The 1,110,930-nt window shown below is 39.4% G+C and overlaps 128 protein-coding genes and 2 long non-coding RNA genes across 380 annotated transcripts; 71 read left to right on the forward strand and 59 right to left on the reverse strand.

Moving 5' to 3' along the window:
* The first annotated feature begins 1,104 nt into the window (after positions 1-1,104).
* Positions 1,105-46,729, forward strand: salm (spalt major). Of its 9 annotated transcripts, XM_034332823.2 has the most exons (9): positions 1,105-1,960; positions 36,339-37,463; positions 38,433-39,809; positions 40,575-40,708; positions 41,061-41,324; positions 41,607-41,871; positions 42,267-42,415; positions 42,693-42,866; positions 43,127-46,729. In XM_034332823.2, exons 1-9 carry the CDS (start codon positions 1,855-1,857, stop codon positions 43,529-43,531), a joined length of 3,999 nt encoding a protein of 1,332 aa, XP_034188714.1. In that variant the 5' UTR covers positions 1,105-1,854; the 3' UTR covers positions 43,532-46,729. The 9 variants fall into 9 exon arrangements, with proteins under 9 accessions (XP_034188714.1, XP_034188708.1, XP_034188711.1 ...); XM_034332817.2 differs by having other exon boundaries at positions 36,339-39,809; XM_034332820.2 differs by having other exon boundaries at positions 36,339-39,809; positions 43,078-43,203.
* Positions 46,730-47,136: 407 nt separating this feature from the next.
* LOC117608240 (replication protein A 32 kDa subunit-like) lies at positions 47,137-48,338 on the reverse strand. Its single transcript, XM_034333035.2, has 3 exons — positions 48,198-48,338; positions 47,848-48,109; positions 47,137-47,778 (listed from the first exon to the last, which is right to left on the reverse strand). Exons 2-3 carry the CDS (start codon positions 48,101-48,103, stop codon positions 47,297-47,299), a joined length of 738 nt encoding a protein of 245 aa, XP_034188926.1. The 5' UTR covers positions 48,104-48,109; positions 48,198-48,338; the 3' UTR covers positions 47,137-47,296.
* A 2,819-nt stretch (positions 48,339-51,157) lies between these two features.
* On the forward strand, positions 51,158-53,697 carry LOC117608270 (uncharacterized). 3 transcript variants are annotated; one of them, XM_034333135.2, is made up of 6 exons: positions 51,158-51,320; positions 51,436-51,543; positions 51,640-51,839; positions 51,898-52,172; positions 52,246-53,237; positions 53,317-53,697. In XM_034333135.2, exons 2-6 carry the CDS (start codon positions 51,496-51,498, stop codon positions 53,689-53,691), a joined length of 1,890 nt encoding a protein of 629 aa, XP_034189026.2. In that variant the 5' UTR covers positions 51,158-51,320; positions 51,436-51,495; the 3' UTR covers positions 53,692-53,697. The 3 variants fall into 3 exon arrangements, with proteins under 3 accessions (XP_034189026.2, XP_034189024.2, XP_034189027.2); XM_034333133.2 differs by lacking the exon at positions 51,158-51,320 and having other exon boundaries at positions 51,332-51,543; XM_034333136.2 differs by lacking the exon at positions 51,158-51,320 and having other exon boundaries at positions 51,332-51,543; positions 52,249-53,237.
* A 119-nt stretch (positions 53,698-53,816) lies between these two features.
* Positions 53,817-55,085, reverse strand: LOC117608278 (GPN-loop GTPase 3). Its single transcript, XM_034333153.2, has 3 exons — positions 54,945-55,085; positions 54,677-54,873; positions 53,817-54,610 (listed from the first exon to the last, which is right to left on the reverse strand). Exons 1-3 carry the CDS (start codon positions 54,987-54,989, stop codon positions 54,007-54,009), a joined length of 846 nt encoding a protein of 281 aa, XP_034189044.1. The 5' UTR covers positions 54,990-55,085; the 3' UTR covers positions 53,817-54,006.
* A 690-nt stretch (positions 55,086-55,775) lies between these two features.
* Positions 55,776-56,966, reverse strand: LOC117608281 (replication protein A 32 kDa subunit-like). Its single transcript, XM_034333159.2, has 2 exons — positions 56,548-56,966; positions 55,776-56,467 (listed from the first exon to the last, which is right to left on the reverse strand). The coding sequence occupies exons 1-2, from the start codon at positions 56,807-56,809 to the stop codon at positions 55,971-55,973; spliced, it is 759 nt and encodes a 252-aa protein (XP_034189050.2). The 5' UTR covers positions 56,810-56,966; the 3' UTR covers positions 55,776-55,970.
* A 275-nt stretch (positions 56,967-57,241) lies between these two features.
* psidin (phagocyte signaling impaired) lies at positions 57,242-61,348 on the forward strand. Its single transcript, XM_034333126.2, has 10 exons — positions 57,242-57,487; positions 57,604-57,828; positions 57,892-58,145; positions 58,216-58,439; positions 58,508-58,817; positions 58,887-59,191; positions 59,265-59,523; positions 59,603-59,848; positions 59,907-60,518; positions 60,589-61,348. The coding sequence occupies exons 1-10, from the start codon at positions 57,427-57,429 to the stop codon at positions 60,808-60,810; spliced, it is 2,718 nt and encodes a 905-aa protein (XP_034189017.2). The 5' UTR covers positions 57,242-57,426; the 3' UTR covers positions 60,811-61,348.
* Positions 61,349-61,842: 494 nt separating this feature from the next.
* LOC117608265 (uncharacterized) lies at positions 61,843-73,464 on the forward strand. Of its 6 annotated transcripts, none has more exons than XM_034333117.2 (38): positions 61,844-62,201; positions 62,330-62,512; positions 62,576-62,772; positions 62,842-62,857; positions 63,209-63,288; positions 63,360-63,531; positions 64,715-64,765; positions 64,877-64,912; positions 64,980-65,102; positions 65,460-65,570; positions 65,761-65,898; positions 65,963-66,058; positions 66,124-66,255; positions 66,326-66,526; positions 66,591-66,767; positions 66,844-66,927; positions 67,366-67,458; positions 67,522-67,680; positions 67,760-67,855; positions 67,932-68,000; positions 68,079-68,168; positions 68,254-68,400; positions 68,462-68,557; positions 68,967-69,029; positions 69,096-69,191; positions 69,634-69,717; positions 69,804-69,935; positions 70,107-70,154; positions 70,209-70,306; positions 70,385-70,865; positions 70,931-71,176; positions 71,251-71,331; positions 71,421-71,558; positions 71,620-71,808; positions 71,876-72,022; positions 72,089-72,336; positions 72,399-72,579; positions 72,689-73,463. In XM_034333117.2, the coding sequence occupies exons 1-38, from the start codon at positions 61,989-61,991 to the stop codon at positions 72,884-72,886; spliced, it is 5,190 nt and encodes a 1,729-aa protein (XP_034189008.2). In that variant the 5' UTR covers positions 61,844-61,988; the 3' UTR covers positions 72,887-73,463. The 6 variants fall into 6 exon arrangements, with proteins under 6 accessions (XP_034189011.2, XP_034189008.2, XP_034189010.2 ...); XM_034333119.2 differs by having other exon boundaries at positions 62,657-62,772; XM_034333118.2 differs by having other exon boundaries at positions 66,124-66,249; positions 72,689-73,462.
* A 98-nt stretch (positions 73,465-73,562) lies between these two features.
* Positions 73,563-74,822, reverse strand: LOC117608285 (uncharacterized). Its single transcript, XM_034333169.2, has 2 exons — positions 74,052-74,822; positions 73,563-73,995 (listed from the first exon to the last, which is right to left on the reverse strand). Exons 1-2 carry the CDS (start codon positions 74,392-74,394, stop codon positions 73,892-73,894), a joined length of 447 nt encoding a protein of 148 aa, XP_034189060.1. The 5' UTR covers positions 74,395-74,822; the 3' UTR covers positions 73,563-73,891.
* Positions 74,823-74,962: 140 nt separating this feature from the next.
* Positions 74,963-81,191, reverse strand: Rab5 (RAS oncogene family member Rab5). Of its 8 annotated transcripts, none has more exons than XM_034333167.2 (6): positions 81,169-81,191; positions 78,497-78,665; positions 78,271-78,422; positions 77,955-78,171; positions 77,592-77,716; positions 74,963-75,585 (listed from the first exon to the last, which is right to left on the reverse strand). In XM_034333167.2, exons 2-5 carry the CDS (start codon positions 78,657-78,659, stop codon positions 77,604-77,606), a joined length of 645 nt encoding a protein of 214 aa, XP_034189058.1. In that variant the 5' UTR covers positions 78,660-78,665; positions 81,169-81,191; the 3' UTR covers positions 74,963-75,585; positions 77,592-77,603. The 8 variants fall into 8 exon arrangements, with proteins under 8 accessions (XP_034189058.1, XP_034189052.1, XP_034189055.1 ...); XM_034333161.2 differs by lacking the exon at positions 81,169-81,191 and adding an exon at positions 80,574-81,138; XM_034333164.2 differs by lacking the exon at positions 81,169-81,191 and adding an exon at positions 80,134-80,266.
* Positions 81,192-81,240: 49 nt separating this feature from the next.
* Positions 81,241-85,355, forward strand: LOC117608268 (uncharacterized). 2 transcript variants are annotated; one of them, XM_034333128.2, is made up of 11 exons: positions 81,241-81,421; positions 81,821-81,974; positions 82,084-82,305; positions 82,382-82,878; positions 82,942-83,116; positions 83,196-83,531; positions 83,595-83,800; positions 83,993-84,239; positions 84,320-84,550; positions 84,624-84,875; positions 84,946-85,355. In XM_034333128.2, exons 2-11 carry the CDS (start codon positions 81,873-81,875, stop codon positions 85,171-85,173), a joined length of 2,496 nt encoding a protein of 831 aa, XP_034189019.1. In that variant the 5' UTR covers positions 81,241-81,421; positions 81,821-81,872; the 3' UTR covers positions 85,174-85,355. The 2 variants fall into 2 exon arrangements, with proteins under 2 accessions (XP_034189019.1, XP_034189018.1); XM_034333127.2 differs by lacking the exon at positions 81,241-81,421 and adding an exon at positions 81,557-81,711.
* Positions 85,356-85,479: 124 nt separating this feature from the next.
* On the reverse strand, positions 85,480-89,275 carry MFS10 (major facilitator superfamily transporter 10). Of its 2 annotated transcripts, none has more exons than XM_034333142.2 (7): positions 88,941-89,275; positions 88,292-88,515; positions 87,684-87,920; positions 87,530-87,617; positions 87,246-87,466; positions 86,637-87,167; positions 85,480-86,551 (listed from the first exon to the last, which is right to left on the reverse strand). In XM_034333142.2, exons 1-7 carry the CDS (start codon positions 89,008-89,010, stop codon positions 86,429-86,431), a joined length of 1,494 nt encoding a protein of 497 aa, XP_034189033.1. In that variant the 5' UTR covers positions 89,011-89,275; the 3' UTR covers positions 85,480-86,428. The 2 variants fall into 2 exon arrangements, with proteins under 2 accessions (XP_034189033.1, XP_076548645.1); XM_076692530.1 differs by lacking the exon at positions 88,941-89,275 and adding an exon at positions 88,734-88,849.
* A 941-nt stretch (positions 89,276-90,216) lies between these two features.
* Positions 90,217-93,037, reverse strand: rogdi (rogdi atypical leucine zipper). 3 transcript variants are annotated; one of them, XM_034333155.2, is made up of 6 exons: positions 92,616-92,636; positions 92,475-92,546; positions 92,270-92,404; positions 91,915-92,193; positions 91,636-91,845; positions 90,217-91,576 (listed from the first exon to the last, which is right to left on the reverse strand). In XM_034333155.2, exons 1-6 carry the CDS (start codon positions 92,619-92,621, stop codon positions 91,508-91,510), a joined length of 771 nt encoding a protein of 256 aa, XP_034189046.1. In that variant the 5' UTR covers positions 92,622-92,636; the 3' UTR covers positions 90,217-91,507. The 3 variants fall into 3 exon arrangements, with proteins under 3 accessions (XP_034189046.1, XP_034189047.1, XP_034189045.1); XM_034333156.2 differs by having other exon boundaries at positions 90,218-91,576; positions 92,620-92,850; XM_034333154.2 differs by lacking the exon at positions 92,616-92,636 and adding an exon at positions 92,971-93,037 and having other exon boundaries at positions 90,219-91,576.
* A 31-nt stretch (positions 93,038-93,068) lies between these two features.
* LOC117608266 (uncharacterized) lies at positions 93,069-100,858 on the reverse strand. Of its 6 annotated transcripts, none has more exons than XM_034333123.2 (13): positions 100,721-100,858; positions 100,203-100,356; positions 99,434-99,899; positions 99,186-99,342; positions 98,696-98,789; positions 98,072-98,612; positions 97,056-97,691; positions 95,882-96,987; positions 95,751-95,821; positions 95,503-95,683; positions 95,190-95,432; positions 93,884-94,815; positions 93,069-93,207 (listed from the first exon to the last, which is right to left on the reverse strand). In XM_034333123.2, coding segments are annotated over exons 6-13 (3,699 nt in total). In that variant the 5' UTR covers positions 98,601-98,612; positions 98,696-98,789; positions 99,186-99,342; positions 99,434-99,899; positions 100,203-100,356; positions 100,721-100,858; the 3' UTR covers positions 93,069-93,206. The 6 variants fall into 6 exon arrangements, with proteins under 6 accessions (XP_034189014.2, XP_076548643.1, XP_034189015.2 ...); XM_076692528.1 differs by lacking the exon at positions 93,069-93,207 and having other exon boundaries at positions 93,826-94,815; positions 99,434-99,542; positions 99,625-99,899; XM_034333124.2 differs by lacking the exon at positions 93,069-93,207 and having other exon boundaries at positions 93,826-94,815; positions 95,882-96,054; positions 96,136-96,987.
* On the forward strand, positions 93,178-93,987 carry LOC117608286 (uncharacterized). Of its 2 annotated transcripts, none has more exons than XR_013063520.1 (4): positions 93,178-93,319; positions 93,431-93,522; positions 93,629-93,754; positions 93,849-93,987. It is a non-coding gene; the product is annotated as an uncharacterized LOC117608286 (long non-coding RNA). The 2 variants fall into 2 exon arrangements; XR_004582316.1 differs by having other exon boundaries at positions 93,663-93,754.
* Positions 100,797-103,093, forward strand: LOC117608271 (cilia- and flagella-associated protein 45). Its single transcript, XM_034333137.2, has 6 exons — positions 100,797-101,131; positions 101,363-101,764; positions 101,874-102,259; positions 102,325-102,457; positions 102,532-102,825; positions 102,896-103,093. Exons 1-6 carry the CDS (start codon positions 100,949-100,951, stop codon positions 103,091-103,093), a joined length of 1,596 nt encoding a protein of 531 aa, XP_034189028.1. The 5' UTR covers positions 100,797-100,948.
* On the reverse strand, positions 103,080-105,420 carry Nprl2 (Nitrogen permease regulator-like 2). 3 transcript variants are annotated; one of them, XM_076692531.1, is made up of 10 exons: positions 105,239-105,420; positions 105,021-105,093; positions 104,805-104,931; positions 104,620-104,711; positions 104,402-104,558; positions 104,216-104,333; positions 103,912-104,146; positions 103,710-103,840; positions 103,464-103,633; positions 103,080-103,388 (listed from the first exon to the last, which is right to left on the reverse strand). In XM_076692531.1, exons 3-10 carry the CDS (start codon positions 104,910-104,912, stop codon positions 103,212-103,214), a joined length of 1,188 nt encoding a protein of 395 aa, XP_076548646.1. In that variant the 5' UTR covers positions 104,913-104,931; positions 105,021-105,093; positions 105,239-105,420; the 3' UTR covers positions 103,080-103,211. The 3 variants fall into 3 exon arrangements, with proteins under 3 accessions (XP_076548646.1, XP_034189042.1, XP_034189043.1); XM_034333151.2 differs by having other exon boundaries at positions 105,152-105,420; XM_034333152.2 differs by having other exon boundaries at positions 105,021-105,109; positions 105,152-105,420.
* Positions 105,421-105,643: 223 nt separating this feature from the next.
* Positions 105,644-113,575, forward strand: LOC117608269 (Acyl-CoA oxidase 3). Of its 3 annotated transcripts, none has more exons than XM_034333130.2 (12): positions 105,644-105,850; positions 110,008-110,155; positions 110,224-110,346; positions 110,424-110,582; positions 110,731-110,878; positions 110,950-111,240; positions 111,330-111,493; positions 111,567-111,810; positions 111,883-112,116; positions 112,179-112,333; positions 112,399-112,692; positions 112,758-113,575. In XM_034333130.2, exons 2-12 carry the CDS (start codon positions 110,036-110,038, stop codon positions 112,848-112,850), a joined length of 2,025 nt encoding a protein of 674 aa, XP_034189021.2. In that variant the 5' UTR covers positions 105,644-105,850; positions 110,008-110,035; the 3' UTR covers positions 112,851-113,575. The 3 variants fall into 3 exon arrangements, with proteins under 3 accessions (XP_034189021.2, XP_034189023.2, XP_034189022.2); XM_034333132.2 differs by lacking the exon at positions 105,644-105,850 and adding an exon at positions 108,334-108,443; XM_034333131.2 differs by lacking the exon at positions 105,644-105,850 and adding an exon at positions 108,670-109,911.
* Positions 105,987-108,688, reverse strand: Ir68a (Ionotropic receptor 68a). The gene is made up of 8 exons (XM_034333174.2): positions 108,491-108,688; positions 108,279-108,427; positions 107,859-108,167; positions 107,680-107,782; positions 107,302-107,588; positions 106,903-107,241; positions 106,452-106,833; positions 105,987-106,378 (listed from the first exon to the last, which is right to left on the reverse strand). Exons 1-8 carry the CDS (start codon positions 108,686-108,688, stop codon positions 106,073-106,075), a joined length of 2,073 nt encoding a protein of 690 aa, XP_034189065.1. The 3' UTR covers positions 105,987-106,072.
* On the reverse strand, positions 113,103-115,330 carry LOC117608274 (beta-1,3-glucosyltransferase). Its single transcript, XM_034333146.2, has 10 exons — positions 115,190-115,330; positions 115,001-115,124; positions 114,829-114,938; positions 114,582-114,764; positions 114,380-114,510; positions 114,127-114,307; positions 113,927-114,062; positions 113,707-113,854; positions 113,359-113,635; positions 113,103-113,258 (listed from the first exon to the last, which is right to left on the reverse strand). The coding sequence occupies exons 2-10, from the start codon at positions 115,071-115,073 to the stop codon at positions 113,103-113,105; spliced, it is 1,395 nt and encodes a 464-aa protein (XP_034189037.1). The 5' UTR covers positions 115,074-115,124; positions 115,190-115,330.
* A 277-nt stretch (positions 115,331-115,607) lies between these two features.
* Trs20 (trafficking protein particle complex subunit 2) lies at positions 115,608-116,458 on the reverse strand. The gene is made up of 3 exons (XM_034333168.1): positions 116,248-116,458; positions 115,914-116,147; positions 115,608-115,850 (listed from the first exon to the last, which is right to left on the reverse strand). The coding sequence occupies exons 1-3, from the start codon at positions 116,335-116,337 to the stop codon at positions 115,752-115,754; spliced, it is 423 nt and encodes a 140-aa protein (XP_034189059.1). The 5' UTR covers positions 116,338-116,458; the 3' UTR covers positions 115,608-115,751.
* A 426-nt stretch (positions 116,459-116,884) lies between these two features.
* Gint3 (GDI interacting protein 3) lies at positions 116,885-119,688 on the forward strand. Its single transcript, XM_034333150.2, has 8 exons — positions 116,885-117,003; positions 117,401-117,526; positions 117,747-117,794; positions 117,861-117,969; positions 118,054-118,200; positions 118,266-118,671; positions 118,738-119,033; positions 119,106-119,688. The coding sequence occupies exons 4-8, from the start codon at positions 117,893-117,895 to the stop codon at positions 119,488-119,490; spliced, it is 1,311 nt and encodes a 436-aa protein (XP_034189041.1). The 5' UTR covers positions 116,885-117,003; positions 117,401-117,526; positions 117,747-117,794; positions 117,861-117,892; the 3' UTR covers positions 119,491-119,688.
* Positions 119,689-120,555: 867 nt separating this feature from the next.
* Positions 120,556-123,317, reverse strand: LOC117608272 (synaptic vesicle 2-related protein). Of its 4 annotated transcripts, none has more exons than XM_034333139.2 (8): positions 122,802-122,943; positions 122,685-122,724; positions 122,207-122,391; positions 121,935-122,131; positions 121,805-121,868; positions 121,611-121,736; positions 121,338-121,546; positions 120,556-121,258 (listed from the first exon to the last, which is right to left on the reverse strand). In XM_034333139.2, exons 1-8 carry the CDS (start codon positions 122,802-122,804, stop codon positions 120,652-120,654), a joined length of 1,431 nt encoding a protein of 476 aa, XP_034189030.1. In that variant the 5' UTR covers positions 122,805-122,943; the 3' UTR covers positions 120,556-120,651. The 4 variants fall into 4 exon arrangements, with proteins under 4 accessions (XP_034189030.1, XP_034189031.1, XP_034189029.1 ...); XM_034333140.2 differs by having other exon boundaries at positions 122,580-122,724; positions 122,802-122,911; XM_034333138.2 differs by lacking the exon at positions 122,685-122,724 and having other exon boundaries at positions 122,802-123,317.
* Positions 123,318-123,857: 540 nt separating this feature from the next.
* Positions 123,858-125,633, forward strand: unc-119 (unc-119 lipid binding chaperone). 3 transcript variants are annotated; one of them, XM_034332914.2, is made up of 6 exons: positions 123,858-124,065; positions 124,540-124,670; positions 124,740-124,853; positions 124,920-124,993; positions 125,144-125,219; positions 125,294-125,633. In XM_034332914.2, exons 1-6 carry the CDS (start codon positions 124,037-124,039, stop codon positions 125,419-125,421), a joined length of 552 nt encoding a protein of 183 aa, XP_034188805.2. In that variant the 5' UTR covers positions 123,858-124,036; the 3' UTR covers positions 125,422-125,633. The 3 variants fall into 3 exon arrangements, with proteins under 3 accessions (XP_034188805.2, XP_076548647.1, XP_034188804.1); XM_076692532.1 differs by having other exon boundaries at positions 123,861-124,065; positions 124,920-125,219; XM_034332913.2 differs by having other exon boundaries at positions 123,863-124,065; positions 124,216-124,670; positions 124,920-125,219.
* On the reverse strand, positions 124,779-127,532 carry LOC117608200 (sn-1-specific diacylglycerol lipase ABHD11). 2 transcript variants are annotated; one of them, XM_034332911.2, is made up of 5 exons: positions 127,195-127,532; positions 126,937-127,128; positions 126,710-126,861; positions 126,287-126,639; positions 124,779-126,224 (listed from the first exon to the last, which is right to left on the reverse strand). In XM_034332911.2, the coding sequence occupies exons 2-5, from the start codon at positions 127,104-127,106 to the stop codon at positions 125,913-125,915; spliced, it is 987 nt and encodes a 328-aa protein (XP_034188802.1). In that variant the 5' UTR covers positions 127,107-127,128; positions 127,195-127,532; the 3' UTR covers positions 124,779-125,912. The 2 variants fall into 2 exon arrangements, with proteins under 2 accessions (XP_034188802.1, XP_034188801.1); XM_034332910.2 differs by having other exon boundaries at positions 126,287-126,652; positions 126,705-126,861; positions 127,195-127,523.
* Positions 127,533-127,761: 229 nt separating this feature from the next.
* Positions 127,762-129,496, forward strand: LOC117608202 (transmembrane emp24 domain-containing protein 2). Its single transcript, XM_034332915.2, has 3 exons — positions 127,762-127,996; positions 128,504-128,847; positions 128,920-129,496. Exons 1-3 carry the CDS (start codon positions 127,870-127,872, stop codon positions 129,067-129,069), a joined length of 621 nt encoding a protein of 206 aa, XP_034188806.1. The 5' UTR covers positions 127,762-127,869; the 3' UTR covers positions 129,070-129,496.
* A 234-nt stretch (positions 129,497-129,730) lies between these two features.
* LOC117608372 (protein Wnt-5b) lies at positions 129,731-144,119 on the forward strand. 8 transcript variants are annotated; one of them, XM_034333404.2, is made up of 14 exons: positions 129,739-130,558; positions 130,631-130,717; positions 132,754-132,814; positions 132,962-133,513; positions 133,762-134,509; positions 134,601-135,115; positions 136,457-136,716; positions 139,593-139,677; positions 142,182-142,447; positions 142,566-142,746; positions 142,848-142,959; positions 143,030-143,132; positions 143,192-143,359; positions 143,495-144,110. In XM_034333404.2, the coding sequence occupies exons 7-14, from the start codon at positions 136,710-136,712 to the stop codon at positions 143,680-143,682; spliced, it is 1,110 nt and encodes a 369-aa protein (XP_034189295.1). In that variant the 5' UTR covers positions 129,739-130,558; positions 130,631-130,717; positions 132,754-132,814; positions 132,962-133,513; positions 133,762-134,509; positions 134,601-135,115; positions 136,457-136,709; the 3' UTR covers positions 143,683-144,110. The 8 variants fall into 8 exon arrangements, with proteins under 8 accessions (XP_034189299.1, XP_034189295.1, XP_034189294.1 ...); XM_034333403.2 differs by lacking the exons at positions 129,739-130,558; positions 130,631-130,717 and adding an exon at positions 131,817-132,675; XM_034333408.2 differs by having other exon boundaries at positions 129,731-130,558; positions 130,631-133,513; positions 143,192-143,408; positions 143,495-144,119.
* Positions 144,120-144,518: 399 nt separating this feature from the next.
* On the reverse strand, positions 144,519-145,413 carry mRpL18 (mitochondrial ribosomal protein L18). The gene is made up of 3 exons (XM_034333409.2): positions 145,117-145,413; positions 144,925-145,038; positions 144,519-144,852 (listed from the first exon to the last, which is right to left on the reverse strand). The coding sequence occupies exons 1-3, from the start codon at positions 145,296-145,298 to the stop codon at positions 144,618-144,620; spliced, it is 531 nt and encodes a 176-aa protein (XP_034189300.1). The 5' UTR covers positions 145,299-145,413; the 3' UTR covers positions 144,519-144,617.
* Positions 145,414-145,466: 53 nt separating this feature from the next.
* Nle (notchless protein homolog 1) lies at positions 145,467-147,809 on the forward strand. The gene is made up of 7 exons (XM_034333395.2): positions 145,467-145,963; positions 146,071-146,310; positions 146,393-146,646; positions 146,718-146,946; positions 147,114-147,335; positions 147,441-147,585; positions 147,669-147,809. The coding sequence occupies exons 1-6, from the start codon at positions 145,603-145,605 to the stop codon at positions 147,578-147,580; spliced, it is 1,446 nt and encodes a 481-aa protein (XP_034189286.1). The 5' UTR covers positions 145,467-145,602; the 3' UTR covers positions 147,581-147,585; positions 147,669-147,809.
* Positions 147,810-147,842: 33 nt separating this feature from the next.
* Positions 147,843-153,073, forward strand: ebo (exportin ellipsoid body open). Of its 2 annotated transcripts, XR_004582326.2 has the most exons (16): positions 147,843-147,981; positions 148,158-148,361; positions 148,448-148,639; positions 148,709-148,868; positions 148,938-149,194; positions 149,275-149,441; positions 149,519-149,825; positions 149,888-149,980; positions 150,047-150,354; positions 150,435-150,793; positions 150,879-151,206; positions 151,267-151,464; positions 151,534-151,812; positions 151,879-152,044; positions 152,111-152,305; positions 152,990-153,073. XR_004582326.2 is itself a non-coding variant. In XM_034333393.2 (15 exons), the coding sequence occupies exons 1-15, from the start codon at positions 147,979-147,981 to the stop codon at positions 152,186-152,188; spliced, it is 3,099 nt and encodes a 1,032-aa protein (XP_034189284.1). In that variant the 5' UTR covers positions 147,843-147,978; the 3' UTR covers positions 152,189-152,439. The 2 variants fall into 2 exon arrangements, 1 of the variants encoding a protein (XP_034189284.1); XM_034333393.2 differs by lacking the exon at positions 152,990-153,073 and having other exon boundaries at positions 152,111-152,439.
* Positions 153,074-153,076: 3 nt separating this feature from the next.
* Aldh7A1 (aldehyde dehydrogenase 7 family member A1) lies at positions 153,077-155,674 on the forward strand. Its single transcript, XM_034333394.2, has 9 exons — positions 153,077-153,248; positions 153,720-153,936; positions 154,012-154,199; positions 154,274-154,473; positions 154,536-154,651; positions 154,725-154,853; positions 154,928-155,037; positions 155,124-155,384; positions 155,462-155,674. The coding sequence occupies exons 1-9, from the start codon at positions 153,093-153,095 to the stop codon at positions 155,672-155,674; spliced, it is 1,590 nt and encodes a 529-aa protein (XP_034189285.1). The 5' UTR covers positions 153,077-153,092.
* Positions 155,675-155,706: 32 nt separating this feature from the next.
* On the reverse strand, positions 155,707-156,408 carry LOC143306123 (rRNA N(6)-adenosine-methyltransferase Mettl5-like). The gene is made up of 2 exons (XM_076692686.1): positions 156,069-156,408; positions 155,707-156,002 (listed from the first exon to the last, which is right to left on the reverse strand). The coding sequence occupies exons 1-2, from the start codon at positions 156,406-156,408 to the stop codon at positions 155,707-155,709; spliced, it is 636 nt and encodes a 211-aa protein (XP_076548801.1).
* A 136-nt stretch (positions 156,409-156,544) lies between these two features.
* On the reverse strand, positions 156,545-157,529 carry LOC117608375 (SOSS complex subunit C homolog). 2 transcript variants are annotated; one of them, XM_076692688.1, is made up of 4 exons: positions 157,389-157,529; positions 156,959-157,115; positions 156,774-156,895; positions 156,545-156,700 (listed from the first exon to the last, which is right to left on the reverse strand). In XM_076692688.1, the coding sequence occupies exons 2-4, from the start codon at positions 156,984-156,986 to the stop codon at positions 156,545-156,547; spliced, it is 306 nt and encodes a 101-aa protein (XP_076548803.1). In that variant the 5' UTR covers positions 156,987-157,115; positions 157,389-157,529. The 2 variants fall into 2 exon arrangements, with proteins under 2 accessions (XP_076548803.1, XP_076548802.1); XM_076692687.1 differs by having other exon boundaries at positions 157,315-157,464.
* A 10-nt stretch (positions 157,530-157,539) lies between these two features.
* Lis-1 (LisH and WD40 domain-containing Lis-1) lies at positions 157,540-169,007 on the forward strand. 2 transcript variants are annotated; one of them, XM_034333396.2, is made up of 7 exons: positions 157,540-157,679; positions 160,793-160,939; positions 166,397-166,550; positions 166,992-167,198; positions 167,566-167,976; positions 168,046-168,394; positions 168,560-169,007. In XM_034333396.2, exons 2-7 carry the CDS (start codon positions 160,902-160,904, stop codon positions 168,631-168,633), a joined length of 1,233 nt encoding a protein of 410 aa, XP_034189287.1. In that variant the 5' UTR covers positions 157,540-157,679; positions 160,793-160,901; the 3' UTR covers positions 168,634-169,007. The 2 variants fall into 2 exon arrangements, with proteins under 2 accessions (XP_034189287.1, XP_034189288.1); XM_034333397.2 differs by lacking the exon at positions 157,540-157,679 and adding an exon at positions 159,164-159,312.
* A 3,764-nt stretch (positions 169,008-172,771) lies between these two features.
* On the forward strand, positions 172,772-179,218 carry Oseg6 (intraflagellar transport protein Oseg6). Of its 3 annotated transcripts, XM_076692467.1 has the most exons (20): positions 172,772-172,863; positions 172,969-173,270; positions 173,375-173,754; positions 173,835-174,045; positions 174,129-174,241; positions 174,307-174,724; positions 174,791-175,024; positions 175,108-175,233; positions 175,309-175,606; positions 175,668-175,866; positions 175,921-176,018; positions 176,104-176,386; positions 176,461-176,689; positions 176,748-177,000; positions 177,084-177,544; positions 177,605-177,701; positions 177,762-177,968; positions 178,044-178,330; positions 178,413-178,489; positions 178,552-179,218. In XM_076692467.1, the coding sequence occupies exons 2-20, from the start codon at positions 173,256-173,258 to the stop codon at positions 178,676-178,678; spliced, it is 4,113 nt and encodes a 1,370-aa protein (XP_076548582.1). In that variant the 5' UTR covers positions 172,772-172,863; positions 172,969-173,255; the 3' UTR covers positions 178,679-179,218. The 3 variants fall into 3 exon arrangements, with proteins under 3 accessions (XP_076548582.1, XP_034188822.1, XP_034188820.1); XM_034332931.2 differs by lacking the exon at positions 172,772-172,863 and having other exon boundaries at positions 172,871-173,270; XM_034332929.2 differs by lacking the exons at positions 172,772-172,863; positions 172,969-173,270 and having other exon boundaries at positions 173,342-173,754.
* Positions 179,219-179,784: 566 nt separating this feature from the next.
* Positions 179,785-182,677, forward strand: MSBP (membrane steroid binding protein). Its single transcript, XM_034332909.2, has 3 exons — positions 179,785-180,354; positions 180,791-180,937; positions 181,013-182,677. Exons 1-3 carry the CDS (start codon positions 180,021-180,023, stop codon positions 181,177-181,179), a joined length of 648 nt encoding a protein of 215 aa, XP_034188800.1. The 5' UTR covers positions 179,785-180,020; the 3' UTR covers positions 181,180-182,677.
* Positions 182,678-187,333: 4,656 nt separating this feature from the next.
* Positions 187,334-202,806, forward strand: LOC117608258 (histone lysine acetyltransferase CREBBP). Of its 10 annotated transcripts, none has more exons than XM_034333095.2 (21): positions 187,334-187,476; positions 188,934-189,089; positions 190,715-190,923; positions 191,015-191,389; positions 191,474-191,762; positions 191,824-192,129; positions 192,205-195,179; positions 195,259-195,416; positions 196,650-196,760; positions 196,835-196,969; positions 197,047-197,523; positions 197,598-197,763; positions 198,000-198,170; positions 198,254-198,487; positions 198,564-198,785; positions 198,859-198,978; positions 199,063-199,364; positions 199,452-199,865; positions 199,982-200,300; positions 200,391-200,808; positions 200,902-202,806. In XM_034333095.2, exons 1-21 carry the CDS (start codon positions 187,395-187,397, stop codon positions 201,375-201,377), a joined length of 8,115 nt encoding a protein of 2,704 aa, XP_034188986.2. In that variant the 5' UTR covers positions 187,334-187,394; the 3' UTR covers positions 201,378-202,806. The 10 variants fall into 10 exon arrangements, with proteins under 10 accessions (XP_034188986.2, XP_034188989.2, XP_076548630.1 ...); XM_034333098.2 differs by having other exon boundaries at positions 196,653-196,760; XM_076692515.1 differs by having other exon boundaries at positions 196,653-196,760; positions 199,985-200,300; positions 200,406-200,808.
* Positions 202,807-209,072: 6,266 nt separating this feature from the next.
* dos (daughter of sevenless) lies at positions 209,073-214,621 on the forward strand. 2 transcript variants are annotated; one of them, XR_013063516.1, is made up of 9 exons: positions 209,073-209,285; positions 209,397-210,061; positions 210,338-210,466; positions 210,538-210,724; positions 210,802-211,083; positions 211,152-211,874; positions 211,958-212,097; positions 212,167-212,484; positions 214,485-214,621. XR_013063516.1 is itself a non-coding variant. In XM_034333104.2 (8 exons), the coding sequence occupies exons 2-8, from the start codon at positions 209,981-209,983 to the stop codon at positions 212,410-212,412; spliced, it is 1,788 nt and encodes a 595-aa protein (XP_034188995.1). In that variant the 5' UTR covers positions 209,074-209,285; positions 209,397-209,980; the 3' UTR covers positions 212,413-213,815. The 2 variants fall into 2 exon arrangements, 1 of the variants encoding a protein (XP_034188995.1); XM_034333104.2 differs by lacking the exon at positions 214,485-214,621 and having other exon boundaries at positions 209,074-209,285; positions 212,167-213,815.
* LOC117608260 (uncharacterized) lies at positions 214,492-256,456 on the forward strand. 3 transcript variants are annotated; one of them, XM_034333101.2, is made up of 12 exons: positions 214,492-214,621; positions 231,205-231,258; positions 233,485-233,692; positions 238,107-238,335; positions 239,389-239,533; positions 240,517-240,600; positions 240,939-241,022; positions 241,392-241,427; positions 242,085-242,141; positions 253,631-253,691; positions 253,826-255,147; positions 255,219-256,456. In XM_034333101.2, the coding sequence occupies exons 3-12, from the start codon at positions 233,494-233,496 to the stop codon at positions 255,639-255,641; spliced, it is 2,640 nt and encodes an 879-aa protein (XP_034188992.2). In that variant the 5' UTR covers positions 214,492-214,621; positions 231,205-231,258; positions 233,485-233,493; the 3' UTR covers positions 255,642-256,456. The 3 variants fall into 3 exon arrangements, with proteins under 3 accessions (XP_034188992.2, XP_034188993.2, XP_034188994.2); XM_034333102.2 differs by lacking the exons at positions 214,492-214,621; positions 231,205-231,258; positions 233,485-233,692 and adding an exon at positions 236,713-236,912; XM_034333103.2 differs by lacking the exons at positions 214,492-214,621; positions 231,205-231,258; positions 233,485-233,692; ... (4 more) ...; positions 241,392-241,427; positions 242,085-242,141 and adding exons at positions 244,459-245,981; positions 251,873-252,343; positions 252,537-252,677; positions 253,028-253,168.
* A 151-nt stretch (positions 256,457-256,607) lies between these two features.
* Positions 256,608-260,364, reverse strand: GCS2beta (glucosidase 2 subunit beta). Its single transcript, XM_034333116.2, has 2 exons — positions 259,467-260,364; positions 256,608-259,392 (listed from the first exon to the last, which is right to left on the reverse strand). Exons 1-2 carry the CDS (start codon positions 260,362-260,364, stop codon positions 258,743-258,745), a joined length of 1,548 nt encoding a protein of 515 aa, XP_034189007.1. The 3' UTR covers positions 256,608-258,742.
* Positions 260,365-260,463: 99 nt separating this feature from the next.
* Positions 260,464-264,833, forward strand: LOC117608262 (OTU domain-containing protein 7B). 6 transcript variants are annotated; one of them, XM_034333110.2, is made up of 9 exons: positions 261,026-261,286; positions 261,378-261,414; positions 261,768-262,008; positions 262,079-262,494; positions 262,567-262,938; positions 263,006-263,316; positions 263,392-263,550; positions 263,624-263,696; positions 263,759-264,833. In XM_034333110.2, exons 3-9 carry the CDS (start codon positions 261,786-261,788, stop codon positions 263,858-263,860), a joined length of 1,656 nt encoding a protein of 551 aa, XP_034189001.1. In that variant the 5' UTR covers positions 261,026-261,286; positions 261,378-261,414; positions 261,768-261,785; the 3' UTR covers positions 263,861-264,833. The 6 variants fall into 6 exon arrangements, with proteins under 6 accessions (XP_034189000.1, XP_034189002.1, XP_034188998.1 ...); XM_034333109.2 differs by lacking the exons at positions 261,026-261,286; positions 261,378-261,414 and adding an exon at positions 260,464-260,603; XM_034333111.2 differs by lacking the exons at positions 261,026-261,286; positions 261,378-261,414 and adding an exon at positions 260,467-260,603 and having other exon boundaries at positions 261,754-262,008.
* A 43-nt stretch (positions 264,834-264,876) lies between these two features.
* LOC117608263 (general transcription factor II-I repeat domain-containing protein 2-like) lies at positions 264,877-267,024 on the reverse strand. 3 transcript variants are annotated; one of them, XM_076692518.1, is made up of 3 exons: positions 266,890-267,024; positions 266,695-266,807; positions 264,877-266,535 (listed from the first exon to the last, which is right to left on the reverse strand). In XM_076692518.1, exons 2-3 carry the CDS (start codon positions 266,697-266,699, stop codon positions 265,077-265,079), a joined length of 1,464 nt encoding a protein of 487 aa, XP_076548633.1. In that variant the 5' UTR covers positions 266,700-266,807; positions 266,890-267,024; the 3' UTR covers positions 264,877-265,076. The 3 variants fall into 3 exon arrangements, with proteins under 3 accessions (XP_076548633.1, XP_034189004.1, XP_034189003.1); XM_034333113.2 differs by having other exon boundaries at positions 264,877-266,609; positions 266,890-267,023; XM_034333112.2 differs by having other exon boundaries at positions 264,877-266,609; positions 266,695-266,908.
* A 959-nt stretch (positions 267,025-267,983) lies between these two features.
* Uvrag (UV-resistance associated gene) lies at positions 267,984-272,056 on the forward strand. 2 transcript variants are annotated; one of them, XM_034332841.2, is made up of 9 exons: positions 267,986-268,490; positions 268,551-268,755; positions 268,881-269,468; positions 269,524-269,696; positions 269,764-269,990; positions 270,071-270,241; positions 270,308-271,117; positions 271,181-271,235; positions 271,314-272,056. In XM_034332841.2, the coding sequence occupies exons 1-9, from the start codon at positions 268,386-268,388 to the stop codon at positions 271,461-271,463; spliced, it is 2,484 nt and encodes an 827-aa protein (XP_034188732.1). In that variant the 5' UTR covers positions 267,986-268,385; the 3' UTR covers positions 271,464-272,056. The 2 variants fall into 2 exon arrangements, with proteins under 2 accessions (XP_034188734.1, XP_034188732.1); XM_034332843.2 differs by lacking the exon at positions 271,181-271,235 and having other exon boundaries at positions 267,984-268,490.
* A 101-nt stretch (positions 272,057-272,157) lies between these two features.
* Positions 272,158-273,624, reverse strand: LOC117608164 (retinol dehydrogenase 11). The gene is made up of 4 exons (XM_034332845.2): positions 273,352-273,624; positions 273,058-273,293; positions 272,695-272,992; positions 272,158-272,627 (listed from the first exon to the last, which is right to left on the reverse strand). Exons 1-4 carry the CDS (start codon positions 273,622-273,624, stop codon positions 272,454-272,456), a joined length of 981 nt encoding a protein of 326 aa, XP_034188736.1. The 3' UTR covers positions 272,158-272,453.
* A 370-nt stretch (positions 273,625-273,994) lies between these two features.
* On the forward strand, positions 273,995-275,470 carry Svip (small VCP interacting protein). Of its 3 annotated transcripts, none has more exons than XM_034332846.2 (3): positions 273,995-274,129; positions 274,498-274,665; positions 274,732-275,465. In XM_034332846.2, exons 1-3 carry the CDS (start codon positions 274,064-274,066, stop codon positions 274,744-274,746), a joined length of 249 nt encoding a protein of 82 aa, XP_034188737.1. In that variant the 5' UTR covers positions 273,995-274,063; the 3' UTR covers positions 274,747-275,465. The 3 variants fall into 3 exon arrangements, with proteins under 3 accessions (XP_034188737.1, XP_034188738.1, XP_076548617.1); XM_034332847.2 differs by having other exon boundaries at positions 274,012-274,148; positions 274,732-275,469; XM_076692502.1 differs by having other exon boundaries at positions 274,032-274,166; positions 274,732-275,470.
* A 511-nt stretch (positions 275,471-275,981) lies between these two features.
* On the reverse strand, positions 275,982-289,800 carry LOC117608162 (uncharacterized). 6 transcript variants are annotated; one of them, XM_034332839.2, is made up of 23 exons: positions 289,583-289,800; positions 289,452-289,495; positions 289,146-289,367; positions 288,785-288,980; positions 284,430-284,611; positions 282,281-282,531; positions 280,984-281,069; positions 280,705-280,900; positions 280,127-280,494; positions 279,838-280,063; positions 279,630-279,778; positions 279,355-279,387; positions 279,125-279,216; positions 278,893-279,066; positions 278,608-278,805; positions 278,098-278,541; positions 277,786-277,984; positions 277,506-277,720; positions 277,187-277,406; positions 277,002-277,122; positions 276,737-276,948; positions 276,583-276,678; positions 275,982-276,502 (listed from the first exon to the last, which is right to left on the reverse strand). In XM_034332839.2, exons 5-23 carry the CDS (start codon positions 284,490-284,492, stop codon positions 276,336-276,338), a joined length of 3,510 nt encoding a protein of 1,169 aa, XP_034188730.2. In that variant the 5' UTR covers positions 284,493-284,611; positions 288,785-288,980; positions 289,146-289,367; positions 289,452-289,495; positions 289,583-289,800; the 3' UTR covers positions 275,982-276,335. The 6 variants fall into 6 exon arrangements, with proteins under 6 accessions (XP_034188730.2, XP_034188731.2, XP_034188724.2 ...); XM_034332840.2 differs by having other exon boundaries at positions 288,785-289,074; XM_034332833.2 differs by lacking the exons at positions 288,785-288,980; positions 289,146-289,367; positions 289,452-289,495; positions 289,583-289,800 and adding exons at positions 286,202-286,472; positions 286,763-286,954.
* Positions 289,801-290,315: 515 nt separating this feature from the next.
* On the forward strand, positions 290,316-293,093 carry Klp64D (kinesin-like protein 64D). Its single transcript, XM_034332923.2, has 9 exons — positions 290,316-290,479; positions 290,583-291,001; positions 291,071-291,261; positions 291,323-291,462; positions 291,530-291,727; positions 291,825-292,216; positions 292,277-292,694; positions 292,767-292,892; positions 292,956-293,093. The coding sequence occupies exons 1-9, from the start codon at positions 290,465-290,467 to the stop codon at positions 293,091-293,093; spliced, it is 2,037 nt and encodes a 678-aa protein (XP_034188814.1). The 5' UTR covers positions 290,316-290,464.
* Positions 293,094-293,130: 37 nt separating this feature from the next.
* LOC117608207 (lysosomal Pro-X carboxypeptidase) lies at positions 293,131-296,168 on the reverse strand. Its single transcript, XM_034332924.2, has 7 exons — positions 295,928-296,168; positions 295,672-295,812; positions 295,333-295,613; positions 295,116-295,267; positions 294,882-295,054; positions 294,471-294,820; positions 293,131-294,408 (listed from the first exon to the last, which is right to left on the reverse strand). The coding sequence occupies exons 1-7, from the start codon at positions 296,090-296,092 to the stop codon at positions 294,192-294,194; spliced, it is 1,479 nt and encodes a 492-aa protein (XP_034188815.2). The 5' UTR covers positions 296,093-296,168; the 3' UTR covers positions 293,131-294,191.
* A 592-nt stretch (positions 296,169-296,760) lies between these two features.
* Positions 296,761-303,754, reverse strand: LOC117608360 (uncharacterized). 2 transcript variants are annotated; one of them, XM_034333377.2, is made up of 12 exons: positions 303,089-303,754; positions 302,277-303,030; positions 302,113-302,201; positions 301,846-302,046; positions 301,296-301,535; positions 301,064-301,236; positions 300,443-300,904; positions 300,028-300,350; positions 299,833-299,936; positions 298,796-299,773; positions 298,412-298,675; positions 296,761-298,349 (listed from the first exon to the last, which is right to left on the reverse strand). In XM_034333377.2, exons 1-12 carry the CDS (start codon positions 303,203-303,205, stop codon positions 298,134-298,136), a joined length of 3,921 nt encoding a protein of 1,306 aa, XP_034189268.1. In that variant the 5' UTR covers positions 303,206-303,754; the 3' UTR covers positions 296,761-298,133. The 2 variants fall into 2 exon arrangements, with proteins under 2 accessions (XP_034189268.1, XP_034189267.1); XM_034333376.2 differs by having other exon boundaries at positions 298,412-299,773.
* A 112-nt stretch (positions 303,755-303,866) lies between these two features.
* On the forward strand, positions 303,867-310,350 carry su(w[a]) (suppressor of white-apricot). Of its 5 annotated transcripts, none has more exons than XM_034333380.2 (8): positions 303,867-304,354; positions 305,313-305,482; positions 305,556-305,767; positions 305,918-306,143; positions 306,407-306,489; positions 306,577-306,750; positions 306,858-308,242; positions 308,372-310,350. In XM_034333380.2, the coding sequence occupies exons 1-8, from the start codon at positions 304,158-304,160 to the stop codon at positions 308,529-308,531; spliced, it is 2,607 nt and encodes an 868-aa protein (XP_034189271.2). In that variant the 5' UTR covers positions 303,867-304,157; the 3' UTR covers positions 308,532-310,350. The 5 variants fall into 5 exon arrangements, with proteins under 5 accessions (XP_034189271.2, XP_076548613.1, XP_034189270.2 ...); XM_076692498.1 differs by having other exon boundaries at positions 303,868-304,354; positions 306,858-308,287; positions 308,372-308,497; XM_034333379.2 differs by having other exon boundaries at positions 303,871-304,354; positions 308,369-310,350.
* Positions 310,351-310,481: 131 nt separating this feature from the next.
* Positions 310,482-312,524, forward strand: Miox (Myo-inositol oxygenase). 2 transcript variants are annotated; one of them, XM_034333391.2, is made up of 6 exons: positions 310,482-310,641; positions 310,828-311,014; positions 311,082-311,290; positions 311,384-311,520; positions 311,614-311,844; positions 311,925-312,524. In XM_034333391.2, the coding sequence occupies exons 1-6, from the start codon at positions 310,624-310,626 to the stop codon at positions 312,031-312,033; spliced, it is 891 nt and encodes a 296-aa protein (XP_034189282.2). In that variant the 5' UTR covers positions 310,482-310,623; the 3' UTR covers positions 312,034-312,524. The 2 variants fall into 2 exon arrangements, with proteins under 2 accessions (XP_034189282.2, XP_034189281.2); XM_034333390.2 differs by having other exon boundaries at positions 310,567-310,641; positions 310,810-311,014.
* Positions 312,525-312,673: 149 nt separating this feature from the next.
* Positions 312,674-321,936, forward strand: mav (TGF-beta domain-containing family member maverick). The gene is made up of 3 exons (XM_034333384.2): positions 312,674-315,860; positions 318,690-318,810; positions 320,684-321,936. The coding sequence occupies exons 1-3, from the start codon at positions 315,084-315,086 to the stop codon at positions 321,523-321,525; spliced, it is 1,740 nt and encodes a 579-aa protein (XP_034189275.1). The 5' UTR covers positions 312,674-315,083; the 3' UTR covers positions 321,526-321,936.
* A 1,023-nt stretch (positions 321,937-322,959) lies between these two features.
* Positions 322,960-325,500, reverse strand: Non1 (nucleolar GTP-binding protein 1). Its single transcript, XM_034333382.2, has 8 exons — positions 325,360-325,500; positions 324,998-325,272; positions 324,692-324,929; positions 324,377-324,619; positions 324,051-324,302; positions 323,688-323,975; positions 323,328-323,606; positions 322,960-323,259 (listed from the first exon to the last, which is right to left on the reverse strand). Exons 1-8 carry the CDS (start codon positions 325,405-325,407, stop codon positions 322,960-322,962), a joined length of 1,923 nt encoding a protein of 640 aa, XP_034189273.2. The 5' UTR covers positions 325,408-325,500.
* A 345-nt stretch (positions 325,501-325,845) lies between these two features.
* Positions 325,846-330,013, forward strand: ova (ovaries absent). Of its 4 annotated transcripts, none has more exons than XM_034333388.2 (8): positions 325,846-326,358; positions 326,428-326,460; positions 327,207-327,491; positions 327,640-327,780; positions 327,868-328,065; positions 328,151-328,300; positions 328,361-328,883; positions 329,030-330,013. In XM_034333388.2, the coding sequence occupies exons 3-8, from the start codon at positions 327,261-327,263 to the stop codon at positions 329,200-329,202; spliced, it is 1,416 nt and encodes a 471-aa protein (XP_034189279.1). In that variant the 5' UTR covers positions 325,846-326,358; positions 326,428-326,460; positions 327,207-327,260; the 3' UTR covers positions 329,203-330,013. The 4 variants fall into 4 exon arrangements, with proteins under 4 accessions (XP_034189279.1, XP_034189278.1, XP_076548616.1 ...); XM_076692501.1 differs by lacking the exons at positions 325,846-326,358; positions 326,428-326,460 and adding exons at positions 326,603-326,621; positions 326,785-326,886; XM_034333387.2 differs by lacking the exons at positions 325,846-326,358; positions 326,428-326,460 and adding an exon at positions 326,484-326,621.
* On the reverse strand, positions 329,010-332,540 carry PIG-T (phosphatidylinositol glycan anchor biosynthesis class T). Its single transcript, XM_034333385.2, has 8 exons — positions 332,153-332,540; positions 331,885-332,062; positions 331,578-331,809; positions 331,338-331,505; positions 330,974-331,271; positions 330,734-330,886; positions 330,423-330,669; positions 329,010-330,341 (listed from the first exon to the last, which is right to left on the reverse strand). The coding sequence occupies exons 1-8, from the start codon at positions 332,325-332,327 to the stop codon at positions 330,086-330,088; spliced, it is 1,707 nt and encodes a 568-aa protein (XP_034189276.1). The 5' UTR covers positions 332,328-332,540; the 3' UTR covers positions 329,010-330,085.
* A 216-nt stretch (positions 332,541-332,756) lies between these two features.
* On the forward strand, positions 332,757-334,390 carry BORCS6 (BLOC-1 related complex subunit 6). Of its 2 annotated transcripts, none has more exons than XM_034333489.2 (4): positions 332,757-333,117; positions 333,236-333,763; positions 333,871-334,031; positions 334,100-334,390. In XM_034333489.2, exons 1-4 carry the CDS (start codon positions 333,025-333,027, stop codon positions 334,149-334,151), a joined length of 834 nt encoding a protein of 277 aa, XP_034189380.1. In that variant the 5' UTR covers positions 332,757-333,024; the 3' UTR covers positions 334,152-334,390. The 2 variants fall into 2 exon arrangements, with proteins under 2 accessions (XP_034189380.1, XP_034189381.1); XM_034333490.2 differs by having other exon boundaries at positions 332,758-333,122; positions 334,100-334,389.
* A 2,173-nt stretch (positions 334,391-336,563) lies between these two features.
* Slip1 (SLo interacting protein 1) lies at positions 336,564-361,832 on the forward strand. Of its 2 annotated transcripts, XM_034333488.2 has the most exons (7): positions 336,566-337,113; positions 357,305-357,661; positions 357,737-357,907; positions 358,315-358,413; positions 358,512-358,547; positions 358,621-360,162; positions 360,221-361,832. In XM_034333488.2, exons 1-7 carry the CDS (start codon positions 337,093-337,095, stop codon positions 360,563-360,565), a joined length of 2,571 nt encoding a protein of 856 aa, XP_034189379.2. In that variant the 5' UTR covers positions 336,566-337,092; the 3' UTR covers positions 360,566-361,832. The 2 variants fall into 2 exon arrangements, with proteins under 2 accessions (XP_076548615.1, XP_034189379.2); XM_076692500.1 differs by lacking the exon at positions 357,737-357,907 and having other exon boundaries at positions 336,564-337,113.
* On the reverse strand, positions 360,574-365,652 carry Ipo9 (Importin 9). 3 transcript variants are annotated; one of them, XM_034333485.2, is made up of 13 exons: positions 365,243-365,645; positions 364,800-365,170; positions 364,505-364,738; positions 364,075-364,444; positions 363,749-363,993; positions 363,433-363,679; positions 363,030-363,349; positions 362,745-362,964; positions 362,400-362,671; positions 361,901-362,309; positions 361,622-361,770; positions 361,465-361,534; positions 360,574-361,373 (listed from the first exon to the last, which is right to left on the reverse strand). In XM_034333485.2, the coding sequence occupies exons 2-13, from the start codon at positions 365,130-365,132 to the stop codon at positions 361,159-361,161; spliced, it is 3,084 nt and encodes a 1,027-aa protein (XP_034189376.1). In that variant the 5' UTR covers positions 365,133-365,170; positions 365,243-365,645; the 3' UTR covers positions 360,574-361,158. The 3 variants fall into 3 exon arrangements, with proteins under 3 accessions (XP_034189376.1, XP_034189377.1, XP_034189378.1); XM_034333486.2 differs by having other exon boundaries at positions 360,575-361,373; positions 365,507-365,652; XM_034333487.2 differs by lacking the exons at positions 360,574-361,373; positions 361,465-361,534 and having other exon boundaries at positions 361,628-361,802; positions 365,243-365,646.
* A 2,992-nt stretch (positions 365,653-368,644) lies between these two features.
* LOC117608352 (tetratricopeptide repeat protein 39B) lies at positions 368,645-373,759 on the reverse strand. 2 transcript variants are annotated; one of them, XM_034333365.2, is made up of 11 exons: positions 373,526-373,759; positions 372,374-372,420; positions 372,276-372,304; positions 372,033-372,213; positions 371,825-371,957; positions 371,470-371,602; positions 371,281-371,380; positions 371,141-371,206; positions 370,358-371,079; positions 370,020-370,253; positions 368,645-369,946 (listed from the first exon to the last, which is right to left on the reverse strand). In XM_034333365.2, exons 2-11 carry the CDS (start codon positions 372,395-372,397, stop codon positions 369,844-369,846), a joined length of 1,725 nt encoding a protein of 574 aa, XP_034189256.2. In that variant the 5' UTR covers positions 372,398-372,420; positions 373,526-373,759; the 3' UTR covers positions 368,645-369,843. The 2 variants fall into 2 exon arrangements, with proteins under 2 accessions (XP_034189256.2, XP_034189255.2); XM_034333364.2 differs by having other exon boundaries at positions 372,374-372,458.
* Positions 373,760-378,825: 5,066 nt separating this feature from the next.
* Positions 378,826-383,047, forward strand: Tbc1d22 (TBC1 domain family member 22). Of its 2 annotated transcripts, none has more exons than XM_034333366.2 (8): positions 378,826-378,984; positions 379,782-379,955; positions 380,095-380,651; positions 380,729-380,859; positions 380,955-381,209; positions 381,302-381,551; positions 381,629-381,852; positions 381,928-383,047. In XM_034333366.2, exons 2-8 carry the CDS (start codon positions 379,873-379,875, stop codon positions 382,066-382,068), a joined length of 1,641 nt encoding a protein of 546 aa, XP_034189257.2. In that variant the 5' UTR covers positions 378,826-378,984; positions 379,782-379,872; the 3' UTR covers positions 382,069-383,047. The 2 variants fall into 2 exon arrangements, with proteins under 2 accessions (XP_034189257.2, XP_034189258.2); XM_034333367.2 differs by having other exon boundaries at positions 378,893-379,477.
* On the reverse strand, positions 382,815-399,566 carry Apoltp (Apolipoprotein lipid transfer particle). 4 transcript variants are annotated; one of them, XM_034333343.2, is made up of 24 exons: positions 399,414-399,566; positions 399,089-399,246; positions 398,200-398,510; positions 397,858-397,902; positions 396,709-397,783; positions 396,266-396,629; positions 395,894-396,203; positions 395,331-395,833; positions 394,964-395,259; positions 394,327-394,843; positions 394,126-394,267; positions 393,854-394,027; positions 393,220-393,765; positions 392,226-393,141; positions 389,198-392,132; positions 388,766-389,130; positions 387,305-388,692; positions 387,036-387,220; positions 386,815-386,969; positions 385,563-386,734; positions 385,260-385,483; positions 384,172-385,194; positions 383,667-384,110; positions 382,815-383,590 (listed from the first exon to the last, which is right to left on the reverse strand). In XM_034333343.2, the coding sequence occupies exons 3-24, from the start codon at positions 398,279-398,281 to the stop codon at positions 383,507-383,509; spliced, it is 12,945 nt and encodes a 4,314-aa protein (XP_034189234.2). In that variant the 5' UTR covers positions 398,282-398,510; positions 399,089-399,246; positions 399,414-399,566; the 3' UTR covers positions 382,815-383,506. The 4 variants fall into 4 exon arrangements, with proteins under 4 accessions (XP_034189234.2, XP_034189233.2, XP_034189235.2 ...); XM_034333342.2 differs by lacking the exons at positions 399,089-399,246; positions 399,414-399,566 and adding an exon at positions 398,576-398,859; XM_034333344.2 differs by lacking the exons at positions 399,089-399,246; positions 399,414-399,566 and adding an exon at positions 398,576-398,859 and having other exon boundaries at positions 398,200-398,524.
* Positions 399,567-399,985: 419 nt separating this feature from the next.
* Rnf11 (Ring finger protein 11) lies at positions 399,986-401,398 on the forward strand. Its single transcript, XM_034333374.2, has 2 exons — positions 399,986-400,475; positions 400,678-401,398. The coding sequence occupies exons 1-2, from the start codon at positions 400,347-400,349 to the stop codon at positions 401,071-401,073; spliced, it is 525 nt and encodes a 174-aa protein (XP_034189265.1). The 5' UTR covers positions 399,986-400,346; the 3' UTR covers positions 401,074-401,398.
* Positions 401,399-402,105: 707 nt separating this feature from the next.
* On the forward strand, positions 402,106-409,726 carry LOC117608351 (leucine-rich repeats and immunoglobulin-like domains protein 3). Its single transcript, XM_034333363.2, has 14 exons — positions 402,106-403,642; positions 404,336-404,407; positions 404,480-404,623; positions 404,687-404,824; positions 404,915-405,055; positions 405,131-405,418; positions 405,510-405,653; positions 405,720-405,958; positions 406,043-406,189; positions 406,256-406,570; positions 406,651-406,932; positions 407,003-407,278; positions 407,361-407,666; positions 407,754-409,726. The coding sequence occupies exons 1-14, from the start codon at positions 403,401-403,403 to the stop codon at positions 407,879-407,881; spliced, it is 2,862 nt and encodes a 953-aa protein (XP_034189254.2). The 5' UTR covers positions 402,106-403,400; the 3' UTR covers positions 407,882-409,726.
* A 1,748-nt stretch (positions 409,727-411,474) lies between these two features.
* Positions 411,475-429,647, reverse strand: LOC143306126 (trehalase). Of its 10 annotated transcripts, none has more exons than XM_076692703.1 (8): positions 429,505-429,647; positions 427,977-428,112; positions 418,552-418,638; positions 415,344-416,126; positions 415,124-415,257; positions 414,319-414,872; positions 413,988-414,235; positions 411,475-411,839 (listed from the first exon to the last, which is right to left on the reverse strand). In XM_076692703.1, exons 2-8 carry the CDS (start codon positions 428,108-428,110, stop codon positions 411,698-411,700), a joined length of 2,082 nt encoding a protein of 693 aa, XP_076548818.1. In that variant the 5' UTR covers positions 428,111-428,112; positions 429,505-429,647; the 3' UTR covers positions 411,475-411,697. The 10 variants fall into 10 exon arrangements, with proteins under 10 accessions (XP_076548818.1, XP_076548824.1, XP_076548819.1 ...); XM_076692708.1 differs by lacking the exon at positions 411,475-411,839 and adding an exon at positions 411,863-413,893 and having other exon boundaries at positions 413,983-414,235; XM_076692709.1 differs by lacking the exons at positions 427,977-428,112; positions 429,505-429,647 and adding an exon at positions 426,116-426,648.
* Positions 429,648-430,513: 866 nt separating this feature from the next.
* Positions 430,514-435,792, reverse strand: LOC117608348 (histone lysine demethylase PHF8). 7 transcript variants are annotated; one of them, XM_034333356.2, is made up of 14 exons: positions 435,533-435,668; positions 435,226-435,347; positions 435,056-435,141; positions 434,642-434,920; positions 434,417-434,558; positions 433,880-434,329; positions 433,593-433,794; positions 432,747-433,531; positions 432,628-432,675; positions 432,193-432,380; positions 431,910-432,112; positions 431,725-431,772; positions 431,289-431,472; positions 430,514-431,189 (listed from the first exon to the last, which is right to left on the reverse strand). In XM_034333356.2, exons 3-14 carry the CDS (start codon positions 435,117-435,119, stop codon positions 431,110-431,112), a joined length of 2,673 nt encoding a protein of 890 aa, XP_034189247.2. In that variant the 5' UTR covers positions 435,120-435,141; positions 435,226-435,347; positions 435,533-435,668; the 3' UTR covers positions 430,514-431,109. The 7 variants fall into 7 exon arrangements, with proteins under 7 accessions (XP_034189247.2, XP_034189243.2, XP_034189244.2 ...); XM_034333352.2 differs by lacking the exon at positions 435,226-435,347 and having other exon boundaries at positions 435,533-435,792; XM_034333353.2 differs by lacking the exon at positions 435,226-435,347 and having other exon boundaries at positions 430,515-431,189; positions 432,193-432,371; positions 435,533-435,792.
* Positions 435,793-435,796: 4 nt separating this feature from the next.
* LOC117608350 (polynucleotide 5'-hydroxyl-kinase NOL9) lies at positions 435,797-439,190 on the forward strand. Of its 3 annotated transcripts, XM_034333359.2 has the most exons (7): positions 435,797-436,016; positions 436,114-436,340; positions 436,504-438,101; positions 438,173-438,360; positions 438,428-438,478; positions 438,567-438,760; positions 438,838-439,190. In XM_034333359.2, exons 1-7 carry the CDS (start codon positions 435,949-435,951, stop codon positions 439,077-439,079), a joined length of 2,568 nt encoding a protein of 855 aa, XP_034189250.2. In that variant the 5' UTR covers positions 435,797-435,948; the 3' UTR covers positions 439,080-439,190. The 3 variants fall into 3 exon arrangements, with proteins under 3 accessions (XP_034189250.2, XP_034189251.2, XP_034189252.2); XM_034333360.2 differs by lacking the exon at positions 435,797-436,016 and having other exon boundaries at positions 436,202-436,340; positions 436,427-438,101; XM_034333361.2 differs by lacking the exon at positions 435,797-436,016 and having other exon boundaries at positions 436,288-436,426.
* A 147-nt stretch (positions 439,191-439,337) lies between these two features.
* Positions 439,338-484,859, reverse strand: Dnmt3 (DNA methyltransferase 3). Of its 8 annotated transcripts, none has more exons than XM_076692697.1 (19): positions 484,164-484,859; positions 464,455-464,498; positions 443,547-444,774; positions 443,261-443,349; positions 442,974-443,078; positions 442,777-442,858; positions 442,601-442,711; positions 442,399-442,539; positions 442,083-442,174; positions 441,822-441,932; positions 441,532-441,760; positions 441,305-441,435; positions 441,167-441,214; positions 441,038-441,102; positions 440,701-440,963; positions 440,393-440,629; positions 440,135-440,276; positions 439,845-440,059; positions 439,338-439,770 (listed from the first exon to the last, which is right to left on the reverse strand). In XM_076692697.1, the coding sequence occupies exons 2-19, from the start codon at positions 464,479-464,481 to the stop codon at positions 439,544-439,546; spliced, it is 3,543 nt and encodes a 1,180-aa protein (XP_076548812.1). In that variant the 5' UTR covers positions 464,482-464,498; positions 484,164-484,859; the 3' UTR covers positions 439,338-439,543. The 8 variants fall into 8 exon arrangements, with proteins under 8 accessions (XP_076548812.1, XP_034189236.2, XP_076548814.1 ...); XM_034333345.2 differs by lacking the exon at positions 484,164-484,859 and adding an exon at positions 478,275-478,798; XM_076692699.1 differs by lacking the exons at positions 464,455-464,498; positions 484,164-484,859 and adding an exon at positions 447,715-447,894.
* On the forward strand, positions 448,684-483,334 carry Tdg (Thymine DNA glycosylase). The gene is made up of 9 exons (XM_034333351.2): positions 448,684-450,304; positions 464,664-464,731; positions 466,421-466,638; positions 467,491-467,795; positions 468,500-468,641; positions 470,399-470,468; positions 477,011-477,160; positions 478,794-478,936; positions 479,046-483,334. The coding sequence occupies exons 1-9, from the start codon at positions 450,102-450,104 to the stop codon at positions 481,029-481,031; spliced, it is 3,285 nt and encodes a 1,094-aa protein (XP_034189242.1). The 5' UTR covers positions 448,684-450,101; the 3' UTR covers positions 481,032-483,334.
* A 1,322-nt stretch (positions 484,860-486,181) lies between the features above and the next one.
* On the forward strand, positions 486,182-488,011 carry Rpn7 (regulatory particle non-ATPase 7). Of its 2 annotated transcripts, none has more exons than XM_034333371.2 (5): positions 486,182-486,416; positions 486,696-487,047; positions 487,132-487,460; positions 487,547-487,715; positions 487,788-488,011. In XM_034333371.2, exons 1-5 carry the CDS (start codon positions 486,272-486,274, stop codon positions 487,960-487,962), a joined length of 1,170 nt encoding a protein of 389 aa, XP_034189262.1. In that variant the 5' UTR covers positions 486,182-486,271; the 3' UTR covers positions 487,963-488,011. The 2 variants fall into 2 exon arrangements, with proteins under 2 accessions (XP_034189262.1, XP_034189263.1); XM_034333372.2 differs by lacking the exon at positions 486,182-486,416 and adding an exon at positions 486,429-486,559.
* Positions 488,012-488,154: 143 nt separating this feature from the next.
* Positions 488,155-489,009, forward strand: LOC117608358 (transcription elongation factor 1 homolog). Its single transcript, XM_034333375.2, has 3 exons — positions 488,155-488,388; positions 488,480-488,617; positions 488,680-489,009. Exons 2-3 carry the CDS (start codon positions 488,502-488,504, stop codon positions 488,810-488,812), a joined length of 249 nt encoding a protein of 82 aa, XP_034189266.1. The 5' UTR covers positions 488,155-488,388; positions 488,480-488,501; the 3' UTR covers positions 488,813-489,009.
* Positions 489,010-489,246: 237 nt separating this feature from the next.
* Positions 489,247-491,226, forward strand: Jwa (PRA1 family protein Jwa). Its single transcript, XM_034333373.2, has 4 exons — positions 489,247-489,775; positions 489,853-490,070; positions 490,145-490,258; positions 491,019-491,226. Exons 1-4 carry the CDS (start codon positions 489,576-489,578, stop codon positions 491,075-491,077), a joined length of 591 nt encoding a protein of 196 aa, XP_034189264.1. The 5' UTR covers positions 489,247-489,575; the 3' UTR covers positions 491,078-491,226.
* LOC117608354 (UBX domain-containing protein 7) lies at positions 491,018-493,926 on the reverse strand. 2 transcript variants are annotated; one of them, XM_034333369.2, is made up of 10 exons: positions 493,773-493,926; positions 493,424-493,672; positions 493,074-493,348; positions 492,729-492,992; positions 492,579-492,639; positions 492,193-492,326; positions 492,077-492,125; positions 491,916-492,001; positions 491,674-491,844; positions 491,018-491,604 (listed from the first exon to the last, which is right to left on the reverse strand). In XM_034333369.2, exons 1-9 carry the CDS (start codon positions 493,810-493,812, stop codon positions 491,683-491,685), a joined length of 1,320 nt encoding a protein of 439 aa, XP_034189260.1. In that variant the 5' UTR covers positions 493,813-493,926; the 3' UTR covers positions 491,018-491,604; positions 491,674-491,682. The 2 variants fall into 2 exon arrangements, with proteins under 2 accessions (XP_034189260.1, XP_034189259.1); XM_034333368.2 differs by having other exon boundaries at positions 491,018-491,844.
* A 1,728-nt stretch (positions 493,927-495,654) lies between these two features.
* On the reverse strand, positions 495,655-500,564 carry LOC117608230 (E3 ubiquitin-protein ligase SIAH1). Of its 2 annotated transcripts, none has more exons than XM_034333027.2 (5): positions 499,925-500,564; positions 498,818-499,169; positions 498,479-498,718; positions 498,212-498,383; positions 495,655-498,146 (listed from the first exon to the last, which is right to left on the reverse strand). In XM_034333027.2, the coding sequence occupies exons 2-5, from the start codon at positions 499,044-499,046 to the stop codon at positions 497,969-497,971; spliced, it is 819 nt and encodes a 272-aa protein (XP_034188918.1). In that variant the 5' UTR covers positions 499,047-499,169; positions 499,925-500,564; the 3' UTR covers positions 495,655-497,968. The 2 variants fall into 2 exon arrangements, with proteins under 2 accessions (XP_034188918.1, XP_034188916.1); XM_034333025.2 differs by having other exon boundaries at positions 498,212-498,404; positions 499,925-500,542.
* Positions 500,565-501,613: 1,049 nt separating this feature from the next.
* On the reverse strand, positions 501,614-504,372 carry LOC117608229 (RNA-binding protein squid). Its single transcript, XM_034333024.2, has 2 exons — positions 503,641-504,372; positions 501,614-503,529 (listed from the first exon to the last, which is right to left on the reverse strand). Exons 1-2 carry the CDS (start codon positions 503,992-503,994, stop codon positions 503,023-503,025), a joined length of 861 nt encoding a protein of 286 aa, XP_034188915.1. The 5' UTR covers positions 503,995-504,372; the 3' UTR covers positions 501,614-503,022.
* A 9,022-nt stretch (positions 504,373-513,394) lies between these two features.
* Ca-alpha1D (Ca[2+]-channel protein alpha[[1]] subunit D) lies at positions 513,395-539,654 on the forward strand. 8 transcript variants are annotated; one of them, XM_034333001.2, is made up of 41 exons: positions 513,395-513,827; positions 514,322-514,427; positions 515,629-515,768; positions 515,938-516,044; positions 516,160-516,312; positions 517,072-517,268; positions 517,367-517,470; positions 517,690-517,853; positions 518,278-518,380; positions 518,539-518,684; positions 518,826-518,899; positions 518,968-519,119; positions 519,210-519,327; positions 519,402-519,494; positions 519,669-519,789; positions 519,950-520,041; positions 521,381-521,550; positions 521,624-521,733; positions 521,800-521,920; positions 521,987-522,116; positions 522,211-522,377; positions 522,470-522,557; positions 523,064-523,171; positions 529,081-529,133; positions 529,202-529,348; positions 529,497-529,698; positions 529,763-530,032; positions 530,093-530,176; positions 530,244-530,432; positions 530,495-530,597; positions 530,657-530,811; positions 530,884-531,108; positions 531,180-531,518; positions 531,591-531,692; positions 531,767-531,865; positions 531,938-532,056; positions 532,134-532,283; positions 533,095-533,360; positions 533,556-534,077; positions 534,583-534,710; positions 534,792-539,654. In XM_034333001.2, the coding sequence occupies exons 1-41, from the start codon at positions 513,517-513,519 to the stop codon at positions 535,173-535,175; spliced, it is 6,612 nt and encodes a 2,203-aa protein (XP_034188892.2). In that variant the 5' UTR covers positions 513,395-513,516; the 3' UTR covers positions 535,176-539,654. The 8 variants fall into 8 exon arrangements, with proteins under 8 accessions (XP_034188892.2, XP_034188895.2, XP_034188894.2 ...); XM_034333004.2 differs by having other exon boundaries at positions 534,622-534,710; XM_034333003.2 differs by having other exon boundaries at positions 533,559-534,077.
* A 501-nt stretch (positions 539,655-540,155) lies between these two features.
* Positions 540,156-543,230, reverse strand: LOC117608223 (dnaJ homolog subfamily C member 2). 2 transcript variants are annotated; one of them, XM_034333014.2, is made up of 5 exons: positions 543,040-543,230; positions 542,385-542,654; positions 541,883-542,267; positions 540,695-541,799; positions 540,156-540,600 (listed from the first exon to the last, which is right to left on the reverse strand). In XM_034333014.2, exons 1-5 carry the CDS (start codon positions 543,089-543,091, stop codon positions 540,550-540,552), a joined length of 1,863 nt encoding a protein of 620 aa, XP_034188905.1. In that variant the 5' UTR covers positions 543,092-543,230; the 3' UTR covers positions 540,156-540,549. The 2 variants fall into 2 exon arrangements, with proteins under 2 accessions (XP_034188905.1, XP_034188906.1); XM_034333015.2 differs by lacking the exon at positions 543,040-543,230 and adding an exon at positions 542,803-542,940.
* Positions 543,231-543,329: 99 nt separating this feature from the next.
* Positions 543,330-548,523, reverse strand: Rip11 (Rab11 interacting protein). Its single transcript, XM_034333016.2, has 7 exons — positions 548,218-548,523; positions 546,186-546,224; positions 545,436-545,682; positions 544,975-545,350; positions 544,651-544,901; positions 544,142-544,583; positions 543,330-544,055 (listed from the first exon to the last, which is right to left on the reverse strand). Exons 1-7 carry the CDS (start codon positions 548,246-548,248, stop codon positions 543,879-543,881), a joined length of 1,563 nt encoding a protein of 520 aa, XP_034188907.1. The 5' UTR covers positions 548,249-548,523; the 3' UTR covers positions 543,330-543,878.
* Positions 548,524-549,628: 1,105 nt separating this feature from the next.
* Positions 549,629-555,704, forward strand: LOC117608231 (uncharacterized). 2 transcript variants are annotated; one of them, XM_034333028.2, is made up of 3 exons: positions 549,629-550,196; positions 550,280-550,743; positions 554,690-555,704. In XM_034333028.2, the coding sequence occupies exons 2-3, from the start codon at positions 550,309-550,311 to the stop codon at positions 555,044-555,046; spliced, it is 792 nt and encodes a 263-aa protein (XP_034188919.2). In that variant the 5' UTR covers positions 549,629-550,196; positions 550,280-550,308; the 3' UTR covers positions 555,047-555,704. The 2 variants fall into 2 exon arrangements, with proteins under 2 accessions (XP_034188919.2, XP_076548626.1); XM_076692511.1 differs by having other exon boundaries at positions 549,631-550,743.
* On the reverse strand, positions 555,407-561,699 carry LOC117608233 (uncharacterized). Its single transcript, XR_013063515.1, has 2 exons — positions 560,827-561,699; positions 555,407-560,157 (listed from the first exon to the last, which is right to left on the reverse strand). It is a non-coding gene; the product is annotated as an uncharacterized LOC117608233 (long non-coding RNA).
* A 1,421-nt stretch (positions 561,700-563,120) lies between these two features.
* On the forward strand, positions 563,121-622,328 carry bent (projectin protein bent). 43 transcript variants are annotated; one of them, XM_076692508.1, is made up of 122 exons: positions 563,121-563,479; positions 567,648-568,186; positions 568,439-568,460; positions 570,463-570,625; positions 570,694-570,835; positions 572,229-572,364; positions 572,639-572,842; positions 573,088-573,389; positions 573,933-574,150; positions 574,224-574,629; positions 574,715-574,887; positions 574,957-575,127; positions 575,210-575,289; positions 575,368-575,533; positions 575,725-575,874; positions 576,146-576,196; positions 576,485-576,502; positions 577,041-577,088; positions 577,169-577,213; positions 577,297-577,332; positions 577,429-577,476; positions 577,559-577,615; positions 577,747-577,791; positions 577,898-577,966; positions 578,464-578,520; positions 578,600-578,656; positions 578,729-578,788; positions 578,868-578,924; positions 578,992-579,093; positions 579,166-579,258; positions 579,408-579,458; positions 579,539-579,595; positions 579,681-579,734; positions 579,807-579,860; positions 579,937-580,026; positions 580,101-580,154; positions 580,237-580,290; positions 580,390-580,446; positions 580,567-580,623; positions 580,807-580,857; positions 580,955-581,011; positions 581,080-581,133; positions 581,249-581,305; positions 581,413-581,469; positions 581,576-581,629; positions 581,967-582,008; positions 582,114-582,155; positions 582,292-582,450; positions 583,184-583,369; positions 583,464-583,478; positions 584,377-584,556; positions 585,789-585,833; positions 587,593-587,631; positions 588,199-588,237; positions 590,340-590,487; positions 590,545-590,781; positions 590,853-590,989; positions 594,463-594,588; positions 594,673-594,817; positions 594,894-595,033; positions 595,105-595,249; positions 595,326-595,592; positions 595,674-596,027; positions 596,117-596,323; positions 596,408-596,716; positions 596,783-597,373; positions 597,464-597,769; positions 597,846-598,148; positions 598,236-598,520; positions 598,589-598,900; positions 598,993-599,295; positions 599,361-599,642; positions 599,728-600,027; positions 600,092-600,394; positions 600,487-601,074; positions 601,132-601,434; positions 601,504-601,805; positions 601,870-602,149; positions 602,220-602,525; positions 602,619-602,893; positions 602,976-603,282; positions 603,376-604,257; positions 604,324-604,623; positions 604,707-604,988; positions 605,066-605,365; positions 605,433-605,735; positions 605,972-606,430; positions 606,512-606,634; positions 606,704-607,591; positions 607,668-607,970; positions 608,059-608,940; positions 609,007-609,262; positions 609,351-609,676; positions 609,758-610,060; positions 610,139-610,523; positions 610,613-610,818; positions 610,889-611,349; positions 611,411-611,945; positions 612,015-612,209; positions 612,286-612,769; positions 612,839-613,426; positions 613,490-613,605; positions 613,685-613,969; positions 614,052-614,191; positions 614,273-614,536; positions 614,599-615,215; positions 615,287-617,611; positions 617,676-617,809; positions 617,895-618,102; positions 618,190-618,342; positions 618,430-618,656; positions 618,735-619,025; positions 619,104-619,475; positions 619,589-619,645; positions 619,882-620,048; positions 620,135-620,234; positions 620,309-620,451; positions 620,534-620,690; positions 620,760-621,077; positions 621,150-621,263; positions 621,365-621,613; positions 621,722-622,328. In XM_076692508.1, exons 2-121 carry the CDS (start codon positions 567,874-567,876, stop codon positions 621,565-621,567), a joined length of 27,507 nt encoding a protein of 9,168 aa, XP_076548623.1. In that variant the 5' UTR covers positions 563,121-563,479; positions 567,648-567,873; the 3' UTR covers positions 621,568-621,613; positions 621,722-622,328. The 43 variants fall into 43 exon arrangements, with proteins under 43 accessions (XP_076548623.1, XP_034188834.2, XP_034188831.2 ...); XM_034332943.2 differs by lacking the exon at positions 588,199-588,237; XM_034332940.2 differs by lacking the exons at positions 568,439-568,460; positions 588,199-588,237 and adding an exon at positions 568,656-568,680.
* LOC117608226 (uncharacterized) lies at positions 587,656-624,517 on the reverse strand. 3 transcript variants are annotated; one of them, XM_034333018.2, is made up of 7 exons: positions 624,206-624,517; positions 623,710-624,126; positions 623,460-623,655; positions 623,167-623,397; positions 622,878-623,084; positions 622,638-622,788; positions 587,656-588,002 (listed from the first exon to the last, which is right to left on the reverse strand). In XM_034333018.2, exons 1-7 carry the CDS (start codon positions 624,371-624,373, stop codon positions 587,999-588,001), a joined length of 1,374 nt encoding a protein of 457 aa, XP_034188909.2. In that variant the 5' UTR covers positions 624,374-624,517; the 3' UTR covers positions 587,656-587,998. The 3 variants fall into 3 exon arrangements, with proteins under 3 accessions (XP_034188909.2, XP_034188908.2, XP_034188910.2); XM_034333017.2 differs by lacking the exon at positions 587,656-588,002 and having other exon boundaries at positions 622,351-622,788; XM_034333019.2 differs by lacking the exons at positions 587,656-588,002; positions 623,167-623,397 and having other exon boundaries at positions 622,351-622,788.
* A 369-nt stretch (positions 624,518-624,886) lies between these two features.
* Positions 624,887-630,352, forward strand: LOC117608222 (transketolase-like protein 2). 2 transcript variants are annotated; one of them, XM_034333011.2, is made up of 8 exons: positions 624,887-625,140; positions 627,594-627,739; positions 627,821-628,010; positions 628,095-628,329; positions 628,402-628,545; positions 628,622-628,795; positions 628,888-629,103; positions 629,180-630,352. In XM_034333011.2, the coding sequence occupies exons 1-8, from the start codon at positions 625,034-625,036 to the stop codon at positions 629,849-629,851; spliced, it is 1,884 nt and encodes a 627-aa protein (XP_034188902.2). In that variant the 5' UTR covers positions 624,887-625,033; the 3' UTR covers positions 629,852-630,352. The 2 variants fall into 2 exon arrangements, with proteins under 2 accessions (XP_034188902.2, XP_034188904.2); XM_034333013.2 differs by lacking the exon at positions 624,887-625,140 and adding an exon at positions 626,499-626,848.
* A 210-nt stretch (positions 630,353-630,562) lies between these two features.
* Positions 630,563-660,075, forward strand: LOC117608219 (uncharacterized). Of its 8 annotated transcripts, XM_034332997.2 has the most exons (10): positions 630,563-631,934; positions 643,823-644,420; positions 644,674-644,969; positions 645,911-645,955; positions 647,143-647,285; positions 647,590-647,807; positions 648,253-648,479; positions 648,623-648,949; positions 649,176-654,909; positions 655,252-660,075. In XM_034332997.2, exons 4-10 carry the CDS (start codon positions 645,917-645,919, stop codon positions 657,090-657,092), a joined length of 8,529 nt encoding a protein of 2,842 aa, XP_034188888.2. In that variant the 5' UTR covers positions 630,563-631,934; positions 643,823-644,420; positions 644,674-644,969; positions 645,911-645,916; the 3' UTR covers positions 657,093-660,075. The 8 variants fall into 8 exon arrangements, 7 of the variants coding, with proteins under 7 accessions (XP_034188888.2, XP_034188885.2, XP_034188886.2 ...); XR_004582307.2 differs by lacking the exons at positions 644,674-644,969; positions 645,911-645,955 and having other exon boundaries at positions 643,823-644,432; positions 655,252-659,212; positions 659,651-660,075; XM_034332994.2 differs by lacking the exons at positions 644,674-644,969; positions 645,911-645,955 and adding an exon at positions 641,930-642,050 and having other exon boundaries at positions 643,823-644,432.
* A 2,774-nt stretch (positions 660,076-662,849) lies between these two features.
* LOC117608228 (translation initiation factor eIF2 assembly protein) lies at positions 662,850-664,300 on the reverse strand. The gene is made up of 6 exons (XM_034333023.2): positions 664,094-664,300; positions 663,907-664,014; positions 663,614-663,836; positions 663,396-663,518; positions 663,069-663,328; positions 662,850-662,991 (listed from the first exon to the last, which is right to left on the reverse strand). Exons 1-6 carry the CDS (start codon positions 664,298-664,300, stop codon positions 662,950-662,952), a joined length of 963 nt encoding a protein of 320 aa, XP_034188914.1. The 3' UTR covers positions 662,850-662,949.
* Positions 664,301-664,788: 488 nt separating this feature from the next.
* Positions 664,789-671,087, forward strand: sstn (stepping stone). Its single transcript, XM_034333010.2, has 4 exons — positions 664,789-664,930; positions 665,010-665,290; positions 665,383-665,683; positions 665,757-671,087. Exons 1-4 carry the CDS (start codon positions 664,927-664,929, stop codon positions 667,400-667,402), a joined length of 2,232 nt encoding a protein of 743 aa, XP_034188901.1. The 5' UTR covers positions 664,789-664,926; the 3' UTR covers positions 667,403-671,087.
* A 165-nt stretch (positions 671,088-671,252) lies between these two features.
* Positions 671,253-674,272, reverse strand: LOC117608227 (putative E3 ubiquitin-protein ligase makorin-1). 2 transcript variants are annotated; one of them, XM_034333020.2, is made up of 6 exons: positions 673,789-674,267; positions 673,302-673,589; positions 672,795-673,119; positions 672,394-672,716; positions 672,170-672,326; positions 671,253-672,045 (listed from the first exon to the last, which is right to left on the reverse strand). In XM_034333020.2, the coding sequence occupies exons 1-6, from the start codon at positions 673,821-673,823 to the stop codon at positions 671,920-671,922; spliced, it is 1,254 nt and encodes a 417-aa protein (XP_034188911.1). In that variant the 5' UTR covers positions 673,824-674,267; the 3' UTR covers positions 671,253-671,919. The 2 variants fall into 2 exon arrangements, with proteins under 2 accessions (XP_034188911.1, XP_034188913.1); XM_034333022.2 differs by having other exon boundaries at positions 671,935-672,076; positions 673,789-674,272.
* A 479-nt stretch (positions 674,273-674,751) lies between these two features.
* Positions 674,752-681,160, forward strand: woc (zinc finger protein without children). 3 transcript variants are annotated; one of them, XM_034332862.2, is made up of 12 exons: positions 674,752-674,912; positions 675,591-677,712; positions 677,807-678,160; positions 678,234-679,069; positions 679,152-679,375; positions 679,451-679,686; positions 679,762-679,948; positions 680,006-680,131; positions 680,199-680,320; positions 680,414-680,561; positions 680,625-680,724; positions 680,809-681,160. In XM_034332862.2, the coding sequence occupies exons 2-12, from the start codon at positions 675,613-675,615 to the stop codon at positions 680,981-680,983; spliced, it is 4,608 nt and encodes a 1,535-aa protein (XP_034188753.2). In that variant the 5' UTR covers positions 674,752-674,912; positions 675,591-675,612; the 3' UTR covers positions 680,984-681,160. The 3 variants fall into 3 exon arrangements, with proteins under 3 accessions (XP_034188753.2, XP_034188755.2, XP_034188754.2); XM_034332864.2 differs by lacking the exon at positions 674,752-674,912 and adding an exon at positions 675,090-675,435; XM_034332863.2 differs by lacking the exon at positions 674,752-674,912 and adding an exon at positions 675,373-675,520.
* On the reverse strand, positions 680,004-682,674 carry mRpL19 (mitochondrial ribosomal protein L19). Its single transcript, XM_034332869.2, has 4 exons — positions 682,536-682,674; positions 681,968-682,409; positions 681,598-681,873; positions 680,004-681,520 (listed from the first exon to the last, which is right to left on the reverse strand). The coding sequence occupies exons 1-4, from the start codon at positions 682,600-682,602 to the stop codon at positions 681,391-681,393; spliced, it is 915 nt and encodes a 304-aa protein (XP_034188760.1). The 5' UTR covers positions 682,603-682,674; the 3' UTR covers positions 680,004-681,390.
* Positions 681,703-687,953, forward strand: LOC117608174 (E3 ubiquitin-protein ligase E3D). 4 transcript variants are annotated; one of them, XM_034332867.2, is made up of 5 exons: positions 681,706-681,839; positions 682,690-682,777; positions 686,141-686,271; positions 686,348-686,500; positions 686,579-687,953. In XM_034332867.2, the coding sequence occupies exon 5, from the start codon at positions 686,711-686,713 to the stop codon at positions 687,812-687,814; it is 1,104 nt and encodes a 367-aa protein (XP_034188758.2). In that variant the 5' UTR covers positions 681,706-681,839; positions 682,690-682,777; positions 686,141-686,271; positions 686,348-686,500; positions 686,579-686,710; the 3' UTR covers positions 687,815-687,953. The 4 variants fall into 4 exon arrangements, with proteins under 4 accessions (XP_076548482.1, XP_034188758.2, XP_034188759.2 ...); XM_034332868.2 differs by lacking the exons at positions 681,706-681,839; positions 682,690-682,777 and adding an exon at positions 685,477-686,056; XM_076692367.1 differs by lacking the exons at positions 682,690-682,777; positions 686,141-686,271 and having other exon boundaries at positions 681,703-681,839.
* Positions 687,954-688,455: 502 nt separating this feature from the next.
* Positions 688,456-694,362, reverse strand: LOC117608305 (oxysterol-binding protein-related protein 9). Of its 6 annotated transcripts, none has more exons than XM_034333203.2 (14): positions 693,931-694,362; positions 693,692-693,773; positions 692,625-692,840; positions 692,318-692,548; positions 692,178-692,253; positions 692,009-692,104; positions 691,744-691,867; positions 691,567-691,679; positions 690,608-690,637; positions 690,361-690,523; positions 690,015-690,280; positions 689,551-689,945; positions 689,241-689,468; positions 688,456-689,165 (listed from the first exon to the last, which is right to left on the reverse strand). In XM_034333203.2, the coding sequence occupies exons 1-14, from the start codon at positions 693,948-693,950 to the stop codon at positions 689,073-689,075; spliced, it is 2,133 nt and encodes a 710-aa protein (XP_034189094.2). In that variant the 5' UTR covers positions 693,951-694,362; the 3' UTR covers positions 688,456-689,072. The 6 variants fall into 6 exon arrangements, with proteins under 6 accessions (XP_034189094.2, XP_034189091.1, XP_034189093.1 ...); XM_034333200.2 differs by lacking the exon at positions 693,931-694,362 and adding an exon at positions 693,282-693,629 and having other exon boundaries at positions 688,457-689,165; positions 691,567-691,676; positions 693,692-693,758; XM_034333202.2 differs by lacking the exon at positions 693,931-694,362 and adding an exon at positions 693,282-693,629 and having other exon boundaries at positions 688,458-689,165; positions 691,567-691,676; positions 692,009-692,098; positions 693,692-693,757.
* Positions 694,363-699,369: 5,007 nt separating this feature from the next.
* sra (RRM_RCAN_like domain containing protein Sra) lies at positions 699,370-702,934 on the forward strand. 6 transcript variants are annotated; one of them, XR_013063496.1, is made up of 6 exons: positions 699,395-699,740; positions 700,367-700,629; positions 700,705-700,894; positions 700,967-701,119; positions 701,194-701,524; positions 701,604-702,934. XR_013063496.1 is itself a non-coding variant. In XM_034333217.2 (5 exons), the coding sequence occupies exons 2-5, from the start codon at positions 700,372-700,374 to the stop codon at positions 701,319-701,321; spliced, it is 729 nt and encodes a 242-aa protein (XP_034189108.1). In that variant the 5' UTR covers positions 699,370-699,524; positions 700,367-700,371; the 3' UTR covers positions 701,322-702,934. The 6 variants fall into 6 exon arrangements, 5 of the variants coding, with proteins under 5 accessions (XP_034189108.1, XP_076548594.1, XP_034189107.1 ...); XM_034333217.2 differs by having other exon boundaries at positions 699,370-699,524; positions 701,194-702,934; XM_076692479.1 differs by having other exon boundaries at positions 699,394-699,740; positions 700,371-700,629; positions 701,194-702,934.
* On the reverse strand, positions 702,906-708,532 carry Cul5 (cullin 5). Of its 3 annotated transcripts, none has more exons than XM_034333195.2 (11): positions 708,451-708,532; positions 706,844-707,053; positions 706,586-706,765; positions 706,384-706,525; positions 705,994-706,308; positions 705,443-705,915; positions 705,104-705,367; positions 704,877-705,032; positions 704,348-704,628; positions 704,147-704,270; positions 702,906-704,069 (listed from the first exon to the last, which is right to left on the reverse strand). In XM_034333195.2, exons 1-11 carry the CDS (start codon positions 708,466-708,468, stop codon positions 703,875-703,877), a joined length of 2,358 nt encoding a protein of 785 aa, XP_034189086.2. In that variant the 5' UTR covers positions 708,469-708,532; the 3' UTR covers positions 702,906-703,874. The 3 variants fall into 3 exon arrangements, with proteins under 3 accessions (XP_034189086.2, XP_076548584.1, XP_034189087.2); XM_076692469.1 differs by lacking the exon at positions 708,451-708,532 and adding an exon at positions 707,607-707,740; XM_034333196.2 differs by lacking the exons at positions 702,906-704,069; positions 704,147-704,270; positions 708,451-708,532 and adding an exon at positions 707,607-707,740 and having other exon boundaries at positions 704,348-704,662.
* Positions 707,724-711,979, forward strand: Ero1L (endoplasmic reticulum oxidoreductin-1-like protein). 5 transcript variants are annotated; one of them, XM_076692475.1, is made up of 9 exons: positions 707,724-707,864; positions 708,995-709,254; positions 709,410-709,613; positions 709,694-709,851; positions 709,919-710,104; positions 710,184-710,230; positions 710,293-710,641; positions 710,715-711,008; positions 711,082-711,979. In XM_076692475.1, the coding sequence occupies exons 2-9, from the start codon at positions 709,129-709,131 to the stop codon at positions 711,131-711,133; spliced, it is 1,416 nt and encodes a 471-aa protein (XP_076548590.1). In that variant the 5' UTR covers positions 707,724-707,864; positions 708,995-709,128; the 3' UTR covers positions 711,134-711,979. The 5 variants fall into 5 exon arrangements, with proteins under 5 accessions (XP_076548590.1, XP_076548591.1, XP_076548589.1 ...); XM_076692476.1 differs by lacking the exon at positions 707,724-707,864 and adding an exon at positions 708,282-708,438; XM_076692474.1 differs by lacking the exon at positions 707,724-707,864 and adding an exon at positions 708,543-708,629.
* A 1,501-nt stretch (positions 711,980-713,480) lies between these two features.
* On the forward strand, positions 713,481-715,393 carry LOC143306097 (D-aspartate oxidase-like). The gene is made up of 7 exons (XM_076692477.1): positions 713,481-714,014; positions 714,168-714,380; positions 714,440-714,665; positions 714,734-714,801; positions 714,878-714,995; positions 715,061-715,162; positions 715,236-715,393. Exons 1-7 carry the CDS (start codon positions 713,830-713,832, stop codon positions 715,344-715,346), a joined length of 1,023 nt encoding a protein of 340 aa, XP_076548592.1. The 5' UTR covers positions 713,481-713,829; the 3' UTR covers positions 715,347-715,393.
* A 58-nt stretch (positions 715,394-715,451) lies between these two features.
* On the forward strand, positions 715,452-719,021 carry LOC117608289 (Tubulin tyrosine ligase-like 6B). 2 transcript variants are annotated; one of them, XM_034333173.2, is made up of 12 exons: positions 715,452-716,022; positions 716,099-716,186; positions 716,253-716,543; positions 716,623-716,779; positions 716,851-716,951; positions 717,014-717,142; positions 717,226-717,451; positions 717,520-717,701; positions 717,769-718,003; positions 718,085-718,246; positions 718,304-718,649; positions 718,771-719,021. In XM_034333173.2, the coding sequence occupies exons 1-12, from the start codon at positions 715,743-715,745 to the stop codon at positions 718,962-718,964; spliced, it is 2,391 nt and encodes a 796-aa protein (XP_034189064.2). In that variant the 5' UTR covers positions 715,452-715,742; the 3' UTR covers positions 718,965-719,021. The 2 variants fall into 2 exon arrangements, with proteins under 2 accessions (XP_034189064.2, XP_076548585.1); XM_076692470.1 differs by having other exon boundaries at positions 718,304-718,645.
* A 1,117-nt stretch (positions 719,022-720,138) lies between these two features.
* On the reverse strand, positions 720,139-780,547 carry pygo (pygopus family PHD finger). 6 transcript variants are annotated; one of them, XM_034333207.2, is made up of 9 exons: positions 779,636-779,852; positions 779,049-779,445; positions 778,821-778,960; positions 725,689-726,055; positions 724,836-725,133; positions 723,739-724,758; positions 723,514-723,659; positions 723,360-723,423; positions 720,139-720,878 (listed from the first exon to the last, which is right to left on the reverse strand). In XM_034333207.2, exons 5-9 carry the CDS (start codon positions 725,049-725,051, stop codon positions 720,831-720,833), a joined length of 1,494 nt encoding a protein of 497 aa, XP_034189098.1. In that variant the 5' UTR covers positions 725,052-725,133; positions 725,689-726,055; positions 778,821-778,960; positions 779,049-779,445; positions 779,636-779,852; the 3' UTR covers positions 720,139-720,830. The 6 variants fall into 6 exon arrangements, 5 of the variants coding, with proteins under 5 accessions (XP_034189098.1, XP_034189099.1, XP_034189095.1 ...); XM_034333208.2 differs by lacking the exon at positions 723,360-723,423; XM_034333204.2 differs by lacking the exon at positions 720,139-720,878 and having other exon boundaries at positions 722,502-723,423.
* On the forward strand, positions 730,063-735,292 carry CSP2 (chemosensory protein 2). Its single transcript, XM_034333220.2, has 3 exons — positions 730,063-730,359; positions 734,081-734,270; positions 734,760-735,292. Exons 1-3 carry the CDS (start codon positions 730,342-730,344, stop codon positions 734,903-734,905), a joined length of 354 nt encoding a protein of 117 aa, XP_034189111.1. The 5' UTR covers positions 730,063-730,341; the 3' UTR covers positions 734,906-735,292.
* On the forward strand, positions 749,873-778,827 carry LOC117608308 (lachesin). 2 transcript variants are annotated; one of them, XM_034333211.2, is made up of 9 exons: positions 749,873-750,289; positions 753,815-753,942; positions 765,267-765,364; positions 772,949-773,195; positions 774,596-774,769; positions 775,963-776,091; positions 776,476-776,611; positions 776,752-776,909; positions 777,240-778,827. In XM_034333211.2, exons 2-9 carry the CDS (start codon positions 753,816-753,818, stop codon positions 777,566-777,568), a joined length of 1,398 nt encoding a protein of 465 aa, XP_034189102.1. In that variant the 5' UTR covers positions 749,873-750,289; position 753,815; the 3' UTR covers positions 777,569-778,827. The 2 variants fall into 2 exon arrangements, with proteins under 2 accessions (XP_034189102.1, XP_034189103.1); XM_034333212.2 differs by lacking the exon at positions 749,873-750,289 and having other exon boundaries at positions 753,711-753,942.
* Positions 780,548-780,812: 265 nt separating the features above from the next.
* On the forward strand, positions 780,813-785,594 carry vap (RAS p21 protein activator vap). Of its 3 annotated transcripts, XM_034333192.2 has the most exons (15): positions 780,816-781,009; positions 781,110-781,249; positions 781,727-781,908; positions 781,985-782,166; positions 782,228-782,625; positions 782,714-782,859; positions 782,928-783,261; positions 783,444-783,787; positions 783,855-784,046; positions 784,125-784,323; positions 784,404-784,622; positions 784,690-784,922; positions 785,004-785,145; positions 785,231-785,371; positions 785,454-785,594. In XM_034333192.2, the coding sequence occupies exons 2-15, from the start codon at positions 781,202-781,204 to the stop codon at positions 785,529-785,531; spliced, it is 2,838 nt and encodes a 945-aa protein (XP_034189083.1). In that variant the 5' UTR covers positions 780,816-781,009; positions 781,110-781,201; the 3' UTR covers positions 785,532-785,594. The 3 variants fall into 3 exon arrangements, with proteins under 3 accessions (XP_034189084.1, XP_034189083.1, XP_076548583.1); XM_076692468.1 differs by having other exon boundaries at positions 780,817-781,249; XM_034333193.2 differs by lacking the exons at positions 785,231-785,371; positions 785,454-785,594 and having other exon boundaries at positions 780,813-781,249; positions 784,690-784,927; positions 785,004-785,143.
* Ras85D (ras-like protein 1) lies at positions 785,153-790,790 on the reverse strand. Of its 2 annotated transcripts, none has more exons than XM_034333518.2 (5): positions 790,654-790,790; positions 789,771-789,961; positions 789,537-789,680; positions 789,256-789,468; positions 785,153-789,181 (listed from the first exon to the last, which is right to left on the reverse strand). In XM_034333518.2, the coding sequence occupies exons 2-5, from the start codon at positions 789,897-789,899 to the stop codon at positions 789,077-789,079; spliced, it is 591 nt and encodes a 196-aa protein (XP_034189409.1). In that variant the 5' UTR covers positions 789,900-789,961; positions 790,654-790,790; the 3' UTR covers positions 785,153-789,076. The 2 variants fall into 2 exon arrangements, with proteins under 2 accessions (XP_034189409.1, XP_034189410.1); XM_034333519.2 differs by lacking the exon at positions 790,654-790,790 and adding an exon at positions 790,225-790,381.
* Positions 790,791-790,899: 109 nt separating this feature from the next.
* Positions 790,900-917,510, forward strand: LOC117608422 (band 7 protein AGAP004871). 2 transcript variants are annotated; one of them, XM_076692478.1, is made up of 9 exons: positions 790,900-791,231; positions 838,095-838,212; positions 890,339-890,408; positions 911,208-911,420; positions 912,074-912,254; positions 913,618-913,779; positions 915,338-915,503; positions 915,646-915,859; positions 916,269-917,510. In XM_076692478.1, exons 4-8 carry the CDS (start codon positions 911,234-911,236, stop codon positions 915,841-915,843), a joined length of 894 nt encoding a protein of 297 aa, XP_076548593.1. In that variant the 5' UTR covers positions 790,900-791,231; positions 838,095-838,212; positions 890,339-890,408; positions 911,208-911,233; the 3' UTR covers positions 915,844-915,859; positions 916,269-917,510. The 2 variants fall into 2 exon arrangements, with proteins under 2 accessions (XP_076548593.1, XP_034189403.2); XM_034333512.2 differs by lacking the exons at positions 790,900-791,231; positions 838,095-838,212; positions 890,339-890,408 and adding an exon at positions 910,292-910,545.
* Positions 793,044-796,112, reverse strand: LOC117608426 (uncharacterized). Of its 3 annotated transcripts, none has more exons than XR_013063498.1 (3): positions 795,637-796,112; positions 794,606-795,028; positions 793,044-794,508 (listed from the first exon to the last, which is right to left on the reverse strand). XR_013063498.1 is itself a non-coding variant. In XM_034333522.2 (2 exons), exons 1-2 carry the CDS (start codon positions 795,848-795,850, stop codon positions 794,763-794,765), a joined length of 480 nt encoding a protein of 159 aa, XP_034189413.1. In that variant the 5' UTR covers positions 795,851-796,112; the 3' UTR covers positions 794,518-794,762. The 3 variants fall into 3 exon arrangements, 1 of the variants encoding a protein (XP_034189413.1); XR_013063497.1 differs by having other exon boundaries at positions 793,044-794,525; XM_034333522.2 differs by lacking the exon at positions 793,044-794,508 and having other exon boundaries at positions 794,518-795,028.
* LOC117608423 (LHFPL tetraspan subfamily member 6 protein) lies at positions 868,416-885,663 on the reverse strand. 2 transcript variants are annotated; one of them, XM_034333517.2, is made up of 5 exons: positions 884,659-885,663; positions 880,192-880,310; positions 877,976-878,151; positions 875,659-875,754; positions 868,416-875,411 (listed from the first exon to the last, which is right to left on the reverse strand). In XM_034333517.2, exons 1-5 carry the CDS (start codon positions 884,746-884,748, stop codon positions 875,278-875,280), a joined length of 615 nt encoding a protein of 204 aa, XP_034189408.1. In that variant the 5' UTR covers positions 884,749-885,663; the 3' UTR covers positions 868,416-875,277. The 2 variants fall into 2 exon arrangements, with proteins under 2 accessions (XP_034189408.1, XP_034189407.1); XM_034333516.2 differs by having other exon boundaries at positions 875,659-875,757; positions 884,659-885,661.
* An 11,598-nt stretch (positions 917,511-929,108) lies between the features above and the next one.
* Positions 929,109-942,264, forward strand: Theg (Testicular haploid expressed gene). 5 transcript variants are annotated; one of them, XM_034333507.2, is made up of 9 exons: positions 929,109-929,396; positions 929,486-929,589; positions 929,651-929,743; positions 929,817-929,951; positions 930,839-930,953; positions 931,016-931,244; positions 932,061-932,293; positions 941,958-942,110; positions 942,178-942,264. In XM_034333507.2, exons 1-7 carry the CDS (start codon positions 929,274-929,276, stop codon positions 932,213-932,215), a joined length of 954 nt encoding a protein of 317 aa, XP_034189398.1. In that variant the 5' UTR covers positions 929,109-929,273; the 3' UTR covers positions 932,216-932,293; positions 941,958-942,110; positions 942,178-942,264. The 5 variants fall into 5 exon arrangements, with proteins under 5 accessions (XP_034189398.1, XP_076548640.1, XP_034189399.1 ...); XM_076692525.1 differs by having other exon boundaries at positions 929,654-929,743; XM_034333508.2 differs by lacking the exons at positions 941,958-942,110; positions 942,178-942,264 and adding an exon at positions 935,133-935,571.
* Positions 942,045-942,574, forward strand: LOC117608425 (uncharacterized). The gene is made up of 3 exons (XM_034333521.2): positions 942,045-942,110; positions 942,178-942,264; positions 942,374-942,574. The coding sequence occupies exons 1-3, from the start codon at positions 942,045-942,047 to the stop codon at positions 942,572-942,574; spliced, it is 354 nt and encodes a 117-aa protein (XP_034189412.2).
* A 2,407-nt stretch (positions 942,575-944,981) lies between these two features.
* LOC117608147 (immunoglobulin kappa light chain) lies at positions 944,982-949,619 on the reverse strand. Of its 2 annotated transcripts, none has more exons than XM_034332796.2 (6): positions 948,885-949,619; positions 948,409-948,569; positions 947,282-947,492; positions 947,064-947,214; positions 946,853-947,001; positions 944,982-945,983 (listed from the first exon to the last, which is right to left on the reverse strand). In XM_034332796.2, the coding sequence occupies exons 1-6, from the start codon at positions 948,970-948,972 to the stop codon at positions 945,883-945,885; spliced, it is 861 nt and encodes a 286-aa protein (XP_034188687.2). In that variant the 5' UTR covers positions 948,973-949,619; the 3' UTR covers positions 944,982-945,882. The 2 variants fall into 2 exon arrangements, with proteins under 2 accessions (XP_034188687.2, XP_034188686.2); XM_034332795.2 differs by having other exon boundaries at positions 947,282-947,504.
* A 205-nt stretch (positions 949,620-949,824) lies between these two features.
* On the reverse strand, positions 949,825-957,226 carry Mocs1 (Molybdenum cofactor synthesis 1). 4 transcript variants are annotated; one of them, XM_034332791.2, is made up of 8 exons: positions 952,625-952,760; positions 952,393-952,451; positions 952,100-952,217; positions 951,857-952,024; positions 951,563-951,789; positions 951,259-951,483; positions 950,943-951,177; positions 949,825-950,643 (listed from the first exon to the last, which is right to left on the reverse strand). In XM_034332791.2, the coding sequence occupies exons 4-8, from the start codon at positions 952,011-952,013 to the stop codon at positions 950,051-950,053; spliced, it is 1,437 nt and encodes a 478-aa protein (XP_034188682.1). In that variant the 5' UTR covers positions 952,014-952,024; positions 952,100-952,217; positions 952,393-952,451; positions 952,625-952,760; the 3' UTR covers positions 949,825-950,050. The 4 variants fall into 4 exon arrangements, with proteins under 4 accessions (XP_034188682.1, XP_076548586.1, XP_034188681.1 ...); XM_076692471.1 differs by lacking the exons at positions 952,393-952,451; positions 952,625-952,760 and adding an exon at positions 957,118-957,226; XM_034332790.2 differs by lacking the exon at positions 952,625-952,760 and having other exon boundaries at positions 952,393-952,531.
* On the forward strand, positions 952,900-956,571 carry LOC117608143 (nuclear exosome regulator NRDE2). The gene is made up of 10 exons (XM_034332786.2): positions 952,900-953,040; positions 953,117-953,748; positions 953,804-954,167; positions 954,241-954,387; positions 954,460-954,728; positions 954,810-955,138; positions 955,208-955,748; positions 955,830-955,976; positions 956,066-956,241; positions 956,317-956,571. Exons 1-10 carry the CDS (start codon positions 952,965-952,967, stop codon positions 956,567-956,569), a joined length of 2,934 nt encoding a protein of 977 aa, XP_034188677.2. The 5' UTR covers positions 952,900-952,964; the 3' UTR covers positions 956,570-956,571.
* Positions 956,621-958,597, forward strand: LOC117608149 (uncharacterized). Of its 4 annotated transcripts, none has more exons than XM_076692481.1 (5): positions 956,621-956,762; positions 957,130-957,215; positions 957,283-957,361; positions 957,460-957,582; positions 957,887-958,597. In XM_076692481.1, the coding sequence occupies exons 1-5, from the start codon at positions 956,729-956,731 to the stop codon at positions 958,111-958,113; spliced, it is 549 nt and encodes a 182-aa protein (XP_076548596.1). In that variant the 5' UTR covers positions 956,621-956,728; the 3' UTR covers positions 958,114-958,597. The 4 variants fall into 4 exon arrangements, with proteins under 4 accessions (XP_076548596.1, XP_034188691.2, XP_034188692.2 ...); XM_034332800.2 differs by having other exon boundaries at positions 956,734-956,806; positions 957,143-957,215; positions 957,887-958,596; XM_034332801.2 differs by having other exon boundaries at positions 956,748-956,762; positions 957,143-957,215; positions 957,887-958,596.
* Positions 958,598-959,136: 539 nt separating this feature from the next.
* Positions 959,137-960,477, reverse strand: LOC117608148 (DNA fragmentation factor subunit alpha). The gene is made up of 3 exons (XM_034332797.2): positions 960,300-960,477; positions 959,868-960,177; positions 959,137-959,792 (listed from the first exon to the last, which is right to left on the reverse strand). Exons 1-3 carry the CDS (start codon positions 960,475-960,477, stop codon positions 959,672-959,674), a joined length of 609 nt encoding a protein of 202 aa, XP_034188688.1. The 3' UTR covers positions 959,137-959,671.
* Positions 960,478-961,765: 1,288 nt separating this feature from the next.
* On the forward strand, positions 961,766-963,391 carry LOC117608146 (D-beta-hydroxybutyrate dehydrogenase, mitochondrial). The gene is made up of 6 exons (XM_034332794.2): positions 961,766-961,981; positions 962,093-962,176; positions 962,267-962,438; positions 962,516-962,637; positions 962,730-962,834; positions 962,905-963,391. Exons 1-6 carry the CDS (start codon positions 961,766-961,768, stop codon positions 963,301-963,303), a joined length of 1,098 nt encoding a protein of 365 aa, XP_034188685.1. The 3' UTR covers positions 963,304-963,391.
* Positions 963,392-968,623: 5,232 nt separating this feature from the next.
* On the forward strand, positions 968,624-978,846 carry LOC117608144 (uncharacterized). Of its 3 annotated transcripts, XM_034332788.2 has the most exons (7): positions 968,624-968,767; positions 970,527-970,760; positions 975,074-975,311; positions 975,387-975,526; positions 975,608-976,149; positions 976,205-977,872; positions 978,054-978,846. In XM_034332788.2, the coding sequence occupies exons 3-7, from the start codon at positions 975,083-975,085 to the stop codon at positions 978,115-978,117; spliced, it is 2,643 nt and encodes an 880-aa protein (XP_034188679.2). In that variant the 5' UTR covers positions 968,624-968,767; positions 970,527-970,760; positions 975,074-975,082; the 3' UTR covers positions 978,118-978,846. The 3 variants fall into 3 exon arrangements, with proteins under 3 accessions (XP_034188679.2, XP_034188680.2, XP_034188678.2); XM_034332789.2 differs by lacking the exon at positions 970,527-970,760 and having other exon boundaries at positions 976,205-977,911; XM_034332787.2 differs by lacking the exon at positions 970,527-970,760.
* Positions 978,847-979,020: 174 nt separating this feature from the next.
* Positions 979,021-979,646, reverse strand: LOC117608288 (uncharacterized). Its single transcript, XM_076692351.1, has 2 exons — positions 979,582-979,646; positions 979,021-979,516 (listed from the first exon to the last, which is right to left on the reverse strand). Exons 1-2 carry the CDS (start codon positions 979,644-979,646, stop codon positions 979,021-979,023), a joined length of 561 nt encoding a protein of 186 aa, XP_076548466.1.
* A 5,670-nt stretch (positions 979,647-985,316) lies between these two features.
* On the forward strand, positions 985,317-1,012,943 carry LOC117608139 (uncharacterized). 3 transcript variants are annotated; one of them, XM_034332779.2, is made up of 7 exons: positions 985,317-985,822; positions 1,000,137-1,000,213; positions 1,006,070-1,006,390; positions 1,009,077-1,010,892; positions 1,010,952-1,011,508; positions 1,012,288-1,012,408; positions 1,012,534-1,012,943. In XM_034332779.2, the coding sequence occupies exons 3-7, from the start codon at positions 1,006,078-1,006,080 to the stop codon at positions 1,012,568-1,012,570; spliced, it is 2,844 nt and encodes a 947-aa protein (XP_034188670.2). In that variant the 5' UTR covers positions 985,317-985,822; positions 1,000,137-1,000,213; positions 1,006,070-1,006,077; the 3' UTR covers positions 1,012,571-1,012,943. The 3 variants fall into 3 exon arrangements, with proteins under 3 accessions (XP_034188670.2, XP_034188672.2, XP_034188673.2); XM_034332781.2 differs by having other exon boundaries at positions 1,000,141-1,000,213; XM_034332782.2 differs by lacking the exons at positions 985,317-985,822; positions 1,000,137-1,000,213 and adding an exon at positions 1,004,765-1,005,966.
* LOC117608140 (uncharacterized) lies at positions 1,012,928-1,028,107 on the reverse strand. Its single transcript, XM_034332783.2, has 5 exons — positions 1,027,916-1,028,107; positions 1,016,624-1,016,743; positions 1,013,715-1,015,619; positions 1,013,459-1,013,657; positions 1,012,928-1,013,092 (listed from the first exon to the last, which is right to left on the reverse strand). Exons 2-5 carry the CDS (start codon positions 1,016,739-1,016,741, stop codon positions 1,013,044-1,013,046), a joined length of 2,271 nt encoding a protein of 756 aa, XP_034188674.2. The 5' UTR covers positions 1,016,742-1,016,743; positions 1,027,916-1,028,107; the 3' UTR covers positions 1,012,928-1,013,043.
* Positions 1,028,108-1,029,691: 1,584 nt separating this feature from the next.
* sau (Golgi phosphoprotein 3 homolog sauron) lies at positions 1,029,692-1,033,594 on the forward strand. The gene is made up of 4 exons (XM_034332784.2): positions 1,029,692-1,030,345; positions 1,030,420-1,030,666; positions 1,030,738-1,030,913; positions 1,031,086-1,033,594. Exons 1-4 carry the CDS (start codon positions 1,030,100-1,030,102, stop codon positions 1,031,332-1,031,334), a joined length of 918 nt encoding a protein of 305 aa, XP_034188675.1. The 5' UTR covers positions 1,029,692-1,030,099; the 3' UTR covers positions 1,031,335-1,033,594.
* A 458-nt stretch (positions 1,033,595-1,034,052) lies between these two features.
* Positions 1,034,053-1,035,431, forward strand: LOC117608411 (sentrin-specific protease 8). Its single transcript, XM_034333481.2, has 2 exons — positions 1,034,053-1,034,596; positions 1,034,723-1,035,431. The coding sequence occupies exon 2, from the start codon at positions 1,034,757-1,034,759 to the stop codon at positions 1,035,429-1,035,431; it is 675 nt and encodes a 224-aa protein (XP_034189372.1). The 5' UTR covers positions 1,034,053-1,034,596; positions 1,034,723-1,034,756.
* Positions 1,035,432-1,035,585: 154 nt separating this feature from the next.
* LOC117608408 (uncharacterized) lies at positions 1,035,586-1,043,852 on the forward strand. 3 transcript variants are annotated; one of them, XM_034333473.2, is made up of 12 exons: positions 1,035,586-1,035,691; positions 1,036,065-1,036,264; positions 1,036,504-1,036,630; positions 1,037,148-1,037,291; positions 1,037,391-1,037,518; positions 1,037,714-1,037,905; positions 1,038,093-1,038,310; positions 1,038,380-1,038,523; positions 1,038,691-1,038,886; positions 1,039,001-1,039,328; positions 1,039,460-1,040,748; positions 1,041,037-1,041,170. In XM_034333473.2, the coding sequence occupies exons 2-11, from the start codon at positions 1,036,115-1,036,117 to the stop codon at positions 1,039,801-1,039,803; spliced, it is 1,971 nt and encodes a 656-aa protein (XP_034189364.2). In that variant the 5' UTR covers positions 1,035,586-1,035,691; positions 1,036,065-1,036,114; the 3' UTR covers positions 1,039,804-1,040,748; positions 1,041,037-1,041,170. The 3 variants fall into 3 exon arrangements, with proteins under 3 accessions (XP_034189364.2, XP_034189369.1, XP_034189371.1); XM_034333478.2 differs by lacking the exons at positions 1,035,586-1,035,691; positions 1,036,065-1,036,264; positions 1,036,504-1,036,630; ... (5 more) ...; positions 1,038,691-1,038,886; positions 1,039,001-1,039,328 and adding exons at positions 1,041,388-1,041,551; positions 1,041,727-1,041,880; positions 1,041,945-1,042,115; ... (3 more) ...; positions 1,043,162-1,043,353; positions 1,043,492-1,043,852 and having other exon boundaries at positions 1,039,804-1,040,748; positions 1,041,037-1,041,307; XM_034333480.2 differs by lacking the exons at positions 1,035,586-1,035,691; positions 1,036,065-1,036,264; positions 1,036,504-1,036,630; ... (5 more) ...; positions 1,038,691-1,038,886; positions 1,039,001-1,039,328 and adding exons at positions 1,041,388-1,041,551; positions 1,041,727-1,041,880; positions 1,041,945-1,042,115; ... (3 more) ...; positions 1,043,162-1,043,353; positions 1,043,492-1,043,852 and having other exon boundaries at positions 1,039,804-1,040,748; positions 1,041,037-1,041,307.
* A 1,151-nt stretch (positions 1,043,853-1,045,003) lies between these two features.
* Positions 1,045,004-1,052,330, reverse strand: LOC117608407 (uncharacterized). The gene is made up of 6 exons (XM_034333472.2): positions 1,052,023-1,052,330; positions 1,047,070-1,048,785; positions 1,046,631-1,046,990; positions 1,046,252-1,046,473; positions 1,045,498-1,045,953; positions 1,045,004-1,045,354 (listed from the first exon to the last, which is right to left on the reverse strand). The coding sequence occupies exons 1-6, from the start codon at positions 1,052,035-1,052,037 to the stop codon at positions 1,045,334-1,045,336; spliced, it is 2,790 nt and encodes a 929-aa protein (XP_034189363.2). The 5' UTR covers positions 1,052,038-1,052,330; the 3' UTR covers positions 1,045,004-1,045,333.
* A 1,898-nt stretch (positions 1,052,331-1,054,228) lies between these two features.
* qtc (GRIP domain-containing protein quick-to-court) lies at positions 1,054,229-1,067,878 on the forward strand. Of its 4 annotated transcripts, none has more exons than XM_034333476.2 (8): positions 1,054,229-1,054,846; positions 1,056,140-1,056,598; positions 1,057,998-1,058,276; positions 1,058,348-1,058,884; positions 1,059,247-1,059,483; positions 1,059,676-1,059,771; positions 1,060,410-1,060,511; positions 1,066,624-1,067,878. In XM_034333476.2, the coding sequence occupies exons 2-8, from the start codon at positions 1,056,155-1,056,157 to the stop codon at positions 1,066,627-1,066,629; spliced, it is 1,701 nt and encodes a 566-aa protein (XP_034189367.1). In that variant the 5' UTR covers positions 1,054,229-1,054,846; positions 1,056,140-1,056,154; the 3' UTR covers positions 1,066,630-1,067,878. The 4 variants fall into 4 exon arrangements, with proteins under 4 accessions (XP_034189367.1, XP_034189365.1, XP_034189368.1 ...); XM_034333474.2 differs by lacking the exon at positions 1,066,624-1,067,878 and adding an exon at positions 1,062,242-1,065,119; XM_034333477.2 differs by lacking the exon at positions 1,060,410-1,060,511 and having other exon boundaries at positions 1,054,232-1,054,846.
* Positions 1,064,958-1,066,714, reverse strand: RpL11 (ribosomal protein L11). Of its 4 annotated transcripts, none has more exons than XM_034333483.2 (5): positions 1,066,660-1,066,714; positions 1,066,109-1,066,276; positions 1,065,885-1,066,034; positions 1,065,425-1,065,572; positions 1,064,958-1,065,139 (listed from the first exon to the last, which is right to left on the reverse strand). In XM_034333483.2, the coding sequence occupies exons 1-5, from the start codon at positions 1,066,669-1,066,671 to the stop codon at positions 1,065,012-1,065,014; spliced, it is 606 nt and encodes a 201-aa protein (XP_034189374.1). In that variant the 5' UTR covers positions 1,066,672-1,066,714; the 3' UTR covers positions 1,064,958-1,065,011. The 4 variants fall into 4 exon arrangements, with proteins under 4 accessions (XP_034189374.1, XP_034189375.1, XP_034189373.1 ...); XM_034333484.2 differs by having other exon boundaries at positions 1,066,666-1,066,688; XM_034333482.2 differs by lacking the exon at positions 1,066,660-1,066,714 and adding an exon at positions 1,066,452-1,066,493.
* Positions 1,067,879-1,067,898: 20 nt separating the features above from the next.
* Positions 1,067,899-1,071,730, reverse strand: LOC117608405 (tetraspanin-7). The gene is made up of 5 exons (XM_034333467.2): positions 1,071,490-1,071,730; positions 1,070,157-1,070,345; positions 1,069,804-1,069,974; positions 1,069,516-1,069,647; positions 1,067,899-1,069,262 (listed from the first exon to the last, which is right to left on the reverse strand). Exons 1-5 carry the CDS (start codon positions 1,071,565-1,071,567, stop codon positions 1,069,107-1,069,109), a joined length of 726 nt encoding a protein of 241 aa, XP_034189358.1. The 5' UTR covers positions 1,071,568-1,071,730; the 3' UTR covers positions 1,067,899-1,069,106.
* Positions 1,071,731-1,072,403: 673 nt separating this feature from the next.
* On the reverse strand, positions 1,072,404-1,073,696 carry LOC117608404 (uncharacterized). Its single transcript, XM_034333466.2, has one exon. The coding sequence runs from the start codon at positions 1,073,612-1,073,614 to the stop codon at positions 1,072,748-1,072,750; it is 867 nt and encodes a 288-aa protein (XP_034189357.1). The 5' UTR covers positions 1,073,615-1,073,696; the 3' UTR covers positions 1,072,404-1,072,747.
* Positions 1,073,697-1,073,814: 118 nt separating this feature from the next.
* Positions 1,073,815-1,075,236, forward strand: Dsk (Drosulfakinin). Of its 4 annotated transcripts, none has more exons than XM_034333468.2 (4): positions 1,073,815-1,073,917; positions 1,074,201-1,074,439; positions 1,074,671-1,074,807; positions 1,074,926-1,075,236. In XM_034333468.2, exons 3-4 carry the CDS (start codon positions 1,074,680-1,074,682, stop codon positions 1,075,074-1,075,076), a joined length of 279 nt encoding a protein of 92 aa, XP_034189359.1. In that variant the 5' UTR covers positions 1,073,815-1,073,917; positions 1,074,201-1,074,439; positions 1,074,671-1,074,679; the 3' UTR covers positions 1,075,077-1,075,236. The 4 variants fall into 4 exon arrangements, with proteins under 4 accessions (XP_034189359.1, XP_034189360.1, XP_034189362.1 ...); XM_034333469.2 differs by having other exon boundaries at positions 1,074,237-1,074,439; XM_034333471.2 differs by having other exon boundaries at positions 1,073,843-1,073,917; positions 1,074,356-1,074,439.
* A 206-nt stretch (positions 1,075,237-1,075,442) lies between these two features.
* On the reverse strand, positions 1,075,443-1,076,985 carry LOC117608181 (uncharacterized). The gene is made up of 4 exons (XM_034332882.2): positions 1,076,889-1,076,985; positions 1,076,706-1,076,803; positions 1,075,996-1,076,214; positions 1,075,443-1,075,879 (listed from the first exon to the last, which is right to left on the reverse strand). The coding sequence occupies exons 1-4, from the start codon at positions 1,076,910-1,076,912 to the stop codon at positions 1,075,567-1,075,569; spliced, it is 654 nt and encodes a 217-aa protein (XP_034188773.1). The 5' UTR covers positions 1,076,913-1,076,985; the 3' UTR covers positions 1,075,443-1,075,566.
* Positions 1,076,986-1,077,065: 80 nt separating this feature from the next.
* Positions 1,077,066-1,081,273, forward strand: LOC117608151 (uncharacterized). Of its 2 annotated transcripts, none has more exons than XM_034332804.2 (14): positions 1,077,066-1,077,372; positions 1,077,550-1,077,820; positions 1,077,893-1,078,068; positions 1,078,132-1,078,329; positions 1,078,529-1,078,632; positions 1,078,687-1,078,773; positions 1,078,844-1,078,991; positions 1,079,066-1,079,268; positions 1,079,402-1,079,722; positions 1,079,793-1,080,002; positions 1,080,091-1,080,210; positions 1,080,469-1,080,642; positions 1,080,752-1,080,870; positions 1,081,067-1,081,273. In XM_034332804.2, the coding sequence occupies exons 1-14, from the start codon at positions 1,077,128-1,077,130 to the stop codon at positions 1,081,265-1,081,267; spliced, it is 2,577 nt and encodes an 858-aa protein (XP_034188695.1). In that variant the 5' UTR covers positions 1,077,066-1,077,127; the 3' UTR covers positions 1,081,268-1,081,273. The 2 variants fall into 2 exon arrangements, with proteins under 2 accessions (XP_034188695.1, XP_034188696.1); XM_034332805.2 differs by having other exon boundaries at positions 1,079,414-1,079,722.
* Positions 1,081,274-1,081,390: 117 nt separating this feature from the next.
* l(3)80Fj (lethal (3) 80Fj) lies at positions 1,081,391-1,092,377 on the reverse strand. The gene is made up of 13 exons (XM_034332803.2): positions 1,092,260-1,092,377; positions 1,092,078-1,092,180; positions 1,091,275-1,091,470; positions 1,090,731-1,091,070; positions 1,086,604-1,090,411; positions 1,084,949-1,086,434; positions 1,084,146-1,084,782; positions 1,083,709-1,084,053; positions 1,083,450-1,083,643; positions 1,083,146-1,083,357; positions 1,082,829-1,083,082; positions 1,082,519-1,082,740; positions 1,081,391-1,082,440 (listed from the first exon to the last, which is right to left on the reverse strand). Exons 1-13 carry the CDS (start codon positions 1,092,272-1,092,274, stop codon positions 1,082,312-1,082,314), a joined length of 7,941 nt encoding a protein of 2,646 aa, XP_034188694.1. The 5' UTR covers positions 1,092,275-1,092,377; the 3' UTR covers positions 1,081,391-1,082,311.
* Positions 1,092,378-1,092,755: 378 nt separating this feature from the next.
* On the forward strand, positions 1,092,756-1,096,993 carry IKKbeta (inhibitor of nuclear factor kappa B kinase subunit beta). Its single transcript, XM_034332936.2, has 13 exons — positions 1,092,756-1,092,935; positions 1,093,140-1,093,259; positions 1,093,454-1,093,653; positions 1,093,729-1,093,887; positions 1,094,055-1,094,272; positions 1,094,509-1,094,613; positions 1,094,714-1,094,852; positions 1,095,035-1,095,223; positions 1,095,385-1,095,596; positions 1,095,723-1,096,007; positions 1,096,089-1,096,247; positions 1,096,460-1,096,768; positions 1,096,852-1,096,993. The coding sequence occupies exons 2-13, from the start codon at positions 1,093,154-1,093,156 to the stop codon at positions 1,096,913-1,096,915; spliced, it is 2,145 nt and encodes a 714-aa protein (XP_034188827.1). The 5' UTR covers positions 1,092,756-1,092,935; positions 1,093,140-1,093,153; the 3' UTR covers positions 1,096,916-1,096,993.
* A 123-nt stretch (positions 1,096,994-1,097,116) lies between these two features.
* On the reverse strand, positions 1,097,117-1,103,966 carry Sec63 (translocation protein Sec63). The gene is made up of 14 exons (XM_034332854.2): positions 1,103,825-1,103,966; positions 1,103,248-1,103,350; positions 1,103,072-1,103,186; positions 1,102,897-1,103,002; positions 1,102,624-1,102,847; positions 1,102,391-1,102,552; positions 1,102,102-1,102,330; positions 1,101,661-1,101,806; positions 1,101,395-1,101,542; positions 1,100,813-1,101,284; positions 1,100,317-1,100,608; positions 1,099,089-1,100,258; positions 1,098,959-1,099,022; positions 1,097,117-1,097,322 (listed from the first exon to the last, which is right to left on the reverse strand). The coding sequence occupies exons 1-12, from the start codon at positions 1,103,946-1,103,948 to the stop codon at positions 1,100,118-1,100,120; spliced, it is 2,262 nt and encodes a 753-aa protein (XP_034188745.1). The 5' UTR covers positions 1,103,949-1,103,966; the 3' UTR covers positions 1,097,117-1,097,322; positions 1,098,959-1,099,022; positions 1,099,089-1,100,117.
* A 476-nt stretch (positions 1,103,967-1,104,442) lies between these two features.
* Positions 1,104,443-1,107,256, forward strand: SMSr (Sphingomyelin synthase related). The gene is made up of 6 exons (XM_034332857.2): positions 1,104,443-1,104,584; positions 1,104,818-1,105,142; positions 1,105,289-1,105,617; positions 1,105,689-1,105,829; positions 1,105,937-1,106,091; positions 1,106,284-1,107,256. Exons 2-6 carry the CDS (start codon positions 1,104,840-1,104,842, stop codon positions 1,106,685-1,106,687), a joined length of 1,332 nt encoding a protein of 443 aa, XP_034188748.1. The 5' UTR covers positions 1,104,443-1,104,584; positions 1,104,818-1,104,839; the 3' UTR covers positions 1,106,688-1,107,256.
* Positions 1,107,257-1,108,051: 795 nt separating this feature from the next.
* SmydA-5 (SET and MYND domain containing, arthropod-specific, member 5) lies at positions 1,108,052-1,110,702 on the forward strand. Its single transcript, XM_034332856.2, has 4 exons — positions 1,108,052-1,108,666; positions 1,108,864-1,109,241; positions 1,109,527-1,109,862; positions 1,110,221-1,110,702. The coding sequence occupies exons 1-4, from the start codon at positions 1,108,254-1,108,256 to the stop codon at positions 1,110,534-1,110,536; spliced, it is 1,443 nt and encodes a 480-aa protein (XP_034188747.2). The 5' UTR covers positions 1,108,052-1,108,253; the 3' UTR covers positions 1,110,537-1,110,702.
* Positions 1,110,703-1,110,930: the final 228 nt, after the last annotated feature.

Raw genomic sequence — 1,110,930 nt, forward strand, 5'->3', positions numbered from 1 at the left:
CACCAGGAATACAATGGTATGCGCACTCGCGTACACAGGCGCGCGCGAGCGCCCTCGGGAAGCGGATAGAATATTCAGACGGCATATAAAATCATAGAGAGACACGAGTGGCTCGCTATAATAATGCATAAGGAGGCGGAGCGCAGTCTAACTGAAGCCACGCCCCGCGCAACCGGATGTCTGGTGGGAGATCGCGCGAGCCGGAAGGGGAAGCAACCGAGACCGAAAGTGGGGAGACTGAGAAACACTAGCGAAACTGAAGCAGAAAATCATCCGAGGCTGTCACACGGAAAAGCGAGATTTTCCGAAGGATCAGCCGCGTCTCGCACGCGCACACTGAATCACCCAGATGGATAATGAACGCGTTCATCATCTCCATCAACTACGCCTAGAGCGATGTTAATCATTTGATATTTTCCATTAAAATTAATCGACAATTAAGCAGAATACGATCATTCGATGAGTACTGAAAATTCTCAGAACTTTGAATCCAAGAAGAATTGAAACATTAGAATGAGCGTTGAACTTTGTTTAAAAAGATATCGTTTTTTAAGTAAATACTCTACGTATGAAGGTTTCTTAATCGTTGTTTAATAGTTGAGATTAAATAAAAAGTATTCTATAGACATTAGACACGCAATGTTGGCGATTAAAATCGCGAAGAATAGGGACAAATAAAGACAGCTGTGAAGGTGTTAATTATCTACTTTCTTACCGTTGGATAACTTTCGTAATGAACAGGTCATAACAGGCTGAGGAGGCGCATCGAATTCCCACGTGAGGCAGGCGTAGAGCGATTAATTTAGCATCGGAGAGAGGCGAGCTCGAATAGCAGCGGAAGTCGAACGCTTCACGGGTATAGGAATACTTTTTTTCGGCCAACTGTACTTATCGAATTGATTCAGATTCATGAGTACACATTGAACTTGATCCCACCCCTGACGAGGACGGTTCTGGTACTGGTAGTCGATCGGGTGGGGAAGGAGTGCGATCGTAGCGGGGATGCCGCGTTGTGGGGGATAGATCGTGTGCGCGCGCAGCTATCTCCCCTCCGCTCTCCCCACTCGTGTGACGACGGTGAGCGCAGGAGAGGGGCGCCTCGACGTCAGGCCCAGAGCTGGTCCGTCCGTCGTCCGGCCGACTCGAGGCACCAGAGCCGCGGATTTCGCGCGAGATATAGAAGCATAAACACACATACACGGTTCTCGCACACGTACGTAAGCACGCAGCCAGCCAGTCATCGAGGACCTCGCACGCACGCACGCGGTGTCCCGCGTGGACAGCAGACGAACAGATAGAGCGAGCGAGAGAGATAGAGAGAGAGAGAAAGAGTCTGAGAGTCGTTCAACAGCACACGTGCTCACACTATCGGTGGGTGCGTGGGTGTGTGTGCATTTGTGCATCGCTCGGTGGTCCGAAGTAAGAAAAAAAAAGGAAAAAGAAAAAAAAACGGAAAAAAAAGTTCAGTGTGTGAGACGAAGAATACAGTGTGGAACAGAAAACGAGCCGTGTAGGGGCCACGTGCCGTTTGGAGAAACTCGAAAGAAGTGCGCGGGATGGATCGAGTGTGTTACTACTGGCCGAGTTGAGCCGCGTTTCTTTTCCGCATGCGATCGTTCAGGAAGTGGATTAACGGGCGCGGGGAGGTGCGGCTCCCTGACAAGTGTCGATGGTGAAGTACATCAGTGAATCGGTTAACCAGCGAGCGGAGTTACCGAGCGCGGAACCGATCCGGTCCACGCCGATGCGCGGCCCGATGACGTGTCCGCCCGTTTGAGCCAGTATTTCGCCCGCGGGAACCGCAGCCGATCCGGAAGATCGCCGTAAGCACAGGGAATCAACAGGCAATAAGGCATGTCACGGAGAAAGCAAGCCCGACCAAGCCGTGCCCACCTCGAGGAGGATCTTGTCCAGCAGCCACCTCTGCTGCTCAATGCCGTGGGAAACTTGAACGAGACCCGTAAGTGATTATTATCAAGTGCAAAAGCTTTAACTTACGGATAGGCTAGAGAAACAGATCGTTCTTTGTACCGTTCGTTTCCCGGAATGCTGCCGCTCCACTCCGCCTGAATCGAGAGTGAAATCGATTTCTAGGGACGCGCGTTCGATCTCGATACGTGCGGAAAATGATCGATCAGAGAGCTAACTGTGAATCGTTCGTTGGCAAGTGAACCGATGCTACTCGGAAGGACGTTAGGGCTTGTGAAGTTTCAAGTGTGCTCTTTATGTCAGAGTTCCGTAAACAAACGATCGTCACTCGATTCCATTAAAGTGGCTCCTGTGTTCCGTTATCTTATCCGATTCGTGGGTTACATAAAAACGAATATAATTCCGATCGAGTTAGAGTAAATAAGCTGGTACGAGAAAACCTGTGTCGAACGTAAGGGTATTGCTGGCAGGAGCCGACGGCGCGTCACTCGCGAGTGTCAACTGAACTCCGATTCGGGATCGCTCTCCGTCGGACATGTCGCTCTTCGTCGCGACGCGCGACAAACCCTTCGCGATCACCTTCTTCCTTCTAAAACGTCAACGAAATTCTTTTAGGCTCGAAAACAAACCGTGTTATCGTATTCGCGATCATAGTGACGCAATTCATTTCCATATATAGAGATTATACTTTGTTGCTGCGGAACAGGAAGCAAAGGGAAGATTGCCAGATCGCGATTTAACTTTGAACAGAGAGAATTTGAATTTTTCGAAAGTTTTCTTACCTATTTCAGCAATTCTCTGTAGGATTTTTGTTTATTCATTTATTTAAATTTAGTTGTCGATCTAAAACGTGACTCGGCATTATAAGGCAGAGAGTTAAAGTTACCAATTTTCCTTCATTTTATGCGAAATTTCACGCATACGCGTTAAAACGTGTAAATCCATGAGAAATAGTTGAAATTTGAGAAAAAATAAGATGACTATCGGCTTAGCGTCGATTTTAAGCGTATCCTGGGGTTAAATAGACCCTAAAACAATTACGAATATCTTTCTTTGATTGAAAATCTCGTAAACGTAAAATTCGATGAAAGTTTTTAACCCTTTTAGATGAGAAATAATTAAAAAGAATAAATATTACTTAGAATTCAACGTTGGACTTACAATATTTACAACAAATACTTTATCAAATATTACACAATGTTTTAGTAAAAAGGAATGCAGTTAATGATTATCATTGAAAATATGAAAATAATGACCGGCACTTATCATGTATCATTCAGAAACACTCCTTTTTGGTGTAAAATTCAAATGATGGGAATATTTATCTTTTTATTTTTACTTATGGAAATGTAGTCCTCATTCGGAGTCATATAATATTCAAAAACCATAATATACTGATTAGGTGTTAATCCCTAAACAAGGGATGCTCGGTCATTTGGGACATAATGTGGAAATATCTTTTACGTCGAGTTGAATGACACTGTAATTATTCAAAAGGAAACTTTATATACTTATTGTAAGGAGCGGAATAATGATTATATGATAAATATATGACAGGTACTTTTTTTAAGGAATAATGCAGAGATCATTCAATATCGAAGAAAAATAGTTAAGCAGTGTCTGCAATTTTAACATCATTGAATGATTGAAAGGAAAAGTAATAGCATTGCTGTTATATCGTTAATAGAAAATAGATAATTCAACACTTTTAATGTTGTTAAAATGATGAGAATTCATGGTGGTTATCGTAGCGTCGGTCATCGATCATGGGATGGTTTTCTATCTAGTTTTATATCTCCATGTAAAAGAGATAATTTGGAAAATGTTTGTGGAGTAATTAATTTGGTGTAATTAGTACTCGTGAACAGTTTAGTTGAAAAATTAATTCTTACGTTATTTCTATTGCATTAATGTGACTGATTAAAGTAGCGACCAGTTAAAATAAAAAAATTGCTAATGTAGTTATATTTTATAGTGTAAATCAGCTGTCATCGTTTTTACTGTGATTTGTTAAATTTTCCAAGATCATAATTTACTATAAATAAAATTCGCAAATGTGGCAAATAGGATGAATAAATTAAATTCGATTAAGAAACAAGTTGCAAAATCAGTCATCTAAATTGCGTCTAATTAAAACTGTTTCAAAATGAGGTTGATATAAAGCCATCACTTTTATAAATTTTAAACTTTATCTTCTTTGAAAATATCCATCCTCGTTTAATTGATATTCTACTTAAAAATATTCGCGATCCTCATAATATATTCACGACTTTTTATATTGATGTTGGTATTTTTATATCTGTATGATTAATTATTATTAGCTGCCGAATACTTTGATGGACATTAAAAATCCAAAATAGTTTTATTTGATTTATGCAATAAAGTGGGTACGGGTCAATTTATTTTATTGAAAGATTTGTTCCTTTAATCGTATTTTTAGAATGTTACACAAGATGTTGATTTGAAAGTCCAAAAAAATTATTAAAATTAATATTCATGATAATTACAGTAGTTATACGTGCTTCAATTTTCACAATTTTCTGAATTCCAAAGCCCATTCCAGTCGGTTCGACTCGTTTTACACCTGCTCAAGTTTTCCCGAAGTTTCTCTTCTTTATGAAGCGTAATTGCAGCAATTCTTTTCTCGATAGCTGTTTCTTTTTTGCCTGGCATCCGAGTGCGCTCTAATAAATGCCGGCTCGATAAACAAATGGAGTCTGTAAACAAACGGTGGTAGAGTTTCGAAAGTTCGAAGAATTTTTAACGCTTTTACTGGCCACGAAAAAAGAACAACTGTCTGACAGTAATTTTATTGTTTAATAAATCTATCCTGTTGCTTCGATCATGCCTCGCACTTTTGAAACGGATCCGATCTAACACTTTTCCACAATTTTGTTAATTAACCCATTAATCTTCCTCGATTTTGGTATTTCAAATTCAACAACACGGTTTCAGGTGTCCAAAGTTCAACCTTCCATCGTTAATTCTTGAAATTTTCATTGTCTACCCATGGTTCAGCATTAGAAACACAATTTTTTCATAATTAAAATGCTTTACACCAGCATACTCCGATACTCCTTCGCGACGTTCCTAACTAACTCATCATCCTTCCCCATTTGATGCTTCAACTGGAATGACAAGGTTTGAGGTGTGAAAAAATTCGACCTTGAAGGATCGATTCACAAAATCCACCCACGTTTCAAGATCGCAAACACATATGGAGGGTGCAGGAGAAGCAAAAAATGTGAGGATCTTGCGAAGCCTATCACTTGCGTTCACCGGTACCCTTCTTATCTTCGTTTCTTTTGGAACCGCGTGCCGCTGAAGATTCACGAGGGTTCCGTAAAATTTCACGCGGTCGATTCATTTTTTTTTTCTCTTTTCTCTTTCATTTCGATACTGTTCGATCTCAAAGGAGTTCCGATTCAGCCAGGCTAATCGATTAGCCGGCAAACTTTATCGAAAAATTCCTGAAAAGGGAAGCCGGTTTCTCGTTCACCAGCCACCTCAATCTTGCAATTAGCTCTCGTACGATGCTTTCATGGATTTTATGGAATCTTAGACAATTTCGCTGTTAATTGAGCGTTGAAATAACCGGTGGAATATTTCTCTCAGGGGACGAAAAATAGGCGTTTTCATAAGTGCTAGCGGGGAACAATGATTCATGGAAAAAGTAAGCGTCTCTTTCGAGCAAAGTTTCCGTAAACATTTGTCAGTTATTAGTTATCCATTCGATAAGTGGTATCAGCGAACATAGTGCATCGATTTTCTCGGAAAACTCTTATCTTTTCTTAACTTTTATCTTGTAAAACGAAAAAAAAGAGAGAAACATATTACAATGATCATTTATTTTACCAATCAAACGCTGATAATTATGTTTCCATTTCATATTACTAGTATTCAAGTTTAAAGGGCCGAATAATCAGCCTTGTACCAGTAAAATTTTCAGTGTCACCAATAAAATACGCTAAATCTAGGGAAAAACGTACGTAGAATCGTGGAGTTAAGTAAAGTTGTTTAGGACGACTGTTTATTTATTTTGCTGAAATTTTAATCAGGATAAACAGAGATATCAGGAGAGTTGGCAATACGAATTGCCAGACATCAAGGTGTCCGTGTTTCTCGATTAATCCTTGGACGCAGCTTGCATCCTTCCCGCTTTTTTTCCCGGCTGCCGCCATATGTAATGGCAAATTACCGTGAATCCACTGCACACGACAGTTCAATCATATTTCACGTTTATCTGAATTCCTCGATTCGTTCATTTATTAACGTTAATTAGAATTTCAGTACCGCTATCCTTTAACGCTAGGATAGAAATGAACTATTTACAAACTCTCATCTTCTGTTCCGACGCATTGAAATCACTGCTTTCTATGAAATACATACTAATCGAAAATAATCCTCATTTGTTCCGACAACGCGTATTAACATTCTATGAAATTTTCCTTATTACCTTGTTAATTATGAAACGCGGCTTAAATTTCAACAATAAAAGCTGATATATAAATTTACATTCTTCCTCGTGCAGAAACGTATGAATAAACATAAGTTAACGTGTTATCTTTCATAACACTTTATCGTGCCTTCTATTACCTGACACGCTTTAAATGGCTATTTTTGGCCGTTTCCTGAGATTACACATGTATTTACTAGTTATCATTACTCCTTCAGATAAAATTGTTTCCTTCGACTAAGGTCAACCATTAACATTCTGCGCTACCATTACCATTTTTTATCTTCTCCCTACGGACGTTTGATACGTTTCACGGAAACGTATGACAAAGTGGACAATGATTTCTTTCGAACACCATGCGAAGCATCATTGATGATTCATAATTGGCGCGCAAACTGCGGAGGTTTCGTACGAACCGAAGCAAATGGAGTCCGCTCTAATGGCCTGTACCGGTCGCGGAACAAACGACGGACGTAACGATGCCGGGCGTCGCGTATATCGGTGAGGTCTATTAATAATATGCAGTCAAGCACCGATGCTAGACGGTGCTTAGCCGCTTGTCACGCATATTACGAGCCAACACACCCCCTTAATGCGTTGTCAACACACCGCCACTTGACACCGGCATCTCTTCCTTCGTTTCTCCTGTTGCCCAGCCGACTAAACTGTCGCCAGCTAATGATTCTCAGGAATCCCCAGCGCCATCCCACCGCAGAGATGATCTATCCGTTTTAACTTGTTTTACTAAAAGCTTGTACACATAGGTATTACACCGTGTACTCTCGGAAAAAGTAACAAGAACCATTTGATGAGACAAAAATTACGTATCCCCACGCTATATCGCGTGAACGGATATTCCGCGTTCAAGCGGCAACGCGTGGGCGTTAGTGAACGCGTCGAAGCAAACAATGGATCAATGCGAAATTTGTGTATTGTTCCATCGCTGATTTCGATCAGAACCTTTTACATAACCATTTGATGACATAAAAGTATCGCAAAACAGCACTTGTATTACATCAATTCGAAGGTTAAAGTTTGATGAAAACAACAGCATAAACGTTCTTAATACAAAATGAAACCCGTATCTCCCGTTCTATAATCTAATTGCTCACTAATTATCCGTTGCTTCTCGAGAATATCGTGCTTTCATAACCGATTGATTAATATTATATAATCTTTTGAACGACCATCGGTTATATCTCCCTATATTCACTTGTTAAATGTTAAATTAGGTTCGATTCGAAGGTGACAGGCTAGGTCGCGCATGGTAGCAGTCCATCCTGCGAATCGGCTTACGGTAATAGTCTACTTTGTAGATAATCTAATTTGCAAATTGCTCGTTAGCAGTGCTCTCCAAATTGACTTATAGTAATAATCTAATTTGCATTCTTTACTGATCATGCCTGCTTTCCGCCTACCGATTCTCCGTCCTTGGACTTCTATAGACGAGAAATTATCGAGGGTTAATGAGAAAAAAGAAAGGGTTCGTCCCAAAGTGGAGAAAATCATTAATTAATCGGCTGAATTCCAGACATTCGTGAATCGAAACCGTCGATGCGATATTTTTGTATTGTGTGTTGGTTGACCGCGAACGCTGCTATTTCGGAGCCGCAATAGGTATTCGCGAGAAATATGCAAATGCAGAGGACCCGGCTGCTCACGAATTCTCGCGAATCAACAACCGGCCTGGGATCATCGCCGCACTGTCGGTCGATGATCCCAGGTGGCTATTGATAGACCGATTTATCGTGTCGCAACCACGTATACCGGGCACCTGCATTCGTCTCTGTATAGAAAAGAAATTTCAACACATCCACCGCCATCGTTGATATATCAGAATTCATTTTTCGATCTTATTCTTTCGTTTTCCACGGAATATAATAACTCAATTTTGAAAATTTGAAATCACAATCTACTCGGATGATTCGTAGTCGGCGTGAGAAAGTTCCTCAGCATCGAAAGCGTTCGCAGAATAGTCGAACAAGCGCGATACTGTCCATGTCGAACCGCGATCAATTTGTTCGTGAAAATCTCCTCGTCAATCTGAACCGATCGTGACACGCGCGAGAAGGAAGCGTCACGGTAACGGACAGAGAAACAAGGATTAGCCGCTTTCTAATGTCCTCTCTAGTGTTCCTCTATCCACTTATTAGGTATTTTGAAAAGATACATTTTGCATTCCGAATCTACTACTCTTTAAAACTAATTTACCTGAAAGTTGTACGATTTCCAAGGTGTCCATTCGATAGATCACCGAAAGTAACGATTAAATTCGTATTGATTATTTATGAGGTGTCAGGGATTCAAGTAGCGTTGCCCTTGAACTGACTTGACGAATAATTTCAACGCTATTTGACGTAATAATCCATAAAACGATGCCGCAATCGCGTTCAAAATACTGTACACGATGTACGATTTATGATAACGAATGATTAATTATCGATTCATGAAAGTGATTTACTTTTTTCGAGCAACATTCATCGTGACATCGAATTTTGATGAAAAGCATCATTAATTTAACACTGGAACAATCAACAATTTCGAAAGAACAGATGTCGAATTATTCGACTATTTAGCAAAACATTGAGAGAGCTGGAAATGAAATTTTCGTTTTGCTTTTTACTGTAATATCTAATACCAGTGTGTATAAACAATTCCCTCAGTTTTCTTAATTTACATAACAAATCTTTCTTTACTAGAACAACAGTTTCCTGTACGAGCAAGAAAATTTATCTCTTGAGTCACATTTAGCTCCACCTCTGACTCAAAACAAGCGTCAAATAGAAAATTGATAAGAATTATTCTTGCAGCACGTACGCAGCTTAAAAATATTGATTTTTTTTTTCATTGATCGTTGATAAAGAATAATGATAATTCAAGTAGAAAACAGGTAGTGAAAAAAATAGGTAGTAAAAGGAAAAAGATGTGCTAAACGGCGTTTTTTCCCTAAACTTTTTTTGTTTTTTGCTGATGCATTCAGTAACGCCATCCTGCTGTAGAGAGCAAATTGCTATCCGTTCTCGATGAACAAAAATACAATGATTACCGAACGATATGGTAGCAAGGTAGATATAAAAAGCTCGTGGCACGAGTGAAGCTTTTCACGATTTGAAAGCGTCCTGAAAAAAACCTTTTCAATGGCTCTTAAATCCTCGATTTTTCACCGATACGTGTTTACCACTGGCCCATTGAACGTATTTTTTCCACGGAAAATTGTTATTAAACTAGCAGAACCGTGTAACGAAAAAAAAAATAAAAAGAGAGAGATACTAGGAGAAAAGATAAATCGGGCTTTTTAATCAGAATTTAAATTGAAGAGTATTTTTGCAAAGGGTCGTTAAAAAATTTTAAGGCTCCTGAAAGTTTGATGTTAATCTCAAATTGGTTCGTCGCCAGGAGCTTGATTCTTTTTCAGAATAGATTATTGATAAATAATTGGAGAAAAAGTACGCTGAAACTGTTTTAAAATATTTGCTATTAGAATACCATCAGCAATCTTAAAAATACTCTTATTAATTGATATGATACTAATCGTAAGTTCCGTGGCGTGTAAGTCCTATGGACTAAGGGCCAAGCGCCGCAAGGCGGCAGCACCGTCGCGTCGTAAGGCTGCGCTTATATCTGAAGCGTTTTTGACGAATTAACGTTCTGACAAATGTGTCAAAACAATTAAATGTAATTACAGTCTTAATTCATTAAAGTCTGATGATCAGTTAGCAGTAATACGACCAATCATTTTTCACGAGTAATTTCGTTGTTCGCTTACTATCTGGCCTAAATCTATCAGAGTGTACTGGTTGTACGGCCATAGTGTCGCCTGTAAGTGGATACGCCTGAGACGATGGGAGCGTGGACTCTCGGACTCTTGATCCTCCATTCTTTTTCGTTGAACGCATGCCCTCCCCCGCGGCCAACCGGTCAGATTCATCCTCATAACTTTCATTCAGAGGCCAGCCGTAGGAATTGCGGCCTGGCAACTCCTTCTCCGTAGCCAGACAACCCCTTCTTTTTCCTTCTGCTCTCGCTCAGCTGCCAGTGACTTCGTTCGCAGCTAAAGCCTTACCATCCTCCAGACCATTTAACCCGATTGCTAAATCCTCTTCGTCGGACAATATCGCGCTCGTTTCTTGTGATCTTTGCTCGTCGTTGACCTGACATTGGCTAGAAACTCAAAGTGTTGATGCTGTCTTTGTTTCCAACGTGTTTGTGGCTTGATGCTAAGGTCCTCGCTGGGGTGGCTATGAGGATTTGTGGATAGCAAGATTATAAAGCGAGGTTAGTCCTAATTAACTATATTGCTTGCAAAATTAATGGTTAATTTGTAACCTTTTCGTACCAGTACTAATCTTAAACAGTTTTAAGCAAATATTATTTCTATGTCAGTAAAGTTCTAAGACCCTTAAGTTTTCGTTTGAACTTGTGTTAGACGGGCGGTCGGTTAATCCTCCGGTTGAATTTCGCGTGAAACTTTTCACAGACAGACAGGGAAACCAATTTCATACATCGTTCACTGGCATAGGTGAAGGGCAGCAGCCCAATTGGCCAGGCGCCAAAGCGAGCGTTTTCAACGCGCGAACAACGCCGGGACAACTTGTTTCAGGCCTCTGTCCAATGATCAGAGGGGACGTCATAATATCGGTGCAGTTGCAGTTGCAGTTGCCGTAAATAACCATCCGCTAATCGCTGGCGACGAAAGGATGACTCAGATCTGGTCTGGTTAACTTATCGAGTTGATGCTTCTTGAACGTGTCCCATGGAAATTGTACTTTAAGCTTTCTGGAAAGACGGGATGTTTGAACGGCTCCATTAGCCATTGGGAAACTAGTTGGAATACATCTTAATGAAAGAGGATTTTTACTTGTTGCTTCAATAGTCAAAAGAAAAGAAGCACAGACGGCCGGAAGTCGAGCGCCAAAACGAAGCAGATAGTATATGTAGGGGTGTCACGTGACGAAACGAGCAAATTGAAGTAACAGAGCTCGAATTCCGCTTCGCCGCCGGTTATTAGGCAAATACGGTCTCGTCGATGATAACCCTTTTGCTCGGGGCTGAATAATATAGCACCCTTAAACGGGTAGCGTTTGATGTGACGCCGGTTCGTCGAGCGTCGGGGCCAATTTTGTCTCGCACCCCCGTTCGTCAGCCTCGCGTGTCATAATCTTAACTCCACTCGTCCTCTAATCTTCGTGTCGCTTTTTCCTCGACGATATTGCGAAATTATTTCTTCTAATCGGTTAATATCTTCATTGTAACTAAAATTACAAATTGTTGTTGGTATTTCGAAAAATCAAAACCCATGCCTATCTCACCCTAGTGCGAGTTCTTTCATTGTCACGATGATCATACATTCTGAATTATCTACGGTGACATAAAAATCGTTGGAATATTGCAACCCAGTGTTCAGTGACCCAAAAAAAAAATCATGGGGAGCAGAAAGCCTCTTAGCACTCTGAATCTCCGAAAAAAAAGAACTCATCCCCCTCTGTCCCGTTGTATGGACTTCATAATCATGCAGTCTGTGGGAATGATGGTCGGTTGACAGACAGAGAAAATGGAAGGAAATAGATTCGCGATCGGCACAATATGTCCAAATGTTTCCAACCGAGCGAATATCGCGAAATAATGAGGATCCTCGAGCCGCAACAGCGACAACGCCCGGAGGCCTACTAATGGGGAGAGCATCCCCAGACCCGTGTTTCACCGTGCATTCAGCCTATGGGGTGCTCTCCTTGCACCGTTTTCCAGCTGACTTGGCTAAACGGGATCGCATTAGCACACAGTTTCCACCCTTCGACGCGATGGGAGATTAGCATCTACTCTCCGGTATGCTTTTTCTCTGTTGCGCCCTCGGTGATCAGCGACTAATGTGTAACACTGCTACCAGCTGGTCGCGAAACATCCACGATCGCAACTTCACCCGATGAATATTATTTTTAAATATATACTGGCTAAACGTATTTCTGAAAAATATCGCGAGAATTTATTCATCCAGCTAATATTATTTTCAATCGATCACCGGTACGTTGAATAGAACGAACGGTAGCATCATTTCCCTCGATGATGTCGACATCTGTCACGCATTGTCCGTACATTTTCATTCGACCCAAATCACCACGTATTTATACACTCGTTTCGAAGATGCAGAGAATGGAACAACGGACATCGAGCTACCAGCCGAGTATCAATGCAGATCCGTTCAATGAAGGCTATGGGAATTGTTAGGGCTACTCGACCCACTGGCCGTTGCTTGATCAGCTACGTTGTTCAAACCGGAATTTCAACCCTTTCTCGTTTAACTTGTACGATTGGCAATTTCTACCGTCAATTCGAATTTTAATTCCTGCTTAATTAGAAGAAGCGTCAGGCTGTCCGGTATTTTCTGATACGATCAACATACAGCCAGTACACTAACGTCTAAAAGTATCCAAACATTTAGCTGCATATTTGTTCTCGATATGAACATTTGCCGATAACAATTATGTTTGATATCCGGAAAGATGAAAGAACCTCCCTGGCAATACCTTGCACCTGAAAATAAAGGAGGCAGTGTGGCTCGATGGTGGTGGAGGAACCGTTGCGTCGGTCCCACGGATCACGAGATTTCCGTAATCGGAGAAGTAACGGGTCAGCTTGGGACAAGGAGGACATACGGTAGGGGAAAAAATGGCGTCTGAGCGTCGGAACGCTTTGAGCTGTCCGACCATTGGACGGACAAATGAACAGGCGAAGCGGCGGAAGCCCGAATGCGAATTGTAATACAGGGTCCGATGGAGGGGTACAGTGGGGTGAGGACCTTTGGACGACAGGCCAAAATGGATTGTTATTGGCCGAAGGATTCAACCCTCGGACCCCCGCCACTCCTATGATATGCTAACGAGCGCGTGAACCGTTCCCGGCAGGGATGAAACCCTTTTACGCGAAAGGGGTTAGGCTGGTAGGGCGGCCGAAAATCCAATCCCTTGGAGCATCTACGAGTAGGAAGCCGTACAGGCTGCGATCCTCTTCCAGGTCTGCAGCCACGGCTCTCATCATTCGTCGCAGTCGAGTTGGGTTTCGGAGGCAGGCTTAGTACGGCTGCTTCCGTTTCTTCTTCCCTTCCTATCAGATATTTCTTTCCAACGTCATTTAATTGGTATTGTCGATCACGTAAATACGAAAGAACACGATTGCTACGATAATCAGCGGTAAGCAACATGCAAATAGGGTAGAACCTCTGTATCTAAATTGGATTTGTTCCAGACGACACAAAGGAACGCAATGTATTCCCCAATATTAATATAGACTCCAATGCATTCCCCCGTATTAGGGATATTTCTCAATATATTTCCCAATATGTTTTCCCGTATCAGTATCGATATGAATGTAGTTTACTACAGACCAACGAGAACACATCTGTTGATCGCGTATACATCGAGGTACCATTGACGCAATTTCCTCCGCATCTCTAGCGTTTCTAGGTCGTTCACACGTCGAAGCTTGAGGAGAGTGTTGAGTTCGGTTGTCGTCTACTTTGAAGGCAAGTTCTATCGAATGAAGGTGGAACGCAATCAAACGGAGGCTGAAACAAGCCGCGAAATCAAGTCGAAAACAGTGCTTGTGCCTCCGCGAGAGATCGTCGAACGCGATTTGGCTCGGATCCAAGGTCAAACGGATTCAGATATTTCCAGGCGGCCGATCCCTCCCTGTCCCCCCTTCTCATCGCCCTCGGTTTCCCGCTTATCAGGGCAACGTGCGCGATATACGATAAGCTTATGCGCCCCAAATCACCTGTAAAATATCATAATTGTCTGGTGGTCGCGTAAAATCTTGATTGGCGACCGCGAGAGCAGCCGTCGTCGGCTTTAATGCCGTGACTTTACAACGGGCACCGGGTCGCTTAACACGAACCGGCTGAATTGCCGACGCATTTCTGGAGATAGCAGCCTTGCTTTCCGAGTGAAAGTTCCTTGGGTGTCGACCGAGACATCGTGCGGTGGCAATTCCTTATCTCTAAGCGGTCGAGACAACCATTTCTTCTCTTCTTTCTTCTTCCTTTTCTTTTCTTTTCTTTATGCAACGTTACATTTCTCTGGCTCGCTTATGGCAACAGCTGTTCAGGGCAATACCTCGACCAGGATCATCGGCCGTATTACGTAGGTATCTTTACGAGTTGTTACGACAATCGATTTTCACTCGATCACCTCAATTTCAGCTAGATTTAACATAATCCCCTTAGCTCATTCGCTTGTGTTAGTATTATTTTGTACTAACAAATAACCAAAAATATCCTGTATTCAAAGTTAGGTTCGATCGAGCTGTAATTCAGCCAGGCAGTAAGGATTATAAGAATGAAATTAACCCGCAATTTCCCAGCAAACCTGAACATTTCCATGCAATTTGCAAACGCGTCCTGCTCTTCCCACGTAAAATATTCCCGTATCCGTTGCTCCATCAAGCAGAACGAGCCGCCATCGATCGTTCTCCGTTCAAGACGGACAGAATAATAACAGTCTCCTTCCTCTCTCCTTTAATCCACTCATATGAAACATAACCGAACCCGACGAAAGTGTAACGAGCCACGAATGTCGGTACTGTAACGAGTGGCGAATTAAAAAGCAAGAGAGACGAGCCCCGAAGATCTTTGTCGACGGTCCCGAGGGGCGCGATCAGATAACGCGGTCGATCGGGTGCCCCTTCTGAAAAATATAAAAAAGAAAAAGAAAGTAAGAGGGGGAGGGGGTTCTCTCTGACTCAGGATTGACAGGATGTCGCGGTAACTCTGTGTTTACACACCGGTTTTCGCCAGGATGCACCGATATTGGCCGCCGTTCACGTTCGAGGGCAGCCCTGTGTATTATCCCCCCATTATTAGCCGGCCCCACGTTTTTTGTCATTTTAAAATGTAATACGTTGCTGCCTCGGGCCCCCGTGTCACGATCGCTTTTTCCCTATTCGAGCTTCCTGTGCCGGAAAATTCGTCGTCCCCTGACGGTCGTGTCCTCGTTCGAACGGGACAGGTTCCGTGTGTCCTCTCGCGTACAGGATTACCTCGGCAAACAACGACACGGACAATGAGACCCGTAAGAGCTGAATGGGGACCAGGAGGCAGCTTGAATCCAGCTAAAATTGTCATCCACGGGGCCCTGTCGTTTTTGCCTGTCATACCGCGGGGTATCGAATTTTCGGTGTCCTCTCCTGTCCTCTCGCATTGCTCCTCCTCCTCCTACCTCGTGAGGAACTTTTGCTTCAACGATGAAAGGACTCTCGGCTCTTCAGCCTGCGGATGATTTTAGGGAGGACGGACTTTGCCCTTTGTCTTTCCTTTCGTTTCGTTTCGTTTCGTTTCGTTTCGTTTCGTTTTTGAACGGGACACCCGTGTGCGTACTGCGCCCGGCTATTGAGGGAGGAGATATTTATTTATGGGGGACGGGATATGTATATATGCGTTTTCGAAAGGCTGATTGCCATTGTCGGGATATGTTATTGTATACGTGTCCTCGAAAAGGTATTGCGAACAGGGTTTAACCGCGTTCTACAATGATTGTTGTTGAATCAGGTAGACATCGTTCAGTGTTACACAGTTTTAGGGAAGGACATGTCCAAAGGACAAAGGACCACATTTTTAGGGGAATTTTTCAGTTAATAACGAGTGCAATGAAAACTTAATTCGGTCATGAATAGTTTAGGGCGTATTGCAAATACTCACCGTTTCAACTGGTTACCATTGAAATCGAGCCACCATAAAATGTCCAATCTGAAGGAAGGATCAGTAGCTCGTTTAACAAGAAAGTCAGTCAGTCTACATCCTGTGTCATTACCAGACCACGAAAACGTGTGCCGGACAGAACGCACTATTTCATGTCGCGGCGGACCGAACAGTTTCCATTTTGTAATGAGAAAAATCGTTCGGCAGCGTTCGTTAAGCCGTTCCTTTTTCAAATTTATAATCTTCGCGATTATTTACCGGCCAGACGCGTCATCTCGTTTAATTGAGTCACCGAGCTTGGAGCCGATCGCTGCTTGCCGTGATTTACATGTTTCGCGATCGATCCGCTCCATAACCTATAATTGACCAGCGTACGCTGATCGATCGCTGATATCGATCGCTTTCGCAACTCGAACGGATCTTCGACAGACAACCTGTATGAAATGTTAGATACACGAATGGATTTAACTCAACGAAGAGAAAGTAACTGATCGATCGTTCATTTTTGTAACACGTGATCATAATATGGCGTAAAATTTGCTAGCCCATGGATTAGGTTAGGTTAATTGACGTTAAAATTAGGTCAGATTGAAGTTAGACTGGATGCAGCAATTGTAACGAATGACCGTAATGTCATCACTTGGATAATTAAAAGTCATAACATTCTTTTGTTCGTGCTCTGATCCGATTTGCATACAGAATTCCAAACAAATTCTGCCCCGTTTCAAGCGAAAGAATTAAGATTCTTGATCACCATGGGAGCGCTTATCTGTTCGCGTGACCAAGGATCTGGTAGTAAGGCAAATTTTCGAAAATCACTGTCAGCTAGGCTGGCATAAGCAAGCTGGTGACGCGCATGCGCGGACCAGGGAACCGCACGTGTACTTCCGGCACGCGAGCAGCGTACGCGCACGCAGGTGTCACGTTCAACGCGTGCAAATCTGATTCCCATGTTACTGATACTGTTCGAATAATCTTTCTGCAGATTCAAAGCTCGGCCAACCAAAAGAAATGAGAATTTTTCATTAACCTCCTGTTTACCACAGATACAATTTAATTAAAGAATTAAAAATTTATCATTCAACTTACATTAGTAAGTAGTAGCAATAAACTTAAGAGTTAATCCTTTGCGTCTATAATAATCCTTGTTGTGACCATAGCTACTTTTAAAATTAAATAATCTTTGATCTATGGGGATTATCTCACATATTGTAGCATTCTCACTAATTAAAGAACCATAGTTCTAACATTCATAGGATTAAGCTCTTATAGAACCAAAGTCCTACAGCATCCAGCTTTGTTATCTCAACAATGTTACATATGTCTTATTAACTGATCTTCAGTGAAAAACCATTGAGTCCAAAAATGCTCTAACCATTACATCTTGCTACCAGCCATCTTAATGGTGCTTAGAACATCCGTTCACTTCTTGTTACATAATTATTCCGTTAAATTGAATTGGTAGCGCCTGCCAGCAATGACCAGCGCGTCAGTAGAAGGATGTAGGAAAATCTTGTTAGAAGCAACAGTGTGTTCAAATGAACAGGGACAGGTTAGCGTGGAATTGGCGTGGCCAATAACTTGCCAGGGTATCAGCTTTAACATCGACCTTTAAACTCGAGCAAGTCGTTGTTTTTCGTCGATGGTGGTGGTGGTGTTACTGGTGGCGTCGATCACGGCGACGGCGACGGCGACGCGACAGTCGCAACGAAAGCCAAAGCACGACGAGCCGTGGCTAATTGCCGCGTGCAACAAAAAGCTCGAGCTCTTCGGCTTGCCGGCACACGCGTGCGCCACCGTCACGCTCGCGTATTTTCATCGGCACGCACGCGACAGCGCCATCTGTTCCTCGCGTTTACTGCATCTCCGTCCTCCTTTCTCTTTCCTATTTTACGCTTCTTTCATCCTTCACCACCTTCGCTTCCTCTTTCTAAGTTAACCTTTTGCCCTTTTTCTTCTCCTCCATCGAGGATTCCTTTTTCTTCTCTTTAATGACACCAGGTTAAAATGACAAATTTCAGAATCCGTGTGTTCACTTTTGCCACCATTTTAGTTGGAACGATATTATAACCAAACCTTGTAATGGCGTTTGTCGTAGCTGGTCACGAGAGTACGTAAAATAATAGCGATTAATTAGTCGAGGTCAATTCTGTTCGTTCCAAGGCACACATAGAGGGTAAGAAACTCTTAAGTCCATCAAGTTTTTCACTTCGTTCCTTCTAAATAAAAGAACCGTTCTCTTATTTCCCAGCTTCGTTTATTTTTTTTATACTACTGCTCGTGCGTGCTCTCGTACTACTACTACGTGGGACTCTTTCCTCTGCCATCCTATGCTTCCCATGGGGAATGACTGAAGCATCGAGCCACCATAACGCGTTGCCGACACTCGGCATGTCCTATCGAAAGAACCCTGGATAGAGAAACGTAAGGAATGTCTATTTTTACGACTTCGTACATACTATTCTCATCTCTTTCATGCTACCTAGCAAATAACTTGTCCTCAACGATATCGATCTCATTCTGCGTACGGTTAACTTCACTTTTATCGAATGCAAATATTTATTAACTTACAAGTTTTCCAATATTTATCGCAATCACTTCTATGCTCGAGCAAACAACAATAAGCAAATAAAGCTTACAGCCAAGGTGCTCGTTAACCTCGTTAAGGTAACACGATTTCCGGCAACCGCCCACGAATCTCCTCCGTGGAAGGTCAGTATCGTCCATCTAGCTATGATAAATCGATCCCGGACCCTTTCCCTCCCCTGAACCTGGTACAGAAAGGATATAATGGAAAAAAATGACAGTAGGGGATGAGATAGAAGGGAAATAAAAACGAAGTGAAAGGAAGGGAATAAAGGGGACAATAAAATAACTAAAATTCTTGATTTTTAGTTTGTTTGAAAAATCTTTCTAAAGGAATATGAAATTTATTTATACGATTGATATTTAAGGAAATCAATGAACCATGACACGAGTTCCGTGTTAATGAATAATTCTCTGTCACGAGACAAGCAATTTTCTACGTGGATTTTAAATCATTCAGCTGAAACTAAATTGGTAACAGGAATCAACAGGTGAGAACGTGTCCTTCGGTCTGAAACAGTAAAAACTGTCCTCGCTGTAATATCTACACGTGTCTCCCGTTCAATCGTATTTTAAAGTAAAAACTGTTCCAATATTTCGGCATAAAGCCGCAAGGACCACCAGTGAGTGGTATTGTGAATTTTATATTGTCAAGGAATCTTGCAGCCTCTCTACTATAAGTGGACCTACTCAACAGCTGATCAATATTACTGAAATTTTTCAAGGCATCTTATGATACCATCAGGTTGTCGAGTTTAACCAGGTTGAACGCGTTAATTCCTTCCATCATTATCCAGCTGGATTATGATCACCCTTCGAAGATTCACCCTGTGTCATGATATTCGTGTGGCGTCACTGTCTATTTATAAAATCGCATTTCGCCGGTGGTGCACAATAGTGATGCGTTCGATGCGAGCGATGGCGCGAGGCGGCCGATAAATCAGAGCGTCGCGGCGCGCGTAGATCACGAACAGTCGTTCTTTTATTTTCATTTGCCGTGTTGAAAACGAAAATAGCGCGAGATACGAAGACGTTTCCCTCGGATTCTTGCCCCGGACGCCCTTCGAGTCGCGTTCCCGGCGTCGTGACCGATTTATTAAAAGTGCGCCCATTAAATTTCGCTCGCGGGCAACCGCTGCCGAACATGGTCCATTTTACCGAGTCGGCTAAATTAAAATAGTCGGCAGTTTTAGCCGAGTACCCGAAGTCGCGATTAAACCGTTCAGGAGAGGAGACGACAGCAGCGAGTTTTCTCAAAGCAAACGGCACAATTAAGCTCGGATATCGTTGCAACGACGAGCTACGTGTTCCCGTGGCCGACGCCGATATTAGTTTCGAACCGCGAACCGCCTAATATCCTTTCGCCCGAAGGTGGAAAAACACGCCGATGGGGAAAGATTGAAAAGGAAAGGGAAAGGGCGGAAAGTGTTTGCCGAGTAACGCGAAACCTCAAACGACGGCTATCCGTTTGTCGCGGCACCCCTGATTTTTCAAGCCCTTATTGATATAATGTAATATTAATGCTGGAAACGCTAGTCTCGGCACGCTTGCGCTCTGTAAATATTGGATAGTATTCGCGGCGAGGAAAATAGCCGAAGCTGTTGGGAAAAACTTTTTCCGACCCTTGTGAAAATTCTCTACGTACAATTTCCCGATTCTTTCGTTTTCCTTTCTATCGTTTCTGAAACTTTAACGATCGTTTATAATGTTCGTTTATTGGCCGCTCGAACAGCGATACTTGGCATTTCATTTTACTCGATGAAAGTGACTAGGGTGCGTGCCACCCCAATCGAGAAAGATTGTTAAATTTCTTATGCAAAGGCGGATATCGTGTTCACCCCCTATGACTTAATGAGCTGGAAAATTATTACGATGAAATCTCAGCTGGCCCAACCCTCTCGTGTAACCGAGCCGAGCCGAACTTAACCCCCGCTATTTACCAGCCTTCCAAAGGGGTTGCCGGAGATCCTCCTGCTTCTACTCTTACGCAACTTCTTACGACGCGTAAGCTACCCCGAGTAAAGGGTGCAACAAAATTATGGTATTTTTCCTGTCGCGATAATGGTACGCTAGAAATTGCTGAAGTTTTTACCGTTTTACGTAAAAGAAACTTTTCCTACTTTCTTGTTTTGATAGCTTTCTAGATTCTAGATGCTCCAGCGATCGGATCCCTAAGCTTCGAATTATATCTAAGCATTCAAATATCTACACCTCCGATTGTCTAAACACCCCTATAACCGGGCATCCAATTCCTTAAGTCGGATATCTAAATATCCATATATCTCAATATCAAAGATACAGCGCTGTCAAATAGGCCACGATCTGCGGTAGAAGAGCCATATTCCGTTGTATTCACGTCCGTACAGAGAGCGGTGCGGCGAGTAACACTGTGAGCCGGGTTGAGCGATGAATTACGACCGTTGGGCCGAGCGAGCTGGCTGCACCACTAAAATCCCGACTGATATATTATTACGTATTATTGCTCCTGTTCGGTTATTTATACCCATATAACATAATGCCACGCGAGATTCCGGGAAGTCGGCGATACGTTACCGAGCCGCGGTTCCCCGGGGATCGGGACCTCATTTTCCACATCGGTCATAACTTAGAACGGAAGCTCTCGCGGCTGTCGGGTATCATCGACGAGCTTCCCTAACATTTCTTTGTTTATTTATCGGTGTCTGATAACAGGCTACGATTCTATCGATTGAAAGATCAACTATCGAATACCTTCTGTGACGATAATTTTATTTTTTATCTTTTCAGGGGGGGGATAAGAATAGCAAGGTATTTACGAGAAGAGAATATTTCAAAAGTATGAAACAATGAGGTATACGAAGGTGATGATTTAAAGACTTGACTTTTCGAAAACAAGTTCTCCCTCGGTTAACTTCATTATTTGAAACAGTGTATACACGGGTCGGGAATGGAATGTCCGTTTACACGGAACGCGTGTATACACCGTAAAAAAATAAACACGTCCACGAATAACTCGTAGCACTTCATAGCAAACTTGAAGTCTCGGTATCATTGCTACTTCAGGTATGCCAACCCAAACAAAGCCCGGCTTCAGTCGGCGGCTATGTATATTCGGATGTAGAAAATTGACGGATTGCCATTTTAGATGATCCATCGTTTTTCAGTCTAATACTTTATAAATAACTCGTTCGATATTTATATTTAATGTCCGCGCTGAATTGCGGTAAGTCGCTATAAAAAACGTATGAAAAGTTGAAAATGAAAAAGAAAAAAGAAGAGAAAATATCTTGCATCGGAGAAAAAATGTTAAAGAAATGGTTGGCTTTTCTTGCGAAATAATCAGGGAGCAGCAAAGAATCGGTATAAAGGAGGTAACAGATGGATCGAGGGTATTTCATAGGAGGGCATGGAACGCACACGTCGATCCCGCGGTTTTTATGAGGAGAGGATCTCCGGCGTTACGACTGGAGATCTTCAAATATTTACTGGAAACGCGGACGTCCTTCCGTCGTCGAGTAGCGGCCCGATAAACGTCGGGGTCTGGCCGCCTCCAGACGACTTCTGGGTTTGTTTTGTGACTTCGTTTTAACCGCACGTGCTATGGAATTCCGTCATCTGGCAACGGGCTGGCCTGCCGGCCCTTTTTCCATCGACAATGGACGGTTTCTTGCTGCGACCAGGGTGCGACTCTATCCACGACATTTCTCTCTTTTCTTTTACAATGCCCTTTATTTCTTTTCCCAAAGATTCACTATTTCCGAAGGATGCTACGCTCTTTACGTAACATGTGTCCGGAAACGAGACGTTTCTTTTTTTTCTTCTTCTTCTTCTAAGTCACGGATGAAATTTTCAGATGATTCTCTTTTTCATTATTCCAAGGATTATTAATTTTGAAACGCAAGAGATTCTAGTTATGAGATTTATAAATTTAATCTCGTTTAATTTAACGCTACCGCGCTAAATTGTCGCGGAGGAAATTCTTTTCTTCTTTTCAACGCTATACTTACAAGTTTTTGAGTGATTCACAATGGAACGATGCATCAACGCAGGCAATCACATTTATTCAACACTTAAGTATACCCCAGAAATAAACTGAAAATTGTCGGTGCCAAAGAACGAATCTTTTACCTTCAAAATTGGATTTAACGTGGTACTCTTGAAGTTTAGCATAAATTCGTAAGAATGATTCTTTTTTTTACCGATTTTGACGCGATAGGAAGGCTGCCGGAGATCAGATGGTTCGAAGGAGTTTCGGTGGCCTTAGACAGGATAAAATTTTCTTCGTTTGATCGTGTTCTGCAATTCAAAGGCGTCCCACGATGAATAATGATAATCCCCGGTCGGTGGTTCGCGAACTATTTAAGCGTCCCGAAGTAGCATCTAATTCTACCCAGGCCACAATTTGCATTAACTACACCCGGCCGTAACATTGTTCTCATTTCCCCGGGAACGCATAATTTATACATTGGCTATTTTTGAGCGGCCCTGTCGCGGACCGTGTCGATGAACTTGTTCCAAGTCCAACCGGCCCGAATCGGTCGCGTGAAATACATCGCGTGAATGAATCTTTCATTTTTTCTTTTCTTTTCGAAGAATCGTAAAGGGACCTTGCCTTTCTCTCCTGCCTTCAACAATATCGACAAGAAAAACGTCCCGATCCATTGTTCGTTTCAATGAAGTATCAACCATTTTGCGACACTTTTATTTGTCATCGAATCGTACAAAGTCTAATAATATTTCTTATGCACCGAGTTAATATTTCTGTTTGAAAAGGTAGACACAACACGAGGATGGTTAAAAATAAATAATTTTCTTGAAAAAAAAAAAAATAGAAGAAACAAGGAGTACAATGCACGTAACTCGAAATTTTTCCACGCCTAAGAGGAGATTTTCGTTGCTGGAAGAAATATTGTCGCAATTTCGAGAGTATTGCGCGATCTCTGATCTCGATTTTCGTCAAAACTTTCGCCCGGTAATCCGTCCGATCGTAAAATCCTGCGACGAACGTCACAACAGGATCGTGATCGCAGGTAGCTTCGTTTTCAGTTTCCTCTTCTCGAACTTGAAGAGAATTGCCTCGACTCTCGAGAAGATTCTTGAGAATTCCTCGCACATTCGAGGGTAGTTTGACATTTCCACTGGAAACTTTCGCAATTGAAATTAAAAAAATATATAGAAACGAAAGATACTCGAATGACAATCGAACAAAAAGGAAGCGAAAAGTTGAAAGCGTTGAAGAAAGATTCCGCTAAAATGCGAACTTCCTTTAAACGCTTGACTCTTGTTTCAAACAAATAGGATCGTCAATTCCATTCGTAATTAACAGGCAGGCAGTTTACGACTTGCCAAAAAAACAGAAAAAGGTTCTCGTAGCATTTTTTTTTTTTTATTCTTCTCGGTCAACCCCCTTCGAGCCTAACAGCAGCCCAGGATATTTACATCGGTATATTTAGTAGTCCGACGCCCACGTTCATAACAGTTTATGTCCGCTATCGCGACGCTTTTGTCACGGGAGAGAGAAAAAAAAATGGCACCGTGGAAAGGACGACGCTGACAAAAGGATCGGCTATTCACAACCAGTCGTGTTAATTTACACAAAGTTGAATTTTTTTTTTTTTTTTCCATCGAGAACGAATGGTTGAGATGCCTTGAAATATCATTGTTCATAAAATTTTTGAAATTTAGGAACCAAAGTAGGTTTTGATATTATTAATTATTTGAAAGTTGTACGAGAGTAAAAGTTTCAATAAAAGTATCGTAAATATTGAAAATTTGAACGATCGTCGGAGAAATAAGCATAATTCCTGTGCCGTTCACGGCGTACACAACACCTGTCCGTGACCGGCATACGTACGCCCGCAATTATCAGCCACGGCTCGCCATTTTATTTCATGGGAAAGCCCGTCACGTATATCCGCATCGTGTTACGTATCGTCGTCGGCCCGGACAGAAAGCATCATTAGAGACGATCATAAAGCCATAACAACAAACGGTATGCATTCTCGACGAGTCAATTGAAGAAAGAATACTTAACGTTCGTACTAAGAACGTAAGGTTCACTTTTATTCTCTATGGCAATATAAAATGTGGAAAATATAAAATGTCTTTGATAGATCTGTGCCCTTAGTGCCCTTTAATGGCCTATGGACAGTCTAAGTATCGTTGCTGTAGAAGGAGTTGTCAATGAGGTTAGAAAGCTCCACGTGACTTCCGGCGGACATTGATAACGCGATTCAGCCACGTTTGTACGGCAATTTTTCTGCGAGTCAAATCTTTACACGATCTCCCCATTGAATGGAAATCTCGGATAGATTTATCAGTGAAAAAGCGCGTCAGCCTCCTCTCCGTTTCCCTTCTCTACGTGCCTTACACTAATTTTAGCAGCTCTCTTCGATAAGTGGACAACGATCGCAAGTGATTCGTTAGAAATGTGTGAACGGCGATACTGTCTCTGAAAGTTACCTTTACAATTAGGAATATCGAGCTGCTCCTTTTTCCCAACTTTCTATCAAACATTTTCTTCAAGAGACAATGGCCTTTTAAGAAACGTATCGCTGATACGAACAATGGAGTTGCATTACTTTGTCCGGGAACATATGCGTACAAATTGCAAATCGAATATAAATCACTGTTTTCAAAACACGTTGGTACAGTTTCCGATCTTGAACCAGTTCAATAATTGCGACAACGAAGCCGGTCCTTGTACAAAGTGCGTGTCCTTATACGAATCGATGCTTGATCCTTGATGTCGGTCCTAAAGACAAATTAAGCATTCGTCGTGCCGTTTTTTCTGCATACCTTATGCAGAGGTCTGTTGTTTTATTTCCCTCAACGAAATCTCCTTTTTTTTTCTTTTTTTTTTAAATTATAGGCATTTACTGCTTGTTGAAATTGTATGGTTGCTCGTGAGTCATCGTGTAAATTCTTGAATCGAGGTCGATTTATCATCAGCTACGTAACAAAAGTTTGTTCTTTGCGATATCGTTGAGAAAATCGGTTTGAAATGATTTTTGAAAGATATGGAAAAATTTGTTCAACACTGAAGAAGGGAAATTACTGAGGAGCCCATCAATTAGACCTCCGTAAAGTGTCGCAGCCCTTAAAGTCATCGTGGAAACGGTGAAAAAATAAGTCACCGGTAGTTTCCATGAAAGCAATTCCAGAACCGACGAAATCTCTCTTCGCTATTCATAGAATCCCATAGACAACGGGCGCGGTCGGTTTTTCCTGAAACATGTAAAAGTTGCACGCACCATCGACCAGTCCAAAAATAGTACGAACGAAAAACGAGAGGCAGGGGTTTTTATTTATGGTCGTGTTACACCCCTGAAACCGAAGCAGCCACGCGCCACCCCCCATATCCAACGTCCCTCTTCTTCTTCTTCTTCGGCTTCTTCTTCTTCTTCTTCTTCTTCTTCTTCCTTATGACCTACGCTTGACGCCGTTTTATGGGACACCCTGAAAGATTTCTGGCTGTAAAGGGCATCCACAAATTTGATCTACCGATAGGATTCTTCTGCTGAGTTAATTTAAAAGAGCATTTAAATGATTAATGAATTTTGCTTAATTACATTGTTGCAAATGGCTGAAAAATCGTGTATATCTTTGTTTTCGTTAACACCCTTTGTTTTTTCTATCCGAAGATCACATCTATTTCCTTCTGGTTAGAAGCTCGACACGTGACTCGTAGAAGCGTGCCTGATTTCTCGTCATTTCCGTGGGTTTATCCCCGAAAAGTGAAGAGGGTGAAAAGATCGACAGCTGTGTCTCGTACTATTTTTCCCTGTTCCTGAAATTCAGCCACGCGACTTCCTTCTCGTCCCAAAGGCTTTCGCTTTCGATTATATTTGATTATTTTTAAATGTTTTCACGGGGAAAGGTTATTTATAAGTTCACGCGACGAGTGACCCCCGACGGATCTGCGTTCCTTAAATTTTCCTCTGTTTTCTTTTCCAAGCGGGGGATAAGGGATGTTTTTAAAGAGTTGATTCGAATTTTGCCATTTAGAACTGGACTTGGTCGTTCTATGGTGATACCTAAGATTCTTTTCCAGGTAATTTGCACTGGGAAACGAGGTCAGAAATTGCACTTAACACGTGTACCTCCGTGCTGCCATCTGTCACCTGGAAGGTCCGTCGAGTCTGGTAGGTGAACACATCAGATTCGCGGGTCAAAATGTAATCCAACAGCAACGTGACACGCGTTTCTGTTCACGTGCGGTCTAGCTGGGTCAATCGAGCGTAAATAGGAGTTGGCAATTACCGGGGAGCAGGATCGGCTGCACGGTGACACAATGCCGCAGCTTGTGGCGCAGCTTGCGTGGGCGTTGATTAGGCCCCCGCCAAAAGGGGCAGTCGTTCTCGTTTCCAGGCCGATTATAAAATATTCCGCAGGTAGTAGCAGCGGCAGCAGCAGCAGCAGCAGCAGCTAGACAGGAATAATGGGGATAATGGTAAAAGGCCGGAGAGGACTTTATCAATGGGAATTGGCGTGCTTCTAATGGGGACGAGACTGGACAATGGTTAGGCAGAGCCGATGGTCCACGCCGTCGTCGTCCCCACTTTTTGTTTCTCCCTGGTCGAAGCTACGGTCAGCTGTGAACACCCCCGCAGCTGCTGCCGCGCCGTTGTTCCAATATACCACGATTTTCGTCCACTGCTCTTCTCCTTTTATTTCCATCACGGCCTTGGACAATCACCTCTCGATACGTGCTGCCCACCCATTAGAGAACGGTCACGCCACCCTCATGATTTTCCTTCGGCTAACTTTGACACCGTGTTTGTCCGTCCACGGAGAGGTAGCGAGTCGACCGTACTCAAAAATTTTCACCCTTTACTTCAAGTGCTTTCATAGTATCGACATCGTTGCTCACCAATCACCCCAAAAGCATTAGTCCAGAAAATTTCGATGTTATCAGGGATACACCCTGGTAAACCCATAAGGACTTGTTAGAACGAAAGTGTTCTTAGCCGGTCAGATAAATTTACAGGAAGTTCGGAATCCTTGTGGTTTCATATCTCGCATGCAAAAGCAAAGGAACCGACTAAAAATGAACTGGAATCAGATATTATGCAAAGGGTCGAAGAGAAACCGTCTGGCTATCTGTCTCCGCGCAACACCCTCCACCTCTCCATCCCTCTGATGGCCAACCCTTGCTCCTCGTATGTGTGATTAATTCCCCGAACGCACGGACTACGCTCGAAAAGCTGTTAGACACGAGAATCGTGGTGCTTGAAATATTCGATTAACTCGTCCACGTGAAATTTTCTATCGGCTGCGATGGAAAAAGCCTACGTCGAGGGAATTGTTCGTAGTTGCATTTTCACAGGATTTTTGGCCCTTTCTTTTGTCTTCAATTCGTTTTCCACTATTTTATTGCATACTAAAATCTCATAAATCGTTAGTACTTCTTATCGCTTCGATAAATTATTTCCCGATCGGAGAATAATGAAGTAATAAAGGCAGGTGCGAATAAAGTATGCATGATTTTCTATTTGCTCAAGATCAATGAGCAGACAGTCCACTTTTCTCGGCAAACTTATAAAACGAGGCTATTAACGCCTCGATTTAATTTTATACGACTGCATTATCCGAGATTTACGATACTGCAACTGCGCTATCTTGTTCTGTTCCTTTTTCTTAATAATCGACCAACGTATCTCTCACGTTTGAATAATTAACATTTTATTATATTTCCACCGATGCGATGCGAGTTTCGCGAATGAAAGGTCTCGAATGAGAGAAAATAAAGAAGTATCGAACAGGTGAACAACCCTGACGAAAATAATGACTGAATCATCGGACCCGTCAACTTAGCCCGCGGAAACAATTTAATTACCGTTCTTCGAGCACCATAAACGGTTCCTGCGACCTCGGATGTGATCTACAGGGTGACTCTGAAATAATTATTAAATCCTCAAATTAAGTAAAGACCGATCGTGGCGTGTGAAGCTTCTGAAAGATTCAATTATAGAAGAATTTGCCTGCTAATTAATTATGCAGAAGTAATTTTCGTGTATGCCAAAATCGGGAGGGACATTATGCCACTTTGCAAAGCAATTATAGACGAATATAGTTAATTTTGCAAACTGCTGCCAGAAGTTAATGTCTGCAATCTTCGACTAATCATAGAACCGATCCAAATTTAAAATTATACCACGCGCATCTCTGTAATTAGCCAATATTTCATATTAATGAAAGAAAGGAAGCTTCAATGAAATAAATTTACTTTTCCTTGGAAGTAACTTTGATATTGCTCTAATGTACCCAGTGAAAATTATTTCATTGCTCTGTTAGAAAGTTGTTACGCGTCCTTTCATGATCCTGCTATAAACAAGAGCAATTTAATGACTGGAGAATCGTTCGTTCGAGGCTGTTCTCTTCATTCTCAAGGCGTGTAGGATACTTTGAAATCACCTTGTACATCGCACCAAGTCAAATAAATGGCCTCTCTGTTCCAATAGTAAATCTCACTGGTACATTCGTTTCGCGTTCAATCGTGAAATTAATATCGCCTCCATTTTCTATCATTTCTTTCGGTGTACGATATTGAAAAATTGATTTCCTTCAATCTGTAAATCATCGAGCGGTGGAACCGATCCCAATGACGTTCTAGAATTTCGTTCATGCGCATAATTCAGTTTTCAAACGGCGAGTTAAAGCCAACGGCAATTATCGCGAACCGACTAAACGAGTGGCATTAATCGTCGCTCATTGGACATCGCCAATCGACCGGACGAAACTTGGCTGGGTCAAAGCGTAAATCTTACTAATGGCGTGAACACGTACGCTTGTATGAAAGAGATTTTCTGTAACCATCCCGTTCATTCGTCCTTTATATAATCGTGAAGCTTCAATTAAACATGTAAATCGAATAGATATTATTCGGTTATTAAGGAGTCGTCTAGGTTAGGTCTGCCGTGAGCGACAGTCGTCTAGGTTAGGTTTGAATCAGCTACAATGATTGAGGTTAGGTCTAGGTTAAGTTTCCCATGCTGAACAATAACGAATAAAGTTAACAAGTGTTGTAACGTTACAAATCACAGCGAAAGAAAGTTACAAATTCGTTGACGATCACTGAGCATCCAATTAACAGCTGTGAAAATCTGTCAGACGGCATAACGATCGCATAACCCGATTAAACGGATCGATTTTTCGAAGGAAAGGTCCACGACCGGTTTCCCGATCGTCCGCTTCGGTTTTCTCGCCCGCGGTGCGTAACAAGCCGACGATCGTGCAAACGGGGACACTTAATTACCGTGTATCGGTGTAAAATCGCAGACCCGTCCAGTCAGATCGTCTGGAGGAGCGAGGCATTCGCATGCATATGCGGCCCACAATCTTATCTGTACACCTCGTAAATAGCGGCGAATAGAAGGGTAGGGGAAGCACAGGTTCCTCAGGCGCAGGTACGTTTTACTTTGACCGAGTCTATTATGAAGGCATGAGTGCATTAGTGACGGCAGATTGACCCGTTGGTCAACGGAGCCGTTTAAATTGCCTCTACAACAACCGCTCACGTGCGCTGCCACGCATCATCCATTCGCGGCTACGCACGCGCACTACTCTTCCCGCCTTTTTTTTACTTTCGGGCCATGCAACGACCGGACCGACCGGACGAACATTAGCTTAACTAAATGGTTCGGTTATAGGTTCGTCAGACCCGTGACCGATTGCCACGAGAATTATTCCATTACCGAAACAAAGGTTGTAATATTTTGCAATTTCGTTATTCTATTTTCGATCAGCATGAAAGTGGATGTCTCCAAAGTGGTTATCCTCTCGTCATAATCCTATTCGAGAGATCCTTAAAATATTTCCAACGGAACAGCTTGGGACAAGCTGCTCGTAAGAGCATGTTCCTGTTCCTCGTCTGGATTAGATTAGAATTGATTGTTGCTGGATGCAAACATCCACGAACCTATTGCCTTGATATCGAATGATTTTTCGTTCGGTATTGACCGCGGTACGGCGATTCGTTGGACGGAGAACAGTTGTGATCGGTGGGAATACAAGGGGAGTACACCCCATCGCATCGGCGCCGCGGCGTGGAACGCCGAGCGAAAGAGCGAACCGCCAAGAAACTCGACCAGGTCCCGATTACAAATAACAATAAATTGCCGGACGGAGCAGCGGTAACATTAAAACCCTCTCACACTCGGTGTTGCGGCCGTGAATTGGTGTAGCTGGCTGTCCCACGGGCAACATGGCGCGAGGAACGATCATGATTTCAGCCCGGACGAGATAAGGGTTTCGCGTATGACATGACCAGGCCTGCCCTCTCTCCCACTGGCCGGGCAACTTCTACTTCTAGACTTGTAAGCAGCTCGGCCATCGATCGGCCTTCTTTATTCATTTGCAAACGAATAAATAAGCACGTTCGGTCGATAAGATAGAGACCTGTAAATCTGTTGGTTACTTAACAGGTCGCCGAACGAATCTTCAACCACTCCTCCCCTTCTCTCTATCTCTCTCTCTCTCCCTCTGCTCTCGGTGTGCTGTAAGGTTCTTTATTACTTCATGCCCAAGCGGATGGTGTTTTTGTTCCCCGGTTCGAAGATAACAAAGCCCGGACACGGTTAACGCGTTACTGATCGCTTAACAAACACGGGGATCGCTATAACTCCTTGCTACGAGTCAGCGGGATGAAAACGTTGGAGATTTGGCGGGAACGAGAGGTTAGGTGTCGCTCGCGATACTCTTCGCTCGTTTACAACCGCGATTTGTTACGAGCCCCGCGGGAAAACTCTTCGTCGCTTTGTCCCACGAACGAGTCTGCTGGCTTGTTGGAACATTTTTAATCCGGAGCATTCCTCCGAAGATTTGTAACTCGTAGAAATTTGCATAAAAAATTGAAATTGTAACGTTAGGGACGTGACGCTGAATCCCTTAGGAATGCTCCTGGACCCACGCGTTACATGATTTACGATGACCCAACAATCCCGTGAATGACCTTCATCTTTTAAAGCTGTAAGAGACCTGCACCCAAGGTTTCTCTCGCTCAAGCTGCCAGAATTTCTTCTCTCTATTATACGTAGGGGCTAGGGTAGACCGTACCCCTTCAATTGCGGACTTACACGTATCGCTTAGATAACATTCTTCTGGTCTGCAGCGTAAAATTTGCAACATTGTGCACTGTCGTTGACCTAGCCGGCCTTGCAAGCCACAGTTAAAATCCATAAAGAGGACGAAGAAGCAAATGGTATTTAAAGTGGTGGAAGAAAAGAAGTAAGCAGCAGCCGATCGCAGACAGGGCCCCCAACGAAGAGAAAAACGAGCCGTTTGTAAGTCATCGAGCCGACAGCAGTCAGTCGGGAACAAAGGGGAAGCCGGTGGCGAGGATCGCGAGCGGGGTGTTGAACGGGGTCTGCAAGTTGCAAATATGGCAATCGTAATGGAAGGAGACTTCCATCTTGCGCTTTAGTGTCTACCAGGAGATAGATTAACCGTGTGCAACCGCGGCTATGCCTGCCTGCCACCCCCACCGGTCGCTCGCGGCCCGTACAAAAGTATAATATGCACCACTGTCTGTCCTTTTCTTCCGTACCCCTCCACCTTGTTCCGGTACCCCACTACGTTGACGATCCGTTGCAGTTCGCGGTACTAGCGAAGGAAGAAAGAGGAGGAGGTGACGGAGGAGGTGGAAGAGAAGGAGGAGGAAAGTCCCGCACGGTGGTGGTTCATTACACGGCACGAACACCTTGGCCCGGTGAGAAAGTGTGCATCCACATGCACGCGGGTGCAAGCAGCCGCGTATGCAACGAGTAAGAAAGCGTATTAGGTACGCAGGCATGCGATCCCGGCTGAAGGAGGGCGGTCCGAGGAGACAGGTGCGAGCCAATCGCGGCCCGCCACGTGCAATTTCCCTCGGCGTCTCTCTTTCCACGTTCATTTCTCATTCCTCCTCTGTCTCCCTACCCCTCTTGTGTTCTTCTTGCCTCCGCGCGCTCAGCCGCCCGCCGCGCCGCGCCGCTGCTAACTTATTTAAACGAGACTCGACCCCGTCACTGCGAGTACGAATCCCTTTCGTATTCGGCACCGATGCGCCCTGACTCGAGAGCAACGACCCCCGCAACGATTCTTCGGCCGCTGCTTTTATCGATCGGCCTCCTTTGTACCGCGACCTTGTACTTACTACACAGGATACGCTAGCATCTTTCTACGAGATAAGCAGCTGTAGGAATATAGGCCCCAAAGTAAGTACACAGACTGCGTGGCCAGATACCTATATTCGACCCCTGAAAATTTTCTCTTCCGATCTCGATGACCCAGAGGCGAAGAAACGTATCCTGAATCAAGCAAACGATGTCTGTGCAGCAGGGCGTAATGGTGCTCGTAAATCTCGAAGATCCTCGTCAGCGGAGATCGAAGATCTCCGACAGGAAGTGTCTTCCTCTTTGCGAGGCGTTAGCGCTGGGACTCGTGAAAGTTAGAGAACCGGACTGTCAGCGTGTTACTGGCAAATTCGTAGCTTCTTCGAAGCAAAGAGGAGCAGGAAGCAGGCTGGCTGCTGTGAATTATGACTTCCGACCCATTTTCGCATTGTCGCGGGGCCTGGGGTACTCGTTAGGCATCGCTGGCCCCTAAGTCTCCTCCGGTTTATGATTTACTGCCTAATAAATCATCCGCTGCACCGACCCGAGGCTGTATCCTCGACAAAAGTCACTCGGCTTGTGCCACGCGGCCCCCTAACAGTTGGTCAAGGCATTGCGCAACCAAAGACCGAGCGCCTAGCTGCTTGTGACCTGCCCGACCAAAGAAAGGTACTGGTCGAATTATCGCCCCATTCCTGATCCCTCGCTGCAACCACCTGCACCTCTCACTGCGTTATTCGACGCGTGCCTACCTCTATTCTTATGATTTACAATCCTACACGGATGGTCCTAGAGGCGTTTGACCATGATAACAAATCTCCTTAAAATTGACACTGCATAAGATACGGTATGAACTTTAGGCTAGGAATTATTTTCTCCCAGTCGAACTACCCCGGTCTCGAAGAACAGGTCAGAAACTGATCGCGAAGCCATACGAGGGACTGGTGTTCGCGCCCAATAACACGTAATCGAATTAAACCTATTTTATGGCTAGTATAGATAATCTAGTAAGGTTCTGCTTAGCTACTGCGTTCGACACGCCCAGTTGTTTCTTTGTTACCTTCGAAACTTGTCCCTGGGATGTTTAACTGACAGCAAATTCGGAAGCTTACATTAGTTAAGTCTTCTCGCAAGCAAGCCTAATAGCAGTCATTTTTCTCTAATGTTGTCTCCGGCTAAGAACGCAGGATTAACGAAAATTTCTGTTCAAAATTTCAGCTGGAATTCATAAATAGAGGATGGAGAAATAATTGGTATATCTGTCCTCGCAAACACCTCGTAAATTTAGTTTTTAAAACAGCATTCTCACGATGCAGTGCAAAAAAAAGAATCGTCTAGCGTCTAGACGCATTCCTGAGGCGGAACGTATCTCTGTTGATCGGTTGTCGTGTCGGTCGGGCTGCGGTCGACGCGACGGTCGAGCGCAGCGCCGTGGATCCGGAAGTTGAGCGGCGTAGGTGGGAACGAAAGAGAGAGAGGGATATCCCCGGTATAATAATTAATAAGTGGTCGCTGAGTGGTTCGTGCAAGCCCCGCCTCTTACCCCCTGATTTATGAACCGCGCCGCCTTCCTTGTCATAACCGAGTGTACAAGGTTGGCGTCCTGGTGGGGCGTGTTAGGAGTGGGGGGGCGCAAACTACACTGGTGGGGAAAGGGTGACGCGTGACGTTGCGCGACGCGAGGCGACGCGACGCGACGGTACCTACGCCCAGGCCGGTTCTTTACCAAGCGATCAGTCGGTTCTCGTCCTTGCCGGATGACACTGGGTGACTCGCGGACGCCCGGCCGAAACGCAGCGTAGTTTCCACGCGCCACCGCAAGTCGGCGCCACGACTGAGCCTCCTCCGCGTACCCGAGGAGACATGCAGCTTATGAGATGGAGCATCACGCGTCGCCTCGAGTGCCGGGGGAGCAAGCAATCCACTTGCAGACCCTCCAGATTCTCCTGTCCCCGATCTTCTGGTACGCATTCACCTTCAGCCCGCCTCCATTCCGTGCCTATGGTGTATCTTAACACGGCTACTTGTGTTTCCATTTGATCGCGAGTGATTTTTCTTCGATGATCGCGAGAAGTTCGATCATGCCAGCTGTGTGACCAGTGAAACGGAATAGTAATCGCGCTGTTTCCACTTTTCATTGGCTTCGGTGTGCGATTATTAACGCGCTCAATCTGGATGATGTCTCGAGTCATGAAACCAGCTCGTAAAATCAACAGTTTAAGAGCTATACAAGGAGATCTTAGATCAACTTCCTGACCAACTGTTGGATCGCACCGTGCACGTTTTAAGGTTATGTCGATGCGCGTTGCGCTTGACGTCTTAAGACATCACCCGGGTTTCCCAGGCGACGTTGTGGGATATTAGTCCCAGAGCTATTTGTTTCATATCATTGACACGAATTTGCGTCATTTGTCGTCTCCATGGACCTTTCGTCCCATGATCGTTAAGTAAAATTGAAGCGACGGTGATTAACAATTCCGCTTCGGCCCCGCGGCGGCCAACGTACATTTGAACCGAACCGTTGCAGCCTTGGCGACCGGTTCAAGCGTGAAACGAAACCTTATGAGCTTTCGTCTTTTATCTTCGCTTTCGGCCTGAACCTTAGATCTTCGATCCTCTCTTAATTTCATTCGTATTTCTTCGACGCTTCATTTCTCATTGTTAGTTCTAAAGTGAAACTTCTTTGGAACTTGTTGCAGTGAAATTCTATGGGCGTGCTTTGTTCACTTCTTCGATGTTCGCATCAAAGTGCTTGGTGACACTAACACAGCTTTCAATTTCGTTGGCATTGATCGCAGCATAGCTCGTCGAGTTTTACAGTGTTTCGAATCACAGCAATTCGTCATATTTGTCACGTTCGAACAATAGAACGTTTCGTATGCTATTACATTGTGGTTGGATGAGTGGAAAATCCAGGTCTCGGACGTTCAACAAGGTCCTATTTTCTAGAAATGACGATTTTGCAACGAATCGATTGCACGCTTCGATTTGTTTATAAAATTATACAAATGGTCAACAATGGGATGCCGATCAGTTGCAAGAATAACGCACACGTCTTTGGCATTTCAAAGGCCATCGTCGCAAGTGTGTGTGCGTGTAACCCTCCTTAATATGTGAAGTTCGTCGATCAAATGCCTGTTGTTGCATCGTTAACACCTATTAACTGATTCGCATTCATAACGCATGCACGGTATCTGAAACGAGTAACGCTTCTTGTTCATTTTTTTCGTTATTAATGCGATACATATAAATGGTTGAAACGTCGAATACAAACGAAACAGGCATGGCTTCTTCTCGGACGAGTTGCCTTCGCGCTGTACACACGGAACGGGCTTCTATTTCCCTCTTCTGATCGAAGATAGAAGAAAAAAAATTGAATAATTTAATGAGATTCAAGTTTGTCAGTCTTCATTCGCAGAATACTGGCTCCAGGGTATTATTTAAATAACGTTATTGTATTTCCAATCCAATTTGCTTTGGGCGAACGTGCACGAACACGCTTAACTTTTTCCATCCATCGCACTCTGCTTGAAAATAATAATTTTGACGCTTATTAAAATAAGTTTGGACGAGGTGAAATTAATTGTAGGATTACGATGGCATGTTACAGGAGAGGAAAATGACTTTACGTCGGATGGTGAAGAAAGTGCTGGCGGAGGGGGTGGAGGAGACGAAGCCGTGGATCTCACGGCATCCAGGTCACATCAGGGTGACGAGGACGACAAGGATCAAGATGATGCTCTGGAGGAGGATGAAGAGGAAGGTGTTGACGAGCAGGACGAGCAGGAAGACGACGAGGAAGGGTCACGGAAGCAGATGCGTCACAGACAGGATGCGGAGAACAACAACAACTTCGTGGAGGGTGGTACACCCGCTAGTCTGTTCCCACCTGCTGGAACTAGTCACGTCACCCTGGAAGCACTGCAGAACACGAAGGTGGCGGTCGCTCAGTTCGCAGCGACGGCTTTGGCCGGTGGCGCGGACAGCGAGGCGGCTCTGCAAGATCTGGCACTGTTGCAGAGCACCCTGTACACTCTTCAGCATCAGCAGGTGTTCCAATTGCAGTTGATCAGTCAGCTACAGCAACAACTGTCCATCACCCATAGTCAGTCGGCGCAGCCGCAAGGTACGCCCGAACCATCGGACAGTAAGGAAATATCTCCGTCTCCCTTGATCCAGCCTAAACCTCTGTCGAGTCTGACGTCACCTCCTTCGTCGCGTCCGCCGAGTCACCAAGAAACCTCGCCAGCTCCGATGACGCCGAATCTCGGTCAGGAACGGCCAACGCCGACCAACAGTGCTTCTCCGTTAAGTATACCGTTGGCTTCGTCGAACGCGACGGGCACAACCGTCGCCGTCGCCGCCGCCGCCGCCACCAGCAGTAGTAGTCAAGTGCCAATTGCCCATCAAATGCCGCCGCTCTGCTCCATCAGCTCTTCCCTAGCCTCGTCAATAATAACTAACACCGATCCACCTCCGCTACACGAACCAAACACGCTGGAGATGCTGCAGAAGAGAGCGCAAGAAGTACTGGACAACGCCAGCCAGGGTCTGCTGGCTAACAACCTGGCCGACGAACTTGCGTTCAGAGGGGGCAAAGGCTCCCGTCTCTCCCCGTACGATTCAAAGTCCGGTAGCGGTCGCGGGGAGCCGTTCTTCAAGCACCGATGCCGTTATTGCGGCAAGGTGTTCGGCAGCGACTCGGCGCTTCAGATCCACATACGATCGCACACAGGTGAGCGACCCTTTAAATGCAACGTCTGCGGCAGCCGCTTCACCACGAAAGGGAACCTGAAGGTCCACTTCCAGAGGCATACGGCCAAGTTTCCACATGTTAAGATGAACCCGAATCCCGTTCCGGAACACCTGGACAAGTACCACCCACCCTTGCTACAGCAAATCGCGTCTGGTCAAAGACCGATGCCGTCCCCGCCGCCACCACCACCTTCTCACCATCCCTCTTTTCACCCGGCGGCGGCGCACGGTTTTTTACCTCCTCAGCCGCCCCTGCCACTCAGTTTAGCCCTGCCCGGTATGCAACCTCTGTACAGATCACCAGTTGTCGCTCATCGGGACGATCAGGACGTGCCGGAGAACCTGAGTAAGCCTGTTACCACTGCCCCGACCACGTCCCCACATTCCCCCGCGGTTGTGTCGAACTCTCGTCATTCCTTTCACGACAATCACCACCACCACCACCACCACCAACAACAACAACAACATCAAAAGCAGCAGCTCGAACAGAGGGACGAGATCAAGCTTGAGCAACGATCACCTATGCAGGAGCAGTACCAACAGCATCCACAGCATCAACAACGTCCCACCAGTCAAGAAGCCACCACCGGGAGGATAACACCGAAGAAGGAACCGGAAGAGGCGGAGGAGCCGACGGAAGAAGAAAGCGAAGATTTCGAGGAAACGACCAGACGGTATTTAAATTCACCCCAATCGTCGGTTAATCCACCCTCTCAGCCGCAGACCTACGAAGACTGTAGTATGGACAGCAAAATCAGCGGCCGATTGGAAGGGGACGGCGACATGGAAGTTGACGAGGAGATCGAGGAACAACCTGAAAATTTGTCCGGTCGTGGGACGATTAATCGGTTGCCTCAGCATATCGTTGCGTACCCTGGTGCTTCTCCTGCCAGCAGTAGCGCGAGCAGTGGAAGTCTTCAAACCTCCTTCGCGGGAATTCTGTTTCCAGGACCACCTGCCCATCATCAAATACCACATCATCCTGCCTCGACAACTGTAAACGCGTCCGCAGTCTCGGCCAGCGACATGATCGACCCGGCCAAGGATCCAGCCATCTACTCCAGCCTCTTACCACGGCCGGGCAGCAACGACAACTCTTGGGAGAGTTTGATCGAGATCACCAAGACCTCGGAGACGTCGAAGCTGCAGCAGTTGGTCGACAATATCGAGCACAAACTGACCGACCCGAACCAGTGCGTGATCTGCCATAGGGTGCTCTCCTGCAAAAGTGCATTACAGATGCACTATAGGACCCACACCGGTGAACGTCCGTTCAAGTGCAAGATTTGCGGTCGAGCATTTACCACTAAGGGCAACTTGAAAACTCATATGGGCGTGCACAGGGCGAAACCGCCGCTCAGGGTACTGCATCAATGTCCCGTGTGCCACAAGAAATTCACGAACGCGCTTGTTCTGCAGCAACACATACGTCTGCACACCGGCGAGCCAACGGAATTGAGCCCGGAACAAATTCAAGCCGGCGAGGTGAACGAATTCCCACCGGGTTATCCGCACCATCCTCTCGCCTCGTTCCTCCCGCAGGCCTTTCCACCGATTCATCCGGCAGGACCGGGCTTTCCGTTAGGCTTTCCACCGAGCCGGCAACAAACGATGGAACGGCAGCCTCAGGATAATGATGTAGACATCAAAGAGGAGTCGCAACAACACCGAGAGCAGCAACAACAGCAACAGCAACAGAGGTACATTGAAGAGCAGAGTGAAGAGGTGGAGGAGCAAGAAGACGAGGAAGAGGACCGCAGGGACGACGACGAGAGGTGCGGCATGAACCGCGATAATCGAGGTGATGCGGAACAGGAGGACGAGCAAGATCGCGAGAGCGAAGATAACGAGCACAAGGATCCTCCTTTGCCCAATTTTTCCACCTCCCTAGCTGCTCTCGAGAACCAAGTGCGAACGATAACGACCACGGCCACGTCGGGCTTAGGAAACGCGGCTAGGTCGCCGCCTTTTCACCGGTACAACGGCAGCGAAAAGAGTAACAGTCCGCCAAATGCTGGTGCCCCTTTAGACTTGACACCCCGAGCATCGTCGACGCCAGCCTCGGTAGCATCGGTACCAACGCCGCCACCGCAGCTCACGCACCATCCACACCCGTTCGGCATGTTCGCAGGCCTTCTACAAGCGGTCTCTTCCTCACCGTCTACCAGCAGCATAGGAACCAGCAGCATAAATAGCGTCAGTTCGATGAACGCTGTGACTGCCGGTTCAGGCGCGGCTGGGCCCCTGGCGTCCCTCACCACGTCAGCCGTGTTGGCTGCCACCTCGACCTACAACCCGCTCGGCCTGGCTGTCGGAGGGCCAGCAGGTAGGCGCTGCTAGCATCAGGGCGAGCTGCAGTTCCTGCTACACCTCCCGATCGATCTGACACGATTCACTGATCCTGACCGCCAGTCTCACTGATTCGTCCACCTTGTCCAAGCTGTATATCGACGTCCTGTTTTGTGGTGTAGCCGGACCTAGCACTCCCACCCTCCCGCTTGATAAGTTTTTCTTTATCTATTATCCGTTTGGACACCTTTGTTTCGGTCATTTCTTTGTCCATACCTCTGTCATTCGTTCATTCTTTCTTTCTTTCTTTCTTTTTTACGTTCTCCGTTCGAGTCGCTTTTCCGAGCTTCTTCTTTCAAAAGACTCGAAATTCGACGCGGCCCACGAGCTAGTTTTGTATTTTCTCTTTAGCGCCTTCTCGAGAAAAGAAAACGCTCCCTCCGGATACTGTGGACATTTTTGAATGAATAAATCTGTTTGCAAAACGTATTGCTGCCTTCACGATTCATTTCACTCCTTCCGTCGCGTCGTGGTCGGGCTGTAGAGAAACGGTGGAGAGATTCTAACGCAATCTTGGAATTTTACATAATTCACAAACTTAACAATCGTTCCACGTCTTGAAGTATCACAAATCCACTTTTGAAGCGTTTCACGATTAAATTAACTCTCTTATTGTCGCGATCCAGTAATAAATCCGACACTCTTTTACAAACGAGCCGCGGCTACAAATTGCTTTCACGGACGTAGAAAAGCGCGCGAAAAGTGTCGGAAAGCAATTGTAAAGAGCCACGATCTGTTACAGTGCGTGGAAACACCACGTGTAACATCTGCTACAAGACATTTGCGTGCAACTCTGCGCTGGAGATCCATTACCGGAGCCACACGAAGGAGCGACCTTTCAAATGCACTATATGCGACAGAGGCTTTTCCACAAAGGTAATGGAATTTTCTTACGAATTCGGGACGTTGATTCTCAGAAGTGTTTGCTGCTCGCCAAACATGTCTCTTAAGACTTAAGGGTAGCCTGCAGTGTCGTGCAACTCGATGAAACGTTACGATTTACCATTAATCTAGATATTTATTATACTTTTCTGATTGCTCGATCGAGATATTGAAAATAAACGTCCATAAATTCTTCGTAGTTTTAAGTTTGACAAGAAAAATTCTGGTTCCACTTTCTGTTCGTTCTCCGTTGCTGGAAATCGACTTATCACGTACATCAAGCCTGACCCCTGATCGGCTTTATCCGCCCATTCTGTACCTTTGTTTTTTTCTACGATACTTTCAGAACGATGGTTCCGGGCAGCAAGCATGCATCTGCGCGTCCCAACCGTTGCCCGCTAACAGTTCGATCACTTCACCCGATCCTCAGTGCGCCAGTAGTCGAGAAAAAGCGAAACGCAGGCGGCGGCGGCGACCTGAGGAGCGGAAGAGCCGGGGGCGGAAAGGAGCCGGAGGGGGGCGGGGGTTGACGCCTGTCTATCCTGCCATCCGCCTACCCCCGCTGATGTCACCCGCCCTCGGACTTCTACCCTCGGCGCACAGCCTCCTGGTAAGAGCCTGCTGAAATTTTCTGATTTTCAGACCGACAGCGATCATAACACCACTATGTATCTCAACAAACGTTGCTTGTTTTTTTCTTCCTTTCTTTTTTCTATTATTCTTTTTCTTTTTTTTTTTTTTTTTTTTTTCATTACTTGCTATTCTCACTCGTGTCTGTTCGATACGACGAGACATCAGAGATTATGCAAAGTGGTGCGATCGATGAAGTGATTGAACCCTCCGGTGGGTGTTCGCTTACCGATACTTAACTAAATGTTTTTCTTAATCACAGGGCAATATGAAGCAGCACATGCTGACCCACAAGATCCGTGACATGCCGCCCCATCTGTTCGGCGATTCAAAGCAACAGCATCAGCAGCAACCCCAAGACCACGAAAGCTCGAGAAGTCCTATGTGCACCGACGATTCCAGTCTACCTCCACCTCCGCCGCCTCCGCCACCACCTCCACCGATGCCTCCAACTTCAATGGAGCAGGCCATTTCGGTGAAGAGATCCCCGTCCGAAGGGGACCTTCCAGCACCAAAGAGACCAGCCAGTAAGTAGCAACACCGATCGAACAAGAGGCCTGCTTTTGCTTCTTCATCGAGCATACATACTTCGCGACCGTCCAAGGCTTGGCTTAGCATTGTCTAACTGTCCCGCTAACGAATCGCATCCGAGCTTTTTTCTTCAGTTAGCGAGAATAGCGTTAGCCGGCTTCGCTTACTTGCACGCTTACTTCTGCTTTCTTCGCATCGCTATTTTGTTCACGCGAATTTCTGGTGGCAGGTCTTGCTCCTTCTTTCACCCCTTCGTTTCCATCTTCTGTGAACGCAGACCGATGCTTCGATTAAAGACCCTTCGTCGGGAAAAAGAAAAGACAAGCTTGAGCCCCGTTAAACGTACAAACGTCAGGGTCTGTTTAGCGAAACTGTGTGTGTGTATTTGCAGGCGTGCCGAGCAAGCACTTGTGCCAGATATGCAATAAGAATTTCTCCTCATCTTCGGCGCTCCAGATCCATATGAGAACTCACACGGGCGACAAACCGTTCCGATGCACCGTCTGCCAGAAGGCCTTCACCACCAAGGGCAATCTCAAGGTATACACATCATATTTCCCCCTCTTTTTCCTTCTCTTCGTTTCTCTTCTTCTCTTTATATATCACTTTGTTTTTGTTTTCTTTCACTACCCATCCCTTCATTCCACTCGTGACACCCTGGTATTCTTCAAGTTTACTCACTAACACCAGCTAGCTGCTATCGCTTGTACTAACGCTGACGCGTAACGTACAGAAAAACGCAAGCTCGATGAAAGATCAGCGCAACTGTCCAATCCTGAATAGAGCCCTTCTCACCTGACTGCTTTTCTGATCGCAGGTGCACATGGGCACTCATATGTGGACCAACGGAGCCTCTCGTCGAGGTCGTCGAATGTCGTTGGACCTACCTCCCCTTCCTATCACGCCCAAGGATTCGGAGTTCCTCCAACGACGGCCGGATCTCTTCTACCCTTATCTACCCGCACCGTTCCTTAACGGCGTGCAGCAAAAAGTAAGTAGCCATTTTGTAAAATATCACGTGTTCTTCCCTTGTTTCTTGTTTTTCTTTATCCACACTTGGTTTGTAAGCACTTGATGCACCTCTACGAAGACTTCATAAAAAGATCATTTCTCTGACTCTTTGAGTTCCCAGTCAGACTGCGTGAAAATTTGATATATGTATGTCCGACACGGTTAACGATTATTCTCTTTCATTTTTGTAGGTAATTGTCCACGAATAAACCTAACCAGATCGGCGTGCATTACTTACAGCTGAACGAGATCTCGGTGATACAAAGTAACAACGGATTACCTGGCCACTCGGTGGCCGCCGGCAAGTACGCAGGATTGTTCGGCTCGGTGTACGCAGCCGGGGCTGGATTTCCGTTGGACAAACAACAAATGGCGGGGACCAACAACGGGCCCCTGATCGACGGAAAATCCTCGATCCCATCCGGGTCGATGCTTTTCCAAACGCCATCACCGTCCCACTCGCCCGGCACACCGTCGTCGAACGGTAGCAATCAAAACACCGGCGGCGTTCCTCCATGGACAGGTGATGCTCTTCAACATCATTTCGAGAGAGAGGCTGCTACAAGACCGGAGAACAACTCCACACCACCCACGGCTCGACTTCCGCCTCCGCCAGCGGCAAGGGGTGAAGGATTGGCCACGTGAAGCCCGACCGGTACATATCTTCCTTCTTCGAGGCTTCATGCTTTCGGCAACTGAACTCCGTCCTGGCTGCTACAAAAATATAGATAGACAGACAGATAGACAGACAGACAGACGTTCATGCAGGGCCGGGCAGTGTTTCAGTGCATTTCGAGACAAAATGGACCCGAACGTCCAACGACATATCCACCTGATCCCCGGAAGAGCCAGCAGACACCATGTTCCTATTGTTACACTAGTCTTAAACACGTTAAAGAGGACCGATGGGCCCGGCAGCTGAAGTCCCAACGTAAATGGGTCTGACTTCCGGTCTACAGTACCCCGGCGACGTGATTTCGCACGAGGGTCCGACGGATGCGACGCCTAGACTGAGCCGTTTGGCCACAAGACACGTGGCGTCGCGACGTCCCGGCCCTTCATACTCTGACCGTCCATGCGCGACAGTGATGGTCACCTCACTTAGGGTTTATCGTATAATATAAATGTGTGTACAGGATGTATCGTGTAATCGAATGACCTTGAACATCCCTCTAACCGCTGACAAAAATCGCATTTTATCTTCAAAGGATTTACGCTACGGTCATTCTCGTATCGGCTGCGTTTACGGAGATGCTCGAGGTATTGGCCTCACACGATATATTCTGTACAGGGAGATATAAATATATACATAAAAAAAGAAGATGATATATATATATTATAAATATATAAATATATAAATATAAAAATATTATATCGGTGCGAAGGGGTATGAGTGCGCGAGTTGTATACACGTGCGAGTACATGCGTCGCTTTCTTTTTTCAAGAAGGTCGTTTTTAGGAATTTAAAAAAAAAAAATGGCGGGCCCGGCAGCGCCCTCGCTGTGATATGAGAGGAGCAGCCTGCAATCATTTAAACCAATGTACTTATACTTTGTACCATAGTATTATTATTATTTACACTCGATGTACAGCACGCAGCCAGAAAACCGTGTCCCGTCGTTCTTTTCTATGGAAAGACAGTCGACCTAGATTTGTGTTCCCCCGAACCCCATCGATTAAAACTTCTCTAAACAAATGAAACTATAATTCCGTTCAGATTAATCGTACGTATGCATACATATATATTTATATAAGGAAAGAAAGTTGTTAATTCCTATTTGGATTGATTTTTCGCGTCCGTCGATTTCGCAGTGGTTCGGATCAATCATGTTTTCAACGAACATCACAGCACGTGAATTCCACCATTTTCACACACACACCCCCATCCCCCCCCCCCCAATCCTCTCCTCCCACGTCGATCACGTGACGCACGATGTTCGGTATTTATTGTATAAAACAATTTGACAATGTGATATTTCACTATATTATTACGTTAGGATGTATAAAATGATTGGAAAATTGACAAATGCGTAACGCGAATGTAGCGAATGAATAATAATAAACTCTCTGATTGATAGAAGTAAAGATTCTTTGGGCGAGTCCATCTTGAAATTTTCGGAAAACTGTACAGACATTCAACTTCTCGATGATTTAATATGTAACAAAATATTTACACGCGTGATAATTCATATTTTTAGAAAAATGGCTGATCAAGTGGCATTTATATGTATAATTAACATTATTTCATTTATCACGCGATTAAATATTCGTTAGAATTGTCGAAAGGTTTCGACGACGCATCGCACATCACGTGATCATGAAACTTCTAACAACAAACTTAACCACTTAGCTCGTCGTTACAAAAATTAACAGGTTGACTGCATTTGTTATTTACTATTTTATGTGATTTAATTAGAAATTCAACCTTTTTTTCGTTTAATTTTTATAGCAGTCGATGTGTTAATCCAAATGTTTATCTTGAGCCGCCCTAGTGTTTGAGAAAATGTTACTTTATCATTTTTCCAGAATAGCTTCCCGTCAAACTTAAATGGTGTACGAATTAAAAAAGTAATGTTATTTTTATTTTTGCAAACGCTAGGAGCAGTTCTGTTTATCACAAACGCATAAAAACATTTTTTTTTACTTACAGACGAACCACATTCGCATAAAATTGACTAAACGTAAACGATTTCAAATTGTATCATGTTTTCCAAAAGAAACAAACAAATTCATAACCGAATTCGAACACTTGATTAACGTGCATGCATCGTGAATTGTGCAATTGATCGCATACATTAAATACTCGTGTATAATGGCTTACCTGTATGTCCTTACGTTTAACCATGAACTGCGAAGGGAGAAGAAGAAAGACATGAAACGATACGCGTGTAAAAAAAAAAATGTAAAAAATAACGATAGCAACGTACGTGTGTCACAGTAGACACTTGCATAATTCATTTGACTTTTCACTAGATTAGAATTAACGAGAACTCTCATACAAAACACTGAAAAGAAATGTCACCTGATCCTAGTCTCGATGGCGATTTTTTACGAATCAAAAATTGTAAAGAATGATGGAAAATGTCAGAACGCCAATTTTTAAAAATATACATATAAAAGTATAGATCATAGAAAACACTTGAATTCGAATTTTTTACTTAAACGTTAATTAAAAATATCATTTTTGTTTCTGCAACGATAAAGTGCTACTAAAACAATTTTATATGAAATGTATTAACGTGTTTGAAATTAAATTCTCAGCCAAATGTCATTTCAATAACGAAATAAATTGATATATATAATTTTTTATTCTGTCCAAAGTTCGAGGTTAGGTCCCGTGAATAGGTCAACAAAGGGAAGAATGTTACCAACGCTAAAAGAGAAAAATCAAAAGTTCGTTTCCGGTTCAAACCCAATGGTTTGTCATCGAACAACAACTGTCGTATACATAATATATACATAATACAATTGTAAATAAAGAACAGGTGATAAGTGTAGGACGAGTTCGGTTAGAAAAAGTCGATGTAAATCGTTAGTGTGCTACTCAAAAAAAAAAATGTTTCTCGTAATGTTAAGTGGGACATTTACACGTTTCAAGTACACCTATGTCGTTTTTAAAAATGATGGGAAAACGGGGGGACGAAATGCCCGGCAGCCTATTCCCTGATTGCAAGTCCTGTGAAATTGTCCAAAAAAAAAGAAATAACAAAGTATTGCTTGTACGATCTTGTGTTTTCTTGTACATATTGTATAATCCATGTATAAACTCGACTCTGCTAGTTGCGAAACCTGTCATTGTAGTTAAATTACGTTACGGATCATTATATCTATATCACTTCAACAATAAACAATTATTATGAAGAGCTATGCTTTCCCATTTAATTTATAATTAGAAAGGTGAAAGTACTTAATTAGTACTTTGAGTAAAGTGATTGATTTTATAAGTTGAAAATATTATACAAACTGTTCCACGCATTTTTTAAATTCAAATTTAAATTACCGCGCACTGTGATAACATCATCAATAGTCGCTCTATCGGTACGTAGATTTCATAAATACCACCCGTCGATAATGTTATTTCCTTCATGAACATCGGGTGATCAGTAATCTTGAATTCTTGTTCATTTTGAACAAAGTGCATACAAATCTTAGAGAATGGGTTATACAAGGTCAGCTTGTTCTCGTAAAACTTTATTTTAACAGAAATATTTATACATTTAAATCATAACATATAATTTTATACACATTTATTTACAATGTTCACTTGTAAAACAATAAATTTTTATGTTTATCTCTTGAACATAATACTTATTTAGCGGTAAATTTGTAAGAATCGTTTAGAGTATATTAATTAATAGAGTATGTTTAAATAAGGAATGTCATAATTCCAGTTAATTGCATGAAAACATATTAAGTTGTCTTAAAATGATCGTCCGTGAGGGTTGTATAAATGTGTCCCTCACTTATTAGAAAGTCAAGTATGTCATCTAGATATGGCAATAAATTTTTTGATACGCGAGTTTTTAGCACATCTCTTTCTATCCCATTTTCATTGTCATTCTCTGCTTGAATCACCTTAAATACTAGTACTTGTTCTTTGGTTAAACCATTAACATTATCATCTGTCATAGTCACATCATGCATTCCAGCTGATTCATGTCTTTCCTTTTCAATATTAAATATTTTTTCAGCTTTTAACGTTACATAGGTAACTTCTAATAAATGATTGGTCAGTTCATTCAAGTCAATCAAAGGCCTCATTTTTAAGATTAATACACATTTCTTTTGATTTTGTTCTCTTTTGTGTCCATATATTTTTACATAACTATTTAATTTAATCGGTGGTTCGGGTTTGTTTGTTGTTGCCAGCCAATGAAAAGCTGTAACACTGCCTGTAAAATATTCATTGATTAATGATAAACCTTTAATAATTGCTACAAGAAAATACATTGTCACAGTACCTGTATCATCTTCAATTTCATACGTCACTTTTGTTGTAGTTCGCTCGATCTTTCGTACAATTCCTACGAAAGTTACAATGTGAACTGGTATTCCCCAAAGTTGTAAATCATCGTTAGATTGTGTTAAATGCCGAATCATAATAGGAATTACATTTTCCACTCTTTTAGAAGTACCCCTTTTAGAATCTTGACTGTCATTCAAAAATCCACCTGATGTGTTCGCCACGGTGGCATTCAATGTGGGATTACCCCACATTATCTTCTATAATTTTATAAAGTAACAATCAAAGTACCACTTCTATATTTTATAAACATATTTCTTTTTAATGATTCTGATAAAACAATAGTACCTGTTATTGTTTGTAGTCAGTCAGAACTAAAAAACGCAATGAACTTACATCTTTAACACTAGGCTAGATAAAAAAAACACCTGACAGTGACTACAGATGCAAAAGACTGGACATGCCTTTGTTTTCGAGGGGTCATGTTTTATGGGGTCCCAGACACTCCTGGATGAGGTCTGCATGCAGAGAGCACAGTCGGTATGATAATCGTGCCTGTTTTACCAGACCCTCCTTTACCGCAACCTACATGAAGCTAGCCGGAAGGAATAATAAAATATTATTATCTTTAATTTTTCTTATTGTTAGTATATTTCGTTTGTAAATCGTTTGTGATTGATTGTGAGTCTATTTTTAATGTTTGTGACAAATTACTTCTTCTGTAATTAGCAATTTTATTTCGGTCATGATGTACATTCTTTTCATCACTACATTCTCTTCATCCCTGCATTCTCCTCATCCCTACATTCTTTTCATCCATACATTCTTTTCATCCCTACATTCTCTTCAGCCTTACATTCTTTTCATCCATACATTCTTTCCATCCCTACATTCCTTATATCGCTTCATCCCTTATATCCCTACATTCCTTACATTTCTTTATCCGTTATATCGCGTCATTCCTTACATCTCTGCTTCCCCTAGATCCCAGCATTCTTCACATGTCTACATCCCTTACATCTCTGCATTCCTCACATTCCTGCCTTCTTTATATCCCAACATCCCTTACATCCCTGCATCCCTTAGATGCCTGTATCCTTTACATCCTTGTATCACTTATATTCCTGTATTCCATACATCCCAGTACCTCCCTGAAATTTTATACAAATTTAATTCCTTTTTTCGCCACCAGAGGGCGCTGGTTCGACATCGAAATTTTAGTTCACATTTTTGCCGTCAGAGGGCCAAAAATTGAGGATGCTTTAGTTCCTTTTTCCAAAACCAGATGGCACTGATACGACATCGAAATTTTAGTTCACATTTTTGCCGCCAGAGGGCCAAAATTGAGCATGCTTTAGTTCCTTTTTCCAAAACCAGATGGCGCTGATTCGACATCGAAATTTTAGTTCACATTTTTGCCGCCAGAGGGCCAAAAATTGAGCATGCTTTAGTTACTTATTCCAAAACCAGATGGCGCTGATTCAACATCGAAATTTTAGTTCACATTTTTGCCGCTAGGGGGCGCTTTTTCGAGATTTTCGTGAAACCTTTGAAAAAAAACTTTACTCGAAGACGTCTTTGTAATATATTTATTATAACGAATGTAGGGATGAAAAGAATGTAGGGATGTAAGGGATGTAAGGAATGTAGGGATGTAAGGGATGAAGCGATGAAAGGAATGTAAGGAATGTAGGAATGTAGGGATGAAGTGATGAAAGGAATGTAGGGAGAAGAGAATGTAGGGATGAAAGGAATGCAGGGATGTAAGGGATGCAGAGATGTATCGAAACGGGGGATGTAAAGGAATTCCGCAGGGGTCCGGAGCTGGGGCCCCGGTCACTATTGCACGCGGCCCAAGGAGTGCCAGCATCGGGTATGGCCCCCGATGTCGGCGGAGTTTGGCACTTGTCGGAGGGTCAAAGGACCCTCCCTACAGCCCTAGTGCGGGCCACCGTGGTGGTTTTAGTGGGTAAAAATCCCACACTACCTTCGGCCCCTCCCCAGGGGAGCTGAAGGTGTCTTTCTGAAGATTTCCACCACGTTAAAAAAAAAAAAAAAAAGCAATTTAAGGTTTGCAGGAATGTAAGGAATGGGATGGAAGGAATGCAGGGATGTAAGGGATACAGAGATCGCCTTGGCCTATAATGAGGGATGAAATTATATAAATAACTGGGAAAAGTAAAATAAATGGTGTCCTCGGCTGAGGCCCAGAAGAGGGATATAATCATAAATGTTATTCCACTTCGATGAGCTTATTTAGTAAGCAAAAAAAAATAAATGAAGTAAATTAAATAAATTCTGGAAATAATTATATTTGTTGTGCCCTCTTCATACGCACCTGATTTCATCCTGCGGTGTTAGGGACCCCACTGCGCCAATAGCGCCCTCTATGTACCGACCTGATATCATATTGGGGTCTTAAGGACCCCGAAACACCGGTGAGTATTTCTGCATAACAATATTAAATCATCCGGGGTGCCAAGGACCCCGAAACACCAGTCAATGTCTCTACATATGGACCTGATATCATATTGGGGTCTTAAGGACCCCGAAACGCAAGTGAGTGTCTCTGCATATCAACATTATAGCATCTGGGGTGCCAAGGAACCCGAAGCACCAGTCAATATCTCTACGTACGGACCTGATATCATATTGGGGTCTTAAGGATCCCGAAACACCGGTGAGTATTTCTGCATACCAATATTATATCATCCGGGGTGCCAAGGACCCCGAAGCACCAATCAATATCCCTACGTACCGATCTGATGTCATATTGGGGTCTTAAGGATCCCGAAACAGCGGTTAGTATTTCTGCATACCAATATTATATCATCCGGGGTGCTAAGGACCCCGAAGCACCGTAGATACTCTTTGCTTACCGATACTACTGCATTCGGGGTGTCTGAGACCCCGAGGAACCGGTGACACCGATATTATGCTGTTTGGGGTTTCAAGGACCCCGAAGCAACTAGCGAAATATAAGAACGAAAAACGAACAAATCGTGAAACTTACTTGTTCGGAATAGTGATGGGTTTGACCGGATCTAGCGAAATATAAGAACGGGAAACGAACAAATCCTGAAACTCACTTGTTCGGAATAGTGATGGGTACAACCGGATCTAGCGAACTATAAGACCGAAAAACGAACAAATCGTGAAACTCACTTGTTCGAGGTAGTGATGGGTACGACCGGATCTGTAGCGCATGCGCACTATAATTATTTATTATAAAACAAACTTGTAAATAATTAAGAAATTATTCATACACAAGTGATCTCGAAGGAATCTGCTATTACCATCAACGTGCGTTAAATTGTTGCAGTGCGAAGTATTTCACATTTTTGTACAAGTATAGAGCAGATGGCGTTCGTTCTCAAGGCAGAAATTCAAAACCCCTGGAAAACAATGGCATGTCTTGAAATGCATGATTTACAGAGGACAGCACAATACACAACACTCTTCGAAGATAAGGTATATAAATCTAATATGTTGTTTTTCTAAGTTTTAAACATAACCTACTTAGATATGAAAACTAGAAAGTGGGAGTAGGTCTATTATTCGTAATCAAATAATCTTTCTGTAACAGTGAAAACGAATTAATTGAAAAAGTAATTACCATCCTCGTATAATTCAGAAGATTTTCATAATGGGCACTGTAGAATATGGTTTTCCAATGATTGGAGGTTTAATGCCAGTAAGCAGAATAAAAAATATATTTAAATAATTGATTAAGATATAACTGTTTTGTACATATAAATTTCTTTTCTCATTGCTTCTCGTTTATTATCAGCAAATCCAAGCTCTTATAGCACCACCTGTATCAGAAGATTCTAAAGCAGCAAAAAATAAAAAGGACAAGGAAGAGAAGAAACATCCATATTTCAAGAGACGAGGACGTGGTCATAATCATGATATCTGTGATGCTTGTAGAGATGGAGGAGAGCTTATATGCTGTGATAAATGTCCTGCATCGTATCATTTGCAGTGCCAGTAAGTTTAGATTGTTAGAAAAAGAAACATTGAATGCTATATAAAATATTATTTGTAGTTATCCAGCTGTGGATCCAGCAGATATTCCTAATGGAGAATGGTTGTGTTATGCGTGTCGTTGTGCATCTAAAAGAAATCTCTTAGACAACAAAGGAAATGAAAAGAACAAGAAGAAATCTGCTTTAGAAGTATTGGCTTTAGCAGCATCTTTAGTTAATCCAAGAGAATTTGAGCTACCTAAAGAATTACAATTACCTATAATGTTTCCTGGTAGTAATAAAGTAGATTATGTATCAGGTAGAAGAGGAAAACAACACAGTGGAACAAATAATGGTATATGTAATATATTTATGGACATTTATGGCATAAACTAATTTCAGTGTCAGTAATACTTTTGTTATCTTAGTAGGGAAAAGTCATTGTTTAGATAACAATTTAATGGTGCCTTTGCCGGCACGTTTATGTTTTGAATGTGGTCGTAGTTGCAGAAAAGCGCCCTTAATAGCATGCGATTATTGTCCATTATATTTTCATCAAGACTGTTTAGACCCTCCACTGACTGCTTTTCCAATTGGAAGGTGGATGTGTCCCAATCATCCAAACCATTTCATAGATCAAAATTTATTGACATCGTGTCGAGTAACAGAACGTATCAAACTTTGGGACAAATATGCTAATCAACGTATAGATCAGCATGCAGTGAAACTAGATTTCTTACGTAAAGCACGCGCGACGAATCCATTATTCCGTACAAAAGTTAAATTAGAAGGTCGAACAAGAATAAAGGTTCCGTGTTCTGTAAAATTTCATTACGAACATCCACCAGAATTAGATCCTGTAAGATTTTATCATGACGCGGTTATACGACCGGTAACCAAAAGTACAGAGAATGGAGAGAATAAAGATTCTACGGAAGAAAGTATAGAAGTAAAACAAACAGAAGAATTAATGGATGTAGAGAAAGAAGTCGAAGAGAGTGGTGAAATAAAACAGGAAAATAATCAAGAAGAAACTAAAAATGATAAAAATGTTGAACAAGAAAATGTAAATGAAAATGAATGTAATGATGATGATAATAGCGTTGAATATTATGCGGAACATTACGGTTATAATGCAAAAGAAGGTATACAATTGCTTGAAAGACCAGTATTAGAAGCATTAGCGTTACAACGATTAGAGCAGATACTAGATCCAGATGGAGAAAATTATGATACAATTAATTGTCAAACGACGGCTAGAGCCGCATTGTTCTCTTTAAATAAGAAACCTAAACCACCAACTTTCATGATTCACAAAACGTTAACTATTGGAAGTGGGCCTAATTGTGACTTGGTTTTATCAAATTATGGTAACTGCAGTTTTACGTCATCGAAACATGCCATTATTTTCTTCGACGAGGTAATTATTATTTAACCTTTTTTATTTTTTACGAAATTCTTACCAATAATTAATTCTGATACTTTATTTTGGCTTGCAGAGTACCAGACGTTATGAATTATTAAATTATAGCGAATATGGAACGGTGGTTGATAACGTACTTTATTCTTGCAATTACACAAAAGTAGTAGATCAAGTGAAAGAAGAAACTGACGATAAAATGCAATTATTAAGTAAAGAACAGGAAACAACGGAAGCAGTAAAGGCTATTATAAAGGAGAAAGTTTTATCCGAAGAACAAACAGAGAGGAAAAAAGTATTATGTAAATGTAACTTAACAAAATATGAAACAAATAATAAAGATCGGTTAGAAGAGGGTTGGGAAGGAAGTGCTATTGTTGCTCATGGATCAACATTAGCATTTGGATGTTTAATGTTTGTATTTAACACTATAAATCCACATTTAGAACGATAAAATTTTATAATGTAAATACTCAATCATTTTCCTGTACAGATATTTTCGTAAGCTATCAATAATTAAATTAGTGAAACAAGTTCGTGTTATTATGAATTTATTAACTGTAGAAATTAATCCAGTGCTTCTTTTTTTTTTTAATTGGTCATGGGAATTCCTCTTATTGAAATCATATTCTCGTGCCACTTTTCAAGTCCAACGAAGCGCGGGAAAACTTACAATAGTAATTAAAAAAGCGTAATACCAAAGGCACCGAATTAATTTGTACATCAAAATGAATTGTTAGAAAAAATACTTTATTATCTAAAATTATTTTCATGTATTTATATCATAATTCATATCTTTATCGTCATCTTCAGTAGGTTCATCAAAATCTCTGATTTTAACATCATCGTCCTCTCCGTATTGAATTATATTATCGATTGTTAATTTAATATCTGCCATACTTTCTTCATTTTTTATATTTAACGGATAAAAACGTACTAAGCTGTAATCTTCTATAAGTCTACCTATAGCTTCAGTAAGATTCCGATACTTTTCATTCCAAGAATCTTTTTCCATATCTGCTAATAAGCTGTGTGGATCAGGTTCTAAGTACTTATCTAATTGTTTTCTCGCATTTTTGGATAATAAATCCATTTTACTAAGGATATTAATATGTGGTAATTCTAAATTAATCATCACGCTAAGCGCGGCCATTGTGCCTGATAAAAACTTCGATCCATCGATCATAAATTGACTATCTACCAAAAAGATTCCACAAATACGAAAATTCAGATTTTGTAACATTGTTATTAATTGACGAATGACTGTCATATGTGAATATAATTCTATCTGGCCTGGACAATCGAAAATTATATAGTCGTCATCTACATCGCCTAGTTTTTCTTCCAACCAAGATGAGTTTTCTATCAAGTATCTATAAACAAAGGTTTGAAGTAATCCTATGATTTACAATAATTTTTAAACAATTTTCTAAACTTACTCCATACAAAATACGAGACCACCGTTAGGTCCAAATCGTAATTCATCATCTTCCATGACATCATCTAATTGAATCAATTCTCTTATGTCAACTAGAGGTTCGTAATCAAAATATTCTGCCGCTGGATCTAAATTTACTACATCTATTACTTTTCTTTCGTCAGCTGCATGTTGTTGCATAGCAGAACAATACGTAGACTATGCAGAAAAGTGTATTTATGTTTAAACATTTTACTCTTAACGTACGAACAAAATTAAATAAACAATACCTTTCCGCTACCGGCGGGTCCCATTACAAGTTGAGCGTATCTCATTTTGTTTGTTTACTACAAATTAAAAGAACAAAACCTCGTAATATTTTAACAGGGAAGGTTAAGTTGGATAGGTTAGTTTTTAGGTTAGCATTTCTGCCCTTTTGTAAATGTATAATAAAACAGAGAACATTTAGTATAACAGTCGTGCCTGTCTTATCAGTTCTTGTTCTACCACACCTCGCATTCACAACTAAAGTGACATAATTTGGACTCCCTTTGATTTTATTTTTTAGAAATTAATCAAAATCAGTACAAGACCGAAAAATTATTAAAATAATTGTTAGACAAACTTGTATATAATTTAAAAACACCGCCATAAATTATTTTTGAAATTCGATCTTAGCGCCATCTATACAAAAACGGCTGAAACTACTTAACAACTTGCCGACAGGGATTCCGAGGGTACATAAACGCCACCTATCAGGAACTCGCTCAAACTAGTCGACAAGTAGTTTCCACTGTTATCGGATAGGTGGCGCCAGTGTTCCTTTGGAACCCCAGTCGGTAAATTGTTGAGTAGTTTCAGCCGTTTCTGTATAGATGGCGCTAGGATCGAAATTAAACAATTTAGGGCGGTCTTTTTAAAATACATACAAGTTCGTCTAACAATTATTTTAATAATTTTTTGGTTTTGTAAAGGCTTGAACACAATATTGTATCTACGTATAAATTAAAGTTAAGAAACCGACACAATATTTATTTTAATATTTTATTATCTATAATAACAATTACGTAGGAAATATATTCTTTTGAAATATAATCAAATATAATTAAATGACATCATTGAAAAAGAGAATTATAAATATATTTGATTTAAATTTACAAAGAATAAAATAATCACTCAATGAATTTACTTGAATAAAAATAGAAAAATAGAAAAACAATTTAATACTTTTAACCATGCAAAATAATGTATGTTCAACATAGTACAAAATAATAAATTTAATCTTACAATTAGTACTCTATCATATACAATACTACTTAAGTGGTTTTAAAATGATCATCTGTGCTTGTGGTATATATATGACCTTCTGAAACTAGGAAATCCAATATACCATCTATTCGTGGAAGAATTGTTTTTGGTACTTTTGCTTTAATTTCAGATCTTTCAATGCCAGATTCTGTATCATTTTGAGCATGTATAATTTTATAAACTAAACTCTGTTCCCCTGTCATTCCATAATCAGGGCAATTTTCTAATTGTTCTCCATTTGTTGCTGCCATAGTACTATTTCCATCTCCTACTTCATTACTTTGTTTGGCCATTGCTTTAGATTTTAATACAATATAAGTGAATTCAAGTAAATGATTTGTCAATTCATTCAAGCTTTGCAATGGCCACATTCGTAAAATGAGAACATGTCTTTTATCATTTTGTTCTCTGAGTAAACCAATTATACGAATATATGTATTAACCTGTATAGTACGATCTGATGCTTTCCTATCTGCTTCTAACCACTTAAGTGCAACAATAGTACCTAAATATGTAAATTAAAAATAAAAGGGAAACTCAAAAAATAAAATAAAGTAAGGAGAATGAATTGAAACTGAATTAAACCTGTTTGGTCTTCGATATCGTAGGATATTTTCGTTGCGGTTTCTTCAACATTGCGTATAATTCCGATTAACGAAAATATACGTGCAGGAATACCCCAAATTGTTATTTCATCGGTAGAAGTAGCAGTAAGCAAATGTCCAATCATAATAGGAACGATAGTTTGAGTTTTTCGTGATTTTACAGTGTTTTGATCGTCTTTGCGACTAGTATTCGCAAATCCACCATCAAAAGTTGCGCTAGTATCCAAATGCGATTGCCACATAATGCTATTAAATTTAATTACAATCTTTTAAGTTCTGAGTATTTCTATTACGTTGATCACTAAAAATGTGCTAACCGGTCAGAATTTACGCGCGAACGTGTGATCATATATCATGTATAAAGACTAGATCAGCAACAAAATAAAGTATACCATGATGTAAGGTTTCTTCAGCAGATTTGTTTTTGCCCTATAAATAAATGATCACATTTAAAAAAAAACAATATTATAGTTGTTTTTATTTTAATTTTAATATATTAAAGTTATATAAAGAAATATATAACATCGATCTACAAATTATTTGAATATTCATTGAAAATATTTATGAACAAAAAGAGTTGAATAAAATACAAATCCAATTGCGTGATTCATGAAATGTGTAAGTTCGTTTTTTAAATAATCTGATAGGTTTGATTTTACATTTTAAATCATTCACAAAACTGATGTAAAACACCATCCAATCTCATTGGATATTTATATTGATCGAAGAACCGGCAATAATTTAAAATAAAAAAACATTGAAGTAAAAAAAATCAATGTAAATATGCCTTACGATGTGAGCATGCAGCGGATGAAGGAAAAGTTTGGTTTGTTGATTTAAAACTATCATAAAAAGTATCATGGCGTCACACACCCATGTGGACAATACCGTTAACGAACGTCGTTTACGTCCGATATACGGTAAGTACGCTGTAACTATATTTATAAATCGATACAATTTTAATTTTTTAATTTTTCTAAACGATATTTTTTAATATTTTGCTGGTAACAAGGTTATGTAACATTATGTATTTCAGATTGGTTGGATAATGGAAATAATAAGAAAGCACTTCAAGAAGCGGATAAAGTGCTCAAAAAGCAACCAAGCAATCAGTGTGCCAGAGTACTTAAAGCCTTGGCTTTGTTACGACTTGGTAAAGAAAATGAATGTCAAATTATTATGGATAAAGTACGTTCAGAGGTACCTTGCGAAGACTCTACTCTACAAGTTATGAGTATTTGTTACAGAGAAAGACATCAACGTAAGTTGAAATAATGTTCCAACTTTCCGTCTTAAGATCATTTATTATATATGATAATTGTAGCTGACAAAATTAGTGAAGTATACGAAGCTGCAGCAAAAGCGGATCCCAACAATGAAGAATTATTAACGCATCTTTTTATGTCTTACGTTCGTCTCGGGGATTATAAAAAGCAGCAACAAACAGCGCTTGCCTTATATAAATTAAAACCAAAAAATCCATATTATTTTTGGGCTGTGATGAGCATAGTTATGCAAGCCGTGCACGCGGATGAGAAACTAGCGAAAGGAGTTACCTTACCTCTAGCAGAAAGAATGGTTTGCAAATTTTCGTAGAATTAATATATTATGATAAGAAATAGAAATTATAATTTAAAACTATAATTAGGTACTAAAGTTGATTAAAGAAGGAAAAATGGAAGCAGAACAAGAAGTACAACTGTATTTAATGATATTAGAGCTTCAAGGCAAAAGCGAAGAAATGTTAAACGTATTATCCGGACCCTTAGCTTCGCATCTTTCGTCCGTTCCGCAACACAAAGCAGCGCTTTTACTAAAATTGGAACGTTATTCTGAAGCAGCCGATGCGTATAAAGAACTCATCAATGAAAAGTGAGCGCAATGGAGTTGTACAATATTTTACTTGTAACGGTATTTTAATATTTGTACGTTTTAAATAGTATCGACAACTGGGCGTATTACAAGGACTATCTTCTTGCTGCGCTCAAATTTCAAAAGCCAGAAGAGTGTTTAAATTTTCTCGATAAAGTTATAAGTACATCAGAGAAAAAGGTACGAGCTCCTTATCTTGCAAAATTTGAATTACTAAAACGTACTCATAGTGGAGAAGTCATTGAAAATTGTGTTGAGCCAGTAGATTTAATGCAACAGTATTTCTCACAATTTGGAGAAAAGGGATGCATTGTTGGAGATTTGCGACTTTATTTAGATCTGTTAACTCCTACAGGCAAATCGCAATTACTTCAAAAAGTAAGTAATAGGATAGTAAAATAGTATACAAGATAATATAAATATTTGTATATGTATTAACGTTTGTAGATAGAAGAAGATGTAGGCGTTAAATCGGAAGAATTTCCAAGTACCATACAACAAATGCAAAAACACATTCACTTGGAACAACTACGACGTATTTGTGGTTTCCATCATCTTCCAAATGCCGATATACAAAAACAGAAACAATTGGTAGAACGATTATGTAAATTATACGAAAAGGGTAACGAATTATGTCCAATCGAGGAAAGACTACCAACAGATTTTTGCCCTGCAGATTCTTACATACTTTTAGCTACACATTTGTTACACGAATTATGGTACAATACAAACGAAGCAGTTTATCTTTACAGGTAATGTTATCTTAAGAAATGATATTTAAGGAAAAAATCAGACATATTATATAAAAATAATACATTTTTACAGGGCAATGGCGTTATTAGAGCGCGGTTTGTTATCAAGCCCTGCAAATTTTCATATAAAAATTTTACTAGTACGAATATATTTAGAAGCTGGATTGGTAGGCGCAGCCGATCATATTTTCACGTTGTTGGACGTTAAACATATTCAATTAGACTCGTTGGGTTATTTACATGTGCCATTACTCGCTTCGCTTGGCCACCTTTCATTAGCTTCCATAACCTTAGATCACGCTACTAAATTTTTCATTGCAAATTACAAAGATGTATGTATTGGTATATATCATCAAACTGTGTACACCTAGATGGTAAGATATTTATTTTTCAAATTTTCATTGCGAACAGAGTGCGGATCATTTAACGTTCGCTTATAAATATGGAAGTTTCGTAAAGATTCAAGAATTCGTGGAATTGAGAGACCGTTTGGAGAATTCTTTTCACTTTGTCATGACCACTTTAGATAAAATGCTGTTGGAATTAAGTTGGTGCAATAGTTCAGCGACTCTGATCTCTACGTTAAGTAACATGGATATTCAGCCTAAAGAGGATTCGGTTCGTTTGAAGTCTCTACGGGATAACCGTGACTTAGAGGTAATTTATTCCAAGTTCGCCAAATCGATAAGTCAATTAATATGCTACATTTGAACAGGTCGTTCGTGGATGGGAACCGTTGCCGGTAAACGATGAAGATCCTCGAATGCAAGAAGAAACGCGTGCTTGCATGTTAAAATTACTTATAGCAAGAAATTTAATATTGAAGATTATAGCGGCGTGTGTGACACCTGATAGTTCTTCCCTTCTTACTCGACTATCCGGCGAGCTGGAACAGTTGGATAACGAACAGATTCCTCCGGTTCTTCAAAAGTTTGAACCAGAGGGGAAGAATAAAAATAGACCGTGTAAAATATTAGTTCCTATGGATGCGGTGGAAAGGTTACGCGAAGCTCATTATTCCGAACAATTAAAAACAATTGCTCGACTTGTCGAATCTCTCGCTAATTCTCGTTACCCTGATTTTGAATGCATTCAAATGCTTCGCGCCTCTCCATGCCTTCAGACAATAGACTTCCCTGAAAAAGGAGTTCCAGTGTCTTTCAAGCATTTTTTACTGAGAGCGTCCACGTGTAGTGAATCTCTTGCAATTATCAGTGCCATATGTACTTTGTGGGCGACACAGTTACAACCTCAGGCTTCGCAGAAGAAAAATAAAAAGAAGTGTAACAAGCAGATAACGTCAATTTCGTTAAACGATAATGACCATGTAAGACAATTTAGCAAATTCTCCATTTTTCTTATCTTTTCATTTGAATAATATATCGTTATTGTTTTAGAGTTGGAAAGAAGTTGCAACGTTACTTTCAGAGAGGGTAGAAAATTTAGATTCAGTGCTAACAGAATTTGAAAAATATCAGCTTCACACGGGACTAGATAACGAGGACGATGTATGTGCAGCGATAATCAAACACGGACAAGCCAGTCTTGGACAAAGTTGCAGATCATTGAAATCTCGTGCTCAAATCACGTTAAAACTTTTGGGCGGTTTAAAAAGCTGAAAACTGTACAAACATTCTTGTACAAAGAATATCCATCCAACCATTTACTGATTTTCAAAGCTAACTCATTTTATTGTGTACATAATTCTTAGTCCTAACCAATTATAAATATCGACTGAATTGTTTATTGCAAATTGAAATGATTTGAATTGTTTTCATTTCATAATTAAATTCATCAACATTTAGTAATTTAATAGTTCTTGAATGATTTTTCTTTTAATATTTTCACCTAGAAACGGAACACACTGCCACCTTATCTGGAGTTGTATTTAAAAATAACAAAATACAGCATTTATAAGATTTAGCCTAATGTAATTTCAATTACTTTAACAAATAGTGCGTATCTGTTTATTGTTACTTTTATTTATACATGCTTGAAAATTTCTGTATAATTTTTCAAACATTTATTTCGAGGTAACAGTGTGTATCTTCTTGGAATGTGTATAAGTGATCCTGATTAACTGTGTTATAATGTTACAAGTTAATTTTAAAAAAGAAAACGTTTTATTTGTTCCTTTTTGTTTTATGTTGAAGATTTTTAATTGTATTTTGCTTTATACACTGTACATGAATAAATCTATTATTTATTAATCATATAATTTTAACAATTGGTTAATTTTGTGACAATTTATTAAAATTTATTGTAAATAGAGAGATAATAAAGTTTTCTAAATTGCAACTGACGAGTACTACTGATTTCTTCTTTTTATGTATTAAACTAAGCATAGAAAATGGATGCAGGTTACTTCGAAAGAAGGAAAATTTGAATTTTTACATTTGTCAAGTAGCAAAAAAGGAAATTTCTGCAAAAAGCTTTTAAAAAATGTTTCATAGGTTAGAAAAATGTTAATTACAAAGTTTTCGACATTACCGACATTTACCACATTTCTTACATATTTTCTACACTGCATATAAATAGATATTATTTATTATTTCTATGTTCTGTCCACAAACACATAATTAAATTATTAAATTATTATTTATTACTTCAATGTCCGTAACACTTCTTAAATAACTATTGTTCATAGGTTGAAAATATAGTAAATATAAAATGGCGAGCTAGTATTTCATATGATTATTTTAATATCATTTTTAAACTGAGTGTAGGAAGATCTGTTTTAATTTAATCAAACAAAATAATTTATTTACCCACTATAAAGTTTTCCAATTAATGTGCCATGAATTCATTCAATCCAACGATTGAATCTATTCAAAACACTTCTACCCTGCCCATTAACGAGGAACATAATTGCACTGCTATTAATGAGACCACCGGAGCAGTTTGCGGTGAAACCGAAAGTCTGAAAATTATTAATGAATTTCAGAAATTATACGAGACTCGGATTCAAAATGTCGATCATGAGCTTGAAAATGAATTTGATCAAGTTTGCGTAAGTTTCTTTCATATAACAAATTAATTTTAATATACAATGTTATTGAAGTAAAGAAATATTTTGCAAAGATAAGAGCAAAATATAAACCATATTTCTGTATGATAACAAATACTCAAACTTTTTAGATGAAATTAGAAATATCCAAAGAATGGATTAAAAATTTAAGAGAACAAAATGTTATGTTGGTGCGAGTAGTGGAAGATTTAGAAGAGATTGCTTGCAACAGAGTTCAATTACTAGAACAAAAATTAAAACAATCATCAATGATAGTTTCTGAAAATATGTCAAAATCAAATCATACAGAAAAGGCAAGTATCTTGTAACCAAGTAATTCATTTTAACTTTCTTAACTAATTCAAATATTATCGTAGAATATACATACACTTTCGAATCGTATCAATAATTTAGAAAAAGATGAAGAATATATGAAACAAAAAATTGAATTTCTTCAGAGTGATATTAGAGGGTTATTGGAATTAATACGACGTGCTGTACAAGAAAATAATTGGAACTTGGATGACATCAAATTTTTGGAAATACAACCCAGTGACATTCCTGCTCCTGTTAAGTAAATATCTCACTGCTTTTGTTTTAATTTTCTAACGAATCTAAAATAATTTTTTTATGATTCTTTCAGTTGCACCTGTGACCAGGTAAATATAAATGTAGATGCTGATAAGAAATTAAAATTGGCAATACGAATTAGTCGGGATTTCATGAATAAATCAAATTATCCTTTAGGTGGAAGTATTTGCATGTTACATTCTTCTCGTTCGACAGTTCTTTAATTAAACTTTTACTTTTTATTGTTAATTATATCATTTTAATTTCCTACACTCTTTTTAATAAATTCTTTGTCAAAAATAGTATATATATATAAACGAATAAATGGTGGGTATTTAAAATACAATATACATGCATTGTCGTTTCTTTTTATATTTAAATTTTCTAGAATATTTATTAATACTTTCGAGATAAAATTAATTTTATCGTTTAAAAAACAGGAAGAGATAAGTTACAAAAAGATGCAATCTTTGAAATTACAAATTGAACGTCTGCAAGAAAAGGAAAATAAAATGGCTGGGTAAGTGAAAAGTAGAAAATTGATTGAAACAAGAAATATTCCTATTATTAATGAGTCTCATATTTTTCTAGATACCAAAAAGAATTAGAGAACAAGTTAATCGATCTAAACACAAAATTACAAGCTAAGGAAGATGTTATAAAAAAATACGTTTCCCAGTTTCAAAACTTCAGTGATAATCTTAAAAGGCAAGCTAAGTTTGAAGATGAAATTGCGTGCAGTAGCGATCGACAAACGTTTGATGTAAGTTAATATTTTTTAAGATTCATAACAAAATGAAATAGCCGACAAAGTTAAATGGTTGAAGTTGACGAATAAATAGCAAAATAATAAGGCAATCATGCTGAAATTCAAACGAATTTCTGTAATTGGACTTAAAACTCCTGTTGCTGTTCAGATTATGTTAACGGCTGATATTGTGGAAAATCTGTTGAAAGAAAAAGATCTAGAAATAAGGGAATTGCAGCGGTGTTTGCACGACGCGAAATCTAATTTAACAGTAATAGTTCGTGATACCGATATAAATGTAAATAATTTGAAAGTGCAATTAAGTGAGAAATGCAAGAAAATTGAAGAAATAGAACAGCGGATTGCTAAACTCCAAAAAGTTTGTGTCGTTTGTTTATACGCATAGCAGTATATTTTGTTCCAACTCTTACTCTAATGATATAAACGTTAGGATTCTCGAGAGAAACAAGAAATGTTAACAGTTGAAATGATGAAAAAGGATGAAATAGTATCATCACTACGAAAGCAAGTAACTGTGTTGCAAAAACAGGTTCATTGCGCGAACTTACAAACTCAATGTAAAGAGGGTATCGTTAAAGAAGTACGAAAAGAACTAAAACAAACTGTGGCCAAGGTATAAATAATAGCACTCCTTTGCTTTTATATAAATAATCTTAATATTCTTTATTTCCAGTTACTATATTCTGGATTTCTTCTTTGTTATGATAAAATTACAATTGATAGTCAAGAAATGGAATCGTTTTGTAAATTATACGCCTGTTCAGATCATAAAAATTGTATTTCCTTTTTGCAAAGTTGCATAAAGAATGCGACAGAAGCAGAAAATATAGCTACGATTGAAGAAAAAATCAACAATTTAAAAGCGAAAGCGATAAACTATCATAAGAGTAGAAAACATTTAAAGGACATTGATAAGAAGATTTTAAAATACAGCAAAAAATTACCACCTTTTACTAAACATGTAGAATTTCGAGATTGTAAAAAACCGGTTGTTTTAGAAACAAACTAATATCTACTAAATTAACTCGTATGTTAATTAAATACCAATGTCATTGGATCAAAAACGTATTTCAGCATGATTGCTTTTTATATTGTTACTTATTTAAATGAACTGTTGGAACAATACAATGTCGAAACTTAATTTATTTATTATTCATATTTTTAAATTCCATTTCAGGAAACATGTGCAGCACCAAGTGTCTCTGTGGATATGAAGACATTTCAACAGGTTAGTAAAAATACAAAGTATTCCAAGAAACTGAACCATCATTAATGCTTAAAAGCATTAACTTATATCAAGTTCTACAGAATAAGAATTCTAAGCAATACTATGTTTTAGGATACCAAAATGTTAAACAACCCTATAAATCAGCAGGTAATAAATAGTTATTGTTGTTATTAGAAAATGTATATTTTATTATAATATATCTTTAAACTTCTAGAATCAAATAATATCATATTTGACAAGAGTAAAACTGTTGATGGAGCAGGAAAAGGATGATTTGCTTAACTTAAAAATGGAATTAGAGAAAACTATAGAAAAATTATGCTGTGGCAAAGATGAAGTTGGTAACTTTAATATAGTCTATTATATTTTAATTAAAAATTGATTGATTTTTGTTAAATGAATTAATGTTGAGGAAAGAAAAAGCCAATGCTTAAATATTCAAATAGAAAATGAAATAATAGTTAAAGATCTTATTATGTACTACTAAACAGTTTTCAGTTAATATCATAAAGAAATCGCAAGAAGAATAGTTGAATTTAATATGGAATTCCTGCATGATTTACAAAATCTAAATAAACACAATCATAACAAATGCAATAAATTTTTTCGATTGTAACAAAATATAGAGAAATAAAAATTTTATGGTTAATATACATAATCAAAAAAATTATATTAGTGATTTTTTGTTACGCAGGATTATGAATGCGATGCGAGTAACATAATGCATAAACTGACAAAAGGTATTGAATATATAAATAAAATCTATTCAAGAAAGGATGAGTCAGTTGCAGTTATTAAATCACTTGTACGTATAGCTTTTAAAAATATTATAAGATCTTATAGTATTTTATATCACTGTCCATTGAAAACGAAAAATAATAGCCCGTATTCTATAGAAAATATAAATTTGATAGTTAGTTAATAAGATTCTAATAAGATGTATAATTATTAAAGTATAAATTACACAGTATTAATGAACAGAAAATGTATTTTAGTCGTGCGTAGATATTAATGGACAGTTTAAGTTAATGGATGTACTTAGGGCGTGTGCTATCGAGGCCCAAGTTACTATGGAAAACATTAAAGATGAAATGAACGTGATTGTTTCTACGTTTAAATTTAGACATCAAAAGGCAAGTATTATATTTTCCACTAACTAATATAAAACTTATGAATAACAACATAAAATTGTTGCAGTACGTTGATTTAAACAAAGAGGTTCTAGATGTACAAAATCAACTAATAAGGAGTGAAGAAAAAATATCAGAAACAATTAACAAGTTGCAATTACAAGTAAGGCTCATTCATTAAAGTATATTTGATACCGTTACTTTGTCTAAAATTCTGATTTACAATAGGAAAAAGAGAGAGCAAGACGTAACGAAAGAATTACTTCAGGAAGAATGAAATTGAAGGACATGAAAAATGAAATAAATCATGCTCAATCTCGGTTCTTGGTTCACATTAATGAAATACAAGATAATGTATCGGTGAAATTTGAATTTTCAAGATATTGTATAATAGTTAATCGTTAAATATTAAATGATTCTAATTTTACAGGAAAACATATCCGGGTATACAGAAATGTGTATTTGTAATGAGTTACTTCATTCGGTAATCGAAGAAATAGAAGGAACATCAAATAATTTACAAGTATATCAAGATCAATGCTGTGTCTCGTCAGATCTAGAAGAACTGAGGAATCAGTTTTATAAAGTTAATTCTTCCATAGAGAAATTACAAGAAAAAACAGATGAAGCAGTTAGTATAATGAAAGTATTTATTTCATTCAGTTTTTTGGTGTTAATAATTTGATTTTTTCTAGTTATCAGAACATAACATAGTGGAAACAACTCTTTTGCAAAAAGAACAAAAATTGGAACAATTAGAAAAAGAAGTAGATAGAATTCATTCAAAAATACAAAACTTATTGGAAAGGTTTCTTTCCCCAAACGAACAGGTATCTGATGGTAATGTTATCGAGCCTCAGTTATATACACAGGTAATATTTTATTTTATTTTTCATTGGCTTTTATGAACACTATGACATAAATTAACTTTCTATATTATTATCTTAGACTTTAAATGAAATACTGCAAACCAAACAAAATTTATATAAATTAAGAAAAGAGCATGACGAGTTGAAGTCTAAAATTTCTCAAGTAAGAGAATTATTCTAATCATACCTTATTTTAATAAAGGCTACTAGTGGGTATCTATTGAGGGGATGGTAGTTGGGGTGAACAATTTCTTTTTTACCACAATGTTTGTTAAGGTTTAGTTTTTGAGTGATTAATGAAAAACACTGGGAATACTTAAAACCGAACTCGACCTTGGTCGGGAACACACTACTTGGCGCGTCGGTTCGCAGCCAACATTCCCGCGATGCGCCTGCGCACTATGCACGCCCAGATTGCGCCTGCGCATTATGTGTGCGCTTAGATTGCGCGGTAATTTTCATTAATAATTCAAAAGTTAAGCTTTAATGAGTATTTTGGTAAAGGAAAAAGTTGTTTAGAATCACCTCAGCTATTATCCCTTGCAAATATGCCCACCCATAATCGAATACCCTGTATTATATAAATATAATGGATTTATAGAAAACAGCTTATCAAGAGTGTAATGAGAAAACATGTTTATGGAAATCTAGAGTAACCGATTTACAAGATCAAGTTAAAATATTACAGCATGAGGTATCTAATTCTACCTTATTTTCCATAATCTATTATTTAGCAGTAACAACGTTGATCTTTTAGGCAAAGTGCAATGTAGAAACAAACAATTTCTTAAGAAATAGTATTGAATCAATGGAAGAAGAACGTCGTATAGCACGAGTAAAGTCAGAAAATTTTCGACGATCTCACTCCATTGACAACATGGAACTAAAGAAACAAATTATAGAATTAGAAAATACTGTAAATGTTATCTAAATTTGCAATTACATTTTATTAAATATCAAACGTATAATTGTTTAACTACATGTTTGAATTTCAGCTCAAATTGCAAAAAGAAATTGAAGTTACTCTTCGACAACAGCTTAGTGATAACGAAATTGAATTTAAAAAATCTAAAGAACTACTAAATTGTTCTGTAAGTCAAATTTTTTATTTTTTATTCATTTATTCCGTTCTATATTATATTAATTCCTTTTATATTTACTATAAAGCATTTTGAACATAATAGCGAGGAAACATTGATCCCCTGTGGATGTTACCAATTTAAGCACGATACAATGGTAAATTTGATTAAATGTTTTTCATAGATCTAAAGAAGATTAACAAATTCAGAGCAATAAATAGATTTATTTTCATAGATTGTACCTCAATTATTCAAAACACTCCAAAACACCATGAACTCTACAAAATGTGGTCTTCAAGAACTTAAAGCAGAATTGAAAAAATTGGTTTGTCATTAAATTGATAATATTTTAAAAAAGCGAAGTTAAAAACCACAAAGTGAAGTTAAAAACTCTTGGTTTTATGTTTCAGATTTGTGAAGATTTATCGAACATCGGTTCCTCTGCAAGATCAATAATGAATATAATAGACAAATTACAGAAGTATGAAGATGAGTTAGATAATTGTTCTCAAGAAATTGACAAACTAAAAAATACTTTATATTCTAAAGATAAACTTGTAAGTATTATTTATGACTTTTTTATCGTATGAATTTTAAATACTCAATATTGTATTTAAGCTGGAGAATATGGATGAAATAATTAGAATTCAGAAGGATTCGATTGTGATGACGCAAGCGGAATTGAAAGAACTTCAACAGAAGCTGCAGAAAAAGGTATGTTGAAATTCGTTTTTATTTTGTTTTGCAAAATTTTGTGATATTAATCGGGCTTATAAAAATTTAATAATTTAATAATTTTACATTATTGATATGGACCGAGATCCCTTAGCTTTATTAACAGTTATGCCAATGTTTAAAACTACTATCAATGTTAAACGTAAGTTAGATATAAATCTACTTAGAAATTTTGAAACAAAACACAATTTGTTTAAAGCTTTCGTAGTTGTAATTATTTACAACATTATAATTTATTATATTTTCTATACACTTGAATTGTAATAGAATTTGATATTGTGAAAATTAAAGCAAGAGCATTAAAATATTATCAAGATTTTATTATCAAAGGTATGTGTATTACAAATATTGAAGTTGTAATATTAGAATATAATGTATACTTTTCTAGATCGATAATCAGGATCAAATAATATCTCAATACGAAAAGGAAAAAACAGAATTAACTAAACAGGTCAGTACCATCGAACATGCGAACATTTCTTTTTATCAAGTAATGAAAAAATCGTTTATTTTTTAGAATGAACTTCAGGTTCAAACAATTGGTCATTTACAAAATGCTGTAGTAGAAGCTAAGAAATGTATAGATCAAATGGGACATAAAACTATGAGTGACGTGAGTGAACAGTGGTCTACAGTTTCATCTTCGATATACAATCAAGGGAATGTGCATGATGTTTGACTTGAATATAAACGTGTGCAGATAACGTTAAAAACTATTTTTATAAGACACAAAAATCTAATGCATTTTCTCTGTTTTTCTTTTTTTTAAGATTTCTGTAATTACCTGTAGTATAGTCTGACAATTTTTATTTTTAAAGTATCCTGTATATTTATATGATTTGTTTGTAAATAATACTTATACAACATGCATGTATTGTGTTTCATATGTTTGATTATACCAGCAATTAATATTTCCATAAATTTTAATATGGTGTGTAATATTAACGATAAAAGTGTATTTCACCAGTGAGTTGTGATTTGTGGAAACAGTAGTGATACGAAGTGATTTTATTAAAGAATTAAAGAAAAGCGATCGAATAGTTAATGAATTACAGCTTCAAGAAAAGAGTGAAATCATCCATTCGCTGACAGTGTACATCGAAGAAGCACAAAGTCAGTATAATGAATGCTTTTCGGAGGTGCGTTACGATTACTAGATGAAAAAAAAATCATTTACAAATATCTGTTTATGATATAATTAATAACAATTTTTCTGTTTGTAAAGGCTGCTAAGCAAGATACGTTGTTGGATTTACAAAGAGACGAGATTCGTAATCTACAAGAAAAAATTGGTTCCAGAAAAATTGATAATTGTTTAACAATTATTGAATATTACTCAATTTTGAAAACAATACAGGTAGAAGAATCTGGAAGATTATTTTAAATATTTGTATGGAATTGCAATAATAAAAAAAAAACATATTCTTGTCTTGATCAGGGTTTTCTTATATTTTAATATTTAGTTGTAACTATTTTAATAAAATTAGTATTAATTTTTATATTATTGATTCTTATAAATCATTTTTAGGAGCAATTGGAGGGTCGTGTTAACGATATGCAACTTTTAAAGGACAAGGTAAAAAATTTCTATTTGCTTATCATTGCAAAACATTATATTCTTTTGTTGCAGATTGATACTTTGCACAAGTCAAAATGTTATTTGCAAACTACATGTATAAATATGAAAAAGTTGTGGCAAGAAGCAGAAGGAAAATTGCAAGAATTAAAGTAGGTTATTGATGCAACATTTTATTAATGTAATATTAGAAAAATTCTTGTAATAATAACTTTCATTAATTTATGTAGAAGAGAAGTATTGAAACCAGAACAAACAGTCAAGTGCACTGAAGATAAAGAATGTCAGTGTAAAGTTGAAGTTGCAGATAAAGAGTGCGCGATCGAAGATACTAACAATTTTTATAGCCCGTTATGCGGTGCTAAAGATTCTTCCTACGAACATGAATTACAATCAGAAATCAATATCTTAATGAGAGAGAATGAAGATATGAAAAAGCAATTGCAAAAATATAAATTAGATTTTGACATAATTGAAAAGGAACTGAAAATAGAAAGGGAGAATGACACTTATACCCAGCAAATTTTATTCGAATTACAGAAATTAAGAGATACAGGATGTTGCTTACAGTATGAAAATGAACAACTTAAAGCCGAATTAAAGAAACAAACGAACAAAACGGAGGATTTGGTGGAGAAGTTGCAGTATATTAAAGAAAATGACGTGAAATTTGGAAAATTGTTGAAAAAATTAGACGATAAACAGATGCAGGTATAACTGAAAACAGAAACATCTATAAAACAAAATATTAATGTATTACTTTCAATTCCATTTAGATTAACAATTTATATAGTCAAATAACGAACAATGAAATTACCATAAAGAAGCAAACAGAAACTATTGAAGAGCTAAAAAAGAAATTGAATACAAAGAATCAACAAATCGAAGGATATTTATCCGAATTAAATGAAACAGAAGAGGAGATGACAATTTTACATAATCAGATACAATCATTGAAAAACATGTTAAATGAAAAATCAAACGATATGGCTAAATTGCAAGCAGATAATAAAATGTTAAAGGTAAATAATAGTACTGCCAATGTTTTTCTTACAATCATTAACTGGTGTATTATTAAAAAAACGATTCATTGCAGAATGATAATTCTATATTAAGAATGGAAAACAGCACTTTTGAGAATAAATCAAAAGAAGATATTTATCAGTTGCAAGTGATGGTATTCGTTTAAATATATATCTTAATATTGATGTAACAAGGAGTTTTTTGATATTTTAAAATAATACTAATATTTTAATTTTATTTTAGTTGAACAAGGTACAAACGCAGTTACGTTTTACCGAAAACAATTACCACTGCGTCACAGAAGATTTTAATAAAACGCAAGAGCAATTAATTAAAATAACAAAACGTGAAGCAGATTTACAAGAATGTTTAACAAATATGGTATTTATTAAATTATTTGGTTAAAAATTTTATCACTTTCCTATATATATAATTATTTTAGGAAAAGGAGTATTGTTTAAAGCTATCAAATATCGAGGAAGAAAAAGCTAAACTTGGAGACTGTTTGGATAAACTTAGAGATGAATTAGAAGAGATTCAAAGAAACTATTCATCAAAAAGTGGGGAACATTGCAAACTCCAAGATATTTGCAAATCTTATGCAGAACAATTAGACATTTTACAGCAACAGGTGAAATAAGTTAATTTAATATGAATAATATTTAAAATATTTAATGTAAATAAATTTATGTTGTTAGATTGACAAAGAACGTGAAAAGGTTAAAAAAATAGAAGAGTCAAATCGGTGCATGGCGCAACAATTGCAAGAATACAGAGAACAGAATTGTATTCTTCTTCAAGATAAAGCACTGGCAGAACAAAATAATTGCAAAGTTATTTCGGAGGTAAGAGAATACCTAACTGTATATAAAAAAAAAGAAGATAAAAATCAAAATTACATTCTCTTTTAGCTACAAGAGACTCATAAATGTTTATTGGAACTGAAAAGAGAATGTCAATTAAAAAATAAATCTCTAGCTTGTATATCTGCAGAACTGACAGAAACAGCCATAAGTAGATCAGAACTTTGCAATCAGTCGCAATACGTTGTTTCTTGCATTCGTGTTTGGATGGAGGAGCAACGGGAATATATGAACAAACTTAACTTGTCATTGAAGTCTCAAAAACAGGAGTTATTACAGCTTGAATTTGAGAAAAAGTAAATAACAGCATAGATTCATAAGTTCAGAATGTTTGAAACGAAAGAAAATTATTTTTCAGGGGTTTGTTGGAAGAAGGAAAAAAATTAAGACGTATAAATCACTTACTGACTCAAAAATTGAAAAAAATACATAGATACGGGAGTAAAAATGTTAAAAATGTCTGCGTAGAGTGCCAAATACTGCCGCCAACTGTTGATATACACCTTCCTATGTACTCTAAACACTCATCTCCGCAAAAGGTAATAATTACCTTTTCAGAAATTTATATTTCATAATTTTGCAATTTACTAAATAATAAGTAAAATAGTATTTGGTCATTATCGAATAATGATAAAATATTATTTTCAGAAACTAAGTCTTACAAAAACAGCCCGTCGTATTTCGGCAGGTGGAAACGCTTGGTGGTATCCTAAAATGCAATATTTAATAAACGAGCTAAGAAAAAGCAAATTGAAATATAATGAAAACTGTTATAATGGAACGAATACTGATGTAGGATTAGAAGAAAGTCGAGACTGCGGTTATCAATCATCTACTAGTAAATGAAAACGTTATAAAACGTAATTGCTGAAAAAAACAATGACCTTTTATAATGAAAGTTCTGACAACTTGATCACTAACTCGTCAGATTTTTTTTTATACTTACATAAATGAAAAACGCGGTTTTTAAGTATAAATATATATTTACTTTAAATTTGGTTAATCTTCTTGGATCGAACTTGTCAGATTATTTAAGTTCATAGAAAAACAATAATATGTGTGACATAGAATATGAATTAATACAAGATTTTCCATATACATTTCATGAAATGCTTTAAATAGAAGTTTGCATTCAGCCACAGTAAATATCTCCATACTTTTTGGAGGATCCTAAAAATTAGACATTATCAGATATTAAAGATTTGCTTTAAATCATTGGCGTAACTAGATAGGGGCCAGGGTGGTCCTGGCACCCTCCAATTTAGAAATGTAGGAAGTTTAGGCCCACCCCATCCAAAAATTCTAGTTACGTGAATGCTTTAAATATAAATGCATTTATCAGTATCAATATAAATACTTTGTAAATTTCAATGCATTGATACAAATTATATGTAACAACTAAAAAAGAAAATTTTGAGTAAGTAACCGCAGTTAGAGATTTGATATCTAATTCTAAATGCGAAATCTTTTTAGCACTTTTTATACAAGATTTCTTAAATTATTCTACTTTTTTTTTGCAATACTTTTCATAAATATTTATTATTGTCCTTATCAAATTTTAATGAATGTAAGAAGCAATAATTAAATTACTATAATCAATAAAAATATTGAAACGGTAAATTGTACTTAATTTTATTACAAAATACAAACCAGGACAACATGCAATAATACAGTTTTATAAAAAAACTGATAAACTTCTTTAGCTGTCTGCCATGGATGCGAAAGAAAAAACAAGTGTGTTGAATAGACAATTCCTAATAATCCAGAAATACCTTTCTCAGTAAACGAATGCAATCTGGTAAATAAATGAAAAATTTTATTCATTATATTAAATGCTAACGATAAAGCATCTTATAAGCTCAAACTGTGGTACCTTGCAAATCGAAAAAATTCCCACAGTATTTTTGTAAGAACACTCTTACTTTTTTCTATATTTTTATTCAAGAATTTATTCTCTAGAAAGAAGGCAATATTATTTTACTTTATAAAAACAATATTCCTATTTATTTACCAAAGAAAGAACATATCACATCCTTGTTCTGTTGGTGCTGTTTTAAATACACTAAATCTTCTTCAGTAAAGTATTTCCAAACACATAAACTTGGATCCGACCGTTTAACGTATCGAGAATAAATAGGATTTTCCGGATAAATCCATGCTCCGCATAAATCATCATAATTCACATCTGATTTAATCTGATTTTCTGATTGGGCTCTTCGATAAATTATTCTTTCAATATCAGATATTATACGTTCAGATAACTTTGAACACTTAATATCCACAACTGATGTTGAACGATCTTGATTATTAGTTTTATTATAATCATTATCTTTCACCGTCAGTTCATTGGACATTATTAGAAATTGTTTTTTCGTCAATTGGAAACAATGATAATTTGTTAAACCTTTGTAAATATTCAAAGATGCAAAAAGAATTATTTAGCCCAATATCCAATTTACTGTTTTTCAAATGGTAATATTGTATAATCTATCAATTTTATATATACTATATATATATAAAAATACGCATGTGAATATGGTGAGCCTGAGAATTAGACTTTCTTTTTAATAACATTAAAGTGTGCCATAAAATAGCTGCTAAAAAATAAATATAGATAAAAAGAAATTTTGCGTTAAAAAATATTTAAAGATAAATAAAAATCTATAATGAAAGGATTAAAATATTTTGTAATGAAATTTTTGTATTCAATAAATGAATTCGCCGATGTAATTAAACAAAGTAATTGCTCTATAAAGTTATTGTTTTACAGAAAATTTGCTGCTTTTTTTAATTTTTTTATTTTTTTTTTTTTTTTTTTTTTGGATGAGAGTGAACGGTGAATGCGACGAAATCGTTAAATAATATTCACAAGTTTATTTTTTTTCCTGTGTAATCATTTATAATTTATCATGAATTATCGAATAAAATTAATATACAATATATTTTAGAGCAAAAATTTGTTATACATTGTTTACAAACTAAGAAAGTAAATACATAGGTAATTCATAGCAGCAGGTATGGCCTACTATCTTACAAGAGGTTTTTGCGTGCCAAAAATTCATCATACATTGTATGTTTTAAATGTATATTATTATAACTAATATTAATATTATTATTATTTATCAATGTTACCATTAATATTATCATTGTTTCTTATTATCATTAACATTATTTACTTATTACATAAATCATATTTATTATATATGATTTATATATATATATTTATATATTTATTTATTTATTTATTTATTTATAACGAACACCACCCATTACTATTAGAATTACAAATGGGAGCTTTACCATCTGTCCCTGTGTTTCTCATTTTCCACTTTTTCGTTAGATCTGATACTCAAAATAGATGATATATCGTCGAATGTAATGTGATACACGCATTTTTCGTCATTAATCACTCAGGAAAAATGTTCGTCCTGCACAGTTCACCTCCCATTCCATTATAGTGGCATTTTTCCATCGTTTTATATTCCACTCAAATTCATTGTAGACACACTCATGGTGTATTTATATTTCTTGATTATGGTACAAATCTGTAAGCAAAAAATTAGAGTGTGTCTCCTACAGTGATTCATTGGATAAATTATATCGGCGAAAACAGTACTGACTTTTTTTAAGGTTTCTACATAATATAGATATGATCTTATCTATAAAGACACATGTTTCATTGAGATTAGAGAACAACAAAAAATTTATTACACATGTGTTTTTTCTTCGTAAATATACATACAACTGCATATAACTGTAAGACTATCAATTAAAATAGCGAAACCTCTTTCATTTCGTTTTATGCTGGAATTAATATACAAAGATTTTATTTCAAACTTTGAAGATATTCATTCAAGCGACAGCATTGAATTAACAGCGTTATAATTTTTTTTTTTTCAACGGAAACAGTTTATGTATGTACAATATTGCATTGAAAATGCATTATACTAAACTTAATTACTTTTTTGAAATTCCTTTCTGAATGACATTGCGAAAAATTATTGTGTAGAGCAATACGTGAATTATCACAAGCTAACATAATCAAAGATCTAATTTTAATGTAATTCATATAAGTACAACATTATTTAACAAAGCATTTGTAAAAATATTTTAGGAACAATAATTTATCTCCCCTTAAGACGCTAAAGTTTGCACGATAAAAATGGATATAATATAAAACTAATCTATGCAATTTATTTTGCTCTACAAAATAAATGATCAATCGATAAATAGAAGAAAAAAAATGTATTTACTGTGAAAGAATATAAACATAAATATTTTTGATATTAAATCATGTAAGCGAAGGTTTCTTAAAGCACTTATAATTAAGTTAATTAAATTAACAGACTCAACTTTTAAATAAGAAATTAACATTTCCTTTAATGGTCACTTCAAGATTTACAGCAGCAAGTCCATAACAAGATTGTGAATATATTACACGATTTCTCTTTTACTCTTTTCTATCTAACATTTAACGATATAATTCATATTATAAAAATAAATGTTATGCAAGTATTAATCAAATAAAGATGATAGAAAAAAAGAAAAGAAAAGTACATGCTACGTACAAGCAGTACTACTTCGTGAAACTGTAGAATATAACGTATAAAAGAGAAAAATTATTTTAACGTACAATGTTAGTTACGCATTATTTTCGTCTGGAGTATAAAAGCTTTCGTAACAATGTCGCAACTGATCGAATAAAATATAGGCTTGTTGAAGGTACACGAATGAGAAAGGAAATGTGAAGTGTGTAGACTGTGCACAATAGTTGGTTTGAGAAACTATATGGAGTAATTATGCAAAAATGTTCTTACACAAATAATTATATTTTTATAAAAAAGAAAATTTAAATGCCAAGATATTTGGAATTTGTACATGTTTATCTTGAGATTATATTTAAAACAAAAAAAAAAGTTGTAAGTAACTTTATTTATGTGACGTCAAATTGAAAAGATATTAGAAATTTGCGATGTATTTGTTACACTAATGTTAAGAATTTTATAAATTGTTTTTCTGTAAAATTTTCTTCTCTTCATAATATTAATTACTGTATATAATCAATAAAGGTTAAAAAGTAGGAAACATTGATTGAATTTGTTGCAACTCGCATATCTTTTTTTACTTACGTAATAAATACGAGGACTGAAATAAGTCTAGAGTACATGCAATAAAAATATTAAACATAACAAGAAATATACTACAGCAACATCTACTCAAATATCCCATAATATTAATACAAAATTTTTCATGAAGTATCCACAAATTCGTAAATCTTTAACTTGATCAATATCAAATCCTTTTACCCTTGCAAAAAGATAAAAAAAAAAAAGAATCATAAACTTTTGTTCCTTACACATTTTGATATTATAAAAATATGTAGACACAATGTACTATTATACTGAAGATTGGACTGATAATTTATCTGATGCACATATCAATTGCTTTGTGAATCTTCAATGGATGGTACACTGTCCACCATTGTTGACCAGCAAGGTGACAAGTTTTAACTAATATAAAAATATATACCAACATAGTATTTGACACGTACAGATTTGGATAATCACTTGCAACAATTACCAGTTGCTGCCTTTTGTCCTTCTGTCTCAACTAACCGACGACCCTGACCACTTGTACTTGCACTCCCTGATTGTTCATTCTTTGGAAGCTTTTTAGCTGTAATAATATGAATAATAATACATAAATATTTTCACTAAAATCTATTACAAGTTAACGTTCATTTTACTTCATACTTTTTATAACCCATGTAACTCGATAAAAGATACTATTTCAAATCCAGATGCTCTCTTTATCATTGCCGAGATAAAATAATTCGAAATACAGTTTTAAAAAAAACTTTTTTAATGAACAATATGAAATTCTGTTAGGTAGAAAAATAAAAGAACTGTCTTACCAATTGCCAAAAATATATCATTAACGTTCATCGCCGTTTTAGCTGAAGTTTCCATGAAAAGAAGGCCATTTTCATCCGCGTATGTTTGAGCTTCTTCGAATTCTACCACTCTCTTCTGTGAAAGATCCGCTTTATTTCCAGCTAATGCTATAACTATACTTGGACTGGCTTGCCGTTGTAATTCTTTAACCCACGTTTGGGCGCGTATAAATGTGTCCTGCATTTTTAATGAAAAATTGCATCATTAAAAAATCTATTTCTTACAACTATTTATTCTTCCTATTTTTCTAAATAATTGATTACTTTGATCACTTGCCTGATTTGTTATATCGTATACAACAATAGCTGCTTGTGCACCACGATAATACATGGGTGCAAGACTATGGTAACGTTCCTGTCCAGCTGTATCCCAGATTTCAAATTTTACAGTCGTGTCATCCAGACATACAGTTTGTGTTAAAAATGCAGCTAAAAATAATAAAATGTACTTGTAAACACATGTATTAATAAACTGCAATTATTTTTATGAAAACTAAACTTACCTCCGATAGTACTTTCTTGATACTCATGGAACTGTCCTTTAACAAACCTCAAAACAAGACTGGATTTCCCCACTGCAGATTCTCCTAGTAGCACCAACTTAAACTGACAAATCTTCCCTTGCGTTGAACCGTTTGGCCTCTGGGCTGTACCCCGATTAGCCATGATCACCTAGGTTTAAGAGAAAATTGTTAATTTTGATAAAAAATGCTTTTGTTATTAACTAATTCTATTTTATACATTAAAATATTTTAAAGTTCAAAAAACACACAAAATTATTGTTTATATAAATTCATAGTCTTTTAAAACATTGAAAACATTTTTATGTTTTTTTACTCTATTACTTGGTAAAATGGTATTTAAATCATTACACGTTACAATATAAAAATATCAAGTAATTTTCAACTTTCATTCTTGTCTAAACCTCTAAATCAGGAGATAAATGTCTATTTATACTTAAACTCCGTGCATAATAGATAAGAATGTCATTTACATTCAAGCGATCAACCATTTAACCAAATGTTTTAACTTTAACATAACGAATTGATAATCATGCACAGTAAATTCTTCTTATGAACTTTCAGATATTTCAGTGTAATAAACAAATGAGTTAAGAATGTTTTCTCTTTTTCTTTTTATATATTGTAACTACTACAATTATAAATAGTGTATTTTAGTGATTATTGAAAAATGTACTTTTATAATATTTAGTAATTATTACACAGAAATAATTATTTGAAAGTTCTAATTATATTTAGCTGGATAAGAAAACGAATAATCATAAGTTAGTAGTGGATGGATAAGGATTACAAGAGGTTGATACCCTGTTAAAAATGCATTACCCGAAACCTACGATGAAAAGAGAAAAAGCAAACAAATAAACAAATAATCAAGATTAAATCAAGATGATATCATCAAGCTATGAAACATACGAAAGCTTAATGCGTTCGAAATACAAAAACAATATCTTGTAATTACAATAACGATTACTTTCTAATGAGTCACTTACGAGCGAAAATCGGTATATGGGGTAAAATCTTAGAAGAAATAAAAATGATTTAACCCATTAAAGCGAGTACTGTGTTAATTACATTATCCAATTAGTTCGCGATGCGAGTCTGGGTAGAATTGAACGGTAGAGTGTTGCTTCGCGATAATATTATGGCTGATAAAAGTCAAACAACAGACACACACTCTAAATGATAATGTATTTAACGAGAAACAAGTAACACGATGACTAAACACAGCAACTTCACGGCAATCACGAGATTCGCGTAACTCGCGGCGACGACGGCGACGACAACGACGACGACGACGACGGAAAGGAAACAGGTCCGCGCTGTTCGAACCCGTCCGGGTACGAGCTGACAGGAAAAAAACGTCCATAAAAGAGAGAGAGAGAGAGAAAAAACATGACACGCACGACTTACACACACGTTAATGAAGCTGCGTCAAAGTTTCATACCAACGTAACAAACGCTTCATAACCTTCGACAAAATGGTGTTATTGAAAAATCACAAGAAACCGTTAAAGCGGTGTATATAAAAAATAGACGAAAGAAACCGATAAGGAGAGATAGAGTTCTGTATACGCGCGCGCACGAATCTCTCTCTTGCACACATACATCTACTTACTTACGTTCCTTTAACACTCTATCTTCTTTCCTCTCGATCGTTTATTCGCTTAATCTATGTTTCTCTCATTCTCTCTCTCTCTCGCACTCCGAACACTTATTCATTTACAATATCCCACTCGCCCGCTTTCTATCTTTTTCTCTCGTGCTCGTTCATTCACGTTCCTTCTTTGTCGGAAGATAGCAAGGGGGAGGACGCAAGAGGCGACTAAAGGGTGTAAGCGATGCGCCACGATAGTTATGACTCTGGGTACTTGTCACCGCCCGTGAAACGTCAGCAACATCGGAAATCTAGCCCACGCCGAAAGAATGCGCCGCGAAATTAAAAAATAATGTAGGGACCAATGGTTTCGCAGTTACACTAATTACGGTCTGTAAAAGATAGCATGAAATGTTAGAGAGACCACCTGGCAAGATGGGAAACTGAAAATGTTCAGTGATTAACCTGCTGCGTGAGGATTCTCGCCGTCGAACAAGAATGCGGCACTAAGACGGTCGATGGGTGCACAACACCGCGCGACGATGATTAATGTCAATTCACTGCCGCGCGTCAGATACGATCACTTGTCTTCGGTAAATCGGCCCACTAACCGAGCATAGATCGTGCAATCTATATAGAATGTGTACATTTATGACAGCTCCGGTTGGTACACACAGGCGGAGACACGACTTTGCAAAGCTTGTTGAATTTTTTTTCTCACATTCCCCTTTTACCCCTTTCGACACTTTTCCTGTTTACGATAAACTCCTCCGAATGACACTTTTTTTCGATCGGTCGATGTCTCTCTAACCTAACGCAACCAGATTTCAAACTATAAAATTGATTTCACTAAAAAAGAACGAAGACTGAGGCCCGTATCACGCACACGGTACACACAATGCTGCGACACTTTCATTTACGACGTGAAAACTAGGAGTCACGGAACACGTCAGAATTGACCGCTGATCGAAAAATTGATCAGTCAATTTCCGAACTAGAGTTTGCAAAAGGGGGAAGAAACGACGGAAACTTCGAACTCGGAAGGATCCTTCGAGAGTACCTTTCTTCAATGTCGTTTTCTTTTTCCTCAAATTAGAAATGGTGCGTTTCGATGAACGCGACCACAGCATGGCGCCATTCACGACCAATAGAATTATTTCAACTTATACAATGTTTTTAAGCAATTATTTTTCTTGTATTTCACCTTCTATTACAATAAATTATCTTATATTTAAAATACTATCACCTGTAAAATGAGCAGCACATTATAATAAATTAATATTGAATCTATGTAATAATTACAAATGGTTGAAGTATAATATTTTCTACGTTCTTCAAATTAATCTCAACTCCAAATACCTTTTTTTTTGTATTAAATGTAAAAATTTGAAAAATTAAAAGTTTTACGCACAACTATTAACCACACTGCTCATTCTTGTTTCGATTGGTTAATTTTGAAAATGTATTTAGAAATGGCCGCCAAATATCACTTTTCCGCGAAACGAATTTCTTATTTTCTATTTTCTAACTGTGTTTATTCGCGACAAAAGAACGCACGTGCTTAATGTTTGGAATGCGTCAATAAAGACAATATTCCGTTTATGTACATATTTTTATTTTTTATGAAACTCTTTTTATTAGAACAGTTTCAGTCAGAGTGTTTACATATTATAAAAGGGAAACTGTGTCTTTAAGTTTTAATGTCATTCCAGCTTACCAAACATCATATTTTTCTAATTGTTCGGAAAATACTAAACAGAGACAATGGAGAAATACCAGCATATGAGAACGTTTATATCGGCGGTTTTAGAATACACGAAACATCCTAGCGAAACAACTGCCTCAGTTTTACAACGAAATCTTGGTGTATGTATTATTTTAGAAGTATGATTTTAATAACATAATCGTTGGCGTAACTATACTTTAGAATTTTTTAATTATCTTAAATAAATAATAAAAATTTATATTTTAAAAGATAATAAGCGCCTCGTTGGATTTGAGTATATTTGACCCTGGAACCAGCATAGCAGCTGAATTTTATGTTAGTCTGCATGAACTTATGAATTCTCTGGCATCCAGAACTACTCTAATTTGGAGCTCTGTTGATGTCTTACAAAATGCATGCAGAAATGCTGCTGCAAGACAAGCTTTAATTCATATGTACAAATTTGCTCCTATATTGGCAAGATTGTTGGAGGTATATATATGTTTATATTCAACAGTAATGGAATGTTCCTTGTAAATTTTAATATTTCTTGTATTACATTTCATAGGCTAATTTAACGAGTGAGAAAAGAGTAAGGGTATTAAAATTGCTTCAAGAATTGACATATGGCATAAAAATATCATGGCAAGAAGCTCATTTGCCATATTTAATATCAATACTGACACAATGGGTGACACAATCCAAAGAGGAAGACATCATTGCACTTTCCTTAGGTGTATTAGTAAATCTTTGTTACAAAAACCTTCCAGCTGTATATACCTTGATGAGGACGATAGATACAAAAGCATTTATAAGAACACTGTTAAAACTGCAACACTGCAGTGTAAATACAAGCGTGCAATGTTGTAAACTCTTGATTATATTAGAACACACTAATACGAACATTTCGGAGAAGTACATCTTGGATTTTGCGGCTGTTACGTTTAGCAGTCTTATAACTGCCATGAAACAAAAGGATGTTTTGTTACTTAGACACATTATAGATTTCTTTCAAGATGTTGGACAGAACGAGCATTCTCATTCCGTTTTACTCACGTACCCGCAGTAAGTTGTTTTATAATCAATTTGTTTACATTTACATTGTGCACATTTTATCTTGTTTGTTAGTTACGGTAAAGATGTAGAAACTGTATTGGCTACGTTAGAAGACAACGCGGATCCAGAATGCGTTGCCCTTATGATGGAATTTTTATCATCGTTGGTAAAATTAAAATTGTCCGCTTTGGTACCCTTGTATCCTTTATGTGTGAAAACAGCGATGACTTGGCTTCCTGTAGAACAGGTTTGTTTTTATCTAAATCTACAGGTGAACAATATTTAACAACTAATTAATACCATTTTTTTTTTTTCATCACTGCCAGGTTTGTTCTAAAGCGTTAGCTTTGATAAGGGTCACAGTAATTGACGCGCGACGTACTAAAACATCCGCCGAGGTACTTGCAGAACTGGACGCTTCCGTTTTGATGCTTATTATCAATTCAGAAAACGCGGAGATTCAAGAGAAGCATGAATTAAGTTTGGAAACGGAATCGAGATTAGCTGAGTTAATGCAATTGTTTCAAGAGATGGTTAAAATTCCAATGCTCAGAACAAAAGTAATGCAACTGTTGAACGAACAAATGATCCGTAAATTGTTAAGTCCGATGTTGGATAGCGAAACATGCGCCGCCGGTGACTGGCCAGGAAATTTTATTCAAGTACTATACTTTTCTTACATCATAATAATTTAGTGGAGATAATTTTAGTTTGAAATTTTTCAGAATCCTACTACCAACTTGTGTATTCATGCGTTAGCTTTGACTGCTGATCTGGCGACTAATCATTCACAATGGTTAACGTTATATTCCGAATTACTGCGAAACCAACAGATTCAAATGACAATGGCACACGCATTGTTTACAGGCGATGGAGATATTAAGCAAAAAGTGTTACAGTTAACGTCAACCGTAGGATTTCCGCAGGAATGGTAAGTTTTAAAGGAATACAATTTAAAAGAATACAAAAGGGTCTAAGAAAAGTTATCATTTGAAGAAAATGTTATAATTGATTACTAAGAGTATGATAATTCCGAAGTAAATTGTTTTAATTGCTATTAATGATAACTCTAGACAAATTCACGATCACACGCAAATTGTATCCCATGTTTTTGTGTGAAAAGTGTTTCCGCGGTGGCGCTATGTATGAAGCAATTGGAACCTCTAATATTGATACAAAGTTCACCCGGCGTCGCTCCAAATGTTGCAAATAAAATATCCATAAGTTCAAACACCGAAATGGCTCCACTTTTCTCTTTCTCCCAAGAGGAACGGCTTGATGCATTTTTAGCAAAATTGCAAAGAGCTTATGAATCAAACGAAATTGGTGATATTACCACATCAGCGGTAATGGAACTGTACGAATACAAGGTAGTAAATTTTTATGTAACATATTTCATTTCAAATGGAATATTACTTTTTATACTTACCATATTTTTTTCCTGTAATAGCTGGCAGCAATGAGACACGCAGAAAGAGCAATGCAATCCAGTTTAGAGGCAGCAAGCAATCATGGAATCAGTTTGCAACATAGGCTGGCACAAGTGGTGGCCGAATCGAGTCGTTTACATCAGATGCTATTCGATTCGCAGCAATGTTTAGAAGGAGTGAAGTCTACATTGACGGTAAAACTTGCTGAAGTAGAGGAGCAAAGTAAGAAAGCGATCGCTATCAAGAAACAAGTTAGTATCTTTCTATGGTAAATCCGTAATAATAAAAGTTCTGTAAAAATTTTAATAATACTTACATTTGTAGGAAATTGAAGGATTGAAAAAAATAGTAACGGAAAAATCTTCTACTATTGATCACCTGAATGTAATGCTCGTGCAACACAAACATGACTTAGAAAGCAGTATCAATAGAATTGAAGTGTTGACTAAAAAAATCAAAGAACTAGAAATTGAATGTATAAATGCGAACGCGAAAATTACAGAGTTGTCCAGTAAAAATCATGAGATAAGCAAGCTTCTCCATAAAATGCAAGATCAACTTAATAAAAAAGATCAGGTATACTCAGATGAACTGAAAAATTATTCTGTGCTGAATCTTTTAATAATCGTTTGATATTTTTGAACAGGTCATAGAACAAAAAACTGCAGAAATTCAATCGAATCAAAAAGACATTTCTGCGCTTAAACAAGAATCTCAACAATTATTGCAATTAGTACATACGTATGAACAAAATATTGCAGAAAAGGAAGAAACTATTAATAAAATGAAAGCAGAATTGACGGATTTAAGTCGCATGAGAGATATGATCTTTGAACTTACTGCCAAAAAAAAGGAAGACTTAAGCACAAGTTAATGTTGCATCCTTTTTCTATAACATATTTTCAAATTATCTAATTATCAATTTGATAGGTATTTTCGTAAAAGATTTCTTACTTATATATTTTCACCTATATTTGCAATAAAACCTATTGAAAATTAAATTGTACGTACATATATGTACATTAAAGAACCAGCAACATTGATTGCATGGTTTATTTTGTAAATATAATTTTGTCACTTATAAAATTCAGTGTAATTTTATATTCCTGCAAATATTAAGTATATTCATGTTATAAGCAACTAAATGCAATTATTTTTATAATTGTTTAAAAACGCAATATAATGAATAATTAGTAAACTTTTATTGAGAAAAAAAGTACGGTCATTTATAAGCAACAATATTTAGTTGTTAAGGTATAAAGAACAGCATGTCATAAAGAGTCTCTTTTGTTCCAAATTATTTTCTACTATGCAAGTTGTACGCAATAATCACAATATTAAATTGTGTTTCTAAATTATCAGATAATTCCCAGTACGTAAAAGGTAACAATCTTATCCGATATCTAAGAATCTCATGATACGCGCCATTCTTTTCAGTTTCTCTAAGAAATTTGTGTCATTACCCTTGGCATTTTAAAAGTGTACAGTACCAAGCACAGTACATGTCGTCTTGCTCGATACTGTACATCTAATATTAGCTATTGTAATGAACATAAAATTTATATCCTGCATGACGATTTGATCGCACAAGAACTGTGCGTGTTTATCACTTTTTGTTATTGTCAAACAAAAATATGTATCTTATGTCAATCATTTTTAAATGATTGCTTCTATGTACAGATAAAACTCTTACATATAAACGAGAATAGAGAACTTTTAGTATTCCTCGTACATAAATACAAAAAATATTTGTAATAGTTTGCACTTTTTCATAGAGAGATTAAAATATATTAAGTATTAAAATTTCTTTCGACTTGGTCGTCAAAAAAGAAAAACATGATGAAGCAATTAAAACCCATATTGTCATGCCAACAATTTCTTTGGAATGTTACAAAGTTCAATAATTGAACTAAATAAACTAATATAGTAGCAAATACTGATGCAAAGAAAACTTAACTAGGTTGAGACTTCTTAATCGATAAGTAGTCTAACCCATTCAAAAAAGAAAATTTGTGCCAAAGTGACAAAAAATGTCTGAATAAATAAAATTAAAACGAACTGAGAGCAACTCGGTCTACGGGTAAATTACTCTCCATGTTAAATACTTCGCGTCTAACTAAATTTTGTCATCAACTGCTACCTTTGCTCCACGGTTGTTCAGTAGCAGACGCGAATATCAGATAAAAACAGTTGGTACCCATATTTATAGCCGCTGCCAACCAGAACACTGCGTGCCAACGAGCCAGCGTTTCCTACAACATAAACATTTAACAGTAAATTTACTGTATTGATAAATACGTAATAAGAAAGTTGTGCGAATTTAATTATATTACTAACATGTCCTTGAACTAATCTTCCAATAACATATGGTGCTAAGAAGCCGCAAGCATTTGACGCTGCATTCGTAAGCCCATAAAGAGTTCCCGCGTATCGGGGCGCTAAAGCGATATGGTTCATTTGGTTGCCTGCATAAACCGCTCCTTGGAGAGATCCTAGTCCAGCGAGCATCATCATGACGGTCATGCGATCACATTCAGCCCAGATAGCACCGATAAAACTGAGACTCGGTCCTAACGAAGCCACTGTGTTCCATAACTTAAACGACGCTAAGGGAGATATAAGCTGGCGGGCAAGAAGGGCATCTGCGAAACTTGAAATACCAAGGCCGACTAACCAAGAACTCAAATAAGGCAGTGCTGAAAGAAATGCATCTTGTTGTACGTCGAAATGCAAAATTTTATCCATGTAGGTTGGTAATTCGGTCAGAAGGGTGTAAAATGCCCATGACTGTCCGCATTGTGTTATCGCTATAGCCCACATAGGTAACGACGTGAATACTGATAACCACGGAACTCCTGAATCGTTATCCTGCGTTTTATAATAAAACTAGGTCAGATTTGAATTAATCAAAAAGAAAGAGTAGTAGAGTAACATTTGATAATAAACCTCGTCTTTCTTTTCCACGCTAGCCTCGATAAATGCTCTTTCAAGGGGGTCGATTTTTGTGTGTTGCGCAGGTGAGTCGAATACAAAAATGAACCAAAATGCGTACCAGACGATGCCGAGTCCTCCAAACAAATAAAATGCTAGTGGCCATCCTCCCCAAAGTTCTAACGAACAGAACCATCCACTCACCGGTAATGATATAACGGTGCCAAAATTTGCACCTGAATAAAAGCAAATATGATTAATCTTGATTATTTTGTGCAATGAGAAAAAAAGACAGTTACCTGCGTATACTATCGCAGCAAATTTGCTTCTCTCTAAAGGAGGTACCCAAAGCGCTAACATACTATGCATCGCAGGGAACGTAACACCCTATTTGTAAAATTAATTCTTATTTAGTTATTTATTCATATGCACGTTTATTGTAGAATAATTTACCTCTGTGAATCCTTCCGCTACTCGTACGGCCAAAAATGGTACCAATCCTGCGTACGCTGCGAAAGGACTGATGACAGTCAGTACAGCAGTCAGAAATACTCCTAATCCAAATATTAGCTTTCCACCAAATTTCTCTGCCATTCTACCACCTGGGACGTTTGTAATAACATAGCCAAGGAAAAATGCACCCAATATAACACCTTGCGTCCGTTCGTCCCAATTAAATTCCCCTGCGCTCTATGGAAATTTAAATGATAATAAATTACATTTATCAGAAAAATAAAGGAAAATCATTACTAATTTATTTTTCATTAAACAGAGAATATAATAAGCGTAGCAGGAAAATAGATATTTTCAAACATACAAGATAAAAGACAAGGATGTAGGCGTTGATCAATGTTGTCTGTATGTGCTTAGGTCATACTATCAGTGATAGATTTGCATGAGTAATATGATAAAACAAACACAGCTACAGCTGACATTTGATCTGTATCAGCATTCTATAATGTATTATTATGATAACTTGACAGAAGTATTTATCATAAAAAGGAATAACCAATACATTTGATACATTACAATATTAACACATAATATTTCAATGAACTTACTGGTATAAATGTTCCATTAATTGGTTTTTCATTACGGCATACATCAGTGGTGTCATTATCATCATCATGCGGTATAGCTGTTTGATTTACCATTGATACAATAGCTACAGATAAGTTTACCCTCATTGCATACACAAGAGCAAATCCTAAGAATCCTAAAAATCCGAACGTATACCTTGCCTTTATGCATGATTTTGTATCTGATGGTATATCTGGTAAAGTAACTGAAACAAAAAATGTTATAATCAATAGGCAATTTAACTAATTTAAGTATTAATTCTAAATAATCAACCTGGTGTATCTTCAGATAATATCTTATATAACTTTTGGTCTTTTTTCATTCTTACTATCTCTTGCTACTTTTTTCTATTACATTCATATATTTTACTGAAACATTGTAACATATAAAAAAGTCTAAATTAAAGCTATAATCATAACATACATTTTTATAAATAAAAAAGCGAGTCAAAATTGCTTTCAATTAATATAATTCAGTTGAAAGTTTGACAGCTGACAGCGTGTGTATACAGTCCTATTGTTCCTTTGTTTCCAAACAATACTCTTTCTACATTTAAAGAAGAAGCGACAGTAAACATATATATACGTGAAAGAAAAAATATTTGCAATCGGGTGTGAAGAAAGCACTCACCTTTGTCTAAATGGTCGTTGATGCACAAAGGTTGATCGTCTCTTGAAACACTAGGATCCAGCACTTCCATGTTTTGCTTGTGCGCTATTTCAGAGACTCAACACTTTCACGACTGACCTGCTGCTTATTGTTACCATTGAAATTATTCTTTTATTCGATTTGTTTATATGTCGCACCAATATTACAGCTCGTATAATATGAAATTTTGAAAAAATAATTGAGACGATTTGAATTTTAACAATTATTATAATGCGAGCAAAGCGAATCGTCGTCTACTGTCATCACCACTTATCATCACTGATGCGAATACATACGAATAGTTGCGCACTCACGTCATTCGCGACTAACACATGTTTAGTTTGAGCAAGATTGCGCATGCGCATTACTTTTCTTTAAACTTTCTACAATTAAGTAATTGAAGGGATAGACATTATTATTTAATACATACATATTCTACTTAATCTTATTAATTATTAATAATTATTCAACAATTTGAATTATTTATATCATGGACATTTTTAAATAAACGAAAATTGCAACTATTAATTTTCATCAACTTAATTATAAATAATTGCTTCTATTACTTGTTATGATGATATTACAATAATTATACTAAGATACTATCAGAAAAATAAAAAAAATAACAAATTGAATGTTTCATAGCAATCAAATATTTATTTTTGTATATTGTATTGATAGAGTGTAACAATAATATAAAGAAAAGCATTTACGTTTTTTTTTCATTATTGTCAATTTTCATAACTTTTCCTTTTCTATCAGAAAAACCAGTGCTTTTTTCTTAAAGCATTATATATTTAAAAGCACTATATACCTGATTTTGATAACATTCTTAACAGTTTTTGTAATTATGAAACATTATTTATTATTGTGAAAGTAATTTGTTCCTTTTTAAGAAAAATAGCACTAGTTATAATAACATGTTGCTGTGCCCGTTGTAAGCGCTCTCTCTCCAACATTAGAAATGTATAAATGTTGTTAATTACGCAGCTAACCGGTAGTATAACTATTATTAATACCCTGCGATTAGAACGATATATACTATAACTACTAACATTATAAATTGTCAACTGCTATTAAATATAATATTTACATGAAAAAAAGAAAGCATTAAAAATATTACTTTTGTATTTTATTTGTTTTTATAAACTGAATTATAACATAAGTTATTCTTTACAGAAAATTTGTATTTAAAATTATTTTCATATTAGAAAATACAAACTGAATAAAATAAATATTACATTGCATTTAGTTATTTCAATGATCACTATTTAAGTACTATTGTGGATTTCATGCTAAACATAACAAATTAATATAAAGAAAATGTAATTTATGTAATGTCAATAGAATGTAATATATATGTATAAGTACATAACACAAAAGTAAAAGCTCCAAAAATATAGTGCATAAAGTAAGACTGTAAATTCCTAATACCACAGCACTTGTAAAACTATAACATTCCAAATAAAAATAAACATAGTTAATTCTATGCACATTTTTCCTTTTTTCTTTCATATAACTGAATAAACTTAATCACGAATTTAAAAACAAATTAATCTTTGCAACTTTTTGCAAGAAACTTTATAATTTAATTCCTTATATTCAATTCACAGAATAATTAATGTTTTAACTTGTTAATATAACAAAAGAAGAAGTTTGATTTCAGTTGCGAAAATTATATTTCTATCATCGTTATCCCAGGACAATTCTAAAGTTCTCATTATAAGTGTATTTAAATTTTTCTTAATCCTTAATTTCTAAGCTATATATATAAATAACAATAATATCGATCAACAACAACTCTATCAATATCAAGTTTTACGATCGATGCGACAATTCAGATATCTACGTTTTGATACGTAGATACGGTATGATGAAAGGAACGTCATACAATGGCAATATACGTTAACATTTACTAAATATTATTTTCTTTGGTGAATAAAATAAATAATTAATTCAAAATGAATAAAACAATAGTTAATTACTATCGATGGTTAACAAGTTTAAAACTCGCATATATTATTCTACGAATAAGACATTAAAATCTAGTAAGAGAAGAAGTTTCTATAACATTCCAAACAATCACAGGAAGTTTAGTGAATATACTGCTTAATTATTCCATTAATCAAATTCAGCAATAACATACATGACTACTCTTAATTACTAAATTGAAAATCTTTATACAAGATTAAACAGAACGAAATATAATATAAACATAGGCACACAACTAATTGACAAAATACTTTGAAGTAATTAAAATCTTAAATCTTGTACTAATATACAAGATTTCATGTTATGTTATGTTATCGTATCAATCAAAATGTACATATATATAATTTTGAAAGTTCTATGTATATTAAAAGCTCTAAGAGTTATTTTTTAAAACATCTAAATTATTTTCGAACTTTCGAAATCAAGTTTCATTTCTAAATATAAAACTCATCAAAGAAATGCTGCTGGAGCATTAAGCGTGGCAATACCGTGATATACATAAACAAAATGACTTTGTTTTTAGCCAAGGGTTGTTTGACTATTGAAAGATATTTTAATTACCAACTTACTGTAGAAGGAACATGATTGCTAACTGTGAAATCTTTGTATTGAGAGAAAACGCAAATCTGAAAAATATTTCAAATAAGAAAAAGAAATTGTATAAAACAGCAGTGTTTAAACTAACCTTGTCTTTTAATCGTTGACAAAGTTGTAGCGCTATAGTAAGCAATACTAAAGCGTCATTTAGCCAGGGAACACTACATTCCGCTTGTTGCGTCTCGTACTTGACACTACCGTGTGCATTTTCTAACTGGTATACTGCTAGAACCAACTTGTAGCTCTGAATGTAAAAGCTAATGGCTAAATTTTCAGGGAGATTTGGATTTAAAGATTTCTATGAAAAAAGAATTAACATTAACATTAACGTTAATAATATATTTATATTTCCGATATATTTACTGACCATATTACGGCTTTTAATGAGATCATCGATAGTTTTCTTCCTAGGAACGATTAAACTTGTTCGGCTACGTTGTAGGCAACCAAGTATGTTTCCTAATACATGCATTACTTCATCAGATGTTTTAAAAAGATAATGACGATCAACGTTATCTATATGAGCAATGGCTTGCTGTAGATGATTGGCAGCATCCTGTATTTGTTGCAATTTCCATGGGTGCTCATTCTGTATGCTTGTTCTCATATTAATATTTTGTTGTCGTTGTACTTTAAAATTTACTTCCTATAAATATTTTTTTATTACTTTCTATTATGTGATTGTAGATAAAAAAAGAAACAGGATAATAATTACTACTTACCGCGTTAGTGATACTATCACCAGTTAAAACTGCTACACATTTTACTTGATCATGAGGTGCAGCAAATACGAACCTATCTGTTTTATTGTGTTGATCATTGCCAAATAATGCTAATGGAAACCTTTGCGCGCATTCCTATAACATAAGAACAAATACTCTTCCAAACTGATTTATTAAGAAGCATATATGTATAATTTTACTATACCATTAAGATGTTTCTTAATTGCGACAGCGAAGAATGAACTTCTTCATGAAGCACCCACTCAAACTCCATTTGCTGAAAATATTAAACAGTTAATTACTTTTATTTCTTTACTACAATGTAATTTTACATTAAAATAATTACAAACATAGGCTTTTAACTTGCAAAATTTATCAATCACTGTAAATTATGTATAAGATAATGTTACATTTACTGAATAATAAATACTGCTAGATAAAATAGTTCATATTATTTAGGAAGAAATGCTGTAAGGCGGAAATTTGTCAAAATCAACTGTCAAACGTATAAATAAGAAGTAAACATGACAGTAAAATGATCTATCAAAGGCAACATAACCACAAAAATGCAGTTTCAAGAAGAACAGCAAGAGCAGGTTGATTAGTTGGAGGATAGATAAAGTATACTATCATCGCGAACTGCGAGACGACGAGGTCGCCTAAGTGATTAGATAAACGGTAAGCAAAGGCAAATAGCTTACGAGATTGTGAGCCTCCTCTTTCTCGCAGTCAGCCATTTTTCCGTACCGGGTGGTGCCTCCACTTACTTCCTGGTCACAAGCTTTCAGGTGTATATGTTCGCCTTATCTTTAATTCAGTTCTTTAACAATTTCTAAATTATACTTGAATTTCTTACTCATTGAGTACGATCGTTGATGTTGTTCTTTAGACGCGAAAAGATAAACTCTATCATCTTTTCCACCAGAAAATTCAGCGATCTTGAACAGATAAATCGTTATCGTTGAAAGATATTCTAATTATAATCTAGGATCAATGCGGATTAACGAAGCAATTTACACGTTATTAATAAGCAAAAAGCATAAGTATATGGTATTCATTTTTTTTCTTCATCTTTAAGCTTCCAAACAGATCAATTATTTGTATTGATTTAGCTCATAAAATTCAATTTTTAATATACTATTCTTGCTCTACCCCTAACAGTATACCCACCTCCTTGATGTACCTGAGATGGAATCAATTATTAAACATTTGAAATTGATAGCACAACTATGATATTATTTATTACATATCAGGTACATGTACAATATTTCTTACCGTTACATAGGTAGTTATTACAAAATATCAAAATGTTTTTGTTGTGCTAAATACTTTTAATAAATATATATATATCTTTGTTAGCAAACCTAAAAATTAAAACTACAATACATTTTAGAAAATTGAGGCACAGATTATCACATCATTCATCGCATACATTTACTCGTGTGCATCCATATCGACAAAGATATGTTTTACTTGTGCTCGGAGGTGCGTTTAAAGTTATATGTATTAATCTATTAATCATAAGTCGTGGCGAATTACTGTATATTCACGAGATTTTATGTAACCTTTTTCAATTTAGGCATTTTCTTTGGGCACTTTTGCACATGAACATACCAGTGTTTCTCTTGACATCTTTCATTGCAATAAAAAGCCATCTCGCATCCAAGACACTTGAATTTCGGCCCGATGCTACTGCAGTTCGAACATACAAGATTGTGTAAACTGTTCGGGCTGCGACTTACTTTGCCGAGATGCGGTGTATCACAATTCCTGAGATCATTTGCTGGCAAGCTCTTTGACAGTGGTGGCTGTGTTGAACTTAAAGGCACCTGATACGGTGTTGAAACGATGCTCGCCATTGCTGCTTGAGTATTATTATCGATCAATGAATTTGTTTGCGCAAAATTATCGGCGGTTTTAACGAGCGTTAATCGATCGTATAAGAAATTTTGCATCTGTTGATACTTGGCGGTATTGTCACGAGTTTCCTCAGCAAAATTCTCGTCTCGCGTTCGATTAGTTTTACTGGGATTAGCTGCATCTCCATCGATACCGATATCATTTCTATTGTACGTTAACGTGTCGCGTTGCCTGTCGATGGAAGCAGCTGCTACAACAGCAGCAGCCGCGGCTGCAGCAACAACATCCGGGATCATTCTGTTTCGAGTAAACTGGCTATTCGTTGGATATCCACCTAAAGGAGTCCGTGTCTGGTGAGAAGAGGATAAAGATGACGGTGATGTGAATAACGATGGTAAACAGGTTGCAGTAGCAACATTGTTGCCGACGTTCCCACTTCCTCTTATACGATCAAAATCTATATTAATGGGGTGCTGCAAAGTGGTCGATGGGGAAGGATATCTCGCCATTGAGTCTTGGACAGAAGGCAAGCGTTTGTCCAAGTGCAGCAGTGGTCGCAACGATTCTTGCATTGGGAAGTGATATCCTGGCAGAGGAGCTGAGTGTAAGCGAGAATGGTACGGATAAGTGCCGTAGGGACAGATGGCTGAATGGTAACTCAAAGTAGCACTGTTGTAGGGATCAATCTGTAATTGAAACAGGTATTTAATTATATTAAGATTTTGTTTGGAAATGAATTATTTTTGAACAATAGCGGCTCGCGTATAGGCACTGTGGAACTGTAACATTTAATATAATGAGTTTTTAAGCTTAATGTCAGTACCCATCCCCCAGTTTATGAAAAAGATAGAAAAATTTTTGTATAGAACTGTGCGCTGCACAGTTTTAGCGGCGTGGTTTGACTGTTGTACGCATGCGCACATAGGAAGCTGCGCAATGCCGGTTTTTTAAAACAAACGCTAAAAATTTTCTAGAGCAGCATCCCCACTAATTTTGGCTACGAGCTACCACTGTTTTTGAATTTATAAAACAAATCAATGGAAACAGATTATTCACTTACAGCATAATTGTTAGGATAGAACTGAGACATAGGAATAGGTGGACAGAGAGCAGAACGTAGCGGTGGTATTGCTGGAGTTGGTTGCGAAAGAGACACCGATGCTGCGACATGTTGCAGCAATTGTTGCTGTCGTTGCTGTTGCTGATGATAGTGTTGCCATCTTTCTGTACCGTACTGAGATGTATTTACCGATTCGTTAGCTGTATTGGGGGCAACCATCTTTTGTATTTCAGCTCCAGAAATCTGTGCAGTGCATCATAAACATTAAATACAGAACAATTAAGAATTAACAATTTCATTGAAGAACTCTTACACTAGTAGAATTTTCTGTAGGCGTAAATGAAATATTTCCCGTAGGTTGTAGTTTTGATTTACTTTTCGATGCTTGTTTCTTGGACATCCGGGTTAACCAGTTACCAAGACTGGGAAATTGTTCGGTCATCAAATGATTCTCACTGCTTGCTATTTCTTCTCCTTTATAATTTTGTTGCGGTCTATTCGTGTGTATATCAGACATGAAATTTCAACGATAAAATCTATTAATATTTTTATTTAACTTACGTAAGATGTTCTTGATTCGACGCAGCTCTTGTCGCGTTAAACTGATTCCACTGATTCAAATTGAAGGCAACCTAGAAGAACGTACGTCTGAATTTTGCTCTTCTTCACCAGTAAAACAAACTTCTACCAACCTTTGACACGCTTTGAGTACTTTTGGGAAACGAAACATCTTCCTCTGGAGCAGACTCGAAGGAGTTAGGTTGCAAAGAAAGCTGTCTTGCAGGCTTCAAATCAAGCATTTCGTTTTCCTGAATGTCCGTGGTCGTTTCCATATCACTGATCACGGTACTGATCATTGGTTCAGCTTTAGAGAAACCAAGGCACTTGAGTTTCTCAGTTTCTTGAACCGCAGGACTATTCCGAGGAAAGTTTTCCGCTAACTTACCTTTTTCATCTTTCTTCTCCTGACAAACACCACCGTCCTCGAGAAACTTTTTAGGATTACTTGAAGGCTGTTTGTTAACATCATCGATACTACACTGTTGATTCAGAGGACTCGTTCTTACGCATTCCTCAAAATCTGAAGAGATTTTATTTACATTCCGAAGCGACTCTTCTGTTGACCATAATTTTCTGTCCGAGATCTGAAGCTCTTCTTCGACTGGCTCTTGACTCGACGAAACGATGAAGCTCACCCTGGGTAAAATTGGAGGACTGTTCCTGGCTTCTTCGGGTAACGTGTTTTCGTAATTGGTGGGCGATCGAGGTGACAATTTCGGCGGTTCCGGTGACGAAGCTGGAGAGTTGTTCTTCGTTGACTCCTCGTTAGTTTCAGTGAAATTCATCAGGAGATACTCGTCGTCGTCGTCGTCGTCGTTATCGTCGTCAGGATTTGCAGCGTTCTCGTTCACGTCGATCACCTCGCTAAGAACTGGAAGGGACGCGGACAGTTTGCTATGCAACTTGGAGAGATTTTCAATTTGCTTCTCGTACCGATTCATCACCTGCCTTAGCCTGGTACTTTGCTGTGAACTGGAGTCACTCGCCATTTGTTTGGCCAATTCTACGGCTTTGCCACGTAGCTCTCGGAGCTTTTGTTTCAGTTTCTTTCGTCTGTACTCTAGCTTGTAGCTGTCGGTGTTTAAAGGAGAAAAATTCGTGTCTTTTTCACAAAGCATGTCGTTCCAGCTGGATGGAATGGGACTGGAGGAGGGTTTGGGCGTTGTTCCCGTCACGATTCTGTAGTTCGACTCGTGCCCTGATCCGGTATCGTTTCTACAGGTGTATCCTTCCATTTCTGGGGAGAAGAGTAACATTTTAACACTTTATACATCGTTTATATTAATAATTAATTTGTATTTGTACCTGTACGAATCACCTTCTTCAGCCTCAAGGGAGGCACCACCTTAGCCCCCTCCTCTTTCGAGGAAGACACAACCCTGAAGCATCTGTCGGTACAAGAATTCCCTGCTTCTTCGTTCACGTTCGAGCCACAGAAGTTTGTTAAAAATTCTTTTATCGAACCCTCCACGCGTTCCTCTCTTTGAGTAGAATCCGCTTCCTGCGATTTCTTCTTTCTCCTATTTTCCCCTCGCGAAATCTCCTCGCCGATTTTCTTCTTCTTGCCGCTCAAACTTCCGACGTTCGAAACTCGAGGAACAACGCAGTCCACCAAATTGGCTAATTCCTTCAACATCGAGCGTTCTTGTTTCACATCGAATTCTCTTCTGCCAGCCTCTTCGTTCGACGACACGTTTATCGATCTCACTGGTTCCACTTCGACCACGTCCGTAGACGAGGATTTCGATAGAACCAGCAACGGCGGCGAACAGTCCTTGCGTAGGGACCTCGCGGGTACACAAGGTGCCGGGCGAATCGGTAAGGAACGATTAGGTTGCACCGGTATCAAACACGGGCCACGATCACGCAGAGCCGTTGCTAAACTTCCACCTCCGTTGATGTTTGATTTGCTCGAACTGTCCGCTATCATAATTCGAGGCTCTGAAACGAGATGATTGTTACATATACAAAGATTGTCGACCATGTGCAACCGTTGCATTGACGAAACGCAAATTGATAGTGTTTTGTCATTATTTTCGATTGTTCGAAATAATCTGCAAATAAATGAATATGGTATTTATTGTCTGCGTGTTGCGTTGTTTATTTTCACGCGATTAGAATTCTCGATATTCTGGTATTTATTTATTCATCTATGCATATTACCTCTCGGAAATTTGAGCTTCGATTTCGTGCGCCTTCGTTCGACTTCGGGTCAACTCGGCAAAAATCGAACCCGCTCGGTTCCGGAGTTTGCCGGGTTGCCTCCAAGGCAGGCGCGTTTTTCGAAAAATTTACAATAATTTAATTATTGATGCTATTACCTAATACAACATTCGCAGAATGATTTTGTTTTCCATTAATTTTTTCATTTTCTGTGCTTTCCAGCTCTTCGTCGAATCGCTTAAAAATCGTTTGTTTCCATGTACTCCTTTCGTCGGTCGTTAGATCGACGAAAATTGGTCGTTCCCGACACCCGGATGTCTCCTCCGTCGCGCAAACTAACCGACATTCCTCGTTTGATTCGTTCAGTTTCTGTAAACTTTCGCAGGGAATCTCGCTGGAGCTGCTGATCAAACAAACACCCTGCTCTTCCTCGAAGTTTTCGCCATTTTCCTCGCAGCACAAGTCTTCTTCCTTAGCCGATAATTTTTCGGAGGATTCCTCGTGATACGACAAGGACGTGCCCTCTGCTGCATCTTTCGATTTCTTACAAATGAACTTGTTTCTGGAGATCATCACCTTTGGCCAACAAGTTTTAGTAAACATTTTCATAGATATTTTATGTTTCTTCGTTCTTCCTTTTTGCTTCTTCAAAGAATCGTCCAACTCGCAGCCATTTAGTTGTTTCATGATTCGAAATCCCTTGCGTTCAAAGTTTATGAAAATTTTAAACTCTTTAATATCATTTCTTTATAAAATTTGAAAGTTACGTAATTTATACTCACGATATCTATCAAAACTGTGTTACAAAGCTCTTTTCTTCATTTCACTAATAAATTTCTTAATAATTCAAAGAGAAAACCTCATTGCATCTTCCTCCTACCAAATTAATTAAAAACAAAATATCGAAAAGCTTAAACAAAAACAAAAAAAATAAAATAAATTGTATTTTAAATAGTTGCAATTATAAATGCATGTTTAATTAATTCTGTTTAAGTGTTATCAGAGAGAAATTTAATCCGACACATGCCATAAAGTGGATCGAGACGCAACCGCGCGAAAAGTGAAGCCCAAGAGCAAGGAATCTTGCATGTACGCCGATGTTTCCCACTTCTAGAAAAGTTCTTATTAGGGAAACCCTTCGCATTGGACGACTAGAACGCAGTCGTTTGGCGCAGCTCGGAGATACAATGTTTAGCGGCAAGGAAAAAGGACAATAAATTTATTTCCTTTAACGTTGCGTGGTAAGGAGGTCTTTTTCATTCTTAGAATTACCTATCTGCTGTCCTTTTTTTCATCATGGATTGCTCGGACACGACGACTTGATGGACATGGGAAATATGGATTATTTCACATCTTCTTTATTTTCCGTCTACGAAGAATATATGGTATCGCTGGTATTGTAATTTAAAATGGTGCAGTTTTCTTTTCTCTGAAAAGAAAAAAAAGAAAAACATTTTGCATGTATTATGTTTGTATAATATTTATAATGAATTACTTGTAATATTTGTATTGTGTAATACCTTGTGTAATATAATGTTGCATAATAAATATCACAATACAATTTTTTTAATATTATACTATTTGTGTAACTTAAAACTTTCTCTAGCATTTAGTATTGCAATTACCCTACTGATCATTGTAACTATTATAGTCGCTTCTTTACTGGTTACATAGTTACTATATATAGTCGAGCTATTATTATTGTTCTTACATTTGCTACATTCAACCCAGTAACACTGAGATTCATATATGAAAATACATCATCGTGAGCCTATCTGTAAACGATACATGTATCTTGACACGCAGTTTATATTTAACATGCGTGTAAAATGTTTCTTGTACGTGCACGATATCGATCGACTTTTTTATTATTCCGAGCGCTGTTTAATGCTTAAATGAAAAAGTTCCCCTTGCAAAATCGATTCGTCAAATAATCGGTGTCTTGTATATTTCTCACGGAAATTCATTGAAACTCTTCATACTTTTCTGTAAAAATAAATATCTTGCATAAGTAATATTCTAATCTCAAGGAAATTAATTGAAGTTTCTTGAAATTTTAAAAATCATAACTTATAGCAGACTTGAATCTTAAATTTTTTTTTTATAAATATCTTACATAATTAATAATTAAAAAATATGTTTATTTTAGTATTAAAGAAACTTCAAAGAATCCTCTACAATGAATTTTTTATTTCAATATTCTGCAATAGGATATGGAGTATATATTTTGCCTGCAACATGAACACTTAGTACACAAGCAGGGTACCAGTCACATGTGCATTTTCCCACCTAAGGAAAGTCGACGGCATATAGAAACTCGACGACGATACGCATGCACCAGCAAAAGGGGTGAATCACCCTACCTTCCCTCTGACCGGTTCTTCTTCGGTCGTTGAATAAAACAAAATGTCTTTGATGCGTTTGAATATTTTTTTCGATAAACCTAAAGTAACAAAATAAACAAAAATATAATTCATTGCAAATGTAATTAAAATCATCTGAATAATATTCAATAATTAAAATTTCGTATTTAATTCTTAACTAGTAAAGAAATTTTAATTTTACGTTTTTTTTGCGCTATGACTTTTTTTAACGTTATGACAACGCTAACCATTATTTCAATAATTTGAAGATACTATGAGTTTTTGAAAATAAAAATTTGACTTTTCTTCGATTAAGAAAAGAAATAGAGAATTGATTTCTATACCTAATAATTTTGTCGAACAATAAGTAAAGTTCATTTTTTATGAAATGATTGCAACGTACTACTAGATAATTATTGAACAAACAAAGCAATCGCTAGTTACCGTTTATAAATAACGGACAAACTCCAGTTCCGCTCGGTTGTCTTCATTTTTGTTTTATCGATATTCGTAAACACTTTCAGCGAAATTCCATCGGAATAACGTGCAGAGATTTTATAGGTTGACATTTTGCTATGATTGTTACTCGAAAATCGTAAACCAGTAGACTAGGGGCACGCGACATAAGATTCTTATTAAAAGAAAACCGAACAAAATTTTTAAAAGTGCAAAATGGTCGTGCTTAAAGTAGAAAATGAGGCGTCGAAAACAACGACCGTTTGTGGAACATCGTCTGGAGGAAAACCAAAATTTAGAAATAAAGTTTGCACCACTACGCCGCAGAAAGCGTGTACTCGAACTACTGAATATAAATCAACTCATTCAAAATACTGTTGCTCTTGTAATGAAAAAGAGGTATTTCTTAATACTTACTTCCCTATATATCCATATTATCTTATAATAACTTTAATTATTAATTTAAACATTATTATTGATGGATCTTACTTCATTTCTTGAAACCGCGGGAAAATATTTAAATTTGAAATTTATGAAAGGCACCGAATTAATTTGTATTACTGTATTAACAATAAGTCTTTGTATTTAAATATTCAGATGCTTTATAATTCCCATTATTTAATTATCTAGTGGAATAAAAGAATAATTAAGAGCACGGGCAAATTGCAAGCAACTTCCATGAAGAAAAAAATACCACCTCCAAAAGTACTAACAAAGGAAGAATATAATCAGTATAAAGAATTATGTCCTATGACAAAAGAAGAGAAGGAGAAAGTTCTTAAAATGCAAGAAGAAGAAAAACAAAGGCTTCTAAAGGAAAGCATGGAAAGAAAAGAAGAATTTCGCAGGCTAGACAGGGAGAGACCTAGAGTAAAAGATCCAAAACTGATTGAAATTGAAGAGGAAGCTAGGAAAAGAACAAATTATTTGCTTGAACGAGCTGAGAATCTAAAACTCGAACAGGAAGAAGAAATTCAAAAGTGCAATAGAATTATTCTGGAAACTAAATGCCGGGCTATCCGGGACGCACAGGTAAAAGAAGAAAGATCCTTTTAATTACTATAAAGAAAACAATAAACTGATTAAGTGTAATAAGTTTATATAAAATGTTTTATTTCTTGAGACATTAATTCTTCTACAGGTAGCAGAAAAAAAGTTGATTGAACAAGAATTGGGAGAAGAAGAGAAACGTCTGAATGATATGATGGAGAATGAAAGAAGATGGGCTATTAAAGAAGAATTCAGAAAAGAGCAAGAAGAAATAGCAAAGAAGGAAAAATTTGCCAACAGTTTGATGGATCAAATAAAAGACAACGAGGATTATAGAATATTAGAATTCGAGAGAAAGCAAGAAGAAAGTCGATTAATTAATTTGAGCAACATTGCCTGGCAACAGGAAGAGATTGCAAAATTAAGAAATAAAGAAACAGAAAATACACGAATTCGACGAGAATTAGCTGAAGTAAACGAACAATTGAAACATTTGAAGGAGATGGAAGAACAGGAGAATAAAATCATTGATCTTAGGTAAAAAATCATTGTTTCAGTTTTTCATGAAACGAATAATAAATTAATAAATATTGAACGCATAGGATACAAGAGTATCAACAATATAAGGAGGAAAGAGATGCACAATTAGCGGAGGAACGGAGATTAGAAAAATTGAAAAAAGAACAAGCCAAAGCAAAAGTCGCCAGTCAGACAATGCAAGCGAAAGATTTTCAAGTATTTAATTACTTCTTTTTAATTGATTGAACGTTACTTGAATTTCAGTGATAACATTGTCACAATTTGGACAGGAACGAATCGATGAATTGAATGCTGCTCGAATTCAAGAAGAGGTAGAACGTGAATGGAGGCAAAAAGAAAAGGAAGAAGCTCTGAGAAGGGCAGAAGTTCAAAGGGCTCTTAAGGAGGAGAGAGAAAAACAAATAAATAATAAACGTATAATGCAGGCGATCGAATTGGAACGAGAGCGGCGTGAATTTGAGAAGATTGTACATGTTCAGAAGGAAGCTTTCTGCAGAGAACAGAAGGAAATTGAGAAAAAACAACGACAAGCTTTAATTCATAGGAGTGAGATACTAAAACAGGTTTGTTTTAGTCATTTAAATCTGTTCAGTATTTATTCAGTAACTTAATCTTCAATTGCAATATCTTCAGGTAAATGAGAAAGAAAAAGGACGAATTGAAGCTAGACAAAAGATGTTTGAGGAAGGCTTAGCTATTCGTACAAAAACTGAGATGCGTAAGAAAAAATTGCGCGAGGCAATGGAAAGGAAATGCAACGAAATGAGAATAAACAAAATGCCTGAAATGTATATCAACGAAGTAAAACGAATGATCGATAATATCGAATAAATATAATAAATATACGTTTGTAACTTGTCCATACATCGTTATACACAATATATCCTGCGTGCCGTAAAAAATTTTTTTTCGCTTATCAAAATGACGAAAAAAATTGTACTTTCAAATATTATTTCCATAACATGACAACGTTTGGATCACGTTCAACAATATCTTCAATTTGTGCAGCTGATTGACCGGTGCTGCAACAAATCTCGTCAAGACTGTATGTACCTGTAAAGTACTTATAAATTGGATTGTTCTTTGCTTCCTCGTTGCAAGGAGATCCTGGCAAATATATTGGATACTGCAATTCAACATAGAAACAATGATCTTTGAATCTTTGAAAATATAACAGATTGCATGAAAGAAATTGGCAAACCTTATATACTCTACGGATAAGACCTTCGATTAGACCAAATTGTACCAATCGTCTTTCGTTAATCCTTAAATTCTGAGGGTTCAGACGTTGACAGAGATCCCTCATACTGCTACCATGCGTCATACTTGCATACATTCTATATATATCCCTAAGGTACGCAGGTTGTCTAGCTGAAAATAATATTTAATAAAATAAAGCTTTCTTGGATTTTTGTAGAAACCTTTCTGCTGGGAACATTAAACATACGAAATTTTGAAGCATACGCTATACATCTTTCCTGTAACTTTGAGTTTTCTGCCAATTCTTTTAACTTGGATGTTGCACCATAAACGTTACTGTATTGAAATATTGGAATCAGGGTTACAACACCGTAATAGCTAAAAATCGATGAAGAAAATTATTACAGAAATTATACATTTAAAAAGACATTTCATATTAATGCACTTACACAAGGTTCTGCACGCAACTTTTAACCAAGTTATTTTCTACATCTGCTTCGGCCGCTATTCGTGCAACATGATTAAATCCATCTATGTAAGGTAATACTTGTTGAGTAGTTAAATCCCATTGATCGCTTTGAAATGCTTCACGACCTTCTAAGAATATCGGTACCTGATGATCAAGAACTGGCTTCGGCTCGGGTGCTAACTTGATGACTTTCAAATTGGATGTCATTGTTCCTTCTATTAAAATATTAACATTTGTGTCTTTGATATTCTTACACAAAACTGTTTCCTAAGAATGACTCTTACCCGTTAATGTACACATTTTGTGCAAATTTAAATCCTGCATTACTTGTTGGAGCATTTCTGCTAATCTTGTTTTAACCTCAGACGCGGATAAAAAACAATTTTCTACTTCAAGAGCCATCTAAGAAATCAAATAAAGTTTACTAATCGATGCTTAATAAAATAAATAATAAAATACAAAAAGCTTACTAGAAAATCAGACATCTTCTTCACAACAGGTTCATAATGAACGGTACGTGCTTGAGCATCACAGACAAAACATAAATTAAAATAAAATGCATTTCTTGCATATTTATTGTCATCGATTCTCACAGGAAATCCTAAGATTTTATAATCCTTCAATGTTCTGTAATAAAATAAGAAATTGAATGTACAAATTCGAACATTGTTGCTATTTGTAAACTTACACTGTTATGGTACTTCGCTGCAGTTGTGCTTTGGGTATGATATAAACACTAACATTATCAAAAATATCCTTTGAAATAAAGTTATCTGGAACCTAAAAACAAAAGGAAAGATATGTTATTAATATTATTTACATCAGGTAACTGGTGCAAATATTTAAAAGAAATTAAATGCAATACTTATTAACCTGACAAGTAATCATTGGGCCAACAACAGGGTGAAATTCTGAAAAAAATATACATCTGATTGGATCTTCTTGACCTTTATCTTTTGTGTTTTCTGATAACGATGTCATTTTGATGGATCTTATTAACCTGTCATTGAAAGAAAAAAGTAGTTTTAATATATATATATATATTTAAACAATATACAAATACTTATATATATTATAATATTTACAAACCTATTCTACTTGTATCCTTTAGTTCTGAACAAATTTCCAATGAATCTTCATGCTGAATAATACTGAATCTAGTCTGAATACATATTACTCTAATTACTCGTTGAAACCATTTAAAATACAATTATAATTACCTTCCTTGAATTCCGTTTGAATCGAAATATATCTATTTCCATAACTAACGAATAAACTGTTATTCAGTATTTGAAAAGGTTTCTTACATTAATTAATTTATATATATTAGGTGCATCCTTCATATTTATTTGCATTTCATTTCGTATGGCATTGATAAAAAACATTTATTTATGCAACAAACTGTGTGTTTAGATGCATAAAAACATTTTTATTGTTCTTGAAAAAATATCACCACTGCATTGATATCGTATGTTGCATGCGATGTGTTACACATCCACACATATGTAATATACATATACATTGAAAGAGAAAATGAGAAAGAAAGAATGTTTGTATAATAGAAAATATATGTAACTAAAAAAGAAAACCGAGTGAGAAAGAATATATAGAAATAAACAAATAAAATAAGAGTCAAGATAACGAACGGTGTTGTATCAATGAGTAAGATGAAAATAATAGGTATGGGAAGGAAAAGTAAGAAAGAGAAACGACACAATGAGCTGATACAACATACGTATAAGAAAAAGAGAAAAATAAAATAAAATAGTAAAATAAAGGGAGAAAGAAAATGTGCGCATGAGAAAGAGATGTGTAAAGGAGACAGGAAAGAAAAGAGAGCAAGGATTTAATGAACAAGTACCAACAAGTGACTGTGATAAAGAGAGGAAGAATATTTAACCTTCCTCGGTGAATCATTGGTATGTACAATTTATTTTTTTATCGTTTTTGTATTTAAAATTTTTTGTACTTATTACACACTAATTATTGCATATGTATATAAATATGTCTGTATACATTTATAATCAGTAACCAAACATTATTTATTCAAAGCAAGCACGAATGCGTTATTTATGAAGTGTTTATTTTAATAAATACATAATACATTGTTATTACTAAAGTGTTATTCTTTTTAAATTCATCTATTCATTTAAATTATTAATTTGTATTTTTCGATTACCAGAACTACTGTAGAATATATCTAAATGGTATTTGTCAAACTTTGGATCCTTTACCACTATGCGTTTCCAATAAAAAATTTCTCCCATTAAAATGATAAAAGCTAGGAAATAACCAATTACAATAGCAATAAATGCACCTTGTAGTTTATGAAGATTCACCAATGCTTTTTCAGACTCTGTTTCCTGTCGAATTTCCATAATTTTTGACCATTCCATAACATCGCTTAACCATTTCTGAACTAATCCAATTTCTATTATACGTCTTATCTAGAAACATACGCGACATTGTTAAATTTTATAATTAATTTTTTGGAATAATTATACATTAATTAATTAGTACCAAAATGTCAACGTGTGGTTTTAATGGTGAATTCTTCTCCATGCCAAGAGCAATAGGCACATTTATAACACATTCTTCCATGATATGCAAATTATGTTTAAAAGATGTATCCTTAACAGTCTTATTTTCTTTTTCTTGTCTTTCAAGTATCTGTCTTTTCACGCGGGCATGTCTGAGTAGATAAGAATTTTCATAGTAACCAAAAGATCCATTTGTCACTTTCTCTATAGCTTCTTCCTCGTGTTCAATCAATTGAAACTTATTGCCAACTTCTTGACTACTAAGATCTGATGACATTAAAAAGAAATCTTTACCCTCTTCGTTCCATCCTCCAACTTCTATAGAACTTTCAGCCAATTGTGTCAATGTATCGATAGTAACTCTGCAATAGTAATTCAGAATTAAGTATAAGTAAATCAGTCGATTAAAAAAAAAAAAAACGAATTTTTACCTGGCAACTGGATTTGCAAGGGTCGCGGTCATGCTAGCTTTGTAAGCAACCGCGACTAAAATACTGTAAATCCACCACCATCCGATTAATAACCGTATAGCCCAAGGGCTCGGCAAATTCGGTAACGAAACTTGAAACAACATGCTATAAGTATACAATATACTGTTTCCTATTTCAGTAAATAAATATAAACCCTTTATTTCTTCTTTCATAGACACGCTCTCAACATTCGTTTGACTTTTGTACAAGCTTATATATCTTTGATAGGACAATGATAAAAAATAAAATGCTGCACCGCCTAAAATTAAAGTAAGAAGAAGCGCGATCCAGGTATATAATCTGGAAAAGCAAAATATGTCGATTTTTCTTATGTTCAATGTATCTTTTATTTCCACTTACTTGAATGGAAGTATTAAAAGCTTCCATGAATTTTCGGTCAAAGATTCTGGTGTCAGAAAGGTGAGACATTCTGTATTGTAAGGAATAGTCAGATCAAAATAATTTAAATGACGCAACGTGTAGTGCAAGTCACCCAAATAAAATGCAGCTTTCCCTCGCACAGCTTCGTTTACAAGACCTGTGTAAGTTTGGTTCTCTCCTTCAATACCCCATTTCTCAGAAACAATATTGTATGGCATATAATATTTTGGTTTGAAGTTCATTGCTTTTGATATGATCTGTATTAACTATAAAGCATCATTGTTAGTATAAATATGAAGCAGAGGATCGCATATGTGTATCAAAATTTAAGATATTTATAATAATATATATATATACTTCAAATTCTATCCCTAAAGCTTCTAAACTATTGTTTGGTCGTTTATTATAATAAGATCTTGATTTCTCAGTTACAGCTGGAATATGTTCAAAAACAGCAATTCTGAAATTGAAGTAAAAGATTCTATTAATATAAAATATTTTGTAACATAATTATCCTTCTGAATGATATTACATACCTTAGATGTCTTTTTTGTAAATTGGTAGTTTTTTCTGTAAAATGATTGCTGCCATAACGCAATTTGCCTTTGTACCAAGTATCTATGCATTTGGTTTTAGTAAACTTTTCTTTACGAGGAGGAAAGTATATGGTGTCCAAATCGATTCTTTCTTTGAAACTTTTCTCACCGGAACGATGTTTGTATGCATTGTATCGACGTATAAAAACAACATTTATTATTCTATTCCAAAGATAATGTAAATTTGGCTGAAATAGACGGTGATCGTGTAAGAGCAGGAACAATCCACGAGTGTTGATTAATCGTTTTCTGAAAATATAAAATGAAAAATGTATCACGCCTGTGTTTGAAGATTTATTGAGAAATCAGTTCGCTTTATCTTGACCAAACATTGCAATAAATCTCTTCTCTCTGATTTACCTTTCTGTATATTGCAAAAATTCCGATGTTAAATATCCATTTGCGATTAGTATAACGTAAGCATTGCAACCAACAGCTTTGCTATCAGCCAGAATCTTTTCAATTCGTTTTCTTGGTCGAGAAAATTGTTCGTTGTCCCGCAATAAAATCTAAAACAATTCACAAGTACGTATAAATAATATTCGCGCGATATTTATACATTTTTATCTTACCTCGTATTTCGATACGGTTGACAATCCTTTGATATACTTAATATTCACCAGTGTCTGGTAAACAGAATCGGTAACAAAAACGATACAATTCGAGCGTTCAATGATTTCTTCGACGATCTCTTCGACGACAGATTTTAAATTTTCTGCATTATTATCGCACTGATGTTCTCTGTAAAATACGCTATATAATTTTGTCATTAATTTTTTTTTAAATTAGTAGAAGGGGGATGCTCTGTTAAATTAGTAAAGGGGGCAACTGATTTTCATCTGGAAATTCGGAAATTTATAGGTTTTTAAATTTCTAAAATTTCCAAATTACTAAATTTCCAAATTTGCTAATGAAAGTAATCGCTGCAAGCATTTCAGCTAATGTCGGTGAGCTATTCAGCGATCACTTGATTTGCTTATGCTGATTATTACGTAAAAGGTTGAATAACCCCAGATAACAATTGAAATAAAGTCCACGATCTTGGTGATTATTTTTCAACGTTCTGATTCATAGAAAACCAATCAGTAATTAAAATCATCGTTTTCCAATCGATCATTAAATCTTATCGTTATTAATACCTGGTACCAGCTGCAAGGGTAATCTGAACAAACAAGAGAACAAACATCGCGATTTTCGCTCGACTAAAAGTAACATTGAAACATCAATATTGTTCATTTACTTTCTACCCCATTGTAGGAAGAAGTTAAATATTTAGTAATTTCATTAGCTGGCAAGTGAAATTAGATAGGTAATGGAGATCGATAATGGAAATGCAAGTTAACGGTCTCATTATGGGTTTCAATTTTTCAAGAGAACGTCACGCTTAAAGTTCACGTTATTTTTACTTTTAATTATATAGAGTAACGTTTAAGCGCTTTAAAAATTTATCGCATATTTATATTTCATTTAAAACAGGAATGGGTGTAAAGAACTCTTTTGGAGTACTCTTTCCATATTTATTCCATATTACTAACAATAGTACACTTGATACTGTAACGAGAAAAACAAATTTCTGATTAATATCTTAATTGATAACAGTGTAAAATATTAAATTACAATTTTATAAATCCGAATGTAACACGATATTGTTTTGGACTATTAGTCGACCCAAATGATAATGAAAGATAAGTAAAATGTTAAGTAAAACTTTCAACAAGTCGAACTCTATAATTTTCGTAAAAAAAAAGAAAAGAAAACAGAAAGAACGATGATAAATCCAACTGATTATGAAAATTGTTCTATTATTAATACATAATGCATAAGCAGAGGAGGTGATGTTACAAGTTCAGGAAGGTCGAGGTGCACAATATATATTGTGCTCTTCACTGAACAGCTGCTAACCATAAGTTTTAATCAGTTTCTATCGATCATTCAAAGGCGAGGGACGGTATCGAAAAGCTCATATTGATACGAAACATAAAACAATTACAAAGTAATGATAAGTAATGGACCAACGGTTCAGTAAACGTTTACCATTTTCTTTAATATTATTTTATCAAATGATTTATTTAATTATTTGAACGTATAGGTATTCAAAGTCGAAAAACTTAACAATAATGACGAATAAAATAGCTGATTGGCCAAGTGGTCCTCTGGACTCTTACAGAAAATGTGCAACATTTGACTGGAAATTACTGAAGCTCAACTTGGAAGGAGAGGAATGCGTAACGTTTCAGGTACTTTAGAAAATTTACTTAAAAATTTGAGCGGAAAAATGTATACTACTTTCTTGTTATTATTTCAGAATGAGTTATGGGACTTCATAAAAAATTCGGCAGTATTTCGAAGACCCGCTTGCCCTACGTTAGATGAAGAACGTAAACTTTGTAATGCTCGAATCAGAGTGCTAAAAGACAATAATATTGTGGTAAATATATGGAAATATTCGTGGTAAATAGTAAAATTTAATTTTATTACTATAGTTTAAATGGACATTGTTTACAGAATCCATTAATCCATAGAGAATGGTTTAATACATTATTTTACTACGATGCTAATATACCGATCAAAATGGGTGTAATGGATGGTATGGTACCAAGCGCGTTACTTGTTTTGGGTACAAAAGATCATTATGATATTGCTGAAAAAATTCAAGATGGAAGGGTGAGCATTTAGCAAAATTAAACATTCGTGGTAATTTCAGTTATTGAAATCATATCCTCGCGACACTTTTCAAATCCATAGAGGTACGAGAAAATATTAAAATTTAAAATAATTAATATTTCATGTTCTTTTTTATGTTTTTTTTTAGTATACATGTAGTTTTGCACTAACAGAAATATCTCATGGAACAAATGCGAAAGGAATGAGAACTACAGCAACGTACGATGTGAAAACAAAGAGCTTCGTCTTCCATTCTCCAGATTTTGAAGCTGCAAAATGCTGGACCGGTGGTTTAGGTAAGTTACGAGTACGAATGATTCTACCTAGTCACATCAATGATAACAAATAAAAAATTGCATACTCTCAGGAAAAACTGCAACACATTCCATTGTATTCGCACAACTAATTACACCGGATGGATACAATCACGGTCTTCATACTTTTATTGTACCCATTCGAGACCCGGGTACCCATATACCTTTCCCAGGTATTAGAGTCGGTGACATGGGTGCAAAGATAGCATTAAATGGAGTAGATAATGGGTTTATGATGTTCAATAATTACCATGTACCCCGAAACTGTTTGTTGAATCGAACAGCAGACGTTACAGAAGATGGAAAGTATATAACATCAGTAAAAAATAAAAACAAAAGATTTGGTGAGAATTTAAAAAAGAAAAAAGAAAATAATTATGTATCACTTGTTGAAGCAGCTTTAATGGCAGACTCTCTATTTAAATCGCTGTAGGTGCATCGTTAGGTGCATTGTCGTCGGGACGTGTTACAATTACATCCGTTTGTGCAAGTTTAGCGTCGATCGCGATGATTATTGCCATACGATATAGCGCAGTAAGAAAACAATTTGGACCGTCCGAAACAGAGGAATGGCCGGTTATAGAATATCAAGCACAGGTATTTAAACGAGTCGAATAGCAAGCTATCAAATAAAATAGTTGTACAATTAAAATTTAACATAAACGTGTAGCAATGGCGATTATTTCCTAACTTGGCAGCAACATACGCAATAAAAATATTTTCTGCTGCATTTATAAGTAAAATGTCTGAATTTCATTTTAAACTTATGTCTGGACAAAATCAAGATACTATTGGTATTGAAGGTATGGAAATACATGTATTGTCTTCTGCAACCAAGCCATTATGTTCATGGACTAGTCGAGATATTATTCAAGATTGCAGAGAATCCTGTGGAGGACACGGTTATCTAAAAAGTATGCTAATCGCCAAACAGATACATGTAAAGTTTTCTTCTATTTCTATATTTTAACATTTTTACTTGTTAGTCTCACGGTTGGGTGAATTGAGAGCTGAAAATGATGCAACGTGTACGTTTGAGGGTGAAAATAATGTGTTGATTCAGCAAACCAGTAATTGGTTACTGAATCAATGGTCAAACTTGCTTAACGGAAAACCCATCAATTCCCCTTTTGGAACGGCAAGCTTTGTGCAAGATGCGAAGCATATTTTAATGCAAAAACTTTCTTATTCGAACATCGATGAAGTACTAAAACCAGAAAGTATGAAAATAATTTTGTAATACAAGTATTATTATTCGCTTTCTAAAATTTCTTTCTTTCAGATTTACTTTTCTCTTTGAAATGGTTAACGTGCTATTACTTAAAGAACACGTATGAATACTCGCAAGTATTGAAAAGCAAAGGTTGCGATGACTTTGAAGTTAGGAATAACACACAAGTATTTTTTGCGCAAACTTTGTCACTGTTATACGGACAGGTAATGTTTTATCGTCGACGTTAAAAGCTATTTATTATATTAATTATATTTTCATTTTTTTACAGCATGCAGTAATGATGTATTTTGTAAAATGTATAGAAAATCCTGTGTGGGGATTAAAAGAGCGCAATGTATTAACAAAATTATGTTCCCTTTATGGAGCAACTGTTTTAGAAAAACGATTAGCTGATTTTTATGCTGGTGGTTACGCGTTACCGACAAGCGATATAGATAAAGTATTAAGAAAAGGTATTATAGTTTTATGTAAAGAATTAGTTCAAGATGCCGTAGCTTTAGTTGACGTCTTGGCGGCACCAGATTTTATCATAAATTCACCATTGGGTATGGCTGACGGCCAGGTAAATTGATGCTTCTTTAAATACTCATTCAAATTTACAATGTAAACAATTTCTTTTCTGTATAGGTGTACAAACACATTGAAAAGGAAATTTTCAAGGATAAAGGAAACTTCGAACGGCCACCATGGTGGAAAGAGATAATAAAATCAAAATTATGATATGTACATACATGTAATTATCATATTTTGTTACTATATTTTGAATATTTTTCTACTATTAAGCTCAGTACACATTGAAGCAATGGAAATTTATACAAAATCATAATAAATATTTTTACTTGCATTATTTATACAAAATTGCTAAAAAAAAAGTTCTAATAATGTTAATACATTATTGTTCTTTTATATTCTTTCTTTATTTATAAGTATTTTAATCGTTACCTGTAAGATAGTCGATGGATCGTACTAATGTTAAAGTTCTGTATGTTTTTTAACTGTGATCAATGACTTGTCTGCTTCGGCAAACCATTCATCGTAAACCGTGTATGGGTCAATCATCCAGAATTTATGGAACGACACAGGCTCTTGCGAAGCAAGATACGCAGTTGCATAATCGGTAGGACGTGCCTGTAATAATTATAGTGGAATTTATTTCTGCATCTAATAACTTGATAATGTCATTCGAAAGAAAGACCAATTTATCATATTTGTAAATTAATGAACGTACTTGATGGAATAATGACGAATGAATAGGGTTAGCTCCAATTTGTGCTAAACATATACCAAATAAATACATATCATCCGGTGTAGTGGCTGATGGACATCTGCATTTACCAGACTGAATCATTTCATGAACTAAAGGCGCAGACAAAACAACTCCAGCTCCACCCGTTAAGTAGTCATACCCATAAAAACTATCCCAGATTCGAAAACCGTATCGTTCTCCAATAGCGATAGGAGTGTTTGAATTATAGCACGTTAACAATCGTAACAAGCGTGCCACGCTAATATAGAGTAAATAATGTTATTAGTATTGAACATACATACTATTAGGTGTAATTAATTAATAGCTTACCTAAAAATTGTATCATCATCACTGATCACTAACCAATTTAAATTGCGCTTCTTCAATATTTTATCAGCTTCTATCAAAATATTATAAGTCTTTTCACAGTGTCCCTGTGTAGTATTTGGTACAACAAACGCTTCAGGAAGATATTTATCTATACTGGAAACAAGTATATTGTTTAAAACTGATTTCTGTGCATGTAAGATACATTTAAAATTGATCATACCAGCAACATCGCTATAGTAACCAATATTTGTAGTATATTCTGCCCATGTTTTTCTAATCACAGGAATCCTCTCAACATGATACTTTGCACAGGTTTTTACAGCAAAATACACGTTCTCGGATAGTACAGACGAACCCTATGTAGAGAGTAACGTTAGTATAAAATGATATAAACGTTTGACAAATGAATAATTAACTTACGCATGCATGAAAAAATCTCGGATACGTTGCGCAATCAGAGCTAGATACAATACATATTTCAGATACGTGTGTCAGGCGTACCCCTCTATCAACTTTCAGAACAAAAGATGCAAATTCGTAAGATGCGTCTATTGAAAAATCATCTTTTGGTCTTTCACCTTCGATCATCTTTTGTACTAAACTGAAGAAATAGAAACAATGTATAAAATGTTTTAAAGAGAAGCGACAGAGTGAATATTTTTCTACACGATACCTCGTTAATAATGTTATCGTTATAGCAAAACCCGAAGCTACATGCGGATATTTAAACTTTTTATTATGTTCCGCGAAATGGTGTATAATGGTTGGTTCATGATCATACAATGCATGACCGATCCATAAATTCTGAAAGAAAGAATCCATAAAATATGTATTCGAATACTAAGTACATAATTTAACATTAATTGATTACTTACTTTACTCTCATTGAATTTAGAAAGAATAGCCAGCAATTTGCTTAATCTAATTACAGTATTCTCCAGACAAAAGAGGAACCATTTTGAAGTTGCGTATGTGCTTGACAAATATTCCAGTAATGGTATTATTGTCCAAGATCCATTGACATTCAACTCATGAGATAATACAATTTCAGGGGGATCCTAACATATATATTAACTTGTGAGTTACATTTAAATAATATAGACAATAATAAAGTGTATATACTTTATCAAGAATGTCAGCCTGTTCAAGGATACTTCTCCTCAACATATCAGCATGCGCTATGTGATAACCTTCTTGTTGACTTAATATCACAATAACCATTTCATTGGGATCTATATAAAAATGAAGTGTTATTTACATTTGAAATAATAACTGTTATATCTACAACACTTACCTAAGACTTTAGTACAAGCTTTACCCATGTACAACATTAAAAATATAATGTATGCAAAATGTATGACAGACATTGCTATCTTTGTTTTTAGTTGTTGCCTGAATCTCAATTCGAATCAATTATTCTAAAATAAAAGGATTTCAGAAAATGTATCAAAACATGGCAATTATGGTAAAAAAGATAACATACCCTTGAGATTTGTTTACATCAGAAATGACAGCGTTCTTACCGCGTGGGCCATCAATCAAAGTGGGCTTCTCTAAGGAAAATAGCGTTACAAGGGATGTAAGAATTCTTATAATCTTAATTTTGACAATATTAATGTTAAAAGTTATTTAAAAATAAAATAATATAATTTTTAATTATTAAATATTATAAGATTTAGTATGGAACTGAAAAGTACGAATAACACAGTGAATGTTAATTCTCATTTCGCGCGTAAACATTTATACGCGAGAAGTGGGGGCCATTCTGGGCTCTACCCCTACATCGTCACGACTCACGGAAACGTCAAGAGAGCAAGGCGGGACCCTTGTAAAAGGGGCATCTGTAAGGAGTATGGCGAGATCTCTTTACAAGGGGCGCCTGTAGGAAAATTATCCTCTCATACATTTTACTAATAAAATTTTATTAATGGTAATAATCTTATATATTTACGTATATTTTAATACAATATTTTACACTGAAAACAAAATCAGTATACCTTACACAATGTCTTTTACAATATAATACAAATTAACACTAAAAGAATTCAAGATGATAAATATTTCCTACCATACAGTTGAGCTTTCTTCTCAAAACCAATAGATTTGATAGGTGTGTTAAGTTTATAGAATGGATTCATTGAATACTAAAGAATAAACACAAATTAGCATATAATTTAATTTTAATATTAATCATTCAAATACTTTACCTTTATGTACATTTCATACATTTCATTAAAAAAATTTTTTATGCCATCCTCATTTTTACTATCATGTACCATGACAAATCTGATATGAGTTGCAGTAACAAATGCACTCACAAACCACTGATTAAATTTATCAACTACTTTTAAATGCATATTTGTTGTTTTCCATGTATGTTCGTCAACAAGATCTAATGCAGCGTGTGCGATAAACTGATTTAAATGCGTATAGTCTTCTTTCTATTTAAAAACAAAGTTAATTTACTACACATGGGTTATCTAATAGTCAATCGAATAAAAGTCATTCTTTACTAAGCATAACCTATAAAAAACAACGAACCTTCGCATCTTTCCCGGAATTATTAAATTCAATTTCAAATAAAGGATTATCGGTGTGACCGACGATTGCAAAATAATAATTTGCAGTCATCGTGTTAATTAAACTGACCAATGTAATTTTATTATAAATTATTAATGCGTATACACTAAACTTAGCTACGGACTTAAGGGGGCCATCTCCTCTCCATCGCCATTTTCCCTGAGAAAATTTTCTGTACCATACTATATGTAGTTGTGCGCACTGTATATGTACATACATATACCGCAATTCACCAGAGTCCATAACTGTGAAAAGACCAGTTTTCGTTCTTCGCGCTTCTCCAGTACGCATCTTCGCCCTGATTGGCGATACACCCAAACGAAGTGGAAAGCGATTAGCAGAGAGCTCGCTGCGTTCCCCCACCATCTTCCAACCTGCGCGTCGCAGTTATAGACTCTGGTGAACTGCGGTATATATTTATTACTTTTACCGTAGTAATAGATTAGCCCAAACTTGATCCACTATTGGTCCCCCATCGATCTGCTATTGATCCGCGATTGATCCATAATTAATTAGTTTTAGTTCGTCAAAAAAATATTCATTGCACTAACGCCACTAGTGAATCCACTATGAACTATCTTAGTATTTTGGTAAACGGACATTTTTTACATGCATTTATTTCATTATGTAATTTCTGATATATTATTTAATTTGAAAAGTGATAAATTTAAATGAATTTAGCATGATAAGTGTTATAAAAACGGCAGACTACAGAGTGTAAGAAAGCAAATCTAGTAATATTCTTTAAGCTCGGAAGTTTTTTCCAAGAGGCAAGTTTCATCAGATTTTGAAACCTGTTCTCTAATCATTGTAATGATTGAACAGTTGAAAATATCGAATGATGGAATGGTAATGTGACATAACAAAGTGATGTATAAAGTGTACTTTAACTTATATCCAATTAAGAGCTTTTCACATGTAATGAGCAGCGTACATGAGAATTCGTGGGCTTGGGTAGAATATTTGGTGGAAACAATCAATAAACTTACACATGATTTAGTCAGCTTACTATCCACGACTTTTCAGTTAACGTTACATTCGACCGATACTGTCATCAATAATGAATTTCAACAAAAATTGTCTAATTTCTTTCACGAATTTGTTGCTTTGCTAGCATTCGACGACTTTCAGTTACAATTACTGAAGATCTTCTTATTTACTTTTATCAGTACTGTGGCACTGATTTTCATTACTTGGCATATTTACGGCCCTCGAATTTCGGAGCGGTTTATGGAACCAAGTAAGAAATTTTCGTTTTCATTACATTTAAACTCTAAAATAAATTATATAGGCTCTTCACAAGCTTATCATCGTAAATACAAAACATTTATTTTTAGCATTATTAAGATGATAGTGCAATATATATAGTATTTATTTTTATCTATATATTTCTTTCTTTCTATATATGTCATGTTCTAACAGATTTTTATTAATTACTGTATATATTATAATTTTGTCAGAATCTGTATCAGAGGATTTTGATTCTTCATCTGGAGAATAAAATAATTGTAAGTGTAAACTGTACTTATTTAAATCATAATAAGAATTCATATAATTCTATTTATTTATTTTAGATTTTAAAGAAATAGAGAAATAATTAACAAATATGACAGAAAAAATCAAATCATTCTTTCAAAAGAAAAAGGCAGATGTAAAATTTATGAATGCTGGAAAAGGATACAAGTAATTTTTCAATAACAAATTCTATGTTAAAAATTTACATTAATATGTAACAAATAATATTCAATTTAATATTTTATTACATAGGTTAACAGAATCAACTAATATTGGTACATCCACTCCAATAGTAGCGCCGAGAAAAAGAGTCGAACCATCAAGTGAAGCTAAAACAGCTGGTCAAGCTACTTTGGCAAGACTACAAGCAAAAGAAACTAATACAGCTAAATTTAACACGTAAGTTATTTCCAAAAGAAATATTCATTTGCTAAATAATTTTAAATAACAAAAATTATTTGTAGATCATATGCAGCTATTAAGGCACAGGTGAAGAAGGAATTAGAAAAAGAAAAGGAAGCACAGCAAAAAATGCAAAAGAGTAAAGCACAACCAAAAGAAGAAACTGAGGATACGGTCAAGGACAGTTCACAGTTAGCTGTTTCTAATGTGTATTTCCAATGCCCTTATTTATCCAATGAAGTATTATCACAGGAAGATTGGAAGAAAAAGATAAGAGAATTTTTGTACGAACAATTACAAGAGGAAGAAGCAGGTTTAACAGCTTGCTTAATTATTCAAAATTGCAATACCGGCAGGGAAAAGATCGAGAGTTGCGTCGAAACTCTTGGAAAATATTTAGATAACATCATAAAGAATCCAGAGGAAGAGAAATATAGAAAGATTAGAATACATAATCGAATATTTCAGGTAATATCTTATTTTATTAGCTGATTTCCTTATGCTGTAACCGCCTACAAAACTAATATTTTATAGGATAAAGTGCTCCCAATCGAAGGAGCTGTAGAATTTTTAAACGCTGTTGGTTTTTGGCCGAAAAAATTACTGCATAATGATGTAGAGGAAGATTTCTTAGTCTGGAATCCAGAAAACTGTAACCTTGAAAATGTTGAAAAATTAGCTGATGCGTTAAAAACTGCAGAAATTATACCACTTGAATTAGATAGAAATCTTCAAGTCTTATTACCTACGCAAGCAAGTAAGAGAACCGAATTGCCTCCAAATTTCTACAGTCTAACTCCCGAGGAAATAAAAAGAGAACAGCAACTTCGGTAAATATATTTACACAAACCAATTTATTATAAATGGAATATAAAATATCTGCCAATTTTTTTGTTTAACAGAACTGAAGCTGTTGAAAAGAATCAAATGTTGAGGACAAAAGCTATGAGGGAAAGGGATGAAAAGCAGAGACTTAGAAAGTATAAGTATTCCCTGATTCGTATTAAATTTCCAGACGATCTTATCCTACAAGGAACGTTCTTGGTTCACGAAAAATTTCAAAATGTTGTTAATTTTGTTAGCGAGAACTTAATCAAAGCAGAAAGACCTTTCTCTTTAAAGAAATTAGCTGGGCCAACGTTTAATCAAGATTCCTTTGATAAAACGTTATTAGAGTTGGAATTATTTCCCGCTGCTCTTCTGGTATTTTTCTGGCAGCATACAGCAGATACCGAATCTGCGGGATATTTGAAAGAAGAATTACTTGGTCTTATTCAGTCTGTTTGAAACTGCAGCTTTAATCTATTATAAATACTGAAAAGGTGGAAAAAAGAAATTTTCTAGTGGGACCTATTTATGTTGAAGTACTGTTATAACAGTAACATTCATTTCAGTCATTAAAATCAATCATGTAAAAATATCAGAAAGGAATATACAAGATTTCAGAATTTATCAAAATACTTCCAGTATTTATAAGTGTTACATTCTTTTATTTTGTTTAAAATATATTCCTGATAAAATTCTAATGAATTCTCTGATAGGTTACAATATTTATATCTTACAATAGTTTTATTTAGATTTTACAATATAAAAATCATTGTGGGTTAGTAATATTTAAATATTTTTCACGCATTATTAAATGGTTTAAGATAATATTCTTTAACTGTATCTCTGCTTAAATAATAAAGTTAATGTTGTGGCTTTTTACGCCTTGTTATTCGTATAATATCAAAATATGTAAAAAATTCATCATTGTGTGTGTATATTAATTTTGCACATTTGTGCATTTTGGCACTTTAATTAACATTTTATATCAGTCTTTGTATATTACATATACATATATTTCAACCCTTTAAGTATGAGATATTCTTGAATTTAATAGATAAAATATTAAATGATGTTTGTTTAAACACGCAATCATGAATTTATATATCTTGTTTTACTTGTATCGAATATATATATATATAAAATTGTACAACGATTTCCTCGGTTTACAATACTGAAAAGGTCAAAATCTACTATTATTATCTATATTTAACATAACGGCAGTAAATCTCTATTGAATACCTTCTAATGTGATATGTATAGTTTACACAATCTATTCAATTATTAAGTGTAGAAATGAAGTCGGCACCTTTTCTTATGTTAATTGAAGATTTATTTGTAAAAAGACATAGTACCTCCAGTTATTGAAATTTTGTTCTCGCATCACTTTTCAAATTCTACAGAAACAGCTAAAGGTACCGAATTAATTTGTACATTTAATAATTTATGCGGCAAAATAAACAAAAAGAAATGTTAATGATGTATACATGTAATTATACAATTGTAAAAAGCTGAAATAAATGGATATCAACGAATACAAGTTTTGTTTTATTATATAAAAATATTAATCCAATAACAGTGCACTGATAAACTTCAAAGATATCAGTGAAAAACAACATGAATTTATCTGGTTTCATTAGATGAATCATTTGATGACTGACTTTTCATTTCAACAGGTAAAGCGAGAGTGGCTGCAGCAGCACATAACGCTGCTACAGCGTAAATCGCCATTGCTCCAGTGATAGACCACTGAAGAAATACTTGGGCTATATACGGTGTAACCATCGCACCAATTCTAGCCATAGCACTGCAAGTACTAACGCCGGTACTACGCAAATGTGTCGGATATACCTCCGGAGTATATACGTAAGCTGCTTGAAAGACACCAGCGATTAGACCTCTAGCTAGAAAAATTGTAAGTGTCAATACTACCCTGCTTAATAGACAAGCTCTGCCCAAGAAGCAAATTAGTACAGCGAACATTACTAGCTGAAACGCCATTGTCTTTTTTCTGCCAATCTTTTCAATTGCAAAAATAGTGGAAAAGATTCCTGGAAATTCAGCCAAAGTTGTCCAAAGAAGATCTATATAGTCACTGCGTTCCAAACTACAATCTAATTGACAAGTATCTTCTTTATTATTTTCCCATAAACTGCACTGCTCGGACGATGTATGGAATAGTTCTGTGGTCATTAGTACCACACCGTAATAACAAAACGCCGTACTCATCCTAAAGGTATTTATAAAATTATTTACATGTGTTGCTCGAATACGGCTTACAGAAATGTAATTAAAATTCAAACATTTACCACACAAGCCACAGTAAGGTAGACGTTCTACACATTTCTTTACTTAGCACGTCTTTTAATTTACCATGATTGACTTGATAAAAACGATCCATGACTAATCTTCCGGGAGGTAAAGGTTTTTTATTTTCTCTAGCTACTCGTTCTAAAGTAGAAACAGCTTTGTCCATTCTTCCACTTGTCATATCAAATATTGTGGATTCTGGTAACCACTGTTGAAGCATATTATAAGAAAGGTGCATAATTTTTATGATGCTGCTCATTTGTATTACTCACTGGAGTGATAATGGCAAATACAAGAAGTGGTATAGTGGATAAAATGAGAAGCCATCTCCAGCCAAAAGTTGGCATTATTACCAATGCTATTGCCACCTCAAAACAGGCGCCCAGTGCCCAAAAACACTGTCAAAAAGTTATTATTTTATACATATACTATATAGAAAATAAATATATTATTTAGATTTACTTACATCTAATAAAATCACACATTTAGCTCTTTGTTTTGCTGGTAAAAATTCTGCATACAATGTTACTCTAAAACATTAAAGATCTAATGGTTTAATGTAATTTCACTAATTATATGAGTTATCAAATACTTACGACTGTGGTACACAACCAATAGCAAAACCAACTAATCCTCTGAGTAATAGAATCCAAAGGAAGTTTGGTGCAAAAGCACTTAAAAATGCATAATAAAGCAATAATACTGCACATAAGGTCAAGGATTGTTTGCTACCATATCTATCACTTAAATTAGTCCAAAATGTAGAACTTAACATCATGCCTAAAAAAACCACCTAAAATAATTTAACAATGTGTTACATTCTTGCAAACATTCTGTGGGACATAAGTATATTATTAAATATAGGTACCGTGGTTGTTAAAGCTTGCTGATATCTAGTTATACCCCAATCACAATGTAGTGATGGACTTAAAATACTTAATATTGTTATTTCCATACTGTCCACCATCCAGCACAGGCCAGTAAATAAAGATAATTTTACTTGGAATTTACCAAATCCTAACGCATTGATTGCTTGAATTACAGTAAATGTATCTGTCAATTAATATTCATAAATTAAAAAATATATTACATTTTTCATAAATTAATTTCATTTAAAAAAAATCCTGCACATAATAATAGTCTATTAAAGTTATATTGTACAACAGAGTACAGAAATATTCCACATATCCCTTTCTTACATGCCCTTATAAAATAGACTGTTAGTAACTTTTTATTCATACCCAAGTAAAATTAAAGACCATTGTATTAAAAAGTCTTGCGTGAAAAGTTTCCCACTGTTATGGATGTTATATTTCCATGCATAATAACATATTTACACAACTTACAGTTACCCACTCCTTTATAGAGAAGTTTAAGCAGATTACCCTGGACATAAAAATTGTGAGAAATATTGTTAAGAACAGTTTCCATATATAAATATGTGTTTCATAAAAGTAATTTACCATCTGGGATTACTACAGAGGACAGTTCCATCGAATGTTCAACAGAATTTCCAAAGTTTCTACTACATCTTGATATACTTTCTGAATTGATATTCAATTCAGAACCATGCAATTCTCCTAATTCACGGTATGGTTCGTTGGACGTTCGGGATGGATTAGACATGATCGTTTGTGTATCATATATTCACAAAAAGAAATGTAACTACTCTAAATAGTGGTACAATTAATCTATCGTAGGATTCAATGGAAATAATTGATCGTATATGACAATCTTCATTAGTATGTATATAGAACGTAACAGATTCCATAAATAGGTTAGGTTCATACCAGTGACAACTGAACGTGGACTGTTTTACCGACGCGGAATTCGGAATTCGGCCTCGAGTCTCTGCTTGAAATATCTTCGCCAGGGTTGATTTCTTTCTACCATTGCATATCAAACAATTTCGTTCTTTCTAAATTCTATATTGTGTGATTTTCACCATTTCACCATTTAAAACAAACAACATAAAATAAAAATTTAAACAATATAATCTTGAAATAGAAAATAAAATTAACATCCTAATATCAGAAACAATTGAGAAAATAACAATTCAACAATAAAATGCTGAAATAGAAAATATAATTAACATCATAATTTTAGTCACAATTAACAAAATAACAATTCAACAATAAAATGCTGAAATAGAAAATATAATTAACATCATAATTTCTGTAATAAATAACAAAATAACAATTCAAAAATAAAATGCTGAAGTAGAAAATATAATTAACATCATAATTTCGATTACAATTGATTACAAAAGTTCCGCTTCACCGGTTCCGCGGCCGGTTACATTTAACTACTTCTATCTGATATTTGTTAATATTTGTTTAATTATTATTTTATATTTATCAATTGTTTATTAATCAAATTATTGTTATATCTATTTAAATTGTTTATTTCTTTACATTTCCGCGTGGGTATATTGCAAAATTTTGTTTAATTATTCTATTAAAAATTATTTATGTTTATTAATCAAACGAACGAACTGCGCCCTACAGAATGAACGAGAAATTAAATTTCTAGTCTGTTTTACCTTGTTGACGTCTTTCGCGAGTGAACAACCAACGAAATCGTAGTTTTCAAATTACTTCTACCTGGAGACTTGTACATCATCCCTTGGTGCTCGTTTTATTCTATCCGACCCAAAGAATATCAGTCTGGTCCCTATTTGGACATACGATTCACAGAAATGTTTATATTACGAATAAATCAATGCAGGTGAGTCCGATCCGCCATTTTCTTGACCGTTGACAGACAGCAAATTCAATATTTTATAAGTTTTTGACGATTTGGATAATATAAGGACCAGACAAATATTCTTTAGAACCTTCTGAACACGTCCCTCAAATTTTTTTACATTCTGTTTAGAAATGAGGACATAATTTGAAAACTCGCGTCTAGGGTTTTCTCTAGGGATTGTCGGTAAAGTTTTCGACGCTCGCAATAAGCTATAGAGTAGTTCATCTAAATAGCGTGTAATTTGAGGTTATTTATGATTGATATCCTTTACGTGGTGTTGTCAAGAAATGTCACAAAACGTATACAATGGAAATACCATTAGTTACATAGATGTTTTTACTATTAAAAATATCGGATAGAAATTTATTCAATGAACAGCATACTTTGAAATTGTCAATGTGATATTTATATTTGACTGATAAATTAATTTAATTTAATGATGAGTGTTGATAGTGAAAATAAGTCAAATGAAACTATTGTTTCATTTACATCATCGTCGGATCAAGAGAATACGGATAATGGAAATATTGAAGAAACTCTTATAACCCCAGAAATGGTGCTACATCTGCCTACAATTACTGATAGTAAGATAATTTCTTCCTACTGTCATAATAAGTATCAAAAAAATAATTAAATGTTTCTATACATTTTAGAATACCTATGCTCTCCTGAGGCAAATATTTATGATATTGATTTCACAAGATTTCAAATTAGGGATTTAGAAACAGGAGCAATATTGTTTGAAATAACAAAACCACCAGCTACTGGTTAGTTATAGTTACAACAATCCATTGGTTACAGTAAAAGTTACAATTGTGTGATCCATATTTTAGAATCTGATATGAATCAAGATGTTGAACCAGATTGTGAAGAATCTGGTTGTGAAGATGCTAACACTGGCCGCTTTGTACGTTACCAATTTACACCTCAGTTTCTTAAATTAAAAACTGTTGGTGCTACCATTGAGTTTCTTGTTGGTTCTAAGCCAGTGAATAACTTTCGCATGATAGAACGTCATTTCTTTCGGGACAGATTGTTAAAAACTTTCGACTTTCAGTTTGGATTCTGTATACCAAATAGTAAGAATACTTGTGAACATATTTATGAATTCCCAACCTTGCCTGCTGATCTGGGTAAGCAATTAATGATTACTTAACAGTTATAATATCAGTTTCTTATTACATAAGTATTAACAATGATTTTACAGTCTCCGAAATGATTGCAAATCCGTTTGAAACTCGTTCAGATTCCTTTTATTTTGTGGACAATCAATTGGTAATGCATAATAAAGCAGATTATGCATACAATGGTGGACACACACATGATGTACTTTAGTAGGTGTAATTAATAGAAAATTTGCACATTGGAAAAATGAATGTGATAATAGTAGCAAATATTTAGCTTTCTTTTTAACTTATATTTTCAATTTCTTTAAATATTTACATTAATGTTTGATTTCAACAATTGCATCACGTACAATTTTTTCAATGCTTTTAATGCATTTACTTATTTCATTAAACGTTTCTGTGTTAAACAATGAAATATCTTACAAAAGTTTTACACTTTGAGTAGTAAAATATGGCCTTATAAATGGGAGGCATGAAACATGTATTTTTCATGGAGACAACAGATAAAAAAGACTAAAAAAGTGTTAAAGTTTTTAAGCACAGAAAACACAATTTGTTCACACTGTGTATAGTTATATTTTCTTTTGCTATTTCTTTCTTATTTTGTATATGTACTGTTAAACATTTCACAAATATATATGTATATATATTTACAAAAATCACTGTGTACTTTTTTTACATTTACGATATAACAATAAATTATGATCGTTTAATGAAGTTAGTAGTGATCTTTAAAAATTCTGTCGGTTTGTCTACGTGAACCCAATGATCCGCGCCATTTATATACAAAATTTCAGCTAAAGGGAATAATTGCCTTATTTTGCCATGATCTTCTACTTTGATATAATCGCTATTAGAGCCCCCTATAAACAACGTTGGCCCATTATAAACTTTCGATCCTACAGGAGGAAATACGGCTATTTGTGTCGCAAAATTTTGTTCTAATACAGGTAAATTAACCCGCCATTTGAATTTTCCTATATCTGCTTCTACTAAATTCATTATTAAAAACTGCAATGAAAATTATTATTAATTTACGTGAAAGACAGTAATGTATTTTAATAAATCGTTACCTGACGTAAACTTAAAGATTTAATGGCAGCTGCAAGTTGATCCTTTGCTGTAATCCGAGCTTTCGTAAGCGTCGTAATTCCATCTAGATTTACATTACTCATCGCTCTAAATATTTTCTCCATTTCCATAAGCTGAGGACTAGTTCTCACTGGCGACATATCCACTACTATTAATTTTTCAACTAACTGTGGATAATTTAAAGCTACGTACATCGCCGCGGAACCTCCCATACTGTGTCCTACTAATACAGTTTTTTCAAATCCTAAATCATTCATTAGTTGAACTATATCTTTTGCCATATGCTTGTAAGACATTTCTGTAGAATGTGGAGAATCTCCATGGTTCCTTGCATCTATAGTGATCACCTATAAATTCATTTCAAGTATTCTTCATAAAATATAAAATCCAGGTATCTACCTTACGAGATGTTTGCTGATGGATTGCTTTTGATAATGAATTCCAGTTATTTTTTGAACCAAAGAGACCATGCATTACTATAACAGGTTGTTTTGGAGCATTACTTTTTCCACTCATTGATTCATAGGAAACATATGCTAGTTTGACTGGTTCCACGCTTGAAAAATGGTATTTAATTAAAATATTGAAATATAGAAAGATATATATATATATATACTTATATGGCACATACGAACTAGAATGGTTGCGTTTTTGTTTGGAAGATGGGTAATATGCAAAAGTTGATGCAACAAAGTCTTGTTTCCCATGATGTAGAAAACCATTCTTTGTTACTAAATACCGGCTGCAGATACCACTCATATTGTTTCCTTTGTATAAACGATTTATTGTAACAATTTTCATTCACATATTTAACATTTTATCTCTGAAAATATGTATTTTTAATGAGCCATAAACCACAAGGTACTTGGTAATAATTAATATGTATTACAATTTTGAACATGAATGTGGGATGTTTATTATATAAATTATAGATTAAAGTACAATGATATTGCAATATAAATACGATGACATTGTGTCAGAATATATCTATTTATACATTATATATATTTAATATTATATAACATAATAAAAACATTGTTTTCAACAATGACTACAGATCCAACTGGATCCAACCAACAAGACAACATTCTTTTATTCTCGATTTTAGGGGTCCCAGACACCCCACCCCCTTCCAGGTGAGGTTACCAGTCCCTCTTCTTTGAAAAGACACAATTTTTACTCCCTTTAATTGTGTTTTTTAGAAATTTAAAGTGGGGATTAGACAGTATCCAAATTTAGATTTAAATTTAAGTTTAATTATAGATTGGTGAATAATCTGTAATAAGAAAATAAAGAAGCGAGGGGCAACATAACCTAAACGCAATGTTCCCTGGAAGGTAAATCATGGAATAAAATAAAAAACTAAAGAATAATACAGTTCGGCTGTGAAAATAGATTTTCCTAGGGAAAATAATGTTACAGGATAAGTTGCGCATCTATTACCATCACTAATTCTACGACGAGTGCATACGTGGCGCTGTGGTAGTAACATGCCACTCTGAAGTGGCAAAAGTAAGAAAAAGTGTATGTTGTTTTTAATTGGTTTGTATTGTAATTTGATAAAATGAGGTGGCTTATTTCGTGTTTGCTCCTAATTTTTCTGAGCTCAAATGCAAATTGCTATTTCATTACCGTGGATGCACATGCCGAAGAATGCTTCTTTGAGACGGTGGAAGCGGGCACAAAAATGGGTTAGTTTTTCCTTCCTGCTCGAATTTTTAAGTATCTTTTGATATAATAAACTTCAATTTTCAAAAAATGACTGAATACAATTGTTCCTGTGTTTTAACTTAAATCTTGATTCTAGCAATTATTTTAATTTAAAAATCATGCTCACATAAAATAGTTTTGTTTGTCATTGTTAGAACTTTTATTAGATTCTGACAGGCTGTAGGATATAAAAATGTTATTAGAAGAAAATTTGGAACACTGTACAGTATAAACATTTGTATAACTTAATGAAGAAGTTTTTCTATCATCAATCCTACATTTATCGTAGACTTTAAAATACTAACAATATTTTGATTTTTAATCAGTTAATTGCACACAAAAAATTGCAGTTAAATTGTGATTAAAGTTTCAATAAAAAGTAAAATATTTTAAATTGGTTAATGGGTGCCATATGTTAATTCAAATTGTTTGATATCATTACATGTACATATTGTACATGTGTATGAGTACATTTTTTTTTGTTATAGGACTCACATTTGAAATAGCAGAAGGTGGATTTTTAGATATAGATGTAAGAATCATTGGGCCTGATGGAAAGATAATTTACCAAGGGGATCAAGAAAGCAGTGGTAAATATACGTTTGCTGCACATCTTTCTGGTGCTTATACGTACTGTTTTGGTAATCAAAAAAGCAGTATGACACCAAAAGTTGTTATGTTCAATATGGATGTCGGTGAATCTCAGAAGCCTATAGAACAAACTTCAGATGGTAAAAATCCTGAGGATGCAAACCATAATAAAATAGATGATATGATTAAAGAATTAAGTACTAGTTTATGGGGAGTAAAGAATGAACAAGAATATATGCAGGTAATTTATGGTTTTATTTTTACAATTATTGAACATTTATACATATGATAAAACTGATTTTTTTGTTATCAGGTTCGTGATAGAAATCATAGAGCTATTAGCGAAAGCACAAATTTTCGTGTAGTTATGTGGGCGTGCTTCGAAGCTATGGTTCTGGTTTGTATGACAGTAGGACAAATTTTCTACTTAAAACGATTCTTTGAAGTCAGAAGAGTTGTCTAATTTAAGGTATAGAATAAAGTCATACATTCATTGTACATTTTTCTATGTGATTAAGTTATAATAGAATTAATAAATTCAAACACTTCACATTTATTGTTTTCTCTCGAATATAAAATGCAAACACGCTTTAACATTGTTGATAGCAAAACGAAGATTTCATAAATTAATAGATTTTTTATGAATGAAATAATGTATGTTTATCTGTAAGATTTACTTAAACGGTAAATTTGTTGAAATAAACAGAATTTCTTTTTTATCAGTGGTAGCTGAAAGTTCCATCTCGTAACCTAAGTATGTGTTCTTATATATCATTCATCAACATATAGAGTTATTTTTATTAAAAGAAAAAATTTTAACAAATTAACACGAATTGAAATGATTTATGTGTTAATTGTATAAATTGAACAAAAATCACCTTATACTGATACCATTTATATAACTGTACAGTGTAACATGATGTAATAAAAAAAGAAAGGTATAAATGAACAGTTTTATATTTGTCTCGAACAAATTTAAATTAATAAGATTTTAATAAAACTGAGATAAGAGTAAACATTATTTATTTATTATTCAATTTAATATTAATTTATTTACTTTATTTCAATATTTAATACATTTTTAATGAAACAATACAAATGTTATTCATAAAAATAATGTTTGTATTTTCACGTTTATTTACAATTCCTTTCTATTCTTGAAATTCTTTAAATCCTTTTTCCTCCGGAACACTCTAAATTACTTTAATTCATGAAAATAACATTTATGATGACAGGTTTCCAAATATTCTAAAAATCAACGAGTCATTGAGAGGAGAGCACACTTCGTCAGATAACTTGTCTGATTCGCGAAGCAGGCGTGAGAATAAATGAATGAAATAAGGAGGGTGGTAGCAGGCACCCTTCCGGTATTCACCCCAGGGCACTTAAGTTAGAAAGGCTCATTGTCCGCTCCTTCTCATTAGATGCCACCTAGCAGTTCCATCGACCCTACCTAGTAACAATACTGTGGATGCTTTTTTTCTTCCTCCTCCTTGTGATCTGTAGCTGCAGGAAACACTAGCAGCGGATTGCACGCCTCGGTGTCTGCTCTAATCCCGGCCATGATTATACCCGAAAGACAATACTTTCGTCCGTGTGAAACGCTGGACAACATTACTGTTGAGCTGCTTCAGTTAACACCTTCGAGAGTCACTGAGTCGCTAATTTATTTCTTTAAGCAATTTAGGTTTTTGAACGGCAAAACATCACGTATAATGTTGGTAGAAGGCAAAGGCGTTGGTGAACAATTAAATTTTTATTTTTTTTAATTAAAGGTACACTGTTAACTTCTTATCAAATTAAACTTTAAATTGATACCGATTTATTATTTCAGTTTGCTAATGGATATACATATTAAAATTTTATCACGTGAACTCTTAAAACACTCCTGAAGTCGTATGTCAACAGATTGCCCAAACTTATAATCAAATTTAATTGGGACCCTCAATCAGGTACACATAAATCTATCGTTTATGTTTCCATCATGCTCTTCAGTTATATCTTTTGAGTACCTTCATTCGCAGATCGATGTCACTGGTATTTGTTATCGTTCAGGATTAATTCAAATATACAACGTGAAGTGTGATGTTTAAATGTTCTATCATGCAAAGGTATTACTCTTTTTATTAGACTTTTGATACATAGATTATATATGATTTTTTTATTCAAGTTAAAAATGAATAACTGATTTATACCACCATCTAAAGCTGTAAATTACGTGTAATTGAGGTAGTGTCAATTTCATTAATGATTTTTATTCACACACCGTTCTGACAGTATGTAATAGGAGGCACAGTACACAATGCAAGACGTAATTATTGAGTTTACTCGATCGTGGTCTCGTATAACAGGCTGGTATTGTAAGGACTGTTGAAAAACGTAACGCACGCTCGTAAATTCATCGCTTTCATGGTACACGATATGCGAGCGAAGAAAACGTTGATTGTAAATGTTCCAAGGGCGGCCGTGAGTTACGTATGGTTGATCCTTTTTATTTCAACATAACTTACGGGGAGAGTCGTTAACACTTTGAAAACCGATTGTTAACAGCGATTTTACATGCTCTCCTTCCACTTTAAATTTTAATATGCTCGGTTTTAGATAGTATTCAAATTTATAAAATTCTTTAGAAGTATTACCAGATGCCTTTTAACAATTACGATTTCAAATTCAAATATTTTCCCGTGCTTCATTATACATTCGAAATGCTGTCGGTAACTCAGGGGGATTGTTACTTGAAAATTAATTTATAAAATTGTTTAAAGACAACGTAAACTCTCTATAAAATACTATTATATAATTAAACGTGCAGTACTTAGAAATAAATTATTACAGATTATAGTTGATGATGGTAAAGGAGAGCAAATTATTGATTATTAAAATTATCTATTAATTATATTTTTTTCCAAAACCATTAATTATTATTGCGACTGTATTGTGTGCGTGTAGGGAGAAACATTTAAATAATTTCACTAGTTTCCAATTGCCTTTCATTGGATCGGAGAAACTGCTCTATAATTTAACGCTCTGGTTGGCGCGTGTGTTCCTGACAAGAAATATGCAAATTTATTAGACCAATTGCACGATTCTAACGAGGGGTTTTAAGGTATAATTACCAGTGTCCTGTCGATGTTTGAATAAATCGACTGACTGGAAGAATCTATAATATCAGTCGTTTTATTCGCTTGCAAAAATTATCATTTTACGTTTTAGAATGAAAATTTGTTTTTATCCAATTAAAGAAATTAATTTGATCAAATAATACTTTTCACTTTTAAAAGAGAACAAATATTTTTACTCCATTAGAATTCCAACAGGAATTTTTTTAAAGCTTCCAAACGTTTATCCTATTGATAATCTTTTAATTAATCGGCTCTAATATTTATTCCCGATCGTGAAACAAAAAAAAAGATGAAGATCTAAGGGATAAGTCTCTGGATTTATCGAGGATAGAAGAGAGTTTGGGCCTAAAAAAAAGGGTGCTGTTAATTAAGGAGAGCGATTACACGTAACGGTATAATTAAGAGGAAGAAAGAGGAATTAGAGTCGGTAGTACGGCAAATGAACGATTCTACCGGTAAGGCATTAATCGAACATGCCAGGAACACGGCTCGTTTAACGAGATATAATATATTCACCTCGCAACGCGTTCATAAAGTTTCAGCTTTGTTTTAAATTTTAAATTAGTTACTTCAATATGAGAAAAAAGCTAATTAATAGTTTAGTAATGGATACAACGTTATCCTTGTAAATATAACGAAAGAAAAAGTGTTAACAATAACGACGTTGTTTGAATAATTGATGGTGTTTAGTAACTAATTATATATTAAACAATGTATCGCGTAACAATGGACGGAACAGCCTGAGAATGAACTCGTTCAGTTAGTCGACTAGAACGTGTTTACATGTAAAACAAGTGGTTTATCGTGTTCACCGATGTGAGCAAGAGTTCTGCCTTTCTTACTAATGACCCAGCTTCATTCCGAAGGGAGACTACTTTTAAAGCCGATAATTGTATCCATATTTTTTTTCTTAGGAAGACTTACCCATTCTATTCTATTAGTTACTGGTAAATACTTGCTAAATTAATATATTTCATCCTTTTTAAATTTTTTGATACTAACATTCTATAATTTGAAAATTTCAGAATTCCAAGATTTCAAAGGGATCTGGTCCACCCCTCCAAAAAAATCCTCGTCGCACCAATGGTAATTTTTAATTTAAATTAAAATTTAAATTATTTGCTTCACATTCATAAAAAAAGCCTACCAACCCTACCAAAAGCTTACTTCCTCCTATTCTACGTTACATCCGCTTCGCCCCCCCGTATCATTGTCCAAATTCTCCCCAAAAAGAGAACCTTGAAGCAATGTACGCCAAAAAACCAGCCCTTCCCCGAAATCGCCCGAAGGAGTAAGGAAGAGTGAACGATAGGGGGAGAGAAAAGTCGAATCGAAATGGCGCTGGGTCCTTGGGGAAAGAAGGGGTTGCATTCGGGCAGGAAAAAAAGAGCTGCTAATTGACACGAGCGATTGCACGTAACGGTATAATTAGAGAGAAGAATACGGAGCCTGGACCGGTGCACCGATGAACCAATGAACCTCACTGAGGCTAGAGGGGAGGGAGAGGAACAGAAGAAAGGAGGCAAAGGGAAGCAAGGGAGAGAAACCAGCCGGCGGGTTCTACGTCGAGGGTAGTGATGGGTGTTCAAGTTTACAAGTTGAAGCAATTCAAGTTGACACTTATTGATTCGATTAAAAAATTCATAATTCTACAATGTACGTAAACTGATACTCTTATTTTAGAGAACGAGGATATCGAAACGTTTCCGCTTTCTCCGATCCGACTGAAGGGGTTAGGCCACTCTGGAGGAAGAAAAAATATGCATATTTTAGGAATTTTTTTTTGTAAGCATCCCTTTATTTTGCAACTGATAAACTTCAAAAATTAATTTTTGTATAGTGATTCAAGTGAAAATATGGACTCTGCAAGCACGCGTTTAAAATGCGTTTAAAGACCGGGAGGGGCTGCGGCAGAATTGAAAATTCGAGTACTTGGAAATTTTTCTCACCTATAATCTTTTGCCATATCATTTTTAAGACATTAAGCCACCTTTGAAGCAAAAAAAAAATGTCGATTTTTTTCAAAATTCTAGAATGGCCTGACCCCTGAAGCAAACGCATGACCCAAGCACGTAATAGTTTGGTCCATAATTATCAAAGAGCCACGGGCCAATTATATCCCCTGGATGACCAGTTTTCGCCACGTTTCAAAGCTACTCGAGCCGCGTTGAGGCCATCACTAGTCAGGGGGGGTTCCCCCCTTCGGGAGGCCGAGCAGGACAGACTTAACCATCGTGGCTGAGGAGAGACGAGGCTGGTGGTAGAGAACGAAACGTAGCACGGTCTCGTGGATTCTGCCTGCACTCTGCGACCATTCCGCGGTAACGCGTCGTCCAGGTCGCAACGTTCCTGCTCCCCTGACCATTCGGGCCACGAGGCGAACGAACACGTTCCTACGACGGATCCGTGGAGGACACCGGAGCCTGCAAGGCTGGAAAAACCGCGAAAAATCATCCCGATCCTGCCAATTCACGCGCCAAATATGGTTCGGCTTCCTTCGAGCGACCGGTGAACGGCGAACAGGACGAGTTTCAAAGGATGCTCCGATCGGCGCAACTCTGCTCTAAAGTAAACCTCGGACGATGAGAAGATTCGATGAAGGTCTACGTAGAAGAGAACGGTTCGTACTGGTCACCGATGTCCGTGGATCCTACGAAGAACGGAAGTGACAGGAATCTTGACGGTGTACCAACGGATAACCGGATCTTTCTGAATCGTTATCGAATGTGTTTGCTCGTCGCTGCTTCGAGTGACTGTTTTGGATGACACTTCCGTGAACAGGTGATTAGTATTTCGTTTACTCGACGCACACCGTTTAAGTACGCGTTTAATGGGTAGTTTCGAAACTTGACGTAAAGTGTTTTATTTTCAGTCGAATCCAACGGTGATTTATTCCGAAGCCCTAAACTCGATCGTTTGCTATCGCTTTTACGTAATTTATTTATGTCGTGCCGTGTCAATAAATTATCTAACCGATGTACCGCACTTTCTAACATGAAAGTTTTCATCGCGATACCTTCAGAATGATAAAGTTCTCCTATCGATTGATTCATCGAAGGTTCTTTTAAATAATCGTTCGAGCCTGCGAAAAGAAAACAGGCGTCAGTCTTGATTCTTGTACAATAAACGTTTGCAAAATATCCGAGTTCTTTGTCCGGTGGAAAGGAGCAAAATGAGCCGCGAATCGTGCCGCGTGATAAACGATCGATGGGCAAACGAGGAAACTGGAAATTCGAAGAACGATCCGATGAAAGTAAACCGCCACGGGTCGTTATCGTCGTCGACTTGAAGAGCAAGTGCTTCTCCTGGATAAAAAGTGAACCGGTGACTGATCTCGCCGGGGCAATAATTAACTCGTCCTTAACGACTTTGGATACACCCGGTCCGGTGAGTAATCAATCGATTTAATCAGGTATAATAATTAAGCGTCGATAATGCAACCTTGCCTTTGTTATTGACACCTTAATACTGGTAATTAAAACGCTTGCGCTAATAGGATCGTGAAAAGTCTCGTTTATTTTTATAAGGGACTCAGCTATTGCCCGCAACAAAAAGACATTCATTTTTATTTATATAGATAGAAGATGTACGTCGGGTACCCGAACAATTGTTTTGAAAAATTGTTTAAATAGCTTTTGATTGCAGTGAGAAAAAAAAAAAAATGATTAAGATCGTTACATTGTTCGTTTGACAAGCAGATACTTGTATCGAAACATCGAATCGCGTTTGAACGAGGCAATTTATTCCAGGAACAATGTCCCGTTGAATTTTAAATGGCCGGTGTTATCGAAACTAGTCTACCTAGCTTGAAAAATCCAACTGCTCTATCTGGTCTCGTTCTGGTCCTGTTCGTAAACAGAGAAACGCCGTGCTTTCGAGCGATAAAACGCTTGACGTGTTAATTATAATAGATCCCAGATTACGCGGTACGGTTGCACCCACTTTCGAGAAGAAATACCTGCAACCAATAGATGCTGCGGTTAATTTCAAATTTAAATTTAAATTAAAAATTGCCATGAGGATTTTTTGGGGGGTGGACCAGATCCCTTTGAAATTTTGGAATTCTGGAATTTTCAAATTGTATCAAAAAATTTAAGAAGGATGAAATATATTAATTCAATTTGAAGCATCGAGAAATTTAGAATCGACGACAGGCTCCTTAAAAACTCTCTCTGCGACTGTTGTTCACAAGTTAACGATCTGCGGTAACCTGATCTCGGGTGGAAATGATTCGCTACCGATTTTAAAAGAGTCTTCGTTCGTTAAGTAACCGCGGCGGCGGCAGGTAAATCCAAAAGCTCGGCCTCGATTATGGCGTTACACCTTGCTCGACCACGATGGGTGGCTGTTGCTTTCAGGTTTGCCTGCTGCGGCTAGTTAATATATGCCGTGGACTGTGCTAACGACTCATAAATTTTACAACTTTTCATCCTGCCTTCCTATAATTCCAACGAAACGACCGTGGATAAAATTAAACGTGCTTGCGAACGGGAGCTTTTCAAAGGAAGTACAAGCTTGTACCGGAGGAATTACGAAACGATACTAGAAAATTTGCTAATTGTAAGATTCGATCGTTAGTTGATCGAATTCAGCTGAAACCGTTGAATCGATGAATGTCCTTAGAATTTAGTTTAACTTTTGTACCACCGCGTATATTCCCGTGTATCTAGCCCACGCGATCGGGCAGAATATTAGCCGGTGTATAAAATGCATTTGTGATCACGACAGGAATGTAAATGGCGTACTTCAGCACGTCTCTCGGTGGACCGGCCTCGAATTATCAGCAATAAAGTATCTCGCTGGCGTGTTGAACAAGACATGACCGGCGGTAGTGCAAGCACCGCTACATTTGTTGCTGAATGAGCTGGTCTTCGTCGGTGATCGTTGATCCTGCTCCAGCTGGATGGTACCACGCTGCTTATAACGATCGTAAAGGATCGTTGATCTAATATTTAAAGAAGATACACGTCCGTCTCGTGTAATGCTTCGTAAGGATATTTCTCAATTTCTTTATACGATAATTAGATAAGATCAGCCGGGAATTTCGTCGGATAGGTCACTATCTCCGTTTGATATCTTCAAAATTACCGAGTGTCTACACCTAACCGTTTCACGCGTATCGGTAGAAACCAGTATCCTATCATTTTACGAAAGCTCGTTAAAATCAAACTTAAGGGTTTTAGGATGCCGCTCAAAGTGTTAATCTACTCGAGGAAAAGGGTCGCGAAATGAATTGAAACTAAAAAAAGAAAGAAATAAGAAACGTTAAGCACCCTTTGGTTATTTTACTACCAGCGTTGGTCATTTAAAGCGGTATGCTTCTACCTGACCAGGAAACGCATTATCGTAACTTCAATGCCGATAAACTCAGTGAAATTCTGCGGTACACGGTTTGCGCCGACCAGGCGGAGTAGCCGCGCAAGGAGTTGATACAAGCGGACAGGGCAACGTTAATATCGCAGTTTAATTCCTGTTAGAATCGTAATTATGGGGTAATTTCAAATTGTATAAAGTCGGGCTTAAGAAGAATACAAGCTGACCCTTAGGGAGTCGCAATTAGAAGCGTGGCTTTGGAGAAAAAATAAATATATATTCATGACGGAGAAGTTTATAAAATGATGATGAAATATTTCTGCGATCCTACAATTCGAATGGAAGACGACGTAAGCATTTGTTTTTATTATATTCGGACCTGAAACGCCCAGGCCACTTTACACCCAGGTAAACGTGACTCCTTCTTTTTCCCCTGACGTGGAAAAAGGTGTGTATCGTTGAATCAACCTGTTCGCGACCAGTCATCCAGGGATTTTCACGAGGAGCAGCAGGACTACTCGAGTATAGTCCTCTTAACGAAGTTGCTGCCCGGTTATAGTGTGCGAACGTTTCTACGTACAGACACGAAGAAACGAGAGCGTGCTTACCTGGCTTATGCATAGCCTAGGGAGAGAGAGGAGAGAAAGGAGTACACGCGGAGATGACTCTCGATGAGATGCTGAAGAGAAGAAGAGGACGAGAAAAAAAAGGGGGAAGAGGGAGAGAAAGCGAAAAGAAATTGCAAATACGATAGAAGGGTTAAGAGAAGGAAAGTGAAAGAATGGGAACGAGGTGGAGACAATGAATAAAAATAAAGGGATAAAGGGGGGATCGATGCGAGATAAAAGTATAGTAATTGTAAGAAGGAATTAAGGGGGCTACGGTGAAAGCGAGAAATAAATTAACCGAGCGTCAAGAGTGACGAAAATCAATTTGAAAATACCTCCCCTGAATTCATTCAAAATTAAAGGGATTCTCGAAAAGGCGCGTGAACCGAGGAAAAAGTGAATAGGAATGCAAGAAGAAAGTATGAAAAAAGTGAAATACCCTTAGGAAGAAAAATGACGGATCAGAACCTGAATGGAAAGATGGGAAACAGGTACAGAGGGAATTAAACGATGATTGTCAGATGGATGATGGCAGAATAATGAAAGCTTTGTAAATGCACGCGACCACTTAATGTAACTTGGACGAGATTGCGGAGGAAATGAAGAATAAATATCGGGACAAGTTAGACGTGAATAAATTAACTCGCTTAATTAACAAACTCGCAACTTCATTTAACTCGCTCCGTGCTCTTTTTCTCTCAACAAGCTAAAGTGAACTAGAGCGAGATTCGCTTTAGAGCCAACCCTTTTTCGGCCATTTCCGGTCAGACCGAAAAAGAATAATAATTTTGCAAGAATTTTTTGATCTGCACAAAAGTGACAGAGAGTCTAAATGCTATAGCCCCCTTATCATGATTTTCAATCTTACAATTAGAGTGAGAAAAACTGTACCGAAGATCTTTCGTGTACCCCGAAGGGTACGTAGCTTTGAGAAACACTGCCAGTGGAGGAAGTTATGGATCAACGATGCAAACTGTTTACGATTGATCGATGCTACAAAATTTTATCCGAACAGAGACGTTTATCAAACGACGACAAATACAACTCTGCCTATCGATTCTTTCCTAAGGATATCTTATTACTGACACTGATAGTGTCCAGTCCTTGACAGTGAAGTAATGATCGCGGTATTCGCGATAATATTAGCTTGTTGTAGATTGGATAGCCGATTAATTTACAGAATTTTTACCAACGATTTTATATCCTCCATTCGATTGTAAACCCTTCGACGATAAAAAGAGAAAAAATGAAATTTTCAATTCACAGATACATTATTGCCGGAGGGGGGTTTCATTCAGCAACGATAGTCTTTATGCTTTCTCATGGTAACAGCGCAAAATGAAAAGTTGTAGAGTTCGTAAGTCGTAACTCAAGGCGTGTAGTTTCTATTAACCAGTCATGCAGCTCGATTCCGAAGGCAACAGCCGAGGTCTCTCCTGAGAGTCGCTTCAGGAGCGAGCAAGGTGTAATGTCGAATCGATGTACCATAATCGTCCGGACTTAGGTGTCTTTCGTTCCGAGTCGAGTCTTTGCAGCCCACGGAACTGGTATATACACTAACTGGTGTACCAGTACCAGTCTGCTCGTGTGCTGATTTCTTATACCCGGTGATACATTTTAACATCTTACCGAACACGTCCGAGTTAAGTCCGGGTTTAAGAAAACGATTTTCTTCCACGAATTAACTCGTTAGACAGTGTTGCGCTTATTTCTTCTCAGCCGAAAAATGTTGACACCGAAACTGCCAGCTGTTTTTATTTTCTCAATAGTAGAAGATTAAATTTGGTAATTTTTCATAAAATTTCTGATATTTTTAACAGTTCGTAAACCCGAAAGAAAGATTTTTATATCCGGCGAACATTAAATATCAATTTCCATTTTATTTGAACAAAATAAATGAAAAGAATGTAATGAACAGTACTTACACTGAAATTGCTTTTCAGGCAAAATGGCAATTTGCAGCAGCTTGCTCATCATTCTGCGATTATTATTCGTCGTCGCATCATCAACGGTACCTGGAACATGGATGTAAGTACTTCAATTTACCTAAAATTACCAATTTCTCAAATTAAGTATTCCCCACGTGTTCGAGGAATTTTATAAATCCTTCGAATTACCGTGCATCTGATCCACGATGAATCTATTTAAATATTAGAAAAAAAAATTAACCCTTGGAAGATGGATGTTGGGTCATCTCAACTCGTTACCTGTATAATTTTAAGTGAATCTCACAGAAATGACCCAATTGCTTTCGCGCGATCCCCTCGCGCTGCTCTACCCCCATCGAATTTCGGTGAAAAATTACCCACGCAAACGCCATAATTTATAGCTCTTTGTATAAGGCGAGACGAAATCGCGTCGTGGGAACTCGATCGAAAAGATTTTTCTGACGATCTCTTGTTCCCGACGTACCCCTGCCCGGCAACGGTGTGTCTAATTTCTCAACCCCTGGCTACCACCCCTGCACGCCCATGACAAATCATTGAATAGTTCCTAGCTCGGTACACTTTTTCTTCCCGTGGAATTTCCATCCTGCCAGGAAGACCTTCATGCTTCCCCGTGTAATTGGATTTTTCAGAACGAAAAACGAAGAGCATGGGATTTTTCTCGCCGGTTCGGACACACTTTAATAAACGTTATTTTATTTGAAAGTTTCTCGACGGGGCGCCGGCGGGTCATTCCGAACCCATGAATCTCCTTTCTTGGAAAATATCAATTTATATTTTTCACCCGAGTTCGCTTGGTTTTCTGTCGTTTGCCGAGCAAACGATCACTGATAAATTTAATTAAGTATCACACACCGTAAGATCCGTAATTTCGAAGCTGAAGAGATAATACGATTGATAAGCGATTATTGGCCCTCCTGATCATTAGGGCCTTTTTTTTTTTTCAAATCCCTCCACTAAGCAGCTCCGATCAGAAAAATGCCTAATCACATGGGCGGGTCTCGTAGGATCTCCATGAAAGTTAATCCTTCTTATGTGGGCTTAAGTTAGGCGTTCTCATTTAGCCTTGTCGTTTTAATCTCGTCTCCATCGCGGTCTAATTAGATTTGAATCAGTGTAATCATGCGTGCGGTTGATTGGAGGCTAATAACCGTTTAAGAGGAACTTTTGGGGGGTTTTAATTAAATTTCCATTACCTATTTTTTACCGTGTCACGTGACAATGGTACAGCCTTCCAGAAAGGTGTACGCAGTATAATCTATATCCTCTGGTATCGAGGTAACAACCCCTTAAGTCACGACTAACAGCCAGTATCCCAGATTAGATTCCAGGTGCATAGAAAACGTGCATGTGTTTCGAACGAATTGATTCACGCCGCTTTATTCTCAAAGCCATTTATTTCGCCGTGAATCGCCATGATATCGAAACGGTCAGATTAAGGGGTGGCCTCGGGACAATTTCTTTTTTTTTTTCCCCCCTCAACCTACGCGAACAGAAACCTGTCGACCATTTCATTGTCGTTTTCTTGCTACTTTCCATATACTTTTATTTTGAACAAATTCTTCATAAATACTTGATAAAAGTGTTTCTAATTATGTAAGTTAAGTAAATTGTCACGGATTATTAATTTTCAAATTTTTAATTGGTAAATATATTTACATAAAGGGTTAAAATAAGAGCAGCTATTAATTAGAACACCCGGTACATGAAACCATAAGACTGTTGCTACAATCTTTTAGGAGACACGAGGCATTACTTTTTGGGCCGGCTCAGCCTACAGTGCCCCATGAATTTGCGTGGGCAGTATCCTTCGAAATATTATCGTTCTCTTCCCATGGTTCCCCGCGTCATTGTTTTAGGGGAGTGCAAAGCTGATAATATATCACGGCCAAAACGTGTTTCGGAATATTAATGCACTCTATTATGCACTCCCTATTAGACGGTGTACCATGACCGAGAAAGCCGGTTAACCCTTTCCTCACGAAACCATTCTTTCATTATATTTATTAGCTCTCCGTGTGTAACTGATGATAATTTACCGATGAACGACTATAGCGATGACTACTGGATTTTGGAGTTTCAGAACAATAAGAGAACCCGTGTCCCTTACCTAGTTACGCTTATGGATCTAGGGCCTAAAGGCGTTACGGTGATCAATCCTTAGCGCTGGAACACGTTCAATGAATAGGATCGGTGATATTAGAGCAAGCCGAGCGTGTTCGTATCACCGGTGAAACCTTTACGAGCAACCGTTTCGAATTTCAGATTGGTAGCCCCGTTAAAGACCCCTGACTTCTGTCTGTGACGGCATCGTTCCATCATCTCGCTCGGTTGACTCACAAATGTGCCATCAAAAATCGGTGCAGAGAACTGTTCTTCGCCCACGGCCCACCGCTTACCCTGCCCCTCGATCTCGCATAATCCGCGTGGCAAAATCTCTGAAAGTTGGCCGACGATTTTCGTGAAGGAAGGGAGAACCATCCATGGGGTGGTTTGGCAAAGGGCGATAGAGACGTTCAATTTCTGTCTCGTCGATTCGGTCGTCGCTTTCAAAAATAACAACAGCCCTTCGCTTGGCCTTTTCAGAAACGTGGGCTTGCAACACTTCCCTCAGCTCGAGGTCAGTCAAATGATAGAAACGTACGACATGACAGCGTCCAACATTTGCCACGGGCTGAAGGGTCTTTCGCCGGGTCAAGGGAAGCTGTGCCAGTTATCCGTGGACCACATGCCCAGCGTGGCGAAGGGTGCGAAATTTGGGATCCTCGAGTGCCAGCATCAATTCCGTGACCGAAGGTGGAACTGTTCCACCGTCCCCGACGAATCTGTCTTTGGACCTATACTCAGAATAGGTGAGACATCCGAACGCACAGAGAACCCACTCAGTGGCATCCCCTATTTCCACTTGATATTATCGATAACGTTTAATTTAATTTGCTGGTTAATCGGTAATTTTCTTACTTTAAACAGCCAGCAGAGAAACCGCGTTCGTTCATGCAATTACCGCCGCGGGAGTGGTCTACTCGATTAGCAGATCCTGCAGAGATGGCCAATTATCCTCGTGTGGCTGTTCAAGAAGCAGCAGACCCAGAGATCTAAAAAGAGATTGGATTTGGGGTGGCTGCGGGGACAATCTCGAGTACGGTTACAAGTAAGTTTCTTTTTCTTTTTTTTTTTTTTTTTTCATCCAACAGTTATACCAATGAATTTATTTATTAAAAGCAAAATAAAACATATTGTTCTTTTTTCAAGATTTACACAGGCATTCGTGGATGTAAAAGAACGTGAAAGAAGTTTCAAAAGGGGTAGCAGAGAACAAGGCCGCAGTCTGATGAATCTTCACAATAACGAAGCTGGTCGCAGGGTAACATTAATTCCTTCATTCTTCTCTTTCTACAGTTCCTTATAATTAGAAAGTGATTAATCTTCCACAGGCTGTTATTAAAAGATCTAAAGTAACTTGCAAGTGTCATGGAGTTTCTGGAAGTTGCAGCTTAATTACTTGTTGGCAGCAACTTGCATCGTTTCGAGAAATCGGTATGTTTCTCTACTATCTATAAATTAGAAATTATACAATTATACTGTCATGCTCTTAGGTGATTTTCTTCTGGATAAATATGATGGAGCGACAGAGGTCAGAGTAAATAGACGCGGCCGCTTGTCTATGAGAGATCCAAGATTTTCTTTACCTACAGCGAATGATTTGGTTTATTTGGATGACTCTCCAAATTACTGTCTTCCTAACGAGACACTTGGATCTTTAGGTAAAATAATTTCATCATTCGTGCCACTTTTCAAATCCACACAAGCATGGTAAAATTAAAAATTAAGCAGGCGTTAATGTTAAAAGCACCGAATTAATTTGTATATTTAATACTCTATTTAATAATGTTTGTTAGGCACACATGGAAGAATTTGCAACCGAACATCATCCGGCATGGATGGATGCAATCTTCTTTGCTGCGGTAGAGGGTATAATACACAGAAATCAACTGTAAGAGAAAGATGTGAATGCAAGTTTCATTGGTGTTGCCTCGTCGAATGCAAGACTTGTGTTAAAAATATAGACATTCATTCGTGTAAATAAAATCCAAGTCAGTCTTACTAACACTTTTTGTAATTTCAGATAAACTTAAATTAATAAGAAATATTATAGTAACACTGTATATATGCACACGTACGTGTTTAGTGAAGTACCTTAGCATACTTATGATACAAGTAATTTCTAGAAGATTTCTAGCTATTTTTTATTTTTTATTTCTATTTACAATCAATATTTTTTCTGACAGTTAAATAAATTCAGTGAAACTAATAATTTGTTATATTTTGAATTCTAGCTTACTTAAAAATATTATTCATAACTTTATAATGAAATAATTTATTAATTTATAAACATATTAATCAATATATTAAGTGGCCTATTAAATGTGTACACAAAACAATTTGTATTGTGCTCAAATAGTTATGTAATCTTTAAAACAGCATTTATCTGAAACCAAATCAACACTTTAAAATGACTGAATCTGTGATTTTATAAATTAGAAAAATTCAAACATTTGATGATTTTTGTTTCAACATTTTAAATATTATCATTTATTTAGAATTATATTGCTACAGTATTATCTTTGTAAGGAAATATTTTTTATTATCACAAAATATGTCTGCCTAATATATAGTATTAATATTATTTTATATTCTGCCCAGTTACATTTGAAATTTTAGTACTCTGTAAGTTTATTGTATTTGTATTTGTCATATGATTATTTATTGCTACTTTTATGTAATGTATGGTATACAAAAATATAACACATACAAAGAAGTTATTTCATCTTAAATGTTCCTATTGAACATTTTTGTAATTAATAAAAATTTCAAATAATTTTTATACTATAGTGGATCTGGAAGATTCATATAAAACACAAATCGTATCATTTACGAAATAATTATAATTAAAATTTTATAACTTACATTTTCTGTTGTGTACTATACATATTTCTAAATTATATTTACATAAATTAATAATTATTCATAAAACTGCCAAGGTCTTTCTGGACGATCAGGGTCTGTAGCCTTTGGATGGTAATATCTGGGTGGTTCTTGTAAAGAAATTCCATTTTCTGTTAGCTCATTTATTAATGTCTGTATTTTAGATGCAATAATTTCTGAGTCCTCAAAATACATCTCACAGATTCCAGATTCTAAGCAACGTTGTGCAAGCACACGTCCTACATATTTATATGCTATGATATCTTTTGTACTGAAAAATCATTGGCATTAATTTATTACATACTATCAAATAATAAAAATTTAGTTTATAATATATACAAACTTATATAATTGTTTCCTTATTCCCCATTCTTGACTGGATACCATGATAACTGGACCATTCTCAAAATGATGTATTTCTGCGTCGATATAACGATTACTCGGTTTTATAATTAATCTATGCAGATTTTAATGTTCTTTTAAGAATTTATATTAAAATTATAGTTAGAAAATTATATTTTAATAATCATTTTACTTATGCCAGTATGTAAATCCGGGTTTATCCAGAGTATAACCTACAGGCTTTCTCGCAATTCTTAAACGTTCCATATTTCTTGGATTACGGTTTCGAATTTCTTTACAATTTTCTACTATCTCTGCATTTCCATGTATTTGTCTTTTAAGAAATAAGTTAGTAACGCGATTTCTTAGAGACATTTTAATGTTTTAAATATGTTTATGTGATTAAAAAGTAAACATAAAATATACTCTACTCCAGAAGAACTATGGGACACTATGGGAGGGATCTATACTTTGCTTTACATGGATTGTATATTTGTTTATGTGTATAGTATATGTCTCTTTAATAAAGGTTATGTTTGTACCACGTGAATTATGATTTCAATATAAATACAGTTACTTTTACATAGTTTTAAACTATAACTTGATTAATATGCAATGATATTGTATTTTATAGTATAAGAAGTATTATCAACGCAAGTGATTGAACAAATAATTAACAATGAATAAAAGAAAACTTGAAGAGACTGAAAGCAATCAAAACAATGAAGATTCTTCAACAGAAATTAAACGGATTTTGTCACGTTTTAAATCAGACAAAGGTGAAATATTACCAGGAGGTTTGCTAGATCTGCCCATTAATATTACTGTTGATAAATTGCAAGAAATTTGTAATGCACTTTTGCAACACGAAGAACCTATACCTTTTACATTTTATGTAAATGATGTTGAGATTGTAGACAGTTTAGAAAATAATATCAATGAAAATTTCAGTATCAGCGAAGATGTAGTTGAAATTGTATATCAACCTCAAGCAATTTTTAAAGTTAAAGCAGTTACAAGATGTACTGGTTCTTTAGAAGGTATGTTATCTGTTTGCCAAATCAATTAGCTCCAAAACAAACTAAAAGTAGAGAAGTTGAGATATTGTTAAGTACTCCTTATTTTAATAAAATACCCCATGTTTTAGGTCACAAAGAAGCTGTAATATCAGTTGCATTTTCACCAGATGGAACAGGTCTAGCCAGTGGTTCCGGAGACACAACAGTTAGATTTTGGGATATTTATACGCAAACGCCGTATTATACGTGCGAGGGTCATAAACATTGGGTTTTGTGTATTTCGTGGTCTCCGTGCGGGACGAAGCTTGCGTCTGCATGCAAAAATGGGACAATTTTATTATGGAATCCGAAAACAGGCAAACAAATAGGTAAAAATTAATAAAATCTTATTATCAACATTTTATCTCGTTAATTTTATTTAGCTTATATTTAATTTTTATGAATATTTAGGAAGAGCTATGTTAGGCCACAAAATGTGGGTAACTTCTTTATGCTGGGAACCATATCACAGAAACCCAGAATGTCAGCACTTAGTCAGTGCTTCAAAAGATGGGGATTTAAGAATATGGGATACAGTTAGAGGACAAACTGTTCGCACCCTTACTGGTCACACAAAAAGTGTGACATGTGTTAAATGGGGAGGTAATGGACTTATTTATTCTGCATCTCAAGATAGAACTATTAAAGTATGGAGAGCTGAAGATGTACGTTTTATAGACATTATATGTTCCATAAATATATTGTTGTAGGCTTTGTTAAAATTGATTTATTACAGGGAATTTTATGCAGAACTTTATTAGGTCATGCACATTGGGTGAATACATTAGCATTGAACGTAGACTATGTACTTAGGACTGGTCCTTTCCATCTTGGAAAAAGTGAAGAAAATGCTATGGAATATGCAAAGAAACAATATCAGTCTGTAGGCGAAGAAATACTTGTTTCTGGTTCTGATGACTTTACGTTATTTCTTTGGAAACCAGAAAAGGAGAAGAAACCTATTGGTATTGTATATAACAATTCTTTAACAATTTTCTTTAAACGGAAAGAACTCGTTCTATATTGCCAGTTCCAGAAATTTTTCATTTCTACAGCCCCGTATCCAGCAATATAGCTAAAGTTTGCCGTAAAATAAAAACATGTATTGTATCAAGTTTATTCTATATTTTAGCAAGAATGACAGGTCACCAGCAGCTGATTAATGATGTAAAATTTTCTCCAAATGGTCGTGTAATCGCGTCAGCTTCATTTGATAAATCTATAAAACTGTGGGAGGCGAATACCGGAAAATATATAACTTCTTTAAGAGGACATGTGCAAGCTGTATATTCCGTTGCATGGAGCGCAGATTCTCGGTTACTTGTTAGTGGAAGCGCAGATTCTACTTTAAAAGGTAAATAAATTGAATGATAGTAATTAAGATTGTGAAACTCTGAAATCTCTTATTTTTATTATTGCAAGTCTAATACAAAGGTTTTGTATTACAATTCTATTGTAGTGTGGTGTATGAAAACAAAGAAACTTTGTCAAGATTTACCAGGTCATGCAGATGAAGTTTACGCTGTAGATTGGTCTCCGGATGGATTACGAGTTGCATCTGGTGGAAAAGATAAAGTTTTAAGGTTCTGGCAGAATTAAATAATGTAAATAATAATAAATAATTTAATAATAATAATTTTCCTTTAGTATTTTGTTTTTGAAAATAATGTCTAATCCTTTTTGCAAGAGCTGGCCGCATGGTGCAGCACCAGTACAACGCGGCAAGTGAAATCCTGGGCGTAAGCACTTTCTGTTCCTCTCAGTCAAAATAAAAGTTTTGAGAATTTCTGCTTCCCTTGTAATGCCATTTTCTCTAGGGAAGCCTACTGTGCTCGATACTGTATACAGTGCTGTATGTATACACGAATCAAAAGCTGAAGCATCTGATTGCTTTATTGCTTCAAACATGACGTTTGACAACTGAAAACTTAACCTCGTTTCATTTGTATATTTTATATACTGCATTTATTAACACACGGTCTTTGGTTATAGCTATCATGGTATGTAAATATACTTATCAATTGAAAACATTATATGATATATTTTCTGTATTTTCCATTTAATATTAATAGTGTTTTTAAGGAAACATTTTAATGGAACAGAGTTGCAGAGATCTAATCATGTGTGGTCCATGTATTTACAATAAAGTTATTAATACAAAAAATTAAATTTATAGGACAATGATGCAGCTGCTCTACAGAATTTGGAGCATCTTATGACTGAGTTTTTCTCACCACAAACAAGTAATGAACGAAAGCGTACAATTGAACAAAGCTTTCAGGAGTTTGCTGGACAGATTGATTCCTGGAGACCTTGTTTACATTTTTTATCTTCTACTAACAATCACCATGTTAGCATGTTTGCTCTGTCAACCTTAGAGGTATATATTAGCATATTTCTAATGATACTAAATTACTCATGGAAAAAAGTAATAATGTATTATTGGCAGCATAAATATTATTACAGATAACAATTGGAAGGCGATGGCCAATCCTTCCATGGGAGGACAGAGCTCTCACAAGATCTACTTTATACACATTGTCACTAGAAAGAGGTGTAGCTCCTTTTGTAAGAAACAAAGTAGTCAAACTAGTTGTAGATATTGCAAGGCACGACTGGCCACATTTTTACCCAGATTTTTATTTAAATATTTTGCAGGTTTGTAAATTGCTAGTATATAATCTTTCATTAATTATCTTGCATTTAAAATTTAATCTCTTTCTAAAGTTATTGGGTCATAAACATACAAGACTGTTGGGTCTCATCTATCTGAGAACAGCTTCGGAAGAATTAGCGACTCCGAGAGAAGATTTACCGATACAAAGAAAGAACGAATTGCTTAGATTTCTTAGCGCTCAAGTGCCTTTGACTTTGGAAACTCTTACAAGTATGCTTTCTTTTCGCAAATATTTAAAATAAAATGTGTTCTGATATTCACATTACCTTGTCATTTTAGTACTTCTAAAAGAAGCAACAAAATTGCAAAGTCGTTCTGGAACAGTCACTCCACCTCCTTCGCCTACCAGTGGTCAAAATGTAGCACCTGCCAGAGCTATTTTAGATGTGGAAGGATTAGCAACAGGAACTAGCGAAGTGTGTATAGCAACATTGGATGTACTAGCGCATTTATTTAGCTGGATCGAATTATCAGAGCACATTTCTACAAACTTACTGGATGCCATATTTACGTGTGCCAGGTATCACGATGCAATGGTAGGATTTTACCTCGAATACTACAAAATACTCTAATGCAGTCAACAAGTGCTATGGCTAATTTTAAGTTTTGTTGGCAGAATGGCAAACAAGTAGAAATGGCTGTACAAGCTGTAACTACTGTGAATGAACTCTTATATAGACCATTGTGTTCTCCCGATGTAACCGATAGATTATTGGTAGAAATATTTCAGAATGGAGTGACATTATTTCAACTGTTGGAACGTTTAGATTCTGTAAATGAGAGGTACTTTCTTATTTATTCAATTAAACAATTTTCATGTTAAAATTAATATCTATAAATGAAAAATATTGCATTTCTAGTTATATGGAGAAGCTAACAGAATTCTTGCAATTATTTGTAACAAATCACCTAAAGAGAATTGAATCATGTCCTAAATTTCCAGTGAATACATTACTAGAAGTCTTGTGCCATCATACTTTTCAACAATGCTCAACAGTAAACGGATATTTAAGATGCTTAGACGTGTGGACCACTTTGTTAGAAAGCACACAGTCTCGGTATTCTCCGGTAGCACTAGCTGTTGCTGAGAGAGTACTGCAAAAGATGAGTTTTAAACTCAATACGCGTATATTGAAAGATCTTGACACGGAAAGTTTAGATGAAAATGTAAGAAAATTTACAAAAGTTGATTACTTTTTTTTTTCTTTTATACAAATATTTTGTTACAGGAAGAAACAGAATGGCAGCATTTTTTAAGATGTAACATAGAATGTTTGGCAAAAGTGGCAGATATTTCCCCAATTCCAGTTTTTACATTATTGGTAAATTATTACATATTATTGGTGCTTAATTTAATGTATACTTACTAATTGCTTTGAACCTTTCAGTATCGTTCTTGGAGAGAGGGGTTGATAATGTTTGGAGAACTAGGCACAGTTATCGCGAACAATCAAGTCATTTTATTAAACGATTCAGAAGCTTCGAATGTACACGCACACTTACGAGATTTAGCTTCCAGTACCCAAGCATTAGCTAGATTATATTCTCTCTTTCTGGGAGATAATCAGAATATTGACCAGTCACTAGCCGAAGAAGTAGTGTCTCAGACATTGGACGCGTGCAAATTTGCAAAAACTAATCAGTTATATAAAGCATCGTTACAGCCAGCTGCAATCGTATTAGATCTCATAGAAGTGTAAGTAAACCCAGTCATTAGTATTAGAATACTATTGATATGTATTATGTAATCAAATGAATTTTATTTTTTCTGATCAGTCATTCACAGTTGTTAGCGTCGCTCCAAGCTTGGTGCCACTGGATAGCTAACAGACCAGAAAAAACAAAAGAAACACTTTGTCAACGATGCATTGATTCATGCATTTCAGCGTTAGATTATACAACTTTCTGTGATAATCCTCCACCGGCAAGTTTAACTCATTCTGCTACTCATCTTTTTCAAAGTATCACTGCTATTCTGAAACCTATATTATGGGATGAACCTACCTTCAGAAATTTAATTTCCATGGTAACGTATCCATTTTTGAAGCCCGACACGATAAAAGTACTGCGAAGAGCGTTAGTGAATGCTATCGTCTTACCGCATGGAGATGGAATTATTAGAGAAAGATTATTAGGTATGTATATATATATATATCAAATCAAGTGCAATTAATCATTTATTGAACAGTAATTATTATTTCATGATTTATATTCAATTAGTTACCATGGTGTCAACACTGTCTGCACCTCTTGGCTCAGAAGGACAACCTGCACCCACGAAATCTACGATTTCAATGACAGTAGTGCCATTAACTCAATTATTAAATGACTGTTCAGCGTCATCGACAACAATAAAAAAAATGTTACATTCATGTTTGGGGCCAACGATAAATAGAATATTAGAATTGCTGCCATATATGATAAAGTGTCAAATTATATGTGAAATTTTGCTTAGTTTTTTACATTCAGTATTCTTAGTATTACAACAGCAGTTGGGTCCTGATTTTACTCAAAATGCAGTTCGAGGACTATTACACATTTACACTAGGTAGGTCTATTATTTAATTATTATTACAGGAAGTAATAAAATCATTTAATATATTTGTAGGGAAAATATACCTGCAGGACCTGCTTTAGATCAGTTACTGGAAATTTTAATATTAGTTGTGTCAGCAACTAGCAGTGCATTTAAGGCATTTGTTCCTTCAGTGACTAATTTATGTTTGGGTCAAGTGTGGCCTGTTATTGGAAACGACCTCAGCTCGTATCCAGATACTACACTTGTCTTACTAAAACTTTTCCACAGGTAATAAAAAAATTATGTAATATTCTATTATGTACTTTAAAATTATAATTAATGTAAGATTCTTTTTAGTATACTCATGCACAGATGGCAATACTTTTATAATACATCTGTATTATTGACTCTTGGCCATTCAGAAGAAGAAGAATCAGTTGAACACAAGGAAGAATTAGTTGCAATTTTGGAAGCATTTGGCCAAGCTCTTCTCCAACCAGATGTTAATATATTCCGTCAAAGTTTGCAAAGCCTTGAGCAATTGAATGTACAATGGCGACTTTATCAACGAGCCATATTCAAAGCTCACTTGCTAGAGAGATTTTTAATGGCATTATTTACAGTTCTGTTCCAACAGTAAGTTAAAAATATTTTTATTTATTTATTTAACTGATGAAAGATACTAATCAGGTTCATTTGTAGGTCTCATAATTTACTAGCGGATGAAATTGCTACTGCTATACACAGTTTAGCTTCAGTTAATATAGCATGGTTCTTTGGACACTTTTTGCCAACATTTTTGGCAAGCTGCGAAGGTGTAGATGACATGCAGAAAGCTACTTTATTAGGGAACTTTGATAAATCTACGGTAAGTCGAAGCTATCGACTAGTTTAACATTTTCAATTTCTCATCAATTTTGTGAAATACCAACAGGATCAACCAACCCTGACGAGATCAGTGCTTCGACTTATTTCTGACCTACGATGTTATCAATTTTGTCGACCCGGGTGAAATAATCTCGTTTCAGTGTAAACATGAATTAAAATAATGCTGTGTGATACAGTTACAACCAGTGAAAAATTATGGAAAATAGCATTTTCAACGAATCCTTTGGGATGGATTTTAAATGTAAAAACAAGATGACATTTTTCTAAGTTTGTGCTGTAAATCACTGCCGTATCGCATTGTGATGTGGCGTTAGTGTTACATAATAAAACGCGACATTTTTTTAATTTTAGTCGTTACGTATATATTTCCTAATTTAATCTATTTTGCAGATTTTTAAACAAATTAGATTATTGTAAAAGTAGCATTGTACACAATGCTCTTTGAAATTTATTCTAGTTTCTAAATGTATTAGCTCATTCCAAAAATCTTGAAACAAATATTGTGATGTAATGTATTCTCTGATTAAGTAATTTTTTCTTTCAATTTATTTTCAACGTTCTGATAACAATTATATAATTTTGTCGTAAGAATGATCTAATTTTTATTTTATTTTGAAAGCGTTAAAAAATTAAGCTACCCATATATGTCTTTTTGTATTAGAAACATTAGATCCCAAAAACTAGTATAACATAATACCTTGAGAAAATGTCTTTTACATGAAATAGTATCTTTTATTCAATAATTATATGGAAAATAATTTTTATGATAAAAGATACCTTAAGAAACAATTGGAGCCAATTTAACAACGGTGTTCTATGTTACAAGACTAAAAATCATTGGTTAGAAATGTATCAAGATTTTTGCAATCATCTGTTATTTGTTTGTTATACTTATCGCATCCCTTCTCTCTCTCATGATAAGTAGAGAGTTATTTTGATAACCCTATCGAGGATGATGGTTTTTAAACAGTGCATCGGAGTTCAATGAATTAGTAGAAGACTGACTAGCAGTTCAGAAACGATTAACAATGTTTTCCATGCTGTCAAAAAACTGTGTTTATATTTCAAAGCCAAAGATGGCAAGAAACTTAGTGACTGATCCGAAGTACGGATTTTTGAAACAGTTAGGCATCACAGCTGAGAATCCAGGCCTTTATGATGGTCGATGGGGAGGTTCTGGCAAGGTATTCTTTTTCTTTTCATTTAATTATATTATATACTGCGTTTCATCTAACTTTATAATTCTTAATAATTTTGTTAAATATCATGACATTGACATTGTACTTTAATACTTTTTTATATGGAATGTTTCCAAGACTTGGTCAATGTAGCAAAAGGGCATCTTAGGGTCAGATTTTCCAAGAATCGATAGTGACATAAGCTATCACAATGACTTTTTGAAATGGAACTGAGCTATTTTAAATTTGTGTATTTGTTTAGAGTACTTTATGAATTGCTAATCTTTCAATATCTTGTCCTAATACTAATTTTGTATGTAGAATGTTTCAAAGAATTAATTTGTATACAAAATCGGAAATATCAGAGAATATGATCTTGTACAAATGTTCCTGGTTCAATCCACAATTAAAAAATTAATCTACCAATTTGTTAGTCATTATAAATAACTTTCGTTTTAATACTATTGCAACATCTAGGTCGTGGAATCAGTTTCCCCAGCAACTGGTAAAGTAATAGCAAAAGTGCGAACATCGTCTGTTCAAGAAGCGAACAATGCTATTACAGAAGCACGCAAAGCCTGGTCTCAGTGGGCATCTTTGCCAGTGCCAACTAGAGGAGAAATAATAAGGCAAATAGGAGACGAGCTTCGACAAAATTTAAAACCATTAGGACAGTTACTGTCCTTAGAAGTGGGTAAGATATGCATACTTTTATGAAATTTGATTTCTTACTTCTGTCGGCTTCAATTTTAACTCTATGATTCTGCAGGAAAAATATTGCCAGAAGGTATTGGAGAAATTCAGGAGATCGTCGACATATGTGACTTTGCTGTTGGTTTGTCTAGAATGTTACCTGGCCAAATAATTCCATCTGAAAGAAAGGACCATGTTATTTTAGAAAAGTGGAATCCTCTTGGAGTTGTAGGAGTTATTTCTGCATTTAACTTCCCAGCTGCAGTACGTGTAACTAATAAGAAAATTTAGTAATTTAAATACATAGTTTAATAACATAATTGATAATATTACCTCAGGTTTTTGGTTGGAATGCTGCAATAGCATTGGTTTGTGGAAATACTACAATTTGGAAAGCAGCACTTACTACTCCTTTAATTTCTATTGCAACCACAAGAATCATAGCAAATGTATTCGAACGAAATGGTATACCAGGTTCAGTCGCTTCCTTGGTAACAGGAGGAGCAGATGTTGGTGATACTATTGTCACTGATACACGGTAAGCTAAAAATATTTCTATCAATTTAATTATTTATATTCGACAAATACGTTTGCTTACAGTGTACCTCTGGTTTCATTCACCGGAAGTACTAAAGTTGGAAAGCAAGTGGCTCTTAAGGTTCAAGATAGGTTTGGCAAGTTTCTGTTAGAGTTGGGAGGAAACAATGCAACGTTAGGTAAATTAAGATTATAACAGTTAAGTTTTTTAAAAATATTTTATCTATTTAAATTGTATTTTATTTAACACAGTTGATCAAGATGCAGATTTAGACCTGGCAGTTAGAGCAGCAATGTTTTCTTGTTTGGGAACAACAGGGCAAAGGTGCACATCTACTAGGAGATTAATTCTTCACAGTAAAATAAAGGAAGAATTTTTAGGTAAAATATTTCCGGAATAAGTGTTAACTGCGAATTTAATCTGTAAAATAACGTAAAATATACAAATTTTATAGGAAAATTAAAGATAGCATTCCAGAGTATCTTACAAAGGATAGGAGATCCTTTGGATGAAAATACTTTGTATGGACCAATGCACAGTCAACAATCAGTAGACAATTATAAGGTACTAATATTAATATAACATTTACGTAAAAGCTCAAAAACAACATTTCACGAGTTAATTTTTTTTTTTTTTTTTTTTTTTTACAGAATGCAATACAAACTGCTGTAAGCAATGGCGGGAAGATTGAATTTGGTGGAAAACAAATAAACAGGCCTGGTTTCTACGTTGAACCAACGCTTATTTCTGGTCTCCCACCCACCGCTGAAATAGTTCAGCAAGAAACTTTCGCACCAATTGCGTACGTTTTTGAAGTGAAGTCTTTGGAAGAAGCTATTGCTATCAATAATGGTGTACCACAAGGATTAAGTAGCGCCCTGTTTACTAAGAGTCTTGGAAATGTATTCCAAGTAAGAACATAACTGTGTAGTTATATTACCGTGATATAACTGTGTTTTATCAATATTATTAAAATAATGTTTTACAGTGGATTGGACCTCACGGTTCTGACTGTGGATTGATAAACGTCAACATTGGAACAAGCGGTGCTGAAATTGGTGGAGCATTTGGAGGAGAAAAGGCAACGGGATATGGTCGCGAGAGTGGAAGTGATTCGTGGAAGTACTACATGCGACGTGGAACTGTTACGATAAATTACGGAAAGGAACTGCCATTGGCTCAAGGCTTGAAGTTCGAATAATCAGAACGTACATCTGATTTTATGAAAATCCTTCATTGGTTTAATTCAAATCGTATAAAATCCACCTCGACATCCACCGAGGCTTTTTTATGAAATTTATAAGCTTTCGGTAAATCATATCTCAGTTCGGCAATAACTTTACTTTTCGCTCCAAATTGAGCGGCTTTTTGAAGAACATAATTACGCGTACTTGTTTTGTGCAAAGAATATACAGTATTTGACGCTAATTTGATTGCAACGTCCAGAAACTTCATGTCTATACCCGCGTTATGTTTTGTTCCGAAAGGTGGATTCATAATCACTGTATCAAAATATTTTTCAAACCTTCCTGCAATTTAAAAACAGATCGATTTTAATAAATAAATTTCATATGTTTCTATATATGTGTGTATACCTGGCAAATATTGAAGCACATCACATTGTATAGCTTCCACAAACAGTTCAATTTCATTGCAATTTCTAGATTGAATTTCAAGTGCATCAGAATCAATTTCAAAGCCAACTACGTGACCTGCTTCAAGCATCTGTGCTCCAAGAGACAAAACACCACATCCAGAACCTAGATCAGCTACCACCCGTCCTTCTATATCATTAAATTGTGATTGAGCACAATATAGCATGCATGATGCTATGTGAGCACTGGTAGAATATTGTTCAAGCAATATTTTTGGTTTATCAAATCCATCCAACTGTTGTAAATATTCTTCTAACTTACGAAGTGGAATACTAGCCATTTTCTCTAATTAGTTAATGCTCAGTATTGTCCTTTAGGTATACAAATAAAAAGAATATTTAATCCTTATTCAAAGTTGCTTCCACCACACTTATTTACATGTTTATAACACAGAATCACTTATCATTAATAATTTCTCATTTAGTATCAAATCTAGGAAGAACTGGTAAAATAAGATTGCCAAAGGATGAGTCCTGTGTCACAAAGTATCCTGATGAAGCTGCATGTGCATTATGTAAAGCAGCTCTCTGTGAGGCACTCATTGCAACACCATCAGAAGGTTGTGTAGGAGGCTAACATGATAAGTATATAATAATTCAGTTTGCAATTTAGTCAAGAATATTAAGATATCAAATGTACGTTTACCAAATTAGAAGAACCTGTTGATGTAACTGCCAATGATGTATTTAATGTTGGGGCCACACCTTGCTTCAAAAGCATCTGTTTCTTTAGTTGCAATTCTTCCAAAATTTTTCTGTTTTGTAATTCTATAATCAATTTAAGTAAGAACTCTGTTGTACATGAAACAAAATAATATAATTGTATACTACCTCTTGAGTTCGATTGTGAAAAAGCCATCAAAATTTAAATTCTTTTTGTCCTCAAGCAGCAGGATATATTACAAATTTTTATTCTTTGTGGAAATTGTAAATAGGTTACATCGCCGGTTCGACGGTATAACAAATTCAATTAGCTTTCAGATTTTAACTAAAAGAATACAGAAAGATATTTAATATAAATGTATGAAACGTATATAAATTTTATCTTATAACAATATTTCTTTAATAATGTGAGAATGTTTAAATAGATCTCGTGTTATCTTAACCCCTTTAAAGGAGTTTGCAAAAATGTGTTGAACAAATCTACGCAATAATATATCATAAAATTACATCGGTATCTCAAATACCTATTTATCTTTATTTTATCGCAGTTGTTTATAATATCAATAATTTGGGAAATATTATATTTTTAGAGATTCACCAAGTTTATTTCAAAAAATTCCCTAGTGAGATTTTGAAACCACGATCGTCAACATAGATCTGGGAACTTCGGTGGTGGGAGGTGATTCTAAAACGTAGTAGCTAGGGAGATTAGTGACATCGATATTTAGCGCATGCGCAAAGAAGGAAGACTTTCGCAGGCGCCACCTTGTGAGCCAGTTCTATCGCAGAAGTTATCTCGAGTAGTCCTTCAGTGGTTGTGTTCGTCCGGTTTTCTCGCGATTTTTTCCGATCTCGAAGAATCTCGGTTGCTACTACTCTGACAAAAAGAGTGAGTATTAAATATTCAATTTGTAACATTGATTTCAACGGCGTATTTAGAAGGTAGCAGCTCGGTCCGATTGTAAAATCTATAGCAACCAGACGTGACAGGTTCTAGCAAAATGGCCGTGCACGATTTACAACAAACGGTTGTTCCGCGTTCACTCGATAATCTTCTAGCAATACTTTCTGACCAACATGACACCGCCTTATATCGCGCACTTAATTAAAAACAAATTGAGATACCAGTCGATGATTTTCGACCAGTCGTCCGACGGTGTTTCATACATATTCAACGTACATGTTGCACGTCACTTTGAATTGATTTTTTCGCGAATGACCGTTTGCGTGGTGCGGTAGTGCGATCACTTTGCCGCAACTACCAAGCCACCGAACTTAAACCTTTGTACCGAATTTCGTTGTTCCTTGATTTTAAACATTATCTTATCTGTCAGAGTGTGAACGCCGAGAGTTGATTTCTTTGCACCTTTTGACAGACGTTAGCGCGAGTCGGTATTGAGTCAGCGATCAGCTGTCGAGTCTGTCAGCGAATTGAATTTCTAATGATGTTCAACGGGAACATGATCATTTATCTTCTTTTTTTTTTTTTAAAGGGTTATTGATTTTTTTAATGAAAACTGACATTGTTTTATTTGAATGCGCGAAAGCAAGTGAATCTTGGCGTGTCCAGTGCTATTGAAGCTGCCGATGATCTCGAGTAACTTCTCGTGCTTATATGTAAGAAGATTAGTTGAGAAAAGCGAAGCCACAGGTAGATCGCGGTGTGCGGGGTCGAGAAGGCCAAGAGTCGCTCACCTGTGCTGACGATCCCGGAAATAGTCGTTGCAAAAAAATCATTGATGATAAATAACGCGTAGATATGTGGCTTTAATTCACAAATTAGAAAGCAAGCTTGTGTCAGCGTTGGAAATATTACCTGTATTTACTTTTCTTCTAAAAGTAACTTACTTTTAGAAAATTAATTTCTTTATAAATCATCAAAGTGTTAATATAAAGGGGTGTGTGTGTAAACTGAGCATTGTCAACAAGAAGTGTATCATTTAAATTATTTTTATTGTGTTTTCTAATGCAATTAGATGTAGAGGATTAAAAAAGGGAACTGTCATGAATATTTGAATGCATTGCAAGGTGAAATATACACAGCAACGAGGGTGGGCGGACAGCCGGTTTTATCGATTACGGCGCATCGCGCCGCTAAGCATCGTCATAAAGCGTCGCGACGACGCAGCACGCTTTTCCGATTGTCAAGGTCTGTCCTCTTTCAATATTTTCCCTAAAATCATCTTTCCTTTTCTGCGAGGATGACTGTGAAGTCATTCTCGAAGATTTTGGTTATCGATTAGACTCGAATATTAGCGGGAAAGATGGCCGCCCGCGATTCAGCGATTCTAATTGGTTGATTTCGAGTGGCATTCGCCAATCACCGTAGACCTCTCGAACCCCTGTTCAAATATTATTGTCCAATCACGATCTCGCTTATTTCACGGAAATCCGCGGGTTTTGCCAAATGTTATGTCATTACGCGGATGTACAGAAGGAAGTGAGCTTCGCACGAGGAATGTAATCAATATTTTGGTTTTCCTACGTTTCTTATATACTTGAATAAAATACAAATAACATATGTAAGTTTTTAACGAAACTTGTGAAATTAATAGAAACTATAAATGTATAAAATCAGTAGAACGGTTGACATTTTACAGGAACGTATTTTTTTTTAACCTATTTGCACATTCTACAGTCTGTTTAAAGTTTGTTGGTATTGCTCTTAAGATGGCATCATCGCTTTAAAAAAGTAGTCTCATTTACTTTTTGCATAACACTCAATTTGAAACGATGACGAGATAGAAAACGTTTACAATTTCTTTTTATTATACAAGTTTTCCTTCGTTTTACTGTTAATCGAGATGGTTTGCATTAATCAGTGTTTTTCTAGCAATTAGTATGATAACATTTCTTTTAAATATAAAAACCAAAATATCTTATTTTGGCGTTATCGATATTCGATAATATAACGGTCCAGTATAAATAAAATGTTATGACCAGCCAGGCTTACTATACGTACGTGTTCATAAATAAATGTATGCTTTTCGAAATTAAAGTACCAACACGTACGTACATAAGTGTTTAATATTAAAATTTGCAAGTTATTAACTTTTAACATTTTTCTCTTTGTTTTAATTTTCAGTAGATCGATGCTTTTAATAAAATGAAACGAGCGATGTCTTCATTGGCGCGTTTTTTCATCCGATGGAAAGTAAAACAAATCACGGCATTGCTTTCAGTTCAGGGAACATGTTATTGTTCCGATTAAGGATTTCAGGACAAACCGCTCTCACACATTCGTTTGAATTTCCTTTCATGCTCGTCTGTTTCCCTCTTTTTATATCGGATAAGAAATTATTTCGCTGGAAGCATTTTAAACGGTAAAACTACGACCCGTAGAAACGCGGGAAACTGTTGTTTTTTACCGTTTCTTTGTTAAACAAAATTTATACATACTGGATTTTTCATATGTTAAAAAAAATAATAATTCTTGGGTGTGCGATTATAAATTAATTCGCGTTCTCGAGATATATTTTTTAGCGCAAGATTAAAAAAGAGGTGTTATGAGCTACGTAATTGCTTTTTTTTTTGTAAACTGACCGATAACATTATCATGGTTATTAACATCAAATTTAATTTCATGTACAAACTGTTACAGAAATGAACAATTATTCGTTACAACGTGTCTATAAATTAACTTAAAATAATTGAAATAATAATTTGCATATAAGTTGCGCTTAATGTGAAATGAACATAGCGAAGAAACTTTATTACTTTCTCTTCTAATTGAATTCTGTGTTTATCTGCAGCGTGCATTTCGAAAATTTCTACTTGTATTTATTATTTAATTTTGAATTTATTTGTAACAAGTTACGGTAACTTCGATCATTCAAATAAACCGCGTTTTTATTAATAGCCGCGCGTAATTTTCGGCAACAGTTCAAATCCACCAAAGCGCGGGAAGATATTCAAATTTGAAATAGTATTCAAGAAGGCGCAGTGTTAAAGTTGTACGCTTAATATTATCATTCCGCTTATTATTACTATTTTGTTTTACAGGAGATGTCGATGGCTGGGTACTAAAGGAATCAGGAGCTGACTGGAGAAGAATCTAGTCGCGCTCGTTCGAATCACTGTTGAGTAAAGCCAGCAAACACACTCGAGGATCATGAAAATGGTGCTGTCTCAACGTCAGAGGGAGGAGTTGTAAGTTTCAAATTTGTTACATTTCAAAAATTCTAGATACTTTCACCGACCATGCCCTCACTGACCGTACACAATTAGAAAGAAATAAACATCTAATTCTTATCAAAGTTTTTATTTTAGAACCATACTGCTCTTTTCATAATTTTTCTTTTTAAAATACACGAGGATTGAAAGTGGAGGTGTAGTGCAACATCTTGGAAAAGATTCCTTGTAGTGGGAGAACATCTTGAAAAACGTGTATCTCATCCCTACTACGCTTAGGTCAGCGTAATTGCGCAACTATTATTTAGTTTCTTATCGAAATTGTCTGCTTCGACGTATTAATTATATACCCAGAAAGTTGAATGTAAAATGAATTTATCGTTACATGCAAATAGTATTATCACATGGAATCTTGATACGATCATTGATAAATATAAAGCCTGATCAGTTCTGAAATTCGAAAGCACATTATTCAACTGTTTAGTTGTTTGAAAGATCACAGGTTAAAAGAGCGATTCTAGAAGAGTCGAGGAAGTGAAGTTGACGAACAATTAGCTATATTGGTAACACCTGCGGAAGAGTAGCAGCACACTGCGTGAAATTTTGATGGGACGATTATAGCCAGAGCATGTATCGTAACGTGCGATGAATATTAATAAGAAAACAGTAACCTGCGGATTACAATAATCGCACGAGGAGAGTGGGGCGTTAGAGAGAGAAGTATCCAATATTTTCTTTGATTCATCCAAGTCGGTGAATCAGTTGGAAACAATGATAACTAATTCGTGGAAACTTGGGCAAATATTTTGAGTGAAAATCAGCAGTTTCTCCTTGATTTACTTGTTCGTGGAAACGCTTAATGGTGATGGAAATAAACAATAGAAAGGAATTTCTTAAATGGACGAACTATTTTAAGAATTTAGGCAACAGACACGAGCCGGAAAGTAAAAGAAAATATTTGGAATCACCATGAAATTATCTGGTAGAACAGGAAAGGACCAAGGGATTGCAACGCAACGAAATTTTTATTCAGTAAGGTCGCATTAATCTCAGTCGAATACTCGAGAACAAAAGACGGTATTGCGTACTAGCCAACTTTCCTTTTCCTTGATTCCTAAGCGATAGAGTTTAGGGATAGAATTAAGAATGTGATAAAATAATCGATATCAGAGGAAATCCTGTGCAACTTGAAGTTCATTATATATTCATTGGCGTTCAAGAAATAACTCTGATAACGAGGTTAATAGAACAGCAGTGTTTATAACATTAGAAAGCCAATAAACTAAGGTAACAATTTAAGGAAACCATGCAATGAAATTTAAAGGTCACTATTGTAAAGGACATGTGATATTGTGTCACTGAAAGACCGGTTAATGCCTCGACTATTATGAGGGTCAGTGGCGTGCCAGATTTTGTATATCCAAATGCATTCTGAGGTCATTTGAATGCAGACGTACGATTTTACACATGTCACGCTATTAATACAATGGTAAAAGCGTTCTTTATAATATTACTGAATATTGCAATCATCGACGACCCTCGTGGCAATTGAACCGTTTATCCGAGCTCCGAAGGGGATCAATAAGTCAGCATAACGAAAAATGCGTGCTGCGTATCTGTGATTCTCCGGCTGAGGGTTGGTCGGGAGAAGGCACGTAACAACCCCCGTAGCGGGTATTAATACCAAAACGGGACATTATCGATTCCTGTGTCGATCGATGCTGACTAATTCTGGGTGACGTCAAATCACTCGTGGATCGACGCGTGTCGCGCGGGGACCAGCCGCAGGATAGGGCGTCTGTTGAGCACGCGCGAATAGCGGGATCGATAACGCGTCGAACGGGCGGACGAACGAGGAAGAAACGGGGAAACAGGGAAATGCAGACACCAGACACTGTAGGGAGGAGAGGAGCCGGTCAAACTTGCTATGCTCCTCGTTTCATACTTCAGCCTCGGGTCGAAGAATTTTCACCTGAAACTTCTTTAACAAACTTAAAGATGTCGAGGTTTTTTAATTAAACAGTCGATAGGATTTTGAGCTTCTAGTCTCTTCTTGTGTTTCTGAAATAAGTAGGACAGCCTCCAGGCTCAGAAGGCAATAGGAAGTTGGAATTTTATAGCTGATTGTTCTGGCTTCTCTCAGGAAATAGAGGTCATAAGTACAAACTGTTTTGGTACTTTCAAGTAATTATTCAAATGAGAATCATCTCTCTTTTTGTTTTATCCTTTGTAGCATATTTCGATTAAATCCTCTAAGCATCTTTACTGAACTTTCAGGTACTAAACGTGTTTAGAAGACAAAGAGATGAACGAAGGAAAGTAAAGGGTTTCATTGATCATTACAGGTGGCCTCTTGTGGCATCTGTTCCTCTTACCAGGCTTCTTTTTTCAAGCTATCTAAAGTGAAACTCGATCCACGTTAAAACGTTCATTGATCTACCTTGATCCCTTATTTGTGTTTGCATTTTGTAATTGAAAACCGATCGGGCATCGCAGTAAAGAAATTTAGAACACAAAACAGAAATGCAGTGGATTCAAACTAAAAATTATGCAAGTGGTGGAGCGTGTCAGGAAAAGAGATTTTAGGTTTCATAACGAGAGAATAAAAAGCAAGAAAGCTGACAGAAGAAGGCTGTTAACTGTTAAAGAGTGTGCACGAAAGTTGAGGAGAATTGCTGGCTGCAATGAGACCTTGGAATCGATAGAGCTCCTCCCTTGCATTTGCCAACGTTTCACCCATTCTGTTTCGTTAATGATGTAAGAAAGTGGAAAAATAATAGGGAGAAGGGTGAAAGTGGTATGCAACGCGATCGATACGGAACTACCATGTATAAAGGGTTTCGAATGTTTGAAGGGATGGATCAGGGAATTGCGTTTAGTGTTTCAAAAAAATGAGTCGTTTCGTTTCATAGAGAAAGGGAAGGTACTGCAATATAATACCTTAAATAGTGGAGTCCTGGTGTACCTTATATGGTCAAATAACATATACATATATAACTCCACCCCTTTAACTTATAATCGTAAATGCATTAAATATAAAAATAGTTTACAAACATATTTTTCATTTCATGCTATATCATCTGAAAAACACAGTTATTTTTTTCTATCTTATCCAAAGAAAGAGTACCAGGTTCGTTGAAGTGGAAAACTTTCGTTGATCGAAACCAAGAATCACTTTCTAAAAGCTGTGCATCTGGTTATATATTATTGCAATTAGAATTGCAATTAACACTTGCCAGCAGTTTCATTCCAGTGAAATTAATTCGCATTATCTTGCGTGGTAATACGTTCCCCGTTAAACGTTAATGACCAATTAATGATACAAACAGTGTCGATTATCTGTTGAAACTTATTCCTTGAATGTGATAATTGTACACGTGATCATTACAGACTTCAAACGTGAGTAGAGAACAATGCTTTGCTCCTCTACGTCATTTTCCTTCGGAAAGTCCACCATGGGTACTGTATTTATCAATGAATTTACCAGCAACTTTGCTAGTTAAAAATTCATCAAATGTTCAATAAGAAGGAATAATGAAAAGAATCTATTCGTAATCTCTACAGATTCTAATCATCGAGAGACACGAGCAGATTTTATCCAAGAATTCAATAAAAGAAAGCACGATAATGCTTTTCTATGCAAATCTGATTCGTTCGAAAGGAACTGTACATTTTTCCAAGATTAATTAACTCGCAACAGTCCTGAAGGAAATTCTATCGATAACTGGGAGCGTAAGAGCGTGTTTCTGATGGCGATGGGAAACCTTATATCTAGTGTACGTGATACCTGCTGACAGGTGTGCTAAGGTAAATGGAAAAAGAAGATGCGAGCGAAGATGGAAAGGGGATCATCTTCGCGTAAGAGACGATCAACCGTAGCGATTCTCGAGCGTTGAAATTCGCGCAAGGAATGAAATAACGAGGACGTTGCGCTGCATAGCAATTTTGGACCCCCGAAAAATATCCGGGCCAGGAATTGGATCAGGATATCGCCCGAGGATTCGTGCTGGTCTTTCGAAACTTTCTCCACGGAAGATTAATATCGATGGGGCCAAACTGAAAACCGCTTGAATAATTAGCGAAACGTGCAGGCTGGTATCGGGAACGTCGAGCTAAGTGCTTTTTCGACGTGGATCCGATTTATTCTGTTTTGCGTGTCCCGTTCGGTTCGAGTGAAAGGTTCTCGAATCGGCGAAGGAGGAATCGATCGGGCTTTCCGGCTTCGTTCCCTTTGTTTGCCGGCATTTGAACGAAACACGCGCTGATAATTCGCCTACGTACCTTACTATCATGTGGAAGCAGGTGAACAGGGACGAACGACCGACTTCAGGCCTTTCACCCCGGCATAATTCTGCCCGACTTTCAATCTCTTTTCCCACGTATTCAACCTGCAGCCTCAGGTATACCTGCGCCTCTACCCGTGGATACTTTTGCCAAATGTCATTCTTCGATCGTTTAACTTCGTATTTGTTCAGATGTTTGGAAATACCATTTGCATTATTCTTACATTAGATGTAACGTATTAATGAGTTTCACAAATTTATAAAAACAAGGATCACCTAAGCTTTAACAAAACTTTTCACGTGCCTTTTATTTTGGTGACGCAGACGTTGATGCCATCAAGCTCCAAGGTGGTGGACAGAACATTTTTCAAGTTTTGTTAAAAGGATCGGGTTAGCTGATCCTTGTTTTTATATTTATAAGTTTGTAAACCTCAACATGTATACACATGTTCTCATAATGACACTGGGCGTGCCCCGGCACCTTTCTGATCCACTGTCTATGCATAGGAAACGTGTTAAGTGTTTTGTAGAACATTGTCTCGAAGAAAGAGAAGGGAGAAGGAAGCGCAAAGATATTCACGAGTTGTTTCACACATTGCTGCGATGAAGAAAGTTTGAAAAACGAGGCTGGCAAAGAATGACCCATGGCTCTTCGACGTTTTGTAATTGATTTAACGATAGAGTGAGATACATTTAGAAACTCGTATATCACTGGAGAAGAATCTGACTAGACCAGTGATCATTTGAAATTTGGAATAATTAGGTGTGAGATATACACGGTGTTAAAAAATTACCTGAAGAGCTCTACATCTTGAAAAATTGTAAAAAGTGGAAAAAGAAGAGCTCTTCAGGTAATTTTTTAACGCCCTGTATATTTTGCTTTGTTGTGGCAATTAAATTTTATGAAACGTAAAAGAATATTTGTAACAACACTTGAAATAATAGTTCTAGTTTACTACTGTCTTATCTATACGAAGCAAACGTATTTGTTAACGCAATGGTAACAAGGTGACGCAAAAAGGATGACTTTGAGTCGATTGCCTCAAGACAATTAAAAGAAAAAGCTCGTTACGCATTATATCTGCTTATGAATTATTCTTGGCGTTCAAGAGAACCTTTCTATTGCGAGGTCATAGACAAACCGTGCAACCAGTTGTTAGCCATTGACCGTTTAGTTATGGTATTCTTTCAGAAATAAGGCGATCGCGGACTATCTCAGCACCAACGGCTATCAAGATGCACTCGAGGCGTTCAAGAAGGAAGCCGACATGCCCGGGGAAGTGGAAAGAAAATACGGAGGCCTTCTGGAGAAGAAATGGACTTCGGTAATACGCTTGCAAAAGAAGGTAAGAGGATTAGCGAATTTTCAGCTCTATATTAACGCGGACAAAAATATTACCTTGACACGCTGCCACGAAAGCTATACATAAATGCCTCGTGTGTTCAAAACGGATAAGAAAATCTTTGAATTTTTATCAAAACTCCACAAGGTGTTTTAACTGAATGTTTAGAAGTATTCTAGTGGCATACTGACTAATATAATACCTCTGTTTACCATATCAAAATATACAGGGTGTTCCAGAACTGAGGTAGGACCCGTGGAGGGATGATTGCTAAGGTCATTCTAAACAACATTTTGGCAAAGGAAAAGGAAATCCCTCCACGGGTCCTACCCCAGTTCTGGGACACCTTATATGTACATCAGGCAAACGTTCATCATTACTGTAAGTGGAGAAGAAAATATGGTATAGTATAATTGCAGTGTTAACTTTTGTTGATATTTGTAGGTAATGGAATTGGAATCCAAACTCTCTGAGGCAGAGAAAGAATTCATAGAAGGAGCGCCAACCCGTAGCAAAAGATCACCATCCGAATGGATACCAAGGCCGCCTGAAAAATACAGCCTCACTGGACACAGAGCTCCCATAAACAGAGTTATTTTTCATCCTGTGTTTAGTCTTATAGTATCTGCCAGCGAAGATGCCACCATTAAGGTAAAGGGATCATCAACATCAAAGTTGAACATGGTCGTCGAAGAAGTAATTGGAGCTACATTATTATTCTTTCAACACCAGCTTATGGGATCATAAATATTTATCGTTAGAAGTATGATTTCATTATGAATACGTAAGAAGTATAAAAAGTGAAGAATATTAATCACTCTTTTCTGGGAAGAGTGAGACCTTTATCGTAGCTGCTGAATATTGTATTTATTTTTTTTTACTCTCTGTCTAAAACTTTGATAGTCTACTTGACACACTGGTTTTGAAAAAAGTATCCAGTTACTTTCAACTTTCCCCGTTTGCGACTCTACCAGTTTTTATTAGTACTAGTTTTCTTATTGGCGATCGTGTCATCCAGGTATGGGACTTCGAAAGCGGCGAATTTGAAAGAACATTGAAAGGACACACTGACAGTGTACAGGACGTTTCATTCGACGTATCCGGTAAACTGTTAGTCTCATGCAGTGCAGACATGTCTATTAAGCTTTGGGACTTTCACCAGTCGTTCGCCTGCGTGAAAACCATGCACGGACATGATCACAGTGTCAGCTCTGTCGCATTTGTGCCACAAGGGGATTTCGTAGTGAGCGCATCTAGGGATAAAACCATCAAAATATGGGAAGTGGCGACAGGTTATTGTGTTAAGACATTAACAGGGCACAGAGAGTGGGTACGAATGGCCAGGGTAAGTCCCTGTGGTGAACTAATCGCTAGTTGCTCGAACGATCAAACGGTGCGAGTATGGCATGTAGCAACGAAAGAGACAAAGGTATAAATTCGCATGGTCCATTGTATTTGTAATTTCTAGAAAATTCATTAAAATACTTTTTCATTTTAGGTGGAACTCAGAGACCATGATCACGTCGTAGAGTGTATCACATGGGCACCGGACAGCGCCAGAGCATCGATTAATGCTGCAGCAGGAGCAGATAACAAGGGTGCTCACGAAGGACCTTTCCTCGCATCTGGTTCGCGGGACAAGGTAATCCGTGTTTGGGATGTCGGTGCCGGCGTTTGTCTCTTTACCCTCCTAGGACACGATAATTGGGTACGCGGCATCGTCTTCCACCCCGGTGGCAAGTTTATCGTCAGTGCTTCTGACGATAAGACCCTGCGAGTCTGGGACACGCGCAATAAACGAGCAATGAAAACCCTCGAGGCGCATGTTCATTTTTGCACCTCTGTCGGTAAGTAGAATCTTTATATCTACGCTATTTAATTATAATTAACAAACTCGAAGATATTTTTTCATTTGAAATTCTAGATGAATCATCCTGTACACAGAATGGTTTCTATATTGTTAATTACTTCCCGTTACCGATTCGCATGTTAAAGCGGCTTTACTTTTATAGATTTTCACAAAAGCCATCCTTACGTGGTCACCGGTAGTGTCGATCAAACGGTGAAGATCTGGGAGTGCCGCTAGTCACCAAAACAACCGGGTTTCTTAGAACCTTCGTCGAGAAAGAGAGATTGTGAAAAGAAGGCGAACGATGCGCGTCGAATTCAATGGAAACGGCCGAGAGAGTAAGATGCTACAAAAATGTTATCGTACATACTACTATTATTAATATTAATATTATTATACACACATAAACACGTACGATTAAGAGCTCTTTAATTAATTTATAATAAAGTATAATTAGTAATTATTAATAATACATATACGTTTTACGGTAACGAACTGCACGATTCGAGGAGAGTCGGTTGAGGTTTAGCTCTTTCTCGCGAGGAGGACACTTTGCCATAATATTTCGTCGGCGGTTTAAAAAAAAAAACAAAAAAAAAAATAAGAAACAAGTATTCCGAGTATCTCAAAATTGTATCGCAAGAACACTTGCTTTTTTAGAAACATCCAAAACTAATGATCTCGCAGCGAAACGCACGTAACGTGAAAACGTATCGAAATAAACACTGTTGTGCGTCGTCCTCCTCCTCGAACCGCCGATGATGGTGACCAGAGAATTTCGGCTGTGCCGTATCTCCGGAATGTCACGGTCAATCGTTCTCGTTTGCTACGCTGACCTCTCTTTGAGCGTTCTTGACAATGTAAAATCGGCAAGTGACACCGATACGTATGACACAGACGCGCGCGTATCTGCTCTCGCATACACACATACGAGATATTCGGAGTCGTTAGCGTTTACCATGTATTCAGATATGTCAATAATTTATCCAACGTTGATCGAGTGCGTAGCATGTTCCTGGTACAAAGAAGCGTGAACACGGATGTAAAGCGAACGAACGTGGCAAACGGGCGGACAGATTTGGGAGCTCTGCGATAGAACGAGAAACACAGGGCAGTAGGGCGTCCGTTTGGAACGTTCAAGTTACATGCTGCGTATGTCAGTGTATGTGTGTACTATTAACGTTCCCCTGAAACGTCGAAACAACCTGACGTGAACGACCAGAGGCGAACGCAACCCCCGAAGAAACTGCTGAATCAGAATAAAAATAAAGGGAAAGAGTAGGCTTTCGGCAGTGTATGGCGTCCAAACAACGTGCATTATTAACGGTAATATTTAAAAAAAAAAAGAAAAGTACGAGGGACGGCCGAGTGAAGCGCGCGGATTTTGTGAAAACCTACAGAAAAATACTAAATATACTAAACGTGTATTCGTACGGAAGTATTTGACAGGCGCATAATTTAGTTTTGCGTGGGGTCCCGAGACATGCGAGGTACTAGTTGTATATTTAGCTCTAAACTACTATTAGCGGGTAGCGCAGACCGTAGAGAAGAAAAGCAGAAAAAAAAAAAAAGGGAATAATAGTGAACGATCGGTCGGTACACACATTTACGCAGGCATATATTTCGTCAAGATCTCGTATAACGATTGCTTAATTAAGGCAAATTTCTCCTAACCATTATCCTCCTTCGTCTATCGATATGCGCCAATCTTTATTCTATACGAAACTTCTCCCCAACAGAGCCAGAGACCATTCGACTCGATGTGGTACTAAATTATTTTGATGAACAAATAAAATGAAATTTCTGATTGGAGCCGTGTAACGTCGTTCTGCTTGTATTACCTGTGTGTTTCGTCGTCGTTCGTGCATCGTTGTTTGCCATTTAATTTTTCATTTCAATCCATTGGATAAATAAAACCTTGTAGCAATCACGATACTTGGGTGTTCTGTTCTTTTGGGGAACTCCCTGTGTTCGTGCTGTTTCAAATTCAATGGAAATTCTTCGTTTTCTTCTCCCGACAGAATTGTACAGAAGCAAAAAAGAAAAAAAAAAAAAAACAGAAAAGAAGTACTTTGAAAATCGAAGTCGGCCTTTCTTTCTTTCTCGAATGACCGACGTACTCCCAGCGAGGATCGACACGGCACTCGCTGTATTCTTTTTCCTCTGGACGAGCAATGCGTACGATTTAACTCTCGAGAGACGCGGTAGTCGGATACGGGGTCGCTTTGACCCACGATGATGTCATTATAATAATTGTATACAAAGCTTAAAATATATTTAAGTATAACAACTGGGTCGAAATGACTCCGCATTCGGCATGCAAATACGTTAGGTCAGTAAAGGTTTAATTAAACCCTGGGTACGCCGAATGCTAGGTCATTTTACCCCAGTGTGGATCGTATACCGTGGTCAAAATGAACCTGCATTCGGCGTTCCAATTTCGCAGTACATGCATGTCAGTATTTTACATTTATAATAGAGAGAGAGAGCGAGAGAGAGAGAGTGTGTGTGAGAGAGAAGCTTAACACAGGACACGTATACACACACGAAACATAATATGTATATATATGTACACAATTCTGTGTATATATACATAATTGTGTATATATATGTATATATAGACACACGAATATATTAATTGTAATTGAAACGAGAAAAAAGAAAAAAAAACCCACGCGTACCGAACAGATAATTGAATTGTTCGGTGTTTATACGTAGAATGACGTAATAAAAGTAATGTCGTAGCTGCTTTTCGTAAATTTCGTCGCACTTGCTTTAGTCGACTTTTTTCGCTTTTTCTACCCGCCCATCGCGAAATGATACTGACACGTTTCAAGTAGAGTAACGATTCAAGTGTTGTCATCATTTGTGATATACATATATATATATATACACACACGTAATAAGTGAATTGAGCTTTCATTGAAACCCTTGCGTTGTGAGTTTTAGCAGAGATTTAAATGAACCCTATGTAACAGCGACTGAAAGAAAGATGGGAGTTGATAAGTGTTTCATAAACAGGGCTCATTGCAATATACATAAGTGTCAATTTTAATTGATTTTGTTTTATGAATTTAACATGAAAACAGCCTGAGCTGTTGTATCTTACGTATACAGGTTTTAGAAAATTTTTAAAGGATCTCCAATTATATGAAATATTGTGATATCTTATTACAACAAATAAGTTCGAATATTTTATTGTGATTACAGTTATTATAGTCTTAATTCTGCGTTCCACCTGGAATATAGGATACCATTGTACTTTTAATTCTTTATATTTATGTAAATATATACTTAAGACAACTGCTCAGACATGTGACTATACATGTGCATGTTATATTCGTAAAAGGAAGTTTATTAAAATTAATTTCAATCCTGTGTGAGGTTTTTGTCAATTGTAAATTCAAATTACTTTAGAATTCTTTTGTGGTACTTTTCTCTTTAGAATTTCACTAAAAAAAAAATACAACATCTAAAACCTGATGCAAATTATAGAAAATATTGAACATTATTCTTTTTAGTTTCTCTAACTTTTTGCTGTTAGGAATAGTAGTAATGATTTTCTGTTCATTTATTTATCAATTTTAAAGATCGTCAAATAAACCTACTAATTTATCAATTAATGATGGTGTATACATAGGAAACGTAAATTTATTTGTTCATCATCTATATAAATAAATAATTTTACACAGCATAGTAGAAAGTAATTTTAAGCTGTTACATATTAGCGAATGGTGTAATTAAGTTAGGATACTTTTGTTGTTTAAAAACATTTTTATATAATTGTATATTAAAACTTTTGTTTAAAATTCTGTTGCATAAAAGTATAAAAAATAGTTTTATTCATTTTACGCGCAAAGGAAATTGTATGCAGAAACATAGTAAGTACATGCATATTTGTTTCAATAAATCAGTTATCTTTTCACTTTTTTAATCGCTTTTACTTACGAATAATTGTTGACGGGAATTCCACCCTGTGAATTAGCCGCTGAAACGCCTTGGAATGTCTTTGCCCGTCAAAGAGGCAGGAGGGTGTATTCCTACTTTTCGGCCGTAGCGCCATCTATACAAAAATGGCGCAAACTATTCAACGAGTTACCGATAATATAAGGGAACACTTGCGCCATCTATCAGGAAACCGTGGAAACTACTTACCGACTAGTTTCCGAGACTTCCCGATAGATGGCGCAAGTGTTCCCCGTTCAAGAAAATCGGTCGGTAACTCATCGAGTAGTTTGCGCTGTTTTCGTATAGATAGCGCTACGGTCGAAATTTAAAAATTTTAATTTATGGCGGTTTTTTTAAAATACAAGTTTGTCAAACATTATTTTAATAATTTCTTGATCTTGTGCTAATTCTAAACGATGATTTCTAAAATATGGAATCAAAACTAGGTGAACATTAAAGCTATCTACTAAAAAGCAATGAAAGTTACTTGCTGACTTATTGATCGATCCTCCAGTAGCGGTAAGCCTCTAACCCCATAGTAGATACTTAACACACATGTACCCCTATTTTTATTTAAATTTTTTAACAACTATTTGTTTTTTAAGCTCGAAAATAACATTTCAGATGAAAGTAACATAGATGCAGTTAATAAAACACTATGAGCTGACTACAGTCCTATATCTATCATACCAATTATCGCTAATCCATAGCAACAATGTCGAAAACAATGTAAAATTGATCGAGCGCTTGTAAGATATAAACAACATGGCGAGTCAAAGTGATATAATGTTATGGGTAAAAAATGTAAGCTAGTAAATCAATGCTATAACTATGCTACCTTATAATATTTCTATATGTGATTAGGCTGTCAGCCTTTTCTATTCTGTTGTTAAAAAAATTCTTTTCAAAAAATGTCGTCAGAAAAGGTATGTTAATAAGTATATTATAAGCAATTCAACCTCTTTATCTTGTCTATTCCAACTCCTACTTTGCTTACATGAACATTTATCTGTTGAATCTCTTGGCACAGGTTCTTTATCAGCTGTATCAACCTCATGGTCCTGGTACTGTTTTTATTTCATGGCGTCCTGGGAACAGTACTCATTTAGCAACTACTGGATATGATTCCTCAGTTGCTATTTTTGACAGACAAGGTGACTTAAAAGAACGTATTCAAATTGGTGGTTTATGTGCTGGTTTTGGATGGGATTCTGATGGAGATTTATTAGCTATCACATCACAAAATTCTTCTACTATCACATTATGGGATGCAACAACTGGAAAGAAATCACAAATAGATGCTGGTGTAAGAGATGGGTTAACATGTATGATGTGGGCAAAAAGAACTTGCTTGTTAGCAGTAGGAACACAGAAAGGAAATTTAGTACTTTATGACCACATTAATGCTAAGTATGATATACCTTTTGACATGTAGCACTTTTATATATTATTCTGAATAAACCTGTATTAATTCATTGATTCACATATAGACGAATACCAATTTTGGGAAAGCATAAAAAGAAGATAATTTGTGGTACTTGGTCTTATGAAGGTCTTCTTGCCTTAGTCAGCGAAGACAAAGTTTTAACTATTAGCACTAGTGATGGAGATACTCGCCGTGAAATACCACTTCAAGGTGATGCTTCTGACATTCAGTTTAATGAAATGAAAATGGACCACAGAATTGGGGGTGAAAATACTGTATGCTTCTTTTACTTGATGCTGATATACAAAATGAAGTTGCATTTCTTTACATGAAATATTAATTTCTTCCTATTTACTAGGTATCTCTTATTATCAGTAAGACTACTTTGTTCTTGTATAATGTTTTGGATCCAGAAAATCCTATTGAACTAGCTTTTCAAAAACGTTATGGTCCAATTGTTACTTACAAATGGTAAGATTATCCACTATTATGTAACTTTGATGCAATATTCTACAAAAAAAAAAATGTTATTTTAGGTATGGAGATGGGTATATTTTAGTTGGTTTTGAAACTGGATATTTTACTGCAATTTCAACACATATTAAAGAAGTTGGCCAAGAGTTGTTTCAAATTAAAAATCACAAAGATTCATTAACTGATTTAGCAATAAGCGAAGTAATGGGAAAAGTTGCTACATGCGGGGATAATACTATAAAGATACATAATCTACAAAGTTTAGAAGAGACTGAAAAATTAATTACAATAAGTGGTGAAACTGGAATCAGTAAAGTAGAATGGTCAACAGATGGAACAATGGTAGCAGCTGTTACATACAGTGGCAGTGTTTTAGTATATTTGATACAAATTCCAAAACTAGTTAGTGTTTGTGGAAATAGAATTGCATTACTCACTAGTTTAACAGAAGTAGCAGTTTATCTTTATACTTTAGATAAAGTATGTATAACAGAAAACTATAGCTTTACAACTCTATATATAAATATTAAAAGGATTACTTTTCAGGAGAAACCAGAACCAATAATAATTAACACTATAATAGAACCGTCGGTATTAGCAATAGGTCCCATGCATGCAGCAGTAGGTCTAAATAACAGAGCACTGTTTTGGGACGTATCTGGAACTCATTATAATAATGCGGTACACTTTGAAAGAGATTACTTGGCAACAATCGATAGCATACGATTAAATGAAACTTATGTGTCTGTTTTGTTTGATGGAAAATTACAGTTGCACTCGGTAACAAGTATATTTCAATGAGTACAAATTTCGCCCAATCAATATTACTAGATCGAATATGTATTAACGTGTTATTGTTGTAGATTAAAATAGATCAGCAACTAACAAAGGAAGGGAAAGATACAAAGATATTTCCAGATTTAAGTTCTTCAGATTTTAGAATAACGTGCCATGCTCTTAGTACCGATTTCTTAGTTTACGGTAGTGATGTAAGTTATTTTTTACGTACGTCTAAACATCTAAGCATTTATGGGAAAAACTAATTTGTGTTACTGTATGTCCAGATGGGTCACATAATTTTCTTTTGCCTAGAAGTTTTTAATCAGTGTTTGGAATACGTACATAATAATAGTATATCGGAAATCTACTTAGATGCGAATGGAACGCAATTATGTTTTATAGATAGTAAACTTGACGCTTATCTATATAATCCTATGCAAGAAACTATTTTACAAATTCCCGATTGTCCAGACTGTATTCAAGGCATAATTTGGGATCAAAATATTTTGGAGCGTAATATATTCGCTGCGTACAATAAGAGTTCCATTACTATGTACATATTTGTAAAATATTTTATTGAAGGTAAGTTAAATATAATATATTGTAATTAAGGCAAATATATAAAAAATATATTTTGAAATAGGTACAAAAATGATAAAAATAGACACTATGAAACTACCGTCTGATACATTACCATTGTTAATGTACTCTGGAGAACTAACGCTAAGTTCATCAAGCAATAAGTTAGTTCAAATTACACTGTCTTCTCACGAAGATATAGGAAACATCGTGGAACCCAAAAAAATGGAAAAAATTTTAGAAACACAAATTCTGTGTAGAAGGTATTTTATTCATTTAATTTGATGAATATAAATTACACATTTGTTATATTTCAGATTTCAGCAAGCATGGAATACTTGTGAAAAAATTAATCAAAAAGAATCGTGGGTGATGCTAGGAGAAAGTGCAATTGCAAACTTGAACATCAAATTCGGTATATCTATATATGTAGTATAATACCATTATTAACACAACAAAAAATATATGGATTTTATATAAATAATTATTTTCAACTGCAGCAATTCGTGTATATCGATATCTTGAAGATGCTTCAATGGTATGGGCATTACAAAACATGCAAAATATAGATGAATTATCATTATTATGTGGCCACGCATGTGTCTTACTTGGTGAATACAACCAAGCAGAAAAATTTTTTTTACAATCATCAGAACCAGTAGAAGCATTATATTTAAGAAGGGATTTAATGCAGTGGGAGCAAGCATTAAATTTGGCACAAAAGTTGAAAGCTGATGAAATTCCTTATATTGCTAGAGAATATGCTCAACAGCTTGAATTCACGTAAGAAGTGAACGTGAAACTTATATAAATTATTTAAATGGTATATAATAAAAAAGTAAATTTTGTTTCTTTAGGGGCAATTATCCGAAAGCTTTGTCAAATTATGAACGAGGATTAGTAATTTCAAATAATTCACCTAACACAACTACACATAATCCGCATCATCGAAATTTATGTCTTGCTGGAGTTGCAAGAATGTCAATTAGATGCGGTGACAGCAGAAGAGGTGTGAGCATAGCTATGGATAATGAAAGTTCAAGGCAACTACGAAAAGAATGTGCAGAAATATTGGAGTTAATGAAAGTACGTGTAATTATGTACTTCAAATCTTGTAACTTTACTAACTCTTTCATTTTTATAGCAATTTAATGAAGCTGCATTACTGTACGAGAAAGCTGAATATTTTGATAAAGCAGCGTCCGCGTATATAAAACTAAAGAACTGGCAAAAAGTCGGGCAACTTTTGCCACAAATATCATCCGCTAAGATTAATGTACAGTATGCGAAAGCCAAAGAAGCGGAAGGCAAATATGATGAGGCAGCAAAAGCATATGAGACTGCAAAGGATTATGAAAACATAATTAGGATTAATTTGGAACATCTAAACAATCCTGGTTGTTTAATTGTTATTAAAATATACATAGTATAATTAATTATATTTAACGCTCAAATAATTAATTTATGGTTTTATTTATAGCACGAAGCGTTGAAGTGGTACAGCAAACTAAAAGTATAGAAGGAGCTAAAATGGTTGCAAAATATTTCCAAAAAATGAATGACTATAATTCAGCGATTAAATTTTTGATTTTATCGAATTGTCATGATGAAGCGTTCCAATTAGCTAATCAACACGGGAAGATGGAATTGTATGGAGAAATTCTGATAAATACAATCGACGATAGCAATGAACGAAAAGAAGATTTCAAAAGTCTCGCGATGTATTTCGAGACCCAAAAGAATAATCTTTTAGCGGGAAAATATTATTTTCATGCTAAGGAATATCAGAGGGCATTAAGGCATTTATTGAAAGCTGCACAGTTAATAACAGATGAGAATGAAGTTCTCAGTTTAGCCATTGATACAGTTGCTTCTTCAAAAGATGATAAATTAGCAAATCAGCTAATAGACTTTTTACTAGGTGGAGATGGATTACCGAAGGTAATACTCAATCGTATAGCGGTGATATATAATAATTTATATATATTGATATATTTATAGGATCCAAAATACTTGTTTCGATTGTACATGGCTAGAAAACAGTACAAAGAAGCTGCGAAAACAGCAATTATAATTGCAAATGAAGAACAAGTTAATGGTATGTTTTATGTGATATTTATCTAGTACATTATTATACATATAATAAATTGTTTTACAGGAAATTATAGAAATGCGCACGACGTTTTGTTTAGCATGTATCAAGAATTAAAAAGGAACAAAATTAATATACCTTCAGAAATGCAAAATAATTTAAGGCTCTTGCATTCGTATATTCTCGTTAGACTTCACGTAAAAAAGAGTGATCATCTACGAGGTGCTCGGATGCTAATAAGAGTGGCTAATAATATATCAAAATTTCCATCGCGTTAGTAAAACAGAATTGAATATTTTACAGTAATATGATAGAAATTATTAAAAAATTTTAATTAACATATTTCAGACATCGTTCCAATCTTAACGTCTACTGTAATTGAATGTCAACGAGCTGGATTAAAATATGCTGCGTTCAATTTTGCTGCTATGTTAATGCGTCCAGAATATCGAAATCAAATTGACGCTAAGTACAGTAAAAAAATTGAAGCAATTGTACGGAAACCACCGAAATCAAAAGATAATGAAGCCGAAGATGAACCATTGACTCCGTGTCCTTACTGTAAAAGTAAACTTCCAGAAACAGAAGTTACCTGTGATAAGTGCAAAAATACGATACCTTTTTGTATAGCTACAGTTAGTTTTTAATAGTATTTTTATATATATATATATTTTAAAATTGGACACGTGTTCTTCAATCGCGTATGATGATTTTTAGGGACGACATATCGTAGAAGACGATTTTACCGCCTGTCCACAATGTGATTTTCCTGCTATAAGAAGTGAACTTTTAAGGTATACAAATTGCATTATTTTAAGTGTAATATATATACAATTTTAATTTCTCATTTCCTTAGGATCGTCGAATCTGAACAAACTTGTCCAATGTGTTCAGAGAAGGTAGATGTTAACATGATTCCATCCAATCTTAATATCCGTCCATATCTTGATCTTCAGGAAGAAAAATCTTCAACGAAAGTTTAACTGAATTAATTACCTTTTTCTTTTTATTTTTCTATTTTAGTTCAAATTTTACTCAATATAAGTAAATGTTAAACTTTTTTTATGAAGTGGCGCCGTCTGATATCAGTACAACATAATCAAGTACAAGTAGTTTATCACATTATTTCGTAAACTATTTATGAATGTTATACTTAAATTAGGTAATGCTAGTGAATAGAAACATCAACAATGTGTAGATATTGCCTTCAGTAAACTAGTCTCAATTTTAATTAACTTAACTGTCCTACTATTATTCCATTTTATACATTATACTTTTTAATCATAATATGAAGCAAAAGCGACACCTAACCAGATACACCTCAGTTAAAGCCCATCTTATCAACATTCATGCACACGAACGTATGAAAAACACGTACAAGAAACATGACAGCATGGCATGACTTTGAAAAATTGGAATTACAATAATGACACGGTGAAAATTTCATGTAACATTCGATTCTTAACAAATGAAACGAATCGTTATATTTTACAGTAGTCAACTTTAATAAAATCTTGCCACAATTTTATATACAATCAATTCAATTATATTAATTTAATTAAATGTCTTATAATTGGAGAACTTTAATGATTTTACTTGTATATTAAAGTATTATAACAAATTAGAGTTGCGTTATTTAAACTAAGAAAGTTCAAAATACATTACTTTATTCTCAACGTTGTTTATATATAAAATAATTAAAACAATTCCAAATACATGTAAAACTAATTTTAAATTCAAATCTTAACGCGACGCCCTTTACACGCATGTGCTAAATTTACAATTTTGATTTGCAAGCAGTATATTAAAAATTCCATAGGAATTTTAATAACTGATATCACTATCGATGTTGAGACGTTGATAATCAATTTTTATTTCAATAATAATGACGAACGATGATAATAAAGTTTATCAAATGCGATTTCAATGCGGGATTTTTTTAATGTTTAGTTATTGTTACAGGTTCTAAGCAAAGAGCATCAAAATTAGTGCTTTTTCACTATTTCTATCGTATTTATAGCAATGAATAAAAATTTATTCGGTTATCTCCATACGGTTTAGTAGTGGGGTAGTGTATGTCAATGCAAATATATGTAATCAGCAGTGTAGGTGCAAGAGTAGCCAGCGCCGGTATGTCAGTAGTACGCGGTTGAGGTTGCACGCGACTCGTTTCTAAGGGGTATATTTAGAAGATACTAATTCGCAATTTTGAGGGTTTGCTTTGAAATTCTTCTGAAACATTCAGTGAATGTTTAAAACAAATTAATCGATAGTAAGTAAGCAAAGTCATCGTATTTTTTCGTCAATTGAGAGCTGGTGGTCAAAATGGCGGAGAAGAATGACTCGCCGGGTTCCACCTCGACTTCTGTCGGGCAAGAAAGCCAACAATTGCTTTCAAGTTTCATAGGTGAAATTGTAAGGAGTCCAGTTAATCTTATTTTAGTAGCTGTAATTGCGTTGCTGGTCTACAAAATCGTTAAAAGCAAAACGAAGGTGGAAGAACCTGTAGAAGAAGTAAAGAAGCTCCCCAAATTGCGACGTGATTTTACTGTTGAAGAATTGAAAAAGTATGATGGTACAGGACCAGATGGACGAATATTAATTGCAGTTAATGGCAGCGTTTACGATTGTACACGGGGTGCCAAATTTTATGGCCCTGGTAAGGATTAAACGTCTTCTGAATGATCTATTTTGTGCGATCATTTAACTGCTTCGTCGTCGTATTACTATTGCTTCGTCGTAAAACTCTTAATATTTGTATTTAATTTACGAGTAATTTACATTTTTATTGGTTATCGTAAACTTTGATCTATATGAAAAAAAAAAACATTTGGAAACATCACCAGATGATGATAATAATTTGTTAAAGTTATGATATCATACCATATTGATGAATTTAACATTTTGTTAACTACTGAGGTCAATCTGCAGTATTCAATTCAAACATACGGATTTACTAGATAGCCTATGTTAAACTGTGGTAGATTATTATGAAAAACAAAAAAAAATATTTAAATATCTCATTATAATTGTTAATATCATAGTTTCATAATATAAAATTATATCATATACATTTTTAATTAATTTTGTTACAGGTGGTACCTATGCAGCATTTAGTGGTCGTGATGCTAGTAGAGGCTTAGCAACATTTATACTGGAAACAAAAGATGAGTATGATGATTTAAGTGATTTGGACACAGCCCAAATGAATTCTGTTAAAGAATGGGAAGAACAGTTTAAAGGTGGTTATTTGTTGAAAAATATTAAACAAAACATTTTTAGAATTTTATCAGTATTAATATCTTTCCTTCGTTTAGAAAAATATGATTATGTGGGAAAATTACTTAAACCTGGTGAAGCACCTACAAATTATTCTGACGAAGAAGACGAGGGTAGTCAACAAGAGACTGAATCAAAAGCTGAACAGCAAGAAAGTGGAACCAAATCTGATCAGGGAATTGATACAAAGTCAAAGAACGATTGACCACTTGATTGTACACCAAATACCAAACAGTTTCAAAAAGTTATTGCGCACATACCATCATTAAAAAAAACTCTTAAAATTTGTGGCTCATGAATGTATTCGTGGACATTCATCTAAATATTTTACTACATCATAATGAAATAAAGAGTAAAGTGGTATCTTTTGATCAAGTTAAAAGCATATAAAGATTCAAAACTAATGTTACATGCAAAGACTTTTTTTGAGTATCCAATTTTCCAGTCAATAAGGATGCTCATATAGTATAATGTTTTTATATATGTACAAAAGATTTCTTACAGATCATTAAAACTGGCGCTAGGCATAAGACAGATAACATTTGAACTATATTCCATTATTGAGAAACTTTGTTTGTACTATTGTCTTTGTTCTGTCGCGTAGCATTTGTTACATATATGTATTTGATATCTGTAAAAAATTAACAAAACAGTGTTATATTTGACATGCATTTGAAGTTTAATATTAAATTAATGCGGTATCGTGCATATTTGTACTACAAAAAGTATATAGCATTTCTAAAGCTAAAAACAGTGTGCTTTGTTATAACGCGATAACTTTCAGCATATAACTTCACTTTATATTAAACTAGGTTCGGTTTAGAAAAACGTGAACGAAAAATCAGACTTATCTAAAATGATACGTGAGTGTGTAAGTTTCTTAACAGCAGGTTACATTAAAATTCCGAGTTAAAAATTTATCAAAAGTGATAAATATTTACTAGTCTTTTTTATACGAATAGAAGTGAAGGTATGTTCTGTAAAACTTGCTATAAATTTTAATACACCATGCAAATTGTTATTGTTTAGAGATGGCAACTTTTTAAAAGTAATTAATATTTACTTACGGAACATTGTTTGTAAAGCTACTCGTTCTTTACTTTTTAAACTAAGAGAAAGTAACAAACTTACATCCACTTAGGTACATACACATATACTGTATAACATTAGAATGCAAGGATTCTCTAAATATCTTAATTATTCGTGTAATTAATCTTATTTTATCTAATAATTTAATTAGTACGATTTTTATAATAAACCAATATTTATAGTTAACGTTGAGCTAAAAGACAAGTTTGAATTTTTCAAAAATGCGTTTTTTTAAACTGTGCTGTTAAAGATAATAACATTTATTTATAATAAAAACGTTGTTAATGCAAAAAATACTACATACGATTTAATGGAGTTAGACTGCTTTAACTGCAAACAAATTTTACTACGGTTTTCATTGATCTATAAATTATTGTAGAAAGCAAAAAATATTGTAATTTGTACAAAAATTTACATGTCAATTTACAAAAATTCACTTATGAATGATGTTATACTGAAATATTTTCAGTTTATTTAAGCCGAGTTGATTCTACATCATTCCTACTAAACAAAATTTTATAAACTGTTTCAAAACTTTGCATTTATGTATGATAATAGTTTATCAAAATCTGAACTGTAGAAAGCGGTATTATTGAGAAAACTGCATTTTTTTTGCAACAAAGATCATATCCACTCAATCTTTTTCACTGATACAATCAGCATATAATAAGAGACTGAGTTTTCTGCAAATATTTGCATTGTAATTTTATTATAATATTCCACCTTCTAAATAATAAAATCGGTGCATATTTTTTTATATATTTATTATCTATAATTCGTATGAAAAGATTTTACTCAGAGTAAAATTTGAATAAAACATCTGACCAAGTTTATTTTATACAAACACAGTTATGTAGTATGTTCTACTTTTCTATATATATTACATATATTTGATTTATTGATTAACAGCAAAGAATTTTAATCCCATTGTTTCAGAATAGTTTGTCAGAAACATTGTTATATCTTTTATGTTAGATAGAGTGTTAACAAATTTCTATGATGGTGTGTTGATAGCTACAAACATCAATTAATAGCAACTTTGTGTAAGATTATTTATAAGAAATGTTGTGTATTGTTATCAAAATGTACTTTCTGTTATTATAAAAGAGCGAGGTTTGGGTACTCTTATTAGATATACCAGAAATGATACTGATTTTTCTTTGAATTAAAATACCGTTCCTTTCAAATAAATCTTTTTGTTTGTGTTTAATTTATTGAAAAAATTATCTGCAGCATTGTTAAATTATGCGCTTAATATTAATAATCGCATGATTATAAGTACATTTTAAATTATAAGCGTAAAATGGAATAATAATTAATCAAAATAAGTTCTAAGCTGATATAAAATAACATGTCGAATCTTATAATTTTTTCTGAATTTTAATAGTTACGCTTATTCCTAAAATATTCTTTATATTTTATTTTTAACAAATTCGCGTATTATATCCGAAATACAAAATTTACAATTTACCATTTTCATAAAACCTTCAGTGGTGGTTTTAAAACTATTTCCTTGTTTATTAAATCGGCCCGCTTCCGTTCAGTACGTACGATCAAATGAAAGTTTAAGTAACATGTATACTTTTTAAAAGACGTTTTCGTATATATATCAAAGAAAAAAGGTACTTTTATTACATCCGCGAAACGGATATTCGAGCAGGGCTGGTGTCATCTTTGATTTACGATCGTTAGCCCGCTAGACACTTATCTAAAGTGGTTAGTACTCTTTTTGGAACGAATGACGTTAAAATGTTTTGAACATAATTGACCTTGCTTCTTTAACTCATGGTTATTATAAAGTTACTTTGAACCGCCAGTAAAATTTCTACTTCTCTTTTTTCGAACACATATACTTTTCAATAATGTTATGAGATTATACTGTATTAAAAAAAGTATGGTAATTTAAGACATGTCCTTGCTTCTTTAATCCATTACAATTGCTTTATTATCCGAATACACAATCAATAAATTGACATTGGATAATTAAAATATTTTCACGAGTTATTTTATGGTAAAACATGCACTTTCTTTTCCTTTAGAACAAATGGATAACGAAACAAGTTTTTAATTATTGTAAATAATATAAAATGGGACCATATCGAATCATATCGTAAAGATTAGGAAAACTGTGTCCGTTATCATGGTAGACAACGGCAGTGATATCAGTAACAGAAAGCTTGCGTGAAAATAATCCATTCCGTTTGTAATAATCGAAATGCAGTACTATAATGTCAATTAATCTCGGACTTCCTTTTTAAATATATTTTTAATTCATTATTGCAGGGGCTAGTATTAGAATCGGTCAATGCACCGTTCGTTGATATTTTTATTACCATTCGGTCGTAGAAATATATAATTAAAACGTAGTTTCAAGGGATAAAGTATCTTATAGTTGCCGATTGATCTCTCGGAATACGAAGTATAATGAAAAGATATAACGAAAAATTAATTAATTGAATATATTCAAACGATAAATCAAAAGTGAAAAATCTTGGTGGCGTAACACTGTTAAACGTTTTAAAGCATATTGTTTATTTAGTGAATAGTTACGTAATACTTGGATAAAGACTATCAACAGATTTTCATGATTTCTGTCTGTCTTTATGATAATTTCATTATATTTTATTTGCATCCAACAATCTTACGAAGAAATCATTCACGATCGTGTTTAATTCGAAAACAAGCAATATATTTACAAAGAAAGATTGGCAAATCAAGAAGATATTCGCAACATTGAAACGTTAATGATAAATCTCTGAATACACGTTGCAGATTTAAACGTTAAAACTATTAACGAATACTGAATATTGTGAAAATTCCTATTAAAAAACATTCATTTTACGTGTTCCAATATAACTGATAGATCGGTGAAAGAATAAAATCTGTAGTGAAAGAAAATTACGCGAAGCAAACGACTAGCAACGCTCTACAAAGAGCCGCTGTCAGTGAGATGGGTGGCTAGGTGGCTGCTGCCACGCCGTCATCCAGTTCCCGTCCCATTTCCAATACTCCCTCTCTTCTCACGTTTCACCTCTTTCTTTACACAATTTTCTGTATCTGACACTATCGTGTAAGCGCGCGCGCGCGCGCGCACGACAAACGTATGACCGAAAGAGAAAAGTAAAGAGCAAAGAAGAAAGAAAGAAAGAAAAGGGAGATGGAAGCAAGTTCACGCACAATATATGCGTGCGGCGGGTCGCGTGCCGTTCGCACCTATCCCTCGAGTGAGATTCTCTTTCTCGGAGAGGATGTTCTGCGCAACGCATTCTCCCCACCTTATACTTATGCATTCTTCCTTTTAACCTGTCGATCGAGAAATCTCTGGCCATCTTGTAATAACATCCCCTTGACTCTCTTGACTTTGTAAACGTATTAGCAAACATATTTTTTCATTTTTCTCAACGCTCAAGTACTACCGCCTACTTGATCTTCATTCAGAAAAGATGAACTTGAATGAAACTAACATTAATTTTGAATCTACCACAAGCAACGTATTTTAATATTTCAATTAAATGGAGAAATAGAATTTATATACATAATTTCTGAACATAAATCAATAACCAATTAAAATATGTATACAAAAATAATTTGTTGGTGGTTCTAAGTAGTATTAAAACTATTTTATTAGTTTCAATAAATTTTAAATAATTGAATAACTTTTGTTTGGTATAAAAAAGATTACTAATATAATTTTTTGTAATAAAAATAATTTTATACGTCTGATTTATCAACAAGACTAATATTATTAAACAAGTAACAAATTTTTATATATTATTTGAATGAAACACGTTACTATAATTGAACACAATTGAAATTATAAGAGAATTTTAATACGAGATATTAATATGATTTATGTTTAAAAAATGTTTTATTTATAACACACTATGAAGTTTTTATATCTAAGATGAAGATAAAATCAAGCAAAATTTAAACTTATACCTATATAAGATAATAGGGTGCACAAAAATTTCGATATATTTATGTTCAAAATGCAAAATAACAAATTGTGTGAACCACTGATGCAATGTTTTCCGGCAACAGGAAACAATTAGGCTAGGACCTTTTCAAGTATGATAAGTTACAAACACCACTGAAACAAAGAATAATACAGTTCATTATTGAAAACGTAGAAATGATACTGTTGAACTTTGATGTAAATATATTATCGTAATAATTAGAAATCCAGTTGGAAGTACCTTACAACCACCATGCAAAACCGGCCATTATCAAATGGTGGCAAAGGCATAAACGAAGTTTCCGTGGCTGTTGGACCGGCGGCGTGAACGTAACCATAGCGTTCGTGGCCTCGCAGCAGTTGGACCAATCGCAGGTAGTAGTTTGGTCACGTGATGAATCGGACCAATCAGATATTAGGTCTAACGTCACGGTAACCATACGGAGCCAGTCGGACATTTTCTGACAAGCGTAGAAAAACTCTCGTCAACAGCAGCCGCCATTTTACGTTAGCCGATACTCGTGCGGTGCGGAACTCTCGCGATCGCTTTTCCCGAGCGAATTTCTGTGGCGCGCGGTGGCCGCCCCGGAGCCGACTCATCTGATCGTCTTCGCCTCCTGGCGTCCGTGATTGCCTCGAATGTGTGGGGAAAGCGACCCGCGTTCGCGGTGATCGTTCGCGCGCCCTGTGTCGCAGTGTGCTAAGGCGAGAGAAGAGGAGAGGAAGATGGTGCCAGCGGGCCTCGAGAGCGATATCGTTGCTGCGAGCTAGCGCCGTGCGCGCAGCCAGTCCGCCACACTCGAGTGTTTGACGAGTAGTGTGCGACCGACTAAAGCAAGTTAAACGTGAGGACTCGTTCGATAGTGTGTGCATTTAATCGCGGTGGTGATCCTTCGGATTGCAATACCGATAGTCCTGTTAACTTCTCGGCCTGTCTCGTCCTCGCGCGAGTGGCCCGTGCGCCCGTTGAAAAATTTACTGTGTGTGTGGGCTTTAGCGCGGGGTTCGACGTACCCCCGACGATGCCCAATGGTTGATCGTGTACCGAAGCGTGCTCGGGGACGCTCCACGCGCCGCGGTTTTCATTATTATTGTCATGCCTGCGAATACCCTATAAGCTTGGTGAATTTTCGCGGCTTCACCGAAATAGAGGAAGCAGCAATAGCAATAGTAACAGCATCAGCAGCAGCGGTCTTCTAGTGGCGTAGTGCACCATTTCGCCCGTCTCTGTGTACCCGTGTATACGTGCCTGCGTGCGTGCCTGCCTGCGTGCGTGCGTGCGTGCGGTCGTCCCGACTTGCTGCCGCCGCCGCCGCTTATTTGCTACCAACAGTAAATAGCCTGAAAGAAGAAAGAATTAACCCTAAAAAGAAACCATGGCCGACCACCTGGTGGACGGCCCGCCGAATAAGCGGCCGAAGCTCGGAGATCCTTTTCAAGGAACTTCGGACTCCGCGGGTAAGTTCTTACTTTGATTTCATCTTAAAACTGGTGGATTAAGTCAACAGTCGTACCGCGACTAACCTTTCATGGATAAACGTTGCAAGTAGCGCATAAAAGTTTTTTTTTTCCTCTCTTCAATTACGCGATCTGCACGTATCTTGTGTCATTGAGAAAAATATGCCCGCCGTTTATCAAAGGCATACTGTCAATCCGTTGACGGGTGCAACCTTTGAGCAAAATTATCACATGTCCATGCTTAGGTTTTTCTTTAAGAGATGCACCCCCTGTATTTTCTCTTTGTTAATGCAATTCTTCTTGTCGAAGATTGTATCGAAACAACAATGATCTATTTACCACATGTTATATCATTTTTGAACTTCTAGGAAAGTGTTGTGGTTGTAGCTGATCGTTTTATTCTAAGTTACAAAGTGTCATCCTTTGACAGGGGCCCTGTATTCAGCGTATCTTAAAATCCTCGAAATACAGCTTTCTTTGCTTCATTGATGCGTTTAACGGATGAAATTCGTATCTGGCTGTTAGTTAGCTGTTTATAAACTAACCTAAATTATTGAAGAAATACCGTCGTGGAAATAACACTACATTGCAAATTGTACAAACTTCATTGTCTAAAATTATCTGTCAAAATGACCAGACATTTAAGTGAATTTATTATGTATTTTATTTATGAAAAACAATATTTGAGAAACAGTAATGCTTTGTTGTGACACAGTGCTACCATGTACTACATGTTTTGATATATAATACTTTACTATCAATTAATCACCATTCAGATATGAGATTCAGTGATAAAACAATCACTCAATTATCGTTTATTTCATTGTGAAGCTATTAATGTTAAACAATAAACAATTTGCATGTAATGTATAAATTTTGCTCAGAGGTTATAGACATAGTCAGTGTTACCTAAAGTAACTGTTTGCATCTCAATAATCTATAACTTCTGTCTTATTGCATGTTCTTTCTCTTAGACAAATTTAACATTATAAAATAATAATATTTTGTAAATTTTTTTTAGTCAACTTTGAACTTAGTTCTTATTTGATTTTTGTAGTGCACGACGAATGCATGGAAGTTTTGGATAATAATTACAAAGAATATTATGCTGGCATGATTGATGCGCTAACTATCTTCTTACCCTTATTTTCTTTAAGCGCTATTTTATATTACTTTAACAGTTTCTGAACTCAGTAATATTTCATGTAATCTCATGTAAAATCAAATCATGATCATGACACTTAAATACTTGATGTATAAATCGCAAAATCTAGTCAGGTTACACAAAGTAAGTGGCAGACATAGTCTTTGAAGAAAAAAAAATTTGTATCAATTCATTTATGTACATTAGTTTTGTGTAAAAGAAGGATTAGGCTGTTTCTGCTACTTAAAAGTTGTGATCCAGAAAGCATAGACAGTTTTTCCACAGTCTGAAATAAAAACTGTGATATATGTAGTGGGTATGGCGCCTCTAATGATGCACCATGCTTATACAAACTACGGGGGAGGTGGCAGTGGTAACATGCAACAAATGCAGGGCCCGCCACAACAGCTACATCTGCAACAGCATCAGCTGCAGCCACATTGGAACAACCATACCGTCCAGAAAAGAAGTAAATATTAATACAAAACCCAGCAAAAAGTTGAAAAATACTAAGTCCAGCACTACAGAGTTTGTTTGTCTGTCCATTCATCTCATTTATTGGTACCATAAAGTTACAAAGTTGTTTGATTAATTCCAGTTTATGTCATAATCTTCCGGATAGATAGTTAATATGTTTTTTTAGAAAGTATGTAATAGTTTTAGCATATTGTCACTATGGTTCGTATAATTATTGTTGCTATTTATACAAGTTGAAATTAATAAAAGGGTTGTATTTTTACTTGTTTTGATATAAATAAATGTAAGAAATATATTATCTTAAATAAAATACTGGAGAAAAATTGGATCACTTTAAAAACATTGTAAAACAAATAATGTATACACGCATAGTGGTTTAATGTATTGTATGGAAATTTTAATATATCATAAGTTTTAAATGTACGAAGTGTATCTAAGTAATAAACATGATATGGACATGCGACACACATGCACAGAGCTATAGAAACTTTACACCAGGATGAAATTATATTAATTCACATAATGTTTTGATAGTTTTTAAATGAAAAGTATAATTAACTAGGTAGGTAGAGATAATGTTTTGTATATACTTCTGTACTTTGCAGGTGATTGATATAATAAATTAAATAAATTCACAAAGTGATTTACAATATTTTATACGAGTTTCAGAAACTTTATTTTTATTTTTTTTTTGTTAATATTAAAGCATTGAAAACTATTCCATTTACAAACAGTTGTAAATACTCTTTAGAGTGACTCTGATTTCTTCGCATGATTGTCTACTCTAAAGTTTGCCATCAGTAGCTTTGCTGCTTTTGTAGTTTAGCACGTCTTTATTGTGAAGAAATTGTTATTCTGCTATAGGACAAATAACTTTAAGTTACGCTCACGCAGTGTATGTCTCATGTCTTATTTATTTATGTATTTGTTTATATTTATATGTAGTTTGTTGTAGAATTTTTTTTGTTTTATTTTCTTTTATCTCTTTTTTGAATATTTGCATTTGACCCCTTTTTTCTCCGTTGTTGTATGGTTAGTTTTGAATAGTCAAGTAAGTCAGAGAAATACTTGTACCTGAAAAATATATATTTCAAATACTGTAAGTTAATTTAATTAGCATAAATGCAATTTTTTTATTATTTGAAACACGATATGTATGCAAGTGTTAAAAAGTGTGTGCATGTGTGCATATATGTGCGTGTAGATTTACATGCAGGTATATTATACAACATGCATCAAATGTTATACAGTAGTACAAAGATCTTACTATTAAATCTTTGGATAAAAGCTATGGTGACGGTGCTGAACCTTATCTTTATAATATTACTAATGGTTTTTTGGTCTCTATGGTATCTGTTACATCTAATTCAATCATAATCTGAACCTAAATGTTAAAGACTGGTTATCTAGAAAAGTGATTTTAAATTCCTACAATATTAAAGTTTTATAAGCATTGTAGTTGAAAATGTATTTAGATTGAAGGTATAACAGACATGTTATTATTGTATACTTTCTCTAGCCATGGTATATTAATGCTTTACTTTTGTAGTAACCAGTATTTTTTTACAGCATTACATACAATAAGTAGTAATCATTAATGTAAATATTTATTCTCAGATTACATAACAAACACAGATATGTTTGATCTTGAAAATGATCTTCCTGATGATCTGTTATCAACGGGCTCTTGGGGTTCTGCAACTGAGAGTGCTAAACCACCCGCGACAGGCCCAGGACCAGGGCAGCAAAATGGTGCCCTTGACTCTGAACTCAGACAGCATGTACAGCAACAGCAACAACTTTCACATCACTTAATACAACAACAAGTTCGTATATGTAAAATATATACGTATTATATGTATGTACAGCATGTAATAAAATATTTTCATTATTTATTTTCATCTTTTGTTGAAACAGGGCAACAAGAACTTGGTTGCTAATTCTTTAGTAATGACCACTGGTACTTTGGGTAATAAAAGTCCAAACATGCAATCTCCACCAAATGTTTCTGTCTCTAAAGTAGTAGATCCTCAAATGGTCGTGAGCCTGGGAAATTTACCGAGTAGCATAGCCAGTTCTTTGGCAAATAATCAAATGTCTATCGCAAATTCGATGGGAAGCCTTCAATCATCGATGAGCATGGCGGGAAGTAATCCTACCATGTCAATGCCAGGTGGAATGAATTCTGGCCTAGTTATGACCAGCAGTGCTAGTGGAAATAATAATATGGGGGGAATGGCAGGAGGAAGTTTAATTGTAACAAACAGTTTGAACAAACAACCTTTAAATACTGTAAGTTTTAACAGAATTTTTACTTGTATCAAAATAGATTGATCTTTATAGTATACATGATCAATTGTTTCTTTATATTTTAAGGTAACTATGATGGGTCCCAATACTCAAGGAATTCATCACCCAGGTGGAGCGCATGGTGTTGCTCAGTTGCAAAATGGACCTGGAATAATGAATACTAGAGCTGTTGCAATGCAACAACAGCAACAAGCTCATATGGTAGGTCCAACACGGGGGCAAAGTCCGCATCAACAAGTACATCAAGTCGGTATTGTTGGTCCTGGACAAGGAGGACCACGAATGCAAGCTCCTCCAAATATGGCAAATATGCCGAATATGGGACAGATTGGTGCGTCCAGTCCTTATGGTTATGGTAGGTATACATACGATTTATAAATGGTAGGATAGCGTTTAAATGTTTAATCTTTTAAAAGGATCTCCAGCTAGCGGGCAAGGCCCTGGCGTTCCCGTGTGTACTAACAGTCCTGTCGGGGTTGTTGCACCCCAACAAAAAGGAGTGGGAACAAATATGACTGCGATGCAAGCTGGTAGATTCGGTGGGACTGCAGGTCCCATTGGTTCTACGAATGTTGTGGGAGGTCAGGAAGGTGGTATGGCACAACAAGCTCAACCACCTGCTCCGAGTCCGGCTCAACCTCAGTCTGGTGCACCAAGCGGAGGACAACCTGGCCCGCAACAGGCTACTCAGGGTCAATTACCTGGCGCTGGAGCTCCGACTAGTTAGTATTAGTTTCTAATTTTAAATAAAGTGACCGTTGATTAAAGAAATTTAAATGAATTTTATAATTCGTTAGGTGCAACAAAATCAACTACCGATCCAGAAAAGCGTAAACTTATTCAACAACAATTAGTTCTTCTTCTTCATGCGCATAAATGTCAACGACGGCAAAGTCAAGCGAACGGCGACGTTGGCTGGCAATGTTCGTTGCCAGATTGTAAAACTATGAAAAATGTTTTGACGCATATGACATCTTGTCAATTAGGAAAGAATTGTACAGTACCACACTGTAGTTCCTCGAGACAAATTATTAGCCATTGGAAACATTGCAATCGTAACGACTGTCCGGTCTGTTTACCTTTGAAGCAAGCAAATAAGAATAAAACAACAAACGCTGCCGCAGTATCTACAACACAACCAAATAGTCAACCAAATCCAAGTCCAACCGAGATGAGAAGAGCATACGATGCTTTAGGTATTCAGTGTCCTACGACGACGTCTGGTATGGTGCCTGGTCAGTGTGTTAGTAGAAGAATGCCAGCGCCGACCATGCAGGGAGCTCCCGGTTCGATTGGAAACGTTAGGCTAGCTCAACCTCAAACTCAGCCTGCACCCGGTCAGTCAGTCGTTGGCGCTGGACAACAAGTAGTCGCTCCAAATGTGTCTCTTCCTTTAAATTCTGATCCTAACACAGTTGGAGTAGCTGGTAACCAGGCAGCACCTACCAGCGGGCCCACGCCTGCTGTAGCGGCAGTTGCCGCGAACATACAACAGTCTGTTAACATGCAACAATTATTTGGTTTGAACGATTCGGGACAGCTTAACGTTCCTGAGAACAGACTGGCTAGCCTGCAGCTTCCAGCTGGACTTCAACCAGGTCAAGTAACAGCGACACCGGTGCAGGGAACAAAGGATTGGCATCAGTCTATCACTCCAGATCTTAGAAATCACCTTGTTCATAAATTGGTTCAAGCAATATTTCCAACTCCAGATCCGCAAGCCATGCTGGATAAAAGAATGCACAATCTGGTTGCGTACGCGAGGAAGGTTGAAGGTGATATGTATGAAATGGCTAATTCGAGATCGGAATATTATCATTTACTCGCTGAAAAAATATACAAAATTCAGAAAGAATTGGAGGAGAAACGACAGAAACGGAAAGAACAGCAACAACAACAGTTACAAGCTCAACAACAACAGCAACAACCTCAGCCTTCCGGAACGTCCGGTTCGGGTTTAAGGCCGTGCGCCCCGCCGGTTGTCGGCACCGTTCCACCATCGAGACCAGTCGGAACAGTTACTCCTAGTTTACGAAGTCATTCGCCAATGGGACAACTTGGAACTTTACCTGCAATGAGCATTCCGCACAATAGAATGCAGTTTCCTCAACAACAACAAACGCAACAACAGCAACAAGTTCAGGTTCAAGCCCAAACCAAAGTCCAAGCTCAGGCTCAGGCCCAGGCCCAAGCTCAGGCCCAGGCTCAAGTTCAACAACAAATGCAACAACAGCAGCAGCAGCAGCAGCAACAACAACAGCAGCAGCAAGGAATTTTAGTTGGCCCACCAGGTCCTAGTCCAAACGGGCAGGCATCCTCTAACCCTAACGTCGTTCCAAATCCTGGCCTCAGTCCCTTCGGACAACCACAGATGTCACAAGCAAGTTTAACAACAACAACTACGTCTGCAACAACTAGTCAATTTCCAAATTCGAACGGCACTTCCGGCTTACCTAACAGTTCTCCTGTACAAAATCAACACCAGTTTCCTGATCTGATGAAAGTTAGGTTGGCTCAGTTAAGTTGTTCTCAGGCACAAGCAGCGCAGGCAGCAATTGCGCATCAACACCAACAGCAGCAGCAGCAGCAGCAGCAGCAACAACAACAGCAGCAGCAGCAGCAGCAGCAGCCATCGCAAGCTCAACAACAACAATCGAATCAATCGCAACAACAACCAACGAGCACTTCGAATCAAAGTGCTACGACGACGTCCATGCCACAAGCACCATCACCTTTCAGTGGCATACAACAACAAAATAGTCAGCAACAAAATCAATTTAACAGTAGTCGGCCTCTGTCCGTTTCAACACCTAACGACAACGGTATCAGCACCTCGACTCCTCAAACGATACCACCTCCCGCTTCCAGCGGGCCTAGTCCCAGTCCAGCGACAGCGACGAACGGTCCTCAATCTACCACTTCCACGCCTAACACACCATTAGTTCCTTCCTTAATGACTCCAAATCAGACGGTATCATCCGCGAATCAAACGCCTCCTCACCCAGCCACCACGCCATCCCCGGCAGGGCTCGCGAATCTTGGGAAAGGTATGACGTCCCAGGAAAGAGCCGCGCTTAACGCGCCAAGAACTTCGTCCATGTCTTCGCAAATGGCTGCCATCACAGCTGCTTTAGATCGTGATAATTCTCCTAGTCCACCAATGAATAATAATAAGGGAAAGCTGGATTCTATCAAAGAAGAGAATATGAAGATGGAAATCAAATCGGAGGATGGTTCTGAGAATCATAGGATGGACGGTGGTAAGAATGTTAATAACGAGGTGTCTATTAAAACTGAAATCAAAACTGAACCGATGGAAGAAGGTTCCGGCGAGGGTATCGTGAAGGAGGAATCGTCTGGTATCAAAGAGGAACCAGTCACGCCGATGTCCGGTCAAGATTCCACGACGCCGGACATCAAACCGTTGGTTCCTGAACCGATACAGCCGAGTGGAACGTCGGCGGACAAGAAACGATTGTGTTTGTTTAAACCGGATGAATTGCGGCAGGCGTTGATGCCTACTTTGGAGAAGCTTTATCGTCAAGATCCAGAATCCATACCGTTCAGACAGCCTGTTGATCCACAGGCGTTAGGAATTCCAGATTATTTTGATATCGTTAAAAAACCTATGGACCTTTCGACGATAAAAAGGAAATTGGATACAGGGCAGTACAGTGATCCATGGGAGTACGTTGACGATGTGTGGATGATGTTCGACAATGCCTGGCTTTACAATCGTAAAACCTCGCGCGTATACAGATATTGCACAAAGGTAGCGTCCTTTTTTTGAAGTCTTTTCGTGCATTACATATCCGTTTCTTCGTTATGTAATACGTTTCGTTTGATTTTAGCTATCGGAGGTTTTCGAACAAGAAATAGACCCTGTAATGCAAGCTCTAGGATATTGTTGCGGAAGAAAGTACACGTTCAATCCACAGGTTCTTTGTTGTTATGGAAAACAGCTTTGTACGATACCGAGAGACGCAAAGTACTACTCCTATCAGAATAGGTCAGTATATGAAAGAATTTTAGTTGAATAACTGTGCAGCAAGAGGATTTATATTTAATAATTGAGAAAAATAGTCTGCATGATGGGAATATGTTAGTAGGTTTTATCTCCATCTTGCCCTTTAGAAACTTCTTTACTTAGATAATAATTAGACATCTTGTTAATGACTTCTGTTGCTCCCGGCTGTCTTTGAAGGATACTGACATTAGTTTTACCTATTCAGTTTTAGACATCCAGATTTCCCTTTAGGCGCATTCGACTTGAAGAGTACATTTTTTTTTACTGTTGAAAGTGTTCTATAACCGAATACGCCAGATTAAAGTGGCAGGCTAATTAGCCTGTGTCGGTGATAATTGTCGATACAGGCCAGTCTCCTGACCTACACGTTTTTTTATTAGATTCTTTTTTAATCATAATTATAACATTAACGAATGTATTTTTCCCGTAAAGTTCGCACATTTAAAGTTAAAATTTTATTAACGCATATACTTAAGGGGATGAAAGCTTCATAAAAAAAAAATTAGATGCTTTTATAAGTATAATTTTGCTTGATGAATAATTTAGATCTAGAAAATTACGGTGAAATTTCTTAATAAGACACGTATCTAACTCTTGAGTATATGCAATCAAGTAATTTATGTATATATTATATGGTGTCTAACTATGGCACTCTTCTCTTCTTTGTATGTTACCTTCGCTCTACCCATGGGTTGCGCACGCACACACAAATCCTTGTTTGCTGCTTGCTTCTTGTGTTGCCCGCGCCCCTTGCTTCTTTCTGACTCTACTACTTCATGCCACGAAAAATTACTACTTGGAAATTGGACGATTGAAATTGGATTCCTGACACTTAAAATGAAAACAAAAATAAATATCAAACAATTATACCTGTGATAAATGAAAAACTGTAATGAAACCAAAAAATATATGTATATATATATATATACACCAATGTTAATTACATCAAATGATGATTCTCTACAACTTTTGGAACAAAAAAAAAAAAAAAAAAAATAATAATAATAATGAAACGGAACCAAACGTATATAATTGGCAAAACATTACTTGCATGTGTATAATTGCAAATACAAATAAATATTTCTCAAAATTGGATATTCTACATTTGGATACATCGATTGGGGCGTGAAATACAAATTGATTTCTTCGTATGATGCACGCATGACATTGACCAATTGAAATTTGGAACTAAACACGTACTATTGATTGGAACAGTAGTCTAAAGGCATATGGTCTTTCCGACAGATACACCTTCTGTCAGAAATGTTTCAACGACATTCCTGGTGACACTGTGACATTGGGAGACGATCCAACGCAACCTCAAACGTAAGTAATTCAAATGATAAATCATCAACTTTCATTGGTTCTCGTATATTGAAGAAAATTATTTTTCATTTCAGTGCCATTAAAAAGGAACAGTTCCAGGAGATGAAGAACGATCATTTGGAATTGGAGCCGTTTGTTGTGTGTACAGATTGCGGTAGAAAAGTTCATCAGATTTGTGTTCTTCACATGGAATCAATTTGGCCCTTAGGGTAAATAACAATAACTTCAACAACCATTAAACAATTATAGATGATCAAAGAATTTAATTGTCAATTCTTTATTAAAGGTTTACTTGTGATAACTGTTTGAAAAAGAAAGGACAAAAGAGGAAAGAGAATAAGTTTAACGCTAAACGTTTACCGGTCACTAAATTGGGTACCTATATAGAAACTCGGGTGAATAATTTCTTAAAGAAAAAAGAAGCCGGTGCCGGTGAAGTTGCGATTAGAGTAGTAGCGTCCAGTGATAAAGTTGTTGAAGTGAAGCCAGGAATGAGAAGTAGATTCGTAGAGAACGGTGATATGCCAGGGGAATTTCCGTACAGAGCCAAAGCGTTGTTCGCGTTCGAAGAGGTTGACGGCACGGACGTGTGCTTTTTCGGCATGCACGTGCAAGAATATGGCAGCGAATGCACGCCACCCAATACTCGAAGGGTTTATATCGCATACTTGGATTCTGTACACTTTTTCCGGCCTAGACAATTTCGTACAGCGGTGTATCATGAAATTCTTCTCGGTTACTTGGATTACGCGAAACAACTTGGGTAAGTTTCACGTTGATTAATTTAGTTGGTGGTCAGATATTATCAGAATTAACTAAACGTTTCTAACGATACAGCTACACTATGGCTCATATTTGGGCTTGTCCACCTTCTGAAGGAGATGATTATATCTTTCACTGCCATCCCCAAGAGCAAAAAATTCCAAAGCCTAAGAGATTACAAGAATGGTATAAGAAAATGCTGGATAAAGGCATGGTTGAAAGGATCGTACTTGATTATAAGGTTGATATTATATATTCTCTCATAATTAATTACTATGATACAGTCTCCGTGTTACTTGGGAACGAATCGTTATTCTCGAGTGTCAAGTGAGACTAAAAGTAACGTCTGTAAAAGCTAATGTTCTTATTGAACCAGTAAATTTGAACATAGGATTAGCAGACAACAATTGAAATTCATAATTGTTCATAATTTCCAAATACGAATCGAAAGTACGAATTTCTGTTTGTAAATTTCAGGATATCTTGAAACAAGCGATGGAGGATAAACTTTCGTCGGCCGCAGATTTACCATATTTTGAAGGTGACTTTTGGCCCAATGTTTTAGAAGAAAGTATCAAAGAATTAGACCAAGAGGAAGAGGAGAAACGTAAACAGGCGGAAGCCGCGGAAGCTGCCGCTGCCAATGCAGTAAATATAATTTGTAGTTCCTGTTTCAAATTAGATGGATATTTCTTTTTTTAATAATTATATTCCTTATAATGTTGTTCCAGATTTTCTCGTTATCAGAAGATTCTGAAACGGGCCCGGATGGGAAAAAGAAAGGGCAAAAGAAAGCTAAAAAGTCGAATAAGTCAAAAGCGAATCAAAGGAAAAACAGTAAAAAATCTAATACTCCTCAAACAGGAAATGACCTTTCCGCAAAAATTTTTGCAACTATGGAAAAGCATAAAGAAGTATTCTTTGTTATTAGGTTGCATAGCGCTCAAAGTGCAGCCAGTTTAGCAGTAAGTATTTAAAATCATATTTACATATGTTATTTCTTTTAACATATGTTAAAAAAATGCGTTCATTAAATTTCAGCCAATTCAGGATCCCGACCCTCTTATTAACTGTGACCTCATGGATGGTCGCGATGCTTTCCTTACAATGGCTAAGGAAAGACATTATGAATTTTCTTCCTTAAGACGCGCGAAATTTAGTTCTATGTCCATGCTATACGAATTGCACAACCAAGGTTTTGTTTATACTTGTAATAACTGTAAGAACCATGTAGAAACAAGATATCACTGTACGGTTTGTGATGTGAGTATTAAAATATTCAGTTTTACACATATTTCAAATTTTACAACGGGTTTAATGTTCTATGCTTTTACAGGACTTTGACCTGTGTATAAGTTGTAAAGAAAAAGATGGTCATCCTCATCATATGGAGAAACTTGGTTTAGGTATAGACGATGATTCATCGCCGGCTGATGCCAAACAAGCAAACCCACAGGTAAAGTATCTTCCTGACAGATATAAATATAATGGAAGCAGTACAATGAATGTATCTTATCTATTTATTTTTTTTATTAAACAGGAGGCGCGTAAACTTTCGATACAAAGATGTATCCAGTCATTGGTGCATGCGTGTCAGTGTAGAGATGCTAACTGTCGACTAACCAGTTGTCAGAAGATGAAGAGAGTAGTGCAACATACGAAAGTGTGTAAACGAAAGACAAACGGTGGCTGTCCAATATGTAAACAGTTGATAGCACTTTGTTGTTATCACGCTAAACACTGCCAGGAAACGAAATGTCTTGTTCCATTCTGTTCGAACATCAAACATAAATTGAAGCAACAACAGCTTCAGCAACGATTACAACAAGCGCAATTGTTAAGGTACCAGTGATGTTAATAACAATAGAGTAAGAAGATTAAGAATTATACATATTTTAAATCAACGTGTAATTTTCTTTTTCATCGTAGGAGAAGAATGGCTGTGATGAATACTAGACCTACAGGTTCCGTAGGAGCAATACAATCCGGGCAACAGAGTTCGAACGTTACTATGACAACCGGTGTTGCCATGAAACCAGGAGTTAGTCCTACCAATTTACCTTCGCCGCATCAGCCTGGAATAGGTTTGAAACCAGGCACGCAAACACCACCTGCACACGTTCTTCAGGTCGTTAAGCAAGTACAAGAAGAAGCTGCGAGGCAGCAGGCACCTCACGTTGGTTATGGTAAAGTAACGCCAGGTAGCGGTGTCGGTGTCGGGGTTGGTGTAGGAGGACAGACTGGTGGTGTGATGCCTCCGCCGCAAATACAGCGGCCGATATCGGTCCAAATGCCAAATCCCGGTGGTACGCATCTCATTCCAATGGATCAGTGGACGCCAAGGTAATCTGTCGAACGAGAAGAATGTTATTATTTGCTTATAGAGATGCGATTTTTCTAATTGAAAGTTGTTTCATACAGGTGTTATATGAATATCAATATAATATTTTTATTTACAGTAGGTATCAGCCGAATGCGGTGATGCAACAAACTCCTGGCTTGAGACAACAAACGCCGCAGCAGTTAATGCAGCAGCAACAACAACAGCACCAAGCACAGCCGATGGTAATGAGTGGACCGATGTCTAGACAACCGGGAGTTATCGGTGGTGGTCCGGTTAGTCAGGTCGGTCCGCAGGTTCAAAGCACGATGCACAAGCACGTACTGCAGCAACTTATGCAAACACTTAAGAATCCTCATACTCCCGAACAACAAAATCAAATACTTCAAATACTCAAAAGCAATCCACCGATAATGGCTGCCTTCATTAAACAACGGGTATGACTAATTAACGTTTACCATATTATTTGCTATCCTTACTCTTGGTTTTGACGATTTCTATTACCTTATGATTTTCTTAACAAAAAGGCGCTTGCCCTTCAGCAACAAAGTGGTCAATACGGCGGAGGAGTTGGTGGACCTATGGGTCCTAATCAACCCCAACAACAACCTGGTTTGCAGCATATGATGTCTCAGCAGCAACAGCAACAACACCAGCAGCAGCAGCAGCAACATCAACAGCAGCAGCAACAGGGCAGGATGCAAATACAGGCGATGCTGAATCAGCAGCAGCAGCAGCAGCAACAACAACAGCAGCAGCAACCTGTTCAGCAACAACCACAGTGGTATAAACAACAAATGCTGGTGATGCAGAGACAGCAACAGGCTCAACAACAACAGCAACAACAGCAGCAGCAGCAGCAACAACAACAGCAGCAGCAACAATTTACCCAACCACCAGCACCTCCCTACGGTCAACAACGACCGATAAGGCCGTCTCTTCTCGGTAAGGGTCACTTAGTTCTCGAGAAAACGAGGTTGGTCGAGCCGCTTGGTTCGTGGTCTAACGCTTGCCACGATTCCGCGTATTCTTCCTCAGGTTACGGTGGGTTTAGCGAACAAGGATACGGTCAACCGGGTTTAAAACCAACACCTCCACCGGTACCTTCTCCGCAAAGCGTGATGGGACCACCCGGGATCTCTGTACAGCAACAGTTAATGCAGTCCGTACGATCTCCGCCCCCGATACGATCTCCTCAACCAAATCCTTCACCGCGACCGGTCCCGTCTCCTCGAAATCAGCCAGTTCCTTCGCCTCGATCAGGACCGGTGCCATCGCCTCATCATCATCCACCACACGGTACGCCGACGCATTCACCGGCACACGAACTCGGTGGTCCAAGCGAAATGATGCTTTCACAGTTGAGCGGCGGAACAGGTGCGCCGACCGGTCATCCGGGTACCATGCCTCATCATCCGTCTCCGGCACCACCGCCTACTAGTGGCACAGACTCCAGTGAAGTGACGCCCATGACGCCGCAAGACCAACTTTCCAAATTTGTCGAAGGATTGTAGTGACTGTTAGTGAAGTCGGTCAATACTAGTGCCTACTTACGTCAATGAGCGAACCGATGCTTTCGTTTTCGTATCGCGAACCGTTTTCCACAAGAAAAGAATGAACGGTGTCGCCGAAATTCCATCTCTCTGTCATGAGGCAGAGAGAGAGGAGAGAGAGAGAGAGAGTGTGTAACCTCCATCCGTTCTGCGTTCCTAGCTTCGTGGAGATCAGGTACAACTTATTTACGTCCGGTACGCTGACCCGACTTGTGCGTTCCCGATGCTCAACCGCGACGAGTCAGAGTACCAAACACAACTGGTGCGACCAAATTAATCCGGATGAAGCGTGTTCCCTGTTTCTAACTTTCGAGTTTAAGGTGCCGGAGCAATACAGCGTGATATAATGGTGCTGCTCTAGATGCTCCATGAAGATTCTACAGCAGGCTCAACGAACACTTTGAACTTACATTACTGTATTCTCGTACCTCAACCCTCGGTGTCCTCGATCGAGAAAAAGAAAGAAAAAAAAAAAAAAGAAACAAATCCGATGGAACCGACGAGAAATAATTATTTCAAGCTCTACAGTAAAAAAAAAAAAAGAAAAGAAATCAAGAAAGACTATTGATACGTTCGCCCCGTAAACACACGCGTACACACAGAAAGAAAAGAAAACACTCATACACGCAAAGACATAAACACAATGGCCCTGCTGCCTCTATCTTTTACTCCCCTTAAAATACGACCTTTTCATCTTAATACTACCTTCCCTCGCTGCTGCTCGTGCAGGCTGAGTGAAATCGTACAAATGTGTTGTGTATACTTAACGTTAATTAATAATTAATAGTTCAAATATTATTAGCGTAGCGATTATATGCAGTTATTATATACCACTATTATTATTATTATCGTGACGAGATGCAAAGTATATAACAAAAATGAAAAAAAAAAAAATACGAACTGTATGAAACGAGAAATGAGAATTACGATATTCGAGAAGACGAGGAAGAAGATAAACGATACCAACAACCATTGTATATGTAAGGAAGGGAAGAGAAACAGAATTTAGTGGAAAAGTTAAGTAATGTTAACTTAGGCTAATTTGTTATTAAGAGTTCGCTACGGCTGCCGAAGGTTGTACCTTTTAAGCGGTATGAAATTTTATGGATCATTCTCAGAAATTAATCCTCGGATAATCTGCTGGATCGTTCGTACGAGGAAGGACGATTACAAAACCCCCCCCCCCTCATATTTTTTTTTTTTTCCTGACAGGACAGGCGAGACAATGCGGATTAACGGTGTCGCAACCAAAAAATGAAAAAAAGTAGAAATTCACGACAAGCTGCTATTTGCTAATTAGTACGGGAGGATTTATATAAAAAAAAATCGTGTTAATTTTTAATGAAAGAACGAAAGAAAGAAAAAAAAAAAAAACAAAAACCACAACAAAGTTTTTCTAATCGAGGGTCCAAAACATGTACAGTTCAATCAAAATGTGTAGCTAAACGAGAAAAAGAATAATGCGTAAACCCGAAAAAACGGACCCTCGCGTGAAAAGCGTTCTGTACATACTATACTATTATTACGATAATAATAACGATTATTATTAATTTCCCTGTCTCTTATGAATTTATTATTAATAATATTATTACTATTATTATTATTATTATTATTATTATTATATAATTATTATTGATTCTTATTAATAATTATTATCATTATTATTATTATTACGATTATTATATTATTACCATCATTGCTATTATTACCAGAAGTTTCACGCGTATTAAGTTAAAAAAAAAACAGATGTATAAATATTTGGAGGGAAAAAAAGGCGAGAAAGGGGAATCCTTCTCACACTCATACGCGCGCGCGTTTATATTAAATCATTGCAATGGGATATAAAATACCCTTGCACGAGAATCGCATACAAATACACGTACATAACGACACTACGTGACTATGCCAGTGCTGTATCATAGTAAAACTAAGGTGTAACGTTTCCTCCCTCTTTTTTTTTTTTTTTTTTTTTTATATATTTCTTCGATTACCTATTTAAATGACTAGTTGATAACGGTTGACGACGACGAAAAATGATGATGCTTCGAGAGTCCGTATCGTCGGGTATTTCGGTTGAATACACGGTGTACAATGTGTAACTAATTAATGTAATTAAGTTATAGCCGTTTTTTTATTTTTGTTTTTCTTTAGTCGTAATCTGAAGTTATCAATAACCGGTGTATAAAGTTCGAAACGCGCGGCGTTTCCGTCGACGCCGCGACTTCCGTTTTCGAAGACGAAGACTCGCGATAGAAACACGGTGTCACCGTGATTTCGTACTTTTTATTACAACTTTATAATCAAACACATGCAATATATATATATATATATATATACATACATCGATGCCCTTCGAATTCGTAAAGAGATGAAGAAAAATTGTCGAACGCGTTTTATCTCGCAAGAAAAAAATAAAAAATAAAATCGAGATATTTGCGAGAAAGGTTTCATTGAAATCATTAATCGATCTTGTTTTGTTTCGTTTCGATTATGAAAGAGATTTGAAGAATCTTTTTTGTTTTACGTAAAATTAGAGAAATACGTACTAATTGTAAGTACACAGTTTCTGGGTGTGTTCTTTTTTTTTTTTTCAAAGTTTATTTATTCAGTCTATGTGTGAAATTACGAAAATTTGTCGACGTTGACAAGACATTCCTCTCATTGTACATTCTTTCTCTATCTCCCTCTTTTGTTTGTATTTTTTGGTATTTATTTTTATTTAAAAAAAAAAACGCTTTCACGATCGCAAAAAGAAGACAATTAAAATAAACTATTTAACGATCGAATCTCGTTGGTGCATCTCACGTGTTTTACATAAATTTTTTAAATAAACATGAACTAAACGACGAGCATACGGATGATGAACGACCATAGATTTAAACGAATTAATTTTCCTAGCGAAAAGAAAAAGAGTAAACGTGAAATATTTGTAACGACAGAAAACCCAAAAGTATTTGGCTTAGTATGGCTGTGTTTTAGGGCAGTGTTGTAAATCTGAAAGTTGTATACCCTTCGTGGTATGAAACCGTTTAAATTGCGGACCTTCGAACGCTGCCACGTGCCAATCCTCCGTCCCTATTTTATCCATTAATTTTATTCGTTTAATTATCAAACGGAGGAGATAAACCACGTGAAACCGTGTTCCTTCAAACGCATCATATAATTGAGGAAGTGTCTTTCTCGAGGAAGCCATCACGAGTTTAGAAAATCTTAACACCTTATTGACGTCTCACTTCCGGTTAGAAGATCGTTAAATCTTTTTCTCTTTTTTGTAAAAATTAAGAAACGATCATGGTTTCTTATGGGAAATTAAAAGTATAACATGAAGATGATGCTACTAGCGAAAATAGTACTAATAATAAATGAGACATTGCTAAAATTTTTAATGAGAATTTTAATAATACGTAAGTACGTTTTATAACACTGTCGATAAGGTGTTAAAAAGACGGCGCTCGAAGATCGAGAAAGAGGAAGTCGTTTTCGAACAAACGGAAGCGGTTTGCACGTGCCGGTTTTGGTACGTCGGCGTTCGTGGTAATTTATTATTGTAACGAAATGCGAATGATACAACACTCTATATATAGATATATACATATATAAATATATAATTATACGATTTGTTTTTTTTTTTCTTATTTTTTATAATTATTAAACAGTATAGACCGCGATTCTATCGCGATATTCGTGAACTTGCAGACAGATATCGTAAAACTTAATTGTATTAGGGGTATGCAGAAGTTTCTATTGTTCTTAAAACAATTTTGTTTGTTAATATTTTATAATGATGCTTGGCTTATGCTGTAAATAGCATAGTGAATTAGTAAGATAGCTTGTATCGTTATAAAATTGGTATAGCAAGAAATAATCGATAAAACTTAAAATTTCAGTTTTGCATACCCCTGATATCATTCTGCTATTGTACTAATTTTTATTACAAAATATAACGTTGATCTCCGGGTGAAGAGAAAGAAAAAAAAAAAATCTCGTTCCACATTTTCTTTTTTCTTTTTTTCTCTTTTCACAGGAGAGACTTTTCTCTCGACGTCCACGTTCGAATCTTGATCCAACACTGCATCGGTCACGGATAAATAAATCTTGTAAAATATTTAACGATGCGCGTGTTCCTTTCTAATTTATTTCTCGTCGTTCTCGCCGAAACGAATGGAAAAAAGGAGATACTTATCAATGTTGAAAACAATTATTTTATTTTTTTTTTTATTATGCTCGGTATCTCTTAATGCGTAAAGATCATTCGCAGAGTGACTTAGGAAAAACTTTAGTTACTACTTCTCTCGTTTGACCCCCTTCGCCCCTTCGATCCGCGTTGCGTATCCGCTGTTTTATTTTGTAATAGCGCATTTTGTATAAAAAGAATACTTACATACACATACACGCAAAGTGAAAAAGAAACTATATAAGTTCGGTTTGTATAAGCGCGAATTAAAGGGATATAAAGAGTTTAGGTTTTTTACTACAGTTTTATATTCTTTGGACAATGGAAGAAAAAAGGTAGTACCTCGTTTTCTTCTCTTGACGATTTGTAACGTAGATAAGAGACACCTGTATGTTGATGTTCATGGATATTTAACCGAATACATTGTTACATTATTATTAAAAAAGAAATGAAAAGAAGAAAAAAAAAGGAAACAAAAAAAAAAAATAATATGAAGTTTTAAAAATACATTCCATTTTTATTTGTTCTCTCAGCTCAGGTTTAACGTAACATAACATACATACAATATATGTATATATACGTACGTGTGTACTCGAGGAAAGAAGAAGAAAAAAAAAAAAAGAAAAAGACCAATATCCTTCTTAAGAGATATTTCTTAATCGATAGTTGTTTTGTATAAACACGAAGAGTCGCTAAAAGAAAGAACGAATTTATTTTTATCTTATCTGCCGGACAGGAACAGAGAGCAATCTTGTTATCCGTGCGTGTTACATCGAGAACAGTCACTCTGATTCTTTGTCATTACGCGTATAATCCCTTAATAAAGTGTTTCAATTAACAAAATTACGAAAAAACTAAAGTTTTTCTGTTAACTCTGTTTAACGTTGTTCTTTGCTTCTATTTTGTCCACGATGATGGCCTCTTTCCGACTCATGCTTCTTTTTCTTTTATCAATCTGTTGCACAGATTTCGTATTGTACATACTTGTAGATGAAATTCAAGGATATAATAGGAGAATTATAGCGTTTCGACGCACTGTGTATCCTTGTCTCGACCTGTCGAAAAAAGATAATGTACAGATTCAATTCCATTTTTCTTCGTTGAATATGTTCGTTCTTTCTGTTGACAGGAGTAATGACGAAGAATTAGCATGGAAATTAACACGTTCACTGTCAACGGAGGGGGAGGTGATCGGTGACCACCGCTACGAATAGTAATTTAAATAACTCGATAATACGGATTGTTACTTTCAATTCTTATTTACCGTTCAATTGTAAAGCGATAAAGTGTTAATCATCCATATTATCGAGTTTCTGTTATGGCAGCTAACGTGTCGTATCTTCGTAGATCCTTGAAGACAACTCCTTGATCCTTGCTGCTTCGATGACAATACGTTTCTCGTCGAAACAGCGATCAAAAGCAAAACAAGGACCAAGATATTCAACGAACATAATTTCCATTCAATCTCTTCTTCTCTCTGTTTAAATCCAACTAATTCTTATCATTACGTTTCCTTTTCTTAGGCGTAAGAAACTAATCCTCTTAACCGAAACAGCGTTAAACATACACTTCCGCTCAAAAGTATTAGGACACTTGCTAAATTTCATATAAACATGACAAAGAAAAAAAAAAAAAAGGATTAATCCTCACTAAAGTGTACAGATTTAAAAAGAAAAGATAATGATGCATAACACGATGGAAAAGGACTTTCCCCGTGATTTCTTGGAGAACCCCGCGACAACTGTGAAGTTCGAAGAAAAAAAAAAAAAATGGCCGCCAGTTCTTCCGGTTTATCTTTCATTACCGACGAATCCTTGTTGGGAACGATATCGTTGAACGGATAACGAAAGGAGGAAGTTCAAAGTCCCTCGTTGATCTATACGTGTGTTTATACGATATATTATATATATTTATACATGCGTACATATATATATATTCTATATACATTACAATTGTACATACAAGAAACACACACGCAAGTACCAGTGTAAACGATATTAAAAACCAAGGTCGAGGATCGGAAAAGCCTTCGACGAGGAAAGCTCAATGTATAGACCGTGTGTACAGAGTATTCATAGTTAAACGGCGACGCTGTGAGAATGTTTTCTAAGTACATATAACATATAACATATATACACAAGAGAGAAGATAAGTTTCTTAAAAGAAAAAGAAAAAAAATAATGTTGGAAGCTGCGCTTGTAGTATTCTCGAGTGTACGTTAAGCAGAGCAATATTCGTCCAATGGAATATACATAGGTTTATCGACACTGAAACTTGTAATTAAGATCCATGAGATCCTTCATTTTCTACTCCCCTCTATGTATATAAATACGAAAAATTGGGATACAGGTACTTGTCGTCTGTAAAGCGTATCGTGGCTCCTTTTTGTACTGTATCGACTTTCGACAGTGTGTGGACATTCCGCTCGAACGTCTTATATTGCCTGTGTGAAAATGGATCTTGGATTTACGTTCTTCGTTTTTCTACTTTATATCTCCCCCTCGTTCACGCGTTTTCGTTTCGACGGCTGGTTTGCGACACCGGTATTGCCCCTTCGTGACGGAATTGTATAGAAAAATAAACGAAATATTTAATAAACAATTTATGGATCATTCAACAGATTAATCGTTTTCATGTGAATGTCCGGGATGTATTGTTCCATTGCAATTCGTATCTTCTTGGTATCTTTAGAAAAGGAAGAATTTCAATAGCCCCGTGTTCTATACCTCCATCTTGTGCATACTTGTATTAACATCAATCGATGTAGGACAAAGATATTTTGCAAGGAGGCGTATAAAAACATTACTTTCATTGATTTTAACATTGCAATTGCATTTGGGAATATACTTTTTTAAATTCCAAGTTCAAAATACTTTTTCTCTAAATTTTCTTTTTCAAATTTGTGTCGCACCTAACCTATGTAGATCTAACCTATATCCGAGAACAATTGCAATGATAAAAAAAGTGTTTAAAAATTCGGATAACCCTTGCAGTTAGAACTTGTATAAAAAAGGCGATGTTTCAAAAGCTAACAAATTGTTAGTTTGAACAAAAGGTCAATTATCGCGTTCGTACTTGAAAATTCTCGAACCCAAAAATTATCCAATAATTATATTATAAAATACACTATTATTAAAATCAAAATACAAGTGTCATCGTTCTGTCATGTTCCGTCGAAATTCAACCCTTGATGGAGCAAATATCGTTAGTCAGGAACGAAAGCTAGGTTTAAATATCGATCGGCGTCTACCGCGTTAAGCATTGAATTGCAAATTGCTTGTCTGTCCTTCACTTATCTGCACCTATTAACAGTCGTAATTCCTTGGAGTTGTTGAGTTTCAAGTTTGAACATTAATCGATAATTGCAACACAGGTACCGTCGATTCTTGGGAAAGTAGCAATCGAAATTGATAAGGCGAGAATTTATCGCAACAGCTATTTCGATATCACAATTGTAATTATCGATTCAAATAAGTTTCACTAATATGGAAATATGTGCTTTGTTCGTTTTTATTTAGCATACAAGCAATTATGATTCAGTTGCTAGCCGATCGAAATTTCTGGATTGTCGGCGAGTCATAACCTGGATAACGTGGACGGTGATTTGCCAGAAAGCAATCACTCGTAATTTGCTTTCAAACAAGATCGTACGAGGTTTAATAAATTCATATAAATTACGTTTGCGTACTGGTCAGGTAATTGTTTATATCCAGCTATTTTATCACCGATTTGAACAGAAAACAGAATGCATGTATCGATAATTTAAGATATTAGGAAATATCATTGTTCATTTATTTAAATTGCAGTGAAAATTCGAATGCATACTGCCTACCACTGTTCGTTCAGGTCATGATACGACCCGATGCGTCATTTGATTTTTATAATTGAAAGAAATCCAAACATATTTTCGCATTACAAACAGTAAGTTGGATCGCAGAGTGATTCAGAATTCGATGTAAAGAATGGTGCAACGGTGATCTGGACTTGTTGTTAACAGATACAGCGAAAGAGAGAAGCGTATGTCAGCTAACGACACGGCTTGGCACGCGTGGCCAAGATGGTGGTGGTAATGGAGGCACAACGACGATAGTCGGGACTTCTCTGCGTGTCATCGTCTCGCTTCAGTGTTCCTCTTTAATTCGTCGCTAGCTCCTCAGAGGGTGTACGCCGTTGATGATGCACGTTTGTAGTGGGAAGTTGTTAATGTATTAGTCGTGCATCATCAAGAGGAGAGAGATCGGTAGACGGTCGGTATATCTGTGGGATCGCTGCTGCGCCGTCCAAAAATAGATAAATGAACGACGAGCGTGCTATCCTTGTTGTCGGTGGTTCCACGCACTCTGTAACAATGCATGATTATTAAAAGGTTCGTGGCTAACGCCAGTGAGGAATGGAGGTGCTCAAAACCAGTCAGGAGATAGTGCACGAAGGGTGGCTCATTAAATCGCCACCTACGAAACTCTGGCGAGCGGTTAGTATTTTAGAGAACGATGGAAAAATTCAAAACCTTTACTCCTTCGCAAACTTTTCATTGTTTACGTTTTTAAATACTTGTCAAAGCTACTGTATTTGTGCCTCTTTATTAAACTCTAGCACATTCTAACCTAATACGATTATACTTGTCTCACAAATATCAAATATTTTGCTATTTCTATTTAGGGGCATTAGCATTTTCATCAATTGTTTATTGCATTTTTTTTAAATGACAGTAAGATTTATTTATACAATAATATTTATTTATTTTTAGCGATGGAGGAAAAGGTGGTTTGCTCTTCGACATAGTGGAGAGCTACCTGGACAATACTTTTTAGAATATTATACAGATAGACGCTGTAGGAAGCTAAAGGGTCGTATTGATCTTGACCAGTGTGAACAGGTAATTTATTTCAGTCAGGGATTTATTTGATTTTTTAAGTTACATTAGAATTTATCTATAATTGTTTATAGGTAGATGCAGGCTTAAGATTTGAAAATAGAAAGCAGAAGTATCAATACATGTTCAATGTGAAAACACCAAAAAGGACGTATTATTTAGTAGCAGAAAGCGAAGCTGACATGAACAAGTGGGTAGATGCTGTTTGTCAAGTTTGCGGATTGAAGGCATATACCCAAGATGAGGAACAGCAATGTCAAAGTATAAATTGTTATTTAAATTTATCAAGGTTTACTATTATATTAGATTTGATCTGAAATTATAACACTTCCTTACAGTGTTCCAATTTGAATCACAAGAATCCCCACCAATATCACCTAGTAGCACCATATCTGGTCCTTACATTCCTATTAGCGAATGCATTTCTGGACGACGGTTAAACGATACTAGTTCTCTGAATTCGGCTCTGGGACAAGGACCTGAGCACTATGACGCCCCACGACGACTAGCACCTTCTCCTCCGAGATCTCCGACGACAACTGACGCAGAAAGTGTTTTTACCGACGACGAGTGGACTGCCCCTGTGCCTAGCGTTAATTGGGAAACATTTCCTTCTTCAGGTAAGTAGTCCCTAACATGTGTTTTCATTTTTCTTTAACGTATAGTTTAATTTAATCTTTCATGATAGGTGAACCTAAACAACCGGCCAGTTCGAGCGATGCGGAAATTGGTTCTTGGAGCGTCAGGAAGCGATTTGGAAAATTGAGAATCGTCGATTCAGCCGTACCGCCCGCCGTAGAAAAGTTACCAGCACCCCCTAGACCACCAAAACCTCCTCACATGTTACCTGAAAATCCTGGTCATAATTACCTAAATTTAGACGGTGCTACTGAAAGCTCAAAACCAACCACTCCGGCTACTCCTGCGCCATCAACACCGGCGACCGCAATTGTAACGGATGAATCATACGATTTTCCAAGATCTCATCAGCCGGGACAAGCATCCGATACTAATCCAATCGACCAATCGTCTAAACATTTTTATTCGAACGCCGCTCCCAGTACCGTCGAGGAAACGCGTGTGTTCCGTTACGATTTTCATCAAGAAGAGGAACCATCGAGTCCTCGTTCCGAAAGCTCAGCAACTGCTACGTATTCAAATTTACCAAGCCCCCTTATTCGAGATAATTCAACTACAGTACCAACGACGGTAGCACCACCGCCGCCAATTGTCTATCGAGAATTAAAACCAGGAAGAAAAACTAGCGATTCTATGTCGATAATTAGTAACGAAGCATCCCCAGGACCGGTGGCTTCAGCTTTGGAAATGAGTTCTGCCGAGCACTCCCCTGCTGAACCACCAAGTATTAACAGAAAGCTCAAACCACCGCTAAATAAATCTCCTGTAGAAGGTATAGATATTTGTAGTATGTTTTTGATATAAACTAGTGAATTTTAAGAAAAAAATTTGAGCTAGGTTTCGACGGTGTTACAGGGCCATTGCAATTAGCATCTCCACCTGGAAGAGGAAGAATTAGGGCAGCCCCAAGTCCTACGCCTCCGTCTCATGTACATTTGAATCGACATCAGTCGACGTCGGATGAAGATAATAATATTTTTGATGACAAAGAAGAGGTACTTAAAAGTAGATTACACTTTATATTTCAATATGATTTTAACATTGTCATTAAATCCCTTTTCCAGATCTACTATTATCAGGATGAAAACACATTTATTCCTGCTTCAAATCGGCGTCTCGTTGTTTTGCAATATTTAGATCTTGATTTGGAAGCGACGGAAAATTTCTCTTCCTCCAGTTTACCACCGACTCAGTCCCCGCCTAGTACAACAGTATACAAAACAGTGGATTTCTTGAAAACCGAAGCGTTTAATCGTACTCGTCAACGAGTCGAAGAGGAGAGGAAACAGTGCACGGACGAACTGGCCTAGCTTTAAATCGTATTTTTGAAAATTGCTACATCTAACAAAAGGAGGACAAGAAAAGAGAATTACAATTCTTAGGTAGAGTATAGTAATTGTATTACTTACTAGCACATCACGATATTATAAAAATACTGCGATACCTACGCAGTACTTAGCAATCTTTCAAGTGATTTAAAAATTTTTATGTTTATTATATTAAATCGAAGATGTTTGACAAATCTTCGCGATCAATGGCATACGATAGGTTGAAACTCGAAAAAGAGCAATATTCAATGGACCAAAAATGTAATGTTAAAGTTAGAGAAAATGATAAAGAGACGATAAAAGAGCACAATTTTGTGAAACTCGTTATATCAGAATTTGTTATAGAATTTTTAATTAGAGGAGTAAGTATTATTATATTTAGGTACCATTACCGTTTTTACGTAGATTTTACACGCGTCTGATGTGAAAAAGGCATTTTTTTTTTTTTTATTATTATTGACCGTACAACGAATTAAAAATATGTATGGTATTGCTGAACTTTTTAGATATTCTAATTTTAAGTATTGAACAAATAATATGTAATATATTTTCAAAGTGCCTGAATTTATTGTTTTTTTACTAAGATGATAAGTTGTTTGTTATTGCATATCAATTGCATGGACAGTGGAATATTGTATTTATGGTTACAGATATGACGAACGTATGAATATTGCAACTATTTTTGAGAAAGTAGTGTTTTTGAAAATTTATTTTCTTTATTCGTTTGATTCCGATAGGTTTCGGCTTTTTGAATGGAAGCCGTTAAAATAATTGTTTATATCTGACAATTTCTGAATTAAATTATATTTATATTGTTTCCTATACAATCTTTTCATTTTTGTAAACATATTTATATTTAACTATTAACAGTGTACTCGCTGTACCTGCTGACATGGGTTACTAACGTATAGTAATAGAAATTCTGGCCATAAAATCATAATGAAACGAAAGATGTACACATATTTTTAACAGCTATTACAGCACAGAACTGCATGCCATAATTAGATGTGTATACATATATACGCACTAAAAGTATGTGAAAAAAAAATATATATTTTATGTATAGGAGATGCATATATGGTATACCATTTTATTTTTATAATAGCTGTATTATAATTTTTATACCAATGAAATTTTTTATGTTATCAAAAGTTGCCTTGTCATTTTAAACAAATTTTTAATTGCCGAAGTTTCAAATTATATTTCGGACACATTAAAAACGAACAGAGTATACATAAATACATGTGATGGTATCCCTGAAAATTGAAAATTAATATTTCAATTACACCCGAGCGTTAATACATGTCATTTATATTAATGTATAACAGGCGTGACACATATCACTGAAAAAAAAAGAAATGCAAACGAATACATTATCGACATATCTATATTGTTTTAAACAATTTATGTATCGTTAGCACAATTTTAATTATAAATCAATGATTGGAAATTAAATCGTGTGTTTAGTGATGCGATTAAATAAAAATCTTGTTTTTCATGTAATTGTGAAAACGTAACAAACATTATTGACGCGACGTTAAAATAAACATTCGCTCAAATTTTTATTTCTTGAACAAAACCTTACAAATATAAAATAAGAAATTATTTTAAAAAAAAGAAAATGGCGGTTGTTATTTGTCATTACCACTTAGTGGTTACCGACGATTTAAATATAAGTTGGAAATTGTTAATGATAACTATTATTATAAAAACAATGATTATTTATTTAACAATTGATATCGTTCGTCGATAAAATAAGCTACCGTATCGACTTGACAGGAAAGGTCGTTAAAACCTTCACGCGTATGCTGCCAGGTTATTGGCCTGCGTGGTGGTTGGTGGGACCCGGCTGAAAACAGAGCCTCATTCGCTCGCCAACCGTCGAGCGTGCGTCACGTGTTGTCTTTCGGGTTAGTCGCGGTTCGTTGTTGTCCTTCGTCGTGGAACAGGATTGTATCGTGTATAAATCATTTACGGGTCGCGACAAAGAATATTTAGTGTTCTTTATTTTTATTTGTGTTGAATCTGTGAAACGTTCCGTTTTTGTGTTTTAGTCCGTTTGACTGTTTTACCGAAAAGTGTGTTCGACTCTGTGCAAGCGGCCTATTTTACATCTAAACCGAGACCGACATTCAACGAACTGGAAGGCATCGAAAACAATTGTCGCGGCTATCCGAGTTTTGTTTCCAAGGTAAGTTTATGTCTTTTATATACATAGGATATTATAATAAATAGCATGTGTCGAAATTTTGCGTTCCACGTGATGATCGATCCGAAGCCACTTGTTGGCTATACAGAGATGTGCATCAACTGACGTTGCTGGGATTTTAATATTGACGTAATTGCTTGGCGTTTCTTTGTTCGTGTAACATAACTGTAATTGATCACAGTAAACAACCATTTATTTCGTTGCTTTACGTACAAGCATTAGCCAAGCATAATTTTGTTTCACGAGTCTAGTCAAAACATGTAAACGTATGGTTATATTTTATGACGCAAACGCAAAATTCCTGACATATTTTTGTGACGTCATTAGGAAAGGGTTCCTAGTTCTTTTTGAATAATTCAGTTGAAAACTGAACATGGACTCGTCCTACCACTTGTGGCTTTTCTACCTGACCTATCTATATAGTAATTAGTATTAGCGTTTTTGACCCTTTCTTATTGTAACGTGACAGTACGAGTATTTATTACGTAGTTAATTCGACGCTTCTGAAAAGCTCATCATTCGACTACTGCTTTGAACAATTCCGGAAAGGACGTTTAGCCTCGTTGAATAAGCGTTGCCTGGGGAGCTTATTTTAAACCGATGTCGTTTTATTGGGCGTTACGAGCGTTTCCTTCTTTATCATGAATTGTCAAGAAAAATTTGTCTACGGACACGGGTGGGAGGGTGTTTCTTTCTCAAGCGTGTTTCATCAGTCTAACAATGTTTATGGTTTCCCCTGTACATGCAACGCCAGCTCGTTATGTATCCACATTGTTGTTGCGTTATTGGCGGTTATTGCGAAGCTCGCCGGAGTAAGTGAGAAATTCTCATGCACAATAACGATCATTATCGGTAACGCTGTTTGGGCGAGCGTAATACGACGCGTGCATTCCTTTCGTCGAGTTTCGTAACGCCGCCATGTTGGAAAAAAAAGAGATCGAACTTCGAGACATCGTCATGCGATATATCGATTCGATTATTATATTCAATCGGTACTTGAATTTTTCAAACATGCAAATAGATAATTAACACGAATAATTAAAAGAAAAGAATAGAAAAAAAATTATTTTAAGTAATACTGCTATGGTAGAAATAATATGAAATGGCAAATAGAAAGTTTGAAAATTAATTACTACTGTTCTTAGTAATTAGAGCTTTAATACGTTCCACAAAAAATGTCCAATTTCACTGTGGCGTTCATATATAAATGTTAATACATTTATTAAGTAATTAACGGATGACCCCTTCCCTCGAAATTTCATTAACACTTTGATAATTGGAAAAAGGTAGTTTCATTCGATATTGATTTCATTTTGGCGGACCGTGGATCTTCGTGATCCGGGTATCTCGAGCGAAGCTGTTACTTTGGTAGATTCTTTTGTCAGTGGAATACAAAGTTCATCGTTTTCTTTCAATCTCGAGGGGAAAAGGAAGAAACTGTTGGCACATTATTGCAAGCTTTCCTATCGGGATATTATCCGACTTGGCGCAATAAAGAAATTGAAAGACGATCCTTTGTGAGCGACGAATTTATCGAGAGCTTGCGGAATGCGAAGCCTTTCGGATCAACTGTTTACTATTCTTTACCCTTCCAAGCTCCGAGTGAAGAGCAAATAAAGTGCCTTTCAGGTATTTCTTACGAAAATAGTCCTGTCTCGTACACTGCCGCTCAAAAGTTTCGGAGCACTTATCATTTTCAATAAACCCCTGACATCTTGTATACGTAACAAACTATGAATTGCTGTTGTCGTTGTAGTTTAATAAATAACACAATTTTTTTTCGAACTATTGTTTATCTTAAGCTCCATTTCCACCACAATGGATTAGATCCCTTTTTCTCTCAAATTTACGCGAGATTTAGTAAATATTGTAGCGGCAGTGTACAGCTGAAAGAGATCCAGAAGTCCATTCAGTTCCCCGTTCCTCTTTTTCGTAAAATCTTCGCCAGCTAACTCGATTCTAGGAATTGAAAGCTTTTCCGGCGCATTCCAACGGTTGTATCGCATTTTCTGAGGACCGGTTTACGCGCGTCTTGCAGGTACATCGTTCGGTAAAAACCGCCACCCACGCTAAAAGCAGGATTTATCTGTGGCATTTATTCGTAGCATCCTAAAGCAAGGGTGGGCAATTGTTTTGGCTCGGGGGCCACTTTGTGGAAGCGGAGCACCTTTTAAAATGATTGCATTCATTAGTTAACTTCAATAAAAATCAATAAATATAAATGAAGTAAAATAGTGGCAGTTTTATTCCCAGTGGAAAATTCAAGGTGGATTTTTCTAACTGTCTTGGTGAGCCACTATTTGCCTACCCCTGTCATTTCGAACCGATCATCCTATGAATATTCCTCGTTCGATCAACGCTGTCAGCGAGTTTAACGTGGCCATGAACAAACTGTTGGAACAGAAATTAGATTTTCATCTTGCTCGGCGTTGCGTTCGGACAATGAGTTGCGCAATTCCTCGCGTCGGAACGCATTAACGCCTTACCTCCCTCTGTTCCCTCTTCTTTCACCTTAGCCAGGTTCGAAGCAACGCGTTACACGCGGCGTTTAGATTGGTGTAACAACAGGCAGGAAGCACGCCAACAAATCCTGGGATCGCCCGTTCCTACTTACACGTAGTACAACACGTAAAACGAAACTTCCTTTCCACTCGCGATCTTCCAAACTGGACGATTATTTCGTCCAACTCGGTTGACGATCCACGTGAGAAAGTGAAAGTGAAATTCATTCCGATATCAGGGAATATCGGTAAAATTATCGGGGGAAACAGGAATCACGCACCAATTGGCGGCATTTTCGTTCGTTTCCGACGCTTTCCGCCGACAGGCGTGTCCCGTGGCTGATATTACGCGCGCATAGAGTAACACGCGTGTGCGGTTTACATATTGCGTTAGAGAGGAAAGCAAGAGAGAAGAGTTATATCGAGTCGACCTGGTTTAGGCGCGCCCTACAGGCGCCGAGAGAAAGAGCAGCAAAGAACCGACTGGCTTTGAAATGTCAGGGACTGAAAGCTCTGGAGAACGGATACGCGGTCGACGCCATAATGAAACTATCGATTATTCCGTTCGTCAAATGTTTCGGAAAAAATGATGATACACAGAAGAGTTATCAAAGATTCCTCCTCGTTATCCTCTCGATATCGTCGCGTGCAGTAACCGGTGGACGCGGACGCGTTCGTCTCCGCGGCGAGTTTTCTCCGATCGAAACTGGTTCGCGGATAAGGTCTTTAACCTTCCCAGCCTTCGTAGTTGGATCGGTCTAGGAATGGGGCAAAAAGAAGGTGCCGGGTAACGAAGCCAGTCCTTTCTCGGAGAAAAGGAGCGCGAGCTTTTGTCAGGATCGTCCTGAAACGCGGAGCTTCCGCTTTCTGTTGCTTCTGCGTGGAAACGACCTTGCCAAGTATTTATCATTTCGCGAGATATTCTTCTAAACAGCACCGTCGTTGCTCATTATTTTTATACCATCTCGCTGCTTATGAAGCGACTAATGTGACAGAAAGCGATGCGTCATTCGTATATATGGATGACGCGGCAATCAGAATGTTAATAGCAAACTCGCTGAAACTTTCGTCGCTTATGCATCGTATTCCAGCGAAGTCAGTTTCGATCGGTACTCTTCGCGATCGGGGACAAAGGAATACTTTATTCTCCAAGACATTCGTTCGACTTCTATTAATACATCTACCGGTCTGTCGAGAAATGACGGGTTATCTGGGCGTCGTTGCCCGGTTTCTAACACGCGCCACTAGAAGTTGCCTGAAAGGTGTGTTCGCCGGCAGGTCACTAGCCTAGAACGATTCCTCCGTTCTGCGCTCGCTTCTCGAGTGACTCCGCAGGTCTAGCTGCCGCAATCGGAGAAAGTTTCGAAACGAAGGATAAGTCGGCGATGCCGGAAACGGTAGGCCTCCCGCATGCTTTCCACGGATCACCCTCCGACTTTTCACTGACGCTCCTTCCTCTGGGTTAAACGATAAAACTAGTCCCGTTATTGGTGAAAACACGCGTTTACAAACGGGTTAAGACTTGGAAGGAGCACCCGAATAGGTTCGATCCTCCGTGGTTTGCTACCATTTCAGGTAGCTTTGTTAGACATCCGAGTTCTCAGGAAAATATTCCCAACGGTTCGTTAGCATCGCATCCAGTTTCATACTCTGTTTTCCATAACGACTCGACGATGTGTACTTCCGCGGTATCGGCGCTTTACTGTTATTCGTCGCTAAAAACGTTTAGCCTAGTTTCGCGCCGTGCTCGCTTCTGACTGTTGTCAGACTTTTCATACCGGGATTCCATCGATTTCACGTTCGTTTCAATCGGTTCTCTTGTTAATATCTGGACACTTAAATTTTCAAACATTCACAAACGAAATCGTGTGAAAATATTCAGTATAAACGTTATAGATTACAATAAAAGTATTACTCAAAGTGTCCAGAATTAATTCCACCGGTGTAGTATGATTATCTGATCCTTTGGCTTACGTTTTCAACTTGTTCGATGAATGAGAAGTTTCTCTTAATAAACTGTTTGCTAAGACGTTACGTGGTAAGGATGAAATTCAATGGAACGGCACGGTTGCTCGAAATCGTTGCGTTTAACGAGAATATTTCAGTAGACTGGTGGCCGACGATCATGATTCCGTGACGAGCCACCGATCGGCCTAAATGATAATACAACGGGTGTATCGTTTTTTATTTTTCGTCCACGCTCGCGGTGATCTATCAATGTAACGCAAGAGGGAAACAGGTAAATACACGCTGGATAAGATCGTTGATTTATTATCCAATTCGTGCTCCAATTTATCAGTTGCCTTTGGCGAATCGTTGAGTCTATTTTTGTTATTACAATCCTCACGAAACTGAAATCCGAGGAACTAGGGCTAATTAATTCTTCTCGCTCCAACGACACTCGAATATACTCGAAAGAATTTTCTTTAGAATTCTACTCTAATAATTTTCGCGAAATTTTCATCGAGATCCGTGGTGTCGCGATCGCTTTTGTAAGTTCGATCGTAGTTCGGTTGTCAGCGAGCCACGGCTCGAGTGTATTTCATTAGCGGATTTCATTAGGCTAATTAGGGCCTCTCGTTACCGGCTCGTCCGTAATTACGGTCGCGGAAACGCTTCGCGGAATCCGTGCAAGCTAGAAAAATCTATGTACATCGTGACGCGCCGTTCGATGTTCCGATTCTTTTTCATTTCTTTCATTAACCATTCGATTTCTTCTGGAACCGCGTGTTTCCTCGTTAAGAGAAGGCAATTTGGAAAATCGGGTACCCGCACGTCCTTAGTGTACAGCTGTGTTAAACGATGGTTAGCCCCGATTCCAGTAGCCCATGGTATTTTCAGCATGACTCGAGGTTTCCCTCTCGCGGGCAAATAGACTGAAAAGATAAGCGGAGATAGAGGAAGAAGCGACGTTCCTAACGTTCCTACGTTCCAGAGTATCTCTTAATTCCCGTGATTAACGGTGCAAGCTGGTCGAACTGTTTAATTAACAGGTTGGCTACGCTGTATGAGGGTCACTGGTGGCTAGCGTTACGAATTTAATTCAGTGAATGATAATTGCGAAGAAAGAAATGTACAAGTGGGTTATCCACGCGATCAAGGGTTTACTCGATTCCCATGCTTCTCTCGAAGTATCGTAGTAAAACATCGAGATTATGCGATCCGATCGTAGGACGAATTCGAGCTGTTTGATTTCAATTGCAGCGATACGAGCTGGTTGGTCAGTGTTTAGAAAGCGATTCGCCTATTCCCCGTTCATTTTCTCCGTGATTGTAATTCGCTCCGGAGAGCCCTCCTCGCTCTCTATTCGGCCAACATCCGAGCGCATTTCTCGGCCCGCGCAGTTTCTATTTAAATATCACTCGAATCCTTTAGATTTCGCTTATCGAGTCGTCCATTAACCGCGCGTTTGCCTTTTGCATAGGAAAATACCGGTGAAAATGTAATTGTATCACTTGAGAGTTGTAGTCGGCTGGTTTCGGAAGATAGCAGTTTGTGATTTGGAAAATTAAGTGAAGATTGTATTTGTATAAACATTAATTACTGAAATACGATCGACACATCAAGGCTAACCCGTTCGTAAGGTCCTCGCTTCGCCAGGCTTGCAGGCTACGACGGGTCACCGTGACCCTGTCGTAAATGATCTATGACTAAGCTTAATACTGGAGAATGTCCACTATCCTACAGTATGTATTTTATAAGATTCGTTCGTGGGTAGAGGTGAAGGATCGGGGATATGGCGGACACGAATGCAATGTGCAATGTGCACTGGCCCGCTCGGCCACGCTCTGCTTGTCCTTGCAAACGCGACTCATTACGATGCATCTGCCTTCTCTTCTCTCTTTCCCCTCTCACCGTGCCATCCTCTTTCCCCCCGTTCTTTCATTCTTTTTCTCCCTCGGTGGTTCGTCCTTTTCCAGATCGCGAACACGATGAAAATAACCGCTCATGTCGGATGCTAATCTCATTGTTACCGGTTCTCGTTTTCCTTCCCGGGAATTAATAACAAAATGACGAATCGATTTTCGTAAACAGCTTCTACCTAGAGGAGAGCGAACCCGTACCGTTGAAAGGGTTGAAGGGTGATAGGAAATATAAATATAAGAGGTGTCGAGGATTCTCGCAACCCGAAACCGCCCACATCCTTTCTACCTAGCGCACTACCGGTTCCTACGTCTACGTACTCGGTGAAAGGGTTCGAATGGGATCGAAAGGGTTACATCTTCGCAATAATTCCGCGATTTTCCATCGGCGACACGATTGAATTTATGGAAACAGAGACGGCTGCGAGCGTTCGCGATACTCGTGTCCAGTTTGTCAACGATCGTTGCATCCGTGAACTGGAACACCGCTCTCGTCGATCGCGATTCGCGGTTTCGAGGTTCACCGCAAATTCGATCCAGCACAGATATCGTTTTTCATTAATAAAAAAAAAGAAAAAGAAAGAAAAAGATACACGAGCAGATAGGTGGTTGCGAAAGAGTCTGGATGCATTCGACGAGGCGAGTTGATATTCTATAAAATTCTCTTTTGTAATTGATTTTATCGATTACTCGATAAAACGGTACAAGAACAAGAGTTACCTATTTGATCCATCCAAAAGAGATACCATCGTTTCTTTTTTTTTTTTTTTCTCATTCGAACGGGGTCTCCTCTTCTGTGTCCCTTATAAATTCTGACGCGTACACGATCGTTAAACTGTAAGAAGAAACGGGTTTTGTCGGTCCGTAGGAGGAAGCCTGGTAGAGGCTTCCATTACCGTTGTAAGACTACGGCTCAGGGCCGTATTACGCAACAGAGGGTCCGACAAACTCCACGAAAAACCGTGTCTGTTATCCCCCCATCGAATCCGGACACGACCCTTTCTCTGCTTCGATGCGTTCCTCCGTTGGTCTCCCAGAGACCGATACTTCAGGTAGAATTTCAAGTATCCAAACCCTGCTCCCTTCGATTAATAAAAATGAAACAATTCAAGTAACGAAGGTTTTGTTTCACGCGTGATTGCGAATTATCGGAGCGTATTTGGGTCATTCGCTGGAAGAAGAAACGGAAGGGTAGCGATATAAAATAGAGAAAAAGCAAGATAGCGGATGAAAGAAGTAGTCGTTCGTTTCCTGGACAGTGGAGTTTGCATTTCCCTTTTGCATATCCGCACGCCTACGGTCCATCCTGTCTGCGCGCATAGCCCTCCGCTACATTTCGCCCTCGTCTTTCTCTCTTCTCTACAACCTCCATGTTTGCCGAGTACTCGACGCGTGCTTTTCGTTGCCACCTGTGCAAAGGTTCACCCCTTTCGAACCGTAAAGAACCGCAGGAACAATGCTAAAAAAGATGTTAAGCGCATCGCGCGTTGTTCGAACCCCGGCCCGTCGTCGCTCTTTAACCTTCTGCCAAGTTGTTCTTCGGGGGTAGAACGTGATACACCGGTAACTCTTTACGCTCGAAGATCAGCTGTAAGATTTCGTATATAATTGGACAGAAATGGTGGTGTAGCTCGTAGAAGAGTTACCGCGTTATCGACTCGCGTGTACCTGGAAAGGACGACGACCTCGAAACACCGGCAGCACGTTGCTGTTCGCAAACGATCGATAGTTGTCTCGACGTCTACCACTTTCCCAAGCACCTGTGTCCACCTGCGTATTTCCGGTGCGAGCGCAGAAATCATCCACTCTACTTGGGATCCAGGGGATCGAATCGCTATTCTCCTTACTCGAAATCTTCTGGACTCCGCAGAGATGGAAAGAATAATAGCGAAAGGAATGCGGGTACGATTGGTCGAAGTTATTCTTTCCATCTCTGCACAGTAGATCGTAGAGGCTTAGAAGATAGCGTTAGAGGAGCAAGATGAACGGCCGCTAGCTTGGAGGGAATCGTTATCGTTCAGCCAGCCGAAGGTGTATCGGTCTCTATCCACTGACAAGATAAAGAGCCTACGTAAAGGTGGATTTGCGCTCAGGTTACGGAAGATCGAGAGGATCGTAGGTTACCGTTTTACACGTAGAACCGTAATGACGATGGTTGCGCGCGGGGTGGGATAGAGGACGGATAGCGAAACTCCGTATTATCCAATCGTCAGGAGTGCTGGCGGATAGCGTTTACGGCGACCCCTAAGTCGTGACCGATCCTTCGGTGGGAATCCGCCCTGAGATCGACTCTCATACGCCTCGCCGAACAGTTTCCACGTCTTTCTCGCTCGAGACCTCGTCTTCTTCCTCCTCGAGCTTTCTACCACTTGGTCCGACCATTCCTGTCCCTTTCTCTTCCTCCACTCGATATTCTATCGCTCGATTCTTTGCCAGTTGCTTCTCCTTTCTCGCGATCTTTCTATCCAACCGATAGTTGATCACCGCAGACGACGCTGCGTTACTCTCGCCTGCACCATAGACACTTCCGTCTTCGGATTCTAAATCGCTTTATACAGACATTTTCGTCAGAGTTTAAGCTTTGATTCGACGTGGCACAAGTGCCATTTCGCGGTACTTTTATGTCATGAAATCGTTTCGAAATCGCTCGTAGCCCGACAATTCTCGTTGGGAATTTAATCAAACTTTAAGCTTTTATGTCACGCTGATCATTTGCCAATGCGTTTTATCACCAGAAGAAGGTGGTGTTCCTTTTATCCGAGCGACGTATCGGTAAGTTACCCTTTCCACGGGAATGGAATTTTCTATTCGCGTCGCTGCTGGCCCTAATGGCACGTTTTCGCGACGAGACGCTGGCACGTTGCACCAATTCCCCGTGGAATTTCGAGAAACAGAATCGTACAACGTTCCATTCCTTGTCCCTGGCTTCCTCGAAGTCCAGACGGATAGAGCCGCCTTTTCGACGGGCGGAACCTTCTTAAAATAGCCGTCGGGTCACGAGAAACGGAAAAAGGAGGTGGAAACCGCGGGACTTGGATTATATCCTTTGCTCTGATCTTCTCGTGGCGCCAACAACTTGGCCTTAAATATTTAACAGCTCGACGATCCGCACCGTCGACGCTTTAAAAGCCTTTCCCGTAGCTGGCGTCGCCGGAAAGCGACGAGACGCGATGCTAAACTCCGCCGCATCGTTATCAACAAAGGCCGCCTCTTGATAACCCTTTTCACGTTTCCTTCCTCCTTCCTTTTTCGACTCTTTTTTCGGTCGTAACTGGTCAACGGAGCTCGTCTGGAGAAACTTTAGGGTAATCAGGTAGCATTCGTCCCCTCGAAGAATAAATAAATAGAAATGAAAGATCGGGAATATCGATTAGAAGCTCGCAGCTGTTTCGATGATCGAGTTAGAAGGCTTTAGAACCGATAATCCTAATCGCGTTACCTGCAGCATTACTCGCTGACAGTCGGGAGAAGAAGCGGGGGATGGTCCAGAGGGCGAGAGGAGCCGGGACGGTTTGCCTCGACGAGAGCAATTAACGTGCCAATTAGTCAAGCGAAGGGCCGAGGTGTTTGTGGCAATTAATTCGAAATTGAACGCGTCGACAGCATCGGAAGTCGCGTCGATAGCCAGGGAATGTTGATTCAACTGGATGAGTCGTATCGAGAAAAATATCGCAGATTCTCTGAATGTCTGTTCATTAAACTGGTCGGTGTCAGCTAGTAAAATCGATATCGAGAATGAATAAAAGAACCTTGACGCGACCATCCGTGGCAAGAAGAATAAAGTCAATAGCAATTATCTCGTGGCACAGGTATTCGAGACCTTTCTTGTTACGAACGACCTCCGGATGCTTACTCATCCACGGATCTTCTAAGTAGATCGGTTCGATTTTATATTCACCGCTTTTAAATGTTTGCGGATAGCAAAAGCAAGATCGATGCAGATATACCATAAAGCTTCAGCATGATTCCAATGAATCGCAATCGATTGATTCGAGCGTGGCTCGTGGGTGGTGTAAAAGGCGTTGCGGCCGATAATACCGGTCGTTGATTATCGTTCTACCGGTTTTCTGGATGGCCATAGCTACGTAACGGTTCGGTCAGACACGGAGAAGGCTCAGCAGGACCGGTTCGCCGTTTCTCGGTAACCCGTTCTCTAGTCGCTTTATGAAACAGACAGCAGGTGCGAGCGAGGATTTTCACACCGAATTTTCCTCACCTTGCCGATACAAAGTTTCAACGATCCTGAGGAAAATGATATCGACTGTTAGGTGAGTCGAGATGCTCTCGACTCGATCGCGAACGGTGTATCCTTGATGTATCCTTGAAATAACAGTGGACGATTTTCTGTTACCTTCTTGCGATTCTACAGGCTGCTCCAAAAAGATTGTCAGCTGTTGGATACCAGTTGTCAGTTTTCAAAGGATTTTTCAAGCTGTATGTTTCTTTTGAGGAATCCTGTACTTGGAAGTTTGCGAAGAAGGATGTGTTGAACTTGGAGGCAGCAGCCCGTGGAAAAAGTTTCGAGGTCGGCGAGCATTTCGTTCGAAAGATACTGCTCGCTCAACCCATATTTTATACGATTTACTTTGCTCGTTATGCTCACATTTCGATTGGAATGTATCTTGCAAAATCGACGTTTTCGAACTTTCGTTTCGACGACGATCGACCGTGTTCGATTTCGGGTTAAGTAAATATGATATCCGAATTGGCGAGCCAAGGATTTTTCTTGCGCAAACGATGATTTCATACGACGTAACGTTTAGGAAACGATGGAATGCTGAGGGAAGGTGAAGTCGTGTTCGCTAGGGAAGAAACGCGTAGATGATCGCGGAAGTTGAAAAACGCGGGAAATTGTCAAACTCACGAGGCTGGTAGTTAGTTAGAAGGTTTTGCCGGCTTGAACTGCCGGCATTCCTCGTTAAAGACGGCAGACGGTCGATCGTTTGTGGCAAACGAGCATAGAAAAGCCATTCGCGGGGCACGTATCGCGGACTTACCGTCGACAGAATAATTTCATGTATTATTTATCGCACATTCCGCGTGTTTCTCTGTTCCCCTTTTATACGGGGTGTCCTGTAATTTATTCCTCTATAAATGCAGGAAATCTGTCGGCGATCAATTTCATCTCCGAACAAGTAGCTATGATCCTAACGAGGCGCTGAAAATATTAGAAAATTTCAAAATCTTTTTCTTGGAAGTCTTGAAACGAGTTTCAAAGATAATCTTATCGGATAAACGCAACTCCCTCGAAAGCATTGTAATTAACTTAAGATGATTGCTACTTTATCAATCCGTGATTGACTTTCAACAATGCATTTTGCTCGATTGATCGATCGATGAAAGCGTAGATCACCCGGTAGATTGTACGCACCAGCGAACAACTCGTTTTCATCGCGTGGGAATACAAACTTCCCAGTAGTCGTCGTCTGCTCGAGGCCTCTCGTTCCTATGCACTTTGTTGACGGGCGAGAGCCGCAGCGGCAGTCAGAGAGACAGAAAAATCCGCTGACAGACGAGATCCCTCGCAATAAAATATTTTAACGGTACTTTCTGGGCCGTCGACCACGTTGTTTGAAGGCCTGCCTCTACCCACGATCGATCTTGCCTCCCCGTAAAAACGCTTTTCACAGTCATTTCCCTCTGTCGATGAACATTCTACTTGATTCGCGTGGCGTTCCATTTTGCCACAGTACTGACGGTAAATGCGGCATCAAATACTGCGGCATTATTCAAAATGCATCACTGTTCGTACATCATAATTATATATAAAATTGTTTTAAAAACTCAGACATCTGTAATTTCAAATTCTTTGTGAAAAAAGATATCGAAAAGTCCTTTACCGTTTTGCGATCTGAGATTTAGTTTCCGAGATATAAGCGATTAAAGTTAGCTCTCTAACATCTAGGCGCCATTTTTAGGCTGATCGCGCGTGGTCGCGCGGCGGCTGTTTAAAAATGGCGCGCAGAAGTAGGGCACCTAACTTCGAGTCGCTATATCTCGGAAACGAAGCTTTATATTAAAAAATGGTAAAGGACTTTTCTCTTTATTTTTGCGAGAAGAATTTATCGCAAGTAGAAGCGGTAAATTCTGAATCGTTTTTTTGTAATATCCTGTATATGAGATTTTAAACGAAAAGAACGTCAAGATTCCTTGGCGTAGGCAGTCATTTTTCATAATATATTAAAGGGAAAGAAAATCGCTGGTAATATTTCAGCCTTTGACGTATCAAATATCGTAAGCCAAGGCTTTGAAGCGATTTTTCAGTGAAAATTTCTAGACGTACATCGAGCAAAGTAAACGCGTCTCGATGTCGCTTTAACGAGTGTCATCGACCCGATGGAAAGGTCAGGAAGCAGAGGAGGCAGCTTTTTTCGCGCAACACGTTACGCGAGTCGTCGTTCGAGAAAAAGCTGCAACTTCAGCAGTCTGTTTCTCGTCGTTAATTTTCCGGGTTACACGTGACTTATCGGTGTATTCGCATTTCGGTGAAATACGACAAGTGTCCTAACACTTTTCAGCGCCAGTATATTTACCTCGTTTCCTTTTTAACGTCGCCGAGTTGGTTTCGTTCCGCTCGTTCAACCGTTATAACACTTTCGCCCAACATTTCTCGCGCGTTTTTTTTTTCTTTTTCACCAACTTGCATATAAATCCAGCTCGTACTTTCCTCTGACGCGGTAAAATTTCGCGTTTAGACCTCGTTTTCCATTTTCATCTCGTCCGAGGCAAAGCGGTGACTGGCGATTTGTCGATCTCCTCTTTGGAATGCCAGACACATTCCGAGAAACCGAACGGACAGAAATGTCTCTCGCGTCTTATGGATTTCTAAACGGAACAGATAATTAGCAGTTCCCTTTAAACGCCCTTTGATAAATGAAGACACGGTTTTCTTTTCAGTTCTTTCCTTCTCGTTAGACGAGGAAATGTTCCGTTTGTACAGCTCTTTTTTCTACAAATATCAATTGAAAATTGGTTTGACCAGGGATAAAAATTACTTTCAAGGAAGACTAATTCGTTAATGAATCTCGAGAGCGTATCGTGAATTTCACGTTAGCCTACTCTCAGGGACGATGATCCAATTTCCCTGACCATTTTCTCATTAAGCCGAGAAAGGCTCTTTTATATATCGGTGACGCGTAGCGCGAAGGAGAATCTAATTTTCGTTGATTGATACAAAGGACGTAAGTAGAGTAGTCAACTAACGATAACTCGAGACACTCTCGATAGTGGTCGAGTTGGCCACACGGGGGTTAAAGCGACACTGAGTCATCGAAACCGACCGGACTCGGAGTCGACGAAATTCCCCGGAATCTTCTGGGGAACCGAGTTAACGAGCTAATCGGCCATGCAGGCTGATAAAAGTAAATTGTTGCGAAGATGATGCAGTCGGATCGAAATGTTAACGCATCATTGGCCGTGTACGTTAGAGACTGTTCGTTTTCCTTTACGACTGACGAGAAAAGCTGGTGTTATTAATTCAGACGGAGAAAGGCGTCGCGTAGTAGGTTGCTTAAACGATGAACAATAAACGTGACTCACGAACTCGACCAGCCGTTTCCTTTATTCGCAGCTGAACCGTTTCTGAAGCGATCTCCCGAGTTACCCGCTAGACTCAGCCGGTGACTGTTAATTAGTATGACCTCTCTGATTCAACGCGTACCGAGCGGAATTTTTTTTTCCTTGCCACGCTTCGAGTTTGCTGCCGCGTTTAAGAAGAGAATGTTTATACGATTTATAAAGAGCGCACTGCGACGAACGTTTAGGCTTTTCGAAATGGAAATGGAATCTCCGCGTGGAATCTCCGTTGAATCGAAAGGATTCATTGAATCGTGGGTGGCAACGGTGATTTACATAAAATCAGGATCCTCGAGGTGTGCTTTGATACGTGGGCGGTTTATACAATGTCTTCGCTTTCAATTCCACGATTTTGACTAGATTGTCAACGAGATGGTTTCCGAAAACAATCGACCGATAAATTTGTCGGTAATAGCTAGGTATTCGCCTAGGTGGTTGATTTCTCAGGCGTGGCAATTGCTGTACAACTTCTAACGGGTTAACTTTATTTCGATCCGACGGGATCTCCGTTCGATCCCGTTTCATTTGCCGGGAATAAATCTGAAGATAATGTGCATCGCGGTGCGTCGTTCGATCACAAGGGTCATCGCACTCCGGTACGAAGGCAAAAGCGGCTCCGAATGCTTTCCTTCGTTCGAAGACGATAACGACTCTAATTTAATTTCTTCTTATCGTGGTGTACGCCCTTCGTTCGCTCGGCAACTCCCATGGGGTCGTGTTACTCGATGGGCCGACGGTCAATTTCCGAAATGGCTCTTTTAGAACGGCCTGCATAGACGCCAGATACGCCGTGACTCATTTTCATTTTCGGACAGAAGAGAGAAAGAAAGAAATAAAGTAATTCTAGACGATACAGCCCTTATCTATTTACTCCGCTGTGCTTTTTATAAGCGAAGAAATTATTATGAATCTTTTAACGGTACATCGAGTTGATTCTCTTCTCTCGTTCGCCGCCCACGCCCGGCTCGTTATCAGTAAACCCGTGATAACGACTGATACAAGGGAATCCAAGTCGAAAGAAATCCTCTGGTTTTCAATAAGCCAAGTTTCAGACTCGTCGTTAAACATTCTCGGGCAAAACGAATGAAACAATACGTCGGCAAGTAATTACAAAAAAGAAAGAAAGAGGAGCGAATTCAAATCTGGAGAGTTAATCCCGTTCCAGCGGGAAAGAACGCATCGGGAAATGAGAAAAGTCGAAAGAAGGAAGCAATTGCGACCGGTTGTTCCACGGTATTCGTGATTATTCGCTGGAAGAAAACAAAAGAACAGGCAATACCCACTGGCGGACGATGTACAATACAGGGTGTCCCATCCCAAGTGTGACAGAGCTGTCCGTAACTATTAATGATACAAAAAATTGTTGATATGAAAATTGCACGGTAAAATGGGAACTGTTTTGGCCGAAGTGAAAAATCTTTTGCATTATTTTGTATCATTATTATTTACGGAATAACAGTTTTGTCACACTTGGGATGGGACACCTTGTATAATACCCCAGTGTCCTCGCGCGTATTCGCTCTTCTGCATCCTCTTCTCGTTTCCCTAAAATCGACACGTTACTTCTAAACGTAATTGAAAGCTAAGAAAAATGAATTTTGATGTAACACCATTCCTACTATTGTCAACGCATTAAAACGGAGAAGTTGCCGTTTTCCCGTCGTTTCGAAGCGGAAACTCTTAAGAAATAAGAGGAGCACGGAAGAAGAAACAAACGATTCCTCCTTCTTTGAATCACAACAGAAAATAGAGATGCAATTGTATCTCTCGCTTCAATCGAGAGGCTCTTTCGAGCGAAGAGAAGCCGCAACTATTTTCTACGCTGCTTTCATACCGTTCGTACGAAAATACACCCGATGGTACTCGTTTCAGTGCAGACGTTTCTTAAATAAGCAGCTAGAAGCAGCCGGGAAAGTCCCTTCGAAAAAGAGAAATGCACGACTCCTCTCTTCTGCTACTTCCGGGCCACTCATCGCCCATTGTCCTCGTGGCTTTTCAAAGCTTCCTTTCTTTACGCGTTATATCTCTCGAATTATTAACACTTTATACTTTTTATACTTTCTTACAAGTTCCTTAATTATCGATCTGTACGAATATTGCAAAAAATGAAAAGGTTGACACTTTCTCTGTTTGCAGAAGAGCGACGCGCAACGCGGATATTTATATCCAGCCGCGAATATCAGAGTCACGAAACACGAATTATGTCGATGATTCTTATTTTTTTTTTCTTCTCCGTGCTAATCATCCCAGAATTAATCGGATCAGCATGATATACGCTCACGCACAAACGTTTTGACCCGATGCGTTTCGTGTCGGCCGCTTCCATGCGGTTCGTTCACTCTTTATAAATAGACGTTTGAAATTCTGTCGCGTCTGGGCGTGGCAGGCGAAAGATCTACGAGGATCCTAGACACGGAATAGATCACTCGTCGCGATCCATTCATTAACTTGCAAGTTATGCTACTTTCCCATTTACCGACTGCCCTTTTTCCAGCAAACGTTTCCTCAAACCCTGTTAACCCTCGATGCGACTCGTCTAACTCTTAGATAACGTATCAAACTTCTTTTTCAGTTTTTTTTTTTTAATGACATTAAAATAACATAGATTTTTGTATTCTGATTACAGATATTCGGGGCACGGCAACACGAACCGTATCTATCATGTCGGTTCCTATTTAAAGTGAGTACCATTTTATATTTTACCATTTCTCTGCTTTTGTTAAAATATTTTATACAATTTTATCTGCATCGAGAGATTAAAGAACCAGTGTTCCATTGTCTTGAAAAGCAATAAAAGGCATGGAAAATGAGATATTTGAAGGAAGAATGCACGGCTGTAATTGTTCGGTAGAACCGGAAGCTTGCAATTACGCGTCGATTTTCCACCTCTCAGCCTCCATCGTTATCGAACCATTTGCGAGTCGTGAAAAATCGTCTCTCGCGACTCGACCACGCTGATTACGACACTGTTTTTTTTTAAAAGAAAGGTTGAATTTCTAGTAAAAGCGAGAAGCGATTGGAGGATTTCGAACTTGAACAGCCGGGTTTCACTTTTTCATGTTTGACACGATAATTAAAGCCGCGTCGAATCATAAGCGCGCACTTTCTCTTTTATTTTGTGCAGGACGTTTTCAAAGTGTTCACCTGTTAACCGAGGAAGACGAGTTAACTCGGGTCGTTAATTGCAGGAGACGCTTAACCCCTTGACCTACAAATAGGAATTTGATGCGTCCGAAAAATACTATTTAATTTGGCTCAATTGAACAGTTATGTGCAAGCTTAATTAAGTAACATTATAAAATAATAAATTAGTAGTATATACTGCACGGTGTCCGCCGGAGACAATTCTTGACGTCTCGGAGACGTGAAAGTCTACAATGGCACATGAAACGAATGTCATTGTATGTCAAGGGGTTAAAACGCGTTGTACAGTAAAAATTAGGCGCCAGCCGTTGTCAGACATGATCAATAGTTCCGACGTTATAGCCATTTTAGGTGAAACGTAATTTCGTGCAGGAATTTGAAAAAATTACCCTAGCGAAGTGTAAATATTGAGGAAAGGGTTAAACATTCCCTAGTTTGCCTACTTTTCTGCCTGAAATTAGGGTAGATTCTCAAGGTGTTAATCGAGAGGAACCCAATCAAGTTGCACCCAAGCGTGCAGAGCGAGACTTTTGCACAGTTATCGTTGCATTTGCAGCGAGATAGAAGATCAACAGGGGGATATTTAAAAGGACCTCGAGATTGTCAAAGGTGTAACGCGAGCCGTGACGATACGTTAACGAGAACCGGCAGCGTTAATTTCGCCCGACAACCTTGCGCGTCCCGCGGTGCTGCACACCGACTACGGACCAGACGCGCTCGTCAGCTGTGCGAAGGTCAGGGTCATCCGGCAGCAGCAGCAGCAGCAGCAGCAGCAGCAGAGGGTGCAATCGATGCACGGATACCGTCTCGTTTCAGCACCCCTCGCTCTCTTGCTGCAGTTACCATGGAGACCATCTCCTGACCCATTGCTACAGAGAGAAAACCCGTCGACACGGAGAGGTCGCAACGGCTGGTACGTCTCTCGGTGAGCGTGTCGCAGACAAGGAAGAATCGTTCTACATGGACACGCACCCTCGAGAGGGACACGCTCGCGTCCGCGAATCTTCCACTTCCGCGTCTGATACTTTCCCTCTTTTCTACCCTGAACACGATTCGACGATTCTTCAACGAAGTAAACGAGCTCCTTTTGGATCATCCAGTGGGTCAACTCGGATAACTGGGTGATTAGATCGTGCGAGTGAGACTAGTGACCTTGTACCTTGGAATTGCGTGAAGGAAACAGAGAGGAGGGACTCAGTGACGTCGAATGTGATACTCTTGGCGTTTGCTGTTTTCTCCGATTCGCGAAAGTAGGACTTCTTTTCGTAAAAGAACATTTCGAGTGATCCAGTGCACCGTAGAAATAATCAAAGTGTTTCAACGACCTAGTGTTGAGAAATTTGTATAAACGACATCGAATTTCGAACGTTCCTTTCAACCCCATCATTGTAATCTATTGTACCGGCTTAAAGAGATAGGTTTGACAAAGCGTGCGCTTAATTCCAGTTACGAATTCAGTTTCCATCGTTCCCAGTGGAACCGGTCGCTGGGTACAAGGTCGGTGTGAACGGAGACTAAGGTCAGCTGGTACAGATCGATATCCTCGAATTGTCCGAGTATAGTTAACGTGTCTCGTTCAACTACCTATATAGAAAGGGGAAAGAATCGGTGGTCGAGAAAAGACGAGAGAGAGAGAGAGAGAGAGAAAAAAAAGATGGACGGCTGGAAGAGTTGGAAAAGAGCTGAGAATTCCTTTCTCACGGCATGGTATCAACGCGTCAGAGAATCTTACGTCGCGGTCTGGTTCTTCGGGGTGTTTCAGAACAGCAGGATGTCGACCAACACCGCCACCGGGGGCGGGGGTGGCGGAGGAGGAGGAGGAGGTGGAGTCGGTGGTGCTTTAACATTGATGGGCTGTGTCAGAGAGGCATCGCCTCCTCCTCAGAATCATCATCATCAACAGCAACATCATCGAAGTCTCGGTGTCGCCGAGTTCTCCGCGCAGAACAGCGTCGATCCGCTTCCGAAAGGTTTGTATTCAGATACCAATTTTATCTTCGGCACCCTTTCCCTAATTTTCATAATAACCTTCGATAACAACCACGTTAAATTACTTAATATTCATTTTATTTCGTCCACGTTCGTGGCCGCTGAGCGTTAATAGTAATTTATAAGTGATATGATTTCGCATATGTGGCTAAGGGCGTCAAGAGTTTAATACGAATCGTTGAATGAAATTTCCTGGGTACAAATGAAGTTCCTACCGTATTCATCGAGACATCAGGACGGATGATGGAAGTAGCGAGGAGAGATTAAAGTAATATCGCATGCCCACGGCTACGACGGTCTAGACGTAGGCATTGGAAAACGACGTTTCGCTGGAGGATCGCATTTTCAAGGTCTCAGACGTGGATTACGTCGGTAGCAAACCAGCCGTGCTATGAAAAACGGATTTATGTAAACTGCACATTCTCCCCGCTTCGTATCCTATCGATTCTGCAATTTTCATACTATTCCGATCTACCTACCTCCTATGCGAGTCGGGGATATATTTCCTATAAATTCGTTCGCTTATCGCGAAAGTATATGAAACTTAGGGAAACGGAAGAAAGATATCTTCGTTAATTATCATTGATTATAATCGCGGTAACGATCGATCGCGTGCGTGGCATCTCCCGTTTTTCTCGTTTAGAAAACGCGTCAAAAGTTTCCAAGTTTCCTACGAGGGGAATTAAGGTGAAAGTTTCCCGGTGTGATTGTTGATTTCGTTCTCCTTGTTACCGCGTGGAATTTTCTTCAAAATATTCGTTCGGCGTTGTTGAGAATCGTTAGCGCTCGACGACGCGTCTCAAGGATTTTCTTCCACCAATTGTCTTATCGTTTTGTCACGGAGTGTAGACTTGCGGTTTCCAACGAGTTATTAAAGGGTAATTCAACGGAGTGCCCTTTATTTATTGTCGTCAGAGGAACGTGACTGTTGGTTGCCCGTTACACGGGACGTTGCATTTCCGAGAGGAGGGGTCAACCACCTCTTTATTTTCATTAGCTTCTAGTAGACGACTGACTCCTACAGCTAGATTAACTTGTTAGCTAATATCTCAATCAGTTCTGACGATTAACTTGGAGGGAAATTTGCAAGATATCTCGCTCCTTAGATTTCCTGCGAAATTACTCGTGTAGGGAGAGAAAAGGGCGAGTCTTCCAGACTCGTCACAGATGATCCCTGCCCTAGACGCCTATAATCGCGTGCCGGAGGACCGCTAGCGAGAACAGACTCAATCCCGCTGCCACCTGGCGGTCGCCGACCCGAGCTAAGGGTGTCCCGTCTTCCCTTTCCACTAAACGCGTACATTCATTTTCTCAAAACTTTCAGTGATCGAACCGTATCGAAACGGGGAACTTAGCCTTTCCTTCAACGAGCACGCGGTATTCAAACGTTTGAATTGCAAAACGGTCGGCGGTAAGGCTGGTTAAAATAGAGCACGACGAATCTTTATTACTCGAAGAATTCGCCTTTCGATCCTCGAGCTAAGCGTAAGTACGTATGGTTGCCCGGTGAAACAGGACGCAACGTAAACCGTGTAGTTTTCGATTATCCGCTGGATATCTCGATGAAAATTAGGCAACCGATGATTACGTAAATGTCAGCAGGTGGAAGAGGAGGAGGTGGTGGTGGTTCGAAGTTGTTGAGAACATAGAGACAGATGTTTTTGTTACCTTCGGACGGATCTGCGTCGAACGATTCGCGCGTGACGTTATTTTTCACGCTTCAGCGAGGTCGCCATTGCTGATGCGTGAAAAGCACACTCGTTCGTAGTGTCAAGTACACGCGAGAAACAGTCTTATATTTTATTTTTTTTATTTTTTTCTAAAATCGAAATATAATCGAGAAAATTGATGAAGTTCCTCTTAGCACCCCCGCTCCAATTGACTCAAAAATTACCATGCAAACTTCTCAAGCATAATAGAGCCAAGTGGCGTGGAAATTTTTAGTTATTTTTCTGAAAAAAAAATTTCCACACCTCCGCATTAATGTTTTTTTGACCTACAACTCATAAAATGTTTGCCTGGTAATTTTTGAGTCAATTGGAGGGGGGATACGAAAAGGATCTCTTACCGAGGAAATTCTAAAAGAGACCGATAGTTTCTCCTTTAACGCTGCAAAGCTTCGAGCTGAAATAATAATAAAATCAGAGTTTCTCTCCGATTACGCGACACTTGAATTTCGAGTTGTCCTTTTGTCACGCTTTCACGGATCGTTTTAATTTATTCCATCGAAGAGCGAAGCACGAGCACTCGTACCGAGATAGAATCTAAGCGGTAATTGGAAATCCAGTAATTCCTCGTAAGCTTCAGCCTCGAGTAAATACGAGCGCGTTCGACTGGCCATTCATTTCACGATTGGCCATGGCCTAGTTTCGCGATTTCTGTAAATAACCGTGTGTTCTTGCTCGCCGACGCGTGGGTAGCGCACCTTTCCTCCTCGAAATTCGGCTCGATCGCCTCTTTCCTGACGAACCCTCATCGAAAGAGATCCAGCATCGTTTTTCGTAGCTTTTCACTCCTTCAGCGTAAAGCGACTTCTGCTTTAGATTTTTATTATACCTAATCTCAGTCTTCTCCAATCGTGTTTACCCTTGCAAAATACAAAGTTCAGCATTCGGTTAATCCAGCCCGATGAAGGGATTCTACCAATCGGGTTAGAGGAAGGGGATGAAATCGGAAAACCGCCAAGTTCAACCTTCGTCGATCATAGAATCGCATTACACTGTCCACTTGTAAATAGTAACAATGAAACATGTATCTTATCGATGATAAATAATCTCCAAGTTTTTTAAGAAAAAAGCAATGATAAATAATCGCAGGATTTTTCTTAATTTATCGAGGTAAAAGAAAGTAACATCAATGTCGCATGATCAGCATAAAGTTTCATTTAAAAGAAAGGAACTGCATTTTCATTTTTACAAGTGCATCGTTGCACTTGTAAAAAAGAAATAAAATCTTAGGAAAGTAAACCTACCGATATTAATTTTTCAATATTGTATCATATGGTAGATTTCTAGATTTTTACCCTATATGGAGTGTCATAAGGTAGAGTTATCTCGTGTTAAACGCGTAATCTTATCGGAATCATTCCCAACGCGATACCAAATGGTAGTCAGTTCATTGCAAGGTGGTATTTGCGATTTACTAACCCTAGAAGAAGATCCATCGGGATGCAACTCTACGAGGAGTTCGAGAACTTTTTTGGTAACTTGAATCCAGTTTGCATTTTTCTTCTCGCTTGCAACGCGATAACATAATTTGCTTCAAAGATTCATCCGAGTTTGATTAGTCGCGCGGTGTTAACCTTTTATTTCTGCATATTTTCGGGCAAAGGATCGGTTTTCGCGATATTGGCAGGGTAGAAAGTGTTAATCGTGACTAAGGACGTAGAAGGGTGCCGTTCTACCCTTCGAATCCGGCACCCTTCGCTTTTCATTCTTCGTGCCTTTTCGACGATTGAAAAGGTCGACGCTTTGCACCGACGCGACCCTCGCTGCTTTGGGCTTTCTTCTTTTTTTTTTCTCCGACCTCTTTGCTGCCACCCTTTTTTCCATCGATACCCTGCAATTAAAAGGCAGTCGTGCGTTAACGAGTGCCACGTCGCTCTCTCGACCACTCGTATTATTTTTTGCTTACCCCGCACACCCTTGCACCCTTGTGTCGCGCTTGTTTCTTCGATAAGGTGCTATTGTTCTCCTGCGTGCTCGAAGCCGAGACACGCTCATGGTGTTTCAAGTAACAGAGACGATATTTTCCTATGTTCCTCGGAGTAGATCCGTCTAGAAAACTGAACTGGTTCATTGCTAGGTGAATCATTATAGACACAGAATCATGTTCTTAGTTTTCGTATCAGGTTTGTTAAGTGTAAATAACAGTGTGAATCATACGTCGAGTTAGCTCTATTAATCTTTTGTAAAAGAGACAATGATATCGCGAATAGATTGTGCCTAAGTGACTCCAAAAATTTTGAGAATTCATCGTGGGGCTGGCGACAGACGATCCCTATAACCCAGCTTTTCGGAACTTATAATCGCATGCCGAGGGACCGCCAGCGAGAACAGACTCAATCCCGCCGCCACCTGGCGGTCGTCGACCCGAACTAATAGCGCCCGATGAGACTCGCCGCCTTCCCCTTCCACTAAACGCCTACAAAACCCCTTTCGAATTCCTAAATTCAAAGAAAACTCTTTTTCCTATCGAGTTTCCACGGTGACTCGAATATTCGGTCGAGTCTGAGCGGAAATATCGCGGTCGCAACGTTGCGCGCGTTGCGTAATCTCGAGAGAAAGCGGAGCCGAGATAAAGCCGATCGACTAATTGGCTGTTTCTTTACGATCGCGCGATCACCGCACAGCGATCGCACGTTTGACGGACCGGCCTGATTTCTGGCATTCGCAGAGACGAAGAAGAGACGCTTCCATCCTCTTCGCGGCTTGAGGAAGATCTTCCGGCGTAAGAGCCGGGGTGCAGCCGATGTCAGATTGGTCGCCAGCCATACGGACAGGGACGCGGAGCTCGCGCGACTCCCGAGGGAGGACATCACCGACAGACATCCCGCGGGACGTGCCGAGGAGGCTCGCAGCAGGAGCGCCAGCGAACTCCTCACCGACTCCTGCGATCGTGAAAGGTCAGCCACCTTTTCTTTCTTTCTCTTATTTCCTGTCAAACGCTTGGCGCGATACGATTTTCAAACCTTCGCGCTTCATACTTTAATCCTTTGCGGTCGGTGCCGCCATTGAGGCGGCATTTCGAAACTGTCGTAGAAGTCCGAGAAAAATTGAAATTAACAAAAAGCTAGGTTATTTTATATAACCAATTATATATAAATCAATTAGGGAAAAATCACTCCGAAAAGCAAATAAATGGTGCTCCCAGCAGAGAAATCTGCCGACCGCAAAGGGTTAACACGTTGAACGTCACAGCTCTAATGAAATATTAAAGCTATATCAAATTTCAAGCTTTCACGTTATTTGCACCATAGCAAAATGTTTTTCTATTGTTTTCTTTTAATTATTCAGGCGTGTGTAAATTTCGAACCCCCATGGCGTTCAACGTTTTAATCAACGTTGTAGATCGACGAAGACTCGAAATTATTCTAGGGAGACTAGTTGCGTGTCTTATTATCGTTTCAGCGGACAAAATACGCGCACGTCGAAAAGATACAAGCTGACGACGACTTCCAAGTCACGTCGTTCCTTCAAACAGTAAATATCTACCTCTTAATCGCTTGGCTCAATCTTTTGCAATTTAGTCTTCGATTCTTTTTCTACCGTATTCATTCATACTTCGACTGTAAACAGAGGAGAAAAGAAATGCGATCAAAGCAACGATGCAATGTCAATATCCTTGACCCAGTTGGATCGCTTGTTCAGCTTAGCTTTGTCGCGCGAAAAATCGCGAGTAGGAGCGTGTAAAAACGCACACGCACGCGGCTCGATACTTACCTGACCTACTGTCCTTTATCGTGCTAACTCGATTGCCACTGTTCCCTGATAAGTCGGTCGTTTCACGCTGGATTAAACGCTCGATCGAGCCTTCGATTTTCGGTAAACAGTTGGTTATTTGCTGCTTTTATAGTAGCTAGAATAGCCGAACGAACCATAAAAAGGATAGAGAGAAACCGTGTGCCTAGGATCGTTCCTCTACGATTGACGTGACACTGTTTACATTTATTTTTCAGCGTATACCTTAGAAGGACAGAGGATTCATTCGCGAAGTTACGAGGAGGAGCTGGAAAATTGTCCGTGTCGCACGACAGCGTTTTCCCCGGAGAGGTTCCTCATACTCGACCTCTTTCGTCGTTGGCTAGCCTGGCTACCCTCGAGGTTGGTAACATCTTTTATTTACGACACGTTGAATCCTTGAAACACCGGAGATCCTTTGAGACCCTACGCGAAACTGGATGACTTGATTAAAAATCCACCTTTTCTTCCTTCAATTTCCTAATCAGCTCGCATACATAAACGTTCGACTCACTCGTTCGCTACGTACGATTAATCTTTCGGGATGACATGTTTGATCAGCCTAAAAATAATCACGCCAGATTTCATTCGAGATGATTGATATAATTCGCGAGAGCCGAGCGAGGAATGATAAACACAGGCGTTGGGGAGACGTTATTCTCGTTATCCAATGAGCGTAATGCCGATCGAGGTATGCTAAGCACGCGCGAATCCAGTTAAGGCGGTTACACATGTCCAGAATCGGCCGTGACTCGTCTTCCAATTTCCTCGGCTTCGTCTCACCTTCTGACTAATACCTTGTTAACTATCCAACCGTTTTGAATTCTCGATAAAAATTAAGCAGCTTTTACACTGGAAGAGTGCAACCATTGTCACAGCTCACCGTTGATCGGCCAAGATTCCACGCGTTCTTTGTTCTATATAATTGTCGTCGCGTGCCAGCGTTTACAGGAATCTCAGAAATCATCCGCTCGTGGAGAAGATTCCGTTTCTATTTCGTTGTCACGAACAGGGACGTTCGTGAGAGAGCGAAACGAATTTCGTCCGACAGAAGGGAAACTTATTTCGTTCAGCTGCGGGACCAGCTGCGAATCTACATATAACCGAGGAGATTCGTATCTCTCCTCGAAAGCGAGGCGAGGATGTTTTACCGGGAAAAATCGAAGCTCCGTAAAAACTATAGAAACTATTGCCCGCTCGATCCTTTCTACTCGCGAACGGAGAAAAAAAGCGCGTTCCGTTCTGATAGACGAGGAAAGTCACGGATTGTTTTCACGTTCGCGGAAAACCACGGGATGTTGTTTCGCGAACAGGCTGTTCTATTCCCTTTTCTCTTTATCTTTCAGCGAAGGCAGTCGAGAAAGAGCAACGAGATCGAGCACAAGGAGTACAATCAGCACGTTGTTCAGAGGCACAGGATATCACTTCGGGTAATTTTTTCCGATATACGGGGTTCGCTTGAAAAATCGGCAATACTCGAGAAGAAACGCGTTGATACGCCTCGCTGTTGTATAATTTTACCGGTAGAACGAACAACGAGACCGAAACCACGCTGGGAAAGAGAAAAGTCCGTAAATAGTTGGTTTGAAACGGAAGCGGTCCGCTTAGAAAACGCTTTTTTTTTTTTCTCTCTTTATTTCATTATTTTTAAATTACCGTTTTAATAAAGCCGTCACAGTTGGAATCTGGGACAGACGGGCTTTACTGAAACGATAATTACCGGTAGCATTGTGGATAATTGCTGGAAGTACGTGCGGTTCGTTTGCAGGTGCTCGAGCAAATAAAGACGGTCATAGAGAACCGGAACCAGCTAGCCTCCGCGACTTCCTCGGATACCAACAGTGCCGTACACGTAAGTATCCAGACGTTCGATTAAATGTTTGTCAGAAAAAGATTCGAGACTTTTAGGCGGTCGTTCACCTCTCCTCTGGGAGACATCAATTTTTCTCCGAGCTTTTATCTTGATACGAAAGTAAGACCGAAAAGAAAGTCGTCCCGGTAAAAGACTAGACTTAAAAAAACAAAAAAAGAGTAGATGTTGTACCATAGAAATTAAAATAGAAGCACAAATTGCAATAATGGATAAGATTGCGACTTTGACTTTGAAACAAGTATAATAATCGTAATACAAAACAGCTATTGTTATCGAAGAATTTTTAAATGACGGATTAGATTCAACATGTATTAACTTCTGATGTCATGTTTCGTTTTTGCGTTTCAGGCTGTCAGTGAACGTTATCAGCAGGAAACCGCCGAGGTAAGATAGCAACAATGAATTCTTTACCATTCCTAGTAATCGTCGTAGTCGCGTTCGCGATGTCAGTTTTGCCACAACTCGCGTCAGATATTTCGCTTTTCTTAACACGTTGACAGCTGGTAGTGGCGAATCAGAGGCCGAATAATTTTGACGAATGCAACCGGAATTGAAATTGACAAAATTATTATCACAGTGTATACCAGCTTATCGGTGTGTTAATTATCAGCAAGTTCACGTAGTTAAAATTTGCTTCGAGGAAAATAATTAGTGTCGCGTTGGACGGTGAAGAATAAGATGGCCGAGAAGAAGGAAAACGGCTTGCGAAAATTCTGGGACAAAGTTTTACTCTTCGCATCGATTGCGACGAAATTTCGGGATAAGAGAGCAGGGGTAAGAAGGAAGCGTTCTGTCAGTCGGTTCAACTTTCTCTCTATACTGAGTTTCAGAGATACGTTCTCTCGGTCTCTGACGACTCGTTACTAACTACTTTCATTCGTTGCGTCATTTATATTTACGATCTTGCCGGTGGTACATGTAACGAACGTTTACGCCATCCTCGATATCCGTTATCGCTTTATCGTCGATCAAATTGGACCGCTCTTATCGCGTGTAAAAATATCGATAGATTTGAAAAAACGTGAAATTATTGATTTTCAGAATCGTTTCATCGGCTACGAGAAGCAGGAAATAAACGGAGAAGAGAATCAGGCGAAGGTGAGTACTCTTTTAATTCTCCAAGAATTCTCTATCGGTCCAGCCATTCGTTTCCAACGTTGATATATCGCGGTAATGGGCGGCTCGTAAATCAGGATCGAACGACGAATTTCTGCGGGCAACAGGTGGCGAATGGTGACCGATAGAGACCGGTTAATTTTCATCGTTTCGCGTCAGCCCGCGTCAACGACTCGGAAAAATCTTTCCGTCGATTGCATCCAGTACTTGTGAAAGAATTTTCCACGCGTGACTGGTTTTTAACGACGAGAAAAAAAAGCTGATAACTGGTTATCATCGCTTTAATCTCTAATCATCTAAAGTATCGTCTCGTTCTCTAATTGATCGGCTGACCAATTAAAATCTAATTGATCAGTGATCAATTAATCAAAGCGATCGCTAGATTTCCTATTATTTTCAATCGAATTTATACTTTTCATTCGCTCGTTTCGAGCTGAATAAAATCGTTCCGGTGAAAGAAGCTTCACCGCTGACAGAGTGTGTTTCGCGTCCCTTTTACGGCGCTCTCGTTGTTCCGCTTCTCTCCGCGTAGCGAACCGCTATTATTTCCGCAATGTTCCATTACGAATCTGCCCGTGTATGTGTTTCTTTTTCTTTTTTTATTGTTCGTCCCGCGACACAACAACCGTTCGAACAATGCTCGACGTACCGTGTAAATCGAGGACCGTCGTGCCCATTGGAAAACGCTTGCACGGAGGCGTGTTTCGCGTTGAACGAGTAAAAGAGAAAAAAAAAAAAAAGGAACTGGGTTAAGCTTTATCTGATTCAGCCGTTTACTTTTACGCGTATTCGTGTCTGCTCGTAAAAGGTTGCCTATATCTTTGCAGAAGCATTTAAACATCGAGCACACACGTCGAACGTTTGATGTACGCTGGAAAGAGATTTTCATTTCGAAAATAATCGCTCGTTAATATCCGAGGGGGTTGATTTAAACGGCGCCCACGTGCACCGGGGTTCATTGGAGAAAAAGTTAAAGGGATCAAAGGAAGATTTAAAGCACTCGGAATGGTGGTGCTGCGGAATGATAAACAGCCAGTCGTTTAAAGCGGTAAAAAACGTTCGAGAGTGAGCTCGCAGTGAATAGGACAGTGTATAAGAGCGACGAGATATGGCGTTTACCGTTACTTGGCCCGAACACTCGTTACACCGAGGTTCGTCTGGTTGAATACTTGCAGGCGGGCGCGAGTTGGCTCGCTTTCGATTCGATAGAAAAACAGAAAACACTGAAAAGTAATAGACTACTCGAAAAGACGCGTTTTTCCTCTTTAAATCGTCTGTACAAATTTATAACGATATATAGCACCTATCATTATGAATGCAAATTTGTACATATTTATATTCAGCTCATTTGCAACCACTTGTTGCAGGCTTGATCATTATTCAAGGATAATAGGGTCGTATTTAACCTTGTTTTATAATTCAATGCTGTTTGATCTATATTTTAGTCATTTATAAGAATTATTAAGGTTCCTCTAATTATATTGTAATTTTTCTTAATCACCTTTTTGGGGTAATGAAATTTTAAATGGTTCGTTTCAAGGTAGACACGATAGGGGTGGTTCACCCTGTGTATCGCATGGTTTATTAAGTATGGCTGTATGTACTTACTGCGGCAGTGAACGAAACCTGCTTTACCGACGCCGAGTAAGTAGATACGGTCAGCATTAGTCAGACCGCCGTGGCGTCGCTAGAGGGCTCTACTTTTATCTTACGAGGGAATATAGTCAATAAATACAAGAAAATTTATTAATACTTAGTGATGCTACACTAATTAATTTACATTACACTTTACACAATTGAATTAGCTATTCAAGAGAAATTAAACTAGTAGCATAGTCGATAAAGTAGAAAACTTATATAGGATTTTTCTTCGCGTCGGTAAAACAGATCCGCATTTTTCACCTAGAGCGTTTGAATATCTGTAACTTGATACTATCATAAGCACCTGACAAGTGTTTGTTAATACATTCATTACAGCTGACGTAGCGTTTTGCTTTAAACATATTATGTTTTCCTAATGTAATCGTTCGATCCAAACTTTTACATGCATTAAACAAACTGTTAGGATACTTTTGTAAATCACGTTAGATGAGCGTAATTAGTCGACGGAAATTCGAGATAAAAAATTGGTAAAGGATTTCTAGAGCTTAACTTTGCTGGTATCGGCGTAAGGCTTTTGACATTTGCACGCGATCGCCTAACGAACCGTTCGTAAGCCAGTTTGGTATTTGCATGGCATTTATCGCGTTGCGTTGCCTTCGTCAGGGAATGCCAGCAAGGCCAGAAGAATCCTTACAAATCCTTCCCGAGGACCGTGTACCGGTACCGTTAACGTTAAGCTTTACCGCGAATCAAATCAACGTCTCTGTTTATCCAATAAATCGGTACGCCTGGTCGCGTACGCGACGTGGAAAGGTCGACGTGCACGTTCTACCCGGTCCTCTCGAATTTCTACCTTTCTGCTTTTCCCTCGGAAATTCTATCGTCTACCTTTTACGGAAGCTCGTCACGATCGTTGCCGTTGCGACAGGATATTCCGAAATTCCCTACAATTTCACCCGACTCCGCTCCTCGGAGATTACCACATTCGAAATCGCTCTTTCTATAAAAGTGTCTCCAGAAATTAGAATTTCGTTTCCTTGTTACATAAGATGCAGGTGTATTAATACAAAATAAATATCCTGGGGTACGCGGTAGCCGTCGTTCTGCAGTCGGCGTCGCGACGTACCTCGATTACGAAAGGACGAAGGCGACGAGAAAGGAGCGGTTACGATAGGTCAGTGGCGAACCGAAGCACCGATCGCGAAACTTAAACGACGTATCCTGATGGAGCGTGAACGCGTTGCCGGAGACGAAAGGAGCGGTATTTAGAAAGCAACCGGTAAGGCGCGTTCTAAGCGAAAAAGGCTGTTGTTCTGCTACGTTTTCGCGGTGTCGAAACGTTTTGTCGGTAGCGAAGTGAATGTCTAGGTAAGAGGACAACGCGAACCGAAGGGTGAAGAAGGGGCCGTGGAATAAGGAGGTTTGCTGTTTGCCGCTCGAGGCGAACAGCTGGCAAGCAGCAATATTGGTAGCACCGTTAGCGCGGCTTGTCCGATTCCCTCGTAGATCACTCTTCTCCATCAGTACGCTGTCTCCCTTTTTCTCTTTGCCAGGGGTCATTAGTCGACAGTGGTGTATCCTAACAGGATTCCTCTCTTCCTGGACTCTTCTATCATTTCAATCTACCTTCTCGCCTACGCGTTGTTCAACTGAACACAGAATTTCTAATTCAAAATATATCGAGACTATCAGGAAACTTGTATAAGATTTTCAAGGTTTTCGATATCTTTGAAATTTCAATTACTCGCTCGCTATTTGTGGCACTCGATAGTGCGATTACGTCCCTGTCACCTGTGCTACCACCACGACCGACAGTGCCACTTCTACCCGCCGAAAGTCACCGCTCCGGCACGGAAGACTCGCTCGCTCGCGGCCAGTAGTACTGGGACGCGTTTTCCGCGCGCGACACGCGTTACAAGCTTCCCGTCTCCCTCTGCTATCAATCGTTCCCTATCTCCGTTTCATTCTCTCCTATAGCTTCGAAGGGCTTCGTTCGGTCGACCCGTACCTTACGATCGATCGCGGGCAACGAAGGTCGAAACGGTTCAGTCGAAGCCCGTGTTTCCATCGAGCGACACGCGATTCCGTCTTCCCACCGCGTGGACGATAAACGTCCTGGAAAAATCTCCTGAATACTCCGTACATACGATTGCAGTGTATGGGAGAACAGTGAAGCTAAAGTTTTGTGAAATGTGAACGAGTGATTAAATTTGAAGAAATGTACGTTGATTCTTGGCGTAATTTGCAGATATTTTGGTTCACTTTCAAAGCTGAAATTTTAAGAATTATTTTTCTTTGGTAATCTAGCAACTTGCCATGGACTTGTATTTTTAAAATATTTTCTTAGGTAGCTGAGTATTTTTATCTAAAAGTTATCGAAAGTTACTGAAAATTCATTTAGAGGATACAATCTAATACAGATATAACGAGGGAAGGGGTTACGGAAACGGTTAAGGCAAACTTTCTTTCGATTACGTCGACGCGATTCTTTCCTCTGCTTTTTAATCACCTTGATTCGATAATAGACGGATTTTGCGATTTTAATCAGGATCAGTTGGGAATGCCGAGTGCTTAGTACTGATTAGTAAAATCATGATAATTTTATCTTTGAATTCAACACGTCGACCGACCACTTGAATATAATATAGTAGAATAGTTAAAAAAGAAAATTTTTTGAGTGTCCGACTATTCGTGTTCAATTTCCCTGCGGTGGCTAGGCCGCAGTAGAAAAACTCGTGTTTGGTGCGACGTGTAATAATTAAAACGTCGACTGCCCCTGTTGCGTCCGACGAATTTAACTTTCTACTACTGAAATTAAAGAAATTTGAAATATCGTTATACTAAAAATGAAATAAGATTCCGTGGGATACAGAAGTTACCTTTTTCGAGGAACGCCGTGTACCATGGTGGTTAAAAGAGAAGATTGAACGCATTGAATAATCAGACCGTATCGATCGGTCAATTCCAAGACAGATAAACGACTCTCGATGTCGGTACGAGCCGACGATGGAAATTAGCATGCTTCCTCCATTCGTCGTACTTCTTCTTCCTTCGCTTCAGTAAACGTATGCACTCGATGGAACGGTTCTCGTTTTGTTCTTCCTCCTTTTTTCCTTCCAACACCCAGACGTGTAATAACTAGTAACTAATAATTTTTCAATTCAAACAACGCCACTCAACATTTCCTTTTCTACATATAATTACATTTCAAGCATCAGGCACCAATTCTCATAGCAATTCTATTATTTTTCTATGTTTATTTTTTTTTATTTTAATACAAAAGAAGGTAGTTTAGTTTTCTCCTGTTTTTTTACCTTGCTCGAATAACCCTTCCGGGTCGAAGAAGAGGCCAAGAAATCAGGCACGCCTCTCTCGGAATTAGCAATTGTTATTTGTTTAGCGGGTCCGGCAGAATGTGTTGCATGGTTTTCGAAGGGGATCAACGACGTGGAAATCAACGAAACGATCGTGTCGTTGACTTCCCGACGAGTTTTATCGACTCTACGTGCCTCGAGCAGCCGCGATTTAAATATTTATAAGACCGGAGGGAATACCGTGTTTGCTCGAGCTTGCACGAAACCTTTCGAATGATAAAAAAACATCGCAAGAACCGTTGAAGCGAACCGTTCGTGCGATTTCTTGATATCTTGGCAAGGTTCGCTCACGGGAATAAGTTTACCTGGTCGACGATGAGAGTCCTGACGATTCTATCGAGCGCGTTTTCCGGCTGGGATTCTCAAAACTTTCAGCGCAACGTAGGGCAAGGCCGTTTGACTAATCTTTTGTACTCGTTTCGCTTGATTTCTCGCTACGAAATCGTCGACGCGAGTCTGAAAATCGAGACGACCGGTTGCCGAGGCCAGAAGTTGAAACATAAAACTGGCTGGACGATATATTTTTCTCATTCGGAAGAACTGTGACAAATCTCACGTTACCCTATCACGTTCGATCGTTTCACTTTCTCCAAACGAAATTCAACTATCGCATCTGTCGCATATTCCATCTCCGATTGGGAAACGAAACTTCTGATAAATCGGTACTCGAAACCTCTGCTACAATTTTCAGTTGCGTTAAGATTATCTTATCGATAGAAAACTCTGTTGTGGAAATAGGAAATCCCGCGTGAGTCTCAGAATTAATCAATAATTTCTCGGTAAAATTCGATTCGCTGTTTCGGAACGAGGCTCGCGATGTTTTAACAGGATGTTAGAAATCTAGCACGCCATGCCAAACACCGTGCTCGCGTTTCCGTGGTATTGTCGTTAAACAGGGAGAGAGGAAAATAGAGAGAAAAAAAAAAATAGACGGAAAGAGAGGCGAGAAAGGGGAAGGGACGAAAATGATACGCGGTTCGCGTGAAAATGCATCTACCGCGACGAATCGGGCACAGGAAACGTTACAGATTTTAACCCTTTCACGCGACGAATTTCTTTTCTATTTGCAAATAATTTCATTTATCAATTGGGTGTTAATTACTCGTTGGACTTGCGCGTATCTTAACGATTCGATAGAAAAAAGATAATCGATGATTAATCATCGGCACGTGTTTAGCAACTGTTCAAGTGTTTCTTTTTTTACTCTTGCAGATCTTTGTGCAGGTAGTACGATGTTTTTCACTTTCGTTGGTAGACCGGTTAAGAAACGAAATAAAATCGTTGTTCATGCGCTCGTTGAAGCGTGATGAAATTTGTTTCGCTTCTCTTTCCAACAGATTTTAAGAGATTGAATTCAATCGCATTCGTTTCAATGTATCTCTGATCACTTTCAGGGTGAACTTTAAGGGAAGTGAAATTTAAATCGCTTGTATCTCGAAAAGGAAAATTCAAATTGCGAAATGGTAAAATAGTTTTCAATTCGCTTCGCTATGAAGAATCCGAACGCTCTTCGAACGGAGGTCACCGCTGACCCCCATGGCAGTGAACGTGTTTTTCAGTCGACACCGATTCGCGAACAGGTTACTTATTATCGCGCGTAGCACGATCACCAGGTGTGCTTTTGTTTCATCTCACGACCTCGGTCACGCTGCGAGTGCGTCCTCAAGAACTCGTTCCAAGCGAAAGAGAACTCGCCCTGGTAAAGTGACACAAACGGGTACACTTGCACGCGACAAGCCTGGAATACGGTTTAAGGTTCGCCTAGTTCTCACGGCGAGCGTTTCGTCACTTCGAGCCGGTTAATTGCGCCCGACTCGCGACCGGATTTCATCGACCTGCCATCGATCGAAATTTTCCACCTTTCCCCTTTTCGTTTTCCCTTTTCATCGCCCGCCCCGTCGCGGATCCTGACAAAAACCATCGATTAACGCTTTCGCGGGAAATTCTGAAATTGGAAAACTGAGGATAGAAATATGCCTCTAGCAATCGACGGTGAAGATTGAACTTTTATTCCTCCTCTTCATCGAGATAATTGACTGCCGTTCGATCCACAAGGGAAGCAGTAAATAGTACCGGCGGAAATGGAAAGTGAGGCAAATGAACGAAAATGAAGTTGAAACTGATATCTCCGCGATGATTCTGCAACGGTGTTTCATTAAACGCGAACACGTCGGTGATAAATTTCGCTTTCTATCAGATGATTCAACTTTCTTTTTTTCATTTCATAAAGTCCCATTAACAGTCACCGAAAGTTGCAAGGTAATTAAGGTTGTCGCATCGACCGACACGATAATTTTATTTATTCACAAGAACGTAACATATCCCTGCGATAATCGCAGGAGGAACTCCTGGAAAAAGCGAAACGCGCGTTTTATCGCGCGAACCTCGTGGCGTGAGCAAAAGTAACGGTGCGCAGCGAGAACTCGGCCGAGCATTAAAGCAAATTGCCGAATGATGGCACAATAAGATACACAGAGCGAACCGACTGGCCAACTGGCACGAAGAACGACGGCAAGGCGAAACAACGTTAACGTCGATCTCGATCAGATCTGGAGCACCGATGCGTCCACAGATCTAATCTCTGCAACTCGTTCGCCATTACCGCTCCGCGTCAAAAGTCCTGGCTAAAACCAGCCTCCCGACGCAATCTACCATCGCGAGAAATTTCCCCGAGAAATATATTAGCAACCATTTTCATCGCTCCACTGCTTCGAGGGTCATTCGGAAAGTTTCGAGAAATTCAAATCGTTAACAATCGAGTAACATGGATATAGATGTTTGACCCAATTTCGCCATTCGAGAGTTAAACACCTTCGCTCCCATGTCACTCATACGCGACTGACACGCGAGTTTCTATAGAAATCAGTTAATCTATCAAACGGTGTACCACCATAAACGAAGAAAAATAATCGCAGGCCAAAGTTTGATCAATATCCTGAAAAATGATGGCCGTCTGCTATCCATCGACCCATTTAGGGGTACCATACGAAACCAGCCGGCTGATTCATCGAGTTTAAAAAAAAAAATAAAGAACAAGGTAATACAGTGGAGTCGAATTTTAAATTTTCATTGCAAACTCAGATAAACAATTTTTTCCCCGATTTCGACAAATTGTAATTTTTAAGTAAATTAGTATATATGTTAGTAGATTAATTTTTATAGCTTCTCAAGAAACCTCAAGTCATTCGGTCCAATTTTAAACGAGGTAGAAATACTTTTTCGACCCACTGTACTTAGACCCATATTGCACGCTTGAATATCAGCTGATTCACGATTGTTACGTAAACCGATGGAAATGAACGCAACGACTCTTTGTCGATCGTTTTTCCATTCGAGGAAAGCTTGTTATTTTTCAAACGATTTTTCACCCTCGAGGGGTAAAACGCGTTACAGGCGGCTACCTTTAATCACCTGTTACGCAAGTGGTTCGAGTTTTCCTCGACACGGTGTCCACGTCACTTTCTCTTCTCTCGTGGAAAATTATTAGGTTCCGCAATTTCCGGCGGCAGTGTACCTACGTGCATCCGGTTGGAATGCAAACACGGACAGATCGTGCAGGTGGTAGCATAGGTGTGACCGAGTGCAGAAAGACTCGTTGATTTTGCAATAAACCGATCGAAGGTGTGTTACAAAGTCGTTAGCAACTAGCTGTATCGAACCGTTGAAAAATTACGATTTTCGTTCATTTTCCTCGCCATCTTGTCGCGATATTTATAGAGAAAAATGTTGAACAGGTTGAATCGGTACAGCGGGTGACCGGTAGCCGGTTGTTACACGAATTTAACGGGAAGAAAAATTGTAAATGTTACTTACCTAAATTACACGAGTAACGCAAAGTATCGAATTGCTTTTAGAAATTAGAAATTCTACGTCTGACTATATATGGCTGTTTCTACTGCGGCGATTGGCTCGATCGGTTTCGAATTTAACCGGTGTGTTTTCGTACGGTTTTACGAGCTCGCTAGCACGTTTGCGGTAACAGAAACGTTTAAGAATTCTTAATCGCGTACGATTCGACGAGCAACGGATTGTTGAGTAAATATCGTGGGCGCTCGACGTGGGCACACGTCTTTGGCCTGCTTTTTACCAAGCAAACATTTGCCGCTCGAGCTGACTTGAAAATCATAGCAATCCAATAATAACTGTTCGCATCGTTCATTTTTTCCACCTAACAAACAGAGTATCATTCTCTGATTACTTACCCGTTCAAAGTGCGAACATATTTCTCGTCGTTTCGAAATCTCAATTCGAAAAACCTTTCAGCGTTCAGATGTTATCCGATTATTTCGAGGAAACAACGCGAAGGAACGCGTTTCTCCGACCAGATCGAGATATCGTACGCAGGCACAATTCTGTCCGTGACTTTTCCTTTGGCCGCTTATCTGTTTCGAGTTGGCGCGATCGAAAATAGTCACGGCAATTTCGTGGAGGATCTTCTTCTGGTGTAGGAAGGTCGCGTGGGAAGCGATCAGGATCTCGAGGATAGTCGGAGGTGGTGGAGAAAAGGAGGACGAGCTAGAAGACACGCGTGAAACCCTGAGAAAAACGATACGTTAACCGCGAAAACTAGGTAGCGTAATTAGAAGCGAACGCGTTTGTTCTTTTTATCGGCTTTGTAAACGGTTACGATCAAATTTGTGATCGATCGACGAGGAAACATCGCGTCGATAGATTTGGAAAGTTTGCCAGTTGAATTTTAAATAAAAAAAAAAAGATTTATCCTTTCGTTTCTATCAGGTCGTTGCATATCAAATGGCCGATTTCGAAACATAGAAAGTGCGACGCGATTTGATGACAGAAAATAGTTGAAACACTTCGAAGCCTTTTACGACGTTATGACATTTCGTTCGCCAATTCCTTGAAACAATCAGCACCATGGTGGTGTCTCATCGCGAGGGCAGCATTTCCTCGAACATACGAGCGATAATCGAGCAGCTGAATTTAAATCCAGTGGAAAGAAGGCGATTAATCGATCGAACGAAACAGGATAATACCCGATGCAAGAGTTTTCCGGGTGTTCAACCGACGGCGAAGATCAGCATCGGCGTGTACGGATGCAAGGAGAAGGTTGATTACGAAATACCGGAACCGATGAAACGCGTCTGCAAATTCGAGGATAGATTTAGGGGCAAGGCAGAGATCGGAGGAAGGAAAATCGTCGGGATTAAGAAAGAGGCTACCGCGACGATCGAGGATCATGCGGTCGAGGTAATCGATCAGGGTGAAACTGAATCGACTTTCGTCGACCCAGTGTCCGTTTTCGTTGCGAACGTCACGTTTGATCGGGTTCGCGTATCCGTGGCTATCATTTTCAAATAATTTCGATCACTCTATAATAACACGGATTAGCGAATCTTTTCGAGACTGATTTAATAAAATTTTACGTAAATCTGAATGAAAGGAGAAGAAGGAGAACAAGGGGGTTGGATCGATAAGATCTACGTACAAGATCGAGGATCGGCCAAGATCGAAGCCGGAGAACAGACGAACGATCCTTCAGGCTAAACGAGAGCAGTTTGTTCGAGCCGAAGACAGGATCGAGGTAATCGATCGGATCTTATGATTTTTTATAGAATCATCCCTCCGCGTTGCTCTTATTTTTCTTTTTATCTTGTACATACTCCCGGTGTCTCATTTGCTATTAGACAAAATTAATATTGTCGGCGTTTAATGGAAGGGGAAGGCGGTGAATCTCTCCGGACGCCCTTAGTTCGGGTCGGCGACCGCCAGGTGGCGGCGAGATTGAGTCTGTTCTCGCTAGCGGTCCCCCGGCATGCGATTATAGGCGTCTGGGACAGGGATTATCTGTCGAGACGATCCCCAGAAACCCCTTTTTCTGTCTCTATAATATTCCCGCGTATTATACGATCCGATTTTCGTCAAACGATTCAGGACAAAACGGAAGATGAATCGATGGGATCTGTGAGACCTTCGTGCAGGATCGAGGATCGACCACGCTCGAAGCCGGAAGTTAGACAGCGGATCCCTCCAGTTATCAAAGAATCGAACCCACGGATAGAAGAGAGCTGCGAGGTAAATCGGTAGAACCGAGAATTTCAATGATCGGTTATAGCCATGAGTCGCGTGTATCGAACGGTCAGCTGTTGAATGACAATGAGTTCCGGTTGCGTGGGAGGGGAAAACGGTAACGAAACGGCGAACGAAACCTTTCCTCAACGAACCAAGCGTGTTTCGAGAAGGCACTTGTAACCGGTTTCGAACGATCACGGTTAACTGGCCGTATTTGTTCGCCCCGATGCTGGTTAATACCGTTATAGTCGGCGCAAGCTGGTGCACCGAGCTGGATCACGAACAATGTAACGTGATCATTCGTCTAGTGAAGTTTTTATAAATTTTAACAATCGAAAACATTGTAAATTTAAATGAAACTGAACCGAGAGTCGTTGACGCGGTATTATTGATTTACAAGCTGAAACTCGACGACACCTGTAATCCCCTCGATAATTCATTAACTTTATTCTATTTTTATGACAGAGTTCAAGATCGCCAAAGGACGCGGCTGATCGAATTATACCTGTGGCCAAAGAAGACTTACGTAAGTACAGAGAATTTAGGAATCGCAATCCGATTGTTATCGAATTCGACAGACCTCGAAAGATTGTCTTTTAAGCAGAACACTGTACGTTTTCCTTTACGTAATGTTTCAAGGCTCTTCGTTTGTTTGAACAGCGCAATTAGAAACCGTCAGCTTGAATCATACAGCGGCGCACCACCGAATTTCCGTACGACCCAAGAACCGAAGACCACCGAGGCGCACCGGTTTGCAAGCGAGCAGCACTTCTACGTCAACCATCACGACCATCGCGGAGGACTCGTTGGACAGCCTGGACCAACAGAACACGAACAGCAACGCGTCCTCGCCGACCGAAGCGAAAACTGTATCGGTAACAAGAAAATCCTCGAGTAGATTATCCCGAACGTCGGACATCTTTGAAGAGTTAGAGGCCAAGCTGCCTAGGAAACCGTCGAGCGCAGCCTCCTTGTCCCCGGACAGCTTGGACGCCATTAGTCCTTCGAGGACGAGCTCGGAGGTGAACGAGGAGCAAGGAGAAGCGCGATCGATAGTCAGAAAGTCGTCGAGTCGAATAGCAAAGAACTCCGAGATCTTCGAGGAGCTGGAAGCTAAGCTACCGCGAAGAAGGTCCTCCAACAGGCTGTCCAAGTCTCCGGACAGCCTGGAGGTTGGCTCCTGTTGGTTCTCCAAATCCAGCGAGGGCTTCGACAAGCTGACAGAGTGCGAGGAAGCGAAACCCGTGGTCAGAAGATCGTTGAATCCGATCTCGAAGTCGATCGACCGTGTTTCCAAATCCTCGGACAGTCTGGAGGCTATAGAGGCGCTCGCCAGCGACGAGTCGATCGAACGCAGGAGGAGCAGCTTCGAGTTCCGTGCTCGCCGATCCTCCAAGAACATATCCAAGTCTTCCGAAAGCTTCGAGGTGCTGGAACAAACCCAGACCGGCGAGGACACGATGCAGGAGTTGCAGAAGAGGAGCAGCATCTCGGATATCAATCTGGCTAGAGGGAGACGGTTGTCGAAGAGCATCTCCAAGTCGTCGGAGAGCTTCGAGAGGATCGAGATAAATGAAAACAAGGACGAAGAGGAGAACGCCGATGAAGATTTTGGCAAATGTTGCAGAAGATCCTCGAAGAGAATGTCGTCGGAGAGTTCGGACAATTTGGAGATGGACGATAGACTGGAGAACAGGAGGATCAGGAGGACACCGAAGAGAATAGCCAGCTCTAGTTACGTGGATATCGTTGCGACGGACGAGCAGGAAGACGAGAAGAGACCGGTATCGGTTAGGAAACCATCCAGGCTTCAGAAGTCCTCGGAGAGCTCGGAACTTGGTAGCACGGATACCTTGGACTCGGAGAGGAGGAATAAGTCCTCTGAGAGCACCGAGACTCTGGATAGTTTAGAGAGGGATTTGGATCAGGACAGGAAGCAGGAGGATCTTGCAGATGCCGTGGTAGACAAACGCGAGAAAAACGTAAGTTCATAAGTGAGTCTTCAACGCACCAGTTTAGCCTTACTAATAAATTCATCCATCTTCTTTTTCAGGACTCTTGGACCAACAAGAACCTAGTGACGACTGATGAGATCCCACCGGTAGCCGACGGTACAGAAGACTCCAAGTCACTGATTTCCCCAGATAAGTTCTACTGGCGTCAGTCGTCCGAGTCGAAGGAGAACATCGATATACATCAGCTGTTAGCCATCACTATAGTTACCAGAATGACCGATAACGGCAATAATCAACGAAGCTCTGTGATTTATCCTAAGAAGAAGCAACAGATCACCGCATCTCAGCCCACCTCTCCGGTCGCTAAACAAGAAGACAACAAGATGCTGTTCGACAATCTCCTTGTTAGTAAAAACGACGAGGACTTGCAGAACATGCTGAACGGGAATATATCAGAAGTGTCCACTGACACGAAGACCTTCAAGGAGAAGCTGATCATGTTTGAGAAACTTGGAAAATGAACTGCATATCGTGTTTATGATGAATTAACGTTGATTCAATTGATTTTCGTTCGTCGATATGCTTTTTCATTCGTTTAAATGGAACGTAAGAGGCTGAAACAAAGCTGTTCGAAAGATTCAAATTTCCATTATAGGACACGATGCCTATTTTCTTGCAAACGTTTTTATATCAATTTCATTTATAGACTGAATAGGCTGGAGGAGATAAGGATATATATATATTATATATACAAAAGAAGGAGAATCAAGAAGGACAATAACGTAACATTATTTCATTAAATTTTATATAATGTTTTCATAAGGAAATTTTTTTGTTTCGAAGAGAAAGTGAAAAGAGAATTGATTCGTAAGCAGAAATGAACGCGTTGACCGCCATGGCCATCGCTGCAACATTCACTCTGAGGTATCGCTAACATTTTAAATAGAAAAAATGAATCCCATATGACAGTATACCAGAACCAAACATTGTTATTTCTACCGTGAGAGTCAACGTGTTAACCGTGAATCGCCGTTGTTATTTAACTTCTTCCGTTGCTATGTTTGTTTTTAATTTGTCCTAAGAATCGCGTATTTCATTAGGATTACCAGAGTCCTATTTGAACCCAGTATTAGCTGGCGCACGATATATCGTGAAACGACCTTCTATTATCGTGCTTGCAGATTCTTCTCGTGTTAGGCATCCAGCGTTTCGTGGAACTTGTTGTACAGTAGCTTAGAGGAGGCGCAAAATAGATGTCGCGTTTCGTTTCGTTGTGTAAGTACAAAAGAGAGAGAGAAAGAGAAAAAAATAACAGAAAACCCCATTGCAGAATTAGGCACGATGGTGAACGAATAGGGTACGAATAAGAAGAGCGACAGATGTAATGTTCAGTATCGGTTAGAAAGTGTTTAAACCACAGGGTACCGTTGTTAAACGAAATCATGTGAAATCATTCATATCTAGAAACGTTATGGTAATCTTTTGGAAAATGCTGCCTTTCCATTACCAATTCAACATTTTCTATATGTATATCGACGTCGTTGAAATGTGCGAGAGCAACAAATGATATTCTATATACCCGTTCGATGTTCAAGAAGTGTTAAATATTTTCTTCGTTTCTTTGTTTCCTCCGCGTATCATTGTACGATACCAGGAGGATACGTGTTTTTGATTTTCGATACAAATGTACGTTCGGAATGATACATTCCTCTACGTTGAAATCAAAAAAAGAACCGTGACTTTTCGTTGTGTACTTTTAAAGGGAGAAAGTGGGATCATCGTGGGGTGAAAAAAGACGTTAGAACAGATCTTTCCAAGAGGAATTTTTGGTGGGAAGGTAATCTAATTGAAATAATAAAGGATGAGAGGAAAGGCAGAGCGATAGATGCCACTCGGTTCTGAGAGCCACTCTTGGAAAGGTCTGTGTTAGAGCGTATCGTTTCTGTCACGTGGACCACGTGAAAGACAGGATACTTCTTTTCAGTCTTTTTTTAAGTGCCTTAACGAAATAACGAGGAATCGACTGGATGAGTAAAATTACACGTTGGATATCAATTGCGGGGTAAACCTTTCGTCACCCCCTCACCCCTACGCTCTCCTTTTAGTTTTCTAGTTGACCGTAAACGTCTCAGAGCCCAAAAGATACGTGTAGATTATTAGATTAACGAGATAAATAGAGGATTAACCATCACTGTAAACGTATAAGAACTTGCATAATTGAGAAAAATATAAATATATATATATATGTATACATGTATGTACGTATATGTATGTTGTACATATACATACATATAAAGGGTGTTTCCAATCTGATGGCACACCTGAAAAGGTGGTAAATCTATATGAGAAAGTAAATCGAAAATGTCGCTTCATTTCTGAATAAATCGATGTTGAAGATTCATCGAAATTTCTGTATTTCAAATGGACCGTCATTTTATTTTTGAAACGATGGCGCGAAAATTCAAAGAAGCGCCGCGTGGTGTCGGAGAGGTGAACTAAAGAGCGGAGTAATTTTTGTGGTCCCTGTCGGTAAAACAGGAAAGCTCATTTTTAGCACCAAATGGTAGATGGCGCTGCGTGTTTTCCCGCGCTACAGCGGTCTCTTTTAAAAGTATCCTAATATATTTTCGATTTATTTTCTCACGTAAATTCATTCTTTCCGATTGTGCCACCAGGTCAAAACCACTACAGAAAGTCGCCCGATGTAATGTAAATAAAGCTGCCATCGTAATTACAGTTTGACAACAGAATCCTTTTTTCTCTCTTTATTGAACCCGCATTTTTTGATGCATCGACACGTGTACGCACCTTTAAAAAATTACAAAATACTTCACTTAGTAATAATCGACACGCTAAATACGGTATCTACGTTACGCGTGGCAGTTAAAAATTTTAAATATGGTTCTTTTTCTCAATTGTGATATCTTTTTGTTCAGTTCGTCTACTTCGGTGAAAGTAGTAACAGTATTAATTACATAGACCTTAACTGGCGAGGTAACGAAGCGTGAATTGAAATTAGTTTCTTTTGTGTGTCGTTTGTGTAAATCGCTTCGTAGAAATTCGTCTTGTAGAAAAAACAGGAATGTACAATAGCGACATAATATTGATAATGACCGCGCAACAACGAGTTCCATTCGCGTATCACGGATATTAAGTGTCTCTCGATAAACTTTTCTACTGTTCAAAGCAAACCGAGTTTGGCTGATAATTTGTAATCGTTGTTATCGGCCGAGAAATCCGCTTGTGTATGTACCGACGCGAAACAGCCAGGAAATTCTAATGCAAGGATCAATAACCGATCGCGGGTAAAACAGTTTCATGGAATTATCGTTGGGTAACGCGCAGGGCTGTGACTAGGCTCTATACGACGGCTTATCATTTACAATTTATCTTTGATAATAAAATGAAAAATAGAAAACACGTTGCGCAAATCATGACCGTTGTAAATTTTGTTTCTTTTACGCTAATACGTGGGAACGTTTGACAGACAGAGGCTTAATATACCGGAGGTCGACTGTAGTCGTTATTTATCCTTGCAATTTTTATACTTTAGATTTCAAAATTACACAAGTCGTGTGTTGTATCGTGGAGTTGACTCGCGCCTGTTTATGCGCAACGAAATTTACAATTCGTCGTGTGTGTCAGCGGATTCGATGTTGGGGTTGCATAGCGCAGGTGTGGTAAATTCCATAGCGTACTCGCATCGGTTGGGTTCCGTTACAGAGATCAATTTGTTCTCTTTACCACAGCTTAGATTAACAATAGTTGAACGCGCAGGTCCGTTCCAACAGGTAAGGCCACGGTCGTACTTCATCTTTGAGTACTTGTGGCTCTCTGGTCCAACCCAGTCGTACCAATTACCTAAGTTGATATCGCCGCCTCCGGATTTCAATCTTTGCGTCGCTTTTCCAAATATGCACAACGTGTACACGTACTCTAAGTCTGTATATTCGAAGCATTCTCCGTGCAACGGAGCGAATACGTGTTCAGGACCGTAATCGCGATCCAATTTCTCTTCGAGTTCCCTAATTTCCGATAGCAGCTCGTTCACGGATTTTTCTGCCGCTTGGAAATTCTCGCGAGCAACTGTTGCTTCGTCAATGATAGCTTGCGTTTCTTCATCATACTGTACAGATTTTTCTTCAATTTTCTCTTGTTCTTCGCCTACTTCTTCTCCCTCGTTACCATCATCCTCTTCCTTATCCTGCTCCGTCCCTTCCTCCACAGAATCACGAACTTCTTCTCCCTTTTGGTTAGCTGCTTTAAATACACCTGAAATAACATACCGATTATAATGTACAATCCAAAATGAAATAGGAGAGTTGAATTTATTTGCGATAACCAACCCTGTTCTAGCATTACAAAAGGCTTGATATTTGCCCATGCTGAATCCATGAACTCCTGAAGATTGACTTCTTTTTGATTACTCAAGAAATACAATGCTTCTTCTTCGGTTATAACTCCATCCCTGTCTTTGTCAAATGTTACTCTAGTCTGTAGCTCTGCAATTGTTACAGTCCCGCTATTATCAGAGTCTAATAGCTTAAAATAATCCTCTGCATCTGATTCGTGCAATTCTTCTTCCTCCTCTCCTTCCTCTACTGTAGGCTGTTCCGGTTCAACTGGTTTGTACTTCTCCAAGGCAGCATTTTCGCGTTCTTCTGCCTGAGTTTTTAATAATTCTTTCTCCTTCTTCGTCAGCTCAGCTTCCCCATAATGACTCCGTAATTTAATTAAACGCGCCTCATAATCTGTCTTCAATTGTTTACCCTTAGCAATCATCTCGACTCTTATTTTATTACCCTCTTTGACTAATTCCTCCGCTTTTTGCTGTTCCAACCTGGCTTCTCTGCCGAGTTCGTTACAATTGTTCGGGCATACCTTACCTGAATTATATTCGTCACTGGCATCGCAACAATCGCAAATACCATCGTTTATCCAGGTAGAAGGTATGTAGCGAGGCTTGTGACCAGAATTCTCGCAGTAGAACAAACCGTTAGCGCAGGCAGGCGTACCGGGCTCATCGCTACCATCGGCACAATCGCAATAATTATCGTTAACGTGGGAAAACGGTATCAACAAACTTCCGTCGAGACACTGGAAATCGCGATCAGGCGGGTAAAGGGAATTTTTCGCGATAGGTATCCCGCGAATTTGTAGCACCTTAGAACCGGCTACGTGGCCCAATAAAATCGACAGATCGACTGATAGAAATATTAACAGGTAGATTTCGCGATTGATCATTGTTATTCCTTTCGGTTCTTGTTCTATTGCGCAAGGATGTTTTCACTTGTGATTAACGAGCTAAAGTTTTCGACAAAAACGGCTAATTTTTTTGAGGTTCAAAACGGACACAAGCACAGCACGACACGCACACTCGTGCACGTCTACTACATCGGCATGGTACGCGTCTCGTCTTCGAGCAAGGTAGACGAACTACGATGTCGGGAAATGATAACCTGTGGCGCTACATTTGTACGCAAGTTAGTAAATCAACTCGAGGCGGTTTATTCAGTTGTCTAGTATTTTTCATTCTTTCAGTAAACGATCAACAAAGAACATTGTTGATCCATTGTTAGAAAGTTGCATACACGCATTGTAATAAGGCTCTGTAATCTGAATTGAATTCTATACACGATGCGTTATAAGTTATTAAGAAAGTAAAGTGATAATGAAATGCTATAAAAGCCAAGGGGATAAAACGTAATTTGATAAAAAGGTTAATTCGGGGATTCTTTCTACTCGTATATTCTGAAAACGTAATGCATCTTAGCGTGGGTGATATATACGACGCGCAATGAACACCTTCAAGGTTAAATGCATTTCTAAGTAGCGATGTGGTATTACGAGATAAGCTGTAGCACGGTAGTTTTTCTTGAATTTCAAAAGTGATCGCACTAATGCAATCGCATCAACCTATCCACTAGTATATAGGTAGTAATACTACTGCGTAAATAAACAATAGTATACCTCCCGTCGATTTGACATGTGACCGGTATAAAGTTTCACAGTGACTGTTGCGCGCAACAAATAATTTGCTTTCTGCCCTTCTACCAGACAGTTACGAGGCTACGCGCTCTAGGTTATGTTGTGTTTATATTACCGTTCGCGCAAACAGATTCTTCATTTTTATACATTGTGGACAGCCTTTCCAAAGAAAATTTCGGTACGAACTTAGTAGTATAAAATATGAAAAAGTATACAAATAATTTGTGCGTGGTAAATCAATTACAATATCATTTAACGATAACTTGCAGCTGCGCTCAATTGCACTAATTCGATAGACGGGCCAAGGTTTGCACATTTCAATAATTGCACCCAACACAGTTGCATACATATATACATGCAGAAGCATTATATGCAATCATGCACCTGTTTCGCATTTACTCATCGTCGATATGTCGTAATCTTGAAAATCGAAGTACTTTCTCGATTATCCCTTTTTATTTACGTTTACAGTAGATTAGTCTTTCTCTCGAAAACTTTACTGCTATAAAACCTTATTCTATTTCTGTACACTACAATATATATGCGTGTCCTTATATAAAGTCATATGATACCATATTTGTATGCCTTATATTATCATACATCATTGTCACTGCTGTGACTTCAATATTGTAAATTTTAGATAAGATATCGTTTTGTAGGTGCAGTAAGGCAAGGTAATGAACGTGGGACTATCCACATATGATGGTTCAGAGAAAGAATCAACTCCCAATAATGGATTGGAAAGTGGAGGAGGCGCTACAAAGAAATTGGCCAGGGGTATATCTAGAGCGACTGAAAATGCAGCTATTGTCTCCCATGCACGTTCTCAATTAACTACTCTAGGTCCTTTGGATACTCCAGAATTCACATTTTCACTTCCTGATCTGAGTGTATATCCAGGTATTTTAACTACATCATAGGATAATTAATTCTTTATTCCTTTATTAATTGAATAATACATTGTACTTAGATTCGTTTCGTCAGTTTTTGGAGAAAGATCTGATCGAAGGAGGATGTTTAACATCTCTGGAAGCTGCTGGTCGTTTGAACTGGTGGTGCGGAGGTAAAAATGGAAGCAACAGAGTCCTGTGGCCTCTGGCAACATCGGGAGATGGCAATTGTCTTCTACACGCAGCTTCCCTTGGCATGTGGGGCTTTCACGATAGACTTCTTACATTAAGGGAAGCGCTACACGATACTCTGGCCAAAGGAGAGTACCGGCATGCTTTGTTTAGAAGGTGGAAATGGCGGCAGATGGGTTTAAATGCTGCTGCAGGATTGTCTTATACAGAAGCAGAATGGTTAACAGAATGGCAGACAATTGTGGATATGGCTTCTCCTATTTTCAGAAATCAAACTGCTACCTCCTATCAGAGTCTTGAAGAAGTATATATTTTTCCGTACATTTCTTTTTGAAATTAACTTTGCTAGAATGTATATCATGTTGAAATTTTACAGGTACACGTATTAGCTTTGGCTCACGCTTTGAAGAGACCTATAATAGTTATAGCAGAAACTATGTTAAAAGATGCAGAAGGTGTAGCTTTAGCACCAATCCCATTTGGCGGTGTATACTTACCATTAGAAGTACCTCCATCTCGTTGTCATAGAACCCCGTTACTTTTAGCGTATCATTCAGCTCACTTTTCTCCACTGGTTACCGTGGACGGAGCAAGTGATTTCGGGGATGGTTGTAACGAGGGTGTTAGTATACCTCTTGTAGATCCAGACACAGGCCAGTTGTTGCCTGTTTTATTTGCAGTCGATCCTGGACCGGAGTGGGATTGGGAGGAAGGTTCTCGAGACTTGTTAGCTTGCCAGCAAGACACGGTAATCTATCATGTAAAATGTTGATAAATATTTGAATAGATTGTAATTGCATGTTATTTCTGTCCAGCTGGAAATTTTATTGAGGGTATATTTGGACTGTGAATATCAAAACTTCATATCAGAGGACATCGACAGATTATCCGATACCGACGGTTCGCTTTCTAAAACAGCAAAGCAGCTACTAGGTGTGGCGAAACAATTCGGATCCATTGGGAAATCCGTTAGTAAAAGACTGTGGTCAATGGCGAAGAGACCAAAGAGCCCACCGGCGACGGCAGGCGAACTTTCTACAGGTTTATTGTGCGTAAGAATTAGAAGTAGACGGCATCAGTATGTAGATCAGATGCTTCAAAATTATCTCGAATGCGCTCATGCAAGGTACTATAGTCTCTTTCTTCTATTAATATGTCAGTGCAGCATGCATTATTACCTTGTCGTTATTACAATGTATAGATACCTGCAAGATCATAAAGTTGATGACACTGGTACTGAAATGAATTATGGTGCTGGCAAGTCGAAATTTTATGCTGCCAGCGATCGAGATAGCCATGCGAGTGTCAGCAAGTTATTACCCACCAATCCAAATAAAGATCGTACACTTTATCTTTCTAGGTACGTTTTCATCCATATATTTTTATTAATTGTTATTACCGAAAAATTGTTGTTAATTGTTTTTTTTTTATAGATCTACTTTTTACAATGACCAAGCATCGTCTGATAAATCGGGACCAGCGTTGTGGAATAGCAACGTTTTAGGAGTACGTATTAAAATAGGTATTATAATATTAAACTTTAAATAATATGTAATCTTTTTGTTTAGGCTGTAGTCAAAGAATGTCGTAGTGAACAATGTCAATTTTTCGGATCAGCAGAGAATGATTATTATTGTTCACAGTGTTGGGCAAATCGACGTTATCGTTGATTAATTAATCTCCAGTGGAATATGACAATAATAACTCTTAAATATTGGTTCAAATGAAATCAAGTATATTCGGATTTAGAAGAATCACTAGACCCTTTAAAGTATGGCTTAAAAGAAATAATGAACTCGCTAATTTCATTCTTCCTGCTATATTAATTTATTACAATTCATTCTAGTTCGACATCATTTTCTTTTCTCTATTTATTAGTATTCATCTTTTTCAAAAGCATATCAAATGTACAGGGTTTCAATTTCTATCTTTAGCGTATTATACATTAAAATGCCTTTCGCGTGTAGCTTGTAAATTAGAATCGTCTGTTACGACAAAATTTCTATTTTCACGAAATACAATCAATTCATAAATTTTTTGCACGTGCCTTCTGTCGCGCACGATGAAAATATTAAATATAGATACGATGATAATACTCGGTTTTCAATGCTGCGGTGGAAAACCCATTTATTCTTGCAACTACCTCTACCGCTTTTAATATAACGCTTTGTACGAATTAATCGCTCTATGCTCGCTCACTTCTTCTTAAGTGAGATTATTTACAAAAGCGTGTACTTGATATGATAAATTGATATCAAATCGTTCATTATATTTAATCTTGCCTGCTGGCAACTGTTCATGTAAAGTTGTGTGAGGAATAAAACATATTTTTATACTTCTGCGTTTACAATTATCTCTTATATTTAATGAACACTATAGATCAGTAAATCTTAGCACCTTGATCATTGATAAACTACAAAAGATGTATAAAAAAACTATTAAGTATAAGTTACCGTATATCCGGCTTGTACAATTGCCGCTCTTATGGGCGTTTTGTTAATATTAGTATTTATTTACAGGTATAATAAACGAGACGTATACGTTTGTATAGTTCATAACAAATGATTGCGTATAATACATTATTTACAATATGTTAATGGGTTCCTTTTTGTAGATGAGTATAGTTGTGATGATCTGAACGTGATATTACTTGCAATATATGTATGTACAAGTTTAGGAACTAACAAATATATATATATATATATATATATATATATATATGTAACTGAATGCAACAAACATGATTGTACATATATACATCAGACAATACTAACAATAAGTTAATAGAAAAAATAAATAATACATGTTATAAAACTGATAAATACATCAAAGAAAAAGTTCGTTCTCGAAATAAGGCAAATATAATTTTAAATGACTGATAGTCTCCTATAATTTTCTTTCTCTCAATAATTGGTTAATATTTGGACGAATCTTTCGACACGAATTTAATATTAATGAACACTTGAAAATATAATCATAACCAATTATCCCTGTTCTGTAAGCTGATTTAATCTTTTTCATGTTTAAAATCAGTTGCTCACAAAAACGTGTCGATCCAAACATGCATAATGTTCTAGCCGCAAGATTATGTAATTGTGGAAATCGTATATAAGAAAAATTTTCATAAAATTCTATTAAAGAACCTCCTTTTACTTTTACTTTTCGATCGCATCGCATATCAAGTAATTCTAACAGTAGTTCTGATGGAACTGTATTCACATTGACTGTAAAAGGCATTGTATATATATTAAAACTTGTATCTAAATCTTGTATGTCCTTGAACCTGGTTTCAATTTCTTCCAGGAGTATTTGTAAAATTGTGCACAGTCTTTTAACACAGTCCTCAGTAAGCGGTGCTAATTTTAATTTTGGAAAATGATAAGGATTTCCCATTTGCAACTGTTTTATCCATAATTGTATTTTCATTTGAAATGCACGAATACTATCATACAATTGCACTATAATTTGTCCTTCTTCTTGCAGCAATAGATTTAGATTATTTAAATGAGTTGCTAAATCAGCCAGGAATGCTAAATCAATTAGCCATTGGGTATCCTTCAATTGTGGTACAGATTGTCCAGTTAATTCCATGAAGTCTCTTATTATTTCATGTATATTAAAAAATTTTTCCAATACAGTTCCACGGTTTAACCATTCCACTTCAGTGTAATTAGACAATTCTATTACCCTACTAGACTCATAGTCTGAATCTAGTTCTTCCACAAGTGCATGGAATTCTTGTAACTTTATTTCATGATTTCTAATATAACATACAACATTTACAATGGTGGACATAACATTCAATATTACATCACTTTTTACACATAGATTATGCATGAGCATTAGACTATGTACAGCAATTACATTATTAGAACTGCCTATTTCTCTCATCTTTCCATTCACAAGACTCATAAAACCAATTTTATCCTCAGTCATCATAGAGGATCCATTGGTTGTTATTGAAACAAGTCTTTCCCATTTTAAATCATTATTTTGTAATGTCTTATTTACACAAGATAAAATGTTCTCTGCAATCATATCATCTACTGGCACTAAATCTAATAGCTCTTCTGTAACATGTAAGTTACTATTTACTCCACGAATGAAAATTGCTATATAGGGTATACCAGATAAACATATATACTGATTAACTGCTAATGAGTATGTTATAAAAGATGTACATATTATCTGTATTTGCTTCTTAACGTTGCACACCATTAAATCAATGCAACGTTTTATTATTTTATTAGACAGATTTATCGTTTCGAAAGTTCGGACTTGCTGTGGACATAATTGTCCGGCTGCAATTAACAAGCATTTTTTTATAAATTCTCCCTCTGCATAACTGCACGACGTTTTCGCAATTTCCAGGGCAATTTCAAAAGTCAACCGTGCAGCAGCATCGCTGCACAAGTTGTCCTGTAAAAGGAAATATGTAAACATTTAGCATGCGACTCCAGGAGACATATGATATTGTTACAAGGATAAAATCAAAATGGCTTACCTCATCTACTTCTTCTTTCACTAATTTTTCGTTTACTTCTGTCATTTAGATGACCTTTATAGAGAAAATTAAACGGAACAACGTAATCTTCGAAGTTGATTCTTTGCCAGCATCTAAACAGATTGGAACACATTCGTATTTCGTAAAAAAACAACCTGCCCTTAGTGACTATAAATCCAACAAGATCAGACATGCCTTTGTTTTTAAGGTGATGCTAGCGTGGAGGCCCAACTCCGAATTCCGCGTCGGTAAAACAGTCAACGTTTCATCGAAAATTAGGCCGAATAGAAACTGACTTCAGCGCCACCTCAGTTATTGCATCCAACTAACGGCATGCTATAACCACATCAGTCCTACGCCGTCCGTCGAGGGACGCAGATCTACCTGTTATAGACATACACATACCATTATTTTATTTTCTGTGTTTATTTAATTTATTGTATTTCGCTTCCTAGCTTATTAAATAAACTCATTACGAGAATGAATGTGTTGATTTTATTACTCCTGTGTGCCTTGTCTATTATTTTAACCTTTCCCGTATCCCTTACATCCCTGTATTCCTTACATCACTACATCCCTTATACATTCTTTTTATCCCTACATTCTTTTCATCCCTACATTCTTTTCAGCCCTACATTCCTTACATCTCTTAATCCCTTACATCTCTTCATCCCTTACATCTCTGCATCCTGTGCATACAACAATGCAGAAATTCAAAGTCTTTGACGTAGTCGACAACGTTGCAAAACCAGAAACATTTTTGTACAAATTTAGTTCCTTTTTTCTGCCGCCAGGGGGCGCTGCTCAGACATGAAAAATTTAGTTCGCATTTTTCCCGCTAGAGGGCCAAAATTCCGAGGTGATTTAGTTCCCTTTTTTGCCGCCAGATGGCGCCGATCCGACATCGAAAATTTAGTCCGCATTTTTCCCGCTAGAGGGCCAAAATTCCGAGGTGATTTAGTTCCCTTTTTTGCCACCAGAGGGCGCTGATTCGACATCGAAAATTTAGTTCGCATTTTTCCCGCTAGGGGGCCAAAAATTCAAAATTCAAAATTCAAAATTCAAAAATGTGATGCCGGGGTTGCACGTTTGTAACAATGATGTGGTTTCACGAGGCTTTACTTACCTTTACTTACCTTTACTTACCCTTACTCGAATCAGTTTTTATAATATATTTATTATAAGGGATGCAGGGATGTTAGGGGTGCAGTGATTTAGGGTTAAAATAATAAATAAAATGATAGTGAAATCTTTTTAATAAGTTTATTCAATAAGCTTTGAAGATAAATACAGCAAATTAAATGAACGCAATAAAATAGAACGAGGTGCAGCAAGAGAGGGATTGGTAAAACAGGCACGGTCGTCATACCGACTGTGTTCTGTACATGCAGAACCCCAAAATCATGATCCCTCGCGAAAAAGGACATATCCAGTCTTCTTATATAGTCAATGTTGATACCGAATGCGAATGGATACAGAAGTTAGAAGTGTCAATGTGAAGAGCTGTCAAGCATAGAAAATAACATATTTAATAATGAATCTGCATTTTGATTAAAAGAATCTGAATTGTATGCGAAAGAAATATATTTCCTCTTAATCTTCATTGTTCACATAAATTACATACTTACATGCATACGCGTGTATGTAGGTGGCTAACCTAAAAATTTTGTTATGTATTATGAAGGTATACAATGGAGGTTTCAGAGACAAGAAGCATTGTTAGAGATTTGGATTTAACCCTGCAACCTCGCATTGTTCCAAGATATAAGACTTGGCTACCCCTTGCTACTCAGCAGGTAATTATATTTCAATAACTAAACAACTCTTTTTTATTTAATGGAACATGTAATTTTCAGTTACGATTCAGAAATCTTATACAAATAATAGGATGTAACTTAAAGACGAATACAAATAACGAAGTCTGTTGGTTCTACTATACTCTACATAGAACAAGCATGTCTTCACCTTTATATACAAGCGAGATAATTGATAACACAAACCCCAAATGGTCCTGTCTCGAGGTACCAACCATACATGCCACCGGCTACTCTACTGCCAGTGGTGAGCTTTATAGTCTGTTAGTACCTTAAATGTGATCATGCGTTTATAGGTATTCATATCAAAACAAAATTTCTTATAATGTATTGTATGAAACATAAAGGGAATTTTATCAATCTTTTTTATAGAAATTATTGTAAGACTATGGAAAAGGGCGATTGTGGATAATCTACAGAGCGACGTGACTGTATTCACATGGGGAATATCATTTACTGGTTTGGCATATATTGGTCCAAAACTGCCAAACAACTTAGATAATGTTTTGAAACAAAATTCTTTAATTTTTCAATTCCATGGAGGTTTTTTTACTCCAGTATTCTGTTTTGTTGAAACTCCTGAATTGAAAAGATATTTACATATAAAAGTAAACACCTCTGAAATAAGGGATACATATACTGTGAGTAAATTGAGCAGTTTGAGGAACAAAATGCAAGCATTAAAGCAGCAGACAGAGTCAGTTCAAGCCCTTCGGATGAAAATTGCTTCGGGAGAAAATTTTCACACTCCGAAGTACCCTCAGTCTTCGTTGAATAGATTGTTTCAGCCTCGTAAGGTAAATAGAGAGAAAAAAGCCGAAATACTGAAGATACGTAAGGAATTGGAAATGGCTAGGTTTAGGACAAAGTTATTGGAACAAGAAAGAGCAAGGAAGATGGGGGAATTGAGAGCATTGAATCAAGTGCATTCTAATATCTTGGAAGAAAATCAAGATTATGGTATGAATTCTTAAATAATATGCATTTTATGTTTATTATATTTATTATTTTATAGGATCAGATTTGATGGCGAGGTATAGGGAGCTAAACAAAGACATTGAGAAGTTACACGAATGGCGACAAATTCAAATTGATACAAGAGAGACATATGTTCAATTGAGTAGTCAACTTGCTTACAGAAGAAGACAATTAATTTCAGAACTAAGTTTAATATATCCAATTTCCCAGGTAAGCGCTTACTCAATAGAAAGGTAAATTCAAAATATATAGTTTCTATTTTATAAATGTTATGTAGGATGGAAATGGAAAATTTAAAATACACGAAGTACATTTGCCTGACAGCGAGAATTTAGAATTATCAAATGATACTGAAGTCGCGGTAGCCTTGGGATTTGTGGCACATACTACTCAAATGATCGCTAGCTTTCTTAATATACCTACTAGGTACCCTATTATACATTATGGATCACGTAGCAAAGTAATAGATCATATTACAGACAATTTACCAGACAACGAGAGACAGTAAGTATCTATTTTTCATCTTCGATGAATTTGAAAATTGGCGCGAGAATAACGATATAACTAGTAAAATATATTTTCAGATTTCCACTTTTTGCAAGAAGTAAAGATAAACTGCAATTTCGTTATGCTGTTTATTTGTTGAATAAAAATATAGCCCAGTTAAGATGGTATTGTGGCCTTCCAACAACAGACCTGAGGGCAACTTTGCCAAACCTTGCTACATTAATAAACATTAAACCAAATCAATCATAGTGCGTGGTATCATTATTATAATTTGTAGAATATAATTCAATTATAAAACTATTGTTTTTCTACAGCTTGGATAATTCAAAGCGAACATATTCCACTTCATCTCTGGACATAGAGGTTGGAAATGGGAAACAGAGCGTAACTCCACCGATCCAGAAAATAATCTTTGAAAAATGCCACCGTTCGTCAAGATCCATGAGTCAATTGAAAAACATTAAATCCTCGCTTGGTTCTTCATTGGATCAGGGTTTAGATAAACCTATACAGTCCCTCGTCTTAGGCAGTCAATCAAAAAGAATTTGTAAGTCAGAAGAAAGTGCCATCGACAATAAAACTCTGGTACTAGTTAAAGATAGGTCAAGCAATAGCAGTAACGAAACATTAAACAATGCTATTATAAGTAACATAAGTAACGTTGAAGATACTCCAGTTGCGATAGAAAGTAATATTGAAATTATGATACCCACATCGGTTTCTAAATTAACCAATGTTACGGACAGTTTCGAATGTTCAGTGAGCGTCAGAGATAGAAGTTCAAACTCAATAAGCAGCTGTGAAATGGCACTCAACAGCAGTCAAAACGAAGATGACAATTCGAACGATAAGAAAGACGAAATCTCAGATATTAATGAAATTTTAAAAGTCAACGATGTTATAGATAACGCATTGAAAAATGGGAGACACGATGAGGATTATAATTCTGGCAATGAAGCTTCGCAAAATTCTGATAGCTCTAGAATTGCTGTAGAAAGCAAAACGTATAATAAGTCCTGTTTATCTCTAGATGATATAATGTCTTGCACTTACGAAGAAACTGAAAGGAAACAGAGAACAAGTTCTATCTGCAGTTATCCGGAAGATACGTTAGAAAAATCAAAGTAAGTATATTGTGTCAAAAAAATAAATCTGTATATATTGAATGATGAAATTTTTTGCCGTAGAAAGGGCAATGTAGATTCTTTACGTTCTAAAAACTGGTGCTATAATGAATCAGTAGTAAGTGAATGTATATATATATAAATTTCTGCTACCGTGTTATTTTTCAATCATTAATATAATATGTTATTATTTTAGTTGGCACATGATGAAACGGACAAATGTGATTTTCAAGCATCCAGCGAATACATAGACATTATTAAACGTAGCTCAGAGAATGTATATGCACGCACCGAGGCTTTAGCCAACAAGAAAACCAGTTTTAAAGTAATGAAACCACGACTGTAATTATTGCATTGTATGGAATACAAAACAGCGCTGTTAGTTGATATCTAAATGCTGTAAATTCAAAATGCCATGCATTGACGTAACTAGGTAGGGGCCAGGGTGGGTCTAGCCCCCTTACCAATCTAAGATTTCAACACTCAAAAATTTCAAAATTTCTAAGGGACGTAGCCTCACCCATCCAAAAATTGTAGTTTCGTCAATGATGCCATATATTGTGTAGAAAAAATTTTGTTATTGTGTAAAAATCGGAAAGATAATGTTCCTGTATATTTGTTTCGATTATTTTGAAATTTTACAAAAATTTCAGGTACAGTATAATGGGTGGTATTATGCATGCGTGCGCGCGGGCGTGTGTGCAATGGTAGTCGTGCAATTAATAGCTGTGCTTTGTATTCATAATAATGATTCCTACATATGATATCAAGATTAGCGTACGTTTATATTTTTTTAATTGTGATATTACAATGTAAAGTTGGTATTGTTAGTGGGCTGGCAATATCATTAAGTTTCCGTAATATCCATGTAATGCAAAACAATGTTTGTATATATATTTAAATAGATTTGAAATGATTCAATATAATCATTTTTCTTTCTATATTACAGGAATACTATTTAAAAATTATGGAAATCTTTTTATTGTGTTTTGAGTATTTTATAGAATTTACAACATTTTTTACATTCTATTAACTTGAAAAATTAAGTAGTGTATTTTATTCACAAAGAAAAATATTTTACTATTTCTTATATGATCTATGGCAATATATGTATGTTATCACACTGCAGTATTTACGTATATAATAGCGGACAAAAGTGTAAGACCATCATTTAAACCAGAATACCTTTTTTAAATGATGATATTTTTGTCCACCACTGTATATTAAGTGTACAAATTATTCATATTTTCACGCCACTTTTTAAATCCATCAAAGCGCGGAAAAGTGCTAAAGGCACCGAATTCATTTGTACACCTATTAAATGGCCACTGAATGTTCATTTCAAAGTTTCATTAATACCAGTCAATTTTGCACTGGTTTCCCATAAACGTAACGCTACATCAGGGTCTAGTTTTTTCTTTGAATTGTACAATTTACAATCACGGTAAATGTTACCACTTTCGTTGGATAAAGATGGTTCTATTGCGCAATGTAACACTGTTTGTGCACCCTAAAAAAAAAAAGTATGGAATATAATATTCTCCACAAATTTATATGTAATGTGCAGAAATATTTACCTGATTCGCAGTACGCAAAAATAACAGAGCGACCGGTGAAAAAATAATGTAATGGAACCAACTCCTCTTAACATTTCTGAATAATCCAGTATAAGTAAATCCAGGGCAAACCATGTAAACATTAACACCACTGTTTTCACTTCTTTTTGCAAGTTCAATACCAAAATAAGTGTTTGCTAATTTAGAGTTACAGTAAGCTGGATTCATACGTCCTTTCACTATCAATCCCTTTTCTCCATTTAAGTTTGAAAAATCAATAGCTCCAGATTCAAAGAGTTTTGAGGTAACAATGATGATCCTGTTATAAAAAGATCTCAATAAATAAATAAATAAAATATTTATACTTGTGATTTGACAACAGACCTGCTTGGTGCATTTCTCTTTAAATGCTCAAATAGCAAATTGGTGAGCAAAAAATGACCTAAATGATTCACTCCAAAATGAATCTCAAATCCATCTTCTGTTGATGCATGTTCTTTGAAAGGAACATATACTCCAGCATTGTTAATTAATACATGAACCTCGGGAAAGTTTTTTATTATTTCTGTTGCAAATTCTCTGATCGATGCAAGAGATGCTAAGTTCAGTTTCATCGGCACCTGAAAAAATATTGTAGATTAATATATATAGTTTTTATGATATAGTCCTAGGATTTACCAGTTCTCCATTTGTCATCTGACTGCGAATCTCAGACACAGTATCTTTAGCAGTTTGTAAATTTCTGCAAGCCAAGATGACTGTCGCTTTTCTCTTAGCCAATTCTTTCACTGTCTCCTTACCAATACCTGAATTAGCACCTGTCACTATGAACACTCGACCTTGCAAATTGTCTGTGTTTTTGCACGTTCCCCAGGTACGTTCACGACATTTTCTAAGCAGTCCAATGAACAATACTACTGGTAGAATTAAATAGCACCATGAGGATACCATCTTGGTTGGATATTCAAATGAAGTATTTTGCGTAGAAACACTTTTAACACCTCATCACGACATCTGTTTTTAATAAAGAACCACACAAGTTTCGATATCTTTTCGTTTTATGAATTAACCTTATCTGTTATGTACTTCACTTTTCTGCTCATGTTGTATATAATTGATTGTAATTCAATGCAAATGATTAGGTATTTATAAAGTTATAATAATAGTTATTAGAAAAAGGATTTTAATTAAAGAGTCTTTTGAATTAAATCATTTTTGGAGAATTTATGATAGTGGAGGGGAATCTCAGAGGAACCTTGGCCATCTCTAATTGAACGGACACGTATCTTGTACGACAGGTTTATTGATTGAAAATATTCTCCGTTGGAAGTTGTGGATTGAAAAAATTATCTTGTTAGAGAAATTGAAAGAGAATTGTGTTATATACATTATGGGGAATCTGTGTATGTCTTGTTGTAAACCATCAACTTCGTGCGAGGATTTAACTCCCGATGTGGTATGATCGGAATTTTCAGGTTATAAATATTTGTCACGTAAATATTGCTATTGTTTAATTAACTGTATTTAGAGAAATAATTAGTGTTTCATTTTTTATAGTGAGGACAAATATTGGTGTAACTAAGTATAATTACAGAATTTCAGGGTGATTTGATTCTTTCTTCCTAAACTGTCAACTGTCCCCCTCCCTCCCTCCACCCGCTAAAAATTTAAAAATTTTTAAGTGTTAAAATTTGAGTTGGTTGACATCTTGGAAGAAACCAGATTCATCTTGGACCTTACCTAGTTATACTAATGAGGGCATAAGTCAAAGATCGCGATACAAATCTATATGTGTTACAAATTACAATAAAAATTTCTTCTTAGGAAACTAGAAGAAGAAAGCAGGTGGAAGCTGCTGAAAGAAGGATTGCTGAGCAGCAGAGCAGAGGTATTAAAAATATTGATGCTGTTAAAAGACAAGAAAAGTTAGATCAACAACGAGACAAGCGAGTAGAAGAGGCTGGTAACATGAACGTGCAAAGTAATTTAAAGGTATGAAACAAACTTAATGTATACTTACAAATGTTGTACCATTGTATGAATTTTATATTGTTTCAGTGGCAAATGAGTTAATGTGAACTGTTCATGGTACCTGTAAATTTCTTTGGAAAAACATATATTAAACATACACACATTACACATTAAATGATATGGTAACAATGCTGCAGGTTTGCATTTTGAGATACATATAGATACGTTTTTACACTATGTTTTTAACTATTTATATTAATATTTGATATAATGTATAAATGTGAGAATGCTTGTTGTGTGGCTAAAAGTTAAATGTTACAACTATCTTTTATTAATAAGAAATGCAAGATATTAGGTGTATAAATTCATTTGAAATAGCGACGCTAGAAGCATTGAATTAGCTTATACACCTAATATTTTAACATTGCAGATATATTATGTTTTTTATGCTTTAAACGCAATGTTATAATCTCCTCAGAATTTATATTTTGATTTGTTGCTCGTTAAATGTATTGAAAGATATATTTGTATAGTATTGTTAAGTAACAAAGAAGTATTTATTTATACACGTTCAAGAATAACAAAATTGTTTAACACAAGGCTCATGATATACGTGATGTATATTTTATTTCCTTTTATATACCATTACGAAAGTATTTAAATACAATGATTACAATAATAAATAATTGTGATATTGTATAAAATGTATTTGTAAATTAGTGCATAAATAAATTGCAAAGCTGACAAAATATGTTATGGACACAATTACACAATTAAGTGGTAAGTTGTATAGTAGGTGGTGGTAAATAAACATTTTTTATATTGCAGATTAACTATCGAAATTGATTTAAAAAAGTAATCGAAGATTATTACTTACACTGCATTTCGAAGTTTCAGATATTGTCTTATACACATCTTATGGTACAAAATGTTACAATCTTTTATTGTTAATATAAATATATATGTACATAATTAACATTTAAAATGTGAAATGGGTACATCCAGATTTGTACCGTTTTTATTAGGTATATAGTATTAAGTGTGGTAGGCTTCCGTAGAGGAAAGCTTCTTTTTATTATTAGCTTCCCAGTTCGAGAGTTTAAAAAAATTTCAAATGCCACCCTAGCGCCATCTATACAGAAATGGCTTAAACTACTCATCGAGTTATCGATCGACTTTCTGAGGGAAACACTTGCGCCACCTATCGGGGAATCCCGGAAACTAGTCGGTAAGTAGTTTCCACTAATTCCTGATAGGTAGCGCTAGTGTTCTGTTTCAGGAAATCGATCGGTAACTCGTTGAGTAGTTTGAGCCGTTGTTGTATAGATGGCGTGATAATCGAATGTAAAAATAATTTATGGCGGTCTTTTTAAAATACAACTTTGTCAATCAGTTATTATAATAATTTTCAGTCTTATGCTGATTATGACTGATTTCTAAGAAGTTGAATTAAAGGGAATCAAAATTGTGTCTTTTCATTTGCAAGTATGAGGTGTGGTAAAGGGGGACTGGAAAGACAGGAATAGCTGTCATGACAACTATGCTCTGCATCTGCGGACACACACAACTGTGTATCTGCAGATCTCACCTCACCTGAGGGATCCACAAAATCATGATCCCTGGAGAACAAAGGCATGTCCAGTTTTGTTGGATCTGTAGTCACTGCCCATAAATATATGGGGCCCCCTTTTTTACGTTGTCAAAGGGCGGGAACTTCGGGGGTGAGGAAGCCTGCCATGCGCGGTGCTGTACAAATTAATTCGACGCCTTTTAAATTTGAATTTCCTGCGCTTTGGTGGATTTGAAAAGTAGCGTAAGAATGTGAAAAACAGAAAAGGCACCGAATTCATTTCCACACCTAACAGATATATAAACAATGTTATATCTTTCCTATTCTGTGTACAGACCAAGAGCGGAACAATTTCTTTGTGGATTTACTTTTCAATTCCCTTCCATGAGCAATTTGTACTTCTAACGATGCTCCATTATTTAATGCTAGCCACGTATGAATCTCATCAGTTGGTGCAGAAACACCTAAATGTACGAAATATTAAATCGTTTTTCAAAGTATAAAATAATTGTTCAAACGTACCTAATAATTCATGAAGAGTTATGCGTCTGCTGGCCAACAATTCCTTACTAGCGCTTCTGATTTCAAATATTAATAAAGACTGTCTTGGAACATTGTCACCGTCAATATGAAAATCTATACTGAATTGAGGATTGGGCATCGCTGGTAATAATCTAGACTTTGCCAATGTTTTACCAGCATTCGTTGACGCAATTTTATCAGGACTGGTGCACCTAATAAGGAGTCTCATAAATTATTCATAAATTAATATTTCATGTATACTCACGTTTGGAGTTTAATTCTGCAATACAACTGGGCAATGTGCGCAACGTGAAGGCCTTGGGCCTGCAACACTTTACCCTCTATTCCAGAATACCTTTCCTTGGTGCCATTAACAACTTTCAACTCTGTTTAATCATTCATAATTAATTTACGATAATTGTTAAGTATTAGTGAATGCAATTCATGTACCATTTGGTCTGATCCGTAAACGTGGACTTGGTTGTCTTATTCTACCAAGCATATCAGGTTGTGACACAGCATGGGCCAAACCAGACCCTTGTAAAAGTTCCGTAGCATCGGCTTCTCCTCCTCCTCTTGGCTCTAGGCTCAATGTTATACCTTTAGACTCGTTCTTGTCTTCTATATTTACTTCGGAACGAAATCTGCGTAGTTTTAATCCCCTCTTCATCTGAAATTAATCATACAGTGTATATTTCCAATACTTTTTATTTGAATTTACTGCGTTTCGGTGGATTTGAAAAGTGGCGTGGGAAAATGATGTATATACCTTCTGTTTCATAACACGAAAGCTGTTATATTGGGGCAATTTTTTACCAAAACTTTGTTCAGGACTTGGAGTTAAACTGTTATGAGAGGATCTTCGTTCTCTTAATTTTGAACCATTTGTGTCATCGGCTACTGATTCTGTGACGACCCTAGGTATCCACGAATTCTGGTTTCCATTCATTTCGTTCGAATCTTTGCTTCCAATACTAGTTTTGTCTGTTTCAAATGATTGAATATTGTAAAGGTCTTATGCAAACGATAGAAGTTGTAAAATAATTTACCAGTTTGACTAGAAACGGTTGGTTTCAACAGAGTGACTGTGCGCGGGGGTGGAGGAGGAGGTATAACATCCAAATGTAGTCTCATCTTTGTTTTCTCCATTGAGGGTCTCCTGATGATGTTCGACACAGTATCAGAAGTTTCAATGTTCAATTGCGTTGAACTTTCACTGATGTTGCTGGCAGCATACGTACTCTGTGTCTATATAAAAATTTTTGTAGATTTGAAAAGTGACGCGAAAATACAATTTCAGCAATTGCAAATACCATGAATTTAATGTGAATTTATATTTATTATTAATAGAAATTCTCTACCTCACATTCCTCGGACAAGACCTTGATTTTCAACTCCACAGATCCCGTTTTGGTTCCCCTTAAAGTGAACCAATGGGACTGATCGCTGTTGGACATTTTCCTAATGTCGTCGAGAGTCAGAGATACTTTTCCAAGGTAATCCTTCATTCCAAAAGTATCATGATCCCATAATACGACGTCCAAGGTCTCTCCAGTTCGAGGTAAACCCATGATGGAACTTTCGTCCCAGCATGGATTCAACGTCTTCTTCTTTATACTACTTTTATATTTTGTTTCGTTGTTTAATTTCAATTCACAGAACGGATCACTGAATCCGTTCAAATCTTTCGCTACGAGGTCTTTCGCTCTTAATAGAGTGACTTCCATCAGGCCGCTTCCTGTGGAAAGAAGGCTCGACACGTCTGACGAGGCAGGATCTATGTCCTTGTGGGTCAATAACAGCTTCTGTAAATAATTAAAAATATATAAAACATATCATTGCTGGTGGTATTAAGAAATAATGTTACTAACTGCCTGTTGCATCCACGGTAGACTGTTTCTCTTCGATTTAGGTTCGTCGTCGGACATTGGGAAAGACAAGCTGCTTCTCCGACTAGTGATCACCTGCTGCACACTTTTCACTGGGTAGAATAACACGGAAACCGTCATCGTAGACACACTATTCGAGCCGCTGAGAGTCAGTTCTTTTCTAACTACCCATGTGTTTTCCTAGAAAGAAAGCATCATTCCGTTAAATAAAATTCAATCGGACAGTGTTTTACCTAAAAATCGCGAGACCCAAAGAGTCCATCGTACTTGATTTAAAGACAATATAGCTAGTCCAAGCATATCGGTATCAGTAGACTTTGATATATTCCAAGAATATACAACAAAGCTGAGCGACACTTGAGTGTAATCTTGAACGAGAAACTGTGCCCTGGTTTCCCAACACGGAGACGTAGTATTTCGCACATAATGTGTAGTTTTCACCTATAAATAAAAATAGATATAAAATTTCTTTTTACAAGTACAAACATTGTAAACGTACCTTCTTACGGTTGTTAAATAACATGCAATAGGGATTACATTGGTTGTCGCCGTTTAGATTTTCTGCTGAATGAATATAAACCACAAGCACTCCTGAAAGTTTATAAATAAAAAAAATCATTCATTACTGTTATTATTGTTTCGCGTGCAACAGCCTAGTACAAGACATAAATGAATCCATGCAGAAATATCACTCTTTTCATCGTGCTTACAATATTTCTTTTATTTTACCTGCTTTTTGGGTCCGATTACTTTTTCGAGGCACTGAAAACACCATACAGGATAACACTATGTTTTTCTAGAAATTAATTCGATGCCCTATCTCTTAGTCATTGAACATTTATTTTTCAAAAACCACAGTAACTCTAAGTATTGAAATTATTTTCGCGCAATTTTTTAAACCACCGAAACGCTAAAGGCATCGAATTAATTTGTACATTTAATAGTAGGATTTAAAACAAATTTTATTTACGATAAGTTATTTTCGAGAAAGCTTTTATAATTACCGGCCAAGTGTGAATTATCCTCCGACACCTCTGGCTGCGGTGAATCTGGGTCCAATTTTGGAAGCGCTGTGTATTCTAATCTTGCACTGATATTTGGAATGTTAGCACTGTTGCGAGACGGTTTCTTCTGTTGCAGTACAGTCTCAATCCTGTCGAATGAACAACATCAATTCCCCTGGAATCTTTAGTTTAACTATCAACTACTTACACCTGCGAACCGTCCCAATTGTAGGATCCCAGAGGGAGTTCGAACTGAGCTAGAGTTATGGTACTGACAAGTCTCTTCGCTTTCAGTTTAATTAAAATCTTCTCATTATCCAGCGCACCCACTAGGAACGAAGCGTCTTCATTCCAGGTGGGATTTAAAGGAGCCATAACTATTCTTTGATCCCCAATTGTCACAACGAGCCACCTCACCTCGTCCCCGACAGAAGCTACAATTAATATTTAACGATAATTTTTTAACTATCTCTGTGATTGGTCATTTCACTAATTACCAGAACAGCCGTTTTGAGAGAGAACAACAGTGAGCACCCCTTGTGGTATGGAATTAGCCGTGGAATCTAATTTAGGTCCTGGTCTCTCTCGCGCTCTCAGATTCATCTCCAGGTGACCCGGATCGACGATCCAGCTTGCCAAAGCGTCCGTGACCACGGCATGAATCCAGGTCTTAATTAAAGGCATCTCCATCATTTGTACGGTTCGCAGAATTCTCACGCTGAACCAAACGTCTGGTTTCTCCAGGAAGCTCACGCTTAAGGAGGTTGCATGGGGAAACGGGGCCATGGAGTTGAGGGTCAGGGTGGCCAGGATTGTTCCCGAAAGCGAGAGCTTCTCCACAGCCAGGTCGATGTCCATACCAACCCTTTAATTTAAAACGGTAGTGAAGAAGTTTAAGATGATCTTGAAATACAATTTTCTGACTCGAAAATATTGCTAAAGCACAAAATATAAAACTTTTATATCACCAGATGATATTGATTCTCTGCCTTCTTAATTACTTGTTTTAAATTTCAATTTCTCGCGCTTTGATGGACTTGAAAATTGGCGCGCGAATTTAAAAAGGTATACCAACCCTTTTCCAAACAATCTTGTCGTGATAAGCATACGAAATTGTTCGCAATCAAGTCGTACATCGGCTTCAATGGATAATTTAGTTTCTCCCGTTTGACCATCCAGAACATCATCGTCATTTGTGTAATCTAACGTTCTCACACGTGTTACACAAGGGGTTTGCTCACCAAGAGTGAGTTCTCTGAGTTCCAATGGTCCTAGAACAATGAGTCCATTTAATAATAGGAATTCAATGAATTTATCGTTTAATTAAAAAAAGAAAGAAATAATGGAGGCACACCAAGTATTCCTGGTTTCGCTTCGTTCAACAAGGGTTCCAGCCTTTCTTTTGCTAAAGAAAATATACTGGCAGCGCTGAACCTCCACCTGTATCATAAACAAGAAAAGTTAATCGATTAAACGCTACTAATTTCTTATAGTAATACGTATACTTAAAACGATTAACTCGTGAACCCATTAAAATTTAATTGGAAATACAGATACAATTTCATGACAAGATTCTATTTAGATAAAATCTGAAAGACAGTAAAGTAGGTCATAAATCAATGTAATATTCAACGTACTAGTGATAGACGTTCATTTTTAGAATTCAAAAGCCATTTCATTCTTTTTAATACACTTAATGGATTGAGAATTTATTATGAAAGAATCGCTGTAACTTCACTTATTCAAATTATATTTTTGCGCCACTTTTCAAATCCACGCAAGCGCGGAAAATTCAAATAATCAAGAAAACTCGATGAATGGAAAAATAGGAGTATAAAACTATATTTAATTCTCATAAAAGAAATAAAGGAATGTTCCTTTAAGCAAAGGAGAGCGAGTGGTAGGTCCAGAAATGTTCGAACAGGTCTATCAACTATCCAAATAAGTAGTACACTATACGGACAAGCTCTCACATGTTGTTTTAACGTCTTCAAGATCCTGACAAACGAGAAAATGTTGGCGAAGTTGGAATTTCACTTGTGCCCAATGTATAAGCAGCAGGTGCAATCTGTTGTATGAATTTTAACAGCATCAAATACAAATTGAAATATGTTACAAATTTACTTTAATGATAGATTAATTATTTGCAACAATTACTTTGAATTTATTATTAATAATATAAATTCAATGATTCTAGTTTATAATAGTGACTCGATAGCCACAGTTTTGTCAACTACAGGTCACTGTACGTATGCAGTGAAATGTGAAAGGCACCAGTTATACACTCAGGAATGTGGAATGTTTACAAATACCTATACAGTATTGATTCGTGAACGTTCGTTCACCTACGGTGGATATTGGGATCATTAACAATCACGCGATATATCCATAAACACTGTTTCAATTTCACTGGGATCATCTTAAATTATTAACATCTTGATATGATTGTAAAATCAATACAGAAACTTTGTGTAATATTTAAAAACGAATCAATAATTCGGTGAATTTATTATTACCATTTGAAATTTAAATATATTCCCGCCCTTCCGTGGATTTGAAAATTGGCGCGAAAATAAGAACTGAATAAATTATGAATCATTTAGAAGCGTAGCGTTGTTAAATCGGTCCGATAGAAAATTAATGTAATGTACCATCTGTTGAGAAGCAAACTCAGCCATTCAGCAGTTTCATCTTTATACAAAGCTCTTCTTCTACGCAATCTCGCTAATTCTTGTTGAAGAATTGATTCAAGGAGACGAGAGATCCTTGCTTTCAGTATTGTCCCTGCCAATGCTAAGACCAGTACCAGCCATGCCAGGGAAAGTCCTGTTGCACCTATTATCCATGCAATTGCAAGGGCTACGCCTAGGTACAGTGCCCCGCGGATAGCTTCTGCGTCCCTCTGCAGAAAATAAATAGAAATAAAACTATTCTTACAGCTTGAAATTTTATGCATTATTATCGATCTCGTTTTGTCGAGTTTGAAAAAAGAAAATGAAACAAAGGAAAAGTTGTATGCGATAAAAATCATTATTCCTTCATCCTGCTGGGATGTAGGACATGATTCGCGTGTACTCACGCAACATCGCGTGCAAGTATCTTTGGCGTCATGGAAAACGTCATTAACCCCGAGACGATCAGATTAAGTGGCGGGAATAAATGGAACTGATTCAAATGAAAATATTTCGTATTTCTTCTTTTAACCGACTTCGAAAAAGGAGGAGATTAGGTTCAGTTCGATCAGTATATTTTTTTTTTCACTATAAGAAATCTTATGTAAATATAGCTTCATTTGGAAAATAAAAAAGATTGAACTGTGAATTTTTAAAATTTCTATTTCCTGTCTGTAATATATACAGAATATAGAATGGCATTACTATTATTCTTCATATTCATACATAAATTATGATAATGGTACAGTACTATCATTTCTCTACAATAGTTTGTACACATAAAAGAATGTTAAATAACTCCTGACTGTTTTACGTTTAATACGAAATGCATCGCACGCAGCTACATAGTTTCAGTGTTCTTGTAAAGGTAGAAATTTTTCAACGGAATTTACGTGATTCGAATAGCCAGCATCGTCAGAGGAATGGAGAGAAACAGTTTCTTCCGTCTGAGAATGTTACATTTAGCCATTTTGTGCTGAAGATTCAAATTTCAAATAGTAGTGCTACAGAAGCGAATTAATTTCTATCTCAGCACGACAAGAAAAGTTTTACGAATTTTTAAGAATTAGCCAATTTGCGATTTTTCTCATACCTTAATAAGTCATACTTTTAAGCCATGAAATCGTCTCATACTTTGAAAAGGTACGTGGGAAATTACTCGAATGATTTCCGGTGAGAAGTTCATGGAACTCTAGTGATTTTAATCGTTACATTCCTAATCTCACAGACGCTTAGGGCAAAAGGTTAGCTGTTCCTATTCAGGAATGAATTCTCCAGGGAAAAGTACCGAAGAAAGTTTCTTCATAGAATAATTAACATAAAACAAACAAAAAAAGTAAAACGTGTGTGTGCTCTGGAATATCCTTGATTCAAGGTTTCATCTCCAGCTTTTTATCCCTTAGCAATAGGCAACTTTCTAATTTAATGAAGTGTTACGTTCTTGAAAGGATAGGTGATATTACTATTGCGTAAATATTTGCTGCTTTTCTTTATGAAAAAAAAATAAAGAAATAAAATTCATTCTTCGTTATAAATTTTAATTTCCCGCGCTTCGGTGAATTTGAAAAGTGGCGCGATAATGACAACGATAATGATTATTTTATTAATAACACAGGATACAAAAATAAACTCGACGTCTTCTTTTCTTAAATGAAGATTTATTTTTCAAAAGTCCTAGTAACTCTAATTATCGTTATTATATTTTCGCGCTACTTTTCGAATGCACCGAAGCGCGAAAAATTGAATGAATTTTTAATAGAAATCAATTTTTCAATGCAATTTTCAATAATTAATTTTATAGTAAACAGTAATTATTATTACTTAATAGCTACCAATAATGATGTATAAAAAATATATTTGTAATGCTACATGCAATTGATGTTAAGCATTACAAATCGCTCATTAACATACTACGTGATCGTTACGGTAACGCATTCTTAAAGTAATATATTCTTGCATTCTTTTTAGTGCGTGAAATCTAGGTGGCCTTCGTTTTAATCATTCCTGATCAAGTAATGACCAGTGCAAGATAATGTGCCAGAAAATTAATTACTTTTATCCTTTTGTTTTAAATTACTAATACCGCATTTTTTCTATGCATTTTCCTAGTATAACCGAACCAGTTTACCTGAGTTTTCTGAGTAATGGCTATAGCGAACTCTTCATCGGGAGCAGTATCCTCGGGGGTCATATTGGCACCCCCCGGTGCACTACCGTAACCGGTGGTATTGTTAGTTCCTCTATTTGAACAGCCTGTAAAAGATGGACAATTGTTTGTCGGATTTCCTCCTCCAGTACTTTCACGTTTTCCTGTAAATAAAATAAAAAATGATACATTATTAGAAATTCTTTAATTTAATCACTATTGATGAAGAACTCTTTGAAAATAACAAAATGTATCATTTTTCTCTCCCAGAGATAGTAAATGTTTTTTCTAAGGTCGAGGTAATAACCGTGTTATCAAAAGATCTTCGCATAATGTTCTCTGCATATCAATTACAATGGGAGGAGGTATATGTACGCAAGGACGAACGTCTGAAGGCAATTAACGATACCGCAACGTGCATACACAACGAATACAGTATAGTCTTATGCGGAATGTTCGTTTGATCCATCCGTTAAGCTGTCCACTTCGATTTATGTTCGTCGGTTGTGAACGTCGCGTGAATCCAAGATTAAAAGCGTTTTCCTTCCTGACCCACCTTCTCCTTGAAACATAATCTTTCTAACTGATAATAACATAATCGATACTCTCGTTTCCTTTCCTTTACAATTTTTTTAACACCATCTGATTATACTTTAACATTCTTAAAATAAAGAAAATGAGAAGCTAAAGTGAACTAGAGCGAGATACGCTCTAGAGTCAACCCTTTCTCGGCCATTTCCGGTCAGAACGGAAGTGGCAAAAAAGAGAAAAAAAATTTTCGGTTATTCGTTGAGATTTTTATCCACTAAACACAATGGCGCAAGAACTTTTTCCCATGTACAAAAGTCCCCTTCTCTAGATTTTCAATCTTAGATACGGGTTGGCTAAAAAACATAAAATTGTTAATCTGTGTGGTAAATTAATGATCCGTTATGTCTACGGGTGATCATAGCCTTAAATAAACATTTCTAGAAGATCTAGTATCATGATTGAAATGTCAGTAGACGCGCATGCAGCACCCAATATACTTAAGAGAACAAGCAGGACAAGACCTTGGCATTACAAACACCCTCTCGCACAGAAATTGATACGACAACCTTTCCAGGTGTTCCTGGCTCTAATACTTCGGTTACTGAATTTCTGTTAACAATAGATGAAATTCATTTTCTTGTTATTACATTAAAGCGAATAAAATAAAAAAGAAAGGTACAATATAAAAACAAGACAACGAATAAAATTATTTTCCTGATCAAACGATAACATCGCGTGATCATAACTACTTCTTTCATATAATACTTCAGATAGATATTTTGGTGGTTATTGATTAAATAACGTAGATCATGCGCCTTCTGCTATTGTCCTGGGGTTCATTGTTCGCATTAATCATCAATTAGTCATTTTCTATTGAGAATATTGATGGGGAGTTTTGTAATACTTTTCTGTCATGAATTGCGTCATTTGTGAAGGAACAATAATGAAATTTCAATTTGAATTATTAATCATATTTTCGCGCCACATTTCAAACCCACCGAATCGCGGGAGATTCAAATTTCAAATGATAATTAAGGAAGAGAAAGGAGTACTGTTAACTCTTTCGATCGTGAGAAAAGCATGATTAATTGTTCTCTATTAACCGGAAGAACAAAGAGTCGACAGTTCTAAGAGAAAAGGAAAAAAAAAAAACAGAGGAGCTCGTATTTCTACGGAGGGGTAATTACTCTGGCATTGTTCCTGGTTGGTTCTCAATGCTGTACCTTTCTTTAAGGATGCTCCTCGCTTTAGATGCCTCGCCATGAAGCTGGAAAGTAACTGCATACTTTTCTTTCCACTGATTTCTTTCCACTAACCGGGACACTCTCACTGCGGTCACTTTTTGTCCCGATAGAATCAATGACCTCACGAAAAAAATGACACTGACTGCAAATCTTTCAGATGATGCAGCTAGAATTTTGCTCTCACTCAACAATGTGTCTCACTTGCTTCATTTTCTCTTGTTTTTTTTATCAATGACAATTTCATACTTTCCTATCGTTCATAATTATTTTAGGCGTGCAAATTAATTCGGTGCATTTGGCATGACTATTTTAAATTTCAATATCTTCCCGCGCTTTCGTAGATTTTAAGTGGCGCGAGAATACGATTTGAATTTGAAAAGAGCAAGAAAAGACACCGAATTCATTTCTACACCTAACAGTTACAAATTAATCACGATTCTAACGTAATATTAATTTCTCTCACGTTGAAAAATGTGAAAATTAATAACTTCTAATGTAAAATTTTCTTCGCAAGAATTTTATGAAAGTATGACAGAGAACCTCTTTTCAACGCTCGATAAATATTCAAATGAAAGCTTGACACAACACGTTTCCAATCAAAGAAAATCGTTCTCCATCGAACACTTCAAACGCAAACCCACTGTTTACACAAAGTAAACGTATCAAAATAGAAAGTTTACACTCAAAGCCGGCGAGAAATGCAAGGATCTTTCTCTGCCGGCACACGGGCAGATACTAAATGCGAACAAATTGTTGCTGCTACCAATGCCGGGGACCATCTGTTTTTCTGGAGAACTATTGGTTACATTCGCGCTTGCGCTACCTTACTATCGCACACAAGTTTTCCAGTACGCCATCGTTCTTCCCCGTAACCGCGACTTCCTATTGGGAATTAATTTAAATTAATCTATTGGAAGAATAATTTTGAAAGGAACAATGTAAAATTTGGAAAATGAAGATGATATAAAATAGAGAATATTAAAATTGAGGCTCTCTCCATGGTCCGCCGTCGGGGCGTTAAGTGTTATTGAATAATGGTGGTGTTAGATCGATATCAGGAATAAAAGCGTGTTTGTAACTCTACCTACGGCCCTTCAGACCCTGCTGGTGTTCAAACAGTGACCGATGCACCGTTGTTTAACGGCACTGTGCGTGTAACACGTTATCAGGCTACATTTGTTATGATCTGACGACGTTTACACGCTGTGCCTCTCATTGTTATCATTTATATTATTAATTAAAGTTACCGTAATTTCTTATCGAAACGAATTTTAAATTTCTTTTTCTAATTTCTACACCTGACAACCTGACGGTGTTATAATTTTTGTTAAATTAAAGGAAAATACTTTCTACAAAATGATATGGTAAAATGACTAATGACGGTAATGCGAAACTCGTCAGTTTGTGGCATTGCATTCAAGCTACCAGTTAGTCGTCGACCTCTCTTTCCCTCCCTTTCTTTTATTTGTTTCTTGGCCAACATCTGTCTTACGCGGCGTACCTTACTATGCCGCATTACATTGCCACAACCCGTACATAACATGCCGATCCGACGAGTCCGACTTTATGGTGCAAGGTGCACCGTCTGCCTGGAGAATTTCAGAGAATTTCTTCGAGAAAAACTGCCTCAGGGATGTAGCGCTTGTCTGCCGTCGCCCTGGGTTCATTAAACGCGATAATCGAAACGATAAATTAATAATTTCACGAACTGTACCGTTTCACGTTGAATACAATAGATTAATAAACATTTCTCCCGCGCTTTTGTGCATTTGAAATACTATCAATAATCTAATCTTATCATGCGGCACATGAAAATTAAACAGAAACAATTGTAGTTGATAATTAAAATAATTAAAGTATTATAACATACGTTCTGTGGTATATTAATTAATTTGATGACTTCTGTTAATTACCATCTGAAATTAAAAAATTCTCCCGCGCTTTTGTGCATTTGAAATACTATCGATAACAATAACGTAATATTAAAAATATTGCATTGTTGGATTTATAAACGTATCTATGTATCGAACCATATGAGAAAACGTATTTTTCTCGTCAGGCACGTTTCCCGATATTCAGGTATGTTAGGAGACAACACCTTTCACAGGGTTAGTAAAGTTTCTGAAACCTGTTCTTGTTTTGTCGAAGGAATCGACGGCTAGCTTCCTATTTACATATTTATACAAACGCAGCGTGCGTTGCGCGAGGTATGCACCAGTTTACGCGTCTAAAATTATCCTGTCGCTATTTATTTGTTCTCTTACAAATATAACATACCAGAGAAATGAATAACAAAACATAGCCTGTACAAAAATACAGAAACAACAATATACTCCTTAGAAAGTGTCTAAAGAAAATGTTACCCTTATCTCATGAATCGCATGGCTATTAATTATAGGTCAAAGCACGTGCATAATTCCAGCGATGCAACGCGCGTGACATACGCGACGCTGACCCCTTAACGAATGCCTTACATTTTCACGCCTTGCCCTTGGGTCTCTCTCTATGAGGCGCGCGACACCGTTCGATTGAAACCATGCATGCAACTACGTATTTACGTACCAGGATGATGCTGATGATCTCAGGACGTACGTCACATTTTCACAAACAAGGAACAACGTTCACGCACAATCGGATGATACATCCGTTCCCGTCCACGGGTACAGCAACACTGACCTGCCGTCACAGAGGGAGAGGAGAGGGGACCAGGTAACAGAACCTCTCTTCGCTGTTCCCTTTCTTTCTTCCTTCACTTCCACTACAATAACAGATCCCTTTGGTTCATTTTTTTTTTCAGCAGGGAAAGAAAATTTGTTACTTGACTTCCGGGAAAAAGGAAGAATAGCGAACGTCTAAAGGCAAATCAGTACTTTAGGTATTAATGACGAGCCTCGTTCATGCATCAATATCTTTAGGTCCTTACCTTCTGCCTACGCGTCCTGCTGTAATCTAACAGCCAGTAGCGTTCTCTTGCATTGTACAGTCGTCAGCTGCTGTCTCGCTTCGAACGAGTAATCTTTGTAGATGGGGACGGGGCTCCAGGGTACTAGATACGAAAGGGGAGCAACTAGGGAAGGGGCACCCCATTGTCCTCCGTGCATGCAATTTTCACCCGGCGTGTGTCTCCGTAAATTGGCCACCGTCCCTAAAAATATAGACGCGTTAGAAAAATTCAGTGAAAAAACTTAACTATAATTGTACAATAAGGGGATGAAAAAAGAATTTTTACCGTGTTCATCTTTATTAGCACTTTCAGTTTTTCTTAGGTATTTGCTGTAACGTTGATTTGATAATAAATTATTGATATGTTCAATGATCATTGTTTGTTTACTTATAGCGTTACTGATATAGAAGACTTACGAGTATGTATGTAGTACGTGAGTCACGGATGTAACGTACCCTTGCGGAAGTGTAATTTATCTCCGTCAAAGGCGAATGATGCGTTAACAGGTCTAATTAAAATATATCTATAAATAAATATCCTTTTTAGAAGCCATTTGTCTGGAATTATTCTCTTGTATTTGAAGGAAATAAAAAAATGAAAAATGAAGCTGAGAACTTCCCCCTCTGAAGTTCAATTGTGTACTGATTTGGCGCACGCGTCTCACTTGCTTATATATGCAACATTCAAGCTTATAGAAGCGCGGGAAAATATTTAAATTCAAAATAGGAATTATGAGACCGCAATTCGTTAAAGACCTCGAATTAACTTCTAAACTTAATATTTAACTACTGATAGTTATCATACTTATCTATTTGAATAGTTATCTAAATTTTAGGGGAACTTGGAGTGTCGGTAACTTATTTCGGCTGTATTGGGTGTCCTTCCCTACTTTACCGACGCAATTATAACGGCAGGAATATTTGAGGCAGATTTGAAAGCGGTTCTGATGCTGTAAAATTTGCTATTTTCAATTGTTTTTTAAAAGTGAGTGATGGGGTATAATTGTTGGTATTGAAGCAATCTGCTTATGGTCAATGTGCATTAGACTGTTGCAGTACTAAGTGTTTCACATTTTTACACTAAAATAGAGCAGATGGCACTCGTTCTCGAGGCACACATTCAAAATCCCTCGATAATAAAGGTATATCCAGTCTTGTTGGATCTGTAGTCATTGATGCAATACAACTATACACATCGATCCATTTGTTTACGGAGGTCGTCTGCTAGCGTTTGAGAATTAAATATTATGCTCTAAATCGTGATTTTATGTGACTTTAAAAAAGGAGATTAGAGCCGCAATGCCGGGGACCGAAGTTAGTATTCTTTCTATGTAATTAAAGCCCGTACATCAATTTGTCAAATATCCGTTTGACAGTTCTAGCTGTCAAATTCTATACTTCAATATATATTTTTTAGGACAGTACGACGGAACTCGGAGAAATAGAAAATGTCAGAGTGGTGGTTCGCGTTCGACCTCTAAATGGGAAGGAGTTGGACGGACACTGTAAAAACATAATACGCGTCGACACCATTAATAGTGAAATAACCGTCGAGAATCCAAATGCAGCTCAAGGAGAACCACCAAAAGTTTTCTGTTTGGATGCTGTCTTTGATACCGATTCAACGCAAGTTGATATTTACAATGAAACTGCAAGACCTATCGTGGACAAAGTTCTGCAAGGATACAATGGAACTATATTTGCATACGGGCAAACTGGCACTGGCAAGACTTACACTATGTCGGGTGCTAAAACATCCCCCCAGCTCAGAGGGATCATTCCAAATACCTTTGCGCATATTTTTGGACATATAGCTAAAGCTCACGATAATCAAAAGTATGTATAGATTAATTAAATTGCTATTCTTAATTTAAGTAAATACTTAAAGAGATATTCTTTCAATAGATTCCTTGTACGAGCGACGTACTTAGAAATTTACAATGAAGAGGTGAGAGATCTGTTAGGTAAGGATCAGAATACCAGGCTGGAAGTAAAAGAGAGACCCGACATTGGGGTATTCGTGAAAGATCTTAGCGGATATGTGGTAAACAATGCCGATGATTTAGACAGAATAATGTCTCTCGGTAACAAGAACCGTAAGTATCACAATAAATATCCCTGCATTGATGCCGAACTAACTTATGCTCATTTTTATAGGCGTCGTTGGAGCTACAGCAATGAATGTGTCTAGTTCCAGATCCCATGCAATATTTACAATTACAGTTGAATCTAGTCAACTAGGAGAGGATGGCGAACAGCATGTTAAAATGGGGAAACTGCATTTAGTTGATTTAGCTGTATGCAGTTATTACATTAATTCTACTTTTTATTTTTAAGACGGATGTTCAATTGATTTTGTTTCAGGGTTCGGAAAGACAGAGCAAAACGAAAGCTTCTGGGGTTCGTTTGAGAGAAGCTACAAAGATTAATTTATCACTTTCAACGTTAGGTAATGTTATATCTGCATTGGTTGACGGTCAGAGTTCACACGTGCCTTACAGAAATTCCAAACTGACGAGATTACTTCAAGATTCCTTGGGTGGTAACTCAAAAACATTAATGGTAATATTTGAACAAATAAGCGGGAGAAATTCAAATTCAAAAGGCACCAAATTAATGTGTACACCTAATTATTGTAACTTTACTTTTTTTGACGCAGTGCGCAAACATAAGTCCAGCTGACATAAATTACGACGAAACTATAAGCACCCTTCGCTATGCGAACCGTGCTAAGAATATAAAGAATAGAGCGAGGATTAATGAAGATCCAAAGGACGCTTTGCTTCGCCAATTTCAAGTGGAAATTGAACAGCTACGCAAGCAGCTAGAGGAGAACGGTGCTGAAGTCACAGAATCTGAAGATGATTCCGAGGACTCTGAAGAGACAGGAGAAAGCAGACACGAGAAGAAAGTGAGACGCAGAAGAAGTCAAATATTAACAATGGAGGAACTCGAAGATGGAGATGTGGATTCTACTGAGAAAGTAGACAAAGCTGAGAGAGAAGATAAAAGTCCAGACGATAAAGACGTTATAGAATTAAAAAGAACCCAGTAAGTTTCAAAGGAAATCACTTAAAAACCATAATATACATGTAATATTAATTTTTCTAGGAGCGAGAAAGAAGCACTGCGAGAAAAAATGCAGAATTTACAAAATAAGATTCTAGTCGGAGGTGAGAACTTATTAGAAAAAGCGGAAGCTCAAGAGCAGTTATTGGCTGCCGCAGCGATTGAACTGGAACAACGTAAAAGCAGAGAAGAACAATTGAAGAAAGCTATCGAAGCCAAAGAGGCTGAACGTATTGACATAGAAGAGAAATATTCCTCTTTGCAAGAGGAAGCAGCAGGAAAGACTAAAAAGTTAGCCAGAGTATATACAATGTTGATGTCTGTTAAAGCAGAGTTGTCCGATCTGCAACAAGAACATCAAAGAGAAATGGAAGGGCTTTTGGAAGGAGTCAGAGGCATTGGAAGAGAACTGCAACTGCAGGAACTGATAGTAAACAGTTATATTCCTGTTCAATATCAAGTATGTATGTTTGTAATATGGATATCACAAGCATATATAAACAACAAATTCATGAATGATACTTTGTTTTAGACAATGATTGAGAGATATGTTCATTGGAACGAAGATATTGGGGAATGGCAACTGAAATGTGTCGCATATACCGGTAACAATATGCGCAAAGCACAAGTTACGCCACCGGTAGGAAGTAACAAAGATGTAGGTATTTATTGATATACAATTTAAAATATGGATAGAAAATTCATACTTTCTTATTTACAGCAAACCCAACCAGATATGTCAAATATATATCTTTCCTACAATAATGGAATCGACAATACTTTCGTGCAACCAAAGAAAATAAGAGGACGATCTGGAGTTCCAAGACCAACTACAGCACATAGGCGTACACCACACTAAAAGTATGTTTAAAATGATAGAAATACCTTTCCTAGCATTTTTTTTTTTTCTTACAAGTATTATTTTAATTTATTTTTATTTATATAAAAAGATCAGTATTTTGTGTAACTTTATTTTAAATTTAATTCTATTAGGTGTACAAATGAATTCGGTGCCTTTAGTATTTTCAATTTTCCTGCGCTTCTGTAAATTTGAAAAAGTGACGCTAAAATATGATTACCATCAATTTTTCAAAATAAATCTTCGATTAAAGAGCACTGAATTATTTTGTACATCTAATTAGGCGGAATTAAAGGATATCATGTAGTAAACTGCACTTATTGTGCTATATAACTATACAACTATGAAGAAAAGTATTTCTAATCAATCTTAACTAATTTTTGCTAATTTATATAGCAAAATTTTTTTCGATTCGAGTTATATTTATAAACGTAATAACTTGAATATTATGTTATATGCATTTATATTTCTCTGTGATGTTTGTGAAATACGAGACGACAAAAATCATGGTAACTACTTACATTTTCATATTTAATAGCATGCAATATGAATCACTATTAAATAGAAAATTGGTATGAAGAATTCTAGAGAAGGAAATACATGCTGTACCTGTGTGACGAGAAATAATGTTTTGTTCGGTATAGAGATATTAGATAAATGTATGGGAATGCAATCTTTAACAAAAAAAAAACCGTTAGCAATTTCGTGTCCTTTTACATTGCTATTTATGTATATTTTGATAAACACTAGATTTTGTAGCCGATAATGATACCGCAATTCTTTTTGTTAATATTTTTTTTATAGAATTAAGCTTGCAAAATAATAAGAAATCAGATTATTACTATAAAACAGAGATTATGTTGAAACACGTACATTCTTTAAGTACTGTGATAATAAAATACTTTCAATTCCTTTTTCTTATTGCTTTAAACAAGGAAGCTGTTATATTCGATGTATGTATTTTATGCTTTTTTATATATTATTTACCGAATAAAGATAAATCATTATAAAGATATGTATTTATTCTTTCACAAATTAATTCGGTGCCTTTCAAATTTGTTATTTGAATTAATGTAACGAATTAATTTGTACATATATTTAATAATAAGTTTCACCTCGTTTACGATATTCTTTAATCCACTTCTTAATAAAAAACCGATGATATTTCCTTGCTAAAACAACACTATAAGGATCATTGGCATCGCTGCCCCTTAAATCAAGGTGATGAGCACTTTCAGGAATTATTATTGCTACCGCCGACGCAGAAATGTTTCTCAACACTCCTCCACTGGACCATGGGTCCAGCAAACCATTGCTAAAACACAATAAATAATTAAAGCAACAATCACATTACAGTAAGTATGTACTTTAACATACCTGAAAACAATATTTGTCACGGTAGATAAATCTGAACAACCGTATTCCTCGCAAGCTAAATTAGGTTGCGGTTTAACTGAATACTGTTTTATACAGCCCTTGGAATATTCATCAAAATTCCATGGATTGGGTTCAAACATATCGTTAACACCATCCGTACACAATGGCATTACCATCTCGGTACAGGATTGAAAAGGCCATCCAACGGCGTCTAATTGTGGTGTAGAATCATTCAAGGATAAACACCTTGTTTCTTTCGTGTAATTCGTGAATACGTTAATTGCGTTATTTATTGCTACTAGTAGATCTTTGTCTGCTAAAGATTCGTTTGTTAAATGTTTACATACAGCCTACGATGAGAACGAAAAATAAGTAAAATAATTTCCAACCGAATTTAATGAATATGCTTACATTAACAGGATAGGCAGGTAAAGGTGCCAGAAAATTAGCTTTATACGGATAATTCACCATAGCGAGATTTGTATAAATATCTTCCAAATAAGATTTCAATTGCTTAACATCACTTTCATTTTTCAATGGCTGGCATAATTTCCAGTTGTCTGATAACCATTTCTTTCCTTCATCTATTAAGAAAATAATATATTTAGAAAGATGACAAAATTAATAATCGATCTGCTTTTTTACCGTTTGATGTTATATTGCTAATCGTATTCCATGATTTACGGATAAGTTTCGGGCAATTACGATGAGCTACATTAAAATCTGATGTCACTATTCTTGCAAATGCTTCACATTCTGCAGTAAATTGTAATATTGGAGCGGATGCAGCTATTGCTCTGTAAAACGAAAAATCTTTGATTTGTACTGTATGTTATGATATTTATTAATTTTCTTTACTAACCCTTGTACAATATGAGGATACTTCATACGGATCCATGCACTGAGCATTCCACCATATGAGCCTCCAAAAACTATAACAGGGCTATGTTGGTACTCTGATTTGGATCTCAAATATTGAATTAAATCCACAAAATCAGCAAGAGCTTGCTGGGATGTTAGATACCCTAAATGATTAATATCTGAGTAAGATTTATTGCCATAAGGCAAGGATTGTCCATAATAACGATGCTCAGCAAAAATTAACATAGCTCCAAATTCTGGTGCTATTTCATACATGAATCCCTGTAAATATTTATGATTAACAGTCTCCTTTGAAATAATGTATTATGTTAATCCTTACAGTGTTCTGAGCAAACCCTTCAATGTCACCCTCATTTCCAGTGTAAAAGAAAATTGGAGCATTATTTCCTTTCTGCCAAGTATTGTTCATAAGATACCGTAATTTGAATGTGTCTTTTATGGCAAAGCTAAAATGGTCCACCTATAAAAGATGTAATAAATTGCATTGATACGAGGTTTTATTTATTGTAAATTTAATAACATTATTTCAAGATAATAAATAAATTTTTAAAAAGTATATATTTAGGTGTACACACTGGCATGTCGATCGTTTTAATTTCATATTTGTACTTCTCATCTAATTCTTTCCAAGAGCGCGATTGTCTTTGATGATTTCCGTGAAATTTACTTAAAAAAATGTGCTGCAAAGAAGGTTGGCATAATCCAACGAAGATTAAAAGAAATGCAGTGCGGAGCTCCATAACGACGTTTGCCCTTCGGCGTCGGGATCACAACTGAAGAGATTCGCGATTCGCGATGACGCAGTATTTATATACATATACAGTCTGCGTTCAAATATCATATTCTTATTCCGTATATCTTAAAATAATTTATATTACAACTTTCGTATAAACAATTGTAAGATAATTAAAAATGGCATGACTTTTTTTATCTTGCTGATAGAAACACATACAATTCCAATAACTCATATAACTTCCGATAAATTTTCAGTGTAGCAAATGAACAAAAAAATATAAACAGAATAAATTAATGCAAAAAAGTTCCATATTTTTGATCATTATTCTGTATCACTGATTTGAAAAATAACTAGAAATTTTGAATACTTTGTTATAATTACAATAACATTAGATAATTGTCATTTTAAAAATCTGTAATATCTGTAATAAAAGTGATTACAATAACAAAAGTCATGTTAACAAATATAAAAAAGAATTATAGCAAACAGTACTATAAAATACTATTTACAACGTTATAACATTACAAATAAATTCTGAGTTATAATTAACTGTAATAGATGAATTAATAGACACTGACATAAAATCTTTATTACAAAAAATAAATTAATTCATTCTACATACAAAAATACATAACTAATATTAATAATACTCTCTATTCAGTGATGATTTTATAAGTATACTATTTATCAAGGATCATTATTATCAAAGCATGAAATCGATGACACCGGTAAAAATTAATAATAATAATAATAATAATAATAATAATAATGTACAATACATAATGCGCGAATGTCATGGATCTTAATATTTTAAATTATAACAATTGCATTCAGAATAAAAGTTTCGTTAAACAAAAGTCATCGCAGCAGTCTGTGGTGTTTTTTGTTCTTAATAATTGAGAGTATATTACACGCATCGGCTAATCTTAAATAATAAATTATAAGATTAGACAAAATTATGGCTTCTTAATTCATTTACAAAATGTTTACATGTACTAGTTTGTACAAAACATTTCATATGTGTATATGTGCTCAGAAGAAATTATTAGGTGTAGAAATTAATTCGATGCTTTTTCATATTCTCACGCCACTTTACAAATGCACAGAAGCACGAAAAAATTAAAAATAGTAACGCCAAGGGCACCGAATTAATTGGTACACCTAACAAATTTTACCACCCAAATTGATATAAATATATTTCCAATCTCAATTTTTAATATTTTATGTTATATAACTTGATATCGCACATCAAGTATAAATCTTAAACTTTTATACATAACGCCAGGTTTCTTTTTTATGATAAGGTCACATTTTGTACAATCTTAATGTCTACATTCTTGAGATATATAAAATTGTGAACAGTTTCTTAATACTTTGACATTTGAAGTCAAATAAAAATGATCTACAACCTTCTAATAGGTTCTAACGTCTCTATCTACTTTATAAGAAAATAAAAAAAAAGATATAGTGAAGATCCAGTCTTGCATTGCAATATTATGTCATAACGTTCAATGAGAACTTTATAAAATTAATGAAAAAATGGTTCTTTTCTCTTTTTACAATTTCATTTCCTTCTTAAGATTTATCATATAATTAGTACTCTATTAATTAACCGGGAAATTGTACTTTAATATTCGCAGTTTATAAAATTACATTTATCGTTCGCTGGCATGTTAATAAATGTACAGCGAACAAATAATAACTCTATCAATGTATTAGGTGCAGACATTAATTCGGTGCTAAATTATTTTTTAATTGTAAATTTATCTTCAATAAGTCATGGTAACTCCAATCACTGAAATCATATCCCCGCGTCACTTTTCAAAATTACCGATGCACGGAAAAATTGAAAAACGCTAAAGGCACCGAATTCATTTATACACCTAATGCATTAAATTATTGGTCCCTAAAATAAAAAATCTTCTAATAAAGTGTTGTACAATAAAGTGCTTTAAATTATAAAATATCTAGCCTCTTCTAACTACGTTCTCGCCTTTCTTTAAACTACCAAAGCTATATTGCGTATTAAAATATTAATACATACTTCAACATTTATTTTTGTACTTCAGTGTAAGTCGCATTTGTTCTATTCTCTCTGTATACTGACACTCAAGTTCCTTCAGTTTAGTGGCTACTTGTTCCTCTTGAGTACTAACGATTGCTTCAAGCTTTTGTTGTACTTGATTCATGGCTCTTTTGTATCCTTCCTCTATACGCTTGCATTCGCTTAACAAAAATTTCTCTTTGTTCTCCGCGTGCTCCTAAAATAATTTGTACATTAAATTTGAAAAAATAAAAAATCAATAAATATTCCTTAAATTACCTTATAATTATTTGCTGTTTTCTTTGCTGACTGATATTTATGTTTTAACGTATCGATGTTGCTTTTCATTTCTTTCTCCTTCTCTTTCAACGCTTTTATCTCTGCTTTTAGATTCTCTTCGCTTTCCTGCACCAGCTGCAATCTATCGTTCATCTCAGCTTCTTTATCTTTTATCTCCCTAATCTCTGCAGCCCATTTAGTCATTACCTGAGCCATCAAATTTCTCTCCTCATCGACATCGCTCTCTTTTTGCTTTAACTCTTCCTGTAACTTTTCGATTTTCAACTTTCGTGCAACTAATTCTTTGTAGTAAGTTTCTAGTTTGCTTTCAATCAATTGACTAACAAACTGTTCCTTCGCTTTGAAGGATGAATGAATCTTTACCTTTTCCGCAAGCATCGCCTCTTTCAAGTTTTCCAATTCCTGAGTCTTTTCGTTACATCTGGTTTGTAATTCTAATAAGATCGATTTGTATCTCTCTTCTAATTCATTTCGCTTTTCACGATGCTGCTCCTCTATCCCCCTCAGTTCTTCGATTACCTTTTGCTCCATCTCCTCGCGAACCTCTTTAATCATTATCTCTTTGATCTTCTGAAAATCTGTGCCGTCGCTCGAACTGCGCGGGGATAAATTTAATTCAGCTGACACTTGTTTCTGATTTTTAACGTACTGTTCAAACTGTTTCGCTTGATTTTTTAATTTCAACACAAGTTGATCCCTTTCTTCTTTTATCTTTTCAAAGTCTTTTAACCTTTCCAATTCTTCATCCTTTCCTTGGATATCTTTTTCCAATTGTTTAATCCTTTGCTCCATCACTAAATCGCTCTTTCTTCCGGCTTTCAAATGATTTATTTTACTACTCAGTTGTGTCACTAGATCTTTATAGTGTGACAGTTCTTTTTCTAATTCACATTTTGAACTCAATGATATTTCGCTGCTCTTTTTGAACCTATTCTCAAAACTCCCAATTATCTTCTTCGTTTCCGTCAATTCTGCTTCTAACTGAGAAATCTTATCCTTGTATACGTTCCTTTCGCTGATCAAATTTTCACATTTGTTTTTCAGACTTTCATTCTCTACTTGATAGCGAGCCACTTTTAATTTGACGTCATCAGAGTCTTCGATTTTTGAGTTCCTTTTGATATTTGATAATTCAGAATCAAGTTTCGAAATTTTCGCAATTAAATCATTCCTTTCGTTGATCGCATTCTCGTATTTCTTCTTCCAAGACTCCTGGGAAATTTCTACCTGTGCTATTTTTAATCTTGCGTCATCCAATTCAGATTGGTATTCGGATAACCTTTTGTGCTCATCAACTGCTGCATGGAGTTTTTCTTCCAAACGCTTGCAATCCTCTTCTAACTATAAATATATTGTATATTATAATTTGCACAGAAATTGTGCGGATCCAGTACACGTACCTGATTAATTTTCTCTAAGTGTTCCGAACAATGATCTGGCAAGAGAACGCTTATTTCTTGATTCGGATGAGCATTGCGTAGTTCATTCAATGCTTCCTCTTTAGCTGTAAAAATTAATATCTCAGTAAAGTTTCATTCTAAATCTAAAATAATGTTTTCCCGCGTTAAAGAAAGCGGGAAAGATACCATCATTACCTCTTTCAATTTCTTGATGAATTTTCCTTGTATACTCTTCCTTTTTCTTCCTTTCAAAATTCAAATCTTTTTCTAATTCAATAACTTTACTCCTGTATGTGTCGCATTCCTCCGTTAATTTCTCTACTATTTTTACTTGTGCCTGCAAGTCACGTTCATACTTTTCAATATCTTTTTCACGCTCCTCTAAATTAGCATACTTTTCCTTCAGCATTTTCATTTCAGACTTGTGATCATTTATAAACTGTTCCTTTGTACTACAGACGTCTATATACAATTCCTTAACGCGATCCAATTCCTTTTGCGTTTGTTCTAATTGCACTCTGCAAATTGAAATGTTATATTTATATTTAAAGTGACAATTTATTGAATAATTTATTACGTTTTTAACCATATTTTATCAATATATACTTACGATAATTGCACTACTTCAATTTGTGCCTCTTGCCTAACTCTTTCTACAGCCTTAGCATGTATCTCTAAATATTCTTTATTATACTCGTCAATGGCATCTTTTTCTTGCTTATCCATACTCTCTTGATGCAATTTTCTCATTGTTTCTTGATTAATCGCTAAAGTTTCTTCCAACTTTTTCTTCAATTCATTCTTCTCCTCGCTCACCGACTCGTATTGTTTCTTTACATCACTCAGATGGTTAGATAACTTTTGTATTTGAGCATTCGCTTTCAAAGCTTGATCTGTAAGCACAGATTTTAATTCCTGTTCTAATTCGTTCACGCGTTTCGCGTAGCGAGCCACTTCTTGCCGACACGTGTCCGCTACCATTAAAGCTTTATCAAGTTCCTTCTCTTTCTGTGATAAAGTGTTCTCTAACCGAGTTATCTCTTTCCTTTTAACAGCCTGTCCAGCTAGGCATCTAAAAATTAACAACAATTTAATACAATATACAGTATCGAGCATGGTAGACTTTTCTAGAGAGAAATAGCAATGTAGCGCTATAGCGCCATTTTCCATAGGGAAGCCTACTTTGCTCGATACTGTACACTTCTTTTTTTTTTAAATTAACACAAATTACCTCTGTAATTCTCCTCTTAATTTATTTGCAATGTCATCACATGATTTTGATTTTGATTTATTATGAAGTTCACCTAATTTTAGTTGTCTAATTGAATCTGATTCTTCTTCCAGAGTCGTTGCTAACAACGAATCATATTGTACTATTTCACTTTTTGTTATCTCTAATTTATTCTGAAAAGTAATTCAAAATAAAAAAATTGTTTGATGAATTAACATTATATATTAGGTACCTGTAATTCCTGAATGATTTTTTGTGTTTCTTCTTTTTCCTGTATTAATACTTTGATCTGCGCTTGCAGCTGCATCACTTGTTGAGCATTATTCGTAGCCATAAGATTGCGGCATTGTGCTTGACTTTCTTCTAACGCTTGTGCTAAGCGATTCATAGTGTCCCCCTTTTCTACCATAAGAGCCTCGTGTGCTCGCCTTACATCCGCTAATTTATTTTCCAGAGCAACGTATGATGTCTCCTGTTAATTACAAAATGTTTATTTCAATTTAAATTCTTAATATGTCGTGTAAATGAGGCAGGTGCATTTTAAATTTTCTCGCGCTTCAGTGGTTTTGAAATGTGGTGCGAGAATATCGATTTAATTTCTACACCTAATACGTATATTTAAAAGACCCTATAAATAGTTTTTGAAAAATATTGTGTCAAAAACTTGCCCAAATACAATGAGTGTTGGAATCCACATTGAGCAGCTATGACATATACGTTTAAAATCATAAATACAAAATCTTCTTCTCAATCAAGAATTTTAAAACGATCATCAAATATACCTTTGCATTAAGCTTGTCTGTAAGAACATCAATCTGCGTCTGCATATTCTTCATTTCAACCGCATGCTTTTCCTGTGCCTGCTTCAAAAACTTTTCATGAACTTTGTCACTTGACTGCAATGCTTGTACTCTTTCTAACACAGCTATTTTTTGCTGCAACTCTATTACTGAATCTCTTGCAACATTAAGCTCCTCATTCATCTAAAATTCATTAATATATTAACATACATTAAATAATCGTCAGAGAATAAAGCGTAAAAGTCTTACATTTTGATTAGTTCTTTCTAAAACCGCATTCTTTTCTTTCAACGATGTTATCTGATTGTGGAGGTCAGCAATTTCTGCTTTTGCATCAACTAAAAAAAACAAAAAAAATAATTTGTATAATTTTGTTTTTACAATTATTCGCCGATTATATTATTCAATCTTACCTAAAGCGTGCTGTGTCTGATTCCTAGATAAATTCGATCTCTCAATTTCCGCTTGCAGAAGCATAATTTTTCGACCAAGCTGATTTTTCTCTTCCTCCTTCTTCATCTGTAGCTGCTGTAATTCCTCTGTTAATTGTTTGATTTCCCTCATTCGAACTGAGTATAAAACCTCTAATTGCTCCCTGCTGTCATACTCAGCATTCTTATAAGCTATGTTATCATCCCTTGGCCTACCATTTGGACTTGCTTTGTAACAATGATTCAAGTGATCAGATGTAACATTGTCACCACTACCAAACTCATGAATCTGTTTGCTTTGTAGATTGTTCTCATAACCATCGATGTAACCATTATTTGAATAAGGTTTATTCTGAGCATCATAGTGATTGGCAGGTGTTTGGTAATTGTATGTATAATTTTCATTAAATGTATAATCCTCATTAACTTGAACCCTTAAATTTGGGGGTCTTGCCAATTCATAAGGTGTTTCTGCATTACTCTTAGAATCATACATATCACACATTGAAGGAGCAATTTCCATCTCTGGCCTGTGATTCATCATTGTGCTGTCATAGTTATTGGAATTTTCATGTTCATAAACACCAAATTCTTTCTGTAACTGAGATACAGTTTGACCCTGAGTAGAATTTATCTCTACTTCCTTGGCACTGTCTTGATAATGACTACTGTTCACAGAACTGGTCTCATTGTCGTCCTCCAAATCATCAAACGCATTGGTCAAGAGATCCGTAATCTGGAATATGAAAATTTAAGTATGTTATGAAATTTAGTAGAAGGAAACAGGAACACACCTCTTTATTGCGTCTCTTAAGGTCCTCTTGTTCCTCATCTTCCTCCAAGCCTTGCGCGCTTGAGTTCAGCCGAATGCTTTCTGAACCCTGAAACAAGCTCAGACCTGGGCCCTCCATCCCTACCGTCTGGCGCGCACCAATTGATCATGAAAAGCACACATTTATAGAAAACATATTTTTGTTTATAACAGCATAACCTAAACGCAACAAGTGGGTCAGAGAGAATCTCTTTGAATTATGGTCTCAGGTTTAGTGAGAGATTACAGTGTCTTAGTAAGCTCATTTTTTGGTTATCTCAATATGTCCACAAAGAACGACCCTGTGATTATGAAACCTTTTTTAACGATTAGACACTATGCAATTTGCTTGTAAACAATCTTTGAAAAGTCAAACTGCATTACAGGAAGTCTACATGCGGAAGTTAGCCCTCCAAGGATTCCAGATTTCCTATTGGCTGACGAGTCAAATATCACTAGCGTCTTGGTCGACAAGTTCTTGTTTATACCAGTGACTAGAGATGGCGTGAAAAGTCACTAGCAGTGATCGTAGAATCACGATCACGAACGTGATTTTATCTTATATGATTGCTCATCGTAATTCTTGGTCTTGATTCAACTATTGTTTTGTAAAATGCTTCAATATATGACGTTAGACGCAAATTACATAGCACGAAATAAAGGAAAACTTATTCAATATTACTAAATGTATAAGTATATATATATATATATATATGTTATGTAATGTGCAAAGAATGTTCAGTTAGTCATAAGCTTTGACTACTACTTTCCAACAATCAAAAGAGAGCATGAAAAATCACGAATCACTTTGAAAAATGATCGTGATTAGGAACGAACGTGATCGAATCACTCGTGATTCACAAGTAGCAGTTCTAGCCATCACTAGACGCCGTGCGTGGTCGAGGGTGGCGATGCTGGTACGCATGAAGGGTTAACTTCAGATTGATCCGATGTTTCATACAATATATGCAATAGTGAACTAGACTGTAGACACAAGGCGCAACCAGGAGCAACTTGTGCAAAGGTGAAACGTTAATTTTAGTAGTTGGAAAATGGCGGCATCGAAAAGTCAGCGTTGGATGGTAGATTCAGGAATTCTGCGTAAAAAGAATGGAGAAGAGGAACCGCAGGAGCTGTTGGTGTTTGGATATAGCTGCAAATTATTTCGAGATGATGACAAGGCGAAAATGATTGATCAAGGAAAGCATTTGATACCATGGATGGGCGATAACACGTTGAAAATAGACAGGTCCGTTTCCCTAACCTAGACAAATTTATCATCTAGGATATTTATTCTTGCATAAATGCACCGTACATGTAACCTTTAGAAGAATGATATCAGATTAAAGTAAAGAAAATGCAGCAGTTGAAATAACACTACTACGAATTGGTTAACGTGCGGCTAAGCAATCTGGAGGCTGTTTAAGGTTTCTGCAGGTGTGTTGGCTGCGAACAGGCGGTGTGGAAGCGCGGTATACGCGTTCTACACGCTCGTAGAGCAACGTGCTCTCTCGTGAAGTTGGTGTTTGTGGCTGATCCGTCGGCGCAGCAGCAAGGTGAGACACAGCGTAGAGAGACAAACGGCAGCTGACGATTGTAGTGGTACTACAATCGGTCAGCATGGTATGTATTAGCGATCCTAGAATCGAGCATCGCGGCGTAGATTCGGACCCGCGGTTGCTGTTATACTGTTGTACTGTGTTGAATGTACCACGGCGATCGCGTGAACAAAAACGAACAATTTTGTAAGCACGATTTAGTATGCGAACAGCTTGTTCATGTAGATGACGAAAGGTTTTTTACATACACTGTAATTTTCCGTGTGTTCTTGTTTTATAAGCACCCGATCCGGTGTTCGAGCAGTCTCATCGTAAAGCAGAGTAACGTTTCGCGAGTATGCTTGAAGACGTTTCGAATTAGAGTAGCATCGGTCTTACTGATACCTTTTATGCGATTATATGCTTCTGTATGACTTACAATCGTTTATGATAAGAAATGATAGAAGTGAGCCATCGAGTTTCTGTATAATTCTATTCTATTTCAGAGGAATCAGGCTTTGACACAGGTTTTACTTGGTAACACAGTTTTCAGATGCGGAGATTGAGGAAATTGTTGGAAAAAAAAAAGAGAGAAAAAGAAAGAAAGAAAGAAAAAAAATACTCGTATCATCGTTTTCCTTGTCTAACACGCGCATTGTATGTGTATAGATACGATGGACGCGGAGCACTGGGGGATTTACGGATATACGAACCACCGACAGGTGGGTTCGATCAAAGAACGATTCTGACGGAGGAGGAGCTGAAAGTGGAACAGTTGTGCGACGAAGAAAGGTATCGGTCCCTCTACAACAACGAGATGGAGGACTCGATCTATCACGGTACGCTGATTTCTTACCTATTCATTTCTTATTTATTACGTATTTATTTACTTGGTATAAAAAATGATTTCAGAGGAAGAAATAAAACGACTTCATCAAGCGTTGGATTCGGAGAATACGTACGGTCAGGTGGGGTACGAGTACAACGAGGAAGGCAAGACCGCGACCGGTTCGAAAAGCACGTGCGACGATTCGCAAAGTCCGAAAAGATCCGAAGGATCCCAGGAGGAGGATCAGGCTTTCGTACCACCTCCTGATTTGGAAATACCAGATGGTATTCCATTGGTTGGTAGAGAAAGTAATAATTGTTCGTGGGATTAGGCGAGCGAGCCGTAAACGTTATTCTATACACCGCGAAAAAAACGAAAAACACGACGCTTTAATACTTGACTTGTATTTAAAATTGCGCTTGTTATTGTTATTGTTCTTGAACAGCCGGAAACTCAAAAACTGAACGCCATCATAACGAAAACGGCGTTGTTTATAAGTCGTCAAGGAGGGCAAATGGAGATCTTGATTAAAGCGAAGCAGGCGAACAATCCACAATTTTCCTTCTTATCGATAGACGGGCCGCTGCATCAATATTACAGATACATATTGGATGCAATCAAGAGCGGAAAATACAATCCTGAAAAGCAGCCGGAGAAGGAGGAAGAATCTGGTAAGCATACTGTTTTATTTATATTAATCTTATAGCGATATATTGCTGCAACGTGAAATTGTCGTGTAATTGTAATAATCGAGGAGATTTAAAGCAGGATTTGATTACCCACTGATCTCTACTTTGATTCCGCTTAGTTTTTCTCTGTCCGTAAGTACTTCTACGTGTTTTTGTTCATGTACAGATCCTCTGCGATACATAGGAACCACTAGTAGCCGTACAAGTTGACGTTCTACTCATTTACATATTCTTTTCAATGATAGAACCCGAAGATGGATCGTCGGACCAAGACGACGAACCGTATCTTCATCCGAGTCTGGCGCCGTCGTTCACCAAGATAGAGGCGGTACGTAGTCTGGGTAGGTGGCTGAACGTAAACGTAAAAAAACCGATCGAAAACAACTGTGTTTTTTTATTTCGTCGTTTCACCTAGGCCCCTAGTATTCCAAGCATACAGTACAAACCATCCGCGGACTGCGCATACTCGATGCTTGTGAATAAAATCACCGGGAAACCGCCGCCTTCGAAAGCTCCTCCGCAACAGTTGGAAAGTACCGGTCAAGCGACGGCTACCGCAGCGGGGTATTACCATCCGGTAGCGGGACAGGTAAGTTTGTGACCAGAGAAGGAAGAGCGAGAGCGAGGCAAGGCGAGTAATAGAGAAGGAAAGCGGCGAGTAACCAGCGCGCGAACATTGTTCCTTATTGTTTTCAGGGGTACAGTCCATATCCTGCGGCGGCACCTGTACAATACTCCCACGGCCCGGTGATATACGGACCGAACGGCCAGATACAATCGCCGTTGCAATTGGCACCTATAAACACGGTGTCCTCCCCGAACGATTCGCTCGCGGCTCACGTTGCGATCAGTGAGTGTCAACTGCCGTTGGTACCTTACGGAACTACGTCCCAGAAACAACTGAGTAGACCTTCTTTCATCGTACCGCCAGCGGACGTGCAAATAATTATCGACAAAATGGCTAGCTACGTGGCGAAAAATGGTCGAGATTTCGAAGCGATCGTGAAAAATAAGGGTGACCCGAGGTTTAATTTTCTGGAACTGTCGCATCAGTATCACGGTTACTACGCGCACAAGTTAACGATATACGAAGGCGCGGTAAATCCAAAAGTGTTGACGGAGGAGGAGTTACTACAGAAACAAGAACCACAGGAGGAGAAACAGAAAAAATTGGAAGAATTACAAAAGAAGCAGCAAAGAATGGAAGAAGTACAAAAACGGGTGAAAATGATACAAGCGAAAAAGAAATGCGACACAAGAATGAAACAGACGACGACGGCGACGGCGGCAACGACAACGATAACGACATCGTCGACGGGAGGAGGGCTGAAACAAGTAACGACCGTGTCATTTTCCATAAAAAAACCAAAGGAAGGTGAAACGGGAGTAATCGAGAAGCGAAACGCTCTTCCGTTGGAGGAGAGCGACGAGGAAATGGGAAACGAGAACAAAGAGGGCAACTCGAAGCCGAGCTCGCCACAGGATTCTACAGAACAGAATTTCTTAACTGCTGTCGGCACAATGGACAAAGACGGATGGAAGTTGGAGAAGAAACCGAAGAACGAAGAAAAGGAATTGGTAGATTTGACCGATGAAATTCTGGAAGATTGTCAGAAAGAGATTAGACACAATAAACAGAACGAAGAGAGAATAAAAGACAAACTAGTGGCTGCGGCGCGAGATAAACTCGCAGCTACTTCCAGAGAAAGGCAGCTTCAGCTGGAAAGAAAGAAGAAGGCCGCAGCGTTTTTGAGTCAAATCCAGACAAACGTGTTGTCGAAAAGTAGCGGTCACAGCAGTCACAGCGGTAATAGCGGTGGGAGTGTTGGTCAGGGGGCGCGAAAAGACGATTCGGACGAGGTGCATTCTGTTCCGTCTCCGTCGCCTTCGCCCTCGTTGGACGACGCGAAATCCTGCGACTCCAGGAGCGGTGGAAATTCTTTAATGGACAGATTGAAAAGCGCGGATCTGACCGGTAAAAGATCTAGACCGCGATCGAGAAGCTGCAGTAGGAGTCGGAGTTGCACGGACAGGCAAAGATTTCACAAGAAGCACAAGAAAAAGAAAAGCTCTCACCGAAGGTATGCCGAAAGATAAATCTTCTCTTTTGCTCGTTCGTTAATAAGGTAATGAAACGTGTCATGAAACATTGACTTGTTTCTTTTCTCATTTTCATTTTCGCCACCTGTTTGTTCGATTTGTTGTAGCAGCCACGATAGTCCGAGTAGTTCTCGATCGCACAGGTCCAAGAAGAGCAAAAAGTCTTCGTCCAAGCATAGATCTCCATCGCGAACACCATCTCGGAGGCATCAGCACAACGCGCGACGAAAAGGAAGCAATTCGTCCTATTCAGATTCGAGTTCACCTTGAAATATTGCTCGTTATCCATTATTCGTATTTCGAACATTTTGATACGTATAAAAGTGTATGTACATACAAGGATATAAGCGTCGTGCGTACATATATGCTTACGCGTATGTACGGTTATTACATTCAACGCGTCAATGATAATTTTAATACAAATGTTGTCCAAGAAATGAAAATACATAATAAATGGGGTAACAGGATCGAAGAATAAAGAGAAATTTTTAACTGAAAGGTGATACGTAACGATAATTTGTCATTTTTCTAATGCTTTTCCTTAATTCAATTGTAATCGTAGCAAAGATAAGGAGGAACGTTTTTTTTTTTTTGTTAGGGATCGCGACGGAAAAGAGGAAAAGTGCAGCGATAGAGCAAAAAGTATTTTGATCCATCGCGCGTAATTGTAATTGTAATTAAAATTGTAAACAGGAGAAGAAGGAATTCGGAAAGTGTTTGCGTTGTATTTTTTCCTCTTCTTTTTCTTTGCTTCGATCGATCGCTTATCCCCGAACGATTTTCACAAGAGTCGATTCGTTTGTCCGGTTGGGAGACGGTGCGTCGATTGCGTAATTAGCAGAGGTTATCGATTTGAATTTTTTCCACGACAGTATTTGACGCGGCTCAACGCGATGCGAAAACATCGTTCGCGGATATCGACGTCGACGTTGAGCGTAATCTGTCGAGATTTTTATTTTCGTTCTTCTACTTTTTCTCCTTCGTTCTCTTCTCTTCTCCTCGGTGTCCTTTTTCGCGCGGATCCTGAAATCCTCTCGTTTACGCGAATAAGCTTGGTAATTTGAGAGTATGAAAATAACATCGATGCGTTATGCAGTTAACACCGATCAAATATAAACTGCCCCGAGGGTTTATTCCCTTTTGCGCCAAATCAATTGCCGCGTAATTGAGTTTAATAAATCGAGAACGAGTCGTTTCAACTACGCAAAAGGCGCGTGCGCTTCGAGACGCGTGCACGCGCAAGCAAACACCTGTTTTAATTCCGTCAAATGGTCGCGTAGAAACGTGTACGATTTCATAGGAAGAAAAGAAACCGATCGTACAATTTGTCCTAAGCAATCGGACAGAACCGATAGGAATTTTTGAAAATTTTCAATTAAACACGGCAGGAATCTTTTGAACGATACAAAGAGAAGAAATCGCCGACGATATCCGTCGTCCGCGATGCTTGCCAATAGATTCGGAGGAGAAATGAAGGGAACTCTGACAGCTAAAAGAATCATTATCTGTTTCGCGTTATAAGTTAATTCGTCCTCACCCCCTTCTCTCTGCGTCGAGATTGGAGAACGTATAATTGCTTACCGTTTAAGACTTATGGCTCGTGGAATAGGGTGGCCTTTCACGAGGCTGCTAGAAAAATAGCGGGAACCGTAATTCCGTCGTCCCGTCTCCTTCCCGGAAGAATCTAAATTATTTTTTCATCGCATAATGAATGTCATTCACAGCTGTATCGCGTGCGATATTCTTTACGCGTTCACTTTTCATACGATTACGTCCAATTAAAAGTCGTTTGTTACATAACGATATATGCAACTTACGTATACCGGGAATTTCTCCATTCTTTTTTCTTTTTTTTAATAATAACGTCGCTTTCAAAGATTGCGAACAAGAAATGATCATCCGAGAAGGAAGAAGAAAATTGTTTAGTGGAAGAGAGAGGAGAATAGATTAAAAACCAAAATTGCATTTGGCGAGTCAGCAACGGAAAATAACGAGGAGAATCGAACTTGATGAGAAGAAGAAGAAGAAGGGGCGCGGTTGGTTTCGCGGGAAAAGAACCGAAAGCGCGATGGTAGGGCGGAAACAAGGAAAGATTGACCGATGCTTCTAAAGTCTCCGCTCCTCGTAGATCGTTAAATTCCACGATATTTTTTTTATCGCTTTCGTTCGTCTGTTTAGGAACGTACGCGAATGTGGTGAAACGAGATAGCGTGTATGGAACATTACACACGTGACCATACTTTGATCAAGCTGAGGTCAAGGGTGAATTGCCTCAGATTTATAAGTTAAGTCGGCCGCATGGGACTAGTCAGTCAGTGTTGCGTATTCCATAGCCGTCGGATTATATAGACGTAGAGGAGATATGTCGGGGAAAACGATCGTAAGTATCTGCGAGAAGCGAAAAAGGAAAATGAGTCGCGAGAAGAGTAGGTAAGCCGTCTTCTCGCGCCGGTCGTCTCGTCGATCGAACCGATCTCTTTTTCTTTTCCCTTCTATTCTTCCGTTCTCTCGTTACTTTTCTTTTCTATACGATGAAATTGAGCGACAGATTCGTTTTGATGATCAGGCACAGTCGCAGAGGCAAGCGACTATTCTGGATCCCTCGGACAAGTATCGGCCGGAACCGATTTACTCGGGAAAATTGGAGAGCGAATTCAGGGATTATTCCGAGGATCCGAATGATCCAGTCAAAGAGCGCGTTCGAAGAACCTATCACAAGATGCATATCAATCAAACGGTCGAATTTGTGCGATGTAAGTAACAGTTGTTTTTCATTTGTGTCGGTAGAGGAGGTGTAATCAAACGATTCTCACGTTTCAGCCCGTATGAAGGAATGGCTACGATTCGACAAATTTCAAATGTCGGTGAAGGATGCTTTGATCAAACTGAACAACTTGGTGGACGAAAGCGACCCGGATACCAGTCTGCCGAATATCGTGCACGCTTTTCAAACAGCAGAGTCTATCAGAAAGGAGCATCCTGACTTGGATTGGTTCCATTTGACTGGTTTGATCCACGATTTAGGCAAGGTAACGTAAACGGATTAACAGTAAACAGGTGGTTCCTAGTGAATTTCGAATTAATAACAGAGAATTTTCTGTGTTTTTTCGTGGGATTTTCAGGTAATGGCGTTCTTTGGAGAACCGCAATGGGCGGTGGTGGGCGATACGTTTCCTGTCGGATGCGCCTGGGCCGATTCGATCGTGTATAGAGAAACCAGTTTCGAGGACAATCCGGACGGCAAGGATCCTCGATACAAGTAAGCGTTCGTACCTACGATCCAACGAATACGGTGAAAAAATGTTTAATTTAACGGAAACAGATTTAATCATTTTGACTTTTTTTTCGTCAGCACGAAATATGGCATGTACAAGCCAAAATGTGGCATCGACAACCTTCTTATGTCCTGGGGACACGACGAGTATTTGTACCGTGTTTTGGTACACAACAAATGCAAATTACCAAAAGAAGCTTTGGCTATGATTCGTTACCATTCGTTCTATCCATGGCACGCAGGCGGTGATTACATGCATTTTTGTACCAACCAAGACATGCAGATGTTGAAATGGATCCACGAATTTAAGTGAGTACATTCTCATGGGACTTTTTATTTTGGAATGAAATTTCCCTTGATTAACGAATTCAACTGGTTGCGTTTCACAGCAAATACGATCTCTATACGAAGAGCAGCGAGGTACCGGACATCGAAGAACTCTGGCCTTATTACGAGAAACTGATCGAGAAGTACATCCCCGGTGTATTGGAGTGGTGAAATGTGAATTTCACACCTAAATCAAACGAAACGATACGAAACCAATCATCGAGCATCGGCATTGATCAATCGTCGGCAAATTTAAACAAAGATTTGGAGAAACGGCATTGAGCGATGTCGAAGGAAAAGGATACGAAACGACATCGAATGGAATCGAACGAGTGACGAACGGGTGAAACGATAGAAGGGGCGATAGAGCGTGACTCGATGAAAACGTTAATAACGCAATGGAGGGCGAGTGAGTAACGGGAAAGAAGGAGGATGTCACATTCGGACGAGAACTTGACTCACCCTGTGACACGCTCCAACAGCTACACGCGAGCCTGTTCGATTGAATCGATCCGAAATATTCTTAAAACTTTTACTTTCTGTCTGTCGATACGGTTTCCATTTGTTCGATCGAATTTTACTGAAAAATCGATATTTTTCAACGCTTATAAAATCTTTGTTACTAGTCTTTGCTTAAGAATAAAGGATAACTATTTGTTTTAGGTAACTAGTTTTGATTTCACGGGCGTTGTTTGTGTTTCAGTAGGCGAGAAGCGCGCACGAAACGAGGTAAAAATATTGTATATCCTTGTAAGAAGAAGGAATTCCTTGTCGTTAGGACGCATCTCGTGGTAGGTAGCTGCGCGGAAGGGAAGCTCTAAAAAGCACCGGTATGCGTGGTTTCGCGGGTAATCGAAAACGCGTCAACTTTCGAGAAGACCCATCGAGCAGGGTCGAGCAGGCTGCAGCTCGACAACGTTCTTCGACTCGTCCCTTCGTTCCCACGTACGATTAGACTTTCTACATACCAACGGTTAACCTCGTATTTCTTTCGCTCGACCGTTTAAAGATCGCAAGAAACGGAACTTTGATTTGATTAAAAGAAAAATCTGTCCCTTAGCAAAACGAGGAAACGCGAGTAATCGCGAGACGTCGACTATTTCGCTCGGCTAGTCGCAGCCGTTCGAGTTCGTTGGACGAAGCGAATGGGAAACACCGGTACGGGGCTTCCGTATTTTTAACGATTCATCGACGCGAAGGTCTGCATTCCTCGTCGGGCCGAGAAGCAGATCCGAATCGATATCGATCCGTCGCTTTCGGGTTTCGTTGCAGCAAGAAAATAAATCGATGTTTGGCAAGAAGCATCGATCAATCAGAAGAATATAGGAGTTTTAAACGATCAAGGCAGGTGGTGACGTGGTGGTGACGCGATCGAAGGAATTCGTCGTCGCGAAATTGACTTAGTCATCGGAATATTACGGGATATTAGCGGGAACGACGGCCGCTTTCGACGGGATCGAGCGTAAAGCCGCGAATACGAGGGGCATGCAGGAAGCGTTGCCTATCCCCGGTCTGAGTGATCCATGAATCACTCTTCTACCTTGCGGCCTAGATCGCACGCCGATCGCCGTTTCCAGGAAGAAACAACGCGCGGCGAGGTAAAGAGGGCGATATCGACTAACACCTTTCCCGCGGAGTTCGGAGTTCCGAGTTTCGGGGGATTCCTTTCGGCTGATGTCCTTTCGACGCTTTTTACTACCCTCCTCTCGTCCTCCTTTCCCTCTTCCCCCACTACCATTACCACCAACGCCTCCACCATCGTTCCTTTAACCGAATGACGCGTCCCGCGTAGCTCGAAAATACGATTTCGTCATTGGGTCACGTAAAATTTTTTCTTCCGCGAAACGACACGCTGCGCGGCAAACTCCGGGGATACCGTCAACTTTTCCCAACGGGTTAACGATTCCTCGAAGTCGAGCAAGGTTTCGTTTCTAAAAAAATTCGCGTTTTCGTTCGAACGGAATTTGAAGCGAAAATTTTGCTTCTTGCTAAGAAACCGACTTGTCCTAATATCGTGTCGTAAAATAGAAGGGAAGGAAAGGGAAAGGATGGAATCGCGTCGGTGGTCGTTTCGAAGCGACTTTTGACCTGACGCGCGATTACTCCAATCGCTCGACCGACCGTCTCGATTTCCTCGTCAACGTTGCTCCATTTACCCGTCCGCCCTTCCGGCGATAAGCAACGATTCGATCCAAGCGCCACTATTTCTTCTAATGCTTTGCATTCGTACCAATTCAACGGCAGCTTGCTCTGCGGTTTCCTGTTTCCGTTGCATCCCGTCGATATAAGAATAAAAGGCACCGGCAAGTTGAAATGGAACGATGGCAAAGTGATCGGCGGTGACGGCGACGGCGACGGCGACGGCGACGGCGACGGCACGACATCGTGCCTACGGCGGGGAATAGTAAACGGTTTATATACGCGAACACGCGTCGCTGCGATATTCGACAGTCGACGCGCGGCGCTCGAACGGAGCGGGTCGTGTTTCTTCGTCCCGTTCCGTCCTCTATTCCCAGGGCCTTCTTTCATTATCTCGATTTTCAACCTGCTGATTCCGCGATCGAGCTAAATAAAAGAAGCGAATATAACCGTATAATAAATAATATAGAGTTATCTTAACACGGTCCGCGTTTTAAGATGACCGCCTCGGCATCTTTTCTCTCGCCTTTCTCCTTTTCCTTCCCATCTTTTTTCCCACCGTTCGTATCGTCTTCGTTGTCGTTGTTGTCGTCGTCGTCGTTGCGTAGGAAGAAGAGATTGAACCGATGGACGATCAATCGGGATCGATATTGGGTAAAACAATGCGATAAAACGACAAAGGTTCGAGAGTGAAGGATCAATGGATAGGGAATATCGATGAGATACCAATAGGGCAAACGAACTATATCGTGGTACATCGAAGATAAGGAAAAGTGCGAATACGCCGGAAAGTGATTAGTTTGTACATCCGAATCTCGTGCCGATCGACGCGTTTACCGATCGACGAGTTAAGAAGCGAAGAGAAGGGAATTGGGAATTCTGCTTGTCGCGAAGAGGAGTGGAAGAGGAGCGAAGAGGTGGGGAAAAGGGGGAGGGAGCGTGAGGGAGAGCGAGAGGAGAGGCAAAGGGAAATAGAATCGGCGCGAAGGAGCACGGTAGCGACGAGGTGGTGTGTGTCTTCCTTGGCCGAAGATAATCCCGCGTAATCGGGATCGGGCGCAAACTCGCATCAGAAGCCGGCTATGGGAAAGCTGGCAACGACTGGTGGACGCGTGACCCGTGACAACGAGGAACGAGAGGCATCGGTGTGGTCGGTCGAACGAAGCGGCGCCAGTTCCTGCCGCGCTTTCGTCGCGGTTTCTACGGACGGGATCGTTGTCGGTGGTGGGATCGTTCGGGCTGTCGCCGCGGCGAAACGTAAAGATTTCATTCGTACGACGACGACGAGTTACTCGAGGAACGTTGAGAAAGATAACGGGAACGCGAAGCCAAGTAGTAGTCGGTGGTTTCTCGAAAAACGTGGAATTGAACGTTTAATCGAGACGATAGAAGGCGACGCGACGGCATTTGCTTTCTCGTTCGAAAAGCACAAACGTCGTTCGAGAGGATCTCTCGATCTTGGAGGGTATCGAACATTGGTGAACACGAGGAGCATCGAACGGCGAGGGATAATCGATCGTGCGGGTGGTTGTTGCCGTTACCAGTTCGCTCGGGCAACGAGCGCGAGCGGTGGGCTGCTCATCCTCCTCGGATTAGCGGCGATTGGCGCGGCGCTTTGCGTGCCCGCTTCGGGCGTGCCGATGCAGTCGCGAACGGATCCGTACGCACGAACCGGTCTTCGATACAACCTCGACCGCTCGACCGGTCTCGAGGACGTCTACGAGGACGCTTTCGAGAATGCTTTCCAAGAAGAGGATCGACCGACGACGAGAACCGTTCTCGACGACACCGAGCTGGATATTATCAGACGAAGCATCGTGCGAGGTCTCGGCTTGAAGAGGATACCCGACCCTTCCAAGGTGAGTACTTCTCGTACCCCTCGTCTACTTTTTCCCTTCTTTTTTTTATTCTTCTGCTTGCTTTCCAACATTGCGTCGCGTCGCGTCGCGTCGACGCAAACGCAGTCGAGTGTTTATAGGTAATAATGCTCGAGAGATTCTTCGCGATCGGTTGTGAAATCGCTTCCGAGACGAAGGAGAGGCGAAAAAAGTCGGACAGAAAGGTACGTACTCGCGAATAAAGTGACAAGCGGCGAAGAAGAAAGGAAAAGATGATGGGTAATTGGGCGGAGAGAAGATGGGAAAGATGGCGAGGGTAGCGGCAGCAATCTCGAATCTTACGATTAGAGCGGAGTGACGAAGCGATATAACGATGAAAATAACGAAAAGAAAGGAAAGAAAGAAAAGAAAGGTTCGATCATGTCGGCCGTTCACCATTCACCGCTCGCCGCTCGAACGCGCTGTCTCTCGTTCAGAGAAGGCGTTTCGCTTAAAAAACTGAACACGATCGAGCTTCGAAATCACGGACGCAAAGTGAAAATAAGAGAAAATCCGGAGAAAATTTGAAGGGAAAAAGAATTGATAAACTCGGAGGAGTCGAGTCGGTTCGAAGCGGAAAGTAAAGAAGAAACGTGGGTGGTCCGCGTTGTCCCACTTTCGCTAACGCATGCACGAGCACGTGCGCCTTCTTTCTAGTATGCAGAACCGGCTGTCCACGTGCGTACGTGTACAAATGCCGCTACTACGAACGCCTCTTTTATCCTTTCCTTTCCTTTCCTTTCCTTTCCTTTCGTTACGCGTCTCTTCTCGTTCCTTTTCGCGTTAAACCGCAATACACGAAATTCGATTTCCTCTGGCGATCGATCGTTCAAAATTACAGCTCGATCTAAATTCGGAGCGTTACGGCATCGGTCTGTCATCCGGAAATTCCCAGGAGATCGGAGAAATCGGAACTCGAGAACGGCACGATTCGGTCGATGACGCGCGAGGCCGACAGTTGTTACGGGTTTTAGACAGAAAAGGATATAAGCAAGACGAACAACACCTGTTGTCGCGATACTGGTCACCGCCAACGCGGAGCTTCGTTGCCGTTACGACTGCACGCGATAATCAGCCTCGATTCCCAGCCGTCCTCGAAACTCGAGGACAGTCGCGAGGAACGTGAGAACGGGCGCGGAAGCCCAGAACTCGCGCCTCTTTCGCACCTATCCACCGTACGATCTCTGCTCGTTCTCGTTTCACTTCGTTCACCAGGCGAACCTTGATCGAGTGGATGAAACGAAAAGAAGTCGATCGGTGATCGATATGGTAGGTCTGGAAGCGAATAAACGAGGACGAGGACGAGTATCTCTGTGAAACCAAGTCAAACGGTTGTGCAGTCGTAAAGGTAAACAAACGAGAAATAGAGAAATTGAAATAAAAATGAATCGTCGAGTCACGATATTCGAAGGAGGAGGTGCACGCGAACCTCGAATATCGCGCATTCCCGCGTTTCACCGAGCTCTTCGGGCAAAGCCGAGGGTTACGCGAAGAATGCGGCTCAACTCGTCGGCACTCAGACTGCTTACGAAACATTTCTCTCTTTCTCTTTCTCGCTCTCTTTCTCCATCTATCGACGGGGTACAGCGTGGGAGGCAAGAGAGCGTCGTACATGGTTATATGGTTACATGGTTACATGGTTCTTCAAGGTCGTCAGCATTCGCGAGAACGTTATCCGTCGAATACCATCGATACCCGTAAACTTTGTTCAAATTTCCTCGATGAAGTTTAATCGCAGGTGCGCGCGTGTTAATGTCGACGAACCTGATTTCCCCATCGAAATCGAACGAAAGCTTAATGAATTTATTTTAGCGTCAAGAGTTTGGAACGAGCGGTGTCGTTGAGCCGGAAACGGCATCCGACGACGAAAACAGCGTCGGTGTCGATGCTCGATAAATCGCACGGTTACCTTCTTTTTTCTTTTCTACCAAACGCCACCCAACCGCGCTTTTCTTCCATCCATCTCTCTCTTTTCTCTACAACTTTCCCCTGGCAATGAGTGAAAATACATAGACCATCGTGGACTTTCATGGGGGTCGCCGAGACGAACTCGAACTCGAACTCGACACTCGACACCGACGACCAACGAACGACGCTGACCGACCTTTCGTACTAGTCAAGCGGTTATTGAGGAGTTAACTCGCCCGGGGTCGACAGACGAGCTCTCTTAATCAATTTACGATTTATGATTTACGAGATACCATCAATTTGATTTCGATGGATAAACAAAAACGTTTCGAGTTAAAGAAACGAGACCAGACGAGATACGACGCGACGCAACTCGGAGGCGAGTGTCTCGACGAACCGGAACACGGTCGGATCGGTTAACCGATTTTAAACAGGACAATGGTTAAGCGAGTGCGTTCTCGACCAGACGTGGAGGCGTACGCTTGCATCTTTTCCTCGCTTCGAATTTGCTTGATCGCTGACTCACCGATGCGCTGGTATACACGAAAGCGACGCGGAAGAGGTCGCAAACGCGATCTCCACTCCGATAGACGTTCGAGAAAGCGTACAGAGTAAAAACGATGTTTAACCGTCGGAAATAGTATCTAATTCGACGAGAATCTAACCGTTTCGCGTAACAGGAACGATAACCACGCGTACCCCGCGGTTAATTTTACTGAAACCGCGTTAAGCGTCTGGACTTTCTCATCGCGATACTTACGAGAGGAAAAGTAGCGAGAGGCGTCGAATCCGATATCTACGAAAATCCTGAGTACGCTCGAACAATTTTATCGGGACAAAAATGGGAAAGAATAGAAATAGTGATCTATTGCTTCATTTCGTTTTTTTCTTTCTCTTTTTTAGGCAAACGTGAGCCAAGCCGAGTACGAAAGGGCGCACAAAGAGTACCTGAAAAAAGTCCAGTCGTCCTTCGACGAACAGAATTTCAACGGCAGCAAGAAACTACACGTGTTTCATGCTACAGGTAAACGAACCAACAATCATTTTTTTTTTTTCATCCTCGATACGATTATCATCCTATACGCTGGCAGAAAAGCAACGATCATCGGAAACGCGAAATTACGTGCCGTTTCTGTGAAAAAATATACACCCGCATGCTATAATTACTACCTACGTAAACATCTAGTCCTGGAGCTTCCGCCGCCAGTTGAACAACGCAACGCGCCGCGTCATTCCTCTGCTAACATTCAACCGCTTCCACTTCTTTGCGACTCAATGTTATCTCGGTTGCATGTAGAAAAAAACGGAAACGCAGAGGAAGAGAAAAATATTTGGAAAGTTTCGTCGACTTCTTTCGGCAAATCATTAACCCGTAACGCGCTTGAAAGTCAGCCACCCGCGCTGACGTGTAATTTTGCACTGAATAAAATTATCAATTTCTAGAATTATGAAAAGAAGGTGAAAATAAAAATGGGAAAGCGAACGTGATTCCTCATCGCATTTTTGGCATCGTTACAGAGACGTAGAGGCGCGATTATGAAATAGAAATTCCGACCTCGACGGAATGTCGAGTAACGAGTTGGTGAATGCAAATAAGAAAGAATCGCGCAAGGGGCATCGCGAACTAGTTAGCGCATGCGCGCAATTTCATATTTCCTGGTGAGCAGCGCGCATGTTCGCGCGCCGCGCACCTCGAGAGTGGCGGGAAACTGTACAGCCTCTGAATCTCCCGAATATCGGCCAAAAATATCTTGATACACTATCGTGGTAAACGTTAAAAGCTTTCGATAAACGAACAAGTATATTCTCGACGAAAATACGGTGCAAGGTAACCTATAATTGGCACCAATGAACCGTTCGATTCCAATTCGATGACGAGCGTTACACTCGTGTACATTTCTCCGCCAAATTCCTCGAAATATCTCGAATTCATGAGTTATTTCGCGATCGCTTCTTAGATTCCGTTCTAGTCGTAACCATTTCTGGCTTTCGCGATATTTATTTTCATACGAGCAAAGTTTTGGAAAACTTATTTTTCTATTTACTCGCGTGAACGTTTCGAGGGACAGTCGGACGAGATAACGTTCTAAACGTACCGTCTCAGACGTATCTGGTGACGAACGGGCAATCGAGATAACTTTCACAGCGAGTTCCCTCGTATTTTTACATTCCCGACAGATTTACTTGGTACGTCGCGTAAGAGCTTCGTGTTACGCGATATTTTACGACTGGTAGCAAATGAATCGTGGCGGCTAGACGCGACCAGACGTTAATCCGTCTTACGAAACATACACGATTTTCGTTTCAGTTTCCTACCGTCACGCGTATATTTATCAAACCGGCCACCGATCTCCCAAGCGGACAAAAAAAGAAAGAGGTTAAAATAAGAAGGGAGAAAGTGTATTTTCCTTCCTAACTTCCAACGATCTTCCTTGCTACCGGTATATTCTTACAATCTTACTTACCGTACCGCTCACGTTCCCAGCATCTCGCTTACGAAACTTGCTTTTTATTTCTCCTAGCCGGGCATCGGTTACATTAACGAATTATCCCGGAATTTCATAATTCCTCTAATTGGCCAGTGAAATTGGAACGGACGGGAATGGTAGTTCTCTCGCGTGCTCTCTCTCTCAACCGGATACGAGTTGTCGGGGCGTCGTTGCATCCGTTCAAGCAAACGCGATGGAAAACGAACGTTTCCGTTTGCAGTTTCAACGAAACGTCCTCGACGTCGACATCGACGTCGAACCGTCCTCCGTAATAACGCTAATAAAAATAGTTTTCGATTCGTTAAACAGTGATAGGATGGATTAAGAAAAAAGGATAGAAATAAGGAGGAAAATCAAAGAGTTTTTCCGTTTATGTAACGATATTACCTTGCTTGTTGATTGTTGCAGCATATCCTGGAAACGACTCGAGAATCGAGAGAGACGAACGTTATCGTCAACGTTACCGTTACCGTCACCGTCATCGTCACCGCTTGTTCTTCCCCGTGGAAATTCCTGAAGAAAATCACGTCGCATCTGTGGATCACGCGACGTTGCGGCTACTGCTTCACGGACCGATCGATCACGATTACAGCAACGTTTTACATCGATTCGACGTGGATGCGTTGCTTTATCTCCGAGCTGAACGTTCGAGGAAGCTGTTGGTTCGTAAAAGAATCGAGCTAGAGGATTGGCGAAACTCGATTTGGCTTGAATTCGATTCGACCCTCGCCGTCTCATCCTGGCTCGGCGGTGATCTTCAAAATTTTGGCCTCGAACTCGAGTTCTTTCGCGACGGCCAGCCAGTCAGGCTTACATTTTCCTCGCCGGTTTTGAACGTCTTCACCACCGGTAACTTACATCCTAGAACGAAACGTTCGACACCTGAAGAATTAATGTCACTGCACAAAGGGCGTAGGTCAAAGTGCAAAGGTGAGAGTAAAAAGTGTTGCAGACACGAACTTACCGTGATGTTCAAGGACCTGAGAGGCTTCGACTTTATCGTTTACCCGAAAACCTTCGACGCTGGATACTGTAAAGGTCGATGCCCGCCCAGATACAATCCGGCTCATCATCACGCTCTTTTACAGAGTTTGCTGTGGAAAGAGGATAGAAAGAAAGTGCCTAAACCTTGCTGCGCTCCAAGTAAACTCGACCAATTGATGATCCTTTACTACGACGAGGACGATTCGACTCAATTAAAGGTGTCTTATTGGCAAAACATTCAAGTACTCGAATGCGCTTGCTCCTAATAAACCTGTGTACGATTCGCGTAATACGTACTGAAAGAAACAATAAGTGGATCGAGTGGTTACAAAGTTAAAAAAAAAGAAATTAATTTATCGTCGTAGACTGTAAACGACTCACCAAAGAATCGTTCGAGTAACCGTTTAGCGATAGCACTTTTTCGTCGTATACATTTGTGCTAGGCTTACATTATCCATGCGTCATTCTCCGTACATGTGTAAAACTGGCTTTCTTTTCCAGCTTTTTCTAACGCGTTTCGATCGACGAAACCGTCTATTAACTCGATTCGAAGCATTACCATACCGAAAGTCGTGTTCTTAAATCGTGGCTTTCGTATTGACTGTGATATAGCTGCTAAGATATCTAACGTAATAATTTTATTAACGGTAGTAATTGTATTTCGTATTTGTTGAATATGTACTTGTTTCTTCTCACTTTTCCTTCTCTTCCTACCTTCGGCGTTCATTCTTCCATTATCTTATATGTATATGCAACTTATTTTTTTATCCTTAATTTAAGCGAATTGCGGTATCAAATGCGATTCGAACGAACGAACTATCGAGACAAATTGAGAAGCGCAGCGTACCTACTTACTTTGTTTAACAAGAATCGATATCGGAAAATTTCAATGAACGGCCCGTTCCGATTCGTACCACTCGATAGCCTACCGTTTAATTATGTATAGAGTATTTCATGCGGAAAGTATCGAACGTAAAGAATACCAACAGATTATCGATCAATTTATTTCGTAAATTCTTCGTCCGTTTTATTGTTCGAGCTTCTGTTAGTTCCTAGTAGAGTTGTAGCCGCGTACCATGATTTTAATCGAATAGATTCCTATTTCCATTAGAAATTACACACGATCGGTTTTTCTATTTTAATTACATGTATCCTCTCTAATCGAACATCGATATTGTGTAAAATACAAATTTATTCGTTATTTATAAGAATGGTTATTGTAATTTTCTAAAGCTATGTACTTTTGCTTCTGATGTTCGTACAAATATCGTATATGTACGAGGCATTGCACAACGGAACGAGTTCAATATCGGTTACGCGACAAGGAATTCGAGTCTTTGAACAACAGAAACTTTTGAATACCACGGTAAAGGGTTATCTCCGTACGACAGCAATAAACTTTCGCTGAACGAGATGTTGCTTACCCCTGTGTACGAGGTCGAAGGTCGTACCGACGACCGAATTGTGCAATCTCACAAGATTCATTCATATCGAGAGAACGTTCCGTTATCTTCAATAAATTTAACTAGAGACGCGACGCGAGGCGACCCGATCGATCGACCCTGCATCAATAATTTCTGAACAACGAAAATTCCATTTCCCCTTCTTTATTCGAGTAACCAACCACAGACACGAATATTTGGAGAAATTCGATAGAAAACTCGCAAGAAATAACAAAGTTTCTCGCATAAATAATTACATTATCTTCGATCCGTTTTGCCGACCCCTCTTTTTCCTGAAAACAAATGTTTCGGCATTTTCGTACCAATGAATCGATCAGCTTCTCCTTTCAAACCCTTCCTAGCGATCTTCTTTTTCAAAGCCTTGTGCGCGATATTCTTTAATTTCGTTTTCATCGCACCGTCTTTCACTCCCATTTCGTCGCGTGCCGGTCTCGAACTGCTTCGAGCTCGCGATACAGACACGGATTCCAATCTCATGCGTTTCCTGGCTGGCTGAGACAACGACCTCGAACGTCCTCTGGTTCTGGTAAAGTGTGCCTATCGTGTCAAACGGGATAACATTAGAAATTATTATCGTTTACCTTCTTTTCTCTTCTGATACTCACGTTTTCGCTCTCTTGCATATCGATTCCCAAGTCTTCCATTTGTTCCTTCAATTTCGATACAGATCTGTCTCGACCCTTAGCCGTTGCTGTGCGGGGCATTACAGGCTTCGTGGAAGCTTTTTGAATCCGGGCCTCGTCCTTCATAATGGCTTTCTTTTCTCGAATTTGTTTAGCCATCTGCACAATTTCACACATAGTGTCTGACAGCTGAGGTACCTTGTAATCGTACATGCCCGCTTCTTCTCGTTGCTCTTCTTCTCTCTCGAGTTGATTTAATTTCTACGAAAATAAACCAAATACACGATCAACGATCGTGTTTCACTTACACGGTATGGCACGTAGATAAAATAAAATAAAAACCTCGAATATTTCTGGATCGATATAGTCATAGATGTTGTGTCCCTCCCATATTTCTGGAATGATATCGAATTTCTGTTCACCCTCGATATCATAATTCTTCTTCAAATCGAGCACGTAATCATCACCCATCTCCTCTTCTATTTCCCGCTCCAATTTTCGTTTCACCTTTGATCGTTCTTCCATTGCTTGCCTCTTTTTTAAAACGCTCTCTGGTATGCAAGGACCGCGAATTTTCTCGTCCCTCGGTGTTGGTTGCGCCACGTGTAAACGATTAAGCAATCCTTCTACCTACAATTGTTAATGTCGTATCATTCTTCAATAACGAACAACGCCTATATTCTATATGCATTTCAATTACGTTACTTTTTTCGTTCTTATCTTCTGATCGACGCGGAAAGCTAAAAGCCGCTCGCAAGTTTGTATTTTAACGTCCATTACTCCGACCTCTGTTATTGTACTCATCTCTAACACAGGCACATCTTTATCCTCTAACGCGTTCAAAATCGTTCGTTTCTCGACTGGAAGTTCATCCAGCCGTAGAACGTCTGCTTTGTTCATCACCACTGTTAAAGGTTTATTAGCGAATAGAGGTTTAATAGATTCAAATAATTTCACCTAAAACAATTGTGCGATTCAAAGTTACAAGTTTCAAGTTGTACACCAACAAATTACGATAAAATTAGATTTACTTGTTCTTCCAAACTATGACCGCATTGTTCCGATATGTCGCAAAAGTAAAGTACAGCTGCTCGTAAATGAGCGAGCGCGGTTATCGCTTGCATTTCGATCACATTCCGTTCCTCGAGTGGGTGATCTAAAATTCCGGGAGTATCGATTACTTGCCACCTCAAGTATTTGTAATCGGTATGACCGACGTATAACGATTTCGTCGTAAATGCATACGGTTGAACTTCAACGTCAGCACGAGTGATCTATTAAGAAAATGACTGGATTATTATTGAAGGTTCGTTAGAAAATCAGAGCCATCTATTCCGAACAATTACCTTGTTTATAAAACTACTTTTACCAACATTTGGAAAACCACATATTATTATGGTACGCGTATAGGGATCTATGCTAGGTAACCGAGCCAAATGTTGACGAACTTGTTCCAGGTATGCTAAATTAGCAGCTTGCCTTTTCATAATAGTGGCCATTCGGCCTAGAGCTGCTTTCTTCAATTGCTTGCATCGATACAACGAATCTCCGTACTTCATCAATCGAACGTAATCCTTTGCGACACTGTTGGAATAACATGTATCAACATTTTCATGAAAGACTTGTAAACGATCAAGCGTCGCTATACTTACTTATCGATCAAGTGTCGTGCTATATTTATTTGACCTAGAGCTAATTTATAATGATCTTTATCATACAACACGTTCATTAAATCTGCATAAAATGGATGAACGTCGTCCAGTTTGGGAAAATCTTGTATTATTTGAGATAGTCTGTCGTGAAAATTTTGTTGCGTGAATTTTACTTTGCGCACGTAAAATGCACGTATACGTGTGATCTTATAGCTTTTATGGACAACGGTCGGAGTTTTCCTTTGCGTTTTCGATAATATTATATCGATAAAGTCCTAAATTAACAAACAGATGTTTCAATTTAAACAAGTTTATTATTTATAGTAATGAAAATAGAAAACTGAAAAAAGTTAGAAACTAACCTTTGCGGTGGGAACGACCGCAATTTTTTTGAAATTGTACAAACCCATGTTTGCTACTTTCAACTATTACTCTGTTCAAATTTTATACCAACAACGTAGACAAAAACAATGCGTTCGATCGTTAACTTTGAGCGTGCCTGCTCAAACTTTTACAATATATGAAAGCACATGTCTACGTCTAACAGACTCAATTTGACACAACACCATCAAAACTGTATACTCTACGGAACAACTCCTTGGATTTGGAATTTCGATCATTGGATTGAGAAGTAACGATGTGAGCGCTCTAACGGAAAATACAGCAAATTCAAAGTATCATTATGCTTTATTCATAACCATAGTATTACTTATGCAATATTGTAAAAAAAATTAATTATAATGAATAATATATAAAACATAAATGATAAATGATAAAAGATTAGTTTACAAGCAAGGCGCAAACGCAACGATGAATACTTGGAATTGATTCAAACCACGGTCGTTACACAGGCTGGAAACTCATATGGTGGGAGTGATTCCCTTGTTTATAGTAGGTGTATTCCGAGTACAAATATTAATATCGTTCAAAATTAAGGTTTTGAGAATTTTTGCTTTCTCTGTAATACCTATGCCTACTGTGTTCGGATACTGTGCTGTTACGATAGAAGCGCTGAGTGGTTAACAAATGATTTACGAAACTTTTGTTAGTGACTACAGATCTGTAGTCACTGCTTTTGTGCTTCATTAATGGATCACTCACATCACAGGAGTTTCTAGTCCTGTACGACCGTGGTTCAAACTAGTAATAGGAAAGAACGGTCAAAGAGAACGGGGAATTTTAATAAATTTTGTATTTTCTTAGTTATTTCTAATTTCGTATAAAAATTAGAAATAGAAAATTAAACACCGAAACAATGAAATAAATGTAGAAAAAAGCGACGTAATAAATAAGTGATTGTAATAAATGTAACGAAAAATGTATCATACAAAATAGTATCCTGATGCTTTGCTGGCAACTTCGTAAGTTACCGAAAAATCGAGTTGATTCGTCCCGCCATTTTGAACTAAACTGTGCTTAACTGTTGCTAGATACTCTAATCAAGGAGGGAACTGTCAGTACATGTATGTACACATACACGAATGAATTTGTATTACGCGTTCCTTTCTACTTTCGAACTTCAGTCCAACAAAACATGGTTTAGATTTTCAATTAAGATGTTTTTCTTATTACTGTTTACAGCGTATATATCCGCTCACTTAGTGAATGAATTTTTGCGGAATACGTACGTAGTTTACATGTTTAAATCTGCATTCTTCTAGAATTTCTTTCGTTTGTTAACCAACATTACAATAGTAATACAAGTTATCGGTTGTGTAGCATTTGTGTTCTAAAATAACTTAATGAACCAACTATTGTAAAAATTACATTTTATATTTCATATTGAGAATTGTTAAGTGCTGGACAAGAGCGCTTTTAATCAAGTGGATTACCAGACTGAAACAGGGGACAAGAAAGGTCGTTTCATTGTTTTGAAAAGTATTTCGGAGGTATACACAATCGTTAATTACAGACACAATTTTCTTTTTATGCGATTAGTGATATCTTTTTTTTATTTCTCTTTGTATTCTGATTATACATATATTTTATGTTTGTCTGAAGCTTCCTTCAAATTTATTGAAATCTGATTCCTGCTCAAGTTATTTTCTGTCTCTATTTTCCTCCAGCTCAAACAGCTGGGAAAAAAAATTAAAACAAGATTTTCCTTTTTTCTTTAGTCTCGTGTTTTTTAATTAGTTTAAACATAGGTTGTTCAATATCAAAGAAATTGAATAAGTATTATGATTTAACAAAATGTTTTTATACACAGATTAATTATAGAAGTAGCAGACACTTTTACAAGGAACCGTATATCCTGAATATAATGCGCATAGAGAGTTTTGAAAATATGAGATACTCTACTTTACAAGAACAAGAATACGGAGTACATTCACCCCAAAGTGGAATATCAAGTGAAATGGATGAAATCATAATAATTGATGCAGATAATGTAGAATCCAAAAATGATAGTCCTTTAGAAGAAGGCTCTGTAGTGTCTAATCTTCCACTTTTGTTTGCAAACGGATATCCAACATCACTGGAAAGATTCACATTGGTATAGAATTTTTATAGTTATATTTGCATTAGATTCATTAACTTAAAATTAACACCAAAGTTTAGGACAATCTTAATCTAATCAAAATTACATGGATAATGTAAATTATAAGCAATACACAGATATCGTGAAGTTTGTTTAATTTTAGGTACAATTGGAACGGTTTGTAACGTTCATGGTTCAGTGTTCATTAGGTCATGATGCAACAGAAGCGATCACTGAACCACAATGGTGGCCAAAGGAAGTGAAATTTTCAAATCCTTTAACAAGACCTAACAGAGTCAATGAAGTGAGTTAATGCTAATAATGTAACTGTATAAATAACTGGCCGTTTATATCGAAACATTGAAATTGTAAAATATTTACTTTATTTTAGACTTGGATGGCTAATTTGAAGAAATTAGTGTTCAGGTGTTACACATACCACAGAAGCGAGTATATTTTAAGGTTTTGTTCGTATCTTGCACGATATCCACGCGAAGACTTAGAATATGTTAGCAACTGGGATTCTACGACGAGTCTTTATCACAAAAATACTGGGAAATTATTAGTAACGTTTCGTAATGAAAATATGGTTAGTCTTTAAACTTAAATATTTTATTCTACAAAGCTTGATACAGTTTATACAATAAAATTTGAAGTAATTATTTTTTCTATAGAATTATGATAAAAAATATGAAAGTCCACGAAAAAAGTTGCTGTCTTGTAGTGGAGTTGCTTCTTGCTATTCCAATAAATCGAAACAACAAGAGGATATTTATTTATGTGACAATTGCGATGCTGAATTTATAGGTCTTGAAAAAATGAAGGTAATCAATTTTAAAAGAAATGTGAAACGAACGAAGATGATTATAAGTAATTTTATATAGGAACACGAACGTGTGTGTTGCGAACGAGAACATAGAAGACATAATTCACCACGGCCCGTAACGCCAGATGTATCGACTGTCAAGCCTGAATTAAAACAAGATCAGTTCTTAGAATACTTTCAGTTATGTGCGATTGGAAAAAAATCAGAGACAGAAAAAAACAAAAACAACGATGCTGCAGTAGAAATGACTGTTGACGATAGTATCGTTAGACGAACTTCCCGTCGTGTTCGTGGATCAATCAATTTTACAAGGTGTCCAACTATCCCTTTTTCCTCTCCTGCCGGTATGTTATTAGCGAAGAGATCAAAAGCAATGACAGAAGAAACACAAAAAGAAAGACTTGAGAGAATAGAGAGACACCTTGTTGCTCCTGTTTTAAATGATTCGTCTAGACCAAAGTGGTTGGAAGCGGAAAATGATCATGACAGATGGATTGTTACGCATAAACCGAATCGTGAAAGATCAGAACATGATTATGTACATGAATACAAATTTGTAAATTCTGTTAAAACGAAACCAAGTGAGTACTCGATTTTTCAACGTTCTTCGTTCTTTTCTTTTTTCTTTTTTTCCTTAAAAACGTATTCAAGGCAGAAATTGCGTGTATAGTACTTAAGGTATAAAATGTATTTTATACAAAAAGTGTTTCTCTTTTTTTTTTTGTAGTGTTGAGTATAAAATCGCAATTATTGTACGTTGTTTGTCGACCTGTTTATGTTGTTCTGACACGCTTGACTCAAAAACAAATAAATGATTTCGAACAAGATCCATCAAAATATCGATGTTCCGTGCGAGACGTTTCAGTCGATACACAAAGAAACAAAATCAAGAATGAGTAAGACCAAATAAGTATCTCTTAAATACGTATCAATTTCTTCAATTGATGAAAATGATTCGAATGTAGTAGAGGAAAACGAAGAGAGAGGTAGTTAACAGCGTCGGAGACGAGTGTTGGATACATAATTCATTTGAAAACGACAAATCCTTATGATAAAAATGTTACGATTAGAAAATGGTTTTCCGCGAAAAATATCAACAGAAACCAGTTTTGCGGTAATTCACTTTTGCTCCTCGAATGACGATGAGAATTCAGGTATCCTGTTCGTGTATCTTTTGATAAAAATACAAAGATACACCTAATTTCACCTAAAATCTTGTATTCGTTCGATGAAATAGAGGGGCTATCGAATAACATTTTACATGACAGTAATGAACAGTATGTGTGTATACAGGTATTGTAGTGCAATCCTGAATACGACTACGAATCCCTCTTCGATTCTTATGTTAACACCATGAAACGATAGTATTCCGGTACATAACATTAATTACATGTACGTTACATTTCTTACAATATTTATTATTTTTATTTCGTACGATTATTGAATATTAAAAACTTACATGATTTAATTATTTACAGTGAATTATAGTTTGTTTAAAAAATTCCTTAGCAATATTTATAATAGAAATGAAATCAAATCTCGATATTGTTTATTAGCACATTTATCGTATAATAAAGAGTCGCGTGCACTTTTTACACATTATACGTTAAAGCAAAAAAGAAAAGAAATGAAATCAAAATGACTCCTTTTCTTTATAATTTACTGGCTTCTTTCTTTTTCTTTCTCTAATTATATTATTCGTAAATTATAATATATTTCTGTTTTTCTACCGACATTTTCTTCATATTTAAAAACAAAAAATAGTTACAATAAACTGCATGCATTATTCTTGTTTTTTCTTGGGTTTGACAATTTTTTCGATTAAAAATGAAAATAATTTTTCTTTCCAATCCATTTCGATTCGTTTCAAAACTAATCTCTTTGTTGAAATGTTATGAAGCGGGCCGAATGCTAGAGCAACCGCGGTACATGCTAAACAAATTACATTATACGGCATACTGAAATCAGGTGTGGGAAGACTAATTAGCAAAGATTCCGTTCTCAGCTGTACTACATATCCTTCTCTTGAAGCATTAAAACTGAAATTTGAATTAATTGTATATTATTATTACTGTTATTATTATTATTATTATTATTTAATTAATTCATCAAGTTCAAACCTTGATGTTATAGTACTTCCATCGAGTGGTAGTGCAGTATAATTCCTTGCAATTGGAAGCAGTGCCGTGATTATAGCAGGTCCCATGTAAAATCCGTGATTAGCATCTGGTGGATACTCTTGCCATTTAAGAAACGAATAATCCATTTCTATGGAAAATTTGGTCACAGACTGAGGTGGTAAGCGTAAAATTAATTCCAAATAGTAAGGGCTTCGTCTTTCCTTGCCTGGTAGATATCGCTGTACCACTAAAATGTAAGATAACAATGAAAAACAGCATATTGATCAGAGCTATGAACGGCAATTACTTACACGGTATAATCTGTTTTGCTCCACAAGTTATTGTAACAGAATGTAGATACACTGGTAAATACCATGGAATATTTTCTAATAAAATAACGTCGATTGTTTGCCAATAATTATTGTAAATTTTTGTTACTAAACTACCTCTTTCTTGGCCATACCCTGCGCAAGAAAACCTTTGTTAATACCGTTTTCTCTTCCGTTTCATTACCACAATTTATAACAGAAGTTATAACACTGTATACATACCAATAACGTATCTATTGGCAAACAAAATTGAAGGATAATTTAAGCTAGCCTTGTGTGCGGTATTATGTATAATTCCGATATTAAACATTCCTTTAACAGAATGAGATCTAATATCATAAACTGCTATTTCGTTTAATTGTCCTCCTCGAAAACTAACAATCTTAGCACTGGGATAAGGTGCTAATTCGTAAACTTGATTTGTATTGTTATTGGATATATCGACGTATACGTTGCTTAGCGTGGCAAGTGGGCACGCACCTTTGATGCCCATTCCGAAAAATTTTCGAATAGACCAATCCTATGAAAGAAGTATACGAACGCTGAAAGTGTTTGAAAAGTTTCGAAATTCATATTTAAAAATTACCTGTGAAATATCTGTTACAGTATCGTATATCAGTGAAACAGATTGCCGTAATTCTAACGATGTTTTTGTACACGGTGTGTTTGAACATATCATTCGAAAATGTACTCCAATAGAATGATAATTTGTATTATGAATGTATGCAGAGTTTAATAATGTTACTAAGCCTTTCTGTTGAAAATATATACTTTAATATTTTGTATGCAGAGACGAAACGATACTCTTGAAACCTTGTATACGTACCTTAGAGTCACATGGTAGTAGTTTTTTGAATGGTGTTAAATTTTCGGTACAGACTATTTCTCTTGGTAACGACGAATAACGTAAGCGACTAGAATTAACATCGTGTTCTGCTATGCCTGTAGGTCGGAATGTAAATTCGGGAGACATACTGTTAGAGGGATTAACAAAATTCAAAGAGGCACAAAATAAGCCAGCTAAAGCATTGGTAAGCCCTTTCCATTCGTCGTCGATACTGTAATGGTATAAAAGAATTTAAGAACCTTTGTGAGATGCCTTAATCTGCTTAAAGTTTAAAGATGAATCTTACTTAACAACATTTTTGTTGAACCATGCAAGAATCTCTGCACCTGGACCAGCATCGTGATAGGGATATCCCCATTTCTGATAGTTCCATAATCCTTTGGTTAACGTAAGGTGTAATTCATCTACCCCATGACGACTTATAATTTCACCAAGCCCTCTTGGAAACAAATGGGAATGTTGTACTGAAATATGGACTCATACTTACATAAAAACTATGAATAAAAATATGATTTATTAATAAAACAAAAACATTTCTGCAATTTGTAGCTTACATGTATTTGTATGTTTTGTTGTCTCCCATACAGTAGTAAATTGAAAATATGCATACACATGATTACTTGGTAATGGCTTTAACATTAACTCTTCATCAAAAAAATCATTATGCGAAGGAGTTGATTTTACGGAAGCGATGAAAATTGAAAATAATACTATTTTAGAATATGTCATAATGAAAATAAAGATTATACGCTTTTATCCGTATAATAAATTTTTAACATTTTATGCTTGACATAAATTTCTATTCTATTACAGTCCATACATCATTTCCAATTCAGTAAATTATGTGATTATGTCGTATAATTTGAGAAAACATGACTTTTCCCGGTTAACCACATTCATCAACCTGTATGTATATACTTATATAATATATACCGCAGGTCACCAGAGTCCATAACCGCGAAAAGACCAGTTTTCGTTCTTCGCGCATCTCCAGTACGCATCTTCGCCCTGATTGGCGATATTCCCAAACGAAGTGGAAAGCGATTAGCAGAGAGCTCGCTGCGTTCCCCCACCATCTTCCAACCTGCGCGTCGCAGTTATGGACCCTGGTGAACTGCGGTATACATATATCTATGTTTCTCTGTTAACTAATAGTGTATGTAATTACTTACAAATGTACAGTGCATGACATTTCTTAGGAAACGGAGCGTTTTCATTACAACAAAGAGTTATAAAGCATACACTATACACGGTAAAATCTATCGATTTATTAAAATCAACCATTTCGGGGATTTCCAGTATCTTGTAGAAGAAATGTTGTATTAGTGAAAACTCTCTGTAACGATCAATAATAAGTTTGTGAAAGAGAAGAAAGCAAGTGTTGACCGATCGAGATACGGAAAAGTATCGAATCGAGCTTGTTAAAATGGAATCGGAAGAAAACGAAATGCATATAAAACAAGCAACGATATTACGCAGCAGCGATAAAAATGCAGCAATTGACTACGATGAAGATAGAGTAAGGTTAGAGTTAACGAACCTTGCGTAGAGATCTTTTTTTTTAGATTGATAAAATTTACTCTATATTAAATAATAAATATTTGTATTAGGGGCATTAACTATTCGTTCAATTTCAGCTGCACGAGATGACAGCATCGTATTCAGAAATATCGTTCGATTCGCAATCATCTCCACCAGTTTCGGAATTAAGATCGCTCATCGATTCCCCGGATATCGATGGAACAAAATTCTTGGAAGATAGTTTGGAAAAGATGAACGTAGTTGGTAGCAGACCGGATCAGTTAAATTTAAGAAATCGAGAAAGTAGCCCGATCGAAGACGAGGATGTAGATCCTCCAAGTTATCATAAAGCTATGGGATATTTACAGTTGGAAGGGACAGTAATGCAAGATGGGGACATGGTGCTATTTGTTGCAGAAGATTTAGAGAATAAGATTAAACTTTCCAGTCCAGTGACAAAAAAAGGAGAGACCCCATCCTTTCCAGGTTCTCGTAGTTCCACTCCTTGCTTATATAGGCAGGCTTTGACGCCTCAGGTGCCTCTTCTAGACCATAATGTATTGAATGAATTGGAAATGGAAGCAAGAAAAGTGGCCACTTCTGTGGATGCATTGACAGAAAATTTGGCTGCCATTTTACATAGTGTAAATTATTTTTGAAAATTATTTTTCTTGCTTGTTAGCTCTTAGCTTGTTAGTTCTTTTGTTTTCTTTCTTTTTTTTTTCCAGAATTACAGTGAAAATATTTTTAGGCATCTGCATTGACAGTCGGGTGCTTAGAAACGTATAGGGATGCTGTTTGCAAAACGTGCGACGCGGTGGATCACAATATCAAATCGATGTATCAGTTAATGGCCAAATGCGAGGAATTATCGAAATCAATGGGACCTGTGTATAAGCTAGCTGATCAAATGTAAGCAAACGAAATTTCCATCGACGAATTTTTCTCCAAAGTTTAAAGATCTTTCTTTTATATTTTAGCAAAGAAATGAAAAGAATGTTGGAGTTATTTGAAAGTGCAATGAATCTATAAGGTACAGTTAATTTTTTTCAATTACCCACACGCTATCGTCGTCGTCGTTTAAGTGTATGTAATACATTTAAAAGTAAACAATATCAAAGGGTCGTGAAAAGTTATATTTTTTGCTTTTGAGAGCAAGTTAACGTATTTAAAATTGATTTGTTAAAGTTAAAGTGTGTAGAACCGAATAGCTTAAAATCTATCGCATCGAAAAATATGTATGACACGTTAAAAGAATTAATAAAGAATTCGATGGTTTCAAAAAGAAAGAAAGAAAAGGAGAGAAGAAAACAGTTGATCACGCTAACACGGCTGAAATACAAAAACGCAGTGGTTTTTCTTCGTAAAAACAAAGTTTATCGAGGTGTTTGATTTATCTGCCTTTATTTATACGTAGACACCTGTAAACTTTTCATAAGCTGATCTCACAATGTGCGTTTGTTCGCATTCAACGGTATACAAAGTTAATTGAAAAAAAAAAGTCCGTGCTGAGCTGACACAATGTCACGGAGTAATTTGTGTGTATTATGCAGCTTGGCGATGATTCATTGTAAATAACATTATCAAAAAGCGACGGTGGGAAAGACGTTGCGCCTCATTTAACGGATTCGCTAAGCGTAATTATTAAAGACTGGGTGATTTTAATCCGGCTAGAGGAAGAAGGGGGCGATGATAGCGGACAAACACCTCGTTAATTTATTCTCCAACCCCGCCACTCATTCAGTCCACCAAAAGCAGTTGTATACGTATAAACGTACGCTCGCGTTTCCCCCCTTCCTACCATTCGCTTTCGCTCTTTTGCACATTTTGAATTCTCTTCAATGAAAAACCATTTGTTCCCCTGCTATCTCCTCCCTCACACCATCACGGCCGCATTTCAACAGTATACGCGTTCTCTTTCGAATGTCTCGATCAACTTTCGCTTTTTCATAGTTTGATAGAAAAAAAAAAAAAATTGATCTGTTTTGGTTGAAAAGTTATTAAACTACGGGAAACGTGAGTCGTGTAACGATCAGTCGAGCATAAGAGGACGGTAGAAATCGAGACAAGGGGTAGGTAGCATAGCGATGAAAAGTGAAGTAAAAGAAAAGGATGAGAAGTGAAACGAAAAATGCTCAGCAGATCACAGACTGCCTAATTAAAAGGTTCGCTGTCACATGGAATCTTCTTTCCTTCTTTTGTCTCAACGAGAGTTTGTTTGCGGTAAAGTCTCAGGAAGTCGACGTCTCTCTTTTCTTTTGTCCTGTCTTTAACCCTGTGTCGCATACGTATCCATGAACATTCGTTCGTTCTCGCGTGGTAACGAGCTACGGTGTCCTTTTCGCGAGACCCCCTTGTTGTCTCTTCTTACGAACGAAGACAAAAGAGGTATACAGTACTATAGGTATGTAGAGGGAAAACGTATCGACATTTCTATTTATAAGAAAAGATCGTATCGATACGGTAGAATAATTTTTTCGAAGAAAAAAAATTTGAATCGCACGCGTATAACGCGTTTTCCACAGGAATGAATCGAATCCCTGTAAAATTATACTTTACGAAGGAGAGAGTTTAAAGAACCTTCAAGAACTGGCCAATTAAATTGCGATTCGCAAATTAACTTTGGTAATTACGAGTGGGCTTCGAGAGCGGTGCGATGAGGAAGGGTTGGAGAGTTGAGATTACAAACGAGACGGCGAAAACTTGCTAACTTTTCAGTCGCTTTTTATACAACTTTTCTTGTTAAGATCGTGATTATGAATTTTCTGTTTGATCGTCCCCTCGTAAGCTCCCAGCGTCTACTTATTTTGCAAAAATGGACGATTTACTACCCTGGTTTGTTAATAATCCAGAGTAATTATTTTACGTCTTCTAATTTTTGTTCAGACAATGGAGAAAATACTGATTGCATATTATCCGACAAGTTCTTCTTTAAGACCTACATCTGCTGGTAAGAAGGAGGTATGTAATTAATTTATACGTAGAAGGGAAGGATCGGCATAGGTTGTCCGAAATCGAAGATCGTTCGTTCTGGGCTCGAAAGTACGACACGAGACGAGTTATCGCTGCTCGTGCATACCTGCGCTATCGCAACGGTACTTTTGGATAATCAGCATTTGTGTAACTCTCAGCTCTTCGTGCCATTCGGCTGTTTCTACGAGTCGAACAGAGTCGAGCAAGGTATCTCGTTTCGTTCCGTTTCGTTTCATTCCATTCCATTCCATTCCATTCCGTTCCATTCCGTTCCGTTCAATCCCATTGCGTTTCGTTTCTCTTGAATCCATTTGTTCCCCCTCCTTTCCCCGCCTCTTAGCAGCCGTATAGTTGCAAGCAGTGCGACTACGGTCTCCAACTGCCGGTCGCTCATCCTTTCGTCTCGTTCCATCGTAGGGTCGAGCAACTTCGGACACGCCTCCCACTCGTGGCGCGCGACTGCTGTCGGATTCGGTATTCAGTCGACACCGAGCCGGCATGCGTGTTGGCTGAAACGTTCGTAGAGTGTTGTGTCGTTAGGTTTCGCATCGGTTGGATCGGTATCCCCATCGCCACGTAAAATCTAGCTTCGCGTTCGTTTCTATTCCTGATTTCCGTCGCGACGGTTCACGCGTCTACACGCGAAAAGTCGAGTTCGTGGATCCACGAAAAGGCGCGCAGCGATGCTAGATCATCGGAACGACGACGATCCAGCTGTATCGTGTCGCGTGTGAATGCACTCCTTGTCCTTCCGTGAACGAACAAACAAGTGGAAAGAAGTGTCGAGTGTTAAGTTTTCTCGGTGTGACGTTTTCGCTGGATCGCCGTTCGATTCTCAGCTCAATTCGGTTCCCTCCTTCTACACGGCTCGGCATTCACGGAACGGCAACGAAGTTTTATTCTCGCTTCTGCTTTCGGAGTTTGCATCCTCCGTTGTTTTCCATCGAGAAACGTCATCGACATCAGACACGCTTTGTCCTAAACATCTGATCGAAGAGATATGGATTTCGTGATTTTGAAGGTGAGCGCCATTTCTTTCTTATTTCTTTTCTTAACGCATTTACGTGTTTCTATTTGTTTTTAAACTCGCACGTTTACACGAAAATTTAGCGCGAAAATGAAATTTGAATAAGAATTTTTCACCTCTAACCGTCATATTAAAACGATTCGAATTCGTATGTGTCAAACGAATAGCTCTGTAGCTCGGATAAGAAACGTAGTCATTATTTTATATTTTTCGCAATTTATGTTACAATTTATATAACAACAATGATAGTAATAGAAACAATGAATATTTAATTGTTGACAATCGATGGTCCTCTTTCCGTATAATCGAGACCACCGAAATATCGTTTGTGCTTCGATAATAACTCGATAATCGATTTCGTTTAACCACGTCGATCACTGAACGAATTTGACGCTACTTTTAACCAGATTATATCAAGATTTAAGAACGAGTTTGCACGTTTTATTTTCGATTCGCTTATTCGTGGATCATCGAACGGAACATGCAGCAAAATCGAAGGAATAGAATCGATAAAAGAACATCGGAACGAATCGATTTAGAGAGCCCGGTATGTACCTGTATTCACTGGTTGTTCTTATCGTTCAACTTGATGGAGCAAGTTAGATAAGACGGTGATAATGAAATTTCCACGAAATGCGCTGGTTTAGGGCACGTTTATCGAAGAGTTTAGAGAAGCTGCGCGCGTTGCGTTTCGTTTAATTTTAGCGCTCGCGATGCGATCTAGGGGGTGGCGTATTTTTTCTTTTTTCTATTCGATGGTAGTGCGCGATTTCGAACGGTCAGAGTTGGAAAAAGTATTTAGTTAGCGGTGACGTTTTCGCGAGGAGAGAAGAGAAGAGAAGAGAAGAGGTTTAGTAAGTAGGTAGTAGCGGGAAAAAAGGAGCATTTAAGTCGGTAAGCGTGAAATAACGGTTGCGTCGTTGAAGAACGAACGCCTCGCTTCGCCTCGCCTCGCCTCACCTCGGGGTGTCGGTAAAATGTCGCCGCGGGTTTCTCGAGCGTACTCGAGTAGTCGTGGTTGGTGCGGGAAACAGAGACCCTCCAGTGACAAAAGTAAAAAGCATCCTACGTTGAAATCTACGTTATCCAACTGAACCGAACTGTATCCAACGCGTAACGCGATGAAAATTACCGTAGTAATCTTCCGGAGGATACGCGAAAGTTTTAGATACTTTACGCTCCTATTGTTTCGCGCTTACTCCCTTTTCCTCTTCGCTCGAAATCACGAGACAGGATACGCCCTCGGTACGTGCCTGTAGCTACCGGGATGAATCTAGATCGAAACATCGATCAGATCGGGGTTGCGATAATCGTATAATACGCGGCGGCCGATTAGTAGACGCTTCTTCTCTTCGTCTACCGATTACGTTTTTCATCAGCAAAATTGAGACACGCGAAAAAACCGACAGATTATATCGTAAAGAAAACAAAGCGTTTCTTTCGCGTTGAGAAAAATGGCTACCATAAGTTTTTCCGAAGAAAAACTCGATGATCCCGATGATTCCGATTTCCGATTTCCAGTTAGCTGTCTTGCGGTAACGAAGCAAAGCGATTGCGTTGGCGTAACGCGTAAAGTGTTCGTTACGAGCTGCAAAGGGAGAGGAGAGACGACGAAATCGCAAAAATTACTTGACAGCTGGAAATATTTTAATTCTTTTCTCCCAACACTCCCCGCGCACTCGAGATAATTGCCATTTGCGCCAATAAAGCCGGAATCTCGACCCATCCCCCTTCTTCGTCACCGTTGTTTTCCCCCTTTTTCCTTTCTTCTCCCTATCGCGATCCTCGCCCCCGTCTCGTCGCGACGCGTCGCGTTTCCATACTTTTCCTCGTTTTCGCTTTACATACTTTCTTCGGTTTTATCTGTATCGAACAACATCGCGGTGCAAAGGAATCTACCTGACGATTCGAGAAAGCTACGAAGGGGTTAAAATTCAGATTAGATTCCCGAGCTTTTCGTAGCGCTGTTTACAACGAACCGATTAAACGAGGTTGTTACACGATATATTGATACAGGATGCAATTTCACCGTGCGTGTACTTTCATCGATCCATCGAATGCACACGGTACACGAGTGTGCCGTAATAACACCGTTACCATCGTAAGTTCGTTGGGACGTTTTAATTGAACGGCGAACAGTTTCCGCTCGCGAATATTAATCGCGTAATTTTGAAATCGCCATTGGGCATCGGATTCAGATTTACGGAAAAAAATTCTGCCAGTTATTTTTCCACAGTCTGTTTCCAGTATTTCTTTATCGTATCTCGTTACCGCTTTCGCGACACGTTTTCTTCGCTTTCCCTGTAATCGTATGCGTTCCGATGCGTCTTATCGATCCGTTCGAATTCAGTGTTGTCATAGAACAACCAAGAGATTAAATTCGACCCGTTGATTAGATCTCGAAACGCGTCAAAGGTGGACGATGATGCGGCTAGAAAGCGACGAGCAGATAGAATATGTACAGATAGAGGCACGAAGCACAGGAATTGGAACGAATCGTCGGTTTATCGATCGAATTGCAAAATCGACGCTTTCGAAGCCAAGGATTTTTCGATTTATCTGAAAAATCAGAAGCAGGTCGAATAAACGAAGGATAAACTTTGACCGGATCTCCTTGATAAGCGGTTTAATTTAAGTTTCAGTCGCATCGTGGGGTGTTGCGTTCGTAGCGTCGAATGATTTCCGTTTCGCTTCTCGGATTACGCGGAGCCGTACCCCTAAAAGTGGTTCCCCGGCACAGCTGGCAAAACGTAGAAACGTGGAGAGCTAGACCGGTGAAAATGGGCGCGACGGGAAACATTAGGAAAAGTTTCGGGACGAAAGAGCGTATCGTGTGACTAGTGGCGAAGCGACGATCCTTTCTCGCGTTTTCAAACAAATCGAACACCAGCGAATATCCAATGCGCTTTCCTCCCTTCTTCCTGCCGTGCCGCACCAACCGATCTTCCCCTTTGTCTTTCGTCGATCGTTGGTACACACGAGTTATTTGTACACATGTAGTTTACGGCGGACTGCAATTGGATATTTTTGGAGCGGATTCCAGCGCAGCGGCGCCAGGCGACGACAGTTTGTGGGGCTGGTTCGGGCCGGCTCTACGGGCAAACAGTCGATCTTGATAATTTCGAGTTTGCTCGCAATCTTCTACCCTGCCGAACCTTGCTACGGAAAGGGAATTTGTAATTTTTCAAATTGCAAAATAATTATTTTCACTCGTCGAATCAGATCGAACCAGAAGCAAATATTACGAAGATATTTTTCGTTGGGTAAAACGTGAGAGATTTCGAAAAAACGTTGCGTTCGAGCCGAATGTCGAGAGATTTCAATGAGGTAATCCAGAACCGAAGAGGATTAGGTAGACGCGTTTGCTGCTCGTTTATCCGTTTTTTTCGAAAGACGAATAACAGAAGTGGAACGAGGGAGGAGGAAAATGGGGGATAGAGTTTTAGAAATGGTTTTCCATCGAGATGTATTTCCGCTCGGCTCGAGTAGAATGTTAGGAGTAGAATCGGGAAACGATGACTGAAAGTCGAGCAAGGATTAATTATTTTTTCCTAGTCTTCTTAACCGGTCGGCGAGAGGCATCGTTAACGGATATCGATCCAACGAAGAACCGCGTTCGACATTTATCGAACGTGGCTGGGTTTATCGTGGTCGGGGCTCGTTAGCGTGCCAAAGCTCGTTCAGTAGCGATAATAATGCGTGTCGAGCAAGAAGAAAATCATTGGCGGGCCGGAAGAACGGTGAAGAAAAGAGAGGGGAAGGATTGGACTGGGAATTCCGGATATTTTTCTGACAATGAGAATCGAGTATACTCGATTCGACCTTAACGATCGTCCGTCCGTTTCGCCCATTCCGTGCATTCCATTCGTTCGATTGTCAGCGTCCATGCGTGAACAATGCGTTTAAAAGAGAAAAGAAAAGAATGATGGTAATGAGCGATCGATCGAAAAGCTGGCATGAGAACAAAAGAAAGAGAAAAAAAAAACTCTCGGAAATCGGGGCAATGAAAGCGTTCTAACCACCGTCGCGATTTTAAAGATTAGCTCGCGTTGCGGGAGGTGATATTTTGTAGAGAAAGGGGTAATTTTCAGGGAGAAATGGGTCGATCCGATTACAAGACCGTTCGAGGAGGCGAATAGACGGGCGAATGGAATGGAATGGAAAAAGAAGAAGAGATGGACGTATGTTGGTATGCGTAAGCGCATTCGCGGATGCATTTATCGTTTTTATTTAGAAGCGTCGGAAATTCCGAGTACGCAGTTATTCGGTAAGTATGTTCGAATGTGGAATCATTAAATAAAGTAGGCTCAACGAATGCACGAGTGTGCAATCGTTGCGTCTGTTGCGCTACATTTACACACGTTTCCTCGTTTCCTTCCCCGTTGAATCGCGTCAAATTAATTTCCTCGACCGTCTCTATCTTCCATTATCGCGTGTATAGCGTGTATTCCAAAGGGAAGCGGAACAACCGAGTGGCAGAAACGGGACGAAAAGCTATTCTCCGAGGCATTTACCAGTCCTCGATTATATCGCTGGATCGACCAGTTGTTTCCCGCTGATTTATCTCGCTACTCGGTATCGATTAACGGAAAATCCTTTTCTCTTTCGTTCGTCTACTACCTACGTCCTACGTTTTGGAATCGAAAGCGTCATTCGCAAGCATAGTTTACAGATTACGTTGTAATCGCGTTAACGTTCCACGGAGTGTTTGCACGGTTTCCATCTACTCTGCATTCCCGGTCGTTTCGAATTATCTCTGCTATTTCGAATTTCGAATTTCAAAATGTAAGAAATTCTTTCTTTCGATTCTTGCCTAAGCAGTACATACGTAGTAGATTCGGAGTAGAAGGTACGCTGCCTGCTCGGACCACGAATTTCTCAAATTTCTTGAGAGAATTTTGTGGGGATGCTGGAAGTAGAGGAAGAGGGAAAAGGGTCGCACAGAGGGGTATTACGGGGAATGTAGAAAAGCGAGCGGACTGTCCGTTGGTGGGTTGAATGTGACGCATTCATCGAGAAGAGAGGTTCGCGTCACGACGAACACCGTCTGAGACCGTCCGAGAAAAACGAAAGATACCATCGGCGTTTGAAACGATTTAAAAGGTTGCGAGAAACGACGCGCCGCTTTCGTCCTTCCTTTTATGCCCACAAGATCGCGTTCGATATCTTTGAAACAGGCGTAAAATTAATCCGAATTTTCAATACCCTTTGAGACGTTGCTTCTTTCAGCCGATCTCTACGAACCGTTCCGAACCATTTCGTCTCACTGTCCACTGCCCTCCCACCCACCTTGATTTTCAGTTCGGCGATAATAACCGGCACGCTTCGTCGAGCGTGTAAAATATTCATCGAAACCGAGGATAGGATCGATTGGTTGCGCGGCTGCGAACGTATTCGGATATGTAATTAAAATAAGTCGAAAGAGTTAGCGTATGTTTAACAAATCATACTCATACGGGAGCGCGTGGCTTCTAGAAACAAACGCGTTCACGATTTTTAGAATCGATCGCAATCGTTTATAACGCGATGCGATCTTTGATAGCGCGTTCATGGTCGATCCGCGAATAAAGCACGCGAGAGCAAGCAGAGTTTTGCGGTCCGTACGATTCGTCGCGTACTCGCAAACCGTTGAGGCGAGAAACGAACGGTTTTCACCAATGCAACAGAGAAAGAGTGACAAGGCGATAACGGAAAGAGGAGAAGAATTAAACGAATAGATAGCTAACGAGCATTCGATTGCTCGAAAGGCAATTGGCGTGTAATTGATTAAAAGGGCATCACGGTATCGCTGGACAATGTAAAATCGTCTGGTTTTCGGGTGAACCCTGTTCTCTGTTGTCTCTGATTTTCCAGTGACGCGGGTAACTCGATTCGATTTGTTTCTTACGCTTTTACGGAAGCGTTCTCATCTCGTGCCGTCTTTTCTCTGTTTGAGGACAACGAGAGCGCGAAACGAAGAAGAAGGGAAAGAGAAAAGCGAAAGGAAACGAAGCGAAGCGAAGAGGGTGAAGAAAACGTGTGCTGCAGCAGAGTGCAGGGGATAACGCGCGACTCCAACACACCTGCACACCCTCTTCTCTTTCCCTTCTCCGCTCTTTGTTTACTCGCTTCTTTTTCTTCCTCGGTCGCTTTGTTTAATAACCGAGCGTGTGGCCTTTTACAAGTCGCTGGAATAGCTGGCCGCGTCATTTAACTTTGACGTTAAGAAGGAAACGCGAAACGAGCAGTTTCCATGACGAACACGAAGACAAGTTGCCTCGAAACGAATCGCGCGACTTCTTTTCAACTTTACCTTTATAGTCTATAGTCTTTTTAATGGAAAATCGAAAATCGCCGAATAGTTTTGCCGAGACGAAACTGGTTTATAGAAAAATTAATGGAAAAGGCGTTTCCCTGTTCATCTCTTTCACCCTACTCCACATCCTTCTCTATTTTTCTGAAACCTAGTCCCTCGGTTTTTCGGGATCCGCTTTCCGCACTGTCCAACGGCTTTCCCACAGAACAGCTTTTCTCCTCGTGAGAATGCGACCGCAAACGGTCTCCGGTCTCCGTACCGATTTTACGCGGAATCTCTTTGATCCAGCCTGGCATACGGTATACCAGTAGACCGGCCACGACACTGCACCGCTACAACACCGTTGCCAACGAGTGGAAGCTGCTATTGTTTCGCGATGCAAAACGATGCAAGAGAGGATGCGAGTCGCCGCGTCGCGACGTCGTTCCAACAGCAGAATAAAGCGAACGCGTCTAAATTGTAGCGGGTATTCGGTGTATAGGAAGGAAAACGCACGGTCGAACATCGAGGTCACTTTATTCCCTATGGAACGACGCGACCTATTCCCTTTCTTTCCCTACCGTCGTACAATCGCGATTTATTTCTTAAGCCGCATAAATGTATCCTTTATATTAACGAAGTTCTGAGCGAAACGACTGATTTCGCGTCTTTCTTCGAAATTTCTTCAAAAGCGGCAGTTTGCGAACTGATTTTCCGAATAGAATCGGTAAACCGTGGAAATGAAAACGATCTGTAGAGATGCGCGTCAATACCATGGACGAAAGCAGAAAGAGGAGGAGGAGGAGGAGGTCGAGAGCGAAGCAACTTATGGAAGAAGGAAAGGAAAAAGTAGAGCGCATCCCAGCGAGCGATGGATGCGTCCATTGTCCGTCGTAGTCGGGTAAATCAGAGCCCCCGTCTCTCTCGAAACATTCCTCGCGGCTTCGTTGCTCGCTTTAACTTTTTCTCGGCACCGTCTTTACAGTCGTATCTCGATGTTTCTCTCACGCTTCCGCTTGCTTTTCCGTCTTCGTACTCGGTCACCGCACTTTTATCTCGCTTTTCCTATATTCCTTCCATCTCTTCCGCGTTGTTATCGCGCTAGAGACCCGATCTTTCATTCTCGTTCTCGTTCCCGTTCCTGCCTGCGCCGTCTCTATTTGTTCGCTGGTTTTCTTTCGAGTTTAGAGCCAAGTCGGCACTCGCAGTTTTCGATTATATGTTGCCTCGATCCGACCCGGATGCAACTGTGCGCTGGCGTCGTATTTCTAGGTATCATCGAAAGACATTACGAGGAAATTTTTAACGCGTTCTAATTTTAATTTTCCCTATGTTTCTCTTTCGAATCGCGTCTGGTCGCGCGAAAAGATTCACGAGAGGCCGTGACCAGGAAATGCAATTATAGGCAAGTTATAATTTTTCTTTTTCACGGAGGAAAGGGGAACGGTTAGGCATTCTCTCGTTTCCTACACCCCTTGCCGCGTTCAACCCTTGTCCAGTAGCAATGCACATTGTTCGGGCGATACGAATTCTCGTCTATTGACGTTGCCGTTCGTCGAATGCTCTCCCAGTCTCTTTTTTCTCTTTTTCTCTTTTATAACGTTACCTCCCTTTCTATCTCTTCAATCCCAACCCCCTTTCTCCATTCCTCCGTCCCTTTCTTTTTCCGCTGTTGGTCGCTTCTCCGTTGGTTGCGCGCTCTGCCGCCACCCTTTCCTAGCCCGTCTCTATTTTTTTTTCTGTCTTCGTTTCCCGTTGTAACGCAGCACCGAGCGCGACTTTATTAGAATTTTATTGGATCGTTGCGACCGCTTTCATTAAGCTGGATGTAGCTAATTGAGTCGAGGCTTTGCTTCCGTTACTCTTTTTCTCGGTTCTGTTCCACCAGCCAGTACGGTTCGTCTCGTCGTGGTAGGTCGATATAAAACTCGTTGCAACGACGCGACGCGACGCATCCCATCCAACGAAACGCGACGCTCACGGTTTCCTTTCGATTTCTCCTTGACCATTCATTGTCTTTACGATTAGTACGTCAAAAACTAAATCATTCCGTTGTAAAACGAATAGCGTCGGAGGTTTCCTTCTTTTTCGCTGAATTTTGATAAATTTACGATAGATTAAAGTCGAATAAGGTAGGACGAATATTGAGAACGAATGGAAGATGAATTAAGGACGATTTCGAACGGCGGAGACTAGACGGTGAAGTCGGCGCTGAAGTAGAAATGCACGGTTCTGACTGGTGGTTTTCTCGAAAAGACCGGAAGGGATGCGGTTGCAGCGAGAGCGAAGAAAAAGTTGAAAGAAACCGTGGAAGAAGATCGTGGTGGTGAAGGTGGATGAAACCGATCGTAAATTATTCCGCGCGTTTAGGGGGTTTAAGCGACTCGCGCCCCTTTCAGCCACTGCCAGTGTCGTTCCTTTCGCTCCCATGCCCATCCACCCACCGGCCATCCTTTACCGACCTTTCTACCGACCAGATGTGAACGGAAGGGGTAAACGGAGGGTGGAAATCTATGGTGCCATTACCATGACCCTTCCTTCCTTCCTTCCTTCCTTTGCTTCCTTCTTTCCTTTCTCACTTACTTACTTACTTGTTTTGTTTCTATCTACCTTTCCTTATTCACTAATTTTAGTGTTTTTCATATTTTCTGCGTTCGCCGTGATTACAAGCCACGTAGGATCGAAAAATCGAACGGTAATGGGAACGGTTGAGAATCGTAGAATGGTACGTCTTTCTGTCAACTTGTTTTAATTTTCGTCATCGATAGTTGTTTTCGTTGAAAAGTTCGCAGTTTCTATAATACTTGTATTTTTTTCTTCGAGCAATTAAATAGGGTGGAACTACATAGCCGAGGAAAAGCTGTGAGGCGAGATAAACGCATTTTGATGAAAGCGTAGTTAGTAGCCTAGGTTGCTTTCATTCAAAACTACCGGTTCAAAATTAATTCGACGAAGGAGTAGCAAGTTGCAGCGTCTCGTTATTCTACCTACTAATTTGCTTACGCTTCTGCTCTTCACTCAAGATTTCATTAGAGCTTCGGATTCACATCAGAGGTTCGTGTCCGATCCCGTTCCCTTTCGTTCGGTGTAAATCGTTTCGGCTTTGCTTCGGATTAGTTGCTCTATCTCGATCGTGTAAACGCGAAACGATCATACAACTGTCGTTTGTCGCTGACAACTATTTTTCGAGTATCGAACCGAATCGAGCAGGAGAGGGATTCGATTTGTAAACGAGCGACTACCGAAACGCGAAGCCTTTTTCAATGGTAGCCAATCCTGTTAAAATCCGATGTTTTTCGTATTCCCGTTCACGTTCACGTTTTTTGATCGAGCCTCGGACGAATGACGATGCGCGTAGTTTTTATTTAAATTCTCGTTTCACCCCGTAACGGAGGAGGATAGGGTGACGTTGTGAAAAAAAGGATAAAAGTCGATGGTTGTAGACTGAAGATGGACACAATTTTATCGCGTTTCCTGGGTATTTAGCAGTACCAAAGGAAAGATGCGGAAAAGATGAATCTGGATCGGCGGGGGGTTTCCACGAAACGAGAGAGGAGATAGATGGAACGGTACGGGACAGAAGGTAAGCGAAGCGAAACAGGACGGGTTACTTCTGTCGAGGTTTGCCAGAACGATGGAAGCTTACCACTCGACGGTTGCTGGTAAAAGCTTTCGCAGACAGTAGGTATGTTGGTGGGAAAGGCGGAGGTGGAAGTGGAGGAGGTCAACCGATCCCCGCGGACGTACGCTTAAGTGCTGTGCCTTGATGCGCGTTCCTCATAGCGTGACGTGTCGCGGTGACTTCCAGCTTGCGTTATATCAATCTTTCGTTTCAAACTCCTGCCATTCGAAACATCGACACTCGATCACGAATTTTCGTTCGCCGCGGACGATCGATCGAATAAGCTTCCCCAAGGAGGTTTTCCGAAGCGACCGCAGCAACCTCGGTGTCATACACGGTATCGCGTGCGTCTTATCCAATTCTATTTCGTCGCGATTCAATCTCGATTCCAATCTCGATTCGGAAGCTAGTCCCATCATCCGTAGGGCATTTCCGCCCCTCGCGCTTTTCTCCTTTCGAAAGCCGCGTCACGGGCTGACCCCTTTTCTTCCTCGAGCAAAAGTTGCACGAAAACCGATTCGACGTCTCGCAAGGACGAGAGAAAATGCCCTCGTCTGGCTGTTGCTTTTGATTGCCGTTAAGCTGAAAGAAATAGCTCGTTAATTCGCACCCTCGATGAAAAGGGAGCGAGTGAGAAATCAAAGCGGAGGAAAGGTGATTAGGGAGACGGATAACGTCTCTCAGAGCGTGTTCGTTAATTGCGCCAATGTCGCGGCATTAATTGCTCGAGAGAATTATTCGTCGAGGCTTGCCCTCGAAGAAGGCGCGATCGATTTCAACGTCGTCGCGTACCGACGGCTAACCAAAGCCGACACTAGGGCTACCGATCGATTCGATCGAATGGTCCAATAGTAAAATAGTTGAATGGTCAAGGCGTAATGGGAATTCGTTTCTCTTTTTCCTAGCGTCTACAGTTTAGGTGAAAAGGAAGAAGGAATAGAGAAGCGCGAGGTGGCGAATGGTTGCGAACGGTGACGAGGTCGCGCCTGCTGAAAGAGTTCGTCTCGCTGGAAAGAGAAGGAAGTTTGACGCGGACGGGCTGAAATGGTTGCGGCTCTCGCGATAGTTTAGATCCCCGGCGCGCGATAATATTGTGTGTCGAAGCCAGTATTTGCCGAGGGGGAGTCGGTGCTCGGTCAACCGTGGTCAGAGTTGTCCGTTAGTTTCAGTCAAGAGAGGCTTTAGAAATACGAGGAAACTCGTTTCGTTCGCGTTCCTCTTTTTCCCGACGCGCGATCATCGTCACCCCCGTCCTCCTCTTGCTCAGCCTCAGCACCTTGTATTTTACCTTTGAAATCGATCGCGAGGCGAAGAAGTTTCGCGGGCTAATTAATTTCAACGAACGCTGGGTACCCGGTTAATCGAGAAGATCGCGCGTATCGGTCGGTATCGTTTATTCGTTTGCCCCCGATTCGTCGCGCGTGAATAGCTCTTTCAGCGATGCGCGAATCCATCAACGGATACTGAAAATACGGCAAACAGAGAAAATACAGAAAATGATTTCCGATCGATGCCCGATGGAGTGCCGTGAAAGGGATATTCCGCGACTGGTGAAATGCGTTGGTGGAAGGGTAAATGAAATAATCAATGGCGAATGGGAACTTTTCGATCGTTTCATTCGACATCCGACATCCGATATCCGATTTCGAAGCGATAACGCAGCTGGAACGCGGTTGAAAGGGATAATTGGTAAACGAGAGGATGGATCCATAACGTGGTCGGCTCGCAGCGTTTTCTCGACCAGTTTCAGCTTCGATTCGAGAGAAGGGTGAAAACCGCGACGATCCTGTCGATCGATGCCACATCACCGGAAACGGATTAAGATCCCCTGTCGGAGAATCGAGACGTTCGGTTGAAGGAGGTTGAAGGCGGGTGGTAACGCGTTGTTGCGATATCGAACGAGCCTCGACAGCCTACCGTCTACCTTCTACCGTCCACCGCAACACCGCAACCGTAACGAGCCGGCAGGCATTTGGAATTGCGAGAAGCAGTAATTACGCTGATAGTCGAAGGGTTTGCTTCGGCTCCTGGTATGTACGTATGGATCGAGTACGGGATCGAGCGAGATCGCCGAAGGCGATGCAACGCGCGTGTTTCCGATTTCCGAAATCCTAACGTTCGCTGGTATCGCTGGTATCGTTGACCCAAGGGTCGCCGAGTAATAGAATTTCGACGTGGTTTCGAACCGCGGCCGAGAATACTTAATAATCGATGGATGAATAGAAATTTTAGATAAAAGTCAACTTCACCAAGAATCAGAGAACGAGATGGAAAAGGGAGAAAGAGGAAAGCGGAGGAGAGGTCGGAGAAGGTAAAGGATCGATGGCTGAACGGAATCGCTCCATTATGTAAGGATTTGCTGTGGGCGACGTTGATGGGATTTAGGGATGAAGGTCTCGTTCGTCTCGCTGGTAACGCTTCGACTCCCCGACGATGACCGCAAAACCGATTGCACCGTGTTCTCTGGAATCGATACCTCGATTTCTCTGTTCCGTTCGTCGAAGCGAGACGATGCGAGGGGCGACACGAGGCGATTTCGCGTCAAATAAATAGTCTAATAGTTTCAAGTTTTTAGTACCCTCGGTTCTTTCACCAAAAAATCAAAATGAAAAGTAAGACAACGGGGCTCGATTTTCGATCGGTTTAATTAGCAAAAGGTACGATTTCAATTTCTAAAATGCGACCTCGCACGATCTCGAAAACGTCCCCGATTTTCTTCCTCTCTCCCGAGAAAAGTCGACGTCGACGTCGAGGAAAATTCGACGACAGCGATCATTCGAGCCGACTAATCTTTTGATAGGCGTTCAAATTCTCGCATGGGTGAGCGTTCGAGCCCGGAAGCGGGGGCTCTTCTCGAGTGTCTGTTCGGGATCGTTTACGTGTCGACGATTACCTTGCACGTTCGCTCGATCGAAATCCTTGGTGAAGCGTGAAAATCGAGGGATTAGCAGTTTGCGTCGCGGAACGAGCCAACCAGGTGTCGTTTGCCTGTTCGTATCGAGAATACCTCGAATTTCCTTGAACTTGAACGTCGAAGCGGTTTCCCAAATGCACCTACGGCACGCCTTTCTCCGGTGCTTTTCGTAGGAAAACTTTTCCCCAAGATTCGTCGATGAAACGATTCGAAGGAAATAAAGAAAGAGGATAGGGTAGAGTTTGGCAGACCTTCGAGGAGTTGTCGTTCGACCAAACTAATTCGCGATCTCTTCGCAACGACTCGACGACGCGACGACGCGAGTATCCTCACCCTCTTCTCTTCTCTTCTCTTTTCTTCCTACAGTCTCGTTCGTCCTACCCAATCGAGAGCGGAACTTGGAAGTTTTCTTCTATGAAAGAATAATTGAGAAGTTCCTCGTGCAACAAAGTCGAACAAGAGCGAATCTTGCCAAGCCTGCCATGTAAAGTAGGCATGTATACATACGTACGCAATCCCCTCGCGGCAAACCCTTTCCACATCCCTTTTTCAATCCCTTTTTCGAGATCTCGATCAGGGATTAGTTCCTGGAAAGTTTGAAAGATACAACGAACCAGGTCGAAAACGATTCGAATCGATTCGATCTTGCCATCTACGTTATATTTCCCTGTCCGTGAAAAGCTGCGGACCAGAGGAGGGGGTTATCGAGAAAAATTAACGGCTCCTCGATAAAGATCCTTTCGTCGGGCGAGAGTATGCTTTAAATTCGTTCCAATTTGCTGCTAGTCGTTTAACGGAGCTTCTGCAATAACGCGGACTCCTCGAAATCCATTTACCGCTCCTTTGCCAGTCGCCCGTACGAAATGCGAGCCCGCCTAATCGATTTTCGCGTTTTATTCAATTTCCCCTGTACTACGCCGTTGCCTGTTCGATCGTTCGATCGTCGCATCCATTGTAAGGCGATGAAAAGCGGCGATCGTTCGACTAATGAGACAGCACGGTTTTCGCGTCGACGCACGTTTTCCTTTCGTTGCCAAAACTTGGAAAATCGATCCACGCAAATTTAGATAAACCTATCGCTATCGCTTTCTTTTCCTTTCTCCCTCCCTCTGTTCTAGTTTCACGCCGTTTCCATCGAAATTCTGATCGATTACGTGAGAACGAGTCTCACGAGATTCACCAATTTGTTGGCGTCCTCAATTTACACCAATTATACAAATTAATTCCAGACGTACCAATTGAACCAGTTTTCGCGCACTTGAACGTTCTTGCTCTCTACCTTGTTAGTTGTAAAAGCGGAAACAACGTTTCTCTACCCTATTCGATAACGATCGGCCAGAAGAAAAAGAATTAATTATTGGAAGTAGAAAAACAAGGGAGAATCGGTTAGTCGAAGAGTCGAAATGCAGGAGAGTAAAATAGAAGAGAAAGGGGAAAATGGTTTGCCAGTAGGATGAATTTTCGAAGCGCGAGAACAGTGGCCCAAAGCGCGAAGCTATCGATTCGTATTTCGATGAAATTGAATTGCGATTGTACGAACGAGCAACGAAAAGCGAATCGTTCTTTTATCGTTGAGTCGAAAAGGAAAACAGCGAGTTCGTTGGTAGACTATTATATGTAGTAAAAAGGACGACTGCGCCCAAACGGATGTGACTTCGTCAAACGGCCATCCTTTTTCTTTTTACTTTTATTACCATTATCGAAAAAACGCCAGTCTGACAGCGATATCGTCGAATCATTTAGAAAATTTCCTAAATTAATCGCCTCGAGTCAAGAGAATAATTAGCCACGAGAACGATCCTCGTGATTTCCACGGACCAAACTACCTGAAAAGCGGTAAACCTAATTATCTCGATACTTTTCTCCTCTTCCGACAAACCGAACGGTATCCTTCCCCTTCACCCTTCCGTTCCGTTCCGTTCCGTTTCGTTTCTTTTCGTTTCGCCTCTCGATCGCATTCTTCTCTCCACACCCCATTTACCTCGACCGTTCGATAAACGCCAGGAAGAGTTAATTTCCTTCGGGTATGGGTGGTTGTTCGTCGTTGTCGATCGGTCGTCAAATTTTTTTTTTCTCGTAGTCGCGTTGCGTCGCGTCGCATAATTCGAAAAACGAATTCCCTGTAAACCGAGAAAAAAGTTCGAGCACGTATAAAAAAGGATAATAATAATAATAATAAAAAGGAAAAAGCCTTAATTGGCAGAAGAGAAGAAAAAGCGTAAAGCTTGCTAAACGAGAATATTTACTCAAAGTGACGCCAACAGCCCTATTAGTAAGAAAACCTTCCTCCTTTTCGTACCTTTTCGCACCTCGTCTCTGTACTTGTTCATTTTACCTTTGACTGGGGCGCGCTAGGGTGGAGCACGGTGTAACAAGAACTGGATAGCAGAAAGGACATTAACGGCTCGAGGAGGCTAAAATTTGATTTGATCGCGTTGACGAGAATCGAAGGTACTTCTTGGAGCTTCCAGTTGGCGTTGTTCCGGTCGGCTCGCTTCGGTCTACCCTTCTCGTTCGTTCGTTAACAGGGTTTTCGATGGAACCACGTTATTCAACGGATAACAGGTTTATTCGCGTTCGAAGCGCATCCAGGTGAGGGTTTGTTGGTTGCTCGGTAAAGCGTGCCGAACACTTGAATTCGTTCGGTGTCCGCCTTCCGGAAGAGAGCTGCTTCTCGACCGGAAGAAAGTGACCGAGCGTAAAGAGGGTGACCAAGTCGTTGCGTGAACAGCGTTTGCTCGAAAATAACCAATATGTAACCGCGACTAGTTGCGAAAAACAAGGTTCGAAATAACGGGGCGCGTTGTCGCGCGGGAATTGATGGAGAGATTTTCGGTGGAAATGGGTGGGAGCTGGAGGGTGGCGAGGTTAGGCACGAGCCGCCACCCTGCCGCCTAGCCCTGCGAGCAACGAGAGGTTAACGGACCGTAATAGAGGCTCTAATCGCATTTAACTTGGCGCACGAAATTAGCCACGCGTCCTCGAAACTGCAATCATGGAAACGCGATATCGAACTCTCGTCGGTTGGATTAGCGCGACAAGCGGTGAGCCAGGGTAACCCCGATGGCAGTAACATCGTCGGACCTAAATTTCGAAGCCCGACGTGATTTAGCAGCTGCCGCTATCGCGACGAGTAGAGTTATCGCTTCTCCAGTGTTTCCTCGTCGTCGAGGAAATTGTCGCGTCAGAGGCTCTGCGAGAGCCAAAGGGGAAACGTTTGCGGACGAAGCGGACGGAGAGGTAAAATCATCGACCGCGTTGGTCCGTCTGGGCAAATCGCGGCATCGCGACCACCGGATCCCGTCATGGTGTCTGAGCAGGCTTCCTGCGTTTCATGCGTTCTCTGCGTTTCCTGGGAAAATGCGACCGGCTCCAGACGGAATAAATTAATCGAGAAGCTGGGCCTGGCAGACCTCCAGTTACCGGCTAGCTGCCCGCTTCTCCTTCAGTTCGGTCGCTAGCTTTGGAATATCGGGTAGGATGGTCGCGTAGAACGGTCGACGATGCGTGGCTGGACGAGCAAAGGGACGGTTCGCGCTCGAAAGGGCGAGGATCTCGCGCGGAACGGTGTTCGTTCACGCGCGGAGGACGTCGCAACGACGACGCGGTTGTACGCTTCAGCGAAGAAGCGACGCGTTGCGTTGTTCGGTGAATTGAGCGGTTTAACTAACAATAAGATACCCACCGCGACTCTCCTTACTTGATTCGGCATAATACTTCCAACCTTCTCTACGATAACTCTACTGGAAACTGCAACGCGAACGACTATTTTGGAGAATAACGGATGAGAAAGTAGTTTCGTTCGAAGGGGATGTATAGAAGACGCGACAACGTCGGCTGGCGTTTTGCCACTGGACCGGTTGCTCGTTCGTTCCTCGTTTCTTTGCCCTGTTATCCATTTCGCTCACGTTCGCGCGTCCATCTCCGCTGTCCGTTCCTCGCGAATTAAACCTCCTCGTCTGTGACCTCGTCGCCGGCTAACAAGAAAAGAAAGGAGAACATCGAGTAGAGGGAGGAACGATCGCAATCGCAATCGAATGAGAATCTTATGACGATCCTTTTTTCACAGCTACCCTCCGAATTTTGATCGACGCGCAACCTATCCGATCGAATTACGGTCGCAGCTCACCGAGGGATCGAGAAAATCCGATAACGAATCGAGATGTAAATTTCCATATGATGCGGTCAAGGGTGAACGATACAGTTTGCGGGGTAATGCGATGAAAAGTTAAGGCCGTGGATAAACGGGACGAGACGGGACGAGTCGTTTCGGAGAAGAGCCACTTGGATCGTGCTGACAAAACGGGGAAAGACCTATGCTCTGCCGCTTATTACTTGCCGCGCAGAAAGGAAGAAGAACAAACGGAAATTAAATTCTTTTTCCTTTTCTTTCCCGAACGCGAACGGGAGGTAGTTTCCCCGTTAATCCGAAGCTAGAGCCGAGCTCGCGTAAGTATAGACGAGCGTGATCCGTCGATGTTTCCATGCTTCTCAACCTGTACGAGCACATTTTCTCTGTTCGTTCAATTTTCTCACTCGTCTTTCGCTGCGCGCACAGCTATTTTCATCAGAACCTTCCTCGCCTACCCTTCACGCGCCCCTACCGTCTCTTCTCTCGTCGGTATCAGCGGATTTATCGTCATCTTTCCGTTCGAAGAATCGATCCATCGATCCATGCACCGCGTCGCGCTAATAAGCGCCTACCGTTGCAAAAAAACAACGGATGGAAAGAAAAGCCGTACGCGGAAATAGCGGAACGTTGTGCGGTGGGACGGGACGGGACGGTAACGCGGATGATCTTTAATCCGTTCGTTGACTCCGGCTCGCGATACCTTCCTTTTCTCTGGGTATAGATAAACTATATGTAGTTGCAAAATTTCCGAATCGAAGCATTTCTCGAAGGGTCAAAAAAGGTTCGATGCTACGTTTTTTAATTGGCAGACGGGAAACGAAGGAGTATTCGACGGACAGATGGATGTACGAGAAAAGAAAGATGAACGGCTGTTATCTAACTCGGAGATGCTTCTATCGGAGTCTAGCTCGCGATCGAGTCGAGTCGAACACGTACTCGAGAACGAACGAGGTACGATTCCTGACGTGGCGCGGCGTGGCATGGGCGTGGGCGAAAGGCGAACGAGACGAGGCGAAGCTCGAGTTTACATAGGATGACGCGACGGTCGTTATGCTGGGTAAACTAGAAATCCCGCGCGAATCCGGTTCCTTTTTCCTCGACCGACATTTCCGCGCGTCACGACGCGACGTCGCGTCGCGTCGCCGTAAACGCGGACTCGACGATTTCCGCTTCGTTCCCTGGAGAAAGCAACGAGCGTGTTTGAACGCGTAAATTTCCGAATACCTTCGTCCTAGACTCGCGCGTCTACCGGGATGTTTGACAGAAATGAAAAAATTTTCAAGTTTGTTCATTTTCATTCTCTTGTCGAGGATGGACAAGGTGGAAAGAAGGTGGAAAAGCGAGAAAGAGGCACAAAGAGATCGGTGGCAGCGAGAGGGTGGTGACCGTGGCACGAGATAAGACCGAAGCGCGATTTTAAATTGCCTCCCATCCGTCTCTGTCCGTGTCCGATCTGACGGCTGTCGGAGCTGTCCCATCGCGATTATCGCGTCACGCCACTGCTTCCGTTCCACGACCACTCCATCCCCTTTCATCCCCTACCATTCCCTTTCATTTCGTTCCATTTCGTTCTCAAAAGCGCGTCCGGGTTTCGCTCGTCTCGAAAACCGCGACAGCAACTTTTTCGCTGCGTTGACCGCGATCGAAGGTTTCTCTGGCCGAGTAAAAGTTTCAACGTTTTTCGTCCGATTTCATTTATTTAGCTGTATTCCAACATTCGTGCTGAAAATCGAAAAGATGAAACGTTGGAAGACGATTTTCGTCTATATCACGATCGTAGCCACGGGAACGTTCTCCGTCACCGTCGTCGTCGTCGTCGTTCGGGAGTCGTCGGTGTTCAAAGCCGGAGCACTTCAGACTTCCGTGTTTACGGAACGCGAGCGACAGCTTGACGGCTCGCTTTTTTCTTCCTTCAACGCGATTCCTTCTCCCTCGGCAGCAGCTTTCCTCGCCATTCGCCTCGCAATCTACGCTTTGCCGACAGAAATGCCTGCTCGTTCGCCCCTTCTCCTCCATCGCTACGACCCCAACCCTCTGCCCTACCACCCTACACCCCTTCCTTCTCCTTCTCCTTTTCCTTCTTCCTTTATTCCTTTACCTTTGCCCTCTTTACTTTCTCTCACCCTTTACCATCTCGCCCACCGCCTCGTCCCTTTTCCCTTTTCTCTTTTACTTTTGCTCCTCGTCTTTGCCGCAAACCACGCGCAGAGTCAAACGATCCTTTTTCATTCCGTGTACGCGTAGAGCCACGCGCCAACTAAATCCGCGCGTGTCTGAACCGAGCCTTTGCAAATTTATAGCGTTAATCAGTTTTTATTGGACGACCGGATAAATCCAAGTTCTTCGAGTTTTTGTCTGGAAGTAGGAAGTAGCGTTGTCTAGTGACCCTCAAAAGTTCCCTTTGGGAAAAGGAAAACAGCAGGATCAGGGATGAGGAGGTCGCTGACGGGATAACGCGTGCGTCCGTTCATTTATACCGAATAAAAAGGAAAGAGAAGCTTCGTCTCGTTAATTTCTCCGGTCTTTCGCAAAGAAAGACACTGGTATCGCGGTGCGTTCGTTAGTTGAGCGACGCGAATAACGCGACTTTCTATAAACTGGTGACTGATGGTGACTGATGGTGACTGACGCGCTATCGATAGAACGTTCTTTAATTACTGCTTGCGTCCGCGACGAGTTTGCTAGCGTCATTCGAAAGCACTTTCTCCTATTCCTATTCCTCTTCCATTTTGTGTTCGTAATTGGTGCTGAAGGAGATGAAGATTGGAAGGGGAGGAAAAATTGAGACAAAGTTTGGCGAGAAACCGTGACGAGTAGCTCCTTAGGGGAGCTCTCTGGGTCTCGTAAAAAACGGTCGCCGTTTAAAACCGTAAATAACGCAACGACTCTCGTTACCGAACCAAAGAAAGAAAGAACGACACGAATATCCGTAACTCCATTAATGGATCGTACAGAAAATTCGTCCTAGAACGGTAATGGAACCATCAAAAAACCGTTCACTGCGCCGAGTAGCTGCATATAAATGTCGCTTCTTCTTTTTTTTTCACAGAGAAGAACACTTGTTCCACGGTTCTGCTTGCACTCGGCCAATTGACCTCGGCTCTATTGACAGTTGCGCCGCATAAATAAAACTCGATCCCTGACCAGATTGCCGTTTTTCATGATTTCCCTTTAATTACTCGTCGGCTGTCCCCGTTTCCTTTGAAGCGAATAACATTGATGCAACGCTCTTTGGTTTCGCAGGTAAACGGACAGGACGTGTCAAACTCTAGTCACGAGGATGCGGTGCGTTGCTTTCAATCGGCCCAGGAACCGATCATCGTCGAGGTGCTTCGTCGTCAACCGATTCAGGGACAACGAACCGTTTGGAAGGAGCACGAGAAGAGCGAGGGAAACGAGGAAAAAGGGATCGATTCGAGCAAAAAGGAGCACGCGATCAACGTTTGCCCGACTCTGGTATCGACCGCGGTGCAGACCGATTGGGCCGGTCTCCTCGAGGAGGCCGAAGAGGAGGAGGAGCTGTTGCCGGTTTCTCTCGGCGTAGACGAACAACAGAACGATCCGTTCGAACAGTTTCTCGCGCACGACATTGACTTCGAGGTACGCGGGGCTATTTTCCACTTTTTAACGACGAGAGGTGAAAAATGAAAGAGAAGAAACATATCTGTTTCGCAGGAAGTAACGTTGCGAAAAATCGGAAGCGCCGAGAAATTAGGACTGACCGTGTGCTATAGTTCGGGTTCAGGCAGCGAGGATGCCGATACAGAAGTTTACATCTCCGAGATCGTTCCTGAAAGCGTGGCAGCGCGAGACGGTCGATTGCGAGAGGGCGACCAAATCTTGAGGGTAAGTTGAGTTCGAGTCGGCTTTGAACGCTTTCCTTCGCGGATTATCGTATAAAGTTTGAAGAGTAGCCGCGGTTTCCTTCTTCTTCTTCTCGTCGACGACTGCCACGACGAGGAGGCGAAGCGGTTGATTCGATTAGCGAGCAACGAGAATGAGAACGAGAACGAGAACCATCCGCGTTCCGTTAACGCAGGCTGCAACGAACGAATTCCTCGCGATATCCTTTCAACCTGCTACCCTTCTAATCTCGTTAGGCGGATCGTAATTGCGGACAAAGTGGTCGTCGACTCGAGGGAAATCGGATGAAAAAACGAGCGTGGTGACTACGCGCCGGATTTCGCCTGCGGACCGAGACTTTCTGCTTGGAGCGTGTCGGTAGTCGGTAAGCTTCGTCGTTCTCGTTTCAGGTGAACGGAAAGGACGTGGCGAACAAAGAGCAGACGGAGAACCTATTTGCCGAGACGAAGAATGCGGTAACCATTCTCGTCAGTCGATGCCTCTATCAGGTAAACCTTTTTTCCCGAGCTTTCGAGCGGTTCGGGGGAAGAGCGCCGCGATAGTTTCTCACTGCCTAAATAACGCTTTTCTTCAAATCTCTTTTTAGGACGACGAGTACGATGACAGGCGCGCTTATCGTCGGGTGAGTCTCTTCTTCGACCTACGATTGCTACCACTGCTCCCCCGATTCCCTCTAAACTCTTCATCCTGTTCAGGGCTCGCCGTCTCTCTCGCCGGATCATCTACCCTCCTACCAGAACAGTTTGATCGAACAGTTGATCCGGCAACAACAACAACAACAACAACAACAACAGCAACAACAACAAACCGAGGAACGAACCAAAGAAACCGAAGAGGATGTTTCCACGTTGAAGGCGCCGCCACCCGTTCCCTCTCACACCCTGCAACAACCTCATCAACACCAGTTCTCTGCGATCGTCAGCTGCGCCACCGCCAATCCCACCCCCACTGCCACCACGATCACAACCGCTACCTCCTCCTCGTCGACTTGTTCCTCGCAAAACTCGCAAAACTCGCAAAAATCAGGAAGAAACGCTTCGTCCCCGGCGCGACAGACCGATCACGATCGCAAACAATGGATACCGGAAGCGCTCAAGGATTGTTCGAAAAAGATGGAGGGATTGTGTCTGCGTGCGGGTCAACAACCGTTAAACTGTGCCGGAACAGGTTCGGTGAAATTAGCCGAGGCTTACTCGAATCACGTCTGGAGCGAAACGGAACACATCTACGAAACGATTCCAGAATCGGACAGCGAACCGATCTACTCCTCCCCCTACGAGCATCGTCACTGGCCGCAACCGAATCACTCCGCGACCATCTCGACCACGCTACCAGCCTCGACCGCCACCGCCACCATGACCGTTACTACCACCGTTATCATCTCTACCGCCACCACCACCACCACCAGCGCAAATACCTCGCCAGCGACCACCATCTCGGCAACGAATCCGCCTACCATCGGTCTTACGATCGTTCCGCAAACCGGCAGATGGTACTGTTCCTCGAAAAGCAACAGCTCCGGGGAGGAAAAGGACAGCTCGAGCGCGTACAACACCGGTGAATCGTGCAACAGTAATCCGCTGACGCTGGAGCTACAACGAGGCGAAAGGGATCATCACAAAAGCACCCTGGTCCTTTGCACGCCGAAAACGCCAACGGCGCAACAACAGCAACAGAGACTGGCTTGTACCTGTCTCGCATCCGCGAACAAACAGATCAAGAGTCAGTCGACCAGAAGAGGCTCGACCTCCCATCATTACAGAGATAGAGGAGGAGCCGATCCGACGAATGCGACAACCACTGCCACCACCACCACCACAACCACCTTACCCGCAGATACCATGTACACGAACATGGCAAATCTTCAACAGACGATGCTCTTGCAACAGCAACTGTTCAAACGCGCGCTCGATCGGAGGAATTCGACCATCGTTGGTCTCAGGGACAGCGGTGGTACCGCGAAAAAATCCAAATCTCACGGTAACTTTCAGGCGCCAAATTTGACGCGTTACCAGTTTATCGGAAGTCAACAAGTGTGCGCTTCGAGTCCATGGGTACCGCCCGAGGGTAAAGACAACGACGTACAGATGGAATGGAAGGTGAAGCGGAGAGCGGACGGTACGAGATACATCGCGAGAAGACCGGTCAGAAATCGTATTCTCAGGAACAGAGCGATTAAGATATCCGAGGAGAGAGCTGGTCACAGCACGGAGGACGACACCATGTCGGAAGCGAAGGTATTATATGGATTTCGATCTCGCGTCGTTGAACACAGCTAATACTCATCTCTTTCAGGTCGGCAGATATTGGACGAAGGAAGAGCGCAAAAGGCAACTGGAACGAGCTCGCGAACGCAAGCAGAGGCAACAGGAACTGATGCTTCAGCACCAGCAACAGCAACAGTTACAGCTCCAACAAACCAACGAATTACTAATCTGCGAACACGGGGACGAGAAACTCGCGAAGAAACCGTTAAATATCCTAGAGCTTAGTCACAAAAAAATGGCTCGCAAGAAAAACGCTCTAGACGATTTTACTACCGTTCAAGAGATGTTGGTCCATGGAAACAGAGTCGGCGGGACAGCAGGTCCAGGAACCGGAGGGAAACTGATGGGTCTTCTTTCGGTGACGACGGTTTGAGTTGTTTATCCAAAAATCGCGCCTTCTCCTTTCCTTTCTTACGTTTTCGCTTCCTATCCAAGTACCTTGCGATCATCTTCGATCGATTGCCACCGTTCTACACTCCTTTTTTCCCCCTTCACGAGTACACGATCTTCTTCTTCTTCTTATACTACTGTTACCACTCAGGCTACGAGCGGTAATTTGAACGGGGCAAAGCGAAATCGATATTAATAACGATTGTAAATATTTCTCGCATTACGATATGTATACATATATGTATAAGGGTAGATTATTTTACACGAGCTGAAACTTTATTGTGGACAAAGAATAGAAAACGAGTACGCTTTTGTAGATATGTAAAATAAATGTAACGATGGGTATTACACGAAAATAATAATCGTCGGGAATTTGGTGTAACGCGCGAAAACGGACCTTCGCACGATCGATTACTCGACGATAAGGAGGCAACGGTGCAATATCTCTGACGTAAAAAAGTAAAATCGTTCGATTTTTGGAAACAAACACACAGAGACGTACCATGTAAAGAAATGCATATTTTATTATTCAAATTTTTTCATCGATTTACCCTATCTAGTAATCTATCTATGTATTCATTGCATGAACGATACGTTGATATTTAAACTGCTCAAAACTTTCCGCTCTGGAATGTTTAGATGCTGAACGTATGCCGGAAAACAATGATGGGTGGAAAAATTTAACAGAAAATCTCGTAAATATTGACTAAGGTTCAAGTGATATATGCTATCTTGCAACAACTCTGGATCCTCTTCGTCTTCCTCCGCTTCGTTTGCAGCTTCTTCCAACACTGATCGCCAATGTAAAAAACATTTTAATATTTTTCGAATCGTTACAAAATTAAGAGCATCCGAGAACGTAAAATGATTGTTCTCACTTACGTAGCATAGTCTCGTAACCCGGATCTAAGTAAGCGTTATCACCGTCGCCTTCTTCGTCGTCGTCGGATTCCTGCGTATTTAAAGAAACGATCGTCTTTCATTTCTTTGTAATCTTTCTTCTGTAATTCAAACGGAATAACAGAGAATGTTTACTAACGTCCGTCTCTTGATTCGCAGCGACTGCTTCAATGTCGTTGGACAATTCGTTGATTATCAGCTTAAATATCTTAGCCAGAACCGGTACCGTGGTCCACTGATAAGGCTGTGATTCGGTTTTACTCCTAGTCCTCACGCCTTCTTCGTTTCCTGTGTATTCTCGAATTTTAGTTAGACACTTGCTGTTTCCGAATAAATATTTTATAGATACACGTTGCGGATATTTTCATATTTTCCTTACAAGCATCGGGACGATACCAAGCGAGAAATTTTTACTAACCTGAGAATATCTGATCTCCTTTGACGGTAATTTCGTTCAATCGACTGTCACCGTGAGTAACGCCGTACTCTAATATCTTACAGAGCGCGATCGTAGCCACTTTTCGGTCGTATCTACCGAAGAATAAGTGTTGTCTGCTCACCCATTCGGAGAGTACGAAAGCGAGCGCGCTTTGTCCTGTTGGGCCCGGTACGGTTGACAAAAAATTTAACACTGCGTCAAACTCGGTGTTTATCAGATGAGCGTATATCATGAGCAAGCTTTGTACCACGGTCAACGTTTCGACCCGTTGCATTTTACTCAAGACAGCCTTTAGTAATAGATCGAGATTCTCGCCCAGCGTGTTACCCGCTTTCCTAATCAACGTCGTCACCAGTCGTCCCACAAAAGTAGCCGTAAACTCGCTCGACTACGACACCCCCGTTATTCGTATCAAGTTAAGTAACGCGAACCGATCGTCCTCGTCGAGAAATACCAACGAACAAAATATACCACTTACCTGTGGATTCAACAGCTGACCGACTATTTGAAGTACGTATTGTAAACCTGTTTGCCCATCGGTGTCACGATGCACCATCACCTGTCGAGCAGCTACCGACAGGTAAGTACGTATCACTTCACCGCCGCTTTGCAGCGTTTCGTTGTCGTCTGAATTCAAAATACAATGACACGCGGCCGGAAATGCTGTTTCAACCAACGCGCTGCTCAACGGTCTCGGTGAGTACTGTACCAACACTTGCAAAACGTCCAAAGCTACGTTTCGACATTTCTCTGTCGAGGAACGAAATAATATTCTCTCTAAATTCTGCTTCGAATTATTTAACAATAATACAAGAAACTTTACCGTCTTTTGATTTATCCATAGGTGTTACTGCCATCATGCTGGTTAACGTGGGTATCAAACGAGTCTGCAACGGTCCTATACACTCGGAATTCTGGGACAAACTTTTGAATATATCTTGGCAGAGATCTAAAATTACTGGATCGCTATAGAATTTTAGGAACACCGCGATAGTTAATGGACAAACTTTGTTCTCCACCGAAGCGGTGAATGCTTTGTCCAGCTGAAAAGAGTAATATGTATACACACTAAAGCGTGTCTAAATCGATGGAGTTTGATGAATATTACCACAATCAACACTTGTAAAGTTTCCATGACCAATGTCAAAATTTCTGTAGACGGTTGATTGGCCAAATTAAAAAGTCCTTGAAATATATTCGGCAAATGAGATCGTATAATATTGCCTAGCGTGTTGTTGCTTTCCAACGTCGATGCTTTGCAAAACCAATAAATAGCTTTTACCGCACTTATACGTATGCATGCAGGTTGATTTTCTTGCAAACCATTCACTGTCGCCTCCAGGAAACGCGAACTCATTTCTGGCGGCATTATATCGGCATATTTACCACCAACGCACAAACAACGACCAAGAAGTAGTGACGGTGCTTCTGTAAATTACGCGGATATACGTGCAAAAAGGTGATATAAGAAAGAAAAAGGAATGAAAAAATTTAGAGAAACGTTTTGTTACCTGAATCTTTTAGAGTAGCCAAGACGATTGTGTCTAAAAATCTAACGACATCGAATTGAAGCATTCCAGCCTGTTGTTTTTCAACGGTAGTATCTTTTATTTTACTTAACGCTAAAATAGAAGATTCTTTTAGTTTCCACCACGTTTCGTTATTCTCGCTTCGTAATCTATTCGTTGCTTCGATGTGGCGAGTTACAACTTCGCAAAGCGCGTTCACCGCCTTCTCCTCGGAGTAATTTACAAGCGCCTGTACACGAAAAAAAACAATCAAATTCTGATATAATCCCTATCGATTTCCTGTTTAATCTTCACCTACCGTTAACAGTTCTTGCGCGGAAATGCGAACGTTGTAAGCGAATACATCGTCTTCTTCGACGAACTGATTCGGACTTGTCGTCCATAATTCAATTTGATCGTCAGTTATTTGCATAAAGATTACTAAATAATACATTAATTCTTGCATTAAATTATCCAATAGATTTGAAAAACGTTTACGATCTAGGATGGAATGAACAAACTCGAATATCGCGATAATCAAGTTACTGAAGTTGATCACTTCACCTAGTTAGAAATAACGGGAGCATTAGAAACAACTTTCAATTTATCCAAGCCAAATATCTACATGTATGTAAGAAAACTTACCGTCCGAATCAACCTCTTTATTATTCGTATCTCCATCTCCGTTTACAGATCCTTCCTGGTAAATTTTCGCGCTTTGCGTTAAAGTTTCCCAAACAGGCGGTAACATCTCAGGCAAAAAGCTTGATACGTATTTGGGTAATTTAGTGACAAGACAATTTATAGCTTTGATCACATCGGCCTTAAGCCCGCTGTCGCTGGTTGGACCGTCGGGCACTCGCAAACATTGCACAAATTTCTGACAAAACATTGGAATAACTGGTTGCAGGTATTGTTCCGTGAATCCTTTTTGATATACTCCTGTATTCGCGACCAATGTCGTAATCGTCGTGAATATTTCAACCGCACGACCGCGAGTTCTAATTGAATATTGCTGCAATACATGAAATTATGTTTTTATTACCAGCGAAAACATTCGTTGACTTTAACTTACGTTTTCGCTTTGAAATATTCTGTACATTTCTTGAAGAATTACTGGTCCCACGTTAGGTAATTGATTGTCGGTAAGATCAGATGTAAATTCGGTTAAAACTCTCATTGCTCCGTGAACGGCATACTCGCTTTCTCCGCTTAAGCAACTGACAAGTATATCAAACAAACCTGGCCAATTTTCAGGCCAATCCCAATGCGCGATTGCTGATATCGCGTAAGCTACTGCTGCGCGCACCTGTATCAAGCAATTTTAACAATTAATAATCCATACGTGTACCCGATTTTAAACGAATTACCTTGCTAATAGATTCGCGAAGACCTAGTGGCAGTAATTCTTTGATTTTTTCCTTTGTTGCATGCTTTATTTCAGGAGGACGAAATTTCTCAGCCACAGAAGACCAGTGTGTTTCCACGTATTGCTTCAACAATACAGATGCCAACTGTCTGATAGGTAAGTGTCCATTGGGATCTACTACAAATTCTGTTAAATGTATACCAAATTCTTCTGTAACTTCTAATGCTTGAATCCTTTGCTCAGCTGCTTGACGAGTTCCTCGATGAGGAGACAATATCCCAGTTAATGTTTCGTATAAGGCTTCTTTAAGAGAACCCTGAACGTCTAACGCCATTGCGCTGCTGTGTTGATCTTTGTTGCTTTATTCTTTAACTTTTAAAAATACAAATATTTCTATCATGCATAGTTTATATTTCTATCTTTAACTATACAACAATTATTTACCTGAACATCGTTTAGATGGTACAAATTAATTATCCTTAATCACTAATTTTTATACAAGCAATAATTTGCAACAAACAATTTAATGCAATTTTATATCACATTAAATAAAAAATAAACTAGGATAGCGCATAGTTAATTATAGTTTTTATGTTTTATAATCTCATAAAGCCGGTTCAGCGATTGATAAAATAGGTTAGATCATTCCCCAAACATCATGTAATAATTGAACGTGATTGAACGCTTTTTAATATTAAGTAACCTTACCCATGCAATCTTATTTGATCTGAAATTCTTTTATATCAACGAGCTACACTTGCTATTGCTAATCGTCAAGTTTCATTTTGATATGTGTGTAGAAACCATGCTATCACCTTATAGAACTGAAGTTTTAACATTCAATCATGGATGGCGCCAAAATCACATTTTTTCAATTTTTTATTTTTGACTATAGTTTTCAACAAGACTAGGTATGCCTTGGTTTTCGGGATGTCTTCTCACTGATAAAGGCACCTACATGAAGTATTCCTGACATCTCTGCATTCTTTTCATCCCTACATTCCTTACACCGCTTCATCCCTTATAACCCGACATTCCTTACATCTTTATCCCTTACATCCCGATATTTCTTACATCTCTTCATCCCTTACATCCCTGCATTCCTCACACATCTACATCCCTTACATCTCTGCAATCCTCACATCCCTGCATTCTCTTCATCCCTACATTCTTTTCAACCCTACATTATTTCCATCCCTACATTCTTTTCATCCCTACATTCCTTACATCCCTACATTCCTAACATCCCGACGTTCGTTACATCTCTTCATCCCTTACAGCCCTGCATTCCTCACACCTCTACATCCCTTACATCTCTGCATTCCTCACATTCCTGCATTCTTTACACCCTAACATCCCTTACATCCCTGCATCCCTTACATGCCTGTATCCTTTACATCCTTGTATCACTTATATTCCTGCATTCCATACATATCAGTACCTCCCTGAAATTGAGTTGAAATTTTTGTGGCTATAAGGGCTGCGATTTTAAACAAATTTAGTTCCTCTTTTCGCCACCAGAGGGCGCTGATTCGACGTCGAAATTTTAGTTCACTTTTTTGCCGCCAGAGGGCCAGAAAGTGAGCATGGTTTAGTTCCTTTTTCCAAAACCAGATGGCGCTGATTCGACATCGAAATTTTAGTTCACATTTTTGCCGTCAGAGGGCCAAAAATTGAGCAAGCTTTAGTTTCTTTTTCCAAATCCAGATGGCGCTGATTCGACATCGAAATTTTAGTTCAAATTTTTGTCGCTAGGGGGCGCTATTTTTTCGAGAATTTCGCGAAAATTTCGAAAAACCTAACCCAACTTGCCTTTACTTACCTTTACTCGAAGCAGTCTTTATAATATATTTATTATAAGGGATGCAGAGATGTAAGGAATGTAGGTATGAAAAGAATGTAGGGATGAAAAGAGTGTAGGGATGAATAGAATGTAGGGATGGAAAGAATGTAGGGATGATAAGAATGTAGGGATTTAAGGGATGAAGAGATGTAAGGAATGTAGGGATGAAAAGAATGTAGGGATGAAAAGAATGCAGGGATGTAAGGGATGCAGAGATGTAACGAAACGAGTGATGTAAAGCAATTCCGTAGGGGTCCGGGGCTGGGGCCCCGGTCTCCACTGCACGCGGCCCGAGGAGTGCCGGCATCGGGCGTGGCCCTCGATGTCGGCGGAGTTTGGCACATAGCGGAGCGTCAAAGGACCCTCCCTAACGCCCCAGTGCAGGCCACCGTGGTGGTTTTAGTGGGTAAAAATCCCACACTACCTCCGGCCCCTCCCCAGGGGGGCTGAAGGTGTCTTTCTGAAGATTTCCACCACGTTAAAAAAAAAAAAAAAAAAAAAAAAAAAAAAAAAAAAAAAAAGGGTATTTAAGGGTTGCAGGAATGTAAGGAATGCTGGGATGGAAGGATGCAAGGATGTATGGGATACTGAGATGGCCTTGACCTATAATGAGAGATAAAATTATATAAATAACTGGAAAAAATAAAATAAATGGGGTCCTCGGCTGAGACCCAGAAGAGGGATACAATCATAAATGTTATTCCCCTTCGATGAGCTTATTTAATCAGTAAAAAAAAATAAATGAAGTAAATTAAATAAACTCTGGAAAAAAATTATACTGTTTGTGGCCTCTTCATACGGACCTGGTATTATCCTGGGGTGTTACGGACCCCTCTGCGCTAATGACACCCTGTGCGTACCGACCTAATATCATATTGGGGTATTAAGGACCCCGAAACGCCGGTTACTATCTTTGCATACCAATAATATAGCACCCGGGGTGCCAAGGACCCCGAAACGCCGGTTACTATCTTTGCATACCAATAATATAGCATCCGGGGTGCCAAGGACCCCGAAGTATCATTGACTATCTCTGCATACCGAAATGACATCATCTTGGGGTGTCAGGAACCCCGAAGCACCGGCAACTATCTCTGGATACCGACATGACATCTTCTTGGGGTGTCAGGAACCCCGATGCACCGGTGACACTGTTTGTATACCGACATTTTGGTATTTGGGGTGCCAGGGACTCCTAAGCGCTGATGACACTCTTTGCTTACTGACACTATGGCATTCGGGGTATCTGAGACCCCGAGGTACAGGTAACGCTGCATACCGATATAATGCCACCGGGGTGTCAAGGACCCCGAAGCAAATAGCGAAATATAAGAACGGAAAACGAACAAATCGTGAAACTCACTTGTTCGGAATAGTGATGGGTTTGACCGGATCTAGCGAAATATAAGAACAAAAAACGAACAAATCGTGTAACTCACTTGTTCGAGGTAGTGATGGGTACGACCGGATCTGTAGCGCGTGCGCACTACAGTTATTTATTATAAAACAAACTTATAAATAATTAAGAAATTAGTCACTCACAAACAATAAAAATGATATATTTGTAAATCACAAACGATTTCCAATCAATTACAGTTATCACAAAATCTGTTTATTATAAAAGATTACTAAAAAGTTTCGGCTCACATCATGATTGAAATAAAATTGCTAATTACAAAAGAATTAATTTGTCACAAACGTTAAAAATAGACTCATAATCAAGCACAAACGATTTACAAACGAAATACACTAAGAAAAATTAAAAATAATCATATTTTATTATTCTTTCCGGCTGTAACAAAGGCATGCCCAGTCTTTTTGTATCTGTAATTAGTTATTTATGATAGATGACGTTATTATTGTGACAAACAATTTCACTAAATAAATATGATACATTTAACAGCATATGTATGTAATTATTATTTTAACAGTAATAATTTGAATATAGTACAAAATATTATTACTATATTTGACTAATTATATAATTACAGTATTACAATATTACAATAATGGTATAATACAATGTTGATACATATCGGTATACAATATGGAGATTATATCATTTTTAATAATTGTAAATAATTTGATATTAAATATCTATTGTTAGTAATAGATTGATAATAGTAATTCAGCTAAAGAACAAAATGATCTTTCCATCTCCTAAGTCCTAAGTGGTAAAAGTATATCATTGTCAGTGTGCAATGACCTCTTCTTTTCAGACTTTTCTCCAACAACTTGTTTTCTACATCTTTTATAGCCCCGAAAATAATTTAGGTATTAATAATTACTGGTCCACCCCGTATAAGATAGAAATAGAATACTACACGCCGTATATTTATCTCATTAATGCGTATATAACCATGTACTTACACGGAAAATACACAAGCTCTGACATGGCAGTAACATAATTAATATACATACATACGAGCGACAACACGTAACTAGTAAGGTGACGTAAAAGAATAAAAAAAATTCACAAATACATTACATGCATGAACACGCGAGTATAAATTCCGCGTTCGAGTAGGACATTTATTAATGATTTAAGTAATGAATTTTTAAAAAATAAGAATGTATTCGTCAACATTTAAAGCGTCAAATAAATTATCAAAATCACAAATCAACTTCCACTATGAGAAATTCAAACAACCGTAAACCAGCTTGTTATTTTCCCTTAGTCTCTTACTTGTATGTACTATTTAGTTTATAATTTATTAAACATCGTTCGTACAACGTGTATTAACCGGTATATATGCATATATACACGCAAACGACACTGATAGTTTTACTAATACCAATTATATTGGTATTTTACCTACCCATAAAGATCTATTAATTTTTTCATAACAAAAATAATTTAAATTAAATAATTTAATTCCTTAACCTTTGTCTAAACCTTGTTAACTAGCTATGACAAGTGCAACTAAGTATATGTATATTATAGTTAACAAATACTAAAAATAAGATACTGGTTCTCAGGTAAAAATCAGTTAAAATGTTTACATTACATTCTGTAACATGGAAAAGTTGATGTCAACAAAATGCATAATTTCCAAAAAAAAAAGAAAAACAGATTAGAAAGTATGCAACAGTTTGTTACATGAGAACAAGTTGTTAATAAAACTGTGCTTCAAGCTGCAATAGCGATACTATTGGCAGTAACAAGTTTTTTTTTTACAGAAATCATAATTTCCAAATTTCATTATACTAGTACATCTTCTGACTTCTTTCCTGTTAATCGCATTAAATCGGAATGAATTTTGAAATGTAATCTAGATTCTAACATATAACCGGTAAAGTTCTTTCTGTAAACAAAAATAAATAAATTAGTTACCGATTAAAATGTAAAATGAAAAAATGAAAATAAAAATCGGTTACTTGGCATCCTCTAGAAATCCAATAGCAAGTTGCATGTTTCCTCGATCTTGTACTACCAAAGCTAATTCGACCGTTGCATAAGGAAGTAAATAGGTATCTTCTCTAATCGATTTATCCAGTTCGAAAATTCGTTTTAAACAATCTTCGGCCAACAAAGAATGCTTCATTTGCCGTAAACAAGCACCTTTTAAAAGCAAGATAAGTGCTTCGTTGTCGGCATGATATTCCGTTTTTCTGTTGAATATTTAAAAGGCAATTTAATAGCGTTTAATTGATATGTACTTATGTAGATGTAAACATCAGGTTGGAAATAAAAAGGTGAAACTGAAATCACTTACGTCGCCTTTTTCAATTCTTTTTCAGCGTCTTCTATTATTTTAAATATATTTAACATTAAATCTTGCCGTTTGCCAATCATGCGGAATAAATTCCACATATACATAAGTTCAAATACAGGAAGGACTAGATTTTTCTTTTGGGCAAAATAACGTTCAGCCTTTTTTATAACAAATTTTTCCATGGGTAATGACTTGCCAGCGATACGTTGCTTGTACGTAGGTACTTTCATCATTAAAGTATCTATCGTTTCTTTCTCTTCGCTTTTCGTCGGTGGATTCTGCATTATAAGAATCGCAGCTTTTTGATATAAGTAAATAGTACGCGACCAATTTGATTCATTGGCCAAAGTACCGGCGAATGTTGCAGCTTGCTTCCATTGTTGTAGCCCACAATGTGCCCACATTAATTCCCAAAAACAAATATGATGAAACTGAGGCCATACGTCTTGACTTTTCCAAGACTTGGTATACCATTCTAAGGCATTCTCAAAATTCCCTCTTGTTAGTTCTAATCTGCCTTTAAAAAATAAGAACCATACACCATTTGGGTAGAGATTTAATTCTTCTTCTAATACTTTTTCGCACAAGTCCAAATCACCATCCGTATGACTTAAAACGAAAGATGCTATTAAATTGTAAGCTAAAAGAATCATCGCGCACAATACGTGCCGTAAACCCCTTCTTTCTTTATATCCTGCTTCTAATTCTGATAAACCATATTCCTGTTGACAAAAATGTTATTAAATCAATATAAAATATCTCTGTACCTATGGAGAAACTTACTTTATCACCGGAAAATCCAATAAATTCTAGAAGTTTGATAATTTTTGCTGGTAACAATGAGATCATCTACACAATCATAAAAATTATCATTGAATCGTGTTACAGGAAGAATTTTATGTAATAAAAACAATGATATATACCAAATTAAATGCACCAATTCCCGTACGGACACCACTCTCGAAATGTATTTTATGAATCTCATTTTCCCATTTACGACTATTTAAAATTGTTAAACATTCTCTAAAAGAAAAGAATACGTGTATGAAACATTGTTTTATACTGCTATGTAAAATGGAATAGATAAATTGCGATATGATATATTTGTTTACTTATACGACAGAAAGCAGGTACGAATTTTCAATCCAGCCTTGACAAAACTGACCAATGTCTCGTCCTCCACAAACGTGAGCATCGATTTTAAAAGAAGTGATTCGGCATAACATAGTTCCGCATGCACTTCCTCTGTAATATTAATTCTCTATCATTCTCTAGATGATTAATACTTATTAATGCCGTTAGTATAGTATGTTATGCCGTTCATTCAATGTTAAAATTCTACCGATAATTTCAAGTGCTTTTCATCATTTCATAATGCAGGATTGGCAAAAAGCAATGCAAATAATTTGACAAAACATGCTGTACATATGTATACGCTACCATGTACGTATATTTAAATATAATTACCAATTGTATAAGTATCATAATTAGTCTTCTTGACCATTTTGCCTATATTCTCTGTTAATGTTGCATGTTTACGATGTTTTAAGCATACGCTCATGCATTGCTTTACAGCTCCAGCTGCCTTCTCAATCTGTTTCTAAGTAATACATGTTACAATGTATTATTGAACAATATATTTTTCCAAATATCACAATATATTGCAATTTAATACTTGTTCAAATGTAAAAATAGCCTCAAGGAATGCAAATACACTTGTTCCTAAAGAGTGATATATGCTACTGCTTGCCCAGGGTTCCATAATTTTTCGTGCTTCTTCAAAATCATTATTAAAAAAATAGTGTATAGCTTTCTTTGCTTCCATTATTGCTGTATCTAAATCCATGGAAGTAGGCCTGGAAACAAGATACAATTAATTTATATAATACATACGTATGTACATGTATAAAATACTTACTGTGAAATGGATTCTTGAGCATCTTGAAACTAAAATATTAAAATTACAATTTTGTTAAAACAATGACAATACAATAAGCATTAAAGTAATGTACATACCTCGTCTTCTTCGATGTCTGACATTTTGAATTAATATCTAAAATATGCTTGAAAAGTAAAACAGTATGTTATCCAATGTATTGATCTACACATAAGAAATAACATAGTTATGTTTAATAAGAATCATATACATATTTATTAAGTTGATCCTTTTATGCACCAAAAAAGATTAATTATTAGAGGAGAAAGTTATTCTTTCAGTCAGATTTCTCAAGTGTACTCATTTAATTTTAGGTCATTGCTTTTCTAGTTTCTCAATAAAACTACAATTCGCAGATTTACTATAAAATAATGCAATGCACGATAAAGTACAATGCATTCCTTTTTTTATTAATATTTAACAATAAAAGTATTTAGTTTATACTTATGTTTTCAATATATTTTATTTGTTACAATTGATACAAAACCAAATTTAACAATTTAAGTTATTGCTCAGCAACTCCACAGCTAATCACCTACTGATAATGTCATATGATAATGTCAAGTGCACTTCTTCTAACAAAAGAATTACAAATTTTTTTAGAAAATGCCATTAATAAAGTCTAAGAATTTTCAACAACTGTAGTATTGAAGTAGCTCATTTATCACAAGCTGTATGAAACTTGTTATTGAATTCTGTAGTTTTTGAATTACAACCTCTTCAAAATTAATTGTGTTTCTAAAACACATGCAAAAACAAAAGAGATAACACAATAAAAATAAAAAATTATACATATGTTACACAATATGTCTCTTTTTCCGAAAATTCGTTGTAATATTTATTAATTATAGTTAATTAGCAATTTAAACGAGAAATAATTAAATATTGTACAGTACAAAAAGAGAAATGGATCAAGTATGTAAGAAGGTAAATACAAATAATGCTGTTAAAATGATTAAATGTGTATTTAATTGAAAAAAGAAAATCATAAAATAACAATCAAACAGTGGAAAGAAACCGGAAGCAATCGAAAGTAGAGTGTTACAAAGAAAGTATAATTGAATTAACACGATGGTACGACAGGCCTATAAAGATCTCTCGCTAATTCATAACAAAATTATGCTGACAAGAAAGTTCAACTCGTTCAACAAACGGAACTTGAAATATAACAGAATAAAATCACCTAAAATCTATTCTGAACCGTTACAAATGATTACATACGTCTGACTTACCATTTATTAAACATCAAATGGCAATAAAAATAGTTCACTAAAAAACAGAGAAACTAGCGTCTGTCAATGCACATTTCTGAGCAATATAACCTGATTTTAATACACGGTACGTTAAAATGGTACAGATTATAGATAATTTTACATTTTCGTTTAAGATTTGCAAGATTTGTTGAAATACATGATCGTGAAGAGAACGGTGTATGGGCGCGCGTCCGACTGACGCTTGCTGACGCCAGTGATGCCAGAACCGTGGGACGTGGGACAAATCTTTACCCTCTCCACGACGTCCCACGACGTCCCAGTGACTCCCCTACCGCAGTTGTTTCGTCTAACACAAGCGCGTTGTCCCACGTGTCCGTGTGAGCTCTCTGCGGGTTTGGCAGAGTTCGGCTGCTCTCGTCATTTCTACGTTATCGGCTCGATGCTCAAGCCGCTAAAGCACGAGGCAGCAGCATCGACGAATCGACAAAATAATATAATTTCGTGCATGGCAATATGGCTGAATTAAGAAACCAGGAGAATCAGTTCGAATCCCGATTTTACGGTTTCAGTTCTGATTCTTAATACATTAACGTTTTTCTAATACATAAAAATACATTTTTGATACATTAATACTATGAAATACATTAACTTGGAAAGCAGTTAAAAAAAGGAGTTGAACTGCATCTTTCTTTGATATTTTTTTTAATATTTAAGTTTTATATATATACATATGTATGTACGTACATATGATAAAAGTACGTGATACAGAAGTAATTTCTTCAATTAGATATTACTGTTATTCTAACTATTACAATACGTAAATTCGAAGATATACGAGGAAAATTGGTTAGGTTAAATTGTAAGGATATAAGGAAATTTCAATCTTTAACGGTTTGTCAGTTTTATTTCTTATTCCTTACAACTATTATAATTTTATTCTCTGAATGGTCATTACAATGAAAGATGGATTAGATACAATTTGATTCCTCATTTAATTTGTTATATACATATCAGGTTTCTTGCAACTGTTGCACCTGGTCCACGCTTACACGATATTGCATATTTTACTTTCCAATAATACAACAAGGAAACAAAATTATAATATAGTGATTACCATAATACAATAGAAAATGTTAAGCTTGGTATAAACCTTCTTTTTTTTGTGTACTTAATCTGCAGTTACGCTTCGTTGCTTTATAATGACTGATTTTTCTTTTGAATGAAACTTCCACTAGCGTATTGATGAAATTTTTCGATTAAAACAAGATCAAACACGACGTAATTTGAATTATAGTTACTTTATATATTTGCATTAGGTTTTAAATAAATAAGTAAATATAATGCAAATTATGTCGTGTTTGGTCTTATTTTGATCAGAAGATCCTTCCAATTACATTGGTAAAAGTTTCATTTAGCAAAAATGAAAAATAAAAAAGTTATGGTTAAATTAATATTGTCTCACTCAAATGTTTTTTCTCGGGCCCTTTAATTCTCGGACCTCCTTCTCTTTCGCTATTTGTCTTTTTCTACGTTCGCCAGCATTCAAGAACTCGCTCGAGCTGTGTCGTTCTGCCAGCCTTACACACTTTTAGGAGAATCGGGAAAATCCAGCATAATAACACGTTCTATGCTGAAAGAATATACTAACTTATCTGTTTAATAAAATTTTAATAAATCTGGCAATAGATTTATTTTCTGACTGCTTTTCTTAAGTAATCAGAATTTCACCATTCTCCTGTACAGATCGTGTGTAGCAGTTTGTAGCAAACTCAACATATTTTCGATATTATGTAGAATACACAACCGATCGACAAATATTAAAAATCCAGGATATTTTGTGCCGCTTTTTATATGTCAAGGGCCATCGAAATGAAATAAATGACCAACAATGAATAGTATAATAAAGGTGATCGCTGTTCATCTATTTCCTTTCTACGATGTACAGGATTGCCTCGAAATAAGCAAGTGGCTCGAGACCTAACAGTTGCTTATTTCGAAGCAGAGACCACTTGCTTATTTCGAGGCAATCCTGTATTTCTTCCGCAAGAGACGGTTTCCTAACAATTTACAGTACAGTAAAATCTGGATATACATATGCAAGAGAGATGGGATCCAAGCGAGGTGTCGAATCTCGGGTTACGCGCGACGCCAGCCAAGCGTGAACGTAGAAAGCGACAGGCAGTGGAGGAGAGAGAGAGGTCAAATGATCAAACGAAAGAGCCGAAACATATCGGTGTGACTAATACTAATTCAGTTATAAAACATTTTTATTTTTGACTTTTTTTAAATGAAATTTTTACTGGCGTATTGGCCAGATTTTTCTGATTAAGATGATACCAAACACGATATAGTTTGAATTGTAATTACTTGCTAAAATTGATGTTAAAAGTGGACGAAAAGTCAGAGAGATCGAATCAAAACATTGCATATGCATATCCGAGCGAGGTGTCGAAGTTTGATCGGACGTCTTGCATTATATGTACCCAGATTTTACTGTACTGTAAATTGTTAGGAAACCGTCTCTTGTGGAAGAAATACATCGTAGAAAGGAAATAGATGAACAGCGATCACCTTTATTATAATATTCATTGTTGGTCATTTATTTCAATTCGATGGCCCTTGACATATAAAAAACGGCACAAAATATCCTGGATTTTTAATATTTTTCGATCGGTTGTATATTAGACATAATATCGAAAACATGTTGAGTTTGCTACAAACTGCTACACCCGATCCGTACAGGAGACTGGTAAAATGCTGATTACTTAAGAAAAGCAGCCCGAAAATAAATCTGTCAGATTTATTAAAATTTTTTTAGACAGATAACTTAGTATATTCTTTCAGCATAGAATGTGTTATTATGCTGGATTTTCCCGATTCTCCTGAAAGTGTGCGAGGCTGGCAGAACGACACAGCTCGAGCGAGTTCTTGAATGCTGACGAACGTAGAAAAAGACAAATAGCGAAAGAGAAAGAGGTCCGAGAATTAAAGGGTCCGAGAAAAAACATTTGAGTGAGACAATATTAATTTAACCATAACTTTTTTATTTTTCATTTTTGCTAAATGAAACTTTTACCAATGTAATTGGAAGGTTCTTCTGATCAAAATAAGACCAAACACGACATAATTTGCATTATATTTACTTATTTATTTAAAACCTAATGCAAATATATAAAGTAACTATAATTCAAATTACGTCGTGTTTGATCTTGTTTTAATCGAAAAATTTCATCAATACGCTAGTGGAAATTTCATTCAAAAGAAAAATCAGTCATTAGTCATTATAAAGCAACGAAGCGAAAGTGCAGCATAACTACACAGAAAACACATAAGGTTTATAGCAAGCTTAACATTTTCTATTGTATTATGGTAATCACTATATTATAGTTTTGTTTCCTTGTTGTATTATAGGAAAGTAAAATATGCAATATCGTATAAGCGTGGACCAGTTGCAATAGTTGCAAGAAACCTGATATGTATATAACAAATTAAATGAGGAATCAAATTGTATCTAATCCATCTTTCATTGTAATGACCATTCAGAGAATAAAATTATAATAGTTGTAAGGAATAAGAAATAAAACTGACAAACCGTTAAAGATTGAAATTTCCTTATATCCTTACAATTTAACCTAACCAATTTTCCTCGTATATCTTCGAATTTACGTATTGTAATAGTTAGAATAACAGTAATATCTAATTGAAGAAATTACTTCTGTATCACGTACTTTTATCATATGGACGTACATACATATGTATATATATAAAACTTAAATATTAAAAAAAATATCAAAGAAAGATGCAGTTCAACTCCTTCTTTTAACTGCTTCCCAAGTTAATGTATTTCATAGTATTAATGTATTAAAAATGTATTTTTATGTATTAAAGAAACGTTAATGCATTAAGAATCAGAACTGAAACCGTAGAATCGGGATTCGAACTGAATCTCCTGGTTTCTCACTTCTACCATATTGCCATGGACGAAATTATATTATTTTGTCGATTCGTCGATGCTGCTGCCACGTGCTTTAGCGGTTTGAGCATCGAGCCGATAACGTAGAAATGACGAAAGCAGCCGAACTCTGCCAAACCCGCAGAGCTCACACGGACACGTGGGACAACGCGCTTGTGTTAGATGAAACAACTGCGGTAGGGGAATCACTGGGACGTCGTGGGACGTCGTGGAGAGGGTAAAAATTTGTCCCACGTCCCACGGTTCTGGCATCACTGGCTGACGCTACTGATTATGCTTGCCTTTCCTCTCAGAGGGTCGTGGTGCTTTGAGAACGAACGCCATCTGCTTTATCCTAGGATAAAAATCAGAAATACTTCGTACTGCAACAGTCTAACGCACTTTGATGGTAATAACAGACTGTTTCGATATCAAAAACTATACCCCATTACTCCAGCCTTGCCATATTACAGCAACAAAAGGAGCAGCAGTGAAGCTTGTATCTGTAGTCACTGCTGCAGATGCAAAACGATTGCCAGACATGACTTTGTTTTCGAAATGTTTTTAAAATTCGATCCCAGCGCCCTCTATACAAAATTGGCGGAAACTACTTGACAACTTACCGACCGCACCTACGACCAGTTTCGATTTATCGATCGGTCCTCTGTTCCTTGTGTCGGAAGTTCCGTCGGTAAGTTGCTGAGTAGTTTCCACCATTTTGGTATAGATGGCGCAATGATTTTATGACAATGTTATACTATTTTAAAATTATAAAGATTAAATGAATTAAATCTTAATTAAAATGGAATTAAAGGGAGTCAAAATTGTATGTTTTCAATTGTGAGTGCGGAGTGTGGTATAAGAGGAACTGGTAAAACAGGCACGACTGTCATACCGATTGTGAGCTCGACCATTCGATCTAATCGCGAGAGTTTGTAATGGCAGTAACATTAATGCAACTCTATGGTATTTTTATTTGCTTGTTCAAGGCTAAGAAATATCCTATCGCAACAACTGAAAAATGAAACGTGAAATGATATAAATCACCGCAAATTTCCTCTTACAACGTCGCATTCACTGCAGCTACAATACGTCTGCGATAAAATGAACTCTACTCGATCTGGCTTTCTTTGCCACTTTGTATTTATTTTATGAACATGATATTCATAAATCTTAATAGATTATTTGTATAATTATTTACAATTATGATTCGAAATGATTTTTTATCCGCACAGTCTTCAGTTTGATTGAGATTTATATTATAAAATGTCTGATAAAAACACAGGAACTGGTCGATGATAAAAAGAGATATGTTTTTTAAGTAATGTGTAAAGAAATGTTGAGAAATATGTACAATATATATATATATATATCATACCTACAAACATATTTATATAAATACAGAGTATTAAAATTTAATTTAGCCATTTCTTCAGTGGCAGCACTAGTATGGATGTGTTATACGTCAAAAAACAGGCAGCGTTTACAAGATGAGGTTTTTATACAGCATATCGCTTGATATTTGGTAAATTTTCGAGAGATCGTCTTATATCATAAATCTTGTAATATGATTATTTTTGTGCGTATCATCGTGATGTCAATTATGTAAAACAAAAATCATTTACCTTATGCGCATAGTATTCCACATTCTAAGAATTATTTAATGATTAAGGTGCTGCGTTAACTCTTTCGATGTTGACATTTAAACATTTCTAGATACAACTGTGCAATTTCATTTTATTCTATTCATCAACTTTTATCGAAATATTTGTGATATAAAACATAACCTACTCTTAATAAGCTAGAGCATGAAATTTGATGACATAGTCTTTATGTTTTCAATTAAGTTTCAATGTCTTTTTACATAGCAGTGTTTACATTTAATCTTGCATGTCATCTCAAAAATATTATTTTAAATATAATTTTAACATAAATCCTTAGTATAATATTTATATAAATATTAAGAGACTATCTTTCTGATGATTCTTAAAATATGATGAATGGACAGTACAATATGTGTAAGTAATGTACTATTAATAATGACTAATTTTATATTGAAGATGAGCAAAATGATGATTAATCAAGTTATTTAGATTCAAATATATGTATAATATACATATATATATATGAACTAAATGTAATATGAATTAGAAAGCTAACAAGATTACATAATTTGGTTAATATTCCTTATTCTTGTTATCTGTCGTATGTAATGATATGCTGCATAGAATTTGAAATAAACAGCAAAAGAAAATGTAATGTGGAAGACTTTAATAAACAGTATAAATATCGATGGTATGAATTTTGTATTTTTTTTTTCAGTAATTCTTTCTAAGGGAATGAGGAATTTGTATTGTGTTTTCAATTATCTTGGAAAAGTGGCAGGTGCCAGTTAACATAATTTCTAACAATTATGGAAAATCAAAGTCACCATACTCAAGCTTATCAGACTCATCAGTCATTTTGGAAAAAGAATACACGCGCCGTTCCAGGGAGGTAAGTTGAATTTATATAGCATCGTGCGATTATAAAATTAGAGTTACTTCCTACGATGTTTAAAATAAATTATAATAAACATTCAGGGTTGATTATTAATTATGATGTAATTGTTTATATGTGACAAATATAATAAAAGACCAAGCCTCAAGCAAGATGGTAAAGTTGGTAAAGGAAGCGCTACCACCCTTATACCTGGTTCAACGAATCCAGTGTCTAGCAGTAGCGGAGGTATATCCGGAAGTAGCGGTGGCTCTACATCTTTCCAAGATTTTCAAGAAAGTATAGACGATGCTTGGGATTCGGGAGATGATGAATTTTGTACCGTTTCTGATGTGAAGATATCAAAAAGAGTCAGCAAGTCTGCTGCTATTAGCGTTATTAATAGTCACCGTTCGAGAAAATCGTGTATAGAATCAGGAATAGGTGTAAAACCTCAACAACGGGTACAAGAAATTATTCCTGAAGAAAAAAGAGCAGAGGCTTTGCAAAGATTAGCTGTTCAGCCTTTGCACTTGAGAAATGCTAATTTGTCTATACATTCTCAAGTAAATAACAGTCAACATTCCACAGAAGATTCAGATGTAAAATATGGTGCTTCCCCTCAACACAAACCGACACAATTTCCGGGTAGGCCGCAACCGTTGAGACAAACGAATGCGCCTTCGAAATTTTTTATACCTTCTAAAGAACAAGGTGCTAATGCAGTGATTTTTCTTTCTTTCTGTATTCGTTCAAATCCGGTATAATCTCACTTTGATTAATATTTTCAGATGGCGAAAGTAAAGTAGATAAATTTCAAGCCCTTTTGGAAGCTTCTGTGTTAAATTTAGATGAATTAAGACAATTGTCATGGTCAGGTATACCTGCGCGACTGCGTTCCGTTACTTGGAGGCTATTGTCTGTAAGTAAGAAAGGTAAACTATACCGTATCTTTCCACTTAACGTACAAACTCTACGTAAAAATGTAAAACTATCGTTTCTGTTTTCATCATGCAGGAATATTTGCCAGCCAATTTAGAACGAAGACAACATGTGTTAGAACGTAAACGTGTAGATTATTGGAATTTAGTGAAACAGTATTATGATACTGAAAGAGACGAGGGATTTCAAGACACATATCGGCAAATTCATATTGATATTCCAAGAATGTCACCACTTATTTCGTTGTTTCAGCAAACAACGGTCCAATTAATTTTTGAAAGAATACTTTATATTTGGGCAATTCGTCATCCCGCTTCTGGATACGTTCAAGTGCGTTCGATGTACCTGTGTATTCTTATATGTCACCCTTGAATCAATTTTAACTGCATTTCTTCTTTTTTGTATTTTATTCTCTTATGTAGGGAATGAACGATCTCGTGACACCTTTCTTTCTGGTATTTTTACAAGAAGCAGTACCCATGTCAGCATGGCAAGACTTGGAAAATTACGATGTAGCATCGTTAGAAAAAGAGCAAAGAAATATTATAGAAGCAGATAGTTTTTGGTGCTTGTCTAAGTTTCTCGATGGTATTCAAGATAATTATATCTTTGCTCAATTAGGTATTCAGCACAAAGTGAACCAGTTGAAAGAGCTTATACAAAGAATCGATGGTACATAATTTGCTACATTTTAAAAATATATCATTCGAAACGTTACTTTTTCTTCGTGACTTTTCATTTTTTTTCAGCCCCGTTACATCAACATTTACATCAACACGGAGTGGATTACTTACAGTTTTCCTTTCGGTGGATGAATAATTTATTGACGAGAGAAATTCCTCTTCATTGCACGATTCGTCTATGGGATACTTACTTGGCGGAATCCGATCGATTCGCTTCGTTTCAGCTTTACGTATGTGCCGCGTTTCTTCTTCGTTGGAGACGTCACCTTCTTTTACAACCCGACTTTCAAGTAAGCGTTAAATTATATTATTAAATAATGTAATATAACGTCATAGGTGATACGTTATATTATATTGTTGTTTAGGGACTGATGCTAATGCTACAAAACCTGCCTACTCAAAATTGGACAGATTCGGAGATAGGAATATTGGTCGCAGAAGCGTACAAATTAAAATTTACATTTGCAGATGCCCCCAATCACTTGCAAGCTCACGATACGAGGTGACCGTTTTACAATACGTTTAGACAACGGTATTGTAATAGCGGCTAAGAACATTATTTTATCAAATAACTCGCGGCCATTTTGTTTCGAACATGATTTCAAATTGCCTGATCATTCAGTTCTGCAGTCGAGAATAAGCCCTATTTTTCATTTTCTTTTTGTTCCCCCGTTACGTTTCTCGAAGATCCGATTGATCTATACAGATTTTATTACTATTGCTGTTATTTCTAGTAAATCAAGTTAATACGATAAGTTTTCTCGCCATTTTTTAGTTTATCAAAGTTATACATATGCGCAAGCAACGAATCGATCGTCATTCACGATTCGTATTATATTTGTATGTACAGTACGTGTATGTTATAATTATATTATGTTATATATGTAATATAATATAATTGCATAAGTGAAAAATTTTATATATCAATTGCAACTGGTTGCTCTTTTAAGTAACGATTACATATAAGCTTTCCTTTACGCACGTAAATTTTCAATTTCTGCTCAAAGAGTAATCACCTATGTATTTAGCTTTTGCAAATGGATCTTATGAACGAGAATGTTATGGAATTTTCTTATTTTCTTGTATTTCATACAGTTACATTTATAAATGAACGTTAGTTTTACTAGTATGGCAATAGTTCAAAGTGGAAGGGGTGAGGAGCAGATTATCGCGGAGGGCTTAGAATCTCGTGTCAAAAGATTTTGACTCATATCCTTGCCATGCTCGTGCATCGCCATAACAGATATGTATAATAAAAAAAAAAAAGGTGTTAAAATATCTTCAACAAAGATCGGGACTATAAATATTCTTAGTTACTTTAAAGCCATTTTATCAAATGGTTAAACCATATGATATTTTATGAATTGTTAACGATTCAAGATAACGCTCGAACGGATAGTACTGTACTCACGCGAAAGGTATATCTAACGATAACTGGTATTTCAAAAAGGACCAATCAAAAGCTACATAAAAAAAAAAAAGAAATGAAGGAAAGAAGGAAGAAATATACGCGTTATTCATAATATAAGTTAAATTTGACGTATGACAAGAGGTTATGATTATTTGCTCGACGTTGATATGTTTTCGGGTAAGAAAACAACTACAATATGTATGTTTTCCCGTTCGTCGACTCTGATTTTCTAATCGAAAACCTGTACACAAAATATGTGTAGCGTCGTTGATTACAATAAACGAGACTGTCTCTTTCTTATCTATGCGTATAAATAATGTTCTTATCGAATTACATACTTGCACTCGAAGAATTGAAATATTGGGCTATTATTTTACAAACGTGAGAAATTATTTAGATATAACTTAATTTATGACATACCTGATACATTACGATAAATCTGAAATACTTGTTAATATTAAAAGAGGCCGTAGCCGGTTGTCATGTTAGTAATTAACTGTTAACAAGTAGTTAACTGTTTGTAATTCGATGTTTCAGCTGTCGTCGATATCGATCTGGCCATAATCCATATTTAATGGCTGTAGAGAGGCGAGTGAATCGTTCAGATTGAATGTTTCCTGTGTAAAAATGGAAAGAAGATATTGGCTCAACTCGAAGCAAAAACGATTAATCGTGAAGTAAAAGAAAACTCACGTAATCGACGGAAATCGGTGTTGGATAGACACAAGGTATACATTCCATACGCGTGACACCATTGTTATCGGCGGTGCATTCGCAGTTTTGACAGGGATTTGGTTGTGCGGTCAATGCCACCCTCTTGGAGAAAACGCTGGCAAACTTTTTGATCGAGGCTAATTTGTCGAATCGTAATTTCTCGCCGCTGAATATCGTTCCATTGATCTCCAGAGCCAAGGGTGTACAGTAACCAAGCGCGCTCTTTGGAAGTTTCACTTGTCGTCTTAAATCGACATCACCGACCAACGTTCTAGCGTCTTTCTTCGTGTACGCCTTTGTTGCGTCCAATCCGTACAGCAATTTGTTCAACCTTTCCTTCTCGAATTCGAAATCACTGTCCATCAATACGTGAAGCGTGATGCCGTGCTCCAATAAAACTTCATGAAGCACCGAGTAGTCCAACTGGAAAACAAAAAATTGCTTGTCAATTAAAGAAACAGAGAGTTTGTTATTCGCGGCTTACCGTTTGATTTTCCGGTTCGCAATGCGAGCAAGGCATCAGAATGAACGTCTTTGAAACGCCGGCTCTGAAAACAAGTTTCGAGGCGAACGCGATCGCCGCAAAGATATCTCTGCTTCCGTCACCAATGGGGACACGATCGAAATAATCGAGGAATCGTGCAGTGTTTTTCGTGAATATTTGCCCGTCGATGACAACGCTCCTCGGATGATCGAGCACTCCGTCAGCTCCAAAGACGACCAATGACCATCGATTGTCGGTTAAACCTTGATCTCTGAATTCTTTGTTCAATTGAGCAACCAAGTGTTCGATGCTACGATTTCCTTTCACACCACGATTACAGTCTTTTCCTTCGACGATGAAGACCACGTCGGTCGATCTCGGTACACGTTCACCTTCCAACCTTCTAAATTGACCTTCCGCCACCTGACTACCGTCCAACATATTGCAATTGGTGCACGCATCCGGTATTCTGAGATAAGTGTCGTGGAACATGCACGCTTGCAAATAGGATAGAGCGATAGTACAAGCCTCTGATTTCCTCGCGCTCTGGATGCACATTTCAAAGTATTCGCCTGGTTCGATCACGTCGAAGCAAGAAACGAATTCGGAACTTTTGTTCACGTATAGATCGTTACAAAACAGTGGAACAGTCGTATCTTGTTCCGGTTTCGACGTTGAATTAAGAGCGTTCGAAGAGCAACGATGATCTTGATCGATCGACCAACTATCGGCGAATTTTCCCACGTCCGTCATTACGATTCCGTTCGATGACGTGGTATCGTCCATCGGTTCGTAATTCATAGTTCCGAGAATGCCGGCAGTTTTTCCATGATACCAACCGGATAATTCCAATGTGCACAGATTAAATTTCAGATTGCATTCGAGCCGTAATTGATTTTCCTTTCGCTCGACGATAATCACGCTTTCCGTCTGATAGACGTAGGTGGTACCGTTCTCCAATTCGATTGGAAGTTGAAGATCGTTCGCCAGGCTCGACGATTGTTCCGAGAGACGTTTGATGCTCTGCAAAAGAAAAAGATATCAAAATCGTGTCTGCGTGTGTTTATTTTGAAATCGAAGACACTAACGTCGTTGAAATAGTCGATCTCGAGAGCTTCCTTGCCGAGCAACACGATGATTTTGTGGGTGACGCGATCCGATTGTGCATGAAACTCGATGAGAACTGTGAACGTGTTTCGCACGAAATCTCGAGCCAACAAGTAGCTTCTGCTGCTACCGCAAGGAACGGCAAACTCCAAGTGTCGTCCATCGAAGGTGGTAAAGTGTTGAGAAGCAACGATCATCGCGTGCGCTGAAACGATCGCGAAAGATTGATTTGAGGGCAGGCGAAGAACGGAAAGAACTCGAAGAAAGTAAAATTTCGTGGTTACCTTTGAACGGTGGAAACCAGTTGAATGGATCCATGTATGGTTTGTATCGGTACACGCTCCAAAATGTTAGATTCGAAGAGACAAAGTACGATTTGAGATCGGAGACAGCCCTAAATTCCGGGATCTCGTGGAATTCTGGAGTCTGATTGAAAGCGTGCCAAGACATTGGAAGCTTTTGTTCGAAGCACATCAATCCTTGATTGGGATCGAAAATGAACTTTGTCTTTGCTTCTCTGTACCGACTTTCAGCCTCTAGGGCCGTTTGGCTTACTTCCATTAATTTCGAATGAATTAATCGAAGGGCGTTTTCTATCTTGGCTCGTACTTCGAGGTATTCGTAAACATAGTACACTCTACCGTAAACCTGTTGCATTTTCTCCAAAGCGTAATGTATAGACGGTAATTTTTGCAATTCTTTTAATTCGGTAATAATCTCGTCGACGATATCCTGTAGTTCTTTGCCAAACGGAACGAAGGTGAAGTATCTTTCCTTTAGAAAACGTATTATAATGCCGCTGTATTTTTGAATATTCGTTATGATATCGTTACTTTTGATGTCTCGATACAATTTGTCGATGTCCTGGGTGAAATTTGTGAAACGGTCAAAGTAAGGAGACGCGATAAGATCGTTTTGTCGATCGTAAAGGAAGTCTAGGACCTCTTTGCTCGCCTTCCAGACTACGGTCTCCAAATAGTGAATGAAACGAATGAAAAGTGGTTCGATCATTAACAGAAATCTATGCCACTGCTGCGATATCGATTGGGAGATCTTTACCCAGAGATTCTCGATGTACTTGATAAACGACACGTGAAGATCTTTCACGAATTTGTCGTATTTTTCTAACAATTTTTCGATTATGTTCGCCACTTGAGAGATCGAATCTCCTCTTAGAATAGCGGCCACGATCTCGGAAACTTTGTTGAACGCATTCTTGATCGTTTCGATTAACCAAATCAAGGAATTTCTAATAGCCTCTCCCGATTCACCCATTATCTCCCATATTTCGTTCACGATGTTTGGCAAAGACTGTATGTGACTTCGTAGCGAGAGTTCGTCGACCACGTATAATCCCAAAGCGACCACGTCCTTGATATAAAAGTCGTTTGCATTATACGAATCGTTCAGATACACTTTCAACTCGTCCAAGTCTTTCTGCAGCTCTTTCAAATTACTGAAATGCGTAACGAGCAGCTGTAGGGAACTAAATTCCATCGAAATTACATCGATAAACTACATACATTATGTACTCACTTCCAGTCGTCGAGAAATTCTTCAAGATCTTCCTGAGCGTCGCTCCACACGTCAGAGATTATATTGACTGTTTCACTTTTAATATATTGCTTCCAACTGTCGGCATCGTTATTCAAACCATCGTACGCGTCCATCGCCGTTTTCTTTACGCTAGTCTGTGAAAAAGGAAAAGAACGTAAGAGAAGAATTGACAAAGAAAGGAAAAAAAGAATCGAACGTACGATAATATCGCTTTTCAGTTCCGGTCTCCAGCGTAGCGTGGAAGTGATCAATCTAGAATGATTGAGTTTCAAGTAAAAAGATACGTCGGATACGAAAAAGTCTTCCTCGTAGGTTCTCCAAATGTTGAACACGGCGTTCCGAGCGTCGGGGATCTTTCCGTACATCTGTAAGCTTTCTATGCCATCTGTCGAAGATAGATAGATAGATGAATCTTTTTCTAGAGATCAAGTAGAGAAGAAAAAGTAGAAAAATCGATATATGGACGTACCGGGAGTATAATTGAGCGTCATCCAAGTGAATTTTTCTGCTGGATCGAGGAGGAAAACACCGGTGGCGTTCAGATCCGGGGTGTTAACGACGCTACCGTTCACAAAGTATCGTCGCTCGATCGATTGGTAGCGAATGTTCAAATGTTTCACGGCATCGTTGTATTCTCGATGGAAAAAGAGCTCGTCACGATTAAGATCGAGACGGGCGTTGAGCTGTCCAGAGTCGTTGATGATAAAACTTCGTTTATACAATCCATTGTTCACAGTCTGGAAAAACGCGTTGTCGCGTTTCTGCACGAATCCTCGAACGTCGAGATCGAATCTGGTACTCGGATGTCTTCCCGTTAATTCGTAAACGTATCTTCTGGTAGAGGGAAGTTTACTTTCGTCCTTCAGCGACGCCGATAAAGCAAAGTGTTTGTCAGGATCGGTGGAGTAGTCCGCGGTGAGGACGCAATTGAATAGATCCCTGGGGCTTTCTTTCAGTAGCTCCCCTCTTAGTAATACCTGTTTCTTGAAACTAGGGTGCCTCAAAGCGAAGATAGCTCGTTGTCGCACGCTCGTGTCAGCGTTCGAAGATAAGTTTATCCAATTGAAGAGAGCTCCGATGGTTCTTGGTCTGTACGTATCTTGATCCCAGTCTAACTTCGCCTCCGACTTGAATTCCTCGCTGCTGATCCAGTATGATCCGTCCAGTGTAAAGTTTCGTCGTGGATAAGATACGCTTAGGACTAAAAATTGATTGTCCACCTCTTCCGTCGTTTTGTTTAAAATATTCACGCGATAAGATATCCATACGTCTTCGGCCAAGCTGAACCAGCAGTTCTGATCAAATTCGCCAGGTAAAACTTGGTAGTCGGTTTTCAATTGAACGGTTCTGTTCGAGTGTATCGCTTTCAGATGGATATTCTGACCGGTGTGCGTAGTTTTGATTCTTGATTCAGCTGCCACGTTGAACGCGGTTCTATTGTCTAATCGATACAGATTCACGTGTTTGAATTCTACCGTCGGATAGTTTGTTCCTTCGTTTCCCGCGCTGTACTCGTACTGATTCACGTAAAGAATCCCTATTGGTTTGTACGCGTTTTCGATCGTGATTTGCACGCGATCCTTTTCAAAGCCGGCCCTGGATTCGCTTTTGGAATCGTACTGACCGTGTACAACCTTCTGCCCGTTGTACGTTAACACGGAGTGACCAGTGGTCACTTGAGGTCGTTTCTTGTAACCGTACGTTAAATGAGCGACGTGACGCGTGTTCAATGGTACTTCCGCGTGTAAGATTCCTTCGAGATCAGAGTCTAATTTTTCGCTGCGATACGTGTAATCCGAGTCCACTATCGCCGTGTTTTTCGACCAAAAGATCTTGGCGTATTTCTTGTTTCGTTGCCTACAACAGAATAATAATACAGGTATATATACATTTAAAAAGCTACGCTGTAAAAGTACGCCTGAACGCTTACAGAGTGGTGAATACGACGAATTGACATCCGACTTGCGAAACGTTCGCAAACGGTAAAACAGCATCCACCGTTCCATTGACGTTCGACAAACTTTCGTAAGATATGTTCGCCGAAGCAAGATGCGTGCTAGCTGGATAATGGATATTCGCGTTTATTAAACGTCTGACCGTGTCGTGTTTCGCGTCGTAATCGAACACGAACACCAATGTTTCTTGTTGCTGAAACTTTGGCGTGTACAACGAATACTTGAGTAGAATCTCCTTATTGTCGAAGCTCACGTTCAATAGATTATTGATGGACTGAACGGGTAGCATCCCCCAAGAGACGCGAAGATGCCCGTCGATGTCTCGGGTACCCATGTGGATCTGTAAGGAGAATTACGGTACAATACAATACAATAAAATATAATACAATATTTATGTATATACCAACCGAACCGTCAGAAGCATAGTTGGTGTTAGCCTTGACGGCATTGTAACCGATCACGTAGGACGCATCTTTGACTCCTCCGTTAGCGTGGTAGCTAATTAAAAAGCGATGATCGTCGTTATTAGGAGGCGGTAACCTGACGACAAACACTCCGTCGATGTTCTCGTGGTTACGAAAGCCAAGGGTGGCATTCGCCGCAAATTTCCATTTCTCCCGATCGACATCCAAATCGAAGCCAACGTCGATGTTCCTGAACGCTCGACCAGGATTCCTGAAGAACATTCGTGTATCGAGAACCTTTGCTTCGAGATCGTTCGATGATGGTTCGTAGCCGACAAGCAGCCTTCCGAACATGTCTACCATGTAGATCAGCTTCCATTGAAGAGTACCGTATCGAGTGTGTCCGTTCAAGCGTCCGTTCGCTCGAACGTCACCGCTGTTGTTGGTGAGTAACATGTTTCCTGTAAAACTGATGTTTCGAATATCTTCCGCAGGTGTCTCCGCGTGGATATACAAAGTCGTATTGCCGTTTACTTGAACGCTCATAAAACTGGTAAGCTGGAATTGTTCTTTTCTGTTCGAACGATTTAGAAATTCCCCGCGAGCTCTGGCGTCCCAGTTGAAATAGTTAATAAAATTAGCGTCCATCCTTCCGTTGAAAGCGCGACCAACCACGGACAGACTTAGTCCGTACCTTTCCTTCTTCAGCTTTACAATAAAGCTGCTATCCGATTGATCGATGCCTGAACTTGGTCCTATCGTCATCTCGATGATGTGCAACGAACCGTTTCGCGTTACGATCGTACCGGAAATTCTCTGCGTTTCCATTCTCGCCAAGTCTGATAAATTGCCGTCCAAATTGTACGCGGTGTCGTTCATTTTGCTCGTCTTACCCTGAAACTCAAAATGCGGTTTATCATTGGAGAACGGCGTGTAAACTATCGCCTGAATCGTTTCAGAGGTATAATTTCCAAGTAGCCTGTATTCTCGATCAGCCAGGTACTTCGAGTAGATATTTAGACTCGCGGTATCGTTCGTCGCGATCGTGTTCGAACAAGAGACGTCCACCTCCACGCTTTTCAACGTTTCGATCCAAGACTTTAAAGCGACGAAAGCTCGGAAGCGATCTTCCGCTACGTACCACTCCGACTGGAGGGAAAACGATTTTGAGACTGGTTCTGCAATTTCGCCACTTATCTTTAGGTATCTTTCCTTTTCCGTAAAGTCTCGTTTAACGGTGAACGTGGATTTCGGTAGTTTCACCATTGGTGTGTCGATTTCGAGGACGAGCATCGTATCGAGAGACATTTCGCTCTCGATAGATCCAAGGAGTTCGATCGAGCTGTTCGGTCCGCGAATGCCGATTTTAGCCTTGTAGAAATTTTCATCGATGTCCAGGGTGGTGTTGGTGTCGAGAAATCGTATAAATTCCATGGGAGTCTTAATGTTTATTCGTAATCTGTGCGTCTGCGAATCGTCTAATTCACTTTCGGAGTAAACGTAATTCGCGTCCATTCCTGTTTCGTACCATGTCGCGTTTCGTCTGACATTTACGTGCATTTGCATCGTGTAACTGGACTGCTCCATATCTACGACAAACGAGTTCAAACAGGTAATTTCGTTGACCACTTGAAAGGGTACGATGATCGTGAGCTCGTTTTTCATGTTGAAGAAATCTTGTATCCAGAACGTGTCGTCCAACACGATTGTCCCTTGAAAATATTTCAAACTGCCCAAAATCTTATACGTCGGTCCATCGTTGTCTATGTCCAGTTCTCCTATAATATCTTCAAGGATTATAAGATACATCTCAACCTCGCCGTGCCAGTAAAGATTGCTTTGCTCCTCGAAATCGTCTTCTATCGCCACTTCTTCTTCTTCTTCTTCTTTCCTCTCTTTCAGCTGTCTCTCGTTCGAAGAATCCTCCTTCGCGATCTCGATCGAAGGATTGATCAGTATATTGACTGGTGGAGATTTCGGACCGCCTTTGGCTTTGACGCCAAGTTTCGTCTCGGCTAATTTGATGGAAAATTCGGTGTCGACGTCGAGATTCCCGTCCACCGTGTACATTACAATCAACTTTGTGACGATTCCGCTTTCCTCGAAACCCCGAAGTGGCGTGAACAACAAGTAACTGTAATGAAAATCGGTAATATTATGATAGCTCCAGACACCCTGGAAACCAGCCTGTATATTGTTGTAAGCGACTCTGAAATCTGCTTCTCGATTACTCAATTTGCCGACGAGCAAGGATCTTCGTAGCACCTCCAACGGTGTCGCGAGCGACAGTCGAACGTTGAAATCGTAGTCTGCTGTGAACAATTGACAAAGTGCTTCGAAACCCATAGGACCGTTTGGAGTGACCACCTCCGCGACCGCGTGTTTATTTTTCTCGGACAAACCGAATCGTCCACGGACGAAAGAAAACTTCTCCAACGGGGTGGTAACGTTGAACTGAATCATTGATTCCATGAAACGGTGAATATCGCCGATCAATTTTCCCGTGTAAGTTCTCTTATCGAGATCCAAATTGGCCGCTCCCAAGAATTTCCAGTCCGGTAAAATCTGCAATTGACACCTCATATCGCTTTTTCTGTAACTAGTCACAGGTGACTCGAGATGCAAATTGCCGGTCAAATTGAAAACGTTATCCGACTCTTTGTTCAGATACCAAATGCTCCAAGCGTCGATCACTTTGTCTGGATTGTACTTGACCAATAGACGAGTATCCGCCAGCTGCGAATCGATCAGTCGATGGGTGACGTTGACGATAACCGAAGAAATTGAATGTACCGAACTAGTTATTCCACAGTTCACTTTCCATTCGCGAATTTTCTCACGCTGCTTTGTACTTCCATCGAATTCCGCGATCAACCGTTGCGAATCCTTCCAATGAGCACTACCGCTCACCTTGATCGCGTTTTCTTCCTGCAGATACCTGTAACAGGATTAAAACGTTCAATTTACAGGTCGCATTGAATGAAACGGTCGATAATAATCGTTCGAAGATAAACAATTATAGGTGAATTACTTTGCGCTTAGAGCCGTTTTCTTCCAATTCTCGAACGGCGTGACCAGCCGACCCTCCATGCTCATCGATCTCGTCCATGCTTTTACGTAGTATTCCGTCGCGACGAACAGCCCTATCGTATTCTCTGGATTCCAGTCGATCGCAACGTCTACCGCGTAATTGTAATAACCGCGCGCGGCTACGCGACACGATCCGGCGATCAAGCGACCGGGATAAGTAACGGTGACGATCGCGCTCAGATTCTTCTGGGGTGGTTGTTCCTCCGAAATAGCCGGAAGCACCGTCTTATCCATCGAAAAGTGTATCGCCAGTTTCAGGGCAGGATCTCTATTCGCGTCCCATTTCACTTCCGCTCCGAATTCTTTCCTGTTTTCCTCGTTAAAACCGATCAGCGCCAGATGCACGTCCCTCCATTTGTCTAAATGTATCTCCATTCGAATTTCTCGTTCCGTGTTCACGTCGGTCATCACCGAATACACGTTTCCTTTGTATCTTCCTTCGACGTAACTGATGAAATCCGTCGCCGATAATACCGTGTGATTTAAGATGAACGCGTATCGATCACGATCCACTTGTTCCACGTATAAGCCAATCCTGATGTCGCTGTAATTCCGGTACAGTTTGCAGTTTACCAGAACGTCGCTAGCAAAGCTTGGAGATTTCAGAATTAACTTTAAACTATGACTAACGACGGTCGCGACCGATCTATCCGAGTAAGTGCCACGCGCAGTCAGATTGTGTCCGCTGAACCAAGTTCCGGTAAAATCTAATTCGTAAGTACGCTTCGATCTCTCGGTGATTCGTACATCCACCAACATCGCGTTAAAGTTTGGAATTGTCAAGTTCGCGTGTCCTTCCATGGCGAATGTTAATCCTCGTGGCATTATCAGGTTCACCGTTAATACGATTTCCTTTCCTGAACAAAGAAGAAACGTACGACCAATGAGAGAGGTTTCAGAGTGAAAAATGCAATGCGATGTAACATACGACCAACCTGGAGCGTATCCTATCAATAGGCTGGTCCTCGTTTCCGGCCCCATCGCGTAGTGGCTGATTCCGACTTTGATGTCTAAATTTTGAATAGGTTTCGTTACGGCGATCAGCGCGCTTACTTTCGTGTCCTGATTTTGAAAGTACATCTTCGAATAGGATAAGATCAATTTAGCGGTAAGTTTGTGACGATCGTCCATCAGGTGTGGACTGGAATTCACTTCAGCGTGTAACTCCAAATGGCCTAACGCTTGCTGATACCACGCAATTATTACCGTGTTCAATTGAGGATACGCGGTCGAGCGTAACTTTAAATCGGCCGTCTTGTGCGTTAACGTTTTCGACGAACGATTCGAGAACAACACTTCTAGTTGAAGCGTTTCCTTCTTAGGCATTTTTTGTAACTGATACTCTAACTGAAAATCACCAGCTAAACTTACGTTTCTTCTAACGATGTAACCTACTAGTTTGCTCCAAACTTTTTTAGTTCGAAAGGTCAAATCTATATCGCATTGGGAGACGTTGTTCTTCCAGGCGCTTCTTATCGTACCTTGATGAAAAATTTCATTTTCAGATCAAGAAGATGATTAGTAACCGTGAATATGGATTAAGCGTTACCCAAAGAATCGATCAAATACCTGAAAGAGCGACTATTCGTTCGTTGTTTACAATCACGTGCATCTGTGGGCTGTACGTGTAACCATACTGGAACTTTTTGATCGCGTAACCGAATGTGGCATCCAAGTGTTTGGTACCGTTTATGTCGAAACCTATGTCCACGAATGTTTCGTTCTCCGTGCTTTTGTAAGTGCCTGAAAGAAGAAAAATTTCTCAGCTGACGAAATACGTCGGCACGAGGTCTGTTATGTCTTTTCTTTTACCAGGAGGAATAAACAATTTATCCATTTACCTTCCGCCACTATAGAGTTTCCGGCAGATCGTAACAAAACGGTAACGTTGTGTGTTTTAACGTCGAACGAAACGGTTGCGCTCAACTCTCTGTTCACCTGCGACCCTGGTGTATCAAACGCGACTCTGAAAACGTTTTCCTCCTACAAAAGAAAGTAAAATATGTCGTTTCGAGCATGAGACAGAAAGAATGATAGGATACCTTCGTTTTTTCCCACTTGTACTCGAGCAAGTAATGTTTAGCGGTAGGATCGGCTTTGATCATGGAAACCTTGAAAAGCGTAGGACCGCTTAAGAGAAAATACGGCGCGTTTGGATCTTTCGTTACGTTCGACAATTGATAATCGAGGCACAGTTTTAGTCCTACGAGTCTGTCGAGAGCGCCCCAAGTACAGCTGGTGTTGCTGATAATGCTTCCTGGGGGAATCGACGATTGCATCAAACGTCGATCGTTACTGTTTTGACCGGTGATTAAGACGCCGATCGGCTTCTCCTCCACTTCTGCTCCGTTGCCTTTCGTTAAAAGGATATCCGTGCCGATCGAGAACACTTCCATCTTTTTATTCGGTAGGCCCAAACTTAACCGGATCGAGCGCATCCCTTTCACGTCCAAGTGAATTTGGACCGCCCCGGACGAATACACGTTCGTTCGTAGTTTCGTTCCAGCAGTTTTGTAAAAAGCATCCACGGTCATACTGCCGATCGCATCGACGCTCATGCTGTTCGCAAACATAAAACCAACTGACTGTTATATTTTGTATCGATTTATTTCCATATTTTATTATATTCATGAATGTAACGCAGGAAATTGTAAGAGAAATAATCAAGCGTAATCGTACCTGGGCGCAATGTTGCTGACAAGTTCGATCTCTCCGCTAGTTATTCGCTTGGCGTCGAGTAATCCTGACATCTTGAAATCGCACGCCGCGGAACCAGCAAAATCTAAACGCACCGGCAGACCAGATGTCATCGGCACCACGTAAGTCGAATCCAGAAACATCAGCGCGTTTTCGTATTGAATTTCTTTTCCAGACGTGATTTCCTTAAATTTCTCCCACGGGTTTAAGCGCGTTAAAGCTTCTCTGATTTCTCGATCGCCGTTCAGCATCGAGTACTTTAGATCGTTTCCAAATATCTAACGATAAAAGTAAAGTGTTTATTCTATTCTTTTAGAAGAAATAAAGCCGTTCTCGTGATTTCGCTTACCTTGTAACCGAGACTTATCCTTGGATCGTTAAAATTATTGTCGATTACATCCGGTAATCGTTTCACGCGTTTCCAATAATTGTCGTCCTCTTCGGGAGCTGCCCTGAAACTTCTTAGGAACGTTTTAAAGAAACCAGACATTTTCTCGTTATTGTACGGTCCGTCCGGACCGAAGAATTTCTCCGCGTAATATTCCATACCCTCGAGTCTGGTGGTAATCTCGAAAACGTTCACGGATTCGCCGAAAAGATCGAAAGTGAGATTGAAAGTCGCTGTACGCGGTATATACGATTTTGTAGAAAAGATTAGATTTCCCTGGTAATTGCCGCCAAAATTATATTCTTCCGAAAAGAAAGATCCATCGTAGTTTCGTGAAAATTTCCTTCTGTCTCTGTTAAACTTCCCGTCTAAGTCTCTGTCCGTGAGAAGACTTTGAATCTCGATTTTGGTCGGCGAAGCAGAATTGTAGAGATTGGTCAGATGGCTCCAAATAAATGTTCCCACTGTGAACAGAGTTTCGATTAAACTCGAGGGAAAAAAAGAAAAGAAATTCAGAAGGATACCTTGATTAATTTCCTCGACTTTCAACGCGTGTTTGATCGTTTTGACGACGTTGTAATCGGGACAGCGCATCACTTGTAAATAAGATGCGATACGTATCTCCGTGTCCAAGCTATTGTTCCGATAGTAGTTTAGAAAATAGAGATCCCGGCTTTTTTCGCAAGACGGCATTCTTCGATGAGCATCGATACTCGCCATGCGAACTTCCATCGGCAAGAATCCTCCTACATCTTCTATGCACTCTTGTAACCGTTTCGATAAGCTGTCGGTTTCCAAGCCCATGTTCCCGATCGCTTTCAGAGCTTCCAACGTCTATAATCGAATGAGAAATAATGATTTACATCGATCGGAAACATGATTTCGAAATAACGTACCTCTTTGATCGTGGAAATAGAGTGAGTTCGTGCCGCGCAACCTTTCTCGATCCTTTGCTCAAGGTACGAAAGAAACCGTGTCACCTGTTCGACGTTGTCGCACCGTGTTTCGTGGTTCGAACAAAACGCGTAGATGGTCGCGGAATAACTCAGGATGAATTGAGCTTCCGGTATTTGATGTTGAAAATCGAGCAGAGGCGACAAAGTTCTGATCGTATCTTGATTAGGTCGAGGGATTAACGCAAACGCTGTGACCCACTTGTCGATCGTTGCTTGATCCACGTATCGCTTGATTATCAAATCTCGCATCACGTTCACGGCCGCGTTACTTCCCATAAACGGCAAAGCATCCACGATGTGTTTCCTGCGAAAACATGGAAAAAACGAACGATTTTCTTTTATCTCGAAGAGAGTATCAACTTTTGTCGCTTAATTCTACTCACTTTCCGGTTTTGCAGATACTATTGGCTCTGACGAACAACTGTGACAACGAGGGATAATCGAGAAGTCGAGCCGAATGAACGAAAGCGGTAAACGTCTCGGAAAATCGTTGCTGCAATTCGTTCGTGCTAACTCCTAGTCTGCACATCGTTTTCAACAGGTCTCTAGAAGTTCTTAATTCCCCGTGAACAGTTTTCGCGGTTCTCGCGTAATCGTACAACAGATTGGTTTTTTTCGTGCGATCCAATCCTTGACCATACTTATCCGATTCTTCCTCGTCGGTTCCTTCGTACTCGAGCGAATAATCGTCTTGAGATTTTCGAATCAACCGAAGAACGGAGGTAGATTCGGTTCTCGCGCCCGTATTTCCGCTGGAAAGCGGTTGCAATCGATGTTCCTCCTTGCATACGATCTTTTCGTAGACGTTGCGATCGACCGTTAATTCGCAATCGCTTCGAGAATCGAGAAGAGGATGCTGAGATCGACGAGTTCTCGATCGGGGACTGGTGTACACGTTCGAACGAACGACGGAGAAGTGTTTCGAACCGTAAACGCAGTCCGACAGGTGTTTCGATTTTCTCAGGATCAAGCTGGTACGTTTCGCCTCGCGCAAACGATAACTCGTCTCGCATACACCGTTCACGTCCAGCTCGTCTCCCCGATGATCCACGTCCAACCTGTGCATCGTGTTCTGTAGCATCGACAGCACACCCCTTTTCAAGTTCAACGCCCAGATCGGTTCCCGCTTGTCCGGGCATAATTCGTCTACTCGACCGTCGTCGAACGCAAATCTCAAGGTGTAACGTTCCAGATGCGTTTTAAAATCCGCGCCGGCACGATCCGGAAATTCTGGATTGTACTTCCGAGGGTCGTGGCTGATGCTCGTATTGTGGAACCTCAAACTACCCTCGCAAGGGCTGCTAAACCAAATAACCAAGTCCGCGTCCAACCTCAAGGTCGACTCGTTTAACGGATCACCCGTCGAATTGTCCTTTCCTAAATTTGTGCTCACGTCCACGGAGTACCTGTACCAGTACCAAACGTTTTCTTCGTACTTGAACTTTCTGCTCGTTGCCACTGGAAACGCGTAATTAAATTTTATTTAATATTTCATTGATCTTTCAACGACTTCTTTAATACAAGTTCCATACCTTTGCATCGCGTCCGGGCGCATAGCGTTGGATCCTTGACCACTTCTGAAACGGAAAATTAACGATCCGGTTAATAACACCGCGAATATTTACGTCGACCTAGTAGTGTTGCAGGGTTACGCTTTACTGATAACCAGACACCGATACGCATGACTCGAACCGTGCATTATACGATACTTATTCTTGGAAATAAGAGAGTTCACTAACACGCGCAACAGATAATAATCGAACGACAAGCAAAATTATACGTCACGATCTTACATGTATCATTTAGACAAACAAACACCTTCCATCCCTCTTTCCTCTAATTATTCAGATGTATGAGAATAAAAATAACTTTACCAGATTGTACGATGTCGATCGCGATACAAATCGCTACGACAAATATCGCGGTAAGGTTCCACGATCGTCGATCCCAAGTCATGTTGCTTGTTCCAAAGTAACGGGGTTGAATCGTTAATTATCTCTGCATCGATGCGCCCTTCATCCCTTTGTCTGTGTCGGCCACCGATCTACACCGTATCCCCGCTTCCTGTCCCTTTCTCTGCCTTTCTACCCGTTCGATGTGATTTTCTTAATCTCAACTCGTGCAGACGCCACGCTATACCACGCCACTAAACACCACGCCAACAAACACCACCGTTTACCCGATTCTGTAACAATTAAACTGTTTTCAAAACTATGAAATTTAACAAGAAATTTTCTATACTACTCGTACTTTTAGCGAAGCGAAATTTCAGCGAGGTCTCAAACAAACTTGAAAAGACGAAAGACGAGACACCGATCGACCGAGTCGAGTCGAAAGTAATCAGAGACTGTTGACGAGTGTTGCGCGAATAATCGCGGTGGTAAACTCGTAAAGAGGAGATCGCTGATCGAGCGGAAAGATCGAACCGAGAAAGGGGACTACTAGGGTGCGAAACAAGCCGGTACGCTTGATATCGGTTAAGTAAGTGCTTCCTGCTCCGACCGAACTCGACCACCGAATGGACTACGACATCGAATCAACTACTATGCTACTCCTCTTTCTAGGGGGAAAAAAGATCGGTGTCAAAGGTCTTCTTGCTTTTCGTATTTGCACGAGGTTAGGGGTCACGACGCGATAAGATAAACGAGGAAGCGTTGCTTCCCTACCATCTAACGATCTTGCGTCGAATTCGAAGAAGACACCGATTTTCTTTCGATCGATATTACTATACGTAGAAAGTTTCAAGTTTTCTGTATACTGTACCAATAAACCCACTGATGATTTCATTTATTTGTTTGTTCTGTATCGTTCCTTCTGTGAATGAGAACATCGTCATCCCATTTACCATTCCTTTCCATTTAAAATCGATTATAGGTATTCGTCGAGTTGACACAGTGATTCGGCTGGCAAAAATCAACTTCCTGCGAATACAATAACATGTTAAATAAATTTCTTTTAATATAATCAAAGCAGTAGTTTAAAAAATAGTTGAATTATCGAGCATGATCGGTAAAGCGCTTAACGATCTTGGAAAATACGATTGTTTAAAAATTATCTCTAAAATAGCGAACAAAGGTCAAAACTTTACGATTACGGTGATCAACACGAAGAAATTTTTCTTCGCGTCGAGGCATAGATCATCGTCATCTAAACATCGAATTTCCGTAAAAATTCATCGATATTTATTTCAGGGAAAATTATCGCGAATAAACAAACAACCACGCGGTCGAATATGCATTTAATTTTGCGTTACGTGTTTTCATGAAAAAACACTTCGAATTTCACAAGTGAAAAATGTTATACTTGAAGTATTTCGACGAATACGATGATCGATACTTTAAATAGAAAAAACATGTCTGTGGAAAATTGTTCGATAGATCGATGCTCGCATCGACGTTTGAATTGAAGGCACGGCGTAAGCGTTTTTACGCCATGTTGGTTTTTACGAACCAATTATATGTTACCTACCGAATGTTTTTCGAACGGATTATACCTAGTTCTTTTGTAAACTCTTTGTATCACGCGAATTCGTTTCCCTGATTGGACGGTGGAAAATGCGATACGCTTGCAACGACGAATCACATCAGAGTATCTTTCGTGCAGCGAAATGAAAGTGACGTTATGTACTAAACGTTCAAATAACGTCGCACAAGGGATGTGAAAAGTGTTTTTTTTACAATCTACGAGTAACTGGCCTGTAGGTGTGTTTTTTTTTTTTCAGTTGCATCTCGTTGGATGCGTAGAGCACTCAGCTGTAGTACGGGTATGTGACGGAAAATGTTTCGATGGTAAAGATTCGCGTACCAAATTTTCAGCCGAAATACGAGCTGTCATCCGTTTGGATATCAAAACGGTCCTTCTAACACGAACATTGACGGGAAAAGAAGTAACTTATGATGGGGATAATAACGCTCGTAATATCCCACGTCAAAATTATCGCGATCGTTTAATCGACGCTGGGATTAAGGAATTTGTGCAGACTGTTCAGAAAACGGGAGTTCAGAGCTGACGTTCCATCAAAATGGGAAATTGTTTAAAACGTGTCGGAAGCAGTCAACAGGACAATACCACTTTGTTGAGTAACAATCCTGATCCTATGTTGACTAGTGGATCATCGCAAGAAGGCCTTGGACCTCCGATACCCTACAATGTAATTTCATTTTTCTTATTCGTTTCTCTACTCGTGCCATCTCTAAATATTCATTGATCTTCGATAATGCGTCTCCTTTAGATTTTCTTCGTTTTCTTTTTATTCTTATAACGACAGAACCATATTTGACGGAGGTAGTATTTAGATTGATTAAAAGATTAGTTTGATCAAAGATAACGTTAATTTCTTTTCAATTCTACAGGAAGTAGTGGGCTCTTATTATCCGTCAATTGCTACCAGAGAGCGTTATTTGCAATCTATGAATTTAAGCGTCGCTCGTGGAATCGGTGTTGGCGTTAATTTAGGACCAAACAGTGGATCCGGTACACTAAGCGAAGAAGAACAGCAAGTAAGAATTGCAAAACGCATAGGACTTATCCAGCATTTACCTATGAGAGAATACGATGGAGCTAAGAAAGGAGAGTGCGTGATTTGCATGATGGAGCTCCAAGTGGGAGAAGAAGTGCGTTATCTACCCTGTATGCACACCTATCATGCTGTCTGCATCGACGATTGGTTGCTACGTTCCCTGACGTGTCCATCATGTATGGAACCGGTAGATGCAGCATTAATTAGTTCGTATCATCCAACTACTTAACGCTGTAAACATGGAAACTGGAGTAGCTAATCGGTAATCAAACTATATTATTATGCTACACAGAGCCTCCGGAACGAATCATTAATTTTATTATTGCATATAATGGCTTCTAACTAGCAAAGGGGCCTCCTGATGTTAACGGCCGATTGTATTTGCCATTGTATTCAATGTATTCGCTCGCGGGCTGAGTAATAATAATACTTGTATCATACAAAATTGCAAATGTCTTCAGTATAGGTCGTTCCCTCTTACAGGGTAATGTTCTCCACATGGATCATTGAAAAACAAAAAAAAAATAAAAATAAGCTGTATTTATGATCAAAAAGGAACGGTAATAGTGCGATTAGTTTTCTGCAAGATCTAAAGTAGCCTTCTTTTCGTACAGTTGTGAAAGATATTCTATTTTGTGCTCGAATAAACGGAGCGATCGAGTGATGTAACATCGTGTTGCTAAACATATTTTAAGTTGAATAAAGTAGTATCAACTTGACTTTGGTGGTTTGGTCAAGCGATGACAGTCAACTGTATGCATTGTGAATATCATGAGCAATATGATGTATCACAGAATATCATACTATGTATATTTTTAACTATACGGTTGCAACCGTTTCATATTTCCAAGATATTGAAAACAATATTTTCAGATTATATCTTATGACTTTATAAAATCAATCTTGTTGTTTTTAAATACATTGTCTCTTGTTTAAAATATGGGTAATCCTTCTCTATAGAATGGGACATGATCCTTTAACGTATAATCGACAAAGTTGTAAAACAATAACATTGGCATTTTCTTTTTGTCATTTATATTCTGAATTACTTTGTGTGAAAAAAAAAACAACGGGCTGTTTGTAATCGTACCTTTATGTTATGTTATGTATTTTTTACCAGATATTATATGTATATTCCTTTTATATATACTACATTGTATTTCTAGTATTGAAAGTTTTACCAGCGTTAATTGAGTTCAGCAGGATACATGTGAACACTATAAACATTACATATATACCTACATAAATACATACATATATATGTTGCGTTGTTAGCGCTTTCACGTTGTAAGCAGAAACAATGCAATTATTACAGTCACTAATTCTATGGATTTATTAGGCGTATCTTATGTTAATCTTTAATTATTGACTTTACCATTAGTAATGATTATTTATCGCAATAAATATCTACGCGTAAGAGACTCGATCTTTATTTTTGTAAAAATATTTGAAGCGGGATACGTATCTTCGGCTTGCCTCCAATTCTACTACTAAATTTTAATATGATTAGGTCGAATAAAACGAAATCTCTGAAACGATTTAAGATCAGCCTCTAATTCGATAGAATCGTTTATAAAAGACAAATTTTCATATGAACGTAGAGCTCGTAAATACCATTTTTCTGATAGTTAAGGTAATTAGCCTGTAACTATTACTGTTGTTTTTCACTATACATTGTTTAAAAAATATTTAATGATTCGATGGATTTTGTATAAGGAATGTGTAATATTTTCTGTCAGATCGAAAATACTTTAATGTTTTATGAAAGCTTCACGTATAATGTTACTGATTTGTTTAAAAGGACAAATGATGCTGTGAAATAGTGATTTATTGACAAAATATAAATATACATATATATAGTGATTTAATACAAATATAAATATTTAGTAACAACTGATGAGTTTTTCAATAATACCTTCTCCCCCTCTTTTATTAAACAACAGTATCAGTAACATGTATTTGTAATTATTAGTTAAAATTCAGGTTATTCATATTTTTCAAAATTTTGAATAGTCTTGCATGTGTGTATTGTAACAAGCACTTACTCAAGTACTTATATAAGTAGTGTGAGTAGCTAATTAGCGATCCATTTTTATCATCTGAAACATTCGATTTATATACATATATATATGTATATCTATTGCGAATTCATATCGAAGAGGTAAAGTTACTTTATAATTGAAAACAATGGAATGTAAAAAGGGATTATTTTAACAATAAAAAATGTCACTAGCTAGAAAATTAACTTCTAGTAACACGAAGGTTGGAACGTTGTAAATAGAGAGAGAGATATAGTGGAGTGAGGGAATAGTCTCGCGCAATCGGTGAGGGAGTCTATCATCGGTCCGTAGGCGTCATCATGGTGTGTGGGTCGAAGCATTTTTTGAGAGAAGAGTTTGTTTTTAATGATTAATACGCGAAGATTTTTTATTATTACGGTGATGCTTTTACGGGAAGTTCCGTCGTCGTTTTACAAATCGCTATGGAGAATATCTTTGATACGTAACGTACAGTTACGAAATAAGTTTTGAACGGAACGATACGAGAGTGCATACGATGTCGGATTCCGAACAAGTATTTCTTCTACGTCGGCTTGTGTGGAAATGCAAATGGACCGTTATTGTTTTATCGATATTATGTGTTATTCCATTGAACGTTGTAAATGCCGACATGAAATCGTATGGTGCGAAGGATAATCAGTGTCCCGTTGAGTGTGGGTGCCTTGGGAATGTGGTGGACTGCAGTAGCTTACAATTGATCGGAGCACCCAGTGGTCTACCACCATGGACAGAGATCTTGTGAGTAAATACTCTCTCGTTATCCTATCAAGAACTTGTATCGTGACAATATCTTTATCTCTTTCATACATCGTTCACTTCGATTTCATTCAGCGCATTCCTTCGAATCTCTATATCGATACGTATCGATGTTGCTCTTTTTTTCTCCGAACGGCAATTACAGTACTTTAACAAGTTTACGTTTATATTTATGCTTTACTCCTTAATGTTACATTAAACCGAGTTATCGTTCAAACTGAAAAACTTCAAGTTGAAAGCTACGCATATTCAATGTAACATGATCTAACAAGATAAGATAGTATACGAGAATTTGTAACAGAAACGTTAATATACGTGATAACAGTATTCGCTTTAATAAGCAAAACACCAGCAATTATTTTTTAAATACCATTAGGAGATTGCTATATTTCATGCATATTTAATTCAGTTTCTAATTAATTATTATATTGGTTAAGGGTTTACTTCGATACCATAGATTTTAAGAGATTAAATGGTAATGGTAGTTTTTTTCTTCCAAATACATTAAGAGGAATTCATTACCATGTATGGTAATATGCACAAAAATGGACTGTTGGATAGTAAAATAAAAGATACCATTCCTTTAGTGTCCAGATGTCCTTGTTAGCTGTACCTGTGAGCAGTAAAAATGTTAGAAATACTACAATAAATTACAAATACTTCTTCATCTTACAGGGAATTAAAAGAAAATAATATAACTAGTTTGGAACCAGATGCCTTGTTACATTTAACTAAGCTCAAAGAACTGTGAGTACAGCGATGATTATGATTGATAATGTAATTTGTATGCAATAAATTTTGTTATTATTTTATTTTTAGGGATCTTAGTGCTAACAAATTTGGAGATAACTTTACAATTGTTTTACCAACAGCTACACAGTTACAAGGACTGAAAGTTAATAAAAATCAATTGACTAGAGTGCCTGATATGGTTTTTGTTGAAAATATAACTCACCTTGCATTGTAAGTATATATTGTATTCTTTCTTGAATAACATAGAAATAAAACATAATAATTTATTTACAGAGCTCATAACTCGATTAGCGATATAAATGGTACCGCTCTACTTACCTTGCAACGACTTGAAAATTTGGATGTCAGTGGAAATAGGATAAGCGTCATACGAAATGGATCATTTCTTGCTCCTAATTGCCTTACGCACTTGTACGTAATTTATCGCCGCGTTTCGTAACATGTTTTCAAACACGTATAATTTCTCTACCGATGTGTATAACTTTCAATCGTTTGTTACAGAAACTTAAATATGAATCAGATAAGGCTAATCGAAAATGGAAGTTTAGATAATCTAACTTCCTTGGAAGAACTACGTTTAAATAAAAATCATTTAACTCAATTGAAAGATCTTTTTACAAATTTAAGGAAACTGCGTATATTGTAAGAATCGACAATCATATTTGTTATTATGCCTGCGTTTTCATGGATGAAAAAGTAATATGTTCTTTATTTCAGAGAAATAAATAGAAACGAATTACAGACGATCCAAGGGCTTAGCCTCCTGGGTTTAAGAAATCTTAAAGAATTACGGTTAAAAAGAAATAAGATCGAATCGTTGGACGATGGAGCATTCTGGCCTCTTGAAAATTTAACGATATTACAACTTGATTTTAATTTACTAACTGTGGTGAGAAAAGGCGGTCTCTTTGGATTAGAGCGTTTACAAAAATTGACGCTGTCGCACAATCGAATAATCACGATCGAGGTGCAAGCTTGGGATAAGTGTAAAGAGATTGTAGAATTGTTAGTAATATTTTCATATCGCGATGCAATAATAATTCTCAATATAAATCAAATAAATAATACTAGATTATGATTTCGTTTTTACTCACAGGGATCTGTCGCACAACGAAATAGCTTCCGTCGCACGAGGTACATTTGAATTTTTAGAAAAATTGGAAAAACTGAAATTGGACCACAATCAAATTACGTACATTTCGGATGGCGCGTTCCGTTCAACTCCTAATCTACAGATACTGTACGTATACACATTGATGAAAATTTGACAAGTTTCTTACGATATTCGTTTTTATTTTCTATAAAGGGAACTTAATTTCAATAAAATTTCGTACATGGTGGAAGATATTAACGGCGTGTTTGATCCATTGGGCCAATTATGGAAATTAGGGTTGGCGTACAACGATATAAAATCCGTACACAAAGATGCATTTACCGGATTAAGTAGCGTAACAGAATTAGACTTAAGTGGAAACAATGTGACGAGCATTCAGGAAAATGCTTTCGCTTCAATGACCAGTTTGATTAAACTTCGTATGAACTCGAGTACGTATGAAAACACGATAACACATAGTAACGCGTAAGAAAATTATCCGAAATATTTGTACTCATTTCTGTTGACGTACGTAGGAACACTATTTTGCGACTGCGGTTTGCAGTGGTTAAGTATGTGGTTGCGCGAGCATAGATACAGCGATGCGGAAGTATATTGTGGATATCCGCATTGGTTACAGGGTATGTCGTTGACTCAGCTTCATCATAAAAATTTTACATGCGGTAAGTACGATGCTGTAAATATGTACTTGATAGATGTATAAATGAACAATTGTTTTATGGAGATAGACGAATATCCGAAACCAAGAATAATCGAAGAACCTAAAAGTCAGATGGGTATTAAAGGAGATAACGTAACGTTAATTTGTCGAGCAACCAGTACTGCCAGTGCGCGGCTACATTTTACATGGAAGCACGATAACGTGGAAATGGATAATGCAAATTCAGAAATAAATATTGATTCCGCGGAAAGTGGTGTAACAAAGGCGTCTTCCATCTTGCATCTTACTAACGTAACACATGCAAATGCTGGCAAATACCAGTGCATGGTTACAAACACGTACGGGACGACGTACTCTGCGAAAGCAAAAATAAGCATTATGGGTATATTTTTCAACATCTACAGCGAATTTACAGTTTATGAAACTTGTTATAGTATACGGTGAATTTTTATTCATATGTAGTTTATCCATCGTTCTCGAAAATTCCCCACGATATACGTGTAATTGCTGGAAGCACTGCTCGGCTCGAATGTTCCGCGGAGGGTCAACCGTCGCCGCAAATAGCGTGGCAAAAAGATGGAGGGAACAACTTTCCAGCGGCAAGGGAAAGAAGAATGCACATGATGCCAACAGACGACGTACTGTTCATCGTTGACGTGAAAACAGCGGATAGCGGCGTTTACTCTTGCACCGCGCAAAATCTTGCCGGCCTTATTGTCGCGAATGCAACTCTTACCATATTAGGTAAATAGGTCATCAACTACTTGGTTAAATCAACTTACGGTAACTAACTTATTCCTTTCGCTTCTCAAAGAAACACCGTCGTTCGTGAAACCGATGGAAAACAAAGAAATAACCGTCGGTGGTTCGATCGTGTTGGAGTGTATGGCAAGCGGTACACCAAGACCAAAGCTCTCCTGGCGTAAAAACGGAAGCCCTCTACAAGCTACGGAACGTCATTTCTTCACCGCTGAAGATCAATTATTAATAATCGTCAATACTAGAGCTAGCGACGCTGGGAGCTACGAATGCGAAATGAGTAATTCGTTGGGCAGTGTTGTTGGCGCGTCTCACCTTACAGTAAAACCAGGTAAAAAATTATAACATTTCATGATTTGTAAAAAGTCGATCAAGAAAATTATTCTTACCAATTTATTCTTCCCTCTGAGTAGCTCCGACCTCTACTCCTAGCCCCGCTTCGGTAAACGAAGACGATATACTAGGTTTGATAATAATCACCGTTGTATGCTGTGCCGTTGGTACGTCCATAGTGTGGGTGGTTATAATTTATCAGACTAGACGACGCCTAAATGCCGTTGCGCAAGCTAGAAACGCGCAAACGTCCACTGCTGTTGCAGCCCCTGTTCCGGACACACAGACGCATTTATATTTGGAAACGAGTTCTCAGCATAGCAAAGATAGCGGTACAGGAGATAGTACCAATCCTAGTAGCGACCAGTTACAATTATGTTTACCCGGTACGTACAAATGTCTATTATCTTTTTTATTCTCGCTCGGTTCATTTTCTTGGATGTGTTAAATTTACGTAATCCTAACGTTTACAGAGGAAATCGTCACGTGTTCTATGAACAACGAAGAAGAAACTGGAGCTGTAGTAAACGTCGGGGCACCGTTGTTACGGTACACGAATCACGAACGACAGGTTCGCGAGAACGAAGACTGTGCCGTATAAAATCATAAGAGATTCATCCGCGTTTCGTGCACAAACGTTTTCGTACGATCCTGTTACGCAAAGTTAGATCGAACGATTTTTCACTCATCAGTTTACGTAGCAAGGTATTCACCGTTGAACACGCGCAAACTCGTCGATTTTATCTCGTGTCGCACGGATATTATTGGTAAGTACAATAGAATCGATAAACGAGAGGCATCAGTCATTGTCATATTTATTATTACAAGAAACGATTGCCGCGAGAGCGCAGGGTAAACCAGAAAGTACTAGCGACGTACGATTTGTAAATATTTAGGATAAGGACTCGCGTATTAGTGTATTCAATGTCGTTAAAGAGAAAATAAGAGAACGAATACGATGACACCGGGAATCACCGTAAGCCGCAAAAGCCACTTATATTAATATTACTATTACTATTATTAGACCAGTCTTTTGTGATAGATATTTATTTGTAGGATTACGTAAATCATTAGACGGCGATTATAATTATAATAATGCCCAAGGATATAAGATTGCCTAAAAAAAGAAGGAACAAAAAAAAGAGAAACGTAAACAGGTTCACGCACACTTATTAAACATGTATAACGTAAACACGTACGCAAAAAAGTGCGTTTATATACATATGTACATTTGTTTGTAATAGCACCAAAGTGCTGGTATAGAGACACTTCGTGATTTGTCTTCCCCTCTTTTCAGTCCTTTTTTTTTTTTTAAATTCGTAGCCGATCGTTACCGATTTCTAGAGAATTACGTTTTCATATAATTTCATCGATCGGCTACGATTGCTCATTACTAACTATTTATCTATCCGCTTGTATCGATGACGAACCTTTAGTAGTATTACTTTTACTAAAGTTTCAAGTATGTAATGGAATCGGTATGTACGATTTAGTTGGTTCGCGGACGTCGTTCGAATATTTTACCGCTCGATCGAGAATCTTCAATTTTTCGACGCGATACCTTTGGTTCCCCAAGTCTGCCGCGAACTTTTGAAAGCGCAAGTAGACGACTGCGCGATTAAACTTAATTAGTGAAACGACAAGGCGACCGATATTATTTTCTCTGACTTTTTCGAGTTGATTTGTGATATTTTCATGCCGCGTAGGTAAACTCGTAATTTATACATTGTAATCTAATTAAACGTACGTGTTGCGGTGAACATTGAACGGGGAGGCGCGAATTTTGAAAGCGAGGAAAACGTGAAACGTTTGGTTTTCATACACGTGTATATTTTTCTAGTTCTTGCGAACGCGAGAACGTCGAAATTTCAGTGGAAAATTGATTGAGCGAATAATAATAGAGTGGTCGCGCTTCGAAAAGAAACTTTACCGTCGGATTTGAATTTTGGTGAATTCGGCACGAGCGTGACGGATGATTGTGTTCGATCGTTGCTCGATCAACTTACTCGAAAAGTTCAAAGGTCCATCGGGCGATCATACGCACCGGTCGTATGATCGCGCACACTTACCGATCATAAGTATTAACATTGTATTGCCAATAAATAAGATGATGTACAGCACGGCAAAACGATTTAGCTCGTGCTCGTGCGATATACCAAATAAGGTATCCCCGTTTAATTCAGTATTTTTTCCTTGTTGTTACGTGGTATATTCTAAACAAATATAATTAATCTATCGAGATAACGTTGTCGTCATTTCATGGTCGATTCGGCGTTTAATTAAAAAACACCAGGTCCCCTTTCTCCTTCCTTCTTTTCTCTGTCTTCTTCCTTTCCTTTTACACTTTATTTACCAAACAAGCGGATTTTTTTCGAATATTACAATCGCAAATATACATGTATGTATGTATGTATGTACATTTAAAAAAAAAAAAAACGAAAGAAAAGAGAGAGAGAGAGAGAGAGAGACGGACTCGGCAATTTCTTCTAAAAACTTTCATGACACGCCAGCGTATCAAATAATCTTTTATATACTATATGTATGTATATGTATAATGTATGTACATGCGTATACCGAATACACGTATTTATTATAGTTGCAGTCATAATCTATCTACCTAACTATTTATTTATATATAATATATATCTATCTATCTATCTATCAATCTCACAGTGTTCTTATTTTTCGAAAAGAAAACGCTCGACGAACATTATTCGATTGATACATATTCGGATTTTGTTTGATCGTCGATCGCTATGTAAGTAGCACGATTCGATTCGAACTTTACTAAATCAAATATACCAGACACCTTTGCCGCCGATTCTACGAATCGATATAATCAAGATCGAAGGGAAAGCACCATCGCATCGATATCGAAGCGTTTAAGCAGAGAGTAAACGAGATAAATAAGGAGCGGCTTAGTTTCAAGGAGAAAATAAAGAAACAAAATGTACAACGACACCTACATATGTACCCACTTATTTCCAAGTATCACAATAATCCAAGCATTGTAAATTTACACAAAGTGCGTCTCGGTTACGAATCTCTCGTTCGGTTCGTTGTTCGCGACGGGAATTCAAATATTTGCCGTGTTTTTGAATCTAAAGATTCTATCTTTTTTTCCTTTTTCTGCCGCTTTTATGAAAACAAAATTACTTTCCTAACGACGAACGATACGAATAAATAAGTAGAAGTACCCGGATATCGAACGAAACGTACGTCCTTTATCCTACCGTTGCTTAAGAACAATAATTGTAAAGATAAATGCACGACGCGAAAGATGGATTCCTTGGACGCATCTTTGTCGCTCGATCTTCGGTGAAATCATGTATTGTTCGGTAAAGAGAAAAATATCCTGCTTAGATCACACGAATTGTCGCGAAAGGTTTTCGTTCGATAAATCTTTAGGAAATTTCTTAAAGGTAACTTTAATTGCGGTAACGCCGCGAACGATTACATAGTTCGTAGCTATGTAACAGCCGCGGTTCCGGTTCTCCGAGTCAAGTTGAACCGATTTCTCCAGGTTCGGTGTTTATAAAAATATTCTTTTTCATCTACAGCGTGAATCGATCAATTATCTAAACTGAGCTAAACGATATCAGGTGGAACGCAGCACTCTCTTTGTCGCGCTTCAACGCATCCATCCATCTTTCCCACCTCTATCGTTTACAATCGTTCGTGAAAGTCTTGGTCGATGGATGCGTCTACTACGAGGAATATCCTTGAAAGATTCGAGCCGCGTTCCGGCCCTCGAGAGAGCGTAACCGAACAGCTTCTTAGGCCGAGCGCGCAAAGCGAAAAAATTTGACTAAAAGGAGAGCGAACGAAGGGCGGAGAAGAGTTTCGGGTAAGGGGTTGACGCGTTTGAGCAAAGGGTGCCTGGTTGACGCGGATGAAACGATCCGTTCCAGATCGCGTTGCGCGAGTTTTCAAACAGTCCGCACAATAATCGGTGCTTCTCCCTGGGCAATAGCTTCGTGTCATTGGTTCGCGCAATCGCGCGACCGCGTTCACCTTCCCCGAATGAAACGCGATCGACTTTTAAGAGGTAGGAAAACGTCGTCGACATCCTCGATATTTGGCATCGCATCAGCCATCAACGAGAACACGCGATCGACCAAACGGAATCTTGTTCCTACGAAGGCGTAGAATTTGTCTTTTCGATCGAAGCGTAGTCGCGACGATCTGGAAACGGACTCGAAATAATTACGTATATTTTTCGACTTTTCTAATTGTTCGTTGCATCAGCTTGCACACGCGACGCGCACACACGCACACCGGTTTTAGTTGCCGGCTATGTCAGCAAGGAACCACGGGTACACGATAAAGAGTTATCTCCTCTTCTCTCCGTCCCTCGTTGCTGCTGTTACGCTCGCTTTACGCTACGAATCGGCCCTCTCTAAATCACCAGCTATCGTCAATCGTTGTTCATGTCCTTGAGCTCGGTATAGGCGACCCTCTTCCGGTAAAGATTGCCGCCCGGCGCGATCACTTTCCTCTTGTTCGGCATCGTCGACGGCCCTGGGACGTAGTAATGTCGCCTCTTGTACACCACCATTCTGCGAACGCATCGAAAAGATTTCGTTAGTTAGACAATCTGTTGTACGCAACAATGATTATTAAAAACTTTCCGGAGAGTTTTACTATTATTCGACTTGGCGAATCGCTTCCTGTTTACTTAGAAACCGAGCTACCGTATCGAACAAGTTGATCGCGGTTGCTCAACGACGGATCTTACGATCCACGACGCAACAGCCGTCGCGACCAGTAACCACCGCATCCTTGAGACCGACTGCGCTGCAACTCGCGGGTTACCGTTTCCACGCGCCCACCTGTCTGTCTACGAACGTGCAATCAATCCGATAAACATATCGTCCTGTCTCGTGTCGTGTCGTATGCGTTCTCCTCAATTTATTCGACAATTTTCCATTTCGAATAGAAAATTAAAAACACAAGTATTTCGTTTCGTTCCGGAAAATTCACCTGAAACACAATTCTATCGAACGCGTTGTTTGCTCAACGATAACCAACCAGCAGATAAAACGCGTATTTCTGAACGGAACTGGAAATACAATTGGTTGGGGATATTCGGGATGCGACTAGGGGGAATAAATGACGACTATCGACCTTCAAAGATGGATAGTCGTCGATTTGAACGATGGTTACGCGCCTTGGGAACGGATGAAAATTTACTTTTTATCTTGTTCGCGAGTATGCAAAACTTTTGAAAAGAAAAAACTAGTGATTCTAAAGAAATTTAGTAAGTTCCGATGGAAACGTATTCGAAGGAGGAGTAAACGACGAATCGTTTGATATTTATAGGGAACAGGTCGGAGTTGATTTTCTCTATGATATGTTTTATTTAAAAGTCACCACACGGGCAGGCAAACGTAAGTAAAGGAAAGCATGCCGATATAGTCGATCAAAAACAAATTAGAACGTGTTACCTTTCACCTTTTTCGCCGTTGCAGTCTCCTACTATACTCTACCCTACATTATCCTACGTTATTATGCTAACTTTTCGGACAACCAACGAATCTCAATGACTAGCACAGCTACTTTCTTTAAGCTGCTACGTTTCATCGTCGCTCGATGTTGATCGAAAAGTCGAATCGGCGATTCGGAAGCGCATGAGAAATACGCTCGTACACGGCCACGTCTATTCGTTGCGTTTTAATAAATAGAACGACAGACGATAAACGATCGTTCGAATATTGGTTAGTTATATTGCAAATGCAACTCGTCGGTACTAGGAAGCGATTAATTTAAGGAGAAATCGATCGAGAAGGAAGGGGAAAGCAGCGAGTACGAAGGCAGAGGGATCTCAGCTTTTGGTACTTCGTTCTTTGGTACAGGATATATGTATAAGCGACGTTCGTCTCGAGTACGTCGATCTGACTAGATGGGGTGGGAACCGCGCTGCTCTTCTCGCTTCTACGTCGACGTTGCTGTTGGTTCGAGTTCGTACTTCTTACGCTGCTTATACTCCTTTCCTCTATTGGATCGCTTTTATCTTTCGTTGGAACGTCAACTATTTCTAGCAAGGTTAATAAAAGTAACGGGCAAGCTTTGCGATTTCGCGATTTCACGAAACGATCGTAAACGCTGTCGCTGTTGTACTCTCATCCTACACCAGTCGAGATAATTGGAATCGTAGGAACGGGTCCTCGGCCAGCGAAGATTCCACGAAAATCACAGAATAAATTTTTCTTACTCTCGCAACGGTGCACGCGCGCCGAAACTATCGAAGAAACGCGAGTCGCATTCGAGTTCGCCGTCACAGGTGTCATCCAAATGTTCGGAAGTTTATCGGACGATCCACGTGTCTCTGCTTCGTCGAAATGATCGTCGCCGCTTTAAGGTTTTCGCGAATTAGCCACGCGGGGATAAATATCCGAACGTTTCGATGAAACAACGATACTCCAGCAGTGAATTACTGGGCAAAATGTTGAAATATTTATCGTTCAAGGCCTCGTACGTTTCTCCGATAGTTTGTTTTATCGTCTAGCTGAGAAAAAGGCAGCGGAACGACGAAATGTTTGTCAGGCGTAAAAACTCAGGCGCGATATACTTGCTAACTCCCCCCCCACCCTTTAGACCAGAAGAAGGATATCTGAAACACAAAAGAAAAAAGGAGCGCGTTATCGTTAGAGCGAAAAATGACAATTGATTAGCGAAATTGATTGGTCGCGCGTCACTTACCTCACCCTATGAATCCTGCGGCCAACGATATAATGAGGGCTAAGATACCGGTCATTACTTGGCCGGCCGTCGACACGACTACTTGTTGGGGGGCAGAGCTGTGCACGATGTCATACTGCACGAAATCTTTGGTCGTAAACCTGTCACCATACTTGTCCAGCAAGTCCATGATGAGTCCGTTGGACCAACCGAAACCTAGTTGCACCTCGTATTCCCCTCCGCCTCCGTAACCGCCCGACACCGTCGCGTCGTACTGTGAACCAAACATCGAACCACGAGTTGCAGTTAGGAAAGCTGCTATCGACGATATCGACGCGAGGAGGATAATTACAATACCTTCTCAAACATGCTGTGCGTCTCATTGAACGCCTTGTAATTACTAAGGACCCATCGTCGACTGATCTCGTAGGCGAGCCTCTGCGCCCATGGGTCCTCGGTGTTGTTCAACGACACGATAACAAAGTATTGCAACGGAGGCCAAGCGTTCGGATAGTCCCATTGTTCACCCGAGTGTTCGAGAGTAGCCGGTATTCCACCGAGATTCAACATGATTTGATTCTTTTCCAGATACTTGAGCACCTTCGACACGTATTCTCTTCTCTTGGCGACATCGTAACACTGGGTCCAGAGCGGTAGAATGTTCGTCGGATAAAAGTAATCTCTCTTGATGTCGTTCAGTAAGTCGTAATCGAGCCAGGCACCGACCTCGTCGTGCCACAGCACCGCCGTCACCGCTCTCTTCCATTCTTCCGCTCGTTTCCGGTAATACGCGGCCTTGCTTTCGTTGCCCATCCTCAGACTGTACTTCGCCAGCAGTTGTGCATTCCGATATATTATCGAGTTCAAATCGACCGGGATAATGTATCTTGTTTTCAAATTGGTCAGGTTACCTAGAGAAGAACTCTTTAGAGTTTTCTTTATGTTTTCGTATCGTCGCGAACGAAGAACGGGTCGTCTGAGAAACGGGACGGTTTATGGGGGGCCTTGAGAGCGCGATATCTCGTCCAAGATATCGTGCGGATAAAGCGCGCGCAATAATAATTGCCGACACAGTTTCTGAGCTTTGTTCGAGATTAAAATAATTCGCAGACGACCCTTCGTCGCCTTTACGCGTACCTTTTCGCGAGGAATGAAACTTTACCTTTGTTCGTGCCATCGAGGATGAACCATCGACTGGAAAAGTCCCAGCCAGACTCGGCCGCGGTTTTTAGCTCTGCGTAATAGTTGTCCTTTTCTTCGGCGGTGCGGAAACTTTGGCTGGTCAGATAATCCTCTCTAGTTGTTAAAAAAAGAAAGAAATAGAGAAAAGTAGGAAAGGAGAAGGTTGTCGGAGGAAACGAAAACGGTTGCTTGTTCCTTACTTGTAGGATTCTGGTCGTGGTCCCGACGATTCCTCGTAATATCTGGCCAGGGTATACTTGACTCCGTCCATCTCAACTTCGACCGTACGATTCGTCATCCAAAAATCAAACTCCTTTTCGAGAAGGTGAAAATGTTTGTCGAGCCAGTCGTAATCGTGGGTGGTCTTTAGGTATTCCTCGACCATGGGTATCAAAAGAGGCGGATGAGTCCTCATGCAGTAGTAAATTCTCCCACCGTTTGGTATGAAACCGATCTTGTCCACGATCAGGGCAAAGTTGCTCAGCATTCCCTTCACGGTCGAGTACATTTCCGAAAGTAACAACCCTTTGATGATCCAGTAAGAGTCCCAATAGTAAAACTCTCGAAACCGACCACCGGGTACGATCACCGGATTCGGCACGTAAATTATCGAATACTGTTCCTCGTGGATTTTTACGTCGTCTTTCATCTTTCGACCCAACATTTTCCAGATGTGGTTCAGATCGGAGGCGAATTTACGAAGCTCCTTGTCGAGAATTTTGTTGAGAAACTTTGGTCGCGAGGTCCAGTCGGCTGGATCCCAATCCTCGAACTCGGATCCCTCCGGATCGAAGGTATCGTTGACGAACTGCTCGATCTGATGTCTGGTCGGCATCTGATCGACCCGCTCCATAAACTCGCGAAACAGCATTAACGTTTCGTTAGGCGGATGCTTCATCTTCATGTCCACGAACGTTTTCGAGTCCTTGTAGATTGAGGCCATCTGTATCGTGTGCAGCAGTTCCCCATGGCAGTAAATATCGCTGCAAGCCACACACACGCATACCCACAATCTTGATTTCCTTCAATTTCTTTTCATCGAGTTTGTCGCATCGCGTCTCCTTTATACATTTCTTTTCAAGTAAGTTAGCTAATAAGAACGACGCGACGCGACCACCTCTGAGTTAAAAATCGACCGATCGTCGCCACATTTGTCCGACGCCTAGCTTCGCTTATTTCATCGTTACTTCCCCTTATCTCGAAAGAAATGAAAACGCAGCCTGAAAACTTGTCGTCGCGATACTTTTAACCTTCGACGCGAAACTGATATCGATGCAAATGTCATTTCGGCGGACGGTATCTGAAACGGTCAGTCGTATCTTGGTTACGCGACTAACATATAGGTATGTAATTAACAACGAACCTATAATAAAAAAAACGATAAAAAACGAAATTGCAAGCTTTTACAAAGTTCGAGAATGTTTAGTAAATTCGGTAAACAGGTATGCGCGACCTCGGGACAATAGATCTCATCCCTATTATTGAGGAATTTAAGATAAAATTCGCGATATAGCGCGCGTTTTTGTAACTGTAAAACGTGCGAGTAAAGCGGATAATTCTTATCACCGCACCGTCGAACGTTCGTGTTCTCTTAATCAACTTAATGTTTGTCGCGAGCAATCTTCTAGATATCCGTTACAACGCAATAAAATGAAGGCGCAATGAAAGGTAGAGGCAAGAGCATCCAAGAATCGTTTTCCAAGCTTCGGATCGATTGATTTCAATTCTTCCGTTAACGTCGATCAGGATTTCAACATAGTAAAACCGTGCGGGTTTTCTGGCAATCTCGAAAAAGCGGTTTTCTCGCTGGCACCTGGCACGTTTACGGTTCTCGAGATAAGAAGTAGCGCGAGATTGGAACGTTATCGTCTCTTCCCGTTTCGTCTTGGTTCAATTCGAGTCGATTCGAGTCGATCGCGAGCCGCATCGCGTCGTAGCAAAACGTACTAAGGTCACGTTCATTGTACTTGCGGAACACGTTAATTTAAAAGGCAGCTCTGCTCGAGGCAAGCATCGTTTCGTGCAGTTCATTGCTAAGGACGTTTCTGTCGTTGGCTCGCGAATAGGGTTATCTCGAACATTACCGCTTTGTGGAAAAATTGCATGAGAGAAAAAAAGAAAAAAAGCGATCATTGACAGACGATGAATCAGCGAGACGGTTGTTTGCGAAAACAAAAATATACCACGGATCGGTTGGCAGACGATCGAATCGACAACAAGTATTTTTGCCAAACGCAACACGATACGATACGATACGATACGAGACGACACGAGACGACGCGAGAGCACTCGTGATCTCGCGCCACGTCAATCAGCTGTTGCGCGACCGGTCAGCCGACTTTAGCGCAAAGATCGATCGATCGATCGCGTGTCACGATACGCGGTTAGATAAGTCAACGTTGCGTTTTAATCGTTTGTGCAAGCAAGCATGCGATCGTTGGTAAGCGAGATTTGGCACTAGCGCGGCTGGAAAAGAGGACGAAAGGAATCGGAGGGAGAGGCGAGATCGTGGTGGATCGAGGCGAATGATAACCGAAAGGCAAGATAAGAGAAGGCGAGAGAAGGCGAGAGAAGGGGAGATAAAAAGGGAGATGTGCGCGTGGATGGCCGTTGGCCAGCTCGCGTGAATCGGCCAATTCGCTAGGTTCTCCGTCGCGCGTCTATCAAATGGTCGATATTGCACTTACCTTTGACACGGAGGCGGTTTCGAGATGCCTGTCTTGTCCGCGCTAACGTGACATCGAAGAATGACGAGGAACGCGAGGAAAACAGCATTCAACAAGCAATTCATCGAAACGCAGGCTGTGGAAGAGCACGGGGCCATTTTCTCTTAACTGGCGATCCCTCGACGCGATTGCCCCCCTGCGATACTGTTTTCGTGCTTTCGTTTTCTCCTCTTTTCCTAATTTTTCGTTTTCAGCACGACTTTATCTCGCGATCACACCACCCTCTTTCTTTCGTATCAGTTTCTTCGAAACTGTTGCGCTCGATTCGTCTGTACCGTTTAACAGAAAACAAACCCTACGGCACCGAATCTCTTAGCAATCGATACTTTTCAAAACATCCTTCTTCTTATTCCACCTCCTCGCTTTTCCTTCTTTGCCTCCTTCTCTTCCTCCTCCTTCTCCTTCTTTGTTTCCACTTTTCGTTCTTGCTCTACGATCTAAGATCGTGGATCTTTTGCGTACACGCTTTGCCTTTATTCCCCTTTCTCTCTCACCCTTTCTCTCCTTCGCTCAAAAACTCTCTCTCTCACTTTTGACCGCCTATCGCCCGCCTGCCTTTCGTACGTCTTTTCCCACTTTCTGTCTTTCTTGATATTTTCGCTAGTCTTTCGCTAGTTTACTTTTAGACGTTTCGTAGCGTGGAAAAGACAAGACGCGAGACGATATTTCAGCTTTTTCTTACTTTTTGGTGATCGCTCGTGGATGCGGACCTTGCGTCTTTCGCAGCCTGCGAGGCGGTCTCAGCTCCAGCAACACGGCCTCATCTTGCCTGAAACAGAAACGATTTCGAGAGGTCAGGAAGCTGACGTGCAACTGGGATTTAGAAATAAATCGGAGGACAACGTCGTCGCGTCGGTAGATCGTGTGACTTTTTTTCGCGCGCGCGGACCGAGCCTCTACGGATTTAATTCGCGATTGCGTAATTGTTTCCGACAGCTGGCAAAGCAATGACGAACGCTACAGACGATGATTCGACAGAATCGTTCCGACAGAGTTGGGAACGCCTGGCGGAAAGCAACCTTCCTCTTGTCGTTCGAATAAGTGATACGCTATCGTCAGAAAACACAAAATGCGATTACCCGAGGCAAACCCTTTTTCCAAAGTACGCGCCGGATTATTAACTTATCGATCATATTTGCGCGATTACGATTCATGGAACGCATCGAAACGATTAGGAAAATTTCCGCGAGAAACGAAGCAAGGCCGTAATGTTCGCGAGAGTAGATCGAGCACAAAGGATTTATCGCACCGCGCCGTTTCGCGGGCAATTTCGTTAATGAAATCGTTCATCGAGAGGATTGACGGAAAATCGATCAACGGCAGAAAGTGCACGCTCCTCGTCTTTCATTTTCAATGATAAACGACAAATTGATCCAACAGATAAAACGTCAATTTCCGTCGCTTTATTCGAGCTATGACCGACACGCGGAGAACGCGTACGCGTTTTCTTCTTCGGCTTCCGCGTGGATTCTCGAGATGTTTCTCACGCCACGACGTTTCGATTCGATCCAAAACACGATAGGTATTGGTATTCGATTCGGTGCAAGGTAAGCCGATCCTATGGCGCGACGACAACGATCACGCGATACGTTTTCGGCGTAAAAAGCTTCTCGTTGTTCGTTCTATATACCTTTTCGTAAAAGAGAAAAAGTAGAAATCGCTAATTCGAACCGTAGATTAGGTTCGATCGTACAACCTACTTTGCCTTCCGATGAAGTACTTACGACGGATCAAGTCGTAATCCAATGTTTCCTCGAAGCTGACCGGGACTCGTGTCGTTCGTGCTTCGGGAAGAGAGAAGAATAGATAATTTGATGGAAAAATCAAAGGGTAAAGAAACACGAGAAAATAAGAAAAGTTCGAACGGAATGGGAAGAGATCGAGATGATCGTTCGATCGGGGAAGGTGAAGGCGGGAAGCACGAAGCACGAACCACGAAGCGGGAGAAGCACGGTAAGAGATGCGGTGTGCAACTAAGTCGGTTGAGGGAGCACGCGGTCGCTTTATGAGCGCGATCGTGCGCAAGGAATGCGCTTAAGAATGCGCACGGAACGCGCTTGTCGAGCCTCCGAAACGGTGCGTTCCGATTGGCCTGGAACAACGTACAATCGTTCGATTCTAACAACCGCGTCGATTCGAACGAGCAAACGAGTTTGCCTTTCTTTCCGACCCCGAGAATTCCCCTCGACGATTTTTCCTACGAATCGAATTGTCTAAGGACGGCGACGATAAATACGGTCAAGGACAGCTGGACCATCGGTGAAATTCCGTTATCTGTTACTTTCGCGTTTTGGAATGCGTGCAATCGCTTTTACCGCGATTCGGCACGTACGGTAAAATGCGAACGAGGTGGAGGGAAAGTAAATCGTGGTTCTTCGATAAATTTCGACTAAATTTTCTCGATAAGGAACCGAAGAAACAAAGGACGGATCACGTTTTCGACGAATACGCATGATGCCGATACGCACGATCTTCCGAATTTCAATATCGGTGCTCCTATTGGTCCCTGACGAAATTCCTTAATATCTCTTTGTAAGAGGAAGAGAAAGGGTATGACTAGTTGAAGCGTGAAATTGCGCGACGGATAAACAGAATAAATATGATAAAGATGATAAACACTGAAAGTGAGCGTCCTCGTTGCGGGCACGCGTGCTCCAAGAAACACGTACGACGACGACTAGCGAACCGTGGCTTGCGAGAAGGGTCGCAAAAATGCCCGTGTACCGGTGAATGGCAAGAGGGAAGGGAAGAGAGAGAGAGAGAGGGAGTCTTCGAGTTTAATCGTGACACCACGCGAGAGAATGGACGTTGCTTTAACCACAATCATTCTATTGGCTATTTTTAGTCGGAAATAGGTCGGAGCAGAGGGACCGCGGTATCGAGAGATCGCGCCGAATAGTTTCTGTCAGCGAGGACCATCGGAGCAACCTCGAATACTCTTTCGCCATTAGAACGAGCAATTTCAACGGTTCAACGGCGATACGATAACAATGAGCTTCGAACGAGTAATTATCGAACGCCGCGGTCGAATACTATTCGCCTAATGAGTCTCTGGCAATTAGGTAATTCAGAAGCGGTTTCGTTTTTTCATCGAGCCTCGCGCCTCGACGCAGCTGTACACCTGTGCCGTCTGCACGTGAACTCCTTGCGAACAATCGAAACACACGGGAAACCTTTTTTTCTTTCGTTCAATGGCGAAAAATATTCATCGATAATTTCATTCCGTTTCGTTTCATTTAGACCAACTGATAGGCTATTTTTAGGACAACGCAAGGTATAAGAAGAAAATTGTACAAGCAGGAAATAGATAAACATTGTGAAACCTAACAGAGGCTAGAGAAAAGCAAGGTACCGTATTATAGATAAGTAAAACTGAAAACGAACCGCGCGAAACAGCAACAAGGTGCAACAGTGTGATTATGCAATCAATAGTCTCCTGAAAAATTACGAGTATATTAATGAATGTTTTAATATTAACGACACCACGCACAACAGGTGGTCTCAGGATTCGGTCAAACGATCGTCCTTTTAGGGATCGGTGTCGCGCCTTCTTATCTAATCGACCGCCTTAGAAACAGGAAAAACCAGCATTCGATTCGACTTCTATCAAACTTGAATCGTATTTATGCGCTTTATCTAGAGATTAATTTAAACGCAAGTCGGCGCTTCCCTCTTTCGACGCTACAACGCAACGAAACGCACTCGCGTCGGTATTGACGATCGTGGTCGATAAAGAGCAAACACAAAACAACCGTCGGTAATGCAAGACACCAGTGAAACAAATCGTCGATCGTGGAAACGTAACAGAGACGAGACAAGATAGTTTATTCCAGGACTGAAAGCTAATTATTCCGAGAAGCATTCCTTTTCGGTTCTCCTCAATTCCACGCGATATTGAATCATCAAGAGAATCCAAGACGTGTGTATCTCGTCACGTAGCTTGAAATTCCTTCTCTCCGAGCGATGGGTGCAAAGGGATCGGTGAAGGAAAGACGCTCCGAGGATGATGCAACGCGTCTTTCTGTCCCTTTTTGAAAGCAAAGCCAATAGTGTCTGAACGATCTAAGGATCGCGTAAAGTTGCTCCTTTCTTTCCCGCTAAAACGTACTAGATACACGTTGTTTCTAGTTCTCCTCTCGTATCACGTGGTCGAGAGATTCGTTGGAAACCGGATCTCGTGATTTTGAAGAAGAAAAAAAGTTGACTCGAAACGGATTTCGAAAGAGCAGCCACCGTGGAAAATTTTTATCGCAGTTACGACTCGTTCGCCGATAAAGTGTAATCGCGATGAGTCTGATATACCGTCGCACCCGATTCGCAAGGAAGGGAACAAAATAATAAAGCGCAATTGCGCGAACCCTCAATTATTTCATTTCGTACCTTCACGTCAGATTACGCGACGACCAATGATTATTCGCGTCGCGACGAGCCCCTCGTAAAACTTTAATGGAACGTCTCTATACCTACTCACCTTCTACATACTTATGTATATACCCATCTATTTTCTAGTTTTTAACAAATTTCAAAAATTAAAGTCAGGGTTAACTAACGATCGAGAAAGACGCAGGCATAAATTGGAATTTAGGCCAGTGACGATACGAAACAAAGGTAGAGTTGCCAAATGTTTACGCGAATCACTTTTGATTCCAGGGTTCGCTTATTCCTGACAATTCGAGGAATGTAATGTAAACACTTGGCTGGCTACCTTCAAATTTCTGTCATCTAAATTATTTCCTCTTTGAAAACTTCTCATTGATTGCGTTCGCTTCTATTTCGGAATCCAAAATGGCAGCGCGTTACCTAAGATAAACCAGTACTCAATTGCAGAATGATTTTGCGCAGCAATTCGATCTGCAATTATAAGAATTCTTAATAACTAACGTCCCTTCTATAGTCGATCTTCCCTAAATCCGAGTTTTCATTTTGCTTTCATTAACATCCATTTATGTAATCGATCCTTAGCTTACTCGATCCTTTTTATTTACCGATACACGGTAATCGAGTGTCTTTAGTGTCGAATGCATAGTCGATAAAGACTCGCGTTACAAACTGTGAACACCATATCGTTTTATCTTTATCTTTTTTTATGCGACATAAATTATCCTGACGAGGAACTTTTCGTTCGGTATTCATTCGGATTCTGCGAATTGAAGTTGCCGCGGATAAAACTGCAACGTCAGTGGAACCTCGGCTCCTGTCGTTCGAGATTGTACAAAGTCTCGTGATACGTTTCGTCTCGTTACGTCATTATCGTTAAAATAACTTACATGTTATATCTGATGAACTCAAGTTTCGTTATACCAGTGAAAATCGTTAAAACGCCTTAAAAACGATATAAACTTTATAGATACTAAATAGCGTGACCTTTTGAACTTGATTTCAATATTCGAGCATTGCACACGTACGCCGATTATGGAAGATACGATTACGATTTGATCGATTAATTTTCTAAGTTTTTCAAACGCGTTACTCGGAAAAAGTTAATGAAATTTCAAGGTCTCGATGAAATTATCGTCACGCGTCGTCTTTAATAGAAATGTTGAAGAGAAAGAAAAAAGAAAATCGAATGAGAACCGCTGATGATCGAGCCCCTTGGTCGATGACCGGTCGAACCAATCGCAACTCGACTCGAAACCAACGCCTACGAATTCAACCAATCAGAGATAAAGTCGGCCGAAGGCGCGTTCGTACGTATCCGCTTTCCCTCCGTACATCGTCTACCGAGCATCGTGACAATTGACACGCTCTACGCGATTCTACAAATTTTACGAATATTCCTCGAATGAGTATATATTTTTGTTAAATGAAACGATTTTTGTAGATGTAAACGCGCACTCTAGTTTCGAAAAGATTCGATGTAAACGCATCTCATGGGGGAGTTAGAAATATTTTCTCGAGAATAAGTTTACAACACTAACGAAATCTAATAATACTATTAGGTCGACCCTCTAACTCACTTTGAAATCAATTTTGGCAACTTCTCAATTCATTGTGACACTGCCATACTAACATTATAACTCAACATTACTTAAGACAACGCGAAATCTCATTTAGATCGATATACGCGTTGTATCGATCGATCGATTTCAAATCCGACGACTCTGCTAACGTTACCGGCAGAAAATTTTATTTTTAAAAAAAAACGGAGGCGCTCGTCATGCTTTTACGTTAATCGAAAGCTTAATGTCTTTTTTAAATCGATACTCGACGAATTACAGGAATGCCGAAATAAACAACCTTTCAATGTGACCCTGGGAGTAAACACGCGCGCAAAATGCAAAATATCAAATTCAAGGCTACCTATATTCTGTTCTTCTTTTCTACGCCAAAAGAAAAAGATGCGATTTGTCCGCGATTCGTCTAACAACAAAGTACCCACGTGCAAAATTCTTCATTCGCGCGCGTATCTACTTAACATTTTCCAAAATCGATTTCGATCCCTGCTCGAACATATTCGTGTTCGTCTTTAATTTGCGGTAAAGCAACGTATCAAAAGAGACAAAGAAAAATCGTCGTAAACCATTATGTAAGACAGCCTAAAAAAAAAATAGAATTTCCATAGCGAGTAACCAAAAGTGGATCCGGCTTTGTGACGACGAACGTCAGCACACGTGCCATCGAATTTTATATTCGAATACCGTTTTACACGGAATAAACGTGATTTACCTTCGTTCGATCCGTCGCTGAAACCAGATGGAAAAAGAGAGGAAAAGTATCGTGTACCAATGTCACTCGCACCCTTACGATATACCCACTACCGATAAGAAAAAAAAAAAATCACACGCGGAACAAGTATCAAAGAGCGAAACAGTACGACCGTTGTACACGTATATTTAGTTGATGACGAAATTAATCGGCTCGTTGCAGAGAAACGAAAACGTGATCACAGCACCGTGTTACGTATGTGACTGACCGAGAGTATCCCGACCGAACCTCCACCGTTCAGACACTCTCCCCGCATCTTTTTCGCTCGCTACCTCTCTCTTTCCCAAGCACGCGTGTTCTCTCCCACTCTCCCCTCTTTTTCTTATACTTGCCAAATCTTACGCTCTATCTTTTTCTGCCTTAGATCAAGGTAGATACATATCTACAAATTTGTCTCCACGGTGTTTTCAATAAAAATGCTATTCAATTTTTACTGTACATTAAAGGAACTACTAAGCTCGCTTTTTATTATAAGTAGAAAAGATAAAAGATTCGGAGAGGTGTAGGTAGGATAAGGAACGACGGGTGAAAATTTTTCCGCGAATCATATTTCTTGTTAATTTTTCCTGTTTCGCTCGAGCTCGATGATCTAGACTCACGGACAACCTGGTATGAACTGGTTTGCATCAACGTGTATGCGTGAATTGTGGCAACTAGCCAGAGACATCGACATTGCGCGAAGATCAGCGAAAATAGCCGAAGACGAACCACGTGCCCACGAAACGAATCATTCACTAATTTTATCTCGACCATAAATGAACAAAATTTTCATTGTTACGATCGATATATTCAAATAAATAAATAATTATTTGATTTTCAAATATTTGCTTGTAAACGATAAGACGCGCAATTTAACACCTACTGCAATTTTCTTTTTGCCACTGCAATGACTCGCAATCTATTATCATAGACTAACTACGAAACAGGATGGAAATTATCGAAGAAAATAACTTTCTCGACTGTTTGTAAAACAGCCCGCAGCCCGACCGTAAATTTTTCAGAAACAAATTTAAATGTACGAGAACCGCCGAATCGATACGGAAAGGACCGAAGAGGACCGAAGATACCACGTGTCGTATGAGCTCACGTTACTACACCGTACGGTTACCAGAAGTGCCCTCTTTGACTGCGATAGAATAATCGCTATTCGATAAAGATACAATTAATCTTACATTTTTTAATAACCTCACCCGAATCAACATTTAAAATTATTTTAATTTAGCAATTACACGAGCATACCTCTAGAAGAATCACGAAATGCGCTTCAAGAAATGTAATTTTACTTTTTTATTCCTTTTTTTGTAAGATGATAACGTATCGCCATTCGTACTCTTATTTTTAATTGGGCGATAAAACGAATTTAAATGAGAAACAATGAAATGACAATTACAAAATTATATACAAACAATTAAAAAAAAAAAAGATAAATTGTGAAAATATGAATCTTCGTGTTCGAGAAATGTGCTTTTTGAAAATAACAGATAACTCTAAGCCTTTTATAATGAAACGTATCGTCACGGTAAAAAGTATTGTGTACATACCATTGAAACGACCTCAGGCTCTCTTTCGAAGCGTCCTTAACCTCGAAACTATTTCACCGAAGAAAAATCGCGTATAAACCAAAGCACAATAAACATCACATTCCAATCATTTACGTTTTCACTCGTGAAATATTTTGTTCGAAAAGATACGCACTACGTAATTTTAGATCATAAATGAGTCGTAAGAAATATTTTCGAGCACGTTAAAATACCTCTCCGTTTCGATACACGTGATTTTTTGTTTGTGACACCACACTGTTCAGTATCTCTTGTCAGCAAGTTAATACAATTGGAGGTTAGGTACACTTATTTCCCGAGTATGCTTCAATTTGATTAATCAAAAAATACGTGCAAATTACGCGTATACGATACGAATATTCGAGTTAATTGTAAAAAGAACGATTTAAAAAGTCAGTTTTAACAGGGAAAAATTGAAAGTAAAATATAAAAGAGCGTACAGCACCGACAACAAGCGAGCACGACCTTCGCGAGACACGAACGCTCCGGTGTCCAATTGCTGACTGACGCACCGGTATGAATCGGACTAAGTTTTATGCCCCTCCGGCCATGCTTATTGCCAATAATTATGTACCAGCTGTGACCGATCGCGGCAAACCCTCTTGTCCGTTGCTGATCTCAATTGGCATTTTTCAATTGAACACAAAAACCTTAAACGAGTAATCTACTCGTCGAATTTTTCGCATTGGAAGGCAAAAAGGGTATAGAAAAAAGAACCTATTTATAATCCGTCCAGAAAATGTATAAAAATTCACTTGCTCGACGCAGGCCCGATTCACAATATATTTACAATAATACTGTACATATCGAACAAAGGTGCTTAAAGAACTCGGAACAAACAAATGTGCGTCGGCCCTGCGTCGAACACGTGAATTTCTATACATTTACCGACTCGGCTCGTTGTTGCAACGATTTTGATTTTGTTTTTTGTAAACCTTAAAATTTGCTTGTTCGTCGAAGAAACGAACGCGTTACCGCGCGACATCGCTGACCGTAACGTTTCGTAGTCTTTGTCGACAAAAAAAGCCATTCAGATTTACGCTGTACGTATGGTAAGCGTGTATTTACATTGGCCGGGTAGTAAGTAGAGGATGCGCGTGTTCCAAATTATCGTGAATGTTTATAGCAATGTTTTTAGTGGCGAGCGCAAAATTTTTCCACGATTAAACGATTCGATCAATTGGCCGGGTCAACAAGAGCGGAGGATTACTCGAGTCTCCAAGTACGTTGACACAATGTCCAGAGTTCTTAACGCGTATATGATTGTGCCATGTACGTATATGCGTAACCGCGTACACGCATCTGTGTGCGTAACATTGATGTATGGTTTACTAACGCCGGCGTCCGATTGATTTAAAATGCTGTAATAAGCACCTACGTGCATTGAACTTTGTACCGAAAGATAAAAAGGCTATTCCTGTTACGTCGACTATCTTATTAGCCTCCGAGCAATTGATTCACGCGAAAGAGTTTGATTGGATAAATTCTATGGCGAAGCTCGACAAATAATTCTTCCGAGTATCAGAATCGTAAACTGACGGAAGAAAAAGTGGTTAATAGCAACAAGTTAGCATTTCCTTCGTTTTTAAAAAAGTATGTGTAATATTAGCGACAATAGCAGGATTGTCACCACCAGACGATATAACGAGTCAACGATAATTCATACATAAGCAATCGTTGTTCAAATGTATTATCTTGAATCTAAAATGATATTTACCAGAGAAAGAGTCAAAGAGTTGGACGTTGGATCGATAAAATGGCAGGGAACGCGAGTAGGTACGTACCAGTGTGTTACCACGAATTAACAGTGATACCTACCAGTATAACGGAAACATTGACTTACCCGGTTCCAACTAGCTGATATCGATCAAGTTTATCACTGACTGACCCACGATGACGGCGCAGTTGGTAGCCTTGATTAGTGCGCTGCCCGCTGCAACTCAGGCAACGGCGAGCTCCTTGCCAAACAACCAGCATCACTAGACAATCAAACCAACGACCCTCAAGTTCTTTATCTAAACTTTCCAATCAACTTTACGTTATATGCATACATACATAATCGATTTCATGTAAAAAGATAAACTTGAAATCGAAAGATCGTGTTGCGAAAGTACGTATATAGTGATTCTCCCGATTTTCTATTCATTCTATTCATTCAAAATATTTCATTATCAATATAATTACGATTTAAGAAACTTTTTATATCGGTGTTTAGCTTCTCTTCGTAATTTATTTGTTCGACATATGTTTTGACTAGCGATGTTACAACATTACCAGATAAGTGTTATGCATCATAAATTGTAATTATGATACAAGATTTCAAACTAACGTTCGACCTTCCACTGATAAGTATTACGTGATTCGCGTGATTTTGTAACCTACTAAATACGCAACGAAATCGATTAACCGCCGTAAAACGATGTTTCATTGATTTTTCTCAAATTCGCACATGTTTTTTTTTTTAATTTACAGCTTTAATTGAGAAACACGCTGCTGTAATCTCTTTTGATTTGTTAAACGCTTTTTTTTCTACCCTGCCACAGAGATATTTTAACGCAATAACTTTGTCTAACTCTTACCGATAAAAGATTTGCGAAATTTTGTACATGTATTTATATACATACAACGCATAACGTTCGTTACTAATTGTAAGTTACGAATAATCGGGAAGGAATAACACTAGCAATTTTTATTCGAATGTACCTACAAACGGCAAAGGAGTTTACCTACGTAAACTACTGTTTTACTGAACTATTCTTTGTGCTAGATAATAATAATTCTTTACTAACTAATAAGTAATAAACTGATTTCATAAATATCGGTACATAATCTATATACATACACGTTATTCGGTATACTTATTTTTTATATACAAAGTATCGTCTGAATCTTTCAATTCTCATCTAATAATATTTTCAAACGTTATATAGCTGAAGTTCAATTTGAATGTGTCAGCGAAAAAAAAAGACAAGCCTCGTGACCGATCTATTTTAAGTTGAAAGCAGTACATACATAAAAAGTATTACTGCAGAGGCGGAAGTACATACGTATGCGAACATTTGTTAGCGATAGATTCCACTTTTTAAAGACTCGATTTCATCAACGACATTCAAATGGCGCAAAGCGTTGCATACTTTGAAATATATGTATAACTTTTATATTATAAAACATTTAATTTTATTGAACGAAGGATAGATTGATTGTTACGGAAACGGTTGAGTTTCCAGTCTAGAACATGTGCGGGGGCAGAGTACAAGTAGGCATGTTAGGTTATTTTTTTATAGCAGGTAATGGAGTAACATACACATCCCAACACGATAAATATTATTTTATGTAAAGATTAAATTAAAAAACGCATGCAATTTGCTTACCTTGTAAACGTCAAGTACACGCGATGGCGTCTTGAATATTCCACGCGGTCGAAAAGAAACGATCAAAATTTCAGTCGGTATTATCGCACATTACAATTTTCCTTTTCGTATTGATTCACTATTTCACGATCTGTTCACGAATCGACAACTACAAGTTTTATATTTTATTGTATGTAACATACGAATAACACTATGAATTCTAACGAAAAATTTGTTAAAAAAACTAGAACTTGTCACTAAAGCGAACACAGATGTTTCCGATACAATCGAAATATATATTTGTACACGATATCAATAAACGATACAAAAAGGGACGGTTGTAAGACGTTCTCGCGAAAACACGTCAGGTTAATGACGAGTTTGACAAAACGATCAGCACCAGACGAGGTATCATTGAGCACTGCTGATCACTGGCAATCGCGCGCATGCGCTCGAACACTTAAATTTTCCGCTTATTGTTAGCGGGAATTACGAAATATTCATCGAATTATTAGTTGAACGCTTATTTAAAAATATAAAGGTTACATGAAAAATGTAACTACATCACTTTGAATTTTGTATTAAGGATGTCACTACTGTCGATAAAAATCGAATTTATTAAAAAAAAGTTAACAATATCAATACGCTGCTTTTAACGTATTATCTTTTGCATTTCATCGATGTATATTACTTCCGTTGTAACATTTTACAATTAACAAGTATATCAATTGATCACTGATATAATTTGCTGGTTGTATTATTGACAAATTTTTATGAGACAGAAAGTTAATGCTTTAATATGTGTGTCTATATGTATGTATGTATGTACAATGTAAGGTCACAATATAAGACATCATATATACAAACTGTCGTATTACTTACTGATCTATCTGGCTAATTAGAATTATAAAAAAAAGTACATTAAAAAAAAAAAAAAAAAAAAAAAAAAACAAATTAAATAAACGTTCTTATTGACAAAAATAGAAGTCATATTATAAAATATATTGCCGTCTTATTTTTCTTTAAATAAGACAACTGCGGGAAAAAATTTATTGTTAATGTAAAATCAATTAATGAAAATAAATTTAATCTCACTATACGTTAGTACGAATACCAAGTATAATAAATAATCCACGATCAGATAAAAATTTGAATTAGTTCTTTCGACTAATCGATATACGATTATTTTTGATGTACGAAATTTATTACAACCATTAAATACCTAATTTGAAAAAGATTTAATATACTACAGCCTCTTTACATTCATAGATTGACAAAATTTTCTTTCGAGCTCATATCAAATAAATGTTCAGAATTAAATTGTACAATTAGGAAAAACCTCGGTAAGTGACCGCGATCTCAACAATGCCTTACTGAAGTAGTCAAGTATCAAAACATACTGTATATTGCCTTAAAATTAAATAATATGATAATAAATATAAATATTTCGTTACAAAATGATCATAATTATAAAACCTAGATTCTTAAGATAGATATACTATCTTAACGTGTAGAATATATTTACATAGCAATGTACACCAAATTGCGTGCGTGATTTTTGTACACAAATGAAAAAGAAAATGATGTGATGTTTAGTTTATTTCGCTGTATATCTTTTACCTACGTTTAATGCATCATTTTATGAAGTTTTAAAATTTTTCCTAAGCGTTGCTTAGCCGTTTTCATTCCTTTCTTTGGTTTTCGTTCTGAAAATAGGATTATCGAAACATTTTCAAACCTCGTTATGAATGAAAATTACCATCGTGAAATAACGTCGAAGATAAATCGAATAAATAATACATTACCAACTGGAATTGGAGCTGCTAGTTTTGCTTTAACGTCTTTAAGCCTATTAGGACTGGTTAGTATCGAACCGAAACCAACGCTCGTTTTTGTGGTATTTTCTGAAGACGCGGTCGATGCACTACTTGCCGATGTTACGGATGAATTTTTCGGCTTCTTTTTATTGTATGTCCGTTTAGTTGTATTCTGTTGTATTATATGAAAAAAAGAAAACAGAAAGATTATGTAATTTTATTTTTTTTATCTTGTGTTTAAATGAAAAGAAACGAGACAATAAATGTGACAAAATAAAAAATAACAGCCGAATACTAAACGTACAGTGTTTATACTTTTATGATATTACACAATCACAATGAAGTAAAATGTGATATTTAGGTGTTATTAAAATGCATGCAACACATGTTACAAAATGAAAAGTGAAGCTGTAATATATCCTACCAATTTCTTTTTGGATCCCTTATCCATGTTGTTATCCAGATAATCGTCCTATGCGATATGAGTATGCAAGAAAGAAATAATTATGGAAATGCAAATGAATGTAAATAAATAATTATGCACACCATGAAAATGTAAGTTAATTTGTGTTATAGTATGCGTGTATCGTACAAACAAAGTTTACATACCGATTGCTTCGCGCGTTTTGCTGCCGCTGCTTCCAATCCTTTCTCAACGGATGTTTTCTTCACGCCTTCTCGAGCCGGACGATTCGTTTTTGGCAAGAGAGGTCCCACCCTGGCCTTTGGATTCCATGCTTCGTCTATCTGACTTTTCGCTTTGGGCTTAAAAATATAATCCTCGTCGTCTGAAGCGTCTAAAGCTGGGTAAACTGTATCGAAGGGATATACAATTATTTATGACACGGTTACTATTATAATTGCATTCATATACAACAATAATTCTACATACTGAAATCATCGTCCTGATGAACTTTATCAATATTTTCTATCGACTGATCGTCGTCGTCGTCATCGCGTTGAGTTTTACCAGTTTTTGTCGATTTCGAAGTATTATTCGACGTGGTTGAATAGCATTGCTCGCTGAACGATAACATCCCAGCGATCGCTTCCCGCGTTGACGGAGATGCCCTGCCAGAACTGGTTGTTTTCAATTTATAAATACTAGGACACCAAAAATGCTAAACATAACAGTGCTTTACTGTTATAGTAAAAAAAAATAACGAACAAAAAACAACTACACTAATTTCACATTTTTACCAAAAGAAAAAATATAGAAAATGACTAATACTACATAGTAGAACAGGGTTGACATAATGTACATTAAGTACGCTGAAGCAAAAACACTTTTCAAAAGCGCTACTTTTTGTTTCAAGCTTTATCTTACCCACTGGGAGGTGGCATTGGTTGATTGTATTGTGGAATCACTGAAGTCCTATAATCATTCAAGGTATTAAACGTATCATCCAAGAATTTCAAATTTTTTAACGAAATACGCATACGTACGTTACATCTAATCTCTGGGCATTGTTTCCTAAGGTATAAGCCGAGGCTTTCAACAATTCCTCGATACCATTTTTGGGCGCGTCTGTTAAAACGTCGACGTCCCCGTCGTAATCGCGTTTTAACCGTTTCTGGGCATTACTTTTCGGCGTTTTCTTTCGTTTAGGCGATTCATCGATCGTGAACCGACCGTAATCGCTTTCGTTACTACCATCGTGGAAATCGTAAATAGAGGTCTGCTTCCATGTTAATTCTTTCGATGTACCAAGAGGATGATCCGAAGCTAAACTATTGTATACATTTACATTGTCGTGTGTACTTCTCACGACTTCATTATTACCAAGCTTAAATCTTATTACAGTTGGACTCTGTTTTCCCGGTTTTGACGATCGCTTGCTACCAGGAGGGACATTTTTCTCTTCCGACAATGAATTCTGATTTTTAACATAAGGATACATGATAGGTTTCGGTAAAGTTAATTTAAGCGGCGGTCTGCCGGACGACGGTGATTCACTTATCGTTGGTTCCACTTTGTTCGTCTCTTTTAACGTCGCTTTAAAAGGATTATTAGCCATTCTGTCAGCAACGTCGTAATCTACGAAATCCTTATTGAACGGTTTCTTTTTCTTACGTTTACTTTCTCTTTCCGGCTTCGGAGGATTTAAGGATATCAAGTATCGTTCAGCGTGTCGAATTTCTTTACTAAAATCTTTTAACAATTTCTGACTATTTATAGTTTCCGGTATTTGACCCCTGCTGATCATATTATACTGAAATAGAAGTAAACTCTGAACTGTCCGTGAGATATAATTTTGCGGTAGAACGAGGTCAGGCAAAACGTAAACTTACATCTTTATCTGTGTTCCATTGTTTGAGAATACTGAGTAACGCTTTAACACCCTGTAATAAATACGTCGGACACTTTTTCCCCTCGTTATTTAATTCTTTCAATTCTTTCAACAATTTTTTTGCTGCAAACCAGTTGATGGTCTCAAAACCAGGATACTGAAATTTGGCAGGGGTCTTCATTTTTTTCTCTAATTCGTATATTCTAAATAAATCAAACATGGAGATTAAGTCATAACGGTCGAAGAAATGGTTATTTATAGTCACGTAGAAATGTACAGTATACTCACTGTATTTGCATTGGAATGTTAAGACTATGTACAAAATTTCCACCGAAAACCAAAGAATCGATCGGTGTTAATACAGCGTGTATCCATCCTGTTGGGATCATCATGGTCTGACCTTGTTTTATAACGCATTTGTAACATGCGTCCGCTTGATCACCAAAAAAAGTTTCGCTCTGCGTCGAACTACACATCCAGTGCTGGTACAACTGCAAATTTGCAGGTGTCGGCCTGATTAAATAAAACACTTTTTCTCCCCGTAGTACGTGATACCACACAGATGTGCCACCAAAATCGACATGGAAATCTGTGAAACTGTCTTTGACCCCCATTAGGCAATATTTTTGAACTTCAGGACGTTTTATGTCACTATCCTCGGACCAATCGCGCGGCCAAACAGAATTAACCCAGTCGAGTTTACGCGCGATGTATGGTGCTTCGACCATTGGTGAAAGACTGCAACGTGTATTTGTCAATTTATACATATATTTTTCTAGAAACATTTAAAGCCAATATGTGGCAAGTCAATGAATATTGGTATACCCGGTATTTGTAAATTCAAGACTAATCACATTAAGAACCCTTGTCCTGCAAGGGGAATTGTAATATTCAACAAAGTCTCTTAATTTCATTCTTATATTACTTTGTCTTGTAACATCGATTACATCCATGTCTCGATCTCCACCTGGATTCAGGGATACAAACTTACATAAGATCACTGTTTAACATGTTATAACAATGCTATCGACGTTTGTGGAAAACCGTTACCTATGTAACTTTCTACATCGTAAACGCTAAAATTTGGGGGCGGTACGGTCATGTCCAGTCCATCTTTTCCATCGATTATAATAGGAGTTTCAAAACCATTTGTTTGTAAATACTGAAGAGTCAATTGTTGTCCTCTGACATGTTTAACAATTTCATCCGCTTTCGGAAAATGTCTGGACTTTAATTCTCTTATGAATACCGGTGTACCAGTTTGAACTGGTTTTGTATCTGCATCCGCTTCAGAATAGTCATGTCTATGCCAATTTAACCTTACTTTCACTAAGGAATAATTATTATTTGAACAACAACAACAATAACAACAACAACAACAACAACAACAACAACAATTTTGGTTATACGATAACTTAAAAGAGGTAAAAAATAAAGAGGAGAAAAATATATCCAAGTACTTACTGAGCGATGGTCCACACATGGCTTCACAACGTGGACAATGATATTTGTCGAGATCTATGGACATGTACTCCTTTACAGATACACATCTATAAAAGGAAAAAAAATTAAAATTGTATTTATATATTTGTGGGTACATATATTCCGTATGATATGTTTAGCAACTAATATACCATTTAAATAGCTACGTTTTATCATGTGATTCGCTTAAACATCGAAAGAACAAACGTAAATATTTGTCCTTTTAAATAGGTTATGTTAGTATCAACAACACCTAGCCCTTTTCCTGTAAAAACTATCTTACAGCTGTTATTATTAATTAAAAGGTTACGAAAAACAGATTGCATAAACATAATCGAATTACTGAGAGGCTGTTTATAAAATAAAAGGAGGCAAGTGTTTGTATTTGATTTGGTGAAAGATAAGTCAACCACAGTGTTTAGAAGATGGAAGTTAATAGTAAAAGTTTCAAATTCTTACCCTCCATGATACCACTCTTTGCAGACGTCACATTGTATCATAAATTGTTCGAAATCGTAAGAACGGCCACATAAACAGTACGTAACTGGTAACTCCATTTTTCGTGGTTATTATAGTCGAATTTAATTTTCCGACTATATATGTGTCGTTAACATTTGATGGTAACTATAGTAGCCGCGATGCGTCGCTAAAGAGTCGCTTCCGTCATTCTTCTTGAAAATTACATTAAGGTAGTATTTTCATGTCTAGCCAAACATCGAACCACCTAACCTAACCGCAAACTGGATTAGGTTATGTTTTGAGAGTGCAGCCTAAAATTCATTTACAGTAGCTAGTTTGAGGTTAATCATCAAGGATGCGTCCTTTAAAATGCTGAGTATCGTCCTTTCTAGCCACTTTGTTTACGTAACATAAAAATGAAAACGACGCAAATAAAAAAATTGAAAACAAAAATTCTTAAAATTGGCACGAAACAAAGCAAGGCGTAAGTACTTAGCCAGTTAGAGTGGTTATCGATAACATCTTATCAAAACACGTTTCGATAAGGTTTGATAATCATCAAACAACTTTTTTTAATTTAGGATATTGCCACAGTATAAAGCGAAGCATCAAATAGTTTATGGAAAAAAGAAATCCTTTCTTAAAGGTTTAATTATGAATTCTTCACGCGCGAAAAGTAAAACCGTTCAGAATGCTTCGTTAAACAGAAATTCGCCAAACAAGAAACAAGGAATTTCGGAGTGTATCGTAAAACAAAGAAAGAAAAAGTCACGCACTGTCCCAAAAGAGTTTGGAAGTGCAAAACAAAGTAAGAGATCTTTATACTTTTATCCTAAACTGATGTCGTTTTGAGTGTATTTCTACATCGGGGTAAATGCCGTACGATATTTGCAGGTTGAAGATAAAATTTGGTATAATACTTTTATTCAGGTAAAGAACACCATTATGGAACGGGGTTGCTTAAATTTCAGATTCAATGGGTCTTTTCTTTGAGTCGAACCACGACTCGGCGGGAACACCGTTAACCAGTGAGAGCTGTGACAAGCGATGTAGTGACATTTCAGAACAAAGAAACATAGGTGCACCGGTAATAGTCGAAGCGCTTTCGGACAGCTTGTCTTCGCTCAGTATACCGCAAGTATTTCGACAGAATCAAAAAACGAGAGCGCAAGAAAACGATGTCGCTGACTTTGATCCATCGTACATGGAGAACGTCGATGCGCAACAGAACGAAATCATCGTTACTCGATCGTCGAACGAAAATAATAATTCCAATAACGAGGGAAACCATAATAGAATATCGTCACCGTCAAAGAGCAATCGTAGACAACGAAAACATAAAAAATCGTTAGAAAACAGCAATGCAAACGATCCTAATTCTAGTCCAGAGAAGCCTGGCGTATCTGTCAGTAGAAAGGAAGAAGAATTCTTTGTCGACGAGGCGAACGATGAAGATAACGGTACGACAGAAGTAAACGTTACTTGTCCAAGCAGTAGCAACGATATTCGCAATGATCAGTATTCCGTACGGTTTTATTGTCTCAAGAATAAAATTGTGGCTGTAATGGCAGAGAAGTCACGGTTCTGTTTCACTGGTAAATTAGTAGTAAAAGTGATATACGGAGCGGTGCAAGCTTACGGTTACGTTATAACTACGAAGAATAGCCCTATCGAGATCTACTCTCCAAGGGGATACAGCAACGTTTCGATCGAAACGAGTAATGGATTTTCAGTAGAAAACCAGTCGGATATATGGACGTCGCTTAATGCCGAAGGTATCAATCGAGGTACGGAAAATAAGTTAGTCGTCGATATAGATCAGATCCAAAGCGGCATGGCGATAGTTCTGCTATGGAATTTAGAGAATAAACTGACCAAGTTCCTGAACGTCTTTTATCCGTTTCGACTATTTCCAAAGATAAGAAATGGATCGTATCATTCCTGGAGCAGCCCAAAGAGAGCCGAAGTAATATTACAATCGAATCTTTATAGCGGTAACAACGATTGTAAGGAATTGATCGTTGATCCACGCGTGGCGTACGAAGTTGGTGAGAAAATGTTAAACGACTGGCGCGAAAACAAATGGTCTTGCGCTTTGATCGCTGGTGGTAAATCCGTGGGTAAATCTACTACTAGCCGTTATTTAATAAACAGTATATTAGCCACGTCTAAGTGGGTGGTATTGGTGGATGTTGATCCCGGTCAAACGGAATGTACACCAGCTGGTTCTATATCGTACAGTTTAATCGAGGAACCTCTGATGGGGCCAAATTTTACGCATTTAAAGACACCTGTATTCCAATTGTACATCGGAGACGTGAACGTGTCACGATGTATCACGCGGTACATCGAAAGTATCAGACTGTTGATCGATAAATTGTTACACTGTCCCGTTCTATCGCAATTACCCATCGTCGTGAATACGATGGGTTTCTCTCAGGGTATCGGATGGGAGATAATTATGTATACGATAAAATTGATTCGACCTTCTTTGGTGGTACAAATCATGTCTGAGAAAGCTAAAAACAATTACATTGGATATTTGAGTAAACAAGTTGTAAATCGACAGGTAATTGTTACGATCGCGCACGGTTATCTGAACTTTGGTAGAATCGAATAAACGTGTTTTGATTTTTCTAGCAACCGTGGTCTTCGTGGAGCGTGAACGATATCGATTGGAACCGACCATGCGATCACGAGCTTTACGTGGTACGTTCGCACGCGGAACGTAAAGCACCTGCAGGATACGAAACCTGGAACATGGAGCCGTATCAACAGCGGGAACTCGTTATGATCTCCTATCTAAGTGAAATCGCTCACAATGCTATGTAAGATCGTTTATCTACTTAACCCGTACCTAATTCGATATTTATGTAAAAGAACTGTTTCTTTTAGGTCGCGCAATAATGTTGCATCATTAAGTATTAACGAAGCAGTGCCCTACGCGTTAGTATCCTTTCTGTGTCTACACGATACCACGTGCACGATCGTTCAATACTTAAACGCATTTAAATTTAAACTTGTTTAATTACAGAACACCTTTTTCTTCGTTATTCATTTCGATCCCGCGAACGTTTGTACCTCCCACGCACGTGTTGAACGTAATAAATGGTAATATAGTAGCTCTGTGTGGAATCGATATACAGGACGACGATCCACAAAGAAGCGAAACTACATCTGGTCCTCGCATACTGGATAGATCGCCTCTTTGCCCTTGTTACGGTTTCGGTGAGAATATTTCACATTACTCTTGGGAATCGACGACAGTTTTAAATGCAAGTAAATGACAATTGTTGTGCACGCAGGAATCGTTAGAGGAGTCGACATGGAACGGGAAGAAGTGTTTATAAACACACCATTACCGGTATACGTGATGCAATACGTGAACTGTTTAATGGGTTGTATACCGGTGCCCGTCACGCTTTTACAGTTGAATCAACAAAAGAACGTACCTTACACCGGTGGAAATCACGTTTTGCCAATGAGCCGAGAACCTCGTAGAGGATATTTCCGTATGAGGTACCAAAGAGTGCAAAACAATGCTTAAAAACGATTCGTCGATGAGTTTTGAGAAGCTGTACATAGCATTGATATTTCTTTTCAATCATCGAATAGCCATTTCTAATGTTTTCTTTGATTCTTTTTTTTTTTTCATTTTCATCATCGTTATAAAATAAAAAAAAAATCGTGTACAAAATGTACGATATGTTAAACGTGCGTGTAAAGTATCATTTTCAGTTATGAAAAAGTGACATGCAAATACGTCACAGACTGAAACGAGATGACAAGATTTATAGAGAACGGACAGTATGAAATAGAGCTTGTTGTCTTGATTGTAATAAAATAAATGCTCAACAGCGATTTATAAAAGAAACAGAAGAACAAAATTTGTTTCATTATTCTGATTTTTGGACTAGACGAAGTCTCGGTTTACTTCAATATCGTTACACGCTCGATTGTTTTCTCTTCAAAATTTCCACTTTAGAGCGTGGAATTTCTCAAATAACACGATCAATTAGTTTCTATGGTATTGCACTGAAAAAAGGAACAAAGGGATCTTAAGATGGCAGTTAAAGTTTGCACGCTCCAAGATTTCCCTATTAATCTTTGCCGCTTCGTGGCAGATAAGTTTTTCACGTCCGTGTAATGTCGCGGAAATCCGAATATCTCCTCGAGTTCGGTTATCCACAACGAGTCGCTCTCGTCCTTCATCAAAATCGGTTTCAATGCCAATTTTCCTAAGATGAAGGAGAAATCATTGGAGATTAGAAGATAAACGTTGGAGAAATAGTAGCAAAATTATTAGAGATACCTTGTTTCAAGGAATTCACTTTTGTCGTAACGGTACGAATTTTTTTCACCAGCGCGTAACGTTGACAATGTGGCGTAAGTATATCTTGTACGTCCTGCTCGCCTTGATTCGCTAAACAGTGCGGTTCTATCGGTAAATTATGCCAGTAGAGTCTCAGCCGGTGTTGCGGTGAAAAATCCGCAGAGTCTATCGCATCTGGTTCCTGTCCTAGATGTCTGAAATACACGTTTGCATTAATTTAAATGGAGGGAGAGTAGGTATTCGCTTGATTTATGCGATAAACTATGTACTTGTTGATCTCTAGTCGATATTCACTTGGCATCGAGGCAACGTTTTCGTACATCCAAAACAAGTGACGGTCATTGTTAATTTTCTTCACCAGTTCCAGGATTCGGCAGTACTCGAAAAACAGAACTCCCGTTCCTTTTGGATCTGAACCGAGAGAGAGAGAAAGAGAGAGAGAGAGAGAGGAAGAAAGGGAGAACGGATAAAATACGAAACGATGGAGTGTAAACACACGTTTTATAGACAATAAATGAAATTCGAACCATAGAGACCGAGTCGTGCAGGATTAGCCAGGCTCAAGTCGTTGCACGGTGATCCACCGATCAGCAGATCGATCGGGCCGATTTCCTTGATCTTCTCCTTGGTAATATCCCTCGCATCACCTAAATGGATGATTCTATCACCAAAATGCGAGGCGCTTACCAACAACGCGTCCGGGTCGATTTCGCTCGCGTAATAAACATCTACGACCAGTCCGAGCTTCAGGAGAACCAGTAATCCTGTAAAAAGATAGTGAGAAAAATTTGTGGAAATAGGTGGTTGGAGGAAAAGAGTCGTCTCCACGAATCACCTGTACTCAGACCATCGAACAAAGACAATACGCGTATCTTTCTTTTTTCTTCGCTCCGTTCAACTGGTTGCATGACCGAATTGCAATTTGTACGGAACATGTCGATTATTTTGTCCTTCCAATTTGACCGTGGCCGCACGATCGTGTCGGAAATAGAGCGAGACGCGCTGCTACAGAGGAAACATTCCCAAGGATCTTCCTGTAGCACTTGCTCGTACGTTGTCGGGCATAACAAATGTTTCATGCAAGCCGTACAGTAAACCCTATAAACGGACAATCTCTTAAATATATCCGTGAACCTATATTATATTTTTCTTTTTCTTTGTGACGAATTTACCTTGGGCAGTCCTCTTTGTCGCAAATGATCACCATCCCGGTGGCAGCACAAATCGTACAGTAAAACTAGAGAAAAGGATTGTTATCGGTATCGGATAGCTAACGATCGAAAGAAGCAGACACTACTTACGCATTTTGAGTCGTTGCCAAACACAAACATACAAGGTTTGTACTGTCTCTGAAACGATATCGAAACGTCAAATGATTTTCTTGTATTTTTCTACATACGTAGAAGCGTTGTAATTATTTTGTATCATCATTACTGTACCGAGCACTCTATGCATAATGATCCCTCGAAAAACGGATGAACCTCCGTAACACCATCGTCAGGAATCTTCAGACACTTCAAGCAGAGAGATTCGAACGTTGTTTGACCGCTTATCACGGAGCGTAAATCGTCTGCATAGTAAATAAATTTCGATGATGTTTAATTCTTGCTATTGGCTAGACTTGAAGTGTTAAATAGAAATCGCACGTTTTATTTTTCCAACTTACCGCTGTTCTTGATATCTTCCGCTCGTTTATCGTCTACGTTCGGATTATTCTTTAACTCGTTCAGCTTGCCGACGATATGCGTCGAATATTTATCGTATATTTTCACGGAATCTTCTTTCTTCAGAGGTACGCACAGCGTTTCCAAGGTTGGATCCTCTTTTAAAAAATATTCAAACACGTCGGCCAACGTCCAATTCTCCGTTTCGAGTCCCATACGAGAACAGTAATCCTGAAACGAAGACGAAACTAAGCTGTTCTTACTAGACGAGATACATCGGTAAAGGAAATACCTTGGACGCTTGGAGAACTCCGACTAGATAAACGTGTTTCTTCGTGTTTTTTATATAATCTTGCAGTTTCTCGATTCCTTTGTCAAATTTCAGAAAGAGTTGGTGATGAACCTGTCGCGTAACGAAAACTGTATGCGAAACGTATCTTAATTATCACGCCTAATAGCATATTGATCAGCGACGATCGAATCGTTGCGAGTAGTTCGATCAGCTAAATTTTGATTTTTCGTATAGTTCGGTAATGACCGGTGCGATGTTTACCTCTGAAAGCTGGTAGTCACCGTACCACATAATCCACTGGCAACCAAAGCTCGGCTCACGCATGCAACAGTCGCGGTAATCGATAATCATTGCTACGACATAAAAGAGGAGATTGTTAAATACTGTTAGAACACGGCGGCGAACCGTGGTTCTAAGGATTCTTAAAAACTTGAAACGAAAGGCTGGATGAAAAAAGAAAATGCAAATTGCGGAAGCCGCTAACTACTATGCGAGTATTTTTTTTCATACAATTGCGAAAGAACGTCTAATTTTTCGTCGAACTAGTAAACGAATTGTGCAAGAGAAGAAACGTCACCTGGCCACCAATTGTGTCCTAAAATTTTTGCCCACGTTATAACACCCGGCCTCTGTTCCTTCAAAGGTAACCGCGTTAAATCCACGTCAAGTCTTTGCGCTGATTCTTTCGGTTTGTCAATTTTTTTGCCCTGAGTTTCACCTGCGAATAAAACTGACAATGTGAAACGAGGAAACGTTAAAAAGATAATATCAGCACGTACGTTTTTGATCCAAGAGGTACTTTTCGGTAACTTTTGCGTTCTTTTCCTTCAATTGGTCCAACCTTTGTTGGATTTTAGACGGATACGGGTAGAACCTTATCTCGTCGAACGCTAGATTGGAAGGAAAAAGAAAATGATTGTTAATTGTAGTCGGGTTAACGTTCTCGCCGATTTACCTTCGATCGTCTCTGAAAAGTTCTTCTCGATCCAAACGGAGTAAGGTTTCGTCAAGGCGCAACCGAGGTGTTTGCGCAACATCTGAAGCAAATTCGATGCTAAAATGCTCGGTGGTATCGAGACGCTAGGGCGTCGCGATATCGGAAACGAAGGCAAGAAACGTATGCTTAAAAAGAAGAAAAGAAAAAGGAAAAACCTGCATAGTTGCGTCAATAGCTCGGACCCGTGCCACGTTCAAGTTCTGCGTCAGTCTACACTTCAGATTGCAGGAGAACGATTCGATCTGCGTTTTTTCGTTCAGCTGAAATTACAGTAATAACGAGGCCAATTACGAGGAACGAACGTTCTTCGTTGCAAACTTATCGTTAGTAAATTGAAAAAAAAAAAAAAAAAAAAAAAGAAAAACAGAAAAAAATGAAGAGGAAAAGAAGAGAAAATAAAAGAAAAATAATAAAATATAGATAAAAAAAAATTGATATTCACTAATGATATACGAGCTTCTTCGATCCAGTAAACCCATAATTTTCCCGCCTCGGACAACATTCCTACATGGTCGGCACCGATAATTAACGCTGTAATGCATATCACATAGAAACGTTTACTAAGGGTATAGCATCTTTCTCCCGCGAAATTCGAAACTGAACGGATAGAAAGGAACGCGAACGGTAATCCCAAAGCAGATCGACTAATCGTTAGCGAACAAAAGTTTGAAAAGAAAAGCAAAGAAAATCTGCGCAGCGCGAATAGAGATATTGGTGAAAATGCTTGCCTGGCCACCAGCCCGAGCAACAGCCCCACACCAGCTTTCCGACAAAGTGATCCTTGCCTACTTTCGTCGATCCTCGAGTCACTCTTCTCAGCTCGTGATACTCCTCGTCGTTTTGCGACGTTATCGCTCGAAGCGTCATGTTTATTGCAGATTCGCCAGAATTTACGCTCGCAGGAGCCGTCTTGTTTCTCTTTAAGCTGGAAGTTCGCGTCTCGTTACGCTTTCCGATACCATCGACCGATTGGCACCGTGGACGGGCGCGTTTTTTCTCGCGACCGTTTTCATTCTTTCGACCGTCCGACAGGATTTCTTCTTCGATCGAAAGTCGGTCGTTATTTTCGGCCGAGGTATCTTCGATCGGTGGAAAGGTAGGAAAGACGCGGTGAAAGTTTGCCGATGGATGAAAGGACGGTTCGCTCGCGTATTTCCGATCGATCGGTGCCAATTGACAAAGTTCTGGTTCGCCGTCGGTGATGGACGGCTCATGGTTTTCGGCTTCGATCGAACAACGCGATCGATACTTGCCTCCTCCTGTCCAACGGCCGCGAACAAAGCGTTCGTTCAAAGAAGATACGATCGCGTTTCTTTTCTTCTCGCGATTTTTCGATACGAAACCTCGTTCGCTTTTGCGACGTAACTTTCGATCGATACGTTTTCGCGACAAGGTGTTTGGAACGACGGGAAAACGGGCCGATCGCGACGACTCGTCCCCGACGCACTTGCGTTTACAAGTGGGACAAGTTTCGCAATCGTTTCGAAGTAGATCGAACGTAAAATCTCCGTTCGTTTCCTTGCCGTCCTCTCGCTTCTCACGTTTTTCCGATCTTCTCGCTTTTCTCTTGCACGATTTCCAAAAGTTCTCCATCGTCGAATTATTGGCACGATTCGCGTAAACGTTTCTGCTTTTCGTCGGCTTTCTTCTTCCACGTTTGGACCGTGTTTCAGACGAACGCGAGGACATTGTTGCGGATAATCGGAGGGATGTTTTCCGTAGAGGTGGACTCGCGTCGTCGATCGGAGAATTTATCGAGAAGAACGACTCGGTGGAAACGGTGCTCGTTTTTACGAGCGACTCGTCATCGGTGAGGCTAACGAACGAAGAGACGCTCTTCGCGTTCGTCTCCGACGGTATCAAACCTAATTCCATCGCGCATACCAAAGACCAGACGCTTCTCTCCGTCCATCGTTGCAACGACTCTTTTTCGACCGGAATCGTTTCCTCGGTGACCTGAAACATGCGAATAGAACGCTCTGTTTACAACCGTGAAGAATGAATCGTTGGACCGATTTGAGGAAAAACCGCGAACTTTCCGGTGAATAAGGTTGCAACGGCCAGCAAGTCGACGAGGTAAGGAGGAGAGATTGAAATCGCTTTTTAAACAGTTCCGTGGAGGGTCGAGGATAAAAAAGAGGGGGTAGGGTATAAGGTAGAGAGTAAGGGAGGGGTGCGCGCGATCCACGTGGCGCCTCGAAAGGCATTTCTCGAGGTCGCGGCGTGCTTTGCCGGGGTCGACCTGATGAATGGAAACGTCGGTATTATTGTGTTTACACGCGGGACACACGGGGGCCTCTCTCGCTCTCTCGCCACACTTGGCGTGGAAACATTCATTCATAAAGCGTTCCGCGCGTTCCTCTCACCACCGCTATCCCACCTCCCTTGCCCCGATTCTCTGCGCGCCCCTTCTCGTACCTTTCATCCACCCCTCTCGCAATATCACTCTCCTCTCCTCTCCTCTCCCGTTATACCCCTCTCCACGAGGGTACACGACCCTCCGTCGACCGTAGAGGGGTAGAGTACCAGTGACGTAGCCAGAATTACGACAACGAGCTGTTGATTTGCTTATTTTATTATTCCCAGGCCGGTGTCCACTTCCAGCCAGCCAGCTCGTCGAGACCGCGTTTGCCCCTCTTTTCCCTTTATCCAACCGGATACTTGCTGTACAGAGTACGTTTTCGAGAAAATTTTGACCGCCGAACAGATTTCGCGTTTGCTCGTCGATCGACCGCGGAAATAGAATCGTTCGGATTCGATGTCGTGCCGTTCGCGACAATTTTAATCGCGTTCCACGGCGATCTCGCGTGACCGAATTCGCGTCGCGATCTCACGCCAACAACTTTTTCGCACGGTTAAATTTTCCCGTGAATTATCGAACGACTGGCGTAGCGTTTTCGAAAGGTCTCGTTAACCTGGCGGAGATAGAGTTTCGACTTGGCGCCTGGGTTCGATGGAAAACCGAGCGGGAATCCGGGGAGAAACGCGATCGCGGATACGCGATACGTCCGTGTTTACGCGTACTCAGCTGATATGAATGGGCCGAGAGAGCTCGAGCGAGTCTATGTATACGTATTTGTGGATTCGGTCATGACGACTTTCAGTATAAATTGAAACTTCTCGAGGGTGTCTCGTCGGCGGTGGGAGAATGTCAAGGGGCGGAGGACAAAGAGAGCACAGAACGGAGACGGAGAACGGCAGTCAGTGAAGGGGAGAGAAATAGAGAGAGAGAGAGAGGGAGGAGCGAAGGGTACAAAGCCACGAAGCTGGGTCAGTTCCGTTTAGTACGAGGTAGGCTACGATTCTGTTTGGATCGGTGAGAGGTGTCTCGAGACCGGCCAGTGCAGCGTATCGTGTCCTCCTCAATGAAAACAACTTTGCATCCTTATGATCAGCAGAAATTGCAAATTTTTCCAACTCTGCGGAAAAACTCGAAGCGTCATTTTCGATTGAAAACGCATCAACAATTTGGAAGCTAAGATAATTTCGATTACTCGTATGAAATTTCATTGGGAACGAGTTGGGAAGCTCGAACGCACAGAGGAGAATGCGGCAAAGAGGCCGATTTTTAAAGGGATGGTTGGGCAAAGGGGTGATTTACGGGAGCGTTCGAGCGAATGCGCTATCAAATCGTATCTCTTTCTCGGTGAAATACTCGTCGTATTCGTGGTAATCGTGCACGTACCTACGACGATTCACCTTTTTCACGTTTCTGCTCCGTATTCTTTTCGCCAATCTCGTACGTACGCCGTTTTCTGGCTAGATAGAGCGTCGTACTCGGGTAGGCGCGTTTCGCGTTTACTGCTCTCTGCGTACGGCGGACAACGGCCAGCCAGGTAAATCGCGTGCAAACAGAGACAAAGAAGAAAGGACGGAAGGACGGAAGGACGGAAGGACGGAAGGAAGGTAGAAAAGGGAAGGTGGAACGAACCGATAGAATGGAGAAGGAGGAAAAGAGGGCTCCACTGGCCTAGCGCAGCGTGGGCTTTTCTTGTATTCTATTGATTTTTCCGAAAGTTGGCGTGGTGGGAGTCTGGCAGGCAGCAGTGTGCGGGTTTGCCAGAAGCGTGTTTGCGTGAGCTTCGACGACGTATCGTCTTTTCCTTCTCTCTCGTTCTCTCTCTTTCTTTCCTCTCTTCTCTCCCAGTATACCGCTGCAACCAAGCGTTTCCCTCTTCGTCGACGGCAGGTAGCTTTCTCGCTTCGCCGAGCGACGCTTACACAGCCGTCTCTCTTGCTCGCTCACTTTTGCGTGAAATCCACCCTCGACCCCGGTTGCTCCGACTCGCACCGACTCGCTCCGACTCGCTCCGACTCGCTCGCGCTAACGTTGCAACTCGATGATATATGTATACGTGTGGCTAGCCGGCGCGCTCGAGCGCTACTACACACACCGACCGGCTATTCAAAACAGGAGCGTGTTAAGAAGTTTCGACTTTGACCGTGTGTATCGCGATAATCGATGGAAAGAGGGAACATTTGCTCGTTTCATACAGCTAGGTACGTGAAAAAGAAAGAAAGGAAGGAAGAAAAAAAAATTGAATTCCGCGGGAAAATGTTTAGATTCGGATTGCTTTGTCGTTCGATTCTTCATTTTCCCAGAGGGGCTACCGCTTCTCGAAGAACTTTGAAAAAATGAAAATTTTTTTTTTCGTTCCTGTCGTAATTTGAAAATGAAGCGCACGTCGGTAGATAGATGAAACGGTGGCTAGTAATTAAAAGTTTAGATTTATCGCGAGCAATCGCGCCGTTGGTAGGCAGTAGGTGCGCGAGCGATAGAACTTCTCGCTACAGCCCTGGTATTCCATCCACCTACATCGCGGCAGGGTCACCGCATGCACCAGCACACTCTTCGTTCTTGCATACATGGCCGCGTACGTGCCCTTATATATGTACCTCGGAGTGCTATCTCGCTTTCTCTCACTCCGATTCTCTTTCTCGTTTTCGTAGCCGGTCTCTCTCTCTCTCTGGAGAGGTAGGTACGCGTTCGCTCCCACTCTGATACACCTCGCGGCAGACACGGTCGAACGGATCGTACGCGTTACACGAACGCGCGGCCATCGACGTACATTTCGACGACGCGTGTACGCTCGTACATACACGCACACGTACATAGGCTAGGTATAATATAGGTACACGTACGTCATACGGGTGGAAACGCAGCGAACACAAAGCAGGCGCGCGCACACACGCACGGTACGCCACGGCCAGGCATTTGCACGGCCAGCCGAAGCAGCTAGACTGGCAGAAAATCGGCCGACCGAACCGCTCTTTACCAAAGTCGATACAACCGATCGATTCTTCCGAAGGGAAATCCTTCCTTCGAGCCTGCGTAAGTTTCGTTACGTTTTCTCGTTAGACGACGACGCTTTGAAACTGGCCGCGGCGGGAACGTAAAATCAATTGGAACGGTTCGTTCGGTGGACCGCGGGAATTACGAAGATTCGACTCTAACCGGATGAAACGCGTTCTAATTGGACAATAATTTATATAATGTCATTGGGAGAGATTCGACTTGAGCGCAAGGAAAGAAGGAACGTCGAGTGTTCTTTTTCATTTTACAGAGGATCGATTTGTCTCTTCCGATCGAAGAGAAAGCCATTTAAATCGAATGTTTGGAGAAAGGAAGAAGACGAAAAGTCGGAAAGATTTTTGGGTGTGAAGGTAAAAAGAGTGTAGGTATAATCATTGTGGTCGTGGTCGTGGTCGTGGTCGTGATCGTCGTCACTGGGACCGTCGTTGCTAGGATCGCCGCCGTCGCCGCGACCGGCGGGAGGCTCCGAAACCGAGCGAGGCCGAAGCTAACCGACAGAGGTCGGAAACGCACGAACCTCGGCGGCTCGAGGAACCGAACCAGCGACACTGGCAAGCAGTGCGGTGCCGACTCTTGCTGCCGCGGTTCCAGCTTCCGCGGTGTGCGTGGACGCGTGTTTACACGACGACAGAATTCCTCGTCGAAACAGAGACGGAGCTAAGCAGGAGGCAGAGAAGAGCGAAGAGGAGTGGAGAAGAGACAGAGAGCGAGAACGAAAGGATCGTTACGTCGAAGGAGAAGCAGAGGTTAGAAAGGAAGAGGAGTAGGCGCGTTCGTGGTCGTGTTTTATCGTGAAGACGGCTGAAATTTTAGAAGTGGCACGCTGTCGCGTTATCGGAGTAACGCGACGACGACGTATCGGAGTCGAACAACGAAGAAACGTCGAAAGCACGACGCACACCGTCCAGAATAGGAGGCCCGAAGGGCACGTAGGAAAGAGAAAACGCGTTGTATCGGCTTAGTGGTTCGGGGCGTGGGTGCGGAGATCGCGAATCTCTTGGGCGAAACGTTTGCCGTGAGGAAAGTGAGAGGACCAAGTGGTGAAAGAGGTAGGGAGTGAGAGAGGAGAAAGAAGGCGAGAAAGAGAAATGATCGTCAACGGAACGGATCCGTCGCGAGTCAGCTTTTCCCTCGTCCGGGCATTTTAAGGAGAAGAGCGGTGTACATACGTCGAGACAAGTACGAGGGAACGCGGAAGAGGTGAAACTCGAAGAAGAAAGTTTTTCAACGTATACGTTCAGCCAAGCGATCTTCTCGGTGGTCACGTGTACTTACTGGTCCGCGTGCGGCTGAAAATCGTGAGAGCGCGGACTCTCGTGAAGCAGGTAATAAACGGGCTTTCACGGTCTCGTTCGAAAAGTAGTGGAACGAACCGGGAGAGACGGTGGATTCGAGCGCGAGATTGGTCTGGTCGTTGCCGCAGCCGCCGCCGCCGCCGCCGTCGCCGCCGCCACCGCCACCGTCATCGTCGGAAACTAGCGATCGGCGAGAGAAAACCGGCGCATCGAGAACGTTTGGTAGGGAATCGTCGAGCGGAACGTTGGATATCCTGGAGGAAGATGAAGATGGTAAGGACGATCGTGAGCGGTAAACGGAGGACGAGCAGCTCGAGAGGACTCGATTGAATCCGAAGTGAAATCCGTCGCTGCCGGCACCGGTGCCTAGATCCCTCGGTTCTGTGTTGCAACGAGGATTGCTCGTTCGTTAACCGTTCCGGTGACAGTGTCAGTGAGTGGTGTCGGTGGCGAGGATAGTTTGGTCTAGCGAGGTGGCGGCGCGCGCGATCTACGGCCCGCGTTATCCCGCCGACGGCTACGTCGCGCACCGTCCTCCTCTCCTAACTTTCCTTCCTTTCGTTTTCCGAGTTGAACCTGCTGTCGACCAAAGAACTAAGCTTTCGAGATTTTCCTGCTGTTGAGCGGGACGTAACTCGATTCGAGGAAGAAAGTTCGAGGAACGATCGACGAAAATGCAGGTGGCAACGTTGTTTAGGGAGAGCGCCACTCTGCTGGGTGCCTCTAGCCTGGATCCCCCGCAAACTCATCATCACCAGGCTATGCACCAACAGCAACAACAACAACAGCAGCAGCAGCAACAGCAACAACAGCAACAGCTTCAACAACACCCTGCCGATCTGCATTTGGCACACCACATGCAACACCATTATAAAATGTAAGTGTCTTCTGTTGCTACGCCCCTTAAAGGCAATCGCGACTCTAAGAACAGCGAACGATGGAAAAGTACTTATACTCGACGATAGCCGTCGGATCGCAACGTTACAATTCTCTGAAATTTATCCTCTCTTTAGTTGAAATAGCGTTTCGGCATCTAGCTGCTAGAAACCCTTTGCTTTCCGACCTCGAGCCTTTTAAGAATTTCGTCACGCGCCTCAAAGGGACACGGAGGGTAGCATTTGTATTCGTTGCGCAAGGTCTGGTCGTGCCCTCGTTTCTCAAAAGAGTATAATTTCTTCGACGTATCTCCCTTTCTCGTCGGCGTACACCTTTCCTGCTTGCTAAGATACCATCGACACCATCGAAATAAGAGTAACGCCGAGGTAATTCGTCCGGGTCGATTTTGCTAGTTTCTAGTTTCTGGAACAACCCGATTCTCGAATCAGAAACGATAAACGCGCTTCGACGCGTTTCGCCTTTGGAGAACCGAAGCCAAACCGCGAGAAGTTTGGAGCAGACGCGAGGGCGCCAATAGGTCAAGGCTACGTTTCGCTTCGACCGGTGTATTAGTTGTTTCACGACTGCCCGTCCTCTATTTTCTCCGCGTAATTCGCCATCGACTTTGGCCGTTCGACCACGGTGCAACGCAGCTATACGTATAAAGAGACGAAAGCAAAGAAGAAAGAAAATCTGGGAAAGTAAACGAAGCCACGTGGCCGGAGGATGCGTTTCGACGCGGATAACCGTTCGAGTCGATATGGCGAACGATTTCGAGCTCACCGCGCCGATCTAGTGGAGAGAAAGAACTCAAAGGCGGTCACGCGACGCAGATAAATCGTGGCTCGCCGATAAAAATCGACCTTATCGATAAGATCAGCCCTCTCCGAGTTTCGTTCTTCTCTGTTGCTCTCGCCTTCGACTCCCTGCCGCTCCATCTCCTCCAAGTTATTCATGTATTCCATAAGTTCGGAATACATGAATGGCCTACGAGATGCAGGTATCTGGCGAATAGTTGTCGATAAAGCCGTATTCTTTGCCGCGGCAATTTGAGAACGTTTAAAGTTTTCAATGGGAAAACGGCCTCCTCTCCGTCGCGTCGAACGTTCGAATCGAGTACATACGTATTTTAAACGGAGCACGCTTCCTTTTTTTTTTCTTTGTAATCGTTTACTATCGAACAAGGATAAGGATAGAAAAGAGACGCGCATATCAACTTTGCGAAAATATCGCGCGTCCACCGCTGTCGATCGGTCCTGAACAAAAGAGAAAATGTAGAAAAGCGTGCATGACTTTTAGAGGCGCGTAAATCGCATTCCAACCCTTTTCTCCGCGAGTTGACCGTTTCGCCGTTTTGCTCCGTTCCGCGTTTACCCCTTTTCTTTATTTTTCTCCTATTTGGTCTTGTTGCTGCTTCTTCTACCAGCACTCTTCTTTCTTCTCCTTCAGCCGGGTTCCTTCGCGCGTTACCTTTCCTCTCGACCTTTTCTTCGTTTTTCTCGCCGATCATTTTACCTCGGCTCCTTTGCACCGTCCCCCCATTTTCTTTTTTTCCTTCGCCTTTACGCGCACCTCCTCTGCTCCTCGCTTCTCCTGGCCCTACACCTCGATACGCGATAGCTGTCTCTTTTCCTCTTTTCCTCTTTTCCTCGTTTCTCGTTTCATTCTCTCGTCCCGCGTTCGGCCGTCGCGTCGTCTCGCTCGGTTATCTCCCTCGTGTTTTTATTTTAGCCCGAAGCAAACGTCGAGGTGGAAACGTAGAGAGCCGATGGGAGGGCAGGGTAAGCGTAGAGGAGACGTAGAGGAGAAGAGAGTAATAGGAAAGGAGGAAGAAAGAGGCAGAGAGAAGAAACGAGCGGGCGAGCGAGCGAGCGAGCGAGGAGGAAAAGTACGAAGGTGGATGTGAAAGACGGGTAGGAGGGTCGGGATGAAGCGATGGCGGAGGCGGAGGCGGTGGAGGTGGAGAAGGAGGCGGAGGTGGCGGAGGAGGTGGTGGAGGTTGCGGGAGGAGGATAGAACACAAACGGCCGCACGAAGAGAGCTCGTCGAACGGGCTCTGCTTTCCTCTTCTCCTCCTTCGGCCTCTCGCAGGCTATGGTTTCGTAACACGCGTCTTTCCCGCTCTCCGCCACTCTCCTTTTCCGTCTCTGTCGGTGCAACGCGTTCCACAACGTTCTTGATACGCGTCTTTTCAAAAGTCGAGGACTCCGAGGATGAAACCGCTCCGAGTGGCGGTACGCCTAGGGTACACGCTCGAAAAGTATCCACGGTGAACGTTTCTAGGCCGAAACGTGCGCGAAATCTATTTGAAAAAAAAAAAAGGAAAAGGAAAAAGAAAAAGAAAATGCGAAAACTGGAAACGTATCGGAGTCGGTATGCCAAACGGCGCGACGGTTGCGGCGGCAGCACCTAGACACGCGGTCCATACGGATCTCTAGGGAGCTCCGTGATTATTCCGGGCGCAAATTTATTTTTATCAGGCTGTACCGGGCCTGTTCTCGCTCGAGAGCCAGCGTTGCCGGATTTGAAGTTTTTCCCTCGGTTCCTGCAAAATTGTCCAACCTCGCGATGCTCGAGAAGCGAAACGAAAATTTCGTTCGACTCGTTAAAAAAAGACGCGACGCAATTTCGGTTCGGAAGGACAACGCGTCTCGGAGTCTCGAGGCGATACGAGCCTTTGGTATTTTCGTTCCGTGATAGCCAGAAACGACGCGGTTCGATCGGAAATCCAGTGTATCCGCGAAGAATCGATGAATCGATGCAATCGAGATTCGACGAGCGCGGCAAAAAGAATAACGATTATCCTTGAACGTTCGAAAGAGGAGGATCGAAAGGGGAAGTCATGGTTTCTTGGTTGCTTAATACGCCGAAGCTTCTCTCGTTACATAATCCCATTAACGCGTACGTCGCGACTCGCGCGGCTCGAAAAATCAGCTACGTTACATCGAGGAGCTCCTAGAAGAGAAGCCGCGAATCTAGGACATCGCGGAAAGGGCAAAGGGACGAAGAATTTTCGGATTTGCGGTCCGGTGAGCGACGCGAATCCTTTGCCTCTTCCATTGGAGCACCGAGACCGCTCGTAAATAGCCGCCGTCGCAGCAGCAGCAGCAGCAGAAGCGCTCCTAAGGGTTTCCCTTATCTGCGTCAGCGTTTCTGCTCGCACGATTACCTACGGTTTCTTTCGCGTACGAACCTGGCCAGCACTTCTTTTTCCCTTCCATACCCTTCTCTTTTCTTCTGCTTCTCCTCTCCTCTTTCCTTTTTCGATAATCATTCCCGTATATGTAGGTGCAGCTTTCGTTCGTGTTGGAGCCGCGAAGATGAATACGCCCGCGTGTACCTTGCTCGTAACAGCTCGGCGAGTTTCGTGCTTCTTCGTCTTCTCTCCACGGTTTTCGCTCTTTCGACCTTTTCGTTCCAAGGAACGCGGGCTTCCACGTCTGCGAACGAGAATCGTTCGTAAACACCGAGTTCGAGCGTACCTTACTCGCTGCATCGCATTGCGCGCGACGACGCGACTTCTCTTATCCCGCCGCATCCTTCTCATCCTCCACCTTCGCCGACGCCATACCGCACGATACCGTACCACACCGCGCCACCCGCGTTCAACCGCGTTCACCCGTGTCCGAGCATAATGTTCTTAAACTTTACAACTCTGGCCAACGCGTCCTGTCTCGGCTGCGATCGAATTCTCGAGCCTTTTCTCTAGCTATCGACGACAAAGTGGTTTGAAAAAAAAAAAAAAGAGCGTTGAATGAGAAACGTATCGAGCACAAGTTCGGCGAAGAACGCGATAGCAATTGCGTACCGTGAGTCATCCTTTGGTTATCGAATGCGAAACAAATTACGAAAAAAGTTTGAGCAAGAGGTTCAACTGGCGCGTTACGTTCGCTCCGCGACGTTTAGACGGTTCTCTTATCTGGCGACGCGAGCGTATCGCATACCAGTGATATCGATACAAATTGTTCGATGAACCGGTTTCGATTCGAATATATAGAGAAACGGCAAAGGAAATCTCATAGAATCGCCACGTCGCGTCGGACGAGCGGATAAGACGGATCGCGTAGGAATTGTTCCGAGGAGAAAGGACAGTCGGAGACGCGCACGCGGTCTTATTAAGACCGCAATTAGGCCGTATTACCGAATTACGTTACAATTGAGAATAACGAGCAGGCGCGGTAATAAATTACAACGGCTCGCGTAATCATTACCTCGGAGTTTCGTGTAACAGCCTCTCCCTATCGGTTTACATTCGACTTTAATTGCATCGCTGCAGGACGACCGGGCTTTTTGGACCGCGGTTAGCTAGATATAACGATCCGAATAATTAAACGCACTTTTCATAAATTAATATATAACATTGCTGCTCGTTTACCAGATACTATTCGGCTATAACGATCCGTCTCGTCGAGACGAGTGTTTTACTCGAGCTGATACTCGGTGCTTCTTTCGGCGACGCGAGCAAATTTTTGGAAAATAACAACAAGGTGGAAAGAAATTTCCGGACCTCGTAACATTTGTTATCCTAGCATGTATTCTTTTTCCTTTTGTTTTTTTGCGAGACCAACGGTGTTTCGAGGTTATCGCATGATGGCGCGCGTCACTCGGTGCACGGTCGACGCGTATGCATATAGAGGCGCGCACGGAGGAAACGTGCATCGAACGCGTAAATAAACGCTTGCATATGCCACGCGTTTTCTGCTAGTGTGCGCATACGCGCATACCCGCCACCATCTACGATCGGTTACATCGCGTACGTGCGAGCACACCATGCATATGGATAGACATAGACAATCGCGCGGGAAAAAATTCACGCTGTCCTGGCCTTTGAATTTCCTTCGATCTGTTTTTTCTTTTTTTCATTGCAAACGATAATCGTTTGAGCAGTAAAAGCTTAGATTTTCTCTGTAAACGATCAAGAAAACGAGACAGTCGGGAAAGAAGTAATAAGAAGGAGCGCTTCGAATCCGGCAATATTTTTTCGATCAATGCTCTGACAAGGTGGCAGAGCCCGCGTATTCTCGATAACCCGTAACGACGCTATTTACGATCGTGAGGTTTCTCGTTAGCGACGCGACGCGGTCGCGCCGCAACTTTTCCCGTAAATCTAGCCTGCGTTTAGAGCGCGAGACTCCTGGAACCCTGGAGCTGGTGAAATTTTATCATCGACCTATCCGAGCTTTTGCGTTAGGCCGAAATTTTATCGTTTTCATGACCGTTGCGTCGAAGGAATTGATAATTCTTCTAAGTAACCTGGCTTAGTACATTCAGCGTCCGAACGGACTCAAGGACTCCTTTTTTCCGTTCGCGTTAAACCGTAAAGTTTCCCATCTTTTTTCGATCTTTGTTTCTTTCCGCGCAAATAGTGAATAAAAGTGCAAATAACGAGAAAAAAAGAAGGCACTTCTTTACGAGTTTCTCGGATGTTTATCCGCCGTTTGTGTTTTAATCGCGTTTGCTATTTCTACTTTTGTTTTCCGCGACTCGGACGCGACGCGTTACGACGAGACGGATTTCTCGAATATTTCGAAGCCCCGTAAGCAGGGATTTGTTTGACGCTGCGCGCAACTACCAACACGAGGGGGAAACTTTCGGGAATTTGGCGAGAAACTGGAAAGTTTCGAACACACGGGCCTGCGTAATCTATGGAACACACCCACGCGAAGAATTTTCCAGCTGGTTGTTGACAAGTTTACGAAAGCCGCCCATGAATATCTTCGAAAGGTCCTCGTGACAGAGAAGACCGGCTCGAGGTTCAGTTTCGTTGATAGACGTCCCCTGGCTATTTTCTCTCTGTCCATGATATTTTGCTATCACGTAGAAATTCGTAGAAAAACAGGAACCAGGGAATAAACGCATTGCTACGGGGATAAAACGCAGAGGGTAAGCAGGGAGGTGAAACCATGACTGGTAAAGTTTTGACACGAAACAACGGTAAAGGTAAACGGTAAACGGTCTACTGGCGGATACGCGAGAAATTACGAGGCAACGCGAGACGATAGGGTACGATAGGATGCGATAGGAGGAGATCGGCTCGGAGAGTCTTCCTCCTCGCTCTCGCTTTTCCTTCCTCCATTCGCTCACCCTCTCGGTTACTCTCCTCTTGTTGGCGTACGCCGGGCCAGCGGCGCTCTCTCGCTTACCCTCCCATCCTCGCGTTAGCGTAGGAGTCGCTTCAAAACTCGGTCAAAGTCTCGTCGCCGTGGCGTCTCGCTTCGGGGATTCGAACGAAAGGCTCGTTTCTCTTTTTCTCTTCGTTTCTTTCATCCTCCTTTTTCCCTCTTTTTTCGCTTCCTGCTTGACCGTTATCAAGATTTCTTCGATTCGTTCTTTTTCGCAAACCATCGCGCTCGTCGTTCCTTCATTTTCGTTCGAACGCAAATATCCGACTCGATCCGACGGAAGTAGAATTCGTAAGGAATCGTAAGCAAACGCGTCCGACATTCTCCTTCTTCGTTCGTAGTTCGTCGTCTTTTGGGTCAAACGAACGACCCCGTTTCTCTCTAGGAAATGTCTTATTGCCCGAAACTAACCGACGGAGATCTCGACGATCTGGAGCGTGGAAGATTTTCCACGAGAAGCTGTCGGATCGAGACTGCAAATTCTACCGAGCGTAGACCGTTTTCTTCCGGATGAACCAGAGACTTTTTCCAGTCGCTTAAACTCCTTGTCGTCGTTCGTCGTCGTTTTCGTGCTCGCTAACAGGCGCAGACATCGATCTCATTTCATCCCCGCGATCCTCGGTGAATGGTCCAGCAACGGAGAAACGACGATTGCAACGAGACGAGCGTCGCCGCGGTACCTACCGTACCTTTTCTTCCGAGTTCTCGTTCGAGTAGATATCAGGGGAGGTTGCATTTTCGTGATTAACGAACGCGCGATCGTGCAACGTAAAGGTTGTTGCCCCCGTTCGTCCTCGATCTCGAAGAAGCGAGAGATTAAACGAAAGGGAACGGACTCGGACCGCGACTAGAGGGAAAAAGTTTAAAGCGTCAAATAGAAATTCGATTTATTGACTTTCGAAGTCACTCTCCCTTTTTCGCGGAGGTCGAGCCACGGAGAGGGTAAGGGGCGGGGGATGGGCTGATGGCGATAGCGATGGCGGTGGTGGTGGTTCGATGGAAGTATAGAGGGTTGAAAAAAAAAAAAAAAAAAAAAAAAAAAAAAGCGAGGAAAAGAGAGCGGTATCGATGAAGCGGCTGGCGGTAGGTCAGGATCGCGAGGAACGAGATGGATACAAATCATAAAATTTGATTGAACCGAGCTAGGCTAGGGGGAACACCAGCTGTCTCTGTGTGCGCATCCGATATTATTGACTCACTTTGCGTATTCTCCGCGTATTTTTTGCTGACCTGACCGCACGGCTATAGAAAAAACGAGAGAGGAGACACGTTCAGATAACCCACGCGGAACTCGCCTTTTCATTCATCCGTTCATTCGTGTTTTTTTTTGTTCTTTTTTCTCGCCTTCCTATTCTTCTCGTATAAGAGAATCGAGCATAGACTACGCGAGAGCTTTCGAACGTTTGGACGATTTTTCGCGACCGGATGACCCAACGAGACCGTTTCGACGACTTTTATGAAATAACTGTATCCCCAAAGTTTGAATCTGGCAGACTGGGTAATACTTGGATGATCCAAGTTTCGAAACGACGTTTCCTCGTCGCGGTCTAGTACAGAATTTTCTTGAATGAAATCGAGAACCTTGAATTAAATAGCCGGCAAGACGACGCGAGTCGAGAGTCTAGTTATCGGGGCATGACTTTGGTCCGCAGTCTCAGCGAGTCTTAGCGAGTCTTGGCGAGCACCACCGCTCCACGGTTCATTTGAATTACATGAAAATCAAGCACGCTTCTGTTTAAGGGGCGGCACACAGCGCGGGAGAGAACGGGAGGAGAATCCTCTCGATCGATCGCGAACATACAGATTCGAGGCAAGATTATCGCGCCTCGACCGCAAGGGTTGTTGCTTCTCGAACGGCTAAGAGGAGGCTCGTTCTCCTTCTCCTTCTTTTGTCTTTTAGTAAAACCGCGACAGAGAAAGGTAGAACGACGCAGATTATTCTCGGCTCGACGACGATCGCGATAGACCCGATGGATTAGCTACTAGAGACGCGACTAGACGAGGATCGATTCCGCGGATAAGAGAGTCGTTGACGCGTTTATCGCTCAGGGAATACATATTTTCTTCCTTTTTCCTTTAACCACGGACACGTCGACTGTATTTTCTCGATTTCCTTTTGTTAAAAATAAGCATCGAAGAACGCGAATGTCGACGTTTAGAGGAATTTCGATACACGTGGTATAGCTCAAGGAGGATTTTATGAATGGGGACCACACGTGGTTCGAACGGTCGTTCCGATACGCGGTATACCGCTCCTGCGAGCCAGTTAGGTGACCGAAGGGAAGAAAAAAGAGGGACAAGGGTGAGGCGAGCGGAGAAAAAGGATCGTCGAAGGAGCAGGCGGTGGCGGAGGCGGAGGTGCACGGCAGGAAAGAGGACGTTGCCGTCGACGTCAGACCGAAGAAGAAACGGTGGAACTCGGTCGTCTACCCTGTAATTTATAACTGGAAACTCGGAACTACGACGCGACCTAAGGCGATACGTCGATTCCACTCAGGGGAATCCCCATTCCTCGTTTTGCCGAAGGTCGTTCGACCTTCCACCAGAATCGATGCCTCCTGCACCTTCATCCCGCCTCTTCTTCTTCTTCTGCTCTTTCACTTGATCCTTTCTTTTTACCGCGTTTCATTCTTATACTTGAACTTTGCCTCGGTCTACTAAGTTGAACGGTTTCTCGATTAGTCGCGGAAGAAATTTCCATTCTCGTATAATATGTTGCGACTTTTCACTCTTGAAAGGTGAACGCGTCTGAAGTCCTTTCGACGGGATAGGTAGGTTATCAGGATTGGCTATTTTACGAATATTTTCAACTGAACACATGGTTCGTGGGACGAAGAATGAACGTTATGGTTCTCGCAGCCAATAAACTCATAAAAGTGGCGAGGATTCGTCGTTCAACGTGGAACGAGTGTATCGCAGATGTGGAAAATTCAAACTTTCTAGGAAAACTAACGGTATCCAATGAGACGCGTCGCGACGCAACAGTTCCAGAGCACTCGTTTCTCGTTTGCGAACCAGACGTACTCGTGTATCTCGGCACGGCTGAAAGCGATCGTACCTACGCGAAATAAATATTCATGCGTCCAACCGGCAGAATCGTCGATTCGCGTTCGTCCTCGACGAGAAATGTAGGAACGACTCGACAGAGGATTGACCGTTTCCAGCTTTGGAATCGTCGAGACTGCGACTGGACGTTTTCGTATTATTATTTGCCTCGTCAATATTTATCGTACGATCAGGACGCTCCTTTTTCGCGTTTCCACCTCGAGTCGCGCAAGTTAAATTCTTTTTTCTTATCTTTCTTTGTTCGTTGCGTTTTGGTTGAATCTGGGATAGAGCCCTTTTCTTAAGGGCGAACGGTAACGAGCCATCACGGAACACGAAAAGTAGCGAAATTCTGCAAATTTTTGGAAACGGACACGCCTCGTTTTCGAATTTACCGTTCGAGAGTCGGAAAGAAATTTTTGGCGCCCACGCAATATCCGTGTACGTTAACGGTATCGCAGCGGTTCTCTCTCCGTTTCTCTCTTTTAAAATTGAAAGACGCCACCGAAGAGATCGCGTCCCCGAGAGGACCAGCCCGTTAAGCGCGTTGCATCCTCTCCGTACCGCGATTTCTCATCCTTTTCGCAACGAAATCGCCCGTGAAACGAGTCTTCTCGCAGCTACGGAAAGGATTTTCGAGGATTCAAAGCGCGGTTCGCCTGATCCTCGCCCTTTCTTTTATTTTTTCCTCTCTTTGTCGAAAGAAGAGAATCGTCGATCGACAATGAAATTTTCTCGGAAACACGGCTAAAAACGAGCAGAAACGAGTAGAAACGAGCAAGAGACACAGAAAGGTAGACGAGAAAAGAGAAGAGCAGGTTTGGAAGAAAATGAAGAGTGGGTGGCCGCGTGAACGTGAACGAGCGAGCAAACCGAACGAACCGAGAGAAAAAGGTAGAGGAGAGGAGAGGAGAGGAGAAGGAGAGAAAGAGAAGAACTGGATGAGGAGAGAGAGAGAGAGAGAGAGAGCAGTGGTTTTTCGTTATCGACATTTTCCAGGATGCGTTAAGGTGTGCGTGAACGTACGTGCGTGAGCTCCTCTCGTTGCCCCCTTTAACGGCGAGAACGCGCGATTGTGTGCGACCGTGTGCAACCGTGTCTGTGCGTAGTTGTAGGTGTCCGTACCGTAGTGTGCGCGAAAATTTCTATGGGTATGTGTGTACGTGTTGGCAGGCATACGGGCAGTGTGTGTGTGTAGAGTTTTCTGGAGGTTTCCCCTAGCAACGAGCAGCAGCACCAGCACCAGCACCAGCCACAGCCCGGCTTAGGGGTAGCTACGAACCCCGCGCGAGACCTCGCTACTCTCTCTCTTCTTCTCCTTCTATTCTCTTTTCTTTCCTCACAATTTTCCATCATCCCGGTCTTTCGCGAACGCGAAACCGTTTCTTACCGTTCGTTATCTTTTTTCTTAGAAATCGCTCGAGATTTTCGTCGCAAACCGTAAAAAATAGGAACGTCGATGTTCCTAGCAGACGAACCGATCGCGAACAAACGGAAAAGATTTTTCTTTCGCGACGCGTTTGTTCTTCGCGGACCAACAACTCGAAAGCTCCGATTTCACGAGGGGAATTCGTAACCTAATCCGAGGAATTTCTGGTAAAAGCGTTGCATTACCAGTGTCGTTATTCCTGTGCCACTGGATCATCCACTGCCTCCGCGAATTCCGCATTGATCCGAACCTTTCGAATCCCTGTTTTTCCAAATCGACCTTGCTAAAGCGAAACGGAAACTTTGATGAAAATAACGAGACCCTTGAAGTTGCGTAGAAAAAAATAAACATTTGTCTTGCAACGCGACAGAACCTTCTCTACGGTCAGTGGTTCGAAGCTTTCCCTACGAAAGCGGAGGGAGCAGAGCAAAGAGAGACGAAAAGAGAGAGCGAGAGAGAGAGTGTGTGTGTATGTGTGTGTGTATGTGCGATGAGGAGAGGAGAGGAGAGAGAGACGGATAGAATCTCTCCATTCCCTCGGCCACCTCTCTCGTCTCACCCCCGTCGGTTGCCCTAGTCGTTTCCAGCAAGTACTTCTATGTACCACCCATCTCCTACACGCTACCCTTATATACCTTGTATATTTACCTTGCTGCCATATACGCGTACCTACGTGTATGTACACATCGGGGCCCGCGATACATAGGTCCGAGCTTCACATAAAAAGTACATAGAATAGTAGGTATAGCACCGACTGAAAATTATTCCGAGTATTTTCGAATTAGCCTGCAAAAACGAACAACTTTGCACGTAGAAAAAAAAAGAAAAAGCTGAATGGGAAATGTACTTTTCATCGATTTACCGACCGTTCGACCGTTCAATTTCCTCGCCTTCTACTTTATTTTCCTGCTCCTTTTCCGACGAACCGATCTCGAATCCTGCGAGCAGCATCGGCGAAAGAAAAACTGATTTCGCGTGGCGTGGCAAGGATCTTCTTTATCGTCGCACCGCGATAACTCGGAAAAGCGTGGCGCGAAACCGCGTTAAAGACCGGTTTTTTCGCCAATCCTTTACTTTAACCTGAAAGCCTCGGGAAACCGGTCGGAGAAATTACAACTGCGTCGGGCGAGCTTGAATTCTTTTTATCCGAGTCACCTTTGCGACGCCTACGTACGGCTTTTTCTATTGTCTGGACGACGCAGCGACTGGAGATTAGGAGGATCGAACGCAGCTGGAGGAGGCGACAGAAAACGGGCACCATGCAGCGAACGCGGGAACAGAAAAGTGCTAACCGCGACTGAAACGTGGTTAAGCCTTTGATCGTATAGTTTGGTCATAGCGGGTCAACAGCAAAGTTTAAACTCCAGTATACGCAGAACGACGTTGAGTACGAAACGTTTGAAAGCAAGAACAAACACGTAATAACTGGAAGTATAGACTTTGCATCGAGACGAACGTATTGCAAACTATTGCGGGTCGAAAACGGCGATGCGACAAGTGGTATTGGAACCGTAACAAGAGCACGGATTTCGCGATCGAGGCACAACCACCTATCGGAAAGGAGCGCGAGAAACGATTACGACGTCGAGTCGCGATAAAAAAAATAAAAATAAAATTAATTCCGGCTCGTCCTTTTCCGTTCGATCGTACAGACCATCCGGCGACCAGATACAGACTCGTTCGAGATATACTTTACGTAACTTTTTCGTTTCGACGAGTTTCTCTTTCGCGACGTCGCGTCGCGTTCTTCTGTCTTCGACAGTTGCGAAGCTAGAAAAATCGCCCTGCCCCGTAATAAACGCGTGTAAAACACGTGACTTCGATGGAGTTTCGATTTTAAGGATGCGAGAAATGACAGCCGTGCGTTTTTAACAGAGTCGTAGACCGCGTATTCTATTATTCAAGGGTGGAATTTAAAAGTGGTCGCGTAAGCAAACTAATGATCATACAGTGTATTGGATGTTTAGATGGAAATTATTACAAACTAGGGTCGATATTTCCCTCGCAAATGTATACGCATAGCAGGTGTCCTCTTTGTTCCATATGGAAACATTCCCACTTTCTAATAATCGTCTTCGGGCTTGTATTACGATAAACATCGACGTTTCAAAGGGAATAAGAAAAAACTGAAAAGCGGAGAGACGTTGGTGGATACTCTGGAAAACTGGGGAATATTATAAAGCTGGTGCGAGAGTACTCGGGCAAATATTGGTTGCGCGTTTGAAACCCCTTTTGCCAGGACTGCAATTTTCGATTTTAACTGAAACAACGTAGGCAGGTTGCATTATAGTGGCTCGTGCAAACTTGATTGTTTGTATTTAGTCTCGAGCGTAATATTTGTGCCGTGGTGCGAGACACCATTACCAAGGCAGTGTACCAAGTATGTATCGGTAGCGAATGCGCGCCGCTTACGCTTCGCGTTCACCTCTGCCTCCGATGACTTTCCCTGATATCGAGTATCACGGCTTTTAGACTCCATCCGCTGGTAAACCGAGCATCGGTCGCTGCAAATTCGATCACAGGTTACTACATCTATTCTCGCACCATCTTCTTTCCAACCTCGGTGCCCGTTTTTTTTTTTTTTGCGAAACCGATCCACCGACGGTAACATTTCGTTGACATAATTTGCCGCGGCCAAGATGACCGTGACTTTGCGCGATCTTGTCGCTAGAAATTATCTCGGTCCAGGTGGTTTCGTTTCCGTTAAGGCGAAACTACACGATCGATCGAGCGCACAGCTGATCGTAATGGCTCTACTTGCCGGGAACTTTGCACGAACACTCGTCGCCAGTGATATCTCCGTCACACACTGTTGCGACTCGAATCTTTTGCCAACTGCGACCATCTCCATTCTCTTTGTAGGTGCAACCTTTCTATCGCTACGTAAACTTGTCCTTTCGTTACGCGTTAACAAGACAAATCGATAGTTCTTTTCATCTTTCACGGAAAGTTGGCCTTGTAATTGAGCGAAAGAGGGTGAATAACAGAGAGAGAGAGAGGACAATCATAATTGGGGTGTACTTATAGAGAGGACAATTAATTAAGTAGGGTGCACGTGGACTATGGTTCCTTACGATTTCAACCTTTTCGCTCCTCTTATTCTTATTCTCTACTTCTATTTCTTTCTTCATTGTTTTATCTCTATAGCAGTACGTTTTAAATAGTGGGAAATTACCTTGTACTAGGAGAGAAGATTAATTTTTTACCAGGCGTTCGATTGTGCAAATAACACTTTCTTGATTGAAAAATAACTCGGTTAACAAATTAATCAAGAGAAAATAAGAAAACTTTACGTTTCCAACGATGCCCGTTTCTGTTTTCTAATTTGACGGCTGATAGAAATGCAGCGAACGAGTCTGTAAGAATTCACGGTTCGATTCGTTCGCGATCGCGTCGAACAATTTACCGGTATTCCGTGGCTTTGTAAATGACCCGATATTGAGAACATTAATTTGTTCGTCGAGCCATTAATATCCGAGACATCCTGCTCTCCTATCAGCGAACGAACGAACGAACGAACTAACGAATATCGTTTAGAAAACGTGTCGAAATTACCTGTTGCTGGTCGACGCACCAAGACATTCCCTCCGGCTTCGTTTCTGTAAAGGAAAGAAACAGAAATAAAAATATATCGATGATGAAACAATTTAAAAGATTAAAAGAAGAAAAAGAGGGGAATATAAAAACTTGCTGGCCGATTTTGAAAGATTGTACGCGCGAAACGATGCTTGATATTAAGGGTGCCGTTTGATTTTTCGTTTCAGGTCGTATCCATCACCTGTGCAAAACGGAGGACCAAACGGAGCGACGATGAATTGCAGCGGGTCTCAAGGTAAGAACGGATTCGAAATCTCGTAGGCAGACCAAGCGGAAAGGCAAAGGCTGAAACGCGGCGTCACAGAATATATTATACATTTTCGGAGATGGAACGGTATTTCGCAATAAAACGTGCAGATACACGAGGGGGTTGGAAAAATTCGAGAAAACGTTCCGCGTATCAAATTAACGTTGCATTAAATTTATTGGCAGGATTCTCTGTTAAAGATTGGTCGTGCATCGAAATACGCGTAGTCCTCCCTCTCTCTCTCTCTCTCTCTCTCTCTCTCGTGGAACGCGAATAATTTTCCAACTATCAAACCGTCGCTATTTGTATGAAAACAACCAGCCGATATATACGTACACACACGTGTTGCAGAGAAAAGTTTCAGGATATACGACAGGGACAGACAAAAGAGAGGGACAAAAAAATCTCCTGCCTCGTGACAATTCAATATCGCGCGATTACCCGGACAAAGGTATAACGAATCAAATATCATTTTAATTTTCTATATTGTATCTTGCAAACGCGTACTGGCCGAATATGCCGACGATTCGTGCGTTTGGCATCCTGCAAAAACCAGCCGTTTTCCGCTTTCCGCTTTACCCACCCGCCTTCATTTTCAGATTCGACCGGTCGGGGGTTTGTTTGTTCGCGGGGAAAAGAACTTTTCGAAAGATCAATACGTAGCCGATTTACTTTGAGTGATTCGAGTAAGCGTTCAAATTAGCGCGGTTTTTTTTTCTAGATGTGTGCGCAAAAAAAAAAACTTGTGAATCGATCGAAAGTGTGTTTTTCCTACTTTTTTTTTGAGGGCACGAGAAAAAGGTAAAATTGGTCGTAACGTTTGCGAAGTACAAGCGTTGAAAAAAAATAGGTGAAAAGAGAAATTGGCACGGGATACCGCGAAAGAAGAAGGGAAACAAGAGGAAAACGTAATCGCTGGGGAACGAAAGAGGGTACGAATTTTCCGAGCACGGTTACCCCGCTGGTGTGCAAAAATCTTTATTCAAACTGGAGAAAGAAAGAGAGAGAAAGAGAGATACGGACCGCGTTTGTGAAAAAGTTGACTCACGGCGTAAAAATATACCTCGAGCGATAAGCTCGTGGAAAAATAACGCGTCTCTTTTCGGTCGCGTTCGATATTAAAAATATTCCGGAATAGCGTAAAAACTTGATGCTCTTGAGGAAAAATGACACGCCCAAGGGATGAAAGTACAGCTGCATCGAACCAATTAAGAATAATGTTGATAAGCGATTTTGATTTTGTAAGGTCCGCGAATGTATCGAGAATCGAGGAGTAGCGAACATCGAACGGTAGAGCGACGCGACGCATTGGGTACAGGGTGTTAATACCTTATCTACCGGAAGCCTATTAATAGACATTTTGGTGCCAGTAGTTATTGACTGAAAAGCAATTAATAAGCCTTTGATCGTTAACAAACCCGTGTATATTCAGGTGTATTCAGTTCGCCTTATCCGTGGACAGTTAACTCTGTATATATTCTAAGAAGAAAATGTGTCAGATAAAACCACGTTTTAGAAAGAATTATTCGATCGCAAGATTGGCGACAGGGAGTTTGGCGCGAACGCGATCGGTTTAGATTGTTAGCGATGTAGGAATGCAAAGTAAAATAAGAGAAAAATAGTGATGGTTAAGGATAGAAAGAAGCAAAGTCGAGGTACGATGGGTTTTCTGTGCAGGGGTGATGGTAAAGCAGGAAGCGAGGGATGACGGTTACGAGACAAGTCCGGACCTCGAGATGAGGAGCACCGGCGGTGACAGCAGTCAGCAGTACCACACGCCGCTGACACCGCACACACCGCACACGCCGCACACGCCGCACACACCCCTCACCCCGATATCGGCGACAGCGCATCAACCCCAGCAACCTGGCTCGACCGCTTCCACCCTCGGACAGGTGAGTTTTTCCTATTTCTACCCGACGACGACGCAAAGTACGCGTGAGCCCTTTCGATCGCAGTTCCTCCTCCTCCTCCTCCTCCTCCTTTCCCTCTTCGTAAACATCTATCTCTTTCTACCGTGCAAACCCGTCTGAAACTATCTTTTTCTGAAGAAAAACCGACGACATCTCGACGGAGAGCAAGAGAGATAAAACTCGTTGCGATTAACGTGGCGGAATTAATCGAGACACGAGTAACGAGCAACGATTACGCGGAAAAAATATCTAGAAATAAAATTGAAAAGTTATTACTCGATAAAAACAATGTACGATCGACGTGCCGGTCGATCGAGTGTACCAATACGTATGTACGCGTATCCAACGACGGACTGCCGGACAGATCGAAATTACGAGCGATAAATTCCGATAAAAGCGCGGGTAATCGGCGCATCGGGTTTGTCGTAATGCCGCTGGATCAATTTGCATTTCGACGTTAGTTTTTATGGCTTATCGTCGCTTATGCAACGCGGTTTCGCGCGGTTTCGCCTGGTTTCGCGCGGTAACGACGGAAGAAACCGCGTGGTTGCATCTGGGAGCACTTTCTTCTTCGTTTCGAAGTATTTACGAACGATCCAGTTTCATGGATAACCCCGCCGGATCGAGGCTAACAAACCGAACGATAATCGCCCGCGACGGTTACTAGACACCGATAAAGAGTAACCCTTTCCTTTTTTTTTCCACGATACCGCGTGATTCGCTCGAAGGTCGTCGACAGCGACCGGATAACGGCGCTTCTTTCGACCGATCGTTCTTTCCGTAAAATCTCTCCGAACGATCGATGAATTCGCGATATTTTTCCATGATTCCCAGGTGGCGATCAAGTGCGAGACCCCGGTGGATCCGTATTCGTTCGTCGACGAGGAAATGTCGATGGGTGGGATGAGGACGGCCAACAGCCCGGCTGCTGGGAACCCGGAGAACATGACGTGTCCGTCCGGGGCGCAACCGGGTCTGGCTACACCTACGTCCACACCGCCTGGACCTCTCTCTGGACCGCAACACCTTCAGATGAACCTCGGCGTGATGAACGGCAACGTGAACCCCCAATTGGCCGTCCATCAGCCAAAAAAACGAGGCCGCAAAAGAAAATCCGAAATGATTCTCACACCGGAAGAGTAAGAGTCGCGTGATTCTTCCCGCCCCGTTACAATTCTATTCTATTTTTAAACGATTGACACTTACGGTAAATTTACCGTCCAACCGTTAATTGTTAAGTCTGAGATCGCGTTGCGCAAACGAACCGGGCCAAAGTCGAGTTAACGAGGCTAAAATTTAGGGAAAGTAACGGACGGTTGATCGACGTTAAAGACGATGCGAAGGTCGCAACCGCGACCATTCACTTCGATGATCGACGTAACGAGATTATTACGATCGATTATCGTGTTTACGGGGATAATTTTGGTAAGTACACCGCGATCAATGGCTCCAGTTTGTTCTAAATAATAACACGCGGTGAGAGGTCGATAGACGCGGATCGATGCGATTATTACACTCGATTATACATATATCCGTTCGCTGTCTGCGCCAACTTGTACTTCACCGTCGCGTCGCGTCGCGTTGAATGAGTAACGAAGCTTTTAAAGAAATCTTTCTATGTCGCGTCAGCCACGGTATCTGGACGATAAATTAACGATTCTACGTTTAGAAGAAGCGTAACGCATCGAGTTCTCGAGGGAAAGAAGTCGAGTTTTCAAAAATTACCTCGTTTCGCATGCTTTTCTACCCCAAGAAAATGAAAAAATAATAATAAAAAACATATTGATCCGTGTTCGAGAGAACGCGTTTAGAGAATCGGATACGAATCTGAGAATTTGTTCAGGGCGGAATTAGCGGAGGCGAAGAAACGAGCAAAAACGTACAAAGAGAGGAAGAAGCACGACAGATTCGATGGTATGCCGGAAGAGGAAGTGAGCAAACGCGTCCTTCCGGATCATCTGACCAACAACCTCGACATCATCATAGTAAGTTGACGAAAGTTTTAAAGAGGCGTTAATTTAGGAAAATCGGAGCCTCGCTCGAGGATTCCGTCGCATCGGTTTTCGCGAGACGGCAGCAACGATTAATCCGATTAGCCGTCGGCGCAACGGTCGTCTGTTTAGCTGGAAAATCCATCTGGAAGGTAGCGAGACGGTAGGAAGGTAACAACGACAAATAGCCGTTTGTTGCGCGTTCGTCAGGTGTCGTAATCGCTTTAATGGTCCATACCGAATTCGGTTATCGCGCTTGACGTTAGTAACGAGCTCGCGCGTGTTCTCGCGCCTGTTCTGCGACTGAATTCGATCTAACCGGACCGCGATCGAACACGCTCGATCGTTCGTTCGTTCGTGGAAGGAAACGGAGAAATTTTTCGCGGCTCGGAGTCGGAGAGAACGGAAGTCCGTTAGCGGCTGGTTCATATTCATACATTACGCGGAACGAGTAGTGAACGCGGTCGATCATCCGTCAAACGGTGTAAACGCTTTAACGGGCCGTGGGCAATTCGGTTATTACGGGCGTCGTTGTAATCGAACGCAGCGGGACACCGGTGTCGGCCGGCCTTCGCCGAGACCCGCTACCCCTAGGATCCCCGATTTCCACCCCTCTATCACTCTATCTCTCTATCTCTCTACCTTCTCATCGACGCGCGTTGTTTTCAATCGGCGACAATTCCACACCCTACCTACCCTCCTTTCCAAAACCCCCTCCGATTCCTCCTCCTCGTCATTTTATCCTCGTTTATCCCGACCGAAGCGCCATTCGACGCCGGCCGACCGGCTAACGCATTGGCGTTAACGCGCTAATGCGATACGTACTTTATGTACGCAGGGAGAGAACCCAGCCACCCGTACGGAACAAACGATATAACACAATTTCGGACAAAGTCCCGCCACATCGCACCTTTCTCTTTCTCACTCCTCAACGATCCATCGTGTTTCCAAAAGCTTTACGAACTTGAACTGTAATCTTAGGTATTTCTGGAAATTCGCGGTAGAGGTAAGAATAAGTTGGACGAAACGTAGCTACGTACAAAGCATCGACAACGATTGTATACCGAAAGTTGCAAGAGCCTAGTCGCGAGGACGCGGCGACCAACAGCGTGTCCCTGTCACGTATCCTTGGACTTTGTCGTTATTAATTGTCCAACCGACGACGGAGCGAACAGCGAAGATAATGTGGTTGCGCAACAGGTACTACCACACCTGCGTCTACCGCGTTGCATAATCGCGGCTAAGAACGGTGTATGTGAAATCTGTGTACCGTGCCGAGAAAGGAATCGACCGTAAGAAACTGCAAACAGCTACAACGTTCACCGCGTACACCCTCTTCTTCTCCGTTTTTTTTTTTTTTTTTTTTTTACTTTTCTTATCATCCGTTTGTCGATTACTTCGAAAATTTGATTCGCCTCGTTACGGTAAGGCCGCGATACCTGCTGCTCCGAACGTCCGTAGAATCCGAAGCTTAGATAGTTTTGCTTCCGAGAGATTTCGATGCGACGGAAGACGAGGAGAATGGAGAATCGGGAATTGGCAACCGAGGTCCAGCGAACACAAAGCCGCCAAGACGATAATCCGATCGCGGGGCACGGAAACTAGTTGGAAATAAGCTTGCCGCGTGATAATTTCACCAAGATTGAAGCTGTTCCAACTATTTTCACTTATAATAAATCGAGGAACGTCGATGAAACTGAATGAAATGCATTTCGAAGACTCGACGTTAACGCGATTTGTTTCTGCTACAGATTGGAATCAACCCGGGACTCTTCGCCGCTTACAAGGGACACCACTACGCCGGGCCAGGGAATCATTTCTGTAAGTTGCACCCTGTTTACCTATGATTTCCTTTAATTGAAAAATCTACGTCTGGAACTTTGAAATATTCGAACGGTTCGATCGACAGCGAAATACATAAATCGCGCAACTCTCGACGCAATAGCGAGGGAAGTTGAGGGATAAAAAGAAACGCGCTGTTGGGTCGCGGGAACCGATAACCACGGTTGAAGAGCGAAATATCGAGGGAACGGCTCCGTGGGCGGCAGTCAAGCGGTCAAGAGCCCTTTCCACTTGGATTTCGTAGTACGCGCTGCGTCTCGCGACGAAACCTTTGCCAACGCGACACTCACTGCAACGCGTTCAATTACTCGACCCGCTTTCCAGCCGCTCTTCCTCGAAAAATTCTCCCTCGGTTTCTCTCCGTCTTTCTTTTTTTTCCCGCGTTTCCAGCGACAAAAACACGCTCGACACCCTAAACTATTTCGACTCGTAGGCGCACCTTTCCGTCGATGCGTTTAGCCAATTTGAAGTATGTCGAGCGTATGCGCGAGTTTGCGTCCGATTTAACTTGCCACGCGCGAGCAACTTTCTACCCTAGTTCCAACTGCCGTCGGAAAAAGCGTAAAATTTTGCAGGAAAACGATGCCGCAGCTTTCGAAACCTCGAAACGCGCCCGTTCGCTTAGAATCTGGCGGGAACGCGGTACCATTTCCCCGCGCGTTTTTTCTACAATTATTCGGCGAGTTCCCAAAAAACGTACGACCGATCACGTTCCTTGCCGATGAAACCGATGAAATGTCTGTTACCCCGGCACGCGTGCATTTTACACCGACGACCGCCCGTATTACAGATGTATACCACTACGTATACATATATGTATATAGGTGAACACGCGAGCGAGCGGACGAGTGGACGAACGGGTAGCCGGCCTGGCGGTCGCGCGCACTTGCGTTCACACATAGGTAGAGTACATAGAGGGTGAAGTTAGGTATACGCTGCTGGATTTTCCAGGGTTTTCCCGGGGTTGCGGTAGAGCAGTGGATGGGGTGGAGGGTGGTGGCGATGTAGGGAGGGAGGGATAGGAAGCGGGTTGTGGCGGAGCGCGGAAAGGAGGGAGGGGTTGGTTGTAGTGGAGGGAGGAACTATAATGAGTGGTGCGCGTGAGGGAGAGCAGGATAAAAAGGGGGCGAGAGGCAGGGTGCAGCGTGGGAAGAGGAGAAGGATGGAGAAGGGAGAAGGCGGCGAGGAGGGTGGAAAGCTGGGTGGTACGGGGTAAAAAGGTTGGAAGCTGTGGCAAAGCAGCGGGACGGGAGGGTGCGGGTTGACGGGGTGGTTGCTAGCTACGGCGAGTAGGATGAGGTACGACGAGAGGGAGGAGGAGGAGAAAGAGATGAAGGAGGGATGGGGTGGGCCACACGGGGTGGAGGAGGATCGGTAGATCGAGAACGACGGGTCAATTTGAGCCCCCTAGGGAGGGAGAATCGGACCGGGCCTAAAGGCAGTAAACGCCGAAAAATTCAACGCGGTTCAGCCGATTCGATCGCCCGAAAGCGAACCGTTCGCTCGCGATCGAGCCTCTCGCTGTCCTCCAGTTTCATATCGGCGCGCAAACATCTTTCTCTGCGCTTTCCGTTCTAATCCCTTAACCGCGTCGCGATGTGTTTGTGCCGCGAGTTGACGCGATCGTCGTCGTCGTCGTCAACGTGGAAACGTCAACGAACCTGTTAACCGCGAGATTCGAACATCGAAGAACCCTTTCGGTCGATAGACGGATAAGATTGCACGCGTCACACGATCGATGCAACGTTGTTGACGGATAAAAAGTTTCACCGGAGTGTTGGGGCGAGGCGAAAAGAAGCGAGGAGAAAGAATGATCGCGGGTTAGAGTGTGACAGCGGGAGAACCGCGACAGGGGATGGGGTTCGACCGGTCGGTGACCCAATTCGAGCGACGGACTTTTTCGAACGGCGCGAAAGTTGAACGTGACCGGGGAAACTTTTCGTGGTCGTAACAATCGAGCGAACCGACGCGTCTCTCGTTTTCTCCGCTCTTCGACTATTCGACTATTCGACTCCTCGAGAAGTCGGCAAGTAGAAGAGTCGACGACACGGCTCTTCGACTCCTCGAACAACTTGAACCGCGATTCGCGATTCGCGATCGGATAGTTTCCTGCTCCTTCGGAACTTCTACCACAAAACTGAGTCAAGAATAAGGAAGGAAAGCCGCGAACGAATTAAATTATTGGTCGATAACGATGATCGATTTTCGCCTCGACGATCTCGCCAGTGTTGCAAAGTGGAAAGTAAGTTTCGACCGTTCGATGCTCGTTAACTCGAAAACTAGAGTTTCGGCTTTCGCTCTCTTCCTCGAGATTACGTCCTACATCTTTTGGTCGCGCAACGTGCTTCCAACTACTCGACCCAAGTTTTCGTCCGTGAAACTTTTCTTCGCGGAACAACGTCTGAAAACGATCGCGACTCCCGCTCGGGAAGACTATCGTGTCGGGAAAATCTACCGCATCCCGTGGGATATCGGTGATTTTCAGCTGGCAAGTTTCGCTTACCAACGAACAACGATTTGAAAACAAACGAGGATGAGTTCGACAAGTAGAAAAATAACACGAAAAGGATGAAGCGCAAATCGTAAAACTAGACGCGTACCTAAATAAATTTCGGTAGAGATAGTCCAGTTCGATCGCGTCAAGTTTGCATTTTTGCATAATTCTCGCAGAAAACACCGCTACTTTTCCCCTGTACAACTAGAGCGTCCGTCTATCGTTCGCAATCTGCATTCCGACGAGCAAAGTTTCGAGAAGAACGGAAAATCGATCGTTCGGTCTTTCGATCGATGCGTTTGACCGTCCATCGGGACTTTCTGATCTCTCAAGGGTTTCTCTCCGAGCTAGACGATCGAACGAAGCATTTCCATATACGTATTCCTGCTAGAACATCCGCGGATGGTTGAGTTTGTGGAAAAATTTGACGAACTCGACGCAATTTCTCTCGACAGCCGTCGAGCGCGAAAAAATATCAGGAACGAGATAAAAACGACCAAGACGAAGACGAAGACGAAGACTAAGACGAAGACGAAGACGAAGGAGTATTCAACGTTGAAGAGTATCGCAGGTAGCAGTGACCTGCGAAAAGATTGAAGAAGCCAGCTAAGTGCGTGAGTGGAAAAGGGATGCAAGCCTGACGGTTGTCGATGCTGGTGGAGGTGGGAAAGGAGGTGGCGGAGGTTGAGGGTTGGTAGTGGTGGGAACTATAATGAGTGGCGGCTGTGTCGGAGCGAAGGGAAGAGGGCGAGGATGAGGGCGGTGAGCTCGAGGGTGTGGGTAAGGGTGAGCGCGAGGGTGAGGCAGAGCGAGAATGAAGCAGGAGAGCGTAAAGAGAGACGGAAAGCGAGAAAAGGAGAAACAGAGATACGAAGAGAGAGAGAGAGAGAGATACCGTTGTAGAGGGTAGGTAGGGTAAAACGAGATGGGCGAAGGGTACAGGTGGCGAAGGAGGGTTGGCCGGTGAGTGTGGGAAAGCGTGTAGCCTCTGCCTCCTCCCTTTTCCACCCGCCGGCCACCCTTCTGCCAGCCTGCTGCTCGGTCCAAAGGGGCGGCTAGAGGGGCCAGAGGGGCAGGAAAAAGGGAACTAGAGCTGGCCGAGGGGGACGGGAGAGTGGGGAAGGGGTTGTCGCACGCCTATCCGCTCGATAGCAGCTTTCAGTCCGTGCACGCTTACAACCCCCCTACAATTTTGTACCCCATCTTTTCGAAATTCCCCGGCGAAAAAAGACTCGTTCGAACAACGTCCAACTTTTGCCTCGAACGAACCGCGAGAGTCTTCTTCTGAACGATCCAACGAAGCGCCCGATGCGATGGATCGTTTACGTTCCGTTCCGTTCCTTTCCTTTTCTTTTCATTCGAAACGAAACAGCACGGCACGGGATAGGAGGAAACGTGATTGAAAATCCGTTCGTGTTCGAATCGAGTCGAGTCGAAAATAAAATCGCAGCGTGCCTTTTTCAACGAGTCGTTGGAAAAATTGCGACAAAAGACACGATTGTCGCGTCGCGTCGCGTCGCGTCGGTTGCCTCGAGCGTCGTACGCTTTTGACGAAACACCGTACGAGAAAAACGTCGCGGTTAGGAATTGTTCGGAGAAGGCGAGCGACGAACGCGTCTAAGGTTAATACGTGCTCGCTCGCAAATTGTGGCAGTTGGAAAACGCAGCGAGGAAAAAGGCGAGCATCGCCGTGGAACGCGCTCGACGACTTCCTAGGTCTCCGTGAACGGGTCTTCGTCCTGGAAAACCCTGAAAATTGATTTTCCAGGCGCGGTCTCCCGCGGTACCCACGCACAGGTCTCTTTCTCTCTCTCTCTCTCTCTCTCTCTTGGTTGCATCGATTTTCACCTGGTTCTCCTCGCACCCCCTGCAGCGAGAACTCGAACCAGCCGTTCATTCAGAATCGGAGGAAAAGAACGAAAAATCTGGGTCAACGAAATTTCAAGAATTCCAGATAGATCGTCGCAACGGACCGCTCCTCCCTGCTAACTAAATTTTTCGCTTCCTCGATTTCGCGCGGATCGCAACGCAACCAACCATCTCGAGTACGCTCGATTACGAAATGTGCAAAAAATAGCCCATTACCATTCCTCTTGGTCGTATACCGTGCGTTCCCCTTTCGTCCCGTTCGGTCGTTAAATCGAAGAAATAGCGTTACCTCGCGTAGCTGAGGACAAGAAACTATACGTAAGGCGGAGGAGGTCCTGTTGCGCTTCAACCTCTTCGAAAGTCGGCGAAACGGGAGTTAAGTCGGTCGAACAGGGACGGCCGAAACTCTTTCGACTTTGAAACTTTCGAACCGGCAAGTGATAAATTTAAAAGATCGCTCTTTTTTTTTTTTTTTTTTCCTTTCTTGAAAACGCATCCCGGTGTTACGCGACGCGGCAAGATTTCCTCGCGAGGAGGAATAAAAGCGAGAAAGGGAAATTATAAAAGTTTGAGGGGACGATAACGTTAAGGTAACGAGCGCGACGGAAAGGTCGAGGGAAGTGAAGTTGGGTTAGGTTAGCGTCGCGAACGAAAGGGAAGAGAAGGGTGGCGTTTCGCTTCGATAAAGTTTGTTCGATCGGCCGTTAGTCTTGTTCGGAGGGACATCGATAACCTTCCTTCCATACCTTCCACGTACGCGCACCCCTAACCTGGACACCGAATCATCGAACAGTTTTTCTAAAATGAGAAAAATCGTTTTCCTCTTTTCTTCCCTCTGCTCGACTTTAAGAGAGAACGAACACGATCTTCTATCCGTGTTTGGTGGAAAGCATGAAACGAGAATGAGAAGGAGAACGAGAACGGCCACGGCAGACGAGCGTTTAACTTTGTTCCGAAGTTCTCCAAGGTCGTGTGGTACGGCTGTAGGTCGGTGGTGCAAGAGGAGGCGAGAGAAACCGAGAGGACAAGAGGGAGAGAATTTCCGAGGCCGCGTCATAAATCTCTATCTGCTGCTGCCGGGGGTAAACGTTCGCGGGATATACTTTGGCGACGTCTGTAATTTCGCGCCAACATACCTTTCTCTCTCTCTCTCTCTCTCTCCCTCTCGCTTACTTTATACTTACTTTCGTTTATCCGTTTACCCTCTTTTTACTTTTCCCTTCTACCCTTTTGTTTCTTCTTTGATTTTTCTCTTCCTTTACGACGGATATTTGAAATTTATTTTCCCCTTTCCTCCAACGCGAAACAATTTCGACCTCGTCTTCCTCGATGATCCACGATGAGCTACCGAGTTTTCCTCGTTCAGAGGATTTCAAGGGCAACGATCTCCTTTGAATGCGGCAGGAAAATTCGGTATCGTCGAACAAATTTTTACGAGGGCACAAAAGAAAACGATTTACGACTAAACTTGTGCAAGGTAAAAAAAAGAAAATAGCGGAGACCAAGCTTGACCCAGACCTATTTAATCCGTTAAACGGTACGCTTTGTAACACCTGCTGCACCACCTCCACCTCCGCCGCTACCAACACCGTCACCGTTAACTACCGGTGACAAGTAGTTTCCCTAAATTGCCGCGACGACACAAAGCGCTGAAAACCGGTGTTTTACCGTGCGGAGCTCGAGGAGCAAAAATACGAGGATTACGAGGGCGGTAATTAACGACAGGCGCACACCCTTCTCTTCTCTTCTCTTATCGCCGTTTCTCGTTACGATCAAACGTCGCGTGAACAAATAACGGTCCGATCGAAAGTATCGAAAACCGAACGATATGATATAAAGCGTCGAACGCGATCTTTTATTCCGTTTCGTTCGCATCGCGAGGGCCGATTTATCGGTTGGAATTTACGGAACGTAGGGTACCAAATTCCAGACAGTTTGTCGACAATGTTTGACCCAGACCTATTGAAATTCCCCACTCCTCTTCCTTCACCTCCACCACCACCTCCTGCACCCTCTACCTCGCCCCCTCGACCTGTGTAAATGTCGGTCGAACTTAACGACGAAGGTACTTGGCGCGTTTCCCGCGAACGCTGGAAAACCAGACCCACCAGTATTCCCTTTCGTCGACTTTAACGATCGATTAAACGACTTTTTTCAGGGAAGTGTTTACACCTGAGTGGACTGACACCCGAACCACTGACGGCGGATGACGATTACAAGCTCTTGCGCTTCGGTATCGGTTTCACGAACATGGTGGCTCGCGCCACTAAGGGCAGCGCCGATTTAACCAGGAAAGAAATCAAAGAAGGTCGGTATACACGATGTTTTTTTTTCTTTTTTCTAATTTAAATAAAACGAACAACGAATATCGGGCAAGAAACTTTAATTTGAGAGTTAGAAAACAATATTTTTACGATGTACTACAGCGGATAAGCGATGTTCGGTCAGAGATGCGTTCATCTATCCGATGCTCGTAAGAATATTAAACATACCGTCCACACATGGCCGTAAAAACCAGTCGGTTTCAGGAGATGAGAAACATATACATATATACAAGTTGGAGTCGGACGATCGGTTTCTCGTCCGAGAAAAATCCAACGGCTGTGGAAGAGTCGCGCGTGTATACGATACTATACACGTGGTTTCATCGTAAAACGGCATATTTGTCGGTTTACGCGTGCTCGATTGATCCGCATCGAGGGCAGAAAAACGAGCAAATCCTACTCGACGCGTGAAACATGAAAAAGAACGGAAAAGCTTTCGGTCGTAGCGATACACGAAATCGTGAATCGAAGGTGCAAACTGGTTCGACGAGACTCCGACTATCGCCACTCGTTTATTTACTTCTTTACTTATCTGAATCGTATGCTCTATGTACATTTTTTTCCCCTTTTTCTCATTCGATAAGCTTATTTTCATATACCCTTTCCGAAGTTTAACGAATAACGAGCAATCGTAAAAGATGTTAATCCGGGTACGACGAGTACACAAAATGCATCTCGAAAACGCAACGACCGTACAAACGATCGAGTAATTTATTTTCTCGTAACCGGAACGATAGAATGAAACGAAGTTATCCGTTCCGTCAAGGCAGTTGTCGTTTCCGCGTGAATAATTCTTATTCGTGAATAATTCTTTGCGAAATGCTAAGAGTTTCCTTGAAAACGTTTCACGGATTCGACGCGTGATAATTTATTTTTCTTTTCTGTTCTTTTCTTGTCTCGCTAGGGGAACTCGTACGACGTTGCGTCGTGGAATAGATTTAACCTCGAAGATCAGAGAACGGAACGGAACGGAACGGTGCGGTACGGTACGATACGATACGGAACGGAATGAAACAAAACGAAAAACACGCTTGCGCGGAAAGAAAGTGTACGCTACGTTAAGAAGAATTATCGATAAACGTTGATTCGCTTACTTACCCGTCTCTGGATGTCTGCCAATGCCAAAGAAGTCTCGCGACGAACGACGCAACTTGAATCACGATCGATCGAATGTCAGGATTTCAAAGTTTTCTCCGGTTATCGCCAACCAGTCGAAGCGAATCCCCCGTTCCGCACACGTATTCGAATCGTTAATACAATCGGCAACGCGACGATAATATCCGGATCGGTTTCAACTTTGACCGGTTTACTTTGCGATCGTCACCGCAAGAATACTGGCGGCACGCGGTATCAGTGCTACCAACCAGCGCTCTTGAAATTCTCTCGCTCGCTATAATCGCGGTCCACGCGTCGCGTCGCGTAACGTTGCGTAGCCTCTCCACGCCTCGCCACTCCTCGCCTCTAATACGTTCAACGTATCAAGCTATTCGACCGAGGCGCCCGAATAATTGACCGATATACGAGGAAACGTTTCGAACGCCGCGCCACCTTCGCCTTCTCGTATTCTCGTCGGATATAAATTCTCTACTTCATTTCTAAACTGTTCTCTTTTTACAGGCAGTCATATTCTGTTAGAGAAATTAAGAAAATACAAACCCAAGATTGCGGTGTTTAACGGTAAACTAATTTACGAAGTATTCTCCGGGAAGAAAGAGTTTGGATTCGGAAGACAGCCCAATCTGGTGGAAGGTACCAATACGGTAAGAGAATAGATTTTTTTTTTTTTCTTGTCTCTGTTTTCTGTTCAAAAGTTCGTTACATAAGCGAAGAAAACGAACCGCTAACGATCAACCAACTATTCGATTACAGTACATGTGGGTGATGCCATCGAGCAGCGCGAGATGCGCGCAACTTCCGCGTGCGGCGGACAAGGTGCCGTATTACGCGGCGCTAAAAAAGTTCCGCGATTATTTGAACGGCACCATATCCCATTTGGACGAATCCGACATCGTGTTCGCCGACTCGAAACTGAAGAAGAAGGAACAGGAGGCGATCGAAGACAAGAAACCTTCGTTTTGCGACGACCTGAACGAAGGGGATAGCAGGATGGCCGATATGAACGGAACCGGCATGAAACACGATCAGAACTCTCAAATACCTGGCAAGAAGAAGAGGGGCAGACCGAAGAAAATAAAGAATCCGGAAGATCAACCTCCACCCGATCCTGAGAAACTGGATGCGAATGGAGAAGTGATAAAGAAACGTCGCGGACGTCCGAAGAAGATTCACCAGCAACAGAAACAGCAAGAACGAGAGATGAGAGAACGAGAACAACAGCAACAACATCAGCAGCAACACCAGGCTCTGGGCCATTTGGGGGACGGATACGGCAACGTGATGCCCAATTGTTTCTCGCCGCCAAAGACGTTCGCTCACATGGCGCCATACCCGCAACCGATCAACGATTCCGGATATTATGGCCAAGGCATGAACGACAGTCCGTACAATATGAACGCGAAACAGAGTCCGGTCCATTTGCAACATTACAGTCAAAGCCCGAAATCTATGTCGTTATCGTTCACTCATTCGGACCTCTCCTCGGAGATCAACACCGCGATCTCGTCGGAAAACAACCTAGAGCCCTCGCCGTTGACTTCTCCGAGCGTCGAACATCCAGACTTTGAACCGCCTACCAGCATGTCCCAACAAAACATGAACAACGATCATCGGCAATACAATCCGGCTGGTAACGGTGACAACACGGGCCACCACGGCAGCCCGGGAACGCCGTCTCATCCTAGTTACACCAGTTACATGGGCTATCACGAGCAAACCCCCGATCCTCACAATCCTCATCCCCATCAGACCACACCGACCCCGTTGAGCCAAACCGCTGACGAACATTCGCACCATTCCCATCCTACTCCCCCGCACACGCATCCTCACACACCGAACCATACCTCTATGTCCCCCCACCATCATCCGCACGAACAATACGGAATGAAAAGAAACACCGGCCAAGACGTAGCGTCCAAGAGTCTGAGCGACTTGGAATCTCTAGTCGATCAAATACCGAGTATAGCCGACGGTGGCAGCCAACGACTCCAACACTCTCATTCCGGCATCAACGACGACGGATCGCTCGCGGAAAAGATGGAAGCGCATCATCAGTCTTACCTGTCCGGTTTCTCCGGAATGCCTAACGCGGGTATGTCAAATTACAGTCCCCCCCTAGGACCCGGTGGCCCGATCTACCCTGGTTCGTTGCACCATTCTCCGAACGACGGTTACGGATCTCTCTATACCATGAACGGACGACAACATCCGGATTCCCAACAACAACAACAACAGCAACAACAACAACAACAGCAGCAGCAGCAACATCAACAACAACAACAACAGCAGCAACAACAGCACAGCAAATCTTACACGGTTGAAAATCTAGCGTCTAGCAATTATACGCCGAGCATGAGCCACGGGCATACCGGTAACTCGTATCCAAACATCATTCCTGGCCCTCATTATCCCGTACCGATGGGTTCGACGAACGGATACCTTTTCGGTGGTCTGGAGTCTAGCCTGATGCAACGCACTTACGGGATGGGCGGTATGAGCGGGATGGGAGGTATGCACCCATCCCTCGGTCATATGGCCAATCCTTATTCCTATAACGGTTCGTACTCTAGTTCCTTCGACGCGTATCCGGCACCGCCGGCTGGCATTCACGCGCCCAGCGCAAATTATCCTGGCGGTTACACCAGCGTCGGCAGCAGCACCCCCGGTACATCAACGCCACCCTCTTACCTCCCCTCTCATCACAGGCCGTCGGTCGACCTCGCGTACGACGGTGTATGATAATCGGTGTAAAACTCTAATCGACACACGCTACGCGATTCGAGCGCTACGTTTATCTTTTCTACGTATTTTTACACGTCTACGGATCCGCCGGAATTGTCGTCTTAACGAAACGCTTCTCGAATGCTTTTTGCCGCGACTCGCTACCACCATTTCTCCGTAACTTTCCTTTTTTTCTTTTATACTTTTCCACTTATCCCTCCGCCCTCCTTATCTTAACCCTCTCTTTCAACCTTTCCTTTACCTTTTTACTTTCACCGCCTCTTTTCTTTTCTTTTCTTTTCCTTATTTTCTGACTCGCTCGAGTAACGATCGTGCCGCGAGAAGCGACGGGTGCGCGGTTCAAAACCGTGGAAACTGCTAGCGGAAGGCAGAAAATTTAGTTGGCTTTCGCGTAACGCGTCGATAAGTAGCAGGGCTGCGCGGGTCACAATGGCAAGCGACGAGCGATGAATCTACCATTCAAAAGAAGATATGTACATTCGAAAAACACGAGCTGCGTTGAAATATTTTCCTCGTTGCTTGTCGCTCACCGTTCATCGTTCTTTGCTCTCCGCTTTCCGCTATCCACCCTCCAACCTCCGCACTTGGCTCGTCCGGTCGCCCACTTGCTAATGTAACATACATCGACGAGCATGGATAGTTCCAAGCGAGAGGAAACTCGCGATCGTTGCTCGCCGATGTACTCGTGGTCTCAGAAATTCGCCGCGTTTCGGGTCACCGTTCACCCCCCCCTGTTCGCGTTGATCGTCGATAATGGGTAGGAAAAAAAAAAGAAACGATGTTAAAGTTTTGCTATTTTGCGACGTCTCGCAAAAAACGTTATTGTTACGCTTTCGTTATCGTTGAAATATATTTCACTTGTTTCGCTTGACCGGCGAATACGTGCAATCTGTTGCCGCTCCAACGGATCGATGCGAAAGAACCAGCTTCTCGAACGTAATTCCTTCGAATTATGGTAGAAACATTCGCGCCCATGCGTACACAACGCGTATATCCGTTATTTTATTCCTTTATTCTTTATCCGTTTCTCGCGTTGTCGCGTTAAGCTTCGTTGTTAACAACCGACGTACTCGTCTTGAATCAGTTGAATCGCGAAAATTTTTATTCCTTCACTTTCTGTAAGTTACAAACAGTGTTTCCGGTTAACGAAGCAACAAATGCAGTTATTGTATTACACTGTTACGTTACGTTGTCAAAGCGATAACGCATATACGCGTGTGCACGCAATTCATTGCAAACTGTGCGTATGTTTTAACGCGAATCTAGTCAATTCGATTCGTTGAATCGTGGCCGTTTATCGCAATCGACCGAGTAATTTTATGTACTAATAAAGTGAAAAAAAAAAGAAAGAAAGAAAACACACAAATCGATAGAAATATCGAATTTCGCGTGGTTTCCCTTCCGTTTGAACGTAAAAGAGGCTACATCATGATTGACACAGCATCGCGTCGATAAGAACCACTGGTTACGTTACGTTACGTAGAAATTTCTTGCCGAACATATTAACGCGTCCACTGTCATAAGGGTCTAATTACTTTCATTCGAACAAAAAAAAAAAAAAAGAAAAGGTGTGAAATACCATTAAAATTGAGGATCCGTCACTATGTACTTCTGATGTGACAGTGAACGCGTTAAGAAGCTTCTCGCCTATATAATTTGCAAGTTTGCCCCGATTCGAAACGCGTAAATTAATTATAATCGGCATCGATGCTTCTGATACACGGGATAAGTAAACCTCTCTTCTTTACGAGAAACGAGGTTTCTCGTCTCGTAACGTTTTCGATGGAAAACACCGAGATGCGAGAGGAGAGAATAGATTAGAGACGTTTGAAGCGTACAGAGGGAAACGGAAGAGAGATAGGTCGCGAAGAAAAGCTCGATAGTCGATTCGATAGGCATATCCTCGCTTTCGTACCTCGCACTCGCCATACATACACAGCCATAGTCGTTCCTCGTTGCGATAAATTTTCTGTATCGGTTGAAATCGTTGACTCTCGACGTCGCTGTGAAATGTCATAGGTTACCGTAATTTTTATCGTTATCGCGTTACGTTGTCTCGTTAATTGTATTTCATCGTCGTGTTTCGAGCAATCGAGGATCACCAATGTTTATCGATACACGATCGCGAACAGTCGATGTAGATGTATGCCATTAACCGACATCCTCTTTTGTCGCTAATCGACGCTGTAAAATTACGCATCTGGCATGATTCTATACAAAAATCGAAATGAATATAAAGTGCACTCGTACTCGTACACGAAAATGAAGAAAAAGAAGAAGAAAAAAAAGAAATGAAGAATGATATCGGTGTACGTGTACGCGGCTACCTTATATTTACGGAATATACATAAAGTATAAATATTATATATTGACTATCTACGATAAACGAGAAAAACATTTATCGAGTAATCGCATAGGATGTGTTGAAACATTTAAAATGATGCACAGGGTATAGATGAAGAAAATCGTTGATATAATAACTGATGTCTATATAATGAATGTTTCTTTTGTTCTATCGGCCTCAAGGACACAAACGCGCGTACGATCGACAATTAATCTATAGTAGATGTTTTCCAGAATTCATTTCGACTCAAAACGGACAGTTATAGCGTAAGTGTGCTCGGTGTTAATCGTTCGTCGATAATAAAATGAAATGGATAGAAATGAACAGAAACGAATAGAAAACGAAGAACAGTGAAATAAAGAAAGAAAGAAAGAAAGAAAGAAAGATGAAAATGAAAGAAAGGAAACGGATACGAACGCATGCCAGCCGTGTCGAAACGGAACCAAGCATCGCTATCAATTAACCGAACACTCGGATTAATCGAATTAACCGATTGTACATTGATCGCTAAGGTTTAAATATTAAGTATAAATATATTATACAGATTTAAGTGGTTTCGCTGTTGATCGGATGTATCGGAATAAAGAAGAATGATAAAGAGAGGAGAAAATTGGAGCGTAAGCGAGTAAGAGAGCTTGGCACTGACCGGCTCGCTCGCTCGCTAGCTTTTACCTTTTAAAAACTAATAGTAAAACTCTGTCGTGTACGATTGTCAGTATCGATATCGTATCGATCCCTCGGTATCGTATCGAGATGTGTTCTGTATCGACCAACAATGTACTTACCGAGTATTTGTAGCTGTTCGTACGTCGTGGGTAAGAGGGGCGACGGATGGTTGTTCGCTTTTCGAATTTTTACTTCGTTGCTCTTTACCTCGCCCCTCTGCTCTCCCTCCAATTACCATTAGATCCGAATGATTCTTCTCCGCTCGGAAATGGATTTGCGACGATCCTCTACACCACCTCACTAGAAACAAACTGCACCGTCCGTTTCTTCAATTACTTTCCTTATCCCTAATTTTTATTTATCCTTTTTCTTCTCCTTCTTCTTCGTCTTCTTCTTTTTCTAAAACATCGAATTCGGACCATATCGGTAACTGGGAATCAATTACACATTTCCTTCGAATTGTTTACACGCGAGACGAGTCTATGGATTCTGTAGCGTAATTGTCATAATGATATCGACAAAAAAAGGAAGACTCGATAGTTTATTTCGCAAATAAGAGAAATAAAGCATATTTCGTTCAAGATTTTCTTCGTACAAACGAGGTTCCGCGAGTTCTAATCTTTTTTCTTTTTATTGATCGAAAAGGTTTCGTAGATTGTTAACGGTTGAGAAGCACCGTTAAAATTTTCAACCAGTTTCATAATCATTCCTCTAGGCAACACCTATATTAAATCGCCAACTGTCTTTTTCTTTCGTATTTGTAAAAAAATCCAAGTACCCGAAAATCAATTTTAGCTATTGCTAATTCTTGTTCAAAAAAGCCGCGCTTTTAAGGATTTTAAACGTAGTACTACTGTAGTTGGATTTGTAACCCTAAATATCGTTGCATATCGCGGATAATTTGTTACGGAAGTCGGTGGATAAACCGATCTACGTTTAAAGAATCTCTCCGTTGCCAATAAACGACACCTTTTTCTTTTTCCTAGAACACACAACGTTTCTCTTTCGTCCTTGATGAAAGAGAATGTCGCGTGTATATCGCGAGAACTCGCGATTATTTATATCGAACCTTTTGAACCACGGAATCAAAGATCTATCGATATCGAGGTTCCGCTATCCGCGATCGATGATTGGCTATATTTGCATGTCGCATATGTACGCATACTACATACCATATACGTGGTGCTTTGAAAAGCAATTCCAGTTTTTGTACAGAAATATAACTGGAGAGGTTATCCCATTCGTTGAAGTCTTGCGAAATTGCACCGGAAAGAAAACGAAATGGCAGGTAGAATTTTAATGAATCAGAAAATACAGATTTTCAAGTAGATTTCTTTATTCTTATATTCGATACAGTATCGCTCAGCGTTCAAAGGCGCTGACACCTGGTGTTTCGATCACGAAATCAAACGATCAGCGATTCTGTCTGAAATTTCATCAAATTCGAAAGTAAAATATCTATGATATAAGAATTGCGTGTCAGTTAGCGAAACAAATGCGATTTCAAACTTTACTGGACTATCGTACAAAAAATCAATTTCAATTATTCTTTCGTGTTTTTTCTTTCCTTTCTCGGTCGAGTGTAAGATAAGCGATTTTAGAATCTTTCAATCCCGTTTAACATTTTCTTTTAACGATTACATATTGCAATTAGTTGCGATAATGCTGTCCAAAAATAACCATAATGACGTTATCGCGCAAATTCATAGTTAGAAAAAAACAGATACCGAAATCGCGTTGTATTGTATGAAATGTGAATGAATGAAATCGCATTATGCAATCCCTCTTGTAAATTTTAAATATAACGAATCCTGTGGGGACACTAATCTCTTTTTGGACTCACTTGATCCGAGTCATTGGCAGTTTGTGTCAAAAAATAAATCGATTCGTTAAAAGAAGAGATCAATGTGTTTATTATTCGTCGAACCTCGTATGTTTTACGCGAACAATAAGAAAATAAGAAATTCCCCTTATATAAGGAATGAAAAATTTGTAAATTTTTATTTCTTACCAATTAGAATATTCGGTAGAAATTAAAATTTTAATTATTCGAACGTTCAGAAATCGATCAAAAATGAGCAATATGAAAGAATTCGCCATCTATCAAGCTGATATGGAAACACCTTTTCGTATTTCATCTAAGTATTATTTACCCTGTGCTTCATAAAACGCAAAGTGTCTGATTCGTCGTGTTTGTCGATACCTGTAATTACACTTACAATTTACAATGCCGCTAGAAAATTTAGAAGAAGAGGGTTTGGAAAAAAATCCAAATTTGGAGCTGGCTCAGACTAAATTTTTATTGAGTTTACCGGAACACAAGGATGATCCATACTTAAAGCAAAAATTGTTAGATGCCATTAAAGCAGAAAGTGAGATTGCATTTTTTACATCGTCAAATTAATTACATCGTATATTCTTCTGATCAAATACTTTAAATATGATATATCAAGTCTTTAATGATACAAGTTTATTTAATTTTTTGATACCCGGTTAAATTGACGGATTGTTTACGGTAATATTTATCTTAACCTTTTTTTTTGTCAAGTAATCGTCATTTTGTTTTCGATTTGACAGTCCCCTTATTTGGTACATCGAATATTAACAAAGAATACCGACGGACTCGTAAAGTATATAATTATTTCTTACAGATATGGCCCCATTTTACGAAGAAGTCTGTAAAGACTTGGATTGGCCCATCGATGAAGAACTTTTATCTACTATGAAGGCTAAAAATACGGAGCAGTTGAAAGAGTTAGACGATGCTATAGATGATGCTGAGAAAAATCTAGGTGAAATGGAAGTTCGGGAAGCTAATCTTAAAAAGTCAGAACACCTGTGTAGAATAGGTGATAAAGAAGGTGCCATTTCAGCGTTCAGAAAGACTTATGATAAAACTGTGTCATTAGGACATAGATTAGATATTGTTTTTCATAATATTAGAATTGGATTATTTTATTTGGATCATGATCATATCACTAGAAACATTGAGAAAGCTAAGAGGTATTTTATATTTACACATTGATGAATAATACAGATTTAATACATTTATCAGATGTACAAGATGTATTAATGTTTTAATTTTAGTTTGATAGAAGAAGGTGGTGATTGGGACAGACGAAATCGTCTAAAAGTGTATCAAGGAACGTATTGTATAGCAGTACGTGATTTTAAAGAAGCTGCAAATTTCTTCCTGGATACTATTAGTACATTTACAAGCTATGAGCTTATGGATTACAATACATTTGTTAGATACACAGTATATTTAAGCATGATAAGTTTACCTAGAAATGAACTTAGAGATAAAATTATCAAAGGTTCAGAAATTTTGGAAGTACTTCACAGTAATCAAGATGTTAAAGATTATTTATTTTCTCTTTACAATTGTCACTATGCTGACTTCTTTAAAAATCTAGGTACTGCAACTTTCTATTCAAATCTTACAATTTGTCAAGAGACTATTATACATATTAATATATAATAATATGATATTGTGTTTTAGCACACGTGGAAGGTTTATTGCGCCGGGATTATTTAATATTTCCTCATTACCGGTATTATGTTAGAGAAATGCGTATTCTCGCGTATACGCAACTTTTGGAATCCTACAGATCTCTGACCCTTCAGTACATGGCAGAAGCATTTGGTGTCACAGTAGAATATATTGATCAGTAAGTCGTATAGGGTACTTATCTTCGAATTTATATACTATATATGTTTATTGTCTAAACTGTTTCTTGCAGAGAACTATCACGTTTCATTGCAGCAGGAAGATTGCATTGCAAAGTTGATCGTGTTGGTGGAGTAGTTGAAACTAATAGACCAGACAGTAAAAATTGGCAGTATCAAGCTATGGTCAAACAAGGAGATCTATTACTTAATAGGGTGCAAAAATTGTCGCGTGTTATTAATATTTAATTATACAAAGAATAAACCATAATGATTTAATATAAAATTTTGGAACCTACTCATTGTCTTATTTGTGTGCTTTATAAATTTGAAATTATTTTACACCAATCTGTATCATTCTTCATTTTAATTTTATGTATAAAATACTTTCTATAACATTTTGATTTTTACAAAAAAAAATATACGTATTAAAGATTATCGTTATACAAATAATGCATGTTATTTTATCTTTGTAAAATAATGAGTTATTGTCTCTCCTTGAAATAATTATGGTATAATTGAAGTATTCATATTACTTAAATTGTAACGGTTCGAAATCATGTCAGATACTAACGGTATTTGTAACCTTTCGAGATTTCTCGATATAACATTCTGAAGCGCGTACCCCTATTTGTATACTAAAATCATTCTCCAAACATCCGTAGCTACTTCACAGTAAGTTTTTTTTTATAATTATCGAATGACTATTGTAATTACAAATAAATTATTTCTAGCATTCATGTCATTGCAATAATTGTATTTCTAGAATTTAAAAAATTTGCTTCGATATGGGTCGAAGAAAAAGTAAACGACAAGCTCCGCAAAAGAAAAAAGTTATCGAACCTCTGGACGTACAATTTACATGCCCATTTTGTAACCATGAAAAATCATGCGAAGTCAAAATGTAAGTTTTCTCGTTTTTAGGGAAAAACTGAAGAAATTTGTAATATTTAATTATCGTTTTAGGGAGAAGAATAAAAATACAGCAAGAATTGTTTGTCGAGTTTGTTTAGAAGATTATCAAACTAGTATTAATATATTATCAGAACCAGTTGATGTGTATAACGATTGGATCGATGCCTGCGATGCTATTAATTAATCTGTTTCATTGTTTAATTCAATGAAAGTTATGTGCCTTTTTCATATAAGTGACTTATTGAATTTATATTTCATATCACAATTTATTTTAATTACAGGATGTAACTTTGACCAAAATATTGTAAATATCATTGTTATACATACATGTGATGTTTATTTCGTTGGTGTAAATGATTGAAAAATAAACTTATATTTCTGACTGAATAAGAATAAGATTGTCCATCTAGGAAAACAGAATTTCAAATTATTTAAATATACATATGTGTATGCTGGATATATTATACATGTATGTATAGATCATACTATTATATGATTAATTTTTTGGTTTGTTCGATTAATATAGCTTTATTGTTACTCAATTCATATAGTGAAGTAGAAGACTTTTAAAATACCCGCTATCTACACTTTCCTAAGATACGTAACTTTTACAGTGTTCGACGTTTACCACATGAATTTGTTTCAGTAATTCAATATAATTATTTTTCTTCAAATACTACGTTAATTGTCGATAAATTACATAAAACTTCAAATTTTCGTTATTATGTAAAATCAAAAGTTACAGTATTAAACGATCTAGTTAATTATTTTTAAACAGAGGAGGAGATTGAGATATCGCAAGCCGTGCATGACATTTGTCTTGTAGTCGTCATCATCCAAAAATACCGAACGATTGCTCGAGTAAAGATCTACTGTGATCTACTGCCGTGTGATAGCAAAAGTGAAGCCTTTTAATTTCATTTAATTTCACACGACACATCGCCGGAATGGATAAAGCAAAATCATTGAGTGATACTTGTGAATTACCACCTCTTCGCAGTTTGAACGATTTTCTTTTGGAATCGTCACGTTTTCAATTACCTAATTTTAGAGATTTAGAAAAATGGGGTAATAGAGTAGTAAATAATCTTGTGTATTATCAAACCAATTATGTGTATATGACCATTGCTATTATACTGATTGTAGCGTAAGTATGTTAACCCTATAAAGTATTTTGGAAAAATGAATGGGATTTCTTAATATGATATTTGTCTGCTTGTTTAGATCGGTAAATCCAATGAAAATGATTATTGGATTATCAGCAATGACAGCAATCTGGGGTGCATGTATTTATTTATTTAGTGAACGAGAATCTTTATTAAAACTCAAAAGATCCTATCCACAAATTGGAATTATTCTTACTGTTATTTGTGCAGGTTTTGTTGTATACACTATAAATTCAGTTGTGTTCTTGTTATTTAGTATTCTTTTATCAGTTTGTGGTAAGTCTTCTTTTTATAACAAATAATGAAACATCAAATTGTATTGATATAACAGCTTAATATTGATGTTTTAGTAACTTTTGTACATGCATCATTGAGATTAAGGAGTTTGAAAAATAAGGTTGTCAACAAGTTAGAAGGAATGGGATTAGAACGTACACCAATGGGAGCTGTTTTAAATTATTTTGGTATGAAAGAAGAATTTTTTACATAAGTTTCTTTACACCCTGACAGGTGTATTTTTGTTTTGTATACAGCTTCATGATTATAAATGTGTAATATATATGTTTTTGAAGCATTGAACATTACACTGTTAAGCTTTGCTCCATTGCTCTAAAATGGAGCATAGATTTTCTTGTCTATATTAACTATTAAAACATGGTAAAAAATAATCCCTTTTGCTAGACTTTCTTACATTATACAGATAAATTGATCATTTAATAGATAATAGATTTAAATGGTATTTAAATTTCTAATGAATTAATAGAATGAATGTTTAATACTTTTCAATCGGTTCTTCTTCTTTGTGTATAAAGGTTAAAATATGTGAAAAACTCTGTAAGATGTTTAAAATAATTGATGTTAGCAATTGTAAGAAGATATGTAATCTGTGATTCTAAGATTGTATTTCGTTTATTTGTTAGTTTTATATGATTTTGGAAATTATGTATTTTACTCATTTTGTATTTCATTTTATTTATGTGTATAATCTAATCATTAAATATATTGTTAAATATTTGAAATATGTAATATACCTAATGTATTATACGTAGAAAGAATATTATGTCATATTTATGCTTAATGTATGACAAATAACAAAAATGGAATTGTATAATGTTTTTGAGTAGTACCAACAATTTTTCAAGACTTCATGATTTTAATTTGTATTAACACACATTTTTTTATTATACCTAACATTTCATTATTCTTTTTTATTTCATTATGCAGAAGACGCGACCGGTATAGCCTTTCGTAAGCAGACAACTATCGTCCAATCACTTCACTAGTAATTTGCTTTATGCAAAAATTTATAACAACGACTGGTAATGAATATACATGCAATTTTACTTATAAATTGATATCAAAATTTATTCGGAACCATATAATTTTGTATACGTATATCTGTTTCACTAAAGAAATAAAAGTTTTATAAGGAAGGAAGAAAAACAATTCTCGATGATAATTTCAGCTAAAAGATTTTTATTTACCATGTCATTTGAAACTTTCAATGTTAAAAACTAAGGAAAACATAATGAAATAAATAACCGAATGTTGAACAATAGGAAGTACAGCTTAAACACAGACTTACTGTACATGAAAATATAACAGCATTTTTTCATCATTATTTTATCTAAATACGGCATTAATTTGTTTCTTCAAAATTAAAAAAAAAACTGTTATAATAATCATATTAAATAACCATAAATACTAACTGAACACATATGACAATGTATATTTATGTGTATTGTTTCCTTTTAAGTTATAAGAATGTTTTTTTTTAAACTTATGCTATATTTGATTTCTCGTATCTTATCTGCAATAGCAGAACAATTAATTCCAGTGATTGAAATATCGTTTCATTTATTGTAAAAAGAAAAATCACCTAATAAAATTACTGTATCTTTGTTATAAATACTGTATTCGCTGGAGATAATATCGTGTCCGATAAATATGTTTCTGGAGAAAGCATTCCAATATTTGTTTTTGGAAACGGTACCAAGTAAGTGTGATCGATCGATGGATATCCCATTTCGTTCATTTTGTTTATAAAATCCTGAAAAGCAAATCCAAAGTAGTACATAATTTTTATACTATAGTTACAAATAATAAAGTTAATAAGCTTACTTCTATTGTGTTTATGGCAGACATCAACACCGTTTCTTTTTTACCATTCGGTAATCTTAAACAAAGTCTCACAGCAGATGCATTATCTATGTAAAGAATTAGTCTTTAGAACTTAGTTATAAAAGAATATTACATAAAATTTAAATGTAACATTTTATTACCAATTTCTGGTTCGTTTGTATCACATTTGGGTTCGCACGGTTGAGCATCCTAGAACGATTTATGCACATTACTTTAAGTTATGTATACGATAAATCATACACACTTTTTAGTATACCTTTGAATTGATTTTTTGAATTTCTTCGTTTAGATCGGATTCATCTATTCTTCTCTTTTTATTTCTATTCTGAAAAACATCAATTGTTGTGCTTGTACTTGAGCTCTGAATTGTTGCCGCGTCTATGTTATTATCTGTAAATATAACAATCTATATATGTAGGTGTAATGTAAAAAAATATGTACTACATCGAGCAAAGTAGAGTTTCAAAGGAGAAATGGCGATATAGGAGAGGCAAGAATTCTGAAAATCGTAATTTTCACGAAATCCTGAAAGCTGGAAACCTGAGAAAAACTATGGGGGAGATCGAAAACTCGGTCATCACCCTTTCCCTTGAGGAAGCCTACTATGCTAGATACATACTGTAATATACACATATAACATACCTGTATCTCTTAAATTACCAATCATATGTTTAGAAGGTTGAGAAGTACTACTGCTGCAATCCTGTATATGAATTTATTATGTTAAATAAATGAAAAAGTGTAACATGGAAGGTTAAACTAAGAACAAGTAAAGAAAAATTTTGTACACACCAGTAAATTGGGTAGAGCATTTTCTTTTGTTGCTGTCACTGCACTGTTCCAGTCTTTAGAATTAAAGGAATCATTTGATACACATTCTGGTGATGGATGAGTGCTTAGCATGTCATTCAAAGCAGACATTAAAATATCCACAGTAACATGATTGTAAGTTTGCATGCATTCTCCTGTTCTAGGATCTATTATTGCTAGATAAGGATATTCGTATACATCGTAAAGATGAACATAGCGGCTCCCATCGCTTGAATTTGACAGAACCTATTTACATATACAAGAATATAGTACATATTTCATGTATATTCAACAATAATTAAATAAAATTCTTTTGTAACAACTTACTTGCCACAGAACAAAGTGATCCTTTATAATTTCTTGAATTTGTTGATTTGACCAAACATCTCTGTTAAGAATTTGGCATGAAAATTCTTGAGGATTTTGAATATTTACAAGTAACCAATGATTTAATGTCTTAGCATGTTCACGAGCTTCGATAAAAGAACCTAGGAAGAGGATATTGCATGGAGGACGAAATAAATCTTCTAATCTTTTTGATTTACAGTAAGACATTTGTTTTACACCAGCTACTTTACAAGCCATTTCTTCCTCCTGTCGTTCTATATGAAATATAATAAGATGTTATAAAATATGTATATTAGATGAGACTTAAATATAAGTAAAATGATACCTACGGGTCTCTACTGCAAAATCTCTAAATCTATCAAACACATTAGTTGATAATCTTGGAAGGGAACATACTGGACCAGATGGCACTAATATTTCTTGCGTGGGTAAGATAGGAGGTCTCACTTCTGGTTCAGGATCAGGAACAGGTATTGGTTCAGGTGCTAGTCCTCCTCCCTCAAACATTAAGCTTATTGCAGCTTCTACATTTCCATCTGTTAATGACAAATACTGACGAGCTGTTGCTTCACCTTCTCCTAATAATTAATAAATACCATATATAAGGAAGAAAAACAGTTTTCCTAGGTTCAAAACACTAACCTACCATAAGTGTTTATTAAACAATGTGTTTCTTACCTGTTACTTCGACAAATTTATCAATAAGTTCTTGATCCATTGTGTATCTGAATTATAGAAATTTATAAATACAGACATTAGAATTTTCGCAAAATTTTCGCATCCGATGCAACCATAGACTCAACACTTTATGCTCTTTAAACTGCAGCAGTGATTATGGATTCAAAAAGACTGGACATGCCTTTGTTTTCGAGGGGGTATTGATTTAGGGGGTCCCAGACACCCCCAGGCGCAGTTAGGTCTGAATGCGTAATTTGACAAACTTATATTTTGAAAAGACCGCCTAGAATTAAGTATTTTTAAAGTTCGACCACTGCGCCATCTATACACAAGCGGCGGAAACTACTCAATAAATTACCGACTTATCGACTGAACTTCCGACGGTCGGTAACCGACGCTTTGACAGTCGGTAAGTTAACGAATAGTTCGCGCCGCTCTTATATAGATGGTACATTAGTCGATGGCATGGGGTGTTAGGGACCCCGAAGCACCGGTGATGCTCTGCATATTGACATTAAGGCATTTGGGGTGTCAGGGACCCCGATGCAGCGGTTGCGCTCTCTACATACCGGTCTGGTATCACTTGGGGTGTCAGGTACCCCAAAGCACCGATGATGCTCTCTGAATATCGACATTATGGCATCCGGGGTATCAGGGACCCCGATGCAGCGATGGCGCTCTCTGCATACTGGTTTGGTATCACTTGGGGTGTCAGGGACCCCGGAGCACCGGTGATGCACTGCATAAGGCATACTGACATGACATCGTCTTGGGGTCTCAGGAACCCCGGAGCACCGGTGACACTGTTCGCATACCGACATTTTGGCATCCGGGGTGTCAGGGACCCCTTACCGCCGGTGACACTCTTTGCTTACCGACACAATGGCATTCGGGGTCCCTGATACCCCGCGGACCGGAGATGCTGCATACCGATATTATGCCACCGGGGTGTCAGGGACCCCGAAGCAAGTAGCGAAATATAAGACCTAAAAACGAACAAATCGGGAAACTCACTTGTTCGGGCTAGTGATGGGTACGACCTGATTCGATCCTGGGGTGTCAGGGACCCCGAAGCGCCGATGATTCTCTCTGCTTACTCACATAATATCCTGGGATGTAAGGGATGCAGAGTTGTAAAGGATGCAGGAATGTGCGGGATGTAGTGATGCAAAGGATGCAAGGATGTAAGGGAGGTCGAGATGTAAGAGATGGCACATAAGGGTTTGAGGGGGTGTAACAATGCAGAGATGTAAGGGATGCAGGGATATAAAAAATGCTGCGATGTAAGGAGTGCAAAAATGCAAGGGTTGTGGGGATGCAGTGATTGAAGGGCAGTCCCTGCAAGGTCCTTGAAAGGAATGAAAAAATAAATAACTGCGAGAATTATTATTTTAATAACAAATTTATTCGACGCTTAGGAACAGGATTCGTGGTGTTGTATTATAATACTACTGGTATCCAAATATTTGCGTTTTGTATGCAACCAATAATAAACTATAGAAATACATGATAGTATTAAAATAGAAAAGTAATGTTGATTCACAAAAATTTATATTGTAAGTACAACCAAATTACAAGTTATCCTGGAACATGAACATCTATGACGTTGATCCCTCACTGCAATTACGATTTTTAATCAATCAATTACTTTTTCTAATAGTAAATAAAACTACAAAATCTTTACGAGAATCTTAATATTAAGAGATTTTGCTAAAAATTTTATATTAACGTTATTTTAACGATGTTAAAAAAAAATGATGCAGTAAGGGATACAGTTAAGCAATATTAATTATTGCATCCGTAAAAATATTTGTATACTATTACTGTTGATCTGTAAGAATAAATTACTGTAATAAACAATTAAACACTATATCGTAACTAATTCTAGAATCATACTTTATCGAATTATGCGTATATACATTATTTTAGCGATACGTTATTCTCGTAACGAAGTCCGTACTTTAATACTGTGTACGATCGTTATCGACGACAGTTCAACAATATCGTACTTAATTATTCATACACTTTGTTTTCCAATCGATTTTCGTCCAATCAGATTTATTCTATTCTTATAATTAAGCTTCTGAACAAATACTTAGCAGTACGTAACTGTGCGAAGTTCGCGGTTCGATTGATCAATTCTATTATGAAACCTAAAATTATTTCTATTCCGTCTGACAGAATAACAGTTAACGTGAAAGTTAGATACCAATGTACGTAGTTCTTTCTTTTTTAACAACCGCCAAAACTATTTAAATCTATTGAAATAAAGTATTTAGTTTAGTACACTTATATAAACATAAGTATAGTTATATAAGCTTCATACGCATATATATTACATATATATAAATACATTTCAATATATTTATATATATACGATATACACTTACATGTTTATATATACTTATACATATGCATAACATGCAATTGGTTCCCATATTTCTTTGAATTTCATATACATATATATCATGCGTGTCGATATGATAATTTAAATTATCAATAGCTTTATCACATATAGTTTGTTCTATTTACAGTAACTTTTCACGTACATCTGGAATGTTTATATGCGGTGACGGTAACATAAGGATCACGATTCGACGGAAAAATTTCAATTTCGGAACATTTATTCATTACGCTACATCGTTCTCATAATAAATTGGATCTATCGAAAACTTCTTTTTTCCTATTTTATATCAAATTTTTAGAATTTCAAATTTGATCGCGATCAAGCTCACTCTTAACTTTGTTCGAACGTATCGCTTTCGTTTATGTTTAATATTTAGTTTACAGGTATCTGACTTGTTACATTTTTACTTCAATATGTATTTCTCCAAAGCTAATTTATAAACATAACATTATGTTAATCAATGTTTTTTGTTATGAATTTTAGTAAGAGACACTCAAAGTCTTTGTCTTTTTTTTCTTTTTTAAAAGAATAGTATAGAAAGTATTTACAACTTGGCATGTTATTTATAAACCTACTATGCAACAATGTAATGGATCTATATATTCCTGAAACTGTAACTCTTTTTCTTGAATAAATTCGTCTATTTCGGCATCAGTAAAAAAGAATGAGATTCGCAACTTTATTCTATTATTTTGCACCTGCTTATCGTATATCAACTACTTTCGTGTTCCCGTGTGTACTGCTGATATAAGTGCTTTAATACTTTGTCTCTGTAAAACGAAAAATATATTGACCACTGATTCCATACTACCAATCACTGTTAATGCTTGTAACGAGTAATCATTATGTATAAGGCAAAACGTTTCACAGCAAAATAATCACAATTTTTGTAATAATGATTGTAAATTTCCACTGATTTTTTTTTTTTTCTTGTTTTGAGATTCCGAACAACACGGAAAGCACAACCTATAAAGAACTCAATTACAAAGTAATCTAATACAAAGTAAGTCTACCATGTCTCTAAATAGTTAAAAAAAAGCAAATTTATTACAAAACAAACTTATTTAAAAGCTAAAGTTATAAACAAATTACGAGGTGATAATAAATATGCGAACATATGACGTTCCAAATGAGAATAAATAATGACAAATGTATGCTTACTACAATCAGTTCAATTATAATACAGTAAACAATTATGTATCAAGGAATTTCATTATGTGCTTCGAATTTTTGTTTGTAATACCATGACTGTACTATAAACAAATGGTACTTAATGTTTTGACAAAAATTGTACTTCTTTTTATAAAATGTAATGGTATTTTCCTAAAAAATATATCTTACATATATTAGAAAGCATCCAAGTTAGAATAAAAAAAAAATGTAGGAAAAAAACGTGAATTCGATAAGAAATGACTAAAAGATCGTAACAGCAGTGCGCAATAGGTGTCAGGTACTTTTTGGAATCGATGTTTTACTCAGTGCCAAAGCTTTAAAGTCATCGTAAGTATAATGAAAGGTTTTTATTATTTTCACATTGTAGTGTTAATATCACATACAAGTACACTTTAAAGCTTCTAAAGGGAGGTCCTGTAACTGAGCGTTTGATTACTATGCTTCATCACCACATTCCAAACATTTCCTAACATCCATATTGCTAATATTTATCAGTGGTAACGTAAAAAAATGCTATATATACATAACGAGCGATTCTCAGTACAAAGACCGGATTATCGATCTAAAGACAGCTCGATACGCTTAAATGATTTCACACTGCTTTTTCCAGTTTTCCTCATGCCATAGAAATTGTAACATTAATTCCTAGATTTCCATTATCGGCAAATAATTGCGCGATAGAAGTATCAAATACAAGGCAGTCTGAATTTAAAATTGCAGATGAAACGCCTTCGTGAATAGAACGCGGCATAGCTTCCCATGTTAAGCGTCTTTTATGCCCATTCAATTCTAGTCTGTTGAGCATAAGAATTTATATTAAATCTTTATCCCAGTTATTGTACCATATATGTATATTTACCTATAAGCAAAATTTTCTGCCTGTTTCCTTGAACCAATCAATTGAACAATTGCGAAAAATTGTTGATGTCCATCATATTTTTCTTGTTTTTCTAGTACTAGCATAAAGTGATGACCAAAACAAGACTGCATCATTACCCAGTCCACTGCACCAGGAAGATTAATATCAGTTGCTAAAAAAACAATATCTTCTCCTGTAATAAGAGCAATGTAATTACTTTTTCCAATTAGAAATGACATAATCATATAGAATATTTGGCAAGATTACCTTGAAGTGTTGTAATACTTTTGTGACTCATAACTAGATGCGGCATTACTTGCTCAAGAGATCCTTGCCATTTACAAGAAGCACCTGGGCAAGGACAACTGTATGGACGGAATTCACATGCATCTTCATGATCTGCCTTTTCGGTATGCACCAAAGAAACAGTGCACCCACTTGTTGAATATTTGCAAGGAAACATTACATTACCTGCTACTTTTTCCATAGCCAAATTGCGAATATTACCTATATTAAAATTGATACATCAAAATAATATGTTTAGAATTTGTTATACAAGGCCCTTCATTTTTCAAAGGTTTACATTTGATATATCGCATTACATACCTAATGGACCTCTACAGGTAGGACAGCAGTTAAGCTTTGGTCGGCAATTGCTACAAACAAGGTGTCCACTCTGACATTGTAAAATTGGTGGTAGAACATAATCAAAGCAAACCGGACATTCAAATAGGCTTGCCAGGTCAGTTGAGCTGCTCAAAGATGATACAGTAGATGCAGAGGAGCTTGCAACACTCCTCCCTCTCTTTCCCGTACTAATACTTAATTGGGACATCTTTTCTTTTTGTTCTGTGTATCGAACAAGAACACTTTGCTGTTTTGATGACAAGGAAATCTGTTTAATTTGAAGATGTCTAATAAATGCGATGCATTTTGGAATGAATCATCCACCTCATATCTGTAAATCATTATAATTTCAATGATGTCACAAAGTGCTTCGTACATAAAGTTTACTGCTATAAAATTTTAATAGGTAAAGAATTTCTTATATTTTACAACTGTACCTTTATCATGTATGAAACTGATTTGAAAAAAAAAAAAAAAATTAAAAAAAAAATATTATACGTTATATCAATTCTTATCTCAATTTACCGAGATTTTACAATTTTATGCGAATACGTATAGTTCTGTTCATGTCCCTTTGAGCAAATTAAGCGATTAAATAAAAACCTTAAAAAAACAAAACGGTTCATCGAACTCTTTGATCGTGATAAAAGTACTTCATTAATAGTAACTTCTGAAAGTTCTCATAAGAAACCGTCTTGTTTATGTATAATTCTGTATCAATAACGATGATTACACGCTACATCGATCATACGACCATTTATCGGATGCGCATTGATTATCATCATCGTTTCTCAACGGAATTTTCATGCGAAAGTTTGACCAATTTTCCTCGAGAAACGCAACAACATTTTAGATGATGTACTCTTGGATCGTTTATCCGAAAAATTAACGAGCAGAGAATAAATTGTAGAAGATAATGTCACGAAACAAGTCACGAGTCCCATCGCGACGAATGAACGATCAACATATAAACAATGCGTGAGAAAAAAAGAGAGCGAACGATTCTCTCGTGGAAAATTCCATATAATAAAGATGAGAAGAATATATAAGTTTATAACATTAAAGAAAGCACGTATATAAACTTACCGGAATCTGGATTGACAAAAACATTAGTACGTCACTCGATGCATACAATAGTTTTCGCGCGATTCAGATCGGGAAATAGTGAAAAGTATAAGAGAGGGAGAGAGAGAGAAGGCACTTGAGAACGGTGACAACAGAGATATAAACGAGAATGAAAACGTCGAGAATAACGACAGAAGACGATACGACAATAGACAAATGTTGTTACGAAAACGGCAACAACAGGAGATTTCATGCGACTTGGCTTCGAAAATGTTGCACGAAATGCTCCCGATAATTCTCGGTACATCGATGAGGAATAAACGCGAACGCGATGAAATCGACTGTGGGAGAGGCTACATCGCGAATTCTCTTGGCCAAAGAGGCAACATTAATTGTAACGTGGCTTTTGATAGTTTTCGCTGAGACATAGTAGCAATTTGCTCCTTTTCGAACTTCCGACACTTGCAGCTCGTTCCGTACAATACGACGCACAGCAAGATGATGACACCGCAGCTGTCCGTTCGACTGTACGCCCGTCCGTTTACACCCATGCAATGCATGCAACTGCCATTAACGAGCGTTATGTCCCGTTTTTAATGCACTTTATAACAGTTTCAAACTTATTTTCATCAACGACGACATCAATTTCATTTCTAACTAAAAATATTGAACATGTATCATTTTTATGGAATTTCATCAATTCGTATACTCATTATACTTATACATACTCATTAAAAGCAGAAATATTGAATCACTACTACCGAGTTTATTCGTACATCACAAATAGTTATTATGTAATTTTTCTACCCATTCATTTAAACAAATACATGAAAAATATATGAAATCTTAACAACTATTAAAATGACAATATTTGTTAACATTAAAAGGTAAACAAAAAGATGAAGTTTTAATTATAGCTACAATCAAAATTTAGCAAATTCTCTTTTATATTATGTATCTTGATTGAGGACACGAAAGGATACATAATATAAATTCATATTTATTTATAATGTAAATATGCCTCTTTTACATTAATATATTTTAAGATATATAAACTTCTATTCTTTTCCAAATTAAAAAAAAGAATGTTACAAAGTGATTTTCAATTAATGAATATTTTATTTTTGTTATAATTAAAATATACACTGTGTCATGGGTGAACCAGGCGAATAGTAATCAATAGTAACAAAATATTTGTATTATTTCCTTTAATTTCACAATCTGTTCTTTTTTTTTCATATATATATATATATATATATATATGTATATATATTTTTCACACGCAGCAAATATGGTATACACAGTATACAGATTTAACTTCAAAAGCACAATTAGCTTGGCTTAAAATCTCTTTTAAGAGAACGATTTATTTTTCGTTTGCACGTGTATAATGAAATATATTTAAGCCAAACTTTCAATACTTTTGCAACATCTGAGAAAAACTTGAATGTTTAAAGCCTTATCAGCCTTGTGTGTAATATAATTTCGATGTACTTAGAGATAGTTCCATAATACCATATCTACATTTGCTATAATGCTGTCATTTTTCAAGAATTTTGTTCAGATAATCACAAGATCTGTTGGCTGTCAGATTTTCTACAATTTGTATCATATCAAATGATACACTATACGTTAACAGTCTTCTTGCGATATGAAGAGCAGTCTTTGTACACAGGACAGTAACTGCTATACGATGCAAATGCAAAAAAGAAAAAAAAAAAAATGTCATAATCTAAATTATAGTGATTTATATTTTCACTTTAAACATTCTGTTAATTCAGTGTTTACAAAACGTTTGTTTCAATATGATAAACCACGATCGTTTTTGCAATATTTTTATACCTTTCACATAACACAGGAGTACACGAGTGTAATTTTTTAAAACCACTTGATCGAACAAATCAAGTTTACATCAAACTGTATTCATTGTTGCAATTTGAACGTAATGAAAGAAAAAAAACGGTATTAGATGTATAATAATAAAATTATAAAGACAATTGTGTAAGTTACAGCATACTTATTGCTCTTTTTTTTCTATGACTCTCAAATATTTTAGAATATTTTGTAACCATCTTCTACCACTCGCGCACTCTTCGCGTATCTACCCAGGACGTTCATATTTTAATTATATTCATTTTCAAATATTTTTATCTTTCTCTTAATTTCTATTTCATTTATATACTAATCCGCACACGTGTACAATACCTATGTGTACACGTATATACATATAACATACGAAACATGCGTATGTATCCTATGATACCTTACAACTCATATAAGTTACAGGACTTAGTTTAGATTATAAACAAATAGATGATAATAGATAATACGTATAGGTTATAAATTTACGAGGAAGAAGTATGTTTAATTAGGAGTACGAACCATTGGTCCATGAATGGTAATTTGTTTTTATATCTATCGATTACCTCTAACCGACGAGTGTTTTCTGAACTGAAACTGTTTATCGACATAACGTCCTATTGTATATAAACGACACAGTGTTGCATTTCTTGCAATAAGAATAACACCAAGCATATAATAAACAATACTTTAGTAATGCAACTTAAGATGCTAAAGAATAATTAGAGTATTAAATTATAAGATATACATGTTAGTATTATGAATCATGAATAACAAGAAAATAGGAGTAAATCAGTTATTTTAATTTTTACTTTATCTATAGCTTATATGTAAGATAAAGACAGCTGTACGTATGAAAAATTTCTTTTCATTAGAGTAGTCTCTTAATTTAATAGTTTCCATATTAATGGTCACAATAATAGTTGTATCGCGTGATAAATGAGAAAATGTGCACAGACAGAAAAAAAGACACGATTTTTTTTGTTTGACCTCTTAGATTACACCAATTGCAAATGAACGAAAACTTCATTTGTTCTTTTAATAAATGTACATAGACTATCTAGTATTTTACAGACTCGACGTACATAGATTAGAGAATTTGGGGCTTTAAAAGGAGTTTGACAAAGACCCCAGAAGTTCATTTATCCCAATTTTCTCTATCTCAGTCTCAGACTGTATTCAAATAAAGTTGGTCTACTCCTTACTATATTCTTGCTGTATCACCAAGTTCTGAGTATGTAAGATTTATACACCCATTTTTAATATGGTTGATGTCTTTGAAACTGACGCGGTCCCTGACCGTTTCCTCTTGGCTTACCTTGAGCCCCGTATCCCATATTGTCATACCCATCGTAACCAGCATAATCATAATTTGCGTACATATCGTCGTATCCTCCTTGATAGCCATTACAGTATTCAGGAATGTAGCCATAACCTCCACCGTATCCGTAACCATAGCCCGGACCCCAGAATCCTTGATTCCTTGGATCTGGATTGACTTTTACTTTTTTGACATCCACTTCTTTACCATTTATCGTTTGTTTCGGTGTTTTCAATAGTTTATATACAACTTCTTTAGAGTCAAAAGTTATGAAGCAAAAACCTTTTCTCTGGTTTTTTACCTTATCAAACGGTGCTTGCAATTCAACAATTGTACCGTATTGCCCAAAATATGATTTGATATCTTCGTCAGTGATTTCAGGAGTAAGGCCACCTACAAAAATTTTACCATGCTGGGGCTTTTTACTCACCCGTTTTGGATCCACCTGAGCGAAAAGAAGAGATTTTATTAAACGTGAAAATTGATAAGAAATAAGAAGAAAAATTAGAGCTTTCAACTGTAAATTATGAATATTTATTCATAATATATGACCAACCTTTCGTTTGTTGATATAATGCTCGCCAGACGCCAAAAGTTTGTCGATTGTTTTAGGATTGGTAAATACCATAAACGCGAAACCTCGTGAAATACCAGTATATGGATCAATTTTAACGGAAATGCTTTCAATCTCTCCAAATTTGCCAAAATGATCCCGTAATTCCTTGTCCGTGGTATTACGCGACAAACCACCAACGAAAAGTTTGCGTTCGTCATCCTTGCCTGGAATTCCGGCGGTGGCTTGTTGCTGCTGAGGCTGATGTTGCTGTGATTGTTGTTGCTGTTGGGTTTGTGACTGTTGGCCGGTACCTTCGTTCTGGGCTTGATTCTGGTAACAGTCAACCGCCGCCATCGCGTACCGTTTAGAGCTTACCACGTTAAAATCACGGCAGAAAAATACAAATAGGGCTGGCTGAACCGACGAGATCGGTAAAAGCAACGGTGTACTGCGCACAAGAATAATTTCGGAACAGTTGGCACGCGTCACAGTCGGTTCTTATGGTGAACCGGTGCCGGCTTATGACCGAAAGAAAGAGAGTCAGCAACAGTTTCCGATTCCCTCTGAGCCTGTATTAACATCACGCTATTCGTTCTTTCTAGTGAGACGCAATTCTTGTCTCCAATCACAACGATAGATCCAACAGACAACGCCGGAAATTCCAGTTTATTTCCGGTGATCGTTTCATAACTAACTTTAATTAATTTTTTAATAAGATGAAAAATTAATATGTTCACGTATTCGTTCGATGTTTAAATTTACAACTTATTTTTGTAACGCTTCTTTGCTCTCATAATAGATAATTATCAAAAGTCCTTGAAAATCGTTGAACACGAACAATGCACGAATACCTTTGTTCCCAACGGTGAGATCCAAATCTCGCATTCGCTGAAAATTTTATATTTCTAATTCGTTCTACAGGATTGACGTTGTAACGTATTTTGTTCACGAATGACCTTTTTTGTTCTTTGCATAACGACCGATTCAGGTTAGGTTAATGTTCGAGTTGTCAAAATGAAAAGTTTCAAGTTTAAACAGGATATCGTCATGTAGTGTATCTGTGGGTTATCGTAATATGCATAATCGAAAATCATTGATACATTGTGTATGATCGAAATCACATACGATTCGATGCAGAAAAGTCGAAATCATTATAACAGTAACGCACATATTTTAATCAGATTTGATACGTATCGTTTTACTTGGCCCTCTTTTTTTTTTTGCACACAAAATCAATGGGATAATTCATAATTACTCCAAATTGAGTTGGTACAAGTACATTTACGATAGAGGACGAAGATGAAAGTAATAAAAATGTTAACTGTTCGAGTAGATTTCGCCTTTGATCATTTAATTGATAACTTTCAATTGTAAATGCTGAAAAATGACTTTTATTTTCAATATTCTGTTGGAAATTCGAAGACACGTGCTGTTCTTACTTATTTTCGCACTGTTTAAAGTCGTTGCTTTCTCGGTACATATATAAATATAGTCAGACAGAGAAGGTTGTATAAATAAAACACAGGCCCTCGGCAACCCCGGCTTATCTTTTCTTCGGTCGAACAGTTTAAGAATAGAATAAGGTTCAACGGGTAGACTGACGTGTTGTTAATAATAGAGCACACTCACTTACACCTATAAAAAAATATGGTACAAATGTTTTCATACAGAATTTCTTACTATAAAGCAATGCTCATGAAATCTGAAACGACTGTAAAACTAAAGCGTCGATTACCATTGTTTTATACACGTTGAAAGAAGGTGTTCCTTCCTTGAACTGTTTTATCGTTCTTTTGTTGGCAAAAGTGAGTAGAGATAAACTCGCACGATGGCGCCACAATATTTACTGACGCGCGGAGCGGTTTTATCAAATTTCAACAGGAGCAACTTGCTTTCGTGAAATTTAACTATCGATATATCGTTTCAAAGGATTTGTATTCGAAACATTGATAAAGGAGCAGAATAAATTACAATATCTCTCAATTATAGTTCGATTAGAACAATGAGGTTTTTCTTTTCACCTTCACCACGTATTGCAAAATGTATTTCAATGTTTCGCCGTACGCTATTAAAATAGTAACAATCTTGCAAGTAACCAATTGTATAAATAGGTGCATGCATCATGCAACTCAGTGTACGTGATCTATTCGATATCTGATGGAGGAAGCTTTCTCTTATAGATGTTGCGGTTTTGTAAATATTTATTTTCTAACGTTATCACTATCAACGAGGGTTGGATGAACTGTCCTTTTTTTTGTCCAGAATCGAAATGTTAGTAACTCATTTGATTATCGTTTATGGTTTCCATTCTGTTAGGTAAATTCTTTCCATAGATCTCGCTCGATGGTGGTCAGCGAAAAGTAACATCTATAGAAACGCATAGCGTCGCGACACGGCTGATAGCTTTCTTATAAGGGGGTTGAGAGACGAGGGGGCGGGGCGTCGCGACGCTAGGCGTCGCTGGCGTCGAACCGGCAGCATATCGTCGAGTCGAGTCGAACGTGTCGTGTGCTGTCGCTATCGCCGCCTTCGCCGTCGCCGTTGCCGTCGTCGTCTTCGTTGTTACCGTTTTACATCGAAGGGATTTTGAAAATCATTCGTGTCGGCAAACCTCGATTTTTCTTCCCTTCGTTTTCAAACGTGGAGAATATACGTATTTTGGTTTGCTCCTCGTCGCATTTTCTCGACCACTCGTTCGTTCATTCGTTCGTTCAGTCGACACCTGACCTCCCGGCCGACGAAAGAGCGCGATAAAAAGGAAGTTTGCTCGTCGAAGGGGCCAGGGGTACGGTTAACGTTGCGATCGGGGGTTGCAGTAACGTTTGTGTACCAAGTCGAGCGTGCGGGGAGCAAAACGCGTAATGTATCGCGAGTGAGAAAATTAGGAAAGGAGGAAGGAAAACGAGTCGAGTCGAGTAGAGTCGAGAAAGGAGGAAAAGCGAGTGAGAGAAAAGGGAAAAGGGAGACCCGGAAGCGAAGGTCCTGGAGTATCCGTTAGTGGTGCAGGAGAGCGAGAAGCAAGGGATCGGTCGTTCGAAACGGAAGATCACCGGGAAGATTCGCGAGAGTGCGAACTGGACGATAATCGTAGTATGAGAGAAGAGCAGCACGCAGCGAGAAGGTAAGGGTAGTCGATTGATTCGCCGTCGATGTAGACGACGCCTCTTTTGCGCCTACTTCTCTAACCCATTCTCGGCGTACCATCTACACGGCAGCTGAGAGGGAAAGAGAGTCGGTCGTTTAACGGAAGCGGAAGATCGCGAACGCGATCGAGGGCTAAAGAAACGTCGTCGATCGGAGCGAATGGGATAAGAGAAAGAGAGAGAGAGAGAGAGAGAGAGAGAGAGAGAGAAAGAGGGGGTTGAATGTTGTGTGCGTATACGTGTGATTGCGAGTGTGTAACTAGGTGCATCATGAATAATACGCGTAGCTTACGAACGAGCACACGTTTGCCCGATTCCTGCGTTCGTGGAAGCGCGAGGGTGTAGAAACGTGCACGCGCTTACGTTACATCCACACGCGTACCTACACGTAGATCCGCGTACATATAAATATAATCGAACGCACCCAGATATCTATTTATAAGTTTAAACACAAGGCAAGAAGAAGAAGGAGTGGTGGAGAATCTGTAGCGTTGGTAGCCGATGCTCGGTCTTTGCTAGATAAGTATGCGTGCCGCACGTTTTCGTTCGTGGTGGTGCTCTCTGCCAGTGGTCCCTTCCTACAATGTTGCTACTCGCGCGACGACGATGATCCTGACGATGCTGCTGGTAGCAATAGCGTGCTAGCTAAACGAAATACGGGAAAGGGAATTTTCGACTAGATTCGCAGTGTGTCGCGAGAAAGAAGAAGAAAAGTGAAGCAAGGGGAGATAGAAGAACTCGAACGAAAGAATAAGTTCTGATATTAAAGGATCGCGGTCGCGAGTGCGTCAACGCGGATATGACGAGCGGATACGCCCGACTCACGTGACACGCGACATCGCTTTAACTGTACCACTTTCTATTGCAAGATATGCGGTAAGTCACGAGATCGAATCATTTCCGATTTCGAGATCATTCTTACTCGAGGCTTACCTTATAGAATAATATTATTTTCAAGCTATCAAAGTGTCGTTGACATAAAATTCTTTCTCGAACTTGCCCCCTATTGAATAGCTTCCGTGTTTCGCGGCAAAACTTAACTTTCTTGTAAAATTTCATCAAACACGTGTAGGTACCAGATGTATTTCGCTCCTCCTTTCTCCATTCCATAGGTTGATTCTAATTTTTTAACAGTTCGTCGATTAGACACGCTATCGAGAGAGTTTATCGTTTATTTGATGCTTCAACTATCATAAAAGTTGGACCGTGAATTCCTGTAAAAGAGGGCAGTACTTAAATGTCAGTAAAAGGGCAACGCGTTATTTTTCTTTAATATCGTTGCTTGAAGTGTCAAGGTTAATAATACTTCCTCGTTCCTTTGAAAGAACCTTTACAAATGTAGATTTAGATTAAATGAAATTTCCTGTTTGTGGCATAAAGATTCTAAATTTCGTCTTTACTACTTGCCTGGTTTTACACACTGACCGTGTAATTTATGTCGCGAACCTGATTCGTGTCAAGTTCATCGGAAGTGTTTGGATTACACACACACCTAGTCTATTTCACTGACTAGTTAGCTTGAAATACCAAAGACTACTTCTTGAATACCTTCGACTTTACTTAGCCGAGAATGATTAGCCGAGAATGATCGCGAGGATGGTTGACGTTAATCCGCGAGTCTGTTGGTCGAGATAACGTGAAATTCCTTGGAGAAATTGTCGCTTCGATCGACCTGGTTCTCTATGGTCCAAAATCTCGGACTAATCCCAAGGAAATTCGGGTCGATGCATAATGAGGTTCTACCTCGGACTCCGAGTCGGCATTCCAAGGCATTCCGCCAGGAATGTTGCGTTTTCGAAATGTAGATCATTATTTGATGGGTAACCGTGTTACCGGATTTAGGTTTACCTTATTCTCTTTCTGGATCCTTGGGGTCTGTAGGTCAGCCTCGTTTCGCGAGTCGGAGAAAAACATTTATAAGGTCGAAGATAGTCGTTTCAGTTGGTTCGCGACGACGGGAATTCTCGTGTCCATTATTAGGAGGCTGGCGCCAGCGATCTGGAGGGTATCAGCGTCGCCGTACAGTTTACGAGGACGCGGTGCTTCACGAACCGACGCGACGCGACGCGACGAAGGCAACGCGTCCTCTGATCTCGACGAGGAAAAACAAAAGCTCTTGGTTCGGGCGTGTTCGCTCGATATTCAGGCTAATGATATTCGGTATCATGCCTGTGAGAGAACTAGTCACGCGAACGGAACACGACGATGGATAAAGAGAGATTGACTTTGATTTCCCTCGAACCGCTGGGCCACCCCTTGTTTTCCCATTTATCTAATGAATATTGTCGCGTTGGTCAACCGTTAAGAAAGTTTATTACAATGGAAGCCCGATCATCGTCCTTGATAATGTACACCTCGGATAAAACCTTTTTTAAACCTCTTTTCACACCTTTATTCAAACGTGATTCTAACGTTGCATAGGAACAGTTATTTTCGCGATGACCGCCACGGCAAGTTGATTGTCACAGTAGAAATATCCGTGTTTGGTGCGGCACGCGGTAAGACGCGTTATTAGCGCGTTGACTGCCGCAGTGGAAATAGGCACGCATAGTCAGACAGGTTGGAGCGTGTCTTTCTTTTCCAAGAGTATCGATACTCATCGATCTCCCATTTAATAAACACGGGTATCGGTTAATACGGTTCGCAAAGCACCAATAAGAAGTATTCTTTGGTGATACAGGATCAGCCTAATAACGTTTGAATTGCAATTCCATCGGGTTTCCGTTTTACGACGCTTCCGTCGACGGATTGCTTTAGCGGCAAGGAAATATCGTTTCCTTCTCCGTCTAGGCTCTGGGTCCTAGACTCTCTGTTATCGTGAAACGCTCAAAGTTTCACCTCGACTGTATCGATCGACTTTATTAGAGATGAAGCTTTTTCGTTCCTGCCAAAGATATCGCAATTTTCAGGATTCTTCTCGATGGAAAATAAGGTGATGGATCAAATTAACGAGTGGTATCAGTTTTCTGGGTTGACGGTCGAAAAGCCGAGCAATACTTTACAATACCTTACAAGGTGTATCTGAATCGAGTTGTTTTTTTCGCTGATGAATTAGCATTTTCGTGGGAATCGGTGAGAAAAAGGCGGTGAATCAAAGATAATTGGAAGTATGGTCGAATCGAGTGTGTGTGGGTTTTGAGCGTCATCCACTTGGGAGGCGAGAACGCAGGAGGTAGAGGGCGAGTCATCGATGTGTTACAAGCATCTCTTTGACGAAAGAAGCGTCAATTCTGCAGATTCGTGGTTAGGATATCATCCCAATGTTCTCGGCTTCGTGACCTAGAGTACCAACTATTTTTAAAACTCTTGTTTCCCCGTTCGTACATTCGTCGAAGCAGCGACCAACGATTTTTCATCCACGCTCTTCTATTTCCTTTCCTTTTTTTTCCCCTGTTTGCCTCTGCTTGTTACGGTACGATGTTTTTCATGAATCAGTCGGGTTAAATATTACAGGATGTTGTTTGCCCTACTTGCCCGTTTAATTCTACGAAAATTCAGACCTCTTGCAGCTTTCTACCATAATAAAACGAAGTAATTTGCAGACGGAAAAGGTTTCTGATTTCTTCAGCAATTTCGATCTCTTGTTAGCTCCTTTTCTTTTCAGCAAAGAAATGAGAAAAAATTGAAAAAGAGGCAAGTTGGAGAACAATTCGAGTTTGTTCTATTTTAAACGATAGATAAGAGAAGTTCGACGATCTTGATGGGTGCCCGGACATGTGTCTAGGAGTAAAAATATCTCGAGTACAGGTTCGAGAAGAAGCTTTGATCGCGACCGTGCCACGGCTCTTACAAATTGCTCCAACTCGAGAATTTTCGGTAGAATTCCATTCGATATTGTCATAAAGAAGCTTACTCTTTTTTAAAAAGCATTTCTCTTTTGCAAATATCAAAAGAATTTTGAAGGGACAATTTAGAATTCAACGGGGAGATAATAATCGACGTCTGAATTTTAGCGAGCCGATTATCATTGAAATGCGATGAATTTCGTTATGAATCGGACGCCGCGCCGCGCCGGCTGATTCAGATTCAACCAGCCGTGTTCCAGATGCGAGCATTGTATCGCATTAACGAATCGACGGTTAATTAATGGAGATCGAGCGATCTCTATCCTACCATTTCTTGCGATGCTCCAATTCTCGACTGTCCCTGTTGGGCACAGCATAATTGAAACGTTTAATCGAAACGTCTAACATTATATTAACGAAATCGAACAGCTTTCTCCATTTAACCAACTCTTTGTCCACATGACGTTGGAAAAAATGTAGGCATCTAGTGAAATTTCAAGTTTCACCATTGAACACAAAATATTTCGATTCGATGCAGTGGACGGTTCTCGATGCATCGTTTATTTCGAATAGTTCGAGGAAGTGGAAAACAGGGAAACAGGAAGAAAAGGTTGGGAGAAACTGGGGGCTGCATATTTCACGAACGATCGACCTTCTTTCACGAAGTCGAGAAACGACTTTGTGACGCTGAAATATTGATATCAAGCTGGAAAACTCGGCTCGAGTTAACGGACAATAGAATTACGTGGGACGCATTGCACCGGAAACGATGCTCCCTTCTCCTTACGTCCCACCCTTTTCTCTCATTCTTCATTTCTTTCCTCTTTTCTATAAATTTCCATTTACTCTATTTTTCTTCAATTCGATAGCCTTTGCGAGAACTTTCCTCTCCAACTTGTTCACCTTCTGCTTGTAATAATTACCATTACGATTTCATGAATACTTTTTAACATCCGTACTTACTGCCAGCCTAAACGTTCCTGCAGATCAACTTCTGGATCGTTAACCCACGGAGTTGTAATTAACGGAAGCTAAATGGCTTCTGCCGCGGGAATCCTTGTTGGAAATAGTTCGCAATCAGCTTCTCTGGTAATCTAAGTAGCAATTAAGGAACCTTCTTAATCGATACGATCGATTCGCGGATATTGGATTATCACGTTAATTGCCGTGGGCGGTCATCGCTGACCGACGCCATAGCTTAGAAATTTGATGATGCAAAACACACTGATGCGAACAAAGTTCACCTCTGTATTTCTGTTGCCACTTCTTTCTTTAATTTGCTGCATTTCACTGGCCTGTACTCGTTCCTTTAAATTCGATAAACGTGGGAGGTGTATCGATGAAAAAAGGGCTGAAAGGAGGAAAGAGATAGGAAGGATCGGGCAGAGCGCATGCCAGAAAGTAAACGGGTAAGCGGCCCAGCTTGCTTTCGTTGGAGCAAAGTAGTGAACTAAATTTAACTCGTTAGCACCAGTCGGTGACCATCTTACCAACATACGTGTCTTTGTATTCGTTCGACACGAGGTGGAAAGTTTGTTAATACGTTCACAGCCACGGGAGTCACCGATTAGCATGGCTACAAAGAAAGAGTTACTCGAAAACTAAAATAACAATCGCAATGGAAAATAATAGGATTAGGTGAATAGGTTTCGTAGGTTTCTCATACGTCAGTCAATACGTTTGATCGGAAGGCTATGAAGAAGATGGAAGAGCGAACGAATAGCTATAGTAGCAATGACTAACGATCGACCATCGATCAACCAATCGACACGTTTTTCAAAATTTTTCATGTCGTGTCAGAGAATTAACAGAAAAAGTTCGTTTTATCGTATGCTAGGGGGTTGAGTCCTAACGAGAGATTGTTTATAGAGAAATCGATAGATCGGTAGTAGAGTGGTAGACTATCGATTTCAGACAGGTTGATGCGATGCGATTGAATGGAAAGAAGCAAACAGGCAGGCGAGAAACTCGCTGGTTGGTAGAGCTTTCTAGTATTTAGGCTCACTAAATATAGCGCGAGTCCGCTATAAATCCCAGGCTCCCGGACTTGCCGAAATCCAAGCGGTGGCTCGTCTCGCCTCCCCTTTTTTACCGTCGATCGGTGTACTTTCGATAAGAGGGCTTTCTATGCAACGTTCAGAAGCGAAGAAAGGGAAAGGGTGGAACATCGAGGCGACAAGAATGAAACAACGTTTAGCTTTTAGTTGCGATCCTTTCCCTTAACCCTCCATCTAACCACCGTACCGCGGTGACGAAGGAATTTATTCGTGTAACGTAGCCTTGAAAATTGGTGCGAGAAAAGTGACGCGGAACTCCTTGCTCCGGTGGTTATAAATATTTATCGTTTCCGGCGCGAACTCTCGAAAACCAGTGAGAGCGTTTGCAATAGACCTTTCGTCGTAAGCTCGATGAAGTACCGAAATGTCAGAGCTCTGGATAAATAGGGCAGAGCTGGTAGGTAGATAATATAACGTCCAGGTTGAAAAGATCGGATACAGATTGATCGATACGAAGGCGGAAGTGAGGTGAAGGTAAGATAAAGAAAGACTAATAAAGGTGTGTATAAAATGTTTAGGTCACGGAGGGAGGTTCGAAAGAGCCCAGTGCCGTAGCATGCCGGCGAGCTGCAGCGGGTGGTGGGGCGTCTCTGAGAGAGCGCGTCGATCGGCGTCGTCGGGCGTCTACTCGGGCGTCTGCGTGGTCAGGCAGGGTCCGGAGAAGCGTGCCTACGCGTGTATAGCGGGATTAGAAGGAGGAGGAAGTGAAGGCGAAGGAGGAGGAGGAGGAGGAGAAGGAGGAGGAGGAGGAGGAGGAGGAGGAGGAGGAGGAGTAGGGGACGGAGGCGGAAGTAAACGGAAGCGAAGGCGAAGAGGTAGAAGAAGAAGAAGAAGAGAGCGTGCAAGTATAAGAGTAAGCCTGGAGGTGATAGGGGCGAGGAGTAGGGACCGATGAGCGCGGGGGGGGATGGGGGCTCGGGGTTGGGCCCCCCTGAGCTGCCGGGGGCCCAGCCGACTGCCGCGACCCCCCCCATCCTCGGGCAGCACCGGAACCCCCAATCTGGCCAGGACGGACAGCCAGCTACAGCACTGTCGCAAACGGGCCAGACACTCGGGACCAACACCGGTGCCGCCAAATCCGCAACCAAGAGGCCGGCTCGAAGGGGCGGTAAACCTCCGCCCGATAGGCCTGTCAGGGCCCTTTTCTGTCTACCCCTCAAGAATCCTCTGCGAAAAATGTGCATCGACGTCGTCGAATGGAAGTATCCTTTATTTTTACACTCTAACAAATGTCTAGCCACATCGTTCAGGGATGAAAAGAAAAAAAATTTTCGTGTCTCGTCTGTTCGAAAACAAAGTAGACCAATAGAAGAGGGTGATGGAACTGCCTGTCAATGCCAACCCTCGTTGACAAATCTCGCTTCAACGGTACATTGTCCCAATTTCGCTTCTATTTCGGTCTCTTACGTAAAACGTTTAAAACACGTATCGAAGTATTCGATACAAAACTTAGAAACCGGAGATCCCCTTCTATTATTTCGTTTCTTCTTTCCCGCGTCGCTGGTAACAACGGGAAAAGATAAAATTCCGTAATCTATGGGGAAAGTTCCCAATACCTTTCAGAGTCTGTTTGTACTTTAAAGCCTTTTAAGATCTTAAGAAGACCAGGAAGAAGTTAAACAAAAGTTGCCTTATTCCCGGCTCCAAGTTATTTTCATTTTCCTTAGCTAGAGCTGCAATCGACGCGACTCTCCAGACCTTTCGAGTGGCTTATTCTCATGACGATATTCGCGAACTGCGTTGCCCTGGCAGTCTACACACCATACCCGTTCGGTGATTCTAATTTGACCAACCAATATTTGGTAAGTACATATCCTTTTTATTAACTCGATGATATTTCATTCGTCGTCATTAACCCAGCCGCACCATCCTGCTCTGTTTACCTTCTTGTCAGGCACGAATTGATTTAACGATCGAGATACTCTGCGTCATAAGTAAAGATAGCCTGTTGGTAGTTTTCATTTTTCCTTATTTCTTATTTGAGAAACCGAACCTACCCAAAACGTCAGGTTTCGCTTCGAGAAAGAGAAAACAAAACGATTGCTTCGGATGTCAAGTATAATATATCTTGATCCGAGCAACAACTTTCGATTAAACTAATAATAGAGAAGATAATAGAAATAACTGTTCCGTTCATCGAACCACGTGAACCGACCGGGTTATCGGTAAATAAACACTATGTCCAAGAGATAGGGTTGATGGCATGAAACTTATTCGAGGTGAAACCTCAATAATTGTTCAATCTTCCTGACAATCGGGGCGCACTGTTCCCTACCATTATCGGAAAACATGCTTCGTATGTAGGCCCACTGAATCTTTTTTTCACCGGTACGAACACTAGAAAAATTAAACGAGCAATTAGGAAAATGAATTAGTTCGTTGTATCGTATGCCGCGGTAGGCGTGGCTTTTTCCGCTGCACTTTTTTAATAAAGCGAACCTTGTTAGAAAGTGGAATTTTTCCACGGGTTTATAGGACAATAGCGTCCGTGTGACCGCAAGAAGGGAAATCGGTGAGGTGCGATCGATATATAAAGGACGTAGAGTGTACAGGAAGGTTGGACATCCTTCGAAGGGTGGGATTCAGCACACGATTTTCATTGTTGTATCTCGTTATTACTATCGACTGTTTGTTGGAAACATTTACGTCACGGCCTCTCCGTGGTCGGTCGTTGGTCGATGCGTGCCAAGAAAGAGCGTACAACAGACGGACAGACAGACAAGTGGGTGTGGATGGTCTTGATCAGCCATCGATAAACTACGCGGACTTTAAGTAGTATAAACGTTTAGGGAACTTCCTAGCAACTGTGAATGGATACGATGAGTCATTGATTCAGGTCCGAGTTTCTGCAACGTGTTCCACTTGATTTTTCGCAAAATCCTCAAACTTCTTCTAAATATTAGCTTAATGCATATCGTTTCTGTTCATTAAACATTCAATCTATGTTCTATTTTCTACGAAATAGTATGTGAAATTGAAATTTTATGAATGGCTATGTTTCAGGAAAAAATAGAGTATATATTTCTTGTGATTTTTACGGTCGAGTGCGTGATGAAGATCATCGCTTACGGTTTCGTGGCTCATCCTGGAGCTTACCTTCGGAACGGATGGAACATATTAGATTTCTCGATAGTAGTCATAGGGTGAGTACATTTATTTTCCCTTTAACGTAGGTGTACCAGTTTCAGTGAAAAACGCGCAGCTCGTGGAATCGTTTTACGCGTGACACGTTTCACGGTCGAAAAATCAGTCGAGATTAATTTTGTTTTAATTGAAATTGCGAGCGAATATTTGTATACCGTTTCTTTCCAGAATGGTGAGCACGGTGTTGTCGATACTAATGAAAGAAGGCTTCGACGTGAAAGCGCTGAGGGCTTTTCGAGTATTACGACCCCTTAGGCTGGTTTCCGGAGTACCGAGTAAGATTTCCGTGTAAAACCGATGATCGAAATTCTTTTATTATTTTTCGAACCGCCGCGTCGCATATTTGGAAAAAGAAAGCAACGGATAACGAGTGTCTGTCGATTTCTGCAGGTCTTCAAGTGGTCTTAAACTCTATTTTGAGAGCGATGATACCCCTTCTACATATCGCTCTGCTCGTTCTATTCGTCATCATTATTTACGCTATCATTGGCCTCGAGCTGTTCTCTGGCAAAATGCATAAAACATGCAGGCATAATGTGACTGGTAAGTATAAACGATCCTAGCTATTTGGTACGTTCGAAATCGTAGCGTAGAATTTCGTTTCGGCACGGTCCACTCGATTTCACGCGTATCGGTAAACTACGTCAGCAAAAATTGGTGAATTTTCGTGAATCAGCTGTTTACCGCGAGACACGCAGCTCGCGTTCCACGCGCTAAGAATAATTAGACGTTAGTTTCGCCGTGGTTGAATCATATCTAAAATAGATAAGTGTGTTTCGGGGTTAAACCGGGAACTCACTCCCTCGACCCGAGATCTGCCAACTTCTCGTCGATATTCAATTTTTCCAAAAATTCTTTTCCCCGTTCAATCTTTCCTCCGTCGAGGAAGTTTCAGCCGCGTATCTATCGCGCGTCGCGTTTAAAAACGATCACGCGCATTATCGGGTCTGGCTGGGTGCTTTGAATACGTGTCACTTTTTTTTTTTTTTTTTTTACAAATCGTATATACGAGATGAAAAGCATTGTATCGAATAAGAAAGGCCGTTAAAGTAAGGATGACAGCATGTTATAACGTGGCTTGTTACGGATACAAAGGAGCTGACTTCGATTCCTGCTACACCTGTCACCCCTATTTTCCACGGATTCCTACGTAGTAAGCTCTCCAGCTTTCTGACTTAATTCTGCATCGCATTGTACTTCGAAATATTTTAAACGCATCGTCGTTCATTGTTCAAAGTCAGTCGAGCGAGGAACTTTTGTTTCCAATTTAACGCGTTAGCATTCGAATTGTGTGTGTTGTAGACGCGATAATGGAAGAGCCAGTTCCTTGCGGAGACGGCGGCTTTCAGTGCGACAACGTTGGGCCCGATTACTATTGTAGCAAACAATTTTGGGAGGGTCCAAACTGGGGTATCACGAATTTCGACAACTTTGGCCTTGCCATGTTGACGGTCTTCCAATGTGTCACGCTCGAGGGTTGGACGGACGTACTTTATAGCGTAAGATCGATCTCGTAACACATCGGATAGTCGATTGAATCGAACGCTTTCTATTAATGTTATCTCGTTTCTTTCGTGTTTTATTGTCCCATCTTTAGATCGAAGACGCGATGGGAAGCTCGTGGCAATGGATCTATTTCATTTCTATGGTCATACTTGGAGCTTTCTTCGTGATGAACCTGATTCTCGGTGTGCTGTCCGGGTTAGTATAAGTGGCACGATATTTTTGGTAATTAAAATATGTAGACAGCATAAAAAGAGTGAAAAATTTCGTGCTGTATCCTAAGATACGGCGCACACAAGTCGAAAGTACCTTTCGATTTTTTCGTTTCGTTTCGTTTTGCTCGAGAACATTTGAATTACGCTCGAGACAGGCTGTCTCTAATCACGCCACGATATCGTGCTCTTTTACTCGATACAGCGAGTTCTCTAAAGAGAGAGAGAAAGCAAAGGCGAGGGGTGACTTCCACAAACTCAGGGAGAAGCAACAAATCGAGGACGATCTGAGGGGTTATCTGGATTGGATCACGCAGGCGGAGGACATCGAGCCGGAAACCGACGAGCCGAAAATGCAAGACGGCAAATGTACGTGACCTGTTTACTTATTTACCCTGCTCCTTTAATTTCAATCTTTCGCACTTTTAATTACTCCGAGCAATGAATTTTTTCACTTGCTTTTCACCGTACAAATGCTCTCTTCTAATTACACGATCTCTTGAAAATAAATGAGACCGAAATACAGAATTATTTATTCGTTAATTAAGAGTAACGTTAATTCGTGTACGTGTGTGAAGAGTCGATAATTAACCAGTCGATCTAATTAACGGATTGCCGCTGACCTGCTATTACTTCGGATATTTGCAACTTCCCTTTTGTTTATATTTTTAACGAGTTCTACATTCGTTGCAACGTTCGAGGGTGAAATTTCTAATTAGTATCCGTCATTTGACCGTTACCGATAGAAAATTGAGAAAATGTTTAGCGAACGTTGGCGAAATGGCTGTTTCAGCGAAACAGCAAAGCGAGATGGAGAGCACGGATCAGCTGGAGGGTGACGAGGAAGGAGTTCAACAAGAATCCGTGTGGAGGAGAAAAAAGCGGGACTTTGATAGGTAAGAAAGGTTGCCTTTTGTCCGCTAAACTGATCGTTCGCTCGGTCGAGACCCATCGAACGTTTCTTTCAATCGAAATGTTACGCGTCCCAACAAAACGAGCCTCGCCTCGTTTATCGTCGGCTTTGATCGAACGAATTTGCAATGGAAATTCGCAGAGTGAACAGGAGAATGAGAAGGGCCTGTAGAAAAGCCGTCAAGTCGCAGGTTTTCTACTGGTTGATCATAGTATTGGTTTTCCTGAACACCGGAGTTCTGGCGACCGAACACTACAATCAACCGCATTGGTTGGATGATTTTCAAGGTATTTTGCGTCGGTAACGCGATAAACAAATTTTGCAGCATCCGATACGTGTGTGTGTTTTTTTTTAATACAAAATAAACATTTATTGGATGCGCGAAAACAAAGGGGTTGCGTTTAAAATTTCGCTATTCTTGCACACAGAGATCACGAACATGTTTTTTATCGCGCTGTTCTCCATGGAGATGATGCTGAAGATGTACAGTTTAGGATTTCAAGTAAGTTTCCGATGTTGAAAACTTACAAATATGTAAATGATTTTCTTAAACGAGACGTCTATTCTCAGGGTTACTTTGTCTCGCTGTTTAATCGTTTCGATTGCTTCGTGGTGATCGGCTCGATCACCGAGATGATCCTTACGAACACACAGGTGATGCCACCCTTAGGCGTCTCCGTTCTCCGTTGCGTCCGATTACTCAGGGTATTCAAAGTGACAAAGTAAGTCTAATCTTTGTCAGGAAATTTTCCAAACACATAAATAAGGAAGTAAAGTAACCAGAAAATATCGATCAATTTTTTTTATAATAGATATTGGAAGTCGCTGTCGAATTTGGTGGCTTCTCTGTTGAATTCGATACAGTCGATCGCGTCTCTGTTGCTTCTACTCTTCCTCTTTATAGTGATCTTTGCTCTTCTCGGCATGCAGGTACGATTACGCGTTTTTATTCTTTTAAATCGAGCAAGGGTTAAATGTTTTTGTAATTGTAACTTTCCTCGCAGGTATTTGGTGGAAAGTTCAATTTTAGCGAGTTACAGGACAAACCTCGTCACAATTTCGACAGTTTCTGGCAAAGTTTGTTGACGGTGTTTCAAGTAAGTTTACGATTCACGATTATGCTTGTCGTGCTTATGTCCGAGGACAGCTTAAAGGCCTGTCTATAGCTTTAGCAAAAAATTGCTTCGGTATAAGTGAGTACGACAAGGTATACCTATAAGGACAGGTGTATTCACTTTTAATCAATATTTTTTGCATTTTCTAACCGACAGATATTGACAGGCGAGGATTGGAACGCCGTAATGTACGATGGTATCAGAGCTTACGGAGGCGTAGCCAGCTTCGGCATGCTTGCCTGTTTTTATTTCATCATTCTGTTTATATGCGGTAATTGTATCCTTTTCTTCGCGGAAATGCAGAATATTTAAATGGTGTCGCGACGAGTGGCGTTCGCGACAAACGAATTCAAATAAATTCCACTCGAGCGTCAGAAGAAAGAGTCGCGATCCTCGATATTCATGCGAAATGATCCTTGACGAAAGAAGCATCGCAGATATTCTACTGAACGTCTTCTTGGCCATCGCTGTCGATAACCTCGCGGATGCCGAGTCATTGACTGCCATCGAAAAGGAAGCCGAAGAAGAGGTGAGTTTCTTTTTTTTTCACAAATTTATTGTTACAAGTTTCCGAGGAAATAATTCGAGATGAATAAACGTTTTCTCGTTGCGTTTACTCGATTCGCAAGGACGAGGAAAATTATAATGTCGGTCGTTTTAACGTTTGTCAAAGAGCAACGATACAGGAGAAAGCTCGTTTGCTTTCTCTCGTAATGACGGACGTCGTGTCTAAGGCTGACGCCAACGACGCCGACGCCGACGCCGACGCCGACGCCGAGGATGACGCCAATCGGCTCTTTATCGCTCGTTACGTTTCCTCGTGTTCGAATCTTGCAAATATTTGACGCGTCGTAATTAAGCGAATCTAGGTCATCCACGAATCCCTGATTGTCGAGGATTTGATCAGTGACCACTTCTATCAACGGAATCGAGCACTTTAACTTCGGAAAATGTATTAGACGACATCGAGTATACGGTTCGTAAGTATTCGTCGAGCCGTGAAGAAAAATGTGTCTTCGATACCGGAGCTAGAGGCAACGATTGGAAGCACGCACGTGGAATCGAGGTCGTCGCAATCGAATACCGATACTCTGGAATTAAAACTGTCATCGAGAAACACTAGCTGTTTAGTCGTTTAGTCAGTTTACCGTATCGGAGAAGGGCATGAAAGCCGTAGTACAACTACCCTGTGGGGATGCATCGAGTTTTCTCCCTCTCTATTCAATCATTTTCCTAACTATCGCTCGACATTCAACCTCGTTCCTTTTTATATCGGTCGCTCATTCCGATTGTCTTCCCTCATTTCTGACCCCTTTACCATAAGTCAAAGGGTGTTTCTCCGGGGTAATTAAGGGCAGCAGTTTTTTATTCGGCTTCACATTTATTCTCTTATCGCCGCTTTCGATTGTTTCGCACGATTTTTCTTTTTCTCCGACGGTATTTCGTAACGGGGAAACTGTATAAATATACGAAGCAACTCGAGCGTGAAGCTCGTAGTAAGGGTGGAGAAAAGAGGCCGTCATTGAACAAAATCACGTCTCTTCTTCTGGTTGAACGTTCGAAGCTTAATCGTTCGTGAGTTTTCGATAAGCTAATGAAAAATCGATATTTAACCCGTCGAGCATTCACCCAGCGAGATTTTAGCTTCGCCCTGATACCCCATGAAATTCGACGAGATTTATAAGGGCTAGTTTCTTGCACTTTAAACGGGGACAAAACAAGTCCAATGTCTTTTTTTTAACTATTAATATACTCTATTCAACGTTCCCCTAATTGCTTCGTCTTTTTCTCAACTCTTTGCGTTGGCTATGCTGCGACGTAAATTATAAATAATCAAAGGGTTCGTTGTTTTCTTTTTTCTTCTGCAGGCCAAGAAGAATAAATCTCACAGTGCCTCGCCAGCTAGGGACGAAGAGAGCGGGGAACAGGGTGACGGTGGCGAAGGAACAGGTGGAGAGGACGAAGGTGGTGGCACGGATTTGGAACATGATCCGAACGAGACGATGGAAGATTACGAGGCAGCTTTGGACACGGAAACGTAAGTAGGCGTTTTCGTAAACGGTTTCCGAATCAGAAATAACTAACGATCGAGGAAATTGTCGATCGAGCAGGTCGGAAAAGAGCGAAGACATGAATACTCACGCGAAAGTACGGCTGAATATAGAAGAGTCCGACGAAGAGGTGGAGGAAGAAGAGGAAGTCGAACAAAACGAGATGCACGGTAATCTTTCCTTCCGTTTTTCGATTAATATCCAGTTATTCTTCTACAGAAGATCGCTTTGTTTAGACGACGGTACGGAACAAGGTGTGTCAGCCAGACCACGGAGAATGTCCGAGTTCAATATGGCCACGAAAAGGCAACCGATTCCCCCTGCATCGGCATTTTTCATTTTCTCACAAACGAACAGGTAGATACGGTTGACTTTTATTATTTTCATCAGCGATATCATCTATTTCTCCTCCATATTTTTCAGGATTCGCGTGTTCTGTCATTGGCTCTGCAATCATAGTTATTTTGGCAACGTGATTCTCGTTTGTATCATGATATCATCGGCAATGTTGGCCGCCGAAGATCCGCTGAGCGCTTCGTCTTATAGAAATCAGGTACGATAAGCCATTATTCCATGATGATTTATAATTTATTGAAGATCAAGAACGTTCGAAATCCAACCAACAAACCCTCTCTACGTTCTTGCAGATATTACTGAATTTCGACTATTTTTTCACCACAGTGTTTACGATCGAGATTTGGTTGAAAATGATCTCGTACGGTTTTATCATACACGACGGCGCTTTCTGTCGATCGGCGTTTAATTTGCTCGACCTGTTGGTCGTTTGCTCTTCTCTCATTTCTATGTCTTTCAGGTAAGCGTTCACGAATCTTTTCAGGATACGTTATTTCAACTGGCGTTACAATTGAATTCGGTATACATTTTTAAACGTTAATTGTCTTTCAGTTCCGGTGCATTTTCCGTAGTGAAGGTGCTTCGTGTGTTGCGCGTTCTCAGACCTCTGCGTGCCATCAATCGTGCCAAGGGATTAAAGGTATCTTTCCTCGCTTATTATCCGAAAAATGGTACCATGAATTTGTCAAATCTGTCCCAGGATCTAGTACAAGCCCTGACTAGACGCGTTACGTTTGGGACCAAAGTAACTTTTCTTTACGATATAGATTAAATCGAATTCTTCCGCTAGTAGACAATATTCGTGATTGCTTTTGAATAGTAGACACTAACCGTGTCGAATTTCTGATCGCACAGGAAAAAAAAAACAGCTTTTCTTTATTCTTAAAAATTTTCACTAGAACAACAATTCTTATCGTTAGTTACTGGAAAAATGTTCTTCCTCTGCGATCCGTAAACTATAGTGTATAGTATAAAAACGAGAAAAAAAAAAAAAAAAGAAAGAAAGCAAGGTTTATAAAAGCGGAAATAAGAAGCAAGAAAATGATTAAGGAAAGAAAGGTGTAACCGACGTAATAAATTACTCGGCACACGTAATATCCCGTTTGTTCGAGAACGGATCTACATTATGATTAATGTTGAACCCAGCACGTAGTACAGTGCGTCATCGTAGCGGTAAAGACTATCGGAAACATAGTCCTCGTCACCAGCCTCCTGCAGTTCGTGTTCGCCGTCATTGGCGTACAACTGTTCAAGGTAGGATTGCCAGGCCTCGCACACTAAAAACGGTCCTGGGAACAATTCCTTCGAACCTCTCGTAGTACACTAGAGTGGCATAATATACATATAATACAACCGAACCTTCAAACACCCCAACCCCTTTCAGACCTGTCCCCCTCACACTCTGTTGACCCGTCAGACCTTATATATATATATATTATCGTCATTCTCGTTCATTCATTACTTCACATACGTTTGATGCAACGCCCAAATAATTCACCATCATCAAAATTCACAACCTACCAATTCGTTTACTATCTTGGTACGCCTTTGCTCGACATCCCCGTAGCCTTCTCTGACGATTATTCGTGTTACAACTTTTTTTTTAATCAAACTGTACGCTTTTATTCTTTCAAGTATAGAGTCCAGAATGGAAACCTGATGGTTTTTAAGTTACTACCAAAATGGCGTTGTGTGTGATCCCTCACCCCTTTTAGTCAAACTACAATCATTTAAAACTGAAAAAGCATTAGGTTTCCTTAGAGTAGAGGATCTGATATTTGATCTAGGTGGAAAGGAAATAATCGTCGAAAGGTGCGGGCACGAAGCAAACGTTGTTTTTTTTCCGACATATGCACCTCTGGGTATCTTCCCTATGACAAATCAATTGTTTATGTGTTAATTTGATCATTGGGTTTCTTGTCTCGACACTCTCTCCCCGAAACCTCTCACTGGGACTACCTTGCTTTTCTCTTTCCCTTCAATGTTTTTTGTTTCACTTGACCAAAAGTACACGCGTGATTCTCAACGATTCGAGACTGTTTTACGGTGGCTCCGTTGAACGAGCCATCGGTAATCGAAGATCGTTCGAAATCATCGTAGATCGTTTGTAGTGAGATTAACGAACAACAGTGGGTTTCTTTTTCATACGTAACGAGACGTATCGTGATAGGAGAAATGATATCGTAATAGTAATAGAAGCTCGTCGAGAGGCGGGCGATTTCTTTCACTTTCTATCGTTTTTGGTTTGATATACAGGATGTTTCTGAATTAAAACTGATTAAACTCTGTCAGCGTGTTCGAAATATTGATTTGAGACGACCCGATCGTACGTAGGTGTAAATGTTAGGTAGCTGAACGAACAGCTGATCACGTAGCCATCGATACTTGTAAGTACCTACACTCACACAAACCGATACGTGTTACCACAAATTTCAATATTTGCATCTAATTGTTATTCGTACAACACCCTGGCACGGTCTGATTAATCAGAATTTGGAAACACCTTGTATATAAACATCATTGTAATGGTAAGATAATAGACGAGTGACCGGGGGGAGATGAGACGGTAGCTCAAAGTAGATAGAGACAGAACATCAAAACATATAGTTGTACGTTTGTATGCCTCATTTAGAGAAAGTGATTATACAACAAGTGGCTTTTTCGCAAAGTCTGTCTACAATCTTTGGCTTTCGTATCTTCGTTTATTTCTCCTTTGTCTCAACACCCGACGATTTTCTGTATCTCTTTCTTTTCCTCTCTTTTTCTCTATCTGTCTGTCTCTTTTTCTCCCCGCTCGCTCTCTCTCTCTCTCTCTCTTTCTTTCTATACATACACACATGTACGTACATATATTTTTTAATCTCTCTTCCGTCTTTTTCTCACTGTGTCTATTTCACCTTCACTTCGCTGCTCGAGATTTAATATTTAGCTGGAAGATTAAAAGTATGAACCACATCGACATTCGAACAACACAATGCTATCAGACAAACACGATCCATGACACTGACAAAAATACTTATACAGGCTGCGTGATCAAAACTGATAGTAGAAGATTGTTTGAAAATTGCATGCTTGTGCCGGCTGAGCGTTGCAGTGGTGTGTCGCCTATATTAACACGAGAGAAAGGAAAGGAAAGGAAAGGAAAGGAAAAGAAAGGGAAAGAAAGAAATGACAGTTCCGTGAATTTCCTGTGAATCTGACGAACCTCAGGTTCGAGACGGAATCTAAATTAAATCATTTCTCGAATCATTTCTCTCATCAAAGGCCTCCTCTTTATATGGCGTTTCAAATGATCTTGCCCAGACCTGAATCAGAGGCTTCCAGATGTAATTTCGTGTTCCGGTAGCTTACGCCTGGAAGTCTCGAAGAGTAGAGTAACTTAGAAAGCGAAGAAGCATCACGGCACCTCATCTGTGTTTTTCATGTTTCCACCTGGATCCACCTTTATGGACTAATTCGTGCTATAGGCTCGATAAATATTTACGGAACAATGTTTCCCCTCGATGTTTTAGTGTACGTTAGAAATCATAGAATCGATTTGAAATCTGTTCCTCTTTGTCGCATCCGTGAAAAGTGACGTTCGATGTTGAGAGATTAGAGAGCAATTTAGACGATTCGTAGTTATAGTTTACCTTTGTTGCTTCGTTCAAACTAGTCCTAGAGAGAAAAAAAGGCTATAGGCCCAACAGAGATATTAAACTGTTTAATGAATTTTTTTCTTTAAAATAACACGCGTTACTGACCTAAAATACATCAGTATTTTATCCTTAACATTTAATACACCTGTAGTACTCAAGTATACATACACTTACATCTAACACGTTGACTACGCGTTAAAGAGAAGGTTAAATACCAATTCATGTTATCAGGTGCATGACTATGTTTACTGTGTCAGTCAACGTGTTAAATGACTGCAAGAATACTCGTCTGAACGTAACCGTTCCATAAATGCTGCGTGTTTGAACGCTGATAATAAAAATCGGCTTTAACCATCGATGAACCCTTAACGAAACTAGAAATCGTTTAATTCCAAACAGCTCGAACGTTTTTCTCTTTCTCCTTTCTCGCTATTATTTTTAACTTACCAATAATCGTTCTATTCCTTTTCACTGTTTTCTTTTTCTCATACGATTCGCGTATCATTCGAAACGTTATTCGGAAGAAATTTAATTATTTCAAAACGATGCCGAGTGATCAAAGGAACGATAACGTGTTAAACGATGGAAAAGAATAAAAGAAAGATGAAATTCTCCCAATCAACGATTGAACGAGACAATTACGGTCGAACGTAAAAGGCCCATAGGTGCATTGCCGAGAAAAAAACATCGAGCACTGGTGGGTTGGATGGATGGCGAGGGCTTAGTTCACGATTTAACGAAAACAATGGACAAATTCAATCTAAAGTGTGAAAGACACGCTGAAAGAACGAAGCTTCGAAGATACGAGAATCCTTGAAATTTACTCTTTACGACCACGAAACTGAATGGTAGAATCGAAAGGCCGAATAACAACATTTTGTTAGAAGATCGCGTGTACATATGTATATTATAAAAGAAAAGCGGAAAAAATGAACAGGAATGGCCAGAAAACGAGGAACGAAACGCGACGGATCGTAGCTTCCAAAATCCCCCAGACCTAGTGCCACTGTTGAACAAATGATGAAAACAAACTAGCCATACCCCCACACCCCCCCACCCCCCTCGATTAATGCTACTTTGTATTTTTTTTGTTTTCTCTTTCTGTCTGTCTGTCTCACGATCCCGTGTTCCCTGCTGTGCTCGCTCGCCCTGCTCACCTGCCCTCAACCAACTACGTAAAAAAGTACGTAGTGAAGTGTGTGATTGTCGCCATTAAAACGATCGGCAACATTATGTTGGTCACCTATCTCCTACAGTTCATGTTCGCTGTTATCGGGGTACAGCTGTTTAAGGTAAAGCCAATCACCACCACTATAGAAAGTTTAAATTAAGCCAACGACAACTTCTTCATCTTCTTCTTCTTCTTCTTCTTCTACTACTGCTACTACTACTACTACTACTATTACTTCTTCTTCTACTTCTTCTTCTCTACTGCTACTTTTTGTTTCTGTATTCATACAGTCATCGTTTCTTCCATTTTGGTTCTTTCTTAATTTTGTTTCGTTTCTTTTCTTCGTCGTTGCTCTTGCTCGCCGTCAGACGATCAATTTAACGTCAGAATCGGAAGCTTTGAAAGCCGTGGATCGGATCTCGGTCCGGAAACGTCCTTCGAATTTCCTTCGCGAAATACGGGAAAGCGATGAGTGTTAATTGATTTTAGAATCGAAGGAAGTACATATACGCTTGCCCGAATTTCGTGAAACGCTGCACGCAACGTTCAAGAAAATCTTGTAATTTCCTTTACAAAGGAGAATATCGGCGATAATTATTGCTTCGACGAAATTTCTTTTCGATTACACCTAATCTATTGACGATGAAAGTAGGACGTTGATCGATCACAAAGCTAGTCGTTGCCTATATTACCCTTTGAAAAGTGTGTCTGCGTTCGCGTTAACACGCGGTCGAGGGCACGGTAACACACGCTGTTTACGAGCGAACGCTTCAATAAGAAAATCAAGCGGGACTGGAGCGTCGTGCGAGAATAATCTCGTCTTCGTCACACGATTTAACGAACTCCAGATAAAAACATATTTAACAAAATAGACGCATACCAGTTTCGCTGTGTAGATAAGAATGATGCTTTGATCGTAGTGCATGTTCCGTAGATCGTTCGTGTGCATCGCAACCACGAGAGCATAGTTTAAAGTACTGGGAGCATCAGATTTGAAACTTTCGATTAGTTCGTAGACTTAAGAATAGCTAGTATTAGAATTGAAAGTTTTGATAAGCTAAACTTATCGTAATGTAGAAGGTTGAAATTAGTTTTAGAGAAAGAAACTTACCGAAACGTAGAAAGTTTCACAATCAGCCAGCTGTGGATGAAACGGTAGAAGTCCTCTCATGGTTGCGATTCACCTAATAAACAGACAAAACTCGCATGAAACTCGTCTCCCATCGTGTTCCGATCGTAATTTGCAACCGTACTAACGGTGAACGTTGTTCCGAGCGTTAACAAACCAGAGAACACGCATTCCTTCACCTACGCCTATGAAATCCAACCCTTCGATAGGGAAATGAAAAACAAGCAACCAGGGTCAGGGTGATCCACGCTGCACTTGGTGCATTGTTTTTTTTCTAAAACTTATTTATTCCGTAACAAGCGGATCGGTTATTTCGGTTATTTCGACTCGAGTAAATTGAACGGCAAGGGGAAAGGGGAATGATTCTATTTTCATAACAGTTGCGATAAGTAATTACGGGTTTACAACGCCTCGAAGTTCATAGAATCATCTATCGAAAGGAGCATAAACCTGGTCATTTTTTACAATCCTTCTCCCTCCTCGATAATCCAATTTTAAAACTAGAATTCACGATGAGAAGGTTGCCCAGAAATTCTTTCTCAAACTACTCTACTTCCAACATGCAAATTCTTGAATAACTCCACGTTCGAATTCTGCTCGCGTGTAAAATTCCTCTAGAAAATAAGAAAGGAATCGATGAGTCGCGATGCTTCGACGAGACGTTTTAAAGAAAATCAAGGAAATATTTCTCTCGGCGAGCTTTATCGTCGAGTCATAAACACGCGACAAGACGTACTGTCGTTAGTTAGGGAAAAATCGCGAAAGCGTATTTTCTGGACACTCGTTGTGAGTTTCGTGCAGGCCAAACGAGATATGTAGCCTCCGTTCAATTTTGTACATATTTTTCTTTCCATGTACAGATACACATGTCATATATGCACGTTAAACGGAATGTTTCATTTTTCTCTTATTTCTCAATTATTTTTCTTTGTTCTTTCCTTTACTTTGCTCGATATCACTCGCTGCTACTGACTTTGTTCTAGACTCTAGAATGGCCAATTAACGATACGCTAATTTTTTTTTTTTTTTTTTAATTTGTTCTATCGATGAACGATGCCGACACCCTTTGAAATTCAACGTCGAATCGAAATTGCGATGTTAATTGATAGGTTAAAGAGTAGACGTGAAGGGTGTCGGCACGTTCCCGTGGCTTTTGAAACTTTAAGCGAAGCCTTGAATCGCACAAGCGTTTGCTGTAGGTTAATGAAATTTTTATGTTGTACAGGGTAAATTTTTCTTATGTACCGATGCATCGAAAATGACGAAGGACGAGTGTCAGTAAGTTACAATTTGTACGAGAAGAAGATAAAAGAATTTCTCTTGACGCAACGTGTTCTTGCTTTCAGGGGTACATACCTCGAATTTGAGAACGGTAACATTAATAAACCGGTGATGAAGGAGAGAAGTTGGTGCCAGAATCGTTTCCACTTCGACGACGTGGCGAAAGCGATGCTCACCCTTTTTACCGTATCAACGTTCGAAGGCTGGCCTTCGTAAGTAACATCGTATCACGTCGAATCGCACGAATTATCCTCCTGATTTTATTTCAACGCCAATATACTATCACACCGTTTCTACTCTCGAAAATGTCGCGATCGTTGTAAGAAAAAGAAAGAGGTAGAGCGTTTTCTCTCTCAACAGATTGCTAGACGTGTCGATCGACTCTAACAAGGAGGATCACGGACCAATTCATAATTTTCGGCCGATAGTCGCCGCGTACTACATCATTTACATCATTATCATAGCATTCTTCATGGTCAACATCTTCGTTGGTTTCGTTATTGTCACTTTCCAGAATGAGGGTGAGCAAGAGTACAAAAACTGCGAGCTCGATAAGAATCAGGTAAGCGTTCATTTCAAACTAGCCCGTACGTAGAAAAGTCTGCTTTAAATTTCAATTTTCACAGCGGAATTGCATCGAGTTCGCGTTAAAGGCTAAACCAGTGCGACGATACATACCGAAGCATCGAATACAGTACAAAGTATGGTGGTTCGTCACCTCACAACCGTTCGAGTATACAATTTTCACTCTGATCATGATCAATACCGTCACGCTGGCAATGAAGTTCTACCGGCAACCGGAAATCTACACGGAAGCGTTGGATGTTCTCAACATGATCTTCACCGCTGTCTTTGCCCTCGAATTCATCTTCAAACTTGCGGCATTTCGATTTAAGGTACGAACTTCGAAGCATGACAGTGCTATTAAAATGCATTTAATATTTCGGTTCTTGCAGAATTACTTTGGCGATGCTTGGAACGTGTTCGATTTTATCATCGTGCTTGGAAGCTTCATCGATATCGTTTACTCGGAAGTGAACGTAAGTAACTCGTTGGATTCTTAACACTTTCGAAGAAAAACTGTTCCTTGGAAACTATCATTTTCAGCCCGGCTCGACCATCATTTCCATCAACTTCTTTCGACTATTCCGCGTGATGCGATTGGTCAAGTTGCTGAGCAGAGGGGAAGGTATCAGAACGCTACTCTGGACGTTTATCAAATCCTTTCAAGCTCTGCCCTACGTAGCCCTTCTCATCATAATGTTGTTCTTCATTTACGCTGTGATAGGAATGCAGGTATGTCGCAAATCGTTCAAATTTGATACTTCAATATTTTAATACGATATACCCTCCGTTAGGTATTTGGAAAAATTGCAATCGACGACGACACGTCGATAGACCGAAACAATAACTTCCAGTCGTTTCCGCAAGCGGTGTTGGTATTATTTCGATCGGCTACAGGTACGTAAGATTATCGGATTTATTAAAAAGATGAAATTAATAAGATGGTTGATACGCAGGAGAGGCTTGGCAAGAGATTATGATGGACTGTTCGGCGCAACCGGGCAAAGTGATGTGCGATCCGAATAGCGATGAATTCAACAACCAAAATGGCTGTGGATCCGACATTGCATTTCCCTACTTTATATCTTTCTACGTTTTATGCTCTTTCCTTGTAAGTGTCGACGCGTGTCTACGAAGAAACGAGGAAATTCCTATACGAATGTCCTCGTCCTCCTTCTTTCAGATCATCAATCTCTTCGTCGCCGTGATCATGGACAATTTCGATTACTTGACGAGGGATTGGTCGATCCTGGGTCCGCATCATTTGGACGAGTTTATTCGTCTCTGGTCCGAGTACGATCCTGACGCGAAAGGTCGCATCAAGCACCTGGACGTGGTCACACTGCTGAGAAAGATATCACCGCCTTTAGGTTTCGGTAAACTCTGCCCTCATCGTGTCGCGTGCAAAGTTAGTATACCTCGATCCGTTTGTAATAGCAAGGATTCAATGGTTTTTACTCGAATCTCGATCGTGTTCAGAGGCTGGTCTCGATGAACATGCCGTTGAACAGCGACGGCACGGTTTTGTTCAACGCGACCCTGTTCGCCGTGGTGAGAACTTCGCTGCGAATCAAAACCGAGGGTAACATCGACGATGCGAACTCCGAGCTCAGAGAAGTGATCAAAAAGATCTGGAAAAGGACCAGCCCGAAACTGTTGGATCAAGTGGTGCCACCGCCAGGAGGCGACGACGAAGTAACCGTTGGTAAATTCTACGCGACCTTCCTGATCCAGGACTACTTCCGAAGATTCAAGAAGCGCAAGGAGCAAGAGATGAAAGACGGCGATAAAGAGTGTCACAACACGGTTACGCTTCAGGTAACTTTCTTCGTGGAAACTAACGATTAAATTACGTTTCATTTATTATAACCGTTGTCGTTTACTTTACAGGCCGGACTGAGAACCTTGCACGAAGCTGGACCCGAGTTAAAGAGAGCCATTTCTGGGAACTTGGAAGAACTTTTGGACGACAATCCGGAGCCTATGCACAGGGTATCGACAATCGACTTCGCGGTTCTCGCAATTTCCTAATAATCTCGTGTTTTTTTTTCATTTTTCTTCTCCAGAGAAATCATTCGCTGTTTGGAAGCGTGTGGTCGAGCATGAGAAAGGGACATCACAGTTTCAATCGAGCTAGGTCGTTGAAAGTAAATTCAACGACTAAGGTAAACGACGATTTTTACGAAGCAACGTTGCTAAAACTCGTTCGATATGTTTTATTCGATTACGATCCACAGGCGTCTCCGACGAATTCCATCGATTTCCTGCCGTACTCGTCGCTTCAGAGAACAGGCGGTCCCGACGCACCGAACCAAATAACCGCGAGGTCTCATCAAGTTGTGCCAAACGTAGCGGGGTTAGTTTCCCTTCCCTTCCCAGCGCCCATCGATCGAACGAAGCGTAATAGAATGATAAATGTACTTGTGTGTTCAGTGGGCTAAGCGACAGCGCGATGAATCAAATGGGAATCGATGCGAAGCTCACGGGCATAGAGGAGAATATTCCTCTGAGACCGTTGGCCGGGTTCGGGAATCCCGTCCAGCAACAATCAACCACCTATCATCCCTCTTACAAAGTGGTCGAGTAAGTAAACTGCAACTAACTGCGGCTAAAAATTCATCTAGCCGTGGTATAGAAACGTTATCTCGTCGTTGGGAATCGCGTCGTGACGGACCGCGTAAAGTGTAGAGGATCGGGTCGCGGGGGAACGTGTTTGCACGATTAGAGATTCGCTCGCGAATTTCTGCACCCTCCCCTGGCAGCAGTCTTTTACGGTTTTCTCTTTACTCTCGTACGTTTCAGCGGTCCAGGTAGCGGTAATTACCTTCATCCGAATAACGAATACGGTAAGAGAAGTTAGGGCTGTATGGGACTCGATAGTTTGCTTTTGATCTTTGACGACATAGCATTATTTTTCGCTTGCGCGCTTGCATGCCCGTACCACTAACCAAACAATACCAAACCAAGCCAAAGCAGAGTGAAGCGAAAGTATCGTCTCGATCTCGCGGACCTTACGACACGATCGGAAGAATCCTATAACGTCGCGTCGCGAGAACCTTGAGAATCGACGAGGAATTGGCGAGGTTCCGTACGAACGATTGCATGCCGTTCGTCTACCTTTACTTTTCTGTTCTTTCGCTCTCTCTCTCTCTCTATCCCCCTTTATCTTTCTCCGTTTGTTTTTCCCTCTGGCTTGTGTATAATTCAGGCGCTTCAGAGCGCGCGATTCGCTCGAGGTTCTCGAGGACGCGGCGAGGATTCCGCGCGCACCGTCGTTCGTTCGCTAACTAACTAAGAGAGTGGTTTTTTTGTCCCGTTCTTTTTTTTTTATCCCCCGTGTCGCGTGGTGCGTCGACGTCGACGTCGTCGTCGTCGTCGCGGCTGCTTGATGCAGTGTTCAGGACGGAATCGAGCGGCAGCTGACCCCACCAACGCCACCGCCAAGAAGGAACCCACCCTTGTCCGCCGAACCAGCCATCGTACTACTATCGTCCAGCAAGTCCGCCAGCGCAACGCCGTCGATCGCCACGTGCACCAACACCTCGACTGCCACCACCAGCCCGAGTTCCAACGGCACCTCTTCCTCCAATGGGACCCGCTGTTATTATTCCTACGCCACTCGGCCTTGCTGCGTCGATTGTGCCGTCTGGAGTAATCACGGTACGATCTATACCTATTCTTCTCTCTCTCTCTCTCTTTACCTATCTCTTCACCTATTATTTCTCTGTAACTTTGCTCTTCTCCCTTATCTCGCCTCCGAATCAATCGATCCACGAGTTTTCGATGGAAAATTGTGACGAGAGGCGAGGTAAGGTTCGCGGCAATGCTAAACCGAGATATCACCTGAATAAACAGCAGCCATAGATCGCGAGGACGGTGATTCGTCAGCGGGAAGCGAGTTCAGCGAGTCGGATGGGTCAAGAGGGTCGGAAGGATCCGAAGAAATAGGATCGGATGAGGGAGAAGAGGTTGGAGCTGGAGGAGGCAGAGGTGAAGGAGGTGAAGGAGGAGAGGGAGGAGGGTCAGGAGAGTCTAGCAGTTGGAGCGACTCGGAGAAATTAGGACGTCGAGGAGGATCCCTGAGGCAGGAGATTGGCGCGGCGTCTCGGTCTCGGGCTCGTGGTCGACGCGGATTGAGCTCGTTGGTCGGCAAGTCGGCGCCGTCGAGTTTCCGGAAACGTGACCCGAATGGCGGTGGACAATCGAGCAGCTCGACTACGTCCGCGAGTACCGGGTTCGCGCAAAGCGTCGCCAACGGGCTGAAACTAGCTCAGACACAGGCGATCGCCGTTGCCGGATTCCTCGCCGACGTCGACGATTCGCGCCACGATCGCGTCTGCGCCTCCTGTCTGTCGCATCGAGCTTACCAAGGCAGAGGTGACTAATCCCCGACTAATATTCGATCCGCAACTCCTCTTCCATTCACGGTCGCGCGTTTGTCGAACGATTTTCGACTCGATCCGAATCGTGGTACCATCGTATCTTTTATACCAGTGGCAAAGTTTCTTTCTTGATTCGGATCGAAACGAAATAAAATAGGAACTAATCCATATACTTCCATTATTTCATCGCTATAAAATCGCGAGTCTCGTTTCCTTCTCTGCCGCACAACCATCGCACGATAATGCACAGGGCACGAAGAGAGGAAGGACGGGGTAAAAAGTGTGTGGGTGTGTGCGCGTGTTTGGGAGTGTACCTATTGCATGACCAGAACCTATCGCTCGAAGCATGCGTTCTGCCAATTCGAGTATCACACCGTCGCTTGACGCAATTAACCATGCAACCAGCTCGATGTAGCACGAATCGTAGCTGTGTTGAAAACGTAGAGGCAGAGCGTAACGCAGCGAGCTTAAAATTCCTTCACGCTCTCCTCGTTCGTCAGTGTCCTGGGCCGGAGAGAGTAACGGAAGCATCGGCGCAGAGCGCCTGTCCCACAGTTTGCCGGGCAGTCCTGCGGACCGGAAGCCTAACTTCGAGGTCATCGGAAGCGCCGAGAGTCTAGTCGGTCGGGTAAGTGAAAATGAAGAAACTTATCGAAACTTTTCGCGTTTGGAAATGGGTGGTTGTTTTGGAAGGACGCGTTCCCCGTAGGTTCTGGTGGAACAAGGACTGGGCAAGTATTGCGACCCAGAGTTCGTCAGATACACGTCGCGAGAGATGCAAGAAGCGCTGGACATGACGCGCGAAGAGATGGATCGAGCTGCTCATCAGTTGCTTCTGCAAGAACGTCGAGGACAACCGCTTTCCTACCAGTTACAGCAAGGACCGGAGCAACCGTGGACTTTACCGGGCTACCAACAGATGCAACCGTCGACAGGTATCGGTTATCAACCGCTACAGGAGCAACAACCTACTACTGGTTCGCGACAGTACCGACCATATTATCGAGGCGCCGGCGCCAGCCCCGGCACCGCTACCGGTCAAGCGACACTCTCGGATCCAGCCACGCAACAACAGCAACCTCCACCATCTTAGCGACACGACCACCATCTTGTCGACCGTGTTCCTAGTTCGTTCATCTAGCACCGATCGCCGGAACGAGCTTCGCCCTCGCTGTTACTCCGAGCAAAGGATGATGATTATTTTCGGAGGAAACGCAGCGAGAATAGAGGCTGACGCAAGCAATAAAGCGACGAGAGCAACGAGCGGGTCGTTTTTTCGCGAGCGTTGTCGGAAGAGAAAATTGTTCGCACGGTCCTCGAACGAATGGCCGAAATAGACGAGAGGGGACGAAGGGAATTCGCTGGAAACGGAAGCGCGGACGATTAATCCTTACACATTGCTCTCGTTCGTATCGTAAACATTTATTCCTTCGATTACCGTTGTTTAGAATAATTGAACTCATTATTATTGCTCTTCGTACGACGGATTCTAGACGAGATAACAAGTGCCTAAGTATCTGTAACTTCTTTCGGACCAGAGAAGACTTTTATCAACTTAGACAAAGTACCATTGTCGCGAATTACCAAACAAGTTGCGTGTCGAGTGTGTACGCTATTATATTGTAACTATACATATATATATTATATATATATTATATATATATATTATTGTTCGTATAATATAACTGTACATATACGTTGATGCGCGAGAATGAATGGCCGATAAACGTAAATTGCCGCGAGTTTCGTTTCTACGTCCAAGTGTATGCATGATCGGCCAAAAAAGCTCGCTCACGATTAACCCTTTCGTTACGAACGAGTTCGAACTAAAAGTTTCGAACGATTTTCGTAACGAACGAGTTGATCGAGACGATCGAACGATGCTACTCTGGATGCCGCAGCTAATCCTACGTATTCCTTCGGAACCATGTAAGTACTTACCCGGGATACGCTTGCTCGTATTCTCTTCTACGTTTCGGTACTTTTCGCGAATTTTCGTACGGTATTACCTCTCTGAAAGACACGAGCTTAGCTCCTTGGCTCTTGAAGAGAAAGATATTCGTTTGTTGTCGCTAGCTATACCTACAGCTTTTAGAAAACGACGCGATACTCGCTCAGAAAGGTAGTACCCTACGTCGCGATCTTTCCTATCCTCATCCATTCCCTCCCACTTTCCTATCCCCATTTTAGACTGGATTTTTACGAATTGCGTCCCTACGAAATTTCCATTCGTATATTCTTGTAGCCGTGAGAGTAATGCGTGCAAGTACGGAAGAGAGAAAGAGGAAGTGAGCGAGAATGAAGAAGAAAGAGAGAGGAAACATCACGCATACACGTATGTACGTTCTTCTACGTAAGAAGCAAATCTCGATTTCGATCGCGATACGCTCGACGAACAAGTCGGTCAGGAGTGGTAATCGTTCCTTTCTACGCACAAATTTTATTCGCGACAGGAACGAGGATGGCGAAGCTGATCGCGCAATATCCCTTGTTCGATCGTCACGCATCGAATGCGCGACAAGTGATCGAAGAAAAGTGGAAGATATTCGATTGCCCGATTTTCTAAATGTTCCCTTGTCGATCGAATTAGTTTATTCAGCCCGAATAGTGAAAACATTTTTTACGCCTTTTACTCGTACATCGAGACTCTAGAGATTCGAGTTTATTCTCTGGGAATGCGATCGCAAACGAACAAGCATCAATTGAAATGCGCGCGATAAAAAAATTCTAATTCGAAAACGTGCAATCAGCTTCCGACGTTCTTTATTTCCAAACACGTGCAACACGGAAACCGGAAATGTTGCGGATGCGATTGCAGAAAGCGCCGAATATTTTTTAGAGAAAATTCGAAACAATCAGCGTGAAATTTTTCGTGTACTCAAGAATGACGTCGACAATAATTTTAATCGATGACATTTACAGAATCACGTTTCTCTGAAATTTCTGTCGGCGCTTTCTTCGTTTTAAACGCTTCCATTATCGAGCGATCGGCTTTCCCGCTTTGCGTTTCAAATACCAGCGAGATTTATAGTTCGATCAACGATAGTCTACCTTGGCTGTCGATCGATCGAATTCCCAGAACGTTTTTCGATTCGATTTACTTTTTCCTGCGCGCGCAGCTACGTTTCAAGATGGACGATCGATCTTTTTAGACGTATATGTAGTAGTACGTGGCGTAAATGTATGCATTCTTGTAAAGCGTAAGAATGCTGTTCGGAGAGCCGCGGTCGACGCGAGCCCTTCGCCACCAAGGGAACCAAAGCAAACTAAACGATATTTCAAAGAAACGAACAAATCGACGGACGCGTCTTTGAACATTTTCTCTTATAGGTACGGATAATATAGGTAGGTGGTGTGTGTGAGGAGCCGGCATGGCAATGGCGGCGAGTAGCAGTGCGCATGTGCGTGCGCGCCATTTCGTCGAAAGAAACGAATCGACGAAACGGAAGGAAAGAAAAGAATTTGTACAAAACTAACGATACACCTGCCGATAAGTTGCGCACGAGATGTTAACAATCGTCCTACTAACGATATTCGCGTATACGTGTGTATAGTCGACCTTTCGTATTCGTTTTTTCCAGCGTCTTTTTAACAATTATGTATTTGTCTATAGCGATCTTTTTATACTGTTGTAAAGTGGCGTTTACACCGATCCGTAGAATATACGCGTAGAGGAAATGTTCTTACCTACCTTTAAATCGTAATATTGTATTGCAGAGGGTGCACGGGACATCGATGCTGTCCAAATAGTTTTTAACACACGCGGTTTAGGAAGACCAAAATTTTCTACGTTACGAGACTGACGACTACCGATACGCGTATGACCGACTGGTACACACACGAAATGAAACGAACGACGCGAAACTCCTGAATAACCGGTCCTTTCAATGCCTTCCTTCGGTCTCGATAGATAACCTGTCCACTTCAACGTAATCGTCGCTCGTCTCACCACTTGTAAACACTTCGTATACCATACATAAACGATATCGGCGATTTTGAAATGTTTCAACCGTTTAGCGAATGGATGAAACGCTCACTGCGCAAGATTCGCGTTCGTAATGGTAAAAAACGCGCGCACGTGACGTACACGTCGACGAGCCACCTGGTAACTAAATCAGAAATTAATCAGCATTGTCACGATAACCGAAAAATTAAATGTTTGTTTTTCTTTTCAACTAATCGACAAAGTCGTAGATTTATTATCTTGAAATCTTAACGTACACAAGGTTAAAGTATGCTTGCAAATTTTACGGAAATGCCGGAGATCTATTACGGAACGACGCAATCAGTTGCTTACCAGTTGAAAGCGCGGCAAATTCGAAACGTTCTTTTCAAACGAAATTCGTAAATCTTGCTCGACGATGCGTTTTTATCCGTGCTATCGAATTTCTGGCACAGCATTGGCACTCACACACGCTACTCGCACCGTTTATTTTTATTAAGACGTTCTTATATCGACACGATAATAAAACGATGTTCGCGCAAACATTATCATCGTTTTTTAGAAGACATATTCGATACACTTCGATAAAGACTCTGAAACGACTCTGAAATTGCGTAATCGAAAAAGGCACGATTCCCCTTTCCTTTGATTATTAACAACCGTTCCGAAAATGAACTTCCGATTTCGTTTAATTTCTGTTCTTTACGTTCTTACATTCGCTAACCGTGGAATTCTCAATAACCGATTATACGAACAATGCAGTTACGACATCCCAATACACGCACAATCCAATCGATCGATCGGTTATACGTGACTCTACGGTTAATGAGATGAATCGAATAATAAAAAATTGAATATGTCAAAAATTTTAGAAATATCTGGACCCTATATTAATTCGGGGAAACGTGCTTCTTTTCCATTTGAAACAACGCATATATCTCGTTGATGAAGAAAAATAAGAAATCCATTAGAAATTTTACAGCGCTAAGATTCAGAAACCTTGATATGCACAACCAACAGACACGCACACGATAAACTGCCGTTTTTCTTTTCAATTTCTGCCCTCTCTTTGCTTCCAACTTGTTAAAAATTTTCAACCCGTTTTCACGCGCAACTATTGACGATTAATCATCGATACGAGAAAAGCAAATTTATGAGCATTAGTTCAATCCCGGTTCATTTATAACTAAAGGGTTGACACCACTGTTCAAAACATGTTATCTCACGTTTTCATCGAAATGGAAATATTCCCCACGGATTGTATACAATTTCAGAGCACGTTTTAACGGAATCCTTGATTTCTGTTGCACGTTGTTCAAGTTGTTCTTCATTCGAGAAAAAGAAACGCGATAGTTGTGCCCCATGCAAACCCAACAGCGAAACGTTTTTGTTATACAAACGAGTGAAGGGTTGATCGATCGAGTGATGCTACAAACCGCGAGTATACACGTACCTGTTATTTATAAATATACAAAATCCTTTAGAAATTCTAACAATGAAATACAACAATTTACTGGATGAAAAAATATACCTTGCGTTCGTCGATCGATCAAATATGTACCGATAAACCTACGCTCGATACTTTGCTTCGTTTACTGAAACAAGTCGATTATTAATTTTTTTTTTTTTCTTCTTCATTCGATACAGTTTCGAAAAAATGTTCACCAGAACCCTAAAAACGTTTGCGGTTTAAACGAGCGGTTAAACGCGAAAATGTTCGAAGATTACGAACACGTGCATGTGGTTCCGAGATTACAAGAATGAGACTGGCGAAATGGATCGAAGGAACTGCATGGACAATACCGAGCTGAAATTAGGAAGAAACTAACACGAAAGAATTGTTGTTGTTAATGTTGTCAGAAATGTGTCAAATTAAAATATAAGGATTTCAAACATCTGACATCCGATTATTTTGTTGCTTTTCTCCCGAACATAGATTGAGTAATACATGTTTTTCAAAGATCGTACGTGTCTTTATTTATAGAAAGTATGCACGCTTTATTCTGAACGGGCCACACTGTTCTACGAATACCATACGTTATTATACATTACTTACAACAGACCTTTCCAAGAGCCGCTTCCACAAATCCCCACTTCATTATTAAATGGCTCTTCCGTGGAAGGTGAGTGGACTTACAATATAATCACGATCGTCCAGCCGGTGACGACTCAATACGTGAGGAAAAGATTTTAGAACTCGAGTACTGGGAATACGATTTTTTTTTTTTTTTTGCATGCAGATTTAACCATTGTGATTAAATGGACAATCACTAAGTGCAGCGCGATCGTTCTGTTGCGTGCAAATGGCATGATGATTCCTAGAACCGTTGCAAACTGTGCACGTACAAGCTAAAACAAGGCACAGGTATAATACAACAGCCGACATTCGATGAAACTAAAATCAAAATCCGCTTTTTCAAACTTCAATGAATCCATCTTGCTCCTCTACCGGAATTTGATTCATGAGGTTGTTTGTATCGGAATTCAATAAGTTAAAAAGAATGTTCGCTTTAAAAACAAACTATTATTTCATCACTTGTGCCGCCTTTTTTGCCTTAACCAGTTCAACCAGTTCCTACGAAAAAAAAAAAAAATATTTGTACTCAGAAACAATTTGCTTCTTTCAAGTACAAACATGTGAATCGCTGTACCGTAACTTCGAAGCTTACCTTATACCTCTTCATACATTCTTTTTTCGTTCTAGTTGGTATACAGGCTGCTATCTGATCCCATCTATCGGGCACGCTAGTAGGATAAGTTTTCAATGCCTGTTCCAGTAATTTCTGTTCCGCTGGGGTCCATGGTTGAGACTCCTTCTTGATGTCCTTTTGGTCACCAGCGACACCGTTCGAAATAGGATGATCCAAACGTTCTGTAACAGCTGGCATTCGATCCTCGACCGACTCCTTGGCTTTCTTTTCAGCGATGAAATTATCGAAAGCTTTCTTGTTTGCTTGCTCCTTTAAACTAGACTTGCTGAAGTCGGTCGATTGCAAATCTTTGGCTTTAGCAAGAACTTCCTTTGCATCGCGCGTTACACGACTGGACGAACTACTATGCTGATTAATAAAGTTGGCAACCACTTCCCAGCGTTGATTCGTACCAGCTGGGAACAGGTTTACAGCTTTGATCAAAAGCTGTAAATCGCTTTCGTTCCATGGAGCTGTATAAGATTTTACTTGCTTTTCCGGAGTATTTCGCGTATCGCTGGATGAAACGGCAGCCCTACGCTCAGCTTCGATCTTCTTTTCAGTTTCTTCCACGAGGGAAAGAAATGCTGACCTACCCTCGGCTTGTAACTTCCTCATGGCTTCCTCCAGTTGAACAAGCTTGAAAAGCTCGCAAATTTTCTCTATACTCTCCATGTGTCTAATATTTTCAGCTGAATTTTCTGCAAAATAATTGTTGGCTTTACAAAAATCTCTCAGCGCTTTTCTTTCTTTACGAAGGGCTTTCTTCTGCGCTTCCTTTTCTTGCTTGAGCGCATCTAATTTTGCCTTCTCTTCGATATCACGCTTTTCTTTTTCAACTCTCTCCTTCTCTGCAGCGTCTCTAGCTATTCTCTCCTCTTCTTGTTGTCGCGCTTTCGCAGCTTCTTGCTTCGCCTTTTTTGCCGCTGTCTTCTTATCCTTGTCCTCCTGTTGAAATTTCTTTATTCTAGGATCCATATTGTAACCCATATCGACCAATGCACGTATGCGCGCCATTTCTTCCTTCTTCCGCTTTGCACGTGCAGCTTTGTTCCTTTTCTCGATCCACTTGCGCATATCTCGACTAAACAAACGATTATAATTGACCAGAAATACGGGTCACACTATAAAAAATTAATAGAGAAAATTAAATAAAAATATACTTACTCCTTTCCATTTTCTTTGTCTTCTTCGTCCAAGTAAGAGTATTCGCGCCATGAATCGAAATCGTACCAGAACGAGTAAAACTTTTCCACTTTATGTCTAGGCGTGTCCGGTCCGCCTAAGCGTGGCACCGGCTTTTTTACCGACCACCTAGCATTTTCCTTAAATGCTTTACCCATCACCAGGTAAAAGTTATTTTTACAGTCTTTCTCGTCCGGTAAATCGTCATTAAAATACGGATCTACGCTGTCGTAACTTCGCCTCTTTGCAGGGTTGCCCAGAGTTTCCCAAGCCCGTGTTATGCAGGTAAAATAATCGTCGTCTGGCCGGATTTCCTCTCCCAGTGCCTTACGTTTATCGGGATGATGTTTGAGAATTTTTTGCTTATCTGTAATTCACGCATCAAATACTCCTCAAACGCGTTAATCATTGTATCAAGCAAAATAGTGAACGATATAACACCTACATTCCTTTACAGAGTATACTTTGAACTTTCTCTACGTACAAGCCCTTTTTATAAGATCTTCGGTCGCTTTGTGTCTGAGCTTTTTCAAGCCTAACACCGCATAATGATCTTGATCTTTCCACGCCTTCGGATCCAACGACCTAAGGTACTCAAGATCATCCTCAAACTGATATTGAGAAAAATCTTCTTCGTCGGACGACTCAGATATCCTGGTACGCGTAAGGCTGCGATGAAATTGAGCTGCCCACGCTTGTGCAGTTGAATACAAAACAAGAGGTCCTGCTGTACACGTTTCCATCGTGGACGAACCTGCGAAAGAAATTTCGTAAATGTTAAAATCGATTCGTCTGTAGATTTAACCTCAACTTGGTAAAAATAATTTTCGTTATATACATATGTAGCAAATCGAACTATATCACGCAATAAAGCACTTAGATATTTGTAAATTGGAGGTCACCTTTGCTGTTTTCAGAAAACAGAAAGATTTCGATATACTCTTGATTTCCCACGTGTTCACTTTAAAGTGCTCACATACATTTTGAAGGCAAACATGAGATACAAATACCAATATCAAATATTGTACAATTTTGTGAAATCTCTTTACCTCCCAAAAAGAATAACGTGCTTGGTGAAATCTAACCTTGTATGGCCGGTGTCAATGAAAGGAGACGTTAACAGAAATTCGAAATCTTACCAGATATTGGATCGAATGTAGCGGAATTATCCTCACTCGTAACGTTCGTCATTATTAATCATTAATAAACTACGTTTTCTCTAAAAAAATCACTAGGAAAATTGTTGGAAAGGCATAAATGAATCTTACTATCGTATCACGAACATTTCGATCAGAAAAGGAGGGAAGGTTACTTCGAATTTTGAGGCTACGTTAGTACAAAATGGCACCTATACAACCTGCAAACATTGATCAGGCGAATGCACATCCATTACATACTACTCTGTACTATAGAATTAATAGAATGTATGTAACTAGACTGGTGTAACAGTTTTTCTCCAAATATATTTGTGAAAACATTATACAATATAGTATGAAGAAATTCTCGTGTAAATATTCAAAAATATAAATATTATAGTAGTTGCTCTTATTGGGATCATACTTTGGACGGACATACCATATTTTGGATCAACGATATATTGCTTTTTTTTGGGAAGACTAGGGGAGTATTTAAATCTGTTTTCATCTTATTTTGAACACTAACTTTTTTTGAACTTTTCAAAAATACGAAACGTAATAAAATTCTTCATTAAAGTGACAACAAAACGTTATAATTCAACAGAAGTTTATACACTTTAAAAAGCGGCATTATCAAAAAGCTACGTGCAAATTATATAAAATTCTAAATTATTAGTCGGAAATAAATTAAAACACGTGGGCTACAAAATATATAAGAGACCATCCACGAAAACGGTCAAATATGTATAAAACGATTGGCTATGCAATTATCATTAATTATGCTGAATAACGTAATTAACTTCAACGTCAGGAAACATCAAAACGGAAGAGCGTTCAATTATCTATTGATGCCCGGGTGATGACAAACGTCTCTGTGACTGGTAGGGGTTTTGCAGTAGGCGCGGCGAGCATTCAATTACTCGTAACAACAGCGCATCTATATAATCTTCCAAGTCATTTAGGCGTTTCTTCTTTTCTGTTACATCCGCTTGTAACTGCAGCGTTAATTCTATGAGATCCTATAGTTGCAAAATGATCGTCAAGTATAAATGCATAAAGTCGTAATTATCGATTTATAAATAAGGATAATAAAATCTATCTTTACCTCTCTTGATTTTCCTTCGAACTGAGCAAGAACTTCGTGCGGTAGGTGACTCTTGATTAGCGTCGTACTCTTAATCGCATCTTCGCCTCCGATGATAATCCTTTCCGAAGACAAATTATTAACGTCGTTCAATTCTTTCAGTTTATTTTCTTTCTCTTTTTTTCTATCCTTTCTCAATTGCTTTTCATCTTTAGGACTCCAACAATTATATTTGTCCTCCTTTTTCTCCTTTAATTTTTCATCTCTTATAGTTTTTTCTTTGTTGGAAACAAACTTTTCTTCCCTGTTTTTGCTCTGTATAAGTTCACGCGGTGCTGGGCTAGGAGGTTCCGGAGTTTCTTGAAATTTCAAATTCGACGAGGGTGAATTTATAGGCGATGATTCGCGACGTTCATCCTTTGGCTCGTCTACTACAATCTTTGGACTTTGTTTATTTTCCCACCTTTAAAAGAAAATGTAATCGTCGAAACATTCAAATAACTATTTTCTGTATCAAGAATAAGCCGTACCTTTTAACAGGATTATTCACTTGCTTTCCGTAAAGCTTAAGACCCCATTCATCATCTTTAATGTTATCAACTTTGGATAAAGAGGTGGTGGAAGAGCTCATTGAGTATCGTGGCGGTTTACTAGGGGCTGCATTTGTCGGTGCAGATGGTACATGATGCGTGTCGTTACCGGAAGAGACACTCGAAGTTACCGAACCTACTACCGGCGCGTTCAGAGACGATGCCGAACTCTTATGAGACAGATCATCGAACTGAAACGAACGGGATTTTAATGATTATTATTGAAAATAATGGCACATTTATTGTTACGAGCAAAAGTTCAACCGTAAATTCATCTTCATCCTCGCTGATCACACCAGGATCAGCCTCACCAGGTTCTTGTCGCGTCCTGAATTTGTGTTCCTCCCTTTCGTCGAGGTCTTCCTTTTTGTTCAAACTGTGCTTGCTTTTCCCCTTTACACGATTCCCAATTGACTTTGCCAACTTTTTTAAACCCTTACGTTTCTCGAAGCTACCTATACTCAGAAGACTGCCACCAATCGAATGAGCTGCTGTAGATAACTGACCGAGAGAACTCTTGTGCCGTTCTTTAAGGCTCAAGTCGGTCAAACTGCCAGCTTTCACGATGAAGCTTATTTTTACTTCGAGTTCACCTCTTTCTTTCGTATTCTCCTTCCCTGGTTTACTTCCAAGAGTATACCTACGAGAGAACAGAATATTTTGAAATTTCATTCACGATTATAGGATTACTTTGACTTTCGATGGAAAATAGTGAACTTTGTTACCATCTATTTTTCGGTCTCTCGTATACGTCGAAGCTGGAAAGGGGTATGCTGATCGTGCCGAGAAACTCGTCAACTCCCAAGAAGTTACGATGAAGAGCAGTAAGCACTATTTCCGCGGTGTTTCCTTGTTCCGGAATAAGCAATTCGCATTCTTCGTGCCATTCCACGTCTTTCGAGGCCTTCTCCTTCACGGACGTTTGGTATTTTTCTTTCCCAAGGGCGATTGTCACGAAACAATCATTGGTCTCTGTGATTACATATATATATATATCGTTAAGTTGAAGAAGCATTTAACGTGGGTGGAGATGGTCAACCGCAAAGGTTAGCATTAACAAGCCTCGTAACGAGCATTTAAATCTCGCAGGAGAGGAGATCCATTGTCTACTTATTGCCCGCACGAATTACCTTCGCGTGATTTGCATCTTTTTTTCAGACGATGTTAATTAATAAAAAAAATATATTACAAATATCGTACAAGCAGTACGCGTCGCGAAATTCGATTCGAATATAGCGGCAGTGTGACGCAATTTCGGCAGCGCTGGTCAAAAAATTTGATTTCCATTGTTTTGAAATTAGACTCGTTCGAAATGTGAAAAAGAGCTGACACGAACGAATCGTCATTTCGCGGCCACCTACGAAAGGCCGTGACATGTATGAAACTGGGCTAAAGCGACTAGAATTTCCACTACATTTATCCCATTATATAAATGCTGTATTATTATCGCCGCAACCGTTAACAGAGATACTTACTATGTTTTCCTTTGGTTAACAAGTTCTTCGCTCTTTGAACTGTAAACAAAAAAAAAAGCTTTTGTTAGAGATCATAGAATTATTATCAAACGTCTCTCGATATTATTCATTTCGAGCGATTCAATTCACAAGATAACGAGAAATAGGCGTAACTAGATAAAACGCGATCAGATCCGAAAGCGTAGTTTGAATGGAACTGAATTTTCATATGCTGTTAGATTCCACAGTTCGTTTTTGTTCAACGAAGTTTCTCTTTGAAAGTAATTTTCATCGTTCGAACGTACATGATAACATTTTGTAAAAACGCGTCATGGGTAACGAACACAACAGACCTTCCTATCATGGTAAAAGCGTTGAACGTATCGGTACCCGCCTATTATTCTTCCCTACATTTTTACCGCGAAACCTCGCTGTTTCTACCGCATTGTTACTGGTTATTTTCAGCCAATTACCCGCGATACTATATTTTTCTTCGCACAAATACGATATCGGAAGTAAATTCGATATATTTTCCCTCGACCGATGCTTTAGCGAAGATGACGAGTAACGTTCGTAAGATGCGGCATTAATACATGATACGTGCTCGATGAGCGCGATTGTTCGCGGAACATGAAAATGCATCGTATTCCTGATTTCTCGTCGAACAAAGTCGACTAGCTGAGAAAATCGACTCTCTCGCTGCATTCTTTCTTCCACGAGTCGATTAGACGAGCCGAAAGAGCATTCACCACGGCTGCAACCAAATACCGTTTACTCAGAAAGGAACATTCTTAACGGTTCGAGATCGCAACCATCGGACTAATTAAGTCGAGATACTTTCGTTTTTTCACCTGGCAAAAATCGCTTAGATCGCTTACCGTATGGAACGAAATGAAATCAATTGCGTTAAGATGGAAAAAAATAACTCTTGTACGTGATCTTGGAGTGAAAATATAACCACAAGGTAAAGAAACTATAAGTCTGTCTAGGAGTCTAAGAGAACTAAGAGAACCGTAATACAGAGTCGCAGGGTCCTCGTAGATACACCTACGAGCCTGGGCAGAAGGCTCAGGTAGGTAGGCGAATAAAAAAGGGGGACATCAGCTGCTTCTACATATGCTTTCACACTACCTATTTTGCATCGAAACGAAAGCGTTAAAAATTTGTCAGTATTCACGTAGATACGTTATAAACTAAAATTAATGAGAAAAATTGAACGAAATGTTAAAATACACCATCAGCAGCTGTCAATTTCGAAGAGGTACGATAGAATAATATTTTTTTTCCCGTTCGTCTGTATTTGCATGCAGCTACCTAAATATCCGGCTTTCTATATAGCTCATCGAACAAAACAAGCGAACTAGTTTACCAGTCGTTGACTCATCGAATATTCGGACCGTGGATGATCGCGCGAGTTTTAAATACATCGTCCTTGTTTTGGCGCGTATCAGAGACATCGTAAAATATATGCAATAAACAGTGTTTTGCGATCCCAACGAGAGACGATAAAAAATGTGCAACTGCATATGAGAGATCGTTATCTTCTCAATCTAAGTACGTTCGTGTCTTTAAGGTATTCGAGTTTTCACCGCTTCTTCCCAATCTTCCTATCGCGTTACGGAAGGTTGCACTTGAACGCGATCAAAATTTCTATCGACAATTACTTTTTCCAGTTTTTCAAGTAAAAATGATTAAAGTAAAAATTTTCTAGAACAAATGAATACGTTGTATTTACGTAAAATTATGTCAAATAGGCTACTTAAAAATACTGTGACAATTGTTCTTTTTTAGATAAGATGTCCAATCTCTGGAAAATATAAAAACAGATAAAAAATGATAATGTACCGTTAGACGATTCAAAATGTTTCAGACTCGAGATATGTTGCTAGGTAAATCTCTACTAACGAAATTGTAAGGTTTCAATCGCGTACATTCAACGAACGATACGTAACCTAGCTTACGTGTGAGCAATAATTGTTTTACGGTACATTTGTTTCGGTACGAACCACCTGCCGCATCTATCTTTACATCTTTAACGTTTTTTCACGCTTACCTGTCACTTGAACGTGTGTCGGACTCCACATTTTGTTCGATTAGGTCACGCTGTTCGGTTAGAAATATTCATCTGTTGTTCCTCCTACGACGAACCGATCTACGTAACGAGTACCGTGATGCCGAATGCTGGCATTACGCGTCGTAGCTTTTGCAACCAGATGTGCAACGCCACGGCAACAAATCACGCCAACAACAAACTACTCTCGATGCAATCTATCAACGACAGCTATACTTGAGACTAGTGTTCGAACAACCGCTACGTCCGTCTTGCGCATCGCGCACCATTGTGGTAACTATTGCGCATCCAGTTTCGCGCATCCACCACGCTCACGCTTCAGGAACGGCGATATATGCATGGATCGCCCTGTACCATTATTCTATACGATACGCCCATTGAATTATATGTATATATGTGCATCTTACTTACTCATAGCAGTTCGTTATCGGTAAAATACGAGGATATACAAATAACAATTACCCGATTAAGCATGCAAACGTTTTATGTGTATATATAATTCTGTAATCAACCAGCTAGCAGAACGATATGCGATTCTAAATGATGCGATAATCAAAACACCGACAAGTTTTAAATTTAAATAAAATTATCTAACTATGTAAAGACCTTATAACTATTTAATATTGTAATTTACGTAACAGTAAATTGTAAATGTATACTCAAAGTATCTTGCGTTTCAAGCGAAAACGTTTTTCAAAGTAATAATCGAGTAAGTTGGTTCTTTTTACCTCTACTTTATCAAAGATTAGTCATTGCTATGTTATCGCACGATTTACCTTCTTTTATAGCAGCATGTCGACTTGTTTAATCGATTAATATCGTGACGATTGTTTCATTACATCACGATATCCTAGCATGATGTATTTAATTTTTGTTGTGGTGATTCATGTGATTCGTGTGTATTCTTTTGGTCTAATTGAGTAGAATTTGTAACGTGTGAAATAATTATTTTCACTTGCAGTATAAAATACTTTTTTTACATAATTAGTTGGCGAATCGCAATTTATAATTGGAACATACTTTATACATATGTGTACAAAGTTCTACTTCATCGCGTTGCACTTGCAACAGGTGTTTCGCTTGTTCTTCTTTTCATAAGGTAACCGTAATCAGTAATGGTTCTTGGTTGAATAATCAGAAAAATATTTTTGCCTGAGAACGCGTGAATGTATATATTTATCACGATTGTATAATCGGTCACGTAGCGCGTACATGTTACCTTGTTAACAGAAAATTCAGCAAGTTTGGTAAGTGTTTCCTGGAATACATAGAGATTTCGTATTTTGTTGAAAAGCTGGTTTCATCGATATACCAACAGGTGGTGCTGCATTAGCTGTCGTTTGCTGTATGTGGCGATAGCAACGTTTCATCCCCACTACGTTAGCGCGGTCACCGCGCCGCGTTCACCTTCGCTCTCCTTGTTCCCCCTTGCTTTTTTCGCCGTTTCCGTCGCTCTTGTGTCTTTTCTCATCGTCTCTCTGTCGTCTTCAGTTTCTAGTCGAAGTCAGCGACAGCGTCTCGCATGGATTCCTTTGGTTCTTTATCCAGAAACGTGTCGCTTTCGATCGGTTACACCTAGATCCGTGATATTCCTAAAGATTCTTAGTTGGTAATTTGGTCGTGGCAGTTGGTGAACGTGACCCCCGTGTACGCGTGAATCGACCTTTAAGTTTCCAATTCCCCCACGTTGCTGCTTACTGATTCAAGTTGATTCAGGACGGTGCATACCGCCAGTCGGTTCGAATAATCGTTTCGTGGCAGGTGGAGACAAAAATCGGCGAAGCCGAACCTGCCAACCGAATCATTCGCCTAGTCAGCCAGCCGCTGCACGAGGCACGGACAAATAGTAATCGCGCCTCGATCGTCGATCCTCGATCCTCGATCCTCGATCTTCAACGATAGATTATCGATCGCAGTGCCGACACAACGTGCAACATTTCTGACAGCCATCCGTGCGACGCGTAATTTCTCGTCGTTCTTTTTTTTTTTCTTCTTTTCTATCAGTTATCGGCACCGATTCGTCTCCGTTCACTTTTCGTTTCAGTTTTGTGCGCGACATTACGAGGGTGAGACATGTCTTCCCTGAAGGGCGATAAGATTCCGTGTGCACGATTGTGCCACATCGTCAAATGGGAGGATTTCGACGGTTATGGATTCAATTTGCACGCAGAGAAAGGAAAGAAAGGGAAAAATGGCCAGTATATCGGTAAGGTGGACGAAGGGTCTCCAAGTCAGGCCGCTGGTTTGCGGCAAGGTGATCGAATCATCGAGGTTAACGAAATCAACATCGCGAACGAGACTCATCAACAGGTTGTTGAACGGATCAAAGCCTTCCCCAATGAGACGAAGCTACTGGTGGTCGATCAAGAAGCCGACGAATATTTCAGGGCCAACAACATTATTATCAAGGGCACCATGGCGAACGTCAAGGTGATCAAGACCCCGGAGAAGAACCCGAATAGTGTCGAGCAAGATGAATTTAACGGCAGCAATGCTTCCATCGATGGGGTATGTATTTCTAATCAATTTCCAAACAATTAGAAAGAAGCGAAAGATTCGTTTCCGAATCTTCGAGGGATCCACCTGTTGCTTCCGTATGCTTTCCGTTTCCGGATTTAACTGCTCGTTCGCTTGTTTTGCTTTCTCGTGTCTAGACGCTTCTTCTTTTCGAGTGTAGTCATTTTGAAAGCGATGTATCGAATAATCGTTCATTTTGAGTAAACCTTCGATGCGGGACGATTTAAAACATTTGAAGAACCTCAAATGTACGCGGCTTTTTTTTTTTTTTCATACGTGATTCTGTATTTAAACTCGTGTATCTCCTTGTCTTTGATAGTATCTTGAGGCATGAGTCACCCGTTAATGCGTCAGTTTGGTCAGAGTAATAAATCATATGTTTCTTATCGTAACAAGAACCTGGGCTTTTATTTACGCCTTTACGAAATTGCTATGTAATGTTTTAGGTGTAACAATCGTACTTGCGCTAACATAGATTTTCATTTGGTAAAGAATTCTAGCACAGTAACCGTACTGTGATTTGTCTTATCAACGTAGGCGCGTTGTTCTTTAAACGAGAGGAAAGAGTTGTACATAGTCGGTTTTACCGTAGCTACTTACGAACAGAGATAAGCACGTAAATGTTTCACCAGACTTAGCGCTCTTAAACATCTGTGTTTACCCCAGTTGGCTAGTAGCAGTCAGTCAAGAAAAAAAAAAAAAGAAAAAGAAAAAAAAACTGAACGCGCCATACGTGGAGCGCCGCTTCGTCGTTTGCGAACGGTCGAACAAATAAGTAGAAACGGAGAGTCTGCTTATTTCTTTTTTCTCTTATCCTGACAAAAAAGGACTGCGAATCGCGCGAGACGCGGCATGTTTTAAACGCGCGCAGTCTCAACCGCGAAAATATGTTAATCTCGTGAAAGTTCGTTTATCGAAATACGAATTTGTCGTATTCGATCGCATTTTTAGGCGAAACGCTACCGTACGCGATAAAACGTATAAGGAAGTACGCGAATCGATATCGTTATCGCAGGCTCAGCGAGCAAACGGTGTTCATTTCGCGAAACGTCCAATTTCGACCGTCCACTTTAAACCGATACAAATTTTGTACCTGTTATTTTCTGTTAGTTTCTTTATCTAATCGCGGAAATAAATTACGCCATTAATCTTATCCGCGTGATACATATTTTTCACGGCGCATAATAGTAAGCGAGTCGCTTGAAATTTAATAGCGTATCGAACGTTTCGTTCGTACGTGTACGTTATTTATTTGATCGTATCGCGCGCGTTCCACAATGATCTCAGCGTGGTACGAAGCAAACTCAAATACTGGGAATTTTTTTTTTTTTTTTTTTCAAGGTCTCGTGTATAGTCTTTAACATTCGAGGATAATTTATCCTCATCCACGAGCTGGAGTTAGCAGAAAAATCAATTGTCCTCTTTCGATTTCCTCCAAAGCGATCTATCGTTGATGATCGAGGAAGGTGATCGTTCGTCAGCGTTAAATGAGTCATCTTCTTTGGCACAAGGATACGTTTCTTTGCTGATGCTTGTACTAGAATGTTGAACGCCGAATATCAAATGCATCGCGTTATCGATCGGTAGTTGCAACAACAGGTGGTCGTGCGTCACTCCGTTACCTTGCGCTTTACGCTTTACGCATTGTTCCGTTTGAATCGGAAGAAACGGCTATAAATTCAGGTTAAACGATATCGTCGCAAGCATTCTCGGATGTAACAAATTACGGTGGTAATCGACGGAAGTTCCTCCTTTACGAAACAACACGTCACTGGCCTTAATTCGTCTTCGTGGGATACGCGTTCGATCGTCTTCCTGCGATACACGCTCGTCCCACGAATCCGATCGTGCGCGATTTATCTCGCGATCGGAAGGAAGATTCGTCCTCAGCCGATAGAATTTGCCGGATTTCCGGTCATTTTTGCGCTGTGAAATTACGTAAATTTCACGTTGTATTCTGCGCGGGCTACGTAATCGAAGACACGCACCCGCGATCGTGTGTAACATTAGGTTCTCACGTACGATCATTGGGGTGAAACAGTCTTGAATAAAAAGTTCCACGAATTCGGACGGAGGATATTATTTTTATAAATATCTCCGTGAGTTCTTTACTTAAGTTACATCACATATTGGTCGTTTTTCTTCTTCTTCTTCTTCTTCTTTTTTAAAGTTGCGTATATTCGTATCCGTGGCGTGCACTCGATAATTGGTAGAGCAAATAATTAATCGCTTTCCTGCAAACTGGACAATTTCCTGGCACCATTTTTTGGTTGCGCAATCGAACAAACGAGCGGCGTGCGCGCGTGTGGAAACGACAGGGAAAACCATTCGAAGCGGAAGAAACAATCGTTTGAATCTTTCGCGAATGGGTTAATCGTAAAAAGGAGACCACCTGACAATATTGAAACATATTGTGTTTGTTTGAAGATTAACGATGCGAAGGTGAAGTCGATGAAATTCTGTCGCATCGACGACTAACATCAAAAATCCGTTATTTGCTCTTATTCGATTTTCGAAGAAAGCGTGCCAAAAAGCCAAGCTGAATACCTATGCAGCTAACGGAAATCTCCTTCGCAAAAAGAATCGGGACAAGCGTTGCATCGTGTCTCCCTCTGTTTCGGAATAATTAAATATCGTACGTTGGATAGGAGAATCGCGTCCAAAATTTATCATTCCCTTTTACGCGGAACGTTCAAAGTACAGAAAATTGAAAGACGATTATCTGTTAATCCTTTGCGATCAACGAAATTTATTTGCCAACGATAAGGTTATTTTTGTTTAACATCGTATCACCATTTTTTAACGATAACGACGACGATAGCGTCAATCTTCTTGGAATAATTTATTAAACGATATAATTGTTCTAACAAAATAAAGATAATTTATGAATGTAATAACAATCTGTTCAACAGGTGATTTTATCCAGATGTCTGTGTTGTTTTCATTTTATCCTCGTCGTTGGCTGGAAAATAATTGAATTGCAAAGAGGATGCAGCAATGCCGCGGCATAGATTCTCGAAGTTTTATGGAGGGATTACCTCATCTCGATGCATAAACACCATGTTTGCATGCGACTATCGTTTCCGTCGGTATGTTGGTAATCGATAGAGTTATTGGTCACGCGTCTACACAGCGTTATTATTAATTAGGTTCTCTCGATGTCATTGGCATCCTGCAACGTAGCCTGCGACTGTGCGGCGCAACCAAAGATCCACGATCGCGTCACTTCTTCTAAGTTTCGAAACGAAGAAATTTTTCGGAAGACCAGCAAGTTTTTTCTAATTTCGGACGCGATAAGGACAAGCCGACCAACATTATTTTAAAGAGATTTAAACGGTCCGTGGCTTTGGAACCGGTTCTCCAGTCGCGTCGTCACGCGCTTGCCGCCTTTAGATGATGGAATTCCTTCGAGTACCGTTTGGAATATTGCATCAGGAGCCAAGGTCGTTAGACGTTTCTTCGACCAATTTCTGTCACGTTTTTCGTCCATCGATCCTCCATCCTATCCGTTTCATTTCAAGTTCGTTCCTTTCCAATGAGAAGGAACCAAGAACGCGACACAACCGTTGCTAATTACCGTGTCCACGCTTTTACTTTCTATCGGCGAGCGTTGTGTAACGCAAACGGAAAATTGAAGCGTGTCTCGCTCGAGTGCGCAGTTAATATTCAGCTTCTTTCCTTCTTTTAAGATTTCATTTGAATTCCTCCAATATTCAAAACAACGTCCTCTTGATGCTACAGCCAATTGGAAACGCATATTTAGAAGAAAAAAAAAAAGTAGCGCGCCACTGTATAATTAACCTTGATACGCGACACGCATTCGTTTGCATCTGTTCAGAATTCTTTTTTCAATAAGCTATCTTGCGCGCGAAATTTCGACGAAACATGGAAATTCTGTTATTTTATAAGAAAGTAAAAGTTGACGTTTTCTTTTCAGAACGCACAAAAGTCGAGCGGCTCCAACGACACCTCTCGCAGCGAGAGCAGCACAGTGTCGGCAGGTGCGACGAGGAGCTCGACGAAAAGCGAGAACGAGAGTGAACGCGGTGAAGAGACTGCTCGAGAAAACGGGAACAGCGTGAGGAACGAGAGGAACGAGAGGAACGAGATGGGTGACACGCACGCCAGTACCGGGAACGGGAGCGTCGGTGGAAACGAGCCCCCACGACAGGGTCTGAATCTAAAGATGAGCGCCAAAGAACTGAGAGCTCAGCTGGCAGCGCGCAAAAAGTACGATCCGAAGAAGGAATCGATCGGCTTCAAGGACAAGTTCGACATCGTGCAGAAATTATAACCGCGACAGGTTACAACGTTTCGTCATCAGCATCGACGGTCTTTCTCGATTGTACTACAGCGCGTTGATTTCAAACGAACGCGCCAGATACGCTTAGTCCCTTTTCAAAATCGTATCTTCCAACGATTTTAAACGACGTTCGAGCCGATCAGATGCGATTTTTCCCGCCATCTACGACACCGTTTGCGCTCTTCCAAGGACGATCACGACGACGCTGGAGAAAGTGTACGCGACGCGACGCGACGCCCGTCATCCTCGATTTCTGTTACCCGTTATCAAATTCAGGACGTTGCTCGTTCTTTCCGATTGCGTTAATCGATGAAAATTATCGCGGCTGCCGGGCCGGTTCGATGTAGAAACTTCTTACGACACCTTACACGACGGCAAACGATCATCGACGCGCAAGTCCGAATGGGAAAACTTTGAAAACTGCGAGTGTGGTTCTCGTTAAAGCAACAAAGACAGATTTCATTTACCAGAATTGAAATGATTTTACGTAACCCAAGAAATATGTAACACCGTGTAAAAGTAGGCGACACAATAGTGGGAAGTCTCGCGCGAGTTTCCACGTTCGTTTCTGGACAAAGTAAACGATGAGCCGCAGCGAGTCACAGGACTCGCAGGAAATCTTGTTGCTATCTAACCCGACATTGTTAAATATTACGACAACCTGTTGTGCAACCTTCAATTATCGTCGTCGTGATCCTTTTGCGTCGTACTTTACGCGAATATTTACGAAGTTTGTTGTTTTGTTTTTCTTTTTCTATTTCTTTTTTTCACACGCGATATACGTACCTAATACATTCCGTCTTGCGACAATACACACCTATGTACGTACGTACAAGTTTCTTATTGCATTATACGCAACATTTCGAGAAGCGTTTATATTACACGATTTTATGATTTGTCAATGGCTTTTGTCAAAATACTTTAGTCACGTGATTTGACTAGACGTTGGATTTAATACTCGATCGATAAAATGATTTTATGCCATCTTTTCGACGATGTAACGTAAATACCGATTTATATTTGGCTTTTACAATCGAGACATGATTTTCTATTATTATACTTTATACGACGCGTTTATTATTAGATAGATAGGCTCGATAAGACCAAGCGTTTTCGTAACTTCGGCTGTAAGACTATGTTTTCTTTGAAACACGGACGAGATAACGCTAAGCGCGTTTCGTCACAGCTATTTTCAGTTTGAAATCAATTTCATTATACGTTTGCATATAGCTATTTTATATATTCTTTTCAATGTTTAGAAAAATTTGTAGTCGCAAGTATTTCTTTCAATTCTGGTTTATAGAGGGACTTTGCGTACGAACCCTTTTTGTTCGCGCTGTAAAGACAGACTGATCGTTTTCTCGATCAAGGAAAGTGATCGATCAAATTGTTCGAAGTTCGTGTAACGCGATCTTCGAGGCTTTGCGCTGAACGTGCTATGTAAATTCTTTTCTGTCTTTTCGTTTTCTTGCAATACGTTTTTTTTTCTCTTCAGGTCCAGTGCATAACGGTATTCGTTTCTGTAAATATATTAGATCTTCGTGTCTCAAGATCGGTGCAACGATCGAAAGAAGCAGTTAAACGACGATTCAAAAATCGTAGGGAAACCATCGTCGTATTGCTTTGTCACGTAAACATTGTTATCGAAGGACGTCGATCAATCGTTATCGGATCGAAAACAAACGATATCAGCGAACCATTGATCTGAAACGAAAACTGCAGATTTAACTCCGATACGATGTTAGAAGTATCGCTTTAAAATTTGGAAAGTTTTTCGAGCAAACCGTTGCACCGATTTCTTGATATATGTATATAAATATTCCGAGTATTACGTAAATACACACGTTACGATTATCGCACACATTCAATATAATTTGTAAGCCTTAATTTTAAGCCTTATGTTTGACGACAAGACTTAGTTGTACGTTACTCATAAAATTGCGTTCATTTGCGTACATTTGTGTATAAATAGTATTGTACGTATTTGGATTTTGTTCTTTCTTTTTACCTTCCTATGTTATTTTTTTCTTTACAAAGCTTTTCACATTTTATTAGTAAGCATCCTAATAGAAAAAGAAGCATAAATTTCAAATAGAGACGCGAAGGTTGAAACAAATGCAACCCGGCAAGTGGCGCCACCTAGTTCGAATTCATCGATCGAAGGTATCGTTTACCTAAGAATCGATATTTTTCTCGATACGACTCGCTTTTGATGGATCGTTTTTTCCTGCGATATAAATCTCGTTTCTAACGGTTATTTCGCCTGAAGAAGAACGGTTGAGTCGCGTCAAGTAATTGTAATAAAAGATCCCTTATCGATAAAATTGTAAGTAGAATACGAAGCAACAACAATTGGAATCGAGCTTTCCGAATAAACGGTACGTTAAAAAGAAATAATCATCCATTATTTGAATTGCATGAACATTAAATTACAATACACCATTTTTAATGTTTAGTACTAGGAAGCCGTATAAACCATCGTCGAGTAGATTCTTGTAAGAAATTCAGTTCGTATCGATGATGGTCTGTATCTAATTTATTTACCAGTAATTTACGCGCGTTTAAAAATCATCCGTTACATGGATGTAATGTTTACAGTAAGAACGATCGATGGCCAAGAAGCACAGTAGGCGTCGTATTTTTGAAACGGCGCAGTGACAGATAACGTGTCGGTAGCGAACGGTACCGAGCAAGAAGAAGGCGTTGATGATGTTGGGCGAGAGAGGAATGGACGAAGTAAATTACCGGTAAATTAACAGCGTCAAGGAGGATTGGCATTACGATGAAAAAGTGGTTGAAGTGGTTGGTAACTGGGCAGATTCTTTGGCTGGTAAGTAAGAGCGATAAAGAGAACTTGGAGGGGGGGTGATCGCGAATGACGCGAGTGAGAGAGAGAGCGAGAGGCGGACATATATGGTCGCGGGGTCCGAGAAGCTCTCAGGTTACGCTGACGGCGCTAACCGTTTTCACGATGATGTTTGTCCTCCTTGTTTCTCCTCCCTCTCTCTCTCTCTCTCTCTTCCTTTCTTTCTTAAAGCTCTCGCGTATCCTCGCTCTTTCGACTTCAACTTCTCCCTGGTCTTTCTCTTTCCGATTCGTTGATTCGCCATCCCCTTCGTATACTCGCGGTCCACCATCGTCTTCTCTTCCTCGTGCCCCGACCAAAAATACCGACAGTCCGTGTAGCCATGGGTGAGAAGAAGAGAGCACGATGACGATGTCGCGGGTTCGATAAAGACGAAAGCGCGAAGCGTGGCGCGTCTTCGCGATGCCGCGAGAGAAGGAGCGAGGTTCTCGTTATTTCGAGATTATCGAGGATTGCCTGCTTTTTGGAATCGTGCCGATCGTCTCGTCCACTCCTTGATATCGAATCAGCTTTCTAACTTTTCTCGTGCATATGTTGCAACAAATTACTTGCAGAATGTTAAATCCGAATCATCATAGTTTAAACCGAAGAAGCTTTACCAGATCTATATAGTGATTTTATTGTTTTTAACACGTACACTCCCATTTATTAGTATACCGCTACATAAATAGGAATAACGCATTTATACCAGAAAGTGTTGTTTAAAACGGTACACAATGTGAAAACCCAATACTTATTAATAGCTTTGAAATAATATGCTTGTATTATTATAAGACGGAAATCCATTATGTTTATTAATTTGGCTTTTCATGATAGAATTGTCTGTCAAGTTGGATATACGTACAGAGATTCGGTAAATAATACGTGTCTGGGGTATTGAGTAACCGCGTAGGAGTTTGGTGGTCCAAGAATAGAAGAACGAGAAATGCAGAATCATAGAATTTTGATCTTCGAGTCGATCATTTTTGCGCAGAAGCATATAAACTAGTGAAAATTTCATTCTTCCAGCTGATTTCAGCTAAGAGAAAAACGATTCTTTGAACAGTTTATTTCTCGGAAATGAGAGTTGCAGCCGAAACGAGCCTGATGGAATCAATCAAATTTCGAATTTCTTTCTCCTTCGCTTTTCTCTGTTTTGCAAATAGGTAACTCGATAACTTCTTCTTTACAGTTTGTTATTCGGACAGAAATACAACATAGAGCTTTTATATTACGAAACGTCGAACAGATATAAAGATCATTAACGTTACGATACCTTAATATGTATATGTATGTACCTTTGGAAGTGCCTTCGACTTTATTTTCAGGCGAGATGATTCGTTGTTGATGGTATGGCTTTTCTAGCTTTAATTCCTCTCGAAATAGTCGTTAGCTCGCTAAATGGATCCTTTGATACACGCGATCAACGTTTTGGCCACGTTTTGCTATCGCAATCGCGTGGTTTTAGCGTCATACTTTCGTAAGTAGTAGATTCATGCGTATAGTCAGGCGCCTTGTTACATTGTATTATTAACACCTAACCGACCGGAAGCGTATTTATAGATCTCTTGAAGCCAGCGGTTATTGACTGAGAATCATTTTACCAATTCAGATTAATTAATGCAGGGACATATTTTTGAATAAGCGATTCGATCGATTTGTTTCTCTTTTTTTCTTTTTTTCATTTTAACAGCTACGAAGATCTTCAATTCAACTTGATCGAATACAAAACGAACTGATCGTTTGAAACAGTAAATTAGAAGGTTGGAACAGGAAATGACACATCTATTATCATAGTCATTTTGTTAAACTGCTTTTAGGTGTTTCAGACATCGCATTCATAAGTTGAAAACGTATTCACACTTTGCCACAGCTGTTTTCGTGATTCAACCTTTCTGTTAATACGTCGTGGGAAATAATCAACGAATAAACAAATTACCAAATGACCTATTAAAATGTTGCACAACGTAAGGACTAAGAACACATATCTGAGCTAATACTTGTAGCGAAAAGAGTAAGAAGAAAAAACAAGTGTTTTTCAAACCTTAAGAATCCATGGTGTTAGGGTGTTAGGGTGGAAGTAGGGGGTGGATCGTTTATGATACATGGCTGTACGCATAATAGGGGCCGGTGGTATCTTGTCCTGTCCTCGCACTCATAACATCTATTTCCAGAACCGACCAACGACTAAGTTTAGATCGACTGTTCCATATACTCGAGCCATTCGCCCACTCGGGTCCACTTGCTCGAAGAAAATCTGATAAACGAACAAATAAGTGAGCGTAGCTTTCGCTGTCCTTTCTGATCAATCGTTTCCTCGTTGATTCGACGTTTTTTCCTGCTCATATAACTCAGGGCTTTGACGTTAAACGAATCGACGTTTCGATCGGTTCGATAGTGAAATTCGCGATAATAAACGTGGCTGAATATTGCGTTGGTGGTATTGTAAGTATACAGAGAGGAGATAAACACAGTTCTACAAGCGAATTGCCGACGATACTGTATTTAGGTCGGTCAAGAGAGTGCAGTTCGTTTTCGTACAGGGTAAACATTTCCTTGATTTTCAATCTTTCCCACCTATTCGAATATTTGCGGCGCATCTTAAATCGCTGCTTATATATAGAGCGCTTTGTAATTTACGCCACCGTTCTCTCCGATTGAAAACAAATCAAATCGTGGGATATAATTTCATTTGATCCAGAGCGGAGGAAATAGAGAAATATGAGGCTGGAAGGAAAGCTATGACATATCAAGTTGGGAAAACAATGATTGTGAAAATGAGAGAAAATAACAAAATAATCAACTCGACGGGAATACAGCGATCGTCTCTTTTTCTGGTATTTCAAGTTAAAAGTATCGCTCTACTAAAAATATTTCAAGCATACAACACGAGAAATTTAAGCGATGTGGTTCATTGGTAACGAACGTGTGACGCATAGTCTTCTGCTTCTTCTTCTTCTTCTTCTTCTTCTGGGTTGCACGTCATACTTGGAATGCCGCGTGTCATATCGAGCGGAAGTTTTACTAGAACATCTCACTTTGACAGAAACGTTAAAAGTAACGAAAAGTATGAGTATACGTAGAAACGTACTTTGACTGAATTTCAGTTGTTTGCGTGTTTGAATTTCGTAAAAAAAACACATCGGTATTTCAGGTTTGCGAGAAAAACAATGCCGTCATTGCGAAATTCGACATTCGTGAGTGAAACGTGTCAACATTGGTCTGTCGGAATTGGTGCGTAAAGCAATTCGAGCTACTTACGAAACCCGACAACCCTTTTTTATAAGAAACTTTTCAATTCACGTTCAGGTTAATCAAATTTTCTTTCGCGTTTTTTTTTTTCTCCTTTGACCCGCGTGTTTTCGTTTCCGCGAAAAAGCCGAGATTTATGCAGCGCCGTGAATCTGCTTATTTGCCCGCACCATGCCGTGTGCCGTTTCCTCTAAATCACCTGACAACATCCGATTCTGGCGTATAGATGTTTCCTTCTGGATTATTCCAGTCTCGCAGCTGTTTTTCCACGCATTCGCAAAGCTCTCGTTGTTCTTTTTAAAAAAGAAAAACAAAATTATTCGATTGTATTGAATTTCTGGCAGGGACCACAGTGGCTGTCAACGCGCTAAACAAGTAGAAATTAAGAACCTAATACGATTCTGCATTTATACGATAGAGCTTATTTACAAAGATGATGAGAAAGGTCGTCGCTGTCGTATCGAAGCATCTTGACTAATTCTGAAATAATGTCGTCTTCATAGAGATTCGCGCCATGGCATGGTGTAAGTGCGAGTGTTCAGGTCGTTAGGTATAGATTCTAATACGCAAAGATAGATTCAGCGGTGAGGGGCGATCGTGTATATTTAGAAAAGTGCTCAGCTTGCCAGAACCGAGAGAGACTCGTATCTCGACACCGCGTGCGAGATTTCTCTTTATCTTTCACGCAACGTCTCGTTTATTGCTTGCATTTAGCAGAACTCTTATTATTCAGCTATGAAACATCGAATAAACCGGGCATCGATTTATTATAAATCGTTCAACGATTTCCGAAAGATGCAAGATTAAATTGTTCAAGAATATTTCCTCTTTTGTTGTAGGGTATCGTTGAGAATTTTCTTGGAAATCGATCGAATGACGCGTGCACTGGATGTTTCGCAGCAGTTCAAAGCTTACGTTCAGAGACAGAGAAAAGTGGAATATGGAGGGTATTAGTCAGACCCGAACGACAGAGAATTCGAGCAGATATCGATACCGTGTACTCGATCGGAGTTTTGAAACTCAGCCAGAAACGTCGCGTCGCGACGATATTTGAATACCTCCCAAAGTTAAGGGTTGTCGCGAGCCTGACGGTTTATGAATTAAACGCTATTATCCATGAAATTATATGGTCGACGATATTACTGGGAGATAAAAAAAAAAAAAAAAAAAAACGGCCGATTGCTCGTCGAAATGTTCGATGCGACCGAAAAACTTATTTTCGTTAGGAACGGTGGCCAAGACCCACTTTTTCATCGCACGCTGTTCTATTTCCTACCGTCGCTAATATCTGCTTACTTTTTATTTGACAGATAAGTTTAATCCGTCGAATTCTCCAGAAACAAACAAAGTACTTAATTCTTCCTTATCTTGCTTACGGGAACGAAAGGTATTTTGTTTATATCGGAGGTCATCTCGCAAGTAGTACAATTTATAATAAATCCGGCCTCCGTGTTTATTTCGAAATTGTAATGACACTCGGTATTTTAATTACGATTCGAGGACGTGAAATTCCTACACGTTGACTTCTCCTACGTTCCGTCATTCGACCGAAGTAGTTGCAACAATAATTAACCAACTATAAGGACGTTCTTTACTGTCGATTATTGTACGATACTAATTTTATCTCTCATTGTCATTTTGCGTGGACGGTTTCCTCCTCTACGAATATATAGAAACGTTTCAAGTACAATATCAAAGGTAAAAGAAGGTGGAGCTTGCGGAGCGCAGTCGCGTGCAAAGGGGTTGGCAAGGGTAGCAAACGCAAGGGTAGAAGAGATAAAAGTAGGAAGTGGTGGTGGAATGGTGAGCGGTGATAAGTGGCGAGGATTCGAATGGCGTCAGTGTCAGGATTCAGCCTCTAAACTCGAGCGCGTGGGCGTGTAAAAGAGTAGGGTGGAAGAGTTGAGGCGCGTCGAGGGAAGCGGTGCATGCGCAGATATAGCGGGATCGGCATCGGCGTCGGCGTCGAGGTGTCACGACGCTATTTCGTACGGTTAGTTGGCGCGCGGGGCCCCGGTGACTGAGACGGCCAAGACAGGAGGCGCTCCGTATAAAAGGAGAAAGGAGAGACAAAAGACAGGGCCAAACGAACAAGATAAACTGTTTAAATTGTTTAAACGGATCGACGACCACACAGTGACGACGACTATAAGACGAAGACGATCGAATAATTAAAATTTTTCATTCTATCTCATTATTTTCGCTTCTATTCTTTTTTCTCTTGCCTTTTCTGAGACAATCGGCTATCAAAGTGCGCGAACCGATTTCTACCCATTGAGGGTGGCACAAACGAATTTCTATTTTGGATACCTACCAGCTCGGTTCAAGTAAGTTTCCCTGTTTTGACAGGCTGGATGTTTGATCGAGGAAGGGTATACGAGCGAGTGAACGAGCGAGAACGGATGGGAAATACAGTGTGCCCTTAACTCTTCTGTTACGCGTTCTCATTTCCCCTCTTTATCTTTTTAATCTACGGTGATTCGCGGGTGCTTTTGGTGCTTCAAGTGTTTCAAAGTGTTTTACGTATCGTTTCGTCAGCACACGAACAACTGCCAGCCTCGTTCGTATATCCCTTGGAGATCTTTTTTGGATCAAAAACGGTGCGTAACTTACTTATTCACTTCGACGATAAGCGGTCAATAAAGGTTTCCCAGTTCGCTTACAGTACTCAACACCTGTTAAGAAATTTCATTTGGTTAAATAAATTGGAAAAATAAAGAGAAAAGTCTTTAGTGGAATAGCAAATCGAAAGGTTAGATTGAAAATGTGGTTCTTAATATTCTCTGTGAGTCATAATACTGCTTGTCTGACTAATCGCGACTATTACTACTGTGCCGATCAATGTGTCAACACTTTCGCTGCATCGCATCGTGTCGCGTCGCGTTTCTAATAATCTAATCATCATTTCTTTTTGCAAAAATGGTATACAAATAGAAATTGATTTTTTTAACGAGATATTCAATGAAACACATTAGAAAGAATTATTTCTGAGACTGAAACTCGCCATTTTAGAGACACGAGGCCGAGAAATACGACGACCTTGACATGTGTGCCACTTGAAAAACAATGTCGTAGGAGTAAAAAGCGGTTTTGGATGAAAACATCGTAAACGAGGAGAGAATCGTTAATGATTCTTTTGGTGGATCGCCGAAACGATCGTTTAGCGGCGTCGTGACTAATCGCCACGAGTCTCGTCGTCGCATCCAACCACCGGGAACTATTCGTAGACCACTATCTAGGTATCTAGGCTCGAAGTCCATTTATTTTTAGAAAAGCGTAACGCGAGCAGGAACGTTTCGTCGTTCCATTCGACGTTTCGTCCATCTTTTCATCAAAATTTTCCTTCGTTCGATCGGCGTTCCTTTTATTCGATACGTCTGTCGTTCTCATTGTTACATCTTCTTTCATTTTCTTCAATTAATCTCCAGGTTTTCCTCTCTTCAGAGTCTTAATACCGAAAGTGATTAACAAAAGTTGAATTGCCGTAACATCATTGATGGCTCACGCACTATTGCAACAGGTTTGACGTGTCAAAAATTCCTGACCGATCTTTCGCTCGATGTACTTGAGTTTCAATGATATTTATAGAACTTCATGGTCAGCCAACCAGAAAATTACACCTGTTGATTGTTGAAGACTTTGTTGTTGAAATTAGCACAATGAATGACTAATTTATCGTTCGAAACGTAGCTTTGTTGTATCGCTTCGCTGGTTTTGTTTTTCTTTTTTTTTCTCCTAGCCATCTGGTTGTATTTTTAACGAGGAAACTCGTAAACTTCTACTGGAGCGATAAATATTTCATCATAAATAAATTAGAGAGATTAAATCAAGGTTGTTCGAGTTTCTGATCTTTTACTAGTGTTAAGCGAAGAAGTGATAATAGAAATTGTTGTGCCCCTCTTCCGAGGTAAATCGATGTAGCCAGGGTATAAGATTTCGACGGTTTACGAGACGCGTTAGTATGAATTTGAGTCAGTTCACGAAAATAGACGTTGCGACGAGAGTGTGGCGAGAAAACAGTAGTATAGACAGAAGAAGAAGAAGAGTGCGACGGAACGCATGCCCCTCGACTAATAATTATAACTTCTAGGTCGGATTTAGTACGGTCGGGTAACTTTATCTCGGTATTCGTTTCACCGATGACCTAATATTCTTTTCCGTGCTTGCGATTCGAGCCGTGAATCATTTCCTCGTGATCGATACACAATGATTTCCAAGTTTTTCACGTTTTCTTGCAGCTAAAATTGAAACTTTTCGCGATAAATATTATTATCATTAAAATTCTTAATTGTAAGTTTGTGTGATATAAAATGTAAATTTTGATAACATTGGTAGTGAAGAAATTATCTTGTGGCGTTAGCGGTTAAAAAAAAAATCTGACAATGAGTTAAAGGTCGAAGGGGATGTGGCAAGTTTAAGTAGTGTTAGTCAACCATTAGTCGGTCATTGTCACCGAGCGTTTACAGTTTACAAAGAATCTTTGCTTACTCTACTTGTTTCTTACATTTAGGAAAGTAGAAACGGACTCGATCTCTAATTGAAATATAAACAGTACGATCGACAGGTGGAATTAGAAACAATTAGAGTAACAATCTTTGTTGCAATAAATGCTTATCATCAGCCGTCATCGCGACATCGTTCGTCAAAGATATTTTCGTCTCATCGTTACTTAAACGATGCTTCATTCATTCCATTCCTTTTATAACTACATCACGCAGATCGGTGCCACTTGTTATTAGGTCGACCTGTCATCGAATATATTACATCGCGGGAGGACAATAAAATTATGCCAAGTCGTCTTAGCTATAGTTTCTACGCGACAACCGAAAATATTTAGACAGTGCGGTGTCTCGGTTACTCGGCAAACACCTGTTCGCTCGTTAATTCTGTCGGTGTTCTTTCGAAAATCTCTTACAACTACTCTATTGCTATGCGTCTGTGTAAACTTCAATTATATTAAATCGATAAAGTTTCGATATAAATTTGCTTTTACGAATTTTGACGATAGTTTCGTTCATAACCCTTCATTCATAAAAATGGGCACTCGGTTCGGTTATTTTTAAGACCATCAGTCACGAACTGTGATCTAGGTGACTGCCAAAGGTTTCATCGCTTCTAACCAAAGAGAATTCAATGAACGAGAAAAACATTTAAGATACTTTTACGGTTCTTATATTTGAAACAACAGTTGGATCGTTCGACGATATCTAGCGTTTAGAGATCCCTTTCGATCTTCGGTCATTCCCTTCTTCACTTGGCACGAGTGGAGACATCCTGTCAAAAGTGTATCTCGAACAAAGAGCAAGGAACTTGCTATTTCGAAAGATCGACTCGAATTTTAGTTTCGTCTAGCGATAATCGAGGTCATTGACCATATAATTCCTGCCGGATGACACAAGTTGAATAGATTACGACAGAGCACCTCTGTACAGCACCTCATTTGTTTTTTAACAGTTCATCTGAAGTCTGTCGTTTCGGTAGGTTCAGTTGTTCGAGCGTTGATTCAATCTTTGTTTCGACTGATCCTATTTGTGGTCAGCAAAACAATCGTATCGGTAGTGGACGCGTGCGAATTGCAAGGAACGAACCGACACACGAAAACGAAACCAAGGAAAGGATTACAATGAGAATGGTCGTTACGAAGCGACAGCAATCTCAAGAATGTTTCGGAGCTCGTTGCCAAGTCTTACCACTGACGTTGTAACACTTCACCCATTCGTTCTGCTTTGCATTTCATCGGTCCATCAAATTTCACTTTAATCTCAAATTTCGAACAAACTATTGGTAGTAGGTAATTAAGCAAGGGAAAATTGTTGGCTTCTTTGCAATTGCAACTTAAAATACAGCACGAAGTCGTGTTAAAGCTGACGTTGTACTAGGTGGATGAATTTCGTGTGAAAATTAGTCACGACAAAAACGCGTAATTTTGTTCGAAATTTTGTTGAAAAATTTGATCGATTCACCAGCTTTATCGTGAAACGACTATTCACGTTTCGACGGTTAAATGCCAAGCATAATAACCGATTACTAAGATAACTGGTTCGCCTATTTTCGAGCCAAGAGCCACATTAATAATAGAAATGTTGCGTCATAATTCGGCCTTGGATAATTTCGGGAAAATATGCTTGGAATCATAGATTCCATGAAAATACCTTCGTTTTTCTCTCATTACGATGTTTTGATTATCGATGATAATCGGTACTATGAATACTAAAATTAACACAACAGTCGAGTAAATTATGTAAAGATCTATTTTGAATTTGTTTGTCAGAAATATATCATTTTAAATGTAACGCGCGAGATATAATAATTTGGCTCGTGCTGCCCATGGCTTTGAAATCAGAAATCATAATCGTCCGACCGAATCGTTCGCGTGATTAATAGCCGCAGCGTAACGATCGTAAACACGTTGTCCATTTCTTAGCCAGTAAATCGCGTGGTGAATAAGTTTAATACGAATGATGCGTTCTGAAGGAAACAATCGTTAAATCGCAGGCTCGGCAAGAATCCTGAGAAGCGAAGAGCGAAGAAGAGAGCTTAGGTTGGATGGTGCCGCGGGTCGGTGCCGTTTAAACCGTTTTCGAGAGGACCGAATAGATTTTCCTACCGAAAGAAAGAGAAAAAGAAAATCAGCGAGAAAGTTCTCGAGTACGAAAGGGTTAGGGTGGCGCGCCACCCGAGAATTTGGCGGTAAAGGGCGGTGCGAAGGCGGCCCGACACCATGGGGGTCGCCGACGATTTCGCGCCGAGCTTCACCCAGAAGCCGCAACTCCGGCAAGAAGACGACGGGAACCGGTTGATATTCGAGTGTCAGCTAATCAGTTCGCCGAAACCGGACATATCCTGGTATCGTAGCGACACAGAGCTTAGCCAAGATGCTAGGACCAAGTTTCGAATGCAGAGCATCGGCACGAACAAGTTCCTCGTCGTCTTGGAGCTCGACGACGTTATCGAAACGGACGCTGGACTGTACAAGGTCAAGGCCAAGAACAAGATGGGCGAGGTCGCCGCTTCGATTAACCTGAACTTTAGCCGTGAGTATCTTCCTCTTAAATTGCACGAGATTACGCGACGGTTTCTTTTTATCTTCCAACGCGTTCACTGACACGACGCTGTTAGCGTAAATCAATCGCCTTATTCAAGGGTTAATACCTTGGATAATTCTTATTTCTACCGTGCCAGTCAACGCGTTAATAAACACACGTTCTTGACCGATCCGTTTCGGGTTACGGACCTCGTTTTCATTTCGTTAAGTTTATTTAAGCGGGTATTTCATTATTTTCCAGCTGTCGATGAGCCTAGGGAGAAGTAAGTCCGACGATTTTACGCTTCGAAACCATAACCGTTTGTCGCTTCTCCAGGCTCTACCTTCATTTTTCTTTCGCTTCTTTTCTTTAACGCCTCTTGCCTATTCTTTCTTTTTTTTTTTCTTTTAATACACGCGCTTTTTATCCTTTATTTGCCTCGCTTACTGTAACTTGTTATTTTTCTCTATGGTTTTAGCTGCGGAAGAACCAGATAGAGAAGGGTGAGTTCGCTTGCTGGGTTTTCCGCGAACATCGTCCTCTGTCGAACCTTGTTTTGCCTGCTTGGAAGTTATATTTTACAACCCAATTAACATCTTTCCTTTGTCGTTCACAAAGGAAAAAGGGAACATCTTCTGCGTCGAATCTCGTTGTTTCGGTGAATCAAAGATTCACCTCGGTGAAAGAAAGAAGGAAGGAACGAGCATAGCGCAACGAGTGGTTTTGTCGATAACGTTTAGGTGAGCATCAAGTGCGACTGGCTAAAAATATTCGTCGCGGAATGCTCGCTATTTTTGGGCGCGTTCACGTGCGCTCACGCGCGCGTCCGATAAGAGAAACCGACAGCTATGCTCGTTCTAAGCCAGGCTTGATCGCTAAGTTTTCTTCTTCTGCCCACGCATTACGGTCTGACTGGTCGACGTGGAAATAGCCTCGAGAGAGAACCTCTCCTTCTCTATTTTCATTCTAGCCAATCTTCGAACCAACGACATTTGTTCGTGGAACGCATCGTGTCTATTCTTCGACTTCGTTCGTTCATCAATTCCTAAATACGCGGCCCTAACTAGATTTTCTAGTTCACCTTCGGGTGAAAGGATTGGAAAAATTCATCAAAGTAGAAAGTAACTTCTTTTTTCCTCAACGATTTGTTTGCTCGCTTCTGTTTCAAAAGGTAAATCAGGTCGAAAAGTTACATCTCCGGGACGGCCGTCGAGATGTTGTATTTTCGGATCGGTTCGACAGACACGCGATTCCCGTGAATTTCTAAAAGTAACGCGAGCCTTCGACGCCTCAACGTTTCCGAATACTAGCATCTTCCTTTGCTTTTTACCTCGAATCTGCTCTTGTAAATCGACATTTCAAAGAAAAACATACAAAAACCAGGGAAAAAGTAGGTTGTTTTCTCACGAGAATTTTTCAGCGAGAACATTAAAAGCAGGGAATTTGCGAGACGAATCGACTAATCGAGTGTACACCGACGTAAGTCGGATGAAACAGCTGCAGCCTACTTCTTCGCTAAAGTTAGTTGCGACGTTCCTCGCGTCGGTCATCCTTCTTTCTTCTCGCTCGATCTTGTTGCTTTTATCGTTCGAAACGATTCATTCCATTTCTCAAACGCCCACGAAGTTGAAAAGAATTTCGTGAATAACGTGGAAAGTGACGTAATGTTTCGCAAAAAAAAATGTTCTAATTGAACATCGTTTAAAATCATCACTGACGAGAAAGAAAAACAACAAATTGAATAATTAGTAGGTAGGTTCATTGAGGCGGTCAATGCGTTAAACGATAGAAGGACGTTGAACTTGTACATGTATCGAGAGTACTCGCAAGTAGCTCGAGTGTTTCTAAAACTAGCTGTTAATGTTCTCTTCAATCTAGTTAACAACGGCTTTCTGATACGATGCCTTTATTTTGAAGACTCATCTAAACAAAACAAAAGTTACTTCTGGCATCGGCTCGAGAAAATTACGATAAATCTCGGAGCGAAACGTTTCTTGCCAAAGTCTCTTTCACTTTTGTCTGATCAAGCACCGACCTATTCTACTTACTAAACGTGCCGTTACCTACTAACACTGCAACGTTGCTGTTCATCCGTTTAACTGTGTGATCGTTTTTAACCAGTCAAGTGTGATACTTACATTACCGATGTTTATGCAAATATACAGTTCTATTATATAAAAATAAAAATAAAAATAAAAATAACGATGTTTGCCGTGTATCGTATTGTAATGGAATAGTAGAACGCTAACAACGCAAAGTTATTAACCACTAATCGACATTTCCAGACAAATCGATGGTATCGCGCCAACTTTTGCGAAAAAGCCTGCTATTAGACAAGAAGACGATGGTAAACGATTACTTTTCGAATGTCGCATCACAGCCGATCCGACGCCAAAAGTTACGTGGTTTCACGATGGAAATATGGTTAAAGATTCACCGAGGCATAAGGTAAGCCATCCGCATAGCTTTCATTTCTAACACGAATCGTTTGTATCATCCTCTAACAACAATTTCAGCTCACCGTTGACAAAGACGGTCACTCGTACTTCGCGACTTTGGAAATCAAAAATGTGACTGTAGAGGATGCTGGCAAATATAAGGTCACCGCGAAGAACGAGCTCGGCGAATCTAATGCTACTATTTCCTTAAACTTCGATAGTAAGTACCATAGAGAAACAGTTAAACTTATCGTCATCTATTATGTATCTAAACATTGATAACAAAGTTTACATTGGTTTCCGATTGTCTTGTTTTACACAAAAGTTACGTATAGAAAGTGGAAACAAATGTAAACTCATCTAATGTCATTCACCTTTCCATTTCTTTTTTTGTCATTGCCTCATTCACTCATTCGGGATGTATATCGATGATCCTTTTTATCTTTGCTTCCAAATCAATGATTTTCTTTCCTACTTCATATTTTGTTCTCCTCTCTTCACTGTTTTATTATTTATTTTTTATCAATTGGTCCATCTGTTTCTGTTTTTTTTTTTCTCCAATATTCTGTCTCCATCCGTGTACATGGCATTTATTTTTTAATGGTTTATCTCGGTCGAGCAATGAGCACGTATCGATTGTCAGCTCGACGGAGCGACGATATACAGCCCGGTTGATCTTCGACGAACTACCAACAGTAGATGCAGATCAACGTCTAATCAGTTTGTAATGAAACGCTGCTTCTATTACAACGTATTAATTTCGAGTCGCATTCCACCTATCCGATTCGTGAGAGTTGAAAATTTAGAATAAAACCTGTCTGTCTTACTTTATATATACATACAGTTTATTTGAAAAGAACAGATCGGATCGGTGTACGGAATGCGAATCGGCCTTACGCTGACGCTTCATTAGGTTGCTACAATCTCACGTACATACATACATATATACATACTTTTTCTTCTTCGTACTCGTGTAACACAACTATGCAACGTTAATCGCGCGTTTTGTAAATACTATAGTAATTATATCTGTGTTTGAAAACATAGCGATTAATTTGAATCTACTAAAAGAACTCGATCTTTAATCAACAAGCGTAATTTGATTACTCGTTGTTTAACTCGCTTAACAAGTCGTTGCATTTACTAAAGACATTACATGAGTGATAAATGTACATAAGCTTCAATTCGTCGCAACAAAAACAGAAGAAGCAAGTTTTATCGAATGAAAGTTAGGTAAAACGACAAGTATGAATAAATTTACAAGTAAATTTCTGAAACGAAAGCAACCTAAGTTAGGAGATGTCGGTTCGATAGGCAGTTCGTATAAACATTTCGAGGCGGTTTACACGAATGAAGAAAGTACGCGTTTTGCGAAGCAACATGGGGAAAAAAAAAAAAAAAAAGGATACTCGAATCGATACGTGGCTCTGACCTTGGATCGAAGGGCTTAAACCTTCCGCAACCAGGTCAAAGATTAAATGCAAAGTGAAAAAGAACGCGATAATTCGCGCGTTCTTCGATGCAGAGAGGACGGTAATGGTGCGAAGGGATTAAGCGTTAAAGATATTGTGTAAAGGGATATTGGACACATGGATCGTTTGTGTCGAACACAGGCGACGAGGCACCCGTACCCGACGACGGTATTAAACCGACCTTCACCGAACGACCGGTGATCAGGCAATCAGACGACGGTAACACCATCACCTTCGAATGTCGATTAGTTGGCGACCCAAAACCGAGCGTCAAGTGGTAAGACACTCTGCACCAACCCTATCACCAATGGAAGTACGCCCAAACACGAGCACTACTCTATCTCGAAACGTCCCTAATTCCCTTTCTTCGACGAACAGCATGCTTTCTTCTCGTCGCGCGATCCCTCGTTCAATTTCACGACACAACGAAAAACCAACGAGACCTTGAAACTATCGAGCTTCCGTTACCAAGTTGTCGCGTACTTCCTGAAACATCGTCCCTTTTGGAACGTATTCAGCATGCAGCACGATTTCTCATGCACACGAAACAGGTATCACGGTAGCGAGGAGGTGAAAGAAGGAGGAAGAATCAGCATGTCGCTGGAACTCGATCAGAAATTGTACCATCTGGTGAGATTAAAGATCGACAACGTGGCGAAGGGGGACGCAGGCGAGTACAGAGCGGTCGCGAAGAACAAACACGGCCAGGGAGTGGCAACGATCAATCTAAACTTCGAGGGGGGCGATAAATTAAAGTATGCATTGCTGGTATTCCTCGAGACAACTGCTTCTCGCGTCGCTGAAATTTCCACGTTTCTTGTTGGCTTTTTTTTTCTTCTTATTTGTAAAGGTAATTTTGTTCGAGCGTTAGGATTAGGAAAATTGCTCAGCGACGCGACGAACATGCCTAGATCTCGAGCGAACGCTCATCTTTGGTGCAAATTGATTCTCCGCGCGATGGAGAACGGGAACTAAGCGTTTCAAGTATCGATTTACACAGAATACCGGACGGTAAGCCGCCGCGTTTCCCAAAGAAGCCAACGATTCGACAAGAAGGAGACATCCTGATCATGGAGTGCGTGTTGGAAGCGCACCCGGTGCCGGAGATAACCTGGTACCAGGGCCAGAAATCGATCAGCGACAGCAAACGCGTGAAGATGTCACGCAAGGCAACCGGAAAGGACACTTACTTGCTCACGCTCGAGATTTCGAATCCGACCAAGGCTGATGGTGGAAATTATCGATGCAACGCGTTTAACAACTTTGGCGAAAGTAACGCCAACATCTCCCTCAATTTCCAAGGCAAGTCCTCTTCCGTGCGAAAATAATTCTCCTTGGTCTCTCCGTTTTGCGTAGAACACTCAGAGGACTTGTTTCAACTCGGTAGTCACTTCTGAAAGTCACTTCTTTTCAAAACTGGTCGGAGAGACCAACGAGAGATTTCACACCAATACCTCCCTTTCTCTTCTCCTAGCACGTTCTCTCAAATTGTTCGAAAATATTTCTCGAAAGAATATATGTAGATTCTCTTATAGACACTCGCCCATTCGATAAATTTTCGCGTGATTTCACGAGAAACGGTAAGTACATGTTGCGATGTCGCTAACTAATTCGTGGAGTCCTTCTCTCGTTGCTTCTTAACTCGCGACACTTGACCCGAATTTCGAACGTTCGGTCAAGGTACTTCATTGCGTAGAAAACACTAACATCATCGAGTTTTACTAACGAGCAAAAGTTCGGTGTTCGATCGTTATTTTCCGAATGAATTTCGTTGAAAAATGCGATCCATCCGAATGAACGTTTACCTGAGATTCTTGCCTAACCGTGGATCTTTCCAAGACGCAGAAGAAGGACCTGGTTTCGCACCGACGTTCGTCGAGAAACCCCGCATCATTCCGAACGAAACCGGTACCTTGATCACGATGAAGTGCAAGTGCAAAGCCAATCCAAAGCCTGAGGTTACGTGGTTCCGCGGTAACAACGTCGTCAAGGAATCGTCCAAGATCTCGATCAAGACGAAGACCGTGGAAGAGGACGTTTACGAATTGATCATGGAAATTAAAGTAACTTTCGTTACCATTTTTCACGAGAAAATCGACTCTCGCATTCTAATTATTCCGTTAACGATCGTTTCAGGATCCCTCCGCACCGGATGGTGGTACTTACAGGTGTCACGTGAAAAACGAATACGGCGAAAGTAATGCAAACTTGAATTTGAACATCGAGGCTGAGCCCGAACCGGAAGGAGACGGACCGACGTTCGTCGAGAAGCCGCGTATTCAGTCTCAGAATCAGGGTAAATTAGTGATCATGGATTGCAAAGTAAAGGCGAAACCAAAACCGGAAATCGTGTGGACCCACGCGGGTTCGGTGGTAAAAGAATCCTCGAAGATCTCGATCAGCATCGTTCAAGAAAAAGAAGATATATATTATATTAAACTGTCCTTGAACGATCCTGGTCCAGAAGATTCGGGTCTTTATAAATGCAACATCAAGAACGCTCTTGGAGAACTAAACGCCAATCTAACGCTTAACGTTGAAAGTAAGTTCACCTCTTTTCATTTTCGACCCCTGCTCTTCGTTTCAGCATCGTTGCAAATCTAATATTATTTATATTTTCTGTGTAGTTATACCCGTGATTAAAGAGAAACCGAAAGTCGTGAAAATCGTAAAAAAGAAAACGGTTATAGTCGAGTGTCACGTTCTTTCCAAGTTCGCACCAGATTGTACCTGGTTCAAAGAAACGCAAGCGGTCAGAGAGGACACCAGACACAAAGTGCACGTCGAACAAGTGAAAGAGGTCTGTCATAAATGCGACAACTATGAAATTTAAGAGGAGAAGTACTCTATCGCATTCTTTTGCTTTCAGGGAGAATTTGCTGTCAAATTAGAAATCGAACAAGTGTCATCCTCTGACAAAGGTGTCTACAAATTAGTAGCACGCAATGAGAAAGGTGAAGCAACATCCCAAGTTGTGGAGGTTACAGAAATTATGGAAGAAGGCGAGAAGCCTAAAATAGCGTCCGGTTTGAAATCGGCGGTAAATGTCTTCTTCTTTTTTCAACATAATGTCTATCACGTATGAATTTGTGGTTTATTTCAAAATAATACATTTGTCGTAGACGATCGAGGAAGGCAAATCGATCGAATTTGTCGCTAGCCTCTCGAAACAAGACCGCAAAGTAACTATCACCTGGTATAGGTAAATAAATTGTTTTAATTTGTATATGTATAATATATTAGACTCATTTCGCTCTATCAAAATATTTGATATCTGCAGAGATTCCACGGTAGTTAAAGCTTCCAAGGACATCATGATATCCTTTAATGGTACCGACATGAAACTGAATATCACATCTGCTACCACTTCGTTCTCCGGAACTTACAAAGTCGTCGTCACTAACGAATACGGTCAAGACGAGTCATCTGCCCGATTGGTCGTTAAGGTAAGAAACTCAGAAATGATAAGGAGTTAAATGAATCTCCATTGAAATTTTGTCGATTGTATCCCTGATCCAAAACCATTGATACCATCGTTAAAATTAAAATCTCACTGGAATCCAAATTGACCAAGAATCATTGATAGTGTATGAAAGTGTCCTTAAATGTTGCATGCGATTCTTTGTCCATATTGTAGCAAAAAGAAGAAAAGAAAGAGGAAGAAGAGGAAGAAAAGAAAAAGAAGAAGGTTGAAAAGAAGAAGGAAGAGGAAAAGAAAGAAGAAAAGAAGGAGGAGAAGAAGGAAGAGAAAAAGGTGGAGAAGAAAGAAGAAAAAAAAGAGGAGAAGGTAGCAAATATTGTTATCGCTGCAAACTTTGCTACAAAAAACGCTTCTTTCCTTCGCTACAGTTGCCCTTTTGTTTTCCAATTGTGTAAATACCCACAATTCACGCTCGTTTCTTATCATTCTTAACACATTACACTAAACATACAATTGCAAGTACAGTTTAATTTCTTCTATCGAAGCATTCGCTGTCTATTTTTCACGAAAGACAATTTAGTTTTTAAAAACATCAGAGCTCTTATCAATATTTTTTTTTTTTTAAATTATTTTTAAGGATATACCTGACAAGAGACCGAACGGTATTCACAAATCTGCTTCTAAGAAGGTAAAAATCATTTTCTGTCAATTTTGAAAAAAGGAATCATAATTTTTCTAAACGACTGGAGAAACTCATACATTTCACACTTTGTACATGTACCTAGAATACAGATCCAAGTATCTAACGCTCGTAACACATTGTGATCCCTTGTGATCGTTACGTTTCTGACCCATTATGTTTGTTTTAATTGTATTTATTTGATAAGCCATCGAACTAGTAAAAGATCATTTAATAAATAAATGATATAATGGGAAGTAATAATTACTTATTCGATTCTTTATTTCCCTGTTTCAGAAAGCGGAAGTTATTCAGGTGAGTGATCAGCGACGAATATTTGAATTTCACAAAGTATGCGCTCGAATTATTCGATCGATCTTTCTTTTTTTTTTTCAATTTTATTGCAAACTGGTGCAGACGTATGACGATTGCTTAATGCTATTACGATGAGATAACGCGCCGCTCTTGAATAATGATCCTCCGATTTTGCTAAATAAACTATCTTCTCTTTTCAGCTTTACTAAAACGCAGAATCTCTTTACTAATAAATCTATAAATTTATTTCAGCTATTATTATTTGCGTTATGTTAAAATGTCTATAGTGCTATTTTACACGATACGCTTCAAAATACTTTTAGAAGATTCTTATCACCCTATCCTTAGAAGCTGGGCTATTTTTGATTTTCCCTTGAAAACTTTACTTCCTATTTTAGCTTAAAGCATGTTTTGCTTGTGTTTTGCATGAATATAAGTTCATCGTATCGTAAGAAAAAATATATATTGAATGATGGTTTGAAATGTTAGATTCAGTAAGCACTTTATTGATATCTTTTCTTTTTCCCGACGCGTATAGAAGGACGAAGAAATTGCAAATAATGTTGAAGAAAGGAAACCGCTAAAGGTAATAATGCTTTGTTTTGTTTTATATACCAAACATTTGATTTCATCTTAACTTTGTACTTTTTTACTTACTTTGTATAGAAGAAACCGGAGGAGAAAATTGAAGAAAAGAAGGAAATAGAAAAGGTAATTGTACGAGCTTTAAAAATTCTTAAATATATTTAAAACAAGTGCTTACTGATTGAAATAAACAAAATTTGTCTTCATAGAAAAAGGTGGTGAAGAAGGCAGAAGAAAAGAAGGAGGTAAAAATACAAAACTTGGTTTAAGCGTATAAAAATCTTTTTAGTATTTCTAATTCAAATGTTACTATAATTTTACTTGGGTTACGATGATTTCAGGAGATAAAAGCAGAAAAAACGGTAGCTCGTAAGCAGTCTGTCAGTAGGGTAAGTTTCAGAATTCTTAAAATCTTTGCAAAGCGAGAATGAAAAATTGTATTTATCATTTTTTCGTTTAATTTTGCAACAGATCGAAGAATTACGAACAGAAAGTCGAAGAAGTTCATTGGTATCCACTGAGGAAAAGGTTACTCTTCATTTTGTGCTTACTTTTTTTCTTAACTACACTCAACAAATTCAGAACTATCATTTCAGTGTACGATTTACTCTTAACAATTCAAATACTTATTTATTTTTATTTTTTTAATATATATATAGATAGATGAAGATGGTTACTCATCACGACGCTCTTCTATTCAAAAGGTACACAGACACTCACAGAACAATTTGTATACAGAGCTTACAACACACCTTATAAGAAAGATACGATTTTTAATTTACTAATAATTCGTTATCTGTTTATTAATAGACTGAAGAGGAAGTTAAGACGGAAAGTCGACGATCTTCCATCATTGGACAGAAAGTGACGACAGAAAAGGTAAGAAAATGTTTGTTGAAAATTAAATTCGTGAATCTTTGTTCTATTTGTTTCGTGTAGTCCTTTTGTGTAATAACTTTAAACGATACTTTGTCGAATGTCCTGGGTGGACGTCCTTTGAGGGGGTGGTGGTAGCAGAAACGATTCTGAACTACTTTTTCCTGGTTACCACCCCCTTCAAGGATGTCCACCCACAACCGAACACCCTGTATGTACTAAGAGTTTTTTGTGGTTGAATTAAAAATCAAGATTATTATCTTTTACGAAAGCAGTAAGTACCGTGTGCAATGTTCAACCTTCTTGCAACAGACACAAGAAGGGCAGTTTGTAACCTTGTTTTATTGTCCGCCTACATTTAAATATACTTGAAACACGAAACATGAATCTGGTTGTAAATACAGGATTCGGGGAAGACTATATAAGGCATACACGAACTTTCAAATCTTTAGAAATCAGAACAAAAGTAATTTTTTGTTTTATTATTTTCGCATTTTTAGGCAGAAAAAGGTAGTCCAAAGATTAGGTCCACAATTACACATCCACAATTCGCAAAGGTACACAGAATATTCTATTTACACGTTCCACACTGTCTCATTAATCATACAAAACTTAACACTCGACACATCCTTTCAGGATGAGCCGTATATGAAATATCTTGTATTTAGACGAAAATCAGAATATGAGTCTAAGGTACATGCACCACCTTTTTTTTTCTTAATAAAATTTGAATAAGTATCGATAAAAGTATTAATGTTATTGTAGATTTTGCCAAACGAAAATATTATTAAGAGAACTAGGCCTGAACGTGAGGAGGAGATCGAGGTAAACGATTGATTAAAAAGAATTTTGTTCGATATTTTTGGCAAATAGTTTAAATACTTATAAAAAACCGTGTTTATAGGATATTTGGGCGTCGATGCCAAGAGATTCTGAAATAAAACTCATTAGAAGAACAGAGGTATACCTAAAGTTTAAAAATGTTAGACTTTATTTTCTTTACGACGGGATTTTTTACTTTTTTTTAGGATTCTCCCAAAATAATTTCCAAAACGCGCGAAGATAATAGCAGAGTGAATACAAAATATTTACCAGTTACACACGAATCTCATGAAAAACCGAATGTCAAGGTAGAAATCGTTCTAATGGTAATGTTAGAAGTTTTCACTAATAAATGTTTAAACATACGACATAATTTATAGGATGATTTACCATCAGAACGTATTGGGCGCGATGAATCCACATTGTTACACGAGCCTAGGCCACGTACACGTAAACCTGTCAAAGATGTTGAGGTATACAATACACAATACACTTATATACAGTACCGAGCATGGTTGGCTATAAATCCGCGAGCGATTAGTTTTCCTTATTCTTCCTTTAAATCAAGAACACAGCACCCTAGCACACGAAAAGTAAGCACTAAATAAGAATATAATTTTAGGTTGAATCAGAATCCAGCAAATGTCAGAAGAAAGTAATTAGCAATGGCGAGGTACACGATTCGTTTCGTTAATTATTATTACACACGATGCATTAACTATATCTTTCATACAACATTTTCTTTCGTTGTAGGATACTCCGATATCGAAATTTAATTCGCAATCATACAAATCTGATGACGAAATAGAGGTAGTTTATTTATGTTACTCGCGTTATATATAGCAATTATATGTATATGTAAAAAGGGCATTGTTAAAGAGTAAAGTGTTTTTAGGACATTTGGGCGGATAGGCCTCAAGATCGCGAAATCAAACCTATTTGGAAAGAGGTACACTACTTATTTCAAAATCAAGTACTGTACCTTGTTGAATTAATACAAACCAGTAAATCATTATTTTAGGTACCACAAAAATCTATCACAAAATTATCACAAACACAACCAGAAGTGCTCGAGGTACACATAGTCTTACACTACACGGAATATATATATATTTTCTTTTTCGACTTACTACTTACCACGTTCGTTTTAGGATGTCTGGAAACCAAATGATAAATCTGATACGTTAAAACCTAAATCAAAATCAAAGTCACGCTCATCAATATCGGCTGACAATGTAGAGGTAGAAGAGCAAATATATTCTGAAACATCTGTTAACACTTGTACGTCAAATTGAAAATTTTACCGCTCTTTTAGGGGGAGATTAAACCGAAATTAAAAACAACTCGCAAAAAAACCGAAACGGACAAGGTACATGCTCTCATACGTACACTACATACACTACATACAGATAATTATCTAACAGAGCAAAAAACAATTTTCATTATTTTAGAAAGAGGGACCGAAACCAAAATCTGCCGCTCGCAAAAGTGACGATGCGAGCAAGGTATTATATTTTGTTCCTTATATTTCAATATTCTTCAGAATCTACATTTTCGATCTATTTCTTTTAATTTTTTTTTTTTCTCTTCATTTACAATTTTAGAAAAAAGTATCAGTCATCAGACGTAGGTCTTCAACAAAATCCACAGAAGGGTCTAAGGTAGACGGAATAGAAAGCATACTTTATGACATATCAAAAATTTGTTATGCAATTTTCATTTGTTTATATTTCATTCTTTATATGTTATATTTATTATTTATTCGCACGAATATTATTCAGGATGAAGAACCTATGATAGATTCGAAAGAAAAGGATACTATAGCTGATGAAACTAAGGTACACAAAACATTGATCACACAACAAATCTATATAAAATATCACCACTTGCTTAAACCCTTGTGAAATTATAATATTAAGTAATTAATACCTCTGCTTTGTTGCCTATTAACTCGTTGTTTGTTCTAACATAAAAATTGAAGCAACTATCGAACGGGTATTATCGGTTTGATACTTTTCTAGAAGGCGGAAGTCGTCAGTAAAAGCAAGATTGTCGGAAAGGAAGAAAAGAAGGTATACGAGCGATTCCATATGTTTGCATTAATATCCGATACACTACCACCTATATCAACGTACATATGTACTTCAAATTACACTTGATTAATTTTAGGAGGAAACCAAATCCGAACCCAAACCTAAACCTACACCTAAAGTAGAGGAACCTAAGGTACATAACACACATACCGATTCAAATACAGATTTACAAATATCTTACACGATACAATTGACTTCTAGAAGGTAGAACCCACGAAACCACAGGCCACTCTTGGTAAACCGGAAGAGCCCAAGGTACACGAAGCAACTTACACTTTCTTGCAATACACAATACATTTCGATTATATACTTTTCATATAAAAAGATTCATTTTCCAACAACTACGATACACGAATTTATTAACTTCTAGAAAGAGGAACCCGTCACGAAACCGAAAACTACACTTGGCAAACCCGAAGAGGCAAAGGTACATCGCAACACGTTACACTTTCCACTTTCTTTTTTTCAAATCGCAGCACACTTTCTTACATGCAACAATTACAAACACGAGTAGTTACAGAATTGTTCTTTCAGAAGGAAGAACCCGTCACGAAACCTAAAACTACACTTGGTAAACCTGAGGAAGCTAAGGTACTTAGGAACACATTGTCTTTCCTTTCTTTTTCCTAGTACATAAAACACATTTTTTCACATCTTGCAAACATAAACGCGCATAGTTACACAAGTGTTCTTCTAGAAGGAAGAACCCATGAAACCTAAGTCCACACTTGGTAAACCTGAACCACCTAAGGTACACGAAAACAATCTCTCATTTTGCATAACACGAATTTACACCAACTAAAGATATAAAAAAGGATCCTAATATCATACCTATCGCAAAAATTTCTTTTTCATCATTCAACATCGTACATCGAAGGAGAGTAACAGTTAATTGTAACCTTTTCTTTTCAGCAAGCACTAAACTTGAATCATTGCAATCAGAAATACAACTTTTTTTTCAGCTCATACTAAGTTTGAATCATCGTAACAAGAAATGTAACAATTCATCAACATACCGCTACGAATTATGATTATTATCAAAACGTTTTACCATCATCTTTTTCAACCTTATCTTCTTTTGTTTGCAGACCGAGGAAACCAGAAAGCTCAGTCTCAAACCTGGAACAAAGGTAATTTAAACGCAATACATATCGATACACTTGTTTTGAAAATACATTTTTGATGAAATATCTGTTTACTAATTGATACAATATTATTGTTTTTATTAATTGCAGATGGAGGTAGAAGCCAAGACGTTGAACAAAGTAGAGCTCAAAGTAAGTACATGTTACCTCGTGCAATCGACCAAACATCCATTAATCCATTTCGTTACTCTGAAAATAACTTTGTCGTACTCGTAACGTAATATTGGAAACTGGTATTTGGAATAAGAATAAAATGTATTAAATATAGCCAACGGCGAACAAGGCTGGCGAGGAGAAATCAGGACTACGTAAACCGCCAAAATACGAAATTAAAGCAGAGAACTTTCAATTTGTTCAACTCAAACCGGTTGCCAGGGAGCCTAAAAAGCCTCAACAGGCTGAAAATGGAAATGTGGTCGAGTTGAAGGTATTCCCGTGAAAGGGAATCTAAGCAATTATCCTTCTTCTCCTTTATCTTCTTTGAAAATTTATCTATTAGCTCTCCTTCTATCTACAAATTTGTTACGTTATTTTACTATCTCTATCAGCACGGAAAAAATGTCTCTTCCCTAATTTTCTACAACATATTTCTTCTTTTAAAAATTCTTTTCTTCTTCGTGTCTTCTCTACTTTCAAGCTTCACGACTTCTTTTTTCTTGTACTTACAGAATTAAACAAAAAATTCGTCTCTTTATCGTTTCGAAAATTTCCTTTTCTTTCTTCTTTCAAGGTTTACGACTTTTCACTATCCACTTATTTCTACATAAAAATTCTTTCTTCTAGCACTTACAGGATTAAATAAAAAAATTCACCTTTCTTCGGTGGAAAACTTTCTACGCTTAACGTTTCGTTTCGGTGTCGTTAACAATGGTGCAACTTATCGTTTATCCTTCAACAGCTAAATAAGGAATCGAAAGCTTTATAACAATACTGATTGTACATAAGCAAATATATACATTTGGTGGACATCACCAAATGCAACGGCTCTACTCGTTCATGGACCATTCGGGTCCTTCAAACTGACTACTAATTAAGAATACTATCTCTTCAAATGAACTCTTCTCTGCTGGGATCAATGTTTCTTCGTCTATCGCTATCTAATTTTACATTTGATCTACGCTGAAACGGTAAATTAATTGAACCAATTTGATAACGCACAGAAAACCGAGAAGATCGAGAAGGTTGAAACTAAGAAAGCAAAAACCGCCAAGTCTTCGAAGGAGAAGAATTACGAACTTCCAGAGATTCCAGATTACGAAAGACCTGTGTTGGAGAAGCCTCGAGAGTTTGATTTCGGCGAACATGTACCTCGCGACAAAACAAAGCTCGATAGACCGGCCACTCAGGTAAAAATTATATCGATCAGATGTATTACTGTAAGAAGAAATATAATATTCATAGTTACTAATGATTTTTGTTTTTCACGCGATGGACGAGCAGAAATTCGATTCTAAGGTGAGTAATAAAAGTTATTATTAATGCTAAATGCTTAAGAGAAACTATAAGAATTATGCAATGACGTGTTGCCAACTATGATTCGATTAAATGAAAAAAGGATTTTTCGGACGAATATGAATCAAAATTCGCAATGTATAGGAGAGGGTGAGGGTGGAGCCGGGTACGGTGATACGAAATCCTTGCTGGTAGGGTTGGCAACCGTTCGTAGTCATATTTTCTCTTCTCTTCGAAGATTGTCGCCGGTGACGACGATGCCCGACACAAATACACTCTCGTAACCGTGATTCGATCCCCGCGAGGATAATTAACGCAACACGAGCGTGTGCGATAGGTAATAATCAGACGGGTAAAATCACGGTTTGGCAAGCGTGACGAATACCCTCCGTTCCTCGCTCAACGATTCGTTGCATCCGGATACACGGCTCGCGAAAGAGGGGGACAAACTATTTTGGCAAATAACCGCTCATAGATCACCTCCCTTGGATCCCCCGATTTTTCGACGTGGAAACGAGGATGGAGAAAATGTCGATCGCTATTTTCGGTGTTATTGCGTCCGGCTCGTACCCGTGCCCATCTATCTCCTCCCTTTGATTTCTCTCGAGCGATTCGAGCGATTCGAGAGATCAGTCTCGATTCAGTCTCAATCACCTTACGATCCCGATCGCGTCCTCTGAGGTCTCGTTAACGAACGTGAATATCTCTTAGCGATTTCTCTTTCTGGTAAATTCTTTTCTTTCACGAATTCTACCGTTTTGCCATCGGGGGAACAAATAAGTCTAAAAGAGAATTTAGATCCCTGTCAGAGCGAAGAAAAGTGCTAAAGTTATCGCGTAGCTCTTTATCGAGCTACAAACGAATCGTCCGAGACTGATAGTTTGTTTTCTGGTGTACGTAGCCGAAGGTGCCAGAGATCAAAGCACCCGAGACACCGAAGATCGAAGTTATCAAAGACGTAACACCGACTGGAAGCAGAAAGAGTTCTCTAATACCTGGCAGTGGTACTACCAGTCGACGCGGCTCCTTGATTCCACCGGAAGAATTGGGTCGCAGGCCCAGCCTTATCATCAGTGACGAGGTATGTTACCAACTATTTTCCCTCCATTCGAAGGTATATCGACTACTTTTTCTGAACAATCCCTTGAAACGGTACAACGTTATCGTTAAATACGATACATTGACAGCTTGGAACGGTCTTTCTTTTCGATAACGTTGCACCGATTCTGTATCGAAAAATGAACCGATTTGCTCCGAAATGTCGTCTGGTCGATTAAAAATTGATCGCAAAATCCATTCGATCGAGGTACCTTTGTCAAATTGCCAAACATTGTTCTTAATAGCTCTTAATGTCTAATGCCTGCCCAGAAATAATCACGATCCAGCCTATTTTCGTACGATTACTCATTACGTGGTTTCGGTGGACGCGCGCGGGAGACGACCGAAAGGCTGAAATCGGTAATAAATCATAAACGACGACGGACAAGCTCCTCGAAGGTTTCGTGATACGTGTATGTAGGTATGTGGCGCACCAGGTTTGGCCAGGTGTCTGAGTTGGCTACGATAAGCGACGGCGGCTTTTAAACGGAGCAAATCGGCGAACGTTTCGATCGAAATGCCCGCTCTGGTTATTCGCGATCTCAATTTTCTACTATCAAGGACGGGTATTTATTGCTGCCGCTAACACGTATACCATCGTCAAGCACTCTTTAGCAATTCGCTAAGATAAAATTGAGATCGGGTGTAACCGAGCCACGGCAACAGGAAAACCGAGCCCTGAAACGGATAGAGGAGTAGCTCGCGTGGCGCGATAGACCAGAAACGTAGGTAGAGATCAACGGCTACTGCTGATTAGCCCTAGAATTGTTGCAGTTTCTTTTTTTTTTCTCCTTTTATTTCCTTCTTTGTTTTTCTTTCTCTTTTTTATTTGGAGTTTCGTAGCAACGTCAGTAATTTAGTGATCCCATTCGTGATAGTCTATTAGAGGTAGATGTCCATGCGACGCGAACCCCCGACTCGTTTCACTAATTACGACTTGTATATCGAAACGTCGGTCGGGTGTGCGCGTTGATGTTAGTGTCAGCAATGCGTGATAGCTAGTTGAGCATCCCACTCGTGAATCGTCCAAGCAGCCCAGCTTCTGGAAAACCATTATTCCTTTGCCAACCCTGTTCGTGTCTCGAAAGAGACACTGTCCAAAAAGAAACGGAAGAAGCTTCCGTGGTAAAAGGAAGCGACGCTCGTGTTTACGTACACGCGTAAATGCAGCCATCCGATGGAGTACAGATTAGTAAAAGACGGTTTGATTCATAGGAGAATAGGAAGCTGCGACCTGGCGAGGTGGTGGACGAGCGCAAGGTGAGAAAATTCACTGAAAATGGAGAAACTGAATGCCTCGTCTGCAACCTTACTCGACTACCAAAATGCACTCGTTTCATATTTATTATTTTCACTTGTTATGTTACTCACAAGTTACTTCTATCGCGCACACTTATCCGATGGAACGTTGAACGAAGAGACACCTTCCTTCTTCTGTCTTGTTATACCCTGGACACGTTTGCGTTTTGTAACCTCGAGTGTACCACCTTTGCGTCTCTTCGTTCAATCCTGCCTGCACATCACAATTATCATTTTCTTTTCTTTTCTATATTTTCATTATCAGATTTATCCACGAAGATCGTAATCGACGAACTCGCGTCCAAAAATTGGCGCTATATAAATATTCTTTTCGATATATGGTCGAGCATAAAACGAAACACGTCGAATTGGACGCGAGATCATTGGCAGGAGCAAAGTTTCCCTCGACGCTAATCGAATTCGCGATTTCGAGAGAATCTCGGCTCGTTCGCCCTCTAATTTCATAATTATTGACGTGAACAACATGCACCCACTGCACCGTTGCACCAATGCACCACTGCACCTGGCACGGATCTGTTGCAACCGAATCTATGCACACTGCATATTCGATTATTCACCATGATCACTATTTATTATTAATATCGTTAATTTTCGTAACGACAATGATGATGATGATGATGATGATGATGATGACGATGAAAACATAACAATAATAATAGTAATTACTATAACAATAGCAGCAAGAACAACGACAAGTTTGATGGTAACAAAGATAATGGTGTAAGAATGAAGGCGTGTCTGTGACACGAAGAAACTTAAATCATTAGCGTATAAGGTTTCGAATTCCCTCTGGCATGACTCGGGACGGGACTCGTATATTAGATTTTGGCAAGCATTGTCCCGAAAGGACAGCCGTCGGCGTTAACAAATGCCTAGACATGCGGCAAACATTTACGGCACGTGAATCGTGGCTACTTGAAAAGACACGACACGCCCGTCCACGTATGTAATGTACGTACATAGGTAGATACGCGTGTATATCATTTAATTCGAAGCAGGAATGCGTTTCACGCAGTCCGAACACTTGTTATGCTCTGCCAACGATCGGATAAAACTATCAATTTCCCGGACGCGAAGGACGCGTCTGACTTATGCTACTGTAAGTTTAATACTTTGCCACCGATTAATCAACTCTGATCGTGATTCAATGGATACCTTGTAGTTAGCCGATTTCGTTATTTCTGGATGCCACGATTCGCTTCGCTCGTACCTACCTAATATACGTGCACCGAATATGCACAGACACGCCTATGGATTCTTACGAATCGTCGAATTTTCTCCTACCTTTTCGACGATTCTTCCTGGATCGCAATTATCATCGTGACCGGATGGAAGCTGAGACGAAACATCACTTGTTTGCGAAATTAATGCTCTAACGTGCACCGTAAACTATTGTCGCAGAAGAATTGCACCGAAATTGCACCAGTATAGTCGGTAAAGCGAACCTCAGATACCCTTAGCGACCTTGTGATCGTCTTCTTTTACTTTCCTCCTCTAAACTATCCTTCTTAATACTCTACCCCTTTACCCGTTGATCCTGTTTATCTTTTCAACTTTGATACTTTTTCGGGAGGGGGTGGGGACTCGATTGCGGTAAAAGGAAGGTGATGATTTTTCATCATTTACCTATTCGAGAGATTCGCGTAACAAAACTACACTTCACTCAAAGTTCTTATCCCTTATCTGCAATTGTTTACAGTTGGGAAGGTTACGCCCCGGCGAGGTGTTGGAGTCTAAGGTGAGATTTGTGTTCGCTATAACACAAAGCTTACCTGCCCGAGTACCATCACCTGCGAAATGTTTCTCTATATGTTACTTAATTTTTCAATCGCTCTCTATCTTCCCCACTACATTTTACACACTTTTTTCTATACTCGTTTTTTCGTTTTTTTACTACCGCCCCTCTGCCCCACTTACGAAGGTATACAGCTGCGTATACGAAGTGCAATTTAACGCCACTTACCAAACGAAACGAACCCTCGCAGACGGCAGTACCTGCCGTTTGTCATCATCAAATTCACGACAGCATTGCCCAAATATCATTCATTTTTTTTTTTTTTCATCAAATTTTTTGAAGCTGTCGCCGCTGCTCTTCGTTCCCTCGCCTATCTGCAAAAAAAAAAAAAAGCGGCCCAATTACACGTGTTCGAGAGAGTACACTGACAATCGAACATAGATCCCACTCCACCCTTATCGATGAAATTCAATGCCCACAATTTTATATTTTTCATTTTCTTTTTTCTTTTAATGTTTTCTCTGTTTTTACTTTCGTCTCTTTTTTTTCATTTTCACGCACCACGTACAGAATAAGTCTGGCCGTCCTGGCGAACTGCAAGGGAAAGAGGTTAGCGGAAATTACTGTCTTGTCGTTCGTGTATGTTATAAGCGGGCGTTATCTCAACGTTCTATCTTTTTTTTTTTTTTTTTACTTTTTTTAATGCGTGTCGCAAAAAGCTCCGAAATGTTCGCAATGCGTCTGTACATAGTTTGCAAGTAGCGCTCTCATCGAGCCTCCGGGTGGTTTTCGACGAGCAATTGCCTATCTGTTTGTTCATTTATTTGGTTTATTTTGTCGATAAAACGTAAACTTATACGAAGAATATTTGCAGTCGAAACAACCCGCACGGCTAATGTATAAAATATTTGCTTGATTCGAGCGGATACGAGTGTGTGTATCCGAAAAGTAGTCATTAGAAATGGTGGTAAGAGATATTTTATTTATCGTACGAATAGCTTGTATTCGTAAAAAATTTTATATCTGTTTCTTTCTATCTTTTTTTCTATTGTGAATACATTTCTGTACGTATCAGTCAACCCGTTGAAGTAGTATTGGATGCGCGGTGTCAGACGGGCCGCAGTAGCGCAGCAGCGCTTTAATCAGACATTCACTTTTTTTTCAATTTTCTTTGGATAAACATCGATTACTGTGGCCCCTTTGAGGCCTGATGAATGTGTAAATTATATGTATTTTTTTTTACTCTAGAAAAATCGTATATATGTAATAATAATTAGTGTCCTCTGTTTTTTTCGTTTTTTTTTTTTTTTCGTAAATAATCCATGTAAACAAACGCGGTACACAACAAATACATTAGGTAAAGTTGTGTCGGTAATAATTCCAATCCATTTGGACACCTCATTCCTCTTCCCTGTTACACTATTCTCCTGAATTTATTTGTCGAAATTGTCAACTGTATCTCTCTCTTTCTATGTATTTCCTTACTTTTCTTTTCAAATTCCACTTTGTCTATTAACAGAACCTTCTAAATCGCAATTGTTGTATCTAACTGCGACGACGTGACGGTAATCGTCACCGAAATATCTAAAATCTACTCACGCATCGAATAAACACCTTTCGCGCGCCAAAACTACGTTAATCCAATTATGTTAAACGCTTCGATCGACGGTAGGAGAATTTCTTTGTTTGCAAGTTTCTTTAGAATAAACAGGAGAATAACGATAATAGGAAAATTACCATCGATCGACGCGACTGGTAATTGATTGTAATACTTCCTCGTAGTCTCCAAGAGTTTTCATGTGTATTTACTTCCGTTCTTTCACAGCGAAGCTCTTCCCAAGTGCCACGACACGAACATCGTGTCAAAACTTACATCTCGTAGCGTTAGGTTTAATCTTGTGACTGATCAATCGCTGAAAATTGTTGCGCGTCGAATTCTTTCGGATTCGACATCGACGATGTACATAAATGATTCCCTCCACGTAACTCGAACACCTCTGTTTATATGTATTCCATGTTCATCCCATTTGCCTGTGCGTCGATTTCACCATTCTGCTTTCATTTTTCATGATATTCTTTCAATTGATAATACGAGTCGAGTAATCAGGATGGTTGAAAATCTACGCACTAATCGAATCTTGTCCTTTGCTACGTGTACTCAAGGGTTCCATGATGACATTAACGTTATACTCGATAACGAGGAACCCTTGATGTTGCTGGCGTATATGTAATACCTAGAAGAAATCCAAAAGGTGGTTAGAAGTATTCTTCTGAGCCATCTTTTCCCTCTCGCTAATGGAGGCTCGCCAAGAGACAATTGGTAGCAGCTGGCCTCGTTTTTAACCGCTTCGATTTGTTTAACATCGTGACTAACGGTTATAGATTTAACGCTTTTGTTCTAACGATGTGGATTAACTGTGCGATTAACGCGGCGTTTAATAGATTGCACCTGCACGCTGCACGAGAACACCGTGTTCGAAACGACGCGACAGGCCATGATTTTCGTCTTTCAATATCTATCGAAATTCAAACGAATAGAAAGGAGAAAATGTTAGAGAATTGCTGGTAAGTCGAGGAAAATCATCTGGCTAGTCGTTTCTGCTTCGTTTCGCTTTCTTCCAAATGCTTTATCGGACGCTTAACAAGATAGAATATAAATTGAAAATCGAAAACGAAACGTTTGAATATATCTGTGATCGATCGATATACAGCGTCGTCGTCCGAGCACGGACGTTAGAAGACCCAGCGTGGCGGACCTCGAGAATAAGATCAATCAGCCGAGCACACCTCTTCGAGATGTCGGACCACCGGGACCACCTCAGATCGTCGATGTCCAGGAATCTTATTCCGCCGTCGAAGGTACGTAAGTTATTGAATTCCATCGAGGATCGAGTAAAACGTGCGTTATTTTTGCAGACTCGACGGCGTACCTCACGGTGGGAGTGGAGGGTACGCCGGCACCGACCTTCAAGTTCTACAAGGGCATCACCGAGATCATCGAAGGTGGTCGATTCAAGTTCCTTACGGACACGGAGACGAATACGATCACCCTCTGCATGAGGAAGACGAAACCCAACGACGAGGGTACTTACAAGATCGTCGTGAGCAACATCCATGGCGAAGATTCGGCCGAGATGCAGCTCTATGTTTCCGGTATCTTTACTCTTTTCTTAACTGTTCGCAAATCGATTTGTAAGTACTTAATTCTCGATACGTAATTCCAGACGCCAGTGGTATGGACTTCCGTGCTATGCTGAGAAAGAGAAAGTATCAGAAATGGGCGAGAGAGGAACAAGAACAAGAAAAGGTAGACCTGAAGGAAGTTGAAAAACCAATGCCAGCATTGAAGAAGGTGGAGAAGGTGCGTACTCAGATCCTAAACGATACCTCACGTTCAGAATACTTTTACGAAATAATTTTCAAGGAAAATCTCAAACTTTTCTCTCTTGACTATATCTTGAAATAGCTTGTCTATACGATATGATAGATATACATCTATTGTTACGCATGTCGAATCGTTAAAAATTTCATTGCACTTTTTATTCGTGTTCTCAAACACTTGCGGTAATCGCATAACAGCTCGATACATGCTATGGCGCGTATGATCATTTATTTGGTGTAAAGAATGTTGCCTGTCGTTTAATTGGTATATATATATATTATTATAACTGACCTTAATGAGCGAAAATCATACGCGTAAGAGTTCGGAACGAAGTACGTAATTGATAAGTTTTTATTAAGTAAGTGGACGTGTTAGAACGTCGAGGCGTTCGTTTGAAACGGGAAAGAAGAAAGATGACGATTTATGAGAAGAGATTCGTCGTTTGAGAGTCGATTTTTGGTAGAGCACCTTTTCTCCTGGTTTTTTTTCTCTTCTGTACGTTTGTCTTCGTAGTCGCTGCGCGACAGCGAGATGCACGGAAGAAGCTGGTATCAAGACGGGGAGGAAATAGTGATCTTGACAGAGGGTGAGGAGGTCCTTCGAATTTCTCTAGACAAGAAGGGTGAAACTAACTGGAGCTGGCTCAAGGTTTTCAGCTATCATCCCCCCGTAGATATTTCCTGCTCAGACTTTGACGACACTTGTCTCGGACGTACTAATCAACCCCCTTCTGTTATCTGCAATTTCAAAAATTACTCGTACAAATGTAAAACCAGAAATTACTTGATGATAAATAGAAATAGAAGAATTGCAGGAACAGATATTCTGATTAATCCACATTACACATATATCACGTTACCATGATTTTCATTCGGGGACAAATGATACGGCAGACCAAATATACGCGAGAAGTTTGAAATTCGTTGACGAGACTGATTTACACACAGCACACGTAAAGTATTATGTTCACCGTGTACACAAACGTTAGTTTAGAGCTAATGCTGCGCTTTAGTATCGTATATGGATGCACTTTATCGAATCGTTCGCGTTCACGTTCACTTAATATCGTTCGTCTTCATTAACCGATTGTTCTTCATTAACCAAACCTTAACGAATACCGTGAACATTTTCATTAGATCTGTTTATCACATCGTTACGATAAAAAAAAACAAACAAGGAAGAGCTCATAGTTTAACAGTGCATGAGTAGAGATCGATGTTGTCGAATGAAAAGAGTAACGTTCGATTCGTAAATTAACGCGCGACACGCATTAAGAGCTCGGCTATGAGTCAACATCGATTGTATGTAACCCGCACTGATTGCCAGCAGCAAGCATTATCTCTAAATGTTCAATGTTGTAACACGGATGGCCCTGACGCGAATTCGAATACGTTTTTACCTATTTAATATTAGATTGCCCACCGAATTGAATCAACGTCGCGTGTTAGAAATTTTTCATTCCTAAAGGATTAGAAAGTTTAAAACACCGGTAAAGAGAAATTAATTTTAGTACGAGTCAAGTTGGATTGTAAAGGGTTAACTAAGCTCGTGGCGGGGTCATCTAAATTTCCACATGGGCTATCGTATAAGAGTGGCATTAACGTGGACGTGTGTGTGTGCCGGGCATGCAGGACGTCTTCGACATTCAGCGCAGGCCAAGTTTGCAGGAGCTAATCGCCGACTGGCCGATACTAGCGACAAGGGTCAAAGAGAAGGTTCGCGATATCTCTTAAGCAACTTTTCCTTCATTCCACGCGCTCGATTTCGCTTTAATCCCTTGGGTGAGGCGATGCCTCGTTCACGAAAAATCATCGATCATTTAGTTATCCTGATTTTAACGTATTCTCCAATTTATTCGATGCTCGACGAAATCCCCAAGGGGTTAAAATCTTCGAAGGAGAGAGTATAATGCCTACATTTCCGCCCTGCAAGGCTTTAAAAACACGATTAACATTCTTGATACACATAGACTTGATGAAAGAAAAATCTCAGCTCGGTTCATTTAAAAGTGATGAAAAATTGAAGAATAAAAGAAGAAACAAGTGAAATATCCGAGATTGAGGATCGCGAGATTTTCTGTCGGAATTTTTAGCTTTGCTTCCGGTTGCTGTGCCAATGATGAAACTCTCGCGATCTTTCCAAAGAAACTCAAATCTGCTTTGGCCTGCGCTTACGATTTCTTCTCATCTCCCCCCCCCCCCTCACCCCTTTTTTGTTTTTCGAGACACTCGGCTTTCCCAAACTCTTCGTAAGAATAGCAACTAATTAACACCTTACCGACCGGAAACCTATAATATTATGCCTTTGAAAACTTAGGCATCCTGATATTAAAAGAATCTTGTTAATACTTGTTTAATTAGCATTAACCGTTCATCTGTTTCATCTGCGAACGATAGGTAAGGTGTTAATACGACTAATATGTGTCACGTTACAAAAAATTCATCCCTGTTCGTTAAGACGTACAAGGTAATCGTTCACGTAACAATATTTGTGTTTCCTGTGCTTTTATTTGCTTGCCATCAGCCTCGTACACAGCGAAGAAACCATTTAGCCTGGTCAAAATCAGATCTGTGACCGTAGACGAATTTTGTTGTTTTATAGAATAGTGGATCTCGTAGACCCTCTCTCGCCGAATTAATTCCCGACTGGCCGACCCTGCACCATTTCACGAAGACGGAGGTTGGATCGTATTCTTCGACGCCTTAAGATGCGATTTTACGATCGTCTGATCGTCTGATCATCAGTGACCCGTGATAATCGGCGTCTTGCTCTATTTCTCTATTCTACACCTCTGTCTATCTTTTTCGCTCTTTCTCAAGAATGCGAGCATTATATTTCTATCATCTATTTTCTATTTTCTGAATGCACCATTCCTTCGCTCTCAATTATTCGTCTCGTGAAACTTTTTTTTTCTCTGCCCTTTCGTATCTTTTCATTCTCTCTTCTTCTTTTTCATTCTATTCTTACTTACTTCCTTGAGCCTGTACTTATTGTACAGTCTACTTTGAAAGCTTCAAATTTTCTCTCTCACTCTATCTTTGTGTCGATCATGCGGCAATGTTTTTTATCATGACATATTTTGATTTTTTATTAGACACACATCACAGTGTTTTTGTTCTTTTGGTGGAATTTCACAGGCGTTCCAGTGCCTCTTCTTCAAGCCTCGAATGTCTCCGTCAACGGAGACTTTTTTTTTTCTATTTTTCCTGTTTTCTTTTCGTTTTTTTGCAGAATTTTATCCAAGATTTTTGTATCCTCGCAAAGCGGGACACACGCTGTTATCGATAATTGTATTTTAGCGGCGTCGATTTTTCAAACGCCTACGGCATATCTTTTTGAATCTTCTTCTTCCTTGTATGCCTAGCAACGTTGCCATTGTGGACGGTGTTATTGGATGTGATGGTGAATCGTTCGCGAGAGATCCTCCGTTAATTGATCGTTCCTGTTTACAGAAACCGGAAAGCTTCCTAAAACCACTGGTGGATCAATACGCCAAAGAAGGCAAAGACAAGAAGGTCGTATTCGAGGCGAACTTCTCGAAACCGAACTGCAAACCAAAATGGTTCTTCCGAAAAGACGTAAGATAAACTCGTTAATTCTACAAGTTTCTCCATTTTCTTCTTAATTTTATTAACTTTTCTTTTTTTTCATTCTCCGTTTAGGAACTATTCCCTTCAGCCAAGTACAAGTTCAAGAACGAAGAGGACTGCTACCAGCTGATCATTCTCAATCCGAAAGTCGAAGACACAGGCAAATACACCATCGAAATTTCTGGTGTTTCGAGCACAGGCTTCCTCAATGTCGAAGGTTGGAATCATATCACAAATTTTTTTCATTTTCCTCAAGTAAGGACAGGAAAATGACCAATCGTTCATTTCTGCAGAACCGGATCCAACATATACGTTTACCAAACCTCTTGCAAAGAAGTCGAGCGGTTATACCAAGCACGAAGTGTACATGGAATGTACCGTCAGCTCGAATTTGGCACAGGTTTCATGGTACAAAGGAAAAACCAAACTCGAGGTATTAATCTATGATCCTGTATCATAATTCATTTGAAAAATTGATTTGAAATAATTGTTTCTTCCGTTCAGGATGGTGATACGTACAGCATATCAAAGGACATGAGTGGCGTTTGCCGATTGACCATAAAGAGCGCTACCCTCGAAGACAGTGGCGATTACATTTGTAAGATTAGCAAACAAACCGACAAGACTGAAACGACTCTAACCGTAATCGGTATGTTTTATCTAAAAAGAGATATCGCATTGTTTGAATTTTTTAAGAATGTAAAATACTCGTTTACCCTTTATAGAATATCCGTACAAGTTCGTGAAGGTACTGAAGCATCAACAGCTCGTAGAGAAGGAAACGTTGACCCTGGTCTGCGAGTTGGACGATGCTGCTGGCGAAGTTAAATGGTTCAAAGGTGACCAGGAGATCGTAGCTGATAAGAGGGTACAGATCAAAGAAGAAGGCAGAAAGAGAAAGCTCATCATCAAAGATACAAAAGTTACCGATGCTGGTCTTTACTCCTGCGTGAGCAACGCCGACAAAACGGAAGCTGAAATAGTTATAAACTGTGAGTTAATTTAACTAATAGATATGTTAAGATATTTCTGTTAAGGAAGTTCAACTTCTAAGAAAAGCAAATTGCATCTAGATGCGAACCGTTTCAACAAGAAACTAAAGGACACAGTGGCCGTGGAAAGAGAAAAATTGGTGCTGGATGTGGAACTTCAAGATCAAACGGCGCCAGCCGTGTTCTTTTTCAATGGCAATCCGATCGAACCGAACGAGAGGGTCGAGGTGAAGAATTTAGGCGGTGGCAAACACCAGTTGATCTTCAATAAGGTAGAAATGAGCGACGACGGTGAGATCACTTGCGAGAGTGGACAGTTAAAGAGCAGCTGTAAGCTCACGGTTAAGAAAGGCGAGAGCAAACCTATCTGTGAAGTTCCTGACAAAGTTGAAGGACCATGCAGCGCACCACTCGTTTTCGTTGTTCCTTTCAAGAGTAAGCTTAACTTTTTTCAATGTTTTCTCTTAAAAGTTCCAAAGATTCTTGTAAGAATGACTATCTCACAATAATGCTGTCTACTCCAGTCGAAGGCACGAAACAAAGCCAGGTAGAAGCTAAACTGATGAAAGATGGTAAACCACTACCATTGAAGGAAGTAGAGGTGGTCGTAGGCGAAGACAAGATCACCTTCAAGATCAAGAAACCTTCTCGCGATCAATCTGGCATTTACCAGATTAAGATTGGTAACAGCCAAGGAGAAGAAGTGAAGGATGTGAATATCAACATGCAAGGTAAGTATTTTCTAAAGTAGTTTCTCGGATAATAACACTGCAAAAGTTGTAATTTTTTCAACGTTTTTTATACAATGTATACAGACGTGCCATCGGCGCCCACCGACGTTGACGTAAACGAGATCTTCCAAAATTCCTGCGTGGTATCTTTCAAGCCATCGAAAGACGATGGTGGATCTCCTATCACGAAATACGTGATCGAACGTCTCGATCTCAGCTTAAAGGCGCAATGGGACAGCGTTGGCGAAGTTATGCCTGGCGAAAAGTGCGTTTACAAGGTTCAAGATCTCGTCGCAAAGAAAGAATACAAATTCCGTATCAGGGCAGTGAACAAACTCGGTTCCAGCGAACCTGCGATGTTCGCGAAACCGGTTCTCGCCAAAGATCCTTGGGGTTAGTTAAATAAAAAGATACGATAGTTCGTTAAGAGATATCGTTAAACTATTTTCTTTTCTACAGACGAACCAGGTAAACCAACAAACGTGGACGTTACCGATTGGGACAAGGATCATGCAGACTTGAAGTGGACAAAACCAGATAATGATGGCGGAGCACCTATCACTGGTTACGTAATTGAATACAAAGAAAAGTTTGGCAAGGAATGGGTAAAGGGTAAAGAAATCGAAGGAGACGCGACGGAAGGAACCATCGACGGCTTAAAAGAGGGTACCCAATACGAATTCAGGATCAGAGCCGTGAACAAAGCTGGTCCTGGTGAGCCTTCGGACGCCACAAAACCAATCATAGCCAAGTGTCGGTTCGTCAAACCCTACATCGTCGGCGACGGTCTCACGAATCTGATCGTTAAGAAAGGACAAGTTATCAAGTACGATATCAAATATGCTGGAGAACCAGAACCAGAAGTGCACTGGTTCCTTGGAACAAAAGAACTTGTCCAAGATTCCGCTGAGAGAATAACGATCGACAAATATGAGAGGAACACCGTACTCACCGTTAGAAAGACGACTCGGCCAGATTCTGGCAAATACAAACTGGTCCTGACGAACAGTTCTGGAACCTGTGAAAGCACCGCAGACGTCGTTGTTCTCGGCAAGTCACTTTTCTATTTTTCCATTTTTTTAAGGTGCTAATTTTCTAGCGATAGAAGTTGCAAAATAAATTCGATTTTTTTTTCTCCAGACAAACCTTCGAAACCGAAAGGCCCATTGAAAGTGGAGGAAGTGCGCTCCGATCACGTTAAGGTGAAATGGCAGAAACCAGAAGACAACGGTGGTACTGACATCACCGGCTACGTTCTGGAGAAAATGGACATGGACACGGGACGATGGATTCCTGCCGGCGAAGTAGGACCTCACGAAGACAATTTCACTTTTAGCGGACTGACTCCTAAAAAGAAGTACAAGTTCCGTGTAAAAGCTGTTAATAAAGAGGGTGAATCCGAACCACTCGAGGTGGACGAAGCAATTCTCGCTAAAAATCCTTATGGTAAATAATCCTGCTTTCCACTGACAATTTGTAAATTTGCTATTTTTAACATTCTTTATTTTTTCCTCGCCGTTAGACGAGCCTGGTAAACCGGGTAAACCGGTGATCTTCGATTACGACAACGTCAGTGTGACCCTGAAATGGGAGAAACCGGAAAGCGACGGTGGTAGACCGATCACTCATTACACCGTCGAGATGAAAGACAAATTCGCAGTCGACTGGGTCGAAGTAACGAAAACTACCGACGCCACTCCTGAAGCAAAGGTCGAGGGTCTCAAGGAAAAGATGGTTTATCAGTTCCGAGTCCGTGCCCACAATAAAGCAGGTCCTGGTGAGCCTAGCGAACCTACGGACAACCATCTTTGCAAGCACAAGAATCGTAAGCATCTTCTTTCTCGACCAAAGTGTCCCCCAGTTCTTCTCGGCTCGATCGTTTAATGTTTCATTCGATTGTCTAACGTTTCAGTGAAACCAAGAATCGACAGAACCAATTTCAAATCCATAATCATCAAGGCTGGTCGTACACACAAATGGTCCGTGGACATCAGCGGAGAGCCACCACCAGAAGCGAAATGGATCTGGAGAGACAATATTCCTCTAACGACCACCGAACGCATCAAGATCGAGAACGTCGACTATCACACGGACTTTACGATCGTGAACGCGATGCGCAAAGACACTGGAAAATATACCCTGATCGCTGAGAATAGTAACGGCAAAGACGAAGAAACCGTAGAACTTACGGTGCTCGGTAAGTATAGTGCATCCTTCTGAATCCGACACATTCATTTCTGGAGCTCATGCTATTCGTTTAATCAGGAAAACCAAGCCCACCAAAGGGTCCTTTGGAAGTGACCGACGTTACTGCCACTTCGGCCAAAGTCAAGTGGGAGAAGCCAGAAGACGACGGTGGTGTTCCCATTAAAGAATACGAGATCGAGAAGTTGGATACGAAAACTGGCAAATGGGTCAGGGTGGGAAAAATTCCAGGAAACTCGCCGCTTACGGAATTCGAGGTAACCGGCTTGAACCCAGGCAGCGAGTACAAATTCCGCGTTACTGCTGTCAACGATGAAGGTGATTCTGAACCTCTCGAAAGCGAACGCGGAATCATCGCTAAGAATCCATATGGTAGGTCAACGATTCTTCTTTATAGGTCGTAAATTCCCTGAGAAAACATGCTCGTTCGACACTGGCTAAATGTAATCATCGTTACTTTGCAGATGAACCTCACAAACCAGGAACACCAGAAATCACTGATTACGATAACGAGTCTATCAGTTTGAAGTGGACCGCTCCGGACAGCGATGGTGGTGCACCGATCGAAAAGTATATAATCGAGAAGAAAGATCGCTATAAACCAGACTGGGAGAAAGCTATGGAGGTTCCTGGAAATCAACTCGAAGCCAAAGTTGCCGACCTGAAGGAACGAGGAGAATATCAATTCAGGATTATCGCTGTGAACAAAGCTGGCCCGTCTCCGCCGTCTGACGCTTCGAAGATGCAAATTTGCAAACACAAATCTCGTAATTATTCATTTTTCTCTTAACGTCATTCTGAACGTATCAATGAAATCTTTATAATTTTCCAGTGAAACCGAGAATCGACCGTACAAACTTGAAACCTATTACCGTAAGAGCTGGCAAGACGATCAAGTACGATGTAGACGTCCGTGGTGAACCACCACCAGAGATCACCTGGTATCACGTCAACCAGGAGGTGAAAAGCGGTGAAAATATTGAAATCGTCAACGTTGATTATAACACGAAGATCACTATTACCGACTGCTTACGCAAGAACACTGGAGTTTGGAAAATTAAAGCTGTAAACCCTCATGGCGAAGACGAAGCCGAAGTTGAAGTTATCATACTTTGTAAGTTAATTCTTTGTATATTAATTTTCATATCGCATCGTTGTGCGCTTGTAATTCGTAAACACGTTTATGTACACGTTAACAGCGGCACCCGGAAAACCAAAGGGTCCTCTGAAAGTATCCGATGTAACAAAGAATGGATGCAAGTTGAAATGGGACAAACCGGAAGACGATGGTGGAAAACCAGTGACCAGTTACCAAGTCGAGAAGCTGGACAAATCAACCGGAAGATGGGTTCCAGTTGGACGTACCTCTGACACCGAAATGGACATTAAGGGCCTCCAGGAAGGCCACGAATACGAGTTCAGAGTGAAAGCTATCAACGAAGAAGGGGAATCCGAACCATTGGTCACCGATGGCACGATTCTCGCAAAGAATCCTTACGGTACGCATTCTAGATGACATTGAACGAACGGCAGCAAATTCAACGTTTAAATGATCTTTTCCAGACGTGGCCAGCAAGCCTGGTGTACCAGAGTTCGAGGACTGGGATGTGGATCGCGTCGATCTGAAGTGGGAGCCACCAAAGAACACCGGAGGTGCACCGATTACTGGTTACATTATTGAGATGAAAGAGAAACCATCCACGCAGTGGCAGGAAGCTACCGTGACCGAATCACCGCAGCCGAAAGGGCGCGTTACCGGATTGAAGAAAGGTTCCGTTTATCAATTCCGTGTTCGAGCTGTTAATAAAGCTGGACCATCCGAACCTAGCGATTCAACGAAACCGCATGTTGCAAAGGCACGACACTGTGAGTATCACAGAGTAAAAATTTACACGTTTAATGTAAAAAATAATATTCAACTTTTTTATACCTCACACGTTTCTCTGCTTTTCTTTCAGTAAAACCACACATCAACCGTGAGAAACTGCAAACGATTAAAGTTAGAGCTGGGCAAATGGTGAGGCTGGAAGTGGACGTCGAAGGTGAACCTCCTCCAACTATCACCTGGAACTTTGCTGGTGCTGTTCTGCAGACTGGTGCCAACGTAAAGATCGACAACGAAGATTATCTTACAAAAATTCATTTAACCCAGACTAGTCGCAAAAACAGCGGCAAATACACCATCAAAGCTGTTAATGATTCTGGAGAGGACGAAGCTGACGTGGAAATTATCATTCTCGATAAACCTGGAAAGCCCGAAGGTCCTCTAGAAGTGACGGACGTTCACAAGGAAGGATGCAAGCTGAAATGGAACAAACCAAGGGACGATGGTGGTTTACCTTTGTCCAGTTACGTGATCGAAAAAATGGACGTGACCACAGGTCGCTGGGTACCAGCTGGAGTCGTAGATCCTGATAAAACAGAGCATGCAATTACCGGTTTAGAACCGGGTAAAAAATACGAGTTCCGCGTGAAAGCTGTAAACGAGGAAGGAGAGTCGGAGCCATTGCAAACAGATACTGCCATCATTGCTAAAAATCCATATGGTAAGGCAACTTTTTTAAAAGTATCTTGAAAATTCTACATCTTCCATCGCCTTTCAGACGCTCCTGCCGCTCCTGGTCTTCCGGAGATCATCGACTGGGCCGAGAACATGGTCAAGCTTAAATGGGAACCACCTATACGAGACGGCGGCGCCCCCATTACCGGTTACATTATCGAGATGAAAGATAAGTTTGGTAACACATTCGTAAAAGCTGCCGAAGTTCAAGGTCCGGTTTGCACCGGAACTGTGACCAGATTAGAAGAAGGAAATCAATATCAATTTAGGGTTCGAGCAGTAAACAAAGCCGGCCCCGGTGAACCCTCCGAAGCTACCAATCCTCACACTGCCAAAGCTCGTTGGTGTAAGTACATCCATACATTTTTCGAACGACGTTAAAAGCTTTCTCGTCATAAGATTTGTAATTCCACAGTGAAACCGTTCATCGACCGTACCAATTTGCAACCGATAACGGTCAAAGTCGGTCTTACCGTGACTCTGGACGTGAATATCATCGGAGAACCTCCTCCAAATGTAACCTGGTATTTCGGCGATAAAGAACTCACGTCCGACGATACAATACGAATCGACAATATCGATTACAACACTAAATTCTTCATCTTGAAAACCAAACGAACTCAAACCGGAAAGTACGTAATCAAAGCGAAGAACGAAGTCGGCGAAGATTCAGCGGAAGTCGAGATATTGGTCATTGGTAGACCGAGCAAACCAAAGGTACAAGTTTTGTTACATTCAGCAAATTTCGACTGTTTCTATCGAGATTAATTTGATTTTTCAGGGCCCTCTAGAAGTGTCCGATGTTCATAAACACGGTTGCAAGCTAAAATGGGAGAAACCCGAAGACGACGGTGGTGTACCAGTCGAATACTATGAAATCGAAAAGTTGGATCCTCTTACCGGCCAATGGATTCCTTGTGCAAAGTCCACTGAACCAGAAGTCGCGGTAACTGGACTTCAGGAAGGGAAACCCTACAAATTCCGTGTGAAGGCAGTAAACAGAGAGGGCGAATCAGACGAATTGGAAGCAGACAAATCCATTATTGCCAAGAATCCATTCGGTATTTCTTTTTATTAAATTTTTGTCAATACTGTAGCAAACGCTGACGATTACAATTACGATGCTTTCAGACGAACCTGGCAAACCTGGTCGTCCAGAAATCAAGAACTGGGACAAGGACTTTGTCGATCTTGAATGGACGCCGCCTAAAGATGACGGCGGAGCTCCAATCGAAAAGTACATTGTGCAAATGAGAGATAAGGAAGGAAGACAGTGGATAGACGTTGCAAAGGTTCAAGGAGATCGCACGGTAGCTAAAGTTATCGATGGCATCGAGGAGGGTCACGAATACGAGTTCAGAGTGGTAGCTGTCAACAGAGCTGGTCCTGGAGAACCTAGCGATACCTCGAAGAGCGTTGTGGCCAAACCACGATTCTGTAAGCACATATACCTATTTTCTTATCTTTCACCCTCTTCTCGCTTCAATATTCCATACTAACGTGTGTATATAAATCTATTTTTACGTAAAGTGGCGCCACGCATCGATCGCAAAAATCTGCAGAAGAAGGTGATGCGAGTCGGACAGTTGCTGCGAATCGAAGCAGATATACAGGGTGAACCTCCTCCAGTTGTCACTTGGAAACTCAAAGACGCTGTGCTGAAAAGCATGGATCGTTTGAAGATCGAAAACGAAGATTATCACACTACCTTCATCATGAGCAAATTGCAAAGGTCCGATACCGGAACGTACACGGTGATTGCGAAAAACGACAGTGGTACCGATCAAGTCGACGTTGAAATCCAAGTATGAAATTCGTCAACGCTAAGCCTCAATAATAATCGTTATGTTTTTCGATAAGATTGCTAAATGGCGATTATCATTTCAGGTACTAAGCAAACCTGGCAAACCTAAAGGACCGCTCGAAGTATCGAACGTGACCGCAGAAGGATGCAAGCTGAAATGGGAGAAACCCGACGACGACGGTGGCGAACCAGTGGATCACTACGTGATCGAGAGAATGGACGTGGATACCGGAAGATGGGTGCCTTGTGCCACGAGCAAAACTCCGGAAGCAGATGTCACTGGACTGAACGAAGGAAAGGACTATCTGTTTCGAGTTAAGGCCGTCAATTCTGAAGGAGAATCCGAACCCTTGGAAACGGCTATTCCTACTACAGCGAAGAATCCTTACAGTGAGCAAAATTTTTTACAAGCTTTATTCTTTTCTAATGCGCGGTGTTTGTTCTAATCGTTGAACATTAAAATATAATCTACTTTCCTCGCAGCCGAACCCGATGCTCCTGGCAAGCCAGATCTCAAGGACTGGTCCAAGCATCACGTCGACCTGAAATGGAAAGCCCCGAAGAAAGACGGTGGAGCACCGATCGAGAAATACATAATCGAAAAGAAAGATCAATTTGGTAAATGGCAAAAAGCGGCTGAAGTTCCTGGAAACAAAACGGAAGGTAGAGTCGAAGATCTCGTGGAAGGACAAAAGTATCAGTTCCGCGTAAAGGCGGTGAACAAAGGTGGCCAGAGCAAACCCAGCGAACCAAGCGACAGTTTGGTTGCCAAGGATCGTTACGCCGCGCCAAAGATCGATCGTACAAACCTGAAAGACATCACGATCAAAGCCGGTACCCACATTCGATTGGACGTGAAGGTCAGTGGCGAACCACCTCCAACGAAGACTTGGTATCTGAACAAGGCGAAGCAGGAATCTGCCGGTGTCTTGACAATCGAGTTGGAAGACTACAGAACAAAGTTCATCGTGTCGTCGGCTAGCAGAGCTCACTGCGGCACTTTAACATTGAAAGCGGAGAACAGCTCTGGAAAAGACGAGGCGTCGATCGAAATTCTGGTCCTGGACAAGCCTGGCAAACCGGAAGGTCCTTTGAAAGTGTCCGACGTGCACAAAGAAGGATGCACGCTCAAATGGAATCCACCACTGGACGATGGTGGTGCACCATTAGATCATTACGTGGTCGAGAAAATGGACACAGAATCGGGACGATGGATCCCCGTAGGACGCACCAAGGAACCGACCATGGTCGTAGAAAATCTGGTACCTGGTCAAGAGTACAAGTTCCGTGTTGCCGCCGTGAACGCGGAAGGTGAATCGGAACCTTTGGAAACGGATCATGGAATCGTGGCGAAAAATCCATTCGGTTAGCATCAATATATTTTTTTAAGACAACGAACGATTTACTAACGTTATTTTACCCTGTTTACAGACGAGCCAGGCCCACCTGGTCGCCCAGAGGCAACCGATTGGGACAAAGATCACATAGACCTAAGATGGACTCCACCATTGACCGATGGTGGATCTCCAATCACTGGATATGTGATCGAGAAACGCGAAAAGGATAGTCCACGCTGGATAAAGGCTTGCGAAACCGGACCCGATTGCAAGGGTCGCGTCGACAACCTCGACGAAGGCGTCGAGTACGAGTTCCGCGTAAAAGCTATCAATGCCGCTGGTCCTGGTGAACCCTCCGACGCCAGCAAGCCAATTACAGCCAAGAGTCGACGACGTGAGATCGCTTTTCGTTCAATCGATTCTCTTTTTTATTTTATTTTTATTTTTCTTAAGTTCCTTATTATTTCTCCTCCACAGTCGCACCAAAGATTGACCGAAAGAACTTGCGCGACATCACGGTACGCGAGAACGAAGGATTCCACTTCGACGTGAAAATCATTGGAGAACCACCACCAGACGTCACATGGGTCATCAACAACAAGAGTATTCAACAGACAACGTTCCGTAGGATACAAAACGTTCCGTACAACAGCAAATTCTTCAATGACAAACCTGAGCGAAAAGACAGTGGCATGTACAAGATAACAGCGGTGAATCAATATGGATCTGACACAGCTGAAGTCGAAGTTACAGTTGTTTGTGAGTACTCGTTCATTTTGTTCATATATTTTTCTAGAAGACTTTGGTGACTTTTAAAATCGTAAATAATTTAACAGCTAAACCCGGTAAACCTGAGGGACCGCTCGAAGTGTCGGACATTCACAAAGAAGGATGCACGCTCAAGTGGAAGAAACCAAAGGACGATGGCGGTGAACCGATCGAAGCGTACCTCGTGGAAAAGTTCGATCCAGACACAGGTGTTTGGTTACCAGTCGGTAAGACAACTGCACCAGAGATGAAGGTAGAAGGACTGACACCTGGACACGAGTATAAGTTCAGGGTGAAAGCGTTGAACAAGGAAGGAGAGTCGGAACCTTTGGAGACTTACAGTTCGATCGTGGCTAAGGATCCATTCAGTAAGTAGTTACTCTGAAAGCAACGATTCGAAAGCAAGGACTTGACGATCGATTAATTCTCGTTTAGCTGTTCCAAGTCCTCCGGGAGCACCGGAACCGGTCGACTGGACTGCCAACCAGGTTGAACTGACTTGGAAAGAACCTGTCAGCGACGGTGGTTCGCCAATCACCGGGTACATAATCGAAAAGAAGGATAAGTACAGTACAATGTGGGAGAAGGCACTGGAAATCGAGACACCCAGCACGAAAGCTTTGGTCCATGGTTTGATCGAGGGCAACGACTACCTGTTCCGAGTAATAGCCGTGAACAAAGCTGGTCAATCGGAACCAGGAGATGCCAGCAAAACGTTTACGGCTAAGCCACGATTCTGTAAGTGGATTTATGTTTATTATGTTTATTTTTCACAACACACGGGCACCCATCCAATTGCTTTTACCGTCGCGTTGTATCCCTGACACGAAAGAAACGCGTATCCTCGTGGTAATTATACGATCCTATGTACCATTGACAATCACGGCGCACCAACGGCTCCATAAATAACCGTTATTGAGATTGATTTTTGGCACTATCGACGAATCGGTCACGTATAAATTTCATTCCCTCAGTGGCACCGAAGATTGATCGTCGCAATCTACGGGACGTCACCCTGTCGGCTGGTTCGTTGCTCAGATTTGACGCTAACGTAATCGGCGAACCACCACCACACATCGAGTGGCGATACGGAGCCATACCTTTGCACTCGGATAGAAAAGTGCAAATCGACAATTCAGAGTACAGTACCAAGTTCAGCATTCGTCCCGTGTCGCGCGACGACAGCGGTGATTATACAGTCACGGCAAGCAATTCATCCGGAAGAGACTCCGTCACGGTACAAGTCACAGTCACCGATAAACCGATGCCGCCCGAAGGACCGCTTCAAGTCACGGACGTTCACAAAGAGGGATGCAAACTGAAGTGGAAGAGACCGAAAGACGACGGTGGTACTCCCATCGAGTACTACCAAGTCGATAAAATGGACCCAGAGACTGGATGCTGGGTGCCTTGCGGACGCTCTACCGAACCTCGTAAGTTTCCTCGCTATTTCGAGAAAGAAATAAAAAATAAAAGATAAGAAATAAACGATTAAACTGCTTTCGTGTATCTAGTTCTGGAAGTGACGGGATTGACACCAGGCAAGGAATATTTGTTCCGTGTAAGTGCGGTAAATGCCGAAGGGGAGTCCAAACCTCTGGAAGCGGAACACGCGATATTAGCCAAGAATCCATATGGTGAGTGAATTAAAACAAAACGAAACTAAAAACGAAACGAAAAATAAACCTGTCTGTTTTCAATTTCAGACGAACCAGGTAAACCTGGCGATCTACGAGTCACCGATTGGGACAAGGACCACGTCGATCTCAAATGGACTCCGCCCGAGAGCGACGGTGGCTCGCCTGTCACGGGATACATCATTGAAAAGAAAGACAAATACGGTGAATGGGAAAAGGCTCTCGAAGTGCCGGCGGACGAAACATCGGCAACCGTTCCCGACTTGATAGAAGGCCAACCGTACGAGTTCCGTGTACGAGCCGTAAACAAAGCTGGCCCCGGCGAGCCTTCCGATGCGACGCCAACAATCATTGCCAAACCGCGAAACCAAGCGCCCAGGATCGATCGTACAAATCTGGTGGAGGTCAGAATCAAAGCTGGTCAGAATTTCAGCTTCGACGTGAAGGTTACCGGTGAACCTCCACCAACCACCAAATGGACGTTGGGCAAACGCGAGGTCAGGCCCACCGATCGCATCAAAGTCAAACACGTCGATTACAACACCACCCTCAGCGTCAGAATGGCAACCAGAGCTGAATCTGGTAAATACACGATCACAGCCGAGAACATAAACGGCATGGACGAGGCAGTGGTCAAAGTGACGGTACTAGACAAACCTAGCCCACCTCAAGGACCGCTTAGAGCATCGGACGTGCACGCCGAAGGATGTAAACTAACTTGGAAACCTCCGGAAGACGACGGCGGTCAACCGATCGAAAAGTACGTCGTCGAAAAGATGGACGAAACGACCGGTCGTTGGGTACCAGCAGGTGAAACCGACGGACCTGAGACGTCTCTTCAAGTGGACGGGCTCACTCCGGGTCACAAATACAAGTTTAGAGTACGAGCGGTTAACAAACAAGGCAAATCGGAACCGCTCACTGCTATGCAAAGCGTCGAAGCAAAGAATCCGTTCGGTAAGCGAACTTTCAATTTCTATCAATCAAAGATGTAACAAATTGTATTATCATTTTGTCATTTTCTAATTTGCAGACGAACCAGGAAAGCCTGGCACGCCAGTCGTCAGCGATTACGACTCTGACTTTGTCGAACTTCAATGGGATCGTCCTCAAGAAGACGGCGGTTCCCCCATTACTGGTTACATCATAGAGAAGCGAGACAAATACAGTCCTACTTGGGAGAAATGCGCGGAAGTCGAGGGTGACGTGAATCGTGGAAAAGTGAATGATCTTGTCGAAGGGACCCATTATGAATTCCGTGTTAGAGCGGTGAACAAAGCTGGACCGGGTGAACCGTCCGACGCTTCTAAATCCCACTTGGCGCGTCCTAAGAATCGTAAGTATTCGAATCCTCGATTTATCGACTGGTCTCACCCCTCGCCACGATGAATTTTTATTAATTTAGATAACAATTTTATTTTCAGTTCCACCAAAGATCGACAGGAAGTACATGTTGGATGTGAAAGTAAAAGCTGGTGGTTTCTACGACTTTGACGTTCCGGTAATCGGCGAGCCACCTCCAACCAAGGAATGGTCGCTAAAGGGTACGGTCATCATACCGACGGATCGTATCAAAATCGTCAACGAAGACTACAATACCAAAGTTCGCGTAATGGAAGCGAAACGTTCCGATTCTGGCGTATACACGTTGGAAGCCAAGAACATCAACGGCAGAGACAGCGCTACCCTAACCGTGAACGTTCTCGACGTGCCATCTCCGCCGGAGGGTCCGTTGAAGATCGACAGCGTGACAAAGAACGGTTGCAACTTGAAGTGGCGAGCACCGAAAGACGACGGTGGCTCGGAGATACAATATTACCAGGTGGAGAAGATGGACACAGAAAATATGCGATGGGTACCGGTAGCAGAAGCAACGACCACTTATGCTCACGTCGATCATCTGATCGAGGGACACGATTATCAATTCCGCGTGCGTGCCGTTAACAAACAAGGAGAATCTCAACCGCTTACCGGTATGGATACGATTACTGCTAAAGATCCATTTGATAAACCTGACAAACCGGGAGCACCGGTCGCTACCGACTGGGACAAGGATCGCGTCGACCTGGAGTGGGCAGCGCCGAAGAAAGACGGCGGTTCACCCATAACTGGATACATTATCGAGAAACGACCACGTTTCGGACAATGGGAGAAGGCGCTCGAGATCGACGGAAATAAGACTAACGCTAGAGTACCGGATCTGATAGAAGGTCAAGAGTACGAGTTCAGAGTCATCGCTGTGAACAAAGCTGGTCCTGGTGAACCCTCGGAAGCTTCTGCTCCGATCGTCGCCAAACCACGATTCCGTAAGTGAAATATCCTCCTAGGCCCAAGTATTGTACTTCGACTCTAACGTTAAACGTTTATTACAGTTGCTCCATCTTTCGACCCGCACCTACTGAACGACCTTGTCGTTCGAGCTGGACAGAAGATCAGCTACATCATTCCCATCCAAGCTTCGCCTAAGCCTGTGGCCACATGGTCGCTGGAAGGTGCAGTAATCATGGCCGATTCTCGTCACGAAATGTACACTACTCACACCGAAACTACCTTTGAGATACCATTCTCCGTTCGCTCTGATACCGGTCGATACACATTGACTCTCGAAAACGATCAAGGAAAATTCAGGTAATTATCATTAACTCACCATAGGACGGATTTTTTTGAAAGGTCTAAATTCAGTGATGCATTGTATACGAAAATTAAAATGTTTCAGCGCGAGCGCTAGAGTCACTGTTCTGGACAGACCTTCGCCACCACAGAAACCACTACAAATTAGCAATATTACCAAAGAAGGTTGTCATTTGACTTGGGGTCATCCGGCGGACGACGGAGGTAGTCCTATCTTGCACTACATTATCGAAAAGATGGACCTGTCTCGAGGCACGTGGTCCGATGCTGGCATGAGCACGATACTGAGCCACGAAGTAGCCCGACTGACACATCGCAAGGAGTATCTGTTCCGAGTTAAGGCTGTTAATTCCATAGGAGAATCCGATCCGCTCGAAGCACCCAAGAGCATCGTAGCCAAGAACGAATTCGGTTAGCGCATTCTTTATTAATTGTTTCATCTTTCAATGCGTTTATTTTGCGCTTACTAACGGGACAATTAAATTCGTTTAGACGAGCCAGACGCACCTGGAAAGCCACAGATTACGGATTGGGACAAAGATCACGTGGATCTGAAGTGGCCAGCGCCAGGCAGCGACGGTGGCTCTCCGATCACAGGATACATTGTTCAAAAGAAAGAGAAGGGTAGTCCTTACTGGGTTAACGCTGTCCACGTACCACCTAATCAGACAAGCGCAACCGTTCCCGACTTAACGGAAGGACAAGAATACGAATTCCGTGTGATCGCGGTGAACGCAGCCGGACAATCGGAACCATCCGAACCGAGCGACCTCATCACTGCGAAACCACGTTACCGTGAGTTTCCACAACAAATAATGATAATGATATCATTTAATTGTGCGTTTCGCTAATGGTCAAACTGAATCGTTTCAGTGGCTCCAAAGATCAAGACGCCTTTGCAAGACATCCGCATCAAGGCTGGCCTCATCTTTCACGTTGACATTGATTTCGTCGGTGAACCAACGCCGGAAGTCAGTTGGACCGTAGGAAGCCAAGAACTGCAAACGACCGAAAGGACGACCGTTACTTCGATCGGTTATCACACCATCGTTCATACCGTTAATGCTCAACGATCCGATTCTGGCCTGTATCACCTGTTGCTGAAGAACAGCAGCGGAATAGACGAAGGTAGTTTCCAGGTGATCGTTCTCGACAGACCAGGCCCGCCAGAGGGTCCTTTGCAATACGAAGAGATCACGAGCCAGTCGGTTACTTTGTCCTGGAAACCACCCAAGGATAACGGTGGTAGCGAAATTACGTGAGTAATGATAATAGTTGAAAAGTTTCCAATAAAAAACGCGATACGACGAAACTACAGGATAACGTTGCGTTTGTTCCTTTTCACAGTGGATACGTAATCGAGAAACGTGATTTGACTCACGGTGGAGGCTGGGTACCAGCGGTAACCCACGTTAATCCCAAGTACAACCACGCCACCGTTCCGAGATTACTCGAAGGTACCACGTACGAGTTCAGAGTGTCCGCAGAAAATCTTCAAGGACGTTCCGAGCCGCTGACCACCGACCACTCGGTCGTCGCCAAGAACCAATTCGGTAAATTTCAAATTTACTGTCGAATATAGTAAATTTACGTCTAACCGTTGCAAACATTTTGTTCATTCAGTTGCACCTGGACAGCCTGGCAAGCCGGAATGCGTCGACGCAGACAAGGATCACATAAAGATCAGGTGGACAGCGCCCATCAGCAACGGTGGATCGAAGATCATCGGTTACGACGTGGAGCGTCGCGACCGTGCAACCGGTCGCTGGCTAAAGTTGAACAAAGAGCCTGCGAGGTACGCTGAATATTACGATGATCACGTAACCGAGGGTCACCAATACGAGTACCGTGTCACGGCTATAAATGCCGCCGGAGCAGGCAAACCTAGCGACACATCTGCGGTGTTTATCGCGAAACCGATGAAAGAGAAGCCGAAGTTGAATCTCGACGCACTGATAGGACGTAGGATCAAAGTTCGTGCCGGAGAACCGATCAACGTTAACATTCCATTGTCCGGTGCTCCAACGCCTACCATCGAATGGACCAAAGACTCAAAGCCTCTCGTCGAGACTTTGCGAATCACTGTAAGTAAAAGGCACGGCATTGTCGATAAGTTTTTAGCTAATATCGATAAATAATTTTTAGACCGAAACGAAGAGCGACCGCACAAACTTGTCGATCGAGAAGTCGGTACGGGAAGACGGCGGTCTTTACACGATTACGGCAACGAACGAGCACGGCAAAGATTCAGCCGACATCGAGGTGATCGTGGTAGACAGACCAGGACCACCCCAAGGTCCTCTTCAATACACTGGCACCACTCAAGAGTCCGTATCCTTGTCTTGGAACCGACCACTGGACGATGGCGGGTCCGACATTACCAACTACATCGTCGAAGTATCGGACTACGGAGCAGACAATTGGCGTCAAACTCCTGGTTATTGTCCGAGAACCAGCTACACTGCCAAAGGACTCACCGAGGGCAAAAAGTATGTCTTCAGGGTACGAGCGGAGAACATGTACGGTGTTTCGGAACCGTTAGAAGGGAAACCAGTTATCGCCAAGAGTCCGTACGATCCACCAGATGCGCCAAGTCAACCCGAAATCCTTGGCTACACACCCAACAGCTGCAGTCTCCTCTGGACCCCACCGGTCAATACCGGTGGCAAGCCTATCACTGGTAAGAAACGTTATTTTTTACAATATTCTATATTCGCATACATTTAAATATCATCTTTTTCAATTACAGGATATTACGTGGAGAGGCGTGAACGCGGTGGCGAATGGTTGAAAGTTAACAACTATCCAACTCCAAATACAACCTTTACCGTGCAAGACCTTCACGAAGGATCGAAATACGAATTCCGAGTGATTGCTGTTAACGAAGCAGGACCTGGTAAACCTAGCAAGCCTACCGAACCGATCACTGCTGGGCATCAACGTCGTAAGTAGAACGAAACAAGTACCTAAGTGCTTTAACAGATCGATTAACTAACGTTTACGATACGATGTTTCATCAGTACGTCCTGATGCTCCCGAGCCACCGAAACCTGACAGAATAACGAAGGATTCCGTGACGCTTAGCTGGCGTCCACCGCGCAACGACGGTGGTGCCAAGATCAGAGGATACATAATCCAGAAGAAGACAAGAGCTCAGGACGAATGGGACGACGTAAACGGTGCATTGATACCAACGAACGTTTACACGGTCCCGAAACTGACCGAAGGCGAAGAGTATCTGTTCAGGGTGATCGCGGTGAACGATGTCGGCAAGAGCGATCCGAGTCGCGCGAGCAATCCGATCGTTATCGAGGAACAACCCAACAAACCCGTCATGGATCTTGGTGGAGTTCGCGATATCACCGTTCGTGCAGGCGAAGACTTCTCTATTCACGTGCCATACATCGGTTTTCCGAAACCAACTGCCACCTGGTTCGCTAACGACGTTATCAAAGATGAAACCGACTCACGAGTACACCAACAGTTGGGTGATGACTATGCTAGGTATCTATTGAAACGTTGCTTTTCTAAACGGATAAAGAACTGTAGACTATTAAATTCTTTTGATTACAGCTTGGTGGTGAAGAATTCGAAGCGTTCGGATGGCGGTCAGTACCGTCTGCAGCTACGCAATTCTTCCGGCTTCGACACGGCCACTGTGAACGTTAAAGTTCTCGATCGTCCAAATCCTCCCGTGAATCTCCATGCCGACGAATTTGGCGGAGACGCTCTTACTCTCTTCTGGAATCCACCGAAAGACAACGGTGGCGCCGATATTACCAACTACGTGGTCGAGAAACGAGAACCAAAAGGAACGTGGTCGAAGGTTAGCAGCTACATCACAACACCGTTCGTCCGAGTAAGGAACCTGATGGTGGGAAGCATGTACGAATTCCGGGTGATGGCTGAGAATCAATACGGCACCTCGGATCCTGTTACGACGATGGATCCGATCAAGGCTAGACATCCGTTCGATCCACCTGGAGCACCTGGAACTCCAAGAGGCGTCGAAACTACCGAAGACAGCATCACGATTACCTGGACCAAGCCTCGTCACGATGGAGGCTCTCCTATTCTTGGATACGTTATCGAGAAACGACTTCTGAGCGAGGACAAATGGGTGAAAGCCACCCCGTCTCTCGTTCACGAGACTACTTATAGGTAAGTGGTTAATTTAAGAAGAATTTTTCACGCGAATACACAACGCTGTTTGAATTTATACAGAGTGACTGGATTGATCGAAAATCACGATTACGAGTTCCGCGTAGCAGCTGAAAATGCAGCTGGCCGTGGACCATGGAGCTCCAATTCCGACGTGATCAGAGCCAGTGCACCGCCTTGTAAGTATTCCTCGAGAAACGATTTCAAAGAGCTACGATCGATCGTCGGCGATTACGTCTCGAATGAAATTCGTTCCAGTCCCACCAAAGATCACGTCCGATCTGAGCATTCGCGATATGACGGTGATTGCCGGAGAACCGTTCACGATAACGGTACCATACACGGCAAATCCAAAACCAAGACCAAGCTGGTCCATCAACGGCGAAGAAGTCCTTACCGGAGATAGGATCAAATTTGATACCACGGACGTCGCCTCGCAATTCATCAATAAGAAAGCCAAGAGATCCGACACGGGAACTTACACGATTTATCTGACGAACACCGTTGGCACAGACTCTGCTTCCTGCAAGGTTCTCGTTGTCGGTAAGCATATTTCTTCCAACTAGCCATGTAGATTTAATTCGTTATACTTGAAATCAATCGAACTTTTTTATTCTGTTCGCAGACAAACCATCACCGCCGCAAGCACCTCTCGATATATCCGACATCACTCCCGAAACCTGCACGTTGTCTTGGAAACCACCGTTCGACGATGGTGGTTCACCTGTCACGAATTACGTTGTCGAGAAATTGGATCCGGCTGGCGTAAGTTTATACAATTTATAAATTACACAAACCTCGAGATAAGGATAAGAAATTGATGTTAAATGTCACGAATGGTTCTAGTATTGGGTAAAACTGAGCAGTTTCGTGAGGAACACTCACTATGACGTGATCGGTCTGGAACCGAATCGCACGTACAACTTCCGTGTTCGCGCGGAGAACCAGTACGGAATATCGGATCCGTTACAAGCCGACGAACCGATCACCGCCAAATTCCCATTCACGGTGCCCGAACCACCTGGACAACCGCGCGTTATCGATTGGGACACGTCGAACGCGACAGTTGTATGGACTCGACCCATATCCGACGGTGGATCTCGTATTCAGGTACGTACTTTGCTGTCTCGATACCATTCCCGTAGCAAACAACCAATTTATTTCTTCTTCAGGGTTACAAGATCGAATTCCGCGATCCTGCCGACGATGCTCAATGGCGAGTGGCAAACGACTACCTGGTCAAAGATACAACTTATATCTGTTACAATCTCTTGAGTGGTCACGAGTACGAGTTTAGAATAAGAGCAAAGAACGCTGCCGGCTTTAGCAAGCCTAGTCCACCTTCGGCACCGTTCAAATTGAAGAGCAAGTTCAACGTACCTTCGCCTCCAGGTACACCACAGGTAGTTAAAGTTGGCAAGAACTACGTTGACCTGAAATGGGAGGCTCCGGTATCGGACGGTGGCAGCCGCATCACTGGTTACATAATCGAGAAGCGCGAAGTCGGAAGCGCTCTTTGGGCAAAGTGCAACGAGTACAACGTGACCGATACCGAGTACACCGTTTTGCATCTGATCGAGCGCGGCGACTACGAGTTCCGTATATTTGCGGTGAACGCTGCGGGAAGATCCGAGCCGAGCTCTTGCACCACACCCGTCAAGATCTGCGAGGTCGAAGGTGGGGAGAAACCAGAATTTGTCAGGACTCTGCCGATCAGTCAACACACACCGCTCGGAAAGATGCTGGTACTCGAATGCGAAGCTACCGGAAAGCCTTTGCCAACCGCCAGGTTAGTATTCGCGAAATCCTATCTTATTTTCCGATTACAATCAAATTTCTACAATCTTTACGCTCAATTAGGTGGCTGAAGAACGGCAGAGAGATCACGATCGGTGGTCGTTTCCGAACAGAAGCGTTCGACGGTATCTACAGGTTGATTATATCAGAAGTATGGGACGCGGACGCTGGCGATTACAGTTGTCAAGTATCGAATCCGCTCGGTATAGCTACGACAACGTGTTGGTTGAAGATCGGTACTCCGCCTCGCATCGAGCGCATGCCGGATGACTTGTACCTAGCCGAGGGAGATAACACCAAGATCAAGATCTATTACAGCGGCGATCAACCGATGGACGTTACTTTGAAAAAAGACGGGCACAAAGTGGTCGAAACGGGTCATCTCAAGTACACGGTGTTCGACGAGTATCTGATCATCTTTATAAAGGATATTCTAAAGGAGGACGCTGGCGTTTACGATCTGTCAATATCGAACGACAGCGGTAGCGTGAGCGGTTCCTTCAACGTCTACATCACCGGTCTACCCGGACCGCCAACAGGACCTCTCGACGTCTCGGACATTAATAAACACACTTGCACGCTTTCCTGGCATCCACCGAAATTCGACGGCGGTTTACGCGTTACTCACTACGTGGTTGAACGTCGCGACGTCAGCCTCACACACTGGATCATCGTCTCCTCTTTCTGCAAGGACACCACCTTCATGGTGCAAGGTCTGACGGAAGGACAGGAGTACCTCTTCCGCGTAATGGCGGTGAACGACAACGGAATGGGACCTCCGCTCGAGGGTACCAATCCGATCAAAGCCAAGGCACCGTTCGATCCTCCGGGTCCACCGGGAACCCCAAAGGTGATCGAAGTCGGTGGAGACTTTGTGAACCTTTCGTGGGAGAAGCCAGAGACGGACGGCGGTTCGAAGATCCAAGGATACTGGATCGACAAACGAGAAGCCGGCAGTCAAACCTGGCAACGCGTCAACATCGTTATCTGCCTGCCGACTCAGATCAATATCAGCAACCTAATCGAAGGAAGGCAGTACGAGTTCCGCGTGTTCGCACAGAACGCCGCTGGTCTCGGTCCAGAATCGAAAGCTTCGACCTCGGTGAAGATCACCGATCCTCAAGCGGCCAAACCACCGGAAGTCATTCAACCGTTGCACAAAGTCAACTGCGTGCAATATCACAACGCGCAATTCCAATGCAAGATCATCGGTACACCGAAACCGACTATCACCTGGTTCAAGGGAGCACGCGAGATCGTCAGCGGTTCCCGATACAATATATATTCGGAGGGCGACGTGCACTATCTGATAATCCACGACGTCTTCGGCGAAGACGCGGACGAGTACTTCTGCCGAGCGGTGAACAAGTGTGGCGTGAAATCAACCAAAGGCGAATTGTTGATCAAGACACCGCCGAAACTGAACGTACCGCCTCGTTTCCGAGACACAGCATTCTTCGACAAGGGCGTCAACGTCGTGATCAAGATTCCGTTCACCGGTTACCCAAAACCAAAGATCAGCTGGGTCAGAGAAGGCGAGGTGATCGAATCCGGGGGACACTACACCGTCGAGGTGAAAGAGAGACACGCGGTCCTCACCATCATAGACGGCAGTCGAATCGATTCAGGTCCTTATCGCATCACCGCCGAAAACGATCTAGGCCAAGACACGGCCATCATCAAGATTCAGATCAGCGATCGTCCAGACCCGCCCAGATTCCCACAGGTGGACAACATTGGCCACGACTCGTTGGCCCTCAGCTGGAAACCACCGGTCTGGGACGGCGGCAGCAACATCACCAATTATCTGGTCGAGAAGCGAGAACATCCGATGACCAGCTGGATCCGAGTCGGAAATACCAGATTCTGCACGATGGCGGTTACCGGGCTCAGCCCTGGCCATCAATACGACTTCAGAATTTCCGCGGAGAACATTTACGGCCGATCGGACCCGAGCGAAGTAACGCCTCTGATCACCACCAAGGGTACCGTCAAGAGGGAGTTCAAGAAGAAGGAATACCCGGTGGACGAGTCCGGCAAGAAGATTCGCGGACGAAGCGACGAGAAACCACGGGACTACGACCAATTCGTGTTTGATGTTTACAGCAAGTACGTGCCGCAGCCGGTTGAAATCAAACACATCTCGGTCTACGATAGATACGACATTCTCGAGGAGATTGGAACCGGCGCGTTCGGCGTGGTTCACCGTTGTCGCGAACGAGCCACCGGTAACATCTTTGCCGCCAAATTTATCCCCGTATCCCACGCGATGGAGAAGGAACTGATCAGGAAGGAAATCGATATAATGAATCAGTTGCATCATCCGAAACTGATCAATCTTCACGACGCATTCGAGGACGACGACGAAATGGTGTTGATATTCGAATTGTGAGTATCAACGTTGATTTTTCATCTCGCTCTCTCTTAAATCTTAACTCTTTCTTCCTTTTAGCTTATCCGGCGGTGAACTGTTCGAGAGAATCACGGCGGAAGGTTATACCATGTCGGAAGCCGAAGTGATCAACTACATGAGACAGATTTGCGAGGCTGTAAAACATATGCACGAAAAGAACATCATACATCTAGGTAAATATGATTCTTCTTTTCGTTTTCTGCCCTTTTCTATCTTTTCATCGATCTTACCATTTTATTATCGTTATCTACCTTTCAGACATCAAGCCCGAAAACATCATGTGCCAGACCCGAAACAGTACCAACGTGAAATTAATTGACTTTGGTTTGGCCACGAAACTCGACCCGAACGAGGTTGTTAAGATCAGCACCGGTACGGCAGAATTTGCTGCACCTGAAATCGTTGAACGCGAACCAGTCGGCTTCTACACGGACATGTGGGCTTGCGGTGTACTAGCCTACGTTTTGTAAGCAAAACTTTCCTTTCGCTTTATCGAACGCGATCTGCCTAGGAGGCTCGTTATGACCAAGAGTCAATTGCATCGATTTCACAGGTTGAGCGGTCTGTCGCCGTTTGCCGGAGACAACGACATCGAAACTCTGAAGAACGTTAAAGCCTGCGACTGGGACTTTGACGAAGAGGCATTCCGCGACGTGTCCGAAGAAGGCAAGGACTTTATCAGGCGGCTGCTCGTCAAGAACAAAGAGTACGTTCTAATCATGAATCTTCTGTATAAATCGTGAATGCTCTTTTTAAAATGAAATTTTACAAAAACGTTACGTTGATTGCGAAGGAAACGTATGACCGCTCACGAGTGTCTCCTGCATCCATGGTTAACCGGTGATCACAGTAATCGTACGACTCCGATCTCGAGCAGTCGATACCTCAGATTCAGGGACAGACTGCGAGCCAAGTACGAGAATTGGGACAAATACGTGCTTCCTATCGGCCGATTAGCCGAATACTCTTCGTTGAGGAAATTGTTGATCGAGAAATACAAGATATACGATTCCTGTTTCGGTAAGGGACAAAGTTACCTTGCTGATAAATAACGTCTTCTCGTCCACTTTTAATAATAATCGTTCCCTTCGTTTGCAGATCGACGACAAGCAGCGCCAAGGTTTGTCATCAAACCTACCAGCGCGTTCGCGTACGAGGGACAGAGCGTGAAATTCACTTGCCGCGTGATCGCGATCGCCGCTCCGACCCTTACGTGGTTCCACAACAACCAGGAACTACGACAATCTGTCAAATTTATGAAACGATACCACGGCGACGACTACACCTTCATCATCAACCGAGTGAAACTAGAGGACAGAGGAGAATACGTGATCAGAGCGGAGAATCATTATGGTTACAGAGAAGAAGTCGTTTTCCTGAACGTGCAACGTACGTATCAACTTTACTGAATTACTTACTAATCACTGTTCGCAAGGATAGACGATAATAATCAATGAAAATTTTCAGCGCTGCCTATTCAGATCCCGAAATACAGGCCAGAACTGCATCCAGTCCGAAGGAGAGAACCGCTTGGCTACAACGTTTGGATGGAAACGATCGAATCGGCACCGAGCTTCACCTTCTTGCTTCGACCGCGTGTCATTCAAGTCAGACAAACGTGCAAACTTCTCTGTTGCTTGAGCGGTAATCCACCGCCGACGGTTAAATGGTACAAGGACAGAGAAGAACTCTCGAAACATCATTATGCGATGACGAACGCGGACGGTGTGGTCACGATGGAAATAATCGACTGTAAACCAGAAGACAGCGGCAAATATCGTTGCGTCGCGACGAACAAACACGGAAAGGATGAAACTAGCTGCGTGGTCATTGTCGAAGGTACGTTCGTTCTTCAAAGGATCGTTAAATATTCTTCGAAGACGATTTATACTTGACGGTAATACACGTTTCCGGCGTGTCTGACCAACACTCATGAGATATTTGTTTTGTAGGCACCGGGGAAACCGAGGAGCAAGTTAAATTAGCGCACGACCTCCTACATTCCGGAGGTAGAGCCATAGAGTGTAGCCCCCTCCTTTTCTTTTCTCCCTGTACCCTCCAACTAACGTTCTTGTTTCGCGTTCTTGTTTGTAACCCTAGTCAAGATAGTACTACTGCCTCTAGGCGCATGAATCTTAAATTGTACCCATTCGTGTACAAAGTAGAGTAGAAATAGTAGCGTGTATTTTTTACTTGTAATATCAACAAAAATTGATACCTTAAAAAACGTGGTAATTTTCTTCAGATCGAAGATTCATCGAGCAACCGTTGAAACCAGCACCACCGCCGATCATAACGGTACACAAATCCAGCGGATACAGTGGATACAGTTCCACCACCACGCAGGGTCATAATTATAATAGTTCTACCACCAAACATAATTCCACTACTTCCTCTTCGTCCTCCTATAAAGTAAGTATAAATCGATTAAAGTTTTTCATAAGGGCGATAAAAATGTACGTTAATATTGGATAAAACAATTATATTATATAATATAGGCCACAGACTCCAGTACAGACAAACGAAGCGTCAAGAAATATGGACTCGATGCCACCGGCAGCCCATCCCGCTCTAGGAGTACGACCAAAGAACTAGCTTGTAAGTGAAACGCGTTACTTGAAGTCATAAACGAAAGAAACATCATAAGCAAAAGTTGAATTTTATCTTTCAAGATCCACCCGACGACTCGATGAGACCGCCGCAGTTTACAAAAAAATTGAGCGATCTGACGATCGGTGACGGAGAACAATTGGAACTCAGCGCGAAAGTTGACGGTGATCCAGAACCACAAATTACCTGGTTAAAGAATGGCAAGGTAAACTTATGAAACTGAACTTGTATCATATTTAATGTTTTAATCAAACATCACGAAACTAAAGAACCGTGTTATTCGTTAGACGCTGAGCTCTTCAGAGATCATGAGTCTGAAATACAAAGCCGGAGTTGCCACTCTCATTATCAACGAAGTCTTCCCCGAAGACGAAGGCGAATACACTTGTCAGGCGAGTAACAGTATCGGTACTGTAACTACCTCTTGCAAGTTGACCATAAAACGTAAGTAACGAAAACAGAGGAGGAAACTAGAAAAGTGATCGAATCATCCGATCGTACGTTTCTTTTCAGCGATGACGAATGCAGCGGCAAAGAAAAAGACCGACGACAAACCTCCACAAATCGTGGACCATTTAACGAGCATGTTCGTAAAGGACGGCGAGGCCGTGATCTTGAGCTGTCGAATAATAGGCGCGAAGAAATTCGACGTGGTCTGGCTTCACAATAACAAGGAAATCAAACCTAGCAAGGACTTCCAATACAGCAACGAGGCCAACATCTATAAACTGAACATAGCCGAAATCTTCCCCGAAGATTCTGGTACTTACACCTGCGAGGCATTCAATGACGCAGGAGAGAGCTTCTCGTCGTGCACATTAAATGTACTTGGTACGTTAACGCGATCACGGAGAGAGAGATCGTTTTTCTTCAAAATATCTAAATACTCGATTCTGTCCGTAGTTCCAAACGAGGAACCGAAAAGTCCAGTTTTCACGACATTCCCAAAATCTGCAACGATAGGCGAAGGCGAATCGGTTACATTCGTATGCAAGACTGAAACCGCGCCTCTGAAAGGTAACCGATACAATTGTTTCTTACGTTATCGTAGATTTATCATTGCAACTGTCGCCCTGTTAATCAAAATCCTAACGAGTACTATGATTTTAATTATACAGTAACGTGGCTGAAAGACGGAAAAGCGCTCCCAGAGACCAGCAGCAGGTATCTCTTCAGTTCAGACGGTGACAAATCGTTCGAGTTGCGTATTAAAGCGTGCACGGCCAGCGACGTGGGTCAGTACGTTGCTCGCGCGATCGGCAAAAAGGGTGAAACCAATGCTGCTTTTGCCCTAAACGTTACAAGTGCTAACGAACTGTGAATTCACTGATTTCGTACGTGAACAAATCGCAACGCGACAAAGTTGGGTGAGATTTATTTATTTTTTACCGTTCTTTCACCCGTCTATTATCGAATAGCGTTACCATTTCTTCATCTTGATATTACTTTTCTCCTTTTAATTCATCTCTTTTCAGCATCCACAACGTTATCGAGAGAAAATCATGTAAAAATGGACTGTACAAATTTGTGACTCGCAAATGAACGCGATCATAAAGAACGTGACGCTCGTGTATAAATGAGAAATTGAAAAAACTATTGTATTTGCACTGTTCTATATGTAAATTATCCTTGGAACGCTGTACTTTCTTTTTGTGTGTTTATCATATCGCAAAAACAAAAAAATCATGTCGTTATATGGTGAAGAATATGGCCAAGAATCCAAAGCGTTAAAGAATACGGATAGCACGCGCAATCTATTACGCTAATACGAGCTTTGCTGTATACACGAATTAGCATATTTTAAGTACATACAATAATACATAACGGCAGTACGAAAGGTAAGTCGAACCAGCAATGGTTCGTTGTAGCCCGTCCCGGCAAGATAGCCAGCATCCTCGTCTATTAGAACGTTAAATAACATCTTATCCTGCCTGGACGACTATAGTACGAAATAATTGATAGTACTGCCGTAATGTACGTCCTTATTCCATGTAATCGTACGCACCGTCGTGTTATACATGTTTGAAGACTGCTTCCGTTACAAAATTTACGATAAATAGAAAATGATTCTCAAATATAAAATTGTAGTTTTGCATGTCTCCTTCCGTTATACTATTCCTACTATAATACTGTAAACGAACCTTTACAGAAATATGTCCAGTCGGAGAAGAAATCACATTCAATCTTATGAAATTCTTTACTTTAGTCTAATTTCAAAATTACACAGTATCGTATAAAGTATTCGGATCGATAATGCTAATACATCTTAATGTAGGAATAAAACAATTTTCGAAATCTTTTCTTCTCTGTGTATGGAGATGCAAATATTGATGCTTTTCATCGCGATCAGTATTCAATATTATTAAATCAAAACCACTGACACACACGTACCTTATCCGATACGAATCATCTTGATGAACAGGTACAGTATCCATGATGTTTATTACTCTATGCTCTACGCATTGCTGTAAACAATCTCCCTTCTCGCAAACCGACACCTTTGCATCAATTCTTGATAGAACCATTTCACCTAAATATTCACCTTGTAGAAAAGTATTAAATTTATTGTAAAAAAACAAATTGAGAGCATTGAAGCATTATTTTTCTGCGTGTGTATATATACATATTTACCAGTTGAAAATAATGTTCTGTCATGCGTGAGAAACGCTATACTTTGTCTAGCAGGATTTTCAATTGATATGATTTGCCAATCATTGGTTTCTATAGAATAAATGTAAATGGATGATTTTAAGAGAAACAGCTTGCCATTAAAAACACAGTGTGGCGGAACTTCGGTAAAACTTTCAGGCATTTTACTTGTACATTTTGTCCAATTACCTAAAAACTTATGCAGTGTATTTTTATGTATACATATTTACAACTTCTACAAAACTTTCAGTTTTATGAAAATATTTCTAACCAGAATGAATATGAAGAATATCAACTGTATTCAATTTCAATCTATGCTTCCCTACACCACCTGCCAAAACTAATTTATCTTTCAAAAATACAGCTACCATATGCCTTCTGGGAACAGGCAGATGTGCTTGATAATACCACTTTTTTGATAAGAGACAATAACGCCAAATAATATCATTAAATTTCCCAGTTCCCAAACCCTTTTCTCCTCCAATTGTATACATACTGAAACCTAAAATATTATTTTCAACTATTATCATTCTTTTTGTTAGAAATTAACTCAACAAAATATACCTCTACTTGCAACTTGCATTCCAATTATCTCACTACCAGAGTCTCTGTTTTTTAACTGAATGCATTTGGATAAATCATTACCATTCCAGGTATATAAAAATGCATCCTTATCGACAGACTCACACATATTATAAATAACAGTGCCATGTATGAATTTCAACTCTCTTTTATCTTTCATTTCCATAATATCTAATGTCTAAAATTAAAATATATTAAAAGATGCTATGAAAATAGTATGTAATAATATTACCCTGTGGCATTTCATCCATTCGTTTCTTATCAAATTCAGGTACTCTATGGAAGACCTTACATTAACATTTGCAATTAATTGAGTAATATTATCTTTGGTTAATTCAGTAAGCAAAGGTACAGGTAACTCTTCAAAGCGATCTAAACAGACTGACAGACAAACATCTTGTAATGTTTTTAAACTCAATTCTTGAGCCAATAACCATATATCAATGATTTTCTCTGGTAACAACCAATGTGAAATTATAACGTCTGTAACATCATCTGATAATTCATCAGCCGCAAACAATACACTCAATTGTAATAAATTTAATAATTCTATAAAGTTATGTTTTATAAATTTTATCAAAGAAACTTTTATAGAATTATACTGCGAGTATGTAGGGGCTTCGCCATCCTGAATCCATTCAACAAAATTCTAAAAACAGAAAATTTACCGTAAAGATAATATGTAAAAATCTCATTAAACTCATGCTAGTAAAAAACGTAGTAAGAACCTGTAAAGTAGAAAAGGTTATGTTATAATTAATAACATATTCCTTGTTATGAGAATCGTTAAAATTATGCGAAAATAGGGAAGCAAAGTAACAACTTTTGGATGCAAGTTTTTGCTTATCGACTTCGATATGGTTTTCATTATGAATCAATGTTATATGTCCCTCCATGATGTATCATATACCGCAGTTCACCAGAGTCCATAACTGCGAAAAGACCAGTTTTCGTTCTTTGCGCATCTCCAGTACGCATCTTCGCCCTGATTGGCGATACTCTCACTCCCATACGCTTGCGCACAGCGTCGTTGAGGCGCCTCCACGCGGTGCATCTACGCGAAAGTGCATCATTTGGGGTCTATAACAGGTAGCACGGATTTTAACTCACGTGTATCATTCTGTATTCTTTCTATTCAATCGTACTATTGTTTCAATTTCAATATTTTATCATTTTTTGATGATGTGGGTAATATAAAAAGCAGACGACGATTCTTTAGGGCCACCTGAACAAATTCCTCAAATTTCTTTGCAATCTCTCGCCACCAGTGGGCGCTTTTGACACAGAGGCGCCATTATAACCGAGAATACATACATTCTGAAGTCGGGAGTGGTTATACTAAAATTTTTGTGATAGTGCCATCTAGAAACAATCGTAGAGTAATATTCATGCAATCCACTGGATTTTTCTAGATTCCTCTCTACATTTAACTTATATCACGCTTGCGCGAATTCTACTTGTTGCACCGCAACACGTCTCGTGGTCAGCATTTTTCCGAAGCTTTCTTAAAAGCCCATTAAAGTTGTAGTAAATCGTTATATTCAATTCGTGAAAAAATGGCAAACTACCATAAACCGGAATCGAAAACCATTCAAGAATTAAAAGACATCGCAACAAAGTTGAGAATTCATTCAATCAATGCCACACAAGCCAGCAAATCCGGGTACGTGCAATAATATAATTTTATAATTGTAATTCAATAAGTTATTAAATATCTTTTCTTCGGATGAACAGATATCGATATTTACTGTATTTAATTATGCTATCACATGCTACGTTTTTGGAATAAATATCAAATATTAGAAAAATCGCGCGCGAAAGTTATTCCGATGAATGCGGCACGAAATTTACTTGCTTTATTTTGTAGATACAATAATTCGGCCGTAATTAGCTGCAACAATAACCGATTACGTTATACATTGACTTTCCTTATTTTTCTTTTCTCTGTAGACATCGTGATTTTAGAAATTTTTGAATCGCACGATGTTAATTCGGATTTAGAAAGTTTACCTAGCGATGTAAGACTACTTACATTTTTAGCCGCTTACATCGTAATACACAGTTCAAGGTAATGTTATAATTGCGGTTCTTATTTATGCATTTAACAGCAAACAGAATAATATTTATATAACATTGAAAATTTTGTTTTATTGAAATAGTTCCTTATCATTAGTGTTTATTAATCAGTACCTAAAGAAAGGGTTATCGCGCGTGTGCATAGATATTCCATCCATCCTAACCTGGAAAATTGTAGATTCGTAATATGTGTTAAATATGCAAGATTTTCCAATAAATTAAAAACAATACTCGCCTAAATGTACATTTCGTTAATAAATTTCGAAATATTCCGACCGTGAATTGTACTCTATGTATAATTAATAAAAATGATGATTTAGGTATATGCATAAGGCATATATTGTTACGGGATTAACAGTGTAACAATTTCCAAAAATGTTTAAAAAAAAATAATGCTGCACCGGTTCTCAAAACAGGCTTATACATGAATTTCTTTCTATAGATTTTGCACACAGCAATAGTGCGTCCAACACGTGCATATTAGGGTAAAGCACGTTAGTGACGATGAGTCGTTATATAACGCGCGTACGATGAGACTGAATAATCGAGAATATATCAAGGTTGACATGTTTCACGAAATTATCATTCATGATTTTTTGACCCCGAATGTGACAAAAACGAAATGAGTTAGTTACATATTTTGAGAATAAAAATTTTCTTTCTGAATAGCGCGGTAAAAATATTCTCATTACGACGCGCATCCCTTCCGGTTTATCCTATGTCCTATGGTATAGATTTAGAAGAAAGAAACATTATTTAAATCGAATTTAAATTTTAAACGCAAAAGAAATTATATTAGTTATGTTCTTGATAGTAACCAAAATATATATGTATAGTGTGATAATTTAAAAATAATTCTGCTAAAGGGATCCGGCAATTCCGAAACGCGTTATGAAATTGTTGCTGATAAAGTATCCATTATCTAACTAAGCGTGTAAACGCACACTTTTTTATTTGCACATTATGACCTATAGAAATGGTAAGTGGTGATATGTAGTGGTAGTATGTATCGGGAATAAGACCGGTAGGTTTCCACACGTATGAAACGTGAACACGTTGATTTTGAAATGTATTGTACACCGTCATGAAGACCGTAGAGAGGGGAGGTCCAGGGCGCAGTTACTCGTGGAAGGTTCAATCCCTCAGTTGTTATTGAACGCTTGTCGCGAAACGGTTTTTGGAAAGGTGTTTTCATAGTACAGAATGGTGCGCGATACGAACATGGAAAAACTTCAAGACCTTGCGACCAGGCTTCGTATTGAATGTATTCAAGCTACCGAAGCATCGAAAAGCGGGTACGATATAAGGGAAAAGTCTTGGGAATATTTAACAACATCTAAATATTTATTTTTTGCATTATTTTCATTTTAGGAATACACTATCATCTTTCGAACTATGTTCCAACTATTGACACGTTAAATTTTTTTTTGCCTACACTTCAACGGATCTCTTTGAAATATTTCAACTGGAAGAATTTGATAATATATTAAAATATTAGAATCAACGTTAATCGACTGTTAAGAATTTATATAAATTCTTTTTTTGAATCATTAAGTATAAATATTTATCGGCGGTGATATGTTCAAATTCATGATCAAATATGGTAATTTATGCGATCAGGAGATACATGATTTGAATCGCATTAATTATTCGGTAACGAGTAAATGATATAAGAAACAAATATAAACGAAAATAAAATAAAAATTATACATATACTTCTATCACTACAGTCAAATAATCTTTCAGTGTAATTAATTAATATTTCTCTAAAAAATTTATTTTCACGGTAAAAATTGCATTAGAAATTATGTAATTATGATTTTGGCTATTCTCGACTTTCGATATCGGACAATCGTATGATCGAGATTAGTGACTTTGTGACCTCTAAAAGATAACACTTCGATTATGATGAATATTATGAAACACACATATACATATAATACCTAGAATCACGCGATTCTTATTGTGTTATCCAATTTTTTATATTTCCAAATTATTTAATTAATTTCAATGAAAAAAAAATGTATGCTTGATTTTTAGACATCCAACATCATGTTCGTCCATGGCAGAAATTATGTCTGTTTTATTTTTCCACACGATGCGTTACAAGGTATCGGCGCCACGTGATCCAAGCAGCGACAGATTTGTCCTGAGCAAAGGTCATGCGGCTCCTATCCTTTATGCGGGTAATTTTTTAAATATTCATATATTAAACGCTTTCATCAGGAATCGTCGTAACGCTGAAATTTTTGTTTTTATATTTATAGCATGGGCTGAAGCAGGTCTTTTCTCACCAAATGAATTATTAAATTTGAGAAAGCTTGACAGCGATTTAGAAGGACACCCGACTCCAAGACTGAACTTTGTTGATGTTGGAACTGGTTCCTTAGGTCAGGGTTTGTCAGTTGCTGCAGGAATGGCCTATGTAGGAAAAAATTTTGACAAAGCTAATTACCGGTATATAAATATTTAATGTTTATTATTTATTTTTTAAATTTGCTTTCACAAGTAAAATTCTCATTTGTTTTTATTATAATTTAGAGTGTACTGCCTTATCGGTGATGGAGAAGCAGCTGAAGGTTCAATATGGGAAGCACTGCACTTTTCATCTTACTATAAGTTAGATAATCTTTGTGCAATTTTCGATATAAACCGTTTAGGTCAAAGTGAACCAACATCTCTTCAGCATAATATGGAAGTATACCGCAAAAGATTGGAAGCTTTCGGTTTTAATGCGCTAGTTGTTGATGGTCATGATGTTGAAGAATTAGCCAAAGTATGTTTGTGCATGTGCAAATATAAACTGGCTGTAAATGTAGAAAATTTACAATAAAATTTTGTTTACTAGGCCTTCCATGAAGCACAGAACACAAAAGGACGTCCTACTGCTATTCTAGCAAAAACATTCAAAGGAAAGTATTTCCCGAATATTGAAGATTTAGAAAACTGGCATGGAAAACCGCTTGGCAATAAAGCAAATGAAGTGATTCAAGTAAGAACAAGAACACATATACCATAAAATAATGAATTATGTTTTAAAAACTATAATATACCACGTTTAATTACAGCACTTAACTGGAATGTTGAAAAATTCTGGTCCTCTAGGATTGCATCCCCAAAAACCATTGGTTGATGATGCTCCAGTAGTAGATATTAAAAATATCAAATTAGCGACCCCACCAAGTTATAAATTAGGAGAACAAGTAGCTACTAGAGTGGCTTATGGTACTGCTTTAGCCAAGGTTTGCACATGTTTTTCTTTTATTCCAGTGACTAACGATAAGTATCGAATAACGATAATCGTTTTCACATTCTTTGTTTTATCTTGTTTCAGCTGGCCAAAAGTAATCCTCGCGTAGTTGCTTTGGATGGTGACACGAAAAATTCTACGTACGCCGAAAAAATTAAGGTCGTTGATCCAGCTAGATTTATCGAGGGTTTTATTGCTGAACAAAACGTTGTAGGAGTTGCAATTGGTGCAGCATGCAGAGACCGAACTGTTGCGTTTGTATCGGCATTTGCGACCTTCTTTACTCGTGCCTTTGACCAGGTAAAATAAAGCATCTTATGGACAGAAAAAGGGAAACCGAATAAATTCTTTTAAATATTATTTTTAAATTTTACAGATTCGTATGGGTGCTATTTCGCAAACAAATGTTAATTTCGTTGGATCTCATTGCGGTGTTTCCATCGGAGAAGACGGTCCATCGCAGATGGGTCTGGAGGATGTAGCCATGTTCCGTACGATTCCCGGTTCTACCGTGTTTTACCCAAGCGATGCCGTTTCAACAGAGCGTGCTATCGAATTAGCAGCTAATACCAAAGGCATTTGTTTCGTAAGAACCTCTCGTCCTGCTACAGCAGTTCTGTACAAGAACGATGAGGTCTTTGCCGTTGGCAAGGGTAAGGTGGTTAAGTCTTCCCCCAAAGATCAAGTTCTCGTGATTGGAGCTGGAGTAACCTTGTACGAGGCACTCAAAGCTGCCGAAGAATTGTCTAAAGTAGGAGTACACGTACGAGTGATCGATCCATTTACTATTAAGCCACTTGATTCTCAACTAATTATAAAGAACGCTAAAGAAGTTGGAGGACGAGTGATTACCGTTGAAGATCATTATCCAGAAGGTGGCCTGGGGGAAGCAGTTCTTTCAGCAGTGGCTTTAGAAAAAAATATTGTAGTTAAGAAGTTAGCTGTACCGGAAGTACCACGCTCTGGTCCCCCGACTGCATTATTGGATAAATATGGAATCAGCGCACAGAAAGTTGTTGTTGCTGTTCAGGAAGTTTTAAAGTTGTAAATTTACCAGATACATAAAATTACGGGTATCGTAATAATGAGAACCGACTTATACACAGAACGTACTGCCATATCAGAATATACACAGAATACAATTATTTTTATGATACAAATTCAAGAAAAAACTTATTCATTCCAGGTTGTTTTTATACATTCAATGTGTGCATAAATATAAAAAATTTGGTTTGCATTTATATGTCTACATAGATAGAAAGGTGTAATGAAAACATATATTTATACATATATGTTTTAAAGAGAGAACGAAGTTTTGTACACGAAGATCTAATTTTGTATGAATATTTGATGCGCGTACTATTTGTAGATACGAAATGTTTTTGAAACTACCGTGTTAAGGAGAAATAGATACATTTGGAAAAATAATTTTGGATGAACTTTATCCGTACCTACCTCAAGCTCACAAGCATACATAATATTAATATTGTTAAACGTTAAGTTTGTGTATTACAGAAAAATTGAATGGAAATAAAAGAAGATTAAAATTTGCGCGCAAAATATTAACGATGAGGGAGGAAGTTGGAGCTTTGAAGAACTAACATAGTAAAAAAAATAAGAACTAGAAGAATCCCTAGATTTTCAGACCAGTCACTGTGAGAATGAAGTTTTGATTGGTCGAGAGACTAGTGTAGCTGTATATAGAGAGTGGAAGTTAGAGAAAGATAGAAAAGGAGAACAGACAGCAGCGCCACATTCCCCTGTTAAACAAGAAACGTCAACCATTTCCCGTTCTTCGCTCCGGTGTCTGGTTTGCTGTTCGGTATCCAAATATCCAGGCTGGCACGGTTAAATTTGTATATGTATGCGTGCGCACAAGTATCTCTCTTGATCGTGATTGTGTAGGTAATAGTAGTTGATCCGACGGCCATTGCGTATACGTACTGGAGCGGTGGCACGTGTATGTGTGTGTGCAAGGTATACACGCGTGTGCGTTTTCCGTTCCGCGATTCGCGTTCGCGTATCCCGAAAAGATGGCCGCCATGAAAGCGTACGGTGGTGATGTTGACGTCGTTCATAGCAAGGCCGCGTTACGTGTTCGAAAAGCGTGAAAGGAACGCGATCATTCGAATGTTTCCACGGTTCTCGTGGTGCGCTAATACGAGAACACGATACAACAAGAAAGTTGTTGGTAATTCGAGACGCGAGTGCGGTATTCGCAGGATCCCTCTTGTAGTGCTCGACGAAAACGACGATCGGGAGAGAGGAGATAGAAGAGAGGGAGAGCAAGCAAGGAACGTGTTCAGTACGGGGTTAAAGGGAATCATATGTGACAGAGAAAGAAATGGACGAATTATTTATCAAAGAGCAGAGGTAAGAAGGAAGGAAAGAAGAAAAGCCAGGGAGCGCGTGGAGAATACAACAGGGTGATACGGAAGCGAGTGATTGATAGAATCGTGGGTGGTGTGTGGTGCCGCGAGTAAAACAAATGCGTGCGCGTCGTATCCGAACAAGCTTCTCTCTTGCCAACAATATTCCGATTAGTCTGGTTTTCGCATTTCCTAGAAGTTGCGTTTTATGCGTGACTCGAAACTTTGTGTCAACGAGGGACGGCCATATTAATCCGTAGCCCCCGCCGTCACACATATTCGAAGAATCTTACCTCCTCGAGGTGGTGCCTCTAGTTTTACGATCTTGGTCACTTTTTTAGTGTGTACCCGGTGTTGCATCGTGTCTTTATCCTGTGTGTCGTGCCGTACCGTATCGTATCGTATCGTATCGTGTCGTGTCGTGTCGTATCATATCGTATCGTATCGTGTCGTCTCGTGTCGTGTCGTTTCGTGTCGTGCCGTGCCTTGCTGTACCGTATTGTGCCGTATGTATGATGTGATTCTCAATCACTTGGATGTACGCGTAACATAGTCTTTAGATTTTTCCGGATGACGGTGCGTGTACGTAGTACGTGAACAGCGGCATTTGTGTGTACCAGCAACATAAACGACCGTCACTATACGAGTTCTATGCCGCCTGATGTTCGTGCATCGCACCGAGCAACTTACCGGTTCTCCACCATCGTGTCTACCCACTTTGCCAGCAGTACCACCCTTCCTAGACTCTGTACTACCCACAGAGTAAGTACACTACCTATATTTTTTCTTATATTTTTCATGTTTATATTTCTTTATTTAGCTTAAATAATACACTAAGCAAATATATATTTAGTTCTACGATACTATCATATGTTTTAAATGAGAAAATAATAGTAATTGGTGAAAGGTTCTGTCTTTAGCGAAGATACATATTAATATGTACTTCTTGCGATGATTCATTGGTAACTTATTTTCAGAAATGATAGTTGTATAAAGCATCAAAATCTTTATTGGTTTTAGAGTATTCGCTTGTTTTGTCACATGTTGTTTGTTGATCGTATACTTAAGAAAAATAAGTAGAACCTGGCTATAAATAAAAGTATCCCTTAGAACATTTTTCTGTCATTATCTAGCTATTATGAGAATTATTGATGATACTTATTATTGCAGTAACGTACAAGGTATTATTTTCATTATTATTCACAAAATGAAGTATGCGAGACAAGTTTATCTACTGTAGATAAGATTGAGCACTATTTTGAAAAATATTTAAATAATATGAGTAGGGTAATGACATAACCTCATCTTGACAACAGTAGCATTATAATTTTACAAATACTTATTTTTACAAACAATTCAGATGTTAATAATGATAAGTGATAAGTTATGGTAATTGAAAAAGTATTTTACATAAAGGACAGAATGTATGAAGGTACTTAGCATTGAAAAAGCACAGAAGAAAGGGTTGAGGTTATGGAAGAAGGAGGAAATGTTTTTTTTATTATTATTATTTATCAGTGTTACGATTACGCAGTATGTCAAAGGAAAAATAGTATAGAGAAGGATATCAATTGATCGCATTTGACATGCGAGTAATTTTTAGGGTGAAAAGACGGTTTCGCGACGATTAATCATTTCCCTTCTAGCAGCTCGGCCTATTTAATAGCGTGTTCCAGTGGCCTGTCGCTCGGCCTTTTTATACCGGTTTCAAAGGCGGTCGAGTGTACTTGGTATTTCGTAGCAGTAGTGCCGTTACGATGCTACACATGCGACATTTTTGTCACTATTAACAACACTATTAAATTTTTAAACGTGTCATTGATAATCCCGCGGTGATATTTAGAGTATTAAGAAAATTCTTTACTTTTCAAATATTTTTTAAATAAATAGAAAGAAACGATCATTTTCCGAATGACTTTGTCTGGTAACGGTGAAAAGGGGATTATTAAAGTATTTAAACTCAGCTTCTGCGATGTAAGTTTTGGTCCGGGCATTCGAGAAGAAGGAAAAGAGAAGGGAGAATAAAGTTTTCCCTTGGAAGGTATTGGATCTGGCGAGTGGAGGAAAGGCAAGAAATAGCGAAAGCATTTCTAATTTATCTTTGGAGTAATTGGACCGTTCTTTTGTGACTCCGCGTTTCATATTTTCTCGTGGAATCGACCAATTAAGTTTCCGATCTAAACCAAGGACCAGTTTTTCTCCTTTCAACTTGGTTGAATAATTGACTAAGGGAATTAATGTTTCAAGAGAAGCTCTCTTACTGGATCTGACATTTCGAAGTAGCAGTTCACGTAAGCAAGCTGTCGTTTGACCGATGACCCTCGTGCTAGTCAATGTGTTTACAAATACGACAGGTTGAAAGGATGAAGTCAGTGAAAATTTATCTATCCCGAAATATCATCAACTTATTTACAATCGTGATTTACTCTGATAAATCGTGATAATTCTTTCGGTTTAACTTTACGTTTCATTTTCCAATGTATTGTAATTAAATTTACTCGAGAGTAAATTGAAACGGGGTTGCTGGAAAAATGGAATTTCAATGGAAATTCGGATTTGATAGTATATACACGGTTATCGACGAACACATAATTATCTCTGCTCCTCTTTTCACGTTTATTAACTGGTTTAAAGCTGTAACAGTAGTGGAGTATCGAACGAATTCTAACGAATTCGTTACCGTTTCCCGCTCTCCGTTGCTTTCTGTTTTATCTTATCATAATGCTTTAATCTTTGCCGCGCAATAATGCACGAGTGCCGTTATAAACTGTATAATACCAGTAATATTCGATTCGTCGAGAGAAATCATTTTTCTATGTTAATCTGCTTTTCAGCTACAAGCGAGCCGAATAAAATAATCAACACAATTATTCGATCTGAACATTACCGAATCGGTTTAATCAATTTTCAAATTGACGTTCATTCCAAGGATTGGTTAAGGGTGATTTAATGTTACAAGATGTCTGGAAAAAAAAATTGGGTCCTCCGTATCCGGGGTGCTCCGTTTAAGCAGTAGGGGACAGAACGATCAGCTGATTTGCACTTACACGTCGAATCCCCCGTAAACACAAATGTAAATAATCTCTTAGTGTTCGATCGCTACGCAATTAGATTGTACGCGAATCTATACGCATTCGTTTGTGTAAGTGCAAGTAATATAGATGGATGCAATCAGCTGTTTGGTCAGTCGCTCAGTGCACCCCGGAAGTCGAATTTCCATCGCTTATATCTCGGAAACGATGCTTCTGATCGCAAAATCCTACTAAAGTTTTCAATTTCTTTTACCACGGAGAATCTACAGTTTTCGTAACAAGTGTTCCTATTATTATTTCCACACTGTGTGCATATTTCTGTGAAAACATCGTTGGAATTCGCAGCCTTCTTGTCTACACGTAGGAACGTCACCGTTCCGTCTTCTCTCGGCACTTTCCACGACTCAAGTTCCCTCGAGAGTTCTTCAGCCCTATCTCTGCGACAATACGAACTGCATAAGATTCGTCTTACAACCGCTTGCACTTACATACGTAGGGTGTTATCAAAGTTGTATGAATTGCTTCCTCCACGCTTGGAATTTATTTTTTTTTCCCCCCCCGTTCAGAGATTGTTTTGAGTAAATTTTTTTTAGAAATCTTGCATAAGGAATAACATTTATTGGCTAGGCGATAAAAATTTGTACGCAACACAGAGAACGTTTATTTCCCAGTTGCATCTTCCAGGGCGTTGACCAATTTTATAGGGAGACTAAAGTTTATGTATGTAGACCGGGGATAGAAAATGTTTCGAAAACGGAAGCTTGAAATGCCTTGAAATGGCTTTTTAGTAAACCGGCGAACCTGTAAATACGGCATTGCACGCGTTTCTCCTACAAGTGGAGACTTTGGTTGACGTTGAAGAGCTCCCTTGCACTTGGAGTACGATATTCGAATGTTTGCGTTGCGATTCAACTAAAATACAAATAAATATTTCAACGTAGTAGCATGTCGAGTTTCTGCTGAACTCGAAAGGACTCGTTTGAATGGAATATTCTCGAGTTTCGTGAAAATTCTGAAATCGTTGCCTATGAAACCTATGGAATCGCCTCGTTCTTGTTCAACCGTCTTCGATTCGTACGAAAGATTAACGTGCTTTTAAGCATTTGGTAAATGACTTTAAATCAGACTTAATCGACTTGCTAGCTCGATGTAATTCCGCTCGATTCAGATTATCTGGATAAGGCGAAACGAACGTTCATCGATGCTGGGGAGTAATATACGGTAGAAGTAATAGAAAAAAAGATTCATGCTTTGTATGGCATACGATAATACTAAAAGTTACTGCTTATAGAATGGATGAACTTTTTGATCGAATTTCTCAGAACGCTCTTTCTATTTTCATTTTCTATTTATGTAAAAGTATTCATAGAACGGTTATATTTTCCCAAGAACATAAAAAACCGTTAAAGTAGCCGGTAACTCACATTAAAGTTAATTACATTTAATTATATCGAATCGACAGCTTCGGTCACCGGTGAGCAACGTTCACATGTGTTCGAAAAAAACTCTGCCAGTTCTGGGGTAAGTGCCATGGGGTTCGTCACAGTCCTCTTACCAAAAGGCAATGCCTTCTTCGTTTCGTGGCCAGATCATTCAGGAACAAAGTCCTCGTTCTTTAGCAATACGGCATTTCTCTAAACACTCTTCATTGAAACAAGCAGTCCTTCGATACCTGATAGCTGAGAGACCCAATACGAACATCGGCCATCCTCGGTTACCAGAATTGTTTAGTCTCACCCTCTTTCAAGTCCATCGAAAGCGAAATAGCGTCCGGCTATATGCCTTCGACTTAAAAACGAAAACGTATAAAACAATAAATATACGCGAAAGGTGAAATGAAAACACGAGGTACGTCTGTCGTTCACAACATGCGACCGTGCTATTATTATTTTTTTTTTCTTTTCTGTTCGTTCAACGATGTCCCACGTTTTCCTGCTTATTTCCCTACACGCGACGCCAGAACACCCTAGTTCCCCCCATGCCACGAATCCACGCCTCTTCAATCAGCTGTGCTGCTCTTAACCTTTTACTTGCGTTCAAACTATGCGTATATGTACAGGGTGGCTCGAATACTCCTTTATTATTCTTTACAATTTGAAATCTATAAACCGTTCGGTGAAATCAAAACAACGATGAATATCTTTGATCGAGATTGATAACCTCTCCACTTAGGACTTTACTCCAATCTTTATCGGTCACTTAAACGTTATCTCGATACGAAACGTTGGAACTCTACAATTCCGAAAAATCTATCTTTTTATCGTGTTCCCTTTTTTTTCTTTTTCCAAATCGGGGATCGTTGTTCTTTCGCTCGAAACTTTCCGTTTACTTTTCAAACGTTTTCCACTATTTGGAGAAGCTTAATTAGAATGTGCAGGTTGGACAAATGAAAACACGGTTAGCACAGCCTCGACGCGACAGTTTAATTATACCAGAAATTTAATGTGATTTATTTGACACGAATTTCATCTGTAACTCCCTATTGGTCGGTTTGAACACCCTCCAGCCGAACACCTATTTCCACTCCCGTCACGTTCGTCTCGATATTTTTCTCGTGACGGGAATGCGCAGCGAAAGACCGATGCCTTTTCAAAATTATTATTATTAAGAAAACGTACTTTCTTTTAAAAAGAGAAATTCAAGCAATTGGGTGGCCAGCGAGTTGCGTGTCGCGGAATGAAATATTTAACAGTAGGGATGTAAACATAATTTTGTTTTTATCTTGAAATTGATCACGGCTGTATCGGATATAGATATCTATAAACCGTTCAACGATGTATACAAATTCACGTGCTCGAAACAGGACCGGGCTCACAGTTGTTTTCAGTTCTTCGAACGCTCCGGTCGATGTCCGTTTACTGTTGTCGAGCACACGAATTTCTATTAATTTATGTTCATAATTATAAAAGTGAAAGTGATTAAAGAAATGTATTTGAAACGTAATATTTCGATAGCTTGTCGATCGAAAGCGATTCCCGTTTCGTTTCGCGTTACAAAGGCTTCGAAACACGTAGAGACGGATCGCAAAGGTTGATTCGTGCGGGAAGAAGAGTGAAAGTAAGCAACCGACCGACCGGATGGTTTGCCTCGACCACCCTCGATCGTCTCCTTCCTCGTCACACGAAAGCCCACAGACCCAAAACATTTCGTGCTGCACCCTACATGTAGCACCCCTACAACTTATCGAGAACCCTCCGCCTAATCCAGCTGGAAACACATGGTTCGTCATCGTGGTTGCCAGTCGAGCATATGTAACGCGTTGCTTTCTATCGCTTTAGGGCGGTAAAAATCATCGAATCGATCCAATCAACATCGTACTATGTATAATGGTAGGCCACTTCTAATTACTCTTTGCTCGCGTTCGATCCGTCATTGTTTGCCTCGGATACCGTTTCGTTTCGTTTCGTGTAATTTCACGAAATCATCATCTTTCTTAAGAAAAAAGAAAATAAGCGTGAACCTAGCAACTCGATCCGAGGATAATTTCTCGTTTATATTTTCTACGTGCCGTTCACCCACTACCCTTCTCTTGCCTGCAGTTTAGGGATTAGATCGCTATCGAGATTACCAGACTTACGCGTCCCTCGCCTCTGCGCGTGCACGTTTTACGAGCTAGCTCCCCTTTAAGGGTTAGAAAACGTAAAAACACAGCACACGCCCGTATTACGCTCGAAATTACCACCGACAACTAATACTTTACGCGTTTCCAGCAAAACGACTCCGTTTATAACTACATACTATGTAACCTCCATAATTCTTCTCGATCGCGTTTCCAAATCCTCCATTCAGTTTGTCATTAACGATCTGAAAGTGAAACTCGTTCTATTACACACTGATTGAGTAAAAGTGCACAGGTTATCTGAGAATATACACTTCCGTCGTACGCGTTTTTATTAGAACTCGTATTCCTGACATGCAGCTCGTTTATGGGGTGTACAGGCTCGCCATAAGCTTAAAGGGGATGTATCGTGCCAACATTTCTTCTCCCAATTTTTCCACCTGCTTCTTCGTCTAGGAAAACGAACTCAAGCGAAACCGCGTACAATTTGTTTCTTTTTTTTTTTTTCTAACACAAGGGTTAGATTCGTGAACGTGTCGTAAATTTAGCTAGCCACCCATGAACGATCCTGGGCCCGGGGTTTCGTCACCCTCGAATCGAGTGAAACCATCCCTAGCCGATCAGCTGTTCGCTCAAGGCCGAAAGTCAAAGAGCCTATCTTTAATCGTTTAACTAGCAATGGTCTATAGCTTGTCATTCGTCTGAAAAAGGGTTGAAAATACGAGGTATTTCACGATCGTCGTTATTAACTGGGAAAAAAGGGGATAAAGGTACGTTAAACGCGAGACGTGGCTCTTAATGCTGGCACGAAGAAAATGAACGCGATAAGAGGAGGCAGAGAGGCTCGCGATAACCAAATGGAACCACGTTTAGAGCCACCGAATAACATTTTCGATTCGACCGTGTGTGTAAGCGACACGCTCGTCTTTGGAATTTATCTTTGTTCCTCGTGCTTGATGCTTCATTTACATGATAAAGAAAAGTAACGTAAGGTTTTAAGGCCGACTCTAAGGCTCGATAGACGCTGATAATTGTAACCGTACCTTCTTTCCGTGACGTTTCTTGAAACCGTTAGAAACGCGTTGTTTCGTAAAGATAGGTCAGTAAACTCTGTTCCCAGAAATACCATTAATATTCGACGGTACCATCTCTGATAAGTTCTTTTGAACAAAATCGCGACACGCTTCTGTCGTAGATTTTCCTCGGTCGGGATTCGAATTTCTCGGCGGGATGGAAATTTAATTCCGCAACCAGCTTTCGCTTAAGGAAAGACAGCGAAAGCTCGTCGACGTGGCTTCCACGAGGAATTAGAAACAGAACGAGCAGCTCGATTGAAACACTATCGATTTTTTTCCTCTTTTACTTTTTCTTTGATTCACCGTTGAAACGGAAGACGAAACATCCCTGTTTCCCTCTCCAAGTATATCCTAATGCGACGTAGAAAGAACAAAGGGTTCCCGAGGGAATGTTCTTTTCGTAAGAAGCATGTGGACCAAATTGAAATTTTCTCGCATTATATTCTTAACGCGGAATTTAATTAAATCCCCTTCTAACACGATTCTGGTGTTTTGATGAAATGAAAATGTAATTTCAAGCTTTTGACTTCTCCAACAGAACAGGGACAAAGTTAGTTTGTACTTCTTTGAAGTTGACATGTTTTCGCGGTGTACGTTCTCACGGAGACTTATACAACCGGCGGAAGTATTCATTTTTGATAAGAGGGCAGGTATGGATAAATCTTGTTTCTTTCTTAGAATCGATTTAATTTATCAGAAAAAGTTGACGAATTCTAAGAAGATTCAGGTCTCGAGATGTTAGGCGGTCAAGCGATGCAAGCTTTCGCGTGTTACACGCGATAAAGCTACACTGGCGACGATAACGTGGAAATACCGTCGCTTTTGCTTTGCCAGTGTTGGACTACTGCTCGAATAGCTATACAAAGCGAAGAAGCTGTGACAGTGGACGAAACGCTTTTCTGCTTTCCCATCGACCGAGCTTTCTTCTTTCAAGCGTATTTCTCCGCGTTCCCGACCACGACCACCTTCGCTAACCCATTTTCGCATGGAATTCAAAAATGTGTTCCATCCTGTAACGCGAGGCAGCGACGGCACATTTAAAGCTTTTAATCTTTCTGGAACGCAAACGCGAAACACGCTTCTGTTTACCAAGCGAATCGAAGAACAGCTGTGCATATGCTGTTCCATATTTTACAAAGTAAATTAAAAAATAATTTTGCGAGATACGAAGTTGGCATTTTTCTCGTCCATCGAAGTTCTAGCTATTTTGTAGACGTAATCTCTATTAAAATGTCGTTCTTTCCGGTTGCGAACGGTTCTGTAACTCGAACGAGCCTAACCGGAGCCTACGTTTAACCCCGAAGTACTACGAGTACCTTCTTCTGCTCGTTTATCCAAGATTAGACGATCGCAGCCGGTAATGAGCTTTCGAGACTCCGAGACTAAACGCATTATTCGAGAACTCCTCGAGCCTCTCCACGCGTACTCTTTCCCTTTTACGAGGCTCCTTTTCAACCGTACACTGAACTTACGCAGACTTTTCTCTCTGTTTCGAATCAACTTGGTAATATCGTGAAACTCCTTGTCTTGCGATTCTATAGCTTCGAACTGTACACCGTAGAAGAATGCATTAGACGTAATTTTAGGTTGCCATCGAGGGAATCTATAGTTTCGTGGAACGACCACTGATAATAATTAAATATAGACGTCAGCGTTTGCTTAACAGTAACAGCTTCTAAAAAATGAATTGTCGTGACTTATCGGGTTAAGAGCGTAGGTATTGCATCAAGTAGAAACTGTAACGGGTTTCATGCCGCAGGCACAACCTTAATTAATCGTTTTAGATACGCGTTGCTGGAAATCTTGGTGGCGAATCATGGTATCGAGTCCAAGTATGACACACATTTTTCTTGGGAGTTTAATTTTTGAGTAAAATGGTGTGGAAAATCGAAATGAGAGTGGTGCATTAGACGGAAGCAAGGAGACGCGAAAAGAAAGAAACGAAACCACCTTCGTGTCTCCCTTAAAAGGAATGAGAGGAGAAAAGAAAGCAAAATGGTTGCGTGCGCGTGGATGTGGGTGTGTATGGGGTTAAAAGTAGAGACATTGTGCCGTTAAATATCACGTTGAGGAACGTGTTTCCATTGGGGATTTTCGGGGACAAAACGAAATCCGAGGCGAGATATACAGATATCGTAATGGTAGAGTCGAAAACACAGTAGTCGAGACACACCATAGGGAGCCAGGAGCATTGTTGTGCTTGTAAAAAGGGAAAAGAGACAGTCACGAGCAGACAACGCTCGCAACTTTCGATTAAATTGTCGTTTCTTCGCGAAGGGGTCAGCCGAACATTATAAATTTTTCCTTTTCGATTCCATTTCTTTCGCGTATCCCACCATTTCGTCCAGTATCAGCTCGTTGCGTATCAAACGATCGATTTTCAATTTCTTATAATAAATGTTTTCGCAGATTTTCTGCTCTCTCGATCAACATTTCTTATGTAATCGAAAATGTCGCCAAGAAACACAAACGTGCAACGTCCTTGGTGGATCTAATATATATAGTACCTACGGAAAATACGAGGAAAAATGCGCTTAATGAAAATTAAGGTAATCGCGTGGCTGATCCAACATCGATGCGTCAGCTGTTATACGGCAACAGGTGGTCCTTTGTCGAAATGGATGAAAAAAGGGGTATCCTTTTTTTAACGACTTTCTACTCGGTTCTGGATCGAAACTCGGAAAATTTAGGACGACTTTTCGCTTTTCACTTTGAAAAAAAAAAAAAAACATAAAAGGATATCCCAGAAATTTATTAATATTTCTAACAAGAACGAAATAATTATACTTTCAACAGTTTCTGAGTCGATAAAACTACTTATTGCGGTTGTACCCAAATGTTTTGGAGCGCGTATCGATTGAAGAATAAAAATCTTTGACCATAAGAACGATAAGAAGGATATCTTGGATGTTTTATGCGAGCAGCGTGTCAGTTGTGTTGGCCAGCAGCACAGAAACACGTCTATTTGCGTGCCCCGTCACGTTAGAATTCGCGGACGTTACAAAATGCAGCGCTGACTACGCGTACGGAATGCCAGCAAGCGAATTTCAAGCAGATTCTTTCCTTTCCTTTTCTTTTCTTTTCTTCTAGAATGACGTCCAAGTTTTTCGCCCCTGTTCGAGGAGAAGGACTCGTCCTTCGCCTGGAACGTTTTCCTCGACGGTCAAGTAGCAGACTCTTCGGTTAACCGACGAAGGAAGAAATTTCAAAGGTATTTCCTTCCTTCGGTATCAAGAAAAGAATTACTATGAAAACGGAGTGACGTTTATTCGTCAGACTCGAATAAATGTTCGTCGAGATAGCAATAATAACGGAAGAGTTTCGAGACGAAACGGAAATACCGGAAAGGGAGTTAACCCGATTAAGTTGGAATAATTAGGATTTTGCCGTGTCTCTCGGTAAATCGAATCCTCGCGTTAACAGGAGGGAAAGTTGCGTTTCGGAGGCGCGATTCCGCGCGGAAAGGAAGATTCGATTCGTGTGCTCGATCACGTGAAAATCAGAACGCCGAGAACGCGTAACCCTGTGTGCAAGGTAGACGCAGCAGAATCGTGTAATCGATAGATAACTTTCTGCTTTGGCCCGGCTTCTGGTTTCGTCGGCAGACGGTGAAGGCAGAATAATAGCTATTCGTCACGAACCGGTGCAAGCCTCCGAGAGAAACGACCGCACGGTTGTACTGAATTAATCTTATGCAAAACATTCGAAACCGAATTCTACAACATTATCCTTTTCTATCCTTGACATTGCGTTTCGAGTTCGCCCCGTAGGGAAACATTCTATGACATAAAAGTGTCGCAAATTGCCACTTATGACATATCAATTCGAAGCTTATAGTTTCACGAAAATGGCTACGTAAACGATTTATCGATATTTCTTCAGTTATTGCCAATGATCAGATTTCGTTACGTGCCAACCATTCGAACGTAACCGAGTAACGAACCATGCTCAATTAACTTTTTTCATCCTTTTTCGTTGTAGGTAAGAAATTACCGGAAGTTCTTAGAACTTGAATCAAAGCTTGACTAATGAAATCCTTAACGAAGAACTTGACTTCTTTTTACGGTTGTTATGCTTGAAATTCATGAAATATGACATTGATCAATGAACGTTCATTACGTCTGTTTTCCTTTTTCATTTTCTTTTTATTTTTATCAAAGCTTTTGCTTCGTTCGAACGGCCTTCGATTACCCCGGCTCGATAGAATGTCCGAGATAAATGTTTTTCTCCTTCTGAAAGACGAAATGCTTTACGACTGTTGTAGAACGAGGTTGCGAAGAAGAGAAGGATGCGGACAGAGGAGCCGTTATTCTTTTCGAATAAAAGACTAACTTTCCAAGCGAGAGGATCGATCTCGTTCGGATGGTATCGAGATTCGACCTCGATAGACGTACTTACGTCCTCTCCTCGTATCATGGATGAAACAAAATGCATCGTACATGCTTCCGGTGTAACGTTACGTTGAATTTCTTTCCTCGGACTTCTGCTCGGTCTGTACGGAAAAAGAACGGAAAATTGATTGGAACAATGCTATTCACTTCGGTTCATTTCACGACAAAGAAATTGCGAAACGTGTTTTCTCAGTTGGTTCGTCGGAAAAATGAATTCTTCTTAGTAGAACGTTCGCGTCAACGCTGCTTAATTAGGTCAGGAATCGTTAAAATTTCATTGATTCGTCATGGTAGCATAAAAAAAAAAAAAACAGGAGGGTAATAAAAGTTTTCCAACGAAACGTTATCGTATTTTGAAATTCACCGACGAGCTAGTCCATACGGAGTTCATGAATTCCTAAGAGAATCTTCTGAAAGTTTTACAACGGATCGTTTTTATCGGTTTCTTCGAGTAGCAGTATCTTGAGAAAAAAAGATAGAGAAACGACGGTTTAAAGCTAAGGAGAACGTTTCTCACTGATCGAAGCTGTTAACCCGTTGCCTGCCTCGCGTACTAACTTTTCTTTAACTGATTTTTCTTTTTCTATTGCAGATGATAGCGGTACAAGAAACGTCGGCGTTCGGTTGGTAGTGACGTCTGTCCTGAAGACTGGCTGGTCGGGGAAGAAGACTCGGTATAATACACTTCGAAGAAGTCGCGCGAAAAGCTAGAAGAGAAGAGACAGAGACTGGCGGTGATAAAGCGGAAGAAAGAGAGGAAGAAAGTAGGCAGCGGGAAGGGTAAGGGTAGCAAGGGTAGTAAGAGTAAAGGGAAAGGAAAAGGAAAAGGAAGGAAGAAAAGAAAGGAGGACGCGGCGAGATAAAGGAGGCTGGTCTCGTGGAAGGGCATCTTCCGTTAATTCAGGATCGAACCTTGGGGGTTGCGAAGGTCGCTGATGTCCGCTACGAGCCCTGCCCCTACCCCTGCCAGCTCACCGTCACCGGAACATACCGGAACCGGAGGAAGTATAGCCTCGCTCGTTACCCTACGCCTCGATCGAACAAGAAGAAGAAGACGGAATATTTTTTACCAGTCTAACCGACCATCACGCGTACTCTCGTTCGGAACTTCAGTACCATTGCTGCTGCTGTACCGCCGATCAGCTTGACCACCCCTCTGAATGTCTTCACACATCCAAAAGTCGTGCGTGGTGAGGACACAGGTTCATTTCTTTATATCTTTCATCATTTTTCTCCCTTCTTCCTTCTCCGACCTTATATCTTCTATTAAATATTACAGCTACTCCGATCAGAGTTTTATCGAACGCGAATTGACAATCGAATCTTCAGCGACGTTCGAACACGGTATTACCTCTTTGAGTGGCAGAAAAATTTTGTCTTTCTCCTCGCTGTCGGGTGAGAGTTGGTAACTCTCACTGTAATTTATCATTTTCGTATTTTAAGGAGACAGAAGCGAGCGAGCGTGTGACGGACAACAAGCGTGAAATCTTGAAAAGAGTATGCGATGTTTGATCAGGCAGAGCCAGTGTTTCTCGAGAAGCGGTCTGGGTCCTTATCCCAGTAGGAGAAACGAGGTCGATGGAAGATGGTCGTTGTTTCTGTATAATGACCTTTACTTAGAAAGCATTTTCTCCGAGCTACTTTTCATTTCGTTTTTGGAAAACCTATTGCGGAAGATGGATCCTTAGGTAGAGAGTAGGATTAAATTCCAGAAACTCAATGTCATGCCAGTTAAAGAGGTAATACTACGATACGTATGTAGATCGTATTTAGAATATTTTCTTTTAACTCGAACTCTGTTTACTGCTTGTGGAAAAGTCAAGAAAAGAATGAATAGGTGGAAGCTCGGATAAACGTTTAAAAATCGAGGAGAGACAGCAGCGAGCATTGCCGCACGATCCCATGGAATTCGATTTAATATCAGAAGGAAATTGACAGAATTTCGCAAAAGGTTGCTGACGCGTCGTACAGAGTCGCATTATTGAAATGTTGGAATGTTAAAGTTTATATTGGAAATCGCATCGAATTTCGGCCTTTGGTTCTGTCAGCTTTCGATACAGATACGATCGTGACTATTCGTTCGATTCGTAAATAGAAAAAACAAAGAAGAAAATTGGAAAGCTGTATAACAAAGAATTAATAGGAAGAAATATTTTTACAATTTTATACAAAATCGTCTTTCTGAGCTCCCGAGTACAAAGAACGCGTACTTAACTTTCAGTCTATGGCAATATCACGAAACAAATGAAATGATTTAATTTAGATGAAAAAATGGGAGCAGCGAAATTTGATATCACGCTCAGCAGGTGTAAAATTAGGGGTGAGATTCGCTAAGGGATGGAAACTCGAGGAAATAAAAAAGCGAAAGGGTCGAGAGAAAGAAGAAAGAGGGAGATTTCTGTACGACGCGACGGGGGTTGCTCGAGAAGCGGAGCATGGAAGTTGCAAATGGGGAAAGTTACAGAAAAGTAAGATCGGGGAGAGTTTTCTGTAAGTAACCGATGCGATGGTCGAATTCGCGAGGGATGCTTTCGAAATGAACTCTTTTTAGCGATTGAAAGTTTGTCTGGATTTTTGAAATATTCTAGCTCTAACCTTCCGCTCTAGCTCTTTCCCTTATTTCATGAAGAAGATAAAACACAAACCACCCTCCGATACTCACGGTGTTTTACCGTTGCAGATTTAAATGGCTGATTGTGAGCGATTGATGCTTTGTTTATATAAGGTAATATTTTTTATATTATTGATTATTTTTTTTTTCTTTTTGTTTGTTTTTGTTTTTCCTTTCCTTTAAGTCATTTGAAATATGATGGGAATGGAAAATATCCTCTCGTATAATCTCTTTCGTTACAAGGCGATACATTTTCAGCTGAAACAGAGATGGAACTTTGTAGATTGTCGAGTTTCTTCCATGCACTCGTGATCTCAACATTTATTACACTCTGAAGTCATTCATTTCGTGACCTACATATGAAAATTCCGATGGGTTTACTCCTTCCCGGATTTGATAGCGAACAGATTGAATTCGATAAACGAAACTACTCTATATTCATCGTGCTTCTCCTCAAAATTTCCCTCGATTCGCTCGAATTTTGATTAGCTGATTTAACCTTTTGCGTTATAACAAGAATTTCGTTGGATAGTTTTCACATACAGTGTATGGAACGTCTCGCCTTGTTTATCCGATATTTGCGGTTTTCCAGGGGAATATACTGTTTTTCTCTTGTTCGAGAACCGCCTCTCGACGATACCCTATCGCTTTTCAATGAATGAGATTCCATTCGCCGTAATTAACAGTTATCCGTTACATCATTACTGAAAGTAATTTCTCTGATACTCGATACGTTCGTCTTGAAAACGATATCGTCGAATAAGCCGTTGAAAACAGTGATTTCGTCCAACTCGCAAACTAATTGTAAGTCACCTCTAATTAATTGTACAACTTTCGCTAAACTTGGTCGAGTCTGACGAAGCTAGGATTAGATAGAGAAGGTAAAGGTGTATTTCTTTTCTCCTCTCGATATTGTGTTCAGCGGGTATCGAACCAATTTTCCAAAGTTTTCTCGATGGTAGATCTGGTCCGAGTGTTCGAAGAAACGATTTTCCACGTTTCCTTTTCCTGGTTAAATTCCCGTCGTTTCGAAGACGGAAATACGATGCCCGATGCTTCTGTCACGATATCGTTTTATCTCGGCAGAGAATCGTTATTTATTCCCGAGGATCAAATAGAGAAGAGAGAGAAAGAGGAGGCTTTGTCGAGTCTCGGACGCTGTTTCAAAGGGTTAATTAGTCGAATACCGTTCCATCCTCCTTCTGCTCCTCCGATTCTTCCACTACCATCAGGAATAAGTCATCGAACGTTGCGGGTGTTTTATTTGTATTTTAATCGATCGCTGATTTATCGAGTTGCAGGGGCTTGAAGCGACATTGAGTGACAGCAAAAAGAAGTACGGCGACAAGGTGAATGCACTTCTGTCCGCCTGGGAGCATGTCACCAATTTCATTCCTGGGGCAACGCCAGAGGCCACCCAGTCTCTCATAGAATGGGCTCACAAGTGAGTATTCGCGTCGATCCTCCTATCCTCCTATATTCGTCGAAACCGTAGCAATTATCCATCCTCGCGATTCCTCCTCTCCTTCCTTTCCTTTCCTTTCTCGTTATTCTTCGCCTCTAAAACTAACGATGTTGCGCGCAGACACTGTTTCGTTTCTTCTCTGTCTTCTTTCTTCCGTTGCATCGCGATGAAAAAAGAAAAAAAAAAAATACTTGCCGTGTCTGAAATATTATGACTGTTCCTGGTTCGCTCTTTGTCGTAACAAATTTTCAACTACAACTTTGACGATATATTTGTGTTGCAGACACACGTTGAAACTGGTACTGCGCGGGGAGTGGCCAAAGTTGTCACCCGCGACGAAGACGCACCTCAGTGTAACGTTACAGAGGTGCGCCTCTCACCTGGTGCAACACCCCGCTGCACCCAGGTGTACTGCCCTGATAGCTCTGGTGCACAATCCATGGACTCATCCCGCTCTCGACAGCATACTTAACGGCCAACCGGATTCCGAACATGAAGAGGGTACTATGCCGCACAAATTTATTTCCCCTACCTGACTTGCTAACCCCCTCAGCGATCGGAAGTCCAACTATTCGTTTGAATATGTACACCATCTGACGTGGGGTCTAATTATCCCAGTATCTAAGATATAGAACTGTTAGGAACTGGTAGCCTTGCTGATGAGTCCATTAGGGAGCACAAGACGTAGCGCGCCTTATCCTCCTTCCTTCCTTCCTTCCTTCCTTCCTTACTTTCCTTCTCTCCTCTGTTTAATCATCGTTGTAAGCTAATGAGACATGGATAACACGGATCAAAGAATTTTAGTTGAGCATCTGAAAGAACCGTTAATTTACGATTTATCATAATTTCTCGGTCACCTGTAGATTCGAAGAAGGAATATCCTGACTTCTGTTCGCAAAGGGTTAATGAAATGTATACTAATTGTGTTTGTGTTTTTGATCGACAGAATTCTGTTGTTCGGAGAAAGGTGAACTGCTGACAATGAGGCTGAAAATACTTTGCGAGGACCGCTGCGAGGATATAGCGGTAAACCTCGCCGCTGCCTGCGTACGTTCTCTCCGAAGGAGCGATCGGTTGCGTTCGCTCTCGGATTCTCATCACGTTCATTACATGATCGACGTCTATATTGTCCTCTTGTATAAATTGAAACGCACGCAAGATATATTCGCTCAAGTGAGTGTCACTTACGAATAAGAAATTAAACCAATTCGTTTCCTTTTTGTCGGCGACGACAGGCCGCGATGGACAGTGGCGAAATTATCAAGCATAGGAACGAATTTTTCATTGTATTATGGTGAAAAAACATATTTTTTCAGTTAAAATTAATGGATCTCAGCGACGGATTGGAGCTGGTCCAAAGACTCAGTGGTGAAAGACCGACAAAGTATGGGACTGCACGGGTTTGGAGAAATTCGATAAAAGCTGCTGAATTGGTTGCACAATATCTCGTTACGGCTGGTATGGTACGACCTGTGCCAGAAACGGGCGCGAATATTTTGGAACAAATTCTAAACTCTTGGGCATTGTTGCATTCAAAGTTGAAAGATGTTGCGCCCACGTTGCCGGGAATGATAAGAAAATTGATCGAACCTGCCGAAAGTGCTCAGCACATTTATATATTTTGTGCAGTACTTGCAAAACACGTGAGCATCATTTATACATGAAATAATTACACTTGACATACAATACTATTAGGTTGTTACAAATGAAATTGTATTCTCAAAGTTTTTCAAATAATATTCCATTGATCAAACTGTGTTTTAGAAAAATATTCATATGAAACAGCTTAATAATTCATTGAAATTTTCATCTACACTTATCTGAGAGAATAAACGGAACGTTCACAGGCTTGTTTGTTTTCAATTACAGTTTGGCGACAGTATAAAGCCTCTGGTGATCGAACTGTACATCAGGGCGTTAACAACGGATATGAACGAGTTGGAGAGCCAGAAGACAAAATCCGACACGGAGAAGGTTCGCGAAACCGCGAAGCGTTTGAGCACACAGTTTCTTAAACTAGCCGACGTGGTTGGTAGTAACATCGGTATAGCTCGTGAATGCGTTCTCACGGCATTCTCGTTGCATCCTACGAGAGCTTGTTACGACAGGATCAAGGAAATCGCTGTAGCCTGTGGAAAGACGAAAGAAGACGGGGCTTCGAACGGAAGCGACGCTGTGAGCGAAAAATTGAAACACGTGTTGGAGAACAATCATTCTACCGCGGGGTTTAAAAAACCGGACAGCAATATCAGTGAAAAGAACGAAGGAATCAAAGCCACAAACGTTGAATCACCTTCCTCTTTGTGTGGCTCCTCGTTACTCGCAGTTACGTCGTTGAACAATTCATCGCCAGTTGTGTCCAAGAAAAACATTGATTTTCAAAATGGACAAGTGAGTAAGAGTTTTGAGCGAACGGATCAATTGCTGAAAAGTCTTTTAACCACCTCGAAAAAAGCAGATTCCACGATTTCGGGTAACGACAGATGTCCTCTGCATCCAAAGAGAGACCCACTGTCCAACGAAACGTTGGGCGAGCTTTGTTTCAATTGCGGCGAATTTACCGGCAACGATATATCGAAAAGTAAAGCACCGGAATCGAACGAAACGACGTCTAAAAACGTGGAGAGAACACTGGACGCTTTGATTCTGATCAAAGGGGACGCTGTCACGGGTTCTGCGAACTACGACGAGAAGTCGGTGCCTAATCAAGTTCTCGACGCGGAGAAACTCGGTCTCTCTCCACAGCTTTGCGACGATTTGGCCGTTGTTTTAAGCAGTCCTCGTTATCATATGCTTAGCTGGGTTCTAGATTGGAAAGAATTGAACAGTCTATGCGAAAGATATTTGGAGAATGCAGAAGAGATGAGGAATACCAATAAAGAGTTGAAATATCTGAACATTGATTATTCGCAGTTTAAGGATTGGCCTTCCGAAGACGACACTAAGGATATCTTCTTTGGGATTGAAAAAGGGTACGAACAATGGGTTGATTTACCTTCGGATAATTCGGAGCAGTTCGGTAGCTTTCAGCCTGCGAGTAGTTACAAAAGGGCTACCGCCAGAAGAAGTCTCGACGATACCACCACTGATTCGGATAGCGGTAGTATCCTGCGTATCAGAAGGTCGGGGAAACAGAGGAAGATTCATAGATTAGAGTCTTCTGAAAGCGAGTACGACAGCATAGAACGTAAACCGAAACATTTTAGGAACAGAGTCAGCTCGGTTTCGGATAGCGATAGCAACACGCAGGATAGTCAAGCGGACAGTCTCGGCAGCGGTGGTTATCGGTTGGAAGTGAAGAAGAAGCCGAGCAAATTGTCCAATAAGGAGACGAGCAAAAAACGTTCGAAGGCTTCGAAATTGACTGCCGAGTCGGTGTCGCATTTTCATATGCTCATTAATGAAAACGTTAGACACGGGAACACGAACGAAGACGCGAGCGGTTCTGATGTAAGCAGCAACGATATTATTACTTTGTTCTCAGCCGATATGGACGAGAATAAACGAGAGACGATAAAAGGTTCGGCTTACACGGCAGCTGCTCCTCTGATAATCACAGAGAGAAGAAGCGATCCGGCTGTACTTAAATCCTTGAGAATGTTCAGGCCACAAAACTCGAAGAAACCCACCAGGATCTCTCAGATATTACAAAAGAATCTTTTGAACAAGAGTAAGGACAATAATAACTTAGAAAATAATGCAAACAGCGTGGCAAAGTTTGCACCGATGCTCAGCACTTTGAACTTGAATCCAAAGATCGTACTGACTAGAGCGGACGAAGTCGACAGGAAGTTGATTCGAGCGAAGAAGCAGCAACGATTGAGTAGCGGTGATATTACCAGCGAGCTGATGAACATTCAGAAAAATATGCCATTCTCTCCGAACAAGAACGCGATATCAACGTATCAGAAGCAAAAAGGAAACGGAGGTACCATCACTGGCAAGACGGATCTATCTTCCACCGATAGGCGAGACTTGAATTCTAAATCGAATTTAGGGAAACGAAAATTTGACATTCTCGCGAAAGCTGTTAGAGATTCGGATATATTAGCGAAGAATGTGCCAGGCTTAAATTCGTTGGACATGATGGTACCGCCAAGGATGCGCCCTACCGTAAACGTTGTCCAGCTCTCTAGAAACATTCCACAAAGTCCGAATTCGGGCTCCGTTAACAGCGGGAACACGCCTCCAAGGCCAAATAGAACTCCTAGCGTTGCTGGAAATATTCAGTTACCCGGCACACCCTCTTCCGGTGGGCATGACAGCGGCGTTGGCATGAGCCCGGCCGGTCAGACCCCTCCTTCCAGATCATCGACTCTTCCAGACGTCGGCGAAGAGGCGAATCAACCACCGGATAGCTCGCCAACTTCCTCGACCACCACTAACGTTTCTAATCAGCTCGAACCGGACTCGAGTCCCAGAACGGTACCGATTCGTCGAAATCAGCCGAACCAGTCGCCTAAAAAATCTCCTTCCCCTTGCTCCGCCGTCACAACCACCACAACTACAAGCACCGGAATCTCTTCGACGGCCATCAACTCGGAACAATTGCAAATCGTTTGCAAACCGGACGGTACTTACCAGTTGGCCTCTGTAAATCCAAACATCGTATCCAATCAGAGGAATATTCTTAATTTGCAAAATGTCGATGATGGGAATATCGGTACGTTTTCTCGACAAACGCAAAGAACAACGGAAAACACGAACGCGAACAGAACCACGTACGACAGGTTGACTTCCTCGTCCACTAAAGTCAGTCCGCAAACTGGTCAGAACACCGGCCTACCAAAGTTTCAGCAAGCTTTTGGTAAAACTATATACACCCTTTCAACGGATACTTCAACGAGCGGCGCATCAGAAACGCTAGTTCAATCAGTGTCGCCGCAGAAAACGTCAAACTTGTCCAAGGCGGTACAAACGTCCGTGCCTAATTCGCAACAAACAAACCCATCTCCGGGAATTAACGTACAATCCATCGCAAACATTCCGAATACGTTGCAATTATCCACTAGCAGACAAATATTGAATATCGTTCAGAATTCTGGAAACAACACGAACGTGGCAACCAGTCCGAACGCTAATCAAACGTTGACGCAGCTGGTGCAAAGCGTTCAGAATGCTTCACCTGGTGTGATTTACACGCACAAAATCCCTGTTACGATATCCACCACGAATCCAAGTCAATTGAACATCATACCAACCATTTCGCATGCGAATTCCATACCAACTGGAAGAACGCCGGTAGTCAAATTGAACATCATTCGTGCTCCTTTGAGACAGCAGAACATTACTGGGGCTATTCAGGCGGTTTTAACTACTCCCAGATTACAGCAGCAGCAGCAGCAACAACAACAACCACCACCACCACAACAGCAACAACAACAGCAGCAGCAGCAGCAACAACAACCATCCGTTAGAACAGACAGTTTACTCGGTTCCCCTATTGAAGTGCCCAATCAAGTTAGCTCGACCACTTTGGAACAGTTAAGGGAATTTGAAAGCGTTCTGGAACAAGTGAAAGAAAGAAGCACCATTCAGCCACAGTCCCATCAAATGATATCCACAGCGGCTACGACTACCGTGCAAACGCAAACCACCACTCAGCAAACCCAAGCCAGCAAGCAACAACAGGTTTCCGTGAGCGCATTAGCTCAACAACTTCTAATGCCTACACAGCAAACCACTGGCAATGATTTTGCGAGTAACGGGAACACAGTGAACTTCCAACAGGATGTATTCTCTCAAAAAGTTTCGTTGGCTTACGCGAATCAGAACACAGGAGCCACAGCCGCCGTTGCCGCTGCCGCTGCTGCTGCTGCTGCTGCTGCTCCTAAAACTCCAAATTCAACGCCTGTCGTCGTGGTGACGAGTTATTGTCAGCCTGCGGCTTCACCCGCTCTGAGCGTCACCTCGCAAAGCTCTTCCAGCCCCTGTGTTACCCCAGCACCAGCGCCTATATCTGGCAAAACACCGCCCACTCCACCGTCCTCGAAGACGGTGAAAAAGTCGGCGCCGAAAACCGTGAAGACTAGCGCGACCAACACGTCAAAGGCCTCACCGATTCCGAAACCGCAACAAAAGCCCCAAGAGGACGAGCAAACTGCTCAAAGAATCTACGCTATCTTGGACGAGTACGCGGAACAGCTTCGAAATTCACCAGATCTTAACAACAAACCCGCTCCAAGGAGAAGATCCAATCCACCGACGAATCCTAGTCAATCATCGAAAAGGAAAAAGTCAAATGCCAACAAAACGAAACCTGTTGGACAGCAAAATTCGGAACTTAGTCCGAGTACGGATGATCTTGGGAGGACTATGGGTAGCGAAGACTCGTCCAGTGGCGTGGTACACGTGCAAGATAGTCCAGCAGGCTTTTCGGCTCCGGAGGAACCTACGAATAGCGTTGGAAACGTGACGGATGCGTCTGCCGAGGTTCGAAATTTGACCAACGACTCGAACGATGGTGTTGAATTGAACGTTAAAAGGAGAAATCTAATCTTCGCGGAACCTGGTTCGGGTCAGCCTAGAGCTGTGATCGTTCAGGAAGCTGTGCAGACTAGTTCCGTTAGCGTTAGCGAAGCTCTGGCCTCTGTCACGGGAAAGATGGGAAGCACTGCTGTCCTTGTTCCAGGTACTAACTACATCTTACCGATGAACCTTATGAAAGGAGGTCAACAGTTCACGATAGTGTCCAGTGGATCGAAGCTTCTGGCCACTGTACCAGCTACCGTTCGAACCACCGGGAACACTGGAGTTTCCAATACTCTGGTACTCCAATCGTTTCTGAATCAAGCCGGAAAGATCATCTCGCAACCGGCACAGGTGAAGCAGGTTAAGATACCCACTTTGCAAACATTATCGGGCAATCAAACTCTGGCTACCACTCAAAATGTACAAAACGCCTCGGTAGTGATCCCGCAGCCTGGAAATGGCGGCCAGTTTGCAGGAGACACAACCGTAGAGAAGAATAACATTATCGGTGACTTGACCATGGCGAAATCGGATCCTGTAAGTGGTACAGTTAGCGTCGAATCGACGACAAACGCTATCGTCGTGAACAAAAGCAATTCTACGATCGGTTTAATTCAACGTAATCTAAACGAGCCTGCGGAGAATCAACAGATATGCGGCGTGATCACGAGCAATCCGAACTTGGCTCTTCAGGGCACCCGATTATTCAATTCTTCTATACACAAATTGTCAACACCGACTCTGAAATCGGACAACGTGGTGTGTCTGGCACCCGCGGCAACGATCACGCATACAGCTGAGAAAAAGTCACCTCAAGAAAGTCAGTGTCACAACGAGAAGCCAGTTTCCATTCAGACTGGTGCTACGATCGCTCTTGCATTCACCACTCAGTCAGACGTGTCTATGCTGAACGATCCTCAGCAGCAACACCAACAGCAACAACAGCAGAAAGATACGAAGGAGGTATCCACGGAATTGATTCCTGGTGCTAAGATCATCTCCCCGAAGACGGTGAAAAGAAAAATCGACGACACTATGGGTATGTCGGAGAACGTTCCGAAAACCTTGATCACTTCCAACTCTGTCGTTTGTTCGAGCAATACCACGACATTACAGAATAACAGAAAAATTGGTTAGTGTCTTTGCCAAACGTATTTCAAAGTAATTGGAATTGTTAGAAAAGCGGTACAAAGTGTCTCTAGAAATGTGTGCCTGTTCATTTTCTATGGATTCTTATAAACAGTTTTCCACTAAAACCAAATACCAAAATTGATGTTGATTTTCTTATAGCACATTTTTAAAGACACCCTGTATACATGCACCATTGTCGGAAGAATTTCGACTCGTGTCACTGCCAAAAAAATTCTTGTACAATCTTGTAAGGTAATTTTAACAGTTGGCCATAATCGTGTCACGATAACCCTGGCTCAAGGGGACATATGAAATAATATCGAGCGTATGTTTCTGTTTGCAGATTCTATGTCTACGATAACGGTCGCAAGCAAACAGTCAACAGGAGGAATCGATAACGCGACACAGTTTCTGGTGACCGGTGGTCCGAGTAGCTCCGACAGTCAGGAGTCACCTGTACAACAGTCCACCGAGGGTATCGACGTATCGTGCAAAGTTGGGAACGGTTTGCTGTATGGAAACGCTAGATTACAAGAAGCCTGGGAACCCGAAGGCAAAGTATCGCCGGATACACCCTGGCGATACGTGCCAACCTCCACCAACTCCTTGAACATCGAACCTTTGAATTCAAGATATTCGGACAATTCGGACAATGTTCAAAGCGTTCTCCAAATCATCAACAAAGGTCAAGGTATCGAGATGGCGAGCGGGCAAATCTATCAGACAAACACGAAAAAGTATTTCATGAATCACACTTTAGAACCATTCCAACAGTACTCGAATAAGAGTAACGCTATGAAAACACAATTGAACCCTAGATTGGATCGGGAATTATTACAGCAGAAAATGGAGAGGAAAGCGGCAGCGATCGAGCGCGAGATGAGGCTGCAGAAAAGTCTATCCGAGGAATGCGAAGATTTAGGCGTTGACGAGCCAAGCACCAGTGATTTGTTCCCCGAGGCGGATCTACTGTTCGACACGAATCACTCGCCGTCCTTCGATCATTCTTCCCAGGATGCCTCCTGCAGTCAACCTCTAGGGATGAAATCGTACGGTAGTTCGTATTTTCGTTCTCTGGACTCGTCGAGCGGTAGCAGGGATGCCAGTCCAGTAGCCGATTTCAAAGCAAACGAGCGTAAAAAGAACAGCAACCAACGGACGAGAAATTCGAAAGACTGCTCCTCGAAGAGGTCGAAAAGAGACAAAGCGGAAGAGTTGCACTTGGAGAATCCGGCTAAACACATGCGTTTAACCCTGGATAATTTAAGTCAGGACGAGGCGTCGAACAGTACTTCCGACATCTCGAGGCTCTCGCCGACTAATCTAGGATCATTGGAGAGCGACTCGTTGAAGGACAATAGCAGAGTGAAGATGATCTCGAGGAATGGTTCGAAGGAAGGTTCACCTAGTAGCGTGTCTAGCATTCCATCTAACATGAAATTAGATATTGATCTAGATTCGGAATCGTTACCTCCTAGCATCAACGTGAATAACGCGTCAGCTGCTAGCTCGGGGGACGAAAGTTTAACCCTGCTGAGTGGCACTACCGCCGATGTAACCATACCATCTCCACTTTCGCCGATCGCTGGCCCGATGCTCTCGACGCACAAGTATACCTACACCAACAAGAAACGCATCGCATCGAAGGTAACGAGAATGGATTATCTCGCCTGGGAGAGTCCGATGTCCGAGAGGACGAGATCGAGCAGCGACGAAGAAGATTCGAGCGTTAGCGAGTCGATAGGTAGTCAACCGGAGGAGAACGCTTTGAGCAACGGTCTCGAGGACAGTGTGCAAAGTCTAAAATCGTTGTCGAGCGAACGACGTTGTAGCAGTTACTTCAAGAAAAAGGACAAGCTACAGGTGAACGCGAGGGTAGTGTTGAATCGAACAGATCACAAGGCTAGTAATCTGTCGAAACGTATAAAAGCGAACGAAACGATCCAGGATTCGGTGATGGTATCCAGTGATAAGGCTTCGGAACCTTCGGACGACGAGACGGGAAATATAGCTTTGGTAGAGCCTGACTGTCGCGCCAGACGATCCAGTTTGCGAGGACACGTTAAAAAAGGTTGCGCCTGTTGCAATGGATCTCCGGAAAGACCGAAGAAGAAATCGGTCAAGGCGGATCATTCGAGATTAAAGAAACGGCTATCGTCGAAACAGGCTGGAAAGAAAAGGTAGTCCTAGCGTTCCAACGCTCGTCGACGGAGCATTGCGTATTTGATCGTAAACAGGAAGATGACAAGGAAGAAGAGAAAGAGGAATAGGAAAAGGAGTTTCTATACGCTTGGACGTGTTCTTGTAGTTTCCACCGAAGCGAAGATAAAGCTAGAACTAGACCAGTGGATAACGCATCGATGCAGTCGATTTTACATGAAATATTTTGCTTGGATCGAACGATTATTAATCCATGATAATTACAAGCATATTGTACATATAGTAGCAAATACACGGGAATTTCTAAAGACGCTCGTGATTTCCCGTTACTTGGCGCATGCCTATCCTCGTCTATAGGCAAAACGAGCGTAAGTTAACGTTAAATTCAGTTTTGTCGATGAGCAAAGAAGAAACGAACAGTTAGCGTTTCTTCGAGGAGAATAGATTATCCTTTTACCACTAGATGTTACTACGATATTAGATATAAGAAACGCAGATTATTATTGAATGGCAGACTTAGATTAAATCGTTAAGATTATTAGAGACGCAATCTAGTCAGAAGATAAGGTTTGTGACGAGGTTTGTAGGCGTGTTCGTGAAAGGCTGATAGAAGAAGAACGAATGAAATCGTATGAATGAAAAAGTGATGCTGAGAGGATCGAACATGTGTAATAAACGAAGAAACGTATCCAATTATCGATAGAATCCCCCTCGCAGACTAAAGAATTTATAAATGATGAATAAGAAAAATAAGAAAGCCTGAAATTCATAATTCTGTCTACTTGTATGTATGTATATTGTCGTGGTGATCCTGTTCCACGTTTCTTACACGGTGTGGTCAGACTGAGGAGTAGACGAATAATATTATTCTATTAGAGATCTTGTTTGGTGAAAATTAACGGTAGCAAAATCATGCATTGAACTTTTGCCTTTTTCGCGTAAACGCTTCTCGGTAACTTTAGAAATTTTAACTTTGTAATCGATACACATACTTGATCCTTGTTCAATTGTGTAGTATGCAAGGAGCAGTGAAGAAAGGTCGGGAAGAAAAATCGAGGAAAACCAAATAAAAGCGACGAAATTAGAAATGATATCGAGAAGAGAGAAAATACGAGGAAATATGTATAGTATATTGTATATGCTAACAGAAAAACTTGTGTGTCGTACGAGCCGACCATACCTTGTCACGGTGCATGTAAAGAAAGGGAAATAAGAAAAGTAAAAATCAAGAATTACCCAAAAACCTGTACATTACGTAGATAATTCATTAAAAGTATAACATTATATCGCTGCACTTTAGTACAAAATCGCTTCACCTTGTTTCAGAATGACAAGTTTATATCATCATTCGGTGTGCTATCGTGGACGCGTGAATGCCTGCAATTTATTATTCTAAACTGTAAAACGTAAAAAAAGGAACACTCTTGTAAAGGTTGTGTAATTAAGGCTACAGAAACACTGATCAATCTGCGTACACGTCTCGTTTTGCGCCTCGAACGTATTATGTCCGGCGTATATATATATATATATAAAAAAAAAAAAATGAAGGCTAGAATATTCGTTAGTCGAGGTGTTTATTAATAATATTATCTCTGGCGCAGAAACTAAGAGTCTAAGAATGTTGAAAAGTAATGTTCCTGTGAATGAGTCTCCTTTCGTGATACGAACCAAAGTGACTCCGTTTTAAATGCATTAAAAAAGAAAATGGAAGGTGACTGGGAGAAGAAAAACAAGAGGGAAATAAGTATAAACGAATGAAATTCACATATTGTCTTTGTAATTAGTTGCTTTTATTTCGAACATATTTTATCGTACGATAGAGATATCTTCTTTTTTTTATCCACTTCTATCGACGATTAGTGAAGCTCTACCTCGTGACACGTGTCGACCATTTTTTTTTTTTTCTCTTCATGATTTCTCGCAATGAATTTTAACACGTTGACTGCGGTGAATGTAACTCCGGCAATACTGATAATTCGAAGTAGTAAACCGAAGTATTAGATAAAAAAAAATGAATTCTGAATCAGTTGTGTTATCGTGAATCGCCATACTATGCATGGGTAGCCCAGTCAACGCGTTAAGCAATCTCTGCAACGTGTAATCGTCGAATGAAATCGCCCGCTGTTACTCGATCGATTCGAAAGGTAATTATTTGAAAAATTTATATAAAATATGGCACAATTCGTAGTACACCCTTCTGCAATGAAGGTGTTTTTTTGATAAGAGTTGAGGAGAGCCATCTCCTTTTATCGAAGGAAGATATCATTGTTCGCCGGTGTATCTTCGCAATTTGCCACGCCTTGTATAATCAGTATTACAAAGATTCGAGCCTCGGTCAGCTTGCATCGTTAGCAATAATTAAAAAAACATTTTGAAACTTCGAACGCGGTGGGTTCACTAAATTTCTCTTGCTTGTTTTTTCAGTTTGCCTATCGATCCCTTCCTGTAACTTCTTGTAAATAATGTATATTGGAACTTGGTCGAATCACTATCTTTTTGAACTTGTTCATCGTAGAATTCCGATGAGTTTTCAGCGGCGCGAGTTAATGTTATTAAACGTAAACTCTTATCTTCCTGTACAGATAAAAATCGATGTAAGAGAAAAGAGAGCACGAAACGAAAGGAATGAAAGAAGGAAAATGGGGAGAAAGAAAAGAAAAAGAAGGAGACATTTAGGAAGATGCATCTGTGCGTAGATGTACATTTTTGAAGGAGCGTCGCACCAAAATAATACGTATTTTTTGATGGAATGAAAATGATAACGTTACACGTAGCTTGTACAAGTTAGAGCAAAAAACGAGAGTAAAAGAGAGAGCGTGTATGTGTGTATGAATGACGAAAGAAAGATAGGGTTTTGGAGGAAGAGAGAGAGAGAGTGAGAGAGAATTTGATTGTCAGTGATAGCCTGGCCTTTTTCGCCACCTTTAGTCGTACCAACCGCATTTATAATAGAGGGGTAACTGTAGTCTTCGTAAAAAAAAAAAAAAGAAAAAAGAATTTATGAATGGACTTAATTAAGAAAGAACGATGAAAACCTAAATGAAAAACTTAAGAATAAAGTTTTCCAAAGCCGAGAGAACTATTCAGGTACTTAAAGACAGTGAAAGGTAGAAGCGAAAGGAAATATTAAATAATCCCTGAAGGTAGGAAAAGAGAGGCAGTCGATGAAAATGTAAAGAAAAAATATGAAACAAAACCGCTTTACACTGGCCGTTAAGCAAGCGATTAAAACTTAAGAGATTTTGTATTGTATGTTTGTTAAGACTACTGTTTTTTCTGACTCCAAAAAAACACCCCTTACTACTACCAGTATTCGAAAGGACAATTGTGCTGCGTCGCTTTGATATCTGTAAACGAGAAACACGTGGAGAAATAAAATAATGTAGGGATGAAAAATATAAAATTATGAAAAAACTACAAATAAGGGAATGTAAAGGAAAAAAAGAAATGATTCTAGAGCATAGAAGAGTAGAGGAGAACGTGAGAGAGGGAGAGAATGAGAGAGAAAGAGGTAAAAAGAATAATACGTAAAAAAGAAAAAAAAAATAATACGAAACGGCCGTGCACTGCAAAACGTACATTGATTAAGATACGTATTGTCGTTTAGCACAAATCAAATAAACGATAAAAGAGAGACCGATAAACAAGAAACGAGAGTAGCCAGATAAACCGAGGACGGAGTTGTTTAAGAAAAAGAAAAATGGAAAAAATAATAGTCATCGGAGTACAGTCATGTCCGAAGAAAAGGATTAAAAAACAAAAGAAAAGAAAAGAAATGAAGTAAATACGAAGGATCTACTTCTCTGTACATACGTTTAAATGAATCGGTGAAGAAAAAACACGAATGAAGGGAACATTTCTTTTCTAAACATTATACATATGTACTGTAATTATTAACGAACAAACAGAAAAAAATAATAATAAACATTAATAATACATATTTTCGAGATACACGATCAGTCTGAAGATGTTTCTTCGATGATGGCTGCGATTCTATTCCAACGCATCGTATATCTGACTTAGAATCGATGTTTACATGTGAATACACCATACACCGGCAATTTATATGTAAATATTTGACGAGCGTTAAGTGAAGTAAAATGGAAAAAAAGTAAAAAATGAAAAATAGCATGCATACAAACTATGGAAACTTCTAGTAGTTGTCTCCGTGTGATACGTACTATTATTATTTTGTTGTGACTTCGATAAGTGTTGAAGGCCTCGTTATTTTCCCCGCATTCTGGCAACGTATATCTCTCTTGGCTAAAATCTATTCTAATCTAAACTGTTGAAACTGTGCTAGTAGTAATCTGGTGTATGGAACCAGTTTACAGTATCTAACGATCACTTCCGGTTCGATGGATTCCATTTGGTTCATCAAATACAGAAGTTCTTCGTTCGTAGTATACACAGTATTCTCTTGGAAAATATCAGCTGTTGTTAAATAAACCAAATGAGGCATATAAATAGGAAAACTTAAAATTTTTTTGTTTATCTTAATAATTTTTAATATACGAATTACTCTCGTTCTCGTTTAGGACCCATTTGAAGACGACTTAACTCGGATCAGATAACATTGAACAATTTCTGAAACGTATACTTCCTGGTCTGGAGTTAGCGATATTTTCTGGGAGAATATTATACATCTCTTTGCGACTGAATACTAAATTATTGATGCTTCTTTGTATATTCCTGTTCTTAGGTACCCTCGCTTTCGAATGCAATTGAATTTTGTACGATTGAAACGCGAGTCGTAAAGAGTCAAAAATCGCTGTTTTGATTTGCGAGTATGTCGATTATTCGAGGATCAAATAATCGTACGTCGAATGCGGAAATTTTTAATTCAAATTTCGAGTGACCTTTTTTTCGATATTTTAATGCTAGAACTATCAAAACAGTCGAAATGATTGATTTATAATTTTATTAGAAAAATTATTCGAATTTAAGTGAATTTAATTTAGACTTTTATTTCTTTATTAAAGATACTTACGTAGGTATATACGTTAATCGTCGATAGTTCTAGCGTTAATCTATCCGTGCAACTTTGTTTCTTTTTTTATTTAAATATCGCATCTTACATAATTGAACACTCTCGACTGTTGTGTAGACGAGTTCTTGGTTCTCTTATAAATATCATGATCTTCGAATTCTTATCAGTAATTGGATGCATGAATCAGTACACTGATAATCCTGAGGTATATCGTGGAAGAATGAGATTCCCAAGAAAAGAAAAAAAATGAAAAGGTCAGAGTTATTAAAAGCTATCATTAACTAGTTTTCATATTTGAAAATCTATCACGAAAAAAACAAAATCAGGAATGTTAATAGGAAGCAACTAATGTTGTAATCGCTTGATCTCGTTAACTTTTGTCAGGTACATAAAAGAAGAAAAAAAAAGACGAAAAAAAAAAGAATACTCCGTGGATATGACTGTACAGCGCATTAATTTGTCCGGAGGTACATATATCGAGAATCCTTTTTCAAATTGAGGTATTAAGGATTGCATATTGTACATAAACAAGACATATTTTCTATATAAGGGACGTCGCTCGGTAAAGCCGATGGCTCGAAAAATATTGCAATATTACGATAATTCTTTTAAGCGGTAGGATAGCCTTTAATCGTTTTATGTAATGTAATGATAGAAGAGGGTCTGGCAGAATAAAAGTGAAAGTTCTGTATTTAAAAATGTTCCCAAGGTGTACATTTCTTTATTTATTGTTCACTGGATTAACTTTTTTTTGTGAACTTGAGACTAATTCAAAACGTAACATCTTTTCTTTTTTACAAAACCGTTTTCTTTAATAAAACATAAATAACAATAATAAATTAAAATATCAAATAGTCGTTACATACGTACAATCCTTTTTCTAAATACACATCAGGTTTTGCTTTCAGATTCTTTCTGTTGACTTGCTACTTCCTTAAATAGAAAAAAGAAGTTAAATAGATATTAACAATTACGTGCTATTGAAATCTAAGGAAAAATTATATACTTACTTGTTGAATAATGTCTAATAACGAGGAACTTTCATTAGACGTAAAAAATTCATTTACTTCTTGTGGAACACAAATATGATTTGGAGCTTTTGGTTGAATACCAATTTCCTCGCCTATAAACCTGAATTCTGGTATATGCTTTATTTCATTTTGTATTTCTTCATAAGTAAAAAGAGTTCCTTTGGTAGCAGACTCATCCAAAGGACCAAAATCGATTATTTTTACCTTTTCTTTTTTAAAACGAATAACATCAAACGAATCTGTAATGAAACATTTGATGCATTAGATAATATATTATAACGGAAGAATGCTCTTTTAATTACTTACAGTGATTCAGTGGAAATCTGTCTTTAATACGTTCCATAAATAGACTCTTGATATCTGTCTGAATATTAAATTTTTCTGAATCATTGTAGCTATGGTATTGTGATATATCTCGTTGACTGATCGCTATGCGAAATTAAGGTACTAGTTTAGTTGAATTAATTACAAGGACACATATAATGTAGCAAATAACAATAAGGTAACTACAAAGAACTTGTTACCTGTAAGTTCATTGTTTACAACAAAACATCGAAATTCTGTACAAGGATTAATATCTCGCCATTGTTTCAATATTATACACGGTGTCAACGAATTTTCATTATTTGTGTAATTTTTAACATTGCTTAAATCTTTTGCAATTCTGTCTGAACTTTTCAATAGCAAATATACTTCCTCCAATGTTTTGCATTTAAGAGTTTTGGTTGGTGCAACCCAAGTTGCATCCTGAAAATAGATATTAATAAAATAGTTAAATACTTTATCAGTAAAATCAAAACCAACAAAGCATACGTACCAAAGGTGAACTCCAATTACTCTTAATGAAAACTGCATCATATTCATCTATGACATCTTGGATCTTTTTACTAAATTGTGGAAATGTTGGTTGAAAATCAAGTGACTGCTACAAAAGATAATAATCTAAAATTAATATATGCATAATAATATTTTGAAATTAATGTTTACACACATATTAAAGTTACCTCTTCGTTTATCACTGGAGAACCATCTAACCACTCAGGGTTTTGCAAGCCAGAATTTGTAGCTTCTATAGGTAATATAAATGCATCATGCTCCAAGTATTTAAGTACTTCTTCAGGAATATCAAGAATGGTAGCATTTAAAGAATCTTTACGAAATTGAGGATACCATGATGCAAAGGAACATTCAGGTTTCAGATTATTCACCATGATGATTAATAACTATTATAAAGTAAATCAAATTTTTTGTTCTCTACGGATTAAATGTATGAATAACAAATCCTGCAACATAAAATATTGGTCGAGTCAATTAAAATTAAAGCAATACCACAAATAGATATTTACTTATGTGAATCTTTTAAATGGAATCACCGTACATACCAGCGTCACAAGAGAATGGTATAAAATGGCAACTGTAGAGAAATGACCCGTACTTATTTCATCAGTTGTGTTTTTTTGTTTTACAAAGAAATATATACCGTAGTGTTCGAACAATGCAAAAGTTTCTCTTTATTAAGTATTTTTGTAAAAATTAATATACAAAACTACAGGTACAATTATTACGATATAATATGAACGTATAACGTTAACAAATAACCTAATGATAACTCCTATGGAGTTTATAACATAAAATGGTTTGAAAATGACAAAAAGTAACTCTTTACAAAATGTTTACTTAAATGAAATAAGTAAAATGTAAATAATACGTTGTTTTAAATAAATATGATGTATTAAATGTATTGATATTTGGAAACGTATGAGATACGTCTCGATTATATAAACATTCCAGTTCAAAATACGTGTAGTGGAAATTATCGTTATATTTCGCCAATAATATGGGTAAGGAAGTGAAAATTTTTAATATTTATAAATAAATGTATTACATTGTGCGATACTATAACCGAATTTCTGTTTTAAGTGATGGCAGGGAACGATAGCACTCCTGGATCTTTAGCAGAAGATTCATTGTCCACAAGATTACAATGGCTTCGTCAACGTCGAGAAGCACTACAAGAAAAATTAGCTCAAAAAAATAATGAACTTAAAAATCTATGCGTAGAGGAAGCGGAATTGACTGGTGTTTTACCACCAGAAATTCCATTAGAACCTGGAGAAAGCCCACCAGTATTTCGTAAAAGAGTTGGGACAGCATTTACATACCCACAGAATTTAATTAACAAGCTAAAAACAAATGAAGTTGTATGTTTTTAACAAATTAGTACTTATATAATGTTTAAAATTTGGGTACATGGAAATTTATTACATAAAATTTTTTATGTTCTTCTTTGTAGGAAGAATCTGCTCTGGAATTAGAACGACAAGTTCAAATTGGTATAGTGGAGGCTGCATTAGGAATTGTAAATGACCCTGCAGAAAGTAAAGCAGTTCGCCGTAAACATAGACTTGTTTATCAACAGAGTCAGCGTAGGCTTCAAGAATTGGAAGCTAGACTGAATTTTATAAGACAAAGTCGCAGTAAAGCGCATAATCCAACACAGTCCCAACATTCTAGCATTTCTACTACCCAATCACATTTGCATACCAATGTAAAGCATAGAACAAAGAAACCTCGTCCACCGCTAGACAGTACAGGTATAATAATCTTAACAATAAAACATTACTTTTATTTAATTTCATTTTAAATTACTCAAATTTTTTTTTATAGTAAATGATGTAAATATGAAAGTCACAAGAGGATTGCTTCAAGAGGGTGGTATAAGCTTAAGTCCATTGGGATCAGAGGATAAGTGTAACACATATCCTGGTCATGGGTATGATGATCAGTCACTGATACCTAATACATATAATCATACTCATAATCATAATCATATTAGTACGTATTGCACTGCGATTCCTGATCAAAGGCAGAATATTAAAATAATTGAACATGACCATAACGATAATCAAAATGTTTACATATTACCTGACCAATATCGTACGCGTACGTATTCACATGGAAGCGGTGGTTCGCGTAATCAAAATCATTATCAAGATAACGAACGAATATATCGTCCTGTACCAAATACATATACCGAGGACGAACGTCAATTACGATATCGCCAGTTTCAACAGCAACAATTACAAGATCAAATACATAATTATCAGCAATATTCCGACTATAAACACTTGGACAATGATGTTCAGCGAAGATCGAGTCAAGAATATTATGAAAGAGATTTTCGTACATTACATTATACGCATCTACCAGAATTTCCAGTATATCATAAAAATAATTCTCAAATGCAACCTTTACTTAGACGAGATCGTGATTCTAGTGGAAATAAGAATGTACGATATGTGGATTCACCTAGTGAGCCACAAATACCCTCAGGTTATTGGATGCGATGTGACGACGAAATTGTTTGGTGTCCGGACGATCAATCTGCTTCAGATAGATTCGGTAGCTTGGATCGAAGGAAACGTAATGCTGTACAACATACTGGTAGTATTGGAACCGACATGCAACCTCGATATCGTACAGTAGCTGTAGGATGCACTAAAAACTCTCCTTATATCGCGCCTCATCAAAATGCCTCTGTTCATTTGCTTCCGCTGTCGGAGCAACCATCAACGAACAAGATGTTACTTCGTACGCAATCATTGGGGAGCGTAGAGAAATGGCACTCAAACCATTTACACGAATTGCATGATGGTAAGGATACAACAGATAATGTTAGTCGCAAAGGAAGAGAAAAAGAATGGTATGAAACTTGTTTGGATTCACGTACAAGTCCAGGATTAGATACTAATTTAATATCGTCACATAAAAGCATGCACTACCAATCTACTCTTCCCGTATGCTCTAAAGCGCCTTTGAGCAACAAATGCGACGATGGAAGAAGTAATTACCTAGCTGCGATGAATCATCGTAAAACTGATGTATTAATAACTGAAAATGAACAGCATTTACAACCATTGTCACCTCGTTACGAATCAACACGAAAGAAAGTACTTGAAATTCCAGCTGAATCAAAGCCGCTACAAGAAACAAGCGAAGATACGATAATATTGGGATCAGCTCAGAACTGTACAATTGTCCAAGCTGGGAAATATCAACCATACAGAGAAGTTACAAAACCTTTTGAAATGTCTGACTTTTATAAATATTCTACTAAATTTCGCAAAAGGAACGAAATGAACGGACAAAGTGCTTCAAATGAAATTCAAGATGATTCTCGAGAAACAAATGATGCAGAACCTGATACTTCAAATACCATACATAATGGATCAGTTGCTGGTTCAGTACAAAAAAGAATCTATCAACCAGTTCAACGAATGACATGCCAGCCTTATCTTGCATCATTGAGATAATTTTTTGTTCGCATATAGATTATGATAAATTTAAACAAATAAGGTAAACCAGGTCAGATAGGCTGGACCTGTCTAGAAAAATATTTCTAATCTACTTTTAATTTGTAACAGACTGAGATATGATATACTAATAGAATCAATTTCTATTATAGCAACAGATGTGGTCAACAGAATTTCATGACATTGTAATGCAATTTTTTTATTTTTTTATTTCTTGGTCCAGTTGAAAAGTAATTAATTCAGTACTGCTAAATAGTCGCAGTATTGTTAAAAAAACGTATAATTGTATACACGTTAAGTAAGATGTTACATCTTATAGAAAATTTAATTGAGTGGCAGTTAAACGTAGCTTAAATATTAATTCAGTGTTGAAGTTTAACTAGTGCCTTATTTTGATTCAAAATTATTACTAAAGTTATACAAAATTGTTTACAAACTAAACGTATATGTACGTTGAATTTATAAATAACGAATTATTAGAACGATGGCGTTGTGAACGCAAAACTAACTTAAAACTTTTTTGTTATTTTAAAACTAAGCTGAATATATGATATACATATAGTCGCAATCTGATAAAAAATGTACCAAAATGCTTTGATTCGTAACATAGAGAATTAATATTTTTATAACTGATTTTATAGAATATTTACATAGAAAATAAAGTAAAGAATTAAAAGCACATTTAAAGTAAAAGAATAAAGTTGCTGAAGTATGAAGCACTGAGAAATAAAAAGTACACCCATAGATTAGGTACTAATAATAAGAATAGTTCTTTGGATCATATATTTTAATATATTATATATTCATGGAAATAGTTTTTTACTATTTTGCATCATCTAAAATAGATGGTAAGAAAACGCTAAATTTCATTAATTTGAACATTTCCGACTTTAAGCGCCAAAGATTCGAATGATGTTTCATGATGCTTTGGTTAAAAATGTTTTGTATTTATTTAAATAGAATTTATACGTGTTTCGAACAGTATAATGAAATTTATATTCAGTTCAATGATATGTTCATGAATGTACTGTGCACCGATGACAAGATGTCCTATGAGATGCACGCATTTGCATTTGTCTCATGGGACATCTTGTCATCGGTGCACTATACATTCATCTTAATTTTACTAATTTTACTTTAAGCTGAACATTTATTTCGATTAAAATTTATTTTCCAGAACTAGAAGTAATGCATATTAAAGTTAATGATTAATTTATACCAACGATATGAACTCATAACAAAAATAAATGATTCACGCTTTAGTTAATATCTATCATCCATTAGGTATGTTTTTTTATAACGTTACAATGTAAAACGTTAAAGCTAAATAAAAGTTCGATTTAATTTATCGAGTAATACATTCTTCATATTATTTAATCTTATCTTTGTCGCTATATTAATGTTTCTATTACGTTTTGAGAAACTAATAAAAAAAAATCAGATTCAAAAAAATTAATTTTTATGCTATTATGGACTTGTAACAAAAACTCCTATTGTCCTTATCGGTAGCACCTAATGTTTCGAATTAAATTTTTAGTTTACATGAAACTTTTTAAAACTATGGTTTATGTAATGTATACAGGGTATTCAACTACGGGTGCGCATCCTTTGAGATGGTGACAGCTGGGGTGATTCTGAACAACATTTTCTTTTAGTAAAGGAAAGAAAACGTTGTTCAGAATCATCTCACCTGCCATCCCCTTAAAGGATGCTTATCCGTAGCCGAACACCCTGTATATTTTGGTAAACTATATATTAGCAAATATTTTTTCATATATTGTTTTATGAATTGTAAAGATCCATTACATCCTACCAATAAACATTTAAAACAATGACATGTACATTCAACAATTAACAAACATATAAAACTTTTTGTATATATTTACCTTCAAGTTTTCACAAAAATTAAACATAAAACATCATATCAACTGAGGGGCAGATTAAAATTTGAAAACATATTTGTAAAGTAGATGAGACGAAAGGTGTATTGTTGTCCACAGTTTACATAACAATATTTAATATAAAAAATAAAAACAGTAAATATTATATAACATGGAAATTAAATTTTGAATTATAGTAATTGTAGTCTTACTTAACAACATTTATCAATATGGTAGGAAGTAATGGTTAAAAATCAATTACGTCTAAAATGGGTATTATATATCTACTATTGATCAAGCAATTTCATCTTAAAAATTTATATCTAATGCAATCACTCACAAATCATATAAAAATTCTAATTTTATATAGTCGTATAGTGCAATTGCAAGTATGTATATGTTATTTGTTTCAACAACAAACTATTTCAGTTTCTATTTTACAACTGCACTTTACAAAATAAATTAATATTGGACTTATAGTCAGATCCATTGGCACTCTATACCTATTTCATTATATGTATGGTGCTAAATAAAAATACGCTTTTAAATTCACAATATCTAACGTATAGTATTATTGTTATCCTTATTGTTAACGCATGAACATAATAATTCTTTCCGGAACGTTTACCAATTGACAAAATTTCAGAAAAAGATAAGTATATAATATAAATTTCATTATTTCTTTATTTCATAACACATTAAGAATGTATAACGTTACTCCAATGTTAAAAGATACTTTGTAACAAATTAATAATTATCTGCATAAAAAGTATTCGCCCAATAAGAAATAATGTTTAAAATATTTTTATAAACAGCGTTAACAATAACAATAAAAGTTTAATCATAATGATGTTTTATAAAATTAACAGCACAGACATTGTACAAGAAATATAAACAATCTGTACACCATACTGTGGAAGGATTATCTATTAAAATATCAAACAACAAAATTATACTGTTCATTAAAAGCAACACTGAGAAAATTTTAATAAAAATGCATAACTTATAACTATGAATAATAGTAAGTGGAATTTATAAATACAAAACATTTCGAAACGATTTAAGAATGTAATGCTCATTCAGAGTAATGTCTTAAACAACTTGGAAAACTGTTTCTGCAAAATGATTTACTCAATCAAAACAAAGTTGATGTATTCCCTGACCTTTATTTCTGTTGAAAAAACTCTGATTACTTTCATTTTTCAATAAATTATTGTGGAACACACATTCATCGTGTTTATAGAACCGAACAGTTCAGTTTGAAAACGTGATATAGTCTCCAAATTTAATGAATCATAAAGATAAAATAATAAAATTTTCAAATACCTTTGAATTCATATATCATTTAGAAAATAACTTTTATTTGCGTTCTTTTAATCTGGATTCAATTTGTGCATATTTGCCAAAAATCGTTTCCTCTTATTATATTTTTAATAGTATACACATTCAACCGAATTTTCATATTATCACACAGACACGCACTTACTATACGGTACATTCGATTTGCGCAATTTATCACGGATATCTTAAAACTATTAATTAAAGACTAACACTATACAACTTAATAATTTAAAGAAATTTGTTAGATGTTCACAGTATTATATAACAGGAGGTAGGACAATTAATTGTATCTTATGAACAATCAAATATGTATAACATACCAATCATCATAAACAACAAATGATTTGCATTTTTTTTCATTACTTCTTGTAACACAATTCAATTTTTTGTTTCTGATAAAAGTTTTATTTCCTAGGTCGAGTAAGAAATAAATGTAATAAAACTTGATAATGGTTTTCTACATGTAGAATAAGTACAGAACTGAAATTAAAATTACTTTAAAAATATTTATAAAAGAAAATAGTAAGTTAATATCTTTTTTACTTTATTCATTGACTTCTTCATCAAGCGTTAAGTTTCAAGCCAAGAATTGAAAAAGTTGATGATAATAATAATAATAATAATAATAATAATAATAATATTTACGAAATTAATGACGCTTAAAATATTAAGAGATAATAGTACACCTACTTTATTTAATAAAGAAGTAAAGCAAATTTATTTTCAGAACGTACGAACTAACTATCATTGTGTACTACATTAACTATTTATTTTCCAATAAAAAAAATTATTAACCCAATGATTAGGTAACACTAGGAACAAAATTTCGTATATTTATGCCAACAAGGTAGTACTATAAATATATTGATTTATATTCTATTAACTGAATTAATTTGGTGTGCTGATAATTTGATGTGTATATCTTTTATGAATGAGTATTAGTTGTTGCAGCAGTATTGGGTAAAATATATCAAAATAAGCCATTATAAAGTGACAATATGATATTAAAAAACTTGTCATCATACACGTGACTCTAACCTCCTTGTTATCATTACTGTTACTGTAATTACCATTTTAATGTCATTTACATATTTCTCATGTAAATAACATCAAACTAAGCACACAAGTATTTTATTAATTTAACCCAGACATTTTTAAATTGTAATCATTTACAAAATTGATAAACTACTTGACTATTCAGCCACTGAAACCACTTATATGTGGCGAATGGGATAGATAATACAGTTAACAGCAATAGCAGCAAACATGATCGAATTTATATAATAATTATCCACACTAAACTTCATATTCAGACCATTCTGACTCCTCTGAATCTGATGAAAAGGGAATAATATCTTCAAAATCTACACTGTATACCCAGCGACTGTCTCTCTCTTCAAAAAAGTCCCACAAGATTAATTGCTGTAAAAAATTATTTGTTGTTTTTGTAAATCTATAGGAAAGATACAATGTTTACAATAAAAGGTAGAAAGCCACAAAAACACTGTAATGAATTAAGTTAGGTTTAGTTCAATTTTAAACTTACATGTAAAATATCGATGTTTGCATCGGCATTGCGTCGTTGACGAACAGGTGGACCAACGTCTGTTTTAGTGCCATCGGGAAGTGCATGGAGATAAAAGCACTTATTGCCAAATGGACATTTACCACGTCCTTTATTGAAATACTTACAATCTTTGGTGCTGTAATAAATAAGTGGATATAACGTCATCGTACATTATTATTATTATTATATACATTTCTTCCTACCTCAGTGCACATTTGTAATCCGTTATTAATTTTTCTTTTTCTTCTTTTGTATCTACCCAGTACATACTTGGACATACAAAGTCAGAGGTGACGCGACATTCTGGACAGGCTCTTATAATTTTATTGTCAAATTGTTTAGCTTGTCTCCATTTTCTAATACAACTTAAACAAAAACAATGATTACAATTTGGTAAAATTCCGAATCTCTGTTCTCCAGATGTCTTTTCCATTATAATTTCAAAGCAAACTCCACAAGACTTGTCTTTGCTACGCTGAATAGCAAAGGAGAGCTCCATATCTACCTCGTGCTGTTTAACACATGCCTAAAAAGTAAATTTAAATCATAAATTCAAATCTTTGTTTGCAACAACATGACAAAGTAACGCAATGCGTTTAATTACATTTGTATGTTTCTTTCTAAGTTCTTCATTATTTGGATGAAGTGCAGCTCGATTGCACAGTTCACAAATATCACCATGTAAGTAGGTACAATTACGTTTCCTACAAATTCCAGTTGCTTCTGCATAGGGACATAGAGGTTCTAAAGATGGACTGGATGCCTGACCAGATGGATTTACAGCTTGAGCATAAGATAATGGCAGTGAAGAACTTGCTGATGTTTCTAAAGTATCAGAATTTTCGTTTGCTGAGGATGAACCAGCTACAGATGAAGGCACAAATTCTGGGGCTTTTACCCATTCTTCAGCTGCATGAGCACTTTCTTTACTAGAAATGCATAAATACATTTTAATATGTTATATTTTCTATCATCATAATGATTATGTATATAAATATGTATATATATATCGCATATTTTTATATACCATATTACAATGTATTATGTGATATGCAAATGGTATTACGACTTAAATCTTGCTGTATTATAATGTCATCTAACGACAACATACACATTCTTTATTGTTGTCGAAGTTGAAGTATTTGAAGTCTGTTGCCCAGGTGAAGAACTTTCTATTGAATTTGCATTCACCAAATTATTATCAATAGTTTCAGGATTATGACGAAAATGGCACTGATTCCCAAATTTACAAACGCCATGTTTAAAAAAGCGACAAACACTGCTAAAAGGTGGGACAGAAGAAATTACTGTTTCATTGGTACTTCCATCGTTCCCAATTTCTTGAGTATGACGATATCTGCAATTATTCCCTTCACGGCATATACCATTTTTGAAATAGCTATAATAAAAGAAAAGAATACAATTTAATAAAAAAAGGGGAAAGTATAAGCAGCTTGGAAAATATCAATATTTACATAGTTCAATTTGTTGACATGTTATAATTCATCTTTATATGTAAGGAAATATATGCTATTATTTTGTTATTTGTGTATTATCGTCAGAAAATGTTAGAAAGCGATAATAAACCAATTTCTTACCGGCAAACAACGCTCTGTGTCCAATTGTCGGCCATTTTCTAAAGCTTCCACTTTAACAATAATCGACAACGCGTCCTCAGAGGATCGCGTAAGATCTTTTTATACAAAACAATATGAAATATAGTATGAACTTATCGAAATACACATGTATTCAAGACCATAATATATTTCATACTATATCCTCAGTTTTATTCAACGACTTCTTCACAGATTCTTCAAAATCATAAAAAAACACCTCGTACACATCAATTTTCTCTTTTTGTCTCCTTTTTATTGCTTCCCCCGTTTTTGTATGTATTATATCCTTACGTTTTCTTTTTAAATTTATTAATCTGTATATGTATACTCTCCGTTTTTGTTCAGTATCGATAAATATTTAACGTGTATTATAATTCATCGACTTTTTCATGAGAGTACACATATACGTCACGATTAAACTAACAACAGGACAACAGGCAAATTCACATTTGACCGTTATATGTATACAAGTTAGAGCATGCGCTGGTAAAACACTTCAGTTTAAAACACTTTCAAGATCAAGAAATACAATGCAAATTATCTTTCACGCTCTTAATCAGCACATCAATTAAAAAAGCTTGAACAATTGTAGGAAATTAATGTAATATTTTATGTTGCTTCTTATTTTTATAAAGATATAAATAAAAGTGTCACATTTATTTATATTATAAAAATTTGTTGTTGACAGAATCAATTATATAATTGACTGCACTTCAATTAATTAAGTGAATACAAATTTCTGATTCTGTAATATTTGTATTATAAAAACATAAAAGTATCTTCCTTTTTTCTTTAATGTATCACGAAGAAGTCGCTATATGATGTGGTAAATATTATTGTTAAATTACTCATATTGCTACGATTATTTAAATTTATTTTAACGTACTTTTGCCATGTATTCGAAACAAAAAAAAAAACAAAAGAGTACTGATAATATAATTATGAAAACGCGGCTTCATTTGGTTTGATCCAAATAAGATTACGATCATATGTTGGTAGTGTAGACGGATTACCGCCACAGCTATTGTATTTCGACAATGAGTATGGATTTATATTTTTAAGTAAATATTGAGAGACAAAGTGCTATTTAACATTGAAACTAAAAGGTGATACTCATTTTTCAGTATCTAAAATTCTAAAGGCGTTCTATGTTTTCAAATACAGTTTAGTGTTTTCAGCCGATCTAAAACTTTAAAATTTTGCATATAATATCTTAGTTGAAAGTAGTAAGCTACATTGATTATGTTTTATTCATTTATGAGATAGTGTTAATTGATAAAAAATTAGAATGTAATGTTTTTTTTGCTCTTATTTATGTTTTGCCGTTACTGTCACAGTCGATTAAATCACAAGTATAAAATACAACATGGCGAAGCAAAGCCACTTTTTATAATAACCTCAATTTTTTCATGTGTTAGTTTATTACGTCGAGGGGAAAAATTTAATGTCAATTATTTTGGGGAAATATTTGCTTGTTCACCTTTGTTTCTTTGTATTCTTTTTTTAACTGTAATTAATTTATGTTTTGAAATTTAATTTCTTAATGCTTGTTTTGTTGATGTTTGTTTATAGTATTTAAAATGAATTTGTACAAGTTATGTATGTCAGATGAATAAGATATTTATCCATGTATGTACACAATTGATTATCTGTAATTATCTGTTTTCATGCTTTATGAAAATTTGTGCATGTGAAATACATTTTGGATACTTAGGTATATTTTAATTGTAACTTTTTAGCATTTCTTACTTTCATGTATTTGATAACATTTAAATGTATTTCAGATATTTATTGACATAAGTAAGCATGGATTCTGAAATTGATATAGAATTATCAAGTGATCAAACTCAGAAGGTTTCACACATAGACGATGAGAAAGAAAATGAAAGTTCAATTGATCGTAGTAATGACATAAATACTAGTATAGATGAAGTACAGCAAGGATCGTCGGTTCTTAATGCAAATAAAGAAACTGTGGATGAAAATGAAATGAATGAAAAAGTAATTAATGAATCAGATGAAAAGCATAAAAAAAAGTCTGACAAAAGTTCAGAAAATGCAGAAGTGTCAAATGTTGTGTCTTGTCAAGAAAATATTTCAAAAGAAGGTAATTCACAAGTGAATCCATTAACTGTCCAAGAAAGTAATATAACAGATACAGATTGTAATGATACACAGTCACCAACTTTGGCTGAAAGTACTACAAAAACTGTTTCACAGGAAGAAAGTAGAGAAATAACATCAGTGGCATCCATCACATTAAAAGTTAATACAGACAGTTTGTCAGGTAATACAAATACCACAGAATGTGCAGAAATTCAGTTAAAGGATACACCAGAGGAAATGGCAAATAAAATTTTAAAAGTTGTCAGTGTAGATGATGCAAGTAATTTAAACTCAGAAAAAGAAGTTAACGATAATGTGTCAGAAGGTAATAACGATAATTTAAATACTAAAAAGACTGATTCAGATGAAATATTAGAAGATTGTGATAGGATTGAGACAAAGAAAAATACTATTGAACCAGAAAATACAGAGTTTGTACAATTTTCCCAAGAAAAGCATGGAGATGTACAAATTGAAAATCAATCCATGGATGCTGAAGATCCTTTTGGAGGAGATAATCTTGCTGCGGAAAATGTTGAACCAATGGACACAGATGATCTTAATGTAACTGATGTAGAATTTTCTAAATTATGTAGTCAAACAGATAATCTGCAAGATATTGTAAATAGCAAAGAAAACAGTTTTAGTAATAATAAGAAGGATAATAAGGAAGATAAAGATAAAGATACTTCAGATACAGTAAAAAATGCTGATAAAAATCGGAACGAAAGTGCAGTTGAGGTAGAACAAAATGAAAATGTAAGCGTAGAAGTTGCAGGTTCAACTAAAGAATGTAATGATAAAACAAAGAAAATTCTTGATGAAATAACACCGATGGACACAGAAGAACAATCGGAAGTCTTACCGGGACAAGATGACGAATTGTGTATTATTCCAGATAGTATGAAAGTAATAATTCCTGGCCAAAAAGAAAAGTCAAACTCTAATAATACAGAATCTTTACATGAAGGTAGTCATGAGCTTAATGAAGATAAACGAAGCGGTCAAAATAGTGAATCACAAATTGATATAAACAAAGGCTTACAACAAAATTTAAAAGAATCAAATATTGTAAATGAAAATAATGCAAAAGATACAGAAGAAAAGATACAAAAAGAAAAAGATTCACATACTAAGGTTACAGCTTCAAATGCAGATGTTATTAATATTGACGAAGAGTCGAAAAATTCTGAAATTGAAGAAATCACAACTAAAGAAATTTGTAAACAATGCAACGAAGAAAGATCGTGTAAGATTAAAGTAAAAATTGGTTTTGATACCTACAATGTATGTTCAAAATCTTGTAAAGCATTATTCAAAGCAGCTAATAATAGAGCTATGGATATACCCAGTGATGGAGTTAATTCTAAAAGAGAGAAACGTTGTGCAAACTGTTTACTAATTGTTGAATCTAACGATGAACGTAATCTTTCCTGGGAAACAATGGAATTCTGTAATGAGGAATGTCTAGGCAAATTTCAAACGAAATATGGTAGTTATTGTAGAAATTGTAATGGTTCAGTACAAGCAGTAAGTTTAGGCAAATATTGCGTACGATTTGGGTATGATGTTAGGCAGTTTTGTTGTTCAACATGTTTAGAAGAATTCAAGAAAGGACTAAAAGTATGTAGTTTTTGTCAAAAAGATATAAGTTCTAGCACAGAAGGTTTTCTCGCACCAGTTGGCGATAGAGGACAATTTAAAGATTTCTGTACTCAAGAATGCATGGAAAAGTATTCAAAAATGAGCTCTGTTGAACCTCCAGTTCTGGAAAAAAAATGTTGCAGTGTTTGTGAAGAAGTAAGAAATCATCTTCATTATTTATATTTATACTTCTATTTGTATTTGTAACATAAAGTGAACATTATTTACATTATAGTATTTTTTTTAACAGGAAAAAGTCGTACATTGCGAGGTTCAAATAGATAGATCCGAGCCGGTAGCTATTTGCAGTGAACCATGTTTTGCAGCATTCAAGTTTGTCAAAAAAGTTGATCCTGACCAATGTTCTACATGCAAAAAGTTTTTTGAATTACCTAACAAAAAAAGTTCTGTTGTATTTTATGAAAATGAAGCTCATATGTTCTGTTCTAAAACTTGTTTGAACATATTTATTATTACGAATAGAAAAATCGTTCCATGTAATTGGTGCAAAGTAAAAAAATATAATTTTGACATGATCAAGAAAGAATTGAAAACAGGTCAGGTGATGATGATGTGCAGTTTAAACTGTTTAACGCTATATCAGGTACAGAATGTTCACATTTTATTGATATGAAGTAATATTAAGATTAAATTAATTTATTCTTAATTATATACAGGTTTCTATCAATGCAGTTTCGGCGAAGCGAATAAATTGTGACTTTTGTAGAGAATATTCACAAGCTCAGTATCATTTAACCATGTCAGATGCAACGATACGGAATTTTTGTTCTTACCATTGTGTAATGAATTTTCAAGCTCAGTACACTAAATCCCCTATTACTATACCGGCAGGTGATGATCCTGTACCCACCGGTATGCCTAAAAGAACGTTACCACAGAGAAACACGAGTTCTAACAGTCAAAAAACTAACGATATGCAAAATAAAAAAAACATGCCAGTAATTTCCTCTGTTACAAGTTTAGCTGCAATAGGAAATGGACAATCTAGTCCAACAACTCAACAAAATAATGTAAATAGTATGGTGGTACCTTCGGTTACTATCAATCAAACTCAAACGCCTCAAGTTATTTATAAACAACACATTATAACAAGACCGCCAAGTCCGATTCAAATTCACAATAAAACAACACAGTGTAAGCCTGTGGTACACACTAAAGGAGTTTCAGTACGTCCACGTCCTTGTACAAAAGCTACGCAAACGGATGGGATTCAGCAAGCGGTTGTACCGATACCGGTTCCAATTTATGTTCCATATCCAGTACACATGTTTAGTATGCCTTTCCCGGTCCCGATGCCTTTTCCCTTACCAATCCCTGTTCCTATTTTTATACCTACAACAAGAAATAGTGCTAAGGGAATATTTAAAGATATTAAAAGAATACAAGAAAAGATACCAGCTGATCCTTTCGAAGCTGAGCTTCTTATGATGGCAGAGATGGTTGCAACAGAAAAAAAAACTAACGAAAGTGATTCCGATTCTGCGGATGATAGGTAACTATCAAATTTATAACTAACAATTGTTTAAAAAAATTCTCCTTTTTTCTTTTTCTTTTCTGTTTACTTCTTTTTACAGGGATGAAGATAATGGTGATCGTGATAATTCGCACAGTGGAGGTTTTAGCCCAGAAGGAGTTGATTCCAGTAATACGTTCGGTGATGATATGTTACAAATGGCTTTAAAAATGGCAACTGGTGAATTAGATGAACCAGCAGTTGATTTAGAAGCTGCTTTAACTCCAAACACAATTACTGCTACACAAACACCAACGCAGACTGATGCAGCTATGGAAAATGATGGTAACAACAAATTTATACTGTATCATATAAGCTTAAAAATTCTGTAATGATTGAAAATATTTGTCTAATATTCAGTTCAGTCGGAGCGACTGATTATTTCTTCCCGCGGAAGAAAACGAATGGTTCCATATAAGCCGCGATCTACCCCAAATAAACGAGGAAGGCGTGTATCTGGAGCAAATGATATACCTTTGATGCCACCTCCCGAAGCACAACCTCCGCCTCAACCACGTATTATAGAACCCATAGAAAAACCAGATGCAAACATGGCATTAAAATATACTTTTGGAGTAAATGCGTGGAGACAATGGGTAATTCATGCATATTATAATTTTATACTCAAGGTGAAAAAAAAAATATTAAAAATCAGTTCTCATTCAAAATAGGTAGTTACAAAAAATGCTGAACTAGAAAAACAAAGTACCCCAATGAGAAAGATGAAATTATTTAAAACAGATCTTTTACAACTCACCGCGGACGAGTTAAATTATTCATTGTGTCTTTTTGTAAAAGAAGTTAGAAAACCAAATGGAGCAGAGTATGCGCCTGACACGATATATTATCTTTGTTTAGGTAAGGGCGTCAATGAATTTCGTCAATTCGTCAATTCATTATAATTTTATATTACAGGAATACAACAGTATTTATTTGAGAATAATAGAATAGATAACATTTTCACGGATTCGTACTACGAAAAATTTACAGATTGTTTGAATGAAGTTGCAAAAAAATTTTCTGTTCTCTACAACGACGCACGTAAGTTAATTTTATTTCTTAAATCGATTTAGAAAGGTTATTACAGTAAAGTGCTTGTTCTTTATAGAATATATTGTTACACGAGTTGAAGAAGAACATTTATGGGAATGCAAACAATTAGGTGCTCATTCTCCTCATGTACTTTTAAGTACTTTAATGTTTTTTAACACTAAACATTTTAATCTTGTGGTACGTGTGAATCATTTTGATTTCAGTTTAGTATTAACATTTGTACATAAAAAGAAAAAATGCAAAATTACGAAATGGAAAAAAATGTTGTAGACAGTAGAAGAGCATATGCAGTTATCATTTTCTCATATTATGAAACATTGGAAACGTAATCCTGCCGCCCAACCGGCTGCAACAACAGGAAAGGTTCCAGGTTCTAGAAATGTTCTCCTTCGTTTTTATCCACCACAATCAGCATTGGGTTGGTATCGAGTAATTTATATTCTTAAATCATTACAAAATAATAAACTTCGAATATTTTTAGAAGGTAATTCACGCAAGAAGAAGGTATATGAACAACAAGAAAATGAAGAAAATCCATTAAGGTGTCCAGTCAAATTATATGAATTCTATTTATCCAAATGGTAAGTTTATCTATTTAAAACAATTAGATATTTATAAAAATCCATATAATATAGTGAAACTAAAACATTTCTATGGATTTTTAGTCCCGAAAGTGTTAAAACTCGAAATGATGTGTTCTATTTACTCCCTGAAAGAAGTTGTGTACCAGATAGCCCAGTATGGTATTCAACATCTCCACTGGCTAAAGAACACCTTATAAAAATGTTATATCGCATTAAAATGGTTAAAGAAATTAATGTGGCATTATTAACTAGTTAATTTCATATTCAAGTATTTATATCTTCTCTCTGTTAATTTGGACAACTTAATATACAAAAAATAATTGTTCTCTTATACATCAAATAAGAATGTTTGAAAAATGATGTAGTCATGAAAATTTTATAATATCTATTGTATATTTTTCACTTCCTAATAAAACGAGATTTTTTAACTGTATCTGTTGCATAAAACAAATCAATGTTAATGTAATAAGAAATATATTTAAATGTAATTCTATTTATAGTGAAACTATTATTATATACTTGTAAATTAAATATCTAAGTTATTTATGTTTTTACAGTCTGTAGAAGTTATTTAAGGAAAACTTAAAGTAATTTCTTAACGTACACAGCATATATAACTGGGAAATTATATAACTTAGAAATATATATAACTCAAAATTAAATTTATACATTTTTCTTTGGTCTATGTAGTACACGCTGACGTTTTAATATATCCTTTTTCACTTCCAGTTGACGAAGTTCTGTGTGTACATCTGAGAATATTTCAATTTGTTCTTCTTCTGGAATGGTCTCCCTAATAAAGTATTCAAAATATGTGTTTAAATACATGTGCTTTAAAATAGCTTTTATACTTATATTGTTAAAATTTACCTATAAATTTTCATTAAATCATATTTCTCCCATGGTTTAGCAGCAGCTTTTGCCTTCTTTTGACGTCTTTCATTAACAACCACATCTTTAAGACCCTTTAAATCTTTACGTTCCCACTTTTCCAACCATGGTTGTGGTTTGAGTGGAACTTTAATGTCATTCACTGGAACAGGTCCTTCAGGAGTTATTTCTGTTTCCATGTCAAGTGGAAATGTACTATACTCTGGTGGTGCATCTCGGAGGTAAAGTAATTCATTATCCAATCTTTTTTCTAACCTGCAAATATAACAACACAAATATTTTATTTGATATATATATATATGTTTCATTTAGGCTAAATTCTATTCAAATGTAATAAACTCGTATTTACCTCAAACAATCAATTTTTTGAATAGCAGGATCATACAACATGTAACGTACTTCCACACCTTCTCCATTTATAACATTTCTTAAAATAAATGAAGCACGTAAGCCAGCACCTTCTCTTAAAATGCATATACCAACAAATCTGTTCACCTTTCCAGTTGCATGAGGCTCAGAATAATTGACTGCTAATATAGAGCCAACATAAAATTCAGGAATACCTAATACAGCTCTTCTAGCTAACATGTCCATACGCTCTAATTTCTCTGCTATGCTATTACGATGAAGAGGATTTGTAGTTGGTAAGAATTCTGGATAAATAAATCTATAATTTGTAAGAGTTGTTGGATCTAGTGATTCTTGATTAATTTGTTTTTTAGAATCATCATTTTCATGTTCTGTTTCATGTTTTGTTTGTGCCATAGCTGAGAAAGGTTTTACATCTTTACCTAAAAATAATACAGTAGTATTTAAATAAATTATATTATTTATTATCAGGGAAAATATATATACACTTACATATGATCTACAAAATAATATATAAGCGGTATTTGTTAAAAAACAATAAAACATACCTAATACTTTAACAAAATTAAGATTTTGCAATATTTTACGAGGTAAAACTCTAGATGTAATAACCATGTTTGGATGTTAAATTTTAATTACAACTTTCACCTCCCAATTAGTATTGGATTATCCTTTCCTATAAAATGATTGTTTCGTCCATAGGTTAATATACAGTTTGGAGAGGCTGCATAAGACCAATAAGACCTGATGCACAATAGACACGCACGGTACCCATCACTACCTCGAACAAGTGAGTTTCACGATTTGTTCGTTTTTAGGTCTTATATTTCGCTCTTTCCTTCGGGGTCCCTGATACCCCGGTGGCATAATATCGGTATGGAGGATCACCGGTACCACGGGGTCCCAGATACTCCGAATGCCGTAGTGTCGGTAAGCAAAGTGTGTAATCGGTGCTTCGGGGGTCCCTGAAACCCCGGATGCCAACATGTCGGTATGCAAACAGTGTCGCTGGTGCTTCGGGGTTCCAGACACCCCAAGATGATATGTCGGTATGCAGAGATAGTCATTGGTGCTTTGGGGTCCCTGGCACCCCGGATGCTATATCATTGGTATGCATAGTAGTCACCTGCGTTTAGGGGTCCTTAATACCCCAATATGATATCAGTCGGTACGCAGAGGGCTCCACTGGCGTATCGGGGTATCTAACACCACTGAATAATATCAGGTGCGTATGAAGAGGGCCCAACCAGTATAATTTTTTTCCAGAGTTTATTTAATTTACATGATTTATTTCTTTTTACTTGTTAAATAAGATCATCGAAGGGGAATAACATTTATGCTTATATCCCTCTTCTGGGTCTAAGCCGAGAATCCAATTTATTTTACTTTTTCCAGTTATTTATATAACTTTATCCCTCATTATAGGCCAAGGCCATCACAGTATCCCTTAAATCCCTACATTCTTATCATCCCTCCATTCTTTCCATCCCTACATTCTTTTCATCCCTATATTCTTTCCAACCCAACATTCTTTTCATCCCTACACTCTTCTCATCCCTACACGACTTTCATCCCTACATCCCTTATATATCTACACTCTGCTCATCCCTACACTCTTTTCATCCCTACATCCCTTATATCTCCACACTCTTTTCATCCCTACATCCCTTATATCACCACACTCTTCTCATCCCTACATCCCTTAGATCTCTACATTCCTTACATCACTTCATCCCTTACATCGCTTCATCCCTTACATCACCACATTCTTGACATCACAGCATTCTTTTCATCCTACATTCCTTTTATCCCTACGTTCCTTACATCTCTGTATCTCTTATATTAAATATATTACAAAGAATTCGAGAATTTCGCGAAAATTTCGAAAAACAGCGCCCCCTAGCGGCATAAATGCGAACTAAAGTTTCGATGTCGAATCAGCGCCACCTGGTTTTGGAAAAAGGAACTAAAGCTTGCTCAATTTTTGGCCCTCTGGCGGCAAAAATGTGAACTAAAATTTCGATGTCGAATCAGCGCCATCTGGTTTTGGGAAAAAGGAACTAAAGCTTGCTCAATTTTTGACCCTCTGGCGGCAAAAATGTGAACTAAAATTTCGATGTCGAATCAGCGCCATCTGGTTTTGGAAAAAGGAACTAAAGCTTGCTCAATTTTTGGCCCTCTGGCGGCAAAAATGTGAACTAAAATTTCGATGTTGAATCAGCGCCATCTGGTTTTGGAAAAAGGAACTAAAGCTTGCTCAATTTTTTACCCTCTGGCGGCAAAAATGTGAACTAAAATTTCGATGTCGAATCAGCGCCCTCTGGTGGGGAAAAAAGAAACTAACTTACCTTTACTTACCTTACCTTTACTTACCTTTACTTACCTTTACTTACCTTTACTTACCGTTACTTACCTTTACTCGAAGCAGTCTTTGTAATATATTTATTATAGAGGGATACAGAGATGTAAGGAATGACGGATGAAAGGAATGTAGAATGAAAAGGATGTAGGGATGTCAGGGATGAAGTGGTGTATGGAATGTACGGATATAAGGGATGTGGGGATATGAAAACAATGTAGGGATGAAAAGGGTGTAGGGGTGAAAAGAATGTAGGGAAGAAAAGAGTGTAGGGATGAAAAAAGTGTCGGGATAAAAAGAATGTAGGGATGGAAAGAATGTAGGAATGATAAGAATGTAGGGATTTAAGGGATACTGAGATGGCCATGGCCTTAAATGACGTAAATTAAATAAACACTGGAAAAAAATTATACTGGTTGGGCCCTCTTCATACGGACCTGATATTATCCAGGGGTGTTAGGGACTCCGTTACGCCAATGACGCCCTCTGCGTACCAACCTGATATCATATTGGGGTATTAAGGACCCCTAAACGTCGGTGAGTATCTTTGCCTACTAATAATATAGCATCTGGGGTGCCAGGGACCCCGAAGCACGAGTGACTGTCCCTGCATACCGACATATCATCTTGGGGTGTCAGGAACCCCAAAATACCAATGATTCTACATGCCTACCGACAATATTGTATCTGGGGTGTCAGGGACCCCTAGTGTCCTCTTGGGGTGCCAAGGACCCCGGTTATCATCCCAGGAGTCCTGAGAACCCCCGTTGCCATTTGGGGTTCTCAGGAACCCGGGTGACAATTTTGGGGTTCTCAGGCACCCCGGGTACAGTCTTGGGGTTCTCAGGAACCCAGAACCCAGCGACACTGTTTGCATACCGACATTTTGGCATCCGGGGTGCCAAGGACCACGAAGCACCAGGGACTATCTCTGCATACCGACATGATATCATCCTGGGGTGTCAGGAACCCCGGAGCACCGGTGACACTGTTTGCATACCGACATTTTGGCATCCGGGGTGCCAGGGACCCCTATGCACCGACGACACTCTTTGCCTACCGACACTATGGCATTCGGGGTATCTCAGACCCCGCGGTACCGGTGACCCTCCATACCGATATGATGCCGCCGGGGTATCAGGGACCCCGAAGCAAATAGCGAAATATAAGACCTAAAAACGAACAAATCGTGAAACTCACTTGTTCGGAATAGTGATGGGTACGACCGGATCTAGCGAAATATATGACCTAAAAACGAACAAATCGTGAAACTCACTTGTTCGGAATAGTGATGGGTACGACCGGATCTAGCGAAATATATGACCTAAAAACGAATAAATCGTGAAACTCACTTGTTCGAGGTAGTGATGGGTACGACCGGATCTGTAGCGCATGCGCACTACAATTATTTATTATAAAACAAACTTGTAATGAATTAAGAAATTATTATTTTTTTCATATATTTGTAAATCATAAACGATTTCCAATCAATTACAGTTATCAGTTTTCACAAAATCTGTTTATTATAAAAAATTACTTAAAAGTTTCGGCTCACATCATAATTGAAATAAAATTGCTAATTAGAAAAGAACTAATTTGTCACAAACGTTAAAAACAGACTCACAATCAATCGCAAACAATTTACAAACGAAATACACTAAGAGAAATTAAAAATAATCATATTTTATTATTCCTTCCGGCTAGCTTCATGTAGGTTATTTAGGACGCGTTTTATTAAGTGAAAACGATTCAATTATAATATGAATTATAACTGTATGTTTGTTTTTTTAAAAGATTTTAGCGTACAAGTATTTAATATAACCAATCATAAACTGCAGCCGTAATAAATTGTATTTATGTACATATTTAAATACATTTTAACTGATAAAGTTTAAAGCAATGTTCGATTTCAAACTTTGCTCAATGTAAATATTTATTGAAGTAACATTTTATATAATTATATGATATTCTATTATTAATTCATTGAAAACAATTTCTTAGGAATACTCATGGGTAATATAGGAGAAATATGAGTTATATAAATATGTAACATACAAAATAAATTTGTGATGGGATAAGAAAAATACATGGAAAACTTGTTTAACTTGGGTCAAATGTTTTATTTATTTGTATAATAAATCTACAGTTTTGAAGGTAAGATTACTTTAATGCTAAATTGTGTTGATTATAAATATGAATAATTAATAATGCAATCTAAAATTTATGTTATAGATCTATCATGATATGATTTGTTTATCAATTTTCTTTTTGAAGGACCTGAAAAATAAATATTAAAAAGAAAGGAAAATCAATTTTACTTACATAATTAAAAAATAATAGGTTTAAAAATTTTTATTTTCGACTATGATAAAAACTATAATATTGGAATTAAGACCGAGGCTTCAAATATGTAATACATTTATTTGTTTACAAAAGGAAATAAATTTAATGAAAATTAGAATAAAGCTTTTGGAAGAAAGTATAGAGATAACAATAGAAAACAGTACAATAAAATGCTTAACAAAATTTATAAAATTAATACCAAATTCATTATCAGCATTAAATGTAACAAATAATTGGATCTGTTTTCGAGCACAAATAAAATCTGATTCTGCTTTTGGGTGTTTTCAAACAGGAATAGTTACTAATTTAGTACCAAACATTAATATTTTAAGAAACTCGACAGATTTAAAATTACTCAAGGAACAGAATTGCAATATAATATGTGCATGCTGTAAAAATGTTCTTTCTAAGCAACTATTTGTTAAAAGAATATTGCCGATACCAGATATGAATTATGATTTAAATGAATGGTTTTGTTGTAAACATAATCATATTACTGTTAGTCCAAATTTGATACCATCAGAATCTGATATTTTTTATGGATCAGTTTTTTTTATCATTCATACAAATTTATTCAATAACAATTTAAAAATAGAGGGAAACACTATTCTTTGTAACAGGTGTTTACAGCATGTAGGACAAACTTGTACAGACACTTCATTTAAATTATGGAGTTGCTCTATAGATTACAATTTGCTGTGTGATTTTAAGATTAACAAATCTTTTGCTACAGATCCTTTTATTGATTTTTTAATAGCTATTAAAACTACAATGACTGGTATGTTTGGTGAGGAAATAATTTTACAGTCCTTTGTTGGGAAAAACATTTATTCCCTTATTCTGAAACCAATGGATTGGCATTTAAATTTATTAACTGAGCCTAAAGCAGTATCAGAAACTAATGTTGTAACCTTGCAAAACACATCTGTTGTCAAAGTGTTATACAAGTATGAAATCAGTAAAAGTACCATTGATTTTGTAAATAAAACATTTTGTGAAGTAGGATATTTAGTAATAAAAGCAGGTTTAGAGCACTTATTATCATCAACAAAACGATTTCCACAGCCTCATAGAACTGCTGCTGATTTTTATGTTGGACACATTTGTTTAGAGAACCATAAATGAAATTTTATTTTATTTTTTATATTTTCAAGCTATAGATAATTGTTTTTACTTTTATAATTCTGATATAAATATTTTATGTATATAGAAATAGAAATGACATCATAATTGTAATTTAAATTGAAGGTGTGTATATATTTAGATGCACAAATAAATTTTATTTTATCAGAAATTTACATGTTTGTTAGTATGTTACATCTTTTACTGAACAGGAATATTTTACAATATCGAATAATTATTATCGTATATTCCAATAAAATTTAAATCAAGAATTATAAATTGCTTTTTTAATAATATTCGTGTAAACATATTAAATATTCAATTTAATTAATCTCATTAAAATGTAATACTTTTTATTAAAACAAAAAATTAATAGATATGAAAAAATGTATACAAAAACATTCTGGAAAGTATTTATAACTATTTACATTGTTTAAATGCAATTTGTTTATATCTAATACAAGTTAAGAAAATATAGTTATGTACATATATGTAATGTACATATCCTATATTATTTTTACAATGATGGATACAATTCTTTTGTTTGCTGAATAAATTATTTCAAAGGTTATCATTCTAAAATGAATTAATTTTTTAAAACAAATATAACTACAATTCATAATAACTATGGAATGAATTGTTAAATTGTGTATGTACTAGGTAAGAATTTCACTTAGAATTAAATAAATATTATAACAGTACTGTGTTGTTCAATAAAAGTATTTGAAAACATTTACTGTACTAATGGACAAAATTAAACACATCAAAAAATATACTCTACATTTAATGTAACTAATTTAAAATTAAACTTATTTTTTATTTGATAGCAAAGAATTTAGTGTCAAGACTATTATTTTTATATTTGTATATTTACCTTAATAATACATAAGCTAGTAGATTAACGTCTACATATAATACATGGCACAATACTATTGGAATTCTTTTCTTGTTGAATATAGTAGCTATCAGTAGGCAATATGTTAAAAAAATAATTTGCCTGCTATCAAAATACTTGTATACTTTTGAATAAAATGTTAATATTGTATGCCATTTTAATGTTTTCTATTGTACTTAACCAGGTTTAAGTAAAAAAATTTTTTAAAGAAACCTGTGATATAACATTTTTGTTTCCATAGCACAGAGTCATTAGACTTAAAAATGATATATATATATATATGTAATATATGTTGTAGATCATATGTATTAGGCCTTAAATTTCTACTGTGCAATACATAAAATTTCGACAAAATATTTTATAAATTTATATTGCACTCACTTGGCTCGAACAAGAATGTAATCTGTCTGCAAGAGGTTTTATGTAAACCCAGCTGCCATCTTTGGTTTCTTTGAACAGCTATTAAATTAAACAAGACATTATATGTAAATTATTACAGAAAAACAAAAAAGTAGAGAACTTAAAAAAATTTACCTTCGTTTGCCAATTAGTATTATTTTCTTTTCTTATACGTGCTTCGTCTCGTTGTTTCTGTTCAATTGTACACTTAGCTGCAGTTGCTGTTTCCATATCGTTAATTTTTAATCCTACGGTTACATCGCGCCAAACTTTTCGCGATTCATGTTCTTCTTGTTCACAGACTGTCTTTACTAATTTTCTTTGCGTATGAAGTTCTTTAACATCCGCAAATATTTCAGTCCTCTGAACAAATAAAATTGCCAATAATAATTATGATAAATATTACAGATACAGTATTCGATGTATCGATATTTTTTACACTTACTCCATCAGCCCACTTTGCTTCCATAGCTCCACTCCATTCTCCGTTTATAACAAGGAATGGTTTTTTGTCTCCTGGTTGAGTAATTTGACATGTGATTCGATTACGTTTACCCCCATAAAAAGGTTTAGTTATGAATTCTACAGTAGCATGGTAGCCAGTTTGTGTACAATGTATAGTTGCTGTTCCTCCTAATTCTATCCAAGGTACAGTGAGGATAGATCTACCATAACCATTTGGAAAAGTTAATACATATTCTTCACCATGTTCTAAGACATTTACCCAACCCTTTCCAACATTGTGTACTCCTATACTCAGACCAAGGAATTTACTCTTTGTCCAAACATGTGCTCCAAAACTAATTTTTTTTGTATAATGTTCAGCATAAAATGCACTTACTGTAATAGAAATTATATTATTTTATTCAAAAAACTTGCTATGCAGTATTTTGATAAATAAAAACTTACTAGGAGGATGATGAGAGACCTGTTCAGCAATGAATGAAAGTTGATTCTCTTTACACCAAGGCACAGGACCCTCGTTAACTAATTTTGATTCAATTGAACTATCTACATTATCATTAGGAATATCCCAATGACATCGAAAAATTTCACCTAATATTGGATTATATGGTTTTTTTGCTACTCCTGATTTTCGACCCGCATGAAAACTACATAAATACCATCGAACTACTTGCACCATTCTATCTTTGGGAGAGGGCATATCTGCTATTCTAAAACATATATTATAATACAGTAAAATTTTTCTATAAACTCAGTAATTTTTAACTATTATTTGTTTCATAAAATATACCTTACAAACTGGTCTGGATGAGTAAAGTAATCTGCATACATTTCAAGCAGTGATCTGCGCTCCAAAATAAATGTAGGCAATGCAACTTTTGTTAAATCCATACCAATTTTTACTTGGGATAAAAGATGAGTGACAACAGATCCATGAGATTCCATAGAATCCACTAAAAAGTAACACATAATTAATACATTTATCTTTTAACTACATTGCAATAATTTACAAAATTATTAATATATAAATCACTAACTTTCTGTTTCGCTTTCCTCTTCATAAAGGGCTGTAACATAGAATATCATTTTATATTATTTTCAAGCATATATCTACTTTAAATTACTAATAGCTGTCAACAAATTGATGTATTTAAATGCTTGAAAATCTGAAAATTTCCTACTCTCAACAAGAAAATTTCTCTAAATTTACAATATGTGTTAGAAGCACTGTGTTGTAATTAAAAGACTTACTGTTTGAATCTGCACCCAGCATATTGTTTTTTTGTAAAATACCAACTAATATCCATTCCTAAATATTCTCATAGTAATAGGTCAAGCTATACACAACATAAATGTCTTTTTCTAAGAAATGAAATTCTCAGAAAGGAAAATAATACCAGAATTTGGCTGAACTTTCCTTTTTCTAAATTTGACATACTATCAAACATTCACGGTTGATTTTAAATACAAATTTAACGAATACTTTACGGCAATGTTAGGATGACACGATATAATTCACGTGTTATGCGGGGTACTCTTTAAAATCAATAAATGTAGTTGTGGATAAAGTCGACTAGTACAAATCTGTATTATCGATCATCACGAATATATGTATATTATGTATTACAAACTTTCAATGTTTATATTTAATTATTTTATATAGTCATATTTATCTAAAGTTACGTTTTATTTTTAAGTATCTTCTCTTTTTCAATGTAATTACATGTAATGCAGATAATGAATAAAGTAGTAAAAGTATTTTTTTATGTGTTTTACCGTATTTTTTTAAGTTATTTGAATAATTACATATACAATACTAATATTTCATTTGGATTCCCAATTTTGTTTCTTCTTTTTTCTTTTTATTTTTTACTTAATTTTAAGTACAAACATCTACTACGTGTAAGGACATATTTCAAATAAAAATAATTTCAAAGGAAATACCATTTTCTATTTATTAAATAAAATAATAGTTATAAATTCTGAACTTACTTACCATCGTAATCGACTGATCCATCGCCTTTTATAGGAGGTAATGGTGGTTGTTTTCGATTTTCGTTTGAAGTAACATCCGTATGTGATTGCGGGCGTTCACTATCTCGTCTTCTACTAAATTAATCAATCATTATCAATTTTTGCATCCTAAGTCTTATGACCTTTGATAAATACTCACACAGCGATATGATTTTGTACTACAGAAGGAGGAGCTATTTCATCTGCTGCATCATAATAATCCTCATCTTCGTCCGAAGATGAATAAGAAAACTGTGGTACAGGAAGATCCCTATCTACAACAGCTTTACAAATAAAAAATAACATCAACGTGTACCTTATTTCGTTTTCTTCGTCAAATTTGTTCTTCTTAAATATATTTTAATACTTGTATATTTTATATTCATGTCTAACTTAGTATACATAAATAGTAACAAACAAATTACCATTGGACAATATAGGTATTCTTGGTTCTATACATTCAGAACCTAATTCAATTCCAGTTTGTACAGCTGCCTCTGGTTCTCTAGCAGCAACTAAAGCTTATCATGTTAGAATCTTCCTATTAGGAGTATATTTTATAATTATTTTATATTTGTACATTTAAACACTTACTATGAGATAGAGGAGATGAAACATGTATTGGATCTGTTGGACCCCTATATATTCCATTGACAGGTATAGCTGTGTTCTAAAAGTATCATACTTATTATGAACACTTCAGTGAATATAATAACTAACTAGCATATTTGTACCTTTGCAATTTGTAACTGCACAATTGTATGTTTAACAGAATTAAGCATTGCATTTGCTTGTGTTAAAATTGCTCCATATTTCTGCTGCTTTTCTTCATCTTCTGCTGCAACATTTCTTTGTTTTGTTTCAATTAATTTTATTTGATCTATTAATAATTGTAGATATGCATCTGCTTCTGCAACTTTACGATCAAAGTCTTGTTTTGGAGGAGATTTTTTAGGATCCCATCTCTAAAATAATGGTATGAATATTGTTTTATAATTGTTACACAAACATAAAAGAAATCTTATAAATAAATAACCATACAGCATGTGAATGTCTTAGTATAGTATCTTCTAAAGCACGAATCCATCGTTCTCTTTCTTCTGCATTTCTTGTTTGAAAATGAAATGTTTTTGGGTCATCTTTATATGATGATGTAGTAATTGTAAATGTACTATCATCTTCATCATCAATGCCTATAATAGCACCTCTTAAACGAACACATCCTCTACGTGCTCCTCTCATCATTTTCTCTTTACTCTAAAATATAATTGAAACAAAATTAAAATGTTATTTCAATGTTAATGTATCTTACATAATAAAATATAAGTATGTATTAGAAATAGATTCTAAGTACTGACAATAAAGATATAGCTGATGTATCCTTCTTTAAAATACAGTTTATACTTGTTATATAAAACTGATAAATGTTTTCTTTAAATAGAACTGAATGCCTTAAAATTTAGGAATCAGCTGACTATGACAGATGTGCAAGATATTTTTAAGAAACATAGATAATGTATAAAAAATAACTTAGAATTAAACCAGTTATGAATATCATGAAAAATGTATGTTGAATTATAGTTATTAACTACAATAGAAATTAATTAAACTTTTTTAAAGGAAACAGGGTGTAACCTATTAAGGATACATCGCAAATGAATATCAAATACAACGATTGTAATATCTGTAAAACACTACCGTGTAATACGACAAAAGCCCAGCATTGTCGTCCAAAACAAACCAACGATATTGCCACCCGTTAACAACATTTGTCCATTTGCTAAGTGAACCTTCCATCATCGACATTATTATTTGTTGCTTACTGTTACCAGTGACTATAGATGTAGAAGACTGGACATGCTTTTGTTTTCGAGGGGTCATAATTTAGGGGGTCCCAGACACCCCAAGATTCCTTTTGGTGATGGTAGCATGGAAGCTGAACTTCAAATTCCGCGTCGGTAAAACAGTCAATGTTTCATCGAAAATTAGGCCGAACAGAAACTGATTTAAGCGCCACCTCAATTGTTTCTTTCCTTTCGCATACACCTAAATGACACGTGTATGCTACGATAGCTATATGTATAAGTACATAATTAAACAATACTGACCATGCATTCAATATTATTAATTTTCTTTCCGTAAAATTGTAGTTGCAATGTGATATACTTCAGAATCTGAAAGGTATAGTTCCTGAAAAATATATAACAGAGATTAAATAGAAGAAAAAAGCATAAATTTCGCAGCCATTTCGCTCGTATTATTTGCTGCATAATTAATAAATGTACCATAGAAATAATGATATAGTTATTAATTAGTCATCAAATAATAACGATTGCCCAGGTCTCACCATGAGGAGGATAAAGTCATGGCCTTTCCAATGTACAACGTCTCTGCTTGAAATATCTTCGCCAGGGTTGATTTCTTTCTACCATTGCGTATCAAACAACTTCGTTCTTTCTAAATTCCATATTCTGTGATTTTCTTTTTATTTTATTTATAACCGACTTCGAAAAAAGGGAGGTAATTAGTCATTTGTAATTAGTCAAAAATCATACAAGTTCCTTTTTCAGGAACTATAAAATTATTATAGTTATACTTTCTATATGGTAATATTGCAATCCCGAAAATACTTTTCTGAATTTAAACTATTGTTTCCCAATTTAAAAATATATAAATCTTTTTATAGTAGCTCTTAGCTTGATATCGCTTTCTAAAAGTTATCTTTAGAAAACGATATCAATTACCAGGTCACACCACGTGGAGGTGGCTACGTTAGTGACCCACCCTAAAATCATAAGAACGTGAAACCATTCAAAACAGACAACATAAAGTAAAAATTTAAGCAATACAATCTTGAAATAGAAAATAAAATTAATATCCTAATATCAGAAACAATTGAGAAAATAATAATAATTTAACAATAAAATGCTGTAACGGGAAACATAATTATTAGGATTAGATATACAATAACGTGAAGCCATTCAAAACAGACAACATAAAATAAAAATTTAAACAACACAATCTTAAAATAGAAAATAGAATTAACATCCTAATATCAGAAACAATTGAGAAAATAACAATTCAACAATAAAATGCTGAAATAGAAAATATAATTAACATCATAATTTCTGTAAAAATTAACAAAATAACAATTCAACAATAAAATGCTGAAATAGAAAATATAATTAACATCATAATTTCTGTAAAAATTAACAAAATAACAATTCAACAATAAAATGCTGAAATAGAAAATATAATTAACATCATAATTTCTGTAAAAATTAACAAAATAACAATTCAACAATAAAATGCTGAAATAGAAAATATAATTAACATCATAATTTCGATTACAATTGAAATGAAAAATGCCGACAACAGAAAATATACTCTGAGATTGTAATGGTAATTATGTTTTAAATAAATAGAACATAATTAAAATAAGAACATGAAATATAATTGATGTGCAAATCAATAAGAAAAGAATAATTAATTTCAATAAAGCAATAAACGAAAAAGAAATAGGGGAAATAAAATCGCGAGTTCACCATTCAACGAGCTGGGTATTGAACTCGTAAAATGTCGAGTTCAATACGTCCTGGACGGTATTATTCATACCGTTCAAGGAAAAACACAAAAAATGAAAAAACAAATTAGCGAGCATAGTGACAGAATGACTGTCCATCCGAAGATGGAGAGCCATTAGTAGTTCCCCTCTTCTGGGCAAATTTTGCCGGGGCTCTTCAGCATATAGCCTCTTCTTTCTTCGGCAATAGCCTCACAAAAATCACTCGCGAAAATTTTACGTTTGCTCAGACATTTGTAAAAACGTAACACGTAAACGAGCAACGATCCCTTGAATCGCTACTCGCATACCTGCACAATTTTTGCAAATGTCCAAGCACAAAACACTTTTTAATTTCACTTCACTTCACTGCACTTTCACTTTAATACTTCATTTTTGTAATCGGGTCTAGTACCACGACTACGACTTACAAACTAATAAGGCTTGGCCTTGAAAAAATCAAGAGAGAATGCTAAATTAATTAATTGATAAATTAATTAAATTGCATTTTCATCTTTTCTCTTGATTTTTGGTTTCCCAACCCCAGATACAAGCTTCTCACGTATTAGAGGAGAATACGAAGAGAAACATGAAAGCTTGCTCTGGCCCTGCCTACTTATAAACTAAACTCAATCACACCAGAAGTAAACTACCTGCCTGCCTATCGCTATATTTAAAAAAGGGCAAAAATCATTCTCACAAAAATTCACTCCACGGTTCTCATACAACCACCCGGGTGCAAAAATGCCTACACCTAGAGAGAACGTCCCGGGACGCCTCCGACACCCGAGTTCAATTCAACTTTCACACTCTAATAAAATCATACCTTTTTGCTGAAATCGACTGACAAATAATAGTGAACATTATGCTAAAGTAATACATTTCATTTTCGTATTCTATTCAATTATCTAATGTAAAAATTTTTCAATTTATTCTTGATAAGTATTTTGTAATGTTATAGTAAGTTAACATTGTTAATAAACGATACAAATCCCACATCCTAACCACACACACACACATGTGGAACTTCTATCGTGGTTCACTACTGGTTCACTACTTTTGTCAGTCGCCAAAATGTATTACACTTAAAACTAAACCTTGTCCACCGCCCTCCACCCACGCGAGTACATCTAAGTACCCGAATGAGCTTTGGGCATAAAAATGAACAAGGCCAAAGGTATTTTCACCTACCAGTTTTCTTCATGTGTGCTGAAATGCCTAAGCTAAAACGTATGATTAGCAAAAACTAAAGATGATATTCTCACTTTATTAAAAGTAAGAATATCGGCGAAATTTCACGGCTCCGATTTAGTATATGGGCTGGCCCCCCCAGGGGGTTTTATTTTTAATAAAAGTGACTCGACTTTGCAAATATAAAGTTTGAAGAGCAAATACAGAAAAGCAAAATTGAGCAACTATGACATAAAACATGGTGCACTGCTAATATCAGTTGGCAACGAAGGGTCTCACGCCCCCTAGACTTACGCCAGACGCTACATACCACCCACCCCGCCTGGACGTCGTAACGCCAGGACAGAATGCACCCCTTCGCTAAGAGCGCTACCCGCCCGTCCAACACGTTGCATCCAACGGTGTCAGATTGACGGACGCCCATAGTATAGACAAAAGGACTACAGTTTAGAATATGGTAACATATTTTCATATGTTCCGTATTCTAAAGCTGCGCCTGCAAAGGCCTAGTAATGCATGGGTTTATCTCCCATGAGATGGTGTTCACGGTCTTATGCCGCGGAATCCTTGTAACTAATTTTATTAAATAAATAAAAGATTGGATTGAGTTTAAAAACCAAAAGGATTCCCACCAAATACTAGTCAGTGCATTGTCATATTTACTCTCGCGTTGGAAATTTTTCGCAACACTAATTAAAATGGAAAATCCTGATTTAAAAACATGACTAGTACGTAAACATCTAACGGGCTAATATTTCACTATACTGATGAATGATGAGTGTGAATGATAAGTGTTTAGGGTCGAGAATCGTGAACGTGACAGAATGAATTTCAAGTTCGAAAGGGAACTTTATACAATGCTTGAAGAGCAAATACTGACCCCCCTGGGGGCCAGCCCATATACTAAACTGATGCCAATTTCACGAGTAAAATCGGAAAAACGGTTCAATTTCAAGAGCGTTTTCGTTATCAAAGTAAGTAGTTATAATAATTAATAGTATTCATGCTTATTACTTTGATATTGAAATCCGCTCATCGCGAAATAAATTCTTGTACATATAAAAAAGAAAGTGTATTGTGAAGTCGGAGGGTCATCCGACTTCTCTACATTTTTAAACTCGAAATCTATATATGCAAATATGTACAAGAAAACCCTATCCTGAGCTAAGGCATAAAATACACAAAAAAGCAATTTGCACGATTATCATTGTATAAAATGATACAGTGATATTCGTGGGTCACTATGCTCGCTCAAAAATAAAAATTACAACCAATTCCCGTGTCGATACGGACCATTCGTCCTACGACATGATGGGAACCGGAGGAACTTTAAAGCATGCGACTCACCGATCGTTGACTTGCACCACTGCACTCGCTACGCATCTTATTGTTAGATTGACCCATAGCTCGTATGTTGGCTCGTCAAAGAAACGGTATCCCCACTGGCCAAAGCACTCATCTGAAAGCATAAAAATCACGATTCTTGAACGATATATGTTTTCTCTCAATTTGTTGTAGTTAATATGCTAATACATAGGATAATTCAAAAATATGCATGCAAAACTATATGGGAATAACTACACCATAAAACACGGTAAAACACATGCAAATACATTCCAAAACACTCGAAGATCAAAACCATAGAACACTATAAAATATTTGCAAAATTATAGTAAAACACATAGGGTACCAATCCATAAAACCTACTAATAAATCCATATAAATATGCCAAAACACAAAGGGTACTACTCCATAAAACCCACTAATAAATCCGTATAAATATGCCAAAACACATAGGGTACCACTCCATAAAACCCACTAATAAATCCGTAAATATATGCCAAAGCACAAAGGAAACCACACCATAAAACACAATAAAGCACATGCAGGTACATGGGGTACCACACCACACAGTACACTAATGCACTTGTATAAAAATGTCAGAACACATGGGTGATCACACCATAAGACGCACTAATATATCCGTATAAATATTCCAAAACACAAGGGAAACACTATAGGAAACACCATAGGCACACATAGAAACACTTGTGGTAACACACTGATAAATCCATGCACGAATATCCATAGTGTCAACCCGTACCGGTATATGTTTGGCAGCTCCATCCGTATCCTTCGGCGGTCGCGATAAGACTGATTAGATTTGACCTCTCTACAGGTCGCGCATGTACCGGCGCGCGGCGCGCGCAATCAAGCATGACGTTCCGCTTAACCGGTTCCGCAGATTTAATTATTTCTATCTGATATTTGTTAATATTTGTTTAATTATTATTTTATATTTTGCAATTGTTTATTAATCAAATTATTGTTATATCTATTTAAATTGTTTATTTCTTTACATTTCCGCGTGGGTATATTGCAAAATTTTGTTTAATTATTCTATTAAAAATTATTTAATTATTATTTTTAATTTTACAATTGTTTATTAATCAAACGAACGAACAGCGCCCTACAGAATGAACGAGAAACTAAATTTCTGGTCTGTTTTACCTTCTTGACGTCTTTCGCGAGTGAACAATCAACGAAATCGTAGTTTTCAAATTACTTCTACCTGGAGACTTGTACATCATCCCTTGGGTGCTCGTTTTATTCTATCCGACCCAAAGAATATCAGTCTGGTCCCTACTTGAACATACGATTCACAGAAATGTTTATATTACGAATAAATCATAGCAGGTGAGTCCGATCCGCCATTTTCTTGACCGTTGACAGACAGCAATTTCAATATTTTATAAGTTTTTGACGATTTAGATAATGTGAGGACCAGACAAATATTCTTTATCACCTTCTGAACACGTCCCTCAAATTCTTTTACATTCTATTTAGAAATGAGGACGTAATTTGAAAACTCGCGTCTAGGGATTTCTCTAAGGACTGTCGGTAAAGTTTTCGACGCTTGCATCACCATTTGAGTGTTGAAAGTGGTTGAAAACTCGCGTCTAGGGATTTTTCTAGGGACTGTCGGTAAAGTTTTCAACGCTAGCATCACCTTAAAAAAACCATTTACATTGGTTTGTTATCTTTCTATTTATTTCTTACAGTCTATGAGTGTAAAAGATTGCACTACAATAATAATAAAATAGTAAATACAGTGTGCAATATCGGAAGTGGCATAAATGGTCCACAATACGTTGATACAATGACAGATTTTATATGTAAATAGATAAGTACGTAAATAAATAAGTAAAAAAGTAAAGAAATTATTCTCGATACGGATAAGTATTAACAAAAGAAAGGTGTTATACATTCAATTTAGCCGCTTAAGAAAAGTTAGGCAAGTATTATCTGTGTTCGGTCAGCTGATTAATAACTTTCTCACTAAAGATGATGCATGTCATTGGTGTAGTAGTAATTGTAATTATTTAATGAGAATTAAAATAGTGGTAAATATATTTATAGTTTATTAATATGGTTAATACGAGTTTTGTAAATATGCATGAGCTTTGAATTATTAATGGAAGCATTTTTAATGATTAACATATATTTCATAAAGGAAACATGACTTTTTCCCTTTTTTTTTTAAATAAAATAATACGGTATTCAAATAAATGTTTAAAAACAATTAAATTTTATGCTGTGTTATTTCAACTAATATTTAATTATCATTTAACTTTCAACAGTTAATAAATACTAATTGAAAAGAGTACAGAAATAATCACATTTAATTTGGTACATAAAATTACATTTATAATGAAGCATTGAAATTTGTTGTCATGGTTAGAAATATGTAAAAATACATTAAAGTAGTTTTTTCAAAAGACGTACAATAAGGATTTACATGTATTTGTATGTATTTTCCATAATTTCATGTTACATATGTTATTTGGTTGTGAAGTATATTGTATTATAAGAAATTACATACTATTGTTGATTTGAAAATATAATAATTTTACTGTCTTATTTTTTTAGTTTATTGTTTTATTGTAGATGTAATTGATTTATAAATGTATAAGGAAGCTGTACTTTTATTTAAATGCTATAATTTAATGTTTTTATACATTGCAAAAAGTAAGCATGGAAGAAAAACGTGGTTCTAACATAGTGGAAGATGAAGATCTAGAAGAAACAGAGAATATAATAATAAATGAAGTTGATGGATTACCAAATTTACATCCTAATTACCAGCAGTTGGGGCTTGAGTTTGATGTACAGAAAGATCATAATGATTTAAGTACAAGGTCTATGGAAGATTTAGTACATGATGAAGATTTGCCAACCTCTGTCATTGTAACTAATGTAGACCCTCGGGTTTTTAAAAGTGATGAATTGAAGGTGACAGAAAGATGTAATGAAAATCAACATAACAGCAATGGACTTTTTTTAAAAATATTCATTTTGTTTTCATAGAAAGAAATAGAGAATCTCTTTAAAAGATTTGGAGAGGATGCTACATTTCAATATTTTAGATCATTTAGAAGAATGAGAGTAAATTACAGTTCGCCAAATGCAGCAGCAAATGCCAGAATACAGTTACACCAAACACATTTTGGTGAGACCGATATCAATTGTTATTTTGCACAACCTGTTACTCCCATAGGTTTGTAAAATTGGGCTTTGTATAATAAAAGTTAAAAGTAGTTTTACTAATTAAAAACAATGTAATTTATAGACATAGAAGATCAACATCTTCAACCACCAGCTCTCACTAAACAGTTCTTAATTTCACCACCTGCATCACCACCTGTTGGATGGGAACCCAGAGAAGAAAACGAACCTTTAGTTAATCATGATTTATTAGCAGCTATAGCAAATTTATCTGCAGGTATTAATTAAATAATTCAGAAACTGTTTCTTTTATATTTGATGTTAAGTGAATTACATAAGTAATTTTTGCAGGAGGTAGTCATGAATTACACCCTGGAGGTTCAGGACAACCAGGCATAGTTGTTCACGTTTGCGAAACGACAAATCCTATGAAAACCGTTCCACGTATTCAACATACACGTTGTCCAGAACATTCGTAAGCAATTTAACTAGAAATATTGTCCATCCTATGACAATGAATTATTTATCCATCCAGCAAGCAATTAGAAGCATTACAGACAATGATATTCAACATTTAAAAATTTGTTATTGTCATATTGAAAAATTGATATTTCATTAATTTGTGATAATAATTATCACAGGAAATGATTTGTAAATGTTTTTTGCTCAAATACAAATATATGTGAGTATTACATGGGAATGATAAATGTGGGATAGAAACGTATTTGAATATTTTGTCACAAAAAATTATTTATTTTCAGATAAATCATGTTATTTCATGCTGGTATTGCAAATAAAAATATATTGTCAAAAACGTGATATAACTTGACATAACTTAAAAATCATCGAATACTTAATAATGTACAAATAAAATATTAGAAAAACAATTTCAGGATAGTTTCATAAATTTTGTAGTGATTCTTATAATTCTTCTGATTTGAAAATATGATTGAAAATATTAGATGCTTATTTGACATTTAAAAATTAATAAAACTAACAATACAGTGTCAAGGATAAACGGTATTGAAGTTAGCAATATCAAAACTATTTCAAATTGATGTCGCAGATATTCTTAAAAAAAGATACATAAAAATTTATGATTGTAGAAGAAATAAATAGGATTAACTTCTTGGTCTAATAATTGTTTTGAAATTTGAAAAATAATTAACTTGAAAATACAGATTTGTAAACAAATAGGTATATGTGCGCTAAATTTAAGGGCAATTATAAACCTTGATGTATATTTAATGTACATACATGTTATTATGAAAGTGTACCATGTAAACGAAAATTAGCGCTGTTAATACTACTCTTGATTATAGTTTAATTAATTAATATTCAAATTAAAAAATGAATAATTTCGTTTCTTTTTTAAACAGTGTTACAACTTTTTGAAATATACACATCGGTAAATAGACAATTAATAGCATTGTTTTATTTGAAAAAAAAATTGAAATTAATTGTAATTGGAAATATTGCATATTATTCGCAATGTATTAGTGTTATTATTTTATTGTAACAGTGATATTTACATATACATGTACGTAAATGTATATAATGTTCTCACTCACATGAAATGTGTTTCATATTGATGTAAAATTTAATCTATTATAGAATCTGATATAGAACTGTTGAAAGTTTATAAATATGTTATAATAAATTACTTTTGTGTGAATAAATACGTTATTCAAAGCTTGTCTTGTGTGAATGAATGTTATACAAAGTAAAAAAAATTTATTAACGATTATTTATTCCGTTGAGATTATACGTATCTTAAAGTTTGAAAGAGTGATGTTTGTAAGAGAATGTTAATTTTAACGAAATGATTCTCTTAAAGATATTTCTGGGAAGAATGTAATGAGATGCGTCAAAAAATATAAAAAGTTCTTTTTTAATTCAGAAATTGTTCGCTTTTACACTTATTATTAGCTTATTGAAATAATATAAAAGCTTTATACACATATACGGTATTAATAATATTAAGTCACGATTTTATGATTCATGACGTAATTGTATGAAATTTTTTTCAGTACAGAGATTATAACATTGTTTTATTAATTTAATAAAATGAATATGAGTTTTTTTAATCATACATTTACATGTTATAGGCCATTTGATATACCCTTCCATTACATTATCCTCCAATCTAAATCTTTGCAAGTAAAAATATACATATATTCAGATTAAAAAGTTGTGATTTTAATTAGTATAAAACAGAATGCAGAATGCAAGAAAACTTACATTTAGCTTATAAGCTTTCTATAATTCAAAGTTAACGAAAATTAGCTACACTTGAAAAATATGTACACATACAGAAAATAAACATATTCGTCTGTTTATATCATTTGCATTGGGTACATACATTACGTAGTGTAATGTACAACGTACGTGATTATTAAAAAATGAGAAAGATCTATAATTTTTACCCAAAATTATGTGAAATTTTTAAGGGATTTATAAATTTTTTAAACATTCGATATAGTTTTTTTAAGTTGATTACTTTAATTGCATAAAACTATTTAATTACCTTAAAATCACAGAGGTTTCAGAAAAACATTGATCTATTATCTTTTGTTTATGAAATTAAGTTACCTATAAAATGAACAATACAATTTTCTGAAAGCGTAAATTATTAATATCACCAAATATATCTAATCGGAAACTTTTAAAAATGTATACAGTTCTCCATAAATGTCTTCTAATTTACACTTTCTTATAAAAAAGTTTATAATAAATTTTGTCGTTGAATGCACCGAAATATTATAGTAATTTGTTTACTTAACAATGCATATTACCTTAATCGGAGATGGTACTATATTTAATCGTAATTTATGAACGATATGATGTCGTGTATCATTATTAATTTTTTAGTTAAAAGATGTTCATTACGAACATGCTGCAAACAACATTAATATTTTTTCAATTATATTGGTATCTTTGAGCATACACTTTCATAAACAAGAACTGAATTTTTATAAAAATATAATATTAATTATAAGAATTTGAATAGTATATGTATGTATAAACTTGACTTATGCCATGTACACAAAAGTATTAATATCGTCGTCATGCCTGCGTATGTATTTATGTTCTATGAGCCATTCAATTTGTTCCTTTATCATCTTTTTACTTGGTAAAAACATATTCTTTAATATGTCGATTAATTCGGTTTGCAACTGAGCATTGTTAATTTTTTTGCGCATTTTTAAAATCTTGATAATTGCTTCCTATTAAACAAGAAACATTAAAATTGTTACTTATGAACAAAAAAATAGAAAATTATTTATTTTGATAAAAGACATACCTGGACCCTTAATATTCTAAGTTGTACAATAGATTGGTTATCTTCTTCTTTACTTCGTTCAGTTGACAGCTGAAGTCTTCCTATTAGATTAATTTTACCCCGTTTTTGTAATTTTCCATTTTTTCTACAGATTGAAAATAGAGGTTAATTGTCGATTTTATATAAATGAAATTGTATAATTTTTGAAAATATATTACTAACATGATAGCGAATTCTTGATTCACCCAGAATCTCGTATCATTTGCAAAATCTTTGGGACTATGTGCATGCGGTTCTACTAAGAGGAGTTGACGCTTCAGTTTCGGAAAGGCACACAAAGACCATAAAGTCCGTCTTAGCTCAGGATCAGGAAGTTCAGTGGCCAAACGTAAATTTTCATATGATATCTTCTCAAACGGTCGTTGATTCCAAGCAAACAAAACTGCCATTTGAAAAGTTGTTACGTCCACATCGAAGCGTCCCACTTGGTTGGAAAATGTTATCTGCAACACCATCCAAATTGGTTGCAAGGTGAAGCTGAAAATTAGAACCGAGATATTGAATTTTTTGAAAAGTTCTACCCTGTACCCACGTTTACTGCCTCAGAAAAATTTATCTTGTTCTGTTTTAATAAAACATAGTTTTCAATTATCAACCCATTGTTTATCTCATAAAAATTTTAATAAACGTTTATTTTAATTATAATAAACATTTATTTTAATATTTTATGACAAGACATATTCTTTCTTACCGTGCCATTTGACATATGATGATACCACTGTAATTTCCTTCCACTATGTTTTTTTCTATAAAATTCTTCTACTTCAGGAATATAATCTTCTAACTGTAGTGGCAAACTTACAGTGACGCGTTCACTACCTCTAGCCCATGCACCAGCATTTAATATCTATAACAAATTTTATTGATGTACATTTTCTAAAATAAATATAAAATATTTTTAACTATTCTAACCAATACCTTAATATTTATGCTATCTGCAATAGCAGCTCTACACTGTTCCTTAAATTGTTGATTAAGATCTTGTGATACTTTAATATCTTGAAACATTCGAGCTAGTTTATTAACATAATCAGCTGGCATTCCTACTTCGCGGAGCCATTCTACCATATTCTCTTCTTTTTCAGAATCCGCAGATGTATCTAATATTAAGCGCCTTGTTAAATGAGCTTTATGATAGCGCATAAATACATCCTTATTTTGAACGTATTTTAATACTAATAACTAAAACGAAATCAATGTATGATGAATATGAAACAAAGTAATTAAATGTTATAGATATACCAAAAATATACTTACTACATCCTTTAATTTACTTTCAATTTCATCAGAAGTTAATTTTTTACTGAGAGGTGTTTTCCTAAGTAACATATCACAGTAGTTAGCAAGAAGTTCGGGACATTTTGATTCAGGCTGTCCATTATTGTTGTTGTTAGGTTTATTATTCAAAATCGTTGTACCGATACCGGCACTTTGTCGAGCAGGTAATTCTAACCTAAATACTGTTGCATCATTTACAACTAGTTTGTAAGCTTTGTCTCGAGCGGTTAGAAATCGGGGATCGTCGTCAAACGCTTCTTTCACAAGAATGGAAAATCGACGAAAAAGATCTAATAGTCTTTCAACATATTTTTCGGAATCTTGAGTGATGACATCTACAACTGACATCATGTCTGCCAAACCTGCACTTGCTATATGTTCTTCTAAATTTCTTAACATAGGACCGACTCCTTCTGGTACTCTATCCATTAGTTTCAGCATTAGCCTAAGTTCTATAATTATGGTTTATTTGATGTTATTATTACAGAAACATTACTAAAATATTATGATGTAAATGAAAATACACTTACTATCTGTTTGACAATGTTGAATCATCCTTGGACATTCTGCTAATATAGCTGGTTTAAAAGTAGCTACTAGCACGCGAACGCAACAATCAGTTAAAAGTTGTACACTAGCACTGTTTGGTTCTAAATATTTTTGTGCACGAAGTTCCTCTTCCCTTAACTTTGCATCTGCATAACGCATATAATTCTCTACTCCATGTAATGATAATTGTTCTGGTGCTTTAACCCAATAGAATGCTTCTGTTGCTTCTATGTATGCTGCTTCAAAATTTTCTCTGTAGATTTGAAGCTTATCCGTCGTATTTGAACACAAATTTACTGCAATTTGTAATAAAATTTTAAATACTCAACAACACGTTAGAATATCTTGTATGTTACTGTAAAATTTATTACCATAAGATTCTCTAACACCAATAACAAGCTGTGAATCAAATGCTTCTCCATTTCTTTCAGCACGTACAAGCCTCATAGCCGAATCTTGAAGTCTCTGTTTAATTTCCCCAAATATACTTTGATTCCAACTATCCAACATTAACTATAACAAAAGCAATGTGTTATACAATTATATATTGAGAAATTTACAAGAAACTCTTACTTTTCTGACAATATCATCAGGTTGATTCTTTTTCTGAACACTGGAAGTTGTTTTCCCAGCAAGAGATGTTTCTAACTGTCTAAATGGTGTCGGTAAATAATTGCACTGAGCAAAGAACTTTCTCCATTCAGTTATGTATGCTTTTAACAAAGCTTGCTCTTCCTGATGTGCTAAGACCCTCTATAAAATAGACAAAGTAATAATTATTCTTTTTCATCATTAACAACAATTAATGATACAAATTAAAATATTATCTACCTGTTGAGCTTGTTTAATAAAGTCCATTATATCCTCTTTTAAGGCATCTCTTAACTTAGGAGGACCTTTTTCATCCCATACACATACTAAATGAACAGAGTAAAACAAATCTTGCCATTCTGCTTGAGTTACAGGTTCCTGTTTGATTAGTTTTAAAATAATTGGTCGCATACATGGCCATTTGTCTTCAAATGTCACTTGACTTTGGTCCTAAACATATAATACAGTAGATATGAGTGAACTTATTGCAATAATATCAACTGACTATAACATCTCATACTATATTCCATTTAACAATAACTCTCAAAATACAGGAAATATTTAAATAATATTTATAATATTGCTACTGTGTAGTCAAATATAAATAAATGAAATATGCAAAAAAGTACTGCTTATTCAAATTGTTTTATTCCGTAACGGTTTATTGTTTAATTTAAGAAGATACAGCAACGAAAATTGGGATACAATTATTTAAAAAATATAATAATAGTCCATATTAATTATTAACTAGCCGTGATCATAGTATTGTTACGTGGATATTTTCAAATATTTAGTATAAAATTGTGTGTATATCTTTGTGCAGGAAATTTTCAAACGTTTTTTGACAATTCAAACATTGTATAGGTTATCAAAATTTATGTATCATTAGTGAAGACAAAATAGAGCGGCAGGAAAGCTAAAAAGATTTAAAAATTAGTTTAGAACGTACGGTTTAGTACAAACTAACATTAAATACAAATTTCGTTATTTAATGACAACTAACCTTTAACATCGTCGCCATCACAAATTTTTGACATGTCCTATACCACAATACGTCTACGCCAATGAATACATACATACATAAAACGTTACGAACTTAACTATAAGGATTGGTTCAAGCCTGAGTTTATATTTTTATTGAATTATTCTATAGTTCGAATATATTTTATTAGTAATTCCATTAACCGGTCTTCCTATTTAATAATTTATAAATGTTAATAGGTTTCTTTACTTAAAATATTACTTTACACAGTGCATAAAGGTATGTATGGTATATTGCGTTTCACGATGATGATTACATCTATGAAACATCCAAATATCCGAAATTTTTTTGAAATATCAATTGACTTATTGAAAACGTTGAAAATAAATAAGTATATTAATTGATAAAATGAAGAATTCGAAATAAAATCAAATACATGATATTAAGAATAATGGTATATTTTAATGTTATTCTATACAATTTTATGTCGCGTAATTTGAAGAGCTCTAAAATTCTCATAAAATCGGGCTTGAAAAAATGAAAAAGATACAGATCGTCATCTTATAGGAATTGTGTTTCAACATCTGAAATACCGACATCGCTAAAAATGTAATATTTTTGTCAACTGTTATGTTGCGCGCTCTATAATAATTTAGAACAAACGATCGATGGATCGTTGATAATTAAAAGTTTATATACAGAATGTATTAATAGCAAATAAATGCTATATAACGAGTAAAAATAAATATTCTATAATTTAAGCAATCAAAATTTTTAATTTTAATGATTTTGCAGTTTATGAAATTAATGTTTTTCCTTAAAAAGTAATGAATGAAAATTTAATAAACTTTATGTAAGTACTTACATATGTACTTATGTACATCAATTGTTATATAGTTATACTCGGTATTTGATAAATATAATTTTCTAAGTAAACAGTTTATAGTGTATGTACTGATTTGTTATAAGTGACAAATACTATAAGTACACGTGGATCTAAATTTGTATCGTAGATGAAAAGGGAAACGGAATATAACTTCACATGTTTGTATAAAATTATTGTTTGACGCAAATATCTGAATTTAATTTCAAATTATTTTGTACTTATTGTTAATCTTTTGTCACAAGTAGTCTCATGATGTTGCATTATAAAAAGTGAAATGTATGTTAAGATAACTGTACATTCTGTACGTCAATGATGTGATATCTGTCACGTCCTCAAAAATGCAGATCATATCAAATATATGTTCTTCCTGGTAGCAATATCATTATATTTCTGATTTTATTTAATTATTATTAGTAAAATAAAAGAATATCATTTTTCTGTAAACACGTATATAGATTTGTGTAATGAATAGTATAACATTAATCAATAGGCATGATGAAACTATCGATAGAACTTATTTCAGCAACAAGATTTACGTTTCTGGTGGCACGTAAGCTCACGAAGTGTGGTCGATGTTATCGAAAGTAGGAAACGTATTTTACCGCAATAGTTATCAGTTCTAACCGTGACTGAGGAGGCGTACCAGTGAATTTAATCATGAAAATTGAACCCAGTGAAAACATGTTTCGTACTTTAATATTGCTTACTCTACTTTTACCTTCTATTGTGTACTGTAACTATTTTATGACAAACAATGAGAAAAACGATCAGTGCTTTTGTAAGGTATTGTTTTCGTTGTTTTTCTGTTATTCAAGTTTCTTCATAAAAAATAAATATAACCTACGAGGATATGTCAAAACTGTCAAACTGACATATTGTACTATATAATGCATTTTTATCAATAGCTAAATAATTTATTTCATTAATAAAACTTCCAGTTGAAAGGATCAATTGATGACTGTAGCTGTAGCGTAGATACAGTGGATTACTTTAATAATATGAAGATTTATCCAAGACTTCAGAGTCTTCTAGTCAGAGATTATTTTCGCTTTTATAAAGTAAATTTAAAACAAGAATGTCCCTTTTGGACTGATGACAGTAAATGTGCTATGAGATATTGTCATGTACAGCCTTGTCAAGATGTAAGTGACTAATACATTGAATAGAATATTTGATGTTCTAGGATATTTAAATGACAGCATGAAATATTTCTTTATTGTAGGAAGATATTCCAGATGGTCTGAAAGGAGATGTACTTAGGAATATTCACTTTAATGAAAGTCCTGTAGATAAATATAAACCTATAAATCAGTTTAATGATTGCCTATACAGTGCTAAAGATCATAATAAGGAACTTGGTTATTTAAACACAACAATTAGGTAAAAAAAAGAGCTATTTATATATAATTGATTAAATGAACGAATTATTTCAATATTTTTCTTTTAGCTCAGAAAATTACAAAGATTTTGAACTATGGCAACAGTATGATGATGCTCAAGATAATTTCTGTGTGAAAGAGTCAAGTCCTGGAGAATATGTAAACCTTTTACTTAATCCTGAAAGGTATACAGGCTATAAAGGACCTAGTGCACACAGAATATGGCGCAGTATTTACATGGAAAATTGTTTCAGGTTTGTGCATGAATTTGTGATATTATTTGTGATTGCAATTTAATGCTTTTGCGTAATATCAAATGTTAAATATTTTCAGACCTGAAAATTCACCACATAATTTCATTCAGTCTTCAAAAATAAATGGTAAGTATAAATGGTATAGTGTCATTGTTGTAATAGACTGAAATATTTTCTTACTGTTTTAGGAATGTGTTTGGAAAAAAGAGTATTTTATCGCGTTATATCAGGTCTTCATGCCAGTATTAATATTCACTTATGTGCAAAGTATTTACTATCTCCAAAAGATAGTTTAGCAATAGTACCTACTGGCCAGTGGGGTCCTAATTTACAAGAGTTTCAGAACAGATTTTCTCCAGAAACAACTGGAAGTGAAGGTCCAAACTGGTTAAAAAATTTATATTTTACTTATCTACTTGAATTAAGAGCCTTGGCTAAAGCTGCACCATATTTAGAAAGAGAAGAATATTATACTGGTAACAGAGCACACGATAACGATACTCGCTTAGCAATAAATGATATTCTAGCTGTTGTTAAGTAAGTTTAATTAGATATATAAATAATAATTTCAATATTCGCATAGCTTTTATATAAATTGAATTTTTTTTAGATCATTTCCAGAACATTTTAATGAAAGCGTTATGTTTACTGGCGGAGCGGAAGCTCTGTTGTTAAAAGAACAATTTAGACAACATTTTAGAAATATATCTCGTATTATGGATTGTGTAGGGTGCGACAAATGTAAACTTTGGGGAAAGCTTCAAACGCATGGTTTGGGTACAGCATTAAAAATTTTGTTCTCGGGAAAATTTGACAGATGGGAACCGACATTAAATCACTTCAACAAGAAGACATTTTTCTTAGAAAGAAGTGAAATCGTTGCTCTTATAAATGCTTTTGGAAGGTAAGCATATAAATGATTCGATAAATAATATTTCAAGTAAAAGTTACAATTTGTAATTTTTTTAATTTTGCAGATTGTCGGAAAGTATCTTTGAATTGGATAGATTTAGACAAATGTTGAGATAGTAAAGCAGTAATTACGAATGAACTAATTAAGTTAATGCAGTAAAATACATCACACAAATAAATTTGTATATGAATTATACATAAGTAAGTTTGTCGAGCAGCTGATTTATATAAGCTATAAATTATTTACAATTCTTACATCATTTATTAAAGGTACGATATAAAGTCGCAATAAAAATTGCTACAGTTTATGGGTAATTGAGTTTTACATTCTTTGTAAACATTACATTTCTAACAAATTTTGTTAAACTTTTATTGCGATTTTAAGGGTAATTTAAACTCCATCTGTGATAAATATTTTGTCTATGGAAAAAATTTTCATACCAACCCTGAAAGTAGCACATATAGAATTATAATTTTTAATAACATTTTATTGTTATTTATAAAATTAGTAAATTGTTTCAATTTATATCCGTGCTACTTCCGTAAATATGTCAACTTTAGAAAATCGTAGCTTGTTGGTAAATTAACTTTTGTTGAAAGAGGCAGTTGTTACTCAGTGTAGCTGATCCGTTATATTGTACATAACAATCAGTTTAATCAAGAATGTCTAAAGAAAAGAAATTGTGAATCGTTCTGTTCGACAGTTTATTATAAGATAAATTATAAACAATCGTCCAGGGTGAACCATTTTTGTATAATACTACGTATTTTTTTTAAGAACCTTCTATTTCAAGTATTTTGTATTATTGCGATAAAGAAAGTAGCGTAAAGTTTTACATTATTTTCCGATAAATTTATATACAAAAATAAAGAAACCAGTGTACTCGTATTTCCATACAGTAGTAATAATTTATAAAATATCTAATGTTATTGTATATACATGTAAACCTTATTTATTATCGCCAAATTATATTGATGAAGTATTAAATAAACACATTTGGTTTACTTTTCAAATTAAATCCTTCCTTTAAAACTTGGCAACATTTTTTTGAATTATATTACAATGATCTTCGAAGGAAAGACATCCCTTCTAGTTTAGCTTTTATAACATGGACGTAACCAGAATAATAAGTAGTATTAATCTGGAGCAAAATTTTAGACTTTTAGTCGGTCCAACAACCTTCATCTGCTATACAAGGTGTTCGGCTTTGAGTGTTAACTATAAGAATCGAACTCGATTGTGGTCGTGAACAAACTACTCGGCATCGCGACGAGCTCGTTTCATAGCCGACACTTCCGCGGCTGTGCGTGCACACCACGCGCCCACGGACTGATCGGTATTTTTTATTAATAATTCAAATATTAAACCTTAACAAGAATTTTGGCAAAGAAAAAGATTGTTCAGATTCACGGCAGCTATAATCTCCTGAAAGGATACCGACCCAGAGGTGAACACCTTGTATTACTGGCTTCCATAAACTTACTAAATCGTCATTAACATTATATGCATTCTTAACGATCAGTTTATCGTGAAAACATAAAAGATCGAAGGAGCATTGGCACGCAAAGTAGGATGTAATAACAATGCATCGTCTCAATAGTAATCTCGGATAACAGACACTCAGGTGTCTGCTATCTGAAGCTACCAAACGCATTGCGAGCGTAACAAAGAAAGATTTTCAACCAGTTCAACGACGAGAGGGCTTTGCTGTTTTGTCAGTCAGTAATATTCAAACAATTCGGTGTTAGAATATTTCAAATCAGTTCTGTTTATAGTTCCTATAAACTGTGGACAGATCCATTTCTCTGAATTGCAATTCTCGGGAAGCAGGATGATCGAGATCGACGGAAAGAAGTTACTTTAGAGGGTAAAATGCTTTTGTAAAAATTCTTTCGATGTCATTCTCTTTAACACGTTCTTATACTCATTTTGCATTTCTTAATTTTTCGATAAACTTCAATTCGTAACATTGAAACTTTAATTAGTATTGTATTAGCGCTTGATGATCCGAGGGATAATAAAGGTGTATAAAAGCGAAACGTGGTAAAAGAAACGAGTTTAACTTCTTGCTTTCTGTCCTGTCACCTATACCCTTTATCGCATTTCCGGGCTGTATTATGTCTAGGGGACTCGTATGCGATGTAAACAAATATTCTGTATCGTCAACTGTCATCAGGCAGTTTGGTCAGCCGTCTTGTGAGAGTCAGATACGCATTTATAGTCCTTAGTCGACTGATCGCGCTTCGAAAGGATAGTTTAAAAAATATTTTTTGTACCGGAGGTTGCTTCAAGTGAAACCTAAACGCGTATTGCACCATCGGTAAGCAGAGTGTAAGACCTTTGAGATGCGATATTTAAAGTATTATGCTCTGTTTATCGTCGGTGCGGTACGAGACTGGCATCGTTTGGACCACGGACTCGATAATTCATTCCTCGAAGGATTCAATGATTTTCACGATTCCCATATTCTAGCATAACCATTGCCGAGCTTTAAACAGGCATTATGCTACGAATATGCGAATTCGTAAGTTCAACGCGATCCTCGAATCATCTTCGTTCATTATTAGTGTAAACGATGTTTATAAAAATGCGCCTGGTAGACTGACGGAGTTTCTGCTTGAACCTTCTACATATACAGAATGTCGTCGAACTTGGGGTTATCGTTAGAGCGATGCAACTTCTTTTTAATTTCTCGTACAACCATATCGCGACAGAAAGTGGGAACCTAGCGAGCAGTTTACATCTTGGTGATTGCTACACCGATCCGTGGATCAATAATTAAATCCCAGAAGCAACGAAAATTTTGGTGAAAATGCGCGTTGCAATAATTGGCGCCGGTGTAATTGGGATGACGAGCGCTTTAGCGGTGAAGAACTCTTTTCCATTGTTCGAGGTGCACTTATTCGCGAACGAATTTTCACCTGACACCACCGGCGACGGAAGTGCTGGACTTTGGAGTCCATACCTCCTTGGAAACACCCCTCCTGAGAGAATACTGTGAGTATCTCGAACGTTGAGGTACGAATAGAAGAAGAATTCGTAGTTGAAAGATCACCGTTATCACACAGATGTTTTTATCTTTTTTCTTTTGCAATGTTTGAAGCTATCTACAGCGTGTTCCAGGATTTAAAATAATTGAAATGTTGACAGAAAATGGGGAGGAGCTACGCTCCGGTGGTTGGAAAAATTATGGAAAGAGGGTTTGGCCCGCGAAGCTGGAATCTCCTTGATACCTGTTTATCGTTGTACCAGCGATCCCAAAGGATTTTCCGATTCTAGCTGGACGAAATTGGTATACGGTGCGCACCGATTGACAGCCAAACAGTTGAAGAGATTAAACGAGGAAAACAAGTCGAATTACAAGTAAAGTATTGGCAAAGTTAAACGGATGCAATAACGCTAATTTCTACTGACTATTTTAGAGACTGTTGGATGTTCTCGACCTACACGAGCGAGCCTGTTCTTTTGTTACCTTGGCTGAGGGAACAATTTTTGAAAGCTGGTGGAAAGGTTCGAAGAAGTAAAATTCATAGATTCGACGAGCTGATCGACGATGGATACGATTTGATAATAAATTGTAGCGGTCTTGGTGCGCGCGAACTCGTTAGCGATAACACGGTTACACCTATCAGGGGGCAAGTTACCAGAGTTAGTGTTCTTTGGTAACTGGACGCGATCGCATAAACATTTTTTCAATCATTTCTATATCGTTTCAGGTGTCTGCTTCTTGGGCGATGCACGCATACTTGGAGGACGACGACGATGGAAATTATATAATACCAAAGTAGAAAAAGAATCTTTCAGTTTATACCAGTAGTTTACACAGCACCCTGTGTATAATATATCTTTTGTTTTTGAAGCTTTAATAGTACGGTGATTGGTGGTACGCATCAAGAAAATGATTTCGACTGTACACCACGAGAGGAAGACTTTAAATTCATTCACGATGGATGTTGTCGAATTGTTCCTGCTCTACAGGTAGCGTTTCATTTAATTTCTTTACATTTATGGGAATTATTAATTATTGGATTTTTTTACTACAGAAATGTACAGTGATAAAACAATGGGTTGGTCTTCGACCAGGGAGACCGGAAGTCCGCCTGGAACCAGAAGTCTACAAATCGTCGACAGGCAAAGAAATCACGGTAAAACGATTATCAATCAACCTCGATCACCAAATCGATCTCGATTAACAGGAATTTGTACGATATTTCGTAGGTGTTACACAATTATGGACACGGAGGAAGCGGTGTAACTTTGTGTTGGGGTTGCGCTTTGGATGTCGTGGATATAATACGAAACTTGAAAGGATTAAAATCGCATTTGTAAAGCTTGAGATACATAGAGGAAGAATATTATTAAATAATTGAAACATTTTCGAGTGTATTTCGTCTCTGTATTCTGTATTCCCTTTCCTTCGCGAAATGAAAAAAAGAAAAAACAATTGAGCAGAGGAGCGATGCGTGAAACGCGACCAACCATTTCGGGAGCGGCAGGAAGTAAAATACCACCGAGTTTTGGTTTTACCTCTGCCAATAAATTCATCACAGTCCAATCACCCTTTTACCGTGGATATCATTAATTTTATCTTTCCATATTTCATCTTTTCTCTTCGTGATTCGTGGTTGCAGTTAAACGGGCAATACGATGCGTCTGGTTTGACGTGTACGATGAAATTGACGCCATGCGAGGGCAAATCGTTCAAAATAATGAGATAGGCCGGTCATGAACGTCGACGAACGGAATGAGAAACATATTTTGATGGTGGTGCGCGAATTCGAAACTAGTGACACGAAGAAGAGCCATCCTACGATCGGCGAGATTAGCAGCGAGTCTGATTCCAGCAGCGAAGTGCGCTCTTGTAAAACTGTGTACAGAAATCGATGTAAGAAGATCGTCATATCCGATACATCGTCCACCATTCTTCCGTTCACCGAATTTGCGAAAAATAATCGCGAAACCAGCACGATCCATAAGAATCTTGCCGATAGAAAAGATGACAAGGGTAGTTATCATTTACCGCATCTAACCTGTTACGATCTACCTGAATAATTGTAAAGAGTTTCTTTTTTATCGTACAGACCTGTCGTTCGGAGATACAGACGGGGAGTCGCGGAAAGACATCGTTGATGGAATTTCGTCGAAAGCGAAGAGAAAGAGAAAGCGAAGGTACGGTATGTTTTCGTACGAATTGAAAATAATGTTTATAACATTAGGGTTTGTTCGATTGCAAAGATGTTTGACGATATGCACGAGCAATTGTAAATACGAGGTTGTCAGACGAGTGGCGACTCGTTTCGGAATGAAAGAGGTCACCGAAGATAGCAGCTGGAACTTGTACTGGACCGACTTGAGCGTGAGCGTGGAACGAGCGAAAGACATGAAGAGATACCAAAAGGTGAATCACTTCCCTGGAATGACAGAGATCTGTAGAAAGGATCTGCTCGCTAGGAATTTGAATCGTATGCTCAAGTTATTCCCAAAGGACTATAATTTCTTTCCAAAAACCTGGTGTTTTCCAGCAGAGTAAGGAAAAGGATCGTCAAACTGATATCTCCCCGTTAATTTCGATTATTATTTGACGAGCGACGATTAATATTTTCAGCCACGGTGAAGCGATGGCGTACGCGAAGCTGAGACGATCTAAAACCTTCATCATCAAACCAGACACAGGGTGTCAAGGTCGTGGGATTTATTTGACGAAAAATCTGAAGGAGGTGAAACCAACCGAGCGTATGATCTGTCAAGTTTACGTGGCCAGGGTACGCGAGCATTTTTAACCTTAAGCAATTCATTTGTACTCTTCTTTGGTGAAGATCATTCGTGTCTGTAGCCTTTTCTGGTGGACGGCTACAAATTCGATCTTCGTATCTATACGCTGATTACCTCCTGCGATCCTCTTAGGATTTACGTGTACAACGATGGCCTAGCCAGGTAACTTTTCTTTCTAACAAATCGAGATGCTCGCAAACTCAATGTCTTTTACGTTATTGTAGGTTCGCGACGAGCAGATACAAAGAACCGACCGGTCACAACACATCCAACGTGTTCATGCATTTGACCAACTATGCTGTTAACAAGCACAGTCGAATGTACGTGATCGACGATGAGATTGGTAGCAAAAGGTCAGCGTTTGCTAGTTTTTTCACCTACTACTTTGACCGTCTGTATATACTACCCCGTTGGAACGTACAACTTTCTAACTTAGGAAAATATCTACTCTGAACAAGTGGCTGAAACTGAAGGACGTAAACGTTGACGATCTATGGCGCAAAATCGACGAGATCATAATAAAAACGATCCTAGCTGCGTACCCTATCCTTAAGCACAGCTATCACACGTGTTTCCCTACGCACGATAAAACGTACGCGTGTTTCGAGTTGCTAGGCTTCGACGTGTTGCTCGATTGGAAACTGAAGCCGTATCTTTTAGAGGTAAAGATAAACCGATTGATCGTACGAAAGAGAGAAATGACTAATCGTCAAAAGAAATACTACGGTAGGTTAATCATTCGCCGAGTTTTCACACGGATGCGCAAATCGACAAAGACATAAAGGAGGGACTGTTGACGGACACCTTCGAGATGTTGAACTTGAATCAATGCGACAAGAAAAAGATCATCGAGGAGGATAGGAAACGCGTTAGGGACAGATTGCTTCAAGGAATAAATTCCAAGGATGGCAGGTGAACAGGATTAATAAAAATATTCTCGTAACGTGTAATTCTTTGATCCGTTATTCGTTCGATACAGTACGAACGATTCGACGATCGGCACGATGAAATCAGATAAACCGGAAGATGATCAGCACCAAAAGCAATTCAAATGGGAAGACGATCACATGGGCAATTTCCGTAGAATCTATCCGTGTTCCGACACTGAAAAGTATCAACCGTTCTACAAGCAAACTGGCATTTCCGTATATCAAGATACGATCGCGTCGAGGGCACGAGAAGAGGCATCGAGAATTCAAAAGGAAGAAAACGAGGTGTTTGTCTCACTTTTAAAAATAATACAATCAATAGTAGATACATATTTATCTTCGTTCTGGAAATTTTTCAATCTATAGATGAAAATCAAAGAACAAGAGACTAAAAGGATCAATGGAAAATGGAGCGATTCGAAACTGCACGCGGAGAGTCCAGACGCCCCAAAGAAATTGGCCATTATGAACGATCAAGAAAGAAGTAAATCCGCGTTACCGTCGAAAAGACATACAACCCAGGCGAACGTAAGCTTTCTTAGATAAAAATAACACCTTGACCAAATAACATTTCGAAATGTACAGGTGAGGAAGCAAACTCATTCATCCACGAATACCTCGCGCTCCTTCGAGCCAGAGATCATCTGCGAATCGGAGGAAAGGGAACGAGTCACCTCGTTGGCTCAACGTGACTTCTTGATCAAGAGTTACGGGATGTTGGAACAGATTTACATGGCGATGAAGAAGAACGGGACATTGCGTGCCGTTGACGAGAAGAAGTACGGATTGTACGGGAGACTTGGTTACATGGACAACGCGAACAAAAATGTCAACTGTTGTAGACACAAGTGTCAACTTCACCATCATCCTGGGCTAGACGCGAAATACGAACCGTGGTCGAATCATTCGTCGCAGTATTGCCTGAAAGCAAGTAAAGTGATTGAAATAAAAATTAAAATTCGTGCCTTCTTTGTCTTGCGTGTTCTTTCGATTCTCGTACATTTGCAAGAAAGTTAGAAAGCATGAAAAAAAGGAATTTTAATGGTTCACAGATTTCGAAGTAACGTGTAACGAGGCGCCTGTTTACGTTCGACCAAAGATACCGCAGAAATTTTGGCTCGAAGACTTGAATTCGAATGATCGAAGCGGTCGAATCACGAAAGCACACGTGGCTCGCACTTTGTCGAACATTGTGCGTTTACATACGCTCGAGAAACGTGAAGAACTTAATTCGTTCAAATCGTAGCGAATAACGAATACCCCTTTATTGAAAGAAAAAAAAAAAAAGAAAAAAAAAGAAAAACTAATTTAGTAGTAAGTTTGAAAATTATTGTAACGTTTGTAATTAATCATTTTTCCCTGAAACAATAGCTTCTGACTGTCAATTCAATTACCTACAATTTTTTTTTAAAAATAAATATTAGCTGGAGAATTTTTTTGATATGTTACATTGTAATTAATAAACTATTACGATCGAAATTTTTGAGACAAGATTCTATAACGCGATGGGAGGTTTCTTAAGCGTATATCGTGAAAGGATAAATTAGTAAAAATTCTAATGAATGGATACAAGAACGATATAAAAATCAACATGGTATGGATTTGTTATTTCAAGTGCCATATAAATATGTACAATGAGTGAACACGTACACGTTGCAGAAAAACGAGGATATCTTCGCACGCATTGTATCGTGTATCGAAATAATGACATACGTACGTTGATTTCTAGTATATGTATAACAATTTATATCCTTGACCATACATACCACGCGTATAATGTGTATGCACGTATGTATGTCAGTATTTACATGACAAAAAATAATCTATGAACAATTTATACTTCTCACATAATACGTGGAAATTTCTTTTTTTACTAGCACGCGACATTCTTTCAATCTATTCTTCTCGATTTCTTTCTGATTAACCGGATCGATGTTTCATTCAGAGAAACGTAACGCGTTGAAAATCAGCTTATTCAATACACATAAGCGTTAAAATTAATAATGAATATTATATATGTATATATATATAATATTAGAATATAATAATGAATTCAGTTATCAATAACAAATATTGATCTCGTACAAAGTAATAATACAGTAATGAGAATAATAGTAACTAACATAATACATATAATAGTAATGAAGGTGATAATAATGAAATCAAGCAATGCTTTGAAATCGAGCGTCGATACCGCCCTCAAGTTTTCTCGAGTCCTCTGATTTCGATACAGTGGTTGTCCAGGGAGGAAAAAGGAAATCTAACTTTACGGTTCAATTGCAAATTCCTCTTTGCTGTTGCGTTGGTACAGGCAAAACGAAAAAGGAAAATAAAGTAGCACGACGCATTCTCGATTCGATAAGACGATACAAGAGATTATTTACAGATAGTCTAGAACAAAATATCTACGTGTTGCATCGTTTTTCAAATAACTTATATACACAGATAAGTTGATAAACACAAGATTTTACAATTGTTTCAACAGTTTGGCCGCCATGCTACGGTCTCACCAAGCAGTCATTTTATCTTCGATAAACCTAATCTGAAGTTACAAATTGAAATCGTAAGAATCGTTCTCCATAAAATAATTATGGATATCATGGCAGTCAAAGCGTTAAGAAAGAAACAAAAGGAAACAGCTTTGGACAATTGTAATTTCGGGAGAGAACGTTTCGTTCCTCGACGACAAATGGCTGAAAGAAAATGAAGATGAAGTGACGAAATTCAAAGGTAACACAATGAGACAAAAACGAATTCAGACACATATGAAATGCATTTGCTTCGAACAAATTGTACAGGGATTAAGCTACCGGTTAAAAAAGAAACGTAATCGAAGAAACTGTTGCTACTCGATGAATGCAAGAACGAGACATTAAAACGTATCATTTTAGGCGTGCGTCATGATTCCGTTGATCGCATAACAGTTTTTGTTCGTAAACAATACAACTTATATAAGTTATCTCTGAAAAATAGACGTTACTAGTAGTTTACTTAAAATTACGATTCGTTCGTTTGTACTAGAAAAACGATTATCCTTAATCATCCGAGTCTCTTAGCAATCGTCTATAGTTGCGCATCCTTTTTCCATCCCGTTGAGCCGAGTATACATCTTTCATTTCGTTATTCGCTTAATCCCCTGCATTCCCGTTAATAGAATTTTCTGTAATAGAGAGAAAGAGAGTGAGAGTGAGAGAGAAAAAACAAAAAAAAAAGCAACGTTAACGATCTCCAGTGTGTGATACACCCCCCTCCCCCATCCCCATTCATCCTTCATATGACAATGACAAAATATAGAATGAAGATATGTGAAAATGGTACTTCTATTCGTTGTAATACTAATATGAGCATTATGTAGTTATAGGATTCTGTGTGTATGTGTGTGTAATATCCTTTAAAAATGATTACAATAAAACAAGACTTCGAAGCGTGGATCACACGAAGAGAAGCTTCGTGTAATACACGGATCACGAAGGAAATAACTAGTTAGGTCGGATCTTTTCAAGAGTAATCCCTATTCTACTTTCGTTCCCGTGGTGCTGGAACACTGATTGACATTTATCTGAATTCGATTGCTTCTCGTAAATATTCAGGAACGAAAGCGCGTCAGAGGTTCCACCCGTGGAAAGATTCGGATTTGTTCTTCTGTTCGCGGACAGAAGAAGCTATCTAGTTATTCTAAAAAGTACTATGAACTCAATTTTCGAAATCAGTCGTTCGTTTGATACAGGCGTCAAATAGTAAAATGATAACTGCATTATTTTATATATATATATATATATGTATATGTATATAAAACTATACAATCCGTGGACTCGTTAATTTTGCGTTAGCTGCCGACGGAATTTGAATAATTTTCTTTTTTTTTCCTTTCATTGCGTTAATCGTTTTACGTCGATAATACTTCTCTGTTGTTTCGTGATATACTGTTATACATAAACTGACACCAAAAATTCTGGCAGATGCGATGATGAATCTTAACTCGACGAAGAAGAGCGTGAATGTAAGTGTATATACTCGCACGTGTATAACATATGTATATGTGTGTTAGGTGCAGAAATTTCGATACTGCAACTAAACACGACACTCCTTTTATTATATTTCGCGAAGTATCTTGAGTTTAATTTCTGTTTATATGAATTTGCAAAACATATAAATATTTTCTGCACTTTTGAGTCTTATTTCTTTTCTTTTGTTTTACTAACACTTTATTATATCACGTTTCTACCTAATTGGTTTCTTTGCGTAAACGAATATAACTGATATATTTGTCGTAAAACTTTAGGTACAATGTAAAAAATCCCGCGAGCTATCAGTCAAACGAATTTCAACTTTCTTTTTAAAATTCGTTACACTTGCTCGTAATGAATTAATCATCAGCATAAACCATGGCAAGAAACAATATATGAACGATGGTAAAAGAAAATCAACTCTTCCTCCGCATGACATTAAAATTTCTATTTACAATTTGAACATATGTACTCTTAAAGTATAACGCTAACACATTTCGAAAGTACATAACTGACCATGGTTTATACCAAAGTGCAGGTAATCGTAGCACTCGTATTTGTAATTTGGGAGAAATAAACTACGTTTACTCGAACGTATTTTTTTATATTACTTTTTCTGAAAACCCAAAATACTTCGGTAATAACTGAATTATACGAAGAAGTGGATTTAAAAATTTTCCCATATCCCGATACTTGTAAATACAACCAGCGCTACGAGAAAAATTTACATCGTCTGAAGTTCATATTTACTCTGTTTTACACATATTTAGATGTGCATTTACAATTTTTTTTTTTTTTTTCTTTAAAAAGTATCGTTTAGATCCTTTGGATTTACCTAATCAACGCGACGAGCCTGGTAACAAAATGATAGACATAATTTATCAAATAATACACAGTTGTTAATTTTTTTCTTTTACATCAACTACATATTATCAGGAACGTTTAACCAAATCTAAATAAAAAGAATGTACGTAGTTGGTTCATCTCCTATCAATATGCAGTTTCAGCAGGTTGTACCGTTCATATATATATATATATATATTTATATATCGTTCCTTCTTTACGAATGCGATTATCTTTTAATTTCGAATTAAATGCAGTTAAGTGATAAGAAATCCAATAAGGTTAATCGATCACTGTACATTTTTTAACAATTTTCTCTAAAAAATGCCTATGCTTTCTCGAGCTTACTTTTAACATATTTATCACCATAACGGCAACTGAAAACAAACTAGCAGCTTTATAAACTGTAAAGTGAAATCATAAATAATTTTTTGAAACAGACGAATCCACTTGTCGTAAATAGAGCGAAAAAGTAACGTAACTTTCGAACATATGTTGTTCTTGCCATCTCCTTCATCGATACGACTCATAATGATACCCTAATATTTCAACAAGTTAAAGCTAAGATATTAACAAACAGCGCATGTTTATATTATATGCACGATTTCGCTCGTGCATTAGTGTATGCCGTATGTAGTTATGTGTGTGCAATCGCACGCGCATGTGTGCGTGTACAAGTGTAAACGCTAACAAAGAGTCACTCGTGCGTCGCATATACGACGAGTCAAGAACTGTTATGGTTTAAATTTAACCAAAGGTATATTTTTTGACTGCAAGCACTTATCACACACCCATTCCGCGTAAACTTCTGCCGTTAATAATTGATAAGCAGTTTCCGATAATCCTGTGCACCCCCTAGAATAAATTATCATCGTATACGTTAACTATATAATGTTTTTAAGAGATCATTTCTTTCGAACGTAGATAAAAGAAACATTTGCGTACCTGTGAAACCAGAAATTACAACCTGACTCGCAAAGAATCGCTTGATCGTTATCGTGCACTTCTTTATGACATACTCCACAAGGATAAATTGGCGGAGCATTAGGATTCTGTGGGTTAAACACCATAGGCTGATCTGGAGGATATATCTATAACATCAAAAGAACGTCGACTTGTCTCATAAGTACCCGAATTACTGTTTTAACAGTTTACGTTATGAAAATATACCTTTCCCGCAGAAACTGGCATTGGTTTTGGTCCCATTCCTGGTGGACCTTGGAAACCGTGAGGTGGCATAGAACCTCCCATATTAATGGGATGGCTCATTGGTGGACCACCACCCATGTTACTAGACATTGTACCCATGGGACCTCCCATGTGACTCATTTGATTATGATGACTAATACTCATGTTAGACATATTGTTCATCGGTGGCCCGCCCATGTTCATGCTATTTATTTGGTTTGGACCACTCATATTCATATTATTGGATACCATGGAACTCATAGTAGTCATAGGTCCATTCATGGGTCTTCCTAAGTTATTAAGATTATTTCCCATATGATTCGGATGCGGCTGAGATCCATTGTGTCCTAATGGACTGTTTACATTGTTCATAGATGGTCCGTTCAACGGGCTATTAGGTGGTATGTGGTTATTAATATTGTTCATGTTCATTGGTCCATTAGGCATGTGATTTGATCCACCCATTGTGTTCATAGGAGAACCCAATGGACCACCCATAGGACTTCCCATGCTGTGCCCCATGTTATTCATAGGACTACCCATTGGACCACTGTTCATATTGTTCATAGGACTACCCATAGGTGGACCGCTAAGTTGAGAGTTACCCATGTGACTCATGTTCATATGATTATTCATAGTATTCATTGGACCAGGTGGCATGCTTGGGCCCATGTTATTCATTGGACTCATACCACCTATTGGCGCGTGATTCATAGGAGACATCGCTCCCATGTGATTCATATGATTCGTCATGGGCGAGTTTCCCATAGGACTCATACTACCCATGTTGTGAGGCATCATAGGACTCATCCCGCCTATCGAAGTTAACGGACTCATGCCTCTCATAGGCGGTCCGCTCATATGATGCGGGTGATGGGGATGCATGTGCGGCGGACCACCGTGCATCATGGGAGTTTGACTCGTTTGCGGTGGCGTATCGTCAAAAGGGTTACTCGCCACTATCGTGTCCCCGTAACCCGTTAAAGGCGGAGGTAGCAAATCCTGAAAATACATTTTTCGTAAATAAAAAACGTAAAATCCAGTACCTTCTATCGAGATTTGGTAATAAATGTTATCACCTGCACTGTTGGAGGTTGCTGTGGGGGTGGTTGAGCAACATTAGCGTTTGTACGTCGTTTCTTTTTAGGATTGGCACCAGTAGGTGGTGGTGGTGGAGGATGGGGGTGTCCAGAAGATTCAGGATGCGGGGCACTAGGACCCATATTCACACCCATACCCATACCCCCTAAAGGCATCCTTGCAAAGGGTGGCATGCCTGCAATATTGTGGCTCATCTCCTTCGTTCTCTTCCCTTATTTTATCATGCCGTATCAGCACCACGCTAGATTTTGGCAGTAAGTTTCCACTGGTGTTCCACTGAGGCATTTGAGTGAAAAAAATATTGTGTTTCATTATTTGTATCATAATAGCTTACGAGTATGTGTAACATTCAGATTAAATAAATAATTCTATTTCATGTAACAAATAAAAGAATTCCAATTAAACAAAAGTATTTGATAATTTTATTACTGGAATATTTCATCATTATTATTGTTATTCTTGAAAATATATTTTTAATGTTACATTCACAATAGGGTCCAAGTGAATACATATATGGTTGTAAGTTACTATACTGTGTATGCTAATATAAATAAGTATTTGAGTGTGTCCTCTTTAAATAATTATCGTTTACGTAAAAATAATGCATGATCCCGACCAACAGCACGATCGAAGCGATAAAAGTAACGTAAAAAAAAAAACAAATAGGCAACCCTTTAAAAAGAAAGCAAAATAAAATCCGCCGATGCGTTTCTCAGGCCAACCTAACCTACACGATTTTCTAAAATATTTATTAGATTGCGGGATATATAAAGGGTGTAGGGCTGAAAATATATGAAAGGCAGATAGAATATGAACCATTTGTACGCTTACCACCGCATTATAGTTGGCAAGACATCGACATGTACATGGCTTTCCCGTTTTTTCGGCAGGGACCAACACCATTGAATTGTGTCGTGCACCTAACTAACTTTAGCGGCTGGATCGAGGCGATTTCTCGTTTCTAACTTTTACACCTCATCAGTCACATATTTTAAGGTAGCACAAGTATATTTCACATTCACAAATATGCGAAAAGGGCACAGTAAACACTGGTGAGATGTCAAAAGTATACGGAGCAAAGAAGCGCACGCCAGTCTTTCAGGTCGCCATTGTCGCGTTACGCGTGTCCCTGTAGTTGTATTGTTCGCGTGAAAATATTGCACGATGCATTGTGCAGATGGCGTTACCAACTGCATTCCTGCAACATCCAAACGATTCCCGTATTATAGCGGCGGTTGCTTGCATTTTTCTTGCAGACATTGCTTGCGCGCATATACGCGCGAACCTAATCTTGATTTAATTTCTGACAGTGAAATGGCTTCGGAAAATATTTTTCCCCAAAAAAGCATAAAATGTAAATTACAACATGCAAATGAATGCCTGAAAAAAAAGAAAAAAGGAAAAAGATGATAGGACAAGTAAATTACAGTAGAGAATAATAAGATTGGGTATGGTGAACTTATCTCTTCATAATTAATATACGCGGCAGCGCAACGAATGTAGCGAATAAATTTTTAAATAGAATATTCTGAATTCGAGCCACAACTTCGAAGATAGAAGTTCGTGCAAGATAGAGCAGTTTAGTTTAGAACATACGTTACTTAGACTGCGCTATTACGCGCGCTTGAAATTCTCTTCCCCCTTCTCTTTCAACCCTTCCCTAGCCATTTCTAGCCAGTTTCGCACGTTATATCTTCCATCCACATTAGGATCCAGAAGTTGTCCCTGTAACCTCAGAGTAGCGCCTGTACACGTCACTTTAATTATTTGAGTTACATTAGCAAGTTAGCGAGGTTTAACAACTGGAAAATGGATTTCGCGCATATCTACTGCGGACAGTTGCCTCGCAGCTACTCGTAATACAGTTCGCGAAACTGCGATTAAGCTATCTTATCTTCGACGACTTTTATTTCGATAAGTGTTCACCACGAACGGAAGAACGTTATTCTTTTGTCTAAATCACAAATGTACGGGAAATAGAGTACCTAACTCTGGGATCGAATAAAAATAAAATTCAACGATCGTCTGAAGCTGAAGTCTTTTCTACCCTTAATAAAAGCATACTACAGGGGCTACTATATGTATACACAGATGTTGCATATAATTGATAAGCAAAATAAATACAACAAAGGAATAAAAAGTTTGCCAGAAAAGAAGAAGGATGAAGAACAAAGGATTGGAAGGCTTTGCGGGATGGCAATCGAAGAACGACACAAATAGCAGCACTCCCCAAGCAAATACGGCATGCCAATCAATCTGTCGCGAGTATACGCGTGCTCCGAATAGGAATACCTGATTTTTCCCAATTATAAAAAGTCAGTGTCATTGGCATCGAATAACGCTGCACGATGCAAGAATCTTTTCCTGAAACCTTTCGTCATATTTGGTGCTACGTGTCGCGTGGCATGTCTCTAGAGAAACTATCCTTGACCCGATGTTTAAGCATTCGTCACGTTTTCTATCGTCGTATCATTGTAGAAAATTTACATTACATATTCGTGATCGAAGATGGAAGCCTTGATCGTTGCGTAACAATTTAGTAGATCCCTATTTATGTAGTTCGATTTATTGCGAATGATTCAGAGTAAAAATAAAAAAAGGTGAAACCTCCATGCCGAATTTCGACGTCGAAAGTGGCGAGAAATCGAGACTACTCGTGCCTCCAGGGCAACTACACGGTAATCGTACGATCTTTGATAGCAGGATATTCTCTTGCTCTTTACGTTCGAGGTGAACGATCAAGCGAATCGTTTTCAGGAAATCGGCGCTCCTCCGTGTCCATTCGACGACGAAGACTCCGCGACTTTTTCCACTTTCTCTCGTGGACGTGGAAGCAACAACCGGTGTACACGCGTTCGGTTCAACAGAGCGTGACGGGTGCTTGTGAACTTTCGCCTTGGAATTTCTAGTTTGACCAGGTTTATGATCGCATCGGATACTTTGAATTGTTCAAACAACTTGGTGGCAGAAGTTGCTTCGAATTTCCATAACAATTCATACTACATTACCCGTTTCATTTCGTTAGCATATGGCTAAAAAATCCCAAGTGCATAATTTTCTCATCAAAGAGATTCGAACCTTCGTCGAATCGAATAAATATTTTCAAAAGAAAATTAATGCCGTCAGGTTGGTCTACCAGGTTTAGGCTTCTCGGTTCGGTTGGTTCGTTCCGCAGAGTGGTAGGTTTATCCGGTAGTTAAGGATTCACAGGGTAGGGAAATTAGCGAGCAACCAGCACCCTTTCGAAACGGTCCCTCGAATTTTCGCGTAAATTTTGGTCAGCTTTTGGTCGTTTGTGACTTTCGTGTGGCGCGACGTCGCGTCGCGTCGCGTCGCGTCGGCCCGTTCCAGATCGTTGAATCGTTTTCACGCTCGAGGTTGTGCACCAGGCAAAATTCTCGTGTTTGAGAGCCAGCGACTGACTATTCGTCTTATCGATGAGGGAAACGAGAGCGGAAACGGTAAAGAGGTCCATTACGGTTTTAAACGGTTCACCGCGAAATGATCGGATAAACTGACCGCGGCACGGCATGGTGCGGTATGGCGCGGCGTGACGCGACGCGCGGGGTGAAATCAGTCCGCGAGGAATCGCGCGACGTGACCAACAGGACAATGAGCCATATCAATCCTTTATTTCTCCTTCGTTCTCGGCACGCTTCAATTCGTTTCGTTCGAACCGATCGCGATCCCTCGAATCACCTTTAAAACGAACGATTATTCGAATGGCACCGGACAACGACTCGTTGCAAAAAAGGAAAAAGAAAATGAAAGAAATAAAAATAGGAAAGAGAAAAAACGAGGGCGTGGATCGTTCGATGCATCGACAGAGGAATCCCCTTGACACCGCGAAAGCTTCGAGCTGCCAGATCGAAAGTAGATCGACTAGTCCGGACCGTGTAATCTTTATCGATACAAGGCATGATTTTCCCCCTAGTTTCCTATCGTTTCGTGCCGATATCGCGTCCAACTTTTACCCCTCGTTACGCTTTCCTTCTCGCTTTTCCCTTCTGTCCTTCGGTGAACACTTTAATCGTATTTCACGACAGATCACCTGGTCATTCTTTTTTCTCTATCGTTTTTTTTTCTTCTTCTTTCGTTTCACACCAATTCAGCGAGAGTATCGTCGCGGACAAGCATACGTGTTCAATCGTGAGAGTGCAATCGAGTCGATAGCCCATTAAATCCATGGCTTTGTTGGGATTTCTTCTTTCCCGACACCGTAAGCGACTGTTCTTTGGACTTTAAGGAACAATCAGTTTGATTTTCGATGGAATCACGACAAGAACGTGTTCCGAGTCTCTTGGGTGGGTTAAATGCCAAGCTTACATCCCTTACTTTTTCCTTGCCGTCGCTTTCCACCAGAAGTAAATATCTTCTAGTTTCCGCCGGAAATTATCAACGTGGATACGATAAGACTTGCCGGTAAGAAAGAGGGAGAAACGGAAGAACATTTATTTACAGAAGCTAGGATATAACTGGTTTTAACGAGCGACGTGATCGATACGTCCTCTTCTCGAGGATGATGCGGACGATGCCCTGCAATGATTAATAGCATAGAGAAGAATAAAAACGTCCGACGAGGGAAAACAGGTCATTACGCAGGCTGTCGCTCGTAAAAGTTAATTGAACGCCGTTCACGGATCCGCAAAAAGGATCGCCGTCGAGCACAGGCGGGCACCAAACAGATTCTCGAATCGGTAAAGGTGTATCGAACGTACAGGGAGGAAATGAGGTACAATCTGGAGAAGAAAGAACGACGGAAGCGCTGTTTTGTTGAGAGGAGATTGGAGTTTGGTCCGTTAAATTTCCTCTCGATATTTTTTACGTTCTGCGCTAACAAAACGATTCGAAGCATCAGATTAGAAAAATAAATCTTCAACTTTTACTTTCTTCTTCTCACCGTTCTCTCCCTCTTTTTTTTTTTTGCTCTTATCGCTTGTTTCTGAACGGCGCACTTAAGCTTTCTAAAGCCAAGAAAGAGTTTGAAAAGCGCGAACGCTCGAGCGTGTAGATCCACTCGAAACGAGTGAAGCGGTGTGCCAAAGAAAGTGGTAACCGCGTGGTGGAAGTTTAACGAGAGTAAGAGGCGAGGTGCAAGAAGAAAAGTGCAACCTGCATCGCGCACACTCATGCATGCCTGGAAGCTTCCCCTACTTCGTAAGCAGCTGGTGCACAGAGAGGTGTCCGAAGACGGAGAACCGCCGTTGGCTATCATCGCGGCGTCGTTGCCCGCTGTACACACACTTTCGTATTTATCGCGCAAAGAAGGGGAGGAAAGGCCACGGACGTACCTTCGGGCCCAGTGTGTTCCGAGATTTCGCGGCGAGAGGACACACACGACTATAAAAGATTCCTCGACTTCATTTCTCTAAACTCTGTTTCGTTCGATTCACCCGCGATCTGAACTCCTGACTCGTTCCTTTCTTTTTTTTTTCTTTGCGGCTGCTCGAGGAGCTAACTGGAGGAACACCAACTATTCTCGACATGGCTTCGGCAATCAAGGTGAGTGAGTGACGAACGTGCAACAGGTAGATACGAGCGCACCCTGTGTACACGTACGCGCGGTGATTTAAAGTTTCATTGTATCCGGAGGGGTTCTCTTTTGTCTGTCACCCTTCTTCACCCTATGTTGACAGAATCACGAGACCCGGTCTAAATTCGATACCCTCGATCGTGACTTCCTCCGAATTAACAGCCCTCGAATGCTGCGATCGGATAAATCATGAAATAGTTGAAATATTTTCTCAAAAAGCAATCGCATCGGTCTAGTCTGTCGCGTTAGGAAGTTTCTTAAGAACAAGATCGAGAAGCGTCATTACATTGTAATACGAGGACAAGTTTCACGGAGCTTAACTGTTCGCGAAACGACAAGGGTTCTTGGGGAAAAATCGGTCACGGAGCCGGCAGAAAAATCCCTGCGATATTAAAAAGCTAATAAACGTGAAGAGGCAACGAATTCGTAGTTATTTCATCGTGAAGAGGAATATCGGCTGAACGCGCAATTCGATCGCTTCCATGAAATTCCACGGAATCTCGAAGCTGTTTCAGCGTGTTTATTTTCTATAAAGGACAGACGAAGAAGAAGCTGAAGAATAAGAAGAACCGGAATACCCAATCGAATCGATCTCGCCATTTCTTCTCGCGTCGATAGCGAAAAGAAATGATTAAATTCTGGCACGTAGCTCGATTCTCTTGCCTTGAAGCGATCGAAACGTACACTTTATCGACGACATCGTCCACCTTTATAACTCATGCGTGCCGCAATCCTACGATTACGTATGTACATACATATACGCTTTTCAAACAGTGGCTGGAGGGAATAACAAACCGATCGAAACGATTTCTTCGCTGCTGCCTTATGACTCAATCTACCTTGCTTCGTATTTAGGATGTCAATGTCTTTATATATACATATAGCTACGTTCAGCTACGATATGATAGTGATTCTCCTTGACAACTTCGAGGTAATTAATGAAGAAATAACCGATCAAGTTTTTACTATCAACTCGTGAGCATTGCGCAACAGACGCGACAGTGAAAGGGTTACATTTCTCACTACGTTGAGGTCGTCGATATGCAATGCTATTCGACGAACCGTGTAATCGTTATCCATCGGTTGCGAGTCGATAACTAAGCGATTGTAAATTAATTTAATAACTGCGAATAGCGCAACGTTTCGACCGGCTGTATACGAACGGTAAATTATTGTTTATCGTTTGGTGTACGTGGGATCGAGCCACCGATAACTATAACGGAATATTACGGCTGCAAACGGCACGAATTTTCCAGCCATCCCGTTTAAGCGGTGAATTATCATTCATTGACTGTGACGATAATTAACGACCCATGCGTACAAGGTAGCAAGGTCCAACACTTTTTTGCAACAATCCTGAATTATTTGATACGTTGAAAGGCAGCTGCTTGAAATCGGCACGTATTTTACACCAATTTTGAAGATTAAAATTTGACGAACAGGACTACGTAAAGACTTTGTTAATTTTCTTAATACGAAATGGCTGGCTGTCAGTGAAAGTAAAGTTAATGAATCAGTGATAACCTTTCTGGAAACGGTGCCTTGGATTTCAGCCAACGCGTGTACCTATGTGATTCTAAGGGAATATTTAATGTACATATGTGTTACTTTTGGGGAAAGCTAGAAATGATATACGTATAGAGTGAAATGAATTGTCGTTGGCTGCATACGTTTCCTCATCAATTTCGTCATTTTGCATAGCAGAGAACAGTTTATAGTTACTATCGTAACAGTGAACGTGACAGCAATAAAATCTATATCAAACCGATTTGCCATTCAGCGGGACCAATAATTCTTCTAATCCGCGTCGGTTTGCGGAAGTAAGCGGTTTGCGTGCGTACATCGGAGGCCGCGTTCGATCCACAAATCATCCCCTACCGCGTACATACACATAGCGCTCTGGTGATTTACCGAACCGCCGCGATTATTAGTGCCCCCCCACCCACCCTGTCCCTCTATCTCTGTCCTTCGCTTGGGTAAAATCGAAACTCAAAAAGCAGCAGGGTATACGCGAGTCGAGACGATTAGAGGAGATTGTCCCGTTAAAAGTACCTGTCGTCGGGATTACCGTGGAAAAGCCGTAGCTTTGCTTCGAAGAGTTGCCAGTAAATCGAGTTTCCCCGTTGCTGCTGAGAAAGGATCGATTATTCGAAGCTCATACGCGTCGGAGAAACGTACACCGTCTCTTTCGAGTCGAGTTCAAAGTATCCTCAAGTTTCGCGAGTGAAATTTGACGTTTCGATCGAGAGAAGCGGAGCCAGGGGCGAATGAAAGAATCGAGGCAATAATGGAGAGGGGGAAAAAAGGGAAAGAACAGGTGTCCCGGATTGCGACACGAGGAATTTCGAACAGAGTACGATTGTTTGAGAGGGCATACCGGATCGAGAGGTACAGAGGGATGAAAATAAAATCGAGTCCCGAAATATCGGCCACACGGCCGGACGTCAAAAAGATGAGAAACGAATTCGTGTCGCGAGCAGGGTATTTGAAAATACTAGATATTCCACTGTCAAGTAGCTGGATTTAATTGGAACTATTTTCTACGACTACGTACCATCCATTGTTCGGTATATTGTTTTCAACTACGCTCACTTCGAAAGCGAAGTTAAGATCGTAGGAAAAATATTTTGCGGTCACTCGAAGCATCGCACGCTCGAACACCAAGCAATAGATTCATCTGCTACGACGATTTCATTTGCTTTTTCGTTCACGTAATTTTTCACCTTTCATTCCGTTCTAGTTGTCTTTCCATTTCGTGAAACGTGCTTTTTTCCATTTCTTTGTTACCATCTTGCATTTCATGTATTTGATGGAATCTAAAGATAACTATATAGCGCGGAGGATACCCTAGAGGAAGTGGAAGAGGAGGATAAGGAGGAAATTAAACGGGTAGGTTGCTGATATAATAACAGGATAGACAAGGTGTATACGGAAATGAGGGAAGACGAAGCAAATTGGGGGATGTAACGTGTCCAAAGGTCGATATGTAGAAATGTTGGATGGAAGAGAGGAAGGGGATAAGGAAAGGTTAGCCGTAGACAGCGGCTAAACGCAGCCCCGGCAAAGCACGCCAAAGCTAACATAGCTAAACAAGCACCAACCGCTGTGAGTAACGACAGCGTGTGCGTTTTGCGCCCTGCGCCCTCCGCGTACTTTCCACAACTTCCTGTTTGTTTGCTTCCGTTGGTCCGTTTCCTTGCAGTTACGCGTCAACCACCTAACGAGCTTACTTTCAAATTCTTTCTTTCATCTTCGTCACACTGTCAACGACTTTCTTTAACAGGTCGGTTTACATTGGTAGACGATTGGTAGAGTACCGAAACTATTCTGACCCTAGAACTCGAGAGAAGACATTTATGCGCACGAGTGTACACGTGTTCCAAATCGCTCGATACGAACAGTCCAGGATGGTTATACTGAAAATTTGTATGGGAAACAGGGCTCGTTGCATCTTGATCGATGGAAGCGTACATAGCCTTCTATCAATAAAGCCGTTGTCAACAATGTATATACGCGCGTCGTGTACAGCGAAAGGCTTAACGTCGATGTAATTCGATGGAAAACTCTTTCGTGAATTTTACTAACGCTTTTAGATACAATCTACTTCTCGCGTAGAAAGCGTTTTATCGCTCTGGAGATCTCGTTTATTTACTTAAAGCGTGCATTTAACTAGCTCGAATAATGTTGCAGCTTCTATTGGTTGTCTGCGCTCTGCTCGTCTGCACGGCTACGGCGGAATCAGAAGTGGGACAGACGGGAAGATCACGGGTCTCCGACGAGCAACTAAATGTGGCCCTGAGCGACCAACGTTACTTGAGGAGACAGCTTAAGTGTGCTCTGGGAGAGGCTCCCTGCGACCCGGTCGGGAGACGTTTAAAAAGTACGTACACCGTCGCGTCGCGTAAATCCATTGAAGAGACAACCCTTCGACTGCGTTCGAGATTAAAAACGCTCTATTCCCCTACGTTTCAAGCAACGTAAATCTTCTTTACGATGGGAACGTCAACGTTTCCCTATTAACCCGTTGCCGCTGCCGTTTCATGCAAGAACATATTTTTAAATTGAATTTTCGGATTTTCAGTCTGTTAATTTTTCCTTCGATTGATTAATCGAAGCGAAATAAAAGAGCCGCGCGCGTGAATCGCTATTCTACTCGATTCAACGGATAAATTGATCTTCGTCGGGGTATAAGGCCATTTTGCGGCAAACTCCAGCAGGCTGTTCGGGACGGCGAGTCATCGAATTGCTTAGATCGGATTTATACCCGTATTTCGAGGGCCGCGTGTTTCCTCGAAGACTTTGCCGATAAATTTCTATAAAGTTACCGGCAGAATTCGATTTAACCCGCCCGCCGCTCGTTGTTATCCAGGTTTAGCGCCGCTGGTTTTGAGAGGCTCCTGCCCGCAATGTAGCCCCGAGGAAACACGACAGATCAAGAAGGTCCTTTCGCACATTCAACGAACCTATCCGAAGGAGTGGTCCAAGATAGTGCAGCAGTACGCCGGAGTCTCGTAAGGCAACGGATAATGGGAGCAGCTGGATACATCGATAAAAAGAGAACGGTAGCGGAAAGAAGGGAAACACGAATTTGTTTAACGCACTTACGTTCCTTCTTTGCATTGTATATTCGTTACAACAGTTCACCCTTCTTTCCTTCAATCTCAAAACTTTGCTACTTTCGATCCTGGTGTCTCACGTTAACCGATCATCAGCGTTTAGCATCAGCGTTACTTGTTAAAAGCGAAGCTACGCTTATGCTTTCCCTTACACCTTCTCCAAGGAGTTATAGAGTGAATATATTTTATATCACACGTTTATTCACACACGTTAATCGTTGTAAACATGACATCACAATGTATTCGTAATATAATAAAGTTTGTTCTTCCCATGATTAACCCCTGTCTGAATCACCTGTTATTCGCGAAACAAACAGGTACAAACCGAGAGTGACGAATAAAATTGAAAATAGAAGTGTGCTGAGAGCGAAGAGAAGATCTTTCGCGACTCTGACGTCAGAAGCGGAGACAGTAATAACGATAGATGCAAGTAGCGGGAAAGTAATAAGCTGGATTCATATTTTATATTTTATTCCCGCGTCTCCGCTACTTTCAATTTCGTTGTATTACAATAGATAGCTTTATGCCCGTAAACTGTACTTATGAGAAACTTTCTACAGCCACTGTTTTTGAATTCTCGTCGAAACGACTGCGTCTCCACGGATATGCATAAGTGTACGAACTCGTCGTCGCTTTTCCAATCTAACCAACGCGCAACGCGACGTGTTACGTGTCACACGCGGTTTCACTTTCTTCCCAAGTAGGCCACTAGCTCGTTACGCAACACAATTGCACACTTGATCGAGTGGATGAAACGTCCGTTAGCGGCAATTGGTTTTTAAGCGAAGTCGAAATCAAGATACATATACCGTACGATATCCGACTCGTTATTAGAGGCTTACAAGCGTTAAAGTGTTAACGCGGGTAGGTTATCGGGAACATTCATCCAATTTCATCCAGAATGAACGGCAATCAACAAGTTGCTAATTATTTAACGGCTAATTAACGATATATGCGAAGCCTGGTAAATTTATAGGAATCTGCAGCGGCACTTCTGGGTAGTAGGATCGTCGATGGAAATTCCTGTCCCCGTTTCTCTATTCATCGTTATTCCGCTTCGTTTATATTTAATTTCGATGTTGACGATATTACGATTCGGTTTAAAAGGATTCGATAGGAATCGAATAACCCGCGTCTCGAACAAATTGAATTCGAATAAACACGGAATTAGAGGAATTTTATCAGCTATCCTATGATTTCGTTATCCTTAACGAGGTTGCTGGCTCGTTCTTGATCCTTCAAGAACAGATCAATTGAACGTTCGATGCAGCGAGAATAATGTAGGTCAGCTCGGTATATTTACAAGTAGAAAGTTATTAAGGTAAAAGTTAACGTCGCTTGGACACGCGCGTCAAAGAACAGAATGAATAACCCACGAGTCACGAGAAACACCGACTGGCTAATTGGATAACGACAACACTTTTCAACGGCGTTTCACTTTTAATAAAGTGAAATCGAAACGCTTCAGCTGTTGCGTTTCTACGAAGCAAAGAATCGTTTATAGCGAAGATAGATTAAATATCGAATAGAAATCCACGACGATTATCCGTGTAGGTGGTTCTGTGTATTATTGCCCGGTAATTACCGAAAATAATTGGACGCAAGGAGTTTGGTTGCAGGATAATCCGCTCCTTGGAGGTCCCGCGATGTACATTTCGACGAACGTTTGTTCTTCTTGATTGATACGCGTTGATACACTTTCATCGGGCAAGTACAAATATTGAATCACGTCGGAGGGAGGCTAGAATCAATGTTTGTTTCCTCGGTACCTCGTAGATGACACCGAGCATATAGATCATATAATATTTGCGCGTTCCTCTTTGAATTTATCGCTCGTTCGTCGCTTCACTTTACTCGCAAACAACTCGCTCGAGAAACGAAGGGTAAATAAATAACAGTTTAAGCGAACGCAAGTCTTATTCTCAAACCAGAATGAATTTAGTGTTTCACGAAACAAGATTCGAAAAGGCGACGTGTAAAACTGTTGTTTATATGAACTGAAGAGGTAACAGTAGGACTGTATGGATGAAAATAAACGTTCGAAACGAGTTTTCGTGGGAGGGAAATGTTACCATAATAGAGCGATAAAACGTCGGTTCTTAGTGTAATTTTCCATTCTTTGGTCCCGTGACATTGCGGAATATTTGTACGAGGTGCCGCGTTTAAACGTTCAGCTTTTCGGAATAACAATAAAGCCGCGTGGAACGTCGTTGATACAGAGTTGATAGGGTCGCGTAGCTGTCTATGGTCGTTCGAATCGCGACCCATCTCCTATAACTCGTTATACGATCCGATCGCGGTAAAACGACCGACTCTTTCCCTGTCCCCGTTCTTTCGATCGGATCCACGAGCTCGTTAAAATGTTGCAGAGCGATAAATATAACGAACCTGCTCCTTCGCCTCCCTCGATACGCGGCTCATCTTGAGATACTGCTCTTCCATCAATTTTTATTTAGCAAAGCTTTGTTTTGTTTCAAGACACCTTGTACATTGTAGTATACATATAGGAATCGAAGGAGAATGGAGAAAATGCGATAGGGAGGAAAGAAGGGTGGACGGCCCAGCGGGAGAAAGAAGTTTCGAAGGGAAGTTTCCGACAAGAGGAAGACGTTATGGGACAAGGAGTATGGCGCGAGTGATTTCTTTGGTTGGCAGAGAGTCGGCGTTTTCACACCTACCTACCGAACGGTCACGGCATACACGACTGCGCTTTACTCGATATTTATGTACACACGGAGAGAAACAAGTTTCCGTATCGTTCGGTGACGCTGCCAACAGAAAGAAACTCTCCGTGATAAAACTCTTCTACTGGAATAACTTTCATCCTCGATGGGAAACAATACCAAATAATTCGGCGTATCTTTTTAACCAATTAACAGATCATAGGTCGAGATTCAAACGACTGATATCAGACTTGTTATCAAGATTCCATTTCATTTCACGAACGAATGATTTCGCGTTAACGAATACAAGTTTTGTTAACAAGAGAGAAATGAGAAAAGGCCCTTGTCAGCTTAGAATCATCATGGACGATAAACGAAATTGAAAGAATTAACATGAACGAAACAGAAGAAAAATGCTGGACAATTAAAAGGTACGTGGCTCGATAAAGATCAGGGCATTTCGAAGTCGGCTGCAATTCCGTTCGAACAATTCCGAGAGGAGAAGGGAAAACAGGGGACAGAATTAAAGGCGGCGATGTTAACGAGGTTCGAATAAACGAGGTATCCTCGCGTAGTATCCAACACGCCAGTGTTGCTCGCAATACTTGAATAGGGACGCGTCGCTCTCCAATGACTTCAACACACGTAAATGCATTTTGTTCCAGGTACAAACACGAATGCGATTCTTTTGTATGTACAGGATCGTTCAAAAACGATAAAGTTTTGTAACGTATCTTTTACAGTAAGTTGTAACAATACTAACGTCGTAACTGATATAAGAATCACCGATGTCACGAACTTGTAATTAATTTTAAACATCCTTAATGATTAACCCAGAATGATAGCGGTGCTGTAAAGAGGATCGTCGTTTCGAAGATTCTTTGAATCAGCCTGTATAACGAGCCTCGATTATGTGGCTCGTTTCGACACGTGGCGAGGGGACTGTACGATAGAGGTAAAGAGAAAAGAGAATGAGAGCAATGAAGAGAAAGAGAGAGAGAGAAGTAGCACCGGTGGCAGGCTTTGTAGAGGAAGGAAGAGAAAGGGGAGAGGAGGGTAGCAGCTCGAAAAGGCTTAATGAAAGTTGCCTGTTGCTCGTACAAATCGTCGTGTCAACGGAGAAAATCTCCATTCCCCACTCTTTGCCCCGTCCTATAGGGAACGAGTGGCCTTTCACGTGATAGCCGCTCGTAACGCCGGATCAATTCCGTCCTATACTACTAGCTCGGTGAACGCGAACCCCTCCTAATTACCACGTATTTTCGTTGCGGTCGATTTTCAAAGCTCTTCCTATTAACGCTAAGCAACGGATAATTTGACGATTACAAACGGGTTACAAATGATCAACGAGATAAGACAAGTGATAGAGCGGTGGAGAGATTTCGAATAAAAATGATTTTCCATCTACTCTTTAAATAAGAATAATAATCATCCACTCGTTGTTCGATATTTCACACCGTGTTTATATTTATCGGTAAAATTACAATCTCTTTTAGCGGGAAATGGACAACGAGGGCGTCGAAAGAAATAAACGGACGGACGTTAAATCTTGCCAAGGATTATGCCCTCCATGGGACTGGTTGATATTCTTCAACGGCGAGCTCTCAGCCTTGGACCGACTTTGTGCCGTATTACTGTTAACGTGACTGTGCTATAAGCTGGTCCCCGGTGAACATGTCAGCTTTGCTACAAGTTTCCGTCGCAGACAGTCGAGAATGGAAGTTGTAGGCTCTTTGAAAATGGGACTATCTCTCGATAACGCGATAATTGTGTAGCGCCTTTGTACGCGTCTCGAACTGGTCTTTCTCCTAAAGTCAATATTCATCCTCGTCACCGGTATTCATTAAAACGCCGCTGCTGCTGCTGCTTCAATCGAGTCGCGAGGGATTACTAGCAATCGAAAACCATCAAAGATTCTCGTTCCTTTATTTTTCATTAATTTTCGAATCGCTTCGAACCTTCGAATCTTTTGTCCAATTCGAGCAAACAGAGCTACCAACGTTCACGTGAATTCGTTCATTTCAGATAAAAAATCTTTCGAGTAATAAAACAGTGGTTGGTTAATTATTGAAAGGTGGTATAGTTAGTTGCTTCAGAGATAGAAAATATAGAAAAATGTTTGCGAGGTAGCGAGAGAGTATTATCATTTAATTGCTACGTTAATGGACGCGGTCGAAGGGGATTAAGCATGGGAAAGCAAATCGTCCCTCAGCCGGTTGTGACGCGCGACGAATCTTTCGCGACCACCTGATTTTCGATAACGACGGACGCGCGATGGATCTGATGGACTTCCGGAAGCGTGTCACATCCTCTCAATAATGCGCTAAACACAAAGACATTCCTGTCCGTTTTACGACAACCGTTTATGTACACATAACGCATTCTTTGGTGGTAAAAGCGTGGTTATCATCGCGTGGACCAACTCGCTCATCCTTCTCCGATTCCAAACCCAAACGTACAGAGACACGCGTTCAAATTCCATCACCACACGCGCGCGCGCCCGCGTGTGTGTGTGTGTAGGCCAGGAATCCGTGGTGAGATGGATAAGGAAGGCGAATAACAGAGAAGGGTAGAGGGAGAAAATGAATGGGGAGGGCAGCTGAACCGACAGGGATGTCGAGGGTTGAAGAGAGAGATGCGATACCAGATGTAAAGAGAAACGAAGAGAAAGAGCAACGATTGTGCGTCGGAGAGAGAAAGAGTAGGGAAGAAGAGAAGGCAACAAAGAGAGAGGTAGAGGGAGGGAGGAAGAAAAAGAGAGGGAAAAGGGAAGAAGGAAGAGAGAGGGAGAGGGAGAGATTGGTGTATGTATATGGCAGATACATAGCACGGCTTGCGGAGGGCACAAGTTAGTGTCTATATACGCGAGAGATCGATAGAGGACAGAATCCCGGGACATCCCCAGCGATCCTGTTCTCTTATTCTTGCAAGAAGCATCCTCGGCTAGCCTACCTCGTGCCTTCGGTGCATGTCCTCGCTTTGCATTAATGCGAGGCTGGTAAGAGGATGGCAGAGAGGATAGAAAGAGGGTAGAGATGGCCAAGAAGGTGGCTACGCGCCCACCATCCATGCAACGGTAAAGGTACGAACATTATCCGGCATACATTACGCGTTCGTCGAACGTACGCCAAGCTTCTTTCTCGGTCCCTCGACTCTCTCCGCGTCTACCGATAAAATTACTCGCGGCCAGACTTGATTTCACCAGATCGACGCTGCAATCCTATCGAAAGATATCGATCGAGTTGGGAATGCGATGAAATCAGAAGAAAGACGAGGATTTTGCTCCAACCGAGGTCTCTTTATCGCATGGCCGCTTATGGCTGTGCTGGAGTAAACTGACTAAATGTAACAAGTGTCAAACGTCTCCCGTTGAAAAGAAAATTATTTCTTTATAGATTACTACGTAAAGCTTGACGATGCTTGCGGTAATTTGAACACGGTGTACCTGCTGTTTTTAAATAATCCGGTGTTTGAAATTTCACGACACCGTAGGTCTTGTCGCGACAGAGAACGGGCAATCTTACGGGCGGGCGTCGAGGCTCGTGTCTTTTAATTTAGCGACAGCCACGATGGCGTCTGTTAGTGAACGACGAAAATTTCGATCCATGGAACGAGTGGCGGCGTTATCGCCTTCCTCCTGGCAAGATTTCCTTCCCTCCAAGATGAGCGCCACTCTAATTGCATTATACCGTACATTAGATTATGCCATAGGGGGTAGCCTTCGAAACGTCAAAATGTAATTACAAGGAGCATAGATAACAGCGAACCTGGTCGACTACACCTGAGACACACGATTGGATCCGAGAAACGACGCGTGCATTATTACAAACAGATTGCATCAGACCTAGCTACATACATACATACATACATACATACATGTATACCAGTTAAATTGGCCCCGTCTTCCGGTTCGAGAAATTCCTGAACAGAGATGTCTAGGCCACTCCACTTTTTACTTGACTGCCTGTAAAATTAGGCTTTACGAGTTGGCAACCACCTCGATAGCTGTCAATAGGACGATTCTCGTTTGGTATATCTATAATTAAATTCCGCAAACACAGTGGGAATCGTTAAAGGTGTGTAATTATCGAGAGAAGGTGGTACACGTCGTCACGTATCAGCGAGGACGCATCGTGTCTGGGAACATTCGTTCCCCATCTTCCCCAGCGAGAGTTGGAGTAACGAGGTTACAAGGATCGAGAGGTTGGAGGAAGTAGAGGAGAGGTCGGAGGTTCCTTCCTTGCTCCTGTCGAAAGGATCATATTACCCGACGCGACACGCCGAGGGATCTCCTACCGTGCAATTTCCCCGTCCTTGGTATTCACGGCTAATAATCGTCGTGGCAATCCCATTGTTAGATCTTCATACATATATACGCGGGGGGTGATAGCTCGGTGCCGCTGCCAAATTCCCAAATACTCCGTGTTACCTCGGTATTCTATGCGCACACACCCTAAGACGTTCCTGAACGCGCGTCACATGCTACGGAGTACGAGGTAAACATGTAAACAGGTATCGAGGAAATTAGCATTTGCGAACGCGTGATTTAAGAATCCTATCATTTTCCTTACATACGTGTTCGTTATTTCGATTGAACTTTCTAGACCTGTTGAATGGTCAACATACCTTTTTCTCGTGGATATTCTACCCCTGATGTTTTCGAGTAATACGCATCAATTTCACGACAATAAGAGTTATAACCTGATGAGAATTCAGGTTACGAGGGAAACTGTATTATTTCGTGTAAGTATGAAACTGTCGGGTCGTCGCGAGAATGTCGCAAGATCTCGTGTTCTCCATAAGTACGTCGGTATAAGCGAGTACAGCGTAAACGATCGTGCCAGGAAACGTTTCTTCTGATCGAATCTACGGGAAGGAGCCATTCCATCGAGTCACGAAATAACCGGTACGTTTGCAGTTGCTTAGACCCGGTATATGGTCGCTTTTACGTTCTCTGTGTCGTCCCCGTGAAATGTCATTGCACCGGAAAATTTCAAGAAACTCCACGTTGACTTCATGCATTTTTATGCGCTCCAATCGGTGTAATTGTACCCTTCCATACTGCCCGTGAAGCGAGTGTGTCGCACCAGTATGGAAGGTATCTGTTCCCTCGTAACGATTAAGCGACCAGACAACATGGAAATTCACGGGTATTCAAATTGTTGTAGGTTAAAACGCGTCAAAACACTTTTCGAGAGAGTCTGTATGATCGATCGACGTTTCAGAGATGTTGCCTGACGCGGTAGAAACAGCCGCGCGTATGTGGAACTCAATTACGTTAATCGGTACAATTTGTTACCATTTAAAAAATATTGTTTTATCGACGCAAGCGTTTGCGCACAACAATGTTGTAACGAGGAAAGAAAACACGAACGAAGTAGGTACTTGACGTTAACTCCAGTACCTCGACCAATTTTGTTAATAGCAGCGAGTCACGCGTTCGCTCTTAAGTGGCTCTTTTCTTTAATTCTTTGTCTCTGTCGCGGTAATGGCGCGTTCGTACGAGCTGATGCTTTCTTGCGACGAACATTCAATGCCATTTAAAGCGGACGACCGGCAGCAATAGTCGGTAATAAACTGTAACACAGGCGCAAATATCATTAAGTGCCAGCTTAAACGTTGCGTATATCTCTTTCGATATGCACACTTTCAAAAGACCGTGCTTACGTTTTTTTCATTTATAAAGATACCGATGATACTTAGCTCGAATTAATAAAAATTAAACATTGAATCGTGTCGAGGATTCGCGTAAAAGGCCTAGACATTCCATTAGGTGGTCTGAAAGGTCCGATTTTCCATTTTCCACGATGACACGACCATCCTTGGATGCTACCTCGAAATATCCTCTTGTATTCTCTCTGCAGCCGTGACGTTTCGAAGTTATACTTGCAAAGTCATTGCACGGGGCGTCGTCGTGCTCGTCGACGTCGGCGTCGGCGTCGGCGTCGGTGTCAACGTAGTCGTTTGCACCGCCTCTCGACTGTAGGCAACGTTAATCTACGAAGCTTTGAGCAAGTGGATTTCATAGATCGGATTTCACGCCAGTTATTTTTACAACCCGTCGCTTCAATTTTTATATTTATTTTTATGAAGAGCAATTAACGATATGTAATTTCGTTATTACCCGATGGAAAACGTAACCGAGGAAAGCGAGAAAGCTGAGAACTCTGTTAATATGTATGATTGAAATTTTTAATTAACAAGACCGAGCATTGTGCAGCGGTGAAACGCGACACGAGGATTTCACTTGGCGAATATGGGAGAATGTCTCGCGTGACTTTGGGACAACGCGGCGAATCCCACCTGGAACGGCTTGAAATGATCTGGTGTATCGGTATCGAAAGAAATTTTCGTGTACCAATAACCTTGATAGCTATCGGGAAAAAATACGGCAGAATCATTTTGTGACTTGGTGGTAGGGTAGGATCGGGTCGGGTCGAATGGTACTAACAGCGCATCGGCTCGAAACGAGAAGACCAGGCTAACGGGGCCTTCGAATATTAATCCAGTACCGTTGGAACGTATTATTCCCTTTTTGCCGTGGATCCCATGTTGTGCGTGTTTTATTTTTATTCGTAATAAACATGACCGCCAGAGATTTGCTCACCAGCTATGATGCGGAGAGACATTTTCTTGATTAAAACCATCGATCTCGCCCCGGGATTACCAGCAGCACGTATGTAGTACTTCCGGAAATGAACGCTCGTGTAGCCACGGACCTGTCGGTTTGCTTGCGCGCGTGTTCAAACGCGTCTCGTCACGCGTATTTACATTAATTAGCCTATTCTATTCGACACACACACACACACACACACACACACGATCAACGTATATTTTTTTCCTGTAATCTAATTGATTCTAATTGACACGCTCGTACGTTAATTAATGCGCTCGAAACTAATTGAAAAACGACCAAAACTGTTACGTCGAATAACAGTTTTGATCGCACGTAACAAATTTGTTTTTTCACGGGAAAGAACGGTGAAAGTTCGCAGCTTTATACTTTATATCATTGAACGCGTTCTCCGTTTCAAAGGGAAGCGGATTCATCCGAGGGCGATAATAATTAAAAAACAGTGGCGAGATTAACGCGTGATTATATCGCCGGACACGCGGCAAAAGGTTTTAATTGCTCGTGAATCGACCGATCCACTGGTAAGAAACAACGGGAATAAAGTGACGTGACTGCACGCTTTGAATCGCGAACGCTCATTAAAAAATAATGAAACTGGTTTATTTGTCGTTCGTCGGGTTTTTTAATGCTCCTTTAACCGGAGAGATACGCCTTCAGTGGTTCGATTTAATATTAATGCAGACGAAATTGAAATACTAATTAGTATTCAGTGGAGGAAGGTGGATTCCGGTGGCGAGCGCGGGGCTGAGCGGCGTCGAGTTTCCCCGAGTGTCGGTCTTTTAAAACGGGACAAGGGGGCAAGTCTCGTGTCTGACGTATCTGAGGAAACTCGAGACTCGCGGGAAATTACTCGTAAAATGTGCTGCTGGGAAAGTGGAGAACGTTCGTAGGTTTTATGCTTGGCGAGGATTCGTTCGGCGATGCTCGTAAACACATCGAATCGTCTTTCTATCGGCTTTTAGCCTCGCGTTTAATCTCGAACGCGACTGGATACATACATATGATGTGTATCGAGATCGACGGAAGCCGATGGAGCGAGTACGAGCCGCGCCTATGTACTTAAAAGGCACAAGATGAATAGAAAACCGTGCCTACCAACGAAAAGGAGATGTTACATTGTTGCGGATGAAATGATTTCGTTACAGATCAGAGAAATACGGTCCAAGCATCAGCAACAGCGAAATAATGATACCGTGTCTTTGAAATTCGCAGGGGTTGGATCTACTTTCGAAAACGGCAAAATGCAACGATTCAAAAAGCCAGCACACGAGGGATAGAACGCGTCATTTAACAAGCCACCCTCTGTACCTATAGGTGTATGCGTGGGCAAGCACACAGCCGCGTTTAAGCGTAGCCGCACGTACGAATGCTCGTTGCCGTAGTGGACAGAGTAACACGTGTGGTGGCAAAGATAAGCCGGCGAAAATACGCGGAGTCACGTATTTTATGAAATATACGTAAACGTTTGCCTCCTCTGTACCGTGTATACGTATGCATGGATGCCGGTACAGCCGCGCTCGACAGACTGGTTGCTTCGAGTTTCAACGGCATTAGTGCGTCCCGCGTACGATAAACGAATTTTCCAGAGAAATACACCGAAGAAACGGAGGGACGATCGTTTGGCGAAAGGGAGGCCTGGAAAGGCTCGAGTCACCTGCAATTTACGCGATAACCGCTTGTTCATCTAGGCAAGAGGCAACCAGTCTTGAAAGGGTAATCTCACGTTTCGATTCATTTCAGAGACTTTTTATAAAATATGTATAAAAAGCGTAGAGAGGAGTTTCGATTCTTTTTCTTTAGAAAAAAGTGGCCATTGTCTTTTCGACACTAACCGGTCGATGCAGCTCGCGATGCAAACCGACGCGACGCTAGAATCCACGGCGTACAAACGCTTAAACCGTTTTGTTTTCCGCACGCGTTTCTACCGTGTGCCAGTGTGGGAGTTAAATGCCGCAGCGGATTATGACGGGACGCTTTTTGGACGCTAATCGCATTAACCGTTCAACGTTTACACGCTTACGCGGTGACGAATCGAACGCGGCTCTATATTCCCAGCCTCGATACGAAGAACGTTCCGCGCGGAAAACAAAGAGAAAGAGAGAGAAAGAAATAAAAGAAAATCTATATTATTGGACGAAGGTTCTTGGCCAGCAGAGACGGTGAAACGTATCAATGAAGCGGTGCAAAGTTCTCGGATAGCTGGCATAACGTGAAACGATATCTATTACACCACAAACAGTTTCTGCGACTAAGTTTTAACTAGCTCTATACTTTGCAATATATACTATTACTTTACCACTGTTCGAACATTTCTATCGGCCATTATTTCCCAAGTTCTGCCGGTGCGGTGGTGCAGCGGTGCTTCTCCGATATAATTCGAGCTCGGATATAATGCAGCCTTCAATATATTATCGACGATTACGCTATTAAAGCTCGAATCTTTTGGATTCGACCGATTTTCCGAATCATTTGCCCAACGCTGATAACGAGATTAAAAGGAAAGAGTGTCGTACCGAATGGCACAAGTGGGTCATTCTAAAAAGCTACAGCCGGGAATCGATGAATTGTCAAAACTTCTGGTTCCGTGCACGGTTTGTTTATACGGGTAGCCGAAAATATTGCCAACAACGAGCGAAACATAAGGTAATCTTTTCGGAAAAACATAACTCAGGGGACAAATCGTAAACGTGGCTCCCGTTGCCTAAAACGAATGACATCGGGATGTAAATTCTCCCTGATGCATTGCGCCAAGGCATAATTCGATTTAGCCGAAATCCAAAATGGCTGTTGCATTTCTGAAATCCGTGTAGTCGAGCGAATCACCAATGGAACGCGTGTCATTTTGCTAATTGTACATAGTGGCTACGATAAATTATTTAATCGGTTAAATCCTATTTTACACATTCCGTCCCACGGCAGCTCGAATCCCCTTGATTCCTGTCCCATTTTTCTCTCCCCGGATAACAATCGAACACACGAGATACCGTGAACAAGCTATGCATCTAATAACGCATTTTTTTCGTGATGAACAAAAAAGGGAATGCAATATTTAATTTTTTAGCGATATCGCGTGCACCACCCCTGTGTACAAACTTTGCCCGATTTCCATCGCATATCCCTCGTCTCGTTTACTCTCTTCCATCCTATATACAAGTACATAATTTACTAGTTTATAACATCTTTTTTTTTTTTTTCCTTCGTTTCTATAAATTGATTTATTCGCGCGAAGTAGCGTTAATCAAATTTCATAGCCGGTAACTAGTGGCTCAAAACACAATACGTTCTCCCGATAATCGTTGAAACTTTACGTTACTATACGAACATCGGTGTAAAAGTTTATCGTAACTCTTCGTATCGGTTATGCGTGCATTTTTTGTTTACGATGGCAACGTTGGTCGTTACAACGTTACCACTGTACCGGATTGTAAACGTACACAATCGGTGGAAAAAAAGAGAAAAAAAGAGAGACGATTACTATTCTTTGAGCGACCATAGTTGGTAGGATGGTGGTGTGTATCCGCAGGGTGTTTCAGGAGTAACGAACACCCTGTCCTAGCAGTCGGTGATCATTTCTCGGATCATAAAGCGTAAGAGAAGTAGAAGATCGCGCCCCGCTTGGAGTTTTCCAACACAAAACAGAAGAAGCGCGATTGTTCCGTTTATACACGGTTAATTTTGAAATTTCCAGCGACTTGGTTTTCTTGTTCGCGTAAAAGCAAAGGGAAACGAACGCAGCCTTGACACGGCGAGGAATTTTTCACGGATATGCCAGCGTCGAGGCGGCGATTTTTTTCGTTCTCGCCACGGCTTCTAAACCTTTTTCATTTATCTTCGCCTACTGCAGCTTAAGCAGCAATTTTACAGCGCGTTCTGCATCCGCTTGTTCCAGCAGCTCCGAGCAATCCCCTTAATGTATACTTTTTCTCACTGTCATAATTGAAGAGACGCCCGAAGGTGCAGCAGCATAGCACTCTTCACGACTGTTCTTTTCCCTTGGAAATTTTCGACTTATTTTTCGTTTGAAAAGTGGCGAAACAGGAGCACCGACGAACGATAGTTTCCGACACGATTACTACTCGATCAAAGAGTCGTTTTAACGCAACAGCTCCAACAGCGCTTCGAGTTCCTGTCAAAGTTGCGAACCGCTCTAGAATAGTGCAGAATGCAGAGTGCAGAGTGCACGGCCGTCTGGTTGTTTAGTCTTCGAAAGGGAAAATTTGCGCCCGATTCAAGTGAAACGCTCTCGAGTGTTTACCTTCGTGTAAAACATTCGATGATTGGTAAATACGACGTTAACGCTTTTCCGTGCCATGCGCCGAAAATGTTGGACCGTGCAAGGTGAACGCGCGTTGCAAACGAAACGATCAGACCGGCCGAAAACGGTTATCCTTTCCGTCAATGTTTGCTCGCCATTAGTTCCATATATAGAAAACAAACATTCTCCTCTGACATCTCGACCACGAAAAATCAACTGTATAGTAGTTTTCCATTGGTGAAATTCTTCTTGAAAAATACCATCTCTGCTTTCCTGTTGTGGCCACATAACCGAAGTAGCGATCATTTCTTTCGGCTAAATGGGCAACAGCTGATCCGTTCACTGCTCAGTTTTATTCACGAACACAAAGGTACTTGCGCCGCCGTTGCCTCGCAAGTATATGCACGTTTGGACGTCTATTCTTTCTATTGGTCATTGTGCTGCATGAAAGCACGAGCGAAAAGAACAGGCAGAAGGATGAAGCGCATGTTTTGTCCGGAATCTTCCCTAGTGGACTGCATCGGTAAACTGGCAATATGTAGTAGTAGGCCATCCCTTAAACGCGAGCAGACTAATTTTATCATATTATCGAGTTCGTCCTTGACAATTATCAAGAGGAAATTCAATTTTCCTCTTGTGTAATCAATATTCACTGCCTAAAGGGCTTTACGACACACCGTCCTCGTAACAATACCAATACGTATATCTCGATAGATCTGAACCCACTCGTAAATTGATAGAAGAGGAGAATGGATGGAGCGCACATTTCGTCCAGGGTCCGCTAATAGGCTCATCAGTAAAGGTAGCTAGTAGATCCGTGCCTCAGACGCGGAGATAGTTAAACTCTCTTCTCTTCACGGCGCGGCGTCTATGTGTTTGGACGGATAGCTGGACGAGTACTAGCGAGAAGGTAAATATCGCGGATGATCCCTCTGGTGGCGATCGTGGAGACTATCTTAGAAACTTATCTAAGATCTGAACCAACTTTTAGGCCGATCGGTTGCAGTCAAACCATGTCCGATAGGAACATCTTTCTCTCGCTTCTCCGTGTTTTCAGCTTTCAAGCTGTCGCTCACTGAAAAACTGGAGCATTTCGATGGAAACGCTTTTCATCGAACGGTCAAACGTGGCCTCGATCAACGGTATCGTTTCAGATGAAACGATTTTTCCAAGAAAAATTCGCCGCGTCGCGTCGCGTCGCTTTTCCTTCCCAGCATTTTCCCACGAACCGAGCTTCTCATACATTCGCGCTTCGTCTTCTACTTTTTTCGTGTCGACGACGATCCGCGTGCATCAAAGCTACATAATAAATTGAATATTATATCCGCGAACAGGAGGAAGGGAGTGGCGGGAGAAGGAGCCAGGGAAAAGGATAAAAGAAGGAACAAGAGAAGAAGAAGAGAAGGTGGAAAGAGGAAAGAAGAAGGGACAGGAGGTCCTGGACCTGCGCCATGCGAAGCGAGCGTCCCGTCACGAAGCGTCCAACGCTCGACGTTTAGCTCGACGCCGTCAGTACACGCGTCTCGACGCCCGGGGATGCGTCCGTTACCGGAAGCATAACGCGACGCTCGTTTCAGTCATTGGACCCGATCGTAACGGGATCCATTTTCACTTGTTTCTTTTTTTTTTCTCGACGAAGAGTGCCGTTTTGAAAGCAACAGAAAACAGACAGTATACACGTATGACGCGGCGTGCTCGTTCGCGAATATAATGCTACACCTTTTCCACGAGGTAATGTCCCACCACGAGAACTTTGAAGAAAGTTTCGTTTGAACAGAACCGTGAGATAAACGATCTCTCTCTTTCAGTGATCGATATGAAATACGAACAAGGACGTATCGCGAGTGTGGATTGATCGATTTAGATAGAGTTCTTTTTTAAAACTAATTTTTATCGCTTCGATATAGTCTAGTTTCATATATAAATCTTTTAAAATTAGAGCCGTGAAATTTGTCGAATTAGAAAAATCTTAGGATCACTCGTACTCTCAGCAATATCCAAGTAAGACTGTAGTTACATGGAGGTTCTTTCCCAAGTTTTTAAGAAAACTATCGTAAAACACTATGGCATCCGTAAAAACTTTACCATAAGATTTTTTCCCATTTCAAACTTTTCTACCTTTTTCTTTTATTAATCGACAAATTTGTGTGAGCTGTTCCAGGACAAATAGTACAACAAATCTATTGCTAGCAAGCTTCGCTTTGAAAACAAAGATATTACAAACAGGGTCGCAGCCGTTACTGGAATAAAATACTAGATTTTACACCGGAAACATTAATTTCAAGAGTTTTGTCGACTTTTTACTCCCCTCGGTTAACACCGTAATCCCCTAAAGTCTGGGACACCTTTTTTTTAACACCTCGTATACATATATCATAGCGATGTTTTCGAAGGGAATTCCCCGGAGGGGCCCAAAGTGAGTTATAAAGATTGTAGGTACGCGCGAATGGGCTTCGCATCCGGCCAGTGTCGAGCGGACGTCGATTGATTCTGCGATAACAATTCGAAAATTGAATAGACGATAATCCGCGACGGTCAATTCAATTTTCGATATCGCGAAAATATTGGTCGCTCTCGATTCCCTTCGATCAAAAAGCGAAATCCCGGATTCAAGGAAGTCGCGTTTTCGTTGATTTTTCAAGCATCTTTCGATTTTCGAGGAATAGCCGGTCGCCAAGAAGAACGGATAGATAATTTTTACGGAACTGCGATCATCGTAGACGCTGGTACCTACCTAATGACTTTGCCGTCGTCTTTGATAGATCCGTCTTTGAAAAGAGATTCGTTATCCGGCAATACCGAACGCGGATGAATTTTAATATTGCTTGGGACGTCGCGCCACGGTTCCCTATTTATTCGAAGTATCTGGAAAATTTATACAGGAATCTCATTTCAATATTTATCTTAAATTTTGAGTTACATCGCGAAGGAAAATTAATCGATTCGGCCGGCATACCACGCTATCGTCGGAGATTATTTGTCTTTTGTGAACCGTTAATTCGAAGAAAATAATTATTTTGCGGTACTTCCGTGCTTCGGACTCGGTTATCTCGTACGCAACAATTTAATAATTCTACTTGCAACGAAGAAAGTCAGGATGCAGTTGTTTCGCGAGAACGGATACCGCCTTTCAAGAACATCCTAGATAATTAATCTGTTTCTCCGGAGAATAGCCACCTATTTGCATAGCTACACGTATGCAAATGATACATGCCTCCTTCGTACTGCGGCGTTCCAAAATTATTCTTCGGATTATGAAACAGAGCGGGCGAGAAGGAGAGATGAAGAGAACTAAACGATTCAGCGAACGGGGAACGATCGTTCGAATAAATCTTTCCGAAAGCGTATAATCGCGTACACGTCTGGAGAAGGCTGCACCAGCTTCTTCCATTGGTTCAAGCGGGGAAAGAAATTAAATCTTCGTGACATTCGACGAAATACGTCTCTCGTAAAAAAAAAAAAAAAGAAGGAAAAAAGTGCGAAGAACCTGTCGTCGAGGAATAAAACTGTTAGCCAACCGAGAAATTTCGCGCAGAATATTGCAAGGAAAATCGATCGATCGAACGTGATCCAAAAGATTCATCCTGATTAAGAAGCGATCGATTAATCGTCGATCAAGCTGGAACCGTTTGCTCCCGCTAATACGCTCTCGTAATTAATGCTCGCCACGATTCTTCTTCCCGGAAAATGCTTGGAAAAATTACGAGTTTGCATTTTCACTCTGATTATCCTTTCTCTGTCGGTCGGCGAACGTATCAGCTAACCGTTCGAATTTCTTGGTTCTACTACGAATTTAAGCAGTGTCAGCCTAACGAGGAACTTTAATTTTTCTTTCTCTTCTTTTTTTTTTTATCGGGATTACCGAATTATTAAAGAAGGACAATTTCCAAAGGAAGAAATCGAAAGAATCTACCCGCGAATCAACTTATTTCCACTACAATGCCAACGGCCGAGTCATTAGGTCCATTCTTTCTCGCATTTGACGCGGAAACTCCCACCGTTTCGCCGCCGAGGCTTTTCAATCGGTCATAACGTTTGCGCTATTCTTTTCGGAACAGACAATGTTTGCGAGCAAACAGTTGATCGCGGTAAACACACGGAAGAGGCAAGGAAATGGAATTTCGTCTGGAAAAGTGAAATCTCGATCGGTTCGATCCTTATATCATTCGGAGAAAATTGGATTCCATAAACTTGGAACGAGATGTCTAAATAAAGGGTGAATCTAGGAATTAAAAGTTCCCGAGTTGAATGTCATATATTTTGCTAATGTAATAGATATCCGAATTGATCCGAATTGTTTTCCAAGCAGCCAGCTGTCTTTCGAGATCGGCAAGGTTTCACCGAAGGATAGTTGATTTGGTCCTCGCTCGGTGAAACCATCGATCACGTTTGTCGTCACCGAGATAAGACAAAGAGGTTATAATCTGACATTGGCTGGAAGGAAAAAACTGTCGAGGTGTGTGGGAGGGTGTGCTAGCATGCGAAAGACGGTGCTTATCGTGGAAAGAAACAAGGCGCGTTTAACAGGGGAGTAGGTAGAAGCTGGAGCAGACGGGCCAAAGAAGGAGAGACTTTTCATTTAGTCCTGTCGTAAATAAGAGGGAACAGTTGCTCCTTCGCGTATATTCCTGTATACCTCTACATACATGCATAGAACGTTTGAAAGCAGATGCACACCGTGAAATCGAATTGTCCTTTAGAATTTCACAGCCCGAGGTTTCGTTTATAAGATACAAGCGTTAGCGATTGTAGTTTTACGAATAGGGTGTGCATTAAAGTCTACTCGCAGGGCGATTGAAGTGTACGCCTCTAAATGGCCGACATAGTTATTTACGAGAATGGCGTAAAGGATCATTGTTGCGCGTTTCCTTGGCCGGAAGTATCTACAGTTGAGAAACGTACGAGCAAAGTACCGATAGCCACAAGTTTCGATCTCTCCTCTCTTGCAGCGACGTACATTACGTGAAATTGCGCCAACTTGGAGCCGCTTGTACGTATCGCTTGACAAATGTATCGATTGAGAAACGAAGAGTATCGAAAGAAATAATAAAAAAAAAAAAAAAAAAAAAAAAAAAGGAAACGGTACAGAGAGAAAGAAACAAATAGCAAAAAGAGTTTCGAGCAGGGAGGAGGAGGTGTGAGTAGCGGTTAAAGGGGAGGGAAAATATAGAAGGGGTGAAATAGATAGAGGAAGAAAGAGAGAGAGAGGGAGAGAGTGATTATTATTGTTCAGGTTTCTTTTTCTTCCACTTGCAGAATGAGGGTGGCACGGCTATTACTGTGCTACGTACTTCTCGAAGACTACAGTACCAATCTCGGCGGGGCTGCAATTACCAGCGACGCCGTGCGCCAGGACGCCTCTGCGACGAATCCCACGCTACCAGGTACACAACTTCCACTATTTCACCTGCGTATCGTTCGCGGATCAAAACGCATCGTTTACTGCGGTAACCAGCGCAGCGGATCAAAGCGAATTAGATTTTTCCCGGTAAGAAACAATACACACAACGGTGCAAACAATTCTCGTGGCTGTGGTTCGCGTGTGCGTTGCCGATAACTAACTTTGACCAAACTCCGAAAGCCGATGACTCTGTTGCCCGGTCGCGTATTATTCCCGAGGGACTCTTCGTTTCGACGACGCCTCTCTCGTTCGTTCGATTTTTGTTTTTTTTTTCCCCCCTCTCCTCTCTTCTTCCTTTCCGCTCATTTTCTGTCCCCTTTCTTCCCTTTGTCCTGTTTTTCCTTTTTCCCCCTTCATTTTTTGTTTTCTCTTTTTTTTTCCCCATCGCATCGGAGAGAGGACGGTGACACAGAGCTCGTCGAAGTACACACGTCAAAGAGTTTAATTACCACGACGATTTCGCGTGGACGTGGTGCATCGGTCGAATTACCTAATCGTGGTTTTCATCGATAGCTTCAGCCTCGATCCGTGTCGTGATTCGTGTTTCTTTCATTTCGCGTACCGTATGCTTTTTGTCGAAGCGATTTTCCTCCCGTTTCTCTTTGTCATTTATTTCATACGGTACGCATGTTTGTTTTGCGTCTCTTAAAAATTTCACCATTTCTCTCTGATTTACCTGCAATTTAACAAGCGTTCCTACGTTCACCAGCGATAATATCATGTATGCTGGCGTTTTAGAGCAGAGAAATCGAACCGCGTCGTTTCGTGGGAAATGGTTCGTTTGCAAGTTCTAGAGAAAATTGCTGGTTGCTTTACAGATTTCTCGCGTTGTCGCTTCAAAGAGTTTATTGTCGACTCTTGGACCGTTTATAGGACGCTTCGCGAGAGCCGCTTTTAATCAATTAAGAAAACACGATGGGTTCGATCGTTGTCACGACACTTTTCCCTGCACGGTTCAATGATTTCTAATTACCTGCAACAATCGATTCGCCTCTTCGACAACTTCCGATATCCCGCAACGCAACGAACACCTTAAGTTTAATTTAAAGTTTCGCGAGCTAGAATGTTACGTTTCAAGCAAAGTTTCAGCAACAAGAATTTCCCAGTTTTTCGCGCACGTATCAGAAACTTGCCAATTTTCAATCACCATTTCTTTTCTTCCAAAAAAATGGATCGATCGCGTTTCCGAGAGCGTCGCTGGTCTGTTTACGAGCGTAATAGGATGTTTCCTTGATTACTCGTTAGAGAGAAAGTAGAGAGGGTAACGGTAGGAGATCAGATAAGGGGTTACCGCAGCGGTTAGCGATTGTATACAGCCATAATGGAACTAGCTAGCATCTTAGCAGAGTAGGAGATGGTGCAGTGTAACGGGAACATAATGTCCTCCGAGAGGCGCTAAGTTGGCGATGGTATGTCGAGTCGGTTGCTGGATAAAGGAAGGGTGAGACAGGACTGATAACGCGGGTCAGAAACACGGCCATAAGAAACGAATAGCGTGGAGCGGTAGAACAAGAGACGAATGGAGAACGTTCAGCGCTTTTGCTACGAATGCTGATGACGGTGGTAACATTCAAGTGGTTAAGTAAATTTTCTTTGCAAATCATTATTTCCTTGCTCGTTTGCACCGAGTCTTATGAATTTGCATTCGAAGAATTAAAGAAAATCGAACAATCGAATGGAAAAAAAACGATGATTCAGTCCATCGTATAATTAGAAGGGTTAATAAAACGTCGGGATGGTAATCGGTGTCACGGATCGGCAATTAACCGCGAAGACCGGGTAATTGAAATTGATAACGCGAACGAGCCACGGGTTTGAAAGAATAGCCCGGACGGGAAAGTAAATCAGCCAACAAGTAGAAAGAAGCTGAAGAAAGTTGGCAGAAGGGCGGGACAATTTGCTAGAGGAGACTGGTCCAAGATTAGTCGACGAGTTCCCTTTCGTTCGAGCGAAATTATTCGAGTCTGGTATCGCGAGGCGTTTCGCGTCGTACTCGTTGACGCGGGAAACCATTGAAAATAAACGGAAAGCGGAGAAGTTTCGCGTAAAGCGCGACCAAACGATGGAAGAAAGAGGCAGAAGAAAGGAGAGGGACCACTGAACGACTACGACTACGATTACGACTACTACGACTACTACGACGACGACGACGACGACGACGACGACGAACGGTGAATGTCCCTGAAGTTGAAGTAGTTCCACTTGCTTCTCTACCCTCGACTCTCACCCCCGTTTGCTCAACTCTCCCCGGGCACTCGCTTGGGCCCGTGCCGGTTACTTCAGCAAGTTTTTCCTTTGAGGATGAAAGATATTAATTAAACTGTCACAGACACGGTAGCAGGGAGCCTCTAACTTTATTTCGCCACTTACAAGTTAACCGCTTAAGCGGTTTGCTCGCTTACTCGCGTCGACGCCAGCTCGTCGCCGATCTTATCCCGTAAGCATACCAGTTCGGAGCTGGTTATGAATGCGAACTGACCCCAGGAGAGAAGCGTGCAACGCGTGACTAACGCCAACCACCTCTGACCTTTTGCTCGATTCTCCGACGTCGAATCGAAGAAAATCGGATATCAACCGAACGGATCGCCGCAGCGTTTTGTCAAACTGCCTTCGGCCCGAGATCGAACGCCTCCGACGCGTTAGTCGACGTTCTAAGTCTCGTAATCGATTACCCTACTATTCTTCTTTGGTTCACCTTTCAATTTTTATATTTTAAACCAAACAAATTCGGAAAGCAGCTACTATCGCTCGAGGGAAGATCGTTACGAGTTTCGGGAGAACCGCGATTCGTTTGATTAGCGAAAAGTTTTATTAATTTACCTTCTGCCTTGGGCGCGTTTGAGTTGCCGTTCTGGTCAGACAGAAACTACCGGGAAAGCGTCCATCTTCATTAGTATATTGATCGCGAGAAGTAACTCTAACGCCTTGATCTTGGACGCTTGAATCGTTTACCGATAAATAAATTGTGTTTCTCGAAAAGGGCGACCCTATTTGGCGACAGAGTGTGACGAAACTTTCAATCTTTGGACAATCCATTACGAAATCATTCAAGGGATGATGTAGTTCCGTAAAGTAACTCGGTTAGTCTTATCGGAATGTTAGAGTTTCCAACAGTTTCAGACCAACAATTATCGTCTTATTGAGCTTTATCGAACGACGGGCTCGAACTCTGTGGCCCGCCAGGTTACCGTTTATACAAGCCGGTGTTAAGTGTGAATATGGGTTTGCTATTTTGGAAACGATGATACAGGCGATGAAAAAATTCAGCAGGGCCGTTTAAACGTTTACAACGGATGGGCCATTTGGTTACGTAATGGTCGCGAGTTGATATAGTCGAAATAGCCGATCGCGCGATCGATTTTAAACGTCTATGGTTAACACAGTGAACAAACGGTATTTTCGAATATCGCTAGTAACAAACACGGAACGTTCGTTATTAAAAATATCCGGATAGAGCTCGTTCGAATTAAACGAATAGTTTGTCGAGCGGATATCCGTTCTTCGATATATCGTTTCAAGCTGGGTCGCTTTACCTCGCTCGGAACTCACAATTAAACCGTCAAAGTATCAGAATCAGGCTCGAACCCGCATACCTGGCGACACTAATATCGCAAACATCCGCGTGGCAGTAGGAGGAGGACGAGGAGGGGGAGGTTACAAGACGACAAGATTGACGTTAATTAGCAGGGAGCAATGCAGAGATAGGTATGCGTGTACATACTCGGCCCGTGGAAAGGATAGTTTCGAAGGCAATTAGAAGGTCGTGTTCGCGTACCAGTTGTAATCTACTTATATGTTAAGGACACGCGCCACTGCGGCCATACGTGTGCAGTGTACAGGGACGTTATTAGAGGTCGAAGGTAGGAAAGGAGGCGTGAGTGGAATCGCGGGATGCGTGTGACGCGAGCTCGACAAACACCTACGAAGATCCGGCCGAGCTTTCAACGATACTGGCCACCCTTACACATCGCTCCGGGCAAAGTTTTAAACGCAATTTCGTGTTCCCGCTCACGCGTTGCAGCTGATCTCGCTCCAGCTCGGTGTACCGAGCTGCGCCTTTATCAAATAGTTTCGAAAGTTCCTTTAACGGATCTCCACCTATGTACCCGCGCTTACCCTCTCGATTTCTTTTGTCTTCGAACAAGATCTTTTCCTCGCAACTCTTCCAATGTAGAAATTCGTGAAGAACGAAGCTGAGATCTTCGCCTGCCTAGCCACGGCGACCTTATCCAACAGGCCTCAGGCAATTTGCCGTCATCCCTTTTTCCCCTATCCTTTTCGTTGAACACGATACTATCTCCGGTCTCGCGATACTTTTACAAATTAGTTTCGAGTTGAAAAATTCTCGTCCACTTAAATACAGAAGGAAACATCGAAAAATTGTTTACGAACAAACAACTTAGCAGAGACAAAAGTACAGAGAAATTAGATTTCCGGATGAAACCCCTTTCTCATCCCTCGCCATCGATCCTCCTTCCATTCTCGGTTCTTTCTATTTTCGTTCCATTCGAAATGATTCAACGGCTCGGAACGCGCTAATATTTTCGTGCCTTCGCAAACTAATTCCGATTTCAATCTGTTCAACTCGAAGCAACGCGTCGAGTAGCGGTGCGGCGCGGCGCTTCCAACGAGAAGCATTTAGTTGCAAATTCACCAGCTCGACTTTAATACATAAACCTTTTTTTTTTTTCCTCCCGTTCCTCTGGTGCAAGGAGTGCTCAGCTAGCTGCGACGTATTAAGGGGACGCGAGGAAGCGTGACGCGAATTGAGAGTACACACGGTGCGGGCGTTCAAATAGCCGTACGTATACGTTTAGCTAAATGGGTGATCGTGCAGTTAGGAAACCTCCGTGTTCCGCATGTGCGATCTTACTAATTTCCGGAATCGAGAGCTCTCTTGGTCTCGACGCAACGTCGCGACTCGACGCGACGCGACGCGACGCGGCGCAACGTGGCGCGGTGAGGGAGAGGAAAAGGTGGAGGCGGACAGATCCCGGGGACATGGGCGCGAATTCGATTAATTAAAGTTCGAATTTGTGGAAATGGAATTATCGCGGCGTAGTCCGCACCATCGACGTTTCTACGCGGATGAGAGCTTTCCAACTGGCTCTGTCTCCGTCTCACTCTCTCTTCGACCGTGGAGCATGCTTGCCAAGAGGGTGGCAGTCCCCGAGAGGGAAAGGGACAGCTGGCTGCCGCGCGGTGTAACAGCTTGCGACTTTGAACGCGTCAGGGTGAGAGAAGCGGAGAGGAGAGGAGAGCAGCACGGGGGTTATATATTTACGGTGCTCCGTCCTGGAGAAAAGTTTCGGCAGGGATTCGAGCCGTGAGAATTTAAAGTCCCACGAATCTGGATAAGAGCGAGCAACTTTTCCTTCGACTTCGAGCGACGTTTCGATAATCCGCTTTGGTATCCTCCTGGCGAGTCCACGGGGAATACGCGGAACTGTCGTGCTGAACGTTTACCGAGCCGTAACACCGGTCCACCAGGATTAATAAAATATTTATCAGATCGGTCAGAGTGACTTTACGTTACCTAACCCGCGACGCGTCTTTAACGCGTTCGCTACTCTCGCTCGCACGTATCTAAGACTATTGGTCCGCGACGGTAGTTTCCGTACTCGTAACCAAGAGGATAGCCGCAACAACTTTCTTGCAAGTTCTCACTCAATTATCCATTCCTATATACAATATATGTATGTATATCCACTAACGTTACCGAAACTATCTCGCGTCTGAAGGTAGGTACTCTTAGGTCTACTTTGGCAGAGTAAGCGGTAGAGTATAGTAGTCGAAATGTTGTCAAGTAGCTATCCCAATCGCCTAGCAGCACACTAGCACCACTTTAGGTCTGTTCGCATATTCTACAATGGAGTTGTTGCCCAGGGAGGATGATGTTATCGTTCCTGTTAGTAGCAGCGCGGGATTAAACGAAACGCTGAATTGAGAAAATTACAACGGGGGGTACAAAGGACGAGAGAGGAATTACGACGATTAAGAAAGATACGAAAAAGAAATTTACAACGCGATAAAGTTAAACCGCAAGCCAGCGGATACCTGAAATCTGAAATTAACATCGATATTGCAAGTGGAACTAATTTTATTCAACCCGGTCCTCGGTGGATTAAAATATGTCCTATTACTCGCGGGAAAAGATAAAACAATGCGTTTCTCTTTGGAAACAGTCGAGTTTCAGGTGCCGTCGACGCGTTCAAAGTGAAACGACTCCCTTAACGCCTTTTCTCTCCCTTGGGTGGCCTACGACGTTTATCAGCGGTAAAATCTTAATTTAGTGAGAGTAACGCGCAAGTAAAACGGTGGTAAAATGAAAGAAAAATGAATCGTTACACGGTAGTTTTCAAATACCTAGAGATGAATGAAAATTGCCTTAATTCACGTGTATTGTATTGCGCTGTGTAGGTAAGGAAAAAAGGTTTGGCAAAATTGGCAAGCGAAGAGAGGATCGTTCGATAAAATTTCAGGGTGGTAAAACGAGCTAGGTTAGATAGGAGCGAACGATTTTGGGGAAAATGAAGTCGGTACTGGTATCGCAGGATGGCGCGTATATCTGACGAAAGTTTGGAAATAGCGCGAGCGTGAAGCGGAGCGATGGACGCTGCGAGGCAGTGCGAGGCGACCGGAAGACGCTTCGACGTTCCATCGAGCGAAGCAACGGTGCATCCTGTGCATCGAATGGAAAAACGCGCAATTGCAGCTGCGTCGAGGAGAGACGATACTCGAAGATATCGAGTCGCAACTGCTTATGGAAGCTCGAAAGTGAACGGTGGTTCGACAGTTTTTTTTCTATTCCAAGAGAAAGGGTTGAAGTAGAAGAACAGAGAAAAGGAACAAGAGTTTTGGACATGGCGGACCCGAGAAAACAGCATCGCAGCTATTATGATAAGATATTCACTGACAGAAACAGGAGAAGGAAGGAATTTTCAGCTGGTAGCATCGTCCTCGCGGCCGTATCTAGGATGTAATATAAGGAAACGCTGAGGAAAATAGTGGAAGCAGCGGGCTTGAATGCCCGTGTGAAGGAAGAACAGCGAACGAGAGCTGAGAAAGGAAAAGGAAGAAAAGAGGAAGCGGAATAGAAGTGGTAGAGGCGAACACTGAATCGTTTCGGAGGCGTGGGTGCGCCTATTGCAGCGGCCCCGCTTTTATTTTATGGCAAAATTATACCAAGGGAAAAATAATTCAATCTCTACGCTGAAGTTTTAGCGACTCGAGACCGCGAGACGAATTTCACCAGTTGCGATATGCCCCGAACGACGACAATTAGGAGCACGGTTAATCTTGCCATAGTATATAGAGTTCTCGAAGCTTATCACAATAAACTGGAAGGTTTGCTGTACCTATGTATTTACGAAAGTGATTGCCATTTTAAGTAAAACAGAACACAAAATTCAGCGAATTTTCCGTTTCTTCCGTTACCGAGAACGTCGATCTCAACGTCAAAAATGTTTTTCCATTTCACACGTTTAATAATACGCTGTTCGACGCGACGAAATACGTTGGAGCGATTTCGATCCGGCGCGGTGTATCGCGGAATCGGATGAACGCAACGGAATAAAACGAATGCGAAGTGACGAAGCACTTGGCTCGATTTTAACGTTAATACGAACGTACCGGTTTATTTTCATACATTTTTACTTTTTTTATATCACGAGCAAACATGATAGGATCGATACACGAATATCCGTAAGTACGATAAAAAAGAATGGCACGAAACGAACAAAAGGAGACAAGGGAGGAAAAGTAGAGCTGGACCAGGGTATATTCCACGAAGCGGTTTTTCCGCCGTGGCTCGTAAATTTGGAAATTTTCCATGATATTTCGGGAGGAAAGCAGGATCGAGCAGGGAAATAGAAGAAAATGAGCGTTAAGATCGAATTGGATCGTCGATCCGGCAAAAGACGAGGCGCGTCGTCGACGACAGGTTAAAATATCGTTTCGCGTATTTCAGTGATCTCATGGACAGCATGTTGGACGGTGATTCGTAGGGACGCTCAACGTCGCGTCGCGACGAATCGACGCGGCCGACAGGAAGAATGTTTTTACCTGTCGGCCATCTCCTCGCGTCTCGTCCCTTAACACGGATAAAGAATCTTTCCGTAGGTACGCTCTTTTTTCCGTAAGACGCTCGTCTTTCTTGGAAATACATATCAGCGGAGCACGGTACCTTACAGCTGAGATACCTTCGACAAATTACTCTCTTATTTCGCGGCGAAGCCGCCATTTCCACCGGAAGATACACCGTAATCGTTTTCCGGTGGAAAGACAGCTTGAGAAACGGCCGGAAGTGGCGGAATAAAAATATGAGGAACTGTACCTCAGGGAGAAAAGAATTCGCATTTTCCTTTCCGTACCAGAAGAAATACCTACGACTTGCGAATATTCTTTGTTAAATAGTTGTTTCCGATAAACCTAATAAAGGAAGCTGCCCACTTCTCCAGTGTCCCGTTTAAATTTTGTGCGACCGAGCAAACAGCTGATCCTACAAAGTATATATTCTAGGAGCGATAAGGAACTTTTTCGTGAATTTATTCGCGTACCAGTGAATCGTTTGTTTAACACTGGATTAAGACGAACTTTAGGACCCCTCGAATTCGATCAATTTCTTATTGGTTACCACGGAGAATGTTTAATAGAGGAAGGAGAATATCTAACGATAATGGAAAACTGTGGGTCAATGTGTTTCGCGTTAACTGAGTAAGAGTATCTTGAATCGGCCATTAATGTTGAAGAGCCACGGCAACTGAGATTTTCCTCGAACGAGAGTTTAACAAAGTTCCATGTTATTACGATAGAATAGCGAACTTCGAAGATAAGGGGGGTAGAAAGAGAGTACAGAAGGTAGCTTGACTTTCAAGGGAAGGCAACTTTGCCTTTCGAAAGAGCAAACGTTTCCCTCCTCCTTTTGCTCAAGGCACATCACGGCAAATTTTTATCCCTATGAATGAACATTAATTTGTGAAAAAGAAAAAGGAAAGAAATGAGAAGAAGAAGAAGAAGAAGAAGAAGAAAAAGAGAGGGAGAGAAGAGTATAGAGATTTCGTGGCACGTTCGCGACCTCCTTCAGCCGTAGCTCGCGTTTCAGGGATATTTAAGTTTCATCGGGAAACTTTAGCGAGACGCTGCATTTATTAAATCCTCCGGCATGTTTGACGAGCAAATCCGAGAATTGTCCTGTCAGTGTCGTCTCTTCTGCGAAAGTCCAAAACGACGAAAAAGCGAATGGATGGTACGAGAAGGAATACCTAGCGATGAGAGCACTTCATTCTTTTATCGAAGAAACGATATTAATGTTTGCAAAAGTTACGGAGGAGCAAGTGGAACGAGTCGAGTGAAACCGACACGAGAGGACCGCTAATGTATTCCGCTCGAATAAAAGATTACCAGGTTACATCCATAGAAAAGCAATCCTCGTGCACGCGACTGTCGTTTTAATTAATCTCGTATCAGCCGTATATATCGGTCGCGTTCATAATACCGACGACTTTTATCGCAATTCGGTCTGCGTAATTCGATCAATTTAATTACATTCCCGGTGGTACAATATAAATTCAACGTGCCGAGCGATAGATAATACAGAATGCGCGTTAATATTCGCGAAAAGTAGGAATCGCCGTGTAAAATGGGTCAACGAGACCGGTCAACGAATAATAAGAGCCCGTTGCTGCCACGATGGACACAGAACGCGCAATTATATAACTGTTACCGATTAATAAACGCGGCATCGCATCGGTTCCGTGAAAACCAACGGGGGACGGAGAAGGCAACGTCTCGTTGTCGCTCGTTCTACTTATTAAATTCATTAAAGGCGCTTTCGTTGAAACACGATCATAGCGCTGCATGCACGATACTTTGGATTGTTGAAAGTACTCGAGCTTGGTACACCCTAGCAGCGCCCGTTTCACCCTCGAACCGAACCATGGGTAACTCGCAATCGGCTATTTTTGATAATCGTTCGTCTTTTTTTCTTCTTTCTTTTTACCCCACCCTCGATCCGAAAATATTAGCACAGAACAGAGTGACTAGCACGCGCGAGTACCATACTCGGTGGGAGTATGGATACTTTTTGCAACGGAAGATTTGTTAGACGTCGGCGTAGCTCGCATGGATAATGCTTGAAAAGTAGGTGGTGGAATGATCTTTTTTTTTCTTCCATTTCCCTCTCTATCTCTCCGTTGGCGAGGACTGAACTCGTTATCAGAGTTAGGTAACCAGTTACGTATACATATATATAGTGGGGGGCAAAGTGAAATGGAGGGCTTGTGGGTGAGAGGTGGGAAAGTGGGAGGGACAGAGAGTTAGCATACGAATGCCCGATTGTGTTTGTGGGCTGGTACGGTGCTCTGATTTACATAGTTATTATGATATTATGCAGACGCAAAAAGATTTTTATCGCGGTAGCTGTCTTTGTCGCGAAGAGAAAGGGCAGGTACAACTTGTACGACACGAGTTTTCTTTTATTACGTTTGCGGCTGTATCGCGCACCGCGCCGACCCACGCGTTTCTCCGACGGCGTAATCGAAAGAATCCAAGGATCGAGCATTCCGGAAAGCAACTAGAAGTATTAATCGCAGATTTTCATACGTTGTAGATGATTATTTGAATTCCTTTGCCGGCGGGATAATTAACAAGAGGATAATTAGGAGGAGCAGTGGGTATCGAATCGCGAGCAAAGGTGAATAAAGAGAAATGTATTCTGTTCCATTGTATATCGGTCGATTCTCGCTTTCTTCTTGGTAGCTGATGAATTGCGTTTTCAGAGGGTATTTACCGGGGAATGGGGTGATCCAGCCTCTCTCTCCCTCATTGTTCTCGATCCAGTGGCTTAACATAATGCTCGCCACGGCGTATCATCTTTGGCCATTAGCCAGTGACAGTGCATCCGTTGACGGGAAATTGAAACTATGCTTCATTCGCGAGCGTGTTCGATATTATACGCGGCAACGAGCTGTTAATCGCTGTCATTGCGCCGTCACGTACGCTTTAACGAGAGCAACGAATCACGGCTATCGAATCTGCGCTCCCGTTCGTTGGTTCACCGGTTCGTTCGTTTTGTAAACGATGCGAGATATTTTTCAACGGCCAAACAAGATGATATACTTGCGCCATAAATCTCGACGGGCACTGGCTGCGAATAATGCGCCAGATTTTCGACGCTAAGCACGTCTCGATCGTTGTCGAGCGATCTGGTAACAGAATCGGGAATCGGAAATCGGAAATCGGGAATCGGGAATCGGGAATCGGGAATGGAAAATCGATTCATAAAAATCGCACCTGTTCTTTTTGCAGATTTGCCAAGTTTCGCCGAGCCGATCGGTAATGTGACCGCAGCGATCGGCAAGGAAGCCGTCCTACGGTGCACGATCCGGAAACTAGGAAATTACAAGGTAAGGGATTTAAATGTTCCACAGTGGCGAGAAAGAAGGACGGGAAGAGCGGTGGAAACGATGGAACGCGTTAATTAGCCAGACTGGGTTGCAAGTGCAAGCGGATCCTCTGCAAGACTGCTTCTCGAATTCACGAATTCACGGATTCACGAATTCACGGATTCACGGGTTCACGGGTCACCGGGCGATAAGAGAATTCGAGATTTCGGTAATCTCGTGGAAACAAATGGGTCGCGTGGGTGCTCATGGCAGATGTCACTGACTCGCGTCTTTTTGCGCTTTCTTCCTCTTTTTACCTCCTCCACCTCGTTCACCTTCAACTCCTTCTTCGAGAATAACTTTCCAACGGGTTTTCCGTCGAAAAGCTTCCTAGCCGGTTCACTCGTCGGCTGGAAATAAAGCGAAACTTTGCGCGCTCGGCGAGAGAATTCGTCGGAGGTGGTAGAGGTTCGCGAAACTTCCCGCCAGGTACACAATTCATTAAAGCTTCGCGGTGAGTAACGAGACGAAATTAAGCGGTGTTCTGCCGCGAGTGATTAACTCCTCGCGTGGCGGACACGTGTCGCGTCGAGTCATGTATTTATGTATGAGCTTCTTTTACCGGCAAGTTTCAATTCCAAGCGAATTAACGCGTCCTCCTGTTTCTCAACATTCTCAACTCTCTCTCTCTTTGCTTCGACCACGCTCGCTTTCACGAACAAATTAAGCTTCCATCCACGTGAAATTTTCAGCTGAAAAGTATTGCCACTCTAACAATAAGTGGCAAGTTGTCGTCCCCGTTACTTATTCCGCATTTCGTAAAAGTGGCAACATCTCTTTATACTCTTTATCGCGTGCTTTATCATTCTCATCCGCTGACAATGCAAAGCGAGCTACTAGAAGACAGATAATAACGCGAAATCCCGAAACGAGTAGTTCCCTTCGTAAGTGGCAAGCCGTGCACCCGAGCTGGTGTCGTTTACACGGATAATACCGCTTCGCTTAACCCGATTGTAGTATGTTGCGACGCTACTTCCGGGACTTGTCCACCAGAAGGATGATCTCGCTAGCCCGACGTTGACCGTAACTCGGGAATCGACGTTCAAGTCTTACCACGGGTTTACAGAAAAACGAGAAAGCTTCTGGCTGGACGAAGGAGTTGGGTGTTCCGATATTAACGCGAGATAAGCTTCTTCCTAGGAGAGTGCGAAGCCGTTTGTGGACCGAAGGATGGCTCTCGGCTCTCGAGTCAATATTATATCGCGCGTAGCAGCCTCGTGTCTTGCCGCGTGTTTACGTGCACCGAGCGATACGTGCCCGCGCGTACGCCCGACACCGGTAATTGCTTTTAGCCGACGCACCGGTGTGCCATTGGCACCAGAGGAATCAACCCGACGAAAGGTTCAATTTAACATCGTATCGCGCGTCCCTTTGCCCCGCGGCCCATTCCCGCATCTCCTAGGTCCTACGCGTTATCTATAACGCTGCACTTGGTAATTAATCCGAAGTGACTGTCGTGCGCATCCCGTACATCTGCCTGTATGCTTGTATGCATCGGGTTACACGATGCGATGCGACACCGATCATTCGTACGAGCTTCGAGCACCGAGCTTGCTCCTCGTCTGCTGGAGATTCCCCGAAAACACGATAATGCGTGGCAATTTCCTCTACGCTCGAATCTTGGCTCGAAGAAAATTGAAGATTCAGAAATTTGTATAAAAACGTGATTCGCAAGCTTGTCTCGCGTTGGAAAAATAACGAAGAAGATCGTCCAAGCCTAATTGATTGGACTAGGAAGAAAGAATTGCAGGCGGAAAGAAAGCGGAAGGGATGATCGGTCGTGTTTGAATCCTTTCGTTCTCCGGGGGCCCGGGAACCGTCGATAATGTCTCAAGCACTTTGTCACGAAGGAACAACAGTTTGTCCAGCGCAGAGCGAGAACGGAAACTATTACGTCGACGGCAGAGTCGTTACCTCAGCGACAAAGATAACGGTTCGTTCGGGATAACGATCGACCTATCCCGGAGAAACGAACCTCTTATCCGATAAAAAGTTTCCCGATCCCTGTATTTTGCATAATTTCGTGCTGCATACGATTACATCGGATCTCTGCGCGTATTCCCGATCGGTTTGTCCGCTCACCGTGAGAAACTCTCGAGAGCAGTGGAAACTTTGAAGAAAGCATAACGCTCGCTACTCTTTTTCATTGTAATTCCTTTCGTCATTTTCCTAAAATACCTATATCTATTGTTTTTAACCGGAGAAGGTTGTTCCTCGAAAGAGAGCCGTTCGCGTGCAAGCTGGCAAATCGAATTGGCGTCGACGTACGGGTCTGCTGGTACCCTTTGCGCGAATTCGAGCTCGCGAGGATTTCTTCTCGACGAAATTCCGGAACATCGTCGACGACTGACACACATTATCCGGCAAAGTTACGAAATTCCCTGGTGGGCATCGGCAAGGTCTCTCTCTTCGGTACCCCTCCGGTGTAATATTTCGAGAGACCCTGGCCCACGAATCTACGTTAGCGCTAAGAGATTGCTCCCCATACCCTTCTGCTAACCCAGCCCTCCCGTCCCTTTTCCTCTTCCGTTCTATTGTAATCATGGAAACAATCATTCTTCGCTCTCCTTCTATCCTCCGCTTCTTCCTTCTAACCCCGACGATCTCGCTTCGTCTCTGTATCCACGCCGCTACCACTTCTCCCTCTCTTCCTCTCTCTTCCTCTCTCTTCGGCCAAAACTCGCTATCCCACTATCCGTCCATCTTTCTCTTCTTCTCTTCTTCTCTCCATCGCGGATTTCTGGCTAAAATCCCCTCAGTCTTCGTTACTCCAACAAGGTGGCGTGCGGTTCGGTTCCGGTAGCGGAGGCGGTGGCGGCGGTGGCGGTGGTGGTAGGGACGGGGAAGGATGGTGTGGCGAGCTACCCTTTCGCTCGCCTCCGCAGCAATCACCGATTTGTCTGAATAAGCCCCGGGCAAGTATATGCTCATGCTTACCCCGGGGAAACACCACTCCGGCCAACTCATACCCATCGTCTCTCTCGCAACCAACCCCTTCCACTTTTCCCTCCAACCTCGTCTCCGCACTGTTCTCTCGACATCAACCCCTCTATTCCTTCTCTCTTTCTCGATCTCCGTCTCGGTCTCTGTCTCTGTACATTCTGGTCCCCACACCCTCGATCGGCCTGGCAGCGACTCCATATACCCGAAAATACTCTGGTTCATCGATGCTTGATGGGAAGCTCGGGGAAGTGGCTGAAGGGATGGAACGGAGTTGCCAAAGTCGTGGCGTCGTCGACGAGACTCGGGCGTTAATCAGAAATGGAACGCCATGAATGGAAAGGCATAAGCGAATCCACGCGAAAGGATACGATGAACGATCCGTGGTGTCGTCTCGCGTGTCACGCGATGGAAAGTTTACGCGGTCGCGAACTTCGATTAACCCCATCGTTATTTTTCACCCAGATACCTAAGTAGCTTCCAGTTCAGATTAATACGCATCCGTTTATAAGAAAACGAAACTCCCTTTGTTTCATTTTCTATGCTAATTTATTTAATTTAACTCACAAACGCCGCGCCGCTCTTCCGGAAGATTGGTTATCATTGAAATCGTCATTCTTCCTTTTGGTCCGGAAATTAAATCGACATTAAAATCAGTCAACGATCAACAATTCCGACGTGCCGCGGCATCGCTAAAAGCGCTCTCTTTCGCGCTGCTTCTTTGCAATTTTTCATTTTTTTTCTTTTTTTTTTTTCTTCTGTTCAACCATTTACCGTTTAAGCACCGTGTCGAAAGAAGTGAAATATCTTGTGAATTTTGTTCGAACTTTCGGCTATAGTAACTTTCTTTCTCGTCCCGTCATTTGAGAGGCGCGAACGCGTTTACGTTTTATGGAAACTCAAGCTCGTTAATTCGAAAGATACGTCCTCGAAGCAACGTGACGCGCATACTTACGCGCAAAGAAGATATCGATTTCGAGAAAATCGCGAGACGAATGGGAAATTTCGTGAAGCAAGACGATCATTTCTTGATGGGACCGGAGGATTTTCGTTTCGTCGGTCACTTCCATTCTCGATTCAAGGTATTTCCCTCGAGAAGGTCGATCGTTGTCTCGTATTTTTTCGCTTTTTACGAGGTTTTTATGCGCGATCGTATAGACGGGGGAGAGGATTTTGTCGGCTATAAATAAGGGAATAAGAACACGATTCGACGATTACAATCGCAGCGTGGAAACGCTCGTCTTCGATCTTTTATTATTCCTTTCTCATCTGAACTTGGTTTGGAGTCGGGAGAGAAATCGAGCAACTATTCGCTCCATCTTGATCCGTATGCGTCCGAAATACAAGCGACTTTGATCGTCGCGTCGCGTCGTATCGGTGTCCACGGTTATCGGTTTACCGTCCCTGGCGAATTTTCAAACGTTTCTCGTTTATGTTTCACGCCAGACGTAATATTCCCTTTGACGCAATAACTTTAGGCATTCGGCACAGGGGAAAGCTCTATCCAAACACGTCCGATGAAGTTTCAGAAGCCATAAATCTTTCCACTTTCGGCAGACGTCTTTTCCAGCCTCGAGTACAAGAGGAGAATCGCTTTGAAGTCGCTGGCTGGTGCAAATGACCGCGTTCCTCGATCAGCATCCTCGCGACGCCAGGCGACGTAGCCTTTCAGAGAAACGTTCCTTCTCATTTTTTCTTTTCTTTTTTTTTTCTCCCGCAGAAAGTCGGAATAAAGAAAAGAGAGGGGTTTAGCATTGCCGATTTGCCCGGTTCTATTTGGATGAAACGGTGGCTACACGATAAAAGCTTCGGGGCTCGTCTCGAGCTCCCTTCTTCTTTGCTTCTTACAGATGGACCGAGGCTTTAGAAAAATCGGTTCAGATCGGTATACCAGGGGTAAGAAAACACGGAAAGATCTTTCCGGCAAAGTAAGTAGAGAGAGAGAGAGAGAGAGAGAAGTTGCCAACCAGTTTGAACAAAAGACTCTTCGTCGATTTCGTTTTCCATTCTCTACGCATTTTACGAAATGCGAATACAAAGACTTTGTATACTTATACTTATAAAGGAACACGTTCCCTCCCTAATTTCATTCTCTCGAGTTCAGTGCATTATTACGTGGAATATCCTCGAACGAACCAATAAACCAAGGCGAATATTCTCGGTCTAACTCGATTCGAGGCGTTTTCTTTCGAAATTTTTTTTTCAAACGGCGTTCTCGGAAAATCCGCGTTACGTATTCATGAACGTTTAACCGAAGCCACGCGAAAGGAAGCTGCGAGAAGAAAGAAATTGGTGGGGCGTTCGCGAAGAAAAATAGAGGCGTCTTAAACTCTCGCGTGTTAGCACAACAATAGGTCAAAGGAGTTTCGCGAGAAAGGCTTTGCCGAGAAAACGAGCCGAGACCGACGGAGGGTGTGAAGTTTTGATCAGCGACGTCGCGTTGCAAAGTTGCGAGTAAACGGGGGAATTGAATTTTCACGAGGTATATCACGACTAAATTTTCAACACTGATAGCGCATACGTTTCTATCAAGTTCTTTCGAGCACCAAGGAGATAAAACGCGCAACAACGGATAGAAGGTTCGTGGTAGCAACGCGTGAAATTTGTTTGACGAGGAGGGTCATTTACCCGGCATCGTTGATTTCCAATGTACACACGCGCATACACCAACCCCATTATTTCCCGTTCCTCGCATTTTCATATTTACGGCGCAACAATTAGTGGGGTTTCTTTAATTATTTTGTTTCGCATCGTTAACGAAACGAAGCCAGCTAGTACGAGGAGGAAACGCACGGCAAAAGCACACCCCAAACAAAGAGCGAACCGACGTGAATTTTTATAAAAATCGTGATTCGACGCTGCTCTTTCAAATATTAACCTTTTCACCGGACAAAAATTTCGTCGCGTGTGCTAAATTGCCCTACTTTGTGAAATATTCGCAACAGTGGTGCTCGCGATTGTGGCAGAATAATTTATTATCTTTGAATGATTTAACTTTGCGGGACTCTTTATTGGAGACTCTAGCAAACCACGACTTCTGGTTTAAACATGTCGTTGAACGTCGAAAGGGAGATATCGCGCCTGGTATAAAACTAAAAAACGGATAAAGTCGAATAAATAGTGCGAAGTGGATATTACTTGGGGACAGCACCGTGTTCCATATCGTGGAACGAGTTAAGGGTCAAATGGTACAGGCTCGTATCGCCGAAGGGTGGTAGGTGGACTATGGTACCAGGAGGGTAGTTTCGTCGAATGGATTCGTGCTAATACAAATCTGCGGTTATCGAGTGTTATTTGGTTACTGGTATATGGTCGTACGTGTTCACACTGTCGCATATAAGCAGAGTGAATGGTATGGACGCGTTGAAAGCGCGAAAATAATGTAAAATAACGCCAGCTGGGCTCGTCACAGGATTTTAACGCGTTTTATCACGCGTCGAAAGTTTACACAGTGAAAAGAGGTGAGAAAATTTCACCCGGATCGTCGGGCATAGAAAAACGCGTGAATACACGACTCTAGTTTCTAATTAGTCGATCGTTTGCTGGACATTCCTCACGAAATCGAATCGTAAAAAAGTGGTTGCGAAGAAAGTTCGAACAAATATTCCTACACCTCTCTAATAGCTAATTTACTTGCACCGAGGTCAGGTTGAAACTTTTGAGAATTCGCTAGTTCTAGAGTTACTATTTCGGCTGTGATTTTGAGAAGTTTTAGCGTGTAACCCGTGTATTCGGAGAGGTCGACGGAAGCAATCAACGCGTTAACAGCATTACGACGCGATACGACGAATGTTTTCGAACTCCATTCAGCCGCGATTTCGTTTTCCATTATTTTTCATCCGATCGATGTAAACGATTGAAACGCGAGGGGCCCGATTAACAACCCGGGGTGTATAGCGTCGTTTGGAAACGTTGTCTTATTTTGCGTTCGTTCGCGAAGCAGCCCCGGGCGACCAGTAAAATCGACACCTCACCGAGAAATTTGCCGTTTAAACGTTTGCAAGCAAAGCGTTCGGCACCCTTTTCACTCCCGGCAATTTTCCTCTCTTTCCCTCGGATCATTCGCCCCGCAACGCATACTTCCTGCCGTAAATCGGCTTGCAATTTTCGCGATGCCTTCTACCTACTACCGAGCTGCCACGCCGCCAACCGTTGCCCATTAATTCTATCGCGATATCGTTGTTTCAACTAAAACTGTTGTTGTTTCCCCCTCCGGTTTTTGCCGGTAGACTTGGCGCCGCGTCGGGGCTAAGTAAACTTTTGAAATTTTCCTGGGAGGGTTCGGTTGCTTGTTACCGGTCGTGAGAAAAAAAAAAAAAAAAATCTGTAAACCGACGGCTGCCGGCGTCGAATTAGCGAAAACTTTGCTCGAACCCTCTTCTTTCCAGCGAATTCCGTTTTTTTCCCCGACTACAAGAATCGGAGCGTTCTTTATGAAAGGAAGTATGCACGGTATTGCCCGTCTAAGTGGCACGGAACTCGGTTATGTACCTTACCACTTAGCAAGGAAGCTAGCGGATTCAGGGGATTCGACGCTGTTATCGGCGTTAATGTTTATTAAAAGAAAGGGTTAGAAAGAAGTGAAACTTGTATCGAATGTCTCAGGTGGGATGGCTTCGAATGGAGGACCAGACGATATTGTCGATGGGTCAGCGAACGGTGACCCACTCGCCCCGGTTTCTCGTCACGTTTGAGAACGCGAAGGCGAAGAATCAGAGTGACTCGAGGGAGGAGGAGGAAGCCACTTCGCGGCTCCATATTCGCCATCTCCGGGAAGCTGACCGAGGCTGCTACATGTGCCAACTGAATACGAAGCCCATGTTGAGCCAGCTGGGATGCGTGGATGTCCTAGGTATGCCTAATTGCGCGTTATACCGCATTCCTACGGCCGGCTATGGTCGGCTGTTTGCGGTCGCTCCTACAGACGTCACGCACGCACGCAACTCACGCACGCACTGGTTTCGATTAGCCTACCTCGAGAAGGGATGGAAAATATGCGCGCCTCGCCGCTAGAATACGTTTCAATGGGACCCACCAGAACGGACCGTAACCGTTACGTTGCTCGCCTGCTTTCTATTCGTTCCACCCTCTCATCCCACCTCCATTTCCCTCTGCTACTCTCTACTTGCTTCTCTCCGCTTACAGGGTGTTGGCAAAATAAGGACCGTGGCTCGCGGAGCTTAGCCTTTCCGTAACGTTTCAACAAAAAGAACTTGCATGAAAAACTGATTAACGTCTTGAAATTGAAGGACGAGCTTTTGGAATACGCCGAGGGAGAAGAAAAACGTTTCGTTACTATTCAGCTACGAGCGTTACTTCCCCGACACTCTGTACACAGAGTACTGGTTCGCTTCTGTGTAACGTAGACGCGGGGATCGTGTGTATCGTGCGTGCGTGGACACCAGCAGGGGGTAGAAAAAGGATTCATCGAGAGTGCGTATGCCTGGCTGGGTATTCAACTCGAAAGGGCGATCGGCCCGAATGGAATGAAATTCCTTTGTAAGCAAACACAGGAAAGGTCCCGCTTCCATTTTTTTTTTTTTTTTTTCCTTTCTTCCTTTTCTTCCATCCCACCGAAACTCGAACCGCGATCCCTCCCGACCTACGGAATATTGTCCAAGCAGAACTCGCGTAATTGAAATGGTCCGAGGTTCGTGCCTTTCTTCAAAAGAAACGAGATTTCATCGCGAAAATGTTTCTTTCCGTTGGCCAGGGTTAGCTAGCGTTTAATTCGCCTATACATATATGTATACGGGGGGCCAGGCGTTTTAACCTGATTTCGGTCCGGATAGACGAATCAGCCTGATTTTCATGCAAGCTTCAATCTCGGCTACCTTTTGATACCGTAGATATACGTTTTTGTTCGAAATCGATATACACTTTTTAGATCCGGAAGGATATTGAGATCGAGATCCTCTAGTTACTGCGTCTTACCAATATCAATAGCGAAATCGATAGATAGGTATCGGTATTAACGAGTATGTCATTGAATTAGTGCCTATCGCTAACCGCTATCCCTCTACCCACCCGTTAAAATCATGATCGATTTCCATTGTGGTCTGTAATTTCAACCCCTGCTAGCTGTTAATTCAAACGCGTTTCCCCGACGCGATGGCGATGCGGGGAATACGGTGCACGTCGAGCTCGAAATTCTCCAAGTTGAATTCGTGTTTGAACTTATCCAAGTGGATAAGGTTTCGGTTGTCCAGATTATCGCTTACAAAGCAGATCGACCGGTTTCTTTTCTTTCAGTCCCGCCAGATATACTGAGTTCCGGCACCTCGGAGGGTGAGGTTTCCGTACTGGAGGGTGAGAATGCCACCCTCTCGTGTAAAGCCTCTGGAAGACCGCCACCTCGCGTGCTCTGGCGACGCGAGAAAAGTGGTTTCATACTTATGAGGGGTCTTCACGATCCGCTGATACCAGGTAAGATATTACATTTTTATCTCGTCTCGAGAACTCTCGCGACCGTCATTGCCGGTGACAAATAACGTTCGATTCTCCTCTTTTTATATTAATTCGTCGCCCCGCTCCCCCTGTCCTAGCTACTCGAATAGTTCGCAATAGAGAAGCGGTTAACGATCGTTTGATCGATCGGATAGGGTGTAGAATGAAAATTTAAATGGAAGATTCGAGGAAATTGAAACACCTTCGAGAAGTAATTATCCAATGTGGGTAGCCGAGACGATTCGGCATCAAGATCCGCTTAGCGGAACCATGAAGACGTCGTAAATTCGCGGAGGCACGTGATGCATAGAATCGAAAGCAATTACGTTCCAGATACGTCTCATCGAATAGAGATTAGTTTGTTCGTACTATGACTTTCAATATATTTTCAGGATACGCCGCGTTACGTACGCGAACCTTCTACCTATTGTATCGTGTAATTTGTCGATTTTCACTGTTCCTGGAAAATTCTGTTACGTGCCGAGAGTGGTTCGCATCGAACACGCGACAGATTCGTTAATGGAACAATTTTTCGAACGGTATTGATAAATCGACGCACAATATTTCGAGCGGAATCGGTACTGTAACAAAAATATTCGTCGACTAGCAGAGAGGTTGCGCGAGCTGTCAATGCAAATAATGAATCTTCCATTTTCGATGGATCTCATTAAGCTCGTGACACGTTCTATCGGACTGGCGAAACGGCTCGATGATTTATGCCGTGCGATCGGTCGATTATAATGTAATTCATAGCGTTTCATTGATTTCAAAAGCGTTGCATACGCGCACGCATAATTAAACGCTGATACACGTTGTAACGATGTAATCGATACGCGTTTACCAACTTTCTAAATATTCTGTTTGATACATCATCCGGTAATAGGTATTCGGTACTTAACGCAACGCGTTCGTTACGAGGTCTATATTAAAATTTCATGGAAAAACGAAATACCTATCGTGTTGGTTAAATCGAGCTGAAGGCAACCGTGTAAACGATTTCCAAAGGTGAGGTTTCGAGATTTAGGGTTGTAATAGGCGGCGGTTTCCTAGTATTAACGAGCAAACGACGTATTTCCCGCGTAATTTGGTGTATGTGCGAAAACTGGCGCGAGGCCAGCGATATGTATGCGAGAGCTTTCAACGAGATATTCATACGAGGCGCGATTTTACAGTGGACAACCAGTCCGGCGAGAAGCTGGAATTAACTAGGGTAGACAGGAGGCAAATGGGAGCGTATCTTTGCATAGCCAGAAACGAAGTGCCTCCGGCAGTCAGCAAGAGAGTCTATCTAAGGGTAAACTGTGAGTATCCTCCTTTCCCTCTACTCTCCTCTCCACCATTATATAATACTTTACCGAAAATTATTGCCGCTGTCTGCTAAACGAAGACATCTAATCGCTTTGATTATTCCTACAACTTAAATAAAACTTCTCCGCTCGATGTAATCAAACTCCCTTTCGTTAACAAACTTGCCGTGTTTAACGATCTCTACCAGATTGAATCTCAACCGAGATGGAATAAATATTTGCAAGATTTATATGCTGTTCGGTAGTAGGTATTCCTCTTATTAATTGCTGAATCATCCGTTCGAATACAGTTCGACACGCGAACACCTCGATATTTAAAGGGTTGTAGAAAAAAATCAATCGATCGAAAGTAGCAATTTTTATCCGTTGTAATTCTAGTTCCGCCTAGCGCTAAAGTTCCCAACCAGCTGTTAGGCTCGCCTCTGGACACGGACGTATCGTTAATCTGTTTGATCGAAGCTTATCCAAAGACGATTAACTTGTGGACTAGAAAGGAACAAGTTATCATGAGCGGGTACGTAGTTTCCCTTTGTTTCGATTCGATTCCTCACCCTTTGTTCGTTTACCATGGAATCTGACGTTCGCGTCTGACCAAAGAAAATCGATGTCATATTCGTATTCCGAATATTCAAGTGAAACGATTTGTCAATGCAGCGGCAGATACGAAATTGACGAACGAGGACATCCGGACGAGGAATGGAAGACAACGAGCGAACTAAAGATAAGGCATTTGGAAAAATCGGATTTAGGGGAGTACACGTGTTCAGCGTCCTCGAGCATGGGCAAAGCGGAAGCCACCCTTAGGGTGTACGGTAAGCCAATGATCGACGAACGCGTTATTATTATTATCATCGTCTTGACGGGATCTGATCGCGCGATCAAAATTTTCACCCCTTCACCGGTCAGCGACGCGATTCGACCAAAATTAATAGAGAATGTCTTGGCGAGAATCTAACGAGTTTAATCAGGTCGTGTTACGCTAATAGATCAGAATAGAATAGACTGGAATGGAATAGAAACTCGGCGGCTTCCGACCACAAAAGGTTGAAAGACGATTCGATCATGGAAATTCCGTGCAAATCTCTAGACCACTGAGACACTGTTCTCCTTTCGCGTAAACGTTTCGGTTCAATTGTTTTCAGAGATCGAACGAGCAACGCCGCCCACCCGAGCCACGTCTGCAAGCTGGAAAAAGTTGAGCAAAGGAAAATCAAAGTTTGCCCAAGTCACGACGATCAATCGAATCTTCCACCAGATGAGCACACCAGCGATGCAGAAAAGCACCGCGAGGATCGTTTACAATAAGCACATGACGACCTCGACCACCGTCGATCCACGGGCGCCTTTTATCAAGGACAAAAACGTGTTTCAAAATCGAGACAGCCCAAACATACGAAGCTGTGCGAATGTAAAAACTAGTAGCACACGAATCTACGCGTTTAGCTTGCTCATTTTCCTCAGTCTACGATAAACCGTACCGATTAGTAAAACATACGTGCCGAGGTTCCAAATAACGTAATCAAGCGCAAACAAAATGTGATGAAACGAACGAACGAACGAACGAACGACATATACCAATATCAGGCGACGAAGTGAAAAAACCGCGACTAACAAAGAAGTTTTAATTGAACGACGGAAAGTTCTTACTGCGATCTCTCAACGACACGATGAAGCGTCAGGTCACGAGTATAGTAGCGTGCAGTGAATGCCTTTCTTTGCTAAGAAGAAAGTGTAGCGACCTTTTCGATACCATTCGTTTGAGAAAAAAGCTGCGTAGACTTCCTCTTAGCGAGGAAATGCATCCCTTGCATATGATTATACGTGTATTCGTAGCCTAAACTTCTCACGACGATACAGCGAGAACAAGCGATCTCTCATCGCGGATCTAGTCCGCAGACGAAACTGTTGCGAATTTTAAAATGATGAAAAGAAATGCTTACGAATGTATTTTTTATGACCCTTTTATCCGTTTTTCAAACGCGGGGAAAAGAGTATAATTGTCGTGAGCGAAATGTGTTCTTTAGTTGGACTGAATGTAACGTTGTCAAATATTTTTTTAATCAACGAGGAACGAAAGGGAAACTAGAGTCTTTTCATTGATACAAACGATCATTTCCGATTTGTCGTCTTATTAGAAGTGACGATGTAAGTTTTATAAATGTTAGCGTCGAAAGCCTTACATATGCAGGGTGTCTATTCTCGAGTGGGCCACCAAGAGTGTCATTTTTCACGATATATCATCGTTTGCGAATACACAAATGCAACAACGATTCTTTCGATTTTACCGATTCATTGATCGATCATATCGAGAAATTATTTTCCATCGTTATGAAATGAACATCCCTTATTATACCTTATTAACACCGTTACGTCGTAATGATTCTTGTTAATTAAATTGTTAATTTTACGTCCATTTCTGCAAGATTCGCGGCCAATCGCGGATCGACCCCTTCTTAATCAACTATTCGATTGTACTCGAACGCAGACAAATAATTAGCATACTAATTTGTACGTAAGGGATAATAAGATAATACGTTTATTTATCGGCGCGATAACCGAGATCGTTAAGTGACATCTTAACAAACGTTAAAACGTCATATCTAAGTCAGATTCATATCCGTAGGGCGTATAGTACCGTACTAATTGTATATTTTAGGACAAATACTAGACCTTACTTTTCTGATTTTATGTATTTTTTTAATTAACGTAGGCAAATAACTTACCTCATATTGCCAACGATTCAACGAGACCACAATTGTAAGAAGTATAACCGGTGTGGTTGACTGCGAGGAATCTGCTGTTATTCGATAGGGTAACGATCGAGCTTCTTTTCGTGTTACACGCTTTACTCAATGTTCGTCTGCTGTTATCAAGATTAATTGTCACATTATTCAACATACGTCGCTTAGTTCTCTTATTCAATGACATGTATGAACGAGGTGTTATCTTACCATATACATCATTTGCGATACGATTGCGAAGAGAATATTTTTCTTTTCAAAGAATCGACAATAAGCGTTCCTAGTAGGTTGTGCTTTGTATCATTTTTCAATGTTCCTCGCAAAACCGTTAATCATATCTTACTCTGTAACTAGGATCTGTATGCAAAAACGGTGCTAGTAGAAAGGCTTGATTCTCCTTAATGGATAACATTTTTCGCACCAATGACGTCAGAACTTTCTACTAATATTATCGTTCTCGTAAATATCTTCTATTACAGAGTACAAGTTTTAGTCATGGTGCGTGGTTTTCCATCATTGGAATAGTAGCATATCCGCGAAGTAAGGACACACACATATATATACACAACCCACACACACAACATACACATGCGTATGTTAAATATACCTATTTAACAAATATTGTATATCGTAAAACACTGCTCAATATAACGATTCTACAATAACTATATTAAAAACAAATGTTGTTGTTTATAGAAAAAAATATATTATGAGAATACGGTGAGAAAATGTGCTCAAATTGGATAATTATATAGCTTTGAAAAACAAAAAAAAACGTGTTGACAAATAAAACATACCATGCAAATAGTACTGATTTTTATCTTTTCTTCCTTTTTCTCTGTTTCCATTCAAGTCCATTCTTCTAGATGATACATAACAACAGGTATTTAAACCTTGTAGATAAATATACTTTTTATTTGTGTTTAACCCCACTGTGTTTACAATTGACACATAATTACACCTCTCTGGTTGATATAGTTCTTAACCATTCAGTATTTTGATATAAATTTTAGGTCCAAAACAAAATACTAAAAGCCATGAAAACACAACTGACTGCCACGTACGGGCTCTTTCTTTCACCAATTCTTGCACATTTCCAAAAGGTTCCCTGCAAGCTAATTTTCAAATATCATTAATACCATTTTCCATGCCATATTTTGTTAAGATATAAGTTACGAGTTAGCATCTGTTGATACATACCCAACTTTGCCTAATCTCTTGTCCAACAAACTGGGTACAATGGACCTGATATATGTACATGTGCATATCAGTAATAAAATTACTGTCAATAGACTCTGGAAGTTAAATAGGGCAGACTATACGTCCCCCAAATAAAATCATTAAAATAAATTGTTTAAATTCAAACCGTTTCAAAGGTTATAATAAAGTTACAAGTGATTTAAAGTCGTATATTCTTATACTTATTTAAATTACTAACTACGAAGTAATAAAACCCATGATCTTACCATTACGATTCAATAATCGTCAATTACTACGACAGATGATTATTGCAAGAAAAATAATTTAAATGCCAGTGACATTCGGTTTGACGTTGTATACCAGAACAGATTTCCGCCATTTCAAAAAGGCTAACACGTAGCGAGCGAAAAATTTCAAAAAGTAACTAGCGATCACTGCACAATTTTATGTATACCGCAGTTCACCAGAGTCCATAACTGCGACGCGCAGGTTGGAAAATGGTGGGGGAACGCAGCAAGCTCTCTGCTAATCGCTTTCCAGTTCGTTTGGAAGTATCGCCAATCAGGGCGAAGATGCGTACTGGAGAAGCGCGAAGAACGAAAACTGGTCTTTTCGCAGTTATGGACTCTAATGAACTGCGGTATAAGTATATTTCCCTCATTTGCATTTCCTATACTGAAAATAAAATTTATTTTACATTATAATCGACGTTGAAATGTATATTTCGCTGAAATAATATGAATAATAGTAGTCAGCACTTTTGATCATGATTACCGAGATATTCAACTATCTCTATGTATTCATTGTCAATGGTGTATTATTTATAAAAGTATTTTAAAGCAAATCATACCGCGTTCGATGTGCGAAAATCCTTGTTATTGAATCGGTTGATGAATGATTTATTTTAAAAACATGCCGTGAACGTATAATACAATTTACCATTTTTATGCGTTAAGATTCATCGTCTGTCCGTAGGTATTCTGCGGTCTCCGCGTGCAGTAGTAAAATGGCTGCTGAGAAACGTCAATACATTTTGTATCAATAATAGTTTTCTTTTGTATATAACTGTAGTAAAAGGGGTTGCAATAAAACGGATGCCGTTGGATTAATACTCTTGATTTTTTTCATACACCTGTGTATGAAAGAGTGTGGGTGAATCAGAAATGGCAGAATTTGTGCGCGGAGGTCCGAGCGTGTCCAACAGTGCTAAGGTACTTACGAGTATTATTCATCTTAGATTATTCATCTGTTATCACGCTCTCCTTAAAAATATTGATTATAAAACAAAGGGAAATTAAGTAAAATTGTACATTTAAAGATGTATGTCTACTTGCAGAGTTTTAACGATTCCTACAAATTTCTAATTATTTTTTTTATAATATTTCGGTGAAAAGAACTTATAGTATCGTTTACGTATAATGGTTTTTAATTGATTTGAACGGAACAAGTAAATATCAAGGGAAGATAGTAGATACAAGAGAATTATGAAGAGAAATTCGCACATGGTATTTGTGTTTTGTTGACAAAAATATATGTTATATTTAAAGTATACACTTATACTGTACAATGTAAAAATAAAAGCATTTATCTTCCCCCTTGATATTTTATTTTTGTCCTGCATGGAAAAAATTTTTATAAATTTTCACATAAAATAATCAATGTATATTTTAATGTAATTATGTTCACAGATGGATCATAACAGCAAAGGTGGCTCACCTAGCACTGGCAGTGAAGATGGTGGACAGAATGAATCTATGAATGCAGAAAATGAATTTGATCCTTTTCTTGAAAATATACCAGATGATATTCAAGATACAGAGGAACCTGATAGTGCTAATGCCACATTATTAACAGCCCCTCCAGAAAATCAGTAAGACCTTGTTCAAATCTAATAGATATTTTAATTTCAACTAATATTAGATTATTAACACATGAATGTTTTACAGGTGGTATCATGGTAGATTAGATAGATTTACTGCAGAAGAAAGACTATGGGATGCAAGTAAAATGGGTAGCTATCTAGTGCGTGAAAGTGACAGAAAGCCTGGAAGTTATGTATTGTCTTATTTAGGAAGAACTGGCATTAATCATTTTAGAATTACAGCTGTGTGTGGAGACTATTACATAGGTATGGCAAAAACAGTCATAACTTATTTATGTATTAATACAAAATGGTATTCTTATTATAGGTGGCAGACAATTCAATAGCTTGTCAGATTTAGTTGCATATTATACCCATTGCTCGGATCTTTTAAAGAGAGAAAGACTTATACATCCTACTCCACCTCCTGAACCAGTGAATGACAAAAAACGGATAGTTGCGATATTACCGTATACAAAAATGCCTGATACAGATGAGTTGAGCTTCCAGAAGGGTGACATATTTTTTGTACACAATGATATGGGGGATGGTTGGTTATGGGTAACCGCTCATAGGACGGGTGAACAGGGCTTAATCTTTCGCGAATTAGTGGAAGATTTGGATGATTCTATTGATCCTAACACTGTGTTCTCTTGGTTCCATCCTAATGTCACAAAAAGTGAAGCTGTTGATATGTTAGTGAAAGCCGGACCTGGTAGTTTCTTGGTAATTTATTTATATTCGAATTCTTGTTCTTTCATTGGTTTTCATTGGTGGCATTAATATTAATTAGAAATAAATATCCGTTACTTAGGTCAGACCTTCAGACAATAGTCCAGGGGATTATTCGCTTTTCTTTCATATAAACAATCAGATTCAAAGATTTAGGATCGAAAAGAAAGGTGTGCGCTATCTTATGGGTGGTCGAACTTTCGAATGTCTCGATGCTGTTATCAATAGGTACGGCAATTTCATGAATATCAAATTATTCCGAAATGTATATACTTCGACTAAAACTGTGTTTTCAGATATCGGAAAGAACAAATAGTGGAAGGACATACTTTGGTTCAAGCAATGGTAACTGAACCTGATGGTAGTGTAAGAGTAAATAGAGAAGTACAACATGCAGAAAAGATATACGCGACTCTTAGGGAATGTCGCGAACAGTCTGGAGCAAAGAAAAATAAGGGAATTAAGATGCAAGGATATTTAGAAAAGAAATCTGAAAAAAACAAAAAGTGGAAAGCGCTATACTTTGTACTTTTAGTAGATGCTACTGATACTCATTTATACTTGTATGACAATCCAAAAAGGACCAAACCTAAGGGTCTGATCGATTTAAGCTGTGCTTATTTGTATCAGGTAAATAGACTACATTAACTATAATAAAAGTTTTTCTTATGTATATCAATCGTTTAAGTTAACAAAAAATGTGTATTTTCTACTTTTAATTGTACTAACATTAACCAAAGAATATTCATTAAGTAATAATAACGATAACAATCAAATTATGGAAATTCTTTCCTGAGATGTAGTTCTTTTAGGTTCATGAAAGCGTGTTCGATAGACCTCATTGCTTTCAATTAGTTGAACGTGCTTTACCATGTTTAGCCACGATAACATATTTGGCCGCTCCAAATTCAGAGAATGCTTTAGACTGGATTAATGCCTTGAAACCATTATGTGTATCACAACTTACTCGTGCTCCGAAGGTTGCTCGTCTTCGTGAATTGCGTTCGTTACATCTGCATATTTTAGACGCGCATAGACTTCCATATAAGTTAGTACCAAACCCATTCATCATAGTGGCTCTAAACAATGTAAAAGTTGCTCGTACAAAGGTTAAGACTGGATTACATCCAATCTGGGATGAAGAGTTCATTTTAGAGTATGTATATGATTAATTATTAAAAATATTTATGTCTGAATAATGTATACCATAAATTATTTAACAGGGATGTACCACCAGATGTTATGTCATTTTCTTTAACATTGTACAATAAGGGAAAACGTAGTAAGGATACCGAAGTTGCAGAATTGACCGTCGAGCTGGCAAGTTTAACGAACGGAGAAGAAATGGATGAATGGTATCCGTTATCAGGAGTTACCCCGATAGGTGAATGGGGTGTGTTGCGTTTACGAATAAGGTAACGGTATTATAAGTTTCACCAAGTACCTAAACTGTCAAATGCTACTGTGTTTTTTATTCACTGATAATATTACAGATATCGGCATGATCTTGCGATGCCTCCCGAAGAATATAGTCCATTACAACAACTGTTATTGGATCCAGATCTACACGTTGTTAGAGCACTAGCAGATGTGTGTCATTTGGATAGAGTACCACTGGCAAATAGTTTACTTAGAATATTTAGGCACGAAAGGAAAGAAGCAGATCTTTTAAGATCGCTGAATCAAGCAGAAGTATGTTGATTTGTATTTGTTTTAAAGAAACAATCAATTAAATCGCTGCTTCTGTTAAATCTACTTCATGTATTATTTAGGTGGACAAAGAAGACGAAACGCCAACACTGTTTAGAGCTGCTAGCCTTACAACTACTTTAATGGATTTGTACATGAAATCAGTTTGTACCTCGTTTCTAAAAGCAGCTTTACGTGACACTATAGTCAAATTAATTGAAAGTAAACAAAGCTGTGAATTAAATCCAACAAAAATGGATTCTCCAGAAGATGCGTGCAGTAATGCAGAATTTTTACTACAGGTAGATAAACGTAATTTAAAATTCAAGTATTTCTGATAATTATGAATTACAATCACGGTTACTTTAGGTCCTAGACGAGGTGACATTGAGCATTTTTACAAGTCCTGATGCGTGTCCAAGAACCTTGAGATATATTTGTGGATGTTTGCAAAGAGCAGTTGTTGCCAAATGGCCGCATGAGAGACTAGTCAGAACGCGAGTAGTCAGTGGATTTATATTTTTACGCCTACTGTGCCCTGCCATATTAAATCCTAGGTCATTTAACTTGATAGCTGAACCTCCACCTCCAGCTGCCGCAAGGTAGGGTAGGTTTTTATTAAACGTAAGAAATTTGATGAATTGAATGAATTATTCATTAATTATAAAAAAATAATTTTATAGATCGTTAGTAATGGTTGCAAAATGTTTACAAAACTTGGCCAATTTAGTAGAATTTGGCGGTAAAGAACCATACATGGAAGTAGTCAATCCATTTATTCTCAAGAACAAAGAAAGAATGGTTGTCTTTCTTGATCAATTATCTGTATGTATTTGTTTTTTTTTTTTTTAACTTAAGTTGCACAAAATAAAATTTCATTTTTAAATAATCTGAACTTGTTATACCGTAGAACGTGACTGAAAAACCAGAATCTGAAGGTGCAGATCCAAGAAACAGGAGTTGTGTTTCAGATACAGCAAGAGATTTGGCAACGTTACATCACATTTGTGTTTCTCACTTGAAAGAACTACAAGCTTTATCAAAGTCACAGGTACGTTTACAAGTTCAATATAAATATGTACGGTACGTAATTACAACTGGATGAATATTCATTGATAAATATGCTTTTTTAGCCGACGATAAAACAATTAGTGACCGTGACCGAAATGCTAAGCAAACATAAACAAAAGTACATGGAAATGATACGGTAGTGCTAAAGCCATTCGCCATGAACAATGCCAAACGTAACAAAACAATTTATAAAATTTAATGACAGATACACGGTAGTATTTAATAATTACTCCTAAGTGGTTTAAGTAATTAAACGTACAGACTGACGTGCCATATATATATATATATATATGTATATATATATATATATATACATATACATTACTGTATACACACAAGCCTACATTTACCGTTTCGTATGTAATTAGAAATTAGCTTATACGTATAGTAAACAGTAACATGACAGTGATATAGTTACATACAGAATCATATAGGCGTATAACGATTTTATATTTACTTAGGTGCTCGAAAATAAATGCAAACTAAACCAAAAATGTGGAGTATGTATGTATTTGCATGGTACAGTATCGAGAATAGTAGGCTACCCGCGCACTACCAACTATTCGGTACGTCGGTTCACAGCCGACACTTCCGCGGTCGCATCTGCGCGTGTTCTACCTGGCCCGTATTGTTCATTAATAACTCAAAAACTAAGTTTTAATCAACATTTTGGCAAAGGAAAATGTTGTTTAAAATCACCTCGGCAATTATCTCTTCGAGGGACATGCTGTACGTTGTCATTCTTCCTCGGGAAGCCTATAATGCTCGGTACTGCACATAGTTTCCCAATTCCTCAATACAGTAAAAGCTGGATATGTGCAACAAAAGTTTGGTTGGATATATGCAACATCGCTATCCCCTTCACTTGGGGGGATCCCCTAGGCGAACCGAGCCGCTCGACGAGGAAACCGTGTAATATGATCCGACCGTAATATCGGTGTGTCTAATACTAATTGAACGATAAAACTTTTTTATTTTTAACTTTTTCTTAATGAAAATAATACCAAACATAAGGCAGGCCGTACACCAAATGCAACATTAAATGCCCAGAATCGACACCTCGGCTGGATATATGCAACATTAAATGCTCAGAATTGACACCTCGGCTGGATATATGCAACATTATATGCCCAGAATCGACACCTCGGCTGGATATACATGTGCAACGTCTGGGTCCCAATGTTTGTTGCATATATCCAGCTTTTACTGTACTAGAAAATACTGATTGATTCCTTCGATCTTTGATAAAACTATTAACTTAGAATAGTTGAAACAGGTCAAAAAAACCATCTGATATTTATAAATGAAGTCTTTTTTTATTAATTCCAATTATTTTATAAACTAATTATTACATTCGTATCGTTGCAATATTTTTACCATGCTATTAAATGAAAAACGTGTTAAATTAAAAATTTTTATCAATTAATACAAAAACTCTTAGAAAATTTAACAATATATATATATATATTAATTACCATGTTATTAAAAAATTAAGATATTTGACATACTAAAATGTCTTGTAACTCTCTTCAATGTCTCGTTTAAAATAAGGCTGTTTTTAATAATGGAAAAGCATATTGAATTATTATAAATTTATTTTATATTCCACTTTTAGAAATGAGTACTATATCAAACTTGTTAACATAGAAGTTCATTATTGCGAAATATTCATAATTATTTTATATTTGCATTTTTACCGGTATGTTTCGTAATTGAGTTAATATGTTCAATAAATGTATCAAATAAAAAGAAAAACATTGCTTTAAATTTGTACTTAGTGTGGTATGCTTGTATGATATTTATTTCAGTTGATAATGTATTCTGAATAAAAGAATAAAAAGTATAGACGTAACATGAATATGTCTAACTTTTTTAAAAAATCCTTTTAAACGGCAGAGTTTACATTAAATATAATTACATATTATGATATACTGATGCATAAACTTTGATTTCAAAAATTTAATTGTTCAATATTTTAGGACCGTTTGATTTGGATAAAGTAATTTTTTACATGAAACGTTCGTAGAATAAAATTGATTAATTAACGATTTTTTAATCGTTCTTTTTTTTTAAATATTATAAAACCAAACAGCATAGATGGCCTATAATTAATATTTAAAGACAATCATTCAAGATAGAATGAATATAAAGAACACTTTTTGTACAAAGTTTTATTACGAATTTGAACTACATAATAACACCTATGCTGTGCAATTTTATATATACACATTTTCAATATTTGAAAAAGCTAGTATTACAAATTTGCGCGTTTACATATATAAGAATATTTGCAAATTGTACTATTTAGATCATTTAGCAAAGTATTTAACCCTTGATTGTTCAAAATTCAGTCAGATCCGAGACGTGGAATACTAAATCTTCTATACGACGTCGTGGATTTTATAGAAAAAATTAATTTTGTATACGTTATCGATTCAGATTATTGTCTGAACAAATATTAAAGTATATAACTACGAGTTTACAATTGATATTTGTAATGTCAAGATAATATATATTTCTCATCGTATAATCACGATTAAATTTCATAATAATAATTTCATGAAAACGACGAGACAAATGGTAGAAAAATGTGATAAGACATACTATCTCTTTACTATAAAGAGATATAACTAAACATTCAAATATCAATGTAAATCGTAGTATCGATTTTATATAATTCTTAAATTATAACTGCTACAGGCTTCTAATTCTACAGTGGAACAAATTAATAAAAATGATATTTACGTTCGTGTACTAAAATTAACGTAAGTTTATACCTACCGATTTTACTTAATGTAAATAACTACGAACATTTCTATAGAAATTAACCACGTATTATTTTCTACATAAGCAAAAGCTTATTTCGTTTCTCGTATAAAGGAGTATTGAATATACATTTTTAATTGCACTAAAAAAAGGAAACGCGAACGAACCTATATATTCTAAAACTTGTAAATAGGCATTTATGTTAAAATTGCATACTTAATCATAGTAATACCTAACTAGCATGGCATGCTTAAGATTATTTAATCACAGCACAAAATGAGTTATCCACATTTTACTTCTTTGAGTCCTATGATTTGTTATCTTCTTGATTAGGTAAATGGAATTTTTCATTGTGCGTAGTAGATTATAGAAATAAAGATTAAAAATACATTCAATTAAATATACGTTTAAAACTATATTAGACTAACTGAATAAACCATGTAAAAGATATGCACGACGAACATTGTTACGCTTAACGAGTTACGTATTATATTTCCCATCCACAATACCTAAAGCTATGCAATTCCTTCATTGGATAATACTTGGTTTCATGCATACAATGACAGTAAGGTAAGCGGATGGTCTAAAAAATATTTTCGATACCGACTATTCTATGCAATCAAGGGTTAACATGTTGTTGCTAATGGAATATTAAGAGTTATATGGCAGACTGTTGAACAAAGAATGAATTTTATGAGATTTAACTTCAAGAGTAAAAATGTATGCGATATTATACAATGCTATTACATACTTTGTTTTTTTCCCTCCCAATGTATAGAAAAACTTGTGCTTGTAAATTATTACAATATTCTATAGAGGAAGCTGCAAAAATGTGTGTAAAGTGAACATAATCTAATGATTTTTACAATCTATTTCTGCGTTAATGTATCGAATGAGAAAATTAACGTGTCTTAGCGATTTAAAATAAACAGCATCGACGTCTCCTACGGCCGGAGTTACTTGTCCTCTTACCTCTTTTTTTCTCCTTACCACTAAGTTCTTTGTCTTTTCGGATTTCTCTTACCTATAATTTATCAACATAAACATTAATACAAATCTTTGTTCAATGTAAACAAAGATAGATATGTATTTATTTACCAAAGTATAAAAAGCATCATCTACTCCCATTCTCGTTTTGGCAGAAGTTTCAACGAAAGGCACACCATACTGACGAGCGACTTCCCTCGCTTGCGTCATATTTACCGCCCAGGATTGTTGAAGATCACATTTATTTCCTACCAGCACCATTGGCACCATGGATTCTTCTGCATCTTTTACTCTTTTTATTTGTTCCCTGTATGTTGCTATATCCTATAATACCAAACTCCTGTTTAAAGTTTCTAAGAAGAATTGAATAATTAAGGATAAGACTTGCATACTTCAAAACTTTTAGCTGAATTTACAGCAAATACTAATAAGAATCCTTCTCCAGTTCTCATGTACTGGTCTCTCATTGCACTATACTCTTCTTGACCTGCTGTGTCTAATATATCTAAAAGACACGTCTCCCCATCTATGACTACCTACATTTAAAATACTTGATACAACCATGAATCTTATAAATTAATTTTTATTTCAAATAATTTTTTAATCATTGCATAATAAAGACTCACTTGTTTCCTATAAGAATCTTCTATAGTGGGATCATATTCGTCTACAAAATGATTTTGTATTAATTGGATTGTAAGCGCAGACTTGCCAACACCTCCAGCTCCCACAACTACAAGCTTATATTCTGTCATTATGTTATTTCAATTCCAATACAAATTAAAAGTTTTAATGTAAAGTTGGAATTGCTTCTTATCTACAAAATAAAAATTAGATTTTTATTATGATACAGAAGAAATGTGGAACAAGTTGTTTAGTTAATTGAATAGTGGAAATATTTAATTTGCAGTTAACAAGTATCAACTGTTCATATATTTTGACTATTTTTTTCAATAAATATTAAAAAAGAAAGATCCACGTATTCTCAGTAATTTCGAACGATGATTCTTTGTTGAGTCATTCGTCAGAATCATTTTGATAAATTAATTCTGTGACTAAATCGTTATCAGCAATACGTACTCTGTTAACAACAATTTTCGCCAAGTTCATACAGATTTTAGTACGAACGATCCATAAGTCATTTATATTTTTAATTCGTCGATGAACACCGTACGTTTTGGGGTAATGTACGGTGACTTAACAACTTAAAAACAGAACGATTGTGGCAAACAAGCACACCCAGTAACATTACCGAAGAAACATGTGGGTAGGTGTAACTGATAATTACAGATAATTGTAAAAAAACCTACAGTATGCATTTTTTGGAGCACAATTTTCTAAGAAAAGGGAACATTCGACAAACTTTACGTTTGAAATTTTCCAAATTACCGACAGTTTAAAGGGAGGTGTGTTTCCAAGTAAACATAGAGCAAATCAGTTATCGTTATCAACGTGAAAATAAATGTTTTTCAAGCACAAAATCTTTTCCGTCTTCGTTCATGACCTTACCAAAGTTTAAAAATTCATTTCAGGAACATGCACCGGCTTTAAAGCACACTTTTCCGAGTTTTACCACTATGAATTAGTCACTGGAGAAACCATCTGGAAAGAAGTATCAGTGGCGCCAATATGCGAAAATTTACCAGCAACTTAGCAAAGGATAGTGACATTTTTATTCGATTGAAAAAGAATACAAAATTTAATTAGTTGCAAATGATATATTTTATATTTAAAACGTGTGTTATTGTGTACAATCTATGCGCAATAAGATTTAAAATATAAAGTCGGGGATTAACTCCGTGTAAACATAACTGACGGAGCGTCTGATTTTCTTCTCTCCGACGCGACCTCTAGTCAGTCGCTTCGAGAAAGTTGCCCGGAACATACGAACACGTCGAACAGTCTAACGCGGGTCGTGTTTTTCAAGCGATTCAGTAATAATTGTTTAGTTAAGTGTCGTGTGAGTAAAAGAACAGTTTATAGTGTTTCTAATTTCATAAAAATTCGTGTTTATGACTTTAATATTTGGTGTGATCACGAAATCGCTAATTCCAAGATGTTCACTCTACGCTGTTGGTCGTTTTGCGGTGAGTACAGTTTTCAGCTTATAACAAGATAATTACTTCCTTATATTAGTAACTCTCAGTTACATAAAACTTAATAATTAATTATTTATTTGCATATACCATCTATTGTTTAATATATTTGTAAATTTTATATCATTGCGTGTTCTGAAGAATGTACCTCTAGCACCATTTTGTAAAAACGGTTGAAATAGATTAGCGATCTCTCCGCTAGATGACTATAGTGAACTGTTATTCCATTACTTTTGCTAAATTCTGTCAGATGGTGTTAGGAGAACGGTTTTTAAAACGCGCATTGATTTAAAAATTTAAAAATTTATGATTAAATTCTTTGAACTCTGAACTTATACTCGATAAATATTAAAAAGGAGCTCAGATGTTATATTTCGAACAAGTACTTGCGAGAAAGTTGATATTGATTGTGAGAATGATCCATTTAATGGGGAGGGAAGGAAAGTCTGAATAGTCTAATTTCGTTTTAATATCAAGCAGTCTGTTGAACGATCGTTTTCCTAAATGATAATGGTTATCAGGAGAAAGCAATAGAGGGAAATTGTTTTTTCAGTAAGGTGACGAGGCAAACAGGGAAGGGTTGAAAGGTGTGCAAGTAATTTGAGGCTTTATTACGGAAAAGCTCGGTAATTTTACGAGTTTTCCAGTGAGGCGAATTAAGATTTGCATAACGTCGGCGCGCCTCTCGGACTTAAGTGTCGAGAAATGCAAATGTAGCCTGGTGCGTTAGAACTTTCCCATCCTTCCTCCTCGCTATTCTCGTCTTCTTCTTTCCTCGGTTAGGTTCGCGAAAGGGGTGGGTGGATAAGGGTGGAAAATAGGAGTTTCTCAAGCACGATGGCTCGTGTAAGATCTGAAGCCTTTCCGACCGAAATTCCAACGCGACTCGACTCGACTCGACTCGCTGTCCTCGTTCAACGAAACAACCCTTCGTCTGCTTACACTCTTTATCCTTTTACAATTTTCCCTGACGAAGTTTTACGTTTTTCTCGCTTCGTGTTGACTCCCAGTTCATTCGCGAGAGGGAAAACTGGCACGAAATTCGATCCAAATTCCTTGTTTGTAGACCACTTTGGGGGAAATCGGTTCGATTTAAGATAACTTGAATCGAATCGGATTGGACATTTAGGTGAAGAATAGAAACAGACAGAACTTTGTAGATTTTCAAGAAATATAAGTTAGAGCGAAATCGATACATTTCGCGATCGTTTGCGTAAAAACTGACCGTGTTGGAGCGTATTCGCGCATCGCGGCTCAGCTGCACCTGATTACGTTAATAACGAACACAGTTGATGCTCACCTACGTGACTCGCAGAACAGACGCGTTTAATCTGTTTACCAAAGCCCACTGCTGCAACTACCAGTCGTATAGTCGGTCGTTTGTCTGGCAAAATTGCTGTCGCTGCCGATTCGAAAGGTGGATTATACGCGTGTTACAATCCAAGATATATTGTCGCATCGAACGTTATTCCATAATTTTCTTTCGTTAAATTAAACGTTCGCAAATCATAATTACGAACGGTTGGCAATGAAAGCGTGTCAAAGGGTACACTTAGCGAGGTTTATCCCATAAAAATAAATAGGTTTGTAGACGTCACGCAATGAAATGCCTAACATTTCTGCTAGGCACGTAGCTGGAACTCGGTATCCGAGAGAGGACAAGAGAAGAAAAAAAAGTGAAATAAATAAAATAAAGGGAGGAAGGCAGGTGGGCGAGGCAGGTATTTACGGTATATATTCGTATCGCCTACGGGCTGGTCAAACGTCAATTCAGCCCCGGTTTATTCCCGGCACGCGATGGAATCACTGGGAAAAAGCTGTATTTTCTGCGAGAAATCTCGTGTCCGGATAAAGTTGGTTATCGCGCGACTCGACGAATACAACGAGCCGGATCGAATAGGATCGAGTTTTCTTCCGTTTCGTTTCCCTTCCCTTCCACCTAGACTTTCGAAACTCCACGGATCTCTACTTCCGTTCATACATACAGATTCGAGCACGTATTCATCCCCTACAGAGGATCTCTATATTTTCGAAATTTCGTCTGTTGTTGCCGGTTTCCTAACCAGTCACCGATAACCGTTTATCCGGACGTCTGTTTCCGTTTTTCCAGCAGTTCGAACGAACGAACGAACGAACGAACGAACGAACGAACGAACAAGGAATTCGAATAGTCGAAATTACGGAGGGTCGCATCTGTTGAACTTGTATCTTCAGTTCGAGGAAACGAGAATGTTTTCGCTAGTTTTGGGACGCAATGCACACGCGCAGCCGGCGATAAATTCAAATTTTATTGAATTATACAGTGCATCGGGGAAGATCGTTTAAAGTACAAGCAAATGCTTTCACGATCGAATTCGTCGCGTGGTTTCTGCCAGAACTCGTCGTTTCTGTTTGCGCATAATAAATATTTATAAGGAAGGGAGCAGAGACAGCGTCGAGAATCAGGGTTTCGTATTATTTTTCGATCGATTTCGACGCGAATATCGCTACTTATCTCGCATTTCTATGTATCTTGCTTTATTTAATCATACCCGTAATTATCGGCAATTTATCAACACGTTTCGCGACTCGACGGTTCTCTCCACGGTTAGAAATAGTTCAGGTTTCGAAAACGTATTTGCTTCGGGTTAGCGAACGCGTGAAAATGACTAATTCCGAATGATAACCGCGACCGATCGTGGAGCAATAATTAACCGACGATCACAGCATCGGTCATCGGTGGAATAGCGAGGCCATCTGAAATAATTAGGTTCGCCAGTTTTGCGGTAAGATCGAATATGAGCTTGCCACGTTAACGTCGATACGAGGAACTATGTAAATTGCAATTTCACCGGCAGTACAAATGTTGGTCGACGCGATAATCTAGTTTAGGCAATGTTGTAATAGGTCTTAAACGCGGCATCGAATCGTGCAGGATACTTGCCAATACGTTTAGTGTTAGTCAATTGAACGTTATAAATTGATTATTATTTTGTAATCCGTGGCTTTGTTGTTGGAGGTTAAAATTGAAACAATAGGTATCTGCAATTCGTCGAAGCAGATAAAACACGGAACTAAGATTAAAAAAGAGCCCCGACAGCCGCGCCGTCACGGAAGACAATGGCTCCGAAAACGTTTAATAGCGACGCGACGCGTCCGTATGCCTTCGATATGATTTATCGTTCTCCAAGATGCGCAAGAATATAATGCCAGTGATTTATCGTTCCATTATTCGGCCTCCTGGGTGCCCCTGCGTTTACGACCAACTGGCGAAGAACGCTTTGGCTTCCTACCAGCCAATGAGATCTTTAAACAGGGTTGTTTCCCGAAAAATCGTAGACATCACGGATTCGCAAGCTCGAAAGTAAAACCGAATAAAGAGTTACCTTTTCTTTTTTCACTGGTAGATTGCATTTACTCGAATTCATTCGTTTTTCTTTACGTTTCCGAGCAAGTTTGCAAGTTGAACTTTGTCCCTGCGTGTAATTGCGTTTTCGTGGCAGGCAGGCAGGCAGGCAGGCAGGCAGGCAGACAAGGGAAATCTTACTTCTTCCTTTTACGCTTGCCCTTTCTGCTCGATCTAATATTCTGCCTCGGTACAATTATGGGCGGAGGTGGGCCGAATTCGGGCAGAGGAATGTAATTTCGTGGCGCCTTAAATTCAATTTCGAGCGTGTTCCTTAGGTCGTCGTTGGGCATAGTGTGCCTTATAGCCCTCAACGAGAGCACTTCCTCCTCGGCCTTTTTCACTGGCGGATACTGATCCGGTATCACTAGAACCTTCGTGCAACCAGGCTTACATTTTTCCCCTGAATTATAAACGGCTTATCTTAATTCTTTAACAATGCCACATGCATTTCCTTTTCTCAACCCGCATTCCCATGATACTTTAGTGACTCTAGTCGTTGGCGCTGATCGCCTGTTGCACGCGAAATAAACAAAGAAACAAAAGAATGGAAGAAACGTAATAAATTTAAATAGGGTTTCCGATTATATTTCATCTCGACAGCTCGTACGTCGAGCTGAACTCGACACGTGATTTCTCATACTCGTTAATCGTAGTTGCAGAAATATTTTATACTTTAGCTTTAATTCTGTATCTATGAATTGGAGAAAAACTTATATTTCTTCTCTTTGCATGCTTCAACAGTTTCACAGAGAAAATTAATTACCGACTGAATCGCAAACAACGAGTTCTTTATCCGAGCAAACAGGATTTCGCGAGTTTCGTTGTAAACTATAAATCTTGCATTGTTTATTTCTTATTTCATGTGTTTTCTGTGTACGTAAAATCTGAACAGGAAAATGAAAAGCTTTCGTTGTACTTGGTTTCGAATAGGTAGCGCACGAATGAAACACTTAATTGATATTGATCGCGAAAGGTTAAGTAGTATAGAGGGTAATAAACGCGACGTACCGTCTTCGTCCGCGCAGTTAAAGTCGAAGCTGAGCTTTTCCTGTTCTGCCTCGTCCGACTGGAAACATCCTTTATGTTTCGGTATTTTCACCGATAAAACGTTGTCGTCGACTTGGTGCGTTAGTTCGTCGTAGGGTGGTTCCGCGTGCGGAAGCGGACACGATCGATGAAGACATTTCGGACAGACGCATTGGTTGTTTGTCATGTCAGCCATGGATTTTTCCTCTTCTTTTTATCCGAAGGATTTCCTTTCACAATTTGGAGTTTGCCATTTTGTCGAAACATTTGAAGGGATCTCGTTTGTCCTCGTTTCGCCGGTTAATCGCGATGTTCCCTTCGTTGAAATCCGCCAACAGAAATTATTAGGGAAAAAAGCAAAGAAATTTTCCATTTCGAATAAAAGAGATTAGCAATTGGATATCGAGTTTTCGAGCTGTACGTAGAGTAAAAATAATTATTAATATGGACAAAGCGCGCGTGAAGCATTTTACGGTCGGCAAGTTCTGTAAACATAAATAAAAGAATGCTTATATGAACAAACATTAAAGAAACAGAAGGATTCTGTATCGATCTGTTCTGTCGTGTGGAAACTCTGGAATATAACTAAACGAGGAGTGTGTTACTTTTTCGCGGAGCGTTCCTGTGATAAAATTTTCCGCCTACTCGGCTTTCGCGGTTTTCGTGGCTTTCGTGGCTTTTTAGCGACGCATCGCGTAAAATATTAATTAAATTAGCCTGACTGGAAGCCATTGCTGAATAGCTCCTCCGTATTAAAAAGCGTATTTAATTAAAATTTACGCCGCGATAGAAGTAATTTTGCAACGGCGCTACCTTGTCGCCGACTTGAAAAGCGATATCTGTTAATGAAGTCAACTTTGTTACACCTTTTTCTCTCTTTTTTCTCTCCCCTTCTCTCTCTATCTCTCACTCTCTCTTCATTATCTCGCGATCAAAGTTCAGGCCACCGACTACAATCGAATTATCGGTTTTTAAATGAAATTCTTCGCCACGCTCTGGTCGCTTTTCTCGGAAACTTTTCAAGCTAACGCAATTTCTCGCGTAATTGGGGGATTAATTCGATGAATTAAACGGTCTGCTTGGAGTTCGTTTAAGTCGTTACAATGAGTACGCGTGTAATCCTTTCAGCTCGGCCGTCCGCGCTTTATTTTTATTTTTCTATCAACACTCTTTCGAGGACATATTTTACCGAAAGATGAAATTTCAAAGTTTCCTTCTTCACGCGTGGCAAACAAATTCAGCCGGCGTCGTATTCGAGGACGAGTAAACGACACGGTCCGCTTAATATTTTTCATTCCTTACCGCGTTGAAAACAGAAGACGCGACTAGCGGATAGAACGTTGGAGAAAGCTGAAGAAGGAAGGATGCAAATGAGAAAGAACCGTTATGGGGAGTTTGTTGGTGAACCAGAGACGGGAACGAAGACGAGACAAGGGTCGACAGAGGGACAGGATCGTTGTTTTCGTTGAAAAATTTCTTCTGGACACGAGACGGCTATGCCGTGAAAGCTGGTCGGACGTCGGTGGTTTCCATTGTTTCGTATTCGCGGCCCTTTTCTTCCCTGATCCATCGCGAAAAGCTCGTGTCATCTCGTTGAGTGCATGGATTCATATTTTACCAGGAAATATACAAAATACAGATATTCCCGACGTTCGATCAGCCAATGCTGCTCGTTCTTTTCCTCCACATTTGAAATATTTTTGTTAGGAAGATTTGTTATTCGCGAACGGTGCGGTGAAAATCTCTCGTTAGAAGCCGATTTTCTGGCCGCTTTAACCGAAACAGAAAGGAAAGAGGAAAAGGTCGTTCTTTGAATTTCAAGATAGTTACAGGAGAATTCGTTTCTCTGCCCGTTTGACCCTGCAACGTCGAGGAAGCACGGTTTTTTCTGGATTTCGCGAGGGAAATGTTTTTAATTAAAAAACAGCGGATTAAAACGAACGTTAGCTTACCGCACCGACAACGTGTTCAGAGTGCATGAAATTTTTCTCCGTCGACTCGAAGTCGAAAGCATGTTCGTTTTAGTTTCCCCGCTGCTCGTTCATTTCGAACACTTGAGTTTGTCAAAACATAAGCGAGCTTTATTTAACCGGGCCGCGTGGATCTCCGGGGTATAATGTCATTGTACGTCGACGTAGCCATCCATTCTGACGGCTAACGAGCTGACCGTAATATCGTTGCGCGAGTTGGCGCGGGCACAAAACATTTTTAATGAGATATACGGAAAGAGAACAAAGTTGCCACTTTAATTTCGCCGGATCTCGCTAATTTCGCGCCAACTTTTTCGCGACACGAGCAATTAACGTTATTCCAACGTCGTCTGTTGAAGAATAATTGTTTGTCCGTCGTACGTCTGTAAACTTTAATTGAGAACAACTTTAGTCGTTTCGGCTATACTCGGTAGCGAGACAAGAAACGTCGGTTTCTATTATCCACTACATAGTTGTCAATATAGTCGTGGTCTAACAATTCGGTGTTGGTTATTCCGTTTCGTCTGATTGCCCGAAGCTGTATCGACCTAATTATGCAACGGCTCGATAGCTAATGCGCATCGAATGGTTGTTGCGCTGAAATCAACGAATTATGTATCATCGGATTAATTGGTAATCAGTAATCAAACTATCGACGCTGATCGATGTAGAGTAAAATATCACGTAGTACCTAGTATAGGGCGAAACTTTCTAAAATATGTAAATCTATGTATCACTGCAATTACGGTTTATAGGTCCGTCCTTCATCAATAATATCGCAATTGTACCGCGGCGTTATGTTAACGTCCAGTGTAAATTGCAGTAGTCAGACTTTAATTCCATTATGTCCTAATAGCCGAGATAAATAAATTAGTATGGAGCAAATAATAACAAGTAAACGCGATGGCGATGGCGTACACGTTCATGAACCGATTATAAATCCTGATATAGTTTAATGCCAAGGATTGTTTACAAACGATAATAATGCGGCATGATCGTGCCGTAACCGAGGCGAGGCTCGTTATAATCGTATTATCGATTCGATCGCTTTAATTGCGGCGATCTTTTGTCTTGCCAATTACCTACCCGGTTGTGTATATTATGCTCATTGCTGGAAATTGGTATCGTAGCTCAAAGGTCGACCAGAAAAAAGACCACGAATCGCGAATTTGCACGCATATTAACAGGCTTTTTGATATCAGTTATTATTGATGGTGAATGAAATAATAGGCTTTCCCTCGCGAATTGTTGATATTTTTGATGATTAATTATCAATTCGTAGAGCGATAATGGCTTGGTAGGTAAGGGTGAAGGAACAGGAAATGGTAGATCGTTCGTTTCAAGTTGAAAGTTGAAAAATTCAGTCGTCCCAAGATTATTACCGACGTTTGTCATTCTTCGGCGTTCATTTACCAGTGGAAAGCTTCGCGGGGTTGGGGTTACCGCGAACAGCTCCGCGCTTGCAATATGTTTGCCGATCAATCGAATCAATTTAATCAAGAACCTAATACATTATCGCGGTGTAGCGTCGATTCCGTGGTGTGGCATCGTTTATAGGAATTTCAGGTCATCGATCAGTCGATCGCGTTCGAACGGCGCGGGTGTTACGTCGAGTGAACCGTTTCATTTCCAACCGTATACTTTGCATACGCGTTTCCGTCTAAACGCGTTTAACGCCGTTCACCCCCCATCCTATTGCCATCCATCCAATGCTTTCTACCGAAAGCATGCGTTTGTGTCGATGGAAATCGCTATTATCCTAGGTGGAAATCAACTGTGTTAGTTATTAAACAAACATCTCAAAAATTAATTGTAAATTTGAAATAACATGTTTTGCAAACGATTTTGCTATTTGTTCGACGATGTATCCTCTATCCGGAGCGAATGGTTTTGCGTACGGTGTAGGTTAAAAGAGAGACAGAGAGTATAAACGCGATACGGAATATAAACTGTAGAGGAATATTTTAATTTCCGGTTGGTCGGTGTCTCGGAAAAGCGAGCTCGCGATAACATTATCGGCGAGCCGTGTTTCTGTCCGACCAAAGTTGCCACGAATTTACAAGTTTACAAACGAGTTTGTCCGCCTTTTAATCGATACCAGAAACGATGCTGAAACGAATGGAAAGAAAGTTTGAAGAGTCGTCGACGGTATTTAACGTAACATCGTTATTGGGTAATTACAGAAACTCTGCCTTAATTGGAATATTCTTCGGCGCTTAAGAAATTACTTGCTCGTAATCGTTCCCCGCGAACTGTTCATTAAAATACCGCTACGGGAATGAGCCGCGCTTAGGTCGTAACAGCGCGAGCAATTGCTTCAAATTTTTCTCGATCGTTTTCGTTATCGATAAAAAAAAAAAAAGAAACTTCCTTTTCATCGCGTAGCTTTCGTTTTGAAATTTCATGGAAATTTTGAGACAAAGCCATTCTGTACACTTTACAGTGCGGTGGATAGCGAATGCGGACGAAATGAGCGGTTGTTGGACACGTGGCGGGTAAAACCACTTTTACCGTCGCCATCCTTAACGATCCTCGTTCTTCGTGTTTCATCGCTGCTGCAATCATCCTCTATGGAGGCAGCATTTTGCGCGAATATCGCACGAATTACCGTACAATTTACCAGACAATAGCTAATTTCATTTTCTTTTGTATCGGTTCGAGCGTGCTTCGTTCCTTATTTCTCTAACAAATTTTGAGACCGTCAAGGGAATTCGAAGGTTGGAACCGGTGATAAAGAAGCCCCGAAACAATTGCAAACATTTTTTTAAGACGGTCGACGAGAGTTGGAAACGGCTGGAGCTTAAGCCCGAGGATTTTCCTGTCGTTGACGTTTCGGGTGACTGGGCTGTCGTAGTCGGTAACGCGGGGAGAAAGCTAGGCGACTAGGTGAAAGAGAAGAAGAGAATGAAGAGAAAGGAGGAAGGTCGGGCGGTGAGGTCAGCGCGTGACAAATGAGGCTGTTTGTCTGAGCCTAGTACACACGGATAACGAGCCTCCTCAGAGGTCTTGGTCCTCTTTGCCGGTTCACTCTCGAGTCGCATCCCTCTCCGCCATTCCGTTCTACCCTTCTACCATCCCACCATCTCCGCTCGACCAGCCGAGAAAATTGCGTACTTTAAACACACCTAGCTGCCTCTAATTCTCGAGTATGTCGTTGCATCTAATTGACGCGGTAATTAGCGACGAGACACGGACGGTTTCGCAATTAGGAACCGCGTCGCGCGACGAGACGCTAGGATGGAGATCGTAGGAAAAAGAAATTTTAGGTCGAGGCGGATGTTAGATCCATCGGGATCGTTGCGTTTCCGGTGGAAGCGAAAAGGACATCGGCAAGAACGTGTCTGGCATCGTGGAAGTTCCGTTAATTAGCTGCCGTTTCATCGTTAGATCCACCGGTAATTATCCATTATGAGCATGTCCGATCCAAGTGGCGTACGGCGACTTGGTCGTTCGTCGACGTTCCATCGCGGCCCTTAATTAGCCTATCGATATAACAGAATGCCGGGGTGATAGGAGAGATGGTTGCTTGTTCTCGTTGGAAGCGTGAAATGTTGCGGGTTTCTAGGTGTTAACCAGACACGGTAAACGAGCTGTCGGCTTGACAGGGTGGCATGGCGCATCCTGCCTCACGGTTGTCGATTCATTTTTCCTTCAATCCGTTCTCTTCTTCTATTTTTCTTCGCTGCTAGCACGCTGGCCGCTCTTAATTCGCATAAAATTCATCGAGAAGACTGGCGGACTCATCGATCCGCTTGTCTCGTGGTGGTTGAAAAATTACTTTCTCGCTCGAGACGCGTAATTTCGATCGACAAAGTTTCCGGGGGATGATTCAACGGAGGGAAAAACGAAGTTAATTTTCATGAACGTTTGATAATCGAGCAAAAGTACAAATTAACGGAAATGTAGAAAACCCCGACGTGTGTCTATGGTTTTCAGAGAAAGAGGATTTCCGCGTCAAATTCGATCTGGTGAATGATAGATGCGCGGTAGGGTGGCGAACGGTCGATAATTTGTTGGCAAATTGAATGGGCGTACGATGCCCAACTCGGAGTCCGGCCACCCTTAAATTTCATCCTCTTTTTGCGCGCCACTCCTGTCGACAAATTTTAATATACGCCCTGCTCTACTCCGAGCTTATCCAGGGAAGCGCGAGGAAAGGTCGCGTTGCTGGAAAAAGAGGATCGAATGAAACGACGCGATAATCCGCGGATAAATTCAGCTCCGCGATCTCCTTGACGCGGGGGGTTATTTATTACCGGAGACTGAGACTACCATTCGAAACCGCTTCGCTCCGATTCTCTAGTCGATTGTCTTGCTCGGGTTACACCGAAAATCATCGATCGAATTTATCTCTCCATACTATTTCACCGCTAATAATGTTCATCGACGTTATCTATTCATTGGGAACGCGAGCTAATACATCAGCCTTATTTATTAGACGTGTTTCGCTTCAAAATCCATGGAATTCTATCTCAGAGGGATCGAACACGTCGATTTCGCTTGTACAATTTTTCTCACCGATCCAATTTCTATACTTTACACGCGAAACATATGTTGTCGAAATTTCTGAAAAATAGACGCCTGATCTTCCGGTGTTCGTAGTTCGCTACCATGTTCACTTTTTATTCCCACGATTCCTTTTATCGTTGGGTCAAGAGGTCTCGATCCCACCCGCGTTTGTCAAAATTTAGTGAAATTCAATATCGACACGGTAGACGAATCGTTGTATGTACCAGTTATCCGATTACACTATCAAAGGGACGCGACGGTTCGTTGTTTGTCGCTGTTTGAACATTGCCAGAATGATCGTTTTCCCGTTGGTATTAATTACGATATAAATTACCGTCACTGATATTAAATAGATAATATGCTGCGAGAGAAGGGAGGTTACGGTAGACGATGGGCGTCGGGTTATTCGATTGAAACATGGATTTGAACGATGCTGGATGATGTCGGTAAAATTAACGCGAAATACACCGACCGCAATAAAATGTAAACAGTGTTGTTTACGAGGTGTCAAATTGACGCACGATTATTCGTTCTGTAACAACGAGAAGGCGTATCGATTGAAGGGGAACGAAAGGAATTACGAAGATAACGATATATACAACCTATAGTCGATATCGTGAAAGGATAAAAATGGCCGGGGACGTAACATACGGTGCGATATCGTAACGGTGGTGGGAAAAAGGAAAATCGAGATGGCTTGATTGCTTTTTCTCGACCTTTGCGTCCCTTTGTCTTCTCCGACCCGATAGATAAGGAGATGAACCGTGATAACGATATCCGTGACTTATGATACTTTAAGTAAGTGTATCGCTATCGTAGCTCGAGTTCGCAAACCCCTGTCTTCCTTCTCTTTAATTTTATCTCGTTTAATTTACGCTAACCTTGTAACGTTCGCTGATCGATACTTTGCTCTTGGCTCGATTACCGCACACGACAAGAGAGTTTTATACAATTTTTACATCTCACGCAGAACAGGAATTAAATGGAATAAAAAGAATAAGGGTACTCGGCTCTTTTCCGTATTTTTGTTCGTTTATCATCATCCGGGATTTTGATTAGATTCTCCGTGGCACGTATCACGAGCGTAGGCGGTGGTATGTAGTAGGTATATGCAAATTGGATCGCGGTGTATCTCAGCCGAAGCCGCATATGCAGATGGTGAATATTGGAAGAAAAGGTGCTGTCTCGACGTAGTTGCTTGGAACATCGAAAGACGAGAAAAGTTCCGCTAGAATGGAATTCTTCTTCTTCTCTCTACCTTTTAAACAGATTCCGCTCGATACGTTGGAAACTCGCAGCGGGTACCATCCCCGAAGTAACAACGATTTTCATGCGTCGTTTAAAGGAGAACGGAAGGTGAGTCGTTCCCTGGTCCTTTCAAGAAGAAAATCTTTGACAATGTTTCTCCCCGAATTTCATTCCGAACACGCCCCTATGGGTGTCGCAATATTTCAACGCGTTATCCTTCTGTCTGTAAAACACACGGCGAACCCTTTCGATCTTCTTCCAACGTTTCAAAGTCGAGAATTTGACGCGAATTCAGCTCCGAGTATAGGGTGAAATTCATAAATATTACGATCGGAACGATAAGGAGTCGCTGTTTAAAACGAATAAACAGGAAGATCCTGTACGCCCTAAAGGGCGAGCCAAGGACCTCGTATTATGGTGGTCCGTTCGAAACCAATAAATCATTGGCTAGTCGGTCCCCGATGACGTTCCCCATCGATCATTCGCAGCAATTCGCAAGAAGGGATCGTTGACCCACCATGAAGGGACATACAAAGCGTAGACTAATCGATATTCCACTATTAAATAGAGACACTTAATTAAGATCAATAAGGCTTGCGATGCGATATCAACGCTGCTTTACGATGCTTTACTTTGACGTATCTGAATGTAAACGCCACGACACGCAACGTATCTATGACGAAATTGTTTCAACTAGTTAATCTAGGAAGACGACTTAACTCGGCCTTCGCACGAGTGACGAATAGTTCTCCATCGATAATTTCTCCTGGCATTTTATCGTTTCTCGTCGGTGAAATTTTCACAAACACCAGGGCTCTCTGTAAAAGTAAAAACTCGTGCATCGGAGAACGCTCATCCGAGCAAGCGTGCTTGAAACTAGTTACCTTTGCCATCGGATACGTGTTTACTTTCAAGGGGCATCATTGGGAGACAGACATTATTTTCTTGAAATCATGCACACGCGGTGCGCTAGTTTATCTCGATATCGGTGACGTTTCTTCGACAGGTGAAATAGTAGCGTGCGAGAGGGAGTCGCTTCGAAACATAAATCTATGATAAACCAAACTATCCCGTATTTTCTTTCATCGTACAGGACGGAGTTTTAATTGTTGTTCTCAGGTTGTGTATATCGAGCGGTGTTTGTCGAGAAACAAAAATTGGCCCGATTTATAACAGGAATTATAATTCAGTTTATTCTGGACAGTTGACGCGACGCGACGAGTCTCTACGACAGGCAGAGATTAAATTTTATTTCAACGCGTAGCCAATTCTTTTTTTTTTTTTCTTTTTTTTCAGTTCAAAATAACACGTACCCGTAAATTCGGGTCAACGATTCGGAACTCGAACCTTTGCGCGAACAAACACGTTCGTTTCAACCAGAACTGTAAATTTCACAGAGAAACGAAACAGCGATGAACCAATGCTAGCTTAAACCGGATCTTCGGATTTTGTGTAAAAAAAAAACCTTGAATGTAATCCATTGAAGTTAACAAACATTGGTATTAACGATCCAGGGGATTTGATTGATATTTTCGGGGTTACGAAGACGGTGTACAGATATTAAACGGGTGGATGTTTGAAATTACATTCGCCTGGTATCACGACGGTATAATCTTGCGAAACAGTTTTCGCATTCACGACGATGAATGTGGAGGGTCGTTAAACAGCACGATCGTCGTAAGTCGGTGGGGAAGGAAAAAAAATCTCCTTATCGGTAGCCTCCCGCGGCCGTAAGTCATCTCCGAAAACGAGAATATTATCTCAAGTATAAATTCGAGACGCGGTTCAGCAATTTCATTGATTTATCGAAGTACACGAGGTCCCGTTTCCTCGACGACTCGAGGGGTGGTAAGAGGGTAGCGAGCGTGCCTGGACACCAACATCTTTGAACTTTATTTATTCGCGTTGGATCCGGGATAGCCATGGGCTCATTACAACGGCACATTACCTAAATTGCGGGCATTTCGTACGGCCATTCGTTGGCAACCTTACCAATTTATAGCGCTCTTGCATGAGAAGATCGTTCGCGAACATAATCTCTGTTTTTCCAAGACAAATGTATTCGCCCGCAAGCATCTTCCCTATATCTCATCTCGTCATCTCACAATCAGTACCGTTTACGAGCGTATAAAGTAATTACCTTCGTCCCTTCCCTTCGAAGGAAAATGTTTGACCGAACCCGCTCTCGGGTCGGATTAAATCGCAGGAAGCGGTCGGATAATCGTTTTCGAAAGGAAGCAACGAAACCGATGCTTTTGTTAGAAGTGTCGCGAGGCGGCACGATGGAGACTTACGGGTGTGACCTATATGAATCCACCGTTGCAACTAAAGTTACGGCCGCAGAAATAAATCCGGTTTAGTCCCACGGGAAGAGACAGATTTATTTTCGGAGGAACATTGGACTATTTGTGGTCGACGATTTCGCTTCTCCCTCTTTCGTGGGTTGGTGAAAAAAGAAACGGGAAACGATTACGGTAGGGTGAGATTATTTCCACGGACAGATCGCGTCAGCTAGTTCTTATCGGTGATGGATGAAGAGGATGATGTACGGGAAGGCGAATCTGCGAAATAAAAATTCATCGCGATCACTCGGAGATGCTGAATATTTAGGAAGAATCAAGGTTGCTTCGCGACTGTCGTTTCTCCTAAATCTCTCTTTCCGTTCGTTGAAATAACAGATTTAGCAGGTGAAATCCTTGCTGATCTTGGGACAACGTTGGCAAACTTTACGGATACACAAAGTAAATAGATGTGTGTATAGAGTATAGAGGCAATACAGGTTGAATAGGAGAGACCGCAAGGCGCAAAAGGATGCGTCACGGGTGAAACGGAATGGGTGAGGCTAGGTATTCGTAGGATTTGCGAGGTTAGGGTAACTTTGAAGGTCGCTTTCGTGTGGCGTTCCTTTGCTAGACGAGTTTAGTCCAGCTTGCCTCGGCTCGGTTAGGTTCAGAGCGTTGCGTGTGATCGAAGCTCATCCAGAACGAGAGAACCGAATGAACAGTCGGATCCTGCACCCTCTTAAGCCGTCCGCAGTCCACGCTTCCAAATAAATCCCTCGACGTGCTACCCCTGCTAACTAAAGGGATTGCTCGAAACGGTGGCAGTTGCTTACTCGCGTATAGCAACTCGTTCGACCCTTTCGCTTTTGCCGAAATGCTCCCTCGACGATATCTAACGATCCTCTATCGAGATAGAAATTCTCGGCGGTCACGCATAAGAAATGTAACAGAATACGTTTAGACGGGCTACTTAATTTTTAATCGGTCCCCTAGCGACAAGCGAAGCGCTCGTAAAAATGTAAATTTTTAACGGACGATTAAGCTTGCACGAGCGCGATTAACGCGACGGAACGTTACGGCGCGTAATTTATTCTCTTGTAATTGCGATTTATCCTCGTTGCCGGACGATCGTTTCGTTTCGTTCTTCTCTCCTGCGATCGAGCCTTGCATCGAGAAATTACGAATACCGCCTATGCAACGCGCAGCCAGTAATTTTAAACCGGCGCCGCGATTAGTTGGAGAAGTCGTTCTTAAGTTGTTCGTAAGTTTGCAGCCAAGTTCCGCGAGTGCCGCTACTTGTCGTCTAATGGATCGTTTAATCGGATATCGAAAGTTACGACTTTGAGCGTCTGTCAGAAAATTCGCTCTCGTAATTTCCAGCGGTTGCTGGAACGTGTTTATGTTTTTATCTCGTTCGAAACATTCTCCAGGAATATTTCCACGAGCTCCTCGAAATTCCGATGCTAGCAGCGTATGCTTCCCGCCAACTTTTATCGTTTACACGGTTACTAAAAAATTCTACGATTTATCGACAACAGAACATTATTCTTGCGCTGCTTTCTACCTAGAAGAAGTCCCGCGTACTCTGCGTTTACTCGAAAAACATTCTCTGTGAATTGACAAACGCGTTTTCACGAATTATCGTAGAATCTCGTCGGTGGTGCATATGGCATAGTAACTCGTTGGACCATTGTCTGCCATGTGGCTGCACAAAACGCGATAAGCAATGATTTCCGCTTTAAAGGTTCTTTATTGGAATGTCGCTGAATTGCTGAATCGTCGAGTACCGCGAAAGAGCATAGACACTATCGCGTTCGTCGTAACAAAATACCAACCACAATTCTCGGTATTTAATTATCTTGCTCGATTAATGTGCGCGCGTTTCGTGCATGTTTGATGGATAATTCGGCTGGTCTGTCAGGTTTCATCTCGTATTACTAACAAATTACAAGTCAGAAATTGTAATTCCGCTGTTAGGAAGTGATAGAATATGGACCAGGATCATTAATCATTTACGTACGTTTTAATCCAGAGACACCGAGCCGACTGGTGAACTTAGACATTGCGGTTCGGTATTGATCAACGAACGTGTCTGGAAGTATAGTTAATTAACACGTTTCTATTCGCGGAGACTTTCCGGGACGCAATTTATTTAGTCGGTCATTTTTCTTTTACTTTTCTCTATGTAGGTATATGTACGCGTGACACCAACTGCCCCGGACCGTTTTCCTCTTGCAAATGTAACCAGAGTTAAACGCGTTTTAATTATATGCGGTTGTGGGAAGGCGTGGCTGACTGATACACTTGCGCACCGCACTGTGCCGGATGTCGCGCGACCGATGTTAATTGCTTTCGAATTTATCACCGATGCCATCTTGAGCTTGTGACTCGACTGCATAATCGAAACCAGCAAGGTGACAGTTTGTAGTACTTCTGGCAATATGTTCGGTAAAGCGTTCACTTTTTTCGGTATAACAGGACGCAGAGCACGGCCGCCGCGCCGCGCCGGTTTAATTGCAGAGCATCGGACTAGTAAAAGGTATCCTGCTGGTCGACAGTTTCCACTTCCCTTTGACGTACTTTACATGTATGTAATAAAAAATTGAAATGCATTTCATGCGAGGATCACGAATTTAATAACGCGTTTCAAAAGATGTCGCGCTCTGTACAGTTTTTGGTCGTATTAATTTGCTTCCGTATTAATTTCCTTCGATATTCTTGTGATATTTTTCCTCCTCTCCGACTCGTTCAATCCGTGTTATGCCTGCTAGTAATCCGTACAACGACGCTCCCATTTTTCACCGCTTACCGTTTCTGGTTTAACATCGCCCAGGGAAAAATTGTACGGCTCCGTTGCTCGAACCATAGTTACAACGGGTTGTTCGTCCCCGTATTTTCCCTGTGGCTGACGTTGTAACCTGTGCGTCTTTTCAGCGGAGTGTTTTCAACGAGAAAACACGTCGTGTCGTAGATCTAGATCGTAGAGCGACGAGGAACGTTTAGCACGTTTGCCACGCGGCCCGCGTAATTTTCCTTCGGTCCTGGAAATAGGAAAACTTTACAGCGAGAAATCTTAGGTAACGCTACGCCAAGGCTGCTCTATACCTGCGAGCAACTGCTTTATTACTCGCGAAAGGTCGACTATAATGGATAATAATGGACAATATCTCGCGTTAAACGCGGCACCGATCAAAGGTTGCTTCGTTTGCTGAATTTACTACGGGTGGAAATTACAAGGATCGACGCGAGGGTAAAATTGTCTACACAGCAAGTGGCTGATACGAAAAAGCGAATAAGTCAAAGTCGTATTATCAGGCTGGCGCGAAATCTTGAAGAATAGGGGAAAATTTGCGAGGGCAGTATACGTCGTCGCGTCGGTTAAATTCCTCGGCACGTACTCGATGTTTCTCTTTAAAAACGTTTAAGATCAAGCGAATGGACGTAAAGCTTGTATAACGAGCGCGCTCTGTCACCCAGCTTATTATACTTTTAATAAATTTCCTCTCGTGTACCTTCGACCGATCGTATAATACTTTTAGCAGGCCGCGAACGGCCTTTTCACCCCGGCGCCGCGTCCATTTTTTGACTTTTAGATGAGCCAGGCTCATGAATATTTTCCATGGAACCGCGTTATTGAACGCGTACAGCTCACGCCCGCTCGCGTATAAACTTCCTGTCGATAGTTTGACGTTGTCGTTGAAAAATAACAAAAAAAAGAAAATAAAAAAAAAAAAAAAGGGAAAAGGGAAAATGTAGGAATCAGAGTGACAAAAGCGAACGCGCGCGAGCAACGGGTGGTGCGTTGTAGATTTTTAATGTAATACCATCGTAAATTTCGTCGGCGAAATTGGTAAGCGATATATTCGATGGGAATAATTCAACGTATTTGTCGTTGCGAACGTTGTTCGGTGCTCAAATTCGATGCTCGCATCGTCGAACGACAATCGATGGTCATAATATTGGCGAGGGATGTAAAAAAGCTGAAACTGGCGAGGTCGAACGTTAAGCGTTCCTCATTTATGGTGCACATCTTTTTTGAGACACTCTGTAGTCGGTTGGAAATTATTCTTGGATGATTTTTTTTCGAGCGAAATGAGCAGTGGATATGCAAAGTCCACAGTGACTGGTGTTAATAAAAAATAAATTTTCACCGAGTACATAGAGCGCGAGGATTCCTTCTTTTTCGCTGTGGAATGTTTGAAGTGGGGAGCAAAGCGGAGACAATTACGGACAATTTAGCCGTGGTAATAAAGTCGCGGCCCTTTCTTCGGTGCGGTTCGTTTTGAAAACCGGCGAAGCACGGCAAAGATAAACGGGAAAACTTTGCACACAATATCCCAAGTCGGTGATTTTTTGTTTTCTGCAGCCGCAGTTTCGGATATTTTTAATGCGGTCGAGAGGTGAAAAGTGGATTATAGGTGTTCTCGATTTGCAAACGATATATCTTATCGATTACACGGTACGCGTATACGGAGATGCATTAATAAACCGGCGCGGCGCGGCACAACCAGCCTTTCGCAAATGGAACCATATATTATCAATGACTCGTCGAGTTGGTGGTTATGGCCGAATAATCGAAACCGCGTCGATTGCATGGTTGCTGCATTAACGCTACGGAACACCATTAAATTTCCAATTGACTCTTTTCTTAAACTCTTAATATTGGAAATGGTAAAAAAGAGAAATTATTAGGTAAAAGGTTTTGCCGTTGAACTGTTAAACAGTCGGGTAGAAAGTCGATAGTGGATACCGTTGACGTGGTTGCAGGCTGAAAAATAAGAAAATCTTAATGGATGAAGATCGAACGAACGCAGCGCAGCGCAGCAGTGGGTCGCTATTAATTTTCATTGACGCGTTTCGACAAAACCACTTTGAAAATGTCTCGGAGACAAATAACATCGTCGCTCCTTTCGTAAGAGTGATGCACGGCCGCCATCGCTCGTGCCGGATCCTCGCTGCTGTCCTGACACGGAATTCCCGAGGTGAAACTACCCTCTAGCCTCGATTCTCCTCTTTCCCCGGCTTTCCCCGGCTTTCCCCGGCTTTCCCCGTTTTCCCTTTGCCGAACCGACGCGACGCGTCGCGACGCCTTTTCTGCACCCGTATTTCATTCCTCGGCCCAACCTCTGTGTGTAAACGCGTTCTAGTACCACTCGTGGTCATAATTCCGTTTAAGAGCATAATTCCGTCTCTCGAGTAGCAAACATCACGACGGGAAGACGGAGAGGATCGCGACGAAAATGTCGACGATACCAACTAGCAACCAACTAACATCCTTTACCAGACATCGTATATTACAAGGTGTCATGTGTCGTGTAACGATTTAAATTCTCTCCTCTGTGCTTCGTCTCTTTGCAATGGAGAGTGCGAAAAGTAGCGGTACAACACGATGTGTTACATCGCGATGTTTCCAAAAGATGGAAGAGAGATGTAGAAGAAGAAGATAATCGTATTTGATGAATTCGAGATAAGCGAAAAAACTGCTTTCAACTGGAACCTCGAGAAGGGTGGTTGCAGTAAGGCTAGTCTGACTGAAAGGGAGAGGTGGAGGAGGCCGTGTAGAAAGCAGTGGTCGAGTGGGATGTGGGTGGGCCGCATAACATCAACATAATTTTCAAGAGCCGCGAGAGGTCGCATTTCCATAATGGGATGCATCGAAAGCTAGGGGCTCCGCTGCTACGCTTCCACTTTACCCTTTCTCTCCTTCGTTCACCTTCGTTCTCCTTCGTTCCAATTCTCTTTTCTTAACCTTCTTCGTCAGACTGGCAGTAATCCGTCCCAGACTCGCGTGTGTTGCAAAATGCCGAAAAAGGTATTTGCTCGAGCAACGACAACACCGCGAAACGATTCCTCCTCTTTCCTACGTGATGGATGATACTCGTCCTTCTTCTCTTGTCTTTGCTTGTTTTCACCAACCCTGCTGCTGTTGCATTGTTTCACCAACCTTTCGATAAACAGACCTCTTTCCTAAAATAGGTCGAAAGGGTTAAGCATCGTCGCGTAATACCACGATAGAGTAACGAAAATTTTTAATCTTGAAATTACCAGTAGACAGAGTCGAATTTCGATATTGATATAACCCTAGTAGATATATCAACGTCAAAGTGGACAGATACTCGATCAAGAAAGCAGTTGCCTCTCTATTCTCTATACTCTATAGCTTATTACGTTCAACCAAGTTTCCTACCCTTCTATGCAAACCGTCAACTGCTTGCTAGCAAGAAAGGTGCGCTTAAACTTTGACAGCGATAACTGGCCATTCGATTAACCAACTATGCTCTAGTTCACCCTCGTTTCTTCCTTTCCTCGTTCGATCAGCGACGCGAGTTCAAACAAAATAACAGTTTGTCGTTTAGACGTTCCGAACGAAACAGGTTGATGTGGTTGCTGATGCAAAAACTATTCGACAGAGTTCGAAATAGTCGATGAATTTCAAACGGATTGAAAATTGTGTTCACCCCGGGGGAAAGAAACGATTCGATTTCGATATTGAAACTTGTCAGTTTTGATAGCCGGCGTCTGTTAAACACGGCTAGGAACGTGTACCTTTCACCGTTTGAAATAAAAAAAAATCACGATCACGGTTTTTCTTTGAAACGGTTCAGCCTTCCGATTCGGAGGTTCGAATTGATAGCAGGAATCATGGAAGCGATTAGGGAAAATTTGTCGCGATCAAACTAGGATGGTAAGAGGCGATGATGCAAGGGAAACAACCCCTACATCTCAATTCACAAGTTAGTGTTCCGCCGATAAAGGAGGATACGTAGTGGTTGCTTTAAAGGGGATCGTATACAGTGAACAAAGGTAGCAACAGAAGCAGAAGCAATTGGCGAGCTCGTCGACTGTTGCGGTCTCGATATCGCACGCGCTATTGAAATCGGATCTAGCCGTTGCAGTTCCTTTCAAACGATCGAATCGTCAATTCGGGACAACGCAAACGGGTTCTAGCTTCGAAACGCGTTTCCGATTGCTGATATCTGACCCTACAGGATACAAATGGCCGAATAAAGACGCGAAGATGCACGATGAAGATGTAAAACGAGTTTAACGATTTCCACCAACTTAAGATCACCGTTGTTTCCAAGTGCAACAATAAAAAGCAGAGTATGCAAGTACATAGGTAATTGAACGAAAAATCCGCGCGCACGTCTGCTTTTGTATCGCGGTTTGGATGAAGCGTCGAACCAAGTAAGCCTCTAAAATCTAAACGAATCGGGGATTGAATCGGTTTCCAGCAAAGCCACAATGCCGGTTAAGTTCCATTTCGGTGCGATTACTCTACACCGCATCAAAATCTGTCGAACAAACCTGCTGTTACATCGACTGGAAAATACTAGCCTCGCGATCGCTCGCCATTCGCTTTCAACGTGATTGCCAGTCATTATTCTTGTACAAACAAGAGGGAGCGAAAAGGGAGGAACGGAGGGAGGGATGAGATAGGGTTTCGAGAAACGAAACCTTGCCAGAAGGCATCCTTACCTGAATACCTTCGGGAACTTTCGAGAGGTAAAGTGTATAGGGTGAGGTGGAAATAAAACTGCCAATGGGAAGAGAACGAATCCTCGAGTAGCTCCGGTATAATCGGAAACTTTGGCGGGAACTGGCCTCGTCGCGTTGTAGACAATCGATACGCTTCCAGAGAAAACCTTTTTTATCTGAAATTGATAATACGTGTAAGAATTGAATTAAACGGAAACGATTAAGTACCTATCGAGAAGATGCGAATCCAAGGGAGGTGAACGTTTCGTATGATTCATGGTCGAAACGTGAAAATGACCCGAGTGCAGAAAGGGTTAACGCGTATGTTGGCTGGACGTTGGTTGAACATCTCAAAGACGCCGACGAGTGTTGCGCCGCTTTCCAGGTGGAACCGCAGCCGAGCAAATAAACTGTCGCGCTTAAGAGCCTTCAGAGAAAGGGGTTGACCCAGCAAGGGTCTTACCAGTTTGCCCAAGGCGACAGATAGAGCGAAGATGAAAGAGAACCGAAGTAATTACGTTTGGCTCGTGGTCAGACTTTAATCTTCGATCCTTGGACACGATGGCGAGGCGACGCGACGGTGTTTTAGGAAAAGGGAGAAAAGAGAAAAAAGGGAAAAATGGATGGACCCCGTTCGATATCTGCCGCGTTACCCTTTTCACGCCTTCGTTCTTCGTCCATCTCTGCGTTTCCATGCTTCGTAGCCACGTTGATCCGTCGTTTGTCGTTTGTCGTTTCCACCACTGTCTCTATTCTCCTCCCAGCGAACACGGATTCATTCTTTCCGTTCTCCATTCACGGATCTCGTCGACCGGAGGCGAATGTACATTTTCTTTTTCTACCCTCGTGTAACGTTTAAAATATTTGCGCTTAATTTTTCCGAGGGCTGAATTCTCATTAAATACAGCTGAATCAGAAAATTCGTTTGCTCGTTAACCGGTTATGTTGGTTACGGATTAGTAATAAATAGGTGCAGCTATTTCGTAGGGTATCGGTAGGTGGCCGAAGAAAAGTGGGTTTGCAGGGTTCGATTCGTTAGGAAGCAATTAGTTTTATGCGGGGATGTACAGATGTTAATAACGAACGGTGACCGAGTTTGTTAAGCCGTTGGGAACGAAGCGATAACACGGGCAAACCGGAAAACCCGGAGATTACACGGTCTGCTCGCGTGCGAGATGCTGGAAGGGGTTTGCAGAGGCATGAAAATTAGTCCGGGCTTCTTGGTCAATTTACGGGGTAAGATACCATGTCGAAGTTAGGTAAGTTTATGACTTGGCGGAGGATTCTCCGAGCTACTGTGATAACGTTCCTCGTAACGTAGCGGTACGAACGAGGAGCCGAGCATGACGAGTAGCTGCGCTTAGCTAGTAGGTAGCCGGTTTCATTAACAGCCGCGGGTATTATCAAATAATAACTTGGAGCTGCTGGTGAATCTGGACTCCTCCTGGCCACCGGCTACCTACCATGCTGATCGATAATAATTTCGACACCGGCTCTCTCGCGTATGTGCTTTAGATTTATCTCTGCCATTGTATCTTGTATACTGTCGCGATTTCCTTTGTATCATTATCCGTAGCGGGGAGCTTCTATCGAGCAGAGTTGCGAAACGTTGATAGGTCCTATCGAAAATGGTATCGCGTTTCATCGAATATTTATTTAAAGCTGCTGCCTGTTCGAGGTTAAACGGAATCTGGCGGGCAATTGCCGCGACAGTCAAAGTGTTAATCAAAGTTTCAAACAGTTTGTTGAAAAGTGTTTCACGGTGCGAACACGAGTCGTGGAATAAAGGAAATTCGGAATTTCGGAATTTCGAGGATGGTTTCGCAAAGTCGACGACAGTGAAGACGAGTAGGCTCGGCAAAACGTATAAGCGTTCCTGTAAAGTCGTCTTCCGTCGAGTCACGAACCCGCGCTCCTTTACATAGGAGCGTTGGAAACATTAAGAAAAAGTCCAAGAAAGGCGAAAAGGCTGGTGGTGGTGGATGAAGAAAAAGAGGATGAAAATAGAGGAGCGGGATAAGAGAGGATGGCTTTAGAAGGCCACTCGCAAGATTTGCCAAGATTTACGTGCTCGGAATTCTTCGCATGAATGCTTCGAATGTAAGACATTCTTCGTACTTCGTACCTACGAGCTGCCACCCTCTTCGCGAATCCTACCCGGTTTGCGTCTATACTCTCTATAGGTATGCGTTTCACCTTTCCGATTTTCTTTCACCGTGCATCGTAAAACATTCTTTGACGCGCGCAACTGTCTTTTCCTTGTGTATGAACGTATGAACCAACAACACGTAGGCAAATCGTTATTTATTCGCGTTTACAAGTCGCTTACGCTCGGGATGATTCTTTGTAAACATCGAGAGAGCGGCGAGAGAAAACAGAGGACGTTGATCCGAAGGGTACCTAAGCTGAAATTGAGCAATAACCGGACGAGTAGTATTAAACGCGCACCGGCTGAGGTTGCTTGTTGCGTTCAGTGTCCGGGATTATCGCGGTCGTTAGGTCGAGAACGTTGTCGCAACGCGATTAATTTATACGTGCTGGAACGAAAACGATATCCTCGTAATTAGATAACCTACCAATTACACGTAACAGCTTAAAAAAGAAAATGGGGAAAATTAATGTTCGTTTTCCACTATTCCCTCTTGGAAATGATTCGTTTTGTTAGATCGGAGAATTTTATCGAACGGCTTTCCCATCGTTACTCGCGAGTGAGTAATTATTGGTGGTCAAAGTGGTCCCCAGCGAGAAGAGAATGAAATGGATGTGGGCATAGCCGGTGGCGGTTATCCTGAGCCTGTTGTGCTATTAATCGCGAAGTAACTTGCACGTAATAAGGATCAGTTAATTGCCAGATAGGGCAATCTCTTCCGATTGTCCTTATCTAATGTCTGTTATCTATTGCTCGCTAGCTAGAAGGGAAACGGTGCCGTTTTCAAGCGAACTCGAGTTAGCCTGCAGCCGGTGGTCAGCAAGCGGTTGCATTGTAAGATCGACTTCGAAGCTTTGCCAAATTCCCTCCAATTACTCTCGATCGTTTCAACGAATTAACGTCGTCAATTTACCACTCGCTCTGTTCATTTCCAGCGTGTTTCGAACCAAAGCCAAATTGTTTAACGAACAACAAATATTGTCTTTAGACAAATACTCTGAAGATGTTTTCTATTCCATTAACTTTTCTGTAATGCTTTCGTAATCCCGTTCGAGTAATTTGATATTTTCCAATCGTATCGTTGAAACGATAGAACAAACCTGCCTGTAAAGCGACTAACGGGTAGAACGTACTACTCGTTGCCAGCAGATATTTGCCACAAATTGACAGCTGATGTCGAATGTCCGACAAAGGAAACGATGTTGATGATAGTTTCTCTATGTATCTGGTAAATGAGCTAGATAGCGGAAGTGATGGGTAAACGCGATGCTTCGAATGGATTCGAGAGATCGATATTATTGTACGTTAGTGGAAATATCTAGAGAAAATTGTGTTATCGAGCAACGTTATTTTTCTTGAAACGAATTCAATCTTGACGTGAAATTGGGTGAAATTATTTTTCTTCATAGAGTATTTACGCGTTTGCGTTTCGTTTAATTCGTAGAAACTGACACGGTTAAACACGGAAAGAGGGTATCTTTTCAAAAACATTGGAGGCCGAAACGCGAAAAGGAGTTAGACGAAGTAGATTTCAGAGGAAACTGTGGAAGCGCTTCTTTTACGCGCGGTTCAACGTAACGCCAGGCGGCCGCACGCCGCACTGGAGATTAGCGTTCTTTCCCCTCTTCCATTAGTAGATTGCCTTTCAAAGCGAATAACCATCGCCAACAGACTTTACGCCAAAGTTCCTTCTCCCGAATCGTTTTCAACCGGAAAGCTAAACGTTGACGGTAACGCTGATGCTGACGTTGACGACGACAGCTTTCCAACAGCGCTTAAACAAGCGTCGAACCGAGTACTTTGTCATTTTTCAAACGATTACATTACCAAACGCGTTTACTCTCTCGAAAGTTATTACCGGTGTTACGAGTTTCATTTACTCGACTAATTACGAAACAAAAGAAGAAGTATTCGTACATTTTCAGTGTATTACGTAGGGATTTCACCCTGCGATAAATTTCATTAATAGCGGCCAACTTTTTGATACGGTTCCCAGTTGGTCCATTGAGGATTAGCAGAAAGTTTTTGACCGATGCGATGGAAGGAGATAATTCTTTGCCAGGTAGGAATAATCCAGCTAGCTGTTACAATACAGAAGTTTGAACAGTCTGTTTGAAACGATTACGTTAGAAACGATGTAACGTGGAAAGTTTCGCCGACCAGCTTCGAGCAATCATCCGACCGCCATAATATAACAATTATAACTGTTCGCTCGAGTAGGGTAGAAGTGGTGGATGCCGGAAGCGGTGGAAATCAGCTCGAGTTCACTGCTGGAGCCAACGAATGTTGGCGTAAAGGGGTAACAAACAAAAGTCCCGAGAGATTCACCCTCGATTAACTAGAACACGTAGAACCTACTACACCTCCATGTTCCATCGTTTCTTGTAATGCATTATTTTATTTAATTTCGTTCCCTGTTTCTCCTCCATCGTATCTCGTGTATCGATCGAGCATCAGACTGTAGAGAATTCGCTCCGTGCAACGGATAAGGTTAATTCGAATCGATTTCGCTCGTTTCCTAGCGAATAATGACTAATCTATCGAAGGTACGAGCGCTGAGGGAAACGAGGTCGAAAAGGGGTGCACGAAACCAGAGCGGAGGCGGTGGCGGAGACGGAGGGATGGAAAGAGAAAAACGCGAAGGTTTCGTTAGAAGTCGAATGCTGGAAATTCAAGGGAACTAGCTCGAGATTTCAACGTCCGATTAAAGATTCGATTTAGGAGCTACGGGATCGGGGTGAAACTTTCCGCCCAGCTAGACGACGATCGCAGAAACGAACGTCGAGATATCGAATCGAAAATCTGCGGAATGTCAAAGCGCGCTATCAGTTGGCACATAGAGCGAGTAAGTGTAGAAAGTGCAGGTTGCGATGCTGTTATTCAAATAGTTGCTGGATTCGAATTGCCAGAGCTTGAATAACAGAGGATTTTTAACGCGTTCGTATAACGTATAACCGAAACAAAGGCTGGCTTATTTGATCGAAACAGTCGGGCACCGATTCCCGTCGAGCAGGAAAATTAAATAAACGAAACTTTGACGAACGTTCATTGACGCTCGAATAAATCAATTCGTGTCGCGTTAACGTTGCACCGACCCAAAATTCTCTGGTGTTTTCATTTAGCTTTCTTAACCATATTCCTCAACGACGTAACATCATCGCGGGTATTAAATCCGTGATACGGTCAAAGGATAGCTACGTTTCGAAAGCCTCGGTGAAATTTCGAAAGCCTTCAGCTAGCGGGATATAACGGCGGCTTAAATCCGTAACAGTTATAAACATCACCGACCAGCTTACGTTAATTCCGTGCCGGGTGTAATGGGAGTAGCCGCGTTTCTCTGCAACTGCAGACCGCAAAGTCGAGAGGCATCTTACCGCACGCTACTCTCTCGGCGTGCTAACGTTTTAATGCTAGTCGGAATTTCACGGTTGAGAAGTCTGCCGTGAATCATCATCGGTTTCAATTCGAACTCGACGAGACGAGAAAACGCGACGTAACTGGCGAGTTTAACGGAATCTTGCTTAGAAGTTGGCCAAGAAAGCGAGAAACAGAATCAATTTTACCTACCCTAGGTACAGGAAAACGTCGAGATGGCAGATTTCATTCCTGGTCAATTACTTTTCTCTTTATACCATTTTCATCGTGAACACCTAGCGACACAGGCTTACAATGGAAGACATTCAGAATAAAGAGCGGAAAATATGGAAAGGTGAAGCTGACTCGTGATAATTCTCTGTTTCGTCGAAAGAGCAGATACATTTATTTTCATGCCCTCCAAGCACTGGTTCAACCGTAACGAGGAGCTTTTTCCTCGAAACGTTCGCCGGAAAATTTATTTATTCAACAATGAGTTGGGAATTGAGTTGAAAGAGTATCATTTATGGAATAATATAATAGGAAATGGTTGCGCGTACGGATGTGAAAATAATCCGGAATAATCCAAACGTTCCATCCGAATGATTTTGTATACATAGGTCGGATTGGCGAAGGGATTAAGAGAAGAAAAAAAGTAGCGATGCCACGAATTCTCGATAACGTACTAGTCAATCTCGCGCAGAGTCGACTGCTCGGGTAAACGAAATCGAAAACCGAAATGCGGTTACCGCGATTCAATCTCGTCGTCGTTGGAATGCAGATTCGAACCTAATACGGTGAAACCTTCGACGGAAACGACGTCGATGCCGCGATCTAGCAACTCAAAAGGATCTATAACGGAACGCCACGAAAAAGCTCTCTCGAAGTAACATCAATTTCCATACGAATCCAACGTCCTTCATCATATATACGCCAAGTATTTTAAATCTCTTCTCTTTAACTTGCTCGTTACTCTGATCTGGATACTTTCTTAAACGAACAAAGCTTGTGAAAATTGGCAAAAAAAAAAAACGTCGAGATAATGTAGCGCAAGGGTGCAAACGAAATACGCGCCAAGGATTCGTAACGCAACTCGAGTGGCGAGTGGCGAGCGACGAAATAGCAGAGGATTGCGGGACCAGCATTAATTCCGTACCACCGGTGGCTTACAAAGCAGCACGCGCTGACCTTAGTTAGATTACGTTTGCATTAGGAACTCGAGCGGAATACCGTTCTCGAGCGGCTACCACCGCCGCAATTTACAGTTCACACGTCGTGAACCGACGACGGATGACCGATCCGTGCTTCGTGCTTCGTGCTTCAAGCTTTGAGCTGCCTTCATCGAGTCCGAGCTCTTGTGGCTGCGTTAAACGTGACAACGCGAAGATGAAATTTCCTCCTTTCTTCACTTCTGCGACTAATCATTTTTGTAGACAATTCGTTCGAAAGGTCGCCGACGCACGGGAGTTGGAAATTATTGTAAATTGTGAGCGAGTTGAAAGGTGCTAGTCTTCGGAAACTATTATTCTAGGCGAAAGAACGGTTCGTTTATTGCTGTTTGTCAGGCAAAAATTCTTCTCTACGACCGTGATAATTTTGATGGTGCGTTCTCTGATAATGGCTGCAATCGCGACACGGGCGAATCTTTGCAATTCTAATTTTTCATCGGTCGAAGCGATTCACGGCGAACGTGACGACTCGAGATCGAAGACGGGATATCGACGAGCGTCGAAATAAATTTAATTCAAATCGCCCGGCGGAACAGAATATTAATTGAATCGGAAAATTCCTTCTCCCTTTCGCGGGGGAATATTGATGTAGTGGCCGATTAAAATTATGGCCTGTCGCGTCTACACGAGAATTTCGTCTTCGAACAACAGTCGATGGAGCGAGCGTAACAAGCTCGGGGAAAAAAAACCAAAGAGGGAGATAAAATTAACGTTTGATGGATCGTTAGGATTCGATCGATCGTTCTGTTATCTCTCGTTCCATTCCAGTTTTCGAGTTACACCGGCAAAAATCTTCATCGTTTTCGATTTTCCCGGTCTCTCTCTTTTTTTTCCTCTTCCAACTCGTTCGTACTCTCGTCTCTCAATTTCAGCAAATAAAACGAGGGGGAGCAATTCGACGAGGAGAACGTGACGAGCCCGCGGCAAAGATCGCATCTGCGGACATCGAACTAATATTAATTCAAATCGCGTCCTGGGATGGAATATTAATTGAATCGAAATGCTTTTTTGCTTTCTGCCTCGCGAACATCACTCCGTCAGGTATTTCCCTATCAAATTTATAAAGATTAATTTTTCATCTCCATCTAATTCCTCTGTTTATTATGTCGAATTATCTGTGCAATTTTCTTCGTAATTTTTCCCTTCTAAAAACCTAATTGAATAGATTAAATTCGTCATATCGTCAGCGACTGAAAGGGACGTGGAAAAAATTTGCGATTATCTCTTGCAAATCAAAAAAGGGATGTTCTGTTCTGGCACAATTATGCAAGACCGTGTGTGATACAGACAAAGGGAATTAGTCGAGTTGCAGTGGGAATTTGTTTTGCATTCTCTGTACTCGCCAGATATGGCAGCAACAAATTTCCATTTATTTAGAATGCTGTTGTACAATTTTGTATGGAAGATTTCCCTTTGCAGTAGTAAATTACAAGATTTTTATGCAAGCTATGTTATGCAGCTTGTAGAAGATAATTTAATCGAAGCGAAGGGAAAAAGAATTGAAATGAATTTTGAACAGCATTAATATTTTTACATTGTACAACGTAGCAAGTGTAAAGTTTAAACTGAATGAAAAATGAAACGATCGTACTCTGAATAATTGAAATTATAACGCGTTGTACAACACACGGCAGTTTCCAGCGCGTCAGTCAACGTGTAACTAATTCTTTTTAGAGCCTGTCTGACCGAGCGTTGACCGTTTTCACTGCAGCGATCATCGTGTTAACCGTAAACACGTTGCCCGACACAGTAGTAATAACCGCGTCTAGTGCGGCGCACGATATGCAGGTTATTAAAGACGTAGAAAATTAAAAAAATTTTTGTTTTTCAACGCAACGTTTCAATTTATCGTTGCAAATTATTATTGCGATGTTAGCGGTATTCGGCGGAATTGGCCGAGCGATAATTATTCGAGCAAATGAAATTCGCAGTGTCGATTATTATCGATGATCGCGGTGGCGAGCAACGTGTTAACGTTTCAAATTTCACCCTCCAGTTTTATGAAGTCCTCGATAAAATCACGGCTAACTTTGAACGAGCACCGACCAGCAAAGTAGACGAATAAAATTTGGAAAGTATCGTTTGACGAGGAAAGTTGCTTCGTAAGAAAGGAGAGATTTAGTTTGGTGAACCTTGACTGTTCGTCGTTTCGTATAATCGTTGGCTGGAAAACTCGTTGTTCCCCGGACGATGAACTCAATTTGTCGGAAACGTTTGCTAGGTACAGCATTAAACCCAAAGTTAATTAGCAAGGCAGACGTTACAAAGGGTCAGGGAAGTAACGAGGATTTATTAGTCTTCTAATATAGAGGCAAAAATGAAGCTGCCAAGTGTCGACACACTCCGTCATTTCGTATCGTAGCGACTGTAAATTAAAACCGGTAAGTTTCTCCTTTTCTAGCAAACAGAAATAATATCGGCGAAAAAAAAAAAAAAAAATGAAAAAAATGGAAAGCGGAAAGAATGGAAATGAAGAATATTGTTTGACGTAGCTTAATTTAACTTTTGCCGAGCGGCTCTAAATTAAAACCTATTTATCTAGCCGACGACGAAACGAGAACGTTATTTATCTTGCGAGCTACACGTTTCGTTTCGAGTCTATGTACGGGGTGTTGAAACAGTGACAGCGGTGTTTAATAAGCCCAAATAAGGCCATCTAGTGACTGAGAAACGTCGAAATTCCGCTGAATTTCACCCACGTCCACCGTGAATAATCAAAGCGTATCACGAAATCGCGGTTGGTTTATTTTGCGCGTAACAACCATGATCGATCACCTGGCATGCAATTAATTAACTCTCGAACCTGGACGGCAATCGTTGAAATTTCATTATAAACCAGATTTTCTTCCCATTTTCGACATTTTAAAGTACAAATATTTTTGAACGCGCAGCTTCGTCGAGCGCGAAAAAGGTGTCAACGATTAGATCGTTAGCACCTCGAACGCTTATTCGAAACTCTCCAAGGTTGTTCGTCGGCTCGCAGAGGGATATTCAATTAGAAATGAGAGCAAGGATTTGCAGGTGAGGCTCGTTCGAATCGAAATACAATTGGCTAATGGAAGAGGAGCGAGTAGTTTGAGGAAAATAGGATTGAAAGTGGGTCGAAAGGCGGTATTTTCTTCTTGCTCGTTTCTTCTGCTTCGACAAAGCCTCGGCTATATATACGTATACCCACTTACCGGCGTTGTGTTGTCGGGCCAAAAACGAATGGCTGGATTTTCGAAGATTCCAAAGGAGAGAACTGGTACGCTGCTCGCTCGTTTAAACCATCTTCCCTTTCCCTTCTCTCTTCCTACTTTTCCTTGGATTAAATTCCAGCTGGCCAGAAAGCTGTTCGCGATAAAGCACGATCATTTTTTTTCTTCCATATTATCTTACCAGAGAGATCTAACTTTTTATATTTTTTATACGAGTATTGCGTTATTCGATGATCGAGGATCGAGGATCGTCTGTACGTAATTGGAATTTTTGTATCTCCTGGAATCGACTTGTTTCAGGCAAATAGGTCCTTATTATAAGACGATCTAGGGAAGTCGGAGCTTTTTTCTAGTTAAGTAAACGTTAAGTAACGCTTAAAGTTTCATGTCACGTAGAGTAGTTACTCTTGCAGCACCATCTGTTGAAAGCTTTGGGTGCACGTGAGACGGTGCTCTGACTATGGTTAAATGTTAAACGTCATTCTCCTTTAGTCATTTGTAAGTGTATTACTATTTGGGTGATCGTAGTATGACGATTGAAAACATAAATGAAGGTAGGAAGATTTTTGGCGAGGACGCCTGTGGCTGATGCGGCAGCAAGAATCTTTTTCGTATTCAAAAGCGTTTCCGTGTCTTGTCTGGTGGTCGGTATTCCTATCCCAGGGAGACAGTTAAATTCGATTCAGGAGACAGTTCAAAAATTGATTTACAACGTGCCAGGGGGGAGTGGCGCTAATGTATAAAATATCAGTCGGGACCGATCTGTCAGAATGGGCTGTCGGATATATTTTCCAGGTCCCTAGCACGGCGCGACGCGACGCGGCGCGGTACGGCGGACTTTATAGGATTCCGATAAAATCGGCCTCGCAACCTGCTCGCCATTAGCCAAGCAAGCTGGAATTGCTAGGCGAATCGATTTATCGCTCGATCCTGCGGCGTTTCGGGCCGAACAATCGTAGAAGTAAATAATACGAATGGCTCGAATCAAATCTGCTTACATTAGCAGGCCCATTGTTGGTCGTAATTGCGGTAGAAGCTGGTTCTCGCAGGGCCACGACTATTGTCAGACGATCGTACGATCACCTCGAGTACATACACGTAGTGTCGGTTTATTACGTAGACGTCGAATGCATAATATGTTCGGATATAATCGGTGTCGAGCTTCCCCATGCGAATCACGTACACTCCTTTACGACCATACGTTTGCCGCCGTTCTCTTTCAACAATCCTTTATACCTACAATTGATATCGAGGTCATTGCAAGAAATAATTCCTCCAACGCGTAGCTTAGTGATTTTCATCCGTTTACACCTTTTGACAAGCCGAACCGAGTCGCGTTGCGTCGCGTTCACACCTGTTCCGATGTAGGCTCGCATTACACAGAAACATTCGGTTGTAAACCGAACGCCAGGCTATACGAACCGAAACCATAGTCATTCAACTAGTTGACGTAGTTGACAACGCGTTGTGTCTCTTTCGTCGTGGACGTAGAAAGCCAGAGAGATGATGTTAGCTTTGCGACAAAGGATCGTTGGTGCCCGAAGTACAATGGCTTTGTCCAGTGAACGAAGAAACATCGTGTGTCAGAACGAATGAGCGATTACGCTTTTCCTTCCAACGCGTCTCGCGACCGAAATACTAATTGATCGGTCGATGAGGAAGGTGAAAAAGTAGTGGAAAGAGAAAATGAAAAGCTCAGAGGCCGCGGCCGGGGCAATGGGCAGGGAGGAGGAAGCTGGCGCGGACAGTTGGAGGAATTGCGAGTGTGTGTTGCGGCACCGCGCCGGTGCTGCCGGGTATCACGGTCGAAAGGTCAGTCGGTGATAAACGAGGTCGTTTGTCTGTGGGCCGGATGTAAGAAAATGAAGTTTCCTTCCCGTAAGCATCGCGGTGCTTTGTTTCACCGGACGCGAGCTTTATACCCGGTAAATTACCCCGACTGGAAGCGTGCGTGGAGGTAAACTGGTTACCGTGACCGCCGTGTGATTTATCCAACATCGTTAAACCCGATAGCTGGCCATCCAACGAAATTGATATCGAGCATCGTAAACCGCGTGCCGGGCCACGATTTTGCCTCCGTTTCGTTTCGTCTTCGCCTCGCTTTGCCTCCTGCAATTAGAGGCTAGAATACTTTGTTTCTAAGCTACGCGACCGGACTGCTCGTAGACTGTAGAATAGAATGGAAAGGGAGAAGCAAAGGAGGACAGAGGGTCGGTTGTTTTTGCGGGACGGATTTATTCGAGGCGAAACAGTGACGCCAGGTTTGTCGAGGGTTGAATTATCGAGCCACCAAGCGGGATCTCGAGGTCGGAACGCGTTAAGCCTTAAGCTAGTTTAATTCCACTCGAAGACGCGCTACCGTTTTCATTGCAAACCCCCTGATTTTCAGTGTCTGCCTATGATCTATGATTTTCCAAATTATCGACGCGCTACCGCGCAATATTTTTCTTTGGAAATCGAACTTTCTCCAAGGGTTGTACGAGTTTCTTGGAAGTAGTAGGATTTGAGAGAGAATTAATCATCGGCAAGGGAATTTGCGGTGCGTCCGCGAGGCGTAAGCTTAAGCAGTTTATTTCGGGACTCTGTTACAGAAAAAGGATCGGCGGCATTGCCAGTTGCAGGGAGTACGGTTCGACCATTTGTAATTTTCCGCTCAATGTAGCATAAGCTTCCTGGCACGATTCGGACTACTTTTTAGTTATTTGCCGAACCGCGCCAGCAGATATTTCATATCCTAAGGAAGTTTGGGCAAAGAAACTTTAAGGAATACTCGGAGGATTCAAATTACAATGCTTATCAAAACTGAAATACCTAACTCCCCTTCAAATATTTCATCCATATCAATAACATGCAAAACGCCTTTCCTTTTTGAACGCTGCCCTGTCAGTTTCCATCGTTGCCAGCGGACACCGGTGCAAAATTCAATGCGCGCTCGGACCGAATTGTAACCGCGACCTTTCCGTGCTGGGGAGTAATTACGGGGAAAATTGAGGAGGCGGCCAAAACGTAGATACGCGCGCGTTACGGTAGTAGGAATAATTGGTTCGAAGCCGCGGTCGTTGCGTTTGCATTCTAAAAATTTTGCAATCCAGGCTGTAGCGGATCAAGCGAGGAGCAAGGATACTGGTGGTGCCGCGTGTCAAACGGGTCATCAACGGTCGCGATTCGGAATAGAAAAGCGAGACGCGGTTGTTTACCGTCGAATTTGCATTGTAAAAGGAAAGCGGTCGGACGATTGGTATACGAGCAACGAGAGGTTCTTCCTCAGAGGCTGATCGGGCACACTGGGCACACCGTGCCTCCTGATCCTGCATAATTCAGCTTTCTGTCCCTCGACCGACCTTCCACCTCTCTCTACCGTTTCGCCGCGATTCTGCAGCATGGCAGATAAACTCCGGTCCAGTATTTTATTGGCTGGTTGACTTACGCCGTTGAAAGTAATTTATGTTTTGAATATGCTAAAACTTGCCTCATAAATATGAAACAAGCATTACGGCTGCTACCCTCCACCCTCGGGCTTCAAGATAACGAATTTTACAAACGGTCTCGTTCTCTGTAATGCTGCCACTTTTTTTCTTTCCTTCCGCCCTTCTCTCTTTTTCAGTTTGTTCGTTTCTTCTTCTCGTTATGTTCCGTTCACGGTAGAGAACCACGTAATTCCAGTTCATCGATGTTTCTCCGATTCGAATCGGATTTTTCCTAATTCCAACTGATTTCTCAATTGGGGGAAAACCGTCGTGGAAACGGGATATCAATTTGTCTCGGTATATCGACAACGGGGGGAGGGGAGGGAAAAAAAAGAAAAATAAAGGAAAGTGGGTGTAAGTACGTCACCTCAAAGAGTGAGGTAATAATTTTCAGATGGGATCGATGCGATTTGCGACGACGACACGCGGCGCTACGATCGATGATGAACGCAGGATACGGGTAATCGGATTAAATAAATTGATGGATGGATCCTGCGGTCGTTTCTAAATCCCAACGGTACGCCTCGGTGATGTAGGTTGTAAAATAAATCCGCGAGACGGATTACATTGTGTGCGCTCGAAGCTGCGGTATACCGGTTCGCGTTAATTCTTTGCTCCAATTGTATTTACACCGAATCGACTTATGCTAATATCGTCGAACCTCGAGACAACTCGTTTCGTTTCATCGTAGCTCGACGTAGAGAAAAAATGAGAAGGAAGGAAAGTCCGTGTACTCCATAGAACTCGATCGCGTAAAAATTCTGAACAATTCTTGCTGGTAAACGCAAAAGTTTTATGCTCCTATATATCACACGGATGGTATAGTAAATCAAGAAGTTTGCGCAGCTGGCCGTAGAGCGCATGTGCCGTTGACGTACTCAAAACAGCCTATAAATTATCGTTCGTCCAATTACGTTTCTTTCCCGTCGGACGAGTGCCGGCACGAGTGCAGCGGCGTGCAAGTGACGCTTGATCTGGCGCGGCCAAGAGTGCCGGCACTCGCAACCAACGCGCTCTAAATTTCCATCTCTCCACCTAGATGTGCATTTCGTCATAAACCTCCTGCCAATTACACCGTTTACTTTGTCAACGTATAGCGGCACCGTTGTCACAAAACCGATGTAACTTTCGCATAATACGCCCGTATGGCTTTGCGAATATATGTAGGTACACAGCTCTTTCTACAGAGTGTGTCGAAATTAGACAAAAGAAGTTAAACTTTCGATCTACGGGATGGCACACGTGCCTCGATATCGCGAACCAATGAACATCCAACAATTAGCTAATTCCAGACGTCTCCCTCTGTATATCTTATCCGCATTAGATTCAATTTGCTAATGGATTCAATTTCTCCTGATCGAATACACCAAGTACCATAGCATAATAATAGAAAGTTAATTTACAGTTTTTCTTGTAAAGCCTCGATACCAAGGGATGACCTATTAGACATTTTTTACGATTGCGCTGGATATCGAATCGATTCATCACGCGTGTCCATAGAGTAGCTACGCGTACAGAACTCTATGCGCCTGTTCATCGAACCAGTGAAAAATCGAAGTAACTATAGATTTATATGCCTTACGCGAATATCCATCATTGTTCCTCCCCCCCTTTTTTTTAATACGTCCGTTGGGTGTACGATGGTGTTCATATCGTCGTTTATGACAAGAATTTTCAACACGTGCAACGATGCTTGAACGCTTACTTTGCGAAAAAGTTTACGATAAAATTTTGCTATTTTATTTGACAACCGAAACGAACACGAGTTCTCTGAAACTCGTACGTCGTTCGGAAGCTTAAAGCTTTATAATTCATTTCGTCCGTAGGTAGAAAAGCTCTTTGTTTCCGAGCAAAATCGTATAATCTGTTAGCGACAAGTAGCCTGCTCGTATATTCCGTGAAGGCAGCTACAAAGATCTACGAACGCTGTAAATCTTCGTTCACTTTAGCCTCTCGACTTTCTTCTTTTTCACCCTCGTACGTTGTTACCGGCTAGAAACGGTGTTGATAAGATTGCGAGAGGTTCTTGCGGCTGTTGAAATTCGCGAAACTCCTTGTCCAGGCTGCTGTCGTCGATGCTTTTTGCCAATTTCCAGCTTCCCCGATCTTCACTCCGATTATAGTGCTTGTATCGTCGAGCGAAGACGAGGAAAATCGATGTAAACTGAACTACGCGTCGTTAGACATTTATGAAATCTACTTCAATGCAACGTTTATAAGCGTTCTAATCTGTTAATTCATCGACAAACTGAATTTCCCGTCGTGCGAGTAGCACAACTTGCGAAGGCGAACTTTAGAGAACTTTAAAGCCCTCTCCTTTCGACGTCAACGAATGGAAACTGGAATATAATAGAAATCTGCTGCTCGATGAAACGTTAATAAAGGACTCTCTCGTTACGAGCCCGGCGAATAACTCCGTGGAACAAACAAAGTCGTCCCTTGACCCGTCCTCGCTCTTGTAATAGCTTAATTCGTGCGGTTTAATTAACCAGCTTGGAAGCGGTGCGGAGAGGCTGCCAGCTTCGTAACGTTGTCGTTTCGCCGCGAGCGAACGATTTTCATTTCGTATTAATCGTCGGCCTTCGACCAGCAGTCTTTACTTTAATAGAATCGTTATTGAACGGAATCGATGAACGTCGGTTATCGAACAGCGAGCAATTCCGCTTAGCAAACCGACAATTGAAACGTCGACAAGTGAACGTTGAAACAGACCCAACAGCAGATTGATTTCTTCCCGATGCTGGCTCGACCGATCGACGGAATCATTTTTAAAGCTTCAACTAGCTTTTATCCACGCGTCGAACGGTAGAAATACGACGTTGCTTTCTTTCCGTTTCTCTAGTTTAAGATGTCTGTGAAACACGCAATCCCATGGACGATTTTATCGAACATTCATTCCATTTTCATCACGAATCGCGCGTGCTTTAACACAAATCGTCTGGGTCGAATACGCCGGCTAATGAACACGGCTCGTTTCGAATTTGATTCGTTGCTTTGATGTTTGAAGAGCAATGGAGAGCTGCGTTTCGACCGAATTTTTATCGACCAACACGAGAACGATGAATACCGGTGTGCATATTCAACCGTCAACCATTTTGCGACTGGTGTTATGCGTGTGCCGTATTTCATGCTCACTTTTCATATTCGTTTATTAATTTTGACGAGGTATTCTTTAACGCGAACGCCCACCGCGACTCGTGTTTATATTATAATTAAAAATTCAAAAGAAATCTTTAATATACGAAATTGCGGTTTAATCATCGAGCTTGGAAAATTTCAGCAAACTAATCCTGTTCGTTCGAATCGTTAACCAGATTTCTTTTTCATTTTTTCCACGTGCGTACGCGTTGTGTAATGGTAATTGATTTCCCGCCTTTTGTTCGTGATGTTTCACATAAAAGCTGTGTACTCGATGGAAAACATCCATGGACAATATGTTGACTAGAATACGTTCAATTTGTTCTCGATTAATTTTACGGATAAATTTTTGCCGATCGGTTGAATTTCGACCAAAATGCGCTTTCAAATTCCCTCTGGTCGCTTGTGTATGTACCTTGTATTCGCGAAATATCATTTGGTATCCGATCGCTTTCGTCAATTTTTATTTCAATTTAAGTCTCTAACAGGTGAAACTTTTCATTAGTCGTTTCAAGCGGAACGTTTTCTACGAACAACCAAAGGTAGAAGGATATAGGAGGACTTAAAAAAGATGTCCATCACGAAAATTGTAATCGTGAATTTTTCAAAAATCAGTTTTCCAAATTGGTTTATGATGTACATTTTTGTCGAAGTAACTTGAAATTGGTTACGTAGCTCGGTATATAATATGTTCGAAAATCAACGGTCAGTGCAGACGCCATAGACGGAAGCATCCTGTACCTTGATCGATCCTCTGTCTGCGTCTAGATGTCAACACGATTAATTGATCAAGCGAACAGAGAGGAAGACCGCGCCGTTTGCTCCAAACCTTGTTAGATTCTTCCAACTTCGGGATCCTCCTCTACCCCATACCTCCCTCGCCTGTCTCTCCACCCCATCCACGGTCTACTTTGTCGATCGAATGACGAGGATACGACATTGTCGTAATTTCCACTGAATTTGCACGCAGGGATCGCTCGAACGGTGAATGACCGTGCGGGAATATCGAACAAGGTGAAAATCTTGGAATCACGTTGATTTATAGGGAAACGATCGATTCGCAATTTTTCAAATGTACTCGTATTTCAGGGGGTAACGAAAAGAAGGCAAGAAATTTGTGATAAGAAGGCGGGGTTAACGAGGAGGTTGAAGTAAAAGGTAATCAAGTTCGATAGGTGTCGCGAGTTGAGTGGGGTAACGCGTGAAACGGGATATGCATCTTGTATCCAATCTACCTGGCGCGTTCTCGAGGGATCGCCTAATATATATTGCAAAATTTAATTAAACCTGCCGTACCTGCGCGCCTTGCTTGACTCGCATCAACGTCTGTTTTAGGTGTTAATTGAGAAACACCCGAGTGGATTAGAAGCTATCGGCGAAATCAGAGAGACAGCAAATTGACAGGAGATAGAATTTCTCTGTCTAATTCCGACATCGAGACGATAAAAGTTGGACGGGAATAGGATCGTGGTAAATAATAAAATCGAAAGCTACGCCTCTTAGCGAGGATACGAAGCTTCTAAACGTATTTGTACTTTGGTTCGAGTATCTGTGATTTACGGTGAAAAGCTTCCCCCTGTAGACGAATAAAGAAGAAATACTAATCCTCTTTCAAGCTGCGGATAGCGGAGATTATCGGATTTTCCACGGTTACTTTTCCCCCTCAGTTGCCTCTGGTTGCCTCTGGTTGCCTCTGGTTGCCTCTGGTTGCCTCTCGTTGCCTCTCGTTACCTCTCGTAGGGCAATTTAATTCGACTCCGGAATCTATACGTTCTTACCAAGCGAGATATACGCTTTTTTCTATATTTAACTAAAACAGTTGAAAAATTCTCTTTGTACAAACTCTGTCACGCTAGCCCATCGATGAAAAGTTTCTTCTCTTATTTTCTCGATAATATCTCGTAGGAGTTGCTTCGCGTTTCATTTTTCCTCTCTTCATCGAAGCGAATTAACGAAATAGTTTGAAATACTTGTTATCGATTTAAATGGCGCGTTGATAATACACAGGGACGGCCAGTAATCGTGTTCCCCGATGGCTAATGTGTATCGACGGTCGTTCAATTTTCAAGCAATACAGCTCTCGTCGAGGAGTAATATTTATCGACGGATATTGAATCACGGCCGACACATACATTCCGCATTAATGCGCGGTGCCCCGGTGAAAATATTTCGACGATGTAATCGGATTGCCTGATAAATTGCATCGACAGATACGTTGCGTGCTGGCACTTGGAACGTATTATTCACTCTTGCACAACCACCCTCGTATACGGCCGTTCGTTAAACGCTTGTTCCACCATCATTCGACCCTTTGCTAATTGCGATCGAGTTTAGCTTTAGAAAAGGAGAATAAGGAAATGAGATTTATTTGTTAGCAAGGGGTAAGGCCGTGAATATAAATAGATTTGTAAAGTAATTCCTCCTCTGGCCTATTTTCGTCCGGCTCGCGCTCGTAAGAAAATGCTGGACGATGTACCAGCCCAGGGGGTTGAAGGAACTCAGAGGGTGGTGTTGGTGCCGCGATAAAAGTAATGCCCAACGCGTTGTAAACAGCGCGTAAATGAAAAAGATAGGAGACGGTAGTTGGGGATAGTTAGAGAAGCCTCTTATTTTCCTTGCTGGCCCATCCTTGCCTTCCAGCAAACTCTCATAAACTCATAAACTTTCCTCGTACGTCTCGTTCGCTCCTATCTTCCTTCCCTACTAACCCCTCCTGCCTTTTCTCTTCTCTTCTCTTCTCTTCTCTACTCTTCCTCTCTCGTTTTCTCGTTTACACACTTGTTTCATTTGCTCGTTGCACGACAGTTTGTTTGCGCGCAAGCACGCTCGCGTTTCCTTGCAGAAATAAAGGAGCTTAAAGAGCATCGTAGAAGCAAGAGTCGTTCGATTCGAATCGCGTTAAGGAAGTATAATACTCGCGTATTAGAACAAGCGGATCTTAATAACCATTGTACGTTATCCTTGAAAGGAGCAGGTAATTAGAAAACGAGTGTACGTCTTTTCATAAGCAAAGCTGTAGGATAAAATTGGCATTAAATCGAGAGGGTCGTGTTCGATAGGGAAAAATCCAGCGGATGCTCGGATTGGAAAGCTCGTTAATTCGGAATGTCGATGCTCGACGGAGAGCTCGGAGAAAGAACAAAACGCGGACCGGCCACGTTCGTCCTAATGAAAAAGTTAATTGGCCTGTGTTCGCGAAATAGCCGATCGCGACGCGATAGCCAACTATTACTCGTGCTGTGTAACAATTGAAAAGCTTTCGCTATAAATACTTATCGCTCGACCAATTAATCTCTAAGCCTATCTTCTTTGATCACCATTTTCCCTTCAGAGTTCGAAAGTTTATCACATTTGTAAATACACAACAATTGTCAGACGTTGTTGAAAATCTTTTCAACGTCGATAAGCATTTTCTGATCGAGTTCCAGCCGTGTTGTTCGGTCCGTATTGTTAGCCGCCGGTAGTATTCGCGTTCTATCATCCACGGTTCGTCACGGGGTTCTTTGTCCCGTGACAAAAACCACGATTGGAAATCGAAATCGAGAGGGCTATCGGTGAAACAGGGAAAGAGCGAAGCAGACAAGTAGCCAGAGCTAATATCCGGAGTCTAACTGAAACGTGTAACGTTCTATAGCCGATCGGTCGTCAACGTCTCTGAAAGAAACACCAGCGACACGGCCTTTTTGTTCCATCACCTTTTAACACCCTCTTCTAATTTTTTATCTACAGCCTCGATTACTTTCAATAGCACAAAAATGAGATACGTTCGTTTGGAAAGTTGCAAAGCGCGAGAAAACACAGAAGGAAGTCTTTCGATTCGAGCGGATAGGGGAAAGAGAAGACGGTGGCGTTTTTCGAAACGGTCAAAGGAAAGCTGTGTCGCGAGAGAAGGAGCTTTTCATCCCGTTTGCTCAGCGGAGAGCACTGTCAGTCGCATGCTCGTATAACATGCATTGCCAGTTGCCCGCTGCCTGTCTGTCCATCCGACCAACCTTCTCGCACGCTTACTACCCTTTCCTTTCATTCCCACCGACCTCTTCCCGGCTTTTCAAACGACCACCTTTCACCCAGCAATCATGCATAAAATAAGCGTTTGCACGCTTCTACCTCGAGCTTGACATCCAAGAAGTGTTTCACGGCCGTATGGTAGGTATACCTTCTAACTTCCATTCACAATGGCATTCATGCCGGTTGCATTGCTTCGCGTCGCGTCGCGTCGCTTTGCCTGTCTTCACTGATAACACCTTAATTGCCTCGAATTCTCTGCTAATTGTGTATTTGCCTTCGCGCAGACCGATGAAAACCACACTTGGACTATTCGGTAAAAACGGCATAGTTATCCATTTGGAAACTTGAATTAGTAATCAAGCAAGAACAACGGTAATAACGATAATTAATGTCGAGCTCTCGGTCGTCGGATAAACCCTGGGGGGCAAGACTCGAATGTTCGTTGAAGCTACGGGCAACTTTGTTACCATTCCAACTTTAATCGAACAAAAATATCATTGTCGCGTTGGTTTGCTGGTAAACGAGCGTTATTCGAGACTAAATGGAAACAGAACGAGAGAAGTTGTCGCGATGGACAGCTGAATATAGGTACGTCAGTGGGCAACGAGTTCTGCTCGATCTAAACAGTCACGGATCCAGCTACGCGAACGGACATACATATACTCGTACCTACATAGGAAACGGACGCGGTGTACGATACGGAATAGAACGGGAGAAACGGGAGAAACGGGACACGAAGGACGAAACTCAATTTATCAGAAATTGGTAAATAGGTCGGCGGCGAGAGCGAGGAAGCGAGCCAGGGGTGCAGGAGTGCAGGGGACAAAGGCGGGCGAGGGGGATGAAGTGGATGGAAGGGACGGCCACCGGGGACGTGACGTTGACGACCGCAAAACGAAAATCAGAAACTCCAATTTATCGTGGGAACAGCTAATTTCCCGGTTCTACCTCCCCTTTCCACGTCTGCCCGTTACTCGATCCTCTACATCCACCCCCTTCGAGCAGCAAAGAACCAGCCTAGCTCTGCTCTCCTGTCGCAGACATCCATGATACACCTTGCTTTCTTTTCTCCCCGATTCTTGCGGTAATTGGCAGACAGACTGTCACTGGGTTTAACGTTTCAACTATGGAATGTTCGACAGCCTGGTATAAGGGTCTAGTTTTTCTCCTCTGGCAAAGCTTCTTATTAGGTGACTGAATGACATGAAATAAAAAGTAATACGGGAAGCAGTACTTGCAACGTATTGATTTCTCTTTAATTTTTTAACAAAAATAATTCACCTTATAAGATGATCCCTTAGAACAATCCCGGTAACACAGGTATTTCCAGAGTCGAAATAAACCAATGAAAATTCTCAACACCTGCGGTTAATTATTCTCTTGTTAACGATCTCTCCCGTTCTCTAATAAAACGAGCAAAATAACAGCACAACCGCGAAATTAGAATGACGTTTGCAGAGAAATCGTGTTTCTGTTCCCGTTATCTTCGCCTTCTTGCCCGCCAGCTGTTTTCTCTCCTCGCTAGAAATATGACTTCTAGTTAAATTACACAATAAGAAGTTCAACGTCCAACTCGCGACCAACGTTCTTTCTCTTTCTCCATCGAGTCACAGAGTAAAACGCGAAAACGTCGTTGAAGCATAGGTTGTTCTTAAGAGTTGAATTCATTAGTGTGCAAATACCACGGTAACATAGTATCAAACAGTTTCGCGGTAAATCAAGTAATTGCGTTGAAGGAAATTCGTTCGGGCAGACTATGGCGATGAGAACGTTCTTTCTTTTATCTTTTACTATTTTCGAGAGCAGACGAGGTTTGAATAAACTTTGCTGCGATAGAGGGTACGCTATGGTTTACTTTTCATAGAGAACTCGATTATTCGCTGAAAAAATATCGCCGGGTTAACGTCACGCTGTGTCGTGCAATTTCTTTCAGTTATGGCGATTCCACAGAAAATACTATCGATCTCGAAACGATTGAGCGTTGCCGAAAGCTATCAGGAATTCTCGCAGACTCGACACAACATACGGGCAATTTCGATGAATCGGTTGGATATTGGTGTTATTGGTATTATTGGAAAACAGAATTTTTAGGCCCGCTGCCTGAATTTTGATACTCTTTCTGATATCTATCTGTTAGCATACTGCTACCCGTTCGATCGGTATCTTTAGTCGTATTGCGCTATGCTGTTTTAATTTCCCGCTATCTCGATAAGCTGGCTGTCGCATGTTTTATGCCGGCCATTCTATCGGATTCGTAATTTATAGCGGTCTAGACTGCGAAAAATTGCGCACGTTTCAAGCTGGACGTTCGCGAACATTTTCAGTTGGGAAAATACTGTTACCAGGGCGTACCTCCACCTCAGGATATTGTTAAAAATATCATGAAAAATAGAAACAGAATGCTTTTATTTGCATCGCTACGAAAACTTTGAAAAGCTTCGCCGCTTAATAGAAACATCTTTTGATGAAGCAACAATAGTAGTAGGGATGAAATAAAACAGGAAAGGCTTTCGCGACTGGGGGTATTAACTCGAAAGGCTTCTTCGACTACCGAGTGGAATATTGAGAATGATAGAAACAAGGATCGTAGAGGAAGCAATTGAGAAATTTAGGTAGACGTAATTTCAGATCGCGCAGTTCAAAGTGGTCGCAAAGGTTAATTGATTGTCGCGCACACTCAACCTGCCTATCGATCGCCGCTCCCAACCAAATAGGTTTCCCTTATTTTTCTCGCTTGTTATTAGCCTCTGTGCCGAAGCCATAATTGAACGCATCGACAACTCGAGACAGAAAAGGTAGAGCGCACACGCCAGGCTACGTCGCGTCGCTGAAATTCCAACTGAACCACATCGTTCAATTTCACACGGCGTATCGGGAGCAGTGATTTAATGCGCGGCAATACATTAATACATCGACAAGCCGGCTCGATTAAGGAAAATTGAATTCCCACGAAGCTGCTGGCTTAATTTCGCGTCAACGGTTACGGCACAAGTAACTCAGGAATTATATCGACGACAATTTCTAACCGACGCGCGACTCGTTGCTGATTAGCTTGCTTTAGCAAATTTCCACGAATCATGGCCTTCGGAATAGAAGCACTGTGCAGTTACATTGAAAAGAATCATTCTTTAACTGACAATTATATTGATAACGTTGCTCGCTGCAGGCAGTAGACTGTAGACGATGCGCAATGTTTATCGTAGAGGAAGCAAGCGAAATTCAGGAGGAGAGTCAACCGTTCGGTGAATCGAGACTCCTTTGCCGGAAAAATCAATCGATATTCGGGCTTCTAACGGAGCATAGGAGCCGATACCGGCAAGCAATAATACGTAAATGTGTGCCACGTGTACACAGAACGTGCGACTGTAGCCAGGTTGTTCTGAAAATACCGAAAAAGCCTCGAGTATTTGCACGAAATGTTACCAAGTTTTCATGACAAATTTCCTTGGACGATTGAAAATTCTAGGAGCATTTTATTGGGGAGAAACAAGCGAATCGATGGGATTGTGATCAAGAACGCGGGGAAGAAGCATAAAGCGATGTTAACGATCTTTTATTGTTTTTCATATCTATTTTTCGAAGAAACAGAAACAATATTGCAATCGCTCGAAGCGACACCGTCCTCGAGTTGGAAGTATTGAAATTTCTCCTGGCATTCCAGAGTAACGTTTCCTCTTCTCTACAGACGTGTGCTCGAGATTCTTTCAAGATATCAGCGTACTCGCGTGTTATTCCTGCGACGTCGTATCCGCTGAAATTGCGGCTTCGGATCCAGCGACACAATAAGAAACTGCGAGCAGCAAGTCGAATCGTATCTCGAGTCGCGAAACAACCACGACGACCATGACGAGAAGGATCGTTAAAATCGTTGAAAATGTCACACGAGCACGCGAAGAAGCTTATTCGAAGGCAGGCTGAGAAAATGCAACGCGACGTTAAAGCGTGTAAAATCGCGGCAAAGGTGCATCTTTGGTTAAACCGGGAGAACGTAAGTTGCTCCGATAGCAGGCCAAAGAAAGAAGAAAACGATAAACTGTAAAGTTTCCTCGGTTGGAAGTTTTAACGAGGGAATAGCAGGCGTGTTTTTACTTCCTTCTGTACGATCTGCTGCTGGTTTAACCATGGAGAAACAAAGAGGTCTAGGGTATTATGGGGATTGCGAAAGAAACACCTTGGGCTCGCGTTGCTGGCAGACTTGGACAGTTATTTTGATAATATATTTTAGTAATAAGCACGGTTGTGGTTGTAATTATCTTTCCAAGATTTGAACAGTTTGAAGAAACTCTGTAATAACTTGACTCTGATAAAAGTTAAGAACCACTGAGATTACATTGACAGAGATTTCAGGCAAAAGTCTCGTTTAATCGAATTCAATGAGAAACGCTAACGAAATGACTGTTATTTTTTTAGGTTAACAGCGATGACGTGCGAATCGCCAGGGGTAGAAGAAAACGAAGCGGAGGAAAAACCTAGAAAATAACGAGGAAGGAAGGAAGGAAGGAAGGAAGGAAGGAAGGAAGGAAGAAGGGTGAGTAGCATAATTTTATAAGTGTTTAGGAGTGGCCCACCGAATAGCGGATGTAAGGTGGTTACAGGGAATGGAGTGAAGTCGAGCTGGTATTGCGTTAAAATTTACATAATAACCGGCTTTAACCCCTGCTGCATTATTCGACCGAGCTGCCGCTCTAGCAAGCGCAAATACAGATGTATAATATATTTTCACCGTTTACTTTTATCGCTCGAGCCAGGAATTTCGAGAAGTTGCACTCTGACTCGTACCTTGGCCAACTTCTGTCTCTTCGCGTTTATTCCCTCGCGTTTAGCAGCCCCGGTGTTTCATGGCGCGGCCAAAAATTCAAACGATGAAAGCTAACTAACGTTATTTTCTACCCGCACTTGTTACGTAGATGAAAGAAAATGCAGAGAAAATGAAAAGTCGATTCCACCGAATTCGCTGGTTAGTTCCGTTGAAAGGAATAGCTTGAAATTAACTGAATCATAAATGATTGACGAGAGAGTCGCTGGTTGCGAGCCGTTTCAACGATGAGCCATCAACTGTAGCAAAGTTTCCCCGCCGATGTTGCTGGATCTTGCAACGTCTGATATTCTCGAGCGTGTCTTGGATGCTTTCTAGCTCCCCAACTACTTTGATAGTCAGCTTCCAAGGATACGTGAAAGCGGTCTTCCTTCTAGCCGGCTATCCTCGACTAAATTCGAGATGAGTTTAGATACCGTTCTAACTTGTATGGAATTGGCGAAATAGCACACATTATTTCAATTTCAAAATTTATTAGTTGCTTCAAATGTCGCGCAAGGAAAAGAAAAGATTATCCGCGTTTTCTTACCAGAGATCAAGACAAATGCGCTTTTAGTTCATTAAGGAGCGTCTCTGTCGATGTGGAGAGCAGGAGTTCGCTAGGAATGGCGCAAAAAAATCCTCTAACTAGGAATTGTTTCCGCTCGACCAGTTCGCAGCGAAAACGCGATCGATTTTCTTCTGCCAGAGATATTGCGATTCCTCTCTCCTTTTGCTTATTTCCACTTTCCTTCTCATTCGTGCAGTGCAACGAATAAACGAGATTGCGATCAGTTTCTTCTCTTTCTTCGATCGAAACAAATTTATTGCCCGTTTCTAGAGTCTTCAAAGTTGCAACGATGCCAAGTAAAAAAAGTATCGTTAATGATCAATCTCGATCGCTCTCGAACGGTTTTGCGTTTTTATCAGAGTTTCTTATTGTTAGTGGAAGAAAACGATACTCGTCAGGCGGGAGATATAAATTTTCGCTAGGTTCCTTGATCGGTGATTTTTCTTGTCGAATCACGTTTTCTAGCGGTATTGTTATTTTTGATTTTCGCTACCGAACCGGAGCCGTTTCTAGAGCGGTCGTACAAAACTGTCAGTCGGATCAGACGGTGCGTGCCGAATTGCATCCGTCAGCCAGCTGGCTGCATTCAGCGTGCGCTGCGCTGCTTTGACGAGCGTTCCAAATAACTCTACAGTTCCGTTCATTTCCTGATTTCCATGCGTAACAGAGGATATTCTTCAGCGTCGTTAATTGAACGTTGAAAAGCACGATTTGTATAGAGGAAAGTGCAGCGATGCACGCACGCACGCAACGTACCCATTACGGCTTGGAATACATCATCGGTCTCGTTTGGTGGAGAAAAAATTGCTAGCGCAACGAGAGACGGTTTCTCGATATTCAGCGATTAGTTGGAATGCGCTTGGAAACGTGAACGATTTGTCGAACGTACGGGGAAAAGAAGAAGGTATAATAGGGGCGTTTAAAGGAAGAAACTGAAGGGGAGGCGGACGAAAATAGAGAAACGAACGGCTGCGTCAAGTGATCGTGTTCGATGAAACACGATGCACGTATTTCTACGTGCATCGCTTCTCCATTCTGGACAGTACTCCGACAAATATCGCTGATATCGGAAGGGAAAGCGTACATGACATAAACAAGATTCGTGCTTGGCGTACGAAAATCGGCAAAGTACCGATGCCCCTATTTTTCTGCCTTGTTTTTATTTATCCAAGACGGATTACAATCGGAAGTAAGAATAAGGTAATAATTGTTATGAAAACACAGGTTTTTGGAAATGGCAGCCGTAAAAAGGTTCGAGTAGAAGGAAATGGAAGGAAATTGAAGGAAAATAGGAAAAGCAAGGCGCGTGCGAGTAGAGCGTAATAACGCGTAACGTCCGCGTTGCCGCCACTTTATTGCCGAAGTCGCAGTTATAGGAGCAACCGGTCGACGTTTTACGAGCGGTGGCCGCACAATGTTCGCACATTCGAAGCGAATCGAAAGATATTGGCATTTTCTTTCCTTCTTCCGGCACTCCACTCCGACAAACCGGAGATCCCCGATAACAGCAGCCTATGTTGCTTCCGAGCGGTCCAACAGTCAATAAGCGTCTGCCAGCGGTACTTTACGTCGAGCTTTGCACCGAAAAACCTGGCAATTTTGAAATCACCGTGACTCGGCACGGTACTTTCGACTTTTTCAATCTTCCTTTATACCCTCGACTTTGTCGAACATCATGTTATCCGGGAATCGATATAGTTGTTGCATTCAAGCGAACGCACAGCTCCGACACCTTTTCAGTCTTGAAAACTTTCAAAAACTGAATGGAATGAAATTTAGATCGAAACGAACATCGCGTCGCGTCGCTCGAAAAACCGCAGCTCTGGAAAATCTTGGCCAACGAGACACGATCGTGCCGCGAATTCGAGCTACGAATAGGAGCTCTCCTTCCGCATCGTTGACTTTTACCGATTCGAGTATATTTTTCGAAGCACCGGACCCCGACTGAATATCCCATGGGTTATGACGTCCACTTAATATTTTACGGTCTCCTAGGTGTCTCCATATAGGAAACGTATGAAACGTATGAAACGTATGAAACGAGAGGTTTACGACAATTCCAATATATTCCCCTCTATGTACATGGAATCCAAAGTACTCTGTAAGGTGCTAGATGTGTTTTCAGCCACGACAAAATGGACCGACGGGGTTCTTTGCGATCTCCAGCGAAGTAGAAACGGTGGTTAGTTTACGGTGGTCGTTAAAGAAAATCGCAAAATTATCTGGCTCGCGTTCTTAAGAACGTTGGAGGGTGTTAAACGGTCGTTAAAAGAAACCTTCTAACCGAGGCTCGTTTAAACCCATCGCTAATCATTCGGTGAACAATGCAACGGACAGCTCGTTGCGCAAATGCAGGTTTCGCGAGGTGGTTGCAGAGCTGGTGTTGAGTTGAAACGCGTTCGCGCAAGAAATTCACGGAGCTAATGCGCCAGTTTGTCATTTTCACCCGTGGAGTATTCGTCTCTGTAAGCCGGATGAAAACCGTTCGCAGTGCACTCGTGTTCTTAATCCAGGCCCGATCCACTCGTAACTTTTTTTTTTCGGACTTTTCATCGACGAGAGCGCTGCTTCGCGAAACGGCACCCAGTATCAGAAGTAACCAACGTGCTTTGTTTAGCCGAACAGCAATTTCCCGGGCCATCGTCGTCCTTTCCGTTGTCGTTTCTGATATGACAGATCTGAGTAGCGAATATAACTTTCTCGTTTACGCGAACACGATAACCGTACCGTGAAACGAGAAATCGCATCCAACGTTCGGTGAATTTTCCGCTCGTTCCTTCTCGTTTCCCTTCGCAAGTTTCGTGGAAAAAATGAATTCAAAGAGATCGAGGTTCCCGTTGAAAACACACACACACGTGTCTTTCGTAGAATTCTATCGATTCTTTTGATGAATTTTGCGGCCACACTTTTGTTTTACAAATATGAAGGTACCTACCTCTATACCCTATAGAAATGCCTTTGAATCGCAAGCTTTATCACTGCTTCGATTCGAGGAAAGAAAAGAGCAGGAAAGAGGAAGGATGGTTTCTCGGTGTTCCAGGAACTCTGTTCGCCCGGCAATTTGGTCCTAGGTTCCGCTGTTTTTATTCCGGGGTCAACTTAAATTTTAAGTTCCGCCTTGAGAGTTCTTTGATGACATGGTGAAGTAGCCGGTTCTTTGTCCGACGACGGAGAAAAATTCAGAAAGAATAGAATGGAAGGTAGGAAAGTAGGACAGGAAAGAATGCCGGCTCGATGTCCGCTACCAATTGCTCCTTCGCCTCTCTGCCTCTTCGTCTCCGTTTCTTATTCGATGTCGCGTAACCTTTTCAAGGGAAAACTCGAGGAAACTAACGCGAAATGAATATCGCAAAGAAAGTGATCGTGGCGATAATTTGGAGAAAAATGGAAATAATATTTTCCATCAGGGCAAGCTGTGGTTAAAAGGAAATTCGTTCGTTTACGCGCGATTATACCAAAAACGAGGTCCCGTGGTCGATTATTCGTCGCACCGTGATTCCTTCGATCGGCAATTCCTCTTACGCCATCGGTTCCCTTATCAGCGATTTCCCGTGCACCATCAATTTTCTCCACGACCATTTCCCTTCGCAGCGCAAATCTCCTTACCTTAAATCGACTCCCTCTCTGCTCGCGCGAACGTTTCTATTTTTTCTTTTCCTTTCTTTCTTCAAGCCAGCCACGGTATTTCTTAATTCACGGATTTCCCGAATTGATTCTCGATTTTTCAATAGCAGGCTTCTCAGAAGGCCGGTCTATCTACTTGCTTACTTACCTGTCGTCTTCTTCTTCTTCCTCCTCTTGTTCCGGGTCTTATTCGGCTCGGTCCGTTCCCATGCAAGTTTACGGACAGCTTAGAGTGGTGCGGCTGCAAAATTCTGCGTCTCAGTCGGCGAAATTGAATCCATCCTCCGGGGAAATGTTCCGGGCGTTTGCCAAGTCCAGTTCCTTTGCTAGTCGTTTCGAGAAACCTTCTGATGAAATACTTCTTTGCAAAGGAAGTTGAATCGCTTTTTCTCCGGCTACGCGAAATACCAACGATTAAACGCGATGTTTCCTCTCGTTCTACGCGCCAGAATGCAGAACGTAATGCGTTTGAAATTTACTCGTTCTTGTTTAACATTCCAAAGCGACGAATAAAATTATTATTTCGCGAATCAACTCCAAACGACTGAATAACACTTTTATCGCTGAGCGAGCTCGTTTCCTCTAGTACACTACGGTATTTGCACATTGAAGAACTCGTATTAACCCGTAGATCGCGATAAGAAAGGGAAACACTTTCATTTTGAAGAAATTCAATCCCTTGCGATAGAAAGAATGATCAAATTTCCAGAGCTTTTAAAGAAAATATGTTAAAAGCATTCTCAGGAAAAACTGTACGACTCGAAATAAATGATAAGAGAGTAAAGTGAGTGAACGGATTAGAAGGTAAGAAGAGAGGTTGTAAAATCAAAGCGTGGAACGAGGGAGAGGATTTGTTTCGCTCGTTATTAAAATTACAGGGACGAGAGCGTCGTCGCGCGTCGAGACGGGGCGGAGGTGAAATTCGTTTCGCCTGTAAAGAAATTCGTCTGGAACGCGAGAAGAAAGGACTGGGAAAATTCCATGGTCCCCGGGGAGCAAAGTTGCACTTTTGTTACGTCGAAAAGCAACTTCTTCATCGGTCTGCGCTTACGTTGCCGATAAAAAATTCAACGATTCGTCCTCGATTCCCAACGGGTTAGATTCTTACAGTCCTCTCTCGTTACTTTTCCTTCTGTTTCTCATGCGAATACGAAGAACAGAATCTCTAACTCGTTGCTGATATTTCAAAACAGAGTAGATCGTTGACCCTTCCTGACGTAAGCGTAAAAAATTTCCATCTCTTCGGATCAGAAAAGACGTAAAAAAGAGGAGGGGGCGGAGAACGCAACAAGCTGCTCGTTAATTGCCTGCCATACCGTCTAGAAATTGTTGCGGGTGAATGGCGGAGAGAAAGAAAAATGGGGCGGCCGGGCGGGAAGAAAATTGCGGTATCTATTTGTTATCTTTTTCCAAGGTGGAAGCTCGATTTCTTTGTAAGAAAGGAGCTTCTGCTGGAAGATCCCGCGAGGTGAGGCGGCTAAGTTTGAAGGGAAAGAGGTCGAGACTGGCGCGAGAAAAGCGATATTTCCATCGGATATCGGCGCTACCGGGCTCTCCTATCGCATAAGGGATTCCTTTGAATGCGAGCAGCGTGGCTCGCGCTAGCAGAAAAATTACAACCCTCGTTGCTTCCTCGAGAATCCTCGGCTCAAAGGTACGCGGAATATCCATACGACGTCTGGCTGGTCTGGGTTAGCTCCTCCGGCTGCTAGACGGAATCCTAATACGATTTCGAAACCCATCTCGTGCACAGCCAGAGCCGAGAAAGGAAGTTGAAGGTTGCGCGAGGAACTTCCCTCGTAAATCAATCGAATCGTTCCCTATCTCTTGCCAACGTTCCGGCAAAAAAGATTACGACTATCCTATCCTCTTCCTCTTCCCTTTCGCTTTCCTCCGCTCCGGTCCGAGAAAACGATTCGAAACAATGTTTGCTCTTATCTAAAAACACACCGTGTCTCTGTCGGATCGGGCTTTCATTTTTAACGCGGACCTTGCAACAGGTGCGTGCGTGTCGTTTCGTCTCGCCTCGTTTCGCCTTGACTTGCCTTGCCTTCTCTAACCAAACTGCTTCCATCCTTATATCGGCCATCTCCAGGGATAATACCTTTGAGATCGTTTGAAATTTAAATATTGTCCGTATGCTTCCTGAAAAGATCAGATGTTTGTTTCCTTCGAATCCTCGGGGAATACTCGCTCCTCTTATGTTTTTACTTTCGCAAAGCGACATCTTAATAATGTTTCTTCGATTGATCTATCAATCACAGAGCTAATCCGAACGTTAGCAAGGAAAGAGCTTTTTAGGGCTCGCCCTTCTCGACGAGCAACTCCGCGACCAAAGGCACGGACTGCCACGTTCACGGAACTCTCGGAACAAAGTTAATTTCAGGAATGTCGGATTGACGTTTCCGCAAACGAAACTTCTTCCGAGGAAAGGCCGCGTTGGGAAAAGAAAGGACGCTCGCAGGAAATGAAAGACGAACGGACGAATAGGTACAACGAAAAACGGCCTTTCCAAACTTTGAAATTCTTCTTGCTTCTAAACAAGCTTGCTTCTACATCGTTTACTCCGATATCTCTCGTCTCTGGAAAATCATTGAAATTTCGTTTAAAACAAGCGGGCTGCTAGGTTGTAAAAAGAAAAGAACAGGTAGCGACGAAATTAGAAATAGTGTTAGTTACTAGTAGACTGGCTCGTTATGGCTAGCTGAGTCATTCCGGCTCGTTTGAACCCAACATGAGAAATCCTTACCTTTACCTGGCTAGCTTTTACGACAGGCTTGGGAGCATTAAAAATTCCAATTATCCTCGGTATTACATCGTACTTGGAGCGGATTCGAGCCGCCCTGACATTGCGTATCGGCCTCTATAGTTATCTGCCTTGCCTCGGCTTGTCTTGCCTAGCCGAGCTAGCCGACCTAGCCGTCCGTGAACATCCGCTTACCGATATTGTTTTACGATGACGGCCGACTAATGTACCAGCGTAGCCGGTAGCTTGACTGACGGGAAATACAGGGAAACGAGGGAGTTTCAGAAGGCTCTTACGTAGCCCGAAACGCTTATCCGAGAAGCTTACCACTATTTCAGCCGTTGCGATGAAAAGCGAACGGAACGTTTGCTCGTAAAACTCCTTCCGACCTGCTCGATCGTTCAGCCAAAGGTTTTTTCACGCGGAAAAAAGGTTGCTCTTCTGTTTACTCTTACAGAGGCTGTTGTTCCGATCATGAAATGCTTGTAAAACGCAGAGGAGAGAAGAATATTCGGACTAACGTAGCTGACGAAATATACGCGAAGAACGGTGCGAAAAAAGGATCGTGACATGAATATTCAACGCGGTGGATGAAGTTTTAACTATCCGCCGGTCTATTAATCAAACGGTGTTATCGGCTGCCTGCGGCACGATTCATAATGATGGCAGTTCGTCGATTATGCACCGTCGACGTGTAACGACGTTCATTGCTCGACTTCGCACGCGTTGCTAACTGGAAATTCATCTCCTGACAACTTTGCGCCCTTTGTTTTACGCGTTATCGATTTTCCAACTTGCCGTTTAAATCTCTACGATGAAAATTATTTTCCATCGGTAGGCAAGTAATCGATCTCGGTCAGACGATTATCGCCAAAAGCGACGGATAGTTTCTCTTCTGGAAAGGCTTCGCGGTGTGTTCCGTTTCGGTAGACGGTTAGCAAACACGTTTGCGTACTCGTACGTACGGTGTTCAAAGGGGACAAGCAGAAACAGAGGGTTTTCCGGGTCCGGGTGTAATCCGTTGAATCGCCAGCGGCTGGATTCGGTGTTTATAAGCTTGAAAAAGCTGTTGGTTGGCGGCTGACAAGGAGACGCGATCGAGCGAATCGAGCGAAAGCAGGTTGCGAGAAATGGCGAGCAAGGAGGAAAAAGAAACGGTCAAAGTAACACGGGGCTGGTTTAACGAGATCGATGAAGCTAGCGTTCAAGCTTCAGGGCCCTCGACGAGCCTCTGTAAGCCTGCTTCTCGAGCAAACTGGCAACCGGTTGGCCTGCTTCTTCACGGAAAATCCTCTGCTAGCTGTCGCGACAGCGTGGGACGTAGCCATGTTAACATCGGTTTAATGGGCAGCCGTTAAGGGGCTAGGCGCGCCTTAAGCGATGAAATAAACCACCTTAATGCTCGGCCACCGGCCTTCCTTTTTCACTAAAACAGCACATTTTTCCTCGATGCGAGCATCCAGTTTCTCGGGAGGGTCGGTGGAAAAAAATGTCGAGCATTTGCGACACCCGCAGCTCATAGTACTGTACAGGGGGTTGGCGCGGGGTGCGCGAGCACCCGTCCGCCTGGACGCCGCCGCCTGAACGTCGAGGGGAAGAAAATATAGGGGTCCTTGACGACGCGACGAGAATGGTTTTACATCCGTACAAAGTGAGTTTTATTTTTATTCCAAATATCGTCGTTGCCCTCCTTTTGTCCTCGAACCTTTCCTGCGCCACTCGACAACGCTTGCGTACACATACAGGTAAACGTTGTTTCGACCTCCTGTCCACTACCGACTGAATCATCATTCTTGCAAGCCAAGCCTTCTTACATTTTAACCCCTTCGCTAACCCCACATCAAACACTACTTTCTTCTCTTAAACAATGCAAAAGACGTAGATGATAAACGAGTTACTCGTGGCAGAACGTTTCTACTATTTCGAAGATTCGCTGAAATAAAGTGGTAGGTTTAGAGGTGAAAGCAGCGGCCATGTTAACAGCCTCTTAATGGCGGGACATTTGTAAGGGATTCGTAGGTTTAAGCGGTAAAATAAAGTTTCGTCAGTTTGCTCGTTCTTCTCTTGGCAAACGTCTGCCTCTACTTCCTCTTTGTTTTTCCCCGTCGTTGGTAAGACACTTTCCGACACATTGACTTTTATCGCGGCAGATTTTTCTCTCGCTTCTAACCTGTAGTTTCGTGCAGTCTTTACTGCCTCAAACGGACACGTCTATTTCAGATAATTTCCATAAAATGTAAGTACGTGTGCCAAAGCGTAGCCACGATTAACAAACAGATCAAAGCTTTGACTGTAAATCAAATTTGAGCATTAATACCAAACGCTCCAACGATTATAATTGCTTCCCGTTCGGTTTCATTCGTTAGGAATTAATACGCGAATAAACTTTGCTAAGTATGGTATTAATCTGCTTATAATCGGATCGAGCACCATTATGCAACTGCAGCTATGGGAAAAATACTGCGGCGAAATATCAGAAGAGCTTTCCTCCGCGTATCTTGGAGTTTCAATTGAAATCTCGACTGATCCGAAGAGAAGTCGAAGGGAAGAGGGTAAAGAATCGTGGTCTGAGCTGTTTCGAGACTTCTTTGTTTGTGGAAGCTATTGTCGCGAGTCTTTTGTAGCTTTCGCGAAGGCGTTTAACGTTTACCTTAAAACGCGAAACGAACGTGTTTCAGCGAGCGTCGAAGCAAGCATCGCTTGAAAACGACGTCTACTCCCTATTCGTTCCTTCCTTCCTTCCTTCCTTCCTTCCTTCCTTCCTCCAAACGCTTTTCTAAAGCTCGAAGGAACGACTTGCCTTGGCCATTGCCGACGTAGCTCCTAGCTACGGTCTTACGATCGAAGTTAATCAACTCCAAATTCCCCGATACAATGATCAAAGTATCGAAGAGTCTGCTTCCCTCCGCTCCGGGCCGTCTATCCTCTCCATTTACTCACAGACGCGCTGCCGACTGTTTATTTCGCGTGGTTTCTTCCTTTCCAGAGAGATTTACCGACTTGGAAAATAAACGAAGGAAGAGGAGGAAACGTAACTTCCGTCCGGTGAGAATCATTTGTACGAGTACTCGGTTTACAGTAGAAAGGTTCGACGGTGAGGAACAAAGTAAAATCGGGTCGATCGTGATTCTCTCAAATTTGTTATTCACACGGCATGAAATAGTGTTTATCGTAATTCCGATATAAAACGGTCCGAGGAAAAATTGACCAAATTTCCCTGGGGAATTGTTTAAAGACCTGTCTCAACCCATCTATCCTTACGAGGAAAGGAAAAACGGTTCGAGAGCTTCCGGGAGCGTGTGTCTTTGAAAAGGAGCAAAGTGTACTCTGTCCGACTAATTTAACCTTATAGATTTTCTCCTCGTTTCTCGTACGTCCATCCAACGAGCTAGTTGAATTTTATCGGTGTCTCGATCGAAGGAAAGAGAGAAAAAGAAAAAAAAAAACGGTTGAATCAGAGAGCTCTTTCGATGCGTTCGTTAGTCGATTTGAAAATAAGCTACTTTGGTTCGAGCATTTGACCAGGTATGAAGAAACTCGTCGACGTTATAACTGGATGAAAGGTAAAAGTTTCGAATGGAAACGAATGGAAGCATACGCTTTCGAAGCGGCTGCTTCGTTAACGACTGAAACTCGGTTCAGGAAAATGAAAAAAAGAGAAAAAAAAAAAGGAGTTAAATCGGGTCAAAGATTGGTAGAGCACGCTTTTCGATGGCGGCGCCGGTAAAACCGCAGACGGAAAGTTTGTCGCGCAAATTTTTCCTCGTCATCGATCGCTGGCTTGATGGACGGCAGATCCGGACGAAAACTCGTTTCGTTTACACGGAATCGGTAGCAGGAGTCGTTGAACCTGTTCGAGTATCAACACGACGGTCTTTAGAGTTTCGAGGCAACGGTTGTTGTTTCAAAGGATCGTATGAACCAAAGCTTATCGCGATTGTTTACGTACAACGAGATGAGTCCAGGATACATGGCAAGCCTCTGTTCGCAAAGCATTATCGGTTAGATCGGCTAATAAGAGGGTCCTCCGTTAATTTCCTAATGGAAATTCGTGTTAACCGCGTTGTTCTCTAGGCTAAACACGACTCTCCTCGAATCTGGTTGAGAAAGCTAGGCGTCGCGTTCGTTGTTCAGGAATTTTTCCCATAGGTCGGCGTACGCAGAAAAGCTTCCGGCGTTGCGATCGAGATTTCTCGTCAAATAAATCGAGGCGATAAAAATCGTGCCGCTATTGTTTCGACGTTTTTTCTCCCTTTTTATAGGGAAACGAGAGAGTGCGGATGGAAAATGTCACAAGGTGAAATACGAAGCTTCCGTAGGCTGACTCGTTTGTTTTTTTTTTCTACACAGTCGGCCACACTTCCGATTGCTATCGGTGTTTATATACTACACGGTTCCCCTAAAAATTTCAAGCGGATGAAGAGAAAGTTGAAAAAACGTGACGATTATTTTACCACGCGATATTGTCCATCATTCCGCGCGCTTTGATTTTCCAATTTTTTACCCTCGCGTTTTTCTTAATAAATTCGACCGACGATTCTTACGACTTACCGTCCTGTAAGAACAATTTGTCAGGGCGACTCGTGTACCGTGATGATTACGGCAAACGCGGCGAGCAAAACGTAACGAGGATTTATCGAGCGTTTCGAGTTACTTTCTGCGCGAAAAACCGCCAGCCTCGCTGTTTGCGAAAGATAAAGATCGCCGCAAGTTCGCGAATCTCGAGAGCATCCCTTCCCTGCTTTCGAACTCGATGATTTATGTTCACTGGCGAAGAGGAAACGCGATTATAGCATCGAAATGAAAGAAATGTCGTCAGATGGAAAGACGAACGATCTTATTCGATACGAATCTGGCCGGGCACCACCGTGGAACTAATTTTTACGCCACCAAACTCTCCCTTCGCGTTTAACGCTTGAATCGTGAAAATAATGTTTTTCAAGAATTCGTCGATTCGTCGTCGACTAGGAAGCTTCTCTGTTACTCTTGGTCGAAGTGGCTAAAGGATTTCACTAAAAATACAATCTTTGTAGTGCAAGTAATTTCCAATAGACGTCTCGGTTCAGCCCTCCTTCGCGTTCTGTTTCACTTCCGACTTTGACTATCCCTCTTCAGCAAAGTTTTACTGTTTCTCCAGGCAAGATCGCGCGGCCAGGTATCAAGACTTCCTCCTCGTCCTTTTCATCCTTCGCTGTCGCCTCTCCTACAAACTCCCAAGAATTTCTCTCCGTTGCATCGTCTTCCCTTCTGACGTTCCTTCCCCGATAAGCTACGAAACTTTCTTTCGATTCGAGAAATTCGTCGTCCAAGTTGCGTTACTCCGTTGCCTTTGGCGTCGCGATGCTCGCGTAATCATCGAGAGACAGCTAGATTTACCCAATTGTCGCATCGCATCGTAAAATTTACGTTATTACGTACAAGTTGGGGTTGTAGAAGCAAGACGGTATAAAATAAAATAATAATTAGCCTACAGAGGAGGAGGCTTTTGTAGCTTCGAAATCGAGGTTGAATCCCAAGTCAGTTAGATAATTAAAGCGCATCGAGTTAGGAATGTGTTAGCATTAGTAGGTTTATAGAAGGAAATTAAGCCGGGACAATGTAGTCGGTGCCAAGAGAATTTATGAAAAGGAAGTTATCGCAACGTTTATACCTACAGGTTTATAGAGGTGAGAGGAACCGCAACAGAGGCGAGGGCGATACTGGAATTGTACGCTAATGAGAGGGCCGATAGCGAGAAGTCGCGACACCTACGGAAACGCTGAAATATCCGTGCACGGTGTTTATCGCAACTAGGGGATCTGGTTTCGGGACGGTGTGCAGCGATGTACCGGTGTGTAGGAATTGCCACGATAATTGGAGTTTTGCTACGGTACGGGTCATCTGTAGCTCGCAAAGCGCGTAGTAACGTTGAAACGATGCTACGTGAGCACGATCTCGAAAACTCTGGCTAAGCAGATTCGGCAAACACGCGCGGCCACTGACGGTGTATACCTGCGAAATGTGTCGGTATGCGATACGCAAAATTACTTTGACGCAAACTCTGGCTAACTACTTTGCTAGCACACGCTAACTTTCGAACGATCGGCTTTGTCATCCGCGATGCCAACTTATCGCAACTTATTATCCGCGACGCAACTCTCGTTTGCTTCGTTGCTTCGTTCCTCTTGTTTTCGCCACGTAGAAGCTTTCGATCTTCGTAAGCGATTTTCTCCCACCGATCCATCTCACCGCAACTTGATTTTAAATTAACGAACAAGGTGAACCTGATCCCATCGGGAAACCCTTCAGTTCAAGTTAAATTTCTTCATACTATTTTTTATAATATCCGCTTTCTTGTTAAATACCGTGGAAGTAGATTATGAGGAAAAGTTTAAAAGTGGTTGCTAGAAAAGTGGAAATGGTTGTTGGAGCAGCAAAACAGAAGAAAAGTAAGTAACATTGTTATGAAGTAATCAGAAGCTGAAACGATACGGTCAATAGAGAAAAGAAAAACAAAGGGAGGAGACGACCGGAAAGGACATATGGGTAGCTCGAACGCGATTCACTTCGGAGAACAGAAAGTTTAGTTTGTTGGCGGTTGGCGAATGGAGTGGAAAGAAACGTAATTACAAATAGTTGTTCCACGTTTCGATCGCAGTCCGGCTCGTTTACTCGCGATTTTTGCTCGCCCATTCTCCCGCTCGATCTTCAATTTGATAAATAGCTGGATTCTTCGTCCAGCTTTTCTCCGCAACAGACACGTTGGAATTCGGCTCGTTCCTCACGATCCTCGCGATTTTCCAAATAATTAAAATAACAACAGTGATTAAGCCGACTAATGGAGTGTCCAGTGTGATTCAAAACTGGTGAGCACCCAAAGACCTGTACATTCCTCGTAAAAAAAAGAATTTGAAGTTTCAGATAACAGATTGATAGGGTAATTTCCCATTTCTTTGAAGGTAAAGAATTTGTAGTTTTCACGAAGTACACCATTTTGTAGAGCACCTATAATCGATTCGAACGTATCTGAACGAATTTCCTCTTGTATTAATTTTAATCAATGCGCAACACGAAACCACGTACGACCGATCGTCGGGATGTGGGACACGCGAGGTCGTCGGTCAATAATAATAATTTTCGCGAATCGACGAAATGAAATCAATGTCCGAATCGTAGCTTTCTAAACTGCGGCAATATCGAATACAGCAACGGTCAGAAAAACAGAGCGTTTGATATTGAAATTGCATATGAAGGCTAGATTTTAAGGGAGAAGGCTGGCAAGGATCTTGCTGGGTGCACCGACGTCGTCTTTCCGCGGTTAACCCGATCATCGGTGGACCCTTTGACGAGCGCAAACCCGCTAACAGGAATTATTAAATCGACGCAGTCAGCCTGTCGTCGAATGGTCTGCGCAAACCGAAAGTTGGCTGACGATGAGTAGATTCAAAGAGGTGACAGGGGACGCGTAGAACGGTAGGAAGGTACCGTTGGTTTATTTGCTGATTGCGCGGCTTGCTTGATCGAGTTAGATCCAAACCGAGCTACCTACGTCTGGCCATCACTTTCTAGCCGACCTTCGGATCCCGTGTATACATAGAATTAGCGACAGCGACGGTCTCCTCTTCCTAGGGCTACTGGGGAAAGTGCGGACTGCTTCGTTAACTGGTGGATACAGCGCGAGACGTGCTCCGGTTGCCAACTAAGAAACAACCCCTCTCTAAAAGATATCGCTTGCCGTTTCCTTCCATATACCATAAACGATCAGCACGAGAATCGTTGTATCGTTGCAACCGTTGACCGAGCAAGCTGGACACGGCCATCGAAACCGAATTACCCTCCGATAGAGACTCGATGAATAGAACGTAGATGAATATCGTGGATTACTGGACAGCTAGCCACACGCACCAGTTTGTTGGCAAACGATTGACCAAGCTGTAGCGGATCATTCAGATTTAACACGACCAACACGAATTTCTATCTCTGATAGTTGGAGAAATTGTAAAATTTTCTTTCCGCGAGACCGATCTTTGAGGGATTTAGAGAGGAATTGTCGATTCAGCGATGGTAAATCGAATTGCTGGAAAAACGGTGGAAAGCTCGCTTTGAGATGTCGCTATTGATGGTACACACAAATATCGGAGAATGTATATTCCGATTCGAGGAATATCTGACAAAGTTGAATAGATAGTTTCTACCTCTTCTTTTTTTTTTTTTCATTTCGTTTCAATTAAAGCGCTGGAATTGAAAACCTTTGCCACAAAGGATGTAGGTACGCGGTTCTGAATAAAACAGTATTGGAACGTAATTTTTTCCCCGGCAACGGTCCGCGTTGCAAAGGTTACAGAATATAAGGAATAAATAAAAAGAGAAACTGATAACAATAGGTTTGCGAATACGTGTTTCGGATGCGACAAGAAACACAGCGGGAAAAGCGTGGCTGTCGGGCAATCTCGTCGAAACTGTCGAGAACGGAGAATCGAGAAAAGTAAGAGGTCGATTCGAACGCGGAACGAGAGTAATTAACGGATTGTGCAAGTTTCTTTGCTTTTTCACTCTCTTCCTGTTCCTCTTTGCCGACAACGCGTTGCCTGCCTCTTAACTTTTACCTTACACTCCACTGTGGATACTCGAATCTGGTAATCATTATCTAACTCTCCAACTTGTTCGAATTGCTCCCGATTTCTTATCTAAATAATTCTAGCGATAACAGGTTGTACGTGTGGTCAGTGGAATCTGTCTGCCGACTCGAGAAACGTCTCGAGGGTGTCGATAATCAAGCGGCTTGTTATCGAGCAATCGAGTTAATCCTTCGGTTCGTTCGATTAGCAGGCTTCGAAGGGAAAATAGAGTGCAGTCGAAAGAACGATCCTAATTGGACTGCGAATGGACGCGCGTCCAGCTTTATTAGATTTCGGTTTGACGCGAAAGAAAAAGGAATCGAATCGACAGAAGCAACCGCGCGAGGCTCGCGTGTTCCATCGTGTTTCCATCGTCCCTTCCACGAGAACAGATTCGAACGACATTTACCTCTGGCACGGACGTGGCTCGAAATAATTTAATATCCTCGCAGCCGTGGACTTTCTAATTTTGACGGTTCGCCGCGGCTGAATCCACGCGTTAACAAACTGGCTGAAAAGTTGCTGGAAAATTTTCATTTCAACCGTTATGCCGTGTTATCTTTTAACTTAATAGATACTGGTATAACTAAAAGAGATTACTCCGAGACAGTTATCAGCCCGAAGCTCTCTCTTCAACTTTCGCCCGAGTTACCATTTAGCGCTTTCATAAACGTAACTTCTGCTTAAAATCCTTGCGACCACATTGGCTTTTAGAGGCTCCTAAACAGTAACGTGGCTTCTTCGAAATATTAACCTTTCACTTTTTCCTTCGTGATCCTACTTAATTAACGGTCCGTTGATTAATTAAATAGTTGAAAAGAGATTTCAGTGGCATCTTTCGCTGGAAACAGGGCGATAACCATTAACCTGGCCGATATAGCAAATGAAACTCTGATATCCGATTAAACGTCGACCACTCGAGGCGATAAAACGATGAAACGAGCAGTAAGCCTGCTTTGATTTACGAGCAAATCAAATTACAACCCTCTGCCTACCTATAAAAGATGTAAACCAATTTACGAGCGCATAAAAGTTTTCATCGATCTCTCGTGTTCAACGATGAGTTCTTATAATCGTAGCCGCACCCGCATAGAGGGGGGGGGAAAGAAAATTCCTCTGGAGGGTTGACTCGCGAGAATCACGTTCGCTGGAAAATTAACCGTCCAGACGAGCGGTGAAGAGAGCAAGGAAATTAATGCTCCACCAACGAATCGCAGTTTCTCCTAATTTCCTGTTTATTTCTCTACAGTCTGATTTGAAATTTCTACGGAGTCGTGAAATATTTCCATTTCTATTGTGTATTACTGGAAATCAGTAGGGCGATTTCTTGTCGCGAGGAATTTGCGAGTTAATCAAGAGCCGAGGAATTTGAGAAGGTAATAAGGTGGTTGAATTCGTTACATAACGAGAGCACACAATCGGAATGTTTTTTAAGGGTACTCCGACAAACATGTAAACGAACCGGTAGAGAACCAACAAGCCGCGTTACTCGTTGTTCGTTGGTGAAAGGTATGCAAATGGTGAGAAAGTCGCGAGTGGAAACAGAGAGAAAAGAGCTGACTGTAAGGGAAGTGGGAAGATGAAAGATGGAAGATGGGAAGGAATTGGATGCTGGTGGGTACACTTGATCTAAATACGCGCGTGCCCTTAGCGCGAGGACAATTGAAAGGGAGCGGCATAAATAAAGAGGGTGGCTCGTTTCTCCTCGTTCCGCAGTCGTTCCAGAGACCATCTTGCTTTCCATCCTTATTGTTTATACTCACCGCGAATAATTGCTTTTTAAATTAACTCTCGACGTCGAATTAACATAACAAATGTTTGCCTGCCTCGGGCCGCTTCGAATCTCTACCGGTTTCTCTCCCTTTTCTTTTGCTTATCTACATCAAAGACCGCGAAACATACCTGCTCGTTCTGGCTGACGGTGCACCAATTGAAATTGTTACCACAACTTTTTTAAATACGTTCCACGTTCCTTTTTATTTGCAATATGTTTGCGGTAAAACAAAAGATTCTCGAAAACTCAATTACTCGTCGAGTAAAATACGTAGAAGAATCCATACGAAATTTAACGAGCAGAGGAGATTTTATAAAGGAAGTGGTGTTCTTGAAATATCCGATCAAGTGATCGAAGAAAGAAATGAAAAGAAACGAAAGTGTGCCCCCTCGCGATAGGGTAGGAGGTTCTGCTCTTCTCTGTGGCTTCGAAGCTATTCGCTCTCGACTGTAGAGACGAAGATGATCTCGTTTGATGAAAATTAACGAGCAAGATTCCCAGTGTGGATTTCACGTGACACGGTGTTGATCGTGTTTGCTGGCTGTGCTCGATCTACGAGCACGCGCAATCCAAAGCGTCTCGAGTTTCGTGCCGGAGCTTGCGTTTATAACGAGACAAGCGGGTTACTAATTTCTTGATCCGCGAAACTTGGCAAATTAGAGGAGAACGAACGACAGAGAGAGAGGCAGAAATTGAAGAAGAAAGTTCAACTGCGAGGGGATTAAAGAATCAAATTACTCCTCTCTGGCCAGTGGTTTATTTTCAGTAGCCGTCAGAGGAGATTATTTTCTTGAATTAAAGATGATTCGCTATTCTAATTAGACCCCGAGGTTGGTTGTGTGTCGTAAGCTGGAAAAATCCTCGGTAAAAATCGTTATTCCAACGTTTCGTTCTGATAGAAAGTTGAAGCACGAAACTTAGAGTTTCAAGATTTTTATTAATTTCGAGCAGAATTTATTTATGAAATTATTCATCGATGGAAAGCTGATCGAATACGATATAAAGCGAGAAAAGTTGAACTTCGATGGAGTGAGGCAGGAAACAGCCGAGGACACGGAGAATGGAACATCCGGCGTTGGTTTCGTGTAAACACTCGCGCTTCCTACACGCTTTCAACGCGTTTTGAAAAGCTCTGTAAAGCGAGCGTGCGAATGGTGGAAGCTGACCGTCTGTTCTTTATTGCGGCAGTTAAACAACCGGCCGTGAATATTTGATTGGCAATTTCACGGTCCCACAAAAGATCAGCCCCCAGACTGACTGGCTGTCAGGGAGACCAGCCAGCCCCTCACAATCAACCGTGTGTAATGAAACGTAAGCCCTCGTCTCGGTTCGCGCCCTGCAAATCTTCTCGCGTCTAATGTCTCGTATCTGCCAAACTTGTTCGATGGATAGCCCTCTAACTCGTTGTTGACCCTGGAATCCTGATTTCAAGCCCGTTAAAATCTCTAGCTCATTTCCCCTGTATTTTTATTAACGCAGGCGTTTATTTTAATTATTCGTTTCGCGTAGCCGGTTCCTTAACTAGAAGAGACGGCAGAGCGAAGCTCTTTTCCGTCAGAAAAACACACAAAGAATCGGGAAACGACTGTCTTGTCTTTTTCGCCTACTGTCTGACTGTCTGACTGTCTGTCGTATCCGGACCGCATAGTACGCCGGTATCGAAGAAAAGGGGAAACGAGGAAATGAAAACTCTAAAGAGAAAGCCGAGATTGAAAGAACGAAAAATCTGGAGACTTACAGTACGTGCGCTGGCGATACAATAAGGGAATATCAAATGAAGACGTATCAAAGGAGGCACTCCATTACGAGCCAGAAGAAAGAGAAGAGCAGGGATGGGAAGGAAAGGAAAGGAAAGGAAAGGAAGAACGTGGAACGGATACCTCTGAGAACGAACCGAGCCACTTGATCTCAACGACATCGGAGACCGAGGAACGGCAAAGGTTTTAGAAAAACTCACGGTCGAACGGAGGAGATTTTTCGTTCGGAAATTAGAAAAACGGGTTTGTTAGATGGCCGAACGATACAACGGAATAATTAATTTCGCTTTTGGTATCATTTAGATGACAAAGTCGGTGGTGTAATGAAATCGGAGGAAAAGCTCACTGGTTCGAAAAGCTCATACGAATCGTTGAAATTCGGAGCGAGAACGAGCGGGGATATCCCATTAACGTTTTGCACCCTTCCAATGAGAAAATTAGATCTTCCACAGATGTTGGAGAACTTTCCATCTTAGGGGTTGCCTGTAATTCCATCGGGAACCTCCTGGACCGAGCAAGTCGCGGAGAAACTTGCGACGCGACGCGACGCTGCGTCTTTTACACTGAAACTCCTCGATCAGTGGTTCGTTCGCATCTGGTACGCAAAGTACCAGCTCGTATGAGAGTTTCGAATGATTTAGGGTTGATAGAGGGCAGACTGAATTTCCTCGCGCCATACATAAATCTCTTTACATTTTGCCACTTACACCAATCGTCGCGAAAGGATTAATTCTCGATTCCTTTTTCCATCGGTGAATCGCTGATGGTTCTCGCGATTAACGTCTCCGCGAAGCGGAATAATTGCACGGAAATTAGCGCTCGTGTCGAAAGTTAGTTTCTACGCTTTCGTCGTTGGTGAAAAGATCGCGTCCCGAATCGAATCATTTTCGCCCTCCGGCAGAGAAGGCTGGGTCTGATTGAAATTGCAAATGCAGCTACCATTAATTTACGGAAACAGCAGAGTCGAAGGTGCTTTTGATTTTAAAGTAAACCTCGTTCCATCCCCCGTGTCGAATAATGTCGAAAATAATTAATCTGTGAAATTAATTAATCAGAGAAATCGGTGCTCTGTTGTTTACCTTGGAAAACATTAATAGAGTATCGTGTTCGATTCAATATCACGTTCCGCTACATGAATTTTACTCTGCAGTTATCGATTCGATCATTTATACATACATATAGTGATTTATAGAGTCTCAATAATCAAACGGAATGAAAAATTGCTAACAAAGTAGCTTTCCAAATAACATAAGCATCGACAAAAGTAACATTGCACGAAGCAGTAAGGAGTGAATTTCCTGTGGTTCCGGAAAACGCGAGGTGGTTGCGAGTTTCGTATACATTGACCGTCGTCCATGGCTAAGCGAATGCGAACTTTTCAGAAATTGGAATCCGACACAGGCTGATTACGATTCGAAACGTTCGAAAGTTAGTTTAATTTCGTTGCCTGTTTGGTGTTTATACACGCGCCATACCCCATAAACCGCATACTTGCCGCACCTGTTTCATCGAGTACCGTGTACGAAATTTTCGAAAATCTGTCGAGATCGACGCAAACGATGCGCTGATTAACGACTACCTGGTTGCTTGTTCTCGCGGAATGATCCGTCGCATCTGGCGCGGCGCGGTGGCGGCAGGGAAACTTTCCAGTCGTTTTCGATGTTGCTCGAAAGTTCATGAAAGTCTCGACAGAAATGTCTTCTACCCGTAGGAAAATTATATAAACAGAATAATACTCTCTGAAGCGAACCTTGTAACTTTGCGAAAATTATTCGAGTCCTTTTCTAAGGGGTAGGAAAATGTAACGTCTCTCTGGAACGGCGGCGTTTTTATTTCTACTGAATCGTAGATTATTGGATGCTATCCGCAGCAGCCGTTCGTCAAGGTATTTCGCGTGCTACGACATGGAAAATGATGGAGAACTATTTGCAGGATCGTTGCGCGGAGTCAGCAATACCTCGTAGCGATCGCTTCGAGTCGATGGCATATGTTCCGACGATCGAGAAACGATCGTAAAACGTGAAACGTCGAGACTGAGCTCGTCGATTCTGGTTAGACGCAGGAAAAATTGCGTCAACCTTACCTTTTTCTTTCCTTTTTTTCTTGAAATATCGTGTCGACGTAGTTTCGACTCGAACTTATCGTCAGTTTTCTATCCCGTCTGTTAGATGGAACGTTACTTTTTATTCTTACCGTCTCCCATTGTTTCGTTTCTAAAAAAACGTTCATTTCCCAGCTAAATTCCCGGCAATATTCATTGTCGAGCGCGTAAGCATCGTGGTTATTCTCTGCAATAACTCTCATCGTGCAGTGATTTGTTGCCATTTCAATTTCGATTGAAAGCGTTTAAATAAACAATACCGAATTTCAAACTCTTGCCATTTGTATGCTCTCCTCTCTCTCTACAAATTGAAACAGAGTTCGACAACTAACGATTGCAACCCAATTCACGCACAATCCTTCTTTCCACTTTACCAATACCTTTGCGAATAAAACCGCTGCATCTAATTAATTTGAAGCACGGCGTATCGTTCGATCAGCTCGTAATTGTTTACGTTGCTCTTCGATAATATTGCAACATTTATTTCATACTCGAACAGAGTTTCCTCTTGAAACGAGCTGTTTGACCGGCGTATTTTTAAAAGAGTCGGACAACAATAAAAATTCAACGAGTGGAAACGAAAAGATCAAAGTCTGAATTCTGAATTCTGAATTCTGAATTCTGAATTGGTTATTCTATCGAGCTGGAAAAGTTGGCTGGTTCGGCAGGACTGCCGTGATCCGGCTTGAATCTGGCAGACGGTTACGGGTTACGGTATTCAATCTCGGCCGTTTCCATTATACGGACGTCGCGCGATTCTGCGGTGTCGCTGAATAATTAACGAGCAGCCAAGTACACGGTGAGAATCGTGAAAATCGGTGACAGCGTCGCCGCGCCACCGCCACGTCAGCCTCGACCACTACCTCCGCCTCGACGTCGACGTCTTCCATCTTTGTATCGCTTCTATTTTCGTCCAATTACGCCGCGTCGATTATAAATTCGATCTACTGAAAGTTTAATATCCGGCCGTTCCCACTGGAAAAAGCCGGAAATGACGCGGCGGGCATCGATCGCGCAACCACCTTTTGCCGAATTAATCCCTTCCGTCATGAATTTTCTACTTCCGTCGCCCGCTCCTTGTCATTCAGCCACCTCCGTACTTATTCCGAGGTCGGAAATGAGACTCGGAGTTGATGCTACTCTTGAATTATTTATTTACCTTTATATTGTATCTTTCTAAAATGGTTGCGCGTACGTATAAAATCTGATTGTGAGACATCGAATGAGAAATGCGATACGGCCGTTTACTAAATCCTGAGAAGCAGCGTGTAAAAATGGTTGAAAGAAAGGTAGGGGGAAACTGAAGGCGAAGTTGTTTTGCTCACGCGATAGCCCGTCATCGAGGCGGATGACTTATCGCGACGTCGAACGTTCCACAGTGGAAGATACTTTGCCGTGAGGGGAAAAGCGAACGGAAAACGTCCGCGTTTCTTTCGCCGGAAAACGGCAGACTGTCCACGATTTATCTTGGACGCGTCCGCGTTTTCCGCGTCGGCAGCCGCGGGGAACGCGAGGCAGAAAATGTTGGAGTTCCTGGGGCATACCGAGCGGAAAATTACAAATAGTTGGCGGATTCTGCCGGTCAGGATCCGATACGGAAACCGGAAGCTAGAGCGAACACAGGAAGACGCTGAAAATGTCGATGTAAAACAAAGATCTACCGATTCAACGGCGCGTTCAACGATAAATAATACAATAGACGATTTCGTAAACACATTTCTACGAAATTAGACCAGTTTGCCAGTTTTCTTACCCTTGCGTATAAACGATGGCAAATGTATGGAAAGTTTAAGCGGGAGGAAATCCAAGTACGCCAAAAGTTTTTCCTTGCAAAAGAAAAGCTATCCGGGCACGATGTTAAATTCTAAACAATCGCGGTAGAATAAACAGCGTTTCCTGCTGCAACCGGCTTGTTTGTGAAATATTAAATTTCATTCGAAGCAATCCCAACAGGTACGCAATCGCGAAACTGTTACACCGTTCAACCAGCCGGAAGTAGAATTGAATTTGAGAACTTTGGAATGTTTAAAATTAACAACGAACCTGGAAACTAGTGCTTTGCAAACACAAATATCGTTCAAATGATTTATTACAAGTCGACAATAATATGAAATATCGTTGAATCGAACAAACACCTTTGTTTTACCTTGTAAAGTTTCGAGAACTCGGGACAGCTTGTTAAAAATTATTTGCAACGGGGCAAAAGGGAAACGGGTGTAAACAGTCGGAATATTGCGGCTACGATGGACATTAGAAAGGCAAACAGACCGCGAAGTTGCTGCACGGTGGAAAGTTAAAAAAATGTTGGAAAGCGTGGTTGGTGGTAACGACGAGGCGAGGCGAGGCGAGGCTTAGAGTAGAGAAGAGAAGAGAAGAAGAGCTGTTAAAAAGGAATTCAAAGCGAGCGGAAAATGAACGTGTCAAAGGGGACTATTTGAAGAAAGGGAATCGTAACGAGTTTGCCTAAGTTTACGGCAAACTTCTTGGCAAAGCGTGTCGCGACGTTTCGCGAGCCGAGCAAAAACTCGCCAACCAAGGAAATTCCATCTTCTCCTTCAAACGACAATGTCGTTGTTTCGTCAAACAAAATTGTTGAAATGAAACTTCCTGGGACACGATGATGCGTGTTAATTAATTAGGATTTTTCCATACTCCCACCATACTATAGACGCTTTTCCGTGGAAAATTCAGCGCGTTAGCATGCACTGTAACCGAGTTCTCTTTGACGATCGATACGTCCCGCAAAATTCAAAAGTTCCATTCTCGACGAAAGGACACTTTGTATTCCGTGATCGCGTCCCGTTAAGAGAGCACCGGGCGACCACCGTCTAATTTGCCGGTGAATTTTCCAAAACGCGACCATGATCGCACGATGATGGAATGGAAATGAGTTGCCGGTTGGCTCGACGAAGAACAAGGGGTGAAAGAGCGACAGAGAAAAGAGTGGGAGGAGAGAAGCAAAGGCATGTCCTGTGGGATTAAGAAGCAAAGCTCTGCGAAATTGCACAAAAGCCACGGACTTTCAATAAACTCGAGCCACGCGGTTATTGATTTTAATTTGAAAATAAATCCGCTTCCTTTCTTTCTGTGCTGGTTAACGCAACGAGGATAAAAAGAAAGGGAGCATCGAAATCGTGAAATATTTCCGATATTTCAGGAGAAACATAAAACGAGGCTACACGCGACATTATCCGGAAACAATCTGAAATTTTTGACGTATCGGGAATTTTTCGGCTTTTAAAAAACAGCAGAGGCTCATCCATATTTGCACGTTGATTGGCCCGGTGCGTGGGTGATACGTAATGCAAATTTCACGGTAGGTCCGAGTGTCGGTATACCGTCAAGGAGAGGATTTTTCGAGCGTTGCGGAGGAAAAGATGAGAGGAATGAAAGTCGGAATGGAAGAGATCGTAGAAAGGCGTCGAACAACAATCTCGTCAAAGTTGGCACGAAAGAATGTTGGCGATGCCAACAGGCGAAAAGGGAATTCTACCTGTTGGACCATACCGACATAAAATTCAAATTTCGTCGATGGAATTCGTCGGGCACACGATCGTTTCACGAATTCGTTTATGGAACGAGTGTCACGCGCGTCGCGCGAGTCTTCGAACCAGAGGGTTCACAATTCTTGGTGTGCTTTTATTAAAAAATTTTGCTTTCTAGTCACAGGTTACCAGTGAAAAATATTTTCTGCGTTTCCCTAAAAATGAAAAACACCGAGTTTCAAAGAGAAATTCTTTTCCACCAAACGTGTTCATCTTTTACTCGAAATTTTGACCACTCGTTGCAAGACACCCTGTATATCAGCCGCGACATTAAACGTTCATCATGCTCGCATTAAACGCTCATTAATCATATCCCGTCTTGACTCGACAGTCTGACACCCAGGTTCTTCTCTTATCCCTTTAGCGATCAAATTGAAGATTCGTCTCTTCTAATAAAAACAATTCAAGTGCCTTCGTCATCTTTCTTTTTACTTTTTATTTTCATTCGTGAAATTTGTTAAAACGGCGAGTTCCCCCGAACGCCAACGTTTAGGAGCTCCTTCGACATCCAGGCATCAATCGCGATGTTTTCCCGTTCTACCTTCGCTCTCGTACAAAAGAATCCAGCCATTAATCTGAAATAAATTGAATTTCTCGATTTCACATGGCATAGTCGTTCGGTGAAACGAATTAATAAAAGGAACGATGAAATTCGTTCTCTCGATGCTTTTGCCACGGCGAACAAAATTACCACCGACGAAATTTACAGTTTGCGTTAGCTCGTCGATACGGCTGCGATATCTCGTTTGCGGAACGATAGAGGAAGCCATTGGTAAGCGATGTTCCGTTGAACGGTGTCCACTCGCAGTCGAGCGATTCCACTGAAAGGACTTAATTTCGTCGCGACGACGAAGCGGTAATTTTATCGGTCCGATGGAAAACGATGCGATCCGACGCGGCGCGGCGCGGCGCGGCGCGACGCGACGGTCCAGTTACGTTACTCGACTCCATTCCATTCCATTCCATTCCATTCCATTCGATTCGATTCGATTCGATTCGGCTGGATTCAGCTTGAAACACGATGCAGTGACACCCTGCCAGCAACACCGGCTGCCTTGATATTTCGGGGTCGCGTCACTTGCCTTTCGTACACACCTTCCGCTCGCGAACTTGCGTTCATTCCTCGCTGTTCGCGTAGTTACTAATTACTCTTGGAAGTCAAGTCCAACAGTCGGACGCAGTTAGCTTAAACCCCCGATAAATGGTCATTCGTGCGGCCAAACTACCCCTTTCCGTGTTCGTCTTGCTGCAACACTCGTGTCGTAATAGCCCCGTTACAAACTCGTTCGATTCCAACAGCTTTCTTCTAGGAAATTCCAACGAATTACCACGAACCTTTTCACTCGTACGCAACAACCTAATAGCGATCAAGAAGGGCACTCTAAAAGTTCCAAGAATTGAACCAACTTCTCTCAAGTATCATCCAAACTTCCTTGAAACTTCGATTCAACTAGAGTACATTCATTTCTGCTTTGGACATATTTACAGCTCGTCATCCTAAATGACATCGCAAGGTTTTAGAATAGCCGGAGAATTTTCTATAAAGCAATCGGTACTTGTCCTTTAAAATCGGCGAACGAAGCAAAACAGTTTCTCGACTCGTGCCGTTCTCATTCCTTTAATCTACAGTTCCTAGCAACCGTCCATCCAACAAAGTTTCCGAGTTTGCCCAAGCATCGAAACAATTTCTGTTAGCCGAGTTATTCGACTTTGTCGTCGTTACGTTAGTAATTATTCTTGGAAAGGCGGGTAGCTGTTGCGAGGCTGAAGACCGGTCCACCGCTATTACGTCGTTATACCATGGTCCAGGATAAGAGGAAAGGGGTTGAAAGCGAGACAGAAGCGAGGAGAGTAGGAAAGAGCAAGCGAAGGAGCTAGACAAAGTAGCTTCTCCGGGGTTTCCTTCCTATTATCTCTGCTTGGCGGTCCTCTCAGCCAGCATGCATACAAAGCAGTATTTATAGCCGGCATATAGCAGCGTACGTCCCGTTCCCCGGGGGCGAGTTGAACAAATATTCATCCCCTAGAGTCAAAACATGATCGCCCTGTTTGCTGACTCTTCGCGACCGCGCGACGCGCCGCGGAGCAACGTTTAGTTTCATCCTTCGCGTCTCCTTTCGTCCACCCAGTCACGTACCGTTCTCACCTTCTTAACAGGAAATCGCGATCGTTTCCTCTACTGCTCCCTCATCGAACACCCACTCTGTTCGATTCTATCGAAGTTTCAAACAGTTTCCACTATTTTGTAAAATCGAAAAACTAAAGCCTCCTGTGGCAATCGAGATTATCGAATCGGGGTAAGTAAAGTAATTAAAAAACGAACAACGCTGACGGCTAGTTGGATGATAAATTCAGCTCGTAAAGAGAAGAACTAAAAGCTGACGTTGATATCCGAAATTGCTGGTAGAACGATAGCTATCGATTTTCGATAAATGACAGTTCCTCTGAATAGCTTTGTTGTTAAGCGGTACGAAACGTCGTAAACAGTTGGATTTTATTCAGTCGCGAGCGCTTCGAGGGTGCAGTTTCGTCGAGTTTATTTCGTTGTCGCGCAACGTACCGGAACTGTATCCTGAACGGTTCACAGTTCCGCGGGAATTTTCAACCGAACATTACGCGTACTCGCATTGCGTCTGAAAAGGTATCGCGATAAAGGATAACAGTAACGATCTTGCCAACCAGATAAGAACAAGCATTCCTGCTGCGTCATGTAAAACGACGGAAGTAAAATTGAACGACCACTGGAAACGATCCTCTCTTCCACCGCTTACTTTCTTCTTTCTACTTTGACGAAGTTGCCGTAGCAAAGTAAACGTGATTCGAATTCTTGCTAAAACATTAATTAACCGTATCTTTGTAATAATAAAATATCTCCGTTCCCGTCGCTTCGAGAAATTGAAATTCGTGAATAAAAGGAAAGCGAAGAGAAATAAAAAAGCGATTCTATCTGGCGGTTCCGAGGGGAAGTCGCAAAACGCGGCTCGATAAGTTTGCAAATTACAGCGTCGTTGGAATGTCGCGAAAAGGGAAGGAAAGCGAACAGAGTTAGAGGGGCAAGGGGATGGAACAAAAGCGGCTGAAACAATATCCAAAGGAATGAGAAAAAATACGCTTAAAGCGAGTTTCTCCTTGCTGCCAGCTTGGTTATCATATTTCAACGTTGGCCGACGTAAATCCGCGTAATTTAAATTTTAAAGTGAAAAACAGTTATGCCGGTGTTTTATTTCACGTGACACTACCACTCTTACGCACCTTTGCTCACCTCTGCACCATCCAACTCGCGGAAAAGAATTTTGAGGAAACTTAAGAAAGAGTGGGGGAGGTGAATGAAACGCAAACGGAAAGGGGTATCGCGTCGATCGTAGACAAGTGCTACTTCGCACGTAGATTCCAGCTTTGAATCTGTTTAGTGATTCAGCAACTAGATTCACGAACGGACTGTCAAGCTTCCACTTTGCATTGCTCGGTTTTACCAATGAGCTTGTCCGCTTTGCATCGCTCAGTTACTGCTCCATTCCTTTTGTGTAAACAGCCTGTAGAATTTGGAAATGCGAGTGCCAGGCGAATCAGGCGCCTTGCTTTTGGAGACGAAAGGCGACGTCGAATTTTGTTATGCGATAAAAGTTCATCCGGTGTTGGAAAGTGACCAAGATCAACAGGAAGACCGGCAGAGATTTATTTAATAGAGAGAGAACGAGTCTATTCCTTTCCAAGTATCTGCTCGTTTCTTTGTTAATTTCTCGTGTAGACGATCGTGTCACCCGACGCGACGTTTCAAAATTCAAGTAGAAAGCGTTCTTTCCGCGAAAGCTGTCGCATTCGATAGCAAGGTGATCGATAACCGCAAGAGAAAAGGTGTTGGAAAATTTATGTCGTAGACGAAAGGAGAGCTCATAGAGCGTTATCCCGATGAGTCGATGGCCCCCCGGTAAATCCCCCGACCAGGCGATATTTTCTCGCGACACCGCTACACCCAATTACCCTCGTTCGCTTTTATATTTATATCTTTCTATTGGCAACTTATCTATAGAAGGAATGGGAAATAAATAGGAAACGTCGTGGGAAAGGTTTAACAGCGAACTGCGTCTCGAAAAGAGGATCAAAGAGGAAGTAACGCATCTATTCCCAGACGATTCGATTTGAATGCGAGAGAAACGCGAGCAGAAGGAGGATGCGTATGTATGTAAGAAGATACAAGTCAGGTAAACCGAGCGAGACGAATTTAAACGGAAAGAGTGGCTGTCGAAGTTGCATCGCGTCTTCCTGATGTTTCCTCGTGTCACGAAAGGAACAATCTTCAAGTAGATAGGGCGCGTATATGTCAGACGGCCGTGCTATGAACTTTCAAACAAACTGCTAGACTAGACTCTCCGCTTGCTGAATTTCACCCCGTCCTGTTTGCATTCGATATCGAAACTTTCCGATCGTTTTCCATCCTGTTCCAGCCTTGTTACTTTTAACTCTTTGAACAACTATAGTCAGTTTTAGGAGCGGCTTGCGATAAAGGATACCGAGAAAGGGGAAAAAAATGCGTTTTTCCAGGATGTAATCTTTCCGAAAGTGTTCCCTCGCTAATCCACGTCTGTCCACATTTTCTGCCGCTTCTTCTTCGTCATCGTTTTTCCCCATTCTTGCTGCTTCTTATCGTGGCAGCAATTTTTTTCGTCTGTATCGCTGCACGTCAGCCCATTCTTTCGTTGGCTGGTCGTTCGACGTGCTTTTTCCATAGCTTGCCAGAAAAGAAATTTATCGTCGGTCGAGCGAAGTGCTGGGAACGACGTCTCGATATCTCGCCACGTCGAACCTAAGAGCGTTTACCCTTCGAGACCACGTGCAACAGCACCGATCCTCTTACGTCTTCTACATTTTTTATTAAAATCAAAGATTGCTCGACGATCGTAGGAATTTCGGCTGGAATTTAACACAGTCGGGGGCGAGTGAAAGAAAAGAATTTTCTACCATGGAGTTAGGGCGGCGGCGCGGCGTGTTGAAAATGTGAATATTTCGTTTAAAAAATGATCTTATCCGTTGCGAACGGCGCGGCGCGGCGCGGCGCGGCAGCGGAAACTGTAACCTGGAAAACCGAGCGTCGAGTTAACCCGAACACCGCAGCCGCCGTAGTCAGCAATTAAGTACGTTGTGCAGGATAATTAGATGGCTGGTTTTAGAGGTCGCTTGTAACCCGTATCGATGCCCCGACCAAAATGAAGCCCCGAACACCGGCTACCCTGCCACAACCATCCACGAAATTCGATGCAATTTTTTCCCTATACCACGTATTCTACTCTTCGTCGCGTTCCTCTTTCCCTTTTTTTCTTCTTCCTAAGCATCGAACACGGATGATTTACGGTCAGACCGTTTTTTCCCAGCTTCCTGTCCATGAAAACGCATAAATTCTGACGCATCAAGCAGGACGGAATATATAATATGGAAATATTGGGGAAAGCACTCGGCAGAGAAATACGAATCGCCTAGGAAGACGAGCCGCGAACGCGTTCAAAGATCGACAAGGACAAAGGCTTTTCCTTGAAGGATACTCTTCCTACGAGTGTTGGAGCATTCACAAAGGAAGCCTAGGAACCAGTGAGAAAAGAGATTTTCTTTGAAACCGCTGAGAGTCCATTGCAAGGTAACTCGAGGAAAAATCTCAAGTTTAAAGACTCTCTTTCTCTGTGACGTTCGAGTAGCTTGTCTTTCCCTTCGAATCGCGTCCGCGATTCTCGAAAGGCGTTAAACACGCCCGATTGCTATTCCGCCGATTCCTTTTTCGTACGCGACTCTGTTAACGGAAAAAGAGAAAAAATTCGATTCCCCGTAGTTCAGGGATCATTTAATTGTAAAGTTTGGTGGCGCGAGACGCGATATTTACGTTGCCCCGTTGTACGCGGCGTCGAGAATGAATTCCAATTAAACAACATGTATTCGAAATAAAAAAGGGAAGGAGGAGAGAGGAGAGGGATGGCTACGATTCAGCGAAATAATAGTTGCTCTCGATTCGAGTCGTTGAACGAGAACCCCCCCTTCTCACCGAATTTCGAAGACAATGGATTGGATAAAAATGGAAAACTATTGGATTTTCGTTGGTGCTCGTGTAGTTGGACGGTCACGGCGATGCGACAGCCAATTAATTTCACCTGCCTCGGATCGCGTACCTTTTGTTTCCGATATAAACGACGCATTGTCGCGGATTAGTCGCGTATCGATTCGAATTCGAATTCGTTTCGTTTCGTTTCGTTTCGTTTCGTTTCGTTTAGCCGAGTTAGCTCGACCGTTTCCCCATGAAATCGTTAACTTAGCAATCGCAGTTGAATCGATACGATTGCTAATTTATTAATTCTCCGCCGCCTGCCTATTTCCAGCTTTCCTTTTATTCCGGGTATAAGGGAATCCAGTGAGAATTATTTAGGAAACCTTTCTCCCAAATGGAAAATTGGATGGTAGGAAAATGAAGCACAATCAAAGGTTCATTTATTCAAATTTTATTATAAAATATAATAATACGTAACATTTACGTCGTGTCGAGTATTTACGCGCTATACGTACATGTATAGAATATGTACAAGGGGGTGTACTCGTAAAGTTCACGTCGCTCTCGATGGCTGTCGTTAACCTGTTAACCGACTCATTTTTCAACCCGAAAAAACTGCACTCTCGCGCTCTCGCAACAAAAATTCGCTAAAGAAAAGTTCATTCATCTTGCACGTAGACGTATGCTAATATACTGTATTTTCCTCTCGATTAAAGCGTAATGATGCAATTAACCCCCCCCCCCCGAGCCGGTACACAAGTTTTTGTATGTCGCATCCATGAATTTCTATATTGTTCCTTATCGTAGAAAATTAACTCAGTTAACCTGTTAACCGAATAATTTTTCAATCTGAAAAGACCTGTTTCTCCTTTGAGGGTATAATTAATTAATTTTGTATGCAACCTATACTCGTACGATGAACCTTCCTCTTAATTAGAATGTAACGATGCAATTAAATTCATTTCGACGCGTCGCCAATTAGCAGGTCACCTCGTCGATTCGGAGGGGTTAAAGATATAATTCTTTTAAGAATCAATCGATTCGATCTTCGCGCAGTTAACAGGTTAATCCAAAGTTCGGCCGCACTCGTTCGAGCACACACCACACAGAGATACAACGATCCTCTTCTGGATCACGCCGCTCGATCCAAACTCTGGATTCGTCGTTTCGCATTGTTGAAATCCACGGAAACAGAAAAATCATTGATTGGTCTGAGAAAGAAACGTGATTAACGAACGTTTCGAGTGAACGGGTCTGATTTTTTGTGAAAAAATATTGCCGAATTTTATTTTCCTTTGGTTAACCTTCATCAACGCGAAACGGTCGAACCCATTTCGGACGCGAAACAAAATTTACTTTTGTCTCGCCACCCAGTCGCACGATCGCGCTACCGTTATTTACATTGAATAGTGTTCCTCGAACGTCAATTATTAGTACACGGTTTTTTTTTTTTTTTTTTTTTTTTCTTTTAGTTCGACTGGATCTGTCTTTGATCGATCTAGATCGTACAATCTAGAAAACATTGAAGTTACAATTTAACTGTAATTAAATTTCGTATGCTGTAAGTTAGTTTGAAAGAGGACAAATCGTACAACAAAGGAAATTGTGCGCTTACTAAAACTCCGTCGCGAAGGGGTTCATTCACGAAGGTTCTTCACCGTCGACAACGTATTCAGGCAGCAGGTTTTTCGTGTCCTCGAAAGGATAGCAATTTACATGCAAATAAGGAGCAAAGGATCGAGTGGAACGGTTACAAATCCGTCTCAATCGATTTAACGCTATTTCTGGAGTTTACGAAAACGACTGGCAATCGTTCGATCAATTATTTGATTGAATTTAACGTATTAAAAGTGTTTTCTTCCCTCTGTTTAATGAAGAGGAAACGATGTTGGGTAAACAATCGGAGGAGTAAAGCTGGTTTACGAAATAATTTTCAATCGAGATGACAACGCGATGCTCGTAGCCGGATCGAATTGTAAACGAGGGGCAAATTGCATCGTTCAGCAGCAACGATGTCTCGTTTGCAGTGTCGTTTACGCGTCGATTATGCCGTCAGAGTCTGCTCAAAGAATCAAAGTGTACGCCTCGGGTCGTTGATTTAATCGTCGACACGAACGGATCGACGGGAGGAGCAGGAAACGGTTAAAGGGTAGTAGCTAGTAGCTAGTAGCACCCCTTGTCACCGTGGAGGAACCGCTCGACTCGGTAACGCGAACAAAGGAAAATTTCATCCATATACCGAGGGGGAAACTATTACGAAATTGCGTTTCGTACCTCAACCTGTATTCCTAAGAGGTTCGTTTCCGTTCCCTGTATAACGCGTATCACGTCAGGCGGCGCGGAAAAACGAGGTCGAACGATATCGAGAAGGAATTCGAGGTATCGACGAGCGTTTCGCTCGCGGCCTCGTTGAATATTCCGTCGCGAGGCTGTTGAACAACGGTGCAGAAAACACGACGTTCAAGAAACTCTCCGATCTGCCGTTCCCGTGGATCTTTTCCGACAGGCTCGTCGTCGCGGATCAAAGGGAATTTTTGGCAACCCTCCAATTACGAACACGAAACTTAAAGCGTTTATACAGAGCGTCTGAAAAAACCCGCGTACCGTGAAAAAGCGTTTAAACCTTCCAGACGACTGAGCAAACTTTCAGCAATTTGAGCAAGATTGTCATCCAAACAATTCCTTCGTTCGACGAGTTCGCCTCTCGATAGCTCTATTAGTCGAGAGAATAAACTCGACTGGTGTCCCGTTCGCAGCGAGAGAAATGGCTCGACGAGCGTTCCGATAAGAGGCAAAGCGGGCTCGCGGAAAGAAAAATAGCTAGAGGAGGAAAGCGAGTCGCAAAGACGTGAGCGGGCAGAGCGAGATTTACAAGGAAACTTTGCTTCGAGCATCTCGCGGACAGCTAACATAGTCGATAGATCGACCGATCGACCGATCGATCGCGTCGATCGCTAGACGATTGATTTTAAACCCCCTACTTTTCCTTTCCGTTCCGCAGGAACTACTCTTTCACCGAGAAAATATTTCCACGAACGCGAAAAGACGTTAAAAACGGGAAGTCGAGTGTAATAATTTTCAGGACGAGCACCGTTACACGCGTACAAAGCGTGTGTCGACGCAAACGACACATAGAAACGTTCCTTTCTCGAGAAAGAAACTATTCTTACCATGCTCGTGGATTTTTCAAAGTCGTTTCCGTTAAACTGTTATAACTACGTATTCTGTGCGAGACAGGGATTTGCTAACTGACGACTCCGTTCACAGCAACGCCATTTCCCTTTTCCCTTTTCAAACACAGTGTACATAACGATACAATTCCGCTAAATTCACGCTCTGATAAAGAATAAAAATCTATTCGAGAAACCGCGAAGGGTGCAAAAAGCCACGTCAGGTCAGAGTGTCTCGGCGAACGTATAGTTCTCGACACAGCGAAGATCGGAATCGCAAAATCACGGTCCATGAGATGAAAATTGTGAGAAAAGAATAGCGAGTAAGAAACGCGAAGCGTGTTACACGATTTCTCTGAACAACGCGCGACGGGAAAAACAACGCCGCCTTTGAAAATCTGGTGAAATCGCTAAAAGCCGCGGCCTCTATTCTCCTCCCTCGCTTTTCACTTTTCGCTTCTCTTTTACTCTCGTCCCATCCACTGTCCACTCGCCTCTCTCTTTTCCCCTTTACCTCTCTGTTACTTTGCGCGAGCTAAATTTTCGACCAAGTCGAGTGGACCACCCTGCGAAACGGAAACCGCCAACGTAAAAGCGACTCTTGCTGCCACCTTTCTAGTTCGCCTCCACCGTTGCTTTCCTTTTCTTGGCCTCGTTAACGCCACGCGTCGACTAATTGTGTCCGCGGTCTACCCTTTCGCGATTTAGGGCTTGTCCCAGTCCGCCTTTCTATCTCGTCTGGCCGGGTAACGAGGAAACGGTAGTGAAACGACATTTTCTGCAAAATTATCCTTCGTTGTTCTACCGAAAGTTTAAAAGGCAGCGTAAGTTTTCAATAGATGGAAAACCTCGGAGCTGTAGAAGATCGTCGGTTTGAACAATATACCTTTAGATTGTAAGTAAATGGAAATAAAAAGCGTTGACCCTTTCGTTGTGGCACGTTTGCGAGAAAATATACTCGTTGCTTACGACGCGACGCAAGATACACTGATGAAAATTATTTTTTTAAACATTGCTGCAACGAAGAATCACGACCAAATGAAAAAATGCGGTCTGAATTACGATGAATTCGAAACGTGCATCGAAATTGGATCAACCGAATGCGTTTGCAAGGAAGCGACGATGCGCGAAGCCTCTTTTGGCTCGTTTTCGCTTTTTGCAAGGTGGATTTAGTTCGGACAATGCGAGTACCTTCACGGAATGTCGGCTTTTCGTTCTCTGCTCGAAAATTAAGCCCGACACGTTCCCGATTTTTCCTAGCCGCCATTGTAATTTTAATTGCGAACCAACTACGCTTCTCGAGAAGACTGCTGCGCACAGGTTAGGAAAGGGGTCGACGGCATATCGCCGCGATTCATTATTCTAATTGGGAATCGTTCATGAGTGGAACGCAGCTTTTGTTTAGTTTTAGACTTTTGTTTTCGCGTTGTTAACGAGTCGAACGTTAAATTTCGACATTTTCTATGGAGATTTTGTAATTTTCCCAGGGACACTTTGTCCCGGTATTGTGCTAGTTACCTGTCTCACACCCTGAATCCTGTACAAACAAGAAATCCGAGAAAGCATGGGGTGAAAGCGTGGAAAGTCCATTCCATCCTCGGTGTTGGAACTGTTGGCGACAGATCTCGAGAATCAGTCCAATGGACATAAACAAAGAGACAGCATGAAAAAGATGGGTACGATTGTCCCTTCGGTGGCAAAGCAACCGTTGAACTCGAGTACGGTCGAAGGTGTCGAGAGAGAAATAACGTTTCCAGCGAAATCTCGAAAAAGTGACTCGAAAAGCAGCAGAGAATCGATCGCGAGGGCCTCTGATCCTTCGAAACTATTCAACGTTTTAATTTCGCTAACGATAAGTAATGAGAATTCGAACGCGATTATGACACGAGCCTGTTAACCGCAAACCGTGACTGCTTCTCACAGAAGAAACAGGGACGTGGAAAATGAGAGCAGGAAACGAGTAGGTTTGAAAAGCGAAACACGTAGCTGTTTAGAAATACTCAAGCACAACCTCTACAAGTTTGGAAGACAAGTTGGAACAGGATTCGACAGACATTTAAAATTGTCATGCTCTAGTTGGTAATTTTATTAATCGAGCACGATCTCGATTCGATCTCGACGAGTTTTCCTTGTCGAACGATCCAGTCCCGAAATAGGAATCGAAAACGCTCAGAATTTCATTCCCTTTCACTCGTATCTTATAAAGAAGTTTTCGCTTATCGATGATTTAACCCTTTAGCCGCGGTTGAAATGAGTAGAGTAAAATTGGAAGGAACTAAACGATGAGAAGATAAGAGCCAAGTAGAAGGTGCGTTTCAAAAGGAAACCACTATCGTGGCATGTAGATAGCTAAAGGGTTAACGAACCAATTACCCTAATACTTCGTTTACCTCTCGTCTAAAGGTGTAGTTTGTCTCGAAGCGACATAGTCACGCTGGAGTGACACATGAAATTCGTCACGGAACGCAACAAACTCCCTGTTCAATTATCCTTACGTTCTACAACATACAGGTTCGTTCACGTGTACAAACATTAACCGTGTAGGAAAGTGTAAAACGTAAAATTGAAGTGATGACAATTTATACATACGAGTATACCTATGTATATAAGAAAATCTTGCGTTCACTGTCTGTAGATGCGAACGGACACGAAATATTCGTTTCTAAGTAGACGGTGGGTGGTACGACGTTACACGCACTTGGGTGCTAGCGCAGGTGGGTGCGTGTAAACCAGTGTATACCCAGGTGAACGCAGGTGGCGAGGTGAGGCAAGGCTGGTGGGTTGGATGCTCGTGAGGGGAGCGATAATCAACAGACCGTGACGAAGGAGAGGCTGGTCGTCTTCGGCGAGGCGTAGGCATGAATCGATTGCGAGTATCTCGATTGTCAAATGCGCAGGGGATCGGTGTGTGGGTTGGACGGCTTGTGTCGTGCCGCGCAGAAGCTCAATCCAAAGCACAACATTAACAGCGCCACCGAGCCTACCAGCAGGTGGCTTGACCACGACACCGAACACTTTCCTGAAACAGATGCCAGATACGTCTGTCAACGCCTTGACACGTCCCTTCTCTTCCCTTCCTTCCTTCGCTTTGGTTAGCCGCCATCTAACACTGTAATTGTGTCTGATGGTTGCGCGGTTACCTCCTTACTATCGCGTTTACATTGCAAAAGAACGAAAAAACTTCTCGTCTATCGCAAGAATTGTGGGGAACGCGGCAAAGAGAGGAGACGTTGGATCGTTAAATCGGTCCTCGGAGCTATACTCACCGAGATTGTATACATTAGCACCCTTCCCACAGGATTCCCGTACCTCTCGGTTGTCCCATCCTATGGGATACATCACCAGACCGCCGCATATCATCACTGCTGTAACGAGAAAATGGCAGCACAGGGTTAATAGTCGATTTAAATCTCCCGTCTTTTCCATCCACTACGGGATCGATCCTTTTGATCGAGCAAATACCAGGAATTCCTCGAATTCTTGCTACCCGTTGGAAAATCAAGCCGATATAATTCGAACCTTGTTTCGATTTACGCGTACATACATGTTCGATCGAAACCATCGGCGAACCGCGAGATTTCCTTTCAACTTTTTCCCTTTTCGAAACTAATTAATTTAAATTGTCTGCTCAAATACGTGTAGCGTTCCACGTTTTTAATTATTTCAATGTTAACTGATCTAATTACTATTCAATGAAATAATTAAAAGGAACAGAAAACGATTCGTTATCAGATTATTCTAGCCGAAAATAAAAATGAGTGGAACAACGCGTTACACGAGGTGGCAGGAAAAGCAGATTTTCCAGCAGCCAACAACAGAAGGGTTAATCGTTGAACGGTCGATCGGAATACCAGGCATTCCGTGCACGGTCGACGCGATAGGTTGGATAACCGAGGGCATCAGCCGTCACCGATTACGTTCATCAGGTTGTTTTGCCTTGGTGCGTTTCGCGTTATCGTCGCTTCGACGAACAACCATCGTTCGCTGCAAAGCATTCTTCGCGCCGTTTGCTAACATCTTTTTTGCTTAGAATCGCAACGAATGACGAAGAAAGAGCTTTGTTTTTCTACAATTTTTCATTTTATAAATCGTTTTTGATCGGAAAGAATAGAAGGGTAAATCCTTTACGAGCGTTTATTAATAACAATAATGGAGGCAGAGCGAGGAATAGTGGGAAGCTATTTTAAACGCGACGGAGTCGAGAGTGGAAAAGCGACGCGAGCGAGAAAATGGAACGCGTCAACGTTTGAAAGAAGAATGATATTCGAGTAATATCCGTTTTCTTTGTGGACAGTCGGTTCTCTAGCCGTTCTCGTGAAACCTCATGTCTTTCCATTGCTTCGCAAACAACCAGACGTTCCTATTAACGTTTCTCCTTGGTTCCCTCGTTTCCTACTTCTCGATCGATCCACGCCGGATCGCTTTTCTCGAAACTTTGCAAACCGTTCAATTTTATCCTGCTTTAAAACGATACTAACCTCCAGGCTAAAATAACATCGTCAAATTAAACTCTCCAAGTTTTCAATTCAGCCTGAATCACGCTCTACTCTTCTTTCATTATTTGTGCACTTGTACAAAGTAGCAGGACAACACGGAACGTTCGAGACAAATTCAATTTACCAGCTGATGTTCTACACCGACAGATCTATCGTACAACCTAGTCAGGAAATCTATTGTTTCGTCTATTATGCGAGATAAACTAGAACTCACGATCAGTGTCGAAGTTATCGTGAAACTTGCTATAGAACGCGTTACCTACCTCATTGTCGTCGATTCGACGTCGAGACACCGGCACCGGTGTAAAGTTTACCGCGAGTATAGCGCGACCGTCACTCCGCAGCTTATTAACAGCTACATCAATTACGAGTAGAGTATCTGACAAGTAATTGATCGATCGATCAGTTTCTGAACGTATCCATCAGGACAGATGGTACTCGCAATCGGATACCAAAGATATTGTTACTTTGCCCAATTTTTCTCTCAAATTTAATCTTTCTTTTACGTAAGTCCTATAAATATATTCTTCTTCTGAAATTATTATTAGTTTTCTGCTTGCCAATCCTGTTGGCTGTTGGCTCGATTCTTCGACGCAGCAGGATCGCGGTTATTGCCTTTAGCCGTTCGCCAGCCGAATGGAGACAGGGTAAATGACCCAAAGAGGGTTAAAGTCTCTACTCGTACGTTATTAAAGCTTCTCATTTCGCGTTTATTGTCGATCGACGAGGGACAAATTTTCAACTATTTCGTTAAATTTCTAACCGCTATCTTCAATATTTAATGTGTTCGAAATCGCATCTTGCGATTAAACTACGGACGTTCACACCGTGGATACTTTGGAGCTTTTTATTCTTTTGTGAAAACGGCTGACCCGCTTGCGCTTTATTTACCGTTTAAACTCGCGGAACGTAATCGGCCGGTGCAACGAGCCTCGACCTCCAACGATACACCGCTCGATACTTGGTTGAGCAGCAAAGAGAAACGGAGAGGAAATAAATCTCGAATTGCCTAGGTCCTAGGAAATTATACTCTCGCCCCTTATCTTGTAACGTCGCTAGAACGAGGAAGATTGCGAGTAATACTCACCAGCGAGTAGTTGCAAGGCACCCAAAACTCTGGTGTGTTTTGGTGTCTTTAGGATGTGTGGAAGGAAGCTCGAAGCTGCTGCGAGCAAGGTTAAAGCGCCGATCACGGCGATCGCGACGCCGATTCCCATCGTGACGGTACTCGCTTGCCACCAGCCGCTCGGTATGTCCCAAAAGCTGCAATCAAATATTTTCCCAGTTATACCGTTGGCCACCGGGTGTGTTCGTTAAACTGTATTGTGGACAAAATTTCATGGAAATTGAATTTCAAGTTGTAAATTAACGCTTTCCGGGCTGAAGCGTAACTTTGATTGAAAGTTAAACTAAATTTTCTCCTCGGTCAGTCGGTCCGCTCAAGCTGAGTTTATTTATCGCTCGATAATTGTGGTCGTTGATTCGATTATGATTTGAAAATCGAAGATCGATGTTTTAAGTTTCTCAATTATTTCGCGCTCCTCTGTGTATCGCCAATTTGATTGGTAGAATAGCTTTTGCCGTATCGATAAACGTCCATGCAGGTGAAATTGGTATCCACTTTTGGAAACTCTGAATTTGCATTCTTTATCGTGCATTATACGCCAGAACGAAAGGATGTAATAAATATTGAAAAGTTTCGTGTTGTCTTTCGACGGTGCAGTCGGAGGCAAAGAAGCTTTCACGAATCGAAACAGGCCACACGCTTCAACTATTTCGGATAACCTGAAACACGCGGAGCGCATACGGCTTTTCCAATGAAATGTAAACACCGTGTGAAAAAACGCGTCAGAATCGCTGAAGCAACGATAGCGGTGCACTACTTTTAATTAACGTGCTTTGGCTTTAGCTGAAAATTTCGAACGAGTCGCGCGACCGTGGCGTAGAACGTTTCAATCGACTACAATTTTAAATTTCGATCCCTGCGACTCGCTTTTCTCTAACAATTTCAATTTTCCAACATCCAAAACATCAGTTGGTCAAAGAAGCGCCCATGGTTTCACCGTGTGATTTTCATTTCCATTAAATTTCTCTCCTTTGACCAAACATACATACGTCGAAAGCAAACTAAACCAGATCGTCATCCGCGTGTACTTGTATGCGTGTTTAGTATCTTTGATCCATAATTGAAATACGTAACATAGGTCATTTCCATATAGTACGGTGGTTAGATTCGTGGTAAACGGTGTCTCGCGTACATAGACCCAGAGATATAGACGCGCAGTCATTCGTGATCGTCGATTTGAAATTACACCCATGCTTTGCGGCCATCCTCCATATATGACTTTCCTCGGAAACCGTACAATTTACTCTAATGCTCAATTTTTGCCTCGTATCATCTATTTCGAAATCATCGCGCAATCTCTGTTCAAACGTATCTGTAACATCAAAAAAATTGCAGCAAACATTTTACAAACGCGTGATCAATCTGTGTCGCAATTTGTTTCACGAGCATAGCAGTTTTATACAGGAAAAATCCGTATCACCAAACGACATCGAGCTGATACCAGCAAACGGTCAAAACAAATTTTCCTGGTTTCCAGTTAAAATAGCGGATACACGTGTAATCATATTTACTGGGAAATTACATTTTAAATTCCTACCACGCGAATCAAAGAGAGACGAAAAGATACCGTTTTATCGAGTGGAAAAAATAAATGAAATAAAAATTTCATGATTTCGCAAATCGTATCCATGTGTAAGTTATCTGTTTCTCAATAACGAATTCGTTACTAGCGTGCGTTTATGTTACGAACTCGTGGAAAATGCGGTTGAATTATCGTAGAAAGTTTTTCAAATTTATCGTGCTCGTTTTCCGTGGAATTATTCTTGCTTGGTGGTTGAAAATTTTACGAGACCTTACGTCTTCGTCGAACGAAATTAACTCGCCGATTGCGTTTGCGAACGGAAACGATATCGAAGGGAGGGCGAGAGCGTGAAGAGGTGCCGGGAAATTGAACTTTTCCGGCAGACTGGCTTCGAATAATCCGTACGAATTTCTCCGTGATCTTTGCTACGTTTCATTCATAAAAATTTGCCTATTTGCCAATGAGAAGCAAGATTTTTCCGCAAACATGGTCGCGATATGGAATTTCTGACTAGGTATCATACGCTCTCGAAAGTAGACTTATATTTTCTACTTTGCTTGCGAAGCTAATGGAAAAAATAAGCAGGAAACTTGGTGAAACGCGATCGAACGTATAGATATGGGGTCTAAAGCGAAGAAAAGTGGGATATACGTACCTGGAGTACCTGGCGCACTCGTACACTATCTCTGGAGCAGTGTTCGGCGCCCTTATTCGTGGATAGTTGCAGCGTCGAAAGGAACTAAAGTACGCGTCCGCTTTTCCCAACAGTCGTCCCTGAAATCCAAAAGAATCGCGTGTTCAGGAAAATAATTGTGAAAGGAAAAGAGAAACCGATCTTGTCCGAGTTCTTCACTTTTCACGAATTTCCAGAAATATTCGTCGAGAGTAACGCAAACGTTTTATATTCTATCGGAATATATTACTAATTTCATCGAGTCAATTGTTCGCGACTATTCTCCCCTTGCTCTTTACTGTGAAACGGAGTTGAAAACTTCTCTCGACGAGCAATTGAAGGTAAAGCGACGAGGAGGAGGTTTGGTGAAATTTCAAAGAGGAATCTCGTCGCGAATAGGTTGCTTTTGCTCGCTGATTTTCGAGAGAATTTCGGTCTGGGTTAATGGTACTCGGATCGAAAGAACAGCAGCAGATGGATCGTTACTCTTGCTACGCCGGATTCCAAACGGAGGTTTTGCGTTTCAACTGGATCCACGAAGAAAACCGTTGACCCCGTGCCAAACAGTTTCTTCCTCGAGAGATTAAGTTTTGCAGGCTACGGCCGTTGAGCGTCGCGACGCGGGCGCAACACGACTTTCTTGCACGCGAGCCTGTTAAAAGCGCGCGCCCCTTTCCCACTCGAATGAACCCTTGAAAGTCCGACTGAATTTCTGGGGAAATTGTTCACCAAAAACGATCCAACTCTATTTTACCCTATCGTAAATGGTTCTAATTAGAGGTTGCCGCAAATTCACCTTTCTTCGTTAACAGATTCCTAACCAAGGAGCACTTACTCTATAACAATAGACAGTAATGATAATTGAAAATGACTTGTTCGTTCTCTCGCAAGAAACTGCTGAAAGGGTGAGTGAAATGTAGGGTAGTATACTCTTTCGGCGTGTCTGACTGAACTAGCTTTGCCATACTACTAGTTTAACCAACACGCATAGTAGAGCGAAGAAGCGAGAACGTAGGATCGCAAATGTAAATTCGCTTATACATTTATTCATCCCTCCTACTCGAGTATTTTCAAAGCCATTTAAAGGGTTCGCTCGACGCTTGACTGCTCGAGGAGGATATACGTTTCGAAAGGACGGGACGTTAGGCGTCCAAATTATTCATCGACTGTTTTCGCGTCCGTTATCTGCGTCGGATTAACGAGCTTGCTAGCGCAGCTTGGATTCGAGTGAACGAACCAGCGAGCAATCTAAAGTTTCGACTTTCAAGTTCTACGCTGACTTTTTGAATTCCTAAGGAACGCTCGAAACTAAATGAGAAGTCGTAAATTGATTTTTCTTACGTTCTAATGCTCAAAGAAGAATCGGCAAACTTTCCAGTCAGTGGGTCAAACTCTCATACCGAATCGTGTATTAAAGGGTCGTCAAGCGAATAACGAGGCGGGAATTAAAACGGTATTTATTCCCCGGGCTCGATAGCCGACGATTTATTCTTTTCTTCCTGAAGTTTCTGGATTTCGTTAATGTAATTGCGCCAAGGGTGGAACTGGAAACAGCTCGAGGATATTATTGGTATTGATCTTTCAAATAAAGCGAAACCTTCGTGAATGTTTCAACGCGTAATACAATATTGGTAGGTAGAATACACATTGTTATCTTCGAAAAGTTTCCTACCGGCTAGCTAGCTGGCTATTTCCGATTGTTACGAATCAAAATCAGTTAGCTGCTTGTTCCGCGTATGGAGCTGGTCGATTATACTAGTGTAAATATCTGTTATCACACAGTAGATACTGAGAGTTAAACGTTTAACAGGAAGCGCGTTTACATTTCATCTGGCTTTATGAATCGAACGGTTCCTATGGAAATACCATTCGTCATTAAAGGTTCGTCGATCATTCGCACGATCCGAAACATTTTCGCGTGCACTTGTTGAATGTCGTTCCTCGTTTGACCGGTTGCAAACGGTTCGTTAAACGCAGCGTCGTAACGAGGCCGGTCGAAAACGCGTTCCATTGCGACTAAACCGTATAAACAGCTTTATGCAAAATTTATAATCTGCCAATTTCGGAGCTCATCGGCATGCTAATGGTACACGACTCAACCATTCCCGATTCCACGGCTTTTGGCCTACCGAGTTACGTTCGGATCATGAACAGATCCGAATCAGAATATGTATACCGTCAAATCTCTCCATTTGCCAGTTTCTGAATAGGAAATGCAGCAAACTGAAAGGAACGGTGTTCCTTTCATCGCAAGTGTTGATTCATTGAAATATATCGAAAGGTTGGGGTGTGTGTGTGTGTGTGTGTGTATGTGTAATGGAATTACGCTTGATTACGCTCGATTACGCGGGGAAAATGAGTAAGCTAAAGGGGAGAATTAGCGGGTCGTTTACTCCGAGGGCGAAGAAAGTGTTGAATTTCGCCTTCCAAAGTTTCACCCTTTCGTTTACTGGACTGGAAGTTGGAAAACGGAAACTTGGTTGCTGTTTAACAGCGGCGTAATTGCGGAAACTTTTCAATTCGTGCGTTTTACGATAAATGTGATTATAGGATTATTCGCGCTGGGAAATCTTCTGTTTAGCTGAATTTCGAGCAGCGAATCGAAAATATTTTCATCGAAAGGCGGATAATCTTAAGGTATAAAGACGTATTCCCGGTAGTCGATAAAATTTTATTAGCGCGAACGGAGGTAGTGGAAGGAAGGAGTTGCACACGCTCGCGTGCAGACAGCCGGGATCGCGATGAAAGTACACACGCTCGTCTCTCGCAGTTTCAAACGGAAGCGGAGAACTTCGAAACCTATTAACGTTTCTTTGGATCTTTGTTACCCGAGGCAACGTTTCCGCATCCCGGGAGACATTAATATGGGTTGCCGTTTTCGCGATAGAGTTTCCAAGTTGCTTCGACGCTTTCCAGCCGGTTCTTGTCGGTTTCGCGACGCGGCCAGAGATGCTACGAAATTGCTCGAGCTTCTCGCGTCAATTTAATGCTCGCGCCGAACAACGATCCTCGGCTGTCGAAAAGTTTCCCTTCTCGCGTGATCGCAATGTCTTGCCAAACGTCCTGCCACGCAAACGGCTCCTGTTAACCTTCTTCGTACACTCTTTCTCTCCCTTTCGCTCCCTTCTACCCTCTAAACGCGTTCCTCCCCGAACAAAAACGACGTCGTACGGTTTTACGACTATGGAGCGAAACTAACGGCTCGATGAAAGCTCGATGCTATCAAAGAACATCGGGAACCATCGACGTCTTTTTAACCTCTCGTTGCAGCGCACCCTATGTGTGCAGGTGCTTTAAATAGGTGTTCTTCTTCTTTTTAAAAACATTCTTTCCCTTGTTTTTCTCGATCTAGCCAGAGAAATGGGAGGCGAGAACGCGACAACACGACCACCCAACGACTGCCATTTTTCGGTCATTTCAATAGCATTCGAAATTTTCTTTTCTACTTTTCTAAAACAATCTTTCAGCGAAGCTACTTAAAAATTACACAAAGATCCGTCGATTCAACGATCCAGATCAGTGATTCGTTCTAGCCAAGGTTCGTTAGTTTCACTCCACGGTTCAAAGAACAATTTACCCGGCACTGTTTATTAATCCGGTCAAATGACTGTGTTTAAATTACAAAACCCGCTGCCAACGCAATTCGTTCGACATAGCACGGTAAAATTGATATTGGAAATTTAATTTTATCGAGGTCAGCCTTCGCTGCTGCTCCCCACCGAATTTATTCACTTTTATCCGTGGCTGCGTTTCCTCGCAGTCTCGTCTCGTTAATTAACGAGCGCATCTGGTGTTTAACTCTCGAACGCGAGGCGTGTTCTTGTTCTGGCGGAAGAGTTTTTAAACTCCAGTTGATCCCGGCGTTACGACGCGACGAGATCTCTGTACGGATTCAATTTGATTTGAAAAGCGATAAATTTCCGGGAACGATTGATTCGTCATTGGGACAGGAAACATTGTCACACCGTAGGGGTTCTGTCTGCGCCGTTCGTCGCTTCAAACGGACTGATTGCGAGTTAGTACGTACGAGTTGTTGGCGCGAAGCTGGTCCATCAACGAATTGCAGAAAAACGAACAACCGGAAGAGAAGAAATATCATATCGAGATTCGAAATATCGATGATCAAAAGAAATATGTACAGCGCCCCAGAGTTTTTCCGACAGAACAGGAGGATATATTCTACAGTTAAAAATACTAATGAATTCCCCGAGTTCCTTCGCACGTGGACCATGATGTCTTTGATGACTAACGAAAGTAAAAGCATTAGAAAGAGCAGCATGGAACACAGTGTGTGTATTGCGATAAAAATACGATTGGAAGGAGTAGGTAGAGTGCAGCTGGGCCAGCTATCAAGCACGATCCGCAATTAGAACGGTGCCACGTTGGTTGCTCTGTGGAGCGGGGAGTCGCGCGTTGGATCGAGCAAAAGAGAAGATGGAGATCGCTCACCTGAATCCAATAAGGCAGGTAAAATCCGGAACAGGCGAGGATCGATGCCACGGTGGACAGAGTTGCCCACAGCACGCACAGCACTGTCATCTCATCGGTTTAAAAGCGTTCCTCCACGATCTCTCTCTGCTGCTGCTCCTTTTCTACTCGCTCATCGCGAACAAACGCTCGAAAACAGGCAACCCTTGAACGCGAACGCGAACGCACTTGTACGATTCTCCGGCCTCTGCGCCAACACAAAATTCTCGGAAAATTGGGTCGAGCACTCGAGAAAACAGGCTAGTTCCGTTACAGTTTCGTCGCACAAGTTACCAGCAAAGCACCGTCACGAGAAAAACTTTATTCTTCTTTATTCACTTTTACACTCTACGATGCCGACGCTGGGAAAGATGAAAATAGAGCCGGTCAATAGGCCAACTCACGGTCAAGGTTCGCCGTCGGCGTGTTTCCCTCCACACGAAAGCATCCCTTATCCAGTCGATCCTCCTCTGTTTATCCTTATCCACTTTCGTTCTGGTTTAACTCACGCCACGATGTACACGAGTTCCTCGGCAGGCATGTTCGCCGTGGCGCACGTCGTTTTGTCTGGCCGAAACGTGGCTACGAGTATCCCGTTAATTATAGAATCGCGTACTGGTTGGTTCGTCGACTCTCGAGAAGAATTCACCGCCCTGCTTCATTCTGTTCGCGGCAAGGACAAGGTGAACGGCAGAGGCAAGGAGAGGAAGCGTTTCTTTCTTTTGGGACGGTGTTTAATTATAGGCAAATCGCGAGAAGGTTTGAAAACGAGAAGAAGAGGAGGAGGAGTAGGAGGAGGAGGAGGAGGAAGAAGAAGAAGAAGAAGAAGAAGAAGAAGAAGAAGCGGACGGAGTGGCGACCGAGTGAACCGTCACTCGCTCGGCGCCGCTTCGAAACTACGACTGAATCAGAGCTAAACAGCGGACAAAGATTTAGCCACCACCGTGTTTCGCGATGCGCGCTGCTACGCCGAGTGCGGCCAGTCGCTGGCTCCGCTCCGTTCCGTTCCGTTCCGCCTCGCGGTATCCTCCCACTCTCTCTCATCTGGCGAACATGTGTGCGCCGTGCGCGTGCTGCGCCAGCGCACCCTTACCACCCTTCCATCCTTTCCTTTCTTATATGTACTTTCCTCTACTTTTATGCCGTCGTTTATACCTTTTCTGCCCACCGACCACTCTTTCGAAAAACTCTAATTAAGCTGGCCAACTATGTAGTTACCGACCTTGTTGCTACCTGTTGATAGTTTTCTTGCGTTTATCGGCCCTACTTACTTTTCGTTCGCGATCGAATCGTTTGCGCTTTCGAGCACGTGGGTCGCGTGTCGTTCCTAAACTTGGCCGCATTTTTCTCTCCCGCGATGCCATCTGGATAACACGTGCCGCTAATTCTTTCACTGCTGCCTAAAACTCTGTGATCCGAGTGGCTCGTCTTAGCCGTATTACCTGGTTACTAGGAATTACGTATTTAGCAGTCGAAGGGTTGAACTTGCAGAGCTTCTAGAACATCGGATTGTCAATTTCTTCGTGGATAAATGATTTACCGGGCTGCTAGAATGTTCACGACCTACCCCACACGTCGCAATTCGTGGAGCTTCCTAACAAGTAAGAAGTCCAAACTTGTAAGATGCAGTAGCGAGCATAGAGGGACGACGAAATTGAATTTTCTTTGTCCGTGTCCCGTTGCGCCCCGACTAGACGAAAGACAACTTTCTTTGAAAAATTGCGAGTCAAAGAAAATCGTTACATCTCCAAAAGGAATGAACGAGTTAAATCAAAGAAAATGTCTACCGTGTCATAAATCGTTGACTCGTTTCCCTGGAAACGCGTGGAAAGTGCTTCTTGGATATTTCCTAAAATCTCGTTTGAGGAAGCAAGGGAGAATTTCAAATTTCAAATTAGCGAAAAGAAGTTGAAGTAAACGAACTGAAAAACTTTGCGCGCCATCAATTTTACTCGGAGAAATTTTAATGAATGAATCCCTTGGATATTCTAAACTTACCCAAATGCTGATTTATTATGAAAGTTGAAAAAGTGCGAAGATAAGCGACTACTAGCCTGTATTCGCGAGAACTCGGAACGCTCGATCGATTAATAGGGAACTCTCTTTCAACTTTTGTTCGTTGAACAAGAGCTTGCAGCTTTGACGATGATTAAAGAGCTACGAGCCATTAGTAGACACGGTAATGACGAGTACAAAAAATGGAAAAAAATTTGTGTATAATTCTATCACGGACGGCCGGGTTTCCATCTTCGAAAGCCTCATTTCCGCGCATTTGCCGCGATCACAAGGCACACGGCGCGACGTAACGCGAGGCAACGCGATGTAGACAGAACGGAAATGCGAAACCTACAGTGTTCGCACCACGTCCGATCCATATTGGCAGTGTCCTGCAATCCTGACACACGGTACGCTATGCCAGGCGAAATTGCGCGCGTGTGAACGCGTCCACCCTTTTTTTCTTTTTTGTTTCTCTTCTTTTTTCCCCGGGAATACAGAGCTTCGACTTTCTACGCGACCAGCGTCCACGAGCTTTCCCCCGTGCCGATTGGAGTGTCCGAGTTCCACGGAAAAACGGTGTCCGCGTAATTGGGAGGGACTCGACTGCACAGGCATTGATGAAATACCAAACAAAAGAGCGGAAAACGGGACGTTTCGAAAAACGTACCTAGGAAAAATGTTGGGAAAATTTGATATGCAGAAAAAGGGACCAACATTTTGCGCCGTAATGACTGCGTGATCGTAATTACAAGTTTAATAAGAACGAAACTTTAAATAAAAGTAAATACACCGTGAAAAGTTTCCGCGGATTTCGAGAAATGATGAACGCACCCGGGTAGACCTGGCAACGAATTATTTCCGAAACAAAAGGGAATACGAGTTACGGTGCACCGAACGATGCATTATTTTCAGTCGTGGCACGCGGCCGATATTTCAACAAAGCGACTTGTCCGAAACAATATTTTGACATTGTAACGCCGCGTCGAGCAACGTGACCGATTGAAAAGCTGACAAGCACCAAATTTTTCCGGCAAATCTGTATACGCGGCTTTTCCTCCGTCTCTTTCCACCCTTCGTTTTCCTCCCTTTTTGTTTTTTATTCTGTCGCCGCTAGCCGCCACATCTAACTCTCTGAAAGGCAGCACGAGGAGCTTTTTATGGAAAGATTTCACCATTATACTCTACTTATTTTAACCACAAATGGAAAGAAAAATCCAGAGTGTTGCTTAATACGATAATTAACGTGTTTAATTTTTTCGGAGAACGTCAGAATCATCAGCTTAAAATCAGTCAACACCTAACCTAACGTTATTTTTTCCTACGCGGGCTGAATCTGCGCAAAATTGCTCTGGCTAACGTGAAAATGGAAAGGTAGGAAAGATCAAAGCGCAAAAGGAAAGTAGAAAAGGCTGGTAGAAGAAATTGAAGTTGGAGCGGTAAAAAGAAGGGAAGCACGGAAAGGAAAGAAAGGCAATACATAGCAGGTATCGAAGAAGTAAGAAAGGAATGGTGAGAGGCTCGTAGAAGATTCAGCAAACAAGAAAAGAGGAAAAAGAGTGGTGAAAGTTTGGCGCGCCCAAGAAGAAGAAGAAGTAGAAAATAGGGGATGGAAGGGTCCCGTACGAGTGAATAGTAAGAGAGACAGAAGAGTAACGGTGGCGGAATGTTACGTTCCATTTCGTAGGACGGAATAAAACTTTCTATTCTAGAGAGTGGTAGGCGAGAACCGTAAGCACTCTTTGACCCTTGCTCGTTCTTCTTTCCAGCGTCGCGGTCACACCGCTTCACGGCGCGCCACGCCGGGCCGCGCCAGCCCGCTGAGAAAGAAAACTCTCATTTCGCTGTAAATTCCATCGAGTTTTATTGTCCCGTAGTGCGGGGTCGAAATGGCACGAGGACCGTGTCTCGTTTGGCTAAGCATATTTTTACTCGAACGTCGCTCGACCCCTTTGTAAAGCGCGTACATTTAATTCTCGTCTCGTCGTAAGTGAACCGACCTCGACAAAAGTGACTTTCCTTCGACGACAATTTTATTCGAGAAATTTTCATACAAAGTTATACATAGCAGAGGTATGCGTAAATTATTGTAAAGTTCAGACGAGGTAATGAAGTAATAATCTCCATATTTTATCTTCAAGCGTTTCCGTGTTTAAGATCCACGCTTCTATAAACATAACCAAATAGTGACGGAAAATATTGAAACTGCAAGTTTCCGGAGTGGTTTCTCGTTAGTTAACGGCGCAAACTTCGCGGTAGTTACTACTTTCTTCGCCGATAGGGCGTATAGGTGAGCAACCAGACTACCTCTCCTTTCCTTTCCTCCCTTATTCGTTCACCAGCTGAAATAGAGTCTTACAAAGTCGACTGCTTTATCGCGTGCCAAAGAGCCGCGAGAAATCGCCATCTTCCGAAACAGATTACCGCCAACTGATTTACTTTTACGACCGGCCAAACATCGAGGACTTACTGTCCCGACTATTCCCTCTGCTCAATCGAATTCAACCGATAGCGTTTCCAACACACCTTCCACGGCTGTCCTCTGAACCGTACTTTCATGAATCAGAAACATATTTTAAAAAAGCTTTGCTCTTTCTAGACTATTTCAATTCGAGGCGTTCATTTGAATTCTAAATCATAAACAGTACTAGACACGACAATTCCTACTGTGATAGCGAACGTGTTAAAGGACGGGGCATCTGGCTGACCTACATGTTCACTCGTAAGATTGAGAAGCGCAAAAACGGCTGGTACGTCTGCAACACAGTCGTTCCAGACGTAAGAGTGCATCGCTCGAGATAAGAAGAAGTCGGTGGAAGCGCGGCAGCCGCGATAAGAAGTTTCCTCGGTGCGGATTCGAGCGCAACCCCTACCTTCCCCATCCATTATTCATAATTCGACGAGGATTCCGGAAAAGCGACGTCAACAAGTAGCGGTCGCTTCTGTTCCGATGGAACGAGGTAAATCGAGAGCACACGATCGGCAACATCTGCTCGTCTGCCTGTAAACGTCTGTCTACGCTCGTTAACGTCGGACAAAGCGTCGACCGGTAATATCAGTTTTTCGATCCTTTCTCCCTGCAAAACGGTCGAATGTTATCAGAGTAGATAAGAAAAAGTTTATTGGCGATGGATCGGCTGAACAAAGACGGTCCCCTTCGAACCTCGATCCCTGCAGTATCGATTAAATAGGTCAGAAAAGGCGCGTTTTCTTCAGCTTTTCTTGAGCTCGCGGCAAGTGAATCGATTTTCCGACCACTTTAAATTCCTTCGAACGTCTTTGCTTTTCTTGGGCTCTCGATCGTATGTACCGAGAAATGTTTTTACGGAAGTAGCCTTCGGCTCTTTACGCGCATATCCTAACAGAGCCTCAAGCTTCCACGTTCCCAACTTCTTCCGTTTCAGTTACGTTTCGTTCATTCCTATGCTCTATTTTGTTAAATGCTGCACGTCGAGATTTATCTTAATGGTGAGTCGTAAAGGATCCACCAGGGTACAGTCCCTTTGCCCGGACAAGGCTCTGCGAAGACGGTATATAACCCCAGAGGGATCGTTCACGACAGCACCGGCTTAAAGCTGCGGCAGCTATGCACCCATCAGCGCCTCGCCGCTACCCTTATTCCTTCCATCGCTTATTTCATCACTGCCACTTTCCTATTCTGTTTCAGCCGCAACTCCGTGGAGATGAGAAGAGAATTCTGGCAGGTTCGTCAATTTTCCTCTGCCTCTCCGTATTTGGTAAGTACCCAAGATAAATACCTACTTAATTATAAAGGCACACCAACACCGTCGAGGATTTACCTCAACCAAAAAGAAAAATGGACAAATCCATCGATCCTTCGTGGACGACGATAAAGTATTATTCCATCAAAAATGCATCTCCCTAGGGAAGCGTGTTTGTATTTATCGTTTATCATTTTTTTTGTTTTTTTGTTTTCGCCGACGCGACGGTAGTGTAATAAAAATATCAGAGCGACGGAATAGATTCGCTGTCGGGCACTCGCGTCCTGTTTCCCGTTAGACGTTACGGGACCGGAAATGGCAAGCTGCTACTCGTTTCCTGTGTTTCCCGGATATTTGTAAAGCTTTTACCGTACCATCCAGCCAAGTTTTCTGGGTACATCTAGCTTTGTCGATCCACCGTACTGTTCCGGGATGCGCGTGCAACTTTTAACGAGAACGCTTTCACAAACTCGACGAAAGTTCTGGCGGTCGCTATCGAGCCTGAAGGACACGGGAACTTGGTGGTCGTAGGTCGTAGGTGTAAAGGAAAAAAAGAGAGAACGCGTTAGTCTAAAAATGAGAAGCATAGGCAATGAAAGCGTAGTTTTATTGCCGTTTTCTCACGGTTTCCACGACGAGGCTAGCGGTCCGAACTACTCGAGATAAGAAGGGCTTTATTAGAAGGGAGAAACCAGTCCGAGGATATAGCCGGCTCTCGGCTGGCTGCTCGGTGAACCAGGAAAAGACCCTTATCACGGCACGAGAAGCCGGTGAATAAATACAGTTTCACCAAGTTGCTGGCAGTGCTGAACTTTCCGATTCCTTCGAGCGTCGCGCGAGTTCGACAAAGACGGCTAGCTTGAAACTCCGAGGGAAGAAAACGAGACAGGGACACGCGTTTAACTCAACTATAACTTTCGCTTCCACCCCTTTCACCCCCCCACGATGTTTGTTTCCTTTTTCGCGCAGTCCCGTACACCTTCGATCGAACGATTCTCCGAATCAACCTCCTTTCTTCGTCTTCCTGTTTCATTTCGACGACTGCACACCTGGTGCCTTGTTTTGAAAAATTGTTCCCCACTCCGAACGATTATCCCTTTTAAACAGAGTGAAGTAGAGCGTTTCGAACGTTCGTCGACATTTTATTGCATTACACGCGACGTTTTTCTTCTTTTTAACGCGTCACTCGACGAAAAGCCGTTAATAGACTTGCCGATACTGGTGGTTATTGATTGGAAGCCGATAATAAGCCGCTGATGATTAATGGTTTGTCTGTAATCCGATCGATGTAATAGAATGTAGCTACGCTATAATTAACAGGACATTGATGGTATTGATGGTAATGAAATATTTGTGAGAAAAAGGACCGCTGGTCTCGGCCAACTAATTGGTCCAGACGGAAGAATTCATTCCCGCCGGACGTTTAATTATCCACTTTTTCCTAGCGTGTCCCGGCGGACACGCGAGTCACCAAGGTAACATGTGTTTTCGAAAGGTTAACGATCGATAAATTGCGAAACGATCGTAGTCACGGGTAACTAACTACTCGGCGCAGTGACTCGAAGGAAAACGGCCTCTTAATTTTGCAACGAATCGACCTGGGAGTTGGCTATCCTCCGAGGGTGTCTTAATTGCAACGGCTATCCGGCTTCGAGGCAGGAGAAAAGGGAACGAACACGGTAAGGAGTTAATTAAAATTGCGCATCGAGCAGAAAAAAGAGAAAAGGAAAGAAGAAGTCGAAGGGAATAGAGTGAGATCGGCTGAACGCGTTTCTTGCAACAGAGATGGCAAACGAGAGAAATTGTCAGATGAGAGGCAATCGTATCTAAGAAAATCGTCGCGAACGATACAAACAGGAGAAAACGAGGAAAATCAGAGGACGACGATTACGCTGGAGGATGATGAAAAAGGGAAAAGGGAAAAGCTGGATTAAAGGGGAAGATTCCGTATACGTGGCACAGGTGTTTGTTAAAAATTAAATATATTCCTAACGAGACTTTTAGGAATTGTTTAATTAACGTCTATCATTTGGAAGCAGGTATTTTTGAAAATAGACAATGTGTTAGTGGAGAAGAAGGAAGGTTTCGAAGCAATTTAAAGGATCGGTTGATGGCAATTATCGAAGATCGATGAAAGGATGGGATGAAGTTTCGTTTCGGGACAGGCAACGGTGAAGATTAGGTGGGCGTCGTGGTACAACGACGACGACGACGACGTCGCCGTCAGACCTACGAGACCTAGACGGTGAAGGCAGCATGCTAATGAACTCGTTCGTCGACGCAGTTTACCGTACGCGCTTTAATCAAAGAGCAACCGGCAATTACAATTATCCTGGGGATTTGTTGCGATTCCTCGCGCGTACGCTGTCCGCCCGAACGAACGAACGAACGAGCAACGGCGCGGCGTTTATCTCTCGCCTTTGACTTTTATTTGCCTCGTCGTTTTCCACCTCGTTTCCGTGAATCGTCATTGTCGTTGGAAAACTACCGGCCAGTCCACTGGGATCCCTTGTCTTTCTTTTACTTTCGGTTCTCAATTAATAGATAGTTCAACATTATAACGGTGTAATGAAACAACATTTTTCGATGCATTTCTACAGAGGAGAATGCCGAGAAAATTCTTGCCGTTAAATTTTGCCGAAAAACTTTTCCAACTAAAAGAAGCTCGAGCAGGAAACTTTCGCCAGTGTCTGTAACTCAAGCTCATCGCTTAAAGTTTTATCAAAGTATTTAACGCTGGTCGAGCGAGATTTCGAGCTATACGTGATATTTTACTGCAAAGAGTAGTCGTCTTAACAAGAGAGCCGCTCCTTTTTCGTTAAACGATACAACTGGAAAACGCGCAACGCTCGGAATGCGACTGGCTAAATTTCATTTATTAAGGAATTGTTTATGTTTACTAGCTGAAGGAGAAGGAAGCTTCTTTGATAGAGCTTGCTTGCTCTGAGTCAGCTTGGGGATAAATCGTGTACTTGCGTGGCGTGAAGTTTCACGAAAAGCCGAGAATTTCCCGAGTTGTTCAAGTGACACTCGACCCTTTACTACCTCCTAAAAAGGCCCTGTCCCCCTCCTCCTTGTCGTACGCTCGACGAAGCAAGAATCGATCTTCTTCTTCTTCTTCTTCTCCTCCTTGGTCTTCTATAAAATAAACCTTGTTTTGTGCTAAATCGAATCTTTTCGAGCATCACCATACAGCCGTTTTCCGCGGTGGTAAACGTAGCTACTCTACCGCGAGATAGTTTGCTTTTCTTAATGTGTCTGCTCGTAAAATTCGCATAAAAGCAATTTGCGAATGCTTCTCCTCGATCCACATTTCAATTTTACCACCTGTTCAAGTGTTAATTAATACCTCTCCTGTCGATACGCTGGTGATTTTGAACAAGTTTCCATAAAGCAAAACAAATAACTTTTCACATGATATTTCCGTTTTATTTACTCACAATCGGATGATTGCATTGGCAAACAAAGCAGTTAATCGTTGAGTAAATGAAACTCGTGTACGAATTTGAAGATATTCGTTAAAAATTGTTTGTTAATCAATCGAAACGAGCCGTTCAAAGTTGTGTAGGGTGAATGACGGATGACTGGAAAGGAAGTAGGTAACGGAGAGAAGAAAGGTCGGCAAAGCTTGCAAATCGAATCGAAGCAAAGCCGTCTTTGACGATAAATGGTTGACCATTGGAACAGCGGATCAAGGCTAGGAGCAAGAAGTTGCTTGACAATTTGAATATATCCAACTAATCGGCAAAGTGTCAGAACAAGCTGGGCCACGTAGCACGCATATACATATCCCAGGGGCCGATTGTGTTCGATTCTCGATAACTAGCTGGAACTTGCCAGAGACACGTGACCGAAATTTCTCGATTCAACGAGCGAAACTTTCCCGGAGATTGACGCTTTACCGTCTACCGCTGCATCTGCTTTGCCCTCGCCAGCTTTGCGCCACCATAAACTGCATCCCTTGTATCCGAAAACCGCTTCAGCTTCCATTAAACTTCATCCCTGACGCGAGAAGAGCCGAGTATTTATCGGCCGAACAGAAAGTTTCCGATTAAACGACACCTCTTCAACTTTCAACGTCAGCCAGCTGAATTTTTGCATTCCAGTTTATGAAGTGAAATTTCGAGAAAAGTAGGAAGCCGAGGCATCGCCAACTGGCGAGATTAACGAGTTGCGGCGCTTTTGGTGCGCGCAGAGAAACGAGCTCTACTCGATTCCCAAGAGGTAACCGTCGACCGAAAGAATTGCGCTTTCGTGGGGCGTATTCTGTCTAGATGAGCCGGCGAATAAAAATATTGTTTACGACCGAATAAAACTCGGTCCGTGTTTCCATCCAGCACCGGGCTACGAATAAAAGCTCGAGAGGAAAAAGGGATCGTCGAGGATCGTTGGTAGAGCAAAGTCGCGAAATGTAACACGGATGGTTCGCGTAAAACGAGATGAAACGAAGGCATTGAAGACTGGTGGGAATAAAATGGAAAAGAGGACCACCGAAACAAAGGCTCTGTTTTCCTTCCGTAACTCTTCGTCGATGGTAATCTACATGGAAAATAATTATTGTACGATTAAAGAATATTCCATCGTAAGAAATGAAGTTACGAAACGGAAATCGAACAAATCCCTGACAGAAGCGCGTTAATAATTTCGTTGGTTGCAAGCGGTGGCCAGGAATCGCAGAGAATGCCCGCGTAATTTCGCCGGCGCATAATTTAACCAGCTAGCTTCAGGGAAGATTATTCCGGCGGACGTGCAATATGATAATTCGAGCATTTCGATTTGCATAGAAACCAGAGACAGCCATGTTTTCTCGGTCATAAGCGACCGCTTCGTTAAGATGAAAGAAGCTTTTCGTATAATGTATCCAAGATTCGTGAAAGCAACGCCAGCAACGGTGTTCCTTGATTCCCGAGATCCATATTCATATATCTCGTCTCTTTTTCCATTCAACGATGTTGCTTTAGTTTTGAACACGCGTTGACCAGTCAGGCGCCACTGGTTTTCCGCTGAAAATTAAGTTGCTTCGCGTAATTAATGAACGTCCGATAATGAATTAGCTTATCGGCTGAATAGGGGGATGGAACGATGAACGATGAACGATGAACGATGAGCGATAGCTTTGTTAACGCATCACCTGTCGTTCAATATTTCCGGAAAATTGGATAAACTTTTCTGCATTTTAATATTACCAAACTGTTTTTGGTTGCATGAATATTTATTAACCGAAAAGCTAACGGCCGTAAGAATAATAATAACTGTGAAAAATGAATTTTGATTGAAATTAATCTTCTCGCTGAATGTTTCAACGACGAGAAGCGAGCGTGCTACTTCCAGCAGAAAGTGGCACCAATAATTCATAACCAGCGTATAGATCCCCACGCTCCGTAGGCGAAGAGGGTGAGAAAACTGTGCGAATTTCCCGCGATGCCTCGAAAACGCTAAAGAGCTATGAATGTTTAATGAAAACCGGATACTCGCAGGGAAATGCGGGCCGGCTTTTCGTCTATTGCTGATTTCATGAGAAAACTTCCGACCTGCTGGATACATTAATATCGTACCTCGGTCAGATATATGGCGTGCCGTGCCGTGCCGTGCCGTGCCGGATATGACTGTCCGTTTTTACACCGGATGTACCGTGAACGTCGACGAGATCTTATTGAAACACGGTGATATCGCGTTTGCCTGTAACAAAATCGCATGGGAACTTAACGGATCATATTATGCTTGCAACTAAATTCGCAAATTAATCCCTCTGCAGTACATTTCGGGCTGTTTCGAGGTAAAATACCCGGAAAGCTCTCGAATTTAGTTGCTAATTAAATAATTAGTAAATTAAACTTGGAAATTACCGTATTACGCTTCGAACTCGTACAGGCGAACAAAGTAAAGGGTTAAACGGAATTTCGCGATGCACGGTTTCGCGATAAAAATAATTGCCAAGCCAAAAGCCATCGTAAAAATAGTTGGAACTCCTTTGGCACTGTCTAGGGGCGGCAGAAATATAGGTACGTAGTTAAAAACGAGCAGTTCAAAGTGCTCGTCGAAAGAGAGGAAAGGAGGGTGGCGCAAAAACTTGGAAACGGCAAGCTTTATGAATGTTTAATGAAATCGTAATACTCTCGGTCGCTGCTACCTTGGCTTTCAACAATACTTATTTCGCAATAAAACTTTGCTTGTCCGTCCTCGAATCCCTGGCTTCCGGTGTCAGCCAACGACTTTCAAAAATGGTTCGTTTCACGCTATCCTCGAACGCGTAGCCGAAAATCGCGACAGGTTTTTTACCACCTCGTATTCTCCGTGAACACGATATTTCGCCTTCATTGCCGCTGCAAAAACTCTTTCGCTCAAGTTTACGATCGGTCCACGAATCTTTTAAAACTATGCAGTTGCTGGACTTGGAAAACGTAGCGCGTAATCAGCATTTCTCAAGTTGTATATCAAAAAATATACAACTAAAGTGATAGAAAAGTTGTTGATATTCGACTAGTCGGCGAACGACTTGCAATGCTATGCACAAACTATGCAACCGAATATATCCGCTTACTTATTGCGGCCAGACCTAGCAACTAGCAACGTAACAACGCGAACTCGGTACGGTCGTAAAGCCAAATCCTATTAGAAACTAAATCCTACCTGTCGAATCCTATCGCAATCCGAATCTCCTGAATCTACGGAGATTGTATTCGAAAAATCTATATATAGGTAGATAAAATAGAATGCCTCCTCGTATATTCTCGATTAACACCTGAACCCTTTCACCAAAAGCATATTATTACTATTACTGTCATATTAACGAAATAAACTGTCATAGTGCGAAAATAAAGAAGTTTCCAAGTCTCTATTTCGCTTATGTTGATAAAGATACTACCACAGTGGTGCAAAATAAACCTGCTTCGTGATTTGAACTAATGAGAAACGTCTGTGCGTTGTCGAAGGGGACGTGTAATCATAATTTAAAAGCATCTAAACAAATACGCGAGCCCGTGTAGGTACGCGGAGTAACGATATTTCTCGAGTGGTGCATCGTTCGACGCAGAGGGACGAGCTTGTTGGATTATTCGAGTAGTTTACGAGACGATGGAATCCAGGCTGCCGCTGAATATTTCGTTGAAAATACGGATATCAAGCCGTAAGTCGTAAGTGTTGGATGCGGCAACTTTTAACGACGATATCTTCAACAAACTCGGTTTGTTAACGAGTTACGAAAATAAACTCGATAATTAATACGGGGAATAACCGCGATACGAAAAGTTTTCGAGTCGGTTGGAAACAGCTCGTGTGCCTCTTTACCGATCTTCTTTCTAGCTGGTGAGAAAGAACACCGCAAAGAAATTGGGTGAAACTTTGAACTAACCCCGAAGCTTCCGAGGCAATTTCCTCCTGCCATCCTACCATTGTATCTCTTTCTTGGCTAAACATTATCGCGAACGAGCACCGCGATTCTTGGCTTCATTTCTGTTACAACCGCATGTAGTTTTCCCTTTACAGATACTATTAGCACTAATTTGAAGACCAAAACATTGACGATTCTGCTGTGATAGTGAACGTACCGAAACTACCTAGAAAATTTTATTCACGAAGAATTCATTGATGGATTATTTCGAAAATAGCGTCGACAGTAGGAGAAAATTTTCACCTCCGTAATATCCGTGGCGGTTTTCCGTGCCCAGAAATGATCGATACCTTGAAAAACGGTCCGCTCGTGTCCTGGAGGCCACTCTGAAAAAAAAAAATAAAAAATAAAAAACCGTCCAGCCGCGGTGGCAAGACGAGCAAAAAATGAGCAGGGGTTGCCGGTGGCGTCGCGAGAAGAGACGAAGCTGAAAGAGGGGGGGAGGGAAAAAATGAATTATGCGACGAATCGAAAATGCTGGTCACGATGGAACTCAAGGGTATTGTCCTGTCCTGTCTTCTTCTCTTCTTCTCTCTCCCTCTCTCTGTCGTCCGGTTCGCTTCCATTTTTCACTCTTTTCCTCGTTCACGGTTCGCCGTGGGAAAAGACGAGAAACGAGAAGAGGAAAGGCAGGAAAACGAGGCGACGAGCTATGATTTGTAGCGGAGCCGTCGGCCTGCTCCTCCGCCTGATGGATCGGCTATCTCTTCTGCTTACTTTCGTCCCTGCAAATAGGAACAAAGAAAGCGTAGCCGACGTTCCTCTGGTGACGTTTGTTTAACCTGTTAATTGGGAAAAATGAATCGCTGTCCGAACGATACTTAAATTCTATCCTGACCTGCTCGTTCGTAATACCTAGGGCTCGAAGAAAATACGAGGAAAAAGTTGATCGTCTAATGCATAACTGAATAGGTTCGCTAAAGGTGAAGATAGAGTTGACTTTCCAGCTGACTGTCGAATCCTGGCGTCTTAATAAGACAGCCAGCGACTCGGTGTAGCCAATAAGCCGAGGAGCTGTTCAGCAGGCAATTTAATATTCTAGCCGACCCCCTACGATACGTGTAGGATCTACACTGTAGATACAATATAGGGTGGAAAGAATTGTCGCGGCGCGGCGGGATATTATTATTCGGTATTGCACGCGGATACCGGTAGCAGGTTATGCATAAAAGAGGAGCTAGTTGTTTCGACTCGAATTGCTTTCCCGAGAATTTAATAAAGTGGGAAAACGACCTCATAAAAGAAGCCCGATTAATAGAAAATAATTCTTCTATTCCTCTGTCCTGATTCCTTATGATTTTTTCTTAAACCAACTACTTCGAAATCGGCTGTTCTTTCTTACGGTCTGTATTTAATAAAAAGGTTTCAATTTCAAGAGACAACGAGATTAAAAACGTTGCATAGGGTAGGTTGGTGGAAGGGAGGCTGGTGGTCAGCAGCATAATCCACGGCAGATAAAGGTGCATGAATTTTTCATGCAGCCCGTTAAACGCTTGGCCCGGGACGAATCACACGGGGCTAGATGCTCGAGGCTGGTGGAATTTCAGCGAGTCGCATTTGCGTGAAGCTGTAGCCACAGGAAGGACTTACCTCGAGAATGTTATCTTCCGTTTCCGCGCGATTCAGTCGCGGCGCGGCGCCGCAACGAGAATCCCAGATGTTCATGCATTTGCATTAAAATGCCACTAACCGCGGCTACCTTCTTTCAATGCTGTCGCACTGGATTTCGGTCTCCTCGCGAAAAAAGAAAAAATGAAAAAATGAAAAAAAAAAACGCCACTGCTTTCTGTTCAAATAAAGAACGATATTTAGCGGAAGTGGCTTGTGTCGGTGATTCTCCGCGTTGGATAACTTTTATACCTTCATCCCGCGACAAAGTTAAGGGGATAAACGTTTTAAACTGAGCGCGAAATACTGTTTCCTAAAAATAAGTTTTAACCTTACCGTTGTCTAGTTAAATTAATTACGGAAAGCATGTAATACAGGGTGTTTCTTCTCAACACTTTGTATTTTATGAGTGTAAAAGCTTTTAACGCGTTATATGCCCGTGAAACTTTAAGGTAACGCGCTGAATTTATTGTGCTCATTCAATTTCTTCTCCTTTCTTTCTTTTCTCCATTTCTCTTCCATAACGCGATGGCTATTAATGTATACGATACGATCAAAGTGTTTGCGCGCTACGCAATTTCAATTTGAAGCGATCGCGGTTACAACCGTTGCCGGCTATCAAAATATATTCTCCAATTTCCCTTCGCTCGACCATAGATAACAAACGGTTAAAGCCGATCGTTAAGAATTGAATTTTCAGTTACCGCAATGGTTTTTATCGAGCGATCCAGACAGTGGCGTGATTCAGTTGCGAAATCCTGATCTTTCAAAGGGTCCTTCCCACGCCTAGATGGAAACGGCGAAGGGGAGAAAACTCGAGAATACTCGTTCCCAAACGAATCATCGATCGATCAGGGTCGTTAAGCCAGCAATTTCGCAACGAGACAGATTCCAGCGTCCTTGTATTTTTCTCGATTTCCGTATACACTCGGAACGCGACTATTTCACCGTCGTCGTTGTCTCTCCTCTCCCACTCGCGTCTAGTCGCGGTCAGAATTTTCATCGCGCAAGGATAAAGAACGACGGCAAGCGTCAAACGAAGAGAGAACAGCCACGTTTTATTACCATTGTTGCATCCCGGTCACCCTCAATCGTTCATTGCAATGTATTGATAACGGTTTTCCATCAGCAACGTATTCATATCTAGGTTATTCCACGCTATTTCACCGATACCGGGTGAAATTGACTTTCCAACGGGGAACAAGGGTAGAAATGTAAAAAAAAAAAAAAAAAAAGAGAAAATAGATCGCGCACGAGTTATCGTGTTTCGAGCAACGAATTTTGATCGCCTGAAAGGATTCGTCCCTTTCCTTTCCTTACCTAGCATCAAAAAATAATCCTTGCAGCTAGAATTCGGTTAGATTTTTAGAGAGAATCCATCGAATCAAGTCAATCGTATTATCATAGAAAGAATCAACTTGTCAGCCACGCGAGGTAACATTTATCGAGCCCCGTATCCACGGTTCTGCCGCGTTTCAAGGAAAAACGATACCTTAGGGCGTCATCGAGCTTCGCAGCCGGAGAAATCCATGTCGTAGAGTTTGAATCGGCCGGTGGTCGGGGACGAAAGACGTTTAATGCTCGCCATCGATAATGTCGTCTGATCCTGGTCACCAGGGAGTACGCACTTAAAGAAGGAAGGAGGTAGAAAGGGTCGAGGCAAAGTTAGGGCAAGTGAAAAGATCTGGTGGAAAAAAGAGTGGAAGAGGAGGAAGGGAAAAAGGGGCACGAACTAATAGCAGTCAAACGATTAAAACTAACGACCCCCTTGCGCCACCGGGTTCATCCCCTGTTCACCCGTTGGCCAAGATTAACTGCGGAATGACGAGTGATTCGAGCAAATGAAAACACTCTGACTCAGGGACACCCCACCGTCTTTCTTCTTTTAATCAGTCTTTTCTATTAATCCCTTCTTCCTTGGTTAATTGTCTTCTTCCCCGTCCTATCTCACTCCCGTTGCTCGTTCTCCTCGTTTTCTGGAAACCGTTGGGAGAACCTTTATTGAATTAAATTAATCTTGCACGATATTTAAGATTTGAAGACTCCAATCTTCGCACGGTTGAGCTGTGATTACAGGAGAACCGCGCGATCTCGCGTCTGACCAATGTCAGACTCGTACTACTGAAATTCTACGTATCACCTCGTTCCGCTGTAATTACTCGACAAACTGAACTCATTGCGTTTTGAGCATTATAAATAATAACAGATAGTTTGTAAATCACTATGCAAACCCTAATTATACATTCAATTAACCGAACCTGTCGAATTCTCTTTTCAATAAGTTAATTTTCAGAAAAAGTACACGCGGTATTCTTCGCCAAACAAAAGCTACAATTTATCAAACAGAAGCACTCGTAACCCATGAAAAACAATTAGTTTCACCGGTGTTATTCGATATTTCAACTAAATGGAGATCTACTTTTTCGAATCGCGAAACAGCTTGATAACAACGTCGGGAATAGTTAACTCGCATCCTGTAATTTCAACGAGGCAAAGTGTTGGACCATTTCCCTCGTACCGTGTACAATGGAACAGAATTTCGATGGAATATTGTGAAATAACGTTTAAACATCAAAGTCGCTCGGTGCATCGAAACGTATAGATATACATATTATACGTACAAAGAATCGGATATTGTTGAACGAATCATTTTTTGCCCGTGTGGGTAAAACGTTCCGACGAATTCGTCGTTGTTTATCGAGATAATAGCGTGTTTTTTAACGTATCACCGTGAACGAAAATCCAAAAAGCTTGCATTTTTGATCGTATTAACGCCTGGTCGGATTTCGCTGGCCGTTCATCGATCTTCGCATAACGGCTAGAAAGTTGCCAGGTCATCGGTGACCCGAACCAGAAGAAACTTGAGAGAAAAGTTTGCGAGTTCGTTCGACGACAGAAAAGGGAATCTTGTCATAAATTATTCGAAAGCTCGGAATTTTCATTCGTTTCGTAATATTCCATGCCCGCGGTTCCGTTTTCTACAGGGAAAACGGATAAGGAAATATTATTTGCTCGCCTACATCTTCTTTTGCCTACGAGCTTCTTTACTTCAAACAACGTTAAGATAGGAAAAATATTGACTCGACGGGATGATACATATTTCTTAGACTCAATTCAGCATACCATATATCGTTTTAAATCAAAGTAAAGTCGTTATTTCTTCGCGTTGAAGAATTCACCGTTCTAGTTAAGCCCCGTTTTGACTTGTGCTTCTTATCCTCGGAATGGAGCTACTAATAACTGTCTTCGAATGTCTAACGCGTTAGCTGGCTGCTGGTAGATTGTACCTGAGAGAAATGAAGGCCGTGTTAAGGTGAAATGGAAAGAGTCGTTCGTTTGAAAATTTAATCATAGTCCGAAACTAAGAATATCGTCGGGCTAATAACGTAGACAGACGGGTGGAAATGGAGAAAGGGGGGTCAAGAAGGTTACGGGGGTTAATGTAAGGTGAGGGAATGTTAATCTCGTCGGAGCAAGAAAGGGAAAGAAATCGCTCTCCGGGGGATATAAGCAAGGAAAAAAGAATGGAGGAGGGTGCAGTCGGTTTGACTTGTAGATTCCCTAGCTGGAATTAGCTGCCCCAGGCTGTAATTTTACTAATTTAATTCTTTCTCTTAATGCTAAGTAGTTTCGTTGATCTTAGTTTAAAAGATCCACCGGTAATGACTTGGAATCAAGCGTGCCATCACCGTTCCTCAGCCTGCCATCAATTATCTTTCGATCGGATTGCTGGAAAATAATAAATTTAAACTCGATCTCGATTTGTAGGTAGCTTTTGATGGTGGAAAGACGAGCGAGTTGAATGTAGGTTACTCGCAAATGAACCACGAGATCATTGCGGCTTGCATGTACGTGGAAAATCCGAGCTGCTTTTCGTTCCGACCATTTGCTTGCAGCCGCCGCTGAATTCAGTTATAATTTTGAACGCTGCTGTCCGAGCGTATTTAACGAGACGCGCTACCAGTAATGAAAGAGAATTCCATTCATTATTCCCCTCGAGCGCGTAAACGACGATCCGTCAACTCTAACGATCCTAAAGAATAAAACGACACGGTGGATTTCGTTAATGACTTTTAGCGATGGTCCTGGCTAATCTGAGCCCCGTTGAAAGAAACCTCAAGTTCAATTTCGATTCATCATCCGAAGTCATTGTTTATTCTATCACGTTGTACGTAGATACAAAGGTAGCAAAGTCGGTCAAAGTAGGTTGGGAACTAGCGGAAGTCGAGGAGAAGGGTCGATGTTCCTTTGTTGAGTGTTAGTTGGCAGCGATAGTTTCAGAACCGACAAAGACAGGAACCGGCACGCGTGTTGGTTAATCCGGTTTTCTCCGATTTACTGCTCTCGCATGCGGCGCAGAGGAAACAGCATTGTTGAGGCAATACGTGCAGGGCTTACCGTCAAACATCCCTCGGACGGGATTAGCCTACCGGCCACCGCCTCCTCCTAATTATCCCGACCGACCACCACCCCAGCCTTCTCATGGCTAACAATAACTTTGCACAATTTGCTTTACCTCTTGATAAAACTCGGCTGAATTGGTTTGCCTGGCAAACAATCTGATCGGTAAAATAATAACATGGGAGGATAGGGGCGAGCCGGAAGTAGCGCGTCGGTTGAATATTACGCTATTATCGCGAGCTGCCATGGGAAATCGATCACGGATATACATACGTGGTACTCGATGTGCAGCTGCATAAATCGCATTCCAGCCGCGTTCGCGGTGCAACGCGGCCCGTTGATTTTGCGTTCTGCGGCCTAGTTGGACAACCCGTTGACCACATCGAGGCCCGACCATTGTTATTAAGCGACGGCAACTGCAACGAGGCTCGCGACTCACCGCGACAAGACCAACCAGATTTTCAAACCCCCTCCTCTTACTACATATACATACATATACTTGCATGTAGTAAAAGTATCGAAACGAAAACCGTAGAATCGGACGTGACGTTTTTTCTATCAGGAATTTTCGAGCGACTCGTACAGCACGAAAAATCATGACAATTTAATTATTATCGTATAGAACGGTGACTGTAGAGAATGACGTGCAACGTTTATTAAAATAATTCAACGAAGCGGCGGTGGAACAGGTGAGACGCATTATCTCTTTGTTTAATTTCATCCGTACCTCTGTTATTATTGATGAATAAATCGAACGACTAATTGAGTATTCGGAATGATACGTTCCAACCGTAGAAATCGACGTTAATTAATAATCTCGTTCGATTTCTGAATCAGCGGCGTTCTCGCGATACCTTTAGCATCGTTAAAAAGTGCAAATGATGATGATTTTGAAAATTCATTTGACGGAAATGCGGATAACGAAGCTCTTTGTGGAAAGATTTTCTATGAAACACCATTGGATCGTCGCAAAGCGTTTAATCAAGCTCGACGTCAGAGAACGTCCGCGCTGATTTCGATGCTTGGACGGCTAATTTCGCTTGGACGATACAGGATACAGGATACAGAGGCGCGGTCGTGTATGTAAAGCGGGTACGACGCAGGAGGCGGCTATCGGCCACGTCCTGACCGGAAGATCCTCGACGAGAGTAGCACGTAGCAGCCATTAGACGAGATCGGGAGGCACAGTGAATGCTCGACGATCGACCTGTAAACGTTTAGTAGAATGGTCAGCCGGCCAATATTATCTTGAATCATCCTTAACGAGCTGCGAGTCCTCGTGGCCGATAATGGTATCAGACCGGTCCCTTTCGACGTTCCACCAGCATGTGCGATACTTCGTACTCGATCGGCCGTACGCTTCCATCGCATGCACACATGTTCCAGGGAATTTGGTTGTTTAGCATCGGGCTTCCTTTGAATTTGCTTTCAATTAAACCACTCTCTCTGATAACGTTGCAATTTCCGAGAAACGGATTCCTTTCAAATACCTTGTGGAAAATAAAAACGACCACAGCTAAACGGAAACCAAACGAAATGAAACTTGGCTCTTATCCTCGAAGCTGGAAATGATGCTACGCGTTTCCGATCACGTTCATTCGCGTGATTTGCTCGACAAACGTTTCCAGATGATTATCGCAACGGGCGATACCACGCCCGCGATGTTCGCGTACTGACCAAAACACGCGCGGCTTTCGACCAGTCTACCTCAGATCTGATTATGCGATTCCCAAACCGCGCGATTCCATCGTCGATGTCTCTCTGTTTGCTCTGAATATCGTTGGAACAGCCATTGCGGTTTTGCATACGTGTGGATAACGTATAGCGTTTGCATATCATCCTGAAATGAGAACATTAGAATTTGTAACAAATTATACGCGATGAAAAGGCAAAGAAAATAATGCATCGAAGGAAGAGTAAATGGCAGTGCAGGTGTAAGTGAAAGATGTACGATCGTGGTAGAAGGATAAAGAGACGGAGAAGGGTTAACAACGTGATCAAGGTTCAAGCACTCCCACAGGATAGCCACATCGGCTGGCCTATACTTTCTCAACCCTTCCCTTATCGCGCACAGCTATTCCTGAACGTTCGTCGTGTGTAATTCGACTGGAATGACGAATATTTTGAAAAGAAACTCCTTTAAAGTTATTCCCTGCATTACGCGTTAAAGTATATATAAACGAACGGTTTAATAAATCATTCATTTTCATTACTCTTGTACACTTGCTTATGCTTCTTTTAAGCCTACCTGTTGCGTCTTCTATTCAAGTACGCTTCGCCGCTGGTAAACATATTCGATACCTGTTACCTCCTTGACAGCTTGCAATTACTTAAAGGCCGATTTTCATGAAATTTATGGAAAGCACTATTCGAGGATGAAATTGCACCAATATACATAGTATATAGATCGATTGAGACGTTGAACGCCTTATAAAATTGCTGTCTCCTTTTCCCCTTTCATTGGAGTAATTAAAAAATGTTCTTTCTTTCGAAAAATTCCAACTAAATTGGCTACTTTCGCGTGTAAGAGATAGAGTCTGTTAGTCGAGAGTTTATCGACTGGTCCAGTAAGAGAGTCTGCACGAAACACGCTTTATCTTCCTTTTATCTGTCTCCCTTTCCATAGAACACCACCGGCATCGTGTAATACAAATAACAAGCCGCAGCTGGAAGAACCCTTGTAACCGCATAAATCTCACCCCTCCTCTATCCTTGGTTACATAACACCGGATTTACTAGCCCGCAAAGTTTACGCAGTCAAGCAAGGGAGGGTTAAAGAATCGCCGTCGTACGAGCCACCCTAACTTCCTGCTCGTTTCCTTCTCCCGTAACACCTAGTTATCCTGCGGATTTACTCTAGCAGCAACGAGCGTATACAGAGGTTACAAACACCAGCAGGGATATCGCAACGGGGTTGGCCAACGTCGGCTGGATCGTCAATCACCGATCACCGATCCCCGATCCCTGGATAGCCGGTGTACACCGGTAGGAGGTACTTTGCTTCGCAGGATTTACACTGTTCTTGGCTTTTCGCCCCTTCCAATCGATGCCACCCTCGCCCTATGTCTGACGCCTCGGTACAATGCGACTAAAAAGTAACCGCATCCCAATTTCATGAAAATGATCGCAAAGTATTCAGAGGAGAATTCTGTGCCCACGTTTCCACGATAGCTTATACAATTTTTCAACCATCTCGTTCCAATGCAACCATACATTTTCTCGACGAAATACGGTAAAAACGAAACGGACCGAAACTTTTGATCTGTAGTGTATAATAGTGGAGAAAAGGTCGTCGATGAAGCTGGTGCTCGGTGCTCGGTGCTCGTCGAAAGATTCAGCCCCGTGTCGAGTAAATACGGGGACACTTACCGTTTCAGCTCTTAGATGCCGTCGTTCTACAATACCTCCAAACGAGAGTAATTTCGTTGTCCTTTATTAGCGGCGAATCAAAATGTTTCCCCGCGGGACGTCGAATAAATTGCTTCGTAACGAGGGACCCGGAATTTCATGGGAATAATAAGATCCAGACAAAGCGACCTCGGGATTGCATTGCGAAACGTTGAAGCGAATGAAACGGCACAGCTTGCGAAAGTGGAATGAACCGCGTGGTACGTCGTCAAAGCGCAACTTTAACGTGCTAGAATAATCACGGACATTATGCTCGTACGTTATATGTATGTACCTACGCGCAGAAACATTCCCCGACCAGATTTGCGTCGAATGGACGAAACGTTAGTTGCCTGCCTGTCTAACCTCTATTACGCTGCTAAATTAATTGAATTTTAATCTCTCGCAGGAATATAGTCTATAGATTGGAACGGTATGTGTACCGAGGTCGAAAGGAGCATTTTTGATTCCATTAGCAGAGCTGCGAAGGGTTTCACCTCCGTTCGCTAGTAGTTACTGTCCTCGCGATTACGTTATCATCGGCATGCAATTAATTCTCATTTCGTGCTGGAGTTCACGGTGCGGCTATTTCGAATGCGGCCGATTGCGTTGTCGATGGAACGACGCGTTGCTTCGAAGTGGCGCGCCCTCCGCGTTGTTGCACCTGCATCCTAATCCTATGTACAGGGTGTTCCCGATATACAGAGGGCATCTATTAAACGCCGACAATCACCGCCGCGCCTCGAAACAACGATATTTCCAACGTTACAACTTCCAGCCATGCAATTCCCATGAATTGGAATACGCGCGATTGCTCCGTCAGATCGATATAACGCATTCCCCAATTCGTAGATTGCGAATCACAAAATTCTTTTCAATCTGGATCATCCGCTTCGCATTAGAAAAAAAAAAAAAAAACACTGGTTGCATCGTCGCAATTTAGGTATTAATGTTATTAGTGGGTCGTCAAAGCAAACGCGGAGTCCGCGGTCAACGCGATTACCGACCGATAACCAAAGCGCACAATCAATTACGGCCACCGAGCAGGGAGTTAATTATCACGATGAGAATTCAGTAGCAAGCTAGATGCTAACTCGTAAAGGTAACGAGCAGTGAAAGCAATGATGAGGAGACATTTGTCAAGGGATCGTAGATCAATCACAGTCGTTTCTGCAACTGTCGCGTTCCACGGAAGTTTATGGGATGGTAATCTCTGCTTTGAGATTGACTCGTTAAAAATCATGGAAAATTGAAGCTACTTTAGCGTTATAGCGCGACTACCGTGAAATAGGTCTAATATTCACATATACGATCCAGGGAGGAGGTGATCATCGAGCAAATACGACATTATCTCGCGTGTAATCTAGACACGGAGCTTCTTAGTCATTAGAAGCAGCGTCGGCTTACGGGTGTATCCGGTGGCTGATTATTATTAATGGACTGAACGTAAAGGCGATGGGGGAACCGGATGTTGACGTTTACGAGGTCGTGCACAAACGCGCTCCACCCACGTATTCTCTCGCCTCTCTAATACGCGTGAAAGAACCTTGTAATCTTGCATATAAAATATCAAAAGTCCTATTCAACGTAATTTCATTAGTTTGCAATAACAAAGACGTCGCGTAAACTGTACTTTTAAAAGCGGAGCATACAGAAAAACGAGCTGAATATGCGTAATCTGTATAAAACGAGTAATCGTAGCAGATAATAGATGCGCATAATTGAAGCATTTTCGGTATTTCGCTTCGAAAAAGCAAACGTATGAATATATGATTACACTAATTAGTATGTATAAGTGATCGCGTTGATACGCAAACGCGAGTTCGTTCGCATTCAATTGATCGATGGAAATATGTTTGGAGCATCGTTCGGCGGCCTCTAAAAAAGACACTCCCAGATGAAGTTAGGTCTTCTGCACGCAAAGAAAATGAGAATTTTTGTTAGACAATCTCCCATCAACTGAACCAGTTAACGCGTTGTTAATGACTATAGGAAAATGGAATTGTTACGATTCGTTGAAATGACGTGAAATAATTGTGCGATCGGCAATATTAATTGGGACAAATTCTTCTCGATCAAACGATTCGTTAATTTTGTACGTTTTAACGCGAATTCCCCGATATTTCCGGGGCAGATGGAGCGGCCACGTATCAAAGTGGCAATTATTTCGTTAAAATATCAGGAAGCGAGGCGATTCGACTAATTTGCATGCACCGACGAACTTTATTTCAAGCTATTTGCGAATGGACCCTGCTCGACCGGTTGGGAAATTGCGATACCGTGTACACCGTCGTTAATGATAATTATGACAATGATGCTGTTGACGAGCGCGGCAGCACCTGAATGAAATAATCGAATGAATGAATAATCGCGCAGAAAGAAAAAAAAAAAAGAAAAGTACAAACTGTTTCCCTCTTAAATTGTTTCCATCTAGAATCACGTCGAAAACTGAACTCGTAAGCAATGTGGGCCGAGAAAGTCTGCTCGCGTAAAGGGGAAGAAATTGTTTGTACACGGCCGTGTTGTTAATAACACGATCCGACAGACTAAGGCAGACCGCGGTACATAAAGCCGAAACGTTCATAAACCAACGGCTCTAAGAATAACAATTAGGAGATGAGTCAGGCTGGATGGTGGTGGTGATGAAACGTATCTTGCATAACTTACACGCGTGCCTAAAGAATTACGAGGCTATTATGGTACGTGTTACTGATCGCTGATGAACCCTAACATTGATGGGTCAATAATACAAGTGTGTACAGATGAACTGTAACATATTAATTAGCACGAAGAGAAAAAGCAAGAGGTCCGAGAACGACGACCAGAGAAGAATTCTCTGCGTTTCGTCGATCCACGACGACCAATTACTCATTATGTATATAAACATCGAGCGTGTTCGTAAGCCGTGAGGAGGGTTAATTTGGTAGAGGTTTGTGGTGTTGCGGTGGCCGCGTGTGGTAACATCCAGCCAGCCGGACGCGTCTCTCGTCGTGCTTGCTCGCTTCCAATCCACCTCTCGATCGAATCTTCCAGCTTCCTTGCTATTACGGTAGACCGTAGGCGAATCTTAAGCTAGATTTGCGAGTTCCCTTAGTAGCCCGGTCGCCTCCACCGCGAACGGTTTCGCGAGTTACGAACCTTTCCTCGATGGCTCCATGTTCGATCACGTTTCATAAATGAACCGCAAAAGATTAGTGGTGCGTAATAAAAGATAAGAGGAATCTTCTTAATTTAATGTACAATTTCGATCCAACAACCATCAGCTGGCCGGACAAGGAAGGATAAAGGAATTTTTTTGCTGGCTTTCGGTATGGTGCACTACGGATGCACGAAAACCGACAGCGGTGGAATCGAATGCTTCGTTGAGTTCAGTGAGACACCACGTAGCTCGATATCGTTCTCTCGTTGCTATTGTTAAGAACCTATCTGAAAGCCGGAACAACGAAAAAATAAAACTCCTTTTTGCCTCTGATCTGCATGAAAAGCCATTGATCGTTCTCGGTAGCCGACACTTTGGTCCAACGATTATTCGCAACTTACTGCGAAAGCTGTTCACAATGAACGAATTCGTTTTATATTGGCTTCCTCGTGGATCAGGTTGTCTAATAGAAACCTGCGTAGTTTGAAAATTAACTTCGATACAAAGGAAAACGCGGAATGCACGGGATGGCGGGATGAAATTAATGAGAAAGTCTGTCGACGGGGGGACGAGATAGTCGAATTACTTTTCTGGCAGCAATGTTCCATTTCACGCGCAATTTACCGAGGACGATCCGAACGAAAGGTCTTTGCATGATTGCTTTTGCAACGCGCCACCCTCGAAAAGGGAGCAATGGCAAGAAATCGTTAAGCGTATAAACCAATGACAAATCACCCTATACCGTGTCCATTAATTATAATGCTTCCCGCAGAATTCCACTTACCGAGAAAGTAATCCATCTCGAATCGTCGCGGTTCAAGATGCGCGCGTTATTCTTTACTTTCATCTTTTCGTTTCCTCTCGCTGACACTGTTTGTTGGGAAAACAGAGGAATCTACGGTGACCGGCTCGCAAATGACGGAAGAGAAGAAAGTCGGCGCTATGACGAGATTCATCGAGGTTCTTGCAACCATAGGATCCTTTTTGCTAGTACTCGTTACCCTTCCCTTCTCTCTCTGCTTCACGTTCAAGGTTGTGCAAGAGTACGAAAGGGCTGTCGTGTTTAGAATGGGTCGCTTAAAGGGAGCAGCTTACGGTCCAGGTAAATACCAGCCGTCAATTTCCGAGATCTACTACTACCTGAAATTCACTATCAAATGTTACAAATTGCTGTAAAATAATTAATCCGACGTCATTGTTCGATGATACAGAACGAATGTATGAAATTCGAATGAAATCTTTTGTTCAGACTATTTGTTCCATAACATTCAATCGGTTTAATAACCGTCCGAAAATTTGTCGTCGGATCGAATAATGGAAGAATATACACGGTGTCTAGAGTATTCAAATAGAGCACTTATTTTTCAAGCCTTGCTATCTAACAGAAAATATAATTTTGGCTATAAAAAGCTTTCGGTAAATATACTTTTGTATAGAAAAACCAGGAACTATGTAGCGCGGAATGTTTTTCCATCTAGAATTGGATTGCAATGTTTTCAAATTTGGAGACACCCTGTGTGCAACGAGTATGACGTATAAATTAATATTTGAGCACGTTCGAGTGTATACAATTACACGTTAAATTCGTGAAAATGGAATCAAAACAGATTCCCGATATTTCGGTTATTTCCTGCCTCCAATATTCATCTGCTAAAACACGATCATCAATTGTTGTATTTACATTTTATAAATGTCAATTTGAATGTGTAATCGGCGGAAATTGTGAGTGATTGGGGAGTGGTGTATCGTTAACAGGAACGTTCTTCGTGATGCCCTGCGTGGACAATTGTGTCCGGGTCGATCTGAGAACGGTGTCTTTCGACGTACCACCACAGGAAGTACTCACCAAAGATTCCGTGACGGTGAGCGTCGACGCAGTCGTCTATTACCGCATAAAGGAGCCACTAAATGCTGTCATTAAGATAGCTAATTACAGGTGAGCGAAACAATCCTACGATCTCGCTGAAAACTAACTCCTTTCTCCCTGAAGTAATAGAAAAAGTAATATTATAAGGAGATGCAAATTTAAAGAGCGATAAAAATCTTAGCTTTATGCGTACACTGGAAGATTAACGGACAAAACTTACGCAACAACCTAATATTTTTGTTGGTGCAGCAGCATAGAGGGTGGAGAATTTTTAATAACCGTAATACCGTAACCATGTTTCCCTTTTAACCCGACGGAATGAATGCAAGCGTGCTAATGCGTCGCCGGGGAGACAGAGTAGAAAACGTCCGAGGGAATGCACACGCTATCGTAACAGAGATTTCGTTCGCGTAATGCAAATGGGTCGCGAACGTCCGGCGACCGTTCGTTGAAAAACTCCCCAACACTTATAGCGCTCGTTCTCGTTGCTTTTCACGCTTCGTTCGCGGCGAAAGGATTCAGAGAAAACGTGATCATCCCGCGTTTAACCCTTTCAGCATTACTTCATACGTTGCTCGGCCTGCTCTACGAAGTAATATTTATTAATGAAATTAGTATCAGCATCATCTACAACTCAATTGAATGGCAAGCAAATATGATAAAAGAACTCGGTGCTCGAATAAATTGGAGGTAACTCGTTTGGAATTAAATAGGTACACCTGAAAAAGGACAATAAAAAGCGAGTAGAACTGCTGGTCGTGATTTCCTCTCAATTTAGAGATAGAATACGGAAAGTGTGGTAGCTTCGACATCGTCGAGCATTTTTTCCCCCGGCGTCGAATTGAAAGTTCGTTTGACAATCACGAGAGCGGAAAAATTCGCAAAATTTTCGTAAAAATTACTTGCCAACCATCCCTCTATATTCTCGCGTTATCAACCTCGGTGTTTCTTTTCAGCAAAAAAAAAAAAGAGATGCTGCCTCGCGATATGAATATAAAGTTGAAAACAAATTAAGTATCCTGGTCGTAGCGACGTAAACACGGTATCCTGTAATTTTAATTAGCAACGACGAGAGACAAAATTGTATCGTATGCGATGGGACAGCTCTCTCCTCGAGTCGCTTCGGAGAAGCTGATTAAATGCGTAAAACTTGCACGGACACGATCAGCAGGAAAAGCTCGGGGTCCTCTCTGGTAACAGTAATTTTCCCGACTCTCGTTGTGTAACTTTTCAACCAAGAGTTTACGTTGTTTGAACAGAGCAAAACGTTTCCAACCGGTTCAAAAGTGAACGAAGCAGAAACGCGACTAAAAAAAAAAGATACAATTATTAATTCTGCCGCATGACAATTAACTGGATCACGACATAATGAAATCTTGAAATATTGCTTCCTCAGAATTTCGTGTAATTTAATGGAAACAATTGGTTTTAGTCATTCGACTCGACTGTTGGCCGCCAGTACTCTAAGAACGGTCCTTGGAACGAGAAACTTGGCCGAGATCCTATCCGAACGCGAAACGATTTCGCACACGATGCAGACGTCTCTCGACGAGGCCACGGATCCATGGGGTGTCAAGGTTGAACGCGTGGAGATGTGAGTATCGTCGGGTAAAAAGAATAGAAGAACATAGCTCGAACTGGAAAAATTGTCAAATTCCTTGAAATTATGCAAATATTGACGGTGCGGAATCCGAGAGGGTAACGTTATCGGATACGAAACGAACACACGAGAGAAAAAGGTGAACGGATTTATGAGCACCGGTTCGTTTCGAACGAATTAATTCCGGCTCGCGAGCACGTGTATCGAAGTTGATCAACTTCAGCTGTCTGCGATATAGTAGTCTCGCGTTGATCGACTCTGAATCGAAGCACAGGAAGGATCAAAGAAACAATTACCAGCGAATCGAGGTAGCTCGAAAAGCAGCGTTCAGAAATTTTTGAAATTCCAGCAATATCGTGTCTATTGTCGAGGTGAAACGATTTCATCGTGGCTGTCGATACGATACGATGTCTCGATCGCTGCTATATTTCACCGTGGATTCTTTCGAGTAAGTTCAATGGAGCAAGATACGCTTTCCGTGGCAAGGATAAGCTCCTTTTCCCGCGAAATGATATTTATCGCCTCCTTATACATCAAGCATTCGGTGCTTTCACGATGATCGATCGTCTTCCTGTTTTTCACGGCGAATCATTCTCGACATTGTACCCGGCCTCGCCTTTGAACTTGCACCAGGGATTCCTTTAAATTGAATTTTTCCATCGAATCGAGTAATTCAATGCCGAATTACTATCCCTTGTCTCCTGCAGAATTTCTCTCTTGCCAAATTTCATCCGGAATGTTTACTGATTATACTCTGAATTAACCTTTTTAAGGTCCGTTTGTTCTGCGCATAAAGTTTAATCTGTCAAGGGATTTGTTTTAAACCTGGCTACGGAGCGCCGCGTTGATTGCGACTACTTTATGGAATTACGGATGAGAGCATTTATGGCGAAATTCCTTTTCCCTCTTTAAACGAAGGTACACCCGTCCAAGGAATTCATCGCGTATCGTTTCCAATTTTAGACGGTCGTGTTTGAAATTCAAAACGTTTCCGAGGACAATACTAAATTTTTATTTGAAATTGTACCGGAGGTAGTAAAGATCTTTATTTGAATCACACGATCAGTCTGTAGGTGGTGAAAGAAAGTTGAGTATCGACGGGATATAACACGACAGAATGAAATTTGCAGGCACGTGAAAGCGCATAAACTTAGACACTAGAGAACACCTGCGAACCCTCGACCGGATACCGAAAAAGTAAGAACCCTTTGGTCTCGATGTTCACGAGAACAAGCGTTTCACTAGCCAGACACTAGAGTCCCAGGTCCCGAAGAAAGCTCGAGCACCTTTCGAAGAGGCTCTTTGCTGCTGTACCGAAGGGCTATCGAAGGGCAAACCTGACACGACTTTACGCATAGTCGATGGGTGAAATATCGTCTCGCAAGTGAGTCTTGTTTTAAAAATGGCCAAGGGGAAAGTTTCCTATTCCATCTGAAGAAACTAATGCTTAAAGCTAGTGTAGGCTATTTTAGGTGATGAATTGTACGAGCTCGCAACGTAAGGCTTCAAGTAGGTAGCTTAAAATAAAACATAAGGTATGTTGGTGATTTAGAAAGGACGTTCGACTACCGGTGCAGCTGCAACGAGCCATGGCCACGGAGGCAGAAGCCGCAAGGGAGGCCCGGGCTAAAGTGATTGCGGCGGAAGGAGAGATGTTGGCTTCCCGGGCTTTGAAAGAGGCTAGCGATGTCATTTCCATGAGTCCAGCTGCCCTTCAGGTACGTTCCAGACAGTCTGGCCGAGCATCGTCAAAGATAATTTCGTCATTTCAAACCAACAATTGCCGCGGTGCAGTTAATAACAGTCTTTCAAGAATCGAGGAATCGTTTTTTGTTTTTTTTTTTCTTTTTGGTTAAGTAGCTGCGATATTTGCAAACGCTGAGCAACATATCCGCAGAGAAGAATTCCACCATCATTTTCCCACTACCCGTCGAATTTCTGTCTTCCTTTCTCACCGGAGGCTTTCAATCGAAGAGGAACCTGGACACTATTGAAGTATCCTCGGAGCAGCTCGTTTCGAAACAGTTGAAAATTCAGTCTGACGTTCACTCGAAATAGAAATAGCAATAGAAAGGTAAAGGAACGCATCCTTAGAAACGCGTGTTTCTAGAGGAAAGAAATGGAATTTGAGGAGGTACGATTGGCACGTAGGGTTAATTGCGCGGCCTTTGATTGATCGATAAACAGATATACTTGATCGGAAAGCGATATGCTCGTGAGGCGAACTCGACGAGCTTGCCCCGATCGTCAAAGCGTGCCAACCGTTTAAGTAAACTTCGCGATTTCGTCCCATCCACGCGTTCTGATTGCAAATGACGCACGGATTTTCCATAAATAAATACTCGTGACTGGCTTTCAAATCCGTTCAACCGTTTGATCTTTCCATGGCTCTTCTCATGGCGAAAAGAAAACACGCTAATTCACGGACGTAATTGAATTTATCCATCGAATGAAAACAAAGTTTCCCGTTACTTTCGTTTCAGATTACGGACTTCAAACGATGAATGTTGATTGAGAGGGAAGGTAGTTAATTGGAAATGATCGAACTGCTTTTCCTCGGCAGAGCGGACGAACGGGGAACGGATAGAAAGTATAAATTTCAATTTTTATTAGATTCAGCCGGAGGCGTACCGTTTTTCCTTCCGTTTTTAACAGAAATATCTAGCGCGTAATGTATGTAGAATGTTTTATAAACAACGGTGGAGCTTTAACCCGGACTATTATTTACGCGGGAAATTCTTGTATGAGTTATGGCGCTTGTTAACCGTGCCACGACACATGGGCACAGCCAGGATTAAACAGCTTCCGCCGTTGCGTGAAAAAAACTCCGAGGAAGTATTCGGTTAAAAAAAATAATAAAAAAAAAAAAATAAAAATAGGAAAAAGGGATAATTCATTGCGAACACGGAGATTACAGTGACGGCCACGAAATCCAATAAATAAACGTCCTTGTCCTACGTCCTACCAGCCTTCCCGCTAGGGAGGAAACTATGGAAACCTTTCGCGTGCTCTGCTCCGAAAGTTTTGAGAATCGACATTCGATCGTTTTTTCTTCGAAATTTAAATCTTCTTTCGAGCAACGTTAGCGTTCGATCGAACGCACGACAGAAATGTGTATAGAGCGACGCAATTGCCGGGAATGGAGTACTTTTGCGGTTTCCGTTAGGAGAAACTAATATTGAAGAGCGTAATTAATAAACACGGTGGCCCGCAGGATATTAATTCCTTCGGCTCAAATATTTGCCAGCGAAATTAATTCGTACTCTCTACAGCGGAATGTCACACGGACACTCGTAATCCAGCCAAAGAGATAACCATCAGGATACACAGCAATTACGTTTATAACCGACGAAGACAGAGCGACGCGACGTTCCGCGTTCAATTCGAACAACAACTGGTCCCTGTGTGTTTGGCTAACAAAACCATTCAAGAGGAGAGATCTAACCGTGAAACACGATTTTCCGAATAGATCGTCTCGAAAGTTCAAACGAGAAAATGTTTCTCGACGTATTTTCAAAGCCTTTCCTCTTATAATGTATCCTTTGAATGTTCGTGAAATAAAACCGGTTAAAATTGTGAATTTTGTTAACGAATCTCGTTCAGACGCTATAACGATTGAGGAAAACAGCCAAATAATACGGTGTTTACCGAGGGTAGAGGTATTCATTCTTCTAATAAGGTTAATTAGTGTCGACGAACGATTGCCATTGAGAAATGGAGTTTTATTGTGGCTTTCTCCAAGCTCACCCTCGGTCGTAGCTTCGTGCGGAAATAGCTGTTCGTGATTTACCGGAGTAAGACAATGGATGCGTAGCGAGAACGAACGAGTTACGGTAAAAACTGCTGTAAAGGTAACGCATTCGTTAAAGCAAAGCAGCGACGACAAATGAATATTAAAATCAAGGTAGGAACGAGGAGGCATCGGTATTTTAGCAAGAACCGTTTCACCGTGATAACAACACGCGAGAGCAGGGATGGTGGAAAGGGTTTTTCCTCTGTTGAGAAGGACAGAGGAAATTAACGAGGCAGCGAAGCAAAAAGGCAACATTATCATACGTTAAAGGGAGAATCGGCGTAGCTGGAAGCACCTTTTCAAAGGCCACCGGATATTCAATGTGAAAGGAGAAAGAGAGAGAGACAAGGGTCAAGCAAAGCGTACCGCTTTCAACGAGAGAAACCAGCACCGCACACCGAGTATGCATTCAACGAATCCGATAACTTTCATCGTGGTTATCGCTGACTGGTGGAAAACGAGTGCTGCTTGTTTTTTGCATTACATCCGGCGACCAGGAATCTCCGGTGATTCAACGCGGGAACAATAAAGCCAGGGTAGAACGGAGCATTGTCCCCGGGACAGGGTTCGCGACTCGCCTCTTTAATGCCCCGTAATTTCTTGGACGATAATTAGCAGCCGCTCGCGTCTCGGACGGCGAACGAGGTCGGCTTACGGTTGCAATTAAAAATTTTTTAATTCCACCAACGCCACCGACCTGCGCCCCCTCTCTCGTCCCCCTTTTTTCTTCTTACTTCCTTCTTCTCGTCCACGTCCTGTGAAACTGCTGCGAACCTCGTACGCGCTCGGCAAGCCCGTTTTTCGTCGTTGCCGCAGCCAACTTTTCACCCCGTTCTTCAGCCGCACTTATTTCGCCTGAACTCGACGCGAACTTTACTATTTTACGACACCCCTTACCCTCTTTGGCCGGCAACTAATTTTTCAGCGAGAAAATTAACTGTGGAGCTGACAGCTACCCGAGAAGATACGACACCGTTTTCAACCCGTTGATCCAACCCGGATCCTAATCTACCATCCTACACACTACCTACGATCCTAAAAGAGTTCCTTCGAGAATAATAAATACACCTAGTATAAATTGTAGAGAGGTCTAAATACTGGTTAAAATCAAGCACCGACAAAACAATTCTGCTGTTTCAATCGGCCGGTGAACGAGGAACGGGGGGTTGCACCGACATGTCGCGACAGTGCTGAGTTATCACGTACAACTAACCGTATCGTTACGCGTTTCGATGTGTATCCGCCGGAAATGAGATACCGTACACCGGAGAATAATTTTGCCTCACGAAATTAAGGGATGATCACGTTCATCCTCGCTTATCCCCCAACGAAGACGTGACTGGCTAAATAATAGCTTACCGTTAGCCAGGTTACAACGCAACAGGCTCGTTTATTTAATCGTTAATCAGATTATTTAACACGTTCGGACCTCTACTTTGCTCGACTCTACAACTTTTTCAATTTCGATAATTACACGGATTCGCAAGGACTTTGTTTCTATACGTTTTAAGCATGACAAGTTTAAAGAAGCAAAATCGAAGGTACAGATCAGCGATATAACTCACTTCCGTTTACGATGAGAAATCGACAAACGATTTTATCAGGAAAGCCTGGGGCTGAGGAACGATCGGTACCGATCAACGACTATTCCAGCTACCTTCGAGCTGTCTCGGCGAAAACGTAGCTACAAATAAACGATAGTCGCCGATTTATTTGTCGAAAGGGACGATTAATGTTTCAACGGACAGAGTTCTTAGCTTTCCCTGAGATCTTTCGCGCATCCCCGTAGACAGGCTCGCGAACGATCTTTCTCTCGGCCAGATCCTACCACGTGCCACGAAACGTTTCTCCACCTACAAAATAATTTCTCGAAGGGATAGTCTGGAAATGGGTGAGTTATGTTGTCTGGAGTTTTATGTTTCCGACTATCTCTCGGTTCTACCGGCTCTCGAACTTCTCGGATGGCGTCGAGCGAGAAAGAAACGTGACCAGGGCTTCCTAAAGAGCACACAGCTCGAACAAACGACAGAACTGCTAACCGTGTCTGGTTCTTTTTTTTTTTCTCTCTCGACGATTCAGCCAATTAAAAGTTAGCGGGAAATGTTCGTCCCTAAACACCGTCAACTTTTTCGCGTTACAACCATCCTCTCGTGATTCTTTTGTCTGGTAACCACACCGAATCTGATAATCAACGCTGTTCTACTCTGCTAACAAAGTACAAGAACACGGAAGAAAAGGGGATATTCTTTAAATATTTACCGTATGGCTTGAACTTTTTTCTCCTGTTGCTCGCAAATCCGTTGAACGGACTTATGTAAAATCGTTTACTTTCTATTTGCACCGGAAATCCTTTAAAGCGTTGAACGTTAAAAGAATTAAACGGGATGTACGGGCGCAACAGGATAATTCGATGAACCGGAAAGAGGTGGAGCCGCGTGAAAACCGCTGCGTAATCGTGTTTCATGTAACGAAACGAAACATTAGTTACTTGATGAAAAAAAGAAAAGAAAAGATAATTTTCCCTTTATTTTGAGAGCATTACGGATCCCTATAGTTCTATTAAAAGTCGTTGGAACTCACTCGGGTAGGAGTAAACGGGTCCTCTTGCTAGTTCACTTTGCGCAAACAAACAACTGAAAGGAGGGCGAGGAAGAATCGAGAATTTCTCGTACGTCGAAATAAAGCCGTTCGAAGGTACGCCGTTTTCTCGAGAGTTTTCAGAGGTACAGCAGAGATTCCTTCTCGGCTGACGTATTTCCCCGCGGCATTCGGATTCGCGGCACGAACACGGCATCGCCTGCTGCAACTCCGGAAACAGAAGAATCGAAGGAATCGGACGGGGTCCGGTTGCGATAGGAAGGTAGCCAGTCGGTGCGAGGAAATTGCAAATTGCGGTTCTTCCAGAACAGAGAAAGCTAACCCATAAATAAGGGAAAGGAAAAGAAATTGGCAGACGCGAGAGGTAACGCATAGCCCTGAGGGGGCATTTCGAGCCTCGAAATATCGTTGTCGAGTCAAAATTTATGCTGGATTTATGGCACGGTCCTTGGAAATGATATTTTTTATGATGTCTAACAACGAAATATTGCAAGTCGGGGGGGGCGCCCGTGAAATTTGTAACAGCTGGAAACAAGAAGCTTTAAAGTTCTAAACTCCATTGATCGTAAAGTTCCATGAAACTTATATTATTAACGAATACGATATCAAAGGGACGTTAATGGAAAAGGATTCTATTTGACAGACTCGTGTCTTGGACACAGAGGCAATTAGAATAAACTGAAAGGGTATATGGTGGTAGGTGCGGGGAAAGTAATCGCGAATCCCTGTGTGGCGGAAGATGAAGCGAAGAAAAAACGTGGGGGCGTTTCGTAAAAATGAAATTGGAGCTAGGGGAGAGAAGCCGATGGTAGGGTGTTACTGCCACGCTGGCTTTCATTATGCAGCCTCTTATAGTTGGCGTAACTCCCGTTGCTCGTAAATATGAATTACGACCGGACGAAATAGCTTTGGCGTACCTTACCGTATCCACCTACGAAAAACTCCTTTCACTGCTCAGCGCCATCCCGATTATTTATCCCGGCCAGGATCGTCCGATGAACGAGAATGGCCGTCAACGTACGCCGAGCACAGCCTTTTTCAAGCCGGCCAACAACGACTGGCAGCGGTGGGTTTCAGAGCAGTGACGAGGCAGGAATTAAACGAGCCTGGGACGATTTGAACGCACTCCAAACATTCTCTCTCTCGCGATCCCCTGCAATCCTGAACTTGTCTATTTTCTTGATCTCTCCTCTGGAAACTTCATTCTGGATGGGATGTTCGAATGGGTCGTTCCATTTCCAACGCCTCCTCTTCCCTTCCACACCGCCTACCTACATTTTTTCTCTTCCACTTTATCAAAGGCACCAGGTGTACCGTAATTAAATTCCGGTGCTACCTTGCAGGGAATAAAAGTCGATGGAAAGAACTGCGAAACTGCGATAGTTCATTTACCATCGCGTTTCTTTCCATCCGCGCAATCGTACATGGTGTATTTTAAAAAGAATGTATCCGCGTCTTTTCCATTTCGCAATCTTACGAACATTCCTTTTTGTATCTCGCTCGAAGGAATAAATTTCCATAGTTCGATAAACGCTCTCGATCGGACACGTACCTTTGTAAATTAATCAGAAAAGAAAAGCCCGATCGTTATGCTGGTACTTACGATCGTAAAACCATAAAGGCTTTATACTCGGTGTGTAAAGCCGCTGCTTTGTAGATCTTTCTATTCCTTTTATCGAATTAAATTTCTCTCTGCTTTTTCCTCGATGGCCCAGACTCAAATTGCATCGTTGGAAAAAGGCTATTCTCGCGAATACGAAAGAAAACGCGGGCAAATTATGGGATGTCGTTATTGGCTGGCACAAATAGGACAGAGAAAGTCAGAAAAGACAATTGTGAAACAAAAAATCTAATATCATGGAAAGGATACCGTTAGGATGTGAACGTTCATTAAAGTACTATGTATGTAAAGCAAAACTTTGGAAAATTAGTTTAACGAAAACATAGCGGAAAGCAGAGAAGCAATGGCCAAAATTTATTCGACGCTTTGACCTGATACGCTGGACAATACTGACGTAAATCAATAAACAAATCACCCTTTGCTGCACTGGTCAATTTAATTTCAGCTATTAATAAGCTCTACAAAGGGAGTACGTTCGGAAAATCGACAATATCGGTGCTGAAAAATCTATTTAAAATTCGAAACAGGAACTTTGAAAGAAATGCTGCTATGTAATGTACGCAATTTTATGTCTGCATTTAGCCAACATTATGATCGAATATTGTAACGAGTCAACACAGCTTTTAAAAGGCATTATCAGCTTTGTTTTCCGCGTAATACGAATAACAAATCCCTTTGTCTGATGGGATACGAGACGATGGGACGCGTTTCCGTTTTGACAGGAACGTGAAAAATGCAGCAGGATGAGCAAACCCATTGAGTAGACCGGACATCGGGTCAAGAGAGCTTGATTCGATCGATAATTAATGCGGCGTACCTTGCATGGAGTCCAATTATTGATATTTGGGGAGATCCGGTGGCTTGAACTCGTTCCACGTGGTCGGCGACGTGGTCGACGACGTGGCCACCGGTGGATTACGGTTTAAAGCGCGAACCGTGAATATGACAGTAGCCTGCAGGAATGCCGCGTATCGATTTTGAAAATTATCATGCAAACTGGCTCGTTCGGTAATAGGTTAATTACCAAGCCTCCACCTCTCGTTCACTCTCGTTAATGTAAATCATTTTCAACTCCGGTTAACTTTACAGTTACGATAAATTGCGTGCAAACTGATTACAGATTCTTTACCCACGTGGGCTTCGATTGTTACGGCAAATTCAATAATTATTTTGTTAACGAACCTGACCTGAGCGCTGTGCATTGATTCCAAAAAACATACCTATGGAATACGCACTTTTGGTTTCACGATTTCGAAACCTAGCCATGATTATAGAAATTTCTTAACGACATATTCAGCAACTATTTTCTTCTTCCTCTAAGTACTATGCAAACTTATCTTTTGCATTTTTTTGAAATTTCATATTCATGCGCGCTTTAAAGATCCAACGCCATCTAACTGTTTGCGACAGAACTAGACGACCGTGTTCCCATTCTCTCGATAACTATTTCAATGAAATTCAACACTTTAGCAATAGCTGACGCTAACTGTATTGTCTTTAGAACACTAAAGGTTGGTAATGTCACATACTGCACCGATGAGGGTGTATACTAAATCGAAAAAAAGTTGCCGCGAAATATTGATATTTCTTAACAATTTGTATGGTGTGGTATGGTAACAGAAGAACTGACAAAACAGGCAAGACTGTTATGCCGACTGTGGAAACCTCTCTTCATACGAGGAGGTCATTCTTCCCAAAAATGACCACCCTTTGGTAACAAAGGCATGTCCAGTCTTCTACATCTGTAGTCACTGCATTCCACTACCCTTCACTAGATGGCACTGAAAGTACTATTATCAGATTGCGCATCGATTTAAAATTGAAAAGTGTAGAAAAATAAGGCCTGCATAATATTTCCAACTTATTAAATTAATTACTTTATACTGACATCGTGTCTTCCCAACCGCTATACAAATTAAGTTGTATCTTTTTGATTGAAACGTAGAAATTCGCTGAAATTGCACAAGCTTAGTTAGTGTTTTAAAAGCGTTAAAAATAGGAAAAAAATAAATGATTGCGACCATTTGGCAAAACGATTTAATTGAAAGCACAGTATTTACAATTGTGGCTTTCAAAAATTAAATGCGGACCTGCTGCAGACGTTATATCGCTTGAAGCTTAACATTTCGTTACTCGAATCAATATCCAATTGAAATGAGAATTTATATAGTGCTGTTACGTTTTGACAAACGCGTTATTAATTGAAATATCATTTGTGTCCACTTCTCTATGTGTTTTGTTCAAACAGACATTGCCATTGTAATTAATAACATTTCGGCTGACGATTACGTTATTTCTAATATAATTGCACCAATGATATGTTTTACACGTCATCTCGTAATATCATGAAGCAGAAATAAATGGTGTTATAAAGTAATCTCTTTTTAACGATAAGAAAATTCTATGTAAATCTGGAGCACAATGACATTCATTCAGAAATAGTATTCTTTTTATTTACAAAGAAATTAAATCCTTTGCAAAGAAAGTTTAAAAGCCAAAACTATTGTTCGGCATTTAAAATGATTCATACGAAATTTCGCGAGTAATTAAAAACTCTTCGAAATTAATAAGAATACAGCAATATATGGGTTTGAGCATAATTAACAATCATATATGACAATTGCATAATTGATGTGGAACAATGCAGCTTTCTATACCCTTCAATTGAATAAGTAATTATCAATATATGTCAAAAATTGCAGTAATTATAGAACAATAATTTACAAGTAGTATCAAGGGGTTTGGATCTACAAAGTTGATTAAAGAAGATTTTAAAAATAGTAAGTCAAAAAACAGCAGCCCTCCTTTACGAAGAGCCGAACTAGACTGATCTCCTTGGGTAGGTGCCACCGTATTTATACTCTCGCTGTCCCCCTTCCCCCCACCTGTTCCATAAAGAAGTGGTGGGGGTAAGCAGTCGCAAAATTGGTCGAGTTTTTGCTAGTTTTTCATGTAATTACATAGTTAATACTACACACTCCTTAAAGATTTCTCAATAGATTGAAATAAAATCCATTTAAATACGAATGAAATGTTATCAATTTCGTTTAATGGCGTACACGCAATATAACGTCAAATAATCTGTTAATCAAAAATACTGATGGTTACATTTTGCCTTTCACATACATTCACGCTATTCATTCTGGGTATAGTAATTAATAGGAATATAAACATTTATTTACAAAATATTCCATGCAAAATCATAAAAGTAAATATGAAAAATTCGAGGATCAACGTACATACACCCCAATTTCTGGTGAATCCTGTCTACGTTGCAGGATTCGTTTACCTGTAACGTGTACGTGGTAAAATATGTATGTAATATCTTTTTGCTGAAACGACGATAACGATAGCTAGCTCGTTTTAGCATAATTAATTTGTATAAAACTAATATTTTTACAGAAAATGGTATCGTATAAACGACAGGCGAGAATAAATAATTCTACTATGATTCTATTTTCTTCGATAGAACGAAGAAGAAGGAGAATCTGTTGTAACTATAAGTTTTCATCTTTGTATCCGAAAGATACGAAGTTAAAGAGATAAAGGCAAAGCGTGTTTCAGTAGAAATAGTCAAGGAAATAGGAGACAGGTCGTACTGGAGTGGGTAGTTTACGGATTAACCGATTCGATGCGGGGATAGAATAAGTGGCGCCAAGCTCTTCGAAATTATTAACGGGAAGAATTCGTCTGTCTGAAAAGTAGCGTGCTGCGGCGTTATCTTGCCGTAGCGGAGTGCTCGCAACAGTGAGAACAACAGGGGGTCGACTACAAAATTTCGCGAAAACTTGCTGGAAAGCGCAGCTATCTCAGCTCGTTACCCCGCGTTTCCGGCGTCCGCCAACTTTGCAAAAGCTCGCACCCCTTCTCACGTCCGACACTTTGCTTCCGCGATATAATTTTCGTGGCTGTAAGAGAGCACGTATCTCCGCTTCCGCCGCCAGTTTTGTCGGATAAAGTCGCCGGCGATAACTGACTGCGACGGGTTGAAAAGCAGGCTTCAAGTTGCTTCGAAACTTTGCGTTTTTATCATCTTCTCCTGCTGCGATCGGTTTCGTGAAATTATGGCAAACGTTACTTTGCTAAATGGTACAACAATCACTCGTTGTCGAGAGGTAAGACAGAAATTGTAATTGGAAAAGTTGAACAAGTATCGATGGTTAATCGGCTTGAAAAGTTGAAAACTTCCAAAGGAAGAGCGAAAGTTATAAGAACGTTTCAGCAAGCAATAAAAACAGTGTAATTATTGTAGATTTGCGCGAGCTTGCGCAGAGTATCGTTGAAAATTTCCATGATATCGAAGGCTGTTAAGTAATTCCAGCGTTTAAAGGCTCTTAAGATTTCCTCGATCCTCGAAGCTAGGAAATCTTTGAAATTCATTGGAACTGTCGAGACTTTCAAGATACTCGAACATTTGCAGGATGGAATCGTACACAATAACCATTAAAACATAAAGCTTACGAAAGGGTTGGCTAATTATAAATACGCTCGAATTTCTAGATTTTCTTCTTCTTGCGAAATGATATTCCAAGTAGAAATAATTTTCAAAGTTAATTCCTCGGAGAAACTGTTTGGACGTTTCATATAAGAAGTCTTCTTGGCTGATAATCAAATAAAAGCAGTTAAATTGTATTTTGCGAGTGGAAGCGGTTTCGCGTTCTCGAAGCAATGTTTTAGTTTCACGGATTTATAGTATAATTTTGTTCGTGTTACAGCTTGCAATCGTGCCTGATAGCACCGAGAATGGTAGTGCGCTGAAAGCTCGAGAGTAATCGAGTCGATATAGATTTACAGACAATTGGAACGGTACATCTACCAATCTCAATGAAGGAGATAAGCTCACAGTGGTCTAGCGTGATAACACTTCACGGCAGAACACTTGTGCACCTTCCAGGTTACGTCTACGATACAGATACGGAAAGCTTCTCCCTATTCTCGACCTAAAATCGGATTAGCCCAGCGATTTCAGAGTACCGTGGGGTGCTCTATAATAACGCAACTTCCTCATCAAACGCGAATCCAATAAAAAAACTTTCGAGCTTATCATTCATAGAAACTTTAATAACGCCAACAAATACATATTTCTCTTTAATTACACGTTTAATTATTATTTCTCCTTTTTCAGTTGATATCAGAGATAAATATATTCAATAGAGGTAATACGTTTATCTCTCGAAAATTATTATCAACGATTCTTCTGCGAAATAACCTTCATTTTGTTAGCATTACGGCGATTCCAAGGGGCACGCGAAACAATGATTTCCGGAAGAGTGGTCGCTAATAACGAGACTTCCTTTGGCCAAAGCCAATAACTCGTTTGTCTCGTGAGCCGTAATTAAAATTTAATTAGAAACGTCGGCTTATCCAGCGGGCCGCGTTACCTTTCGTGTTCGTATATCCAAACTGTTTTGGATTCAGGACCAGCCACCTCAGCTTTGCGGTGGTTAAAGCGCGAAAAATTGCACCAGAAGAAAATTAAACGAACGGGCAGGTTGTTAAAAATCCCTTCGATCTCCCATTCTTCTCGCAAGATCCTTTATTTCCTCCTTTTCAAACTCAACGGAGGGAAGAAAACGTAATTTCTTTGAAGTTCAGAGAACAACAGGTTCTCGTCGCTGGAAACACTTTGTAAACGGAGTGAAACACAAAGGAGAGGATGCAAAAGAAGAAGAATTTTTTAAGAAAATGAAGAAGAAAAACTAAGTATCAGAATAATAAAACAGAAGAAGCGGAAAGAAGAAAAAAAAAACAAAAGGGAAGAATCTCCAAAATGTTGAAACTAGATAAGAAACAGAAAGAATTTCAGAAGAGAGGGTGGAGAAATATGGTGGAGCTGACAGAGGAAAGAAAGGAAAGAAAAATTTTTATTAACGCCTCCGTGTTCACTCGGTAGCTGGCTTTTCGCCGAGTCACAATAGCAGAGCTACGTTTTTGCCGGTGAAATTTCTACGTGTTGGTGGATCCGAGTGTACAGCAGGCATAACTCACTGCCGAATATGATATATTTTCAGCGCAGTCCCGGTATCGCGTGTATCGCGTGTATCGCATAGCCGTTAAACCCGCAAGGATATAGTAGTTATCCAACGAGGTTAGTTGGAAAGAGGCGGGAACCGGTTGATGAAGCCTGGTAGAAGGGTAAGGTCGGAGTAAAATCTTATCATCGATATCCACCGGGATTTCAAGTGCCAGGTATACAAACTCGTATTTGAGATTTCCCATGCGGGGTTGACAGAGTAAGGAAACGCGATGGAAGAAGCAAGACAGCCGAGAAAAAAGAGGGCTCGGATAAGGCCGGAACGAAAGAGGAAAAAGAGAAAAAGAGAAAAAGAAACAGGGAGCGAGAGAAAACGAGGAAAGGGTGAGAGTCGAAAAAGAGAGAAGATTCGTGAGTGGTCCACATTCGTAGACGGATGGAAACGAATAAAACCAACCCGGATGTCCCTTAAGAGATCTTCATCGGGAGAGCTTTTGTCCGTAATGTGGCAAGTCCGAATCGAGCACGAAATTAGATCTACTGCTATTCTTTCATATTTCTTGTATCCTGAAATACCGATTTCCAATCCACAAAATTGCTACTTAATCGAATCTAGCAGAAAAAAAAGAGATATTGCTTCGAACCCCGTTTCCTTTTGCCTCGCTTTTGCTCAACGCTTCGCTTTTGTGCTTTCGTCTTTCTTTCCACCTTTCACGATACATCGAAACAACTCCCTTGGTAAGATGTAGTTAAGAAACAATTTAACATGAAAAATATACCCGCGTCGTCGCTCGTATTATCGGGCAGCTGTCAACTTGTTAAATAAATCGAGTACGCGATAATCAAACTTGTGTCGAGCAAACTCAATAGAAACACGCGATCAATGTCGTGAAATATGAACTGCAAATGAAGTAGTAATTCTACCGTTCGAATAATAGGCGACACGGTCTCGCCAAGGGAATACCGTATTTATTCAACGCGTCAGCATTATTAATTGAAAATCCTGCATGCTTCGTATCACTGTTTCCACGATTCGGTCCAAATAATGTCGCGCCGTGATCATTGTTGCGTAAATAACGATGTTTCCTCGTAAAGTTCACGAACGTTTTTATTATCAACATACATATCGGTAAAAGGAGCTTTTTTGACGCCGTTCTTCGACTACAATCGGATGGAACAAACAGACTAAGAATAAAGAGCTTGTTTATGCCGATTCTCATGCATTGTCCAACATTTCCTGGAAACTTTTCGCCTGACGAAATCGTTGAGTAAACTTTAAAGCGTTCATAGAAACGCGATCGAATTGAAATTCTCTTTTGTTTCTGGCCCCGCGACGTCCATTGATTTCCAACGCGATCCACGGTCAGAGTTGCATCGTCCAAATTAAGGGTTAGATATTCAGATTTTGCCCTGATAAATTACGCTGGTGGTTCACTTCCTCCTTCGACTAATTAAACAATTCACAAATCGTCGTCGCTGAGAATAAATAAGAAAAAGTTAAAATGGCAAGCAGGATGGGCGATAGGATCAAATACGCGATGGATCATTTATCGCCGAAGCAACACATCTCTATGCTGGCACAACCGAATTGGAGGAGGGTCCAAAGGAAAGAAGTGCACGCGTTGGTAAGTGAAATCTGAGAAGGAATGCGGTTCGATGATTAAACAATTCTAAAGAAAATAATAAAAGCAGAGTAATCACCGTATGTTACTAGGCAAACCCATTTACCATTAGTCGTACGGCATTGAAAGCTCGAGCTTCGAAAAGAATCAGAGTCATGGCGCGGCCAAAACATGTCAGCAAAAAATACGATTCAACGTGAGTAATAGACGTGCAATTGGTATCCCGATGAAATCAAACAAATTTCGCTTTCTCCTAGAAGAGCACCGCCCTCCTATCCGCGAATTCATCCAAAGACACTCGAAGCAAAAGTCAGTAAACGCATCAATGATCTGGCGCTTCCGAAAAAGAGGTGATCATTCTACCATCGAGAAAACGAACCAGACCGTGGAAGAGAATTAACGAATTGCCCGTTCCTCGATCAGATTTGTAGTGGCGAACATGGGTTACTCTTCGATGAGCAACAACTTGGCCGAGACCCTATGGAAGGTTCAAAACTCGCGGTACCGAAGATATCGATTCTTCTGCAACGCCAGGAAGCAACGTGAAATGAAGAGGAAGTGAGTAACGCGACGACATTGCAAACGTTTACTTCTTGCGGCTTTGTGCGCGATAAAAAGAAGCCTTTTCGATAAAAAGAAGCGACATCTCAAAGGGCAGAACGGGAAAAGAAGACGATCTTGTTGAAAAATTCAAAGGGACGGATTATGAAATCGTAATCGGATCGTCTTTCGAACACTTTGAGTTCTTAAAATTGGATTTGGATTTTTTTATGTATTCAAAAAGCGATCTTTAAAACATTCGATGTAACAATTATTTTTTATTACCTCGCTGACGTATAATAACCACGAGTTTTTGTTTTGTATCTTTAAAAGCGAATGGTAATTTAACGATTAATTGACGCTAAAAACAAAGAATGTAATGTGTAAACAACGCACATAATTGGAAATTATATTTCAACTTCGCGTATGCGTTTAAAACAGAGTAAAAAAGAAAATAGCTCAATTAATAAACTACAGGGTTGAACGACTGAAAAAATTCGCAATCAATTTATCGCGTTGAAAAATTTGTTAGACAGACGGTCGAGTTGATCCTTTGTCGTGAATTTGATTGAATTCAAAGGGAACGAATAGTATTGGCTATCCACTTTGCCGATTTTCATGGCTGCCCAACGTCACTATTAAACTTGGTATGCAATTCGCGAACAGTTAGCAGACACGAGTACCCTGAATGTAATTATTAATAGTGCCCAAGGGTGTCTAGAAATTTGCCGAACAAGTAGAAGCGCATACTGCTTTATCCTCGTTCTCTATTGGAACCCTTTTAGCATTATTCCTGGCATCCACCACCGCAAACTGTTGGTACAGTGTGAAAATGAAATAACTTTCTCATTTCTTTTATACCCTCGCTCGATAATAGACTAACTTTCCTTCTCGTTTCGTTACAGACAAAGAATAATGGCGAAATTGCGTCGAGCGATAAAACCGGAAGACTGGGATCGACACTTGGAGATTCTTGACAGATTGTCTACTCCAAAGGAGACGCCGATACCTAAGTTACCTGTAGGTAAAATTTACAAAGGTTCGTTTCGACGTAAATCGATACAGGAAGCGATAAATTCTAGTTTAAAAGAAGAAGATGGAGGCCAGTGAACATGCGAAGAATCGAAGAACTGTCGGTGCCATCGATGAGGGAGATGCCACCTCCCAAGGATCCATTCACCGTACCTATAACTGCTCTTACTTACAAGATCACTAAACGTCTTGACCAAATTTCACAACCGAGACAACTAGAGGGTGCTGGCTCGGCCCGGATGCCAGGAGCTGTTTCTCCAGCTGCGTTGGAAGCCGTAGGTACAGTGAACGTTAACGAACCAAAGTAATCGTTTCATTCGTTTCGATGAGAAATTCTCGACTTACACCTATCGTTCGTCTTTCCTTCGTCAAACTTACCACTCAACCCGTTCGCTTGAACGAACCAGTATCGCGAGCTTACGGGAAAAATTCCTTTTGGTTTGCGAAAAGGTCTGCGTTAAACGGGATCGCTCGTCGAAAGTCTGCAGGAAAGTTTTCAAGGGATTTAACTGATTTCCTAGTCGAGAATCGCTTTTCAATTTCGCTCGCGTGTCGAGTCAGCGCAGCACGGCGCGCCGCTTTCAGCAAAGAGTAATTAAAACGATATTTTCCACGATTAAACGGTCGAACGAAGAACGTGCTGTTTCATACCGGCGAGTCGATCTGTGCTTACAAACAAACAAGAATTTTCTACTGGATCTTCGACCGATTCGAGTCAGCAAAGGTTCGTTTGCCTAGAAAATTTCCTCGTTAGCTGGCAACCTCGTACTTTCACGAGATACACTGCCGGCCAAAAGTTTCAGACCACCTAATTTGTTGCGTCAACCAAACTGAATCCTACGATATTTAACACCTCGAGTGGTGCAGTGAAAATATATACGCTTAGTCAGAGAATTTCGGAATATAAAAGTAAGCCGATGAAACGAAAAATGATAGCGTAAGTTTTCCGAATTAACGTTGCGTCTGACTAAAGGAGGATTTTTCTACTGGCAAGCTACGCGATGTCGCCGGCTAAATTAATACTCGTTCGAGTCGTTTGTTTCGCCTTAAGCGAAATACGTTAGAGCGAAGGATGCATGGTCTTTAATTTCGCAGCTTCCCCGAGGACGCTAATCCTAGCGAAGCCGGTTGAACGGCCTGCAGGAGTGGAGACGGATCTCAGGAAAGATGCTTTCATGGTGTCGCCGACAGCGTTGAAAGCGAGATGCTCGAGACGACTAAAATTTTTAGCCAGACCGAAAAGAAGATGAACTTCGCATTAATGGCTAAAACGAAGCAATCGCTATCTTCTTGTTTTGTCCTGTATCGTACATCGTACATCGTCCTTCGTACGTATTAAATTTACTTTAATAACAGAACTTTATTTTATTCGATAAAGAAATTAAAACGAATTTGTCGGTGATATTCGCGTAGAACTCGTTACACTTACGGGGTGGAAGAGAATAGATGGGAAACGAGAGATGGTCGGTAATTTTCGATTCTGATCACCCTGCTTGAGTCAAAGTTCCATCGTATGCAGGCGAATTAATATGTGCTTAGCTGTTTCACAGTCGAGACTGCTGACAACCGCTATAATTGTACTGTTACGGAATTTCCGTGAGCGCCTGTCTACTAGGGATCACTTAATTCCCAAGTAACTAGTCCTGCTTCGGCAACTGGTTAACAGGGTTCGGTTCGAGGCATAGAATTTACATGAGAAGTCCAAACATTCTGATTACCTTGTTTATACTATCGCTAACGAGATCTAATCGAGTCGACGAATTAAATTCTTTCAAAATATTAACCCCTCGAGTTTTCAGTGTACGACGGAGTGAACAGAAAGAAAAACGAAATGTTAGGAAAAATTGTTAATGCGGTAACAAAGGGGGAAGGCACAAAGTATTCTCGAGATTAATGGAAACGAGCGTTCGGGTGGTGGTATAAAAGCGTGAAAGATAGCTAGAAGGATAAGAGTACAATGGAGATTGTATAGCAGTAGCCAGTATGTTTACAGGGGATCGATGTCTCGCGGTACATCGAGTGCAACGATGTTCGATACGTGTCACGTACTCCGTACGGGGATGTCTCGCGCTCGATAGAAATTCTATAGAAAAGAGTTGGAACGTGCGGAACAGCACTCGTCGAGCCAGCTACCGATCGTTTCCACTCGCTGGAACGATTTTGTAAATAGAAGGCGATTCCATCCCACTTCCCATTTTTTTTTTTCTTTTCTTTCTTCTTTTTTCTTTTTTCTTTCTTTTTCTTGTTGCTCTAAAGAAGCGTTTCCTCGGACTAGGCAAATTTGTTCGATTTTCCCGTAGACTCGTTAGAGACGTCGTTCGACCGACGCGAGACAGTAAACAGACCAGGAAAGATGTCTTTGTTCCCTCCGATTCAATGTACATGCACAATCATTGAATACCGTCCAGCGAAAATAAATTAACGATATTGCAAAATAAAATGTTTTAAAAAATCATCGACTGCTGATTCCGATATCTTCTTCTTTATATTTAAAACTAGAATACGCTTCGATTTGGCACTGAATTGACGTCAATTTGAAAGAGAGGGAAGCAATGAGCTTCGTCGAGAATCATACCATCCCCTGTCAATTGTTCAAGATCGTATCCGCTTCCGTTCTTCGTTGATTCGATCGGAAGCTACGAAGGGACAAATCAAGAATTTAGATCAAACTAGATCCGCTGAATGCCAACAAACTATTTACAAGTGAAACATTCTATTCTTGCGCGAACGTAATTTTTTATTTCTTATTTAATTCTTTTAAATAATAAAATATTCATAACGCGGGTTATCGGTAACGAACATGCCAGTCAGAACATAGTGAAGGGAAATGAACTTTATCGACTCTTTGATTATAAGTTTCGTTCATTATAACTTAAAATCTTCTATGCTGCCGTATCTTATGAAACAAGCGTAAGACTGTGAAGAAAGGAGTAATTAATCGCCAAGAAAATAGAATGCTTTTGAGAGTATAAAAAGTTGTTAAAAGAAAAGAAAGTCAAGCAGAAAGAATTTAATATGGAAATAAATATTTTACTCTGCCAGTGGTATTTGAAACTTTCCTTTTTTTAATAACTCGATATTAAATTAAAAACGTCGATCATCAGTGATCAAAATGGCAATCGAGGTGTTAATAATCCTGGTAGAACTGTCAAAAAAGGTAGACATCTTATTTCTGAATCTATCCACGAAACAACGACTAACAATAGAGCTACAAATATTCCAAGCGTATAATACTACGTGCGTACGACTCGGTTCAACGCTCGCAGTGCAAATTCGCGAAGCGGAAAAAAAACGGCTGTTAGCGTAGCTGAAATTGAAGGGGTAGTTGCGACAGCGAGTAGAGACAGAACCCTTTCCAAATACACCCACTACCGCATAACGAATGGAATGTAAATGTAAAGGGTCGAGGACGAGTGGAATCCTCTTACGATTCCGTCCACGTTCGGACATTCTTCTGTCCGTGGCTGTCAGAACGGTCCAGTCGACGGCTCCTCTTCTTCTTTCCCTCCTCTCTCTGCTCTCTACAATTTCATGCTTTAATTCGCATCTCTCTCTCTCTCTCTCTCGGCTTTTCTCTATAATACAGCAAAATTTCAATTGGACGTCGAGAAAAATTAATGGAAATGAAGGAATAATTGTAATTAAAGCAAATGTACAAAGACTGCAAACAGTTATTAACAAAACATTAAACGAGAGAAACGTGGAAATACATTTTTAAAATTGCTCGCTAATGCACCATCGAGTACGAAGCTGAAAGTGTTTGATAAATTTAAATTATGCAGACAAATTAATTAATTAAGACATGTGATATGTACTTGCTGTTATTAATAGAAATGTTAATTACTATGTTCCATTAAAAAAATTAAAAATGCCGTGAACAGTGCACCACGGCTAATTAATATAGCGTATCATTTTTCTTTTCCAAGTAGAAGTTCCTTGTGAAATCATACAATTGTTTCCACTTGAGACCGTCGACCAGTAAGCCGATTAGAACCTTCATATTCTCACAACGACATACCTCGTTATCTAATATTCGATCCATATTTGCCAAACTATTATAACTATTACCAATTTCCAAATCTGAAGTTATGTACCTATGTTAAACGCGAATCGTAGCTTTCAGTTCCATAATTTTAACAATTTAAATGATACTTTTATAAATTACAGAATCATCATTGCGTTACAATGAGCATTTACAGGCACGTGTTTCCGTGACTACGCCATTTTAAATCGTATCCGAGCGAAACATTCGACGAACCGAGGTCGAAGTTGGATTTTATTGGATATTGGAAAACGTCCGCACCGGTTTCTCTGTACTAAAGGCTGTTCCTTGGAGATCAACCAGAGATCCTGCGACCACCTACGATCATTGTTCAGACCTGTGGCTGTTCCAGGTCAATCCACGTTCCTGCGAAAAAGCTCCCTTTACGAGATCATGACCCTCCGTGACGAACGATGGTTTTTGCTTCTCCTAAGTTTTTAAATTTCCTTCCTACGTCTACGAGGATAACATTTCCAAAAATTTCGTGTTCGATAGATTCATTAGAAATAATGTGACGTTTGTTTGTCTGGTTTCTTAAGAAATGAAACGCGAAGAAGTCAAGCTTGTCCCAAGATAATGGTTCGTTAAGGAAACGCATAGCACGATATGGTAACTGTAACTACAAACGTAACTGTAATAAACAGAGAAAACTTTACCCGGGTCATTCGTAAGCCACCATTCCAGCAGTTGGCGTAAAACTAAATTACCAAAAGTTACTCGATTCACCCACCATGTAACTCTGATCTATGCAACCCCCGCTTTACCGTCAACCCGCTCAGTATTTTCAGATAATATTCACAGAAAAATTCTATTTACAAAGGGTACCTGCTAAATAACGATACTAAATATTAGCAAAGACTCGACTTCGCTATTCTTTAGTTACAGAATATAAAGTGATACGTATTTTTCATTTATCAAAGTGAAAAGTGATACTTCATATGATGGAATGGTTCATACGTGTTTGAAATGCGAACCAGCTACGTTATTATTAAAGTATGTACTTTAGTTTTCTCGGTACAACTGAAAGCAATTTATTGAAAAACAAAAATGAAAGAAGTACATACTTTTTCCTCGTTGTATCTCAATTTTACTCTGGCGTAAAAGGGTTAACAAGCAAATGAAATAAAAATCGATATACAAGCACGGTTTCAACTAGGGCTTCTACCAAAACTGTGGAACAGTAATTCTATTTCAATGTTGGCCAACCAACTATGTATTTCTTTTTTCTCCAGTAAAGTGGTAGTAGCTGGTAGATATAAAAATTGAAATTGATATTCTAAAACCGGAAATAAATTTCGGTCTCGCGAAACAAAGGATATCGCAAACCACTCGGTTCCATTTCCCATCAATTTCCACTTTTATCAATCGCGTTTTTTGTTCTTGCCAGATTTGAGAATTACAATTATTGTTAGATCTTTATGACGAGTTAATTCCTTTTAATTTTCTGTCATTAATTCCTGTCAGGGGATTGATCAAATTTAATATAACTAAATAATTAACTGTCAACGAATGATACGGTGGAGATTGAATGAAACATGACTCGGTAGCAAAAATTTATCGCGAGGCCAATTTGAATTGAACAAAAGACAAGCACAAGTATCAATGTAGTTAATACCCGTTTAATTGTTCGACGGGTATCGTTAGAAGCGGCCGCAGGCTGCATTCGATAAGACCGTGGAAGCAACCAGTTTGATGACTTTTATACTTTCCCGTTGGTTTAATATAAAGTACCGAGAGCTCGATTAATCGCGCGTCGGCCAAGAACGTTCCTAGAGAAATCGATAATTCTGTAATCAGGACGCGATGAAAAGTGGCGAAAAGATTTTCGATGGAACAACCGCGAAACACATTTTCCAGCTATTAACACTTCTACCGGGATGTTAAATTTCTCGAAAATTTTCATCAGCCAAATCCAATTAACTTTTGAATTACTCATACTCTGTCTCCATTTTAATCTCTCACTTTACAATTTTTATAGAAATAGAGTCGAACGGAAACGAAAAGAAATGAAATAAAAAATTTTCAATCGAACTGAAAATTGTACACAAGTTTTCAGTTTGAAAACGTGGTGATGTTAATTGAAGAAAACCTTAACGGGATTCTCCGCGTAAAGAGGAAACGCAATTTCTTGCGGCTGATGAACTTCTTTTCCGTATCGAGCGTACACCCATTTCGCGAAAAGAGCTCGCTACCTATGTGTATGTATGTATGTATGTATGTATGTACGTAGAACCAGCAGCCTTTACCCTGTATCTTTCCTGTCATGTACACGTCTTACATGCAATATCTTCTTTGTTACGTAGTCATCCAGCACAGCTATATCCGGTAGCCAAGTATCTGACAAATTAGCTATCTAAAGCGTGCAAGCTTTTTACTCTCTTCTAATATCCTTCTCCCTGATTATGCTATAGCACAATGCTTTCTCTTTCTTCTCCTTATTTTCTTCCGGCATCTTATCATCGCGTCGTCGTATGGAAATTTTTGTCAGCGGAAAAGTGTTTAAAAAAATATTTTTCTTATCGCTTTGGATATCAGATCGTTAAAATGGGTCGAAATGAAAAGTTGAAAAGTTCAAAAGAATACGATGCACCGACGACCACGTCACAAAGGAAAACGAATTTCATCAAGGAATCCAATAGACAGAAATGAAATTGGCCAGAACGTACAGTTCATTTTTACTTATTTAGACCCTGTTTTCTTGGAGAAACGCTCTAAGAGAACTTACAACTGTGAAAAGTCTTGCAAAGGCAAAACGTTTCGCCATTATCGCGATAAAGAACAATGCTAGCATTTAAATGATGGCAAATTCTTGCCAAGTATAACAAGAAATGCATCCAATTACTACGTTTAATTTGCTTCGACGTGTTTCTCTCGGCCGAAGAAAAACGATGGTATACATACATACACGTATATTTTACTCGAATATGCTTTACGGATACTTTTTTAATTAAAAGAACCGTTTCGTCTCCGTGCCGTAATTAGCGTCGTTTAATTTTCCCCCGAGGGACTGGTTTTAATTGGAAATTCGGTGGTTGCGCGCAATGATCGTTCAGGAAATCGAAACGCTTCGTTTACAATCATTGCGCTTTAAAGCGCGATGACTCGAATGAAACAAACGAAATTAGGCAGAAAGCTGTTTGCTTGTGTCTATAGGTAGATCAATGGAACGATGGTTCGTGTCAAAGGCGTGGATTTGTGCGGAAATTATTTGTAGCTGGTTAAATGATAAAATGATCACATCGAAAATCAGTCGTCAAACGAGACTTCGACCTTTACCAGCTATCCAAATTACGCTTCTCTGCAAGATTATGAAAGAACTGGTCGTTGAAAGGAAGAGGAAATAGCGTCGGTTCGTTCGCGAATGACTTCGGAATCGCTTTTTCTACAGGACACTCGGAAGTTTGAACTTCCGGTTGGATAAAGAATGGTCTACGAACGCGGGGCGATAGATCAGTAGACGAAGGGTGTAATTTTACGGCATGCCGGTTCCGATTCCTCTACGTTTCAACGATTTCATCTAATAAAGCCCGTTGGTCGCGTTTAACGAATCCCAAACGTTGAAACGACATTAAGGTTACGAGTTGGCAAGTAGCTTTCAACTGGTGGCAAATAGGGAAGCTCGTGTCGCATCGAAATTGCTCTTTACTAGCGTATGTATTTAATATTTCACGAGGTTCACCGCTGAATCAAACCGAAGGTCGTGCGCGTAGAATTTCGATTGGTCAAATTAAACTGCCAAACAGGCTGTTGAACGTTTTGCGCGTTCGTCGATGCGTTGCGAACTAAATAAATTAAAAAGCAGAAAGAACGAGATACTCTGCTTTTATTATAAATAAATCATTGATTCTGTTTGAATTTCCAAGCTCGAAACCCAAAGGGGACGCTAATGTCTCAAGTACTCTGTATTAAATTATTATTCATTATCCTCGAGTCTCTCGACTCGAATTCCTCTTTCCCTGTCGAAATTTAACCTGAAATCTCTGCGCAAGCCAGGTTACTTCCGTTACAAGATACAATTTTAATGAAAAGGGGAGCGGTCGATTAACGAAGCGGTTGCTCGACGTAAAATGACGACTGGTAATTCTCGATGAATCCGTAAGCAACTGTCAATACGTGAAATTAAACACACGATCGACAAAACTTGCCAAACAACAACGAGAGCTTGCCATGTGAAATAAACCGTGAATAATGCTCTGGTTCGATCATTTTGCTCCGACGTGACGCGGAGGGTGAGCCCAGTATATCCGTTTCACAGAGTTTTAACGGATAATAAAACGATTTGAAAAGGATTCCTGGTAAAAACGTTTTTAATTGGTCGTTACAGCGAGCGTGAAAAACGCGTTGGCCATAGGTTTTCCGATTCGTACCGTGAGAACCAAGCGTTGCGGCAAATATCGCGGTGTTGGTTGTTTCTTAAGCAATATGTTTGTTAATCCAGGTTGGATCGTTGTTGAAATTGAATCGCCGGGTGAAAAGGAAGCTACGCTTCCTTATTGGGAAGTAAGCTTGCGTGCCGTGGCCGATAACGCCAAGTTGGAGGCTTAGCTTAAAGGAAATAAAGATAAATGACGGCGTTTCGTGCAGGACAAATTGAAAGTGGAAGTGATGCTACCATATATCAGTATTTGTTCTCGCGCATTGCCAATAACCCCGCGACATCTCGAGAGCCTATTTCTTCCAATTAACAACGACAGCCACGGCGAATGTTGCAGAGGGACGGTGAAATTTCATTAACCCCCTTAACCTGCGCGATTCGTTTCTTATTTTCCAACTACTCGTGATCTTGCACGAATTTTCTTACCTCCATTTTTCTTTCCTTCCCTTCACCCTCGCCTCGCTTTCACAGTTGAATCGCTAGTATAAGTTTGACAAAGATAAATCGCGTACGATTCTGACGAGCATGAAATCGAAGCAACCGACTATCCCATCATAACGGTGAACGATCGTCTAAGAACCCGTCTTATTTGTCGAAAACCGAATCCATTCTCAGTATCCTTTCCACCTAGATATACGATCTGATAGTTGCCATCTACTCCAACCGATAGCTATTCGTTTCTTTCGAGTTCTCGCATTAAATTATATAGAATTTTATATTTTCATCAGAAGCGAAGGGTTGCAAACGCCAAATTTTCTCGCATCATTTATTCTCCAATCCCAAGTGTATGTTTCAGACAATTACAAGTGAAAATAGAACGCATAAAATTTCTTAAAGTCTATACGACCGAGGTGCGCAGGTCAATTTCACGCTATTCTCCCTCGATTGTTCTCTTCAACAACTCTACCCTTTGTTCCTGTTCGGTCTTTCACTACCAAACCATTTTCTCTCACTCGTTTTTATCATACGCTCCTCAAATATCCGACAAAGAAAGCCGGATGTAAACTTGGACTAAATTTTATGATACGAATTACCAAGCTTCAATTAAATCGTTCCTTTACTTGGTGTCGATTCTCTCGGTCGCTGACGGAACTAGATCGTAACTAGATTTCAAAGAGGAATCGTGATTCGATTGTAACGCGATCCTGAATCGACGATAACTACATTCTGAATTCAACTGGTAAATGTATCGTGATTCGGTTGAATCGGTCCTTGAATCCTTCGCGATAACCGCGATAAGTTATCGATTTTTTCCATTGCATCTTGACCCGATGCGATGACGCAGATTGCCGGAGAAGGTAAATAGAAGCACCGCCAGCAGTTTTCGAGTCGGTGCGCCCTTTTTCTAAATTTTAATTGCGTTTTTCATCGGTTCGACCTTGAGCCAACAAGCTAGATTAAGAGGAACGGGGGCAATTTTTTTGGAACATGCTCCTTTTTTTTCATTTTTTAAATTTGACGGAAGGATGAACGGATACGTAGTCGGTAGATTTGCCTGTTTCGACAGCAAACTATGTCAGAGATAATTTACATGGAAATGAGGATCGGCATTGATTTTATGTCGAAGCCAGTAGTAGAACTAGCCTGGTGATAGATTGTCCCGCTACCAGACGTCGATCAAGTTTTCTTGTCGAAAAGCCAGAGTCGAATTTCCACCTCTTTCCTTTCCTTCGTTTCGCTTGCCTCGCAATCCACGAATTTCCCTTTCTCGACGAATGCAAATGCCTGCACAGCTAGAAAACACACACGCCTCACGGTTTTATCTGCTTTCTGAATTTTTTATTCGCCTTCTTCTGGCCGAGCAGATCGTAACCACGTTCTACGACGGGATTCGAAGCTCTTGCTCGAGTGGAAAAGCTGATGTAAATGAAACGAACAGCGACACTGCCGTACCGGGTTTTCTTATTTAAAACTCGGAGCTCAGGAGAAGAGCAATTTAAGCTATCTAATTTTTATCTCGACTTTAATTGAAATAGTTTCATTAAGGCATTAATTAACTTAACAATCTATATACTATTAGATGAATCGCTTTTAGTTTGTTGAATGGTGAAAAGAATAATCCTCCATAATCGTAGCTACTTTGAGAGGGGAAGAAATTGCGAGGATCCTAGGTCGATGCATCTCCATTAGCTCCGGCTTGAATCGGAACGAAGAAAGCGATGAACATAACCATTCACGACTACCTTATCTTTCCTAAACCCTTCGATTGGAATGCAACGCGACGCGCAGAAAAAAACCCGTAAACTTCGATTTTCCATCGATAAGATTCATAGTTGATTTATCCCAGTAGCTTTTATTACGATTCCTCGCATTGAAGAAGAGACGCCCGAGGTTATAAGACTTCCAGACGAGCTGATCCCTTCGATAAAGCCGATATTTGCGTGTACACTGCATTCTTTATATTATTCAATCCCCCTCGCGTGACATTGCTGATCCCATTCACCAATGAAACTATAAAATTCCACGCGATGCTAAGTGAATAGAAAAGGAACAACCGAAATCGGGAATGCTTCCGAAGCTTGACATAATTTCGTTGCCATCTTAGTAATTACTGGCTAACTTTCCTTTGTTCCAGTATAACCAAAAATTCCATGAACAATTTGTGGCAATATATTTGAAGACCATGCATGCATCAAGCAAGCAAGCCATCGTTGAGTTTAGTATGTCAAAAACTCGTCCCTCGTACAGCACCTTACCAAGATCCAGCACCAGACAAACCATTGTCGAGGTAAAATTAATTAATCACCGCTGATAACTAGGTTAGTTTGCGTTTTACAAATTAGGAATTGTTTTAGAGTAAGAAAAGATTGCTGTCGAAGATCTCTGTTCTCGGTTTACTAGGGAGCCGTGTGTTCTTTCATAAACGTGGAGATCGGGTGAAGGTACGTGAAATATTTCATTTTAAGTAACAGTACGAAGGAAATCACGGTATCCAGGCCGTCTTCCTGAATTTTTAACATTCTCCTAACTACCCTAAACTCTGAAACACAGATCCCGAGATATCAAAACACCTATCGTCTTGAACCATTTCACGCCTTCCATGCACACGACGTTGATATTCTTGTGAAAAATATCATGGAGAGGAAACTGGAGACAGTGACCTCGTACGATCCGAATCAGACGTCCAAATGGTGCATGGACATTGGAACCGATATACAAAAAGCAATCTTCAAGAAGGATTACGACAGGTAGAGATTATTTTCAACCCTTTGCCTATGCAACACATTTTTCTTCTTCTTCAAAAAAAAAAAAAAAAGTCGAAACTTCTCTTCTGCCAAGGGAAGTCCTGAACCAGGTCTCCTCGGGATTGTCGTAAATTCTTTTGTAACAGCTGCCCACGGCAAAAATGGTTCGAGTTACGGGTTTCTCATGTTTTTAATTTGAAATTCAACGAGAGCAATTGCATCCTGATAAAACTGAGCATTGTTTCGCGAAATGTGCGCAACTTGAATGCAATTATGGAAACGCGTTTGTTAGAAATATTTCTATTACGCGAGACAGAAACGTATCGTTTACCTTTTCTGTAATATGGATCAGAGTTAATAATTGGATTTCTCTTATTATTGTTGCAAGGTACAAAATAGTGACGCAGGTGGGTATTATACAACGTCTTGATCAAAGCATTCACACGAGCTTCCAGTGTCTCTGGGACGTGGAACGTGACAATTATTCCTATTATGTTTATGAGAACAACCACATATACGCGTGGTGTAGCGTTTTCGGTATATATTACGAGTAAATTATACCTTGCCTTCTATTCTTTTTCTATCAATTATACACACGAGTTATCCATCGGTGCAAGATAAAAGAATTATATTGCAACATCAACGAGAGTTTTATTAATAAAAAAAAAAAATTGTCAATAAAAAATATAGCTGACTGGATAAAAATAAGAAATATTTTACGAGCAGTCGGTAGAATTGGAAAAATTTCGATCGATTATTAAGTAACCATAGACTATTAATATTTATTAGTTCCGCAACTGTGTCCCTGTTTCTCTTCCTTTTTCTCTTCGTCCACATCCTAACATTTGGTTTTCCGCGATGATTTATCGGGAAACTTTTCGTCGGAATAATAGCCGGCGATTTAAAGTTTCGGAAACATGCTCGACATTTTTATAGATATTCACAGACTTGTTGGAACATTACGGTCGACCGATTTCCGGTTCGTTCGACGACGAGCCAAACTTCAAAAGATGATCGTTTGACAAATTTGTCAACAGTTACGATAAGTTGAAATATTTCTTGTAAAAGAAAAAGTGAAGAATTTCGTCATCACAGTTGTTAAAAAGAAAGGTAAGGAAGACATCGATTATCCTGTTTTATTATTGTTAGCTAAAACCCGTCGAGGCTGAGATCTATAACGTCTCGACGATCACGGCAATTTCCGAGCCGGTAGATTTTTCGATAATGCGATTACAAGAAATACAAGCACCACCTTAATGACCTGGCTGGAAATTACCGGGAAATGTGTGGCCCGTCGCTCGTTAAATTAATGGCGCAATTTCAGCGTCGCGCCTCGTGACACGAGACGACCTTGTTGCGCGAGGAAAAACGCGGAAAATCGAAACAAGATGATCCATTTCTATTAGATCGTTACTCGTCGATTTCACACGCGAAAACTCAATCGCTAATTCGTGACAGAAAATTATCTCGAAATGCCACTTGTGCCACGGCAAACAATGAATTGGCTTGAGATCCCTTATCGATATTAAGTTTTAATATTTTAATCTAATTATTTAATTACATTGAATTTGTGATTGCTTTTGCCGAAATTAAAGCGTTAAGTGGAAGGATAGAATTTCGCGAAGAAGCCAGAAAAAGGTGAACGGATCGCTGCGAAAATTACGGTCGCCCTGTTCGAGCTCATTAACTTCGACCCTGCAAGTCGTTAGATACCGTAAGAAGAAGCTTACCTGTAGACCGTGCGACTATCTTCTCGTATAACAAATTCACTAAAACCCCTGTTTGCCTGAAAACCTAACAGCCTGCCGTTCTAAATCTAGCGGCAACTTAACTTCCGGATAACAAATGGTGTTCAGAATCTCGCCGAACTTTCACCTGGACAGGCTATATACCTAAAATCAATCTTACGAAGAGAAAAACCTTTTTGTCGTATTTATAATAATTTTTCAATCTTCCTCCGACAGAATTCATCGATTTTGTTATAAACATTTTTTAATCGAGTGTTTTTAATCGACGCGAAGAGTATTAAAAATTCATCGACAGTTCGAACGGTAAGTAATTTCGTTGACGTTTAATCTAAATTCTTATAACGGAATTAAGTAGAAGCGATTCTACGTTGAAGCTGGTTTGCTTTATATTTCGTTCGGTTTTCGCGTCGGATAAAGGAAAAGGAATGCAAAGCACCGCGTTCACTGCCGTTTTATACACAGAGTACATTCATACCAGATTTCGAGCCGGTTCGAGAGACATTATATGTATACGTAAATTTAAATGCTCTGCTAAACCGGATAAAGACCTGAATGGATCAACTTGCAAACTTGCCCGTTCCACAAGATAGCCTAATAATCGAAAACGGGCTTTGCCGAGTTTCGTATTTCATCGAAACCCTCTATCATCCGTTTCCTGATTCACGATTAAAGCACGTCAACTGTGTAAGGTTCAGCTGAGAAAAATCCTAGCTAATCCAATGGCATCGAGAACTACTAAAAATTAATTGATACTTTTATCTGACTTACCTGTTACTTAGGAAAAATCCTTATCTAAGCTGATGGAAAGGTTTCTCGAGAGTGTCGAAAGGGATTACCGGGAAGTCCGTTAATCTTGTAGTAGAAGGTGAAACTTGGAGACGAGAGCATCGAAGGAGACGAGGTACATCGCCGTTGTCCGTGGTACCGGCAATATCCAACCGGAAATTCCGGTGATCATGGTCAGCGGGACAAGGAAGAGGAGAGGATCCGAGAGGTTTCCCCATGAATTTACATTGGCGATGTGTCCTCCTCGTCTCCGTTTCGTGGCGGCCACCTAACAGATGCTTCTCTGCGATTTGCATAAAATGAGACCACCAGCAGCCAATGCTCGCTCTGTGTCCCCGTTGGGACGTGTGTGCCATCCTACCTACGCATAGCCGGACTTTAGAACTGTCTCTTCCATTATCGGAAAACGTGGTACGGATTTAATACCGATAATCTGGTTAATCGTACCAGGATCGACCGAATCGTTGTGTCAACGTTACATGGAAATTAACTTAAAAAACTGTCGCGTATCTGTTTCCCATTTTGCTCGACGAAAGAAATGATGGCAAAATGGATATTCGTTAACAGACAAATCGCAATTTATTCTTTTAACGAATGTTACAGTCAATTTTTAACATTAGTGGCAAAGATGAGAAAAACGCATATGAACACCGTGCAAGATCTATTGCAACAGTTCATTTTTTCTTTAATAATAAAATATTCCAAAACCAAAATACCATTCGTAAAAAATTCAGTTGCCAGCAGTTGTAAAAACTCTGCCACCAGGAAAAATGGTGGTCGCTCACCGAAATATCGTGTCCACCAAGAGGAGTAAACTGAAGAGAATCGCTCTCCTGTTGATGTTCCCGGTGCCACCGTGTTGCATCGCCGCGGGATGTTCGCCTGAAAAGAAACTCGATTCAGAGACGGTCCAAACTATCGTCACCATTCGAGAACTGGGACACCGGGGGGATAGAGGAGGATTAGAAATTTCGTGGAAAATTGAGAAAATTTCAACGGCGAATGAGGAATTTACATAACGAGAACACAGCTCGTGGTTTAATTTCAATTCGCGCTTGTTTCTCGTTCTCCCGATTTTCCAAGCATGTTCGTTAACGAGAAAACTGTAACGAGTTTCGCGAGTTACAACAATTGTTCTCCGGCTACATCGAAGGAACAGGTGTTACCGGACGTTACCGTGTAACGTTTCTGTCTATTCTTCCTTTTTAAGCCACTCAAATATCTGTTCACTTTATATACATACATGCATTCTAACGAGCAACTAGCGATGGGATTAAGCCAACAACAAAGTTGTTAATAACCATATCATCAGCTTTTAATCTCTGCGTTAAACAGATATAGAAACGAGTCGCGTTCATCACTGGGCAAAATCAGGGGCTTTGTCTTTCAAATTTAATTAAAAAATATGAAGGAGCCCGATTTTAATCTGAAAAGTTATAGACGCGTCCACGCGTCTTGCATATCAATCTCTTTGTCCGTAAAGGGATAAGTCAGACTTATTCAAGTTTTAATTTTCATTTCGTTTTCATCTCAATCCCATCGCTGCATGCAACGTAACGATGAAAATTTCTCCTTGTAGACTCTCTGCGATAAGGGTCTTTCGCGAGATAGATGTTCTTAAAGTATCTCGAGGTTCTTTGATGCTTCGACGAGATCTCGAGAGGTTGATGGAATAAAGCGGCGGATTTTTTTGCCCCGATGAAGAGGAGAAGCTTTCCTTCGGGACTTAATCGAGCGTATTTCATCCTCACCGTTCAACACGTGAACCATCACGCTGGCCGGGGCAACCTTGCTCGCGTCGCACGTGTAATTTCCGCTGTCGTTGAACATGGCACGAGTGATTAGCAGTTTGCTCGTCGTACCGTTCTTACCTTTCTCAGTTTCCAGAGAAACGCCACCCCTGTCGAACGTTCAACGCATTATTAAAAATCATCGATCGTTAATTGCTTTCGTCGAACGCACCTTGGACCATCGAAATCGATCAGGGCACCGGCATGGTACCAAGTCACGTTGCTCGGAGGAATGTCTTGCATCTCCACGATGCAAGTCAAGCTAATCGTGCTACCCTTCTTCACGTACAGTTCTTCGGGACCGGTGATCTTCGCCTGAACGTCTGATATACCAACGAGAGTAAAAAGTCTAACGCGATTTCTAATGCTCGAAGAGCAACTGGAACTTACCTAAAACTTTCAAGGTAATCGCCCTATAAATCTTCGGTTCTGTATTAACTTGACACTCGTAAATGCCGGCATCCCGTGGTTGTACGTAATCTATTCGCAGATTCCAGTCGTCGCGCTCCGGATTTCCGACTATCCTAAATCTTGCGTCGCTCGTATAAGTCACCAACATGGACGTCAAGATGTGTAAGTCCCTTTTTCGAATCCAAGACACCTGGGACAATATCTGAATCAGAATACGGGATATTTCGTCCACCGTTTAGCTATCCATCGCAATCGGCTAACCGTTTCCACTTTTCCCAAGAATAATGTTAATTGCAACAACTGCTGGGGTAAAACGCGACCTCTTCATTTACAACATGCTTTCGAGATAATCCTAGGCGTCGCTATTGTTTTATATTTTTCCTGGACTTCATTTACAAATATAATGCTTTCAAACGAGAAGAACAGCGGGGAAAAAAAAAGCGAAGAGAAAAATACGCGGTACGACGCTACGTAATTCGCGTTGTTTCCTTTTCTTTAATCGTTTGGAAGGAAGTGTACCGGAAGTACGGTGTACGACGCGATGTATACTCGAGGAAATGTAATTCTACTTGCACTTAGGAAATATTAGCTTGTTGCGTATTAGATGTTTCATTTCGAAATGTACGAACTCCCAGGCGATTTGATGATAGAAAAATTTCGCAAAATACCATTTGTGCTACGTTAATTTAAAGCTTGATGTTTGACGAAAATGACTACATAAACCCTTTGTTATCATCCTTCGTGTACAATGGGTGGTTGTCAGTTGTAGCAAACAAAGGTCTACAGCGAAATTCATCTATTGTTCCTCTACGGATTTCAATTAGGACATTTTGCAACAAAAGTTATTGATAATCAAATGCAATATTTGCAGGAAATGAAGCTGATGAATTGATAATATATAACATTAATCTGACAAATTTCAATCAGGAACAATGTAATAAATTTTGATTAATAATTATTAATCTTCGAATCGATCATTTGATCCGCAACAAGCTAATATCGTGTGGGATTGAGTTCCTGATGAAAATCGTGTATAGCTTACAAGACGATACAGCATGGCTTTATTGAAAAAAAAAAGGAAAATGAAGAAACGTGACGAAACTCACGGTTCTGTTGCCCAAATTCTTAACACGACACAACAGCACAACATTTTGTCCAACAACGGCGGTCACTTTTTGAGGCGAATCTATATAAAAATACGTCCTCTTCGTCCCTCGTTGTGAACGTTCCCCTTTATCGGGTTTCTCATCGTCGACTCGTTGCACCGCTAAAATTCAGGCATCTCGCTTGAACCCTCGGAAACCTTTGCCTTTTTATTATCCGTGTTTTTCGAGCAAAAGTGCTCGACGATTGAAGCGCGTCACGCTATTTAACTTTCGGAAAATGGTAACTTATTTTCGAGCACAAACATCAGACAAGAACTTGTGTACCGGACAAAATTTGGAAAGAGCTTTATTTTATTTTACTTAATCGAGTAAACGCGATACGCGATGGTAATTCAATGATTTGATTTGATTTGATTTGATCAATTTTTACTTTGAATAACTCTGTTTTTATTTGTAATAATTAATATTTCTTGTACCTAAGTTCCTGTGACTAGAAGGAGGTTCTGCGTGTAACAGGTATCCGATTCCAAGCAGTATAAGGGCCATGCCATGGAACGGTGCCATTGTTTTTATATACAGGATTCTTTCATCTTTACTCGTTGTATTTTCGATTCCCCCGAAACTCTGAGAAATCGTCGAAGATCGTTAACGATTCCACGATCGTCCCTTGATCGTTAACATTTCTCATCCTTCGTCTTCCGAACGATACTCTCCGGATTCTCATGTAAACCAAACGGTCACCCACGAAACTTAAAAAGAAATAAACTTTAATTTCACCGTAAAACGACGGCAACTATAATTTTATACATAAAGAGACACATCAACAGAAATCCATCGTTTGTACTGCGATACAATTCTTTTTTTTTTCTTTTTCTTTTCTTTTTTTTATTATTTGAAAAATAACAACGCGTTTATTCGTAGTAAAAAAAGAAGGTATGATTAATGTTTTTTATAATTATAAAACGAAAATGTTTTCACGCTCGATCGGTGGAAAGACGACAAAGAATTTGGTTCGAGAACAACGCGTTCCGACAGCGTTCCAAATACTGAAAGCTAGTCCTGGCTTGAGGAAACGAAAAAGCTAAAATCAGGGTGCAGTGGCGCCTCGCGATGCAACCGATATTTGCGATTGCGCCGACAACTCGGTCTGCCTTTATCATCCTTATCTGACACACTTATCGGTCTTCAATTATAAAAAATTCGAGTTCTGTCAGTAAAACACATCCTGGTTTCCTTTCTGATAAGAGAATTTAACGCTTTAATTACTACACGCATAAAGATGTATTTTTATATAAACAATAGATTATAATTTAACATTTTAATAAGAATTCAACAAATACATACACCGATTACCATTCAATATGTAAAGATTACAAAACAATTGTATAAACCGAACTTTACGTTCTTGCATAACAATATTTTGCTTAACGTAACCGGTATACGTTGATTAAATAAAATTTCTTATTCTTCGAGGTACATGCGCACGTATATCGGTAGAAACCCTTTTAACAATAACAATTATATGTATAATGAGAAAATAGAAACGTACATAAACGCTTAACGAGTTAAATAGTACTGTGGCCCATATAATACACTACGGAATCCCTCGATTGTACATATATTATGCGATAATTTGGAATGGTTAATTCCTAATAAAATCACCCTTGGTACCACCGGTTTTTGAAACTAATTCTATGTTAGTTATTTTCATCGATTTCGGAGAAGCCGCATATTTGCACATATCATATACTGTTAATGCCGCAATAGTTACGGCCGTTAAAGCTTCCATTTCTACACCAGTCTTACCAGTACACCTAACTTCTGCTGTAATTTCTACTCGATGTAATTCTGCGTTTAAATGCAAGTGCACGTTCACGTAGGATAACGAAAGTTGATGACACAAGGGTATCAAATCAGGGGTACGTTTAGCTCCCATAATTCCCGCCAACTGTGCTATAGACAACACGTCTCCTTTCTTTATATTATTCTCGTTTATCAATTTACTTATAGTCGAATCAACCTGTACGATTCCTCTCGCTATCGCGACGCGTTTAGTTTCAATTTTCGAACCAACGTCTACCATGCTTGCTTTACCGCTTTCGTCCACGTGCGACAACGAAGAAAATAGTCTTATGCTTGCATAATTATTTAACAAAATTCTCGCGCCTGTTAAATTACGCGACTTATTGTTTCGTGAATTCTTATCACTTCTGACGTGTACGCGTATCTTTTCAACTGCAAGCATAAATAAGTATAGTTATAAATTTATAAATTCATTGTACGATTTTACGTTATTGTTTATAGTTAAACCGAGCGATAACGTTTGTACTCATAGTTTCAGTGAAACTATATTTTGCACTAGTATAAAATTTCCACGATAATGGACTAACCCCCGATTAGAATCATTGGCCGGTTTTTCATCTGGGATAGATTAAACATTCCTGAAACACACATATTGTCGAGAATATATAAACGTTATCGCTTCGCAATACTTCACACTGTAAGATAATCTTTTATCAAATTAACGATAATACCTGCATGCTGCTTTTTCTTACGTCGTACCGCAGCTCCGATTATTTCCTTCAAGTCATCGTCAGTCGCTCCGTTACGTAAAGCATCTCTGAGGGATACTTCACCTTTTCCCTCGAACAAACATACTTTTAAATTTCCATCTGCTGTTATCCTCAATCGATTACATGAACTACAAAAATGTTCGCTCATAGACGTAATAAATCCAATTTGCCCTGTAAATCCAGGAACATGATATGCCTGTTTTAAAAAAAGTATTTTTATAGTACCATATACGCAAGTATAAATTTTTCATAATAAAATTTTATGAATATTACATACTTTCGATGTATCATTGAATTCATTTGGAAGACGTTGTAGCTCGGGATATACATTCCTAATAATTGTTTTCATATCATTAAAGGAAAGCATTTTATTCTGATTCCATTCATTTCCTTGAAAAGGCATGTACTCAATGAAGCGCACATCAATTGGACGATCCTTTGTTAAATTTACAAAATCGATCAGTTCGTCGTCATTAAAACCTTTCATTACAACACAATTCACCTAAAATTTTTTTTTATATATTCATTACATTAGCATTTAATTGCACAATATTTTACTAAAGTGCTAAACATTTTTTCACCTTCACAGGATTATAACCCAATTGAATAGCCAGATCTATTGCAGCTATAACTCTAGACCAACCCTTCCTACGGGTGAATTGCTCAAAACGATTTTCTTTTAAAGTATCTAATGAAATATTTAATGCATCTAACCCAGCTTGTTGTAAAGCAGGTAACTGACGTGTTAATGTTAACCCATTGGTAGTGATTGCAACCTGTTTTAAATCAGGCAACTGTTTTAAGCCAGCTGTAATAAAATATATAAATGTATTAAACATAAATAAAAAAATGTTATCAGTAATTTAATTATTTACCAATAATGTTAACAATATCTTTCCTAACAGTTGGTTCACCACCAGTTAAACGTATTTTGCGTACACCTTCTTTGACAAATAAATCTGCTATTTTAATTATTTCTTCTGTTTTTAAAATACCATCATTTTTTGTTAGCTTAACCCCTTCTGCTGGCATACAATATAAACCTATAATAAATATAGTATACTCCATTATCATTTCAATTCAAATTATACATATCTCTTTTATAGATAGATACTTACATCGCAGATTGCAACGTTCAGTAATTGAAATACGTAAGTAAGTGTGATGTCTTCCAAATGAATCCGTAAGAATATCATTATTAGATGTGCTGTCTAATAATTCTCTAAACTGTTCCACCTATGATAACATAAATAAAAAATAATAGTGATTACATTTTACATGATTTATAATAAACAAATTGTAATAATGAATTAACATACAGTACTAAAGAAATAACTATATATATGTATAGTACATTCTATCCAAATTAAAAACCAAATAATCAGTGTTTCAAATACAAATAAAAACTTACTCTGGATAGTTTAGCTGGAATAACAGATGCCTCTGTGGACGAATACGCAGCACCAAAAACTAACCGCACAGTATTAAATTTGCGAAACATTTAAATAAGATACGGTAATTAGCAATTCAACTAATATACAACTTCTAACCTTAATAGAAATGTTTGTAATTTTCTATGTAAAAAAGTAAAAAAAAATAATGTAATTTACTTTCTAAATAAGATGGGTGACGTCTTCACTTACTTATCTGTTTGACGGTTTCATTGAAACTGTAATGTGCATTGAAACCATGTAATTACCCTCAAAACGGTGTGCATCATTTTCAATGGCCTTGAGTTTGTCGTAACCAACAATCATGATAATTTCTATTAATCTCGAGATACCTTCGAATTATTTTACCGCGTATTTCATTCAACCAATCATACACTACTTTGTACAGGCACTGGATAAAGTTTCAACCATGTCTGATTTAATCTTGACAGAAGGATTATTGATATTGATGAGCATTTAATGCATGAACAACTTGTAGAAAACAAGAAATGTTATTTATTTTATGAAATTAATAATATACATTTAAAAAAACATGTCTTTGTTTCCGGCTTATTCTGATGAAACACCTAAATCTTCAGATTCAAATGAACCAAACACTGTTTCAGAAGGTTAATAATATATTTTATAAATTAGCTTTGATTATGAAATTACTGTTACTATAATAAAGTTATTTTTAAATTGTAGGAAACGAATCAAGTTGGTTGCATAATTCTAGTTATCTGGAACAGATTTCATCCAGAAATCTTGTTGACTTTCCTTCTGACTCTTCAGATGAAACTGTAAATGAAAATTATGCAAACAAACAAGAAATCTTACATGATGTTACTTCTCTAAGCACACAAGAATCTGTATTAGATGAAAGGAAAAAACTTAAACATATCAGAAAGAGAAAAAAAGAGAAAAGAAAGCATGAAAAACATGAGAAACCACCATATGAACCAGAAGTGGAAAATCTGTATTTTGAAGACAAGTATAGAGATAAAGGAAATAGCACTGTAAAGACCCTTTGTTCTAGAGTAAGACCATACTATGATATTGAACAGAATTCTATTGGTTTTGCTTCACACAGACATTTAAAGAAAGACACATATCAAAGATATTATACAAAAAATATTGATTATGTAGAAAAAAATAAAAAAAAAAGCAATGTTATTAGTAAGGAATCTACTACTGGTCAATCTAAAGAAGAGGAATGCACTCCTTTGTGGCAAATTAAGTTGGAAGAATTACAAAAAGCTAAAACTAAAGAGTATAATGAAAAATTAGCAGAAAATCCAAATGACATTAAATTGTGGCTTGAATATATTGAATTTCAGGTATATGTTGCATTAATTTATATATTATAATTTGTTAAATTTATATCATTTACAGGATGTGTTAGGATATTTTCAACAATATCAAACTACAAAGGATGTCCAACGAGCACTGACATTAAAGAAATTGTCTATAGTTGAAAAAGCAATAGAAAAAAATGTAGAATCTATAGAACTATTAAAGTTAAAATTATCTTTCATGGGAGAGCTCTTACCAGCTGATGAGTGTTCAAAACAGCTTGAAACATTAATTAGTAAAGATTCTGGAAACATTGTTCTATGGCAAACATTTATTATGACTACACAAACTTCAGTAGCAATGTGTACAGTACCAAGAGTTTTAGACTTATATTCAAAATGTATTTGTATTTTAAAACAAAAAGCTAGGACAAATCCAAATATTTACGATGAACGATTATTACGTATGTACTAAATTATAAATTACTTCCATTTTCTGCTAAGTAAAATTAGTAACATTCAACTTATTATAAACAGAAATGTTGTACTGGTCTCTAACATTTCTGAGGCATACTGGGCTTTGGGAACAAATGTGGGAAACAATACGTCTGAATCTCAGCTTAAATCTTAGCTTGGGTAAAGATAGTTTATCTTTTCAAAAAACTATTGATGAAAAAAAGCTAAGTAAGTGGTTTTGTAATTAATATAAAATATTATTAATCGTAATATTATCACGATTATGTTGTTAATTTACAGTTGGAATGGAGGAAGTGATATTAATGTCAAAATTACCACTTAATCAGTTATGGCAAAGAACAGAATCATTGAGAGAGAATTGCCACTGGATTAGTGTCAGCAGAGAAGAATTAGAATTAGTTGGTGATTCTCGAAGATTTATTATACCGGATGATGTCGCAGATTTTGTACATCCTATACTTTCAAGGAACTTAAATTTCCGAATGGCTATTCACGCATTACTTTTACTTAAAGTTCCACTTCTACCTACTCGAGACTATATGTTCAAAGTATGTCTCAATACATAAAGTATAGAAAAAATCTGTGTCAGTTTTCATATCACATTCATCTTATGTTTTATACTATTTTAGACGTTATGTTTAGAAGAATTTGAATGGGGTATAGAAACTTTGGAGATGTTACTTCCTTTTGCTTATCCTATGGCAGGTGAAATGACTGGTCATAGCCAAAGAAAGGAATTGTTGAATGGTATAATTGAAGGACATTTGACATCAGGTCCCCAATATCTTATGTTCCATCCTGCGCAAGAGTCGTACCTAGATTTCATACGGGAAGTGTTTTTCACAATTGCGGAACATTTACCATCTCTGCAACGTGCGAATATGTACATTTGGTGGCTAAGATTTGAAAAACTGCTTGTTTTTTTCCATAAAGATGATCCTTTAAAATATGATAACAAGTAAGAGTATTATTTGCTTTCATTTCATATGCCAGTATATTCATATGACTAATATCATACTTTTTACAGAGGAAAAAAATTAAAAACAACGTTAAAAGAATTTTTAAAAAAAGAGACAAATAGGAACAATTTACATTTCTATAGAGAATATGCATTAATAGAAAAAGAAATGGGTAGATTTGACAATTGCGTGAACATTTTGGAAACAGCGATACGATCTCAAAATACGTGTCTGTCTGAAATTCATAGTTTTGATGAAAAATTGGCTTTGTTTAGCTTGTATCGAACATTCATTGAAACTTTACTTAATTCTGACACATATAAAGAGACACACAGAATACAAATATTAAATATTATGAAACAAATAGTACCTGGAGATAGTGAAAACCAATTACTGATTGTAGAACAATATTTAGAAAATTGTGTAAAAACTTTATTAGAAGAAGATTCTATAGAAAATGAAGAAGATACATATTTTTTACCAAATCTTAAATGTGATACAATCGTATGTTACGTATACTTTTTGTACATTCAAGATTCCGATATTAACAGAATTATGAGCATATATAAAAACTGTATAAATTATTATAAGGAATATCATTATATACAGGTACTGTATTTTATATTTTCATTTTCATGGTAGAAACATTTGCATATATTTAGTATTCTGAATGCATCGTATTTATTTCAGGAATTGTTGTATGAAAGTCTAATTGCACTTCTACAATTACAATGCAAACAGACCAAAGAGGAAAACATTTTAAAAGAGAAATTAAATGATATGTTAAATTTATATCCAAATAATTGTTTTGCTCTCTCAACATGGGCTTGTATTGAGGTAAAAATGATAACATTAAAAAAAATTGCATGCTTATAATGTAACAAATTTTGTTTGTAATATTTATAAAATTAATATTTATTTAACAGAGTGAATCACCTATTTGGAAATGTAACACTCAAGTGTCTAAATTTCCATTATGGAAAGCACTTGCGATGTGTTTAGCAAGTCGTAAACGTGTTCATTACTTAAAAGAAATTAAAGATTCTGTTAGTATGAATGCAGCAATTAACAAGTTGTTGCATTTTCATAAAACACTTGCAAGGTATATGTTTAATCAATTTTTGTTGATGTTTCATATTGCATATATAAAAGTACAAAAAACAAATTTTTTTTCTAGAATACCAACTACTAGGTGTTGTCCTCTGTTATGGAGATTATACATGCTTCTTCTTAGAGAATATAACTTGTGTGAAAAAAAGGGAGAGGAAGTATATCATGAAAGTGTTGCACAGTGTCCTTGGGCTAGAAGTATCTACATTGATGCAGCTGAAGTTGCTCCTCAAATTCTTACACAAGTTCAAGATGTGATAAGAGAAAAAGAATTAAGAATGCATGTTACTCCTGAAGAACTAGACATTTTACGTGGCTAACTTTAATTATTGATTAAATATATTCCTTATTTTAGTTGTATATATTATATGTATGATAATAAAATCAAGTTTAACTTTCCATTTAAAAAAATAATAATTCTCTTTATATGTATCTTCATTTTATAAAGCTCCTGTTAGGTATATAACAAACAAGTATATATGTATGTACATATAAATACTTGCCAAGTATTAGGTGTGAGTACAATTGATTGGTTGATACACAATTTAGAAATAAAAGTTAATATCCTTATTTTCTATTACCTTGTTGTTGACATTTAATATAACATAATAATACATTAATGTGAACACATAACTTTATTAGAACATAAGTTCTATTAGAATGCACAGTGATAATTAAAAGCATAGGTTAAGTTGGTTTCTATTTGAAATTTTATTCTTATTAATCAAATGTAAAACTTTGTTTATCTTCATAAGAAACAAAATTTTACAGTTTTCTTAATTTTTAAATAACTTTTGATACTCTAACGTTCTAACATTTTTCATTCAATAATATTAAAAAGGTACTTATACAAGTAATTTTTACTTACACAAATTTTAAGTTTACTTCTTCAGCATGGATTTGAAAGCTGTGGTTGTCTCTGGAGAAGCATCAGAATCAGATGATGATGGTGGAAGCATTGTTACTGTATGTTATTTCTATAGTTATGCATACCATAAAATAAGAAATAACAAATATTATATATTTTATATAGGACATAGGATTTCCTTCTGTACAAACACCTAAGTATTGTGGTACTATAATTTCTGGTGAAGCTTCAGAATCTGATGATGGTAAGACTTTCAATGCATACAAAAGTTATGTTGTTAAATATGAAAATGAAATTATTGTAAAACCATTGCAAATTTCTAATTGATTTATTATTTATTAGATGGAACAAGTTTTAGCAGTGTCATTGATGCAGTGGATGCTATGGCTTGTATGCCTTATGCTGAGGTACCAAAATCAAAAAAATGTTCTGTAAAATACAATAGTTTACTTCATAAAAAATTGTGTAAGTTAAAATATTTATTTTAGATAAAAGTATTTCTTCTTTTTAACATTATTTTATTAATGTTATTGTAATACAATATGCATTGCTATACCTAAATTAATAAGTTTGTTACAGAAAATTACCAGTAACATAATAATTAATGTGATATAAATTTCTATCAGATTCAGGCTTATTTTATTTTACCTAAAATTTTAATTATTTAAAGCATTTTCTATTTTATGTATTTTATATACATAAAAATGTATGATGTTTAATTATGAAAATATCTTTGGTATTTAAATTGACATACTTTATAATAACATAGATGAATGCAACAAAACATTGGATAGAGACTTTACCCAAATGGTTGAAGGAACAGTTAATACTGCCATTCAAGAATTGTCAACTGTTAATCGACAGCTGCTAAAAAATGAATTAATTCTTCAAGAAGCTGTTTGTCAATTACGTATCGCCTGCAGTCGAACGAAAGATGCTTCAAATGCATTACAGCAACTCATAGACAGCAATTTTTTACATTCAATTAAAACTTAATTTATGTGAATGTATTTTGTTACATATTATTCAAATATATAATAGATAATAATGATAACAATCATAATACTAATAATAATAACATTAGTAATATTACCTTAATATAATGTGATAAATATCGGTATTAAAAAAGCGTGGTACTCTGAGGATTTAATGGGTAGGATATTGTTGAGCATTGGTTTTCCTTTAATTGGCAGTTCTATTAAATATATTAATTGTTTTCTAGTACGTCTTAAAAAAATGTAAATAAAATATTATTCCTTCCAAATACACTGTAAAGAAAGATTATTAAAAATTACATACAGAACAAATTTATAATTACCGACTCATTTGGATGTTATTAATTATTAAATATGCCTATACTGATCGTTGCATTTTAAATATCCAAATGACAATAAATGTAAATGTCATTTTATAATATACAGATGTTAAGGTATATATCAAAGAGTGTCACAACGTTTTCTTTAAAATGTTTCTGCAAAGAATGAACATAAGCATTAAACCTTTTGCTTGAAATTAAGTTAATACTTTAGAATATTATAATTTTTTCTTACAAATATGGATATAATAACATAAATTTTATTCTGATGCAATACTGATCTGCATATGCATAATCTTTTCAGAAACATATGCACATTTTCTTTTTTTTCCTGCAATTTTTTTTATCAAACGCATAACTTCGGTATCAAAGAGCTGATATTGTTTTTTATCTACTACAGTACTAAATTTAGTGTTCAATGAATTGGTGATTGTAATGGGGATGCACTCTTTCTCTATAAATTCAGTCTTAAACATTTCATCAATCTTCGTTGAACTAAAGCTTGGTATAATATTTCTACATACAAAACTTCGTAAATCAAACAGGTCGTCTTTCTAGTAATACTGATATGACAACATCGTGACGGAATGTTTTCTGTGACATGATATTCCTATATAATTTTTGTATGTAGTACATTTAGATTATTTAATAGTTAAATTGCATGTGTACAACTATGCATATGTATATAAGACCTCATTTTGCAGTGAAGCAATTCCTTATACCAAATTCTACAAAACAGCATTAAAGTGGCATATATATACCACTGATTCGTACAAAACAAAAAGACTAGAAAACAAATTACTATTAACAAAAAATACAATTAGATATTCTTATTGTATAAAATTATAATATGGACAAGCATCAACTTTTAATACACTTTTTTTCTGCTAATAAATTTAAAGGTTCATATATTTAATAAATACTTGCAAACATTTCGGAAATAATTTTTAGCCATCGGTGAAAGATGGAAATTTAGTTTCTGTACATGTCTCTTTGCCATTGCATTACTCAAAATTCTGCATAGAAGAATTTTTAAGTTTTCATGGACAATGTAAGTATTCAATTTTTGTGAATAACGTGATGGTAAAAGATGGCACAATAAACTGTTATGCTATAAACATGATGGGCTCAATTCCAGAAAAGGATTAAGGTTTGTTGTAATTGGCGACCTTTATAAAATATGCGACGTCGCACTCGATACATATTAGCCAATGTGAGGGCGCCCACCCCCCACATGGCCTACGCTCGCTCCATCTCACCACTGCTTGCATACATCTGAAGAAGTGCCATTGATTCTTGTGCTTGTCGTTTCTCGGCCAAAAACCTGCCTGAGGCTTCTTTTAATTGTTCTAAGAAGATTCTAAAACAATATATAAATTAAATAATGACATATTTTATAATATTAAATCAAGTTTCAAATTTATTTATTATATACCTGTCAGGCACTATATCAGCTAAGCTGTCTGGGTCCATATCGCTAAGTAATTCTAAATCATTTCCACCAAGTAATGATATATGAGATGGATCACCATGCAATGATGAAACTAATGGCTCTATTGGAGGCCGACGTCTTCTAACTTCATCTCTTTGTCCACCTTCTATATTATCTACATCATCAACAACAATATAACGAGAAGCAGCTTTACTGCTTCCTGCTGCTACCCACTTTTGTTCTCCATAGAGAACCATTAAACTGGTGTTTCTTTCTAGTGTTGCAAAGTATTCTTCATCGTCTACTTCCGTTCCTAGTATAAAAATGACACACTTTAATATTTAATAAAAGAAATATAAATAAAAACTATTGAAAAATTAACAGTGAGCATACATTATATTTATTTAAATCAAATGAAATTAAAGTTAGCCTTACCATCTTGTTCTAGAACAATTGTAAGTTCTGCATCCAAAGGCAAAGACAAGCGACTCCTTGCAATACTAGTTAATTCTTTTAGGGAAGAAGCTGTGATTCCCTTTCGTTTTTCTCTGGCATGGTCAACAATTTTGTAAGGATTTCCTAATCCTTGCGATATACCCGCTGTTTCTGACATATTGCTTTAGATAACAACTAAGAAAGCAATCTAAAAACTGCTCCCAAAGAAGTCCGTTTAGTTTTGTACTTTTCTAGTTCGATCAAATATCGATCAAACGTATGAAATTATGCCATCAAAAGTTTACTTTCTTCAAAAGAATTGACCGCTACTAAGGCCTGATTATCGTTGCACATTACTTTATTAATGTTACCGATAAATGAAATCGTATCAGATATTTCATTTACACAAGTAACAACTGTCAGAAGTATTTACCTAATGTTTGTTAGAAAAACGTTTGCAGCGATACTTAAAACACTAAATACATGCCGGTAATTCGGATATAAAGTTGTACAATTAAAACGTAAGTAAGTAAGGGCAGTGTTTTGGATTGCATTGGATTGTTGGTTTCATAAGGGTCTTACTAAGATTATTAATAATTCACATACACAGATAAAAAACTTGAAAAGCGTAAGATAAGTTACGACTGAGTGACTGAACTGACCGTATGTCAACTCAACACTGGGTCAATGGTGCAACTACCTCTCCTATTTATATTCTCTGTAGACTACTGCGTATGGTATGTCCGAGAGACACCCTCCATGGTATTTCCTCCCAACATGGCACCCACACAGAAATCAATAACCTACCCCACTCTGGTATTCATCTTTTTTTTCGTTAACGACAGATGAATTGTTTACATTAGTAGACCGATCATTCTCTGAATAAATATTGAACACTATAAATTTCTATGAACAGGTTAATTAATTTATTTTCAAATTTTATATGTCGATGACCTACTTTAATTATAATATTTAATCATTTATTTTCAGAACCATGAATGCATATAATAAAATGTAATTTTGAGTATAAATATAAAAATAGGTGGAAAAATGCTTTTCATAAAGAAATCAATCAATGTTATTGCTTATTTAAAAATATGTGTATTATATATACAATAAGTAAAAAATTAAATTGATACAAATGGTATTAGCATCTGCTAATAAGTATGGTACTTATACATTACTATGAAATAGCAATTAAAAACATATATTACATAGTTAAATAAAATTAATTTTATTTAAGAAAAAATTTTTTAAATAATAATGTTAATAAGACAGAATATAATTTTACTAGGATCTGTGCATTTAAGACACAGCACTGTGGTTAAATTTAGATCAATGAGACTAGATACTACTTTAAGTTTAAAGTTAGCTCAGAGTTAGCCCAGTTAGGGCTCTTAGCTGAGCCACAAGTTTGAATGGATCCGATTAAATTTATTTAAAATATTAATAAAATTAAACCGGAGATGCCTTTACCAAGTGGAAATAAAGAACCAGATGACAGTCAAACATGGGAATTAGCAGAAAGATGTCTTCTTCCAATTGCATTTTCACATGCAATCGCAGTCATTTTAGCAACTGTTTTAAATACATTAAATATATCACAAACATCTAGTTTTGTGCTTTTTCTATTGTTATTAGTTATATCCATAGGGTCTACATTGTTTTATCACAATCTGAAGGTAAGACAAAATTACAAAAGTTATGAATGTTTATTAATCTATATTAAAATTATATATTAACACCTGTGTTCAATAATTATAACTAACATACTTATGGTGTGTGTTTCACAGGTAACTGCTGCAGGGAAAGCAGTTCTCATTACAGGATGTGATTCAAGAGTTGGATATACTTTGAGTAAACAATTAGATGAATTGGTAAGAAAAGTTTAATAGTTACCACAATTACCATCACTTATTTCTATTATATTCCTATTTTTATACATACCTATAAATTGATATTTAAAGGGATTTACCGTTTTCGCGGGATTTAACACCAAAAATGAAGATGAAGCAATGCAAAAATTAAAGCAAGAAGCTTCTGGCAGATTACATGTATTGCAACTGGACATAACTAGTGAACATGATATCCACTCAACTTTTCTTTATGTGAATGAAAATTTGCCAGATGGTGCACCAGGTTTAATATTTTATTTACTTTTCAATATTAAATATCAAATCAATATTCTTAAATTTCATTATAATTGTTTGTATTAGGTCTATGGGCATTAGTCCATGCTGCTGCTTGGGTAACTCTAGGTGAATGTGAATGGGTACCCCCTTCCATATTAAAACGTAGCATAGACATTAATTTCATCGGCCTTGCTCGCTTAACTCAAGTAATCATACTACAGTACTATTAAAGTTATTCATTATTATATACAGCTATATTAATAATTACCCAAATATATGAAATAATTTCTGTTTAAAGGTTTTTTTACCTCTAATCAGAAGATCAAAAGGTCGTGTTGTATTGGTCAGCAGCCTTCTAGCTCGAATACCAAGTCCTGTTCGGGGTATTTATTGTGCAGTTAAGGTAATTTCCTAAAATCTATATTATCCATTTTATTATATTTATAATGAAATATTATACATACATATATTAGGCTGCAGTTGAAGCTTGGGGAGCTTGTCTTAGATTAGAAATGAGAAGATGGGGTGTGGATGTGGTTATTGTTGAGACCAGTGAATATGTATCTGGAAATGCATGGTTAAAAGATAACAGTGCATTATTAGAACAAGCTAGAGAAATGTGGACTCAATTAGATCCCCAAACCCGCAAGGAATATGGAGAAGAACTATTTCAAAAAGAAATGTTAGCTCTTGAAAAATATACACAAGGAGTAGAAGCTGATTTAACCCCAGTAACCAGAGCCTTAACAGATGGGGTGATGAAAACTTTTCCAATGAGAAGGTATGCACCAGTTTCACGTAAAGAAAAAATACAAGCTTTGTGTAGTGATTATCTTCCAAAACCAGTTTATGATATATTATATACAAACTAAAAATGAAAATCTCAGAGTACAGACGATGCTAAATAAAAGATTATTTAAAGCACATGCTTTACTTATTAAATACCATTAAATGTCATTTGAAATCTAACCAACAATTTCTCTCTTTATTTGTTGCCTACCAATTCACCAAAATACCGGTAACGTAGTATAGCATGCCGTTAGTTGGATGCAATAATTCAGGTGACGCTTAAATCAGTTTCTGTTCAGCTTAATTTTCGATCAAACATGGCCTGTTTTACCGATGCGGAATTCGGAGTTCAGCCTCGACGCTTGCATCGTCTTAACAAATAGCTTCCACTGTTTTCCCAATAGAAAGCACTACTGTTCCCCTGTTTCGGAAAGTCAATCGGTAACTCGTTGAGTAGTTTCCACCGTTTTTGTATAGATAACGCTGCGACCAAAAATGAGAATACATCCTCCTCTTTTTACCACGTCCAAAGACTGACTGACGCGTTTCAGCGCGAAGCGGCTAATTTATAAAGATAGGTTTTATGTTCACCTAACGCGTCAATCTAAAGAGATAAAGGGACGCAGGGATATAAGGGATAGAGAGATATAAGATGAGGGTATAGGGTTATAAGAGATACAGGGATATACAAAGTACGACATCAGGTGTAGAGAACAGGTGTTGGAAGAACAACGTTCCCTTCAGGTGCATGCCATTACTGTTTATGAGTAGCATAAATTCTTCTTGTTTCTAGGGACGCAGGTGAAATAGATATATAAAACAATAAATGAGGATTGATTTTATTTTATTTCAGAAAAATACTGAATTTTCCAAAATAGTACCAAGTGAAGATTTGAATCTCATTGTCAGAGTCTCATGTTATATTCTAATTAAAGGCTATTTATTAAGATGCACACTTTCTAACTGAATTAGTGGAACGATAGTCGACGAAATTCCTCTAGTTGTACAATAACTCAAGAAGATTCGATTGAAAATATCTCCGACACGAACCCATTATACGTTTCGCAATCCGTTGGATAATGTTGGATAATAGCGAAAGTGGTCGCAGCATCTTGCCGTGGGAATGGCAACTCGTTTCTCCTCCTCAGCCACTGACTTCTGTTTATTTTTGAAGCAGAAATTATTTAAAAAATCATTTTACTTTTTTCACATGTTTTGATCGAATTTTTAGAATGGACAAATGGTACAAGCAGCGATAAGATTTTTATTTATCCAACCTGGCTCGTCCCTGTCTTCGAACAATAAAATTTACTGTAGAATACCTTGCAGAAGAATCTTCCCTCCCTGTCATTTCACGCGACGTGCACTTGATCCTGGGATAAGGACCGCTACCTTGCCAAGGTAAGACGACAGACAAAGAGATAGTTTGTAAACCTTGTAGGCTGGATTCCTTCAGACAATGGAACAACCGAGAAGAGACAAATTTGTTTTGATTTTAGCCTCTGCTGGAATCAATTGCAGCAGGAAGTGGCTATTCCATAGATTACAGTGTTGCACATAAAATAAAATGGCAGACTACGTATCTATCTCCCAGCAATCTCCTTCAATCTCCCTACACTATTTTCCTCCATCATCCTTATCTAAATAGTATCTCTTGCTCGTGAAATTGTTTATTCTCGTCAGCATCAACATCAGTGTTTAACATAATTAAAAGCATAGTTAAGATTCTACTCTAATCTACACCTGGATGTAACTCTTCAAGTTTTATAGAGCAAAGGGACAACACGGAGACCACCCACGGATCCAACCAGCTGCTTCATCGAACAGGCCTGAATATCCGACTTCCGCCATCTTGCGTGGTAACAGTACACTCCTCTTTGGCCCCACGAAGGAACTGGACATTAAATTTTCACGGTTCAGTGCCTTCTGTAGGACTATCCAGGACAATGATGTCCGCAGGAGGCCCCTCGAAGACGTTGCATATGGCACGCGCGACCATCCTGGGCCCCTGGAGGTCCCAATTAAAAGGACCTGTCCTAACGTCCTCTCTTCCGGTCTCGCGACTCCGTCGAACAAAGTACACGCATCGATGCTCGGTAGAAAGGTGGCCATTTTGAGCAGTTATGGAATTGGATTAAAATTTCAATTTTTCGGCAGGACGAGCAAATTGAATCTAAATATAGGGGGGCCTAGAGGCAATATCCACCTCATTTTACAACCGGAATTTCCTAGAGACGCGACGCCCCCGGCGCCTTATGGAACACGTTATACCATTGACTTCCACTTCCTGCTCTCTAAGAGGTTTCTATATTACTCTCGTAAAAATGTTATATTTTTAACAAATTTTATTATTTTAAATACTTAAAGACAAAGAATATCTATGGAAAATCATGTGTTATCTGTTTATGGGTGATTAATTAGAAAATGAGAAATTCTTAATCAACGCCTTTTATTTTGTGTCTAGGAAGAAAAATAAGCAATACCAGAGGGCGTAATGGGATAGAGGAGCCATTAACTGGCAGGAAGACAAGGACAAAGCTTGATGACTTCCAAAAGGCGCCCGAGGCGTCTCGACGCCATCTTTGTGGAGAATATAAAGATCCACTGAAGCGTATAACGATTGGTTATATTTAGCATTGTTATGGATGAATGGAAGTTCGTTGCTAGTTGCTCGAAGGGTTGAACTGTTGTGTCGTACAAGAATTGATTGCTATTCTATGAACTCATATTTCAAAGTTTTAGTTTTTTAATCTTACAGTTGCACGTTTATTTAAAATCTCAAAAAAAGTCATAACACTCAATTACACTCTAATAGCTTTTGATTATGTGTGTCTTAGATCTAATGAACTTATAATCTCATTGAAGCTGGAGGCTATATAAGCCTCGAGTAGGTGTATTCCTATAAGGGGACCGTTAAATGACACTAGTTACCATTTGCAATAAACGACTGCACGTAGATGTACATAAAATATAGGCTCATAAATACTAATTAACAGTGGAAGAAATGAAATTAAGAGGCCTCGTAAAAATTTCGTTTGTTATTATAGAATTGAATTATCATTGGAATTAAGCAGCGATTTGCTTTCCGTTCGTGGCGAAGTTGTAAAAGACCATCAACGGTGCACGATAAACCTTTCAACTCGAGCAATCAGACAACGTGGCTCGCCAATTTTGGTAACGAGTCGTGGCACATTACATTGCGAAACGGTTCGGCAAATTAGCCTGACGGTAATTTAACCAGAGATATTTAGGGTTACGATTCTGAAAAGAATTATACCTGAGTCCTCGTGACGCCGAAATTCTGCCCTTTGGAATTTCCAAATGTCAGATCCTGTAATATACTCGTCGTATGATTGAAACTTTCCAACCAAACGTGCTTGCTATGTTACGCAATTTAAAAAGCTGTCTTGCCTTTTCTGAAAATTTGCAACTTACGATATCGTAACAGTTGAACAGTTCGTTTTAACCGGTAAACAGTAATCGTTTGGGAACACTTTGTCGGTTCACACGATACATACCTATTTCCGGTTGAGGACACTTAGATACCACAATTAATTTCCAGTTTTCCACGCAGCTGAAACGCGAATGTACCGAGCAAAAGGTGTACGCCAGTTGGACGCATTGCAGTTGATGAGACTCCTCACCTGTCCTTTGCTGTCCCCTCTGACTAGACACCTTTCAGTTGTAACCTGTTAATTATTGTTTATAAGGCTAACAAGAAATTGCTGTCCAACGAACTTGCGCGCTTGACTGGCAAAATTATGGGGAGAGGAATATTAAATTTCTATTTTTAGGAATATTACTGTTTCCTTTGCTTTAGAGGAAAAATAGAATCATAAATGAGGTAAACGGTAAGTGTTGGAAATTCTAGTACCTGAGAGACCCTTGGTGAAAATTCTAGGGACAAGAACTCATCCTGGATTAGCCAGGCAGGGCACTTTGGAAATCCCGTAAACTTTAAGACAACGAAAATTTAGAAATTCATGTAATTACAGTTTGCTGTGAGTTAGATGAATTTACTGGAACTATCTCTCCTAAACATAAAAAATTATAATTTTTTAAACCTTGGCTATTTTTGATTTCGTAAGTTCCCATGATCAGTGGGTGGCACGTTAACCTTGCTATTTTGGAAAATCCCGTCTACCTTTGCGCGAACACGATTAATTTCTTTAAGAAAAATGAAGGAAGGTCGAGAACGAGAAAGGTACACGTTAAGTCACGATTCTGGTATCGTGGTCGAATAAATTAGAATAAATTTAGTAGCCATTGACATTGAGTATTCAGTAGTCGGGTGAAGGGGACATCGTGACATGATACTTCTCGTAAATTAATAAACGATCAGGCTAATTAGGTCTCTCATTTTTAGGGAAATTAAGGGAAAAACTTTAACCATTTAATTCCTCCTCTGAGCTCAAATTTCTTCTTATTTATCCTGTAACCCTCTGTAATTGATTTCCAGGTGCCTGTACCGGTAGATTTACCTGTGTTACGCAAATGTACCGGTTAAAATCACCCGAGATCCTTTGATTCCCGATGTCTGACCACATGTGTGAAAGGCGTAGGCATTCGAGGTGTTTCTAAAGCGGCGATGTTCGTCCATACCCACGCAGCCCACGTTGAAACATTTTAGATTAGTGGCCGAAGATAACGCGTGTATATGCTCAGGGCCGTATGTCATAAACGAGAAATCGACAATTTTGCAATCACTTCGATTTTTGATTGCTGATCATTTACCTGTGATATCCAATTTTGGGTAGCTTTAATTTTTTTTTTTTTTCACTAAAGAAAAATTGATTAAATTCTGTTTCTGACACTTCGTGGGTTGTTTGATCTGATAAATTATTCTTTTTTATTCAGGATTAAGGTAAAAATTCACGCTGATTGCTCGAGTCATCTAAACATCGTTTGGCAGAGGACAATTTCTGAAGCAGCTTTCAACGAGCCTATTGGTTGCATCCTGACTTGAAAAAGAAGCTGCAGAGGGGAACAGGTTCTAGATTCATTCACATCTCTCGTAGAGACCTTGAGAGGAGGCAATGGTAAAAAAGGCACTCTGTACCGATAGACCCATCCTGTATTCCTCTCATAAACGTCCAACGAGACAAACCAATAAACTATAGTGTACTAATTTTGTGTTAATTATATAATTTCTTTATTTCAAGATAGGAATAGGAGAGGTCGTTAAAGGTGGAGGAAGGGTGCGAATGATTTACACCACCCTGTTTCCTGTCCATGGAAATGGTATTCGCGAATACCTATACCCTATACCTACCTTCAGGTTCTCGATATTCCTCCTCGTTGTTGCCGTTCCCCTCTCCGGAACCCACGTGCATCGGCGCGTAGGCAACCTTACCCTGAAGCTGCTCGTTTCTGGATCCGCTCGCCAGTTTCGACAGAGTCGTGCCGGTGATCGCTTCTAACCGATCGCTCTGAAAAATTATTCTAACGCGTGAATCGGCGTCGAAAATAAACAGTGCAAAACAGTTTTGTTTAATGTGCATTTAATTTTGTTATTATGCATTGAATTGCAGGATCTTCTAGTCAGAGGTGAGATTTATTTTTAATAATCACGGAATTATTATAGAGATATTTTTAAATTATTATACAATTTTCTTAGCCATTTATCTTAGTTCGAATGTTATAGAAGAATCTTTACATGGCAACCGCAGTTCCTTTGTTGACTCCATACCAATTAGCGAAACATTCGCGAAACACGTCGCGATTTTCTCCGACAATGAAACGTTCTTTGTATTTCTTTTTGCACGAATTCCTTGGATCTTCTTTCCACGAATTGGTAAATCAAAGTTCATTGCTCGCAAGATTGTTTACACGAAACAAATCGTCGCGTCGCGAATTGTTTGGCCTTGGATTCGTCAAAATATTGGACTTTCTCGGTTCAAATAGATACTAGTTCGTTTCAGTTAATTCGAAACTGATGTTATTCGGTGTGCTTTCGACAATTTTTCAAAATTTATTGCTGTGTCTGATTAGATTTGTAAGAGTTTGAGTGCAATGAGCGTAGAAATGGCTGTAAGTAAATTAATGTAATTTCTCAAAGAACTTGTTAGCAATAGTAACTATTATCAGTATTTATAAAATTTAATATTTGTGTTTGATTAAGTTTGTAAGAGTTTGAATGCAATGGGCTTAGAAATAGCTGTAAATAAATTAATGTGATTTCCCGAATTTTGTAATTAATGTAATTTCTCGAAGAACAATGAGCCCGTTTCACATTTAAAAGAATAATTGAACGAAATTCATGCAAAATGCTTTTAGTTATTTCCGTTGAAAGGTACACAAACGTAGCAATAGATACTTAGAGGTCGTTGATTTGGCAAATAAACGCGATACGCGGTATAAATTATGTAAATGCGAGTGTCTTGTAACCCGAAGATGCATTTAATATATTCCCGGTCATTCGTAATCGCGGTAACCGGCAGTAAATCATAGGCAAATTCTTTATCATGGTATGAATACAAGGATTCAAGAAACAAACTTGAATTATTGCCTACTCGTCTCGGGAAATTACCCGTATGAATTATCCACCGATAAATGCTACCAACTGGTATTTAATCATTTCGAAAATTCCCAGTTAGCCTATTTTTAGCTGTAATTAATTTCAGAAATTTTTCTCTAATTAAATACAAGGGATTAGTCAGGTAGACGTGTATGTATACACATATTGGCCACATGGTTCGGTAAATATGAACATCGTTTCACCGTTCAACCATCGTGGCTACCCTGAGTATGATTCGATAAAAATTTCTTGTCTAATAAAAGATTCAAATAGAAAGAGAACAATGGGTGACAATTTGTATTTGAAAAAAGGGATTGGCAGTGCAAATGGACACACTGGATAATTGCATTATGCGACTGATCTTATTGTTTGATTCATGTATGGGCGTTAATGACCCTTGGTTCATCCAATCGTCGATGCAACTTTTGCAATTCTCATTGTCCTATTCAGTTAGTCATCGTATTCGTTAAAAGGCTTTGAATTAATGAGACCTTAGATTGTTTTCTACACTTATAATCACTGTATCATTATCTTCATCTAGCGATTTTCAAAAATTTTATATCAGTTTTTCTTTGTTAGAGGAAGGCAGTATGTTTATAATTAGTAGTCCCTAATCCACAATTAGTACAATATTTTCTTTATTAGAAGAACATATTATTAATAGTTTTTGATTCCGAATAATTTATTAAAAATTGTGTATCATAATTAAGATTCATATTTTTTTTTTAAATTCTAATTAGTGATCCTTAATTTCTAATTTGCATATTTTCATCTCATTCACCATATCAGAAAGGTAAAACTAATCTCCTGAAAGCATCTATTAATAACCCAAAGATGTTCACACCCTGGTTGGAAAATAAAAGAAAAAGGATACCTTGTTAGCCCACCCTTGGAATAAAACAAATTTCATCATCGTCCAATATTATCCCGGGACTAAAAAGGGTAAGGATGGGAAGGAACGGTGCAACCTGAACTCACCTGGGTGGATTTGTCGATCGATGACGTCATCCTCGACGAAACCAGGTACCACTCCTTGTGTATATATCTACCTTGCGACCGTGTACGCGTGTTCTTCGATGCTTGCTAAATAAAAAAGGATAAAACGGACGAAGAGGTACACCGGTGAAGGCAGCCAATCGGCCAACGAACTCTCTCGCTAGCCGATATACCTCTCTCCTCTCATCTCCTTTTGAACCTTAACTTCTTCGACGTGACCTTCGCGTGTCATCCAGGACCCAGATAAAGGCCCCTGTAGATTGCTCTGATTTTTTAAACAAAGCTACAAGATCCACGTGCTAATTACATCCTACGTGAAATCATTAACCCAGCCTCCATTGTGCTATTGTAGTTTGCATTTAACGAACCGAGTTCTCACTTAACTAAACGTGCCATTATAATTAGCGTAAAAATAGAATGGCACCTATGTTACATAATTAACAAAATTGTAATTGTAATCAATCAGCCAGAGTGGCGTTAATTCAGTAAATAATAGAAGTCAACCGGTAGCAAATAAAAAGTTGGAGGGGGGCTTAATTTCGTTTGCAAAAGAGCAATTTATAAGCGTGACACGTGCTCCAGAAGAATTAGCCTCGACGATTATCTACCCTTTAAGAGAGCGAACCTCGAGCTTCTTCAGGGTCGTGTAATTATACCGTTTCGCGCTAACGATTACTTTGTGGAACTGCAATTAAGGAGACGCATTAAATATGCCGGCTAAGAGAAACGTTTCAGGTACGTTGATTCAACCTAAAATGGTACACTGTTACCATTAAGCTATTATTTCGAATAGATTCTCGTACCGGAAAATTTACAATGGATCGTGCGTGACGCTCTGATAATTCCCGGAGGTGAATGTTAAAATTATTATTAATCGTGAGCTTTCTACCTTGCCGTAAAATTTCGAAGAGGTGTAAAATGAATTTCGAGAAGATCAGAGGTCGTAAAAGTAATTCCGGGGTACCTGATCGAACAATGGACAAATGTTGTGTCGCGAAAAGCTGGAAGGGCACACCTGACCTCGCGTATACCTGCCCTCCCTCTCGGTCATGGGAACCTGCCCTTCGCCGGCCCTAGGCTAGGGCTTCGAATGGAACAGATGTCGAGTGTCCTCGCAGGTTGACGATTCTCCCACGCCGAATGTATTGTGTGTTGCCTTTGGATTATTTTGTTTATTTAATTTTCGTCGGAAACCCTGCGCGAATCTCGAGGAAAATCTTGACCATAAATACGAGTTCGCACCGAGCGTGTTAATTCTCTCACGTTCGAGAGAACATTGTTTCCTGGTTTGCATAAATCCTCTAACCTTCACCAACACTCTTGTCGACGTCCTGCACTCTTGTAACAGTTATAAAGACATCTATTCAATGGACCTCTATTCCTTTCTAACGCCTATTCTCCAGTTTGCACGAAGAATTATTACTATTCTGTGGGAATAATTTACTTTCGGGCATACGATCTTTATTGATTTATTTTTATAGGTAAATTCTAATAGTATTTGGCGAGGAAAGTTAGAAAATACTAGTTTCAGAACGACTTTAGAGTACCTTTCAGGTTTAATATTGTACCTTTGTACTATGCAAGGACAGTTTCTCAAGTGGTGGCACGATTCTCATCGGGGCGAATGATCCCATTAGATTTGCCTCGTTTAAGACGGAATGTAGGGCTGTTGACGAACATTCTTAACCAGTTTCCTACGTTTACGTTTCTCTTCCGAAAGAAAAAACCTGTTGCATTCCTAGAATATCCTCGGCCGACGTTCATTCAACGTCGGTGTTGTTTGCAAAAAGTTTTAATTATCACTACTATTGCAGGAACCCTGTCTAACGAGCAATATCTACCAAGTGTTCGATTTCTACGAACACTCTTCGCGAGTGTAAAGTAAAGGGAATTTCTGTAATTTAATTTTCATTCGACGGTGGATTAAAAATAATAGGGCGATTTTTTAAACATTTTGTCTGTTGCTTTAAATCTTCAAAAATTTAATTCCATCTCAAAGTGATCCGAACAAATCCGCTTTCAACTGCAAAGGACCATGAAAATCCTTTCGAGAAGGAGATCCATGGAGGGCACATCTCGAATCTGTGTCAGATGATCGTGCCGAGGACGTTCGAGACCCATAGTTTTACTTTCTACGCTCGAAAAAAGAGAAAAATGAAAGAGACGTCGACTGAGACACCGTGGCACTGATTTCTTTCGATTCGAACCGGTTCCTCAAATAAAGATGCATTTTGGGGATTCGTCATCCTCCTCATCATGGATACAAACACTTCTTGCATCTCCACTTTTAACAAAGTTTTATCACTTTTAACATCAGAAAAAATTAAGATAGCGGCTGGAAATGGTAGATCTACCCTATCAGACCGCAACGGATCGTCCCATAAAGAACCACAAGCCATATCGTATATACCCATAGACCGTTCCATGAAACGATTCCATGGAAACGGTGCAGCGAGGTAACGATTAAACAGCATCAAATTACACAGCACCCACGTCGAAGCCAGACGGTGTACCGCCTCTAACGGGCTTCTTTTCATTCACCAGCAACCCGAAAACTATCTCTTATTCCCCCCCCCAGGAGCTTCTCCAGAAATAGATGCATCAGGATGTCGCGTTAGTACACCGGAAACACTCGCTTCCCGTCCTACGTTCATCTTCATATTCCGTTCGTTTCCCATGGAAAATTGAAATGGTCTCTACTCGAATCTCTGTTATTCAGTAGGCAGGCTCACCCATTTCAAGGTAACGGTGCGAGATCATAGGTGACGGGAGATGCATTACAGTTATGCCTAGCCATATGTGGTCGGTCTTTGATCGTTATAAATTGAAAGGAAAGAAAAATTTGAAAAATTTTCTTTTAATACCCCAGAGCAATTTTGCATAATTATCATCTTAATTCGAATCGTAGCTCTACTAACGAGATAATGATACTTAATGTAGACGAGCGAAAGTCTGGAGAAATTTGATAAATACCATTGGTATGGATATTGATAGTCGATCGATTAAAAGACGCGTGAAAGTCATTGATTTTCAATTTCACAAAACGATATAGAAAGCTGCAGAAAGAGTGTCCATCAACCGTAACGTCCTTGCATTTTAGTTTATTAAATATATTGAATTTGAAGGGTGTACACTGTTCCTTTGAAATTATTCCTTCAATATATGAAAGTTTCAGTCACGATTGACCTAGGCTCCGTTGTTCAAGGGTTAAAGAGTTGAGAGGTTTTTTCGACGTCGCAATCGCGACCGGATGTGCAGCATTTACTCAGCAGAGAGAGGAGCATGGCGGTTTTCACGCGAGCTCCTGTACTAGCTCCATCCCGGAAAAATGCATTGCACTTCGCCGCTGCATGTGGTGTATGTGATATGCACTTATACGGCCGGCTCGAGACACACGTGGGCACGCTACATACACTTTTTTTATTTCCCTCCTGTCTCCACACCCTGTTCTCTCTTCTCCAATCCTGTCGATGTATGTACAACGGGTGACACTATAATAGCAATTTAGAAAATTTTCATTTAAAAACGTCATTCTTCTCTAAGGCAGACTATAAAGTCATCTGCTTATTGCTATTTAACCTTTGGAAAGTGTACACTGACACACTAATAATGTTAATTTACTTTCAATATTACTTTCTAACGTAAAAATATTAATGACCCAATATTAATTATTGTCAGTGATTTTTAGCTAGCTATATGTATTTGATTCCTGGCAGTTTTGACTGATAGCAATGATTACGATTTCAAGAGGTTTAGTAATATTCTTAATATTCATTGATGACCTTTTATCTCTGTTCAGATGCGTGGGTTTCTGATTAATCGTGAACAGATTATGTGCGTGAGAAAATTTCGGTTGTGTAATTGCGTGTTCAATTTTTGAAATGCATGATTTTGTAAAGGCGTAAGCGTGGTAGTGAGTAGGTGAAGCTTCTCCTCTTTCCATACAGGAAATATTGCTAAACGTCCTTGGAATGCTGGGAAAGTGATCGTTCAACGATCCAGACTTTTACTGATGATTCGAATCATTTTTTCATATAGTTCTAGCACACCAGGACATCGCCTTTTTTAGTATCGCAACCAGTTTCTCGAATATATGTATTTTTTGTCATTAGGAGAAAGTTTTGAAATTTCTGTGCAGTTACACAACTTAATTGTTGCATTTGAAATTGATTCAAATAAACATCATGTTACACACAATAGCCCAAAGGAAACGTAAATGCAAATATTTAACAGGTGCACGAATGTCTTATTCACTGAATTAACGAACCGATGACCTTATTTGGTACCTCTACCCTGAAGCAGATGCACACGATGATTATTTTAATTTTAATTTGTTCCAGGCTATCGCGATGCGTCTCTTTAAACGGCAATCCTGTGATACCAGCCCTCAACTAGTTTCGGCTACTCCGTTATCTCAGGATGGAAGTGTGCCTCTGACAGTAGTAGACGAAAATTATGATAATAAAAGTGAGAAGATATCTCAGAATGAAAAGGACGAATCGAAAAATTCCATAAAAGAAAATACTTGTAATAATGAAAAATCTTTGTCGTCGCAGTCTTCTGTCTCCAATCGTAAAGGTGCAAATTGGGGACAATTAAAAAGAATTTCATTTTGAAATAGAATTGCATTTAAAAATTTGACGTTCGTTATAGGAATTTCAACATGGGGCAGGAAAGTGGGTCGAAGATGGGATCAGCTGAAGAGATCAGATAGCTCCGAATTGCTTTCGGTTTCCGGCCGAAGCCGAAGATGGAGTCCGAACCGGAAGGGTGCCACAGACGAAAAAGAAAATGTAAATGTCCTGACTAATATTAGTAACACTTGGGGTTGTTAATATTCAGCAGCGAAAATTTAATAAATGTACCATTTTCAGAGCGCCATTGGGTGGCCAGAGCTACCAAGACCAAAGAGAATTTCCAGGGTGGAATCGTTAAGAAATCTCTTCAGAAGCAGCGAAAGAAATAGCAGTTTTCTAAGCAATGACGTATCAACGAGGAACGTGACTATTCAAGAAGAGGACGTCACTTGTATCAGTCATTATCCGATGGAAAAGGCCCTAAGCGAAGGTGCAATCAAAAATGTCCCCTTTAGAATCAGTCTGGATGACAGTAGACTGAATCGTGGGACTCTTCTTCACAAGAAGAAGAAGCAGCTCAGTCGCAGTATACAGGACCTCCAGGAACAGCAAAGGGTTCTTGATTATATCTTGAAGAATCAAAATATGCTGAAGACTCAGGAGGGGACCACTTTCGCTAAAGAGACTTTAAACAAAGTTAGAAGAAGTACTAGTCCCAAGAGAAGAAGCAATGAGTCCGCTTCTGATGGAAGTAAGACCAGGGATTTCTTCAGCAACCAACTCAGTAACATCAAGAGGAATTTGTTTAGTGCTCGTTCAAGTGGTAGCGAATGCGACAGGTGAGTCAATTATTTCATAATTAAAAATTGAGAAATTAACGAGATTGATTTCCAGACCATACACAACTACTGGTTTGGAAGACCTACTGAACAACCTGCGATTAGGCTGCGACGAGAGTGGTTATGATTCTGATAGCACCCGAGCTGGAGCCGACTCTCCAGACAGTGAAAACTCAGTGCCGGCCATGTTGAAACCCCGTAGCTTCTCTATAACCTCGGACGACTACCATGGGGTCGATTTATCCCTACCAGTTAGTACCCCAAAGAAAAGAGAAGAGAGCGAGCCAGGACCTTCCTGTCTAGAGGACACAGTAGTCATCACTAAGAACATTCTCAACGAATCCATACAAACGAACACCACGGCCTTGATGTCAGAAGCTGAAGACACAGACAGCTGTGATGAGGATACCTTCGAAGGATTTACGGAGTTCCAGGCTAGCTGCGCATCTCTGCAAGCGGACACCTTGAAGAAATGTGAGAAAACCCTGTCCCAAGCTTCGAATGAGTCAAGAATACCTACTTCTTCTGGGAACAGCGAACTCAGGTTATCCGGGAAGAGGTCTTTCGCTAAAACCCAGCAGACAGTGCCACTCTCTCAAGCAGTGAAACTTCAGAACCTGCAGAAAGAAAGAACATCTCAGATTCCTCTGAAATCTAGAAAGCATACGCATTCTAGCACGTTGAATCTCCTCGATAATGCTGCTTCTCCTTGCAAGGACAGCCCCCCAGCTACGAAGATCAACTCCACCATTGTTAATAGTCCTGTGCAGTACTATAGTCCAAAGAGAACCAGGTCGAGCATCGATCCCGATGATTCTGACGTGATCAGCAACAGGAACAAGATGAAGAAGTCCATGAATCCTCCTGAAACACCTGCGAAGACCTTGGTGCGTAGGGAACTGAAAACGATGAAGCTGACAGTGGAGAAACCAGGTAGCTTAGGTATCTCTGTGGAGAGAAGAGAGGCTGTTAGACCCTTCTACGTGATCTCGAAGATGAACGTCAATGGAGAGGCAGCTAAATCAAAGCAGTTTCGTATTGGGGATGAAATTGTCCGGGTCTGTGGACGTAGGCTACGTGGGATGTCTGCTGTAGAGGCGAGGAATGCTCTAAGAAGTTGTGTAGGTGTCGTTGAGCTGCAGATAGCTAGGGAACCGACGTTCGTCTTTGGGGAAATGTTTGGCGACACCTGGGGAGACATCCTGGTCCGCACTAGAAGCGACTCCGCGGTGTGGACCTTGAAACAGAACGTCCCTGATCTCAAACGAGAGGATCCCAGCAAGACAATAAAGAATAAAACAAATCTGTCTATCAGTATGGATCATGGGAACATGAAGAAAGATAGTGACCGGGAGATGACTGGCATGAAAAAATTTTACGTAAGAAAACCACCTACGACCTTAGTTTGTCCTCGAAGAGCGACCAGTTTGTCGATGGATTTGCTAACCATCATTTTGGAGAAGGGTGCCTCGAAGAAGTTAGGCTTCTCCATTGTGGGTGGCTCGGATAGTACCAAAGGTTCAATGGGTATATTCGTGAAGGACATCATGGCTGGCGGCCAAGCTGCCGAAGAGGGAACTCTAAAAGTTGGAGATGAAATTCTGGCGATCAATGGGATATCCATGGATGGATTGACCCATGCCAAGGCGCTGCAGACGTTCAAGGCTGCCAAGGCTGGGAAAATGGTCCTCCATGTAGGCAGGAGAGACCCAACGCATAAACGGTTGGGTTACAGGAGATAGATTTATCACTGTAACTTTGGGTTAGTTCCGGTGCTTTGCTTTATTAACCCTTCACGCGATATCACGTGATCGATCCTACACCGCTTGCTTTTGGGGATTTGGTGCTTTCCTGAATGACCATTTTAATGATTTCTTTTCTTTAATATTATTATTTTGTTACAGGTATATTATTCTATCAAAATCGTACGATTGTCTGGACAAACTAACAGAGACTGGAGACGAATGAAGAAAAGAAATAAATCAAATCAATCAGTCATTAAAATTATTCTTGCCAGAAGCTAAGGTGCATATATTTTTCACGTTGTTACGATTTACATTTATGTTAATTATTTACCAGCATTTCACAAATGTACATTCCTTTTTCGTTTAGTGATACGTAATCAACGTGTAACATTTCTGCGAGATTGATTTAGATTTATGTTAATTAAGGCAATTATTGTGATATCGGTTAACTATTTTTACCAGAAAGTGTACTATATTTCTTTAGTTCTCTGAAATTTAATTTAAAAATTTATGTCCTGGATGTATTGGTCGGTCAAATTATTATTAATTGATATACGTGATTAGCATCGTGTTTCGTGTAAATTTCAATTTTTATTTAAAGGACTCGTTTGTTTCAACGTATCGTAAAAAATTAATAATCGTAACATAGTCATATCCCGTTAGATGTAGAACGCTAACAAGTAGGATTATGGCTATTTAATTAAAAATAGTTCGGATTTAACGAATGTTTCGTGGTCGAAATATATTTTTGTTTAAGTACGAACTACAGAATTGATTAACTGAGATATACTCACTACTCAATTTAATTGTAAGCCTAGTGTTTAGTTGATTAATACTTTTAAGCTACTGAGACTGACATCCAGAATGTCTACCTGAGAAATGCTGTGATATTCATTGTAGTCGCATTAGCTGGTATCGTACAAAATGTATGTAAAATAAATTTGGTTTGTTAATAAACATACATACATGGTTAATGTACTCTGTAAACTAACTGTAAAATTTATTTAATTAACATTGCTGTCAAATTTTAATTAAACTTAATAAGAATATTGTCAGAATTACAGACATTTTTTTGCAATATACATTTATAAGGTCACAACAAATTAACTACATAGTAAAGCGGTATTTAACCTGATGGTGGAAGGTAACCAGGTTGGGGAACGGGGGCAGGGACAGGAGCAGGAGCAAGAACTGGGGCCGGAGCAGGGGCAGGGGCAGGAGCGGGAGGAAGATAACGCGGTCCAGGTCGAGCAACATAAGTTGGAGAAGGTGCTGGAGCAGGATAATTCGGTGCAGGAGCAGGATAACTAGGCGCAGGAGCGGGGTAACTAGGCGCAGGAGCTGGGTAACTAGGCGCAGGAGCTGGATAACTAGGCGCAGGAGCTGGGTAACTAGGCGCAGGAGCTGGATAACTAGGCGCAGGAGCTGGGTAACTAGGCGCAGGAGCTGGATAACTGGGCGCTGGAGCCGGATAACTAGGCGCCGGTGGAGGTGCAGGATAACTTATCCTAGTAGGTGGAGAATAATTATAATTAACAGCAGATGATTGTCTAGAAGTTGGATAACTGGCAACAGCAGGAGCTGGAGCTGAATAACCATACGTCGAAGCATATGCTGAAGAACTGCTATCAGCAATTGCATTCACTCCAGATGTACCAGGTGACGTGACTGGTCCTATTATTTTTACCGCATTTGCTGATGCTGTTGCAGATGCTGATGCAGAACTGGCTGCTTGCTGAGTGCCTTGGCCATAGGGTGGCAAGTAGGTTGGTGCTGGCGTTGAAACCCTTGGTGGTGGTTGAGGGGGTGCTGGAGGTAAATATGTAGGTGGTGGTGGTGGCGGTGGTGGCGGAGGCGGAGGCGGAGGCGGAGGAGGAGGAGGAGGAGGAGGAGGTGGTGGTGGTGGCGGCGGCGGCGGCGGTGGCGGTGGAGGCGGAGGAGGAGGTAGAGGCGGTGGTGGAGGAGCTGGAGGTAGATAGACAGGCGGTGGTGGCGGTGGTGGAGGCGGAGGGGGAGGAGGAGGAGGCGGTGGTGGTGGTGGTGGTGGAGGGGGAGGAGGAGGAGGCGGTGGTGGTGGAGGTGGTGGAGGAGGAGGAGGAGGTGGTGGTGGCGGTGGTCTAGGAGGACCATAAGTTGGTGGTGGAGGAGGAGGAGGAGGAGGAGGAGGAGGAGGAGGAGGTGGTGGTGGCGGTGGTCTAGGAGGACCATAAGTTGGTGGTGGAGCCGGAGCAGGATACCCATAATTAGGTGCTGGTGGGCCTGGTAACGTGAATGGTACTTTCGGTACGTTGTAGCTGTACCCTGCCTGCCGGACGGTCCGCAGCGTTTGCCCAGCGGCACAGACAATTACTAGCAGTATCCTCAGCTGTATATATCACACAATTAATTAATATTTAACAATCAAAAAATTCAAACAAAGCTACGTACCCATTTCAATGGCTGCATAATCAGCTTGCGTATGCAAGGAAAGAAAACGACAACGCCTTTTATATGAACACCTCCCATTACCTGTCTAGCGTTTAGCGTATTTCACGAAACCGCATGTTTCATAATAATTCGTCAAATAGACCTGCTGTCCCGCGAGTCGGCATTAAATTATTTGTGTCCTAGTTGCACCCAGAGCTATTAAACCCGTGATGATTATATCATTTCAGTAGGATGGTTTTTGTCATTAGGCAACGACGGAAGAAGAAATTATGTTTGTTACATCTTTTACCTAATTGGTCGCAATGTTGACATAATCATGCAGTTTTTGGAACTCGTCCATGGTGGACTGAATTTTTACAAAATCTCTGATTATAAACCCTAATCGAGAAAGATAGAGGATGAAACCTTGAATAACTCATTAGGCATCCCTCTATCGAGTCATACTTACTTGCATATATTGATTCACAAGGAAATCTTAGTTTCCCTAGAGCATAATTGCCAAAGCAGATTGTTAGAGCCTACGAACCAAAGTAACATCCGCGTTTCTGAATGCAACGCAAGTTCACGTTGCTCCATCAATCATTTCGTCTTATGAATCATTGCACCCGTAGAATTGCATCGTGCTCAGAGTGCATATCCTAAGATATGCAGAAACGCAGCGAGTGGATCGGCAGTGATTTTCGAAACGAAACAATCCGGTACGATTAAACGGCAAGTTTAATTTCGTTTTGCAATGGCGGGCCGATCCGAAACGGCGCGACAAATTGGAATGCAGGCGCACTTTCGCTGAACACCGACGATGGGGCTCGTTAATCTTCTTGTGCAAACTTATCGGCCGACAGGTGGGTTAATGCGATTTTTATTCCCGAACCTGTTATTCGCATGATTAATCGCGGATGAGAGGTCGGTAATTATAAGTTTTCCTCGTCCTCTTGTTCCTTGCTTTTCGCCGTGACGATGCTCCGAGTCGTCGCGCGATAATTACATTTACCCTAACGCCGGCTTCAATTTGAACCCCTCGCTAGACCTATGCATGCATAGAATATTAGACGAGCCTCTAATTGACCTCGTGAATCTGCCCGACCGTCGATTCACCGTCCGAGTCCGATTGATCGAAGGGGTTCTTTGGTCCTCTTTCCTGGTCCACGGGTCTCGTAAACCTCCATTACGATCGAAGATACCGAGAAACGACGATTGCCGTCGACGTGTCATGAACTCGAATGTTCCCGGGTAGAAAATGTACGCTCCGCCGGGCTCGACTTTAACGTGGAAGGCTCGTGAAGATATCAAAGTGTGTTTCAGACGTGCAGTTACGCGCAGTTAAACGAAGGTTTATGGATAAACCTGGTTGAATATTAACTCGATCTTTCGCCAGCAAAGATTTCTTTTTCTTCCCTGCCAACGACCGTGGGTCCATCGGTGCAACATTGCGCGTGTTATTACTGTACCCCGGGACACTCTTCGTCTGATTTCATTCTTCCACCTGGCTAAAATATCATTGTTTTTCAAATTAATTACACCTTAAAGTCTAAAGTGCTAGAACACGTGTAGAATTTTATCGATCGTACGGACAGCAATTTCGAAATAAAAATTAATTTCTTCGTATCTCTCAATTTACTGCCATCATAATCCTCAAGCGTCCGTTAAAGTGTTCATAACATTCTTGGTAAAATCGTGTTGGCCATCTGGCATGCAACCGGTCGGCAGCAAGTGCCACGCATTATCGTCCTTGCGATAGTAATTGTTGCAGAACTTCTCCGTTCCCTTTCTTCGCGGAAATCCACCGCCTCTTCCCTCCTCGCGAGTTCCTTCGCCTTTGGGCACACATACTTCCGTCCTTTCCATTTCCTATGGCTCGTCGAAAAAGAAGAAACAGGAAAGAATCATTATACGATTATGCTGATTATACGTGTCATAGCGATCCTCCAGGGAAGGACTGCAGCTCCTACAGGAACACTGGCTAGGTCGTTGGGGTAAGAAAAGAAGGAACGTCAAGTTTTTGCGACACAACTAGCAGCCAACGATGCGGGCGAACGTACCTCTCTAGAAGCAGGACTTTATCCTTCGAAGAAATGGATCAGTACGATCGAGTCGTTCTATTGTAAATAGAGAAAACAGTCAACTATCCGACGTGTATTAAGCCGTAAATTATGATAAAAAAGAAGGTTTATAAACAAGTATATGTGACACGATGATCATTGGAAAGAGGTACGCGTGGGTCGTGTGCCCGTAATATGTGTATACCTGGCCTGTCATTTTTATAACCACGGAAAGGATGCTTTTATCGCTCGTTCCCGGACGACGCGATAAATCAACGCCTCTCTAATGCAGGTAAAACTTCCGGAAAAACTCGCCTAATTAACCGGTTATATCGTTAATGACATTATTCAAATATTATTACCAGAAAAAGGAGAGAAACTGATAACTAATAATTGCTTTTAGGAACACACCCGTAATTTATTGCAACGGATAAGTGCAGTAGGTAAATTTGTTCCGTGTAAATTTTTAATTAAATTTCGGCCACACGTGGAACAATTATTTCTCTACACTTGGGTACGTTTGTTTAGGTCGTTTGAAGAACGAGTGTCTTCGAGTGCTGAACCACGTCAGAAGTTGTTGAAATGCACGATTCTAAGTGCAATATTTCTGGACATACGCCAGAGAACGTTTGAACCTCCAAGAGACCAATTTGGCATTGTCATAAACAAGCACGAAAAGGTCCTTTCAAGTGGTGGTTGGTTGGACTAATTTCAATGTCAAGGAAAGCATGTATATTTCTACCCTTATTTTCAAAAACTCTTAGAATTGTTTTTTTTTCTTTTTTTTTTTTTTATCAAGTAATAAAGTCATCGCGGTTCAAGTTATAGGGGACTTTCTACAAAGCGGGGCACGTTCTTTGTCGTCCCATAGAAAAGAACGGTGTCGTTGAATACACACGAGAGGTTGGTCATTAAAATTCCGTGCACCGATCCGTAAAAAAATCGACGTGCATTTGTCTGGTCGAAGAAACGGGAAAAGGAAGAAAGGGCGAGTCGAGGTCGTCGTGGACAGATCGAAGCATCGTGTTGTTTAACAATCGAAGAATGGGCCTGCCACTTGAAAAACAGCTGTAACGACTCGTGGACGGGTTTAATATGCGTTCAAAGTGGCTTGAAAAAGGGAAAAGGGAGAAAAGAAACAGTAACAGTACAGTTAGAAGATCTTTCGACGTCTTCTTTTTTCAGGTACTGTTACGTATGTCCTCTTTTAGTTTTTAATAAAACTTTAGGGTTTTAAATTAAAAAATTAAAAGTTTCAGGCGTGAAAACTTGAAGAATCAATGATTGAGAGTCCAAAGCTTCAGGATCGAAAGTTCGAAATGTCACGTGGTAAGGTATAGGGAAAATCTTTTATCAGTATATGAAAGAAGAAACACGTTTCTTCAAACAATGAACATGTCGCCGTGGTTCGTTCCACACGGTTTGTCTTGCCACACCGCGACACGTTCAATAACCTTCTGTCTGGTGAAAACTGAAAAACGGTCGCTCTACAAGCCACGTGGTTGTTGTCCCAGCAGAAAAGAATTACGACCGCAATCGTACGGCATTTTACGGCCGACCGTAAGACGTTTATGAATTACCAGACTGAGGAGGAATCTTTGAAAACAAAGACAAGTTTCAAATTGAATGTGACACATTTAAAAATCATAGATTATCTTTTTTTCTTCTTATTCTAAATGAAGTCGAAATGGTCCGGAGGGAAAATGATTGTCGTTTAAGAGGGGCAATATCTTTCTTTCAGCGACCCCTTTTGTCCGTCGATTGGCAACGAACGAGGGAGGCTGGTCGGTGATTATGAAAACTGGCTGGGTGGGGTCGTCATTAATCAATGAATGCACGCCACGGGCCAATTAACGAGAGCGAAGAGGAATGAGTAAACACGTGCCATTAAGTTTCATGATGCGAAATGGCACACGAAGAGGTGATCTTCAAGGTACGTATTAAGGGGTCATTCGTGTAATCACGCCGAAAAATTCAGGCGATATTTAAGATCATTTTTTTTTTTGAGCTTGATGGTGCACGAGCCCGATAATGGTGGCTCGAAACACTGATATTTTCTTAAAATATACATTTTTGCGTTTAATTAGCTTTTAATGATATAAGAATTCAGTGCTGTATTAAATACCTCTTTTAATTGTTTTAATGCTTCCTGTTGGAAAATGACGATTCCATCGAATCAAAAGTGTATATTACACAATTAAAGGGTGTTTCAGTTTTAATGGCAGTAAACGATGTTAATCAACGCGCGTCCGTGTTCTTTCATAATACTTGTCCTAAAAAGATATCTTTTATTATCGGCTGCTAGAATCTTAATCGTGTCGTGAAAAATGATAAAAGGTCTACGGACTTAAAAGTGCTATTTAAAAGAGTACTTTGGAAGGTATAGACGTGCTTGCATAATAGGTTTATCGACCTTTTATAAATCGATACAGTCAGGTTATAAGAAATGAAGTAAGGTCAGTCTAATAATAGTGAAGTTTTGCTGTTCGTAAAATGATTTAAACATTTGCTGCAGGTGATCGGGTGTTTTTAATTCTTTTCACTTTCCTTCGAGTTCCTCTATTCAGAATTTCATTTTAAATTCAGGGGTTTCCAATTTATTATGCATGCAGGAATTTTAAGAAACTGAAGATGAATATTGCATAGTAATTAAACACCTATATTGAATTTAAAATATTTTCAATGTTCTTATGTTACTATAATATTGTTTTTATTTTGCCCGTTTAAATAATTATAAAATATTAAACTGAAACATTAATATATATATATTAATATATTGCTACAAGGCGATATAACACTGATTTAATTTGAAACAGCACATGAAATAATAATTTCCTAGAAAAATGATAAGTGTTTAAATCAAATCAAACATTCCTATCGGCGCGCGCCATTTGAGCGCGACGCGCATGCGTGCGCATCCATATATAAGAAAGAGCCACGCATGCGCGCACAGTAGTTCCGAATGGAAAAGCTCGCGGGAATCAGTGCGAATTTATGGAAAATGGGGGAAAACGTTCGATGTTCAGTAGTGGCATGGGCACGAACGTCGAAATTCAGTGTTACATTTCGATTGGGAAGCGACAGAAGTGAGACGGCGCCATGGTAAATAGTGGGGGTCGCGAAAGAAGAAGCGAGAAGCGTGAGCGGGACGAACAGAGAGCACGACATGACGAACACCCGGCAAGCAGCGAGGTGCAGGCAGTCTGCGCACGGACATCGATCGAAGCTCACGTACCATCCACTCCCTGAAATTTCCCGGTGTTTTCCTTTCGATTCATTCAGGTATCGCGAACGAAATTTAAACGCCTCGCGACGCGACACTCTTGTGAATCGTGCCTCGGTGTAGTGACACTTGTGCCTTGCGAAAACAAAGACTGATATATATCACCCTTCTAATTCGTCCTGGTCTCTGCAACCATCCTGGACTATGGTTCGCGGTTAATTTCTTCACGTTCGTCATTGGTGAGTAATAGTTTAATTTAAGAATTTATAGAATAAGTTCTATAGGAACACGCCTGTACCGATATATAATATTTTTATGTTATACTCATTTTTGACTGTCATGGCGTGACAGCTATAAAAACGCGGCAATAATTTAAATTTCTTGTTTGATATTTTCCTTCGATTACTTTTGGTGTGGTCACTGGTAACCCTTAGTATGTTTACTATTGGGTCATCCTTTGACCCCCAAAGTCCGCAATGCGTCGCGGCGAGTACGACACTTTCAGTGGAAGCGGGAAAAGCTGTAGGGCTAACCGTAGAAAGTCTATGGGCTAACCTTCGTCGTAACCTCTAAAACGATTACGAAATCTGCCCACGAAGCATGCTTTCAACGGCGGGACAGTGTTTACGAGTGGTGATACGAGTCGGACAATAAGTACGCGACAATAAAACGACTTTGGTACCGCTATTGTCGCGGTTAAAGCGTGAAGGGGTTTAATAAAAATCATCGTTACGTTCGGAATGTTTAATTTTTTGAAAAATTAACTGGTTTTTATTTGGATCATGTCAAATTTTGATTTAGTATGTTTTTCGTTTCAGAGGACATTAATCAATTAGTTTTTTAAATTCTTGGAAAAGGATACCTGTATTTTTTATTTACTCATTTCTATTTATAAAGGAGGGTCCTGTTTACGTCTCTCAGTGGAATTTTATTATTTATTTATTAGCAGAATCGATTATTCACTTTGTGGCGTTCGATGGTGTAAATATTAAGATTTGTTTGAAAAAGGTAGAATTTAGGGAATGCAAGAAACAGACTCCATAGATATGCTCCAGAAACTCGTATCTGTTTGCTTTTTTTTCGGTTCGTGTATTGGTTTAAATGGTGTTCCTTTCGAAACTCTTTGCTGATGGTAAAATTAAAATTATTTCCTGTGAAGTTTCTCTAGATAATGAATATTTAATGAATTTTCTGAATAATGAACGTTTAATTATTCGGTATTTCTCCTTATCCTTCGATGATCGCAGTTTCTTTCAATTTTATTCCACATCTTTTTATTAACCCTCGAACGGCAGACCATGGAGAGAGCTACATTTTCTAAATTTTACACTGTTACACTATTTTGTTGTAATTCAACTTGAATTACCAATTTCCTTCAAATTATTTTAAAGAAAAGTCTTATCCCGGCTATTTAAGGATATTTTTGTAATGGATCACCATACTTGATCCTCGATTCTAAATAGAATACAAACAATCGTGAAAGCGAATTCACTTTTCCTTATCTAAACACTTGCTCCAATTGAAGAGTTTCGAAGCGACTTTGTAAACGACTGTCTTCACGTGTGTTTCCATATCCGTCGTCCCTTTCTCTCGTCCAATTAAATTATCAAGCCAAAAGGCATTACCGGGCCTTCCATCGAATGGGTTCGTTTCTTAAATTAATAACTTTATTTTTCGATTAAGGAATTCTGAGATACTTTAACGATCTATAATTTCAGTATTTATTGGCTCATTACGATAATTAATGGAAAAGGTTCTGAGACAATTTCATGACTTAAAAGTATATCAAAATGACACTTATGGTATATCAATTTAAAAATTGAAAGATTTGATATTTTTACAATACCTTTATGTCATCAAATCTATTCCAAATGGAAACGAAAAGCATCAGGCAAAGAAAAAATTAATGGAAAGTTATCCAATGATAGTTTACAAGGTTTGAGCACGTGGTTTTAGCGATTTCTGCATACTTACTCGTAGTCTGTTGGACAAAGTGTTCGTTGTTCCTCGTTACCGCGATTCCTGGTATCGAAATTGCCTGGCCTACGTCCATGGAACGAGCAATGTTTCAGAGTACCTTTTGCTGGTCGTGGATACCACGCGAATATGTTCAAACGCAATAATTCACACGGCTGGCGTACACTTTCGTTCAATTCGAGAAATATTTCCGTGGTTGCATGGCGAATTGCCGCATTCCCATCTTTATACAGGGTGATCCATTCAATTTTCTTCAAAATTTACAGAAATATCAAAAAATCCTTCACTTTACAATTTTCAAAAATACAGACAAAATCCATCAGTCTAGACCACCAAACACCACTTTAGAATTCAAGAATTCTATTATTCATCATTTTTTAGTTAAATCTGGGTTAAGTCATCCAAGGTAAATGTAATATATATAGACAATTACCCCAGGTTTTAGTTGTAATATTATTTATTATTTCGGGTACACGCACACCCCTAATACTCATGGTCGCTTTATAAGAATCACCCTGTACATCTGATGGTCACCGCGTCGTCTTTTATTACTGTTCCATCCTTGACTTGTGGAACTCTAAAATCACACGGAACACGCCGAAACGTTTATGGAACGACGATTAAGGTAGTGCGATATCATTCCGGTGATTTACATGTGGCTCGTGTTTGTCGTTGTCCGAAGATAGGCCAGGTTTGTATATCATGATGCGCGAGAGATTGCTCGTGTTTGCAGTCCGCTTACGTAAGCTCATGGTTCTTGATAAAATACCGTATGCTGTTAATTACATACCTCACCATTGTAAATTATTGATAACGAGATAATAGATGGCTCGAAACGAGGCGCAAAAATTACTTTCCTCCGACTTTCCCCGCCTCTGAAATAGAAATGAAAAGTAATTAACTTTCGTACAACTGAACGACATAAATTCAAATAGAAATTTAATTGAACGCCCATTGGATATAGGCTAAGAAACCGTGTCTCTAGTTGGCACACTTTTCCTTCTCAGATTTTCACTCATATAAATTTTCATCTGCTTCGGATTAAAATACGGAAGGATCGATCCATCGATAAATAATTTTTTGTGGAAAAAAATTAATAATTCAACACACGAGATTAGTGAAAGCAACGTTAACGAAGCAGAACACTTGCAAGTTCAAGTTCAAGTTCAGTAACTTTCCGTAATAATTCAACTTGGAATCGAGTAAAAATTCTATTGTCTTGAAAGGATCGTTTATCAGTTCCAAAATGTTAATAAAAAAAATTCGTTGGTGATTAATAATATATTTCTTGTTTAGAGAAAGTAGCATGAAACTCTTGATCAAGATCGAACAAGGAAATTATTGCTGGGCATCTATCACGATCTTGATCTTTTAATATGGTTCGATGGGTTTCTTATCTTCCACTGAACGTGCAGTTGCATCTATAAATATATTAACCAGAGTTATAGCTTGTCGATGATCAATACGAATCGTTTAATCCGTGTGTGAGACAGCCGGATAAAGATATTTGATAAAATCTGACCGAAGTATCATCGATCAGCTACCAGTTTCTCGTTCTTAGCTTTCTCTGAAAAAACAAAATTACTTAGAATTTCCTGCGGAGTTTTTTCAATTTTTTGGCATTTTGCTCTAATGCGCCGAGAGAAAGAAGGTGAACAAACACGATGCAAGCAATATGGTATGCAGATATGCAGTCAAGCACGTTATATGATTATTTTGCAAGGCCACCCTACGGTGACAGGATCTTCTCGCGTCTAACCCGTCGTCTCGTGGACCAGGAACCTTGAGGAATTCCCGTTTAAAGAAGTCAAATAAAAATGGAAGAAAATGTGTCGCATAAAAGGTCCCCGAACGGGTCAAGCCGGGTCAACCGATGCGATTTGGTTTATGGCGCGACCGAGAACCTCCTTGCATTATTGTATTTTCGTTGGTGATTTACGACACCGCGTTTCTCTTTTTAGAATACTTTCGTGCCTACATCAGGTCTTTGGTAAATTTCTTCACTTCTAACCAGACGTGAACAAAATAATTCGAAAGTGTGAAGTAACGATAATTAGAGCCTCGTTTGCTAGGGGTGTGAGGATTTCTGACGATGAGTCTCGGGGCGGGTTGGGTAATAATCGCGAAAAACACTTGCAACTTTGCCTACTAATAGTCTCAAATACATAAACACAAATCAACATCTTCTTTCCCTTAGTCCACCATGGGACTCTGTAAAGACTAAGATAATAAATATCTCTATTCCCCCTTTTCATGGGATTTCTTGTCTCCTATGCGATTCAATAGCATCGATACTCGGTTTCAAGTAGCATCTGTGAGGGAGTATTTAACCCCTGTGGGAACAGGAAGCTAACCATGGAGGCACTCGAAATTGAAAATATTTGGTATTCAGGGGAGATTTACCGCGTTTCCGTTGCTGGAAAGTCGTTTCCGCTCACGTCCTCGCGAATTCTAGATGCATCTGCAACTTCGCTACAACTCTTTCGCTATTTCATTTACATTTGATGATGGATTAGTATTGCAAAAAGGTAGAAACTGGTATTTATACCGCACCATAATTGTCCAACGCATCGAGTAATTTCAATATTTGGTTAGAAATACAAAACTGCAACTTTATTAACTTGTGTTTGAATGTTTAATTAAAATATGATACATCAGGCTGGAACAGTAAGGTAGTGAACATCGTGCAGTAGCTTGAAGTAATTAAGAATAATTACTTGCAAAGCGGCAAGAACTTAAACGACCAGAGTTAACTTAAGACACTTAATGAACCTGTTATGGAGGTACTAGATGTTTTCTTGCTGTCCTCTGTTGGATTTACTTTGAAAAATTTCTACTGGACAAAAACGTATTTATCAAATTCAGGAGAGTGCTAATTATTCGAATATAATTAAGTATCTATAATAAATCGCCATCGTTCGGTCCTAGCTTATGGTAGACAGTTTACAGTCCATTGCTCCCATTTCCTTCGAACCAGTTCCCTCAATAGTTTCCACCTCTCTACCTACACGTTTTCCTTAGAAATCTTTAGCAACCTTTAATGGAGTAGTGTAATAAAAAAAAAAAAACTATACCTTGTATTATTACAGCAATTAAACTTCGATTCCTCTTTGTTTCGTTTTCTTCCGCTTTGATTATACATAGAACAAGGTCTGAGAAGAGTAGCGTGTCCGAGGTTCGCTTCCGGTGTTCGAAAGGATCTACGATTGTAGGATCGTAACGCGTTCCTGGCGATATCGCGCATCGATGCTCCTGTCAACGGGCGAAAATTATCGGCACCACGACAACGTGAATATCGGTGCCGACTTTAATGCTCCAGAGTTGCTGGCGGAATGCCGTAGTTGTCGCTGGGACAACTAGTTTACCTCTGGTGGCCATTGCACGCTACCAAGTGCAACTCTAGCAGGAGAAAAAAAGGAAAAATCAGTGGCGATCGCTGGAGCAACTGGCTCGGGTGACACACGAGAAACTCCGTTAGATCTCAGACAAAATGAAAGCTTTAGAAGGATCATCGTCGCTTGCGTTGTAATAGGTTGTTGAGTTTCACTAAATTTCATGACAGAAAAGTATTGCAAAATGTCACTTGTGATATATCAAATTAAAGCTTAAGGTGGCCCAAACATTTCTATAGCATTTACTTCTGGATATCTTAAACGCGAGTGAAGTAATAATTAAAAGAGAAACGCTTTGAAATGATCAGATACCAAATCTCTACCTAACTTGTGTCGTTCGTTGCAATCCGCAACCCTTCATTCTCTATCAAGAATATCAATGAAGCGTTTATACAGCCATGTTTTTGAAGCTTTAAACTTTAATTCAATGTACCATAGGTGTAATGTTGAGATACTTTTATGTGATGAAATCATGTCAGAAGTTCTAAGTGAAAATTTCATCAAAACGGGTCCAGTATATTTTTAAATTCCTCTCTATATAATAGTATAGATATTAAAAAGATTTAAAAGAATGTTCGTTCAAAGAAGAAACATCAAAGAAACGCGTTACGACACCGTCCTTTTCACCGGTCAATTATAGTCGCCTTCCATTTGTAATAAAAGATCGTCATTCACCGCTAAATTTGAAAGTAGGTACCTAATTGCCAGCACATCAATTCAAAGCAAAAAATAAAAAAAAATAAACAGGTTCATGGACACCATGGGTACATTTACAAGAATCATCTTTTATCCATCAACTTTTGATTTTCTAATATCTCTTCTTTCCGGTTTTAGTCCCGCTAATTCCTTAATCCTTCATTTCTCTAAGCGAGCAGAGACATTCTGCCTGTTTATCGACCGGTCGTATTATCGTTCGAGTAGATCGATCTTAATAGAGGACGTCGATGATCCCTGCGGCGATTCTATGCGTCTTAATACCGCGTTTAATACCCGACTAGCGCAGTTACTCGTTCCAGGACGAAGAATAAAATTCTACTAAAGAAAATGTGCAACGATACTCCAGATTCCATTTGATTTATTTTTCCTAGCGGCAATTAAAAGGTGGGCGGCGCTCGAGCGTACAGGGCGTCTCGTGCCACGCCCCATGAGGGTGCTTTTCAAATTATTAAAACATTTGACGAGGCGATTTAACGAAAAGCAAAAATTAGAATGAGGCACGCTTCGAGAGGAAATAATTCAGGGACAAGGAATAAGTGGGACAGAAATCCTGTCCATGGAACGATCCGGTCCACTGGAGATCCTGAGAGGCACGAAGCGTGTCTGAAGGCTATTAAAGACCCATCTACCTGGTCCTAAAACAATACGATCGTTGAATGCAGGTGTGTAACGCCACGGATCGTCCCGAGAAATCGGTCGTGAACCTTTGATCTTCGTAGGTAAAGTTGTTTCTGACCCGATCCAATTATGCACGTCGACCGTAATTATGGGTTTAATTAGATGGCCAGATGGGCACGGTGAGAACGTCGAAACGCCGTGACTCGAGCATGGACCTTCGAGTGATTAATTAACTTTGATCTTACTCTTGAACTTTGTCCTCCGGTGTAGTTGGCGGATTCGCGAGAAGGGGCATTTTTCACGGGAAGCCGGGTATCAATTTTATTATCATCGACTAGGATTTCCATTCCTTATGCCGCGCTTCCTCCAGGCTATTTCCGGTCCGCACGCATCGAAAGTTTTTCACGCGGCCGGACAGATCGCGCCAGAGGGGATTCCACTCATCCTTTCTCGTCCAAGCGTAAAGAAGCGGATGTTTTACTACGAACCGCAGGATGCGCGTCATTGCTCCCGGCTGATCCTCCATCTTTTCCTATCGAAACTATCGAGGAACCAGAATTTCCAGGAAATTTCGAGCGACTCCGCCGCTGCAACCATTATGCTGCACACCCGAGTCTTTGTCCAACGGACCGTTTTATTTGCACCGATTATATCACAGGTGTTATCTTACGTTACCGGACGAGGTATCGGATGTTACGCGGCATAAGGGCAACGTCGAAACGTGGCCCTTTTCTTTGCAATTTGAAACTTCTTACTATTAATCAACTCCCCTCTCATCGGTCAATCAATATTAATATTTTCCTTCCGGGTTGCCGCATACATCATTCCGGCACAAAGAAAACCGTTCTCCTCTTCCAGGCTCGGGTTAATATTGTATTATTTCATTCGTTATTACACGCGCTGCGTCACTGGTCAACAAGGTGTTAATTAGGAGCATTACCATTCATAAATTACCGGCGACCGCGAAAACGTTTATTAACGATAATCAATGCTCGCCAGTGTGGCTCTCTTCTGGTGTATATTGCACTTGCAAATGGTACCGGATAGCTATTTAGGATCATGGGGATACCGTTAAGCACAATGTGCAGACCGTGCAACGATAAACCACACCGGCTAGCCTCTCTCTCTCTCTCTCTCTCTCTCACTGTACCATTCTCGAGCGTTATTCTTGCGTAAAGGGCCGCGTAACTTTATAATAGATATTAAGCGGAACAGTTACTGCTCTTACGACGACCGTGATTCTCTTCAGGCTGCTTTATACACGAGGGACGGAGGTCGGAGACAAGGGTAACGTCGGTAGATGCCATTTTAAATTTGTTACTTTCGCTCTGATGCTCGGTTCCTGGAGAGAGAAAATGCAAGCAGAACCCCGTTGCACGGTGTGTAATTTTCGGAACGATTAAACCCTCTTTCCCTTACTCGTTCACGCTGGTTAACAGCTCGCGTACCACTCTCGGCGCCGCGCCGCACCGCGCCGTTTCTAAATAAGGCGCGGAAAAAGCGCGGTCCGTGAGATAGCATTAACGATCGCCGGGGCGAGTGGCGCGATAAATTTTCCAACGAGCTTCGACAAATTTCCAGACGATAAGGAAGCTACCGTCGCCTGATTAGCCGAGTTTATCTACTATCGACACGGCTGGAAAAATCGCACACGGTGAACGTGACCCCCCTTCTTCCATTCAAGGCAATATCTTACTCCAGGTTGGAGCTAAGTCCAGACAGTTCGGCATTATCTCGCGCGTTCTCGTCGCATTATTCCGCCCCGAGCACTATATTAAGGCTACGAAATTCCTCGAACAAGCCGGCCAAGTATCCAACAGGCGCGAACGGTATGGGACTCGGAGCTCTTAGGAAATCCAGATGTCTTAGCCTCGAAATGTTTACGATGGAAAGTGGAGGCGTACACCTCCTCGTTATCGAAACCTTTCTCTATTCCGCCGTTTTTAACCTACCATCGTCGATCCTCTTTTTCTCACCTTGAACTCTTCTTGCCGGGACGCGCTCTATTTGGATTCGCCTGGCCAGAGGAATGATCGTATATGGTAGACAGGTTAGCCTTAGATGGTTTGAAAAGACCGGTGGCTGGATACCAGGTCCCAGCCTCGCTCCCTTCGGTCAGGATAGGCAAAAACTAGGATAGGCCTAGATGGCCGCTTCCCCCGAGACAGGCTACGTGATTAGAGAGGAATAGAGACGGGAAACTCGTCCGGGGCTAGCTTCTTACATGCGTGTAAGTGCGTACGGAGAAGAGAAGAGGCTGCTGGGATTGATCGTGGAGCCGAGGGAGAGGGAGAAGCAGATATATTCAGCCTAGCCACGGCCGGACAGTGCACTGAACTTGGCAAGAAATCCAAGGTTGCATGGCTTAATGATCTAGTTTCTTCGGTGACGATATGATTCACTCGCGGGCAAGATGATAGCTGGAATTTTTGGAAGTCACCAAAAAAAAAAGTGTAACGTTTCTTCTTCGTTTATTTTTCATCATTCCGAATGGGATCGTAATTCAAAATAATCCACGCTTCATTGACGCGTTGCTCCGATACGCATACCGTTAGCAGCGATCGAGAGGCAACATTCCGGTTAGTTTCAGAATAATTACTCTTCCACGTAGCTCAGACCAGGCTAATGATCACGGTATCAAAAGAAAAAGATGGAAGGATAAACACCGCGTGATTGCTATACGCTACCTGATTTATACCTATCCTTTCCACGGCTTAGGGGATTCGTAATCGCGACCGAATCAAGTGCAATCTTTAATAGCAACCTTGCCTTAATAACACCGTCCTTTTCCTTCTGTTTTCATCCGGCGAACCCTCCCGACGCGATGGGCTACCATTAAAGTTTAGCGTCCTTGGACCCATGGAAACCTTTTACGCTGGACGGGAGTAACTTGGTCCAGACGTAAGAAAAAGAGAATCCGTTAGTCTTTGGGTGTCACTGGACCACTCGATCAACTCTTCTGGTTACTCGAATGTCCCGATACAAATTCAATGCTCGAGAAACTCGAGCGGATTTCAGCTGGTGAGTCGTCTAGACGCACATTGTGTCCGGTAACACGATCATCGATGCTCCTTCTTCATCAGCATCATCACCTTCTTCTTCTCCTTCTTCTTCTTCTTCTTCTTCTTCTTCTTCTTTATCGAGTTACCGTAACATCGCTGGTGCCCGAAAATGGTGGCGCGCTCGTTATTTTCGTAATAACGGAAACTTTTTTTCAGCCCCTTCTGACGAGCCTTTCCTGGTCATTAGACTGCTTTTTTCGTTGTCGAACGGGACGAGGACAAAATTTTTCTTCCCTTAAACCTCATTTCCGCGTGAACCGTTATTTCAAGCGGATTCATTTTTCTGTGCACCATCGACCGGTAGCCGATTAAAATTTCCCGGCTGATAGGAGATAAATGTGATTCATCGGGGGAGGGCAAGGCTGCCTGGAGGACACACGTGCAGGAAGTGGCACGCCCTTTGGAATGCCGTCGAACATTGTGAACGGCCGCAAGGTAGAAACAAAAGAAACGCATTCTAATAGTTGCATACGCACGTAGTGGCCCTTCGTGCCTCGACTTTGGTAAAAGGTAACACGTGTTCCCGAGAAATAAGTCGTTGAACCGTAAATTTGTTTAATTAATCCTTGAACGATCAAAACTTATTCATTATTATTTTTAAACGAAAGAGTTCCATGTATTGAAACAATAATTTTCAAAGGAATAGTATAAGATTTAAAAAATGAAAATAAATTGGGTCTCTCTTCGTGGTCCACCGCGACGTCCGAGGGTTAATTTCGAACGATTCTTATGGAAATTCACCGTCACCGTTACCGTCACCGTCAATCAGGCCACTTTGCACGAGTATAATCGATAAATTGAATGATAAATGGAGACGATTGGCCCTCTCTCTCGCCGTTTGGACGGTGAATAAGAAGAACAAGTGGCAAGGCTGCGTGGAGGACACGCGGACAGGAAACGGTAGGACCGTTTGGAATGCAATTCGAGCAACGAAATTCGTTCTAAAGCATACGGGCTGGCCCTTTGTCTGCATGACCTAAACGCAACTGGATGACCGGTGAGAAGCTGAAGGGAGAGGCGAGGAAGAAGAAGACGTGATGCGCCTTTCGATGCGAATTCTAAGCCTCCGGGCTGACGGCCCCAGGCCTTCTGAAACCTCTGCCATCTTTTCTTTGCTCTCTAAGCTTCCACGGTGGAATGAACTCCGGATGGATGGCTTTTTGCTTCGATTTGCTCGATTAAAATTTAAGTAATTCTTAAGCGTGTTACTTGCATTAGGCAAATGAAGAATTCTTCAGGGTCGGTTTGATACCGACGAAGATTTTCTTTAATATCATAGCAATCTTCATTTTTGATCCGTGTTTCTAGGAGAAGAAGTTTCCTTCGTTTTTACGGAAAAAGAAAATTACCTACCTAATTTGATGCTTCTAATATTTTATCAGATGGGTAATTGAAATATAATCTTTTATAAATGACCGCAAAAAGTGTGGGCAAAGAAACGTGATAAGCAAGGAGGAATTCTTTTAATATAGTTGATCGATTCGACTTCCGACAAGCTTGAATACCGGAAGTGGGCAAGAAAATCACTCCAAGTTCAGACCACTTGACAGAGTTGACAGAGAAAAAAAATCGCTACATAGAAAGGATTATTCGCCCTGTGATGCTTGAATGGCATAAGAACCAAGCGAAATTCGTTCGAATGCGTGGTAAATGCGAATCGTCGCGTTCCATTATGGCGAAGCTTGGCAATAAAAGTCCATCTACGCATCTGTCTTTCCTAGTTTTTCTACGGAGGACAGCCGAGTCCATCCAAATGGATGATGCAGCGCCTTTAGACGGGCACAAAGGATTCCACCTGGTCTACCTCGATTCACCTGATTCCACGGCTCTTCCAATATTTTCTTCCTTCAAAGAATTCACATTTCCAACCTTGCATTATTTAACACGTAAGGCCTCTTCTATCTTTAGTTTCCATCAATTTGGTCGCTGGTCGATAAAAAGGAAAATGGCGCGTGCCATTTAACCCCTCTCGGTCAACAGGTGCAACAGGTATTTGACGAAAGATTAGCCGGCCACTAGGAAGCGCGCACCGTGATTTATGCATGCAACTTGAAAACGTGTTTCCAAGTCTAGCGGAAACGCCTTAAGCCTACGAATCCCGTTTCCGTTCTTCTGTTTAGTAAAATCCAATCGATACATCCTGAATACTTTTCTGTTTCATCCTACACCCTGCAGCTACTCTCATTTCCGGTCTGACTATCATAAAATCACTTTCCTGGCCTATCCACTTAGCTGGATTAAGGAAACCAGGCATCCTGTAACTTCCTACTTTAATGCTAGGCTGATAAATAACTACCTGATTGTAAGTTGCTCTAATTTATCTAGAAACATGATTTCTCCGGTTAGGTGGAATATTTATTCAAATTAATTCTACAACATAGGACACCTTTTTAATATGTTCAGTACCGTGACACCCATATTTGAATTTCCATATCATTCCATCATTCATATTAATTTTTTTACTTACCTAAGTGGAAATACTCCTATTGGATACTTGAAATTATATCTATAACTTGTTAGTGCAGAAATTACGAGCCACGCTTTCCAGGGGCTTCATTTCAAATCTTCAATTTACTATATCAAAAAATTCCAAATTTTGGATCCGAGATTTGATCCTAGAAAAATTCATTATCCAATGAAACTTTCAATAATTCCAGCTTCAGAATCAATCTAATTAGAAAAAAGAAAAAGATGTCAAGGATATGGATAGACGCGTGCTCTAACGCATAAAACTACCAGTTGTTTAAAAGTAGAACACACATGCATGCAATTAAAATCAAGTTAAGATTGAAGACCGTACACCTGTCTATACTGTCTTATCTACTGGAAGAAATATCACATTCACCTATCTCTTTGCAAAACGCATACCAACCCTTTATTGCATAATGACAATAATAACAGTAATTACGTTTTTGCATATCTCACGATTAGGTTAATATTGCATATTTGCAACCTTGTAAATGTGCAGTCCAATTATTATTAAAAAAAAAAAACTTTGCCTGTGTGGGTCTGATCGACCCGCAAATGATCAATTCTGCTCATTAAACCTAAGGTACGTGAATTTCCTGTATAATTCCGAGAAACGTCCTCGTGTAATAATAACGACAAAACCGCTATCTCTCCTCCGGCATCGTAGAAATACTGCGTGGTTCGGTATTATGCTGACATGCACGCCAGTCCCATAAGAAGAGACTGTCCTATCGGGGTGCGTTTCAAACAGGAAGGGAATGATTTATCGAAACACGTAATATGTCTAATGGCTGATAAAAGGCCGCATAGAAATGTTCATTCACCGGTGTATGTACAATTAAAAAAATGTTAAATCGCGGTGTCCTCTGGTTGATTAATTACCACGCTCCGCTCAGCTAAATACACGGTGTGTTTTCGATAATTTAATCCGAGCCCGACTCTTTTCCGGCATGCACGTTCATTGATAGAACTTGTTAAATCCACTCTTGGAGGGCTTTCTCTGCGCGCCAACGATTAGCATAATTCTCCCTCATAATGAACGGAGGAAGAGCCGGGTCTAGCCGGCAGGAAAAGAAGAACAAAGGCCAGAAGAACGGAGCTCTGGAGCCTACCCTCGTTTCGGTTCCGTCACGAGCACGCTAGTTAACGTTTTATGGAATCGAGCCGAACAGGTGCACGAATTGGTCCATTCGATGATCTCCTTTTTTTTCCCCTCTTTTCTCTAGCCCTTTCTCAACCTCTAATTCTCGAAGGAACAAAAACTTAATCGCTCGCTTCCTCTCGGGATGCTCGTTCAGAAAGAAGGAACAAAGTGACACGCACCGTAGAATTAACTTCTTCGCTAAGGTTACAATAAATAACCTTGAAATATAATACGTGTAACAGGACTTTTTAACGAGAAACAGTCGCTTTGGATCTAGATAGTTGCCTAGGCCATTTAACACCACTCCTGACTATCCGTGAATCTCGAGATAGTGAAATCCTCAAGACACTCTTCACCCCTGTCTAGTCGCGAAAATTTACGGCTCTATTGACGCTGATTAATGGCACGCTCGGTCTATTTATAATTTCAATTTATGAGAATTCTATTTCGATGAAAAATTCACCGTTGAAAGATGTAATAATTTCTAGATCTCATTGAATTTTTATTCGTATACCTTGCGTGTTTCGCGTTGGAATTTTTTACGGAGAAAAATGATCACTCGCCGGCCAATGAAAGCGTGACTTCCGGCGGATTCGCATCGACACTGCTTCCATTGATAAATAGACACTCGTACCTACACGAATCAATATTCCTAATGGTTTCTTAATACGATTCCTCGATTAATCCTGCTCCTGTTCGAAGAGTAGAGGCACGCAATGGACCATGGGGCCACGAAAATGGTAAAGAATAGAGGGGGAGAGGGAGTGTTGGCAGTGCGACAAGCAGTAGCTTGAAATAACCGAGGAGTAGGGACTGTGGCTTATAGTTAGCTCCTCTTATAGTTAGCCGGTGACTAGCTCTCTGTAGAATGCGAAATGGGTCCTCTCTCTTCCATCTTTCTCATCCAGAATATCCCTTTCTTTTTTCGTCTAATCGCTCGTCCTGGATACTTCTGTCTCGCTCGCTTATTTAGGCCTCAAAGTGTCTTCTCTTTGTTTTGCCCGGTTTATTTCGGCGTCAGGATCGTGGACGGTGTTTTGGAGAGTCTGTTGGCCCAGACTCCGAGCGACGGAATCTCGGCAGAAAAAAGGAACACGATTCGCTCCGCTCGACGATGAATTCCGACGAACGAATAACAAAAATCATTCTAATCTAATTTTTCGATTTGTTTCAGATAGAATGTAATCGAGCCAGTAGATCTACCAAGGATGCTATAAGCTGTTGGGTTTTCCTCAAAATCGAAATCGAATCGTGAGTATTTCGTTCACTTCCTTGTTCAAACCGCGAATGTAACACGATAGTATTCTATTTCCCATAAAATACAGAAGCCATAGAGAAGGCAGAGAAGCCAAAAGTAAATTTTATCGATTTCTATTCGTGAAGCTTTTATAATAGCTTCTTTTATAATCAACTATCGTCGTAAATTAAACGGTACAAGTTTCTCAGGTTTCGAATTATTTATAATCCATTTGTGAGCTTGAAACACACATAGGTTCAATTAAGCCCGGGGTCACTGCTCGGACTTATTTCAACGCTGAGCCGCTCTCATTGGCTAAATTCTATTATTTATTTACGCTCGTGTTGCTTTATCAGGCTTGAGAAAGCGGAAGAGGCAGAGGCTTCCATGGCTTCGAAAACGTATAGAGAGGGGAAGCTTGAAAAGTGCGCTAATTATTGTGTCACTCTTAGAACTTAAAATCAGTGCAATTTAAAGAAAAAGAAAAAAAAAAAATCAACGAAGCCAACCCTAGTCAATTGACTTAAAAAAGAAGAAAAAAAGGAAAACTAAACGGTTTTTATCAAAATTGTTTGCTTATCAGTGCACGTGTTTGAACCTGGTCTTGTTCTACTCGAGCGAGCAACAGAAACGTCTGTTCATCGTGGCAGCTCAGAGGAATAAAAATCTCGAAGGAATTTCGCCACATTTACGAGCAGCCTGCTCGACCGTGAATCGAATTCGCGTTGCAACACGACGACGATTTTCCTTTCGCCTGGAATTACGCGAGCTCCGTTCCTCGCATCGAGATGGCCCGATTCGTGAAAGCTCCACTATTCATGCATTTTTTTGCTCGATTAAGGCCAATAAACTTGTGAATCATGTACGAACATGGGAGCACGGACTCCTGTATTAAAAACGGAAAATTTACATAACTGGATTGAAGTCTTGCGCTAGATAAAAATAGACGTATCAGGTTAAGAAGATTCTGAAGAGTTGGGTGGGTATTTCTCGAACATTGATTAACGGATTTCATAGATAAAAGGTGAAGCTACATTTCTCTTTTTATCGCATCGTTTTATATCGATCCTGTGATTTTTTTATCGATGAAAAAATTCAGGTGTCTGAGTTAAAAGCGGAGTTCTTGTTATTAGTGAAACTCGAAGACAAATTAATGAGGAAGAAAGGAAAGAACACGAGCTTGCATAAAGAAGGGAGGTCTTTTATTACTGCTCTGCATGTATAATTAAAATTTTCCACTCGCCAAGTCATTCCAGTGACCTATATTTCGTTACAACATGAATAATTAAACTTTCAAAAATTCTTTGTACTAATTGCATGAATTTCTTGACAGACACCCATAAATTGGCCCATTTTTTCCTAGAATTACAGTTCTGAAGTTTCCATAAAATTATTGCCAATAGTGTTACTTAATTCTCTGCATAATACCTACACGTAGCTATCTATTCGTAATTATATTGTGTAACACCATTCGAATACCTTGGTGAGCCAACTTGCTCCTCTTTAAATGAAATTTTTTCACCTCCAAAACCTGTACGAGCATCTTAACGCGACATATTATGTAAATGGTGAAGTGGACAGGAACATCTATGTATACTCGACAGTGCAACCGTGTGATATCTAAAATTATAGATGTAACAGGCTTTGACGAGGATCGGGGAAAGCTGAAGAAAGTTCTCACCACGTTATGTCATCCTCGATAGAATGCATTGTGTAGTACTTAATTAATAAATTTTCAGACCGTTTGTTCTTGAAATAATGGCAAAGTAGCTCATATTACTCACGCAGTTCCGTTTAGCTGTATCTATAATTTTCTCCTCTTTTTCTAACACTGATCAGTGTTTCGAGATACCAGAACCTACGTCAATAAATAGTTTTCCTTCGATTCAGACACCCTGTAACTTGTTTTGCTTTCAGTATTAAAAGGTACATTCGTGAATTAGCTTTTGAAAAAATTTCAAGCCTGTTATAAAAGAAATTTATCCAATTTGTTTTAAGGGATATACGATCACTTTTACGGTCCACTGTACAATGTTAATTTGCAAATGGTGTTAATTTCTAAATTACCTAACGAATTACCAAAGTCATGCTCCCATTGACGGTGCAACGTACCGTGATCATTTTTCCTGAGGATTAATTTTGTCTGAATGTGTTTCTGCCGGTGGCCGAAGGTAGGATCGCGACACCTCCTCCTCGCCGCGGCAAACGAGTGAAAGTACTCGGAATTCTTGCGGCCAGCTCGAGCCCTGAAGAGGCTTACGCAACGCGTACGGTAACAGGTGTATTACCTGCTGTAATAACGTGTCCAGCTCGTTCGCACTCGCGTATACTCGTCAAAATATCGCCAACTCGAAGACAAAACGGACGGAGGCCCTGAAAGATGTTGCGTCAGAGGCAATGTCGGGCGAACGATTAGAAACAGCGTGACCAAAGCCGAGGAATTCGTGTTAACGAGTAATCCCGTCAAAAACCGAATTTACGAGCAGCGGATAATTAACGCGAACGCTGTAAACGATCTCGCCGACCGTGTGGACATTAATTGACTAGCTCGTTTCTTCACTAGGAATGTTAACAATAATGTTGCTATTGATTGGTTAATCATCTTGGAATGCTAGCGAACCTTTTGAAGGTGAAAGTAATAAAAAGTGCAAGGCCGAATACTTTTCCTTTCTACGCTACTTTACGTAGGACGTGAAGTGGCCTCTGTAGCGGAATTCCTCGAGTCTTTCCTTTAAAATTATTACGATTTTTTTTTCTCGGATAGAAGAAGTTGTTTTCTAATCTGATACCATTAGAGTTCGCAGAAATGAGTTAGCGGTTGAAACAGGAAAAGGGTGAAAATAGAAATGCATTGCGGCCCCTATTTGGCACGCGTTCCGCTTGGGGATCACCTATTTCGACATTCGAAACTTCCTAGTTTATAAAGGAAAATGAACGGATCGATTGCACGTAATTAACCGGTATCTCTTGTTTAGAATTGAACAAGCTTTTCTAACTTCGTCACGCAAGATAAGAGAAATTCGCAAGTACATTTCTCGTTGTAACTCGTTAGCCAGCCATTTTGCAAAGATATTCTTTAGGTTTTAAAGCTACTTTTCTGTCATGAAATCGTATGCAACAATGTCCACGTACCATGCAACTAGATTTCTAGTGTAGAGGAGAAATCCTCTGTCACGGAAGCATGTACCAAAAATTTCACTCGCCTTTTTGAAACATTCTTAAGATAATAACGACGATGTACGCGGATGCTGCAGCATGACCCCAACGTTGGATTTCTAAACAGAGGAGAAATCTAAGGAGATTTTATCGCGGAAGTACAGTCCTTTATCCCGACTCGTTAAGTAGGACGTCATCGAATTTCTATCTGGGTCTCCTGTGTCCGCATTACAAGCCGTGTAATCATCTTTCTTCGCGGGGAAAATTACAGGCCACGCGTACCATTAAAAAATCGTGCAACGTTAAGGAAAAAATTACCACCTATCCGTGTATCATTTTCGAAGTTCGACGACACCAAAGTATCAGAATATGCCACTTATGGTATATCAATTTTGTAACGATGCTGCTTCGACACGTGCGTTATGTGAAACGATGCGATGGTATAAAAGTGCATTTAGTTACTGCAGCCAGAAGGACTTTCTCCAGCCCGGAGCGTAGTAAGTTTGCTTACTCGGCCGTTCCTTTCTTTCGAGTCAGAAAGTTTTTAATGCATTTTAATCGAGTTCGCGCGGCGATATCTCCGGCGCTCCTTAATTAATTAGAAACTTTACAAGACCGTTCCTGTAATTCGATCTCGTGAGATGATTAATTTCTAATTGCCGAACCTTAATCAGCCAGGAAAAATCAGTGAATTTTCAATGAAAATTTCTCTGATAATTGTAGCGAGCAACAGTTGGCAACGGTAGATAAAAGGAGGATCGCGGAGAAATGTTAATTTTCCATTTCGCAATGCGCCTCGTCATTCATCATCCCCGACCATTAGTTCCGTTCGCGCCTCGTATGAATATTTAACGAAACCGGCCGATTCGGCTTATCCTTTCATCGCTGCTCCTTTCTAAGGCCCGATAGAATTCGAAAAAGAAAACAAACGCTCTGCAGAGAGATTAATATTACTCTATTGAAATTTTATTGCTCTATGGCCACGTTTGATAAATCATGAAATTACCCATTAATTGATAAAAATGTGATCGTCGATCATTGTTGGCCGACGCATCAGGATCGATGCCCGTCCGCGAAAGAAGTTGGGCTCGTTTTTTATCAGGATGTGAACGGGTTAGACGGTGAGGAAGAAGACGAAAGTCGTGCTTCTGGCCCCGCCAATTAACGCGTATGAAAGATAATCGTGGGGACTCGTTAATTCGCGCGGAAACCACCTGTCGCCGTATCAAAACGCGTTTCTTCTGCTGCACTCTGCTTACAAGACATATACACCGGTCATCATCCAGCCTGATTCAATTTACAACCACCGGGAATCAATAAGTGAAAAGATAAACAGCTGTTATTTTAATACACAGTTTGTTCGATAAACGTTTACCAAAAAATAATAATTTCATTACCGACTGGACGAATGATAATTTTAATTACGCCCGAATGAATTCGAAACTTCCTCGTTCGATAAAATAATAAAAGAAGTTTAACTGTCTGGTTTCGCGTCGCTGAAGTGAAACGTGTCGTCGCGTGAAAAAACACGCGTGATTTAATATTCGAGGTTGAATCTTTTCCTGGCCATTGCGCTCGCGGTATTGCTAAAGGAAGGGAATCGAAACCGACAGTTTCCGGCTGTGATACCACGCGAGAAAGAGCTGTAAAATGAAAATTGAGAGCAAAGTTTGATCGACGATGATACGTCCGGATCGTTGACTGCGGAAGTCTGGAGATTTCCAACTTTGACGACTCGACTATAAAAATCGAATCTTGAAGAAAATTCGACGCTGAAGACTCTAAGCGTACGAAACCGTATGAACGGGACGTTTCACGGGACATCCGGTAATTCCGGCGCTTCCCTTGGGTTCGTTGATAAAATCAGGCCACTTTCACTGCAAAACGGTTAATTTACGAGCAAAACCAGCACGCAGCGTGACCAGCAGCAACGAGAGAACGAAAGGACGATGACGGGGAAGAAGAAAGAAGGAGGTCGACGTTCGCTTTCTTCTCATCGGGTTAATTGAGCGCATCCGAACGTCCTGGTGACAAAAGATGGCTTCTGTAATTAGAGGAAAAGTAACGCGAGGACGGCGGGGAGCAGAAGTGAAACGACTTAAACGGAAGCGCGTAGGAGGTTGAATTTCGTTCGTTTCTCGCGTGCATTAGCCGTCGCGCGCTACAACTAGAGGACCTTGGAGAAGGAAAATAAATAATACCGAGTGGCCTTCGTAGTCGACCGCGAGAGAGAAGTTAATTGCTCTCAGCGAGTTCCAGCTACCGTCGTTCGAAAATAATATATCCCGTGAGATCGGTGTAATGGCAATGTTACACGGCACCACGACCTCGTTCTTGACCCTCAAAAAACACAACCACTTTGAAGCAATATTCTTCAGATATTAACATTTAATTTGATGTATCATAAGTGCCATTTCATGATACTTTCCTGCCATGAAATCGTATGCAATAAAAATCATCCATCCCTTCGAGGGGATTCTCTTCGCTTACGATAATGATAATTAAAATGACTTTGCGCGTGACTTTGCGTTCGTTTCACCTTCGATATGACCTTCGAAGTTCATTGAATACCATTATGACGAAGCGTGCACCTTGAAAAGAAGCCATCAGGGTAAACAAGTTATCCTGAGTCAAAGAAAATGTTTCCTCGGCCAATTAATTTCCCTCGCGATCGCTAATTGTAACGAAATTTTCCAAATTTCCTTCGCTTTCAGAAAAGAGGATGTTCAAGCGTCTGTCAAAATCGCGCCGCCACAGCGCGGACGACGTGGCCCTTTCGTTGTCCAGCCCGACGACCCTGGACGAGCCACCCGGGACGTCTACGTCGCGGGACAACTGTCCAACCATCGCTTCTGCCGCCCTGCTGAGGGTTTCGAGGACGAAGTACAGCAGAAGGAGTTGCGGGGACACGAGTGCCGTACAGGCTTTGCTGTCCAGCAAGCAGGAGCAGGAGCAGGACGTGGTCGAGGCCGATTATCAAATGGTCACGGCCGTGCCCGCGTTCATCGTCGAACACGAGCCCGAGAAACAGCGAGGTAATTTGCTCCAACCAATTAACCAATGGATGATCAATTAATTTCTGGATTAATACAGAACGATGATTTTAAAATGAATGTTTCTATTCTAATTTTGGTACACCTCGACTCGTATTCTAATTAGCACGTCTGCCTAGGGGTTAATGAACTTACTAATCGGATTTCATTCCCTGGTGACTATTAATGGAACAGATCCAAACATCCGTAATGACTATTGATCGAGTAATTGCTGTTAATTACACGTCACTTCCACTGGTAATGAATATTGATTTTCAATGAATTTTATTGAAACCTCAAAGTTCAAGGAACACGTGATGGTTCAAAGATAAAAAATCCCTTTAATAAGTAAATTCCTGCCAGAGGCTTCCAAATTTTTTCTATCTCCGGTAATTACCTCTCGGCATCATCTACATCGGGAGCAAAAAATGATGGGATGATTAGTAGTAATTTTGTCAGTAATCAAATAAATGACCGTGGATACAGGTAGCTGATGAGCATAATTATCTATGGGGACAAATAGATATCATTTATGCGGCAAACAATGAATCCGGGGTTCTAGTAACGGGCTGTGAAAGAGTACAGTTACTTCGATCGGTAACAAAAGTGTCTCATTTACAAAATCATCGAGGCATTCAACGCACGTTCGATGGAGAAAAGGAGAGGAACGTGATTTTCACATTTAAATGCGATCAGAGGTGTTCAGATGTTGCTGGGTCAAACCATTTCATTTTATCTGAAGAATAATACAATTTTGAGGCTTGCAATGTAGAGTGAACACAGGATTGATGATAACTTATTTTTCAAATTATTCTGCAAAAATTTCTCGAACACCGTTCCTTGACATGGCGAGTCTAAGTACTCCCCGCGAGTATTCCATGCTCTGATGACTTCGGTGTCCTTTCGCGAAGTAACTGTTGCTCTGATCGTTTGGTTTTATGGTCAGACATCTTTCTAGAACCGCGGCGCGTTGCTAATATTCGAACATCGCATCCTTTTACTAATCGCTTCTCGGTTCGTTAGAACACGGAACGCGCAGGTGGCTGTCTGCAAAGGTGCAACATTTTTTTTCACCGCGTACAACTGGCGAATTAGTAAATTGAGACAAAAATTCGAAGATAAAGACGCAGACGGCTTGAAAATCCTCGCCGCAGGTTTGCTTTAATAGGCCACGGTTCTGCTCCGTGTCACGGTGTCTTCTTCTGGAATTAAATTGCGGATTGTAACGTGCTACCAGTGACGATGCGTTGTATAACTGTTTTCCCGCCATTCGCGTCGCGACGCCTCGAATTCAAAAGACGATTCAGCGAGAAACGCGAAACCGCGGAGTTAGGTTGAATTGGACTGGAAATTTCGTTCCGCTGATATTTTTTTTTTTTCTTTTTTATCCTTTGTGATTCCGCGCACGGATCGGATTTCTGAAGCCGACTGCACATTTCCAAAGTTTCGTGCAAATAAAATCATTAATTTTTCATATTCTTTGAAAGGCACATTATCATCGGCTTATCTGGGTACATGATGCGATTAATTAATTATAATTAATTATAATTATACTCTCTAGGCTAATGAGGAACACACGCGAGTGACGTTTGTCTAATAACAAAATTCCCTGTGAATTAATAATCGTCAAGAAATTTCAATACGAGAATAACAATAATCAGTGTAATTACAGTCACGTATTCTATAGTTGATTAATTAAGAAACTAATTAATCAAGGGTAGAGCGACGACGCGGCACGTCATCGCGATCGAACGGTATAGATGCACCATGTAAAACACATGCACGCTTTGATTGTGCATCAGGATGCACGGATGCAACTCGTTACCTTAATGAGAGTATAAGGCATCGCGCTTGTCACGCTGCATTCGGCTTATAATGAATTTTCCCACTTTATCCGACAAGATTGATTCGAAGAATTACTTGTCGCGTTGTGCGCCGTTCATTTCCAGCCCTTTATCTTTCAATTTGCATCACCGTACAAATGCGACGCGATGCATCATGCGAGTCAATCTTCGCCATGCTAAACTGTACCCTTTAACCGTGGACATATTTTGTAGATTATTCATTGCATAACAAATTAGAAATTCCATTAGTACTTTCGGGATTTAAGAACATTTTGGAATTTGAATAGTAAAATCTAGTAATTTTCTACAGGTCTTAGACTTGGCATATCAGACTTTCTATATTTCAAAACCGACCATTTAATACACAATTAAGAACTACCATACCCTGGTAGTAGCTAAGAGAAGTAGCGATGACACATGCAGTCATTAAATAAATGGTCAGGCAACGGGTTAACGAGGCCATATTGCCGTTTCTCGCTCGTACTGCCGCGTGCGTTATCGCAAAACACGTGTTCCCGATACCTGAGCAGCCTGACAATCGTTGGCCATCGTATGGCCCGGCCCCGTTAACTGGGGTGACACCTCGAAAAAGTAGTCCCAAAATACGCGGAACCAACTCGTTCCTGGCTGCTGCTACGGCTTCCTCAACGTTCCTGGGGGCGACCATATGTCGCTCGCGAATGCGGATGCCGACGGGTGGTTTTTCGTTGACGCCGAGATGGCCCGGTTCTTCTGCTTCTTTGCTGGAGTTCGCGGGAAAGCTTGAATTCCGCGAATCCATTCGCGCAAATACTCCTTCTCTTCTAATTAGAACTGGGAATATTTTGAAAATAACATTTTTTCAGGCTCGAGCTTCGGGGTATGGGGTCGCAGGATGAGCAAGAAGATAGACTCGTTCCGGCGGGCTGGTTCCCGCGAAACGATCTGCTCCATTTCCGAGAAACCCGACAGCACGAACAACAACAACAACAACAACAATAACTGTACCGCGAGTAACAACAACATAGCTCAGAAACAAGATAAAACACTGCCAGATTTCAAGCTAGACTCTAAGTCAGAAAAGAGAATACCGGGAACCTTTCATAGATCACCATCACCTTTCAAGTCCTTCTTCATCCGCATGGGGTCTACCGGGATGCTGAATTCCGCGAGAAGTAACAGGCGTTCGCAAAACATCGACGACAGACTGAAGACGAACGAGAAAGAGAATCTCTTCAGAAGCTGCAGCACCAGCCAACTGAACACCAGTCCAACCTATGTGAAGGGAGACGACCCTTCGGAAGGGATAGACCTGCAGATCTCTAGTCGCAAGGATAAGACAGTGTCTTGTGACAATTTGGCCGGACGTCAAAACGACGACATGTTCGACGAGCATAACGACCCTGCTTCCTTGTATACCTTGGGAAGTCCTTCCATGACCAGCTTTAGCCCCTGCGATTTCGATCAATCCCGGACCGAATCGGCGATGAGGAAGAGCAGTAGCTGCGATTTCAAGGAGGCCAAAAAGTCCAGCTTCCCCTACGCCTTCTTGCGATCCAAACTGTCCGTCCTACCCGAGGAACGTCACAGCACGTTCGCGTCGAAAGACGAACGACTGTTCAAGACTGCCTCCGAAGAGCACTTCCCAACGCTGAAGGTGGAAGATGCGTACACCGGCACCACAACGTTGGGACGTCGCCGCGCCAGGAACGGGAACCTGACCAGAGTAAGTTCCAGCAAGTGTCAGGAGGCGTCGAGCTCGAAGTCCAGCCGGAATTCGTACGCGGAATTCCGGAGGAGTTCGAGCAGATGCGAGGACAGGTATAGCCTGAACTCTAGCCATCTGGAGAGGATCGAGGACAACTTCCAGCAGGAGGACGCCGGTTGCTACGGCTCCTACGATAGCAGTCCGATGTCCAGGCAGCAGGACAACACCAGTCAGGACAGAGTGGACTTCGCTGGAAGAATGAACGATCCCAGATTTTCGGAAACGTCCTCGTTGAACGTAGACATCGATATGGTGGCCACCCTGAGGAATCACAGAAGGAATTCCGCACCCAGTGGCGAACAGAGGCTCTCATCTCACTATGTCAGCTCGAACGAGTCCGGGTACGACAGTGACGGACCAAGAGGAGAGTCCGCAGCCGCATCTGAGAACGAAGGGTTAAGTTTGAAGTGTACGGACAGCTCGGACACCAGCAGCGTGGTGGACTCGGAGCTGGAGAAACCCATCAGGAGCTCCACTCCCAGCGAGTGCCATGAACAGGAGAACGATACCAGCACAAGGAAGAATTCCGAGGATGGCCGAGCTGGGAGTTCAGAGCTAAACGACGGAATTGATGGTCTCAGGTGGCACCAGAGCAACTCTGGGAGGATGCTACCCAGCATCCATCAAACCTACGACGACGTGGCTATGAATTCCCAGTTTCCTGTCTGTGGAAATGGGTTACAAAGTTCTCACAAAACCCTGGACATCTCGCCGCATCGAATGAGACTGCAGCAGGACAAGAGCAGATTCCTCAGCGACATCATCCAGCCCCCGAAGAGGGTCAGGAGGTGTCGACTGGTGCAGCTTCACAAGAGGGACCCTAAGGAGAGCCTGGGTATCCGGTTGGCCCAACAGCGCTTGGGGGAACTGAGATATATTGTCGTGCAGCTAGAGAGCGATGGAATAGCGCATAGGTGAGTTGAAGCAGGAATCCTGCTCTAATTCTACCCTAACTTTTACGTAACTTCCACAGAGACGGCAGGCTGAGGCTAGGCGACGAAATCGTGGAGGTTGAGGGCAAGGAGCTGAAGACCCTGGAAAGCCTTGAAGAGGTCCAGGAGTTCCTGAGGTCTTTCACGGGTAACAAGATACATTTGATGACCGCCTATGAGGAGACTGTGCCCCAGGTCTACGTCAGTCCACCCACGTTACCCGGGGAGTACGAGTACCTGGAGAATGCGAAGAATCTTTCCAATCTCTCACTGATCGACGGCGAAACGAAACAAGTATTGGAACAGTCCACTGCTAAGAGCAGCAATGATGGAAACCAGTCGACGAAGAGGCCAGACTTTCTGCCACTTTCCTGTTTGTCCAAGGAACGAAAAGGCACCGAAAGTAATCTGGAGTCATCGACGGAGTCGCAACACTACTTGACGAGGCACATTGCCAAATTCGAGAAGGGTTACGGAAAACCGAGCCTGGGGTTCAGTGTCGTAGGGGGCAGAGACAGCCCTCGAGGCGAGATGGGGATCTTCGTCAGGAGGGTATTCCCTGGTGGTCAGGCTGACGTCTCCAAGTCACTATTTCAAGGTAAATACACCTTCGCTTTATCTCATCAGGAATCACCAGATGCGTTTCATCAAGAACTCCTTTTACAATACACGTAACCCATTGCACCAGCCGTGACGTAATCGAGCATTCCTTGCAAGGATCTAGCGACATAGTTCACTGTTTCAGGATCAACTATGGCCGCGAATGTGGAAGGAGCCGATCGATGCGTCACGTACGGGTCGTCTTTGCTCGTGCATTCACACCGTCAACCTCATGGACACATCTCGAATCTTTAATCCGACGCCTAACGTCGCTTGCATTTCTAAACAGCCCCCAGCCATCTCCACCTTTTTCGCTTCCTCTCGCCTTTTGTAACAGCTCGCATGCCACTGTACTCGTCAGCTTTCTCGACCTCCAGCTCAAAGGATAGGTCGTTCGAAGACAGAAATTTTAATGAACTTTGTATACGGGCTGACAGGGAAATATTGAATTTCTCTTGCACGCGCGTCAGACCATCTCCTAAGCGATTTTTGTTATGCTCCCGTCGCGGTAGGCGGCGGGCACGTTATATACGAAGGTTTCACGCAACGCGTTTCGAGTTACAACCGATCCAGCACGCTTTTTACGAGCACGCGAACGTCCGTGGTTTCCTCGTGCCACTGCACCCTGCTGCATGCTTGCATAACGGATCGTCGCTCGTTTCGGTTGCATAAGTTCAGGATCGATGCATCTCCAACTGCATCCTAAATATTCCAACACCATTGGTTCTACAGTCAAATCTCGATTTAGTAATATTTTTCTTTTGATTTTTCTTTCAGGTGACGAAATTCTAAGCTTGAACGGAAAAGTGTTGCGTGGTTACACCCATCAGGAAGTAATTGAATTGTTTAAAGCTGTAAGGGAGGGTCCTGTAGAGTTGGAAATTACAAGGAGACACAGGTATTAATACTACCTCATGAATTTTTTATTAATTATTTCTAATTATTTTGTGATACCAATTAGCAGTGACCTACGCGTACAATTAATAAATTTTCATTTTGGAAAATCTGTTATGGGTGTCTCAGGTATCCAAAAAATCCGCAAAAATCCGCGCCATGCTGAAAGGGAGGCGTCGTGGACAAATCTGCCCACCGGAAGTGCTCTTTCGTATCAATTCTAAGCGTACGTTTCGCTGCCAACGAAGTTTTAGGATTCTAGTCTATATCAGAACGAATCTTCGATCTTTCATGATGTTTGTTTCAATTAATTTATTTAACGCGGTGTCGCGGTTGCATAGTGAATAAGTTTATTATCAAATGTTTATTATTATTGATACTATATTGATTATTATATATATTATTATTATTACTATAAGATTTTATACAGATACGTTATAGCAGCGTGAAATTCACTGTATGCGATTTCTTTTTTTATTATTATAGAGGACAATAAAAAGGTCGTAATTTTAAGGACGTCATCTTAGTTATTAAATAATCATTTTATTTCAAAGAAATTTTACAAATTTACAGTATGTACAGGTCCCGAAATTATTTTTACAACGATCAGGGGTTTCTTCTTTTTTTTTATACATTTCTTCAGGCGTCGACGAGCAATAGGTCTGCGCACGACTTGGCCTTCGTTGTCCTGGAACACATTATTAAATAAAATGTATAATAAAACGTTATCCTGTTTATCACATTCCCTTCGAAATGAAAAAGTAAGTTAAAAATGTAGAGTAACACTTTTTCGTACAAGGCCTCATTTTTTAATAAATCAACTTTGAAGATTTAGAAGAATGCGTGGCGCCATCTAGTGTCAAAAATGAGCTTTTTTATTTTGCCGATAGGGCGCGCAAAATATATCTTTATTTTTAGTTCCTCTCATCGACACTAGACGGTGCAGTTATAAAGAATTTCAAAATTTAATCTACAAATTGATGTATCATAAGTACCATTTTGCAATACTTTTGTGTCATGAAATTGTTAAAAAATGCAAGTCTACTATACGCACTGTAATTCCTTGTTCTTAACCCGTCTACAAAGGTGCAAGGCAACAGGTCCGGTCTTAATATTCCGGAAAAGCTGGACAGCTTTTCTGTGGGTCAAGTCGTGGCAAACGTGGCCATTCACTGCCAAAATCTCGTCACCAGCACGCAAACGGCCATCTTCAGCGGCTTGCCCTCCTGGCAATACCGATTTTATAAAGATACCTGTAACAAACACGAATCATCAATAATAACAACTTATTAAAATTAACATTAACTCACCGATGCTTCCTTTAGGACTATCGCTTCCCCCCACGATGGTGAAACCCAAGGACTTCCGGCCAGGACCCTTTTGGAACACCACCGTCATGAATGTGGAGACGGTGCTTCTCGGCCTCCTCGGTAACGTGCAGAAATTCGAAACACTTTGCGATCCACTATTATCAACGTTCACAAAAGTCTTCTCTGTGGAGCTGGACCTATTGCACTCCTTCTTATCACGAAGATGTTTACTTTGGCGCTTCCTGAAGCGTGACCTTGGTGAATTTTCCACAATAGTACCATGTCCATTTTCCATATGAACGTTTTCATAATCCACGCTACTCTCTGTCAGCTTCTTCGGGGATTGATCGATAGCAGTGTATCTGGAGACCACTATGTCAACGTCCCCAGGCCCACTGCCACTTCCGAGGATCCTCCTGGCCTCCACCATGCTGAGTCCTCGCAGCCTTTTGCCATTTACTATCAGGATCTCATCTCCTATCCTCAAGGTACCCTCCTTATCTGCCAGGCCATTTGGAACCACGTGGGCCACCAGGTACCCAGGACTCGATTCGGCAGTTTTCGCGATAAAAATTCCTAGACACTGATCAGAATTTCCCCTAGGTAGCTTCACCACTATTGTTTCCGTGGCGTAGGACCTGCTCCTGACTACAGCGAGCCGGGAACCCTCTGATGCCATCGAGTCAGGAGACTTTCTGTCGGGGGACTTGGAGTCTTCCCGACCAATCAGCTCACTGTTCGCAGCCTGGCAAATCTGACTCGAAGAATCCTCCAGAGAACTTATCCTGGACACGTCCCTCTTGCAGCCCCTTCCTTCGTTCCTGCTGCAGTACATATCCAGACTGGAGAAGAGCCTGGCTGTCCTCTCCACGTCCACGATGGAGGAGGAAGGTTTTCTAGGTGGTAGCTGAGGAGGTGAGTTCAAGGAGTCGTTGAGACCAGTCAACAACCCGGAAGCACTACTACTACACCTGTCATCCAGCAGGGAGCTGGTGGCGGAATCATTGTCCAGGATGCCAGAATCATTGTCATCCTGGTCCTGCTCTTCGTACAAAGGGTTCGTCCTGAGTTCTTCGAGGCCTGGCAAGGTCCCATATGAAAAACTCCTCAGTCTTCTTCGCTCCCTGTCCTTCACGTCCTTTTTGTAGATCTTGGCGATGAGTTTGCTGGTGGAACTCTTCAAGTACCTGTCCTGCATCGCCCTAAACTTGGCCGCCAGACAGCTGGAAGGTGTTATGCTGTCGAACTGAGAACCATCTTTAAATGCTGGGTCCTCCACACTTGTGGACACTTCAGGGTCGTGGTCCATGGGTGTTTTAGGTGTTTGGTGATCCTGGAACTCTTTACTCTTCCTCCATTTACGATTATATTCATTTGTATCCATTTCCATGATGCGGTCTTTTGATAATGCTGCTTTTTGACCTGATGAAGGTCGGAAGTTTAGGAAGGAGAAACGTTCTTCATGGTGTTTCCTATAAGGCAATCTGCTTTGAGATTTCGACCGTTTTTTTCTTTTAGCTTGAGTCTTTTCTTCTTCGATGATGTCCTTCAGATCTGATTCACAAACAGACCTGCGAAATTCGTTTCTCGTTAGATCATTCTGATCCAATTCACACATGGAACGAAACTGCATCTTCTCAGGGTCTTCATCTTCCTCTTCATCATCTTCCTGTTCGTCATCGTCGGAATCCCGGTCCTTGAAGAAGCTTAGTCTTGTATTCTTCACACGATCAAGGAGAGGATTACGCTTTTCACATATCCTTCGTCTTTCTTCTTGGATTCTCTTCTTGTCTTTCTTCGTGGGAGTCCGTTCCGTTGTCACTTGCGACGTCTGCACGTTGTAGCAGTTCCGCTCCGACTCGGAACTTGACGACTTCCGGCGAGCCCATCGCACCGGGGACATGTCTGTGAAAATGATATTAAAAATTGAATGACTCCTCATCTCCCAAGCGAAAGTTCGACTGGTAATGAGGGCCGAGACGAAAATGATGACGCTATATGAGCACGGGGAAGACTCCAGACGGATGTGTGTTAGTCAGGACATCCCGTATGAGCAATTCATGAGTACGTTACTCGAGTGATAGTGAAAATAGTCACACGAAGAACAGGAAGTCGGAAGTAATTGGACTGTGTGTGAATTTCTTCGCTGGTGAGAGAAAACAAAAATATATGTATGCTTCAGTGAACTCAAATTTTAAGCCCCCCACTCCCAGATATGAATTAGTCGCATCATTATTCTAAAATTTTATACCTCCAAGATTCAAAGATTCAAAAATTACAAAATTACAAAAATTCATTACGCCAGAATCAGTGCAAATGAAACAATTGTCATAAATATAGAAGTCTCGGGTCAACGTTTCCTCGTATTTATTATGGCGTTTCGCACCAAAAACCGCAACGATGTTATCGCAATCGTTCATAGAAGTGCGTTGACTAACATCGTGGTTTTTCAGTGAAGGCGCATGATATTTTGAAAGCTAGAATACCTATTGCATTACCACAACACTATTCTCCAAGATTTACTAAAAATTTGAATCAAAAAATATTTTAAAAATCATCCACAATGTTTCCAAGATGAATGTATCTGTTTACAAAGCGTCTCATCATATTTATTCGCTGAATTAATCGCAATCTTTCTTTTCCAATTCGTAGACCACCATAATTCTCCATAAAAGCCGACTCTCACGGAGTCAACGATGCTTCGCGAAGTTTCTTCGCTTTCGAAAGCAAACAGAACGAATGATCGGAGAGATTCATTGGTCGCTACACGACCCAAAAATTCTGAGAAAACACAGTATCACTTTTGAACTCTACCCAGCGGCTAATTATAATTGTAAAAGTTGACGTCGCATCCTGTTTTTTGTACCATCGTGTGGCAATTGTATCGGTAGATTCTCACGGATTCTTACCTCTGTACCGAGACGTTGCATGGAAGTGGTAAGATGCTCCGTCAAGGTCTTCATCGACTTGAAGAGGACTTAGGCTCAAGAGTCTCGGTGCCTCGGCGTGGCCACGAAACCAACGCATTTCTGAAATAAAAGAAGAATATCCATTCGAATAATTTTGTAAAAGTGAAACTGTTACAGTTGCAGTGAATGGCGATAGAACCGAGGTCATTTTCTGTAGCACCAAATGACGTGGAGAACGTGAAAAATGTACAAATAATTCATAAACAGACAACCTTCAGTATTTCCTGACGTTTGTGATTATGTACAGTATCGAGCAAAGTAGACTTTCCTAGGAAAACGAGAAGTTACAAACAATTAAAATTAAAAATAATAATAATAATATTTAATTGACCCTTGTACGATCAAATTAGACCGAAGAAAGCCCGAGGAAGAGGAAGCCCACCATACCCTCAACTGTACAATATTTTATCTCTATAAATGTTTATGAATGGAGAATTCAGCTTTGACGCATTACATTAAAACGATAACAGAAACAGTATCATTCTTTAATGACACCATCCAAGATTTATTGTTGAAAATGAAGCCTATACTTAAACGACCCATGCGAGGATACCGCTTGTGCGCTCGTTAAAATCTCCGGCGCCGCGCCAGTCGGAATCGCGCGTGTAGGGGGAAAAAAACGGTGCAGAATCTCGATGAAATCTTTCCGTTCTTCGCATTGGATACCGTTGCCAATAAACCCATCTTTTTTCTGCCATGGACCATCCGAAGGCGTTACCGTTCATCTGCTCCCCGTAGAAGCCGTAATTTAAACCCGGGAATATAATAGCCTCGGCTTTAACGGTTTCTCCGAGTCCATCATGCTTTTTCCGCGTGATAGTTTCTGCTCAACGGAACCCGATTATCCTGTCACCGAGACGGTGATCGGAAATGTCATTATTCTCGATGATGCTTGGAAACAGGAAGAAATATATATGCGTGTGCCACTTATTCACTCCGTCAAGCATTTCTGTTATTTATGAAGAATTCTTTAACGAGTTTACGATTCGTTAAACTCGAGGAATTGAGGAAAGTATGAAAACGGAGAAAATGGATTGGAGGATCGTGGATGGTACCCTGATGAGTTGACGACCATGAACTTGTAGGTGATCCTCGATGACGATGGATTCAGGGATCCAACGCGATGGCCGGCGGTCTGAATGAAAAGTGAAAAGCGGACGTCGTGGGAGCTGGTCGTTGGAAATGTGCCGTTGGCACAGATATTTGCATCAGAGAAAGTCGTCTCCCTTCCCTTCTCTTCTTCTTCTTCTTCTTCTTCGTCCTCCTCTTCTCCTTCTACTTCTTCTTCTTCTTCTTCTGTCCGCGATGCGCTCGTGACTACGTGTATGTACATAATCGATGCATTAACACCTTGCATAACCGAGCCGCGATGTATTAATCATCTCCATTATGCGACCGGCTCGTGGAAACGGGATTCTTCGCGTCACAGACGATGCTTTCCACGCTCGACACGTAACGCGAGACCATGGGAAACTCGGAGATCATGGTTCGTTTGTTTTCTCTCAGCCATTGTGGGATCATTTGGATAGAGAAGATTCTTGGGTCACCTTTGGACCGTTTAATGCACAACGATGTATTCATTGGCTTAAGTACGGTTTTTGGAGGGGGCTGAATGGCTTAGCTTTGGAATTTTTAAATATTGGAATCCTAGAACCTCAAAATTTTAGAATTTTTAAATTTTGGAACTTCAGAACCTTAGAATCTTAGAATCTTAATTAGAATCTTAGAAGGACCAGTTCCCCCTTTACTATAAATTAAACACTTTATTACTAACGTGAAAGTTATTTCATTGCATAACCATAATTCCATCAAGAACACGGATAAATCACAAGAGTTGCGCGTAATCAAAATCGCATTTTCATAAAATCCATTCGCCGTATTTGTCAATCCACAAAAGAATAAAATAGCAACGAGGCATCGATAAGGTGATGGATGAAAGTAGAAAGTATCCAAAGAGTACCTATGATGGTAGTACCAGTAGCAAGTATCGCTTAGACTTTCTTTTGACAAAGTAAACCTACTACCGGGTAATTGGCCTCGATCTATAGATCTTACGAGCTATTTCGTCATACTAACTTCTAACACCAAGTGCTACACTTTCCTGTTCTTTAAAATAAGATTCTAACGACTGCCTGCCAGGCAATTTTGTTTCGCAATCAAATGCACGCGATAAAAACAGAATTCCTTGCTGCTATTTCAGATTTTTTATCTTTCGAAATTAAGTAATTTGAAAATTTGGGAAGTTGACAATTTAAAAACTTGGAAAGTTGGCAATTTGGTGATTTGAAAATTTTGAAACTTAACAACTAGGAAATTTGAATTGCTCTGCAATAAAAATTCCTTTTTAATTGAACGAAGATATTAATTTACTGCATTCCCATTAAGAAACATTGCAGAATGCGTCTATTTCATCAGCAACGCCAACGGCGACGTCTAACACCAGTTATCCACGAATCCCTTCGGGCTGGCACCACAAAGTGACCCACTTACTGGACAACGCTCGTTGCACGAACACACAGAGAGTGTGCAAGTTGCGTACAAACTCGAGTCTTTTGGGACGGGTCGTCCGTGGAATGCCGATCGCAAACTACTTTCACGCCACCATGATTTGAGGTAGAAATTCCCTTGGAAAATTTCACTAAATCAATATATATAAAAGTCAGGAAAAGTTATGTACACCTATCACGAAAGAAATTTTTTTTCTTTAGATTTTAGGGCCATTTCCAACAAGCCTTATCTTATTTTCCATTCACGGAAATCGCGTATCCTTGCACGCGCATCATCCACGTAAGTGCATTTCCATGGCTATGGAGCCATGGTCGTAAACCTTGGCTTCGCCTCAAGCCTGGCACGAGGTGCGAATTATCGCTCCACGTTTAAATTGCACACGATTTTTCCAGATGCCTTTTACTAGAAGAAGAGGCTATCTTATTACCTGGTGCACGTGCATCGCGAGACAAACTTTTTCTTCTTCTTGAAATTATACGCACGAAATACGAGCTGCGCTTCTCTTTCGTCCGACCGTGACCCATAAATCTAGCAGTGCAGTTTACTGCTTGCAAACGAAAATAATTTAATAATAGTTGAAACTTTTGTCCAAGTATTAAACGATTAGTCATACGTTCGGTATGAGAAAGTGGGTCAAATGGTACCGGACAGACTGCATGCGAGTTCCTGATTTTAAAGAGCTCTCCAGAACATATCAATATACGTAATATATCAATCGCATTAAAATATATCTGAATTTTCCGATTTCTTATTTCTACCAAAAATGGTGATTTTTCAAATTTTTCTTTCTAACACATGGTAACCTCTTGGCAATGACATTTGATGATGTCTAACAAAATTTTTAACGTAACGAGCCTAATTACTTGGATGATGGTATCGTGGCTGGAAACAACCGCGGGAGTGATTTAACGAAGCGCACCGCGAGGTTAATTGGTTCTGGGTGTGACGACGAATTAATGGACAAAGTAGGAACGAGGTCGTAATTAATTATTCAACGGATAGCATGAAACTCGGAAGTCAATTACATTTTATTTGTCTCGATTGAGTAACGTTAGAAATTTGTTTATCAAATCCTGCAGCGTCACGCTGACTTTGGTATGCGATTAAAGCTTGTTCCAGCGAGCTGCTCGTGGCCGTTTATCATTCCTCGTCCCAACGTTACACGCGACATGCGAAATACACATTTAAGGAGACCACGGTGCACCGATGCGCGTTGCAATTGCATTCGTGCACCACGGGTTAGAGCTCGCCGTTACAAATAACTCCTCCTGATTCAGCTTTAATATCGTGAAAATTACGAGTCGTAAGAGAGCCAGCCTGAACTGTTTACGAGAACGCGAGGGCGGGTCGCTGTGTTTCAAGGACAATCTCGATGATGAAGAATATTTGGAAAATAATTCAATGCTTTATTTTCATTCCACCGCCGAAAGTAGGGTCCATCTCTCAGAAAAAGAATAAAAAAAAAAAAAAGAAGTGTATTCCGAAAACAGAGAGGATATAAATGAAACAGTGTACTATTTTTATCCTTCTTTGTATAACACCGAGAAAATATTCTCCAGTCGAAGTATTCCAGATTCGAGGAATGCTCTATTTTTAAATTGAACTGAAAATTTACTGTTTGTGTGTTGCGGAAAATTCCAAAGGGGAACGTCCGAAATGTAAAACGAAACGTGACTGGTGTGCACGACATTCTTCGAGTGCTCATAAAATATTCGCAAGTGTATGGCTACTGGCTCGTAACTCCGCTTCCTAGGTATTGTAACCTCACCGAAGGATTCTTCTTCAAGCATAGTTGCGGAACCTTGGAAAAATCCTCTAGGAATTTTATTCGATACGTATCCTTACTGCTCACTGTTTCACAGAGACCAAAGTTTTGGTAGCTGAAGTCACGTTGAACCGGACTTGGCATATTTCACTTGGAAACTATTCAACCGCATAGCAAAGCGGAGGGAAAAAAGTAGGCAGCCGAAGCGGATTAGCTGATCTCCTTTCCAGCCACAGTATTCCAGAATTCACGAAGCATCGCGACGTAAAGAGACCGGTTGACGGGGGCAAGAAGTTAACTGACCGTGCAATCTAAACGAGCCTCGGTTTATTCGAACTCGGAAATACGCGTTGTCAGCAATTAACGTCGCGCGTACGTAGCACCTTTCAACCTATCCTCCGTATCTGAATCCAAACAGAGGTTTTCAGTCAACCGATCCTCTTTACTGATACTAGGATTTTTTTTAGGGGGTTGGTCCTTAGACATTTTAGAATTCCGGAATTTTGGAATGCCGAAACCTTACAATCTTCAAATATTAGAATAACGAGTGTGTCAGTCTAGAAAATCTTTCCAGGTTTGATTGTTACGTAACGAGGCAATTGAATGGATAATTTATGTTACAGGGAAACAGTTCGGTTCAATGATATCGGTAATTACAGTATCGAACGAAAGGCGCAGCATTCCTCGGGGCTCTTTGATCTAGCCAGATCGTTTGAACCCAAACACAGTTAATTCGTGGAATTCAGGAGTTGGATGGATAATAATCAATCCGGCATACCGTAGGAGCCACGAGTCTCTGTTTCTTCGACAACAAATGGCGATCATTGTGCAGTGTATGCTAATGATAGAAAATATTTAAGAATTAATTGGTGTACAGTGGGGATCATTTAAACCCACTATCCAAACAAGGAAGCGGTACCAGGCACGTTCAAACGATTTCTATCGTTCCTGGACTCTAACCAGCGTTGTTCCGAGTACACCGACCTCTCGTATCGATCCCTGGCTTCGTTTCCGATCGAGCCAGAGCTCCGATAAGGAAAAGGCAGGTGCAAACTCGAGGCTCCTAGGCGAGTTTTCAGCATAGGCCCTCAGGAAGCTTCGTCAAGGACGTAGGCAAGGTGAACCGGAGACTTGGTTCGGCCAATTAACGGACACGGTTGCAAATATTTCAAATTAGAACTACTATTTGCTATTTCCGAGGAAGCTGACCCTTTAGTGGTAGCTGACCCCTTAAGAATCGTGGTAGGGAAGCTTCTATCAAGGCCGCGGCCCCGAGCTAGTCCTTTTATTTTCTGGCCATTTGACGAGAGCGACATGCCAGGCATTCCACGCTCGAATAGCCGTGTAACTATGCCCTCGGCATCGCTCGCCAGTGTGTGCGTTCCTCGGTTAGGTACTTGTACAGGAGAAATCACAAAAAGTGTACCTTTCTCTACTAGGAAAATAAGAATAGAAATTAGGACTTCGACGCGTTCATTTAGAGATCAGGAATTTTTTTTATTCCTTTCCAATGTTGTAAAATTGCAAACGAGCCTGCGTGCTTTCCACCCGTATACTTTCTTCCACGCGGAGGCCTATGAATATTCATAGGACCGAAATCTACGATAAAGTTGTAAAACTAGCCTCGCGCGGTTTACACAGCTTCCAGTGATTATGCTAATCGCGAACGTGCAGGCATCTGAAATATTTTGGCACAGAATATTCTTGCTCGATTTCTCTTATCCGTTTAATACACTGGTTTATAGGTAAATTGTTGCAAATGAAATGGCAGATTTATTCGTGAAACTTCGTTATAACTCGCTGAATCATAGTCTGATTTATTGTCCGTTGCGATCCGCTACTAGTCATTCTCTATTAAGAATATTAAAGAAACCTTTATACAGTCATTTTTCTTAAGGTTTAAGCTTTAAGTTGATGCATCGTAACGTGTGATATCAAAATAAAGCCTGTAGTTGACATTTATGCATATATCTAGAGGCATTTGTGTGCGTAAAGGACGGAGACTCAAGGCCGATCGTTGGACAACCCTTTCTCCATTCTGAACGTGATCCCAAGAAAGACAATTTGAGGCCGTCGAGTTACCATGAACGTGGTATATCTTTATCAAACATAGTTGCAACAGAGGTGAATAATCACGTTGTACATACACCGAGTAACTCACGAGTCCTTTGATCGAAAGGGTTTCATAACTTTTAAGGGAAATTTTCAAGTAAATCATTTTCCTATGCAATTATTCCTGCAATTAAAATATTCCAAGCTCATCGTTCAAACATCAATTATCTTAATTCATTCCGCTGAAAAAGTGTTTTCCTGCATTTCACTTTCCTTCAGACTTTCCAATCCATCGGTAGAAAAAGAAACAATCTAGCGTTTCCTTTAATCCTTTCGTTCAGATGGGCAGGTAACGGTGATGGATTCGTTTCAGTCGACCTCGGTTGACGTTTTGAAGAATCGAAAGGTCGCATCAAAACGTATGCGTGTTTACGCGGTACGTGACTTTTCGGTTTAATGCTTTCTACGCTTCGACGATGGATACTCGTTTCTCTTGGTGTGTACACGTTGTGGAAGTGCCACGGGAATATTGATGGGCTTTCAAAACGAATTAACCAGAAGAAACCGCTTGGACGATGGAGTTTTGCCTATTTCTCGTCTCCCATTGTTTCCTCTCGTATAACCGATTGGTTCCGTAATTATCCACGTTTATTACGCTATTCCTGTCAACCAATAGCGTTCGTTCGCGCGTTAACCATTTTTGAATTATTCTACGGAGGGAATGGAACGTCAAAAGCGTGCAAGGACATATTCCGCTTAGCCGCTTGACTTTCCTCAGAGTTCATGGAGAACGACCGGATGTAACGATCGCATCTTCTCAGAGAACTGGTTATAAGAGATATAGGTATCGGAAAGCTGTCTTGGTACGCAACTTACCGGTCATATTTTTATCATCTATTAAGAAAACGTACCTTGATACCATTAAACCATTTACTTATTGCAATGACCGTTCTTAGAATCGTGTTCATCTGTATCCTACCGTTCCGTGATATCACGTATTCGGAATAATTTTCAAGTGATTCATTTTATGGAGTCTGACCAGCGTCGACAGGAACTACTTAAGGAGCTCTGCGAAGGTTAAAAACCTCATTCGAGTCTGACGTGAATTCATGACAGAAAACTTTTGGAAAATGGTACTTGCGATATATCAGATTAAAGTCTGAAATTTGATAAAAATGAAGGTGCCAGCGCTTCATTGTTATCTCTAAGATTAAGCAAAATAAAATTAAAAAAAGAGAAGACTACCATATTTCTAAATGTAAAATTTGATGTGGCCTTCACGACAGAAAAGTTCTTCGAAATGACACTTGTGATACATTAAAATAAAGCTTAAGCTTTATAGAAAATAACCACACAGGATCCTTATTAATATCTTCAACACAAAATGGCTGGTCGTGGATCGCAACGAACAATCGAGCAGAGTGAAGTTAAGACAGAATAATCCGGCTTTGGAGGCACGCGCAAGGACACGCGCCATCCCTGGACCACGCATCCCTTTCTGAAGAGCTGACGACCGGAAGTTGGATACGTACGACGCGAGCAATTACGCTGGTAATCATGGTTGGCCCGAGAACTGGCTGCGTGGTTCGTTTTGCTTCGGGCTCTCTCCCGGCCACGCTCGACTTTCCGGTTTAACCGCTCCTTCTTCTAATCGCTCCTCTTCCTGCCGAACGATCCTCGTCCTTGGTCTTTTCCACGCACTACACCTGGGAACTTCTATTCAAAGCTCTCTGTTCGTAGGTGTGAATCCTGCCACCATCCTAACTCATAAATCGAAAAGCTAAGCAACCAGTAGCAGACAATCGTCTAACTAGCGTTTTCTCACGTCTGCAGTAGACAGTTACGAATCAGCAGAGAAGATGACGATTTTTCTCGCGGTCATCCAATGGAATATCGTATGAACCAGAAACGAGATAGGTCGAAAGAGAATCCTTGAACGACAGAGGTGTCGATCGTTGAAAGGTGTCTAGTTTCATTCATCTCTGAGCGAGAATCAGGACACCCAGCGTCTCCGGTGCTGGATTTTTATGAATGAACGAGGGAGCGATGCCGTCCTAATCAGAACCAGACCACGGAAGGATGAAACTGGAAGCTACTTAAGTATCCTCATTAACACCAGGATCGACCATATGATATTTCAGTAATCTCTTTACGTAATCACCTGGGATGACTCAATATGGGAACGGATAGAATCTGAGAAAATCTACTGAGAAAGTTTCGCGTTGGATGAACACTCGATGGTGCTATTTTTTTTTTTTTATCTGTATTAACGCGGCGAATTGTGGCCATGTCAGTTTCTGTAATTAGAACACCATTCAGGTGAACAGTAGCCAGACCCGTTTGTAAAGAATACGAAACAAGATTTTCCAACCATGTTGAATATCAATGCGCCGAATGTCGGCCGTAGAAATGACCATGCGGATAGCGATTCAGGTCGAACACGAGGATCATGAAAAGTCGTTGCTGGTTACCGGGTTAAGCCTTAGCCCCGGGCAGATGGTACCCGAAGTAGGCGATCCATACAGTAGGCGTCCGCTAATTCCCTGCCGTGTAACTAGAGAAATGAATGAACTGTGAAAAAAAATGCACGCGTCTTCGGAGTCTCTGAAGAAGCTACTTCTTGTAGCTACTTTCTCGTTGAATTACGCAACCTGATGGACCGGTCCACGAAATTCATACACGTAGACGACGGCCTTCCCTATCGGCTCGAGGCTGTTCCGATATCTGTCAGCTGGATTACTATCCAACTGGAAGAAAGGGTTTCAGAGACACTCGGGCGCCTAACACGCGTGGATATAATGTTCGCTTTATTCTACCGTGACGATCAAGATACTAAACTGGTACCTTAAACGCGAAATGCTGGAATGCGAGCCAGGAAAAGTATTCATTTTCGACACTTCCATTAGCGTAACATAGGGTAACTGGTACCCTCAATATTTTAAGGTTTTAGTAAACTGTTAAAATTTTCAGATTACAAATATTCAATGAATATACCTCGATAATTCTAACATTCTAATATTCTAAAAATGAAATATTATTAATAAAGCCAGGAGACCGAGGCCATCGAAAAATTTTAGTTGTACCAATGGACACTAAGATCTCTACAAATACTTTGGTCAATATTTGATCGAACTTCGAGTGAAAGTCTGAATACAAGGAGTGCAAGAGCCCCGCCAATACCTGTTTCACGTGCCGCATAATTAATGTCGTTTCGCAAATAGCTACGTGCGCGATATTGTCCGGTAATTTTTGTCTGCTATCCTGACGCAGCAGAATGATTTCTCCAAAGGAGAAACATTAACGGTTTAGAAAATAATTCTGATACATTTGAATCGACTAAATATTATTTACAAACGTACATACACTTGGATGGAAGGTGGTATTCGACACGAAGAATGCAAAGGCACTTTCACTCGAAAGCCCGAAACCAGCTCGCTCCAATAATCGGCTGGATCATTTTCTGTAATTTTTTCCGCGTGAAATCGTGGCCGCCGTCGACGCGTGAAATTTAAAATAGAAGAATTTTCTATTTTATACACTAACAACTGTGATGTAAGGAGATTTATTTCATATGAAATAGCTCGTTAGTTACACCTAGAAAGCTTGAAATATTCTACGCTTCCTCGTTTATTAATATTTGTAAATGATCGTTCATTTAGAAAGCGTCAAATCGTAGGACAAAGGTAGAAATTCAAGGAAATGTTAAGAAACGAGCTGGTCACCGGGTACTCGTTAACAAGCAGAAGGCTTCTATCGGACTTGGCGACTGTGAGGCACACCTGAGTCATCTTAGGAATGTAACACTACGAACAGTTCGGATTTACAGTGGCCCGTTCCTCTGCAACTCTCTCAGGAAAAAGAGGAGACTGTTTTAACAGTAGCTTCGAATAATTTCACGTGAACGAATCAATTTATGAAAGTACGCGGCTCGTTGACTAAGACGAATCGCTTGAGACAACGATCATCAATCCTCTTAGTTAGTTGATTAAATTCCTTGTAATTAGATGGTAGTCAGTTTCTATACAGGGTGTTCGAAAAATTACCATCTATACGCAATTTGTTCGAGATAACGAGATAACGCAAGCTGCTTAATTGCCGTAATGTTTTATCAATTTTTCCTCGTCAACGACGATTACTAATTCAAACCATTACGTAAGGAATTAATAATTAGATAAAGTCTAATTGAAACCGTTAATTTCATAATTAAAGAGAACCCTGAAAAAGAGTGAATCTTTTCATATGTTAATAACATATTCATCGGTTGAAAATAGTTTTGGACATTGCGTAAGTCTACTTTCAAATGCAAATTTTGGGTTTTGTGTAATATTTTTTCTTTTGTTTTTCAGATTCTACATAATTACCAAACGACCAAGGTGTAATTAATTCACTATTCCAGTGACATTTAAATTTTTCCTCTTCTGGAACAAGTATGTTTGCCGAGATGGATTAGTCACGATGAGATCAGTATGCAATCACGGTTAGCTTTGCAAGGTGCAAGTAATTGTTTACCAAAACCGAGCACCCGATCAGCTGTTATGCTGACAACCATCGTCGAATTTGAATCAGCATCGGAACAAGTGGTTCACATCGTTAAAGTGGCGTCTTCGAAGCTCCGGTTAATTACGGATAATAGGATTACGCGATACTTCCCATGGTTTCCCTTTTGTGAGACCAAGTTGCAGGGAAGTTTGCGATTCACAAGCTCGAGAATGAAATTCCGCTCGGTCAGATTCGTACACGTGCCCGAAAGTGTTGAAAACATTTCGCAAATCATTCGATACCTATCGATCACTCGGCATATTTAAACAGCTGTTGAAATCCAACGATATTCACAATTTAACGCGTCGTTAATTTGATAACACTCCACCTTATCTCTTCTAGAAATTCCTTTCTTTAACCAGACTCACCTGACTACCTGTCCTCGCGTAATATCGATGCACAATCAATAACTCTGGCACAGAATCATCCTTGCATCCGTTATCGAAGATGGATTTTCACAATTAACAGTGAAAAGTATCACGATCGAAGACCTGACAGAGCAACGAGTACTGTTTCAGACCGACCGACCGACCGGGTCCGTACGACTGAACGTACCTCTCGTTGCGCCTTCACCGACAGCCTCGATTCCGACCTTCTCTTTCGCTCCCTCTCCATCCTACCGTCTCTTTACCTTTTTTATTTTACACTGTGCAAATAGAAATTCTACAGAGACTATCTTTGTTTTCGTGGCTCGGTGACCGATCGATTTGCGAAAACACGATAAGAAAGTTACGGGTCGCATTTCAGATTTTTCGAAATTCTTTCCTCGATATATTTGGAAAGTAATCGATTTCCATCGATGCCATATGTTTCACGAGAGCGATCTAGAATGTCACTGTCTTCACCTTCGTCTGTGTACCGTAGAGATTCGTAAGTTATGCAGATTAGGCGTGGAATTGACATTGAGCGGGAAAGGAGAATTGTTGTAACTGTTGCAGAGGGAAAGGCGCGTGAGAAAAAATGTTTGACATTTCAATGATAGTGCTGTTCGAGATCTCTCGGTTGCACGATTTAAATTGTGAATCGTTTGATAGTCGCAGCTCTGCCCCTGTAGTACATGCAAATGTGGCCACCGGCATTGAACAGTTGACATTGAACGGCGGGAAACGGTCATTAAGCTCAATATCAGTGTACGCAACGATCGGCCATGATGTCAGTGACCCCGATAAAACAGTGATTATCCTCACCTCGCTGAAATACTAAACATTTTACACGAGTACAAGTATCACTTTATTGCTACTTTCGAGGATACGTGCGTGGTTTAACTGTAAAACTTAATGTTTCTCCAGGCAAATTCTGAACTGTAATTTTCGTTTCGCTCCATTGTTCAGAAGCGATAAAAATTGATCGTTACTTTGCCTCCGACATCTTTTCTTTGCCATAATTTCCATGTAAAAATCTTCCACGATAAGATTACCGACCATTAATGTTATCGTACGGTTATCATTCGCCAGGGTGCTATCAAGCAATATCGCGATCACGGTTTGTCCCATGGATGCACCAGGTACTGAACTGTAAAGTAATATCTGATTAAAATTTCTAATAAAGACGTGGAAAAGATGGAATGAATCTTCCATTCAAATATTAGTAGCTTCTATCGCGTGGATTCTTTCTACTTAAAGATAATTAAGCGGCTATATTGATTACAATACGAAAAGATCCCAATCTTATATCCGGGTTAGATTATTCCGTTATTTGACAAATATTTCAACGGAATCATTATGATAAAGAAAAACTGACTTCTGCGAAATGGAGCAGCCTTTGAACGTAGCGCGTCACGTAATTGTATGCTGGTTCATTGTACACTGCGCCATTACAATTGTTTGATGAAATAATGGAAACAAAATGCATACAATAATTCATGGTAAATTATTATAGAATAAAAATAATATTTTTAAGACGTTATCATAGAATATTACTAATAGGCTATATAATAACGATATACTGAACTGATAAAACCACTTAACTGTTCTTAAAATATCCGCTGAGGTATGTTTACAAAATTATAAGAAGCTACAAAAATACACGCTTATCTATCAGTAAAATGAACGAAAATTTTCAGTAATCGCATCGTCGAATGTTTTTGAAACGTTCGCGCGAAATTGTTGCGAATTGGCGCGACGATCGCAGTAAAACTAGCAACGAAGAGAGAGCTCTCTTCTAAGCAACATGGTACCCGATTCGCGTTCCAGCCTCGACGACAGTTTCTCGATTCAATTGCCGTAGATTTCTTTCTGAAAACATCAGTGTCGAAACAAGGCATTACATTGAGAACAATAGTGGTGTATATAACGCGCTGGGACCTGTTCATTGTTCCAGATCGATTAATAAATGCGAACAGTATCGTTAAAATAAAATAACGACGTGCTGTAGGGATTTGGCCATCTTGGAAAGATATGTCGTATCGGTCAAAACGTCAACAGTATAGTGTGTACTACTCGATACATGTCGCTGGCTTGCTTTAACTACGGCTGACTACACGCCTAATTATTCCGAGGAAATATTAACACGGTGGCGTTTTTGACACGCGATTATAATTGCGACAAAAGTGAATGATGAATCGCACTGACGGATTAGTACAACGTAGACGTGTGGTTAACAGCAGTAGTAGTAGTGGACTAGGCCAGGATGGCTCCAACGATATTGGCCACAATGATAAATTATCTGGCCATACGGATACAGACTCTTCCATGCAAAAGGATCTTAATTCGAACCCGACTATCGACGACGATTCCGACAAAGAAACCAGATTAACACTTATGGAGGAGGTTCTCTTACTTGGTTTAAAGGACAAGGAGGTTTGTTCACGTCACTTTTCTGCCTTCCTTCGATTCTTCAATAATGTATTTTTGAAGTATACATTGCTTTACAGGGATACACTTCCTTCTGGAATGATTGCATAAGTTCTGGACTACGTGGTTGTATTCTGGCAGAACTGGGATTTCGTGGGCGGGTAGAGTTGGAGAAGGCTGGTATGCGTAAGAAGGGTTTGTTAGTCAGGAAACTCCTGCTAAAAAATGATGCTCCTACCGGGGATGTATTATTAGATGAAGCTTTGAAACACTTAAAAGAAACCGATCCACCTGAAACTGTTCCTAGTTGGATTGAATATCTCAGTGGTTAGTTGATATTTAGGTACTTTGGAAACATACCTGCTTTGTTTTGTTACTATTAATTCAAATTGATTCAGGGGAGACATGGAATCCTTTAAAATTAAGATACCAGTTGAAAAATGTTAGAGAAAGATTAGCCAAAAATCTTGTAGAAAAAGGTGTTCTAACAACTGAGAAACAGAATTTCTTACTCTTTGATATGACAACCCATCCTCTTACTGACAACCTTGCCAAAAGTCGTCTTGTAAAAAAGGTAAATTGTGTGTTTTGTAATGTTTTATAAAGTTTTGTAATTACTGTCTATATTTTATCTTATCTCAGTTTATGAATGTAGGTGTATCTATGCGAGAACATGCGTGAAACGTGATTAGATTGTTTGAATCCTGCTTCATGCTTTTTACACACGTTTGCGTTTATATTTTCAGATTCAAGAAGCTGTATTAAGTCGTTGGGTCAATGATGCCGGCCGTATGGACAGGCGAACCTTAGCTTTAGTTATCCTAGCTCATGCAGCCGACGTTTTAGAAAACGCATTTGCACCATTGTCTGACGATGATTATGAGGTAGCAATGCGACGAGTACGGACATTATTAGACCTCGACTTTGAAGCGGAAGCTGCTAAACCTAATGCTAATCCAGTTCTCTGGGCTGTATTTGCTGCATTTACTAAGTAACAGCCTTTTTACAAACTACAAAGTGTATAAAGCAAATACTGGGTACTAGCGTGGATACTTGGGACTACCAATTTTGCATGAATTTTAGTTGCAGTCTAAAATGGAATAGTTGCAATTTGAAACGGAATAGATGCAATCATTGTTAAAGATCATACAATTCAGACCAAATACCTTGAGCTCGACTGTGTAAAGCAGATTTAGAACATTAGCCATTTCCATTATTGTTATTTAATACACTTGATAGCTGAATTATGAATGTTCATATTTAAATATTACTAAAGAAAAAAGAAATAACAGGATTTAAAAGTGTGAATGAGTACTTTGTGTGTGGGGTAGTGCCATGTCAGCTCAGAAACAAAAAAGATTGCACTGTGCTGAATTTTGTCCCATATTTTCTCCATGTTTATTGTGTCTGCACATGGACTGCAAATATGTTTATAGACACAGTATTTACGTGGCGGACATTTAATGTCGAATTAAGTGCCACAGTTCCGCTAATTATCTGAACGATAAAGTGATGAAAGTAATTCTTTGCACATTTCTGACGACGAGCAATTTTTACGATTCCATTAGGGTCTTCTCTTACGTTAGGTTCACTTCGAAAAATTTCGTTTCAAATTTATAACTTCACTAGGTGGCAGTAAAGTACTCGAATGTCAAAAATATAATTATTTATGAAGGTCATTCGTATCACACATTTAAAATTATCTTGATGTATTGCCATGATTTATAATTAAACGTTTCGCGGGAACAGTTCAGTGTTGTATACAAATTCCAAAGTTGATATAAATTTTTAATTAATATTAGGGGTGGGTTGGAATTTTTCAATCCTTTAAACTCTTGAAACTCTTCAATTTCGAAAAACTCATCCCTGATTGGTATGTGCTTAGATACATTTTCAGTACATTTTGTTACTAACTTGTCATGTATATGTTGCTATTATTAACATTGTACAATGTGATATGTAAGTAGAAAAAAAGAAGTGCAAAGTGAAGATTTCTTATTAGTGAATCAGTTTGTGAGAACAACAAAACGGATGACATTCAAACGGACTTGGATATTTTAGGAATATATGTTGTTACTGTTTTAATACAATGGAGAAATGTAAGTAAATATTAATAATATATATACCATCATCTTACAAAAATTTTATGAGTATGTATAGGGTGATCAAGAAATATTTCATTCGTTTGCAACATTAACTTAAGATATTATGTACCCAGAAAGTTTGTAATATCGTCTTCAATGTTTATTTAGGTGGCATTTTTAAGTATTTAATTCACAAACATAATTTGTGAAGATACATTAATCCTTCTAACAAAAGGTATATTACTATTCTTCATTGTCATTTTAATCATATTGATTTTAATGTACAGTTTATATTAACAATTTTCATTCAGATAATGGATGGAATCACAGTACATACATACATACATACATACAACTATAAAGATTAGTTTTAATACGTGAATTAAAAAGGATCAAAGAGTTTCAGACCAATTTTTACCTTTTATTATGTAATATCAGCTAAAATTTTATATGTATTTAAAAATAGTGTCTTTAATTTATTTGCTAAAAAATAACATGTTACATTGTTTTTATGTGATTAATATTTCTTGAAACATCCTGCAACCATTGAATATTGTAAAGGTACTTTAATTAACATATAATAATATTAAAGAATTCTATAGATAAGTTTGTACAATATACAGAATTATTTTGTGTTTAAATAATTATGTATCATAGGACAGTAAATTTCTTTTTGTTTATATATATTTCTTCAAAATAATAAACAGCTGATAAAGAAATAGGTGTTCTAAAGTCCCTTAATATTGCTGCCTTAGTATTACAAGATTATAGACATTTTATGTTACCACCAAACTTATCATAAAAAGGTATGAGCTATTGTTAAATTCCTTATCATGCAACAAATAGTTACTACATGCAAATTATTAAACAATAACTAAAAGAGAGCTTGCTGGACAAGCATGGTTCATAAGTGATGAGCACTTTATTTAACATTTATTGTAATAATAATACTAATAATTAAAAGAAATGTTTCTACTGATATGAATTTGTTTTATTTATAAAAATTATGATGATATTATGAGCTCTACTGCCACTTGGTAGAATTTTTCGAAGTTTTTAGAATGGTTCTAGATATTTATACTTAAAATTAGATGATGTATTATTTTTTGGAGATATTACTTAGTCTTTTTTTATTCATAGATTTTTTAAAGAGCATAGTTTTATTTTAAAATTTATAAGATTAACATAAGTGAATTATAATCAATAAGTACTAAAAATATACATACAAAAAGATAAGAGTTTAATCATTTATATGAATATCATACCTGTAATAAAAAATGGTTGTATATTTCAGAAATATTAATTATGATTTGAATTATATTATTATCACATTTCTTATGTATAAAATAATATATAATAAAACTAGAATAATTAAAAGCAAACGAAATACATTTTTAGCATAGTTGAACTTGTAATTTTTTGTAGAGTAACGAGTAAACAGTAATTCAAATTTTCCAAAGCCTTCGGCGACGTCACACATTAATTATAAATTAATTGTAAAATTAAATCTCTCATAAAAGCTGATTAAGTTGATGTTAAAGATTGATTGAAATTTGTGTATTTTAAAAAGACCGCCATAAATTAAAATTTTTTTAATTCGATCCTATTGCCATCTATACAAAAAAGGCGCAAACTATTTATTAAAAAAAAAAATTCGATCGGTAACTCGTTGAGTAGTTTACGCCTATTTTGTATAGATGGCGATAGGATCGAATTTTAAAGATTTTAATTTATGGCGGTCTTTTTAAAATACATGAATTTCGATCAATCTTTAATATCAACTTAATCAGCAACAGAACCTCGTATAAAAAGATATTACTCTACATTTTCTACTTACTATTTCATATAGATTCATCACTCTTTGCGACTGTGTCACCAGCCTGGAAATATCCTATATCTATAACCTTAATTTGATAATGTAAATAACCTCAAAAAATTGCCACTATGACATATGATTTCCTATTTAAATTACGTATAAATTTGGATTTATAATTATTAGAAAGTGGATGAGAAATGTTTTGAGTTCTATTAAGGAAATAATTAATAATAACAGAAAAAAATCATTAATGATGATATTATGAATGTTTACAAATAAAAGGGTCAAATTATTCATATGAGTACCAAAATACTTATTTAAGAATATACTGAATAATTTTTAAAGGTTGTTTAAAATGTAAGTAATATGAATTAAGAGTATCAGTCATTTCAATTGTTATTTATTGTGTACAAAAATATTTTAATCCTAAATCCCCTGTAAATAAATATGTTACTCTAATTGACTCTAAATATTGATTTTCAGGTTCCAGGAAATCTAGTAGTATACATATAATAAAATGGCAAAAAGTCATTCAGATGAAATTGTTCTCAGCTATTATGACTGTCTACTCAGAGCTAGTGATGTTGCTTTACTTCAAGGAACACATTGGCTGAACGATGTTATAATAGGATTCTACTTTGAATATCTAGACCAAAGATACAATGGAACTGGTGAAAAAGAATTCTATTTCATAAGCCCAGAATTAACACAGTTACTAAAAATGACAGATCCATCTCAATATTCCATATTCTTGGATCCTGTTAATGTTTCAAACTCCAAATGTATCATTTTTCCTTTGAATAATTGTGACAAAAAAGATGCTGCAGGAGGATCACACTGGAGTTTATTAGTATATTCCAAACAGGAGAAGACATGTTATCATTTTGATTCATCAAAAGGTTTCAATAGTAGCATTGCTTCAAAATTTGCAAAAAATGTAATGAGTTGCATTCTTAATGAAGATAATCTTAATAGAAAATTTGTAGAAGCTGATTGTCCCCAGCAGGACAATGGATATGACTGTGGAATTTATGTATTGTGTTTAACAGATGTAATTATACAATATGTTCTGAAAACTGGGAGAGTAGGGGGATGTGACTGCAGTGAAGTTAAAAGATTGTCACAGTTAAAACGTACGCAATTGTTGAATTTAATTAATGAATTAAAGCGTAAATTAATTACTTGTACATAAATAAAAAGTTATGCGAAAATATTGTTCAAGGATTAATTGATAAATATCAAAGCGTTAGTATGAAACAGCGTTATCTCTTGTACAAAATAAACATATAGATAGAGTTAAGTATAGAGTGTACATAGCCGAGAAAATATTTGGTCCGGATGCAGTTATCAAAGTTAATGTAGCATTTATAACGGTGGATAATCTAAAACTATGAAACTCGAAGTAACGTTAGTTTAAAGCACTATCGTGGCACAAGTTAGTGTGTTTTCAAGGTGCAGTATAAACCTTGAATAGTAACCGTGAACACGTCAGTTTACCTGTGTAAAATTTTAAAAACATTTATAACGAAGATCATCAATTAAATAAAGAATATTCAAATCCTACAATTACTTTTTCTTGATAGTGTTCTATTTTAAGAATACATGAGCTTATTAATATAAATTTTGTTAATAAATTCAAAGTTTTATTTAACACGATAAGCGAGTCAATCGTTGTGTGTCGTAATGTTTAAATATTAACCATACCTAACACGCGATGTCGCGTGATTGGATTTTTAGCATTTGACGTCATCGAACATTATTTTGATGAAATAACATACAATGTTTTAGTTTTAAAAAAAATTAAAACAAAGGAATTCATGTTTAGGCTGTTGGTTGATAAGTTTGTGTTAATTAAGTCACTGATAAACAATCATTATGTCAGTTAGACAAAAGGAGTTGATAGTTAATGGGAACAAGAGTGAAGTGGAAAACAAAATTAAAAAAATAGATAATGGTAGCGAAGGTTTTGTGGCACCTGATGGTGGTTGGGGGTGGATTATTGTGATGGCTGCTGGTTTTTCTAATGTAAGTAATAATTAATTTTATTTCGGTTGAAAATTGCTAGAAAATTTAACTAAGAAATTATTAATAAATTAAATACTGCGTGAGTATTACTGAATACTGATTGAATACTGCTTTAATAACTTGAAATTTATAAATTTTTCAAATAGAAATGTGAAAAATAAATTTCAAATTATTTTTCAGCTATTTTTCACACGGATAAATCAATAAATAGATGTTACAATATATGTTATTTTTTTCAGTTTTGTACATTTCCAGTATTGCAATGTTTCGGATTAATATTCAGAGACAGATTCGCAGAATTAGGAATCAATTCGTCTCAAATAACAACAATATTAAATATAAATTGTACAGTAACATCTTGCCTCGGTATGTTAATGTTTATTAATTAATCTTTCATATTTTTCTTTGTTCATACACTAAATCAACGCTGGAAAAGATTTACCATAACTACACTATATCTTTCATAAATATTGTTACAATATCAACTGTCTAATGCTAACAGACGATGACTCGTTATCATGAATCGACAGAAAGAAATGATCTTATCATACATTTTTGTATGATTCTGTATTTTTTACTCTTATCACTGATACGCTCGTTCGTCATTAATTTATAATACTTTATGGTCCCAATAATAACACGTGCTTATTATTGAGCTTAATTAGTGCAACAATTCTTTTCACTGTTTCGTAATTCTAGATATGTAGAATGTTAAGCGATAAATGATATAAAAGTAGATAAAGAATTTTACCAGGAATTTGACTCAGGTTAATGAAACAAATATTTGATTACGTTGAATCAATTTTTACCTTCTTTTCTAAACTTATAATATTTAATAATACTGCAAATTTGTAAAATAGCACATCAATTTTTTGTTTTATAGGACTAGCTAATGGTCCTTTATTTCGAAAGTTCAGTTGTAGACAGGTAGCATTCGTAGGGGCTCTTGTTTGTGCTATTTCTATTACGATATTGTCAACTATGACAACTTTTACCGGATCTATAATATTTTTTTCAATTTTATATGGTAAGTTAAGCGAATTTTAACTTTAAGTTAACATTCTTGTAAGTTTGGGTCTTGATTGATCCAAGCTCCGCTGTTCAAGAGCTATCTATCGATTTTTAGGTGCTGGTCTCGGTATTACGATGTCATCAAACTCTTTAGCTTTGAATACTTATTTTAAGAAAAAAAGAAGAATTGCCACTGGTCTTAGCTGGACCTGCACTGGCATGGGACCCATAGTAATGCCACAAGTAACGATATTTTATATTAAAAAAATGTTATAAAAATTTATTTAAAATTTTGTTAGATGAAATAATATAGATTTAATAGATACACTTTTATAATTGCAAAATTTGTAACAGAAGGATAGAAAAATATATTAATCTTAAAAAAACAAGATTCAAGTAAGTTGTAGCTGCTAATTTGTTAATGTTGTTGATTTTTAGATAATCACACAATTGATACCACTATATGGGGTGACTGGTACCGTTCTTATTTTTGGAAGTTTCGCATTCAATGCTGTTGTTTGCGCACTTTTATTACAACCAGTTCATTGGCATGTTAAAAAGGAGAAAGACATAGATAAATTAAATAATAGTACAAATGTAGAATCCCAAGGATTACCTCTACCTGATCAGGTATAATATTACTAATAAATAATTTTATAATATAATTTTTAAATATTTTATGATGTACCGCGCTCTTCCACTCCCGTAAGTTTCGCGACTTATGGGGCTTCTGCCCCTGCCTTCAGTAGGCCTTCCTTTACATGCTATTAACTATTTATTAATAAAATAACGTCAAACGTAATAACGCTTTAATTAGGAAACGACAGAAAATCCTCGTCAAAATCGTGAAAACAATATTCAAAGTACTTCCAAATCATTAGAAGATATTGGTGAAAATACCCAGAGCAATTTAAATCTTTCAAGAGGAAAATTTGGAAGTCAGTATTTGTATTATGATGACGAAGAAGATGGCCCTTCTGGTATAGATGTAATGGAACCTGGAACACCTATGATGTCACGAGCTAATGACGGATGGTGTGTATGAATGAACTATATAAAAGATTTATCTAAATAATAAATTTAAAAAACGAATGTATGAGATAGGTTTTCCAGAAGACATACTTCAACTCCATCTATAGTATCCAAGGCATCAAGGAAAGAGAACTCATCGATGAATTCTAGACTATCGATGGATTTGAGTAGACAGTCTAATCTTAATGCAGGATCGTCGGTAAGCAACCTTACTAGGTAAATATTTATTATAAATAGTAACATTAAAAATTTATTAATTGTAAAAAATATTCTAAAGTTCACTATTATTAAAATTGAGTAATAGTGAAATTTGTAAGTAGGCACCTGTTCTTTTTCTTTTTTTTTTTAATTCACAAATAAGTATTGACTATAAATATTTGCAGGCAAAATAGCGAAACAGAAAAAAGTAGAAGAAGGATTTCCAGTTATCAAAAGTCTATGGTTCCATTGATTATTGTCAACGAATCTAATGAACAATCAGAGGACGTTGAACATTGCAAAGATCCGAGTTGTAATGATAAATTAGAACAAAAGCCAGTAATAATAGAAGAAGTTGAAACTGACCAATTAATAAGAAATGTGAGTTTAATGGCAAAAATTAAAACAAACGATTTGATATTTTAATTAAAAACAGGCCAAAGTGTACTCCTAGTACAATTATCAGTACAAATTTTATCTAATTGTTATTTACAGGAATATACGGAAGAAAAGACGAAGAAAACGTTCTTAGAAGCTATAATAATATTCTTTGATTTAGATTTATTACGCGATCTTGTTTATGTTAATATACTATTGGGTATGACGTTTGCCAATTTCACAGAACTGAATTTCTCTCTATTGACCCCGTTTATATTAGGGGAATACGGATATTCGAAAATACAAGTAGCAACATATATGTCACTTTTAGCCGGTGTAGATGTCGGAACCAGGTTGATTATTCCTTTTGTTGCTGATTTTATTGGATGGCAAAATAGAACGTTTTTCTTAGTTGGCGTCTGTGGAATAGCAGCTGGTCGCATAGGTAAAACATTGATGAATTGTTTTGTACAATAAGAAATAAGCAAATTCAATGAAAAATTGTATGAAAATCAAAATTGATAATAATATAGATTTCATTGATTATGAGGATTAAAATGAATCAATCTTTTTCAGTGCTGGCACACGTACAGAATTATGAAGTGACTTTAGCAGTTGCAATCTTAATCGGTATTGGGAAAGCATTACGAACAGTATTCGTAGCTTTGGTAATTTCAAGTCACGTTCCCTTATCAAGACTTCCGGGTGCGACTGGTATTCAATTATTAACCAGTGGCATAGTATTCTTAACATTAGGACCAATTGTTGGTTGGATCAGGGATGTAACATCCAATTACACGATAATGCTACATTGTCTCAATCTGTTTACTTATTTAACTACAATCTCGTGGTTACTCGAAATTTATTTCGTTAAAAGAAAATCAGAAAAGTTGATGGAAAAGAAAAGAAACACCAAGTGAATATGAATCTCGTAACAGAAATAATATTTATTTGTATTAAAATAAGTATAGTATAACTATTATAATAATTAATCACTGATATTGAATTTAATTATTTTTTGCAAAATCATAAATAATATTTAATAGCTATCTCATTTTACTATCTCAAGATAATATTAAACCGTGATAAAGGTAATAAATAACGGTTTTTTTTTTATATGAATACAATTACAGAATTATATAATGATAGTGATTATAAGGTAATTAAAATATTAATTGATATTATGCAATTAGAGGTACGAAATATTGTAATCAGTAACATTATGATTAAACGGAAATACTTTCAGTCCAATCCTTTTTTCCTGTCACCTGGTAATGATAAAGCTCAATGATAGACAATAATAGTAGATTAGATTAATCTCTCACATGTTTTATCGATTATAAAACGTAATGAGTATTCGTTTCGTATAGACACTTTGGACCCTACTGTATGGCTGACGCGTTTGCCATCATACCTTATCGAATTAATTGGGTTCCAAAAATTCCGTGAAATTATTACGTATACTTATGAAAGCATCTTCAATCGAAAGAAAAAAAAATTGTGAATTACAAATTTTGTGTCTGAAAAGGTGACAACGTGCAAGGACTAAAAGGGATGTTATAATAAGTTTTATACAGTGATACTATGCATTGTAAATGAATAGAAATATTATAAGTGTATAATTTATTATTAACGTTATCAACAAGTGTGTAAAATTTCAATGGTATAATTTGTTTAAAGGTTAAACTATATTGAAGTAATTTTAATAATTAAAATTGTGTATTACGATATTGTGATATAATATAAGAAGAATCTCTGAATTTTAATATAAGAAGAAAATGAAAATGAGCGCAGAGGAAGTTACTGTAGTGCCGCCGGATGGAAACTGGGGATGGATGATCGTCGTAGCATACGCATTAAATGGGGTATAAAGTCATTTTTTATGTAACTTTTTTAACGTTTAAACGATTTTATAAAAAATGAACGAATCACAGGTTAAGGGTAGCTTTAGTTAAAAAATGTATTTGACCTTGAAATAACCTGTTAATTTAATTTCAAGAATAATGTCAAGGTCACGGTCAAGATCAAAGTCAAGGTCGAGATTTATTACGCTTGAATTTATTTCAATTTAGTATAATTCAACATAATTCAATTTAAAAAATTCAATTATTATTATTATTATTATTACTAATAAAAACAATTATTGTTCTCAGATATGCACCGTATCCCTCATGCAAGGATTTGTATTAGTATTCAAGGATACGTTTCCTCTATTTGGTTTCAATGCTACAGAAAGTACAGTCATTATTAACACTAATTTAGCATTTGGTATGATACTTGGATTGACTAATGGTCCACTGTTAAGGACTTTTGGATATAGAAAAATGGCTGTTATTGGTAGTATACTTTATAGTATTGGAGTATTTATGACAACATTTGCAAGATCTTTTACTTTTCTTATTATTTCCTATGGTGTATTTGCCTGTAAGTGTAATTGTAATCAACTAATGCTTTACGATAAATAATAATTATACTTTGGAAAAAATATATTATCTTTTATATAGCGTTAGGTACGACTATAACGTCGTCTGCCTTCTCATATGCATTAAATTCATATTTTACGACAAAAAGAGGACGAGCAATGTCCTTGGCATTAACAATTATTGGATTGGGCCCTATAATTGTACCTCAAATAACTACGTTCCTCGTTTCATATTATGGATTTCAGGTATTACGAATTTTTTGTTCGTATTAATTTTAAAAAAATAGTATTAGGTACTGATATTAGGATTTTTTGTAAAATCCTAATTTTGTGAGATCTGGAATATTAGAATTTAGGATTTTGAACTGAAATTTAAATTTCCATGTAATTTATCATATTTTTTTGCATATTGTATCGGTAGGGCACAATACTATTGTATGGAGCTTTCAGTTTACATTCGTTAGTAGGTAGCTTGCTACTTCGCCCTCTCAAATGGTATGCGAAAAATGTGACTAATCAAACCGACACAACGAATGAAATACCATCAAACAATGACAAAGAAAATAAAATTATAGGTAAGAATTTTCTGAATAAATATCGACAATATTTTGATAATACTCAACAATATTCAAATTACAGATGAAAAAACTACTTTACAAGACGAAGGAAGTTCAAAAGATACGGATATAAGTGATAATTTACAAAAAAAAAGAAGAGTGACTATTTCAAGTATTGATCATGATGCTGAAATTGGAAGCATATATGGATTTGATATATCCTATATTCGGCAACTATCAGAAACGCCAAGTGGTAAAGAAAATACATATTATATTTTCAGTTTCAATACAACTTCACCTATTTGTATATAATGTCGTTTAAATTTCAATAAAACAATTATTAATTTATTTTTGGGGGGAGACAGAAATAGATGTATATCAAAGCACCGAAGATTGCAGTAGAGTAGCAAAAGAACGAAAAATAGCTCGTCTTAATAATCGCTGTAAGTACAAAGAATTAAAAAGAAAAAAGAACAATAAAATTTAAATAAATTTAAATTTCAGTTAAAAGCATTGAAACTATTAATCTTGGCAGTAGTGTGAAAATTTTCGAAGGAAAACCTAGTTCCGTGAAATACAGTAATTTAAATGGTTACGAGACGAACGATTCTGTTAAGACAAATGCAACAGAAAATCAGACATTGTTGGAAGAAAATACTTTGGATAATGGAACTGATAACAATGAAAAGTATGTATATCTACACAAACTTCACTTATTCGGAAATTTCATATCAATTAATACTTAGAAAATATTTATTTGACTGTAAGGATTAATTATTATTAATTTTCAACAATTTAACTTTAATTACAGACCTAAAAAGAAGTGGAGTATACTAAGAATATTCAAAACGATAACTGAATTATTTGATCTCAATCTATTACGAGATCCAATCTATGTAAATATAATGTTGGGAATGTCCGTAGCTATTTTCGCTGAAATCAATTTCTCTCAATTAACACCATTTATTTTATCGGATATGAAATTGTCGAACAACCAAATTGCGACTACAATGAGCGTTATTGCTAGTGTTGATTTGGTTTTCAGAACTCTTTCTCCCTTTGTTGGGGAATGGCTTCATCAACCACCTAGAATAATGTACATGTTTAGTTTATGCCTTTTGATCCTTAGCAGAACATGTACGTATTACATACATAATTATTACAAAATTTAAAATATAGTTAATATTAAAATGCAATAATATTTAATAGTGTTTAATATTGTTATATTAAAATATTTTTCCATGATTTCTTTTATTATTTATTTTTAACAAATATATGTTTGTTTGATTTATCCTGCAGCTTTATTATTTGCCGATGGATTTGTCTCACTAATAATAGTCGCTGTGGGAATAGGAACTGCTAAAGGTTTTCGTTCAGTTTACATGAGTCTGGTAATACCATCTTATGTACCAATTGACAGATTACCGAATGCATCAGGAATTCAAATGATCGTAAATGGAGTGATACTTCTTTCTGCTGGTCCAATGCTTGGTATATAAAATAACAAATAAATAGTTCAAAAAAGCAGTATATAGTCATTAGTATAACAAATACAATTTTAAAACAATACATTTTTCTTATTTATATGTTTTCGTATTTTAATAAATCTTTTGTTTATAACATTTACAGGTGTAATGCGTGACAGTATTGGCAGCTATACATGCAGTTTAATTACCATAAATTCCGCAACAGCACTCACAGTGATAATGTGGTCAATAGAAATAGTAATTGTTAAAAGAAGAAATTCAAAAACAAAATCAGAACAACAAGAACATTGTTGATTGACAATAAAATCTAGTAAATTTCAGAAATTTATTAGAAGCCACTTTCTATCATATGTACCGTCAACCATTATCAATTTCCCATTACAGTACCATTAAAAAATCCATTTGTCATAAAAATTGAATTTTAAAAGTAAACTATGGTAAACATCAATAGAAGAACAAAGCATTAAATAATAAATAAGTATTGTTGTTTATTATATTTTTAAGTAGCATTAACATTTTTGTATATATAAATATAACAAATAATAGTATTTATTTTAAGATATTAGAAATTATACTTTTTGTACAAATTTAATTTCTCCTTTTTCTAAACATTTTCTTTATATAGATGAAAATCTGTACGGCGAGCTTTCTATAGGAAAGTAGTAACCGCAACGGTATATGAAGTATGTAACTGCTATGGAATTTAATTAAGGTCGCGTGCTTGTTCAATGTCGTACGCCACAGAAACGAACTTAATGATACGAAGTGTTTCGTTACCGCAGCTCTGGTCTCTTAACAACCACGATCTTTCATCCTAACAATACGTTGTTTTTTCTCAGAATCTTCCGGTAAAAGTTCTCACACGCCATTAAAAGAACAAGCTACTATTAGCAGTTTCGTTCAAAACAGATGATTCCTTTTGTATTCGTAATTCAGAAAACCATAATGTTTTATTATTGAAAATACGAAAAGATATTTCATATAAAAATTGCTAATTATTATTTACAGGTATAAGAAGAGATCTTGAATTTTGGAATTTTACACTATTTATATTATTTTTTGGAATTTTATTTAAACTTCAAATCATTTTTAAACGACTGGTTCGAGTCTGCGCCCGCAACTGTGCTCGCGGGCAGCCCTGGGCGCCCGTCTTACTAATTACTGGGCACACCTACACTGGTTACAGTCTGAATCCTGGAAATATTTTTAGGTATAATAAAATTAGAGAGTACCACCATTTGATATTTAAGTCACGAAAAGTGCTCGCACTTTTCAATTGATGAAACAACATGAACCGGAATACGGTCTCCTTTCACCGTATAATCGGGAAAGTCTTAAACATTGTCAATCCAACCCGTACGCGGAATACCTATGAATGTGCATTCATAGTGTCATCGGAATACGAATGACTAACTTCTTTTTGGCTGGTTTCCATTTATGCAAAATCAGCGAAAGTGAAATAGGAAAGCAAATTATGTGTCGAAGAAAAATGTTTGCAAAACAGGTAAGTGAAACACAATAAAATTAAATTCGTAATTATCATGACTTAGAAATATCATATAAAATTAACCCGGGATTTTTTAATATATAAATACTGTTTTATAATTATTTATACAATTAGAGTAATAAAATTTACAGTTATAATTACCTTACATTCTGCTTATAATATTTTCAATTTTAACTGTATTTACAAATACAAAAAATAATATTTACGTAAGTAGAAAAATATGATATTTAATATTGACTATACAATATTCACGACTTATTACTTAATTACCATGTTGACTTATGTTTAATTTAATCATACACTGGCCGTATAAAGTTTTACACTAGCACCTTAGACACTAAGATTATTTCATTTGCGTTTTATAACACAACATGAAAGGCAGTCTTTCAAATCTGAAAGTTATTGATAAACAGTCAATTATTTATTCACTATTATAAATTGTAGTTCGTTGAACTTCATGTTTAATGAATATGCATGTCATCGTTTAGCTCGTGAAACCTATAAACAAAATCGGTATAAGTAACAGACATATATTTATGAAACTGAATATTTTACGGTAAAAAAACGCTATTTTTATTTTATCAATTTTTACATAAAATATTCCGAATTATTTATTAAAAATGTTATTAATATTTAATCACCTTTGAATGTCCAGAATAAAGCACAGGTCCATCCAGCCCTTCTCCAGTCGCTCCTTCCCCAGTGTCATCAGAATTCAACGAAGCAAACTCTTCATGCTCCATAATTCCCCATAAAGGAATATTCTCCTTCCCCGTGGAGGCAACCGCTAAATTATTTACTGCCTGTGGAAGTACCTGATAAGCCTTTTCAATTGCTTCGAATTCACTAAAGTTTCCATTACTATCATTTGTATTATCAATTTTTGTTTCATTTTTTTTTTCCTCTTTGAGATTGTTTTTAGAAGACGTTTCTAAATCGGTTTGTGGTGTCACTACGTAGACTCGTTCTTTGTCAACAGGCGATACGGACACAGAATACGCTTTCCATGTCGTATTTTCCTCTGTCGTAGATTTATTTTTGCTCTCTAAAACGCTGTCCTCTGTCTTAGACGTTTCTACTCGTAAAACTTTGACCGGCTGGAAAGGAAAGTTCAATGTATTTGTAAATGTTGGCGTAATTAAATAGGCCTGACCTCACCAAAAATTTTCAGTTCACCCCCTTTACCATTTAAAACTCTAAAATTTCACAATTTCCAAAATCTCAAAATTCAATAATATCAGAATTGTTTAATTTTTATTGGACCTCTATCCGAAAATTCTAGTTACGCCAATGTTTGGAAGAATAATATGAGATAATTATGTGTATATGAGGTAATTATATTAGTAATCGTTAATTATTAATTAGATTGTTTGTAAAGATATTAAAGCAAATTACCGTTCTAGTTTCTTCGATGCGATTACTCGCAGAACCCTCGTGTTCCACTTCGTTGAAACTGAAGCCAGCTAAAGAATACGTTTTCACACTTTCGTTGTGATCAATTGATTCCCCTGGTTCTGTTGTCGTCAGGTACTTCGTTGGAATTTTCTTCGATGGCAACAGATAGGGATGCGGCGAACTTGGGAGAACAGTGTTAGACGTCGTTGGCTTTGAATACTCCTGAGTGAAAAAAGGAAACTTAACAAAATTATCCCTTTATCTTCCTATTCATTTCTGTATAGTGCATTTCTTTTAAATTTAATTAGCTTATTATATATATATATATATTTTTTTTTTTAAATAGTAGAAAGGAAAAATTATAATGTCTTAAACTTACTTGTATTGTCCAATTATCAATATTTTTCTGCAATCTTCGTACATCAATAGAATTGCTCACTTTTGGTAGGATATTTTTTGTATTATTATTTTGTACTGTATTTATCGATGTCCTTACTTGTTGAACATTTAATTTATTGGAATCATTAAAATGGTACTGTGATTGTAAACTATTGATAATTTGAATATCATTTCTTGATTCTTGTTGAATATAATTATCGATGTTGTTTGAATTAGAATTAGAAGAAGGTACTTTTCTTGGTTGACTTCTTTCAAAATTAGTTCTAACACTCCAGTCTCCATATGATTGTTGAAATGGTACTGGTGTGTATTCTGATGTGTACGGAATAACAACTTGTACCTGAAACATCATTAAAATTAGGTCGTTCTAATTTTGGAATTTTGGAATTCTTGCTATAGGTTACAACGTATTAACTTACTTGTTTATTTCGTTTAACACTTTGTTGTTTCGGAACCACGTCCTTTGAATAAAGATTCTCTTGTTTCTCAAATTTCTTCCCATCATTAGAATTATTCCAACGAGGAAGAGAATCCGAGTACGCATGATTTCCATAAGATTCATTTTTCAAATCCAAATTCGTCCACAACAATCCCTGCCCTCCACTTTGATGATTTACATAAGGTGTATTAATCGTTGATGCTTCAACATCCTCATTTTTATTATATCCCAAACTTGAGGGAGTCGTTGTTTCCAAAGCACCATTAATATTCCTGATATCCGACAAGGAATAAGATTCGCTCTGTCTAATAAAATTCGAAGAATCCTCAAAATATATATTATCAGTCTCTAAAGTGTAATCCGTAGTCGTCTTTAAAATATTATCAAAACCTTCTTCAGCATTGTAGGTGTTAGTAGATGGTGACCATTTTGTATCAGGGTGAACCTCATCCTTTTTAGTGAGGTCTAATAATGGAGACTCTTCAAAGTGTACAAAATCCTTGGAATTATCAGGTATCTGAGAATCTTTGATGATACTACTGCTGGAGGATAGGTCATCAGGATATTGATTACTTTGATCATTAAAATTGGATGATCCAAAGCTGGGCGGAGGATCTAAGTTCTGAGTATGAACATAATGGACGTTGGATTCTTCGTGATAGCCATTATCATTTTCATTAAAATTTGACGATCCAAAATTGGCCACACTAGGATGATTACCACCTCCATTTTGATTTTCTTGATCAGGTGGTCCAGAAATCGGAGGCTGATTATACTCCAAAGGTTCTTTAGTTCCTGATCCATAATTCTGAGGGGCAGCACTTAAACGACCCTCCCCAGCCTGTGTCCCACTGGATGTTAAATCTTCATTCCCCCGAAGATTGGAATGTCCATTGATTTGTATATTTGGTTGCTGATCAGGATTCGATAAAGTAGATTCGAAGTGGGGACTTGGAGGTACGGGATGAGGATACAGAGGAGGACCTTGTGCGAAACTTGGGACACTGATGTCTTGGGATGCTGAATGGTGATTGTCATGATTTATAGGATTACTTGGAGGGAGATAGCCATTAGAAATTTGTGGATGTGGATGATGGTCGTCGCGTAGTCCGCCACCTTGCATAGGGATCCAAGGAATTCTATTGCAAGGATTACAAGACTTTCCTTTATTCATGGCAACATATGGTGCGGGATTATTTCTCAAAGGCTGGATATTGTGTACAATCGCTGGAGGAGCATTGTAAGATGGCAACGGATTGGGAGGAAGATTTATAGGTGGACCAGGATGTATCCCCACTGGATGCTGATTTGGAGGTGGACCCAAAGGTGGATACAGAGGTCCAGGGGGGTGCAATGGTGGACCAGATTGCAAATTAAACTGTGGGGGACTGCGAGGTTGGAATGGTGTTTCTATAGGTGGGGGTACTGGAGATGAAACTCCATAATTGAAGGGGTTCAACCAGTTCATCAATTTGGAAAAGTATCCTGGTGCATCTGTTGGGGAGGGGTTTGCTACTCTTCCTGATCTTAGTGAATGAGGCCTTGGTGGCGGGGGTGGAACCAGATATTCATTTAATTCGATTCTTCTGCTATTTCGAATGAAATTTGGTGCATTATTGAATGATGGTCCACCTCGATCATTTTTCAGGCTTGATGAATTATGACATGAGATGATGAGAAGTGTTGTTAATAAAACCTAGAATCACAGAAATTTAATTTTGGTATAGTGTTTTTATGGGGTTCAGACATTCTTAAACTACAGGTGGCAGATGTATAGTTGAGTTAAAAATCCAAAGATGTTAGTAGATTTAAAAGTGATACCAGAAGGACCGTATCTTCTTTTTCCGTTTCTTCACTTTCTTATGCAGTTCCGGTTCTCGTGACAAGTACGCTCTTTGCGACTAACTCTCGTTCTCTCTCACACATACGCATATTTTACAGTAAACGTGAAATAGCACGTGAAATACTACGGGAACCATTGAATCTACAACTCGTGAGAAAATCCCCATAGATAATTGCTAGGGTCCCTCAAATCTTCTCTGCGCTGGATTTTATGCTATGTTTGTTCCCCTTTCACTTCTGACCTTTTGTTTTCGATAGCTTCATTGAATATCATTCTACAAACATAGTGATCTAGTAGATGATTAATTATCTTCTTTTTCATTATTATACTTTCAATTTTAAGATCAGTTATTTGTTGCATGAAAAATTTCTGGAATGCATTTGAATTTTATTTGAACTAATTATGAATTATTTTGCGAAAAGATGAATATACTAGGTGTATTGATTATATTGGATTAATATGGCTAATTAACAAAAATATCAATACTTATATAATTATCAATAATTAGCTATCAACGAACAACTGCTACCTATTAGTTACCACTTTCCATTTACGATTAACTATTGACCACTCATCATTTACTAGGTACTATTTATGTACCATTTTTATCATTTTTCCCCATTTTTATTATTCTTAAATGACAAATTTGAAATTTCTTGTAATTAATGTTTAATTGAACTAATCAATCTTGAATACATATGATTATGGTGTAGATTTATTGGAACTGAAATTATTAATGAGAATGATTTTCTACAATTTTATCTTGACGCTTAAAGTGCTAAGATGGATCTGATTTTCATTGAAGAGTAGGTGGTTCACACAGTGTAACAGCTGAAGTAGTATATAAGAGAAACCCTCGTGTAGCAGGGATAATGTAGGTAAGTGGGCTGTGGGTATTACGAGAGTCGACCTATAGTGAGAAGATGTAATATGCGGTTGCATGTAATCTGTATAATGCACATTCAGCAAGGTTTTTTTTTCTATGTGTAGGGGAACACGTGTGGTAAATGGATTTCGACGTTAATCAAGACTAACCAATGTCAATCATGAGATTGCAATTTTCTTCCTCGCGGATAATTCGTGCTGACATTATTCTATCGCTTCCAAAGCAATTTGACAATTAGATCAAAAATTTATTTATCCAAATTATCATAGAATGGTGAATTCATATAATTATGAATTTTTGTCCCAATTGTTATTGCATTTCTCTTCTTTTAAATCGAAAATCACATCTCTCTGTTAGTCTCTGTTAATATATTACTACATCATGACTAATTAATTCTATGTAATTGTAATCCTATATAATTTTGCATCACTTATATACGTAGTTCGTTAAATGGAATGAAACATACTTGCAGATCATATCTAGCCACATTTTTACATAGTTTCTTTGTTAAGCAATTAAGCTGAGGAAGGTTCTGTTTGTCAGGAAGTTAGCGAAAAGAGATAAGCGGAAATCTTGAAATCCTACTTCCAACAAGAAACAACTTAAAAAAATAATGAGAAAGTACCTTGATAGTGAGATTTAGCTGTGACTATACCTCAAAAACATTGTAAAATATGTCTATCACAAAATTAGTATCTGGAATTAGTATCTGAGATCGGAATTTTTGAAATTTTGAAATTCTGGAATTCTCGAATGTTGGGATGTTAAAGTGTTAGAATGATTATTTTTTAACTAGTTACACCAATGATTGGGATCCTCCCTTCCTAGTTGCACTAATGGTTGGAGTTCTTCCCTTGTAGGAGTTAATAGAAATTATCTTTGAAGGTTGATACATAAGAACTAATAGCTTATTCGAAGAAAATCGTTATTGACACTGTGATAAAGTGAAAAAACGTGCAAACGGAAAGCGACAGATTTAGGTCGTAGACGGAAGAGTTTCGCTCCTACGTTGGCACTATGCCAAACGACCAGGATCATTCGAAAGCGTCGAGCATATGTTTTCTTCGCATCATTCATGTCGTCCTTGTTGGATCATGTACGATTGACCATTCGGCATGTGTACAAATCAGTTCATTCTGGCTTTCGACATCTTTCAGACGTGAAATAAATGGTATTCAAATGAAGGAAAATTCCAAATTAGAAACTTGGATTAAAATTAATCCATTGAAATTAGGACCTTAGAATTTGAATCTTTAAATTGGAATAAAAATCTTCAATTATTAAGTACACTAAACTAGTTGTTAAAAGTGTCATTTTTCTTTGGCATAAGGAGTTTTGAGCTTTATAAAGAATTTTTGAATTTCAAAGTTATATACGTAAAAATGTTATCTTATCTTTTTGACTTATTTTTTTACATAAAATTATCCCTTTACTTGTTGTACAAGTAAATTTCTTGAAAGTCCCAAATTTGGTCATTCTATTCAGTTATCGTGCTACCATTCTTTTGAATTGGTGATTTTTAACTTTCGCCTGGTATGCTTTGCATGACAAATTAACCACCTGTTCTTATATGCAGTTCCATACAAAACGTAGTAGTTGAATACAGGGTCAATCTGACCCATAAGAATGTTATTAAAATATAAATTATAATCAATTTTTATTTCAACTGTTTCTATTTAATCTACGAACTACCGCAAGTTTTTGAACTATGCTTATGAAATATTTATTTTAATTTAAAATTGAAAAAACAGATTACAGTTATATCCATGGACATCAAGTGCCACATGTTTAAGATGACACACATGACAATATGTTCTTCTGCTTGAATACTACTTCACGGACTAGTTTTTTCTTAAATGTAATTCCAATGTCGTAAATAAAGAGGACGCTTACGATAAGTGCATATTCATAGTGCAACGCAATGATGCAATTTAATGCACATTGTACAATATAGATATAATACAATAATAATAGAAAAATACTATTTCAATTATTGTTTTACATTTTTATTGAAAAATTGACATAGAATATAATTAAAAAAATAAATAACTGAGTTATTTTACTTTTGATCAAATCAAAACTAATTTGATTAACAGTAGGTACATCTAATTTAAAAAACTTATTAAGATTTTAAATTTTGCAAAATTAAAAATTTGTTTTTAGATTTTAATCCATTCTTCCCCCATTTATATTTTATTACTCACCCGATGAACGTTCATTTTTCACTGAAGTGTCTTCAGGATCTTCTCCTCAGAAACATGACACAAAAACCACGTTAAAATAAAAAATCACAGTTTTCTTCGGCGAAACAACAGAGAAAGATATAAAAGTTAACTTTTCACCTTTGGTAACACAAGATACGAAAGAACTGTCGCTTCTTCAAGGTTGGGTGAGGATTGAATAACACGGATGCCGTTTAAAGGAAGTTTATGGAAAGAAGGAGAACAAAAGAAAAAACGCGAAGAAAGGTGCACACTTCGTTAAGGTCAAAGAGAGAGTCCATTGGATCGTCTTCCATGCAAGTCGCTTATATACATTTGCTCCTTCTTCACTTCCATCTTGTTTTCTGTCTTCCTTCAGCCTTTTATCCTTTCTCTTGCACCCGAAGAATCGAACTCCTTTTCTATCCACCGATCTCTCCCACGTTACGCACCTTCTTTTACCTGTTAACCCCCTGCTGGAGAACGATACTGAAGAAAATCTACCTGGCTCTAAGGGTTGCTGAAGAAACCATTGAAAAATGGTTTGTAACACTGATTTTAAAGGAATTCAACTTTTCTGTTCTATATAGGGTGGTTCACTTAAATTCAATTCTATTACTAATAACAACAACCTTGAATTCCTAGGAGCAGTAAAAGCAATTCCTAGAAATTTAGATAATGGAAGCTAAAATGTAACGTTGTTTTCGTGTTAAAAAATGTGGAACATGTTTATTTTTGTCATAAACAAGGTATTGTACTATGTTTGCTCAAAATTCAGCTTTTATAACACTCTTCAATAAAGCAATAAAACCAGCAGGTAATATATTCGCGAGAATGCACACCCAACGATTACATCTTCAGTAGTCATGAACCGGTGTAGTACAATACGTAAAATGAATATTTTATCTGTTCTTGAAATTCTCATTTTGGGTTACATTCCTATGGGAATGTCTCAAATAATTGCTTCATCTCGAACGTGCATAATGCCTGGAACATTTGAGATCAATGATGGCACGTGTCAGAATTACTACATCTGTGTTTATGATGGTGATGAATACATCTCTTATGATTTAAAATGTGCTACTTCTATGGTGTTTGATCCTTCGTTGGGATACTGTACGTCGCCTTCGACCTATACTTGTACACAAACTACACCGGCTTTGAAGGCATCAACGGAATCACCAGCTTCAACGGCATCATCGGCTTCAACAGAACCACCAGCTTCAACGGCATCATCAGCGTCACCAGCGTCACCACCATCATCGGCTTCAACGGCATCGTCAGCTTCAACGGCATCATCAGCGTCACCAGCGTCACCACCATCATCGGCTTCAACGGAACCACCAGCTTCAACGGCATCATCAGCGTCACCAGCGTCACCACCATCATCGGCTTCAACAGCATCGTCAGCTTCAACGGAACCACCAGCTTCAACGGCATCATCAGCGTCACCAGCGTCACCACCATCATCGGCTTCAACGGAATCAACGGCTTCAACGGCATCGTCGGCGTCACCAGCGTCACCACCATCATCGGCTTCAACGGAATCAACGGCTTCAACGGCATCGTCGGCTTCAACTGCATCGTCAGCTTCAACGGCATCATCAGCGTCACCACCATCATCGGCTTCAACGGCGTCATCGGCTTCAACGACACCGTCGACATCAACAACGTCAACAGCATCATCAACGACAGAAGCTCCATGTGTAGCCAATGGCAGATTCAAAATTGAAGATCCTAAGTGTCAGAAATATTATTTCTGTTATATAGATGGTACAACTGTAATTAGATATAATCTTCAATGTCCTAATGATTTGAGATTTAATGACAATACAAAGAAATGTGTCTTAGCAGCGTCTTATCCTTGTATTGCTACAAGCTGAACAAGGTAATGCAGTCGCCACTGATTAATTGAATGGAATGTTTCTTTGATTGTAGAATAAAAAGAAGAATTAAGAAATTTTGATGTCGACGTATGCAAGTAAATGGAATTTTATCGTAATTTAATTTTGATGATTTATTGCAGTTTCCTAGAAAATGGAATGGAAATAGATGCCGTGCTGCGGAATTGAATAATAAATGATAAAGCATTTTAAAATCAAGTACTTATGATTTTCTCGACAACTGATCTATCAAAATTAAGTATACAGATTATTAGAATATTACACAGATTTTATGTTTAATAATCCTTAGTTGTATAAATTATTTGATGTTATGTAGACAAAATTTAAAATTCAATTGAGGTTTATTAAAGTAATAATTTATTTACAGTCGATAACATAGACAAATTCAACAGTTGGATAAAGTAAGAGTGCCTACAGTTGGTAAATACTCTATTCTACATATATCATAACGAGATGGCGTGCGTAGGTCAAAATTCTGATATTGTCAGCGCTCGGTGCCAGGCAATACGACATCTCGTGATTCTCTATCGTTGTAGCACAACGCTGTTTGTTTCCATGAGTCGCGTTACGATCGTGGAAGATTGATTTTCGCTCAGTATCCACGTTTTTCAAAGCTGTTCAGTGTTCCGTAGCGAAATGTATTCAATGTGCGGTTTAGTGTTTCTCGTATACCCTTCGAATAAATCAAAGACAGTGTCTCGTCTAACCATGATCGTGTTATAATTTACATAGGAGATCTATGACCGCTGGATTAAGTACTTGCAGCTATGTTCAACCTCTACACGCGATAAGCCCGCGTGGCACAAATTATTGTTCCTTATTTTCAACTTTTTCAACTTGTGATACTAATTACAAATAACGACAATAACGTTTTAAAGATTCATTAGTGAACCTGATACCGACTTCGAATTCATGTTCCAAAGGTAAGCTTGGTTAATTAGTACTTTCTAATTGCTAATTAGTTCCTGGTCATGCGGAGTTTGCAAAATCAGTGCTGGGATTGTGACGTAGACTTGGTTTACGTAAATAAGCGATTGGGCATATGTCAAAATTTGATTTTTCTTTTTTCTTCCTTAAATGAAGTCACATGTTTAATGTATCGATAAGGTAAAAATTTGAAGTTTAAATAATCTGACAGGTGAATTCGAAGATATTGTTAAGAAAACAAAAATGATGATTATAAAGATGATAGACGCTGCATAATGCCGCAGCATGTGCTTGAAATAGGACACCAAATGATCGATTACTTTATTCCAATAGGCCTTTCCCTGCTCTAATTCGTCAGTTCGAATGATACGGAGAAATATTAACGGCAACAAAGTTTCAGAAACAATGATTATGATATTGTCTAAATTCTAAATCATTGGCAAAATTTTTAAATTTTAAATTTACGAAATTTAAAAGTTTCTAAGGTTCCTAGCTCCCTCCAAAATATCCTAGTTACACTAATGGTTTAATCAACATTCCTCCTCCTCCATTTGTAATCGCCGTGTTATATAAAAACACTTGTTAAAATAACTTTACCTTTCACTGGAGTTGGTACATAGATACGCGATAAGAAATATAATACTTTTATATTATAAAGAAAGATAAGCGGAAATAACTGTCACTGAGAGATTAATATGATTAAGTGTACATATTTACAATGAAGAATTCGCTCTTTGAGTAGATAAAAAATATTACAATGGCGATATTAATGTGCGTTTTATAATATACCAAAATTTTGAACAATTATAACTTTTTTAAAAATTTATTATTGATTGAATTTTAAAAGATTGTGTTTGATCTATTAATTACTTTAAATATTATTCAGTATGAATAACTTTTGATTTAGATATGTCATTGTATGTAATCATTACTTATACTATAATGAGTCTTTTGACTGTATAATCGTAAACTTGGTAACCTTTGTCCTTGTCTGAAGTTTGAATAAGTCATTTAAACTAACGATAACACAAAGGTATCTCTTTAAATAATCCGAATAAAAATTATGGAACTAAAAATAGAAATTTATTATTGTATTTTGTACTTTGTGCTGCATTTATTATTGTATTTTGATTACAAAATAATTTTATGAAAGAGCTAAGATCTACATAACTTAAATTTATAATTTATAGATTTTTGTTCAAATAATATATTTATTTTTATATCTTCTCAACTTTTATTTTATTTTTTTTTTTTTCACTTTGTTAATGAAATATTTTCTTTTCTGTTAGATAGTGTAGAAAAGAATGGCTCGTCACGGCATCGAAAGGTCCTTGCATTCGCCTCAATCGATGCACCCAGACACCTCGAGCCCTAACGCAACTGCCATCACGGAATTGGTACCTTTGGAATCAGCAACATGTACTGACAAGGTCAATGCCAACAGTACAGGAAGTGCATCGGATACCGTACCGTCACCCTCGATATCCTCTTCCTGCGACTCCCGTATTCCACGTCCCTCGCTCTCGAGTCTGCGCCGCTCGGCCAGTATGCGCATGCGCGGTGAACGAATTTCACCTAACCAACCACCACCACCACCACCACCACCCAGTACCGCGGCGAACGCGGCCCTGAATAGACGTTGTCAGTGTTCTCGTCGGTCTAACCTTCTGCAACACCATCATCTGGACCATCAAATTTTTCCAGTCATCACGGAGAATGGAAGTGATTCACCTCGACAACGATCTCTCGTAAGTAATACTCTAATTGATTGTTTAAAGGGGGATTTGAATCAGAGTTTCTTAGATACGTACTACGCCGTATTCGTTCGATGCAGATCGCAGATGCGGGCTGACATTTCTCTTATTGACTTCACTGTTGAAATTTCGTTTTTATGGGAGATTTGTGGTTGAGGGAAGGGGTAATGATTTTAACAGAGTCTTTGAATATTTTTATTTTGGTATAGAATGTTATAGTGATATTGTTCGTATAAAATAATTGCATGTTCTGGTAAACATATGTGGATAATTACTGTGTTTTGAAATTTGTGTATATTTAAACTGAAATTTAAGATTATTAATATATATCTAATGTAGTTATTAATTAATATATTCAATATCATATAAATTGTATTGGATTCAAAATATTTCTTTAAATTTTCTAATTGTTTTTACTTTTACATAATATTTTTAATTTATAATATAGAAAATTTCTTATTATTATCAATCAATGGAAAAAATTCACTTTGGATTTCAAACTTCGATTTAAATAGCACGAAGAAAGAACAAAGTAAACAGAACTTCTCTTGTAAGTTTTGATGGTTCACATAAGTTGATAAATATAGGCAGTTTGCCAGAGCCAAGTCTCTTTTAATATCACTGTAACAGTTTATACGATACGCTCCTTCGACGTGAAAATTGGTAGTCAGATACGAAATCACTTTGACCCATAATAATTTATTATAATTATATATAAAATTGAAAATATATTTAAGTATAATAACGTGTGAAGGTTTCGATGAAAAAACTGTAAATTATACGACTGTGAAACTTTGAGTTTTGTAATGGTTAACAATAAAATGCCTGTTTTGTAATATGTTAAGAAAGTGTACATATGTACATACACTTAAATTTATATAGTTCAATTGTTCAAAATAATAGGTTAGATAAATAAGAAAGACGCGTGCAACAATGAAAAGATGACTGGCGCTTAGCTCGGCGGATTTTGAATTATTAAGTGTACCTGGGTTCGAGTAGCCACGATGGGGTGTCCTGACCTTCCACAAACCAAAGCGTCGGCGCAGAAGCTTCTTCGCTACTTTTGCTCAACTAAAGAATAGTCTCTTATCTTTTCACTAGTGAGGTCTTTGATTTTTTCTTACATTCAAACTACATATTGAGGACAGAAGAAAGCTTCTCTTAAGCTTTTAAGCCTTAGGCCCTAAGGTGAACCACCTTTAGATCAACTATGTATGAAAGGGCAAATCATTCTTATGCTTCGAGCTACCACCTTAGTGTACACGTTAGAGACATTATTCATTAGGTATTGACCGTTCCAAGAGAATTCTCGAATTTTTGAATTCTGCAGTTTTTTTTACTTAATTTTCTAATCCGAGCAAAGGGTTTAACAAACCCATTGTTTATTGTCCAGAGTCTTTCATTGACACCGGCGAGGCCGCGATCTGGATACGCGGCCTCTGGAGGATCTAGTACCGGAATTGCCGATGACAGTGACGCGGAAAGTGTAAAAAGTTATGGAAGTGCCTGCAGCACCGCAAGCGCCTGTGATCATGCTACCTTCGCTCTCAATGGTACCACATGGTCAGGTAGATCAAGAAAATACGTTGTTCATTGTTCAAACCATAGCGGTGACAATGAACAATATCTCACGCCAACGCAGAGGGCTGCTAGACAAGTTAGAAAATTCCAGGTTCGAATCGCATTGAAAAATAATTTAGGTCGCGTTTAGAAATATTGCTAAACCTATTTTCCTTTGTATAGGCTTTACTGAAAGAAGCCAAAAAAGAAATAGAAGAAAAAGATCAGGAAATCTTTCGTTTAACGAAAGAAGTGGTAGAGTTAAGATTATATAAGGCGGCTTTGAACAGTCCAGACGAGAGGACGGACAGCAGTGATGCGCTTACCGTACGAGAAAATAACCCTTTCTCACCAGAATCACCGAGCAAAGATTTACCAGATGAAAGTGTATTGCAGAAAATTACTAGTCCAGCTACACCCGAAAAACGCGTTCATTCTGATTTACCTTCCTCTCTGGCGGACTCTGGTCACTTTGAAGATGGATCCGTCCATTCGAAAGATTCTGTGTTTCTACCGGAAGCGCAACAAGAGACGCATGCTGCTACGACGACTAAGGTTCAAGATGAGACCGCGTCAGAACCATTTAGGTCGGCCACAGAGACTCCGGAAAGAGATGAGGAGAGACGTAAATTGGTTAATTTGTATGAAAGTAGGATTGAAGAGATGCATAGAAGACACGTTGATGAGCTGCAGGAACTGAAGCAGAAACATAATGATAAGGTATGTTTATAGATAGAGAAGTTGTATAGGGTGCAACGTATGGAGTTTGATAGGTTTATAGCGTAATAAGTCATGCCTAGTTTTTTTATGATAAATGTTTAAAAAGAATTAATGCCTCCATCCCAGGGTAAAATCCTAAAATATTATATTAATAAAAAGCATATTCATAAAAGAATTAATTTCATTAACAGTATTAATTTTCCCCTGTGGCTGGGGGTTAGAATACAGCCACGGTATCCCCTGCCTGTCGTAAGAGGCGACTAAAAGGGGATTGATGAGGGAATGCGTTTCTCTTATGATAGCGGACCATCATGATCCTGGCGTTTAATATTGTTGGTGAACTCAGTTGTTTCGAATTCTAGGTTGAAAGTTTACTGAATCAATTGGCTGAAATAAATACCCGTTACTGTGAAGTGAGACCTTCTGTCGACACTGCAGAGGCTCGAGCACGTGAATTAGAGGCGGAATTAGAGGCTGTGAAAGCGGAACTCGCTGAACAAAAGACTTTGTTAAATGAACAAGAAGAGAGAAATAAACAAATGTACCTGAAAATGTATGCCAAAGGTCAGGAGGCTGCGCGTATAGAACAAGCTGATCAGGTATGACAATAGTATTAAATAAATTAATAAATTATTTGTTTTTTATTTGTAAGTATATTCTGATATAGGTTCTGATATTGTTACGTTCCCGTCGTCGAAAATTTCCTTATTTAAAAAAGGCCCAGCTACAACGTTGAATATTGTCTATTTTCAATTTATAATAATAATTCGTTTTTTTGAATGCAATTATAGATACTAGAGCATGCTTATCAAACACCACCAAAGGTTACCGTCGCAGAACTACTTCAGCAATTAACGATTACACAGGCAGAATTAGAAAATATCAAGGTAAATGTTTTTATTCCTGTTGTTACTAATATTAGATATATTGCCTTGTAAAACATGAAATACGATTCCTTGGCTGATATCGTTAATGACCGAGGCTTTATCTTTACGCCTATATAAAACAGCATGAAGTTTCTACTAAAACTTATTAAAGTACATTACTAACGGTAATAATTTATCTAATTATTTGTAAAAGCAAAATATAAAAGATAGTTATTATTAATCATTTATGAGTATTGATAATTCATCGCATTGCGGATATTTAATTTAGAAATATTCATTGGCGTAACTGCATTGGGTGCGAGGGTACCTGCCCTCGCAAACTTCCGAAAATTGGATATTAAAAATCTTCAAAAAATCCTAGTTACGTCAATGTCAATATTATTTAATTACTAAGTAATAGTACATAACGGTACATAAATTATTTGTACGTTTGATTTTTGAAAAGTTTTTTAATAATATTTTGAATTCTAAAGATTTGTTAGCTTCGAATAGTTAACAATATGAAATAAAAATGAATAGTACAAAATAATTGAAGTACATGAGAATGATTCGGTGATCACTGTCTGTGCATCTCTGTAGTTTTCAAATCTCTTGTACTAATGATGTGCCACTTTTTTTGGTCGCCGCTCACACTCCAGGACACAAGCTACTCGCCTGAACCTCACATTTCAGCCGATCGTAGCCACAGTTTATTAAGTGCTCAGGAGGCTGTTTCTCTCTGGCTCCTTGGCACACGTAAGGTCTGTATTTCCGCTGAACCGCCACGTGATGCAATTCTCATCCACTGTTTAAGCATTAATGTACAGAATCGAGCACGGTAAGCATCCTTAAGAAAAACGGTGACGGGAAAAGGAGACCTTAAGCTCAAAATTCGAAAATTCCAAAATCTAAATTTCTGTAAACATTTACAGACGAGTAGTGGAATTTTTTTCCTTAAAAAACCATTTTCCCTAAAGAAGCCTATCATGTTCGGCACTGTACATACATGTTCACATACATTTTCATTCTTTTTTCCCGTCTATTTCTGTTTTGAATAAATTTTGTTGCAGAGTATTGTATGTATTTTCATTGTTGTTACATAAAATGTCTGTATTTCTATATTTTGAAATCAAGAAATTTATTGATATTTGTATTGTGTATAATGTTTTGATTCATTGTTGTAAATGATAGCTGTTTGATTACATGTTTCGGAAAATTATGTTGTATATATATTCTATTTCTCAAGCATGGCGTTAATACCAAATAAGTGTAGCACAATGACAGATATGTAATCTGAAATGTGCACATTAAATCTTCCTTATAAAAGTAGTATATGTATAAAGAATATTTATATCCGTCTAATCTAAATGTATAGATTAACTGAATCTCTATTTATACATTGGCGTAATTAAAATTTTTGTCGGGGTGAGCCAAAATGTTTATTATTATTTCACGAGAAGAATTTTGAAATTTTTAATTTTCAGAATTTTAATTTTTTGGGATTTAAAAATTTTTTAATTGTAATTTTTGTAATTTTAGAATTGTGAACATGGTCCCTACATAGTTACGCCATTGTATTTATATTTAATCGGTCAAAAATCTACTTTTATGATCATTGTTACTATTCATACACTCATATTAATATACCATTATTCATTCATCTAAATTTACTATAAAATATTGATACTGAATGATATTTCAATGTAAATCAAATCCTACATTTACTATGTGTCCAAATCATCAGTTCTATCATTTCATGAATAAATTCAGTCTTTCCATTAAAATGATAATTCATATATTTAGATAGCGAACATAGTGGCAAGAATTGGCTTCACGTGCTCTCATTTATGAGTTACAAGGTTTATCTAAGAGAATGTATTAATATTAAATGCTTCGCCACAGTGACTGCATGTCAATTACTAAACACGAATGTAGTTGGTTTGTTCTCTTATACAGTATTATTAGGTTCGAAAAGACTTTTATGTGCGCTTGGAAGAAACAGCCTCTTATTTATTATTCTTCAGTTAATGTAAGTTTGCACGTGCTTAAGCATCACATGCTCGCACCGTCACACATTGTAGAAAAATTAGATCCAGAAAAGAATAACTGTTTAATTCACAGCTGCACCTTATGTATTTTTTCACACATCGAATTTATTGTGTCTGGATCTAATCAACACAATATACATATGTTATTTGAAACACGATACACAGGATACATAATTATTGGCGTAAATAGGCAGGGGGCAGGATGGGCCTGATTCCCCAAAAGGTGAATTGACCCCTTTAACTTTATACGATTTCAGAATTTCGGTATTAAAAAATTTCAATTTCCCTAAGTTCCAGATTTTCGAAATTTTAAAATTCAAAAATTTCCAATTTTCTAATGGACCTACTCCACTGCATCCAAAAATCCTAGTTATGCCAATGAGAGTAACACACGAATAAATAGTTATTAACAAAATCATTATTAACATGAATTTGTTCAACAGGCAATGTATCGTCGTATCGTAGAAGCAAGGAGTAATCAAGGTGCCCTTGATCCAGAGATAACATTACAGTTCCTAAAATCAGCTATCTATTATTTTCTAACTGACAAAGAAAATCATCACGGTCATCTTAATGCTATCGAAAGCATCCTGGGATTCAGTGAAGCTGAAAAGCACAATATTGATAAAATTTACAGATCATCGAGAAAGTAACGCATTATAAAGTTTTTTAATTAATTTCAGTACACAGATGAACTAACAGCAGAAGCAGTTTATGAATCATGTTTTAATCAAATTTAACATATAAATTGAGATTTGTATGTTTTATTAATTTAACAAAGTATACCTTTTTCATAACATATATTAGCAATTAAATAAGTTAATTACGATTAAAAGGCTGATATCTTCCAAAATTATAATACAAATACTTTTTAATTTACAGTTGCACGTTAAAAATAAAAATTATTAAAAAGAGAAAGATTTAAAAGCATGCAAGGATAAAAATTAATTAAATATCTTCTATATCTGTTGGTGCACTTTCGACATAAACTGCATATAAAACACAAAATTCATTACGAATGTATTGAAATATGTAATGTGTTTAGACTAGCGCATTATAATATATTTAAAAAATGTTACAGCATTTTATATTGTTTTTATTATTTATGAACAACAATTTGTAGCATTGCAGTATTTTTAAACATATATTAAGTAACAATATTTTATATAGTTTATCTTATTAAATTATGTAATTAAGATCTAATTGCAGTTTCCAAAGTATTAGAAATGTAATATAATTTTAAATTTGAAAACGTGTCTCGCAAAATGTAAAAATATTATGCAAATTGCATTATAACAGATCGCATAGAGCCAAGCATCAAATTAATTTTTTCTTAGTAAAATTTTATTAAATTATTGAATTGTTTAAACAAAATCGTGATTCGGCATGTATGTATATATATCAGTAAGGATAAAATACAGAAAATGATTTAATCTTTTGCATTGGATTTCAAATTGTTAGCTGACATCATGTAAAATATTGAACAGTTTTTATACACGCTAATATCATATATACACATGTGTTACAGATTATTAATATAAGTAAATTATATTGATATCAAAAGAAAAAAATATGAAAGTATCTGAGGTAAATGTATATACTTTATGTATTCCAATGCAAAAGACTAATTATATTCACTTATTCGTGCTAAAAAGAAAATGTTCTGATAAGAAGCAAAATGTAGGTATACATGTGCATAAATTTTCAATTTAATTAATCATACGTTGCGGCACTATTTAAATCTTTAAATATGAATTGTATACGTATATCTGTTACGAAGGAATACATGTTATATATAAATACTATAGTTAATACCAGTTTGAATATATAACGTCCAGATAAGGAAACAATTTGGAGACTGAGGGAAAATATCTTGCCTTTTTATCTGCCTGTTGTGTCAAGCTAAGTGTCACGAAAGAATATTATAATGTATTTATGATCATGAAAAAAGATTTATAGCACATTTATTATATATAGCTGTTATAACTCTATTTCACTTATTAAACATATATAAATATGTTGCTTATTTCATGGCTGTTGAGCAATATTTTTCCATTGGAAATTAGATGTTAAAATCCTAACTTTATTGGAATTATGTTTTCATAATATAAAGAATTTAGATAATTTTGTGTATAATCAAAGGATCCATATCAACACGCAGTAATTTAATTGTTAATAATTAATAATGCTTGGCTAGTGGGGATGACGAGGTCGGGTGGAGCCCGAGAAAGTCTGGCGAGATCGGTCGATGACCCGAAAGGATCTTCTACATGAGTGTTTGAGATTTTTAAACTCGCGTTTGAACTTCCAGCTTTAGGCTTCAGGTCGGATCAAAAACACTTGGATGAGATTGGGAAGAGCCCGACGAACATATCTTCCGATACACGAAAGGTCATTCGAAACCGAACATTCGTATTGTAAATATGTATCGAGCTCTATACTTCTGGTCTCCCAGCCATTTGTGTCCCATTCCTTACGATCTCGCTTGAAGCTTACTACCCGCACATCCCTCTTGGCTTAAAGTTGAAGTATCACACTCAGGGTAATATTCAATTTTTATTTTTATGTATGAAAACATAACTTCCAAATACTTTTGTTATCTAAAACTATAATTCAACCATATTTTATGTACACCACAAAGAACTAATGTGAAAATAGAATTTAAAGAAATATTCTCATCTCGAATTAAAACATGTATATAATTGTTCCAAGTTCCTTTCATATAACTGAGCCTATAGATTTAAGTTAATGATTCAGTTTCTATATTAATTTATGTAATAAGGTTGACATAATAGAAACCACATACATGTATTCATAAATGAGGGCCTTTTATATTTTTATCTATTATACAATTGTGTTTTTTATAAGTAGTTCTGATAGTTATCTGAAAGGTGTGTAGTTATAAAATATTACACTACTTGCTTCGCAAAGATGAATGTGTTTAATGCTATAATTATATAACATCACGGTTATGAATAAAGTCTATAAAATTAGCATATAAATATTGTGTAATTATAGAATTTATTTTTATAAGTATTTTATGGAAAATATGGAAATTTTATGTAAAGCGTCCAGCACAGTAGGTTTTCCTAGGGAACCTTATCATGCTTTGTACTTAAAAAGGAACGGAAGTATGAAGAAAAATTTATTGAACAATAGTTAATTTGTTTTGAAAATTTTTATGAAAGAATTGTAAGATACAAGATGTGTATATTACTTCTTTCCTGCTATAATAATACCATCATACTTCTGTTGGAACCATTTCATTGCATCTTCTTTAGTAAGTCTGTGTTGGAAACCGACTTTTCCAGTTTTCCTTCTCCTATGAGCTACGTTAAAACCTGCGCATAGACAATTAAAGATAAACATTTTTATGACGAAGTATTATACAATATATTGGCGTAACTAGTTACGCCACGGAAAATATAAATCACTTATTCGATTATAAAGTGTAGCCCCAATTGAGTAACACACCCAGTAGAGAGAAGTGGGCATGGGTTGCAAATATGAAGCACTATTCTTTAGCACACTTTTTACAAAAATAATAGATACAACCTCTTACAGTAATATCTGTGTTAAATGTGCATATACTCAATTTTATGATGTCTTTATGAAGTTAAACTAACCTGGGCGTCCAAGTACAACATAGAAGTCTAATCCATAAATACCAATGCTTGGGTCATACTTAATTCCTAAGTCAATATGTTCTTGGATACCAAAACCGAAATTTCCAGTACCGGAAAAATTCTCCTTTCTCAGTTCATATTCTCGGACCTATAAATAATAAATAATTTTACAAGGGAAACTTAGGAACTAATCTTTATCAATGTGAAATGAAATTTCGTGTGATGTTAATTCTACGGAAATTAATCTCGGATGGCGAACTAATAATAAAACAAAAAATCTATTTAAGATTTGAAAAAATCATATTAAAAGATATTATTGACGTGCAATTGCGGCGAGACGATTAACGTATAAATGTATTATGAAACTAAATTATCACACTGAATTTCATTGAAATTTCCAAGAATCATTACAGACATATGTTAATGCTTAAATAGTTATACCACAATGATTAATAATTACTTTCAGTCCTCTTTCCAGAATTTCTTCTGCTTTAGCGCCTCGCACAGTACAGTGTACAGCTATTTTTTCATTACGACGTATACCGAAAGAACGAACGGTATACCTTGCTTTGGAGAAAACTGGTTGCTGTCCAGTTAATTGCTCCAATACCTACATTAAAATTGATTAGAATATTAAAATTGAATTATGTCTGATAACTTTAGAATTGTAATTTCGATAAATACCTTGGCAGCACGTGTGAGTCTGTCACCAGATTCACCTACACAAATATTCAAACAGAGTTTGCGAATGCGAACTTCACGCATCACATTTTTAGACGCGTCTTTCGGCTCCTTTTTCAATTTTTTTGTGGTCTTCTTTTCGACCTTTTTCTCAGTGGGTTTCTTAGCATCCTGCAAACAATATTAATTTTTAACATTCAAGTGCAAATAAAAGATGTTCAAAGTATATTCTACAGTTAACTTATAATAATGGTAATTTATAAAATAGGAATATTCGACCATCTGTTGTATGTTGAAATAATTACATATTTGAAAATTCTATAATCTTGGAACAGATTTAAGTTACATTTGCGGTTATATACACGTTGGTCATATACCTCCTCTGTCACGTCAAAAATTACATATACACTTATTACATTTTCAAAGAAAGAATTTCATCAGTATTATATTAACAATGATTGTTTCATTATGGTATATTACATATATGTGTTTTATGTTTGATGCTATTGATATTTTAGGATTAAGAAGATTGTTTTCGAAGAAACGAAACATACACTCACCGCCATGATGAAGGAAAGAGGATGAAGCAACGCTGCACTCTACTGGTAAATGCTGGAACAAAATGAAAGTAGCCAAAGTAAGAAAAAGAAAATTCAAAATATATTAGGTGTACATCGATTATTGAAATTATTTTCGCGCTACTGATTATCTTTTATATTGATCAAGATAATCATAATAATGATAATGAGGAATTGAAAATTCATAAAACCAAGATATTTGTCTTATTTATCTTTATTTAAGTATTTGAAACATGTGTAAAACATTAATATATGAATTATACACATTCACGCAATTATAATTTTAAGAAACTCTTAAACATTGTTAATAAGATATACCTTTCCAATGTCACAGCGTCAAATTTTTGAGAACTTGGTCTCAAATTAGAAGGCAGATCATAATAAATTCACGATTACATCGTTTGTAATGAAATATAACACGTACGTATGTTATTATAATAAAGTGTTACAGGCTATTTTCGATAAAACTTATTAAGAAAATTTACTTTTCATTTGATTAAAAAAAAAATTATTTTCCTTACATTCTTATAAAGTTATAATATCCAAGGTTTGAAAATTAATTTTAAAAAGTTAATTTTTGAGAAAATAGCTTGTAATATATTATATGAACGATTTTATAATATGCGTATACATCTTCTATGAATATAACAAATATATTTTGTTAGATATTCGATATTCTATGTTTAAAACCCTAATCTTGTATAGTACATTTTAATATGATTAATTGATATAAGGCGATCGTGCAAAATGCTAGATTAAAGTTTTCTAAATTTTCTATACACAATTAGTGCAAGTATTATTTTAAAATAAATAGAAATATTATTGTGTAGGTGCAGTTGAACGAAGTACAGTTCACATTTTCTTTAATCCTTTGTTAAAACAGTATGATTCTTACGTAAATGTAATATTTATACGAGTTGTATATTAAATAACAGATATTACTATAAAAATAAACCTATAAACGCATGGAACAGTTAATAAAATTCAGTTTTCTATTGTTAAAAAAATATTAGTACGTATGTATCTAGGAACGTAGCTTTCGTGGTATTATTTTTTTACAATTCGTTGAATAACAAATTTTTTAATAGAAATTTGAAATATCTAAGAAATAGGTAAATGAATTGTTTTGTTCTTCCTGAGATGTCTATAGAAAATGTTAAAATAAAAAATGGTCAAGTAATTAAGAAAAGTGTAATATGCAATTATAGAATATTAAAAAGAATTTTACCATGATTAAAAAATTTAAAATTTCTATTTTGTAAAAGTACAATTATTTGCGAAATTATTAAAGAACACTTTCTCAATTCCTTCATAAATTTTTAATAGAGACTTTTACAGTAATTTATATAATATTCACAACATTAAGAAGTTTTTTCTAATGTAATACGTTTTTCAAAATCTCCCCCAAAAATTCATGCAATATTTTGCAAATATAAGGTGCAAAGATATAATAAACATATACTTTCTCTTTTCACAAGATAGAAAAAAATGGAAAAGTGCTACATGTATGATAAGGTTTACTGAAGAAGAGGTACGTAGACGAAATTGACGGTAATTCACGTGCTAGAATTACATATAAATACGTATGTCAAATTACAACAACATTGGTAACAATACGATGCAAATGCATACTAGAGAAATATAGTAAATATACAAGTTATATTAGAACAAGTGTAAGGGAAGTTCGAAGCAATTTGAGGAAATTGAAAAAAAATTGGGAAGAAATATAAGGAAGCTTAAATCCTGTTGAGCGTTTTTAATATTTTTGAACTTAAAAAAAGGCATGTCTCTAATATTATAAAAGATAAAAATGTAACACTACATATATGCACTCGATAACAAAATACAAAATCATGCGATTTTCATGAACTTATTTAATAAAATTTAAAAAAGAGAAGTATAGTAGTTAAAAGAAAATGCATCCCATATCAAGTATCATAACTTACTCGACATTACTGATTTGTCTTTTCGTATAATTTTCATTCTTTGTACAAACTTGCGCCCTCTGCACCCTCTCAATCTAGTGGATATCATCCTAATGCATTTATCATTTCCTAATGCAATCACATGTAGATAGCAATTGTGTCTTGTATAAATGTTTGTAACGATATAATATTAACATATATTTAATAATAAAATGACTTAAATAATATATGAATGATAATGATAATTCTAATGATTATAATATTCATTAGAATTCTGCTACACACAAATTATTAAAAAGATTAGAAAAAAAGTATTTATCAAAGAATAAAAGATTATATGTATATAACGAATAATAGTAGCTTACTATTCTTTATTTTATGCATAAAAACAAAAGATCATGAAATGAATTTTTGCAATGAAATTTGTAAAAGTTGTTAATAATAAAATGAAGGATTGTCTCTTTACTGGTACAGCGAGTTGTTCTGTGAGCGTAAATTCTAAGCAACCTGCTCGTATTTTACTTTGTTGATGTTGCTGGCTAAGCAACATGCTAGGAAAACGCCAACCAAAGGGTAGAAAGCCACACCGATTGCTATACCAGCAACCAGACCTATGTTGCTATTTATGAAGTCGAGCACACGGGTATAGCATCCCTGAAAATATAAATTTTCCTAATATATATAAATATACAGAAAAAGAAGTACAATAATAGAAAATACTATATTATGTAAAAGATGAAAAAAAAAAAATAGTTAAGATTGGGTGGTGATACGATAGTTTACATTAATAGTTTAGATAAATACTTTTTGAAATTAATCAAAGTAGTATAAATTGGCGCCTTTAATAGCAGTAGAGTGTGCGCGCATCTCATGATTAGAAAGCGCGCGTATCTATTTTCCACATTACCTGAGTATAAAATTGATTCGGATCGTAAGTTTTACACTGTTCAGTTGGCACTTTGCAACAAGATCGTGGAATTTCCTTTGGCGGAACCATTTTTAACCAATCGGTGTAGTCCCTATTACCACAGCATTGAAGCTGTAAATCAATTTAAGCTTTATCTGATTAAACTTATATTGATTCTATAAGACTCTTTATTCTATAGAACACGATCAATGTTCATAATTAATTTAGTTAAATTGAAAATTGCAGTAAGTTTAAATATGATTAATTGTAGCTAAATTAATCACTTACAGTAGATTGTATAGTGTCGATGTCAGCAGTTTTCCTTTCATTTTGTCCATATACAGCCATGGTATCGTTGAAATCTTGACCAAACTGATCATTTAAATTGGTACGATAAGCATAGATTGATGCACCAGCTCCAAGCTCCAATAATGTAACGACAGCTAAAAATGCGCCGTACTGCAAGCAAAATTATTTTTTTACTTCTTTCAATTAACTTTTCTGGGCAGGAATGCAACAACCACAAACCACTAGAATGAATCATGCCTTGTCACTATCGTATCGAGTAAGAATACATCGCGAGCACTCATGCGCCCTATAAGCAATTTTGTATTTGTACCCAATATAAAGTAGGTCCTTACCAGGTACAAAAGTGCTGGGTGACCATGGGTTGTGCAGCAACAGGCAAGTGTTGCTGTCAGGGTTAAAATCGCCCCTAAACATGCTAACGCCAATAAAGCTGCCCTTCCACTTTCTGCGCTTACATCAACGTAGTCGCGAAGTTCTATTCGCATCCAAATACCAATACACAACATCAGAATACCAAAGACCTAAGCAAAATTTAATTATATAATTAGTACAAATAGTGATTTAATTATTTTCTCTTATTTAAACTGATTTAAGTCACTTAAACCTAGATTTTTAATTCTTACTAGACATTATTGCATTTATTAGAAACTTTTATGATTCATTCAGGTGTGAGAGCACACTCTTAAAAAAGATCAACAATTTGGGAGATATTTCTTATCGAAGATTTGTAACATGAACAGATGGTTCATTTATAGCAATCGATTTGTGGAGAAAGTCCTGTATTGATATCAGTAGGAGCAGGATGTTGATAACAGAAATATTGATAAGAGTTACTTATGATATGTACACAGTGTTAAATTAAGTAACATATTTTGCATTAAAAATAGTAAAATTTCTTGAGACAAGATTTTACAAGATTTTATTAGCAAGTTTAGCGCTTCGTAAATGTATCCTCCATATCGACATTTAATTGGGCATATAATGTTACTTACTACGGTATATACATAGGTATACCGGAACATAAGGAGTATAGGCATATGTTGAAATATTAGGAGAGAGTAACAAGATCATGCTTACGTAACAAGATTTTTTTTCGATATTATTCGAACACGTTCCTGTTTTATAAGATTTTAACATTTCACTCAAACTTCTTTTTCAAATAATACAATTACAATAATAATTATATCATATAAAAAATACAGAACTGAACATTTTATTTTAATTATTTACTAGAATAGGTAATACTTTCGTAATCTTTTTTATTGATGTAATTAACCCTCGGACGACGGACCGTGGAGAAAGTCCGAATTTTCTTTATACATATAATTTATATAATTAAAATAATACTATAATGTTTATACTATATTATGAAAATGTTTTTATTTCCTTCCAACTAATTTTCGAATTCACAGTATTCTCCAATCATTTATAAACAATTTCCAAAACTCACCTCAAAATTAAAAAAAATCATATTTACATAATTATCTTCATTAAACATGAAGAATAAACATTAATTTAAAAAACAAAAGAAAAAATGAAATTTTAATAACAATACGATATTGACATGATAATACAGTATGCAACAGTTGGTTCAAAGGACATTCTCCTCATCTAAGACTCAAAATATGTCAAATTCGATTATATCATTAGAAACAATTCACTCACCCAAAAGACACAATTGAACAGCATCAGCAATGTCTTCATGCAAGCCATTGTGGCTACGGTTTCTAAACGTTTAGTCATTATTATATTCTCTTAGTTTATGATATTCTTCTGTCAATGACTCTTGGATGAAGTTTTTCGAAAATGTACTACGCACTACTCTCTTGAAACAAGTGAGAAGACGATCGATTTACAGCCGGGTTGCACGAGCTTACGTGTTGCGTGCGTGGCTTGCCCCACCAGTGGTGCATGCGCGCTGACCGGGTCACTTTATTCCCCTTGGTGGGTTATATTTTAATTTAGAACAAAATGCAATTTCGTTTTAAAAGGCTTGATTGACTCCCGATCATATTATGGAGTAAATATTGTAGGCTGTGCCGCATAAAGAGGAGGATCTAAGGAGGGCTACAACCCCAGGCCCCATTGTGCAAGGGCGCGTTATAAGCCATCTATTTAAGACGCTAAAAAATATTGAATGCAATTTATTTTACTGTTACCTTTTTTCTTTACGATTAAATGTTATTTAATTTCAATTTTCTAACCAAGTTTATCAATCAAGGGAGTCCTCGAAGGGTTAATAGCCCCAGCTTACTGGGAAGTCTACGGGGAAGCCTATAGAAAGGGTGACATCGCCATTTTCCCTAGGGAAGAATGTTTATGCTCAATACTGTACCTTTCTTAGAAATTATTAATATCTATTTTCAATATAATTAGGATTATTTAAAATTTCTAAATTCAAGAAAATTATTTTAGTGTTAATTTTAAGTATAGAAATTTTTATTGGTACTATGAGATATGATAGTTTAGAATATCAATCAGTATCAGTAATTAGAATGAGCATATTAATTGTGTTCATGATTGTCACTAGCAAGAGCATTGAAGAGTCAAACTACTAAATGAAATCACTGAATAAAGTATTTAGTTTCATACCCATTTTATATTTCCTTTTTTAATAAAAATACATTTTTCTTATTTTCTCTCGCCAGGCAACTCCGTCATTTTGTATCAAGAACCATAACACATAGAGCCCGGGACAATTTTTCGAAGTCCACTTTGGGGTCTTTTATCTAAGAGGGTAGATTTACGTCGTCAGGACTTACGGTCCGTCTCACAGAGCGTAAATCTACGGTAGGCGTACGTAGCAAGTATCTTGATATCCGATCTAACAAAATATAATAAAACAAACAAATATTTATACACATCTGACCTTGAAGAAGGTTAACGAAACGTAGCACATATTTTTCAAAAAAGCTAAAACAATTCAATCGAACACTCGATCATCTGTAATCGGAATTTGCTCCGTTCTTCTAATATCAATAAATCTCTCAATATCTTCTTCATCTTCTACCACAAACTGCGTTTGGTTCTTCAAGTTCTCATCCATAACATGATTGTTATTATTTTCTTCATTTTCAATATCAAATTTCATTTTCATATTACTTTGATTATTCTGTTCATCAACAACTGAAACAGTAGTTGTCTCTTCGTTCAAATCTAGTTTGGATAAATCAATGTTGAACCAAGTGACAGAACCAATTTCGTCGGTACCCGGGTCAGAATTGTCCATAGCGTCCAAAACGTTCTGAAAGCCATCCTCTAGAATCTGATTGGCGATGAAATCAGACACTGCGTTGACATCCCACTCCACCAGCTCCTCACTGCTGATGGAAATCCTGTCCTCTTCATTTTTAACTTCTTCAGCCTCTTTTTTACTATTTTTAATGTCTCCAATAGTCTTGAAGTAAATACTGTGATCATACCTGTAGGTCTCCAGACAGGTACTATCCAAGTTACTATTGGATTGGTAATTAAACGTGCCACAGCAGTTGATTTTGGTTTCTTCGGGTCGAGACTTTCGTCGTGACTTCTTCAGAGTGTGAAAACGAGGACTCCACGAAGAGTCATCGATGATGAGTTTGTTGGAGGAAATACTCCAGCGAGGTTCTTGTCCACCTTGCATGGTCATTCTTCCTCTGGACAATCTCTGGGACCTCAGACGATTGTAGCCTTTGGCATATGCTGCCCATCTTTCTATCCTTTGGAAAATGTACTCCGTTTCTTCGCTCCACCATTCAGCCAAGCCCTTCTGAAGCATTACACCGACGTCTTCGGCCATTTTGATGGTCATGGGCCCGAAGGAAGTGCTACTCCCTTCATCGAAGGTGGTACCGAATAGAAGGAATGACAAGGGACAAGTGAGTCTTCAAGGTGATATTCAGATGATTTATATAACGTTCCTTCGAAGCACTAAAATTTCAGAAGCCATTTGAGGACTGACATAATCCGTGACCATGACTTCGTACCGACGTTTGGCTATTTCATGTCTGTGTATTTCTGAGGATTTTGTGGAAATTGTATTCACGTGGGGGGGTGGAGTGGTTACATGGCTGGTTTAAATATCAGAGTTAGGAAAAGGTTTACAAGGAAAATTGTAAGTAAAATCAGCAAAATTGGTGTTCTTTTTATTTTCGATTATTAATTGTATATTTTTTATACAAAAACAAAAATAATAATTGTTAAAAAAATTTTCAAAATAATACAAAAACTTGTATAATAATTCGAAGGGTTAAAAATAAACGTTTTCTTAATTTGCAAACTTAAAGTAGCAACAGAATGAAAGTTTATTCAAACTGACAATAGTAATTCACAATAGAGTTTCTCTAACTGACATACTTCTTTCATCGATAAAATTGCCATTACTGTCTTACAAAAAGGCAAGTCAAGTTAAGACGGTAATACGGTTATTCAAGCTGCCAATCATCGAATACCATCGTGGAATATTGAAAGCGGAGAAAATTGTTTATCAGACATCACAGGTACGTGAATTAAAATTCAAACAGCTCAACCGTTCCCCTCTGAATTTTCCAAGGATGATGGGATTCGTGTATAAAAAGCCCGGTAGAAGCTATGGACCGTGCATTCTTCCGCCGATTTCCGATTCTCCAACACACAGGTAAATACTATCGAGACTATTAAGTCGAAATTATTATTATTTAGTCGAAAATGTAAAGTGCTCGCAGGAGACTTTATTTCTGATTAAATCAATTTCTTAAAAAACCACTATAACTGTGTGGCGCCTCTTTGCGTTTCATCGATTCATTAAAAAATGAAGCTTCGTAAAAAAAGCGGTTGTTCTCATAAAGAAAAAAAAAAACTATAATTCTTAGCATGTATTTTGATTAAGTTCGCAGATATGAATTTAACTGTTGCCCTGGCATTCACTATGGCCATTATTTGGTTTTTCTATGGAAAATGTGAAGCAGCTCCTGAAATTGTTAATAACATGCGTCGAAGGTTCCGTAGTCGACCTTTATTACGAGGGTAATTATACAATCTCGTTTAGTTTAACTATTAATACATTTTGTTTAAGTAAATAGAAACATAGAAACTTAGATACTAAGAATAAAATGTTTGTACTAATACTATTCTTCTTTAACAGGTATGCAGTGGAAAATTTGTTTGGAGAAGACGATGACTTTTTAGATATAAATAAACGACAACAATTCGATGATTATGGTCATATGAGATTTGGAAAACGGGAACAGTTTGATGATTATGGTCATATGCGATTCGGTAGGAGTCACGAATAATTAATGGTGCCATAAATAAATTATTTGCAGTGGTATTTCACTGTTTTTGCTGCAGAAGTAATACTTGGTTCAAACTGTAGATGAAATATATTTTACATTGCGACGATGCATTTCGTTGTTTTGTCATTATCCTGATGTTCTCCTTGAAAATATATGTAATTTATTAAATGATTAAACATTAAGTACAAATTAATTTAGCGCCTTTTCTTTTCTTCTTAATTTGAAATTTGTTTTTAATTCAATTATTGATAATATTAAAAGCACCGAATTAGTTTGTATACCTAATAATATTAATATAACTAATAATACTATAATAATTTTAGTTACTAATTTAATTATTGGTTAGTTATAATAATATTTTTATCATTTATTATATACGCTTTTAAACATCTTGTTATTGTTTAAAAAACTAAATTATTTAATATCATTATAAAAAATACTTTCTAAATTTTATATATTTCCGATTATTGGCAAATCAATGATAACATTTTTAATTTTTAGATGTTATTTCATGTAACTTATTCCTTCTCATTTTTAAATCAGCTATTTTCCTATGGAGCTCCATGTTATCATCCAAAAATGTATTTACACCATCCCTTTTTTCTAATTGTTCAAGACTATAACCAATAGTTCTTCTATTTAACAACCATGGTTCTGGTGGTGGGGGAGGTAGTAATGATCTTGGCCTCATGGGATAAGGTAATCTATAATGAATTTCTTGTGTCGTTCTATAATCCATATGTTTAGCTTCTTCAGAATCATATAATAAATCTGTTAATGTAGATTCCTTTTCTTCTTCTATCCTATAAATATTAAAAGATGATTTCATGACACTTATGATATATCAATTAAAAATTTTTAATTTGACGAAAATGAGTACATAAATAGTAAATAAAGAAATAAGGTTCATAATACATACTGTCCATATGCAAGAGCCCTCATCTTATGTAAAGTACGTTGCGGATAAACTGGTTTGTATAAATCCTTCAATTCTATCTGAGACAACATTGCTTGTGTTTCGGAAATTCCTGTACGAGTATCTCCTGTTCCTATTCTTTTATATGATGATTTAAAAAGATTTCCTTTTGGTGGAAATATGTCTGTATTGTCCCTAGGTTCTTCTAATGTATCCATGTGCCTGAAAAAAAAAACAAGATTTATGAAATGTTTTATTTTTTTTTTTTAAATTACTTACTTAAGGGTAATTATTATCTTAACAACGAAAATGAAAATTTGATATATTTATTTATAACTCTTTTGCTTTCAGATTGAGTATACTTTATTAGAAAATTGTTAATTTTGTATAATTATTGATATTGGTATTAATCGTTGTTTAGTTAATAATAAAGAATAACCCTTTTATTATTGATGGAATCAGGAATTCTCTGACCAGTAGCAGAGCCCACTAAATAAACAGAATTGATGTCACAATCGTGTTGCTATGTGTAACGAACCAAAAGGGTAATTCCACCCCCAACTAAGGGACCGGCGTTAAAGACTCTTTCGTCTAATTTTATTATAGTCAAGACTGTAGTAGATACCGTTACAAAAATACATACATACAATTTCCCAAAAATGTTATTATCATCGTTGTTTATACATAATAATTATATCTATCTATATACTTACCAACCATGCATTTTTACTTTATTACTATAAGTAGCAGGAACATGAAAAACTATGGGTTCTAAGTCTTTAGCTTCATCTCCACAAGATGGAAAAATTGTCTGCAATATAAAGAATCATTTATATTATTTTTAAACAATTAGTTGAAGACTGAATACCGAAATAGAAAACAAGAAGTAACGTTACATTCATTTTTCCCTTTGTCGACATTTTTCCTCTTATAATTTTAATAACAAAATATTTGGCAACTTTTCTCCAATGAATACAACTTACAAAAAAATAATAATGGCTCTGAAGATAGCATATGACATATAACATTTTAAAAAATATTCTCATGTTTCTGTTTCTATTATTTCTCAAATATGTTCAGTTCATAATTTTAACTGATTACTTATTATAATATTCTATTTAATTAGTAATTAAGAATGAGCGCAACATTACGGGAAATTCTTCTACATAAATGTAGAAAGAAACTTAAACGCATTCAATCATACGACGAAGAGGAAGAATGGGAAGAAACCGAAGAAACAATAAATAATTTAGAAAATGTAAAATCAATAGAAGAATTACCTTTGGAAGATATTCTAGCAGAGAAACGTCGTAAATATACTATCGAAGAAGAGTTCACCTTTTTACTATACAATGATTTGTTACAATTCTTTCTAAAGGAGTAACTACATTTCTTTATATAAAAAACGAATTCATTTTTATTCATAACTGTATGTAAACATTATTAAAAATTAGAAAAATAGTATATTTACAATAATAATGGTAGTATGCATTCCGCGTAAGTGGTAGTGATCTTTCGTTAATATTCATATATAAATTAATAATTTATTTTATACAGATGGGACGGTGAAATCTTAAGAAAGAAACCTAAAAACAAAATTGATGACGATAACGAAAGCGTTAATGAATTAAAAAATAATGATACTGATTACAAAGAACATAACGAAGAGACGTCTAAATCAAATTCGAATATGTATTGGAAAATGACAGCCCCCGATGAATTTGCAAATATAAAATTCATTAGTAATAATACATACACTGGTCGCATCAGTAGGAAAATGATGGAAGGGAAAGGTGTTTATAGATGGTCAAATGGTGCACAATACAAAGTAATTATAATTAATATACCGTGAGTCTACTGTAATTAGAAAATATCTTCTAAAAGTTACATTGTTTCATAGGGAGACTTTGAACAAAATCGAATGCATGGGAAAGGTTTATTAGAATGGAACAGTAATTGTTGGTACGAGGGAGATTTTGTAAATGGTTATCGACATGGTAGAGGAATCATGGTAGATGGAGAAAATCGCTATATGTATACTGGCATATGGTATATGGGTCAGCGACACGGAAAAGGGTAAACATTTGCCATATAAATAAAATATAATAATTTTGCTAATCTATATTTTTATATTTACAGGTACTGTCGTTATGGTGATAATAGTTCGTACGATGGTGATTGGGTAATGGACAAAATGCATGGAGTTGGATTACGAACTTATACAAAGGGTAGTTATTACGGTCAATGGAAGAATGGACTTCGTGATGGTAGAGGAACGATGGTTTGGACCAATGGCAATGTTTATCGCGGGGAATGGAAATGTGGTGCGATGCATGGGTTTGTCAATTTTAAATTTAACAATAATTAGGATGATACCAGATAAGGTTTCAAAATTTTAAGGGTAAATAAACTTCTGAACCTCATAAAAATATATCAAACTAAATAATTCTTTTCTCAAATAACTAATAATATAGTATAATACTGTATAATGTTGATACATTTATATAACATTAATATAGGTAATGTTTGTTTATAGTTATGGAGAATATGTATGGAATGCGTTCTTCAATAAAACTTTAACTTGGCCACAAGAAGCTCTTTATGTCGGTAATTGGCGGAATGGAATGCGTAATGGCGAAGGTAATTTTAAATTTTTCTTTCAAATGATAAATAGTAATGAAATATTTATTATAGGAGAGTTAAAATTAAGTGCAGTCGGTGGTGCTAAATATTTTGGGCATTGGAAGGATAATAAGAAACATGGTTATGGAGTTATAATTGGTAACATAACATTTTTCAAAAATCGAATACATAAATTTTTAAAAATTTCAAATATTTTTATTTTACTTAGGAAGCAACGGGGAAAAATTTGAATCTAATCCATTATTTTTGAACGATATATTATGTACATCTAATGTCGAAGATAATGATTTAAATAATGAATTAGAGGATAAGGATGAAATAAAATGTGTACGCGTAATCAAAGAAATGAAACCACAGTAAGAAATATTATCATATAAATAAGAATATTTAAAATAAAAAATAACAAAAATTATTATTTATTCCTTTGCAGATTTCTTGACAGATCAACTCAATTAGAGAAAGCTCCCATAATTCCTATTTTAAAACCAGAACAATTTCCATCATTATCTTATTATATAACTCGTTTATTTGATCCAGACAGTTTAGAAGTACATCCATTATTACCAATTCTATCTGGAAAATGTTACAGTTGTGAAAATGAATCTTGCACCTGTTTGGCAGTGAAGTCAATTGGTCAGTCATATCTATACATACGTATGTAAATTACCGGGCACAGTAGACTTCCTCAGGGATATATTCGGGATTATTTAAAATTTCTAAACTTTAAGAATATTATATCATTTTTATTTATTATTTTTAAATATAGAAATTTTTATAGATTCGAGAAAGCAAAATGAAAATGATAAAGAAGCGACAGATATTGTTGAAGAAGAAACAAATGTTTCTGAATTTACTGTAAATAATATAAAGAAATCTGATTGGGAATATGAAGAACGATGGACACATAATTGTTTAATATTACATATGGCTCGCTTACGAGAAATTTATAATAATTATGCAAAATTGTTTACAAATTCAGCGCCGAAATGCGATATTGCAATGAGCAGATTGTGTTTATGGCAATTATGGAGTGATTGTGGTATTCATAAGAAAGGATTGAGTTTAATTGAAATTGATAATTATATTGGTAAGTCATTAAGGGTGGATCTGCCCCTCGCCCCAAGTTCAATTTACAGCGGATATGTTAATAATTTCAGCAAAGAATAAAATCACCTTTGTACAAAATCCACATGATCCATTCGAAAAAATTGAAATTTGGCAATATTTGCATGCGCTGTTAGAAGTCTCGTGGCACTTGTATACGAAATTCGGTGATATAGAAACAGAGGAAATTAATGGGAAACTTGCTGGTGGTTTACATAATTTTTTGAAAAATGATATATATCCACATACTGGTAATCATATTGGTACGTAAATAATTATATTTTTCCTAGGGAAGCTTATAATTTTCCCGAAACTATACATATATATATTAATTTACTTTTTTTATGACAGGTAGTTTATGTCAAGAGAATCAAGATTTATTGCCTATATATGCCGTTTTTAAATTATGTAAACGAATTGGATATCCATTTTCCATGAAAGATCTTCTTCAAACTATGTGTGTTTTAAATGGTAAATTTAAATTGTGTCAGTTATTCTTTTATTTGTAACGTTAAATGTAACAGAAATACTTTCCACTATCATTCTTTAATACTGAAAGGAGTAAAAACAAAACATACAACTATAAAGTATTTTATTAATAATGAACAATTACGTTTGTACATTTTACAATATGCATGCGGAATCTGCTTAAGACGTAAATGTTAAATAGAAAAAAAGAGTAATCTTTATAAAACAGAAATTGAGCAGTTTTTCAATTTAACATTATAGATACAACTGATCCACAAACTTCCATAACTACAGAAACTATTAAAAGCTTATCAAATGGTATTAACTGTACAATAATAGGTGAAAAAATCAATTATTTACTTAAATCTGATGACATTTTTATGGAATCACAGTGTACAATCCAAGTTTCAAGAAATGATGAAAATGATCACCTGTGTACGTATAACATATTTTGTAAATTTAATTATAATAATATTATTGCATATTGGCTTTTGTAAATTAAATTTATCATTTCATTTTATTTAATAATTTGAATAATTTTTAGCCCATGGATTGTCGGTGTTCGGAGAACTGGGACCTTCGAAATTGTTAGAAATTATGGCATTAATATGCCCTGCAATTAAAGATATAGAAACTGATATGATTATTAATATGGATTATGAGGTATTGTTTTATTATTCAAGCTTACTAAACTTTTGATGGTTAAAAAATAAATGAATTGAGCAACGAATATTCAAAGAGTTTGCGAAAATTCTATATTTTTAAACTCAATCATTTGTCACTGAGACAGATACAGCACACTTTACAGACATTACGTATAATTTACAATGTGAAAAATCGGATACTATTAACATTGCAGTTGACGTTTCTCGAGTTTTATGAAATAATTCTGGAGGCAACGAAACAATTACTCGTTAAGAAAAAATTGCAAATGAAGGAACTTGAAACAGAAGACGCATCGTCGCAAAAAAATAATAATTTGCAGAAAATAGAAAATTTTACAACGATAAAACGATCTTCGGTTAGGAAAAGTTTTAAAATTAATAAAAACAAAACATAAATATCATTTCTTTTTTGAATAACTTAATTCGATTCGGATTCACTTTTCTGTCTAAAATACAATATATACGCGTTACTTCTGGTCCATCACGTTACCGCCCTCATTTTTCTTATCCTTCATAGGAATTTTCATAATAATAATAAAGTATTTTATAAAATTAGCATCTTTACATTAAATCGTTCAAAGGAGAACATAACTTTAAGACTGTCCTGTATGTTTTTCTTTTTTATGTAACGATTTTGATAAATTGAATATTATTATCAGAAAATTGAATTCAACATTCTGCGAGCAACAACGGTGATGCAACTTTGAAAGATTTACATACAAAAGTATAAAATCCCACTTTAGTCCGCTAAATTGTAGCGTATTTAAAGTATATATACAGAATACGTACATCCGCGAATTTGTGGGTAAGATGAACAATGTAATTATCAGAAAAATAAAAAATTAAAAGATTATGAACGAAGACGCTTTAATGATAGATCTAGAAGCATCGCGTCGTTATGGTTTAGCCAACAATTGTTATAATTATGTAATTCTAAAGTATAAATATATAATTACAGTACAAAACAGTGGTATACACTGTTGTAATACCTGATACGAATAATATGTTTCCGCTGAAAAGTAATAGTACGATAAAAAGATACCACAAGACGTGAGATAAGTGAAAAGAAGATGTACAATAAAACTGAATTTATTTGATATATTATTCTCACCATTCTGGTATCCCAATTTCATACGTTCTGAACTTAACACGTAACAAAGAAACATGTGATTATAAGAAACATTTTTCACAGACGTATCTACAAGTTTCGTTCGAATCACTCGGTAAATAGGACATCTTAATTTAAGTAACTTGAATGCCATCGAGCGATTGTTACAATTAACTTTGTTTAATTGATTATCGAGATACAATGTTGAGTGATCTAAAATTTTTATAATGCAGCTAGTACACGAACAGTAAGTTTCTTTATAAAAATGATTGATAGTACGTCTAGTTAAATGGATGTAGTACGTAATGAGCCCCAGGACGTACAATGTCTCTCACGTGAGTAATGTATCGTCCAGTTCTTCTATTTTTCCTTCAGGTTGAGAGAGAACTTTGCGCAGTACTTTGCTAACAACATCCGACAAAGATTCCCTTGCGCCTGCATCTAAGAATGCCATACAACGCTGAAAAAAAAAAAACGAAATAAAATTTGTTCAATTCAATTCTAGATAATTATAAAAAGTAGAAATAAAAATACATACTTGATGTTCTTCTTCGCCTTGCCTCAATCTCAGTACTGCTATAAGAGCAAGTTCGCTGTTGGCTTTTACATAACCATTTTTCTCTTTTGTTCCGTTTACTAACATAGGTAATAATGACTTAAGTAGTTCTGGAGACATTTTGCCAGGTGGTATATTACGTGCCAGATGAATGCAAACCCTGGCTAGCAATTGTTTAACGTCGTTGCTATTGTTGTTCATTGACTAAAACAAATACAATTTTTTGAATAAATAAATTTTAATTCCTAAAAAAAATATATTCTATGAATTTAGAATTCACAAATATTCTTACCCGTACAAATGGAGACAGTATTTGTTGAGGTATAGGTTGCCCTTCGTTCATCAAATGTTGAAACAAATAACCACAAGCTCTTACACCATTCATAACTATCTGCACTCTATCCGCAGCTAAATAGGAAAGTATTACAGTACAGACACGGTCCTTTTCTTTGTCATTGTATACAGTTGTTGGGGATTCTTTCAATGCAACAAACAATGCTGCTGAACGGCCGTGTCTGAGCATCCAGTCAACATTGGTATCGTTACCTGCAGATTGTTAATGAAATAATGCAAATATGAAACTAAGAGATATGTTTAATAAAAACTTACATAATAAATGATCGTTAAATGTAATTGCAAGTTGCTCTGGACTAAGCCATCTCACAAGTGCTCCAAAACAGCCAGCTACAGCATTCCTCGTAACATCTTCTTGATGTCCAAGCATACTACTTAAAGTAGCGAAGACTTGTTTCTTCATCGGTTCTGTCATTTTGTCACCGGCAGGTGTGAGTACACCTCTTAAAGCTTGTAACATTGTTTCTCTAAAAGAACAAATATATCTTATTATAACTAGGATTTCTTTTTAGAATGGGACTAGAACTTTCGGAATTCAAAAACATATATTTCTATTTACCTAATAGCCGGATCATCGCCAGTTTTTATCCCAGTATGAAGCTCCGTAAACAAAGGATCAACACGTGTATGAATAACAATTAAATTACTTAAAGCATAAGCAGCTTTCAACCTCACTTGTCTATTACTATCATTTAACGCTTTCAAAAAGGTTGTTTGTAACTGTGGTAGAAACTGTTTTAACATTACTCCAACCTAATGAAACAAAAATATTAAATTATTAATTACATTTTTTTTTCTCGCTTATGTAACATACATACCTTGCCAAGCAAGATTGCAAGCGTTTCCAATACTGCAGCTTTCACACTCCAATTAAATCGATCTCCAAGAATCCTAATCAAAGGTCCAGTAATATGAACAACACTTGGTTGTAACGCCGTTGCACTGGTTAATTTGATGACCTCTCCAAGACCCTGAGCTGCTTGTTCCTTTGCTTCTGGTAGACCATTTAATATAGCTTCCCTGAATATTGGAAGAATTGGCGTAATTCCTTTGGGTAAACAGAATCCAGGTAATAATTCTTGTCCTCTTAAATCAGACACTGCGAAGCGTACGGCTTGTCTGATATCTTGGACATGAGCTATCTGCTGATCAGATGCTAGAGTCTAAAAATATTAACAAGAATAAACATAATTTACATTATATTAAAAATACCATGAACAATAACTAGAATTCAATTATTTTAAAAAATAATTACTTTAGTTACTGCTGTAAGGGCCTCCCAGCTCATCTGTAGCACATCCTTATCATCATCAGTGAACAAATGAATAAGTCCTCTCAGTAATTGTGGAACATACTGACTATAATCTGCACGCGTATCTCTGCAAAAAGCACACAGCAAAGTCGCAGCGCTTCGTCTTTTAGATGGATCCTCTGCTCTCGTAGCCTCCATAAGCTGGTCCATCACTGTTCTGACACCAACTTCATCCGTCACAGATAAAATAACTGCTTGACAGTATTCTAATTCTTGGACTTCGTTAGGTGTCCCTTGGGCACTGGATAGAGCAGTCAACAATGCTGGTAGGATTTTATGGAGGAATCTAGTTAATGCTTCACCAGCCACACTGGCCAATATTGATAATGCTTTTGTATTAACCGGTGGTGTTGTCAACTGAGGAACTAGGTATGGCAATACGACTCTAGATTTTATCGCCATTACTTGACGAAGACCGTCCAGAGTGTTTTCAGCTTCTGCCTGGTCCGGAGAATTTAGTTGGGTTAACATTGCTGGGAGTATGTCGTCTAGTGCTCGAACTCCTACGGTTGAGTGTAGACCGTCGAATGTTTTCGCGGCAGCTTGGCGGACTTCTGGTAATGGATCGCATAATGCTTTCCTGAAATTTAAATTATGTTTTAATAGTAGTAAGAATGATTTTGTGCATAAGTGTAACCAGGGGAATTTCTGAAAATTTTTCACAGCGATTCATATCGTTTTGCGTCCGGGTCTACCCTGCCCCTTCTAATTACACCATTACTTTCCTATTAAAAAGAAATACTTACCTCACTGTTGGAACCAAACTGATAACAAACGTCAACACCATATCCTTATTGGTACTCGCCATAATCTCCGACAATCCAATACAAACACCTTGCCTTTGATCAGCCTGATCACTTTGCAAGCCTTTCTCCAAAATAGGTATAATCTCTGGCAATACCCTCTCCCCCAGTTTCCTAACAAGATCTCCCAAAGTCCTAGCAGCCACTTGTCTCTTATCATAACTGGTACTCGCCAAACAGCCCAATAATAAAGTGAACAACGTAGGCAATATTTCTCTCAGTGTCCTTGGTGTATTCGTAACAACAACTTTCCATACATGAAGGGCAGCCTGACGAACCATCAGTGCAACATCAGACCTGCCCATATACAATCCAGCCAGAACACGATTCCTTCTTTCCGCGCCAAGTGCATTGATAATAGCATAGTGAGATTGTTCCGTACCGAAATTATCATCTTCGCTTGCTGTTTCGGTAGACATTTTCCCAGATACTCCAGAGATTCTGTACAATAAATCTCCAAGCAACTGCACCGATGAATACCTGATACGCCAATTGTCATCGAAGAGACCTTTTTCTAATTCAGGTAATAATAACATAATTGCAGAGTCAGCATAAAGTGTGACAATGCGCTGGCCTGCTCTGAGTGCTGTCTCGCGAACATACTCGTTCTCATCAGCCAGCGCTTTTAAAATAGGATTAATAATTTGTCCAATGTACGGTGTAAATTCAGTAGTGAATGCACTTGGCATATAAATGAACATCATGATGTATCCATCCTTGACATGAGGAGCTATGTCAGTCCTTTCTGCTGTGCTGATAATTTCTGGCATGAGTTTGTGCAGTTTCTCTACACCAAGGCCTCGAACAACCTCTGAGAGACCCTGCGCAGCACCTGAGCGATCCACACTGCTCGTTTCAGAAGTAAGCGTTTGCATCAGCCATGGAAGAAGATCTTCAAAACTGGATTCTCCCATTCCTCTCACCATGGCACCCAGTGCTCTTGCAGAGACACTGCGCACTTCTGGCACAGGGTCCAATAAACTTGTTTTCAGTCCAGGAATAATTGTTGGTAAATATGGAGTTAAATCTTTTTGATCGGTTAAAGAATACATGTTTCCAATAATCTGTGCGGCCATTTTTCTTGTCTCCGTGGATCGATCCAAGAATGCTCGCTGAACTACTGGCATAATTAGAGCCAAAGATGGTGCATCGATGAAATGAACAAATTGTGTATCCAATAGGGTTTGAAGACAGGTGGCTGTTTTGTGAGATGGATCTTGAAGGGCTTTTAATAAGACTGGTACGATGGCTTGAATTTCTGGGTTACGGATTACACTTCCAATTACTTTAAGAGCCTCTGCACCAGCTTCTTGGACTTTTGTGTGGGAGTCACTGAGAACTTCGATGAGCTTTGGGACTATGCTAGGTAGGCAACTGCTGAGTTGCTTTGGAGCGCAGTATGCCATCGCACCGAGCAATTCAACGGACCCTTAAAATAAAATTTATGATTTTTAAAAAATAATATATACTTTTGATGGCATTAAATTCATTGGCGTATACGAGAATGATTCTGAATATTTAAATTCAGAAAATTTAGAATTCTGAGACCAGGCCGATCCTGCCCGCTATTTAGTTATGCCAACATTCAAATTACTCACCAGTCTTAGTTCTCCAAGAATCCTCTTCTAAAGCCGCGAGCAAACTAGGCAGCACAAGTTTCACTCCATGTGCTGAAAGTTTGCTCATAACAACCCTGGCAGTATCATCGGTAGCCGCCCTCACATATTGACTTGAATCCCCAAAACATAGTAGCAAATGTGGCAACACGTGAACAATATAAGGCTCAAATAATCTCCCAAGCATCGTACACAACATTTCAAATGCAAACAAAGCTCCCTCTCGATGCCTATAGTTTTTCTTATCCTGAATAGCATTAGTTAATGTGGTCATAATATCAAGTTGCTTAAGCGCCAATATCCCCATACCCTTGATTATACCTGCCAAACCGTACGCTGCACCCTTTCGTTCTCCATATTTATCAGATTTCAACAACTGATCCATCAGATTATCCACTATCTTTGGAGCGTCTTCTTTGATAGAAGGTACAAGATGCGGAAGACAATTAGCAACAGCCTCTTGTACTTGCTGCGATGGAGTAGAAAGTGCAGCAATGAGACGCATTACAATTGGTTTGATACGAGAATCATCTTTGTCTAAATGCCTAGCCAGTGATCCCATAAGAATGACCACTGATTGCTTAATAGAATCGAAACTTCCAATCTTTGGCGCCTTGTCCATGAACTCTTCGAAGACCGGTAATAAAGACGTTATATTTGTCTTTCCATGAAGATCCACAACAGCTACGGCAGCTGTTAACATCTCAGTGCGCACAGCTTGATTTCTGTCTCCTAATCCAGTCGAAACAAAAAATTGTACCAATTTAAGTACCGTGTCTGCAGTGAGCAGAGGAGCTATCTGAGCTAATGCAAGAGCTACGCCTCGTCGTGGACCCCAAGTGTCAATGGGTTGTTCTACGACACGTCCAAAGTTGTTTAATTTTGGAGGGATCATTGCTAGTTTCTCCTGATACAACTGGAGAAGATTGTTCAGAATCATTGGTACTAAATGAGGAACCTCTGTTAGACACTGCGCCAGGGCACATGCCGCAGCCTGCTGTATGGGTTCCACAGGGTGTGAAATGTCCTGAATAAGCTCGTCAGCTAAAACATCGGGCTCCATTGCTAAATCCGCTGCATACCATAATTCATTCGCCAGAATTTTATTCTCATCGCAGATGTCAAACCTAGCGATCCATATTCTCCTGATGAGACAGGAGAATTGTTCACAGTGTTCCTTCTTTGATGGAAATGCTTGGCGCACTACTGTTAAAGCTCTCAGAGCTGCATCTCTTATGGTGGATAAGGAATTTTGTAAGGCTCCTGTTAGGGAATTTATATCCTCACTGGTTGCTAGCGCGGTGCCTGGCTGACCGCTACCAGACTGAGCTACATCTAGCAAAGTTGCTACTGCATGTGTCTGCACTCTCCCAGTTGTAATCTCCATCAACTCCATTAAGAGATCAAACATGTGTTTACGAGGAAGTAACTGCGGATGCCTTGTATCTCTGAAATCAGAAGCTCCTCTCTGTTTAGCGTGTTCTTGGATTATTTGTAATCCTTGCACAATCATGTTATCGTCCTTGTAAGTTAACAGTGTCTTCTTTATGAATGGAAAGATGTAGCAAAACGCCGGCGCAGCGAATAGTTTCTTCTGCTTTATCGTTGTTGCGTGGAGGAGGTTCAGGGTTCTCTTCACTGCGCTGTCAAGGTTTTCTTCCTCCCACGCCGGGTTCAAGTCACATTGGGGTTGGAGTTGCCTCAGAGTTACGTGAGCCACTAAATCACTTAGTACTGGATTATTATTTATGTTTACGATTTGTTTCAGATGGACGAAGAGTTCTGACATTGCGGGCGCAGCTAACAATGACCTTAGATTCTTCAGAATTGATGGAAGAAGGTCTTTTAAGTGTAATGATAATTCTTGACCATTTCCAAGCACCGCACATTTGATTAGAGATACTGAATTATCTATTTTCAATTTTAGGTCTGTTAGTTTTTTGCGGATTGCGCTTTCCTTCGCCATTTGAGTTTTAAGAATTTCTTCCTGTTTAGGCGTTAACTTTGGTTCCTTTATTTTTCCTTCTTTCTTTCGCTTCTCGTATAACTCTCGCCTCAGCTGGAGCTCCTCCTGTTGTTCTTTAAATGAATACACTTTGCTCTCCCGTTTCATGTTCATTGAGTTAAGAATATCATTCTCATCATTTGTTGGTAGTACGCTTTTGTCGAACAATTCCCCCTCCGGAGTAAGATAAGTGAAATATTCATCCTTGGTTACTTTCAGAATTTCCGGATCATCAAGCTTATTTGTTACATTAGACACTATCGCAGGCATTATAATGTCTGGAATAATTGATATCACCTTCGTTAAAGCATTTTCGTAACTGGGAGTAGACTTGTAATTCTGTACAAGCATCTTCTTTATCTCATGGTTCATCGAACAAAGGAAATCTTTTGATACGAGATTATAGTTCTTCACAATCTTGAACCACAGATTTGGCATTGCTTTGAGAATCGCTGGATGGTGAGAAGGAATCAATGCATCCCTTGCCATCTGCGTCGCAGGGGCTTCAAACAGAAAAGAACCTGAGCAAATAGCAAGTAAACCATCCGCAAGACATCTGCCAGTTATTTCCCCGGTTGAATCTTCCTTGTTCTCTCTATCATTCTCAGATTTAATTTTCACGTTTTCTAAAAATCTATTGAACTCCATTAACAATTCCTGTGCAGGCTTGTACGTACTCAAACCCGTTAGGACTTTTTTAATCAGTGGAGCGCAACGTTTCCTTGTACTGAACTTTGGAGCTGTTGCACATGTAACAATTGCTCTGTGTACTCCATTCAAAGCTTTCTCGTTTAACCTATCTCCAAATTCTATAATAAGCCTTTCACAGAATAACATGAGATGGTACAAAATGTCATCGCCACAGGTTGAGAGAAATTTTTCTGAGAAGAATATCTGCTCGTCGATGGCGTTCCATAATACAGCTTGTTTATCATTCTCCACTTGATTAGCAAGGACCAGCTTCACTAATAAATAAGAAGCGACTAAGCCTTCAGTGACTGCAGCTGGCTGTGCACACTGTTGTATGGCTCTTGTAATTGCTTGAACTAATAACGGAGTAATTATTCCTGAATACGAAGCCACGGGCGTAGAAAAGAAGAGTCTGATGTAAGCAGTGCGCACAGAGGCAGTGGAAGTTTTTGCAGTCATACCTTTTTTAAATGCATCTATTACACTCTTTGGAACATTATTTGTGAATTTATTGGACCACAATGCCATCATTTCTAAAGCATAGATTAGAGTCTTTTCGTGGACTTCGGTTTCTAAAACTTTGATAAAATGCTCGCAGGCTGTCTCTGCTAATCTTTGAACGCTGCTCCCTGATGCAGCGTTATAGCTGAGATTTCCGGCACCTTGGAGTACGGAGATCTTGTGAGTTGTTACTGTGAGCTTCCCTTCGGAACCATGAAACACTGCGAACACTGATGACAATAGATTTTCCAAGGCAGTAGTGTCAGAACATTGAAGAGCGAGTCTACGACAAGCTCCTACAGCTTCTTCTCGTACTAAATCTTCTTTCGAGTGGAGGTTTGCAAATAGTCCTTTGCTTATTTCTTGACTGTATTGGCTTAAGTCTAGACTTAAGCCAGAGAGAATATGTCCAACAGATTCTATAATTATTTCTGGATTTCTTAACATGGCTTTTTGTAAAGCTGGCAGCAATTGGTTTTTGAATTCATCGTGGGATATTCGACGGAGGAGAGGTACTGCATTGTGAACGACGTATAAGTCGGGTTTCTTCTTGCAACTGATGGCTACTTTTATAAAAACGTCTATGATTTCTACCTGTAAGGAAAGTAAATGTTAGTTTGGAATTCTGAAGACCCAGGGGGGACCAGATTCTTTGCAATTCTAAAATTCTAGAATTTCAAATATTACAGAATTATGAAAATTCAAACTTTCAAAAATTCTCTAGAATACTAGAATACTAGAAAATTTAAACAAAGCAGAGAAATACTGTTCATTTTTCTATTCTTTTCTTCTAATTATTCTGTTACTAACAGAGTAGGATAATTAATAAATAGTAGAATAACACACATTGATATTATTAATAAACCTAAAGAACCTAGCCCATCCACCTGATACAAATCTCCACAAAACTAACCTTTAATTTTCCTACTAGTTCACTCTTCTTTGTATTAACCAAATATCTAGTGAGCAAACTAGCAAGAACAATCACACCATTCCCAACTTCCAGCTTTGTCAATGTTTCCAGATACTCAATCTCTATCTCCTTAACACTTGACCACTGATGTGCCAGTAAAATATAAACTTTCTCTGTTAGCTTCTTATCCATTGCTGCCAAAGCTGCTGCACTTAAATTTGCTTGTGCCTCAATTAGTTTTGGAAGTTCTGTATTAACATCTGTATTACTTTTGTGTCCATAAAGAATGACTAAGGTTGACCATTTTAGTGTGAGATATGCAGTCAAAGCAGTGTTCAAACTACAAAATAATACTTTATTAGTAAGTAATTTAATATTTAAGCATTCATTATTATACTGAAGCCATTGAAAATTTCTTTTACTTTTAACAATGCTTATCTTTTTTTCCATGATACTTATAATTCCAGCCAATTAATAAGAGTGTTTTTAATTAGATAATCTAAGGGACTAGAATCTGTTAAATTCTGTAAAATTAGTTACATACGTAGGAACTACATTCTTATGCCACATAGCCTGCTCCACAACTACATTGGTCATGTGCTTCACAGTAGCCTCAGGTTGCTTTTTCAGTAATTCAACAATCAAATTCTTCATGTAAGATTGGGAAGCAGTGTCCTTATATCGATGTAAAGTGAGGGATATAGTTTTGCAAATTCCATTGACAATCTTCTCATTAATGCCTAAAATAAGAATAGTATTTTTCATTTTCTTAAACTCTGGAATATTCTATTTTACATTTTTATACTATTACAAAGACTCAACATAAAGACTCATAATCCAAAATTAAAATTTTACAATTTTACAAAGTCAAAATTTTGAAAAGAAAATTTTTTAATTTATATCTACTTACAATAACATTTAATTAGATATAAATAAAAATTTCTTGATTTCTTAATTTAACAGATAATAAGTCCTAAAAGTATTTGAATCATTGTTAACTTAAGAATTAATTAAAAATAATGATAAATTAACATTATATGGCTTAATGACTAATTTCTATTAGGAAAACATCAAAGTTAATACTATATGCAATAAAGTTACTGAAAATATTCACATTAATAGTAAAATTTCCTCTACAATTAATTTAAAAAAAATTATATATGAAAATTAAATACAAATTTTACATACTTTATTTGAAAAACAATATTCATGTACCAGTCACATTATCACTAAAATTACATAATATAAAATATGAAATTTTAAAAAAATTGTATGTTAGAATTCATTTCTCTCTGACCATTAATTTTAATGTAAATTCATTTGAATACTATCTGGTGGCTTCCTTACCAGGATTTGACAACACATTGACGACATTTTGTAGAATCTCTCGCCGCTCGTTTTTACTTGCGGTTTGAACTCGATTTGGCAGATCTTTCAATGCTTTCGTTAACTGAAAAAAAAACAATGGTCAATAATGAGTAATTTGGAAATAACAATACGGTTTGTGGAGTTCCACGTGACAGACTCACTTCAACATCCGCCATATTTCTTCAAAAACCGGACCGACATAGAGCGCCACCCCTTCTGAAACTTTAGATTGCTTTCAGCAATGACTACAGATTCAACAAGACTAAATACTTAGACATGCTTTTGTTTTCAAGGAGTTTTGAATTTGTGCTGTAGTGTCGCTGAGCGCTTCCGCTTCCGGTGGTCAATTTTTAAATTATTATTTTTATTCAGTTGTTCTGATTTTTACTTATCTTCTTCATCCTCCTACATTGAACGCGTTGTTTGATCGAAGTCGTGAGATTTTTGTGTTATGAAATATTTCGCACTGCACAGTCTAAAGCACGTTGATGGTAATAGTAGATTGTTTCGATATCAAAGACTGTATGTACCCCATTACCACTTGTCGGTGCCATTACTCATTGTCAGTGTCTCCGACAGAGGGTAATATATGCAACTGCGAAATGTTTTATGTTTTTATATTAGAATAGATTAGATGGCGCTTATTCGCAAGATAAATTCAACACTTCTGGAAAACAAAAGTCCAGTGTTGGATCTGTATGGATCTGTAGTTATTGATGTTATTCATACTTTGACAAAGTAAATATAATAATAACTTGGTTAAACAATAATGCAAAAATTATGGAATATAGTCATTTATATTCTATAACTAATATATACAGTAAAAGAAGACAAAAGGTAAAAGAATTTGTATAATATACAAAATATTTTTCATATAACATAAAAATTCAGTTGTTTATATAATATAAAATTGTAAAAATTTATCTAATATAAAATATTTAATTATCTTATAACAGCAGATATTTTTCATTCTACAGATTACATAATTTAAATTCCTTTAAATATTTTTCTCTACATACAATTTAAATATCTATTTTTTAGGTAAGAAACTTAAAATGACTGCTAAAAATTCTTTTGATGGGTGGAGTCTTGATAGAATTCTTGGAACTGGAGGATTTGGTATTGTTGAGCTTTGGGTACATGTCAATGGTACAAAACTTGGTATGTCTCCTTCTTCATTCCTTCATAACAATATAATTAAACACAGTGGAATCCATCACCAGGGCATGGATAGTGTTATTATTCAACTATTGTCATTAAAAATTGCAAGTCCCAAAGTGTGGATTCCACTATATTAATGCATCACATTATAACTCTGATAATTTTTATATTACAATCATTATAATACATTATAGCAATCAAAAGATGTAAATGGGACATTAAACAGTTAACAGAAACCCAACAAAACAGATGGATCAATGAAGTACAGATAATGAAACGTTTGAAACATACAAATATTATCAAAGGTTTAGAATTGCCATTTAAGCATCCTAATGATAGAACAGAGTTACCTGTTTTGTGTATGGAATTTTGCAAGAAAGGTGATCTGAGAAAGGTAATTCTAAAACCATAACCCTTTTCCTTAAGTAATATAGAATTAATTAATATATTTTTAATTTTTGATTAACAGGTTTTGTGTAAAACAGAAAATTGTTGTGGTGTAAGTGAAAAGGAAGCAATTAGTGTTATGAAAGATATTTCTTCTGCAGTGGAATATTTGCATTCTAATAAAATTACCCATCGAGACTTGAAACCTGAAAATATAGTTTTGCAAGATAAACATGATATTGTAAGTGTTCCTTATTTATTTTATTTATTTAATCCAGAAAATATTAAAACATTATATACTGTGAGCTCTCGTTGTATTGCCGCGGGAGCATTATATTGTTTGGTGCTGCTCTTCCACCATCAGAGCCACTTAAGATTATAATTAATTTTCATATTTTTTTTTTTTAGATTTCATATAAATTGATAGATTTAGGTTATGCAAAAGAACTTGGAGAAGCTAGTACTTCTGCATCTTTAGTAGGTACATTAAATTATGTAGCCCCAGAGCTTTTATGGAAACAGAGGTATAGTTGTTCTGTGGATTATTGGAGTTTAGGTATTCTCTTTTACGAAATGGTTACTGGGTCGAGACCGTTTCTTCCAAGAATGCAGCATACTATGACATGGTATGTTAATTATAACATTAAAATCTTAAATTCTCAAAGCTTAGAATTTCAGATTCTCGACTTTAGAATTTTTTTAGTTTAGAAAATCTGAAGTTCTAGAATTCTAAAATTTTAATACTTTAAAATCTTATAATCCTAGAATTTTAGAATAGTGATGAGACCCTGCGCCTTACTAATTACACCCATAATTATGACAACTCCTAGTATTAATATTAATTAATACGTACATTTTATAGGATGCAACATATTAAAAATAAAAGATATGAAGTTATTCGTGCCTTTGAATCAGAAGGAAAGATAATTTTTGATACAGACATTGCTAATCCCACCAATCTATCGAGGTAATACTTTATGTCATTACTAAATTAGATGTAATTTATCTAAACTCTCTAATTCACTATTTTAATTAACTTGTTATTTTGAAATGATCTCCTCTATTAGATGTCTTAGAGATAAACTAGCGGAATGGTTTAGAGTAGTATTACAATGGGATCCAAAGGAAAGAGGAAGGCAATGTGACAAAAACGGAGTACCACAACTTGTTGTGTTCAAATTGTTGCATACTATTTTATCTAAAGAGGTAATTTCACTTGCCAAATTGCTTAAGTTCATAAAATAAAAAATGGAGAAATTAATAAAATATAAAAAGTTAAGCAGTAATTAAACGCTTTAGCATTAAAATTTAAAAGAATTTGTAAAGTGAAGTTAATTACTTTAGTCTGTGAATAGTTTATATATGATAAATGTATTTTATATGTTTAGATAATCCACGTATTCTCCGCATCAACGTACAAAATTTATTCCTATGAAGTAGATCAAACTACTAGTATCACTGAGTTACAATCCATGATTGAAAAAGATACTACTACTCTAGTAAACCAGCAAACTTTAACGGATTACTTCGGCAAAATTCTTATTGAAAACAAAAAACCACTTTTGTCACAAATTCAGGTACGGGTGTATTGCCAATTAAGCGAGTTCTCCTTCACACAGATTTGCACATATGTCGGTGATGCTTCCTTACTATATCGTCAATTCCATGAATTTTCCGTGTATAGCCTCGTAACCGACAATATAGAGAGTAACAATACATTGTTCATTTTATTTTCCAGGACCCAGTTTTGTTTGTCTTTAAAACTGGAAGTACATTAATAGAGAATATACCTACACCAAATTTTCCTTTAGAAATTCAAAAAATGATAGAATTATCTGGAACTCAATTGGATATTGAAACGTTAAAAGATTATTACAGAGTAGCAGTGTTTTTTATTAAGCAAGAAATATATTTATTTCAACTGTATATTTTTGCTATGACTATTGAAGTGTAAGTATTTTACATAGTTAGGAAACAAGATAGCTCCCTCCTCCAAAATATGGAGTGGTTTCTTTCGCCATTTTAAAATTTCAAGATTTTATAATTCTCAATAAGTATAATAACATAATATTACAGAGATTTATTCATTAAAAGACTCAATACATTCAACGAAAACATAATAAATACATTGAAGAACATAAATACCCTCCTGAGTAAATTGTCCATCATTCGTGTTCAAAAGGGGAAAGAATCTTTAAATAAAGAACGAACAGAAGCTGTAGAAATCAGTTATGAAAAAGTCAGTAAACTTGTCAATGCCACTGAACAAATAAAATTAAAATTTGATTTACTAACCCAAGAAGGTAATGAATTGGAAAAAACAGCCCAGTCTATTGATTGCATCAAAGATATATCTCAATTGTAAGTAAATTTCATATGTTTTAAAATAAAAATAAAGTGTATATTTAAATAAAAGTAAATTTATGTTTTCATTTTGTTTAGATATGATAAAGCAGTAAAAATATTTGAATCATGTAAAAATATGAGTCATGAAAATCTTCGTAGAAGTTCAAAACCAACAGACATGGTAAAATTAATTTTCGATTTTCTACAAGTATTGGAAACGCAATTTCGTAATGAAAATATTTCTGAAATTTTAAAGTAAGTATATTTATATTATAATTAATATGTATTAGATTATAATTTGAGTATGATTAATATTATTCATATTAGTATAATAGATTTCGGATTTTCTGAACTCCAAACTTTGTAATTCTAAAGATTAATTAATTAATATTAAAAAAATTAATTAAATTAATATTAAGTAATATAAATAGAGAATAATTACTATTAGATTATAATTAATGTCTTAGACAAACAGCAAAATTGGAATCAGAGCTTCTAAAGCTGGAAAGGATCTTTGAGTCTGTTCTTGCTATGACTACTGTATATCATGAAAAAGTTCAAAATATAGTACAATTTCCTTTTGATTATATGGCTAAAGAACCTAATGTAGATATGTGCTTAAATACACAAATTGACATACGTATAAAAAATAATGACACTATGGAAGTATCTAATGAATTTAACAGCAATCGGACATTAAATACATCTGTTAAGAATACCAAAGATAGTGATGCAAATAGTGACCTAATATACGACAATTTAGTCATACGTTATACGTAAGTGTAATTGAAATTATTATAAAGTACACTATATAGTAAGTAAAATATAATAGTAAAACAATTTTATCTAATTTCAACAGGTTAGATAATCTTCTGATAGAGTTACAGAAAAAATACATGGAAATGATTGATCTGGAGTCGTAAACAAATTATTCTGCACTATTCTTCATTTAAGTTTTATTAGATGCAGCAATCAATTCGATGTCTTTTCTTTTATCAATTAAAGATTTATGTTTAGTCATAGTAACTCCAATTATTAAAATCATGCTCTTGCGTCACTTTTCATCTCCGTGAAAACACGGAAAATTCAAATTTAAAATAGTAGTACTAAAGACACCGAATTAATTGGTATGAACTTACATACACATAATAGATTATTGTTTACGTTTACAGCATATTTTATTGGTTTTTTGATATTCGTGGAATATAATGACGCACGCCCCATTTAATATTAGCTTCTTTATCTGTTTTAAGGAATGTATATGTAGGTCCACTTATTATATTTTTTGGTATCATTTTCTTCCGGATATTAGTAAATGGCTTCGCAAGATCTGTAAAATATTATTCAATCAAAATTGCTGATTTCAAATTGGCTGTGGACAAAAAGTTTAATCAAAAATAGCGTATGATGAGGTAAATATATAATAACTTAAAAGCATTAATGTAACTAGGAGTTTTTTTAGGGTCGGGCAAAGTATTTATTTCTTTTAAGACTAGTGGAACGCCCCGTGCTGTGCACGAGGAATTAATTAGTTACAATATAAATCAGTTAAAATTTGACTTTTGGGCCTCGGCTCAACCTTCCCAGTTATTTATTATTTTTTTGTCTTTAAGGACCTCACGAGGCCCAACCCTTTATCACTGCATCCCTTACATGTCTACGTCCTTAACATCCCTGTATCCCTTACATCATTACATTCCCTATATTCCTGCATCTCGTATATGGCGGCATTCCTTATACCTCGGTATCCCTTACATCTCTGTACCCTTTATATCTCTGTATCCCTTACACTCCTGAATTCTACCTGCATCTCTTGTATCCTTTCAACTCTTATAATAAATATATTATAAATATATAATATATTATAACTAAAATACTTATGGCCACTGGTTCGGGTAAAGGTAAGTAAAGGTAAGTAAAAGTAAGTACAGGTAAGTAAAGGTAAGTACAGGTAAGTAAAGTCTCGTGAAAAATAATTTTAAATCTAAATTTTTGCAAAATTTAGTCCCTTTTTCTGCCGCCAGAGGGCGCTGATTCGAGGTCGAAAATTTAGTTCACATTTTTGCCACCAGAGGGCCAAAATTACTGCATGCTTTAGTTCCTTTTTTCAAAACCAGGTGGCGCTGATTCGACATCGAAAATTTGGTTCACATTTTTGCCACCAGGGGGCCAAAATCGCTGCATGCTTTAGTTCCTTTTTCCAAAACCAGGTGGCGCTGATTCGACATCGAAAATTTAGTTCACATTTTTGCCACCAGGGGGCCAAAATTACTGTCTGCTTTAGTTCCTTTTTACAAAACCAGATGGCGCTGAATCGACATCGAAAATTTAGTTCGCATTTTTGCCGCCAGGGGGCCAAAATTACTGCCTGCTTTAGTTCCTTTTTTCAAAACCAGATGGCACTGATTCGAGGTCGAAATTTTAGTTGAAATTTTTGCCGCTAGGGGGCCAAAATTTCGGCACGATTTAGTTACTTTTTTTACCGCCAGAAGGCGCTATAATGGGATGCTTACAAAAAAGGTGCAAGGGTGTAAGCGATGCCGGGATGTGAGGGATGCAGGAATGTGAGGAATACCGGGATGTGAGGAATGCGGGGATGTAAGGAATGCAGAGATGTAAGGGATGCAGGAATGTAAGGAAAGCAGAGATGTAAAGGATTTTTTTCTTTTTTTTAAGGTGAGGAAATTCTGTATAAGACCCCCGACCGACCCCTGTGGCAAGGCGGCGGGGAAGTGTCAGATTCCTATTGACTAAAACCCCACGGCGACCGACTTTGGCGCCAATCAAGTGGTCATCATTCAACGAACGTCTTAAAGTTAACGCAAATAATCTTTACTTTGAATTTTTAACAAAAATTTAATGCTCGATCGATACTGTGGTACTATCATTGTAAGAGTATATAACATTTTTCTGCCTTGCATGTACATAATTTGTTAATAAAGATATACTTTTAATATTAAACTTACCTCGTTCAGAAATAACATTAACCACCATACACAACATTAAGTATATAAAAATATATTTGAATATCTACAACAAAATTTACCATTACTATATGATTTATAACTATACACGTTTTCTTTAAATTATACTTACAATATAGATACTCAAATTCTTAAGATTCATTGTGATTCTCACAAAAGTAGAATACTAACTGTTTTATAACATAAAATAGATTTATGCTTGAATGAATATCTAATACAGATAGTTTTTGTTATACTTTCACTTATTTGAAAGGACATCTCAGACCCCATCATTCAACTTCAAGTTTGAAATTTCCAGAAAAGAAAGCAACATTATTATATTTTAAAATGTATTTTATTAAAAAACCGTATGCACATCCTAAACTGAGAATTAAACAACAATGTTAAAATAAATATGATTTTCATTTAGTAGAGGTGTGCGGATTGAACCGAGTCTCGGGAACCCGGACTTTGGGGCGGGACGGAAGAACTTCAAGCGAGATCGGGCGCGTAGGGGGATCCCCTACTGCTCGGGAGTACCAATCTTAAACGTTCAAGCATCCGGTTTCTGTCAAGGCGACCCGAAACCAAATAGCGCGATTATATAGTGTGTTCAAAAAGCCATTAAATATTTATATGATACATAGCACCAACGTTCCCGATCGAGGGATAAAAGAGGGGTTTCAGGGGAAGGTAGTCAGTAATGACGCCATACAGAGCTATATGTATATACTAATTTGACTTATGCACATTGTATGATAATTAGTTCTATGCCAATAATGGGGTCATGTCGATGGCAAGGGAAGAGAAGAAATCCCTCGGCGTTGACCTTTTGACCTATGTTTACTAAGGTATTTTTTTTACTTAGTATAGTGTGCTATGTACCACATAAATATTGAATGGGTTATTTTAAACACTCCGTATATAATGAAAGATTGACTCCCGCAAAATCGCAATCTCGCCCGACCTCGCCGGAAGTACAACGGTTCAGTATCCCCCACACGTCTATCATTTACTATTATTCTCTTACACACCGTACTATTTTCCTAGATTGTCCACATACATCAACGATTATGCAATTTCACGTATAAAAGTTCATTGTACATTAACTTGACAAGTAAAAAAAGAGGAAAATGCGAACTCTTGAATATCCATTCGGATATTACTCATTGTCGCTGATATCTTCGTCAGTTGTGAACTCGGAATGTTCATCAGCTGCATCAACATCCTCCGCAGTTTCTTCGTCTGAAATATCCCACTGAGGATGTTCTGTGGGTACTTCCGGTGCTTCTTTAACATCCAACTACAAAGTAATACATTTTTCACATTTTTGTTTGATATAAATAAATTTTGTTACATACCTTGATATCTTGGGCCTGATCAAAGCCAAGATAAGAATCACTACGCAAACATACGGTAAATGTGTATACACCTGGCCATCGAGGCGCTGTAAATCTTAATTGAACTTCTTCGAAATGCGCTAACGATGTAACGTGAACTGGAGTTGTTAACAGCGTTTGACTCTTGCGATCACATATGTAAACCCACCAGTATTCTTGTTTAATGTCTGGAAAGAGAGGACAATGCACTTCGTGGGATAGATTACTTCTGCCTTCTAGGACTTTTTCTCTCTTAGAAATGCGTTGTTGAAACCTATGAAGAAAATGGTTAGAGTTAGTATTGGGACAAGGGTGGGTACAGCGGGCAGCGATAAAATGTGAGAAATATCGAGATTCCAAAATTTGGAAATTTATAAATTTAGAATTTTAATTGCCTATTCAACAATGCTCACTTCCAAGCTTTTTGCCCCTTCATGTCCTCGTTACCCATCATTACTATAAACGAAAAATACTTTACCTTTCCCATTCCGTATCATCATCATCAATAGATACATCCTTTTTATCAGGACTGTCTTCATCATCACTTCTCTCACTATCCACATCACTGTCACTTACATCAGATAATTTATCTTTGGAAGACTCTTTATCCTCTTTCTTCCTCGCGTTAGGAGTATTTGTTTGAGCATTGTTATTCGCGTTAGACTGTGTCTGTGCATTTTTTGGCGCAGTGAATTTCTTACTAGTTCCTTTTTTATGAGACTTCTTTTGACCTTTCTTTTGTCTAAGCCACGCTGGTTTTTTAACCGACTGAATTTGTTCTTCTATTACTTCGTCAGGAGCATCGTTGCTTATTTTACTATCATCAATCATTTGTTGCTCTTTGACAGAATCATCTCCGAATAAATGTTTCATGTCCTTACGGGTTAATGATACTGTTACAGTGACGATAGCACCAGCAGTGTAAACAGTTGGGTTTTCATCGTCAATTACTGAAATTAAGAAATGTCAAATGTTCAAATTTCTAAACGTAGAAATATAGAAATTAAAATGACAAAAATGGACGTCCTTGATGTTCGTAGAAATGGTAAATAATTCTTACCTTCAGAGCGTACTTTAAACTCTATGTACGGCATACTTCCAAGAACTTTCATTACATCTTCGTATTGACTGTCAGATAAATTTCTAAGGATCAGTCTTCTTTCTTCTCCTTTCAATTGTGCAAATTGTTGAAGACTTTTGATTTGATGCTAATAACATAATAGTTAATTACTACATGTCTGTGAAAATCTGTGTGAAGGGGAATTCGTCCAACTGGGAATATAGCGAGAGTTTATTGTACAATACATTATAATAACTTGAGTGTACCTTTTTTGGTAAGAAGCATTTTAAATTATCTTCAGTTATATGAGGTAACTGTAAAAGAGGATTTTTAAATTCCCAAAATCCTTGAACTATCATCGAACATAATTTCATACAATTTTCTACAGTTTTTATGGTTGGTAAGCGCGGAACTGAAAGGGAAGATGTATTGAAATTTATGTTCATATTGAAGATGTATATTCTCATTGGCGTAACTAGGGTCTTTTTGGGGTGGGACATGTTTCTTTTGAAATTTTTGAGTTATGCAATACTCAGATTTAAAAAATTTAAAATTCTATCCCCACATCTTAGGAGGGGTGCACGCCCATCCTGATTTAAGCCCTTACTTAGCTACACCAATAAAGATTTTTAAACATATCCAAAAAAAAAAGTACGATTGTATAAGCTACAAAGCTTATTCATATTTTATAAAGCATGCATATGTACCTCTTCTAGCATAAGCTAATAGAATCACTCGATTAACGCAAGTTACCATTTCTTGAATTAGATATGGACATTTTTTAATAATGTACTGCCTATCTTTCTCTAACGTTTCTGGATTTAGTAGTATACGAGACAAATGTGCATGAATTAAAGCTCTAGCTTTAATTGAATACGAGTCACACAATGGTGTTTCCTTATTTTTCACACCTAAATCTGGCAGCTGCTTGATAAGCTGAAAATAAAAAAATAAAGTAAAAATACAAACTAATAAATAAATTTTCATATATCTTACCGAATAAACTTCTTCGCTGTCAGTATATCTCTCAACAATTTCAGCATTTCTCTTTTTATGAAATTCAAAGGAAGCAGCAAGAATCATAATAACCCTTTTCAGAGACATTGAAGGAGTTTTAATAAAAAATACATAATACAATTGAGTAGTAGCTAGCAACACCTAGAAACAAATACAGCGAATCGTTATTCAAATAATATTAAAATATCATGTTTAAATTAAAATCTATTTACTTGATCACCGGTGTAACGAATACTTTTATACCACCACGTTCCGACAACGGTTGGTAGAACAAACATGAATACCAACGAGTACAATCCTAAAACCCACACTGAATTCTCTTTTTCAACAATCCATGATGGTAAAGCAATTCCGAAGCTCATCGCTCCCGGTCCGTCTGGGTTTCCGTACTTTTCCCAGTTCTTTCTAGCTTCCTCGTCGGTCAGTGCTCTATAAGCTGTTAATTAATATAGAAACGAATATCACTGCTATATTTTAATTCTTACCTTTAGTTAATTTCATGAATGCCTTTTCATTTCCAGTTTCCTTATCTGGATGAAGAATTAAAGAAAGTTTACGGTATGCTTTTTTAATGTCACTTTGACTTGCAGACTAGGAATAATTACAACATTATATACATATCGCTACATAATTAAAATACGTATGTATATAAATACTTACAGGAGGGACACCCAGTATTTCAAAAGGATCAAAATTGGCCATTTCATAGTCAAACTGGGACACCTTGTACGCCAAAAAAATAAGGATTATCCATCCGAAAATAATGAGAAATTTCCTGCATTAAAAAAAACAATGTTTAACCTACATATAAACAAATATTATAGAAAATAACTTACATAAATAATGCTTTGGTTTCTTTCCATGGTTCATTGAGCTGCAGAATGATTTTCTTCCTTTTACAACCATCGCACTGACATTCTTTTGCCTCTTGATCAGGATCTAAATTAAAATAATTTTTATAATATATTTTGCATTTTAATAACTTCACGCGACATTGCGTGTATCAAGGCTAAAAAATCCGTTCACGCGGTATCGCGTGCTCGGTGCTCAGTGTTCGAACGTCACGGCATACAATGATCGACTCGGCGCGGCGCCGAGACTTGGTCAAAAATGCATTAAACGGTGGCAATTATTTTACATAACAACAAAACTATTCTTTAAGTAAATTCTTAATAAAAAATTGATATAATTTTTACAATGTTTTATTTACAAACTACTATGTACCGTTATTGGTATTATTAGTAAATTAGTAACGGGATATTCACAATTAAGTGATGGTTAAGTCTTCTGTCATAATGTAATGGAATACACTGTAGATAGATAAGAAGGTTTGTTAAATGCAGAGAAATTCATCAAAGAAAAATAATCCGGTAATTATGTTAAATTAGTAAATATATAACGTTAAAATCTAACCTTGTTTAGGGCAACGTGGCCAAAGGTAATAAGTCCCAGGTATCAAAAGAAGCGCCAGGAATGATAACAAAAAGTAGAAAAACGTTCCACCGCTTTCGTCATATTGCAACTTTTGGCCGCTCATCGCTCATTAAGTAATGATATTTAAGTATATCGTTTAAGTACATTCATTACTAACTCCACTTTAAATCTCACGGCACCATTCAATACACAATGCAGTTACAAAGTTGTCGCCGTCAAGACTGCCAACTCAGCACCGAATGCTAATAGTTTAAGGCACGACGTGCAATTGGCGTTGCCGGTCACGTAATGAGAAAAAGAGGAGGATGCTAAGATCCACGATAATTACAACAGAATATCAACCCTACAAGATATACCGTGTCGTTGTAATAAATTCCTAACCGTGCAACGTCAACGACACAACGTCATTATTTACCGTAAACAAATGTCGATGTTGTAAATACGAATCAAGAACAAAGAATTGTGCTTTTATGATCTCAAAAGTGTATCGCGCTCTGAATTTAGAGGCCCTTTGTACTACAATTGGCATTTTTTCAATGGACAAACTTTATATCATGCTGAATGTGTCAATTGTATTTGTGACATTTTGATCAATGGTGTCGTCTGGCTTATTTTATTTACATATACTGCCAACGTATGGTTCTGTTTGACAATAAGGCCATAATATTCATTATGTATAATAAACGCACGAAAACATTGTGATATACAACTTTGATAATCCAAGTATTAAATTTCTAAGGTACGTAAATAGTCGCTTAAGGTTATGTTAGGTACATTTCAAAACGTAACTCATCGAATGAATAATTTAAACGTAACTCATTGAATTAATTAATTAAACGTAAAACCGACACCTGCTAATTAAAAATGTACATCTAAATTTATTTTCTCCTATTATATTTTATTATTTTAACCTAAATAAATACGTTTGTTATTATATTGTAATAATCACTAATATAACATTCTTTTACACAGATTTAGTACAACTTTACAATAAATGATGACTGCGAAAAATATAGCTGAATGGACACAAAAAGATGTGACAAAGTGGCTCAATGATTGTGGACATGAAAAATTTGTTGATTCATTTCTCTATCATGAAATTGATGGGAAGGTATTGTTGACTTTGAAAGAAGATGACCTGAAACTGATAGCTGTGAATATACACAAAATTGGAGATATCAAGAAGCTATATATTAATGTAAAACAATTACAAAGGGATAACATGGCAGTATTATTTGAATTAGGATGCGTAGACATATTTCCTACACCCAATTTTTATAGTCATCATAAACATGAAGTAAGTAGAAACTTTTTTCAGTTGTGCGCAACACTGGCGTCCGAGATTGCCGGCGCGCATTATTACAAGCAGAGGCTCAATCAATTTCCTGTGTATCCATGTTTTATTGATAAAAAATTAAATTAATTATAGTTGATTTTTGACAGATGCCTATCAAGGTTATAAATAATGAGAATTCTATCGAGCACGAATTTCATTCAGCATCTGTCTCAGAAGATGGCCATGCATCACACTTGCCACCTGAAATATGGAAAGCTTTCATTAGTTTGGCATATTTATTTATTGTTACCTGGATTACTGCCTTTGTGATGGTCATTGTTCATGATAGAGTTCCTGATATGAAGAAGTATCCCCCATTACCTGACATATTTTTAGATAATGTTCCACATATTCCTTGGGCATTTGATATGTGTGAAGTCACAGGAACTATACTCTTTGCTATATGGCTTGTTGTGTTAATTTTTCATAAGTACAGGTAAAGTACAGACACGAGGTTTCAAAGGTATTTATTTTAGATGAGTGTGTTAAATCTTTGATGATTTTCAGATTTATTTTATTGCGAAGATTTTTCGCTTTGTCTGGTACAGTCTTCCTGTTAAGATGCGTTACGATGCTTATTACTTCCTTATCAGTACCAGGTGCCCACTTGCAATGTCAACCACGTAAGGTGCCCGAAGATTGGACAAGGTATATTTCTTACAGCCTTCAAACTGACAATATAGCGAGAGTTTATTGTAGCGAGGGAGCGAGTGCATATGAACACAAATAAATATACTGTTACTTTCATTTTACAGTTCTGCATATGTAGAGTTATACAACAAAATCGCTATGGCTTACGTTATATGGCGTGGTGCTGGTATGTCCATTCAAGGAGTCAGAACCTGTGGTGACTATATGTTTAGCGGACATACTGTTGCTCTTACAATGTTAAATTTTTTCATTACAGAATGTAAGTATTCATTAATGAGCTTTTAACATTAAATATCTGCATTGTTGACTGTTTATAGCAGGCATGCGCACGAAATTACCCGCAGGGCATGGATGTGCTCGCAAGATATTCATGCGCTCACGATTGTTCTACTTAATTTTCTGTGCATGCTAGATGTAGACACTTTATACATATAATAAATAAATTTTACAGATACCCCAAGACAACTGTACTTCTTACACACCTTTACCTGGATGCTCAACATGTTTGGTATATTCTTCATTTTAGCCGCACATGAACATTATTCAATCGACGTTTTCGTAGCATTTTACATAACTTCCCGACTCTTTCTTTATTACCATACATTGGCGAATAACCAAGCATTAATGCAGCGTGATTCAAATAGAACTAGAATTTGGTTTCCATTATTCAGTTTCTTCGAATCTTCTGTTGATGGAATTGTACCGAATGAGTATGAATCACCGTCATTAATTGTTTGTAATCTTGTGGGTACAGGGAAAGATATATGGAATTTGGTACGGTCTTCAATCTGCTTCCGCAAATCATGGCGCGATGTAAATGGTAGCATAAAGAATAGCACAAAGAAAGAACACTAGCCAATTTATCTATTTTATCTGTTTTTTATTTATTTGATAGACTTCAGAGAATATTCATTTTGTTTAAAAAAAAAATTAATTGTAAATATTTATTTTTCTAAGTAAATAAATCATCTGGCTGTTATTCGAAGAAATTTTTATGTTATTTAGATTTTTCTAACTATACTGCGGCCTTTGGAAAGAAATTTTAACATTTTTTCATTTCTTTGTAAAATTGTACGTAAAATTGCAAATCTCTGAAAGTTACGGTGATGAATTTTTAAATAAATCACAAATATTGCTAAAAGTTGATCTATGGATACTTTTATTCTATAACTTTTGATATGGTTCTTAAAGAGATGGAGAAGTGTAATACTGTATAGAAATACATATGTATATTATATATATATATAGTGTATAGGGATATGCGGGTAGGCAGATAAGTCGGCAGATATTTGCTGAGTAGACCCGAGTTCATAATTCAAACGTCCCTAATAAATAGCTTTTTCACCTTTAATTCGTACCTACTTTTTACTGAAATTAATTATAAGCGAAAGAATTGTAATATTAATCGTTCATATCTAATTGTTGCCATTTATTTCTATTGTCATAGGTCTCCATCATTTATGTTATTTAGATAGAATAAAATCTGTATATTAAATCTATTAATTAATAAGAAGCTATTCATAAGATATTTATATTTGTTACAAACAGAATCTTCAAACGAGGCTCACAATATATCGTGCTATTAAAATAAACCTAATACTTAAATAGCAAACTTATGTGATAAATATTCTACTTATATATACAATTATGACCATATTATATTAGGTTGACAAGATTATTTTTCTATATTGTATTACTTTCAATGTATTTTATATTCTTTTACAAACCAATGTATGTACATTTAAACTTTTGTAAATACAATACTTAAACTAGTTATAAAGTTAAGGTTGAACAGTTACAAATGCAATGTACCAAATTTCACAATGCATTCTTTTAGAAAGCACTTACATTACACTTTCATTTCACCATTACCTAATAAAGTCTAACAAGAGAAGGTTTCCACGTATTTCATTTACTTATTAATAAAATTTAAATAAAAAAAATCCAGCATTCAAATCCTGATTAAATAATTTGTTTTTAAAAGTAGTCATTGCATCTATTAGTAATTTATTAACAAAAATAATAAATTGAAATGAAAAAAGGAAGTGGATTCGAACTCGAGATCTCTGTATTTGTAGTCACGCGTTTAACCGCATAAGCATATAAAGGGGTAAGTGTAACATTTTCTTATACTTGAAAATAAACGGAATAATTACTTTTAATTAGTATCTCCTAAACAATCAGTTAGATGTGTTCATCTAATTAAATTCTATACAATGACAGTGTTCAATTAATAACCGAGCGTAACACTTGGAAGCGATTAGTTCAATGTAATTGTAAGAAGATGGTTTCAAAAATAGCTTCCTATAATTAAACCAGCAGTATACAGACTTCGCCGCTCTTACAGTCAGTAGCAATCTAGCTTTGTCTACGCCTCTTGTGCTGATAAAAAATGAAAAATTAAACGAAACTGTATCGAATATGGAAGGTATTTGCCCGATCTGCAATGGACACGCTACATTAAAATGCAGTGGTTGTAAACATCAGTTTTATTGCAACAAGGAGCATCAGAAACAGGACTGGCCACGACACAAATCTATATGCCAGGCATGGGTGATTCACGAAGATTCGGAATTGGGTAGACACTTATTGGCATCGAGGGATCTGGATCCAGGTGATGTGATCCTGTCAGAGTCCCCTTTGGTTTGGGGACCGGCTTTGCACACGGATGACCAAAGGATATGTGTAGGATGTGGAAAACAGTGCATGAATAACAGCACCAGATGCCGAAGGTGCTTATGGCCAGCCTGTGACCCGGACTGTCCGGGTCTTTTTGATAAGAATAGACACAATTTGGAGTGTCCGTTTCTCGTTGAAGCAAGAGTCTTCCCTAGGTTTGTATAGTTCATTCACAAATCTTATTCTTAAAAAGACCCTTCAATGATGTAAGGATTGGATCAGGGTAGGCTACAATCGAATTTTTCAAATCCCAAAGATTTTGGAATGTATTGTACACGAAATTTGAACGTTTATTAATTTCGTTTTTTTGCCGCTTTTTAGATATTTATTTTTTATTCATATTTTTTCATAGATCCGATGTTCTCTTAGTGATACGAATGTTACTACTATCGCGCAAGAAATCAAAACAATGGGCAGCTTTGGAGAAATTACAAAGCCATGAAGATTCTCGTGGTCCAGGAACAGAAGCATATGAAGAAGCTATGAGTATAAGTCAACATATTGAACGTTTCTTATCAGGCATTAAAACTGATAAAGATATGGTAGGGAAGATCTGTGGATTGATAGATGTTAATGCATTAGAAACTGCACCGCCCAAAGGATGTGTCGCTATTTATAATACGGCTTGTCTTTTGGAGCATTCTTGTGTAGCTAATACGAGGCATTCTTTTGTGATCGATGATAAAGGAAGGCCTAGAATCATTATCAAGGCTCTTTGTTTCATTAAAAAGTATGTGTATTCTTTCTTGGAGTTCGGTGATGGTCGGCTTCCCGAGGGTAAATGGCGATGCAGTGCAAACATTTATGCGGGAAAATTTAATTTGATTTGATATTTATTTTATTATTCACATTTCTTAGTTATATACCGAATGTTATAGCTAGTATTGGTTTCTTTTTTCGAGATCATCATTTTACCTAGGGAAGCCTCCATACTCTATTCTGTACAGTGTACAACGTATGTACTTCCATTCTGGTGCTATGTAGATTTCTCTTATGTTTTCTCATTTGCATACAGAGGAGAACATTTAAGTACAATGTACACACACGCACTATGGGCAACGAGAGCTCGAAGAACTCATCTCCTGGAAACAAAATACTTTTCCTGTCGTTGTAAACGATGTGCTGATCCAACGGAATTAGGATCCCATCTGGGCACTTTAAAATGTCCTCACGATAATGGTTTCATATTACCAAAAACCCCATTGGACTTTGAATCAGAATGGGCCTGCGATTCGTGTCCTGGTGTCCTTACGGCAGCGGAAGTGATGCAGTTTACTGGAAAGTTGGAGGAGGATGTCGACGAAGTTATGTTCCAACCGAGAAAAAATACATTAATCGATCTTTATTCCAGGTGAGATGATTAGAGAAGTACAATTTTGTAAAAATTTAGTGTATTTTTTAAAAAGACCACCATAAACACGTGTCGCCACTGATTGATTAAAAAAAAGGCAGTTTATTTAATATACGAAAATTGATCTTTCTGCCTTTAGTAATTTATTCTTAATTACCTCTATATTTTATAGAACATCATTAATAATTCCTTTATTTATACAAAAAGTAATTAGTTTACAAATTGTTATGATATATACATTAGGATACTTTAAATATTACAACTTTTGATTATTCTTGTTGATTAATCAAGTACAGAGTTACCTTAAAGCAACTTAATTTTTTTAAACCGTAATTGATTCATTTTTTTTCTGTTTCAGGCTCACAACCTTGTTGCATCCAGGACATCAACAGTGTATCACCGTTGGTCATTCACTGATTCAACTACTGCCTGCAAATGATCCAAGGAAAGCTGAGTTGTGTAAACGTATTATAGAAGTTACCAAATTATTGGATCCTTATGGTGCAAGAGTGGCATTGTACACGGCAGTTGCCTTAAGAGAATTATCCGTTTGTCCAGGAGAAGATAAAAAAGGTCTTTTAGAAGAAGCATTATCTTTGTTGCAATATGAACCAGAAGATTCAGCTGGTAATAAACTTAGGTCGTTAATCAAGACTGAATTAAAATACTCCTAATAAGTATGACCTTTTATGGCCATGACTATCTTTATGGTGTATGAGGTGTAACAAATTAATTCGGTGCCTTTAAATTATGATTTTATAACTTCTTTGAATATTGGCACGAGAATTTGTCAACAATAAAAAAAAGAATTAAATAAATCATTAAAGTTTATTAATTATTAAGTTACTAAAGACTAAGTACTTTAATCTTTATTTGTAATATACATCCTTTAAAACGCGATGTAATGAACAGTGAAAAAATATTTTTTGTAAATTCAAATAAACTCGTTTGGTTCAATTTTAAAAAAGTTACAAAAGGACTGTACATAAACTTTGCATGGCTGCTCTGCATGGTAGCCATTGTGATACTTTTATATCCTAATGTTCTAGCAGAATTCTGCCATTTGTG

This window comes from Osmia lignaria, chromosome 15 (genome assembly GCF_051020975.1).
Source record: "Osmia lignaria lignaria isolate PbOS001 chromosome 15, iyOsmLign1, whole genome shotgun sequence".
NCBI lineage: Eukaryota > Metazoa > Arthropoda > Insecta > Hymenoptera > Megachilidae > Osmia > Osmia lignaria.

Coding starts and splice junctions, on each gene's coding strand:
- salm (XM_034332817.2), top strand. CDS start 1,855: ATGTCACGGAGAAAGCAAGCCCGACCAAGCCGTGCCCACCTCGAGGAG. Junction 40,709..41,060: donor ACAGAGGCTTTTCCACAAAG/GTAATGGAATTT, acceptor CGATACTTTCAG/AACGATGGTTCCGGGCAGCA. Junction 42,867..43,126: donor TTAACGGCGTGCAGCAAAAA/GTAAGTAGCCAT, acceptor CATTACTTACAG/CTGAACGAGATCTCGGTGAT.
- LOC117608240 (XM_034333035.2), bottom strand. CDS start 48,103: ATGTGGGGTAATCCCACATTGAATGCCACCGTGGCGAACACATCAGGT. Junction 47,779..47,847: donor TGAAATTGAAGATGATACAG/GTACTGTGACAA, acceptor AATATTTTACAG/GCAGTGTTACAGCTTTTCAT.
- LOC117608270 (XM_034333135.2), top strand. CDS start 51,496: ATGGGCACTGTAGAATATGGTTTTCCAATGATTGGAGGTTTAATGCCA. Junction 51,544..51,639: donor TGATTGGAGGTTTAATGCCA/GTAAGCAGAATA, acceptor GTTTATTATCAG/CAAATCCAAGCTCTTATAGC. Junction 53,238..53,316: donor CCATTATTTTCTTCGACGAG/GTAATTATTATT, acceptor TTTGGCTTGCAG/AGTACCAGACGTTATGAATT.
- LOC117608278 (XM_034333153.2), bottom strand. CDS start 54,989: ATGAGATACGCTCAACTTGTAATGGGACCCGCCGGTAGCGGAAAG. Junction 54,874..54,944: donor GACCCGCCGGTAGCGGAAAG/GTATTGTTTATT, acceptor TTTTCTGCATAG/TCTACGTATTGTTCTGCTAT. Junction 54,611..54,676: donor GGTCTCGTATTTTGTATGGA/GTAAGTTTAGAA, acceptor CTTTGTTTATAG/ATACTTGATAGAAAACTCAT.
- LOC117608281 (XM_034333159.2), bottom strand. CDS start 56,809: ATGTGGCAATCGCATTTGGATACTAGCGCAACTTTTGATGGTGGATTT. Junction 56,468..56,547: donor CGATATCGAAGACCAAACAG/GTTTAATTCAGT, acceptor TTACATATTTAG/GTACTATTGTTGCACTTAAG.
- psidin (XM_034333126.2), top strand. CDS start 57,427: ATGGCGTCACACACCCATGTGGACAATACCGTTAACGAACGTCGTTTA. Junction 57,829..57,891: donor TTACAGAGAAAGACATCAAC/GTAAGTTGAAAT, acceptor TGATAATTGTAG/CTGACAAAATTAGTGAAGTA. Junction 58,440..58,507: donor AAAGAACTCATCAATGAAAA/GTGAGCGCAATG, acceptor CGTTTTAAATAG/TATCGACAACTGGGCGTATT.
- LOC117608265 (XM_034333117.2), top strand. CDS start 61,989: ATGAATTCATTCAATCCAACGATTGAATCTATTCAAAACACTTCTACC. Junction 68,169..68,253: donor AAGCAGAATTGAAAAAATTG/GTTTGTCATTAA, acceptor TTTATGTTTCAG/ATTTGTGAAGATTTATCGAA. Junction 69,030..69,095: donor AAACAGAATTAACTAAACAG/GTCAGTACCATC, acceptor TTTATTTTTTAG/AATGAACTTCAGGTTCAAAC.
- LOC117608285 (XM_034333169.2), bottom strand. CDS start 74,394: ATGTCCAATGAACTGACGGTGAAAGATAATGATTATAATAAAACTAAT. Junction 73,996..74,051: donor TGTGATATGTTCTTTCTTTG/GTAAATAAATAG, acceptor CCTTCTTTCTAG/AGAATAAATTCTTGAATAAA.
- Rab5 (XM_034333160.1), bottom strand. Junction 78,423..78,496: donor TCAAGAAAGTACTATCGGAG/GTAAGTTTAGTT, acceptor TATTATTTTTAG/CTGCATTTTTAACACAAACT. Junction 78,172..78,270: donor TATACGATATAACAAATCAG/GCAAGTGATCAA, acceptor TTAAAAATGCAG/GACACATTTATACGCGCCCA.
- LOC117608268 (XM_034333128.2), top strand. CDS start 81,873: ATGGAGAAATACCAGCATATGAGAACGTTTATATCGGCGGTTTTAGAA. Junction 82,306..82,381: donor TATTGGCAAGATTGTTGGAG/GTATATATATGT, acceptor TACATTTCATAG/GCTAATTTAACGAGTGAGAA. Junction 84,876..84,945: donor AACTTAATAAAAAAGATCAG/GTATACTCAGAT, acceptor ATTTTTGAACAG/GTCATAGAACAAAAAACTGC.
- MFS10 (XM_034333142.2), bottom strand. CDS start 89,010: ATGGAAGTGCTGGATCCTAGTGTTTCAAGAGACGATCAACCTTTGTGC. Junction 87,467..87,529: donor TGCTGCGATAGTATACGCAG/GTAACTGTCTTT, acceptor GCTTTTATTCAG/GTGCAAATTTTGGCACCGTT. Junction 87,168..87,245: donor GCGTGGAAAAGAAAGACGAG/GTTTATTATCAA, acceptor TATAAAACGCAG/GATAACGATTCAGGAGTTCC.
- rogdi (XM_034333154.2), bottom strand. CDS start 93,006: ATGGCTGACTGCGAGAAAGAGGAGGCTCACAATCTC. Junction 92,194..92,269: donor GTGATAGTATCACTAACGCG/GTAAGTAGTAAT, acceptor AAATATTTATAG/GAAGTAAATTTTAAAGTACA. Junction 91,846..91,914: donor TCATTAAAAGCCGTAATATG/GTCAGTAAATAT, acceptor CTTTTTTCATAG/AAATCTTTAAATCCAAATCT.
- LOC117608266 (XM_076692527.1), bottom strand. CDS start 98,600: ATGAAACAACTAAATGGCTGCGAGTTGGACGATTCTTTGAAGAAGCAA. Junction 97,692..98,071: donor TTCTGCGAATGTTGTATTAG/GTAATAGCATCA, acceptor ATCTCGTTTCAG/AGCCTCGAATTATGATAGCG. Junction 95,433..95,502: donor CTACAGAAAATTCTACTAGT/GTAAGAGTTCTT, acceptor TGCACTGCACAG/ATTTCTGGAGCTGAAATACA.
- LOC117608271 (XM_034333137.2), top strand. CDS start 100,949: ATGGTCGTGCTTAAAGTAGAAAATGAGGCGTCGAAAACAACGACCGTT. Junction 101,132..101,362: donor GCTCTTGTAATGAAAAAGAG/GTATTTCTTAAT, acceptor TTAATTATCTAG/TGGAATAAAAGAATAATTAA. Junction 102,260..102,324: donor AATAAAATCATTGATCTTAG/GTAAAAAATCAT, acceptor TTGAACGCATAG/GATACAAGAGTATCAACAAT.
- Nprl2 (XM_076692531.1), bottom strand. CDS start 104,912: ATGACATCGTTATCAGAAAACACAAAAGATAAAGGTCAAGAAGATCCA. Junction 104,712..104,804: donor GCCCAATGATTACTTGTCAG/GTTAATAAGTAT, acceptor TTTTGTTTTTAG/GTTCCAGATAACTTTATTTC. Junction 103,389..103,463: donor TTATCCGTAGAGTATATAAG/GTTTGCCAATTT, acceptor GTTGAATTGCAG/TATCCAATATATTTGCCAGG.
- Ir68a (XM_034333174.2), bottom strand. CDS start 108,688: ATGACAAAATTATATAGCGTATTTTACAGAGAACATCAGTGCGATAAT. Junction 108,168..108,278: donor TTTTTGCAATATACAGAAAG/GTAAATCAGAGA, acceptor TTATATTTTCAG/AAAACGATTAATCAACACTC. Junction 106,834..106,902: donor CTTGCAAATCCAGTTGCCAG/GTAAAAATTCGT, acceptor TTACTATTGCAG/AGTTACTATCGATACATTGA.
- LOC117608269 (XM_034333130.2), top strand. CDS start 110,036: ATGACGAATAAAATAGCTGATTGGCCAAGTGGTCCTCTGGACTCTTAC. Junction 110,879..110,949: donor ATGCTGGACCGGTGGTTTAG/GTAAGTTACGAG, acceptor GCATACTCTCAG/GAAAAACTGCAACACATTCC. Junction 112,334..112,398: donor TGTCACTGTTATACGGACAG/GTAATGTTTTAT, acceptor ATTTTTTTACAG/CATGCAGTAATGATGTATTT.
- LOC117608274 (XM_034333146.2), bottom strand. CDS start 115,073: ATGTCTGTCATACATTTTGCATACATTATATTTTTAATGTTGTACATG. Junction 114,511..114,581: donor CTAAATTCAATGAGAGTAAA/GTAAGTAATCAA, acceptor TCTTTCTTTCAG/AATTTATGGATCGGTCATGC. Junction 113,636..113,706: donor GATGATGATACAATTTTTAG/GTAAGCTATTAA, acceptor ACTCTATATTAG/CGTGGCACGCTTGTTACGAT.
- Trs20 (XM_034333168.1), bottom strand. CDS start 116,337: ATGACTGCAAATTATTATTTTGCAATCGTCGGTCACACCGATAATCCT. Junction 116,148..116,247: donor ATTCCGGGAAAGATGCGAAG/GTTCGTTGTTTT, acceptor GTTTTTAAATAG/AAAGAAGACTATACGCATTT. Junction 115,851..115,913: donor TGTATGAAATGTACATAAAG/GTAAAGTATTTG, acceptor TTTATTCTTTAG/TATTCAATGAATCCATTCTA.
- Gint3 (XM_034333150.2), top strand. CDS start 117,893: ATGACAGAAAAAATCAAATCATTCTTTCAAAAGAAAAAGGCAGATGTA. Junction 117,970..118,053: donor AATGCTGGAAAAGGATACAA/GTAATTTTTCAA, acceptor TTTATTACATAG/GTTAACAGAATCAACTAATA. Junction 119,034..119,105: donor AAAAGAGAACAGCAACTTCG/GTAAATATATTT, acceptor TTTGTTTAACAG/AACTGAAGCTGTTGAAAAGA.
- LOC117608272 (XM_034333138.2), bottom strand. CDS start 122,964: ATGTCTAATCCATCCCGAACGTCCAACGAACCATACCGTGAATTAGGA. Junction 121,869..121,934: donor ATTGGTTGTGTACCACAGTC/GTAAGTATTTGA, acceptor TTAATGTTTTAG/AGTAACATTGTATGCAGAAT. Junction 121,547..121,610: donor TATTTGCCATTATCACTCCA/GTGAGTAATACA, acceptor ATGCTTCAACAG/TGGTTACCAGAATCCACAAT.
- unc-119 (XM_076692532.1), top strand. CDS start 124,037: ATGTTTATATTACGAATAAATCAATGCAG. Junction 124,066..124,539: donor TTACGAATAAATCAATGCAG/GTGAGTCCGATC, acceptor GAGTGTTGATAG/TGAAAATAAGTCAAATGAAA. Junction 124,854..124,919: donor AACAAAACCACCAGCTACTG/GTTAGTTATAGT, acceptor TCCATATTTTAG/AATCTGATATGAATCAAGAT.
- LOC117608200 (XM_034332910.2), bottom strand. CDS start 127,106: ATGAAAATTGTTACAATAAATCGTTTATACAAAGGAAACAATATGAGT. Junction 126,862..126,936: donor AAACGCAACCATTCTAGTTC/GTATGTGCCATA, acceptor CCATTTTTCAAG/CGTGGAACCAGTCAAACTAG. Junction 126,225..126,286: donor AATCTTTAAGTTTACGTCAG/GTAACGATTTAT, acceptor TTTTCATTGCAG/TTTTTAATAATGAATTTAGT.
- LOC117608202 (XM_034332915.2), top strand. CDS start 127,870: ATGAGGTGGCTTATTTCGTGTTTGCTCCTAATTTTTCTGAGCTCAAAT. Junction 127,997..128,503: donor GGAAGCGGGCACAAAAATGG/GTTAGTTTTTCC, acceptor TTTTTGTTATAG/GACTCACATTTGAAATAGCA. Junction 128,848..128,919: donor ATGAACAAGAATATATGCAG/GTAATTTATGGT, acceptor TTTTGTTATCAG/GTTCGTGATAGAAATCATAG.
- LOC117608372 (XM_034333404.2), top strand. Junction 142,747..142,847: donor AATCTCGAGTACGGTTACAA/GTAAGTTTCTTT, acceptor TCTTTTTTCAAG/ATTTACACAGGCATTCGTGG. Junction 143,133..143,191: donor TGCATCGTTTCGAGAAATCG/GTATGTTTCTCT, acceptor TCATGCTCTTAG/GTGATTTTCTTCTGGATAAA.
- mRpL18 (XM_034333409.2), bottom strand. CDS start 145,298: ATGTCTCTAAGAAATCGCGTTACTAACTTATTTCTTAAAAGACAAATA. Junction 145,039..145,116: donor GGATTTACATACTGGCATAA/GTAAAATGATTA, acceptor AAATCTGCATAG/ATTAATTATAAAACCGAGTA. Junction 144,853..144,924: donor ATAAGGAAACAATTATATAA/GTTTGTATATAT, acceptor ATGATTTTTCAG/TACAAAAGATATCATAGCAT.
- Nle (XM_034333395.2), top strand. CDS start 145,603: ATGAATAAAAGAAAACTTGAAGAGACTGAAAGCAATCAAAACAATGAA. Junction 146,311..146,392: donor GAAAACAGGCAAACAAATAG/GTAAAAATTAAT, acceptor ATGAATATTTAG/GAAGAGCTATGTTAGGCCAC. Junction 147,336..147,440: donor CGCAGATTCTACTTTAAAAG/GTAAATAAATTG, acceptor ATTCTATTGTAG/TGTGGTGTATGAAAACAAAG.
- ebo (XM_034333393.2), top strand. Junction 148,640..148,708: donor TTTATTTAAATATTTTGCAG/GTTTGTAAATTG, acceptor CTCTTTCTAAAG/TTATTGGGTCATAAACATAC. Junction 148,869..148,937: donor GACTTTGGAAACTCTTACAA/GTATGCTTTCTT, acceptor TTGTCATTTTAG/TACTTCTAAAAGAAGCAACA.
- Aldh7A1 (XM_034333394.2), top strand. CDS start 153,093: ATGTTTTCCATGCTGTCAAAAAACTGTGTTTATATTTCAAAGCCAAAG. Junction 153,937..154,011: donor GTTACTGTCCTTAGAAGTGG/GTAAGATATGCA, acceptor ATGATTCTGCAG/GAAAAATATTGCCAGAAGGT. Junction 155,385..155,461: donor GTCTTGGAAATGTATTCCAA/GTAAGAACATAA, acceptor AATGTTTTACAG/TGGATTGGACCTCACGGTTC.
- LOC143306123 (XM_076692686.1), bottom strand. CDS start 156,408: ATGGCTAGTATTCCACTTCGTAAGTTAGAAGAATATTTACAACAGTTG. Junction 156,003..156,068: donor TGTGCTTCAATATTTGCCAG/GTATACACACAT, acceptor TTTAAATTGCAG/GAAGGTTTGAAAAATATTTT.
- LOC117608375 (XM_076692688.1), bottom strand. CDS start 156,986: ATGGCTTTTTCACAATCGAACTCAAGAG. Junction 156,896..156,958: donor TTCACAATCGAACTCAAGAG/GTAGTATACAAT, acceptor AATTGATTATAG/AATTACAAAACAGAAAAATT. Junction 156,701..156,773: donor CAACAGGTTCTTCTAATTTG/GTAAACGTACAT, acceptor TTATCATGTTAG/CCTCCTACACAACCTTCTGA.
- Lis-1 (XM_034333396.2), top strand. CDS start 160,902: ATGAAAATGGTGCTGTCTCAACGTCAGAGGGAGGAGTT. Junction 160,940..166,396: donor CAACGTCAGAGGGAGGAGTT/GTAAGTTTCAAA, acceptor GTATTCTTTCAG/AAATAAGGCGATCGCGGACT. Junction 166,551..166,991: donor TAATACGCTTGCAAAAGAAG/GTAAGAGGATTA, acceptor TGATATTTGTAG/GTAATGGAATTGGAATCCAA.
- Oseg6 (XM_034332929.2), top strand. CDS start 173,342: ATGAACATTTATCTGTTGAATCTCTTGGCACAGGTTCTTTATCAGCTG. Junction 175,607..175,667: donor TGTAAAATATTTTATTGAAG/GTAAGTTAAATA, acceptor ATTTTGAAATAG/GTACAAAAATGATAAAAATA. Junction 176,387..176,460: donor GCTCAACAGCTTGAATTCAC/GTAAGAAGTGAA, acceptor TTGTTTCTTTAG/GGGCAATTATCCGAAAGCTT.
- MSBP (XM_034332909.2), top strand. CDS start 180,021: ATGGCGGAGAAGAATGACTCGCCGGGTTCCACCTCGACTTCTGTCGGG. Junction 180,355..180,790: donor TGCCAAATTTTATGGCCCTG/GTAAGGATTAAA, acceptor ATTTTGTTACAG/GTGGTACCTATGCAGCATTT. Junction 180,938..181,012: donor ATGGGAAGAACAGTTTAAAG/GTGGTTATTTGT, acceptor TCCTTCGTTTAG/AAAAATATGATTATGTGGGA.
- LOC117608258 (XM_034333088.2), top strand. CDS start 187,395: ATGGCCGACCACCTGGTGGACGGCCCGCCGAATAAGCGGCCGAAGCTC. Junction 189,090..190,714: donor CCATACCGTCCAGAAAAGAA/GTAAATATTAAT, acceptor ATTTATTCTCAG/ATTACATAACAAACACAGAT. Junction 198,488..198,563: donor AAAGTGCAGCCAGTTTAGCA/GTAAGTATTTAA, acceptor ATTAAATTTCAG/CCAATTCAGGATCCCGACCC.
- dos (XM_034333104.2), top strand. CDS start 209,981: ATGGAGGTGCTCAAAACCAGTCAGGAGATAGTGCACGAAGGGTGGCTC. Junction 210,062..210,337: donor CTACGAAACTCTGGCGAGCG/GTTAGTATTTTA, acceptor ATTTATTTTTAG/CGATGGAGGAAAAGGTGGTT. Junction 210,725..210,801: donor TGAGGAACAGCAATGTCAAA/GTATAAATTGTT, acceptor ACTTCCTTACAG/TGTTCCAATTTGAATCACAA.
- LOC117608260 (XM_034333101.2), top strand. CDS start 233,494: ATGTCGACCAACACCGCCACCGGGGGCGGGGGTGGCGGAGGAGGAGGA. Junction 240,601..240,938: donor GGCACAGGATATCACTTCGG/GTAATTTTTTCC, acceptor GTTCGTTTGCAG/GTGCTCGAGCAAATAAAGAC. Junction 241,428..242,084: donor ATCAGCAGGAAACCGCCGAG/GTAAGATAGCAA, acceptor ATTGATTTTCAG/AATCGTTTCATCGGCTACGA.
- GCS2beta (XM_034333116.2), bottom strand. CDS start 260,364: ATGATCAATCGCGAAATCTACCTGTTAATATTTCTATCAGTCGATCTG. Junction 259,393..259,466: donor TTTTGTAATGCTAGAACAGG/GTTGGTTATCGC, acceptor ATGTTATTTCAG/GTGTATTTAAAGCAGCTAAC.
- LOC117608262 (XM_034333109.2), top strand. CDS start 261,786: ATGAACGTGGGACTATCCACATATGATGGTTCAGAGAAAGAATCAACT. Junction 262,495..262,566: donor CCTATCAGAGTCTTGAAGAA/GTATATATTTTT, acceptor GAAATTTTACAG/GTACACGTATTAGCTTTGGC. Junction 263,551..263,623: donor CGTACACTTTATCTTTCTAG/GTACGTTTTCAT, acceptor TTTTTTTTATAG/ATCTACTTTTTACAATGACC.
- LOC117608263 (XM_034333113.2), bottom strand. CDS start 266,739: ATGACAGAAGTAAACGAAAAATTAGTGAAAGAAGAAGTAGATGAG. Junction 266,610..266,694: donor TGAAAGAAGAAGTAGATGAG/GTAAGCCATTTT, acceptor TTCCTTTTACAG/GACAACTTGTGCAGCGATGC.
- Uvrag (XM_034332841.2), top strand. CDS start 268,386: ATGGAGGTTTCAGAGACAAGAAGCATTGTTAGAGATTTGGATTTAACC. Junction 268,756..268,880: donor CGGCTACTCTACTGCCAGTG/GTGAGCTTTATA, acceptor TCTTTTTTATAG/AAATTATTGTAAGACTATGG. Junction 270,242..270,307: donor ATTAAACCAAATCAATCATA/GTGCGTGGTATC, acceptor GTTTTTCTACAG/CTTGGATAATTCAAAGCGAA.
- LOC117608164 (XM_034332845.2), bottom strand. CDS start 273,624: ATGGTATCCTCATGGTGCTATTTAATTCTACCAGTAGTATTGTTCATT. Junction 273,294..273,351: donor AGATGACAAATGGAGAACTG/GTAAATCCTAGG, acceptor ATATTTTTTCAG/GTGCCGATGAAACTGAACTT. Junction 272,628..272,694: donor TTTTGCGTACTGCGAATCAG/GTAAATATTTCT, acceptor TTTTTTTTTTAG/GGTGCACAAACAGTGTTACA.
- Svip (XM_034332846.2), top strand. CDS start 274,064: ATGGGGAATCTGTGTATGTCTTGTTGTAAACCATCAACTTCGTGCGAG. Junction 274,130..274,497: donor AGGATTTAACTCCCGATGTG/GTATGATCGGAA, acceptor ATTTCTTCTTAG/GAAACTAGAAGAAGAAAGCA.
- LOC117608162 (XM_034332833.2), bottom strand. CDS start 286,262: ATGCAGTTACTTTCCAGCTTCATGGCGAGGCATCTAAAGCGAGGAGCA. Junction 277,407..277,505: donor TTCGTGTTATGAAACAGAAG/GTATATACATCA, acceptor GATTAATTTCAG/ATGAAGAGGGGATTAAAACT. Junction 277,123..277,186: donor TTTACGGATCAGACCAAATG/GTACATGAATTG, acceptor ATGATTAAACAG/AGTTGAAAGTTGTTAATGGC.
- Klp64D (XM_034332923.2), top strand. Junction 291,002..291,070: donor AAAGCTCACGATAATCAAAA/GTATGTATAGAT, acceptor TTCTTTCAATAG/ATTCCTTGTACGAGCGACGT. Junction 292,217..292,276: donor ATAGAATTAAAAAGAACCCA/GTAAGTTTCAAA, acceptor TAATTTTTCTAG/GAGCGAGAAAGAAGCACTGC.
- LOC117608207 (XM_034332924.2), bottom strand. CDS start 296,092: ATGGAGCTCCGCACTGCATTTCTTTTAATCTTCGTTGGATTATGCCAA. Junction 295,813..295,927: donor TTAAAACGATCGACATGCCA/GTGTGTACACCT, acceptor CATCTTTTATAG/GTGGACCATTTTAGCTTTGC. Junction 295,055..295,115: donor TAGCAATATAACATCAAACG/GTAAAAAAGCAG, acceptor TTTTCTTAATAG/ATGAAGGAAAGAAATGGTTA.
- LOC117608360 (XM_034333376.2), bottom strand. CDS start 303,205: ATGGAGGGCCCAGGTCTGAGCTTGTTTCAGGGTTCAGAAAGCATTCGG. Junction 300,351..300,442: donor ATTGAAGTAGTGCAATTATC/GTAAGTATATAT, acceptor TTCAATTTGCAG/AGTGCAATTAGAACAAACGC. Junction 299,774..299,832: donor ACTTAGAGAAAATTAATCAG/GTACGTGTACTG, acceptor ATATATTTATAG/TTAGAAGAGGATTGCAAGCG.
- Miox (XM_034333390.2), top strand. Junction 311,015..311,081: donor AACGGTCGAATTTGTGCGAT/GTAAGTAACAGT, acceptor CTCACGTTTCAG/CCCGTATGAAGGAATGGCTA. Junction 311,845..311,924: donor AAATGGATCCACGAATTTAA/GTGAGTACATTC, acceptor TGCGTTTCACAG/CAAATACGATCTCTATACGA.
- mav (XM_034333384.2), top strand. CDS start 315,084: ATGGGAAAGCTGGCAACGACTGGTGGACGCGTGACCCGTGACAACGAG. Junction 315,861..318,689: donor GGATACCCGACCCTTCCAAG/GTGAGTACTTCT, acceptor TCTCTTTTTTAG/GCAAACGTGAGCCAAGCCGA. Junction 318,811..320,683: donor ACACGTGTTTCATGCTACAG/GTAAACGAACCA, acceptor TGATTGTTGCAG/CATATCCTGGAAACGACTCG.
- Non1 (XM_034333382.2), bottom strand. CDS start 325,407: ATGGGTTTGTACAATTTCAAAAAAATTGCGGTCGTTCCCACCGCAAAG. Junction 325,273..325,359: donor CGGTCGTTCCCACCGCAAAG/GTTAGTTTCTAA, acceptor TTGTTAATTTAG/GACTTTATCGATATAATATT. Junction 324,303..324,376: donor GTCATAGTTTGGAAGAACAA/GTAAATCTAATT, acceptor CAATTGTTTTAG/GTGAAATTATTTGAATCTAT.
- ova (XM_034333388.2), top strand. CDS start 327,261: ATGCGCATAGAGAGTTTTGAAAATATGAGATACTCTACTTTACAAGAA. Junction 327,781..327,867: donor GACCTAACAGAGTCAATGAA/GTGAGTTAATGC, acceptor ACTTTATTTTAG/ACTTGGATGGCTAATTTGAA. Junction 328,066..328,150: donor CGTTTCGTAATGAAAATATG/GTTAGTCTTTAA, acceptor TTTTTTCTATAG/AATTATGATAAAAAATATGA.
- PIG-T (XM_034333385.2), bottom strand. CDS start 332,327: ATGACATATTCTAAAATAGTATTATTTTCAATTTTCATCGCTTCCGTA. Junction 331,506..331,577: donor TACTACCATGTGACTCTAAG/GTACGTATACAA, acceptor TATTTTCAACAG/AAAGGCTTAGTAACATTATT. Junction 330,670..330,733: donor AGCAAAACAGATTATACCGT/GTAAGTAATTGC, acceptor CTTACATTTTAG/TGGTACAGCGATATCTACCA.
- BORCS6 (XM_034333489.2), top strand. CDS start 333,025: ATGGAATCGGAAGAAAACGAAATGCATATAAAACAAGCAACGATATTA. Junction 333,118..333,235: donor TTGACTACGATGAAGATAGA/GTAAGGTTAGAG, acceptor GTTCAATTTCAG/CTGCACGAGATGACAGCATC. Junction 333,764..333,870: donor TGGCTGCCATTTTACATAGT/GTAAATTATTTT, acceptor AAATATTTTTAG/GCATCTGCATTGACAGTCGG.
- Slip1 (XM_034333488.2), top strand. CDS start 337,093: ATGGATTTCGTGATTTTGAAG. Junction 337,114..357,304: donor TGGATTTCGTGATTTTGAAG/GTGAGCGCCATT, acceptor TTGGTTTCGCAG/GTAAACGGACAGGACGTGTC. Junction 358,548..358,620: donor ACAGGCGCGCTTATCGTCGG/GTGAGTCTCTTC, acceptor CATCCTGTTCAG/GGCTCGCCGTCTCTCTCGCC.
- Ipo9 (XM_034333485.2), bottom strand. CDS start 365,132: ATGGCGTTAGACGTTCAGGGTTCTCTTAAAGAAGCCTTATACGAAACA. Junction 363,680..363,748: donor CCGCGCAAGAACTGTTAACG/GTAGGTGAAGAT, acceptor TTTCGTGTACAG/GCGCTTGTAAATTACTCCGA. Junction 362,310..362,399: donor GTCAGCTGTTGAATCCACAG/GTAAGTGGTATA, acceptor GGGGTGTCGTAG/TCGAGCGAGTTTACGGCTAC.
- LOC117608352 (XM_034333365.2), bottom strand. CDS start 372,397: ATGTCAGACATCGAAGAAGACGAG. Junction 371,603..371,824: donor TTATGATACTTATACAATTG/GTAATTATATTT, acceptor TTAATATTACAG/AGGAAGTGCATGCGGAACTA. Junction 370,254..370,357: donor AAAGAATTGAAAAAGGCGAC/GTAAGTGATTTC, acceptor AATATTCAACAG/AAAAACGGAATATCATGCCG.
- Tbc1d22 (XM_034333366.2), top strand. CDS start 379,873: ATGGAAAATCAAAGTCACCATACTCAAGCTTATCAGACTCATCAGTCA. Junction 381,210..381,301: donor CCGCTTCTGGATACGTTCAA/GTGCGTTCGATG, acceptor TCTCTTATGTAG/GGAATGAACGATCTCGTGAC. Junction 381,552..381,628: donor GCTTATACAAAGAATCGATG/GTACATAATTTG, acceptor ATTTTTTTTCAG/CCCCGTTACATCAACATTTA.
- Apoltp (XM_034333343.2), bottom strand. CDS start 398,281: ATGACTTGGGATCGACGATCGTGGAACCTTACCGCGATATTTGTCGTA. Junction 397,784..397,857: donor CGCCCGGACGCGATGCAAAG/GTATGGAACTTG, acceptor ACGCGTTTCCAG/TGGCAACGAGCAGAAAGTTC. Junction 396,630..396,708: donor AGTATCTGCAAAACCGGAAA/GTGAGTAGAATT, acceptor ATGTTTTCGCAG/GAAACACATCGTGGATGCTT.
- Rnf11 (XM_034333374.2), top strand. CDS start 400,347: ATGGGAAATTGTTTAAAACGTGTCGGAAGCAGTCAACAGGACAATACC. Junction 400,476..400,677: donor GACCTCCGATACCCTACAAT/GTAATTTCATTT, acceptor TCAATTCTACAG/GAAGTAGTGGGCTCTTATTA.
- LOC117608351 (XM_034333363.2), top strand. CDS start 403,401: ATGTCGGATTCCGAACAAGTATTTCTTCTACGTCGGCTTGTGTGGAAA. Junction 403,643..404,335: donor CCACCATGGACAGAGATCTT/GTGAGTAAATAC, acceptor TTCATCTTACAG/GGAATTAAAAGAAAATAATA. Junction 406,190..406,255: donor TCATAAAAATTTTACATGCG/GTAAGTACGATG, acceptor TTATGGAGATAG/ACGAATATCCGAAACCAAGA.
- LOC143306126 (XM_076692703.1), bottom strand. CDS start 428,110: ATGCTGGTTGTTTGGCAAGGAGCTCGCCGTTGCCTGAGTTGCAGCGGG. Junction 415,258..415,343: donor CCACGACCAGAATCCTACAA/GTAAGGAACAAG, acceptor TTTAACAACTAG/AGAGGATTATCTGACCAGCC. Junction 411,840..413,987: donor TTGGCCGCAGGATTCATAGG/GTGAGGTAAGTG, acceptor ATGCGTTCGCAG/AATGGTGGTGTACAAGAGGC.
- LOC117608348 (XM_034333352.2), bottom strand. CDS start 435,630: ATGGAGTTACCAGTTACGTACTGTTTATGTGGCCGTTCTTACGATTTC. Junction 433,795..433,879: donor AACATTCCAATGCAAATACA/GTGAGTATACTG, acceptor TGATTTATTTAG/AATATACGAATTAGAGAAAA. Junction 433,532..433,592: donor AATGGAACACAGATAAAGAT/GTAAGTTTACGT, acceptor CGGACAGTTCAG/AGTTTACTTCTATTTCAGTA.
- LOC117608350 (XM_034333359.2), top strand. CDS start 435,949: ATGAAAACGACGCAAATAAAAAAATTGAAAACAAAAATTCTTAAAATT. Junction 436,341..436,503: donor GTTTGGAAGTGCAAAACAAA/GTAAGAGATCTT, acceptor CTTAAATTTCAG/ATTCAATGGGTCTTTTCTTT. Junction 438,361..438,427: donor GAAATCGCTCACAATGCTAT/GTAAGATCGTTT, acceptor TGTTTCTTTTAG/GTCGCGCAATAATGTTGCAT.
- Tdg (XM_034333351.2), top strand. CDS start 450,102: ATGCAGGTGGCAACGTTGTTTAGGGAGAGCGCCACTCTGCTGGGTGCC. Junction 464,732..466,420: donor GAATTGCAGCGGGTCTCAAG/GTAAGAACGGAT, acceptor TTTTCTGTGCAG/GGGTGATGGTAAAGCAGGAA. Junction 468,642..470,398: donor ACAACCTCGACATCATCATA/GTAAGTTGACGA, acceptor TTTCTGCTACAG/ATTGGAATCAACCCGGGACT.
- Dnmt3 (XM_076692697.1), bottom strand. CDS start 464,481: ATGTCTTGGTGCGTCGACCAGCAACAG. Junction 441,761..441,821: donor GAGTTCTCCAAGCGTCCAAG/GTATTTCCTTTA, acceptor TCTTCGTTTCAG/GATTACTGTTCTCGTATGGG. Junction 440,277..440,392: donor TGCACGACTCGGTCTCTATG/GTTCGAATTTCA, acceptor CTCTCGGTTCAG/ATCCAAAAGGAACGGGAGTT.
- Rpn7 (XM_034333371.2), top strand. CDS start 486,272: ATGCCGCTAGAAAATTTAGAAGAAGAGGGTTTGGAAAAAAATCCAAAT. Junction 486,417..486,695: donor AGATGCCATTAAAGCAGAAA/GTGAGATTGCAT, acceptor TATTTCTTACAG/ATATGGCCCCATTTTACGAA. Junction 487,716..487,787: donor ACAGTAGAATATATTGATCA/GTAAGTCGTATA, acceptor TGTTTCTTGCAG/AGAACTATCACGTTTCATTG.
- LOC117608358 (XM_034333375.2), top strand. CDS start 488,502: ATGGGTCGAAGAAAAAGTAAACGACAAGCTCCGCAAAAGAAAAAAGTT. Junction 488,618..488,679: donor AAATCATGCGAAGTCAAAAT/GTAAGTTTTCTC, acceptor TTATCGTTTTAG/GGAGAAGAATAAAAATACAG.
- Jwa (XM_034333373.2), top strand. CDS start 489,576: ATGGATAAAGCAAAATCATTGAGTGATACTTGTGAATTACCACCTCTT. Junction 489,776..489,852: donor GCTATTATACTGATTGTAGC/GTAAGTATGTTA, acceptor CTGCTTGTTTAG/ATCGGTAAATCCAATGAAAA. Junction 490,259..491,018: donor AGCTGTTTTAAATTATTTTG/GTATGAAAGAAG, acceptor TTCATTATGCAG/AAGACGCGACCGGTATAGCC.
- LOC117608354 (XM_034333369.2), bottom strand. CDS start 493,812: ATGGATCAAGAACTTATTGATAAATTTGTCGAAGTAACAG. Junction 493,349..493,423: donor AGATTTTGCAGTAGAGACCC/GTAGGTATCATT, acceptor TATTTCATATAG/AACGACAGGAGGAAGAAATG. Junction 492,126..492,192: donor TTCAAAAAATCAATTCAAAG/GTATACTAAAAA, acceptor AAATCGTTCTAG/GATGCTCAACCGTGCGAACC.
- LOC117608230 (XM_034333025.2), bottom strand. CDS start 499,046: ATGTCCCAATTAAGTATTAGTACGGGAAAGAGAGGGAGGAGTGTTGCA. Junction 498,719..498,817: donor TACCTGTAGAGGTCCATTAG/GTATGTAATGCG, acceptor ATTTTAATATAG/GTAATATTCGCAATTTGGCT. Junction 498,147..498,211: donor GCAGAAAATTTTGCTTATAG/GTAAATATACAT, acceptor TATGCTCAACAG/ACTAGAATTGAATGGGCATA.
- LOC117608229 (XM_034333024.2), bottom strand. CDS start 503,994: ATGGCGGCGGTTGACTGTTACCAGAATCAAGCCCAGAACGAAGGTACC. Junction 503,530..503,640: donor ATTATATCAACAAACGAAAG/GTTGGTCATATA, acceptor CTTTTCGCTCAG/GTGGATCCAAAACGGGTGAG.
- Ca-alpha1D (XM_034333001.2), top strand. CDS start 513,517: ATGAGCGCGGGGGGGGATGGGGGCTCGGGGTTGGGCCCCCCTGAGCTG. Junction 521,921..521,986: donor ATTTTCTCACAAACGAACAG/GTAGATACGGTT, acceptor CATATTTTTCAG/GATTCGCGTGTTCTGTCATT. Junction 534,711..534,791: donor CCGAGAGTCTAGTCGGTCGG/GTAAGTGAAAAT, acceptor CGTTCCCCGTAG/GTTCTGGTGGAACAAGGACT.
- LOC117608223 (XM_034333014.2), bottom strand. CDS start 543,091: ATGACGAACGTTACGAGTGAGGATAATTCCGCTACATTCGATCCAATA. Junction 542,655..543,039: donor TACATTCGATCCAATATCTG/GTAAGATTTCGA, acceptor TTTCTTTCGCAG/GTTCGTCCACGATGGAAACG. Junction 542,268..542,384: donor AGATCTTATAAAAAGGGCTT/GTACGTAGAGAA, acceptor CGTGAATTACAG/ATAAGCAAAAAATTCTCAAA.
- Rip11 (XM_034333016.2), bottom strand. CDS start 548,248: ATGTGGAGTCCGACACACGTTCAAGTGACAG. Junction 544,902..544,974: donor AGGATGAAGATGAATTTACG/GTTGAACTTTTG, acceptor CGTTCGTTTCAG/TTCGATGATCTGTCTCATAA. Junction 544,056..544,141: donor TCGAAGGAAAATCAAGAGAG/GTAAAGATAGAT, acceptor TTGCAACTATAG/GATCTCATAGAATTAACGCT.
- LOC117608231 (XM_034333028.2), top strand. CDS start 550,309: ATGTCTTCCCTGAAGGGCGATAAGATTCCGTGTGCACGATTGTGCCAC. Junction 550,744..554,689: donor GCAATGCTTCCATCGATGGG/GTATGTATTTCT, acceptor TTTTCTTTTCAG/AACGCACAAAAGTCGAGCGG.
- bent (XM_076692508.1), top strand. CDS start 567,874: ATGGGGGTCGCCGACGATTTCGCGCCGAGCTTCACCCAGAAGCCGCAA. Junction 605,736..605,971: donor TACGGCTAAGCCACGATTCT/GTAAGTGGATTT, acceptor TCATTCCCTCAG/TGGCACCGAAGATTGATCGT. Junction 615,216..615,286: donor AAGCCTTTGCCAACCGCCAG/GTTAGTATTCGC, acceptor ACGCTCAATTAG/GTGGCTGAAGAACGGCAGAG.
- LOC117608226 (XM_034333017.2), bottom strand. CDS start 624,373: ATGGAGGGACATATAACATTGATTCATAATGAAAACCATATCGAAGTC. Junction 623,656..623,709: donor AATGGATGAAATGCCACAGG/GTAATATTATTA, acceptor TTTTAATTTTAG/ACATTAGATATTATGGAAAT. Junction 622,789..622,877: donor CAGAACATTATTTTCAACTG/GTAAATATGTAT, acceptor CTTTTCTACAAG/GTGAATATTTAGGTGAAATG.
- LOC117608222 (XM_034333011.2), top strand. CDS start 625,034: ATGGCAAACTACCATAAACCGGAATCGAAAACCATTCAAGAATTAAAA. Junction 628,796..628,887: donor ATGGTACTGCTTTAGCCAAG/GTTTGCACATGT, acceptor ATCTTGTTTCAG/CTGGCCAAAAGTAATCCTCG. Junction 629,104..629,179: donor TTACTCGTGCCTTTGACCAG/GTAAAATAAAGC, acceptor TAAATTTTACAG/ATTCGTATGGGTGCTATTTC.
- LOC117608219 (XM_034332994.2), top strand. CDS start 644,391: ATGTCTTCACACATCCAAAAGTCGTGCGTGGTGAGGACACAG. Junction 648,480..648,622: donor CGCAAGATATATTCGCTCAA/GTGAGTGTCACT, acceptor ATATTTTTTCAG/TTAAAATTAATGGATCTCAG. Junction 654,910..655,251: donor ACAGAATAACAGAAAAATTG/GTTAGTGTCTTT, acceptor TTCTGTTTGCAG/ATTCTATGTCTACGATAACG.
- LOC117608228 (XM_034333023.2), bottom strand. CDS start 664,300: ATGGTGAATAATCTGAAACCTGAATGTTCCTTTGCATCATGGTATCCT. Junction 664,015..664,093: donor CTCCAGTGATAAACGAAGAG/GTAACTTTAATA, acceptor TATCTTTTGTAG/CAGTCACTTGATTTTCAACC. Junction 663,519..663,613: donor TGTAAACAATGAACTTACAG/GTAACAAGTTCT, acceptor AATTTCGCATAG/CGATCAGTCAACGAGATATA.
- sstn (XM_034333010.2), top strand. Junction 665,291..665,382: donor AGCTAAAAACAAATGAAGTT/GTATGTTTTTAA, acceptor TCTTCTTTGTAG/GAAGAATCTGCTCTGGAATT. Junction 665,684..665,756: donor TCCACCGCTAGACAGTACAG/GTATAATAATCT, acceptor TTTTTTTTATAG/TAAATGATGTAAATATGAAA.
- LOC117608227 (XM_034333020.2), bottom strand. CDS start 673,823: ATGGCCGACAATTGGACACAGAGCGTTGTTTGCCG. Junction 673,590..673,788: donor ACACAGAGCGTTGTTTGCCG/GTAAGAAATTGG, acceptor CTTTTATTATAG/CTATTTCAAAAATGGTATAT. Junction 672,046..672,169: donor CAAACATCGATATTTTACAT/GTAAGTTTAAAA, acceptor AATTTTTTACAG/CAATTAATCTTGTGGGACTT.
- woc (XM_034332862.2), top strand. CDS start 675,613: ATGGATTCTGAAATTGATATAGAATTATCAAGTGATCAAACTCAGAAG. Junction 678,161..678,233: donor ACTGTTTAACGCTATATCAG/GTACAGAATGTT, acceptor AATTATATACAG/GTTTCTATCAATGCAGTTTC. Junction 679,949..680,005: donor GATATATTATCTTTGTTTAG/GTAAGGGCGTCA, acceptor TTTATATTACAG/GAATACAACAGTATTTATTT.
- mRpL19 (XM_034332869.2), bottom strand. CDS start 682,602: ATGGTTATTACATCTAGAGTTTTACCTCGTAAAATATTGCAAAATCTT. Junction 682,410..682,535: donor TAATTTTGTTAAAGTATTAG/GTATGTTTTATT, acceptor TATTATTTTTAG/GTAAAGATGTAAAACCTTTC. Junction 681,521..681,597: donor GATTTAATGAAAATTTATAG/GTAAATTTTAAC, acceptor ATACTTTATTAG/GGAGACCATTCCAGAAGAAG.
- LOC117608174 (XM_076692367.1), top strand. CDS start 686,711: ATGATAAAAACTATAATATTGGAATTAAGACCGAGGCTTCAAATATGT.
- LOC117608305 (XM_034333197.2), bottom strand. CDS start 693,464: ATGACCCCTCGAAAACAAAAGCATGTCCAGTCTTCTACATCTATAGTC. Junction 692,254..692,317: donor TGCAGTTACAAATTGCAAAG/GTACAAATATGC, acceptor TGATACTTTTAG/AACACAGCTATACCTGTCAA. Junction 690,524..690,607: donor AGAGGAAAGCGAAACAGAAA/GTTAGTGATTTA, acceptor GTTACTTTTTAG/TGGATTCTATGGAATCTCAT.
- sra (XM_034333217.2), top strand. CDS start 700,372: ATGGAAGAAAAACGTGGTTCTAACATAGTGGAAGATGAAGATCTAGAA. Junction 700,895..700,966: donor ACAACCTGTTACTCCCATAG/GTTTGTAAAATT, acceptor TGTAATTTATAG/ACATAGAAGATCAACATCTT. Junction 701,120..701,193: donor TATAGCAAATTTATCTGCAG/GTATTAATTAAA, acceptor TAATTTTTGCAG/GAGGTAGTCATGAATTACAC.
- Cul5 (XM_076692469.1), bottom strand. CDS start 707,681: ATGTATGTATTCATTGGCGTAGACGTATTGTGGTATAGGACATGTCAA. Junction 705,916..705,993: donor TCAACATTGTCAAACAGATA/GTAAGTGTATTT, acceptor CCATAATTATAG/AACTTAGGCTAATGCTGAAA. Junction 704,629..704,876: donor ATCATATGTCAAATGGCACG/GTAAGAAAGAAT, acceptor ATGGTGTTGCAG/ATAACATTTTCCAACCAAGT.
- Ero1L (XM_076692475.1), top strand. CDS start 709,129: ATGAAAATTGAACCCAGTGAAAACATGTTTCGTACTTTAATATTGCTT. Junction 709,852..709,918: donor TATTTAAACACAACAATTAG/GTAAAAAAAAGA, acceptor TTTTTCTTTTAG/CTCAGAAAATTACAAAGATT. Junction 710,231..710,292: donor TCAGTCTTCAAAAATAAATG/GTAAGTATAAAT, acceptor TTACTGTTTTAG/GAATGTGTTTGGAAAAAAGA.
- LOC143306097 (XM_076692477.1), top strand. CDS start 713,830: ATGCGCGTTGCAATAATTGGCGCCGGTGTAATTGGGATGACGAGCGCT. Junction 714,802..714,877: donor GGAAATTATATAATACCAAA/GTAGAAAAAGAA, acceptor TTGTTTTTGAAG/CTTTAATAGTACGGTGATTG. Junction 715,163..715,235: donor CGACAGGCAAAGAAATCACG/GTAAAACGATTA, acceptor GATATTTCGTAG/GTGTTACACAATTATGGACA.
- LOC117608289 (XM_034333173.2), top strand. CDS start 715,743: ATGAACGTCGACGAACGGAATGAGAAACATATTTTGATGGTGGTGCGC. Junction 717,143..717,225: donor GATGAGATTGGTAGCAAAAG/GTCAGCGTTTGC, acceptor TTTCTAACTTAG/GAAAATATCTACTCTGAACA. Junction 717,702..717,768: donor ATAAATTCCAAGGATGGCAG/GTGAACAGGATT, acceptor CGTTCGATACAG/TACGAACGATTCGACGATCG.
- pygo (XM_034333206.2), bottom strand. CDS start 725,051: ATGAGCCACAATATTGCAGGCATGCCACCCTTTGCAAGGATGCCTTTA. Junction 723,660..723,738: donor TGCCAGTTTCTGCGGGAAAG/GTATATTTTCAT, acceptor TTGATGTTATAG/ATATATCCTCCAGATCAGCC. Junction 723,424..723,513: donor TGTAATTTCTGGTTTCACAG/GTACGCAAATGT, acceptor AATTTATTCTAG/GGGGTGCACAGGATTATCGG.
- CSP2 (XM_034333220.2), top strand. Junction 734,271..734,759: donor GGTCGGGAGACGTTTAAAAA/GTACGTACACCG, acceptor GTTGTTATCCAG/GTTTAGCGCCGCTGGTTTTG.
- LOC117608308 (XM_034333211.2), top strand. CDS start 753,816: ATGAGGGTGGCACGGCTATTACTGTGCTACGTACTTCTCGAAGACTAC. Junction 765,365..772,948: donor GGAAACTAGGAAATTACAAG/GTAAGGGATTTA, acceptor CGAATGTCTCAG/GTGGGATGGCTTCGAATGGA. Junction 776,910..777,239: donor AGCCACCCTTAGGGTGTACG/GTAAGCCAATGA, acceptor AATTGTTTTCAG/AGATCGAACGAGCAACGCCG.
- vap (XM_034333192.2), top strand. CDS start 781,202: ATGGCAGAATTTGTGCGCGGAGGTCCGAGCGTGTCCAACAGTGCTAAG. Junction 782,860..782,927: donor CTCGATGCTGTTATCAATAG/GTACGGCAATTT, acceptor CTGTGTTTTCAG/ATATCGGAAAGAACAAATAG. Junction 785,146..785,230: donor TCTTTCTTGATCAATTATCT/GTATGTATTTGT, acceptor GTTATACCGTAG/AACGTGACTGAAAAACCAGA.
- Ras85D (XM_034333518.2), bottom strand. CDS start 789,899: ATGACAGAATATAAGCTTGTAGTTGTGGGAGCTGGAGGTGTTGGCAAG. Junction 789,681..789,770: donor AAGATTCTTATAGGAAACAA/GTGAGTCTTTAT, acceptor TTTTAAATGTAG/GTAGTCATAGATGGGGAGAC. Junction 789,469..789,536: donor ATTCAGCTAAAAGTTTTGAA/GTATGCAAGTCT, acceptor TTGGTATTATAG/GATATAGCAACATACAGGGA.
- LOC117608426 (XM_034333522.2), bottom strand. CDS start 795,850: ATGGCTGACATGACAAACAACCAATGCGTCTGTCCGAAATGTCTTCAT. Junction 795,029..795,636: donor TAACTGCGCGGACGAAGACG/GTACGTCGCGTT, acceptor TTTATAATTCAG/GGGAAAAATGTAAGCCTGGT.
- LOC117608423 (XM_034333516.2), bottom strand. CDS start 884,748: ATGACAGTGCTGTGCGTGCTGTGGGCAACTCTGTCCACCGTGGCATCG. Junction 878,152..880,191: donor GAGTGCGCCAGGTACTCCAG/GTACGTATATCC, acceptor ATTTGATTGCAG/CTTTTGGGACATACCGAGCG. Junction 875,412..875,658: donor TGCTAATGTATACAATCTCG/GTGAGTATAGCT, acceptor CATCTGTTTCAG/GAAAGTGTTCGGTGTCGTGG.
- LOC117608422 (XM_076692478.1), top strand. CDS start 911,234: ATGACGGAAGAGAAGAAAGTCGGCGCTATGACGAGATTCATCGAGGTT. Junction 912,255..913,617: donor ATTAAGATAGCTAATTACAG/GTGAGCGAAACA, acceptor AATTGGTTTTAG/TCATTCGACTCGACTGTTGG. Junction 913,780..915,337: donor AAGGTTGAACGCGTGGAGAT/GTGAGTATCGTC, acceptor TTGGTGATTTAG/AAAGGACGTTCGACTACCGG.
- Theg (XM_034333507.2), top strand. CDS start 929,274: ATGGCAAGCAGGATGGGCGATAGGATCAAATACGCGATGGATCATTTA. Junction 929,397..929,485: donor GGAAAGAAGTGCACGCGTTG/GTAAGTGAAATC, acceptor GTATGTTACTAG/GCAAACCCATTTACCATTAG. Junction 931,245..932,060: donor AGCTGCGTTGGAAGCCGTAG/GTACAGTGAACG, acceptor TTAATTTCGCAG/CTTCCCCGAGGACGCTAATC.
- LOC117608425 (XM_034333521.2), top strand. CDS start 942,045: ATGTCAAAAACTCGTCCCTCGTACAGCACCTTACCAAGATCCAGCACC. Junction 942,111..942,177: donor CCAGACAAACCATTGTCGAG/GTAAAATTAATT, acceptor GAATTGTTTTAG/AGTAAGAAAAGATTGCTGTC. Junction 942,265..942,373: donor AACGTGGAGATCGGGTGAAG/GTACGTGAAATA, acceptor TCTGAAACACAG/ATCCCGAGATATCAAAACAC.
- LOC117608147 (XM_034332795.2), bottom strand. CDS start 948,972: ATGGCACCGTTCCATGGCATGGCCCTTATACTGCTTGGAATCGGATAC. Junction 947,215..947,281: donor GATTACCTTGAAAGTTTTAG/GTAAGTTCCAGT, acceptor TTGGTATATCAG/ACGTTCAGGCGAAGATCACC. Junction 947,002..947,063: donor ATCGATTTCGATGGTCCAAG/GTGCGTTCGACG, acceptor AACGTTCGACAG/GGGTGGCGTTTCTCTGGAAA.
- Mocs1 (XM_034332790.2), bottom strand. CDS start 952,482: ATGTTTCGCAAATTTAATACTGTGCGGTTAGTTTTTGGTGCTGCGTAT. Junction 952,218..952,392: donor TTCCAGCTAAACTATCCAGA/GTAAGTTTTTAT, acceptor ATGTTATCATAG/GTGGAACAGTTTAGAGAATT. Junction 951,178..951,258: donor AATTCAATGATACATCGAAA/GTATGTAATATT, acceptor TTTTTAAAACAG/GCATATCATGTTCCTGGATT.
- LOC117608143 (XM_034332786.2), top strand. CDS start 952,965: ATGTCTTTGTTTCCGGCTTATTCTGATGAAACACCTAAATCTTCAGAT. Junction 954,388..954,459: donor TATTGATGAAAAAAAGCTAA/GTAAGTGGTTTT, acceptor GTTAATTTACAG/TTGGAATGGAGGAAGTGATA. Junction 955,749..955,829: donor AGGAATATCATTATATACAG/GTACTGTATTTT, acceptor TATTTATTTCAG/GAATTGTTGTATGAAAGTCT.
- LOC117608149 (XM_076692481.1), top strand. CDS start 956,729: ATGTATGTACATATAAATACTTGCCAAGTATTAG. Junction 957,216..957,282: donor ATGGTGGAAGCATTGTTACT/GTATGTTATTTC, acceptor TATTTTATATAG/GACATAGGATTTCCTTCTGT. Junction 957,583..957,886: donor TTTACTTCATAAAAAATTGT/GTAAGTTAAAAT, acceptor ATAATAACATAG/ATGAATGCAACAAAACATTG.
- LOC117608148 (XM_034332797.2), bottom strand. CDS start 960,477: ATGTCAGAAACAGCGGGTATATCGCAAGGATTAGGAAATCCTTACAAA. Junction 960,178..960,299: donor AATTGTTCTAGAACAAGATG/GTAAGGCTAACT, acceptor TTTTTATACTAG/GAACGGAAGTAGACGATGAA. Junction 959,793..959,867: donor GCTGATATAGTGCCTGACAG/GTATATAATAAA, acceptor ATATTGTTTTAG/AATCTTCTTAGAACAATTAA.
- LOC117608146 (XM_034332794.2), top strand. CDS start 961,766: ATGCCTTTACCAAGTGGAAATAAAGAACCAGATGACAGTCAAACATGG. Junction 961,982..962,092: donor TGTTTTATCACAATCTGAAG/GTAAGACAAAAT, acceptor TGTGTTTCACAG/GTAACTGCTGCAGGGAAAGC. Junction 962,835..962,904: donor GTATTTATTGTGCAGTTAAG/GTAATTTCCTAA, acceptor TACATATATTAG/GCTGCAGTTGAAGCTTGGGG.
- LOC117608144 (XM_034332788.2), top strand. CDS start 975,083: ATGCGTCTCTTTAAACGGCAATCCTGTGATACCAGCCCTCAACTAGTT. Junction 975,527..975,607: donor CCACAGACGAAAAAGAAAAT/GTAAATGTCCTG, acceptor TACCATTTTCAG/AGCGCCATTGGGTGGCCAGA. Junction 977,873..978,053: donor AGAGACCCAACGCATAAACG/GTTGGGTTACAG, acceptor ATTTTGTTACAG/GTATATTATTCTATCAAAAT.
- LOC117608288 (XM_076692351.1), bottom strand. CDS start 979,646: ATGGCCAAGGCACTCAGCAAGCAGCCAGTTCTGCATCAGCATCTGCAA. Junction 979,517..979,581: donor CAACAGCATCAGCAAATGCG/GTAAAAATAATA, acceptor TGCTGATAGCAG/TTCTTCAGCATATGCTTCGA.
- LOC117608139 (XM_034332779.2), top strand. CDS start 1,006,078: ATGTTCAAGCGTCTGTCAAAATCGCGCCGCCACAGCGCGGACGACGTG. Junction 1,006,391..1,009,076: donor CGAGCCCGAGAAACAGCGAG/GTAATTTGCTCC, acceptor ACATTTTTTCAG/GCTCGAGCTTCGGGGTATGG. Junction 1,012,409..1,012,533: donor GAAATTACAAGGAGACACAG/GTATTAATACTA, acceptor TGGGTGTCTCAG/GTATCCAAAAAATCCGCAAA.
- LOC117608140 (XM_034332783.2), bottom strand. CDS start 1,016,741: ATGCGTTGGTTTCGTGGCCACGCCGAGGCACCGAGACTCTTGAGCCTA. Junction 1,015,620..1,016,623: donor TGCAACGTCTCGGTACAGAG/GTAAGAATCCGT, acceptor TCATTTTCACAG/ACATGTCCCCGGTGCGATGG. Junction 1,013,093..1,013,458: donor GTTAAGAACAAGGAATTACA/GTGCGTATAGTA, acceptor AATGTGTTCCAG/GACAACGAAGGCCAAGTCGT.
- sau (XM_034332784.2), top strand. CDS start 1,030,100: ATGATGAATCGCACTGACGGATTAGTACAACGTAGACGTGTGGTTAAC. Junction 1,030,346..1,030,419: donor TTGGTTTAAAGGACAAGGAG/GTTTGTTCACGT, acceptor ATTGCTTTACAG/GGATACACTTCCTTCTGGAA. Junction 1,030,914..1,031,085: donor AAAGTCGTCTTGTAAAAAAG/GTAAATTGTGTG, acceptor TTATATTTTCAG/ATTCAAGAAGCTGTATTAAG.
- LOC117608411 (XM_034333481.2), top strand. CDS start 1,034,757: ATGGCAAAAAGTCATTCAGATGAAATTGTTCTCAGCTATTATGACTGT.
- LOC117608408 (XM_034333473.2), top strand. CDS start 1,036,115: ATGTCAGTTAGACAAAAGGAGTTGATAGTTAATGGGAACAAGAGTGAA. Junction 1,036,631..1,037,147: donor TACAGTAACATCTTGCCTCG/GTATGTTAATGT, acceptor TTTGTTTTATAG/GACTAGCTAATGGTCCTTTA. Junction 1,039,329..1,039,459: donor AATAGCAGCTGGTCGCATAG/GTAAAACATTGA, acceptor AATCTTTTTCAG/TGCTGGCACACGTACAGAAT.
- LOC117608407 (XM_034333472.2), bottom strand. Junction 1,046,991..1,047,069: donor GTGTTAAACGAAATAAACAA/GTAAGTTAATAC, acceptor ATGATGTTTCAG/GTACAAGTTGTTATTCCGTA. Junction 1,045,954..1,046,251: donor GCATCGAAGAAACTAGAACG/GTAATTTGCTTT, acceptor TTTCCTTTCCAG/CCGGTCAAAGTTTTACGAGT.
- qtc (XM_034333474.2), top strand. CDS start 1,056,155: ATGGCTCGTCACGGCATCGAAAGGTCCTTGCATTCGCCTCAATCGATG. Junction 1,058,885..1,059,246: donor AGCAGAAACATAATGATAAG/GTATGTTTATAG, acceptor TTCGAATTCTAG/GTTGAAAGTTTACTGAATCA. Junction 1,059,772..1,060,409: donor CAGAATTAGAAAATATCAAG/GTAAATGTTTTT, acceptor CTCACACTCCAG/GACACAAGCTACTCGCCTGA.
- RpL11 (XM_034333482.2), bottom strand. CDS start 1,066,478: ATGACCAACGTGTATATAACCGCAAAT. Junction 1,066,035..1,066,108: donor GACTCACACGTGCTGCCAAG/GTATTTATCGAA, acceptor ATTTTAATGTAG/GTATTGGAGCAATTAACTGG. Junction 1,065,573..1,065,884: donor TTCTGGAAAGAGGACTGAAA/GTAATTATTAAT, acceptor TATTATTTATAG/GTCCGAGAATATGAACTGAG.
- LOC117608405 (XM_034333467.2), bottom strand. CDS start 1,071,567: ATGACTAAACGTTTAGAAACCGTAGCCACAATGGCTTGCATGAAGACA. Junction 1,069,975..1,070,156: donor ACCCAGCACTTTTGTACCTG/GTAAGGACCTAC, acceptor TTTTGCTTGCAG/TACGGCGCATTTTTAGCTGT. Junction 1,069,263..1,069,515: donor CGAATCAATTTTATACTCAG/GTAATGTGGAAA, acceptor TTATATTTTCAG/GGATGCTATACCCGTGTGCT.
- LOC117608404 (XM_034333466.2), bottom strand. CDS start 1,073,614: ATGACCATCAAAATGGCCGAAGACGTCGGTGTAATGCTTCAGAAGGGC.
- Dsk (XM_034333468.2), top strand. CDS start 1,074,680: ATGAATTTAACTGTTGCCCTGGCATTCACTATGGCCATTATTTGGTTT. Junction 1,074,808..1,074,925: donor AGTCGACCTTTATTACGAGG/GTAATTATACAA, acceptor CTTCTTTAACAG/GTATGCAGTGGAAAATTTGT.
- LOC117608181 (XM_034332882.2), bottom strand. CDS start 1,076,912: ATGTCGACAAAGGGAAAAATGAAT. Junction 1,076,215..1,076,705: donor AAAGTAAAAATGCATGGTTG/GTAAGTATATAG, acceptor TTTTTTTTTCAG/GCACATGGATACATTAGAAG. Junction 1,075,880..1,075,995: donor AGGGCTCTTGCATATGGACA/GTATGTATTATG, acceptor TAATATTTATAG/GATAGAAGAAGAAAAGGAAT.
- LOC117608151 (XM_034332804.2), top strand. CDS start 1,077,128: ATGAGCGCAACATTACGGGAAATTCTTCTACATAAATGTAGAAAGAAA. Junction 1,080,211..1,080,468: donor AACTATGTGTGTTTTAAATG/GTAAATTTAAAT, acceptor TTAACATTATAG/ATACAACTGATCCACAAACT. Junction 1,080,871..1,081,066: donor TTATTAATATGGATTATGAG/GTATTGTTTTAT, acceptor TTAACATTGCAG/TTGACGTTTCTCGAGTTTTA.
- IKKbeta (XM_034332936.2), top strand. CDS start 1,093,154: ATGACTGCTAAAAATTCTTTTGATGGGTGGAGTCTTGATAGAATTCTT. Junction 1,096,008..1,096,088: donor ATCAAAGATATATCTCAATT/GTAAGTAAATTT, acceptor CATTTTGTTTAG/ATATGATAAAGCAGTAAAAA. Junction 1,096,248..1,096,459: donor AATATTTCTGAAATTTTAAA/GTAAGTATATTT, acceptor TTAATGTCTTAG/ACAAACAGCAAAATTGGAAT.
- Sec63 (XM_034332854.2), bottom strand. CDS start 1,103,948: ATGAGCGGCCAAAAGTTGCAATATGACGAAAGCGGTGGAACGTTTTTC. Junction 1,103,003..1,103,071: donor AAATACTGGGTGTCCCTCCT/GTAAGTATTTAT, acceptor AATTATTCCTAG/TCTGCAAGTCAAAGTGACAT. Junction 1,101,285..1,101,394: donor GTTTAAAGTACGCTCTGAAG/GTAAGAATTATT, acceptor TCTTAATTTCAG/TAATTGACGATGAAAACCCA.
- SMSr (XM_034332857.2), top strand. CDS start 1,104,840: ATGATGACTGCGAAAAATATAGCTGAATGGACACAAAAAGATGTGACA. Junction 1,105,143..1,105,288: donor ATAGTCATCATAAACATGAA/GTAAGTAGAAAC, acceptor GATTTTTGACAG/ATGCCTATCAAGGTTATAAA. Junction 1,105,618..1,105,688: donor TTAATTTTTCATAAGTACAG/GTAAAGTACAGA, acceptor GATGATTTTCAG/ATTTATTTTATTGCGAAGAT.
- SmydA-5 (XM_034332856.2), top strand. CDS start 1,108,254: ATGGAAGGTATTTGCCCGATCTGCAATGGACACGCTACATTAAAATGC. Junction 1,108,667..1,108,863: donor GAAGCAAGAGTCTTCCCTAG/GTTTGTATAGTT, acceptor ATTTTTTCATAG/ATCCGATGTTCTCTTAGTGA. Junction 1,109,863..1,110,220: donor TTAATCGATCTTTATTCCAG/GTGAGATGATTA, acceptor TTTCTGTTTCAG/GCTCACAACCTTGTTGCATC.